Here is a 1,153,433-nt window from a genome sequence, read left to right as displayed (position 1 = left end):
AGAATTACACCCAAAACTTTAGTGAAGTGATCTATTGGCAATTGGTCAGTTCAATATAATGGCAATGCAGCTAGTGGTAGGTCAAGATGTTCACTTAATCAAAGTATTTTGATTTTATTAGAATTTAATTTTAACAGTTGACTTGATACCCAATTATCCCACAGCACCTCTTTATCTTTAACATATAACACCACTCCTCCATCCTTTCTACCCATCCTGTCCTTCTAGAATAGATTATAGCCTGGTATAACTGTATCCCAGTCATGGTTCTCCATGGTAATTGCTCTATAAATCATGTGCAATTTTTGGGCAACATCATACTTAATTCATTCTGTACTGTCTTGATGAACGGAACATAGATTTCAGAAGCTATTCAGAGTCCGGTATGTCCAGTAGAGAGGCATCACAGCTTGTTTGTTGGCCTTTATACCTTGGTAGAGGCAAACGTTTTCCATGCAGCTAATCAGTCAAAACCCTACTTAGGACTACTTAGGAGTTTAAGAGCAAATGGCATGTCACATAGAAAGCCAGTTATTGATTTGTTTAAAGATTTATAACAAATGATTTTTCTTCTACCTACTTAGCTTTTGAACTCCTCTGATAAGACTATGAATTGCAATTTTAAAATGTTTACAGTCTTAAGTATGAAAAATAGTGTCATGTGATTGATCTATTGTGATTTAATTTTATGATGGGGAAGCTTGCAAGCACATAGCAGAAATCATTTGGAACCAAAGAGTATAAAGTTCACATGAGACGGACTGAGTTTGTTTACTTAGCCTCTAGAAAAAAAGGCAATCAGGATGATATTAAGCCCAAAGTGGTCAGCATTTTTTAAAAATTAGTGGACATTCACTGCTGATATGCACAGAGAGGGAGAGGGACTTTGGTGTGATAGTGTCTGAAGATCTTTAAGTAATGAAATAGTGTGAAAAAGCAGTGGCCATAGCCAGAAGGATACTAGGCATAATCAGCAGAAGAAAGAAGTACATATAAGTACATAAGTATTGCCACACTAGGAAAGACAAAAGGTCTATCAAGCCCAGCATCCTGTTTCCAACAGTGGTCAATCCAGGTCACAAATACCTGGCAAAATCCCCCAAAAATTACAAAACATTTTATACTGCTTATCCAAGAAATAGTGGATTTTCCCCAAGTCCATTTAATAATGGTCTATGGACACAAAGATCAGCAGTGGGAATTGAACTCACTTCTCCAGGATCAAAGTCCACTGCACTAACCACTAGGCTACTCCTCCACTCCGGAGTATAGGGCTAGAGAATCTAGCTCTATATAATTGAGGGGACAGCAGAATTCCTTGAGAAACTCCACAAGCAGAGGGCCATTATATATTCTGCTTTTCAAAAATGTCTCAAACCAATTAAATACCCTGCCTGTAATTCCCATCTCACTTATTAGCAAAGAGTGGTCTGTAGCATCAAAGGTTGCAGAGATGTCAAACTGCATAAGAACTACTTTCTTACGCAAACGCCAAAATGTCCTTATTTCTGTTACGAGCTTCAGTAGAAGTGTGTCAGTGCTATGCATTGGCCAAAAGCCATGCTGTGATGAATGTAAATATGTTGACATAACAAGATAATCTGAAAATTGCATGTTGACAACAAACTAAAAGTTTAGCAATCCAAGAGATGCTAGCCACAGGTCTAAAATTTTCCACCGATGTCAAACCCACCCCAGTGCCCTTCAGTATCGGAGTAAACATAATTCTAGCAATATCTTTAGGATAAGCTCCTTCCAGCAAAGCTGAGCCATTGTAGAAGGGACATCTTTTATGGTAAATAAAAAGATGGACATACATCCAAACAACAGCATTTACTAGCTAACTTTGAGGGGAATAACCGAACGGCGCCAGCAAAATAGATGCCAGCGATCTATTTTGGCGGCGCCACAAACAGCTGGCCGAACCGTATTATCGAAAAAGATGGCCGGCCATCTTTTCTTTCAATAATATGGTTTGGCCCAGCCAAATGCCAGAGTTTGCCGGGTTTGAGATGGCCGGTTTTGTTTTTCAGCGATAATGGAAACTGAAAGCGGCCATCTGAACCCCGGCTAAATCCAAGGCATTTGCTCATGGGAGAATCCAGCATTTGTAGTGCACTGGTCCCCCTGACATGCCAGGACACCAACCGGGCACCCTAGGGGGCACTTCTAAAAATTAAAAAAATATATTCAAATACCTCCCAGGTGCATAGCTCCCTTAACTTGGGTGCTCAGCCCCCCAAATCCCACTCCCCACAACTCTACACCATGACCATAGCCCTTATGGGTGAAGGGGGGCACCTACATGTGGGTACAGTGGGTTTGGGGGGGAGGTTGGAGGGCTCAACACTTACCACCACAAGTGTAACAGGTGGGGGGGTGGGCCTGGGTCTGCCTGCCTGAAGTCCACTGCAACCAACAAAAACTGTTCCAGGGACCTGCATACTGCTGTCAGGGAGCTGGGTATGACATTTGAGGCTGGCATACAGGCTGGCAAAGAAGGTTTTTATTTTTATTTTTTTAGTGTGGGAGGGGGTTGGTGGCCACTGGGGGAGTATGGGGAGGTCATCCCCTATTCCATCCGGTGGTCATCTGGTGAATTGGGCCACCTTTTTGAGGCTTGGTTGTGAAAATAAAAGGACCAAGTAAAACCGGCAAAATACTGATTAACGCCACTTTTTTTTCCATTATGCGCTGAAGCCAGTCATCTGGTAGCCACGCCCATGCCCTGCCTTTGCTACGCCGCCGACACGCCCTCTTGAACTTTCGCCGGCTTGGCAACGGGAAAGCGGCGATGGTGTCAAAAAGCAGCTTTCGATTATACCGATTTTGCCGCTTTTGAGAGATCGCCGGGCATCTCCCGATTTATGTCGGAAGATGGCCGGCGATCACTTTCGAAAATAAGCCCGTTTATAAGAATCTTGCTTACCAATTCAGATGAAACTGGAATAAATGAATCCTAAAATTTATCAAAAGGAACTTCCTTCAACTGATAGGTCTCTCTCAGAACCAGTGAATTGACTGAACTAAATGAACTTTAGACTGAAAGTATTGAGCTAGACTTTCTGTGGAAGGTTGAGATCACTCAGGAGTTGTCAGTATTCCATCAGAACAGGTCAGGGTGCGATGGATCTCATATAAGACTTTCAATAAATTCTCTGCATTCTTTAGCTGCCGGTCATTATACCATATTTTTGCTTCTTTAATAGCCAATTTATGTTGTTTTATCTTTTCTCTCCAACAAAGATAAGATGTTTCATATTTGTACTTCCTCCAATGTCTTTCCAATGATCTGCTAAACCTTTTTAACAGTGTCAGAGCACCAGAATACCATGGATTAACTGCTTTACCTCTCTTACATAAAATGAATCAAAATAAACTATCTAATACAGAATTCTATAACGCTATTCTCAAATCCTAGACCCGCCCCTGACCCACCCATGCTCCTCCCACAACCATGCCTCTTTTTTGGATCCACATGGGAAAATGTACGTGCTCATCTTTATAGAATAGTGAGTATAAAGATACACATGTAAATTCCAATTAACGCCAATAATTAATTTAGTGGCCAATTATTGACACTAATTTGCTCATTAAGCAATTAAATTGCACACACAATTATGATAACTATATATAGAATCTGGGGTTTACAGATTGTACTTATTTTGTTATTTATATCATAAACATATACATACATTTATTTTACATGCATGTACTCTGTCCCCCAATATTCAGTGCTATTTAACTGGTCAGAATGGCTACTGACTGGTTGAATAGCGCTTAACCAGCTATCTGCGATATTCAGTGGGGGATATCTGGTTATCCTCCACTGAATATCCCCAGTTAGCAGCCTGCAGTCAGCCAGTTATATTGACCAATATTATCGACTATCTGCTGATTTTTAAACCGGGTTTCGTGGCCATATTTGGCCATATGAAAACCTGGTATATCTTTAAATCAGCCAGCAGTGTTTCTTAGATGCAGCAGAGTATAAGTACATAAGTAATGTCATACTGGGAATAGACCAAGGGTCCATCGAGCCCAGCATCCTGTCCACGACAGCGGCCAATCCAGGCCAAGGGCACCTGGCAAGCTTCCCAAACATACAAACATTCTATACATGTTATTCCTGGAATTGTGGATTTTTCCCAAGTCCATTTAGTAGTGGTTTATGGACTTGTCCTTTAGGAAACCGTCTAGCCCCTTTTTAAACTCTGTCAAGCTAACCGCCTTCACCACGTTCTCCGGCAACGAATTCCAGAGTTTAATTTGATCAGAAGTGTGGATACAATTATAGATGGAAAGAACCCTTGACGCAGCACCAGCGAAACGGGGGCTCCCTGTCGGGTTGCCAAGCAGCGAACACCAGTGAGAACGGAACACTTTAGCGGCGATATTAAGATAAGTGATGTCTGGCGCTGTCTCCTGATTTATTTTGCATTATAATAGTTTAAAATTGTATTACTATTACACATAGATTTGATCCACATAATTGTGGGCACACACGACTGTTAGTTAATAGCCCCAAAATTTGAGTAAAGCATTTGGGTGTCATGAGTTAACACTAATTCATGGAGTTTTTTTTAAGCTGCATGATGGCACGCCGAGCTTGAGCCTTATAGTCTGCTGAGTTGGGCTGACTGGGCGGCGAAACTGAAGCTTTTTTTCTCCATCTAATAAAAGGGTGAACAGAGTGAGTGCGCATAATTATAAATTTACACAGCTGGTGTGAGGCTGTGTTGTGATTTTCAATTATATTGTCAGCTTCAGTGCACTAATATCTTTAAATCAGCCAAAAATAAACCAGATATTCAATACTGGTCACTGGAAATGGCCTGGTATTGAATATCAGGGCTTAGCGATGACTGCAGGAATTAGCTGCTCTCACTCCTGTGGTCTGAATAGATAGATAGATAGATAGATAGATAGATAGATAGATAGATAGATAGATAGATAGATAGATAGATAGATAGATAGATAGATAGATAGATAGATAGATAGAATGTCATATAATATACATAAATATGTTATACATACAGAGGCCGATATTCAGCCCAGCAAACTCCCGCAGTCAGCGGCGAGACCCAATATTCAATGCCAGGTAATTTCCGGTCACTGGCATTGAATATCCGTTTTATTTTTGGCTGGTTTCTTCTTAATCGGCCAAGCCAATATTCAGCAATATTCAAGAATTTGGCCACCAAACATAGCCGGCATTGCACTGAATATTAGTGAATAGCCGGTTATATCATACGATTTAACCTGTTATCCACTAAGTGCTAATCAGCAATATTCAGTGGGAGATAACCGGCGATCTCCCACTTGAATATTGCCAGATAGATGGTTAAGTGTCATTTAACCAGCCAGGAGCTGTTCTTGGCCTGTTAAATGGCTTTAAATATCGGGTGGTATGTGTTGTTCAACAGGGAGCCAATGATAATTTTGAAGCAAGGGGAAGACATGATCCGGTGCGCGTGCATGACATAAGAGCCGAATGGCGATGTTCTGTAAAGATTGAAGTTTCTTCAAGATTGCTCAAGAGTATCCTAAATATGCAATGTTGCAATAGTCTAACCAGGTAATTAATAAAGATAGTATAAGTAAGTGAAAAGAATCAGGGTCAAAATTTCTCCTAACTGAGCATAATTGTCTCAGCACAGTCTTACAGAGACCAGGCACCTGTGGAGAGAAGGTGAATTGAGAGTCAAAGATAATATCTAAGTAGCGAAAAGAGGTCACAGGTTGAACAAGATGATCAAACATATACTATTCATGTAGTTAAATGGAATGTCATATACATACATATACTGTCTGAACACTTTTGGTCAAAGCCGAAACTTATTGCTTGGTTAAACTGAAAACTAAAGTTTGGTTGTGTGATGTGGTTAATTGGAAAGGGGCTAGTCTTAGTCCTCCTCTCTGTTGTCCTTGTCCCTAGTGTAGCCTTAACGTGGTTCTGTGGGTTCCCTTTTAAAAAAAAACCCCCAAAGGAAAAAAAAAAAGCTCTCTTTGGCCCACAGAATTTTTGTTTTCTGCTTATTCAATTTTAAAAGATGATCCATAGCCCAATGGATCCTCAGGAGTTTAGCCGAGATTAGATGGCAGAGCCGGTGGTGGGAGGCGGGGCTAGTGCTGGGCAGACTTCTACGGTCTGTGCCCTGAAAAAGACAGATACAAATCAAGGTAAGGTATACACAAAAAGTAGCACATATGAGTTAGCAGACTGGATGGACCGTGCGGGTCTTTTTCTGCCATCATCTACTATGTTACTATCCAGCTTATAATCGAACGTGATCGCTGGCCATTTCCCGACACAAATCGGGAGATGGCCGGCGATCAAGGAAAAGCGGCGAAATCTGTATAATCGAAAGCTGCGTTTTTGACAGCATCGCCGCTTTCCCGTCGCCTCGCCGGCGAAAGTTCAAAGGGGCATCTTGCCGACTAAGCGAAGGCGGGACATGGGTGGGCGTGGCTACCAGATGGCCGGCTTTCGCCGATAATGGAAAAAAAACCCGGTGATAAGCAGTATTTCGCCAGGTTTACTTGGTCCTTTTATTTTCACGACCAAGCCTCAAAAAGGTGCCCCAACTGACCAGATGACCACCGGAGGGAATGGGGGATGACCTCCCCATACTCCCCCAGTGGTCACCAACCCCCTCCCACACTAAAAAAAATAATATTAAAAACCTTTTTTGCCAGCCTGTATGCCAGTCTCAAATGCTGTACCCACCTCCATGACGGCAGAATTTTGTTCTATCCTCCGACAGCCTTTCCCTGGTTGTGATGTGGCTCTCAGGTGAGTGTGACACCTTTTCTGTTAGGTGCACTGCAGAGTCATATCAGCAATGCATTGTGGTGGGTGTAGGGTACTGGACTGTACTCCCATGGTGCTTTTCCCCCTGCTAAATGGGTCACAATGTGCCCTATTTTACTTCCGTTAGTCCATGAGGTAGTGGCCATGTTTGTAAGCCAGTTTTAGATCCCTTTCATGTGTTAGCCACGTTAGAGAATTTAGTTCTTACCTTGAATGTGGCTGAAAGAGGGCATTGTACACCATTCTGCCAGCTCTGACCTACTGCTAATCTCAGTACCAGGAAGACTCTTTGCCAGTGGGGCACAACCTCTGATCTGCGGTTAACTGTGAGTAAACGTGCTTATTCAAATAAAGGACTTTTTCAAAGAGATTAGTGTTCAGGTGTCAACTGGTGTGGCAAGCTTATACAGCAGCAACAAGTCCTGTCCCTAGAGCACTTTTAGTGGATACCGCAGTGCACTTAAGGCAGGCGGACCCAGACCCATCCCTCCCTACCTGTAACACTTGTGCTGGTAATGGGAGCCCTCCAAAACTCACTGTACCCACATGTCTAGGGTGCCCAGTTGGTGTCCTGGCATGTCAGGGGGACCAGTGCGCTACAAATGCTGGCTCCTCCCACAACCAAATGGCTTGGATTTCACCAGGTTGGAGATCGCCGGTATTTTTTTCCATTATCACTGAAAAACAAACCCGGCCATCTCAAACCCGACAAAATCCACGCCATTTGGCTGGGCTAAACCGTATTATTGAAACAAAAATGGCCGGCCATCTTTTTCAATAATACAGTTCCGGCCAACTGTAGCACCGCCACCACAATAGATCGCTGGCGACCTATTTGGCCGGCGACGTTCGATTATGCCCCTCTATGTTACTATGAATGTGTACAAATAAGGCCCACTGGGGATCGTCAGAACTTGCAGTTGGTAAGTCTGCTAAACCCACTGGCGATTATTAGTGGAGGAGTGGCCTAGTGGTTAGGGTGGTGGACTTTGGTCCTGAGGAACTGCGTTCAATTCCCACTTCAGGCACAGGCAGCTCCTTGTGACTCTGGGCAAGTCACTTAACCCTCCATTGCCCCATGTAAGCTGCATTGAGCCTGCCATGAGTGGGAAAGTGTGGGGTACAAATGTAGCAAAAATAAATAAATACTCTCCAGTCCCAGGAACTGCAAGCATAGGCTGACAACTGGGAAAGCCATTTTAACAAGGTCTTCTCAACAAGTCTGGCACGTTTAGGTTCCCAAGTCAATGCTGATGTAGTTAAATATCTTCTGAGACATGACCATTGTGAGAACATGTAATAAAAACTATGATTACCAGCTTTATATGCTTACCCAAACTGTGCACAAGTAAGAAAAGAAGTAGCATTGAGATGTTTCCAGTTTTGTATTTAGTTATAAAACTGATTAAGGACAAGCATGATATAGATTCTTACTAAAATAGGGTAAAGGAATTTAAACACTGGCTAAGACTGTGCACTTTATACTAGCCTGATGCAGAATCCAGAATAAAAAAGTACATTGATGTTACTGAATGCAATGAGTGAATGATCTGAAAAATTATATAATAGAGAAGCAAAACATTTCTCAAATTATTTTCTAATATATAATAACATTTCATCACAATATCATTTCTCTACTAATGCTATAAGCTGACCAGTACTTGGACTTGAAAACAATCACTGCAGGTTTCTTTCTCATAGAATCTAGCTTCTGCATGCCAAAAGATTGATTAAAACGCTGCATCTTTATCATACCCAACAAAGCCTGGAAATTCTTTTAACTCACTCAAATAGTATCCAAGCCAGAATTAATATAATAATTTAAATAATGAAAGACTGTATTTTATCTCCAAGCAAAATAGCCTCTGCACACAGGGACCTCAGCTAATAAAAACTGAAACTAAAAGCCATGGTGCTTTTACAATGCCTGACTTTGTGCCGTACTCAAAGTGACAGCTGATGTCATAACTCTACAGAGAGGCTAATTCCTAAGGAGCTTAGGGATCCTTTTACTAAGCTGCAGCACGCTGCTGTCAGCGTGTGTTTCAACATGCGCTGAGCCCCCCCCCCTTTTACCGCGGCAGGTAAAATGCTGGGTTTTTAAAAAAGAAATGGCTGTATGGCAAGAGAAGCACTTGGTGGTGGTAAGGGCTCCAGCGCTAACCCCATGCAGCACTGCCCAATTACCGCTGGATCAACACCGGCGCTACAAAAATAAACATTTTTTGTAGTGCCCAGTGCATCTTTTCTAGCTAAAAAGGTGCAGGTACTCAAATGCTAGGCCACCCTTCAAGGGTGGGATGATCACTGAGGGACCCACCCCACAATAGCCAGGCCCCCTGCAACCAGTCACAGAACCTATGGCAAGGCAGAATTGGTGTGTAGAGCCTGAGCTTGTTCATTAAAACTTGGGGTCCTTGGGTCAATTTTAGCAGACAATGGAAAAGGTGCCGGTACTCAATACCCCCAAGTACCCCCACAAAAAGAGCCCTGGTAGCGCCAGAAATGGTGTGTGCTGGGTGAGAACTACAGCCGGGCTGCTACGGTAGCACGGCAATACTTCTGGTTTAGCAAGCAGGGCTTACCGCTGCTTAGTAAAAGACCCCCTTCTCATCCCAAATTTACAGACTTAAATTCCTGCTTAACATTTGCAACAAAAGCATCTGTCTTGTTTCAAAAATACAGGTTTCCCTGCCCCTGGATTGGAACATTTTGCAAGGACGTCCAAATCGAAACTTGGACGTCCCTTTCAAAAATGTCCCTCAATGTCATATTGTGGATTAAAAACTGGTTAAAAGATAGGAAACAGAGAGTAGGGTTAAATGATCAATATACTGGGACCGCTGCTTTTTAACATATTTATAAATTATCTAGAGATGGGAATAACTAGTGAGGTAATTAAATTTGCTGATGACACAAAGTTATTCAAAGTTGTTAAATCGCAAGAGGATTGTGAAAAATTGCAAGAGGACCTTATGAGACTGGGAGATTGGGCATCCAAATAGCAGATGACTTTTAATGTGAGCAAGTGAAAAGTGATGCATGTGAGAAAGAGGAACCCAAACCATAGTTACATTAGGACTCATCAACCAGAAAAAGGATCTAGGTGTCATCGCTGATGATACGTTGAAACCCTCTGCTCAATGTGCAGCAGTGGCTAAGAATGCAAATAGAATGTTAGGAATTATTAGGAAAGGAATTGAAAACAAAATTGAGACCTTTATAGTTCCATTGTATTGCTCCATGCAGTTCTGGTCACTGCATCTTAAAAAAAGATATAGTGGAATTAGAAAAGGTACAGAGAAGGGTAACAAAATTGATAAAAGGGGATGGGACGACTTCCCTATGAGGAAAGGCTAAAGCGGCTAGGGCTCTTCAGCTTGGAGAAGAGACAGCTGAGAAGAGATATGATAGAGGTTTATAAAATACTGACTGGAGTGGAATGGGTAGATGTAAATCGCTTGTTTACTCTTTCCAAAAATATTAGGACTAGGGGGCACATAAAGAAGCTACTAAGTAGTAAATTTAAAACAAATCAGAGAAAATATTTCTTCACTCAATGAATAATTAAATTTGTTGCCAGAAAATGTGGTAAGCAGATAGATTATTAAGATGGACTTGGAAAAATACATTGCATATTCTAGGATTAGCAGCATAAAATCTGTTTTGCTGTTCTGGGAACTTGTCAGGTAGTTGTGACCTGGATTGGCCATTGTTGGAAACAGGATAGTGGGCTTGATGGACATTTGGTCTCTCCCAGTATGACAATGCTTATGTTCTTATGTTCTTATTTATCATGTAAACTACTGTGCAAGATCATAAAAGCAGTTCTTGCAATCACATTACACACACACACAATTAAAAAAAAAAGAATACAAATAGTAGTTCCTCCCCCCACCCCCACCCTGAGACTACCTTACGATCCCTTGCGGTCTAGTGGTGTAGACATGGAAGGAGCTCTTGCCCATGTCAGCTCAAAATAGCTGCTGTGACCTCTTGTGGCAGTCTCACAAGATTGCCACTAGAGGTCATGACATCCATTTTGATCCATTTTGAGAGCTGAGGCCACCAGGGACTGTAAGATAGGCCCGAAGGGGGCACCAACAGGTGGGCAGGGAGGGAAAGGCAACTCCTGTTCAGAGGGGAGGGGGAGGGAGGGAGTCAACTAGGACAAAGCACACATTTTTGGCTTCCACCGAAAATACATGGCCAGCTAAGGCCGAAACCGTGGCTGTAGCATTTTGGCCGAAACTGAAATTCGGTCAATCTCTAATACATACAGTACATATACTATACATATAGTTAGATGGAATGGTTTCACTCTGCCCTAACTCTACCCACAGATAGTGCCAGAGTGTTAGAGAGATTTTCAGCTGAACTGTCCATAAATCCATTGACAAGGGCTTATTTATTTAGTGGCCACAACTAAACTATTTTAATGTTGACCCCTAATTTAGTTATACAACCAAACACACTGTGAATCTCATGTACACACTTGCAAACCACTGCGTCTATGCGCATATACGTTATTTATAGTGATGAGAAGAAAAACCTCATACTACTGTGGCTTGACTTGGTTACTTCAACCGGAAAAAACAGCAAACAGCTCTAAGCCCACAGTGAAAAAGTAATCATTGGCACAAAAACCTCTCATTAAGCTTCTTCAGTGATACAATAAATCAATCAATATGCAGGGCAGTAAACTTTTTTGACTGAACGTTTTTGAAATTTTTTTACTTGATTGTCTGCCTTGGTTTGGAGTTTTCCATGTCTTGGTTTTGGTTTTGATTTTTTTGTTTTGATTTTGATGGCGCTTGGAGTTTCGTGACATCATGACATGAGGATGTCATGACGCACTGTTCCATGTTGGGCGTTTCCTTTTGGAAGTCTAGCTTTAAAATGTTCGATGCGCCATTTTGCAGGCCTTCTTGCTGGCTTTGTATGCCATGGGACTGTAGCTCTCAGGGTACAGGAGGATTCAATATTTACGCATCTGCCCACTATAGTCTGTTTTGCTGGGACTTCTTGCATTTATCGTGCGTTTTTGTTGCTGTTCCAGATCAGACGGTGAGGAATCTTGAAAAAGCCTAAGCAAAATGTGTTCGTCGGGACCTCACGCTGTGAGAGAACATTAACGAAGCAGCAGAGAACAGTACAGATAAGTGGTTTTGATTGATTTATTGTATCACTGAAGAAGCTTAATGAGAGGTTTTTGTGCCAATGATTACTTTTTCACTGTGGGCTTATTTATTTTTATTTATTTATTTGTTACATTTGTACCCCACATTTTCCCACCTATTTGCAGGCTCAACATGGCTTGCATAGTATCGTGAGGCGTTAGTCGCCTTCGATGATGAAACAAATACAAAGTGATGTTATTATCAAAGAGGTTCATGTGTTACAGACACATTAGGAGAATCGTAGAGAAGAAGAGTTTAACAGTGTTCATTACAGGCTTTGGTTTCGTTGTGTTGCTGGGTTCAGGCACTTAAGTTGGGTCAGTAGGGTATGCCTTTTTGAACCGGATGGTCTTTAGTGATTTCCGAAAGCTAAGGTGGTTTTTATTGCTTTTGGTAGTGCATTCCATAGTTGCGTGCTTATATAGGAGAAGCTGGATCCGTAAATTGATTTGTACTTGAGTCCCTTGCAACTAGGGTAGTGAAGATTTAAGTATGTTCGTGATGGTCCGATTGTGTTTCTGGTTGGCAGGTCAAAGCAGCAGTAAGTTATGGTCAGATCAAGAGAGAGGAAAAAAATTTTCTCAATGCTTTCCCTGTCGAAGCACAGCCCTTGAAAAAGCCCACAAGCGAAACGGATGGGGCCACTGTCAGGCAACAGATAAGTGCTCGACTTTACTTTATCTTTGTAAAGCTGCTTTAGAGCACTTCATGAGAAGCAGTGAAGGTTTTTATGAACCAAAGACAATTTGAAGTTAGCATTGATATTGTCAATATATTTAAAAAGATTTTCTTGTAAAAAGAGCAAAATTGTTAAAATCTATTTGGAAATAAATTAAAAGTTAAAATAATTCTTTCCAAGCAAGGTTTTTATGACCAGTGATGAACACCACGCCCCCAGTTAAAGCCGCTGAAAACTGAAAGTAAGCAGTCGGGCGTTTTGAGGTCTTTTCCTTGCTTTTAGAAATATTTTGTTAAAATCAAACATTATATTTCCATATTAATTTTATTGGATTCCTCTTTATATGTTCGGAGGTCTATAAGGTCGGTCATATATCCAGGGGCTTCGCCATAGATAATTTTTTGGACCGGGGTGCATATTTTGAAAGTTCTTTAATTGGGAGCCAGTGCAGTTTTTCTCGGAGGGGTTTGGCACTTTCGAATCGCGATTTTCCAAATATAAGCCTGGCTGCTGTTTTTTGAGTGGCCTGTAGTTTCTTTATGAGTTGCTCTTTGCATCCCGCATAAATTCCATTGCAGTAGTCTGCATGGCTTAGTACCATTGAATCTATTAGGTTATGGAATGTTGCCCTCGGGAAGAATGGTTTCACGCGTTTGAGTTTCCACATTGAGTGGAACATTTTCTTGATTATGGAGTTAACTTGGCTCTTGAGTGTAAGGTTCCAGTTGATTATGACACGGAGGATTTTCAGACTATCTGAAATAGGGAGGGTGTGGTCTGGGGTGACTAAGTTTGTAGGTATGTTCGTATTATATTGGGATGAGAGGATGAGGGAGTGTGTTTTTTCTGTATTGAGTTTTAATTGGAATGCATTTGCCCATGAGTTCATGGTGTCCAAGCCGAGGTTGATTTCGTTGGTGATTTCTGTCAGATCATATTTGAAGGGGGTGTATATTGTAAAGTCGTCTGCAGAGATGAATGGGTTGAGGCCCTGTGTGGATAAAGACTTGGCTAATGGGGTCATCATCAGGTTGAAAAGGATCAGTGATAGTGGTGACCCTTGAGGTACTCCGCAGTCTGCTTTCCACGGTGATGTTATATTTGAGTTTGATTTCACTTGGTATGTTCTGGAGGTTAGGAAACCCTTGATCCAAATGAGTACGTTTCCACTAATCCCGTAGTAGTCTAGGAGTCTTAGAAGTATGTTATGGTTTACCATGTCGAATGCACTGGACATGTTGAATTGGAGGAGAAGTATGCTTTTGCCTGTTGCTATTTCCTGCTTGAATTTGGCCAGGAGGGTGGTTAGCACTGTTTCGTTGCTATGGCGGGAGCAAAATTCTGATTGTGATTCATGTAGTATTGAAAATTTGTGTATGTAATCAGTGAATTGCTTTGTTACCATACTTTCCATCAGTTTGACCACTAGTGGGATAGATGCTACTGGGCGGTAGTTGGTGAGTTCACTTGTGTTTTTCCTGGCATCTTTTAGGATGGGGGTGAGCAGGATGTTGCCATTTTCCTTGGGGAAGAGACCTTGTTGGATCATGAAGTTTAGGTGGGATGTGAGATCCGTTGTGAATCGATCGGGGGCGGATTTTATAAGGTAGCTGGGGCAGGTGTCCAGTTGCAGTGAGCTGTTTGCTGTTTTTTTCCGGTTGAAGTAACCAAGTCAAGCCACAGTAGTATGAGGTTTTTCCTCTCATCACTATAAATAACGTATATGCGCATAGATGCAGTGGTTTGCAAGTGTGTTTGGTTGTATAACTGATTTAATAGTGAATCGGATCTATTGTGGTTAGACCCCTAATTTAGGACAGGACATAAAATAGTGGAACAGAGAAGACTCAGAAGAATCAGAATGAAACTGTTGCTGGGTGTGGTTATTTTAGACTTAGTAAACATATGTTTGATTATTTCATAAATACCATTTTCAGTGCTACCTGTAATTAAGTAATTTGTTTTCATTCTTTAGTCATAAAAATAATCTGTTATCTTTCAAAACAGCACATTAAAGCAGTAGAGTGCAATGTGTTTGCCACTGATAAAATATCGCTTGTAGTTGTAACTCCTCCAGGACTGGGATCTGGATGAAAGCAGTGCAAAAACCTGTTCAGAAACGCAACTGATCAAATGGGACTAGTTGGAGAACATAATCCGGTCCTACTCAGATAGGTGCTGCTGAATATCCGGATCTTCCTTCCAACCCAGTGAAAGCTGAAAGCATTATACCAAAGGAGTCAAGAAGTTCTCTCTGTATGTTCGAGGGTAAAATAATCTTCTGAAAATGTAAAGGAATGGGATAAAAGTTGGTATGAGGGGGAAACCATAAAAAGGCACAAGGCGTTTGAAAATGGGTCAAATTAGACTATGGGTTTCAGAAATTTAAGCCCCCCTCCAAAAAGCAGCCCAAATCTTTTCTTTGGGAGAAGGAGCCCCAGCTTCTGTAGCATAGAAATTAGATAGAATGAAAGGTCGCAGTTAGAGAACAAGGCAAGGCAATTTAAAAACGGAATTCCCTAATCTTCCAAACTCTCAAACTGACTCAACCTCCCCTTCCCCCACCAAAAAAATACTATCCCACCTCACAACTTCCCTACCCTCCAAACTGCCCTCACAGTCTAAAACCTATCCCATCACTTCTATGCCACCTCGCAAACTGCCCTAACCCACAAAATTACTCCTTGTAACTGCCACATCACACTACAAAGTGCCCAATTCCACCCCCCCCCCCAAACACACACACAATTGCCACACCATCCCCAAAATTGCTTTATCCCCCAAAACTACCACATGCAACTGCCATACTACCCCACATACAGCCACCACACCCAAAAAAGATCCCCTGCAACTGCCATACATCCACCAAACCACCCCATCCCTAAAACGTACCCACCTGCAAACTGCCTCACACCAAATATATTATTTTCTTACCCTCCAAAACTACCACATTGCCTGGTAAACTGTCACACCCCAAAAAACTATCCCCCTGCAATTACCCCAACATCCAGCACACTACAACACTACCTAACATAATCCAAGTCACAGCTGACACATACCTCTCAAACTGCACCCAACCCCCCAAACCTAACCTCCTGCAACTGCCCTATTGCCCCAACCCACAACTCGTTCCCCAGTTTTTTTTTTAAGTTTGCATTCTGGGATAGACCAAACAGCCATCAAGCCCAGAATCCTGTTTCCAACAGTGGCTAATCCAGGTCACAAGTACCTAACAAGATTCCAAAACAATAAAAGTTGGGATATCCTGAAAACCTGACTGATAAGGGGGTACTTCAGGACCAGCTTGGGAAACCCTGCTGTAAAGGACTGCTTAAGAGTCAAAAAGTCGCAACCTGGACTCTTAGTGAGCAATTAAAGGACATCAAAGCAGTGTATGTAAATGTGAATATTGCACACCCGTGGTGTCAATCACTCTAACAAAAGACACATGCAAGTGGCAGATGAAGTTCAATGTTGACAAGTGCAAAGTGATGCATGTGGGTAAGAGGAACCCGAATTATAGCTACGTCTTGCAAGGTTCCGCGTTAGGAGTTACGGATCAAGAAAGGGATCTGGGTGTCGTCGTCGATGATACGCTGAAACCTTCTGCTCAGTGTGCTGCTGCGGCTAGGAAAGCGAATAGAATGTTGGGTGTTATTAGGAAGGGTATGGAGTCCAGGTGTGCGGATGTTATAATGCCGTTGTATCGCTCCATGGTGCGACCGCACCTGGAGTATTGTGTTCAGTACTGGTCTCCGTATCTCAAAAAAGATATAGTAGAATTGGAAAAGGTACAGCGAAGGGCGACGAAAATGATAGTGGGGATGGGACGACTTTCCTATGAAGAGAGGCTGAGAAGGCTAGGGCTTTTCAGCTTGGAGAAGAGACGGCTGAGGGGAGATATGATAGAAGTGTATAAAATAATGAGTGGAATGGATCGGGTGGATGTGAAGCGACTGTTCACGCTATCCAAAAATACTAGGACTAGAGGGCATGAGTTGAAGCTACAGTGTGGTAAATTTAAAACGAATCGGAGAAAAATTTTTCTTCACCCAACGTGTAATTAGACTCTGGAATTCGTTGCCGGAGAACGTGGTACGGGCGGTTAGCTTGACGGAGTTTAAAAAGGGGTTAGATAGATTCCTAAAGGACAAGTCCATAGACCGCTATTAAATGGACTTGGAAAAATTCCGCATTTTTAGGTATAACTTGTCTGGAATGTTTTTACGTTGGGGAGCGTGCCAGGTGCCCTTGACCTGGATTGGCCACTGTCGGTGACAGGATGCTGGGCTAGATGGACCTTTGGTCTTTCCCAGTATGGCACTACTTATGTACTTATGTACTTATATTGTATCATTACATCCATGAAACAGCATTACATGGTTCAGAAAAGGAAAAAGCGGTATATGTGAGTGGATATGACAAATCTATCACAATTGTAATGAATGTTATGCTATATTATATATTGCATGTAGTCCGCATATACCTGCACAGTTCAATGCGGATTACAGTAAAAAGACACTGGACAAACAAAATCCAGGAATTCTATATTTCAAAACAGCAGAAAGCAATTAATTAGATCAAAAATACTTTTCTAAAAAAACAAGTTTTTAAAGTTTTTCGGAACGTCAGATAGCTGGAATTTATTCGGATTCCCAAAGATAGAGAATTCCATAAGACCACAGACTGATAATAAATACTTTTAAAACAAATAGGAGGAAATAATTTTTCACTCAATGAATAGTTAAGCTCTAGAACTCTTTACCAGAGGATGTAGTAACAGTGGTTAGCATATCGGGGTTTAAAAAAGATTTGGACAAATTCCTGGAGGAAAAGTCCATAGTCTGCTATTGAGACAGACATGGGGAAGCACTGCTTGCACCGGGATTGGTAGCACAGAATGTTGCTGTTAATTGGGCTTCTGCCAGGTACTTGTGACCTGGCTTGGCCATTGTTTGGAAAACAGGATACTAGGCTAGATGGACCATTGGTCTGATTCAGTATGGCTACTCTTATGTTCTCATGAGAAGAATTAAACACAAACCTACATTTCCATTATCTAACAGATGGAAAATGTAAGAGCATCAAGTTACGAGTGTTGTAAGGAGAATTAATATAAAGTACACTAGCCCAGTTACAAAGATAGAAAGGCGCTTAAACTGGGCTCTGACCCCTATAGGAAGCCAATGCAACTTCATCAGAAGTGGAATAGCTGATTCATATCTAGAGGCTGAGAATATCAGTCAAATTCTTAATTGTTTCACATGGACAGAAAAGGTCATTAAACTATCAACCTCAATTCCTAAAATTCTTGAGGAGCTTGCTACGCACACTGTAACTTAGACCAGTTCCTTACGTGTTGATTAACTGTACATGAACTTGCCTTTAGTTTAGCCACCCATTTATTTATCCCAATTGACTCTGTACCACCCATCTTGACCCCATTTATATATCTGAACTTGGCCCCTCAGCTGTATGGTAAGCTGTATTGTAGAAAAGCATTAGTATTATAGCAATGCTATTTGAATGTTCTAATTGTGTGCTTATTAGATATTACATTATGCTTGCATTGTATTATATCTCTATTATTTGAATATCAGTGCTGTTAAATGTATATATTTTTGATCCTGTTTCATTGTAGTCTTATTATTAGGTTTCAATTTGCTGTTGTCACACTCCTGGGACTCATCTAGGGGTGGTCTGCGGAACACGCATTCGGCGCGGTCTCCAGGGCTGCTCGCAGTGCGCCTGGCGCAGCCACAGTGGCTTGCTCCCGCCTCTTCCTCCTCGCTGTGCCTGCATGCCTTAGGCGGGCTTCCTTCCTCCCGACTCCTCCCCTGGTGAGGGCACAATCTGTGCTGACATCAGACACCGTCATCTCTTAGGGGAGAGTCAGCTCTTACTTTGGGGCCTCAGCTACTTCGTCCTAGTAACATTGGTGTGTTTTTTTAGCCTTGGATTGCTGCCTGCCCCTGACCTGTAAATCTGAACCTGACTAAGCTAGGACCGCTGCCTGCCTGACCTGTAAGCCTGAACATGACTAGCCTTGGACTGCTACCTGCCTTACCTGTAAGCCTGATCCTGACTAGGCTTGGAAAGCTGCCTGCCTGACCTGTAAGCCTGAACTTCACTAGCCTTGAACTGCTACCTGCCTGACCTGTAAGCCTGAACCTGACTAGCCTTGGACTGCTGCCTGCCTTACTTTTAAGCCTGAACATGGCTAGCAGTGGACCGCTGCGTGCCTTACTTTTATGCCTGAACCTGACTAGCCTTGGACCGCTGCCTGCCTGAACCTGACTAGCCTTGGACCGCTGCCTTCCTGACCTGTAAGCCTGAACCTGACTAGCCTTGGACTGCTGCCTGCCTTACTTTTATGCCTGAACCTGACTAACCTTGAACTGCTGCCTGCCTGACCTGTAAGCCTGAACCTGAGTAGCCTTGAACTGCTGCCTGCCTGACCTGTAAGCCTGAACATGGCTAGCACTGCACCGCTGCCTGCCTTACTTTTATGCCTGAACCTGACTAGCCTTGGACCGCTTCCTGCCTGACCTGTAAGCCTGAACCTGACTAGCCTTGGACCGCTTCCTGCCTGACCTGTAAGCCTGAACCTGACTAGCCCTGCTCTTGATTCTAGTTTTTATCAAGCCAAGTCTATTCCTGACTCCTGTCCCTGCTACTGTCAAGGCTGCTCCTGACTCCCGCTCCTGATTCCCGTTCCTGCCCAGACCCTCCTGAAATCCTGTGGACTGCCTGAACCCAGGGGCTCAACTGCTGGGGAACAGCGGTCATCACAGGTGAAGCACTGGGCTTCCCGACTGCTACTCTGGGAACAGAATCCAGGTCTTCTAGCCTGAGATCTCTGATCTTGGAACAGCACGAGGGCTCACAACCGCTGACTGTTACCGTGAACATCGTGACTGACCATGACAGACTGTGATAGCTGTTTTCAGGTTTTCCTCTTTCATGGTATTTGTACATTTTAAATTGTAAGTTTGATGTTAAACTATACCTACTGTACACCGCCTTGGGTGAATCTCTTCATAAAGGCAGTTAATAAATCCCAATAAATAAATTTTAAAAAAAAAACAATTTTTTGCTGCTTATCCTAGAAATAAGCAGTGAATTTTCCCAAGTTCATCTTAATAATGGCTTATGGATTTTTCATATAGGAAATTATCCAAACGTTTTTAAAACCCTGCTACACTAACTGCTTTTACTACATTCTCTGGCACCGAATTCCAGAGTTTAATTACACACTGTGTGAAGAAATATTTTCTCCGATTTGTTTTAAATTTACTATTTAGTAGTTGCATTGTGTTCCCCCTAGTTCTAGTAATATTGGAAAGAGTACACAAGAAATTCATATTTACCCGTTCCACTCCACTCTATCATATCTCCCCTCAGCCATCTCTTCTATAAGCTGAAGAGCCCTAGCAACTATAGCCTTTCCTCACAGGGAAGTCATCCCATCAGCGTTCCATCATTGGGGGGGGGGGGGGGGCACAAGACACAAGGTTCTCTGTTGCATTTGGAGTATACGTATGGAGGTTGATGGGGAGGGGGTGCTAGCTTTTAGATGGGAAGGTTTAGTTCATTAAATATAAAAAAAAATCCTCTTTGGAATGCATTTGTTGCTGTTTCTCACTGAAGTTGCTTTGATTTGAACTGGAATGTGATTTTTCAGATAAAAAATACAATTTAAACTAAAAGTAAAGAAAGAAAGATGGAAAAAATGCTTTGTCCTTAAGTCTAAAGCAGGGAGTCCACATGTTTTGCTCAGTGTCACAGAGTTTATGGTAAAAAAAAGATGCCTGGCTTGCTGTTCTATGCCCTATCCACTACCAGCTTGTAAATGGGTCGATAAATGAATCAAATGTTTCCTAGCCTGAGTTTCATGAGTCACTGTTTCTAATGATAACAAATTCTAATAATATAAGGGAAAACAGAAGTTGCATTGTGTATGAGGGAAACAAACCTGGGAGTGGGGTACTTTCTGCTTTAATTATGTGGAAATAGAATAGTGATCTGTTCTGCCCTCATTTCATATGTGTGCATGTTTACATATCTAGTTTTGTTGTATTGTGAACTACTACCTGTAATTGTAGTTTGGTTTTTATTGGTTACCCCTGGGCACATGATCCCTGCTCCAACTGTAACATGGGCCTTTCTTTTTGGCTCACTCTCTAGCCTCAGGAATGCTGAGTAAGCAGTCCCCCTCCCATTCTGTACTAGATCTCAGTTTTTTGTGCCTTAAGCCAGGGTTGTAGCCAGATGGCCAATTTTGGGTGAGCCTGAGCCCAAGTTGGGTAGCCTTGGAATTTGCCCCCCTCCCATCCCCCCAAGGTTTGCTCCTCTCTCCGCCCCTCCCTGCCCACAAACCCCAAATATTAAATACTTGAGCTGGCAGAGATCCCCAAACCCTGCCAGCTGAAGATTTCCTCCTCCTCCTCCTCGAGCAGCCAGCACTCTTCCAAACGGCAGCCAGCAGCACTTGCCTCAAACTGATGCTGTTGCCGGCAGGCCATGCATGCTCAGTGGTTTTGCATGTGTGAAAACTGAGCATGTGCAGAAGTGCCAGTCTCAGCTTCAGCTCAAGTAAAGTGCTGCTGGCTGACATTTGGAAGAGCGCTGGCTGCCCAAGCAGGGAAAATCTTCAGCTAGCAAGGTTTGGGGATCCCCACCAGCCACAGCAAGTGTGTCACAATTTGGGTGGGCTTGAGTCCAAAGTGGGTAGGCCCCGGCCCACCCAGGCCAACCTGTGGCTATGCCACTGCCTTAAGCACTGAAACTAGCCTGTTTGTCTAAATTTCTGCCAATCCTTGAAGCTGTATTGTTTTTTCACCAGTGTCACACAATACTCACCTGCCAGCATCTGTGGCTGATCTCCCAGTCTGAGACCCTTTTCTGCAAAGGCAGCAGCTCCAGTTCAACAACTTTAATTGTAAGTGTTTATCTTTTGGTTAAAGTACAATTGGAACTAGAATCTTGAGAGCATCCCAGAGAGAGGGGAATCAGAGCTTGAAATTCCCAAAGTTGATGGATTTTTAACCACTGATCCAGGCAAAAGGTATGATTTGTGATTCTCTTCAGTTCTTAGGGCTACAAAGGCATCCATCTGCAGACCACTCATGGCAGGCTCAATGTGGCTTACATGGGGCAATGGAGGGTTAACTGATTTGCCCAGAGTCACAAGGAGCTGCTTCAAGTGGAAATTGAACTCACTTCCTCAAGACCAAAGTCCACCACCCTAACTACTAGGCCACTCTTCCACTCCACTATAGTTATACCGGGCTATAATCTGTTCAAGAAAACAGGGTAAGAAGAAAGAGAGAGTGAGTGGTATTATGTATTAAAGATAATATTAAAGCCACACGATTGCAGGACCTACAGGTAGCTCAATCTGGAAAGAGGGAATGGCATTGGTGTGATATACAGGCCTCCTTCATAAATAGAAGAAGTGGTGCATCTGCACCTTGAGTATTGCATTCAGTTCTGGTCACTGTATCTCAAACAAGCTATAGTGGAATTAGAAAAGGTTCAAAAAAGAGTGACCAAAATGATAAAGGAGATGGAATTCCTGTCATATGAGGAAAGGCTAAAGATGTTAGGGCTCTTCAGCTTAGAAAAGAGACAGATGAGGGGAGATATGATTGAGATCTACAAAATCCTGAGTGGAGTAGAAGTGAATTGATTTTTACTCGTTCCAAAAGTACAAAGACTAGAGGACACTTGAGGAAGTTACATGGAAATACTGGAGGAAATATTTCTTCACTCAACGAATAGTTAAGCTCTGGAACTCTTTGCCGGAGGATATGGTAACAGCGGTTAGTGTATCTGGGTTTAAAAAAGGTTTGGACAAATTCCTGGAGGAATAGTCCTTAGTCTGCTATTGAGACAAACAAGGAAAGCAACTGCTTGCCCTCGGATTTGTAGTATGGAATGTTGCTATGATTTCGGTTTCTCCCAGGTACTTGTGACCTGGCTTGGCCAGTGTTTGGAAAACAGGATACTGGGCTAGATGGACCATTGATCTGACCCAGTATGGCTACTCTTATGTTCTTATGTTCAGTGTGCATAGTTTCTAGGAACACACATGACTTGCCCATTCTCTTCCCATGGCCATGCCCCATTTTGAGATCTAGTGCGACTAGAGTATTCTGATTTGCACACCCAACTCAATTGGTTAACAAGCCATTTAGCACCGATAATTGTATGTTAGCAAGCAATTATCGATACTAATTGGCAGTAATTAAAACTTATGTGCATTACTCGCTAAGCATATTCTATAACATAATCTGCATAAATTCTACCATGTGGATCCCAAAAGGGGGCGTGGTTAATGGAGGAGCATGGGTGGGTCATCAGTGTTCCTAAAATTTATGTGCAGTGTTATAGAATAACCTTCTCTGTGCCTAAAGATAGGAATGGGCATGTACATCAACTTTTCATTGGTGTTATTTGCTGTGCCTATTCTAGTCACGTGGAGGGCTTAGGTATATTCTGTACACGTGGCAGGGGCGTAGCTAGGTGGGTCCACGGGGGCATGGGCCCCCACAGATTTAACCCTAGCCCCATCTATGTTCGACCCCCCCCCCCCCCGCCAATGACGACAACCCTCCCCCACCAGGTACCTTTGCTGGCGAGGGTCCCCAACCCCCACCAGCCGAAGTCCTCTTCAGCTCCGGACTCTGGACGTGCAGGACGTCAGGAGACAGGACTCAGGACTCACAGAAACAGATCAGTGAACGCACCAGTGACCGGCACTGAAGAGGACTTCGGCTGGCTGGGGTTGGGGACCCCCGTCAGCAAAGGTACCTGACAGCAGTAGGGTAGGGTCTGCAGCAGAGGTGGGGGGGGTCAAAAGTGGCAGGGGCGGTGGCACCAGGGGGGCTAAAATGTGCCCCCCCTCACCTCGGGCTCTAGACCCCCCCTCCCACCGAGGTGTGGCTATGCCCCTGAGACGTGGCTTATAGAATACACCTAAGTGTGTTTCCGATCAGCACCGATTTTTGAGGGGCCATAAATAGAATTAGGTTCTTAGTGTGTGTGGGGAGTCTACATGTTGGCAGGTCATGGGCAGCTCACTCAGTTACATCTCTAATGTATAGAATAGTGCAAGTTATATCTAAAATGCCACATTTAGGTGTCATTAGCTCCACCTGCCATAGACATAAGTACATAAGTACATAAGTAGTGCCATACTGGGAAAGACCAAAGGTCCATCTAGCCCAGCATCCTGTCACCGACAGTGGCCAATCCAGGTCAAGGGCACCTGGCACGCTCCCCAAACGTAAAAACATTCCAGACAAGTTATACCTAAAAATGCGGAATTTTTCCAAGTCCATTTAATAGCGGTCTATGGACTTGTCCTTTAGGAATCTATCTAACCCCTTTTTAAACTCCGTCAAGCTAACCGCCCGTACCACGTTCTCCGGCAACGAATTCCAGAGTCTAATTACACGTTGGGTGAAGAAAAATTTTCTCCGATTCGTTTTAAATTTACCACACTGTAGCTTCAACTCATGCCCTCTAGTCCTAGTATTTTTGGATAGCGTGAACAGTCGCTTCACATCCACCCGATCCATTCCACTCATTATTTTATACACTTCTATCATATCTCCCCTCAGCCGTCTCTTCTCCAAGCTAAAAAGCTCTAGCCTTCTCAGCCTCTCTTCATAGGAAAGTCGTCCCATCCCCACTATCATTTTCGTCGCCCTTCGCTGTACCTTTTCCAATTCTACTATATCTTTTTTGAGATACGGAGACCAGTACTGAACACAATACTCCAGGTGCGGTCGCACCATGGAGCGATACAACGGCATTATAACATCCGCACACCTGGACTCCATACCCTTCCTAATAACACCCAACATTCTATTCGCTTTCCTAGCCGCAGCAGCACACTGAGCAGAAGGTTTCAGCGTATCATCGACGACGACACCCAGATCCCTTTCTTGATCCGTAACTCCTAACGCGGAACCTTGCAAGACGTAGCTATAATTCGGGTTCCTCTTACCCACATGCATCACTTTGCACTTGTCAACATTGAACTTCATCTGCCACTTGCACGCCCAATCTCCCAGTCTCGCAAGGTCCTCCTGTAATCGTTCACATTCCTCCTGCGACTTGACGACCCTGAATAATTTTGTGTCATCGGCGAATTTAATTACCTCACTAGTTATTCCCATCTCTAGGTCATTTATAAATACATTAAAAAGCAACGGACCCAGCACAGACCCCTGCGGGACCCCACTAACTACCCTCCTCCACTGAGAATACTGGCCACGCAATCCTACTCTCTGCTTCCTATCTTTCAACCAGTTCTTAATCCATAATAATATCCTACCTCCGATTCCATGACGCTGCAATTTCTTCAGGAGTCTTTCGTGCGGCACTTTGTCAAACGCCTTCTGAAAATCCAGATATACAATATCAACCGGCTCCCCATTGTCCACATGTTTGCTTACCCCCCTCAAAAAAATGCATTAGATTGGTGAGGCAAGACTTCCCTTCACTAAATCCGTGCTGACTTTGTCTCATCAGTCCATGTTTTTGTATATGCTCTGCAATTTTATTCTTAATAATAGCCTCCACCATCTTGCCCGGCACCGACGTCAGACTCACCGGTCTATAATTTCCCGGATCTCCTCTGGAACCCTTCTTAAAAATCGGAGTAACATTGGCTACCCTCCAGTCTTCCGGTACTACACTCGATTTTAGGGACAGATTGCATATTTCTAACAGTAGCTCCGCAAGTTCATTTTTAGTTTCTATTAATACTCTGGGATGAATACCATCAGGTCCCGGTGATTTACTACTCTTCAGCTTGCTGAACTGACCCATTACATCCTCCAAGGTTACAGAGAATTCGTTTAGTTTCTCCGACTCCGCCGCTTCAAATATTCTTTCCGGCACCGGTGTCCCCCCCAAATCCTCCTCGGTGAAGACCGAAGCAAAGAATTCATTTAATTTCTCCGCTACGGCTTTGTCCTCCCTGATCGCCCCTTTAACACCATTTTCGTCCAGCGGCCCAACCGACTCTTTGGCCAGTTTCCTGCTTTTAATGTATCTAAAAAAATTTTTACTATGTATTTTTGCTTCCAACGCTAATGCCGCAATGCCAATTTACACTACTGTTCTATAACAAAATCTTGGCAAGCAGATGCTGATATTTATTGAGATTTTGCTCACACCTTTTTCAGGAGTAGCTCAAGGTGAGTTACGTTCAGGTACACTGGAACTTTCTCTGTCCCAGGAGAGCTCACAATCTGTTTGTACCTGAGGCAATGGAGGGTTAAGTGATTTGCCCAACATCACAAGGAGCAGCAGTGGGATTTGAACCGACCACCTCTGGATTGCAAGACTGGTGCTCTAACCACTAGGCCACACCTCCACTCAGAATTAATGCTGAACTGGGAGTCTGTTCTCTATCAGCTCACCCTGTATATCAGGGAAGCCAGGAGACCTCCGCACATATTATAGGTAGGCTGCACATTCTCTCACCCCGACCCACATGTATAAGGCACACAATGACTGGGCAAGAGACAGGCTTTGGGAATAAATGGCCACAGCTTTATTAATATACATTATCCTATTCCTAGGAATCACCCGAGCCTTGGGTTATATGCTATAGATGGCTTCTTCCAGCTAGGGAGCATGACTCACTGGTCAATGTGGTGGCCAACCATTTCTCCTCCAGCTGTCCGCAGTGATGGTCAGTGTGGTGGCCAGCCATATCTCCTCTCCAGCGTATCTGCAGTGCTGGTCAGTGTGGTGGCCAGCCATATCTCCTTCTCCAGCGTGTCTGCAGTGCTGGTCAGTGTGGTGGCCAGCCATATCTCCTCTCCAGTGTGGCCACAGTGTATGTCTGCTTTTTGACTCCATCCCGGTCTGGCATTCCACCCGCCATTAGAGCCAGCTGGGGGATCAGCCCATCGCCACCACCAAAGAGGCTTGTTCCCTCCTTCTCCGGCTCTTTATTTCTCCTCTTCCCGCCGGTGCTTGGGCCACACCCCTTCCCCGGCTTCCCCACAAATCCCTGCTGTGATTTCCTGTGAGATCACTCCATGCAGTGGGGAAGTCAGAAGAGGGGCAGAAATGAGTGGGGAGCTTCTGCCTGGCAGCTGCCCTGTTATGTTCGGCTGCTCGCAAGTCAGCTCGCCGGCCTTCTTAAGCTGAAAGAGTACATGCTGTGAAGAATACTTTTAAACTGGTAAAAGCTTGGTTATTTTACAGTAACTTGAAAGGGGAGTATGCAACAGGTACAGGAAAGTCAGCTTACAGTTCTTAGAAAACCATGCTACAGACACACTCTCGACCCCAAAAGGAAAGAAAAGGGGAAGGCTACAGCCCAATATACAGGGCTGCTGAGAGGAGGGGCAGGGGGGGACAAAATTTCCTGGGCCCAGCCTCCAAGGGGTGACCCGGCGCTGGGGTCTGTCTGTCTCTCTCCTGCTTCTGTTGGGACCCAGGTAATTACATTAACGTGATAACCTGGTCCTGGCACACAGGAGCTGGAGCGAGACAGACTCCAGCTCCGTGCCCCCCTTGGAGGCCGGGCCGGGAGGAGCAGATGCACTGATGCAGGAAGGTAGTGGGCGGGAGCGGTGGTGACCTGAGGGAGGGAGGGGCAGCGTTACCAGCTGAGTTTAGAATGGGGGGCAGCGGCTGCAGCGGCCCTTCCCTGTGCCCGGCTCTGTCTGTTGGCGGCCCTGCCAACATACACAGGGACAAAGGGCCAGGAAACGTCCTGCAAGGCTTCGGGAATAGGGACAGGTGCTCAGGAACAGCCTATCACAAGAGAACCAAATTTGACTATACCAATGTCTCATATATCTATATATATAAAAGGCAACCCCAACGTTCTATGAAGCCTCCAGACGGAAGTGTGAAGCGCCAGAGATATCCGTTTTCCCCATGAGTGAAGGTAAACAGCACAGCACAAGGGGAGGGGGAGGGAGAGAGGGCAGAGGGCAGGGACACATACTCCCACATGCACACTCTGAAGAAAACCTTGCTAGCCCCCGTTTCATTTGCATCAGAAACGGGGTTTTTTACTAGTATACATATAAACAACAAACAACCTGCCTCCATGAATATGGGGGCAGAACAACATCTGAACATCAGCTTTCAGAATTGTGTACAAAGTGACCTGTATATTGTGTGTGGCAGCATTAGGGACAAAAATTTTTTCCAGGATGTAAAAAAAAAAAAAAAAAGAGTTGAATATAATCACTCAGTACAGTATTATCATCAGTCAAAACCCGTCATATTTCCAACTTACTGTTAAATACATTTTATCCTTCATCAACAAATCCCTGCGTGCCAAATTTAACTTCCCTTAGCTTTAAATTCACCTCCAGGGCTGGCCCAAGTATTAGGTGACTATGCATTCACCCAGGACAACAGCTTCTGGAGGGGGGGGAACAGCAAAGAGTGAAAGCATTCAAAGCAAAACAATAGATCATGCCAGCCACATCATCCCAAAGATCCATCAATGCATATTTTTATATACAGGAAGGGAGGACAATTACAAATAGCCTGTTTATTCCAAAATCAGAACTGCTAATTGAGAGAACTACATATAGAGACTCAGCTCAAAATTTGGGGCATCATATTTGACAATTTTTGGACATCTGAACCACAGGTAGAAGCTGTATCTAAGAAAGCTTTTGGGATGGTAAGGAAATTACGGTGGATCCAAGGTTATTTTGAACCTAACCATTTTAAATTAATGGTGCAAGCTGTCATTCCATCCCATTTGGATTATTGTAATATAATCTATGCAGGTTGTAAGGACACTGTACGTAAAAGAGGGTTGCAAACTTTGCAAAACACAGTCATGAGATTGGTGTTTAGATTTTCTAAACTTGATAGAATAACACCTTTGTTTATTGAGTTATACTGGTTACCTATTGAGGCTAAGGCAATTTTCAAATGATGTGTACTAGTTTTTCTAATACAGTAATACCTCATTTTTCGTTGACTTCGGTTATCGTTGGTTTCAGTTTTGGTCGATTTTTTTCGCGAAAAATTTGTCTCGAATTTCGTCGGTTGCCTCAGATTTCATTGGCGTGCCCACGTGACCTCGCTGCTAATTTTGCGAAAACGCGCTCTCCTGCTCAGTGTGGCGTTGTTTCTCGTTGTGTGAGCATCACCCCGCGAGTCTAACCAAACAATTCCATTGCTTTCCAATGTTTTTATTCATATGGAAATAATTGCCTCGGTTTTCGTCGGCTTCAGATTTTGCCGATTGTTTTCAGACGGATTATCGACGAAAACCGAGGTATCACTGTATAACATGGTCAAGCACCAGAATTACGATAAATTGTATTACATTTTCTTTTAGGAATTGTGACATAAATCTAGGCATCAGCTAGAATTACACTTTCAAAACTCAAAAAAGTGGTATATTAATGGGCTTTTACTCTAGCATATCAGGTTGCAAAGTGGTTGAATGTTTTACCAATAGCAATATGAAGAATATCTCATTATAAATTATTCCCTAAGCAATTGAAAACATTCTTGTTTCAGAAGTTTTTGTTACTTAAGAACTAATCGATGTCTTTTTTGATTTGCTATTGTTAAATTCCTAATTTTCTTTTGTTAGCTGCCCTGAACGGGTTACAAATGTTAAATGTAATGTACCTGGCAAATGGCTTTTGGACACTGCCTTCATTATTTAATATGTAAAAGAATGATGGCTTAGGGGAAGGGGATCTGAAAGGTAATAGGGGGAGTGGGATGTGTCCAAGACTACTGCAATATAATGTATCTAGGTCTCCCAGACTTGTGGCAGCCCCAAACTAATTGGAAGAGGAAAATGGAGAGACCAGGCCACTCCTATTCTGTTCAAACTACACTGGCTTCCATGCAAAGCAAGGATAGAGTTCAAATTACTCACCATAATCTTTAAATGCTTGTAAATATTAGCCCCAAATTACTTACAAATGTTTATACAAGTTTACCAACCTAAAAGAACGCTTAGGGATTCTTTTACTAATGTGCACTGAAAAATGGCTTGAGCACCTGTAAAAAAGGCCCTTTTTTTGGCCGAAAATGGACGTGCGGCAAAATGAAAATTGGCGCACGTCCATTTTGGGCCTGAGACCTTACCACCACTGAGAGAGATGTGACCAGCAGAAGAAAAGAAGTTTTAATGCCCCTGTATAAGTCGTTGGTGAGGCCCCACCTGGAGTATTGTGTTCAGTTTTGGAGGCCATATCTGGCTAAGGATGTAAAAAGAATTGAAGCGGTGCAAAGAAAAGCTACGAGAATGGTATGGGATTTGCGTTCCAAGACGTATGAAGAGAGACTTGCTGACCTGAACATGTACACCCTGGAGGAAAGGAGAAACAGGGGTGATATGATACAGACGTTCAAATATTTGAAAGGTATAAATCCGCAAACGAACCTTTTCCGGAGATGGGAAGATGGTAGAATGAGAGGACATGAAATGAGATTGAAGGGGGGCAGACTCAAGAAAAATGTCATGAAGTATTTTTTCACGGAGAGAGTGGTGGATGCTTGGAATGCTCTCCCACGGGAGGTGGTGGAGATGAAAACGGCAACGGAATTCAAACATGCGTGGAATAAACATAAAGGAATCCTGTTCAGAAGGAAGGGATCCTCAGAAGCTTAGCCGAGATTGGGTGGCAGAGCCGGTGGGGGGAGATGGGGCTAGTGCTGGGCAGACTTCTACGGTCTATGCCCTGACAATGGCAGATACATATCAAGGTAAGGTATACACAAAAAATAGCACATATGAGTTTATCTTGTTGGGCAGACTGGATGGACCGTGCAGGTCTTTTTCTGCCGTCATCTACTATGTTACTATCCTGCTTATTTTCAAAAGGAGAAAAACACCCATGTCCGGGAGATGGGCGTCCGTTTCCCGTGGGCGGCCAAATCGGTATAATCGAAAGCCAATTTTGGTCGTCTTCAACAGCACTCTGTCGCGAGAACGAATAAAGTTGACGGGGCGTGTCGGAGGCGTGGTGAAGGCGGGACTGGGGCATGGTTATTGGCCGAGCAGAGATGGTGGCACTTGGCCAATAATGGAAAAAAGAAAGGCGTTTTTAGCGAAAATTTAGGACACTTTTTTGGACACTTTTTTCTCACGAACAGGTCCCAAAAATGTGCCCTAAATGACCAGATGACCACCGGAGGGAATCGGGAATCACCTCCCCTGACTCCCCCAGTGGTCACTAACCCCCTCCCACAAAAAAAAAACCCCACTTGCAGAAACCTTATTTCCCAGCCTCTATGCCACCCTCAAATTCCGTACCCACTTCCATGACAGCAGAATGTGTTTGATCCTCTCACAGCCTTTCCCTGGGTCAGATGTGGCTCTCGGGTGCACTGCAGGGTCAGATCAGTATTGCATTGTGGTGGGTGTTGGGTATTGGGCTCCGTGATTCCACTAGCTTGTGTTAAATGCTCACGATGTTGGTAATTGGTAGGCTCTACTCCCATGGTGCTTTTCCCTCTGCTTACTGGGTCAGAGTGTGCCCTGTTTTGTTTCCGGTAGTCCATGAGATAGTGGCCATTTGTGTAAGACACTTTTAGATCCCTTTCATGTGTTAGCCACGTTACAGCACTTAGTTCTTACCTTGAATGTTGCTGAAAGAGGGCATTGTACACCATTCTGCCAGCTCGGACCTACTGCTAATCTCAGTACCAGCGAGACTCGTTGCCAGTGGGGCACAACCTCTGATCTGCAGTTAACTGTGAGTAAACCCGGTTATTGAAATAAAGGACGTTTTCAGCGAGATTAGTCTTATGTTGTGAACTGCTGTGCCAAGGTTATACAGCAGCAACAAGTCCTGTCCCTGGAGCAGTTTTAGTGGGTAATGCAGTGCACTTCAGGCAGGCGGACCCAGGCCCATCCCCCCCCTACCTGTACCACTTGTGGTGGTAAATGGGAGCCCTTTAACCCCCCCAAAACCCACTGTACCCACATGTAGGTGCCCCCCTTCACCATTAAGTGCTATGGTAATGCTGTTGAGTTGTGGAGAGTGGGTTTTGGGGGGATTTGGGGGTCTCAGCACCCAAGGTAAAGGAACTATGCACCTGGGAGGTAATTTAATGTTTTTTCCTATTTTTTAAAAGTGCCCCCTAGGGTGCCTGGTTGGTGTCCTGGCATGTAAGGGGGACCGGTGCACTACGAATCCTGGCTCCTCTCACGACCCAAAGCCTTGGATTTGGTCGTTTTTGAGCTGGGATGCTTCAGTTTCGATTATCGCTGAAAAACGAAAACGCCCAGCTCAAACAAACGCCCACATCTCAAAAATGCCCACATCCGATGCATTTGCCTGGCACAAACCGTATTTTCGAAACTAAAGATAAACGTCCATCTTTTTCGAAAATACGATTCGGCCCACCCCTTCACGGGCCCGTTCTCGGAGATGGACGTTCTTACATGGGCATTTGCGTTCGATTATGCCCCTCCACATATTCACTTAGTGGTAAGGTCTCACCCATTAACCGAGCAGTAATCGTCAGTGTGCATACAAGGCTGATTACTGCCTGGTTAGTGCCACGAGCTGGAAAATGAAATATATTTTTCCGGCATGCATAGTGAATGTACGTGAAAAATGAAATTACTGCCTGGGCCACGTGGTAGCCGGGTAGTAGTTATGAATTGGCACATGTTGGGCGTGCATAGGCGCCTACGTAGCTTAGTAAAAGGGCTCCTCAGATCCTTAACTGACATTAGATTGGTATCTACTACTACTACTACTTATCATTTCTAAAGTGCTACTAGTATCTCCAAACAAACAAGTTGTCCAAGCAAAATGGTAGACTATTATAAAGAACAAAATTACAGAGCATATTCAAAAGCATGGATTAATGAGACAAAGCCAACATGGATTTAGTGAAGGGAAATCTTGCCTCACCAATCTACTACATTTCTTTGAAGGGGTGAACAAACATGTGGATGAAGGTGAGCCGGTTGATATTGTGTATCTGGATTTTCAGAAGGCGTTTGACAAAGTACCTCATGAAAGACTCCAGAGGAAATTGGAGAGTCATGGGATAGGAGGTAGTGTTCTATTGTGGATTAAAAACTGGTTAAAAGATAGAAAACAGAGAATAGGGTTAAATGGTCAGCATTCTCAATGGAGAAGGGTAGTTAGTGGGGTTCCCCAGAGGTCTGTGTTGGGACCGCTGCTTTTTAACATAATTATAAATGACCTAGAGATGGGAGTAACTAGTGAGGTAATTAAAGTTGCTGATGACACAAAGTTATTCAAAGTCGTTAAATTGCGGGTGGATTGTGAAAAATTACAAGAGGACCTTACGAGACTGGGAGACTGGGCGTCTAAATGGCAGATGACGTTTAATGTGAGCAAGTGCGAAGTGATGCATGTGGGAAAGAGGAACCCGAATTATAGCTACGTCATGCAAGGTTGCACATTAGGAGTCACCGACCAAGAAAGGGACCTAGGTGTCGTCGTTGGTGATACGTTGAAACCTTCTGCTCAGTGTGCTGTGGCGGCTAAAAAAGCATATAGAATGTTAGGTATTATTAGGAAAGGAATGATAAACAAAAATGAGGATGTTATAATGCCTTTGTATCGCTCCATGGTGCGACCGCACCTCGAATATTGTGTTCAATTCTGGTCGCCGCATCTCAAAAAAGATATTGTGGAGTTAGAAAAGGTGCAGAGAAGGGCGATGAAAATCATAAAGGGAATGGGACGACTTCCCTATGAGGAAAGGCTAAAGTGGCTGGGGCTCTTCACCTTGGAGAAAAGACGGCTGAGGGAGATATGATAGAGGTTTATAAAATAATGATTGGAGTGGAATGGGTAGATGTGAAGTGTCTGTTTACGCTTTCCAAGAATACTAGGGGATATGCTTTGAAGCTACAAAGTAGTAAATTTAAAGCAAATCAGAGAAAATTTATCTTCACTCAATGTGTAATTCAACTCTGGAATTCGTTGCCAGAAAATGTGGTAAAGGCGGTTAGCTTAGCAGAGTTTTAAAAAGGTTTGGACGGCTTCCTACAGGAAAAGTCCATAGACCAATTTAATAATGGTCTATGGACTTTTCCTGTAGGAAGCCGTCCATTATTAAATTGGACTTGGGGAAAATCCACTATTTCTGGGATAAGCAGCATAAAATTTTGTAGTTTTTTTTTTTTGGGGGGGGGGGGGGATCTTGCCAGGTATTTGTGACCTGGATTGGCCACTGTTGGAAACAGGATGCTGGGCTTGATGGACCTTTGGTCTGTCCCAGTATGGCAACACTTGTGTACTTATGTGCCACTCAAAAGAACATCCAATTCAGCTCTAATAGGCAAGGGAACTGAACTATGGAACCACCTACACTAAAGCTTAGACAGATACCGTAGAGAATTAAAAACATGGCTCTTTCACAAACATTATGAGCCACAAATGATCACAACCTAGGAACCACGCGAACCTAGGAATTGCACTCAAAGACCTCCTAAGGGACTCAATATAATAATACAAGCAAACATCTCGAAGTAATGGCATGAATCTCTGCATTATTCTCAGAATTACTTTCAGCTACCTGGTTGAAAATACACACGCTTCATCTTAATTGTAACGTTATTCACCTATGTTTTATATAACAATATTTACCTTTGTTTTCATGTAACAATTTTCGGTTAATTGAGTTTCAGTGTACAACTGTTCTCCTTAATTGGATTTGTCCTCCGCCTAGAACTTCAAAGTTAAGCGGACTATACATGCCAAAATTAAATTAAATTAACTAGTGGCCGAGGGTGGAGTGTAGGGGGATTACTCTTACCTTGGGCCACAAAACTGCCAGGGAAACCCCTAGGTAGGTTGTAGGAGCAGTGGCGTTCCTTGGCTGGCTGACATCCGGGGTGGATTGCCAATGTGCCCCCCCCCCAGCGAAATTACACCCCCCCCCCCAGGTGCAGCGCGACCCCCCCCCCCCCCCCCCCCGGCAAAATTACATCCCCCGGGTGCATTTTTACTTGCTGGGGGGGTGCTGCACGCCTGTCGGCTCCGAGTCCGCTCGTTCCCTGCTGCTCCCTCTGCCCCAGAACAGGAAGTAACCAAAATTTGCTATACCACCTTAACTAGCCAGCAGATCTAATCTAAAAATTTACAAAGCATAAAAGAGAGAAAGGAAATACAATAAAAACAGAAAAGGATTGCCACGCATTCTACTACAATTAGCGTCATATCTATGTTAGTTGAATGTTCTAATGCATGCTTATTAGTTCTGTCATTAGTATTATCCTAACATTGTATTTTATCTCTGGTATTTGAATTTCAGTGCTGTTAAATGTGTATAGTTTTGATACTGTTTCACAGTAGTTCTATTATTAGTTTTCAATTTACTGTTTTCAAGTTTACCTCATTTATTGTATTTCTGTTTCTTCTTGGTCTTTTTACTACTAGTAAAAAAAAGCCCAGTTCTCATTGAAATGAAACGGGCGCTAGCAAGGTAATCACCTTCTGCCATTAATGTTTTTAAGGGAAGTTCCAGCAACCCCCTCCCTCCCTCCCTCCCTCCCTCCCAGTTCCAGGGTCCTCCCTCCCAGTTCCAGAGTCCCCCCTCCCTCCCAATTCCAGGGTCGTCATCCCTCCCTCCCAGTTCCAGGGTCATCGTCCCTCCCTCCCTCCAAATTTTAAAAGTCATCCTGACTTACCTCGTCGGGGTTACGGCAGCCGGCAGCAACAGTAAAAAGCGTGCAGGCTTGGCACTTACTTCAGTTTTCCCTTCTCTGTCTCTCAGCTCTGGTCCCGCCCTCATTTCCTGTTTCCGCAAGGGCGGGACCAGAGCTGAGAGACAGAGAAGGGAAAACTGAAGTAAGTGCCAAGCCTGCACGCTTTTTACCATTGCTGCCGGCCGCCGTAACCCCGTCAAGGTAAGTCAGGATGACTTTTAAAATTCGGAGGGAGGGAGGGATCACGACCCTGGAACTGGGGGGGAGGGGGGACTCTGGAACTGGGAGGGAGGACCCTGGAACTGGGAGGGAGGGAGGGAGGGGGATGCTGGAACTTCCCTTAAAAACATTAATGGCAGAAGGTGATTACCTTGCTCGTACCCGTTTCATTTCAATGAGAAACGGGCTTTTTTTTTACTAATAGTAAAATAACCAAGAAGAAACAGAAATACAATAAATGAGGTAAACTTGAAAACAGTAAATTGAAAACTAATAATAGAACTACTGAGCCTGCACATTTTTTTACCGCGCAAGGTAAGTCAGGATGACTTTTAAAATTCGGAGGGAGGGGGCCTGGAACTGGAAGGGAGGGAGAGACGACAACCCCGGAACTGGGAGGGAGGGAGGATGGACGACGACCCTGGAATTCGGAGGGAGGGAACGAACTTCCGGTGGACGGGGCAGTGATCGTGAGTGCAATTATGAACACTACACGGCTTCACTGCCATGCTGCCACGGAGCCAGCTTCAGAATGTTGGAGGTGCAAATTATTATATTAGATTGTTATTCTGTTAACAAAATTGTAAGTTGTATGTTAAACTGTACATGCTGTACACTGCCTTCAGTGAATCTCTTCATAAAGGCCGTTAGTAAATCCCAATAAATGAATAAATTGTACCTAAGATACAATAGGGGAAGGGGTAGCAAAGACTAGGAAAGGAGAAAAGCTAAAAGGGAAAAAGAGAAAGGTAGGATGGGGGATGGGGGAATGATCAAAACTAAAGGAACCAACAGGAATCACGGGGGAGAGAACTCCAATAAAAAGGGGATGTGAAGTAAAAGGCACGATGTCTAGTAGATCTCTATATGGTTTGTTTGGAACAAGGAAGATCTAGGCGATAATCAGTAAAAGACGAGTTGGGGAACAAGGAATAGTAAGATTAGCTAAATACTGTGCTAATCCCATCCTAAAGGCCTTGAACGTAAGTGTCAGGAGCTTGTAGACAGTTCCTTGTTCAGTGGAAAGCCTGAAGGAGAAACATGATCAGATCTTTTTGCATGGCACAATAACTTGATTGCCAGGTTTTGTAATGATTGCTATCATTTCAGAGTATCATTTCAAGATAAACTCTATTGCAATAGTTGATTCTGGTAATTAGTAATGAAAGAATAAGAGAATGAAAGGTATCGTGGTTAAAGTATCTTCTAATGAACTGTCGCTGTTTAAGAATGAAAAAAAACAGTTTTACAAAGTTTAGATATTTGTAATGAGAAAGTTGAAATTCTAGAATAATACCCAATATAGCATATTCAGCAGCACTTAACTGGCTAGGTGCCACTGAAATATACCCTGTTTAGTGCCTAAGATTAAACCGGCTATTTTGTGGGTGTTCTGGAGCAGAGTTGGCACTTATCTAGTTAAGTTAACTGTATAAATAGGACTGAATAAACCGTAGTCCTATTTCTATCCGGCTTGACTTATCCGGTTGAACGCTGATCACTTAACCAGATAAGTTTTATTCGGGCATCTAAATGCTTCTGCCTGGACGTGACTGGGCATTGCATATTTGAGGATAGTGCCATCAGCGACTACAAAAAATGCTGACCACTTCCAGCTGAATATCAGGCCCTCAGTTCCTTTTGCCAATAAAACTGTGATTTTATGTGACATTTGTAAACTATTCAAAAGCAACTTGGGGCAACTTTCCTGCTTCACTTTCTTTAAAGTGCATTGTGAACAGAGCTACTTTTACTGATAGGCAAAGCCCCTGCATCTCTCTCTCTCTCTCTCTCTCTCTCTCTCTCTCTCTCTCTCTCTCTCTCTCCTCTGCTCCCCTCTTCTGCAGGTCCAGCATATCTTCCTTTCCTTTCCTCCCTGTGGTCCTCCCCCCCCTTCTGCAGGTCCAGCATATCTTCCTTTCCTTTCCTCCCTATGGTCCGCCATACTTCTTTACTGTGATTAGGACAGACTGCAGGTGTCATGGCCTTCCCACTAGCTCATGCTACCTACTCTCCTCTTTCTGCACAGTATTGAGCCAAAAATATCTTAGAATAGCCTGATACTGTCTGTATAAGAAAGGGGCAGAGAGAAGGCAGAAAAAAATGATTTAGATAGCAGCAATATTCAGCCATTTTCCAGGTAATATATGCTTTTATTTTAGACTCACTAAACAGCAGGCTGAAACAAGACAGTGCCAGCTCATAACTACACTGTACCTGTATTCAATGATGCTACCTATCTAGATAGCAGCACTGAATAGATGGATTAAATTAAACACCTGTACTGGAATATAGCTTTACTCAATCACTGTGCAGACCAAATGTTTATAATGACTAATGGGCAATGCATTTGATATACTGCCACTTTACCTGAATGTACAGCACTTCGAGAGCTTTTGGGCTTCCATGTGGCATATAAGAAATAAAACTAATTAAATTTAATTGGTGACTCCACGGGACTAGATCTTCTACTACTACTACTTATCATTTTTATAGCGCTACTAGACATACGCAGCACTGTACACTTGAACATGAAGAGACAGTCCTTGCTGGACAGAGTTTACAATCTAATTAGGACAGACAAACAGGACAAACAAGAGATAAGGGAATATTAAAGTGAGGATGATAAAATAAGGGTTCTGAACAAGTGAATAAGGGTTAGGAGTTAAAAGCAGCATCAAAAAGGTGGGCTTTTAGCTTAGATTTGAAGACGGCCAGAGATGGAGCTTGACGTACCAGCTTAGGAAGTCTATTCCAGGCATATGGTGCAGCAAGATAAAAGGAATGGAGTCTGGAGTTAGCAGTGAAGGAGAAGGGTGCAGATAAGACAGATTTACCTAGTGAATGGAGTTCCCGGGGAGGAATGTAGGGAGAGATGAGAGTGGAGAGGTACTGAGGATCTGGAGGTGCATCTACTGAATCTGTGATGTATTTTTTCTTTGGAACTTACATTAATTACTAGGTGAAATTGTATTTATTTTCTTATTTCTAATTTGTTGATGATGTACACCATTCAGAAAGATTTCTAATGGGTGGTATAGTAAGCACCAAATAAACTTGAAACTTAAATCCCAGTGCAGCTTTACCACTAGTTCTCAGCAGCCATTTTAGCTGCCGGAGCTGCAAGAAGCAGGAGCGAGTAGGGATCGCTCCTGCACTGAGTATCCCACTGGACCATCAGGAATGTAAGGTAGGCCCCGGGGGGGGGGGGGTAGTTCTTCGGGGTTCTGATCGTGGGGGCGGGAGAGACTTGATCACATGGGGGTCGGACTGGGAGTCACATCCAACTACCCCAGCCGCTACCTGGAAGCTATGTGGGCGCTGGCCGATATTCAGTCTTGGCCTCCACCTAGCTTAAGGGGCTCATTTTCAAAAGAGAAAAACATCCACAAGGTGGCATAAATCTGCATTTGGATGTATTTTTAAACCAATTTTTAGATGTTTTTCTATAAAGTCCGTCACAAGTGCATTCAAGGCACAAGGGGGGGTGTTGAGGATTTGGGCATTCCTAAAACTTGGAGGTTTTTCTGCCATAATGGAACAAAACAAAAACGTCCAGGGCTATAAGTTAGACTTTTTGGTCTAGACCTGTTTTATTATTTATTTATTTATTTATTTATTTATTTATTTTTTAGGATTTATTTACCACCTTTCTGAAGGAATTCACTCAAGGCGGAATTAACAAATAAACCAGAAAGCAAATGCCCTAAATGAACAGATGGTCACTGCAGGAATAAAGGAAGGACACCCTCTTACTCCTTCAGTAGTCACTGACCCCCCCACCCCCACCCCAAAGATGTAAATGAAACAGTACATACCAGGTTCACTGGAATAGCCTAGTAGTCAGTGCAGTGCATTGTAGCGAAGGGAACCCAGGCCCATAATCCACTCTAACTATTACACTTGTGGTGGAAAATGTGAGCCCCCCCAACAAAAAACCTACTTACCCACATAGATTGCTTAGCTATGCAGTCGCTGGCACTGAATATTCCCAGCACCCCACAGCTGCCAACTCTTTCCTGACTCCACCCTCCAAACACTTTTCTCTAGCCCATTTTGTAAATGTCTGGTTTGTACCGATATTTGGTGGTTAAAGGCCATTGAATGTCAGTGACTACCCACACAGCATTAAGTGGGCAGGAGATTCGTCTGCCGGCTTAAATCACTTTGAATATCAATTAGTACAAGTTTAATTTAGAAGTTTGAGATTTAGATGGCTGCCGAACTGCTAAATATTGACCCGAATAAGTTTTCTTTTTTTTTCAAGAAAATTCTTCAATATATTTATTTAAAACCTTGAAAAAATATAATAACACTCCCCTCCCCCATTATCTCAAGATTTATTTTCCCTTTTGTGCTGCATCTGTGCTACTGGTGTTACACAAGTTCTTTGTCATGGGGACAGAAAAATTATCTGTTTAATCTAAATGCCTTGAACATAGGCAAGAAACTAATAGTTAACAAGCAATCTAAACAGGGTGAGTAATGAAATATCAAGGCAACCTGATAAATCTTATCCTGCAGTGCTTCTGAGATTATAGGGGAAGGTGATAAAGAGTACAGGCAGCCAGCCATGTGAGGTTTAGCCAGGATGAACTGCTTGCTCCTGATTTCATAATAAACACTGATTAATTGCTATCCTTGACCAATACACACAAGCCTGGAAGCTAGCAATTTATTCTGCCAGTACATCGGGTGCCTCTTAGTGTAATTAGTCAAAACTTGCTTACCTCTAAACAAATGGTCCCTGTGACTAATGAGAGCAAATGAATTGCAATATATATAATACTTAAGCAACTACAATAAACTTCTTTGACTAAGGTGTGCTCAGTCTAAAAAAAGTCATGGAGGTGGACTAATGGGAGAGTTGGTTGCAGCCAAGAAAAATGGCACCAAAATGTAAAGCCATCAGATGTAACCACTTGTTGGCACCTGTTATTTTTATTTCATTTAGAGGTGCAGTAAAAGTCAGGCTTTCACTACACCTTAATTTACTACCGGAGTGACTAACCTACAGTCATAGGCAACTGGTTGGTATAAGAGGCTCGGAGAGACTAAGCTTCCTCAACCCCAACCATGACCTTCTGCATCTCCCACCTCTACTGCTTTTGCTTCTTCTAGAACCCAGCAGCAGCAGCAGGAAACGATCACATGACAGTCATAAGGCCACAGCCTATATACATACAGCTACTGGCTTTGCCTGTCTCACCCCTTCCATCGTAAACTTCCTGTTCTGGAGAGGGTAAGATTGGCAGAGTTGGCAGCCAGCTCGTATAGAGGATGCAGCTCCACAACGGTTTACTTTTTATTGTCAGCTGCTGCTGGTCCCAGAAAGCAACAGTCACTGGAATGCTGTGGGAGTGAGGGAGAGGAGAGAAGAGACACTGAGTGGAAGGAGGGGGGGGAAGAGAGAGGATATACGCAGGATTGAAGTAGGGGGCTGAGAGCAAAGATGTTGGATAGAAGGGGAGACAGAGGGGGGGGAGGGAAACACTGGATAGAAGGGGAGAGGGAGAACATGCTGGATGGATGGAGGAGAGAGGGAGACGAGAGAGAGGGGGGAACATGCTATATGGAAGGGGGAGAGGATATAGTTAGTGAAAGATTGAGGAATGGGGTGAGGGAATAGAGAGCTGGAGAGCTGTAGGTAGATCGTAGATGCAGTAAAAAGAGGGAAGTTGAAGATTGTATAGTAAAAATGAATGAAGAGACGCAGAAAAAATGGAAGAAAGCTGAGAGGAAAAGATCCATGTTGGAATTAGATGTGGTAGAGGATGTGAAGAACACAGGAGGAGATAGAAAAATGAAAAATAGACACAAAACCCTGGTAGGAGTTACAAGAAGATAGAGGAAAGTAGAAAGCAAAGATCAGGACCAACATGATTAGAAAAATTAAATGGCTTGACAACAATTTAGGGTAAAGTAACATGGTAGCCATGTTATTCCACTATAATAAATAAAAATAAAACAAAATATGGAAAATTGTTTGTTTGTTGGATGGGGATCACAGTGTTGGTTATCGGGAACAGGATATAATTTTTTCTTACATTCCTCTTATTAATTTGTACTACTGTTATGATAAATAGAAACAAAAGTCTTGTGAAGGTACAAGTTCTAATGCTATGCCCAACAAAATACATGTTGTAGTAGGGTATCTTCCCTTTCTAATTTCTAAAAATACCATACTAGGAAGTCGATATTAAAAGTTTAGTTTAGTTTACTTAAACTTAACATATCACCTTTCATAACATCAAAGCAGTTTGCAATCCGCTATAAAAACAACATAATGAGTGAAAGGAAATAGGAACTCCAACTTAAATAGGAAACAGAAACAGAAAAGCCAGGAAAGAGCAAGAATTAGATAAAATAAGAGAAGAGCACACATAAGCACCGCCATACTGGGAAAAGACCAAGGGTCCATCAAGCCCAGCATTCTGTCTCCGACAGCGGCCAATCCAGGCTTCAAGAACCCGGCAACCCATCCCCCCCCCCCAAAAAAAATGTATAATGTTCAATGGAGTCTAACTACACGCTGAGTAAAGAAAATCTTTCTCCTATTTGTTTTAAATCTACCATATTCTAGCTTCATCTTGTGTCTCCTGGTTCTATTATTGTTTGAAAGTGTAAACAAACATCTGTCCGCTCTACTCCGCTCATTATTTTGTAGGCTTCTATCATATCACCCCTCAGCCGCCTTTTTTCCAAGCTGAAGAGCCCTAACCTTCTTAGCCTTTCCTCATAGGGAAGTCATTCCATCCCTTTTATAATTTTCGTCGCCCTTCTCTACACCTTCTCCAATTCCTTTATATCTTTTTTGAGGTGCGGCGACCAGACTTGGACACAATATTCGAGGTGTGGTCGCACCATGGAACGATACAACGACATTATAACATCCTCGTGTTTGTTTTCCATCCCTTTCCTAATAATACTCAACATTCTGTGCGCTTTCTTAGCCGCCGCAGCACACTGAGCAGAAGTTTTCAACGTCTTATCAACAATGACTCCCAGATCCCTTTCTAGGTCTGTGACTCCTAACGCGGAACCTTGCATGACATAGCTGTAATTCGGGTTCCTCTTACCCACATGCATCACTTTGCACTTGTCAACATTGAACTTCATTTGCCACTTGGACGCCCAATCGCCCAGTCTCGCGAGGTGACCCTGAATAACTTTGTGTCATCTGCGAATTGAATTACCTCACTAGTTACTCCCATTTCTAGGTCATTTATAAATACGTTAAAAAGCAGCGGTCCCAGTACAGACCCCTGAGGGACCCCACTAACTACCCTTCTCCATTGAGAATACTGATCATTCAATCCTACTCTCTGCCTCCTATCCTTCAACCAGCTATTAATCCATAGTAATACCCTACCTCTGATCCCATGACTCTCCAGTTTCCTCTGGAATCTTTCATGAGGCACTTTGTCAAACGCCTTCTGAAAATCCAGATACACAATATCCACTGGCTCCCCATTGTCCACATGTTTGTTCACCCCCCTCAAAAAATGCAGTAGATTGGTGAGGCAAGACTTCCCTTCACTAAATCTGTGCTGTTCGCACGCAAAACTCAAGGCAAGAGGAAAAAGCAATAGTAAATAAGTGTGTCTTTAAGGCAATCTTAAAACATAAGATTGTTCAGTACAGAGGGCAAAGGGTAAAGCATTCCATCGAGACCAACTCAGAGAGAATAGAGCAGAATGGGGAGTGGAATGGAGCCTCGTATGAGCTACTGCAGGGATAACTAATTGATCTGATAGGTGACTCACAATTTAGAATGACTTTTATTACAGAAATCTGGTTAATAGACAGTAGCAATTTTATACTAGTGAAATTATATCCTCCAGGTTATAAAATATTGCTCTGCTTTAGAACAGTTAAAAAAGTGGTGATATTGCAGTAGTTTATGAAGATTATTTTTTAATTTTTTTTCAATTTAATTTATTTATCATTTTACTTAATGACATTCACATTTATCATATAAATGTAAGGAAATACAGAAATGAATATAAAAAGGAAAACATTTTCTCTCAACAATATATATTTACATAATTGTCCACAATTGGAAGATCCAAGATCAGGAAAACAATCTTAAAGAAAATAAGAAAAACTCAAAATGGTTAATCTTACACTTTACATTTTCTGAGGGAGGAAGGTTAATCGGTTATTGCAGCCGGTACAGTGGTAACTGAAGGAAGTTGCTGCAGAGGATTCTTCATCTGTTTCCACAAACTCTTATAATTTCTTAGGTTCAAACAAATAAGTAATAAGGAAATAAAACACTTACAAGGGAATCGCGCTGATTTTTTTTTTAATTTTTCAACAGAAGGGTGTTTGATGATCTTATGTCTAGAAATGATGGCCTGTAAAATATGAGATCCACAGACTATCAAGTAATAGGAAGGATGTGTAGAATGATTTTTATGAATTTCTTCTTCATTCTATCTCTTTTACTACTGTTATGCTGTTCAGGGATATAAACATATCTTTAAAATAAGTTAGATTCAGATATGTTAGATTTTATGACTGTTTTAGACTCTGTATCTCTATCACTTTGTTACAAACAAGTCACTCATTAGACGGATCATATTCTTGACTTTTTTGGAGTTTCATTCAACCTATCAGGTAGTTTCTTTGGTGGGGATTGTACCAGGTTATTCTACTGTCTCTGAAAGAACTTGGAATATTTTGGAGACAGTTGATAGTATATTTGGGCAGCGCATTCAAGAGAGAGGATCAGATATTCAAAATGATTTAAATGGCCAGGAGAAGCTCTTGGCCATTTTAATTGCCTGAACAAGGCTACTACTACTATCATTTCTATAGCGCTACTAGACATACGCAGCGCAGTACACTTGAACATGAAGAGACAGTCCCTGCTCAACAGAGCTTACAATCTAATTAGGACAGACAAACAGGACAAACAAGAGATAAGGGAATACTAAAGTGAGGATGATAAAATAAGGGTTCTGAACAAGTGAATAAGGGTTAAGAGTTAAAAGCTGCATCAAAAAGGTGGGCTTTTAGCTTAGATTTGAAGACGGCCAGAGATGGAGCTTGACGTACCGGCTCAGGAAGTCTATTCCAGGCATATGGTGCAGCAAGATAAAAGGAACGGAGTCTGGAGTTAGCGGTAGAGGAGAAGGGTGCAGATAAGAGAGATTTACCCAGTGAATGGAGTTCCCGGGGAGGAATGTAGGGAGAGGTGAGAGTGGAGAGGTACTGAGGAGCTGCAGAGTGAATGCATTTGTAGGTCAGTAAGAGGAGTTTGAACTGAATGCGGAAACGGATAGGGAGCCAATGAAGTGACTTGAGGAGAGGGCTAATATGAGCATAACAACACTGGCTGAATATTAGTCGTGCAGCAGAATTTTGAACAGATTGAAGTGGAGAGAGATGTCTAAGTGGGAGACCTGTGAGAAGCAAGTTGCAATAGTCTAAGCGAGAGTGTGGATAAGGGTTCTGGTAGTGTGCTCAGAAAGGAAAGGGTGAATTTTGGTGATATTATAGAGAAAGAAATCTGCTGAATATGTGCAGAGAAGGCGCAGGAGGAGTCGAAGATGACGTAGCTGGGCATTTTCAGCGGCACTTAACCAGATACTGCTTCTGAAAATGCTCAGTTAGCACTCACGCCGAAACCAGCTATTATGGGGGCATTCGGGGGGCGGAGTTGGCATTTAGCCAGTTAAATGCCAAGTTTCAGCTCATAATTGGCTAAGATAACTGCGTAAATATAAAATGCAATCCTATCTTTATGCAGTTCACCATAGCTGGATGAGTGCCAAATATCACACTTAACCAGCTATGTTTTCACCAACTCCATATACCCAGAAATTCAACATCGGAGCCTGGATATGGCTCCCCCTCCCTCCCTCCCTCCGACTTTCTGGGTCCCCCCTCCCTCCCTCCCAGTTTCAGGGTCCCTCCCTCCGACTTTCAGGGTCCCCCTCCCTCCCTCCCTCCCAGTTTCAGGGTCCCTCCCGAGGAATCGTGGTGGCTGCCCACACACCCTCCCATGGGACCCGGAAGGGCAGCCACAGCCGTCGCCTGCTTTCCTCCTCTGCAGCGCCGCTCCGACTCCTGAGGTCTCCCCCTCCCCCGCACCCAGCGCACGCGAGCACACCCGCACACCGGCTCGGCACAGCAGCACGTTCTCCATGGCACTGCCCCCTCTGCTCACGCCCAAGGAGGACTCTGACCTTTCTTTCCCTGCCATTGGTCACGACGCTCTCGGCTACTCTGCCCCTCAATGCTTCTGTTTCTCTTTGAAGCTCCGCCTCCGCCCCTGTGCCCTACCCCTTTTGCCCCTCCTCCTCCGGCTCTGGCGTTCTACGTGACATCAGCCTGATCTATGGAGCCTAGCAGACCAACTCGGAAGAAAGCCACCGACATAGGCAGCAAGAATAGAACGTTGGAGGTGAAAATTATTATATAGGATTTGCCTGTTGCAATGTCCAGCTTTGTACCTTTTTTGCCTTCTTATATGCAAATTAATTTCAACTACTGCAGGGTCTATCTCTACGAACGAGGAGGCAAACATTTTTATTAGGCTTTCCTTCTATTAACACTGTTAGATTTTATGGGGTACATTATCCTTTCAGACAGCATCAATATGGAACTTTCTTCCTTTACCTTTAAGAAAGGAGTCTAATTATCTAATTGTTAGACATTTTTATAGAGGAGGTTTGTTCTATGAATAATTTGATGTTATGCACTTTTGTATTATGGGATTCCTAGTTTATTTATTTATTTATTTGTACCCCACATTTTCCCACCTATTTGCAGGCTCAATGTGGCTTACATGATACCGGAGAGGTGTTAATAGACTCCAGAGTAAAGCAAATACAGATAATGGTTAAGTTGGGGTAGGAAGGGTAGGGACCACATGAAGGAACATGTGGTGGGGCCATATAGAGGACAGCAAGAACAGATGTCTAGTTACATTTTTACTGTGAGCCACATTGAACTTCAATTGGTAAATGTGTGCATACATTTTTTAGTGAGCAAGTAAAAAGGGGGCATGACCATGGGATGGGCATGGGCAGGTCAGGGACATTCATTAAAGATGTGTGCAGCATTAGAGAATATGGGAGATCGCTGCCTCATTTGGGCCCAAGGATTTACACCAGGTTCAGTTGGGCATGGATCCTGGCGGTAAGCTCCACGGTGCCCAACTCAGAGTGACATTTACTGAATCTAGGCCATAATGAATCTTTGCCAGTTCCATCTTCTGGGCTCTCCACTGTCTTTCTGTTCTCCTAACTTGCCTTTTTTTATAAAGCCAATCATGGAAGATACCAATGTTGACTTGTCTTTTTATTGAAAATTTCACAATCGACCAAACAATGTATCCTATTGAATCACAACTAAATACATTAGGAACTATTCTAGACAAACCTCTATCTCTTGAAAACCAGGTTTCAAAAGTGCATCAAAGTCTCTATGGAAACTGAGAAGGATCAGAGATTATTTTCCCAGACAAACATTCCATCTAATAGTACAATCTTTAATGTTACCCCAACTAGACTATTGTAATGCAGCATATGTAGGATGCAAAGAAAACATGCTGAAATCACTGCAGACTGTCCAAAACACGGCAGCAAGACTAATATTCAAAAAGTCGAAATACGATAGAGTAACCCCACTGCTTGTCATGTTACACTGGCTCCCAATTAAGGCTTAGACTATCTTACACACTATAGGTTATTTGGCTGCAATCCAGCTGTTCTAGAAATATATACTGTCTTACAAATTCCTAGGTATGTTTTCCATATGCATGATATTTTTTGTCTGATTTTATTGTTTTTTAACATTTTTTTATTTTTATGTACTTTACTAGTAAAAAAGGCCCGTTTCTGACACAAATGAAACGGGCGCTAGCAAGGTTTTCCTTGGAGTGTGTATGTTTGGGAGAGTGTATGTGAGAGTGACTGTTTGAGAGTCAGAGTGAAAGTGTGAGTGTGTGAGAGAGAGAGTGAGTCTGGGTGTGAGTGTGTTTGTGAGAGAGTGTGTGTGTGAGAATGAGAGTGTGTGCAAGTGTGTATGTGAGACACAGTGTGAGAGAGAGTGTGTGTATGAGACCAAGCGAGTGTGTGAGTGACTGTGTGGCACATAGAGAGTGAATGTGATACAGTGTGAGACAGAGTGTGTGAGAGTGAGAGTCAGAAAGACATTGTATATGAGAAAGAGAGTGTGAGCCGTGCCCTCCCAATCCATGGCCATCTGTCCCCTGCCCCCTCCATTCATCCTTTTCCAGCAATTCCCCTCTCTCCCTGAGCCCTGCCCTCCCAATCCATGGCCATCCATGTTTCTCTGTCACCTGCCCCCTCCATTCATCCCTATCCAGCATTTCCCCTCTCTGCCTGAGGCCTGCCCTGCAATCCATATCCATCCATGCCCATCTGACCCCTCCATTCATCCCTATCCAGCAATTCCCCTCTCCCTGAGTCCTGCTCTTCCAATCCATGCCCATCCATGCTCCTCTGTCACCTCGCCCCTCCATTTTTCCCTATCCAGCATTTCCCCTCTCTGCCTGAGGCCTGCCCTGCAATCCATATCCATCCATGCCCATCTGTCCCCTCCATTCATCCCTATCCAGCAATTCCCCTCTCCCTGAGTCCTGCTCTTCCAATCCATGCCCATCCATGCTCCTCTGTCACCTGGCCCCTCCATTTTTCCCTATCCAGCATTTCCCCTCTCTGCCTGAGGCCTGCCCTGCAATCCATATCCATCCATGCCCATCTGTCCCCTCCATTCATCCCTATCCAGCAATTCCCCTCTCCCTGAGTCCTGCCCTTCCAATCCATGCCCATCCATGCTCCTCTGTCACCTGGCCCCTCCATTTTTCTCTATCCAGCATTTTCCCTTTCTGCCTGAGGCCTGCCCTGCAATCCATATCCATCCATGGCCATCTGTCCCCTCCATTCATCCCTATCCAGCAATTTCCCTCTCCCTGAGTCCTGCCCTTCCAATCCATGCTCATCTGTCACCTGGCCCCTCCATTTTTACCTATCCAGCAATTGCCCTCTCTACCTGAGGCCTGCCCTGCAATCCATATCCATCCATGCCCATCTGTCCCCTCTATTCATCCCTATCCAGCAATTTCCCTCTCTCCCTTAGTCCTGCCCTCCCAATCCATGCCCAGCCATGCTCCTCTGTCCCCTGGCCCCTTCATTCATCCATTTCCAGTAATTCCCCTCTCTCCCTGAGCCCTGCCCTCCCATTCCATGCCCATCCATGCTCCTCTGTCCCCTGCCGCCTCCATTCATCCTTTTACAGCAAGTCCCCTCTCTCCCTTCCATGACCCCCCCCTCGCATCCATGCTCCTTTCTCTCCCATGTCCCAGCCTGGCCCGCCCTCTTCTCCCCCCCCCTTCGCATCCATGTCCCCCCTTCGCATCCATGCATCCCCCCCCCCTTCGCATCCATGCATCCCTTTTTTTTTTCTTCTTCGTTTTAACTTTACCTCCGTGGCGGTTCGTGCAGCGAAACGTCAGGGAAGGAGGCGGCGCTCCCGACGTCTTGCTTTCCCTTCGCTGTCTCCCGCCTTCTTTTGAAGGCGGAACACAGCGAAGGGAAGGCTAGACGTCGGGAGCGCCGCCTCCTTCCCTGACGCTTCGCTTCCGGATTTGTTTGGTTTGAGGCGAGGGCGGGGCAAAGACGGCTGGCTGGCTTGAAGGCTTCACACCACGAATCCGGCGCGAACCCTTCAGCCTGGGAGTGACATCAGATGGCTTCATGGCTTCAGGCTTCAAGGCTTCAGGCTTCAAGGCTTCACAGAACGTTGTCCTCAGAACGTTGAGGGTGCGTTTTATTATATTAGATGTGTTGGTGTTGTTATATTTATTTGTCACAGACCCCTGACGCAGGCCGGTAGGGCCCAAACACAACTCGTGTCGGGTCGCTCATTTTTATTGATTTGAATAAAGATTCTATTGTGGACACCAACTGAGAGAGGTTTTTTGCTGCACCATTCTTTGCTTGGCAATTGATCTTCAGTGGAGTTGTTACCATCTGTTGGTGTTGGAAATCCTAAACCCCTCATGATCTAGTGATAGGGACAGCTATGGAAGCAGTATATTAAAAGCAGGAAGCTGGCAAAAGAATCGGTTGGGCCGCTGGATGACCGAGGGGTAAAGGGGGTGATCAAGGAAGATAAAGACGTAGCGGAGAGATTGAATGAATTCTTTGCTTCTGTCTTCACCGAGGAAGATTTGGGTGGGATACCGGTGTCGGAAATGGTATTTCAAGCGGACGAGTCAGAGAAACTTACTGACTTCACGGTAAACCTGGAGGACGTAATGGGGCAGTTCAGCAAACTGAAGAGTAGCAAATCTCCTGGACCGGATGGTATTCATCCTAGACCACTGATAAAACTGAAAAATGAGCTTGCGGAGCTACTGCTAGTGATATGCAACTTATCCTTAAAATCGAGCGTGGTACCGGAAGATTGGAGGGTGGCTAATGTAACGCCGATTTTTTTAGAAAGGTTCCAGGGGAGATCCGGAAAATTATAGACCGGTGAGTCTGACGTCGGTGCCAGGGAAAATGGTAGAGACTATTATCAAAAACAAAATTACAGAGCACATCCAAGGACATGGATTACTGAGACCAAGTCAGCACGGGTTTTGTGTGGGAAAATCTTGCCTGACCAATTTACTTCAATTCTTTGAAGGAGTAAACAAACATGTGGACAAAGGGGAGCCAGTTGATATTGTGTATCTGGATTTTCAAAAGGCATTTGACAAGGTACCTCATGAAAGGCTACAGAGGAAATTGGAGGGTCATGGGATAGGAGGAAATGTCCTATTGTGGATTAAAAACTGGTTGAAGGATAGGAAACAGAGAGTGGGGTTAAATGGCCAGTATTCACAATGGAGAAGGGTAGTTAGTGGGGTTCCTCAGGGGTCTGTGCTAGGACCGCTGCTTTTTAACATATTTTTAAATGATTTAGAGATGGGAGTAACTAGCGAGGTAATTAAATTTGCTGATGACACAAAGGTATTCAACGTCGTTAACTTGCGACAGGATTGTGAAAAATTACAGAAGGACCTTACGAGACTGGGAGACTGGGCGGCTAAATGGCAGATGATGTTTAATGTGAGCAAGTGCAAGGTGATGCATGTGGGGAAAAAAGAATCCGAATTATAGCTACATCATGCAAGGTTCCACGTTAGGAGATACGGACCAAGAAAGGGATCTGGGTGTCGTCATCGTCGATAATACACTGAAACCTTCTGCTCAGTGTGCTGCTGCGGCTAGGAAAGCGAATAGAATATTGGGTATTATTAGGAAAGGTTTAGAAAACAGGTGTGAGGATGTTATAATGCCGTTGTATCGCTCCATGGTGCGACTGCACCTTGAGTACTGTGTTCAATTCTGGTCGCCGCATCTCAAAAAAGATATAGTAGAATTGGAAAAGGTGCAGTGAAGGGCGACTAAAATGATAGTGGGGATGGGACGACTTCCCTATGAAGAAAGACTAAGGAAGCTAGGGCTTTTCAGCTTAGAGAAGAGACGGCTGAGGGGAGACATGATAGAGGTATATAAAATAATGAGTGGAGTGGAACAGGTGGATGTGAAGCGTCTGTTCATGCTTTCCAAAAATACTAGGACTAGGGGGCATGAGATGAAACTACAGTGTAGTAAATTTAAAACAAATCAGAGAAAATGTTTCTTCACCCAACGCATAATTAAACTCTGGAATTTATTGCCAGAGAACGTGGTGAAGGCGGTTAGCTTAGCAAAGTTTTAAAAGGGGTTAGACGGTTTCCTAAACATAGTAACATATTAGATGACGGCAGAAAAAGACCTGCACGGTCCATCTAGTCTGCCCAACAAGATAAACTCATATGTGCTACTTCTTGTGTATAGCTTACCTTGATTTGTATCTGCCATTTTCAGGACACAGACCATAGAAGTCTTGCCCAGAACTAGTCCCACCACCCAAACAAGTCCATAAACCACTACTAAATGGACTTGGGAAAAATCCATATGTATAGAATGTTTGTATGTTTGGGAAGCTTGCCTGGTGCCCTTGGCCTGGATTGGCCGCTGTCGTGGACAGGATGCTGGGCTCGATGGACGTTTGGTCTTTTCCCAGTGTGGCATTACTTATGTACTTATTATTACTCCAAATCCTGGTCCAAGGATGAGAAGCTAACAGTAGCTGAATCCAAAGGTTGCTAAGTAGAATTCAGGAACTGTCAGTACTTTGATTTGGTGCTGGCAGAAGCCTGGGATTAAATTTATTTGGATTTAGCTCAGCCTTGTCCATTTGTAGGAGAGTAACATTCGGGTACAGTGGGTATACTACCCCCTATCTTCAAAGCATAGGGTAGCCGCAGATGGGCCTGGACCCACCCAGCCCTGTTGCACCATTAGTGGAGGAGATGCCAGCTCAAGACCTCCTCAGCCCCCCCACAACCCCCAGGACATCAGAACACAGTGTCAGTCAGCTACAGAGCTCCCATTGAATATGAATGGGGTGTCAGTGTTGGCAGCTGTGCTGATCTGATGGCCCAGGGGTTCAGCAGGCTGAGGTGGGGTTTGGGGGAGTTAAATTATTCCAGTTTTAAGTTGGGAGAAGAAATGAGTTCTTCCCCCCCCCCCCCCAAAAAAAAATGGCCTTAAGTACCAGTCTGCTCCTACCCTGGTACGAAGGATGTAGAAGTTTCATTTGATATCACAGCGCCAGGTCTGAACTAGGCAGATGTAGCGGAATTCACTTCCATGTCCGGCTCCAACCTCCGTCCAAAGTCTATAGGCGAATCTCTGCTTCTTTCCCGTGACCCCCCCCCCCCCCCCCTCCCAAAGTAAGTGGGCGGGGAAAACTTTAGAAAGGCTCCGCCCTGCTCCCGTGCTGGTCCAGGGAGGAGGAGGAGGAGGAGGGAGGGGTGGTGTCTGCAGTACAAAGGCTGCCGCCCCAGGGAGCGAGCGGTACCGGGGAGCCAACGGAACGAGCTCCGGTCTTCAGCACCACCACCAGCACCACCACCACCACCATGAGGTCCTCACTAGCCCCGGGCATCCGGATTCTGCGAGCGGTCTCCAGGGACAGCTGGTAAGAGATCGGACTGTGCACTCGTGATCACAGTCTGCTGCTGCTGAGAGAATGAGATTTAACCCGGCCACAATCCGAAGCGCTTTGGGGGGGGGGGGGGGGGGGGGGGGGGGGGGGGGGTTGTGAGTCCCCTCGGCTCCTGTTTGTGGGGGGGAGGGGTGATGATCTCCTGGCTCGGATTGTCTGTCTCCGATTCGGAAGGGATCCCCTGGCTCCAGTTCGGTTTCACAGGGGATGAGGATGTCCTGTCTGGCTTCGGGGGAGGAGGATAATCGCCCTGTGTTCGGTTCAGTTCAGGGAGAGAAGGATCACCCTAATTCTCAGCCCCGTTCTCCAGGAGGCTGGGGCTGACGGTTCACGAGATCTGGTCAGGCTTTTCCCTGACTCAGATGTGCCCCTGACACTGTGCAGGTCCTTAGTACATCTTCTGTAATTAGTACTCCGCATAATTCACTCTTTATCCCCCTTGACATGTGCCTTTCTCTTTTCCAACTATTTATTTAGGACTCCAGTAATCCATTTATTTTCACCAGGTGTATACTATTCGCCCAATTAACAACAGGGCTGGGGCTGGGGGAGTAAACTATGCCTTTCTGAAATATGACTGTAGTTTTTACCCCCACTCCGTTCCTCTTGGCACAGCCATAATGCTGAATGGGAGGCTAGCAGGGGGTTACTTTTCTGCCTGAGGTATCATCTTATTTTCTTTTCCATGTTTTATTTTGTTTTATTTCTATGGATTACCTTTTCTGCCTGAGTAAGCCCAGAACAGATTTTCAAATAGAAAAGGGGAATAAGACATGGGGATGAAAAGCCTGGAGGAGTTTGCAAATGAAGACTCAAGGGACTATGATCCTAGACCTGGTTCTGACTAAGCCCAAAGGAGCAGATAGAAGTTGCTGGATTAAATGGTGGTACCTAACACTTGTACCAGTCATTCAGAATAGCCCCTTTAAGGGGGCAGGAATAAAACTGACCCACATTAACAAAAATCCCACTGGAGTTTTCACCAGCAAGGAGTGTACCAGTAAGCAAATCAGCACTGGGCAGGTAATTTCACTGGTGAGGATTATACCAGTATGTAAATCAGCACTGGTTAGGTAGTTTTCATTGTTGAGGACTGTACCTGTAATCAGACCAAAGCTGGTCAGGTAGTTTTGCTTTGATAATTGCTGGGATCTGCACCTGCTTTTGCTACAGGAGCTGTTCAATCAGAAACCACATATGTACTTTATAAACTTCCTGAGCTGGTCCGTTAAGCTCCATCTGTGGCCGACTTCAAATCTAAGCTAAAAGCCCACCTTTTTTAATGCTGCTTTTAACTCCTAACCCCTATTCACTTGTTCAGAACCCTTATTTTATCATCCTCACTTTAATATTCCCTTATCTCTTATTTGTCCTGTTTGTCTGGCCTAATTAGATTGTAAGCTCTGTCGAGCAGGGACTGTCTCTTCATGTTCAAGTGTTTAGCGCTGCGTACGTCTAGTAGCGCTTTAGAAATGATAAGTAGTAGTAGTAGTGATTATGCAAAAGAACAGTTACTGTTCCACAGCCCACTTTCCCCCATCATGAAGGCAAAATTAGCTGTCTTAGGTACAGGCTCTTTTGTCTGCACTGAAGAAGGTGGGCAACTTTCCCTTTTTCTTTTTTGTTTTTAAATGTTTCACCAATGCATAAACAAGAAAAAGAAGCTGATACTAATTAAAAATAAATCAATTAAAACCGAAATCATTTTATCTATTATATGCAATTAAGTTTCTCTTATTTATTTATTTATTTATTTAATTTTATTTATTAGTGCATGGTTGTAGGGAGAGAAAAAAATCAAATCCATTTGGTTAATGTTTATATTTATGTTTGTTACAATCATACCACTCAACTTGTTCAGGTCTATGGGGTTTACAAAAAAAGGATAAAATCAATTACGAGTTTCAAAAAAATACAGTAAGAAAATGGACAGTTTTCAAAGTCTCCATTTACTTTGGCACCTGTCTAGATTCTCTGGGGTAAAAAGAATGACTGAATCTAGATAAAGGAGAGGGGAAAATTCAATACATCAGTGCATTTATGCACATAACTGATCCATGGTTAGAGCAGGTATAAGCTACATAGATGGGGGGTTTTTAGCCCATGTATCCTGTACCTAATTTTTGCATAAAATGACCTACAGTACAAGGTTGATGAGTAAAATAGTATGCATGAACCTTGCTCCTAACTAGCTTACTGAAAGTTTGCTTTCCTAGCCAGTCTGCTTTTCAGGATATTCCCAGTAATCAGTTCTGAAAGATAAAAGGTATTGTGGGGTTCTGCAAGGTCAGTATTTAAACAGTTATGATGTTGGGTATTACTTTTATGGTGATGATATTATACTGTTCTTTCCAGTTAATACCTCCAATGTGGAAGCATATGTAGAAATGAATAGGGTGTTTTCCTGAGGGCCGACATGGATGAGTGAGAAGGGGCTGCAGGTCAACTCGGAAAAGGCCAAAATACTTTGGCTAGGAGGTGTCCAAAAGATTAAACCATCAGAAGCCCCAATTATAACAGAATTACAATTATCCTTGTATTGAGAAATCAAATTGTTAGGTGTTTATTTGGACTCTAATCTGACTATGGATAAACAGATAAGATTTTTATCTGAAAAAAAAATCTATGAAAAATGATGTCAAATTCATTCAGATTACTTTGCGTATCTCGCCATTCCCTATTCACTGGCTATCCATTAATGACCGTATTACATTCAAAATCTGCGCCTTGACACATAAGATCATTTACGGAGAAGCTCCAGTTTACATGTGTGATTTGATTGATTTACCTCCCAGAAATTCATCGGTGTCATCTCGTACTTATCTTATTCTGCACTATCCTTCCTGCAGGAATCTAAAGTACAAGTCAATCTACGCTTCTTCCTTTTTGTTCATCAGCCCACAATCCTCGAATGCTTTGCCGAGACTACTGAAAGAGACAGCGGATCACCAAACATTTAAAAAATTACTTAAAACTTATTTGTTTAGTAAAGCCTATCCCAAAGACCACAATACTCTTTAAACCCCTTTTTCCGCTTTGTTTGATTACCCGTTTTTTACCTTCTGTCTGCTTCCCTTTTGTTTCCCTTTTGTTGCTCCTGTATTCCCATTCGTATTCTCTTATTTAGCAGCTTCCGTTATTGTATTTGTTAATTTTAATAGAACAATAATATCCTGCTGTATTGTGTAATTTTCTTGTAACTTTGTTAGCCACATTGAGCCCACACAAGCTGGGAAAATGTGGGATACAAGTGAACCAAATAAATAAATAAATATTCTCCCACAATGGTCCTTCGCTTCATTGACAACCACCGCCTTCTCCTTCCTAATCCTAAATCTGCTCATTATGAATCTACCAGACATAGAGGGTCTTTTACAAAGCAGTGGTAAACCCAGTGTGGACTTACCGAACGCTAAAATGGAACCGCCGCCAGCCCAACACAGTTGCTGGTGGTAGTTCTGGCTGGAAAGCGCACTGTTTCCGGCACTGTGTAACAAAAATGTTTTCTCTAGTGCCTGTCCCTTTCCCCTGCTCTCTTTGTACGAATAGTTATCTTTACTATCAAAATTGGTGTTCCTTTCTTGATTTCTCGAGATTGTAGTTTTGTAAACCGCTCTTCACTGCCTTGTCAGCTACAGCAGTCTAGTATGTCTAAATAAACTATAAAACGTATTAGACACTACCTTGATATAAATTATTTACAACTAGTAAAAAAAGCCCGTTTCTGACACAAATGAAACGGGCGCTAGCAAGGTTTTCCTCGGAGTGGGTATGTTTGAGAGAGAGAGTGTGTGTGAGAGATGGAGTGTGTGTGTGTCAGAGAGAGAATGAGAGAGAGACAGCGTGTGTTTGCGTGTGTGAGAGAGAGAGAGTGTGTGAGAGACAGAGTGTCTGTGTGTGTGAGGCTGTGTGTGTGTGACAGAGAGATGGAGTGTGTCAGAGAGAGTGTATGTGAGAGATAGTGAGTGAGTGTGAGCCCCCACCCCTCCTCTCGCAGGACCCCCTCCCCACCCCCACCTCTCTGGTCTCAGGACCCTCTCCCCACCTCCCTCTCCCCTGCCCCCCCTACAGCCAACTATGCCCAGCGGCCCTCCTCTCCCCCTGCCCCCCTGCAGCCACCCATGTCCAGCAACCTTCCCCTCCCCCCCCCGGCACATCAAACCCCCTCGCCACCCGCAGCTGCCAGTGGTAACGCTGTCCAGCCACTGCTGCTTCTCTTGTTGAGCAGCAGCAGCCGCTACAAAAAGAAAAAAAAGCGATAAATGTTTTTAAACCCAGCCCAAATCATTCGCAAATGCCGGAGTCTTAAAACGCAGTCTCTGCAGCCGCTCCTCCTCTTGCCTGTCACGTCGCAGCGCTCCTCCGGGGTCTTACTCCAGGGGCAGTGACGTGGAGGCGAGAGGAGGAGCGGCTGCAGAGACTGCATTTTAAGACTCGATCAAGGAGGGGTTAGAGCACTGGCCTTGCAATCCAAAGGTAGCCAGTTCAAATCCCACTTAACCCTCCATTGCCTCAGGTACAAAATTAGATTGTGAGCCCTCCTGGGACCGAGAAATATCCAGCGTACCTGAGGGGGGCAGACTCAAGAAAAATGTCAGGAAGTATTTTTTCACGGAGAGAGTGGTGGAAGCTTGGAATGCTCTCCCACGGGAGGTGGTGGAGAGGAGGACGGTGGCGGAGTTCAAGCATGCGTGGGATAGACATAAGGGAATCCTGTTTCGAGGGAATGGATCCTCAGAAGCTTAGCTGAGATTAGGTGGCAGAGACGGTGGTGGGAGGCGGGGCTGGTGGTTGGGAGGCGAGGATATTGCTGGGCAGACTTATGCGGTCTGTCCCAGAGCTGGTGGTTGGGAGGCAGGGATAGGGCTGGGCAGACTTATATGGTCTGTGCCCTGAAAATGACAGATACAAATCATGGTAAGGTATACACAAAAAGTAGCACATATGAGTTTATCTTGTTGGGCAGACTGGATGGACCATGCAGGTCTTTTCTGCCGTCATCTACTATGATACTATATTACTATGCTCCTCTGCTTGCCTGTCACGTCGCTGCGCTCCTCCGGGGTCTTACTCCAGGGGCAGTGACGTGGAGGCGAGAGGAGGAGCGGCTGCAGAGACTGCGTTTTAAGACTCTGCCATTTGCAAATGATTTGGGCTGGGTTTAAAAACATTTATGTTTTTTTTTCTTTTTGTAGCAGCCGCTGCTGCTCAACAGGAGAAGCGGCAGTGGTCGGACTGCGTTACCAGTGGCAGCTGCGGGTGGCGAGGGGGTTTGATGCGCTGGGGGGGGAGGGTCGCTGGACATGGGTAGCTAGAGGGGGGAGGGGTTAGAGCACTGGCCTTGCAATCCAGAGGTGGCCAGTTCAAATCCCACTTAATCCTCCATTGCCTCAGGTACAAACTTAGATTATGAGCCCTCCTTGGACAGAGAAATATCCAGTGTACCTGAATGTAACTCACCTTGAGCTACTACTGAAAAAGGTGTGAGCAAAATGGAAATAAAATAAGAACAGTAAGGGTGAGATTCATTTAGGGTCCCTTTTACCAAGCTGTGGTAGTGATTCTTGGCCCATCAAATGCAGTGAAGCCCATTCAATTCCTATGAACTTCATCGCATTTGCTGTGCAGGAATCACTCCCATGCAGTGGCGTACCAAGGGGGTGGGGGCGGTCCGCCCCGGGTGCATGCTGTTGGGGGGTGTTGGGGGGTGCTGCGGCGCGCGCCTGCTCCTCCGAGTTCGCTAAACTTTGTTCGTTCGCTGCAGCTCCCTCTGCCCCGGAACAGGTTACTTCCTGTTCTGGGGCAGAGGGAGCTGCAGCGAACAAACGAAGTTTAGCGAACTCAGAGGGGCAAGGCACGCGCCGCAGCACCCCCCCCCCCCAGCGGCGTGCACCCGGGGGGGTGTTGTTTCGCCGGAGGGGGGAGGTGTCATCTAGCGGGGGGGGCGCATCGGCGCTCTGCCCCGGGTGCCATCGAGTCCAGGAACGCCACTGCTCCCATGGCTCAATAAAAGGAGCCCTTAGTATCAAACTATAGATCTGTAGTTTCCATCCCCGTCTTTGCTAAACTTATGGAGGGTGAGGTTGCAAACTAACTAGAGTCTTATTTAGATAAATATAATATTTTACATTGGTACACTTTATCTCTGTCTCTTCCTGACAATTTTGGGTTACAGACCATAAAATTACTACTACTACTACTATTTAGCATTTCTATAGCGCTACAAGGCGTACGCAGCACTGCACAAACATAGAAGAAAGACAGTTCCTGCTTAAAGAGCTTACAATCTAATAGACAAAAATAAAGTAATCAAATCAATTAATGTGTACAGGAAGGAGGAGAGGAGGGTAGGTGGAGGCGAGTGGTTACAAGTGGTTACGAGTCAAAAGCAATGTTAAAGAGGTGGGTCCAGCTCCGGTCCTACTTCCCATCAAAGCCCACTCCAGCCTTGATTCTGATCTGTTTTTGCATATTAATACCTTTTAGGTATTTTAATATCTGTATCATATCCCCCATTTCCTTGTCATCTATACCAGACCAGTCCAGACTAATGGGTTGTGTCCATCTACCAGCGGAAGGAGACAGAGAAAATAGTTCCAAGTAAACCGCCCCTTAAGGGTATCATGCATCCTGGAATGTTCAGTATTTTATCTGTCTCCTAGCGGATGGTGGACGGATCTTGCAGCTGTAATTGCTTTTTTTTTTTTTTTGTGGGGCACAGTTCGTGTCTGGATCACGAAACTCAGTTGTTTTTCTCCTCTTCACGGTCCTAGATGGCGGATGATTCAGAGGGCAGCCTCGTTGCTGGAACTTGTACCTTTGCGGTTCGGAGGTCTTAGTCTGCCATTTCCAAAGAGGGGGAAGTCTCTCGCTGGCTCAGTTTGGCTGCAGGCTCGGTCTTTTTAGTCCAGGGCTATTTTTTCCTTCCTGTCAGCCTTACGCGGCTGTTGGTTAGTTCTTTTTCAGACCGGCCAGTCTCTGCTGCTTCAGGCATCTTGCTTGAGACGCCCCTGCTATTTGATTCTTGTTTTGGCAGCAGTTTTTCCTCCCTTCCTTAGGGAGGTTCTGGTTCTCTCGTCCCCATGGATCTCTCCTGTCTGCTCTGATTTGTCTGTAGGGTACTTTCCTTCTGGCAGGGGTCCGAGTTGCCCTTGGTGTGCAACTGCTAGCTCAAATCCCTCTTCTGAGTACCCTTGGGAGTGCCATTCTTGCCAGTCTTTTGCTTGGACTAAGTTCAGTGTCTCTTTATGGGAATGTGCCTTTTTAGGACTAGTTTGCCACAGCTCTTCCTTGCTTTCGGGCAGGAGTTTTAGCCTGACACAGGCAGATTTTGCCTTTTCTAGTTTCAGGCGCCTCTCTCCTGGCACATTTGGCACTCCTTCCTTTTTCTGTAAGGGGCGCAGTTCTTTCCTGCTGAGCAGATCTATTGCTGTGCATCTGGATTATCGCCTCTTAGCTCTGTGCTTTTTTCTACTTTTCTGCAGGGAAGTGGCTGTGTTCTAGGTCTGGAGTTTGACTCTCCCTGAGCTGGTTTTTCCTCAGTTTGGTGTTAGTGGCCAGCTTCCTCTTTTTTCCTGGCCTGGCGAGAGTTGTTTCTTCCTCACTGCCTTATGGCTGCATTTTGCTCCCTATGGCCTGAGGATTCCAGCTCCGTGATGCTTACCTCCCTCTTGGTGGGAGTTCTTTCTCTACGTTGACTGCTGCTCTGTATCGGTTGCCTAGGAGGGCGGTCATTGTGGCTCAGAGACCACTTGGGGGCCCAAGAGTGTCTCTTGGGACACGGGGCTTTCTCTTCTTGTAGTTTTAGTCCCTCTGGGCCAGGTGAGTGCAGCGCCAGGTCTGCATTTCCACAAGTTGTGCTCCTTTCCTGTTGGCCTCCTGGCAGCACCTTCTTCTCTGGCTGTTCCCCGGGTCTCCATCTATGCATTTTGCTTGTTGAGCATAGCTCCATCGCTGCATGTTGATCAGATGTTAAGATCCTTCTTATTTTCAGCCAGCATATTGGAGGTTTCTGCTACCTATTTTCACACCAATTTTGGATTCACCCAGGCCTGTTCATTGCATGACGGTTTCAGCATACATGTTGAAAGCTGATGCATCCTTTTCATGTGCCCTTTCCAATCTTGAACCAATCTGTTTCTCCATATGGCGTTCGGACTGGAGCTTCTTGATTTGATAGAGTTATCTTATGAGTTCAATCATAAGTGGAGGAGTGGCCTGGTGGTTAGGGTGGTGGACTTTGGTCCTGAGGAACTGAGTTTGATTCCCACTTCAGGCACAGGCAGCTCCTTGTGACTCTGGGCAAGTCACTTAACCCTCCATTGTCCCAGGTACAAATAAGCACCTGTATACAGTATGTAAGCCACATTGAGCCTGCCATGAGTGGGAAAGCATGGGGTACAAATGTAACAAAAAAAAAAATCAGGTGTGGCGGTGTGCCCACCCATCTCCTTTGGGCAGATCCAGAGCATGTTGTGCTCAGGCACATCAAATACCTTCAAATAATTGATAAAACACATGTAGAGATCTTTCTGGTATTCCCTAGCTTTTTCCATAATCCATTGAAGGTTGGCAATATGATCACGAGTGCCTCCGCCTTTCCTGAAGTCAGCTTCCACATCTGACAACTCCCTGTAGATGGTTATATCCAAGCGCTGTTGAATGATCTTCAGCAGGATTTTGCTTGCATGTGGTATCTGAGCTTTGGTGCAGTAATTTGTGCAGTCCTTTGTATCCCCCTTCTTTGGAATTGGGATGAAAACTGATCTTTTCTATTCTTTTGGCTACTCACAAGTGTTCCATATACATTGGCATAATGTTGTTAATGCTGTTGGTATGGGCTTGAGCAATTCTATTGGTATACCATCAATTCCTGGAGCTTTTTGGTTGGCTAATTCTTCATTGCCCACATGACTTCTTCCTCCAGAATTTTTGGTTCAAGCTCCAGTGTCTCGTCTATCAGACGGTTCTGTTGTTCACCTTCATATAATTTCTCAGTATATTCTTTCCACCGATCAGGTATTGCTGGCAGGTCATACAGTTCCTGGCCATCGCTCCCACGAACTGTTGTCTTGCGGGCCATGAATGTTGACCGTGTCCTCTTCACATGGGTGTAGAGTTCTTGCATGTGACCTTTCCTATTCGCTTCCTCCATCTTCTGGCACTGTCCATTCTAGTAGTTCTCTTTGTCCTTTCTGGTTTCTCTTTGGAAATCTGCATTTAACTTTCTGAAATCTTCTGTGTTCCCAGTAGTTTTGACCTTCCTTCTCTCTTCTGTAATGCTGATGGTCGAGTCAGAAATCCACTGGGCTGATTTTGATGGTTTCTTGTATGGGATATGTTCTAGTGCTGTTTTGATTACGTGCGTTTTCACTTCTTCCCACAGTTCATCTGAATGTCTTTCTTCCATGGGGAGATGGTCAAATCTGTTCATTAGTTCAACTGCATAGCTGGCGCTGATCTTGTCTGTGTCAAATCTCTTTGCAGCTGCCGATTGTTTGCCATTGCAGAATCTTGAGTTTAACGTGTGGTTATCAGTAACTGGTGATCAGATCTACAGTCAGCACCAGGGTATGTCTTCACTGCCAAGACTGAACTCCGCCACCTTTCCTGACGCAGGATATAGTCGATTTGGTTTCTGTGTTCTCCACTTTGTGATGTGCAGGTGTACAGCCACCGTTTGGGTTGTTGAAACCAAGTGTTGGTGATCATTAGCCGAAATTCTTTGCAGAACTGAACCAGTAGATCTCCTGCCTCATTCTGCTCTCCTAAACCAAATCTTCCAAAAATGTTGGGTTCTGCCACAGTTCCCACTTTGGAGTTGAAATCACCAATAATGTAGATAATGTCTTTATTGGATGTTTGGCTTAAAGCATCCTGAAGTTCACCGTAGAACTCGTCCACCTCTTCCTCAAGAGCATCTGCTGTTGGGGCATATATTTGCAGGACTGGGACATTATAATGGCCATCCAAAGATTTTGGGGTTCTGAAAATGGAAGTTACTAGCTAGGTATACAATTTGCTTGACAACTGGTTCAAAAGCTGCTTTGTTAGCAGTTAATATTCTGGTATCAGCTGCTTTCATGGGAGGCAGTACAACATACAGAAATTGAATTTTTAGAGAGAGTGAGAGAGATTTTTAGTTCAGTTTCTTAAATTCCTAATTTCTAGCAGGCTGTAATATATTTTTAAAAAGGCAAGTTGGGCCTGATTACAGTTTTTTCTTAAGTGCAGTCACATGAGAAATTTGAAAAAAGACTTAAGGCCAAATTTTCCAAAAATTTAATTGTTTCCACAGAAGTGCTTATGAGAAAGCATCATCTTTCTGACTTGTCTGCAGATTCCACATTCCTGTCCCTTCTTCTATTTCCTAAACCAAGTTTGAACTTGCCTCATGCACTGACTTCTGCCTCACCTATGTGCTTTCATGACGCGATGGAGAATGTAACCAGCTTAGGAATTGCTTTCTGGTTTAGGGACTGTTTCTGTAAACTTTGCTGTTCTGTTTTGTGTTTCCAGTGTATTCTTAATGGAACAGAGTTAAGCATTTAGGGCTAGATTCTGGCGAGGAAAAAATTACACCTAGGTGCATTCTCTAAAATACGCCTACATTTTATAGGATAGACCAGTGGTTCCCAAACCTGGTCCTGGAGGCAACTCAGCCAGTCAGGTTTTCAGGATATCCACAATGAATATTCATGAGAGAGATTTACATACAGATCTCTCTCATGAGTATTCATTGTGAATATCCTGAAAACCTGACTGGCTGGGGTGCTTCCAGGTCCAGGTTTGGGAACCATTGGAATAGACTTAAATTTCCGCTTGGTATTTATTTATTTGTTGCATTTGTATCCCACATTTTCCAACCTATTTGCAGGTATATAGAATTTATGCCACATTTTGCTTGGTGTAAATCCCGACTCCTAAATTAGGTGCAGATCGGGTATATTTATAATAATGTGCTTAGATTTTAGCAATGCCCATGCCTTGCCTGTGGCAACACCCCCTTTTCAACTGTGCAACTTAGACTTTAAGGGGAACCACGTTATAGAATATACTTAAGTGCCCTATTACAGACCAGCGGTAAGCCCAATGCGGGCTTACTGCTCGCTCTTCTGGGACTACTGTCGGCCTGATACAGCCACTGGCGGTAGTCCTGCGCCAAGCGTGCACCATTTCCAAGTGAAAAAGAAAACCCCCGGAAATGGCTTGTGCGCTGGTAACCTGGCAGTAATTGGGCATCGCCGTGCACTGCCTAGTTACCGCTGGAGCCCTTATTGCCACCTCAATGGGTACCAATAAGGGCTCCCCGCCGCATGGCCATGCAGTAAGAGTTCTCTTATCGCATGGCCATGTGTGTCTGGGGGGGTTTCATCCACTGCGGTAAAAAGGGCCCTGGCTTGTGGGAAAAACGGCCCCCACCTCTAGCGCAGGGCCCCTTTTCCTGCAGATTGGTAAAAGGACCCCTTAGTGAGTTGTGTACTAAATGTCAATTAATGCTAATTAATGCTGATAATTGCTTGTTAAAATCCAATTAACAGCGCTGATTAGCCAGTTAACCAAATAAGTTATGTGCATTGTTATAGAATACGCTTCGGTTTCCTTGTGGATTTTTAGGCGCCATATATAGAATCCGCTACCCATCAAATTGATTAATTATTTCTTTTTGTATGTTTAAACATATGACAATATGCCAATCTTCATTACTATTTATTAATTACCATATCCATACTCTCAAACATTAGATCTCACATATTCCCCATCAAATCTCCTTAGACATCAATCATCTGAACTTAACGATACAAAAATGTCCCGCATCATATGTAGTCCACAGTAATCCTACGTGATACAACCCCGCTGGTTGCTCCACCTATTTATTCTTTGATGTATCCAAGGTACATAATCCAATATCCACTCAGTTAAGTTCAAACAATGAAAACATAAAATGTTCCGCTGTAATCTTGATCTCAAACACCAACAGATGTGAAATCTTCACAGACCATATCTTAACAAGGAGACTTGTCTGGATCTGAATCACTCGTTTCAGTCACATCCAATCATCAATCGGGTCTCTACACAGGCCGTGTTTCATTTTACTTCTTCAGAAGACCTTTTACAAATAACATCAACAATTACACATTATACCATACATTCATAGTATTAGTTATATTCAAATAGAAGCTCCAAACAATACCTTTAACATATATATAGAATCTGGGGATTAGGGTGTGATTCAGTAAATGGTGCCCAAATTACTCACAGGATGATCTGTATTAAAATAGTATTTATTAAAGGCTGCTGTTCGCCAAGAGCCCTTCTATAGAATACTAGGTTAGTGAGCCTTTGGCACTGTTTTAATATGGGGGTTTAGAGACCCCTAGGTTCTGCCCGGTACTGGAACTCAGCTGTCCAGTAGCGGTGAGAACCTCAGAAGAAGGCTGATTGGACCTCAAATCTGACTGCATCTCTAAATAGAATATTAATTGCTATTCCTTAACCAACCCAAGAGATTATTAACGAATATTAGTGAAGACAAGCAGAGACACTATAATTCTAAAGTTTATAAATTTATTCACTCACCCAAAGACACCAAAGGATATACAAATGGCATGTACAATCAATCGGCTACAGGAAGGTAATTCTCCAGCTGCAAACAGGTGCTATCTGGGTCTTAGGTGATATAACTTACCACTCAAGGGTATTCAGGGAAAAGCAATTGGGTAATTTGCCAATTCTATTGGAGTGTATTGGTTTTCCCTGGAGAGAGAAAGCAACCATGACCCCTCTCTAACTTAAACCAAGAAATACACTGATTTTTATAGGTGCAGTCAGGATATGGATAATATGACAGTAGATATACCTGATTGGATCTATGCTAATGTCATGGTTACCACTGATTGGCTTATGCTAATGAGTAGCTTTTATCTTGTAAACATGTTTTCGTCTTTAGCTCGCTTGACCACAAATCTTAAGCAAGACCCTACATCTGGCTATACCTTTCCTTTCCCACCATGTTGCTGACCACAATGTCACTCTGTCCTTTAGACCCCCACCTTTGTGTTTCCTGTTGTTCCCCTCAGTGCTCCAACACTGGGAGTTCAAGCAAGAGTCACCCAGGCCTGTAAGTTTTTCCCTCATTTTACAGCCTGAACCAAAGTCTAGGCAGGGGACCAAGGCTCAATGCTGTAGCATTTTTATACAGCACCTAACTTTGGGCCCCGGTATTTACGCAGTTAGGTGCGCCAATGACAGTATTCTATAACATCGCGCCTGAATTCTGGCAACGCCTCTGACCCACCCATGCCCCTCCTTTGACCATGCCCCCTTTGGAGTTGCACACAAGGGAAATTAGGCAAATGTTTTAGAATAAGACACAGGACCTAATGGTTCGTGCAGTGACCTGAGAAGTTGGGAAACTGGGTTTGATTCCCACTGTAGCTCCTTGTGACTCCGGACAAGTCACTTAACCCTCTTTTTCCCCAAGTACAAAGTAAGTAATTTGTATAAAACATGTAAACCGCTTTAATTGTAACCACAGAAAGGTGATATATCAAACTCCATCCCCTTTCCCTTCCCTTTTCCTAATTATTATTATTATTATTATTAGGATTTATTTACCACCTTTTTGAAGGAATTCACTCAAGGCAGTGTACAGTAAGAATAGATCAAACATGAGCAATAGACAATTACAGCAGTAAAAATATTCAAAAAACAATACAAAGAATGGCATGGTATACTACTTACAATGTCAACACAATATGTAATACAACATTTTAATTGATAGTGAAGGGTAAAGCAAAGATGTAATTACAGGAACCATTCTAGGCTGGTTAAATAACGCTGAATACCGGTCGGTATGCATTTAGGCATAAACTAATATGAGTAACACCCAGTGTGCTTACACCGATTTTTGGTGCCTGTGACACACATGAGTGGGGCATAAATTTAGGCTCCAGGTTACAAAATTGCCTGTAATCTGTTTAATCTGATTGAAATTAAACTACGTAGCTGCACAGATAGTGGCCAAATATTTTTCTAACTGCAGCTCAGCAGCCATTCATATATTCAGCACTGTTGCCTCTGGACGTGGGAATAAAGAACAAATAAACATAAACCTGAAACATTACATTACATTCATTCTTATATACTGCTAACACCACAGGGTTCAAAGCATTTTACAATATGAGTAAGCCGAGACATTCACTTGGAAATTTCAGTAAGCAAAAATTCTAAAATTCACACAGTAAGAATGAAAACCAATGACAGAGAATTAGACAAATCTTTTAAATTCCTCCTAAAAAGTAAGTAATTATGTAAAATGTTAAAACAAGGCGCCAGTTCTTTCCATATTTTTGGCGCTTCAAAGGCAAACAACTTTTCATAATGCTTACATTTCTTAATGCCCTTCAGTGGTGGAAAAATGGAGGGAGAATTACTACACAGTGTTCTATTTCTAATTGGAGTAGCAAATTCTGGACAGAATAACAAATCTAAGCTCTCCTAACAGTTTGGATCTAAGGAAATGTTTAGACTCATTGCAGGAAAATATTGTTAAAAGAGCTACTTTGTTGGTAATACTCTCATCTATTGAGAAGAAACTCTATATATCGAGGGGTCTTATGTTAAGAAAAGGAATGTGCCATTCTTTTTGGGCAGGTGGTTATGATGTTCCCTGATGTGGCCAGGGCTATACATCTTTGTCCTAAAGCTTTCCTGCAGCTTAAGACATGTGTCTTGGCTGCAGGTGGTCTTTTCTTTCTTAAATTTCCTTGTAAGTGCATGGTCACTCTTGGGAACCATACCTATCTGTTCTTGGACCCTGCACATTTAGAAATATTCCTTCCTACTAAGGTTTCCTTTGTTAATACTTCTTAGTTTATTGTAGCAGGTTATTTAGGGATTAATTTTTTTTTATATTATTATTATTTTATTATTTGTTGCATTTGTATCCCACATTTTCCCACCTATTTGCAGGCTCAATGTGGCTTACATTGTTCCGTCATGGCAATCGCCATTTCCGGAGTGAGATATACAAGTGGTATTACATTAAGATCATAATTGACATAGTAGATTAGCAGTCAAGTGTAAAGAGTTCATATTCCGAATAAGATATAAAGTGGTGTTGCGTTAAGGTTCATTCGTGGTAGAGTAGACCTTGGTAGTCGAGTATAGAGAGTTAGGTTTTATCCAGTTCAGGCTTGAGTTTCGTTGTCTGGTAATTAGGATGGTTCGTTGTGGTATGCCTTGTTGAAAAGGTTGGTCTTCAGTGATCTCCGGAAGTTAGTTAGGTCGCGCATTTTTTTCACAGCGAGTGGTAATGCATTCCATAGCTGCGTACTTATGTAGGAGAAGCTGGATCCATATGTTGATTTGTATTTTAGTCCTTTGCAGCTGGGGTAGTGGAGATTCAGGAATGTGCGTGCTGATCTTTTAGTGTTCCTGGGTAGTAAATCTATGAGGTCAGACATATGCCTGCAGGACTTGCTTTTTGATGTTTTCTTTATTAATTTCTGTAATGGATTAATGCTTATTGTGATGTGGGCTTGAATATTGTGATTTTATTTGAATAGTTTTCTTGATGTATTCTCAATTTTCTTAAGGGGAAATTCTATATATGGCGCCTTTAAAAATCGGTGCTGTAAAACCATGTGGTTAGCGAGATTCTATAAACTACACCTAAAGTTACATGTAGTTTATGGAATATGCTCACATGCCAATCTTGTACCAAAACATTAGACCACCTAAAACTAGACCTAAATACCTGTGCCTAAGTTACATAAGTACATAAGTAATGCCTCACTGGGAAAAGACCAAGGGTCCATCAAGCCCAGCATCCTGTCCACGACAGAGGCCAATCCAGGCCAAGGGCACCTGGCAAGCTTCCCAAATGTACAAACATTCTATATATGTTATTCCTGGAATTGTGGATTTATCCCAAATCCATTTAGTAGTGGTTTATGGACTTGTCCTTTAGGAAACCGTCTAACCCCTTTTTAAACTCTGCTAAGCTAACCGCCTTCAGCACGTTCTCCGGCAACGAATTCCAGAGTTTAATTATGCATTGGGTAAAGAAATATTTTCCCCGATTTGTTTTAAATTTACTACACTGTAGTTTCATCGCATGCCCCCTAGTCCTAGTATTTTTGGAAAGCGTGAACAGACGCTTCACATCCACCTGTTCCATTCCACTCATTATTTTATATACCTCTATCATGTCTCCCCTCAGCCGTCTCTTCTCCAAGCTGAAAAGCCCTAGCCTCCTTAGTCTTTCTTCATAGGGAAGTCGTCCCATCCCCGCTATCATTTCAGGCGCCCTTCGCTGCACCTTTTCCAATTCTGCTATATCTTTCTTGAGATGCGGCGACCAGAATTGAATACAATACTCAAGGTGCGGTCGCACTATGGAATGATATAACAGCATTATAACATCCTCACACCTGTTTTCCATACCTTTCCTAATAATACCCAACATTCTATTCGCTTTCCTAGCCGCAGCAGCACACTGAGCAGAAGGTTTCAGTGTATTATCGACGACGACACCCAGATCCCTTTCTTGGTCCGTAACTCCTAACGTGGAACCTTGCATGACGTAGCTATAATTTGGGTTCTTTTTTCCCACATGCATCACCTTGCACTTGCTCACATTAAACGTCATCTGCCATTTAGCCGCCCAGTCTCCCAGTCTCGTAAGGTCCTTCTATAATTTTTCACAATCCTGTCGCGAGTTAACGACTTTGAATAACTTTGTGTCATCAGCAAATTTAATTACCTCGCTAGTTACGCCCATCTCTAAGTCATTTATAAATATATTAAAAAGCAGCGGTCCTAGCACAGACCCCTGAGGAACCCCACTAACTACCCTTCTCCATTGTGAATACTGCCCATTTAACCCCACTCTCTGTTTCCTATCCTTCAACCAGTTTTTAATCCACAATAGGACATTTCCTCCTATCCCATGACCCTCCAATTTCCTCTGTAGCCTTTCATGAGGTACCTTGTCAAACACCTTTTGAAAATCCAGGCGCAGATCGGATGTATTCTATAATGGTGCACATAGTTTTTTGAAACGCCCTCAGCCCGCCCATTGCACACCCATGGCCGTTTCCCCTTTTCAACTATGCACATTAGAATTTACACACACTGCGTTATAGAATATGCCTAGAAAGTTGTGCGTATAAATTCTAATTAAAGCCAATTAGTGCTGCTAATTGCTTGTTAAGTACTAATTATCGCCACTGATTATCTTGTTAATCAATTAAATTGAGCACACAATTTGGCCATGCGGTCAAATTAGCACACACAACTTAAGGCGCCATATATAGAATTTGGAGGTTAGTGCTTATTTTTATCAGTTTGCAAAATTTAATTTAAAAACAAAACTTTGTATAGCACACAAGAGAATCCTGACCTCCATGGGCAGCCAATGGAGTGCTACATTGTATTTTGAGATCTCACTGTGCCTTCCCAATTAAATCTTGCTCCTGGACCATACCTGGATTTTCAGCAGTAGTAAGTTCAGATTTCAAGATTATTTATCCCCGGATTCTATATATAGTGCCTGGAATTACACACCGAAATTTCAGTGAATGCCCAAGATGCGGGCACAGCTTAAATGAGCAACAAACCCTTATATCAACAATTGGGTGCCAACAATCAATTATTCATGTTAATTGGCACTCATTAAATTTGCGCATGCCTCTGGATGCACACTAACTCTCATAGCATGTAACTCAAAAGGGGCATGGCCACAGGAATGTTGGGGCATTCCGAAAAGTTGTTCACGGAATTGTAGAATACAGCTTCAGTGCGCCTAAATTATGTGCCACCATTTACACAAAGTTTCAGCAGATGTAAATTAGAAAAGGTGCCAAGAAGGGTGACAAAAATGATAAAGGGGATGGGACGACTTCCCTATGAGGAAAGGCTAAAACGGCTAGGGCTCTTCAGCTTGGAGAAAAGGCGGCTGAGGGAAGATATGATAGAGGTCTATAAAATAATGAGTGGTGTTGAACGGGTAGATGTGAAGCGTCTGTTCTCGCTTTCCAAAAATACTAGGACTAGGGGGCATGCGATGAAGCTACAATGTAGTAAATTTAAAACGAATTGGAGAAAATATTTCTTCACTCAATGTGTAATTAAACTCTGGAATTCGTTGCCAGAGAATGTGGTAAAGGCGGTTAGCTTAGCAGAGTTTTAAAAGGTTTGGACGGCTTCCTAAAGGAAAAGTCCATAGACCGTTATTAAATGGACTTGGGGAAAATCCACTATTTCTGGGGTAAGCAGTATAAAATGTTTTGTACATTTTTGAGATCTTGCCAGGTATTTGTGACCTGGATTGGCCACTGTTGGAAACGGGATGCTGGGCTTGATGGACCTTTGGTCTTTCCCAGTATGGCAATACTTATGTACTTATGTAAATGCTGGCATCTAATGTTATTCATGAGAATCAGCACTAAGTACAATTCTATAAAGGGTGTACACCCTTTATGAAATAGCTTAGTGCTGATTTTTTTTTACGGTACCAAACTTTGAACACAATTTATAGAATTCCCTTGTTAATTCTTCCTATACTGCCCATTATTGATTTTAAATGCCATGGCTGGGGTTTAAAAAGCCACTGACCACCATGGACTGAATATTAACCCCATATGTTTATAGTGGCACTGAATGTACATGAGTGATTTAAATGCCATGCCTGGGGTTTAAAGAAACATCAGCCACAGGTTTGAATGCTTCCCAGGTTGCAGCTTGATGATGGGCCTTGCACAAGACACTGCAGGGAGCTCCAGAGTTCAGTCCTGGAAGGTTTTGCTTGCTGTGTAGGTCTGTGCTTAGTGGTCCAGGCTATAAGTAGCACAAGCAGTGCCTGTGTGAATGAGTTTACCAGTGGTGCATCAAAGTTTCCCCCATGAGAGACAGAAATAGCAGTTCAGAATCTGAGCCGCCCCCAAGAACAAAGCAATAGTCAGGTTTTTCCAACTTCTGTGTGAAGACTGCAGATGTCAAATTAGGATGACTAAAAGCTTCCTGTATATGGAAATGGGAAGTACTTTTTGCAGGGATGATCATACTTGAGCCCCTGAGACAAGCTGACTGGAAACTTGAAGGCACAGGAGGGAAGTCTGCACCTACGGAGAGCCATTCAGCTTTTTCTAGGAGCTGGAATAGGCAAACCAAGAGGCCCTTTTACTAAGGCACGTAGGCTACCGCGTGCCCCGGGTGGTAATTCTAATTTTGACATGCGTTCAAAATGCACGGCAGAAAATAATTTCTATTTTCTACTGAGTGGCACTCACCAGGCGGTAATCGGCAGTGTATGCACACTGGCAATTACCGCCCGGTTAACGCTTGAGACCTTACCGCTTAGTCAATGGGTGGCGGTAAGGTCTCAGGCCCAAAATGGACGTGCGCCAATTTTTATTTTGTCGCACGTCCATTTTCATCCCAAAAAAAGGCCTTTTTTGCAGGCGCGCTGAAAAATGGACCTGCGCAGGTCCAATACACCCTAGGATACTGAAAGAACTCAGTCATGAAATTGATGATCTGCTGTCCGTTGTACCTGAAGATTGAAGGGGGCCAATGTAACGATGATTTTTAAAAAAAAGTTCCAGGGGTGATATGAGAAATTATAGACCAGTAAGCCTAGCAAAATACTGGAAACTATTGTAAAGAATAAAATCACTTAACACATAGACAAACATGGTTTAATGGGACACAGTCAACATGCATTCAGCCAAGAGAAGTCATGCCCCACCAATTTGCTTCATTTCTTTGAAAGTGTGAGTAAACATGTGGATAAAGTGAGCTGGTTGATGTAGTGTATCTAGATTTTCAGAAAGCTTTTGAAAAAGCCCTCATGAGAGGCTTCTGAGAAAATGAAAAGGCTGTGGGCTAGGAGACAATGTTCTGTTGTGGATTAGGAACTGATTAAGGAACAAAAAACAGAAGGTAGGGTTAAATGGACATTTTACCTAGTGGAGGAGGGTGAATAGTGGAGTTCTGCAGGGATCTGAACTGTACGAGTGCTATTTAATAAATGATCTGGAAACTGGAACAGCAAGTGAGGTGATTCAATTTGTAGATGATACAAAACTATTCAAAATTGTTAAAACACGCGTGGACTGTGAAAAATTGCAGGAAGACCTTAGGAAATTGGAAGACTGGACATCCAAATGGCGGGTGAAATTTAATATGGACAAATGCAAAGTGATGGACATTGGGAAGAATAATCCAAATCATAGGTTATTTGATGCTAGGGTCCACCTTAGGAGTCAGCACCCAAGAAAAAGATCTAGGTGTCATTGTAGACATGTTGAAATCTTCTGCCCAGGGTGCTGTGGCGGCCAAAAAAGCAAACAGGATGCTAGAAATTATTAGGAAAGGGATGAAAAATAAGACGAAGAATATTATAATGACTCTGTATTGCTCCATTGTGTGGCCTTACTTTGAGTATTGCATGTAATTGTGGTCACCATATCTCAAGAAAGACCCGCCTATGCTTCTCCCATGGCTACGTCCCTATGGAGTTGCATGCTATGACATTTAGGTGCACATGTTATAGACTAGGGTGTAGGACAGATCGGCACATAACTCCTAATTACTGCCAATTAAATGCTTGTTAACTACAATTATTGATAACGTATAATCTGTGATCCGTGCTCAATTTTGGGTGACCTATATAGAATCTTGCTGTTAGTGTGATGATTTCCAAATTTCTGCAAGTTCTCAATGATTTATGAACGGAAAAAGCACACAACTTCAGCTACTGAAGGAAAATCAATATTAGCCAACTTTGTACACAGCTGAATGACAACACACATAGAAGGTGCAACAGAGGAAACTCTCACAGGAAATTGTGGCATTACTGGATAGTTCCAGCCAGTGACGTAGCTACGTGGGGCCACGGGGGCCTGGGCCCCCATAGATTTGGCTCTGGACCCCCCTGCCAATGACCCTCTCAACCCCCCTCCCCGCCAACCCGCCGTCGCCTACCTTTGCTGGCGGGGGACCCCAACCCCCGCCAGCAAGGTCCTCTTCTTCCGGCGCAAAGCTTCGTTCTGTTTCTGTGAGTCTGACATCACAGAAACAGAACGAAGCCTTGTGCCGGAAGGACCTCGGCTGGCGGGGGTTGGGGTCCCCTGCCAGCAAAGGTAGGCGACGGCGGCGGGAGGGGGTCGTCGGCAGGGGAGGGGTCAAAGTTGGTGGTGGTGGTAGTGGGGGGGGGGGGGTCGGCAGCGCCAGGAGGGCTAAATGTGCCCCATCACCTTGGGCTCTGTACCCCCCTCCCGACAAAGTCTGGCTACGCCCCTAGTTCCAGCACTGAGTGAGCTCCAGGTCATTCTCTGGATTACAGATACCAGTGCTTTGCTTTACATTTACAATGTGAAGCCCTTCCCAGGAAACTAGCTACACTGGGGAAAAAATGAAACCAGCTAACTCTATCAAACCAGGAGCCTTTCCAGGGCAACTAAGGTAAACAAGAGGTGCATACACGGATCTCAGTCAGTAATCAGATCCTGGTCTTGGGCTGTCTTCCTGCAGGCAAGAATCCAAATGCAACTTCACTTCTTTTACAGACAGCAAACTAATTTCTCCTACCACAACAGGTCTGGCCAGCTCCTCTCCCCCCCCCCCCCCCCCCCCCCACACACACACACACACACTATATTTCCCTAGTTCTTGGGATGAAGGGCCCTATCCAAATTGGTTGTGCAGCTTTCCCTTTGAGAACCTGAGAATACACAGGTCATTCTGTAAGGAGCTATCAGTTTAGGTTTTAAGAACATGCAGAAATGTTGGAAGTTTGGTCATTTACATGCATATTTCAACACATATGCATTTAATGGGTAGTTTCCAGCTCTGTGGTATTTTGTAAGTATGTGTCCAAATGCGATGGTGCACACTTTGCACATGGAGTTTGGGCAGAGAGTGGCGGGGTGCGTAATTATGCACATGGATAATAAAATCTTAGAATCTATATGCAGTCTTTTTTAATCTCTCTGTCTGTGCCTTAAACATAGGTGTCATTCTTGCCACTCAGAGTACTAATTCTATAAAGAAAATAGGTGCTTTCTTTTCTTTGTAGAAGAAGCTTCCGATAGGCACTTTCTTAACACCTAAATATAGGCATCCTCTTGCAGAATTACCCTCAAAGGGAAAGAGAATTGATATACTGCCTTTCTGCAACTACATTGAAAGCAGTTTACATATTATATACATGTACTTATTTGTACCTGGGGAAATGGAGGGTTAAGTGATTTGCCTAAAGTACACAGCTGCAGTGGGAATATTGAACCCAGTTCCCCAGGATCAAAGTCTGTCTGCACTAACCACTAGGTTACTCCTCCACTCAAACCAGGGATGTAGCCAGAAGTCCATTGTTTGAGGGTCCCTTCCCCCTCCACCCCACACCCACTGCTACCACCATATTAAAAAATACCAGACGTGTAGCTAGGTGGGGGCACGGGGGCATGGGCCCCCACACCTTTGGGCCTGGCCCCCTCTACTTTTGACCCCCCCCCCCCCCGCCACTTTTAACCCCCCACCACCACCGCCACAAGCAGGACATCAGGGCTCACAGCACAGATCAGTGAAGTGAGTGGACACGCTGGAGACTGACGCTGAAGAAGACTAAGGCTGGCAGGGGTTAGGGACCCCCGCCAGGAAAGGTACCTTACGGCAGTGGGGGTCGGTGGCTGGGGGAGGCGGACTAAAATGTGCTCTCCACCTTGGGTTCTGGACCCCCTCGCACCGAGGTCTGTGCAAGTCCCGCCTATGCTGCCAGAGCAGTGCTGACATTGGCTGTCCCACACATGCTCAGTTCAGTCGCTAAACTGAGCATGCACGAAAGAGCCGGCATTGGTGGTCCAAATGTGCCCGCTAACTTAAATGCTGCTCAGACAGTACAGGCAGGAATCGCACAGGAGACATCTTCAGCCATTAAAGCAGAGGGGACCCCCTTCCCCACCCCCACCCCCACCCCCTCCATGGCTACACCACTGCCTCAAACCCTCAGAAATCATTCAGGCCTTACTGGCCCTCTCGTTTCACTGGGAAATATATCCTGTGAAACCCATAATCCATAGGTTTCTAGCAACTGCTGGTTAAAGTTGAGGCATCCCGAATTCTAAACATTCCTCTTTCCCAGCTAGCGTCTGCCAGTGTGGTAATGGGCTGTGTCTGTATTGCTGCGCTGTGGCTTTGTAAAAGGCGGGCGGGGGGGGGGGGGTAATAATATTTTTCAAAAGTGAGCCAGTAAATGGATATAAGGAACATTTCAATTCACCAGTGACTTCACCTAAGTTCTCGTTTGTTTTTCTTTCTCTGCAGGTATCGAGGGTTAATTATTGTGATGACTTTTTTATGTTACACCTGTTATCACATGTCAAGGAAGCCTATCAGCATTGTGAAGGTAGGTAGAAGGATCAGAGCTCACCCTTGCCTAAGCTGATGGGGAAGAAACTTAGAATGGACCCTTTGGCAGGTGGTGGAGGTGTGCAAGATTATAGATCAGTCTAGGGTTATCATATTTGGTCCCCCCAAAAAGAGGGTAGATGCCCCGCCCCCCGCCCCACCACACACCTCTGCCCCTGTCACACCACCACTCTGCCCCCTGTCACATATTGCCCCACCCCTTTCACCCCCCTAAGGGTGTCCTATCCCCTAGTCCCCTCCCCTTACCTTACTCTACTGCCCTGGTGGTCTAGTGACCTCTTTGGGTCAGGAAAGAGCCCCTTCTTTTCTGCCTGGAGCACTGCCCTGCATTCTCTTCCCCTTGCAATGCCGATGGTCCTGAGGCTGATTCAAAATGGCCGCCAGGACCGTCGGCAAGCATTGCAAGGGGAAGAGAATGCAAGGTAGCACTCCAGGCAGGAAAGAGGGGGCTCTTTCCTGACCCCAAGAGGTCACTAGACCACCAAGGCACTAGAGTAAGGTAAGGAGAGGGGATAGGACACCATTAGGCCCGCTCACCAGCCTTCCCGTTTGCCCGGCCATGTCCTCAAAAAGAGGACATGTCCGGGTAAAACCGGACAAATGGTAACCCTAGATCAGTCCCTCATACAGTCACTGCATATATGTGGCACAGTCTGACATCACATGCAGCCTTACACAAAGGGGTAGAACAAGGACCCAGAAGGTACTGCTCTGATGTCTGCCCTTTGTCGGTTCCACTAGCCAGCATTATGTCCATACATCCCTCCAAATGAACAAATAACACACAGCATTGGTCCAGTGCAACACAGGAGTGATAAAGGAGGGTGTCAAAGTGAAAGTGGGTAAAAGGTCAACAACTTGCAAAACAAACATGAATTGAGTAGGATTTCTATTCTGTCGCAAATTGCTGGTGTTCTTTTCAGTTTCTGATTATTAGAATGTGAACCGTGTTGGCTTTCTTGCTCAATAAAAGTGAATATAGAAATTCCAAATAAATAAAAAAATTTTAAAAATTTAAAAATTCACATTTCATGTTAATTTAATATACTGCAAATAAAATAAGCTGTTCATAATACAATCAAAATTAATAGAGGGGGAGAAGAAAATAATATAAGGATACCTAGGTTACAACACCATATTAAAATAAGTAAAACATTTATAAAATTTAACTAACAACATACAAACATGGAGGGGAATGTGTAAGAAAAATTAAGACAAGGACAATATAGTGTGTGATCTTGATGAACAAGGCAGTGAAGAAATGCAATTTATGAACTGCCTTTATAAAGAGAAATTAGGAAAATGTTGGGGTGAGAATGAATTTGAAGAAAAGTAGGAAACTGTTGGGTAGAGTGTAGGGTTTGGGCAGGAGAGTAAGGAATGAGATGCTGGAATAAAAATAGTTGATAAATCCCTTTAACTGTTCAATAAAAAAAAACCTCAAAGTGGGGGCAAACTCTTGACTATAGGAATACTTGAAGCCCAATGCTACTAATGATATTTAACCGCATTACTGTGAGACCTCAGCGGCTACTCATTTCACATGGATACTCAAATCCATGACTCGCTTGCCTCCTCACCGGTCTCGTTATTTTGTACTTATACTGTTGTGCTTTACATTGAAATATCAATTCATACAATATCTTTGTACATACATATATGTGAAACAAACTTATCTTTGATTATTAACGGAACTCACTGCCAACATGGGCCATGTTTCACCTCTGGCTTCATCAGGGTGCGGTCCCATATTCTTGCATCTGCCTTACATCACCTTTCAAACAAAAATAGTGGAAGTTCAGAATGTAGAATTTGAACAGTCAGAATACACATTTGAAACATAATACCTACCCTGTCCTGGGAGGGTGGAGAGAGCTGTCCGTACCCTCAAGATGAAGAGGATAGGTGAAGGGTGAGCACATATGCTCACAGGGACAGCAAATGTGAGCAGAGCAGTACAGCACATGTTTTTTTTTGTTTTGTTTTTTTGTTACATTTGTACCCCATGCTTTCCCACCCATGGCAGGCTCTATGTGGCAGGCAATGGAGGGTTAAGTGACTTGCCCAGAGTCACAAGGAGCTGCCTGTGCCGGGAATCAAATTCAGTTCCTCAGTTCCCCAGGACCAAAGTCCACCACCCTAACCACTAGCCCACTCCTCCACTCCACACTTACCTCATGTTCCATGTAGGACATGGTTGCAACCCTCCATCTCACTATACTATAGCCTCTGTTCTCATCATGATGTTAGCAGTGTACACATAACCCACATAAGGGCACAACCCACTGAGTAAGATGGACTAGGAGGTGCAAATGGGAGGAATGTAGCAGGATAGGTTGCCACATCACTGCACCGTGCCCAGGCATAAAAGGAGGGCAAGCATACAGCACAAAGTGACTGGTGTTCTTGGCCCTATCGACAGCATTCCTGCAGTGGGATGCTGCTGGCCAGTTATTACAGACACAATGAGTGCTACAACAAATACAGATGTTCGATTTCATCCTTACTGGCTGGTGGGAGCAAGGGAAAACATCTGGTAAACAGGCTCGTGGCACCAAAGCATAAGAGCACCGATGCCTACCTCATTGGGTAGCCTTTTACAGAAGGAGCAGCACATTCCTTCTCTGATATCTAAGGAACTCATATCTCGACTGGCTCCAAGATAAAAGCGCAAATGCAAAAATTGGCCCACAGCACTACAACCCCATGAGCCGGCCCTGTCTGTATTGTACTATATCTTACGCATCCTGCTTCTCCTACATAAGCGCACAACTATGGAATGGACTCCCAAAAGCCGTGAAAACAATCCATTACCATCTAAACTTCAGGAAATCACTAAAAACCAACCTCTTCAAAAAGCGTACCCCCACCGATCCACCTTAAACCCCCACACCTAGCAACACAGCATTACCAGTGATCGTGCTGGACAATGTACAATCTTCATTCCCTTTGACCCTCAAGTTGCCTGATACACACCTACCTCATTTGACCACAATACAACATTGTATTTGCCATCAACTGAGTTGGCGAACGCCATTACGGTACTATGTAAGCCAGTGGCGTAGCTAGGGTAGTTGACACCCGGGGCCGGTCATTTTTTAACACCCCCCTCTAAAATCCAGTACTAGGCATGCCGAGAATACAAAACACTCAAGACCTATAGAGAAATTGTACCATACCATAAGCAGTCATTTCTACGAATCACACAAGGAAAAGGAAAGCATCTTAAACACTACATTGAGCACTAGAACATCAATTCACCTATTGTAAAATGAAACCAGACAGCATAGTACAGATCGGCGATCCTGCACAGTCAATGCCAACTGAAAGCCATGTCTTTTTCACAAACACAGATACACCCTAATCCACTATAGAATAAGTAATCATAAAATTTCTATTTAGACAAAAATTAAACTGAACCCCCAAGATGCAACACCACAGAAACAAATATAGAAAATAAAATAATACCATTTTATTGGACTAATACATTTAGCTTTCAGAGGCCAAAACATCCTTCCTCAGGTCAGTACAGTACTGTTACAGTATCCTATCCTGACCTGAGGAAGGGGGTTTTGTTCTACGAAAGTTAGCCAAAATGTATTAAAATTAGTCCAATAAAAAGATTACCTTGTTTACATGTTCTATTATAAACATTTATTAACGCAGCTACAATACTACTTTATCCTAAAGCAAAAAAATAAAAAAATATATTTTATTTACAGTTTGTTGTCTCTGGTTTCTGCTTTCCTCATCTTCTTTTCACTGTCTTCCTTCCATCCAGCATCTGTCTTCATTCTCTCTCTGCCATCCAGTGTCTGCCCCCTCCATCCAATGTCTGCCCTCTCTGCTGTCTCCTCCATCCAATGTCTGCCCTCTCTGCTGTTCCTTCCATCCACATCTGCCCTCTATCTCTGCCCCTTCCATCCACCATCTGCCCATGTCTGCCCTCTCTCCTCCCCCTTCCATTCACTGTCTGCCCTTTCTATCCCTTCCATCCACTGTCTGCCCTTTCTCTCTGCCCCTTCAATCCACCATTTGCCCTCCCTCTCCCATCCATCCAGGGCCTGCCCTCCCTCTCACTCCCCCTTCCATCCAGGATCTGTCCCCTCTCTCTGCCCCCTTTTTTCAGCTCCCAGTTCCAGCCCCATTATCCCACCAGTCCCGAGCTTCAGCCCCAGCTACTTCTCCATGTCTCCTTTTCAGCCCCCAGTCCCTACAGTTTCAGCCCCTGCCCCTTTTCAGCCCCCAGTCCCGGTACTAGCCCCCGTATCCCACATGCCTTGTATTAGGTCCCACCTGACCCACGCATGCCCCATTTTCCCACCAGCCCCAGGCATGGCCCCTTCTCAGACCCCAGTTCCAGCCCCCTTCTCCCATCCGAGAACCCCCTCCCCTCCCCTTCCCAGTTGCCTTCTCCCATCTGAGAACCCCCTCCCCTCCCCAGTTCCCTTCTCCCCCCACCTCACCCCAGTCCCCTTCTCCCATCCGAGAACCCCCCTCCCCACTCCCATCTCCCATCTGAGAAACCCCACCCCACCCCTTCTCCCATTGGAACCCAACCCTGACCCGACCACCAACTCCGTGGAGAGACCGCTCTCTTCTCCTTCCACCACCCTGCTTTAAAAAAAAATTTGTGAAACTGAGTCGCAGGCAGGCAGCGCCTCGCGTCTGCCCTGCTTGTAAAACAAGTAAATCTCCTCATCGGCGTCGGGCCTTCCCTCATTGGGTCCCTCCCTCGCGGAAATAGGAAGTTACCTCAGAGGAGGGCGGGACCCAATGAGGGAAGGCCCAACGCCGACAAGGAGATTTACTTGTTTTACAAGCAGGGCAGAAGCGAGGCGCTGCCTGCGTGCGACTCCGTTTCACAAATTTTTTTTTTAAGCCAGGGTGGGAGGGAGCAGCAGGAGCAGAGCACCCCCCGACCTGCTGACACCCGGGGCAGCCCCCATTGCCCCACCCTTGCTACGCCACTGATGAGCCTGCAAATAGGTGGGAAAATGTGGGATACAAATGTAATAAATAAATATCTAGTAGTGCCGTTGAAATAAGATGCGGTAGTTAAGGTCTGAGCTCATTCCTATCTCTCTGGCTTTTTTTTTCACAGTCCCAGCTGCATCAGAACTGCTCCGCTGTGTCTGGAGGACCCCACAACGCCTCTGCCAACAGCACTTGGTGTGACTGGGCTCCTTTCGGTAAGAGCCAATTCTTGACTATTCTGTCTTGTTTCTTTCCTTCTTCTTAAAGCCAAATCTACGGGGGCCCAGGCCCCCGTGGCCCCACGTAGCTACGCCACTGGTTACTACACAGCAATGTAGCTGCACTAACTGATTAGTGTAGAGAATGCCCACTCTGCTCCCAGACACACGGGTAGCATGCATCAGTCCCCAAATTACCATGGGACGCCTGGGCGCACTCCAAGATAAGGCATTTTTAGCTGCGGTAAGCACGCACTAGTGCTTACCACAGCTTAGTAAAAGGACCCCATACATTTGTACGACTTTATCTGAAATGTTAAATAATCCCCCCCCCCCCCCCCCCCGGTATCTCCTGCAGCATTCATTATTGTAATAATTACATATGAATGTGTATTTACTTGCACTCTGCCAGAGGTGGAAGAATATCAAGCACTGGGTCTGTCAGATACCTACAATTTCACACCTACCATCAGGGCCAGGAGATGCCACTAAAGTTAGGAATCCAGCCAGCTGAGAAATTGCTGTTGCGACCAGTAGGACCCAGATCAATATGCTGCATCTTAGAACTTCCTTCTATCCAAAGAGCAGAAGTTGGAGTAAGGAAGATGGAGAGAGCACCAGGAGGGAGGAGGGGGAGAAAATAGCATTAGACTGTGTGGGAGTGGGAATAACAGAGAGAGGGTATGGAAAGAAGGAGAATTAAGGAAAGCAACATTTAAAACAAAGGAAAAGAAGCAAAAACAAAGAAACAAAACTCTAAAACAGACAAAAAAACAAAAAATAAAATGTGCAAATTAGTGAATAAAAAAAAGAAAGTTTTCCCTGGCACCTCAGAATTTTAGGTGACTACATTTTATTTTTCATAATTATATCATAGAGGATGGGAGAAACAAGAAACATCTCATCCAGTCTGTAAGATATATCCTAGATGGCAGCTACCGAATATGACTACCTATAGGATATCATTCCTTATTCCATTGGTTCTGAAACCTGGTTCTGGTGGCACCCCGGCCAGTCAGGCTTTCAGGATATCTATAATGAATATTTATGAGAGAGATTTGCAAATCTCTCCCATGAATATTCATCTCCTGAAAGCCTGAATGGCTGGGGTGCCTTCAGGACTAGGTCTGGGAATCACTGATTTATTTAGAATTGTTTTGTTGTGCTTCTTATCTGCACCCCAATTGAGCATATAATTTCCAATTTAGATGTTGTTATTAAAAAAAAAACTGAGGGCCTGATATTTAGCCGGCTGCAATCAGTGATTTGCTGACTGCTGCCAGCGTTATCCCTGGAAATTCATGCCTGGATCATGTCTGGACTCTGGCATTGAATTTCTGAATATATGGGGCCTGTGAAAACATAGAGGGCCATAATCGAACTGGGCGCCCATCTTTAAGGGCGCCCATCTCTAAGGACGCCCCGGCGAAGGGGTGGGGCATCTCGTATTATTGAAACAAGATGGACGTCCATCTTTCGTTTCGATAATACGGTCGGGGACGCCCAAATCTTGACATTTAGGTCGACCATCTTGACATTTAGCTCAGCCTTAGAGATGGGCGACCTCGGTTTTCACCGATAATGGAAACCGAGGACGCCCATCTCAAAAACGACCAAATCCAAAGCATTTGGTCGTGGGAGGAGCCAGCATTCGTGGTGCACTGGTCCCCCTCACATGCCAGGACACCAACCAGGCACCCTAAGGGCACTGCAGTGGACTTCATAAATTGCTCCCAGGTACATAGCTCCCTTACCTTGTGTGCTGAGCCCCCCAAACACCCCCCCCCCAAAAAAAAACCCACTACCACAACTGTACACCACTACCATAGCTCTTAGCGATGAAGGTGGGCACCTACATGTGGGTACAGTGGGTTTTGGGTGGGTTTTGGAGGGCTCCCATTTACCACCACAAGTGTAACAGGTTGGGGGGGATGGGCCTTGGTCCGCCTGTCTTAAGTGCACTGCACCCACTAAAAACTGCTCCAGGGACCTGCATACTGCTGTCATGGAGCTGGGTATGACATTTGAGTCTGGCATAGAGGCTGGAAAAAAATGTGTTAATTTTATTTTTTTTGGGTGGGAGGGGGTTGGTGACCACTGGGGGAGTAAGGGGAGGCCATCCCCGATTCCCTCCTTTTTGAGGCTTGGTTGTGAACAAAAAGGGACTAAGTGAAGTTGGCCAAATGCTCATCAGAGACGCCCTTCTTTTGTCCATTATCGGCCGAGGACGCCCATCTCTTAACCACACCCCTGTCCCGCCTTCGGTACACTGCCAACACGCCCTCTTGGTCGTCCCTGCGACGGAAAGCAGTTGAGGTCGCCCAAAATCAGCTTTCGATTATGCCGATTTGGGCGACCTTAGGAGAAGGACGCCCATCTCCCGATTTGTGTCGGAAGATGGCCAACCTTCTCGTTCGAAAATAAGCAGGTTGGTTATCTAAGGGCCATAAGTTAGGCACCTAGGGGTCAGTATTCAAAAATGTTTAACTGGTCAGGAGAGGCTTCTGCCTGGTTAAACCCTGCTGAGCGAGCTGGCCGTCGCTATTCAGAGGCATTTTACCAATTAGTGTTGCTGAATGCTAAGCAGCCATCCCCTAATAACTCGGTTAGGGCGGGCCAGGGACGGAGTTAGGGCAGAGTGGCAACTTAGCTGGTTAGCAGCGATATCCAGTCCACTAACTGGTTGAGTAACCACATAAAGTTAGGACACCAAAAGAGCCTGTCCTAACTTTATATACTAGGTCTGAATATCGGCCAGTGGCTGGTTAACTTCCAGATACAGATAATGCTGGACAAAATTTCAGCAAAAAAGACTAAACTATAACGTTAATAATAAGCTGAACTAAACCAACTTAATCCTAAACACGCTAACTCAATTAATATAGAGTGTGGTATCCATTCTTTTTTCAATTTAAAGTGGAGAAAAATAGACCTCAGTAGTCACTGCATGGCGATACTGTGCTCAGTGCACTCAAACACCAGCATTGCTTGGACTCCGTTTTTATCACTGGTCACAAAAACTCCACTTGTTTGCAATGAAGATATATATGGGGTAAACTATATCCTTAAACCCACTTCTGAATCGTGATACTCAATCATTATAACAAAAATACTGATGTTACTTAGCTTTCAATCTTACCCAACGGGGCTCTCCGTTTCACTATACAATGTAAGCTTCCTCAGGGGGCCAAGTAACTTTTGGCAAATCACGATACCTTACAAAATGGCGTCCCATACTCATGTGACACTGCCCTTACCACCTTCTAAATAGGTGGCGGTAAGGGCTCAGGCAGTAAATGGCCATGCGCTAATTGTACTATTAGTTCAGGGCCATTAAAAACTGCAATTGAAAAATAGGCCTTTTTCCCACCGCAGTAAACAACGGTCTAGCACGTGAAAATTCCACGCACCTACATTACCGTGGGCCATTTTCTAGCATGGCTTAGTAAAAAGGCCCCTAAATGTAAAAGTGCCAGATTTTGCAAAATTGGATGTCCAAGAAGAACGAGTTAACCATCCAGTTAAAAAAAATTCTTTCTTTTAAAATTTTAAGGTGGTTTTAAACACCAGAGAAGTAACCCTAATTGTACCTTCAACCAAACCCCAGGTCCAAATGAGCCGTTAGCAGACATGCTTGCCTTGGAGAGATATAAATTCCAACCTTCAGATCTGGAGTGGAGGAGTGGCCTAATAGTTTAAAGGGTTGAGGAACTGGGTTCAATTCCTGCTGCTGCCTGATGATCAGTAGTGGGTTGTTCACTGACACTGCTTACTGCACTACATAACACGCTGGTGCGAATTTAAACCGTAAGACTTTCCTAAGGTCTTTTTTAAGACTGCTTTGTTTTTTTCAACACATATTGACCTACTTGATTGTAGACATCATCGAGACTCCTGAGGCAGGCCTGTGGCCAAAACACAGATCTGTGTCGAGTCATTAATAAAACATTATCCGTATTTGATTCTACTATCCCAGTCTCTGAAGTTTTTGGTCCACTTCCCACTTTTCTCTGTACTCCGTTTGATTCCTTGGGACTTCGTTGTCCATCCACCCAGGTGGATTTTTCTCCCTTGAATCCTGGTAAACCAGGATCAATTCCCTCTGCAGCTCCGTGTGACCCTGGGCAAGTCACTTAATCCTCCGTTGCCCCAGGTACAACAGTAGTACAATGTACTACTTACACCATGAGCCCACTAGAAACAGACCCAGTACTTGTAAACTGCTTAGGTCTACCCAGTTATATAAATACATAAATAAATGAATGAATTTTTAAAACTATGTATGTATTACCATTGTAAAATACACGCAGAACACACCACAACTGCATGTGCAGTGCATCTACATGTGTAAACTGCAGCTATGAAAACAGAAATTTACACGTTGGCCATTTATATGTGAAATTAGGAGCTGTTCCGGTCAGCCACTGAAATTTCAATAGGTAAAACAATTTCAAAGCTAATAATAGCTAGGCCCAATGATTTATGTCAGGAAGGCCTAAATTAGCTGTCTGTTTCTTATCTCTTGTTAGACTATGGACCTGCTAAGCAAATGTGTAATTTCATTGTGATAAATGAGATTATAATACATAGCAAACATTATTATTTTGTTGTATTTCTTGAACAGCCTTAAATTGTTAACTTATCATTGCAAGTTCAAGGGAGTATCATACCTAGGCAACTCAAGAAATCAATGTGATTAAGTACATAAGTAATGCCACACTGGGAAAAGACCAAGGGTCCATCGAGCCCAGCATCCTGTCCCCGACAGCGGCCAATCCAGGCCAAGGGCACCTGGCGAGCTTCCCAAATGTACAAACATTCTATACAATCAAGCCATTGTGACATCACTAATGAGGTTGGCTCTTATTGGTGGAATGAGCCACTATGACATCACAATAGGTTAAATCACTGCTCTATGTAATAAAAGTGAGCCAAGTAGAGGACATAAGTACATAAATAATGCCACACTGGGAAAGACCAAGGGTCCATCGAGCCCAGCATCCTGTCCCCGACAGCGGCCAATCCAGGCCAAGGGCACCTGGCGAGCTTCCCAAACGTACAAACATTCTATACATGTTATTCCTGGAATTGTGGATTTTTCCAAAGTCCATTTAGTAGTGGTTTATGGACTTGTCCTTTAGGAAACCGTCTAACCCCTTTTTAAACTCTGCCAAGCTAACTGCCTTCACCATGTTCTCCGGCAACGAATTCCAGAGTTTAATTATGCGTTGGGTGAAGAAAAATTTTCTCCGATTTGTTTTAAATTTACTACACTGTACAGACCATTAGATTATTAACCAGGTTAAATTATGAGATTTAGAGGGCCTTTTACAAAGCCGCGCTAGTGTTTTTAGCTCACGGTAAAAAAATCAGCTGGTGGTAAATGCTGAGACGCCCATAGGAATATAATGGGCATCTCAGCGTTTACCGCCAGTTGATTTTTATCGCTAGCTAAAAATGTTAGCATGGTTTTGTAAAAGACCCCCTAAGGGCTGGGAGTTTATTACCTTGTAATTTCCTGAATACTGCTGCCTGCCTTGAGAACGAGGGCTTACCACTTGCTATTCCAGGAAACGGTTAGCATGGCGGTAATTGGGCATCACTGCATGCTGCCCGGTTACCACGGGAGCCCTTACCGCCACCTCAGTGGGCGGTGGTAAGGGCTCCCCGCCGTATGGTCACATGGTAATAGTTTTCTTACCACATGGACATTTTTTGGGATGGGCTTTTTACCCACTGCGGTAAAAAGGGCCCTGGCACTTGGGAAAAATGGCCCCCGCTGCTACCGCAGGGCCCTTTTTCCCCGCAGCTTGGTAAAAGGACCCCAGAGTGTATTGTTATTAAAGGAGAAATTTCCACCACCTAACAGCACTTTTACTTGCTCTCCTTTCTCTGGCCTTTCTGAGCAGCAGCAGGGGACAAGGGAAGAGGGCTTTTCTCTGGCTCCCCTTTGTCTTTTCTGCCGTCACCTACAATGTTACTATAAACGTAAAGGAATCCTGTTCAGAAGGAATGGATCCTCAGAAGCTTAGCGGAGATTGGGTGCAGCACCGCTGGTTGGGAGGCGGGGCTAGTACTGGGCAGACTTCTACGGTCTGTGCCCTGAAAATGGTAGATACAAATCAAGGTCAGGTATACATATAAAGTAGCGCAAATGAGTTTATCTTGTTGGGCAGACTGGGTGGACCGTACAGATCTTTTTCTGCCGTCACCTACTATCATGGTCTCAACAGGCTTGTGAGTGCCGGGCTTTGGGTTTCATCAAGTTCCTAAGAGTACCCGAACCCCAGCTATACTTCTAAAAAACCTCTAAAACACTTCAACCGTATAATAGTTCCAAAATACTTTTTTTAAAAAGAATTCTTGAAATGATTTGAATTTTGCTGCAGTGTTTACAGCCATGTCCTGATGCAGAGCTTTGGCTCGAAATGTGATCATATTGGCTTTTCTGTGGAATTGTATGTGTTGTACACTATTTTCAAGGAACAGTGATTGTCACTTAAGTCCTATTTATATATAGGTTTGTTTTTTTCACAAAATAACGAGGTGGGATAAATAATTATTTATGGAAAAATTGGGACATGGTTATAATAAAATTAGAGCACTAAATTTGAGAGCTGTGTTCAGCACCAAGTGAAACTGCTGCATTTATATTGGACATGACTTACTTCCCCACACTAAAAAGAGATGAAAAGATATGCGTATGAATTATCATCATTAGGAGTCTATTTTGAATAGTAAATGGTTTTTTTGGACTTATTGTATGGCTGTTTTAGAGTTTTTTGTGATAGGAAGTCTTTGCTTCCTTTAACACGACAAATATGTATCTTAAAGCTATACTAAGCCATGCAGACTACTGCAGTGGAATCTATGCGGGTTGCAAAGCACAAATCTTAAAGAAACTTCAGACCGCTCAAAACACAGCAGCCAGGCTTATATTTGGAAAAACGCGGTTTGAAAGCGGCAAACCCCTCCGAGAAAAACTACACTGGCTCCCAATCAAAAAACGTATTGCTTTCAAACTCTGCACCCTGGTTCATAAAATTATTTACGGCGAAGCCCCGGGATACATGACAGACCTCATACACCTGCCAACCAGAAACACAACAAAATCAGCATGAACATAGCTAAATCTCCACTACCCAACTTGCAAAGGACTCAAATACAAATCAACTTATGCATCCAGCTTTTCCTATTTAAGCGTACAACTATGGAACACACTGCCAAACGTAAAAACAGCATATGACCACCTAAATTTCTGGAAATCACTAAAAACAAACCTATTCAAAAAGGCATACCCCACCGACCCAACATAAAAGCCTCAATACCTGCAACACAATGAAACCAAAGCTCAGAATGGACATAACTTAACTCTTCCTCCATAAGGTCCCCTAACGAGTCTGTCACACATGACCCTTATTCTACCACAATATCACATGAATTTGTTCATATCGGAATTGGCGAACGCCGATACGGTACTATGTAAGCCACATTGAGCCTGCAAATAAGTGGGAAATGTGGGATACAAATCTAACAAATAAAATAAAATAAATAAATCAAATACTTCTAGCATTTGTGAGTATTGGCATAGTGTGATCCAGAAATTACTCCTGGTCTTGAGAAAATGTCCATATTTTCTCCAGCTTCTGTTCCTTGGCGTAGTTTATATAGATGGTGTGTGTATCATGGAATGACAAAGGAAGAGTAGCAGAGACTGGTAACTATTATTCTATTAAGCTGTATGTAATTGTAACTATGATTTTCTTCTTTTTAGAAAATGCTAATTACAATGAGTTGTTTGGGGCGCTGGATGATTCCTTCCTCGTGACGTATGCAGTTGGCATGTTTATCAGGTACTGGCTTGGGGGAGGGAGAGGTGAGGAGGGAATTTGGCTAAGAGATGTTTCACACTATCTTTTCCTTCCAGTCATCATGCATAGAAGCATGACTGAAATCCTGTAGCTAATGGCCTGGTCACCAGCTTATTTAAGGAAATGACCACATATATACAAGCCTTCAAGGCAGCTACAGCAGTGATTGAGTGATCAGCAGCAACAGCAGCACTAAAAACTGATCGAACCTTTGGTCTGCATCTATATGTGGTCAAAAAGGTTTTGATACAGTGTAAGTACAGGAAGATTAGGGACAACTTACAGAGGATGTACACAGACTTGCCAAGTCTCCTGCTTTCATAACATAACATAACTGTTCTTCCCCCATATTCGTGGAGGCAGGGTATAGTGTGATGTATATTTAATATGAGTATTATTTGTATTTAATTACATTGTTTGTGTAGTAGATAGCACTGTGTACTGGGGTTTCCCCACCCCCTTCTATGGTTTGCAGTTCCTGTGATTGGCTCCTTATGAGCTTTCCCTATTGGCTGTCGGTTGTGAGCTAGGGGCAGCCATTTTTCTTTGCCTCGCAGGCTGGGTGTGAGAGGCTAGCAGCTTTTCTGAGACATGACCTTTCTTAGTTCCACTGTGATTCCATCAAGGTTTTTTTTACCTTCTCTTTCTCTCCCTTGTCTTTCTCCTCAATCTCTCTCCTTTAGGTTCTTTCCTTAGAGCAAGTCCCTTCCCAAGTCTCTTAGAGCAGCGGTTCCCAACCTGTGTGCTGTGGCACCCTGGGGCACCACAGTGAAATCTCTTCAATTTGTCAAATTGCCCGGTTACATCTTCCAGGTTTACAGAGACTTGGTTCAGTTTCTCTGACTCGTCAGCACTGAATACCATTTCTGGCACTGGTATCTCTCCCACATCTTCCTTGGTGAAGATCGAAGCAAAGAATTCATTTAATCTCTCTGCTATGGCTTTGTCTTCTCTGAATGTCCCCTTTACTCCTCAGTCATCTAGTGGTCCAACCGATTCTTTTGCTGGCTTCTTGCTTTTAATATACCTAAAAAAGTTTTTTACTATGCATTTTTGCCTCCAACACAATCTTCTTTTCAAAGTCTCTCTTTGCCTTCCGTATCAGCTCTTTGCATTTGACTTGCCATTCTTTACGTAGTTTCCTATTATTTGCAGTCGGATCCTTCTTCTGAAGGATTTTATTTTAGCTCTAATAGCTTCCTTTACCTTAATTTTTAATCCTTTCCGGCTGTAGTTTGGTCTTCCTTCCTCTTTTTTTAATAGACTGAATATATTTGGCCTGGGCTTCCAGGATGGTATTTTTGAACAGCATCCACACCTGATGTAAATTTTTGACCTTCACAGCTGCTCCTCTAAGTTTTTTTTTCACCATTTTTCTCATTTTATAATAGTCTCCTTTTTGAAATGTAAATGCTAACGTATTGGATTTCCTGTGTTTACTTACTCCAGAGCTTATATCAAATCTGATCATGTTATGATCACTGTTATCAGGAGACCCCAGCACCATTACCTCCCACACCAGGTTATTCACTGCACTAAGGACTAGGTCTAGAATTGTTCTTCCTCTTGTTGGCTTCTGAACCAGTTGTTCCATAAAGCAGTCCTTGATTCCATCAAGGAATGTCACCTCTCTAGCATGCAATGATGTTACATTTATCCAGTCAATATCAGGGTAATTGAAATTACCCATTATTATCGTGTTCCTCAGTTTGTTAGCCTCCCTAATTTCTGATAATATGTTTCTTCATCCTGGCCAGGTGGATGGTAGTACACTCCTATCACTATCCTTTTTCCCCTTTAGACATGGAATTTCAATCCATAGGGATTCCAAGATGTGTTTCTTGTCCTGTAGAAGTTTTAGTCTATTCGATTCAAGGCCCTCCTTAACATACAATGCTACCCCTCCACCATTTCGATCAACCCTATCACTGCGATGTAATTTGTATCCTGGTATGACAGTGTCCCACTGATTATTCTCCTTCCACCAGATCTCAGAAATGCCTATTATATCTATTTTTTTCATTTAGTACAATATATCCTAACTCTCCCATTTTATTTCTTAGGCTTCTGGCATTTGCATATAGACATTTCATACTATATTTGTTGTTCCTTACAGCTTGTTCAGCAGTTGACAGTGATAATGTGCAATCTTGAAAATCTGTCTGCTTTTTATTTAAAGACTCCTGGTCTACTTTTGCAACCTTGTGGAATGGGTAGCATTTCTGAAATGCTACCCTGGAAGATCTGGATTTCAGCGTTCTACCTAGGAGCCAAAATTTGGCTTCCAGGACCTCCCTCCTACATTTTCCTACATGTTATCTACATGCACCAAGGCAGCCGATTGCTCCCCAGCACTATCTAAAATCCTATCTAGGTGACACATGAGGTCCGCCACCTTCGCACCAGGCAGGCAAGTCACCAGGCGATCCTCACGTCCACCATCCACCCAGCTATCTATATGCCTAATAATTCACCAACTACAACAGCTGTCCTAACCCTTCCCTCCTGGGCAGAAGCTTCTGGAGACACATCCTTGGTATGAGAAGATATTGCATCCCCTGGTGGGCTGGTTCTGACTAAAGGATTATTTCCAACTTCACCAGAGTGATGCTCTCCATTTAGGAAACCTCCATCCTCCAAGGCAGCACAGGGGCTTCCAGACTGGAAGTGAGACTTCTCTACAACGTCCCTGCAGGCCTCCTCTATGTACCTCTCTGTCTCCCTCAGCTCCTCTGTCTGCTACTCTAGCTATGAGCTCTTTGCATCGAGCACACACATATAACCTCACACGAACTAGGAGATAATCACACATGTGACACTCAGTGCAAAAGACTGGATAGCACCCCTCTCACTGCTGGAGTGCTGTCTGCATCTTAGTATTATAGAGTTGTTTAATTAAAACTTCTTCAGGTACTAGGAATATTAGATGAATATAAAGAGCCTTAAGATTATATGGTATAATATGTAATTTATTTAGTGTTTGCTTCCCAGAAACTAATTAAAAGTAAGTACAACTGATAAAGATGTAATTAAATAATGAAAATACTCCTCTTGTTATCCTAATTAGAATAATGACTATAAATGAAGAGTTGTGCTAGGGGTGGATAGGAGCTGGTGAAGGGGGTGGCAATGAAGACTGAACTAAGTCCTGCTGTGCCTGTTAGATGCTATCTGTCAATGCTGTGGTACAAAGTTCAAGTTTGACAACTAGGGGGAAAAGGGTATAGAGACTAGTTGATAAAGTTTGCTTTTTCTTTTCTTTTTATTCTGCCTATCAATAACCTACAATTCCTCCCTTAAACCCCAATCTTTAAGTTCCCAAAGCACAGAGCAAAATAATGTTATCTTACCAGAGGAATGTCCTCTTCTCTCAGAACTTCTCAGAAAGAAAGTTAAGTGGGACCTTTCCTCTCTATATAGTTTTGATTCTAAGGGAACTGCGTCAAACAAACCCTTTGAAGCTAACTCAGTAATCAGATTTCCCTTAGTAACCTTTGCAAATATTCCAGGAGATTTTATAGCCAATGATGAAAAGTTCCAGCTCCTTAAATCTTTAAACTTGGGACTCTTTGAGGCTCTTTCTCCCTACCGAGCCCGGCCATTTGACTCTCCTGCCGTTGGTTGATGGGGGGGGGGGGGGGGGGGGGACTCTGATCCATTGGCTCCTGCCGAACATTTTACCCCTTCAATGTTTTCTGTCTCTTCTGTCATCCTATGTTTTACCTTTCCTATTATATTGTTTCATGCACTGTTGTAAGCCACATTGTGCCTGCGCTTGTGGGGAAATGTGGGATATAAATGCGCTAAAATAAATAAATAAATGTTTTAAGTGATTGACATTGTTTAATGCTGTATGTTTACTTGAGAACTTTTCACTGTTTTTATGCTTTTGTTAAGATTCCCAGTATTATTTGTAGTTGATCCTCATCACAGAAAAGCCAGGATTTTTTTAAATTTTAATATTTATCAAAGTTTCAAAAGATTACAATGAAATCAAATAATATGGGAAAAAAAAGCAGAAAAGAAAAACATTTTCAAATATAGGGTCCTTTTACTCAGTGTGTTTTTTCTAGCGAAAAAGGTGCCGGTACTCAAATGCCTGGCCACTCTCCAGGGGTGGGGTAATCAATGAGGGACCCACCCCACAATAGCCAGGCCCCCTTCAACTAGTCACAGAATCTATGACAAAAGGCAGAATGGGTGTGTAGAGCCTGAGCTCTTTCATTAAAACTTGGGGACCATAGGTCAATTTTAGCAGACAATGGAAAAGGTAGTACCCCCTCAAAAAAAACCCTGCTTTTACTAAGGTCTGCTAACAAATTAGTGTGCGCTAAATACTACGAAGCCCATAGGTATGAAATGGGTTTCTTAGCATTTAATGCACACTAATCATTAGTGTGTGCTAAATCTGTTAGCACACCTTAGCCAAAGGGCCCCATAGAGAGATTTCTGACTTGATTGATCTCACATTTATTTACTTTACTTTAACACATTTATGAAGAGATTCACCCAAGGCAATGCACAGCAGGAACAGTTTAACATAAAATGTACAATTTTAACAGTATAACAATAGTAAAATAACTACTACTACTACTATTACTTATCATTTCTATAGCGCTACAAGGCATACGCAGCGCTGTACACCATAGACAAAAAGACAGTCCCTGCTCAAAGAGCTTACAATCTAGATAAGACAGGCAAACAGACAGAACAATTAAGGATAAGGAAACAATAGGTGAGGTTGAAGGACAGGGCAAGTGAGTAGCGGTTAGGAGTCAAAAGCAGTGGTAAAGAGGTGGGCTTTAAGTTTGGACTTGAAAACGGCCAAAGACGGGGCTAGATGCACAGGCTCAGGAAGTCTATTCCAGGTGTGGGGTGCAGCAAGACAAAAGGAACAGAGTCTAGAATTAGCAGTAAAGGAGAAGGGGACGGATAAGAGAGATCTATCTACAGAACGGAGTACTCGAGGGGGGGCGTAGGGAGAGACGAGAGTGGAGAGGTACTGGGGAGCAGCAGAGTGAATACACTTATAGGTCAATAAGAGAAGCTTGAACTGAATATGGAAACGGATAGGGAGCCAGTGAAGTGATTTAAGGAGGGGGCTAATGTGAGCATAGCGACTTTGGCGGAAAATGAGTCGCGCAGCAGAGTTTTGGACTGATTGAAGAGGAGAGAGATGGCTAAGAGGGAGGCCAGTGAGAAGCAGGTTACAATAATCAAAACGAGAGGTGATAAGAGTGTGGATAAGGGTTCTGGTAGAGTGCTCAGAGATGAAGACCAAAAATGACCAAACATAAGCATAAATACAGTCGATGAGGTAAACTTGGAGACAGCAAAATGGGTGGGAGAGGGGATAATTCTAGAAAGAGAGCAACATGAAAGAACGTTAAATAATCAGCATACAAGTATGTGTGTACTGATGCGTGGAAAAGCCAATATTGTGGCTACCCATTATTCCATAAATGGAGCCTAAATGCAATTTTGCATAAGAACATAAGAATAGCCATGCTGGGTCAAACCAATGGTCCATCTAGCCCAGTATCTTGCTTCCAACAGTGGCCAATCCAGGTCACAAGTACCTAGCAGAAACCCAAAGAATAGCAAGATTCCAGAATCCCAAAGAGAAGCAAAATTCCAGAATCCCATAGAGTAGCAAGGTTCCGTAATCTCAAAGACTAGTAAGATTCCAGAATCCCTAGGGTGCCCGGTTGGTGTCCTGGCATGTGAGGGGGACCAGTGCACTACGAATGCTGGCTCCTCCCATGACCAATTGGCTTGGATTTGGTCATTTTTGAAATTGGCGTCCTCGGTTTCCATTATCGCCAAAAACCGGGGACGACCATCTCAAAAATGACCTAAGGATGACTATGTCTAAGGCCGACCTAAATTTTATGAATTGGGCATCCCCGACCGTATTATCAAAACGAAAGATGGACGCCCATCTTGTTTCGATAGTACGGGTTGCCCCGCCCCTTTACGGGGCCGTCCTGTGAGGACACCCTTATGAAATCTTGGGTGCCCCGTTCGATTATGCCCCTCACTGCTGCTGAATTATCTGGTTAACTTAGGACAACAAAAGGGCTGTCCTTGGTTAATCAGGCAGCAATCTGAGTACCGCCATTGAATATCAGTAGTACCCGGGTAACCATCAAGGGCAGAGGTGTAGCTAGGTGGAGCACCAGGGGAGCGACCACTCACCTAAATGGACTTCCAACGGTGCCGGTGCCTATTGTTCAGATAGTCTGTCGAGCCTACGCAGTGCGTGCGTGCAGCTATGTAGTCTGTTCTCCACTTTCTCTGGTGTTTACAGCCTGGCTACGCTTCTGCTCAAAGGTCCAGATATTCGGTGTCAGCAGGAGAGGTTCCCAGACTGAGTATGTGGCCCTTCAGTTGTAAGTCCAGTAGAGATGTCCATGCCTGGACATAACTTGCTTTGAGCTACCTCTGAAAAGGCACAAGTAGGGGAATTCTTTACAGGTCGCACAGTGTTGGGTGCAGATCATAGTTCCACATGTAAACTAATTGGCTAATTAGGCAATAACAGTCAATTATTTGCATTAAAAAGCACTGATTGGCAGTAATTAGGAGTTACGTGGATCTCCCTATGTCCCTATTCTATAACCTGCACACCTAACTTATCGTGTGCGCAACTGCAAAGGAGGCATGACCAGTGGAGGGGCAGGGGCAATCCCGGGATTTAGGCATGTGGTTATAAAATACCTGAATTTGCATGCCTGACTGACAGTAGTTGGGCATGAGCATGACACCAGCCTTTGGCCTAAGTGCTGGAGCCCAAAGTTAGGTGCAAACTTGCACACTAACTAATATTCTATAAAAATAGTTCCATGCTGAAATTCCTTTATAGAACTCAAGCTTAGCACGCATCATCCCAGCGCCTAACTTTGGGTAACCTTTACTGAATTTCCCCCCAAGGTAAATATTAATAACTAAGGGGGTCATTTATGTGCATTATTTACCACTGGGCCCATGGCATGAAAATGGAATATGTATTAATGCACAGTCATAGTAAATGACTCCCTATATAACTAAACTTGATGCAATATGCCATGTTGTAACACACTGGGAAGCTCCGAGGTGCTGCACTAAACAAGAAGAAAACCCTAGAGCGCTTCCTTGTGTTAGGCAACAGCTGAGTGGCTCCTAAGGCAGTCCCGCCACTGATGCTCTTGCTGTTCCCATTGATGTATCCCTCTGCGGCAGTACGTTTCTGATGTGTAATATCCAGTAATGTTAAGTCACTGTGTCCTCTTTTGTAGTGGTATTTTTGGGGAGCGACTCCCACTTCGTTACTATCTGTCCTGTGGAATGCTGCTGAGCGGCGCCTTCACCGCACTCTTCGGCCTCGGCTATTACTGGAACATTCACAACATCTGGTTTTTTATCTTTGCACAGGTGAGTGTTCCTGTGTCTCAACCTTTCCATAAAAACAAAAACAAAAAAAAGTAGCGTGATCAACACGACACTTCCAAGACACCATGGGGGTGAGTAAGAGATAATCAAACTTTATTAAAAAAGCAGTGTAAAAAACTCAAAAGACTCAACACGGAAAAAAGACTAGTGAATAGTGAATGCACCAAGCATAAGCTTTAAAGTCAGACCCGAACTAATTCATGGATAATGCATCACATCTATCAAGCTAAGAAATGATCAAGACTCATTCCTTTCCACATAATTCTATTACGTCAAACTGCACGAATCTTACTACTGCAGTTATAATTAAGTGTACTTCTACTCTGTATCCTACTCTGTATTGCTCACTAGACGCTGTAGTCCCATCCCCGGAGACTTATCAGCCTCATTGGGATTACTTATGTCTATATGCTACTATATATTCGGCCCAAAGTTGTATTCTCTTTTCTGGAACCTTATCAGCTTCCTTGCACCTACTTTTACTCTATATTCAACTCTGTATATATTCCCGGAGTTGGTTCTCTCCTCTCCGGAACCTGTAAACCACATTGAGCCTACTGCTATGCGGGAAAATGTGGGATGCAAATGTAATAAATAAATAAATAAAGTGACAATAGAGACTGTGAGAAGAGTCAATCTCAGTAGTGCTGAACAAAACATGCTGAGGCAGCAAAGCATTTTTTGTTCAGCACTACTGAGATTGACTCTTCTCACAGTTTCTATTGTCACTTTAAAGCTTATGCATGGTGCATTCACTAATCACTAGTCTTTTTGAAGGCTCGATTTGGCTTATTCGCTTAAGCTGCCCCATCCATTGGCTTACAGAACAAACAGACTCCTGAAGCAGGCGTTTTTCGCCGAAACACGGCTCCATGTCGAGTCTTTTGAGTTTTTTACACTGCTTTTTTAATAAAGTTTGATTATCTCTTACTCGCCTCCATGGTGTCTTGGAAGTGTCGTGTTGATCATGCTACCTTTTTCGTTTTTTTTTTTTATCTTTACCCTCGTAACGGATCTAGTTTCTCCACTTTTGTTAGTTTTTTACTCAACCTTTCCATACACACAGTGCATGCTACAGTTTTGCTCTTGATGTACTTCCTACATCACATGTTGCTGTCTGATGTAGGTGAACTACACCAGGACAGCACTAAGTTATGCTCCCTCTTTTTCCTTAGATTTTGAATGGTTTAGCACAGACGACAGGCTGGCCCTCTGTAGTGTCCTGTATGGGAAACTGGTTTGGGAAAGGGAAGTAAGTATCATTCCTGTTGTACGTCTCTACTCCAGTTGTCTTTGTCAAGCACCATCCCTTGCAGTTTCCCAGTTGTACCACTCTGTCCTTCCTTTTTCTTGTCAATGCGGACATCTGCTCTATGCTGCTTAAAGAAGTTTAGCCTTTTCTGAACTATCTTAAAATGAAAGAATCTCTCCGTAATTATAATGAGAATCTGGACTCATCTGTGTCAGTCTGTCTTTTCTCCATGCTTTCTCCCCAGTCCCTCATTGTATTCTCCATACTTGATTAACTTATTCATTCTGGGGGGGGGGGATGTTTCTTGCCAGGCGGGGTTTGATCATGGGTATCTGGAACTCCCATACATCCGTGGGGAATATCTTGGGCTCTCTCATTGCTGGTGCCTTCGTGACCAAAGCCTGGGGTCTCTCATTTATCGTGCCTGGGATCATTGTCGCCATCATGGGCGTCATCTGCTTCTTCTTCCTCATAGAATGTAAGTCATCATCTATTTTTTTTTCTTTATTTTCCATTGTGTTGATTTTTAAGGTTGTGGCTTCTTTGACTGGTGCTTGACGTGAAGTTTCAAGACAGTATAGCTCAGCTGTATCATGCATCTTATTTTCACTCTTGTAGAAGGAATGCTCATGGTCTCAAACTCATACCTACCAATAGCACCAGCTCATATATGCCTCTATCTACTAAGGCAACACTAATACAAGACTAAAGATGTTGACTACAACATCCAGGGTTCATTCACCCGCTCTTTCTCTAATGTAATTGTTTCTAAACTATGTGTTTGTGTGTGTGGGAAGACACCAAATGGAGTCACAGAAATATCCAACGGGGGTCACTAGTGAGTCTCAGTGAAATTAAGTCAACTACCCAGCCGCTTGTACTGGATCAGCTTGTAAGATGTGTAACCTGGTGGGGGATGGGGACTAAATCATGCAGAAGGTGGTGCCTAAATGCGACAAATTAAGAGCCAATTAGCAGCTTTTCATGGTTACTTTCTGGCGGGAAATGAGGGTTGTGAATTGCGCTTACCACTTCCTTCCTTACAGTCTATGCTGGCAGGGCCGGTCTTAGCAAGTGCGGGGCCCTATGCAGACCAATTTGATGGGGCCCCACCCTAGCCCCGCCCCCTAGCTCCGCCCCCTCCCTAGCTCCAGGGCCGGCCACCCCTCCCTCCAAGCTCCCAGACCGCTCCCTCCAAGCTCCAAGGCCCCCAGCTCCAGGGCCTCCCTCCCTCCCTCCCAGTCATTTTTTAACATCCCCCTCTAAAATCCAGTACTAGGTATGCCGAGAATACAAAACACTCATGACCTATAGAGCAATTCTACCATACCATAAGCAGTCATTTCTACTAAATCACACAAAGAAAAGGAAAACATCTTAAAACACTACAGTGAGCACTAGAGCATCAATTCACCTATTGTAAAATGAAACCAGACAGAATAGTACAGATCATCGTCGATCCTGCACAGTCAATGACAAGTGAAAGCCATGTCTTTTTCACAAACACAGATACACCCTAATCCACTATAGAATAAGTAGTAATATTAAAACTTTCTATTTAGACAAAAATTAAACTGAACCCCCAAGATGCCAGACTCTGCATTCAATGCAACAACACAGAAACAGAAAATGTCCCCTAGTACTGTGCAAAATATAAAGACAGCAGATGTAAATTTGAAAAAAAACCTAACAAATACCAATCACCACTTTACAAATTAACAAATAGAAATAAAACAAATATAGAAAATAAAATAATACCATTTTATTGGACTAATAGATTTAGCTTTCAGAGGCCAAAACATCCTTCCTCAGGTCAATATAGTATAGTACTGTTACAGTATCCTATCCTGACCTGCGGAAGGGGGTTTTGTTCTCCGAAAGTTAGACAAAATGTATTAAAATTAGTCCAATCAAAAGATTACCTTGTTTACATGTTCTATATTATAAACATTTATTAACACATCTACAATACTACTTTATCCTAAAGCAAAAAAAATAAAAATATATATTTTATTTACAGTTTGTTGTCTCAGGTTTCTCCTTTCCTCATCTTCTTTTCACTGTCTTCCTTCCATCCAGCATCTGTCTTCGGTCTCTCTCTGCCATCCAGTGTCTGCCCTCTCTGCTGTCCCCTCCATCCAATGTCTGCCCTCTCTCCCTGCAACTTCCATCCACATCTGCCCTCTATCTCTGCCCCTTCCATGATCCATCCACCATCTGCCCCTGTCTGCCCTCTCTTCCCCCCCATCCATTCACTGTCTGCCCTTTCTATCCCTTCCATCCACTGTCTGCCCTTTCTCTCTCTGCCCCTTCAATCCACCATTTGCCCTCCCTCTGCCATCCATCCAGGGTTTGCCCTCCCTCTCGCTCCCCCATCCAGGATCTGCCCCTCTCTCCGCCCCTTTTTTTCAGCCCCCAGTTCCAGCCCCACTATCCCATCAGTCCCAAGCTTCAGCCCCCCAGCCACTTCTCCCTGTCCCCTTTTCAGCCCCCAGTCCCCAGTTTCAGCCTCCAGTCCCAGTACTAGCCCCCTTATCCCACCTACCCTCCTTTTCAGCCCCCAGCCCCCAGTCCCCTTCATCCACATGCCTTGTATTAGGGCCCCCTTTTCAGAACCATTCTCCCACCTGACCCACGCATGCCCCATTTTCCCACCAGCCCCAGGCCCCATATGGCCCCTTCTCAGACCCCAGTGACAGTCCCCTTCTCCCATCCAAAAACCCCAGTCCCCTCCCCACCCGTCCCCTTCAACCATCCAAGAACCCCCTCCCCACCCCCTTCTCCCATCCGTGATTCCCCTCCCCAACCCCAGTCCCCTTCAACCATCCAAGAACCCCCTCTCCACCCCCTTCTCCCATCCGTGAATACCCCTCCTACCTCAGTCCCCTTATCCCATTCAAGAACCCAGTCCCCTCCCCACCTGTCCTCTTCTCCCATCCGAGAATCCCCTCCCCAACCCCAGTCCCCTTCAACCATCCAATAACCCCCTCCCCACCCCCTTCTCCTATCCGTGAATACCCCTCCCACCTCAGTCCCCTTATCCCATTCAAGAACCCCAGTCCCCTCCCCACCTGTCCTCTTCTCCCATCCGTGACCCCCTCCCCAACCCCAGTCCCCTTCAAACATCCAATAACCCCCTCCCCACCCCCTTCTCCCATCCGTGAATACCCCTCCCACCTCAGTCCCCTTATCCCATTCAAGAACCCCAGTCCCCTTCCCACCCGTCCCCTTCTCCCATCCGACAATCCCCTCCCCAACCCGTCCCTTTCAACCATCCCCCTCCCCACCCCCTTCTCCCATCTGTAAATACCCCTCCCACCTCAGTCCCCTTATCCCATTCAAGAACCCCAGTCCCCTCCCCACCTGTCCTCTTCTCCCATCCGTGACCCCCTCCCCAACCCCAATCCCCTTCAATCATCCAATAACCCCCTCCCCACCCCCTTCTCCCATCCGTGAATACCCCTCCCACCTCAGTCCCCTTATCCCATTCAAGAACCCCAGTCCCCTTCCCACCCGTCCCCTTCTCCCATCCGAGAATCCCCTCCCCAACCCCAGTCCCTTTCAACCATCCCCCTCCCCACCCCCTTCTCCCATCCGTGATCCCCCTCTCCACCTCCCCATTTGAGAACCCCCACCCCCCACCCTTCTCACATCTGAGTCCCTCCCCCCCCCCCGACCCACCTACCAGCTGAGCTCCATTCTGCCGCCCACCACCATTCACTGCCTTTAAAAAAACAATTTGGAAGCGTCGGAGAGACAGTGACAGGCAGCACCTCGTGTCTGCTACTAAAAATCTCTTCGACGTCGTTCGGGCCTTCCCCACATTGAGTCCTGCCCGCCCTCGCGGTAATTGGAAGTTACCTCAGAGGAGGGCGGGACTCAATGTGGGAAGGCCCAATGACGTTGAAAAGATTTTAGTAGCAGGGCGGGCAGACGCGAGGCGCTGCCTGTCACTGTCTTCGGCGCTTCCAAATTGCGTTTTTAAAGGCAGGAGTGACAGGAGAGCAGCGACTCGGAGCACCCCCCCCCCACCCGCTGACATCGGGGGGGGGGGCGGACCGCCCCCACCACGCCGCCGTCACGCATCGGATTCATTGGGAGGGAGGGAGGACAGAAGGACAGACTGGAGCTCGGATGGACTGGAGCTCGGGCGGGCGGGGCGACCTGAGGCGCGCGCGGGGCCCCACTGAGCGCGGGGCCCTATGCGGCCGCCTCGCCTTAAGACCGGCCCTGTATGCTGGAGCAGGTTCCTGACGGAAAAGTCCATAATCTGCTATTGAGAAAGAAATGGAGAAACCACTACTGCGGTTCCTGGGATCAATAGCATGGAGTCTTGCTATTCTTTGGGATTCTGTCAGGTACTTGTGAGCTGGCTTTGCCACTGTTGGAAGCAGGATCCTGGGCTAGATGGACCATCAGTCTGCCCCAATATGGCAATTATGTTCTTTTACATAAAGAATGTGGCTTGGTCCGCTCATTTCACGTGGGTCCTGTGCCCAGTTTTAGGGTTGCAGCTGGCTGATATTTGATGTGCCTGGTATGTTTCACAGAGAAGCCAGCAGCAGGGAGTACAAAAAACTAACCAATATAAGTACCATTTTTCTGCTGCTGATTGCCAGCAACCAGGCCTGTTTCTCGTGTGTGCCGGGCTAAGTCCGCTGCTTCATCCGGAGCTTTCTTTTCTGTGGCACTGTGCTGCCCCGTTGTCCCAGCATTCCTTATTTACCCTGCCTGCTCCCAAATCCCAACTGCACCCCTTCGACTGAAACCTTCAGTGAACCGAGGGGCTATATATCTACAGTGGCCTGAATAGTTCAAACATCAGCTGATGTGGGTGAGAGAGTGACAGAGAAAGAGGAGTCATAGGAGGCTGGGTAGGGGATGAGAGACTGAAGAATGTACTGGGGGCTAGGGAGGGAATGAGTGACAGTGAAAGAGCTACAGCTGGTGAGGGGATGAGTGGCAGAGGATGGTAGATGAGGGTGGAGAGGGTGAGTACAGAGCAGGGACTGTCTTTTTGTGTATGGTGTACAGCGCTGTGTATGCCTTGTAGCGCTATAGAAATGATAAGTAGTAGTAGTACAGAGGGTAAAAGGTAGAGAAGGGTATAGGAGGTGGAGAAAGGAGAGAGACAGAGGGCAGAGGGAAGCTAAAGACTGGATGAGAGTGGGAGATGGAAAGCTGTTATGTACAGTAGGTGAACGGTGAAAAGGAGGAGACTAAAGGCTGGAGGGTATGAGAAAAGGAGGGAGGAGGGAGAAAGGAAAAATAAAAATAAAATGGAAAGATCAGTGTCAAAGACAAGTACAGAAGGAAGAGGAGAAGAGAGAAGAAATGGAAAGAAGATGCTGTGAAGACAGACACAAAGAAAGTGGAAAAGAGAGATTGGAACTAACTCAATAAAAAAAAAAAAAATGTCCAGACAACAAAGATAGACAATCAAAAACCTTTCTTTTCAGTTTTTATGGATTAGATTATGTCACCATGAAGAATGTTGCATCTCTTCTATTTTTGTATGTGGTAAAATACAGTAGGAAATACATTTCTATTTCCCTATTCCGGTACTGCCTCTTTGGGATTTGTGTTTCAGTTTTTGGCTGCATGTTTCTGTTTCTATTTTCTGGTCCTTTATTCTGTCTGAGGTGAGGGTTGGTCCATGTTCTGTGTGTGTTACTAAGGCAAAGGATTCTGACAGTAGCAGTTCCTAATTTGGGGTTTGTAGCAGTCCTGCGTAGTCTTTTTGCCCTATAGGAGTATGGCCGTTGTAGGATTCAGTATAACATTTGTATTTTCCTTTTCATAGATAGCAGTGTTACAGTTTGAATCCTTGCAGTCAATGCTGGTATGGTATTTGCTTACGCTGTGAGTCTTTTTTTTGCAGGGTAACACGTTAACTGCATTAACCTGCACTTACAAGGTAACACACTCCAGTTAATCTAGTCTAAAGTGTCTGGCAGTGGAACGTGAGTGTATCATTGTTCCTGAGATGTTACCACTGTTTGAATATTTGTATATTTTGTTAATGGTAAGTGGAAGGGGAAAGCATCCTCCCTTCGTTGTTGGGGAATGTGGGACGTGTGTTAAAGCAATGGAGGGGCGGAGTTTAATATATTGACATTCTGCCTAGTCCTACCTAGACATGATACTTCCACAGAGAAGAAAATTGTTGGTAGTTTTACAAGATGGCTGAAATTGGAACTGATGACCATTGGGGACAGTGAGAAGGTCACATATCACTGGAGGGATTGTATTGCATGGTGGGGGTGCGGGCACAGGGTCGCTAACTCACTCACCTTAGGTGGACCATTTGTAGTTTTACCTCATTTCATGCATGGAGTTGTAGTTCTGTTTGTTCAAGAGATCTCTCTTAGATAATAAGAGGTACAGAACCGTGAATCCAATGTGAGAAAACCAGAGGTAGATCAGGCTGTTCAACTGACCTGGGATGAGCTGGCAACCTATAAGAGAAAGAGACTTGGTGTTTGGTGCTTCTGTGTACACTGGTGATTAATTTAGAAACATTATTCGCCTTTTAGTCATGCATAAACCAGCGTTTACATGTTTGTATATCATAAGCATCTAAATCCCAATTTTACAAAGCTGACATATAAATGTCTAAAATTGAAAAACATAAACGTCTAAAACTGAAAAATGTCTAACATTGAAAAACATGTGCGAGATTATGACAAGCTAAAAAAAATGAACGTGCATTCCATATTTCAGAAGAGAAATACACATCCTCGCTGGCCTGGCCCTGCCAGTTGAAGAGGTCCACCTACTCTCTGCCCCAAAAATGCCCCTTCCAAATAAAATTAAATGTAGAAAACAATCAATATATCATCACCTGAAAACAAGTGCGCTATGTGCACCTGATGCAAAACAGAGAAAATGAGAAGTAAAGGTTAATGTTCTTATTATATATCAAATTTTACTTTTTTACTTGAGATAGGGCTTTGCCCAAGTTAGAACAGTTTGACATGGAAGAAGATTTCACAACAGTGTACTGAAATATATGTCTATCTAATTTCATGCAAAAAAGTGCTCATATGACACTTTCCACCTTATAATTGAAAGAGAAAAACGCCTAGATTTCGACCCAAATCGGGAGATAGACGTTTATCTCACAAAAACGAATAAATCGGTATAATGGAAAGCCGATTTTGGACGTTTTCAACTGCACTCCATCGCGGAAGCGTACAAAGTTGACGGGGGCGTGTCGGAGGCGTGGCGAAGGTGGAACTGGGGCGTGGTTATCGGCCGAGGAGAGATGGGCGCCTTTCGCCGATAATGGAAAAAAAGTATGCGTTTGTAGCTAGAATTTAGGGCACTTTTCCTGGACCCTGTTTTTTCACGAATAAGGCCCCAAAAAGTGCCCTAAATGACCAGATTACCCCCAGAGGGAATCGGGGATGACCTCCCCTGACTCCCCCAGTGGTCACTAACCCCTCCCACCACAAAAAATGATGTTTCACAACTTTTTATTTTCACCCTCAAATGTCATACCCACCTCCCTGGCAGCAGTATGCAGGTCCCTGGAGCAGTTGTTAGGGGGTGCAGTGGACTTCAGGCAGGTGGACCCAGGCCCATTCCCCCCCTACCTGTTACAATTGTGCTGCTTAATGCTTAGTCATCCAACCCCCCCAAACCCACTGTACCCACATGTAGGTGCCCCCCTTCACCCCTTAGGGCTATAGTAATGGTGTAGACTTGTGGGCAGTGGGTTTTGAGGGGGATTTGGGGGGCTCAACACACAAGGGAAGGGTGCTATGCACCTGGGAGCTCTTTTACCTTTTTTTTTGTTTTTGTAAAAGTGCCCCCTAGGGTGCCCTGGCATGTGAGGGGGACCAGTGCACTACGAATCCTGGCCCCTCCCACGAACAAATGCCTTGGATTTATTCGTTTTTGAGCTGGGCGCTTTCATTTTCCATTATCACTGAAAAACAAAAACGCCCAGCTCACAAATTGTCGAATAAAACATGGACGTCTATTTTTTACGAAAATACGGTTCGGTCCGCCCCTTCACGGACCCGTTCTCGGAGATAAACGCCCATGGAGATAGACGTTTTCGTTCAGTTATGCCCCTCTTTGGTTTCCAGGCAGTGATACATAGAAACTGCTTCATGTGTGGAATTCCTTGCAAGAGGGCAGTGCATACCACTCCCAAATCCTGCGCTTTCCAGAAATACAGTGATAAACTCCCCCTTGTGAATACATTAATAATGCTATGAAGAGTGTCAGAATTTGAAGAGGTGAGTTCCAAAACCTGTTTGATATGTGAAATAGTCACTAAAAGGCATTTCTTCATAAGGTATATGATAGTCAATGAAAAAAAATGTCTTATGTTGGCTAGAATTCTTGAAAATAAAAATTTGCATTTATCCAGGGGACAGCTTTTTGTACCTGACAGGTTTGGGAACTCACCTCTTCCTTTATTGTTTCACAGTAAGGGCTAGATTCAAAAGATGGCGCCCAAAGTTAGGCGCCAGGATGATTTGTGCTTAGCTAATATTCTTCGCAGACCGTCTTTAGAGAATACTAGCTTAGCATGTATTTCACGCCTAACTGTGGGCATGAACAGCTGCTATAAATTCTTGTGCCCAATTGATGGTAGTTAGGTGAGATAATGCAGGTATTCTATAACATCGCAACTAATTCCTGGGAACGCCCTGACCCACCCATGCCCCTCCCATATCCATGCCCCCTTTGGCACGTATGTTATAAGTACTTTACATAAGTGTTGTCATACTGGGACAGACAGAAGGTCCATCAAACCCAGTGTCAACAGTGGCCAATCCAGGTTGCAAATACCTGGCAAGATCCCAGAACAGTAAAACAGATTTTATGTTGCTTATCCTAGAAATAAGCAGTGCATTTTCCCAATTCCATCTTAATCACGACTTATGGACTTTTCTTTTAAGAAATTATCCAAACCTTTTTCAAACCCCACTAAGCTAACTGCTTTTACCACATTCTCTGGCAACAAATTCCAGAGTTTAATTACACGCTGAGTGAAGAAACATTTTCTCTAAGGACAAGCAGGCTGAAATAATCCTCACAAGTGGGTCGGTGGTCCACGCCGGCCCAGGAACAGGCATGTGAAATAGCAAAAACTTTTGCTGGATCCTTCTGAGCGCGCTGCACCTCCAACTGCGCATGCACTGAGTACCTTCCCGCTCGCTGCACGGCCACATTCAGTTACTTTTTTTCTGCATGAGAAGCGGCAGCTGTATAACTGGCTCTGCTTTGTCGCCCGGGGAAGCCTTCAGTGCATTTTTTGTGGCTTTTTTGCCTCATTTTTTTCCTTTTCTTTCTTAGTTTACTAAAAATAATAATAATAATAATTTTCCTTTTATTTCTTAGGTTTATTTTTTGACCCGCGTTGTTTCCTTTTATTTTAGTCGCAGCCATCCTTAGGCCTGCTCGGCCGGGTTTTCTTCTTTTTGTGCGTTTTTTCAGCACAATCGCATTTTTGATTCGGCTAGGGCAGTCTTCCTTTCCATGTCATCGAAGACTCCCAGTGGCTTCAAACGCTATTCTCGGCGCAACAGGACCATCTCAGACACTGATACCCATTTGTGGTGTATTCAGTGCCTTGCGCCCGACCATAGCCCAACCAGTTGTACCCTTTGTCTTTATATGAAGAAGATGACTCAACTGGCTTGAGAAGCCCAGAGAGAAAAACTTTTTGGGGCTCAGTCCAGTCCTTCGATGTTGACATCGGCATCGAGGTCGGCGTTGGCACTGAAGGAGGCATCGACGTCGGAAGTAGAGGTAAGCATGGCTGCTGAGAGACCTCGATACACTGGGAGCAGCGAGGCATCGAGTGGGTCTCCACCCGCCTTGAGGCCTCCTGCTATGCAGGGCCCCCAGGACCGTCCATTGTCGGACCTGACCCCGAGGTGATGTGGGGATTCAACGTCATCCTCGTTAGCACTGAGGAACCTCGGTGAGGTGCATCGAGTGAAGGCTAAGAAGCACCGACACTGTTCTCCCTCAACACATAGTGCCAGAAGCTCCGGGGCGCCGGGGACATCAGCACCCAAAAAGTGTCGATGCCAGGAGGACCGCTCCCCCTCCATACAAGCAGTGCCGATGCATTGGTCTCCCAGCAGTTCAGTTCCTGAGCCCTAGGTGACTCTGCCACCGACTGCTCCACCAGCCCCACAGTCTGTACCGATGGAGGCTCTCGACGAGCAGATTTGGGCCTTGATTCCAGAGCTTCTGGAAGGACTGCTGTGTCACACTGCATCAGCGTCAGAGGTGCTTGTGCCTACCTTGCCGTCTGCTGCAGCTATGTCTGGCCCTCCACCCGCGGTGAGGTCTCCAACCTCAGCGCAGCTTGCGACTCCAGTATCAGCTGCCACCCAGGTCGACTCTTTGGAGGAAGCTACGCTACAGTGCGTGCAGGATTCAGCTCCTCATCGCCATCAAGACCAGGGTCTTCAGCATCGAGGCAGGTTTGGTCTCGGAAGTCCCTGAGGGAAGTGCTGTCTGACACCGAGGAAGAATGCTCGTGGGAGTCAGAGGAAGATCCCAGGTACTTTTTCTCAGATGAGTCCTTTGGGATTCCCTCTGAACTTCCCCTCCACCTGAAAGGAGACTGTCTCCTCCTTCTCATCTTTTGTGCGGGAAATGGTTCAAGCCATTCCATTCTCCGTAGGCGTGGAGGATGAGCCCAGGACTGAGATGCTCGAGGTCCTGGACTACACCTCTCCACCTAGAGAGGCAGTGACAGCTCCTTTGCATAAGTTACTCAGAGAAGTCCTTATGCAAAACTGGGCGCCCCCTCTGTCTGTCTGTCCTCATTGTCCTGAAGAAGACAGATTCCCAATATTGGATCCATGGGGAGACTGGGTTGATGAGGTCTCAGTTACTCCACAACTCCATGGTGGTGAACTCTGCCCTCAAAAGAGCCAAGAGTACTAGAGACAATGCTTCAGCACCCCCAGGCCAGTGAAGCTAGGACCTTGGACTCTTTTGGGAGGAAAATGTGTCAGGCCACCATGCTCACTGCCCATATACAATCATACCAGCTCATCACGAGCATCCACTTGCAGGACACGGTGTGGTAGCTGTCTACTTTGGTTGATGCCCTCCCTCTGGAGCAGGCCGAACCCTTTTGCCAGCTGGTCAAACAGCAGAAGGTGTGTCATAAATTTTTGGCCAGAGGCGCATACAACACTTTTGATGTAGCATCCAGGAATAACAATGCGCAGACTCTCATGGCTGCGTGTTTCTGACCTGAACCATTCGGTCCAGCAGAGGATAGTGGATGTTTTTTTTTGTTACATTTGTACCCCGCGCTTTCCCACTCATGGCAGGCTCAATGCAGCTTACATGGGGCAATGGAGGGTTAAGTGACTTGCCCAGAGTCACAAGGAGCTGCCTGTGCCTGAAGTGGGAATCAAATTCAGTTCCTCAGTTCCCCAGGACCAAAGTCCACCACCCTAACCACTAGGCCACTCCTCCACTCTTGCTGGGGGGAATAATCTTTTCAGAAAGAAGGTGGAAGATCTGGTTGACCAGATCAAGAGGCACACCGATACTTTGGCTTCTCTCTCCCGCCTAGCGCCTTCTGCTACCATCTCCTCTACTAGGAGGTTTTTTGGTGGGCCTCAGATTGCTCCCTAGTACTATCCTAGGCATAGGTACACTCCCACTGCTCGCCAGCTTCTCAGGCTCAGCCCCAGCATGCTTGTTCACGTCAACAGCATGCACCCAAGGCCCCTGCTGCCCCCCCCCCCTCGCAAAAGCAAAGGATGGGCTTTTGACTGGCTCTAGGCGAGCATAGCCACAGTACAAGTATCCATGCCAGATGACTTGCCGGTTGGGGAGAGGTTAATATTTTTTCACCAAAGGTAACCTGATAACCTCTGATTGGTGGGTTCTTCAAATAGTCTGGTTAGGATACACCCTCAGTCTGGAATCCAAACCTCCAAATTGCCCACCGAGAGCTCATTCCTTCAGTTCTCTGCCCAGGCAGGTACTTGCAGAGGAACTCTCCTCCCTTCTACAAGCCCATGCAGTCGAACCCATTCCACCAGGGGAAGAAGAGCTAGGATTCTATTCCAGATACTTCCTTGTGCAGAAGAAAACAGGGGGGAGGGGTGTGTCCCATCATAGACCTAAGGGCCCCGAACAAATTCCTAGTTCGAGAAAAGTTCAGGATGGTTTCACTTGGCACCCTTCTTCCCATGATTCAGGAAAATGATTGGACTTGAAGGATGCTTATACGCACATCCCAATACTTCCATCTCACAGGAAGTATCATCGTTTTTGACTGGGAATGCAGCACTTCCAGTACCGCGTGCTGCCCTTTGGCCTAGTGTCAGCTCCCAGAGTATTCACAAAATGCCTAGCGGTAGTTGCAGCTGGGAGTGCATGTGTTCCCTTATCTCGACGATTGGCTGGTGAAGAGCACCTCAGAGAACGGTGCTCAGGAGTCCATACGGAAGACTATTCAGGTGCTGGAACTACTAGATTTTGTAATAAATTATCCCATCTCACTCCAGTGGCATGGGCAGACAACCTTCTGTCCCTAGTTCCAAGGTTTGAACATCACAGCAAGTCACAGCTCGGCAGATGTTGAGACTCTTGGGGCACATGGCCTCCACAGTTCATGTTATGCCCATGGCACGTCTGTACATGACATCCGCTCAGTGGACCATAGCTTCTCAGTGGTATCAGGCCACAGGGAATCTAGAAGATGTCCTCCTTCTATCCACCGATTTTCTACATTCTCTTCACTGGTGGGTGGATGATTCGATCCAATTTGACCTTGGGACGTCCATTCCCAATACCTCAGCCACAAAAAGTGCTGACGACGAATGCATCTCTCCTGGGATGGGGAGCTCATGTATATGGGCTTCACACGCAGGGGGTCTGGTCCCACCAGGAAACATCTTTAGATCAACCTTCTGGAGCTCCGAGTGATCTGGAACACTCTCAAGGCTTTCAGAGATCGGCTGTCCAGTCAAATTATCTTACATAAGTATTGCCACACTGGGACAGATCAAAGGTCCATCAAGCCTAGCATCCTGTTTCCAACAGTGGCCAATCCAGGTCACAAATACCTGGCAAGATCCCAAAAAAGCTCAATACATTTTATGCTACTTATCCCAGAAATAAGCAGTGGATTTTCCCCAAGTCAATTTAATAATGGTCTATGGACTTTTCCTTTAGGAAGCCGTCCAGACCCTTTTTAAACTCCGCTAAGCTAACTGCCTTTACCACATTCTCTGGCAATGAATTCCAGAGTTTAATTACACGTTGAGTGAAGAAATATTTTCTCCGATTTGTTTTAAATTTACAACTTTGTAGCTTCATCGCATGCCCCCTAGTCCTAGTATTTTTGGAAAGAGTAAACAAATGATTCACATCTACCCATTCCACTCCACTCATTTATTTTATAGACCTCTATCATATCTCCCCTCAGCCATCTCTTCTCCAAGCTGAAGAGCTCTAGATGCTTCAGCCTTTCGTCCTAGGGAAGTCGTCCCTTCCCCTGTATTATTTTCGTCACCCTTCTCTGTACCTTTTCTAATTCCACTGTATCTTTTTTGAGATGCAGTGACCAGTACTGAACACAATATTCAAGGTGCTGTCGCACCACAGAACAATACAAAGGCATTATAACATTCTCATTTTTGCTTTCCATTCCTTTCCTAATAATACCTAACATTCTCTGTGCTATCTTAGCCACTGCTGCACACTGAGCAGAGGGTTTCAAAGTATCGTCAACGATGACACTTAGATCCTTTTCCTGGTCGGTGACTCCTAACGTGGAGCCTTGCATCATGTAGCTATACTTTATACAATAAGGTGTAGGGCAGATCCACATATAATTCCTAATTACCACTAATTAAGTGCTTGTTAACTCCAGTAACTGATTTTTGGTGGATAACTTACTAATTAATTTAAGAAATCTGTAATCTGTGCCCAAATTTGGATGACCTACACAGAATCCAGGATAAATGGGTACAGGCTGATAATATCACAGACCAGCAATGCATCAGAGCTCCGGAACACTTGTTGCTAGGAAACTGGACATAACCTACATTTACCTTCAGTCTTGCTGCTTAGAGATGGCTAAGGGAACCTTCTAGATTAAAGGTTCCCAAACTGAGAGACAGGACCTTAAATGGGGTCAGAAAATTTGTGCTTGTGACCTGGTGTATCATTATTTGCTTTGGCTGGGATCCTGGAGTCATAGCCACAAAGAGATTTAAAGAGAAGCAGAACTCAACGGTCCCTGGCAGTCCTGGAGATTGGAAATAAACAGCTGCCTTCACGGTACGTGTTCTGGGGAATGGCGTATGGTTACATATGATGGGAAGTGGACCAATGACTCCAGGAGAACGGGAGATAAAATTTCAAAGTACCACTTTATTCAATGACTTTGAAATTTTATCTCCTGTTCTCCTGGAGTCATTGGTCCACTTCCCACTCTCTCTGTACTGTTATATTTACGTGGGAGTTAGTGTTCATCCACTTAGGTGGATTACTCTCTCTCTGGTTAGATATGATACCACAGTGCAGCTCACAGCAGTCATATCAAATCTGCTGAGCAAAAATGTACCAAAAGTGTGGTTACAAATAACGGAGATTAAGGCTCTAAAAGTTTGGAGGGCCAACTTCCATTTTTGAAGGTTTTGTGTACTGTACGGTCATTAGAAAGGGACTATGCCACTTTTGTTTTTGCAACTTTGATGTTTTTCATGTTCTACAGCCTAAAATCTGCAGGTACCTAAAGTGGGGTATGTGATTTCTGGGGTTAATTACTTTTTAAAATGTTAAATGTTTCTCATTTTTTAAAGACGTAATTAGTCCATACCTGAGGCTGAAATTTGGCGGGATTAATGCAGTTGATATCCCTCTATCTTGTGGTATAAATATGACACATGCATACCCCCGTTTTGGTACCTTTTTTGCTCAGCAGGTCACTTTATTGCAAGTCCTATTTTATGCAATGAGATCTGTTTACTAGCAGCCATAGGTTTATAAAATTCAGCTAAATCTAGCCAGTAAAAATTTGATAGGCTACATTCAGAAATCTTAGCCAGTTATCACTGAAAATCAGCACCAAGAGAGCAGTTCTGTAACTGGCACACACATTTACACGTCCCATGCACATGTAAATATATACAGGTCGATGTTCAAAGCGATTTATTTATTTATTTGTTGGGATTTATTAACTGCCTTTATGAAGAGATTCATCCAAGGCGGCAGTTTAACATAAAACTTACAGTTGAGCTACTACTGAAAAAGGTGTGAGCAAATACAAAATACAGATTTCATTAACTGCATAACAATAGTAAAATGACCAAGTATAAACATAAATACAACCAATGAGGCAAATTTAGGGGCCCTTGTACCAAACAATGGTAAAAAGTAGCCTTAGCGTGCCCTTACGCAGGTCTTTCCTACTGGTCAGAAACGGCTCCTGACCAGTTAAATGGCTTGTTCAGAGCCTACCACCTATTCATATTCAGCAGTACTTAACCAGTTAGTGTCGCTGAAAATGGTTAATGCCCGACTCAAAACTGATTATTGTAGGGCCATTCTGGCAATATTCAGCACTTAACTGGCCAAGGTAACCACATAAATTGGACTATGTAAAAGTCAATCCTGTCTTTATGCAGAAGTTAAATGCTGGTTAAATGCAGAATATCGTACATGCCGGCAGCCAATTCTGCCATAAACCTAGAAATTCAGTGCCAAGCCCAGACATAGCCCGGCATTTAATTTCTGGACATAACTGGTTGAATATAGACCCCAATGACTAATATTCCACCAGTGTCGTTATGCTCATATTAGCCCTCTCCTCAAGTCACTTCACTGGCTTCCTATCCATTTCCACATACAGTTCAAACTCCTCTTATTGACCTATAATTGCATTCACTCTGCAGCTCCTCAGTACCTCTCCATTCTCATCTCTCCTTACATTCCTCCCCGGGAACTCCGTTCTCCTCCACTGCTAACTCCAGACTCCGTTCCTTTTATCTTGCTGCACCTTATGCCTGGAATAGACTTCCTGAGCCGGTTCGTCACGCTCCATCTCTGGCCGTCTTCAAATCTAAGCTAAAAGCCCACCTTTTTGATGCTGCTTTTAACTCCTAACTCTTGTTCACTTGTTCAGAACCCTTATTTTATCATCCTGACTTTAATATTCCCTTATCTCGTTTGTCCTGTTTGTCCTAATTAGATTGTAAGCTCTGTCGAGCAGGGACTGTCTCTTCATGTTCAAGTGTACAGCGCTGCGTACGTCTAGTAGCGCTATAGAAATGATAAGTAGTAGTAGTAAAGAACAGTGGAAAATTGTCACATCCCAAGTTTAAAAGAACCATCAAAGCTTGGCTGTTCAAGCAGGCATTTGTTCGGTGATGTGTGTGTGTTACCCATTGGTTTCCTTCCTTGATAAATTGATATGGTTGTGTTGTCTTTTCCCCTTCTATACTATCTGATATTGTAGTTCTTTTTCTAGTTTGTTTGTTTGTTTGCTTTCCATTTTTTTATTTCCATTTTAGTATGTAAACTGCTTAGTTCTGTGCGACAGCTTAAGTGGTATAATAAGTGTTCATAAAGATTAAAAGGGTGATTCAGTGATCTAAGCACCCACATTTCCCTGCTTCTCATGCACGTAAATGTCTAGAATATTCAAAATAACGCAAATATGTGTGCATGTTCCCATGTAAGTGCCAACAGGGTGCCAAAGTTATTCCTCAAATACCCATTTAGCTTACAATGAGGGGCATAATCGAACGGGGCGCCCAAGTTGTCATGAGGGCGTCCTCGCAGGAAGGCCCCATAAAGGGGCGGGGCAACCCATATTATCGACACAAGATGGGAGTCCATCTTTTGTTTTGATAATACGGTCAGGGACGCCCAACTCATGAAATGTAGGTCGTCCCCGGTTTTCAGCGATAATGGAAACCGAGGATGCCCATCTCAAAAACGACCAAATCCAAGCTATTTGCTCGTGGGAGGAGCCAGCATTCGTAGTGCACTGGTCCCCTTCACATGCCAGGACACCCTAGGGGGCACTTTAGTGGACTTCACAAATTGCTACCAGCTGTATAGCTCCCCGAAGGGTGCTGAGCCCTCCAAACCCCCCTCCCAAAACCCACTCCCCACAACTGTACACCACTACCATAGCCATATACCACGCTTGATTTGAGTCAATCAAAGTAGGCATCTGTGGGGCTAATCTATTTGCTAAAATTATAGCAAGGATCTTCAGGTCTACATTTATCACAGAAGTGGGTCTATAGTACCCACAACAGGTTGGGTCCCTACTGGGTTTGCATAAAATAGTGATGTTTGCATTTTTCATCGTAGGTGGTAGGCTCAGAGAGGTGGGCATAGTATTAAAGATCCTAGTTAAAAGAGCTACCAATTGGTAGTTAAATGTCATATAAAAAGTATTGGTAAATCCATCAAGGCCTGGAGAAACTCCCTTATATGGTGTGTAGCCCTGCCCAGTGCATCCCAGGATGCACTGGGCAGGGCTGGGCGCCGCCATTTTGCGGCATCGAAGGAAGAGGAGGGAGGCAGGCTGCGTCCCTCCTCCAACCAAGGTAGGGGAGCGGGCAGAGAGGGAGGGTGGGCGTCGGATCAGATGGCAGAGCAGACCATTGTCAATGCTGGGGGTTGGATTGGGGGGGGCGGCGGTCCAGCGGACCACCAGCCCCCCTGTCGCTTGGGGGAGGGCGGCGGCGGCCACGGCCACTGGACCACCAGACCACCAGGCAGGGACCATTTTTGGGGGGTTTGTGGGGCTGGAGACCCACCGGATCTCCAGCCCTATCTGAACCTGGGGGGTGGGATCATCGGGAGGGACCAGAGGTCCGCCGGACCTCCAGTCCCCTGTCGCTGGGGGGGGGGGTGGTTTGCGTCATTGGGGGGAATGGGGGCCTGCCAGCATGCAAATGCATGCTGAACAGGGCTCACCATTCCTCCCCGATGATCTGCAAACCCTAACGCCAGCTCGGAGCTGGTGTAGGGTTTGCCGCGGCCAGCGACCCAATATTTGGCACGCTGGTCGCTGATCATTGGGGATGAATGCGTTAAGCGCTGATTAGCATGCATTAGCATGCTACTTGCGCTAAGAGCCCTCAAGTGCAATGTTTCACACGCTCGAGGGCTCTGATCATGGGGCGGCAGCAAACAGTCTCTAGCGCCGGCGTTTGCTTTTGATCTTGAGGGTATTAGAAACCAAAGACCTATGTGCTCTGTCAACTTTAATCACAAGTCCCTCCAAGGTTTCAGGCTCAGCAATGTGTAGTAGATGGGTAACAATGTCCTGCACAACTTTAGTGCTGTCTGCATACTCAGCCTCTTCTGGTATCCTTCTAAACCTCAGGTTGTGCCATCTGGACCTATTTTCTAGGTCTTCTACGCACTCCCAGAGTGCTTTCGTGTTGGCGCACTGTGAATCATGGTATGACTGTATGCATTGTGCAACTCTCTCCTCCAAATCTTCCGGCTTAGCTGCGATAGCTCCAACCTCTTTTTTTTAATGCCTTCTAAGGTTTCTTTAAGCTCCTGTCTCACTAATTTAAAGTCCACTTTCAGGTCCAACATCCATTTCTTATTGTTACGGCCTGTCACTACTCCTGCAGCTTCATCCGACTCAAAATCCAACCGTCAATCTCTAATTCCTCTGACGCCATCTTGGAGACGCCTATGTGAGCTGCTCGAGGCTTCCCACCACCTTTTTGCGCTGAGGGAGAGCAGATTATGCCAGTTCTGCTTTCTGGTGAAAAGCCATCAACTCACCAAATACCCAAAGTGAGACCAGTTTGGAAAGGTGTGCAAAGAGGAGAATTAGCACAAATTATAGGTAGCTCATGTGGAGCTTCAGCCCCAAGCTGCCATCTCTGGAGCTGATGTCACTTCCTCTCCTGAATAAAGGATTTTTTTTACACCAACTTCTCCTTGTCTTTGCTTTCTCCACTGTGGTGTTGTGCTGTGCGTGCTTTGTGGCGAATTTGTTTCTTCTTCCATGATTTGCTGTGTTTATGTTTATTAAATTTTGCTGTACCACCTTTGCTAACTCGCAGATCAAAGCGGTTTACAATAAAAAAAAATGCCATAGAATTAGAAGTTTTAAAAAAAGGAACTACAAATTTGGACAGGAAAGAGCAGCTATACACCCAGAGCCATTCAAACTTAAAAATAAAATAACCATAGTAAAAGGTAGGGAAAAAGGGGAAGGGGACCAGGTGGCACTAGGCAATGATCATTAATAGAATGAAGAGAATGTGCCGGAAAATAGATCATGAGGGAGGGCAAGTAACGTAACATAGTAGATGATGGCAGAGAAAGACCTGCACTGTCCATCTAGTCTGCCCAACAAGATAAACTCATATGTGCTACTTTATGTGACTTTGATTTGTATCTGCCATTTTTAGGGCACAGACCGTAGAAGTCTGCCCAACACTAGCCCCGCCTCCCACCACCGGCTCTGCCACCCAATCTCCGCTAAGCTTCTGAGGATCCATTCCTTCTGAACAGGATTCCTTTATGTTTATCCCACGCATTCTTGAATTCCGTTACCATTTTCATCTCCACCACCTCCCGCGGGAGGGCATTCCAAGTATCCACCACTCTCTCCGTGAAAAAATACTTTCTGACATTTTTCTTCAGTCTTCCCCCCTTTCAATCTCATTTCATGTCCTACCGCCTTCCCATCTACTGAAAGGGTTTGTTTAAGGATTACCTTTCAAATATTTGAACGTCTGTATCATATCACCCCTGTTTCTCCTTTCCTCCAGGGTATACATGTTCAGGTCAGCAAGTCTCTCTTCATACATCTTGTAACGCAAATCCCATACCATTTTTGTAGCTTTGCTTTGCACCGCTTCAATTCTTTTTACATCCTTAGCAAGATACGGCCTCTAAAACTGAACACAATACTCCAGGCGGGGCCCCACCAATGACTTATACAGGGGCATCAACACCTTCTTTCTTCTGCTGGTCACACCTCTCTCTATACAGCCTAGCAACCTTCTAGCTACGGCCATCGCATTGTCACACTGTTTCATCGCCTTCAGATCCTCAGATACTATCACCCCAAGATCCTTCTCCCCGTCTGTACATATCAGACTCTCACCTCCTAACACATACATCTCACGTGGATTTCTACTCCCTAGGTGCATCACTTTGCATTTCTTCGCATTGAATTTTAATTCTTCTAGCTTCCGCAGATCCTTTTTCATGTTTTCCACTCCCTCCTGGGTGTCCACTCTGTTACAAATCTTAGTATCATCTGCAAAAAGGCAAACTTTACCTTCTAACCCTTCGGCAATGTCACTCACAAATACATTGAACAGAATCGGCCCCAGCACCGATCCCTGAGGCACTCCACTGCTCACCTTTCCCTCATCCGAGCGAATTCCATTAACCACCACCCTCTGGCGTCTGTCCGTCAACCAGTTCCTAATCCAGTTCACCATGTCGGGTCCTATCTTCAGCCTGTCAAGTTTATTCAAGAGCCTCCTGTGGGGAACCGTGTCAAAAGCTTTGCTGAAATCTAAGTAGATTACGTCTATAGCACGTCCATGATTCAATTCTCCGGTCACCCAGTCAAAGAATTCAATGAGATTTGTTTGGCACGATTTCCCTTTGCTAAAACCTGAAGAAATTTTTATATACTACAAAACATTGGCTGCCAATTCAATATCATAGTCACTTCAAGATATTTCCCCTGATATTCAAAAGCATTTAACCGGTATCTGCAAATTTTAAGTGGGAAATGGCCAGCCTAACCCACTGAAAATTCGCATTTAGCAGCTAGCCAGTTATATCGCACGATATAACCAACTACCTGCCAATTTTCAGCATGAGTTTGGTGGCCATATTTGGCCACATCAATATCTGGAATATGTTTGGCTGCTTCAGACTTAACCGGCCAGTGCCGAATATTGACTTGGCCAGTTAAGTTTGAACCAGCCAAAATTAAACTGGATATTCAATGCCAGTCACCAGAAACGGCTTGACATCGAATATCCGGGCTCAGTGCCAACTGAGAGGTTTAGCAGGGCTAACTCCCGCCATCTGAATATCGGACCCATTGTGTCTCACATTCAAGGCTTTTTGCAACGATTATTCCTGTTCAGGAGGAATGGATCCTCAGGAGCTTAACCGAGATTGGATAGCAGAGCCGGTAGTGGGAGGCAGGGCTGGAGGTTGGGAGGCGGGGATAGTGCTGGGCAGACTTACACGGTCTGTGCCAGAGCCGGTGGTGGGAGGCAGGGATAGTGCTGGGCAGACTTATACGGTCTATGCCAGAGCCGGTGGTGGGAGGCGGGGCTGGTGGTTGGGAGGCGGGGATGGTGCTGGGCAGACTTATACGGTCTGTGCCAGAGCCGGTGGTGGGAGGCGGGACTGGAGGTTGGGAGGCAGGGATAGTGCTGGGCAGACTTATACGGTCTGTGCCAGAGCCAGTGGTGGGAGGCGGGGACACTGCTGGGCAGACTTATATGGTCTGTGCCAGAGCCGGTGGTGGGAGGCAGGGATAGTGCTGGGCAGACTTATACGGTCTGTGCCAGAGCCGGTGGTGGGAGGCGGGGCTGGTGGTTGGGAGGCGGGGATAGTGCTGGGAAGACTTATATGGTCTGTGCCAGAGCCGGTGGTGGGAGGCAGGGATAGTGCTGGGCAGACTTATACGGTCTATGCCAGAGCCGGTGGTGGGAGGCGGGGATAGTGCTGGGCAGACTTATACGGTCTGTGCCCTGAAGAGCACAGGTACAAATCAAAGTAGGATATACACAAAAAGTAGCACACATGAGTTGTCTTGTTGGGCAGACTGGATGGACCGTGCAGGTCTTTTTTCTGGCGTCATCTACTATGTTACTATGTTTATCTTGCTTCTCGGGTTGCTCCTTTTGTATCAATGTGACCAGTTTGTTTTTCATGACCACCATCTAGTCTTTCCTTCCCTATCTCTAGCTTGATTGGAGAGCACTCGACACTCAGTTTTCTTCTACCTAGCTCCAGCACTGTGAATTTTTTTTTTTTAGTTTTCAAATCTTTAATGCAAATATATGGCAAATAAATTGCAAGGAAATGAACTGAAACATCTGAATGTGTTTAGCCAATAATCAACAGCTCAACAAGCATCCCAAAATCCCCCCCCCCCCCCCAAACAGTGTCCCATTGGGGTCTCCTCCCAGAATCCTGTGTGATCTATGTCTTTGTCTCTGCTCCTGGATATCAATGTAAAACATTAACATCAACACTTATATTCCACCATATACCTTGCGGTTCAATGTGTACACAACTATATATAATATATTGTATGTTAATCACACCAACCCTTCAGAACATATTTTTAAAGTAAATATGTTTTTATATGTTTACGAAACTGAGGATAATTAGTTACCGAAAGTACACATAAGTACAAAAGTACATAAATATTGCCATACTGGGACAGACCGAAGGTCCATCAAGCCCAGCATCCTGTTTCCAACAGTGGCCAATCCAGGTCACAAGTACCTGGCAAGATAAAAAAAAAAAGTACAATATATTTTATGCTGCTTATCCTCCCCAAGTCCATTTTAATAATGTTCCATGGACGTTTCCTTTAGGATGCCATCCAATCCTTTTTTAAACCCCTCTAAACTAAATGCTTTTACTACATTCTCTGGCAACGAATTCCACAGTTTAATTACATGTTGAGTGAAGAAATAACCTAGGTAGCGGATTCTAGAGGTCAGCCAAGGCTGGGGTTTGGTACATTTTACAGAACGGGGAATGGGAGGACCGAGATTATCCAGAGCAGAGGAGAGAAGAGTATTATAGGAAAAGACAGCCTCATTGACAGACTTGAATAACATGGTGGTAGAGAAGAGATTTGAAACACTGGAGGACAGAGTAGAAGGGTCAATAGCCTGAAGATTCCTAAATGTTTTGGTTAAGATTGGACGGGACAGGGGAGGAGGGTGTTGAGGAGTGGCCTAGTGGTTAGGGTGGTGGACTTTGGTCCTGGGGAACTGAGGAACTGAGTTCAATTTCCACTTCAGGCACAGACAGCTCCTTGTGACTCTGGGCAAGTCACTTAACCCTCCATTGCCCCATGTAATCCGCATTGAACCTGCCATGAGTGAGAAAGCGCGGGGTACAAATGTAACAAAAAAAGTGTGAAAGTTATCAGATGATGGTCAGAGAGGGGAAGAGTTGAGGCACAGAAACTGGAGAGTGAGCAGTTTGAGAAGAGGATAAGATCAAGACAGTGACCATTCTGGTGAGTAGGCGCAGTGGAGCACAGTTGAAGACTGAAAGAGGATGTTAAAGCAAGAAACTGAGAAGCATAAGAGTCAGAGGGATCATTAGCATGAATGTTAAAATCCCCAAGAATGAGGGAAGGAGATGAATGAAGGTTCAAGAAAGAAGGAAAGCCAGGCATCAAAGTCAGTGAGAAAGGAAGAAAGGGACTTATCAGGGGGTCGATAAATGACTGCTACTCGGAGAGGCAGAGGAGCGAATAGACAGATGGAGTGGACTTCGAAGTAAGAAAAGCAGTGAGACTGAAGTGGAAGAAGAGGTTGAAATCTACAAGAGGGTGAAAGTAGTAGCCCGACACCACCTCCGCAGCTAACCGGGCGAGGAGTATGGGAAAAAAGATAACCTCCACGGCATAGGGCTGCAACCGAAGCAGATTCTTCAGGGTAAAGCCAAGTTTCAGTTAGGGCAAGCAGATGGAAAGTACGAGAGATAAAGAGGTCATGGATGTAGGAAAGTTTGTTACAGACAGTGTGGGCATTCCACAAAGCATAAGAGAAAGGCAGAGATGAAGTGGGGAGGAGAGGAACAGAAATTAGATTGGAGCTATCACGGTTTGACCTGCACAAATAGGATGAGAGCTGATGTGGAGGACCCGGATTGTGATTAATGTCCCCAGCGGAGAGCAGGATAAGGAGCAAGAGAATGCGGAGAAGAGTTGGAGAGGTATGACGACAGCGACAAAGGCGAGATGTACTCAGATAGAAAGGAGAGGGATGAGTGGAAGGAAGGAAATGTTGAAGGTTGAGAGCTGAGAAGAAGGAAGAGGAAAAAAGAGATGGTGAGATGATGAATACAGAGGGTGGACAATGTGTTCCTGCAGTGTACAGTGGTTTCAGATGGAGAAACAGATTAGGAAGGGACAGTACCAAGAAGAGAAAGTGTACTGGAGCCATAAGTAGTAACTGGGAGAAAATAAATGTAAAGAAAAAAAATGCCCGGCACGCAACACCTAGAGCGGAGGCCGCTTTCTCCCTGTTCTGAGTGCTGGAAACTGCTCTGCTTTAACCTTGAGTTAAAGGTTTCCCAGGTTATTTACAGGGCTTGGATCAACAAAGCAATGGTCCTTTTCAATAGGGGATCCAAGATGGCAGATCTGTAGAGTCGAGCTCTGCAACACCTCACTTGGTTTTCTCTAAATTTCCTTTTTACTTACCATATGGGTAAGAAGCACAAGGGAGTGCAGAAGTGTTTCATGGAGCCTTCGACTCCAGTAGTATCCAGCCCGATAGATTCTTTCCTCTATCGGGCTGAGGTGGTAGCTGTTTCAACTCCAGAGGGCTTACATGGGGCATCGCTAGCAGAAGGATGGTCAACAACACCCTCAGAGCTGGAAGTCTCTCTTTTGCCGAGAGCAGTGGTTTGCCCCGTCGATGCCATGAAGGAGCCACACCCCAGAGCTATGTGGAGGAGACTCCTGGTATGGCCCGGACCCCTAGAGCAGTGGAGCAGAAAATCACCAGGGAAAGGGGGATTGTAGCATGCAGTGGAAGCAACTCGAACTCAGGGGACAGTCCAGGACACAAGTAAACCTTTATCCATCTCGGCTGAAACTCCTGGTATCTCAGCTCCTTTGCCTTCAGTACTGGTGAGACCGAAAACATTTACTCATGAGACTTTGTGGGAAGGCATATTGCATGTGGAACAATCTTTCTCAGGTCAAATGGGGACTTTGATGTAAAAATTAGAGATGGTTTCACAACAACAAGGGTCTGTTCAAGCAGATATAGGAGATTTAAAAAGGAGAGTCGCAGACACAAAGAAAAGTATTCAGAATTGTCAACAGAAAGAAGTAGCAGTGATTAAAGATATGACTGCAGTACATCAGAGATTGGAAGCGTTAGATAATGCCAACAGGAAGAGAAATCTGAGATTTATGAACTTTCCTCGTGTGCAAGCTGTGTCAGCATTGGATATGTATAAGAAGTTTGTTATAACTGTGTTGAAGGTGCCTCCTGAGTCAGTTCCACTAGGGTATACTATCTCCCACAGGCAAAGAAACAAGTGAGAGCAGAAATTGTTCCTTTCTGGAAGCTGATAGTTTGAATTTGATTGATTTTTTCAAAGATCTGATTTAGACCCTGTGGTTTCTACTTTATTAATTACTTGTGTACTTGACCCTGACAGAGATTGGCTTCTAAAAATGTTTTTTCATGCTAAAGATACCACTTTTATGAATTTCAAAGGTCAGCATTTCCCCAATGTAACATGGAGGGGCATTTTCGATAGAACGTCTAAATCAGAATTTGGACGTTTTACACAAAACGTCCAAATTCTGAACAGGAAAGAAGGTCATTTTCGAAAATACTATGGACGTTTTGTTTTTTTGGATATTTTGTGATTTGGACATTTGGGTTTTTTTGGGCCATTTTTGAAAACAAAAAAAAACATCCAAAATCAAGCCATTGGGACGTAGGAGGAGCCAGCATTTTTAGTAGACTGGTCCCCCTGACATCCCAGGACAGCAATAGGGCACCCTATGGGGCACTGCAGTGGACTTCATAAACTGCTCCCAGGTACACGTCTGACCATTGCTCCCTTACCTTGTGTGCTGAGCCCCCAAAACCCACTACCCCCAACTGTATACCACTACCATAGCCCTTATGGGTGAAGGGGGCACCTATATGTGGGTACAGTGGGTTTCTGGTGAGTTTTGGAGGGCTCACAGATTCCTCCACAATTGTAACAGGTAGGGAGAGGTAGGAGCCTGGGTCCACCTGTCTGAAGTGCACTGCACCTACTACTAAACTACTCCAGGGACCTCCATGCTGTTCTGATGGACCTGAGTATAACATCTGATGCTGGCACAGAGGCTGGCAAGTAATGCTCTTAATGACCATTTTTGGGGGTGGGAGGGGGTTAGTGACCACTGGGGGAGTAAGGGGAGGTCATCCCTGATTCCCTCCAGTGGTCATCTGGTCATTTGGGGCACCTTTTTGTGCCTTATTTGTAATAAAAACAGGTCTAACTCAAAACGTTTAAGTTTTAGTCTTGGACGTTTTTGTTTTGTTCCATTATGTCTGAAAAAAAGTCTAAGTCTTAGGAACACCCGAGTCCAGCCTTGAACACGCCCCCTTGAGATTTAGACATCCTTCTGACAGATGTCAGAGAAAAACGTCTAAAAAGAGGTTTTAAAAATACTGATTTGGACTTATGTCACTCTTTGGACATTTTTTTTCTTTTGAAATTGAGCCCCATAGTAACATAGTAAATGATGGCAGGTAAAGATATGAACGGTCCATCCAGTCTGCCCAACAACATAAACTCATTTTACATGGTATGTGATACTTTATATGTATACTCGAGTTTGATTTGTCCTTGTCTTTCTCAGGGCGTAGACCATAAAAGTCTGCCCAGCACTGTTCTTGTACTAAAAGTTCTGAAGCTAATGTCAAAGCCCCTTAAAATTTACACTCCAGCCCATCCGTATCTATTCAGTTACGATCAGGGCGTAGACCGTAGAAGTCTGCCCAGCACCGGTTTTGCTTCCCAATTACCAGTGTTGCCACCCAATCCCTGCTAAGATTCCGTGGATCCATTTCTTCTAAACAGGATTCCTTTATGTTTATTCCACGCATGTTTGAATTCCATTACTGTTTTCATCTCCACCACTTCCCGCTCCATGTATCTACCACCCTTTCCATGAAAAAATACTTCCTGCCCCAACTTGACATTTTGTCCTTTAGATTGTAAGCTCCTTTGAGCAGGGACTGTCCTTCTTTGTTAAACTGTACAGCGCTACGTAACCCTAGTAGCACTCTAGAAATGTTAAGTAGTAGTAGTAGTATTCCTGAGTCTGCCTCCTTCAACTTCAATTCATGTCCTCTAGTTCTACCACTTTCCTGTCTCCAGAAAAGGTTTGTTTGTAGATTAATACCTTTCAGATTTGAACATCTGTATCATGTCACCCTATTTCTCCTTTCCTCCAAGGTATACATGTTCAGATCGGCAAGTCTCTTCTCTCTCCTCGTATGGTTTGCAACGCAAATCCCATACCATTTTTGTAGCTTTTCTTTGCACCACTTCCAGTCTTTTTACATCTTTAGCAAGATACAGCCTTCAAAACTGAACACTATACTCCAAGTGGGGCCTCACCAACGACTTGTAGAGGGGCATCAACACCTCCTTTCTTCTGCTGGTTATATCCCTTTGTATGCAACCTAGCATCCTTCTGGATACGGCTGTCACCTTGTCACATTGTTTCTTCACCTTCATATCCTCTGACACCAACACCCCAAGGTCTCTCTCCTGAGTTGAGCATACTAATCTGTCCCCTCCTATTCAGTATCTCTCTTTTGGGTTTCTGCACTGTAATTTACATGTGTGTTTTGGCATGTGGCTGGTGTAAGTGGTCATGCCTAAATTGTACCAACATATTTTAACTGTTGCACTAATATTCTGTCAAGGAAAGTAGGCATCTAGTGGAGAAAAAAGTAGTCACAGAATACAAAAAGGCATTGGGATGAACACAGAAGATCTCCAATTAGAAAATGAATGGTATAAAAAACAAAACTTAAATGGTTGCAGGTGTGTTTGCATGTTGAGTGGTGCTTGGATGGCAATTCTTGCTGTAAAGAACTAAGGCCTGTGCTGGACAGGTTTGTACAGTCTGAATCCCATATATGACAATCCAGTTTAGGATGGGCTGGAGAGGACTTCGACGGAAACTCCAATAATTTGGAACATAGGGACAGTGCTAGGCAGACTTTTACAGTCTGTGTCCCGCAAATGACAACATGGATTTGGATAGGCTGGAGTGGGCTTCGACTTCAGTAGTTGAAACCTAAGGACAGTGCTCTGGCGGTCCTCTATGGTCTATGTCCCAGAAATGCTAAGGAGAGACAATGATCAAGTATTTTATATTACATTCATTGTTTAATCACGACTTGATAATGAGTGTCACCGTTGGGCAGATTGGATTAACCACTCAGGTCTTTATTTGCCGCCATTTACTATGTTACTATTACCAGATAGCACTCTTCTTTTCACTCTCCACATTGCTGGGTACTCCTCAATAGCCACCTGACACACACTTGTCACTACTCCTGCATAGATCTTTCTTCTCTTCTGGGATTCATATCAGGTTCTTCTCTCCCCATAAGAGGCAAATCCAGCATAAGAAATTCACACCCTCAGGGTGGGAATACTCTCCAGTCCACAGCTGGATCATTTCATGCTAGAAGTACCACTGAGCACTAGATGCTGGGTGTAGGTTTCCTTTCTCTCCAGTCACAAAAACTGATCTTCTCCATGTCTCACTCCAAACCCATCTCTAGAATTCCCTCATGAATCTCTGACAAAATGCTGGACTGTAGCACTGAAATCAGCCCTGGAGGTTACTACTACTACTACTTAACGTTTCTAGAGCGCTACTAGGGTTACGCAGCGCTGTACAGTTTAACAAAAGACAGTCCCTGCTCAAAAGAGCTTGCAAGTCCATTCTACTCTCACAACTGTGTGTGTGTGTTTGCTCTTCTCAGAGAATCACAAGCCTCAATAAAAGGGCCAAAAGGCTCCTTTACCCTTCAGTCCCTGAAAATGGGTCATTAATTCCAGAATTCATTGTTGCAATATTTTTGGAGTTGTCATAAAGCACTATTATGATAGAAACAAGGAGACTTTTCTTTCTCTCTTGGCAAGGCACAATATTTGATTTTCAGAATCGGATATCAAACCAGGGTTAATTGCGTAGGCAAAAGAACAAACAAGCTTACAGGGCTTTGCATGCTGCATGTGCAAAGACACTTCACAAGTGATGGATAATCACTCTTACTACCTGAATAACTTCAGGAAATGAAACAATCATAAAACTCAAAATTCCTGCTTTGGATTTGTGACTAAGCTAACTTGAGGCACGGCTTTCCCTTTACATACAAAGAAAACAATCCTTCTATTTACAGTTACTTTTCATGTAATTACTTGAGTTGTTCTAAAGAATATGCATCTGATCAAATTACTCCAGTCCAAATTACTCTGAAAGGAGCATTATTCATTCCTGGCATGTTTTGAGGCTGGAAGCTTCTACAGTATGAACCATAATGAAAATAGTGTTTGAGTCCTGGTTTGTTAATGCTACCTGCTACTACTTATCAGTTCTATAGCGCTACTAGACGTATGCAGTGCTGTACATTAAACTTGTAAGAAACAGTCCTTGCTCAACAGAGCTTGCAATCTAATCAAGACAAACAGGACAAATAAGGGATAAGGGAATTACTTATGGTGAGAATGATAAAACAGACATGGGCACTGAACAAGTGACTAGGAGTTAGGAGTTAAAAGCAACCTCAAAAAGGTGGTCTTTTAACCTAGATTTGAAGACGGCCAGAGATGGAGCTTACTGACTCAGGAAGTCTATTCCAGGCGTATGGTGCAGCAAGATAAAAGGAACAGAGTCTGGAATTGGCAGTGGAGAAGAAGGGTACAGAGAGATTTACCTGAAGAACGGAGTTCCCAAGGAGGAGTGTAGGGAGAGATAAGAGTGGAGAGGTACAGTACATCACCTTTATCCACGTTTATTCATGCATTCAAAGAAAGCAAGCAAATTGGTGAGGCAAGACTTCCCTTGGCTGAATCCATGTTGACTCTGGCCCATTGAACCATGTTTGTCTATGTGTTCAGTGATTTCTATCCAGGTTCTGCTCTTTCTTTCTCTCTCTCCCCCCCCCCCCCCCCTTACATCCTGTGCTAAGGCTGCAGAAACCCATAGTAGTTACAATGAATACACTGTGAGACACTATGCAGATTCTCAATTCTTCTTTAAATATCAGTGGCTAAATTAGTGGGTGACCAGTCTGTTTCCAGAAATACCTTAGAGGCCCATTCCGAGGAGCTGGAACAGCATACTAATGAATTAGGTTCTTTAGAAACCCAGGTCAAAGAACTCCAGGAAGTTAATGCTATATTGGTGAACGATAAAAGTTACAATCACAGGAAGATGGAATATCTGGAAAATCAAAATTGGAAGAACACCTTAAGATGTTAGAACTTTCCTAAAGCCCCAGTAAATATGTTGTGTAAATATGTACAAGACATTCTGAAGATACCAATGGAATCAATGTCTAGCCGAGATTAAAGTTGGTCTTCGCTTCAACATACACAGCAACTGCAAAATTGGTTGCCTGTGAACTTCAAGACCCTGATGAAAAGCCATATATTGTTTTGTGAAATGGATCCCGTTGGTTTATGCATAGCAGTGTTGAACATACTGCTTTTGCTTTAAATTTTGAAAACCCCAGGCGCTTTAACAACCGATGCTTTATTTTGCATTGTGGAAGTGATGTTTCATTACTACATTTCCCATTTGAATATATGTGGGTTAGTTTCCTTGATTTGATGAATACATTTTGGACATTTCCTATTATTTGCAACCACATCCTTCTTCCATTTTCTGAAGGATTTTCTTTTATCTCTAATAGCTTTCTTCACCACACTTTTTAACTATACCGTCTGTCGTTTTGCCTTCCTTCCTCCTTTTTAAATACATGAAATATATCTGGAGTGTCATGCCTAATATAAATTTTTGACCTTTGCAGTTGCTTCTCTAAGATTTTTTTTACCATTCTCCTCATTTTACCATCGTCTCCTTTTGAAAGTTAAATGCTAACGTATCGGATTCCTGTATGTACTTACTCCAGAGATTATATCAAATCTGATCATGTTATGACTGTTATCAAGTGGCCCCAGCATCATTACCTCCTGCACCAGATCATGCGATTCACTAAGGACTAGGTCTAGAATTGTTCCCCCTCTTGTTGGTTCTTAAACTAGCTGCTCCATAAAGCAGTCCTTGATTTCAACAAGGAATTTTATCTCCCTGGCATGCCTTGATGTTATATTTACCCGTTATTATTGTGTTACCCAGTTTCTTAACCTCTCTAATTTCTGATAATATTTCTGCATGTCTGTTCATCCTGGCCAGGTAGATGGTAGTACACTCCTATCACTATCTTTCTCCCCTTTACACATGGAATTTCTGTCCATAGGGATTCCAAAATGTGTTTTATGTCCTGCAAAATTTTTAGTCTATTTAATTTAGTCCATAATTTTTTATTTTATTTATTTATTAGGATTTATTTACCGCCTTTTTGAAGGAATTCACTCAAGGCGGTGTACAGTAAGAATAGATCAAACATGAGCAATAGGCAATTAGGGAGTAAAAATATTCAAACAACAATACAAAGTATGGCATGGTATAATGTATAATGCTACCCCTCCACCAATTTGATCGACCCTATCACTGTGACATAATTTGTACCCTGGTATGACGGATGATTATCTTCCTTTCGACAGGTCTCAGAGACCTTTTCATTTAGGGGTCCGTTTACAAAGGCGCTGTGAAAAATGGCTTGCAGTAGTGTAGGTGTGGGTTTTGGTCGCGCGCCGATCCATGTTTTTAGCGCGCCTGTAAAAAAGGCCTTTTTAAAATTTTTGCCAAAATGGACGTGCGGCAAAATGAAAATTGCCGCGTGTCCATTTTGGGTCTGAGACCTTACCGCCAGCCATTGACCTAGCGGTAAAGATTCAGACGGTAACCGGTCGGTAATGACCTACGCACGCCAAATGCCACTTTGTGCGCGTCCATTACGTGCGCCTGAAAATAAAAAAATATTTTTCAGACGCACGTATTGGATGCACGGCAAAAATTAAATTAGCACAAGAGCTACGTGGTAGTCGGGCGGTAACTCCATTTTGGCAAGCGTAGACGCTTACGTGGCTTAGTAAATGGGCCCCTTAGTGCTGTATATTCTAACTCTCCCATCTTATTTCTGTTAAGCTTCTGGCATTTATATACAGACATTTCCTATTTACAAGTTACTCAGCAGTTGATAGTGATAGTTTGCAATCTTTAAAATTTATCTGCTCTTTATTTAAAGAAGACATCATTCCAGACATTGCTTCAAAATACGACCTCTTAGATACAAGCTTTCAACTTGTTTTCCTGTTCATTAATTCTCACTACCAAAATATTTATCCGGAGAGCTAAAGCTTGACCCCACTCCAAAATAGCTTTCCATACGGATTCCAAAGCAAAATGCTCCGGACAATGTAGTGCAAAATAAAATTGAACAGGATAAAAACTTTCCATTCCACCAGTTGCATACACCACCAAATCCAGCTCTGACACCTCAAACTCAGTGCCAGTTTCCCCAGATACAGGTTGCAGTTTCTAACTACCCAGAGTCAGTCAGTTCTGATCTCTCCACCTCAAGCCAGCAAGACTCCAATGAATTCCGTATTCATTTGCCCGGTTGCAGCAGTCTCAGAGAATGACACATGTGGCTATGAAGGATATGTTCTCTCCTCCAGGCTTAGGGTGACATCATACCTGAGGAGCTCACCAGTCCTACCCTAGCGGTACCTGCACACCAGAGCTCTCCTTCCCAGTCATTAAACAAATCCATGGATTCTGAAGCATGTGGGGTTTGAGGTCTTCGGGGAAAGACTTAAGGGGTCTTGTTTTATTTCTTTGTAATGTACTGTTATTTTTTTTTGAATGTTTGGTTGGATTATACATTTTTAAATGCTATGAGGACAATTCTGTAAAGGGGCACTTACGTTTAGGCACCTAAAATATATCTACTTGTAAGTCTATTCTATAAGGGAAGAATGTGCATACATTTCTCTCTAGAATACCAGCATAACATGGCAAACACACACCAAGAATTAAGGGACTATCACTAACATCAGTCATACAACCTAAATAGCAAAAGAATGGGTATCAATTATGGTATTCTATGTGCCTTATCCATGCTCCATCCAGTCTCCACCTATGTGTATACCCACCTGCAAAATATACACCATCATTGCATTTACATTTGCGCGCATACATGTGTCTATCCCAGTATTCATGTCATCTACCCATGTTCCTCGCACCTAAATCTTGGCACTTTCTTTTTAAAGTTACCACCTAGCAGCAAAAGTCAGCCAGGAAAGTGACTGAAGCAATTTTAAGGCCATAGGCCCTGTGGATCCCAGTACAGTATCCTATATAATAATTTGCAACGCCAACGTTCCATGTCTGGCTGCCTGGATTCGTAACATCTCCTGACATCAGCCAGCCTCCAGCGTTCCATTCTCCCTGACTGTCCTGCCCTCGCATCAAGACGTAATGACGTCAGAGGGCGAAACAGTGAGAGGGAAGGGAACGCTGGAAGCGAGCTGACATCAGGAGGGATGTTACGAATGGAACGGAAGCCAGCACCAGCCAGCCAGAGAACATTCAGGTATAAATCGAGGGGAGGAGAGAATCGCGGGACATCGAGGGGAGGAAGGGAGGAAGGGGAGAGGGAGGGGAGGGGAGGGCAGAGGAGAATTGATGGACATGGATGAGATGGGAGGACAGCAGAGGAGAGAATCGCGGGACATGGATGGGAGGGCAGGGAAGAGGAGAATCGCTGGACATGGAGGGGAGGGGAGGGAAGAATTGCTGGACATGGAGGGGAGGGGAGAGAGAAAAAAAAAGCTTACATGACAGCCTTCCTAGGGCCTGTTTCATTGTGGAGGAAACGGGCATGGTTCCACTAGTATTGCCATAAAATGGATGTAATTCTTGGCCCATCTGTGACTGTTCATAGGCCTCTTTAATTATATCCGCAGTACACTTGGAGTTAGGATATGTTATTTTACCACCCCTTCAATCTGTTCAAAATTCTGCTGCAAGACTTATCTTCCGCCAGTGTCTTTACGCCCTCTCCTCATGTCACTTCATTGGCTCCCTATCCATTTCCGCATACAGTTCAGACTCCTGTTATTGACTTGCAAATGGCTCCTCCCTTATGAGAGACTCCTGAGAAAATTAAAAACCCATGGGATAGGAGGCCACGTTCTGTTGTGGATTAGGAATTGGTTGATGGATAGAAAACAGAGGGTAGAGTTACATGGCCAGTTCTCTCAGTGGAGAAGGGTGAATAGTGGAGTGTCCCAGGGATGGGATTTGTACTGGTGCTATTTAATGTATTTTTGAATTAACTGGAAATTGGAACCACGAGTAAGGTGATTAAATTTGCAGCTGACACAAAACTATTGAAAACTGTTAAAATGTATGCAGATTGTGAAAAATTACAGGAAGACATTAGGGAGTTGAAAGACTAGACTTCCAAATGCGGATGAGATTTAATGTGGACGAGTGCAAAGTGATGCACATTGGGAAGAATAATCCAAATCATAGTTATTTGATGCTAGGTTCCACCCTAGGAGTCAGCACCCAAGAAAAAGATCTAGGTGTCATCATGGACAACTCGCTGAAATCTTCTGCCCAGTGTGTGGCAGCAGCCAAAACAGCAAACAGAATGCTAGGAATTATTAGGAAAGGGATAGAAAATAAAACAAAGAATATTATAATGCCTCTGTATCACTCTATGGTTAGTGGTTAGTGGTTAGTGTATCTGGGTTTAAAAAAAGGATTGGACAAGTTCCTGGAGGGAAAGTCCATAGTCTGCTATTTAGATAGACGTAGGGAAAGCCACTGATTGTCCCTGGGGTCAGTAGCATGAATATTGCTACTATTTGGGATTCTGGCAGGAACTTGTGACCTGACTTGGCCACTGTTAAAAGCCGGATACTGGGTTAGATAGACCATTTGTCTGACCTAGTCAGGGCCGGTCTTAAGCAGGGGCAACAGGGGCGGTCACACAGGGCCCCACGCTCCTAGGGGCCCCGCATCTCTGGCACATCTGTCCTCTTGTCTTGGAACACCTCCCTGCTCCGTACCTTAATGTGCATCCACATTTCAGTAGAGAGCATCAGGCAGTGGCAGCAATGCAGCAGCGAGGAGACTCTGGGCTCGGCAGCTGATAGGATACGATAATCCTTCTGCTGTCTGCCACTCTCTACTGAATGTGGTGGATGCACATCAATGTAGGGGGAAGGTGGGGTTCTGAGAGCTCTAAACCTCCTTTAATAAATTATGGCTTATGCTGGTGGACTGGGAGTGGGGGGGGGGGCAAGTGGGGGGGCACGGGGCCCCACTGAACTGGTCTGCACAGGGCCACACAATTGCTAAGACCGGCCCTGGACCTAGTATAGGTATTCTTATGTTAACTCAGGAGCTCCCATCTCACTCCCTGAAGTGGTTCTTCTTGCTTTTGGCTGCCCTCTTTGTTGAGATACCACTTCTGAATTGTTTACTCGGTGGGAGGAAACAGCAAGAGGGGATCCCTCCAAAGGGGCAGGAAAGACAATAAGCTTCCTCTCCCTGCCCCTCTCTACTCCTGCTGATTACCATTTCCTGGTTGCCACAGTATCAGCCTCTGCGGAAGACTCAAGGAGACCCTCCTACCACTGTTGCTGGGGCTGTTTCCTGCTGGCGCAGTTGAGGTCAAAATCGTAGCAGCATTAAGAGTAGCTTGAAATTGCTCCAAAGTCATCTGGGATTCAGCGGCAACATCAGGGGAACCTACTTCACCACCCCCTTCCTCTTCTTCCCCATCTTATCAGGGGATTCTGAAGACATGCTCTGAGGAAGAAGTGGCAAAGAGGTATGAGCTCACTCAATAGCATCCTCATGGCGCCATCTTGGATATCCCTTGGAAGGCTGAGTTTCTCTGTCTTAGTTCCTAATTTTGAAATTTGTAAATTTTTCTTGCTAATCATCTTTAATGTTTTCTTCTCCAGAATTTCATGGATTTTAGTGAACTGATGGATTTTGCATTTTTTTTTTCTTTAGCGTGCTTGCTTGGCTATTTTTCTGTAGTATTTCTAAAAAGAAGCAAATAAACAAAAGTCTCTCAATCCAAATCACCAGACACTCCTCAATGTGCATATTAGCATTTTTATGTGAAGTAAAGAGGTTATTTTCATTATCCTTATGTAGCTCAGTCTTTCGCATATTGCCCCTTTTTATCCAGAGCTGATTGAGATTTTGACAACTTTGATTTCTTGTCTTTCTAATTAACCAGTCAATATTCAAAGGCACATTAGCAGCCGTTAATAACCGGATAAGTGCCAGCTAGCGGAATATTCAGTGGCACTAACAGGATAGTAGCACTGAATATTCTCTCAGTGCCAGAGTTTGGGCAGACTCAGAGTCGGAGGTTTAGCTGGTTAGTGCCGATTTTCAGATTACTAACTGAGGGCCAGATGCACTAAACTTAACGAGCCATTAACGAGCAAGTAGTAAACACTGGCATGCACTAAAGACTTTTTTCCAACAACGGTAGCAGCTAACGAAAGCGGAATACAGATAAGCAAATTGTGTAGAAACCCTATTGTAATGAGATGCACTAACCTTTTCCGATTGCCTTAACATTGGAAAATCTAACGAGAGGTCTGTACCTCTCGTTGGGGCTGCGCGGGATTGAAAAACTGCTACAAAAGTAGCAAAAGAAAAGAAATAGCGCTCCGCGTTGTCAGTTTTCGCAGGTGTGGAAACTCCACATCAATTTTAGCAGTGTCACTGTGAACTTCTCCCCACCTCCTTATCTCTTTGTATGTGTGTGTGTCTGTGTTGCAAAATAACTCCCCATCCCCCTTTGCTTTTGTATCGCGGTGGACGCACTGATCCTTCCTCCGGAGCTGCCTATGTGCTGCTGGAGCCGGGAGTGCAATCTACCAGCACAATGTCCTCCCTGTCTCCAGCTGCCCTGGACTCGGATGAGCTCTACGATTTCCTGTTCAAGATCATTCTGATCGGAGATGCCGGCATGGACAAGACCTGCATCCATTTTGACCATCATTTCCCCCCCCCCCCCCCCCCCCCCCCCCGCAATAATAAAAACGTCTTTTTTGGCAGTGCTTCACTCAGCTGAGACCTGAAAGTCTCTGAGCCAATCACAACGCGTTTAACTCAGCTAAACGCATTGTGATTGGCTCAGGGACTTTCAGGTCTCTCAGCTGAGTGAAGCACTGCCAAAAAAGACATTTTTATTATTGCGGGGGGGGGGGGGGGTGATGACGGCCAAAATGGACGTTCTTTTTGGATGGGCGTCCTCAACTGCAGTGTCCTCTGGACTGAGCCGCATCGGAGGGGGTGAGCAGTGCGGCGTCTTCGGGCGGCACAGGGAGGCGTATTTGGCATGCGCAGAGCAGCCAGCATAACGCTTGGCTGCTCTGTGCATGCTCGACTGACTGTTTAACGATGGAATAGAGAATGCAAGTGAGTTACAACGAGCAGCTCATTTGCATTCCCTTTCTTTAATGCATGCCCATTCCTTACTGATTCGCTAAGGGAATCGGTAAGGGAAGGGCTCTAACGATTGTTTAGTGCATCTGGCCCTGAGTATCTAATTGGATAAAGCTACAACAGAAATAGGCTGTCCTAACTTTACCCAGTTTGCGGTTTGAATATCTCTGGGGGTGCTGCGGGAGCTTGAGCACCCCCACTGTTGAGCAAACTGTATCCAGGAATGAGTCATTTCCATTGTATTCAATCATTTATAAAAGTTGGCTGCCATGAGCCAGTGAAGATTCCCAGATATTCAACACTGGCCAGTATTCAGATATCAGCGCTGAATATCTGATGGGGGTTTTTTTTTACCCCTGGCAGCCAGAATATTTTAAAAAGCTGAGTTCTGGAGGCTTAATAGAAGCTCCTAAAAGTGTATTTATTTGTTGTGCAGGACTATGTCTTTGTCCCCAGCTACTGTGCATTGCTCTATAAGTCCACTGGAGTTTCATCAAGATACCCCCTCTTCTTTTAGCTTTCATCAGGGAGTCCTGCATGGCTTGCAATTCTCCTGCATAGTTCATTTGCATGCTACCCTGCCATACTTCCTCCAGTGATAGAGGCCAGACTACTCTCCCTACTAACCTAAAACCAGTGCTTCCTAGGCTGTCATTATAATTCTACTCTCTTTCTCCTCTAAAGCTACCGGCACTGCTTTATCTGTAATTGTAGGACAGCGGGAACTACACATGGAACTAAAAGCCTCTCATCTTTGTTGTATTTAGATTTTGTTCATGCCTTTTCACAGGCACCTTTGAAGACATTATTTGTACCATTTAATATACCGCTCTTTAAAAAAAACAAAAATCAGAATCAGAGCAGTCTACAATCATAATTAAAATACTGTAAAGACAAATCACAAAAATTCAACAAGACATACACGGCCACGTATGGATGGAGCGTTTAGCACTACAGTTAATACCCAAAGCCAACTGTTAAAAAAAACCTAGCGCACAAAAGAGTAGGAATAAATCCTAAATATATAGTAGACATCCACCCAATATTATTTCACATTAAAAGCTTGCATGAATAGCTATGTAAATGGATATTTTAAATTTCTGAAAGGAAGTTTCTAACCAGGCTTCCACGGGAAGGGAGTTCCATAACTGAAGAGTGACACAGCCAAAAGCTGCTGACCTTGATTCATCTTACCACAATTGCTTGTGTGATGGAACTTTCAATAGATTAGCTTGGAGTGATCATAACGATTGCAGAGGCTGAATAGGTAGGAGCAGACTGTGTCTGAAAGGGTTACTTGTCCCTTATGTTTCATCACTGACAGCAGCTATTGAGACTTCTGGCTAAAATAGGGAAGAAAGCAATAGGAAGGAAACCTGATGTTGAGCATCAGCTGCCTGAGAACCCAGAAGCTTGCGTAGTCACTGCATCAGCAGATTCCGAAACAACACAGCCACATTCACAACCACAAATGCTTCTTTCTCTTTCCCTGCAGGAGAACCAACACTAAAATAAGATACATTGGTACCCAGGTCAAGCAGCAGAGAACACTTTTTTTAATTTCGCACTTTTATTTTAGCATTTAGTAGTTCCAGTTCCATTCAGGTACAGTAGTTATTTTCCCTATCCCTGCAGAGCATACAACCTTAAGTGTGTACCTGAGGCTGTGGAGGGTAAAGTGGAAGTCAAAAGGAGCAGCTTTGGATTTGAACCTTGGCTTGCCTGGTTTTCAGTTGACTGCTCGTTACCATTAAGCTACACCTCCATATGATAGCTTTTCCCTGCAAAGCAATGCTGGAAATACCCTCTAAAACATGGCACCTGGGACAAGGCCTCAATTGCTCCACCCCCAGGGACAGAGCAATAGCAGAAGATAAATAAGGAACAAACAAATCAAGTGTTTCAGTGAGGTCAGAATGGTCATGGTGGAGTCTAGACTAAAAATGAAAGAAAAACCTCCTTCCTGTAACCACTTTCACTACTATATTGACAGGTAAAAGATGATAAGATCAGGACTGCTTAGGGGAGAAAAATTGCTCCGTGTCCTATCTGTAAAATGTGGTAAGTTTATGCCACCTCTCCCTGATTATGAACTCATCCTCCCCACTCCCACTGAAGAGGCAGAGAGGAAGTGTGCAACTTCCATGGATTCTTACAGAAAGGTCACATGTTTGCCAAAAGGAGCACATCCTAGAGACCAAACAGAACAGCAATCCTCCATCACTGAACTTCAGTTCTTTTTTTTGGCCATTAGAAGGGGCTTGTTACATCACTGACACCTTTCACTGTTTCATACCTAACACAGTAGAGTCTCGATTATCCGATATAAACAGGACCTACCTGCCCATTGTGAGATAAATGAAAAGTTAGATAAAACAAAACACATTGAAAATGCATAGAAAAAGTCAGGGCTGGTCTTAGCAATTGTGGGGCCCTGTGCAGACCAGTTCAGTGGGGTCCCCCAGCTACCTGCCTAGCCTCGCCCTGAGTTAAGGGGGGTGGGGTCGAGGCTAGGGAGAGAAGGATGAAGAAGAGCCCAGAGCTGAGCACAGGAGGAAGGCAGCATGGTGTTCCACAGCCCCGGCCTTCCTCCTTAAGAGCCGAGTAGTGAACAGCCAGAGCCACGAAGCAGGAGCAGACCTCCAGGCCACCCACACTGGCAGCGATGTAAGCGCCGCCTTCAGCCTGCCCTGGAAGCCTTCTCTGTACAGCCACTTCCTGTTCCCGTGTAGGCGGGGCGCTGTATAAAGAAGGCTTCAGGGGCAGGCTGAAGGCAGTGCTTATCTGCCGTCATGTACTATGTTACTATCAGGCTTATTTTCGAAAGTGATCGCCGGCCATTTTCCGACATAAATCGGGAGATGCCGGCGATCTCTCAAAAACAGCAAAATCGGTATAATCGAAAGGTGCTTTTTTTGACACCTTAGCCGCTTTCCCGTTGCCGAGCTGGCGAAAGTTCAAGGGGGCGTGTCGGCGGCATAGCAAAGGCGGGACATGGGCGGGCATGGGCATGGCTACCAGATGGCCGGCTTTCGCGGATAATGGAAAAAAAGCAGCGTTAATCAGTATTTCACCGGGTTTACTTGGTCCTTTTATTTTCACGACCAAGCCTCAAAAAGGTGCCCCAAGTCACCAGATGACCACCGGAGGGAATGGGGGATGACCTCCCCGTACTCCCCCAGTGGTCACCAACCATCTCCCACACTAAAAAAATAAAAATAAAAACCTTTTTTGCCAGCCTGTATGCCAGCCTCAAATGTCATACCCAGCTCCCTGACAGCAGTATGCAAGTCCCTGGAGCAGTTTTTAATGGGTGCAGTGCACTTCAGGCAGGCAGACCCAGGTCCATCCCCCCCTACCTGTTACACTTATGATGCTAAGTGTTGAGCTCTCCAAACCCCCCCAAAACCCACTGTACCCACATGTAGGTGCCCCCCTTCACCCATAAGGGCTATGATGGTGTAGAGTTGTGGGGAGTGGGTTTGGGGGGGGAGATTTGGGGGGCTCAGCACCCAAGGTAAGGGAGCTATGCATCTGGGAGCTATTTGTGTATTTTAAAAAAATTTTAGAAGTGCCCCCTAGGGTGCCCAGTTGGTGTCCTGGCATGTCAGGGGGACCAGTGTACTACAAATGCTGGCTCCTCCCATGACCAAATGCCTTGGATTTCGCCGGGTTTGAGATGGCCGGCATTTTTTTTTTCCATTATCGCTGAAAAACAAAACCAGCGATCTCAACCCGGCAAACTCTGGCATTTGGCCAGGCCAAACCGTATTATCGAAAGAAAAGATGGCCGGCCATCTTTTTCTATAATACGGTTATGGCCAGCTGTTGCGTTGCCGCCAAAATAGATCGCCGGCGATTGTTTATCGTTTATTCATTTTACTATACCGTTTCAAATTGTGGTTACAAAACAAAAACAGTTTACATGTTAAAATAGAATGATAATAAAGCATAAATAAAAATGGGAAAAAAAATAGAATGAAAAAAAAAAGAACTCCATCGAACAGATAGGAAAGCAAAACTAAAACAACCATACTAAAACAACCATTCTTAAAAGATAAAAACCAATTCTTACTGAACAGCCATTCATAAACAAGTACATAAATAACATACAAGTACATAACATATAATTGTTCTGCATATTTAATACAACCTACCAACTAATGCCTTTTATTGCAGATTATCTTCAAACGTATCCTGAAATAAGTATGTTTTCAATAATTTTCAAAATTGAATGTAGGACTCCTCCAGTCTAAGGTGTTTTGGAAGACAATTCCAAAGAGAAGGGGCAAGAAAAAAGAAAGCTGAATTTCTAGTAGACTCCCATCTGGCCTTCTGTGGCGATGGGATAATCAATCTATTATCTGTGAGTGAACGAAGTGTTCGCCTAGGTGAATAAGGCAAAACAAGATTTGATAGATACGATGGAATTAGTAAATATTTCGCCGGCGCCGTTCGATTATGCCCCTCCACATTATGTTACATCGCTGATTTGCTGCTGGCAGCCTGCACGAGAAAGCAGGCGAGCGGCGGGGGTGGAGAGAGGAAGGAGAAGAATACTGCACCAGATGGGGAGGGGGACGGGCGCTCATGGCAGCATCCCTTCATGATCGGCACCCAGGCCGCACTCCCCCACCATCCCGCCCTTAGTATGCCACTTCACCAGCACCACTGTGCTTTACATTAAAGTAGGTTCAGGGAGGACCGCGGGGCCCCTGGGAGTGCAAGGCCCTGTGCGGTCACCCCGTCACCCTTGCCTAAGACCGGCCCTGAAAGTGTATTTCATGTGCTGCAGTGAAAGCAGGATCTCAGTAGCCAGCAAAGTCAATTTTCCAAGTGTTGCAGTGAAAATAGGGACTCAGTAGCAAATCCAAACAGAGGTAGGTCTGCCCTTCCAGTGGATCAGATGTCAGAAAAGTGTAAAAAAAAAAGCCACGATGATGTAACCTTGAGGTGTGTCAGATATGTCAGATGGTCGGATTAGTGAAGGTTGGATAATCAAGACTAAACTGCACCTTCAGAAACAGATCGGGGTAGATTCAAGAAAGTGTGCCAAAAGTTAGGCATATAAGCGCTTAGTGCCAATTCTGTAAAGGCACTTGCACACGGAATTGCCATTATAGAATACAGTATAAGTTGGCATTTGTTTGCGCCTAACTTTAGGAGCAAGCAGTAACGCCATGCTGGTACAGATGGTTGTACCTGAAGTTGGTAGTTGCGTGTGTAAAGCCATAGCGTTTTTCAGCTTACGCACAACTGTGGGACATAACCCTAACCTGCCTATGTGCACGCAAAATATTGAGGCGCTAAGCTAGTAGAACAGCACCTACAAATTAGTGCCAGCGCCAATTAACACCACGTAAGGGCTATTATTGGTACATAATGCCATTTGGTGCTTAATTTAAAAATTAAGGGGTCCTTTAGTAAGCTATATTAACCACTAACATGCGCCTAACACAGCAAAAAATGGACTACAGTGGGACATGCTAAACCACTCCACAATATTTTTTGCATTTTTTGAGGGAAGTGTCACGGGTGGAGAGTCGGGTGTTACTGTGTTAACCAGTTAACACATCTACATTACAATGCGCTAACTGGTTAGTGCATGGACAATGCAGGAGCTCTTACCGCCTACAAAACAGGTGATGGTAAGTGCTGTCGCAGTCATGTTTAAATAGCCGCACCTTTATGGCATAAAGCATAGTGTCTATAATGAATTCTTTACTAGATGGGCAGCTCTGGTCCTGCTTTCCTCACTTCTTTCCATGTTTCTATGTTGCTCCCCAGTTCACTGTGACTCAGTAGGAGCAGATACGATAGTAAAGAAGACAATGCTGCAGAAGATCATCATTGAAAGAACCTCTAGTAGTTGTAAGGATGGAAGGACATAGGGCAGTGGTTCCCAAACCTGGTCCTGGAGGCACCCCAGCCAGTCAGGTTTTCAGAATACCACTGCATGCAGGTCTATCTCATGAATATTCATTGTGGGTATTCTGACAACTTGACTGTCTGGGGTGCTTTCAGGACCAGGTTTGGGAACCACTGATATGGCGCATGGAAATGACTCATGCACGAGTGCGCTAAGTCCACTTTTCAGCTCAGCTTTGTGAAAGGACCTCTAAGCTGGGTGCACAACTGGCACTTTTCTGTAACTTTCAATAAAGGTCAAGGATGGAGCTGGGGAAGTGTTATGTGGGTGCCAGCAATATTCAGTGCTAGCACCTGTATAAGTAACCAGTCATAAAAAGCAGTCCTAGCTATGCAGGTGCTGGAACTGAATATGCGAACACCTACTTCATTTGTGGTACCAACCAGCATGGTTCAATTCCCCCCCCCCCCCCCCCACACACACACACACAAGTAAACACCACCCCCCTGACAACTAAAGACCCCCCTGCCACCCCACCAGTCATAATAGGTCCTCCTCCTCCCAGCCTACCTGAACTCACTGGTAGTCAAGTGGGGCGATGAGGGCAGGAACGAACCCCACTCATCAGTGGCCTCTCCCCAAGTAAAGAAGGAAAGTCTACCTAGGTGGATGGACAGCAGAATCCCACGTAATCAATAAAGTATGAGGGAAAGTGGGAAATGGACCAATGACTTTGGACACTGGAACAGCTGAGTCATATATGGGAAATATTTTATTACAGACTCAACACAGATCTATGTTTCGGCCACAGGCCTGCCTCAGGAGTCTTAGCTGTCAGCACTCTGATACGCGCGGTTGCGTGTCTACATTGCAAGACTTTCTAAAGGTCTTTCTTAAGACCATTTTTGTTTTTCACTTGAGAAAGTTGACTTACTTTGTCAAATACACCATCAAGACTCCTGAGGCAGGCCTGTGGCCGAAACACAGATCCTTGTCAAGTCTGTAATAAAATGTTTCCCATATATGACTCGGCTGTCTCGGTGTCCAAAGTCATTGGTCCATTTCCCACTTTCCCTCATACTCTCCCCAAGTAAGCAATAGTTATAACACTCACACATAACAGCTGTAGAAATAATCAACTGATAGGTAAAAGAATAAACAGGATGATATTAAAGCGATTTAAGTGATCAGGGGAGGCACTTACCCGGACAATGTGTCAGGCTTCTTCCCTGGAAGCACTGGGTTTGTGAGCCCTTGTACCACTACCGTGGAGCGGCAGTGGCAGGCAAGGTCATCTTCAAAGCAGAGACGAGGCAAGGCTGGACTGGAACCCCGGACTGGAGTTCTGCATTGGAATACATAGGACTGGAACGCACCGGACGGGTGCGCACTGGACTGGAACCCACTGGACTGGTACACACTGGAGTGGAGCCCACTGGACTGGAACACACGGGACCGGAACCCGCTGGACAGGAACACACTGGACCTAGGCTTCACCTACGCTTAGCCACTGTCCCCCAAGGGTTGAGCCTTCAGGTTCGGGCAGCCAGTAGGGCTTACAGGAAAACCGGAACTGGAACTAGCAAGCAGGAACAACAGGAATCAGGATACAGAAGTGCCCCCATGCACCTAGGCGAAAGCAAGGCAGACAGGCAGGGAATGTCCGGGTTCTGGCAATAGTCAGGTCTGGCCACAGGCAGAGAATATCCGGGTTCAGGCAGTAGTCGGGTCAGGCAGAAAGTATTGGGGTTCAGGCCGCAGGCAGAGAGTAGTCAGACACAGGCAATAGTCAGGTCAAGTAGCAAGTCTATGACTGGAGCTCCAGTAGCAAGGAGTACTGGCAGCGGACAGGACTAGGGCTGAAGCTCCAGAAGCAAAGGAAAACACACACGGGAAAACCAGAAAGCTAAACACAAGAAAACTAGTAAAGCTGTACACAAGCTAACAAGAAAGCTATGCCCAAGCTAACTAGTCACACTCTAGGAACTCACACTAAGCAAAACACAGGAGAACCAATAAAGCTGTACACAAGCTAACAAGCAAAGCTATGCCCAAGCTAACTAGTCACACGCTAGGAACTCACACAACACAACACACAGGAGAACTAGTAAAGCTGTACACAAGCCAACAAGAAAAGCTATGCCCAAGCTACTAGTAACAAGCTAGAAACTCACACTGAACTGAACAAGGTAGCAGTGCACAGAGCACTCTAACATACCAGGGACCTTAGACGATGCAAAGGCTGCAGTCTCTAAGTGATTAATAAAGCCCTTCAACACCTGAGGAGCAGTTGCAGCCATCAGTAAGCAACTACGGAGGCTGTCCAGGCACAAACAAGAGAGACAAGTCCGGCAGCCTGGAAGAACCGGACCGGACCGGGCTAAAGTCTGGAACGGGTAGGAAGACAAACTATGGCAACCACTGGCTCTGGCCACCAGCGGGTGAGAGGAGCTCAAACCAAGGAGCAGGCAGAGCACACACAGAACATAGAGAGACTTAGAATACCTAGGTGCAGCACAGAGGAGCAAACAGAGCCAGGCTGGAGGCAGAGGTAGAGCTAACTCAGGCAGCACCCCCAGGTGCAGTAGAGTGCATTAATTAGAGCCATGCTGGAAGCAGCCAGCACACAGAAGGAAAACTACTCCAGAAAGAATAGGCAGAAGCCAGCTTAGAAGCTGACCTCCAGAAATAAGGTAAGTCTGAGGGTGGACACGGCCACAGATGTGACACAATGCCATTGAATATCGGCACTCATTAGCCATGTCCTACATAGGCAGCTCAGGGGTGGAGCCAGGAGTAATGCCAGAATAGCTCTAGAATGCAAGTCTGCCGCTAGAGGTTGCAGCAGCCATTTTTACCACAGAGCTGCTAGAGGCAGGTGTGAGTGGGGTTCTGTCCACAGCATCTCACTGGGCCACCATGGATTTCAGTTAGGCCTGGATGGGCTATTCTGACTAGGGGAGGGAGTGGGAGGGGGGTCTTGTCAGGGTTGGGAGGAGGGTCTCTAGTTGTTGGTGGAATGGGAAGAGGGGCCCTTAGTTGTTGGAGGGGTGGGGGAGGGTGTTTATTTGTTGGGAAGTAGGAGGAAGGACAAGGGCGCAGGACTTATGCAGGTTCCAGCCGATATTCAGCCAACACCCTCATAAGTATCTTTTGTGAGTCGCAGGTAAATACTGACCGGAACTCACATAAGGGCTAGCAGCCTGACACAGTCCTGTCAGCTGCTGATATTCAATGCCGGCACCCAGACATGGCCCAGTATTAAATATTGGGACCTAATTCTGTCAGTGACACCACTGCTAGCTGAATGTTTCATCTTTGCAAATGAGTTTTTTATAACTGGTTTTGATCAGATTCAAAGATTCTTAATTAAGGTGTTCGCTGGCCTATTTTCATATTAAAACAAGAAATAACTATATGCCAAAAATGACGTTTAAGTGACCACTGTCCTGGCACTGATTTGGAATTGCTTGTGGAGTGTAAAACAGCAGCACCTGGTTTGTTAAAGCTGCCTGTGCACTGAAGAGAGTTTGACACAGGTTCACAGTAATAGATTATTCACAGCCACCTGGTACATGACACAATTTATGTCCATGCTTTCATGAATACTAGAATACTAACTCTACAAAGGGTGACACTTAATCAGTGCACTGCCACACCTAATCTCTGAATTGAGAAAGGACATCAGAGTAAGCTTGGGACAAGTACAGAGGATCTCCGAGGGAGAGGAAGGGAGGGCAGACTGGATGGGCCAGAGGCCAATATTCAGACGGAGGGAGTTAGCTGGACTAACTCCCGCGGTCAGCGCTAAAACAGGATATTCAATGCTGGGTCATTTCCAGTGACCGGCATTGAATATCCAGTTTACTTTTGGCTGGTTTGACTTTGACTGACCAAGCTGATATTCAGCACTGGCCAGTCACAGAGGGGCATAATTGAAAGGGACGCCCAAGTTTTGCTGAGGACGTCCTCACAAAACGTCCCGGCGAAGGGGCGGGGAAACCCGTATTATCAAAACAAGATGGGCGTCCATCTTTCGTTTCGATAATATGGTCGGGGACACCCAAATCTTGACATTTAAGTCGTCCTACAGCCCCACTAATCCACTTCACCAACCCATTCAGTTATGAAAGCCCACCTTCTATAAATACCCTAATAAATTCCTTCCTTCTTCTTTCTTCCCTTAATTAATCTCTACACAATACTAACTATACTTGATATACTGGAATAACTATGTTAACAATACTATGTAAGCCACTTTGAGCCTGCAAATAGGTGGGATAAGGTGGGATACAAATGCAATAAATAATAATAATAATAGTCCCTAGACTTGGTCGTTTCTGATTTTTGGCGATAATGGAAACTAAGGACGCCAATCTCAGAAATGACCAAATGCAAGCCCTTTGGTCGTGGGAAGATCCAGCATTCATAGTGCACTGGTTCCCCTGACGTGCCAGGATACCAACCGGGCACCCTATGGGGCACTGCAGTGGACTTCAGAAATTGCTCCCAGGTACATAGCTCCCTTACCTTGTGTGCTGAGCCCCCCAAACCCCACTACCCACAACTGTACACCACTACCATAGCCCTTACAGGTGAAGGGGGGCACCTAGATGTGGGTACAGTGGGTTTCTGGTGGGTTTTGGAGGGCTCACATTTACTACCACAAGTGTAACAGGTAGGGGGGATGGGCCTGGGTCCACCTGCCTGAAGTGCACTGCGCCCACTAAAACTGCTCCAGGGACCTGCATACTGCTGCGATGGACCGGAGTAAGACATTTGAGGCTGGCATAGAGGCTAGCACAAAATATTTGTAAAGTTCTTTTTTGAGGATGGGAGGGGGTTATTGACCACTGGGGGAGTAAGGGGAGGTCATCCCCAATTCCCTCCGGTGGTCATCTGGTCAGTTTGGGCACCTTTTTGTGCCTTGGTCATAAGAAAAACAGGACCAAGTAAAGTCGTCCAAGTGTTCGTCAGGGACGCTGGGTTTTTTTCCATTATGTGTCGAGGACGCCCATGTCTTAGGCACACCCAAGTCCCGCCTTCGCTACGCCTCCTACATGACCCCGTGAACTTTGGTTGTCCCCGCGACAGAAAGCACTTGGGGACACCCAAAATCGGCTTTCAATTATGCCGATTTGGGCGACCCTGTGAGAAGGACTCCCATCTTCTGATTTGTGTCAAAAGATGGGCTTCCTTCTCTTTCGAAAATAAGCCTGATAGTCAAACCGGCCAAAGATAGGGCTGCCTTGCATGCAGCCAAATATGGCTGCTAAAGTTAAGCTGTGATGTGTCGAAAATCGGTGGATAGTCATTTATATCGCCCAATATAACTGGCTATCCACTAGCTGCTAACTGGCAATATTCAGCGGGGTATGGCTGGCCATGCCCTGGTAAATGTCGGCGGATAGCCAGCTATATGGTATTTAACTGGCCAGGTGCCAATTCTGGCCTGTTAAATGCCTTTGAGTATCGGGGGTGATAGTCTTTATCTGCCTTCATTTTACTCTGTTTCTATGTAAGTTAAAATAGAATTATGACATCACATGTGTGTGTGTGTTTTGTGTGTGTTCCATGCCATATTGTTTGAAATTCATATCTGAAAGCCCTCCAACCTAAATTCCCTAACATTTTTAAAGTAAAGTTTCTTAAAGATGAGAGCTGTTCATGTGGTCTGCTAGTTTGTAATTGAATTGAGTTGAATTGAAATTAGACTTATATTCCACAAGTATCTACCTAGATAGTCCAATATGAACTATAAAAGATTATCCAGATGAAATACTTGGAAGAGTACGGTTCCAGATGTAGTTACCGTATTACTTAAGATACTTATTAAACAAATGGTTTTTTTTTTTATTTTTAGAAGTCTTTATTGAACATGAAGTTAACAATACAACAGCAGAATGAACATATAGGTAGCTGCAACAAGAACATTCATTTACCCGCACTACAAGTACAAGGAAGCTTAAACTCAACCACCTTATAAAAACATTATGTAATAACCTCAATAAGGCCCATAAATTTCTCATAGTTAGTTTCTAACTTAATATGTTGGTAATGAGTTCCAAATTAGAGCTGCTTGATATGGATCGACCATTATTGTGGGTTATGAATCCGTTTGTAACAATCTTGCTTCGCTGATGGAAAGAAAGTGTAGGTTTTTCAGTGATCCGAGAAAATGATGTCATAGATACACAAAGTAAAGGAGATGCACCATGTACTATCCCAAAAATCAGACCCCCTGATATTCAAAACTATTTAACCTGTCAGGAACAGCACCTGGTGGTAAAATGGCACTTAACCAGCAATCCGGCGATATCCAGCGTGGGAAAACCAGCTATCCCATGCTAGGGGCATAGCTACGTGGGACCACGGGGGCATGGGCCCCCACAGATTACGCCCTGGCCCCCTCTACATTTGATCCCCCCCCCCCCCCGCCGCCGGCACCCACCCCCTGCCTCCGCATCAGGTACCTTGTTTGCTGGCGGGGGTCCCCAAACCCCGCCAGCCGGAGTCTTCTTCAGCGTCGGTCGACTCCGGCGCCTTCGTTGTTTGATCATCTGTTTCTGACGCCTTACGTCCTGCACTGTGCATGTAGCCCCATGCAGGATGTAAGGTGTCAGAAACAGATGATCACACAACGAGGGCGCCGGAGTTGACCAGCACTGAAGAAGACTCTTCGGCTGGTGGGGACTGGGGACCCCCACCAGCAAACAAGGTACCTGATGCTGCGGTGGGGTGGGGGGTGGGCAGGCGGTGGTGTTGGGGGGAGAGGTTTGCGGTTGCTGCGGCGGGGGGGGTCATTGGCTACGCCCCTGTCCCATGCTGAACATTTCTGGTTAGCGGCTTGGAGATAACTATCACGCAATATAGCTGGCTATCCCCAAATATTCACCGCATAACTGGCTATTGTAAGCAGCCACATCGGGCCACGTAAATAGTAACATAGAGGGGGGCATAATCAAACGGCACCGGCGAAATTGATCGCCGGCGATCTATTTTGGCGGCGCCACAACAGCTGGCCGGAACTGTATTATCGAAAAAGATGGCCGGCCAACTTTTGTTTCGATAATACGGTTGGGGCCGGCCAAATGCCACAGATCGCCGGTTTGAGATGGCCGACTTTGTTTTTCAGCGATAATGGAAACTGGAACCGGCCATCTCAAACCCGGCCAAATCCAAGGCATTTGGCCGTGGGAGGGGCTAGCATTCGTAGTGCACTGGTACTTCTGGATGTTTAGATCTTGTTGATCAGTTATGTTATGACTTACTTGTTCAGGAGTGCTGTATTTTGTGATACTGTTTTGAGAAATGTTCAAGAAAGACTTCATACAAATGAAAAACGTCCCTGCCTTGCATTTTCCCTTGATGGCCGTCCCTGACGTGCACTTCCCTTAGTAGCCATCTTTCTCTTAATGGCCGTCTTTCTTTCTCTCCAAAAGTGCACTTCTCTTAATGGCCGTCTTTCTTTCTCTCCGAAAGTGCACTGCTCTTAATGGCCGTCTTTCTCCCTGACGGAGAGTGATGTAACCACTTAGCCACAGCTCCACTTACTTGGGTGTCCCTCCCTTTTGATTATACCCCTCCAGGTCTCTCTCAGCCACTCACAGACAGCTTAACGCACTGTGATTGGCTGAGAGAGACCTGAAGGGGTATAATCAAAAGAGAGGGACAGCCAAGTAAGTGGAGCTGTGGCCAAGTGGTTACATCATGGCTCTTGCAGAGGTGGCTGGTTCAAATCCCACTGTTACTACTAAAAAATCTGTGAGCAAAAGCTGTTTTGATTTCCCTGTTTGGGGAGAAAGCCGGCCAGTAAGAGAAGTGCACTTTCGGAGAGAAAGACAAACGACGGCTATCAAGAGAAAGATGGCTATTAAGGGAAGTGCACGTCAGGGACGGCCATCAAAGGAAAATGAACGGTAGGGACTTTTTAAATTTTTATGAAGTCTTTCTTGAACATTTCTCAAAACAGTATCACAAAATACAGCACTCCAGAACAAGTAAGTCATAACATAACTGATCAGCAAGATCCTTGTTTTTTTACGAGCTGGCCGACTGGCTTCCCCTCCTAGGAAGGAAATGTTTTAAAGGTTTTTTTTTGGGTGGGAGGGGGTTGGTGACCACTGGAGGAGTATGGGGAGGTCATCCCCGATTCCTTCCAGTGGTCATCTGGTCAGTTTGGGCATCTTTTTGAGACTTGGTCGTGAAAATAAATAGACCTAGTAAAACCGGCCAAATGCTCGTCATCGCCGGTTTTCTTTTTTCCATTATCAGCTGAAGCCAGCCATCTCGTAAGCACGCCCACATCCCGCCTTCACTACCCTGCCGACACGCCCCCTTGAAGTTTAGCCGCCTCCGCGACGGAATGCCGGTGAGTGTGTCCAAAAATCGGCTTTTGATTATACCGATTTGGCCGGTTTTAGGAGATGGCCGGCCATCTCTCGATTTGTGTCGGAAGATGGCCGGCTATCACTTTCGAAAATAAGCTGGATAGTAACATAGTAGATGACGGCAGAAAAAGACCTGCACCGTCCATCCAGTCTGCGCAACAAGACAAACTCATATGTGCTAGTTTTTGTGTATATCTTACCTTGATTGTAACTGTCATTTTCAGGGCACAGACCGTACAAATCTGCCCAGCACTATCCCCACCTCCCACCACCGGCTCTGGCACAGACCATATAAGTCTGGCCAGCACTATCCCCACCTCCCAACCACCAGCCCCGCCTCCCAATCTCTTTGGATGGTTTAAACTTAACCGGCTATCTCAGAATATTAACAGCTGGTTAAATTAAACCAGCTAAAAATAAACCGGATATTCAGTGCCGGTCACTGGAAACTGCCCGGTATTGAATAGCTGGGCTGACCACTGACCATGGGAGTTAGCCAGACTCCCTCCCATGGTCTAAATATCAGCCCCGCTGTGCAAAGCTTCAATGTCATGGAAGCATCTGTAGGTAACCAGTGAAGGTTTCTCAGAGGAGGAGTAACTCTTATCAAAATTTTGCAACTGTTGTCTCAAATAAAATCTTTTCTGACTATGTGATTATTGCTGGACTGACTTAGGCCTCCTAATATAGCTGAGCTCAAGATTTGTTTTTTGGTGTTTCTTTTTTTTTCTTTCAGATCCAGAAGATGTGGGCTGCAGCTTACCCCAGCACAATGTAAGTGTCACATTTGGTCCCATAACCCCTCTTCTGGGTACCCATCAGATATAGAGATCTCACACTGACGCAGGTCCCTGCCCCCTTGAGCCAATGATTTGATTTGATTTACTGACTAAATATACCGCTTAGCACAATAGTATCAAAGTGGTTTACAACATAAAATATAAAACATTTTACAAAAAAAAAACCAGAATATACAATGAAACTTCAACTAAAATTAACCAAACAGTAAAATTCTCCCAAACTTTGCTTAAACAGCCAAATCATCAGTGCTTTTCTAAAAGTTAAATAACTGGGAATACTCTGTAACTTACAAGGTAAATAGTTCCACTGAAAAGGACCCATATCATTAAAAACTCTACTCCTAGTAGTTGTCAATTTCACTATGGGACTCATTTTCAAAACACAGACTTACAAAGTTCCATAGTTTAATATATAACTTTTTAAGTCTAAGTGCTTTGAAAATGCAAGGTAGTTGAATTTATTTTTGCTGAGATGAACCTAGACTTCGCATTGGAATATAATGCTTTAATAGAAAAATAAACTGGGGCATTCAGTTATGAAAATCCACCTCTATAACTGTCCTAATCATTCCCTTCCTTCTTCTCTCTTCCCTACTTAATCTCTGCACAATACTAACTGTATCTGATATCTTGGAATGACATTGTTAACAAAACTATGTAGGCCACATTGAGCCTGCAAATAGGTGGGAAAATGTGGGATACAAATGCAATAAAATAAATAAAAAGCCTTATAGACCATACAAAGTAGCATAATTGGAATTCTTGAATCAATTGAAAGCCAGTGCAACTCAGAAAGAAAAGGAATAATGTGATCAAACTTTTTCCTTCCTGTAATTAGTCATGATGCAGGATTCTGAACCAACTGCAGTCGTTTCAAACAGCATTTCATCAGACCAGAATGTAAAGAATTGCAGTAGTCTAAACAACTCATAATCAAAGCATGGACCACTTTCACCAGATTTGTTAAAGAAAGAAATGGTGTCAATTGATGTATCATTTTAAGATGATAAAATTAAATATGAAGCACAGCCCTGACCTGCAGTGAAAATTTCTGTGTTCGATTGATTGAACAGCATGTGTAGTTATTTTCTCCTTCAGAGACAGTTCACTTTCCTGAACAATACGATGCCACAGTAATGGTTGATTGTTCCAGGTACATGAGCATTGGGCATTGCCGTTTTGGCGTTGGCATTTCAGCACCACTGTCAGTATGACCACAGGAATTTTAAATACCCAAATGGTGGCATCCAAAAGTCCACCTTCCCCCACCCCCCACCCCCATGCACTGACTCCAGTACTCCAGAGCTTGACTCATATTTGCTCGCTGCTACATCCATGGATTCTTGAGCAGAAGGGAAATATGAGCATAAATATAGGTACGTGATCCTACATATGCAATTAACTTTAACCAGTTAAATGCCGAATACCACACTTAACAGGATGTGCTGACTCCACCCCCCAGAATACCCCCAAAATAGTCAGTTTTGGCTTAGGTGCTAACCAGGCATTTTCAGCGGTACTATCTGTTTAAATCATTTTGCATATTGGGCCCGTTCTTTTTTTCAATAAGTGTTTGGAGAGTTGATTGGTGGTTGATCCAGTGAAGGCACCTGTTTATTTTATTTTTAATGTGTAGTTTTAGTAAATTATTAATTTTGTTGGGTTTTTTTGTTTAATTTTAGATTTATTTTGATTACCCATTTTACTTTGTTCAGTTTTTATTTATTTTAATATTGATTAAATTAATCTGAATGTTAGTCCTTTTCCTGTCATGCATTCTCTTCCTACTTTTAGGGGTCCTTTTACTAAGCTGCGGTAAGCACTAACTCATGCTTACCGCAGCAAAAAAGGTCTTACCATGGAGCACATTCAGGCTTCCCGTGGTAATTTTGTGATCAACATGCACTTCCTATGCGCTAAAAAATAGATTTTATTTTTTAGTGTTGGGAGCAGTTTGGGGGACAAAGTAGGTGTGTTCTGCATTAATTGGTTAGCACAGCTAGATTGCTATGCCCTAACCGATTAGCATGTGAGCCCTTACCACCTACAAAAGAGGTGGTAATAAGGGCTCATGCACCAATGGCCACGCTAATGAGAAACTTAGCACCAGGCCATTAATTAAAAAAATAGAAAAACCGGTCATTTACCCATGCGGTACGAAATGGCCTTAGTACACAGCAATGACACACGTAAGGACATGCTAAGGCCACTTTTCACTGCAGTTTGGTAAAAGGGCCCTTCGGTCTATAAACTGCTGTGATGTGAGGCCAGATAAGACAGTTTAGTACATTTTAATAAACATAATAATAGTATAATAATATTGTAAATTAGTGGTGAGCAGATTCTCTGTGCCTGATTCTCTAGCACCATTTAAAGTTAAGAGCCAGCCCTGTTTATCAACTGAATGCATATATACAGTGGCAATATCCATTTAAGCATTGCAGCTAAATCTGTGTATAAAGAGGGACAGTGACAGCAATTATCTATTTTCTGTAGGCCAGGTATTCAGGTGTCCTGACGGCAACAGATAACTTATCTGTTTAGTGGCTGAATATGGATAATTGCTGGTTCCACTTTCATTCCTCCACAAGTCCTGCCTCTTATTATACAAATATAATCTGGTCATTAGTGAATTAAAAGACCAGATTTTATCCATATAATACCAGAAAACATACAAATAGGTGATTATGAATTTGCTGCCTGCTGGAAAATGCATAATTCGCTTTGGCTATCAAGCCCCTCTGATGCTACTTAACCTCACACCTGAACCGGGCCTACGTACCTGTGGAATGAAACTATTAATTCCATATTTCTGACAGCAAAGCAAACCTGCTTATAGGCTACAGCAGTAGTCCGATAGTCCCAGAAGTAAACCTAAGGTGGTGAAGTTGGAACCAGGCATTCATTCCTCTACTAGCATCTTTTCAAGAAATCTTCCTCTGAGATCGCACAAAATGGCTGCAGTTATGATGAGGAATTTGCAGATCCCATGAGCGTATGCAGTTCTGGGAGACCTTTGCAGAGATCACACTCAGTCTTGGATAGTACACCTTACACTGGTTTGTAACTTAAAATTGAAAATGGTCAGGGGCAGGGCCACCGAGAGTGGGGGGCAGGGGGGGATAAGATTCCCCAGGACCCAGCCTCCAAGGGGAGCTCGCCTGGCGCCAGCATGGCTGATTGATCTCCTGCTCCTATGTGCTGCAGTGCCGGGTTATCACGTTATCGTGTTAACTCTGCTCTGCTGGCCACACATCCTTCTTCTGCCTCCTCCTGCTGCCTGTGTAAAGTACTTCCTGTTTCCACAAACATGGGAGGGGACGCAACAAGAAGACCTGTGCTGCAGAGCAGAGTTAATGTGATCTCAGCACACAGGAGCAGGAGACAAGCAAGTAAGAAGGCCCCGGGCCCAGCTTTGTCTCTCAGTGGCCCTGTTCAGGGGTTAAGTTTTCCAAAAACGCTCAGCACTTCACTTAGGTTCATAAATTTAGGTGTATTTTCAGCTGTGTAGACACCTACCTCCGGATGCTATATATGGCGCCCACATTTGAGTGCTGATCCAAGATGTGTGTCCACCTAATTTGTACCTAAATACATAAGTATTGCCATACTGGGAAAGACCAAAGGTCCATCAAGCCCAGCATCCTGTTTCCAACAGTGGCCAATCCAGGTCACAAATACCTGGCAAGAGCCCAAAAAAGTACCAAAACATTTTATACTGCTTATCCCAGAAATAGTGGATTTTCCCCAAGTCCATTTAATAATGGTCTATGGACTTTTCCTTTAGGAAGCTATCCAAACCTTTTTAAAACTCCTCTAAGCTAACCGCCTTTACCAATTTGGCTAATGAGCTAATTAGTGCCAATAATTGAGTGCTAATTGGCACCAATTTGGATTTGCACACACATCTTGCTACTCATTATCCTATAACACCATGCGGCCAAATCCCATAATGTGCAACCCAAAAGGGGTGTGGCTATGTGTGGTGCATGGGAGGGGGCATGGCTATGGGAGGTGCTTGGAAGGATCAAGGGTGTTCCTAAAAGTTTCATGCAGTGTTATGGATGTGCCTTCAAATTGGGTGCTGGGAATTACATCTGGTTTTAGTAGGCGTAAGTCCTGGCGTCCAAATCTGGGCATCGAAACTAGCACTCCATGCTGTTCTACAATGGGTGATCATCTTTGAGTACCCTTTATAGAATATTATTGAGCTCCAATTCTTTGGCGCCAATTATTGAGCACCATTTATTGAATCTAGCCCTTAACGTCAATATTTATCCAGGTCTGTCATTTTTTTTTAATGGCCTGCAGCTGAATTGAATCCATGTATTCAATGCTGGTATCCAGATAGTGGCTGATACTGAATTCCAGACTCAGCACTGACCATCAGTGCTATCCAGATAGCAGCAATTTTCAACCCAATATCCAAATAACTAACCAGATAAAACTATGACTGCCTTTTTGCTAAAAATCACCACTAACCAGATAACTGTAAACTCCGCCCCAGCTCTGGACCATGGGCCATGCACTACTATACAGCAGGGGCGTAGCCAGACCTCACGGTGGGAGGGGGCCAGAACCCGAGGTTGGGGGCACATTTTGAGTGCCGCCCCACCGCCCCCCCCCCCCCCACTGCCTCACCTCACCCACCCCCCACCGCCTCGCCTCCCCCCCACCGCCTCGCCTGTATCACCACTTCCCCTCACAAACAAATACCTTTGCTGGCGCTGAAGCCTTCTTTAGCGCTGGTCTCCGGCGCAGCCGCGTTTGCTGCCTGATACCTGCTCTTCTTTATTTCAAGAAGAAAGAAGAGCAGGGGCCAGGCAACGAACACGGCTGCACTGGAGACCAGCGCTGAAGAAGGCTTCAGCTGGCGGGGGTTGGGGACCCCGCCAGTCAAACCAGGGGCCCGGATGATATTTGCAGGGGCCCAGGCCCCCTTGGCCCCCCATAGTTATACAGATAGTGCACTATTATTGACATAGAGCCACTCTCTGAATGGAAACATAAAAACATGAGGGCAGATAAAGTCCAAATGGCGCATCCAGTCTGCCCATCCGCAGCATCCACTATCTCCTTCTCTCCCTACGAGATCCATGTGCTTGTCGCAGGCTTTCTTAAATTCAGACATAGTCCTTGTCTCCATCACCTCTACCAGGAGGACATTCCACATATCCACCACCCTTTCTGTAAAAAAAAATTTTTCTTTAGATTACTCCTGAGCCTACAATCTTTTAACTTCATCCTATGCCTTCTCTTTCTGGAGTTTTCCTTTAACTGAAATAGACTTACCTTCTGTACATTAATTCCACAGAGGTATTTAAACATCTGTATCATATCTCTCCTTTCCCACCTTTCTTCCTGAGTCTTTAAGTCTGTCCCCATACTCTTTATGACAAAGATCACTGACCAATTTAGTAGTCAGCCTCTGGACCAACTCCATCCTGTTTATATCTCCAGAACTGTACACAGTGGGGCCTCACCAGAGACTTATACAGAGGCACTATCACCTCTTTTTTTCCTGCTGCAGCTAAAGGAACATAGTAACATAGTAGATAACGACAGAAAAAGACCTGCACGGTCCATCCAGTCTGCCCAACAAGATAAACTCATATGTGCTACTTTTTGTGTATACCTTACCTTGATTTGTATCTGCCATTTTCAGGGCACAGACCGTAGAAGTCTGCCCAGTACTAGCCCCACCTCCCACCACCGGCTCTGCCACCCAATCTCCGCTAAGCTTCTGAGGATCCATTCCTTCTGAGCAGGATTCCTTTATGTTTATCCCACGCATTTTTGAATTCTGCCACAATTATCCAAATAGTTCCCTTTGAATAATAATCTGTAGCTTTTCAGACATAGGAAGGCAATATACTACTACTACTTAACATTTCTAAAGCGCTACTAGGGTTACGCAGCGCTGTACAATTTAACATAAAAGGACAGGCCCTGCTCAAAGAGCTTACAATCTAAAGGACAAGTGAGTAGTAGTAGTAGGGTTACCTCCACATAAAGATAACTGGTGGAAGGAGGAATCTAGAGCCCCAGGAAAGCTGGAACAATACAAGGGAAAGCTCATGGCTCTGGTGTTACCTTTTTTTAAAAATTTTTATTTATAACCATTTAAAATTTTACAAGCGATAAAACAACTTGCTGGAAATACAGAGAAAGTAATGTGTAGGAATTATTTCAGTCAGGTAATTCTATTCTCTTCCTTAGACCACTAAATAGGGAGAGTGAAACAAGATAAGGAGATCAATTAAACAGTAAACAGAAAAAAAAACCCGTGGTATTAACCTGATTATCCCCAGATATTACTCGTCTAGTTCATTATTCCACATTGACCATCTGGTTGGCTTCTTCAAGGCCAATACGGTGTATAGTGAAATCATTTCATTGAAAAACATACATATTGTCCAATATTAGTTAGAAATACTACATCTTTCTCTTTTAAAAACCAGAAGTTATTTAACAATAGGCTCTGGTGTTACCTTTTAATAAGTGTCTCCTACCCGGTTAAACAATTCTGACCAAGCCAGGTTCAGATATTCGGCAGCGTATAATCAGACAGTGATGCTGAATATCTGCTCTGATTACCATTGTACTCTCTGGTTAGTGATCGGTGGTCCAGAGGAGATGTCCTAAGTTAACCAAGTAGCTGTCCATATACCACCTCTGAATAGCAGCGATTCCCAGGTAACTCCAGCCAGTTGCCCCAAACCTGGATATTTATTGCCACTACCCAAATATGAGCCAGCCCTGTATATCTAGGAATACAATAATTCAGCTGTTGACAGGCAGCAATTAAAAAATTTCTGGCCACCATCTGCTGAATATTACCCCCTAAGTAAAGCAATCCTACAGCTATTACACAGAGACCTCTCATGGAGAGTGACCAGAAATGTAGAGGGTACCATGGGACAGAGAATGAGTACAGAGCTTTATCAGGGCCCCCAGAGCCGTAATCATTACAGTAGCTGCTATTGTTTTGTCTTCTGAAGGAAGAAACGGAGAAAGATGAGGAGACCCCGCCTCTGCCGCCCTCCAGCAGCACTGAAGAGATCTATAATGGCTCTCTGCGATCCAGGGTAAACAGCACGAACCATGCGTCCTCGGATGACTTGGTGCTGCATGAGCAACCAGCAGCCATCAGCTTCCTGGGAGCCCTCAGGATACCTGTGAGTAGAAACAGGGTTCAGAACAGTGGCGTAGCCAGACTGCCAATTTTGGGTGGGCCTGAACCCAAAGTGGGTGGGCACAAAATTTTCTCTCTACCCCCCCCCCCCCCCCCCCCAGCAAAATGTAGTCACACTCAGATGCATTTGTCACACAGGGTAAAGTGCTGCTTTTCAGTGCATCAGATTTCAGACAATTTATTTAATAGCCTTAACACCCTTTTCAGTGAGCTTTCAGAGGCCAAAACCTCCTGCCTCAGGTCAGTATAATGCTGTTACGGTATCCTCTCCTGACCTAAGGAAGGAAGTATTGGTCTCTGAAACTTTATTAACACCATATTACTTTATCCTAAATTAAAAATAAAATTATTTTCTTTACCTTTGTTGTATGGCCATTTACTTTTTCTCATTGTGTTGCTCCCAGTCTCTAGATTCTGCTTTCCTTCGTTTTCGCTTGACTCTTCTGCCAGGGTTTCCTGGCCATTTGTCATTTTTCTCTCCTTTTTCTTTGCTTTCTTCAATATTTTTCTGCCTCTCTCTGTGTCCAGATTTAATTCATTCTTACTATCCATTCTTTAATTTCCTTCATCTACTTATGGCTTTTCATCTTTTTCTCACCCTTGTTCTCCCCATGCCCCTTCCTCTTATTCTCCAATCTTTCACTACTCCCCCTTTCCATGCAGCAGCTCTCCTCTTTCTCTCCCCATCCTTCCAGTGTCTCCCCTCTCTCTCCCCATCCTTCCAATAGTCTCCCCTCTTTCTTTCTGCATCCTTCCATCCAGTGTCACCTCTTTCTCCCTACCCTTCCATCCAGCGTCTTCCCTCTTTCTCTCCCCATCCTTCCACCCATCTACCCTCTCTCCTGATCCTTCCATCTAATGTCTCTCTCCCTCCTTCTAACCAGTGTCTATCTCTCTACCCTTTTCTGTTCAGTGTCCCTTCTCTCTCCACATCCTTCCACTCTCCCCTTTTTCTCTGCATCCTTTCATCCATCTCCCCTCTTTCTCTGCCATCCTTCCATCTGTTTTCCCTCTTTCTCTCCCCATCCTTCCGTTTTCCCTCTTTCTTTGCCATCTGTTTTCCCTCTTTCTCTGCCATCCTCCCATCTGTTTTCCCTCTTTCTCTCCCCATCCTTCCATTTTCCCTCTCTCTCCCCATCCTTCCATTTTCCCTCTTTCTCCCCATCCTGCCATCTGTTTTCCCTCTTTCTCTCCCCATCCTTCCATTTTCCCTCTTTCTCCCCATCCTGCCATCTGTTTTCCCTCTTTCTCTCCCCATCCTCCGTTTTCCCTCTTTCTCTGCCATCCTGCCATCTGTTTTCCCTCTCTCTTCACATCCTTCCATTTTCCCTCTTTCTCTGCCATCCTCCCATCTGTTTTCCCTCTTTCTCTCCCCATCCTTCCATTTTCCCTCTTTCTCTGCCATCCTCCCATCTGTTTTCCCTCTTTCTCTGCCATCCTCCCATCTGTTTTCCCTCTTTCTCTCCCCATCCTTCCATTTTCCCTCTCTCTCCCCATCCTTCCATTTTCCCTCTTTCTCCCCATCCTGCCATCTGTTTTCCTTCTTTCTCTCCCCATCCTTCCGTTTTCCCTCTCTCTGCCATCCTCCCATCTGTTTTCCCTCATTCTCCCCCCCATCCTTCCATTTTCCCTCTTTCTCTGCCATCCTGCCATCTGTTTTCCCTCTTTCTCTCCCCATCCTTCCATTTTCCCTCTTTCTCCCCATCCTGCCATCTGTTTTCCCTCTTTCTCTCCACATCCTTCCATTTTCCCTCTTTCTCTGCCATCCTCCCATCTGTTTTCCCTCTTTCTCTCCCCATCCTTCCATTTTCCCTCTTTCTCTGCCATCCTCCCATCTGTTTTCCCTCTTTCTCTCCCCATCCTTCCATTTTCCCTCTCTCTCCCCATCCTTCCATTTTCCCTCTTTCTCCCCATCCTGCCATCTGTTTTCCTTCTTTCTCTCCCCATCCTTCCGTTTTCCCTCTCTCTGCCATCCTCCCATCTGTTTTCCCTCATTCTCCCCCCATCCTTCCATTTTCCCTCTTTCTCTGCCATCCGCCATCTGTTTTCCCTCTTTCTCTCCCCATCCTTCCATTTTCCCTCTTTCTCCCCATCCTGCCATCTGTTTTCCCTCTTTCTCTGCACATCCTTCCATTTTCCCTCTTTCTCTGCCATCCTCCCATCTGTTTTCCCTCTTTCTCTCCCCATCCTTCCATTTCCCTCTTTCTCTGCCATCCTCCCATCTGTTTCCCGCTTTCTCTCCCCTCCTTACCCATTTCCCTCTTTCTCTCCCATCCTTCCATTTTCCTCTATTCTCTCCCCATCCTTCCATTTTCCCTCTTTCTCTGCCATCCTCCCGTCTGTTTTCCCTCTTTCTCTCCCCATCCTTCCATTTTCCCTCTTTCTCTCCCCATCCTTCCATTTTCCCTCTTTCTCCCCATCCTCCCATCTGTTTTCCCTCTTTCTCTCCCCATCCTTCCATTTTCCTTCTTTCTCTGCCATCCTCCCATCTGTTTTCCCTCTTTCTCTCCCCATCCTTCCGTTTTCCCTCTCTCTGCCATCCTCCCATCTGTTTTCCCTCTTTCTCTCCCCAGCCTTCCATTTTTCCTCTTTCTCCCCATCCTGCCATCCATTTTCCCTCTCCCATTCAGGCCCACCAGCCCCAGCTCCCATTGCCGGCCACTGCTGCTTTTCCTGATGAGCAGCAGGGCCGGCGCTACAAAAAGAAGAAGCGCTCAGCTGACTGAGCTGAGCGCCAACAACGCGTCGCTAACCCGACGAGAAAAAATGTTTTTTAAAAAACGCGGCACTGCAGGCAGCCTCGAAGCATTGGCTGCTGCCTCTGCAGGCTCCTTCCATCTCTTACGTCACTGCCCCTGCTTCGAAACAGGGGCAGTGATGTAAGAGACGGGAGGAGCCTGCACAGAGCCAGCAGCCAATGCTTCGAGGCTGCCTACGGTGCCGCATTTTTTTAAAAACATTTTTTCTTGTTCTTAGCGACGCGTTGGCGCTCAGCTCAGTCAGCTGAGCGCTTCTTCTTTTTGTAGCGCCGCGCGCCGGCCCTGCTGCTCATCAGGAAAAGCAGCAGTGGCCGGCAATGGGAGCTGGCGCTGGCGCTGGGCGGGCCTGGGCTGGAATTGGGTGGGCCTGGGCCCACTCAGGCCCACCCGTAGCTACGCCCCTGGTTCAGAAGGCTAGACATTTCTTGCTGGCAGAGCCATAATGAGGGTAGAACAAGTGAGACAGCTGCCTACGGAGCAAAGTTTGTTGGAGATAGGGTGCCCCAAACAGTCCACATATTTCCCTTAAAGTTAAAGATGAGAGTGGCAGTCAAAAGAGCAAGTGGTAAAATCAAGTGATAGGGGCAGGGATTTGATATACTGCTTTTTTGTTGTTATAATCAAAGCAGTTTACATATTATGTACAGGTATTTATTTTGTACCTGGGCCAATAGAGAGTTAAGTGACTTGCCCAGAGTCACAAGGGTCTGCAGTGGGAATCAAACCCAGTGCCCCAGGTTCTCAGACCACTGCACTAACAACTAGGCTACTCCACTCACATGAGCCTCTGTGAAGAGCACAAACTCTACAAGAGGAGAGAACAGGGCAGTGTGGTGAATAAATTTCATAGCCCTGCAAGAAATGCACAGGTTAGTTCAGTATCCTTCAGAAGAAAAGCAGGATATGCAGGTCAAACCCACCCTGTGTCTCCCCCACCCCTCAAGAGAATAGGCTGCTTGGAACACATGCAGGGCCGGTCCAACCCAGTAAGCGGGGTAAGCACCGCAGGAGGGTGCCTGCCTTCAAGGGCGCAGGCTCCCGTGGCCCGCCCAGCTGTTCGACAGCCTTCCCGCTTCCACTTCCCGCCGTAATGCACGCAGAGGCACGCACGCTTTACACCTCCGCGGCGCTGCTAGTCTCCTTCCAGCCTGGCCAGCGGCTCCTCCGCACTCGACATCACGAGAAGATGCCTCCTCCCCCTGCAGCACCCTGCGTGTGCGCCAGTGCGCCTTGCGGTTGCGGCAAGTGAGTACCCTAACTGCCTAAGCGTCTCATGTCTCGTGTCCTTCTCCGGCCGGCTCACTCCTCCGACCCAGGCGCTGAGGCTCCCAGCTGACTGCCTGACTCACTGTCCTGGCCTTTCCTGCACTGGCTAGTGCACTCCTCATCCACCCCTGCCGTCCATGGGCCACGCCACTAGTCGGGACTCGCCCGGCAGAGCGGAAGAGAAGAATCTTCTCAATCAAGTTCTTTAAGCCAGGTAATGGCCCCGCGGGGGGGGGGGGGGGGTGTGCCAACTGACAGTCTGCAGGGGGGCACCAGAGACCCTAGGACCGGCCCTGAACACATGAACAAAAGCAGGTTTCTGAGTTCATTTCAGAACCCCCTGCCACCTCAAGCTGAGGAACATAAGCTGCCTCCCCCTCACCCCCTTCCCCTGAAAGAACAGGCTGCATCTGCCAAGCTAGAGAAGTTTCTGCCTTCTGAGTGAGGAGAGTTGCTAGAGAATTTATAAAGTTGACAAAGCTTCTTATTCGTTTTGGGAGGGAATGTTGGTTGAATTGCTGACTATTGGAAATTGGGGGTGCTGAGGATTTCAGTGGGAGGAGGGTACAAGGAGATATGAGAAGAACTGTGGATACAGGCTCATGTGGGAAATTGATAGATTAATTAGAGGGGAAGGAGTCACAGCATCACTAGGTAAAAATACTTCAGTTAACAAATAGGAAGTTATGGCACTAAACAGAATGAAAGATAAAGAGGCAGGAATTGGGGAAAAGAGATGAGAGGCACAAGGACTACTGAAGGAATTAAGAGTAAGAATAGGTGAATTGAGGATCCTTGGGGAATGATATGGGGTGCTGCAGAGGATGAGAGAAAGAGGAGACCCTGATGTTGAGCATTGGAGGTTCAGGGTGCTCCAGGAGCTCGTGCAAACTAGCTTGAGGGGTTCACTGGGTTTGCAATATCACAAGGAGAGAGAGGAAGATGGTAGAAAAAGGGGGTTGAACTCTAGTGGGGGGTTGGGGGTTTGAAGGACAAATATGATTGACCCAGTTTCTAAAATACTTAGTTATGATACTGTCTGTCAGCTTTGCTAAATTATAGACTGCCTCCTGCCAGTGTTGCAGAGGTGGGACCTTTCTGCCAACATTACCGAAGGGGTAACTTATTTATTGATATCATTCTTATATGGCACCTTGACTAGTGCACCTTATCATAAAACATAATGAGGAAATGTGCAAATTTATATGATATGTGAATGAGCAAGTTGAAACAAATGTTTACAGTCCTGGAGAAGCTCATTGGAGGGAGAAGTTTTAAATTTAGATCAGAAAGTGTGGAGAGAGAGAGAGTGAGAGAGAGAGAGAGAGAAAGTATCTTGGACAACAGTGGGCAGCTTATTCCACAGGTTAGGAGTAATGATGAGAGAGAGCCTAAAAAAATAATTGGCTCAGTAAAATATTTTTTTGTTGGCATTACAAAATAAGCATATTACTTCCTATTCACCTCATGAGTTATTTCCTGCCAACATTGTGAAAGGGATGACACACTGAGATAAACAACTCTTAATGAGATGGTAATACTTCAGTAAGATTGAAGAGCTCAGACAAACTTCTAAATCAGAATATCATGCACTTCCAGTCCTCATCAGAACGCTGGGTGAAAGTAAACCTGTGGGCTGAGCAGGATAGGATCCAGGAACACTGTTCTTCTAGTCAAAAGCTTTGAAGGGTCCATGGTTGTGAGTCTCTGTTAGAACGAGTCTTCCCAATCTGCCCTTATTAGAAGTGTGCATGGTTCTACCTAACAACTTCAGAAATCTCTGGATTATTTCTCCCAGATTCCATCTGTGTGTCTTCAAACATGACAAAGGTTTTCTGATTTGGAAATTAGGTGAAGACTGGCTGTGCTGAAAAATTGCTGTAGTGTGGTCTGCTGTACAACAGGGGGAACAGCCTGACCTAGGTCTTGACATGTTCTCTTCTTGTTTTGGTTCTTCATGTATTGCTGGCTAGTAAGCTCTGGAGATCTGATTCTGCATGTAACCCCTCTATGACAATCTCTCTCTCCAAGTGTTTTGCATCCTGTTGGTTGATGACCTGTGTCTTTCTTTCCAGGGTGTGGTGGAGTTCTCCTTGTGTTTGCTGTTTGCAAAACTGGTCAGTTACACCTTCCTCTTCTGGCTACCTGCATACATTGTGAATGTTGGTGAGTTACCAGTTGATGCATCTTGGAGCTATGCTTTTCCTCAGCCTTTATTTTTCATTGATGTGCAAGTGGGAAACCTCCCTTGGGGATACTTTGGAACCCAAATGACAGAGGCAGGTGGTGCCTTATAGACTAACCAATTTATCAAGGCATGAATGATGAGGGCCAGAGTCCACTTCATCAGATTCATAAATCGCAACTCCACCGAAACATAACCCCTGAGCACACCTACTCTATATGTCCACATTTGTTTACTTTGAGCTGGAATCTAATTCTCTAAGAGGCATTTTATGTGTGACAGAGGATTATGAAATTACTCTCAAAAAATCAGAAAGCAGGAGAAATTTCTTTGTACTTCGGGATCTTCTTTTTTGGAATTGGCACATGTTGTTTCAGTAGAAGCTCAATGTTTTTATTCACTGTTTTCTTTTCTAATATTAAGGTGGATCAAGTGGGTTCAGGGGTAGGGTTCCCATATTTGCAGAGTCAAAAATGAGGACACAAAAAATAAAAATGGTAGCTACCTTTGCTCAAGAAATATTTAATCATAGCAAATGTATAAATGGCTTTTAGTTAATGAACATACACCAAACAGTGACTGACAGCAGTAGACAATACTCTATTTTCAAAACTTCTGGATTTGAGTTTGACTGAGTCTAATCCCAAGCATACTTATCAGAAGAGCAGATAACCCTCAACAACTTTGGCTGGCTTCTGAGCAGGGTTGCCAGGTGGAAATTTTTTTTCCAGCCCACTGGAGCCCAAAAAACAGCCCAAAAACCGCCCAAACACAAACCCCGCCCCTGACACCCCCACCCCCGCGTCATCACCCCCGCCCCCGCCGTCATAAACCCCGCCCCCGCCGTCACCGGCCCCGCCTCCCACGTCACCGGCCCCGCCTCCCCGTCATCGGCCCCGCCTCTTACATCATCGGCCCCGCCTCCCCGTCATCGGCCCCGCCTCCCCGTCATCGGCCCCGCCTCCCACGTCATCGGCCCCGCCTCCCACGTCACTAACCCCGCCCAAAACGTCATTAACCCCACCCAAAAACGTCACTAACCCCGCCCCCCCGCGGCCGAAAAAACCGCCCCGAAGCACAAAACCAGCCCAAAAAACCGCAACCCGCCGCGGGCAAAAATTTCCCGCGGCGGGTCGCGGAAAACCGCCCCAATTGGGCGGTAAAACCGCCCACCTGGCAACACTGCTTCTGAGATATGTGTAAAAGTCTTTGCATGACATATGCTTAAAGTTGTGCTGCACAAACAAATTTCCTTTGACAGATTCAACCAGCAGGGAAACAGAGAGGAGTTCAGCAATGCCTTTCTCTCTCTTTAGCACCCCCATGTGTCCAGACTGACTAATAGGCCAGAGACGGTTTTTCTCATTGTGTGGGTAGGTGTGTTGGTCATAGGCACATAAAAGGAGGATATTTTCTTAAAAATCTGGAGAATATATCTCAAGAAGTCCAAAAGGAGGACATGTCCTCGTAAAAGAGGACATATGGTAGCCATAGTTGGGGGGGGGGGAGGGGGTTCTGGTGGGGGGAAACATTTGTAAACTAAACTTTGCACTATATTTGTCTGAAACTTTAATGTCGTGTTTCTATAAACAATTGTAAAGTAAAAAATAAATAAAAAGTAGTAGCTTAAGGTGAGTTATATTTAGGTTCAGTAGGTATTTCCCTGTCCCCAGAGGGCTTAAATCTGTTTCACGCCTGCTTTTCACCCATGTCGGGTCGATTTATTAAAGGCATTTTGATTGTCCCACTCTTGAAGGTCTTTGTGTGTTTCTTTTTCACTTTATTTCCAATTTCTGGCCTGCAAACTGGTTTATCAGTGTTTCTCTTAATGTTTCACTGACACTAGTATCTGAAATGAACTTGAAGAATCTGAAAACAAACTGAAAATGTTTCCCTGTGCACAACCTTAATATGTAGTGCTGAAAGTCAATGCTGGGTGTGTAGTTTTTTTTCCCCTGATGTTGCTTTGTCCTCTTTACGCTAACAGCCTTTGGCTACTAAATCAACCTGTATGATAACTGAGTAACTCCCATAAATACCTTTGAAAATTTCCCTATGGAGATAATCCACAAAAAGGAGCAGGACCTTTCTTCGCTCAAGAGAATGCCCTGCCCAGTTGTGCCATTCTGTCCTACATTACCAGCTCCTTGCCTGGGACTGCGCATTGGAGGCACAGAGGGGCATTTTCGAAAGAAACGTTTAAGTTGGAATTTGGATGTCTTTGGAAAATGTCCAAATTCGGAGGCAGGGAAAAGGTCATTTTCAAAAAAAGACGGACATCCATTTTTGCTTTCGAAAATACCATGGACATCCTTGGATTTGGACGTCTTTCATTTTCAGCAGTTTTCGAAAACAAAAACGTCCAAGTCTAAAACGTCCAAATTCAAGCCATTTGGACATGGGGAGGAGCTAGCATTTGTAGTACACTGCTCCCCCTGATATGTCAGGACAGCAATCGGGCACCCTAGGGGGCACTGCAGTGGACTTCATAAAATGCTCCCAGGTACATAGCTCCCTTACCTTCTGTGTTGAGCCCCCCAAAACCCACTCCCTTACCATAGCCCTTTCAGGTGAAGGGGGCACCTACATGTGGGTACAGAGGGTTTCTAGTGGGTTTTGGAGGGTTCACTGTTTCCTCCACAAATGTAACAGGTAGGGGGGTATGGGCCTGGGTCCACCTGTCTGAAGTGCACTGCACCCACTAAAACTGCGCCAGGGACCTGCATGCGCTGTCATGGACCTGAGTATGACATGTGAAGCTGGCATAGAGGCTGGCAAGTAATATTTTTAATCGTGTGTTTTTGAGGGTTAGTGACCACTGGGAGAGTAATGGGAGGTCATCTGGTCATTTTGGGCACCTTTTTGTGCCTTATTCGTCATAAAAACAGGTCCAGGTGAAAACGTCCAAGTTTTAGTGCTGGACGTCTTTGCTTTTTTATGGCTCAAAGACGTCCAAATCCTAAGACTTAGGAACACCCAAGTCCTGCCTTTACCACGCCTCCGGTATGCCCCCTTGAGATTTGGACGTCCTTGCGATGGACTTCTGAAAAAAAAGCATCCAAAATCGGGTTTCAATTTATGTCACTTTTTGGACGTCCATCTCTTTCGAAAATGAGCCTGGCAGTAGCGCATCTTCTCGTTGTCCCAAACATACAGCCAATCTGATGCTGTATTATAATGCAATCCCTAATGTATAGATGATGGCGCCATCTGCCTTCTGTTCATCTTTTTCTGGATCATGTGTACTCATATTTATCTGCTTTCCTTTCCAGGACACTTTAACCCCCGGGAGGCTGGTGACTTGTCAACCTTGTTTGATGTTGGTGGCATTTTAGGTGTGGTAAATTTAATTCTTCTCTTCTCATGTTGCTGAGACCAAGAAGGTTGTGTCACTATAGACCTCCTCCCCGCCGCCCCCCCCCCCCCACTCACTGGATACTGACGGGAGGGAATGATTCAATACCAGGCCTTAGGGCTGACAATATCCTTTAAACTCTGATATAGATTCTTTACCTACATGTCTGACTGGAAACAGTTCCAAGGCGACACTTGCACAAGATTAGTGTTCAAATATAAAAGCCTTTACTGGAAGCATCTTCACAGGAAAACAAGTTACAATTTCCAATGTACAAAGCTATAGGGCGTCTTTTACAAAGCCGCACTAGTGATTCCTAAGCAGCAAATGAGAGGAAGCCCATAGGAATTGAATGGGCTTACTCTTGTTTGCTGCACTGGGAATTGTTAGCACAGTTTAGTAAAAAAAAAGGCCCATAAGTAGCATGTGGGTTTCTGATATTTGTTTGAAACACTTCCTGGGACACCCTCACTTCATTTCTGGCGGTTAGCTTGGCAGAGTTTTAAAAGGGTTTGGACGGTTTCCTAAAGGACAAGTCCATAGACCGCTACTAAATGGACTTGGGAAAATCCACAATTTCGGGAATAACATGTATAGAATGTTTGTACGTTTGGGAAGCTTGTCAGGTGCCCTTGGCCTGTATTGGCCACTGACGGGGACAGGATGCTGGGCTTGATGGGCCTTTGGTCTTTTCCCAGTGTGGCATTACTTATGTACTTATGAGTTCTTCACTTGCTTTTTATTTTTTATCTGAATTATTAAAATGTATTAGGGCTGCATTTCTAATACATTTTTTTAATTGCAATTAATCATGTGATTAAAGGACCAGTGTCTCCAGTGGTGTGCTGGTAAATGTTTGTCTCCCTCCAACAACAAAAAAAACCCCACCCGTAGATATGTAGATAACTGTATTATACATTCTATTGGTACAAATGATATGCGCAGGCAGCAACCAATTTACAAGTAATATTTAAAAATTCTTTACTGTAACTTCCAAATGCCAATTGATTTTTGTAGAATGCTTTGGTTGATTTTTGCCGCACTCTTGTATCTGTAGCCAACTTATGTTTGCTATTTATGCCAATCTATTAATTCTTTTCACAATTTATGGGCATTAAATCTGACATATGGTATACTATCAGGCTATTTCTCACCGTATACACCAATATACCCACTACTGGGAAACTGGAACAAACTGGACTGTTACAGATTCCTACACAGACACTACATGTCAGCAGAATCCTTCACCTCAGTCCCACATAGCTTGTCCCTTTCTCTTCCTCGCATCCATGCAGCTTGTCCCCTGTCCTTCCATCAGCTCATCCACATAGCTTGTCCCCTTTCTCTCCCTCGCACAGTCGTGCAGCATGTTTATCAAAACCCCCTACCCGGGCCCACCTTATACAGCCCTGGTGGTCCAGTGGTCAGCAGGAGCAGTGTCCACTCTCTGTACTGAAAATGGTTACCATGAGTTCCTGCGGTAATCTCGCAAGACTGCCACTGAAACTTATGGCAGTCACTTTTTCAGTACAGAGAATGAAGACTGCACCAGTTGATCTGGCGCAACAACCAGCTCGCAAAATGTTTAAAAAATAACAACCGTCTCTCGCAAACCGGTGAGAGCTGGTTCTAGCACACCACTGAATTTCTCCCTCTCTCCCACTCCCAGGTCTAACATCTATCCCTCTCTCTTCCCTTCCTCTCTCCGCCCCATTGTCAACCTCTGTCCCTTCCACCCCCAAGCCCATTATCTCTTTCTCTTTCTTCCCTCCCCTCTGCCCCCTCCCCTTGTCCAATATCTCTCCCTCCCATCTTCTTCCCCTCTATCCACAAGTCCATTATCTGTCTCTTTCTTCCCTCCTTCTACCCCTCTAACATCTCTCCCTCTTGCTTCCCTCCCTCCCATTGTGCAGCATCTCTCTCTCCCTATCCTCCACCCCAAGTCCATTGTCTCTCTCTCCATCCTTCTCTCCCTTGCTGCTCACCACTCCTTGCTTGGTCCAGCATTTCTCCTTCCTCCCTCCCCCCCCCCAGTGCACAATCTAGCATCTCCCCCCCCCCCCCCCCCACACACACACACACCTGTCTGCAGTTCAACACTGCCCCTCTGGGTCTTCTCTTGGTGCACAGCTGCAGCAGCAGTACTAACACACTGCTTGTGGCCTGCTTGGGAGCTTTCCCTCTGCTCAATCAACTGAGCAACTGCATGAAATTAAGACAGTAAAAAGGCTTTCCTAACTTTATGCGGCAGTCAACGGGGCACCAGTCTGAATATCGGCTGGTGAACAGTTAACGTCTGGGTCATGGCATGAAGTGCCGCCATCCCTTCCCTTTCTTGTAACCCTCAACCTGAACATCAAGAACCACCCCTTCTAATCCCTCCTCCTTCCCTCCCATCCAGATGCAGAGGAAGATCCCTTTCCCTTCCATCCACCCCAATGTAGTGAAAGACCCCCCCCCCCTTCATATGTCTCCTTCTCCCCACCACTGGATCTACCTCCCCCCTCTCCCCTTGAACAGCAAGGCCCCCCTCATGGTTGCAAGCTTACCTGCTCATTTCCCTGGTGGTCCAGTGGGGAAATGGGCAGGAGTGATGCCTGTTGCAGCTGCCTCCCTAAAATGGCTGCTGCAACCTCTAGTGGCAGCCTCACAGTATTTTGGGGTTGGGTTTGAGACTCAGGGACTTTCAGATAATAGGCCATTGATTTTCTAAACTTCCTTCCTATTCCCTCTCAGGTGGTATCTCAGCAGGTCTTGTATCGGACACTTTTGGCTGCCGAGCCACTACGTGTTGGGTGATGTTGATCGTTGCTGCTCCTATGGTAAGTGCATTGTGCTAGCTGACGTAACATGTTTCAGAGGCCACTGCTTGCTCATGAGTCTATTGTTTCATGGAGGACAAGCCTGTTCAACTTCTGGATATTGCCTAGTTTCTTCCTGTCCTTGATAATCCTGCTGGAGGGGCCTTTTCATGAAGGAGTTTGTGATACTGGCTATAGGCCCTAACTTTGGCAGTCATATAGGTGAAACAAGGGGATTCATGAACTTATACACATGATCATATCCTTGAGGGAAGCCAAGAGTTATGAAAACATGCATCACACGCACATGATTTCCCAGCCACTGGCCCTGAAACCCTCTACCGACAGCACTCTCTCTGTAATGTACATGCACTCACTGCTTGTCACTATTAAGCTGAAGGAATGGTATGAAAAGAGGTGTTAAAATTCATTGCTGTGCTTTATTATTTTTTCCAGTTGTTCCTATATAATCAGGTTGGCCACGATGGGATTTCCACAACAATAGGTAATAAAAAAACAGGCATTTCAAATTGTGTTACCATAATGCTAAACCTATGCTGAACCCTTACTACTTATCCCTAATCATGTTCTGAATCTTATACATCCTAAAACTCAACCTCATCTCTAACCTATAATTTTACTTCTGTCCCCAACAATAACCCTTTCCTGAATAGTATCCCTAACTATAGTGCTACGGCATGCATTCCTCCAGCCCTCTCCCCAATAGTGATACCCCCAAAACCTAACCACCAACATATCCCTAATCCTATGTATTCCACATTCATTAGATCCTTTTGTAAAATGTACAGGAAAGTGTGATTCAAACATCCCATTTCCCACTTACACACCTGCACAAAATCCATGGAAATAGATTGTTTGTAGCATTTCATGTGCTGGACCTGAACCAAAATCCTGCTAAGTGATTTCTGATTATTTTATTCTAACCTCAACCTTTTGGCTGTAGGTTTTAGGTACCTGATATTCTCTTTAATTTAATGCTTATTGCTTAATTAATTTGTCCTGTGAATCTGTATTGTGGTGCACTTCTCTGTCTTCTAGCCCTGCCCCCCTCCCAAAAAGACAAAAACAACAACAAAAAATAATACCCCCTTTCCTTTCCTGCCTAGCTCTGATAGAGGATAGGCTTTTCTAACTGCTTCTGGTCCTATAGCATTCTAACTTTGTGGAAAGGTTCTGCCAGTCCTAGGCAAAACCACAAACTTAGTCTCCCAACTGGTTATAAATTTGCATTTTACATTGATGAAACTGCTATAATTATTGGTAATATTTAGATTTATTTACTAAAGGAAAGTTATATTCTAGTGGAATTTGAATGTTAAATCAACTGAAAATTCTTTGATCAGACTGTATCATTTCTGGTCATACCTAGAGAATGTTTTTTGATACAGCACTTGGCTGACTCACTGGGACTTATAGTCCCCCACCCACCCCAGGGTTCTCCAGTCATATATAGACAAGCCAAAACTCATTAACTTTACTCCTCAGTCACACACAGGCAATCTTGCAGACTGTTAACCCCATCACAGTACACCTGTTCATACCCATTTCAACCAATCAGGATGACCTTTATTCTCTGTAATAATTGTGATGCTTTAGTTTCAAAGCCAATCATCTGGAGACTTAAGGATTGTTGGTTTAAAACAGGAGCTCAGTAAAGTAAAACAGGAATTGGATGCACTTAAAGCAGCTTCTAGGACTGCACAGAATCATACCAACTTCTCACCACTGCCTCAAAGGATAAAACCACCTAAGAATAGATGGTTCACGGTAGGCTCAGGCAGACTTCGTTATGTGGCACAGAAGCATCTGCCCTCACAAGTGTTGCCCCTACAGAATTCTTTTGCTCCATTACAGCACTGTGGTGTTCCTGAAAATAGAACTGAGGCGGAAGAAAGAGCAGTCAAAGTAGAACAAAAAGATATGAAGGTACCCAAAGAGAAAAGACATCCCCAAATCACTATTGTTGAAACTCATACCAGGAAACTGTTGCTACTAGGGGATTCCATTATCAGAGGCATTAACATTGAAACACAGTTCAAGGGGCCATGCAAAGTGAAATGCCTTCCAGGCTCTTCAGCTACCAGGAGTACCAAGCAAATAATCTCTATAATCAGAGAAGAAACTAAGGAGTCACACACTGATGTTGTTATCCACCTGGGAACAAATGACTTGTCCAGTAATACCCCACTTGCCACGCAGAGAGCTTTTCAGGAGCTGGGAGAGGGGTTAAAACCTTTGATACAAACAATAGCTTTCTCTGAAGTACTACTTACCTTTGGAAAGGGAGAGAAAAGATTGCAAAGTACTGAGAATTTCAATAGCTGGCTCAAAGCCTGGTGTCACCAAGAAGGATTTAGGTACATAGGAGGATGGGGTAATACATGGAAAAACGAAAGACTATACTGTAACGATGGGCTGCATTTCACTGTGGCAGGAAAAAAATCCTTGGTGAGAAATTCAGACAATATATTTCTAGGCATTTAAACTAGAAGGCGGGGCTGGCGTATGGAGGCAGTTCACTTCAAGTGGTCATCCCCAGCTAAAGCTAAAGACAAGATGCATCAGTAGAAAAGAAAGCAATGAAAACAACAATCTTAGCAAATCACTTCTTACCAACACAGCAGGAAGTGAGACTAAACAAGAAACTAAACAGAAGATAAAAATTCCACTGAAATGTAGATGGAAAGCGTTGACCACAATTGCTTGCAGTCTAAGCAATAAAGTTCATGACCTTCAAGCCCTGATGTTGGAGGCAGACTTAGACATTGTTGCAATCACGGAGATATGGCTCAATGGTCGCCATGAATGGGATGCAAACATACCAGGCTATAATCTATTTAGGAAGGATAGAGATGGTCGTAAAGGTGGAGGAGTAGCTCTGCATGTGAGAAATGATATCGCAGCGACTGAAATGACAGGGACCTGGGGAAAGGAAGAAGTGATATGGATCACCTTAAAAAGAGATGTTAGAACCTCTGTCCACGGTGGTGTTGTCTACAGACCTCCGACACAATTGGAGGAACTAGATAAGGATCTGATCACAGATAAATTCAAATTAACAAAACGCAATTATACAACATGTATTCTCTATATCTCAACTATTTTGCTAATTATCTTGATTTCCAGTTTAATGATCCTAATTGTTCAAGCTATTTTTTGTCATGATTGAAGTTTAACCTATTACCTTTAGCTCTTATCATAGGACGAACTTTCCTCTTGTAACCTAACCTAATCTGTCCCTTTGCTCCAACTATGTATTTCTCCTATCCGGAACTGGTAATCACCACTTGAGGAATTATGTAAGCCAAATTGAGCCTGCAAATAGGTGGGAAAATGTAAGATACAAATGTTATAAATAAATAAATATTCAAAAGTTAGGAAAGAAGAGAGAGGTGCTGTTAGTGGGAGATTTCGATCTGCCGGATGTAGATTGGAAGGTTCTGTCTGCGGAATTGGAAAGAAGTAGAGAGATCGTGAATGCTTTTCAAAGTGCTCTGCTCATACAAATGGTGATGGAACCCACGAGGGAGGGAGCGACGCTAGATGTGGTGCTCACAAATGGGGATAGTGTGTCAAATGTCCGAGTGGGTGCCCACCTGGGCAGCAGTGACCATCAAACAGTTTGGTTTGATATGACAGCTGAAGTGGAGGGCGGCCACTCAAAATTCAAAGTCCTGGATTTCAAGCTTGCTGACTTTAGTAAAATGGGGGGAAACCTGAGGAAGGAGCTGATGGGCTGGGAGGACGTACGAGAAGTGGAAGGACAGTGGTCCAGGCTGAAAGAAGCTATAAATATGGCCACAAACCTTTATATAAGGAAAGTAAATAAAAGCAAGAGAAAAAGGAAACCGATATGGTTCTCCAAGCAAGTGGCTGAGAAAATAAAGGCTAAAGAGTTGGTGTTCCAGAAATACACAAAAACAAAAGAAAAGAAACACAAGGAGGAATACAGGATGAAACTTAAAGAAGCCAAGAGAAAGATACGTCTGGCGAAAGCACAAGCAGAAGAACAAATGGCTAGAAATGTAAGGAGGGGTGACAAAAATTTCTTCAGGTATATTAGTGAAAGGAGGAAGACTAAAAAGGGAATTGTGAGACTGAAAGATGCTGCGAACCGCTATGTAGATAATGATGACGAAAAAGCAAATTTGCTAAATAGATACTTTTGTTCTGTTTTCACAGAAGAAAATTCTGGAGAAGGACCATGATTGACTGGCACATATGAGAATGGAGTGGATATAGCACCGTTCACAGAAGAGAGTGTGTATGAACAACTTGAAAATCTAAAGGTGGACAAAGCCATGGGACCGGACGGGATCCACCCCAGGATACTGAGGGAGCTCAGAGAGGTTCTGGCGAGTCCTCTTAAAGATTTGTTTAATAAATCCTTGGAGACGGGAGAGGTTCCGTGGGATTGGAGAACAGCGGATGTGGTCCTTCTTCACAAAAGTGGTGAAAGGGAAGAAGCTGGAAACTACAGGCTGGTAAGCCTCACTTCGGTTATTGGAAAAGTAATGGAAGCGATGCTGAAGGAAAGGATAGTGAATTTCCTGGAAGCCAATAAGTTGCAAGATCCGAGACAACATGGTTTTACCAAAGGGAAATCGTGCCAAACGAATCTCATTGAATTCTTTGACTGGGTGACCAGAGAATTGAATCATGGACGTGCTATAGACGTAATCTACTTAGATTTCAGCAAATCTTTTGACACGGTTCCCCACAGGAGGCTCTTGAATAAACTTGACAAGCTGAAGATAGGATCCGACGTGGTTAACTGGATTAGGAATTGGTTGACAGACAGACGCCAGAGGGTGGTGGTTAATGGAATTCACTCAGATGAGGGAAAGGTGAGTAGTGGAGTGCCTCAGGGATCGGTGCTGGGGCCGATTCTGTTCAATATATTTGTGAGTGACATTGCCGAAGGGTTAGAAGGTAAAGTTTGCCTTTTTACGGATGATACTAAGATTTGTAACAGAGTGGACACCTTGGAGGGAGTGGAAAACTTGAAAAAGGATCTGCAGAAGGTAGAAGAATGGTCTAAGGTTTGGCAATTAAAATTCAAAGCAAAGAAATGCAAAGTGATGCACTTAGGGAGTAGAAATCCACGGGAGACGTATGTGTTAGGCGATGAGAGTCTGATATGTACAGACAGGGAGAGGGATCTTGGGGTGATAGTATCTGAGGATCTGAAGGCGACGAAACAGTGTGACAAGGCGGTGGCCATAGCTAGAAGGTTGCTAGGCTGTATAGAGAGAGGTGTGATCAGCAGAAGAAAGGAGGTGTTGATGCCCCTGTATAAGTCTTTGGTGAGGCCACACCTGGAGCATTGTGTTCATTTTTGGAGGCCGTATCTTGCTAAGGATGTAAAAAGAATTGAAGCGGTGCAAAGAAAAGCTACAAAAATGGTATGGGATTTGCGTTACAAGACGTATGAGGAGAGACTTGCTGACCTGAACATGTATACCCTGGAGGAAAGGAGAAACAGGGGTGATATGATACAGACGTTCAAATATTTGAAAGGTATTAATCCGCAAACAAACCTTTTCCATAGATGGGAAGGCGGTAGAACTAGAGGACATAAAATGAGATTGAAGGGGGCAGACTCAAGAAAAATCTCAGAAAGTATTTTTTCACGGAGAGAGTGGTGGATACTTGGAATGCTCTCCCGCGGGAGGTGGCAGAGATGAAAATGGGAACAGAATTCAAAAATGCGTGGGATAAACATAAAGGAATCCTGTTCAGAAGGAATGGATCGTCAGAAACTTTGCGGAGATTGGGTGGCTGAGCCGGTGGTGGGAGGTGGGGCTAGTGGTTGGGAGGCGTGGCTAGTGCTGGGCAGACTTCTACACTCTGTGCCCTGAAAATGGCAGATACAAATCAAGGTCAGGTATACACATAAAGTAGCACATATGAGTTTATCTTGTTGGGCAGACTGGATGGACTGTACAGATCTTTCTCTGCCATCATCTACTATGTTACTAACCTGCTTATTTTCGAAGAAGGGCGGCCATCTTCCAACACAAATCGGGAGATGGCCGGCCTTCTCCTAAAGCCGGCCAAATCGGTATAATCGAAAGCCAATTTTGGCTGGCTTCAACTGCTTTCCTTCGCAAGGCCGGCCAAAATTCAAGGGGGCGTGTCGGCAGTGTACCGAAGGCGGGGCGGTGGCATGCTTAAGAGATGGCCAGCCTTGGCCGATAATGGAAAAAAGAAGGCCGACCCTGACGAGCATTTGGACGACTTTACTTGGTCCCTTTTTGTTCACGACCAAGCCTCGAAAAGGTGCCCGAACTGATCAGATGACCACCGGAGGGAATCGGGGATCACCTCCCCTTACTCCCCTAGTGGTCACCAACCCCCTTCCACCCAAAAATAAAAATGTAAACACATTTTTTTCCAGCCTCAAATGTCATACCCAGCTCCATCACAGCACTATGAAGGTCCCTGGAGCAGTTTTTAGTGGGTACCGCAGTGCACTTCAGGCAGGCGGACCCAGGTTCCTCCCCCCCACTACCTGTTACACTTGTGGTGGTAAATGGGAGCCCTCCAAACCCCCCTAAAACCCACTGTACCCAAATGTAGGTGCCCCCCTTCATCCCTAAGGGCTATGGTAGTGGTGTACAGTTGTGGGGAGTGGGTTTTGGTAGGGATTTGGGGGGCTCAGCACCCAAGGTAAGGGAGCTATATGCCCCCTAGGGTGCCCGGTTGGTGTCCTGGCATGTGAGGGGGACCAGATGGCTAGCCATCTTGTTTCGATAATACGGTCGGGTATGCCGCTTTACGGGGCCGTCATTACAGATGGCCGCCCTTATAGATGCCGGCCCTATTCAATTATGGCCCTCTATGTTACTAGATGTCAGCCAAAGGAAAAATGGTCTACTTGCACTTGCTGATGTTAAATATATATTCTCTTCTTCATCTTTTTTTCCCATTGAAATCCCATTGTCCTTTTGGGGGTTTTTTTTTTTCAATCTTTCATTCTTCTTATGATGTTTTTGCCTATTTTACCCCTTTCTCCTAGGTATGCTGATTCTCTGTGGTGCATTGGTAAATGGTCCCTACGCCCTTATCACGACAGCTGTTTCAGCAGATCTGGTAAGATATTGGCTCATGCCAGCTTTTTAACAAAGGGCTCTTGTCAACTCTGTTTACCTCAGGGTGAGAAGTATTTCAGCAGGGGATTTCTTGGAGCCCTCAGCTCATCACTGAATGTCCTTTGTAATTCCTGGTCACACACATTATCACATATTCCTTTCTTTCCAAGTATCTTCTATTTGAAAATAAGACTTCCTACAGTTCTGGGCCTTGAGTGTTCCTCATACATAATTACCAGTAATCCTGTTTCTTTCTGTGTTCCTGAAAGTGGAGGAGTGGCCTAGTGGTTAGGGTGGTGGACTTTGGTCCTGGGGAACTGAGGAACTGAGTTTGAGTCCCACTTCAGGCACAGGCAGCTCCTTGTGACTCTGGGCAAGTCACTTAACCCTCCATTGCCCCATGTAAGCCGCATTGAGCCTGCCATGAGTGGGAAAGTGCGGGGTACAAATGTAACAAAATTTAAAAAAAAATCTCATTGAAAACACAGACTGACCTAGAGAGGTTCTCACGGGGCCTCTCAGAGGGCAAGGCACAGGTGATACGTCCATGGCACAGTTTCCAAAACAAAGGTTATGGTGACCATGGATGTCTATTTCAAAAGAGCCAGGTTCTTGTTCTGCCTCATTGTGTCTATTTTATTTAGATTTGCTCACACCTTTTTCAGTAGTAGCTCAATGTGAGTTACATTCAGGTATACTGGATGTGTTTCTGTCCCAGAAGGACTCACACTGTGTTTGTACCTGAGGCGATAGACCGCTAATACAAACTCTGTATTCAGCAGCAGCAGCCCGTACATAAAGAAAACAAACAAAAAAACAACCTCCTAAAACGCACCTCCATGGAGAACCATCTCACATTGGCTGACGTCTCTGCAGCCACTCCTCCTCTCCCCTCAACGTCAGTGCCCCTGCCGGAAGACCCCGGAGAAACGCCAAGACGTCAGAGGGGAGAGGAGGAGCGCATGCTGAGACTTCAGCCAATGTGAGATGCTTCTCAACGGAGGTGCGTTTTAGGAGGATTTTTTTGGTTTTCTTTATGTACGGGCTGCTGCTGCTGAATAGCAGAAGCAGCAGCCACCGGACACAGTTTGTATTAGCGGTTGCGGGTGGCGAGGGGGTTGATGATGTGCCACGGTGGGGGGGTCAGGTGATGCGCGAAGGGGGGGGACAAGGGGCTTTCTTTGGGTGCTGCGCCGGCTGGGGGGGGAAGTGGGGGTCTCGCTGGACATGGGTGGCTGGAAGGAAGCAGGGGGAGGGGAGGGTCACTGCACATGGGTGGCTGCAGGGGTGGCAGGGAACAGGGAGATAGGGATGGGGCTCCACACACCACATGGGTGCCTGCAAGGGGGACAGGGGATCAAGGACGGACACTGCAGGGCGGGCAGGGGGACAGAAGGGTTGGTGGTCATCAGGGGGGACAGGTGGGTCGATGGACATGGCTGGCCACAGGGGAGGAACAGGGAAAAAGGAGAGGAGTGTCCTCAGACATGGGTGGCTGCACAGGAGAGGAGGGTCGCTGGACATGGTTAGCTGCAGGGGGGGCAGGGGGACAGAAGGGTCGCTGGACATGGCTGGAAGCAGGGGGGACAGGGGAGAGAGGAGGGACACTGCACATGCTTGCCTGCAGGGGGACAGGAGGGATGCTGAGGGGGGGGGGCCTGAGACCACATGGGTGGCTGCAGGGGGAGCAGGGGAGACAGGAAGGACGCAGCAGGGGGAGAGGAGGGTTGATGGGCATGGGTGGCTGCAGGGGGAACATGGGGAGAGGAGGGTCGCTGCACATGCCTGGCTGCAAGGGGGCAGGGGAGAGGGAGGGGGTTCCTCACACCACACACGCAGTCACTCATTCTCTGTCTGCCACATACACTCTCACTCACACACTCACTGTCTTTGTCCCTCTCTCTCACACAGTGTCACACAGAAACACAAACACTGTCTCTCATACACTCTCTCTCGCACAAACACATACACTCTGTCTCTCTCTCTCTCACATTCTCCATCTCTCACACACGCTCTTTCTGAAACATACACTCCAAGGAAAACCTTGCTAGCGCCCGTTTAATTTCTAACAGAAACGGGTGTTTTTTACTAGTAGACATATAAAACCCTTTTCCAGGCAAACATTGCTACTATGTTGCTCCTCTTTCTCTCTGTGTCCGTTTGAGGATCGCCTTGCCTGGACCTGTTCGAGCCCTTTGACCTGCCTGGATCTCCATCATCCCTCCTGACCCACCTGGATTTCTGCCGACTATCTTAGTTTCTCTCCCCTTTCCCTTCCCTTCTTACCCTGTTTTATGTCCCCAATTATTCTGATGTAATTGTATTTATTTCGCTAGTTCATTGTAAGCCGCTTTGAGGCTGCACAACCGTGGCAAAAGGTGGGGTATAAATGATCTAAATAAATAAATAAATACTATTATTATTAGTCTACATGGCACATAGCAGAAATATTAGTATTATCGGAGAATTCAAGCTTCATCCAGAAGCTTATGAATAATCTAGATATCTTCATAAAATGTAGCTTGAACCAAGCAAAACTGTTTTCTGTAAGTCCGCTGTTGTCAAATCTGAAATGTGTCCAGCCTTGGTGTGATGCTGTCTAAGGGGTCCTTTTGCTCAGCAGCTAGCTCCCTGTAACTCTGGGCAAATCACTTAACCCTCCATTGCCCCAGAACCTAGGGAGTCTTTTACTAAAGCTTAGCTTGAGTTATCTGCAGCAGGGCCCATAGGAATAACATTAGAAATTGCCATGTGTCATAGTATTGTCATCCTTTGCATGTTGGTTTTTTTTTCTTCCAGGGAACTCACAAGAGTCTTCAAGGCAATGCTAGGGCACTTTCCACTGTCACTGCAATAATTGATGGCACTGGATCCATAGGTCAGTGCAAACATCATCTGTTTTCCATAATGGAAAGGGTATGGATATAGGTTATGCATTTGATATACTGAAAGGATCCACGAGAGGTGTGCATAGAGAGCTGCTGCATTTTTCCTAAATTGGGAGAATTTGCCTATATAATGAGTGTGATGCATGATAAGTCTCCCCCCCCCCCCCCCCCCGCCCATACACACACACGCACACTATCAAATAGGGGGGAAATGCCCTTATTTGGAAGATTGACCCTACTTGGTGCATCTCGGGATGCAGCATATAGGGTCAAATGGAACCATTTTTCATAGGTACACTCTGTGGGGAGATTTGGGGTCACGGGATGCCACTAGACCCCATGGATTGTAGTATTAATTTTTGGGACAAGGGAAGAATGGAGTGCTCTTACATATCAGGATTTTTATTTTGTGTGACTGGATGGGAAGGGTCAGGGCACAGGAGGGAGGGGGTGTTACCATGGACAAGGTTGACACAGAAAGCAGTTTGGGGAGGGAGGGGATGCTGACCTGGAAGCATATATTTTTTTTTTAATTTCACCCTTCTGTCAGTGCATGAGCCATTCACTGCTAGTGCCCTTGACAGGAAGGGGGACATTTTGCAATGAGCTACAATAGTGGTAGTAATTTGCATTCTTCTTGCATGCTGCATCACCGTGTGGTATATGTTTCATTCATTTTGTGGTAGAAGCTGCGTGTTCAGCCATGGCCACGCAGCTCTCCCACATGATTTTCTGCATCAGCCCCCAGTGTTCATAGAGTTGAAGTGAAGAAGGGGCATATCTGGACTTCAGCGATGGGGGGGGGGGCAGAGCCGAGGTGAGGGGGCTCATTTTAGCCCCCCCCCCCCCCGGTGCCGCCAACCCCCCCGCCGCTATCGCTGACACCCCCCTCTCGACCCGCCTGCCATCCGTCGCCGTCTGTACCTTTGCTGGCGGGGGACCCAACCCCTGTCAGCCAAAGTCTTCTTCCTGCGTTTGGTTTCTTCTGAGTCTGACGTCCTGCTGCATGTACAACATGCAGGACGTCAGACTCTCAGAAACAGAATGAAGCCTTGCGATCTGCAGGGCTTCATTCTGTTTCTGTGAGTCTGACATCCTGCACGTTGTACATGCAGCAGGATGTCAGACTCAGAAGAAACCAAACACAAGAAGAAGACTTTGGCTGACAGGGGTTGGGGTCCCCCGCCAGCAAAGGTACAGACCGCGACGGCAGGTTGGCCGGGGGGGGGGGGGTTGAGAGGGGCGTCGGCAGGGAGGCCCAGGCCCCCGTGGCCCCATCACAGCTATGCCCCTGGTGAAGATATGTGAGTGCTGGTGAATAACAGTGTCTCTTACACAGGTGCTGCATTAGGTCCATTGTTGGTGGGACTCATCGCACGTACCAGCTGGGTCAATGTCTTCTACATGTTAATCGCATCTGACATTTGTGCTTGTTTGGTAAGTGAATCTATCATTTAATTGGCTTTGTGTGTGCTGTATACAGGAAGAATTGATTATAAAACCAAGGAGGTCACTGCCTCGCTCACACTGTTTCTCCAGTTCCTCTCTGCTCATGCTCTTCACACATCTTGTCACATTGACCTTAATTCTGCCTGTCTCAGCTGCAGTCACAGTTTATTGCAGGTTGCTGTCTCAGCTGTACAGTCCTCTCTGTCTCCCACAGCTGCTGTCTTAGTTAGAACTCCCTCACACTTCCTCTTTTTTCCCCACAGTTACTGTCTCGTTTGGTATTTAAAGAGCTGCGTGGATGCTGTGGAAATTTAACAAAAAAGAGAGGGTAAGTTTCCATGGAAACAGCTTCTCACCACTTTCACTCTTTAAAATTTGTTTCTAAGCCTAAGGGTCCTTTTTCTAAGCTGCAGTAAGCACTAGAACACACTTACCACTGTTTAGTACCACCGTTTAAAATGGCTTACCGCAAGACGCACTTATTTTATTGTTGGAGGGAGCGTGTCTTGGCAGAAAGGAGGCTATGTCAGCAAGGTTCCACGTTAGGAGTCATGGACCAAGGAAGGGATCTACGTGTCGTCGTTGATGATACGTTGAAACCTTCTGCTCAGTGTACTGCTGTGGCTAAGAAAGGAAATAGAATGTTAGGTATTATTAGGAAAGGAATGGAAAACAAAAATGAGGATGTTATAATGCCTTTGTATCGCTCCATGGTGCAACCGCACCTCAAATATTGTGATCAATTCTGGACGCCGCATCTCAAAAAAGATATAGTGGAATTAGAAAAGGTGCAGAGAAGGGCGACGAAAATGGTAAAGGGGATCGGACGACTTCCCTATGAGAAAAGGCTAAAGTGGCTAGGGCTCTTCAGCTTAGAGAAAAGGCAGCTGAGGGGAGATATGATAGAGGTCTATAAAATAATGAGAGGAGTTGAACGGGTAGATGTGAAGCATCTGTTCATGCTTTCCAAAAATATAGGACTAGGGGGCATGCGATGAAGCTACAATGTAGTAAATTTAAAATGAATCATAGAAAATGTTTCTTCACTCAACGTGTATTTAAACTCTGGAATTCGTTGCCAGAGAATGTGGTAAAGGCAGTTAGCTTAGCGGAGTTTTAAAAAGGTTTGGACGGCTTCCTAAAGGAAATGTTCATAGACCGTTATTAAATGGACTTGGGAAAAATCCACTATTTCTGGGATAAGCAGTATAAAATGTTTTGCACTTTTTTGGGATCTTGCCAGGTATTTGTGACCCGGATTGGCCACTGGTGGAAACAGGATGCTGGGCTCGATGGACCTTTGGTCTTTCCCAGTATGGCAATACTTATGTACTTATGGTGCTAATCAGACATCCGCATTACTGTGCGCTAACTGGTTAGCACAGGATTATCGAATGAGCCTACAAAAATAGGTGTCAGTAAGTGCTCACATAATACATTTTTTTTAATGGCAACATTAGCGCACGGCCACTAATTGAAAATATAGAAAATCAGCCATTTTCTGGCTGTGGTAAAAATTGCCTTAGTGCGTGGGAAAATCCTGGGTAAGGGTTCATTAAGGGCACTTTTTACCACAGCTTAGTTTAAGGACCTGTTAGGGAATAGTCTACTTTTAGAAAAGTGAAAGCAACTGGGGACTTTAACAGAAAATTCATGTATAAGCCTAAAAAGCACATGTTGGAAAGACAATACCCTTCTGAATGTTCACTTCTGGTGCCATACAGTACTGCAAATAAGTAAGTTTGAATTATCCTTAGCTGATAAATGGAGCACTCATTTTTCTCTCTCTAAAACATGGTTCAAGTCTAGATAATTACTTATCCAATGTTGCACTAAGGTGACTTCTTTTCAAATTCTATAATTATTGTAAGTTGATGTTGTGATTCTGTGTCTGTTTCATTGTATCTCGATTTTTATGTTGTTTCTGGTTATAAATTTTTTCAATAAAAATTTAATGGACTTAAAATGCACTTGTTAGAATAGAATGGAGTTACAAGTAACATAAAAACACTACTACTTAACATTTCTAGAGCGCTACTAGGGTTACGCAGCGCTGTACAGTTTGACAAAAAGGATGGTCCCTGCTCCAAGGAGCTTACAATCTAATAAAAAATTACAGTTACAGGTTTTTTAAAAATTTGATATACCTTCAAGTTCCGGCCTTATTGGATGGTTTATTTTCATTTTATTAGATTGATATCCTACAAACCTCCAGATTTCAAATCTAGTTCTATGTTATAATAATATCAAATACATATCGGAACTGCTTATTTCAAGCACTGTTGTATCTTCATGTTAATGTGACAGTCTCAGTCTCACCAGAGTGCAGGGACTCCTGAGGCAGGCCCTCGTGGCCAAAACACAATTTGTGTCAAGTCCATTGCATATTTTCAATAAACTTCTGATGTGAACTCTTTAAGTCAATTAGTCCTAAAAGAGAACGTGAAGCAACTTTGTCAACACATGTCCAGTGATAGATGCTTCTGAAACAAGAGTTTTAATTTTCTTCGAAATCTCTCATAAGACCTCTCACAATGAATGTTCTTAGATAAGGCATTCCAGAAAACAATTTATGCATCTAGTTTTTCCTACATAAACACACAACTGTGGAATGCATTACCAAAAGCCTTGAAAACCACGTACAACCACCTAAACTTCCGGAAATCACTAAAAACCAACCTGTTTAAAAAGGCATACCCTACCGATCCAACTTAAATGCCTAATCTCTGCAACACAACCAAACTAAAGCACGTAATGGACATAACACAACTCTTCCGTTGTACGATTCCCTAGTGTGGCTGTGCCACATGAACTTGATCTTACCACAATATCACCCTGTATTTGTTCACACCGGAGCCTGCAAAGGCCTCTCCAGTACTATGTAAGCCACATTGAGCCTACAAATAGGTGGGAAAATGTGGGATACAAATGTAACAAATAAATAAATATCGTGCCTCGATTTCCATATGGAAATCAAAGTGTATTCTATAAAGTACACTTTAATTTAGGCATACGTTATAGAATATGTTGAGTGCTGGTCCGCACAACTAAATTTAGTCGTGGTCAATTACACCAACTAAAACCTGGTATAAATCCTGATGCGTAAATTCAGAACGGAGTGGGTGTATTCTATAACTACCAATTATAATGTTCTAGTACATATTGTGCTGTCATTGCAAGTAGTATACCATGCCATACTTTGTATTGTTGTTCGAATATTTTTACTGCCCTAAGCTCTAATTGCCTCCTGCTCATGTTTGATCTATTCTTACTGTACACCGCCTTGAGTGAATTCCTTCAAAAAGGAGGTAAATCCCAATAAATAAATATAACAACGTGCATAGATTTTAGAAACACCGACAACTTGCCCATTACACTCCCATAACCACGCCCAATTTTCAACTATGCGACTTAGACTTTACGCACACCACGTTACAAAAAATGCTTAGCAAGTTGTGCATGAAACTCTTAATGCTAATTGCTTGTTAACATTCAATTAACAGTGATTCGCTATTTAAGCAATTTAGTTACACACTTTGTTATAGAATACGCTTTGATTTCTGCGCAGAAATTAAGGCACCGTATATAGAATCCCAGGAATTGTACTGAAAGCCAGCAGCATGAATGAACAGGCCCATACATTTATTTATTTATTTATTTATTTATTTGGATTTTGCTCACACCTTTTTCAGTAGTAGCTCAAGGTGAGTTACATTCAGGTACTCTGGATATTTCTCTGTCCCAGGAGGGCTCACAATCTAAGTTTATTTGTATCAACTTCCAAAAATTCATTCCATAGTATGTCTCCTTTTACAGAATTATCTCTTCTCTCCTCCTGTTGCTCCCAACATTGGCGATCCTGTCTGGTTTCAACAAGACTTTGCCTAATAATATCTATTTTGGTGTGAAAATAATTTGCCAACTCATCCACCGTAGGTTGTATTTCATGTGAAATCATCTGCACCTTATCAGTTGTTACTATGCCAATGAGTTGAAAGTTTGGAAAAGCTGTTTTGATGAGTTTTCTGAATCAGCTATCATTTTCCATAATATTCCCTTTTTGACACAACTACAGACTTTTTATATATTTTAATCTCTTCTTTCTACTGTCCATAAATATCAGGATCTTTAGTTTTACCCCAGGATCTCTCTAGCCTCCTACAGCCCCTCTGAAGATTTGTCAACTCTGGTGTATACCCGTGATTCCATTTTAAACAGACATTCCTTTTTTCAGTTTGTCTAAATATAAAGACACTGCATTATTCCAAACCTGTAGTTGTTGTTCTGGATGTTTATTTGGTTCACTTGTATCCCACATTTTCCCAGCTTATGCGGGCTCAATGTGGCTAACAAAGTTACTAGAAAATTACATAATACAGCAGGATAAAAATTGTTCCAGAAAAAAGTGACAAATACAAGCACAGAAGCAGCTGAAAAAGAGAATACGGATGGGAATACAGGAGCAACAAAAGGGAAGCAGACAGAAGGGAAAAAGTGGGAAAACAAAACGGAAAAAAAAGGGAATTTAAAGAACATTGTGGACTTCGGGGTAGGCTTTACTAAACAAATAAGTTTTCAGTAATTTTTTTAATGTTTGATGATCCGGAGTCTCGGCAAAGCATTCCAGGTTCGCGGGCTGATGAATGAAAAGGAAGAAGCGTAGATCGTCTTGTATTTTAGATTCCTGCAGGAAGGATAGTGCAGATTAAGATAAGTTCCAGATGACGCCAATGAATTTCTAGGAGGTAAATCAAGCAAATCACACATGTAAACTGGTGCTTCTCCATAAATGATCTTATGAGTTAAGGCGCAGATCTTGAAATCAATACGGTCTTTAATGGTAAGCCAGTGAAGATTCTCACGGAGAGGCTGCATACTGTCGAACTGAGATTTTCCAAAGATGATGTATCTCTGACTTTAGTTCAACCCCCCTTCTGCCAAAAAAGTTCTGCATCAATTTTTCCTCAGTCAAGACATGTATTAATCTTAGACTTGGATTGAAAAAATTCAAAACAAAATGATCCGTTCAAGGAACTGCATCCCACTTCTGATGTTCTATTAATGTCTCTGGATCATTCCTTTTGGTGAAAGCCAGAAAATCAAGCCTATGTCCATCTTTATGTGTTGCTTGATCAGTATGAAGCCTAAGATCCAACTGCAACAGAAAATCTAAAAACTGCTGTACTGAAACATCACTATAATTTTCCAAGTATCTATTCATATCTCCTAAAATAATTAATTCCTTAAAAACAGCGTATATTGAGCTATGATTTCAAGTATCCTCTCACTAATACCATTCCAAGATCCGGGTGGCTTATAGATTAAAATTATCCCCCGTTTCTCTTTATAAAATCAGGAAGGGGCCCTTTTACTAAGATACTTAGAGGCATATTTTCAAAGCACTTAGACTTACAAAGTTCCATAAATTTCTATGCAACTTTGTAAGTCTAAGTGCTTTGAAAATATGCCTCATAGGGAACCTACATGCGTACAACGTGTGTCAAATTTGAAGTACCACCCGGCTACTTCGTGCCCCGGGTGGTAATTCTAATTTTGTCGCATGTCCAAAACGCACTACAGAAAATAATTTCTATTTTCTACTGCATGGCGCTAACCGGGCGGTAATCGGCAGTGTATGCACGCTGACAATTACAGCCCGGGTTAACATGTGAGACCTTACTGCTAAGTCAATGAGTGGTGGTAAGGCCCAAAATGGATGCACACTGATTTTTATTTTGTCGCACATCCATTTTCAGCAAAAAAAAAAAGGCCTTTTTGCAGTCACGCTGAAAAATGGGCTTGCGCACGTCCAATACACCCTTCTACACCAGCGCAGGCCAGTTTTCAGCGCACCTTAGTAAAAGGGCCCATTGGCAAACTATCACTTCTAACCCCATCTCCATAATGTTTTCTACCTTTATAATGGTAAAAGCATATTTATAAATAATAGCTAGCCCACCTCCCTTCCTGTCTTGTCTGGGATTATATAATATCCGATAACCTATAGGACAAAGTTCTAACAGATGGGGAGAATTAGGGTCTGGCAAATAACTTTATGTTATAAAAGTCAAACCCGCTTGTGTATCATTAATCAGGTCATGAATTTATATTGTCTTATTACAGACTGAATGTGCATTTATTTATTTACTTATTTATTAGGATTTATTTACCACTTTTTTTAAGGAATTAACTCAAGGCAGTGTACGGTAAGAATAAATCAAGTAAATCAAACATGAGCAATAGAAAATTACAGCAGTAAAAATATTCAAATAACAATCCAAAGTATGGCATAGTATACTACTTACAATGTCAACACAGTACGTAGTAGAACATTGTAATTGACAGTGTAAGGTATAAGCAGATAGAACATATAAACAGGCAAAAGAGTAAGAGGAGTTAGAAAGTAAAGTGCCTAATTAATTTAAAGAAAGTTGCACATGAGGTCAGAGAGATAGTTAAATATTATCTTAGCTAGGGTAGGGGTGGATGAACATGTCCATCTGCAGTATGTGCAGCCTGTGTCACTCCTTGTGTGTGTGAGTGAGACTGACAAGTTAGTTACTTTCCATTAAAGGCCTGGTTGAAGAGCAGAAATTTCATCTGCTTCCTGAAGTAGAGATAATCTTGTGTTAAGCGAAGATTTTCAGGGAGTGCATTCCAAAGTAAGAACAAGCATTCAGTTGACCCATAATCCTCTTCAGTAGGAACCCTAGAAATAATGGGAGGGTATATTATACACCTACCCTTGTCTTTTCTTCTGAACGTTATCATAAATCCCATACTACTTCTGGGATCCGTATACATGATGTCATATAATCTACTAAATTACCCAAATCTCTACTTATTCTATTCCTGTAGCACACTTGTTTGTCATCTGATTGTATTATTAGTATTGATAAACGTACTAACTCCTCCACATTTTCCAACTTCTGATTTTCCACCCATCCCAACCCTAGATAACACCACTGTAATAGTAACAACCAAGGCATTATGCTTTTACAAAAGGGTCTTTTGAACAGTGTCTTCACCTCCAATAGCCTACAGCCATGCTAATAACAAGAGAAGAGTCAGTGATTTGCCACCTGACTCGAGTTGTCAGCCGCAGTCCTTGAGGGCCGCAACCCAGTTGGGTTTTCAACATCTCCAGAATGAATCTGCATGAGATCTATTTGCATATGATAGAAGTAGTACATGTAAATCAATCTCATGCAGATTCATTCTGGAAAGCTTTAAAACCTGACTGCATTGTGGCCCTCGAGAACCGTGGTTGCCCACCCCTGCTCAATGTCATAACAGGCTAATGCAGCCCTAGTTTTAACCTGTTGCATGCATGGACCTATAGTTTTTATTGTCCCATTGAGGTCCTTTCTTTATTCTGAGTTTGTGTTCATTTTAGCTTTGTGAACCGCTGTGATCTGCCAGTTAGTGATCTGCCAGTTAGCAAATCTCAATAAATAAATTTATTTATTTATTGCACTTGTATCCCACATTTTCCCACCTATTTGCAGGCTCAATGTGGCTTACAAAGATCTGTTATGGCATCGTCATAACAGGGTCAATAGTACAATTGATGTTACAAACAAATTAGAGAGAGCAAGAGGATCTGGTCAAGGAGTTGTAGAGTAAGACAATCTGAACAGAAGGTGTTGTGTTGTAGTTAATTATGGGTTCTGAATAGAAGGTGTTTAGGTGTTATCACAGTTCCAGGCACACAACTGAGTAAAGCTTATTTCTGTGACATGGATTCAGGTAGCTATAAAACACTTCCAGCAGGGATTATCAACCCAGTCCATGGGACACACCCAGCCAGTCAGGTTTTCAGAATACCCACAATGAATATACATGAGATAGATTTGCATACAGTGGAACAGAGCTTGCAAATTTGTCTCACACATATTCCTTATGGGCATTCTGGAAACCTAACTGGCTAGGTATGTCCGGAAGACTGGGTTGAGAACCTCTGATTTATAGTGATGCAACAGAGATGTAGTCCAAATGTTTCATTCTGATGTACTATTACCCCTTTCATCAGGTTTAGGCCATAAATATACGAGACCAATTCCTGTCACTTTCAACACAGAATGTTCCTTACTGCTTTGAACAAATAGAGCACACTAATAAATATGAATAAAGAAAACTAGGCCTGTACTTTTACCTGAGGATCAGCAAACACTGCAGATCATGAACAGCACCAGACACCACTGATCTTCAAAGTAATTTATTGTTATACGCAATGAGGATAACTCTCATGAAAAGCCCAATGTGGCCACGTTTCACCAAAAGACTGCATCAGGAACGCTCTATGAGGTAATACATAACATTAATAATGATAACATGAAATTAAATAAATCATATACAGTAGTAAAACAAATTATAAACGACATGTATAACATCCAAAAGTAAACAAACCACAACAACGATAAAAATAATTAAATGTTTAAAAAATGTATTTATATAAGATAGCCCCAGAGGGGTGAAAACAGCCCTTCCCTCTGTGAATGAATCAAATCCATATATGTCCAATGCTGAAATTTAAAGATCATTGGTGCTTGGTGCTCTTTGTAATTTGCAGTGTTTGCTGTTCCTTGGGAAATGAGCAGATCCAGACCTCTTCTGTGTAGTGTATTTTCTGGTGAGGCATCATGGCTTTTATCCGAGGATGACAGCCATGCCCGGTTTTGTTTTTCATTAAAACCCAGGAATCCTACCTACATGATCTATCAAATATTTGTCCTGATTGTGAGTTGTTCTGAATGTGTTTTTCATAGCTGTTGTCTGGCTCTAAACCAAAAAACTGTGCTGGATCAGCAGTAAATGGCAGGAACCATATGTTTGTGTGTGAGTATCTCTTAGTGCCTTCCACTAGCCATTTCACTGGGGCTGAGGTCCAAATCAACGGTGGCTTTAGCATGTAAATTCTGCACGCAATCTGAACTGGGAAGATTGGGAAGGGGGACAGGTTGCTGTGATACTATACAGGCAGGAGAGGCATTTGGGCATGTACCAGGGATATCTGTGGGGAAGGGGAAGAGTACACAATTATATGACATGTAGCTGAGGAAGATATAGATCAGGGGTGTCCAAATGTGATCTTCAAGAGCCGTAACCCTTTTTTTTTTTTTTAGGATTTCCTCAATGAATATGTATGAGATCTATCTGCATGTACTGCTTCCGTTGTACGCGAATAAAACTCAAGCATACTCATTATGGAAATCCTGAAAACCTGACCAAGCGAGGGCCGAGTTTGGAACCCCTGATGTAGATCCTTGTAACTAAATCCTGGCTCTCGTCCCGCAGATAATACCTTTTAAATGCATTAGAATGTACTAATTTTTTAAAAATCTAATCACCCTTTAGAAAGATTTGCAAAACCTGGCTTTGTAACACTGCTTTTACTAATTAATCGTACTAGGAACTTGAAATTTTGCACTGTTACATATTCTTTAGTTCCTGCACTTGTGTTTAATTTTATTAATTTCCGATTTGTTCTATAGTGTCTTATTTTGCATCAATAGTAGCATACATATAAAACTGCGGTATGCAACATTGTTTGCCAACTAGAGTTCTATTTTGAATAACAGGTGATTTATACATTTAAATACATTAATAAATAATTCGGCCATCACTAACAAACTAATGCATCAAAGTATCATCACAGGACTGGGTTACGAAGACTCTTAGAGGCATGTTTACTAAAGCGCGTTAGCATTTTTAACTTGCCTATAAAGTTAAGGCGCGTTAAAACGCTAACGTGCCAATATATTCCTATAGGCTTGCTAGTGTTTGACGTGCGTTAGCGTTTAACGCGCATTAAAAACGCTAATGCGCCTATAGCGCACCTTTGTAAACACAGGCACTAATGTGGCATGTATTATAGCACAAGCGTAATGAGAAAAATTTGAAGTGTTCATAATCAACCAATCATTAAAAAGCTTTTGAAAATCAATCAACCAAAATGAATAATAATCAGACGTAAAATCATATATTAAATTTCCCAGTTGGGAATCCTGATTTCTTTGTGATTACTAAAATGCTAAATTTGCTCATTAACGGAGCACCCTTCAGTGGTGTCAGATGTAATGCAGTTCAAGTCACAGCGGCCCTTTAGAAGAGTCTAAAGTATGGCTGGTTAGGGCACAGTTGCCCATTGAAGAGGTTGGGATGTGGCTGGTAAGGATGTGAGGGAGAGCTCACAGAATCTCAGCTTCTCTTTAGCGGGGTCATGGTCACAGCTGTCATTAGAGAATTCTCCAGCATCCTCAGCTTCAGGTAATGTAACCCAGCCTTGTGTCTTGCCTCCAGACGATTAAGTCTCTGCTCTATTACACCTCTTTCATGCCTCTGCCCCCTTACCTGCCACCATCGAACTTGGCTTCCTCTCTGCTCCCAGCTCCTTATGTATTCCCTTCTTCCCACTCCATAAATCCTCACCTTGCTTTCAAATTTTGGGTGAAACTTATTAGTTTACTCTCGTCCTGTGCATTTTCTCTCTCTCTCTCTGCAGTGTCATTGTCTCTGTACAGTGTGTCATACGCCCTGCAGTCTCTTTCTTTCTGTCTCTGCATCTGTTCTGTATATAATTAATATTTAAGTACCTGGCAGAAAGTCTCTTTGCCCATTTGGTTGAAGTTCTGGGATCCAAGTGCCTCTGCCTCCTGAAGCCTGGTTAAAAGGGATGGGACGATATATACCTTTCTATAGTTACAATCAAAGCGGTTTACATATTATATTCAGGTACTTATTTTGTACCAGGGGCAATGGAGGGTTAACTACTACTACTACTACTACTACTTAGCATTTCTATAGCGCTGCCAGGGTTACGCAGCGCTGTACAAGTTTAAACACGGGGAGGGACAGTCCCTGCTCAAGAGAGCTTACAATCTAACGGTAACAGACTACGTAGTCAGTGTAGGTAACAGGAATGGGGAAGGTGGTTAGGCGCCAAAAGCAAGGGAGAAGAGATGGGCCTTGAGTAAGGACTTGAAGATGGGCAGGGAGGGCGCATGGCGTATGGGCTCAGGAAGTCTGTTCCAGGCATAAGGTGCTGCGAGGCAGAAGGGGCGGAGTCTGGAGTTAGCGGTGGTGGAGAAGGGTACAGATAGGAGTGATTTGTCCTGAGAGCGGAGGTTACGGGTGGGAACATACGGGGAGAGGAGGGTAGAGAGGTAATGGGGGGCAGCAGATTGAGTGCACTTGAAGGTCAATAGAAGAAGCTTGAACTGTATACGGTAGTGGATTGGGAGCCAGTGAAGCGACTTGAGGAGGGGGGTGATATGAGAGTATCGGTTCACGCGGTAGATAAGACGTGCGGCGGAATTTTGGACAGATTGAAGGGGGGATAGGTGGCTAAGCGGGAGGCCAGCGAGGAGAAGGTTGCAATAGTCCGACATCGCTGCCTGGATGTCCAACCGGCATCTGAAACTGAACATGGCAAAGACTGAGCTCCTTATCTTTCCACCCAAACCCTCTTCTCCTCTTCCCCCACTTTCCGTCTCTGTTGACAACACCCTCATCCTCCCCGTCTCTTCAGCACGCAATCTCGGAGTCATCTTCGATTCCACCCTCTCCTTCTCTGCCCATATCCAACAGACAGCTAAGACCTGTCGCTTCTTCCTCTATAATATTAGCAAAATTCGCCCTTTCCTCTCTGAACAGACCACCCGCACCCTCGTCCACTCGCTCGTTACCTCTCGTCTTGACTATTGCAACCTTCTCCTCGCTGGCCTCCCGCTTAGCCACCTATCCCCCCTTCAATCTGTCCAAAATTCCGCCGCACGTCTTATCTACCGCGTGAACCGATACTCTCATATCACCCCCCTCCTCAAGTCGCTTCACTGGCTCCCAATCCACTACCGTATACAGTTCAAGCTTCTTCTATTGACCTTCAAGTGCACTCAATCTGCTGCCCCCCATTACCTCTCTACCCTCCTCTCCCCGTATGTTCCCACCCGTAACCTCCGCTCTCAGGACAAATCACTCCTATCTGTACCCTTCTCCACCACCGCTAACTCCAGACTCCGCCCCTTCTGCCTCGCAGCACCTTATGCCTGGAACAGACTTCCTGAGCCCATACGCCATGCGCCCTCCCTGCCCATCTTCAAGTCCTTACTCAAGGCCCATCTCTTCTCCCTTGCTTTTGGCGCCTAACCACCTTCCCCATTCCTGTTACCTACACTGACTACGTAGTCTGTTACCGTTAGATTGTAAGCTCTCTTGAGCAGGGACTGTCCCTCCCCGTGTTTAAACTTGTACAGCGATGCGTAACCCTGGCAGCGCTATAGAAATGCTAAGTAGTAGTAGTAGTAGGGTTAAGTGACTCGCCCAGAGTCACAAGGAGCTGCAGTGGGAATTGAACTCAGTTCCCCAGGATCAAAGTCCGCTGCACTAACCACTAGGCTACTCCTCCGCTAGCAACATTCCACATAGAAGCCTGCCCTTGCTTGCAGACCAGCTGCGCAGGCTTCTGTTTCTGTGAGTCTGACGTCCTGCACGTACGTGCAGGACGTCAGACTCACAGAAACAGAAGCCTGCGCAGCTGGTCTGCAAGCAAGGGCAGGCTTCTACGTGGAATGTTGCTAGTGGAATAGCAACATTCCATGTAGAATCTCAACTAGTAACAATAGACAATAGCAACATTCCATGTAGAATCTCAAATAGGGAAAGGGAACTGGGACTTGATATACCACCTTTCTGAGGTTTTTGCAACTACATTCAAAGCGGTTTACATATATTCAGGTACTTATTTTGTACCAGGGGCAATGGAGGGTTAAGTGACTCGCCCAGAGTCACAAGGAGCTGCAGTGGGAATTGAACCCAGTTTCCCAGGATCAAGCATCGACTCTGGCGTAGGAGTAGGGAAAGCAGGCTTCTACCTCCTAGTCTCATCCAGTAATTGTCTTTTTTGCTTTTTATCTTTTAGCTTTACAGAATTCTGAGCAGCAAGAAAAAGCAGTGGAAGTGTTGGGAAGCAGCCCTAGTGGGACCCTCTTTGATGCTTACAGTTCAAAGTCCTTTTCAAATCAATACACACAATGCAATATAGGACGCGGAAGATGAAGAGTGTTGAGGGGGGTAGAGAAAAGACTGAAAATCCAGAAGGATGCAGACACCTTTCATTAGCATCAGCTCTCTGTTTTCAGAGAGCAAAAAAAACACAAACTGACATTAAAGGAAACCATTCTTTTGTGAATGAACTGTAAGAGAATTAATGATACTTTCCTTTGGCTGTATCACCTCTTTTTATCTTATTATTATTAAATGCCATCTTTCTCCATTTAAGTGCTTCAGCTTTGTGTTTCTGCATTAAACTGCTTCTTTTAACCTTTGAGAGCTCTCAGACTGGGAGACTCTTTAGGCGTCAGTGCAGGTTCTAGGTTGCTGCACAGTTTGCTACCAGTCACATGACGAAAGGGTCAACCCAGGTAAGAAAGGGACTAAGAATGAGGTGCCAGTGTGGGTCTTTACTGCTGAGTGTTGTGGGAGGTGGTTCCTGTATTAATCTCACCTCTTCCCTCTGAGCTGACAGAGGAGGTCTATAACATCCTGACATTCTCTATCCCTCCTCAGGGACTTCCGGTTTATATACTGACTGACCTCTTTCTCATAATTATTTTTCAAATAGAATCACCCTGTCCTAGAGGCCCTTTCTCCGGGTTTGATTTTCAGGGTTTCCAGAATGCAATATAGAGGTCTATAAAATGAGTGGAGTGGAACGAGTAGACATGGGTTGGCCACTGTTGGAAACATTTACTTCTAAAAACAGTTTTACTTTACAAAATCTTAATTCAGAAACAATTCTAACATAATTTTAATAAATTGGATGAAGCCATCATAGTGGAAAAGTGAAAGTAGATGTGTCTTGCCTGGAAGTGCTAAGAAAATGAATTTAGTACCCACTAACTTCCGAGTAATAAACCCAGCAGCAATAACTGGAACCCTAAGTAGTCCAGTATGCTCCTAGCGACAGGACCACACCATTTTAGTGTAGAGAGGAGATATAAACCACGTAGCTATAGCATTGCTCTCTGGAAGGACACTGCTTAGATCTATATAACCCAGAGACCCCTTGGTGGCAGTGTGGATTTGTTTGGGATTTCCTTGTGCTTCCTGTGGGAAGCAATATCTGTTGTGCTCTGCCTTGGGTCCTTACTTTAAAACGTGAAAAGCCTCTCGCGTTTTAAGTTATTTCTTTTGTGGAGTGCATTTGAGAAGTCAGACGTTTGATGCACTCCTCTGTCTGACTAGGAGGGAGTGGCAGAGCTGGAGTACAAAAGAAAGAGAATAAGAGACAGAAAAAGCACCAAAAAAGATTTTGATGAAGGAGAAAAGTGCAGTGCGGGAACTTCCCATGCTGAGAGAGTCTGGGTGTAGAAAAATTCTTTGTATATAAAGGGGCTAGACTTACCCAGCACATGGGGAACCACTACCTAAAAACACTTAAGAATTGTAAAGGGATCACAGACACGGATGGAGAAGCAATATGTTTAATATACTTACACACTATTACTTACAACTGTACTAGGGATGTGCATGTGTTTGAAAAGCTATTTCCTATGTTGTGTCTTCAATATGGCGTACTATCATTGCTCAATAGTTCACACTAGTGGCAATACTGACCCTGAAAATAGAAGAACATTTGAAAAACCTGAATCAAATGAAAAATACTGGAAATTAAACAAAACGAAAGGTTTTGGTTTGCACGCTCCTATACTGTGCACCTTTGGAAAGAAAGACTAACTCAACCAGGGGCGTATCTGGAATCCGGCGGTAGGGGGGGCCAGAGCCAGATAGGGGGGGCACATTTTTGCCTCCCTCCCCCCCCCCCCCCCCACCGCCGCCGCCGCCTCTCTCCACCCCCTCCCCGCCGTCAACCCTCCCCCGCTGCTTACTTTTGCTGGCGGGGGGCCCCAACCCCCGCCAGCCGAGGTCCGACCCACAATCTCCATATTTCGTCTTCCTCCGTGGCCATGTGCTTCAAGGAAGTAACGCTGCAGTGCTGATTCGTTGAATCCAGTTCGGCGTCTGACGTGCTGCGACATCAGACGCCGAACTGGATTCAACGAATCAGCACTGCAGCGTTACTTCCTTGAAGCACATGGCCACGGAGGAAGACGAAATATGGAGATTGTGGGTCGGACCTCGGCTGGCGGGGGTTGGGGCCCCCCGCCAGCAAAAGTAAGCAGCGGGGGAGGGTTGACGGCGGGGAGGGGGGCCAGGGTGAAATCTGCGGGGGCCCAGGCCCCTGTGGCCCCACGCAGATACGCCCCTGAACTCAACACACTGTCTGTTTTCCACAAGTCTTCAGTGAAGTTTTGGCTGCAGCACCACACAAGAAACACTGTTATTTGGGAAAGAATGCAAACCTATACCTTGGGTCTTGAAGGGAAATTGTTTCTCTCCCCCCCTCCCCCCCCCCATCAAAAAACCTGCCCTGGAGCTGAGACTACATAGGTTAAGCGACAGTTGAGAAACATCCGGAGAAAGCTAAAAATACTTTGTGTGCCCTTAGATTACTATTCGGTTAGCCATTACTTGCTTTAGCTGTGTTTTGATATATCTGGGATTGTGCTGTGTCAGCATTATACTTCTGTGACAGAACAGTGTGTTTTAAGCCAGTAAATTGAATTGGGTATTTCCTAAAGTGTATTTCTCTAGTTTGGCCAGCAGGTGGTGCATGTTTATGTTTTGAAGCTGCCCAACTTGTGCGCTAGGATGTACACCAGATTTCAGCAAGCATAAGTTCTTGCTCCCAACGCTGGGCACAGGAATCCAGTTAAAGTGCTCTCAGCCCGGAGAGCCCTTTATAGAATAGTGCAGATTTTTTCCGTCACCTAAATTTTGAGTGCCATTTACTGAATCTGGCCATACATGTGCAGTTTTGGAAATGCAGCACACTGTGCGATGTTGCCTTCCTCACCTTATCCCTGTCTTGAGAAACACATCCACTCAAAGCAAGTAAAACACATGCACTTTTGTCTGCAGCAAAGAAGTCATATTCAAAAAGCCATTTTACCTAAGTAAATTGTTATTTACACAGGTAAATGCTTTTGAAAACAGACCTTGGAAAAATAAAAGATGTCATCCAGTACTGCTGGTCTATCTAAATAATACCTCTCCAGGTCTGAAATTGCCAAAAACGATAATTTCATTATGATGTAGTAGTCGTTATTTTCCTCTGACACTGGATAGTTGCCCAGCACTCATTTTCTCCCCGTTCTGCTTGGGACTGGGAGACACTGCTGGAATAAGTGACATGTTCAGTACAGCTTCACTCTAGAACCCTGTGGAAAGGGAATGATCTTACAGAGACAACCTCTGGCCAACTTCGAGATGAAGGATAGATCTGTGAAAAATTCGGCTCCAGGTTTGTTCGTTGCCAATGTCTGAGCCTAAGCCTCGGTTCATGTCTCGGTCTGCTCTTGAGGAGCACAGTTCCTCTGCAGATATTCTCCTAATGCATACTGAGAGATCCTATTTATGTCTGTGCTCTCTGCAGAATTGCATTCCATTTGTGAGGATTGAGACACACAAACAAGTCTTGCTTTCAGGCTCTACTAGGGTTCCAGTTTGTTCTTCCAAGAAAGTGCCTTGCAAGCCTGCAGGCCTTTGGTGAGGGAACAGTCACTTAGTATGCAGCGGCTTAGCTGAGATGGGGTCCATGATATGGTAAATCAGGAGCAGGAAAAGGCTTCCCAGGAAAATGACACTCAGCACAGAGACCAGAAAATAACGTCCAATGAAGAAAGTGTCCACAATCTAGGGTAGAAGGAAAGCCAAACATTAAACCCAGTAAAGTTACAAAACATTTATTAATTGTATTACTGATCCGGGCATAATTAATGACACTGAGAGGGAGAGTTACCAATGTGGGCTACTGTTAAAGACATGTCAATATGTGTCGACCATTATACACAGAATCCGGGGTAGAGATAGTTAAATGTTTCAATCACATCTCCACCTTCCTGCCTGTCCTTCAGGATATATATGATATAAATGCTTTATGTCTGTCTGCATACATTTTATGACAAAAATATAATTACTGCTCTCTGGACTAACTCCATCTGGTTTATAACTTTTTGAAGCTGCAGTCCTCAGAATTGTACACAGTACACCAACTGAGGTCTCATCAGAGATTCATAAACAGGCATCATCACCTCCTTTTTCCTGCTGGTCATTCATCTCCTAAGGCAGGGTTTGACAAATCCTGAGTGCCAACCCATGGTGCCTAGAAATTATATGCTGGCACCCAGGATTTCGTGCCCCCAACTCTAATTTTTCTGTAGAGTTGCCTCAAACAGCGTATTTCCCGCTCCCACACCACGATTCGGCTCTCTGGAAGCTGGAGATGTACAATGCAGGAAGTCTCATGGTTTCAAGTCTTCTGGGGCTTAAAGCACCAGCCTGAAATTCCTGCACTGTGCAGCTCAAGCTTGCATACACAGCCAAATTACAGTGATGGAATAGGAATCATGCTGTTTCTTCTGCAAATGCAGTCAGCAGGTGAGGGGACTATGCGTTAGTGTCAGAGAGTGGGTGAAGGCTGGGGAAGGAGGTATGAGTGAGGGACAGGGTGAAGGCTGGGGAAGGAGGTATGAGTGAGACAGGGCGAAGGTTGGGGGAGGTGGTATGAGCAAGAGAAAGAGTGAAGGCTGAGTGAGACAGTATGAGTGAAAGAGAGAGACAGGGTGAAGGCTGGAGGAGGTGGTATCGAGCGAGAGAGAGTGGGTGAAGTCTGGGACACTCACATTAAGATAAAGATTTCCACACATTTACCTGAATTTCCTTTACTGGAGCTGGGGTCTCTGTGTCTCGAGGAAAGAAAAGCAAGATCAGTGTAACGATCAATGCAAGGATGAAGATGAGAATAATGGAGACTCTAAAACATAAATGGTGAGAAACCAAACCTGTGAACAATTCTCTCCAGCTTTAAATCAAATTTAGAAGCATGAGCTCTAAGTAATACTAGTAGGAAAAATAAAGGTCTAACAGGCTATAGATGAGACCTTTTTTATGGCTTACTTTTCATTCACTGACAAGTTGAGAAGAGTCATATAAAATAAATCGCTCTCTTACACGGCAATCTATTTTCCCATTAATTCCCAAACATTCACAAAATGTCGATTCTCCAACCCAGACAAAGCAGCATATACAGCAAACAGCTGAACCAATAAATTATAACACATTCAAATTTCCCTCACAGGGTCTGAGGCTGTTCAGATATATCAGCCACACACACTGGCTGGAAGTTACCTCAGGTACACAGCAGCTGATGTTGTGGCCTTCACACATAGGGGCAATGGCTTTAAGTGACAGCACTTAAAACTGCTGTTTGGGTGGACCCAAAGAATTACCTCTCTCAGTGACCCCAGAGATGAAATTCAAGAAAACAACTCTGTACTTGAAGTTGCAGTGTTTTGTTTTTACCAGTACCAAGTTAGGTTGTGAGGAGGGAAGGGGTGGGGAAGGATCCTCTGAGATATCCCTTAGCTCTGTCCAATCTCTGATCATGATAATTAGGGCTAATAGATAATTCAGAACCCCTCCTCAACAATGTTGGGAATCGAAAAATATCTGCTCAGGAGCTGAATTATCTGACCATTGCCATCCGCTGTAGACAGAGAAATACTGAGCATTCTGAGATTGCAAGGTGTCTTAATAGGGCAAATCATTCAGAATTACTTTGTTTGTCTGTCTGCATCTGCTGCTTGACAGGCACAGCCCACAAGTCCTATACTAAGGAATTAAGTCAGTTTACTGGTACAGGTTTCTCACAACGCTCTTAGCTAGGGGATACTAGGTGGGGGATCTAGAATTTTCCTTTAAAAATTTGTTGCAAGGTACATAGCTACGGAAGTACCCACAGACAACATACATGCTTTATCTATAGATAACAGGATGCTTAGAAAAACATGAAGATTGCATGTTTCAATCTATGCACATATTTTCTCTTTTCCATCCATCTCCATCCTCAAGGATACACTCATGCAGTGGCGTAGGAAGGGTGGGGCGGTCCGCCCCGGGTGCACGCCGCTGGCTCCGTTGGTTCCTTGCTCCCTCTGCCCCAGAACAGGCTGCTTCCTGTTCCGGGGCAGAGAGAGCAAGGAACCAACGGAGCCGACGCAGCTCCCAGCAACGTGGACTCGGGGGCGGATCGGCCCTCCCACCCGCCTCTCGCTTTTAAATCAATTAAAAATGCGCTGCGGGGGGGGGGGAGGGTGCGCTCCGGAGGGGGGGGGGGGGTGCTCAGCAGCGTCCCGCCCCGGGTGTCAGCCGCCCTCGCTACGGCACTGCACTCATGTAACACCTCAGCCAGCTAGATCCCTTTGAAAACCATCCTCTAGGAAGGCACTACTTCAAACAAGCTACGGCAAGAAATTAACTGAAGGGCTGCATGAGTATGAGGTGGGGTTATACACTTGAGAAGGAAGAAATTCACTCAGCATGAGACTTCACCCCTCTTCCCCTGATAAATTGTTTTGTAAAGTGAATGTTTTTCCCTGGTAAGACCTACAGGAATTTTATAAGCTCACATGTCCATTTTTAAAGCTAGCTGCAACATTAAAAATATGCTTATATTCACTACTGCTATCTGCGTAGGTGGCAGCGCTGAATATCCTATACATATAAGGGATAATTCGTTCAGGAGCTGCCTAGTTTCAGCTAGCAAGAATTTATTTATTTATTGCATTTGTATCCCACATTTTCCCACCGTATGGCAGGTTCAATGTGGCTTACATAGTGCTATAAATGCAGTTACAAAATTTAGATTTGTAGAAGTCTAGTACATAATACAGAAGTACAATAAACGCTTAGGTTGATATATTAGTATATTGTGAAAGAGGTTAATATTTCCATTTCTGAACTTTTCGTGATGTATAGTGATGTGGAATTAGGCAGATCCCGGAGGGAAATACTTCTTGAAAAGATGTGTTTTCAGGTTTTTTCCTGAATTGTAGGTACTTTTCTGTGAGTTTCAGGTCTTTGGGTAGTGAGTTCCAAAGTTCTGTGCCTATAAAGGAGAGGCTGGCGGCATGTGAAGATTTGTATTTTATACCTTTGCAATTGGGGTAGTGAAGGGTTTGGTAGGTTCTTGCTGCTCTCGTCACGTTTCTTATTGGTAGATCGATAAGTTCCGTCATGTAATCTGGTGCGAGTCCGTAGATGATTCTGTGAACTATTGTGCATATTTTGAATGTTATGAGAGCGTTAATAGGAAGCCAATGTAAGCTTTTTAGCAGGGATTTCGCACTTTCGAAGCGTGAATGCCAGCAAATAGTTGTCTTCTAGTTATTTACACGCATAAATGACCCCTTCTAGAATAAAGACTAGCGCACGAGTAAATGTCTTGATAGCGTATACTTTGCCGGTGGGCGTGAACATAGGCGAATTTGGGCAGTACGTGGGTGGAGTGTACAGATAGGCAAGTAAATGACAGAATTCTATATTTATTTATCACATTTATACCCCACATTTTCCCACATATTTGAAGGCTCAATGTGGCTTACAATAGACCGAAAAGGCTATCGCCAGTCCAGTAGTTATACAAATACAATAGATTGTAGTGGTCAGAGTGGACAGTAAGAACAGGGTATAAGGGGAAAAGGGTAAAGGTAAGAGAGTCCAAAATAGTCCATTTATATGCTGTTTTGAAGGACTTTGGGTTTTATGTTGGAGCCTGGGGGTAGGCCTTCTGAATAGGCTGGTCTTGAGTAATTTCCTAAAGTTGAGATGGTTTTGGGTAGTTTTGACAGCTTTTGGCAGTGCATTCCATAATTGGGTGCTGATAAAGGAAAAGGACGAAGCATAAGTGGATTTATATTTGAGGCCGTTACAGGTAGGATAATGGAGATTTAGAAATGAACGGGATGTGCTTGATGTATTCCTAACTGGAAGATTGATTATACTTTACACATGTTCTCGCATACACCTAGGTGCAGGCATTTACGCCAGCTGGTTTAAGCAGTTGAACCTAAATCTACGTGCGTTGCTTGGCCACTTACGTTTGCATTAAAGAAAACCAGATGTTGACTCTTCTTTATAGAACAGGCTTCAAACAGGCACCTGGCTAACCTCTTAACCTAGGTGCCCAGTTATATAACTATCCACACCTCAATCAGCTGCTAACCTTTTAATTTCAAGTTTAATAAGAGCTTGCTATCCCACCTATCAGCAATACCAGCTAGGCAGCTTACAGACTACATAGTAAAAGAAAAAGAAGAAAAGAGGAGGGAAAAACACAGACAACCAAGAGGGGTAAGGGGGCAAACTACAATAATCATGATAGGAAAGCGGAGGAAAAGGAACACACACTAGGGTAAGGGGACAACCCAGGGATCCTAAGGTACCTGCGTCTGATATCAATGGAATACTTTCTGGAAAAGGTGAATTTTCAGGTCTACCTTAAAATGGTCCAAGGTTGACTGAGTTCTGAGATACTTAGGGAGATGGTTCCAGAGCTCAGGACCTTGCACTGAAAAGATGCAATGTCTTATCTTCACATGAGGGTTAAAGGGTCATGGACTTGATATACCGCCTTTCTGTGGTACAACCAAAGTGGTTTACATATTCCATGTACGTAAAACTAGGTAAAACACTTTAAGTGGGTGCAAGAATGGGGTAAACTGGAGTAATACAATATTAGTTATATTGTAAAATCTTAGGCTGTTTTGTTGATGGTTCAATAATATTTTGTTTTTTGATTCGGTTGGTTAATGGTTTGTGGATTTTCTCTGCTCTGATTTATAGCTCTAGGCCTATGTGGAATCAAAGATGAGCCAGGGTCATTTTACGGACACAACTAGCTTATTTATAACTAGATAAAAATACAGCGTCAAGCTTATATCAAAATTAAAAATGAAGGTTAACGCTGAAACTTACATAGCTTTTAATTTTCAAACTTGAAAACTTTTGATTCTACAGGACCAGACACTCTAATTTTTACCAAGGCCCCACTTCACCACAGACAATTTGTGCATGGGAGATTTAATTAATTAATATGATGTTCGCTATAATTAGACGTGAATTAAATTGTAGCAAACTATTTAATGATTATAAACAGAACTAATAAAGTAGCATTAAAAACCTGTCAGATGCCCCTGGGACAGGGTGGCCTGGCTCTCCCTGTTTTACAAAAATTTAATGTAGCCTAATGAGACACCTGGTAGACTGGATAAAGGGGACACAGTAAATTTACTCCTTTTCGGCTTGAACAGCAACTAATGGCACCAGTGCATTAACAAGTCCTTTTACCAAGCCGCGGTAAAAAAAAAAATCGCCGGTGCAGGTGTTAGCACATTGTTTAATCAAGGACTGCTTTTTTTATTCTCATTGCTGAGAAACAGGGGTGATATGATACAGACGTTCAAATATTTGAAAGGTATTAATCCGCCAACGAATCTTTTCCGGAGATGGGAAGGTGGTAGAACGAGAGGACATAAAATGAGATTGAAGGGGGGGCAGACTCAAGAAAAATGTCAGGAAGTATTTTTTCACGGAGAGAGTAGTGGATGCTTGGAATGCCCTCCAGCGGGACGTGGTGGAAATGAAAACGGTAACGGAATTCAAACATGCATGGGATAAGCATAAAGGAATCCTGTGCCGAAGGAATGGATCCTCAGGAGCTTAGTCAAGATCGGGAGGCGGGGCTGGTGGTTGGGAGGCGGGGATAGTGCTGGACAGACTTGTACGGTCTGTGCCAGAGCCGGGGTTGGGAGGCAGGGCTGGGGAGGTGAGGATAGTGCTGGGCAGACTTATACGGTCTGTGCCTGTGCCAGAACCGGTGGTTGGGAGGTGGGGCTGGTGGTTGGGAGGCGGGGATAGTGCGGGGCAGACTTATACGGTCTGTGCCCTGAAGAGCACAGGTACAAATCAAAGTAGGGTATACACAAAAAGCAGCAAATATGAGTTATCTTGTTGGGCAGACTGGATGGACCGTGCAGGTCTTTTTCTGCCGTCATCTACTATGTTACTATGTAATTTCTAGTCTTCTAATCACTTGCAACCTGAATTATAACTGAAACATTTCTCCACTGAGAGAAGGAAAGTAAAACGTCATACCTGGCAAATCCAGAGGTCCTGGATAAGAACAGACATAGCCACAATGCCAGCACCCAGAGCAGTGCCAAGATAAACACTCCGGTCCCCACTCCTAAAACTGTACCAGCCATTCTGTTCAGGGAGAAAATAGAGGCAGGCATCATCCAGACTGTCACTGAACTTTCAGAAATAACTTCATGTGCTCACTATAGTGAAACCAGCAAGGTATCAGCCTGTCCTGAAAGAAATGGTGTCAAATGGATCAGAGGAAGCCATGTCAACTGGGTTTTACTGAAATGCAAGCAAGGTGAACAGGCCTCTCTCTACTCAGAAAATCAAAGTGAAAGTAAATCATTTAAACAGCCCGATTCATCTAAACAAGACCAGCATCTTTTCAAGAAGGCATACCATAAACATCCATCTTAAATACTAAATAATCACTATACACGATCTATACAAAACTGAACTCTTCACATGACTGATTAACCTCTTTGCTATTAATGATCAAGCACTACCTCTTTAAACCTTGTGCCAAATAGGGTCTCTCTATAGTTCATGACCTAATGTATGCTACAATCCAATCTTAACTGGCCAAGTGCCGACTCCATCCCCAAATGCCCCCCAAATAGCTGGTATCCAGTTTGGCGCTAACTGGTCATTTTCAGTGGAACCATCCAGTTAATTGCTGCTAAAACTGACCAGTTAGCCCCAGTCAGGTGACTTAACCGACCAGAAGTTGTTTCTAGCTGGTTAAATCGCATTGAATATTGACCCCTAGTCAATTGGCTCAAAGCAATGTACAGCAATACCTCGGTTTTCGTCGATAATCCGTCCAAAAATAATCGTCGAAATCCGAAACCGATGAAAAACGAGGCAATTATTTCCATATGAATAAAAACACTGGAAAGCAATGGAACTGTTTGGCTAGACACGCGGGGTGATGCTCACAACGAGAAACGCCACACTGAGCAGGAGAATGCGTTTTTGCAAAATTAGCAGTGAGGTCACGTGGGCACGCCGACGAAATCTGAGACAAATTTTTCACGAAAACAATCGCCGAAAACCGAAACCGACAAAAGTCAACAAAAACCGAGGTATTACTGTATTTGCCTTCTGAGAAAAAAGAAAGATGCCTAACAAGATGGCAGTAAAGTGCACCTGAGACTGGCAGCCAAAAACCACCAACAGAGATACCAAGTCACACACACATTAGGCATGTGACACACACATTCAGCTGCCCTCACACGCCGAGCACCCCTCTTCACACACATTCGGGAACCAGGTCTCCTCTCTCCGTGGTCTGCCATCTCTCCTGCTCTCCCCGATCCACCATGTCTCCCCCTCTCCTGGCTGTCCAAGATCCAGCACTTCCTCAAACTCCACCCACCCATCCTGTCAAACTCATACCTGAGGTCACCACACCAGTCCTGCAGCTTTCCTTCTCTGGTGCCCTGTCCCCTTCAACACAACTTTCTGTCCCTTGAATGGTGAAAACGTTTCTAGCCCAATTCATGCCAAAAGAATAGCCAAGAATTAGCCCAACTCACACCAAAAGCAGTCCAAAAATAGCCCAGTGATAAAAAGCATATCATAGTGATAATAAATCAACGTCTTTATTGTGCTGTATTCTGTTTACATATTAATAGCAAGTTTTGGCAGGTAATAGGCATGTGCCAGGGTGCCCTTGGAGCTATATTCAGTAGTTTCAGTCTGTCATCTCCAAGCAGTGTATAGTGGTGGAAAGCTACTCAGGAAGAGTCTGCTGATGGTAGTAGTTTTGGATTTGGTTTTATTTTGGTTTTTTTTGTGAGGGCCCCACTAATGGGAGAAGGGGAGAGCTGTGATCAGTGTCAGGCTTCCATTAGGAAGCCAATGCTAACAAAATTGTAAGCTCTATGTGAAGCTGTACACAGCTTTGGGTGAATCCCTCATAAAGGAAGTGAATAAATCCCAATAAACAGACAAATATCAGCACACTGCAAGCTTATTAAATGGGCCCTGATACTGTAAAAAAGGCATTATTATAAGAAGGGAAATAGAAAAAATAAGACACTTTTTTAATTTGACATTTTGACAGTTAAATAACTGAACTGCCTGAATCACACTGGTGCCCTGTGACATTCAGCATTCTACGTCTGCTAGAACAAGGATTTAAGAGTGAGGTCCTCCAGAATTTTAACCCCCCCCCCAAAAAAAAAAAATACAAACTCATCAATTATAAGACCCCCACATTTTCTAAATATTAACAACTGTGTTAAGTCCCACCTTGTCACATTAAAACAAAAATTATTCAAATGAACGCTGGGACAGATGCACAAAGCATTTTCATATAACTGATATAAAATGGGCAATCAAAAATATAAATCCCATTATTATTTCAGACCAAACCAAACGCTGATGCTGTTTTTTTATCCACACCTGCACCCACACAGAAACCCAGATACAGAGCTGCCAAGCTACCCACTCCAGGAGGGAGACTTTTCGGCTGGTCCTGGTTTTAAACTTCCATCTCAAAGCAGTGTAGTATTTATAGACCATTATTCTATCCATTGGAATGCATAACTAAAACATTAGCGACACCCAAAGGGAGATTTTAGGCCATTCCTGGATTTCTGACAGCTGTATCCTAGTGCATTCTGGAACCTGCGACACCAATTTCAGAGTTTTTAGCGCACACTGATTAGCGTGTGCTAAATGCTAGAGGCGCCCATAGGAATACAGTGAAACCTCGGTTTTCGTTGAAGTCGGTTTCGGATTTCATTGATTTTTTCGACTAGAAATTTGTCTCGGTTTTCGTCGAAAAAGGACGTCCATCTCCCAATTTGTATCGGAAGATGGGCATCCTTCTTCCGATTTTGAGCGTCTTTGTTAATTGCCTCGGTTTTCGTCGGTTTGGGATTTCGCCGATTGTTTTCGGCTGGATTATCGACGAAAACCGAGGTTTCACTGTATATGGGTGTCACGAATGTTTAGTGCAGACTAAACACGCTAGCACGCATTTGTAAAAGAGATCCTCAGTAGCAAGAATTAGGACCTACAAATCCCTGGACTAGCCACTGTTCAGTATGGCTATTTTTATGCTTTGAGATGTAAATTGAAAGCCAAGTCTGGCCAAAAAGTTTCCCACCTGGAATGAGCAACTTGGCAGCTCTGCAGATGTTTATAACACAGAGATTGGCGCTTACAAATACGACTCCCCACCCCGGCGAACGGTGAAGCTCTGTGATGAACAATCTGCATTTAAACCTCCCCGGCACCTTCCTCCTCAGGAGAAGCCCTTGCAAATCAGTCTCATCCTACTTCCCAACCGTGCATATGGAAAGGAACAAAAGAACCGATACTGGAGACAGAGGCTTGAGAAGACAGCAGACTGGCTAGCAACACATGACACCTTGGTCTCTTGCTTCCAAGCGGCAGTAGGTTGTCAAGGAAAAGCAATCTACCAGAAAAAAAAGAAAGTATCTACACCACAGTGAGGTCTGGAACCCCGACAGACCACCAGAATGAGGCTTGGAACACAGCAGGAGATTAGAGAAGGTATTGGAGCCCCAGACTGCCAGTGAACACAGCGAGAGACAGTATTGGAGCCCCAGACTGAGGCTTGGAACACAAGGAGAGAAGCTATTGGAACCTCAGAATGAGGCTTGGAATTAGAACACAGCAAGACGAACTATAGGACAAGGAGGTTTAATAGAGAGGAGATGAAGTGACGTCAAAACGCTGAAACCATTTAGGTTAGTCTGAGTTTTCCCATTCCCCGCACAGCTGTCATCCCCGTATACTCAAAAACAAAGCAAGCAAACCTTTGAGCTGCTGTTGCATCTAAGTTGTCAGTGCTTTATTGTTGTTACTTAGTAGCATTTTTATTTAATCTCACTTATATTTTGAAACATGCCGGTTTGTGCAGGATACGGATGCACACAGAGGAAGCATAAAAACGGGATAACTTTTCATCGGTAGAGTAGTTATTTGTTATAACTCTTAATCAGCGGTCAGTTGGGGGGGGGGGGGGGGGGGGCTGGTTACAGGGACACCCTAGCATATGTTATATTCTTGCAGAGATTTTTTTTCTCCTGGTAATGGGCCACTAAAACAGACTTCGTGTTATGAGAATCATGTGCTTAACATTCAGAGTTTCTATCAATTTATTTATGACATTCATATCCCACATTTAACATGTATTAGGTTGAAACCTGGGAGCATTTGAAAGCTTTTTTTTTTTTTTTTACCTGTGCCTAGATGGTTTGTGGGAACTTGCTCCTTCTGTTTTGAAGAATGCAGTGGTGTATTATAAAAATGCACTTAATATTGTTTATTACTATTATTTACTACTGGTTGATATACAGCAGAAGTTCACGAAGAGGCATATTTTCAAAGCACTTTGGGAGGCTAAGTTCCATAGGTTTCTATGGAACTTTGGGAGGCTAAGTGCTTTGAAAATGAGCCTCCAAGTCAACTTCATGCTTTGTAATATAATTTTTAATAGCATTCTTCACAGTCATTACCCAAATACAAATAAAATTATAATGCTAATTATACGACTGTGTCTGCCTCTTATGGTAGCTTTTGTTAATTAAAGCTTTGTCAGAAAAATATTTGCAAGTGCAATTTTATTATGCAGGCAAACAATGCACCGCCAAAATACGAAATAGCAAGCAGCACAGTATTAGTTGCCAGGTTTATACAAAGTTGATTATTTTCAGTGGAAAATAAATCTGTTGGCTGCCTGCTATGTGAAACTTCCATCACTGTTTAATTATTGCTACCAAGTATTACATATTTAGGGCATATGCCTTAAACATAGATTGTGTACATTTGTTTATCTAGACCTTACATGCATGTGGTATTGCTTATGAAACCCGAAGGCAAAACCACACTGTGGTTAAACAATTTGGTATAAACTGTGTTGTTTATGACTTTACTTGTTATGAAATGCTTTGAGTCCTACTGATCTGTACATCTGTTGTGTTATTTTGGCTGGTTGAAACAGTCAGGTGGGCTTATAGGGAGGGAGGAAGGGACGGGAAGGGTTCTTGGGGTAAAAGTAAAAGTTTGTATTGTCTTACAATATAAACAAATGATTTTCCACAGACACAAAATATGTACCATGTATATTTCACATAAGGCAGCAGTTATGGTGTCCAATCTTTACTATGGGCCAGGAAGGAAAAAGGCCTCAAAGAGCTCCAGGACAATATCAATCCTCTAGAGCTAAACAGATCAATGAGATCAACTCTTCATCATCGGCCACCAAAAAACTTTCCAAAATTGTATCAAATTGTATGTGCTTAACCAATCTTTCTTAACAAACGATCCACAGAATATGGTTGCACCAAAAAATATTATTATGAAAATACATGCAATCTATCCAACTACTACGATATGTTGTTGATATACTATGGTATGCTGGAAAGCTGAGAAATATCAACACTTATTAGTTGGCGGTAGGATCTCATCATGCTCACTTAACATCTCCGTGGTATGTGCTAATAATGATGAAATCTCATCCTACCACATCGAGCGGTCTGTACCCTTTTAGGTGTCCCCAAGCCAACGATGGCCAGCGTTTTGCACTGTGGCTGCTTCAGGGTCTTGGCGACTGGGTAACATTAATCACAGTGGTTCTATGGATAAAACATAGCAATTACTCCTTTCTCAGTCATGCTGCACATATAACTTCCACCACACTTCCACAATTTCATACCTGAAATGGCCACACATTTTCTTCACACTGCCTCACTCGACATCTGAAAAGCTAGTCACTAATCGATTAATATAGCCGCTGCCAAGCTGGTAACCAATGGCTAACCGGGTTTAGTAAAAATGACACCACTCTGTACGTGAGTTTAAACCAATCGGTTCTAGTGTGCCTAATCTGAAAATCCACTTTTGTTCTTGTTGGAGTAGAATCCTACGAAAATCTCCGCCCCTAACGGAGCAGATCACTGCTTGCAGAACCACACATTTTAAATCAAAAATTGAATGCTTGTGTTGTATACAATGTGTCACTAAAGGTAGTCTGATTTTGTTAATCTGTATAGCACTCTTATGTTCAGCCAACCGTATGATCAAGGATCTTGAAGTTTGGCCAACATATAGCTTTTTGCACAGACAGATAAGGCAGTAAACCACATGGCTCGTTTTGCAGGTTGTGACAGCCCTTAAAAAGTATCTTTTCCCATCTACTGGATTAACAAAGATTGATGTTTCATAAATAATAGAGCTAAAGGCACAACTACCACACTTAAAATGGCCTGTGGTTGTTGGAGAACGGCTCAACACCACTCTCGGACTTGGTAGCACAGCGGGACTCAAAATTTCTTTTAAGTTGTTAGTTCTACTATAAGCAACCCGCATACGGGTTTCCTTAAACAATGGCAACGTTTGTATCAGTGGCCAATGCTTTCTCAAGATGGAAGTAACACGAGGCGAAGCAGAATTATACTGCATTACATACGTCCATACACTTTCATCTGTTTCGATTATGTTTGCTTTGGAAGCTAATAACTGGTCCTGATGATTGAAGCGTGCTCGACGGTAAGCGTTCCGCACCACTTGTGCTGGATACCCTCTTGCTAGTAATTTATCTTGCAAAATTCTGGAATCTGACTTAAAGTCCTGATCCTGTGAGCAAATGCAACGATTTCTCAAAACTTGAGAAAAGGGCAAACTGTCCTTCAATACTGCCCAGAACACCGCAGCCCGACTCATTTTTGGAAAAACCAAATACGAAAGGGCAATGCCCCTAAGAGAGAAACTGCACTGGCTCCCGCTCAGGGAATGTATTGAGTTCAAGATCTGCACGACCGTACACAAAATCATTCACACAGACGCCCCACTCTACATGCTAAACCTAATAGACTTACCACTCAGAAATGCCAGAAGATCAGCTCACAAGTTCCTCCATTTGAACTTCCCCAGCTGTAAAGGAATTAAATATAAACAGGCATACGCTACTACCTTTGCGTTCAAAAGCACACAGATATGGAACGCACTACCCATGGCCCTGAAAACCACGGACAACTTAACCAGCTTTCGCAAATCTATGAAGACACATCTCTTCAACAAGGCCTACAAAAATAATCCTTAATGAAACAAATCACTCCTTATACCACCCAAATGCTTTAAAACACCCCTCACACGACCTTACCTAACACCTTCTAACTTACTCCTCTTCTACCTCCAGCTTATCACCGACTGTATCTAATATTATGTAATGACTATATCATATTAACACCCTGTAAGCCACATTGAGCCTGCAAAAAGATGGGATAATGTGGGGTACAAATGCAATAAATAATAATAATATTTTGGGATGGCAGCTTCCATATGATAACAGGGTGTTTCTGTCAGTCTCTTTGTGGAAAACAGTCGTAATGAACATCACCGGTGTTCCTCACAGTCACATCTAGAAATGAAATCTCCCTTGCACTCGAATACATGGTAAACGCAATGCGGGGATGCATCTATTCAAATAAGAAACAAATTGGTGTAACTCAGGTTCATTCCCTGTCCATAGAAAAAATATGTCATCTGTGAACCGAACGCAGAGAACCACATATTTGAATAATTCTGCAGTGTACACAAATTTTCGTTCAAACGTATGCGGCTCAAGTGGAGGAGACCTTGGAGGAGCAGGAGCTAAGCGGAGGCCCACCCTCTGGAAGCGGGCTCCAGGGGCAAGACCCGGCAGGTCCCAAAGACGGAGTCTTCCCAGAGTTGCGTTCCTGGCTGCAAGAGATTCGGTCGGACCTTAAGGCGGTCCACTCCGATTTGGCCGCTTTGGGGGCTGACTTCCGAGGTGAAATCAAGGAGCTGGGACGCCGGGTAGAGGACACCGAGGGCCGAGTCGACGAACATGCAGAGGCACTGGGGTCCATGGATTGGCAGATCGTAGATGTCCGCATCGGTCAGCAACAGTTGACTGACAAACTAGAGGACCTAGAAAACCGGAGCAGACATAACAATCTGCGGTTCCGAGGCCTTCCAGAGACCCCAACGTACCAAGACAATGAGTCAGTGGTCCAGCGGGTGGTCAATTCGCTGCTCTCTACAGCTGAATCGCCTATTGCCCCGGACAGTGTAAGATTGGAGAGATCTCATCGAGCATTGGGGCCGACAAAGAATAACCTCCCTAAAGATATAGCCTGTTTTCAGGATTTCAAGTTGAAAGAACGGGTTTTAAAACTGCACGCCAAGCTAGCAATTTCAAATGGGACTCCTATCCTGTTGAGATTTACCAGGATCTGGCGTCAGCCACACTGAAACGTCGGGCCGACCTGAAGCCTGTTACAGCCAGACTTCGTGAACTGAGTGTTTGGTATAGTTGGAGACACCCCTTTGCGCTGGTTTTCTATAAGGATGGACGCATGCACCAGGTTAAATCTGTCTCAGAAGCATGCGAGGTCCTACCTGAGGGGGACCTCTCAGCGACACCAGCACAATTTGGTGTGCCTCGGCCAGACGTCACCCTGAGGTCTCATCCGAAGTGGCAGCGAGTGGGGCATAAACGTTTGCAGCGCCAGCAATCGGCGGGGCGCCTCACTTGAGAGTAAACAACAAGGTCATTTCTATGGAGACAGTGGTAGACACCCTTTTTGGGGTCAATGTTTGAGAGTGGAAGATGTTGTTTTGAATATCGTGATTGAGAGCTGGGCTTGCCCGATGTTTGGGATTGTTACTGTAAGATGCTGGGGGATATATTGATGTTCCATATTTTGACTATTTGTTGCTGAGTGTGGGTTTAATATAGCTGGAAGCGTTACAGGTTGCGGGTGTGAGGGTCACGTTCCTTCCTATGGGCACCTATTCTGATACGGATGGGGTGTCATGGAAAAGTGAGGGTTGGATGGGGAGGGTGGGAGGGAGGGGAGATACTTTATCTACTGTGAGGGAGGATTTCTATAGGGCATCGGGGGAGGAGACCTGAATGAGTGCGGGGGGGGGGGGGGGGATTGTTTGGGTGGATGAATGGTGGTGGGGAGGGGAGGGAGCAGGGGGTGACTGGAAGGGGTGAGGTTGGCCAGAGTGGGGCAATAACACGGTGAGGATGACAGACATAAACTTTCTGCTCCTGAATGTTAGGGGTTTGAATGTGCATATGAAGCGTCAGCTGCTATTTCCGGAGCTGGCTCGCCTAAAAGTGGACATTGCCCTGATTCAGGAGACGCATTTAAAGGCACAACACGAGCATTTGTGTAGACATCATAACTATCCACTTATGTATTTTGCATCTAATAGAGTGGGGGGGGGGCAAGACCAAGGGGGTTTTGATAGCGTTTAATGACTCAGAGCACTTTTTCGATAAAGTCTATTCCGTCCTTTTTACTCAAGGTGATCTCTCCTTTTCATCTCAATCAGGCGGTGGTTCTGCCAGCCTATAAGAACATAAGAATAACCATGCTGGGTCAGACCAATGGTCCATCTAGCCCAATATCCTGTTTCCAACAGTGGCCAATCCAGGTCACAAGTACCTGGCAAAAACCCAAGTAGTAGCAACATTCCATGCTACCAATCCCAGGGCAAGCAGTGGCATCCCCGTGTCTGTCTCAATAGCAGACTATAGACTTTTCCTCCAGGAACTTATCCAAACTTTTTTAAAACCCAGATATGCTAACCACTGTTACTGCATCCTCTGGCAAAGAGTTCCAGAGCTTAGCTATTCATTAAGTGAAAAAATATTCCTCCTGTTTGTTTTAAAAGTATTTCCATGTAACTTCGTTGAGTGTCCCCTAGTCTTTGTACTTTTTGAAAAAGTAAAAAATCAATTCACTTCTACTCGTTCTACACCACCCAGGATTTTGTAGACTCAAGCATATCTCTCCTCATCTGTCTCTTTTACAAACTGAAGAGCCCTAACCTCTTTATCCTTTCCTCATATGAGAGGAGTTCCATCCCGTTTATCATTTTGGCCGGTCTTCTTTGAACCTTTCTAATTCCACTATATATTTTTTGAGATACGTTGACCAGAACTGAACACAATACTCAAGGTGAGATCACACCATGGAGTGATACAGAGGCATTATAGTATTCTCGGTCTTATTTACCATCCGTTTCCTAATTACTAGCATCCTGTTTGCTTTTTTGGCTGCCGCCAAACACTGGGCAGAAGATTCCAGCATATTGTCTACAATGATACCTAGATCTTTTTCTTGGATGCTGACCCCCAAGGTGGACCCTAGCATCAGGTAACTATGATTCAGATTATTCTTCCCATCATTTTGCATTTGTGCACATTAAATTTCATCTGCCATTTGGATGCCCAGTCTTCCAATTTCCTATGGTCTTCCTGCAATTTTTCACAGTCCGCATGTGTTTTAACTACCTTGGTTTTGTGTCATCTGCAGTTTTAATCATCTCACTCATCATTCCGATTTCCAGATCATTTATGAATATGTTAATTAGCACCAGTCCCAGTACAGATCCCTGCAGCACTCTATTATTCACCCTCCTCCATTGAGAGAAATGGCCATTTAACCCTACCCTCTGTTTTCTGTCCAATAACCAATTCCTAATCTACATTGCCTCCTATTCCATGACTCTTTAATTTTCTCAGGAGTTTCTCATGAGAAACTTTGTCAAAAGCTTTTTGAAAATTTAGATACACTACATCATCTGGCTCACCTTAGAGAAGAATGATGGCTCTGACTCCTTCAACCAGGTCCATAAGTTGGATGTGCGGATGGGGGTGTTAAGCATATTAGTATGTATAAGACAGCTTTAAAATGCTCCAAGAAACATTAGGGTCGTTTTACTAAGCTGCAGGAAAAAGAGCCCTGCGGTAGCGGTGGGGGACGTTTTTCCCGCTCACCAGGGCCCTCTTTACCGCAGTGGGTAAAATGCCCCCTCCATTTGGCAGGGAGCACTTACCACCACCCATTGAAGTGGCAGTAAAGGCTCCCGCAGTAACCCGGTGGTAACCAGGCAGCGCGAGGCGATGCCTGATTACTGCCGGGTTAGCGCCACACTACAAAAAAAAGATTCCCGGAGTGCTGGAAATGGCACACTGTTGAGCTGGAACTACAGCCGGTGGATGCATTGGGCTGGCGGTAGTTCTGGCATAGCGTGCAGTAAGCCTGCGTTGGGCTTATCGCCTCTTTGTAAAAGGCCTCATGGTTACTCCCTAAGGAGCCCTTTTACTAAACCACGTAGGCGTCTATGCCAGTGGCGTAGCTACATGGGGCCACGGGGGCCTGGGCCCCCATAGATTTGGCCCTGGACCCCCCTCCCGCCGCCAACCCTCCACCGCTGTCGCCATGGGCAGGACGTCAGACTCACGAAACAGAACGAAGCCTTGCGCGGGAAGAAGAGGACTTCGGCTGGCGGGGATTGGGGTCCCCCGCCATCAAAGGTAGGCGGTGGGGGAGGGTTGGCGGCGGGAGGGGGTCGAGAGGGTAGTCGGCAGGGGAGGGGTCAAAGTTGTTGGTGGTGGTGGTGGCGGCAGCGGCGGGGTGGGTCGGCAATGGCGTGGGGGGGTTTGGCGGCGCTGTGGGGGGTACTATAATGTGCCCCCTCACCTCGAGCTCGGACCCCTGTCCCGGCGAAGTCTGCACATTCTACGCACATCTGTTTGGAGTTACCACCCAGCTACCGTGTGGCCAGGGCAGTAATTTCATTTTTGATACGCGTCCACTATGCGCGCCGGAAAATTATTTTCCTGCGTACAGCAGAAACCGGGCGGTAATCATCATTCTACGTGCGTAGATGATTACCGCACGGTTACCGCGTGAGACCTTACTGCTAAGTCAATGGGTGGCTGTAAGGTCTCAGACCCAAAATGGACGCGTGCCAATTTTTATTTTGCTGTACGTCCATTTTAGGCAAAAATTTTAAAAAGGCCTTTTTTACAGGTGCACTGAAAAATGGATTTGCGCACGGCCAAAATACTTGCCTACACTAGCGCTACCCATTTTTTAGCACACATTAGGAAAAGGACCCCTAACTAATGTCTCAGATCTTACTGGAAAGGGTAATGTTAATGCCTCTTCAGCTCATTAGCTAGTCAATTTGTTTCAAGATAAAATCAATAAGATTAGGATTGTATATCCGTCATTGGATTTTCTATCTTTGAGTGAATATTCCAACCCTACTAATCCATGTATTAATGTAATATCTACTGATAGGGTTTGGAACTCTTTTTCAGTAGTAGATAATGATATTAAGTACATATAAGTACATAAGTAATGCCACACTGGGAAAAGACCAAGGGTCCGTTGAGCCCAGCATCCTGTCCACGACAGCGGCCAATCCAGGCCAAGGGCACCTGGCGAGCTTCCCAAACGTACAAACATTCTATACATGTTATTCCTGGAATTGTGAATTTTTCCCAAGTCCATTTAGTAGTGGTTTATGGACTTGTCCTTTAGGAAACCGTCTAACCCCTTTTTAAACTCTGCCAAGCTAACCGCCTTCACCACGTTCTCCGGCAACGAATTCCAGAGTTTAATTATGCGTTGGGTGAAGAAACATTTTCTCCGATTTGTTTTAAATTTACTACACTGTAGTTTCATCGCATGCCCCCTAGTCCTAGTATTTTTGGAAAGCGTGAACAGATGCTTCACATCCACCTGTTCCACTCCACTCATTATTTTATATGCCTCTATCATGTCTCCCCTCAGCCGTCTCTTGTTAAGAGTTTTTTGAAAAAATATCCATCATCTCAGTGCCATCTTAATAAATATCCAGTGTACCTTTTTAAAACTCCTTCGTCTGTTTGTGGAGTGGTTAATGAAGTGATTAAACTTAGGTCTTCAGCAAGAAATATTTCCTGACTACTTAGGCCATATTGTCCTAACTCCTATTTCGAAAGACTCTTCAGGAAATCTTTCTGCCTTGTCTAATTGACGTCCTGTTGCCTCAGTCCCTCTACTTGTTAAGATTATGGAAGCAATTGTGACTCCTAATTGGTTAGCTATTTAGAATATCACCATGTCCTGTATTTTTCCCAATCTAGATTCAGAAGAAACCACAGCACAGAAACTGTTCTCTGCTCTTTGGTAGCTATGGTTAAGACCTGGTTGAACAGAGGGTGTCAAGTCTTACTTATTCAATTTGACCTGGCTGCAGCAATCAATGTGGACCATCAGTTTTTGCTATATTTGCTTGAGGAAATCGGTATTGCAGATACTGTTCTGAATTCGTTTAAAGGTTTTTCTGACTTTATGTAGTTATACAGTAAAGATGAATAATTCTCTGTCTGTCAAAAATCAGCAAAAAAAGGAGGTAAAATACCTCACGTGACCGTAAGATATAGAAAAAACAGTGAGGAGAAAAACCAAGGAGGATGCCAAAAAGCTTTATTGAAATTAAAAACGACCCGACACGGCCGTGTTTCGGCCCAAAGGCCTGCCTCAGGGGTCTTGATCAATCTATATAAAAACAAAGTGATGAATGAATAAATAATTCATAATGAATAATGTGTATAAGAATAGAATGAAATTGAACAAAACGTATATATTATACATGAGTTGACTGACAATTTAAAACTTTGAACAAAATCTTTATAATGATTAAACTCTTTAAGGGCGTGGACAAATAGATAAGCATGGTTAAAAATACATATTCATATTTTTTTAAGTAAACAGTCATTTAGATATATACTTATGAATACTTAAAATGGTCACATAAAACATAATATTATATAAGTACATATTCAAAAATTAATGAAGGTAATATAAATGATAAATGATACTAAAAATAATTGAATGATTTATATTAAAACATAATCATGAATTATCATCCTATGTATTAATATTTAAAATATTCTGTGTATGTATTTCCCAAAGCAATGTGAGATGTAAGTAAAAATACCTGGGTGTAGCAGTGTAATTTAATACACCGATGAGAATTGATGCCCAATTATTGGGTAATATAAATCTTCCTCCGATCTATGTGTTATTTAAAAGATGGATACAAAATATTTTGAATAAAGATAAGGAGTAAGAAAATAATAAAGATAATTGCTTTAAACATGGCATATTAGTAATTTGTAATATCATTTTTTTTAACTTAATCATAATAAAATATTTACAGATGATACATATAAATGTTAATTTATTAACACTAATCAATTGTTTCCAATACAAAAGGATCAAAAATGATTCTTAAAAACTTTTTTGGAACATAAGTACATAAGTACATAAGTAGTGCCATACTGGGAAAGACCAAAGGTCCATCTAGCCCAGCATCCTGTCACCGACAGTGGCCAATCCAGGTCAAGGGCACCTGGCACGCTCCCCAAACGTAAAAACATTCCAGACAAGTTATACCTAAAAATGAGGAATTTTTCCAGTCCATTTAATAGCGGTCTATGGACTTGTCCTTTAGGAATCTATCTAACCCCTTTTTAAACTCCGTCAAGCTAACCGCCCGTACCACGTTCTCCGGCAATGAATTCCAGAGTCTAATTACACGTTGGGTGAAGAAAAATTTTCTCTGATTCGTTTTAAATTTACCACACTGTAGCTTCAACTCATGCCCTCTAGTCCTAGTATTTTTGGATAGCGTGAACAGTCGCTTCACATCCACCCGATCCATTCCACTCATTATTTTATACACTTCTATCATATCTCCCCTCAGCCGTCTCTTCTCCAAGCTGAAAAGCCCTAGCCTTCTCAGCCTCTCTTCATAGGAAAGTCGTCCCATCCCCACTATCATTTTCGTCGCCCTTCGCTGTACCTTTTCCAATTCTACTATATCTTTTTTGAGATACGGAGACCAGTACTGAACACAATACTCCAGGTGCGGTCGCACCATGGAGCGATACAACGGCATTATAACATCCGCACACCTGGACTCCATACCCTTCTTAATAACACCCAACATTCTATTCGCTTTCCTAGCCGCAGCAGCACACTGAGCAGAAGGTTTCAGCGTATCATCGACGACGACACCCAGATCCCTTTCTTGATCCGTAACTCCTAACGCGGAACCTTGCAAGACGTAGCTATAATTCGGGTTCCTCTTACCCACATGCATCACTTTGCACTTGTCAACATTGAACTTCATCTGCCACTTGCACGCCCATTCTCCCAGTCTCGCAAGGTCCTCCTGTAATCGTTCACATTCCTCCTGCGACTTGACGACCCTGAATAATTTTGTGTCATCGGCGAATTTAATTACCTCACTAGTTATTCCCATCTCTAGGTCATTTATAAATACATTAAAAAGCAACGGACCCAGCACAGACCCCTGCGGGACCCCACTAACTACCCTCCTCCACTGAGAATACTGGCCACGCAATCCTACTCTCTGCTTCCTATCTTTCAACCAGTTCTTAATCCATAATAATACCCTACCTCCGATTCCATGACTCTGCAATTTCTTCAGGAGTCTTTCGTGCGGCACTTTGTCAAACGCCTTCTGAAAATCCAGATATACAATATCAACCGGCTCCCCATTGTCCACATGTTTGCTTACCCCCTCAAAAAAATGCATTAGATTGGTGAGGCAAGACTTCCCTTCACTAAATCCGTGCTGACTTTGTCTCATCAGTCCATGTTTTTGTATATGCTCTGCAATTTTATTCTTAATAATAGCCTCCACCATCTTGCCCGGCACCGACGTCAGACTCACCGGTCTATAATTTCCCGGATCTCCTCTGGAACCTTTCTTAAAAATCGGAGTAACATTGGCTACCCTCCAGTCTTCCGGTATTACACTCGATTTTAGGGACAGATTGCATATTTCTAACAGTAGCTCCGCAAGTTCATTTTTTAGTTCTATTAATACTCTGGGATGAATACCATCAGGTCCCGGTGATTTACTACTCTTCAGCTTGCTGAACTGACCCATTACATCCTCCAAGGTTACAGAGAATTTGTTTAGTTTCTCCGACTCCCCCGCTTCAAATATTCTTTCCGGCACCGGTGTCCCCCCCAAATCCTACAAAATGTGCTGAAATAGTGCAGAAAGCCCATGTGACTTGGAATATAAGTATTCATAAGTATATATCTAAATGACTGTTTACTTAAAAAAATATGACTATGTATTTTTAACCATGCTTATCTATTTGTCCACGCCCTTAAAGAGTTTAATCATTATAAAGATTTTGTTCAAAGTTTTAAATTGTCAGTCAACTCATGTATAATATATACGTTTTGTTCAATTTCATTCTATTCTTATACACATTATTCATTATGAATTATTTATTCATTCATCACTTTGTTTTTATATAGATTGATCAAGACCCCTGAGGCAGGCCTTTGGGCCGAAACATGGCCTTGTTGGTCGTTTTTAATTTCAATAAAGCTTTTTGGCATCCTCCTTGTTTTTTTTTTTCCTCACTGTTTTTTCTGCATATACTGTAATTCTCTCTCTGTGTCATGGTCAGATAGTTGCAGAGTTCCCCAAGGATCCCTTTTATCGCCCATTTTGTTTCATGTAATGTTATTCTCACTTGGGAGGGAACAAGAAAAGAGTGAGATAGAACATTTTATTTATACCGATGATGTGACCTTGCTACATCCTATCCCAGGTACTACGTTTGATATTAAAATGCAAGCAGAATGTTGCATTAATATCGTAGAGAAATGGGTATCTAGCCACAGGTTGAAATTGAATGTTGAAAAGATTAACCCCCCCCCCCCCCCTGTTTACTAAGCCTTTCACTAATGCCAACACAGCCCCGTGGCTAAATAGGGGTATAAGTTTTTTTTAATTGATTTTTCTCCATTCCAGTCTCCGTGGCATCAGAGTCTGAATATTAATATGACTTTGGAAATTAAGGTTCTTGGAATAATATTGGACAGCACTTCTTCATTTGAAAAGCATATTGCTCATCTTGCTAAAAAAAAAACTTTTTTGGTTTACGACTATTGTGTCGGATTTGTAATGGTTTTGAATCTTCCCAAGCATTAATTTTAAGTCAGTTAGAATACTACAACTCACTGTACGTGGGCTGCAATTCTTTTGTACTGAAAAAGTTGCAGACATTGCGGAATGCAGCTACCAGGTTGGTTTACTCTGCGGAAAAGTATGAGAGTGCAACTCCTTTCTTAATTAAAGCCCATTAGCTGTCTGTTTATGCCAGAATCATATTCAAGCTGTGCACATTTATTATTTAAAATATTTCACAGCCTAGCACCGTATTTATGTGTTCTCTTATCATCCGCCCTACTATGGAAATGCTGTTGAAACTAAGAGATCCTCTTGTATTACATTTCCCCTCATCCAAAGGTGTCCATTATTTAAGTATTATTAAATGATCTTTTATGTTTCTGTCTGCCAGTCTTTAGATCTGGCTCCCAAATTAACTTAGGGGGTCTTTTACTAAGGCACACTCACGTTTTTAGCGCATGCTAAAACTGGGTGTGCGTTAAACGTTAGAGACGCCCATAAGAATGCATTGGCGTCTGTAACATTTAGCGCATGCCCAATGTTAGCGTGTTCTAAAAACATGAGCGCTCCTTAGTAAAAGGGGGTCTTAGATGCCTATCAGTTTACTTGAAGTTTAGGAACTGTCTGAAAACTTAGCTTTTTTCGAAAATACTTGTTAAGTTTATCAATTTTATTGTTTTAATCAGTATTAATATGTTTAAATTCTCTGAGCTATTATTCCCAGTTCTCTTTGTCTTTGTAATCTGCATCGAGCTATCCAGGTTTCGCAGAATATAAGTACTTATGGACTGTCTTTTCTTCCTGTACAATTGTGAAACGTTGCATACGACTGGTAGCGCTATAGAAATGATTTGTAGTAGTAGTAGTCATGTCATTTGAAGGTGACTAATCCCTGTCCAAAGTCTGACAAGCTCTTTGCTCTGTTTCGGGGGCTGCACAAGGGGGAGGCAGCATCCAAGGCCTCCATAGTATGCTGGATTAAACTGGTCATTGAGGTAACTTATATAGTGAGGTGATTGATGTGGTGGGGGCAATAAGATCACTTGTCCCAAGCCCAGGTAGCATCCTGGGCGGAGGCTCAGGCCATTCCACATGAAGATCTGCCAAATGATAAAAACCTGGTCATTGCTGCATTCCTTCATAAAGCTTTACAAGATAGTCATTCTGGCTAAACAGGATGTGGCCTTTGGTAGGGCACTCATTTGGGGGGGGGGGGGGGGGAGGGCCTTAATCTTACCCCCTACTGTTAAAGTACTGCTGTTGTACATTCCTTTGGTGGACTGGTCTAATGGGACAATGAGGAAAGTGAAATTTTATTCATCAGTCCAAAAGAAAACAGGCAAAGAATTAGAAACTAAGCCAAGAGACTTACAACGGGAAGTATAGTCACAAGGGCTCTTTATAGGTACCAGAAGAGAACCGACACAGGCCGTGTTTCAGCAGCAAAACCCGCCTGCCTCAGGGGTCAAGTACAGGTGTACTTTAAAATAGTCAAAATACAAATAGGCATAAAAATCATCATCCAAAACCATAAATCTTCACTACCCTAGCTGCAAGGGACTCAAGTACAAATCAATTTACGGATCCAGCTTCTCCTATATAAGCACGCAACTATGGAGCGCATTACCGAAAGCCATAAAGACAACACAGGATCACCTCAATTTCTGGAAATCACTAAAGACCGATCTGTTCGAAAAGGCATACACTACTGATCCAACTTAAGTAACTGAACTCAGCAACACAACGAAGCCATAACCTGCAATGAACAATAAATCACTCTTCTTCTCTTGATTCTCTAATGTTCTGTAACAACATCACTCTGTATTTGTTTCATCACCGGAGGTGGCTAACACCTCACGGTACTATGTAAGCCACATTGAGCCTGCAAAGAGGTGGGAAAATGAGGGGTACAAATGGAGATCAAAATTAAATTAATAATAAGTGCCCAATATAACAACATGAAATCAGAAACTACTCTTGAGAATGGAGGATAATTTAAAACTCACTGTATTCAAAGGAATAAAAACATTATAAATAACATGAAAGGATATGTTAGGATGGGACATAAACAAGCTCACCTCAGTGCTTTAAGAAAACTGTACTGAAAGAAATGTAAAACCCACCAAAGCTGTGAAGAAGAGAGATCACATTGAAATAAAATAAAATAGAATCGGATAGGATAGGATTAAAAAAAAACGTAACCTGCATGAGAGCCATGATACCTAGCAGCCCTCTAGTGGCATGTGAGGTAAATGACTCATGATGAACAAGCACAACGGACTGTCCGGTTATGGATAATGGACTGTCCAGTTATAAATAAATAGTTATATCTAACAGGTTGAAAATATATCTATTAGGTAAGGGGCCCATATAATATATAGTATATATGCCTATCTTTAAAGTGAAATAGAATTTCAAAATGACGAGATGACACAGCAGAGACAATCATAAAAAACAAATGTTTAAGGATACCTTGAACCACAATAAGATATTTTTTCACTCTTTGCCAGAGGATGTGGTAACAGCAGTTAGAGTATCTAGGGTTAAAAAAGGTTTGGACAAATCAGTGGCGTAGCCAAGGGTGGGCTTGGGTGGGCCCAGGCCCACCCAGTAGCAGCACATTTATGATGCGGCTGGCAGGGATTCCCCAAGCCCCACCAGCCGAAAACTCCCAACTGTCCCTCCTGCATACCTTGTAAATACCAGATCTTCGCCTGCAATGAGCAGCAACTGATACATACTGCTCGCACTAGCCCCACAGCCTTCCCTCTGATGTATTCCCGCCTATGCAGAAACAGGAAGTTACATCAGAGAGAAGGCTGTGGGGCCAACATGAGCAGTGTGTATTAGTTGCTGCTCACTGTCAGTGAAAAGCTGCTATTTAAAAGGTATGCGGTGGAGGGGGTGATGTTTGAGAGACAATATGGCATGCAGGTGAGAGAGGGAGAGACCAAATCACTTGTAGAGTACTTCTGCCCACCCATCTTGGGCCCAGGCCCACCCAAAATTGGGTGTCTGGCTACGCCCCTGGGACAAATTCCTGGAGGAAAAGTGCTATTGAGGCAGATATGGGAAGCAACTGCTTGCCCTCAGATTTGTAGTATGGAGTTTTGCCGTGATTTGGGTTTGTGTCAGGTACTTGTGACCTGGCTTGGCCACTGTTTGGAAAACAGGATACTGGGCTAGATGGACCATTGGTCTGACTAGTATGGCTATTCTTATGTTATGTCTATAAATGAGTGAAATGAATGTGCACAAATATGTCAAAATCTACATGTTCCCCTAACATGTCTTGAAATCTGATGTGGATTATATGGTATGACTAGCCGTTGAGCCCGTAAAAACGGGCTGGTATAGAGGTTTTCCTCCCCCCGCGGTCACCACCGCTCCCCTCCCCCCCGCGAAGTCGTCGCTGCCACCCCTCCACCCGGCCCGGGCCCTCTCTTCCCTTCTGAACTTACAGATCCATTCGCCGAACGGAGCAACGCACATCAGCTGAGCTGCCCCTTCCTTCTCTGCCTGTGTGTGTCCCGCCCTCGCTGACGTTACGTCACAGGAGGTCGGGGCCACAGGCAAAGAAGGAAGGGCTCACTGCAGCTCAGCTGATGTGCGTTGCTGCGTTCGGCGAATGGATCTGTAAGTTCAGAAGGGAAGAGAGGGCCCGGGCCGGGTGGAGGGGTGGCGGCGGCGACTCCGAGTGGGGGGGGAGCGGTAGCAACGTCAGCGGCGCAGTTTCCCTCTCTGTCCTGCCCCCCCCCCCCCCCCGTCATCACGTATTGACGCGGGGGCGGGACAGAGAAGGAAGTCTCTACTGTGCATTTGCAGTGAGTACGGTCACTCGCCGTTTATATGTTTGATAGTTGTCAAAAAGCTCTTGTGGTGTAATTGTGCTTGTGTATTTATGAACTATATGGACGACCCCCCCCCCCACTCCCCCCCCAAATGCCTTCCTGATCCCCATGGAAATAGTGATGTCATAATATTTTGATTTAGCTCAGATGTAAAATGGATGCCAAACCAAAAAATGTATTAGGAGACAACGAGTGTGTTTGTATATTCGTGGAATATTTTTTCACGGAGAGGGTGGTGGATGCTTGGAATGCCCTCCCGCGGGAGGTGGTGGAGATGAAAACGGTAACGGAATTCAAACATGCGTGGGATATGCATAAAGGAATCCTGTGCAGTAGGAATGGATCCTCAGAAGCTTAGCCGAAATTGGGTGGCGGAGCAGGTGGGGGGAAGAGGGGTTGGTGGTTGGGAGGCGAGGATAGTGGAGGGCAGACTTATACGGTCTGTGCCAGAGCCAGTGATGGGAGGCGGGACTGGTGGTTGGGAGGCGGGAAATACTGCTGGGCAGACTTGTACGGTCTGTGCCCTGAAAAAGGCAGGTAGAAATCAAGGTAAGGTATACACATATGAGTTTATCTTGTTGGGCAGACTGGATGGACCATGCAGGTCTTTTTCTGCCATCATCTACTATGTTACTATAAATATGTGAATGAAAAATTACTCAGAATCCATTATGTCCCCCTCACGTGCCCTGACAGACAGACAGACACACACACAGACACCTCCCTCCCTCCCTTCAAAATATAGACTGAATAGGTTGAAAACCTTAAACTAACATGTTACTGAAAAGAACCCAGTTCATCAGAAGCAGCATTTCCGTCACTCCAACTGAATGTCTGGTTCCATTGCAAGTACAATAGAAGGAAACAGGATTTGAGGAAACATTTAAGATGTCAGGAAACTGACTGATCACTATTACAGGGTTCCACTTTTTTTAAAATTACCAAAATAATGGCTTTTTATGACAATGGAAAGCAAAATCCCGTTTGGAACGGAGTAAAGAATAAAGACTTTTATGTAGCTCTGCGATTGTGCTCCCAGGTCAAACGCGTGATTTGCTGTGATAGGCAGTGTCTTGAGGGCAGCTCACGGTTCACATGCAAAGTAAAGTTTTCTGTATATAAACAAGTGTGTGTGGCTGTTCCTGCGAGGGTACCACGGATCCCACAGGAATCTCTTGCATACCATCTCATTCACCCACGATGGAAATCTATTTAACTGCGCTGACAGGAAACAAAGATGTGAGTTGTGTAATATAAATAAATCCAGGCAATAACAAAGGGACAGGAAGACGTATCTAAAACAAATCTTTTATATCCTTCATCTGATGAAAGGTGTTCTGAAGAGCTTTACAAAAGACTCTAGCCCATTTGATAGACATTGCCAGTTTACATCATAAACATGCCTAATTAGAGCTTCACAGATTTCCAGTACACAAATACTTGAATTAAAGCAAGAACATGTTAAATAAAAGCATCGTAAACTCTCTGTACTTTAAGTCAAAGCTTCTCAAAAAAAAAAATCCTCCGTCTTTTATGAAATAAAAGATGACCTGTCTCCTGTTGTAAGGACAGAGGAAGTAAATTCCACATTACTGGCCCAGCAATAGAAAAAGGACAATTGGGTAAATTGCCTTCCAACGAGGGAATACGTAAAACTTCTTGTCAACTAGAACACAATTCTCATCTGGATTCGTAAACTCGAATGGGGTGCTGTAACTCTATCATGTTCCATATGTGTAGAATTCTTTTCTATTTTTTAATCAAACTGTTCTAACTCGAGGGGTTTCATTAAACTTAAGATGATCTATTCTGTTAGGAATCTATTTACCAGAATTGTTCCCTGCGTCCTTGTACACTCCTTTGTTATTAGCTGTCTTGATTATTGCCATGCCTTGCTGAACAAGAAATGAGCTTTGGTCATTAAGAGACTGCAAATAGTCCAAAATATGGTCGTCAAATTAATTACCAATTCATGGAAATTTGATCATGTGACCCTTTTGTTCTGCAAGGTGCATTGGTTGCCTACAACTCACAGAATCACGTCCAAAATATTGATACTGGTCCACAAGATTTATTATTCCAGATCCCTGCTATATCTATCACATCTGCTGAGGCCATATGCCCCTGTCAGGTCATTGCAGTCATCCCAATAAAACTGTCTTATTCTTCCTTCCTTTCATATTATTAGTCTCGATACTATTAGAACTAATATATTTAGTGTATCTGATTCTTCCCTCTGGAATGTACTTCCCTATCTCTATGGTAGGAACATCCCTTTCATAAATTCAAAGAGGGATTAAAAACATTGCTTTTCCATGATGCCTATGGAAGGTAATCTATAGTTAAGCTCTGGGCATGCCCCTATCATCTTAATCTTGAGTTCTGCTGGGGAGGAGACACTGGTATCTGCTCATATTTATTTTCTACTCGCCTATTTAGTATTGTAATTTCCTTTCTGCATCCTTGACTCCATTTTAGTATTGTTATTTTTATTTTTGTTACATTTGTACCCTGTGCTTTCCCACTCATAGCAGGTTCAATGCGGCTTACATAGTATATACAGGTACCTTATTTGTACCTGGGGCAATGGAGGGTTAAGTGACTTGCCCAGAGTCACAAGGAGCTGCCTGTGCCTGAAGTGGGAATTGAACTCAGTTCCCCAGGACCAAAGTCCACCACCCTAACCACTAGGCCACTCCTCCACTGTTGCTACTATTGGAGTTTCTAGATGGAATGTTGCTACTATTGAGATTCTGTTGGTACTATTTGAGATTCTACATGGAATGTTGCTACTATTGAGATTCTGTTGCTACTATTTGAGATTCTATGTGGAATGATGCTACTATTGGCCGTATTGCTGATCTGCAAGGGCAGGCTTCTATGTGGAATGTTGCTAGCGGAGGAGTAGCCTAGTGGTTAGTGCAGCGGACTTTGATCCTGGGGAACTGAGTTCAATTCCCACTGCAGCTCCTTGTGACTCTGGGCAAGTCACTTAACCCTCCATTGCCCCTGGTACAAAATAAGTACCTGAATATATGTAAACCGCTTTGAATGTAGTTGCAAAAACCTCAGAAAGGCGGTATATCAGTCCCATTTCCCATAATTAACTCATGAAGTCGAAGAACATTGACTGTATTTATTCTGGAGTGGAGTAGCTGGTGCATGTGTAACTTGTACCACAACCTTCTCTTCTATACCAAATCTATGATAGAGCAGTGCATGTGTTTGTGATTGTGTGTATGAGTGTAGAGCTTGCATTGCTGTTTACTATGCTGTACCTGTTAAGCCTTAGGACTTTTAATGAGAAGTTTACAATACTGCTGCTTGCACAATACCTGTTTTTATGGTGGTGAGTCTGTGTGTGTATGTGAGGGAAGCTTTTACTGCTGTTCTGCACTGAGGCACTGGGAATGAAGCTTGTATAACTGTTTCTTTGTTGAGCAATGGCAGTCTTCTTTTTGCACTGCTGCTCACATGAAGAATTCAATATAAAACTTTCAGGAGTTGAGAACTTCTTTCTGTAGCCTTCATTTTTGATGCTTTAGCAGTTCTACTAAAGAAGTCCATTAAATTCATGTTCCCCTCGAGGGGCCGTTAATTTGGCCCCAGCTAGCAACTCCAATGTCACCAGAAGATTGGAAAACCTAGCAGGATTTCAGGATGTAGTAGAAAATGTGAGCTGAGACTCAGCAGGACTGTAATTATATCACTTAGCAATGAATGAAATACCTAACTGTTTCCTCTCTCCTTTCATTAGTCCCTTCAGGTTACTGACATTCTGTCTGGTTGTCAAATGTTGAACATTCTGCTGACGCAGGCCAAGGATTGGAGAGTTGCAAAATGAGCCTCTCTCTCTCTCTGTGTCTCACCAACACTTTTCTAACAGGAGGACAATTCATTCTGTATCCTGATGCATGAGTGGTTCTGGTGGGACAGTTGCAAGGTAGTAGTTTTTGGGGATTGGGAGGAGTAAAGAACAGAAAGAACAGGGAATTTCCTTATGACTAAGTTTCACTGTATGTTAGTTTCTAGGCTGCAGAAGCTGGAACTGCTTCTCCCATTGAAATGTATTTGAACTCAAGAATGTATTCTTAAAACATATTTTAAGAAAAGAGAGAAGCTCTTTCTCAATTGTAAGAATTTTCCCCAGATGTGTCCAGGGATACACAGAGGGGCCCTTTAACTAAGGTGTGCCTAAAAGGCTGCACTACTGTGTAGGTGTGTGTTTTGGACGTGCGCACATCCATTTTTCAGCACGCCTGTGAACATAAAAGGCCTTTTAAAATTTGTGCTGAAAATGGACGTGCGGCAAAATAAAAATTTGTGCGCATCCATTTTGGGTCTGAGACCTTACCACTAGCCATTGACATAGCGGTAAGGTCTCACATGTTAACTGTGGGGTAATTGTCTATGCGTGTAGAATGATGATTACCGCCCGGTTTCTGCCGCGTGCTAGAAAATAAAAATTCATTTCCGGCGCGCATAGCAGATGCGTGTCAAAAATGAAATTACCGCAAGGGCCACGTGGTAGCCAGGTGGTAAATCCAAATTGACGCTTGTTGGGCCTCAGAGAAACCAAAATCAGGTGCTTTTCAATTAGGAACCTCTTTTTTTTTTTTTGAGGTTCCCTTGTAAATTCATTATCAAGTTACAGTCAGTTAAATATGTTTTTCTTCAAAACTTCGCATTTGTCTTCTTTTGTTTCTTCAAGGCAGGCAGCAGCCCCACTGTTAGGTACTCCCAAAGTATGAGAATAATTAGAAGTGATTTATATGAAGTATGTAACTGAACTCTGGCTTGTCAGCTGAGCTTTCTAATTTCTTTGAATTTTCTGGTTGTGTTTTTCCCCCCTTTTTTTTCTCCCATTATCCTTCTTGTCTCCAATATTGTGGACTGGTGCTTTGTATGTATATGTGTATTTCCTTTAACTTTGATATCGTTGTAATTCTATTTTTAAGTATAATCCCCTGGATTCTGTATAGCGCAACCTAAGTTGCACGTGCAAATCTGGTGGTATTTTGAATTTGCATGTGCAACTTAGTTAACAAGCCAATCAGTGCTGATAATTGCCAATTAGCAAGCAATTATTTACATTTAAATGACCTTAAATTGACACTAATTGACTTTAATTTGAATTTACTTGCGCAACTAAGTGTATTTTGTAATGTGATGCACATAAATTCAAAGTCGCATAGTTGAAAAGGGGCATAATCATGGGTGTGGAATGGGTGAGTAGTAGAGAATCCACAAACATGGAGAACTCAAAGAAGTCCCACGGATAATCACAAAACAATGAAGAAGTGGGTAAAGAACCAGGAGTCCCAGAGACTGGATCACAATGAAGATGAATCAAATTTTATTAAACAGTATATTGAATTGACACAACGTTGTGTTTACATCAGGAGTCTAAATACTTGAGTAGAGAACAATGACAATGATCCAGAGTTAGCAATACTGGAAAATGCAGTCTGTACTGTAATGGTCTTGAAAAAGACCTTTGTTCTAAAACGTTAGCCGGATCACTCCTGGTTCTTTACCCACTTCGTCATTGTTTTGTGGAATGGGTAGGTCCTGGGGCTTTCTAAAATCTATGCGTGTGGTTATTGGATACACCCAATCCGCGCCTAATTTACACCAAGTTTTACTTGGCATAACTGCCCATGACTAAATTTAGTTGCGCAGATGGGCAGTCAGTGTATTCTATAAACTGCACAGAAATTTAAGCATATTCTAAAATGTACACCTAACTTTAGGCGTACTGTACAGAATATGCCTAGGCTTATTTTTCTTGGCACCAATTTTTTAGGTCTGATATATAGAATCTAGCCCAATATGCTTTTCTGTACAAATTTATTTATTGAAAAAATTTCTATTCCACATGATCCTACAACTCTCGGCAGATCACTGTATAACATACATAATATAAATTTAAGCAAAGATATACACACACACTTGCAATAAAAGATTCTTGATTAAAACAAATATGTCACTAAAACAATAAGGAGTCTAAACACCCAACTTTAAACCACCATAAAAGCTTGGGCAATAAGAAATGCCTTCAAATGTTTACAGAACTGAAGAAGTGAAGTCATACCTCTTAATTAAAGGACAGCAAATTCCACTACCTCACACCCTCAATATAAAAAAAATAGTTGAACAGTACTTAGCCTAATATGATGAAAGAAAGGAATATGTGGCAAAAGTTTGTCTGAAGAATGCAATGCACATGCGGGCTGATATAACTTCAAGGATGAGGCGATGGTGCAGGGAGGAGGGCTTTAGATTTGTAAGGAACTGGGGAGCCTATTCCAAAAGGATTGGCTCCACCTTAACCAGGGTGGGACCAGGCTACTGGCATCCGCATTTAAAAAGGAGATAGAGCAGCTTTTAAACTAAAAACTGGGACGAGGCTAAAAGTCGCTCAAAAGCACATGGTTCGGAATAAGGTATCTTTCAAAGATATCACCAAAACAGGGAAGATAGTGAGGTTGCAAAAGAGACCGTAGTAGATCAGGTGTCCTTAAATAAAAATCAGACAAATATTGCAAATTAATGCTGTCAAGTACTGAATATGATGTAAATAGGAACAACAACAAATCGACATTTAAGAAGGAGCTAGAGCAGCTTTTAAACTAGAACCTGGGGGAAGGCCGACAGTCATTTAAAAATGCATGGTTCGGGACAAGGTATCTTTCAAAGATATCACCAAACAGGGAAGATAGGGCATCCCGATAGTGAGGTTGCAAAAGAGACCATAGTAGATCAGGTGTATTTAAATAAAAATCAGACAAAAGATTGCAAATTAACACTGTCAACTACTGACCAAGATGTAAATAGAAACAAAAACATAGTTTGAAATGTCTATATCCGAATGCCAGAAGCCTAAGAAATAAGATGAGAGAGTTAGAATATATTGCACTAAATGAAAAATTAGATATAATAGGCATCTCTAAGACCTGGTGGAAGGAGGCTAACCAGTGGGACACTGTCATACCGGGGTACAAATTATATCGTAGTGATAGGGTGGATCGAATTAGTGGAGGGGTAGCATTCTATATTAACGAGAGCCTTGACTCAAATAGATTGAAAATTCTGCAGGAAAAAAACACTTCTTGGAATCACTGTGGATTGAAATTCCATGTATAAAGGGGAAAAGGATAGTGATAGGAGTGTACTACCGTCCACCTGGCTAGGATGAACAGATGGACGTAGAAATGTTAAAGGAAATTAGGTACACTAACAAACTGGGCAACACAATAATAATGGGTGATTTCAATTACCCTGATATTGACTGGGTAGATGTAACATTAGGGCATGCTAGGGAGGTAAAATTCCTTGACGAAATCAAGGACTGATTTATAGAGCAGCTGGTACAGGAGCTGACAAGAGAAGGAAAAATTCTAGACCTAGTCCTTAGTGGAGCGCATGATCTGGTGTGGGAGGTAATGGTGCTGGGGCCGCTTGATAACAGTGATCATAATATGATTAGATTTGATATTAGTGTTGGAGTAAGTATAAGTAGGAAATCCAATACGTTAGCGTTTAACTTTCAAAAAGGAGAATATGATAAAGTGAGATGAACAATGAAAAATAAACTTAGAGGAGCGGCTGCGAGAGTCAAAAATTTTCATCAGGCGTGGATGATGTTCAAAACTACCATCCTGGAAGCCCAGACCAAACATATTCTGCATATTAAAAAAGGAGGACAGAACACCAAATGGCAGCTGGCATGGTTAAAAAGTGAGATGAAAGAAGCTATTAGAGCTAAAATAAAATCCTTCAGAAAATGGAAGAAGGAACCAACTGAAAATAATAAGAAACAACATAAGGAATGTCAAGTCAAATGCAAAAGATTGCATTCAAGGAAAAAACACATAGTAAAAACTTTTTTAGGTATATTAAAAACAGGAAGCCAGCAAAAGAATTGGTTAGACCGCTAGATAACCGAGGAGTAAAAGGGGTAATCAGAGAAGACAAAGCCATAGCGGAGAGATTAAATGAATTCTTTGCTTCAATCTTCACCGAGGAAGATTTTGGAGAGTTACTGGTACCAGAAATGATATTTAAAACTGACGAGTCAGAGAAACTGAATAAAATCTCTATAAACCTGGAGGATGTAATGGGGCAATTTGACAAATTGAAGAGTAGCAAATCTCCTGGATCGGATGGTATTCATCCCAGAGTACTGACAGAATTGAAAAAAGAACTTACGAAATATTGTTAGTAATATGTAATTTATCTTTAAAATCGAGCATGGTACCAGAAGATTGGAGGGTGGCCAATGTAACGCCAATTAAAAAAAAAAAAAAAAAAAGGTTCCAGGGGGGCATGTCAAGATGGCGCCGAGAGCAGACGCTTGGTGAGATCGCTCCAGCCAGTTCTGCTAATCTTCGTTCTTTCGGGAATTATGCCTCATTCTAAAAGAAAGGGAGCAGTCCGGATAGTTCCCCCACCTACCGGGACATCCACGCCGGCGAGAACGGGACTGGAGCGTTTTTTCCCCGCTCTTTCTCAGGTAGTAAGCGGGGTGGATTCCTTGGCGGGAGTACCTGGTGAAGCAGAACCCTCGCCGGAATGCGAAATATCTCTTTCCCCCCTGCCACTCTCTAAGATTCCTCCAAGCCCAGCAGTTGTGGTGAACCGGCAGGAGAAGCTGACGGACACCGGAAGAGTGGAAGTTGGCGGACCCAGTGGGGTGACCGACTCACCGATAACATCCAAATCTGCTGGGAAGGAAATGGAGGTTAATCTGGGGACAATATGGCTGAAACTACTAGAAATGGAAAAAACCCTTCAACAGTCGTCTGGAGAGGTAAAAACCTTAGGTGTTAAGATGCAAGAATTGAAAGACTCTGTTGACACGATTAAACAAGACTTTTCACAGAAAATTGAGAACTTACAAAATGAGGTGGTTCAAACAAATGAATTTAAAGCTGTTGTGATAAAAGACAATGTGGATATCAGGAGAAAACGTGAACATATTGAAAATCACAATAGGAGATTGAATTTGCGCCTGCTTAATTTTCCTAAATTGTATGGCGTTTCCCCCCAAGATGTATTTACTAGATTTCTTAAAGAAAATTTAAAATATCCCCAAGAAGCAATTCCTCCATTAGAAAAAATTTACTTTATACCAAATACGATTAAAAAAACAGACGAGGCAACAAATGTTCAACCTGGAAATGAAATGGACGTGGAGAATCTAACAGCGATTTTGGAACAGTCAATAGAAACTGCCACTGAAAGGGCGACGTTGTTGGTGACCTTTCTTTTTCAACAGGACTTGAATGCTGTAATGAGACTTTACTTTAAAACAACAAATCACAATTTTGGTGGAGAAAAAATATGGTTGCACCCAGATGTGATAAAAGTGACTCAGCAAAAGCGAAAACAGTTTCTTTCAATGAGATTAAAAACAATAGAATTGGGAGGTTCCTTTCTGTTAGCATACCCATGTAAATGTATTGTGAGGTTTAATAATACTAAATATGTTTTTTATGTTCCTGATCAACTTAAGTTGCTCCTAGATTGAAAACAACGATAGAGATAACGAAATAGTAGACTGAGAAATGCGGTGTCATCATTTTCTTACAGAAATTGTTAATACAAATGTAGCTCCACCTGTTCTAAACCCCCCTACCTTTTGAGGTCTAAGAAAGCCATTTAAAGTGTAATGTTAAAAGATTATGTAAGAAAAGTTTATTTTGTGGCTGTTTTTCACTTAACAGTAATATTTCTGTTTGAGTTTAAAGTAAATTAATAAAAATTATGAAATTAAAAAAAAAAAAAAAAGGTTCCAGAGGAGATCCGGTAAATTATAGACCGCTGAGTCTGATGTCAGTAGAGACTATTATAAAGAACAAAGTTAAAGAGCACATTCAAAAGCATGGATTAATGAGACAAAGCCAACATGGATTTAGCGAAGGGAAATCATGCCTCACCAATCTATTACATTTCTTTGAAGGGGTGAACAAACGTGTGGATAATGGTGATATTGTGTATCTGGATTTTTAAAAGGTGTTTGACAAAGTATCTCATGAAAGACTCCAGAGAAAATTGGAGAGTCTTGGGATAGGAGGTAGTGTCCTATTGTGGATTAAAAACTGGTTAAAAGATAGAAAACAAAGAGTAGGGTTAAATGGTCAGTATTCTCAATGGAGTGGGGTTTCCCAGAGGTTTGTGCTGGAACCGCTGCTTTTAACTTATTTATAAATGACCTAGAGATGGGAGTAACTAGTGAGGTAATTAAATTTGCTGACTACACAAAGTTATTCAAAGTTATTAAATCACAAGAGGATTGTGAAAAATTACAAGAGGACCTTACGAGACTGGGAGACTGGGCGTCTAAATGGCAGATGACGTTTAATGTGAGCAAGTGCAAAGTGATACATTTGGGAAAGAGGAACCCGAATTATAGCTATGTCATGCAAGGTTCGACGTTAGGAGTCACGAACCAAGAAAGGGATAGATGTCGTTGTTGATGATACGTTGAAACCTTCTGCTCAGTGTGCTGCTGCGGCTAAAAAAGCAAATAGAATGTTAGGTATTATTAGGAAAGGAATGGAAAATAAAAATGAGGATATTATAATGCCTTTGTATCACACCATGGTGTGACCGCACCTCGAATATTGTGTTCAATTCTGGTTGCCATATCTCAAAAAAGATATAGTGGAATTCTAAAAGGTGCAGAGAAGGGTGACGAAAATGATAAAGGGGACGACTTCCCTATGAGGAAAGGCTAAAGCGGCTAGGGCTCTTCATCTTGGAGAAAAGATGGCTGAGGGGAGATATGATAGAAGTCTATAAAATAATGAGTGGAGTGGAACGGTATAAAATAATGAATGGAGTGGAACGGATAGATGTGAAGCATCTGTTTACTCTTTCCAAAAATACTAGGACTATTTTCTTATTTCGAGCTGCTACAAAGGCAATAATGTCTCCACCAAGCACTACTTTTGCCGTGAACCAAAACAAAGGTGGATTATCAAGGTGCATTTGATTATTTTGAAAGAATTGATCCCATCTATCCTTCAGATACCGCTTAAATTCTAAATTGGTATATAAATAAGCCAGAAACCTCAGGGGCCTCTAGATCCAACCAAACCATAGCATGGTCAGACACCTCCTCAGGGCCAATGGTCACAGCTGATACTGCAGCAAGTAGGGAGCAAGTAATGTAGCCCCTCCCTCACGCCTGGATGGGAAGTATGGTAAAAGCAGGGTTCTGGTTAGCCAAATGTTAGTAGTCGTGGCAGCTTTCCAGAAACCCAGTACCCAGGAATGGGGAGGGAACAACAAAAACTAACCTCGCCTCTCCCGAAGAATGAGAGGGGAAAATAAACTAAATTTGGATTTGTCCTGCTTTTGAAGAACCAAACTGAAAAATGGTTAATAAATAACAATATTTTTATTCAATTCAAAGCGAGATTAGTATATTTTCGTCCAACCTTTAGAATCAATTTTTTTTTCTAAATCATTATTCCACATTGATCATCTGGTTGGTTTCTTCAAGACCACAACGGTGCATAGTCCATCAATTTCATTGGAAACATACTTATTGTCCAATATTAGTGAAAGTAATACACCTGATTTCATTTTTTTTCCCTTTTAAAACCAGAAATTGTTTAACAATACAAACCCTTGAATCTCCAATCCAATTCCCGCTGATTAAAGTAATCCCAGTTTCACAGGCTTCACTCCTTTTGAATTAATATATTAAGAGGAATCATTTCAGAGGAAAAAAAACATTAGGAGTCATACCCGGAACTCTGGGAAAACAACAATCTCAATATTAATCATCTATAACAATATTCATTTTGTTCAAATTTTTCTGGTCTTTTATCATTTTCAAATCTTAACCGTTTCCTACTTCAGTAGAACTTCATTTGCTGTATATTCTCAAAGGATTCGATTAGATTGTCCATGTGGCTCATTAACAAGACTATATCTGAAGCAAAGTCATTCTCTACCACCGTCAGGTCCTGGAGCACCCTCCAGATGACATTCAATGCAACCTCCACGGGAGCCAAAAACTCCAAGCTGATAACTCTTAAGGGTTTAGGAGTAGCACCGCCGACACGGGTTCAGCTGCAAACAACATTTCTACTTTGTTTCAGTTCTAAAGCTAACACTATAGGCTTTATGTGATTTTGTTTCCCGTACAGGATCTTTCTTCAGTACCCACTACCCGGTTTACCGTCAGATAAGTATTCTTTCCCAAACAACTTCCCTTTCAACTTTTAAGTTTAATTTGGTTGTAAGAAATTGATACTTTGGGCTCTCTTTTTGTTTCCTCACAGGACTTCAGTGAAAACCCCAGCGTCCCAACTCAGGTAAGTATCTGTCTTTTCTTTGTCTTTTAACCCTGTTGCCACTTAGCTGTAATTGATTTTGTAGTTGTTTCTTCGGTCGTCTTTCTTGCGTGGGGGCCCGGTGCGTGTTCCAGGTTTTTCGTGCTCCCGTTCTGCTTCTTCTTCCTTAACCTCAACTTCAACCAAATAAAATGGAAGCAATACCCTAACTCCTTAGCCTTAATAATCACGCACTAGGTGGCTTTAATTGTTTGCAAAAATACTGGGCCACAGTAACTTTGTAGGAAATAAAAGTAACCAAATAATCGCTTACTTCTAAAACCTATTCTGTACTTTGTTTCCCTATTCTAATGAACCTACTCAAAATGTATACACTGTTATCATCAATTCAGTCACTTATACACTCATATAACTCTCTTACTCAAATTCCCCAATTAATCCCACATTACCACACCTTTCTTCAAGCCACCCAGATCTGTTTCAAACATTCAGTATTCCTTCTAAAAATTCCCAACTCACACTTTCCTTCTATCCTGTCACACTTTCTTAGCTCTGTACATCCCTTTTCAGCTATTCCAAACACTCACCACTCACTAAAATCAGTTTCTCACTTCCCAGTCTCTGCCACACAGTTTCACGCTTCCTTTCTCGTCCACAGTCAGCCAGCACTCGCTCTCCCAAGCCACTCTAAATTTAAGCCCAGTTATTCCCTTTCACCCCAAACCCTTTCTAAAAGACTTTACTCCTATTTCCAATCTCTCATTCACAGAGCTCTCAGACACACAACCTCTCTCTTCCAGTGCTCCAGCTTCCTCTTCCAACTGCCAGCCAGAGAGACTCTCTGTAACAGTTAGCAAAGCTGTTGCTAAGCCAACAGAAGCTCAGCTCTCAGCTAATTCTAAAGACCTGCGCTGCTGGCCACAATGGAACTCTGCGACATCTTGGGTAATTTTATTTAGTTTATTAACCCCTCGGGTTACAGTAAATAATGATAATCAAGGCATGAATAAGTACCACGTGCCCTGGAGAGGTGTGTATAATCACGCTCACGCGGGTGCAGAGAATGCCAAGAATCTACTAGGCCAAGAGCCTTTGTAAAGTATATGAAGTCTTTATTACTGGGTTCTCCCACTTGTCTGCTAGGAGTCGTGGAGCAATCTTGAGTGGGGTCAAACCCCAGTTAAAGTCACCCAGTACGACTAAAGGTTTAGACTGAAGGGGAAGACAAAGTTTCGTTAACTGATGAAAAAATGTTGTATTTTTATCAACAGGACCTATACTGCTAACATAAACAGCTCTCAGCCTTGCAGCCACAGTTTAACCAGAACAAATCTGCCTTTCTTGTCCTGAAAAATAAGTTCTGGTTTGTAAGAAAGTCCTTTGCCTAATAATACAACCACACTTCCCATTCTACTCTCCGAGGATGAATAATAAACCTCTCCAACCCACTGTCTTTGCAACTTTTGATGTTCGTGGTCAGTTAGACGTGTTTCTTGCAAACATTCAATGTCCACTTTGTGCCTTTTTAAAGAAGTCAGGATCTTACTCAAAGTTATTCAAAGTCGTTAAATCGCGGGAGAATTGTGAAAAATTACAAGAGGACCTTACGAGACTGGGAGACTAGTCGTTTAAATGGCAGATGACGTTTAATGTGAGCAAGTGCAAAGTGATGCATGTGGGAAAGAGGAACCCGAATTATAGCTTCGTCATGCAAGGTTCCATGTTAGGAGTCACGGACCAAGGGATCTAGGTGTCGTCGTTGATGATACGTTGGGACCTTCTGCTCAGTGTGCTGCTGCGGCTAAGAAAGCAAATAGAATGTTAGGTATTATTAGGAAAGGAATGGAAAACAAAACTTAGGATGTTATAATGCTTTTGTATCGCACCTTGGTGCGACCGCACCTCGAATATTGTGTTCAATTCTGGTCGCTGCATCTCAAAAAAGATATAGTGGAATTAGAAAAGGTGCTGAAAAGGGTAACGAAAATTATAAAGGGGATGGGAGGACTTCCCTATGAGGAAAGGCTAAAGCGGCTAGGGCTCTTCAGCTTGGAGAAAAGGCGGCTGAGGGGAGATATGATATGAGGGGAGGTCTATATAATAATTAGTGGAGTGGAACAGGTAGATGTGAAGCATCTGTTTACGCTTTCCAAAAATACTAGGACTAGGGGGCATGCGATGAAGCTACAATGTAGTAAATTTAAAACGAATCAGAGAAAATATTTCTTCACTCAATGTGTAATTAAACTCGTTGCCAGAGAATGTGGTAAAGGCGGTTAGCTTAGTGGAGTTTTAAAAAGGTTTGGACGGCTTCCTAAAGAAAAAGTCCATAGATCATTATTAAATGGACTTGGGGAGAATCCACTATTTCTGGGATTAGCAGTATAGAATGTTTTGTACTTTTTGGGGATCTTGCCGGGTATTTGTGACTTGGATTGGCCACTGTTGGAAACAGGATGCTGGGTATGATGGACCTTTGGTCTTTCCCAGTATGGCAATACTTATGTACTTATGTAAATATATGAACGGCAAAAAAGCAGGGCAAGGACGTCTGTCTGGTAGCATTCTTAGAAGAATGACCACGCAGATGTCCCTGCAAAGCAAAGGAGTAGCCTAGTGATTAGTGGGGTGGGCTTTAAACCAAGGGACCCAGGTTCAAATCCCACTTTAACTCTTTTAGGGGGTCTTTTACTAAAGATTAGCATGTGTTATTTGCAGCAGAGACTAAAGGAATAAATGGGTCCTGTGGTAGAAAATATGAGTTAGTAAAAGACCCCCTTATTTTGTAATTGTCAGCCCTCCGGGAACAGAAAAACGCCTACTGTATCTGAATGTACACCACTTCAATAATTTCAGACTTGCAGATGGCTTATATATTTAGGTACAGTAGGTATTTTCTTTGTTTCTGGAGGGCTCAAAATAATTCAAAAGAAGTTAAAGTGGGATTTGAACCTGGATTCCTTGATTTAAAGTTCACTGCACTAGCCACTAGTCTACTCCTCAGACATATTTCCTGTTTTGCTAAGGCTGCCTATAATACCTGATGCTCTCATAGATCCTGGAATTCCCTTTCAGTTTCATTTTCAGGGAACAAGTATAAGGGGCAAGGGGCAGCAATCCCTGGGGGATTAAGGAGGGGTCAGTGGGCAGCTGCTCAATCGGAGCAGGGGCGTAGCTAGGTGGGCCCACTGGAGCATGGGCCCCCACTGATTTAGCCCTGGCCCCTTCTAATTTCGTCCCCTCCTGCGCCACTGACCCTCCACCACCACTTTCGACCCCCCCCCCCCTTGCCATCACTGACCCGCCGTGCATGCAGGACGTCATTCAGAATTCACAGAAACAGATCAACGAATGCGCCGTAGACCGGCACTGAAGAAGACTTTGGCTGGCGGGGGTTGGGGACCCCCACCAGCAAAGGTACCTGGAGGCGGCGGGGGTCAGCGGCGGAAGGAGGGGTCGAGAGTGGCAGGGCAGGGTCGGCAGCAGTGGGGGAGGGGGGAAGTGGCGAGGGGGTCGTCAGCTGGGGGAGGCAGGCTAAAATGTGCCCCCCCCCCACACAGGCTCTGGACCTTCCCTGCTGTCGAGGTCTGGCTATGCCCCTGAATCAGAGCACCTTTTTGTACCTTGGACATGACTGGAACAGGTCTATCTTAGGACGTCCTTCTTTAAAGACTTGGATGTGTCTTCCCATTCAGTTATCGCTGTTGGCTATCCTGATTTTGGGCCCTTCTTAGTCCAGCCCACAACATGCCCCCTTGCTATTTGGACGTACTGCAGTGTTGTATGTTAGACAATTTTTTGTGTCCCTATGCAGGCATAAGCTGAAATGTGGCCGTGTCAGGCTCATCTGACAGTGATTTTTACCATACTGCGCTGGACTATGTGTTTCATCCAATACTTTTAATACTTTTGCTGTAGTTTGTTGGATTGTGCCTGTATATTTTCTTTCTTGGAAGAACTGGGACTTGGTGACTGAATGGCAGACTGTTGGGGGCAGTGATGGAAATATGGATGGGAAAGACTGAGTAGGAATTTGGAGTGGATAATGGGTGGGGGAGGGGGGAGGAATGTTAGGGAAAGTGAGACTGATGGAAATTTGAAGGGGATAGGTATGAATGGAAGTAGTTAGATGATATGTGACTATGAATTAGGGAAAGCAAAGGGATGAAGAGTTGAGAGTATTGTGTTCCGTTTTGGAGGCCATGTCTTGCTAAAGATGTAAAAAGACTGAAAGCAGTGCAAAGAAAAACTACAAAAATGGTATGGGATTTCAATTGCTAACCGTACAAGGAGAGACTTGCTGACCTGAAAGTGTATGCCTTGGAAGAAAGGAGAAACAGGGGTGGCATGATACAGACGTTCAAATATTTGAAAGGTATTAATCCGCAAACAAACCTTTTCCGGAGACGGGAAGGTGGTAGAACTAGAGGACATGAATTGAGGTTGAAGGGGGGAAGACTCAGGACTAATGTCAGGAAGTATTTTTTCACGGAGAGGGTGGTGGATATGTGGAATGCCCTCCCACCGGAGGTGTTGGAGATGAAAACGGTAATGGAATTCAAACATGCATGGGATAAACACAAAGGAATCCTGTTTAGAAGGAATGTCTCTATGGAATCTTAGAGGAGATTGGGTGGCGACGTCGGTAATTGCACTTGCTCACATTAAACGTCATCTGCCATTTGGATGCCCAGTCTAGTAAGTTCCTCTTGCAATTTTTCACAATCCTTTTGCGATTTAACAATTTTTAATAACTCCCCCCCCCCCCCCCCCCCCGTTTACTATGCCGCACGCTAATGCCGACAACCCATTCACTTTGCCGTATGGCAGCTGCTAGCGCAGCTTATTAAACAGCAAATGTAATTACCTCACTAGTTATTCCCATCTCTAGATCATTTATAAATATGTTAAAAAGCAGCAGTCCTAGCACAGACCTCTGGGGAACCCCACTAACTACCCTTCTCCATTGAGAATACTGACCATTTAACCCTACTCTCTGTTTTCTATCTTTTAACCAGTTCTTGATCCACAATAGGACTATTTCCTATCACATGACTTTAAAATTTCCTCAGGAGTACTTCATGAGGTACTTTCTCAAATGACTTTTGAAAATCCAGATGCACAACATCAACCGTCTCACCTAGCCACATGTTTATTCACCCCTTCAAAGATTGCTTGAACAAACCCTCTTGTCTTCGTTAACTTTAACTTCTTTGTAACACCAATTGTATGATGTAACCTGGTCTGGCATTGCCATAACAGGCCTTTGTAAGCCACATTGAACCTGCAAATAGGTGGGAAAATGTAGGATACAAATGCAATAAATAAATAAATAAAAGTGTAGTAGATTGGTGAGGCAAGATTTCTCTTGACTAAATCCTTGTTGACTTTGTCCCATTAATCCATGTCTATGTATATGTTCAGTAATTTGGTTCTTTATGATAGTATCTACTATTTTGCCCAGCACTGATGTCAGGCTCACCAGTCTATAATTTCCAGGGTTACCTTGAACTCTTTTTGTAAATTGGCATTACATTTGTGCTTGATTTTAAAAATAAATGACATATTACTAACAATAGTTCTGCAAGTTAATTTTTTAATTCCATGAGTACTCTGAGATGCATACCATCCAGTCCAGGTGATTTGCTATTCTTTAATTTATCAAACTGCACCATTACATCTTCCAGGTTTACAGAGATTTGTTTCAGTTCCTCTGACTCATCACCACTGAACACCAGAGGTATTGGCATCTCCCCCACATCTTCCTTGATGAAGACCAAAGCAAAGAATTTGTTTAATCTCTCCGCTATGACCTTGCCTTCCCTGAGTGCCCCTTTTAACTCTTATTCATCTAGTGGTCCAACTGATTCTTTTACCAGCTTCTTGCTTTTAATATACCTAAAATGTTTTTATTATGTTTTTGGCTCCAACTCAATCTTCTTCCTTAGCTTTCCTTACCAGCACTTTGCCATTCCTTATGCTGTTTCTTATTATGTTCAATCAGATCCTTTTCTGAAGGATACTCTTTCAGTTCTAATATCTTCCATCACCTCACTTCTTTCCATTATAGTCAGTATATGTAGCAGATGTAAGTGTGGGTGCATTTTTTTTTTTACAACATCCACTCACCTAGTACGTAGAGGAGTATTTTCGATATGACGTCTAAATCCAAAATTGGATGTTTTGCTGAAAATGTCCAAAAATCAAGTGGTGAATATGGCCATTTTCGGACTTGAAAGACATCTATCTTTTTGTTTGTTTTTAGATGTTTTATGCTCAGCACATTTTTCTTTGTGACCATTTTTGGGGAAAAAAAAAGGTCCAAGGGAAAAATGCACAAAAACAGACATTGGGGCATCTGAGGGGCCAGCATTCTTAGTAGACTGGCACCACAGACATCTCAGCAGAGCAGTGGGACACCCTAAGGGGCACTGCAGGGGACTTAACATAAAAGGTCCCAGGTACACATTCTACCCTTATCCCCTTTTATTGTATGGTGAGCTGTCTAAAACCCACCAAAAATCTGTTGTACCCAACTGTACTCCACTACAATAGCCCCTTTTGCTGCAGGTGTTACCTATATGTAGGTACAGTAGGTTTTTTGTGGGATTTGGACAGCTCACCCTTTCCACCACAAGTGTAACAATTAGAGTGGGATATAGGCCTGGGTTCCCTTCTCTATAGTGCATTGCACCGACTACTAGGCTACTCCAGTGACCTGCTTGCTGCTCTAATAGAACTGGCCATAACATCTGAAGCTGTCATAGAGGCTGGTATTTACTGTTTCTTTCATATCTTTGTGGGGTGGAAAGGAGTCAGTGACCACTGGGGGAGTAAGAGGGGTCATGTCTTAATCCCTTAATCTGATCATTTAGGGCACCTTTCTATGACTTAGTCGTTATTGAAGCAGGTCCAGACCAAAATGTCCAACTGGTAGCCCTGGACGTTTTTGCTTTGTTCCATTATGGCAGAAAATAGAATTGTCCTCAAAAATACCACTAATTTATTTATTCCTCCCTTTCCCGCCCCTTTCCCCTGCAGAATGACATGTCTAGACAGGAATGGCTGGTGGAAAATCTTTTATAAGGCTTTATTTATTTATATATTTATGTTAAATACTTCTAACACACCTATTCATTTCCATTAAAATACAAAATAAAAATAACAGAAATAAATCTTCATTAACATACCATAAAGTGCTGCTACCACAAACTCTCCAACCCTACATAGCCCATCAGAAAAAAGCTTGTACGAAAAGCTGTGTTTTTAACATTTTCTTAAATTGCTGGATACTAGTAATTATACGCAACTGACCAGGCAAGCATTCCACAAAAGCGTCCCTGCAATTGAAACTTTACTTTTACCTCTGCTCTGTGGCAGGCAGCATATATTCTCTTTATGGTTATTTTTAATCACAGCACACGGTATTGCATCCTGGGTTTCTAGAAAGTTAAATCCATAATTGGAGGTTGCTGGAGTGGAGGAGTAACCGTATGGTTAGTGTAGCAGGCTGAGAACCAGGGAGGCCAGGATTCAAAACCCACTGATATTCTCTGTGGTCTTGGGAAAACCTCTTAACCCTTCATTGCCTCTGGTACAAACTTAGGAGCCCTTTTACTAAAGCTTAGTGAGCACTAATGGACATTTGCATGAGCTAAGTGCCGTGTGGCCTATAAGAATAAAATAAGACAGGGAGAATCTAGCACAAGCTAATGTCTGTTAGAACTTGCTAAGCTTTAGTAAATTAGATTATAAGTCCCAGGGCCACCAAGAGACTGAGCCTGGCCCGGGGCAAGGCTGCCCCCAGGGCTCCCCCGCCGCCGCCCCCCCAATTGCTACCACTGCCGCCTCCCTCTCTTACTCTCAGGCCGCCGACGCCACAGTCCCCAGTCTCCACCTGTCCACCCCCAGCCCTGTCAACATTCCCCCTCCGTCCGCCACCGGGCACGCTGCATTCAAATCAGCAGCGCCTCACCTCCATGTGAAAGCGGTAGATCGCCTCCCTTCGGGCCTTCCCTCATTCTGTCCTGCCCTCATCTGTTGTAACTTCCTGTTTCTGCGAGGACGGGACATGGAGGGCCCGAAGGGAGGCGATCTGCCGCTTTCACACGGAGGTGAGGTGCTGCCGATTTGAATGCAGGGGGCCCGGTGGTAGATGGAGGGGGGCTGTCAACGGAGTCGAGGGTAGGCAGGTGAGACTGGGGACTGCAGCGCCGGCAGCCTGGAAGCAGGAGAAGGAGAGAGACCCCAGCACCAGGCCCCCCCTGGAGGCCCGAGCTCAGGTAATTTTGTCCCCCCCTGACCCCCTGGCGGCCCTGATTAGTCCTCTGGGTTCAGGGAAATACCTACTGTGCCTGAATGTAAGTCACCTTGAGCTACAACTGTAAAAGTTTTGAGTTAAATACAAAATCCCCACCCCCTGTAAGAAAGAATGTTTCAGGATTAGAACCTGTGCACATCTGACCTACAGTCAACAAAAGTTCCTGCAACTGGCCACAGCTCAGCTGGTGTTGCTATTTCTTACCACTAGAGGGCGGGAGGATCTTATTACTTGGGACAAGAGACTTTGCCCTAGTCCATGCAAACAAACCAAGTATTGTTCTGATGTTAACATTATAATAACAATTAATGTATATCTTTAATACATCACACTTTCCCAGACTGTGAGCCTAAACATAATAGCAGACTTGTAGATGGATCACAAAATAGAACTGCAGTATGATCACTCACACCAGAAAAATAAATGGACCATGCATGACAGCAAGAGAACATTGTAAAAATTATTTTAAACACATTGCATCACATTTAAAACACAGTTAACACTACATTTCAGTTCGAGCTTAGAACATAGTTTAGCCAGCCTGGTGATAGGCCATTGCCATAAAAAGGACCTAAGTTTGATCTGCTTCCTGGATCAGTCAGGGCTGGGGATGCTGCAGAGGCAGAGCCCAAAATCACCTCCTCATGCAATGCCCTGGCACAGTTCTGCAAGGAGTCCTGGTACATAGCTACATTATCTATGCAGGTTTTCCATGTACCACACTGAAGAAGTGGAGTGGAGTGGAGGAGTGGCCTAGTGGTTAGGGTGGTGGACTTTGGTCCTGAGGAACTGAGTTCGATTCCCGGCACAGGCAGCTCCTTGTGACTCTGAGCAGGTCACTTAACTCTCCATTGCCCCATGTAAGCGGCATTGAGCCTGCCATGAGTGGGAAAGCGCGGGGTACAAATGTAACAAAAAAAAAGAAACTACAAAATACATCCATAAGACTACTCTGCCATGCCAGCCGTTTCGATCACATTACACCTTTGCTACAACGTTACCTATAGAATAAAATTGCATTACTCACCATTAAGGCTTTCAGAATAGACGTCCCTGACTACCTCGCACAACTTACTATTCCCTACACTCCATCCAGGGTCCTCCGATCTCTAAACAACCATCATCTGTTCCTACTAGGTCTGAAATTTGCATGACTGGAGTCCACCAGGCATAGTGCCTTCTTGTTTCAATCCTCTCAGTCTACCTATTTCCCTTCGTGATGACCTCTCTCTCTAAAGTTTCAAATCAAACCTGAAGACTTGGCTTTTTAAGCAGGCTTTTGGAGAGGCAGCTTGACAAGACGTGACAGCCAGAATCTTCTAGTATTTTATTGTTATATTGTCTCCTTCTACCACTGATGACTTCACTTTGTGTTTCAATATGTCCTTCTATATATGCTGTTCTCTCTGGAGAGAGTAGTGGATGCTTGGAATGCTCTCCCACGGGAGGTGGTGGAGAGGAAAACAGTAACGGAATTCAAACATGCGTGGGATAAACATAAAGGAATCCTGTTCCGAGGGAATGGATCCTCAGAAGCTTAGCCGAGATTGGGTGGCAGAGCCGGTGGTGGGAGGCAGGGCTGGTGGTTGGGAGGCGAGGATAGTGCTGGGCAGACTTATATGGTCTGTGCTCTGAAAAGGACAGGTACAAATCAAGGTAAGGTATATACAAAAAGTAGCACATATGAGTTTATCTTGTTGGGCAGACTGGATGGACCGTGCAGGTCTTTTTTCTGCCATCATCTACTATGTTACTATGTCTGTGATTTTTTTTTTTAATTGTGAGCCCTCCAGAAACAGAAAAATACCTACTGTACCTGAATGTACACCACAGGCTTGTAAGTGTCTTATATATTCAGGTACAGTATGTATTTTTTTCTGTCCCTGGAGGGCTCACAATTTAAAAAAAGAAATTTGAACTGGGATTTGTTCCTCAGTTCCTTGGTTTACAGTCCACTGCACTAAGCACTAGGCTATTCCTCAGACTTGTGTGTGGCTTTGTTAAGAATTCCCATAATACCTGATGCTGTCAGGGGAGAGAGAGGGAAACATCAACCACTGGAGGATTAAGGAAGTGTCCTGCTTTAATCCTTCCAGTGGACAAATGCTCAATCAGAGCATCTTCTTGTAGCCTGGATGCAGTGGCATCTCTGGACAGAAAAATTTGGGGTGGCCCCAAGGGGGCAAGTCACAATGCCATTTTTGCTCATCACTTTTAAACTAGCATTGTAATTGATAGTGTTATTCACAGTGGCGTTCCTAGGGGGGCGCACCCCCCCCCCCCGATGCAGCGCAGACCCCCTCCCAGGTGCAGCCCCCCCCCCCCCGATGCAGCGCGGACCCCCCCAGGTGCAGGCCGCTGGGGGGGGGTGCCGCAGCGCGCGCCTGCTCATAGTTCTCTGACTTCGCACATTCGCTGCAGCTCCCTCTGACCCAGAACAGGAAGTAACCTGTTCCAGGGCAGAGCAGAGGGAGCTGCAGTGAATGCGTGAAGTCAGCAAACTCAGAGCAGGCGCGCGCCTGGGGCGGACTGCCCCCACTGCCCCCCCCCCCCCCTTGGTACGCCACTGGTTATTCAACAAATTCTTCTGTATGGGAGTAGTCTGGATTCTCTACAGGATTGGAAAGAATTTTCTCATAACCCTGAAGGTCCAGTTCTTTATTAAAAACTCCATATTCCCCAGCAATGGAGCTATCCCTCTTAGAACTCTCCATAAAAAAATATATAAATTGCGATTATATCCTCATGAACAGCACACGCTCCTTCCACTGCCAGACACTTTGTTTAAAGTAGATAAGGTTTTTCTATGGTGACTCTATAGGATGTGGAGACCACTAGTCCTGAACATTTTTATTTTGGATGCAGCCCTTGTTCTAGAGCCTGATTACAAACAGGCTAGACACTTTGCAATATAATACAAAACCCCGCAAAAAGACACTCAAAGCCTATACAGGAAAAACTTACCAAACCATACTAGCCCTGACTTACCTATGAAAAAATGTTATAAATATTAGAATGGGCCCTAGAGCACCAATATACCTGCTACTGAGAAACTGGAAAAAGCTGGACTGTTGCACATTCCTATAGACACTACATGCTTGTAGAATCCTTCACCTCAGTCGCACATGCAGAACATGGACAGACCCTCAACTAATACAAAATAGGGAACCACAAAAAGCATGCAGACAAAAACTGAATTGGAGACCCCCAAGAAAGTCAGACTCTATAAGCAATGAAAATACTGGTAAAAGGAATAGAAATAAATTTTCTCCTGTACTCTGCTAAATACATTTCCCAAAGCAGACACATACCAATCCTTATAAAATACTAAATGAAAATAAGTTTTTTTTCTTTTCCTACTTGGTTGTCTAGGCATTTTTCTAATTGGGTTGGTCCCAATCTGATCCACTTTTGTGTCAATCTTCGTAAATTCTTTTCCAGGTTTGCCATTCCATTTTTTTCTCTTCTTGTCCTTCTTCCCTTCCATCTCTATAACTGCCAGGTACTGACCTTTTTAAAATATTTATTCTTTCACTTTTCTCTGCCGCTATATCCACCCATATATGATTTTTACCCTTCCTACCGCTACCTACCTGCTTTTTTCATCTCCCTTTAATTCTATCTCCAGCAAACCCATTGAGCCCTTTCTTCTTCTAGTCAGCTAATCTCCCCTCTATCTTTCACCCACTCTCTACTCCCTCATTTCCATCCTCTGGACTCACCTTCTTAGCCCTCATCTACTCTCCACTGTTTCTCACCCTCTCATCAGCCCCAGCTCCATCCTTGTCTCTCCTTCCTTCACTTGTCTCCAGGGTATGCTGTCTCTTACATTCTACCCCATCTCCTGTTGCCTCTTTTTGACAACATTAACTCCATTTCTACCATCACTCAACCCCTTGGGACATATGTTCTTCCTTTCTTATACTCTTCCACAGCATACCATCCTGACTTCGGTCACACATGCAGAACACAGAGAGCCCTTGTTGAAATACAGGATAAGCAACTACAAACCAATGGGCTGATGAACAGAAGCAAACGCAGGTGCTAGACACTGTTAGTGCCATACTAGCGCCTGTGTTTGCTATCGCCCCATGATCAGAGCCCCTGAGCGCGTGAAACAACGTGCTCTGAATGCATGCAAATGCATGCAAAACAGGGCTCTTAGTGCAATTCCTAATCCACAGAACGTTTGTTCTGCCATGGTTTTACAGCCTGCTTTACTAACACAGACTACTCAGGAATTACTGTGGATTCTTTTGGAGTGGTATTAGGTAAATGAGACTTTTAGTGGAGGTTCTAAATACACAATGATAAAGCTATATACACAATGATTAGCTATATAATTGAAAAGATCTATCTATAATTAAACAATACCTATCTATAAATAATCATTACATCACTGGTACCTACATCCAAGCAATACTAGGAGTTCCTAGACCAGGAAAAGAAGCAGTACACTATAAACAATCATCACTGGTCCTTACATCATCCAGGCTCTTATCATCAGCTATTTTATTAGGTTTCGAACTCATGTTCAGAGCTAAGGAAAATTACAGAATGCTTGAGAATTTCTGTGTTTAGGTAAACAAGCCATACTGTGGGAATGTGGTCACATGTTTCCCAGCCCAGGTGGCCAGTCTGAACGCGAAAACAGGCTCCACCTCTCCCTCCACATACCAAATTAATTAGACCTGTGTCTTCTACATTCCAACTTATTTTCACACAATCAAAGTTAAACAATCATTTTCAAAAATGCAGACTCCGAGTGCACTGGTCGGTCAAGGCAGAGCTGAAAAACAATCTTTAAAATTCAGTTTTATTGCAACATTGCCTCCTATCCCATAACTTTTTTAATTTTTCAGGAGTCTCTTGTGAAGAACTTTGTCAAAAGCTTTCTGAAAATCTAGATACACTGCATCAACCAGCTCACCTTTACTCACATGTTTATTTACGCCTTCAAAGAAATTAAGCAAATTGATGAGACAGACAAGACTTTACTTGGCTGAACCCATGCTGACTTTATATGTATACCCGAGTTTGACTTGTCCTTGCCATTTTTAGGGCACAGACCATAGAATTCTGCCCAGCACTGTTCTTTACTAAAGGTTCTGAAGCTAATGTCGAAGCCCCTTAAAATTTACACTCCAGCACATCCATATCTATTTAGTCACGATCAGGGCACAGATTGTAGAGGTTTGCCCAGCACTGGTTTTGCTTCCCAATTACCGGTGTTGCCACCCAATTTCCGCTAACATTCCGTGGATCCATTCCTTCTCAACAGGATTCCTTTCTGTTTATCCCACACATGTTTGAATTCCATTACCGTTTTCATCTCCACCACCTCCCGCGGGATGGCATTCCATGTTTCCAAAGCCCTCTCCGTGAACAAATACTTCCTGACATTATTCCTGAGTCTGCCCTTCTTCAGCCTCAATTCATGTCCTCTACTTCTACTGGCTTCCCATCTCCGGAAAAGTTTTGTTTACGGATTAATACCATTCAAATATTTGAACGTCTGTATCATGTCACCTCTGTTTCTCCTTTCCTCCAAGGTATAAATGTCCAGGTCAGCAAGTCTCTCCCCATACCATTTTTGTAGCTTTTCTTTGCACTGCTTCCACTCTTTTTACATCTTTAGCAAGATACGGCCTCCAAAACTGAACACAGTACTCCAAATGAGGCCTCACCAATGACTTGTAGAGAGCCATCAACACCTCCTTTCTTCTGGTGGTTATACCCCTCTCTATGTAGCCTAGCATCCTTCTGGCCATGTCCGCCACCTTGTCACATTGTTTCGTCACCTTCAGATCCTCAGAGTTGCACTTACTAATCTCTCCTCTCCTATCCGTTATCTCTCTTTTTGGTTTCTGCACCCCAAGTGCATCACTCTGCACTTCTTGGCATTAAATTTTAACTATAGTACAATATATCTTAAAGAAACCTTATACTTTATAATCAATCTTCACTTTTATCTTTTTATCTTTTTTTAATTTGTTTGTTTCATATGCTGATTCTTATGTGTAATTATGTGTAGTGCTCAGTCTTAGTACATTACACCGGCCATGACTGGCTATTTGTAATAGCACCCACCACACATCATCACACTACAAACCCTCCCTGCCTTCCTTTACTAGTATTTCAAACTCTTATGAAGCGTGCAAACATATAATGTGCTACTTAACTTGGGGCTGTAGATACTCTGATGGCTGTGGTTGTTTCAGATGTTTCAGTTGTTGTAAATTATTTTGACTGTAGAAAATTATGTGAACGTGTTTTTTTCCTTAGCTCATTTTCAACATAAGTTGCTGACTACATTCTATCATTCTCATTTTTATTTTTGTTCTCAACATGGACCATGTTTCGCCCTTAAATGGCATCATCAGGAGAACTTAGTGTGTCTATAAAAACACAAATCACAATAGTCAGTGTTTCATGATTATTTTTCACATGCTCTATTTCCAATTCATCATACTTATCTAACTACTCCTAAAATACACTTCAATATATTTTACAAGCATTTCTAATTAGAATGATGCATTTGTGGCATACCTTGAATGGAGCTCGCTCTCTTCCGAGTCTTCTAAATAGAAAAACGCTGGCACATGCGCCCTAAGTTTTTATACGCCATTACTGATGTGATTCTTAGTACCTCCTACAAATTTACCCACTCTATTTCCCAATTCAATCCATGAAGGATTACCGTTTCCATCGAAATATAAACTGTTGTTCTTTCCTTAGCAGAAACTTTGCAATATCGCCCCCGTGTGATAGATGAACCTACATAAGTACATAAGCACTGCCACGCTGGGAAAAGACCAAAGGTCCATCAAGCCCAGCACTCCGTCTCTGACAGCAGCCAATCCAGGCCACAAGAACCTGACAAAAACTCAAAATTTAATAACGATCAATGGACTTTTCCTTCAGGAATCTGTCCAGACCCCCTTTAAACTCAGCAAGGCCAGCTGCCATCACTACCTTCTCCGGCAATGAGTTCCAGAGTCTAACCACACGCTGAGTAAAGAAAAACTTTCTCCAATTTGTTTTAAACCTACCACATTCTAATTTCATCTTGTGTCCCCTAGTTCTATTATTGTTAGAAAGTGTAAACAAATGCTTCACATCTGTCCGCTCTACCTCACTCATTATTTTGTAGACCTCTATCATATCACCCCTCAGCCGCCTTTTCTCCAGGCTAAAGAGTCCTACCTTCTTAACCTCTCCTCATAAGGTAGTCGTCCCATCCCTTTTATCATTTTCGTCGCCCTTCTCTGCACCTTCTCCAATTCCTTTATATCTTTTTTGAGATGAGGCAACCAGAACTGAACACAATACTCCAGGTGTGGTCGCACCATGGAGTGATATAATGGCATTATAACATCCTCATGCTTGTTTTCCATCCCTTTTCTAATAATACTCAACATTCTGTTCACCTTCTTAGCCGCCGCAGCACATTGAGCGGAAGATTTCAACGTCCTATCCACGATGACTCCCAGATCCCTTTCTCGGTCCGTAACTCCTAAAGCGGAACCTTGCATGACATAGCCGTAATTCGGGTTTCTCCTTCCCACGTGCATCACTTTGCACTTGTCAACATTGAACTTCATCTGCCATTTGGATGCCCAATCCCCCAGTCTCATGAGGTCCTCTTGTAATCTTTCACACTCCTCCCGCGACGAGACGACCCTGGATAACTTTGTCTCATCTGCGAATTTAATTACCTCACTAGTTACTCCCATCTCTCCTGAGTGAGAACTATATATTTCAAACCATGTTCCCCATGATTCATTTTTGCTGCCAACGGTCTACTAGGGGAGCTTATTTCTTCCTAATTCTCAAGTTGCTGACATGTTCCGCTATTCTCTAATTTTACGGGTAGTGTACCCAATGTACCATTTATGGCAAGGGCAGTGAATGCTATATATCACTCGTTGCGACTCTCAGTTAGTGGACGTTGTTATCCAGTAAGGTCTGTCTGTTACTGGGTGTGTTACCAATTGTGTTTGCCAGATGTATTTACAGTATACACATCTAGTGCAATTTTATCTTCTGTGCTCAACTGTAACTCTATTTTGTATCCCGACAACAATTCTCCCAAATTCCTCGCTCTCATGTATACAAAACGCGGCATATTTTTGAAATTGTGTATCAATAACAGTGTCCAGTGTTTTTTTATGATGTATTTTACCTGCCCTACTTGGTTTGAATATGGTAATACACATGTGAAATTTTCTCTTCATTCTTTTACTTTTGCCGATGGCTGAAGTAACCATTGTTGATGAGTGTTAGAAGCTCGCTTTAAAGCTTTTTTAATTGTCTTATGCAGGTAACCTGTATTCCTCAATCTACTTTGAAGTTCTTGTGAATGGAATCTGAAACATTCCTTGTGTACCACAGAGCTTTCTCAATCTCAAAAATTGACCTGTGAGAACCCCTTCCTTCGTGGCCACCGAGTGAAAACTTCTGTAATGGAGTAAAGTGTTGGTGTCTGTCGGTTTCGGAATATGGTAGTGTCAAATTCTCCTTGACGATATGTGTTGTTTATAATCAGTGGCGTAGCAAGGGCGGGGCGGTGGGGGCGGTCCGCCCCGGGTGTCCGCGGGTGGGGGGGGGGTGCTCCGTCACGTCGCTTCTCCTGCCACCGCCTGCCTTTTTCTTTTTTTTTTTTTTAATCCATGCAGCCACGCAGGCAGCGCTTCGCGTCTGCCCTGCGTGTGCTGTGAAAGAAGTAAATCACCAGCGCTGGCTTCGGGCCTTCCCTCAATGTCCCGCCCTCTTGTGAGGTAACTTCCTATTTCCTCGAGGGTGGGACATCGAGGGAAGGCCCGAAGCCAGCGCTGGCGATTTACTTCTTTCAGAGCACACGCAGGGCAGACAGGAGGCGCTGCCTGCGTGGCTGCACGGATTTAAAAAAAAAAAAAGGCAGGCGGTGGCAGGAGAAGAGGGCTCTGTGGCTCTCAATGGAGGGGGGACGGGACTGGGTCAGGGGGGGAGCTCAGAGGGGAGAAGGGGATTGGAGAGGGGGTGGGGGAGTTCAGAGGAGGGGTGCTCAGAGGGGAGAAGGGGATTGGAGAGGGTGGGGTGCTCAGAGGGGATAAGGGGACTGGGGAGGGAAGTGCTCAGGGGAGAAGGGGTCTGGAACTGGGGGCTGAAACTGTGGGGACTGGGGACTTTAAAGGGGACAGGGAGATCTGGCTGGGGCTGAAGCTCGGGACTGGTGAGAGAAAAGGGCTGGGGTTGAAACTAGGGCTGAAAAGGGGACAGGGAGAAGTGGCTGGGGGCTGAAGCCCAGGACTGATGGGAGAAAAGGTCTGGGGACTGGTGGGATAGTGGGGCTGAAAAGGGTGGCAGGTGGGAGTTGTGGGTTGGAACTGGAACTAGGTGCAGGTGGAAAGAGGGGGCTGAAAAGAGGGGGCAGAGAGAGAGGACAGACCCCGGATGGAAGGAGGGGAACCGTGAGGGAGGGCAGACCCTGGATGGATGGGAGAGGGAGGGCAGACCGATCGAAGGGGCAGAGAGAAAGGGCAGATGGTGGGTGGAAGGGGGAGAAAGAAAGAGGGCAGATGGTGGATGGAAGGGGCAGAGAGAGAGGGCAGACACTGGATTTCAGAGAAAGAGCGAAGACAGATGCTGGATGGAAGGAAGACAGTGAAAAGAAGATGAGGAAAGCAGAAACCAGAGACAAAAACTGTAAATAAAATATATTTTTTTATTTTTTTGCTTTAGGGTATAGTATTGTATCTGTGTTTATGTGTTAATAAATGTTTATAAATAGAACATATAAATAAGGTAATCATTTTATTGGACTAATTTTTAATACATTTTGACTTAACTTTCAGAGAACAAAACCCCCTTCCTCAGGTCAGGATAGGATACTATAACAGCACTATACTATATTGACCTGAGGAAGGAGGTTTTGGCCTCTGAAAGCTAAATGTATTAGTCCAATAAAATGGTGTTTTATTTTCTATATTTGTTTTATTTGTTAATTTGTAAAGTGGTGATTGGTATTTGTTAGATTTTTCAAATTTACATCTGCTGTCTTTATATTTTGCACAGTACTAGGGGACATTTTCTGTTTCTGTGGTGTTGCATTGTATGCAGAGTCTGGCATCGGGGGTTCAGTTTAATTTTTGTCTAAATAGAAAGTTTATGATTACTTATTCTATAGTGGATTAGGGTGTATCTGTGTTTGTGAAAAAGACATGGCTTTCGGTTGGCATTGACTGTGCAGGATCGACGATCTGTACTAATCTGTCTGTTTTCGTTTTACAATAGGTGAATTGATGTTCTAGTGCTCACTGTAGCGTTTAAGATGCTTGTGTGACTTGTAGAAATGACTGCTTGTGGTATGGTAGAATTGCGCTATAGGTCCTGAGTGTTTTGTATTCTCGGTATGCCTAGTACTGGATTTTGGAGGGGGGTGTTAAAAAATGACCGGCCCCGGGTGTCAACTACCCTAGCTACGCCACTGTTTATAATACAGCACCCTGCAGAAGACAGACTAATCATTGGCTAGAAAACCCTCCTTTACCTTCTGTGCACCACTTTGTGAAATTCAAATATCTGTAATACAACAACATTTTCTTCAATATTAATTGGCACACTTATCTTAATACTTCTTCTTCACATCACTACAGGACCCATTTCACAACTAGGCCTCATCAGGGGATACTAGGTGCTCAATAACTTCTGCGAAGAAAAAAGAATAATTAAAAAATGTCAATCACCCCAGTATTAACCAAAAGTCATTTCCTCTTCTACTTCTCCTTATTGTTCTAGTTTCACTATATCAGCATCAGGCACACATTTCCCAAAATGGTGCCCGATTTTAATTCAGACGCCGACCACAACTCCAATCAAATGGCCAGGCATCATGGAAGAGGCGGTTCCATCTCTCCTGCTAAGAAACAGCTAATCTGATAGCTTAATAATTACTGCCCTCTTCTGTCATAAGAAGACTGCTCATTCAGCTGTGGTATTTAAACCTACAGGTTCCAGAGAATGCAGTCTAAATATCCAGCGTTGTTCACACTATAAAAGTTTCTTTCGCCTCATCTCCACCTCAAACAGTTTTTGGTATCTTATCAATTGCAGAACACTGCAACTGTTCAAATGTAATGTGGAGGGGCATAATCGAATGGGGGCGCCCATCTCTAAAGGCACCCATCTCTAAGGACGGCGCCACAAAGGGGCGGGGAAACCTGTATTATCGAAACAAGATGGGCGTCCATCTTTCGTTTCAATAATATGGTCGGGGATGGCCAAATCTCAACATTTGGGTCAACCTTAGAGATGGCCGCCCTTGGTTTTTGCCGATAATGGAAACCAAGGACGGCCATCTCAGAAACGGCCAAATTCAAGCCATTTGGTTGTGGGAGGAGCCAGCATTTGTAGTGCACTGGTCCCCCTCACATGCCAGGATACCAACCGGGCACCCTAGGGGGCACTGCAGTGGACTTGAGAAATTGCTCCCAGGTGCATAGCTCCCTTACCTTGTGTGCTGAGCCCCCCAACCCCCCCCCAAAAATCCACTACCTACAACTGTACAACAGTACCATAGCCCTTAAAGGGTAAAGGGGGGCACCTAAATGTGGGTATAGTGGGTTTCGGGTGGGTTTTGGAGGGCTCCCATTTACCACCACAAGTGTAACAAGTAGGAGGGATGGGCCTGGGTCCGCCTGCATGAAGTGCACTGCAGTACCCACTAAAAACTGCTCCAGGGACCTGCATACTGCTGTGATGGAGCTAGGTATGACATTTGAGGCTGGCATAGAGGCTGGAAAAATGTTTTTTAATTTGTTTTTTTGGGGTGGGAGGGGGTTGGTGACCACTGGGGGAGTAAGGGAAGATCATCCCCGATTCCCTCTGGTGGTCATCTGGTCAGTTCGGGCACCTTTTCGAGGCTTGGTCGCAAGAAAAAATGGACCAAGTAAAGTCATCCAAATGCTCGTCAGGGATGGCCTTCTTTTTTCCTTTATCGACCGAGGATGCCCATCTCTTAACCACGCCCCCGTCCCGCCTTCGGTACACTGCCAACACACCCTGGTGAACGTTGGTCATCCCCACGATGGAAAGCAGTCGAGGAACGGCCAAGTCGGCTTTCGATTATGCCGATTTCGCCGACCTTGAGAGAAGGACGCCCATCTCCTGATTTGTGTCGAAAGATGGGCGCCCTTCTCTTTCGAAAATGAGCTGGATAGTAACATAGTAAATGACAGCAGATAAAGAGACTTGATTGGTCCATCCAGTCTGCCCAAGAGGTGCATTCATTATCAATTCAAGATTTAAATCAACAATGAACATGATATTATTTACTTGATCATGGTCTTTCTTTGGTGTTTCTGGGATATAGACCATAGAAGTCCACCTGGCCCTGTCATATTCCAGCTATTGGAGTTGCTGTCAAAGCCCACTCCAGCCTATCCATATCTGTCTTGTCATATGAAAGTGTCATATAAAGAAACCTTTTAAAACATCAAAGTATCATATAAAGACAGTAAGTTGGCATAACATTTTCATATATAAGGGATTGACAAGAAATATCATGTAAAAATGTCATATAAAGACTGTAAGTGGACATAAAATTCACATATATAGAGGATCAGACATGTATAGCCATATTTAATTGACTTAGAGGGGCATAATTGAACGAAAACGCCTATCTCCATGGGCGTTTATCTCCGAGAACGGGTCAGTGAAGGGGCGGACCGAACCGTATTTTCGAAAAAAATAGACGCCCATGTTTTATTCAACAATGTGTGAGCTGGGCGTTTTTGTTTTTCAGCGATAATAGAAAATGAAAGTGCCCAGCTCAAAAACGAATAAATCCAAGACATTTATTCGTGGGAGGGGCCAGGATTCGTAGTGCACTGGTCCCCCTCACATGCCAGGACATCAACCGGGCACCCTAGGGGGCACTTTTACAAAAACAAAAAAAAAGGTCAAAGAGCTCCCAGGTGCATAGCACCCTTCCCTTGTGTGTTGAGCCCCCCAAATCCCCCTCAAAACCCACTGCCCACAAGTCTACACCATTACTATAGCCCTAAGGGGTGAAGGGGGGCACCTACATGTGGGTACAGTGGGTTTGGGGGGGTTGGACGACTAATAAGCATTAAGCAGTACAATTGTAACAGGTAGGGGGGGATGGGCCTGGGTCCACCTGCCTGAAGTCCACTGCACCCCCTAACAACTCCTCCAGTGACCTGCATACTGCTGCCAGGGAGCTGGGTATGACATTTGAGGGTGAAAATAAAAATGTGTGAAACATCATTTTATTGTGGTGGGAGGGGGTTAGGTACCACTGGGGGAGTCAGGGGAGGTCATCCCCGATTCCCTCCAGTGGTCATCTGGTCATTTAGGGCACTTTTTGGGGCCTTATTCGTGAAAAAAACAGGGTCCAGGAAAAGTGTCCTAAATTCTAGCTAAAAACGCATACTTTCTTCCCATTATCGCTGAAATGCGCCCATCTTTGTTCGGCAGATAACCACGCCCCAGTTCCGCCTTCGCCACACCTCTGACACGCCCCCATAAACTTTGTCCGCATCCGCGACGGAGTGCAGTTGAAAACGCCCAAAAATCGGCTTTCGATTATACCGCTTTATTCGTTTTTGTGAGATAAACGTCCATCTCCCGATTTAGGTCGGAACTTGGGCGTTTTTCTCGTTCGATTATAAGCTGGTTAGTGATGTGAATTTAGATGATGATCCATTATTAGCCGTGAGCGATGAAATAGAAATGTCTTCAAATTTCATGGTGGTACATTTAAAGCCATGGTCAATAAACATAAAATTTCATAAGTAACGGAATAACTTAAGTGCAAGATCAATGTCATGTACTTATAGATGAGAATATGTTGATAAAAATAATAACAATGAGAAACAAGACATAACAATTGGATGATAGCACGATAATAGCCATAATCATTGAAATAAAGCATACACAATCATAAATAATTTGAAAAAATAAGCTGAAGAAAATGATATATAAAAAGAAATAGAAACGAATTACAGATGTAAATACCGTTATCATAAACATAATATTATCATAAACATAAGACTTGAGAGCAATACAACGTAAATTGCCATGTGAGAGGAAAGGGATAGTGGATGGGCAGACTAGTCTTTATCTGCCATTATTTTCTATGGGTCTCTTTCTGCCCTGGGAGTCAGCAGTTCGTACAGTGGGAGAGATTAACATTACCAATACATCCAGAAGTCTGCCTGTTCTCAACAACAAAAAGGAGTAGGGGTGGACCAACTGACTTATTATGAAAAAACTGATGTAGGTTTCTTACAATTGAAGCAATTGAAAACAGCCAGAGTTTATTAGTTATGAGAAGGAATAGACATGCAAGTGCCTGTTTTTGGTCCCCAAATAGAAAATATTCAACAGACACAGCATGGTGTTATGTTTCAGTGTGAACACCTGCATCAGGAGTGACAATATCGTTTTGAATACTTCTATAAGTTGCATAAAATGAATGCAAAATGATGATTTTGTCTGCAGTTCTTTTCTTGTCAAACTCTCTTTTTGTTTTTTTTTTCCTTTGTACCCTCTCTGCATTTATCCTTCAGTGGTCAGGATAATGGTGCTAGCAGTACTTCATGAGGTGGTAGAAGGGGGGGGGGTGTTTCCAAATAGATTATTTTTATTCCATGGCAGTAATAACTTTCATTGCTAAGTGAGGGTATGTGGAGTTTGATTTTATATTTTAAAGTGACTGCTAAAGCTTGCTGTAGTACATGCATTGTACCAATGACAGCTTCATTCTGGAGTTCAGAGGGTCTAGCTTGCATAGGGGACCTATTTACAGTCAGAACCAACAGGGCTTCCTTTGTAGGAATTTGAAAATGGTTCTGTATTCTAATGGCTAAGCCGACCAAAGGGTTAATCCTTGTCTGCTCACTCCTCCCTCTCCCAGAACGGGAAGGTACACCCACCCCCATGCCTTCCCGCGCAGCCAGACGCTGCACTTCCCTCCCCTCATCAGCAGAGGGAGACAGCGCTCACTCCCTCGGCCGCTCGCTGTAGACTCGGCACAGAGAGGCGGGGCCGACTGCCGCCGACGTCAGGCGCCGTGCAGGGGAAGTATAGGCTGCGCTGTCACGCCACTGTCAGTCTGATGAAGATTGGCACCAGGTAAGCTGTCATTCATCGCGCGTGTCAGTGCGGGAGCGCGAGGCGGCCGTTCTTCGGGCTGGGGAGCGCTGTAGCTGCTCGCGCTGCCTCCTCCTCCTCCTTTATTATAGCAGCAGTAGCAGTGCAGACAGAGAGGAAAGGAAGCGAATGAGCCCTGCAGCGCTCGCCTCTCTGTGCTCACAGAGTTGGGGTTTTTTTTAATGCACTTCATTTGTCCTGCTCGTTCAGGTTTAGAGCCATACAGCTTTCTCCTTTCCTCATCGTGATCCGCTTGCATGCTCGCGGCAGAGTTTGGATTCCGATTTTGGTTTGGGAAAGAGGCAAAAAGCTGATCCAAGTTGTTTTTATTAAGAACCTGAAAGTTCCTGGGGAGGACTTGCGCGTTCATAATACAGGCGCTGATCCTTTGCAGTTCCAGATCGCTGTTCAAGTCTTTCTGCCTCTTTTCGTCCCAGCCTGTCTTCTTTCAGTCGGTCATCACTTTCCCCCCGACCTCTTCTTTCCTGCCATGATGGCAGAAGCCCTGGTTGCTGCTGCTGTCCTTTTTCCTCCTGGAAATCCCACACTCGTGGCTTACCGGACGAGCAGAGTTTTAGCTTTGTTCCATTGTGTACTCGTTTGGATGGTCCCAAAAGTTAGTGTTAACTTGGGCCAGTGCCTTTGAAATGTAGCTTTGCAAAGAGCTAGTGATGTGAAGCTCGGTTTTCTTGGTTTGATTGCGGTTTTGTCCTCAGCGTATTATTATTATATGTGGTGGTTTGTTATGTCTTGGGTTTGTAGGGTGAACGGACTGGGGGGGGGGGGGCGGCAGAGGATTGTTCATGAAGCCTTGTGGAAGGCAAACTCTTCCTTTGCCAAGTCCCCCCCCCCCCCCCTCCATGCACACTTCTTTTGTGCCCAGATGTGCCACTTTTTTCTCTTTTGCTTATGGAGCTAGGGCTAGTTGCTTTACTACTTTGCAGTCTGTTAATGATTATTGTTATTATTAGTGCTGTGTGAACAATGAAGTGATTATTTTGGGCGTTCTTTCATGAGATGTGAAGATGCCTTATGGGAAAATCAGGTCCTTCCTTCTGTCCGCAAGAGGGCGCTGTGTCTGGAGACCTACTACAATTTGGTGGGTGGTCAGGAGAGTGCCTGCAGGGGACGCTGTGGCGAGGAATCGTGAGGGGATAATAAACAGTGGAGCCAGATCCACGTGTTCCATGAGAGCAGAGTATAGGGATAAGGTGGAAGTGCAGCTTTCCTTCTAGCTCTTGGTGCTCCCTAAATCTGGTCGGGAAATAAGTTGAGATTTGGGGTAAATGTCAACAGAAATAGGAAAAAATCATTAAAATGATTTCAAAGGGATTCGGAATTTTTAAAACAAACTGCTTCAAGATTTTTTCTTTAAATTCAAAGCAGGTTAGAAAACATTTAAATATAGGAGTTGACAGCCGATATCTGCTTGTACCTCTTGTTTGCTTTTACAGTCCCTTCCTCTCAAAATTATTTGAACCAAATTTTGTTGCAATTTCAACCCTGTAATGATCAGGTTCACACATGTCTAATAATTATGTGGCTTCTAAAGTCTGGAGGAATGGAGGCGCTGTTAGAATTTGATAAAATTGATCTGCAGGATTTTTCTTGTCACCTTTTACACTTTTAAAACAATGTATACATGAAAAGTAGGGTTAATAATTTTGAATCTCTGAAGCATGATGTTATTGTCAAATTTGTATACATTGTGATTATCATTACCGTGTAACTTAAATGGAATATTTTTGGATAACAGTGTAAATTAATAGCTGGTGCCTAGCTTTTTTGGAATATCTGTTCTGAACAAGAGATCTTAAGTATTTTGCAGGAACAGAACAGTGAAAACTTGCCTTTAGGTTTTTACAGTGTTCTTCATTTGTCAGATTGGAGAGTGAAGTCCTGATTTTTGCCACTGTAGTTCATTGGAATGTGTAGGATTAAAGGTTATCAAGAGAAACTGCAGACCCTTTGGCTGGACTATGCTTTTTCTATCCTATGTGGAAAATACTCAGATTGTCAGGGGGTCTCATGTTAAGCACATATATAAATAGCAAAGTTTTATTTAATTATAAAGACTATAATGTATTTTTCTTGCAAAAATCAGGAGGAGCTCCTTACACACTGCAATTGGATCATGTGGTTGTGTATTTCCTTCATAGATTTATATATTCTTTTCCATGGTACAGAGATGAAAGGTGCAGTAGGTCATCTGCTGAAAACCTGCCCCAACTTGTCTGGGCCCTGTTTACTAAGCTGCGGTACAGGCTACACGGTTAGCACGCGCTAATTTTTAGCATGCACTAAAAATGCTATCTGACCTTAGTAAACAGGGCCCTTAGGTTTATGTCTTTAAATAAACCTAGCTATAGATAGCATCTGTAGTTTTAAGGGACTTCAGTATAATGGAAGCATTTTTCTTCCAGTGTTGAGCTTTTAAAATTTTGTCTGGTTTAAGCTAGACAGACATGACAATACCTGCAGTAGTAAAAGTGATAGAGTGCCTGCAGGCAGTGGAGGGATGAAACACATTTTCTAATGTCAGATTGTATAATAGAAACCATGACAAAAGTTTTTATATATGTTTAAGGTAGCTAGAGGGAGTAGTGGAAGGAGGTGAAGAGGCCCTGGTTTGTACTTTAGGTATTTAAATTTATATGGTAAGGCTCAGATGACGGGGAGCCTGCAAAGCTTCCAGCGTTGTGCCATGACTGTGTGAAAATACCCAAAAAGGTGGCTAAATCGAGTAGTGTTTTTATTTTATTTACATAGATTTGGTTGCTTTTACTAGCGAATCGGTTTTGTTTCTGTCTATCTAGGCCGTTAGGGCCGAATGAGTGAGAGATGAAAGATGTCCTTAGCAAAGAATGTGTGACCACAGCCGGGGCAGTGTAGTGAGGATCGGACAGGGTAGGGCAAGTGCTGACTGTTTGCTGACATTTAATATAATTTAAAATTTCTCCTTAAATGTCAAATTGACCTTGTTAGAGCACTTTATGTGCTGAGAGCAATATGAAAATATTATGTATCACTGGTGCTGTGTCACATATGGAAGAAGGGAACCTTACAGAAGGCTATATTGGCAGAGTCGTAAAATCCACATTTATGTTTCATAAAATAAAGATGTTAAGTGATGTTTTGAAGATTTGTCCCCTCCATAAAGTACGTGACTTTGATTGCTACAAGGCCATTTTACAAAACAACGGCAAAGCACTGATGTGTCCTGCGGTATTTCTGGGACTGCCGTGTTTCAATCCCGTGCTAAAAAATCTAAAATATTTTTTAGCTTGGGTGTGTGTTTGGAGGTGGAAAGTAGACATGCCCTGTACTGGTTGGGTAGCAGGGCAAAATTGCTGTGCACTGCCCGATTAGTGCGGGAGCCCTTAACATCTAGTAAATAGAAATCCATGTGCTAAAAAGAGCACAGGCTGCTTTTAAACGTGGTTTAGGAAAAGAGCCTCTACATTTGTTGAATAAATGAAAAGTGGTAATGAACTGTGATTTTTATTTTTTAAACCCTGTTGCACTGCTCTTATGTCCTTGTAACACCTGTAAAGCCTGTGTGAAAGAGAAACTTTTTTTTTTTTTTTAACACCAAAGGCAAACTCATTCTGTTGGTTGAGAGATCATCTACACTAGACTTAGCTGGGACTCCGGAAATATTGTCCAACTGAGATATTCACATTATATTATATTGTATTCCTTTTTACAAATCAAGCATATGTATTTTAGGACAACTTCATTGTATTATGTTGTGTGTCCCTACTCGATGGGTTTGTGATTCATGTCATTAAATGTCAAAACATGTTACATTAGGGAGGGAATAAAAAGGCTGGGTATTGCCCAGGCGCTTGAGTGAAATGAGGTGTGCGTTTAGATTAAACACACTTAGAGGGAGATGCATCAAAGACCCGGTAACATCCGCTCGCTATTTCCACCTTGTAAAAAATTACCGAGGTGGAAGTAGCGAGGGATGTTCAAAACAAATCATATACAAATGAGCTACATGGACTTCTATCTTTCAGCTCAAGCCAGCACATGTGCAGGGCAGCCAGTCGCTAAACGTGGCTGTCCTGCGCACGCACAGATCAAATTGGCCTTGGGGCCCCTGGTTTGGCTGGCGGGGGTCCCCAACCGCATGATTCACAGCGACTGAAAACAGAACAGGGCGCCAGGTAATGTGAGACCAGCACAAGACAAACGCTTTAGCTGGCGTGGGTTGGGGACCCCTGCCAGCCAAGGTACCTTCGCAGTGGTGGCGGGGGATGGGGGGGCGGTAGGGAGGCAGGCGAAAATATGCCCCCCCCCCCCCCCCGCCTTGGGCTCTGGCCTCCTTTCCCGTCGCGATCTGGCTACACCCCTGGCTGTGTGTGTGAAAGCCTGTATGTATTATTGTTTTTTTCCAAAACTGCTCCGTCGTGTGTGTAGTTTTTTTTAAATTTTTAAATCCCCATTCCCAGCTGCCCCCTGGCCCTCCAGATAGAGCTGATTGTGAGGGAGAAGGATGAAGTAGGAAGAAGTGGCAGAGGAACCTGAGCGGCTGTGGAGTACCTGTAACAGTGAAGAACTGCCAGGACTGAAAGCTAGGTAGGGCCTGCTTCTGTGTATTGCTCAGAATGCACATTTGTAGGCTTAATACCTCATTTAAATAGATTAGTATAGGATTCCTCTCCTGCCCCATTTAGTAAAAAGCCCACAGAGTACAATTGTGCATATCCTGCTGAATAACATGCTTGCTAAACCGGCTGGAACTGGTCTAGAAAGCACGTTGCTGGCTCCGTAAGTTTAATGCATCTCCCCCTTAAACTGGTTTGCTTGGGGAGTGTAACATAGTAGATGACGGCAGAAAAAGACCTCATGGTCCATCCAGTCTGCCCAAGATAAACTTATGTGTATACCTTACCTTGAATTGTACCTGTCTTTCTCAGGGCACAGACCGTATAAGTCTGCCCAGCAGTTTTTCCCGCCTCCCAACCACCTGTCCCGCCTCCCATCACCGGCTCTGGCACAGACCATATAAGTCTGCCCTCCCCTATTCTCGCCTCCGAACCACCAACCCCTCTTCCCCCCCACCTGCTCCGCCACCCAATTTTAGCTAAGCTTCTGAGGATCCATTCCTCTGAGGATCCAGTGTGTGTATACTGGGAAGAAGGTCTTTTCACGCAGCCAGTAAACAGAAAAAATACAATATGTGTGAATTACTGAAGTTGGTGGGGGTAAGGTAGGGGAAGTGAAAATCTCCCATCTTTTTTTCTTTTCACTTATAGACTTGGTGAGATGTCTTGAGGTTGGAAGAAATACTTTTGGGACATCTGTTGCATGAGGATAGAAACTAGAGTGCTTAGAACGAGACCCCTCCAGCCAAAATATTTACTTACGTTTTCCTACCCATTCTCTTGGTGCTGGGGTGTTCTCCTAGAACCTGTACCAAGGAGATTTCTGGCAGGCCGGCACGGAGCCAGAGGTCTTGGAATAGCAGAGATTAATTTTAATTTTCTTACTTAGCTATGTGCTGCTGTGCTGCAAGGGTTTCATATTAGCACATGTTTCTGATAGCTTGTCTTTATTTTTAGGTCTTGTTTACTACTTGCAGGCTCTCTTTAAATGTTCTTGATGGGGAGCTGAGGCACACAGCCAGTATGCTACTGATGCAGCATCAGATGGCTGGCCTAGCTCTGTGAGCACTCCTTAAATGTGCCATGCAGGACTGTTCTGTGCCTAGTCTGGTGGGCATGCCTTACCAGGTGTGTTGTACTCAGGGGTGTGCTGGTAAATTGTTAACAGGGGGCTCTCTCTCGCCAGCAAAGTAAAAGAGAATTCAGGAGGGGCCCGAGCCCACATTTTGGGATCCATATGTTAAAGTAGCCATGGAGAATCGGTTCCCAAAATTCTTAAAAACTTAACAAACGGCTCTCGGGAGCCTGTGAGAGCCTGCTCCAGCACACCACTGGTTGTACTCCCAGGTGTCTTGTTTACCAGCATCTAACCCCATATCTACTCCGTTCCCCATCCCCCACACCTGTTCAAGCTCATGAGAGAAGCTGTAGCAGAGTAGGGGATGGGAATTATGTAAGCAAAACTTAGTTGTTTGATGTTGTTTCTGGATTGATTGTTTTTACAACTCTTGTGTGAGTGCAAGGGATGAGTAAGCCAAGGGAGCACAAGTCAGCATGGATTCTGGAAAGGCAAGTCTCGCGTTATTATTTTATTAGGTTTCTTTTTAAGGTGAAACATTAGATGTGGAGCAGCATTTTAGAAAAGATCTGCAGAGAGGGATTCCAGTGTCCCAAGTGAGGATGTGTGGAATTCCCACACTATTTTACAAGAGGCTCTGTAAAATGGAAGCAGCGATTTGCAGAAAATTGGACGTAGGGAAAACAAAACATACTCCCTGCTCCCTCTCCCCCATGACATGGGAGCAGCTTTCTAAAATTGCAGCTCCTTTGCCAGCCTCTCCAAAGGGTGCCTATTCCAGCATTGGCGCCTTGCCACTAAAGGTGGCCCCCATTCTTCTGCTGGTCTCCCTGAAAACGCAGTGACTCCCCTCCCACCCACAAAGCAATCACCCAATCTCACTTGTTAGGAAATGAATGGAGAATAAAACTGAGAATATTGTAATGCCTTTGTATCACTCCGTGCTGTGACCACACCTTGAATATTGTGTGCAGTTTTGGTCACCGCATCTCAAAAAGGATATAGCGGAATTAGGAAAGGTTCAGAGAAGGGCAACGAAAATGATAAAGGGGATGGGATGACTTCTGTATGAGGAAGGGCTAAAGAGGTTAGGGCTCTTCAACTTGGAGAAGAGATGGCTGAGGGGACATATGATAGAGATATATAAAGTACTAAGTGGAGTAGAATGGGTAAATGTAAATCACTTGTTTACTCATTCCAAAAATATAAGGACTATGGAGCATGCTATGAAGCTATTAAGTATTGCAATATTACCACCAGAGGTCAGGTTTCCTTATGTGGGCAAATGGAAGCCTGACCTCTAGTGGTAATTTCACTGTATTACCACAAGAGGCCAGGCTCGGAAGCCTGACCTGCGGTGGTAATATTGCAATATTAACGTTAGAGGTCTCCATGGCGATTTTGAGACCCAGCAGCCAAGAGGCAGGACATTTAAATACTGCTTAGATATGGGGATGTTTCTAAAATAAGGGCCATAGGGTTTCTTCTACAAAGCCGCGCAAGTGATTCCTGCACGGAAAATGAGTTTCTGTGGGCTTCCTCTCATTTGTCGTGCGGGAATTGCTAGCGCGGCTTTGTAAAAAGGAGCCCATAGTGAATTAGATTTTCTGAAGGCATTTGACAAAGTGTCTTATGAAAAGATTCCTTATGAAATGAAAGAGTTATGAGATAGGAGGCTGTGTACTTTTGTGGTTTGCAACCTGGTTGAAAGACAGGAAACAGAGTGCAGGACTACATGCTCATGTATACACATAGAAAAGGGTTTGTACTTGGATCTGTGCTGTGATCAAACTTACCGATGACTCAAAATTATTTATGTTTCAACATTTTTATTGATGGTAAACAGTAATTATCACAACCGCAGTCTGGGATACAGCTCAAAATTATTTAAAGTTGTAAAATAGAAGTGGTAGGGAGAAATTATTAACGAGAGCTACCATTAAGATGGGCTATTTTACTGTTAACCCCAGTTATTATTAGTAATAGATCTCATTGCTTAAAATGGGATCTGTGGCAAAATAGCAGAAGTTAGTGGTTAAAATAACCCATCTTAACAGTAGCCCGTGTTGATAACTCTTCCCTCCCCCCCCCCCCCCTCTCAGTTGGAACAGTTTCGGTGTCTGGTAACCGTAGCTGATATTGTGATATCATAATGCCTCATTCCACCAATAAGAGCCAAGCTCATCAGTGTTGTCACAATGGCTTGATTGTTCTATACTTGGTTCACTTCTATTAAATATAGCAGTGATTTTGAATTCTAGAGACATTTCTTTTTTCTTAAAGGTAGTAAGTTATCAACGTCAGTTACTGTTAATGTGCTACTTTACTGTTAATCCCAGATATTAGTAACTAGGTCTCATTTCATAAAATGGTACCTGTACTACGATTTTTAAAAAAGGGTCCAGAGGAGATCCGGGAAATTATAGACCGATGAGTCTGACGTCGGTGCTGGGCAAAATGGTACAGACTATTATAAAGAACAAAATTACAGATCATATTCAAAAGCATGGATTAATGAGACAAAGTCAACATGGATTTAGTGAAGGGAAATCTTGCCTCATCAATCTACTACATTTCTTTGAAGGGGTGAACAAACATGTGGATTAAGGGGACCCGGTTGATATTGTGTATCTGGATTTTCAGAAATCGTTTGACAAAGTATCTCATGAAAGACTCCAGAGGAAATTGGAGAGTCATGGGATAGGAGGCAGAGTTCTATTGTGGATTAAAAACTGTTTAAAAGATAGAAAACAGAGAGTAGGGTTAAATGGTCAATATTCTCAATGGAGAAGGGTAGTTAGTGGGGTTCCCCAGGGGTCTGTGCTGGACCGCTGCTTTTTAACATATTTATAAATTACCTACAGATGGGAGTAACTAGTGAGGTAATTAAATTTGCTGATGACACAAAGTTATTCAAAGTCGTTAAATCGCGGGAGGATTGTGAAAAATTACAAGAGGACCTTTCGAGACTGGGAGACTGGGCATCTAAATGGCAGATGACGTTTAATGTGAGCAAGTGCAAAGTGATGCATGTGGGAAAGAGGAACCCAAATTATAGCTACGTCATGCAAGGTTCCACGTTAGGAGTCACGGACCAAGAAAGGGATAGCTGTCATTGTTGATGATACGTTAACCTGCTCAGTGTGCTGCTGCGGCTAAGAAAGCAAATAGAATGTTAGGTATTATTAGGAAAGGAATGGAAAACAAAAATGAGGATGTTATAATGCCTTTCTATCGCACCATGGTGTGACCGCACCTCGAATATTGTGTTCAATTCTGGTTGCTGTATCTCAAAAAAGATATAGTCGAATTAGAAAAGGTTCAGAGAGGGGCGACAAAAATGATAAAGGGGATGGGATGACTTCCATATGAGGAAAGGCTGAAGCGGCTAGGGCTCTTCAGCTTGGAGAAAAGGCGGCTGAGGGGAGATATGACAGAGGTCTATAAAATAATGAGTGGAGTGGAACGGGTAGATGTGAAGCGTCTGTTTACGCTTTCCAAAAATACTAGGACTAGGGGGCATGTGATGAAGCTACAATGCAGTAAATTTAAAACGAATCAGAGAAAATATTTCTTCGCTCAACGTGTAATTAAACTGGAATTCGTTGCCAGAGAATGTGGTAAAGGCGGTTAGCTTAGCGGAGTTTAAAAAAGGTTTGGCCGGCTTCCTAAAGAAAAAGTCCATAGACCATTATTAAATGGACTTGGGGAGAATCCACTATTTCTGGGATAAGCAGTATAAAATGGTTTGTACTTTTTTGGGATCTTGCCAGGTATTTGTGACCTGAATTGGCCACTGTTGGAAACAGGATGCTGGGCTTGATGGACCTTTGGTCTTCCCCAGTATGGCAATACTTATGTAGTGGTAAAACCAAGGTAGCCCACGTTGATACCCCCTCCCCCCTTAATAAGCACAAATGTAAAGTGATGTAGGTGGGGTTATTTTTCGTGGTGTGCAAATACAAATTGCTGAGTTAGAAGTCACCATCTAAAAAAACAAATCTTGGAGTCGTTGTGGATAACATGCTGAAATTTTCAGCCCAATGTACTATGTAAAATTATCCAAAAAGGGGTGAAGAATAAAACAGATAATATTTATTTATTTATGACATTTATATCCCACAATATTCCCGCCCATGGGGAGGCTCGATGTGGCGTACAATAATTAATAAGCAAACAATAGTACAAAGTACAGTGGACAAGGTCACAGGAAAGAGAGAGAAATAGCGAAGGAGGGAGAGGAAGAGAGGGGAGGTGACAAATTATCACAGAAGGAGCCGCAGGCTAAAAGGGTATGGCACCTGTTGGGTTCTTAGTGTATGCACTGCCAAAAAGGAAGGTCTTGAGCCGCTTATTATGACTCTGTATTAGTCTCTGGTTGGTGTGTCAACACCTTGATTACTGTGTAATTCTGGCTGCTCCATCACTGGCTGCTCCATCTCAAAAATGATATAGTGCAACTAGGAAAGATTAAAACACTTACCTTATGAAGAGAGCTAAGGTGACGGGTCCTCATCTTAGAGAAAAGATGACCAAGAAGGGATATGATGGACACTTATAAAATCATGAGTGGATAGTGACTTTGGGACCTTACTTGCAATCCTTGCCTCCCAGGTCTTGCAGTTTGCTTCTGAACACTGTAGAGGGGATATGGTTTGATCTTTTAGATAACCTGCTTGGGAGTAACATAGTAACATAGTAGATGACCTGCATGGTCCATCCAGTCTGCCCAAGACAAACTCATATGTGTATACCTTACTTGAATTTGTACCTGTCCTTTTCAGGGCACAGACCATACAAGTCTGCCCAGCAGCATTTCCCGCCTCCCAACCACCAGTCCCGCCTCCCATCACCGGCCCTGGTACAGACCGCACAAGTCTGCCCTCCCCTATCCTTGCCTCCCAACCACCACCCCCTCCTCCCCCCACCCGCTCCGCCACCCAACTTCAGCTAAGCTTCTGAGGATCCATTCCAACCTGCTTGGGAGGGTGGGTGGGGTGGATTTATTTATTTATATTAAAACTTTCTATTCTGCTTTGTCTACAATCCTAAACAGATTACAGCAAAACATACAGTGGGGGAAATAAGTATTTGATCCCTTGCTGATTTTGTAAGTTTGCCCACTGACAAAGACATGAGCAGCCCATAATTGAAGGGTAGGTTATTGGTAACAGTGAGAGATAGCACATCACAAATTAAATCCGGAAAATCACATTGTGGAAAGTATATGAATTTATTTGCATTCTGCAGAGGGAAATAAGTATTTGATCCCTCTGGCAAACAAGACCTAATACTTGGTGGCAAAACCCTTGTTGGCAAGCACAGCGGTCAGACGTCTTCTGTAGTTGATGATGAGGTTTGCACACATGTCAGGAGGAATTTTGGTCCACTCCTCTTTGCAGATCATCTCTAAATCATTAAGAGTTCTGGGCTGTCGCTTGGCAACTCGCAGCTTCAGCTCCCTCCATAAGTTTTCAATGGGATTAAGGTCTGGTGACTGGCTAGGCCACTCCATGACCCTAATGTGCTTCTTCCTGAGCCACTCCTTTGTTGCCTTGGCTGTATGTTTTGGGTCATTGTCGTGCTGGAAGACCCAGCCACGACCCATTTTTAAGGCCCTGGCGGAGGGAAGGAGGTTGTCACTCAGAATTGTACGGTACATGCCCCATCCATTCTCCCATTGATGCGGTGAAGTAGTCCTGTGCCCTTAGCAGAGAAACACCCCCAAAACATAACATTTCCACCTCCATGCTTGACAGTGGGGACGGTGTTCTTTGGGTCATAGGCAGCATTTCTCTTCCTCCAAACACGGCGAGTTGAGTTCATGCCAAAGAGCTCAATTTTTGTCTCATCTGACCACAGCACCTTCTCCCAATCACTCTCGGCATCATCCAGGTGTTCACTGGCAAACTTCAGACGGGCCGTCACATGTGCCTTCCGGAGCAGGGGGACCTTGCGGGCACTGCAGGATTGCAATCCGTTATGTCGTAATGTGTTACCAATGGTTTTCGTGGTGACAGTGGTCCCAGCTGCCTTGAGATCATTGACAAGTTCCCCCCTTGTAGTTGTAGGCTGATTTCTAACCTTCCTCATGATCAAGGATACCCCACGAGGTGAGATTTTGCGTGGAGCCCCAGATCTTTGTCGATTGACAGTCATTTTGTACTTCTTCCATTTTCTTACTATGGCACCAACAGTTGTCTCCTTCTCGCCCAGCGTCTTACTGATGGTTTTGTAGCCCATTCCAGCCTTGTGCAGGTGTATGATCTTGTCCCTGACATCCTTAGACAGCTCCTTGCTCTTGGCCATTTTGTAGAGGTTAGAGTCTGACTGATTCACTGAGTCTGTGGACAGGTGTCTTTCATACAGGTGACCATTGCCGACAGCTGTCTGTCATGCAGGTAACGAGTTGATTTGGAGCATCTACCTGGTCTGTAGGGGCCAGATCTCTTACTGGTTGGTGGGGGATCAAATACTTATTTCCCTCTGCAGAATGCAAATAAATTCATATACTTTCCACAATGTGATTTTCCGGATTTAATTTGTGATGTGCTATCTCTCACTGTTACCAATAACCTACCCTTCAATTATGGGCTGCTCATGTCTTTGTCAGTGGGCAAACTTACAAAATCAGCAAGGGATCAAATACTTATTTCCCCCACTGTACATAATCTCACATAATATACAGTCAAAAACCAGAGATAACATAGAACTTCCAGCCATATTAGAATTCATAAAAACATCGCTCATTATAGGGAGATCTCAGAACGTCTTAATGTTATTCAGACATCAAATGCTCTTTGAAATAACAGGGTCTTTATAGCCTTTTTAAATAGTTGTAAATTATGCATTGATCTCACAGCATCAGGTAATGAATTCCACATTTTCAAACCTGCACCATAAAAACTAGCACTTCTGTATTCATCCGGATAAATCGTATGGTATGAAGGAACATCTAATAAGTTGGCCGATGGAGATCTCAATGCTGTCCTTCATTGGTGTAAATGTAAACTGGAAGCAATCACTAAGGATACTTTGGGCCCTGTTTACTAAGGTGAGCTAATGTTTTTAGCACGCACTAATGCTAGAGACACCTATAGGAATATAAGGGTGTCTCTAGCATTAGCGTGTGCTCATTTTTAGCTCGTGCGAAAAATGCTAGCGTGACTACAGCACGGCTTAATAAACATAGTAACATAGTAGATGACGGCAGAAAAAGACCACGGTCCATCCAGTCTGCCCAACAAGATAAATTCATATGTGCTACTTTTTGTGTATACCCTACCTTGATTTGTACCTGTCATTTTCAGGACACAGACCGTATAAGTCTGCCCAGCACTATCCCCGCCTCCCACCACCGGCTCTGCCACCCAATCTCGGCTAAGCTTCTGGGGATCCCTTCCTTCTGAGCAGGATTCCTTTATGTTTATCCCACGCATGTTTGAATTCCGTTACCGTTTTCATCTCCACAACCTCGCGCAGGAGGGCATGCCAAGCATCCACCACTCTCTCCGTGAAAAAATACTTCCTGACATTTTTCTTGAGTCTGCCCCCCCTTCAATCTCATTTCATGTCCTCTAGTTCTACCGCCTTCCCATCTCCGGAAAAGGATTTTTGCAGATTAATACCTTTCAAATATTTCAACGTCTGTATCATTTCACCCCTGTTTCTCCTTTCCTCCAGGGTATACATGTTCAGGTCAACAAGTCTCTCCTCATACGTCTTGTAACGCAAATCCCATACCATTCTCGTAGCTTTCTTTGCACTGTCCATTATTTGTTAACACGTTTTAGAGATAATCAGCAATATTTTATATTGTACTTTAAACTCAACAGGGAGCCAGTGCAACTGGACTAAAGCAGGTATGATACGGTCAAATCTCAATAAAGCGAACAGAACATGAGCAGTTGCATCTTCTGCAAACTGCAAGGACCTCAGGACGTTTTTTTTGGTAATCCTTCAAGTAAACCATTACAATAGTCAAATTGAATTACTACTCTCTGAATCACTAACCAAAAATTCTCTTGGGTTAAGTAATTTTTCGAATGTCTAATCTGTTTCAATTAATTAAGAAAAAATGTATACTTATCACTTTGTTTCCGTGAGACTTCATAGTTAAAGCTGGGTCTAGAATGACCCCTAGCGAACAGATTGATTTGCTCAACAGTTTATTGACCCCATAAATGCAAAAGGATTCGGGAGCATCAGCAATCGGGTCACTCAACATCAGCATGACTTGCATTTTGGCCATATTTAACCTCAAAGGGTTAGCGTTCAACTACTGTCCAATGATTCTCAAAAACATATATACTACATAAATGCTCTCAGCTATAGTAATCTTAATTTTAAAAAGGAAGTGTCATCCCTATAAATTCTATACTTATTTATTTACAGAGCTTTCTAGCACAATAAGAACATGCATCAACATTGCAAATATTAAAAAGCATCAACAAATATTAACATATGTCAAAATTTGACAAATAATAAAATACAGTCCCGTCATCAAATCACATCCTGTGTATTAAAATTCTTAGGTCAGAAAACAACAAAACAGGTGATCTGGCATATCCAACGTGGATGACATATTATTGAAACGGGTTTACAGACTGAAGTAAAAGATTGCTGCCATATGAATTTTAAAGTGGAAGATAAAAACAAGAAGGCAGATCTAAGAATATAAGGCACCTAACCCTTACCGTTCAGTGAATCCAGACTGCCCCAATTTGACTGCCCCTATCGGACCGACCATTCACTTGTCTATTAGATTGTAAGCTCTTTGAGCAGGGACTGTCTCTCTTTGTTAAATTGTACAGCGCTGCGTAACCCTAGTAGCGCTCTAGAAATGTTAAGTAGTAGTAGTAGAATATTTTATTCAGTAAAAAGGCTCCCAGGGCACATTGACCTGGTAGCCTTTTTACTGAATTAATGACTGCGCTTTTTACAAGATCAACCTCCGTGTTTTTATCTTCCACTCATAGGGCAACAGTCTTTTACTCCAGTCCATAAACCTGTTAAATATTGCCATCTTCAGCTCTCTCTTTTGAAGATGGCCAAATTTTGTGTTATCCTTGTTGGTAGAGCATTCTATAACGTCAGACTGATTTACATGAAATTGATTTCTTGTGCTCTTGTAGTCTAATTCATTGAGTAGAAGGAATCTCCAAATGAGCTTTGGATGCTGATCTTAATGTCCTAGTAGACTGATAGGTTAGTAAAGCAGTTGCTATGATCAAAGAGATGGATTTATTCAGAACCTTGAAAACCAGGAGCAAGATCTTAATTTCTTCTCAACAGGAAGCCAGTGGAGCTGCTGTAATACAGGACAAATGTGAGAGTAACGAGAGTAGCCCATTTGTATGACTTGGAGAGCTTTGAGAGAGTTTAGTCAAAGCATGGTATAATAATGCTTTGACCTACAGTGTGAAAATTCAAAGATGATAACTAATCTCTCAGTCTCCTGATTTTCCTTAACTTACAAAACACTGAACAATTTTATGAACCTGAGATTGCATACTTAAAAGCAGAATCTAGCAAGATACCTAACAAAATACATAAAGGCTGCAAAAAGATATTAAACTGTGTGGCTGACAGTGCGGAACCCTGGGGTACTTCAGTAACTAAACAGGATTTGATTTTTCTCTCTCTCTAATCACACAGAATTTACACTGTTCCAAAAAAGCTGAAAACCATAATTCAATCCCAATAGAAAGTAAACGCTACAACAACAAAGCATGGCTTACTGAATCAAATGCTACAGAGATGACTAGTGATATCAACTTAAAGGAGGACCCTTGAAGGTTTTTTGGGTGGGAAGGGATGTTGGGATCTTCCATTTTTTAAAAGAGAAATTTCCTTCCCCTTCCTTTCCTGCTAGGGGTGTGGGGCCATAAGAGTAAAGGCCCATCACTTAGCTTTAAATATAGTACTTGGCTATTGTTCTGGAGAGGGACGGGGAATTAGCATGGGTTGGGTTCTGTTCTAGCTTTTTTTGTGGGGGGGAGGGGAGGAATAAGGGATAAAATATTGGTGTTCCGATGTCCAGTTCTTTTTATTGTTGGTTGTTGATTCAATGTGATTGACTTGTTAAGGGTTAACTGCGTTGCTTTTTCTTGATGTTCACTAATAAAAACCGTAAACCATGAAATCATGAGCGGAGAGGCGCGATGAACTAGGGAGTAGCTGTTTAACCTGTCAAACACAAAAACAAGAGCACTTTGTTCATCTAATATAGTAACATTTTATTTAATTACAAAAATTAAAACCTGCACTATCCAATGTTCGAGGTGGCTCACAATAAGAAATAATACCAGAATACATTCACATCATAGCTAAAACCAAGTGGATCACCTAGGGAGTGAGAACATAGTGCTTCCCAGTTATTCACTGAAAAGCTTTCTTTAAATAGGTTTAGAAATGTTTTTATTATATTTATTTGTATTTACCACCTTTTTGAAGGAATTCACTCAAGGCAGTGTACTTTAAAAACCCTTTAGTGTCCAATGTTCCCGTAATAAGCCATATGGGAACAGATTGATGGGAACATTGGACACTAAAGGGTTAAGAATAAATCAAACATGAGCAATAGACAATTATAGCAGTAAAAAAAATTCAGGGGCCCCTTTACTAAGCCGCGTAGGCACCTACGTGTGCCCAACGTGCACGGAATTGGAGTTTCCGCGCGACCCTTGCGCTAATTTCAATTTTGGTGCGCGTCCACTATGCGCGTCTGAAAAATATTTCTTATTTTCTGGTGCGTGGCAGCTATGCACGTCAAGTGACATTTGACGCGTGTAGACCATTACCGCCCAGTTACCACATGAGACCATACCGCTAGGCTTGCGGTAAGGTCTCAGACTGAAAATGGACGCGCGGCAATTTTCATTTTGCCGCATGTCTGTTTTTGGCAAAAAAAAACCAAAACATTTTTTTGTAAGTGCGCTAAAAAATATTTCTGCGCTCACCCAAAACACACGTGTATACTACCACAGGCCATTTTTCAGTGCACCTTAGTAAAAGGACTCCTCAAATAACAATACAAAGTATAGCATAGTATAATACTTACAATGTCAACATAATAGAACATTTTAATTGACAGTAAAAGGCATAAGCAAAGATGGAACATATAGATAGGTAGGAGAGTAAGAGGAGTTAGAAAATAAGGTGACTAAGGAGTTCATTTTCAAAAGAGTAAAACATCCAAAAGAAGGCATAAATCTGCATTTGGACATTTTTCTCATAAAAATGTCCACATTGGTATTTTCAAAACCAATATTTAGACGTCTTTCTATGAAGTCCATCAGAAGTGCATTCAAATCACAAGGGGGCGTGCCAGGGGTGTGTTAAGGTCTGGGTGTTCCTAAAACTTGGACGTTTTTAAGCCATAATGGAACAAAACAACAGCTAGATCTGTTTTTATAACGAATAAGGAACAAAAAGGTGTCTTAAATAACCAGATGACCACTGGAGGGAATCAGGGATGACCTCCCACCCCCCCAAAAAAAATATGATTTAAAACATTACTTGCCAGCCTCCGATGTTATACTCAGGTCCATTAGAACAGCATGCAGGTCCCTGGAGTAGTCTAGTGTTGGGTGCAGTACACTACGGACAGGTGGACCCAGGCTCCTACCTCCCCCTACCTGTTACACTTGTGGAGTAAACTGTGAGCCCTCCAAAAGTCACCAGAAACCCACTGTACCCACATATAGGTGCCCCCTTCACCTGTAAGGGCTATGGTAGTGATTTACAGTTGGGGGTAGTGGGTTTTGGGGGCTCAGCACACAAGGTAAGGGAGCAATGGTCAGACGTGTACCTGGCAGCATTTTATGAAGTCCACTGCAGTGCCCTCTAGGGTGCCCTATTGCTGTCCTGGGGTGTCAGGGGGACCAGTCTACTAAAAATGCTGGCTCCTCCTACATCTCAATGGCTTGATATTGTGCGTTTTGGACTTGAATGTTTTTTTTTTTTTTGTCAAAAATGGGCCAAAAAAACAAAAGATCTAAATCACAAAACGTCGTTCGAAACAGTATTTTCAAAAACAAAAGATGGATGTTTTTCTTTTTTGAAAATTACCTTCTTTGCTATTCAGATTTTGGACGTTTTTTTGCAAAACGTCCAAAGTCGGACTTAGACGTCATATCGTTAGCACGCCTTTGTAAAAGGACCCCTTACTAAATCTTTGTGGAAACAACCTAGAATAGCATTAAAGACTCTCAAAGCTTCTAAAGAAGACGAAGGTGTTGGATTCCCTGATTTTTATTCTTACCACCTTGCTATTCTTTTACGTTATGGAGCTCAATGATTACCTAATCAAACTGACCAACCTTACAGTTCTGATTGGCTGTTGATAGAAAAGGCACTTCTTTATCATATGCCTTATACTAAACTCTCTTAAGTATTTCCTCTATCTATACTCATTGCGTTACTTGCTTTGGTTAAGATCTTACCTACTCCTTGTTGGAAGCCTATGACTGCACTCATTTGGTGTAACACCAATTTAATGATAGAAAACAAAACCCTATAATTGGCAATCTTGGTGTCAACTTGGAATTTGGTCCTTAAATTATTATATAGGAATATGGTCCTTAAATGTATTGTTTAGAATTCATGTGTAATTTGGCCATTATATACCTTATTCTTTTATAAGAACTGAGAAATAGTTTCCTCTTAGTTTATCTTTAAAAACAAAATGGGAAGCGGATTCCAATTGGACTGGTATTGACATGGAATGGCAAACGTTTCGTTGCGTTAAGAGACCCACTCTTTCCACCAGCCTCACTCGGACATTGTACTTTTTTTTAATCCATAGAGCACCTTGGACCCCACATAAAGTGCCTCGTTTACTAAACCGTGCTAGTGATTCCTGACGCGGTAAGTGAGAGGAAGCCCATAGGAATTTGAAGAGGCCCAAAATGTTTACGGCTAATCTTTCACAAGGGGGGGTCTTTTACAGATGTGCACTAGTGTTTATAGTGTGTGCTAACCATGTAGACATTAAAGACTTCCTGACGTCCTCCTTGAGCTGTCCTCACTTTTTTATCCATTGCTTTTGTTGTATGTGAGGGTTTTCCTCCTTTCTTTTGCTAACCATGTAGACATCCATAATATCCTCCAAAAATACCGCACTAGGTGTGGAGGTACCACAGAGTGTGGAGGTGCGCTTAAGCTTCACGAAACAAAGTAAAGTGAAACAGAGGAGGGGTGGGGAAGATAGGCTCTTTCCACACAATGGAGAAGACATATGATTGTAAGTAAAAAAAAAAATAATAATGTTTATTACAACAACTTGACTCAACACAGCCGTGTTTCGGCGCCGTAGCACCTTCTTCAGGAGTCTTCCAGAGGTTTTGACCGGTGCTTTGATAGTTAACACACCAAAAGTTTAAACGGTGCTTGAACAGTTAAAACCTCAAAAAGCTATGCACTGAAGAGTACACAATTTCTTCTCTCCAAAGAACATAACAGTACAACATATGAGCAAACGGAGACTCCTGGACACGGCTGTGTTGAGTCAAGTTGTAATAAACGTTATTTTTTACTTACAATCAGGCTCTTTCCAAACAATGGAGAAGACGTATATCTTCCCCACCCCTCCTCTGACATCCATAATATTCCTATGGGCATCTACACGGTTTATGCACACTAAATTTATTGTAGCTAAAAATGCTAGTGCACCTTTGTAAAAGGGGCCCGAGATGACAAATGTTGGCATTGCACCTCATCATGAGGGATCTAAATCGTATGATATATTATTGCCCCTTGATTTTGTCTTTCTATACATCTATATGGGTGGAAATTAAAAACTTTCCCTATAATTTTATTTAGATCACTAGTGGAACCATGCCCGTTTCCTCAACAATGAAACGGGCCCTAGGAAGGCTGTCATGTAAGCTTTTTTTTTTTCTCTCTCTACCCTGCCCTCCCCTCCACGTCCAGCGATTCTCCTCTTCCCTGCCCTCCCATCCATGTCCCGCGATTCTCTCCTTTACTGTCCTCCTATGCCATCCATGTCCATCAATTCTCCTCTGCCCTGCCCTCCCCTCCCCTCGATGTCCCACGATTCTCTCCTCCCCTAGATTTGTACCTGAACGTTCTCTGGATGGCTGGCGCTGGCTTCCGTTCTGTTCGTAACATCCCTCCTGACGTCAGCTCGCCTCTAGCGTTCCCTTCCCTCTCACTGTTCCGCCCTCTGACATCATTACGTCTTGACAGTGAGAGGGAAGGGAACGCTGGAGGCTGGCTGACGTCAGGAGATGTTACGAACCCAGGCAGCCAGACATGGAACGTTGGAGGTGCAAATTATTATATAGGATTAGCTCTCTCCAAACCATTAGATAAAAGGCAAGCTTGATTACTAGTTATTGCCTTAGCTATTACAAAACAGGTAATCTTCTCAAATTGGAGAAATGCATCTTTGCTTAATACTAGCTTTTGGTGGCCTACTATTGTTATGATTCACGGATATGAACGCAAAGCCACTGAACAAACCAATAGGTATAAATCAGTTGAAAAGATATGGTCACCTCTTTCCAATGTGTATCTTAATACTCCATGGACACCTCTATTAGGGTATTTCTTTTTCAGTTTTATTTCCATTTGCGCAGAAGTACTATTTGTATTCATAAAAATCTTTCTTTTTTTCTTGCTTTTGATTCTGTATATTGATTTGTACTCTATAGCAGTACTTGCATGACATTTTTCATCATCTAATTGTAATGGTTATTGTTTATATTAATGATCTTGTTTTATACTGTTAAATATTATTTATATTGTATTTTTCTCTTTTTTTTTTTTTGTCAAAAATACAATACAATTATGTGAGAGTAAGTTTCATTTGTTATTTGGATGTCCGGTCTCTCAGTCTCATAAGGTTCTCTTGTAATTTCTCACAATCGTCTTGCAACTTTCTCTTTTATTAGAATTTTTAAAATCTCAATTACAGTAAAATGGACATAAAATCATTTTTTGTATAATCAGTACAAAACATTACCTATTCAATTTGGTTATTTTTTGCCATTTTATTTCAATTTAATTTTTTTTACACTTTTGTACTATTCGTCATACAAGATTCTTTGTTCCTATCTTCTGGGTTCCCTCTGGATTTGTAGGTTAATAAACAGGTTTGATTTGAAGCTGACTGTTGGGATATGTACTGTAGCATGCTAAACCATTCTTGTATCTGCCTTCTAAGACAGTAGAACAGATAAATATTCTTCTGTATCATTTTTTAAATCAGTTTTCCAGGATGGACCACATTTAGAGGCTATCAAACTTTTTTTTCAGTTTCAGCTGAAACCAAAACTGCCAACACAACTGTGTGAAAGCTTTTGGCCAATACCGAAACTACAGCTGAAACTACACTGAAAAAATTAAGTTTGATTGTGAGAATGTGAGCCAGTGAGAGGTGGAAGGGATTGTCAGAGCTTGCATTCTGAATCCCTCTGCTAAACCCATAGTATCCAAGCCAGAATGAAACAATTTAAATAATGAAAGACTATTTTACCTCCAAGCAAAATAGCCTTCACACACATGGAGCGCAGCTAATGAAAACTGAAGCTAACAGCTGTAGTTGTTTTACTTGGAGTGACAGCTGCCATCATAATGTCCCAGAAAAGCTAATTCCTAAGGAGCTTATCATCCCAAATTTACAGATTTAAATTCCTGCTAAAGTTTTGTATCAAAAGCTTTTATTTGGAACATTCTAATTACCATATAAACTATTGTGTAAGATCACAACTGCATTACATGCAATCACGGTTAAAAAAAAAAATACAAAGAATAGCCCCCAAGCCCCCATCTCCTAGGACTTGTGGTCTGGTGGTGTAGTCAGGGCAGGGGCAATGCCCCAGGCGTGGCAGACATTTTAGAGCAGAGCAGGAATGGGCAGGAGTAACTGGGGTCATTCCTGCCCCAACTAAACCATAGAACAGGCACGTAGCCAGACCTCTTTTTCGGGGGGGGGGGGGGGGGAAGGAAGGGCCGAACTCTAAAGTGGAAGGGGGAACATTTTGCCCTGCCTCCCCCTCCCCTGCCACCCCATATACCTGGGCTGGTGGGGGTCCCCAAGCCAAACCGGCATAAGCCTTCCTCCAGTGCTGATCACGGTCATGCCGCCTGCCTTGCTTCCCCCTTGGCATGCATGCTCAGTTTTAATGAAATTGAGCTTCCATAGTGTCCCACATATCAATCCAGAGACTTGTGGGTTATGTCCCTCTACCAGCAGGTGGAGATAGAGAGAACTTTTGAGGTTTACTATATGTGGTCGTGTGCTGCCACCTTAACTTCAGTATTCTCTCTATCTAGCAGGTGGATGGTCATAGCGGTACAGCACCCCCAGCACGCAGTATTTCCGGTGCTAGCAGAAATATTCAAGAAGTATTTCCGCAGGGGGTAATCGAGCACCCAGTTACCACCGGGTTAATGCAGGAACCCTTTCCCCCACCGCATAGCCATGCGGTAAGAGCAATCTTACTGCATGGCCATGTGGGGATTTTTGGCCTTTTTACCTGCTGCGGTAAAAAGGGTTTCAGCACATGGCAAAAACGGCCCCCGCTGCTAGCAGCCTAGTAAAAGGGCCCCATCATCTTCCTAACAGTTCTGATATTCACATGCTTTCATTATTATTTATTTATTTACCGCCTTTTTGAAGGCATTGTCAGGTTTGTAACCTAGGCCTCCTTTTCTATCTGTTTTCCCCCTTTTTGCTTTTGTCCTTTGTATTGTTATTACTGTATTGAATTTTGTGTTGTAAACTGCTTTGATCATTTATTTCTATATTGTGGAATTTCAGTATAAATTGATGATACTTATGCAATGGGATGTTTTGTAATTACTATGTGCTAACATGCTAATTATCATGTGGTAAAACAGTAAATGTAGCCCCTAGTATTTTCCTCTCAAAGTTTCGGAGCATGTTTGTGAGTATAAAAAAAAACAACAAAATTGTTGCTTTGTGGAAAGCTTCCATAGAAACAGAATTATTATTATTATTTATTGCATTTGTATCCCACATTCCCCCACCTATTTGCAGGCTCAATGTGGCTTACATAGATTTGATAGCATTGTCATAGTTGGATATCAGATACAGTTAGTACTGTGTATCGCTTAAGGAAGGGAGAGGGAAGAAGGAAGATAGGTGATAAGGTAGTTTTAGAGGGTGTGCGTTCATAATTGGGTGGACTTAGAGAGATTATAGCTTTTCATTGTAGGCTTTGTTGAAGAAGAATGTTTTCAGAGATTTTCGAAACATAGTTGTTTCTTTAATTGCTTTCAGGTCTGTAGGTAGTGCATTCCATATCTGCGTGCTCTTGTAAGAGAAGGTAGTGGCGTGCATCAGCTTGTATTTAAGTCCTTTGCAGCTGGGGTAGTGCAGGTTGAGAAATTTGATCATAGGTACATCACTACATAAGTAATGCCATACTGGGAAAAGACCAAGGGTCCATCGAGCCCAGCATCCTGTCCCCGATAGCGGCCAATCCAGGTCAAGGGCACCTGGCAAGCTTCCCAAATGTACAAACATTTTATACAAGTTATTACCGAAATTGTGAATTTTTCTCAAGTCCATTTAGTAGTGGTTTATGGACTTGTCCTTTAGGAAACCGTCTAGGTAAAGATTCATACTGTGAAAAAATGATGAGGCTATTGTGATGATGAAGCTCCCACCTCAGGATCCCCGGTCCCTCTTGCACTCAGGGTGAGCTGGTTCTCAGTATGCAGATTTATGCAAATTAATCTACCACCCTTTTCTGCTCAGGGTGACCTGCTTCTCACACAGTCAGGTTTCACCAATCAGGCTATTTTCATACACAACTTTATTCCAGCCTCTGGGGCACACTTCTTTTAGCTTAAAACACTTTCACAAGCTACAAGCTTCAACAGTTCTTCCAGCTTACCCATTTCATTTCTTCCTACTCAGGGCAATCTTCCCTTTGAAACATTTCTTCTTGCACAGTTCAATATCCATAGATTTCTTCCCCCTGAGCCCTCTCACACAGGCCTTTGGGCTCAGTACTAACTCAGTCCCTGGACACACAGTCCCTCCTTGTAGCACACAGCTCTAGACACAGTCTTTTCATCTTGGACCCACAGTCCCTCTTCACTGCCCTAGACACACAGACTTTTCAGCTGGGACACACAGTACCTCTTCACTGTTCTAGACACTCTAGGGCCTTCTTACCCCAGCCAGCTTCCTTCTTGGGAACACCCAGTTCTACCACCAGTCCAAAGGGCACAGCCAGTACTTCTCATGGGGGTCCCTCTGCTTCATTTTCCAGCCCCCTTCTTCAGCTGCCAGCTCTTCTCTCTCCCCCTCACCCTCTGGTGGGGTATTAAGTGGTTAATGACCAAATAGGACCCAGCCCATAACCTGCTGCACCTGTTTCCACCTCCAGGACTCTCCCCGGTCCTAGCGACCTCCAGCTATACCTCCCCTTACTGGCTCCCTTCCGCAACTCACCCAGCCCTTTTCCCTGAACATTTTAGGGGAACTACGCCCTCTAGGGGCCTAACCAGGGTAGGACAGCCTCTTCCTTCTTACAATACACCTTTTTTTTAGCTGCTCACAAAGCTGGTTCAAAATGTGCTTTTACACTGAGTTATAGTACAGGGATAATTAGATTATGAAGTTCAAGTTGTGTGTTTGCTTTGAGGTTTACTTGCAATGTTAGCTGACATCATCATATTGTCCCTGTGCCTGATGGCAGCTAGAGAAAACAGAGCTTGATCTTTCTGTTCCATTTACCCTCTGAAGTAGCCAGCTGTGCAGTGAGAGGTAGAAGTTGTACAGCACTCAAGGGCCCTTTTTCCAAGCTGCGGTAAAAGTGGCCCTGCAGTAGCGGCAGTGGCTGTTTTTTGCCACGCACTGAGGCCCTTTTTACTGCAGTAGGTAAAAAGGCTGCAAAAATACATGGCCATGCGGTAAGATTGCTCTTACCGCATGGCCATGTGGGGGGGGAGCACTTACCGCCATCCCACGCTAACCCGGCGGTAACTGGGTAGCATGTGGCGCTGCCTGATTATCGCCGGGTAACTGCCACGTAAAGAAATTGAGTCCTATTTTCCTCAGTGTGGGAAATGGCCTACGTTGGGACTGTCACTACCACCGGCCCCTGTATTGGGCCAGTTGTAGCTCCAAATTGGCACACGGTAAGCCCACATTGGGCTTACCGCCACTTTGTAAAAGGGCCTCACAGATAAAGGCTTTTCCCTCAATGCTCTTCTCTCTGTTTGTTGAGGTTTCATATATAAAATATAGGCTGCTTTGAAAAATTTTCACCCTAGAGCCAGTGCAAGGGTGGTAGGCACCCTAGGTGAAACTTTTCACCCCCCCCCCACCCCGAGTTAACTTTCAAGCCTCTCGCCTACAGCTCTCTCCCCCCATAGGATATTGATAAACTCAACAGTCATGTTCATCACTCAAACCTCCTATAAAAATGCAGGTTGAAGTATGTGCTTGATGGTTCTTTCAGTTTGTCTGGCTCAAGGGCCTAGCCAGACCTTAGCGGGAGGGGGGGGGGAGGTCCAGAGTCCAAGGTGGGGGGGGCACATTTTAGCCTGCCTCCCCCAGCTGTCAACCCTCCCCCGCCACTTTTGACCCCCGCTGCCGCTGCCAGGTACCTTTACTGGCGGGGGTCCCCAACCCCCGCCAGGCTTAGTCTTCAGCGCCGGTGTCCGGCTCGTTTGCTGATCTGTGCTGTGTCAGGACTTACAGCACAGATCAGCAAACACGCCGGAGACCGGCGCTGAAGAAGACTAAGGTTGGCGGGGGTTGGGGACCCCTGCCAGCAAAGGTACCTGGTGGCGGCGGGGGAGGGTTGTCATCGGCGACAGCGGGGGGGGGGGGGGCATCGAAAGTAGAGGGAGCCAGGGCTAAATCTGTGGGGGCCCATGTCCCTGTGGCCCCACCTAGCTACGGCCCTGGTTTGGCTGTCAGGATCTATTGTTTTCTTTGATGCAGCTGGTCATTATTGCCTCCAAGAAACTGCTGCGTTAGGCAACCATCTGGTCTTGCTAATAGTTGGGGAAGGCCAGTTTCACTCTTACACCAGTGGTGCCTTTGCAAATAAATTTCCTGGAAATACAAAGTCGCATTGTCAGCAGCTGTCACGAAAAAGATTTTTGTTTTTCATTTCGTCATCTCCAGGGCCGAAGAAGGATTTTATTTTTGAGTGCCCTAAAACAGAAACTGCTGTGCTTCGTGCCTGTGGCTTTGGCCACATACTATAACCATTTAAACTGTGGTTTATCTTCTGAGGATTCAGGCTTGTCCGAGCTGTGTTTTATTAGCAGTGCAGCAGTAGCAGACCGCAAAGCTGAGGTTGAAGTGAATTGAATTGATGGCCTTGGAAGCTACAAGCTTGTTTGCTGTTGCATTGGATGACTAACAGTGTGTACATATATCTCTTCCAAGCTCTCGCTGGAGCTTCATTTTCATCCGGGTGAGGGCAGGGAGAGGTGGGGCAGAGTTTGGCCATGAAGAGTAACTCTTCCTCTGCCACCCTGATGAACTGCCTTATCTTCCTGGCAGTAGTAACAGTGGTGCTTCTGAAAGGTTTGGAAAGGAGAAGCAGCTCTCTTTTGCCAGAGCGGACATGAGGGGGTCAGTTATAGAAGCAAGAAATGAACTTATACCTTTGAATTATTAGTGTGTCCAGACCTTCTGCTTCAAATGAGGCTTTATGTACATTTCTGAAGTATTAAAATGCTGCCACAAATGCACAGTATTTTATTAATTAAAATGCAACTTTTAAGTTGTTGATTTGAGTAGAGTGTGGTAGCCGTGTTAGTCCACTTTTAAAGGTAATCAATAGAAATAAAACAAAAGAAAATAAGATGATACCTTTTTTATTGGACATAATTTAATACATTTCTTGATTAGCTTTCGAAGGTTGCCCTTCTTCCTCAGATCGGAAATAAACAAATTTTGGTAGGTGACAGTATATATAAGTGAAACATCAAAGCACTTCAGTGACAGTCTAACAGGATGGGGGTGGATAGGTGAGAAACAGGAAGAGTCCGGTGGATGAGGGACAGGGAAATATGCTTAAAAATTTTTTAAGTAGCCCTTGTCCCTCCTTCCCTGCAGCCCTAGACAAATCAGAGGCACCAAATTTCCACCCAAAGAACAGGCTGTGATTGGCTCATCCTTGTCTAATTCTAGTATAGATTTGCAGCAAGTTAGTTAGTGACCTTCACTAATGAGTCTGCTCCACTGATCACAAAGTTTTTGTAGGAGTTACAAGAAATGAGAGACCAACAGCAAATTTTTAACTGGTACAGGGTGAATATATTTATTTTATTTAAAACCACAGTTTCTGCTCCTTAGGGGTAGGTTTTAGAGATTCCTACATAGTAAGTTGGGGTGGGGAGGGAGGGGTGGGTGCAGTCTTCTTTGATGTTTAAAAAGCCAGTTGAGCCTTTATTTGAATTAAAGATATTAGCTAAATCTGTCTTAACGGAATTTAAAAAATCTGCTTGCCTGGATCACATGTATTTTAAAATAAACCCTTTTCAGCAGTTTGCTGGATTCTCTGACATCCCATTCAAAACATTGTGACTAGCTTGTAAAAGTATAATACATAACAACAGTTCCTCCAGGGAGAGGAGGAGACTCTCAGGCTTCATTGTAAACTTTATCCCTAATGGTCCTGGAGCTGGGGGGAATTAACAGCAGGATTTGGGGAGGATAGGATTAGGGGTGGGGGGGAAGGGATTCCAGTGGAAACAGGAAAGTATTTTTTGCGGGGGGGGGGGGGGGGGGAGGGAGTAAGTGCATTTCTCTGCTGGTATATTTTATATAGGTGTTTCTGAGACCTATATATATTTATTGAATATAATATCTTTGCTTCAACTTAATCTGCCAGTAATATAACCAAAATCGAAAGCAATTATACAAGAAAAGAAAAACATTTTTGTTCTGCAGTGGAGGAGTGGCCTAGTGGTTAGAGCACCGGTCTTGCAATCCAGAGGTGGCCGGTTCAAATCCCACTGCTGCTCCTTGTGATCTTGGGCAAGTCACTTAACCCTCCATTGCTTCAGAGACTTCTATCTATCTATCTATCTATCTATCTATCTATCTATCTATCTATCTATCTACTTATCATTTCTATAGTGCTACAAGGCAAACACAGAGCTGTACACCATACACAGAAGATAGTCCCTGCTCAAAGAGCTTACAGTCGAGATAAGACAGGTAAACAGATCAATTAAGGGTAAGGGAATAAAGAGGTGAAGACAAAGGACAGGGTAAGTGAGTTAGGAGTCAAAAGCAGTGGTAAAGAGGTGGGTATTGAGTTTGGACTTGAAAACGGCTAAAGACGGGGCTAGACGTACAGGCTCGGGAAGTCCATTCCAGGCGTGAGGTGCAGCGAGATAAAAGGAACGGAGTCTTGAATTAGCAGTAGCGGAGAAAGGGACGGACAAGAGAGATTTATCAACAGAACGGAGCACTCGAGGGGGAACGTAGGGGGAGACAAGAGAGGTACTGGGGAGCGGCAGAGTTTCCATCACTTGCCTAAACTCAGCTTCCTCCAAAAGCAGGACCGGTAATGTGGAATGCACTTCCTGTTGAAATGTGTCAAATGACGTCCCCCCCCCCCCCCCCCTCTGTTTACAAAGCCGTGCTAGCAGCTGTCACGCAGCAATGCCGGCACAGTCCATTCAAAGTGAATGGTCTGTGTCTGCATTACTACATCAGCAGCCGCTTACAGTGGCTTTGTAAACGGGGGAGGGGGGTTAATTAATTTTATTCTGAATTCTGATTTTTTTTTCTTATTTCATGGCTGTTGTATATTTTTTATTTTTTTTTTGTTTTGTATGGTATGTTTTTGTTTTGAGCTCTGTATTATTATTATGAGTGAGGATGTAACCCGCTTAGATGTTTTGGACAGGTGGGATATAAATTTAATAGATAAATACTAATATCACTGTTAAAACATACGTTACTTGAAATATGTTTAATAAATCCAATCTTTGTGAAAAATGGGTAATGCCGTTTTGAAGGATTTTGGTTGTGGACCCATATAACTACCCTGAAAGTAGTTTTTTTTTTTTTTTAACCAAATGCTTGTATTGGGTGTTTGATTCAAGTGGCAGTGCTGCTTTGTGGTTACTTTAATAAATGGATGTTTTAACCAGGGACATAGCCAGACTTTGACGGGAGGGGGGTCCAGAGCCGAGGTGAGGGGGCACATTTTAGCCCCCCCCCCCCCCCACTGCCGCCACCACCAACTTTGAGCCCCCCTCTGCCAACGACCCTCTCGACCCTCCCTCCCGCCGCCAACCCGCCGTCGGCTACCTTTGCTGGTGGGGGGCCCCAACCCCCGCCAGCCAAGTTCCTCCTCTTCTGGCGCAAGGCTTTGTTCTGTTTCTGTGAGTCTGACGTCCTGCACGTTGTACAGAACGACGCCTTGCGCCGGAAGAAGAGGACCTCGGCTGGCAGGGGTGGGGTCCCCCACCAGCAAAGGTAGCCGACAGCGACAGCGGGGGAGGGTTGTTGGCGGGAGGGGGGTCGAGAGGGTTGTCGGCAGGGGGGTCCAGGGCCAAATCTACGAGGGCCCAGGCCCCCGTGGCCCCACGTAGCTACGCCACCGGTTTTAACAGTGATAGTAGCATTTATTTTTGGAGGAAGGTGGGTTTAGACAAGTGATGGAAACTTTTAACTAGGTCTCTGGATCTGGAACAACTGTGTGTTGTAGGAGATCCTATGAGCTGTTTCAAATGATTACTGATGGTTTTTGTGAAGATTTTAATGATAAACAAAGTTGCATTATATAGTTATTTGTGAGCTGCAGGACCAAAAATGTTCTCCTTTCTCAACTTCATCTGCAACAGAGCAGATCAGCTTTTAAGCAACCCCTGAAAAGGATGTAGACAAGCACAGCCTGCTGAGGGGGAAGAAAGGCAGTAAAAATATTGCAGAGGCAAGAGAAGGGGTGGGCAGTGAGCACCAATGAACCTTTGCTTTTAACCCACTCAGTTTCTATGAAATATCTAAATGCAAGGTTATTGAAAGGTGGAGGGATATTTCTTGTTGTCTCTCTAAGCTTAAGGGGTGTGTATGTGTGTGAGAAAGAGATGGGACATGGAGGGGGGGGGGGGGGGGGGGTTGAGTTAAACTCGGCTGTGCTCCCTGAGGAATGAAAGTTGCTATAAATAAGTCTGTGTGATGCCAGTGCTGGAGGCATTGAGCAGACACAAGGGTGTGCATGATTGGGAGGAGTGGGAAATGTCAGGAGCCTGGTGGTACTGGGGGACCAACAGCTGGGACTATTTTTACAGAATAGTAATGAGGCAGGGAGCCAAATGAACCAGGCTGTGATTTAGAAACTAAGATTCAGATATAAAGGTGTCAGATACAATCCTACAGGTAACATGACCCTCTGCCAGTGCTGGGATGGCCATAATGGGTGGAACTGATTACTGACCAGGGAGAGGTGGTGGGAAAGGGAGGCCCAACTGAGGGGAAATACAGAAACAGAAAGAATTGTGTTATCAGCTCATTATTTTACCAATCTGTTCAGGAGAATAGTGACTCTTGGCCCAGAGTCTCAACATATTATTCAGATGGGATTCAAGCCAGACTACTCCACTGTCTTTTGACTTCTGACCACTGATAGGACAGGGTAGAGTCACTCAATGTAACACTGCTTGATTTACATTTCCAGCAAACATTTGTTTGTAAACAGACTCTTTCTTTTTGTCTCTTTACTACTAGAAGGAAACGCCAATACCCTGCTTCTGGCACTGAGTTTCTGTTTGATTTTATGTTTTTAAATTACAGACGTCTCATTCTGTCTAGCTTTCCGTCTTCACGTGCTGGCAGAATAATGATGCTTTAGAATAAGACCCTTTCAGCCACAATTGTACGTAATTCATGAATGAAAGCCAAAGCTGTAAAACTAAACGGTGGTTTGGATTTTCAATTTAGTGCATGTGAAGGGTACTGGGTTGACAGTTCTCCATATGTTCACAGGTACAGTAAGGGTAGCAGTGGTGCATCTTCCACTTGTCATGCAAACATAGAAAATGGCAGCAGATAATGACCATATGGCCTACTCTCCATGTCATCTGCTCTCCCTTCTTTTTCCTATGTACTTGTCCCACACGTTCTTGAATTCAGATATAGTCTTCACTTCCTCCGCTTCCACTGGGAGGCCATTCCACAAATTCACCATCCTGTCCATGCAGAAGTATTTCCTCAGGTTTCTTCCATGTCTATCCCCTTTCACCATCCTATGGCCCCTTCTTCCAGAGCTTCCTTTCAATTGAAAGAGGCTCGCCTCCTATGATATCTCTCCTCTTTCACCTTTCTTCCAAAGTATACATATTGAGATATTTAAGTCTGTCCCATATTCTTTATGACGAAGACCACTGACCATTTTAGTAGCCGCCCTCTGGACAGACTCCGTCCTGTTCATATCTTATTGAAGGTGCGGTCTCCAGAATTGTACAAAGTATTCTAAATGAGGTCTCAACAGAGTCTTTTATACAAGGGCAATCATTTTTATTTTATTTTATTTTTGTTACATTTGTACCCCGCGCATTCCCACTCATGGCAGGCTCAATGCGGCTTACATGGGGCAATGGAGGGTTAAGTGACTTGCCCAGAGTCACAAGGAGCTGCCTGTGCCAGGAATCGAACTCAGTTCCTCAGGACCAAAGTCCACCACCGGCCCTTGCAGATCACCAACGTGGCCGCGCAGGCTTCTGCTTCTGTGAGTCTGACGTCCTGCACGTACGTGCAGGACGTCAGACTCACAGAAACAGAAGCCTGCGCAGCCTTCTACATGGAATGTTGCTAGTGGAATAGCAACATTCCATGTAGAATCTCCAATAGTAGCAACAGAATCTCAATAGTAGCAACATTCCACGTAGAATCTCCAATAGTAGCAACATTCCATGTAGAATCTCCAACAGTATCTATTTTATTTTTGTTACATTTGTACCCCGCGCATTCCCACTCATGGCAGGCTCAATGCGGCTTACATGGGGCAATGGAGGGTTAAGTGACTTGCCCAGAGTCACAAGGAGCTGCCTGTGCCAGGAATCGAACTCAGTTCCTCAGGACCAAAGTCCACCACCGGCCCTTGCAGATCACCAACGTGGCCGCGCAGGCTTCTGCTTCTGTGAGTCTGACGTCCTGCACGTACGTGCAGGACGTCAGACTCACAGAAACAGAAGCCTGCGCAGCCTTCTACATGGAATGTTGCTAGTGGAATAGCAACATTCCATGTAGAATCTCCAATAGTAGCAACAGAATCTCAATAGTAGCAACATTCCACGTAGAATCTCCAATAGTAGCAACATTCCATGTAGAATCTCCAACAGTATCTATTTTATTTTTGTTACATTTGTACCCCGCGCATTCCCACTCATGGCAGGCTCAATGCGGCTTACATGGGGCAATGGAGGGTTAAGTGACTTGCCCAGAGTCACAAGGAGCTGCCTGTGCCAGGAATCGAACTCAGTTCCTCAGGACCAAAGTCCACCACCGGCCCTTGCAGATCACCAACGTGGCCGCGCAGGCTTCTGCTTCTGTGAGTCTGACGTCCTGCACGTACGTGCAGGACGTCAGACTCACAGAAACAGAAGCCTGCGCAGCCTTCTACATGGAATGTTGCTAGTGGAATAGCAACATTCCATGTAGAATCTCCAATAGTAGCAACAGAATCTCAATAGTAGCAACATTCCACGTAGAATCTCCAACAGTATCTATTTTATTTTTGTTACATTTGTACCCCGCGCTTTCCCACTCATGGCAGGCTCAATGCGGCTTACATGGGGCAATGGAGGGTTAAGTGACTTGCCCAGAGTCACAAGGAGCTGCCTGTGCCAGGAATCGAACTCAGTTCCTCAGGACCAAAGTCCACCACCGGCCCTTGCAGATCACCAACGTGGCCGCGCAGGCTTCTGCTTCTGTGAGTCTGACGTCCTGCACGTACGTGCAGGACGTCAGACTCACAGAAACAGAAGCCTGCGCAGCCTTCTACATGGAATGTTGCTAGTGGAATAGCAACATTCCATGTAGAATCTCCAATAGTAGCAACAGAATCTCAATAGTAGCAACATTCCACGTAGAATCTCCAATAGTAGCAACATTCCATGTAGAATCTCCAACAGTATCTATTTTATTTTTGTTACATTTGTACCCCGCGCTTTCCCACTCATGGCAGGCTCAATGCGGCTTACATGGGGCAATGGAGGGTTAAGTGACTTGCCCAGAGTTACAAGGAGCTGCCTGTGCCTGAAGTGGGAATCAAACTCAGTTCCTCAGTTACCCAGGACCAAAGTTCACCACCCTAACCACTAGGCCACTCCTCCACTCCTCATATTGACCATTCCTCTTGACCCAAACATCCTTCTTGATTTTGCTGTTGCCTTTTCTACCTGTTTTGGCCATCATCAGATCATTTCTACATGTTTGGTTACCAGATCGTTAGATATAATCACTCCTAAGTCTCGCTCTTCTTTCGTGCACAGAAGAACTTGGTGTACTTTACTTCATTTTTTTCTAATTTATGTTTTCTTTATTAGGTCACAGTATTGAAATATATCAAAACAAGCACTTAGGGCCCTGTTTATTGCAGTGCATTTACCACATGTTAATTGCCAGACTAAATGTGCAGTTGAGGAACCTCTGTGCTAATTCTTAGGAGTGTCCCCATAAGTACATAAGATGGTGACTTCTAACTCAACAATTTGCATTTGCACACCAGGAAAAATAATCCCAACTACATCACTTTATATTTGTGTGTATTAAGGGGGGGAGGGGGTATCAACATGGGCTACCTTGGTTTTACCACTACATAAGTATTGCCATACTGGGAAAGACCAAAAGTCCATCAAGCCCAGTATCCTGTTTCCAATCCAGGTCACAAATACCTGGCAAGATCCCAAAAAAGTACAAAACATTCTATACTGCTTATCCCAGAAATAGTGGATTCTCCCCAAGTCCATTTAATAATGGTGTATGGACTTTTTCTTTAGGAAGCTGTACAAACCTTTTTAAACTGTGCAAAGCTAACCGCATTAACCACATTCTCTGGCAATGAATTCCAGAGTATAATTACATGTTGAGTGAAGAAAAATTTTCTCCGATTTGTTTTAAATTTACTACATTTAAGCTTCATTTCATGCCCCCTAGTCCTAGTATTTTTGGAAAGCGTAAACAGATGCTTCACATCTACCCGTTCAACTCCACTTATTATTTTATAGGCATCTATCATAACTCCTCTCAGCCGCCTTTTCTCCAAGCTGAAGAGCCCTAGCCGCTTTAGCCTTTCCTCATAGGGAAGTCATCCCATCCCCTTTATCATTTTCATCACCCTTCTCAGTAACTTTTCTAATTCCACTATATCTTTTTTGAGATGCGGCGACCAGAATTGAACACAATATTCAAGGTGCGGTCGCACCATGGAGCGATACAACGGCATTATAACATCCTCATTTTTGTTTTCCATTCCTTTCCTAATAATACCTAACATTCTAGTTGCTTTCTTAGCCGCAGAAGGTTTCAACGTATCATCAACGACGACACCTAGATCCCTTTCTTGGTCTGTGACTCCTAACATGGTACCTTGCATTATGTAGCTATAATTCGGGTTCCTCTTTCCCACATGCATCACTTTGCACTTGCTCACATTAAACGTCATCTGCCATTTAGACACCCAGTTTCCCAGTCTCGTAAGGTCCTCTTGTAGTTTTTCACAATCCTCCCGCGATTTAACGACTTTGAATAACTTTGTGTCATCAGCAAATTTAATTACCTCACTAATTACTCCCATCTCTAGGTCATTTATAAATATGTTAAAAAGCAGCGGTCCCAGCACAGATCCCTGGGGAACCCCACTAACTACCCTTCTCCATTGAGAATACTGACCATTTAACCCTACTAAACTAAACTAGATCCTGCAGTGCCTGTTAGATTCTATCTGTTAATGCTGTGGTACAAAGTTTTTAAAACTAAGGGGAAAAGACTATGAAGATTAGTTGATAAAATTTGCTTTTTATATTTTTGTTTTGCCTATCACTAACCTACAATTCCTTCTTTAAACCCCAATCTTTTAGTTCCCAAAGCACAAAGCAAAATAGTGATAACATTGAGGAATTTTTATTACCACACTTTATTTGCATTCCAGATAACGTGGCACAGTTAATGCCACTCGAATGGGCGCAGCTAACTGCATTGTGCTGTCTGCCATGCTTAGGCGCAGTCCCCACCCCATTCCCGCTATCACAGCAGTTCCAGGTTCTGCAGCATATAGAAGCTTAGATACAGTGAAACATAATTGTTAGAAAGTTGCTCCTTTCAAACTTCCATACCCTCCAAAACAATCCGCACAACCCCCCTCATAACTCCAAAATTATGCCCTGTGAATTTTTCATCCCCCCCCCCCCCCCCCACAACTAGCCTTCTCTACTCCTCTAGGTACAACACATGAACAGTGCACATACCGCGCACACGCAGACCCTGATGCATACTGGAAACAGACACATACAGGGACTGTGAATAATTGTCTGGCCTTAGTGCAATGCATTTTTCTTCATTCTGATCTTTATTTCAGTTTCCTTATTGAAGATTGAGAATATAAACGAATACAACCATTGTCAATCTAATAACACCTCAAAATTTGAAAAAAACCCAATTCAAGTACATGCATCAACCCAAACCATAAAGTCCCAACCCACCCTTCCACCCCCTCCCCAAAGGTTTCTTGTTATTTTTAATTGTATTGTGAAAACTAGTGACTAAATCACACAGTTATCTTATTTGTTGCTTTGTGTACTGCCAATTTATGTCAACATTAAGGCATTGACGTACGTACTTTGAGCCCAAAGCATACCGTGACAGTATATAATCAACATAAAACAGTACAGTAAATATCAAGGAAAATATCAAACACACTTCTCTATCTATCTTCAAATGACCTGTCTATCAAGTATATGCCAGTACAAACATGAATTTTCAACCTCTTTTTAAATACATCAAATGATGACAAAAGATTAAAATTACCAGGCAATTTATTCCAAAGCAGAGGTCCAACAATGGACATCGCACTGTTGTTGGTGACTGAATAATGTACACTTAGCAAATGAGGCACAAGAGGTTGTTTTGTACCAGTTGGCCGCAGAGCTATAAAGTTGTAGAGTCTGCTTGAAATAGTCGGGAATCATTCCGGTCAATGTCTTAAAGACAAGTATCATCAATTTATATTGTGCCCTGAACTGTATTGGAAGCCAGTGTAATGTTTTCATCCAGCTGGTCACATGGTCTGTTCATGCCAGTTTCATTATTAGTCTCATGGCAGCATGTTATGTCATCTCCAAGGCTCGCAAACAGGAGGAGGACAATCCCACATACAAACTGTTACAATAGTCAAATCTAATTAGAACAAGACTTGTACAACCACATAGTAACATAGTAAATGACGGCAGAGAAAGACCTGTACGGTCCATCCAGTCTGCCCAACAAGATAAACTCATTTTACATGGTATGTGATACTTTATATGTATACCCGAATTTGATTTGTCCTTGCCGTCCTCAGGGCACAGACCGTGGAAGTCTGCCCAGTACTGTTCTTGTACTAAGTTCTGAAGCTAACATCGAAGTCCCTTAAAATTTACACTCCAGCCCATCCCTATCTATTCAGTCACGATCAGGGCACAGGCCGCAGAAGTGTGCCCAGCTCCCGTTTTTGTTCCAATTACCTGCGTCGCCACCCAATCTCCGCTAAGATTCCACGGAACCATTCCTTCTAAACAGGATTCCTTTGTGTTTATCCCACGCATGTTTGAATTCCATTACGGTTTTCATCTCCACCACCTCCCGCGGGAGGGCATTCCACATATCCACCACCCTCTCCATGAAAAAATACTTCCTGACATTAGTCCTGAGTCTGCCCCCCTTCAACCTCAATTCGTGTCCTCTAGTTCTACCACCTTCCCGTCTCTGGAAAAGGTTCGTTTGCGGATTAATACCTTTCAAATATTTGAACGTCACGTATCATATCACCCCTGTTTCCTCCCTCTGACTTTCATGTAATCATGAGTTTAATTTTACTTAACATATGTCGTTGATAAAAAAATATCCCTGAACAACTCTAGCAATGCATGCATTAAACTTCAACTGTGACTCTAATATTACTCCCAGACTACTAATCTGTTTCTTAATGACAATAGTAGAATCATGAAACTGAACAGGATTCACTGTGATCTCACTTCCTTCTAGAGTTTATAAGTTGCACTGTTTAGGCAACCTATCCTGATGTGCTTGGAAATTCCAATCCTCAAGCCTGTGACACTCATACAATGGGAAATAATTTTGTATATCTTTCTTCCATGTTTTCTTAGTCTGACTGTATTTCTTGTTATTTAAGGATCTTCTCCCTCTCCACCCAGTTCAAAGAATCATCACTTGGATCTGACACCCCCAGTACAGTTTTTGTGTTTTTCTCCTCTACCATGATGTCTGGTCTCCTTGCTTTTATCAGTTGGGATTGGAAAGTCCCACACAATCATAACCTTGTCATCATTTTCTATAATTCTCTTTGGATCAAGATCCCAGTGTTTTTCCGATATAGCAAGTTGTAATGTTTACAAATTTTCCAATGGATGAGATATTCCACCTTATTGTGCCTTTTCTGTGTAGAACATTTCTGCCATCGGAACTTTGCTGACAGCTATTACAAGCATTACAAGTTATACTCTTGTATCAGAAAATCAGACACATTCCATTTAAACATATATATCAGTCAGAACGTATTTCACTCTTCTTTAGACCACTTTAAAGGTAAAAGGACGTGTACCAAACACATTCGGGAGATGAATATTTAGACACAAGAAAAAAAACTAATAAGAATAAGCTTAACACACTATTCCTGTCCATCTTAACTTCTTCTTCTTCTTCTCAATTCTATTGGATATTATCCTGCTTCCTGTGTCACTCGTTTAGAGTCTTCGAATACTCTTAATTGTTCTGGAAGAAAAAAAAACATATTTTAACCCTAAATATTTTACCACTCATTTACAAGGATAGTTTAAACCATAGCACTAAAACAGTACTAACCACGTTCATAACCAAATTTAAACAACTAATTGCAACTGGAAACAATGTGCTACTCCTACAATTCAATATGTCCAGCGCGTTCGACATGGTCAGCCACCAAATACTCTCGAACATCCTAGACTACTTCGGGATCGGAGGAAACATACTAAGATGGTTTAAAGGCTTCTTAACAGCAAGAACTTATCTAGTGATTTCTAACTCAAAAACGTCAACACCATGGAATCCTGAATGCGGAGTACCACAAGGATCACCGCTCTCACCAACCCTTTTTAACTTAATCGCTATCCAACCAAGGACTCAACCCGTACATCTATGCAGACGATGTCATGATATACATCCCGTTCAAACAATACATAACTGAAATCACAACTGAAATCACACACAGCCTCCAAATAATGAAATCACACACAGCCTCCAAATAATGAACTCATGGGCGGATGCATTCCAACTAAAGCTAAACACAGAAAAAACACAATGTCTCATCCTGTCCTCACAATACAACATAAACAAACCCAATACCATAAACACCTCAGACTACACCCTTTCGGTCTCAGACAGCCTGAAAATTCTGGGAGTCACAATTGACCGAAATCTCACATTCGAAGATCATGCAAAGAAAATGTTCTACTCAATGTGGAAACTTTAAAAGAATCAAACCTTTCTTCCTAAGGGAAGTATTCCGCAGCCTAGTACAATCATGGTGCTCAGTCATCTAGACTACTGCAATGCCATTTATGCCGGATGCAAAGAGCAAATCATTAAGAAGCTTCAAACCGCTCTAAACACAGCAGCCAGACTCATATTTGGGAAAGCGAAATACGAAAGCGCCAAACCCCTAAGAGAAAAGCTACACTGGCTTTGCACCCTGGTCCACAAAATCGTTCACGGAGAAGCTCCGACCTACATGTCAGACCTTATAGACTTACCTATTAGGAATGCAAAAAGATCATCACACACATTCCTCAATCTCCATTATCCTAACTTCAAAGGGCTAAAATATAAATCCACATACACAACCAGTTTCTCATACATCTGCACGCAGCTATGGAACGCACTACCGAAGGCCATAAAAACGCAAGACCTAACCATCTTCCGAAGGCTACTGAAAACAGATCTTTTCAAGAAGGCATAAGCATCTATCTTAAATACTAAATAACAACACTATACACGATCTATACAAAACCGAACTCTTATCACATGACTGATTAACCTCTTTGATATTAATGATCCAGCAATACCACTTTAAACCTTATGTTAAATAGGGTCTTTCTATAGTCGATGACCTAATGTATGTTACAATCCAATTTATTACTCAGGAACCTTCATGCAATACCATAATTTATTCTTCTTTACCATGTATACCATGATCTGTTCCATTTATGTTATGTTCCATGTTTGTTACCATGTATGCATGCACCTTAACACAATACCATTTGTAATTCTGTTATCCGGAAATGGCAACCGCCATTACGGCAAATGTAAGCCACATTGAGCCTGCAAATTGGTGGGAAAATGTGGGATACAAATGCTACAAATAAATAAATAAATAAATGAATAGTAAGAGGCCCCTATTTCTAGGGTTTCTTTTCTAAGGGACAACAAAGCTTTTCTTCTGTCTTGGGTCTGTGTTTTGTAACATCCGGAAAGATCAATACTTTCTTACCATAAAACAAAGTCTGAGAAGCCCTAAAATATAATCTTTTTACTGCTTCTAAGTCTTGTTCAAATACAAACTGCACCAATAAAGTCATTCATTCAGAGTCCTCTGATATAGATGTTTCCAATATCTCTGTTAAATTCAATATTTCTTCTTTAGCAGTTTGTGGAACATTCATATCCAAAGATCCTTCCATTTTTCTTTTGTTTGATATGTAATAAATCTGATTTATTGGAGGCATAGCTTCCAGGGAGAAATTCAAAATTTCTCGCAAATATTTTTAAACGCTTCTATCGGAGTTACTCCCAAAGTTCTAGGAAAATTTAATAACCGGAGATTTAACCTGCAATTATAATTTTCTATCTGTTCAATTTTACGCCGAATATAATTTTTATCTTTTATCGTTGCTGCAGTAAGTTGATTTGTCCACAGTTGTATCCATTCTCTGGAGAGCTTCCCATATGCTCTCCAGAGTCACCGTCTCCGTCTTCCGTGTCAGAGCTACCTGCTCAGTTACGAGGCCCAAAGGCTTCGAACCTCCGTCCGGCCATGCCTTCTCTGGACCACGATTCGGGTGCCATCCCTCATCGTCTTCTGATTCGGGTGACCACAACAGAGATAGGCATCCTTCGGGGAGAGGCGGTGGATTGAGAACCAGGGGAGAGACAGTAACATCCAGCCCCAAGTCTCCAAGATCTCCTCCTCCTGGAGAAACAGCAGGGCTCCTCCCGGTTTGCTGAACAGGCGTCCTCTGCCGAGCCGCTCAATAGACAGTTGGTGTGGGGAAGAGGTCAAAGCGGTAGAAATATCCGCCTTGACTGTCCCTTTCCGCTTTGTATGAGGCATTACTGTAGTAGAAGAAAAAAGAATTTGACTGCCTAACTCGAGCTTGCTCAGCCTTGATCAACTGTGTGTTGCCATCTTGGCACACCCTTCACTCCCTACAGTTAGTATTTCTAATGGAACCTTTGTAATCCTCTCCCTGTGAGATACACTCATGAGGTTAGGATTGCCAAATGTCTGGCTTTTTTCAGGATTCAACAGATTTTCGTACTAACAACCAGAAGGTAGGAGGATGTCTAATGTGTCTAGATATTTTTTTAGTTTAGGTTAATTTTTTTATTGTTAGTACAATATCAGTAGCATTCAATAACAAGCCTTCAGATTGTCAACAGGTTTTGTTTCCCCCCTTCCCCCTCCTCTTTATACAAACATTCTGCTTTCAAATTATCATGAGATTTAATATTACAATCTTACATCATTGAGGCAGAGACTAAGGAACAGATGCCAAATTGAAAGAAATTTCTTCTAGCACATCAGGCTGGCTGTCATCACTGTTAAACGCTCCATTCTCAGTAATGCATTTACACTCTCCAAAACTCATACATTTGTGGTTCACTAGCCATCCATCTTTTTATGTAGCACTTCAGTGCCAAACAGTCTTTTGTTAGTGTTTCATCCACACCAGTCTGGACAAGTGGCATGGAGGGGCATAATTGAAAGGGGTGCCCAAGTTTTCCTGAGGACGTCCTCTCAGGACATCCCGGCGAAGGGGCGGGGAAACCCATATTATCGAAACAAGATGGGCGGCCATCTTTCATTTCGATAATATGGTCGGGGATGCCCAAATCTTGACATTTAGGTCGTCCCTACAGATGGTCGTCCTTAGACTTGGTCATTTCTGATTTTCGGCCATAATGGAAACTAAGGACGCCCATCTCAGAAACAACCAAATGCAATCCCTTTGGTCGTGGCAGGAGCCAACATTCGTAGTGCACTGGTCCCCCTAACATGCCAAGACACCAACCAGGCACCCTAGAGGGCACTGCAGTGGACTTCAGAAAAAGCTCCCAAGTACATAGATCCCTTACCTTGTGTGCTGAGCCCCCTAACCCCCCCCCCCCCACAACTGTACACCACTACTATAGCCCTTACAGGTGAAGGGGGGTACCAAGATGTGGGTACAGTGGGTTTCTGGTGGGTTTTGAAGGGCACATTTACCACCACAAGTGTAACAGGTAGGGGGGGATGGGCCTGGGTCCGCCTATCTGAAGTCCACTTCACCCACTAAAACTGCTCCAGGGACCTGCATACTGCTGTCATGGAGCTGGGTATGACATTTGAGGCTAGCATAGAGGCTGGGATAAACTATTTAAAAAAATTTTTTTTGAGGGTGGGAGGGGGGTTACTGACCACTGGGGGAGTAAGGGGAGGCCATCCCTGATTCCCTCCGGTGGTCATCTGGTCATTTCAGGCACCTTTTTGTGCCTTGGTCATAAGAAAAAAAGGGCCAGGTAAAGTCGTCCAAGTGTTCGTCAAGGACGCCCTTTTTTATTCCATTATGGGTCGAGGACGCCTATGTATTAGGCACGCCCAAGTCCTGCCTTCGCTACGCCTCCGACACGCCCCCGGGAACTTTGGTCGTCCCCGCGACGGAAAGCAGTTGGGGACGCCCAAAATCAGCTTTCCATTATACCGATTTGGGCAACCCTTTGAGAAGCACGTCCGTCTTACGATTTGTGTCAAAAGATGGGCGTCCTTCTCTTTCAAAAATAAGCCTGATTGTGTTCCCTTTCCTACCAGCAGATGGATATAGAGAGCTGAAACTCCTAGTGACATCACCGGGATATAGGCTGGTGTGTTGATGGAGCTTTCCAGTATTTCTCTACCTCCATCAGGGTTGTTAGGCAGGTGTTAGTCCTAGGCCTAGCTCTCCAGTGGTCGAGTCTAATGGCTTTGCTCCTGCTCCCTGTTCATTAACTGGGGCCAGTTGAGTGTGGAGTTAGGTCTCTGCAGCTCCCAGCCAGCACTTATGGGTGCCCACTGAATGGCGGTTAGACTCGGACTCATGGGTGTGGTCCCCATTCCCCTCCTCCCACTCTCTCCCAGAGGGACTTGGCTGGTCTAGGTTCAAGGCATCCCAGCTTTACTTTATTTCTTATGGCTTATGTACTTTTCTTTTAGGAAGCTATTCAAACCTTTTAAAACCCTGCTAAGCTAACTGCTTTTACCACATTTTCTGGCAATGAATTCCAGAGTTTAATTACACATGGATTGAAGAAATATTTTCTACGATTTGTTTTAAATTTACTACTTAGTAGCTTTATTGCATGCCTCCTAGTATTTTTGGAAAGAGTAAACAAGCGATTCGCATCAGCCCGTTCCACCTGTATCATATCTTCCCTCAGCTGTCTCTTTTCCAAGCTGAAGAACTCTAGCTAGTTTAGCCTTTCCTCATAAGGAATTCATCCCATCCCCTTTATCATTTTCGTCGCCCTTCTCTGTACTTGTTTTCAGATTCCACTGTATCTCTTTTGAGATTAGGTGACCAGGATTGCAGACAGTATTCGAGGTGTGGTTGCACCACAGAGCAATACAAAGGCATTATAACGTTCTCATTTTTGTTTTCCATTCCTTTCCTGATAATTCCTAAAATTCTATTTGTTTTCTTAGCCGCCACTGCACACTAGAACATAAGAACATAAGTATTGCCATACTGGGACAGACCAAAGGTCCATCAAGCCCAGCATCATGTTTCCAACAGTGGCCAATCCAGGTTACATGTACCTGGCAAGATTCCAAAACAGTACAATACATTTTATGCTGCTTATCCTAGAAATAGTGAATTTTCCACAAGTCCATTTTAACACTGGCTTTATGGACTTTTCTTTTTGGAAGCTAGCCAAACCTTTTTTTTTAAACCCTGCTAAGCTAACTGCTTTTACTACATTTTTTGGCAATGAATTCCAGTGTTTAATTACATGTTGAGTGAAGAAACATTTTCTCTGATTAAAAATGTGCTAGTCCTATTATTTTTGTAAAGAGTAAACAAAACCCGTTCCACTCCACTCATTGTTTTATAGACCTGTATCATATCTTCCCTCAGCCATCTCTTCTCCAAGCTGAAGAGCTCTAGCCACTTTAGCCTTTCCTCATAGGGAATTTGTCCCATCCCCTTTATCATTTTTGTTGATCTTCTCTGTACCATTACTAAGCAAGCAACGTTAAATTCCACTCGTACACAAATTGGCAACCAATGTAAGTTTCTTAACAATGGTGTCACATGATCAAATTTACTGAGCAGAGGGTTTCAACATATCATCAACAGTGACACGTAGATCCTTTTTCTGGGTGTTTTGGGAGTCATTTTTGGATACTCAGTTGACATTGGAACTTCCAGATAAATCATTTAAGTAAGAAGATTCTTCTTAAATTATGACAATTGAAAGTAATTAGATCTGCTTTTTTCATGAACATTTTTGAGTGTTGGTGCAGACTATTATTCTATCTCAATTAGATTACTGTAATTTTCTATATGTGGGACAGCACTTAAAACATCTTAACAGGTTGCAGCTTTTACAAAATACTGCAGCAAAATTGATACTTGGAAGCTGTAAATTTGATCATGTGACACCATTGTTGAGAAACTTGCATTGATTGCCGATTTGTGTACGAGTGGAATTTAAGGATGCTTGCTTAATAATTAAAATCTTGCATGGTTGTTGTCCTTACATAATTAATAACTCTTCTGGTTTTTTGGTGAAATTCTCATTTCCATTCTACATTGTTACTTGGATTTCCAACTATTAAGATGGTTCAATATAGAAGAATCTTGGATAGTTTGTTTATATAATCAATCCCGTAAAATTTAGGATTCTGTTCCTGAACAAATTCATTCTTTTCCGGAGTATCTCTCTTGTTTCGTAAAGATCTGAAAACATACTTTAACTAAATGATTTCTGAATTTCATATTTTATTGTAACCCACTTGGATTCCCTGTCACAATAAGTAGGATATAAATACCGAGAATAGAAGACTCTGCATCGAACATGAGGTCAGACCCAGAACCTCCCCAGATGGAGGAGTAGGTATGCTCCCCAGTCATTCAAGAAGGAAGAGTTCCCTAGCTTCATTGATGCTGTTGGGGAGATATTGCAGTCGTCTTCCATTTCTGCACCAGAGCTGGATGAAGGGGACCTACTTCTGGAGGGGTTTAGTGGGGCCCCCTAAGGTCTTTCCCTTCCACAAAGCTCTCTTGCACGTGATGCTGGCAGATTTGGAGTCCTTGGAGGGGATCTTACAGGGGGAGAAGACCCTCAAGAGACTCTACCCCCTCACACTTGAGGAGAGTGACAAATATTGGCAGGTCTCAAAGATGGATACCCTTGTCATGGCCATGAGCAAGAAAACTGTAGAGGGAGGCCTGGTGCTTAAGAAAATACATGAGAGGGAATGTGGAGTGCTTTCTCAAACAGGCCTTCTTGATGGTAGCAAGGATTATGTCCCCAAGCTATACTGCATTGGCTCCAGCAGCTCCCTGATTCCCTAGAGGTGGCACATTTGGAGTCCGGTGTGGCCTTTCTGGTGGTTGTCTTATATGACTTGGTTTGTGTTTTTTCTCTATCTTTTGCCTTGGAAGTGTCTGTGGCTCCTGCACTGGTCAGCTGATGCTTCTTTTAAGGTGTGCTTGAACATGCTGCCTTTTTAGGAGTCGCTTGCTGTGAGGAAGATTTGGAGAAGTTGGTCAGAGACTAGGGGGAGTCGTCCACTACATCTGCCAAAGGTGCATCTAAAAGCCCCTAACTGGTAAGGACCATGTACTGCTTGCTCAAAGAGGGTGCAGTCACGTTTGACAGAATGAGTATTTATTTATTTATTTATTGCATTTGAATCCCACATTTCCCCACCTTTTTGCGGGCTCAGTGTGGAGTACATGCTACCAGCCCCAGCCTGAGTGGAGAGATAGGCCAAGGGTGGGTCTTTTCGAGGCATGAGAATGCCTAAGGACCAGGGTTCCTCTGGGACAACTGGTGTCGCCAAAGGAGTGCAGTGAGGTTGCACTGGGCCCCTTGTTGATTTGGGTGGGAGGAAAACTGTCCCTGTTTTACCACAAATAGGCCTGCATCATCTCAGACCAGTAGGTGTTGGAGGTGGTTACACCTTACATCTGGCACATCCCATTTCAAAGGCTTTTCTTGTACTTACCGACATGCTTCATTTTCTCCAGCTGGGAGCTATGGAGGTTGTTCCTCATGATGCTACTCCATGTATATCTTGTTGTCTTCAGGTTGATATGGAAATCAAGGGCATCAACATAGTGCTTCAAATGCTGCGGTTCCAGATGGAGATACTGCATTCAATCATCACATCTGGTCGTACAAATTTCTTACCTTCCTGCAACAACAGCATGCTAGATCAAGGCAACGTACACGTGTCAGAACAAACGAATTCTGAGGGGCCTTGGGGCTCATTCTACATGTACGCAGACAGCCTCATTGATGGAAGCCTGCAATTTCATCCACAGACATCTGCAAGGTGGCCACTTGGTCATTTCTTCACTCCTTTCTGATGTATTACAGAGTTGATGTTCTAGCCAGACACTGGTCAGCCTTGGCAGGGTGGCGATCCAGGTGACCTTGTCTTCCTTCTCCGTGAGATTCTGTTTAGGACAGCCCATTTTTTTTCCAGACTGATTTGGCTGGGAGACACTAAGGTGAAATTTAGACATACCTGTTAATTTCCTTTCCTTTGGTCCAGCCACACCAGTGTGAGGCCTGCCCTGGAAGACTGCGGTGTGGGTAATGCTGGGGCGCTCTGCTTTTCTCACTGTGTAAATAGTTTAGGTTAGAGGTTAATCGTGGAAGTTACGATTGCAGGAGCTTGAGCTGGATGCTCTTAACATGCCTATTAGGGAGGAAGAACTTAGGGAAGTGATCCATTCGCTAGCCCTGGACAAATCAGCTAAGCCTGACGGATACTCTGGAGAATTTCACTGACTACTGGAATCCCAGGTGTCCCCAGTTTTAAAAGTTTTCTTTTTCTAACCATTGCTCGAGGGACCTTTCTGAAGGAATTTACTCAAGCATTGCTCACTTTGATCCCCAAGCCGGGCAAGGATCACCAACATGTGGCGTCTTACCATCCTATATCATTATTAAATGTAGGTTGTAAGATTTTGGCTCCAAGACTCAGCACAGTTTTACCACGCCTGATCCATAATGACCAGGTTGGATTTGTGCGTGCTAGATATTCTGTTTTCAATGTACAGAAGATCCTTGCCACTTGGGAATCCTGTAACCACCATGCCCAGGAGGCATTAGCGTTGAGTTGTGATGCAGAAAAGGCTTTTCATTTGGTTTCTTGACCTTTCCTTTTTTGTGTATTGGATTCTTTTGGTTTTCAGGGTTACTTTATACAAATTGTCCAAGTTCTTTATGATAATCCCAGTGCACAGGTTCTAGTTAATGGCTTGCAATCTGTTTCCTTCAATATCCATAGGGGCACCGGGCAGGGATGCCCACTTTCTCCGCTCCTCTTTATCTTATATTTGGAACCATTGTTACAGGGCATACGGTAAATCTTGGTGGTCTGTGGTAATATCATTATTAAATATAGGTTCTAAGATTTTGGCAAAGATATTTTTCTTGTGTTAACAAGGGCTTTGCAATTAACATAGTAACATAGTAGATGACGGCAGAAAAAGACCTGCATGGTCCATCCAGTCTGCCCAACAAGATAAACACATATGTGCTACATTTTGTGTATACCTTACCTTGATTTGTACCTGTCCTTTTTAGGGCACAGACCGTATAAGTCTGCCCAGCACTATCCCCGCCTCCCAACCACTAGCCCCGCCTCCCCCCAACGGTTCTGGCACAGACCGTATAAGTCTGCCCAGCACTATCCCCGCCTCCCAACCACCAGTCCCGCCTCCCACCACTGGCTCTGACACAGACCGTATAAGTCTGCCCAGCACCATTCCCGCCTCCCGCCACCGGCTCTGCCACCCAATCTCGGCTAAGCTCCTTAGGATCCATTCCTTCTGAAAAGGATTCCTTTATGTTTATCCCACGCATGTTTGAATTCCGTTACCGTTTTCATTTCCACCACCTCCCGCGGGAGGGCATTCCAAGCATCCACTACTCTCCGTGAAAAAATACTTTCTGACATTTTTCTTGAGTCTGCCGCCCTTCAATCTCATTTCATGTCCTCTCGTTCTACCGCCTTCGCATCTCCGGAAAAGGTTTGTTTGCGGATTAATACCTTTCAAATATTTGAACGTCTGTATCATATCACCCCTGTTTCTCCTTTCCTCCAGAGTATACATGTTCAGGTCAGCAAGTCTCTCCTCATACATCTTGTAACGCAAATCCCATACCATTCTCGTAGGTTTTCTTTGCACTGCTTCAATTCTTTTTACATTCTTAGCAAGATACGGCCTCCAAAACTGAACACAATACTCTAGGTGGGGCCTCACCAACGATTTATACAGGGGCATCAACACCCCCTTTATTTTGCTGGTCACACCTCTCTCTATACAGCCTAACAACCTTCTAGCTACGGCCACTGCCTTGTCACACTGTTTCGTCGCCTTCAAATCCTCAGATACTATCACCCCAAGATCCCTCTCTCCTTCCGTACCTATCAGACTCTCCCCACCTAAACTCATTGGCCATTTTGAAGGGGAGGCTAGTCTCAAGCTTAATTGGCAAAAAACAGTTGCTATTCCTATCAATGTTACTTGTGAAGATTTAGCAGGGCCGCAATTTCCGTTTCAGTGTGGAGGTGAGGTCACCAGATATTTAGGGTCCAATTAGCACTTTCGCTGGATAAATTGTATGACGCTTACTAACTTTTTTACCACCATCGAGTCTGAGACAAATGATATTGAGCACACAGATTATTAAATGAGACTACTGTCCCACTTTTCTCAATACAATGTTGTTGGTAGGAAAGGGAACACGATCCCACTTGTCCAGGCTGGTGTGACTGGACTAGAGGAAAGGAAATTAACAGTTATGACTAAATTTCACCTTCTGTACCAGCATCTCATATGTACTACTCCTTTAAAGGGAATCTATTGTGCAAGTCTGAAAGACACACATCTGCAGATGTTACTGTCTACTGATTAAGGGCAGTTCATAAAAAATTGGAACACTGTCACTCACTTGTATTTCCACACACTGTGTACTTATATGGCTTTTGGCTCTGTATACTGACTCCTAATTCTATTATTATATGGCACACCAAATGTTTTTATAAAACTCCGTCAAATACCATTGGACCCAGGGTCTTTATACCCTTTCAACTGGCTGATTACTGATAGTATTTCCTTCTTCCTATTCGGGGCCTGCCACACCTCTACCTGCTTCACCTGTAACTGAGGGCAATTTTAGCCCTTCAGAGAATCTCTCTAACTCCCCTTGCCCAATTTCCATCCATTCATACAACTTGGTATAGAATGAGCAAAAATATCTCTAATTTTCGTATTTATGGTAACTTGCTTCCCTCTGCACCACTCATCACTGTAATAAATATTGGCCCTGCCCCTACTGAATTTGTTGTGCTAGGCATGTACCATTCTAGTTTTAAATCAAACAAAATAAGCTGTTGATGTAATAGTGTGTGTATATTAAGTTAATAAATCAAATCAAATTGTCTTCTCTACTCTGAGTTGGCTACATTCTGGCACAGCTTGAAGAAGTTCGTTGAAGGCAGATGTCAGTGCAGAGGTGAATGAGATGAGAATTGGGGATGCCAGGATTTAAATCTCACTACCTCTCCTTGTGATCTGGGCCAGGTACAAAATTAGATTGTCAGCCTTCCAGGGACAGGGAAATAATCTACAGTACCTGAATATAGCTCGCCATGAATTAAATACAAATAAATTGTGGGCAAAAATTGTAGAAAAGATACCTCAAAACTGACAATGGGCCAAGCCAGACTTGGTGGTTCCAGAGATATTACCCCCCCCCCCCCCTCAAGAAAGGGCCCAGTGCATTTCTGTGGGAGAAGGAGTTGGGGCTTCTGTAGCATAGGAAATTTCTCCTTTCACTTTGCAGCTCTGTTCTCCATTCTATATGATATACAAGCCGTTGAGCCCATTAAAACGAGCAAAAGAAGCACCGTCAAGAAAGCGGTCGGAGCCCCGCCGGGTGCAGCCAAGCCTCCGCCCAGGAAAATCGCAGAGGGAAGCGCCGGCTCCCAGCCCGGGCCTGCGGTCAGAGCAGCAGCGGCGGCTGCTGCAGCTGAGCAGACCTGTCGGACTGTGCCTCGGAGCCGCTGTCGGACGATCCCCGCCAGGTGCTCACCGGTCACCTGCAGCTGTGTTCCTGCCTCTAACAACGTCAGGAGAGGTGTGATGTGCCGCGCATGCGCAGCATGTCGGTCACTCTTCATTTATATAGTAGGATAGTTTCCATCTATAGTTTATTCTTCAAAATAAATATATAGTATTACAAGGAGAACATATAAGATTTCAAAATTTTACAAAAAAGAGTATAATTAGATATTAATTGTATAGACACTGGTAAACTATCCCATATTTTTGGGCCCTGAAATACACAAAAATGTTCCCAGGCAGATTTCAATTTCATTTTTCTTATGGGAGGAATGTTGAGAGTCAGGTTTTTTTTTGAACTCCTCAGATGTCCCCTAAGACCTGGAGATGATATTAAATTTCAATACCATAAAAGAATTCATGCCGTAAACACATTTATAAATCTGACAAACTATTTTAAATTGTATTTGAGATTTTAATCTTAACCAATGTAAATTGTCCAAAAGAGGACTGACTTCACTAAATTTCCCCAAACCAAATATCAATCAAACGGCCGTATTCTGTAAATGTTGAAGGCGCATCTGATGTTTATTTGCATTATAATATAATGAGTTGCAGTAATTGAGTAATGGAAGTAAAGTTGTCTTTTGCAATTATTCAAAATCCATTAGAACTCAAAGATGCTCTAATTGCTCAAAGTTTTTGCAGATGAAAAAAAAATCCTTACTAAACCATTAATCTGATATTCTGTTGTTTCAAACCCTGCTGCCTTCCCCTTACATAACTACACTTCTGTGAACCACCCCACCATTCCAGACTGCTCCAATAGACAGCACGTGCGGAGCACACACATACCACGTACAACGGAGAGTGCACCATAAAATTCAACAGCAGCTGAGCGAATGTTTTCTCTTCAAGTCTTGCTGAGTACCTTCATGTAACATAGTAGATGATAGCAGATAAAGACCTGTACGGTCTATCCATTTTGTCTAACAAGATAAACTCATAGCATATGGTATAACGTGATGCTACGTAGGCATATTTAAGTTTGCAGTTTCTGTTTTTTACAGCTCCGTCTTGCTTTTATGATCTTGGTCCATGTTTATTTGTTCATTGTCTCCCAGCACGATTAAATATATATACAAAGATTCTTTCACAGCATATGTTGCATTTAGTATTATGGATTCATAGTTTTTTCACTTGAACAATCTCATATTTCATTCATCAGCCAGTTGTTACTCACTTGTTTTAATGATATCGGTCATTGTCTATTGACCTAGGGGCCCTGTTGCAAAGGCGCGTTAGGCTGTACGCCAAAATGAGGCTACCGCAAGGCTACCCATCCCCCTGGCAGTAATTTCAGATTTGCTGTGCACCCGTAACATTTGGATTTTATTTATTTATTTGTTGCATTTGTATCCCATATTTTCCCACCTATTTGCAGGCTCAATGTGGCTTACATCTTACCGTAAGGCGAGCGCCAAGACCGGTATGGAAACAAATACAATTTGATATTAGGGTCAGGTAAGGTTAGTATATTCCGGTGCCTAGGGATCGAAGATAGGAAGTAATATATAATATCTAATACAGTCTATGGTTTTGCTGTGTTGCAGAGTAAAGGCATCTAGGTTAGGTCGGTGAGGAATGCTTTTCTGAATAGGTAGGTCTTTAATGATCTCCTGAAGTTTAGATGGTCGTAGATTGATTTCACAGTCTTTGGCGGTGTATTCCACAATTGTGTGCCTATGTAGGAGACGTTGGATGCATAGGTTAATTTGTATCTGAGTCCTTTGCAACTTGGGTAGTGGAGATTCAGGTAGGTACGTGATGTTCTGTTTCTGGTTGGGAGATCAATCAGGTCGACCATATATCCTGGGACTTCACCATAGATAATCTTGTGGACTAAGGTGCAGATTTTGAAGGTGATACGTTCCTTGATTGGGAACCAGTACAGTTTTTCTCGAAGGGGTTTGGCACTTTGCGAAACGTGATTTACCAAATATCAGCCTGGCTGCCGTGTTTTGGGCTGTCTGGAGTTTCTTTGTTAGTTGTTCTTTACATCCCGCATATATTCCATTGCAGTAATCTGATTGTATACAATTTCCCTCGGGAAGAAAGGTTTTATACGTTTAAGCTTCCACATTGAATGAAACATTTTCTTTATAGTGGAGTTTACTTGGCTCTCAAGTGTAAGATTGAGATCAACTGTAACGCCTAGTATTTTGAGGCTATCTGAGATAGGGAGGGTGTGATCTGGGGTGTTTAAGGTTATGGGTTTATAATTATTATGTTGGGATGAGAAGATGATTTATTTCCTTCCACATGCAGCGTTTCTGGCGGTACTCGGCAGTTGGCGCACGCCAACCGGTCACCGTGCATGTAGTGCGTGAGCCTTTACTGCTAGATCAATGGGTGACCTTAAGGGCTCAGGCTGGTTTTAGGCGTGTCCTGGTTTCAGTTTTACCGCATGCCCTTTTCCCAAACCATTAAAAAAAGGCCCTTTTTTGCAGACACGGTAAAAACTGGCCCATCGCATTCCCAAAACATGCGCCTACACTACCGCAGGCCGCTTTTTATCGCGGCTTAGTAAAAAGACCCCTTAATGCCTCTCAGCACGATAATATGAATGCTAAGATCTTCTCACAGCATAGGCAGTATTGGTACAATGGATTGATATAGTTTTCACGAGCACTTCTGTTGTCCCTCTACTAGCTGGTTACTATTTTTTACTGTTTGCTCTCTTGCCGTAAGTTGTGCACAGCACCTGCTCTTGGTATTTGGTAGTTTAGCACAGCTCATACATTCTTTTACTATTTATCTTTTCTCAGTTGATTAAACCCACATTCACTTACAGTGGGGGAAATAAGTATTTGATCCCTTGCTGATTTTGTAAGTTTGCCCACTGACAAAGACATGAGCAGCCCATAATTGAAGGGTAGGTTATTGGTAACAGTGAGAGATAGCACATCACAAATTAAATCCGGAAAATCACATTGTGGAAAGTATATGAATTTATTTGCATTCTGCAGAGGGAAATAAGTATTTGATCCCCCACCAACCAGTAAGAGATCTGGCCCCTACAGACCAGGTAGATGCTCCAAATCAACTCGTTACCTGCATGACAGACAGCTGTCGGCAATGGTCACCTGTATGAAAGACACCTGTCCACAGACTCAGTGAATCAGTCAGACTCTAACCTCTACAAAATGGCCAAGAGCAAGGAGCTGTCTAAGGATGTCAGGGACAAGATCATACACCTGCACAAGGCTGGAATGGGCTACAAAACCATCAGTAAGACGCTGGGCGAGAAGGAGACAACTGTTGGTGCCATAGTAAGAAAATGGAAGAAGTACAAAATGACTGTCAATCGACAAAGATCTGGGGCTCCACGCAAAATCTCACCTCGTGGGGTATCCTTGATCATGAGGAAGGTTAGAAATCAGCCTACAACTACAAGGGGGGAACTTGTCAATGATCTCAAGGCAGCTGGGACCACTGTCACCACGAAAACCATTGGTAACACATTACGACATAACGGATTGCAATCCTGCAGTGCCCGCAAGGTCCCCCTGCTCCGGAAGGCACATGTGACGGCCCGTCTGAAGTTTGCCAGTGAACACCTGGATGATGCCGAGAGTGATTGGGAGAAGGTGCTGTGGTCAGATGAGACAAAAATTGAGCTCTTTGGCATGAACTCAACTCGCCGTGTTTGGAGGAAGAGAAATGCTGCCTATGACCCAAAGAACACCGTCCCCACTGTCAAGCATGGAGGTGGAAATGTTATGTTTTGGGGGTGTTTCTCTGCTAAGGGCACAGGACTACTTCACCGCATCAATGGGAGAATGGATGGGGCCATGTACCGTACAATTCTGAGTGACAACCTCCTTCCCTCCGCCAGGGCCTTAAAAATGGGTCGTGGCTGGGTCTTCCAGCACGACAATGACCCAAAACATACAGCCAAGGCAACAAAGGAGTGGCTCAGGAAGAAGCACATTAGGGTCATGGAGTGGCCTAGCCAGTCACCAGACCTTAATCCCATTGAAAACTTATGGAGGGAGCTGAAGCTGCGAGTTGCCAAGCGACAGCCCAGAACTCTTAATGATTTAGAGATGATCTGCAAAGAGGAGTGGACCAAAATTCCTCCTGACATGTGTGCAAACCTCATCATCAACTACAGAAGACGTCTGACCGCTGTGCTTGCCAACAAGGGTTTTGCCACCAAGTATTAGGTCTTGTTTGCCAGAGGGATTAAATACTTATTTCCCTCTGCAGAATGCAAATAAATTCATATACTTTCCACAATGTGATTTTCCGGATTTAATTTGTGATGTGCTATCTCTCACTGTTACCAATAACCTACCCTTCAATTATGGGCTGCTCATGTCTTTGTCAGTGGGCAAACTTACAAAATCAGCAAGGGATCAAATACTTATTTCCCCCACTGTATATAGGACCATATTGTACCAACATATGCCATAGGTATTTATTTAGTTATTCAAGAATTTGGTCTTTAGTTTTTACCTGTTTAGTTTTCATTTTTTGTTATTTTTTACGATAGTATTTTTTAATTGTAGTAGTCATTGCTTTCATTTGATAAGGTTCTTGTATTCAGTCATCCATCTGTATCATCAAATTGGTCTACATGTGTTTGACTAATGTTTAAGCTCCAGCCATACTGTTCATTGTAACATCTGATTATTTATTTGTTGCATTTGGATCCCCACATTTTCCCACCTATTTGCAGGCTCAATGTGGCTTACATAGTACTGTGATGGCAATCGCCAATTCCGGTATGCTCCCTTTATGTATTTATATTTTTTCAAACACATGTTTTTACTTGGAGACATAAGCATAAGATTATTATCATTCTTTTAGTCTTTATTATTATATATATCATGTTCTTATTTTTCTCAGTGGGTGCTATTTTTTTAATGTACAGTTTGCTTTTCTATGTACAGTGTGTTTATAGTTATTTATTCTGTTTTTATAAGGTTCTTTGACCCCTGAAGCAGGCTCACACGCCGACGGCCGTGTTGGGTTTTTGATGTGTTTGGAGTTCCTGACTATGTAAAGGGCCTGCATTGACTTTTTGGAATCCTTCTCTTTTTGCCTCACTCCTCACGGATGTTTGGACCTTCTCCTTCTTTTGTTTTCTTGATTTGTCCTCAGGGCACAGACCATAGAAGTCTGCTCAGGACCTACTTTATTCTCCAACTGTTAACTTCAATGAGGGTTGCAGTGCAGACTTCAGTGGCTGCAGGCCAATTGAGAGCTAAGGGAAGTACAATACACTGCACTCTTCAGCCCCATTGAGCCATGGTCTTCCAACATTTAGGCCCTCATGATCAAAAGCCCCGCGCTGTTCCAAACAGCGCCCTAAAAATAGCGCCTGGACAGCGCAGGGCTTTTCTGCATCGATGATCAAAGATAATGCATGCTAATCTAAGTAGCGTTATTATCTTTGATTATCATGTTGAAGTGCGGGAGAATTTCAGCACAATCCTCCCGCACTTGTTTGACAGGTCTGGGCTGTCAAAAGTCCAAACCTGTCAAACAGCCTGGCCTGAGGCCCGAACAACGAGGCCCCCCCCAAACCCCCAGAAAACGTCGTGGCCGCTGCCGGCCAAACCCTCTCCCACCCTCCCCCCCAGCGACAGGGGGGGGGGGGGGTGGGGGCTGGAGGATCGGTGGGTCTCCAGCCCCCGAAACCCCCAGTAATCGTTGCTCCATCGACGGGGGGGGGGGGGGGGGCTGGAGGTCCACCCACCCCAAATCCTCCCCCCAGCGTTGTCTTTAAATTCCCTGGTGGTGTCGGGGGGGGGGGGGGGTTGGAGGATCGGTGGGTCTCCAGCCCCCGAAACCCCCAGTAATCGTTGCTCCATCGACGGGGGGGGGGGGCTGGAGGTCCACCCACCCCAAATCCTCCCCCCAGCGTTGTCTTTAAATTCCCTGGTGGTGTCGGGGGGGGGGGTTGGAGGATCGGTGGGTCTCCAGCCCCCGAAACCCCCAGTAATCGCTGGTCCATCGACGGGGGAGGGGGGGGGTGGCGGTGGCTGGAGGTCCACCGGACCTCCAGCAACCCCCCCCCCCGCCCCCGTCGATGGAAGAACGATTTCTGGGGGTTTCGGGGGCTGGAGACCCACCGGACCTCCAGCCTCCCATTTGAGTTTGCCTTGGGGGGGAAGGGGGGCCTGCCAGCATGCAACTGCATGCTGGACAGGGCTCACCATTCCTCCCCAATGATCCGCAAAATCTAACGCCAGCTCGGAGCTGGCGTTGATTTTGCTGCGGCCAGCGACCCAATCTTTGGCGCGCTGGTCTCTGATCATTGGGGATGAATGCGTTAAGCGCCAATTAGCATGCATTTGCAAGCTAATTGCGCTAGAAGCCCTGTTTAGCATGCATTTGCATGCTACTTGTGCTGAGAGCCCCCGAGTGCGCTGTTTCAGGCGCTCGAGGGCTCTGATCATGGGTCGGCTGCAAACTCTGGCGCTAGTATGGCGTTAACAGCCTCTAGCGCCAGAGTTTGCTTTTGATCATGAGGGCCTTAATATTTAACCATCTCTTTGACCTCATGTGCAACTTTCTTCAAATCAGTCACCTTACTTTCAAATTCTTCCTACTTTCTTACTCATCTGTATGTTACAACTTTGCCTTACGCTTCACTACCAATTATAATGTTCTAGTACATATTGTGTTGTCATTGCAAGTAGTATACCATGCCATATTTTGTATTGTTGAATATTTTTCTGCTGTAATTGCTTATTGCTCGTGTTTGATCTAGTCTTACTGTACACCATCTTGAGTGAATTCCTTCACAAAGGCGGTAAATAAATCCTAATAAATAAATAAAGCTGTCATCGAAGCCCCACTCTAACCACAATTGGAGCACAGACCATAGAAGGCTGCCCAGCACTGGCCTATCTGTCCAACCACGATTAGGGTGACGATGGTGCTGTACAACATCAACACTACAGTTGAAGTATGGTTGGAGGAAAAAGGGAGAATACAGTACATAGTGGCCGCACATTGACCAGGATTAAAACAGTAACCACTTGTAGCGTATGCACTAGAGCTAATGATGGTGGTAGCGATAGTGCATATAAAGAGATTCACCCAATTTGTACAGCAGGTACAGTTTAACCTAAAACTTACAATGTGTCAAGAGCATAACAATAGCAAAATGACCAAATATAAACATAAATAATATCAATGAGGTAAATTTGGAAATGGCAAATCAAACCTCTAGGATACAACAGATAAAAAAAGAGCAAGACTTAAGATTCATACACATTGCAGATAATCATTTCTCAGTCACACATTTCTTAAAAAGTAATCCTTCTGAAACATAATATCTTAGATCAACTTCAAAACTTTGCGACCTGGAACGCAAATAAATATGTAAAAAGCTTCTTGGAAACAACGCCCCGAGAACTTGAAAAGCAAAAAGAAAAAAAGCTTTCTGTTTTATAGAATTGTCTCACAGATGAATAACATAAGACTCATATATTGTGGAATCATCCCTTTCATAATCTCCCACAGCAGACAACCTAATTTAAAGAGTATTCTAGCCTCAACCTTCAACCAATGAAGTTTAACAAAATAAGATGTAATCCTGCAAAGGCCTCTCCGGTACTATGTAAGCCACATTGAGCCTACAAATAGGTGGGGAAATGTGGGATACAAATGTAACAAATATATATTTTTTTAATTTGAAAAGAGTCTTTATTAATAAATTCAAAATTCCTTTACAAAAAGAAATACACATTACTCAAAAGCTTACAGTTCGCAATAAGAATCCAACTGCTTGAAATCTAATCAACTTTCAGGTAAATTGAACTACACACAGTCATCCCATCAGGAATTCAAAATCAACGTAACGCATATAATAGGACCCCAATTTTGTAAGTTTTTATTCCCACAGAACCCATAACCGCCCATCTCCCTCCCATTTTCCCCCTCCCCTCTACCCAGTCGAACTCCTCCTAACCCCCCCCCCAAATCTGATTTTTTTTTTAAGAGAGTAAAATAAGCAAACTACCACATTCTGAACTGTCTGCAGTTTCCTTAGCAGATTTTGTGATAATCCCAGATAAACAGTGTTACTCATACTACCCCTCTCCTCAAGTCGCTTCACTGGCTCCCTATCCATTTTCGCATCCTGTTCAAACTTCTTCTACTAACCTATAAATATACTCACTCTGCTGCTCCCCAGTATCTCTCCACACTCGTCCTTCCCTACACCCCTTCCAGTGCACTCCGCTCCATGGATAAATCCTTCTTATCTGTTCCCTTCTCCACTACTGCCATCTCCAGACTTCGCGCCTTCTGTCTCGCTGCACCCTACACCTGGAATAAACTTCCTGAGCCCCTACGTCTTGCCCCATCCTTGGCCACCTTTAAATCTAGACTGAAAGCCCACCTCTTTAACATTGCTTTTGACTTGTAACCACTCGCCTCCACCTACCCTCCTCTCTTCCTTCCCGTTCGCATTAATTGATTTGATTTGCTTACTTTATTTTTTGTCTATTAGATTGTAAGCTCTTTGAGCAGGGACTGTCTTTCTTCTAAGTTTGTTCAGCGCTGCGTACGCCTTGTAGCGCTATAGAAATACTAAATAGTAGTAGTAGTAGTAGTAGCAATAATCTATTTACTAACAATTAATGATTGTACCACGAGTCTAAACAAGTCTTCTGTTAGATATTTATGAATGGCCCTCTACTTTCACATAACATAAAAAGAGCTTCTAACAATTGCATTGATCTGATGTTCCATAGATAATTTATTGTCTAAAACAATACTTAAGATTTTTATAGATTGATCCTGTGGGAAGCATTTGCCATCAGTAACCAGACTTGAGTTAGCTACTTGTATTTTGCTTTGTTTCCAATAACAAAACTTTAGTTTTTTCTCTATTTAATTTCAAATAATGAGATGACATCCCCTTAGTAATAATTGAAAAACATTAGACAGTTACATGCAAATCCTGTAGACTCAATTTAAGAGGAAAAATTATAGTGATATCATCTGCGTAAATGTAACTTGTGAAACTTTCCTTCTCCAAATATTTTCCTAATGAGGACATAAGTACATAAGTATTGCCATACTGGGACAGACCAAAGGTCCATCAAGCCCAGCATCTTGTTTCCAACAGTGGCCAATCCAGGTCACAAATACCTGGCATGATCCCCCCCAAAAAGTACAGAAAATTTTATGCTGCTTATCCCAGAAAAAGTGGATTTTCCCCAAGTCTAATTTAATAATGGTCTATGGACTTTTCCTTTTTTAAACTCTGCTAAGCTAACCACCTTTACCACATTTTCTGGCACCGAATTCCAGAGTTGAATTACATGCTGAGTGAAGAAACATTTTCTCCGATTCATTTTAAATTTACTACTTTGTAGCTTCATCGCATGCCCCCTAGTCCTAGTATTTTTGGAAAGCGTAAACAGAAGCTTCACGTAAGAGCATAAGAACATTAAACAGTATTGGGGACAGTGGAGATCCCTGAGGAACACCCGAAGGTGAAGACCAGCTTCCAGGTATTTGATCCTGAAATTTAACACAATAAGATCGAGTAATCAAAAATTCCTTAAACCAGGATAGAACATTACCCGTGACACCAAAATTATCAAGGGTTCCTAATAAAACCTTATGACCAACCAGATCAAAAGCACTCAGTAAAGTCAATTGCATAACAAGGGCTCCCTGACCCTTACTCAAGAGTCCTTATGTAGTCCAACAATGAACTCAGTAAAATTGCACGAATATGAAACAGTATCAGAAATATACACATTAAACAGCACTGCAGAACAATCATATAACATAAATATAAATGTCAGTACAGTACAAATAATAACACAATAGCATGGAAGAGGATTCAAATAACAGACATATAATACAATGTCAGCATGATGCATTGAAACAGTTAATAAGCGCGCATTAGAACATTCAGATAACAGAGATATGATGCTAATACTGTTTGTACAATACAATGAAACATATTACTATGTAGCTGAGGGGGCAAGTGTAGATATATATTGGCCATCTTGGGGCATATCAAGCACTGTGACTAAACTGTTTTTAATTTACCCCTCTATAGACCCCCGTGGGATTCTTCTACACGGAGGTGTACAGAGGGTTTGTTCTTTTACGATCTTGCGGACCGCCTCCCTGAATTCCAGTGACACCCCTTCCCAAGGGTATCGCTGTTGGGGAGGCATCAGAAGGTGCAGTTCAAATCTAATTCCCATGACCACAGCTTTCTGTCTTTTTGGGTCTAAATGAATCTTTGGCCATTTATGTTCCCACATAAATTCTATGAAAATTCCCAAGACTGTTTTAGTGAGGGATCTTACTTGTGTGTGATATTTGGTAAGACAGCTGACAGATAGAATATAAATGAAAACAGAGACAGAAACAGGGTAGATACAGAAATAATATTTTAATTCTCACCCAAATCAGATCTTCAATTAGGTACATTCATCAGACAAATTCTGGATTCAACTGACCAGAGGTCTGCTTCCGACGAGGCGTTGGGGAAACTTCCAACGATCAGTCTAATTCCCATCTCTTATATAGTATCTGGTCCCAATACAAGTCTATGCACAGGGACTTTTTTTCTCTAATCTTGCATAACCTCTGAATCATACTCAACTGCCGGTCAGGTGCCCACCTCTCCTTTCCGTTTTATTATTGCAACTTATTGTGTAATTTCCCTTTTTGTAAACAACTCCTTAGATACTGATATCCAAACATGGGCAAATCTTTCTCATATCATCTTGTGATCTGGGTGCCATCTTATAAAGACAGACTCCATGTTATGAACCAAACTTTTATCATTTCTGTCTTTAATTTCTACATTTTAGGTGTTACACTCAATTTAGAAGTTGCACCAGGTTTCTTTAAGACTCACCAAGCAGTCCTGCTCTTGCAGGCTCTCTGCTATAAGGCCATCAGCTAATTATCAGGCCTAGTCAATGCTTCTCAGCTGTTTAAAGCTATGTAGCTTGGCCCACCACTATTCCAGTAGATAGGTCTCAAGCTAGAACACATATTAACAAAACAAATAAAAAAAATGTGTATTTAAATAAGACATGAGGCACTGCTCCACGTTACAGGGTGTGCAGCAAGCTAGACCAGGAGCGGAATGAGTGTACAGTTAGTCACCACATGTATGTAAAGGCTTGGGAGAAGAGCCATGCTTTCACCTGCTTTCTGAAGTACAGGTAGTCTCGGTAGATGTAGCCCCTCTGGGAGTAAGTTCCAGACTGTGGGGCTACTTTTGAGAATGCTCACTGGCAAGTATCACATCATGCAGTTTCTTTTTATGAGGGTATGATTGTGATGCGCCTTGAGAAGACCTTAGAGATCTCAAAGATGGGTAGAGAGCTATCTTATTCTTGAAGTATTCTGGCCCATTTTGTCTGATGACCTTGAAAATCAAACATAGTTTTAAATTTAGCCCTGTACAGTTTTGGTAGTAGTTTTTGTTGGAAGGGTGTGATATGGTTACATCGCTTGCAGCCATCAGTCGTGTTGCACCACTCTGGAGATGGTGCAAACTATTTTTGGTTTGACCAGTGTACTGGGCATTGCAGTAGTCCAGGTGTGATATTATGGCTTGGATCACTGTTGTCACATTTGTCTTTTTGAGATTTTTGATATTCTCTTCAGCTCACGGTCTCATCTATTAGAAGCTCCTGTTCTGGGTCTCTCAGTTCAGTTGAGCTATGGGGTATGTGGCTGAGTGGTGTCACCTTTAGGAGGTACATCTGCAGTCAGTGCTAGTTTTGGTCCGGTAGGGACAGTTTCTAACACTCCTGCTTCTCTAGAAAGCATACGTTCCTATTACCATTTGACCTCCCCATGGAGGGGTTTCTGTGATTTGCTATTCTTGGAGAATGTTATCTCTTGATGTTCAAGCCCTTGGGCCTTTCCGCATCTGCAAGGGCATTTTTTGCAGGTCATGGTAGTAGTGCTGACTTTCTTTCACATGGCTGGTGTTTCGGTTCAGCCGTATCTCGATGTTTGGCTGCTTGCCACTCTTCCTGCAAGTTTCATCCCGACTGGTTCTTTTCTTCAGTCCTTGGGATTAGTATTCAATCTCACCAGGTGTCAGTTGTACATCACATCCGGGAGTGATCTTTAGAATGCACCAGGATGACTTTCTTCCTCTTGCTCCGCAGGATTGCTCCCCCACCTGAGTCTGGATCTACTGTCCGTTCCATGTCCCGGGGAATTTTGAATATGTTCACATTCTGGGCTCTGTGGTCTCTATTTTGGGCGTTCTCCATAAAACAGATTCTATCTTGGATCACTTTGGTGGTCCCTTTTCACCTATTCATCTGCTTCCCTCTTGGACCCTCCAAGCCCACCTCAGTCTACCAAGTGGATTCCATACTGCATTCCTCTGCAATTCAGATGTGATCTCTCTCCTGTATCAGGACTGGGAGAGGAGAGGGTAGCTGGGTTCACACTCCAGTCAGGATCTACTTTCCCTTCCAGTTCCCAGGGTCTAAGAATATGTTCAAGTTGTGGGCACAATGGCCTCTATCTTGGACGTTCTGCTATGGACCAGATTTCACTTCAAACCGCTTCAGCAGTCCCGTCTCAGCTGTTCATCTCTGTGGAGCCCTCCAAGCTAAGCTTAGCCTTCCTCGTCCCATTCAGCACTGCTAATTCTCTACTGGCGGCTCTCTGTAGCTTGTGTGCTGCTACGGCATGCCTACTGCTGAATTGTCGACTGGAGATGGGGCTGGCATTTTGGCAAATTCCTTGTCTGACTTGGTTCGGACATTGGGCAGGCAGTTGTCTTTGGCGGACCCAACCAGTCGTTTGCTGTGTTTGCGCCACTGGGTGGCAGATGCAGCTTGGAAACGTAGAAGCATAGTAAATGACTGCAGATAAAGTCCTGTGCAGTCCATCCAGTCTGCCCAACAAGATAAACTCATTTTACATGGTATGTGATACTTTATATGTATACCCGTTTGAGATGGTTCTGTGCTCCTTCAGGACCAGTTGTTGGGTGAGGCCTGGGAGAGGTTGGTGGTAGTTCAAGGGACTCTTGAGTCAGAGCATCTTCCTGGGGTTAGGTTCACACATTCTTTCTGGTCGGGTCAGGCTTTCTTTCGCTTTACAGATGCCAGGTGCTCTTGTCTGGGGCTTTTACTCAGCGATCCACGTCTGTGCTCAGGCAGGGTTACGATGCTCCAGGCTTTGTCCTGTCAAGGTCCTCCAGTTTTCTCCTGAAGAGGTGACAGTGCACACTGTCCCATCTTTTTTTTTTCTTCCTACGGTGGTTTCTGCCTTTCCATCGGCCTGTGTTTCATCCCGCTTGATGGATGTTTGTCATCCTCTGCTTTATCACATTATGTGGAAGTGGCCACTGAATTCTCTCTATCAGTTTACTGCTTAGTGCTTGGCTCAGAGCCTCATCAGGTTCTATGGTTTCCGAAGCTGTGGGTCCTGGAGGCTCTCGCGTCCACTTCTTGCCTTCCGGGTCTCTCCCTTCCGGCCAGTTTCTGGCTGCCCAAGCTGTCACTTCTTCCTAGGCAGTAGCCCATCTGTTCTTCCTGGAGGACATAGGTAGGACGGCAACATGGACTTCTGGGTTTATGTTCTCCGGTCTCTACTGTTTGGATGTGTTCGCTCTGTCGTATGCATCTTTTCGAGTGTCGGAATTACATGAGGGAGCTTCTGGTTCCCACCCTACTTAAGGACTGCTTTGCTACATCACTCACATCTCTGGATTCATCTGCTGCTGACGCTATGGAACGAAAAATTATGTCTTACCTGATAATTTTCTTTCTTTTAGTCACAGCAGATGAATCCAGAGGCCCACCATGGCTGTTTTATCTGGAGGTTCCTATTGGTTGATCCTCTCTGTTGGACCTTATTGCAGTGTTTCCCTTTAGTTCAACTGTTGTGATCAGTTTGCGGGTTTGTGATGCTGGATTTAGCACTTTTCCTTCTGTGGAAGGAGAAATGTTATAACTCTATTTCCTTCTGCTTTGTTATGAGAAATACTGATTGACCAAGGAGCATGCAGCCCTATAAGACAGTTCAGTTCAGCACTCCCTATCTCCACCTGCTGGTAGATGGACACAACCCACACATCTCTGGATTCATCTGCTACGACTAAAGGAAAGAAAATTATCAGGTAAGACATCATTTTTCGTTCCATAGCATCAGCAGCAGATGAACCCAGAGATGTGAGTGATGTAACATAGGTTAAGTACAGTGCTATATGTCATTTATATACATTTTATGCTGAATGGGCACCAGGTGATATTTTTGGAGGTTTTTTTTCATATGCATGATGCAAAGAACAAACCTTAAAGAAACTCCAGACCGCTCAAAACATGGCAGCGAGACTCCTCTTCGGAAAAACACGATTCGAAAGCGCAAAACCCCTCCGTGAAAAACTACACTGGCTCCCAATCAGAGAATGCATTGCCTTCAAAATCTGCACTATGGTTCACAAAGTTATATACGGTGATGCACCGGGCTAAATGACAGACTTGATCGACCTATCTACTATAAACACATCCGAATCAACACGAATGTACCTAAATCTTCACTACCCAAGCTGCAAAGGACTTAAATACAAATCAACTTACGCATCCAGCCTGATCTCTGCGACACAACTACACTAAAGTTCGTAATGGTCATCACATAACTCTCCCGTTGTATGATTTCTTAATGTGGTCCTACCACATGAACCTTATCCAACCACAGCATCACCTTGTATTTGTTTACTCTGGAGTTTGTAAACAGCTGTCCGGCACTATATAAGCCACATTGAGCCTACAAATAGGTGGGAAAATGTGGGATACAAATGTAACAAATAAATGAATAAATGTGTGCAATTAATTTGTTTTTTTTTCTATTTCCTGCCTTACTTTATTGTATTATTTATTTATTCATACTTGTATCCCACAATTATCCAAAAATGAGTTTCAGTTCAATGTGGCTTCCATTTAACAGTTGTTAGAGATTACATTGATTCAATTTCATTTACAAGGTTGTATGATGCTATGTTTTACAATGGTTGGCAAGATAACTATTAGTGCATATGGAATAGTCATTGGTTTCTTGAGAAGATATGTCTTAGTTCATTTCTTAAATGAAAAGATGAGTTACAGTTAGAGGTTGTGCTCTGTATTGTTGTTCCAAAATGATTAGTGCATATTTTACTCATAGAATTTCCTGAAGAGGTAGGTCTTTAGGTCTTTCCTGAACTGAAGGTAGTTCGTGATGGTTCTTATGACTATGGAACTTGAGTTCCACCGTTTTGAGTCCAGGTAGCTAAATCCCGCCATGTAGGTGGACTTGTATAGTACGTTGTAGCAGTTGGGCAGGTAAAGTAGTAGGTAACCTCTGGTTCCTGGGTTTGCATTTCTTGGTGGTAGTTTGATCATGTCTAGCTTGTAGTCCGGTGACATGCCAAACAGTATTTTGAAGATGATTGTGCTGGTTTTGAAAAGTAGTCTGGCCTTGATTGGGAGCCAGTGTAGCATTATGAGTAGTGGGGTTGCTTTATCATATTTCAACTTTTTGAATATCAATCTCGCTGCTGTGTTTTGGATGGTCTGCAATGATCATAGTAGGTTTTCTTTGCAGCCTACATATGCTGCATTACAGTAGTCTAGTTGGGACAGTATCAGCGTCTGTACTATAAGACGGAATGACTGTCTGGGGAAATAGTCTCTGATTCTTCTCAGTTTCCATACTGTTTTGAAGCTTTTTGACATGATTGCAGCAACTTGGTACCGCAAGAATACCTTTAGGGATCAGCACTTCCATTTTGAGACCTGAAGCCAATGGGGACAGGAGCGGAAACAGGACCACTTAGCTAACAGTGATCAGAACTTAAATACTGATTGCTGCTGGCTGAGTATCAGGAAGCAACTGGCTGTTCAGCTACAGGTTGCATCCACTGTGATTTCTGTCATTCTAAAATACTATGGCAGCAATGAAACCACTTTGGATTTACTTAAAATCATTCAGTAAAGCTACACTTTTAAACTATTTGAGCCTTTTGGAAGGCATCATGTTTCTTTGTTTGATCCACTACTGCTCTAAGAAATCTAATCAGAACCTTTGTGTACACCACCGTGATCCAGCCGCAGACCGCACAGCATCAATTGATGCAGAGAGCCCTGAAGGGAGCAGATTTCTGGAAACATTTGTGGCCATAAAAACATAAATCTGAGGAAACCTGTTTATCATAAAAGGGGAAATAGAGCCATATATCCATATAAAGCTGATATTTTTAGAGTGCTGTAATGCAGCTCTTCAAAGCTGGTCCTGTACGTATTTCTAGAGATGGGATGGGCCCTTTGTCATTTTTGTTCTGAGGCTTCCAGTTCAGATTTGCTTATGTTCCAAAATAAAATCCACTACTCTGTATTTTTCAAATTGCCATGCAGTGAAATATGGATGCCTAAGCTCAAGCTGCATTCTCATCCTCTTCCCTTTAGGAGAAAAACACAGGCTAGGTGTAACCATCCAGTTTCAATCAATAGTAACTAGGGAAGGGAAAGGAAATTCAATTTGGAAAACCAACACTCGCAAAAGAACCCAGAAGCAACAGTTAGTATTTATAAAGTGGGTTGTAACGTTATGGGGGATCCTTGCGTAAATGAAATAGTAGCTCTTGGCTTTATCTGCAGGGCAGGGTGGGCTGTGAAAGGACCAGTCAGGTGTCTGTTTACCTGTTTCGCAGCTAAGACTGCTTATAGAAAAGACCCTTTCCCTTTTCCTCTCTTGGTGTCTCTTAGCAGCTGTACAGTAAGTGCCTACATGAAGGGCATCTTTAATTGTTTAGGGTTAGCTGCCTTGGGTTCGAGTTCATTTCACATGTGAAATTGAATAATTAAATTTGAAGTTAATTTATGGGCTCCCTTGACCTCCCCCTCTGTCGCCAAATGAAGCGGGGCTGTAATGATGGTAAGGATCGTGGTAATGAGCATTTACAGCTTTGTAGAAAAAGCTAAATATGTTATTACTACACAGAGAGCAGATTTCTCTTAATGAGGATCAGAATTGGAATCTCTTTTAGAACAAATGCCCTCTAATTAGAAAAAAATTGCTATTTCATGGCATCATTAGTCAGACTTAAGATTTCAACTGAGGAAAAATAGTAATAAAATAAAACCTGAGAGAAGAGAAGTAATTATGGTCGTGCTGATTAACGACCTTTGTCTACAGCAGGGCTTCCCAAATCTGCCTTGGGGACCCCACAGCCAGTCAGGTTTTTAGGATCCTGCAATGAATATGCATCAGATGAAATTTTTATGTGCTAGCTCTCTGTGTATGTAAATGGATGTTGCACATTATTCTTTGTAGGTATCCAGAAAAACTTGACTGGCCATGGGGTCGTCAGGTCAGGTTTGGGCAACCCTGGTCCATAGTGGTCTCTGCTCATTCCATTGTCGCCACTGGAAATTGATTCTGCACAGGGTTTTTCCTTTGGCATTCCCAAACAGCAGCATTCATTAGTGAGAAAACCAGGACTGGAAGGCAGAACGATGGAGCAGAATTGTATTCATATAGCTACTACACAATTCTTTTATTTTGTTTTTAAGTGGATGGAGGTAAAATCCTCCCTCTGTACAGCACAAGCCAGTTTATGGTATACTAGCCGTTAAGCCCGTAAAAATGGGCGAGTATTGCAGCCCTCCTCTCTCTCCTGGCCTCACCCCGTCCACCGATCCTCCCCCCCATATCCAGCAACCCTCCTCTTTCCCTTGGCCTCCCCCCTCCCCCTTCCCCCCATGTCCAGCAACCCTCCTCTCTGCCCTGCTCTTACCCCATGTCCAGCAACCATGCCCTTTTCCCCCCTGCCCTCCCCCCAGGTCCAGCTACCCTCCTCGCCGCTGCACCCTCCCCCCTCCGTGCCGGGCCCCCTGCACTGACCTGACAGCGCCTCTCACCTCCGTGTGAAAGCGCTACAGGCAGCAGCAGATCGCTCTGCTGCTGCCTGCAGCGCTTCCACACGGAGGTGAGAGGCACTGTCAGGTCAGTGCAGGGGGCCCGATACGGAGGGGGGGGGGGGGGCGGGAGCGGCAGCAGGGATGGGGTGGGAGGGTGGAGGTTGGTGCGCGCGATGTTCGTTTCCAGGCTGCAGCGGCAGCGGCCAACAGTCCGACTCCGTTTCCCTCTCTGTTCTGCCCTCTGACGTCATCACGTCTTGATGCGAGGGTGGGACAGAGAGGGAAGTCTCTACTGCGTATTTGCAGGTGAGTCAGTCACTTGCCATTTATATGTTTGATTCCCATTAGTAGAGCAATCTGATCACTTCATATCACAAAGTACAGGCTGGGCTGCTCTTCATTTTACCCCATTTTGGAAAATTAGTTTAATCTTCTTTCATAATGGGGACTCTTCAGGAAGGGGGGACTCAGATATGGGAGGGGGGTTTTCTGATTGGGGGGGGGGCTCAGATACAGCGCAATTTGACTCGGTACAGCTCCTTTAAGATGTGGCCTCAAAACATCGGGCCATGGCTTTGTGACTTGATGATCTTGGGATGATAACATAATTGCTTGTGACGTTGTCGGTTGGTGACTCCCTTGGTAACTTAAGGTGCGGTAAAAGTTTGAGTTTCCCTAAATAATTGTGGGCACTATTCTACTGTTGTATATTACAGCCTCATGAACTTGATACACTGATATATGCATAACATTTAAATAAGTCGCTATTTACTAAACTGTGGTGAGGTTTTGCAATTAGTGTGCAGAAATTACCAAAATTAATGCATGTAACTCCAAATCTCTGACTGCATTACCAGCATCTTGCCATACAGTTAACACTGTAGCATTAACTCTGTTGCAGATAACACAGTGTAGTTAGCTACACCAGTGACGTAGATATGGGAGGGCCTGGGTGGGCTCAGGCCCACCTAGCAGTGGTGCCACACTCTCCCCTCCCTCTCCCTCTCCTCCACCAGCAGCCAGGTATCTTCCCAATCTCTGAACCCCCTTCCCCTCTTTGGTGTACCTCGGAGGTGTCTGCAGTGATTCATTTTTGCTGCTTGCATCATCTCGGCAGGCTTCCCTCTGCTGTAGCCCACCAGTAAGGAAACAGGAAGGGATGTTAGCGAGGGTGGAATGTGGTAGAGAGAAGCCGGCCAGGCCAGCGCAGGCAGCAAAAATTAATCACTGCGGCCATCTTTTAGGTAATCAGGTAGGAGGTTCAGAGACAGGACAGATACTGGGCCGCTGGCAGAGTAGAGGGAGAGAGGTAGAAACATAAAAACATAGAAAGATAGAAACGTGCCAGAAGATAAGAGCCAAATGTCCCATCCAGTCTGCCCATCCACAGCAATCACTATCCCCTCATTTTCCTAAGAGATCCCATGTGCCTGTCCCATGCTTTCTTAAATTCAGACACAGTCCTCATCTCCACCACCTCCACCGGGAGGAGATTCCACCCTTACTGTGAAGAAGTATTTCCTTAGATTACTCCTGAGCCTATAACCTCTTAACTTCATCTATGCCCTCTCATTCTGGAGTTTTCCTTTATTTGAAAGAGGCTCACCTCCTATACATTAATGCCACAGAGATAAAACATTTCTATCATATCCCCTCTCTCTCTTGCCTTTCTTACAATGAAAGGCCTTGCCCCTGGCCTTTCATCCATGAACACAGAACAGAAATAATTGTTAAGTAGTTCAGCTTTATCGTTATCAGCTCCTACATATTTCTCCCCTTCACCCTTGATTCACACTATGCCATTTTGGCACTTCCTTCTTATTGCTAAAAAAAATATCTTGTCCCCCAGTTTTACCATACTGGCTATCTTTTCTTCCATTTGTATGTTTGTTTTCCTGACAGCTTCTCTTCTAGGTATTTTTGCCTGTCTTCCTTTTTCTGCATTGTCGTATAACATATAAAGGCTAACCTTTTTTTCTCTTACCTCTTCAGCTACTACATTTGAGAACCGAGTGGTCTTTTTCTCTTACTTTTACGTACTTTTCTAACGTGAAGGTTTGCCGCCTTTAAAAGAGCTCCGTTCAGTTTTGCCCAGTGCTGTTCTACTTCTTTCAGCTGTCCCCATCCAACAAACTCTTCCTTAAGATATTCCCCCATCTTGGCAAAGTTTGTTCTTTTGAAGTCTAGAACCTTCAGTATCGAATTAGTCCTCTCCTCATTTGTCTTAATATTGAACCACACCATCCGGTGATTGCTAGATACCAATTGATCACTCAGCATAACATTGGAAACGCTCTCCCCATTTGTAAGCACCAGGCCTAGAATAGCTTTATTCCGTGTAGGTTCCATTACCAACTGCTGGAACAATTCTTCCTGTAGAGAATCCAAGATCCCCTTGCTTCTAGACGACCCTGCAGCAGGTTATCACCTTCCCCTTTCCAAGCTATCTTATGAATGTCTTCGATTAAATCTCTGTCCTTTCCTTCTGAGTGTGTGGGAGGCCTGTATCACACCAATGTAAATACCTATTACATTTCCTCTTTCTAGATTAATCCACAGCGCTTCTTCCTTACCCCATATGTCCTGCAATTTTGTCACGTTAATATTATTCCTAACATATAATGCCACTCCTCCACCCTTTTTTCCTACCCTGTCTTTCCTGAATAGATTGTAGCCAGGTGTAACTATATCCCAGTCATGGTTCTCCATAAATCACGTCTCTGTGACCACCACTAAATCCAAGTCTGCTTCTACCATTGCCGCCTCCAGATCCAGAAATGTGTTTCCCATACTATGGGCATTGGTATACAAGGCTTTCCAGCTATTTCTCTTTTTTCCCATTTCTATAAAAGTTTTAATTATCTTACATTCCTGAGAATTGTTAATGACTTCGGGGATTTTCTCACTTATCCCCATCGAATCTAGCTTAAGGCCCTCTTTAGTACATTAGCCAGTCTGTTACGGAACACACTTCATTCCTTCTTTGATAGATGGATGCAGGGGAAGGGGGGAGCTAAGGAGAAGGTTAAAAAAAAAAAAAAGAAACCCCCAAAAGTATTTTAAATATCTATTGGGGGGGGGGGCGGGGGGAAACATACGAAATTAACAAAAAATACTAGGTCTGGCTATGCCACTGAGCTACACATACTGAGGCGGTGTTAACTATATGCAATTTTTAACTTTTTCTTTGGGTGGTCAAATGGTTGTTTTATGTTTGATGTTTATTTGTAAATTGTTTATGCTTCTATTTACTTAGGACTGGCAGAATATGATATTAGGTTAATGCAGCACATAATCAGGCTTATTTTTGAAAGAGGAGGGTGCCCATCTTTCGACACAAATCGCAAGATGGGCATCCTTCTCACAGGGTCGCCCAAATCGGCATAAGCGAAAGCCGAATTTGGGTGTCCTCGACTGCTTTCCGTCGCGGGGACAACCAAAGTTCACGGGGGGGGGGGGTGTCGGAGGTGTTTCGAAGGCGGGACTGGGGCATGCCTAACACATGGGCGTCCTCGACCGATAATGGAAAAAAGAAGGGCGTCCCTGATGAGCACTTGGACGACTTTACCTGGTCCTTTTTTTCTTACGACCAAGCCACAAAAATGTGCCCTAAATGACCAGATGACCACCGGAGGGAATCAGGGATGACCTCCCCTTAGTCTCCCAGTGGTCACTAACCCCCTCCCACCCTCAAAAAATTTTTTTAAAAATATTTTTTCCAGCCTCTGTCAGCCTCAAATATACCCAGCTCCATGACAGCAGTATGCAGGTCCCTGGAGCAGTTTTAGTGGGTGCAGTGTACTTCAGGCAGACGGACCCAGGCCTATCCCCTCCCCTACCTGTTACACTTGTGGTGGTAAATGTGAGCCCTTCAAAACCCACCACAAACCCACTGTACCCAAATGTAGGCGCCCCCCTTCACCCATAAGGGCTATGGTAGTGGTGTACAGTTGTGGGGAGTGGGTTTTGGGTGGCTCAGCACACATGGTAAGGGAGCTATGCACCTGGGAGCAATTTATGAAGTCCACTGCAGTGGCCCCTATGGTGCCCACTGGTGTCTTGGTATGTCAGGGGGACCAGTGCACTACAAATGCTGGCTCCTCCCATGACCAAAGGGCTTGGATTTGGTCATTTCTGAGATGGGTGTCCTCGGTTACCATTATCGCCGAAAATCGGGGACAACCATCTCTAAGGTCGACCTAAATTTCGCGATTTGGGCGTCCCCGACCGTATTATCAAAACGAAAGATGGACGCCCATCTTGTTTCGATAATACAGATTTCCCCGCCCCTTCGCTGGGACGTCCTTTGAGGACGTCCTCAGGAAAACATGGGCACCCCTTTTGATTATGCCCCTCAATGTGGCATAGTTACCACCTCAATATAATATGGCTTCTTGCACAAAGGCAAAGGCACTACATTTCACAAGGCCAAGATAGCAATCGAAAAAGCCCATATCCAGCGTTCTGCTAAATGTAAAGAACATTTTGAATGTAAGCCTTTAACATTCTTAATAAATAAGCAGGGGAATCAAACAAAAGGACACAAAAAACAAGTGTAAGAATCTTTAATTTTAACTGCACTGTATGGAAAGCCAACATAGGCCTTTCAGAATAGGAGAAACTGATTTCCTGGTCCAGCTCCCATCCCCTCATGAGCTGTTGCATTCTGGGTAAATTTGAATTGTATAGAGCCAGGAACTGGAAATTCCTGAAAATGCCAAATTACAATAGTCAATTGAAGACAAAACCAAAGACTGAACAAAGGATCACAGATCATCTGCTATGATGAAAATACGGTCTCCTAATCATCTTTAACTTAAAGGTGACTCTTATTGTTCTCTTTAGACGGGGCTGCATTGGCAAAGAACTGTCAAAATGCTTCCCTAATGTTTCAACATCATCATCTGACATCCATCATGCTGACCTTACTTTCAAAATTTTATTTATTAATGATGTAGTCAAAAAGATGGTAAATCCAGACAAGGATATTGCAAGTGTAAACTGAAAGTAGGCAATTTACAGTTACAACACAGTAAAATGTTTATATAACAGTACACATTAAATTCATAGCAGTACATATTAAATTATAGTAGAACATTTATATAATTTGAGGCAGGCTACTTATAATCGATGGTCCTTCTATGCTGTGTAGGACTCCTCCACCTACATTGCTGCCAGTGGGTGGTGCTGTTTTGGTATCATATTTTCAGTGCTGAGGAACAGATAAGATCTGCAGGACTTCAGGGACCCTGTGTATCCCTAGCAAATGAAACATGATATTGAAGTACCAATCCACATTGGCAAGAATGCAGTTGGAGGATTCTCACACAGCTTACAGGGAACATTGCTTATAATGTCAGCATAATATTCAAGTGAAAGGTAACATTATAAGAGGTTGCCTAGGTATGAAGGCCAAATAGGCACTTATTTGTAGTCTGTATTGTAAAGACACATAGACATCTATGTGTTAAATACTGGAGGCAAAGTGGCAGAAATCATGGCCCAACTAAAGCTACAGACATTAATTTTCACATGTAAAGTAGGTATTTTATAAACAATGAACTTCAATCTTGACTATGCCCAAACTTTCCACTGCACACCTACACTGATCATGTAAAAGTGCATGTCTTTGTAGCATCATGCATACTTTATACGCCTAACCCTGAGTAATTTTGCAGAGACATTTTACATGTGAAAATCCTTTACAAAAATTACCTCCAAAACATCTTAATGGACAGTAGCTGGAACAGGCGCTAGTAGAACATATAGGGCAGATTCTATATTTCATGCCTAAAAAATCGGCGCCGAAATGAAAAAGCTTAAGCGTACTCTATAAAGTACGTCTTAATTTAGGTGTACTTTATAGAGTAAGCCTACATTTCTGCATGCTTTATAGAATACACCGAGTGCCCGTCGATGCGGCTAAATTTAGTCAAGGGCAGCTTCGCCAAGTAAAACTTGGTGTAAATGCCGATGCCTAAATTAGACGTGGACCGGGTGTATTCTGTAATAGCGTGCATAGATTTTAGAAACGCCCATGGCCATGCCCATGCCCCCTTTTCAACTATGCGACTTAGAATTTACGTGTATCACATTATAGAATATGCTTAGACAGTTGTTTGCAAAAATGTTAATTCCAATTAGTGTCAATGATTGCTGGTTAATTGGCAATTATCAGTGCTGATTGGCTTGTTAACTAAGTTGTGTGCACAAATATGACTGTATTTGCGCACGAAACTTGTCAAGTTATATAGAATCCAGGGGATAATGTGCTCTTTTACTGAACTAACAGAACGAGCATGTGCTAAAGGATAAGAAGCCCATTTTATACTTAGCATCTAATGCATGTTAATTCAATTAGCATGCGCTAAGATAGGCCATTATTTTAGAAAAACATCCACTTGTAAATAATGGCATTCACACACATATATATCACATACACGTATAATTTCAGAAAGCTGCTAGTTACACATGGAGATCTATACCACACAGTGATTTCAAGGGGGAATATCTTGGCAGTTATACAATCTACAACGCGTGTCCTCCATTTTATAAAGAGAATACATGTGTATGGGGGAAAATGTGCATGCATAGTTTTTACAAAAATGAATGAGGGATTAAGGGAGTCATCAGTGAAAAGGAGCTTCTTAAGATCTCCAGCAGAGGGGAAGATGAACAGGAACTGTGAGATGACAGACTGGATACAGTCTGCCAAGCCTATAAAATTGCATACTAGAAAGTTCAAGGCGTGGTGCTTTTAGTATACGCACTACCTGTCAGGGTAAAATCACATGGCTACAGGCTATCTTGCCCATGGTGCTTAGACTTTAAGGGGCTGATTCATTAAGATCACCTACATGTAGACATCAAGAATTACACACAAAATGTGAATTTTATAATGGTACAAATCGGAAGATGGGTGTCCTTCTCACAGGGTCGCCCAAATCGGCATAATCGAAAGCCGATTTTGGGCGTCCCCAACTGCTTTCCGTCGCAGGGATGAGCAAAGTTCACGGGGGCGTGTCAGAGGCCAGACTTGGGCGTGCCTAACACATGGGCGTCCTCGACCCATAATGGAAAAAAAAAAGGGCGTCCTTGACGAGCACTTGGACGACTTACCTGGTCCTGTTTTTCTTACGACCAAGCCACAAAAAGGTGCCCGAAATGACCAGATGACCACCCTTTACTCTCCCAGTGGTCAGTAACCCCCTCCCACCCTGAAAAAAAATCTTTCAAAATATTTTGTGCCAGCCTCAAATGTCATACTCAGGTCCACCGCAGCAGTATGCAGGTCCCTGGAGCAGTGTTAGTGGGTGCAGTGCACTTCAGGCAGGTGGACCCAGGCCCATCCCCCCCACCCCACCACCTGTTACACTTCTGGTGGTAAATGTGAGCCCTCCAAAACCCACCAGAAACCCACTGTACCCACATCTAGGTGCCCCCCTTCACCTGTAAGGGCTATGGTAGTGGTGTATAGTTGCGAGTTTTAGGGGTGGGGGTGGGGGACTCAGCACACAAGGTAAGGGAGCTATGTACCTAGGAGCAATTTCTGAAGTTCACTGCAGTGCCCCTTTAGGGTACCCGGTTGGTGTCCTGAGATGTCAGGGGGACCAGTGCACTACGAATGCTGGCTCCTCCCACCACCAAAGGGCTTGCATTTGGTCGTTTCTGAGATGGGCGTCCTTAGTTGCCATTATCGCCGAAAATCAGAAACGACCAAGTCTAGGGACGACCATCTCTAATGATGACCTAAATTTCAAGATTTAGGCATTCCCAACCGTATTATCGAAAATAAAGATGGGCGTCTGTCTTGTTTTGATACTACGGGTTTCCCCACCCCTCCACTGGGATGTTTTGCGAGGACGTCCTCAGCAAAACTTGGGCGTCCCTTTCGATTATGCCCCTCTATGCAGGTCATCGAAGTGAGAGTTTAAAAGCAAGCTGAAAGTAATATGTTTTAAGTAACGCCTTGAATTTGGGCAGGGAAAGCTCTGTCCTAATTTTAGAAGCAAGGTGGCAAGTACAAAACTGCAGAAGGTCTAGTAGACTCTTTCCATTCTCACTCTTTAGGATCCCAACTCTGAGATGTGTGTCTAACATTCCATTACATAAGTCTGTAGTCTCTTTTGATATCCCGTTACAAAGGACAAGATGGTGGGTTTCTTGTATTAGTTCTCCTGATTTGGAATCACTTACTGTTCCTCACGCTTCTGTGCTTCCCAAACTTTTACCTGGATGTGACTCTATTTTAGCGCTTGAAAGTTCAGTTGACCCCAGCTGACTATCAAAACAAATCCGTGCAGTTGGGGGGTGGGGGGGGGGGAGGAAGGGTAAACCCCACCTGGTTCTGCAAAAATCCAGAAATGTCATACATTCCTTTATGTTTATTAAATTTCTCTTTAGTAACATTAGTAGGTGACGGCAGAAAAAGACCTGCACGGTCCATCTAGTCTGCCCAACAATTTAAACTCATATGTGCTACTTTATGTACATACCTGACCTTGATTTGTTTCTGCCATTTTCAGGGCACAGACCGTAGAAGTCTGCCCAGAACAAGGCCCACCTCCCAACCACCAGCCCCGCCTCCCCCCACCGGCTCTGCCACCCAATCTCAGCTAAGCTTCTGAGGATCCATTCCTTCTGAACAGGATTCCTTCATGTTTATCCCACGCATTTTTGAATTCCGTTACCGTTTTCATCTCCACCACCTCCCGTGGGAGGGCATTCCAAGCATCCACCACTCTCTCCGTGAAAAAATACTTCCTGACATTTTTCTTGAGTCTGCCCCCTTCAATCTTATTTCATGTCCTCTCGTTTTACCGCCTTTCCATCTCTGGAAAAGGTTTGTTTGCGGATTTATACCGTTCAAATATTTAAACGTCTGTATCATATCACCCCTGTTTCTCCTTTCTTCCAGAGTATACATGTTCAGGTGCACAAGTCTCTCCTCATATGTCTTGTAACACAAATCCCATGCCATTTTCTTAGCTTTTCTTTGCACCTCTTCAATTCTTTTTACATCCTTAGCAAGATACGGCCTCCAAAACTGAACACAATACTGCAGGTATGGCCTCATCAACGATTTGTACAGGGGCATCAACACCTATTTTCTTCTGCTGGTCACACCTCTCTTTATACAGCTTAACAACCTTCTAGCTACGGCCACCGCCTTGTCACACTGTTTCGTCGCCTTCAGATCCTCAGCTACTATCACCCCAAGAACCCTCTCCCCGTCCGTACATATCAGACTCTCCACGCTTAACACATACGTCTCCCGTGGATTTCTACACCCTAAGTGCATCACTTTGCATTTCTTCGCATTGAATTTTAATTGCCAAACCTTAGACCATTCTTCTAGCTTCCGTAGGTCCTTTTCATGTTTTCCACTCCCTCCCGGGTGTCCACTCTGTTACAAATTTTAGTATCATCCGCAAAAAGGCAAACTTTACCTTCTATAACCCTTCAGCAATGTCACTCACAAATATATTGAACAGAATCGGCCACAGCACCGATCCCTGAGGCACTCCTCTACTCACCTTTCCTTCCGAGCGAATTCCATTTACCACCACCCTCTGGCGTCTGTCCGTCAACCAGTTCCTAATCCAGTTTACCACATCAGGTCCTATTTTCAGCCCATCAAGTTTATTTAAGAGCCTCCTGTGGGGAACCGTGTCAAAAGCTTTGCTGAAATCTAAGTAGATTACGTCTATAGCACGTCAACGATTCAATTCTCCAGTCACCCAGTCAAAGAATTCAATGAGATTTGTTTGGCACGATTTCCCTTTGGTAAAACCATGTTGTCTGGGATCTTGCAACTTATTGTCTTCCAGGAAATTTACTATCCTTTCCTTCAGCATCACTTCCATTACTTTTCCAATAACCGAAGTGAGGCTTACTGGCCTGTAGTTTCCAGCTTCTTTCCTATCACCACTTTTGTGGAGAGGAACCACATCCGCCGTTTTCCACTCCCACGGAACCTCCCCCGTCTCTAAGGATTTATTAAACAAATCTTTAAGAGGACCCGCCAGAACCTCTCTGAGCTCCCTCAATATCCTGGGGTGGATCCCGTCCGGTCCTACGGCTTTGTCAACCTTTAGATTTTTAAGTTGTTCATACTGTGAGAAGGAAGAGGCTGTCCTACCCTGGTTAGGCCCCTAGAGGGCGCTGTTCCCCCTAAAATGTCCATGAAGAAGGGCTGGGTGAGTCACTAAAGGGAGCCAGTAAGGGGAGGTATAGCTGGAGGTCGCTAGGACCGGGGAGAGTCCTGGAGGTGGAAACAGGTGCAGCAGGTTATGGGCTGCGTCCTGTTTGGCCATTAACAGTGTTGCCAGGTGGGCGGTTTACCGCCCAATTGGGCGGTTTTCCGCGACCCGCCGCGGGAAATTTTTGCCCGCGGCGGGTTGCGGTTTTTTGGGCTGTTTTTGGCCTTCAGGGCGGTTTTTTCGGCCGCGGGGGGGGCGGGGTTAGTGACGTTTTTGGGTGGGGTTAATGACGTTTTGGGCGGGGTTAGTGACGTGGGAGGCGGGGCCGATGACGTGGGAGGCGGGGCCGATGACGGGGAGGCGGGGCCGATGACGTGAGAGGCGGGGCCGATGACGGGGAGGCGGGGCCGGTGACGTGGGAGGCGGGGCCGGTGACGGCGGGGGCGGGGTTGATGACGGCGGGGGCGGGGGTGATGACGCGGGGGTGGGGGTGTCAGGGGCGGGGTTTGTGTTTGGGCGGGTTTTGGGCTGTTTTTTGGGCTCGATTGGGCTGGAAAAAAATTTTCCACCTGGCAACCCTGGCCATTAACCACTTAAGACCCCACCTGAGTTGTGAGGGAGAAAGGAAGCTGGCTGGGGTAAGAAGGCCCTAGAGTATCAAGAATAAGAACTATGTGTTCAAGGAGGGACTGTGTGTCCCAGCTGAAAAGACTGTGTGTCTAGAACAGTGAAGAGGTACTGTGTGTCTAGAGCTGTGTGCTACAAGGAGGGACTGTGTGTCCAGGGACTGAGTTAGTACTGAGCCCAGAAGTACTGGCTGTGCCCTTTGACTGGGGGTAGAACTGTGTGTTCCCAAGAAGGAAGCTGGCTGGGGTAAGAAGGCCCTAGAGTATCAAGAATAAGAACTATGTGTTCAAGGAGGGACTGTGTAAAAGACTGTGTGTCTAGAACAGTGAAGAGGTACTGTGTGTCCCAGCTGAAAAGACTGTGTGTCTAGAACAGTGAAGAGGTACTGTGTGTCCCAGCTGAAAAGACTGTGTGTCTAGGACAGTGAAGAGGTACTGTGTGTCCAAGATGAAGAGACTGTGTGTCTAGAGCTGGGTGCTACAAGGAGGGACTGTGTGTCCAGGGACTGAGTTAGTACTGAGCCCAAATGCCTGTGTGAGAGGGCTCAGGGGGAAGAAATCTATGGATATTGAACTGTGCAAGAAGAAATGTTTAAAATGGAAGATTGCACTGAGTAGGAAGAAATGAAATGGTTAAGCTGGAAGAACTGTTTAAGCTTGTGAAAGTGTTTTAAGCTAAAAGAAGTGTGCCCCAGAGGCTGGAATGAAGATGTGTATGAAAATAGCCTGATTGGTGAGGCCTGACTATGTTTGCCTTTTGAGAAGCAGGTCACCCTGAGCAGAAAAGGGTAGTAGATCAATTTGCATAAAATCTGCATATTGAGAACCAGCTCACCCTGAGTGAAAGAGGGATCTGGGATCCTGAGGTGGGAGCTTCATCATCACAATAGCCTCCTCATCTTCACAATACACACTCTCTTCCATGAACGGTGCTCTATCCACTCCATTCTCATATGTGCTTTTCAAGCTCATTTTCAAAGCACTTAGCCTCCCAGAGTTCCATAGAAACCTATGGAACTTAGCCTCCCAAAGTGCTTTGAAAATATGCCTCACTGTGTCAGTCAATTGTGGTCCTTCTCCAGGATTTTCCTCTGTGAAAACAGAGCAAAAGTATCTGTTTGGCAAATTTGCTTTTTCTTCATCATTTTCTACATAGCGGTTCGCAGAATCTTTCAGTCTCACAATTCCCTTTTTTGTCTTCCTCCTTTCACTAATATACCTGAAGAAATTTTTGTCACCCTTCCTTACCTTTCTAGCCATTTGTTCTTCCGCTTGCGCTTTCGCCAGACGTATCTCTCTCTTGGCGTCTTTTAGTTTCATCCGGTATTCCTCTCCACAATTCCAGGAATAACACGTATAGAATGTTTGTACGTTTGGGAAGCTTGCCAGGTGCCCTTGGCCTGGATTGGCCGCTGTCGTGGACAGGATGCTGGGCTCGATGGACCCTTGGTCTTTTCCCAGTGTGGCATTACTTATGTAGTTATGTAAGTCAGAATCTGTGGTACTGCAAGGTCCTGCTTTCCTACCCCAAAAGGTTCATGATGATACCGCACATGAACCATTCTCCAAACTCCACCCCCAACTACTCATTACAACAACCCAATACAACTCTGCAAAGTTACTCTTGAATAACAAAACCCTCCACTGTGACAAAACCCCATACCACCCCCCACAACCCTGTACTAACCTGATAACTGTCCCAACCAACCCACCCCACCATCTTGATGCAAGAAACTATGGGTGGGCGGGCAGGTTGACGCTGTCATCCTGACTAAGCTCCCTTAAAAACTGCTTTCCCGCCCAAGCTCTGCTGCCATTTCTAAAAGCCCCGCTCTAACTGATTGGTGCATGAGGGCGAGAAAGGCACCAATCAGCCTACTTCTTACTGTTTCCAACACCCTTTCCCAACCTATCTCTTCTTTGCCTTCTAATCCTTTTTTATTTAACCCTTTCCACTGCCTTCTAATCCTTTTATTTAACCCTTTCCATCCCAAACCTCTTTTCACCTGACCCGCAACCTGAATTTCACCCCACCCACTGGTGGTCCAGCAACATTCACCAGGCTGAAGGAGAAACTTTACCATCTAAACTATCTGAATAGTTACCTGGTTAGTGTGCTGAATGTCTCTGCCTTAGCTCCACCCCAGCATTATCCAGATAGTGTTGAGGTCAGTGGTAATTTTCAGCATCATTATTTGGATAACGCTGCTGAAAATCCATAGTTGTCCTCAGCAAGTGGCACTTGAGCAACTTGTACCTAGATAAGTGTGCTGAATATAGTCCTGTGGAAATAGCTGAAGAGACAGTGGCCTGATCAGTTATGGATAGATAGATAGATACACCCCCCCCCCTCCCCTTGAATACACACACAGACCGTCTCACACAGCAATCAACACTAGCAGAACAACTCCTTGTAGTAAAAAGCTTTTCCTGATGACATCCAGATTACTTTTGGTCTGGACGAATGTGTTAAGGAAATCTTCCATACAGAAAAAATGGAGCAAAACATCTTTGTAACTGATGAACATGACGTAAAGAAGTTGAACAGGAAGGTGTGTATAAAGATCTAGGCGTAGAGAAATTACATGAGATTAAAATTGATATTGAAAAGTGCTTTTAACATTACAGAATAAGATACAAGTTATCAATCAGCTCGCAATTCCTTGAAACCCCAGATGTACAAAAAAGAAAACTACTTCATGCCCACAAGATAATTTATAAGAATAAGTGTATGCTGAGGCTGTACATTGCTACAGCCAAACAGTTAAAAAAAAAAATAAAAAAAACAGTGGCAAACACAACTTGCAACCCTTATTTCCTACCACGAATTGGCAATATGTAAACTGCTTCCTGATTGGTAATCCTGGAAAGCAGCTGACTGGCTGTTATTGTGTTGCTCTAAGGCCTGTCTGCTTGTTTGATTAGTATGATTTGTTCTCCACCTCTACCTATTGCACTCAGCAGAAGTGGCGGTGTGCTTGACTTAAAAAGATCATTAGGACCCACTTAAGAACCCATTGGATCATTCTGTGACCTAATTTGAGGGTGTAACCCACCATTCAGAAACCACTTGTCTACGTTTTAATTTTTTTTCCCCCCATTCCTTAACCTACACTTCTGGAAATGTTGTTTGTGCATTAATCCCTTGACCCTGTGAATCAGGACTCGGATGTGTTTTACAAGGCCTTTTAAAAGGAATATTCTTTACCAAATGATTTTTAGAATCTCACAGAATGTTGAGAGGGGGGGAAGGGAGGGAGATAATAGCTTAGTAACATTCTGAGTACAGCTCTTGGAGGTTTACATATGTGCCTGGAGTCTAATGATAGTCCCCAGCAGTAATGTTATTACAGATAGCTCTCGGCTTTAATAAGGTGTCACAAAAAATATGAAACGAATGCGTATAACTAAAAGCAGTTTATGTTCTTCTGTTTTCACTGTTTAAAACTTTGTTCACTGTACCATCAACAGTGCTGTTGCAACAGACGATGGAGAGTGGGTAATTGTGCATTCTATTGCTTTGGGGGGTTTGTTATGAAATATTAACTTCTGCTTACCAGAATTAAGCTTTTATTTTAAATATTGTTTCTGCAGAAGTTATTGGGATTAATTTATCATCCTCGACACTAAATTGCTTGATGCTAGCAATGTGCAATTTAATGGCAGCTACCGGAGATAGCAATGTTACTATCTATAATGTTTTTCAGGATGAGACCCCCTGGATGGCCCAGGGCCTTTCATCTCTAGGACTGAATGGCATAGGGGATGGGCATAGAAACACAGCCTGTAACCTCTGTGACAATGCAAGGGTAAGCAGCATGGAATCTTGCTACTTTTTGGGATCCTGCCAAGTACTTGTGACCTGAATTGGCCATTAAGCGGAATACTGAGCAAGTTACATTTGGTCTGACCAAGTTCAGCAGTTCTATATATTTTTTTCATTTATAGAAATCATATATTACAACATTCCCAATAATAACAATGGCAGACATTACAACACAATGATACATAAAGACGGACACAGCAATAACCTGTTTAAAACGAACTAGACCATCACAGTCATCTCAAACTAATAATGATCAGTGTTGGTATAACCCAGCATCGTAACATTGATTTCTACTTTTAAAAGGGAGTTTGTAAAATTATAGATGAACCCATATTTTTACTGCCCACCCAGCCCCCCTCTGCCCCTCATTTTATGATCCCCACCCCACTCCCCTAAGATCAATGTGTAAAAGTCCCCGAACATCACTGCAAATTCAGACTGATTTAAAAAAAAAAGTGCTTATCTTACCCCATACTGAGGACCATTACCAATTCCTATGTTTAATAGGTCCCCAAACCCTATATCATTTTTCTAAGGTGCCTCTTCACTCGGCCCAGTTTGTATATTCTTAATGTGAAGCAATCTGGGTCCCCTTTTGAGGAGAAAAGCAGTATATAAATACAGTGGGGTTGATATTCGGCTGACAGTACTCAGCATTTTTTTTTTGTTACATTTGTACCCCGCGCTTTCCCACTCATGGCAGGCTCAGTGCGGCTTACATGGGGCAATGGAGGGTTAAGTGACTTGCCCAGAGTCACAAGGAGCTGCCTGTGCCTGAAGTGGGAATTGAACTCAGTTCCTCAGTTCTCCAGGACCAAAGTCCACCACCCTAACCACTTGGCCACTCCTGCCACTGATGTTATTCCCAGATATTCAGTGCTGGGCTCTATCCAGGCTTTGACATTGAATTTCTGGTTTTTGCGGAGCTGGCTAACACGTAGTCGATTAAGTCTGATATTCAGCACTTAACCAGCTATGGGTTACCTAATAAAGATAAGACTGACTTTTATGCAGTCCCATTTATGCGGTTAACCTGTCCTGTTAAGTGCTGAATATCATTTAACCAGCCAAGTGCTGACTCCACCGCTAGAACACCCCCAAAATAGCTAGTTTGAAGTTTGGCACTAACTGGTTACAGTAATACCTCGGTTTTCGTTGACTTTGGTTATCGTCGGTTTCGGTTTTCGTTGATTTTTTTTTCCGCGAAAATTTTGTCTCGGATTTCGTCGGCGTGCCCACATGACCTCGCTGCTAATTTGGCGAAAACAAAGGGCGACCCACGCGTTCTCCTGCTCATTGTGGCGTTGTTTATCATTGTGTGAGCATCCCCCCGCGCGTCTAACGCAACGCACGTAAGATAAAATCACATGTGCTCAAATCTCATTGTCCCTGTTAAGTGTTTCCCTTGCTAATAAGTTAACCCTTTCCCTTTAGCTCCATCATGGGACTATATTTATTCTCTATAAAATGTGTTTTTGATATGTATTTTGGAGTGTCTAGAACGAATTAATTGGATTTACATTGATTCATATGGAAATAATTGCCTCAGTTTTCGTCGGTTTCGAATTTCACCGATTGTTTTCGGGCGGATTATCGACGAAAACCGAGGTATCACTGTATTTGCAGCAGTGCTAGCAAGTTAAGTGTCACTAAAAATGACTGGTTAGCCCTGAAGGCAATTTAAATGGCCAGGAGCTGTTTCTGGCTAGTTAGATCACATTGAATATCGACCCCAACGTTACATTTTATTTTTAAATAAAAAGAGCAGAGGTTTTTTTTTCTTGACATTTTTTTTATTTCTTTTAAAGTTATGCAGTGTAAAAGGAATGTTATTATGAGACTACATGCAAAAGACGCATATTAGAAGTCAGTTTTTTCTTAAATGTCTAGGTACTACTACTACTACTTATTTCTAAAGCGCTACTAGACGTACGCAGTGCTGTACACTTGAACATGAAGAGACGGTCCCTGCTGGACAGAGCTTACAATCTAATTAGGACAGACAGGACAAATAAGGGATAAGTACAAAGAGTAGCAAGATTCTGGAATCCCAAAGAGTAGCAAGATTCTGTGTGGAATCTCAAAGAGTAGCAAGATTCCGGAATCCCAAAGACGACTACTACTTATCATTTCTATAGCGCTACTAGACGTACGCAGCGCTGTACACTTGAACATGAAGAGACAGTCTCTGCTTGACAGAGCTTACAATCTAATTAGGACAGACAAACAGGACAAATAAGGGATAAGGACAAAGAGTAGCAAGATTCCGGAATCCCAAAGAGTAGCAAGATTCCGGAATCCCATAGATACTGGAAAGCATTTAGGTGGTTGGAAGTGGCATTGACCTCATAAATACAATTTTAAAAATTTGCAGTATGGCTAACTTTGGAAGTTATAGACTAGATTCTCTATATATGGCACTGAGAAAATCGGTGCCAAACAAAACCGCGCTTAGCTCTATTCTATAAACCTCACCTAAAGTTAGATACAGTTTATAGAATACACGTAGCACCCATTCCTGTGACTGAATTTAGTCACAGCTATTTACACCAAGTAAAACCTGATGTAAAAGCACACGACAAATATAGGCACGGATCGGGCATATTCTATAACACTAAGTGTAAATTTTAGGAATGCCCACAACCCCCTCTTGCCCCCTGTTGAGCTCCGTGTGGTCCGATGTACGTGCATCACTTTATAGAATACTCTTAGCGAGCTATGCGCATAAATCCTAATTAGTGCCTAATTATCAACGCTGATTGGCTTGTTATCCAAGTACAGTGGTGGAAATAAGTATTTGATCCCTTGCTGATTTTGTAAGTTTGCCCACTGACAAAGACATGAGCAGCCCATAATTGAAGGGTAGGTTATTGGTAACAGTGAGAGATAGCACATCACAAATTAAATCCGGAAAATCACATTGTGGAAAGTATATGAATTTATTTGCATTCTGCAGAGGGAAATAAGTATTTGATCCCCCACCAACCAGTAAGAGATCTGGCCCCTACAGACCAGGTAGATGCTCCAAATCAACTCGTTACCTGCATGACAGACAGCTGTCGGCAATGGTCACCTGTATGAAAGACACCTGTCCACAGACTCAGTGAATCAGTCAGACTCTAACCTCTACAAAATGGCCAAGAGCAAGGAGCTGTCTAAGGATGTCAGGGACAAGATCATACACCTGCACAAGGCTGGAATGGGCTACAAAACCATCAGTAAGACGCTGGGCGAGAAGGAGACAACTGTTGGTGCCATAGTAAGAAAATGGAAGAAGTACAAAATGACTGTCAATCGACAAAGATCTGGGGCTCCACGCAAAATCTCACCTCGTGGGGTATCCTTGATCATGAGGAAGGTTAGAAATCAGCCTACAACTACAAGGGGGGAACTTGTCAATGATCTCAAGGCAGCTGGGACCACTGTCACCACGAAAACCATTGGTAACACATTACGACATAACGGATTGCAATCCTGCAGTGCCCGCAAGGTCCCCCTGCTCCGGAAGGCACATGTGACGGCCCGTCTGAAGTTTGCCAGTGAACACCTGGATGATGCCGAGAGTGATTGGGAGAAGGTGCTGTGGTCAGATGAGACAAAAATTGAGCTCTTTGGCATGAACTCAACTCGCCGTGTTTGGAGGAAGAGAAATGCTGACTATGACCCAAAGAACACCGTCCCCACTGTCAAGCATGGAGGTGGAAATGTTATGTTTTGGGGGTGTTTCTCTGCTAAGGGCACAGGACTACTTCACCGCATCAATGGGAGAATGGATGGGGCCATGTACCGTACAATTCTGAGTGACAACCTCCTTCCCTCCGCCAGGGCCTTAAAAATGGGTCGTGGCTGGGTCTTCCAGCACGACAATGACCCAAAACATACAGCCAAGGCAACAAAGGAGTGGCTCAGGAAGAAGCACATTAGGGTCATGGAGTGGCCTAGCCAGTCACCAGACCTTAATCCCATTGAAAACTTATGGAGGGAGCTGAAGCTGCGAGTTGCCAAGCGACAGCCCAGAACTCTTAATGATTTAGAGATGATCTGCAAAGAGGAGTGGACCAAAATTCCTCCTGACATGTGTGCAAACCTCATCATCAACTACAGAAGACGTCTGACCGCTGTGCTTGCCAACAAGGGTTTTGCCACCAAGTATTAGGTCTTGTTTGCCAGAGGGATTAAATACTTATTTCCCTCTGCAGAATGCAAATAAATTCATGTACTTTCCACAATGTGATTTTCCGGATTTAATTTGTGATGTGCTATCTCTCACTGTTACCAATAACCTACCCTTCAATTATGGGCTGCTCATGTCTTTGTCAGTGGGCAAACTTACAAAATCAGCAAGGGATCAAATACTTATTTCCACCACTGTAAGCCATTGATAGAATCTAGGGATGTATGTTTAGAATAGGAGAGTGTTTTGGAGTAGAGCGAGAAGGGGTTAAAAATGTACAGCGAAAGCTGCCTTGTATAGGATGTCTAGGACCGAAAATAGATGTTGAAGTTTGTATACGCAATTCTCTGTTCAGTGAGCCTTTTATGAAATACTCGTAAAATATATGTAGATTGTTGGGGGGAAATAGTTGTATTTGACCCAACGCATCTCAGAAGAAGCCATTTGAGAAAAGAGCAGCATTATTTGTGGCTTTGTACGTATACGTGGAGATTTTTCTATTTTTCAAACCTGCACGTCCAAAGGGAGCAAGTTAAGGAGCAGCCGTCTGAGGTTTGCAAATTAAGGTGATTTCAACATTAGGGAAATAAGCACAGTACTCCTCCCTTCAAGTGATGCCAACTTGCTCCTGCCAGTTGCAGCTGCAACTTGAATTTTTACTATGCAGCCACAAGGGGCAAAAATGGGGTTTGCTCCTGTCTCCATCACCCCACTGGACTACCAAGGAATGAGGTAGGCCTGCCTCCTTTAACTGGGGGGGGGGGGGGGTGTTAGTCCTTGGGTCAAGGGGGTATTGGGAGGGGGATTGCAGCTTGCCAGGGTGGGAGGGAAGGTTTTGCTGTGTTGCAGAGTGTAGGCGTTTATGTTGGGTCTGTAGGGTATGCCTTTTTGAACAGGCTGGTTTTTAGTGATTTCCTGAAGTCTAGATGGTCGTAGGTTTTCACAGCTTTTGGCAGTGCGTTCCATAGTTGTGTGCTTATATAGGAGAAGCTGGATGCATAGGTTGCTTTGTAATTGAGTCCTTTGCAGTTTGGGTAGTGGAGGTTTAGGTATGTTCGTGATGATCTGGTTATGTTTCTGGTTGGTAGATCTGTGAGGTCTGTCATGTATCCTGGGACTTCGCTGTAGATAGTTTTGTGGACCAGGGTGCAGATTTGAAGATAATATGTTCTTTGATTGGGAGCCAGTGCAATTTTTCTCAGAGGGGTTTGGCACTTTCAAATTGTGTTTTACCAAATATCATCCTGGCTGCTGTGTTTTGTGCAGTCTGGAGTTTCTTTGTGAGTTGTTCTTTACATCCCACGTAGATTTCGTTGCAGTAATCTGCATGGCTTAGTACCATTGATTTTATTAGGTTACGAAATATTTCCCTCGGGAAGAAAGGTTTTACGCTTAAGGTAGCACCTGTGCTATAGCACCTAACTGCAGGGGGCATATATATGAGTGGAGTATGGGTGTGCCATGGATGTGTCTCTAAGTGACACATGTAGATGTGCCCATTTGCACCTGCTGTTGAGATGGTGTATGTGGTTGCACCTAAACTGAGGTTCGCTCATGCTGACTTACACTACAATTCTATGACAGCGTCTTGATGCACAGATAATGTTGTAGAATTAATGTTAAGCACACAGCATCAGTGCGTCTAAATTGGGGCACAAGTTTATAGATCTGCCTCCTTAAGGACCAAACCCTGTAACTCAACTGCCTTTTAATCATTCATCCAAGAGCGCATATTTGACATATCAAATGCAAACGATAAGTCAAGCAAAATCACTATTGTGCTCGGCCCTTGATCCATTTAGCGATAATTGTAAAGGAGGGATACCATCACTGTTGTATACCATATATCCTTTAAGCCATTATTGAATTTTGTCATGTAAAGTTTACCAGTTGTATTAACCACTACTTTCTCTACTACTTTATTCACATACGATAAGTTTCAGAGAGGATTTTTTTCAGAAGAGGTCTAATCACTGTGGGCCCAATATTCAGCCTGCGGTGGTCAGTGGGTTTGAAGCAACAAGCAGCTGCGAGCTGAATTAAGCCTAGATATTCATTTCTGGGAGTGGGACATGTCCAGGCTTCGGCATTGAATATCTGAGTCAGTGCAGTCACTCAGATGTTAATAGGGAACCAGCTGAACTTCAGACTCCGTTCCTTTTATCTTGCTGCACCATATGCCTGGAATAGACTTGCTGAGCCTGGTACGTCAAGCTCCGTCTCTGGCTGTCTTCAAATCTAGGCTAAAAGCCCACCTTTTTGATGCTGCTTTTAACTCCTAACCCTTACTCACTTGTTCAGTACCCATGTTTTATCATTCCCACCTTAGTAATTCCCTTATTTGTCCTGTTTGTCTGTCCTAATTAGATTGTAAGCTCTGTCGAGCAGGGACTGTCTCTTCATGTCCATTGTACAGTACTGCGTACGTCTAGTAGCACTATAGAAATGATGAGTAGTAGTAGTAGCAGCTTGTCCTAACTTTATGTGCTTATTTAACTGGTTAATAGACTGAATGTGCTGCTAACCAGTTAAGTTCTTGTTCCGTCTAAGCTCCAGCCATGGACCACTTTGGTAGTAACTGAACAGTGCCACAGTGGCCTGAGTAAATTCAGCAGCACTTCCCAGTCAAGTGCTGTGTGATTTAAGCGGATAGGAGTCTTTCCTGCCCACTTAAACCATGCTGAATATTGATCCCTGTATTTTTAAAAATTTCTGGCAAGGAAATACCTCTTCTTTCAATGATGCATTTGTTAGAGTTTGTAATGTTTCAGACTATCTTTGGCTACTCTAATTGAAGCTGTTAATGTTCCCCATTATGTCGTTCAGCAGACTTTCTGAAGCTGCTGAGAAACCTGCCCATAAATGTGATGTATCCACTTATGGACTTAATGTTCCTGGCAAAAGATCTACTTGTGAATTAGCTTTTATTCCAACCTCATTTTCATCTAAATTGTTTCTAGTGCTAAAGTCCTCACAAATAGTGAGAACATTTCCCTGGAAATCTGAAAAAGCATTATATAGTTCTGGAGTTGGATACAGTGAAATCTGGGCTGCGTGGAGGGGCATAATCGAACAGGGACGACCATCTCTAAGGGCGCCCATCTCTAAGGATGTCCCGGCGAAGGGGCGGGGAAACCCGTATTATCGAAACAAGATGGGCATTCATCTTTTGTTTCGATAATACAGTCGGGGACGCCCAAATCTCAACGTTTAGGTCGACCTTAGAGATGGTCAACCTAAGTGTTGAGATGGTCGACCTTAGAGATGGTCGTCCCTGGTTTTCAGCCATAATGGAAACCGAGGACGCCCATCTCAAAAACGACCAAATCCAAGCCCTTTGGTTGTGGGAGGAGCCAGAATTCGTAGTGCACTGGGCCCCCTGACATGCCAGGACACCAACCGGGCACCCTAGGGGGTTCTGCAGTGGACTTCACAAATTGCTCCCAGGTGAATAGCTCCCTTACCTTGGGTGCTGAGCCCCCAAAAACCCACTCCTCACAACTCTACACTACTACCATAGCCCTAAGGGGTGAAGGGGGACACCTAGATCAGTGGGTTCAGTGGGTTTGTGGTAGGTTTTGCAGGGCTCACATTTACCACCACAAGTGTAACAGGTAGGAGGGGGATGAGTCTGGGTCCACCTGGCTGAAGTGCACTGCACCCACTAAAACTGCTCCAGGGACTTGCATCCTGCTGTCATGAAGCTGGGTATGACATTTCAGGCTGGTATAGAGGCTGGCAAAAAAAAATTAAGTTTTTTTTTCTTAAGGGTGGGAGGGGGTTGGTGACCACTGGGGGAGTAAGGAGAGGTGATCCCCTATTCCCTCCGGTGGTCATCTGGTCAGTTCGGGCACCTTTTCACGGCTTGATTGCAAGAAAAAATGGACTAAGTAAAGTTGCCCAAGTGCTCGTCAGGGACGCCCTTCTTTTTTCCATTATTTGCCGAGGACGCCCATCTCCTAATCACGCCTCAGTCCCGCCTTCACTACGGTGCTGACACGCCCCCATGAACTTTGGTTGTCCCCGCGACGGGAAGCAGTTGAGGACGCCCAAAATCGGCTTTCGATTATGCCGATTTGGGCAACCCTGAGAGAAGGACGCCCATCTCCCGATTTATGTCGGAAGACGGGTGCCCTTCTCTTTCGAAAATAAGCCTGCTTGCGTCCTGTTAGTGAATAGACGAGACTTTCCATTTAACTCTTACCTTTTTTCAGTTATAGTCCAAGGTAAGTTACGTTCAGGTTCAGGAGGTAGTTTTCTGTCCCCCAAGGGCTTACATTCTCAGGAGCCCTTTTACTAAGCCGCATAGGCATCTACACGCACCCAACGCGCATCAGTTTGGAGTTACTGCCCGGCTACTGCGAGGCCCGGGTAGTAATTTTGTTTTTTATGCGTCCTGGGAAGATAATTTTTATTTTTCTGCGCGTGGTGGAAACCGGGTGGTAATCCTCATTTTACGCGCATAGACAATTACTGCACGGTTACAGCATGAGACCTTACCGCTAAGTCAATGGCTGGCAGTAAGGTCTCAGACCCAAAATGGACGCGCACCAATTTTAATTTTGCCGCAAGTCCGTTTTCGGCAAAAATCTTTTAAAAAAGCCTTTTTTTACAGGCGTGCTGAAAAATGGATCTGCGGGTGCCCAAAACACGCGCCTACACCAGCGCAGCCCATTTTTCATCGCACCCTAGTAAAAGGACCCCTCAGTTTGTACCTGAGAAAATGGAGAGTTAACGGATCTGCCCAAGATCACAAGGAGCTGCAGTGGAATTTGAACCTGGCTTCCCTGGTTTTCAGCTCACTGATCTAATTGTTCAAGCTACTCTTCCACTCCTCCATTTTTAGGTGACTGACCACTGAAAAGTCCTTTGCTCCACTCTGATTAATCAAGGCGTTTTAGGTCTCCTAATATGGCTTTACAATATATCTCTTTAAACTGAGTTCTTAATGCTGCTGTCTTTCCTTTATTCCAACAATATTTGCTTTGCCGAGCCTTCTGTTTTAACTGCCGTAGCTCTATAGTAAATCAGGAGCTGGATAATCCCATTCAGTTGAATTTACTTCTCATAGGCAATTTTATCAACAGTTGTCTCTACTTCCTTAATGCATAACTTATTTGGAGAATGTTATTGTGTTGCTGCCTAGAACCATCAGTGATTGGTGGAATGCAAATGTTTTTTTTAAAATTCATTAGTGTCCTGATCCTAATACTCTGTTGGTATATATCCTAAGACTTTCACAAATGCCTTAATATACTTTCTGACTAAATATTGCAGAGTGACCTTTTTCTGGTTTCATCTGGAAGCTCAAATCTAACAGCACCACGATCAGACCAAGTAATCAACATTTTGCAGATACCATTGACTGACACTTTCTTAGGTCCATCTGTATGGTCAAGGACAGTACTGTATATGACCTGTTTGATGCTATTATGTTAAGTGTCTCTTAAACAATTTTATGGGTTACATATTTGAATACTCATGGATGTATTGAATTGAACCAAAATAAGTAGGTCTAGCGAAGTAATACAGCTTAATAAGGAGAAAACTTTTTGTTGATTGGTAGAGATGTTGAAGTTGATGATCAATATACACTTGTAGTAGACAACCTAACATATACCTTGAAAAGATCAGTTAAAATTTGGGGTATTATTATTGACTGCAGGTCAATTATGGTGGAACAAATAAATCATTTAATAAAGGATTGCTTATGGGTAATGCAGAAACTAAGAATAATTAGACAATATCTCAGTCAGGAGTAGTTTAAATTGGTAGTTCAGTCATTAGTTTTGAGTAAATTGGACTACTATAATATAGTTTACCTGGAGGTGGCAAAGAGTCTTTTGAATTGACTGCAAACTATACAAAACACTGCGATCCATTTGTTTGTTTTTTTTTCTTTAAAAATTTCTTCTCATATTACTCCGTTTTATCTAACTATCCACTGACTTCTAGTAGAGGCCCAAATTTTGTTCAGACTGAGCAGTTTAGTATTTAAGATATTATACAGTTATTCCTGGATATATGTTAACATTGATATGTAGACCTGCATAGTTGAGGATGTATCTTTGTTGGTCGCACTAAATGAAAAATTAGATATAATAGGCATCTCTGAGACCTGGTGGAAGGAGGATAACCAGTGGGACACTGTCATACCGGGGTACAAATTATATCGTAGTGATATCCGAGGCAACCAACGAAAACCGAGACAAATTTCTCGTTGAAAAAATCAACGAAATCCGAAACCGACGAAAACAGACGTCAACGAAAATCGAGGTACTACTGTATTAGCTTTGGAGTAAGTATACACATGAAATCCAATATGTTAGCATTTAACTTTCAAAAAGGAGACTATGATAAAATGAGAAGAACAGTGAAAAAAAACTTAGAGGAGGAGCTACGAGAGTCAAAAATTTACATCAGGCATGGATGCTGTTCAAAAATACCATTCTGGAAGCCCAGGCCAAATATATTCCGTGTATTAAAAAAGGAGGGAGGAAGACCAAATGACAGCCGGAATGGTTAAAAAGTGAGGTGAAGGAAGCTATTAGCTAAAAGAAAATCCTTCAAAAAATGAAAGAAAGAATTGACTGAAAATAATAAACAGCAGCATAAGGAATGTCACGTCAAATGCAAAGGTGTTTGACAAAGAACCTCATGAAAGAGTCCAGAAGAAATTGGAGAGTCATGGGATAGGAGATAGTGTCCTATTGTAAATTAAAAACTGGTTAATGGATAGAAAGCAGAGAGTAGGGTTAAATGGTCAGTATTCTCAATGGAGAAGGGTAGATAGTGGGTTTCCCTTAGGGGTCTGTGCCAGGACCACTGCTGTTTAACATATTATTTATAAATGATCTAGAAATGGGAGTAACTAGTGAGGTAATTAAATTTGCTGATGACACAAAGTTATTCAAAGTTTTTAAATCGCAAGAGGATTGTGAAAAATTACAAGAGGACTTTATGAGACTGGGAGATTGGGCGTCTAAATGGCAGATGACGTTTAATGTGAGCAACTGCAAAGTGATGCATGTGGGAAAGAGGAACCCGAATTATAGTTACATAATGCAAGATTCCACATTAGGAGTCAATGACCAAGAAAGGGATCTAGACATTGTCGATGATATGTTGAAACCCTCTGCTCAGTGTGCTGCGGCTAAGAAAGCAAATAAAATGTTAGGTATTATTAGGAAAGGAATGGAAAACAAAAATGAGGACGTTATAATGCCTTTGTATCGGTCCATGGTGCGACCGCATCTCTAATATTGTGTTCAATTCTGGTCACCACATCTCAAAAAAGATATAGTGGAATTAGAAAAGGTACAGAGAAGGGTGACAAAAAATGATAAAGGAGATGGGATGACTTTCCTATGAAGAAAGGCTGAAGAGGACTGAACTGGGCCCTTCTGTTCCTTCTAGAGACTATCTGTTAATGCTGTGGCAGAAACTTCAAGTTTTAAAACTATGGGGGAAAGGGTATGGAGACTAGCTAATAAAGTTTGTTTGCTTTTTTTTTTTTAATTTAAAATTCTAACTGTGTTTATCAATATCCTACAATTCCTCTTTTAAATCCTAATCTTTATTACCAAGGTAAGAATAAAATAATGTCACTTACCCACAGAGATGTCCTGTAATAAAACCTTAAGAACAAAAGTGTTGCCATACTGGGACTGACCGAAGGTCAGTCAAGCCCAGTATCCTGTTTCCAACAGTGGCCAATACAGGTCACAAGTACCTGGCAAGGCCCAAGAATAGTAAACCAGATTTTATGCTGCTTTCCTAGAAATAAGCACTGGATTTTCCCAAGTCCATCTTAATAATAGCTTATGGACTTTTCTTTAGGAGTATCCAAACCTTTTTAAACCCTGCTAAGCTAACTGTTTTTACCCGATTCTCTGGCAACGAATTCGAGTTTAATTACATGTTAACGCTGAGAGGGGGAGGCAGGAGCAAGTGAATGGCTGATTCACACAATTGAAAATCCATAGCTAATTCTAGATCCCAACTAAACAAAGGGGGAAATATATTGAACACACGAGAGGTGGTAGCGCTCTAGAAATGTTAAATAGTAGTAGACAATATACTTTGTGAGACCTAGACTTCTTTTTTTATTTATTTTTTCTGTTTTTACCCAATTCTGTTAGGACCAATTTAGGCTGACTAAGTATAATGCTGCCCCTGTAAATGTTAAGAGCAGGTTAGACAGATAGGGATAGATTCAGTTAATGTGCCCAAAATTAGTTTCAAATTCTATAAAGGCAGTTCCAAGTGAAACTGTCTTTATAACATACTAGGTTAAATAATTTTTGCGCCTAACTTTGGGCGCAAGTATTTATTCATTTATTTTTCATTTATACCCCACATTTTCCCAACTGCGTCAGGCTCAATGTGGCTTACATCGCACCGCAGAGGCAGACGCCAATGCAGTAATTTAAGCTAATACAACAATAAACCTACATAAGAAATAATGGAGAGGATGGGGAAGGAACGAAAGGAACAGGGAAACAAAGGGAGAGGAGGGAAGGGTGGGTGTGTCCAAAATTGTCATTAGATTGATGTGTATCAAGCAGTGGAGACACATGCTGAGTCCTTGGGGTAGGCATTTCCAAATAAAACAGTCTTAAGAGATTTTCTGAAATGTAGATGTTTGTGGATGGTTTTTATAGCTTTTGGCAAAGAATTCCGTAGTTGTGAGCTGCCAGTGGTTGGTGTAAATGCTTGTGCCCAACTAATGTCTGTTAGATGCAAAAATGGAAGTATTCTGTTACTTCGCATCTAAATCCTGGGAATACCTATGAACTCTTCATGCCCTTCCCATGTTTGGAGAAGAATTAGATGTGCAGGTTATAGAACAGTGGTGCAGAGCAGATACACAGAAATTAGTGCAGTTTGTGCTTGTTAAGGCCAACTATTGATTCACCAATTTACCCAATGACTTTACGCATGTAACTGTGCTCCATGCCCAAAATTGAATGCCTGCCTTTGGGCAACATATACAGAGTTTGGGGGATATTGTGTTTCTGAGTTTAGGATGAATCCTCCTTGTAGGCAAATGGATACTCTAGATCAATGATTCTCAGGCTGGTCCTGGAGTACCCCACAGCCAGTGGTTTTCAGGGGAGACCTAATGAATATGCATGAAATAGATTTGCATACAGTGCCTCCAGTGCACCCAAATATATCTCATGCATATTCATTGTGTTTATCCTAAAAACCAGAATGGCCAGGGGGTAGTTAAGGCTTGAGAAACACCTCGGTAGATAATCAGTTGAGTGTTTTTTCTGGCTAGAGTTGTGATTGTTTTATATAACAGAAGACACAGCCTCTGACAGAGCACCACAGAAAAAAGTCTAAATACAAGAAGTTGCAAAGAAGAAAAACATAAAGGCCCTCTGAAATTTACAATTGATTCCACAAGAAAAAATGTTTTTTTTTAAAAAAGGCTGTTAGAGCTCAAAAGAGCGGTGTTTGGCGTAGTTAGAGGAATCGGTGATTATCTAGAACTCAAATGCAGCCACTAAGTATCGTCTTGATGCCAGGGACACTATTAGACGTGCAAGCGGTTCTCTCACCACTTTTCCACGTTTTGAAGTCTTGCCGTTGAGACACTAGATGGGCAGTTCTGTAACCTGGTGCTCACATTGACACACGTTATGCGTATAAACGGTTAGAATATAGTGTTTATATGTGTATATGTTTGTATGGTATCTAATGACTCTTCGGCTAATACCTATTTACCTTATCATAGCATGCTATTTTCAAGGGGGCATACATAGGGGCGAAGCATGGGTGAGACATAGGCGGGGCTCCCATTTACACATGTAACTCACAAAGTACTGTAGCTTATGCGCATCCGTGCTACACTTAGGTGTATATGCTTATACCAGCTGTATTTATTTATTTATTTGTTACATTTGTATCCCACATTTTTCCACCTATTTGTAGGCTCAATGTGGCTTACATAGTACCGGAGAGGCGTTTGCAGACTCCGGTGTAAACAAATACAAAGTGATGTTGTGGTAAGATAAAGTTCAAACAACTACAGGGTGATGTTGTGGCAAGATAAGATGTATGGTCTCTGGGCGCCCTTTTAAGCACATAGTTACAGAATCGTCTCCTAAATCTTCGCATTGCTGGGGTTTTCCACAAGGAACCAGCGAAGGCAGGAGCAACTGGGGATCCTCCTGCCTGGAAGAGGCCACTAGATCACTAGGAGGACATTTAAAGGTAGGGGAGGACCTTCGGGTGCTGAGAGGGTAGAGGGTTTATGATTGGGGTGGCCAGGCCAGCCCGACGGGACCCAGTCTTTGGCGGTGCTTGTAGTTGGGGGGGGGGGGGGGGGGGGGGGGGAGGTGCATGCAGAAAGTGGTCATGGGTGGAGGGAATTCAGTTTCAGCTGAGAATGCATTTCAGCCAAAAACAAAAAAATGACCGAACCCAGATTTCAGGCCAGTTTTGGTGCCAAAACAAAATTCTATCGGCTTCTACTTGTCACTATCCAGATAGTGCTGGGGTGGTCTGTGGGCAGTTATTGGGTAGAGCCAGAGGTTGACATTGACTGCTAACCGGGTAAAGCTAGGACAGCAAAAAAGCTGTTCTAACTTTATCTGGTTAGCGATAGGTAATGTATATGCTGGCTTGCCTAATTCTGCTCTTAAAGTTTGCCAGACTTTGCAGAATGTGCGATATGTTTAGTAGGTAAGGCCCATAAGTATGATCACATAAAGCTTCTATATTTAAGATTCCATTGGCTTTGTGTTTTTGATTAAATTAAATTTAAAATGCTTGTATTGGTTCAGAAGGTGCACTAAGAACATATGCCTCCTTATTTGAGTCTGTAATCAGTCCTATTCCGATGTGGCTCTTGAGATCTGTTTGTATTCTCATGGATTGGTCATTCCATCATTTAACAGGTCCATTGGACCTTTACTCATGCAAGCACTTTTATTTTTTGGGTACCACCAACTCTGGAATCAGCTTCCAATTGAACCTTGGACGCTAGTATTTTCCAAAATTTTAAGAAACAATTGAAAACATTTTTTTTTTGTTCAAGCGTTTGGCATTTTAAGAGGGGGGGAACTGAAGTTGGGTATCTGTAAGATGTTTTAGAAGATGTTTCAAGGTGTTATTAATTATATTGTTTATTATTTTTCAATTTCGCTAATACACAAAATTGATAAGAAAAATCAGTAAGTGAGGTTACAATATCAAACAAAATCTATTACCAAATTATTTCCTCAGAAACCAATATAAGTCCACATTTGGGAGTTCAAAATATAGGTAACAGTTGAAGAACTTAAGGAAACAAATGTAAAACAAAATAGTAGATAGGCGTGATTTGGACTTTCTTTATATCATCAAACATTGTTTATAGTTGGTAGAATTGTTCCAATTGTCCTTCTAGATGTTATAAATGCTTCCAGTTGGGAGGGATCAAAAAAGACAAATTTTTCAGACCGATAGGTAACCAAACATTTGCAAGGAAATTTTAAAAAGAAAGTTGCTCCTATTTGTAACGTTTCCTGCTTCTTCTGAAGAAATTTCTTCCTCCGTGCTTGTGTTTCTCTCGACACATCAGGGTAGACATTAATCTTATATCCCTTAAAGATCTTTTCACGATTTTTATAAAATAGTTTAAAGATCCAAAATTTATCTGAGGAAAAAGTAACAGTCGCTACCAAAGTAGCGGCTGCTGCTTGGTCTGTTATAGAAGATTCCAACAAATCAGTCACATTAAGGGGTTGATTATCCGAAACCTGTTGATTCCTGAAAGGAAGATAGTATGCTTGTGCAAACAAAGGAATATTTTCTTCTTTTATTTGAAAAATTTCCTGAAAATATAATTTCAGCATCTCTCTAGGAGATATCTCTTTCAGATAGGGAAAATTCACAAAACGTAAATTGTTACTTCTGGTGGAGTTCTCCAAAATCTCTATCTTCCTTCTGGAATTTATTAAATCCTTTAAGATAGTCTGCTGTACATCTTGTAATTGTTTTATATCCTTCTCTTGTTTTTCCACTTGTATATTTACTTGTTTTACTTGTTCTTCTACCCTTTCAACTTCTTGTTTTACCTTTTGTACTTGGGGAATTAATGCCTTACCTAAATCTACTATTAAAGTCCAAAGGCAGTCTAACGTGACTTCAGGAGGTTTAATCTGTAATTGAGCAAATGAAAAAGCTCCTACCTCCATCTTTTGTTGCAGCGGAAAGATTCCTGCCATACTGGAATCACTTTGATCCTCCATAGTTGACTCAGCCGTCGTGGTAAGCTCTGCTCTTTGATCTTTGCTTGCCTCACTTCTGCCTAACTCCACATCCACTTCCGGGATTGGGGTTGAAGACATTACCGATTGAGCACCTAGCTCCCGAGGCACAGGAGGAGGAGGTGGTGTTCGAGCATCGGGGCTAAGAGAAATTTCCAGCTCTAAAGACTCACTCGCAGCTTCAACCTGCACTGGAGTCGACAGCAAGCCGCTCGCCGATGTATTCACGTCCAAAACCCGCTGGAAAAACACATCGATCGGTCCTCTTTGAGTCGGGGTTCCAAGCCGCTGGGAGGCTGCGGCAGCGGCTTTCCCCCTTCTCTTGGGCATTCTAGGAGTAATGAGGTAGGTTCGCCAGAAGCTCTAAAAATCACGTCCTATCTACTCGGCGGCAATTTTGAACTCCAGTTTCAAGGTGTTATTAAGAGGATCTGATATGATTACATAAGTAATGCCACACTGGGAAAAGACCAAGGGTCCATCGAGCCCAGCATCCTGTCCCCGACAGTGGCCAATCCAGGCCAAGGGCACCTGGCGAGCTTCCCAAACGTACAAACATTCTATACATGTTATTCCCGGAATTGTGGATTTTTCCCAAGTCCATTTAGTAGTGGTTTATGGACTTGTCCTTTAGGAAACCGTCTAACCCCTTTTTAAACTCTGTTGTGGTTTTAGTTGTGGCTGAAACATTGGTTCCACTTACTCAGACGTGGCAAAACCCAAACAACTGCAACAATCATAATGCCAGCAATAGAAGTCTAAGAGAACAGGGTCTAATATGTTTTACATTACTATAGGATGCTCTTTACAGGGTGAGTGCTCTTGTATGCTTGCTACAGTTATGGCATTCTTTATTTTATTGTTCCAGACCTCCATGATCATAGTAACATAGTAACATAGTAGATGACGGCAGAAAAAGACCTGCACGGTCCATCCAGTCTGCCCAACAAGATAAACTCATATGTGCTACTTTTTGTGTATACCTTACCTTGATTTGTATCTGTCATTTTCAGGGCACAGACCGTATAAGTCTGCCCAGCAATATCCTCGCCTCCCAACCACCAGCCCCGCCTCCCACCACCGGCTCTGCCACCTAATCTCAGCTAAGCTTCTGAGGAGCCATTCCCTCGGAACAGGATTTCTTTATGTTTATCCCATGCATGTTTGAATTCTGTTACCGTTTTCCTCTCCACCACCTCCCGTGGGAGAGCATTCCAAGCATCCACCACTCTCTCCGTGAAAAAATACTTCCTGACATTTTTCTTGAGTCTGCCCCCCTTCAATCTCGTATCGTGCCCTCTAGTTCTACCGCCTTCCCATCTCCGAAAAAGGTTCATTTGCGGATTAATACCTTTCAGATATTTGAACGTCTGTATCATATCACCCCTGTTTCTCCTTTCCTAGGCTGTATAGAAACTTTAATTAATAAACAATACACCATAAGAAAGGATAAATGATTTGAAATATCGATGGCAACCGGCTAGTACCACTGGTCCACGCTGGTTCTGGATATTCAGTACCGAACGGTATTTGGTAGTGGCGTTAAATATTCAGTGTTTTAACCGTGGTGGCTGGCACTTAAAAACCACTGACAGCCATGGAGTAAATATTGGTCAAATATTCTTAAGGGCTCGTTGGTGCAGTTTAAAGTAGCAATGAGACTTGCTTATCCCGTTGCAGATTTACACTGTGATTGGACTTGAGTGTGTCAGGCATTCCAGTGCTTCTTGAGCATAGCTCGATGCCGGAGAGGAAGCCCCTTCTTGCTGAACAAATGAAAAATGCCATGTTCCTTTCTGCAGTCTAATTTATGGTGGATATAAAATTCTGTAAAGTACTTCTGCATCCTTCTGTGGAGAGCTTTATGTTTTCATTGCTTTGAACTGTTAATTTTTCCATTTAAATATAGCCTTCTGTTTATGCCGACTGTGCCAGGAATTGTTTTGGGATGGACGCCTTGCACAGACTCACTCAAGCATATGGCAAGCACAGAGCTCTAATTTTTCTAAGAAATTTAAGAGCTAATGCTAGGTGCCAGACCTGCCAGCAGTGGAAACCGAAATAATGCACATTAAGTCATAGAGTTACTATAGCTGAAGCTGTGGCAACAAAAGCCTTTATGGTGTGTCCTTCCCCTCCAGCAAAGAGTGCCATAATCCTGTATCAGGCAGACTTTACCTCTCCTGGTGCTGTGTGAAAGGGGCTTCAGGAATAGGCTAAGCTATCTGCAAAGCTCATTTCTAGCTGGTTTTTAACCGGTCTTTGTTAGAGCAAGAGTAAACTGTGAGGGCGGTGCTTCAAATCATAAAATGCAAAGGGAGCATTAAGGGGGGGGGGGAGTTGCTGGTCTGCGGTACAATATGTCATTGTAGTGCAGGAGTTACTAACCTGTGATAAAGCAGAACCACAGGTTACTGCCTGCCGCAGTAAAGGAATTATATATAGATTTGGTGATCTACCTTGCAAACAGCAAGCGACATTATTCTGCTCCCCGAGAGCCTCTCTTAAAGGGGCCAGCATGGTAAAAATGACATGCACTCTGAGGATCTCCCCCTCCCCCCCAAGATATTCCCTTACCCTCCCAGATCCTCAGATATATTGGTTTTGAAGGGTCCATGCCCCACCTACCCCCCACCTTAGAACTCCCCAAGACCCTTCCCCCAATGATTACCTGAAGTGATTATTGGTGGTCGAGTGGTCCCAGGTTAGGAGCGATTTCCAGCCACTCTTGCCCCGATAGTGCTGGTTTCAAAATGGCATCCATAAACATGTGGTAATCTTGTGATACTACTGCTACAGTCTGTAGTACAGTAAATTAAAATGCAGTACATTCAAATAACATATGATTTTGATTTTTAACGTGTGTTGAGAGACAAACATGATGCATTACTTCCTTAACACACATTTGTAATGTCCACTCCTAAGCAGCTTATGGCATGAGGCCTTCCAGGCTGTCCTCTGGTTTTCCCTTAATAAGGCGTGGTCCTGTGATTCAGCTGCAGGCCTCTTTCTATATGTTACTACCAGGGCTTTTTTTGAGGGGGTACTTGGGGGTACTGAGTACCGGCACCTTTTCCATTGTCTCCTAAAATTGACCTATGGAACCCAAATTTTAATGAAAGAGGTCAGGCTCTACACACCAATTCTGCCTTGTCATAGATTCTGTGCCTGGTTGCAGGGGGCCTGGCCATTGTGGGGTGGGTCCCTCACAGATCTCCCCACCTCTGAAGGGTGGCCTAGCATTTGAGTATCGGCACCTTTTTTGCAAGAAAAAACACACTGGTTACTACCAACTTCAGCTCTGTTGAAAATATCGGCTTGTGGGGAAAGGCCCAGCTGTAGAGATGAAAGGCTCTTTTTCACACCTTTGTTGATTCCCAGAACCACCAAAATCATCCAAAAATGATGTCTTAACAATCTAACAAGATAGTATTAATTAAAAAAAAAGCTCGTAATTAAATCTTATAGATCATTCGCCATTCAATAAATTTCCATTGGATACTCAAATGTAATCCATTAACTATAAAATTAATTTTGTTGTAAGTTATGACTGGATGACAGTTTTTCTTTCCTAATTCCTGATAATCATTTTAATACAAACAAATACTAATGTGTGAATGATGAGAAAAGGGGCTCAAAACCAACCTCCAAATAACCTCATTATTCTCAGTTCATATGTGAAAAATGTATCTTTCACGACTGTCCTTTTTCGTTTTTCTTATAATGTAAATCAAAAACATCATCACCAAAAAGAAAAAAAAAACAACGGTGTGATACTTATCTTGCAGTCCAAAGGGTTCTAGGTCAGTTCCCACCTGAGTACAACCCCCCCCCCTCCCCCGCGGACAATTCCCAGTCATCAATTGCCTCCTGGACAATTCCCAACCAGGTCAATTCCCCCCCCCCCCCCATAATGAGAATAATGCCCTCCCCTAATAATTATGTTGCCAAATATACTTCAAACACTGTGTATATGTAAAGAAAAAAAATATTACTTGGTAAACCATTATAAAGAAGTAAGACGGTTAGACAGTTACAAGACTGAATCTGTATTTCTAGTTTTCCTTTAAAACCTAGTTTCCTTAGCTAAGGCAGCAGATGAATCCAGTAACTGGTGGGTTTTGCCTGTCTACCAGCAGGTGGAGATAGAGATTACAAACTGGATGACCAGCCCCTCCATTAGCCAGTATATCTCTTTCTCCAGCAGGCGATGGACTTCTCACCAGCTCCTGGATTCTTCTAGACTGGGGCTACTCCTGGGCCTTTTTTGGCCAATTGAGTCTGGGAGTGTTTGGCTACGTTGAGCCATCCTTAGGGGCATACCTGTCTGGGTCCCTGCCTCACCCCGTGTCCGCTTGCCTCCCAGAAGGTCTTTCTGACTGTTCCCTTCCTCACTAAAAAAAAAAAAAAAAAAAAAAAAAAAAAAAAGGCCCCCCCCCCCCACCAAAAAAACTCAAGTGGCTAATTTGGGGAGCAACAGGGACTGCACACAGGGGTCAGTTTCCCCCTGTGGAGTGCTTTGTTTGCCTGCTGGGTCTTTTAGTAGCAAGTCTGTGGTTGGGAGGTGTAGTCTTAGCCCAGGCTGCCTGTGTGGGAAAAGTGCCTTTGATTTCTTCTTCCTCCGTGGTGCGCCTCGAGTATGGCGGTGGAAGTGGTAAAATGGTGCTCCTGCTGTGAGAGCCGAAGATCTGTTAAAGGGCTGTGTATGGCTGGCTGTTTGGAGCCCTTGTTAGGAGACAGCACTGTGGCTCCAGAGCCATCCCTTTCCTGCAGTGATGGTGCGTGCGTCATTTTTAGCTCCTTCTCCTGACGCAGCTCCTGCCTGTCAGCTGATGGCAGTTTCAGAGCCGATCTGCAGTGCGCTGGAGGTTACTGTTTCTCCTGCTGGTCTTCCCTCTATTCTGTTGGCGGCCGCTGCAGGATCCTCCGCTGGATGGGGGCTCTGGGGAGGCTGTCTCCCCGGAATTTGTCCTTTTACATCAAGCTTACATGTTAAAAAGGTCTTTTCCTCAGCCCCAGCTTCAGGCCCCGGCTATGCCTTTGGCTAATGCGGCTGAGTTTTTGTCCCCTGTCCTTCTTAGTCTCCCTGAGGACCTTTCCCTAAAGAGAAGGCAAATAGTTTGTATTTTTTTTAATTTATATTACGTATGTAAAATTTGTGATCTGCCTAGTACTTTGGGATTGTGTGGCATAGAAGTTTTTAAATAAGGATACTGAGAGGACAGTCGCTGAACATGGAGGGGGGATGCTGGACAGTTTCTATTTCTTTTACTGTGACAAGTTTTCTATAGGTCTGTAATTTTTTTTTTTTTTTACAGGATTTGTTTACTGGAGCTCTTGGGAAAGATAGTTATGGGGGAAGGGGCATCTTAATTTTTTTTTGTTGCCTGAGGTCCATTTAGTCCTAGCTATGCCACTGAATGTAGCAATTAGGTGCCTGACAGTTTTCAAAAACGTACGCACTGAAATAGAAGCCCATGACCCCCCTCCCATTCAATCGACCCCTTTGCAGTTATGATCTAGTCTACTTTGATGCCCAGTTATAGAATACCAACTAAGTGTACTTGGTGCAGAACTGCTGTCTTCCCCCTCCCCCCTCCATTTCAGTGCTTAATTACTGTTAACTTCGTTAGGCGCCTAACGTTTGGCACACTGTGTAGAATTACCCGATAACGCACTGTTCTACCCTTGCTTTTTGCAATTACCCTCAAAAGGGCATAAGGAGGAGCCTAATGGTTAGTGCAGTGGAAACCTGGGTTGATTCCCACTGTATTTCCTTGTGACTCTGGACAAGTCACTTAACCCTCCATTGCCCCAAGTATAAAATAAGTACCTGTATATAATATGTAAACTGCTATGATTGTAACCACATAAAGGTAATATATCAAATCCCATTCCCTTTCCCTGTAAATGAAGGCCAGAGAGTAAATGTATCAGTCTCTCCCCTTCCTTCGCTGTTGAAATGCTATCAAACAGAAGCCAATATGCAGGCCAAATCCCTGCCTAAACTCATCTGTCCCATCACACAGATAGCTAAACATGGGCAAAGTACCTTGAGATTTTTCAGACAGTGAGGGAGCTAAAGGGTTTGGTCACCAATACTTTTCATTGGCAGGGAATGAAAATAAGACCTTTTTGAATAAGGGTCTAGCACAGGGATGGGCCACCTGCGGCCCACGAGACTACTGGAAGTAGACACAAAAAATGTCACTAACCAGTTCTGGCAATTTTAAATATTGCATTTCGCAAATCATTTATGAATGACCACTGTAGCAGTTTATTTTCATCAATTTTGCTAAAATGTTTGCTTATTTATCAGAAAAGGTCTATGGAGCTCTGTGCATTTCCAGTTCATACATTAAGTGTAGCACTGACATTCATATGACTCTGTGTATAAAGTTGTCCACCCCTGGCTTAGCAGATCAACATTCAAAGTCTGTGGTCGGCATTTCACTTACAGGCTGGCCATGGCATTTGGAGGTATGTCCAGAAATTCAGCACCGGCTTCAGTCTGGATACCTGGCTAGAACGTGCAGTGCCGCAGTTATTTGGTTAATGGCAATATTTAACCTGCCACCCAAATTACTATCTGGATAGTTAGGTCAGCAATTTGAATATTACTGCTACCTGGATGAATTTCATCTATGTGCATGCTCTGTCCCCCAATATCCCCGGTGCTATTTGGATCACACTGAGCTGTGACGATTTCCATTAACTCTGTCGCAGGGGTGGGCAATCTTTATACACAGAGGGCCACATGAATGTCAGTACTAGCTCTAGTGGACCTCAACATTATCTAATGTCTGAACTGGAAATGCATAGAACTCTATAGACCACCTGTGATAAATAAGTAAGTAAACATTTACTACCATCAACACACCAAAACTAAATCTACCAATTTCAGAAACCCTGAAAATTCTTGGAGTTACCATTGATTGGCATCTAACACTTGAGAATCACGCTAAAAACACAACCAAAAAGATGTTCCACTCAATGTGGAAATTAAAAAGAATAAGACCATTCTTCCCAAGGACCGTCTTCCGCAATCTGGTACAATCACTAGTACTCAGCCATCTAGATTACTGCAAATCACTCTACGCTGGTTGCAAAGAGCAAATACTAAAAAAAACTCCAAACAGCCCAGAACACGGCAGCAAGACTCATATTCGGAAAATCAAAATACGAAAGTGCAAAACCCCTATGAGAGAAGCTACACTGGCTCCCACTGAGGAACGCATCACGTTCAAAGTATGTACCCTAGTACATAAAATCATCCATGGCGATGCCCCAGCCTACATGTCAGACCTGACAGACCTGCCATCCAGGAATGCTAAAAAATCATCTCGCACATTCCTTAATCTTCATTTCCCCAACTGTAAAGGTCTGAAATACAAATTAATGCACGTATCAACCTTTTCCTATATGAGCATGCAATTCTGGAACGCATTGCCACGTAACCTAAAAACGACCTATGAACTGACCAACTTCCGTAAACTACTAAAGACCCATCTCTTCGACAAGATATGCCACAAAGACCAAAACATGTGAAACTCCCACATATATCCAGAAATGTTAATAATGCCTTCTGTTATATTACTATCATGTATTCCATTACCATGCATCCCAAAATTCTCCTGTAACACCAAATGTCTACTCCCGTCTCATTTTCACTATCCATGATGTATTGTAAGCCACATTGAGCCTGCAAAGAGGTGGGAAAATGTGGGATACAAATGCAATAAATAAATAAATTTAACTAAAAACAATGGAAACAGACCGCAAGATTTGCTGTTCTGAAAACATTTGCAAACTAAAGTATTTAAAATAGCCAAAATTCTGTATATATTGGTCTCGGGGGCTGGTATAAAACAGTGGGCCACAGGTTGCCTACCCCTGCCCTATCGAATAGCGCCTCTGACAATCGAGGGGTTGGCAGCACTTATGGATAGCAGGTGCTGATCCCAGGATAAATGGCTTTGAAAATCCATCAGGCTGTAGATTTTTAAAATCCTTTTTTTAATTGCCTTACCAACTACAATTCAAGAGAAGTCAGGTCCGAATCCTGTTAGTGAACTGGCTTTGCGGTTTAGCTCAGGAACTTAGCTGAACTCTGTACTCAATTACATAAGGAGTTTGCAGCAGTAATTCTAAATATTGTTGTTATTATTATTAGGATTTATTTACTGCGTTTTTGAAGAAATTCACCCAAGGCAATGTGCAGCAAGATGTTTGCAGGTTGCGCAGTTGATGTAAATGTTTCAGAAGGAGTGCGTGGGGAAGCTCTAAGCTGTATGCTCTTTGTCTAATAGCTCAGAGTACCGGTACATTCAGCAAACAGTATTTGTGAAATACAAGCTGGCACTGCTGGAGATGACAGGCATAATAAAAGGAGTAATGCGGCACACACTTAATTTCAGTAAGTGTCATGTGTAACAGCCATACCAACCTGAGGCTGAAAAACAGCCTGCTTGTTTACTGTCGCCTTTTTATTCTTTCCAGCTGAATGGAAGATGGATAGAATTAGACCAAAGGGGTCAAGAATGTCTGTTTGGGGGCAGAATAGCTCCAAAAATGTAATATAATGGGATGAAACTTGACATGTGAAAAACAAACAAACAAAACAAAAACAAGTAAAGACAGATCGGGTTTGAAAATGGACCATATCTAAACAGGCAGCCAGCATTCACTGTCCCTTGAAGCAGGCACAAAAGTGAAAAGGGAAATTTTCTCATTGTAAAATGGGAATTGGAGCACGCCCCCTTTAAATATCTGTACATCAGATTTCTAAAATTGGTATTTGCACATCTGCAATCTAGATATATAAATGTCCTTATTTACAAGTCTAGACATTCACAAATGACTTCCTGTGTGTTCAGAGGGCAGCCTTTTAAAGGAACATCTTGGCAGGAAGTCCAAGTAAGCACCTATGGAGGAGCAGCTTTATGGAGACAGACAGGGCCAGATTCTGTATATGGCACCTAAAAAATCCACACAGTAAAGATTTTCATCTAAGCATATTCTATAAGTGGCGTCTAGATTTAGGCGCGGTAGATAGAATATGCTTAGGTGGAAATTCTGTCGCTTAAAACAACACATGCCCATTTAGGCCATTGAAAACGTGGCCTAAATCTTTACGCATAGAATTATGCGCACTGGGCCATATTCTATAACTGTGTGTAAATTTTGAAATTTCCACAAAACACCCATTTCTCCGTACATAGCCACGCCCCCTTTGAACTGAGTGCATTAGAATTTAGGCGCAGTTCATTACGGAATACACTTAGGGGCCCTTTTACTAAGCTGCGTATGCGTCTATGCGTGCCAAAATGGAGTGTTTTTTTTTTTTGGAAGCATGTAACAGGCATGCGCCAAGTGGCATTTAACGTGCATAGGTCATTAACACCCAGGTTCTTTACTGCTAGGTCAATGGCTGGCGGTAAGGTCTCAGACCCAAAATGGATGCACAACAATTTTGATTTTAACGCATGTCTATTCGGCAAAAAAAAGAAGACCTTTTTCACAGGTGCGCTGAAAAATGGATCGGCACGTGCCCCAAACCCGTGCCTACACTACCGCAAGCTATTTTTCATCACGCCTTTGTAAAAGGACCCCTTAGTGAGTTACGCACATAAATTCTAATTATTGCCAATTAGTGCTCATTATTGCTTGTTACATGCGTGTTTCATAGATTTTCTCCTTCTTCTGATTCATTACTCTTTCCTTCCCCCACTAGCAGTTAAGAATTGTAAACCGCTTAGTTGCCTGTATAGCCTTAATTTGCGTTATATCAAGAGTTTGGAAATAAATAAGTAGAATCCAGGAGATAGGCCCTTCTTTTCATCTTGTTAAATTTAAGATCCATGTTTCGAATCGTAGGACCAAAACTCTGGAATGAGCTCCCTATTACCCTTCGTCATTCAGCTTCTTTTGCCCAGTTCAAGAAAAAACTCAAAACATGGTGTTCATGAAGCGTATGGAAATTAGATTTATGTTATGTGATGCATGTAAATTAGTTTTATTCTTTCTCATATGCTATATCATGTAGATATGTGTTTTTAAATTTTATGAAAGATATTTCATTGCTTTTTTTTTGTTATTTTTTCCCCATTATAAATGTTCTTTTGTAACCTGCACAGAACTTTGTGAAATAAATAAATAGACTTACATAACCTGTAACAATTGCAGATAAATGCACCACACCTATCCCACCGACCCAACATAAATGCCTGAACTCTACAACACAGTAAAACCACAGCTCGTAATGGACACCCATAACCCTTCCTCGCTTCTATCCCCACTGCACCGAAACTCATGAACCTTTTCGACCACAACATCACCTTGTATTTGTATCTCTACCAGACTTGGCGAATGCCTTTACAGTATCATGTAAGCCACATTGAGCCTGCAATAGTGGGAAAATGTGGGCGACTTGAGGCCTGGTGTAAAGAAGAAGGTTTTAGATACATAGGATGATAGGGCAGTATGTGTAAAAATATCAGACTGTACTGTAATGATGGGCTATATCTTTCTGTGACAATATGGGCCCGATATTCAGCAAGCGATGGGCAGCTCGTTTGCTGTCCGCCACAGATCTGGATATTCAATGCTGGGCCATATTCAGAGGCCGGCATTGAATATTCGGGTTTAGTTTGGCCACTAAAGGTCTTCTTTTGAAAAAGCATTGCGAAGCTCGGCCAGAGTCAAGGGGACATAGAAGCACGAATGGTGGCTGGTTTTCACAATATCACAGGGCATGCAACACCGATGGGGGGAAGGTGGAATCTGTTATATCAATAGGTTACTCATGAGATAGTGAGAGCCAAGGAAATTATGTTAAGGTGTTTTATTAGGAAACGGATCACACTTTTTGGTTTGTTAACTAGATGTAAAGTCCAACAGATGTAATACTTGGTAGCTACCTTTTCTCCCCATATACGCATATATAAGCTCATAAACAAAATTTGGGTAAATGTGCAGTATAATGACAATGTAATGATATGTAATCTATATGAATTAGGGTGAGTGAATTGGAGTAATAAAATCATAAGTTATATTAAATCTGTGAGTGGTTTTGTAGGTATGTGAGCTGATCTAGTAATTTAACAACAGAGGGGAGAAATCAGGAGGGTGCAGATAATCAACCTTATTCCAGCTTGGTAATAGGAAGCTGTATAAATTATATAATTATTGTGCCCCCAGTCGAGTTACAGATTGATAACACCCTCATCCTCCCCGTCTCATCTGCCCGCAACCTCGGAGTCATCTTTGACTCCTCTCTCTCCTTCTCTGCGCATATCCAGCAGATAGCCAAGACCTGTCGCTTCTTCCTCTTTAACATCAGCAAAATCGCCCTTTCTTCTCTGAACACACCACCCGAACTCTCGTCCACGCTCTCATTACCTCTCGCCTGGACTACTGCAACTTACTCCTCACCGGCCTCCCACTTAGCCATCTATCCCCCCTTCAGTCTGTTCACTACTACTACTACTATTTAGCATTTCTATAGCGCTACAAGGCATACGCAGCGCTGCACAAACATAGAAGAAAGACAGTCCCTGCTCAAAGAGCTTACAATCTAATAGACAAAAAATAAATAAAGTAAGCAAATCAAATCAATTAATGTGAACGGGAAGGAAGAGAGGAGGGTAGGTGGAGGCGAGTGGTTACAAGTGGTTACGAGTCAAAAGCAATGTTAAAGAGGTGGGCTTTCAGTCTAGATTTAAAGGTGGCCAAGAATGGGGCAAGACGTAGGGGCTCAGGAAGTTTATTCCAGGCGTAGGGTGCAGCAAGACAGAAGGCGCGAAGTCTGGAGTTGGCAGTAGTGGAGAAGGGAACAGATAAGAAGGATTTATCCATGGAGCGGAGTGCACAGGAAGGGGTGTAGGGAAGGACGAGTGTGGAGAGATACTGGGGAGCAGCAGAGTGAATACATTTATAGGTTAGTAGAAGAAGTTTGAACAGGATGCGAAAACGGATAGGGAGCCAGTGAAGGGTCTTGAGGAGAGGGGTAGTATGAGTAAAGCGACCCTGGCGGAAGATGAGACGGGCAGCAGAGTTTTGAACCGACTGGAGAGGGGAGAGGTGACTAAGTGGGAGGCCAGCAAGAAGCAGATTGCAGTAGTCTAAACGAGAGGTGACAAGGGTGTGGATGAGGGTTTTGGTAGAGTGCTCGGAAAGAAAGGGGCGGATTTTACGGATGTTGTAAAGAAAGAAACGACAGGTCTTGGCGGTCTGCTGGATATGAGCAGAGAAGGAGAGAGAAGAGTCAAAGATGACCCCAAGGTTTCGAGCTGAGGAGACAGGGAGAATGAGAGAGCCATCAACAGAAATAGAAAACAGGGGGAGCGGGGAGGTGGGTTTGGGGGGGAAAATGAGAAGCTCGGTTTTGGTCATATTTAATTTCAGGTGGCGTTGAGACATCCAGGCAGCAGTGTCAGACAAGCACGCTGAAACTTTGGTTTGGATGCAAGGTGAGATATCAGGGGTAGAAAGGTAGATTTGGGAGTCATCAGCATAGAGATGGTAGGAAAAGTCATGGGATGAGATTAATGAACCAAGGGAAGAAGTGTAGATAGAAAAGAGGAGGGGACCAAGAAGAGAACCCTGAGGTACGCCGACAGGCAGAGGGATAGAAGTAGAAGAGGATCCACCAGAGTGAACACTGAAGGTGCGGAGGGAGAGGTAGGAAGAGAACCAGGAAAGGACAAAGCCCTGTTCAGAACTCTGCTGCACGTCTCATATTCCGCCAGAACCGATATACTCATATCACCCCTCTCCTCAGGTCACTTCACTGGCTTCCGATCAGATACCGCATTCAATTCAAGCTTCTCCTTCTTACCTACAAATGCACTCAGTCTGCTGCCCCTCACTATCTTTCTACCCTCATCTCCCCTTACGTTCCCGCCCGTAACCTCCGTTCACAGGATAAATCCCTCCTCTCAGTACCCTTCTCCACCACCGCCAACTCCAGGCTCCGCTCATTCTGCCTCGCCTCACCCTATGCTTGGAACAACCTTCCTGAACCCTTACGCCAAGCCCCCTCCCCGCCCGTCTTCAAGTCTTTGCTTAAAGCCCACCTCTTCAATGCTGCGTTCGGCACCTAACCCTTACCATTCGGTGAATCCAGACTGCCCCAATTTGACTGCCCCTACCGTTCACTTGTCTATTAGATTGTAAGCTCTTTGTTAAATTGTACAGCTCTGCGTAACCCTAGTAGCGCTCTATAAATGTTAAGTAGTAGTAGTAGTATGTACATACTTCGATTCGAATATTGGAATGCTTTGGTGTGCGATGATGGTTCCTATGATTCCACCACATGTTCCCCTGGGGATGTAATGGTGTGAATTTGTTTGAACTGAGCACATTCTATATCACTTAATTTAATAGAATAGAATACTGAGCTGTGATTATTAGTTAAAATTTAATGCCAAGAGGTTCAAAGTGATGCATTTGGGGGTGCAGAAATCCAAAGGAGATGTACCAGATAGGAGGAGAGAGATTGATAAGCACAGCTTAGGAGAGAAACTTTGGGGTGATGGTGTACTAGGATCTGAAGGTGATGAAACAATGCGACAAGGCGGTGGCCAGGACCAGAAGGATTCTAGGCTGCAAAAGAAAGGAGATGTTGATGCCCCTGTACATGTCATTGGTGAGGCCCCTCTTGGAGTATTGTGTTTAGTTTTGGAGGTCATATCTTGCTAAAGATGTAGAAAGACATGAAACGGTTCAGAGAAGTGATATGATAGACATTCAACTATTTGAAAGGTATAAATCTACAGACAAACCTTTTCCAGAAGAGGGAAGGTGATAGAACTAGAGGACATAAATTTAGATTGCAGGAGGGCTGACTCAATGCAATGGCTGGAAAACAAGGCCAGTGCCGGCCACACTTCTACGGTCTGTGCCCTGAAAATGGGGAAATGTAGTATCACATCATACCTTATGAGTTTATCTTGTTGGGCAGACTGGATGGACCGTGTGGGTCTTTATCTGCTGTCATCTATTATCTACTATAATAAAACGCACCCTCAACGTTCTGAGGACACTGACATCACTGCAGGCACTCAGACACCGGTTCGTAAGTTCATGGTGGTGAAGCCAGAACACTCACCGTGTCTCCATGCCCCGCCCTTGCGTCACATGTGATGATGTCGAGGGTGGAACATGTACACAACCACGCAAATGAACGAACGGGGAGGACTACTCCTCCCCTTCCAACAAATCGCAGCCGCCAAGGACGTGCCCATCACCTCGCCCCTTTCGCGCTAGCACCCCGCCCCCGGTCGCCCCCTCTTCCCCCCCATCACCTCCCCTCCCCTTACGCTACTATCCCTGGTGGTCTAGAGGTACCTGTTTGCTCGGGGCAGGAAAGAAAGAGCCCCCGCTTTCCTACCCGGAGCGCTGCTGCTAGCTGCCCTGCTGCATCCTCTGTGAGTCGGGCTCTCCGCGTTTCAAAATGGCCACCGAGAGTTGAAGCAGCCTCGCGAGACTTCAACTCTCGGCGGCTATTTTGAAACGCCGAGAGCCGGACTCGCACAGGATGCAGCAGGGCAGCTACCAGCAGCGCTCCGGGTAGGAAAGCGGGGGCTCTTTCTTTCCTGCCCCGAGCGAACAGGTACCTCTACACCATCAGGGATACTAGCGTAAGGGGAGGGGAAGGGAGTCCCGTGCCCGCTAGCGCCCGTTTCATGACAGGCAGAAACGGGCCTTTTTTTTACTAGTGTTACTATAAAATAAGCTCCCATCACGTGTCATCGAGGCGCATAATTGGAGGCACCCACTTAGAAAATTGGCCCTTAGTGTCTGAAAGTGCAAACCAGTGTGTGTATATAATCGAGCTGTGATTAAATCACTGCATGTATCATGTTAGTCCTATTGGTAGGGTGCAATTTGCCCCTCTAAGGGGCCCTTTTACAAAGCTGCGGTAAGCACTAATGCGTGCTTACTGCAGCAAGAAATAGCTTACTGAAGGCGCGCTAGGGCATCCTTCAGTAATTTCGGTATGTCCACGCTCTACCCATGCACTAAAAAATAAATTATTTTTGCAGTGGGGTGAGTAGGGGGGCGAAAAGTGGGTGTGTTCTGTACATGTTGGTTAGCACAGTTGTATTGCCGCATGTTAACCAATTAACATGTGCTTAGCGCATGAGCCCTTACCGCCTATACAATGGATGGCACGCGAATGGTGGTGAGGCATGTCTGGGGGTGAAGAGTGGGCTTGATATGCGCTAATTAGCACAGCTACATTGCTACGTGCTAACCATGCTGCTTAGTGCACAAGCCCTTACTGCTTACCTAAGGGGTGGCGGTAAGAGCTCACGTGCTAATCTGTTTTAATGGCCACAAACTAAAGGCGAAATTATCGTGTGTGCATTAATACCAAAAAATAGGAAATTTGGACATTTTACCCCAGTGGTAAAAAATGGCCTTAGTTCACAGAAAGACTCATGGACGAGTGTGCTAAGGCCATTTTTTACCGTTGTTTGGTAAAAAGGCCCCTGAGTTTGCTTCATTGATTGTATTTACTTGTATACTTGGAGGAGCATTTTCGAAAGAAACGTCTAATTTTGGATTTGGACGTCTTTGTAAAACATCCAAATCCAGAGGCGGGGAAAACCGTATTTTCAAACAAAGATGGACGTCCATCTTTCATTTCGAAAATACCGTCAAAGATGTCCTTGATTTGGACATCTTTGACTTTCAGCGATTTTCGAAACCAAAGACGTCCAAGTCAAAAACGTCCAAATGCAAGCCATTTGGACGTGGGAGGAGCCAGCATTTGTAGTGCACTGGTCCCCCTGACATGCCAGGACACCAACCAGGCACCCTAGGGGGCACTGCAGTGTACTTCATAAAATGCTCCCAGGTACATAGCTACCTTACCTTGTGTGCGGAGCCCCCCCAAACCCCACTACCTACAACTGTACACCACTACCATAGCCCTTATGGGTGAAGGGGGGCACCTATATGTGGGTACAGAGGGTTTGTGGTGGGTTTTGTAGGGCTCACTGTTTCCTCCACAAATGTAACAGGTGGGGGGGGGGGGTATGGGCCTGGGTCCACCTGTCTGAAGTGCACTGCAGTACCCACTAAAACAGCTCCAGGGACCTGCATACGCTGTCATGGACCTGAGTATGACATCTGAGGCTGGCACAAAATATTTTTAAAGATGTTTTTTGAGGGTGGGAGGAGGCTAGTGACCACTGGGGGAGTAACGGGAGGTCATCCCCGATTCCCTCCGGTGATTATCTAATCATTTCAGGCACCTTTTTGTGACTTATTCGTTAAAAAAAAAAAAATGTCCGTGTGAAAACGTCCCAAGTTTTACTTTAGATCGGCCTTGCTTTTTTCGATTATGGCTCAAAGACGTCCAAGTCCCGCCTTCACCATGCCTCCGACACGTCCCCTTGAAATTTAGACATCCTTGCAACGGACTGCAGTTGGAGACGTCCAAAATTGGGTTTCGATTATACTGATTGGACGTCCCTGGGAGATGGACATCTATGTTCCGATTTATGTCGAAAAATGGATGTCCATCTCTTTCGAAAATGAGCCTGTTGGTCATTTTACTATTGTTATGCTGTTAATTGTAAGTTTTATGTTGAACTATACCTGCTGTACTCCACCTTGGGTGAATCTCTTCATAAAGGCAGTTAATGAATTCCAATAAATAAACAAAGAAACATACATGACATGACATACATGTTTGTGTGTATGATTGTGTATCCTGAAACACAGCACAATTCTCAATGCAGATGAGCTACAGGGGCCCCTAGTGAAGCTTTTGGCTGGATGTATCAGCGAGTAGCTTAAGAGAAAGCAGGAATAGATGCGAAGGAATTGCATAGGGGGAAAAGAGGAAAACTGAATATGGCTTGGGCTTGCTGAGAGTTAAATAAGGTATATTCAAACACACTGCATTCATAAAAAACATTCAAAACACACAATTAGCAAGTAAATCTCTCTCATATAATAAATTTTATTTTAAGGAGGAAAAGACTTGAGATGCTCGGAATTCACTTATAAGAATGATATATTCAATGTGAATGTCTGTCTACACGGTATCCACAATTGAAAATTAGTTTTCTGACTCATGAGGACACTCGCAGGATATTCACATGAAGAAAACTAATCTTTATGGAGTGGAGGAGTGGACTAGTGGTTAGAGCACTGATCTTGCAATCCAGAGGTGGCCAGGTCAAACCCCGCTGCTGCTCCTTGTGATCTTGGGCAAATCACTTAACCCTCCATTGCCTCAGGTACAAACTTAGATTGTGAGCCCTCCTGGGACAGAGAATTATCCAGAGTACCTGAATGTAGCTCACCTTGAGCTACTACTGGAAAAGGTGTGAACAAAATGTAAATAATAAATAAATCTTCAATTGAGGATACTGTGCAGTCACTCACATTGAATTTATCATTCTTAAGTAATGCTGAGCATCTCAAGTCTTTTCCTCCTTAAAATAACATTTATTATATGAGAGAGATTTACTTGTTAGTTTTGTGTTTTGAATGAATTTTCAGTAGCGAGTACCAGTTGTGGTTTGAATTCATAAAAACATGCATGTAAACTCAAAATAAAAAGATGAACAAATTAGTTTGGCTCAGTGTTCATTTTTTTTTTTATTTCTGCTTGTTCTGCATCCTATTGTGCAGGTATCCCCAGATCCGGGATTTGAGGGCCACCCACCAATTGGCTATATTCTCTCCTTTGCTCTCCCCTATGTGTTGTAAGGATATTATCTGTTCTCTGGGTGCTGTTAACAGGACCCATACGCTGTACTAGCAAGCTCCATGAGCTATGGCATCTGTGGAAAGGGCAGACACTTCAGCAGGGGGTGGAGATGTGAATTAGCTATTTGGCTCAGCTGCAGTTGTTGGAACACCTGGAAGGTAGCCAAGGTTATCTGAAGGTATTGCATCCTTTCCTTTTTCTGTTGTGATTTACTCACTGGGGTTTCTGTAAAGTGATCCAGGTGTGTGTGCTAGTGTATAAATCAGGAGCTCTACCAGGCTATTAAGGTAAGGGGAATGAATTTATGTAACATTCGGCAGGAGGCCCTAGATTACGAAAAGGAAGAGACTGAAAATAATTGACTCGCACGTTTTTTTTATAGGCAGAAAATGCTTTTGATTTTCATTTCTAGCACCAGAGCTGTATGTGCATCTCTGCATGTATCAGAAGATTGTACAGGAAGGAGGAATAACAGTAGGGGGCGGGTTGGGGAAATGAACTGAAGGAGCAATTTTCAGGTTGCTCGTAGAGTTGCCATGCTAGTTCACACGTGAATATGTGGAAATGGGGATCAAAGGGTGAACAACTAAGTTGCAAGTGATACTTTACAGCGGTCCAGTATAAAGAGATCACCTACATCATCCTTGTTCTCCCTTATTTCCTCAGTTGCGAACCTCTTTAGAAAGTTCGCAAGTGCAGTGTGGCAGAGAAGGATGACTTTAAATGCAGGGCAGTGTTTTGCTCCCCTGGTTTAAACACACAGGAATGCCACTTGTTCAGTGTTCGATATTTAAGTTTATTTGATATACAGCCTATCAGAGCATCCATCTAAGCGGTTCACAGAATAAAATGGGGGGCAAAGGAGAGAGAAACTTGAAGACAAGACTCCAAGTTCAGATGCAAAAATAGGGAAGGGACAAAAAAAAGAAATCACAGTGCAAGAATAGAGGAGTGAGGCATCCACAGAAGGTTGAGGAACAAGGATTTATGCTGCCGCTAGGGAGGTCGAGATAGGCTAGGAAAGGAATACTTTTAACCACTCTGAGCAGTGATATCAGCTAGGCCATTTTACCTGAGTAAATTGCTGTTTATTTGCAAAAATAAATTAGAAAATTCCCATCAGGGAGAAGTGGTGAGTTCTAGCCCCAGGCGTGCTACGATGTGATTTTGGGATTTTATTTCTGCAGAGGTTAAGGATAAAGGTAAGAAACCAAATTAGGCATTGATTTTAGGGCCAGTTTATAGAGACCATATAGGTCTGTGTTGGGACTGCTGCTTTTTAACATATTTATGAATGATCTAGATATGGGAATAACTAGTGAGGTAATTAAATTTGCTGACGACACAAAGTTATTCAAAGTTGTTAAATCGCAAGAGGATTGTGAAAAATTGTAAGAGGACCTTATGAGACTGGGCATCCAAATGGCAGATGACGTGTGATATGAACAAGTGCAAAGTGATGCATGTGGGAATGAGGAACCTGAACTTTAGCTATGTGATACAAGGTTCCACATTAGGAGTCACCAACCACGAAAAGGATCTAGGTGTCATCGTTGATGATACGTTGAAACCCTCTGCTCAGTGCATGGTGGTGGCAAAGAAAGCAAATAGAATGTTAGGTATTATTAGGAAAGGAATGGAAAACAAAAATGAGGATGCTATAAAGCCTTTGTATTGCTCCATGGTGTGACTGCACCTTGAATACTGTGTGCAATTCTGGTCACTGTATCTTAAAAAAGATTTAGTGGAATTAGGAAAGGTACAGAGAAGGGTGACAAAAATGATAAAGGGGATGGGAAGACTTCCCTATGAGGAAAGGCTGAAGCAGCTAGGACTCTTCATCTTGGAGAAAAATTGGCTGCGGGGAGATATGATAGAGGTGTATAAAAAAATGAATGGAATGGAACGGGTAGAAGTGAATCACTTGTTTACTCTTTCCAAGAATACTAGGAGTAGGGGGCACACAGTGAAGCTACAAAGTAGTACATTTAAAAGAAATTGGAGAAAATATTTCTTCAGTCAATGTGTAATTAAACTCTGGAATTCTTTGCCAGAGAATGTGGTAAAAGCAGTTAGCTTAGCAGGGTTGAAAAAAAGGTTTGGATATCTTCCTAAAATAAAAGTCCATATGCCATTATTAAGGTGGACTTGGGAAAATCCACTGCTTATTTCTAGGGTAAGCAGCATAAAATGTATTGTACTGTTTTGGGATCTTGTCAGGTACTTGTAACCTGTATTGGCCACTGTTGGAAACAGGATGCTAGGCTGTCTGTCTATCCTAGTATGGCAATATTTATGTTCTTAGCATTTAGGGTTCTTTTTAGAAAGGTGCACTAGCATTTTTAGTGCACGCTAAAAATAAGCATGCGCCAAACTCTAGAGACGCCCATATATTCCTATTTGTGTCTCTAGCATTTAGTGTGGACTGAAAATTGTACTGTGCCTTTATTTTAAAAAACCCAGTGCACACTGATTCCTTTCGCTTATCTTTAACAAGTGCTTATCTTTATCAACTAGGCCCCTTTGAACAGGCAATGCAGTTTCAAAGATGCAATTTTCTAATCTTCCAAACTCCCAAACTGCCCCCGCAGCCTAAAAACTACCCCCCCCCCCCACCAACATTTTCCACACCGCCCTGTAAACTGACCCATCTCCAATTACCTGTGCGTTTTTCCTAGCAAAAAAGGTGCCGGTACTCAAAAGCTAAGCCACCCTTCAGGGGTGGGGTGATCACTGAGGGACCCACCTCACAATAGCCAGGCCCCCTGCAACCAGTCACAGAATCTATGAGAAGGCAGAATTGGTGTGTAGAGCCTGAGCTCTTTCATTAAAACTTGGGGTCAATGGGTCAATTTTAGCAGACAATGGAAAAGGTGCCGGTAATCAGTACCCCCAAGTACCCCCTCAAAAAAAGCCCTGCCAATTACTACCCCCTTCAACTGCCCCACCATCCTACATAGTGTCCTATCACCAAAATCTGTTCCTACAGCTACGATACCACACCTAAATTGCCCCTACTCCCTAAAAGTATCTCCTGCAAACTGTCCCACTCCATAAGAGCTAACCTTCAACCACCCCATCCTCAAAAGACTACTCCCTGTGCCACATCCCAAATCTGTCTTACCTATAACTGATACAACATCCCCCCCAAACAGTCCCCAACCCCAAAACTTAGACCAGGAGGAGTGGCCTAGTGGTTAGGGTGGACTTTGGTCCTGGGGAACTGAGGAACTGAGTTCGATTCCCACTTCAGGCACAGGCAGCTCCTTGTGACTCTGGGCAAGTCACTTAACCCTCCATTGCCCCATGTAAGCCGCATTGAGCCTGCCATGAGTGGGAAAGCGCGGGGTACAAATGTAACAAAAAAAAATTGCCCCTCCCCAAAAATGTGTCCCCCAATAACTACCTATGCATAGTCCAAAGTACTCTCTCCCCCAAAGCTTGCCATTCCAGTAGCCCCTCCCCATCACAGCTATCTTCTCCACAGACACAACAAATGCCCACACCACAGACATCACAGAAAAGAGACACGGGCACACACACCTGTATTTCATTTTCTTTGTTGTTAATTCAACTCTGCAGACTACTTTACTTTAAGAATGCGGAATAGGCTCAAAACTCAGGAAGTTTTGAGCCTATCAACTGTCTGGCTTTTTTTCAGAAGTGAGCAGAATTTGATAGTAGATCCTGGAATATTTCTGAGTTTAAAATCTTTTTCTGCAGTTCTCTGCTCCCCCTTCCCTTTTCCATGTGAGTGAGCCTGCCCTGCCCGTGTCCATTGTAACTAGCAGGAGAGACTGTAGGTACAATCAGGGTCTTAGGCAGGGTGGACTGAGGGGGGTACACATTTCCTCTCATCTTCTCCCCCGGTGGCGTTAAATCTTAACTTTGTTGGTGGGGAATCCCAAGCCCTGCCATCCAAAGCAGTTGGTAGTGCTTGGGCATCCCCACCAGCTAATCTGTGGGTGCTACAATTTTGGAGGGAGCCTCAGCCAAAGCTAGGAGGCCCAGGCCCCCAAGCCCCTCCCCACAGTTATGTCACAGGGTAGGATCCAACATAGGAAGACAGTGGGGGGCAGAGCACTGGAAGGCAGTTCTAGTCAAGGAGCTTAGATTAAGAATTGGAGATAGCTTGAGCCTAGAACATTATGGGGGCTGAATCCAGTAAGGCGGAGCTTGCTGCCATTTTAGTTCATCCAAAACAGTGGCAAACGCTATTGAAAACAATAGCAAAAGCTTATTAAAAAATAACGGACTGCCTATGTTTGGCCATCTGATGGATAGGCAGTGCCTTAAAAAGTGGAGGATAATGGATTTTATTGTTTTTATTTATTTGAAAGCTTCCCATATCTAGATATAAATATCATGAAATAAAATTTAATATCACTAAAACAGTTTAAAGAATTGTTGTTACTGGTAGAAACAGTAATAAACTCTGTATTTTGTGCTCATTTTTCTACACACTTCTATAGAATACAGTAATACATGGCCAGATCTCAGTGAGGGTAGCCTGTTTCCTGATGGGTTCATGTTAACTGTTGTAATCTGCCTTGGGAAGCCTGGTGTTATAAAGATGGAATATACTGAAATTAAATGGAAGTAAAATTAAACTCTCCTTTCATTGGGGCACGTGGATTCACATCTTCACCTCATCTCTTTTGTAGAAGTTTAAATTTGAGATACACAAATGGATTCTTCTTATTTGAGCATGTTTCAGGGACAAGTGGTTTTATAAGTCAAAATAATAAAAATAAATATTTGATTTCATGCAGGTCTCTCACTTGTTGAAACATAATTAAATGGAGCTTATATGTTATTCTTGTGATGACTTATACTGTACCAAAACTGAAAACTCCCTTCTAGCTGGTCGATAATAAAAGTTGCTGATTGTGAACACTATCCACCCTAAAAAGTTGTTTTGTGGCTGTAAATGAGGAATTGTGATATTGCATATATAAGTGTGTATTTTTGTTCCTAGTCATGCATCCAAAGGTTATATAATCCTTTCAAGAAAGCCAGTTAATTGTTTAACTTGTTAGTGGAACATATCCACAAAGGCATGGTATGGTCCCAATTTGAGTATGATAATACTAGAACCCAGCTAAGAAACAGGTTATTTTGAGTTAATCTTCACTGGACCAAACTTGTTTTCCTTGTGCCATCACAATCCAGCTGGATAAACAGTGTCTTAAAAGGTGGAGAATAAAGGATTTAAAAAAAAATTGACAATTATATCCCACATTATCCTAAGCAAACTCAGGTTTACATTTGAAAATACAGTGAGACAGAGTAATAGAATTCAGTAACATGGGAGCAAGTTGATGGATATGTCTGAAACATTTAACAAAGATGAGATTGCCATATATACCCAGCTGGGCATTTAGAAAGTCTGTCCTTTAACGATGAACAGGGGTGATATGATACAGACGTTCAAATATTTGAAAGGTATTAATCCGCAAACGAATCTTTTCCGGAGATGGGAAGGCGGTAGAACGAGAGGACATGAAGTGAGATTGAAGGGGGGCAGACTCAGGAAAGATCTCAGAAGTATTTTTTCACGGAGAGGGTGGTGGACGCTTGGAATGCCCTCCCGCGGGAGGTGGTGGAGATGAAAACGGTAACGGAGTTCAAACATGCATGGGATATGCATAGAGGAATCCTGTGCAGAAGGAATGGATCCTCAGAAGCTTAGCTGAAATTGGGTGGCGGAGCAGTTGGGGGAAGAGGGGGTGGTGATTGGGAGGCGAGGATAGGGGAGGGCAGACTTATACGGTCTGTACCAGAGCCGGTGATGGGAGGCGGGACTGGTGGTTGGGAGGCGGGAAATACTGCTGGGCAGACTTATATGGTCTGTGCCCTGAAAAGGACAGGTACAAATCAAGGTAAGGTATACACATATGAGTTTGTCTTGGGCAGACTGGATGGACCATGCAGGTCTTTTTCTACTGTCATCTACTATGTTACTATGATGACATATGTTCAGAAGTCATAGCCATAAGTATAAACAGTTATGCAAACATTATTACATGCACACACCAGAACAGGCATCGATACACACATTGCAAAAGTAAACAACAACTTCTGCAGCACAACAGTTTATTCCAAGTTGTTCAACCACACTTAAGTTTTGCCTTTGGGTTTAACAAGCAATACTATGTTCATGTAAGGTCTGGATAAACAAATTAAAACAATCAAAGTTTAAAGCAAATGCCCATAACATGTAATACTTGGTAGCAATAATGAAATGGTGATGGAATGTTCACATAGCAGGCAGCCAACAGATATATTTTCCATTGAACATAATTACCTTTGTACAAACTTGGCTGCTAATAGTGTGCTGATGGCTACTGCATTTTGTTAGTGTATCGTTTGCCTTCATAATAAAATCACACTTATCTATATAGAAACACACAGCCGGGAAACAAAGATAAAAAGAAACGCCTTTTCCAACCACACAGACTTGAAGAAGAAATAAATATATACAACAGAATTGGACAATGTTGGCACATTTAAACTGACTCTGGATAGAACTTCTGCATGAAGGAAGCTCTTCCCTCATAAGTACATAAGCATCGCCATGCTGGGACAGACCAAGGGTCAATCAAGCCCAACACCCTGTCTCCGACAGTGGCCAAAAGAACAAACAATTTGTCCCGCCCATCCCAGAAATAGTGGATTATTCCCACGTCCATTCAATAACATTCTATGGCCTTTTCCTCCAGGAAGCCGTCCAACCCTTTTTTTAAAGTCCGCTAAGTGCCTTAACCACTTTTTCCGGCAACGAATTCCAGAGTCTAACTACGCGTTGAGTGAAGAAAAATTTCCTCCGATTCAATACCTGTCTTTGAAATAGTAGTAACAAAAAAAAAAAAAAACCTAATTAATGTTTAAAAAAACTTTTGTACTTGATGCATGTTTTGGTGGCCCTTTACTAGGTGAAAACATCTATGCATGGATAGAATGCCTGCTAGGATGCTGGGGAGTCCCTATAACCAGCACCTCCAAAAAACACGGATTACAATTTAGAACAAATTAGTAGTCTAACCGATGAAACCAATACTTCCTCTGTGTACATCTGTATGCTGCACAAGCCGGCATGTTTGAAAATATAAGTGAGATCAAATAAAAATGCTACCAACAATAAAGAACGACAACGTGGATGCAGCAGCTGATAGGTTTGTTTGCTTTGTTTTGGGAGTACGGGGCAATCTAACCTCCTTGACTCTAGTCACAGAGACTTTAGGTAGATCCAGCCAATGGGGAAGGCAATGGGAGCGAAGCACTGCAAGGCAGGTTTAGTCGCAGGAAGAGAGGAGGTAATCTGGAGGACGTTTCTGTGCCGTGGAAGTGGTTTGTGCATGTGGTGTGTAGGGTGGAAAAAAATGATCCCCTCCAAAAGATGCCCCATACATTTCTATGGGAGAAGCAACTCCACAGCTGCAGAATACGTTCACTGATTCACTGTAGCATAAATTGCACCTTTCAACCTGCTTTTTCTTCTCCCATCCTGATCATAAACACACAGAAAGCACAAACACAGATGTACAGACACACACAAACCTCCATACACCCCCACACACGTGCAAGCATACAGATGCACAGACACACCCAAACCTAAACAAACATACCCAGGGCTCCATCCTAAGCAGAAGGGTACATGGCAGTAAGCATTTGTGATAAAGACTGGCACAGCCAGTGGTGTGGTGTCGTGGAGTGGGCCCAGCTCTTACAGGCTCATGAGAACTGTTTGTTAAGTTTTTAAGAATGTTGGGAGCTGGTTGTTAAAGTAGGCCCCCCATGGCTCCCAAAATGTAGGCTTGAGTCCCTCCTGAATTCTCTTTTACTTTGCTGGTGGGGATGCTGAGCCCTGCCAGCCAAGTGAATAGACTGATGCTGCTCCTCCGCTCCTTGTTTCCAGCTCTGAGCAGCAGGCTGGGACTTCTCATGCATGGGAGAGAAGTCCCAGCATGCTGCTCAGAGCCAGAAACAAGCAGCGGGGAGTGATGGCAGTCCATTTATTGGCTGGTGGGGCTCGGCATCCCTGCCAGCAAGGGTATACCTTGTGTGCCCGCACGAGGGGGGTGAGGCATGTATTGCCTCTGCCAGTCCACCCCTCCTCCCCAAAAAAACATTAATGGGCTGGCTACGCCTGGAGAGTGCCCGTTGTTAAAAATTTACCAGCACACCCCTGGACAAAGCATACAGCACAGTTGGAGGAACTGATGTGAAGCATGAAAGATAATGTACAGAATTGTACCTGAATATCTTCTGGAAAGGTACACCTTGCGTAGCATAAATGTGTAGGGCGCTGCAAAAATCAGACATAAGCCTGAACAGCTTCTCCGCCTTGAACCTTGAATCTAATAATGACTGGAATTTGTGTAACGTAAGGAGCACGGAAACATCTTTGCCGCCTTTACCCACTTGGGAGCATACCAGCTCATTTTTATTCTCACTTTACTGCTTTTATGAGATCTGGGCTTTGTTTCATGGAATACACCAGGGAAAAAACACCCTTCAGTTGCAGAGCTGCCTTCTTCCTTAGTATTCTGTTCCTTCTCAAGCTCCTCCTTGTCCAGTAGTTGATGGACTGAGGTAGCCAAGCAGGACAGGCTGGATCCTGTGCCCAGAGAAGGAAGCTTTAGAAGCGCAGTTTACTACCGCTGTATCAGCTTAGATCTGCTGTTTATGTTTCTTCTTTAGAGAAGATTTGGTGCACTGTGTTCCTGTCAGTGCTGGGAGTTTGCTTCTCTGCCCATTCTACTGACATGCCCGCACATTGGGTTTCAGTTCTATGTATGCTGACTGATGGCGGAGGGGAGTAGATGCTGTGCTGAGTCCTCGACTCTTGGTACAGTGGGTTTCATTCTCCACCCTTGACCTTTGCTTAGACTGCATTGCAACAGCACAGAAGCGCTTATTCAGAGATGTTTCGGTATTGAGTCCTGGCACTGACCAGTCACTACAGTGGGCAGTTTTCCAGTGTGGATAGCAGGAGACAATTCAAACTCACTGGGGCCTCAGTAACAGAGGAAGGAGGCAGAACAGAGATTGGCAAGTCCCGGAACGGCACAGTTGATGGGCATACATGGGTGCAATATGTGGATGAAGAGTCATTATCTGTGGACATTTCTGTTCCTGGCTTTATCTGTTTTTAGGGTCAGGGCACAGGGCTGTGCATTCTTAAAGACGTGAGAGAAGGTTATTGGTTTTTTTTTAATTGAATTTTTGCTTTGTTTTATATTTATAGTCTTGGTGATCTGCACTGAGCATTGTGCATTGGGGAGCCTGGCTTGATTCCTGTCTCAAGCTGCCACTGCTTAAGTAGCACTGGCAAAACTAACACCACTGTGATGTGGTCAGTAAGAGTGGTAATGGAGACTGCCCCACTGCAAAATTCAAAACAAGTACCCACCCATGCACACAGGTAAAGTGATGAAGTCTGTTAAATCAACATGCTCACCAGTGTAAATGCTGTATGGTAAATATACACGGTGTCCAGGAAACAATGGGACCCCTTACATAGTTTCCAAATACTTTGCAATTTTTTAAGTATCTGGTATGACATTAGTTTAACTTTTATTAGGAAACGTCCTTAGCAAACGCTTTGTTCTATATGCCTTATTTTGTCACAAAAATGTAATCGCAGCTTTATCTTCATCATTAAATGCTATTTTGCTAAAATGGGACTTAATGGTCACTTCCAGAATGAGGTCATTTTGAAAACGGGGATCATCCAGTTTTTACAGCATCTTGCAGTAGTACCTACCAATAATAGTAATCATTTTTTAATAATAGTACATTTGTTTTAGTGTTTGTTAAACATGTTGGTGGCCTCATTTTTCCGGACACCGTGTCTATGTACATAAGAACAACCATACTGGGTCAGACCAATGGTCCATCTAGCCTAGTATCCTGCTTCTAACAGTAACCAATTCAGGTTACAAGTACCTGGCAGAAACCCAATTATAATATTCTTGGTCTTATTTACCATCCCTTTGCTATCAATTCCTAGCATCTTGTTTGCTTTTTTGACTGCCACCGCACACTGGGCAGAAGATTTCAGTGTATTGTCTACAACAACACCTAGACCTTTTTCTTGAGTGTTGACTCCTAAGGTGGACTCTAGCATCAACTGACTGTGACTCCAAATTTCGGAGATAAGGGCTAGATCGAATTGAGCTTCGGTTATCCAATATTTAATGATTTTGGTTTTGTTGACAACCAAGCGAGCATTGGTATAACATATGGGTAGGGGCAGGTAGTAATGCTGATCAGTAATTGACAAAGGGACTTTAGTGAGTATGCATTTGTTGTATGAGGTTTTTGAAAGATTTTTGTTATGATACCTAGTGGGAATTATGATGTTTGGAGCATTATGAACCAGGTATTGAGATTCTAAAGTAAAAGGATTATTTTGGTACCTGGTAGGTAATCCATATCGATAGTGCCTAGGGGTGTATATTGCAAGGATATTATAGATGAATTCGAAAGCATTGGTGAAATGTCTTGTGTGTCTTGATAGAAAGAGTAGGTAAAGTAACCAATATAACAAGATTTTTAGCAAAGTGATTTTATTATTTATTTTTTTGGTAACTGTGTGTAATGTAGTGTGAGATAAAGATGGTGAAGAAACAATGTTGATTCCCAGTGATGTTAGAAGGTATCTATCAATGCTTGCAAACCAAAACAGACAAGGAATGGTAAGAAATACTGTCTGTGTCAGACTACAGTGTTAAAATGACCTGAATTAGAGTGAGGAGTGAAATGATGAAAACATAAGAGGGGTGTGAGATAAACTAATTATACATACAGTGGGGGAAATAAGTATTTGATCCCTTGCTGATTTTGTAAGTGTGCCCACTGACAAAGTCATGAGCAGCCCATAATTGAAGGGTAGGTTATTGGTAACAGTGAGAGATAGCACATCACAAATTAAATCCGGAAAATCACATTGTGGAAAGTATATGAATTTATTTGCATTCTGCAGAGGGAAATAAGTATTTGATCCCTCTGGCAAACAAGACCTAATACTTGGTGGCAAAACCCTTGTTGGCAAGCACAGCGGTCAGACGTCTTCTGTAGTTGATGATGAGGTTTGCACACATGTCAGGAGGAATTTTGGTCCACTCCTCTTTGCAGATCATCTCTAAATCATTAAGAGTTCTGGGCTGTCGCTTGGCAACTCGCAGCTTCAGCTCCCTCCATAAGTTTTCAATGGGATTAAGGTCTGGTGACTGGCTAGGCCACTCCATGACCCTAATGTGCTTCTTCCTGAGCCACTCCTTTGTTGCCTTGGCTGTATGTTTTGGGTCATTGTCGTGCTGGAAGACCCAGCCACGACCCATTTTTAAGGCCCTGGCGGAGGGAAGGAGGTTGTCACTCAGAATTGTACGGTACATGGCCCCATCCATTCTCCCATTGATGCGGTGAAGTAGTCCTGTGCCCTTAGCAGAGAAACACCCCCAAAACATAACATTTCCACCTCCATGCTTGACAGTGGGGACGGTGTTCTTTGGGTCATAGGCAGCATTTCTCTTCCTCCAAACACGGCGAGTTGAGTTCATGCCAAAGAGCTCAATTTTTGTCTCATCTGACCACAGCACCTTCTCCCAATCACTCTCGGCATCATCCAGGTGTTCACTGGCAAACTTCAGACGGGCCGTCACATGTGCCTTCCGGAGCAGGGGGACCTTGCGGGCACTGCAGGATTGCAATCCGTTATGTCGTAATGTGTTACCAATGGTTTTCGTGGTGACAGTGGTCCCAGCTGCCTTGAGATCATTGACAAGTTCCCCCCTTGTAGTTGTAGGCTGATTTCTAACCTTCCTCATGATCAAGGATACCCCACGAGGTGAGATTTTGCGTGGAGCCCCAGATCTTTGTCGATTGACAGTCATTTTGTACTTCTTCCATTTTCTTACTATGGCACCAACAGTTGTCTCCTTCTCGCCCAGCGTCTTACTGATGGTTTTGTAGCCCATTCCAGCCTTGTGCAGGTGTATGATCTTGTCCCTGACATCCTTAGACAGCTCCTTGCTCTTGGCCATTTTGTAGAGGTTAGAGTCTGACTGATTCACTGAGTCTGTGGACAGGTGTCTTTCATACAGGTGACCATTGCCGACAGCTGTCTGTCATGCAGGTAACGAGTTGATTTGGAGCATCTACCTGGTCTGTAGGGGCCAGATCTCTTACTGGTTGGTGGGGGATCAAATACTTATTTCCCTCTGCAGAATGCAAATAAATTCATATACTTTCCACAATGTGATTTTCCGGATTTAATTTGTGATGTGCTATCTCTCACTGTTACCAATAACCTACCCTTCAATTATGGGCTGCTCATGTCTTTCTCAGTGGGCACACTTACAAAATCAGCAAGGGATCAAATACTTATTTCCCCCACTGTAAATGAGTTAACAAATAGTAAACTCACTGACATCTGTGCCGTTCCAGCTAGCAGGAAATGATGCACCTTGATATTCCGTTATTGTTGACTATTAGTTCTTAGGACATTGGAATGCATTTGTCAAGTTACTCTCAAAGTTGCTCACGAATGGTATCGACTGACAAACCGGGTTCAGAGTTCTTCCGAAGATGTTGCTGAAGTTGCACACGAAGGGACACAAGCCTCAGCAGTTGTAGGCAGATTCAAAGTGGAACGGGAGGGGATACCAACAGCTCGGCGCACCTTCTGATTGATTTGTTGCAGTACAGTAGTATAGGAAGGTCCGGTATAGCCTCCTAGTTGGACTGGGGCTTTGAGCTGCATATACTAATGATGTTTATTTATTTTATTTATTTATTTGTCGCATTTGTATCCCACATTTTCCCACCTATTTGCAGGCTCATTGTGGCTTACAGCTTGCCGGTCAAGGCGATCGCCTAGACCGGTATGGAAACAGATACAATTTGATGTTAGGGTCGGGTAAAACTAATATGTTCAGGTGCCTAGGGATCAAGGATAGGAGGTAATATGTAGTGTCCAGTGCAGTTTGTGGTTTGCTGTGTTGCAGATTGGAGGCATCTAGGTTAGATTGGTGGGGAATGCTTTCCTGAATAGGTAGGTCATTAATGATCTCCTGAAGTCTAAATGGTCATAAATTGATTTCACAGTCTTTGGGAGTATATTCCATAATTGTGTGCTTATGTAGGATAAGTTTGATGCATGGGTTAGTTTAGAGGGTGTAGGGTGGATTTTGATACTTCAGTAGTTGTGTTCAAGTTCAAAGAGGAGATAGGTATTATTAGGAAAGGAATAGAAAACAAAAATGAGGATGTTTTAATGCATTTGTATTGCTGCATGGTGCGACTGCACCTCAAATATTGTGTGCAATTCTGGTCACCGCATTTCAAAAAAGATTTAGTGGAATTAGAAAAGGTACAGAGAAAGGTGACAAACATGATAAAGGGGATGGAACGACTTCCCTATGAGGAGAGGCTAAAGTGGCTAGGGCTCTTCAGCTTGGAGAAGAGACGGTTGAGGAGAGATATAGCAGAGGTCTATAAAATACTGAGTAGAGTGGAACGGGTAGACGTGAATCGCTTGTTTACTCTTTCCAAAAAATACTAGATCTAAGTGACACTCAACATGTAATTAAACTCTGGAATTCGTTACCAGTTAGCTTAGAAGGGTTTAAAAAAGGTTTGGATAATTTCCTAAAACAAAAGTTCATAAGCCATTATTAAAATGGACTTGGAAAGTCCACTACTTGTTCCTGGGATAAGCAGTATAAAATATGTTTTACTCTTTTGGGATCTTTCCAGGTACTTGTGACCTGTATTAGCCACTGTTGGAAACAAGATGCTGGGCTGTCTGTCTGTCTGTCCCAGAATGGCAATAGTTATGTTCTTATAACCTGCAAAGAATTTGTGTGTTTGTGAGTATGTGTGTTTGTAGAGATGCACCATGACCTGATTTCCTAGATGAAAACTTGGCTTTTTAACTCCTCTCCAAATGTATTCTGGACTGGTGCTTACCATGCTGATTTCTAACAGCAATAAAGAGTGCATTCTGATATATGTAAGTAAAATAACCAAGACTGACTTGAAATCCCTCTCCAGAAACTGGGTCACTTTTCAAATGTAGTAGTGCAGATTGGGCCAGATTCTAGCACCTGGTTGTGACACAGTGAACTAGAAAGAATTGAGTCCTTTGTCTCCTGTTTGCCAGCCTAGTTGCACAAGCCAAAGAAATTGGCACCCATAACAATCAGCTTTTGAATTCCTTAATTAATTGGCCAAACGCAAGAAGAAGCTAGACGTGCATACTAGAAATATCTATCCAGGACTGTGGAGAGCAGTTCCATAAAAGAACACCTAATTGCTTATGCTAGAAAAAGAGATGGTGTAAATGCTCGTGCCTAGATTGCCAAGAATGCATGTAAATGATAATATTCTATAATTTACACACTATATGTTTTTTGAGATGCGGTGACCAGAATTGAACACAATATTCGAGGTGAGGTTGCACCATGGACATACAAAAGCATTATACCATCCTCATTTTTGTTTTCCATTCTTTTCCTAATAATACCTAACATTCTATTTGCTTTCTTAGCCGCTGCAGCACACTGAGCAGAGGGTTTCAACGTATCATGAATGACGACACCTAGATTCCTTTCTTGGTCAGTGACTCCTAATAAGGAACCTTGCATTACGTAGCTATAATTCGGGTTCCTCTTTCCCACATGCATCACTTTGCACTTGCTCACATTAAACGTCATCTGCCATTTAGTCTCCCAGTCTCATAAGGTCCTCTTGTAATTTTTCACAATCCTCTTGCGATTTAACAACTTTGAATAACTTTGTGTCATCAGCAAATTTAATTACCTCACTAGTTACTCCCATCTCTAGGTCATTTATAAATATGTTAAAAAGCAGCGGTCCCAGCACAGAATACTGACCATTTAACCCTACTCTCTGTTTTCTATCCTTTAACCAGTTTTTAATCCACAATAGGACACTACCTCCTATCCCATGACGCTCCAATTTCTTCTGGAGTCTTTCATGAGGTATTTTGTCAAACATCTTTTGAAAATCCAGATACACAATCCTGCTTATAATCGAACGAGAAAAACGCCCAAGTTCCGACCTAAATCGGGAGATGGGCGTTTTTCTCACAAAAACAAATAAAGCGGTATAATCGAAAGCCGAACTTTGGACGCTTTCAACTGCACTCCGTCGCGGATGCGGACAAAGTTGACGGGGGCGTGTCGGAGGCGTGGTGAAGGCGGAACTGGGGCGTGGTTATCACCCGAACAGAGATGGGCACCTTTCGCCGATAATGGATACGTTTGTAGCTAGAATTTAGGGCACTTTTCCTGGACCCTGTTTTTTCACGAATAAGGCCCCAAAAAGTGCCCTAAATGACCAGATGACCCCCAGAGGGAGTCGGGGATGACCTCCCCTGACTCCCCCAGTGGTCACTAACCCCCTCCCACCACAAAAAAATGATGTTTCACAACTTTTTACTTTCACCCTCAAATGTCATACCCTCCTCCCAAGCAGCAGTATGCAGGTCCCTGGAGCAGTTGTTAGGGGGTGCAGTGGACGTCAGGCAGGTGGACCCAGGCCCATCCCCCCCCTACCTGTTACAATTGTGCTGCTTAATGCTTAGTCGTCCAACCCCCCCAAACTCACTGTACCCACATGTAGGTGCCCCCCTTCACCCCTTAGGGCTATAGTAATGGTGTAGACTTGTGGGCAGTAGGTTTTGAGGGGGATTTGGGGGGCTCAACACCCAAGGGAAGGGTGCTATGCACCTGGGAGCTCTTTTACCTTTTTTTTTGTTTTTGTAAAAGTGCCCCCTAGGGTGCCCGGTTGGTGTCCTGGCATGTGAGGGGGACCAGTGCACTATGAATCCTGGCCCCTCCCACGAACAAATGCCTTGGATTTATTCGTTTTTGAGCTGGGCGATTTCATTTTCCATTATCGCTGAAAAGCAAAAACGCCCAGCTCACACCTTGGCGAATAACACATGGGTGTCTATTTTTTTGGAAAATACGGTTCACTCCGCCCCTTCACGGACCCGTTCTCGGAGATAAACGCCCATGGAGATAGGCGTTTCTGGTCGATTATGCCCCTCAATATCTACCAGGTCACCTTTATCCACATTTGTTCATGCCTTCAAAGAAATGTAATAGATTGGTGAGGCAAGATTTCCCTTCATTAAATCCATGTTGGCTTTGTCTCTTCACTCATGCCAGAGTAACAGTCTACTGATTCCATCATTTCATACCATTTGTTTTGAGTTCATCTGCCCCAGAATCTTTAGCTTGACAGGATCCACTGTTTGGAATGCTCTCTCTTCCAACCTATGCTTAAGTGTCCTATGCCAGATTTAAATCTGGCCTAAAATTCTTTTTGTTCAATGATGCATATAATTCTTAACTTTGCAGTTTTCATGCCCGCTTGATGAACAGTTTTGGGCAATGCTACTCTAGACACACTATTTCCTCGCTTCCACCATCGAGGTATTGTACATCATTTTATTGCATGCCTCATCAAAACATTTTGAAGTGAATTACAAATTTGAAAAAATAATTAATGCATTTCATTGAAAAACAGACCAAACACTTCCTCTTTCCGCCAACAATTCCCAACACATTATATATTTTCATGAAATACAACTAAAAACAATGCTCCTAACCCAATTGCTTTCCAGTCCCCTATCTCCATCTCAAATTATCTTCCTTTAAAAAATCTAGTTCCAGTATATTTCACATGCTGAACCCAAAACGTCATGCAGTTAAATGCCAACTGAGAGGGTGGAAAGAACTGCAGTCATCCGTATTGTCCCAGCTTCTTCAGCTTCACAATTGCCCATTGCAGTCCTTTCATCGTGAACCCTTAGGAGACAGATGAATTCACTATCTGGACTAATACTGGAAGAACTGCTACACCAGATAAACCTGGAGGGAATCCAGCATACATTGAGATGGCTTACATTTTCAAGAAGTAAATCCAGTTTTCTTTCCATGGTTGACCTAAAGAAAGACAACAGAGCAACAGATTCTTCCTCTTTATCCATTTTGGGCTAGTTTCTGTAAATGGTGCCCAAAGAAAGGCGCTGAAATAATGCGTGCTAAGCCAGTATTCTGTAAAGAGTGAATTACATGGAATGACCTTTACAGAATATTTATCGCACATTTAGGGCTAGAGTGGAGGAGTAGCTTAGTAGTTAATGCAGTGGACTTTGATCCTGGGGAACTCAGTTCGATTCCCACTGCAGCTCCTTGTGACTCTGGGCAAGTCACTTAACCCTCCATTGCCCCTGGTACAAAATAAGTACCTGAATATATGTAAACCGCTTTGAATATAGTTGCAAAAACCTCAGAAAGGCAGTATATCAAGTCCCATTTCCCTTTCTCTAGTTGAGATTCTACATGGAATGTTGAAACTGTTTGTAGATTCTAGATGGAATGTTGCTATTCCACTAGCAACATTCCATGTAGAAGCCTGCCCTTGCAGATCAGCCGCGCAGGCTTCTGTTTTTGTGAGCCTAACAGTACGTGCAGGACGTCAGACTCACAGAAACAGAAGCCTGCGCGGCCGCATTGCTGATCTGCAAGGGCAGGCTTCTACATGGAATGCTGCTAGTGGAGTAGTCTACTGGTTAGTGCAGTGGACTTTGATCCTGGGGAACCGAGTTCAATTCCCACTGCAGCTCCTTGTGACTCTGGGCAAGTCACTTAACCCTCCATTGCCCCTGGTACAAAATAAGTACCTGAATATATGTAAACCGCTTTGAATGTAGTTGCAAAAACCTCAGAAAGGCGGTATATCAAGTCCCATTTCCCTTTCCCTATATGGTGCCTGAAAATTCTGCCCTGAAACAAAATCTGTAAAGTACGCCTGAATTTTATAGAATAGGCTTAAATTTCCACATGGTATATAGAATAACGCCAAGTGCTTCTCCACACGACCAAATTTAGTCGCAGCCATTTATGCCATGTTTTACTTGTCATAAATTCTGATGCCTAAATTAGGCGCAGAGTGGGTGTATACTATAACAATACGCATTTTAGAAATGCCCATGCCCTGCCCATTGCCACATCCCCTTTTCAACTTTGTGACGTAGAATTTAGGTGCACCACGTTACAGAATATGCTTAGCAAGTTGTGCGCGTAAATCTTAATGACAATTCGTGCTAATAATTGCTTCTTAACCAATTAAGTTTTGCGCATTGTTATAGAATACGCTTTGATTTTCGCTTGGAAATTGCAGCAACATACACACCTAACTTTGAGCGCAAGTATTTATGCCTGCACCCAACTGATTTTTTTTGTTAACGTGTCCCAAACATTCAAAACTCAATCATAAATTTCTTTCAAACTGCAATCGGAAATATAATTTTTAGTTTTTTATGGGGATCATCAGATATAACTGCAGATCACACCATATGAACAACAATGTTCTTTCTATATCCAAGAAAATGGTTGTGGTGCAAATCGTCATAGGATCACCCTTGCTTTCTTAGTTTCTTTTTCCTTATTTTCTTATTTTACATCTTTCAGTATAACATAGCTGTCTTGTATAACAACAGCCTTATATATATCTCAAAAATGTGCATTTTAGCATACGCTTATCTTTGTAAGGCGGCAACGGCCTTTACCAGCAGGAGAACCTCCACCGACGTTGCCAGGTTTCGCAATAAGCTTCCTCAAGGTAGTTAGGCATGCAAATGCAGGTATAACATCGCACCTGAATTCTGGCAAAGCCCCTGACCTGCCCATTCCCCTCCCTTGGCCACGCTCCTTTTGTTTATGTTTGTTTATTAAAAACTTTATATACCATTACGCTTTACCAGGTCTAGGTGGTTGACAATATAACAATAAAAATGTTAAAATACATGTAATAATAACAAGAAAATAACGCCATTTTTAAATAGGAAAGACCTAGCTCAGACACTGAAGAACATCCATTCACAGGAAAGTTATATTTCTTAAATTGCAGTATCTTCAATAAATCCTCATATCCCCCCTCATCACATATTTCAAATGCTTGGCGAAAAAAAAAGAGTTTTAAGCAAGACTTTAAATGTTTTCAGATTAACCTCAGCTCTCGGATCTTTTGGTAATTTATTCCATAATGAGGGGCAAACCATTAAAAGGCTCTATCTCGTGTTGTTTTTCACCTAACTCTATTTAACTTTAGAACTGCCATTCTAAAATCCTGCACTAATCTAAGAACCCTTCCTGGTGAATAGGGCATTACTAAGGTACTTAAGTATGGTGGTTGCAATTCATGGAATTCCTTATGTACTGACACCAACACCTTAAAACGAATTCTGTGTATAATTGGCAAACAGTGATAGTGTATGAATAATGGAGTAACAATCAAATTTATGTTCATTACCAAGGAATCTTGCCACTGCATTTTGTAGAATTTGTAATCTCTTCAGGTTATTCCCTGGTAAACCTGCGTAAATAACGTTACTATAATCTATTTGTGAAATAAGCAATGCATGCAATAACATATGTAATGCTGGTTCATTAAATAAATGGTTTAATGAGCGTAATTTCAGTAATACCATAAAGCCTTCTTTCACATTCTCAACTTTGTTAGCTTGGTTTTCAAACGTTGCATGCTATGAAATATTATGAAAGTTCACAGTGTTTATTTCTGGTGCTTTGATTGTTGCCTGGAGTAGGTGAAGGGAAGGGAGATAGAAGAGGTGATGAACTAGCTGAAGGGGAGAGAGAGGGGACGATGCTGGATGGTTGTGTGAGAAGAGGGAAGAGAGGATGGAGATGCTGGACAGATACTGGGGATGGGGGAAGTAGAAGGGGCTGATTCTGTGCCTGGAAGCTGAAATAGGAACAAAACAGATAGCCAGACTCTGAGGGGTTACCAGATGGTTCCAGGTCACCAGGGACAGATTGAGCTAGTCTTGGCTTTACCACAACTGAATGCATTGAAAGTAAAACCAGGACTGGCTCATCCTACCAGTGATCGTTAGTTTCCTAGTTTGTATCTGTGCCAGTCCTCCCCCCTCCACCCCCCCCCCCCCCCAGCTGAGCCTGAAATGTAGGCGCACATGTTATAGAATAGGGTGTAGGGCAGATCCAAGTGTAACTCCTAATTATTTATTTTTTATTTTTGTTACATTTGTACCCCGCGCTTTCCCACTCATGGCAGGCTCTATGCGGCAGGCAATGGAGGGTTAAGTGACTTGCCCAGAGTCACAAGGAGCTGCCTGTGCTGGAAATCGAACTCAGTTCCTCAGTTCCCCAGGACCAAAGTCCACTACCCTAACCACTAGGCCACTCCTCCACTCTGCCAGTAAGTGTTTTTTTAACACCAGTAATTGATTGTTATCGCCTGAATAGTTAATTAGTTTGTATGCAGATCTGTGGGTGACCTATACAGAATTCAGACCAACTTTGGGTGACCTATACAGAATTTGGGCTGCTTCCTCAAGGCCACTAGTCAGGCTGTTGACCGATGCTGCTCATGACGTTAGGCATGTTGCTTTGCTGTTGTTACAAGTACCAGTTTAGATGTTAAGCTCCCTGCAGCAGGGATTTATCAATGCAGAGTCATGACGAACCTGTGGATACCCTGCTGTACCTGAATTGTAACTAGCCTGGAACACTACCTTCTAAAAGAGAGAAATTAAATGAAATCCAGTTTCTTAGCAACAAGTGTTCCGGAGCTGTGACGCATGGTCTGGTCTGTGATGTCATCAGCCTATATTCATTCATCTGTGCTGAAGTGGTAGATTCTGGCAGGCTATTTTTAACAAGGTAGAAGTTTTCACTGTACTTTTCCTCTTCAGATAAACATGTTTGTGTGAGAAATTGATTTCCTGATGATCCTTACTTGGAGAGCGCAGGAGGTTGAGGATTAGAGGACAGCCTGCACTCCACTCACAGTAGCATCTAATGTCCCATAAGAGGGATACAGGCTGTGGAACTTTTAGCTGATGACACCCCATTTTAGTATTCGCAAATTCAAATGATCCCAGATGACTACTAAGATAAATTAGCAGAGTGGGGGGAAAGCCACACCCCTCTGCGAATTTGTTTAAATTAATCCAAAAACCATTCATTATATTTCTTAACTTGGTAGTTTTGTGTCATAACAGAAAAGTAAATTATGTTTAATTACATATTACCTGAAGTATTCCCCTCTCAACCTGCCACTCCTCCAGCTGATCATCCCTTTTAATCTCTCTCCCCTCCAACTGATCTTTATTTATTATCTCATTTATACCCCACATTTCCCCAACTGTGTCAGGCCCAATGTGGCTTACATCACACTGCAAAGGCGGACACCAATGCAGTAAATTAAGCTAATACATCATGTAACCTACATAAGAAATTTCAAGTCACCTCTCCATCTCAAGCCAGTCTCCCCACTCACTGTCCTACTCCTCTAGCCACACTCCTTTCCTATCCAGATGTGTACAGGAAGGGGGTGGGACCAGCAAGGCTTTCATGACCATATGGGCTGAAAAGTTCACAGTGTTTATTTCTGGTGCTTTGATTGTTGCCTGGAGTAGGTGAAGGGAAGGGAGATAGAAGAGGTGATGAACTAGCTGAAGGGGAGAGAGAGGGGACGATGCTGGATGGTTGTGTGAGAAGGAGAAGAGGGAAGAGAGGATGGAGATGCTGGACAGATACTGGGGATGGGGGAAGTAGAAGGGGCTGATTCTGTGCCTGGAAGCTGAAATAGGAACAAAACAGATAGCCAGACTCTGAGGGGTTACCAGATGGTTCCAGGTCATCAGGGACAGATTGAGCCAGTCTTGGCTTTACCACAACTGAATGCATTGAAAGTAAAACCAGGACTGGCTCATCCTACCAGTCATAGGAGCTGGCTCTGTGGGTGCTTGAGCACCCCCACTGTTGAGAAAATTCCTTGTATATGTCCAGGGAGGTGTTATTTCCATTGGGCTTAGCACCCCCAATAATTTTGAAAAGTTGGCTCCCATGCTACCAGTGATCGTTAGTTTCCTAGTTTGTATTTGTGTCAGTCCTCCCCCCCCCACCCCTACCCCCGGCTGAGCCTGAACAATGTTAGCGATGGATGTAGGGAGAGGAAGTGAAGACAGGAAGAGAGAGAAGTGGCCAATGAATAGATGGTCCTGGGTTAACAAAAGACAGAGGAAAGCAGAAACCAGAGCCTGGAACCAACACATTTAGAAAAATATAATGGCCAAACAACAAAGGTAGAAAAAATTATTTTCTATGTAACATCAGGTTTTGGAATGTATATCTGTCAGGGCTGGTATGAGACATGGCTGGAGCCCAGGGCACAAAATTAGGAAGAGGCTCCAAAGCCCATTAACAAGTTGGGTCTTTAGCTTTACGCAGGCTGGGGATGGGACATCTGTGGCCTGGAGGCTCAGGGTGATTGCCCTAATTGCACACTTACCCTTCCCCCCCCCCCCCCCCCCATTGCCTGCTGTCTTTATTTATAGTTTGCACAGTATAGAGGAAAACGTGTCTTTATCGCTCTGTTGTTGCACTGCTTGCTGTGTTTGACTTGTTGGCGGTTTCAGTTTATTTATTTATGCATTCTTGTATCCCACGATTATCCAAAAACAAGCTTTGGTTCAAAGTGGCTTACAATTTACATTTTTGTGGCATTACGACAGTGTTGTGCAATGTGGAGAAGGCATCTATAGTTCGTGTGGTTATTCATAGAGTTTTTTTAAGAAATGGATTTGAAGAGGAAAATGTAGTGGTAGCTTTTTTGTTCAGTTGTAGAGTTTTGGTGATATTTATTCATATAGTTTTTGAAGAGGTAGATTTGAAAGGAAGGTGACAATACCTTTGAATTTTTTGAAGAGGTAGGTTTTCATTTCTTTTCTGAATTGAAGGAGATTTGTAATTCTTCTTACGGTTTTTAGTATCGAGTTCCACCATTTGGGACCCTGGTAGCTAAATCCTGCTGTGTTGATAGTTTTGTTGATGGTGTTTTTGCAGTTGGTTAGATGTAGGCGTAGGCTGTTTCTGTTTTCTGGGCTGGCATTTCTTGAGGATAGTTCAATCATGTTAAGCGTGTATTCGGGTGCCGTTCTGAATAGTATCTTGAAGATTAGGGTGCTCGCTTTGAAAAATATTATTGCCTTGACTGGTAGTCAGTGTAGTGTTTCAGGCAGTGAGGTTGCTCTTTCATATTTTGAGTTCTTGAAAATCAGCCATGCTGCTGTGTTTTGGACTGTTTGCAGCAATTTAATGTGTTTTCCTTGCAACCTACGTATGCTGCATTGCAGTAGTTTAATTTTTATCTACATGTTTCTTTTTTCAATTTGTTTTGCCTATTCTGTACTGGGCTGTCTGTGTGTGTGTGTTCGGTGCCAGATATTAGCATGGATTTTCTACATAGTGATGTGTAGTAAACCCACTTGTTTGGTTTTCCCGATTTCAAGAAATCAAAATATGAAAGAGCAACCCCACTGCTTGAAACACTACACTGACTACCCTGAGGCACCACAGATTTGAGAGGGTAAGAGGAAGAAACAGTGGAACCAGAGTAATCTGAAAAGGAATGGTCAGATAAGAAGCTGAGCTGTCTCTGAGATCCCTAATTGAGAAACTCAGACCTGTGCCCGAGGGGGGGGGGGGAGAGGAAGAGATGCCAGACCCGAGGGGAAGGGGGTAGAGGGAGAGATGCCAGATCTGGTGGTGGTAGAGAGCAGAGGGGGAAGACATAGTGGACAATGAGGGAAGAGGGAAGAAAGGAGGAGAGATTCTGGAGTGGGGGAGTGGAGAGAAGCGAGAAAGAGAGACGGGAAGGGAAAGACGGGGAGAGATGCTGTACCCACAAGGAGGGGAGGTGGTGGCAGAGAGAAAAGAAAGAGAGACCAGACCAGGGGGTGAGGGAAGAGAGAGATGCTGGACTAATGGAGGGAGGTGGGAAGGGGAAAAAGAAGGATGGATGCTCCCCCTGGGTTGAGGGGTGCTAGAAGGGATAAGCTGTATAAGGGATGGGACTGGATAACAGAAAAGATACTGGGCATGAAGGGAGCATAGAGACAGGGTCACAGAGAGGCAATGCTGGCTATAGGAGGAGAGGTAGGGACACTGAGAAGGCAGATGTTAAATATGGGTGGAAGATAGAAACAGGGAAATAGAGGGGAGATGCTGGACAGGATGGATAAGGGACACAGTGAAGATGGATGGGACATGGAAAGAGAAGAAATATGAAATAGACTGGAGACCCTGCAAGACAATGAGAAAAAAAAAAGCAGAAAAGAGACACTGGGACCAAATGAAATGGAAAAATAAAATAGACAACGAAGGTAGAAAAAATATTTTATTCTGAATTTATTAATTGAAATATATCAAGTTTGGCAAATGTGCATCTCCAATATCGTGCATTTTGGTTTCTATTTCTGTATTGCTTTATATGTAAGACTTGAGATTTCCTGTTCAGATTTTTGCCTTGATAGCTCTATTATGGTCCCTTGTTTCATATTTGTTGAGGGTCTGTCTGTGTTTTGTGCATGTCACCAAGGTGTGGTTTTCTGATAATGTTTTGTTTCTGTGTAGTCTGACTTGGGGCACAGGAGATCAAGTTCCCCTGGCTCAACTGGGAACACTGTATTCTAGGGCATTGCCTTTTTTAAGGTAGGGTTGTTGCTGTTTGATATTGTGTCTCTTTTTACTCCCTGCTGCCCACAATTTATTTCTCTGCCTTGTCCTGGACTTTACTGCTGCCTTAGTATGACAGGTTTTCTACAGCATATAAGTCTGGAATATGTTTGTTTTTTGCAGAGCTTGGTTACTGTTTCTGTTATGTGAAGTTTGTGAAATAATCATAGATAGAATATACTTAGGTACATGTGGCAGTTTTATCTTGTGAGAGATAGCCCTGGTGCAGACAGTTAGTTGTAGAGGGGAATGGTCCAACAGTAGGTGTGACAAGGGACTTGGAATGGAGCATGGGGGCAGGGCAAGGGAGGTGCACGGGTAGGGCATGAAGTAGGGCGGGGGGGTCAGGTTTTTCTTTCTCAGAAAGTTAACAACCCGAAAAATAGTTGGAACTTGCCTCCTAAGCAAGAACAGCAGTAACAGGGGAGGGGAGAGAATGAGGGAGGAGGACACTGATTTATAGATTGTAAGGGGGGGGGGGGGGGGACTTCAGAAACCCTAGCACTGGCCTTGACTGTTACATAACACTCTTGATAACCTGCTCTAAGGGCACAGCTTTGCAGTTCCCATGTAGAAAAGAGTCCAGCTAATGCGTACTTTACAGTCTCTGCATGAGAACAGCTGTGGGATGAGAGACTTGAACAGCATGATAAACACTATCAGGCTTATTTTCTTTTTTTTTTCTTTTTTTTTTTTGTTAGATTTTTTATTAAAGATTGCTCAAATACAAAATAGCCAACAATCGGCTGTTCATCAACATATTTTTTCACATCAAGCTTGTTTAATTCTAACTTTAACTTTCCCTCCCCTCCCTCCCTATCCCAGTGGTGTGTTTGATTGTTCTTTATACTGTTCATAAAGTGTCCATATTTTGTTGAAAATCCGCATGGAGCCTCTTCGCATGGCTGTCAGCTTTGACATTTGGTATAAGTATTCAACTCTTCCAGTTGCTATTTGTAATGTTGGTGGTTGCAGCTGCTTCCATGCCCGGGCTATTCCAAGCCTTGCTGCCACAAAATATTGAGTCACCAGTCTGTGTTGCCAGCCAGATATCTCATCTGGTTTAAAATGTAGAAGGCAGTGTTCCGCCCTCCATGGACATTGTCTTTGTATAACTGTATCAACCAGCTGCAGTAACTCTTTCCAGTATTCTTTTATTTTCTCACAGGACCACCAAATATGTAGGAATGTGCCTCTATGGCCACATTCTCGCCAACATTGACCTGATGCTTCCGGGAACATCTTTTATAGGCGGTCTGGTGTGTAATACCACCCATAAAACATCTTAAAACCATTTTCATTCACCGTTTGTGCTATGGATGACTTAAGTAGATATTTATAAGTACTTTTCCACATCCTTGTGGAGTATGTATTCTGCAATATCTCTTCCCATCTCTTTTGATATAGTACCTGAGGATCAGTCTGTCCCAGCAGAGCCAGGTATATACGTGTTATCCCTCCTTTGCCTCCTCCTCTAATAATCGCCTTTTCTAGCTCTGTTTCAGCTAGGTCTAATTCGTCTTGCGCTTTCTTCTTAAGGAAATTACGCAGATTGCAATAATAGGTAAGATCTCTCTCTACCAGACCATATTCCTCCTGAAGGTCTGCAAAACTAATCATTTCTCCATCTTTCCATGTTTGCCCTAGTGTGCGCAACCCTGCTTGGGCCCATTTGTCAAAAATCTTCTCCGATCTCCGCAATGAAAACCCTTTTGCCCAACGTATTGCTGTCTGCCGATAATACATTCTTTCCGGAAACAGACGTCTCCTCAATTGATACCACGTCCATAAAGGATGTCTCAACCCAATAGGCATTGCTCTTATTGTGGGCACTAGTTCCTCTTTTGGTACCCATAAAATATCTTCTATTTCTCGCCTGCCCAACCATGCTCTTTCCCAGTGAAGCCATTTCTTAGATGCCCCAGGTGACCACTCTGCCAAGACCCTAATCTGGGCTGCTTGGTAATATAGGTAGAAGTTAGGGACTCCCATACCTCCTCTCTTCCATGTTTGAAACATCATAGATCTCCTTACTCGTGGTGGGCGTTTCCTCCAGATATATGCAAACATTTTGCGATTTAGCTTTGTAAAAAAGCTTGCGGGTATTGGGATCGGGATTGCCATAAATAAGTACAGCAATTTCGGTAGCAGCATCATTTTGATAGCATGTATGCGCCCCTGCCAAGATATATTGAGTCCTTCCCATCTGTCTAATTCCTGAAAAAGTTCTTCTGCTTTCTTGGGGAAATTAGCTGCATATAGCCCCTCTAGTTGTGAGGTTATCTGTATGCCCAAATATTTAATAGTCTTTTTCGCCCACACAAAGGGAAATTCAGTCCTAAGAACCTCTAATTCTTTGGGAGGCACTGTGAGATTCAAAAAGGTGGATTTTTCCAAGTTCGGCTTAAACCCTGATAATTTCCCATATTGCGTGAGGTGTTCTATTACTCTCTTTATAGAAGTTTCTGGTTTCACAATTGTGAGCAATATATCATCGGCAAACAGCATAAGTTTGTGTTCTCTCCATCCTCTCACCACTCCCTTCACCTCCCCATCTTTCCTAAGCATGCAGGCTAGCGGCTCCAGTGACAGAGCGAAAAGAAGTGGAGATATCGCACATCCCTGTCTGGTCCCACGTTGGAGCTTAAATGTTCTTGTATAAGACCCATTAATTTTTAAGGTTGCTATTGGACCTTGATATAGTAACTTTAACCAACTCAGAAACTTCCCCTCTATCCCTACCCATTGCAATACGTGGAATAGAAACGACCAGTCCACTCTATCGAATGCTTTTTCTGCATCGATTGATAACAATACTGCTGGGGTCTGGTCGTCTCTCACCTGTTGGATAATGTGCATCAGACATCTGGTATTGTCAAACGTCTGTCGTCCCGCTATAAATCCCGCTTGATCCTCATGAACTATACCCGGAATCTGTTTTTGTAGTCTGCAGGCCAATATCTTTGTAAATAGCTTGTAATCCACATTCAAAAGCGAGATTGGCCTGTAGGAGCTACAAAGCCGGGGGTTTTTCCCCGGCTTCAATATTAAAGTTATTGCTGCTAATCTCCATGTATAGGGTAATTCCTGCGACTCTGATAAATCATTAAACACTTTCAGTAGGACTGGGGCCAGATGTTTGCTATACACCTTGTAGAACCTAGTGGGGAATCCATCTGGCCCCGGGGCTTTACCATTTGCCATATCTGTTATTGCCCACATTATCTCCTCTAGTGAAATGGGTGCTGACATCTGCTCGGATCCTCCTCTTTCCACCCGCGGGAGGTCCGCCCCCTGTAAGTACTGCTCTATTTCATCTACCTCTGGGACTTGTTCTGGTTCATATAATTTTGTATAGTAATTCAAAAACTCCTCTTGAATCTGTTCCATCTGTGTTACAAAGTTCCCATCAGTTGTTTGTATGCCCCCTATATGGTTACGTTGTGCTAGCTTTTTCAATTTACAAGCTAGCAGTCTACCCGCCTTATTGCCTAGTTCAAAGTGTTCCTGTTGTGTCTTTTGTAGTTTAGCGGCCACTTCTGCCAGCTGCAACTCTTGAAGTTTATTTCTCAGCTCGTTTAATTTTGTCTGCCTCCTTGAGTCTGTGGGGGTCTTTTTATGTGCTTGTTCTAGTTTTAATATTTCAGTCCTAATACTCTCTTCTTGTTCCACTCGTGTTCTGGTTATGTGTGCTCCTAATGCTATTAATTGTCCTCTAAGGACCGCTTTTAGACCTTCCCACAAATATTCTGAGCGGATCTCACCCACATCGTTGAATTTAAGATATTCCTCAATATATTTTTCTATCACTGGAATGTTTTTGGGATCCATTAGGATTGCCTCATTTAACCTCCAGTATCGCTCTCCCACCTGTCTAATTCCTATATGTACTTCTAATACCACTGGAGCGTGGTCCGACCAGGTGCGTGGCTCTATATTGACCTTACTTATGGTATTAGCCACTGTCACATCTCCCATCCATCCATCTATTCTAGAATAAGATCTATATTTAGCAGAGTAGTATGTATAGTCTCTTTCCTGTCCGTGTTTTGCCCTCCAGAAATCTGTCAATCCCCATCTGGCCAAGAAACTTTTCAATCCTTTCCTATCTATTTTAGCATATACAGCTGGGCCTGTAGAATTATCTAACGGGGGATGAATCGTGACATTAAAGTCTCCCCCTAAGAGGAGTCGACCTTGTTGATGCTTTTGCAATTGTAATTCCACTTTTTCTATAAACTGTTTCTGCCCGGAATTCGGGGCATATATATTAACAATGGTGTACTGAGTATTATATAGTGACACTTTTACCAGCAGGAATCTGCCCTCTTTATCAGTTACTGTATGTTGAACCTGCCAAGGAAGTGAATCCGACAGTGCTATTAATACCCCTCTCTGTTTAGATTTGTCCATACATGATGAAAATAAGATTGTAGGGTATCGCCTATGACCCACCAGCCGCTCGTGACACTTTTTCAAGTGCGTCTCCTGTAACAGCACTATATCTGCTCGCAAGCGTATCATTTCTTTAAATGCTAGCTGGCGTTTCATAGGCGAGTTAAGGCCCCTCACATTGAATGTTACACATTTAAACACTTTATCACCCGATACCATTCTGTCAAACTATAATATATCCACCACCGTTTTCCCTTGTCCCTTTCCCCCCTCCCCCCTCCCTCTTTCCCCAATAACCTGAAATAGCATGCCTCCTTCTTCTTTGAAGGCATGCTAAGAAAAATTGTGGACTTCCGTTCACGTCTTCTACACCAGTCCATTTAAGCGCTTTGGCCCTTAATGATTTACAGGCACCGCTCCCGCTGACTCCAGATCAGAGTTTAGCCTGACTCTCTAAGCAAAAATTTAGTTCCAATGTGCAATGTGTTGTCATGTGCCTTTCTCTGCCACAAGCCGTTGTTCTGATGCTTGTCTTCTCAGCCGTCCTCGCCCCTGTGAGACTCTCTGCCATCGCTGCTTGCTCTTTTTCGGAGGTCCATTGGTTTGGTGTGCTGTGCTCGCTGTTGTCTCCTTGTTCTGCCCCAAAAACTCCTGGGCCTCCTCAGGCGTGACCACTCGTCTTTGCTTTCCCTCCTTATAAAACACTAAGGCAAAAGGATGCTGCCACTTGTATTTGATTCCTTCATCTCGGAGCTTTTCCGTTAATGGACGTAGCGCTCCTCTCCTTTTCAATGTGGTAGCCGCTAAATCTTGAAATAGTTCAATGGGATATGTCTCCCATATTATAGGGCTAGCTACCCTTGCTTGGCGCATGACATCCTCTTTCATTTTGAACTCTGTAAAACAAGCTACAATGTCTTTAGGCACATTAGCCTTTCTCGGACCCAGTGCCCTGTGCGCACGTTCTAGTTTAATTGTTTCGGGTGCCACTGTGTGCTCCGGGGTAGAGAGCAGATGGGCCGCTATATCCTGCACTGCTTTTTCGCAGTTGATAAATTCTGGTAGCTCCGGTAGGCCCCGTACTCGGATGTTAGCTCGCCGACTTCTATTTTCAAGGTCTTCCACCTTGTCCGTGAGAAATCTCATGTTTGCTTGTTGCTCACCCATTTGCTGTTCTAACCCCGTTATCATTTCCGCCTGTTCGTCAAGGCCCACTTCAGTTTCATTAACTCGATTTCCCAATTCTTTGATCTCCTCTCTGAGGTCTGCGCTCAATTGCGCAAAGTCACGCCGCATCTCTTTAATATCTTTTTTAATATCCAACAGCCAGGTACTCAGCTGTTCCCATTTATCTGGTGCCAGCTCATTTTCCTGCGTTTCTTCGTGTGCGCCCTGCGCATATGCAGGCCGCTGGCTTAGGGAGGCCCCTTGACTCGGCTGATCACCTGCCTGCCTGTCCGCCACGTGTTCGCGGTCCCGATATGCGAATGCAGTTAAATCCGCCGTTTTGGGTTTCGAGTGCGCCATCTTCGGGAGCGCGTGTCTTCCACTGTCTGTTCTACTACCCGCCTTCCGTTTCGGGCTCTAATTGCTCTTCTTTTAAGCTGGTATTCGGGCTGGTGTTCGGGAGCTGCGTGTTCAGACCGCCATTGCAGTTCGTGACGTCACCGGAAGTCTTTATCAGGCTTATTTTCGAAAGAGAAGGGCGCCCATCTTTTGACACAAATCGAGAGATGGGCGTCCTTCTCCTTCTCCCAGTGTCGCCCAAATCGGCATAATCGAAAGCCGATTTTGGGTGTCCTCAACTGCTTTCCGTTGTGGGGACGACCAAAGTTCACGGGGGCATGTCGGAAGCATAGCGAAGGCGGGACTGGGGCGTGCCTAACACATGGGTGTCCTCGACCGATAATAGAAAAAAGAAGGGCGTCCCTGACGAGCACTTGGGCGACTTTACTTGGACAATTTTTTCTTGTGACCAAGCCTCAAAAAGGTGCTCGAACTGACCAGATGACCTCCCCTTACTCTCCCAGTGGTGACTAACCACCACCCACCCTAAAAAAAAAACTTTAAAAATATTTTTTGCCAGCCTCTATGCCAACCTCAAATGTCATACCCAGCTCCCTGCTAGCAGTATGCAGGTCCCTAGAGCAGTTTTAGTGGATACAGTGCACTTCAGACAGGCGGATCCAGGCCCATCCCCCCATACCTGTTACACTTGTGGTGGTAAATGTGAGCCCTTCAAAACCCACTGTACCTGCAAGTAGGTGCCCCCCCTTCACCCCTTAGGGCTATGGTAGTGTTGTACAGTTGTGGGTAGTGGGTTTTAGGGGGGTTTAGGGGGGCTCAGCACCCAAGGTAATGGAACTATGCACCTGGGAACAATTTCTGAAGTCCACTGCAGTGCCCCCTAGGGTGCCCGGTTGGTGTCCTGGCATGTTAGGGGGACCAGTGCACTACGAATGCTGGCTCCTCCCATGACCAAATGGCTTGGACTTGGTTGTTTCTGAGATGGGCGTCCTCAGTTTCCATTATGGCCGAAAATCGGGGACAACCATCTCTAAGGTCAACCTAAATTCTTGATTTGGGCGTCCCTGACCGTATTATCAAAATGAAAGATGGACGTCCATCTTGTTTTGATAATATGGGTTTCCCCGCCCCTTCACCGGGACGTCCTGCGAGGACGTCCTCAGGAAAACTTGGGTGCCCCTTTCGATTATGCCCATCCACATAGCTACAGTGTAGGCTGTAAGGCATCGGCAAATGCACCTCGCAATCAAGGGCATAGCTAATAGCTACCACTGAGCAAGATTGCCAAAATGTCCAGGGCTACCCAATGGTAGAGGCCGCTTGCTGCCCTCTGCTTTCTATTCCACTTTCTCTCTGTCCCCTTCCTGACACCTCCCCCCCTCCCAAGAGTCCAGTGTGCGGGCCGATATTAGCTTGTGCTTTTTCCCCCTCCCCGCATGGTCCTCCAGAGTCCTGGCGGCTGACCGGCACCATTCTTCTGCCACTTCTGCCCACAGGAAGTGATGTCTCTGGAGATGGGACAGCAGAGGGAAGGCCCTGACTGGGCTGGGTACAGATAGATGTGTTTATAACAGTGCCTCTGCTGGTTGGCTGCCGAGACTCTGGAGGATCCCGGGTCCGTGGGGGGTGATACTACAGGGTGATACGATCCCCATTTGGGGGAGGGGGAACAGCAGCAGAGAAACACTGGACCTGCAGGAGGGGGTAGGAGAGAGTTGGTGGGAAAAGAAAGAGGTACTGAACTTGCACAAGGGGAGGGAGAAGCAGAAAGAAATCCAGGACCTGCATGGGGATAGGGATAGAGTGCGGGAGAAGGAGAAGAGGTATTGGACTTGTGGGGAAATGGAGGGAAGGCAGCGAAACAGAGGCAGGACCAAAAAGGGAAGGAAGATTGGGGATTGGGGCCAAGGGTAAGGTGCAGGAGGAAAGGAAGAGAGGGATGAAGCTGGGCATGGGAGGGACAGGGACACAGAGGCGAGATGCTAGGGCATAGAGGGAGCATAGGTCACAGAAAAGGAAAGCAAAGTTTTAAAGATTCTCATAAAAATGAACCCCTTTAGATGAAGGTGGATGAAGCAGCAGTTGATCCTGCAAAGAGAAGAGTGCCTCAACAATTATCAATAAATTAATAACTAATTCAGAAGTAAGGTCAAACAAGCTGATTTAAAAATTATCCCAGCTCATACTGGGAGTCAATGTAGTTTGGTAAAAAAAAAAAAAAAAGGTGAGACACTATCAAATTTCTTAATCCTGTAAATCAACCAAGCAGAAGTATTCTAAATAAGCTGAAGTTTGTTTAATAACCTAGTGGATAGACCTAAATAAAGAAAATTACAGTAATCAAGCTGAGACATTATCAGTATTTGAACCAGCAAAGCAAAATGTTTCATCAATATAAGATCAATTTAGACACAATTGTCTCAATTTTTTTAAAGTTTTTTTTTTTTTTTGCCACAGATGATTTATCTGAGGCTGTAAAGAGAGTGAAGAATCTAGAATGTTTCCAGAGACTCCCGATTTGTCTTGTACTGCTAAAGATTTACCAGAAGATAGTATAATTCCTTAGAATTCCTTAGAATTCCTAAACCAAAGGACCTTGGTTTTACTAGCATTCAAATTCAACATGTTAGCCATCGCCCTATGCTGGATCCTATCCATACAAGAAGATAATCTGTTGAAGGTGTCACCCAAATTATTAAGAACAGGAACCATTATCAAAATGTTTTCTGCATAAGAAAATAAATGCTTATCTTCATTCAATTTAATCAATTTCAAAGTAGACATAAAGAGATTGAAAAGTAATGAAGAGCCTTGGGGAACACAACAACCCAGAGCCCAAATGTTATAACAGTGATTGATAAGAAATCTTTAAACTATCTCACCTATCTCACTCAATCTTTCACTAAGTAAAGTATGGTCTCCTGCAGTGGTTCCAAAACGTTTTCGGTTCACGGCACCCTTAAAATCCAAGCAGTTTTTCACGGTGCCCCCTCATAAGTACATAAGTATTGCCATACTGGGAAAGACCAAAGGTCCATCGAGCCCAGCATCCTGTTTCCACCAGTGGCCAATCCGGGTCACAAATACCTGGCAATTTCCCCCAAAAGCACACAACATTCTATACTGCTTATCCCAGAAATAGTGGATTTTCCCCAAGTCCATTTAATAACAGTCTATGGACTTTTCCTTTAGGAAGCCGTCCAAACCTTTTTAAAACTCCGCTAAGCTAACCGCCTTTACCACATTCTCTGGCAACGAATTCCAGAGTTTAATTACACGTTGAGTGAAGAAACATTTTCTCTGATTCATTTTAAATTTACTACATTGTAGCTTAATCGCATGCCCCCTAGTCCTAGTATTTTTGGAAAGCGTAAACAGATGCGTTCCACACATTTCTCCCCCCCCCCCCCCCCCCACCACTACACATTTCCTCCAGCAAGTCACTGCTCAGCCTTTGAAGGAAAAAAAAACCTTAAGCACATCTTGCTCTATGAAAATGTATCGAAATCTACAGAAAGAGAACTTAATATAGCAAAATTTGTTTTTAAGATGAAACATGTAAACTCTACAGGGAACTATAAAACCTTCATTTGTCAAATAGGCTGAAATTTGAACAAAATTAACTCATCTCAGACCGCAGACCTAGAGACATTGCACAGTTTGGGAAACGGTGGCTTAGGGATTCAGTCTGGGTCGTCCCAGGACTTTTCATAGATATTTTTTAAAAAGAAAGTGTGTGTGAAATCAGCAGCAATAACTTTTTTAAAGAGTGGTTAATAGCTGCTGCAAGGTCTCATCCGCTGCAATCTTAACCCCAACAAGTATAAAACAGTTTGCACTGAGTAAAAAGGGGCAGGGGCAGGGCATGTCATAAAACAAACTCATCTGAGTCACACACACTGGAGCAGCGCCATACAAGTTTACGAAGGAAGAGCAGGACTTGGGGGTGATTGTGTCTGATGACCTTAAAGCTTCCAAACAGGTAGGAAAAGTGACGGTCAAAGCCAGAAGGATGCTTGGGTGCATAAAGAGAGGCATGACCAGCAGGAAATAGGAGGTGATAGTGCCGTTGTATAAGTATCTGGTGAGGACTCATTTGGAGTACTGCATGCAGTTCTGGAGACCTCACCTACGGAAAGATATAAACAGGATGGAGTCAGTCCAGAGGGCAGCTATGAAATTAGTAAGTGGTCTTGAATGCAAAAATTTGAGGGACAGACTTATGAACTTCAACATGTATACGCTGGAGGAAAGGAGGGAGAGAGGAGACATGATAGAAACGTTTAAATATCTCAAGGGCATTTATGTACAGGAAGAGAGCCTTTTTCAAATGAAGGAGAGCTCTGGAATGAGGGGGCATATGACAAAGTTAAGAGGGAATAGGCTTAGGAGTAACCTAAGGAAGTATTATTTCACAGAAAGGGTGGTGGAGGCGTGGAATGGCCTCCTGGTGGAGGTGGTGGAGTCGAGGACTGTTCCAGAATTTAAAAGGGCATGGGATAAGCATGTGGGATCGCTTAGGAACAGGAAGAATTAGGGGTTACAGAGGATGGGCAGACTGGATGGGTCATATGGCCTTTATCTGCCGTCATGTTTCTATGTTTCTATCTTAATTTTTCCACCCGGGGCCCATTTAGTCCTGTCTGCTCCACTGCTAACACCCTTATTTTTTCTCATCCTGCCACAACAGTCCAAATGATTGGGTGTCTCCGTCTTACCAGCAGTTGGAGGTAGAAAACTGAATAAAAACAATGACATCACCAGTACAGCGGCTGGTGCAGAGTACTGCTACACTGCTACTCAGTATTTCTCTATCTCCAGTAGATGGTGGGGGAGGGTGGGGTGGAGGTCCAGCCATACCTTAGGCCATACCCGGAAGTTAACTGGGCAATGGCCAATATTTAGTGCCAGTGCCTAGTTAGTACTGTTGAGAATAAAATTAACAGTACACAGCCTTTTTGCTATGAACTCTATTTATTGGTAGGGACAGGAGGCAGCCTTCAGGGGAGCAGTTTTTCAGGGAGCCATGTCTTTCCCCATCTATTAGGGCACTGCTCTGGTATGTCCCAATCATTTGGACTGGTGTGGCAGGATGAGAAGGAAGGTGACATTCATTCATTCTTGTTAACTTCCTTTCCTTGAATCCTGCCACACCAGTCCAATACCTTCTCTGGAAGATTGCGGAGCTTAGAAGATATTGTAATATATGTAGTTCCATAGTTTTTTTTTTTAAATTATTTTAGTTTTCTATATACCACCTGCAAGCCAGAAAGCTATTGAAGCAGGGTACATTCAGGTACAGTAGGTATTTTTCTGTCCCAGGAGGGCTCACAATCTAAGTTTGTACCTGAGGCAATGGAGGATTAAGTGACTTGCCCAAGATCACAAGGATCTGCAGTGAGATTTGAACCAGGTGCTTCTCCAGTTGAAGTTGGTTGTAGTTTTGCAGAGGTCCCCTGGAGGTATGATTGGGGATCCTGTTTCTGCTTAGTGGCATAAGTCTTCTCCAGCCCTTATACTGGTGATGTCACTGGTTGTACTCAGTTCTCTACTTCCACCTTCTGGATGAGAGGGGATACCCAATCACTTGGCAAGGAAAGGAAATTAACAGGTATGAATAAATTTCACCTTTCCTGCTAGGAGGACTTCAAATGTAAGTCACCACTTAATTGGTAGCCCTTGGAAGTTGCTGATTGACCATTACTTGTTGTGCTTAGACTCAGCTGCTGCCACGGTTAGTGTGATGTGTTTCCCACCCCCACCAGGTTTCCCACCCAAAAGCTGGTCCTGCAGAAGTAGCTCTGTGCATTCATTTGGGGTTCTGACCCACATTTTGGGGACCATTAACATAAATTGTCTGGTCCTGTATGTGACAAGGTCAGTGTCAATGCTTATTATACCCTTAGCCGGTTCTAAAGGTGACAGGTTCTGTGTTCTCGTTCTTGGAGTTATCTGGTCCTATGAGGGTAGGTTCAATATTCCTTTGCCTGTATCAAACTATCTAGGTCGCTCATTTCCCACCTCTTAAATGCAGCAAGATAATTTCAGCATGAAAGTGCATTTGCTGCCAGAGTTGAAGTTCCTTAAAGGCGAGAGGTGGGTTGCTGTTTTGCACAGTGAGTATTCCATGTGGATCCCAATTAACAACTCTGAAATGTATGCAGAGATGATAGCAAATCCATCGAGCAGAATATATTTGGAATGTAATGAAATACTGTCATTAGAAGACACATTTACGATCACAGACACAGAACAGCAGATCTCCCTCTGGATTTTCTGGGCACATGGCTACCACTGGTGATTACATTGAGTTTTGTGGCCACCTGTGAATGTCTGTGGCTCAGCTTTTCCTGAAAGGCTTTTTTCCATTGTCTGCCTATAATAGACATGATAGGCATAATAACTGAACTCAGCCCCTTAGTGGGAGGATGTCATGGGATGGAAATATGTTTATTTATTTATTTATTATAGCTGTGGAAGTCAAATCGTATTTAATCCATAAACATGGAGCCAGTTTTTAAAGTGTGATCTTGCCAGCTTAGAGGCATATTTATTAAGTGGGTGCAAATGGCATGCTAAAATGGTTTAATGCAAATTAATCTCATCAGGATTTACAGATTGTGCTGTAGCAATGCACAATCATTACCGTGGGGTTGTGATCTATAAGGGATAGTTAGCCCCAAGCTTATCCTTCCCCCCTATGGCACTAAATTTAATTTCTGCAAATAACATCATCTGCCCCTTCCAACAAAAATATATGTTAGCTTGTTCCCCTCACAAGTTCTTCCTTCTAACCAATTTAAAAAAATAAATAAAGCACCCCCACATTACCAACGGACTGCATGAAGTCTTCAGGGGCAACAGTGATGTCCATTCCAACTGCTCTTGCCTTAGTAGCGCTGAATTTCAAAACAGAGATGACTAACTCGTAGTTCCCCTTTCCCCTACCCATGAGGTGCAAAGAAGACTACTACTACTTATCATTTCTATAGTGCTACTAGACTTACGCAGCGCTGTACACGTGAACATGAAGAGACAGGCCCTGCCTGACAGAGTTTACAATCTAATTAGGACAAACAAGCGATAAGGGAATATTAAAGAGAGATGCAGGTCAGCAAGCACCAGATTGAATTTCTCTGCTGGCAGGACAGGAGCGATTCGGCTTTGAGCTTACACCTTCTTTGCTGATGAGAGCTGGGAGCCTGGGGGTCACGATTTTCCACTATCAGGTTGGGAGTGGAGAAGTAGCCTAGTAGTTAGTGCAGTGGACTTTGATCCTGGGGAACTGAGTTCGATTCCCACTGCAGCTCCTTGTGACTCTGGGCAAGTCACTTAACCCTCCATTGCCCCGGTACAAAATAAGTACCTGAATATATGTAAACCGCTTTGAATGTAGTTGCAAAAACCTCAGAAAGGCGGTATATCAAGTCCCATTTCCCTTTCCCTTCCCATATATGAGTTTAGCACAGAAATTTCAGGGTAATAGGTGGGTTATGCTAGAGCAGGGATGTAGCACAAGGGAAGAAATTTTGTTTGTGAAGTGGGAACGTAGGGAGCAGTTCTATACAGGGCATTAAGAATGAGGTGCTCAAAATCTGTTCGCTAAGGGGCCCTTTTACTAAACTGCGGTAAAAAGTGGCCTGCGGTGAACTGGACATGTGAAATTGGCACATGCTGGGGCATTCTTTACCGTGGCTGGGAAAAAGGGGCTTTTTTTAGTAGGGCGGTAAATACGCTAAAATTAAAAGTAGCGTGTGGCTATTTACTGCCTGAGCCCCTGCCTCCACCCTTTGACCTAGCGGTAAGGGCTTACGCACTACTTGTGCAGTAATCAAACAGCGCACGGAAATGTGGCTGTGCTGTGGATTACCCCTGGGAACGCTCACCTGCGGTAGAAAATAGAAAAACATTTTCTACTTTGGGGAAACAGCATGCGCCAACTTCGAAATTACTGTTGGGTGCCTGGTGGTAGTGTCGATTTGGTGCCCATTTCCCACTTGTTAGCCCTACTGCATCTTAGTAAAAGGGCCCCTAAGGTAATATTTTATAATGGCATCTGGGCGCCAGATTCTGTTGTAAAGTAGAGCCTATTTGGGCACCAACGTTTAGACAGTAACTTTAGGTGCCCACACTTATACCACATAAAAGGCAGGTGTAAGTATGTGTGCCTACATTTTGGCACCTAGTTGTATAACTTGTAGTATTATATAAGTTTGCACCTAAGTGTGGGACCCACCCACACCCCACCCACATGCACCCCCTCTTTGCAACTAGGTGCTAAAGCAATTAGATGCCAACTTATAGAATAGCACTTAAATGTCATTTACCCCTAACTTCTGTTTGAGCACCTAATGTTAGGCTCCTAATTGGCACCTATCTTGTGGTGTACTATGTAGAATTAGGGGTTTGTATATGGATGGGGGGTGGTATTTAAGGTTAATGGCACCTATCATCGTTTTTAGGGGACCTTCAAGAGCATCAGCTGGTGTGTTGATATGCAGTGCTGTTAGGGTGAGGAATCATGGGGCAACTTTGAATAACTTTGTGGAATCTCTCACATTGTAACATAGTAGATGACAGCAGATAAAGACCTGTACGGTCCATCCAGTCTACCCAACAAGATAAAATCATAGTATAAAGTATGATGTGATACTAGAGAATGACACGGGGACAAAGATTGTCCTCAACTCCGTGAATTCTGACCCCCATCCCCGTGAGCTCTGTCTGATCCCATCCACACAAGCCTTGAACAGTTAGGATTTTATATTTAAATTTTTTATACTTTTGATAAAGAAAATATTCTGTACAACTGTCATTTTATAAATCACAAACAATACAGAACAAGGATCAACAAAACCACTGTCTCACCTCCCCCCTCGCAAATACCCCTGCCACTATCGGGAAAACTGAACAAGCCAAATTACTACAGAATGCTACATAGAAAATTCATGCTAACAGAATATCTCAGTCACACACAAGCGATACAAAAGAAATAGAAACAGATGCATTTACTCCTGTACTGTTCAAAAAGATCACGTAAGCCAGGGATGGTGTTAGGGAACTGCACCCAGGACAACTGCCCCTGGACCCTAAGCCTGCTGGAATCTGAAGAAGGCACGGCCTGGGCTTTGGGGTCCCCTTCTAAATTTCTGCCCTGGGCCCCAACTATGTCTAACACCAGCTCTGGCAGGATAAACATTTCAAATATTCTAATTACAAAATAAAAAATAAAATTATTTTTTCTACCTTTTTGTTGTCTGGTCATATTCTGTTGCCCTTAGCCAGGTTTAAGAAAACAAGGGCATTCCACGCTTGACAGAAGTGACCTGAATCAGATGGCCGGACTAATTGGCGAGGGGAGAGTTTTATGAAGAGTGTAGAAAACCTGCAGTATTGGTCACCGTACATAGTGAATGTTGTCCAAAAAATGGAAAGTTGATCATCTGGGTGTAATTCGGCATGAATACAATAGTAAAACTGTTTGGGTCTGCTGTTAGGTGAGCCAAACAACCTAAAATATGTCATTTTCCTCACTGTCTGTTAAAAGAGAGTTTGTAAGAGTGATTTTGGTGTATTTGTGGTCCTCATTCTTATTGTCTTAATGGGATTGTTGCTTGTGGCAGCCTGCCAACTTCCTCTACTCCTGCTGTGTTCACTGTTTTTAGAGAGAGGTGATTTTATGAGTGAGCTTTAGTTACAGGCGTGAACAGACATTGTGCTCTTACACTTGTCCCTCTTGTGTTTCTCTCTATTACTAATCTTTGAGTTCTCTGGTGTTGGTTGTAGAAAGGCAGTACGAAAAGATTGATTGGACGGTGTTGCGCAGTCCTGTACAACAGAAAAAAAGTGTAAACAGAGGTAAAAATCAGAATATAAAAGTTTCTAATACAAATATGTGGAATATAAACAGACAACAGATTGAATAACATACACTCCATAAATAACACTGCCTAAATCTCTGTGATCTCTGGTGTGGCCAAGCGGTATGAATAAACTGTAATCTGTAACTGTAAACCCAAAGTGTTCACAGAGTTTTAGGAGAGATGCTAAACGACAATGTACCTGGCAATGCAAGCAGGTGGCAGTAATCTTCTCTGATGTTGAACTTGGTCCTTGTGCTGTGGTGGTAATCTTCTTAAGTCCTTCTGCCTTTTGCAGGTGCATTTTTTTATACAGAAACCTACCAGAAGTGTCCATCAAAACACAAAAGCATCTTGATAGGTGATTGGTCCATGCCCGATTTTTAGAGATATGGTAACCACATGTATGTTTTTCACGTCACTTGGATATTCCCCCAATTCCAAGCAGTCTGGTGCTGAATAAGCAAAATGTCCTTGCCCAAGATTACTGGTTGCCTCTTACTTGGCCCAGATGTCTCTTTGGGTAACAGTGTCAAGGTCACGCCCAAGAGTCTTGTTAGTTGCAAGGCAGGCATGTCAGGACAAGTCTTTTAGTGCACAGTACAGTATAATGACATCACAAAACTTGGCCGGCGATGGAAGTAGCTTGGCTGATCAATCACCCAGAACTTCAGGCAGGTGTTTCAGACCTTGTTGAAGGGCAAGGAGGTTTGTGTGTTTTCGGACAACACAACTGCATTAGCTTATGTCACTCGTCAGGGCGGAACTCAGAGCCCAGCTCTGGTGGCCAAGGCGGATCTTCTCCTCCCGTTGGGTGGAAGCTCGCCTTCTATGCCTGTCGGCAGCACACATTGCAGGACAGAGCAATGTGCAGGCAGATTTTCTCAGCCGTCATACCCTGGATCCAATGGAATGGGAACTGTCTGCGGAGGTGTTCCGATTTGCCAGAAATGGGACACGCCATCGATGGACTTCATGGCGACCCAGGCAAATGCCAAGCTGTCAGTCTTCTTCAGCAGATGAAAGGAGCCCGGGCCTGCAGCCTTGGCCACTGTATATTTTTTCCCCATGGCCCTTGATTGGGCGGGTTCTGCTCAGAATCGGGTGACACCCTGGTCAGGTTGTTCTGGTGGCTCCGTATTGGCCCTAGTACCCTTGGTATGTGGACATAGTATGGCTTCTAGTGGAACTGCCCTTTCGGCTTCCGGGTCTTTCATCAGGGGCCGGTTCAGATAGAGGATCCCTACTGCTTTGGTCTTATGGCCTGGCTCTTGAGTTGGCGTGTACAGCCCCTCACTACCTCTCTACCCTCATCTCCCCTTACGCTCCTACCCGTAACCTCCGCTCACAGGACAAATCCCTCCTCTCAGTACCCTTCTCCACCACCGCCAACTCCAGACTCCGCCCTTTCTGCCTCGCATCAGCCTATGCTTGGAATAAACTCCCTGAGCCCATACGCCAAGCCCCTCCCTACCCATCTTCAAATCCTTGCTCAAAGCCCACCTCTTCAATATCGCTTTCGGCACCTAACCATTGTACCTCTATCCAGGAAATCTAGACTTCCTCAATCTTGATTGACTGCACTTTTTGTCCTTTAGATTGTAAGCTCCTTTGAGCGGGGACTGTCCTTCTTTGTTAATTGTACAGCGCTGCGCAACCCTGGTAGCGCTTTAGACATGTTAAATAGTAGTAGTAAGAAGGGCTATTCTGAGGTGGGATATTCTGAAGCTTGCAAGCGGTCTACCTCAATGGCGTACGCCTATGTTTGGCAAACCTTTGTTGCATGGTGTGAGACCCGCGCTTGGTCTCCTTTTCAGGCTTCAGTGGCGCAGGTCTTGGCGTTTTTGCAGGATGGGTTACAAAAAGGTTTAGTCCTATAATTCAGTTCGAGTTCAGGTTGCAGCCCTAGCGTGCTTTCGGGTCTGAGTGTTGAGTACTTTCCCGGCTGCTCATCCGGACATGGTTGCGGTTCTTGCTCAGGGCGCTTATCTGCGCCCTCCTTTGCGTCAGCCCTGTCTGACCTGGAACCTTAATTTAATACTCAGGGTCTTATAAGGTCCATCTTTTGAGTCTTTATGTAAGGCTTCGGATAAGGACCTCACCTTGAAGGCAGTGTATTTGGTGGCTATGGCATAGGCTCATAGGGTCTCTGAGATTCAAGCCCTCCCGTGTCATGATCCTTTCTTGCAGTTTTTGGAAGCGGGGATGACTTTGCAGACTGTGCCTCCTTTTTGCTGAAGGTCGTCTTGGCTTTTCATCTTAATCAACTTCTTTTTCTTCTTTTCCGGAGGAGGATTATCCCTCAGGTTTCGAGAAGCTTTGTTTTTTTCATGTGCGTTGAGTCCTTCTCCACTACTTGATGATGCCCAATGATTTTCATCGGACAGACCATCTATGTGTGCTCCTTTTGGATCCCTGCCACGGTGATGAGGCTTCTAAACCTACTGTTGCTAGATGGATTCAGGCAGTGATTTCCTCTGCATATCTGTTGTGTGTATGGGTAGCACAGGAGGCATTGCGTGCCCATTCTACTAGGGCACAATCGGCTTCATGGGTGGAGACCTTGGTTCTGTCCCTGAATGAGATCTGTCAAGAGGCTACTTGGGCCTCACACACTTTTTTGAGGCATTATATAGATGTGTCCGATGCTTCTTTTGGAGCGGTGGTGTTGGCTCGGGGAGGGGGGGGGGGACGGATTCCCTCCCTGGCTAGGGACTGCTTTGCTACATCCCATCAGTTCATGGATTCATCTGCTGCCTGCGCTAAGGAAAGAAAAATTATGTCTTACCTGTTAATTTTCTTTCCTTTAGCCGCAACAGATGAATCCAGGATCCCTCCCTTTCTTACTGTCTCAATTCTCTCATCACTGTGTGTTTGTTGTTCTTTCCTGCTTAGATAAAATGCTCTGTCATGCACATGGAGTAACGGGGATAGACTTGTGAATCAAACTAAGACTTTGAGATTCATTTTGTTATAAATCTTTAGTTCTGTTCAGACTGTTGTGGTTTCTTTTCGTTGGTGAGGAAGGTTTCTGGCTTTGGTGCCGGTTTCTGCTTTGTGATGAGAAATATACTAACCTATGGAGGGGCATCACTCACTTAAGTTAGTTATTTCTATCTCCACCTTCTGGTAGATGGATACAACCACCAGTTCGTGGATTCATCTGCTGCAGCTAAAGGAAAGAAAATTATTGGGTAAGACATCATTTTTCTGTAGTCCTTTTCTCTGTTTCCTGTATTTTAACCAGTTACCAATTTATAATAGGTCATTGCATCTTATCCGATGATGTCTTAATTTCGTAATGAATTTCTCTGAAGAGAATTTGTCAAGTGTCTTATGAAAATCTAGATGTACTAAAATCAACAAGTCACCCTTGTCCAGATTTTCCTTTATAAAGCTTTTCAAATTCATTTTGGGCCTGTTTCATTAACATTTTGCATATAAGTTGCTGGTGCTTGTGCTCTTTCCTATTTTCTTTATTTAGATCTACTTTCCATTTTGTTCAAAAATCTCCTTTTGGCTTTAATAGCCTCCTTCACTTCACTACTTAATCATGCTAGCAATAGTTTTATTTTCATTTGACTTTGCTAATATGCAGAATATGTGCTTCCAAAATAATCTGGTCGATATCCAGCTTATGGAATTTTTAAAGCCACTGAGAGCCATAGGCTGAATTTGACCCAGATAGTCAAAGCCAGTTAAATGTGCCAACATTTCACAACACAAATTACCACTTCCTGGATACAGTGAAGGAGATTGCTGAGTACTGGGGCTGTTCAGCATCCATTGGCACACGCAGAGCCGGCTCTTATGAAGCCAGACCATGTCCAGTCACCAGCATTGAATATCTGGTCTATGGTGGAGTTGGAAATTTTATGGTTCCAACTAGTATTCAGTGCCCGTACCTGACACTTAAAACTGACTATCTCCCCCTTACAAATCCAACTTGCTCCGTCCCTACCAGCTCCATGATATGGTTGGACAAACTATGTAGAAGTAGTTTTTAGATAAAATCGTAATATCTTTTATTCATAAGTGATATCGGACGATAAAATGCTGGAAATTGGTGGTTCTTACCCAGTTTAGAGATCAAGATAATGAGAGCATCATTTGAGCCCAGTGGGAAGGAACCTTGCTCTAGAGCTACACTAAAATAGTCTTCCAGTGGCCTGCAAAGCTTTAGCAGGAGAATTTTATAGAATTCAGATGAAATCCATCTAGACCGGGCATTTTGATTTGATTTATTGGGACTTACTTAATTGCCTTTTGTCGTAAAGGTAACAAAGCGATGTACAAAACTATTAAACACAATAAGAAAAATAGAAAAGGAACACCTATAGTTATACAAATAGTGGAAAGAAACAGAGTAAGGGGAACAGGAAAAAGAGTTTGTAAGCTAGTGGATTTGGTGGGGGGGGGGGGGGGCTCTTCTGGGCCAAGAAAAGGAGAGTCTTTGTGGGCATCAACCCTTTTTATGACCCTTTGAATCTCTAGAACCTGTGTGGGAGAATTTAACTGAGCCACTGCTTCAGGGGACAGACGTGCGATACCTGCCATTTTAAGATAATCTAAAATATGGGGGGGGGGGGGGGGGGGGGGAGGAAATTCAGTCACATACATCTTTGACAAAAAGTCTAGAAAAACCTGAGAAAAGTAAGCCTCAGGGATCAGTACTGGGGTGAAATTGTGAGTGATGTTGCTGAAGGGTTGGAAGGAAAAATGTGTCTTTTTCCACATGACACAAAGATTTGCAACAGAGTGGAGTTGCCAGAGGGAATAGAAAACATGAGAAGAGACCTGTAAACGTTTGGCAGAGTGATGCACTTGGGAAGTAAAAATCCAAACAAGCTGTATGTGTTAGGGGCAAGAAATCGATATGTAGGGACCAGGAGAGGGACTTTGGGGTGATAGTGTCTGAGGATCTCAAGGCTGTGAAACAATGCGACAGGGCGATGGCCATAACCAGAAGGATGCTGGGCTGCATAAGAGGAATACCAGCAGAAAAAGGGAGGTGTTAATGCCCTTGTATAAGTTGTTGGTGAGGCACCACTTGGCATATTGTTTTCAGTTCTGGAGGCTATATCTTGCTAAGGGTATAAGAAGACTTGAAGCAGTCTAGAGGAAGGTGATGCAAATGATACCAAAATTGTGCCAAGAGACGTATGAGAAGAAGAACTGAATGAGTATACCCTAGACACTAAGGGGCTCATTTTCAAAGTACTTAGACTTAAGGATATATGGGGAAAGTCTGTAACTTGGTGCAAAGATGTAGGTGCACTTCAGGGTGCTCCTAAGCTGTTATGTTTATGTTTATTAGTATTTACTGTGGTGCTTATTGTAGAAGTTATATTCATGTTTTGGAGATCTGAAAACTGGCACTTAGACATCCATATTTCATGGATGTCCAAATACCAATTTTATAGAGCCGGAATACAGATGTCTAAAACTACTGTACATCTATATGGCAAGGGGGAGTGGTCTAGGCATGTTTTGAGTGTGACTAGGGAGGGGCAAAAAGATGAATATCCAGCTCCGATTGCAGAAGGGAAAAGGGCATCCAGTTTTAAAAAGATGGAATACCATATTTAGACCAGGAACTTGGCACATTCAGATTACAGAAAGGTGCTCCAAATTGATCAGTTCCCCACTGAATGGAGTAAGGGATATTAAAATAGATATTTTTCTGGAGGGATCACCAAAAAAAAAAGCAATAAAACTCCAAAGATTACAAAAAGCTACAGTGGAACTTGCACCAGCATCCTTTGGATCTCTACCCTGGTGCTCATCAGCCTGTTGTAGCTATTACACTAACTCCTCCTAATTGATGTCTGTGTGGTCATGTGTCCCTCTGCTGCTACAAAGATGCACATGTCCTTTGTTTTGCCCCCGTCAACTACCTGTTGCCCCCATAGTATCAAAAGCAAGACTAAATAAATAAGTCATCAGCAATGTCTCATCCTCTCATCCCGGCACATCAAGCCCCCCCCCCCTCCGGCGCAGTGACACCCCCCTCCCTGGCGCATCAAGCCCCCCCCCCCCGGGTGCATTCTTTGCTGCTGGAGGGTGCAGAGAGCAGCCACGCGTCTGTCGGCTCCCTGCTCCCTCTGCCCTGGAGCAGGAAGTAACCTGTTCCGGGGCAGAGGAAGCAGGGAACCAGCGGAGCCGACAGGCGCGCGGATGCTCTCTGCACCATCCAGCAGCGTGCACCCGGGGTGGACCGCCCCACCGTTGCTACGCCACTGCATCCCAACACAAAGCCGACAACCCTACAAGTATCAACACACCAGAACATACCCTCCCTATCTCAGACAGCTTGAAAATCCTCGGCGTTACAATAGACCGCAACCTAACACTTGAGAGCCAAGTGGCATCCACAACAAAGAAAATGTTCCATTCAATGTGGAAACTGAAACCATATATTCAATGCTGGTTGCCGGACACGGCCCTGCATTAAATACCTGAGGTCAACGCCAGCGGCCTCAGCTAATTGCGCTGCCCGCCACCGGCTGAATATTGGGGGAATAACGTTTAACACCTAAATATGAACGCCATTTGCGCAGTAACATTATTCAATACCAGCACTTACATGTGTAAATGTAACATTCATGTGCGTAAGCACAAGGAAGTGTTCAGATAAGATACCACCAATTACAAGGTCTCAATATATTACTGGCATAAGAAATCCGAAAAACTCTTTACAACCTGACCTGAATTTATCTGAATTTCTTGAAAATTCTTTAGAAATTGTGACTGAAAGGACCACTATGTTGGTAACTTTTGCTTTTGAACTCGACCGCAATAATATATTCATACTGTATTACCGCCATATGAAGGACAATTTTCTAGGTTCTAAAATTCAAATTTTCCCGGATCTATCAAGGGATACTCAAAAAAGAAGAAAAGAATTTCTACAATTAAAAACAAGAATGTTAAACTTAGGTGGAACCTTCTTACTTATGTACCCTTGTAGATGTATTATTTCCTTAAATTCAATTAACTATATATTTTTTGAGCCTGGAAAATTGTTAGAATTTATTACCAGTAAAGAGTAGGATGAGAACTCCTGTTAGTATACTATGCATCGGCTGTGCTCGCTGAGGGAACCTTCTGTTTCTAATGTTGTTTAAATATGAAGTATAAATTTCTTTGTTCTTAGATCACAATGAGGGGCATAATCGAATGCGAACGCCCATCTCCATGGGCGTCTATCTCCGAGAACGGGTACGTGAAGGGGCGCGACAAACCATATTTTCGAAAAAAAATGGGTGTCCATCTTTTTTCCGATAATACAGTTTGTGCCCAGCAAATGCATTGGATTTGTGCGAATTTGAGCTGGGCGGTTTCGTTTTTCAGCGATAATGGAAACCGAAGGCGCCCAGCTCAAAAACGAACAAATCCAAGGCATTTGGTCGTGGGAGGGACCAGGATTCATAGTGCACTGGTCCCCCTCATATGCCAGGACACCAACCGGGCACCCTAGGGGGCACTTGTAACAATTTAAAATAAACAGTTAACTATCTCTGAAGTCCATAGCTCCCTTCCTTTCGGTGCTGAGCCCCCCAGATCCCCCCCAAAACCCACTGCCCACAACTCTACACCATTACTATAGCCCTTATGGCTGAAGGGGGGACACCTAGATGGTGGGTACAGTGGGTTTTGGGGGCGGTTTGGAGCGCTCCCATTTACCACCACAAGTGTGACAGGTGGGGGGGGGGGGGGGGATGGGCCTGGGTCCACCTAGCTGAAGTCCACTGCACCCACTAACAACTGCTTCAGGGACCTGCATACTGATGTGATGGAGCTAGGTATGACATTTGAGGCTGGCATACAGGCTGGAAAAAAGAGTTTTTAAAGTTGTTTTTTTTTGGGTGGGAGGGGGTTAGTGACCACTGGGGGAGTCAGGGGTGGTCATCTCCGATTCCCTCCGGTCATCTGGTCATTTAGGGCACTTTTTTGGGACTTGTTTGTGGAAAAAAAAGGTCCAAAAAAAGTGATCCAAATTCGCGCTAAAAACGCCTTTCTTTTTTTGATTATCGGCCAAAGGCGCCCATCTCTCCTCGGCCGATAAACATGCCTCAGTCCCGCCTTCACCACGCCTCCGACATGCCCCAGTCAACTTTGGCTGTTTCTTTGACAGATTGCAGTTGAAGACGCCCAAAATCGGCTTTCGATTATACCGATTTGGATGCCCACGGGAGAAAGACACCATCTCCCGATTTGGGTCAAAATATGGGCGTCTTTCTCTTTTGAAAATAAGCTGGAATGTGGACTAAATCCAAAAAATATTTTTTTTTTCTTTTTCTTCTTATTGTAAGAAAAAATATTTCAAATTACTGTATGTTTATGTTATAGCATGAATGTAAAAATGAAAAATTTATAAATAAAAAGTTTTTAAAAAATACTAAGCGGCGGTAAGCCCAATGCAGGCTTACCGCTCGCTAAACAGGAAGTACCGCCAGTCTACCGCAGCAGCCCGGCAGTACTTCCCACCCCTAATGCACTGTCATATCCGACACTACAAAAATTATATTTATTTTTCTAGCGCTGGAGTGTACCTGGTGGTAATCCGGCAGTGCCGTACACTGCCCAGTTACCGCTGGGTTAGCGCAGGAGCCATTACCACCATCTCAATGGGTGGTGGTAAGGGCTCCCCCCCCCAAATGGGCCACGGGGCAAGTGCGTTACTTGCCGCATGGCCATTTCCTGCAGGAAAGAGGGATTTCCGTTTTACCTGCTGTGGTAAAAGGGGGCCTCGGCACGTGTAAAAAAACATGCACTGATGCCAGCACAGGCCCCCTTTTGCTGCAGCTTGTAAAAGGGGCCCTATATATGTAGAATTCAATGTTCGTAAGTGAAATGAGTTGACAGAAATGAATCGACATCCCTGCTGAACAATAACATAGGAAAGAACTTCAAAGTTAAGGTTTCTTTTTGGGTTCCGAAGCATTAGACAGTGTCCTATAAAGTCAGTTTTGCTGGTATGATTTTTGATCGCCTCTGGCTTGCACCTCTAGAGAAGCATATGTAGTGCTGCTTTTGATTCAGACCTTGTTCAGAACTCTGCAGCTGTTCCCCCTCAGCTGTTCCTCTGGCCCGAAAGCATGGAACTTGACACCAACAAAATTCATGCTAGGGGTAGTGTTACAGCTGAAAGTTTTAATAAATGCAACGGGTTGTTCTTTTCGGAGGCACATAGAGTTGACAGGGCCCTTTCTCAGGAGGTAACTCGTCCCCCCCCCCACCACACCTACATGATTGACATTTGATGAAAAGCCTCTGGGGGACTGTCTGAATTAGAGAAAGTCTTGTCTAGGTAACACACCAGGAGATGTGGGAATATTAGACACTGTGAATAATTCTGCCTGTTCATATCCCAGGGCATTTGTGTCTTTCGTTTGGACATCTAGTGTTGGTGTGACAAAGTGATAGTTGGAAAGTCAGGCAGGAAAAAGATTAAAGATGCTTTTTACTTTAACCTCCTTTCCCAGTCATACAATTTGAATATATGTTTTATTGTTAGGGATGTTTCTTTACCATATAGAAAAGGAAAATTATTTTTGTCAACTGTAAGACTAGCAGCTGTTTTGACAGCTGCTGTAAGGGTTTTTTTTTTTTGGTTCAGAAGAAATAATTTGGATGTATATGGGGAGGAGATAGCTGTGCAATTCAAGAAGTAGAATTATTTGGACGGTTTGTGCCTGAGCAGTGAAGCAATAAATTAAAGTTTTGTTTTCATGTCCCAGTGTCCTCCACAATTTACTTAGTGAAGAATTTTTTTTTCTGAGTCATCAGTAACAGAATCGGATTATATTTGTAGCCAAAATAAGTAGCTGGGTGTTACTGATGGAGGAATCCTTGTGGAAATGGTGAAAATTCTTCAACTTTTCTGACGTGCTAAAGGTTTTGTTTTCATTAGAATCCAGCCATGCCTGGGTTGTTGCAGGGAGAGGAGGTGTGGTGTATGTGGGGAGGAGGGGCTGGAAGCTAAAACCAGGACCAGGAGAGAGTTTACCTGTTGCATATTTAGGGAAGAAGGGGTAATGGCCACCACTTGCAAGCCGTCAAAATGGTGTACATTTAAGTACAGTAGGTATTTTTTCTGTCCCTAAGAACATAAGCATTTCCATACTGGGATAGACTGAAGGTCCATCATGTCCAGTTTTCTGTTTAAAGAGTGACCAATCCAGGTCACAAGCATCTGGCAAGATCCCTAAACTGTAAAACAGATTTAATGTTGCTTATTATTATGTGCCCTTTAGTACTTGTATTTTTGGAAAAAATAAACAAGTGATTCACATCTACTTGTTCCACTCCACTCAGTATTTTTATAGACCGTCCTCCCAACAACGCCCAGAACGAGTTACAAAATTACATTCACAATAATAAAACATAATGCAACACATAACATAATAAAACATTCAAACATTAATTTCAGCTAACAGAGAGTTCAACAAAAGTTCTAACAATCTTCCAAAAACTGTCTTTTCTCCCCTCATCCATCTTTTCTCCAGACTGAAGATCCTCATAGGAAAGTTGTCCCATTCCCTTTATCATTTATGTTCCCTTCTCTGTACCTTTTCAATTCCTTAGCATTCCTCTGGACCAGCTCAGGATTGGACTGATGGGTTGTGCACTCCTTCCAGCAGGTGGAGACTGAGAACTTCTGACTCTGGGAGCCAATAAGAGCCCTAAGAGTCCTTGCCATGTGACCCTAGATTCTCAGTCTCCAGCAGGTGGAAGAAGGTGAGACCTTAGTCTCCTCTCTGTCTTTCTGACTTTCTGTGTTTAGTTTAAATTAAAAAAAAGGGGGGGGGGGGGGGGACTTCTGTGCACCGGGTTTTTCTGAATTTTCTACGGGTGTCACACTCGGGGGTACCGGGTCCCTCCCCCTCATCCTTCCTGTCCTATTCTCCCGCCTCACAGAGCTCTACACCTTCGGAGGAAGGGTGTTACAGCTTCGGGAGAGGCAGCCACTTAAAAAAACAATAAAGGTCGCTCATCAGCTGTTTCCCCTTGGTTTGAACGAGCAGCGCAGCTCTGTCATTGCCTCAGGTGGTCTTAACTCCTCTGTGTCCGCGGTACTGTGGTAAAAGGAACCGAAGTTAACAGCCGGTTTCTGTCAGGTGTTTTGTTAGATGCGCCATGTCAGAAAAGCTCCAATGATGTGGAGTCTGTCAGAAGTGGAGGGGATAGGAGCGTCCGGCGTCTCCAAGTTTTGCACCGCCATTCATTCTGCAGCAGCTCCTTCTTTAGTGACTCCTTCGGCAGCCGCATCTTTGGCAGCCTCGGGGCCCCCTGCTGTGGTTTCAGACAGCACTTCCCTGATGGGAAAGACCACCATTTTGCCCACGGCAGTTAGCCCTGCAGAGCAGGTAGTTTCCACAGGTCCTTCTCTGCCTGAAACTTCCGCGGTTGCCCTGCCTCAGTTCTCAGGAGGGAGGTTTCCCTCCTGAGTTCGTTCTTCAGATGTACTAGGCATTCTTGCTTAAAAAGTTTGATACTGGAGCAGTTCCTTCCAGGGGTTCCCTAGCTAAGCAGTTAGCTCCAGCTAAGAGGCCTAGGGAGTCCTGGGACCTTCAGGAGGAGCAGCTTTCTGATGCAGATTTGGATATGCTTTCTTTGGAGAAGATAGAAAGCCTGGAGTCTGAGGATCCGGTCTCGGTCGAGTCTGGTATGGATCTGTTGCCTCCGGGGGAAGATCCTTTGGTATTGAGGATTTTCCATAAGGAAGATCTTCAGGAACTTATTTCCTTGGTTGCCTCCACCCTACATTTTGAAGAGGAAGAGCCTTTGGTTCCTGAGGTCCGTCAGGTAGACCTGTTGGTCATGGGTATTAGGAAGTCTGGGAAGATCTTTCCAATGCACCAGGACATTAGAGATATTATTCAGGCTCAGTGGGATGCCCCGGATTCTCATTTTCATCTTGCTAGGTCCAAGGTCAGGCTTCATCCCGTTCCAGAGGAGAATTGGTCTTAAGATTCCCGTAGTTGACGCGGTGGTATCTGCGGTTACTAAACGTAATACGGTCCCTGTCAATGGGGGCACAGCTCTTTGGGATGTCCAAGATCGTAGAATTGAGGCTCTTTTGAAGCATAACTATGACATTTCTTCTCTGGCGGTGCAGGCGGCTATCTGTGGTTCCTTGGTAGCTCAGGCTAGTTTTCGCTGGGCTGAAAGGGTTCTGGATAGGGACTCGGATGATATAGCTTCTATAGATGCCGAAGTGGCCAAGATCAAGATGGGTTCGGCCTTCTTGGCGGACACCTTGTATGATTTATTGAGGGCATCTGCCAAGTCCATGGCCTTGAGGGTAGTGGCTCACCATTCCCTTCGGTTGAGAGGTTGGTCAGCGGATGTGGCCTCCAAATCCAAGCTGAGTAAGTTTCCTTTTAAAGGATCCTTTCTGTTTGGGGATGAGTTGGATAAGTTAGTCTGTTGCCTAGGGGATACCAAAGTGCCTTGTCTCCTGGCAGATAGGCCCTGGGCTACTGGCCGAGGAACTTCACTTGGCAGAGGACGGGGACGTGACTTTCAATGCTTTTGGCCGGCTAGGGGGTCTCAATCTCAGAGGTCTCGGTTTTTCCAGAGGACTCAGTTGTTTAGTGGTTCCCATCGTGGTGGACAGGAGTCTGGCGCCTCTTTCCAGCCCCTGGCCTATTCGGCCCAATGAGGGTGCGCGGGTCCCTCCTTTGATTCTGGTGGGAGCAAGGTTGTCCCAGTTTCTTCAGAGGTGGGCCCAAATTACCTTTGATCAGTGGGTTATAGAGGTTATTCGAGATGGGTATGCCTTAGAATTCACTTGGCCCCTTTCCAATGCCTTTATAGAGTGTCCCTGCCGGTCTTGCCTCAAGGTGCAGGCTGTATGGGACACTCTACTAAGGCAGTTAGATCTTCAGGCTATTTGTCCCATGCCTTCTTCAGAAGTCAGGATGGGCCGTTACTCCATTTGCTTTGTGGTGCCAAAGAAAGAGTGCTTCTTTAGTCCAATTTTAGATCTCAAGGTGGTCAGTTGGGCTCTGAAAGTCTCCAGTTTTCGGATGGAGACCCATCATTTTGTAATTGTCACTGTCAAAGCAGGAGAATTTCTGACAGCACTAGATCTGACGGAGGCTTATCTACACATTCTGATTAGGCCTCTTCACCAGAGGTTCCTTTGGTTTGCGGCTCTCGGTCAACACTTCTCATCCGGATGTGTCGCGATTTCTGAAGGGGGTCGGTCTTCTTGGCTGTCCGGCCTGGGACCTAAATTTGGTGCTGTCAGTCCTCACTAGGCCTCTGTTTGAACTGTTGTTTTCTTGTTCCCTTAAGGGTTTAATTGTCAAGATGTTTTTTCTGGTTGCCATAACTTTGGCTAGGAGAGTGTCAGAATTACAGGCTTTTTCCTGTAGGTCTCCCTTCTTGGAGTTTTCTCCAGAGCGTGTGGTTTTGTGTCCGGTGCCTTCTTTTCTTCCTAAGGTGGTCTCGCGTTTTCATCTATCCCAGTTGGTGATTTTACTGGTTTTGGGTTCCTCCGGTTCAGAGGCTTAGCAAAAGCTACGGAAGTTGGATATAATGTGGACGCTTCAGCACTATCTGAAGGCCACGGAGGAATTCAGGCGTTCAGATCGCCTGTTTCTTCTCATTGGGGGTTCCCGCAAAGGTTTAGGTGCCTCCAAGCCAACTATTTCTAGGTGGCTTAAGGAAATGGTAGCTTCTGCTTACCTTGTGGTGGGGAAGCCAGTTCCAGAGAGAGTCAAGGCTCACTCTACAAGAGGACAGGCAACGTCTTGGGCAGAGAGATTTTTGGTACCTCTCGTAAACATTTATAGGGCTGCAACTTGGTCGTCCTTGCATTCGTTCTTGAAGCATTACAGGCTAAATGTCCAGTGTCATCAGGATACAATCTTTGGAGCTGGGGTCCTCATGGCAGGGTTGTTGGGGTCCCTCCCTTAAGAGTACTGCTTTGCTACTTCCCATCAGTCCAATCCTGGGCCGGTCCGGAGGGACGCTAAGGAAGGCGAGATTAGACCTTACCTGCTAATTTGCTTTCCTTTAATTCCTCTGGACCGGCCCAGGTCCCTCCCGTGTGTTCAGGTCATTGTTTTTTCTGTGTTGTTCAGAAGAGTGTTTTGAACCCCCTTACATTTGCCTTTGCGTTTGTTGTTCTTTCAGGCGGAATGTTCCAGGACAGAGCTGCTCTGTGCATTTCACTTTCTCAGTATCATAACAACAACAACAAAAGATAAAGAAAGCTGATATTCAAACATCTTCCTCAGAGCGAGTTGTGTTTGCATTTGCGAGACGCAAGGTTTTCCTGTGTCTGTTTCAAGCATGGTGTTTGCAGTGCTTCTGTGGCTGCTCAGATTCTTGATGGCACGGAAGGTACTTCTTTCACTTTTCTGCTTTGTTAGCCAAATACTGAATCTAGGATTGTATGGCAAGTGCTCTTATTGGCTCCCAGAGTCAGAAGTTCTCAGTCTCCACCTGCTGGAAGGAGTTCACAACCCATTAGTCCAGTCCTGGGTCAGGCTGGTCCGGAGGGACTAAAGGAAAGCAAATTAGCAGGTAAGGTCTAATTTCTCCTTCTGCTATATCTTTCCTGAGATGCGGTGACCAGAATTGTACACAAACTCTCTAATTTTGTAAAAGTCACCAAAAATTGTGTGTGCAAATTTGGGTGCACGTCCAATTTGTGTGTGCAATTTAATTGAATGACAAGCTAATTAGTGCCAATATTTGGCTTTTTAACAAGCACTTATTTGCACTAATTAAAGTTAATTGAACTTTACGTGCCTAAAATTTACATGCGATTTGAAACAAGGAGTGAGGAATTGGATCATGTGCAGAATGGGGGCATTCCTAAAATTAACAAGTGTTATAGAATAACGGGGATCTGTGCCTAATGTAGGCGCATACATTTGTACCATGTTTCAGTTGGTGCAAATGGCCACCCCTGAAGTACTATTCTATAAATTCTGCCTAACTTCAAGCACAGCTTATAGAATAGAGCTTTTTCGGCGCTGATTTTTTTAGCACCATGTATAGAATCTAGCCCAGTATTTAAGGTGCAGTTGCACCATGGAGTGATACAAAGGCATTTCTGGAGGGTTGAATGACTTGTCCAAGATCACAAGGAGCTCCACTGGGATTTGAATCACGCTCCCCTGGTTCTCAGCGTACTTCTCTAACCATTAGGCTACTCCACCACTGTTCATCTAGTCCAGCTGGCTTTTAGCTATTCTGTTAGCTGTGCTAATAAGGCTTTAGTCCTTCATTTTATAGTTTTTGCCAGTTTGGTTCAAACCCTGCCAGTGCTTTCCTCAGACATATGTTACAGAAAAGACTATCACAAAATGTTAGTGAGAAGATGAAAAAGGAAAGGGAAACCACAAAAATGAGTTAAAATGAATAATGAGGAGAATAAGCAGATCAGTTTTAGTAAAATGTTTAATGTTTTATTTGACATTTGTATTTTAAAGGGTGATATTCACTGCTTTGCTCATACTGTATCAGTTTAATAACATGAAAATGAAAATTTCCAGCCAAGCATAAATAAATGATAACTTTAGAAGACTTTTCTATGAGTAGAATCTGGTTTTGCTCGTACACATTTATAAGTATGCAGAGATAGGAAGCTATCCTATATATAGTTTGATGTGGGTATAAAGTACGTGTTCCAGGGACAGACCTTGGCGAACTTTGGGCATATTCACATATACACGACAAAACACAGTGTGTATGTATAAGCTTCTCAAACATATATTTCTCTCCTTTCTTCCTCCTTCTCTCCCTCATCTCTATCTTCCATTGCTCCATCATCGCTTCTTCACACTTTTCTTCCTTTCTTATTCCCCACTATTTCTTCCCTTGTTTCTCTTCCTTTCTCTTTTTCTTCCTTTGTTCCTTAACCCATTCCTCTCTTTTCCTTCATCCCTCCCTCCCTCACTTTTTCCCTTAACACCTCTCTGCTGCTGCCTAAACTCTCCTGAATAGTGACTTACCTCCTCCCCTCTCCCCCCCCCCCTTTCCAGCAGGCACTGATATTAGTTATTTTGCTACACTGGCCCCTTTTCTGTCCTTAGGTGGGCTGGTTTGCAGGCAGGTGTCTGGGAGAAATGAAGGCTGTGTGTGGCAGCTCTGTGCATAGGTGCCAACATTTCAAAATGTTTGGAGGCACCAAACACAATACAAACTACCCCTTCCTGGACACAGTGGGGGAGCTGTGGTATAGGATGAGTGTTCTATTGTGGATTAAAATTGGTTAAAAGATAGAAAACAGAGAGTAGGGTTAAATGGTCAGTATTCTCAATGAAGAAGGGTTGATAGTGGGGTGCCGAAGGGGCCTGTGCTGGGACCGCAGCTTTTTAACAAATTTATAAATGATCTAGATATGTGAATAACTAGTGAGGTAATTAAATTTGCTGATGACACAAAGTTATTCAAAGTTGTTAAATCGCAAGAGGACCTTATGAGACTGGGCATCCAAATGGCAAATGCCATTTAATGTGAGCAAATGCAAAGTGATGCATTTGGGAAAGAGGAACCCAAACTGTAGCTACATGATGCAAGGTTCCATATTAGGAGTCACTGACGTTGAAACCCTCTGCTTGGTGTGCAGCGGCGGTGAAGAAAGCAAATATAATATTAGGAATGTAATGGAAAATAAAAATAAGGTACAGAGAAGGGTGACAAAAATGTTAAAAGGGGATGGGATGACTTCCCTATGAGGAAAGGCTGAAGCGACTAGGACTGTTCAGCTTGGAGAAAAGATGGCTGAGGGGCGATATGATAGAGGTCTATAAAATAATGAGTGGAGTGGAACGGGTAGATGTGAATGGCTTGTTTACTGTTTCCAAAAATACTAGGAATTGGGGGAACACAATGAAGCTACAAAGTAGTACATTTAAAACCGATCGGAGAAAATATTTCTTCACTCAACATAATATTTCTTTACTCAACGTGTAATTAATCTCTGGAATTCGTTGCCAGATAATGTGGTAAAAGCAGTTAGCAGGATTTAAAAAAGGTTTGGCTAATTTCCTAAAAGAAAAGTTCATAAGCCATTATTAAGATGGGCTTGGGAAAATCCACTGCATATTTCTAGGATAAGCAGCATAAAATGCATTGTACTGTTTTGGGATCTTGCCAGGTACTACCTGGATTGGCCACTGTTGGAAACAGGATACTGGGCTTCATGGACCTTTGGTCTGTCCCAGTATGGCAATGCTTATGTTCTTATGTGTGAAATTGTAGCAGGATCTTGGAAGGCTGGAAGACTGGGCATCTAAATGACAGATGAAATTTAATGTGAACAAGTGCAAAGTGATGCACATTGGGAAGAATAACCCAAATTACAGCTACATGATGCTGGGTTTCACTTGAGAAGTCACCACCGAGGAAAAGAATTTAGGTGTCATTGTGGATAATCAGAATGTTAGGAATCATTAGGAAAGGAATAGAGGATAAGGCAAAACATTTCATAATGTGTGTGTTTTGCTCCATGGTAAGACTGCACCTTGAGTATTGTGTGCAGTTATGGTCATTGCATCTCAAAAAGATATATAATAATAATACATAATTTTTATATACCATCTGGTACCAAGAGCTTTAGATGGTTTTACGTACAGGCAATTAATCTAAAATTTATAGCCAACAATTGAAAACAGAAAAAAACAACAGTTTGAAACGACATTTCTAAATAGCCAATTTTTTAGCTTTGTTACAAAAAGACATGTAAGGTACTTCCTTTCTATTGAACTCAGGATGGGAACTGGACAAGGTACAGAAAAGGGCAACCAAATTGATTTAAGGGGATGAAACACCTGTCACACGACTGAGGGAAGATGATATAGAATATAAAATGTTGAGTGTAGTGGAACAAGTGAATGTGAATCGATTTGTTTACTCGTTCAAAATATTCAAAGACTAGAGGACACTCAATAAAGTTACATAGTAGCACATTTAAAACAAACAAAACAGGATACTGGGCTAGATGAACCATTGGTCTGACCCAGTATGACTGTTCTTATGTAAATAGGAGAAAATAGTTTATTATTCAACGTATAGTTAAGCTCTGGAATTCTTTGCTGGAGCAAGTGGTAAAAACAGTTCATATATCTGGGTTTTAAAAGGTTTGGACAAATTCCTGGAGGAAAAGTCCATAAACCGTTATTAAGGTAGATCTGGGGAGAGCCACTCCTTATCCCTGTGGATAAGTAGCATAGGATGTTGCTACTCTTTGAACTCTGCCAGTTACCTGTGATCTGGACTGGTCACTGTTGGAAACAAGATACTGGGTTAGATGGACTCTTGGACTGACCCAGTAAGAGATGAGGAGTTTCAGTAAGGTGTTGGTTGATTGTAAGTGTCAGTGAGAAAAGGAAGAAAGTGAAAAGAAAATTCACTGAAGCCTACAGCAGCAGTAAGCTGGAGACATGGAGCTGCTGAAAATCTTCCACAACTGAAGTATCAAAGTTGTTGTTTTGTTGAGTAATCAAGATATCAAAAAAAAAATATTTTTTTTAGTGGAATGTTGTATAGTAAATTGTATATTTCTATCTCTGGTGGCCCCCATTGCCACTCCTTTCCTCTGTTGGTAAAATCGGTCCTTAAACAGAAAATAGTTTCTAGTTAAAGGAATGGTGGCTAATGCTATCAAGAAAGATGTGGGTACTTGATGTGGACGTGGTCTCAGATCTAAACTGTGCTCAAGGATTTGTAAATAATCTTGTTGTGGGAGAGAAGTATAGAGAGACACGATATCTAATGAGGAACTTCCGATTAGTATGTGTCACTTTTTCAAGACTGTTTAAAAAGTGAATGCTGTCCTTTATGTATGAATCACCTTGTTGTACTAATGGTTGTAAATACCAATCAATATATTGCGACAAGGGTTCTAATGCTGAATTGATAGATGCAACTATTGGTCTCCCCGGTGGGTTACTAGAGTTTTTATGAATTTTTGGAAGCGTGTAGAATAACTTTGATACTTCAGTCTTCGTGAAACCCACGGACCGAAACACTTTACTGCATTTTGAGAGTAATCACCCTAAAAATACATAAGAAAGTCTACCTTTTTCTCAACTATTAAGGTACCGTAGAATTTGTAACAGCACGGCTACTTTCAAATACCAAGCAAAAACAGTGATGCAAAAATTCAAATCTCACAGTTACCCGGAACAAATAGTAAAAACTGCATACACTCGGGCCAAATTCAATCACAGAGAACAACTGTTAAGCATGAAAGAACCACAGGCCATAACAGAGGACCTGCAAACCTGCGTGATACGGTACACGCAAGGTATAACTACAGCAGTAAGCATAATTAAGAAACATTGGAGGATGATGCAATTACACCCTATCTTCCTAAACCAAAAATTAAGAATAGCCTATTCACGTAATCAAAACTTAAGAGAATTACTTCAAGAAAAAAGTTCGACCGGCAACGTGGATGGCATCCAAGGACATAAATCTTGCACTAAATGCAGCTTCTGTCATTTAATGATGAATACAACGAAATTCAATAACCCAGTTGACAACAGAGAATATCATCTTAAATTCAACACCAGTTGCGAAACCACTCACGTGGTGTATATTCTGCAGTGCACCTGCCTGAAGATTTATGTAGGAAAGACTACACGATCGCTTAAACAAAGGCTTAGCAACCACAAGCATAACTTAAAATATACCTGTGCAGAGGCCCCTGTAGTTGCACACAGTGTAGAAAATGGGGACAAATTTGATGACTTCAAATGTGTAGTAATAGATCATATCCCGGTGTCTCTAAGAGGTGGAGATAGAGATAGACATCTCATACAGAAAGAACAATGTTGGATCTACAGATTGAAATCGTTAACCCCAAAGGGATTAAACAACAGAGTTGAGTGAAAAGCTTTTTTATAAAGCTATCACATTATCATGGGCATAGTCAGACAACGTAGTTGCGATGGAGAGTTCCCTTTAAATTTTTGGCATGCGTTGATTGGCTATTAGTGTTGGCGTCAGATTTAAAACACCATTGCCATCTTAGAAGGCAGACAAAAAGACTGCATGCAAAGATATCAGGTAGAACCATAGTACAATAATTTTGGTCTACGAACTCTTTAATCTCTCTTAAACCTTAATGCTGTTTATTCAAATTCAGGCCGATATAGACGGCGATGGGTCCGGTTCATTAAAAAGCATTCCGCGAAAAAGGAGCTCGCTGTCGAGCGTACCCATTGATATCCAAGTCAAACGGCAGTTAAGTACATGTCTATCTGTGTGATTATAGTGGCTATGAAATAACAGAAAAGATATAGCATAAATACCAGCAGATATCGAGGTTTTTGACTTGTGAAGATACTCAAATTGTTATATTTCACAGTAAACGCTGTGCGACTCGGTTTAACAGGCTATTAAATTAGCTATCTCCGAGTATCTGAAGTCTTTTCCTCCTTTTTTACTTGCTTAATGGAGCAAAACAAAATGTCCAGGACTAAAACTAAGACGTTTTGGTTTAGACTTGTTTTCAGAATGAATAAGGGCACAAAATTGACCAGATGACCACTGGGGGGAATCAGGGGTGATTCCCCCCCCACCAGTACTTCCCCCAGTGGTCACTAACCCCCTCCCATCCCCTAAAAATGTGAATAAAAATATGACTTACCAGCCTCTATGACAGCCTCAGATGTTAAAAAGTCAGGTCTGGTCCAGGGAGTAGTGTAGTGGTCGGTGCAGTGTACTATGGAATGGGAGGGTCAGGTCCTTAACTTCCTCTACCTGTCACACTTGTGGTAGAAACTGTGATCCCCCTCCCAAAAGTCAGCAAAACCCTACTGTACCCACATATAGGTGCCCCCTTCATTCTTAAGTGCTATTGTAGTGGTGTACAGTGGGGGACAGTGTGTTTTGGGTGGGTTTTGGAAGGAACATTTTTATGAAGTGCACAGAAGTGCCCTCTAGGGTGCCCAGTTGCTCTCCTGGCTCCTCCTACATCCCAATGGCATGAATCTCTACGTTTTGCACATATTCCTTTTTTTTTTTCAAAAATAGACCAAAAAAAATGTCTAAAGCACACCACCTTGTTCAAAACAGTATTTTCGAAAAAAAAAAGATAGCTGTTTTTTGAAAATGCCCTTCTTTCCCATTCGGATTTTTGACGTTTTGTGCAAAACATCCAAAGTCAGACTTATCTGTCATATTGAAAATGCCCCTCCACATAACTTTGTAAGTCTAAGTACTTTGAAAATATGCCTCTTAAGAGAGAGTTCATCATGATTTAAAACTTGCTGCAGAATATCAGAGGCTTAAAGAGCAGAGTGGACTAATAGTAAATTTGCTAAAATTTGTATTGTCCAGGTCAATTTCTAACGAGAATTGTATAAGGATTTCCTTTTCCAAAGGTAATAGTTAGTTGTTTGAGATATGGTTGTTCCTTGTGAGGGTTTGTTTGAATGGGAACGATTTGAGGATTTTGAGGAATCTAGTATATTCTTGTATATTTCTTACCGAGTTCCACCATTTGGTTCCTAGGTCAGTGAAGTCTGCAGAGTGGACAGCTTTGTAGATCACTTTTTTGCAATTTGGGAGATGTAGTTTGAGATAGTTTCTTGCCTCATATTTAGTGGTTCTTTGAGGTAAGTTTATTAATGGTACTATATAGTCTGGAGCTGTGCCATATCGGATTTGAAAGATAAAGGTACATAATTTGAAGGTGATTCTCACTTTGATGGGAAGCCAGTGGAATTTGATTAATAAAGGGGAGGCACTTTCAAAGCGAGAGATTTTGTATATGAATCTGGCTGCAGTGTTTTGGGCTGTTTAGAGTTTTTTCAACAGGTACTCCTTACAGCCAGCCAGCATATATGGCATTACAATAATTGAAGTGGGATAATGTTAATGATTGTACCAATAGTCTGAATGTTTCTGATAAGTAATAGGGTCTGATCCTTTTTAGTTCCCAAAGAGACCTGAAAGATTTTGTGATTACTGAGGAAACTTGAGTATCAAAAGTTAAATATTTATCTATAATTATACCTAGAATTTTCAGATTAATGGCCTTTTGTAAAATGTCTTGAATGTTCTTTTTGAAGGTTATGTATATGGTAACATCGTCAGCATATATGAATGTTTTGAATCCTGCTGTTTCTAGTCTGTTACCTAGTGGTGACATCATTACATTAAACAGAATGGGCGATAGTGGAGAGCCCTGAGGGACGCCACAGTCCGGTAATCAAGGAGAGGACACGGTTCCTTTCATTTTCACTTTGTAAGATCTTGATTTCAGGAATCATTGAAACCATTTGTGAACTGTGCCACATATTCCAAAAGGATATTATGATCTACTACATCGAATGTGCTAGTCATACAAACTGCATTATTAAGATCTTAGACCCTATGCTAATTTCTGAGATTTAATACTAGGGTAGAAGGACAGTCTTGGTGCTATAGCATGGTCTGAAACCTGATTGCGATTTGTGTAGTAGGGAGAGATTTTTGTTTTTGTACCCCGCGCTTTCCCACTCATGGCAGGCTCAATGCGGCTTAGGTACTTATTTGTACCTGGGGCAATGGAGGGTTAAGTGACTTGCCCAGAGTCACAAGGAGCTGCCTGTGCCTGCAGTGGGAATTGAACCCAGTTCCCCAGGACCAAAGTCCACCACACTAACCACTAGGCCACTCCTCCCATAATTTGTGCTGCTACTATTCCTTCCATCCCCTTTATCATCAAAGGAATGGAGGCTCCTGGTCTGTAGTTTGTTACATCAGTTATGGTGATTGAATTGTTTTTTGGCGATCCACCCTGGGTGTCAGCCCCACTAGGAACGCCACTGACAAGGAGCTGCAGTGGGATTTGAACCATGCTCTTCCTGTTCTCAGTCCACTGTTCTACATAGTAGGTTACTCCTCCACTCTCTTTTTGAAGCAGTAGTGGTTGTACAGGTTTGGGTGGCTAGCTCAGCGCCCAACCCTCCTCTGTTCTCATTAACTCAACGCCCAACCCTCCTCTGCTTTCATTGGTTAGAATTGCTTGAAGGTGTAAATAAACATGGAAAAGGGTAGTGCCTAAGGGATGTGCAAGCAGTGCAGATGAACAGGGCACAAATATGGAGGGATGGAAAAATTGCTCCTAGCCCACCCCTCCTCTCATTGGTATTGCCAAAGTAGTTGTTGAGGCACCAGTGGATGAGTTGCACAGGGTACAACTAAAGTTTGATGAGGTCCTGGATAAGGGTGAAGGGTCAATATAGTGTTTCTGGATTTTTATTTAGAAGGCATTTGATGACGACCCTTATAAAAGATTCTTAAAAAATAAAAGTTATGGAATAGGAAGTTTTGTCCTACTATGGACTTCAAACTGGTCAAAAGACTGGAGACAAAGAGGAAGGCTCAATGGCCAGTTTTCCAAATGGAAAGACATGAAAAGTGGCGAGCCCCAGTGAATTGTGTTGGGACCAGTGTTTGGCATATTTATTAATGATTTAGAAAAAAGGAGCAACACATGAAGGAATCAAATTTGCATACATTTAATAATTTTCTTAGATTGTGCCTCAATTTTACATCCTCGTAAATCAGACTTTTAATCTGGGCATAGTACCAAAACAGCAATCACTGCCTTCCTTAGTGAACGCTCTGCACTTGATAGTGGCTGGGTTGCACTGTCTGTGTCTCTTGACTTGTCAGCTGCATTTGACTTGGTCAATCATGCTCTCCTTCTAAACCACCTTGAAACTATTGGTATTACAAGGTTGGTACCACAGTAGTTCAAATCATTTTTACAGGATCATATGTTTTCAGTGGCTTCAGCAATTTTTATCTCCTCTTCCTGCCCTTTACACTGTGGTGTATCATAGGACTTTGTCCTATCTCCACTATTATTCAACATATACCTCAGTCCTTTAATAACTCTTATACAAGACTTAGGTATTACCACATTTTATTATGTGGATGACATCTTATAGTCTGTTACACAGATTTCCTTAACCCTGATCTTTGTCCGCTGGATGTAGTCAGGGGCTGGATGTATTCTTACCAGCATGTCCTCCATCCAGACAAAACCATTGTGTGCTGGATTTCTGGTCATTCTGATCATCCATTGTTGATTCCATCTTTGGTGTCTCAGTGGTCAATTCTTTCAATACGTAGGAGTGATTATTGGTTATCCTCTACTGTTCACATTTCCTCAGTAACCAAAAAGGGGCTTTTCATTATGCAACATGCTAACTCAGGTTTTACATGTCAAGACTTGATTAATGCAATACTCTCTATCTATGTTGGAATAACAACATGTAATCTGAAATGACTGCAAACATGCTTGCTGATTTGATTCTGTAAAGCCTTTATTCATATGCTATCACTGGCTTCCTATCCAGTTCAAAATATTGGTCCTCACCTATTAGGCACTTCATAGAGAGGCTCCTTCATACCTGTCCTCTCTGATTGCCTTATACAAACCAACTAGACTACTTTGTATAAGCACCATCTTATTCTCCCACCACCATTGGTGGGCTGATATGCTAGTACTAAGTCCTGTAATTTATTTTTTTGTTGCAGCTACATTATTGAATCCTGTTCCTTCAGGCTGGACTCTTAACATAAAAAGTTTAGGGCATCCCTGAAAGCCTATTTCTAAGCACAGGCTTTTGATCCATTGCTCTTCTAGGTTCCAGGAGTACAGACTGCCGCATGAAGATGACCTGTATGACTGTATTTAATTTAACTACTCTGATTGTGTGTTTGCTGACTGGTCTCTACGAATGCACTTCGAGGGTATAACGTTTCTGCCCATTCAGTAAACTCCCTGCTGTATTGGTATGCATGTTATTTTATTTATTAGATTTATATACTGCTTTTCTGTGGTACAATCAAAGCAGTTTACATATTGCATTCAGGCACTTTCCTCTGTCTCTAGTATGCTCACAATCTAAGCTTTTGTACCTGGGGAAATGGAGGATTCAGTGACTTGCCCTGGTTCTCAGCTCACTGCACTAACCATTAGGCTACTCTATATGCTGATTAAAAATTGGAGTTCAATTCTCTTTCTTTGACTTTGTATTTGTAAACCTTTCTCACATATTTTATTTATTTATTTTATTTGTGACATTTATATTCCACATTATCCCAAATGTTTGAGTTCAAAGTGGCTTACAATAAACAGTATAGGATACGTAACAAAGAATAATGCATAAGAAAGTAATTTGTTTAAGAATCTAATTTTACAATACAGTATCATAAACTTAATTAAGACCAGTATTTCAAATCTGAATAAATCATAAACCATGATTCAAATTAGCCAATCGCAAGGAAGATCTTGAAAGACCGGTGGAGTAGGACCCTTATTTTAGAAGCTCTGTTCATGTTTTAGATTTCCAAAACCTGTCATTTAGACATACATTTCATGGGCATACAAATTCCAGTTTTATGAAACCAGGATACAGCCATCTAAAGCAGCAGCACATCCTTATGGCGAGGGTATGGTCTGAAATGTTTTAGATGGGGCTAGGGAGGGGCCAAAGTATGGACAACCAATTCTGATTTCAGAAGAGGAAGTGGCATGTATGTCCAAAATGATGAATGTTTGCATTGTGAGGGAGAAACAGTATCAAACTGACCAGTAAGGGTCAGCCCAGGACAATTACATGTAAAGATTGGCACTAAAGCTAGGGAAACTAGCATGTCTAATGAGAATAGACCCAGAGTACAGAATTCCCTCTTATTACTTACTGAGAAGCTGCAAGGACCGCACATAATAGAAAAGGAGGGGTTATTTACAAGACAAAGTATAAAACTTTGTAAAAAAAAAAAAAAGGTAAAAGGAGAATTTAGAAGTTCTTCATACAAATATATAGAATGATAATTGTAAAAAATCAGAGGAAATAACACACACTCCCAACGATAAAACTGCTGAAGAGCCCAAAGCATTCGTAGACTTTCAGAATAAAAGGTATATGACCTCATTCTGTTGATATCAGGCTGTCTCTTCATGCAGGCAGCTGGCAATGCAAGCAGGAGGCTTGAGTTTTTGTTTTGATTGATGTTCTTGTCCTTATGACGTGGTATTGTTATTCTGGTTGAGTGCTGTTGCCCTGTGCCTTTTGCAGGTGCATTATTTATACACGATCTTAAGTAGTGGCCTTCAAACCATGATAGCGATATGTGATTGGTCTTGCTCAATTGTTATAAAAATGGTAAACTCAAGGAAAACGTTGATGTAATGTCAGATATTCCCTGATTCCAGAAGCTCCAAGCAGTCTGGGGCTGAATAAGCAAAATGTCCTTGCCCAAGGTTATTGCATGCTTCTGACTTCGCCCAGATATCTCTCTGGGTTAACAGTACCAGGATGACAGCCAAGAGTCTTTTTTTAAGATGCAGAATAAGCTAAGTCTTTCAGGCACATAGTTCAGTGCAGTCTGATATCACAAAGCCAGCACTGGTACTAAAACTTTATTTTAATTAATTTCTTATTTACTACTTGCAAGCCATCAAAACAGTGTACATTCTGATACAGGAGACCTTTTTCTGTTCCTGAAAGGCTCACAATCTGAGGACTCCTTTTACAAAGCAGCGCTACCGATTAGTGTGCACTGAATTTTTGAAGTAGCTCATGGGAATTGAATGGACTTCTTCGCATTCAGTGCATGCTAATCGGTAACGCTGCTTCATAAAAGGAGCCCTAAGGTTGTATCTGAGGCAATGGAGGGTTAGGGTACTCGATCAAGATCACAAGGAGCTGCAGTGGGCTTTGAACTAGAGCCCCTAGTTCTCAGCCCACTACTCTAACCATTAGGCTACTCTTCCACATAGTTTATGTGGTCATTTTATAATATGGATGTTCTTATGCTGCCACAATGACGTCCATGTCCCTTGTTTTTCTCCCGTTCATATTTTGGACATTTCAATTTGTAAAATGGATGCTCATGCTGGACATATCCTGTAGACGGATCACCCTTTCTCAGGTGTACTAGTCTTCGGCAGATCCTCTTCCAAAATACTAGCACTGTCCTTTCTAAAATGCTATTCCACGCATCTAAATGGCAGATGAAATTTAATGTGGTCAAATGCTAAGTGATGTTTATAGGGCAAAATTATCTTAACATCCATACATACACAGTGTGGATTTTATATTAGAAATTATGACTCTACTATGTTTGGGTTTAGCCACATAGATCTTCAGCAGTGCTTCAGACACTCTGTTCAGTCCTACCACTGTTCGCCTAATTTCTCTCATACTGTCCTGCAGGTCCCTAGAGCTACCTTTGTTTGTTTTGTTTTAAATTTATTGACTTTAACATTATAATCAAAGAAATTACACTTGTATAGAAAAGTTATATGAAAAGCAATAATAATGTAAGTAACTAACCATTCCTAATAGGAAATTAAGCAAACACAAGTCCACAAATATTGAGGTCCAAGACTTAATGTTTGGTTGCTAAAAAGGCTAAAAGGTGAGAAGGTTCAAAGAAAACATATTTAATAGATTTGTGTCTGATAATACATTTGCATGGATATCTTAGGAAAAAAGTTCCCCTCACTTGAAGAACATCTGGTTTCAATAATAAAAACTGCTTGCGTCGGCGTTGGGTATCTCCTGAAACACCAGGGAAAAATTGAATCTTAAAGCCCATAAATAATTTCTCACTGTTCTTAAAGAACATTCTCAATAACCATTGCTTATCAGCAGACAATTCCACCAAAGCAACCAAAGTTGCTGCATTGGCTACTTCTGAATCCTAAGTGTGCTAATTGAAGAATGGACGCTTACTAATTGGCTAACTATAAATGTAGGGAGAGGTGGAGAAAGCAGTTGGAGAAGAAAAGGTCAAGACAATGGCAGTGAATAGGAGTAGGGGAGCATAGTTGAAGATTGAATGAATGAGGTTAAAGCAAGAGTTTTATAAGAGTCAGAGGTTATTAACATCAATGTAGAAGTCCCCAAGAATGAGGAAATGGGAGGATGGAAAGGGTGGTGAATTCGTGCAACAGCCTCATGGTGGAAGTGGTGAAAAGGAGCTTAGCAGAGATTGGATGGCAGAGGCGGGGCTGGTGGTTGGGAGGCGGGGTTAGTGCTAGGCAGACTTATACGGTCTGTGCCCTGAAAAAGACAGATATAAATCAAGGGGCTGGTGGTTGGGAGGCGGGGCTCGTGCTGGGCAGACTTCTACGGTCTGTGCCCTGAAAATGACAGATACAAATCAAGGTAAGGTATACACAAAAAGTAGCACATATGAGTTATATTGTTGGGCAGACTGGATGGACCGTGCAGGTCTTTTTCTGCTGTCATCTACTATGTTACTATGCTGAAACATCCAAAGAGACTTGCTGCTGTTCCACAGTTTTCCTTGGTAGATAATAAACTTGTGAAAAAGGAGGAAATTTATCCTCCGGTATACCAAAAGATTCCTTCATATAACGTTTCACCATTTCCAAGGGCGTAACAGTAGGCACCCTAGGAAAATTTATGAAGCGAAGATTGTTGCTCCTTGCAAAATTTTCCAGCCTCACATTTATTCCTTAAATTGGACAAATCTTTTACCATTGAAGTTTGTAAATTTTGAACACCAGAAAACTCCCTACTGGTTTGTTCCAATCAAGAAGACAACACCTTCATCTCTGTTTCAGTTTTTTCTGCTTTCATTTCTACCTGAGAAAGCTTCTGTGCAAGAGCATGAGTTTGTGGAAACAAGTTCTTACCCAAGTCCAAAATCAATAGCCACAAAGAATCTAGTGTTACCTCATTGGGCAGAAACTCAGGAATTGACACAAGCTCAAGTAAAATGCCTTCTGACTCCAATTTGGCAACTCCTTGGTCCCCCGATATGGAACTTGCTGCAGGGTTGTTTTCCTGGGGAGGGGGGACTTCTATACTGCCTCCTGCTGATGTGATTGAGCCTTACTCAAAACAGTGCCCCACATACTTTCTGTTAGGGGTGCTGCCAACTCAATAAGCGGAGAACTTGCTCGTGGCTGCGGGGGAGGGGGGCTCTTCAGTCAGGACTTAACAATGTTTCAAGCCCTGGAGATGCCGTTGAATCCTCTCTCACAGCCGGTGTCTCAAGCAGGCTGCCTTCTGACCTCTCCATCAGCTCAGCCCTCCTCAAATGCTGATCCATCGAACTGACAACAGGGGTTTCAAGCTGCTGGGAGGCTCGAGCCACAGCTTTACCCCTTCGTTTAGGCATCATTTAGAAGCAAAGCAGAGAGAGGTGTGCAGCATCTCAGGTACATGCGGCCACCTAGAGCTACCTTCAGACATGTCCTCTGGTATCCAACTGAAGCTTCCTCTTAACAGGGTCAGGAAACCCGTGTCATCATCTGTACCAACTGTAGCTGCGATGGGCCAAGAAGCCTCGAATCTCTTGCTTTGCCCTTGTGACTATCTCCACTATGCAATTGATCCGGGCACTGTATGATTACTTCTACAGCTTCAGGTTCTTCCTTGACTTCATGATGGCCACATCTCCTATCCTGTCACTTCCCTTCCAAGAATAGTAGGATGACTAAGAGGTTTGAGCCTAACCTAATAGGTCAGTGGGGGAGGGAGGCAGGGAGGAACATTAAGAGGAAGAATAGAGAGATAAAGAGCCTTGTTGGGAAGTGGTTGCTTTGATTTGAAGATGGGGAGAAAGGGTAAGGGGATACCTGATAGGGGGGAGGAGTGCCTAGATGGGAAAGGGGAGGAGAGGGAAAAAGTATGCTTGATGGAGGGAGGAGGGGCATATAATAGTGTAGAAGAGGATCCTGAATGAGGGAAAGGGTACCTTCATGGGGGATGAGGGGGCCCAGTTGGGGGAAGGTGCAGCATGTTATAGAGGAGAAGCGCGGTCCCTGGTAAAGGAAAGAGGGATGCTGATGGGAAGGCATGTATGAGACAGACATTTTAAAATAAATTACTCAGTTAAGAGCTAGGGCCTTAGCTTTAGGGGCGACTTTTTTTTTAACGTTTCCCTCCAAATGCTTGATTACTTTATCTGATGTTAAATATGAGTTCTTTGAACCAGATCAGTTGGAAAGACTGTTATTAGATAGGGAAGGTAAGTACATAGGCGCCCGGTATAAGAGGCTTGGGGAGGCTAAGCCTCCCCAGCCGAAGGATCGGATCTTGATTGTCAGGTCGGACCTACCACGACGCGACAACGCCGACACGCCATGCCCCCAGTTCTGCTCAACAGAGCTTACAATCTAATTAGGACAGACAAACAGGACAAATAAGAGGAATCACTTAGGTGGGGATGATAAAATAAGGGTACTGAACAACTGGCAGCAGCTTAACATGTGAAAAGAACCTCAACTGACATGGCCAAGTTTTGAGTCTTTGTCAGGGAAGAGGTTCAGAATCTCATGCGAACATCATTACTTTCCAACTGCTTTTGGAATTCAAAGAACAAAAAGGAGAAAGAAAACATCTTATGATATTTTCCGATGCTACCTTCTCTACCTGGTTGGGAAGAAAGCACCTGATGGTTGACTAGGCACGCCCACATTAACTCTGTTGTCTGGTTACCGTGCACTACCCAGATGACGCAAAATCGTTCATTCTTTGCCAGTGACGTGCCTCTTCTTAAAAGTATTTTTTTTTAATCGGCAACATGGAGTCATTTGATGCTGTGAGCGGCTTTGGGTGTGTGAGTGGAGCCTGCTCCAGGATCCCCCCTCAAATTACCTGATTTGTGCACCCTGCTCTCCATTGGGGCAAGTAGAGCTGCCTGCTTTATCTATGGAGAAGTATCTGACTCGACACAGTGGGCAGAGGGAAGGGACTTGAATATCTCTGTACTGCCCTTAATCTTATTGATCCATGGCGCCTCCTCCACCACATTACGCGAGATTACACTCACCTGTCTCGGACTCATAGTACTTTGTCTCATATTGATTACATCTTGTCAGCTCCTGATTTATTTTTGCGAGTCATACAAGCTGATATTGGGCCTATGGGAGGATCTCGATCTTGGTGTACCTGGGGTCCCTGGAGATTCCCAGCTTACCTCTATCCGTGGTCTATTCGGGTCAAAGATGGGTGGGTTTTTTTGGAGACCAATTCTGCCCACTGATGGATCCTGTCCTATTTTGGGAGAAAGGTTGTTCTCCAGGGAGATATTAGCTCTTTCATGTGTGCGCATGCCAGGCATCTATCGCAGGGCATAATTCAGCTGAAGTGTTCCTAAAAATTGGCAAAACATGCCTATTTATGAGTCCACTCTGATACTAATCAAGATTTAATGCAGGCCTCTTTAAATTTCCTCATTCATAAACGAGTGAAAAAGCAATTTTTTTGTCATCAATTCTAGTTTTACTGGTATGGGAATAAAGTGGGTAAACTTCTAGCAAGGGTAACTAGGTGCTGTTCGGGTAATAGGTTTATTCTTACTATGTTGGTGTCAGATGGCACACTTGTTCATCAGCCAGCTCAGATGGCAAACAATTTTTTTGTATTTTTTTCTTCAATGCACTCGGCCCCCCTGGATGCATCTGGTCCATCCCTGGTTGATTACTTAGAAGACGCCGGGCTTCTCCATCTTTCTCCCGAAATGCAGGTGCAGTTGAATGCTCCTCTTCAGGCCATAGATGTTCAACTGGCTGTTAAGGGTCTCTGTAACGGTACTACTCTGGGAATGGATGGTTTTACGCTGGAATACTTTGCAAGTGGTTAGCCCCTTGGTCACTTTTTATGATGCTATGATTTCCCAGGGTTTTTTTTTTCCTATATCTGTTAATGAGGCCTCATCACTTTGGTTCCAAAACCGGGTAAGCTAGAGACATGTAGGCTGATCTCGTTAATAAATGTAGATCTAAAACTTGTGTCTAAAATTCATCTGGCTCCTCTCATGTCCATTTTAGTGGTAGAAGACTATCAGCTTGTTTTTGTCTGGGGTTGTCACTCTGTGTTGAATGTTTGAAAAGTTCTGTTATCTATCTCCCAGTTCTGGGCCAGGCAATCTGAATTGTTGATTGTCAGTTTAGATGCAGAAAAAGCTTTTGACAAAGTTGACTGGACTTAGTTGTTTCAAGTGTTGAAGTAGGTTGGATTGGATGGTTGTTTTTTTCAGGTTGTTGTTTCTCTTTATAAGGATCCGAGAGCATCAATTGTGGTTAATGGGGTGCAAACGCCACCTTTCAGGTGGAGCGGGGAACTCACCAGGGTTGCCCCCTTTCCCCACTTTTATTTTTACTTTATCTTGAGCCCTTGCTTCGTATGATTAATAAAGATCCAGATATTTTGGGGATGGAGTTTCCTAATATGTTGGTCAAGGCTCTGGTGTTTCCAGATGATATTTTGTTCACATTGACAAAATCTCAACCCTTGCTTTCCCATCAGCTAAATGTGTTAGAGGAATTCAGTTTTTACTTGGGCTTTAGTCTTAATTTGCAACCATCTATGGCCCTGCCTATACAAGATTCCATAAAAGATAGTTGGGAGGGGCCTTTCCCATTACAATGGGCTCCAGGAAAGATAAAATACTTGGGAATTTATCTCTCTGTGAATTTGACTAAACTATACAATAACAATATTGGCCCCCTCGTTCTGTCACTAAGCAAGCATTACAGGTGTAGCAGTCCCTCCCACTTTCCTTGTTAGGTAGGGTTGCTCTGTATAATATGATACTTTTCCCTAGATGGATGGATGTGTTCCAAATGCTGCCCCTCATGTTACAATCTAAAGATTCACGTAAGAATGTGAAAATGTCTGTTTGCTTGTGAAATAGAAGGCGTCTGTGGCTCCCCTGTTCTAGAGCCTGCCTCCCTAGATTGAAGGGTGGGCTGAGCCTGTTGAGCCTCAAATTTTTCTAAATTGTTCGCTGTATGCTCCATCTCACGGACTGATTCCACAACTCTTCATTTTTTTCCTGTACAGCAATGAAGATGCATCTGCTGTGACCCCCCAACATTTTGGTTGCAGGCTGTGGTGGAACAGGTTGGGACGCCTTCTCATGTCACTGTTTTCTCTCTCGTGAACAGCTTGGTGCTGGCTCTGCCACTTACTTGGTTTGTCCTCAGTGGTCTCTCTCCTCTTGCCTATATGGGGCAACATTGATTTTCCTGTGGAGGATACGTCTCATACTTTTAGGCTGTGGGCCTCCAAAGGGATACTATATTTATATTATGTTCTTACAGATGAAGGTACATTGAAATCTCCCAAACTTCTGCAACAGGAATTTGGACTTCCCAGCTTAGACCGGTTTGCTTATGCCCAACTGCATCATTGTTTCCAAGCTTCCTTCTTCCAGTTTGAAATCCTGTGTTTGGAAGCAGTTTCTTATTATGTTTGGCTTGGATATACAATTGAAGATCCCACTGAAATATTATCATGGCTATCTGAGAGACCAGATTCCTGACTTTAACTATGTTGGTTTAGGTCTTCAATGGAGCGGAAAGCTGCCATCCCAGATTGGTGGCCAGCAATTGAAATCCTGCTTATTGGCTACGTATAAATTCACCGAGAGTGCCTCGTTATGGGAAATACTGTACATGTTTATCATGTGACTACATGTTTCTCCGCACCAAGCCTATTGAGCCACACTATAACAGGACTCCGCTTGTCCTAAATGCTTTCAGGCCCAGGCATCTAGTTTCATCTGCCTATCTCCTATTTAATATATTTGTCATCTCTACTTTCATGCCTCGTGGTCTAAAGGCCTTTCTTTGACGGGCAGTTTTGATGGCAAAAAAGACTATACTGCAGCATTGGTTGTCTTCTGCTCTGCATATGTTGTCTCAGTGGCGGTCACCTATGATACTGCTTTCTTCTTTGGAATGTAAAGGTATCTCTGGCCTTGCCTCATCCAAAGGAGAACATTATATTCAGATGTAGGCCCCTTTTGGGGACTCTCTTACCTCGACAGCAAGAAGTAGGATTTTGAATGTTTAGTTTTGGCATGTTAGTAGTGCTAGCAAGCTGGGAGAGGGGAATGGGAGGGAGATATTGAGAAAGGGGGGATAGTCTTATATGTAAACAAAAGAAAATAGTTCATGATGTTTGCAGTGTTCTGCATATTTCTAGTCGTATTTTGAAATAAACATATTTCTTAAAAAAAAAAAAAACAAATCATGCAAACAGTGTGTGCAAACAGGCCAGATACCTGTTAGTGTGTACTAATCACGCATTAAGGGTTTAACGTCCTTTAGTAAAAAGGCCACTAAATTATTTACTCACGTAAATGGCTTTGAAAATTGCTCTCAAAATGGATAGTAGAAGGCTCTCCCAATATCACTTCCAGGAAAACACCTTCACTATGCCCAAGTTTCCAGATACTTGGCTGTGCAGCTATTTTAGTTTAAGGTGAATAAACAAGCATGAGGATGTTATAATGCCGTTATCTTGCTCCATGGTGCGACCGCACCTGGAGTATTGTGTTCAGTTCTGGTCGCCTCATCTCAAAAAAGATATAAAGGAATTGGAGAAGGTGCAGAGAAGGGCGACAAAAATGATAAAAGGGATGGGACGACTACCCTATGAGGAGAGGTTAAGACGGCTAAGACTCTTTAGCCTGGAGAAAAGGCGGCTGAGGGGTGATATGATAGAGGTTTACAAAATAATGAGTGGGGTAGAGCGGACAGATGTGAAGCGTTTGTTTACACTTTCTAACAATAATAGAACCAGGGGACACGATGAAATTAGAATGTGGTAGGTTTAAAACAAATCGGAGAAAGTTTTTCTTTACTCAGCGCGTAGTTAGACTCTGGAATTCATTGCCGGAGAAGGTAGTGACAGTAGCTAGCCTTGCTGAGTTCAAAGGGGGTCTGGACAGATTCCTGAAGGAAAAGTCCATTGATCGTTATTAAATTTTGGTTTTTTTGCCAGGTTCTTGGAGCCTGGATTGGCTGCTGTCGGAGACAGAGTGCTGGGCTTGATGGACCTTTGGTCTTTTCCCAGTGTGGCGGTGCTTATGTGCTTATAACTATATAAGGCAATGTGTAAGGCGTTAAAAGCCTATTTTTTCTGACCTGATGAAGGGGAGTGTTCACTCCTAAAAGCTATTAAATTAGGCCAATAACTGGTATGTATTTCTGCATATTAAAGTGAACTAAATTTATCGTATTATACATTTCTCTTATGTCATCAGGTGAAAAACCACGTAGATATGCTTTAATTTTCTTCATTTAATCCTGACAAAACTTTGCACTAATATTACAGGACATTCAGTCCTCATCTTCATTATCCCTGCTGTTTCATGGAACTGAGATGTTAAAGGCATATACTTCTTTCCCCCTTGTGAATTCCATATTTTAAAGGCCCTGCTTACATGTGCCTGATATGTTGATTCAAGGATATGTTTCCAAATCACATACCCCAGTTCCTGCTACTTGACAGAGAGTGCAATGAATAAAAGCAAAATACAGTCAAAAAATACAGTTTTTCGCAGTTTGTCTTGTTTGATCAGTTAAATTGCCAAATGGGACATTTGGGAGTCCTCAGAGTGTCTCTGAGCAATTTTAGGGCCCAACCTAAAACAGAATTAACTCTTAAGGAAACAGTAGAACGAGATTCCCTTGCCCCTAGAGTGACTCTCTAACTTGGGAATCATTGTACGGTACAATGATTCCCAAGTTATTTGTACCAAAATAACCAGGGTCCTCAACCATTCTGTGGTAACATACAGTTTATTCAAGAGTTGATAGGCTGCATTTGTTTGCTGTAGAAGGTGAAATGGGTTACACCGCTTTCTGTAAGTGCCAGCTGTGTGCTAGAATGAGGTGCCCCAGGATGTTGGGGGAAGATTTACACCTCTTAGGCTCTGTTTCATGGCCACTGGGGCTTCCATGCAGTCAAGTGATGTAATTGTGTCATCTCAGATAGTAGAGGTGAGTCTGTGAATTTACACTGAGAGCTCTTTATATAACTCCCGTCTACTCCTAGCATCATAAATACAAGAACTAACAGACTATTCATGCTGAATTCTTACTTTGGTGTATCTTTTCCCAAAGTCTGTCTTGACAGTGCCCATTTAAGAATTAAGCAGACTGGCTAGTAGCTTCAGGGGAGGGCGTAAATGCAGTGTGGTGAAAGGAAAGGTGTGTGTGTGTCACTCTCTCTGTTTCTCCCTTTCTCCTATATATATTTGTATGAAATAAAATGTAATATTTAAAAGCATGGTGCCTGATATTTAGCCGGCAGCGATCAGCATTTCGTTGACTGCCACTGACATTATCCCCTGAAATTCAGTGCCAGCTATGAGGAACTGCATTTATGCAGTTACCTTGGCTGGTTAAGTGCTGACTATCCACAGTTAACTGGCTAAGTGCAGACTCTGCCCCCGGAACCCCCTCAAAGCCGATCTCGGGTTGGATGCTAACTGGACTGCCCAGTTAAATGCTGCTGAATATAACCTGTTAGCCCAGCTCAAGGGGCCGGTTACATCACTTTGAATATCGACCCCATGGTGTCCAATTGCATATTCTTACACAATTGTTCTAGGCTGATTATGCTTGTTCAGTTTAATTTTCAAAATCTTTAAGCGGTGCTATGGGTCTGACAATTAATGGAAGGAGATGCAAGGCTGATGGTTTACCTACAGCATTTAATGTTTTTGCGTTGTCTCTGTCTCCTTAGCTCTTCCATATGGCACAGATATACTGGATGTATTAGTATAGGTGAATAGTACCTGCAGTACCACAAGCAACTCAAATCCACACTATCAAGAGAAGCTTCCCTCTAAGGAATAACCTAAGATCCTAAGTTTCCCTGTCAGCATTCTCCTTGAAATACTGTTTCCCCTACTGTTGCTCTGTATAGCCTTCGAAAGGAGAGTGTTAATTTTTAAGTAATTTATTTTCTGTAATCTGGGGCTTGGTGCATTCCTACTAGCACTCAAACAAGCACCCAAAGTAGGCTGAAAATAATCTTTACCCTCTTTTCATTTCTAAGAGTGTAAACGTGTACTGCATACCATTTGGGGCAGGTCAGCTCTGCCCTGGTGACTTTACTAATGAGCCATTTTGAAGCATCTCTCTTAAAGCTCATTATTCTCTGTGCCTACTAAAGATTCTCTCATTGTGTCTCTGAATCAACTAAAGATTAAAAACAAATTGGAGAATTTTCTTCACCGAACATACAATGAAGCTGTGGGATTTGTTGCCGGAGAATTTGAGCAACTCATCCAGCATAACTTAAGTTTGTCAAGTTTCCTTCAGGAAAAATTAGCCAAGTAGACTTGGGAAAGCCTCTCCAATGACAGCCCAAGGGTATCTGTCATGTAAGTGAACTTTTAGACATGCCCTCTCCCCTCGCACTCATTCCCTGCCTGCATTATGAATGAGATCAGCATAAGTTGCTGCCAGCATGTGGTGCAGTTTGGAGCAGGCTTGTGGTGCACTGAGTAAATGGGGTTGAGCGGGACCTGGTCGGGGCTCTGATCCTTACAAGAAGAACAGCTGCAAATCAGCTCATGCTACATGTGCCTCCTGCTTTAGCAGGTGCATTCTTCCTGTTTTGTCATCAGCAACAGAGACCTCAGTAAAGAGAAAACAAGTGGAGCACACAAGCAGGTCAGGACTCCAAAACATCATTAATGCCGAGGATTCAGTGGGGGCCTGTGCCCTTCCAGTCTCCTCCTTCATGACTATGTCCCTGTTCTGAAAGGCCAGCTCTAGGGACGGTGCTGGAAGCAGAGCAAAGCTGTTGGCTTGGATGGACTTGCAGGCTGCACTTAGCAGTTCTGGTCCTTTTTCCCCCATTTGGGATGAGAGAAAGCAGCTCTAATCATTACCCAATTGCCATCAACTATTTCTGTTCACCTGAGTGGCTGTCATGGTGCATGGTCTGCTGTGCTACAGGCTGTGGCTACTGCTTCCATGCCAGCACCACCCCCAGAATTATACAGCCCTAGGTGGATGCCTAGTCTGCCAAGTGCTAGGACCAGCCCTGCTTATCCCTGGAAGGCAACAAGGAAAAGATCATTATTTGGGATCTACTGGATGCTGCACTTGTGAAATAAATTGGCCACTCTCTAACGGGCGTAGCCCCAGGGCCCACCCAGTTTTGGTTCAGGCCAAACCAGAAGCACTACACCCCAGCCATGCAAAATTCAACATCTCTCCAACCCCTCTCTGCAGTTCTGGCAGCTCCACGTCTTTCTTAAACACCCCCACCCTCACTGTGGCAGCACCGTGCCGCTCAGCAGGAGCTCCGTACAGGCCTGTGTCGGGGCCTTCCCTCTACCACGTCTCACCCACTGAGGCAACTTCCTCTTTGCGCAGGCAGGGTGGGATGCGGCAGAGAGAGAAGGCCCTCAACTCAGGCCTGTGTGTAGTTCCTGCTGGGCGGCTATGAAAGCATGAAGGTCAAGTGCCGGGGGGGGGGGGGGGGAGGGTAAGGAAGGCATGGAGGTACTGGAACTCTGGGAGGGAAGAGAGGCACTGGACATGCGGAGGTTGTAGGGAAGGGAAGAGTGATGGAAGAGAGGCTCTGGGCATGAAAGGAGTTGCTGGAGGGTAAGGGGTAGAGATGTGGACCTGAGGGAAGGGAGAGGGGTGCTGGATATGTGAGGGGGGGAGGGAAGGGAGAGAGGTGCTGGATATGCGGGGTGGGGGCAGGAGGGAAGGAAGAGAGTTGCTGGATATGCAAGGGGGCTGGAGCGAAGGGAGAGAGGTGCTAGATATAATGACAGAATAAAAAATAATTGAACCTTTAAAGTTTACCAATATAAAAGTGGCTACACATCACAAACTCCGTCAATTTAAATCCAGATCCTGAAAACAGCAAATGAATAAAATAACAATGGACTTAGCTTCTCAAAACCGCACACAAACTTACTGCCAGGATAAAAGGAAAGATGCCATGCATGCGTGGTAGTCTAGACTCTTACTTATTTGACGCCAGAAAACTTCCAGCTCTACAAATGCTGCCATAGTACAAAGTAGTTACCAGTGTTTCCCAAGTCGGTCCTGGAGTACTTGCCAGGTTTTCAGGATATCCACAATAAATATGCATGAAATTCATTTGCATACACTGCCTCCATTATATTTAAATCTCTTTCATTCATATTCATTGTAGATATCCTGGAAAACTGACTGGCAGGTGGGTATTCCAGGACCGACTTGGGAAACACTAGTAAACCACATAAGGGACAGAACTGCTCAACTCTCCAAGTACTGCCGTGGGGGTCTTTACTTTTATCCTGTTAAAGGCTTGTATAGCATTTTGTTACAGGAGACTCGCTGCTTTTTTAAAAATTATTTTTTTATTGATTTTTATTTAATGTAATTAGAACTAAGGTTTACATTTAGAAGTATTCCTCCCTCTCCCTGTTTTTGTTTGTTGTTGAATGCAGTATGAGTTGTTTCAATACTTTTATGTACATTTGATTGACATGTTACGTTCTTCTAATTTTAGTTTTAGTTTTTGATCTTTTCATCCATCTGAGTTTGAAAGATATTGGATGTCAACATTATTTTGAGATTTGGCAGGTAGTTTTTCTGTACTGAGTGGATATATAAGGCTTTTTTTTTTTTTTTTTGCTGTGTATGACAGATGGATGTGTTATTTTTAAAAATTAATTTTACAATTTTCAAGCGCTGAAGGTAGAATGTTTGTTTAAGTGAAACATACTTGCTGAAACCAGGACAACTGCTACCAAGGCTAATAACTTGTTGTTTCCAAATACAAAACTATATATATATATAGCTATATATATATATTTTTTTTTTAAATTTATTTATTGCATTTGTACCCCACATTATCCCACCTTTTTGCAGGCTCAATGTGGCTTACAGAGTAGGGTTATGTTAAAGTCAGTACATGATTAAAAGATAGTTGATCATGAGCTGAGGTAAACAAGGCGTTAGATGGACAGATGGTGGGTGGGTTATGTGAAGTGTTTTAGGTGTGCTTGGGTGGTTTATGGATGTTTAGTATTATTGAGGGTGACTTGTAAGCTTTGTTAAAGAGGTGTGTTTTCAGAGATATGTATATTTTTTGAAAGAGTACCCTCAGAATTCCCCACAATCTCTGGCAATTAGTAATAACTATTGCCCGGTGGTATAGCACTTCATTCATTGGGCTACTCTTCTTTTAACACCGTGTTAAGTGCTATTAGTGTCGTTCTAGTGATAACACATTTACAAAACCTTCACCAGCTATTGTCATTAACCATTTCTTTAAAATAGCATAGTCATGCATAGAAGCTGGACTTATCTTTTTTTTATCCAGCGTCCTCACTGTCTCCGTTCTCAAAACCGTCAAAGAGCAGAAGTAGGTAACTGACTGCCTTCCCCTGGAAGCGCCCGACGCCGCGGGTTTCAAACTCCTTTCCTCAGGGGCTCGAGTTAAAGCTGTCATCTATGCTGTCGTCTTTTATTGAACAAGCTGCTGGACACTCCTAAGGTTTACTGGAGTAGCTTATATAGGCGCCACTGTGTTTTTTTTACAAAACCGGAAATCACTCTTTTGACGTCACTAAAAGAGGAAAAACTTTTTTTGTGTATGTGAAAACTTTATATACAAACACTAACAGTGTTTGTAACGCGCCAACAATTAGCGCATCTACTAACTGTGTAGGCGCCTATAGGGATATTGTAAGCTTGTACAGAGTTAGCACGCGTACATGGTTAACATGCCTTAAAAATGCTAACGTGCCTATAACGCGGCTTAGTAAATAGGGATCTAAAACAATAAAAACAAACCCACTGCATCTCACAAGATCTTAAGGTTTTAACAGTCCGACAATTAAAGGAGAAAAAAAAAAGATTCAGCTAATAAAAGCTGACTGAAACAGGTGTGTTTTAAGTAAAACCTTAAATGTGGAGAGGGAGGGCTCTGTTTGGAAATGTATGGGCAGATTGTTCCAAAGTGTAGGTCCCACCACACTAAATATCACCTTCAGAAATGTGGAAGATAAAATTACACGCAGCTTGAATGACAGATCTTGAGGTGTGAATATTCACCTAGAAGTAGGACTAGGTGTCATATAAAAAACACTTGTTACTCCCAACTTTGGTGAAGGTCTTGCTTATGAAGACCTTCAAGGGAGGAACTGTTTATATGGGACATGCAGGTCATGAACGATAAAATAACTTTACAACAGTAACTGAGAATTATGAGCAAAGCTAGGCCTCTGTGAACAGGCTATGAACAGGTTAAGAGTCACTGAGAAGCTAAATAATAAGAATTACACAGAATGTGAATCTCATGTCAGCTTGCCCTTCTGTTGGAGAGACAGGCAGATATGGAGTCATAACAGAGATATGTGTGGCAGGAGAATGAAGTAATGTAAGGGAAATTTGCTGCTGACCATGAAAGCAGATAATGAAGGGATACAACTTTGGTTGCTGGGAAGATGGTTTTTGCAAAGTAGGATAACCTTACTGACCTTACTTGTGATATGCAAATATGTTATGAAGAACTTTGCTTCTGTAAGATAGAATTTACTAGAATATGCTGGAATATGTTAGAATATGCTGACTTTGTACTTCCAATACTAGCCTATGAGAGAAAAGGGTATAAAAGAAGAATCATGGACAGAGGCAATCAGAGAGCTAAATGTCAGAGGTCACGTTTGTGTCCCGGTTGCTGTCTCATATGAGAATTAATTATATTACGTATTCTAATTGTAGTCCTGATTGGTAAGTGTAATAAACAATTACTGATTATTCTCATATTACTAAAGCCTTCTGTGTCTTTCTGTCTCTCCGCCTGGTGGCATTAGGACCATAATCCCTAGAGTCCTGGACATTCCAGGTTACAGGTAACTAGTACCTTTATACCTGGGAGAGGGCAGAAAGATAATCAATTTGGATGCTTTAGACATGGACTCTTTGGTTTCGAAAATCACCGAACGTCAAAGACGTCCATATCTAAGGACATCCAAATCCAAGGGCGTCCTTGGTATTTTCGAAACGAAAGCTGGACGTCCATCTTTTTTCGAAAATGAGCTTTTTCCCGCCTCCAAATTTGGATGTTTTACAAAGATGTCCAAATTCCAACATAGACGTTTATTTTGAAAATGCCCCTCTATGTGCGCTGTAGACTCTGTTCTATAGGGTTGCACCTAAATGCCATAACGCCTAACTGCAGGGGGGGGGGGGGTACACATGGGCAGAGCATGGGCCACGGGTGTGTCTCCCGATTACACATGTAGGGAGAGATTCTATACATGGCGCCTGGAAGATCTGCATGGAATAAAATTATGCCTAGGCGTATTCTTTAAAGTACGCCTACATTTTATAGAATAGGCTTAAATTTTCACACGATATATAGAATTTGCCAAACATCTCTCCACACGACCAGATTTAGTCTTGGCCATTTGCACCAGTTAAAACCTGGTGTAAATGCTGGCTTCTAAATTAAACATGGAGCAGGTATATTCTATAACCACGTGTGTAGTTTTTCAGAACGCCCACAACATACCTATTTCCCTGCTCATAGCCATTCCCCTTTTTGGATGTGCACATTAGAATTTAGGCGCAGTGAGTTACAGAATACACTTAGTGAGTTATGTGAATACATTCTAATTATTGCCAATTAGTGCCCTTAATTGCTTGTTAAGCACTGTTATCAGTGCTGATTGGCTTGTTCAGCCAATTAAATTACGCGCATTCTCATAGAATACACTTGGATTTCAACATGGAACACTGGGTGTGCTATATAGAATCCTGGGGGTAATTTATAGGGAATGCAATAAATTACTTGTGCCACTTTGCAAACTTAGGCACATACACTTAGGCCTGCCATTGACATAACGTAGGAGGGTGATTCACTGTATGTGAGGCATCCGAGAAGAGGTACTGTCTTAATGAAAAATAAACATTTTTGTGGACCTTTCTATTGAAGTTTTAAGTAGAAAACTTGTATTTTGGAAAAGGTGTTTTTGGTATGAGGTTTGGTTCTATAACCTGTTTTGAGATGGTGGTATTATTGGTGTTTTATAGAGGCTTGTCTGCTGGCCCAGGAGTCAATGCAATAAAAGTCTCAGTGCCCTGTGCCAAGTCACCTATCTCACAACCCACCTACAGCACCTCAGTGGCAAGTTAACTCCTACTGGGTAGGCAGGAAAAGGGATACTTTTGCATTGCACAAAACCTTGATTTCTTCCTTAAATATTCCTTGTGCCTATGGTATCACTTGCAGTTTAAAACTTTGTGGACCAGAATTAATCTGCTGTGTTTCCCTCTCAGTTTTCCGTTTATATTGTGTGAATAGCAGCAGCTCCAATCGCATAAAAAAATGTATTGTCATGATGGAACTGAGGCTCCAGATGTGTGTGGTGATATATCTGAAAGGATTTATTTTTCTCTCCGCAGATGTGGATCAGTTACTGATCTCCAGACACACAAGGCAGGGATGCTGACCAGAACCTGTGACCTGTAAGTAACTGAGTCTTCTGTTTTTCAAACCAGTGATACGTCTGCTGCCATGTGGTATCGCTTCTTTGAGTGGTGCTACCTTACATCTGTTTTTTGTTGGATGACTTTTACAAAGTGGTTCTATGTCCTTGATTACTGTTGAACATTTTTCTTGGACTGATCCATTTTTGTTTAGTTTTTATTGTGACCTTAGAGGATTTTATTCTATGATAGCCTAAGGAAGATTTGCTTTTTGCTTATAGGAAATCGTGTGATGATCAATCTCTTTAGGAAAGATGGCTTACTTTTTTAGAAACCATTGACTTTGATGACTAAAGTCAAGTTCATTTGACTCTAAAGTCATTAATTCTTTGCTTTATTCATTGTATAAAAAATCTCCCATTACAAAGCTATAAACGAATAAGGTTGAGTGTTACCCATGGTTTAATTCTGAGTTAAAACAACAGAAGAGGTTGGTATGTGTAGCAGAACGTTGATGGAAAACCTCTAGGCTTGATGAGAATTTGTCTACAGGTATATCTTTTTTTCTAAAAAGATCCATTCTTTTAATTATCCAACAAATTGTTTTCTGTGGTTAAAACACTGATTCAGAAAACTAAGAGATCTTCAGCATGGTGGTCATTTACTGCTGGTCAGTTTGCAGATGTTTGTGTTTAAAAAATTTCTGATATACCTTCACATATTGACAATCCTCCCAGCTGTATCCTCTATGACATCTGATTCATTGCTGTCTTCCTAAAATCAGGTAAAGATTTTGGATTTAGTTGGCAGTATATTGGTGTGTGGTCTAAAGTGCTTTACCTTTAAAGTGTTGTCTGATGAAGGCCCCCTTATTACCTGACAGCACCTCTGAGATCATATACACTTAGCAGGACTTTATACTCAAGGGGTGCCAAGTTGTTACAGTTGCCCGCTGCTAATTCTTATTAGTTTTTGGAGACTTGGAATTTTATTTTATTTCCATTTTGCTCAAACCTTTTTCAGTAGTAGCTCAAGGTGAGTTACGCTCAGGCTCACAATCTAAGTTTGTATCTGAGGCAATGGAGGGTTAAGTGACTTGCCCAAGATCACAAGGAGCAGCAGTGGGATTTGAACCGGCCAACTCTGGATTGCAAGACTGGTGCTCTAACAACTTGGCCACTCCTTCTTGCAGGTCTGTTTGAATGGAATAATTTGGTAGCAGAAAGTAGAAAGATGACAAATTACCGTGGGCCTGATTAAAAAAAAAAAAAGCTGAGCTCCTAACTCTATACTCCTAAATTAGCTTTTTTAATTTGTGCCCTATTTTGAGCCAAACTTAGGAACATAACTTTTCAGCTGAAAATTCATCTTAATTTACAAGTTAAAAAGTTATGCTCATAAATTTAGGCCTGCCATTTATTTGTCTGAATTTTATGAGCCTAATTTATGAGGCTAGAATTGAAAATTAGTGCTAAACTCCTAACTTCTTTTTCCGACCCCTAAATCTGCTCCGCTGTAATCAATTTTTTTATACTCCTAAACTTAAGAGTTTAGTGAAATTTTGAATAACAATTTTTGCATTCAGCCCTAGTAAATTTTCAGAGGCCAATTTATGAGCATAACTCTCAAAGAGGTCTGTGAGGGAGTGAGTATTCTAGGGGCAGGAAACACTCCCTCACTGATGCAGTTCAGCCCCTTTCAGCAGGTGGCGCTAGGCTACAAAGGCTGAGCCTGGGTCATAGGGGTGGGGCTCAGGCCAGGAGGGAGCTACAAGCCCTTGGGCAGTACAGATCAAGGAGGCCCCGATACAGAGGCTCCAGGTCCAATGAGAGAGAGCGAGCAGGAGGCCCCAATACAGAGGCTCGTAGAAGAGGTTAAGGAGGAAAGAGTCCCTCAAGAGAATCATAGCTTGTCCGAGGTAGGAGGGTTACATTTTGCAGTATCTACCTAACCTGTGATTGCAGTATTTGGAGTAGGGTCCACGTGGAAGGTACCCAGATTACAAGGGAAGTATTGAAGTGAGCCTGCTAGGAGTAGTCACTATGAGTATTAGAAGTGTGAGTTAATGCAACTGTACTTCAGGATGCTTAGACAATGAAGGTTCTAAATGTGTGAAATGAATGCTATCTGAATCTGTGAGAGTAACAGACTTTTGGTAGTTTTTGTTCCCAATAAAGACTTTCCTTTTGGTTTACCCTGTCTGTTACCTGTGTCTGTGAAAGGTCCAAGCCTGGCAGCTAGTCCACGCTTCACAGGGTCCTTTTACTATGCAGTGCTAAAAAGTGGCCTGCGATAGCCCCAAAGTGGGTCTTTCCTCCACACCATGGCCACTTTTAGCGCTGCAGGTAAAAGGCTGAAGTTGACATTTCTGCAGTAATGGCCACATGCTAATTTTCCCATTAGTACATGGCCATTACTGTGTGAGCACTTATTTATTTAGATTTTGTTCACATCTTTTTTAATAGTAGCTCAGGGTGTTACATTCAGGTACTCTGGATATTTCTCTGTCCCAGGAGGGCTCACAATCTAAGTTTGTACCTGAGGCAATGAAGGATTAAGTGACTTGCCCAAGATCACAAGGAGCAGCAATGTACCCCAGAATGTGGAGTGCCTCAGGGATCCCCCATCTCCCCATCACTATTCAACATTATGATGGCCCCCCCCCTAGGCCACAAATTACAAACAAACGGCTTCAAAACATACATCTACGCAGATGGCGTAACCATGTGCATCCACTTTGCAGGTCTTTGCAGGTGACATCACAGCTGTAAAAAGAGATATCAAATGAGCCCTCGACCTAATGGAAACCTGGGCCACGACTTTCAAACTGAAATTCAATAGAGAAAAAAACAAAGCTCATGGTGATAACCAAGTGTATTACAAACTATCATTCTCTACACAACTTTTATCTCTATCATACTTTGTATCCATACACTGTGTTATGTATTTTGTATCCATACTTTGTGCTATATACTATGTAACCATACATTGTGTTATCTCTGTAATACCTTGTATCCATGCTTTGTAAGCCGCACTGAACCTGCTATTGAGCAGGAAAGAGCGGGGTATAAATGCTACAAATAAATAAATAAATAAACCCTACCAAACCAACAACAAGCAACAAAATCCAAATGGATCAAACAGAATACACACTAGACCCAACTGTCACTAGAAACACAAGCATTCGCCTTAACATCAAAAGTCTTCAAATCCCTCTGGAAACTACAACGAATAAAAGCAGAATTCTCAAAATATGCTTTCCAGATTCTAGTCCAAAGCCTTGTCTTGTCACAGATCGATTACTACATTGCAGTCTGTGTTGGAAGCAGAGAATGTGTGCTCAAAAACTACAAACAGCACAAAACACGTTGGGCACGTGTGATCTGCGGACCATCCAGATACGACCCGCTACGCCACTGCTGCAATACCTACATTGGCTACCAATAAGAGTAAAGGTGATTTTCAAAATCTGCACCTTCGGGTACAAGATTATTTACAGCATCGCATCAAATTACATGATGTCATTAATCAAGCTACCACAAGTTACCGTCAAGGAAAAACTAAGAGACTGCCTCGTCATCCACCATCCCAGCTGCAAACGGGTTACCTATAAAACAGCCCACACCACCAACTTCCCAGCCAATGTTGGAATGCACTACCTAAGGACACACAACACGACACCACCTGCAAAAGCTTCTGCAAAAAATTTAAAACGTTCCTGTACAAAACAATTTCTGGCGATTGATGAACCTAGCATCACACTACAAGCAGTACAACAAATACACAATAAATACACTTATAACTCGATACTGCACTGCCTCACAAGACGTTACCTTACCTATCTACCTCTATTCTCCCTCTTCATGCACTCATGTACACCTGATTATATATATCTGACCTCTAATTGCACTACCTCACAAGATATGTTAACCTATCCTTCTACCTCTACTCAATTTGTATTTCCTGATTGAACTTATGTAGGCCACATTGAACTAAGTCTCTGACATGGACTTATGTGGGGTATAAATCCAACAGAGTAAAAAGTAAAAATAAATTAAATTGTTAGAAATGGAAGGAAGGGAAACAAGAATATTTTCAAGTATATTAGCCAAAGAAGGAAGGCTAAAAATGGAATTGTGAGACTGAAAGATGCTATGGATGGCTATGTGGAGAGCAATGAGGAAAAAGTGAATAGTCTAAACAAATACTTCTGTGTTTACGGAAGAAAATACTGGAGAAGGGCCATAATTGGCTGATAAAGGTACATGTGAGAATGGAGTGGATATTGCACCATTCATGCAAGAATGTGTTTATGAACAACTTGTAAAATTGAAGGTGGACAAATCCGTGGGATCCATCTCAGGATGTTGACAGAGCTTAGAGAGTTTCTGATGGGTCCTCTTAAAGATTTGTTTAATAAATCTGTGGTTGGAGAAGAGTGGATGTGGTCCTTCTTCATATAAGTGGCAACAGAGAAGAAATGTGGAAACTACAGGCTGGTATGCCTCACAGTTATTGGAAAAGTAATGGAAGCGTTGCTGAAAGGAAAAGGATAGTGAATTTCCTGGAATCCAATGAGTTACAAAATCCAAGGCAGCATGATTTTACCAAAGGTAAATTGTGCCAAATGAAGTTGATTGATTCCTTTGATCACAGAATTGGATTGAGGATAAGTGCTAGATGTAATCTATTTGGATTTTATCAAAGCCTTTCACACAGTTCCTCATAGGAGGTTCTTAAATAAACTTGACAGGCTTAAGTTAAGACTCAAAGTAGTGAACAGGATTCAAAACTGGTTGACGGACAGACGCCAGAGGGTGGTGGTCAATGGAATTTACTCAGAGGAAGGAAAGGTGAGTAGCGGAGTGCCTCAAGGATCGGTGTTGGGGCCGATTATGTTCAATAAATTTGTGAGTGACATTGCTGATGGGTTAAAAGGTAAGGTTTGCCCTTTTGCAGATGATACCAAGATTTGTAATACAGTGGACACCTCGGAGTGAGTGGAAAACACGAAAAGGGATCTACAGAAGTTATAAGAATAGTCTAATGTTCGGCAATTAAAGTTTAATGCAAAGAAGTGCAAACTGATGCATTCTGGGAGTAGAAATCCAAGGGAGCCATATGTACTAGGAAGTGAGATGCTGATGTGCACAGACAAGGAGAGGGAGGTGTCTAAGGATCTTAAAGCAACAAACAGTTTGACAAGGTGGTGGACATAGCCAGAAGGATGCTAGGCTGCATCGAGAGAGGCGTAACCAGCAGAAGAAAGGAGATGTTGATGCCTCTGTACAAGTCTCTGGTGAGGCCCCAACTAGAGTATTGTGTTCGGTTTTGGAGGCCATATCTTGCTAAGGATGTACACAAATTAGAAGCAGTCCAGAGGAAGGTGACAAAAAAATGATATAGGGCTTGCGCCCAAAGACATATGAGAAGAGACTTGAAGACCTGAATATGTATACCCTAGAGGAAAGAAAGGGACGGGGAGATATGATTCAGATGTTTAAATATTTGAAAGGTATCAATATAGAAAGAAATCTTTTCCACAGAAGGGGAAACTATAAAACTAGAGGACATAAGATGAGGTTGCGGACTGGTAGGCTTAGGATTAATGTCAGGAAATTCTTTTTCTAGGAGAGGGTAGTCGATGCCTGGAATGCCCTGCCGAGAAAGATGGTAGAGACAAGAATGTTGATGGAATTAAAAAAGACGTAGGATCAACAGAGGAAAACTTGGGCGCCCCATTCGATTATGCCCCTCCACGTGTCATCAGCAAATTTAATTACCTCACTAGTTATGCCCATCTCTAGGTCATTTACAAATATGTTAAAAAGCAGCGGTCCCAGCACAGACCCCTGGGGAACCCCACTAACTACCCTTCTCCATTGAGAATACTGACTGTTTAACCCTACTCCCTGTTTTCTATCTTTTAACCAGTTTTTTAATCCACAATAGAACACTGCCTCCTATCCCATGACTCTCCAATTTCCTCTGGAGTCTTTCATGAGGTACTTTGTCAAATGCCTTCTGAAAATTCAGATAACACAATATCAACCGGCTTACCTTTATCCACATGTTTGTTCACCTTTTCAAAGAAATGTAGTAGATTGGTGAGGCAAGATTTCCCTTCACTAAATCCATGTTGACTTTGTCTCATTAATCCATGCTTTTGAATATGCTCTGTAATTTTGTTCTTTATAATAATCTCTACCATTTTGCCTGGCACCGGACTCACCGGTCTATAATTCACGCAAGCATAGCTCGATACCATGGTTCAACAATGAACTAAAAAAGCTAAGAACACAATCCAGGAAACTCGAACGAGCATGGAAAAAAACAAAAGATGAACACGCACTCAGCACATTTCAAGCATTTCACTGCGAGTGTTCAGTCCAATGAGACAAACAAGCACGCTTTATCCTACAATGGTCTTTCTAAAGACTATTCTTTCCAGAAGATCTTCCATCATCATTGTTCAGAAGATATTTTGAAAAATAAGACTCCTGATGCAGGCCTAAAGGCCGAAACACAACGTTGTGTCGAGTCTCTATACTTCAATAAACTTCTCTACTAATATACATCTTCTCAGTCTTTGCTATCCTTGGTCGTCCTCCCACTTTTACCCTATATTATAATAGTCTCTACCATTTTGCCTGGCACCGACGTCAGACTCACCGACCTATAATTTCCCAGATTTCCTCTGTAACCTTTTTAAAAAATCGGCGTTACATTGACCACCCTCCAATCTTCCGGTACCACACTCGATTTTAAGGATAAATTACTTATTACTACAATAACTCCACAAGTTCATTTTTCAGTTCTATCAGTACTCTGGGATGAATACCATCCAGTCCAGGAGATTTGCTACTCTTCAGTTTATAGAATTGCCCCATTACATCCTCCAGGTGTACAGAGAATTCATTAGGTTTCTCTGACTCGTCAGCTTCAAATACCATTTCTGCCACCGGTATCCCACCCAAATCTTCCTCGGTGAAGACCAAAGCAAAGAATTCATTTAATCTCTCCGCTATGGCTTTGTCTTCCCCGATCACCCCTTTTACTCCTCGGTCATCTAGCGGTCCAACTGACTCTTTTGCTGGCTTCCTGCTTTTAATATACCTAAAAACATTTTTTACTATGTGTTTTGGCCTGCAATGCAATCTTTTTTTCGAAGTGCCTCTTAGCCTTTCTTATCAGTGCTTTGCATTCGACTTGACATTCCTTATAGTGTTTCTTATTCTTTTCAGTCGGTTCCTTCTTCTATTTTCTGAAGGATTTTCTTTTAGCTCTAATAGCTTCCTTCACCTCACTTTTTAACCATGCCGGCTGTCAAATTTGGAGCCGGAATTAGGCTTAAGATGCACCAAGCCTCATTCTGGCTCTAAATTTGACCACTAGAGTGAGCACTGAAAACTAAAGATAGGACTGTCTCCGAAACTGCCCAAAGTGTTGAGACCCGCAACTGGAAAAAATTGCCTGCGGCCAGCTAAAAAAAGGTGGGCTACAAGTTAGGCATGTAACTTAGAAAATACATCCCTGCTGCATTTAGGCACCCAGGTCTATGACTGGTGTAAATGTTGGGTGCTCAGGTTCTGTTATAGAATAGGCTTCTACCATGAATCCTCGAGGTGCCCAAACGGAGGCACCCATTTGTAGAATTGCCCCATAGTTTCTATAGACATATGCGTTTATCCATATTGGGTCGGCTTCAGTAAATGGCGCCCTAAAGTGAGCATTAGTCTATAATGGGGAGAGGGGTTTCCAGGCTGAACTCTCTTTATAGTGCTTAGGGGACTTTTACTAAGGTGCACTGGTGTTTTAGCACACGCTAAACGCTAAAAGACGCCAGTGTATTCCTAGGGGCATCTTTAGCGTTTAGCACACATCTATTTTTAACGTGCACTAAAAACGCCAGCGCACCTTAGTAAAAGACCCCCTTAATGTATATTCTGGTGCCCAGCTTTGTACGTGAAGACTTATACCAACTATAACATGCTGTAATCCTGGTGTGCAACTTGGGTGCGCAGCCCCCAAATTCTATAACGCTATACATAATTCTTTGGATACCCTTGATCCACCCATGTCTCATCCCATAGCCATGCCCCATTTTGGTTTGTGCGCATAAGGATTTGGGCATGGATCTTTGTAGAATCACGCATAGCCAAAACTGCACAAATCTGTTCTGACCTGGTTTTACAGCCTGCTTCACTGACACAGACTACTCAGTAATTACTGTAGATCCTTTTGGATTCGTATTGGGTAAATGAGACTTTTATTAGAGGTTCTAAAATCTAAGATACACAGAGGGGCATAATTGAAAGGGACGCCCAAGTTTTCCTGGAGACGTCCTCGCAAGACTGTTTGTTTGTTCTGCACTTTAATTGTGGGATTTCAGCATTCCTCCGCCTTAGTGGACCTTCTCTGACCAGAATTCCAAAAGAGTACATATTTGAATCCTATTTTTTGAAGGCAACATAGGTACCAGTAAATCATCTATGTGAACATGTGTATTTTATGAAATGCTTTGGTTCATGTCAACTTCACCCCATTTCTCTCAAACTGTCCCTTGGGGAACACCCACACACAGAATGTGGAGGTAAGTACTGTGTTGTCACTGCATATGGTAATTTTAGAAAAAGCCTTTTCTGTGTGTACAACAGCCTTTATGCATGCAAACCCATTATAAAATTACCCCCGTAAAGACCAGGACTCTAACATTTATGTGACTCCTCTCTACTTTTATATTAAACCATTTTGTCCAATGATCATTGGATACTGAGAAACTACTTAGGTATGAAAGACATTTTCTGCATTTGTATGTACCTGATCCATTATTACCCCCATCAACTGGATTGTTACCAGTTATTGAAAGATGGGTTCTCCCTATTTCTATTTCTGCAGCTCCAATCAACAATTTAAATTCTTCCACCATCAGAAACTCCTTCCTCTGATGTGTTTGGCTAAATCTGTTTGCAAGACTTCTGCTTATGCTAGATGACACCATGGGAAACAGAAGTACCATTTCCTCTTTATGGGGCCTATATTCAGACCACGGGAATTAGGTCGGCTAACTACCTCGACCCTCGCTGTCTGTATATTGAATGCCGGGCCATTTGTGGTGACCAGCATTGAATATTCAGTTTGAAGATAACCAACTAAGTTGATATTCAGACTTAGCTGGTTATCCTCAAACCAGCCAAAGATATTCCAGGGTTTGACAGAGCCAAATATGGCCACTAAACCCGTTATAAAAATCGGCAGCTAGTCGGTTATATCATGTGATATAATTGGCTTCCTGCTAACTGCGCATATTCAGCAGGGGATAGCCGGTTAAGTGCTATTTAACCGGTCAGCAGCTGTTCTGACCAGTTAAATAGTGCTGAATATCGGGCGATATGTGTTTGTTTTATTAAAACTTTATATACCCCCATGCTTTACCAGATCTAGGTGGTTAACAATTAAGATACAAAATACAATGACATAAAATTTAGAAAAGAATGTCCTTTTTCAATAGGAAAGACCTGACCCATCCATTGATGCTCACTCGCAAATAGATGAAGATTTATACTTTTTAAACTGCAGTAACTTAAGTAAATCTTCCCAATCCCATTGTCAGATAGATTGAATGCCTGACAAAATAAAAATGTTGTAAGTAAAATTTTAAACCTTATCAAGCTTGTCTCAGCTCTCAAAGCCTTTGGCAGTTCATTCCAAAAACGGGGAGCTAAACAATAGAAAGCCCTCTTTCTCATCTTATATGCACTAGGGACCACCATTCTAAAATCTCATATAGAGCAAAGTACTGTAACTTACAAATAAGGTATTGCTAGTGTACTTAAATACAGGGGTTGCAATTCGTAAAAAGCCTTTTGTGCCAATACTAAAACCTTAAAATGAATCCTATATACGATAGGTAAACAGTGGAAGAGTATAAACAATGGAGTAAGATGATTGAACTTGCATTTTTTCCCCCAATAGTCTAACTGCTGTGTTTTCTAGGGTTTGTAATATTTTCAAAGAACGTCCTGGCAAGCCTGCATAAATAACGTTACTGTAATCAAGTTGAGAAATTAATTTATTTATTACATTTATATCCCACATTTTCCTACCTATTTGTAGGCTCAATGTGGCTTACATAGTTCCAGAGAGGCGTTACAGACTCCGGTGTAAACAAATACAAAGTGATGTGGTAAGATAAAGTTCATGTGGCACAGCCACACTAGGGAATCGTACAACGGAAGAGTTGTGTTATGTCCATTACGTTCTTTAGTGTTGTTGTGTTGCAGAGATCAGGCATTTATGTTGGATCGGTAGGGTATGCCTTTTTAAACAGGTTACTACTACTACTACTATTTATCATTTCTATAGCGCTACAAGGCATACGCAGTGCTGTACACCATACACAAAAAGACAGTCCCTGCTCAAAGAGCTTACAATCTAGATAGACAGGTAAACAGACAAAACGATTAAGGGTAAGGGAATAAATAGGTGAGGATAAAGGACAGGGCAAGTGAGTAGTGGTTAGGAGTCAAAAGCAGTGGTAAATAGGTGGGCTTTAGTTTTTAGTGTCTTCCGAATGTTTAGGTGGTCGGTCGTAGTTTTCAAGGCTTTTGGTAATGCGTTCTACAATTGTGTGCTTATGTAGGAAAAACTGGACACGTAAGTTGATTTGTATTTGAGTCCTGTGAGCTTGGGTAGTGCAGATTTAGGTACGTTTGTGTTGATTCGGATGTGTTTCTAGTTGGTAGGTCGATCAAGTCTGTCATGTATCCCGGGGCTTTACCGTTGATAATTTTGTGAACCAGAGTGCAGATATTGAAAGCAATGTGTTCTTTCATTAGGAGCCAGTGTAGTTTTTCGCAAAGGGGTTTTGCGCTTTCAAATCGCGTTTTTCCGAAGATAAGCCTAGCTGCAGTTTTTTGAGCGGTCTGAAGTTTCTTTAAGGTTTGTTCTTTGCATCCCGCATAAATTCCATTGCAGTAGTCTACCTGGCTTAGTACCATTGATTGTATCAGGTTGCGAAATGTTCCCCTCAGGAAGAATTGTTTCACGCGTTTGAATTTCCACATTGAGTGGAACATTTTCTTTGTTGTGGATGTCACTTGGCTCTCTAGTGTTAAGTTGTGGTCCATTGTAACGCCGAGGATTTTCAGACTGTCTGAGATAGGGAGGGTGTAATCTAGGGTGTTGATAATTGTGGGGTTATCCGCGCTGTGTAGGGATGAGAGGATGAGACAGTGTGTTTTTTTCTTTGTTTAGTTTTAGTTGAAATGCATTTGCCCAAGAGTCCATGATGATTAAGCTGATCTTGATTTCGTTGGTGATTTCTGTCAGTTTAGATTTGTAAGGAATGAATATTGTGACATCGTCTGCATAGATGAAAGGGTTAAGGCCTTGGTTAGATAAGGACTTGGCTAGTGGGGTCATCATTAGGTTGAAGATGATCGGTGATAGCGGTGATCCTTGTGGTACTCCGCAGTCTTGATTCCACGGTGATGATATGTTTGAGTTTGATTTTACTTGATATGTTCTTGTGGGTAGGAAACCCTTGATCCAGCTCAGTATATTTCAACCAATTCCGAACTTATCTAGTAATCTTATTAATATACTAGTAAAAGAGGCCTGCTTCTGAGCAAATGAAACGGGCCCTAGCAAGGTTTTCGTCGCCAACACCCCCCTCCCTCCCTGACCAACCCCTTCGTTGTTCTGCCATAGCTCCGCCCCCAACGTCATGACGTTTGAAGCGAGGGCGTGGCCCAGAGCAATTTCCCCCCCCCCCCCCCCGCCTCCTTGCCTCCCTCCCTGCCAACCCCTTCGTTGTTCTGCCATAGCTCTGCCCTCGAGGGCGGGGCCCGGAGCGATTATGGTGGCTTCACCACCACGAACCTTCGAACCTTTTTGAAGGAAGACAGGGCTTGGCTTCACTGATGTCAGTGTCCTCAGAACGTTGAGGGTGAGTTTTATTATAGTAGATTATGGTTTACCATGTTGAATGCACTAGACATGTCGAATTGGAGGAGGAGGATGTTTTTGCGTATTGCTACTTCCTGCTTGAATTTGGCTAGGAGAGTGAGTAGTACTGTTTCTGTGCTGTGGAGGGGGCGAAAACCTGACTGTGATTCGTGTAATATTGAGAATTCGTTTATATAATCTGTAAGTTGTTTGGCTACCATGCTTTCCATCAGTTTGACTGACAATGGAATGGATGCTACTGGACAGTAGTTAGTGATTTCATTTGTTTTTTTCTTGGTGTCTTTTGGTATCGGAGTGAGTAGGATATTGCCATTTTCCTTAGGGAAGAGACCTTGCTGAAGCATGTAGTTTAGGTGGGATGTGAGGTCTGCTATGAAGCGGTCAGGTGCGGATTTCATTAAGTAGTTGGGACAGGTATCTAGTTCACAGTGAGTGTTAGAGAACCTGCTGATCACCTGTGCAACTGCATCGACGGTAAGGAGGGCGAATTTTAACCAGGTTCGGTCAGCCGGGTATTCTCCAGTGTATCCTGAGGTAGCGTGTTGCGTAGGTTTGCAATTTTTTTCATTGAAATACTTAGTAAGTTTGTCTGCAGATGGGATGTCTGTATTCGATGTAGTGACCAAGTTGGTGTCTAGGAGTTTGTTCACGAGTTGGTATAATTTCTTCGTGTCTTTGTAATCTGCCCTATTTTAGTTTTATAGTATTATCTTTTGGTCTGTCTTATTGCGTATTTGTATTTTCTTTGTGATTGTTTTCATGTGTTGAGTGTGTGTTTGTCTTTTGTTTTTCTCCATGCTTGTTCGAGTTTCCTAGATTGTGTTTTTAGCTTTTTCAGTTCATCATTGAACCATGGTATCAAGTTATGCTTACGTGAAGTTCTTGTTCGTAAGGGTGCTATTTCATCTAGTGTGCATTTGCATCTTTTATCCCATTCCACAAGGTAATATATGGAGTCTGTTTGTGCTGTCCATTCATTGTTGTATATCTGTTGCCAGAATGTTTTCATGACTTCTTGACCACTTGTGCTGTAGGATGTATGTTCTTGTATTTGGTGTAATCCCTTCTTCAGCCAGTATAGGGATATATTTAATTTGTAGTGATCAGTCCAGGGTGTTAATGTCCATTTAATATCTGTTATTGTTAGGTTCTGGTTTGTTGAAAGTTTGTGTGAGATAAGATCAAGTGTGTGCCCTTTGGCGTGGGTTGCTTGCATTTGTTGCCATTTGAGATCCCATAGGTGAAGGAGTTCCTTACATTCTCATGCGTTGTAATAAGTAATGCATATACTAAAGTAAATATGAAATTCTGAAAGACCCTGAAAACTCAATGCTACTTGTCTAGTAGTAGCAATAAAAGCTTGGTTTGCATAATAAAATAGTGAATTATGTCCTGCTCTGAAGAGCATGAAGTAGCTTTTTCATTTGTCATAGTGTTAGTATGAGAATATTCTCCTATTGTGCCATCCTGACTGTCTGAAAACTTGGAGGGATACTCACATTGCACAGAGGGAAATAATGGCATGGCCTGAAGCTTGAAGATGTTTGCTGGAGAGAGCTGGAAAAGAAGGGGTTCGGCTGAGCTTCCAAAGCCAGTTTAATGGCTCCCTTTAATCACACCCCCTGTCCAGAGGAGTATTGTCTTATGGATAATTTTGTTTGCCTAACGAGATTTCACTAATTAAATCTCCTTTCAGTTGCTGTGACACTCCCTGCAGGAGAAGGGAATGTCTGTGAGTGCCGGGAGCTGTATAAACATTTCCACCACACTGCGGGGGCAGCAGATGAATTTGTGTTCCAGTGAAGGCTTTAAAACTAATTAGTTTTTGCAATGCTGAAAAGGTGCCCCGTTTCCAATAACATCTCTCTGCTTCTAGCCCACTTTAAAGGCAGGCAGGCAGGCTTCCTCCTGCTCCTTCTCCTTCTGTCTAGCCCCAGCTGTTAAAGCCAGGAAGGATTTTCTGTAAAGGCTGGTCCTGACTTCTGACAAACAGCAAGTACACTGCAAGCTGCAGGAGTAGTGCTGCATAGCAGTACACAGCAGCACCCCCCCCCCCCACACACACACCTACAGTTGTTTATTTATTTATTTAGATTTTGCTCACACCTTTTTCAGTAGTAGCTCAAGGTGAGTTACATTCAGGTACTCTGGATATTTCTCTGTCCCAGGAGGGCTCACAATCTAAGTTTGAACCTGAGGCAATGGAGGGTTAAGTGACTTGCCCAAGATCACAAGGAGCAGCAGTGGGATTTGAACCAGCCACCTCTGGATTGCAAGACCGGTGCTCTAACCACTAGGCCACTCCTCCAGTTGACATGCCCATGGTCCTGCCCATGCTCCTCCTATATGTACAGCCCCTTCCTAATTTGTTTGCTATGCTTCTTACACACCCTTCTAGAATAGGGCTTAGGGCAGAAGGACACAAACGTGTTGTAGTTACACGTTCCAAATGCACGTAACTGCAGGCAATGCCCTGTTAAGAATTACCCTTCACAACAGTACAGGGAAAAGTTTCAGTAACACACACACTTGGATTGATATCATTACATGAAATGGGATCAAGTGGAGAGGAAGGCTGTGACCATACACTGTATACTGACAACACAGCATCCAAGTGACTTGAGAAGCAGAGTCCATGGTATGCGCAAGACTAACCCATTTGGAGGCAATGCCCTAAAAAAATATTATAGGGGATTGAAGCTAGTATGGAAAACACAAAAATATTGTGAAAAAGAAAACTCCTCTGCCCATGAGGTAGTCTGTAGGAACCAGTATATGTCAAGACTGCACTCCATGAGCTGAAGAAGGCATGGATTTTGTGGAAATAGATTATACACACAAACAGGGAATTCTATATATGGTGCCTAACATTAAGTGCTACTTCCATGCCAAATTTTAAGTGTGGGAAAGTGTTTTAAAGGATGCAAGGTGCCTGATAACAGCAGAAATGGCAAATCCAAACTTGGTGCTCTAACCACTAGGCCACTCCTCCACTCCATAACATAACAATGAGCAAGTCAGGGGTGTTCCCTTAAGATGCATGCAGTGTTATAGAATAGTGTGGCTTTGCTCCTAATTTCAGTTGGTGTAAGTCCTTGCGCCTAATGTTGAGCGCAGGAGTGGCCTAGTAGTTAGGGTGGTAGACTTTGGTCCTGGGGAACTGAGGAACTAAGTTTGATTCCCACTTCAGGCACAGGCAGCTCCTTGTAACTCTGGACAAGTCACTTAACCCTCCATTGCCCCATGTAAGCCGCATTGAGCCTGCCATGAGTGGGAAAGCGCGGGGTACAAATGTAACAAAAATAAAATTCTGTATAGGTGCCCAACCCAGAATGCCCTTTATAGAATACCGATCAGCAGCAAGTTTTTTTGGTGACAAATTTTGAGTGCCATTTACTCAGTCCAGCCCAAAGTCACAAACATAGGTCACCAGGCATATTTAACAGCATTGGTGGATCCAAATGCACTGAAGTTGCTGAAGTATGAAAGTAAATGTACAAATTCGGTCCTTATTTTCAAAGTAGGTCAAGCATTCTGAAAAACAGAAGGAATGAGGCACAATCCTTTGGGGGAAGGAAGCAACAGAATGTATAAAACAAGAGAAAAAAACTCAAAGAATGAGAATAACTAAAAAAGGAAGAATGGGCTAAAGGATAAATAACCACAAGTAGGTCAAAAAATGAGATCTGAATAGTTAAGTACAGGAGATTTAATCCTAAAGCTGAGAGTTTGCAGCACAGGATGCTTCACACAGTCAGTACAAAAAAAAAAAAAAGCTGGTAAAACAGAAGAATGCATCTTTTGTAGCACTGAATTGAAATGGTCACACATCTCCTCACCAAGTGTGAAGTATTGATGTCAGAAAGGCACAAAAAGACAGCCCATTTCATCCAATGAAACTGGAAATATGTAAACACTGGAATAATGACCCTGGCAGAACTGTGGAGAATGAAGATTTGTGATCACCTGGGACATTCGCATTCCTACCAATAAATCGCTTAATGCAAGAAAAGCAGACATTTGTAGTAAAGGAGAGAAGCATACATGCAGCATAATTAATAGAAGTGATGGTGCCAAATGACTATTCTGTACAATCTGAAACATGAAAGAAATAAAGTACTTACAAATATAATTGGAGAACCAGAAAATGTGGCAGAAAGCTACAGAAATTCTTCTGCCTGCATTTGATTGCAAAGAATTTCCAATGACATCTCAATATGTTGCCTCTATATTTGTAACACTGTATGAACTGCAGAAGGAGGTTTTCTTTGGCACTGTGCGAGTATTGAGATGAGCATTAGTAATGAATCTGAGAGACTGAGATCTCCAATATCCCCAGGTATAAGGGGTGAGGTTCATTCCTTTCATTGTATGCACAAAATTCATCTGCTGGGAGACACTGCACCCAAGAAATTACAAAGAGTCTCAATAGGGTTGCACAGCTAATTATTATTATTTATTGCATTTATATCCCACATTTTCCCACTTTTTTGCGGGCTCAAAGTGGCTTACAATACATTATGAATGATGGAAATTACATTTTGTTACATTTGGTTAATCCAATGGAAACTTATATGTAGATGACTAGCAACTTTACAGCTAAGGCAACTTATCTTAGAAAAGAAAAAGCATTTGGACTGGATGCTCCAGTATATACAAGCTTGATCAGGAAGGTGTATTTAATATCTGGGAAGAGATGAAGATGCAACAATCCAGCAAAATATCTGACACAAGAGAAAGGTCAGAAATTGATATTGAAAAGTAGAAGGCAATGAGCCTTCAGTCAGAAGCCAACCTTAACCATAACCTGGTAGCATACCACCATTGGCTATTCTGCTACCCAGCCCCCATCTTTTTCCCTGCTGGGACTTGAGTCATGGTGAGAATGGAATCTTGCAGTGGCTTGCAAGGTTGGGGAAGATCTAGAGGAGAGGGTTCCCTATTTCAGTTCTTTAGTGCAGCCCGTGGCCATCTTCTGGATGTGGATCATACCATAGGTAAATGTATATTTCCTTGCTGCAGTGTGACCATGGCATTACTTGGAGTTCAGTCAGCTGCCACTGATACTGCTACTAAGGTAATTTCACATATACTGATGAACAGACAGCCCCAGCCCCCAGTCTGGTGAGAGTTGATGAGCCACAGTCAACATTGCTGGATGGGCCTCAGTAAAATTGCCTTCCTCCTTGCCAAACAGATAAAGTAATGGCAGCTACCTTAGTTCTACAGCAGACACCTACCTCTGGGAGTGAGCTGGCAGAAAAGTGGGGAGTGGGAACAATCTAGCTTACCCTACCATAGTGGCTTAATTCCTGTGACCTCAGTAAGGTTAGTCTCATCCTAATTTGCTTTAGCATTGCAAGGTGACAGATAAATCAAAGGTTTAATAATGACTTGGGTTATTATTTCAGTATTTACCCCATGTGATACCCCGAGCAAGGGTTGCCAGTTAAATAGCACAGCCAGACAAAGGGGATATAAACAAGAACACGTGTTTATTTAACACAGTGCTGAGGCCTGTTATGTCACAGGCCCATGAACATAATGTGGTCTTAAGCAGGCTCTGGCTGGCAGGCCCAAAACACACTCTGTAGCTGCTGGGGATGCCACGTCCCAAACACAGCCTGTAAGTTGTTGGTTCTTTTCTGTTGCAGGTCTGGCTCCTGCCAGACCTCAAAGCAAGGCTTGTAAGTCTCAATTAAGAAGCAAAAGTGGCATACCTCAGTCAGGTCACGATCAGTACATAGGTGGTGCAGCTGTATATCCTTGGGCTTCTACTCTTTCCTCCATGGGTGTCCTTAGCCTCAGTCTGGCCCTGTCTTTTAAACTCTCTGGTACTTGTTCCACCCCTCCTGACTCACTTCCTCCCAGTGTGGGACCCGTGACCATAAGGTGGCTCAGGCTATCTGAGGGACTATTCTTAAGGGTGAGGGTCAGTGTCCTATAAACCATCTCAGCTCAACCATGCCTGGTTATGCACCTGCCATCTAGTCCATCTTCTGGGACAAAAAGTCTGCATTAGCATGCTCTTGGCCTGCCCAATGTTTCACCTGATAGCTAAAGGGCTGGAGGCTAAGAAACCAGCGCATTATACAAGCAGTGGCGTAGGAAGGGGGGGGGGGCGGTGGGGCAGTCTGCCCCGGGTGCACGCCGCTGGGGGGGGAGGGGTGTCGGCTTCGTTGGTTCACTGCTCTCTCTGCCCCGAAACAGGTTACTTCCTGTTCCAGGGCAGAGAGAGCAGGGATCCAGCAGAGCCGACGCAGCTCCCAGCGACGTGCACTCGGGGCGGAGCGGCCCGCCCGCCCCCTTTGGTAGGAATGCACTCCGGGGGGGAGGGGTGCATGCGCATGCACCGAGGGGGGGGTGCGCCGTGCTGCACCCGGGGGGGAGTGCGCAGCGGCGAACCGCCCCGGGTGTCAGCCGCCCTCGCTACGGCACTGTATACAAGCATTCAATTCTTTGTCAAGCCATCTACTGAAGGGGTTGATGCAGGAAGTTTCGGCCCAGTAGATAGTATTGGAACGTCTCCAGGACCCACTTGACAGCTAGAGCCTTCTTTTCAATCACTGCATAATTCCTCTTTCTCAGGAACAGCTTCTGGCTAATGTTTGCCAACGGGTGGTCTTCTCCATCTTTCTCCTTGGCCAGAATGGCCCCGAATCCAACGTCTAAGGCATCGGTCTACACTGTGAAGGGCCAGTTGAAGTCTGGGCTGACCAGCACCGTCTCTGAACAAATCTCTCTTAAGGGCCTGAAAAGTGCCATCCAGCTCTTCCATACAGTGTATTTTTTCTGGAGCCACCTTATGCAGGAGGCGGGTTAGTGGTTCTGCTTATTCAGCAAACCCTGTAATAAACTGGCAGTAGTTAATCAATGAGCCTGAGGAAAGCTCATATTTGCTTCTTTGGGTTACTGGCACCTGGGTGATTGCCTGTACTTTCCGGATCTAGGGTCTCACTTGTCCTTTCCCGACTGAGTATTCCAGGTACTGGAATTGTCCTCCCAAGGAGCACTTTTTGGGATTTGTTGTTAACCTAGTGGTCCACAAACTATCCAGGACTACCTCTACCTGGATGAGATGGGTCCTTCATTCTTTATTGTAGATGACAATGACGTCTTAAGTAGGCAGCCACGTAGTTTCCATGGGGTTTAAGTAGGCGATCTACAAGGCGTTAGAAGGTAGCTAGAGCTCCAAGATGGCCAAACGATAGCACTGTGAACTGGAACAAACCCTGAGGTGTTGAGAAGGCTGTCTTCTCCTTGGCAGCTGGGGTGAGAGGTACCTGTCAATATCCTTTGGTCAGGTCCAAGGTCGAAATGGCATCGGGGCCCTCCTAGCTGCTCAGTAAGTTCATCCACCTTGGCATTGGATAGGCCTCTAGTTTACAGACAGCACTCACTTTCCGAGAATCAATACAAAACAAGATGCTCCTGTCCGGCTTTGGTACCAGCACCATGGGAGATAACCAATTACTGGTTGACTTCTCGATGATACCCAGTTCTAGCATTTCAGCGACCTCTTTCACCACCAACGATAGGGATGTTGCCGGATTACCAATCTTGGCTCGGTGATATCATGAGTTGCAAGGTGAGTCTGGCCTAGCACTCCAAAAAACACATCTTCATTCTGGCGTACCAACTGCTCTAGGTCAGCCTTCTGTGAGACGGAGAGCTGTTCATCAAATGGAACTTGAAAGGGTCCGAATTCTGTTGGGACTTCTGGCCCAATGTCATCTCTTTGGACCAGTGCTGCAGTCATGGGGACCCACTTCTTCAACAAATTAATGTGGAAGATCTTTGCCTTGTCCCTCTTGTCAGGTTCAGCCACCTTATAATTGACAGATCCCGTCTTTTCCAGAAATTCATAAGGACCTTGCCACTTGCATAATAGTTTTCTGTCAGAGGAGGGTAAAAGGACTAGGACTGTATCCGCCGGATGGAAGGTTAGTTGTACTACCTTATGGTTATAGGCTTGGGCTTGGTCCGCATGAGCTTTTTCCAGGCAGAGCTTGGCAGCGTCACTGGCTTTCTTTAACCTCGCTTGCATGGTGAGCTCATATTTGGCCAAGTTTCTTCCTGGACTGGGTTCCTCTTCTCAAAGCACTTGAACCACATCCAGGATTCCCCTAGGTCTCCTCCCATATAATAGTTCAAATGGAGAGAAAGTTGTTGAACTCTGGGGCACTTCCCAGATGGCAAACAGTATATACAGTGGTGGAAATAAGTATTTGATCCCTTGCTGATTTTGTAAGTTTGCCCACTGACAAAGACATGAGCAGCCCATAATTGAAGGGTAGGTTATTGGTAACAGTGAGAGATAGCACATCACAAATTAAATCCGGAAAATCACATTGTGGAAAGTATATGAATTTATTTGCATTCTGCAGAGGGAAATAAGTATTTGATCCCCCACCAACCAGTAAGAGATCTGGCCCTTACAGACCAGGTAGATGCTCCAAATCAACTCGTTACCTGCATGACAGACAGCTGTCGGCAATGGTCACCTGTATGAAAGACACCTGTCCACAGACTCAGTGAATCAGTCAGACTCTAACCTCTACAAAATGGCCAAGAGCAAGGAGCTGTCTAAGGATGTCAGGGACAAGATCATACACCTGCACAAGGCTGGAATGGGCTACAAAACCATCAGTAAGACGCTGGGCGAGAAGGAGACAACTGTTGGTGCCATAGTAAGAAAATGGAAGAAGTACAAAATGACTGTCAATCGACAAAGATCTGGGGCTCCACGCAAAATCTCACCTCGTGGGGTATCCTTGATCATGAGGAAGGTTAGAAATCAGCCTACAACTACAAGGGGGGAACTTGTCAATGATCTCAAGGCAGCTGGGACCACTGTCACCACGAAAACCATTGGTAACACATTACGACATAACGGATTGCAATCCTGCAGTGCCCGCAAGGTCCCCCTGCTCCGGAAGGCACATGTGACGGCCCGTCTGAAGTTTGCCAGTGAACACCTGGATGATGCCGAGAGTGATTGGGAGAAGGTGCTGTGGTCAGATGAGACAAAAATTGAGCTCTTTGGCATGAACTCAACTCGCCGTGTTTGGAGGAAGAGAAATGCTGCCTATGACCCAAAGAACACCATCCCCACTGTCAAGCATGGAGGTGGAAATGTTATGTTTTGGGGGTGTTTCTCTGCTAAGGGCACAGGACTACTTCACCACATCAATGGGAGAATGGATGGGGCCATGTACCGTACAATTCTGAGTGACAACCTCCTTCCCTCCGCCAGGGCCTTAAAAATGGGTCGTGGCTGGGTCTTCCAGCACGACAATGACCCAAAACATACAGCCAAGGCAACAAAGGAGTGGCTCAGGAAGAAGCACATTAGGGTCATGGAGTGGCCTAGCCAGTCACCAGACCTTAATCCCATTGAAAACTTATGGAGGGAGCTGAAGCTGCGAGTTGCCAAGCGACAGCCCAGAACTCTTAATGATTTAGAGATGATCTGCAAAGAGGAGTGGACCAAAATTCCTCCTGACATGTGTGCAAACCTCATCATCAACTACAGAAGACGTCTGACCGCTGTGCTTGCCAACAAGGGTTTTGCCACCAAGTATTAGGTCTTGTTTGCCAGAGGGATTAAATACTTATTTCCCTCTGCAGAATGCAAATAAATTCATATACTTTCCACAATGTGATTTTCCGGATTTAATTTGTGATGTGCTATCTCTCACTGTTACCAATAACCTACCCTTCAATTATGGGCTGCTCATGTCTTTGTCAGTGGGCAAACTTACAAAATCAGCAAGGGATCAAATACTTATTTCCACCACTGTATGGGAGTAGAGAATCCTAGTTTTTCCCATCTTCGGCCACAAACTTTTTCACCATCTGTTTCAGTGTCTTATTAAACTGTCTTATTAAAGCGTTATACCAGACTGTGTATCTGTGGATGATAAATTGATGTCTGCAAGGTCTTCACTTTTAGCATTAGCCACTATGTTGATTTTCATATTGCACAAGTCAGTGACCTCAGGATAACGAGTGGCATAATCCAAAATGAACAGAATATACTTGTTACCACAGGTGGTGCATTCCAGGGGTCCCACTAAGTCCATCGCAATTCTTTTGAAAGGGGCATGGGCATGAGAGGGGCCGGTGGAACCTTCACAGGTCTACTCAGCTGGCAGGTTGGGCAGGACTGACAAAAGAGCTCAAGTTGCTTGAATACACTCAATAGAGTGGATACCCTGGAGGAAGTAGAAACCATGGGAAAGAATCTCCAAATGCTTGAAGAATGGTCAAGGTTCTAGCAGCTAAAATTTAGTGCCAAGAAGTGCAGAATGATGCAATTGCGGTGCAGAAATCCAAAAGAAATTTACCACATAGGAGGGGAGAGATTGGTAAGCTATTTCAGGAGAGGAACCTTGGGGTGATGGTGTGCGAGGATCTAAAATGTCAAAATAATGCAACAAGGCCATGGCCATGGCCAGAAGGATACTAGGCTGCATAGAGAGGGGTATAACCAGTGGAAGAAAGGAGGTGTTGATGCCCCACTTGGAGTTTTGTGTTCGGTTTTGGAGGCTGTATCTTACTAAGGATGTAAAAAAAACTTGAAGTGGTGCAAAGACAAGCATCAAAAATGGTATGGGATTTGTGTTGCAAGACGTACGAGAAGAGACTTACTGACCTGAACATGTATACCCTGGAGGAAAGGAGAAACAGGGGTGACATGATACAGATGTTCAAATATTTGAAAGGTATTAATCCGCAGGCAAACCTTTTCCAGAGATAGGAAGGCGCTAGAACTAGAGGACATGAATTGAGATTGAAAGGTGGCAGACTCAAAAATAACACCAGGAAGCATTTTTTTCATGGAGAGGGTAGATACCTGGAATGCCCTCCCATGGGAGGTGGTGGAGATGAAAATGGTAACAGAATTCAAAAATGCGTGGGATAAACACGCATTTTAGTTTAGACGGAATGGTCCCCCTGACATACCAGGACACCAGCCGGGCACCCAAATATTAAGAAAAAAAACAAAAATAGGTGCCAGGAGTATAGCTCCCTTACCGTGTGTGCTGAGCCCCCCAAATCCCACTCCCCACAACTCTACACCACTACCATAGCCCTAAGGGGTGAAGGGGGGCATCTACATGTGGATACAGTGGGTTTTGGGGGTTTTTGGAGGGCTCAATATTTATCACCACAAGTGTAACAGGTAGGGGGGGTTGGGCCTGGGTCCACCTGCCTGAAGTGCACTGCACCCACTAAAAACTGCTCCAGGGACCTGCATACTGTTGTCAGGGAGCTGGGTATGACATTTCAGGCTGGCATACAGGCTGGCACAAAAATGTTTTTTAATTTTTTTTTTTTTTTTGGCTGGGAGGGGGTTGGTGACCACTGGGGGAGTAAGGGGAGGTGATCTCCGCTTCCCTCCGGTGGTCATCTCTGATTTTATTCAGTGTATTTCTGGGATCTTTTGGGGGAAGGGTCTAAAGGAGATGGGAGTATCGTTTTCTTTGTATGCTGCTGATATTGCATTACTGGTAGCTATTTCTGATGTTTCAGATAAGAACTGCACATTACTGCACTGCGTAATATCTGGAGTTTTTTTGGTTTTTGTATTGTTCTACTTAGCTATATATGATTTAGGTCTGGCCTATGTATTATGGAGTTCCTTTCTATTTTATACTATAAACCGCTGTGATCACTGGTTACAGGCAGTATAAAAAAAGTTTTAATAAATAATAAATGATGTTTTCATCTTCTAAAACAATGAGTAAATACACATACTTGTCCATAGTGGGGGGAATTCTCTATAGATCCCCTAAAGTTAGGTACTGGGATCTACATTAAGCCTAAGGTTCATAGCACACAACTCAAAAGGGGTGTGGCCATGGGAGGGGCCTGGCCAATCAGGGGCATTCCTAGAAGTTAGGTGTCATGCTATAGAATATTGAAATTTATGGGCCCAACTGCCATAAATTAGGCCCCAGCATTTACACCAGATTTTGGCAGGCATAAATGCTGACACCCAAAGTTAGACATGAAATTAGCATTAAGCTGGGCATGGAGCGCCCTTTATAGAATACTAGCTAGGCGTGGATGTTTCCGGCACCTAACTTTGGGTACCATTTACTGAATACCCCCCTAAGCATCTGTTGGTGAGCGCATTTTTATATAACCAGGGTGTATGTTTGTTCATAGACTGTTCTCTTTTTCTGTATTGGGTCTTGAGGTCTGTATTAAAAGAAATGTAAAGTCCTATTGAAATTGATTATGTTGTCACTGCATTTGGAATATAGTCCCTTAGTGAATAAGCTGGATCATATGTGTACTTTTTTTCTTTTATTGTTAGAGCTTTTATATTGTTTTGTGTGGTTGAGACTTGAATGTATGTGTTAGGTTCTGTCCCATCTTTTCTGAAAAATATTTTTGATTTTCTAGTAAATTGCTGTAATCTGATAAAGCTTACCAATCAACAAGATAAAAGCAGATTACATAAAAACCACAGAAATGAGTGAATAAAAAAGAAGTGGTTTATTAAAACTGTTACCTGACATGGCCACGTTTTGCCCTCAGGCTGCATCAGGGGTACAAAAAACTAAAAGGGGTGGGTAACAGGGTCTACCCCTAATAGTAAAAAATCAAACCACTTTTTCCACTTGGTGGATACCATCCCTCTCGCTGCCTTGGACTGCTGACTCCATCTTAGTATTTTTGAGTTTTTCAACAATTTAAAGCTTGCTAAAGTATTAAAGATATTAGCCCAATATAAAAATGTTGTTAGTTTATATGATATATTTAGTGTTTTCTTCTTAGATGGTAATGAAATGTATTTAAAACTCTGTAAGAACACTCCTTGCTTGTTATCCTAATTACAGCAACTGATTATAAATGAAGAGTTGTGCTAGGGGTTGGCGGGTGTTGGGGAGGGTGGGTGGGGTGAAGACTAAACTAGGTCCTGCAGTGCCTGCTAGAAACTATCTGTTAATGCAGTGGTACAGACTTCAAGTTTTAAAACTAGGGGAAAAAGAGTATGGAGATTAGTTTGTTTTTTTATATATATTTTTATTCTGCCTATCACTAACCTACAATTCCTCCTTTAAACCCCAATCTTTAAGTTCCCAAAGCACAAAGCAAAATAGTGTTCACTTACTAGAGAAATGTCCTCTTCTGTCAGAACTTCTCCGAAAGAAATTTCAGTGTGATTTTTCCTCTTTATACAGTTTTGAGTTTAAGGGGACTTTTTCAAAACAGGCTCTTTCAGGCTAAGGCTAACTCAGTAATCAAGTTACTCTTAGTAACCTATGCAGATATTCTACTTCCTCACACCTTAATTAACATCTAATTGAGGTCAGTAGCAGTGCTACCTCTCCAGTAACCTAAGAACAGAAAATAACTGTCTTTTAGAACAAGATTTGAGCCTTCCCTCTATCCTTTTAAAGTTTTTTTGCTGTTAAGATTCTACTTCTAGAAAAGGTTTCATTTTAAAACTATGGGAAAAAAGTTATACTTCTAGAGAAAATTTCAGTTAAAACTATTGGGAAAGGGTTGTACACTATGGAAACTAGTTAATAATGCTTGGTTTTCTCTCTCTCTCTCTCTCTCTCTCTCTCTCTCTCTCTGCCTATCACTAACCTACAATTCCTCCTTTAAACCCCAATTTTTAAGTTCCCAAAGCACAAGGCAAAATAGTGTTCATTTACTAGAGAAATGTCCTCTTCTCATAGAACTTCTCAGCTGTATTTCTGATATTCAGCACTTAACTGGCCAAAGTAACTGCATAAATGTCAGTCCTCTCTTTATGCAATTCATCACAGCCAGTTAAGTGCTGAATATTACATTTAACCTGCTATGTTTTTGCTGGCTCCATATACCTGGAAATTCAGTGCTAGAGCCCGGACATGTCCGGTTGATGTAGTGTATCTTAGATTTTCAGAACGCTTTTGACAAAGTTCCTCATGAGAGACTCCTAAGAAAATTAAAAAGTCATGAGATAGGAGGTACTGTCCTTCTTAGGATTAGGAATTGGTTATTGGACAGAAGGTATGGTTAAACAGCCATTTTTCTCAACGGAGGAGGTTGAATAGTGGGGTGCTGCAGGGATCTGTACTGGGACTACTGCTATTTAACATATTCATAAGTCTTGGCAAGTGAATGGAAAACCTAAATTTGTAAGTACAGTACAGTCTTGATATGCTGATATGGCAAACAGAATGTCAAGTGAGGTGATAACATTTCTAGAGCGCTACTAGGGTTACGCAGCACTGTACAATTTAAGTAGTAGTGATTAAATTTGTAGATGACACAAAACTATTTAAAGTTGTCAAAACATGTGGATTGTGAAAAATTGCAGGAGGACCATAGGAAACTGGAAGATTGGGCATCCGAATGGCAGATGAATCATAGTTATGTAATGCTAGGGTCACCTTAGGAGTCGGTACTCAAGAAAAAGATCTAGGTGTCATTGTAGACAATATGTTCAAATCTTCTGCCCAGTATGTGGTGGCGGCCAAAAAAGCAAACAAGATGATAGGAATTATTAGGAGAGGGATGCAAAATAAGACCAAAAATATTATAATGCCCCTGTATGACTCCATGGTGCGACCTCATCTTGAATATTGTGTTCAATTCTGGTTGCCATATCTCAAAGAAGAGTGTTCAAAATGATAAAGGAGATGGAACTGCTCCCATATGAGGAAAGGCGAAAGAGGTTAGGGTTCTTCAGCTTGCAAAAAAGATGGCTGAGGGGGGATATGATTGAGGTCTATCAAATCCTGAGTGGTGTAGAATGAGTAAAAGTGAACTGATTTTTAACGCTTTTTTAAAAAAATGTACAAAGATTAGGGGACACTCAATGAAGTTACATGGAAATACTTTTAAAACAAATAGGAGGAAATATTTTTTGTGTTAACGAATAGTTAAGCTCTGGAATTTGCTGCCGGAGGGTGTGGTAATGGCGGTTAGCGTATCTCGGTGTAAAAAAGATTTTGACAAATTCCTGGAGAAAAAGTCCATAGTCTGTTATTGAGATGGACATGGGGGAAGCCACTGCTTGCCCCGGGATTTCTAACATGGAATGTTGCTACCATTTGGGTTTCTGCCAGGTACATGTGACCTGGATTGGCCACTGTTGGAAACAGGATGGACCATTGGTCCGATCTGGTATGACTGTTCTTATGCTAGCAGCAGCGAGCAAAATGGACAGAAAACAGAAGGTATGGTTAAACGGCCATTTTTCTCAACGGAGGAGGTTGAATAGTGGAGTGCTGCAAGACGTCAGACTCACAGAAACAGAAGCCTGCTCGGCCGCGTTGCTGATCTGCAAGGGCAGGCTTCTACATAGAATGTTGCTAGTGGAATAGCTCTTCACTAATCCAAAGACAAGAACTAAGCGTATGCAAACAGCAATTGAATAAATACCACTGGTAATATATGTATATATATATATGCAAGTTTCACATATTTTTCACATATTTTTCACATATTTTATGTATTTATTGGGAGCCCTCGGACGATACCACTTAACAGCAATAACATTAGTTTTTTTGCCTAGTGGCTAGGTCTCTCTTCATCGAGCCATCCCTTTTATTAAACCATAAATAAATGCTGTTGCAAACACATTCCACTGGTGCCCAAAAGTACACGTGCTCAAAATATAAAAATTCAAAAGAAAAAATAGAGAAAACTTATCTTAAACATTACTGCATGTCTCTCTGTTGAAGTCCACTTTGGCTTCCCCTAAATTACGCCCGACGCCGCGGGTTTCAATATTTTCATCAGGGACTCGGATTAATCTTGCCCGCCTTGAATCCTCAACAGTCCGTGCACGCAGACTCTCGCAGTGCACTGAATTGTTCTTCCTTGGCGCTATTTAATGACAGTGAAGTACTGGCGCTTCACTAAGACGTCACTGTGGGAACAAAATCTAAAGTTGGTAAAAAACCCCCATCGTTGTTTGTTACAAAGAACCAAAAAATGTATATCTTTTTCATAATGCATTTAATACTTGAAATTTATGGTTATAAACATTCCACTAGTCCAGCTTACTATTGTTGAGTTGAGTTATATCAAACAAACTATATATTTGAAATGATATATATATTTTCAGACTAATTTAGGAACATATTAAAATAAAGTTAAATCATAGAATTCCATTCGACCGATTCATTCAATCCATAGGGACTAACTGTGTGTAACCTATGTATCCACCATTGTTCTCTTCGTGTCAAAACTGTGGCCCGATCCCGTCCCACAATGGTCTCTGGGACCTGCTCTATGATAAACCATTTTAGATCCGCAAAAGTGTGATGGTACTGTAAACAGTGTGGTACCAGAGGAGCTGACAACGTTTTTGTTTTTAATTTACTTTTGTGTTCTATGAGTCTTATTCTCATGGTCCTTATGGTACGACCAACATACTGTAGAGAGCACGGACAATATATGATATACACCACGTAAGATGATAAACAGGTAGTTTGTTGTTCCATATTATATGTGCGTCGGGTGTTGACATGAGTCCACTGAGACATAGTGCTTGTTTGAGCACAAAATTGGCACTGGCCACATGGCTGATGGCATCCTAATGTGACAGTAGAAGATTCTGAAAAAAGGTGAGTATGAACTAATTGATCTTTAAGATTTCTGCCCCTCGTGTAGGCTATACATGGATATTCCTGAAATGCTGGATGTAATGTAAGTACCTGCCAATGTTTGAAGATTAAATGGGCCACCATGGGGGCCAAGGTGGAAAGCCCCAATACACATACCATCTTGTCCATCTGTTCCTTTTGTCTTTCTCTTTCTTTATTCAACAACAATAAAGAACGTTGAGCATACCAAGCTCTATTGTATGCTTGTTGTATGCACTTCTGATTGTATCCCCTAGCTTGCAATTTTAACATAAGCATACTGGCTTGCTCCTTAAATGTTTCATCAGTAGAGCAGATCCTACGTAACCGTAAAAACTGACCTATCGGGAGAGACCACTTCAATTTGTGTGGATGATGGCTCTGCCATGACAGAAGGGTGTTACGATCAGTGGATTTATGATATACTGTAACTTGTAATTTATCAGATGTTTTATAAATCCAAGCATCTAAAAATGGAATATGAATGGTACTACTATTAGACGTAAATTTTAAATTACTATCTAGATGATTTAGCCATCCCAAAAAATGTTCCAATTGATCTTGAGTCCCCGTCCATAAAAAGAATACATCGTCGATGAATTATTTTGAATTCGATCATACTTTTTATTTACAAAAGAAAGGAGTGGCAATGGGCACTGCAGCCGCCCCAAGTATTGCCAATCTGTATGTCAGTCAATTTGAGGAAGATAACTTATACCAATCATCCTGGTATAAGGATTACATTACCCATTGGCTACGTTTCATCGACGATGTATTCTTTTTATGGACGGGGACTCAAGATCAATTGGAACATTTTTTGGGATGGCTAAATCATCTAGATAGTAATTTAAAATTTACGTCTAATAGTAGTACCATTCATATTCCATTTTTAGATGCTTGGATTTATAAAACATCTGATAAATTACAAGTTACAGTATATCATAAATCCACTGATCGTAACACCCTTCTGTCATGGCAGAGCCATCATCCACACAAATTGATGTGGTCTCTCCCGATAGGTCAGTTTTTACGGTTACGTAGGATCTGCTCTACTGATGAAACATTTAAGGAGCAAGCCAGTATGCTTATGTTAAAATTGCAAGCTAGGGGATACAATCAGAAGTGCATACAACAAGCATACAATAGAGCTTGGTATGCTCAACGTTCTTTATTGTTGTTGAATAAAGAAAGAGAAAGACAAAAGGAACAGATGGACAAGATGGTATGTGTATTGGGGTTTTCCACCTTGGCCCCCATGGTGGCCCATTTAATCTTCAAACATTGGCAGGTACTTACATTACATCCAGCATTTCAGGAATATCCATGTATAGCCTACACGAGGGGCAGAAATCTTAAAGATCAATTAGTTCATACTCACCTTTTTTCAGAATCTTCTACTGTCACATTAGGATGCCATCAGCCATGTGGCCAGTGCCAATTTTGTGCTCAAACAAGCACTATGTCTCAGTGGACTCATGTCAACACCCGACGCACATATAATATGGAACAACAAACTACCTGTTTATCATCTTACGTGGTGTATATCATATATTGTCCGTGCTCTCTACAGTATGTTGGTCGTACCATAAGGACCAGGAGAATAAGACTCATAGAACACAAAAGTAAATTAAAAACAAAAACGTTGTCAGCTCCTCTGGTACCACACTGTTTACAGTACCATCACACTTTTGCGGATCTAAAATGGTTTATCATAGAGCAGGTCCCAGAGACCATTGTGGGACGGGATCGGGCCACAGTTTTGACACGAAGAGAACAATGGTGGATACATAGGTTACACACAGTTAGTCCCTATGGATTGAATGAATCGGTCGAATGGAATTCTATGATTTAACTTTATTTTAATATGTTCCTAAATTAGTCTGAAAATATATATATCATTTCAAATATATAGTTTGTTTGATATAACTCAACTCAACAATAGTAAGCTGGACTAGTGGAATGTTTATAACCATAAATTTCAAGTATTAAATGCATTATGAAAAAGATATACATTTTTTGGTTCTTTGTAACAAACAACGATGGGGGTTTTTTACCAACTTTAGATTTTGTTCCCACAGTGACGTCTTAGTGAAGCGCCAGTACTTCACTGTCATTAAATAGCGCCAAGGAAGAACAATTCAGTGCACTGCGAGAGTCTGCGTGCACGGACTGTTGAGGATTCAAGGCGGGCAAGATTAATCCGAGTCCCTGATGAAAATATTGAAACCCGCGGCGTCGGGCGTAATTTAGGGGAAGCCAAAGTGGACTTCAACAGAGAGACATGCAGTAATGTTTAAGATAAGTTTTCTCTATTTTTTCTTTTGAATTTTTATATTTTGAGCACGTGTACTTTTGGGCACCAGTGGAATGTGTTTGCAACAGCATTTATTTATGGTTTAATAAAAGGGATGGCTCGATGAAGAGAGACCTAGCCACTAGGCAAAAAAACTAATGTTATTGCTGTTAAGTGGTATCGTCCGAGGGCTCCCAATAAATACATAAAATATGTGAAAAATATGTGAAAAATATGTGAAACTTGCATATATATATACATATATTACCAGTGGTATTTATTCAATTGCTGTTTGCATACGCTTAGTTCTTGTCTTTGGATTAGTGAAGAGCGTGATTGCAGTTTCCAAAGATTTATGGTATTGGAGATATTAGTGGTTTCAGGCTAGTGGAATAGCAACATTCCATGTAGAATCTCAAATAATTTATTTGGAATTTGCTCACACCTTTTTCAGTAGTAGCTCAAGGTGAGTTACAGGTACTCTGGATATTTCTCTCTCCCAAGAGGGCTCTCAACCTAAGTTTGTACATGAGGCGATGGTGGGTTAAGTGACTTGCCCAAGATCACAAGCAGCAGCAGTGGGATTTGAACCGGCCACCTCTGGATTTCAAGACCTGTGCTCTAACCATTAGGCTACTCCTCCACTCCAATGCTTTCTAGCTGTGATTTTCAGCTTCCCAAATCTGATCCAGCCTCTGTAGCTCCTCACTAATGGAGAGTTTCCAAGGGGGCATTAACATTAGAATATATTTCTTCAGAGAAAGGGTGCTGGATGTATGAAATAGCCTCCTAGTTGAGGTGGCAGAGACCTGGAATTCGTTTGAAAGATAACTGGCATGGATAAGTAAGGGAAAAAACAGAGATAACGGAGTAGATGAAATAGATGAAGAGATGGAACTAAATGTTAAAGGGGATGTCGAGTCAAACAGAATGCACTGTAGAACCTGTCTGGTCAAAAATTCCACATCAGAAGGGAAAGAGAATAGCGGTGGGGGTGTACTGCTGACCAGAATGAGCAATAGGTGATGAAATGTTCATGGGAATTAGGGAAATTAACAAATCTGGCAACACAATAATAAGGGTGATTTCATTTATTGCAAATATTGACTGCATATATGTGGGAGTGTAGGATTGTGGGAGTAGCCTAGTGGTTAGTTTCAGTGGCCTGAGAACCTTCCATTCCCACTGCAGCTCCTCGTAACGTTTTACCACAGCAGGCAACCCCCTCCTCCCCCAAAAAACAAATGGCCATGAAGTGGCAGGTAAGGGCTGTCGTGGTAACTGGGCAGCACACGGTGATGCCCAATTACCGCCGGGTAAAAGAATCATGGGGTTGCCAGAAATGGCGCATGCTCAATCTGGAACTACCGCGGGCCGCCATGTTGCCCCGGTGGTAGTTCAGTTTTAGCGTACGGTAAGCCTGCATTGGGCTTTACCGCCTGTATATAATATGTAAAGTGCTTTGATTTGAACCACAGTGTATCAAATCCCCTTTCCCTTTCACATTAGGATATGCTAGAAGCATAATGTTCCTAGAAGTAATAAATGACTGCTTCATGCCATGAAGTTACAAAGCATTACATTTAAAACAGGAGAAAAAAAATTTTCACTCACCACATTAAGGTATGGAAGTTGTGTAGCTGAGCTTAAAAAAGACTTGGACAAGTTCCTAGAAAAAAGTCAATAGACTGTTACTAAGCCAGACCTGGGGAAAAGTCACTGTTTATCCCTGGGGGTAGTTAACTTGTAATTTTGCTGCTTTTTGGGATCTTGCCAGGTACTTGTGACTTGGCTCAACCACTGTAGGAAACAGGATGCAGGACTTGATAAAAACTTGGTCTGACCCAGGTTGGTAACTCTTACGTTCTTAGGACTTTGCATTAAAAATGAAACTGGCGAGATTAAATGGACCTTTTGTCCCTCTCTGGCATGATATTCTATGTGTTATGTACACAAACACATTAATAGGAACATACAAACAAAGAAAATAAGGACAAATATAGACCATAAGGTCTATCTAGTTTGCTTATCTACACCAACTAAAAAACTCAAAAATGTCTCTCTTCCTCTGAGCTCCTTTGTTTTCTTGAATTGAGATAGCAACTTTGGGCCCAATATTCAAAGCTATTTAAGCAACCAGGAGAGGCTCCTGCCTGGTTCAGTGGCTTCTGATTGCCCAAGTGCTGATATTCAGTAGCATTTAACTGGACAGTGGCACTAAATATCACCACAGAGAGCCCCTGCACTGTCCAGTTAGTACTGGGGTAGGCCGATGGTGAAACTTGGGCAGAGCCTGGGAGGAGCCAGGACTTAACCAGTTAGCGGCTGTATTCAGATTACTAATAATTTAAGTAAGCAACTAAAATTAACACAACAAAAAGGCTGTTCTAACTTAAGACGTGGAGGTATCGGGACTGGTCTGAATATTGGCCTGGGCCCGGTTAACCTCGTGGCAGCACCTGAGGTGGTTGTAGCTGTCCCCTGTCTTAATTTTCCCTCCTGATGCAACAGATCAGCCTGGATTGATCCCCCCCTACCCTTGTAGGCTCCACAAGCTTATATCTGTAGCTCTTTGGTGGTCTAGGGAAAATACAGGCAGAAATGATGACCACTCACTCAGGCCCAGAGTCTTTGCCTTCTCAAAATAAGAAAGCAAGAAGGCAATCAGACCACAATGTCCACCGTGGAACAAAAAGACAAAGAGCAGATCTTGCTGAAGAAAGTGCAGTCTTTATTAATGCTCCCAGGATACACTCTCAAATGCCCGACATGTTTCGCCTAGAATACTGGCTGCATCGGGGCATACACTACATAAAACATAAAACCAATCAGTAAAATGTTCAGCTGGTCACATTTAGATAAACAAATAAATAAAAACAATCCTTATACAAACCATCAGATATTAAATGAATAAAAGTTAATTAAGAAAGTCAGTTAAGAAATATGCACTAAAACAGTGCTCCAGCATTACAATTTAAAACAATTAAATCACAGAAAATGGCTTACCCAGTTGGTGCAAATCTAAACACGCCACCAAATTACAAATTACTTTCTTATGTATTGTTCTTTGTTATGTATCCTATACTGTTTATTGTAAGCCACATTGAACTCAAACTTGTTTGGGATATTGTGGGATATAAATGTCACAAATAAATAAACATGGATCATGTGAAAAAAGATAGAAACAAAATCTTTCAACTGAACATGAACCTTTTCAGATTTGCAAAGAGCTAAAATAGTTAACAAGGAGAAGAAATGGCTGCAGTTAATTACTCACATGTGTATCTTCCTGGGTCTGTTTAGAACAATGAAAGTAAACTTGCTGCTGCAGCCAGTCTTATGTACAGGACCCATGTGAATATGCATGAGTAATGGTGAAAAATCAGCAAAAATCTTAATAAAACAAATACAATCCATACCAAACCTCTAAAACTGGCAAAACGTACATAGTAAAGTCTAAACTAGCTTAATACGGCTTTAAGCAGGTCTGTGGTGGTGGGGTCAGACTAAAAAACCGTTGAGGAGCATGTGAATTAAAAATCAAAATCTAAACCAATAGAAATTGTCCTGAGATGTTTGTAAGTCCATACTGACTAAAATCGCTGTGAAAACCCTGAAGAAAGCTCTTAAAAACAACTAAAAAAAACTTTAAAAAGTGGTGGAACATATTGAGATTGAGTCTTTGTGTTCCAGTGAGGTCAGTGCATTCCAGTGATGTCATCAATGTGTTCCAACCTAAGAACCCTCAGTGATTCAAAACAGCTTTAAGAAATGTGAAAAACATCAAGTAAAAGTGTCAAACCTCTGTAGAACATCTTAGAACCTAAAAAGGTGACAAATTTAAGATTGTTGCATCCATAAAATGTACTTTAAAAAGTCTGAAAAAAAAGATGTAAAAACCAAGTAAGCCATCCTCTGAAAATCAAAACACTGTAGTTCTTCATGTAAAAACACATTGGAAAGTAACAGTTTAAACTTAAAGGGGGAAAGGGAAATGGGACTTGATATACCGCCTTTCTGTGGTTTTTGCAACTACATTCAAAGCGGTTTACATATTACATACAGGTACTTATTTGTACCTGGGGCAGTGGAGGGTTAAGTGACTTGCCCAGAGTCACAAGGAGCTGCAGTGGAAATCGAACCCACTTTGCCAGGATCAAAGTCCACTGCACATATCCTCAAAAAAGGGCTAAAAAAAAAAATCGAAATGCCACAATGGATAAAAACAGCAGGGGGAAAGGGAAATGGGACTTGATATACCGCCTTTCTGTGGTTTTTGCAACTACATTCAAAGCGGTTTACATATTACATACAGGTACTTATTTGTACCTGGGGCAGTGGAGGGTTAAGTGACTTGCGCAGAGTCACAAGGAGCTGCAGTGGAAATCGAACCCACTTTGCCAGGATCAAAGTCCACTGCACATATCCTCAAAAAAGGGCTAAAAAAAAAAAATCGAAATGCCACAATGGATAAAAACAGCAGTGCATCAGCAAACTGGATTAAAAACAGTAATGCATCAGCATAAAAAAAAAACAGGCAGCATAAGAACAATATTACAGGAAAACAGAGAAATGTATCTCCCGACAAAGTCCATATGATGAAACTGTATTAAAATCATGTATGAATCATTGCTCAGTTTGTAACAGGAGTCTGTCCAGGTCTCCTCCCCACCATAAGGGATGTGGTACACACAGTACAAAAAACTGATGGTCTTCAAAACTGATGTTTCTCAATGGAATGCTCAACCAAAGGTTTTTCAACTGCAGATCTTTTAATTGCACTTTTATGTTCCAGAATTCGCTTGTTGAGAGATCATATGGTTTTCCCTATATACATCTTATTGCAAGGGCACATTGCAATGTAAGTTACTCTAGCGGTTTTGTAATTAGAGAATGAAGAGAGGTGAAATTGTATCCCTGTTACTGGATGGGTGGACATCTTAATGTTAATATTCACAATACAGATGGAAGAGTTGCCACATTTATAGTGTCCCACTGATCTGTTGGTCAGCTGTGGAGATGATACAGATAGTGCTGAATGGACCAAAATATCTTTGAGGCTCCTCCTTTTCTTATGGGCAATCTTGATCTCTTTTTTCTTTGAAATGATCAATTCCCTGGACAATATGCCAAATGCTTACAGAGAATCTTAATGATGTCCTTGGAGAGATGGGTGAATTGAATGGTAGAGCACAAACTGTTTTTTAATTGGCAACCTTAGGCTTTGGTGTGAACATGTCCTTCCTCTCAGCCGCAGCAGGTCTCATGTATCCTTTGTTGATGTCATCCATTGGGTAACCTTTGGATATGAAGTGTTGAGTCATATCCCTGGATTTTTTTTTAATATGTCTTTTGAGCAGTCTCTTGCTCCTAAGGAACTGGCTGTGTGGTAAATTGATCTTCAGAGTCCTGTTGTGGCAACTTTGAAAGTCCAAAAATTTATTTACATCAGTCGCTTTTCTTTAAAGATCACTGTGGAAGGTACCATTTTCAAACATAAGCAAAATATCCAGAAAAGGGATGCAATTCTTACCAAATGTCATCTTGAATCTAAGATTATCATCAAACTGATTAAGATCATTACAAAAAGTCCTAAGATCATCCACTGTCTCCTTCTATATCATCAAGATATTATCAATGTGTCTCCTCCAAAGAGCGATATGACTGTTCCACTGTGTACTCTGAAAAAACCTCTCAAAGTCCGGAGTGGCCTAGTGGTTAGGGTGGTGGACTTTGGTCCTGGGGAACGGAGGAACTGAGTTTGATTCCCGGCACAGGCAGCTCCTTGTGACTCTGGGCGAGTCACTTAACCCTCCCTTGCCCCATGTAAGCCGCATTGAGCCTGCCATGAGTGGGAAAGCGCGGGGTACAAATAAAAAAAAAAAACATACAAGTTGGCAATGGACGGGGACATGGTTGCCTCCATCACGATCCCTTTAATTTGCTGATAAAATGTCCCATCAAAGCAACTTAGAGCAACTGAGGCCAGCTCAATAACAAACTCAGTTGGTATGCAAGGGTTCCTGTTTTCTCCTCTCTGATGATCCCAATAGCTTCAGTCTGTGGTATATGTGTATACACTGATTCTACTTCAGAGGTGACTAACAAGATATCTCCCTCAGCTTCCAACCATGGTGATAATGCCTGTAGAATCTCTGATGTATGAAGCAATCTTGGGAATCAGTGGTCTGAGGAATGTGTCAGCGAAGATAGATAACAGTTCTAAGACCAAGCCAATTGCTGCCACTATGGGTCTTTAATCAATTTCACGTGTGGTCAAAAGCCTCCATCAAGGGCCACATATACCTGAGGTGCAGCTGACTTCTTGTTTCCTGCTTTTGAAAAGTGCGTAAACATTGGGGGAAGGCGGCTGCTTGAGCCCCCCAGCCGCCTGGGTCCCCCATTGTTGGTCTGATGGATCTGCATTTAAGAAGTCTTGGGCTGGCAGAGACGTCGGGAGAGCTCCCATTGGAGACGCCAGCTTTGAGAGAGGATATGGCGGCATCTCCAGGGTTTGAAACATTGTTGAACCCCAACCATAGAGCTCCTCCCCCGCAGCCGCAAGGATCAAGTTCTCTACTCCTTGAGTCAACAGTGCCTTCTTTGGGAAATGTGCAGGGCACTGTTTTGAGTGAGACTTCATTGGAGGGAGATTGGAGGAGATGGTTTGGAAGCTCTCTCCTGGGAAAACAACCTTGCTGTGAGTAAAATGGGGGACCAAAAAGTTGCTGAACTGGAACGGATAAGTGGATTTTCTGAGTCTACAGTGTCTGGCCTTCAGTTTTTGCAAAAGAAGCCTACTAAGGTAACATTGTTCCCAGGGGAGGTTCCATTTGCTGTTGTTTCTGACCGTGGAACAGTCCACACTACTGGGCTGTATTGGTAGCAAAAAAGTCCATAATCTTAAGTTTCCTAGTAAGCTTATACAAATCAGTTTTAACATTAAAAGCATTCTACTTAGGAGTAGGAACAAAGGACAGACTCTTATTCAAAACATCAATTTCATCCTGATCTAGCGTTCTCTTAGAAAGAAGACGGGGACGAGGGAGAGCACTACCAGGAGAGACTTATAAAACCAGATGTATCATCAACAAAGAATGAACAAAGGATGGAAAATAAGTAGGCATTAAATACTGTTTATATCTCTAAGAGACTTAATCAGGGGATAGATTTCTCTGTTTTCCTGTAATTTTGTTCTTGTGCTGTCTGCTTTTTTATGCTGATGCACTGCTGATTTTATTCCATTTTGCTGATGCCTTCTGTTTTTATCCTATTTTCCTTCTTAATTATTTATTGTGCCATTTTCAACTTAAAAAAAAATTTTGTAACCCTTCTGGGAGTTCTTATGCACTTATTTGTGGATATGTGTTTTTAAGTTTATATTGTTACTTTTTAATCTGTTTTTACATGAAGAACTAGTGTTTTGGTTTTCAGAGGATGGCTTACTTGGCTTTTACATCTTTTTTTTTCCAGACTTTTTCAAGTACATTTTATGGATGCAACAATCTTAAATTTGTCACCTTTTTAGGTTCTGAGATGTTGTACAGAGGTTTGAACCCTTTATTTGATGTTTTTCATGTTTCTTAAAGCTGTTTTGAATCGCTGAGGGTTCTTCTTAGGTTGGAATGCATTGATGATGTCACTGGAATGCACTGACCTCACTGGAACACAAAGAATCGGTCTCAATATGTTCCACCAGTATTTTAGTTGTTTTAAGAGCCTTCTTCAGGGTTTTCCCAGCGATTTTAGTCAGTATGGACTTAAAGACATTTCAGGACAGTTTTTATTGGTTTAGTTTTTGATTTTTAATTCACATGCTCCTTGATGGTTTGTTTAGTCTGTTTCCCATGGACCTTCTTAAAGCTGCATTAAGTTATTTTAGACTTTACTAAGTACTTCTTGCCAGTTTTGGAGGTTTGGTATTGATTTTATTTATTTTATTACATATTTGACATTGGCTGCAGCAGCAAGTTTGTTTTCACTGTTCTAAATGGATCCAGGAAGATACGCACGTAAGTAATAATATATGTTATTCATTGCCGCAGACAGCAGGTGAGGTCAAAAATAGGCCAGAGTTCTAGGCAGGCAGTAAGCAGGCAAGGTCAGGAACCAGGCAGAGGTCTAGGCAGGCAGCGAGCAGGCAGGGCAGAACCAAACAGGCAGGAACCCTGGAACAAGGCAAGGCACACTTAAATCTTCAGGACATCAGGAAGCCTGTTGCAGAGGCACTTGTTGAGTGGATGGAATTTCCTTATATACTTAGGCAGGATGTGATGTCATCAGTCAGCGCTCTCTTGCAGGACTATAAAAGGAAGTGCAGAGTTCCAGGAATTAGAAAAGATTCTTACTGCACAAGAGGCTGCTAGACCCTAGAAGACTTCTGGAACAGGTGAGGGGCGTGACAGCAGTAAGGGCTCACACAGTAATCCTGTGCTAAACAGCATGCAGTTATGTAAATGTGCTAACTGATTAGCACAGGCACACCCACTCTCCATTCCCAGGCACGCCCCGTCATATGTTTTAGCGTACGGGTAGTGTGTGCACACATGGAACTTACAGCAGGACACCTGAACGGTAAGCCGTTTTAAGCTGGGCTAAGCACGCACTGGTGCTTACTGCAGCTCAGTAAAAGCACTAGGTAATTATTTTTTGTTACATTTGTACCCCGCGCTTTCCCACTCATGGCAGGCTCAATGTGGCTTACATGGGGCAATGGAGGGTTAAGTGACTTGCCCAGAGTCACAAGGAGCTGCTTGTGCCTGAAGTGGGAATTGAACTCAGTTCCTCAGTTCCCCAGGACCAAAGTTCACCACCCTAACCACTAGGCCACTCCTCCAGTCCTTAGTTCATACCTCAGGCTGAAAGTTAGCAGGATTATGCTGTTGATACCCCTGTATTTTGTGGTGTGAATAAGTCACACACCCCACTTTGCTACCTTTTTGCTCAGCAGGTCACATATATTGGGACCTGTTTACTAAGGTGCGCTAGCATTTTTAGTGCGCGCTAAAATTTAGCGCATGTGAATGCTAGAGACACCCATATATTCCTAATTGCAAAAAACGCTGGCATGCCTACAGCGTGGTTTAGCAAACAGGGCCCATTAAGAGGTAACAACTCAGTTTTAAATCAGTTTATATTATATCTAGACGGGGAGCCAAATAGTTCTACAACAGGTACAAAACATTCAGTATATGAAATATGAAGCAATGCATCATCAACATAAACAGATAATTTAATGCGTCTACCAGCTAAAGATATTCCCCTAATCTCATCTGAACCGCTTATAGACAAAAGAAAGGGTTCTAGGGCAAAAATGAATAGTAAAGGGGATGGGGACACCCTTGTCTAGTACCTCTTGCCAAGGAAAATGGTTTGGATGAAGTAGAATTAATACTTAAATAAACTGTGGGATTTGAATATAGAATCTGAACAAACTCTATAAAAGAGTCTCCTAACTGGAACCAGCACATATTGAAAATGAAAATTTCCACTCAATATAGTCAAAAGCTTTCTTGGTGTCAAGGGAGATTAACCAAGCTGATGACAGTAGACACCGAGCAGCTTGTAAAACATGGGGAGAAAATGTTAGTATTGTCTGCAGCCAGCCTTCCCTTAACGAAACCTGTTTGAGAAGGATGTTCGTTTTGCATTTATTTTAGATAATTTGCCAGCTAGAACCTTAGTGTAAATTTTGCAATCATTATTTAATGATATAGGCCTATAGTTTTTTGCAAATATGGGATTCCTGCCAGGGTTCTCAAGACCTATAATTGTAGCCTCAGAAAAAGGGACCCGTACTTCATCTATTTTGAATAAAAGAGCAATATAGCTTAAATAGCCAGTGAGAGAAGAATGATAAAATTCTATAGTTAAGCCATCATCACCAGGTACTTTCCTAATTTTCAAAGTTCATATTGCATTATTAATTTCTGGCACAAATTGGGTCATTGAGGGGCCCTTTTACTGAGTGGGGGTAAGCCCTATGCGGGCTTACTGCTAGCTCTTTTGGGACTACCGACGGTCAGACGCAGTCGCCGGCGGTAGTCCCGCCCCAAGCGCGGGTCATTTCTGGGGGGAAAAAGAAAACCCCTGGAAATGGCTTGCATGGTGGTAACCCAATAATACCACCGGGTTAGCACGGAAGCCCTTACCGCCACCTCAGTGGGTGGGTGGTAAGGGCTCCCCGTCGCATGGTCATGAGGTAAGAGTTCTCTTACCACATAGCCATGTGTGCCTGGGGTCTTTTTGCCCGCTGCGGTAAAAAGGGCCCTGTCATGTGGGAAAAACGGCCCCCGTCGCCGGTGCAGGGCCCTTTTCCCCGCAGCTTGGTTAAAGGGCCCCTCAAGTTCTGAACCTTAGAAGCTGATAAATAAGGCTGCTTAAGATTTACTAAAAATGTATTAATTTGGAGATAACAGACAGAGAGGAAAACCAAAGCACACTATACAAAACACAAAAAAGGGCAGCAAGGGCCTGCAGAACTGGAATAGCAATTCTTTAATGCAAGACCCGACCCAGCACATTGCAGGCACAGTTGCCGAAACACGGCCCATGTCGAGTCTTGCATTAAAGAATTACTATCCCAGGTCTGGAGGCTCTTGCTGCTTTGTTTGTGTTCATTTGGAGATCAGTAAGAGATTTCTTTTGAACAGTAAATCTCAGAATAAAAGTCTAAGAAATGAGTAGCAATATCCTCAGATTTAGTTAAGAATTTGTTATCATGCTCAATGACATTAATATGAGTGGCCCTTTTTTTTTTTAGCTTTCAGATAGCTAGCTAAAATAAGTAGATTGCTCCACCAACAGCAACATACCAGCATTGGCACTAAATAATTTATTAAACATGAATTTAAACGTCTGTAAAGCCAATAAATCCAATGGATTATGAAATTGTTGGTATTTGTTTTCATACAGTTTAGTTTTGGATTCTGAATTTAGCAATTCAGTTTTCCTAAAATTGTTTTTATAGGCAGTATATTGTACTATCTCACCTCTTATATAAACCTTACCGCCCAGTGCGTCAATAGCTCTTGTCACCTGTCCCTCCATAATCTCCTCATTCAGACTCTGGATTATTACCAGGTCCAGGTGGGTGGATGAATTCCCCGCCACCCCAGGAAGCTGTGTAATTCCTGATTATCCACCATATTCTGGGGTATATAATTCCAGATAAAATTCCAGAAATACCTTCTGAATATCCTTCTTTCTAGTTAAGATGCCCCAAAATCCAGGAGTTTTGGGCAAGAGATTTTGTATAGGTGATTAAAGGCGGAGATTGTTTAATGAGATGGTAGTGGGAGTTATGGGGGCCAAAGATAAGTTGATGGCATTGTTTTTTTTTTTACTTCTATGAGGATGGTTCTGGTGAAGAACTGGAAAAATAGCAGAGGCCCCACTATTGCATGAATTAAGAGAAAAATAGATACTGTGACAAGGCTACATCCCCGATGTATAGAGTGAAGCAGCAGAACCATGAACTACATATCCCAGAATGCATTTCCAGTCCTAGCAGTGAGATCCCAGGGGATAGGCAAGCTGGCCATATACCGTCTCTGACCACAAGAGGGAGGGTGAATGAAGGAGCCAGTTCCCGGGACCAGCAATCTCTATATTATGCTGCCCACCTGTAATAGGGAGGGGTGGGCTGAGAAGCAGGAGGAGGATTGGATGGAAGAGGGAATTAATCAGCCTGAGCAGGGGAAGAAAGCAGAACGGAATGGGAGCTTGAGAGCTGAGGAAGGTAGCCCCTGAAGGTTTGGAACCCACATGGTTTTGGGAATTTATTTTGGTTTAAACCCTGCTTAAGTAGAGAAGCCTGGTTTTCTTTTGGGGAAACCCTGAGTGGTGGGGGAATTACTACCCTGTTTTGAAACCTGATTATTGTGAGAACCTCTGAAGTTGGAAGGCTTGTTTATGAAGGAGGGCTGCCTGGTGGGAAGAGGGGTTCAGTTCAGGAGGAGAGGAGCAGTGCAGGCTGAAAATCCTTGGGCAAGACAGGTCCCTAAAGAACTGAAGCAGGCTGAAATACCTTGGGTGGAAGGAAGTCCCAAAAGTATTGAACCTCCTGAAAGTAAAGGCTGCTTGGTGATTAACACTGTCTTGAGGGGAAATCCTGCTTGTGGGACAAGTACTATTTGTTTGCTACTGACTGGGACCAAAAAAGCAGGGATTTCCAAAGCACTATTGCATTCCCCTCAGGGAAGGGGGAAAAGTCTTTGTGTAATTGGCTGTTGTACTAAGCAAGACAGAACAGCCCTGCCTGAGAAGCAAGTCTCTACTCTGGAGTGAAGTTTTGTTTATGAATCTGGAAAATAAAGGAATGTTTTTGAAGTATTTCCTGGTGGCAGTTTTGTGAAGTTCTGGCTATTCAGGGGAGGCAGCTTCCTCTCCCATACTGGAGCAGCGGGCCCGTTTACAATACCTATGAGAATAATGTGTTAGCTGCTTTGGTAAATCTGGTGCAGGAGGTAATGGTGCTGGGGCTTGCTCGATAACAGTGATCATAATATGATCAGATTTGATTATGGCTCTGGAGTAAGTACACACAGGAAATCAAATACTTTAGTGGTTAGGGTGGTGGACTTTGGTCCTGGGGAACTGAGGAACTGAGTTCAATTCCCGGCACAGGCAGCTCCTTGTGACTCTGGGCAAGGCACTTAACCCTCCATTGCCCACCGCATTGAGCCTGCCATGAGTGGGAAAGCGCGGGGTACAAATGTAACAAAAACAAAATTTAACTTTCAAAAAGGAGACTGTGATAAAATGAGAACAGTGAAATAAAAAAGTTAGGAGAGCAGCTGCGAAGGTCAAAAATTTACTTTAGATGTGGATGCTGTTCAAAAATACCATCGTGGAAACCCAGACCAGATATATTCCATGTATTAAAAAAGGAGGAAGGAAGGCCAAACAACAGCCGACATGGTTAAAAAGTGAGGTGAAGGAAGCTATTAGAGCTAAAAGAGAATCCTTTAGAAAACAGAAGAAGGATCTGACTGAAAATAATAAGAAACAGCATAAGGAATGGCAAGTCAAATGCAAAGTGCTGGTAAGGAAGGAAAAGAGGGACTTTGAAAAAAAGATTGCATTGGAGACAAGAACACATAGGACTTCTTTTACATAGCCACGCTAATGATTCCTGCGCAGCAAATGAGAGGAAGCCCATAGGAATTAAATGGGCTTCCTCTCAATTGCCGCACCTTTGCGCAGCTTTGTAAAAGAGGCGCATAGTATAAACTTTTTTAGGTATATTAAAAGCAAGAAGCCGGCAAAAGAATCAGTTGGACAGCTAGATAACTGAGGGGTAAAAGGGGCACTCAGGGAAGACAAAGCCATAGTGGATAGATTAAATGAATTCTTTGCTTTGGTCTTCACCAAGGAAGATTTGGGAGAGATACCGGTGCCAGAAATGGTATACAAAGCTGACGAATCAGAGAAACTCAGTGAAATCTCTATAAATCTGGAGGATGCAAAGGCACAATTTGAGAAACTGAAGAGTAGCAAATCGCCTGGTACATAAGTACATAAGTACATAAGTAATGCCATACTGGGAAAAGACCAAGGGTCCATCGAGCCCAGCATCCTGTCCACGACAGCGGCCAATCCAGGCCAAGGGCACCTGGCAAGCTTCCCAAACGTACAAACATTCTATACATGTTATTCCTGGAATTTTGGATTTTTCCAAGTCCATTTAGTAGCGGTTTATGGACTTGTCCTTTAGGAAACCGTCCAACCCCTTTTTAAACTCTGCTAAGCTAACCGCTTTCACCACTTTCTCCGGCAACGAATTCCAGAGTTTAATTACACGTTGGGTGAAGAAACATTTTCTCTGATTTGTTTTAAATTTACTACACTGTAGTTTAATCGCATGCCCCCTAGTCCTAGTATTTTTGGAAAGCGTGAACATAAGTACATAAGTACATAAGTAGTGCCATACTGGGAAAGACCAAAGGTCCATCTAGCCCAGCATCCTGTCACCGACAGTGGCCAATCCAGGTCAAGGGCACCTGGCACGCTCCCCAAACGTAAAAACATTCCAGACAAGTTATACCTAAAAATGCGGAATTTTTCCAAGTCCATTTAATAGCGGTCTATGGACTTGTCCTTTAGGAATCTATCTAACCCCTTTTTAAACTCCGTCAAGCTAACCGCCCGTACCACGTTCTCCGGCAACGAATTCCAGAGTCTAATTACACGTTGGGTGAAGAAAAATTTTCTCCGATTCGTTTTAAATTTACCACACTGTAGCTTCAACTCATGCCCTCTAGTCCTAGTATTTTTGGATAGCGTGAACAGTCGCTTCACATCCACCCGATCCATTCCACTCATTATTTTATACACTTCTATCATATCTCCCCTCAGCCGTCTCTTCTCCAAGCTAAAAAGCCCTAGCCTTCTCAGCCTCTCTTCATAGGAAAGTCGTCCCATCCCCACTATCATTTTCGTCGCCCTTCGCTGTACCTTTTCCAATTCTACTATATCTTTTTTGAGATACGGAGACCAGTACTGAACACAATACTCCAGGTGCGGTCGCACCATGGAGCGATACAACGGCATTATAACATCCGCACACCTGGACTCCATACCCTTCCTAATAACACCCAACATTCTATTCGCTTTCCTAGCCGCAGCAGCACACTGAGCAGAAGGTTTCAGCGTATCATCGACGACGACACCCAGATCCCTTTCTTGATCCGTAACTCCTAACGCGGAACCTTGCAAGACGTAGCTATAATTCGGGTTCCTCTTACCCACATGCATCACTTTGCACTTGTCAACATTGAACTTCATCTGCCACTTGCACGCCCAATCTCCCAGTCTCGCAAGGTCCTCCTGTAATCGTTCACATTCCTCCTGCGACTTGACGACCCTGAATAATTTTGTGTCATCGGCGAATTTAATTACCTCACTAGTTATTCCCATCTCTAGGTCATTTATAAATACATTAAAAAGCAACGGACCCAGCACAGACCCCTGCGGGACCCCACTAACTACCCTCCTCCACTGAGAATACTGTCCACGCAATCCTACTCTCTGCTTCCTATCTTTCAACCAGTTCTTAATCCATAATAATACCCTACCTCCGATTCCATGACTCTGCAATTTCTTCAGGAGTCTTTCGTGCGGCACTTTGTCAAACGCCTTCTGAAAATCCAGATATACAATATCAACCGGCTCCCCATTCATCCCAAAGTACTGATAGAATTGAAAAATGAACTTGCAGAACTATTGTTAGTTAATGTGTAATTTATCTTTAAAATCAAGCATGATACCAGAAGATGGGAGGGTGGCCAATGTAACGCCAATTTTTAAAAAAGGTTCCAGAGGGATCCGGGAACTTATAGACTGGTGAACCTGACATCTGTGCCAGGCAAAATGGTAGAGCATATTCAGAAGCATGGATTAATGACACAAAGCTAACATGGATTTAGTGAAGGGAAATCTTGCCTCACCAGTCTACTAAATTTCTTTGAAGGGGTGAACAAACGTGGATAAAGATGAGCCAGTTGATATTGTATATCTGGATTTTCAAAAGGCATTTGGCGAAGTATGTCATAGTAACATAGTAGATGACAGCAGAGAAAGACCTGCACGGTCCATCCAGTCTGCCCAACAAGATAAACTCATATGTGCTACTTTTTGTGTATACCTGACCTTGATTTGCAGCTGCCATTTTCAGGTCACAGACCATAGAAGTCTGCCCAGCACTAGCCACGCCTCCCAACCACTAGCCCCGCCTCCTACCACCGGCTCTGTCCCCCAATCTCCGCTAAGCTTCTGAGAATCCATACCTTCTGAACAGGATCCCTTCATGTTTGTCCCACGTATTTTTGAATTCCGTTACCGTTTTCATCTCCATCACCTCCCACGGGAGGGCATTCCAAGTATCCACAACTTTCTCCGTGAAAGTCATGAAAGACTCCAGAGGAAATTGGAGTCATGGGATAGGAGGTAGTGTTCTATTGTGGATTAAAAACTGGTTAAACAAAAAACAGAGAGTTGGGTTAAATGGTCAGTATTCTCAATGGAAAAGGGTAGGTTCCCCAAGGGTCTGTTCTGGGACATCTGCTTTTTAACATATTTATAAATGATCTAGAAATGGGAGTAACTAGTGAGGTAATTAAATTTGCTGATGACAAAGTTTTTCAAAGTTGTTAAATCGCGGGAGGATTGTGAAAAATTACAAGAGGACCTTACGAGACTGGGAGACTGGGCGTCTAAATGGCAGATGATGTTTAAGGTGAGCAAGTGTAAAGTGATACATGTGGGAAAGAGGAACCCGAACTATAGTTACATGATGCAAGGTTCCACATCAGGAGTCATCGACCAGGAAAGGAATCTAGGTTTCATTGTTGATACGTTGAATCCCTCTGCTCAGTGTGTAGCGGCGGCGGCTAAGAAAGCAAATAGAATGTTAGGTATTATTAGGAAAGGAATGGAAAACAAAACTGAAGATGTTATAATTTCTTTGTATCGCTCCATGGTCCGACTTCACCGCAAATACTGTGTGCAATTCTAGTCCCCACATCTTAAAAAAGATATAGTGGAATTAGAAAAGGTACAGAGAAGGGTAACAAAAATGAAAAAGGGGATGGGCGACTTCCCTATGAGGAAAGGCTAAAGGGGCTAGGGCTCGGAGAAAAAATGGCTGTGACATGATAGAGATCTATAAAATAATTAGTGGAGTGGCAACGGGTAGATGTGAATTGCTTGTTTACTCTTTCCAAAAATACTAGGACTAGAGTGCACACAATGAAGCTACAAAGTAGTAAATTTAAAACAAATTGGAGAAAATTTCTTCACTCAATGTGTAATTAAACTCTAGAATTCGTTGCCACAGAATGTAGTAAAAGCAGTTAGCTTAGCGGGGTTAAAAAAGTTTTGGATAGCTTTTTAAAAGAAAAGTCCATAAGCTGTTATTAAGATGGACTTGAAGAAAATCCATTTTTCTTTCTAGTGTAAGCAGCATAAAATGTATTGTACTGTTTTGGGCTCTTATCAGGTACTTGTAGTCTAGATTGACCACTGTTAGAAACAGGATGCTGGGCTTGATGGACCTTTGGTCTGTCCCAGTATGACAACACTTGTGTTCCTATGTTGTTAAGTTCTAACCGTTTTCAGTGTTATCATAGTAACATATTGAATAACGGCAGATAAAGACGTGAAGTATGTCATCTTATGGTTAATAAATGAATTAATTCCACAGTAAATTTTCTGTAATAAGATTCCCTGTCTCTCTGTGTATATGTGAAAGTACTGTGTTTACACTTTGACAATGGCCGAACTATCAGTCAAAGAAACAACAAGGCAAACGGATTGCAAGAACAACGCTGATGGTAAAGAAAGAGCAGATTGTATAAAATTGCAGATTTTATACTTTCACTACTAAAAACTCCAAGTTCATTATACACAGATGCCCACTTGTATTTCTCAGTCCAGAAATGGCGTTCGCCATTACGGCACAATGTAAGCCACATTGAAAATGTGGGATACAAATGCAACAAACAAATAAATAAATAAATAAATAATGGCCATGTTTCGCCCAAAAGGGCTGCATCAGGGGTGGTATATTACTGTAAACATGGAAGCATAATGTAAGTCACTGAAAGGCAATCAAATCATAAAGATAATATAAATATCATGATATATAAGTCAGAACGTATCACTTAGTTACTCAGATTCACTGCTTGGAAACGCAGGTCAGAGGTACTGGGGAGTACACATCTTAATCCATCTCCATCAGCTTTTCAAATCCAGTTTTTAGTGATTAACTTAATGTTATAACAATTATGTCATTTTTATGCTAGTTTTTATTTATTTATTTATTTTGGTTCACTTGTATCCCACATTTTCCCAGCTTATGCGGGTTCAATATGGCTAACAAAGTTACAAGAAAATTACATAATACAACAGGATAAAATTATTCCAGTAAAAAAAAACAAAAAAATGTTACAAATTTAAGTACAGAGTAGCTAAAATAAGAGAATATGGAGGGGAATACAGGAGCAACAAAAGGGAAGCCGACAGAGGGTAAAACGTGGATAAACAAATAAAACGGGAAAAAAGGGGTTTAAAGAGCATTGTTAACTTCGGGGGTAGGCTTTACTAAACAAATAAGTTTAGTAATTTTTTTTACCAGTTTGGTGAAGTTTGAAGATATACACCACTGAGTAAGGCCATTTAATTCAGTTCTTTATTGGTTCCTTTATGTTTTTCAATGTGTTTTTACCATATGAATGATACCAGCTTTGGTCTATTATTTATGATATGATTTGAAGGATATTTCTATTAGTTAGTTCATGTTTTAATATGAATTTTATTATTTGTTTGTATTTTTAAATTTCATTTTCTAATATTTATATTGGCTGCTTATGACATTCATGTATGTTTACAGTAACTTACTGCCCCTCAAGCAGTCCCTCTGAGCAAAACATGGCCATGTTGGCCATGTGTGTATAGAGACCCAGGAGCTTTTAGCAGTGAATAAAGTATAAAGTCTGCAATTCTACACGAACTCAGTCAGTCAGTCATGGGTAATGCACTTTCAATAGAGATTTCTGTGCATGTTTCTGTTTAGGAAAAGTTTCTTAAAACTTTTTATACTGCCCTTCAGTGTATCAAAGCAGTTTTCAATATAATAACCATAACAATAATAATTATAAAGAAAATAAAATAGCATTATGAAGAAAGCATAAAAGCAAATGAAGGCAAAACTAAGTACTCAATATTCAGCCAGTGGCAGTCAGTGTTTTTAAAATACTGACCGTCACAGGCAGAATTTGGCTCAAATATTCAATGTCGAGCTATGTCTGGGCACTGGCATTGAATACGCAGGGCCATGCTGGCGGTGTGCTGGATCCAGAGAAGTTTGTCCTCCAGAATAGGAGCTGTGAATATCCATTGAAAAATATTGAAATTGCAACACTTCACATTTTTTAAACAACTAGGTAAATTCATTTTTAACTTAACCTTCTACTGGGGACCAAATAAGTTTGTATTTGGTGTGACATGTACACTGGACTTCTTCTCTACTCCTTTGTGTGATACGACTTTCTTCTGATGCTGAGGTCTGTGGCACACTCTCTACCCCATTCTTTCTCGTTCTGTCTGTCTCGGTCCCTTTTCTTTGTGCTATGCACCCTCTCCCTGGGCTCTCCAATGGTACTGTTCCATGCAACCTGCTGCCTCTTCCCATGTGATATGTCCTCTTTCATATGATGTCTTCCTTCTGTGTGAGACACCATCTCCCTCATTGTTCTTATCTCTTAGTCATTTCCTACAGAATGTTTTATTTGTGCTTCCATCTTTCTCTTGGGTGGGATAGTCTTTTCCTCATTACATGTTTTCCTTTAGCAGGGTTCATTTCTAATTATATTGACTTTCCTCCTGTTGTCCTACCCAGCCCCCTCCCTCTCCTTGGCAGCTTATTAGTTTGAATATTTTTATTTATGATCAGCTCGCCCAAGCCCCTGCTGGCATTTCCAATTACTCTCACCGCTTCCTTGTAATTGTCTTTCTGTAATGGCACTGAAACAATTGCGCTAAATGAGGTGATGCCGGCAAGATGAGGGTTTCACTTCATTAAAAGCTAATGTATTCTGGGCTGCTGCACGGTGGGACTGGCCTGGCAGGGGGAGATTTACACAACTCCTCCCGTGCCATCCAGAGCGACCTTCACAGCCTCAGCATGCGGCTTTTCCTGGCCTAAATGAGCATCACAGGCAACAGCAAAACCATCCTGTTTTAATGCCACCATTTCTTTCCTTATTAAGATGAATTCTTAGATTCTACTAATGTGACTTCGTGTGCTTTCTCTGCTATATGCTAGTCAGCATTTCCAACCCATCTTCCTTCAGGCCACTGGCTTCATTTGTTTAAGAAATATACATTTTTTTTGTGGAGGGATACATTTAAAAGGGATTTTCACAGGCAAGGAGGAACAAAAATTTCAACAACAAAAAAAAGAAGCCCCCCCCCCCCCCCCCCACACACACACATGCAGGGAAAATCATGGTGGGCAAAATCCGCTGTGTAGCTTTCATTTGCAAATTACACAAGGTACAGAATCCCTATTAAACCTGTGCAATTCATCTCTGTAAATCAGCGCATTGCAGCTAGAGAGCTGAATAGCAGTACTATATAAACATCCTGTCTAAAAGAAGAGGGACTCCAGTTATAGAACACAAATGTAGATCTGTCAAGTTTCTTCGTTTATTTTCTCTTTATTGCCTCCATCTTTGAAAGTGGCTCTGGGGGAGCCTTGCCATCCTGAAGGCTGTAGGGGTCTTCCTTTCAGGTGTCTGCTCGATAATAGAAGTAATCTTCCTTCCTTACCTTCCCAGGACTGAACACACCACCTCCATGGTACCCAGAGGCATTACTTGAGGCACTGAATAGAGAGTAAAAACCTGAAGCCCTTGTGCTGCAGTGTTGTGGTGTCAATCATAGGGCTAGATCCATATTTCATGTTTTGTTAAAATCCCTCTATATATCTTGCTATATCATATTACATATATATAGTACCCCACCATCCAAGAATGGCTCCTGGCCGGTTAAATAGGGTTTAAGCACCTAACCATGGATATTAGCACCTAACTGGCTATGCTGAACAGTCAAATTAGGCCGCTTAAGTAGTAAGCCTATCTGTGAATGCTAAGAAGTTAACTAGTTAGCGTTGAATATCGGCACAGCCAGTTAACTTTTAAGCAGACAAAATAAACCTGAATATTCAGTGCCGATCAACGGATACAGCTTAGCATTGAATATCTAGGTTTAACACCGGTGGTGGACAGCAACTGTGCTGCTTGCCGCCTGCATGTATCTATCCATTGGGCCTAATATTCAGCGCGAGTTAACTGGCCAACCGGTTAAGTCATGTCTCGACGGCATTTAACCAGTTATCGTTGCTGAAAATGCCTGGATAGTACCAAAAATAAAGCCAGCAATGTTGGGGGCATTCTGGGGGCGTGACCGGTTAAGTTCCGATATTCAAAACTTAACTGACCAGGCTTAGCGGCCAAATAAGGTTGCATAAAAAGCAGGCTGGTTATGTCTGAATATCAACTTAACTGGTCATGTGCTAGCATTCAAAAACCCCAATATTCAATGCCAGAAATGGCCCAGTATTGAATATCCAGGTTGAACGCCGGCAGCGGGCAAAATGCTACTGGGTGAATATAGGGGAGGGGGGGGGGGGGATTGTGAATTAGATTCCTGTTCTTATTTTTATTATGGCTTTATTCTTGGACAATAGATATTTTCTACCCGATATTCAAAGCAATTTAAACAGCCTGGAGAGGCTTCTGTCCATTTATATCACTTCTGCTACTACTACTACTTATCATTTCTACAGCGCTACTGTACGTACACTCTGAGGCTAACCGCAAATATTCAGTGGCACTTAACTAATTAGTGCTGCTAAATATCTGTGGCTAATGCCTAATCTGAAACTGGCTAACTTGTGGACGTTCAAGAGACGGAGTTGGCACTTATTTTATTTATTTATTTGTTACATTTGTACCCTACATTTTCCCACCTATTTGCAGGCTCAATGTGGCTTACATAGTACCATAAAGGCATTCGCCAGTCGGTTGATAACAAATACAAGATTCTATCTATCTACTTCTATCTACTTATCATTTCTATAGCGCTACAAGGCATACGCAGTGCTGTACACCATATACGAAAAGACAGTCCTTGCTCAAAGAGCTTACAATCTAAATAAGACAGGTAAACAGACAGAACAACTAAGAGGCAAGGGAATAAAGAGGTGGGGATAAAAGGACTGGGCAAGTGAGTAGTGGTTAGGAGTTAAAAGCAGCGTCAAAGAGGCGGGCTTTTAGTTTGGACTTGAAAATGGCCAAAGACTGGGCTAGACGTACAAGCTCGGGAAGTCTATTCCAGGCGTGAGGTGCAGCGAGATAAAAGGAACAGAGTCTGGAGTTAGCGGTAGAGGAGAAGGAGACAGATAAGAGAGATTTATCTACAGAACGGAGTACCCGAGGGGGGGCGTAGGGAGAGATAAGAGTGGAGAGGTACTGGGGAGCGGCAGAGTGAGTGCACTTATAGGTCAATAAGAAGTTTGAATTGAATGCGGAAACGGATAGGGAGCCAGTGAAGTGACTTAAGGAGAGGGCTAATGTGAGCATAGCGACTTTGGCGGAAAATGAGTCGCACAGCAGAGTTTTGGACTGATTGAAGAGGAGAGAGATGGCTAAGTGGGAGGCCGGTGAGAAGCAGGTTGCAATAATCAAGGCGAGAGGTGATAGAGTGTGTGGATAAGGGTTCTGTGGATAAAGGTTGAATTGTGGTCGAATGAGGTAGGTGTGTGTCAGGCTCCGTGAAGGTCAAAGGGAATGAAGATTGTATATTGTCCAGTACGATCACTGGTTGTGCTGTTTTGCTGGGTGTGGGAACTTGTCCAAACCTTTTTTAAACCCAGATAAGCTAACAGCTTATTCGGCTAAAGGCCAATATTCAGCCCTTAACCGCATCAGATAACCACAAAAATTGGGCTACATAAAAAGCTGTCTTGTCTTTATGTGATTCATCTTATGCGGATAAGGGCTGAATATTACAGTTAATCACATGTTTTAGCCATCAGTGGACTAACATTGAATATCTGGGAATACAGCTGGTAGCAGACTTAAAAACTGTGATTGCTGCCAGTTGAATATTGGCTGGTCTGAATTCAGGTACTTTTCTATCGCAGCAAGTGAAATAGTTTTTAAACCAATTCCTAAAAATCCTGCAGGTAGTAGAAAATAACTAAAGACTTATCTTTTCAAGAAATTCCATGACTAATGTATACATACAAATAAGAATACGCTATCACTCTGCAATAACACCATACCACACAAATATGTAATCAATGCATTAATGTAACTTGGAATAACTGTTAATGTAAGCCACATTGAACCCAAACTTGTTTTGGGATAATTGTGGGATACAAGCATGAATAAATAAATAAAATAAACAAGAAACATCGAATTATTGGCCAGTAGCTAATATTCCATCAGTTATAGAAATTCAAGAAGCTACTGTAGCCAACCAGTTAATAAAATGTTTGGATCAGTTTGATATTTTACATTTTACTCAATCAGGTTTTTGACAAGGTTGTAGCATGGAAACCACTTTTATGAACATTCATCTCTGATATTCATCATCTTTTCAGCAAGGGTCATCAGGCAATATTATTGCAGTTCGATTTATCATGTGCCTTTGACCTTGTTGATCATACTTTACTTCTTCATTTCATTCATATATATATATATTTTTTTTACAGAGAACATGTGGAGTTAAATTGCCAGATGAATGGTCACATCCCTGGTCATTGAGTTGTGGGATCCCACAGCCGCATCCCTTAACCCAGCCATGGCGCATATAAATAGGCAGCATCAAAATTTTTTCATTAGAAATAATTTCTGTAAGCTGTTACAGCTCCAGTATACCCATTGCAAAATAAGACAGCAGATGTAAATTCTCAAATTGAACATATTCCAAACACTAAAATGAAAATAAAATGATTTTTTTTGTCTGGCGACTTTGTTTTTCCATCCATATTGGTCCCAGTCTCTGATTCTGCTGCTTTCTATCTGTTCTCTTAACTCCGTTTCCAGGGCTTCCTTTCCATATATTTCTTTACTTTCCTCCTTTCTTCTTCATTTCTTGCCCTACATCCATAAGTAAGCTGGGTCCTCCTCCATGGAATTGACTGGAGGAGGTATAACGTGGATCCAGCTTTTGCCTATTTTCTCCATCCATGTGCAGTTTTTCTCCTCTCTTCCCTTTCCCTCATCTCCATCCATGTGCATCTTCTTCTTTTCTCTTTCCTCCCCTCCATCCATGTTCAGCATTTTTCCTCTCTCTTCCCACCCCTGTATCCATATCCAGCAATAATTTTCTCTCCCTTCTCCTCCATCCAAGTCCACCATTTCTCCTCTCTCCCTTGTCCACCCCGCCATCCATCCATGTCCAGCAATTCTCCTCTCTGTCCTCTCCTCTCTTATCTGCCCTCCCCTCCCATCAATGTCCAGCATTCTCTCTTCCCTGCCCTCTCCTCCCATCCATATCCAGCATGTGTCCTCTCTCCCTTCCCATTCATGTCCAGCAATTCTCCTCTGCCCCCTGTTCTCCTTCCATCCGTGTCCAGCGATTCTTCTCTCCTCCTTGTCCTCCCCTGCTATCCATGTCCAGCGATTCTCCCTCACCCCATCCATCCTCCTTCCTGCTGCCTGCCTGCTTTAGAGTCCGTGTCCCCAGTATCAGCCAGTGCAATGATTAAGAGAGGCTGCTGGCGTCGGGGCCGTCCCTCTGTGAGTCCCGCCTACTTTATTTCAGCTTCCTTTTTCCTTATAGGTGGGACTTGCGGAGGGAAGGCCCCAATGCCAGTAGCCTCTCTTAATCGCTGCATCGTGCTGCCAAGTCGCTAAAGAAAAAAGTAAGGAGGGTCGTGGGGAAGAGGGGAGCGAGAGGAAGGGTGCAGGCCAGCTTCAGGACTTGCTGGGGAAAAAAAAGGTGTCAGTATGCTGTACCGGTGCGTACAGGCACAAAAAAAGCCCTGTAAATAAATAAGAGAACTCAGTGGATTAAGGAAGGAAGTTATCAAGGTGTGGTAAAAGGTGCGGTTTTACTGCATCTTGATTTAGCATGGGATTCAGCAACCTACAGTATCTCAGTACTGCAGGTTTTTTAATCCCATTGTAAAAGAATAATGCTGCTTGTGAGCCACCTCACAAGCAGCGTTATTCAGTGTGCTCGGAAGCATCAGGCCTCAAAGACATGGCCCAGTGCTCCCAGGCCTGATCCTTTAAAGGGGTTGTGGGATTCCTGTAATCCCCCTATCAAGCCCTCTGAACCAAGATCCCTAATGGCCTCCTGAAATATGACCCAAGCAGAGGTAGTGCAAAACTAACAATAGGGGTGCCATTTTAGAGGTGGTGCTGGCCAGGCATAAGTGAAGGAGGCCATTCCTGCTCATCACCCACTGGACCACCCTCACTGAAGGGGGGGCCTTAGGTGGCCAGAGGGGTTAAATTAGAGTGAGGTGCTTCGGGTGGACTAGGTTCAGGGGGCCATTATGGTCTTCGTTTCGGGAGACAATGGGGTCTTGGTTCAGGAGGGAGGAAGGGAAGGGTAAATCAGCCTGCAGCCCCTTTTATGTTTCAATGATTTTTATTGACAAGAAATGTAAATGAACCATAACATCCAAATAACTTATTTCACATTTCTTGCTGTCAGAACATTTTGTATTACTATCCCCATTCCTACCCCTTATCCCCCTCCCTTCCCAGAGTCCAAAAGGCCACCATTCCTCTCTTATGATGTACCTCATTTCTTCTTCCCTTCCCCCCCTCAAGCCCCTGAAATCTATTACAGCTTATTACTTTTTTTTAATAAAGTGGAAGCTAGGTGTTAAGAATTTGTCTTTTTGCTGGCGGTTGCAGCGTATTCCAAAATCTACTCCAGGTCTGCTGCAGACGTCTCCCTTCTGCGGAATCCAGCTCACGAACTCCAGTCTGCTCCAGCTTCAGCAGGTCGATCATAAGTGTTCTCCATTGAGTAAAGGTCGGCCCCTGCTTCTCTCTCCAACAGAGTAAAATCACTCGCTTCCCAATCAACACTGTTCGCTGCAGGAACCGCCGGAATCCAGGCAACTCCAGTTTGGCATACTGGTATATATCAAACAACATCTGCGGCTGCAACATAATCTTTCTGTTCCAATATGTCTGGACCGCCTCCATTACTTGCATCCATAAACTCTGTACCTTTGGGCATGCCCAGAACATATGTCCCAATGTAGCCCGAGCAGCTGCACACTTAGGGCATGCTCCAGTTGTTCCATAACCAGCTCGATGTGCGCTATGCGGCGACACATACAATCGCAGAGCAAACTTATACTGCAGTTCCCAGTGCCTTGTAAACGGAGAGCTATGCAATATGGATAACACAAAACTTTGTAGCATACTCTCCGATACTTCAACATCAAGGTCCATGGACCAGGCCTGAGCCCGCCCCCTGTTATCTATGTCCTCTGTAGTGTCTAATAAGTGCCTTTGGTGAAACCTTAATGGGACCTCGTTCTGGGCTCCCAGTGTCAATGCGGTATTAAGCGTGTCTTGTACATCTTCGCACAAGTTTGTCCAACCCAAGGATGCTGCATAATGTTTCACTTGTACAGTGGTGGAAATAAGTATTTGATCCCTTGCTGATTTTGTAAGTTTGCCCACTGACAAAGACATGAGCAGCCCATAATTGAAGGGTAGGTTATTGGTAACAGTGAGAGATAGCACATCACAAATTAAATCCGGAAAATCACATTGTGGAAAGTATATGAATTTATTTGCATTCTGCAGAGGGAAATAAGTATTTAATCCCTCTGGCAAACAAGACCTAATACTTGGTGGCAAAACCCTTGTTGGCAAGCACAGCGGTCAGACGTCTTCTGTAGTTGATGATGAGGTTTGCACACATGTCAGGAGGAATTTTGGTCCACTCCTCTTTGCAGATCATCTCTAAATCATTAAGAGTTCTGGGCTGTCGCTTGGCAACTCGCAGCTTCAGCTCCCTCCATAAGTTTTCAATGGGATTAAGGTCTGGTGACTGGCTAGGCCACTCCATGATCCTAATGTGCTTCTTCCTGAGCCACTCCTTTGTTGCCTTGGCTGTATGTTTTGGGTCATTGTCGTGCTGGAAGACCCAGCCACGACCCATTTTTAAGGCCCTGGCGGAGGGAAGGAGGTTGTCACTCAGAATTGTACGGTACATGGCCCCATCCATTCTCCCATTGATGCGGTGAAGTAGTCCTGTGCCCTTAGCAGAGAAACACCCCCAAAACATAACATTTCCACCTCCATGCTTGACAGTGGGGACGGTGTTCTTTGGGTCATAGGCAGCATTTCTCTTCCTCCAAACACGGCGAGTTGAGTTCATGCCAAAGAGCTCAATTTTTGTCTCATCTGACCACAGCACCTTCTCCCAATCACTCTCGGCATCATCCAGGTGTTCACTGGCAAACTTCAGACGGGCCGTCACATGTGCCTTCCGGAGCAGGGGGACCTTGCGGGCACTGCAGGATTGCAATCCGTTATGTCGTAATGTGTTACCAATGGTTTTCGTGGTGACAGTGGTCCCAGCTGCCTTGAGATCATTGTAGTTGTAGGCTGATTTCTAACCTTCCTCATGATCAAGGATACCCCACGAGGTGAGATTTTGCGTGGAGCCCCAGATCTTTGTCGATTGACAGTCATTTTGTACTTCTTCCATTTTCTTACTATGGCACCAACAGTTGTCTCCTTCTCGCCCAGCGTCTTACTGATGGTTTTGTAGCCCATTCCAGCCTTGTGCAGGTGTATGATCTTGTCCCTGACATCCTTAGACAGCTCCTTGCTCTTGGCCATTTTGTAGAGGTTAGAGTCTGACTGATTCACTGAGTCTGTGGACAGGTGTCTTTCATACAGGTGACCATTGCCGACAGCTGTCTGTCATGCAGGTAACGAGTTGATTTGGAGCATCTACCTGGTCTGTAGGGGCCAGATCTCTTACTGGTTGGTGGGGGATCAAATACTTATTTCCCTCTGCAGAATGCAAATAAATTCATATACTTTCCACAATGTGATTTTCCGGATTTAATTTGTGATGTGCTATCTCTCACTGTTACCAATAACCTACCCTTCAATTATGGGCTGCTCATGTCTTTGTCAGTGGGCAAACTTACAAAATCAGCAAGGGATCAAATACTTATTTCCACCACTGTATATAAGCAAACAGGTCGGATGCTGGTAGTGCATATTCTCTTTGTAAGTCTGTAAAGGGTTGCAATTGCCCATCGTCGTTTACCAGCTGGTATAAGAAGTGGATGCCCTTCTGACGCCATCGGGCAAACACTCCTGATGTCGTTCCAACCGTGAAAATCCGGGTTGTGATATAGGGACAAAAAGGGGGAGAAGCCTGCTGAAAAGCCATGTCTTCTGCAAAGCCATCTCCAGGCCGCTCTCACTGAAGACACGAAGGGATTTCCCTTGATTTTTACATCCAATTTATGTTTAGTCGAGTGCAGCAGCCAGTTAAGGTGGATCTTGGGGAATGCCGCAGCTTCTATCGGGGTTGCCGAGAACCCTTGGCCCCCCGTCAGCCAATCCCTTATGTGCCGCATGGAGCTGGCTATTGTGAGATACCTGACGCTTAGTAGACCCATTCCCCCATGCAACTTAGGTTTCTGGAGGACAGTAATTGGGAGACGTGGCCTCCTGTGGCCCCTTTAAAGGTATAATTACCCCAACTTTTGGCTTAAGCTCTCAAATTTACTTCTAATACTCATGACAGTGTTTGCATCATGCCAAAAGAGATCTTCCTTCTTGGTTCTTAGGATGCGATATATGTACAGGTGGATCAGGGCGTGCTTGGAAATTGCTTTTAATCAGGCCAATATAATGGAGAATATTTCTACATCTTTCTGCTATATTTTCTTGGTCTCTTGAGGATAAGTGCATAAGTATATAAGCATCACCATGCCAGGAGTGTAACAGTCGTCAGATCCAAATGCATAAAAAGTGCTGAATATGAGAGTAAATGTTCAGAATCTAGTTCCATCATTAATCTTGGACAGGTGTTCTGACTAGCGGAAGGAGTGAGTGAGAATCCATCTGTAAGTACAGAAATGGAACCAACAGAATACACACAACTGGAGAAAATACCTAATGATTAGTGCAGCAGCCTAAGAACCAGGGAACTGGGTTCGATTCCCATTGCAGCTTCTTGTGACTCTGGGCAAAGTTAACCCTCCATTGCCCCAGGCACAATATAAGTATCTATACAAAATATGTAAAACGCTTTGATTGTAACCACAGAAAGACAGTATATCAAACCCCATCCCCTTTCCCCTTCCCCTCTTTAAAGAAGTTGACCAGCAAACAAGGAACAATAATGGCAAATGCACAAATACAGTGGAAAATATAAATTGTTACTCCAGGAACTGTATGTGGACCAAGCCTAAACACATAAATAGTTAAGAAGAGGAATATTGAAATCTAAGGTTGAGAGATTGTAGCTCAGGGCTGCAGATTACAGACAAGATGTTTTACAATCATAGAAAAAAATAATACAACTTTTATTTGCAGATTCTATAAGAAAGAGCTGGAAACGGTTACTCATAGTTGGCTGTGAAGGCAGAGGACAGAAAAATTTTATATAGAAAGGCACAACAAGGTGACACATCTCATTCACTGGATAAATCAATGTTTCAGAAAAGAATTGGGATCCTGACCCTAAGAGAACTGTGGAAAACGAAGAGGTCATGATCCTCATCCTGGTAGATAAAAAGCTAGATATAAGAAAATTGGGAAGAGTGGTAAAAGAGTGGCATTAATACAGGTGTCAGTCCCAAGCAATTACTCTGTGAGTCATGTGAAGATAGAGAAGAGATCCTCAAATCCCAAGAAATGCAGTCTAAGAAAATGTGGCATAAAGATATGGAAATATTTCCCATCGTTGTGGGTGCCACATGTTTGATCAAATATTTTTGAACGCACCTGGAAGCTCTCTTTGGGACAATGTGAGAATTAGCAGTAAATTTGAGAGTTTGAGATCGTACTCCACATTCCCTGGCTTAGGCTCATTCCTGTCGTAGTATGTGCATCACTAACTCATGTGGAGAAATTGCCCCGGGAGAGATGAAAGTATCAGTCCCATATCCTGTTTCTAACAGTGACCAATCTAGGTCACAAGTATTTAGCAAGATCCCAAAAGAGTAAAACAGATTTTGTGGTACTTTTAGCCTAGGAGTAAGCAGTGGATTTTTCTGGCCATCTTAATAATGTTTTATGGACTTTTAGGAATTTGGCCAAACGTTTTTTTTAACCTGCTATACTAACCAATTTTATTACATTCTCTAGCAATAAATTCCAGAGTTTAATTACATGTTGTGAAAAGAAATATTTTCTCTGATTTGTTTTAAATATACTACTTAGTTGCTTCATTGCATGCCCCCTAGTCCTTGTACTTTCAGAAAGAGTAACCACAGTTTTCTTCACAAGAGAAGAGGAATCCAAACTATAGTTACATGATATGAGGTGCCACATTAGAAGTCACTGCCCAGGAAAAGGATCTAGATGTCATCATTGATGATATGTTGAAACCCTCTACTCAGCATGCAGCGGTGGCTAAGAAAGCAAATAGAATATTAGGAATTATTAGTAAAGAAATGGCTTAATCCTTCAGCTCCTGCTCAGGGACGAAGAATCCGGCAGATTGCTCTTAATACACTTCGAAATTCTAACAAAAATCACCTTAATAATTGTCTTACAGCATGCCGAACAAATCTCTGAAAGCAGACACCAAGCAGCCTTCGTCTCCTGCCTCTAAGAAACCTCGTCAAGAATCCACTCATCAGGCCACAATGGCGGCCGAGATTGAAAACGAGGAAATCACGATGTAGAGCATTATGCACGAACTCCTTTCTCACAGAGGTATTCTCGAAGATACTCACCGCTCCATTTCTCGATTCAGAGAAAATATTAACAAAATAAAATCTAAGCTCTTACAAACACAAACATGTATGGATTCTCTCTCTGTAAAGTGTGAAGCTAATTCCAACGTGATCTCCTCTCTCCAATTCAAATCAAAAGAAATTGACACTTTTAAAAAAGAACTTGAGGACCTCAACAACAGAGCAAGGAGAAACAACCGAAGAATTCTTGGAATTAAAGAAGGTGTGGAGGGTTCTGACCCTGTCAAGTTCGTCAAAAATCTACCCACACTCCTGGGCATAAATTTCAATCCACCACTTGAAATTGAAAGGGCCCACTGAGTCCCTTCCGGTAAGCCTGCCCAGCAACACTTCCCGTACCGATTGTTCTGAAGATTCTAAGTTGCCATCAGACTTTAATAGTTCTACAAAAAGCCAAACTGAAATCACCCATTTTCCATGAGGGTATGAAAGTCTTAATTATGTTAGCAAACACAATTCAACGCAGAAACAGCTTCTTGCACAGCGTGATCGCCTAAAGTCTCTTGGCGCTCAGTTTGGTCTCCTTTACCCTGCTCACATGCGGGTAACCATTCATAATTCAACCCACTCTTTTGACGACCCAGATGCCTTGAAACTTTTTTTGGACAGCTATCTATATATCATCAAGGTTTGGAGTAATCATTTAGCATACTTCCACCAGTTATTTCATATTTTGAATATAATCTCACTGTTGTTATTAGCATATTCATGCTTCATACACAAAATGTGTAATTTGGTTGTTTATAGCTACATTCTCAATGCCAAATCTCCAATCTCCTAATGTTGTTATCTCCTAATTTTTCATAGAATTGTGTGCTTCATACCAATTTATTTGATAGCTCTCTGCAGATCATCCTGTAAATTGCTTGAGCCTCCTATTTCTTGCTATTTGCCTCGCTTCTCCTGCACCAATAATATTACAGTTGTATTGGCATTGTTCTCTATTTTATGCCATTGTTTATCATTTATTTGTTTACTATACCATCACTTATTGCAATAGCAGATCAGAACGGTTTACATTAAAAAATTTACATTAAAATACATTGTAACTAGGAAATCCATCATTTGATAGGACAGTACAAACAAAAACATTCAACTAAAGAAGTAACTAAACAGATATTATACCATTCATACACAATTTCATAAGGTTATAATGCTACCAGTATTACATTGGTTTCCCCAGATGGAGAAGGTGATTAAAGAACTCTGAAGATCCCCGTTTAAGAGATATGTAGCTATTAAGAGATGTGTTGTTTGCTGTGATTGATATCATCTATAAATATAGGAAATTGAATAGTGTTTGAGATTTGTTTTAGAGTTTGAATTTATCTCCACACTAGAAGATTAAGGTCTCTTTAATTTGACTTATAAAGTTTGAGCATCCTTTGTGTGGTTTTCTTTCTCTTTATCATATTGTATTTTCAAATACATTTTGAAACAAATACGTTTTTAAAGCTTTACGGAAAAAGGAATATGATTCTTCTATTCTAATAGATTTTGGAAGGCAGTTCCACAGTGCAGGGGATAAAAAGAAAAAGGCTGAAGCTCACGTAGATTCCCATCTAGCCCTTAGGGGTGAAGGAATCACTAATCTATTGTCTGAAACTAAACGAAGTGTGCGTGTCAGTGTGTATGGAATAGTAAGGTTTGCAAGATACGATGGGGTAGATAAGTGAAATGCTTTATATGTCAGAATGAGAACCTTGAATTTTACTCTAACTTCAGTCGGAAGCCAATGGAGATGGTATAAAAGATGTGTGATCCTATCGTATTTTGAGGCTCGGCAGATAATACGGGCAGCCGTGTTTTGAATCGTTTGTAACCGTTTTAGATTGACCTTAGTAATGCCTACATAAATAATATTACAATAACTGAGGCATTATGATATAAACATACGTTAAAATACGCATGGAATCCTTAATTGAATTTCTAATAGAACGTAATTTCCATAGGTGATAAAAGGACTTTTTTTTACTACATGAGATATGTGTTAATTGAAAGAAAGAGCAGAGTCGCAGGGTCCAAGATGGCGCTGTGAATAGACGCACCTGTGTTTGCTCCTGGAGGCTGCTGTGTTTGTGAGTTTCTCTCGGTGCCTCTGTAGCCTCGTTAACCATGGGGAAGCGGAGGGGGAAGGTAAAGGAATTTCCCTTGGTTCCTGTGACCTCCTCGACATTGAAACAAACAACCCTGCAATTTCCCAGGCAGAAACCGGGTCCTCAGGGAACTTCGACCCCCATTGCAGCTCTCGGCCCTTCAGAGTCGATTGAGAGTGGAAACGGGGCTTCCTTGAGCCCTGTGGAGCGAATTGCACCTCCCCAGCCTGGAAGAGAGTTGCTGGCTGTTCAAACAGAGACAGACGCCGAAGTGGCTCAGCTGGTCCTGTCTGAGGGTGTGACTGCAGCAACGGAGTTAAATTCTCAACTTCGGGAAACATTACTACAACAGGCTTCAAAGGTATTGCCTCAAGCTATTGTTTCTAAGTTAGCTCGGGCTGATAGTCTATCTCAATCTCCTCCTGTGGCTAGTGGAGTGATTAGACCAGCAATTGTGACGCTGGAGTCACTATGGGACATGGTTTACAATATCCAAACCTCTATGCAAACTACTTTAAAGCAGAATTCTTCTGATATTGAAGTTCTTTCTGAGGCTGCCCTGCTTCAAGCACAAGTGACTGCACAGCAAACCCAGAAATTGGAACGTGTGGATATCAAAATTCAAGAAATGGGATCTATAGAAACAGCTTTGGTTAAAGACAATAATTTCCTACATAAACGACTTGAATACCTTGAAAATCAGACTAAAAGACTTAACCTTAGGTTTCTTAATTTTCCCAAATCACCGTTAATTTCTCCTTTGGAGATGGTCAAAAAATATTTGGTGGACACCCTGGGAATGGACAAGGACTTACTCCCTCCCATTACACGGGCTTATTACATCGGGAGTACTGGAGTGGTGGTGGGAAACCTCCCCGTAATAGGGGAGGGAATGAATCTTACCTCATTCCTAGAAAGCTCATTAGAAATAGTTACTCAGAGGTTAACTCTGCTTGCCACTTTCGCGTTGGAGCCTGATAGGAATGCCGTACTACGGCTTTCGTTGAGACACTTAGAAAATCTGTTTTTTGGGCTCAAAGGTCCACATCTTTCCAGATCTCTCACGGCCTACACAGATGAGACGAAGGGCCTTTTTGGAACTTCGCCCCAGGGTGGTGGCATTGGGAGCAAATTTTGTTTTGCGATTTCCTTGTTTTTGTAATGTGATGCTTGAGGGTAAACATTTTCAGTTTGTAGATCCAAAACAGTTGAAAGAGTTTATTGATGCAAGAGTTGATGTGAATATAGTAAACCTTCCCTAATTTAGCAGGCTGGGGTCTGAACCAGAGGAAGCATCTATTGATTATTAATTTTTGTATTTCTTTTTCTTTTTTTAATTTCCTTAATCTTGGAATCAAATTTCTTTAACTTGTGGACAAATGGGCTGTAAAGATATATACTTATTATTTTTGTTTCCTAATGTTAAATAATGCCGATTGCATATTCACTTTAAGTGGTGATATATTGGAAAATTTAAATAATTAAATAAAAAAAAGAAAAAAAAAGAAAGAGCAGAGTCAATGATCACACCTAAATATTTAAAGGATTGTACTGGAACTATTTGCCTATCAAATAAAGTAGGTATTAAAGATGGTACAGGGCTGTGGCCTGTTATCCAGGATGCTATTGTCTTATCCGGATTTAGTATTAGATGATGCTTAGTAAGCCAACTGGCCACCACCTCATTGAGGCATTTCTGAACTGGTTTCAAATCTATATTCATTGGATTTACATAATGAATAGGAAGGAAATCATCTGCATAAGAATATGAACTAATACCCAGGGACCGGATAAGTAACGCCAGTGGACTGACAAACAGATTAAACAGTAATGGTGATAATACTGATCCTTGTGGGAACCCCACGTGAGATGGAATGGGATTTTGAAATAGACAAATTTTGTATGACTTTAAATGAACGGTTGCTAAGGAAAGAGGAGAGCCAGTTATAAACTGTACCAGAGATACCAATTTCTTGCAGATGTTTGAGTAAATAAACTATGGTCGATCAAGTCAAATGCTGCAGACAGATCGAGTGAGATAATCAAAGCAATATAACCTTGTTCATGTCTTGAATGAAATTCACTTAAGAGGGCAGTTAGAACTGTCTCCTGAAGCCTGACTGTCTAGGATGTAGTACATTTATCGATTCTGTGTAAGATTGTAACTGTACAAAAACAACTGTTCCCAATATTTTGGACAAAAATGAAAGGTTTGAAACCGGACAATAGTTACTTGGAGAATGTGGATCAAGAGAGGGTTTCTTTAGGTTTGGCTTTACCAGAGCCTCTTTTAAGAAGTTTAGGAACAACTCCATCTGTGAGACTTTTTGTTATTATTGAGTATAGATAGATTAACAGCCCTAGGGAAGGAATCTTAAGCCAATTTGAAGGTATAGGGTCTAGAGAACAGTAACTGATGGAGAGGCTTGATATCAATTTTTGAAATGATGTCAAGGATATAAGCTCAAATGAATGCCATGATTCCGACAAGTTTGTAATGGACACATCCTCTACATTATTTGTCATACTAGAAAAATGGGCTTTTAACTTATCAATTTTTGAAATGAAAAAGTTTGCTAATATTTCAGAATCTATATATGGTGTAGCTGCCTTTGTCCCTGGTTTTGCCGTCAATTGTTTCATAATAAGAACGAGTTGTTTAGATGAGCTCGTGGTAAGCTGAATTTGTTTGGAGAAATGGGAGGTTTTAGCTATCTTAACCTGTGCTAGAAAATACCGTTGGCATTGCTTACATTTACTTTTTAATTCTACAGTTCTTCCTTTTCACCATTGCCGTTCAGCTTTACGTACCTGTTGTTTACATAATTTCAAGCCTGGATGATACCAGGGCTGGGATTGTTTCATCCGTTGTTTGATGGTTTTCATAGGAGCAGTGTTGTCCAATGCTTTTAAAAGAACCTGATTCCAGATTGTAATCTGCTCCTCCAATGGTAAATCATTAAAGTCTAAAGGAAAGTTATCTGACAAAGGGGACAAAGTAAGAGGATCAATATCTCTGCATACTTTTTTCCTATGTTTCTTGTTAATTTTTCTCCCTTCCACTGTTGTGAACAATAACTGGGCATACTTGTCATTCTCATCCCTTATTTCTGTTTTTGCATACTTGAAAATGCATTATAACTTGTTTATCTTTATTCACAGAAGGCCAACTCAGTTTCTTTTATTTTTTCTGTATAGTGATTACACTATATGAGAATTACCTCCATTAATATAAAATGATTAAACAATCCTATTAAGAGGAAGAAACTCTTAATATATTTACATAAATTAAATACTATAGAATCTGACTCTAAACGTCTCTGATAAAAATCTCTCACTCACTGCTTATTCTGCAGCTGTACATAAGAAAAACGGGGTAGCCATTCTACACCAGAATTCCCTCCAGTTACTATTATTAAACAATCATGTGATGTGGAGGGCAGATGGGCCAAACTGGACATCTTCATAAATAATACTATAGTTACTCTTTTAAATATCTACACCCCCAACAAAGACTCCCCTGAGTGTTTTCACCATCTAGCCTCAGAAATTAGCAGCTGTCTTCCCAATCCTATAATCTTAGTGGAGGGGGGGGGACTTTAACCAAATTCTCGATCCTCTCCTAGATAGGCACTCTACATGTCTATATTACCAAACCAAAACCTATTTTGCTGTACACTCTCTCACATCCTCCCTAGGTCTTGTTGACATTTGGAGACTGTTCAACCTCATAGAAAAAGACTATACTTTTTTCTCCCCTCCCCACTTAAGCTATAATCAAGAATTGACTATTTCCTGATCTTCACAAATCTCATACCCAGTGTAGTTAATTCCCAAATTCACAGCAGAAGTATATCAGACCATTCTGCTATCTCTCTAACTCTCACAGATATTTCCTATCCTAAACATTCTCCAGCTTGGAGATTCATTGCCTCTTTATTAAAGGAAGACTCTTTTATATTTCTACTAAAAAAAAATCTACTGAAGATTATTTTAATAACAACCCTCTCCATAACTCTCCTGTTAACATATGGTAAGATGCCTATAAAGCCACCATCAGAGGAGTTATAATAAACTACTCTGCTGGCATTTATAAAAAGAAAAAAAAAAGAACTTGATCTGCTTGAAAATGAAACTAAATCTCTTGAAAAACAATATCTAGAAACCATATTATATATCAAAAGCTTCTTTCCAATAAGTATAATTTAAACACCATTCTCAGCAAAGAGGCCCTCTCCTCTATAAACCTTCAGAAATCTGTTTACTGTGTAGAAAACGATAGATCAGGCCATTTGCTAGCACAATTCCTTAAAGCAAAACAAAATCATTCCCGTATCTCTCATATGTTTTTTTTTTTAATTTGTACCCCGCATTTTCCCACTCATGGCAGGCTCAATGTGGCTTAGGTACTTATTTGTACCTGGGGCAATGGAGGGTTAAGTGACTTGCCCAGAGTCACAAGGAGCTGCCTGTGCCTGAAGTGGGAATCAAACTCAGTTCCCCAGGACCAAAGTCCTCCACCCTAACCACTAGGCCACTCCTCCACTGTTGCTACTATTTGAGATTCTACATGGAATGTTGCTATTCCACTAGCAACATTCCATGTAGAAGTCGGCCCTTGCAGATCACCAATGTGGCCGCGCAGGCTTCTGCTTTTGTGAGTCTGACAGGACGTCAGACTCACAGAAACAGAAGCCTGCGCAGCCTTCTACATGGAATGTTGCTAGTGGAATAGCAACATTCCATGTAGAATCTCCAATAGTAGCAACATTCCATGTAGAATCTCCAATAGTATCTATTTTATTTTTGTTACATTTGTACCCTGCGCTTTCCCACGCATGGCAGGCTCAATGCGGCTTACATGGGGCAATGGAGGGTTAAGTGACTTGCCCAGAGTCACAAGGAGCTGACTGTGCCTGAAGTGGGAATCAAATTTAGTTCCCCAGGACCAAAGTCCTCCACTCTAACCACTAGGCCACTCCTCCACTCACTTCTCACTCACTCCTCATTCACTTCTCACTATACAGATTCTCTAATAGCTCTACAATTTTCCAAATTTTATCAATAACTGTATACTTCAGAAATTGATCTTTCTGACTCTGCATTTAATAATAATTTTATGAACAAATTGAATCATCCTATACTATCACAGTCCCAACAAACTACTTTAGACAAAAGTATTTCCTTAGATGAAATTATGTATTTATTTAATACATTTATACCCCACATTATCCCACTAGTTGTAGGCTCAATGTGGCTTACACAAAACTGTAGAAGGGGCTATAGTACAAAAAGTACAATTATACAACATAACAGTATGATTAAAACAAATTGGTATTATTAAAGCTATCAAAGGAATTCCCCACAATAAAGCTCTTGGTAATGATGATTTATCCATAGAATTTTTTTTGCAGCCTTAACAGAAATTCTCAGCCCCAAACTCCTTATTTTATATGAACATCTCCTTCACCATTCTGGGGACAAGGGTTCATTCCTTGAATCCAAAATTGTTGTCATTCCCAAACCAGGTAGTGATCCTTCTAATGTCTCAAATTACTGACCAATTTCTCTTATTAACATAGATAATAAAATATATACTAAAATCCTAGCAAATCGTTTGAAAATGGTGATATATTCACTTACCCACCGTGATCAAAATGGGTTTATCCCCGACAGAATGCTCAGTGATAACTCTAGGTTATTATGGAATATACTATCTCACACGTGTGACATTGACTCCCCATTAATAGCCCTCTCCTTAGATGCCAAAAGAGCTTTTGATAGAATCGAATGGCCTTTCCTCTTCAAAACCCTCCAATGGTTTGGTTTTGGTGAAAATTTCTTAATATGGTTAAACTATTATATGATTCACCTCAAACCTATATCTTTACTAATAATGTCACCGCCTCTAAATTCACAGTATATAGAGGAACTAAACAAGGCTGTCCCCTCTCCCCCCTTTTATTTAACTTAGCCCTTGAGCCTCTAGCTATTTCAATCCGAGCTAATTAAAACATTTTGGGAATCAAGCTCTATAAAGACCAATATAAATTATCTATATATGCAGATGACATTATGCTGTATCTAACCGTAGACTCCATACTACACTTACTATCCAGCATTAACTCATACTCTGAGCTTTCTGGTTACAAAATAAACAGGATAAAGTCAGCACTAATGCCTCTATCTAAATATGTTTTCAAAACGCAAATATCTCAATTTCCCTTTATCTGGGAACCACATACTCAAATATCTAGGTATTCTATACAGTACTTCTCCGGAGAATACCCTCAAATTAAATGCAGATAAAATTATTCAGATAACTACAGATCTCCTAAATTCATGGTCTCCTCTCTTCTTATCCTATTGGGGAAGAATTGAAGCACTAAAAATGGTACTAGCACCAAAAATAAACTACTTTTCAGTATGATACGTATAATCTTTCAATAAATCACTGTATAAAAAACTTGACACCACGATAACAAAATTTATTTGGCGCTTCTCCACTCCATGTATTGCACTCAAAAAAAAACTGAAACTCCTCCGTTCTCTTGGTGGTGTAAATCTTCCTGATTTCAAGCATTATCACCTGGCCTATCAAGTCCCTCAGGCCAAATTGTGGTATCAGTCTGATCATGTTAATGATATTCCTAGATGGGTTAACTTTGACAGAAAATATCTCTCCAGTGCCTCTCCATATTCTCCCATCTATGAACAAATATCACTTCTCGTCTGAACTATATGTCCTAAAGAGCACTTCTCATACAATTAATGAAGTCATGAAATTGTTCAAATTCCACTGGTCAGACTCTTGTGATACCTCTTTATGGTATAACTCATCCATTAAATGCTCTAGTCCCCTTAAAACTCGCAGAATTTGGTGCTCTAAAGGTTTATGGTCTCCTCCTCAATTATTATATAATGCTAACCTAGTTTCTTTTCAGGTATTATGTCAAAAGTATAATATCCCTACTCATCATGAGACATACTGGAACCAAGTTTCTAAAACTGTTGATTCCCTCTTCCCATCTCCACAACAAAGACTTTGTACCTCGTCTAAATTGTCATCCCTTTGTCAGATCTTGCTCATGGCTCCCAAATTTGCCTCCAAGGGGTACAAATCTTTGCAACCCACAACTCAGCATCAATGTGCTCATCTCATCTCAGACTGGGAAAGATAACTAAATACCTCTTTATCACCAACTGAATGGAATCTCTTCTGGACTAAAACCATGAGGCCATCTCTCTCAGCTGTAGTTCTACAGTATTCATACTTTACGATACATAATGCTTACAGAACTCCAGCTAAACTCACTAAGATATCTGAGAACTTGTCAAATATGTGCTGGTCATGCCGACATTCAGGCTTATTTTCGAAAGAGAAGGATGCCATCTTTCGACACAAATCGGAAGATGGGTGTCCTCCTCACAGGGTCGTCCAAATCGGTATAATCGAAAGCCAATTTTGGACGTCCCCAACTGCTTTCCATCGCAGGGACGGCAAACGTTCACAGGGGTGTGTCGGAGGCGTAGCGAAGGCTGGACTTGGAGAAATTGCCTGAACAGACCGAAAGTCCATCAAGCCCAGTATCCTGTTTCCAACAGTGGCCAATACCAGTCACAAGATCCTAAAAGAGTAAAACAGATTTCATGCTGCTTATCCTAGAAACAGGCAATGGATTTTCCCATGTTAATAATGGCTTATGGACTTTTCTTTTAGGAAACTATCCAAACCTATTTTAAACCCTACTAAGCTAACTGCTTTTACCACATTCTCTGGCAATGAATTCCAGAGTTTAATTACATGTTGAGTGAAGAAATATTTTCTTCAATTTGTTTTAGATGTACTGGCTTCCCTAGTCCTTGTATTTTTGAAAAGAGTAAACAAGCAATTCACATCTACCTGTTCCACTCCACTCAGTATTTTATAGACCTCTATCATATCTCCCCTCAGCTGTCTCTTCTCCAAGCTGAAGAGCCCTAGCTGCTTTAGCCTTTTCTCATAGGGAAATTGGCCTATCCCCTTTATCATTTTTGTCACTCTTCTCTGTACCTTTTCTAATTCTACTATATCTTTTTTTGAGTTGCAGTGCCCAGAATTGCACACAGTATTTGAGGTACGGTCACACCATGGAGCTATACAAAGGCATTATTATATTCTAATTTTTGTTTTCCATTCCTTTCCTAATTCATTTCACCTCTGATTTGTAGTCTTTTCTGTTACATGGATGATATTCAAGCCATTTATAACTTTTCATCTGTTTCTTCAGATATAACGACTCTCAACTTTAGATCAGGTTTCTTAATGCATCCCCAATTCTTATATACAGACACCTCACACACCTATTATTATGGGGCACGTTCTCAAATTCTCTAAAAATGTAAGAATTCTGGGAATGATTTTTGACATCAAAACTGATGTTTAAAATGGCACATTGATAAGATATTATTAGTCTTCATTCTTTGCTCTATTGCCCAAATCTTGTATCTGATATGTTTCTTTCATTAGTCATTACTCGCTTAGATTACTGTAATGTCTTGGTCTCTGGTATGCCTTTCTCTTCCCTTAAGTGATTGCAACTCATTCAGTCAACAGCAGTTAAGTTACTTCACAAGACACAATGTTTATAAGCTGCTCAACATTGACTTCCAGTATCAGCCCGCATTCGGTTTAAACTGTTAACCTTCAACTACAAAGCTCTCTTATCTTCTGTAACAGATTACGTTCCTAGTCTTCTGGTTTCTTATACTCCCACGTATAGATTATGATCTTCTTAGAATGCCCTTTTCCAGCTCACTCCTCCTTCCCGCCTGCCCTTGGATATCACCCGTGAAACAGAATTTTGATTTGCTTGACCGAAACTCTGAACCCTCATAAACTAATCAAAACCTAGCTTTTTGATCAAACTTTCAGTACTTACAAATATAATTAGTCTTTTCCTTTCCTTCTTTTTTCCCCTTTCTTTTTTTTTAATGATTGTGATATTAATTGCCTAGCTGCATTTTCAATGTGATAGGTGGCATATCAACATATGTAAATTAATTAATTAAATCTGTCACGTAGCAGTAGGACTAGTGAGTAAGAGGAGCTCTCAAACTTATTTTTTGCACAGCCATATAATGGACAATAGTGAGTGAGCAGCCGTATTGGGGGTGGGGTGCGACGAGGTGTGATTTGTATATATTTGTGTTTTGATGATTGTTTTGTTTTATTTCATGTTTATTGTATTTTGTGTGTTAATTGTAACCCACCTAGTTTTTTTTTAGATGCACTAGAAATGTGTAATAAATAAATAAATAACTTTGCTACATAGTAATAACTCCTCAGAACTGATATAATAATTCTAAATGGCATGGTTTATTCTCTGTTTTCTGTGTATGAATACTGATGTTGCCTCTAATTCTGTTTTATGTTATTAGAAAGTAAAGCTGAGGTAGCCCAACCAGGTACGCTGGTGGTGTAGTTTCTGTAAAGCCTCATTCACTTCCAGGCTTAGGTTTCTGATCTTGAGGAGATGTTCACCACCTTGTTGTGTTGAACGAAAGGCAGTTATTTAAATACCCGATAAACATAAATATAAACATACTGAAGTAATATTTGCGTTCTTGAAGGGGAAAGAAAGTTAGTGCCCACACAGTGACTCCCTAGTGGTCAATTACAACGAAGCATTGAAAGAATCTGTTATGAAAGTTTAGAGCTTCATCCTTCTCCGGTAACGGAATTCAAACATGCGTGGGATAAACGCTTGACGGAGTTTAAAAAGGGGTTAGATAGATTCCTAAAGGACAAGTCCATAGACCGCTATTAAATGGACTGGAAAAATTCCTCATTTTTAGGTATAACTTGTCTGGAATGTTTTTACGTTTGGGGAGCGTGCCAGGTGCCCTTGACCTGGATTGGCCACTGTCGGTGACAGGATGCTGGGCTAGATGGACCTTTGGTCTTTCCCAGTATGGCACTACTTATGTACTTATATGTACTTATATAAACATAAAGGAATCCTGTGCAGAAGGAAGGGATCCTCAGGAGCTTAGCGTAGAATGGGTGGCAGAGCTGGTGGTTGGGAGGCGGGACTAGTGCTGGGCAGACTTGTACGGTCTGTGCCGGAGCTGGTGGTTGGGCGGCGGGGATAGTGCTGGGCAGACTTATACGATCTGTGCCAGAGCCAGTGGTGGGAGGCAGGGATAGTGCTGGGCAGACTTATAGGGTCTGTGCCAGAGCTGGTGGTTGGGAGGCGGGGTTGGTGGTTGGGAGGCGGGGATAGGGCTGACCAGACTTATACGGTCTGTGCACTGAAGAGGTCAGTACAAATAAAAAAGTTGCACATATGAATTTATCTTCTTGGGCAGACTGGATGGACCGTGCAGGTCTTTTTCTGCCGTCATCTACTATGTTTACTATGTTTACTCTGTTCAAGTGGGTTACCTGCTTTATTGAGCTGTTAAGTGGGAGAAAAGAACAAAACTATTGAGCTGTATATAATGGGAAATGGATGTAAAGAAGAAGTGAAGCAATACATAGTGGTGCTCTCAGAACTGGATAGCGAAAGGGGGATGTGGTTACAATCAAAGTGGTTTTCATATTAGATACAGGTATTTGTTTTGTATCTGGGGCAATGGAGGGTTAAGTGACTTGCCCAGAATCACAAGGAGCTGCAGTGGGGCTTGAAACCAGTTCACCAGGATCAAAGCCAGCTGCACTAACCACCAGGCTACTCCTCCACTCCTTGTAGGAAGGAAGTTAGAGCCATGTAATTTCTTCCTAATGTTAATCGGATAAGCAAAAGGAAGAAGAGAGACCCCAGTGACAGAGAAAAAGAATAAAGCATAATATAACAATGAAAAATAATTATTGAAAACAAATTCATTGGTGCTAGAAGGCAAGACTTCTAGCCATTCCTTGTCTATTGGATTCCCTTGTAGAGAACAAATCAGTGGTGTAGCCATAAGGAAATTTTTGAGTGGGCCAGCAGGTTGGATGGATGGGCTCTAGAGAAACGCTACTTGATGCACCCATGTCCTGCCCCACACCTACTCCACTCCCAGTGGCTGCAGGCCCATTGAGGTCTAGAGGAAGTACAAGAGGGTGCACTCTTCATCCTCCATTGAGCCATGGTCCTCCAACACACATATGCTTCCCCCAAATATTCTACATCCACAGAACCCTCTGGCCCTCCCCCAACAGTAGATGTAGAGCTAGGAGTTTCTAGTGTTATCTCAATAACAGGCATATTGTAAAGTAATGCAAAAATCTAGAAAACAAAACGTCACCCAGAACCTAGAGCAAATCTACCATGCCAGAGCTAACTTCCAAAACAAGGATCCTACCTATGATTTTCTAGGCCCTAAATATTACAGTAGGGCACTAAACATTAATACATCTATTGAGAAAACTGAACTAGCCAAATGACTACAGAATAGTACATTGAAAATTCTTGCTAACAGAATGCCTTGGTCACACATACAAAACACAAATGCCAAATACAAAATAAGTGACCACAAACCATAAATATAAATTAAATCAACATCCCAAGAAGCCAGACCGTGCATGTAGTACAGCACTAGAGAATTAGAAAGAGATGCATTTTCTCCCACACTGTGCAAAATATAATGATAGCACGTGCCAGGGATGGTGTTAGGGGGGTACAACTAGGGCAGCTGGCTTTGGCCCCCTGGCCAAAAAGAGCACCAAGCATGCTGGAAACTAAAGATGGCATAGCCTGATAATAAGCTTTGCGGGTCTCCTCATAGATTTCCGCCCTGGGCCCCAGCTAGGTCTAACTCAAGCTCTTGCAGGATGTACATTTCAAATCTGACATATTCTAATCATAAAACAATTTTTTTCTACCTTATGTTGGTCCCAGGCTCTGGTTTCTACTTCCCTCTTTCTTCTCTTCCTGTCCACTTGACATTTCCACTCTCTTCATGTCTACCATCCATCTTCCATCTCTGTATCTCTATCTTCCTCCATGTTCACCATCTCTCTTTCTCTGTGTCCCTATATTTCCTTGCCCAGCTTCTCTCCTCTCTTCCTTCCCATGCAAATGTACCGCTCTCCTCTCTGACCCCATCCTTTCCAGCTTCTCTCCCTCTCCTTTCCAGCATCTGGTTTGCTCGCTTGATTGCCTGCCTGCCTGCCTACCCACTGTTGGTTCAGTATTTGATCCCCTCTTCCTTCATCTCCTTGGTCTGGCATCTCTTTCCCATCCCTTCCCCCTCCTGCTGTTCCATCACCTCTGTCCCTTCCCTCCTGCTCCTCTCTATACAGGTCCAGCGTGTCTCTCCATTCCTCCACCCCCCTGTACCACAAGTCCAGCATACCTCTCCCTTCCCTCCAGCCCCCTCCTCTTCATGCTTTTTTTCCCTTCCCTCCAGCCAGTGGCGTTCCTAGGGGGGCTGACACCCGGGGCGGATCGCCGAACCCCGCCCCCCCCGGGTGCACGCCGCTGGGGAGGGTGCCATGCAAATGAAGTAACCTGTTCCGAGGCAAAGGGAGCATGAAAACGAAGAGCCGACAGGCGCACGGCACCCCCCCCCAGCGGCATGCACCCGGGGCGGACCGCCCCCACCGCCCCCCCCCCCTTGGTACGCCACTGCCTCCAGCCCTCCTCCTCCTACATGTCCACAAGACCTCTCCCTTTCTTCCAGTCCCCCTCCTCATCCCACAAGTTCAGTCCTTCATTGCCTTCCCTCTCATAGATCTGGGGATCATTGCCTCTTTGTTCTCCCCCCCACCCCACCCCCCAATCACTGCCGTGCTTGTAGCTTACATTTTTAGCCACCTGGCAACGATTCACACAGGCACTTCAGATCCTTCCTTCTGCTGCGTCCGGCCCTCTCTGATGCAACTTCCTGTTTATGCAAGGGCCAGAGGCAGCGGAGGGAAGACCCTGAAGTGCCTGTGTGAATTGCTGCCAGCAGCGGCCTGAAAATGTAAACTGCAAGCACTGCGGTGGGCAGGGGGCGGAAACAGTGACCCCAGGCCTGCGAGAGGAAAGGCAATGAGGGAAGCTGGATTGTGAGTGGCTAGGGTGCACCACTTCTGGGTGGGCCTTAGGCAAAATATAGGCCCACCCATGGCTACACCCCTGGAATAAATAAATATGCATATACATTACTATTATCTGTAATCTACCTGCTGCAGGAAGTTTAATCGTTTCAAGTAGAAAACCACTGTTAAACAGAGATTTTTTTCTCTGTGTAAACATGTTGTTAGCTAACACCTGCTTTGAAAAGCCCCTCCATCAAGGGGCAGACGGACTATGCAGGCAACTGGGCAGTGCCCGAGGGTCTAGGGGGCCCACTGCCTCTCTCCCCCCTGCACACTACAGCCCCCCCAAGCCTCAGTGGGCCCTCCTTGGGCGTACTTTGAAGGGCCCTGGTGGTCTAGTGGCCTCTTTGGGGGTAGAAAAGGAACCCACTCTTTCCTGTCCAGTGCATTGCTCTGTCCTGCACCACCACATCTTCAAAATGGCTGCCGAGACTTTCTGCATTAGTCTTGCAAGACTGCTGCAGGAAGTTGCAGCAGCGCCGGGTAGAGAAGCGGTGGTGGGCAGGAAAGAATGGAGTTCTTTCCTGCCCCATGAAGAGGCCTTTAGACCACCAGGGCACTTCAAGGTAGGCCTGGTGGGGGGGCTGTAGTGTACAGGGTGGGGGGGGGGGAGGTGCTGGAAACAAAGGTGTGGCGGTGTTGGGCCAAATGACCCCTTCTGTGTGGGGTCCTAGATCACTGTCAGTCTGCCCCTGCCTCCATCTGATCTTTCACAGTGAGAGTCTTCAAGACTCCCAGCTTTGCCCAAGGTTTGACTATGCTATCCAAATCCATATGTGATTGGGCTGGCCACTAATATGACAGTTAGAAGTGTGTCTCTCTGCTGACATGAAGCTGAGCGATCTTGAGCATATACACATACAGTATTAATAGGCATTATTAGCACTGATGAATAAGTTTTCATATAATTTTTCTTGCTTCTGCTGTAATTGCTGAAGTTAAAAATAACATGAACTCCCTGTGGGGTGCCAAGCAACATTTGCTTGGAATCTGGGTTTTCCTTACTTGCCTATATAGTCAGTGCTTTAAAATTATGCAGTAAAAAAATGGACATTTCTATTGGTTTGAAATTTTAGAGGTCAGGGTGGTATTTTTTTTTTGTGATGGGTGGCAAAGTGGAAAGGGGAGCATTAGTGTATTGGAGTGGTGGGGAGTGAGAAGGTGGGAATTAGTGTGTTGTCATAGGGGGAGTATGGGAAGAGAGGAATCAATGCAGTAGCGTTCCTAGGGGGGCTGACACCCGGGGCGGATCGCCAATGTGCCCCGCTCCCCGGGTGCAGCACCCCCCCTGGATGCAGCGCGACCCCCTCCCCCCCGGAACAGGTTACTTCCTGTTCCGGGGCAGAGGGAGCATGGAACGAAGGAAGGACAGGCGCGCACGGCACCCCCCCCCCCCCCAGCAGCATGCACCCGGGGCGGACCGCACCCACCGCCCCCCCTAGGAACGCCACTGAATCAATGTATTGGAGTGGTGGGGGGTATGGGGAATAGAAAGGGAGAATTAGTGCATTGGAGTAATGGGAAGTATGGGAGAGTGGAGAGGGGAATTAGTGTGTTGGATGGCAGAGAATATAGGGGAGTAGGAAGGAGTAAAGTTAATGTGTTGGAGTGGCAGGGAGCAGGACCACAGGGAGGTATGTACGGCTGGTGTGGCTACACAGGGTTCAAGGGAGGCGGGGTAGGGTTACCATGTTTGCCCTAAGAGAAAAGAGGACACATGCCCCGCCCCCTGTCACACCCACCCCGCCCCACCCTGCCCCATCCGTTGTCACACCTCCACCCAACCCCCTGTCACTTTGACACCCCCAAAGAAAGCCATATTCCCTCTCTCCCCCATGCAGATCCCCTCCCCAATTTTCAAGCCTCCCTTCACCCATATGACTCCATTCACTACCCCACCCCACCCCACCCCTCCCCTCTCCTCCTTCACCTTAGTGTTGTGCCCTTGTGGTCCACTAACCTCTTCGGGTAAGGAAAGAACCACCTTTTCCTGCCCGGCACGTTTGCAGACTGTCTTCCTCCCAGCGCCAATTCAAAATGGCTGCCAAGTGTTCAAGCAGTGACTTTAAAAGACTTCCGCGGAAGTCTCATGAGGTCGCCGCTTGAACTCTCATCAGCCATTTTGAATCATCGCCGGACAGTCTGCAGATGCGCTGGGCAGGAAAGAGGGGACTCTTTCCTTCCCCGAAAAGGACACTAGACCACCAGGGCACCACACTAAGGTAAAGGAGGGGCGGGGAGGATGGGACGCCCTGAGGATCACCTGCCCGTCTGCCTGCCAGTTTGCCCGTTTGTCCACAAATCCGGACAAACAGGCAGGCTGGAAAAACCCGCCTGGTTGCCCAGCTGTGTCCTCCTTCTATTGCCTCCTTTGCTTCACTGCAAAAGAGTGGGAGGACAGGAGTGCTAGGCAGTACGTCACTCAGTTTGGAATGCTCCAGGTGGGGAGTTTTGGAGAGTGGGAAGGGTGGAATTAGTGTACCGGAGTAGTGGGGAATATGGGGGAGAGAGAATGGGAGAATTAGTGTGTGACAGTGATGGGGAGTATGGTGGAGTGAGAATTAGTATATTGGAGTGATGTGGAATATGGGGAAGTGAGAAGGGGAGAATTAACATATTGAAGTAGTGGGGAATATGGGGAAGTGAGAAGGGGAGAATTAGCATATTGGAGTGATGGGGAGTATAGTAAAAGCGCCCCTAAATGTGTTTACCACAGTAGTTGGTTTGTAAATAGTAAAGAAGGTTGTGTAGGAGGGCTTGAATGACCGTGAATCCAACAAGCCGTTGTTTTTTCTACACGCAGGTCCAAATTAATGTATTTTATTTGCTGCATTTATATCCCACATTTTCCCACCTATTTGCAGGCTCAATGTGGCTTACAATATAATACAACAACAATCACACTGATGGAATAAGAAAATCAGAATATAGATAAGGTGCAAAAAATATATCATGGCAGCCATATTAATGGAGTGAGAATTTCAGCATTGTTGCAGATAAGGTGCAAGGAAATTTATGTATAATAAGAAGTAGAAAAAACATGACATCATGATATCAGGACAAGATATAATAATCAGTAATTGGGTGTAAGTTAAAGTAAACAAATGATTATTTTGCAACCAAAGAAATATCAGTGCACTTGTAATAGACCTGCTTGCTTTGTTGTTACTCATGGATAAAGCTACCTTTACCTTAAGATTGGTTGGAGCCTCACAATCTGTGTAGTAAAGGATTTTTGCTAGTGAGGCCATCTAGCAAATCACAGTGCTTCTTTTTTTTTTTTTTCTCTAAAATGTTATGCTTACGTTATTGTTCGATAATTGCACAGAATGATTACCTCTCTTTTGTAAACTCTAATCATGAGTGTGTGCATTATCGCTGTGTAGAGCAGCAGATTTTCTGTGTGCTGGGTTCCCTCCAACTGTATTTATTTAACATCCCAGGACGATTTTGCTTGCTTGGAGCTCTTGCTGGTTTCTTTTAACGCAGCATAAGGACCAATCTCTGCTCTGGTGATAAATGTCATGAAACTTCTGGAGGATAATAAATAATCAATGTGGGATTGTGTAGAATGTGCCCTTAAACGATGAGTAAAGTCCCTCTCGGTGCAATGAAGAACAAGTCAAAATTACAACTTTAAAATGAATCTACTACTACTACTACTTAACATTTCTAGAGCGCTACTAGGGTTACGCAGCGCTGTACAATTTAACAAAGAGAGACAGTCCCTGCTCAAAGAGCTTACAATCTAATAGACAAGTGAACGGTCGGTCCGATAGGGGCAGTCAAATTGGGGCAGTCTGGATTCACTGAACGGTAAGGGTTAGGTGCCGAACGCAGCATTCAGTTGGCAACCGGTGATTATGGTAAAGCAATGGAGCAACAAAATCATGCCTCTTTACTCAACACAACAGATAAACCTATTCACAGAGAACTCCCTCGATATAAATCCACAATAAATTCAAATATTTCAATTGTTTGGCCGAAGAGGATAGGAGACTGGGTGGATTGAACCATACGGTCAGTGATCAACCGGGCAATGGTTTCTTGTAATTTTTACCCTAAGTATTTCAAATCTTTTTATAACCCATCTACGTGGGAAGTTCTTCAGGAGCTGCTCGCGCTCCTCCCTTCCCAAGTTAACATTCAAAGACTCGGTTTTATCTAGATTGATCTTGAACCCAGTAACTTTACCGAAGGCCTTAATTTCCTTAAGGAGCATCTGGAGTGATGTCAATGCTTGAGTCAGTGATAAAAATAACATATCAGTAAATAGATAGTTTATGGGATTCTCCCCCAAACTCCAATCTTTTTATGTGTACTACTGTTCCTAATTTTCTGCACCATTGGTTCCATAAGAAGGTTAAGTAGTAAAGGGGGAAATGAGCAGCCCTTTTGTGTACCCTTGCCTAACTTAAAATGTTCTTTGTATTTATTATTTATTTTAATACATGTCCTTGGGTTCACATATAAGGGGAGGTCCACACTGATAAAAGAGAACTTTTTCATACCTTTCATATGAATTTGACAAGGTACTTTTTTCAGTAATATTATAACCTTTTTTTCCGTCTTGCACCTTGGATGTTGATTATACTTTGTTTTGCTCTTTTATTCATGGGTCTTTTTACTAAGATGTGACGAAAAATGGCCTGCGCTGGTGTAGGCATGTGTTTTGGACATGCGCAGATCCATTTTTCAGCGTACCTGTAAAAAATGCCATTTTTAAAATTTTGGCTGAAAATGGACGTGCGGCAAGCAAAATTAAAATTTGCACACAGCCATTTTGGGTCTGAGACCTTACTGCCACCCATTTAGTGATAAGGTCTCACGGGGTGATGGTCCAACACCTTCGGAGGTCTCACCAACAGTTGTAGAGCCGTATCAGGATTAGGCCGTTCTCCACTCACCATCACTGGTTCCAAAGGCTTCTCTAGTCCTGGCAAGTTCAACCCGACAACTGGAGAAGTAACTGGAAGGCTCATATCTTCAGGAAAAACCCCTTCCTGTAACGTTGCTGTATCGGGAGAAAGCCCCATCCCTAGTCAATTCAGAAACCCCGACATCCGAGGTCTTGACAGACACTCTTCCCGACATGCTTCCTGCTCCTTGAGCCTGCTGTGCTGGACTTCGCGGGCTGAGTGAAATCTTACTCTCCTGACCGGGACTCCTCTCTGTGCCAGCCAAAGGAACGCTCTGGGTTGCAGTAGACATCACATATGCTGTAATCGGAACCTGACAAAGAGCCGGGATCTCAGATGGTGAGGAGGGAACTCTTCTAATCTTTCCCTTTCTCTTCAGAATCATAGAAGTAAGGAAATAAGTAAGAAAAAAAAAGAAAACAATCATCTGGAGCTCTGCATAGTGTGTCTAACCTCAGCGCCATGTTGGTCAGTCTCCCCTGGAAGTTTTTATATGAAGTCCACCACAGTGCCCCCTAGGGTGTCATATAGACATCCCACTGTTCTCCTGGGATGTCTATATGGCACCCTAGGGGGCACTGTTGTGAACTTCTTATAAAAACTTCCAGGTACACATCTCACCATTGCTCCCTTACCTTGTTTGCTAAGCCCTCCAAAACCCACAGCCCCCAACTGTACACCACTGCAGTAGCCCTTATGGTTGAAGGGGTCATCTATATGTAGGTAAAGTAGGTTTCTGGTGAGTGTGGGAACGTTCACACTTTCCACCACAACAGGTATAGTGGGCTATGGGCCTGAGTCCTCCTCTCTACAGTGCACTACACCCGCCACTACACTACTTCAGAGAACTGCTTGTTGCTGGCCATAACTTCTGAAGCTGTCATAGAGTCTAGTATCTACTATTTTTATTCAAATTTTGGGGGGGTGGGAGGGGGGTCATCTCTGATTCCTTCCGCTTGTCCTCTGGTCATTTTTAGACACCTTTTTGTGCCTTATTTGTTCTGAACGCTCTAGACTAATATGCTTTTTTTTGTTCCATTATGGCCTAAGCTCACCCTATGCCTGCCCCTGAATGCCCAACATATGCCACCTTGTCATTCGGATGCGCTACAGAAGAATTGTATAGCTAAACGTCTGCAAAATAGGTTTTGAAAATACCGATTTGGATGTTTTGAGGAGAAATTCATCCAAATGCCGCTATGACACATTTTGGACATTTTTCTCTTTCGAAAATGAGCTCCTTAGGGGTCTGAGCTGAGCTGTCTTGACAATAAAGGTAGAAAAAAAAATTTAGTTTTGATTTTGTGATTTGAAGATACCAGTTTAGGAATCTGGATGTACAGCATATCCGATATCTATGGGGGGTTGATATTCAAAGTGATTTAACATAGAAACAGAGAAAAATAAAGGCAGATAAAGATCGTATGGCCTATCCAGTCTGCCCATTCATACCGTCTACTATCCCATCCTCTCCCTTAGAGATCCTATTTACTTGTCCCACGCATTCTTAAATTCAGATATAGTTTTCATCTCCACCAGCTCCTCACCACTCTCTCCTTGAAGAAATACTTCTTCAGGTTGCTTCAGAGTCTGTCCCCTTTCACCTTCATCCTATGTCCCCTCATTCCAGAGCTTCCTTTCAGTTGAAAGTGACATGCCTCCTGTGTATTTATGCCATGGAGTCATTTAAACATCTCTAACATATCTCCCTTCTCCTGCCTTTCTTCCAAAGTATACATATTGAGATCTTTGAGAGGCTCCTGTGTTTTGTCCAGGGCTATCTGCGTATATTCATTGGAACTTAACTGGTTAGTGCTGCTGAATATCCATGGTTAGCGCTAAAGCCGAAACCGGCTAATTTGTGGGTGGCCCTGAGGTGGAGTCACCATTTGTGTGGTTGTGTGGATATTCAGCGCTTAATTGCATGAGGTAACTGTATAAACACGGCAACGTAAAATACAGCCCTATTTTTATCTGGTTTACCTTTTGTGGTTAAGTGTTGAATGTTGTACTTAACCGCATAAGTGTTTTTTTCCAGCTACGTATGCCTGGATATTCAATGCAGGTGCCAAGACATGACCTGGCACTGAATATCCTGGGATAATGCAGGTGGCGGGCAAAAAAAAAAAAAAAAAGCTATCGCTGGATGACTATTTACTCCTATGCATTTTGTGTAATATAGGATGAAATACATTTCTCTCCTTATTTCTCTGGGGCTATGTGGCATGCTGAGTCCATCTTCTCGATTACCAGTTCAATTTTTGTCCACAAATTAATATTTTCCATGTATGGCTAAGGTGAGATATTTTCTGAGCATATGCTGTTTTTCCCAACAAGTGAAGTAGAGCCATCCCAAGGGCTATCCAAGTGGTGCGGCTGCAGAGTGCGGAAGGGAGATTGGGGTCACAAAAATCATCATACATAGTAACATAGTAGATGACGGCAGAAAAAGACCTGCACGGTCCATCCAGTCTGCCCAACAAGATAAACTCATATATGCTACTTTTTGTGTATATCCTACCTCGATTTGTACCTGTCCTCTTCAGGGCACAGACCGTATAAGTCTGCCCAGCACTATCCCCGCCTCCCAACCACCAGTCTCGCCTCCCACCACAGGCTCTGGCACAGACCGTTTAAGTCTGCCCAGCACTATCCCCGCCTCCCAACCACCAGTCCCGCCTCCCACCACCGGCTCTGCCACCCAATCTTGGCTAAGCTCCTGAGGATCCATTCCTTCTGAACAGGATTCCTTTATGTTTATCCCACGCATGTTTGAATTCCGTTACTATTTTCATTTCCTCCACCTCCCGCGGGAGGACATTCCAAGCATCCACCACTCTCTCCGTGAAAAAATACTAACTGACATTTTTCTTGAGTCTGCCCCCCTTCAATCTCATTTCATGTCCTCTCGTTCTACCGCCTTCCCATCTCCGGAAAAGGTTCGTTTGCGGATTAATACCTTTCAAATATTTGAACGTCTGTATCATATCACCCCTGTTTCTCCTTTCCTCCAGAGTATACATGTTCAGGTCCGCAAGTCTCTCCTCATACGTCTTGTAACGCAAATCCCATACCATTCTCGTAGCTTTTCTTTGCACCGCTTCAATTCTTTTTACATCCTTAGCAAGATACGGCCTCCAAAACTGAACACAATACTCCAGGTGGGGCCTCACCAACGACTTATACCAATGACTTATCATAGTCTTCCCTATAGTGACTGCGGCGCACTGAGCAGAGCGGGAGTGCTAGAGGGCGTGTTGCATAGGGTGCAATTCCAGCTCAGCATGCTCCCTGGTTCTAAGAACTGGTATAATATTTTCAGTGCTGCCTTTTCGTAAATATTTTTTATTTGGGGAGCGGGTGTAGGTCTGTCAGTCTCACCCATTTTTAGCTGCAGGTAAGAGTACCCATCTCATGACCAACAAGGTTTCCTTTATCTGCCTTGGAAGGATATTGAGAGAATTTTCAGCCAGCCCATTTCTATGGGCAAACCAGGGGCATAGTTATGTGGGGCCACAGGGGCCTGACTCCCCCCCTCCCCCGCCAGATTCGGCCCTGGCCCCCGCCGACCCCCCCCTTCCCACCGCCACCATTGGGTACCTGTGCTGGTGGGGGTCCTCAACCCCCGCCAGCTGAAGTCCTCTTCAGCCGGTCTCCAGGATTCTGTTTCTGTGTGAGTCGTCCTCACCCCGGGCTCTAGCCCCCCTCCCGCCGAAGTCTGGCTACACCCCTGGGGCAAACAGCTGTTTCTCTGCAGAAAGAGTTTTGGGTTCGCTATTCAGTATGGTTTAAGTGAGCAGTAGAGGTTCTAGCCTGCTTAAACTACATTGAGTGGGCTGGGAGTTGATATGTAGCAACACGTAACTGGACAGTGTGGGGGCAGAGTCAGTGCAGAGGTGGGAGTTATGTGGGCGCTGGTGATATTCAGTGCTTGTGGCTCACACAGCTAACCAGGCAAATTGGACCATACAAAAAGCGGCCCTAACTTTGCCTAGTTAGCTGTGTGGGCATGGCCGCATCTGATGACCTGGATATTCAGTACTGAATGTCCAGGTCTAATTTAGCTGGCAGCGGTAAGTACTGACAGAAAAGCTGGTTGGATATTGATGCGTTAGAATATTCAAACGCATCATTCTCCTACATACTTTACTGGACATAAGCATTACCTATAGGTATGGTAAATATTGCGACAATGTATGGAACAGTTGATACTGGGAATAAACATAGTTGAGGAGTAGAGACCTGCACGGGAATGGAGTCCTTGGTGAATCCCTCCGGGGTTGCGGGACTACTGCAGGGTTCTAAGAACGGAAGCAGTTCCTGCAGGATTCTTGTGGGAATGAAAGCAGTTCCTGCGGGGGGGGGGGGGGGGGGGGGGGGGGTTCTCTTGAAAGTTTAAGCTTCACCTACACCAGCCTCTCACCCACCAAGTATCAAGCTCTTTGAGTGCTGCTTCTGTCCTCCTCCTCCTTGCTCTGACAGCACAAATGCAGAAAATCTTCCATTAACCCTCTCTGCTCCTGGGCTGATGCACAGGCCTCAGCTCTGACACAGGAGGTCATGGAGACAAGGACTGAGTCAGAATTTAAGAAAGCGTGGGACAGGCTTGTGGGATCCCTTAGGAAAGGAACAGTTAGTGGTTATGAAGATGGGCCATTTGGCCCTTATCTGCAGTCCGTGTGCTGAGAGGTCACCTAACCTACTGGTGCGTGCATATGGCAACCTTTCAGCACACAGGACCAGCGATTCACAGACGAGTCTTCCAAGTTCCGACTTTCATTCCTTCCTTGCCTGCAGTTCTGTGGGTCGAACCCAGAGAGACTGAGAGAGCCGACCAAAATTGTTTTTTAAGGTACCATTAGAAATCAAACAAAATAAAACATGGGAAAGAAAATAAGATGATACCTTTACCATTAAAGTCTTGTGGGGATGGGTAAGTTTCCAGTGGGATGGGTGGGGACGGGGACAGGTTAGATTTTTTTCCCCGTGCAACTCTCTATTGAAGAGGGGCTTTGTTAGCCATCATCAGATGCTTTTGTCATCCTTTTTACCAAAAGCATAAGCCCAGAACATCAGAAAGAGAGAAAAAAAAAAAGAGGGAAGCTGCAGAATGATTTCTGTGCTTTGAAAGGATTCAGCCATTTCTTATCTGCCTGGGGCTCAGGTCCAGAGAGGGTTCTTGCTAAATCCTGTGCCAGTGTTGCATATATCCTTCTGTGAAAGTGCAGACACAATTTACAGCTGACCTGCCTGCCCTTTAGATATGGGGAAAGTAGTAGGAGTTCACTCCTGGGTAGCTGAAGGTGTCCCCTCCCTGTTCAGGGCACTGGCAAAGTAACTTTCCTTGCCTCCCCACCTCTTTCTGCCTCCAGCAGATCCCATCACAGGGCCATATATCCTTCAGCTGAGCTAACTCTAGAACAGGGCTGACTAGGCAAATTGTTCCTAGAAAGTGGCCCTTTGGCTGGTTGTTATGGAAACCAACATACCTCAGGTCTGACCGTGGAGAGGTTTAGTGCTCTCCCTCAGCAGGGCTGCCGGCAGCTGGACTGCAGCTGTTATTGAAGAAGCCAGCAAGGGAATTACAAAGCACAAACAGCTGCTTACCAGCAGCAGGAATCCAGAGCTCCCCTCATCCAGCCTTCCCGGCCTATGTCTTTCCCTTTTCATATTTGGCTTTGTAGATATTCACGGTACTCTGCCACTCTGTATCAGAAATAACTCCATTGAGCCTTGCCGAGCTCCTGCTTCTATTTTTTAATCTCATAATTCAAAACTACAATACTAGGATCATTTCTGAATGCTTAGTAACAAAAGAGAATTAAAAGGAATGAGGCAGAGTGGTATTTGATTCATCCAGAATGCGGAGGGATGGGGCAAAGCACTGTGTGACTTGTCCATCTCTAAATTGTATTCTGTTAAAAGTCATGGAGGTTCATCAGTCACCGCTCCATGGCCATACCTGGGAACTCTCTGAATTTGACTTGGGAGTCTCCAGGTTTAGAAATCCAATTTCTGGTCTTTAGGAGAAAACCCAGCTGGGCACTGCAACAGAGGTGTCACTTTTGGTATCACCCCTAAAATTTGATGGGTCAGTATTTAAATTTGGCAGCCAGTGTTTAAACATATACGTTGATATTCAACTCTGGCTGCTATCTAGATATCAGTGCTGAATATCCAGGTATTTTGCTTTTTGCTGTCGTTATCTGAACAATGGCGACATTGAGCAATTGTATCTCGAGAATTTATCCTGATACTTTTCATAAATATTTATCCTGATACTTTACAGCTTCGTCTAGCCCCAGGGTGCTCTGTAATGATAATGGCATCACTGAAATGGGTGACTGCTGCTGCCTGGATAAAGGATTTTAAATATCAGGCTCTGTGATATTTTTCTTTTAAAATTTATTATACTATTTGAAATTTTAAACACACCAAGAAAACATCTTGTACAGAAAAATATGCATGTGGAGCTAAACAAAAAGAAAAGTCATAAGAGATACAAATCCCAAAAAATTCACAAGAAAAAAAATACAAACATGGATGTAGTTCACAATATCTGGATGCAAGAGTAATGTAAAAACAGAGAAAAATAAAGAGTAAATTAAAAAAAAAAAAAAAGAAATCAACTAACTGATCTCCTAATAAAACTTATCACACTGTGAGAGCTGCATTTAAGAAGATACAGACAAAGCCTTGATACCCACATTACTCTGGAGTTCACCATGCCCTTTTCAGATCCCTTGTGGTATCTCTGTGCGGGTTGCCAAAAAAGGCAGAGGTAGTGTGGGTGACATTAAATCACTTATTCAACTTGGGGACAGTAGCACCAGTCCCACCTCCAAAGAAGGCTTGGTCAGTGTTCTGTCTACGTTGTGGTCCCAAAGAAGGGAGGCTCCTTCTGCCCCATCTTGGATCAGAAGGGGGTCAGTGCCTCCTTATGGGTTCCCTGCTTCCACATAGAAAACTTCCAGTCTGTGATTGTGTCTATCAGACTGGGCAAGTTTCTCACCTCCCTGGGTCTGACAGTCTTACTTTCAGATTCAGCAACACTGCAAGCGCTTCTTGCAGTTTTGTGTTTTGGGCTACCATTTTCAATTCAAAGCCCTGTCTTTCGAGCTTTCAACAGTGCCCTGTATGGTTTCCAAGGTGGGAGTGGTAGTGGCAGCTGTCTAGATCAGGGGACCCAAATTCATCCTTATCTAGAAGATTGGCTGATCCAAGTGGACTTGGAAATGGACTCTAGGGAGTCTACCGCCAGGGTGAATGCTCTACTGGAGTGCCTTGACGGGAAGTAAATTTTTCCAGGAGTCATCTAGTTCTTTTGCAGGTCTTGGAATACTTCAGTGTCTGGTTTAATACCAGGAAGGGGATGGGTTTTGTCCTGAAAGAGGGGATGCACAAACTGCAGTCCCAGATCAGGGCCTGTTTGCATGCAGACCTCCCTGAGAGTATGGGTTTACCTACATCTCCTGGAGTCAATGGCAGCAAGTCGAGGTTGTGTCCCGAGTGGGGGTTCACATGCAACTGTTGCAGAGGGTGCTGCTGTCCAGGTGGGCCCCCACTCTCAGGACTTGAGATTAGTGTCCCATTTCAGAGAATCCTCCTGGTTGCCCATGGCTGGGGGCACTCTCTACTGGCATGGCTTGGTGCAGGGCAGGTGGTTTGCCCTAAAGAGGTGTTCTGGGCCATCAGTCAGCTGGAGACAGGGGCCATCCAGTGGACTTTTCATCATTTCTGTTTCTGACTGGAAGGAAAGTGGTCCAACTGATGTTGGATAATGCCATGGCAGTAGCATGCATCAAGAGACAGGGAGTAACAAGGAATGTGACAGTGGTGGAAGAGGTAACTTGCCCTATGCAGGTGGACAGAGTGCCATCTGGTGACTACCTTGGCAGTGCACATAGCCAAGACTGACAACATCTAGGCATATTTCTTGAGTAGCATTTCCTGGACCCAGAGAAATGGAAGCTAAGCCCAGAAGGGTTCCAGGCAGTGGTGGATCACTGGGGTCTCCTCAGGTTCAATCTTAATGGCCTCAAGGCAAAATGCAAAGTGTGCTCACTTCTTCAGCTGGCACAGAGAACCTAGCTCAGAGGGCATTGGAACACTAGCACTGTCTTGGTACAGACAAGAGCCGAACTATATATTTTTTTATTTTATTTGTATAAGTTTCACAATTTTTAAACAAGAATAAACTTGATCAGAAAAGACAGGTAATATTGAACATCATATTACTTAGTAATTACATTTTTACAAGCAAACATTTATACTTTATGCTGTATATTTTTTGAGATACGGCGACCAGCATTGAACGCAATACTCAAGGTGAGGTTGCACCATGGAGCAATACAGATATTATAATATTCTTAGTCTTATTTTGCATCCCATTCCTAATAATTCCTAGCATCCTGTTCACTTTTTTGGCTGCCTGGACAGAATATTTCAAGTGTACTGTCTACAATGACACCTAGATCCTTTTCTTGAGTGCTGACTCCTAAAGTAGACCCTAACATCAGGTAACTATGATTTGGATTATTCTTCCCAATATGCATCACTTTGCATTTGTCCACGTTAAATTTCATCTGCCAAGGAAGAGGGATGAAAACCTGGACTGGATCTGGATTTAAATAATATATCAGCAATTTTGGAACAATCAATAGATAATGCTACAGAAAGACAGATGCTTTTGGTTTCATTTGTATTCGAGCAAGATCTCAATAACATTTTTAGACTGTACTTTAAACACTCTAAAGACTTGATCGGAGGTCAAAAAATATGGATTTATCCAGATGTCACGAGAGTTACTCAAGAGAGAAGGAAGATCTTCTTAGAATTGAAGCAACAAGTATTGCATTTGGGTGCTACTTTTTTCTTAGCCTATCCGTGCAAATGTATGATAAAACTTGGAGATTTAAAATATACCTTTTATACCCCAGAACAATTAAAAGCTTTTATAGATTTGAAGAGACTTAAGTAATGCTGGAATAAGATGAAAGTTAAACCCTTATTCACTGCCTTGATAAGTTATCTTTTCTTTTTTCCTTCTTTTTTCTCCTAAATGCTAGAACACCCCCCCTCCCATGTGGTCTAAGAAAGTATAATGATTTGAATCTTGTATTTGTTTTCCTTTTTACCTTTTTCTCTTGCTTATTAGTAAGATTTGTTGTTACTATTATTCCATACTGTGTTTCTGTAGCAAGTGCTTGACTTGTATAAAATATGAAAATTAATTAAAAAATAAATAAAAATAAATAAATTTCATCTGCCATGTGGATGCCCAGTCTTCCAGTTTCCTAAGGTCTTCCTGCAATTTTTCACAATCTGCATGTGTTTTGCCAACTTGAATAGTTTTGTGTCATCTGCAAATTTAATCACTTCACTTCTCATTCCGATTTCTAGATCATTTATAAATATGTTAAATAGTACCGATCCTGGTACGATCCCTGTGGCACTCCCACTATTCACCCTCCTCCATTGAGCAAAATGGCAATTTAACTGTTTCCCTCTGTTTTCTGTCCAATAGCCAATTCCTAATCCACAGGACATTGCCTGCTATCTCATGACTTTTTAATTTTCTCAGGAGTCTCTCATGAGGAACTTTGTCAAAAGCTTTCTTAAAATCTAGATACACTACAACAAGGAACTCACCTTTATCCATATGAAATGAGGCAAATTGGTGAGGCAAGACTAGTAGTGTTCCGTAATTTTATTCTTTAAAATAGTTTCTACTATTTTGTCCAGCACTGGTCAGGCTTACCAGCCTCTAATTTCCCAGATCACCCCTGGAGCCCTTTTAAAAGAATCAGTGTTACATTGGCCACCCTCCAATCTTCACGTACTACGGATGATTTTAATGACAGGTTACTGATCACCAACAGCAGATCAGGAATTTTATGTTTGAGGTCTTTCAGTACCCTGTTTCACTAGGCGGCATCATCAGGGGAAGACTGGCAGAAAGAAATCTTCAAAATGGATGCAGGAAGCTCCAGACTTCAACCTCATATATCCACTACTAAATGGACTTGGGAAAAATCCACAATTCCAGGAATAACGTGTATAGAATGTTTGTACATTTGGGAAGCTTGCCAGGTGCCCTTGGCCTGGATTGGCCACTGTCGTGGACAGGATGCTGGGCTTGATGGACCCTTGGTCTTTTCCCAGTGTGGCATTACTTATGTACTTTTCCTGACAAGCAAACGCAATGACGCTAGTAACAGAACCAATCACAGTTCTCACATAATTAAAAGAAAGCTTTCCACTCATTTGCAGAATTTAAATCTCCAGGAGATTTTTTATGTCATCGTTGGCCTGATGAAACAGGGATCTTCTTTTGGGATTATTTGGTGCTCTCAGCTTTAAGATGGGTACTTTGACTTGCTTTTGATCTGCTGTTTAGATTTGCTCAGATTGAGATTCCTGCTGAAAAGCTACTTTAGTGAATGGACTTTTATTTGACTACTTTGTGTGAAAGGACCCGACTGTTCTTTCATATAGACTTAAAGTGGAGGTTTTTTTTTATGACCAATGATTGAATGTGAGCATCCTGTAATAACAGGACACTCACAAACAGCTCTTTTGCTACCTGAGGTCTTTTTTCTCCAGTATTTTTTAATGTCAGTCAGTGCTTACTGCAAAGTAGAGGAGAGGTGGTTTTATTCCTAATTGAAGTCGGGCTTATTATCATCTCTTTCCCTTGGATTTATTCCTCATAATAGGTAATTGAAAACACCCATTATTATAATGTTACCCAATTTGCCAGCTTTCCTAATTTCTGTAAACATTTCTTCCTCCAGCTTTTTGTTCTGTCCTGACGGACGGTAGTACAGCCCTAGTAGACTCCTTCCCTTCACACATGGAATTGCTATCCACAAGGATTCCATGCTGCTATCTGTTTCATATAGAATGTTTATTTTGTTTGACTCAGTTCCCTCTTTAACATATACAGTGGTGGAAATAAGTATTTGATCCTTTGCTGATTTTGTAAGTTTGCCCACTGACAAAGACATGAGCAGTCCATAATTGAAGGGTAGGTTATTGGTAACAGTGAGAGATAGCACATCACAAATTAAATCCGGAAAATCACATTGTGGAAAGTATATGAATTTATTTGCATTCTGCAGAGGGAAATAAGTATTTAATCCCTCTGGCAAACAAGACCTAATACTTGGTGGCAAAACCCTTGTTGGCAAGCACAGCGGTCAGACGTCTTCTGTAGTTGATGATGAGGTTTGCACACATGTCAGGAGGAATTTTGGTCCACTCCTCTTTGCAGATCATCTCTAAATCATTAAGAGTTCTGGGCTGTCGCTTGGCAACTCGCAGCTTCAGCTCCCTCCATAAGTTTTCAATGGGATTAAGGTCTGGTGACTGGCTAGGCCACTCCATGACCCTAATGTGCTTCTTCCTGAGCCACTCCTTTGTTGCCTTGGCTGTATGCTTTGGGTCATTGTCGTGCTGGAAGACCCAGCCACGACCCATTTTTAAGGCCCTGGCGGAGGGAAGGAGGTTGTCACTCAGAATTGTACGGTACATGGCCCCATCCATTCTCCCATTGATGCGGTGAAGTAGTCCTGTGCCCTTAGCAGAGAAACACCCCCAAAACATAACATTTCCACCTCCATGCTTGACAGTGGGGACGGTGTTCTTTGGGTCATAGGCAGCATTTCTCTTCCTCCAAACACGGCGAGTTGAGTTCATGCCAAAGAGCTCAATTTTTGTCTCATCTGACCACAGCACCTTCTCCCAATCACTCTCGGCATCATCCAGGTGTTCACTGGCAAACTTCAGACGGGCCGTCACATGTGCCTTCCGGAGCAGGGGGACCTTGCGGGCACTGCAGGATTGCAATCCGTTATGTCGTAATGTGTTACCAATGGTTTTCGTGGTGACAGTGGTCCCAGCTGCCTTGAGATCATTGACAAGTTCCCCCCTTGTAGTTGTAGGCTGATTTCTAACCTTCCTCATGATCAAGGATACCCCACGAGGTGAGATTTTGCGTGGAGCCCCAGATCTTTGTCGATTGACAGTCATTTTGTACTTCTTCCATTTTCTTACTATGGCACCAACAGTTGTCTCCTTCTCGCCCAGCGTCTTACTGATGGTTTTGTAGCCCATTCCAGCCTTGTGCAGGTGTATGATCTTGTCCCTGACATCCTTAGACAGCTCCTTGCTCTTGGCCATTTTGTAGAGGTTAGAGTCTGACTGATTCACCGAGTCTGTGGACAGGTGTCTTTCATACAGGTGACCATTGCCGACAGCTGTCTGTCATGCAGGTAACGAGTTGATTTGGAGCATCTACCTGGTCTGTAGGGGCCAGATCTCTTACTGGTTGGTGGGGGATCAAATACTTATTTCCCTCTGCAGAATGCAAATAAATTCATATACTTTCCACAATGTGATTTTCCGGATTTAATTTGTGATGTGCTATCTCTCACTGTTACCAATAACCTACCCTTCAATTATGGGCTGCTCATGTCTTTGTCAGTGGGCAAACTTACAAAATCAGCAAGGGATCAAATACTTATTTCCACCACTGTACTACACCCCCCTCCAATTTGATCCACTTTATTGTTGCGATATAGATTGTACCCTGATAAGTCAGTGTCCTATTGACTGTCCTCCTTCCACCAGGTCTCTGAGATGCCTATTATGTCTAACTCTTCATGCAGTGCTATATAACTCTCCCATCTTATTTTTTAGGCTTCTAGCATTTATATATAGACACTTCAAATTGTGTTATTTCTTTGCATCTGTATGCTGCTTTGAAGTTGACAAGGATAATTTGCATCCTTTACTCTGTTCACCCATTAAACACTCCTGGCTTTCTTTCATCATTATTGAAACCTTTCTATCGGGATTCCCTAAAGATCCTGTTTCAGTAGTATCATTCAAGGATACTCCACACTGAACCATGCACTCCTGAGCAATGATTTTTCTCTCCCATTTTAGTTTAAAAGCTGCTCTATCTCCTTTTTAAAAGTTAATGCCAGCAGCCTGGTTCCATCCTGGTTAAGGTGGAGTCCATCCATCGGAGCAGACTCCTTTCCCAGAATGTTGCCCAGTTCCTAACAAATCTAAATCCTTCAAACCTGCACCTTCGTCTCAACCATGCATTGAGACTTCAAAGCTCTGCCTGACTCTTGGGTCCTGTGCATGGAACTGGGAGCATTTCTGAAAATGCTACCCTGGAGGATCTGGATTTCAGCTTTCTACCTAAAAGCCTAAATTGGGCTTCCAGAACTTCCCTCACACATTTTCATATGTCATTGGTACTCACATGCACCAAGATAGCTGGCATCTACCCAGCACTATCTAAAATGCTATCTAGATGACGCGTGAGGTCCGCTACCTTCATACCAGGCAGGCAACTGACCAGGCAATCCACCAGTCACCCAACTATCTAGATGCCTAATGATCGAATTGCCATCTACAACAGCTGTCCTAACCCTTCCCTCCTGGGCAGATATGTAGGTTTACTGCAGAGTTTTCCTAAGGAAATTAAAGAAAAGACTTCTTTTTTTGCTATATTGTCATTTATTAGAGTCAGAATCTAGAGAAAAGACTTCTTTTTTTGCTATATTGTCATTTATTAGAGTCAGAATCTAGAGAAAATACTTAGTATCTCTTCTGTACCAGCCCTAATACTGGGGATGTTGCTGGAAAAATTCAGTATAACTACCTCCATCTGCTGGTCGGGAAGGGATACAGCCATTGCTTTGGACTGATCTAGTAGGGCTCACGGAAAGGAAATTAATATGTTTGAATAAATGTCAAAACATTTATGACATACTCTTGTGCTCATTTTCAAAGCACATTTGATTCTTCTTGAAAGGGATGGTGCTTGCCCCTCCTGCCTCTGAACTTGACTCTGGAGCCTTCTTAAGTTCAAGGGAGAGGCCTACCCCTAACCTGCCGAACACCTCCTTTGTTCCTCATCAGTGGGGTTTGTCCCAAGATGTTTTTTTCTTTATGGAGAGCTCTGGCCCCTTGCCTCAATTATCTTCTTCACAAGAGCTTCAGGCAATGTCATCTTCAAAACCAGTAGTTTTTCCTGCTATAGAAATAGGAACGAAGGATCTCTAGAGTTTCCATACTGGATGTTTGGAAGGTTGTCAAAAGTACTGAAGCAATGTTGTAGGGACCACTATGACCATGTTGTGAGATTTCACAGCAGGTGGTTAGCTTATGTCACTGGCAAGCAGCAATATCAACGTGACTGCCTCTGAGCCGTTGCGCTTTAGATGTCACACTGAAGGGGCATGCCAAATAAACACCTTCGTGTGGCACTTGGGTGGCACTTGGATACTTTCAATGTTTTATTGAAAAAATAAGATATTTAGTCAATTTGTATTCTGTCTTAATTTTTTTTCTCCCTTTTCAATGCCAAATCAAATATTATTGGCCCCCTGGAAGTTGGGAGCAAGTGGAAGCAGTGTTCAATGAGTTCATTGCACTGCTTGTGTCAATAATGATGACATTTTGTTGATTGGAGATGTCATTCTTCACTTTGACAGTCCTAATCTTCAGTGACCAATCTTCTCATGTCAAAAGTCATCAGTTGGATATATTAGCAACCAAATTTGGAGACTCATTTAATTTTTCCATGTTTAATCCACAATGGTTACCGATTCCTTGGTCAGATCATAGCTGCCTCACATTTATATTACATAAGTACATAAGCATCGCCAAGCTGGGACAGACCAAGGGTCCATCGAGCCCAGCACCCTGTCACCGACAGCGGCCAAAAGAACAAGCAATTTGTCCCGCCCATCCTAGAAATAGTGTATTATTCCCTTGTCCATTCAGTAACATTCTATGGCCTTTTCCTCCAGGAAGCCGTCAATCAGTTTTTTATTGATTTTATAACATATTGTAAATTTAGTACCAATGACAATAACAGTTAACAGAAAGGTCAATGTACTCTGACTATATATATATACATATATGTATATTCATATGAAGTATGCATGCATATCAGATGTTATAGTATTAATGCCAATGTTTGTAAAGTACCTGTACATTAATTACTTAGCTGGATGAATATTTAATCACCGGAGACCAAATTTTATTATATGCCATAAAGGAACCACATTTCTCTGCTGCTACTTTTTCATATTTAGCTGTTAGACATACTGAGTTCCACCACATTTCGTAGGTTAACTTTGTAAAATCTTTCCAGTTTTGACATATCAATTTTATAGCCACTTGGATCAATATACGTAGTAGTTTAATTATATGTGGTGATAATGTATTGTTAATGCCGAAATCTCCTGCTATTATCGTTTTGTAAGTTAAAGAAATCTTTAAATTTAGTATAAGAGAAATTGTTTTCTCTATTTGAGACCAATATTCATCCAGTAATGGGCAATGATATATTAAATGGTCCAAGGTTCCTATATTGTTGCAGCAGGACCAGCAACGATTGGAAGCATCTTTTGATATCTTAGATAGTTTATATGGTGTCCACATAGCTCTGTGTAATATATAGAAAGTCGATTGTGTAAGAGCTGATGATTTTGACGATTTGTATAGAGATGACCAAATTTCTTCCCATTGATCTTCTGATAGTTGAGAGTTGATTTCTCCAACCCTTTTTTCGTCCAACCCTTTTTTGAAGTCTGCTAAGTTAACCACCTTAACCAGTTTTTCCGGCAGCAAATTCCAGAGTTTAACTACGCATTGAGTGAAGAAAATGTTCCTCCGATTCGTTTTAAATTTACCACACTACAGCTTCATCGCATGCCCGCTTGTCCTAGTATTTTTGGAAAGCGTAAACAGACGTTCCACATCGACCCGTTCCATTCCACTCATTACCCTTTAGACCTCAATCATATCTCCCCTCAGCCACCTTTTCTCCAAGCTGAAAAGCCCCAGCTTCTTCAGCCTTTCCTCATAGAGAAGACTTCCCATCCCCTGTATCATCTTTGTCGCCCTTCTTTGCACCTTTTCCAATTTCACTATATCTAAATTAGATGGAAGCTACATTTAATCTTAAAACAAGAAAAGATTTTCATACCTTTCAAACCAGAGGTAAAATTGACCCTATAAACCTTTGGTCAAATGAGCAATTTAGTCAACTATTTTTCTCTCCTCCATCCATTGACTTTATTCAAAAAATCCAGACCTAATCCAAGGTAATCTCCCTGGTGCAATGTAGATCTCTTAGAAATGAAATGAAAATGCAGAAGATATGAAAGAATTTGGTCTAAAACTAACGATAATTGGATCAATTGGAAACATATGATTTCCTAAGATAAAATTACTTATTACTCTTAATTCATAGGCAAAACAACAATTAATCTTAGACAACTATATGCTTTAGTTAATTCAACAGGTAGCCTCCATAAATGAATCTGTCCCTTCAGTGAACCAATTGATCTATTATTTTGAACAGAAAATAACTAAAATAAAACAAGAATTGAAAAACCCTTCCATCTCATTAGAGCAATTCCTTAATTTATAAAATCAATCACCCTTTTGCTCATCTATGAATAGTATTTGGTTAACATTTCAACCTATTACATCGGACCAAGTCAATCATTTCCTTTGCAAATATACCAAATCACAATGCTTGCTTTACTCCTGTCCTAATTATCTCTTGAAACCAGCCCCCAAAGCTTTAATTGATCACCTACATTCAAATAATTTTAATGTTATCTCGGAGTATATTCCCTACTTGCAATGGTTGCATAATCTTAACTCCGATCATGAAAATTAGTAAAATTAGTATTAGTGTTGTTTCCAACTATAGACCAGTAACCTCAATACCTCTATTAGTCAAAGTTTTGGAGGGGCTAATCACTCATCAGTTAATGGAATATCTTCAACATCATTCAATTCTATATAAATATCAATCGAGTTTCAGGTCCTCATATAGTACTAAAACCGTTCTTACTACATTAGTAGCCAATCTTAAAACGAGAATTAATCTTAGGCAACAAAGTTTTAATTCTCCAATTTGACATGTCTAGTGCATTTGATTCTACAGTAGATCATGACATTCTTTTAAACATACTTGACTATTACGGAATCTGTAGACTGTCTTGAAATGGTTCTCTGGATTTTTTAAGTCTAGGTCTTACCAAGTTAAACAACTGAGTACTATCTCGTCGTCATGGGTTTCTTGTAGTGGAGTGCTAAAGAGTTCTCCTCAATCATCTATTTTGTTTAACATTATGATGATCCCTTTAGGCCATTTGCTAGAATCAAACGGGTTTTCAGCATTCATATATGCTGATGATGTTACAGTTTATATCCCATTCATCAAAGAATTACCTGAGATTGCAAACAGAATCAAAGCACGTATCGATTTAATGGAATCCTGTGCTCTTAATTTAAACTTGAATCTTAATACTGATAAAACTAGTCTTTATCACCCAATAACCATCTCAAATTTTAAGATTGTTAATGTTACTTATTCTTTTAACAATGAAAATCTTGGGGATCTTACTTGATCAGTTTCTTTCTTTTGATTGCCAAATTTCCAAAGTAGTTTCGAATGTCTTTAAGTCACTGTAAAAACTTAAAAGATTAAAACCATTCTTTTCAAGATCAGTCTGTCGCACTTTAGTTCAGTCATTAGTCTTAACTAAATTTGACTATTGCAGTTCAATTTATGCAGCTATTAAGCTGTCCTCCTACCTATTCTTTTTTTTTATTGTGGGTCGGGGTCAGGAACATTCGGTCTAGCGCTTCCACGCCACTGCTGTCCCTGCCCCAGTGCTGTGCTCTGATGCTCTTCAACCGTCGGTCTCATGATCAGAATGCCTGCCTTGTCCCCCAGTGTCCCCGCAGCGCACATGGGAAAATCTACCGCCAGTGCCGTTGCTTGGTCGGCTGGGTGTCCTCCAATGTGCCAGTCTGCCAGCAGTAGCCAGAGAAGTTATTGGGACCTCACTTCATCCCTCACTCGATCAGTTGAGCTCCCCAGGCCTCAGCACTGCCCCGTGGCCCCAAACAGGCACAGGAGCCAGCACAACAAGCACACTGCAGCGCTCTCCAAGTCTGTACCTGCCACCACATGCATACAAATTTGGGAAATTCAAGCCCAGCTGTACAACAAATGTTTTTTAATATGTACAGTGTAATGCTGGTGTTGGGCTTCCGGATGGGGGTGGACTCTTCACTCTTACCATCTTATATGATAGATCTCATTAAGTTTTCACCATGAAATGCCACCTCATCATCTAGAGAATATCTCATATTACATTTCCCAAGTTGTAAAAACTTAACCTGCAAAACTATCCATAATGCTAATTTTTCTTACCAAAGTACCAAACTCTAGAATGCATTACCCAAGTATATCAGACACTCAGTCAAAATTATATGTCATTTAGAAGTTTGCTTAAAGCCCACTTCTTTAGATCTGTGTTCAGCTAATATGAAAAGAATTTTTTTAATAGTTGTATTCTTGTATTAATATTAATTGTCTTGTAATGCTTCTTCTTAATTTGTTATGTAATCCACATTGAACCTGAACTTTCTTGGGAAAATGCGGGGTAGAAATGTCATACTAACTAACTAAATAAATAAATGCATTCTTGGAGGGGCATTTTCGATAGAACGTCTAAATCAGAATTTGGTCGTTTTACATAAAACATCCAAATTCTGAACAGGAAAGAAGGTCATTTTCGAAAAAGATAGTCGTCTATCTTTTGGTATTGAAAATACTATGGATGTTTTTTTTTTAACGTTTTATGATATGGGCATTTTATTTTTTGGTCCATTTTCAACAAAAAAAAACGTCCAAATGCAAAACATCCAAAATAGAGGAGGAGTGGCTTAATGGTTAGTGCAGCAGGCTTTGATCCTGGCAACATGGGTTCAATTCCCACTGCATCTCCTTGTGACTTGGGGCAAGTCAAATGCACAAGGGGCATTTTTGGATATGACATGTAAGTCTGAATTGGGACATTTTTTGTAAAACGCCTAAAATCAGAACAGGAAAGGTCATTTTCTACAAAAAAAACGTCTATCTTTTCCTTTTGAAAATGCTGTTTGGAAAAACGTTTTGTGATTTGGATGTTTTATTTTTTGGTCCATTTGCAAACAAAAAACATCCAAATGCAAAACGTACAAAATACACAAGAAAATCCACAATAGAGTGAAACCATTCACGAGTTCTAAGTGTGGTAAAAGCTTTGGTTGTAATGTAAATCTCAAAGTGCATCAGAAAGTCCACACGGGAGAGAAACCATTTGCACGTATAGAGTCTGGTAAAAGCTTTGGTCAGAAGATAAACTTCACAATGCACCAGAGAATAGACAGAGTAAAACCATTTGCATGTCCTGAGTGTGGTAAAAGCTTTGGTTGAAAAGAAAGCCTCACACGGCATCAGAGAATCCACACAGGGATGAAACCATTTACATGCACCTAGGAGGTAAAAGCTTCAGTTGCATTGGCACATTTTTGGGGGGTGGGAGGGGGATAGTGACCACTGGGTGAGTAAGGGGAGGTGATCCCCGATTCCCTCCAGTGGTCATCTGGTCATTTGGGGCACTTCTTGTGTGGAGTAGAGGAGTAGCCTAGTGCAGCAGACATTGATCCTGGGGAAGTGGGTTCAATTCCCCCTACAGCTATTTGTTTATAAAAACAGGTCTAGCTCAAAACTTGGGACGTTTTTGTTTTGTTCCATTATGGCTGAAAGACGTCTAAGGAATGCCCAAGTCCCACCTTGAACATGCCCCTGGCATGCCCCCTTGAGATTTAGACATCCTTCTGATGGACTTCAGAGAAAAACATCTAAAAAGAGGTTTCGAAAATATTGATTTGGACATTTTTTGTGAGATAAATGTCTAAATGCAGACTTATGTCACTTTTTGGACGTTTTTCTTTTTTTTGAAAATGAGCCTTATAGTCATCTAAATTTAATGAACTTATTAATTTGACCCAGTTTTGGAAACTAGTGAAGATGACTTATCACATGCTACTTTCCTGGTCCACCTTCTCTTCTGGGAAGAATAAAACAAATATGTTAAGATCTAATTTCAAAATGAATGCATTTTTGTGGTTGGAAAATTCTGATTTTTCTGATGTTTTTTAGGACCACACAAGTAAGGTGTAAGCAGTTTCTTCCGTTAAATGCAAGGACTTTGGCCTTGGGTGGGAGGGTGTTGGTGGGGAGGCCTTGAAATTTCCCTCAAAATTTCATTACATTTCTTGATTCTAATTATATATTTTTGAGCCAGAATAGTTAGAAAAGATGCTGTTAGACAAAGAAGTGAAATAATATGTCTATCAGTGGGGGATATGTTTACATCACCTTATAGTTAATACCAGGTAAATATATATGTATTTTCTTGATTTCGTGTAATTTTATATTTTTTTCCTTGGGTTTGTGTCTTCCTAGATGTGGGGTTTTCCTGTTTCTTTAAAATGAATGCTGATTGTGCTTATTTAATTAAATTCTCATTAAAAAATGACTGAGAGGGGATATGATTGAAGATTATACATTTAGAGTAGGGTGAAATGGCTACCAGGGGAATGGTTATTTAACCTATCAAACAATACATGAACACACTCCATGAAACCAATGACTTGCAGATAGAAAACGTAGCATAGAAAGTTTTTTATTTTTCACACAGTGCTTAATAATTAAGCTGTGGCCATGATGACCAAGACAGCAGGATTCAAAAAAGGTTCGAGCAAGTCCCTGAAGAAGTCCATAAAAATTATTTAGCCAGGTTTGGGAGAGCCAGTCTTCATTGCTGGGCCTGGACTATGGGAAACGTAGTTTTGGGATCTACTTAGTACATGTGACCTGGGATGCTGGTCTCAATGGACCTTGACCTGACTCAGCATGGCTTTTCTTATGTTATCTGCTTACTTATTTGGTCTTGATGATACTTCTAAAGATGCTGATGGCATATCTCAGCAATGTAAAATAAAATACCATAGTACAGGAAAAACAGATGATAAAATGCCAAAAATAAAAAAGTAAATCCACCAAAAAGGAAGAGTCTCTCTGACCTCATGTGCAACTTTCTTTAAATTAGTCACCTTATTTTCTAACTCCTCTCTTACCTATCTATAATATGTGCCATCTTTGCTTATACCCTATGCTGTCTATTAAAATGTTCTATTACATATTTTGTTGACATTGTAAGTAGTATGCTGTGCCATGCTTTGTATTGTTATTTGAATATTTTTACTGCTGTAACTGTGTATTGCTTATTTTTGATTTATTCTTACTGTACACCACCTTGGTGAATTCTTTCAAAAAGGCGGTAAATATATCCTAATAAATAAATAATCAGCCTAAGCAGGGGTATAGTCAGACACTCAGTTTTAGATGGGCTTGAACTCTCCTTGAGCTACTGCTGAAAAAGGTGTCTGCAAATCTAAATAAATAAATAATCCACAGGGCCATGGCCTCTGAAGCTTATGCAGGTCTGGCCGATATTCAGCCAGGACCTGCGTAAGACACCTATGTGTGTCCCAGCTGAATATCAGCTGTGACCTGCATATGAAATTCTTGCTCCAATCCAGATCCCACCCCCCCGCCCCAATCCGCCTTCCACCCACACCCTGAAGATAGAAAGGTAGGCCTAGGCCCCCACCCCTGCCACATCCTCCCCCAGGCCTACCTTCAACAATCCCTGGTGGTCGGGCAGGACTGTCTGAGGCCACAACTAAATGACTGCCATGATGCCTAGTGGCAGCCTCATAGTACCTCAAGTCACATGCCATTTCTGACAAAAACCAGAAACATTTTTTTTAACTGCCATGTTAGCGCAGGATCCCTTACCGCCTCCTCAAAGGATGGCAGTAATGGCTTCCCTGGAAATGGCTACGCAGCAAGTGTTTACTTACCGCACAGGAGGAGTGGCCTAGTGGTTAGGGTGGTGGACTTTGGTCCTGAGGAACTGAATTCGATTCCCACTTCAGGCACAGGCAGCTCCTTGTGACTCTGGGCAAGTCACTTAACCCTCCATTGCCCCATGTAAGCCGCATTGAGCCTGCCATGAGTGGGAAAGCGCAGGGTACAAATGTAACAAAAATAAAAAAAAAAATCAGTTAGTTTATTCCTTTTGGGGGGCTTTTTACATCCTGCAGTAAAATGGGGCCTCATTGTGCAGTAAATCCACATGCGGACACTACCGCAGGGCTCTTTTTACCGCAGCTTGGTAAAAGGACTCCTTACTGTGTGTGGTGCTTAGCGTTTGTAGAAACATATTGAGCTTACTCCCGTTGAAAATGAAGGACCCTCAACACAGGCACTTGCCAAAACACGACCATGTCGAGTCATCTATAAATTATTAATCTAAATGTGGCTCCAGTGACATCTTTAGCCCCTTGACCATCTCTGGGGTTTTTTTTTCCTTCTCTACTGTCAGTGGAGCATTGGGGTTTTTTTTTTTCGTTATTGTTGGGGTTTTTTTTTAACTTGTGCAATTTCAACAAAATTTATTAACAAGTATCATATACTTGAAAAGAAAAAATTGAGAGTTACAGTCAAATCTAATTATATATAATATAAGTTCAGAAGAGAGAAAAAATGATAAACCTAGTTCCTCCATTTAAAGTTTACTATATTGGGGGGAGGGGGCAGAGTTTCATAAAGGAGAGAGAATAAAACAGGAATATTCAACAGAGGAACGTGTTGAGGTTTCATATCAATTACAGCAGAGCTAAGATAAAGCACCCTAAACAGATGAATGAACTAGCAGCTTATCTTCAGATGATAAAACTATATCCTTGTTACTAAGGAAAGTGGTTACTTGAGATGGTTTAAAAAAGATATATTTAGCATTCTTATACCAGATAACACATCTAGAAGGAAAACTTAGTAGGAAAAGAACTCCAATCTGAAGAGCTCAAGGATGCAATGATAAAACTTGACTGCGTTTCCTCTGAGTGGCCTTGGCCAAATGTGGAAATACCCATATCTGATGATCCAAAAATCTTTGCGTCCTATATTTATAGTAAATCTTCAAAATCTTATCTGTTTTTATTTCAGATATAAACATTACAATTAAAGTAACTTCAACTTGAGTATGAATTTGAGCAAAGCCACAGATTCCTTCTTGTGCCTCCCACACAAATTACTTGAATGTCTTTTACATTTTAGAGTCAAGCCAAAACACCAACTGTTAAGAGTTCTTCTCAGTTGAATTAAATATCACCAATATTTAAAACTGAATTCTATTTTTATAACAGTTCTAGATGTCAGGTAACACAGGCCTGGCTTCAACTGAGAACGTAAAATAAGTCTTCTGTGGTGTTATGGGACAACAGTGTGATTCTTACCTAACTGATGAAAGCCCCTTGTGACTTTTTGAGCTCATGTATTTGACCCTGATGGTTACATTTTTGGTGCTGATCGTCTTATCAAGTCTCAGTGTAAGTGAACTCCAGAGACTAGAGATTTATCCATCTGTGCTTGTTGAGTTATTGCTGGGTGTCTCTAGGTCCCCTGCATCCCAAGATATCCATGGTGGAGCATGCAACCTTCAAATTTGTTTGTTTAAGCTAACATACAGTGGTGGAAATAAGTATTTGATCCCTTGCTGATTTTGTAAGTTTGCCCACTGACAAAGACATGAGCAGCCCATAATTGAAGGGTAGGTTATTGGTAACAGTGAGAGATAGCACATCACAAATTAAATCCGGAAAATCACATTGTGGAAAGTATATGAATTTATTTGCATTCTGCAGAGGGAAATAAGTATTTAATCCCTCTGGCAAACAAGACCTAATACTTGGTGGCAAAACCCTTGTTGGCAAGCACAGCGGTCAGACGTCTTCTGTAGTTGATGATGAGGTTTGCACACATGTCAGGAGGAATTTTGGTCCACTCCTCTTTGCAGATCATCTCTAAATCATTAAGAGTTCTGGGCTGTCGCTTGGCAACTCGCAGCTTCAGCTCCCTCCATAAGTTTTCAATGGGATTAAGGTCTGGTGACTGGCTAGGCCACTCCATGACCCTAATGTGCTTCTTCCTGAGCCACTCCTTTGTTGCCTTGGCTGTATGTTTTGGGTCATTGTCGTGCTGGAAGACCCAGCCACGACCCATTTTTAAGGCCCTGGCGGAGGGAAGGAGGTTGTCACTCAGAATTGTACAGTACATGGCCCCATCCATTCTCCCATTGATGCGGTGAAGTAGTCCTGTGCCCTTAGCAGAGAAACACCCCCAAAACATAACATTTCCACCTCCATGCTTGACAGTGGGGACGGTGTTCTTTGGGTCATAGGCAGCATTTCTCTTCCTCCAAACACGGCGAGTTGAGTTCATGCCAAAGAGCTCAATTTTTGTCTCATCTGACCACAGCACCTTCTCCCAATCACTCTCGGCATCATCCAGGTGTTCACTGGCAAACTTCAGACGGGCCGTCACATGTGCCTTCCGGAGCAGGGGGACCTTGCGGGCACTGCAGGATTGCAATCCGTTATGTCGTAATGTGTTACCAATGGTTTTCGTGGTGACAGTGGTCCCAGCTGCCTTGAGATCATTGACAAGTTCCCCCCTTGTAGTTGTAGGCTGATTTCTAACCTTCCTCATGATCAAGGATACCCCACGAGGTGAGATTTTGTGTGGAGCCCCAGATCTTTGTCGATTGACAGTCATTTTGTACTTCTTCCATTTTCTTACTATGGCACCAACAGTTGTCTCCTTCTCGCCCAGCGTCTTACTGATGGTTTTGTAGCCCATTCCAGCCTTGTGCAGGTGTATGATCTTGTCCCTGACATCCTTAGACAGCTCCTTGCTCTTGGCCATTTTGTAGAGGTTAGAGTCTGACTGATTCACTGAGTCTGTGGACAGGTGTCTTTCATACAGGTGACCATTGCCGACAGCTGTCTGTCATGCAGGTAACAAGTTGATTTGGAGCATCTACCTGGTCTGTAGGTGCCAGATCTCTTACTGGTTGGTGGGGGATCAAATACTTATTTCCCTCTGCAGAATGCAAATAAATTCATATACTTTCCACAATGTGATTTTCCGGATTTAATTTGTGATGTGCTATCTCTCACTGTTACCAATAACCTACCCTTCAATTATGGGCTGCTCATGTCTTTGTCAGTGGGCAAACTTACAAAATCAGCAAGGGATCAAATACTTATTTCCACCACTGTATTTAGAAATTTAAGAGAAAACAATGGAGAAATTCGAGAAAAGTCTACAGAGATGTCTGTAAGACCTCTGTGGAGATACCAATGAATTGCTTTTAATTTCATAGCGGAGAAAATAAATTTGTCACACAATATCTTGCTGAGCACCTTCACACAGTGACATCTACAATTGAAGAATTACATTACATTACATTACCAGGAATTGCTATTCTGCTTTCACCAAAAAAATATGAGCTCGGAGTGGATTATATATCATAAAACCAGAACAGTAAACTGGGAGCTTACAAAGCTATAATAGAAAATACGTTGTTAATGTCAAATCAATTAAAACTAATCTAAAATTAACCAGGAAGTACATATTTCTTGAATAAAGTTGCCTTAAGCAATTTATGAAAAGATGTATTGAGGAAGAGAAATCACAATGGATGGAAAAGAATTCAAAGTTTTAGCTGCCTGATAGGTAAACAGGATGGAGAAAATTAGTTTATATGAAGGAAATGATAATCACAAATAGTATCCGTTGTTATATTTTGAAGACTTCATATTAACTAGTGACCACAAATAAGCTGGGGCATAACCCCGAATAATCTTAAAAATGAAACAACATAGTTTAAAGACTATATGGGCCTCCTCTGGCAAGCAATAAAATTGGATATAATATAGAGTTACTCTATCAAATGTTCTCAGGCCACAAATAAGCCAAATGGCCGTATTTTAGATAGTCCGTAATTTTCTAATAAGACGTTTTGCACATCCCAGATAAGTGATATTACAGTAATCCATTTTAGTCAAGATCAAAGCTTGTACTAATAACCAAAATGTCTCCTCAGGTTATTCATAAGCCAGAAATATCTCTTAACAAGGCCATTCACCAGAACTTCCCATGTCAGATCTTGTTCTAAAGTAATTCCTAAAATTTTTAATGATGATTCCAATTTATAGGTCAAACCATTCACTACTAAAGAAAAGGAACTTCCTTTTGACCAACCAAAACAAAATTGGTCTTTTCACTGTTAAGTTTTAGGCGATTATTTACTATCCATATAGAAATCAGACATAAATTCCTGTATCTGAAATTTCACATCTTCAACAACTGTTAATATTGGAATCAGAATTGTGAGGTCATCTGCTTACATGAATACTGTAAAACCAGCCAAACCTAAATAAAATCCTAAGATACTAACCATATAGGACAGAGGAGAGTGGAGAACCCTGAGGAACTTCACAAATCACATGCTATTTCTCTGAATACGCGCCATCCATCTTAACCATATAAGATCTTGCCCTAAGGAAACCCTTAAACCAACTTAATACATTTCTTGTTATTCCAGTATTATTCAAAATACTCAACAATAAATCATGGTCAACTACATTGAATGCATTCAATTAGTCGAGTTGCATAACCAAAGCCTGTTTTCCCTCCCTTAGCAGTGGTCAACTCAAATATTAATGCACATAATAGTGTCTCAGTACTAAAAATTATCCGAAAAACTTGGCAAAAAAATAATAATGTCATATTGACCGCATATCATTCAGAATTAAAAAGTACCTATATTTATCTTAAGCACCAAGACTATTTGATAGAAAGAGTGCTAGGACCGCTGCTTTTTAATATATTTATAAATGATTTAGAGATGGGAGTAACTAGCGAGGTAATTAAATTTGCTGATGACACAAAGTTATTCAAAGTCGTTAAATCGCGACAGGATTGTGAAAAATTACAAGAGGACCTTACAAGACTGGGAGACTGGGCGGCTAAATGGCAGATGATGTTTAATGTGAGCAAGTGCAAGGTGATGCATGTGGGAAAAAAGAACCCGAATTATAGCTACGTCATGCAAGGTTCCACGTTAGGAGTTACGGACCAAGAAAGGGATCTGGGTGTCGTCGTTGATGATATGTTGAAACCTTCTGCTCAGTGTGCTGCTGCGGCTAAGAAAGCGAATAGAATGTTGGGTATTATTAGGAAAGGTATGGAAAACAGGTGTGAGGATGTTATAATGCCGTTGTATCGCTCCATGGTGCGACCGCACCTTGAGTATTGTGTTCAATTCTGGTCGCCGCATCTCAAGAAAGATATAGTAGAATTGGAAAAGGTGCAGCGAAGGGCGACTAAAATGATAGCGGGGATGGGACGACTTCCCTATGAAGAAAGACTAAGGAGGCTAGGGCTATACAGCTTGGAGAAGAGACGGCTGAGGGGAGACATGATAGAGGTATATAAAATAATGAGTGGAGTGGAACAGGTGGATGTGAAGCGTCTGTTCACGCTTTCCAAAAATACTAGGACTAGGGGGCATGCGATGAAACTACAGTGTAGTAAATTTAAAACAAATCGGAGAAAATTTTTCTTCACCCAACGTGTAATTAAACTCTGGAATTCGTTGCCGGAGAAAGTGGTGAAGGCGGTTAGCTTAGCAGAGTTTAAAAAGGGGTTGGACGGTTTCCTAAAGGACAAGTCCATAAACCGCTACTAAACGGACTTGGAAAACTCCAAAATTCCAGGAATAACATGTATAGAATGTTTGTACGTTTGGGAAGCTTGCCAGGTGCCCTTGGCCTGGATTGGCCGCTGTCGTGGACAGGATGCTGGGCTCGATGGACCCTTGGTCTTTTCCCAGTATGGCATTACTTATGTACTTATGTACTTATGATTATCAGCCTTATTTTCGAAAGTGATGGGCACCCAGATTTCGACCCAAATCAGGAGATAGGTGCCCAAATCGGTATAATCGAAAGCCAATTTTGGGCGTCTTCAACTGCACTCCGTCGCAGGAATGAACAAAGTTGACGGGGGCGTGATGAAGGTGGGACTGGGGTGTATTTATCGGCCAAGGAGAGATGGGCGCCTTCGGCCGATAATCGAAAAAAGAAAGGCGTTTTTAGCGCGAATTTAGGTCACTTTTTTAGGACCGGTTTTTTTTTTCACGAACAAGTCCCAAAAAAGTGCCCTAAATGATCAGATGACCACCGGAGGGAATCAGGGATGACCACCCCTGACTCCCCCAGTGGTCATTAACCCCGTCCCACCAAACCCCCCCCCCCCCCAACTTTAACAACTTTGTTTTCCAGCCTGTATGCCGGCCTCAAATGCCATACCCAGCTCCATCACAGCAGTATGCAGGTCCCTGGAGCAGTTGTTAGTGGGTGCAGTGGACTTCAGGCAGGTGGACCCAGGCCCATCCCCCCCTACCTATTACACTTGTGGTGGTAAATGGGAGCCCTCCAAACCGCCCCCAAAACCCACTGTACCCACATTTAGGTGCCCCCCTTCAGCCTTAAGGGGGATTTGAGGGGCTCAGCACCCAAAGGAACGGAGCTATGGACTTGGGAGGTATTTGACTTTTTTTTTTAATTGTTACAAGTGTCCCCTAGGGTGCCCGGTTGGTATCCTGGCATGTGAAGGGGATCAGTGCACTACGAATCCTGGCCCCTTCCATGACCAAATGCCTTGGATTTGTTCATTTTTGAGCTAGGCGCCTTCGGTTTCCATTATTGCTGAAAAACGAAACCGCCAAGCTCAAATCTGCACAACTCTGATGCATTTGCCGGGCACATACCGTATTATCGAAAAAAAAGATGGGCGGCCATTTTTTTTATATGGTCTGTCCCGCCCCTTCATGTACCTGTTCTCGGACATAGACGCCCATGGAGATGGGCGTTCACGTTCGATTATGCCCCTCCACGACACCCCTGGTGTCATTTGCCATGGTCAACCCATTCATAGACCCACTGCAGTAGGAAATTAATGAAACTAATTTAAAAAAGTGCAGAGGGCTACTACAGTCAGGTGGACTCCTGAAGATAAAAAGGAGATACTGTGCAAGTAAATGTAATCAAATTCCAAAAAGATGTTGAATAAAATACATAAATTATTCCATTGCATTGCATGCCACCAGCCTTGATATGTTGCCAATACTTATTACATTCTGTGAACTCTAAAAAGGAAACTGTTTGGCACAATGCAAATACTGAAACAAATTTGATAGACTGAGATCATGTACAATATATTTATCTTAGAAGTGAGATTTATTCCTGTTGTGGTATGTGAAAAAAACAAATTCAGTATCCCTAGAGAAACAATGGAGAAGAGTAGAGCAATTTAAACAGGCAAACCTGAGGTGATCATTTGATTATTAATGCTCTCCTCCTCCCACCCCAAGCAGGTGAAAGTGAAAGTATACACACTGAGAAAGCAGGCATATGTTCACTTGTTGTGAAATATGAATGGATTCAGTTTCAGAGGAAAGAAATTATGCATGGAGCTAGCACAGTCAATTTCTGAGAGTCAGTTTCTGTCCATACTTTCACACCTGCTTCCATGCAAGTACAAAAGTATGTGAGTAATTTATAGCACTGTTTCAGTTCCCTCTCTGTGCTTCTGTTGCATTAGTTTTCATGGGTTCTTTGCTCCCTGGCCTATCTTGCCTCTTTCTATTCCTGGTCCCTCTGGGTGGGGACAGTGACTCAGTAACACCTTTGTTTTTAAGTGGGCCGTCTACTGGCCAGTTACCAGTACCCAAAGACCAAATCTTCTAATTGGGAAATTAACCAGTTATCTTACCAGCTCAGATTTTTAATACCTATCTACCCCCATCCCTCCCCCCAGGAATGTTCTAATAGATTTTTATGGGGAGAGAGAGTTCCACAGCATAGAAAGATTGATGTGGTGAAACATAACTATTAGGGAATTACTCCCTTCATATATCCCTTCCCTTCACCTGTCATCTCCTTTCCTTTCCCAATCACAGATATACTCACAGCCAACAGAGATACATACACACAGATAGTGCATACAGATGTTAATGTGGATTTTGATATGTTGTTAGGTTGAAACAGCTGGATATAGGTGGCAGAGTATATGACAGGTTCACTTCCTATCTGACAGAGCATGCTGTTTGTGTTAAAAGTTGGGGGAAGGTGTCACAGACCATTCAGATACAGAGAGGGGTTCCACAAGGGTCAGCCCTAGCTGCACTTTCATTTAATATTTATATGGTTCCTTTGTGTAAGGTGTTTGGGAGTGAATTATTGCTTACTAGTAACGAAGGGCCATTTCAAATCGCAATGAAACGGGCGCTAGCAAGGCTCCCCTCCGTCCCTTTGTGTCTCCGTGTGTCGCCGGCCCCCCTGCAGCCTCCGTACGAATGTGCTGTGACCCTGGCCCTTTTGGCACGCCCCCCCCCCCCCAGCATCCGTGACCGTTCCCTTCCCCCCGATGTGTGTGTTGGCAGTGCACCCCCTTCCACCCCCACCGATGTCGTCGCTGCCAACGCTCCCCCCTCTCCGAAGGCCCCCCCACCCCACTGACCTGCCGAAACAGAAGATTTCAGCGTCATGTGAATGCCCCTGCAGTAGGAACCAATAGAGTAACGTGAGCTCCGCCCTCGACGTCATCGCGTTTTGACACGAGGGCGGAGCAGAGCTACAGTGCAGTACAACGTTAGAGCTGAGAATGTGCTCCGCCCTCAACGTCATAACGTTTGACGCGAGGGCGGGGCCCACAGACTGTGATTTTGTGTGGCTTCAGAGCTTCGAACTTATGAACCTGGCTTCAGTGACGTCAGTGCAAATAGAACGTTGAGGGTGAGTTTTATATATATATAGATATGCTGATGATCACTTCCCCACCCAGTGTCGTTTTGAGGATCTGCGCTTTCTTCTCATCAAGTTACAGAATATATAAGGGAAATAGGTAAATGGATGACTGTGAATAAACTTGCATTGAATACGGAGAAAACAGAAATTATGATTGTGGGGAGAGTGGTAGATAATTGGTTGCTTTTGGGAAGCTCGCCAGGTGCCCTTGGCCTGGATTGGCCACTGTCGTGGATAGGATGCTGGGCTCGATGGACCCTTGGTCTTTTCCCAGTGTGGCATTACTTATGTACTTATATACGGATGGGGGAAATGGGTGTACCTGTGAAAAAAAAAGAAAAAAAGTTGCTGGGGGTGGTTTTGGATGCCCAACTTACAATGCAGACACAAATTGTGGATATGATCCAATCATCTTTTCTATATTTGTGTTTGTTATATCAGTGAAGCCTATGTTGAGTTCAGGTGATTTTAGGAGAGTGGTTCAGAGTATGGTGGTATCTATTGTAATTCCCTTTAATTGGGTGTGTTTAGTTGTCGGATTAAAGCTCTACAAATAGTGCGGAATGCTACCGCAAGGATGGTTGCAGGAGTTTCCAAATCTGACCATATTACTCCAGTACTGAAACAACTTCATTGGTTGCTTGTAAAATCTAGGATACTATACAAAATTTTGTCCATTATTCATCAATCTGTGTATGTTCAGGGCCATGGTATTTTCAATTTGTTATTAAGGTTTTTTTTTCTTCTGGTAGGGGCTTAAGGTCTGATTTAGCAATTTGGCTAGCTTTGGATTTATTAAATACTGTGATGAGGACTTCACCATTCTTGATAGCAGGTCGTTGATGTGGAACACCTTACCTGGTTAGTTGCATTTATGTTTATATAGTTTGCAGTTTAAGAAATTGTTAGACACGGCTTTTTGTTTAGGCATTTGCTAATTTTTAATGATTATTCACTGACAAATGATGGAAGATGATTGTAGCAGCATATCCGTATTTGTATTTTTATTTTGTCTATAATTTTTTTTATTGTATATGTTTTTATGGTAACTGCTTAGGTGTTAAGCGGGTTGTAATTTTTTACAAAATAAATAAGTTCAAGCAGACACACCCACATGTACACAATGGAGGGAGGCAGGCTACGGAATGGCCTGAAGTAGCAATGAAAGAGTTGGAAAACAGGTTAAAAAGAGCCATGGATGGAGTGGCCATCTTTTGGCTCAGTCCGTCAACCTTCCTTCACCAAGACATGGCAAACTGCAAAAATCAATTGATCAGGCAGCTAGATTTGAAACCATACTGGCTAATAACAGGAAGAATGTTTCTGATTTCAAAGGGAGATTGTATATAATGAACATTCCTAGGGCTATCCAAAAACAGGTCAAGAGACCTGAAGCTAAAAATCAATATAGCCAGCTATCTGTGAATATTCAAGCACTGGTCGACTAAGTTTAGTGAGCAAATTGGACCACATAAATAGCAGTCCTATCTTTGCCTGCTGTGAGCTTAACCAGCCAGCGCTGAATATTCACATACTTGGTTAAGTTAGAGCCAACCATAAAACCCTCAGATATTCAGTGCCAGTCACTGGAAATGGCCCAGCATTGAATATCCAGGGTCAGTGCTGGTGGATGCAGCTAGCGGCACTGCCAGATGAATATGGGGGGGGGGGGGGGGGGATTCTCTGTTTAGGGGACAATGATGGCCAGAGAGCCAATGAAGAAGTGTACAACTATATAAAAAGCATGTTTGCTACTACATTGCTGGCAGCTGCTCTAGCTTTGCTAACAGATAAGAAATGTATGTGGAAACTTCATTTTCTGTGGTATTTTATTTATTTATTTATTTATTTATTTTATTTATTTATTAGGATTTATTTACCGCCTTTTTGAAGGAATTCACTCAAGGCGGTGTACAGTAAGAATAAATCAAACATGAGCAATACACAATTACAGCAGTAAAAATATTCAAAAACAATACAAAGTATGACATGGTATAATATTTACAATGTCAATACAATACGTAATAGAACATTTATTTATTTGTTACATTTGTACCCCACATTTTCCCACCTATTTGCAGGCTCAGTGTGGCTTACATAGTACTGTAAAGGCGTTCGCCAGTTGGTTGATAACAAATACAAGGTTGTATTGTGGTCGAATGAGGTAGGTGTGTGTCAGGCAACCGTGAAGGTTGAAGGGAATGAAGATTGTATATTGTCCTGTACGATCATTAGTTGTGCTGTGTTGCTGGGTGTGGGGATTTATGTTGGATCGGTGGGGTAAGCCTTTTGAAGAGGTTGGTTTTTAGTGATTTTCTGAAGTTTTAGATGGTCATGGATTGTTTTTACAGCTTTTGGAAGTCCATTCCATAGTTGTGCGCTTACATAGAAGAAGCTGGATGCGTAAGTTGTTTTGTATTTAAGGCCTTTGCAATTTGGGTAATGTAAGTTTAGGTGTGATCGTGATGATCCGATTCTGTTTCTGGTTGGTAGATCTATGAGGTCTATCATGTATCCTGGGACTACTCTGAGAAAAGCTACACTGGCTCCCAATCAAAGAACGTAGGTATGAATTTTAGAGTTTCTGTTTCTGATATCCTTGGATGGTCCAGTTGATGGTCCAATTGATGCAGATTGCTGTCGGCTTTTTCTTTGTTGTCCAGGAGGGTTAGATGTAAATAAGGATCCAGCTCCAATCACAGGGCATGAGGAGAGTTATTTGAACTGTGAAGGGAAGATAACATTTCTTTTCTCCATCCAAAATAATTGTAAGAAGTTCAAAGTAAGATTGACGGTTGGTTCCTGAAGACAGACTGAGCAGCAGTCTATAAAAGTTTGGGTTGTAAATAGGCAGAAAATTTAGTTATTTAATCTTCAATAATAATACTTTGAGAGCTTCCCAGAACAGAGCAAAAATATATAGCTTAAAAAGACAGTAGTAATGTAATGATGAATCTATCTAGGCCACAGCCTGATAAGTACATAAGTATTGCCATACTGGGAAAGACCAAAGGTCCATCGAGCCCAGCATCCTGTTTCCAACAGTGGCCAATCCAGGTCACAAATACCCGGCAAGATCCCAAAAATGTACAAAACATTTTATACTGCTTATCCCAGAAATAGTGGATTTTCCCCAAGTTCATTTAATAACGGTCTATGGACTTTTCCTTTAGGATCTTTAACATGTTTTGTTTCAGTTCACATCAAGCAGGTCAAGTGTGTGTGTGTGTGTGTGTGTGTGTATGTATATATATATATATATATATATATATATATATATATATATATATATATATATATATATATATATACATACATACATACAAGGAAAGGAAGTGATGTCAAGTAAGATGGCCACCAAAAGGAACAGCCAAATTTCAGTTAGGCTGGCTTTTGATGGTTCTGATATGTATTTCATTTTCTTTGTTATAAATTCTACTGTGAAACTAGGTGACGGAATTGTATGTGTTTCTTAATGGTTGCTATGTGTAGTGACTCCTATGTATGTATGTTGGAGAAGCAAAGCAATGCCTGTTGCCTTGCTACAGTGACATCTTTGTTTAAACTTTAAAATGAATCCTTTGAAATCTGTTGACAGTGGCACCTAATAGTTAGCTATAAAAACATTTATCTCCCACCCACCCCCCAACTGACATACAGGGGCAGCACAAATATAAGCGCACAATCATACACATATGCATGCAAATACTGAGACGTTGAAATAATTGCATGAACCATGCTCTCCTTTTTTTTCTTCACTTGTTAAATGCACAACTTGCAATTCTGTGGTTACAACAGAAAGTCGTTTATCGTTTATTGTTTGTTATACCGCTTCTATTTTTGAAGAGAATCTCTGTGACGTCACACATTTATTTTACCCTAAAAGTGTGTTAATTAATTGGAAAGCACTTATAAATTTCATATATATGGGTAGTTGATTATTTGAAGAGTTAAAACTTTTTACTTGGCAGTGGTACAGTCCACTAGTGCCCTCATCTCCCAGTTCTTGTGTAGTAGCAGAATCTTTAATGAAATGATTCCACAGAAGAGAAGAGATTTATTTGCTCCAGGGACTTGGGAAAGTACACAATGCAGGATGGGTTTGTTTTTCCTTTATGCTAATTTTAATTGCCTTTAAAGAGCTTCAAGTATTCTAAGTTTGCCTTAATGTAGCAAGACTGGTAAAACTCGTAAATTATATATGCTACACCTGGCATCGCAAAAACCTATATGAGCTGTGAATACGGCAGGGAACCTTCAGGGGCCAAAAGTAGCCAATTAAACTTCTCATGTTATATATTTTTTCATATTACCAGAAGCAAAATAAACTCTGCAAACTTCCTGTAAATAAGCAGCATTCGTATACATCCAGATGAGTAAAATAATTCCCAATGGTGTGATGAGAATAGAAGGCTTTGCTGGCTGTACTTTCTATTCTCTTCCGTTCTTAGGGTTATATGTTACTGTATTCTCCCATAAGAGAACCCAAAGCAGTTTACATCATAAAACATAATCCCACACACACTCTCATCAGGGAAGGAATGAGGTAATAGGTAATTGTGGTGGTGGTGTTTTTTTGGAGTAGTAGATTTTATTAGAAATGTATTTCTTTGTCTTTTTGGGTTGCTGTGCTTTTCTATCAATGATTGGAGTTCTTATTTGTTTGTTTGTATGAGAAGTATTTCTTTTTAATGTAAACCGTTCTGTTTCGCAATAGCAATAAGAAACAGTATATAAAATGAATAAATGATAAATGATAACACAACTAAAAACAATGAGGTTGATATTCAAAGTGTTTTAACGAACCAGAAACTGCTCATAGCTGGTTAAATCACCTGTTCGGGGCTAACCACTAGTTTTGAGCCAAACTTTGCCTCATTCTCTCCTCCCCGTTCAAACAGTCTGTCCAGGGCACGATTGCTGCGCTGGACTTCTCCATCCCTATCTCAACAAGTTTGAAGCTTCTCGGGGTCACTCTGGATTCCCACTTGACTCTCGACCTCCAAGTATCATCAATTGTGAAGCATATGTTCCTTTCCATGAGGTCTCTTAAGCGTATCAAGCAGTTCCTGCCGTTTGACCTCTTCAGGACCCTACTCCATTCCCTCGTCCTGAGCCATTTCGACTACTGCAATGGAATTTACACCGGCTGCAAAGAACATACCCTTAGGAAAATCCAGAATACGGCGGCGAGGCTTCTATTTGGCAAATCTCGGTTTGTGGCAGCAAAACCCCTTCGTGAAAAGCTCCACTGGCTCCCAATTAAAGAACGTATTGAATTTAAACTCCGTGCTCTTACCCACAAGATGGTTTATGGGGACGCTCCTGCTTATATGTATAGCCTGATTGACCTTCCGCCACGAAATTCCGTGAGGTCGTCCCGCACCTATCCCAATCTACACTTTCCAAACTGCAGAAACTTGAGATACAAACTACTTTTTGGCTCCTCTTTTAGCTTTATGAGTCCCTGTTATTGGAACGCATTACCACTGTCGTTAAGAGAGCTATCCGATCACAGCCTGTTCAAGAAGTCCCTAAAGACCTACCTATGTGATCGGTCGTACTCCTCTGCTGCTTGACCTCCTGCAACTCCTCATCCCTTTATTCTTTTGTTTCCCTCCCTTCCCCTCTTCTGCCTAATTCTCTGTTGCTCTAGTATTACTGTGTTACTATTTTACTTGAATGTTGTAAGCCACATGGAGCCTGCCTCGGTGGGGATATAAGTGTTCACAATAAATAAATAAATAAACTTAATCGGTTAGTACCACTGAAAATAACCGGTTAGCAACAAACTGCAAACTGGCTATTTTGGGGGCGTTCTGGGGGCAGAGTCAGTGCTTGGCTGGTTAAGTGTCGATGTTTAGTACATAACCAGCTAGGTTAACCACATAAATAGGACCACATAAAAGTCAGTCCTATGCTTTAACCCATAGCCAGTTATGTGCTGGATATCATACTTAATTGTCTATGTGTTAGCCGGCTCCACAAACCTGGAATTTCAATGCTGAAGCTCAGACATGGTCCAGCATTGAATTTCTAAGCATAATGCCGGAGGTGGCCAGCAAAATGCTGATCTTCGCCGGCTGAATATCAGGTTCTATGAGCCCATTCCAGTTTCATTACAATACTTGTAGCTCATTCAGTTCTGTGGCAAGAAACCCATTCATGCAGGCACGTGTGAAGGGCAATTCTGTAATCTAGATGCCCATGTTTACGTGTGCCTTGCAAACGTGCATACTAGCACTTCCATGTGTGACTGGTCAGACCATGGTCCCAGGGCTTAGAGCTCAGAAGGGAAGAAGGAAAATGTGGAGTGGAATCCCAGTGGCTAGAAGGAGTTGTAGTGTTTCTTAGGAGCAGGGAAGACACCACACTAAGGGAAGGTTCCAGTTACTCTAAACTCTTTAGCTGCTACTCAAAGGTGGGAGGGGTCCAAGGGAGGGGTTGGAGAACTCCCACAGCTAGGAAGCCCAGCCTAGAGAGAGAGAGCAATCTCAGACACAGGGAAGAGAAGGAGAGATAGACCCCAGAGCAAAACCTTGTCCTGGAGCCTGTGGACATAAAAAGCTTGCAGGGGGTAAGCGGGTTATCTTTCTAGCTCAGGGCGAGTAGGACCCCAAAATAGATGCTTAACTAGGAAACGGTGGAACAGGATGTTGTAAGCCACGGGAAGAAGGGGGGCCTGAGACAAACCATGGGCAAGGAACAACCCAGACGCTGAGGAGGAAATGAGCAAAGAAGCTAAGCTTGAATTGGGCTTTGGAAACCACTCATCCAGAAGGCAAGCACTGTGTAAATAAGGCAGCAGCAGGCGGGCCAGTGTGTGAAAGTAGGCAGGAGGCTGCCCCAGCCTTATGGCTGAAAAGTAGAAAAGCCAGGGCTGTGGTTTGCGGGGTTTGTTTCGGGACTTTTTGGCAAGTGTGAAGAAGATTGGAGGGAACAACCTTGCCTTGGAACTGTGAGAAAGGAAAAGAAGAAGAGAGAAGGGGGGAGAGCGATGGCCCCAAAACCCTGGTGGGGTCAGGCTTGGTGTCCCAGGGATTGCCTAAAGGAGAGGAAACCCAGAGGAAAGACTGTGCAAATTGACTTATACCCACTTCAGTTGGGATACTGCAGGAATAATAGGGCAGTGGAAGCTAAGGCGGTGTTTCATTTTTGAAGCCCTAATAAAAGCCTGGTTACTCATGATATGAAGTGGCTCTTAAGAACTGTGTTTTATAGAAGGATGGAGGATGTTGAAGAGGTGGTCAGTGGTGAAAGGCAGCTAGTTGGCATCAGAAGCACCCTGCCCGTGACAACACCTACCCTACCTACCCTCAAAATTGTCAGCAGGATGCCTTAGCACATTGGTGCGTGTAACGTTCATAGCACATAAATGTGAGGAGGGTGTATGTGGGCAAGGATCCCATTTACTCATGTAACTTACAGAATACTGTAACTTTCATATGTCAACTGCTTCATTTCCACACCCATAGCTATGTCAGGTCTATGGAGCTTTATGTAAAAGCAATATGTGCCTGGATGACAGCCAATTGTCTGTCTTTGAATTTATTTGTTACATTTGTACCCCGCGCTTTTCCACTCATGGCAGGCTCAATGAGGCTTACATGGGGCAATGGAGGGTTAAGTGACTTGAACAAAGTCACAAGGAGCTGCCTATGCCTGAAGTGGGAATCGAACTCAGTTCCTCAGGACCAAAGTCCACCACTCTAACCACTAGGCCACTCCTCCACTCCAATGTCTTTAAAACCCAGATTCTTTGGCTTTCTTGTTACAAGTCTATGATACCACCATCATGTTTTTATTTTGAGGGTGAAAATATTTCGATTTTGTCAACCATTAAGAGTTTAGGTGTAATCGTAGATACTTCAACTTTTAAAGCTCAAATTTATTCTGTCGTTAAAACTGTTTGGTTTTTTTTTCAAAATTAGTTTAGTTATGACACTGAAAAGCCTTCTGACCCCTGGCAATTTTTCTCGCATTATATCATGCCACACTGAGGGCCCTGTTTACTAAGGTGCGCTTGTGTTTTTAGAGTGCGCTAAACGCTAGAGATGCCCATATATTCCTATGAAATTAAAGAGACCTTCTCCTTCTAGTGTGGGGATTAAATCACTCAACTGTCTAAAACATATCCCAAACACTGTTCAATTTCATACATTTATAGATGGCATCGATCACAGCAGCATCCAGATCTACCTATAACTGCACATTATTTCTTAAACGGGGATCGTCAGATTTTTTGATCACCTCCACCATCTGGGGAAACCCCCAGCGTTATAGTGGCGACACCCACTTCTTCATTGATTATATATCAAACGTTCTTATATACTACAGTTTAATTCATTATAATCTTCTTCTTGGAGCAGTAAATCCAACTTCATTCCACAATTTGTATACAATCAATACTTATTCTAATACTTGGCTTTTAAACAACTTTCAGCAGCGATGTTTCTCCCAAGCCAAACCTCTGCCACATGGCCAGGTTTCGATAATCTTCATCAGGGAAGAGGCATGTATCACTAAATTCACTCCTACGACTAGGGAAAAATGGCTGCCACTATAACGCTGGGGGTTTCCCTAGATGGTGGAGGTGATCAAAAAATCTGACTGTTCTCACATGTTCTTCATTGCTGGGTCTACCATGTGAAACGATCTTCCTCGGGAACTAAGATAAATTATTTCTTTTTTCTACTGTTAAGAAGCAATTGAAGACTTATTTATTTTGCCAAGCCTTTTTTTTAACTTTAAAAATAATATAAAATAGAAAAGAACACATTTTTATTTCTTGGTTTTAATCATTTCTATGTTCTGGTTTGACTGCTTGATTTACTCAACACATTCTCCTCGATTTGTCTAAATTCAGTACGTAATACTTTCTTTGGAGCACATTGCTTGAGCTTACATTTCTTATTCCTTTGGGTCACTTTACCCTTTTGTCAAATTGACACATATATATCATTCTCCCCATCACTCTATTCACACCCTCACTTTTATCTTTTCCCATCACCTTGTGTACTTTCCCTTTTTCCTTTGTCACCTTTTCATACATTTCAGATTTCACATTTATCTCTTTTTTTTTTTCCTCATGTTTTTCATTCTTTTCACATTTTTATATACATTTTTATCTGTTGATATGTGGATTTGGCACACATTCATGTATTTATACCGTCTTATTGACTATTTTTGTAAGGACTTCTGATAAAGGCGTAGGCTGAAACGCAGACCGTGTTGAATCTACACTCCAGTGGAGCTTGTGTTTTTATCTGATATTCTGTCTTCAAGCAAGAAAACTGCTGCTATACTTGGTTCATCACACTGGTTATTCCCACCCCTGTGTTTTGTTTGTTGACAATTTACAGAGTACGTTTCAATTGAAGTGGTCAAAGACCTCTTTACAGTACAGCTCATTATTATGGGGATTGAATAATGCAGTTTGTTGTAAACTTAGCAAGCTGCATTATTCCTAGAAAGTTAGCATCTCAAAAGCTGGTGTTAACCCCTGGGAATAGGGGCAAGCTAACACATGTTTGAATCCTCCCAGGAAACAACTCAAAGGTGCACCCTGACCCCGTCTAGTGATGTAAATCCCCGGTGGTGTAATGGTGTATGACACCCCTTCCCACACCCCCCACATAGTAACATAGAGGGGCATTTTCGAAAGGGACATCCACATTTCGATTTGGACATCCTCGCAAAACGTCCCAATCTAGGGGCTGGGGAACCCGTATTTTCAAAACAAGATGAACGTCCATCTTTCATTTCGATAATACGGTCAGGGACATCCAAATCCTGAAATTTGGTTGTCCTTAGAGATGGTCGTCCCTAGACATGGACATTTCTGATTTTCAGTGATTTTCGAAACCAAGGACGTCCCTCTCAGAAACGACCAAATGCAAGCCATTGGGAGCCAGCATTTGTAGTGCACTGGTCCCCCTGATGTGCCAGGACACCAACCGGGGGCACCCTAGGAGGCATTGCAGTGGACTTCATAAATTGCTCCCAGGTACATAGCTCCCTTACCTTGTGTGCTGAGCCCCCAGAACCCACTACCCACAACTGTAAACCACTACCATAGCCGTTACTGGTGAAGGGGGGCACCTAGATGTGGGTACTGTGGGTTTGTGGTGGGTTTTGGAGGGTTCGCTGTTTCCTCCACAAACGTAACAGGTGGGGGGGATGGGCCTGGGTCCGCCTGTCTGAAGTGCACTGCACCCACTAAAACTGCTCCAGGGACCTGCATACTGCTGGACCTGAGTATGACATCTGAGGCTGGCAATCAATATTTTGAAATATATATTTTTTGATGGTGGGAGGGGGTTAATGACCACTTGGGGAGTAAGGGGAGGTTATCCCCAATTCTTTCCAGTGGTCATCTGGTCATTTTGGGCATCTTTTTGTGCCTTGGTCGTAAGAAAAACACGACCAGGTAAAGTCGTCCAAGTGTTCGTCAGAGACGTCCTTGTTTCTTTCGATTATGGGTCAAGGACGTCCAAGTGTTAGGCACGCCCAAGTTCCGCCTTCGCTACACCTCCAACACACCCCCTTGAACTTTGGCCATCCCTGCAACGGAAAGCAGTTGGGACATCCAAAATTGGCTTTCGATTATACCAATTTGGACGACCCTGGGAGAAGGATGTCCATCTTCTGATTTATGTCAAAAGATAGCTGTCCTTCTCTTTCGAAAATGAGCCCAATAGTAACATAGTAAATAACAGCAGATAAAGACCTGTACGGTACATCCAGGCTGCCCAAAAAGATAAACTCTTTTTACATGGTATGTGATACTTTATATCCGAGTTTGATTTGTCCTTGCCATTCTCAGGGCACAGACCATGGTCCCAAAATGCATTTAGGAAAAATGTGTGCCAAAACTTAGTCCAGCAAAATGATAATTCCCCCCCCTCCCCATCCTTCACATAATGGGGCATCTCTGATGGTCCAGCAATGCACAGAAATGTGATTGATTCTTGACGCTGTCATTTTCCAAATGTGCAGCTCAGTCCCTAGTGATAGTCCTACTGCTAGGAGTAAATCATAGTGGTAGTACTGCAAGAGTACCACTAGGGGGCAAGTGGTGCTATTTGGAAAATAGCACTTCCGCTCCATTGGACCTACAGAGATTGCCCGATGGATACTGTAAGTTTTTTTTTTGTTGTTGTTTTTTTTTTTAGTGGAGGTGAGACTTGGGGAAATGTTTTCCTGAACATATTTGGCACTGTATAGGGCTACAGCATAACACCATAACACCACATAGGGCTACACCATAACACCACTAGTGACTGGTATTGCTAGGAAGCAGAGCAGTGGAGGGGGGGGAGGATTTATTTGTTCCACAATACATATATTTTTACTTACACTGAGTTGGAGTATTTCTAAGGGGTAAGGATAGAGTTAGGAAACTGTGCACATTTCTGCAGTTGGTTTTCTGTTAGGAAGCGTTTCAAAAGAAACACCTGCTTGTGCTTTCCCGTTTGAGAAGTGGTGGAGTACTGGTGGGCATTGTAGCTCCACAGGCTGTATTTGAAATTGGCCCCTAAATGATCATTTTTATTGTCACTGATCCACATTTCCATTTGACTGGAGCCCCCTTGAGTGTGCTGTGGGTGAAGGATCCTTACTGCCCTTACCTGCGGTTTGCTGAAGGATACACAGCAGACTGCTGATCCTCTTTGGCAGAGGTGAACGCACACACTAATGTACTTTCTGAACTTTAAACGTCTTTCTTCTTTGTGCTCCGTCTTCCTTCAGTCTTCCAGCCAGTGGGAGACTGTTGGGCCATGAAAGAGACTCATCCAGCACCAGGGGTGCAGTTCAGAGTCAACTTTTGTTAAAATTCCATAGTCGACAAACAAAAACTACTTGTCAGTGATCTGCAAATGATGAAGAAAAACTGTTTTCAGTGAGCAAATGAAGCATGAAATAAAGCAGTTCGTCCAGAACTGGCTTCCAGCTGCTGTAGAATCCTTAGATGATTGAGCCCTAGCTGCAGAGCTGCATTTTAATGGGTCTGTAGATCCTTTCCTAAAACATCTGGACAGCTGCTGATCAGTCACATCTGTTCTGATGATACACCAGTCTGATAAGCGTTTCTCTCATGCAGATATTGGTGATTGATTTATTCTGCTATTGATATGCTATAAAACCATACAGAACAATATTCAGTGGGGTGGTCACAACTTAAACATATACAGATAAGTGATCTGGATAGTGTTAAGCAGATTTTCAACCATTTGTATGGGACCGCACTGAATATATGATCCTAAACTTAAATGGATAAGTTACAGTATCTGTTTAATTAGGACATCAATTTATGTGCTCCTACTTACAACAGATAAAGATTAGTGGATATTGCTGAATATTGGCATTGGCTGCATTATCCTGTCACCCTGCCCCTAGAGCATCTCTTCCTAAACAGATAACTTTTGACCAGACATGCAGATATATTTGCTGACCCAGATTAACAAGCAATGACTTATTTGATTAACTATGTTAACTGCATATATTATACCTTGCAGTGTCATAAATAGGTGGATTTGAAAGAGACTTTAAGAGGTTGCTTAGGTCATTCTGTCTTATCCATCCCAGAGAGCTGTTTGTACTTACACTCACATAAATGTCTGGGGTCAGACATTTCCTCGTCTGCTCCAATACTCTAATCTTGCATTTAGTTTTACTCTTTTTATTCCAGGATTTCTCCATTTTTATATGCACTTCTGTCTATAGTGTCTCAACTACACTGATAGTCATTTAGCCAGGGGTCACAAAGAATGGATAAAGCTATGGGGCTGAATGGGATACATCCCAAGAGGGAGCCCAGAGTTTTTGGTTTTTTTTTAAATCCTAGGGGAGGGGAGAGATTCTGCAGGATTGGAGACAAGAAAATGTGATCCCTTTGTACAAACTGGTGATAGAAGTGGGATACTACATGCCAGTAAGCCTCACTTCAGTGGTTGGAAATGGAGATGCTGCTGAAGGAAAGGATCGTGAACTTCTTAGAATCCAACAGGTTGATGGATCCAAGACTATATGGTTTTACCAAAGCAAATTTGTGTCAAACAAATTTAATTGATTTATTTGACTGGGTGAACAGAAAACCTGAAAACTGGATAGAGGAACTAGATTTCAGCAAAGCCTTTGGTATATGTCCTCACAAGAGGTTCATGAATAAACCGGGTTGAAGTTAAGACTCAAAGTACTGAACTGGTTTGGAAACTGGTTTACTCACAGAAGACAGAGAGTGATAATAAATGGAATTCACTCAGAGTGAAGAAAGGTGAGTGGTGGAGTGCCAGAGGGATTAGTATTGGGGCTCATTCTATTCAATATATTTGTGAGCAATAATGACGAAGGGTTAGAAGGGAAAGTTTGCCTTTTTGCAGACAACACCGGAAGGAGTGGACAACATGAGAAGTGATCTACAAAAACTGGAAGAATGCTCTAATGTCTGGCAGTTAAAATTTAATGCAAAGATATGCAGATAAATGCAGTTGTGCAGTAGAAATCCAAATGAGCTGTATATGATAGAGATTAACAGGCTGATTGATATGCACTGACCAGGAGAGGGATGTGGGGATGATAGTGTCTGTCTGGCTTTGGCCACCACCTTGTCACCTTGAGATCCTCAGACACTAGGTTGCAGAGAGCAAGGCATTATCAGTAGAAGAAAGGAAGTGTTGATGTCCTTGTACAGGTCTGTGATGAAGCCCCACTTGGAGTATTTTGTTCAATTTTGGAGCCTGTTATCTTTCTAAGGACATAAAAAGACAAAGTAGTTCAGAGGAAGGAAACAAAAATGGTATGAGGTTTGTGCCAAAAGTTAGAATGCAAGAGTAACCGTATACTGGGTTAGACCAATGGTCCATCAAACCCAGTATCCTGTTTTCTAAACATTGGCCAAGCCAGGTCACAAGTACCTGGCAGAAACCCAAATTGTGACAACACTCCATACTACAAATCCCAGGGCTTGCTTTCTATGTCTGTCTCTATGGACTTTTCCTCCAGGAGTTTGTCCAAACCTTTTTTTAAACCCAGATATGCTAACCGCTGTTACCACATCCTCAGGCAAAGAGTTCCAGAGCTTAACTATTCGTTGAGTGAAAAAATATTGCCTCCTATTTGTTTTTAAAGTATTTCAATGTAACTTCCTCGAGTGTCCCCTAGTCTTTGTACTTTTGGAATGAGTTAAAAATCAATTTACTTCTACTCATTCTACACCACTCAGGATTTTATAGACCTCAATCATATCTCACCTCATCTGTCTCTTTTCCAAGCTGAAGAGCCCTAACCTCTTTAGCCTTTCCTCATACGAGAGGAGTTCCATCTCCTTTATCATTTTAGTTGTCCTTCTTTCAACTTTTTCTAATTTTGCTGTATCGTTTTTGAGATACAGGAACCAGAACTGAACACAATACTCAAGGTTCGGATGCACCATGGAGCGATAGAAAGGCATTATAGTATTTTCGGTCTTATTCACCATCCCTTACCTAATAATTCCTAGCATCCTGTTTGCTTTTTTTGGCTGCCGCCACACACTGAGCAGAAGATTTCAGTGTATTATCTACAATGACCCCCAGATCTTTATCTTGAGCGCTGACCCCCAAGGTGGACCCTAGCATCAGGTAACTGATTTGGATTATTCTTTCCAATGTGCATCACCTTGCATTTGTCCACATTAAATTTCATCTGTCATTTGGATACCCAGTCGTCCAATTTCCCAATGTCCTCCTGCAATATTTCACACTCTGTACGTGTTTTAACAACCTTGAATAGTTTTGTATCATCTGCAAATTTGATCACCTCACTTATCGTTCCAATTTCCATATCATTTATAAATATGTTAAATAGTACCGGTCCCAGTACAGATCCCTGTGGCACTCCACTGTGCCTCCATTGAGAGAAATGACCATTTAATGCTACCCTCTGTTTTCTGTCCATGGGTGGCAGAGCCGGTGGGGGGAGGCGGGGCTGGTGGTTGGGAGGTGGGGCTAGTGCTGGGCAGACTTCTATGGTCTGTGCCCTGAAAATGGCAAATACAAATCAAGGTCAGTTAACACAAAAAAGTAACACATATGAGTATATCTTGTCGGGCAGGCTGGATGGACCGTGCAGGTCTTTCTCTGCCGTCATCTACTATGTTACTATTAATCTACACTAGAACCTTGTCTTCTATCCCGTGGCTCTAATTTTCTCAGGAGTCTCTCATGAGGAACTTAATCAAAAGCTTTCTGAAAATCTAGAAACACTACATCAACTGGTTTACCTTTATCCTCATATTTATTCATGCGTTCAAAGAAATTAAGCAAATTGGTGATTCAAGACTTCCCTCGGCTGAACCCATGCTGACTCTGTCCCATTAAACCATGTTTGTCTATGCGTTCTGTAATTTTTAGTTTCCACTATTTTGCCTGGCACCGATGTCAGGCTTACCAGTCTATAATTTCCTGGATCACCTCTAGAACCCTTTTAAAAAATCGGCGTCATGTTGGCCACCCTCCAATCTTCAGGTACTACGGACAATTTTAACAACAGGTTGCATATTACTAACAGCAGATCAGCAATTTCATGCTTGAGTTCTTTGAGTACCCTTGGATGTATGCCATCTGGGCCAGGTGATTTACTACTCTTTAATTTGTCAGTTTGGCTCAGTACATCTTCCAGGTTCACAGAGATTTCTTTCAGTTCCTCCACATCATCACCCTTGAAATCATTTACGGTACAGGCAGATCTCTTACATCTTCTTCTGTAACAACAGAAGCAAAGCATTCAGTTTCTGTGCTATGGCCTTGTCCTCCATCAGCACCCCTTTTGCTCCTTCGTGATCTAATGGTCCCACGGATTCCCTCGCAGGCTTTCTGCTTCTGATGTACCTGAAAAAGTTGTTACTGTGAGTTTTAACCTCTGTGGCAAGTTTCTCTTCATTTTCTCTTTTAGCCTTCTTTATTATTGCTTTGCATTTGACTTGCCAGTGCTTATGTTGCTTCTTATTTTCTTCATTTGAGAAGAGACTTGAAGACCTGAATATGTACCCTAGATGAAAGGAGGGAAGATATCATAGAGATATTTAAATACTTGAAAGGTATTAATATACAAACATATGTTTTTCAGGGATGGAAAAGTGATATAACTTGAGGGCAAGAATTGAAGTTGCAGGGTGGTAGACTTAGGAGTAACATCAGGAAATAGCTTTTTATGGAGAGGATGGTAGATGCTGGGAATGACCTCCCAGGGACAAAAACAGTGACTGAATAAAAAAAGAAAAGAGGGGGGATAGGGACAAAGATTCCTTTATAGAAAGAGCATGGAGTCAAAGTAAAATTAAATGACCTTCACACTTTAAATAAGGCATAGCAGGGTGTAATCTGCATTGAACTGCAGGTGGAACTCTATGCCTCGTTGGACAGACTGAATAGACTGTAAAGATCTACATCTGCTGTCATTTACCATGTTACTATATTCTGTGGCTCTCTTAGGAGCCTGATAAATGGAAACTCATAGCCTATTTAGCAGATGCCATTGCTGGGTGATGGCTGGGATTCTCTCCCTCCTGGAGGCGTGAACATTACCTCTCTATCATCATCACCATCATCAATATTCCTTGCATAGGAGGGGAGATACCCTATCAGATTTCCTTGCTCTAACATCCACAGACCTAGGTATCCTGAGGAAGAAGAGCTGGGTCCGAGAACAAAACCTTACTCTCCCGCAGTGTTCTTGAGCCATAGGACTTCATTCTTATGATCACGTTTAGAAAGTTTTTTTCCAAATATCTTAACCAGGGTTTCTTAACCCAGTCCTCAACGAACCCCAAGCCAGTCTGGTTTTCAAGATGTCCACAATGAATATGTATGAGATATATTTGTATGCAATGGAGGCAATGCATGAAAATATATCTCATACATATTCATTGTGAATATCTTGAACACCAGACTGGCTTGGGGTTCCCCGAGGATGGGTTGAAAAACCCTGGTCTAAACTAAATCTCAGGTTAAGACAGTTTCTCTCCTGCAGAGATGAAGTGATCACTGTGTCTTCAGTAAACTTCATTTACTGTATTGCTCATCATTATGAATGTTGCTAAGAGCATCTCTAATTAATTCATTGTAGAAAACATCTGAGTTGCCTATGATAGATTAGCACTGTAATGACAAAAGAACTTTGGATATTTCAACATCAATGTATTATTTGATTAATTTCAGTAGCTATTGCCCATTCCTAAGGAAACTGACAGGACCAAATTCAGAGCAATTTATCGGGATAATGGCTGTCAATATCAGGATAAATGACTTGGTTGGACCTGTCCGCGGATACTCAGCGTCAGCATCTGGATAGTGCTGAATATCCTTCCAGAGCCTGTCAGCGCTATCTGGATGGAGGAATTGAAGAAATGAACCCCAAAGTTAGGTGCCAAGATGATCTGTGCTAAGCTAGTATTCTATAAAGAGCACGGCACAGAATGACCTATACAGAATACCAGCTTTAGTGCGCATTTCGTGCCTAACTTTGGGCATGAGCATTTATACCGGCCAAAGACTGGTGTAAATGCTGGCACCCAAATGATCCAGCAATTCAAACTTATACATAGAATTGACATTCATGCAATCATTCAGTTGGTTATATTAATCCCTTATCTCTCTATATAAAACGCACCTCCTACGTTCTGAAGCCTCCACAACTCCCAACATTCGAACTGCATGGTGGTGAAACCCGAAATTTGCCCATGAGTGTTTGCCATGCCCCCAGCGTCAAACGTCATGATGTAGACGGCTGACAAATAACACTCAACCAATGAAAACCAGCACCACACAGTTGCTACGCAACGTCAAAACAAAGCAAAAAGGACCAATCACGAAACGGACCAGGCAGAGCCACCCCCACCAGAGTCGCAACACCCACTGCTCCACCATCCCCCAAACAGGTCGCCGCCGCTCAACCCCCCCCCCCCAAACGAAGCAAGAACAGTTGCCTGCTACCCTTTCACCCAACAGAACGACTGCTACTGCGGCGCACGCACGCGCACCTCCCCCTCAGCTCCCAGAACAGATACACGCCTTCACCACTCAAGGGTGATGTCAGCAAAACAACCTTCCATCCACTCGGAAGCAGCGCCTCCAATTTCGGAGACGAACCTTGCGTACCCTCCCTCGGGCGCTTCACGAGAGTCAGTAGTGGTTGCTGCCGCTAGCACAGGCGGAGAGAAGGAGGAATTCCCCTACCGCCTACCTCAGGGAAGGAACGAAGGAGGCGGAACGAGAATCAAGAAATGTGCCTTCTAATTATTAACTTTTTACGAAGAAAAACGAAAGTGAACTTTCAAGGTTTGGGGAACGAAACTATGGAATACTTTGCCAGTGAATATAAAAAATAGCGACAGCACATCATTATAAGTGGGAGCTAAATACCTTACTATTTCAAAACGCATTAGGAGATTAAGCTTTTCTTCAATGGTTGAAGCTGGAAGGGGGGCGGGAAAGAAAAATGGGAAGGGAAGACAGGGGGAGGGGGACGGAGGCCGGGAGACGGATGGGGGGGCCCCTGCCGCACAATCACAGTTTCACACACACACACACACGCTCATTCTCACACAGTCTCACTCTGTCACACACACACACACACGCTCATTCTCACACAGTCTCACTCTGTCACACACACACACACACGCACATTCACTCTGACTCTCTCTCTCACACACACATACAGACTACGAAGAAAACCTTGCTAGCGCCCGTTTCATTGGTCTCAGAAATGGGCCTTCTTTACTAGTATCAATATAAATTTTCTTCAACACATTTTTTTTGGATCTCCAGAAATAGCGAACCACAATAGCACAATACATATCTGCTTTTCCTTCGCTTCCAATCCTCATCGGTCCTTTATATAAAATTGTACTCTTCTTAAACACATATCAGCTATTTATTTATTCAGTACTTAGCTTAAAGTTATGGACCCACTGCCAACACGGCCAGTGTTTTGCCACTTTTCTCAGGGTAGTGGTCCGTTATATACAATTACAATGCTGCCACTTATGCTTATGGTCACTTCAGTTGTATATAACGGACCAATACTCTGTTCTCTCCAGGCAGTGAACTCCAAATCTGCCACCCCGCTGACCACAATGTCCTATCTCAATCCCTCCGTTGAGGTTTGGGTGAGTTTCTAATTTCTCCCACAATTCCACTCTATGCAGATCATATGTAAAATGAGTGTTATTTTACTCACTCCCTGGGCATCTATAGCTATTGGGGAATTATATTAATATCTCTCAGAAGGGTTAGCCCCCTACCCGGTCACCTCCCTTGTAGCTTCCCTGCTGGCTGCTTCCTTCTACACAGGGGTGCAAAGTGCTCACCTTAGATGTAAGAGGGTTGCTGTGGGACTAACTCAGATCCATGTAGTGATTTTATATTGCCTTGCTTTAGCCTGGCTCCAGAGCTGAAGGTCCTCCTTCCTCTGTGATGGGATGTACACCCCATCACACTGGGACTAAATTATTTTTGTGTATAATTGAGAGTTCAGCATTAAGAGATGACCCTATATAAGTAGGTATGATGGCATTTAGGCACTTAAATGCAGGTATTCTATAATAACATGTTTAAATTCTGGGAATGCCCCTGACTCTCCCATGGTCATGCCCCCTATGGAGTTGTGCTATGAAATGTAGGCATGCATGTAATAGAACAGGACATAGGACAGATCTGTGCGTAACTCCTAATTACTACCAATTAAGTGCTTGTTAATGCCAATAATCAATTATCACCCTAATTAGCTAATTAGTTTATACACAGATTTGGGATCTGTGCTGAAATTTGCGTGCCCAATTTTGGATGACCTGTACAGGATCTGGCGGATAGTGTCAGGATGAGCCAGTGCAGAACATGGGTAGAGTTAGGAGTTCCCTAGTTAGTGACAATATTCAGTCCAGTAAGGGCTGGATTCTGTAAAAAGCGTCTAAAATGTAGGTGATTTGGAATAATGCACGTAGTTCAATTCTGTAAACCAAGTCTATAGTAAGACTTGGTTTATAGAATAGCGCATAGCCGCCGAGAGGGGGGGGGGGGCAGGGGGGGAAAAATTCCCCAGGCACGGGCCTCCAAGGGGGGCCCGGCGCCGCAGTCCCACCCGCCCTCTGTCGTCGACCGTCTGCCACTGGGCCAGGCCCCCTGCACTGAAATCACAGCACCTCTCACCTCCGTGTGAAAGCCCTGCAGGCAGAAGATCACCTTCCTTCGGGCCTCCTTCTCTCCCTGTGTCCCGCCCTCGTCTGATGTAACTAATGCGAGGGCAGGACACAAGGAGGGAAGGAGGGCCGAAGGAAGGCGATCTGCTCCCTGCAGCGCTTTCACACGGAGGTGAGAGGCGCTGTGATTTCAATGCAGGGGGCCTGGCCTGGTGGTGGAGGGGGTGAAACGGGGAGTGACGGGCGGGGCCCGGCCCAGTCTCTCGGCGGCCCTGAACACGCGTACATTTAGGCGCGGCCATTTATTTCACTGAAAACCTGGTATAAATACCTGTGCCAAAACATACGCATGTTCCCCCAAATTCTATAATAACACACATAAATTTGATTGATGCCCCCGACATGCCTACACTCCTCCCATGGCTGCTCCCCCTTTTCAGCTACATGCATTGAAATTTATACTCGCCTCTTTTTAGAATACACCTAAAAAGAAGCACTTGTGAATTCCAATTAATTGGTTATCAACCTAATTGGCTCTTTACGCAATTGAGTAGCACATGTAAATTGGCTGTACTCACAATTATTTATCTATTTGGATTTTGCGCACAACTTTTTGAGTAGTAGCTCAAGGTGAGTTACATTCAGGTACTCTGGATATTTCTCTGTCCCAGGAGAGCTCACAATCTAAGTTTATACCTGAGGCAATGGAGGGTTAAGTGACTTGCCCAAGGGCACAAGGAGCAGCAGTGGGATTTGAACCAGCCACCTCTGTGGATGTCAAGACTGGTGCTGTAACCACTAGGCTACTCGCCGCACCTTATATAGAATCCAGTCCTAAGTGAAATAACTATCTGGATAAAGTTAGGACAGGGAAAAAAGATCCCTAACATCATTGCTTTCTGGATAGTTGTGCCAGTCACTGCTAAGTCTGGATATTCAGCGTCAACTGCTTTGTATAGTAGCACTGAATATCTGTTTAATTCAGCCATGGCAGCCACCATTTCAAAAAATGCATGACCACCCTTGCTGAATGTAGATCTGTAAACGTTTTGCCGGGGATACCTCAAACTATTTTGTTTCTCCTATATCCCCAAACTCTTCCCCTTTGATACCTGTTGATTCAAAGTATATATTTGTAGTTGCATGCCTTTACAGGGTTGATAAAATGCTTTAATACTTTTTTATTAAACAATCAAAAGAAAGATAGCAGAGAACAGAATATTGCAGACACAAAATCACAGAGCATATACCTAATTGATTAAATAGCATCAACACATTAAACTAATAATTTGCTCAAAAATTGATGTGCTGACATATTACAATAAACTACCACTAAATTCAAGATTAAGATGCCAAAAGCATTTTCATTAACAACTTTAAAGCAGAGAAACTGGCTTTCTTTCCGAAGGTATATGCTAGTACTTAATTCTCGCACCTTTTCCCATTCCCAGCCAAGTGTGGAAGAGAGAGCCAGTCAGCATGCACAAATTAATTTGGACAGGGCTGCAGAACAAGAAACAGGAGCAGGGAGATGTGAGCATGGTCTGTCCTTGCACACAACTAGCCCCATGCAATTGGAGTTACTGTAGACCACCTCTGTCTGCCTCCTCCTCCTCCTCCTCCTCCTGCAGCCCAGCACCACTCTCTCTTCCTGCAAATCTCCCATAATGGCATACACCATGTTTGTCTGTATTCTATGGACAGTTCACAGTAGAGCACAGTTTCTCATGCAGAAATTTGCATGTGCATCGCAACACAATCCCAATTGTGCTTATTGTTTCCCCCCGGACACGCCTTCCCGTAGGTCACATATAAGTAAGTACATATGATCTTTTCAGCATGTGTACTTCTATGCACATTTTGTGGCAGTGCACTATTAAGCATACAACACGCTTTACGTGTGGAACAAGAATCAAAAAAATATCCCCTGTTCTTGAACCACTGGTAGGGTTAATCAGACTCCCAGCTATTGCACAACAGTGAGACCTGCTGGCCAGGCTCATGGCTGATGCCTAGTGGCTTGCAAAGGGAGCTCGAGGATTATTACTGCAATGGTCGGAGTTTTTATACTGGGAAAAATCCTGGTAATAAATAATCCTAGCACTGTAGCCCAGTGGTTTTGATGGAGCTGGAAAGGAGGAAGAGGAAACTGTTGGGCCAAAAATAAAACAAGGAATTTGTAAAAGAAGTGGTGCTGCGGCTTCTAGCGTTAAATACAGCATCAAATCAAAGAAAATTAAAATATATTTTGTATGCAGAATTTCTCTCTTCTTCTTGGTTGAGTCAAACAATGCGTTGCCATAGCAACAGCCTCTTGAGAAAAAGGTCACCTGCCTGCGACTGAGCGTTAGGTGCAACTCGAAGGGATTAAAGAGGATTAACTTTTTTTTTGTTTTGTTTTGTTTAAATATTGAGGAGAAATAACATCCAACAGCAGAAAATAATGAAAATCAGAGGCAAAATGTATTTTCTGTGCCGTTTTGTTTCAGCTTTTCTGCTTTTGGTTGATATGTGACCCTGCCGTTTTCTCTTTCCTCTGCCTTTAATTACAGCCACAGTAAGAGCCCAGTGGCCTGGGGAGGGGAGATAGAGGCACTGACCCTGTCAGGGTTTCAAATTTTCACCTCTGAGAGAAGCTACGCGGCTGGTCTCTCAGCCATATTAGTTCTTACAGGCAGTATTGAAGGGTGTGTCAGCTTGGATCACGAAAAGAATAAAATTAGTTAGAGGGAAAACAGGAAAGCTGCACTGAATTTTAGGGGGAATTATTACTAGGTATTGGGTCCAGATGTTGCTCAGGGCTGAACATCCTTTCTGTGACTTTGGTAAGTAGAGTAGAACAGGAATGTGACATGCCCCTGAAAGGAAAATTTTCTCTGGTTTTCATCCCAGCACATTGGTATTTGTAACGGAGGTGTGACCAGCAGAAGAAAGGAGGTGTTGATGCCCCTGTACAAGTCCTCGTTGAGGTCCCACCTGGAGTATTGTGTTCAGTTTTGGAGGCCGTATCTTGCTAAGGATGTAAAAATAAGTTGAAGCGGTGCAAAGAAAAGCTACAAAAATGGTATGGGATTTGCGTTACAAGACGTATGAGGAGAGACTTTGCTGACCTGAACATGTATACCCTGGAGGAAAGGAGAAACAGGGGTGATATGATACAGATGTTCAAATATTTGAAAGGTATTAATCCACAAATGAACCTGTTCTGGAGACGGGAAGGAGGTAGAACTAGAAGACATGAAATGAGGTTGAAAGGGGGCAGACTGAAGAAAAATGTCAGGAAGTATTTTTTCACGGAGAGAGTGGTGGATACTTGGAATGCCCTCCCGCGGGAGGTGGTGGAGATGAATACGGTAACGGAATTCAAACATGCGTGGGATAAACATAAAGGAATCCTGTTCAGTATGAAAGGATCCTCGGAAGCTTAGCGGAGATTGGGTGGCAGCACCGGTGGTTGGGAGGCGGGGCTAGTACTGGGCAGACTTCTACGGTCTGTGCCCTGAAAATGGTAGATACAAATCAAGGTCAGATATACATATAAAGTAGCGCATATGAGTTTATCTTGTTGGGCAGACTGGATGGACTGTACAGGTCTTTTTCTGCCGTCACCTACTCTGTTACTATGCTACAGTAAATGTCCGTTTTCTGGGATCCTTCCCTCCTTTTCCTGTGCACTTGTAGTCTCCCTTTTTCAGTTTCTAAGTTCCCTTCATCCTTGTTGTGATCCTTCCCCACACCCTGTCTGGACCTCTGTTCACCATCGCCTGATCCCATAAGGACTTTCATCCAGTTCTTTCTAAGGCCGGCCTCAAGCTCACCCCTAGACCTTGAAGAAAGGCCACTGGCCTGGGACTGAGTACTAGAAGCAACTCGAAGGGATTGAATATTGAGGAGAAATAACATTTAGCAGCAGAGAATAATGCTTCTAAGAAATTAGAATCAGAGGCTAAATGTATTCCTTTGCTGCTTTGTTTCAGCCTTTCCTTGATGGTCTGCTTTTGGCTGATATGTGACCCTGCCATTCTCTCTTCTTTGCCTTTAATTACAGCCACAGTGAGAGCCCAGCAGCCTGGGGAGGGGAGAAATATTGGCACTGACCCTGCCAGTGTTTCAAATTTTCACCTCTGAGAGAATCTGTGTGCCCTGTCTGCAGGACTGGATAGGGCCTGAGCCACTCAAAGACCTCAGTGAAGATTAAGATGGGGCAGGTGTCCCAGGCCCTCCTATTCATGGGGCCCCCAGCTCTGCATAGGTAAAATAAATCATGTAGGTCTAATATTTAGGCCCTTATTTAAGAAGACCTATTCATGACGTATAAATGTGGGCATTTAAATGCATATTTCAGATAAAAGTTGAAAATCCACTTTAATGAGCTGGGATTTACACATGTAAATCTGGACTATGTGCATATGGCAAGTGGCTGTTATTGGGTTGGGACTAGGACAAAACCAAAATCTACATTTGTATTTCAGAAGGGGAATAGGAGAATAACTGTATATGACTAAAGAGATCAGTGCCGGGATTTCCAGGTTGTTTAAAAGTGCATGTTTTCCGCAGTACTCTACAGGATGGATAAGGGAGGGTCCCCAGTGTTTCCCCCTTATAATTGACAGAGCAGAAAATTTGTGGCCCTTAGATTTGGAGAGGTGGTAAAAGTTGGGCTATTGAGCTAGTCAGTAGTCTGTAATATCCCAGTGCTGCAAAATAGTGACTCCAGCAGTACATGAGTAAAGTGTTTTTTTTTGCCCTACTGGTGCTCCTTTCCATGTCTGCTTAGACTTGACGTCCTTGACTGTGTTCACCTCCTGTGCTACTTGCCTCTCTTGTTTGCCAAATGGAAAAGAGAGTTTAAAACAAAGAAAAGCAAAAAAAAGAGTCATTGGGACCAAAGTGAATGGAAAAATAAAATGCTCAAAACAATAAAGGTAACAAGAAGTATTTTATTCTTCTGAATTTATTCATTGGAATATGTCAGCTGTTGAAATTGCTCAGATGTGATAGCCTGCATTTCAGTTTCTATAGCTCTAGTCCAACTTTTCGAGGTTTCCAGTTCAGTTCAGTTGTTGAGGTTTTGTCTTTAGGTTTAAATTATACTAATCCCTTAAATAAGATCTCTCTCTTTTTTTTCTAGTTACACAACTTGAATAATGGTGACTATTAAGTAACTATTTATTTATACTTTCAATATCTTTATTTATGTCTATTACATAAGAATATCCACTTTTACCTCAATTCTTTATGGTTCTCATGCACTCCATTCATTCATTACTCTCATACCTGATCCTCACTCTAATTACATTTACCTCTCTTTTTTTCCTATAACATCCACTTTTCTCTAGAGGATAGTCCGATACAAAACTTCAAATTTTCTTGTCTGTTGTACAGAGTTTCTTGTGCTGTCCTTTAAAATCAGTGTTCTATAACAGAACTCTCCAGACTGAGGTGCTACAATACCCTCAAACGTCATGTACTTCGCTTCAGACTTGTTGCACAAATTCTCTGAGCAGATCATGCATATTGCCGGATAACTCCTCCAGTCACTGTATCATACTTCTCCCTTTGACATCGGGTGGTGCTGTTTACTTGTTCACATTAAGTGAAAACCAAGCTGGTTATTGGAATTGGAGTATGTAAGAATTCCACCGAGAACACCAAGGGAGAAGTATGACTTGTGCTTATTTAAGTGATGCATGTGGGAAAGAGGAACCCGAAATATAGTTACGAAATGCAGGATTCCACATTAGGAGTCACAGACCAGGAAAGGGATCTAGGTGTCATCGTTGATGATATGTTGAATGTCTATGCTCAGTGTGCGGCGGCAGCTAAGAAAGCAAAAAGAATGTTAGGTATTATTAGGAACAGAATGGAAAACAAAAATGAGGATGTTATAATGTCTTTGTATCGCTCCATGGTGCAACTGCACCTTGAATATTTTGTGCAGTTCTGGTCATCGCATCTCAAAAATGATATAGTGGAATTAGAAAAGGTACAGAGAAGGGCAACGAAAATGATTAAGGGGATGGTCACTGAGGAAAAGCTAAAGCAGCTAAGGCTGTTCAGCATGGAGAAGAGACGGCTGAGGGGAAATATTATAGAGGTCTATGAAATAATGAGTGGAATGGAATGGGTAGACATGAATCGCTTGTTTACTCTTTTCAAAAATACTAGGACAAGGGGGTATGCAATGAAGCTACAAAGTAGTAAATTTAAAATTAATCGGAGAAAATATTTCTTGACTCAAAGTATAATTAAACTCTGGAATTCGTTGCCCAGAGAATGTAGTAAAAGCATTTAGCTTAGCCGGGTTTATAAAAAAAAAAAAAAAAAAAAGGTGTGGATAGCTTCCTAAAAGAAAAGTCCATAAGCCATTATTAAAAGGGACTTGGGGAAAATCCACTGCTTATTTTTAGGATAAGCAGCATAAAATGTATTGTACTGTTTTTGGATCTTGCCAGGTACTTGTTACCTGGATTGGCCCAGGATGCTGGGCTTGATGGACCTTTGGTCAGTCCCAGTATGGCAATACTTATGTATTTCTGTAAGAATTATGCGGTTCCAGCTGAATATCGGGCCAGGACCCGTATAACCTTGTTTTGTTTAAAAAAAAAAAAAAAGTCCCTGAGCTCTGTCATGGCAGCCATTTTACAGAGGCATGCGAGGGGCAGGAGCAAAGGAGCTGCACTCCACCCAACCCTTTGCTCCTGCCCCCAATGACCCCGCTGGACCACCAGGGATGTAGGTAAGCCTGGGGGCTTACATTGATGGTTGCGGGTGCAGGGGTGGGTTTCTTGATGCGGACTGGGGGAGAGAAGGAGGGGCCATGCATAACAAAAAGTTATGCATGTACCAGCCTGATATTCAGAGCCAGCACCTGCATAGCTAAGCGACCTTATTTAGAACAGGTCTTGTGCTGTCCTAAATAAAGCTGCTGGGCTATGGGGATGCCAGCACTGAATATTGCCGGCACCCGCACATCCTGGGGCTCCTCCTCAGTGCCACCCCCAGCATCGCCATTGACCTGCCCACTTTTTGTTTGAGCAGTCTTAGGGGATGTCCGGTTAAGTGCCGCTGAATATCCACAGTTAGGAAGCATGAAGCTATTTAAGGAGGTAGTAGAATCTTCTGCCTGCTTAAATCGCTTTGAATAACAGCCTCTTCATATTTACTTATTTGGGGAAAATATTATAACGCAATAACAGTGTCAAATATCCATTTTTTCCTCTTGGAAGTAGGACATAGATTCAGTGGGGAAGTTATCAAAGTGGGCTACCGTTAACATATGTTATTTTACTGTTAGCCCAGGTTATTAGTAATTAGGGGAGTGATATTCAGACCACGGGTGAGAGCCCGACTAACTCCCATGGTCGGCAGTCAGCCCGGATATTTAATACTGGACCGTTTCCGGTGACCGGCATTAAATATCTGGTTTATTTTTAGCTGGATTAAAGTAACCGGCTAGGTCGATATTCAAAGATAGCCAATTATCTTTAACCGGTTAAAGATATACCAGCTGTTTAAGTGACCCAATATGTATGTTTGCAATAGCCAGAAATGAATTGAATATTAGGGGATAGCAGGAATATTCAGCAGGGGATAACTGGCTGTCTCCCACAGAATATTGCGTATTACTGTCCTGTTCCGGGCCCTTACCGGGAAGCCCCCAGCGGGGGGCGAAGACCGACGGAGGCCGCGGGATCCAGAGCGGCGAAGACCAGCCGCCGACGGGGCCGGCGCTGCCGCGGGTCGCTCCGAGACCGGCGATCCGCTGGAGCAAGCGCCGGTCTCGGAGGAGGGGATACGCCAGCCAAGATGGCGGCGCCGGCGTCTCCCTCGATGGAGCAGACCAGCGAGCCAGCCCCGCCTTCTCGCGCCGGATTGGCGCATGAACAAAGAGACCCCGCCCGCCGGGCAAGCTGGCCAATCCCGGCCTCCCTTGCCTGTCTAGGCCGGAGGGATTGGTTCCAGCTGATCCCAGGGGCCGGCGGGCGGGGGATTTAAACGACGAAACGGAAGGGGATCAATGCTTCCGTTTCGTTCGTCAGAAGCCGACACAGTGGATCCCGGAGTGTTGCCACTTCCAGAGACTGTGTTCCTCTTCAGCTAGCCGTCCTGCTAGCCCTCCTGCGGAGACAGTGACTTCTGCTAGCCGTCCTGCTAGCCACCTCCAGAGACAGTGTTGTATCTCCTGCTAGCCGTCCTGCTAGCCCTCCTGCGGAGACAGTGACTTCTGCTAGCCACCTCCAGAGACAGTGTTGTATCTCCTGCTAGCCGTCCTGCTAGCCCTCCTGCGGAGACAGTGACTTCTGCTAGCCGTCCTGCTAGCCACCTCCAGAGACTGTGTTCCTCTTCAGCTAGCCGTCCTGCTAGCCCTCCAGCGGAGACAGTGATTTCTGCTAGCCGTCCTGCTAGCCACCTCCAGAGACTGTGTTCCGTTTCAGCTAGCCGTCCTGCTAGCCTTTCCTTCAGTGTTGTGGCTCCCGCTAGCCGTCCTGCTAGCCCTCCTGCGGAGACAGTGACTTCTGCTAGCCGTCCTGCTAGCTCCCTTCGGAGACTGGGTCTTCTTCAGCTAGCTGTCCCTGCTAGCCACCTTCAGAGACTGCGACTTTTGCTAGCCATCCGGCTAGCTCTCTCCCATAGTCTGTGCTACGTGCTGGCCGCCCTTGCCAGCTATCCTCCAGTGACTGTTCCCTCTCGGAGAGCTAGCCGCCTCTGCTAGTCCTCCCTTAAAGACTGCGTTCTGACTACCATCCAGGTCAGCCGTCACCCCGCGGTTCCGGCAGTCCTGCTGGCCGCCTGCAGCTGAGGGCTCAACCCTCGGTGAACGGCGGTCGCCGCGGGTGAAGATTCGGGGTGCTCGGCTGTCCTTGCGGGGCCTTAGGGAACCTGAGAGCTCACCAACAGAAACAGAACAGGACAATTACTGGAAGCGGTGCAAAGAAAAGCTTCAAAAATGGTATGGGATTTGTGTTTCAAACTGTACGAGTAGCAAATCTCCTGGACCAGATGGTATCCATCCCAGAGTACTGATAGAATTGAAAAATGAACTTGCGGAACTATTGTTAGTAGTATGTAATTTATCTTTAAAATCGAGCGTGGGACCGGAAGATTGGAGGGTGGCCAACGTAATGCCGATTTTTTAAAAGGTTTCAGAGGAGATCCGGGAAATTATAGACCGGTGAGCCTGAGGTCGGTACTGGGCCTAGAGATGGGAGTAACTAGTGAGGTAATTAAATTTGCTGATGACAGAAAGTTATTCAAAGTTGTTAAATCGCAAGAGGATTGTGAAAAATTACAAGAGGACCTTACAAGACTGGGAGACTGGGCGTCTAAATGGCATGGCGTTTAATGTTAGCAAGTGCAAAGTGATGCATGTGGGAAAGAGGAACCCGAAATATAGCTATGTAATGCAAGGTTCCACGTTAGGAGTCACTGACCAAGAAGGGGATCTAGGTGTCGTCATTGATGATACGTTGAAACCTCGGAGAAAAGACTGAGGGGAGATATGATAGAGGTCTATAAAATAATGAGTGGAGTGGAAAGGGTAGACGTGAAGCATCTGTTTACACTTTCCAAAAATACTAGGACTAGGGGGCATTCAATGAAGCTACAAAGTAGTAAATTTCAAACGAATGAGAGAAAAATTTTCTTCACCCAACGTTTAATTAAACTCTCTGGAATTCCTTGCCAGAGAATGTATTAAAGGCAGTTAACTTAGCGGGGTTTAAGAAAGGTTTGGACGGCTTCCTAAAGGAAAAGTCCATAGACCATTATTAAAATGAACTTGGGGAAAATCCACTGCTTATTTCTGGGATATGTAGCATAAAATGTATTTGTAGTTTTTTGGGATCTTGCCAGGTATTTGTGACCTGGATTGGCCACTTTAGGAAACAGGATTCTGGGCTTGATGGACCTTTGGTCTGTCCCAGTATGGCAATATTTAGAGACTTGCTGACCTAAACATGTATACCTTGGAGGAAAGGAGAAACAGGGGTGACATGATACATACATTCAAAAGGTATTAATCCGCAAACAAACCTTTTCCGGAGACAGGAAGGCGGTAGAACTACAGGACGTGAATTGAGGTTGAAGGGGGGCAGACTCAGGAGTAATATCAGGAAGTACTTTTTCACGGAAAGGGTGGTAGATTCGTGGAATTCCCTCTCGCGGGAGGTGGGTGAGACGAAAATGGTAATGGAATTCAAACATGCGTGGAATAAACACAAAGGAATCCTGTTTAGAAGGAATGGATATACGGAATCTTAGCGGAGATTGGGTGGCAACGCCGGTAATTGGGAAGCAAAACCAGTGCTTGGCAGACTTCTATGGTCTATGCCCTGATCGTAACTGAATGGATATGGATGGGCTGGAGTGCAACTTTTAAGGGGCTTCAACGTTAGCTTCAGCACTTTTAGTACAAGAAGAGTGCTGGGCAGACTTCTACGGTCTGTGCCCTGAGAAAGGCAAGGACAAATCAAACTTGGGTATACATATAAAGTGGCACATACCATGTAAAATGAGTTTATCTTGTTGGGCAGACTGGATGGACCGTTCAGGTGTTTATCTGCCATCATTTACTATGTTACTAAGTACCATTTAACGGGTGTTATCTGATAACAGAAAGTTGCACCCTGACATGTCCCTGATCCTTCTCTTTATTAACCAGTTTTAGCAAGCCTTGTTGCCGTGCAGCCAGATATTAACTGATATGCAGACCCAATAATTTAAAGCGAATGATTTTTCTAATTAACTGCTAAGGTTAACAGGGTAAATCATTTTGAATATTGACTCCACAAGTTTTAATTGATATGAGCCCTGCAGGGACAGAAAAGTTCCTACTGTACATGAATGTACACTGCTTTGATGGCTTTTGGGCTTACAAAGCGTGATATAACAAAATAAATAAGTAAATCTAAGCTTGACTGGAGCATTTCTGACAGCATTAGGTGTGTATAGTTCATTTTAATCATGTACTAATATCTAGTCTCTCTGCTTAAAATAGCTTTTGTGTTTCTGGACTTCACCATACTTGCTCAGCAATGCATGTCAAATAGTGTGTTTAAAGTCAAATAGAAACTGCTAAATTGTGCATTTATGTCTGCTATTGGACCAACCGTACAAAATTGCCTTGAAAATTCCTCCTGTTTACTTTACCCGTGTACTCGCCCAGGAGTACGATTTTTAACTGTTTGGATTTTTTATTTTCTTTCAGGGGGATATCAATTGCTAGTCACTAGCAATCTTCACATTAGGATTCTGTACTTCAAGGTAAGTTTGTTTTTCTTTTCCTAAAATTTCAGCCTCCTGCTAAATGTTGTTATTGCACAATCACAAAAGAGAGGGTAATACAGCATACAAGCAAGAAAAAGCAACACTGGGCCTTCAAGAAAGAGATAATGGCTAGCCTTTATTGTGAAAAAGACCCGACACAGCCCGTGTTTTTATACAGACTGCCAGTGGCGTAGGAAGAGGGGGGGCGGTGGGGCGGTCCGCCCCGGGTGCACGCCGCTGGGGGTGTCGGCGCCTCGCTGGTTCCTTGCTCTCTCTGCTCCGGAACCTGTTCCGGGGCAGAGAGAGCAGGGAACCAGCGAGGCGCCAACACCCCCCAGCTGCGTGCACTCGGCGGATTGGCTCTCCCGCTCGCCCCTCACCGTCTTCCAGGTATGTTCTCGGGGGGGGGGGGGGTGGTTGTGCTCCGGAGGGGGGAGGGTGCGCCGCACTGCACCCGGGGGGGGGGTGCGGTGACCCGCCCCGGGTGTCAGCTGCCCTCGCGACGCCACTGCAGACAGCGTCTGGCTTGATTGAATAAACGCTCAGCGGTTGCTGGTAATTTACTTAGACTGTCTGAATATTCCTGTTCATATATTGTGAAGACACACTTTGACCCCTGAGGCAGTCGCTTTTGCGCCGAAACACGGCCCGTGTCGGGTCTTTTTCACAATAAAGGATAGCCATTATCTCTTTCTTGAAGGCCCAGTGTTGCTTTTTCTTGTTTTAAATGTTATTATTGTGCAGCTAAGTATGACTTTCAGAAAGATGACATACAAAACAGGTGAATTTGTCAAGTACTGAAGATAATATTGTAGTGGTCTTGTCAGAGTTCAGATTCAAGGGCTCAAAATGAAATATCAGTAACCAAATATATTTTTTCAGAATAAATAAAGGAAAGCATTAACTGGCAAGGGCTCTAAGGTGTGGAATTCTCTCCCCACAGATGTAAGGGAAATTATTAGCTATCAGGATTTTTGTGTCATTTAAAAACACGGGGGCCCTGTTACTAAAGTATAACATGCACTAACGGAATTAGCAAACGCTAAATGCTAGGAAGCCCATAGGTATAAAAAGGGCTTCTTAGCATTTAGTGCACGCTAATTCTGTTAGTGCATGCTAAAGGGACCCTTGTTTTTTTTATGAAATATTTAACCAGTGGCTCGTCTTCATAGTAAGACTGTTTTTTAGATGAACTCTTAGAATCTCGGAGAAATGTTTCTGAGAAATAAGATCTAGGCTCCTAACTGTGAATTATTCTCATAAATTGACCTCTTTGAAAATTTACTAGGGCTGAGTATATACATTTTTACTCAAACTTTCACTAAGGGGTTGACAACGAAACTCAAGCCAGAACTGGATAAAACCTAATTCTCTATACTTGACTACCAAGATCTACTCTACCACGAATTAACTTGAACGCAGTATCACTTTATCTCTCATTCCAAATATGTACTCTTTATACTTGACTGCTTAATGTACTAGGTCAATCATGATCTTTAATGTAATACCACTTGTATCTCTCACTCCGGAAATGGCGATCGCCATGACGGAACAATGTAAGCCACATTGAGCCTGCAAATTGGTGGGAAAATGTGGGATACAAATGCAACAAATAAATAAATTCAAAGCCTGTTTAGGGCTAGCCACTAATTTTTACAGTACTTACCTAGTTAGTGCTGCTGAAAATAACCGGTTAGTGCCGAACTGAAAACCAGAGGCGGAATTGGCACTTAACTGGCCAAGTTAACCGCATAAATAGAGCCACATAAAAAGTCAGTCATATCTTTATGCAGTAACCCATAGCCAGTCAGGTGCTGAATATTGCCCTTAACCAGCCCCATGTGTTAGCTGGCTCTGAAACCCAGACATTCCCTGTGCCTTGAATTTCTGGGTTTATTGCCAAGGGCAGTCAGCTGAATGCTGATCCATCGGATCAATTTCGGGCCCTCAACTCTTAAATTTAGGAGCATAAAATGAGGATGGCGGCAGGGAAAAAAGTTAGAAGCTGACTTTTGATTTTGGATTGCTCATGAAACACGGCCATGGTCATTTTCAAACCAGAAAAAAATCGAACTTTTTGTTTCAAAAATGGCCATTTGCTAGATGTTTTTGTGCTTAGTGCATCTATCTTTTAGGTCCATTTTCAAAAAAAAAAAAAAATCCAAGGGAAGAATGCATAAAAACAAGCCATTAGGATGTATTGGGGGGAGGGGGCAGCATTCTAAGTAGACTGGCCATACAGACATCCCAGCAGAGTAGTGGGGCACCCTAGGGAGCACTGCAGTGGACTTCACATAAAAGGTCCTGTGTACATATCTCACCGTTACCCCCCTCATATTTTTTTTGTTACATTTGTACCCTGCGCTTTCCCACTCATGGCAGGCTCAATGCGGCTTACATGGGGCAATGGAGGGTTAAGTGACTTGGCCAGAGTCACAAGGAACTGCCTGTGCCTGAAGTGGGAATCAAACTCAGTTCCCCAGGACCACAGTCCACCACCCTAACCACTAGGCCACTCCTCCACTCCACTATTGTAAGATGAGCCCTCCAAAACCCACCAAAAACCATCTTTACCCAACTGTATACCATTGCAATAGCTCTTATGGCTGAAGGTGTCACCTATATGTGAGTAAAGTAATTTTTTGGTGGGTTTTGGACAGCTCACACTTTCCACCACAAATATAACAGAGTGGGATACATATGGGCCTGGGTCCCTTTCTCTACATTGCACTGCACTGACCACTAGGCTACTCCAGGGACCTGCATGCTGCTCTAATAGGCCTGGCCATAACATCCGAAGCTGTCATAGAGGCTGGTATGTACTTGTTCCACACTATTTTATTCTAAATTAAAAATAGCATTCTTTCCTCTACCTTTGTTGCCTGGTCATTTAGGAGTAGATACTCAGCTGGCGGCGGTGAGCATTTTTTTAAACTAGCACTGGCTAGATATTCAGTGCCGGTCCAAGTTCAGGCACCGCACTGAATATCTGGGTTTATGCAGCCGAATATCTCTTATGTGGTTAATTGCAATATTCTGCATTTAACTGCCTAAGTGACATCACTTTGCTTTCAAGCATATTCCACTAAAGTGTCAGCAATACAGAGGGAATTTATCACTATGTGTACACAGCTGGTTCAGCTGCACATCTGTTCTGCTCTGCTATATCGAGTCAGATTAAGGGTCACATACTGGAGAGAGTTCTTCTCCACATTACGAGAAGTTAGACAGCTTCTCAGACAGTTAGCCAGCGCACCTAGACAGATAGAGCCAGCGACAGATTAGAAAGTCAGCCTATAAGTTTGTTTGCTGCAAATGAGGACCTGGAAGGAGAACAGATTTGAATGGGTCGTGATCTCAAACGGTTGGTTATATCAAAGCTTGTTGTGTAGTTTTTGTTAGTCTTTGAGCATATGTTGATTTAGTGGACCGTGCCCTGCAATAAGCTTCTGCTTCTTACGCAGTCTCTGCACAATATAGAATGGGAGAATCCCGTCTGATGTTTCTTGAAGTCTAGTTGAGTTGATAATGGCAGCAAGAGTTGAATGGTGCATGAAGAGTTAGACCACAAAATGGTCTTGTTGGAAACCATGAAGAGCCTCGACCTGGGTAGACTAAGCTGCTCTTCTGTCAAAAGCAATTTCAGAAAAACTGCATCTGGATCTGTTGGACTTCTAGTCAGTGTAAAGGGTTATGTTGATTGAGAACTAATTTAAACAAGTAAATATTCAGCCGGTGACTGTAAGTGTTTTGCTGACTGCTGCCGGCATTATTCCTGGATAGTCAGTGCCAGAGTATGTCTGGGCTTCAGCATTGAATATCTGGTTTATGCAGTGGTGTGCTGGTAAATTTTTAACAACAGGCTCTCTCCCCGGTCCACCTGTGCGCCCCCCCCCCCCCCCCCCCGTCTACCTCTGCACCTCCCCCCCCCCAAATTGCAGAGCTGGCTATACCTAGGGAGAGAGCCAGGGGGAGGGGTCATGCATTACTCTCTCTGGGCAATTTTTTTTATTTTTAAATGCTTCCAGGTTCCAATCTAATTCAAGTTTAACGTGGGATAAAATGCCGTAAATAAGTAAATAAATAGGGTCCCAAAAAACAACAAGGCAAACGATCTGCAAAATCCAATATGGGAAAGAAAGCCAGCAGATCAATGTCACAACAAAAAGATTTTATTGAAGATACCGTGTATGAACAAATCGCCCGACATAGGCCGTGTTTCACCCACCTAGGGCTGCGTCAGGGGCTAATTTGAAACCTTCGTAAAGGGGCAAATATGGTGCATAAAAGTCAAGAAAAAACCAGCTAAAACGGGAATCCTGTGGTCTCTAGCATACACAAATGGACACACCATTATTGAAGCTGGCGATTTGTTCATACACGGTATCTTCAATAAAATCGTTTTGTTGTGACATTGATCTGCTGGCTTTCTTTCCCAAAAGTAAATAAATAGACAGATTCCCATAACATGATGTCTGTTTTAGAAGCCCATTACCAGGAGAAAAAAAATCTCTGCAGGGTTAAATGTCATAAATAACTAAATAAATACATAGATGGATAGAAACTCTGAATGCTGAGCACCTGATCCTTATAATGACATCTGTTTTAATGGCCCTTTACCAGGAGAAAAAAGATCTCTGCACAAATATAATACATGCTAGGGTGTCCCTATAACCAGCCCCTCTAAATGACACACTGAATATGATTGATAACAAATTACTACTCTATCTATGAAAAGTTATTCCATTACTATACTTCCTCTGACCTCTGTGTACATCTGTATGCTGCCAAAGCTGGCATGTTTGAAAATATAAGAGAGATTGAACGAAAATGCTACCAACAATGAAGAACGACAACCTAGATGCAGCAGCTCATAAGTTTGCTTGATTTTGTTTTCAGTTTAACGACAAAGACAGCTGCGCGGGAAGGGGAAACAGACTAACTTAAATAGCTTCAACTTTTTTTTTTTACTTCATGCTGTCTTCATTCAAACCCAGCATCATCTCCCTCCTGCTGCTCCTCTGCCTACCTCTCTCTCAGCTTCCATTCCCTCTGGCCACTGTTCAAACATTACTTGTTCCAGCAACTGTAACACGAGATGCTGCCTGATCCACCCTAAGCCTGTCTCTGCCGAGTGAGCGTACAGCCCCACTGATGCAACTTCCTGTGGGTGGGATCTAGCAGAGAAAAGGCTCCGGGTTGGTCAGGCGAGGTGGGCAGTAAGTAGGCGGTTTCTGGGATACTCCCGTTGAGGGAGCACCTTGCAGATGATGATTTGCAGTTCCTCCTGATGAAGAACTATTCAAAATGCGGTCTTGCATTGAGGGACTAAAAGGAGTTCAAGCGGATGGAGAGCGGAAGGCTTTCGAATGGTGATTTGGAGTGATACACGTCAGCCTTTCCTGTGCCTTTCGAGAGTCCCACATGGAAAGCTGAGGGATAAGTGATATATGACATTTAACACTCAGCATTTGTAATGCTTTAATCTGCTGGCGGTGACCCAGTGAGATTATGGGAAATAACACTGGACGAGAAAACAGTTGGACTGTAATAATAACAATTGAAGATTCAATTTGAAGAGAACAGGATTTGAGCGTGGACTATAAGTTGGCGGGACATTATATACTTTAACTGCAAGTATTGTTTGGTGGAACATCTTGGACATTGTAGAATTCATATACTGTGGTACACATCAGATATTTGGAAAACCGTGTGGGTGACGAGTGGAAGGCGCATGAATGTGAGTGACGGATGTATGTGGTGTATGAAATGTATATTAATGGATTAAGTTAAATAAAGAAATGTGTATAGTGGAGTATTGGTTTAATGGTAACAATGGAAAGATGCCACGTTCAAGTTTCGAAGTACAGGGAAGGGTGTTGGACTGGGGTGTAGCAGCATGATCACACCTTGGGAAGGTGCATACGGGATTGCAGGGTGAGGAAGGGGAGGGGCTGGGGAGAGAAGGTATGGGAGTGAGGTATTTGGGAAGAGATATTGGGGAACGTTTTGAGTACATGGAGGTTGATGGGTAGGTGGTATCAAGTGATCAGTTGGGAGTGAGATGCAGTTTAGAAGGAGGGATAATACATGGGGAGGGGATTGGTGGCTGGGACAATCCTCTCTTACTGTAAAGGAAACATTGAGTTTTGGGGATCCTTATATATGGTAGTAATTTTAGACATTTACATGTGCAAGTGCCTAGATTATAGAATTTCCCATTATTTATGTTTTTAATGATAAAGACTTGTGTTCTGAACCTGCACTCAGTTGTTTTGCTGTTTTAAGGCTTCACAGCTGACCCAGAAGTCAGTTTGCCACTCACAGTTTCACAGTCCAAAAATTACACTGTACTGTCCCACCTCCATTAATGTTTCCAGTTTGATGTATTATGGGAACAGATCTCTTATATCCTTATGCTTGGTAGTAGGAGAGGGCAGCAGATGAAAGCTGTCGTGCACATCTGGACTGTGTACACTTTTTGTGTTCTGCTTCATATCATCTATCGACAGGTAGTCAGAAACTGTTGGAAAAGCAGGTTTGGCCACTCACTGCCCTTCTTGGTGAGCCACCTATTCCACTCAGCTCTGGAAGCACCAGTATGCTAGAGGGGCTGCAAACAGCAATGCCAGATTCCACGAATTAACTCAAGTCTCTGGGGTACAATCCCAAAACAAATTATACACACACACAACCCCTCATTTTGAAACCCTACAATGTTGTTCACTAAATCAAATCATTACCAGACCTCACTTTGTAGAAAAGAGAAAACCTAAATTGTTCTGACAGCTGTTCCTGGAGCTCTTCAAGAAATGGGTACCGGGGTGGCAAGCTAATGCCAAGTTCTTCACATCGAAAAATCTATTCAAAGCACTGATTTAAAAAAAAAATTAAAAGAGCAAATCACAACCATTTAAAGTTATACACTGGGCATTCTGCTGTATATTAAGCTTGATATTTATACATTGCAATCTGTGGAGCCAGGAATGATTGATAAAGTGCTGGTGTACACAGCATTGTGCAGTCACCAAATAAAGATTATTATTATTTCACTGCTGTCACTGAATGCTACTCACATAGGTAGGATTTTAAAAACCTGGGAGTATGCAGTAACTGACAAAAGACATTATTCATTTCATTCTACTGTAACTGGTTTTCCAGGTTTCCATTTTAATGTATTAAAAATGTACTAGTAATGCTAAATGATTTACTAAATTATTGCTAATGTTTTTAAATTATTAAAATATAATTTAAATATAAGCAGGATTTCACAGACTATAAAATGGATAAACCTTAAGATGAGAGAATTTATTACTGATTTTGAGGTTTTTTTTGGTTGCTATAGTCATTTTACATTCTCTCTCCAAAAATATCTTATGAACTGCAAAGTGGGAAAGAAATGGGTGGTGGGGTTTTTAAATGAAGCATTGGTGAAAGGTGGAAGAGAAGTATAATGTGAGGAAGAGGTGAGGAAAATAGATACACGAGAACCTAGTAGCATGCAAAAGAGGGGGAGAGAGAACTTAGAGAGCACATGAATGGTAGGGGGCGCTAGAGAGGGGATATTATCATGCAAGTGGTGAAAAGAGACAGATAGGGATGAAGCAAAGTGAATTTGACCTGAGAGAGAGAGACACACAAGTGACAGAAAGAAGAGAAAAGTTAGAGGTTGGTTATTATTCAGATCAGGAAGAGAGATTCAAAGGCAAAATGGTAGAAAAGAGAAGGAGAAATTGGCAAGACAGAAAATATGAGTGAAAGTGCAGAAGATAGAGAAGCCACTGGAAAAAAATAAAAGACCATGATGGAAGACGACAGGTACTGTTCACCTTTGTAAAGGGACATCTGAGCAAAACATTTACAGAAATCCATAAGAATTCAGCTACCATGGTCAGCACCACTATTTGGATTGTGGTTGGTGTTTAATACCTCTGCTGTACCCTGCCTGTGTGGGAACAGGAAGTTGCTTCCAGGGCTGGCAGGAGGCGAGGCTGCTTTGATCACCGGCGCTATGCTGCAAAGGATTGCAGCGTCAGGGACGGGAACAGAAAAGAAAGAGATGCCAGACCGCAAAAGAAGTGAAGGGAGAGAGACACTGGAGTGTGGTAGGGTGGGGAGGAGGGGGTGAGAGAGATGCCTAACCTGCAGGTGGCAGGGGAAGGAGCAATGGAAGGGTAAAAATATGTCAGATGGGGGAGAAGCAGAGAGATTCCAGATCATGGGGGCTGGGGGGAGGGAGAGAAAGAGAGAACTGGAATGATGGGGAGGGGGGGGGGGGAGACCCTGGACCCACTGAGTTGGGGGGGGGGGGGAGAGAGATGCTTGGATGAAAGGTGGGGTTTGAGTGGAGGGAAAAGAGCAAGGGACCAGACCAGGGGGAGACTGGGGAGATATGCTGAACCTGTGGAGGGAGAGATAGGGCCCTGGGGTAGAGGGTGCAAGAGAAAAGGAACAGAGGGGGAGAAGCTGGACACAGTGAGACACAGGAACATGGAGGGAATGATGATGTACATAGACACAGAAGAACTATCAAATGGACACTTCTAAAACAATAGCATACTGGTTAACAGGTCATCCATCTCATCTGTCACTATCACTGACCATTCTATGAAACACTTGTAGGCAACACATCTAGAGATGATATTAGATCATCAATTTTAATTCGAGAAACAAATCCTGTTTATATATGTTTTTAATGTATTTATAAATGACCTAGAGATGGGAATAACTAGTGAGGTAATTAAATTCGCCGATGACACAAAATTATTCAGGGTCGTCAAGTCGCAGGAGGAATGTGAACGATTACAGGAGGACCTTGCGAGACTGGGAGAATGGGCGTGCAAGTGGCAGATGAAGTTCAATGTTGACAAGTGCAAAGTGATGCATGTGGGTAAGAGGAACCCGAATTATAGCTACGTCTTGCAAGGTTCCGCGTTAGGAGTTACGGATCAAGAAAGGGATCTGGGTGTCGTCGTCGATGATACGCTGAAACCTTCTGCTCAGTGTGCTGCTGCGGCTAGGAAAGCGAATAGAATGTTGGGTGTTATTAGGAAGGGTATGGAGTCCAGGTGTGCGGATGTTATAATGTCATTGTATCGCTCCATGGTGCGACCGCACCTGGAGTATTGTGTTCAGTACTGGTCTCCGTATCTCAAAAAAGATATAGTAGAATTGGAAAAGGTACAGCGAAGGGCGACGAAAATGATAGTGGGGATGGGACGACTTTCCTACGAAGAGAGGCTGAGAAGGCTAGGGCTTTTCAGCTTGGAGAAGAGACGGCTGAGGGGAGATATGATAGAAGTGTATAAAATAATGAGTGGAATGGATCGGGTGGATGTGAAGCGACTGTTCACGCTATCCAAAAATACTAGGACTAGAGGGCATGAGTTGAAGCTACAGTGTGGTAAATTTAAAACGAATCGGAGAAAATTTTTCTTCACCCAACGTGTAATTAGACTCTGGAATTCGTTGCCGGAGAACGTGGTACGGGCGGTTAGCTTGACGGAGTTTAAAAAGGGGTTAGATAGATTCCTAAAGGACAAGTCCATAGACCGCTATTAAATGGACTTGGAATAATTTCGCATTTTTAGGTATAACTTGTCTGGAATGTTTTTACGTTTGGGGAGCGTGCCAGGTGCCCTTGACCTGGATTGGCCACTGTCGGTGACAGGATGCTGGGCTAGATGGACCTTTGGTCTTTCCCAGTATGGCACTACTTATGTACTTATGTACACACACACACACACAAATGAATATGCTAATATGCCCCACCCTATCCTTTGCTCCCCCACCCCCCCCCAAAAAAATTTAAACAGTCAAACTACGCCCATGAAGGAAGAACACATCAGGAAAACTAGGTTACAATAATTGTACTTATAAGGGAAAGGGACAATTAGGGAATGATTAAACCTAAATTAAATGAAAGGAAGAAAAGGAGTGAGGAGAAAATAGACAAACAAAGTGACCAACACAATTCCAAGGGCCCAAAGAATCATGAATCAGTTACTGGACAGAAGCATGATATCCTCAAGACTGAATTACATAATACTAAAAGCCTTTTTGAAGAGGTATGTTTTCAAGGCTGCCCTAAAGTTCATAGAAGAAAGCTCAGTACAGAGATCTATGGGTATAAGATTCCATTGGGTAGGTGAAACCATGGAAAAAGCAAGTTGATCTGGCACAGTGTGAATAGATCAGTAAGTGAGCAGGGACAATGAGGAAATACTGGTTGGAAGAATGCAGAGAATGAGAAGGGGTGTAAGGGACAAGTGACCGTAACAGAAACTGTGGTATTCTAGAATGAATAATTTGATGCGCTAATACCAAACCTTAAATGTAAGGTGGAACTGATTGGGAAGCCAATGCTCTGACCTCAAGAGAGGGGTGACACATTTTCGTACTTTCTGGCCCCATGAATGAGTTTAACTGCAGCATTTTGGATGAGTTGTAAATGACAGATCTCGCAGAGAGGAAGACCGTGAAAAAGAGAATTATAATAGTTGAGGTGGGGAATTACTAGGGTATACACTAGCAGGCGGAGTGACTTGGAATCAAAGAGTGAACCGGCAGCTTTTTTTTTAATTATTATTTCTTTATTCAGATATTTCCATATATCATCACAATACGTGAATATGCAATCGGCATTTATACAAAAGGCAAAAATAAAAAATAAAGAGAAATATCATTAACAGCCTTTCTGTCCACAAGTTTAGGAAATTTTGGAATCCAAGAATTTAGAATTTAAAGTAAAACATATAGCAATAATTAAGGACTAGTGGTTGCAACCTCTGGTTCAGACCCCAGCCTGCATTTAGGGAGGGCACACAACATTCAATTCCACTCTAGCATCTAGAAATTGTTTTAACTGTTTTGGGTCTACAAATTGAAACTGTTTACCCTCAAGCATTACATTACAATAACAAGGAAAACGTAATATAAAAGTTGCTCCCAGTGCTACCACCCTAGGGCGCAGTTCCAAAAAGGCCCTCCGTCTCATCTGTGTAGGCCTTGAGAGATCAGGAAAAATACGAATTTTTGAGCCCAAAAACAGATTTTCTAAGTGTCTCAAGGAAAGCCTTAATACGGCATTCCTATCAGGCTCCAGCACAAAAGTAACAAGCAGAGTCAAACTCTGAGTAATTATCTCCAATGAACTTTCAAGGAAAGAAGTAAGATCCATTCCTTCCCCTGCTATCGGGAGATTTTCTTCCACCACTCCACCACTCCTGATGTAATAAGCCCGAGTAAGGGGAGGCAGTGAGTCCTTATCCATTCCAAGAATGTCAATCATATATTTTTTAACCATGTCCAAAGGGGAAATTAAAGGCGATTTGGGAAAATTAAGAAACCTGAGGTTTAATCTTCTAGTCTGGTTTTCTAGGTACTCCAATCTTTTATGTAGGAAATTATTATCCTTAACCAAAGCCGTTTCTACAGATCCCATTTCTTGAATTTTAATATTCACAGTCTCCAAATCTAAGGTTTGCTGTGCAGTCTTTTGCGCCTGAAGCAGGGCAGCCTCAGAAAGAGTCTTTATGTCAGAAGTATTCACTTTTAAAGTAGTTTGCATAGAAGTGTGAATGCTGTAAACCATATCCCATAGTGACTCTAATGTCACAGTTGCTGGTCTATTCACACCACTAATGGCTGAAGAAGGGTGAGGTTGATCTTCAACACAAGCAAGTTTAGAAACTATATCCTGAGGCAATACCTTTGAAGCTGATTGTAGCAATTGAGCAGCGTTGAGATTCAGCCTCCGTTACTGCAGACACTCCCTCAAACAAGTCGGGCTGAGCCCCTTCGGCTTCCTTCCCTATCAGAGCTGCCAGCAACTCCCCTCCAGGCTGGGGTGGAGCAACTCGTTCCACGGGGCTCAGGGAAGCCCCGTTTCCATTCTCAATCGACACCGAAGTGCCGAGAGTTGCAGAGGGTGTCGAAAAGCCCTGAGGACCTGGTTGCTGTCTGAAAAATTGCAAAGTTGTCTGCCTCGTCGCTGAAGAAGTCACAGGAGCTGAGGGATGTTCCTTCACTTTTCCCCTCAGTTTCCCCATGCTTAATGAGGCGACAGAGGTGCCGTAGAGGACCTACAAACAGAGCAACTTCCAGGAGCTAACACAGGTGCGTCCATTCACAACGCCATCTTGGAATCCCTGAACCGGCAGCTTTAACCTGTCATAGAGTAAAGAATGAGCTTTGCACAGCAGTAGAAATGTGTTGAGAGAAAGAGAGATGGTTATCAACCATTACCCCAAGAATTGTGACAGAGTTTTGCAGAGGAATAGACAAACCACAAAGAGGTGGGGAGCAGTGTGAAATCCCCAAGGGAGCCATATATGCTAGGAGGTGAGATGCACAGACAGAGAGAGGGACCTTGGGGTGATATTACCTGAGGATCTGAAGGCAGAAAAATAGTGTGACAAGGCGGTGGCTGTAGCCAGAAGAATGCTAGGCTGTTTTGAGAGAGGTGTAACCAGCAAAAGAAGGGCGGTGTTGATGCCCTGTACCACTCGATGGTGAGTCCTCACTTGGACTATTGTGTTCAGTTTTGGAAGCTGTATCTTGTTAAGGATGTAAAAAGACTAGAAGCGGTCCAGAGGAAAATGACTAAAATAGTATGGGGCTTGCGCCAAAAGACGTATGAGAAGACACTGGAAGTTGGGACGGGGGAGATATGATACAGATATTTAAATACTTGAAAGGTATTAATATAGAAACAAATATTTTCCAGAGAAGGGAAAGTGGTAAAACTAGAGGACATGAATTGAGGTTGGAGGGTGGTAGACTGAGGAGTAATGTCAGGATATTCTTTTTCACGGAGAGTGTAGTTGATGTCTGGAATGCCTCCTAAGGGAAGTGGTGGAGAAAGAAACGGTGATGGAATTCCAAAAGGCGTGGGATGAACACAGAGGACCTCTAATTAGCAAATTAATGGTATAAAAATCCCAAATCTTTAATGGTTGTATGTGTGTTTGCACATCACGTGGTGCTTAGATGGCAACTCTGGCTGTGAAGAACTAAGGGCAACTTGTATGGTCTGGTTCCCGTATATGGCAAACCAGTTTAGGATGGGCTGGAGGTGGCTTCGACGGAAACTCCAGTAATTTGTAACATGAGGACAGGGCCGGGCAGACTTTTATGTTTTGTGTCTTACAAATGACAAGATGGATTTGGATAGGTTGGAGTGAGTTTCGAGAGCAAATTCAGTAGTTGTAACCTAAAGACAGGACTGGGCGGACTTCTGTGGCCTATGACCCAGAAATGCCAAAGAGAGACAATGATCAAGAATTTTATATCGGGGGGGGGGGGGCTGTCAAGATTGCGGTCTGAGCTTTTGGACGCCTGCACGATCATGACTGAGCTTTTCTGTTTGTTCTTCCAAATTCCACTAAGAAATAATGCCTCATACGAAAAGGAAGGGAGTAGTAAAGAGCTTACCGTCGACGGATCTAGCTGCTACCCCATTTCAGCCTACGATCAACAAGTTTACCACAAGCACACCGAAGGTGGTGGATGAGAGGATTCCCGTGGTGGGTGTCGATGAAGGAGCGCTGACCCCACAGGGAACAGAAACAATACTTTCTTCCCCTGAGGTTAACCCACCGCCATGTCCTGCTGCTATCAGGGGAAGGGCCATCACGCCTTAAGATGTCGGAAAGTGGCAAACTAGGATCTGAAATCGGCGGTGACCAACCTAAGATGGCGGTGGAGAAAACTATCAGTGAGCAAGATGTTCCCATGGCAGTTACTTTAGAGACTATCTGGAAAGCAATTCAAACTTTAACCAATACAGTTGCACAGGCGGTGCAGGAAACCTCATCTATCGAGACCAAATTAGAATCCTTGACAGAGGCTTTGAATACTTTAAAACAAGATTCAATGATACAAAAAGCTCAAGTTCAAGAAGAAATTTGTTACAGATGGACCAACAATAAAGAATGACGTGTATGAAGCAGATCATGAGTTTGCTTGCTTTGAACTGAACGGCAACAACAGCTGGGGGGAGGTAGAGACAGATTACCCAAATTGGCTCCCTTGTTAAAGTGGACTAGATAGGCTCACGTCCACTCCGGTCAAGTAAACCTCCCTGGGCAGCTTTTTCCCTTCTCCAGCACCCCCCCCCCCCCCCCCCCCCCGGGCAGCTTTCCCTAGGCAGCTCCCTGGGCAGCTGAGAACTATAATACACAATTTAATTTACGTGTATTAAATTTTCCAATACCAGAAATAAGCGCAACAGAACTTTTTAAAAAATACTTGATGGAAATATTACAATTCTCTCCCAACCTTATTCCTCCAATTAACAAAGTATATTATTTACCTAAATCTCAAAAGGTGGTAGAGTATAAAAAGGAATTACAGCTTCAAACATCAAATCCGGAACCGAGGCTTCAAGATCTTACTGCTTTCTTGGAACAGTCAAGTATGGAGGTAATTAACTGACGCACATTACTGATTTCCTTGTCTTTGAGCAAGATTTAAATTGTACTTTAAAAACTCATTAAAAGTATTCTACGGAGATAGGATATGGATATATCCTGATGTTGTAAAGTCCACACAAGATCGAAGGAGAGCTTTTTTGGCTCTAAGAGAAGAGACTGAAGCTTTGGGAGCGAGATTTTTACTTGCATATCCGTTACCTAGATAATAAATATTTTTTTGATCCTGAACAACTTAAATCTTTTATTGAATTAAAAAAGCTAACCAAATAGAAGCTAAATTAAGAGAAAATCTATGAATGTGAAAGCTAAATTAACACTTAGTAGAAGCCTATGATAAAGACAAGGCCATTTTGCTTGTATATGTTACCACTGGAAAGTGTATTCTCCTTTTCTCCGAGGACAAGCAGGCTGCTTGTTCTCACGACTGGGTTGATGTCCACGGCAGCCCCCACCAACCGGAAGAAAACTTTGCGGGCGGTCCCGCACGCAGGGCACGCCCACCGCAAATGCGCGGCCGTCTTCCCGCCCGTGCGCGACCGTTCCCGCTCAGTTTTTTTCTATTCCGCGCTGGAGAGAGACGTGTTATCGTCTCTCTCTTTGTCAGCCCTGGAAACCAGATTGCGGCCTAGCCGCGGCTTTTTTCTTGTTTCGCGTACGCGTTTGCGTATTTTTTCTTAGAAATCCAAAAAAAAAAAAAGAGTGTCCTCGTCGTTCTTAGCCGCGAGGGCGCTTCGTCGCGGCCGGCGGTTGTTTTTTTTTCGGGTGTGTTTTTCACCGCCACCATCGACTACTTTGACCTCGCCGACGCGATTTTTCCGTCGATGTCCTTGAAGGTCCCAAGCGGATTCAAAAAGTGTGGTTGGTGCGGCCGGCAGATCTCGCAGACCGATACACACGCTTGGTGCCTCCAGTGCCTCGGGCCGGAGCATAATTTCAAGACGTGCACCTTGTGTCTCGGCTTGAGGAAGCGGACACAGGTGGCGAGGCAAGTTCTTCGGGACCGTCTTTTTGGAACTTGCGCCGGCCCTTCGACGTCGACATCGACGGCATCGGTGTCGATGGCAGGGTCTTCGGTACCGATGTCGACGAAATCGGCGCTGACCCTGGCACCGACCCCAGGAGTACAGGTACCATAGGCCCGCCGGCCTGCCGTTGATGGCGAGGGTGAGCTGCCGCGCGGGCAGTCTGCCCCGGCCACTCCCTCTACCCAGGCCTGGGGGGAGTTCTACCTCCTCCTCGTCTCTTCCGCCGAGCGCCGATGACGGACATCGAAAGAAAGCAAAGAAACACCGTCATCGGTCGCCCATGGCGCACGGGACTGCCAGCTCCGGTACTTCGAGGGATGACTCGACGCCCAGGAAGCGGCAGTGCCGGGAGGAGTGTTCCCCCTCGGTTGAAGAGGTGTCGCTGCGTCAGTCCGCGGGTACTTCGGTACCGTCTCCTGGACCCGAGCAGCTACCGGCACCCACACCGGCCCCCTTCCTTTCCCGACAGCGGGCCTTGACGAGTGCCTCCGAGCCATCCTTCCCGGAATCCTGGAAGGGCTGATGCGCCAGGCTCTGCTGGCACCGGGGGTGCTTGCGCCCCCGGCGCCGTAGATGCAGGCGCCGGTGTGCTCTGGCCCGATGCCGAGGCCTCTGATGCCGCTTGCTTGTCGACCGCCACGCAGGTGGAGTCCCCGTCGATGTCGATGGGGGAAGCTTCGTCCCCGCTGGCGCGGGAGTCCACCGCTCGGCGCCACCATCGAGGACGTGGTTCCTCGCAGCCGAAACGGGCCCGGTTGAGGTCTGAGCTGAGAGAGCTCATGTGCGACACCGAGGAGGAGGCCTCATGGGGGGAGGAGGAGGACCCCAGATATTTCTCCTCAGATGAGTCTGTGGGCCTTCCCTCTGACCCTACACCTTCACCGGAGAGGAAGCTCTCGCCTCCTGAGAGCCTCTCCTTTGCCTCTTTTGTCAGGGATATGTCCATCTGCATTCCCTTTCCTGTGGTCTCTGTGGATGAGCCGAGGGCGGAGATGCTCGAAGTCCTCGACTATCCATCACCACCCAGAGAGTCTTCTATGGTGCCGTTGCACAATGTCCTGCTTCGGAACTGGTTGAAGCCATTATCTAATCCCACCATCCCCAAGAAAGCGGAGTCCCAATACAGGATCCACTCAGACCCAGAGTTGATGCGGCCTCAATTGCCTCATGACTCGGCGGTCGTGGACTCTGCTCTCAAGAGAGCACGGAGTTCGAGGGATACCGCCTCGGCACCCCCTGGGCAGGAGTCTCGCACTCTGGACTCATTTGGGAGGAAGGCCTACCAATCTTCCATGCTCGTGATCCGCATCCAATCATACCAGCTCTATACGAGCATCCACATGCGGAACAATGTGAGGCAACTGGCGGACCTGGTCGACAAGCTCCCTCCGGAGCAGTCCAGGCCTTTTCAGGAGGTGGTCAGGCAGCTGAAGGCGTGCAGAAAGTTCCTGTCCAGGGGTATCTATGACACCTGTGATGTGGCATCTCGAGCTGCGGCCCAAGGTATAGTGATGCGCAGACTCTCATGGCTGCGTGCCTCTGACCTGGACAACCGCACCCAGCAGTGGCTGGCGGATGTCCCTTGCCGGGGGGATAACATTTTCAACGAGAAGGTCGAGCAGTTGGTGGACCAACTACACCAGCGGGAAACCGCTCTCGACACGCTCTCCCACCGGGCGACTTCAGCATCCACCTCTGCAGGTGGACGTTTTTCCCGGGCCCGGCAGGCTGCACCCTACGCTTACAGCAAGCGTAGGTACACCAAGCTGGCCCGAAGGCCTCCTCAGGCACAGGGACAGTCCCAGCGCGCTCGTTCCCGTCAACAGCGTGCGCCTAAGCAGCCCCCTGCGCCTGCACAGCAAAAGCAGGGGACGGGCTTTTGACTGGATCCATGGGAACATAGCCGCCATCAAAGTATCCATGCCGGACGGCCTGCCGGTCGGGGGGAGGTTGAAACTTTTTCACCAAAGGTGGCCTCTCATAACCTCCGACCAGTGGGTTCTCCAAATAGTGCGGTGCGGATACACCCTGAATTTGGTGTACACTCCACCAAATTGTCCACCGGGAGCCCAGCTCCCATCACAAGCAGGTACTTGCAGAGGAACTCTCCGCCCTTCTCAGCGCCAATGCGGTCGAGCCCGTGCCACCCAGGCAGGAAGGGCAGGGATTCTATTCCAGGTACTTCCTTGTGGAAAAGAAAACTGGGGATGCGTCCCATCCTAGACCTGAGAGGCCTGAACAAATATCTGGTCCGAGAGAAGTTCAGGATGCTTTCCTTGGGCACCCTTCTACCCATGATTCAGAAAGACGATTGGCTATGTTCCCTGGATTTAAAGGACGCTTACATTCACATCCCGATACTGCCAGCTCACAGACAGTATCTCCGATTCCGTCTGAGGACACGGCACTTTCAGAATTGTGTGCTGCCCTTTGGGCTCGCCTCGGCACCACGGGTGTTCACGAAGTGTCTCGTGGTGGTTGCAGCGTATCTACGCAGTCTGGGGGTGCACGTGTTCCCGTATCTCGACGATTGGCTGTTCAAGAGCACCTCAGAGGCAGGAGCTCTTCGGTCCACGCAGTGCACTATTCACCTTCTGGAGCTGCTGGGGTTTGTGATAAATTACCCGAAGTCCCATCTCCAGCCAGTCCAATCTCTGGAATTCATAGGAGCTCTGCTGAATTCTCAGACGGCTCGGGCCTTTCTTCCCGAAGCAAGTGCGCAGAATCTCCTGTCCCTAGCTTTCCAGACCAGAGCGTCTCAGCAGGTCACAGCTCGGCAGATGTTGAAACTCCTGGGTCATATGGCCTCCATGGTTCATGTGACTCCCATGGCATGTCTTCACATGAAACCAGCTCAATGGACCCTAGCTTCCCAGTGGTGCCAAGCTACTGGGAATCTAGAAGATGCCATCCGCCTGTCTGTCAGTTGCCGCAATTCGCTGCACTGGTGGATGATTCGGACCAATTTGACCCTGGGACGCCCATTCCAAATTCCGCAGCCCACTAAGGTGCTGACGACGGATGCATCTCGCCTGGGGTGGGGAGCTCATGTCGATGGGCTCCACACCCAGGGACTGTGGTCCCTCCAGGAACAAGATCTTCAGATCAACCTCCTGGAGCTCCGAGCGGTCTGGAACGCACTGAAGGGCCTTCAGAGATCCTACCAAATCATCCAAATTCGAACAGACAATCAGGTTGCAATGTATTATATCAACAAGCAGGGGGGCACCGGATCTCGCCCCCTGTGTCAGGAAGCTGTCAGGATGTGGCGTTTGGCTTGCCAGTTCGGCATGCTTCTCCAAGCCACATACCTGGCAGGCGTAAACAACAGTCTGGCCGACAGGCTGAGCAGAGTCATGCAACCGCACGAGTGGTCGCTCCATTCCAGAGTGGTACGCAAGATCTTCCGAGAGTGGGGCACCCCCTCGGTGGACCTTTTCGCCTCTCAGACCAACCACAAGCTGCCTCTGTTCTGTTCCAGACTACAGGCACACGGCAGACTGGCGTCGGATGCCTTTCTCCTCCATTGGGGGACCGGCCTCCTGTATGCTTATCCTCCCATACCTTTGGTAGGGAAGACCTTGCTGAAGCTCAAACAAGACCACGGCACCGTGATTCTGATAGCGCCTTTTTGGCCCTGTCAGATCTGGTTCCCTCTACTTCTGGAGTTGTCCTCCAAAGAACCGTGGAGATTGGAGTGTTTTCTGACTCTCATTTCGCAGAACGACGGAGCGCTTCTGCACCCCAGCCTTCAGTCTCTGGCTCTCACGGCCTGGATGTTGAGGGCGTAGATTTTACTTCGTTGGGTTTGTCTGAGGGTGTCTCCCGTGTCTTGCTTGCCTCTAGAAAGGATTCCACTAAAAAGAGTTACTTTTTCAAGTGGAGGAGGTTTGTCGTTTGGTGTGAGAGCAAGGCCCTAGAACCTCGTTCTTGTCCTGCACAGAACCTGCTTGAATACGTTCTGCATCACCAACTCAGGAAGGAATCACCTTAGTGCGATTAGTGCTTACCATCATTGTGTAGAGGGTAAAGCCATCTCTGGAGAGCCTTTAGTCATTCGATTCATGAGGGGCTTGCTTTTGTCAAGGCCTCCTGTCAAGCCTCCTGCAGTGTCATGGGATCTCAACGTCGTCCTCACCCAGCTGATGAAAGCTCCTTTTGAGCCACTGAATTCCTGCCATCTGAAGTACTTGACCTGGAAGGTCATTTTCTTGGTGGCAGTTACTTCAGCTCGTAGAGTCAGTGAGCTTCAAGCCCTGGTAGCTCATGCTCCTTATACCAAATTTCATCATAACAGAGTAGTACTCCGCACTCACCCTAAGTTTCTGCCAAAGGTAGTGTCGGAGTTCCATCTTAACCAGTCAATTGTCCTGCCAACACTCTTTCCCAGACCGCATATCCGCCCTGCTGAACGTCAGTTGCACACATTGGACTGCAAGCGAGCATTGGCCTTCTATCTGGAGCGGACACAGCCCCACAGACAGTCCGCCCAATTGTTTATTTCTTTTGACCCCAATAGGAAGGGGGTCGCTGTCGGGAACGCACCATCTCCAATTGGCTAGCAGATTGCATTTCCTTCACTTACGCCCAGGCTGGGCTGGCTCTTGAGGGTCATGTCACGGCTCATAGTGTTAGAGCCATGGCAGCGTCAGTGGCCCACTTGAAGTCAGCCACTATTGAAGAGATTTGCAAGGCTGCGACGTGGTCATCTGTCCACACATTCACATCACATTACTGCCTCCAGCAGGATACCCGACGCGACAGTCGGTTCGGGCAGTCGGTGCTGCAGAATCTGTTTGGGGTTTGAATCCAACTCCACCCTCCAGGACCCGATTTTATTCTGTTCAGGCTGCACTCTCAGTTAGTTGTTCTTCATAGGTCAATTTTTGTTATGCCCTTGCCATTGCAAGGTTCAATTGACCTGGGTTCTTGTTTTGAGTGAGCCTGAGAGCTAGGGATACCCCAGTCGTGAGAACAAGCAGCCTGCTTGTCCTCGGAGAAAGCGAATGATACATACCTGGAGCAGGTGTTCTCCGAGGACAGCAGGCTGATTGTTCTCACCTACCCTCCCTCCTCCCCTTTGGAGTTGCGTTTTACTCATTCCTTTGCTTGTCATTCAACTGAGCGGGAACGGTCGCGCATGGGCGGGAAGACGGCCGCGCATGTGCGGTGGGCGTGCCCTGCGTGCGGGACCGCCCACGAAGGTTTCTTCCGGTTGGTGGGGGCTGCCGTGGACGTCAACCCAGTCATGAGAACAATCAGCCTGCTGTCCTCGGAGAACACCTGCTACAGGTATGTATCATTCACTATATATGTTCACCCCCCCCCCCTCCCCATGCTGTTTTTTGGTGATCTAAGAAAGAATTCATTGCTTTGTATAAAATTGGTTGAATATTCCTCCTAATTGCTTCTTTTTTACTTTTTCGTTCTGAGTTTCTTTGTACAAGATTTAATGCTTGTAAATATTACAAAATCAATAAATAAAAGATTTAAAAAAAGAGTTTTATATCACAATCATTGTTATAATCATGACTTGATAATGAGTGTAACTGTTGGGCAGACTGGATGGACTTTTCAGGTCTTTATCCGCCATCAATTACTATGTTACTATGATAAGGAAGATCGAATGGGCTAACCAGGGGAAAAAATACCACAATGGTTTTAGCAATATTGGCTGGTGCCCAGTTAATTTCTGGGTCAGTAGATATAGCTGGGTATTCAGTGTCAGGAGCTGTGCATGTCCTGGCATTGAATATCCGGGATTAGGTCAGCTTGATGGTTTACTAGCATGTGTACCTCCAGACTTCTTTTAACAATTGTCCATTCAGTCCAGTCAGATATATACATTGTTCTGCTCTGTTTCCTGATAGGCTGTCTCTACTCAGGAGATTAGCATGCAGTTAACCAGAGTATAGAACGTGCTGCGTGCGTCTGATAGCGCTATACAAATGCTAATAATAATAGAACATCACTGTGAAGACTCAGAACTCTTGAACCAAATATTCTTTAATGCAAATCAAATAAAGGAAATATGATTTACAGTTAGATGTGTTGAACAAGAGTGTTTGCCTTGCAGAGTGGGAGTTTGTTCTCACCAGCTCACCCTGTGTACCAGGGAATCCAGGAATGTCTTTCGTAATAGTCCGTCACCTGCTTAGAAGGACAGCCTGAGAGGGAGAAAGAGAATATAGCACAGATGCTTAATTGAAAGAAACTTTTACATTGATGATGGTTTTAAATCCTTGTCTACTGCAGGAGAGGCCATTGACTTGCTAAAGAGAACACAACAATCTGTTCTCTCAATCAATCATTTGTTGGTTTTCTAATGGAGGAAAAGACTTCAGAAGCTCAACCAGCTGACTTCGCCTGGTTGATACCAAATTATCCTAAGTTCAAGGAACCTCACAGAGAGTTTTGCTGGGCATAACTGCCCAACTTGTATCTGAGCCCAGTTCCTAGTTAGCGCCAGAAGGTCTGTGGTTGAATTGAAGTGTTTCCCTTGATGTGCTTTCCTGGAGCAAGATCCAGCGATAGTGTGGTTTGTCTCTGTGGTGTGCTTTACCTTAGGCTTGCTTCTTTCAGGTGAGTGACACTCTGATGTGGAGGAACGTGCTTGCTCAGAATCTGATGACTCTTCCGATTCAGAGTATGACTGTGCACTTTTGTGATCCATATTCTGCTTTTCGCTGGGCAGGATCTTCAGCGATGATGTGGCCAAGCTGACTCTCCCCACCATCCTGCCCTATACCTTCTTCAAGAGCCTTTACTTGGGCCTTGCGTTCAGTGGTAGCCGCTGCCTACTTTTCTTCTATTTTAAGTTTCTCAAGTTCTGTGTCTTCTGCATGCTATAGAGAATCTTTGATTTTGCAGCCACCACACCCAGTTGCAACCCAAGAGCAAGAGAGCTTGTAGTGGACCGACTTGTCCTGTGTGATTTTAAGGATCTGGAACTTACAGTGCTGCCAGTGTGTTTGAGCAAATTCTGTTCTGCAGGGGCAGTGTATATTTCTCTGCCATCATGGCCTGACGTGTGAGGTCTATGGCCTGCTGTCTCTCCCTCTGGCCCAAAACTGTCTGATGTGTTTTGCCTGCTCAGAAATTCACAATGTTCCTGTGATTTCCGTTGATATTGCTAACAGGTAGCTTGCAGCAGGTCAGTATTTAGGTCCCTCATCCTGACCCCCCCTTTGGAACTTCATGCATTCCTTGCTGTACTTTGACCCAGAGTTTGTTCAGAAGGGAGACATATTTTTCTACTTCAGCTTGGTACACCTTTCTGGCTTTCTCTGTTGGTTTATGTAGTCTTGTGGACTTTGAACTAGGGTTACCATATGTCTGGATTCACCCGGACATGTCCTCTTTTTGAGGACATGTACAGGCATCTGGACGGATTTTGCCAGTCTTCCCGTTTGTCCGGATTGCTGGACAAACGGGCGGGCGGCGGGCCTTTCCTAGCCTCCCCTTCCCTTACTTACTGCCCTGGTGGTCTAGTGACCTCTTCAGGTCAGGAAAGAGCCCCCTCTTTTCTGCCCAGAACGCTGCCCTTGCCCTGCATCCTGTTGCTGTGATGGTCTCGGGATTCAAAATGGCCACTGAGAGTTGAAGTCTGCGAGGCCGCTTCAACTCTCGGCGGCCATTTTGAATCCCGAGACCATCACAGCAACAGGATGCAGGGCAAGGGCAGCGTTCTGGGCAGAAAAGAGGGGGCTCTTTCCTGACCTGAAGAGGTCACTAGACCACCAGGGCAGTAGATAGTAAGTAAGGGAAGGGGAGGCTAGGAAAGGCCCGCCGCCCGCCCGTTTATTTATTAAAAAATAGACGTCCATGTTTTATTCGACAATTTGTGAGCTGGGCGTTTTTGTTTTTCATTGATAATGGAAAATGAAAGCGCCCAGCTCAAAAACGAATAAATCCAAGGCATTTGTTCGTGGGAGGGACCAGGAGTCGTAGTGCACTGGTCCCCCTCACATGCCAGGACACCAACCGGGCACCCTAGGGGGCACTTTTACAAAAAAAAAAAAAGGTAAAAGAGCTCCCAGGTGCATAGCACCCTTCCCTTGTGTGTTGAGCCCCCCAAATCCCCCTCAAAACCCACCACCCACAAGTCTACACCATTATTAAAGCCCTAAGGGGTGAAGGGGGGCACCTACATGTGGGTACAGTGGGTTTGGGGGGCGGTGTAGAGGGCTCCCATTTACCAGCACAAGTGTAACAGGTGGGGGGGGGGCCTGGGTCTACCTGCCTGGAGTCCACTGCACCCCCTAATAACTGCTCCAGTGACCTGCATACTGCTGCCAGGGAGGTGGGTATGACATTTGAGGGTGAACATAAAAAGTTGTGAAACGGCATATTTTTGTGGTGGGAGGGGGTTTGTGACCACTGGGGGAGTCAGGGGAGGTCATCCCCGACTCCCTCCAGTGGTCATCTGGTCGTTTAGGGCACTTTTTGGGGCCCTATTTGTGGAAAAACAGGGTCCAGGAAAAGTGCCCTAAATTCTCACTAAAAAACGCATATTTTTTTTCCATTATCGGGAAAGGCGCCTACCTCTGATCGGCCGATAACCACGCCCCAGTTCCGCCTTCACCACGCCTTTGACACGCCCCCATCAACTTTGTACGCATCCGCGACGGAGTGCAGTTGAAAACGTCCAAATTCGGCTTTCGATTATACCGCTTTATTCGTTTTTGTGAGATAAACATCTATCTCCCGATTTGGGTCGCAATATAGGCGTTTTTCTTTTTCAATTATAAGCTGGAAGGTGTGTCCCAAATGGATACTTTGCCTGAGATTGAAAGAAGCTGAATATCTTGCAAGTGTATCTTGGGTCTCTACCCAGTTGTAACTTTGTTTACTATCACTATAGCAACGACGGGAGGTTTGCTGCAGGAATGGATACTTTTACTGGTTGCTATTGCAATGGTGAGGCTTATGCAGGAACTGATACTTTTGCTAACTGTGCATCTGTCAGCTAATCATGCAGCCTGAGCAGCAGTTGAAGTCTGTTTGCTTAGCTGACTAGATATTCTTCTGTAGTGCAGTGCTTCTACTATTCCTCTGTTAGCCACACATCTGGTACTTTGACTGCCCCCTGAGATTTACTACTGCAGTATTTGAGTTTCTAGTGTCCCCTGAGATGGCTACTGCAGTATGCAGGTTTTTACTGTCTTGCTCTGTCTCCTGATAGGCTCTGTCTACTCAGGAGATTAGCATGCAGTTAACCAGATTATAGAACATCACTGTGAATACTCAGAGCTCTTGAACCAAATCTTCTTTAATGCAAATCAGACAAAAGAAATATTATTTACAGTATAGATGTGAACAAGAGTCTCTGCCTTGAGGACTCTGTTCTCATCAGCTCACCCTGTGCACCAGGGAAGGTAGGAAATGTCAGCATTGGCTGATGAGTAGATGCTGTCAATACTTTTAAATGATAAAAAAAACCAGTGGCGTAGCTAGGTGGGGCGCAGGGGGAGCGGTCGCTCCCCCAAACAGCTGTTTAGAAAAAATGGCGCCTCGTGCCAATAAATATTTTTCTCCGAGGACAAGCAGGCTGCTTGTTCTCACTGATGGGTGACGTCCACGGCAGCCCCTCCAATCGGAATCTTCACTAGCAAAGTCCTTTGCTAGCTCCCGCGCGCACCGCGCATGCGCGGCCGTCTTCCCGCCCGAAACCGGCTCGAGCCGGCCAGTCTTCTTTCGTCCGCACTCGGTACGGCTGTGTTTTTGCCGTGTCGAGCCCCGGAGAGTCGACCTCGCGCGTCCGTTGTTTTAATCGACGTGTTTTTTCTTCGGAAAAGTTCTAATTTCGTGCGGAAAGTGCTCCGAAAACCCCCTTGGGTTTCGTTTGCCCCTTCCTATATTTCCAGTCTTTGCCCCGGTAAGTTTTCTTTCGTCGTCGGGGTAGGCCTCTTTTAGGCCTCGGTCGAGATTTTTCTCCCTCAAAGTTTTGGTGCTCAAATTCGTCATTTCGGATTTTGATTTCGCCGGCGTGATTTTTCCGCTCATGACATCGAAGCCTTCCAGCGGCTTCAAGAAGTGCACCCAGTGCGCCCGGGTAATCTCGCTCACTGATAGGCACTCTTCGTGTCTTCAGTGTCTGGGGGCCGAGCACCGTCCTCAGAACTGTAGTCTGTGTTCCCTGTTACAAAGGCGGACTCAGGTAGCGAGATTGGCCCAGTGGAACGTTTTGTTCTCGGGCTCTTCGTCGGCATCGGCACCGGGGTCATCGAGTGCATCGACGTCATCAGCGTCCAGACCTTCATCCTCGGCCGCCAGTGCATCGAGTGCATCGAGGCATCGGCCCTCTGCATCGGCGCCGAGACATCGGATAGCTGCATCGACGTCGGTGGTACCGGGACCTCGTCTCCTGATGTCGTCGCACGGTGGTGCATCGTCAGGAGTGCAGGTGAGGGCTGTCCATTCCCCTGCTGGTGGCGGTGAGCCTTTGGGTGGGTCTCCCCCTACCCTGAGGGCTCCTGCGGTACAGCCCCCCCGGGATCGACCTGCTTCGACCTCGGCCCCGAGGAAGCGACGGATGGATTCTACGTCCTCCTCATCGGTGCCGGGGAGCTCCGGTGACATGCTTCGGAAGAAGTCTAAGAAGCATCGACACCGGTCTCCTCCCCGCGTCGGCACCGAGAGCTCTGGGTCACCGAGGGAGTCGGCACCCAGCAGGCATCGGCACCGAGAGGACCGCTCACCCTCTGTTCAGGAGGTGTCGATGCGCTCCACTCTGGACAGCCCGGAACAGCCTCCACGCCCGGAACAGGTTCTGACGTCGACGCCTGCATCGGCCTCCATGCCTTTCTCTGCAGCCGCTCTGAACGAGAGCCTCCGGGCCGTTCTCCCAGAGATTCTGGGAGAGCTGTTGCGCCCTACCCCTCCGGTACCGGCGGTGCTTGCGCCTCCGGTACCGTCGAGCGTGGCGCCGGCTGGCCCATCGCCCGGGGTGAGGTCCCCGACGTCGGTACCGCGTGCGGTGCCGACTGCGACCACCTCCCAGGAAGGCTCCCCGACTACGTCGGCGGAGGGAGCTTCGCCGATGCGGGCCAGGGAGTCTACCTCTCGACGCCCCCATCGTGGACGTGGCTCCACTGAGTCGAGCCGGGCGCGGTTGCACACACAGGTCCGTGAACTTGTGTCTGACACCGAGGGTGAGGCCTCATGGGAAGAGGAAGAAGACCCCAGATATTTCTCTGACGAGGAGTCTGAGGGTCTTCCTTCCGATCCTACTCCCTCTCCTGAAAGACAGCTTTCTCCTCCTGAGAGTCTGTCTTTCGCTTCCTTTGTCCGGGAGATGTCTACGGCCATCCCCTTCCCGGTGGTTGTGGAGGACGAGCCCAGGGCTGAAATGTTTGAGCTCCTGGACTATCCTTCTCCACCTAAGGAAGCATCCACTGTTCCCTTGCACCATGTCCTAAAAAAGACATTGCTTGCGAACTGGACCAAGCCACTAAGTAATCCCCACATCCCCAAGAAGATCGAGTCCCAGTACCGGATCCATGGGGACCCAGAGCTGATGCGCACTCAGTTGCCTCATGACTCTGGAGTTGTGGATCTGGCCCTAAAGAAGGCTAAGAGTTCTAGGGAGCATGCTTCGGCGCCCCCGGGCAAAGACTCTAGAACCTTTGACTCCTTTGGGAGGAAGGCCTACCATTCCTCTATGCTCGTGGCCAAAATCCAGTCTTACCAGCTCTACACGAGCATACACATGCGGAACAATGTGCGGCAGTTGGCGGGCTTGGTTGATGCTCTCCCCCCTGAGCAAGCCAAGCCTTTTCAGGAGGTGGTCAGGCAGCTGAAGGCGTGCAGAAAATTCCTGGCCAGAGGGGTGTATGACACCTTTGATGTTGCGTCCAGGGCCGCTGCTCAAGGTGTGGTGATGCGCAGGCTCTCATGGCTGCGTGCCTCCGACCTAGAGAATAGACTCCAGCAGCGGATTGCGGACTCGCCTTGCCGTGCGGACAATATTTTTGGAGAGAAGGTCGAGCAGGTGGTAGAGCATCTCCACCAGCGGGATACCGCATTCGACAAGTTCTCCCGCCGGCAGCCTTCAGCATCTACCTCTACAGGTAGAAGATTTTTTGGGGGAAGGAGGACTGTTCCCTACTCTTCTGGCAAGCGTAGGTACAATCCTCCTTCTCGACAGCCTGCGGCCCAGGCTAAGCCCCAGCGCGCTCGCTCTCGTCAGCAGCGTGCGCCTCAGCAAGGCCCCGCGGCTCCCCAGCAAAAGCAAGGGGCGAGCTTTTGACTGGCTCCAGCAGAGCATAGCCGACATCCAAGTGTCAGTGCCGGGCGACCTGCCGGTCGGGGGGAGGTTGAAAGCTTTTCACCAAAGGTGGCCTCTCATAACCTCCGATCAGTGGGTTCTGCAAATAGTCTGGCAAGGATACACCCTCAATTTGGACTCAAAACCTCCAAATTGTCCACCGGGAGCTCAGTCTTACAGCTTCCAGCACAAGCAGGTACTTGCAGAGGAACTCTCCGCCCTTCTCAGCGCCAATGCGGTCGAGCCCGTGCCATCCGGGCAAGAAGGGCTGGGATTCTATTCCAGGTACTTCCTTGTGGAAAAGAAAACAGGGGGGATGCGTCCCATCCTAGACCTAAGGGCCCTGAACAAATATCTCGTAAAAGAAAAGTTCAGGATGCTTTCCCTGGGCACCCTCCTTCCCATGATTCAGGAAAACGATTGGCTATGCTCTCTGGACTTGAAGGATGCCTATACACACATCCCGATACTGCCAGCTCATAGACAGTATCTGCGATTTCAGCTGGGCACACGTCACTTCCAGTACTGTGTGCTACCCTTTGGGCTCGCCTCTGCGCCCAGGGTGTTCACAAAGTGCTTGGCTGTAGTAGCAGCGGCACTTCGCAGGCTGGGGGTGCACGTGTTCCCATATCTCGACGATTGGCTGGTGAAGAACACGTCCGAGGCAGGAGCCCTGCAGTCCATGCAGATGACTATTCGCCTCCTGGAGCTACTGGGGTTTGTGATAAATTACCCAAAGTCCCATCTTCTCCCAGCACAGAGACTCGAATTCATAGGAGCTCTGCTGGATTCTCGGACGGCTCGCGCCTATCTCCCAGAGGCGAGAGCCAACAACTTGTTGTCCCTCGTCTCGCGGGTGCGAGCGTCCCAGCAGATCACAGCTCGGCAGATGTTGAGATTGCTGGGCCACATGGCCTCCACAGTTCATGTGACTCCCATGGCCCGCCTTCACATGAGATCTGCTCAATGGACCCTAGCTTCCCAGTGGTTTCAGGCTGCTGGGGATCTAGAAGACGTGATCCACCTGTCCACGAGTTTTCTCGAATCCCTGTATTGGTGGACGATTTGGTCCAATTTGACTCTGGGACGTCCTTTCCAAATTCCTCAGCCACAAAAAGTGCTGACCACGGATGCGTCTCTCCTGGGATGGGGAGCTCATGTCGATGGGCTTCACACCCAAGGAAGCTGGTCCCTCCAGGAACGCGATCTACAGATCAATCTCCTGGAGTTGCGAGCGATCTGCTGTCCCACCAAATTATCCAAATTCAGACAGACAACCAGGTTGCCATGTATTACGTCAACAAGCAGGGGGGCACCGGATCTCGCCCCCTGTGTCAGGAAGTTGTCAGCATGTGGCTCTGGGCTCGCCGTCACGGCATGGTGCTCCAAGCCACATATCTGGCAGGCGTAAACAACAGTCTGGCCGACAGACTGAGCAGGATTATGCAACCTCACGAGTGGTCGCTCAACTCCCGAGTGGTGCGTCAGATCTTCCAAGCGTGGGGCACCCCCTTGGTGGATCTCTTCGCATCTCGAGCAAACCACAAAGTCCCTCAGTTCTGTTCCAGGCTTCAGGCCCACGGCAGACTGGCATCGGATGCCTTCCTCCTGGATTGGGGGGAGGGCCTGCTGTATGCTTATCCTCCCATTCCTCTGGTGGGGAAGACTTTGTTGAAACTCAAGCAAGACCGAGGCACCATGATTCTGATTGCTCCTTTTTGGCCGCGTCAGATCTGGTTCCCTCTTCTTCTGGAGTTATCCTCCGAAGAACCCTGGAGATTGGAGTGTTTTCCGACCCTCATCACGCAGGACGAAGGGGCTCTTCTGCATCCCAGCCTCCGGTCCCTGGCTCTCACGGCCTGGATGTTGAGAGCGTAGACTTTGCCTCTTTGGGTCTGTCAGAGGGTGTCTCCCGCATCTTGCTTGCTTCCAGGAAAGATTCTACTAAGAGGAGTTACTTCTTTCTATGGAGGAGGTTTGCCGTCTGGTGTGACAGCAAGGCCCTAGATCCTCGCTCTTGTCCTACACAGACCCTGCTTGAATACCTTCTGCACTTGTCTGAGTCTGGTCTCAAGACCAACTCTGTAAGGGTTCACCTTAGTGCAATCAGTGCATACCATTACCGTGTGGAAGGTAAGCCGATCTCAGGACAGTCTTTAGTTGTTCGCTTCATGAGAGGTTTGCTTTTGTCAAAGCTCCCTGTCAAGCCTCCTACAGTGTCATGGGATCTCAATGTCGTTCTCACCCAGCTGATGAAACCTCCTTTTGAGCCACTGAATTCCTGCCATCTGAAGTACTTGACCTGGAAGGTCATTTTCTTGGTGGCAGTTACTTCAGCTCGTAGAGTCAGTGAGCTTCAGGCCCTGGTAGCCCAGGCCCCTTACACCAAATTTCATCATAACAGAGTAGTCCTCCGCACTCACCCTAAGTTCTTGCCAAAGGTCGTGTCGGAGTTCCATCTGAACCAGTCAATTGTCTTGCCAATATTCTTTCCTCGTCCTCATTCCTGCCCTGCTGAACGTCAGCTGCACACATTGGACTGCAAGAGAGCATTGGCCTTCTACCTGGAGCGGACACAGCCCAACAGACAGTCCGCCCAATTGTTTGTTTCTTTTGATTCCAATAGGAGGGGAGTGGCTGTAGGGAAACGCACCATATCCAATTGGCTAGCAGATTGCATTTCCTTCACTTACGCCCAGGCGGGGCTGACTCTTGAGGGTCATGTCACGGCTCATAATGTTAGAGCCATGGCTGCGTCGGTAGCCCACTTGAAGTCAGCTTCAATTGAAGAAATTTGCAAAGCTGCGACGTGGTCATCTGTCCACACATTCACATCTCATTACTGCCTGCAGCAGGATACCCGACGCGACAGTCGGTTCGGGCAGTCAGTTCTTCAGAACCTGTTTGGGCTTTAGGATCCAACTCCACCCCCCGAGGGCCCTGTTTGTTCTGTTCCAGGCTACACTCTCAGTTAGTTGGTAAATTTTGTAGGTCAATCTCAGTTATGTCCTCGCCGTTGCGAGGCCCAATTGACCATGGTTGTTGTTTTGAGTGAGCCTGGGGGCTAGGGATACCCCATCAGTGAGAATAAGCAGCCTGCTTGTCCTCGGAGAAAGCGAATGCTACATACCTGTAGAAGGTATTCTCCGAGGACAGCAGGCTGATTGTTCTCACAAACCCGCCCGCCTCCCCTTTGGAGTTGAGTCTTCCCTTGTATCTCTTTTGCTACATACGAGACTGGCCGGCTCGAGCCGGTTTCGGGCGGTGCGCGCGGGCGCGCGAGAGCTAGCAAAGGACTTTGCTAGTGAAGATTCCGATTGGAGGGGCTGCCGTGGACGTCACCCATCAGTGAGAACAATCAGCCTGCTGTCCTCGGAGAATACCTTCTACAGGTATGTAGCATTCGCTTTTTCTGCTCCTTCCCTCCCGATTCTTAACCTTTTCCAGTCTCTTCTGCCCGTCTCTCCCGTCCGTGTGCTCACTTTAGTTCCCTGAAGCCTTCTCCCTCCTGCGCAGCACCGCACCGGCGATTCACAGCCAGCCGCCAGCGTCGGGGCCTCTCCTCAGGTGCGTCCCATCTCTGCGGAAAACAGGAAGTTGCAATAGAGTAGGCGGGACGCGCCTGAGGAGAGGCCCCGACGCTGGCAGAAGGCTGACTGTGAATCGCCGTTGCTGCGCAGGAGGGAGAAGGCTTCAGGGAAGTAAAAAGTGTCCACACAGACGGGCAGAAGAGAAGGTGAAAGATTCAACGCTGGGGGGGGGGGGGGGGGGACTGGAGAAGAGAGAATGCTGTCCAGGGAGGGAGGGAGGGCTGGAGAAGGGAGAAAGCTGCCCAGGGAGGGAGGGGGGGGGGCTGGAGAAGGGAGAAAGCTGCCCAGTGAGGGAGGGGGGGGGCTGGAGAAGGGAGAAAGCTGCCGAGGGAGGGAGGGAGGGCTGGAGTAGGGAGAAAGCTGCCCAGGGAGGGAGGGAGGGCTGGAGAAGGGAGAAAGCTGCCCAGGGAGGGAAGGAGGGAGGGCTGGAGAAGGGAGAAAGCTGCCCAGGGAGGGAGGGAGGGAGGGCTGGAGAAGGGAGAAAGCTGCCCAGGGAGCGGGGCTGGAGAAGGGAGAAAGCTGCCCAGGGAGGGAGGGCTGGAGAAGGGAGAAAGCTGCCCAGGGAGGGAGGGCTGGAGAAGGGAGAAAGCTGCCCAGGGAGGGAGGGCTGGAGAAGGGAGAAAGCTGCCCAGGGAGCGGGGCTGGAGAAGGGAGAAAGCTGCCCAGGGAGGGAGGGCTGGAGAAGGGAGAAAGCTGCCCAGGGAGGGAGGGCTGGAGAAGGGAGAAAGCTGCCCAGGGAGGGAGGGCTGGAGAAAGGAGAAAGCTGCCCAGGGAGGTTTAATTGTCTGGAGTGGAAGTGAGCCTATCTAGTCCACTTTAACAAGGGAACCAATTTGGGTAATCTGTCTCCACCTCCCCCCCCCCCCCCCCCCCCCCCCCACCAGCTGTCGTTGCCGTTCAGTTCAAAGCAAGCAAACTTATGGTCTGCTTCATACTCGTTGTTCTTTATTGTTGGTCCATCTGTAACAACGCTAAAGCTGTTTCAGTTGGATAGGCAGTGCCTTAAAAGCTGGAGGAGTAAAGAAATAAAAGTTGAATATCAGTAAAACAGCGTCAAAAATTATTGTTGCTGGTAGAATATGGTAATAGTAGGGCCCAGCTAAGGAAGAAGTTATTTTGAGTTAGTCTTCACTGGACCAAACTTGCTTTCCTTGTGCTGTTACCATCCAGCTGGTTAGGCAGTGTCTTGAAAGATGGAGGATAAAGGATTTTTAAAAAAATATTTATATCACACATTATCCCAAGCAAAGTCAGATTCAGTGTGGCTTACATTTGAAAATACAGTGAGACAGAATAATAGAATGTAGTTATATCATGGGAATAAATAGATGGATGTGTCTGAAACATTTAACAAAGTTGAGATTAGCATATAAACCCAACTGGGCATTTAAAAGTTTGTCCTTTATTGATACCACATGTTCAGAAATCATAGCCATAAGTATAGACAGTTATCCAAACATTATCACATGGGAGGGGAAGGAGATAGGGACACAAAGAGGGCACTACTGGAAAGGGGAGGAGGAGATAGGGACAGAGAGGGGCACCACTGGAAGGGGGATATGGGGACAGTGGTGAAAAATGGGTGAGATGGGGACAAAGAGGTAATGCTGGAAAAGAGGGAGGATGGTAACAGGGGTAATGCTGGGAAGACGGGGACACAGGACAATGTTAGAAAAAGTGAGAGGTGGGGACACCAGGATGGCAGATTCTAGAAAGTGGGAGATGAGGAGACCAGGTAGGCTTGTGCTGAAAAAGGGGGGAGATGGGGACACAGAAAGGACAGATGCTGAACTTGGGGGTGGGATAGGGACAATGGACACAGAACGGAGATGCTGGACAGGACAAATAGTGGTGCAGAGGAAAAAAGGATGGTGCACTTGGAGGCAGAAGAAATGTCAGATGGGCAAGAAACCCTGTAAAGGCAGAAGAAACAGAGAAAAACAGAAAAGAGACAGTGGGACCAAAGCAAATGAGAAAATAAATTGTTCAAACAACAGTAGAGGGGTCCGAGTGCATTTTCTTAAGTCATTTTGGATGTACTGCAGCACAGATTTTGATGGGTAGAATCAGGGACTGCAAATCCCACATGAATTTGGGATGTGAGTTCACACTAGGACTGGTTGAAAAATCTCCCTTCTGGAACTGGATCACTTGGCAGCTGTATACACAGCTATTTGATAGTGGGGACATAAAACGAAAGATCAGAGCCCTAGCCGCTTTAGCCTTTCCTCATAGGGAAGTCGTCCCATCCCCTTTATCATTTTCGTCGCCCTTCTCTGCACCTTTTCTAATTCCACTATATCTTTTTTGAGATGCGGCAACCAGAATTGAACACAATATTTGGAGTGATACAAGGGCATTATAACATCCTCATTTTTGTTTTCCATTCCTTTCCTAATAATACCTAACATTCTATTTGCTTTCTTAGCCGCAGCAGCACACTGAGCAGAAGGTTTCAACGTATCATCAACGACAACCTAGATCCCTTTCTTGGTCCTTGACTCCTAACGTGGGACCTTGCATGACGTAGCTATAATTCGGGTTCCTCTTTCCCACATGCATCACTTTGCACTTGCTCACATTAAACGTCATCTGCCATTTAGCCTCCCAGTCTCGTAAGGTCCTCTTGTAATTTTTAACAATCCTCCCGCGATTTAACGACTTTGAATAACTTTGTTTTCATCAGCAAATTTAATTACCTCACTAGTTACTCCCATCTCTAGGTCATTTATAAATATGTTAAAAAGCAGCGTTCCAAGCACAGACCCCTGGGGAACCCCACTAACTACCCTTCTCCATTGAGAATACTGACCATTTAACCCTTCTCCCTGTTTTCTATCTTTTAACCAGTTTTTAATCCACAGTAGAACACTACCTCATATGTGAGGAGTTAAGGGAAAGGTGATGGGAGTTGATATACTGTCTTTCTGTGGTTAAATCAAAGCGATTTACATATTATGTACTGGTATTTACTTTGTACCTGGAGCAATAGAGGTTAAGGGGCCCTTTACTAAACAGTTGCCACGTGACAACCCAGAACTACCACCTGCCCAACATGGGTTCCGGCAGTAATTCCACCCCCAGCGCACACCCATTTCTGGTGCTAGCAGAAATGTTTAAAAAATATTTCCTCAGGGTTAGCGCTGGAGCCTTTACCGCCATCTCAGTGGGTGGTGGTAAGTGCCCCCCCCCCCCAAAAAAAAATGGCCCTATGACAAGTATGAACTTAACGCACGGCCATTTTTTTTCGGCCTTTTTACCCGCTGAGGTAAAAGGGGCCCTGGCAAATGGCAAAAATGGTCGTCACCACTGGAGCAGAGGGCCCCTTTTACCGCAGCTTAGTAAAAGGCCCCCTAAGTTACTTGCAGTGGAAAGTACATAAGTAATGCCACACTGGGAAAAGACCAAGGGTCCATCGAGCCCAGCATCCTGTCCACGACAGCGGCCAATCCAGGTCAAGGGCACCTGGCAAGCTTCCCAAACGTACAAACATTCTATACAGGTTCTCAAGCCGCTGCACTAACCACTGGGCTACTCCTCCACTCCACTCTTCTGTGAACCTTTTTTAATTCCGCTATATCTTTTTTGAGATATGGCGACCAGAATTACACACAATACTCAAAGTGAGGTCGCACCATGGAGCGATACAAAGGCTTTATAGTATTCTTCATCTTTTATTTTCCATCCCTTTCCTAATAATTCCTAGCCTGTTCGCTTTTCTGGCCACCGCCACACACTGGGTAGAAGATTTCAGCGTATTGTCCATGATGATACTTAAGATCTTTTTCTTGGATGCCTTGTTAAGTCCTTTCTGGTGGGTTTCAAAATATTTCATCATTTTTATCTTCAAAGTTTTACATTCTTGGATGGTTTTAAAATTTTGTTGCAGTATTTTCACCGTAAAGTCATTAATGCAGTGCTCTGGTCTTGCAAAATGGTGTCCTACAGAGATGTCACCCTGGTTAGCTTTATGTTGCTTAATATGGTGTCTGTGTTGGTTGATTCTTGTTTTAAGCATTTGGCCTGTATCTCCGACATAGCTTCTTTCTTCACATTTGAATGTTAACAGGGAGTATTTTAATAGAACTATCGAATTGTAACACATTGTATATACACTGGTTGCAGTATGGAAACCTAGTGCATCAAGTGAGTTAGGGGCCCTTTTACAAAGTGCGCTGAAAAATGGCCTGCGGTAGTGTAGACGCTTGTTTTGGGCACATCTGTAAAAAAATGGCTTTTTATCATTTTTGCCATTTTGGGTCTGATACCTTACTGCCAGCCATTGACCTAACAGTAAGGTCTCACACAGCAACCGAACGGTAATGGTCTACGCGCGTCGAATGCTGATTACCGCCCGATTACTGGCCATGCAATGGAAAATGCAAATATGTTCTGGCATACGTAGCAGACGCACGTCAAAAATGAAATTACCACAAGGGCCATGTGGTAGCTGGGCGGTAAATCAAAATTAACACTCATTGGGCGCGCGTAGGTGCCTAAGCAGCTTAGTAAAAGGTCCCCTTATTTTTGAATAGCCAAGACTTCGCTAAAGGTTTTTCAGAAAAAGAAGCATGCATAGTAATGCAATATGATCAGAAGACATTACCTCTTAAAACTCCATTTATGTTAGCATCTCAGCTGAAGTAATTTCAGTCTATTTCCGTCAAGCAAAGGCTCTTTTTTTTTTTCTTATGTGAACAATTATTACTTCTTGCTTGACAACTATTCCCCTTCAGTACTGAAAGCCATGAAGGATATTGTTGTTGAAAAAATGTGATAATACAGCCAATAAATCTTTATTTGAAGGTTTAGTTCCTGATTCTTTAAAAAGAGCAATTGTTAGACCTCTTTTAAAGAATCGGTCACTTGAGGTGAATCAGGTTGAAAATTACTGGTCAACCTCTACACTGCTGTTTCTAGCAAGGTTTTAGAAAGTCTTTGCAAGAGATTTGAATTCACGTCTAGTCATAACAGAAAGCCAATTCTGCTATGTTGTGCTTTATTTTAGGCTTGCTGTTGCTAAACGTTTTGGGATCATCGGCAGTCTGGTGGTAAGCCTCACTGGTAAGTCAGTGCATAACATTGCAATAGTCCAACAGTGATACTATAAAGAGGTGCATTTCTGCCTTGGAGGTCTGAGTGTCCAAGAAAAGGCAGAACTGTTGTACCTTTCTTACTTGCAAAAAGCATTATAGACTGTTGTGATATGAGATCCAGACAGTGGCGTAGGTATGGATAGACTGCAATGGGAGGAAGGGAGAGAGATGCAGACATTTTAGGATCAGGGGCAGAGATGGGTGAGAGTGAGGAGAGAGGGAGAGATGTTGGATGTGGGGGTGGAGAGGAAGGTAAGATAAATCTTTTATTATGGGGGAGGGGCAGGAAAGATTCTGAGCAAGGGGGAAGGGTCAGAAGAGCCCACCCAGGTCTAGTTAATGAATCCAGATCAAAAATTGAGTCAAGCCTCACCTCTAAGCTTTGAACCTCACTAGTTGCAACACTGAGGACATCTTCGACCATTGTTCGTTCTTTCATATTAGTATTACTCAAGCATGAAGTCTCAGCTTTCCTGACTATTATCAGTTTGTTGCCCAGCAACATTCAATTGGCAGTTTTTTTTCACAGGTGTTTATTATGCTCACTAAGCACCAGGGTCTCTATCCACTGGCATGTTCAACTAGATAACATCAGCATATACAACTCTATGCAAAAGCTTAGACACTCGTGATCAAATAGTTTTCTTATTTTAAATCTATGAGAACTGGATATTCAGCGCTGGCATCCAGATATCAGCTTACGCCACATATCCTGAAATCAGTGTTGGACAGCGGTGATATTCAAACCAACCTGATAAAATTAGGACATTCTGCTGGGGCAGTCTGAGGTGGAGTTCGGATGGATGCCAAAGTTATCTGGTTAGCAGTGATATTCAAACTCCTATGTACTGTGCTAGCTTTATCTGGATAGTGGTTTGAATATCACCATTATCAGGATTAACGCTGGTGCTCCTTATTCTTTCTGGATATTGAACACCACTCAGGATCCAGACAGCATTATTGTATAACTGGTGGTCACTATTCAAAGCGATTTAACTGGCCAGAAACAGCTCCTGGCCGGTTAATTCACTTGTTTAGGGCTATCTGCTGATATTCAGTGGCACTTAACTGGTTAGTGCCACTGAATATCACCACAGAGCACTAAATTAAAAGCCGGCCATTTTGTGGGTGGCCTAGGGGTGGAGTTAGCACTTATGCAGTTAAGTACCAATATTCAACACATAACTGCCTATGTTTAGTGATCAAATCGGACCATGTAAGTGGAGTGGAGGAGTGGCCTAGTGGATAGGGTGGTGGACTTTGGTCCTGGGGAACTGAGGAACTGAGTTCGATTCCCGGCACAGGCAGCTCCTTGTGACTCTGGGCAAGTCATTTAACCCTCCATTGCCCGCTGCATTGAGCCTGCCATGAGTGGGAAAGCGCGGGGTACAAATGTAACAAAAAAAATATATATCGCACTTATCCACATAAGAGGTAGCTGGCTACATAAACCCAAATAAGTGCTGGTGCCTGGACACGGGCTGGCACTGAATATCCAGGAATAATGCCAGTGGTGGCTAAATAAATGCTCACTGGCACTAGATTTTTATTTAAACACCACAGCCAGCATTTAAAGGACAACTGCGGCATTTAAATATTGACCCTCCTGGTACAGATGAAGGTTGTGTCAGTTTCTTTACACTGAGGAATTTATTGAAACATACGGTTTGGCCTGAGTTCCTAAACGTTTGCACACAACTGTGTCTGATCTATGAGGACTCCTGAAGCCCCGTTCTCAGTAATATCATTATATATTTGATTTAATCAAATTATCTGATCCGATATTTAAAAACACGTATCTGTATAGCAGTACCTGATATCCATGTAAGTGCCCTAGCTGTGAAATTATTGCAGCTGTTCTGGCACCATCTAAAGACTGTTGGGATGGAATTCTGCATAACTTTACGGATAGTTAACGATATTCAGATTAAGCCTGTGAAAAGTCTGTCCTAACTTAAATCGCAAAGCAGTTGAATGTTGCTACTTTCTGTAGAGTGAGCAGCAGTCACACTGCTCTTGTATGTTTGTCACCGCTCGTTATTCGGTTAGTGTGGTGATGAATATACACAAATATTTAAACCAGTATAGTTCAGACTTTTCCAAGGCCTGATATGATTTTCAAAGTGACTTATGTGTTTGTTGACAGGTGGTTAATGCATAACTCGCATACGCATGTATTATCAGTGCATATATGGATATAGTTGGGCCATTTAACTCACTAAAAAGCCAAATTTTATAGAAGAAGGGGCAGAGTATGAACTGATATATGTTTAGAGGTGATACCACGAAATGGATAAATTACACTTTTAAAATCAGGTGCCAGCATGGTTGCCAGTTAGAGATGTGTTCAGCTGTGCTATTTAAATGAATATTGCTACGGAATTTACAAATAACGTAAGAGCTGTACTGGCGCTTTGCTTTTATACACTGTCTGGGTTGGTTTAATATTTCACAACTTGATACAATCAATGGTACTAAGCCATGTAGACTACTGCAATGGAATTTATGCAGGATGCAAAGAACAAATCATAAAGAAACTACAGACCGCTCAAAACACGGCAGCCAGGCTTATATTTGGAAAAACGCGATTCGAAAGCGCAAAACCCGTCCGAGAAAAACTGCACTGGCTCCCAATCAAAGAACGTGTCGCTTTCAAAATCTGCACCCTGGTTCATAAAATTATCTACGGAGAAGCCCCGGGATACATGACAGACCTCATAGACCTACCAACCAGAAACACAGCAAGATCAACACCAACATACCTAAATCTCCACTACCCAAGCTGCAAAGGACTCAAATACAAATCAGCATATGCATCCAGCTTTTCCTACATTAGCACACAACTCCGGAACGCACTACCAAAAGCCATGAAAACAAACTTCCAGAAATCACTAAAAACTAACCTGTTCAAAAAGATATACCCTACCAACCCAACTTAAATGCCTGAACCCTGCAACACTATGAAACCACAGCCCGTAAAGGACGTAAAATAACTCTTCCTCTCTGCGATTCCCCAATGTGTCTGTTACACATGGACCTTATTCAACCACAACATCACTATGTATTTGTTCATACCGGAATTGGCGAGCGCCTCTACGGTACTATGTAAGTCACATTGAGCCTGCAAATAGGTGGGAATGTGGGATACAAATGTGACAAATAAAAATAAATAAGTAATTTTCCTCATACTCATGCATGTTGACCTTAGCACCCCCTTTCTCCCTCCAAACTGGTCTTTATTGCCTCCTAGGTTTCTAGTTGTACCTTCCTGTCCCATGCTAGCAGTTCTAGTAGCTTTTGTCCCTGCTGCTCAAACTGACACACTGATCCATGCACCACCACCCAGCCTGTAAAAAGTTAGATATTTACCTATGCCAATGGGTACCTAGTACTTGGGTACAGAATAGGATTAATCCTTTGGGGGCCCAGAACCTGGCGTACCTGGCACAGCGCCTCGAATTCAGCCATGGCTCGGGCTCGAATTCAGCCATGGCTCGGGCTCCAAGGACGAGGGATCCGTTGCCAGGGAGCAGGACTGGGCCAAGAAGGAGGAAGCTTCAGTCAAGTTTCAGCCATCTCTCTGGCCTTGGGACTCCGTGAGGAACAATGTAAGATGTGTGTGCTTTAAGTTGCACACTATGAATGGCTGTTATGTGATCAGAAAGGAGACAGGCAAGTGGTCTACAAGGGCCAGACGGGCAAAAGATGTGAGAGGTTTGTACCCCTTTCGCTACTGGTGTTGCTAATCATTTGGATCATAGTCAAGGCTTCTGGTATCTGTTCATCGGTCTTGCTTGCCACCGTGGCTGTTAGGTATGCATGGTAAATGTGTTCTGATAGACCATGCTGGTGGCAGTTTTCAGGAGAACTGGTAGTGTTTTTTTTTTCTTTACTGGTTGACTGAGCTACTTACAGGACAGATGTGCTAAGGAAACCACATTTACTACAACTTCGGTAGCTCCACTGAATCTGCACGTTACAGACATATAAACAGCTTGAAGATCTTCTGGGTCAATACTCAGTGCTAGCGCTGTATGCTGTTAATAAACTTTAACCGGATATTCAGACACATTTCTTGGTAAGGGGGGGGGTCAGTTTAAAAGCCATAAATGTGCATAAAACAGAGATTTATGTGCAGAAATGATGTGTTATACAGACTTCAAATTCAACAAAGACAAAACCCAATGGCTAGTACTAACATCACATCGCTGCAAAGACACCATATTGTCCGTAGACCTAGATGGAACAAGGCTACAGATAGCAGATCATTTGAACATTTGAGGAGTCATCTTAGTCTGCGAATTGAGCCTTGAAAAACAGGCTGACAAAGTCACAAAAAAAACGTTCCACCCTATGTGGAAGCTGAAACAACTAAGAAATTGCTTCACCACAACAATCTTCCGTATGTTAATTCAGACCATGGTGCTGACCCACATGGTTTACTGCAGTGCCATATACGCAGGCTGTAAAGACTCAACCCTTGAAAAACTACAAACAGCTCAGAACACCGCCTCAAGACTCATATACAACAAATCCAAATTTGACAGAGCATTCCCACTACTGAAAGATGTCCACTTGCTCCCAATTAAAGCACAGATCTCCTTTAAACTATGCACCCTAGTTTACAGAATAATCTATGGATTAGCACCGGATTACATGATAACTTTAATCAGCCTCCCAACATGTAACTCAATACAAGACGCCCGTAATTATCGAACTCTTCACTTCCCTCAGCGTCAGGGCATCAAATACAAAACCACGCATTCAGCAAAGGCATGAAAATCTGGAATTCATTACCAAAAGAGCATAACTAACTCTATAAAGTTCAGGAAACATCTAAAAGCCTTGTTTTTCAATAAACACTTCCACAAAGAAACCACATAAATGAACCAACTTACCAAACAACTCCAAACAGCCATGATGTCATGCCCAATGGGAAATCATCCACCTCCCTCTAACACTAACATGACTGCTGCTAGTAAAAGTTCCTAAAGGGAAACAGCCTATCGATCGTCAAACCTACACCATTTTCCAGTATTAATTGCTATCAATCAATATGTAATTCAAGCATAGATGGAATCATTCTGTAATCTATACAGTGTTAGATACAAAATGTCAGTTCTTCGATTGTCTCCTTTCTTTTTTCCTTATAGTTCTGTTGTAACTACATTGAGACAATTGACTGTTGTATAATGTGAGGTATAAATGACAAATAAATAAATAAAATTGCTTACAGTAAATATGGCTAAACGTACAGTGAAACCCCGCTATAACACAATGATTGGGACCCATAAAATATTATTGCATAAGAACCGAGGTCGCATTATAGTGGAGGGGTCAATGATATATTGGGCACATTTGCTGTCTTTTGTTGAACACTTTTTTCAACAAAAGACAGCAAATGTGCCCAATATATCATTGACCCCTCCACTATAATGCGACCTCGGTTCTTATGCAATAATATTTTATGGGTCCCAATCATTGTGTTATAGCGGGGTTTCACTGTACTTTTGGTTCATTTATGTGGTTTCTTTCTCATCTCATTCTTTTCTTTATACTATTTATTCACAGTGTCTTTATTTATAAATTAGCCCTGTTATTGGCAGACTCTTAACTGATTTACTAAGAATTCTGCAAACTCTTGCGGTCACCTAGGCAGCATTATTTCATGGTGGTATGGCTTGTCTTTGTTTCTAAGCTGTATTATTTATAGATTTCATTTGTATTTAAAATGTTTTCTTTTCTCTCCTGCCATGTTCTTTTAGATGAAGTAATTTTTCTGATGTTTTAGTTGATTATTTTGTATTTATGTATTTATTTTTATTATTTATCTGTTATGTTTTGTATCCTTATGGGACTATTTTTAAAATATGTTATGGGAACTACTAGGTGTGTCATGTTATAACATATATATACTTGGTATGTATTTATATGTATTTATGTTAGGAATGCTTCAGTTTGTATTACCCATTCATGCCCTTTCAGGTTGGTTCTATCTATCTATCTGTCTGTCTGTCTGTCTGTCTGTCTATCTATCTATCTATCTATCTATCTATCTATATTTTTTAATTCTTTACATGTTTTTATTCATTATGATTTTTGTATTTTGTCAGACCCCTGATTCAGGCAAATAATCGCCGAAACACAACCCGTGTCGGGTCTTCCTAATAAAGAATCTCACATTATCCCGCTCCTTAAGATCTTTTTGTGCTTCTTGTTCTGCTTTGTCTGTTTGGTGTACTTTAGACTCTCTTTTTTTATTTCTCAGTGAAAGAAGAACACAATTGAACCACATATTGATCTGTTGCTAAACATTTCTTTGCTAAAAACCAACCCCCTGTTTACTAAGCCATGCTAGCGGCTGCCGTGCACTAATGCCGACGCAGCCCATTCACTTTGAATGGGCTGTGTCGGCACGCTAGTGTGGCTTAGTAAAATGGGGGGGGGGGGGGCAACATAGCATTAACACAATTCAGTTCATTATGAAAGTTCACTTGAGGTGACTGAACTACTGTACATACAACATTAATGGAAGATACAATACTAGTGCAGGGACTTATCTAGCACTAGCTGTGCCCGCTGGCATTGCTCTGTGATAGGTTAGTACTTTGTAATTGAGAAAAGCAAAGTTTATTTGTTTGTAATAACACTATATAAGTATGCCGAGGGGTGAGTGTACATGGAGGTGTGCTACGCTGGGGTGTGTGAGGATTGGCTGAGTGTGAGTGGAGTGTTTTTTTGAGTGCTGTATTAGAACGGGTGAGTGTGAGTGAGGCGTGTGTGAGAATGGCTATGACTGGGGTGTTTTGCTGAGTGGTGTGTGAGAAAGGGAGACATTGACATCTAGTTTAATGCTCCCTTAAATCAGAAAATGTGAAGACCGGATCCCTACCCAGCACTAACTTTTAATTTCCGATCAATTTGTTTAGGTTGATTTTTTTTTTATTAGTTGTTTCTTTCAGTCTAGCAAGTGCCTGCCATTTGGCTTTCACCATTTTCCTGTCAAAACACAGCCTTCTTTTCAAGGGCATATTGAAATTCAGTTTCCCGCCTTTTTCGAGGAGCATTCCCCTGGCAGGGTACCGAATTCATGCACAAACACACATACACACACACTTCCTAGCCTGTTCCCAGCATTCTCTGAACTCCCCTTGTACTGAAATTGTTATGGAAGAGGGTATTAGAGAATGAGAGAGGGCAACTGCACAGCCGCTGTCCATGTTCCTCCCCACCAGTCTCGGAACCCTCACCCTGTCCCAAGCAGTTTGTCACTTAGCAACAAGAAAGAACTTTCCAATCTGCAACCCTCCCCTGAGTGTCTCCGTGAATCAAATCACTTCAAACTACACAATAACCTCGGCAACGGGTGGCCATAGCTGTTCGGGGGCCGGAGGAGTTTGGACACAGACAAACAAACAAACAAACAAACAAACACACACATGTGTCTGCTTTATGTATATATATGGTCTGTTTTCTTAATGCAGACTGTTAGATTCTTGCAAAATAAAAGATGTTTTGTAGCTGTAAAGTTTTGATACTGTCCACATCCTGAGTTTTTAGCCATCTCAAACTTGCCTCAAGATGTTCTATAGCCTCCAACGCTTTGGGTGGAGGAGCAGGAGGAGCATCACCATCTTCCTCATCCTTAATTTTCACTTCTGACCACAGTGGTTTTGCTCTGGAGGGGAGGAGTAGCCTAGTGGTTAGTGCAATGGACTTTGATCTTGGGGAACTGAGTTCAATTCCCACTGCAGCTCCTTGTGATTCTGGGCAAGTCACCTACCTCTCCATTGCCCCTGGTACACAATAAGTACCTGAATATATGTAAACCGCTTTGAATGTAGTTGCAAAAACCTCAGAAAGGCGGTATATTAAGTCCCATTTCCCCTTTCCTTTCACTGAACTTTTGCCACAGTTTCTTCATCTGTGACAGGCTTGTAAGTACTGCACTCATGTATCAATTGAAACCCAATTTAGGATACCATTATGCACATGTTCAGATATTTTTAACGCCTCTTCAGCTATCCACATGCCCTCTGTAGAAAAGCCTAAAATCTTCTTGAGTGGTTTTACGGCAGGCGTATGGGGGCCTTTAGCTGCATTGCCAGACCTTGCCTTTTCCCATGCAGGCGCAAGGGACCCCCCCCCCCCCCTCGAGCATGCCATGAAATTGCCCAGAGTGTTTTTCACTCAGGCACAGTCGTAGCCAAACCAAAGTGGAGTGCTGACAGAGGAGGTGTGTGTTAAAAAAAAAAAAAAAAGGGGGGGGAGCCATGACATGTTCGCATTATATACAAGTTTGTGTTATTGCAGGATGCATTATAGTGGGGTTCCATGCTTTGCATTCTTTTACAGGTGATGAGCAGAAGTGTTCAAGTGGGGTTTGAATTTAAAGGGAAAGGGGGTGGGACTTGGTATACTGCCTTTCTGTGGTTACAATCAAAGTGGTTTACATATTATTTACAGGTACTTATTTTGTACCTGGGGCATTGGAGGGTTCTGATGAATAAGTTTGGATTTTCAAAACTATGCATGTGTACTTTTTTAACATTATTGAGCCTGACATTCAGCCCGTGGTGGTAAGCGGCTAGCAAGCTGCTTCACTGAACTATCCCCAGATATTCAATGGCAGGGCACGTGCGGCCCTGGCATTGAATATCTAGATATGTCTGCCAACTTGGAAGTTAATCAGGCACTGACTGATATTTAGACCACTGTCCAGTTAACTTACTACATAAAATTAGATCTTTTGCTTCCCTAACCTTATGTGATGACTTTGCCAGTTAGTGGACTAAAAATCACCGCTAACTGCCCCCAGGCTGTTCGTAACTAGCCAGTTTTGGCATAGGCGTTTAGAGGAGATATTCAGTGGCACGGTTAGCCCTGGACAGGTGATTTAAACAGCCAGGAGCCTCTCCTAGCTATTAAAATCACTTTTAATATAGACCCATTGTGCATACTAAATTATGTGTGTGCATAGTTTTGCCGAAAATCAGTGTAAATTGCATATTTACTGCACAAGTTAGCTGGCTTATTATGAAATTACACTTGAAGTCGGTGCCACTAGAGAATGACACATGGACGGGGAACCGCAGTAACCGCGGTGATAGGGACGGGGACAGAGCTCGCAGGGACAGATCCCACAGGACGGGGTGGGGGCAAACTTTGTCCCCGTGTCATTTTCTACTTTGAAGCCTGTTAATGAACTGGACTGTTATTTATGTTTAAGTGATACCTACAAAGATATTTTGATTTTTTTTGGAAAAACAAGCAAACATACTGGCCACAACTACAAAATTTACATGGGGGATCCTGTACATCCTGCTACCAGCACATCTTCTAAGAAGACAACTTCAGTTCCAGGAAGGACTGTGGAAGACAGGAGAGCTAGATTGAATCCTGAGATTGTTGATGATTTCTTATTTATCCACAGATTTAAACAAAACATAACAGTGCTTTATAGGGCATATTTTTCCCCTCTAGGGCATAGAGAACGGGTTGTATTTTATACCCCTGGACATTTTAACAGTGTGAATTAGGATTCCTTGGTGTAGTAGAAATCACCTATTGTTGGGGTTAGAAGTGTAGAGGGTGGTGGTGGGAAGGAGGGCTCATTGTTGTTATTGTTCTCTATTTGTAATTTATACACAACAGTTGCACAGCATATTGTTTCATTTTATATTTTAATTAAAAGATTTAAATATAAAATCATAAATGTTCGAGGCTTCTGCAGATGAGGACAGAGCCCACGGGGATGGGACGGGGACAGAACCTGCTGGGACGGAGCGGGGATGGATACAGGGCCTGCGGGTACGGGGCGGGGACGGAGACAGAACCTGCAGGGATGGGGTGGGGATGGAGACAAACTTTGTCCCCGAGTCATACTCTAGGTGCCACTGAATATTGCAGCTTGATTTTTTTAAAATCTAGTTGACTTAGACCAACTAATTATATGGCTTATTTTCAAAAGAAAAGGGCACCCATCTTTCGACACAAATCGGCAGATGGGCGTTCTTCTCTCAGGGTCACCCAAATCAGCATAATTGAAAGCCGATTTTGGGCATCTCCAACTGCTTCCTGTCGCGGGGACGACCAAAGTTCCCGGGGCATGTCGGAGGCGTAGCAAAGGCAGGACTGGGGCATGCCTAACACATGGGCGTCCTCGAGCGATAATGGAAAAAAGAAGGGCGTCCCTGATGAGCACTTGGCCAACTTTACGTGGTCCATTTTTTGTTATGACCAAGCCTCAAAAAGGTGCCCGAACTGACCAGATGACCACCGAAGGGAATCTGGGATGACCTCCCCTGACTCCCCCAGTGGTGACTAACCCCCTCCCACCCTGAAAAAAACAATTTTAAAAACTTTTTTGCTAGCCTCAAATATCATACTCGGGTCCATCGCAGCAGTATGCAGGTCCCTGGGGGGGGGGAGGTGTGTGTGTGTCAGCGGAGGCATAGCGAAAGCGTGGACGTCCTTCAAACATTTTGGATGTCCTGAACTGCCTCCCCCCCCCCACAGGGAAGGCCAAATTTCAAGGGAGGGGAGTGGAGGCGTGGCCTAGTGGTTAGAGCACTGGTCTTGAAAGCCAGAGGTGGCCGGTTCAAATCCCACTGCTGATACTTGTGATCCAAAATCCAAATAAATAAAGGGGGTGTCAGAGGCATAGCAAAGGCATGGACATCCTTCTCACAGAAACATCCACATTTTGGACGTCCTCAACTGCCAGTCGCAGGGATGGAGGCATAACGAAGGCACCTAACAATTGGACATCCTTCAGCCATACTCAAAAAAAAAAAAAAATAAAGACAAAGACGTCCCTGACGAGCACTTGGACATTTTGACCTGGACTTGTGTTTTTTTAAGGTTGTAGATGGCAATTTATTTAAGGTTGTAGATGGCTATTATATACGCAGCTTGTCTGCGTGTATGAAGCCGTCTTTGGCATGCGCAGAGCAGCCACGCTTAACGCTTGGCTGCTCTGCCCTGGCTTCCTCTCCTTAGGAAGGAAATCGTGTGCAAATGAGCTAACAATGAGCAGTATGCGATTTCCTTCATGCATGCCCGTTCCTTTCCGAATTGCTAAGGGATCGGTAAGGGAAGGGCTTTTTCCATTCAACTAGTGCATCAGTTAGTCCACTGCAGTGCCCCCTAGGGTGCCCGGTTGGTGTCCTGGCATGTCAGGGGGGCCAGTGCACTACGAATGCTGGCTCGTCCCACGACTAAATGAGTTGGATTTGGTTGTTTTTGAGATGGTCGTCCTCGATTTCCATTATCGCCGAAAACCGGGGACGACCATCTCTAAGGTCGATCATTTCAACATTTATGTCGACCATCTCTAAGGTCGACCTAAATGTTGAGATTTGGGCATCCCTGACCGTATTATCGAAACGAAAGATGGCCACCCATCTTGTTTTGATAATACGGGTTTCCCCGCCCCTTCATGAGGACATCCTGCGAGGACGCCATCAGGAAAACTTGGGCACGCTGTTCGAGTATGCCTCTCTGTATAATGCTGAATAGCTGTGGTATCCATGACTGAAGGGCCTTTCGGTACTGATATAGGCTTGAATTGTTTTCTGGAGAAATATAGTGCTCTTGAAGCAGAAAAAGCTGGCTAGTCTTTAAGTGGTTGGTTGCTTTATTACTTATTTTCTATGAGTAGAGAGGTGTGGTAGCCGTGTTAGTCCACTCTTAAGGTTATCAATAGAAATCAAACAAAATAAAACATGGAAAAGAAAATAAGATGATACCTTTTTTATTGGACATAACTTAATACATTTCTTGATTAGCTTTCGAAGGTTGCCCTTCTTCGTCAGATCGGAAATAAGCAAATGTGGTAACAGACAGCTCTCAGACAATAAATACTACAGGAAACTAACTGAGAACCCCATACAGGATTATACAAAACAGCTAAAAGACCTTATCAAATCATTTCCTACACAAGCGCAACCTCATCTGAAGAAACTCATACCAAACCAGCCTTCTGTGGGCACATTCTACATGCTACCCAAAATCCACAAACCTGGAAACCCTGGCGGACCAATCATATCAGGTATTGGCACACTCATGGAGGAAATATCTGGATTCATAGAGGGAATTCTGAAACCTCTCGTACACAAAACTAACAGCTTCATACAAGACACCACAGACTTTCTGAGTAAATTGAAAAATATCAAGCAATTACCACCAAACACCCTTCTGGTCATGATGGATGTAGAATCACTATACAGCAACATTCCAAATGCGGATGGCATAGCTGAATGTGGGAGACTCCTAAAAACATCCACACTGGACCATCAATACTCACCAGAAACTATTACAGAATTAATCAAATTTATTTTAACTCACAACTTTTTCTGCTTTAACAATGATATCTATCTACAAATAATGGGCACTGCGATGGGCACCAGGACAGCACCCCAATATGCCAACCTTTTTATGGCTGAGCTAGAAGAGACATTTCTGAATACACACCAGACCAAACCTCTAAAATACTACCAGTACATCGATGACATTTTTGTGATTTGGATGGAAGGGGAAGAAACTCTGAAACAATTTTACTATTCCTTCAATATATACCATCCTACAATCAGATTCAAAATTGACTGCTCCCCAGAAAAAGTCAATTTTTTGGATACCACAGTCTCAATCAGTGATGGCTGTATACAAACATCTATAAACAAGAAACCCACAGACAGATGCAGCTACCTCCACAACTCCAGCTTCCATCCTTCACATACAAACAGATCCATTATTTACAGCCAAGCCACAAGATACCACCGCATCTGCTCGGACCCAGGGGATAGAGACAGACACCTTGAAACCCTAACTGCATCCTTCAAACAGAAAGGCTACAACCCCAAAATAATCTCTAAGAATATTTCCTCCTCCCTCAAAACACCCAGGAAAAATCTGCTACAGTACAAAGAAAAAAAAAAGCCACAGACAGAAATCCCCCTTGTAGTGACATACAACCCAGAGCTGGAGAAACTGAGGAAAATCATAAGAGACCTACAGCCTCTACTCCAGGAAGATGAATTACTGAAAGCGATATTCCCATCCTCACCAGTGCTGGCCTTCTGACAGCCACCCAACTTAAAACACAAGCTAATCAGAAGTAAACTCCCAACACAGACTGAAAAGGAAAAGAAGGGCACATTTCCCTGTAATATATCCAGCTGCAAGCTATGCCAAAACATTTCACAGGACCCTACAGTCATTCACATTGGAAAAATATTCACCATAAAGGAATCTTTCACATGCTCATCTTCCAATGTGGTATATATCATTCAGTGTAAGAAATGTAACGAAGGATGCTATATTGGAGAAACAGGCCAGATGCTTAAGACAAGATTTAATCTGCACAGACATCACATGAAGATAGGTGGTGCCAGTCAGGTTCCCACCCCAGTGGGCAACATTTTACAAGACCAGGACACTGCACCAGTGATTTCATAGTAAGAATCCTGAAAGGTAACTTTAAAACAATACAGGAATGCAAGACCTTTGAAGTCAGAATGATTGAACATTTTGACACCCAACAGACAGGACTTAATAAGGATCTGGGTTTTCTAGCCCATATAAACCATAAAATTATATTTCTCTGTTTATCACCCACCTCTCACCTACCCACACCCATCCTGTTAGAATATCAATGATATGCTTTGATGTCCCCATGCATACCTCCGACCCACCCCATCCTCCCACCCTGTCAGACTGTCATAGTAATGCTTGAATGTTTTCACTTATATACACTGTCAGCTAGCACATTTGCTTATTTCCGATCTGAGGAAGAAGGGTGACCTTCGAAAGCTAATCAAGAAATGTATTAAGTTATGTCCAATAAAAAAGGTATCATCTTATTTTCTTTTCCATGTTTTATTTTGTTTGATTTCTATTGATAACCTTATTTTCTATGGAAATGATAACATTGTTCTGTAGAATTTTCATATTGTCTGTAATTGATCCTAGAGCTTGCATTGATTAAGATCTTACAATGGGTTTTTTTTGCATTTTATATTGAATTGTTCCTCTTTGTATTGCCAAGAGACTTGAAAAAATGAATGAGAATCAAATTAAACTCCCCAAATTTACTGGATAAATCATTTTGAATATTGACTTGGTATTTCTATCGAATGCATGAAACTGAGAGAGCTGAACTCTAGAGCTGTGCAATCTTTTGTCAAACTAGTGTAAGAATTATCCAAAACTGACATGAGCTTTGCAGGCCACATAAGTCGGTTCAAGTATGACCAACAAAGATTCCCGGTAGGTTCTCTCAAGCTCATGCTTCATCATCTTTGCATAAATCTTCTGCTGGTCTCTCTAAGGATTTTCTGCAACCCCAGTATGGATATTTGCATTGGAGAATGGAAAATCTTATGAGGAGATACTCTGTGTAAGTGTAAAGAAACAGCATGTTTCTATTCCTCTCTGGAAGCTGTTAGGTTTTCAGCTCTTTTCTCCTCATCCCTCCTCCCCTAGGATAAATTGAGATCATGCAGTGAAATCTGAATAACTAATCAGAGTCCTCATTAACCCCCTACTGAGATCCTCAAACATTCACTTTGCTGTTTGTGAAGCAGAAAAAAAAAGATGTGGGCATTAAAATTGATGCGTTATTAATCCCACTGTTCGCAGCCTAGCAAGCACTTTCCTGGCGCTGTCATGCCCAGGGTGGAGCAGTATGATACCCAGTGCTGCAGGACATGCTGTGTATTATTTATTGGATCAGTGCAGCCTGGAGTCCTCTCATGGAGAAAGCCAGCTCAGCTTCATGCAAATTAGCATCATTCTATGCCTTGTCTTCTTCATATCCCCTCATTACACAGACACATGCATTCCGAGATAAAAAAAACACATATGCTTTGGTAGACATGCATAAATGTACAAAGGCATGAAGAAATAAAAACATAGGCACAGACCAATGTTCTCTCTCATTTCTGCTTGCCCATGCGAGCATGAAAAACATTCCTCCCCCCCCCCCCCCCCGATATTCAACGCTATTTAACCAGTCAGAATGGCTGCTGACTGGTTAAATAGCGCTTAACCAGCTATCCGCCGATATTCAGCAGGGGATAACTGGTTATCTCACGCTGAATATCCCTTGTTTGCAGCTAGCAGATAGCCGATATAACTGGCTATCTGCCAATTTTTAAACCAGGTTTCGCAGCCATATTTGACCATGTGAAAACTTGGTATATCTTTAGCCAGCTTAAAGATAACCAGCTAAATCTGACTTAGCCGGTTATCTTTAAACCAGCCAAAAATAAAACGGATTTTCAATGCTGGTCACTGGAAATGGCCCGGCATTGAATATTTGGGTTTATCGCCAACTGCTGGAGTTAACCGGTCTAACTCCCACAGTCTGAATATCGGCCCCTTTGTGCAGAAGTTTTCTGACTCGACTCTATCAGGGGCATTTTCGAAAGAGAAGGGCGCCAATCTTTCGACACAAATCGGGAGATGGGCGTCCTTCTCTCAGGGTCGCCGAAATCGGCATAATCGAAAGCCGATTTTGGGCGTCTTCAACTACTTTCCGTCGCGGGGACGACCAAAGTTCACCGGGGGCATGTCGGCAGTGTACTGAAGGCGGGACTGGAGCGTGCTTAAGAGATGGGCGTCCTCGGCCGATAATGGAAAAAGAAGGGCGTCCCTGATGAGCATTTGGCTGACTTTACTTGGTCCCTTTTTTTCCACGACCAAGCCTCAAAAAGGTGCCCGAACTGACCAGATGACCATCAGAGGGAATTGGGGATGACCTCCCCTTACTCCCCCAGTGGTCACCAACCCCCTCCCACCCCTCCAAAAAAATAAAAAATAAAACATTTTTTCCAGCCTCTATGCCAGCTTCAAATGTCATACCCAGCTCTATCACAGCAGTATGCAGGTCCCTGGAGCAGTTTTTAGTGGGTGCAGTGCACTTCAGGCAGGCGGAGCCAGGCCCATCTCCCCCTACCTGTTACACTTGTGGTGGTAAATGTGAGCCCTCCAAAACCCAGCTGAAACTCACTGTACCCACATGTAGGTGCCCCCCTTCACCCATAAGGGCTATGGTAGTGTTGTACAGTTCTGGGTAGTGGGTTTTGGGGGGCTCAGCACCCAAGGTAAGGGAGCTAGGCACCTGGGAGCAATTTCTGAAGTCCACTGCAGTGCCCCCTAGGGTGCCCGGTTGGTGTCCTGGCATGTGAGGGGGACCAGTACACTACGAATGCTGGCTCCTCCCACGACCAAATGGCTTGGATTTGGTCGTTTTTGAGATGGGCGTCCTCGGTTTCCATTATCGGCGAAAACTGAGGTCGCCCATCTCTTAGGTCAACCATCTCTTAGGTCGACCTAAATGTTGAGATTTGGGCATCCTCGACCGTATTACCGAAACGAAAGATGGACGCCCATCTTGTTTCGATAAGACAGGATGCTCCGCCCCTTCGCGGGTACGTCCTCAGAGATGGGCACCCTTAGAGATGGTCGTCCCCGTTCGATTATGCCCGTCTATGTGTTCGGTATAGCCTATGTTTACAACTTTGTGCACACAGTTGCTAGGTGTGTGCCCTCCCTTTCTGACCAGTTTTCGCACGCACATAAACAGCTTAGAGGGAACATTGGCAGAGACTTACAAAGGCACGGACAGAGAGACTGTGAGATATGGGCACAGATCTGTAGGAGCTGATTGTGAAAGATTTGTCTGTTTGTACATGTGAAAAATGGATTTACATATGTATATCAGCATGCACATGGAAGTAGTGATTTTAGAAAAGGCACACAGACATTTGTAAGACACTTGGGCAAATTTTCAGGGTATACATATATTCCATACTTTAGAGCGTCTGTACACATATAGGGGTGAATTCTATATATGGTGCCGAAAACACCCTGTTCAGTAAGTCACGCTTAAAGTTAGGCGCAGTTTATAGAATAGCGTTTAAGCCCAGGGATCGTGCCTAACTTTAGGTACAGCCATTTGCACCAGCTGATACATAGTGCAAATATACACGCCGCAAATATACATGCCTAAATTAGGCACATATCCCCCCTTATTCTGTAACAACATGCTAAAATGTAAGGAACGCCCCTGTTCTGCCCATGACACTCCCATTTCCACGCCTCCTTTTTCAACTCCTGCCTAAATTTACGTGAGCATATTCTTTTAAATCTAATTAGTGCTAGTGCTTGTTAAAAAGCCAATTATTGGCGCTAATTATCTCATTTAATGTGCCAAAATTTGCATGTGTAGTTTTGGGTGACTTTTATAGAATTAGGGAGATAAGGAGGAATTCAGTAAATGGTGCCAAAGTTAGGTGTCAGGATGATCGGCATTTAGCTAGGATTCTGCAAAGTGTGCTCTGCGTGGAAGGACCTTTACAGAATACTAGCCTAGCATGCATCCCACGTTTAATTTGAGCTCAAGCACTTATGCCTGCCAAAAGCTTGGGTAAATGCTGGCAACCAATTAATGGCAGTTAGGCTAGTAATAGCATGCTCTTTCATCGGCACAAAAAGATTTGCAAACTGTAAGTGATATTCTCTGGTACAAGGGGAAAGCTGTTGCATACTTGGAGGTCTGGAAGATTTTCAGAGTCAATCTGGGGCACCATCCGGGGCTTAACTAAATTCTTGTTAAAAATATCTGGAAATTTTGTAGAATTTCAGTAACTACATTTACTGAAGTAGTTGTGGCTTGTTCAGAGAAGTTAGAGTAACAAGCATCCAAATTGGATTCTCTTCATAATAAGGGAAAGGGAAATGGGACTTGATATACCGCCTTTCTGAGGTTTTTGCAACTACATTCAAAGCAGTTTACATATATTCAGGTACTTATTTTGTACCAGGGGCAATAGAGGGTTAAGTGACTTGCCCAGAGTCACAAGGAGCTGCAGTGGGAATTGAACTCAGTTCCCCAGGATCAAAGTCCACTGCACTAACCACTAGGCTACTCCTCCACTCCTGCATAATAATATGCAACAGATACAAAATTTTACTGCAGATATGGGCTTCCTGATACTCTCACTTATTTCTTAGTAAAGCTTATGCACTGGGGAAGAAGTGTATACTTAATCATTGGTTGCAGAATGTACCTCCCTCCTTTTGGTATTGGAGAAATAAATTACATGCTGTAATGTTACGGGAGACACGGTCTGCTCAAGCTACCCAAAGACGAAAAAAGGCTTTTATGTCTGTTTGGAATTATTTAGGAAATATATCACATAAGGCCAGAAGCGCAGTACTGAATAAGTTCCAGAGTTTATCATAATTTGGTTATTGTCTCACAAAAGACTGTTTTGGGGTCCTCTGGGGAGGGGGGATTAGAAAATTAGTGGTCACGCTCATTTCAGTAGATGGCCTGGGGTCAAAAGAGTCCAGGCAATGGGCCATTTCAGGTGTGGTTTCAAAGAAAAAGGGTTATGAGGTCGGGTGTTTTTCTTTTTTGTTTGCTCATTATTATGGGCCCTAGCGGTTTTAGCCCACGCTAATGCTAGAGACACTCATATATTCCTATGAGTGTCTGTAGTGTTAGCGTAAGCTAAAACCGCTATTGCGCCTATAGCACGGCTTAGTAAACAGGGCCATATGTATCAGCTTGACAGTTCTGCCTAGACTTGCTGTTCAGTTGTTCGATATATGGTTATCTCGATCCTGAATTAAATAAACTGTTAAACCCTAAAATCTTACTGCAGTTAGGCACGCAACTCCAGGTCTATATCTCTGGGAATTCCCCTAACTTGCACATTCCCTTCCCATGGCCACGTATCCTTTGGAGTTGCACATGTGAAATTTAGGCACACATTATTTCCCTATATTCTGGGACCACTCCTGACCCTTCCGTGACCCTCCCATGCTCACACCTCCTCTGTGCGTGTGTTATAGAATAGGGCATATGGCAGATCTGTTCCTAACTCCTAGTTATTGATTGTTAACAGCTGATTGGCTCATTAACTTATGTGCCGATCTGGGATTCCACCCCACTTTGGGCAAGCTATATAGAATTTTGTGCCTACCTCCAGCTTGGAAAAGAGACAGCTGAGGGGGGGGGGGGGGGGGAGGCTGTGATTGAAGTCTACAAGGTCCTGAGTGGTGTAGAACGGCTAAAAGTGAATCAATTTTTTTTACTGTTTCAAAAAGTACAAAGTGGAAAACAAAACAGCAGATCAATATAACATCCAAAGATTTTATTAATGATACCAGAATAATCCCCGAAACAGGCCGTGTTTCATCCAAAAGGGCTGCTTCAGGGGATAAAATGGAAAACTTCCAATAGGAACAATTGTAATGTTCATACAAGAAAAAACCAGCCCATCCGAAAAGACCAATAATGTGTCTAATCATATGAAGCCTCTGCAAGTAACGCATTATATTCATCTGTTGTTTTGTTTTCCACGTTGGAATTTGCAGATTGTTTGTGTTGTTGTTTTTTGGGACCCTCAAAAAGTACAAAGACCAGGGGACACTCAATGAAATAATATGGAAATTCTTTTTAAATGAACAGGAGGAAATACTCAAAGGATAGTTAAGCTCTGGAACTTGCTTTCTCTACCTCACCACCTCTCCCTCCACTAGTCCGTTCCCCTCTCTCTCCTTCCCCTCATTCCCTTTCCTCCTTTCCTGAAGTTACAGTACTATTGAGGAAACTACACTTTTCCTTTCTTCCTCAAAATGTACCACCTGTTCCTCTGATCCCATTCCCACCCACCTTCTTAATGCCATCTCTCCTGCTCTTATTCCTTTTATCTGTCACATTCTCAACCTCTCACTTTCCACTGCGACTGTCCCTGCTGCCTTTAAACATGCTGTGGTCACACCTCTCCTTAAGAAGCCTTCACTCGACCCTACTTGTCCCTCTAATTACCGACCCATCTCCCTCCTTCCTTTTCTCTCCAAATTACTTGAGCGTGCTGTTCACCGCCGCTGCCTTGATTTTCTCTCCTCACATGCTATTCTTGACCTACTACAATCTGGTTTTCGCCCTCTCCACTCAACCGAAACTGCGCTTACTAAAGTCTCCAATGACCTATTACTGGCTAAATCCAGAGGTCAATATTCCATCCTCATTCTTCTTGATCTTTCCGCTGCTTTTGACACTGTCGATCACAGCATACTTCTCGATACACTGTCCTCACTTGGATTCCATGGCTCTGTCCTTTCCTGGTTCTCTTCCTACCTCTCCCTCCGCACCTTTAGTGTTCACTCTGGTGGATCCTCTTCTACTTCTATCCCTCTGCCTGTCGGCGTACCTCAGGGTTCTGTTCTTGGTCCCCTCCTCTTTTCTATCTACACTTCTTCCCTTGGTTCATTAATCTCATCCCATGGCTTTTCCTACCATCTCTATGCTGATGACTCCCAAATCTACCTTTCTACCCCTGATATCGCACCTTGCATCCAAACCAAAGTTTCAGCATGCTTGTCTGACATTGCTGTCTGGATGTCTCAACGCCACCTGAAATTAAATATGACCAAAACCGAGTTTCTCATTTTCCCCCCCAAAGCCACCTCCCCGCTCCCCCCGTTTTCTATTTCTGTTGATGGCTCTCTCATTCTCCCTGTCTCCTCAGCTGGAAACCTTGGGGTCATCTTTGACTCTTCTCTCTCCTTCTCTGTTCATATCCAGCAGATTGCCAAGACCTGTCATTTCTTTCTTTACAACATCCGTAAAATCCGCCCCTTTCTTTCCGAGCACTCTACCAAAACCCTCATCCACACCCTTGTCACCTCTCGTTTAGACTACTGCAATCTGCTTCTTGCTGGCCTCCCACTTAGTCACCTCTCCCCTCTCGGTTCAAAACTCTGCTGCCCGTCTCGTCTTCCGCCAGGGTCGCTTTACTCATACTACCCCTCTCCTCAAGACCCTTCACTGGCTCCCTAACCGTTTTCGCATCCTGTTCAAACTTCTTCTACTAACCTATAAATGTACTCACTCTGCTGCTCCCCAGTATCTCTCCACACTCGTCCTTCCCTATACCCCTTCCCGTGCACTCCGCTCCATGGATAAATCCTTCTTATCTGTTCCCTTCTCCACTACTGCCAACTCCAGACTTCGCGCCTTCTGTCTCACTGCACCCTACGCCTGGAATAAACTTCCTGAGCCCCTACGTCTTGCCCCATCCTTGGCCACCTTTAAATCTAGACTGAAAGCCCACCTCTTTAACATTGCTTTTGACTCGTAACCACTCGCCTCCACCTACCTTCCTCTCTTCCTTCCCGTTCACATTAATTGATTTGATTTGCTTACTTTATTTATTTTTTTGTCTATTAGATTGTAAGCTCTTTGAGCAGGGACTGACTTTCTTCTATGTTTGTGCAGCGCTGCGTACGCCTTGTAGTGCTATAGAAATGCTAAATAGTAGTAGTAGTAGTCATTGCCACAGGATATGGTAAAAGTGGTTACCATATTCTGGTTTAAAAAAAGATTTGGACAAGTTCCTGAAGGAAAAGTGCATACTAGTAGAGAGACATGGTGGAATCCATTGCTTGCCCTGTGATTGGTGACAGTGATTAGCATATCTGGGTTTAAAAAAAAAAAAGGGTTTGGACAAGTTCCTGGAGGAAAATTCCTTAGTATTGAGATAGACATGGGGAAGCCACTGGATTGGTACCAAGGAATGTTGCCACTATTTGGATTTCTGCCAGGTACTTGTGGCCTGGATTGGCCACTATTGGAAGCAGGATATTGTGCTAGATGGACTATTGGTCTGACCCAGTATGGCTATTCTTATGTTCTTATGTAAAATGGCCTTGAATGTCAAAAATTAGTCTTGGAGGATATCTGCCACATCAGTTCCCGGAAACAGGCAGGTTTCCAAAGTCCTCCACTTACTTGTGCAAAATTACTAGTTATACATATAGCCCTGGATTCTATATAGTGCGCCTTAAGTTGCGTGTACAAATCTGGTTGTATTCTGGATCTGCATGTGCAACAATTAGTTAAGCCAATCAACGCTGATAATTGCCAATTAACCTACAATTATTGAATTAGAATTTACGCACATAACTGTCTAAGCGTATTCTATAACGTGATGCACATAAATTCTAAGCTTCATAGTTGAAGAGTGGGCATGACCATTGGTGTGGAATGGGTGGGTTGTGGGCGTTTCTAAAATGAATGCATGTTGTTTTAGAATACATTTTGTTTGTGCTTAATTTAAGCGTTGGCATCTACACCAGGTTTTACTTGGCATAGCTGCCCGTGACTACATTTAGTCAGCGTATTCTATGAACTGCATGGAAATTTAGGTCTATTCTAAAAAGTACACCTAAATTTAGGTGTACCTTATAGAACATGCCTAGGCATTTGTTTTTTCTTTGCGCCTATTTTTTAGGGACAATATATAGAATCTAGCCCATAAGCAATGCTACTTAACAAGTGCAAAGCCTGACCGATATTATACATTTTTTTAAATGATTTACTTTTATTAAATGGTTTATTATGATGAGTGGACCCACCAAATACACTATTCTCTGCATTCTGTGTAGATTGCAGATCCCAGAGCCGCACGTAGGAGATAAGTCAATTATTGGAGTTAAGGAGCAGTGCAGTGGACTTTGATCCTGGGGAACTGAGTTCGATTCCCACTGCAGCTCCTTGTGACTCTGGGCAAGTCACTTAACCCTACATTGCCCCTGGTACAAAATAAGTACCTGAATATATGTAAACCACTTTGAATGTAGTTGCAAAAACCTCAGAAAGGCAGCATATCAAGTCCCATTTCCCTATTTGAGATTCTACATGGAATGTTGAAACTATTTGTAGATTCTAGATGGAATGTTGCTACTATTTGAGATTGTACATGGAATGTTGCTATTCCACTAGGAACATTCCACGTAGAAGCCTGTCCTTGCAGATCAGCCGCGCAGGCTTCTGTTTTTGTGTCAGACTCACAGAAACAGAAGCCTGCGCGGCCGCATTGCTGATCTGCAAGGGCAGGCTTCTACATGGAATGTTGCTAGTGGAGGAGTAGCCTAGTGGGTAGTGCAGTGGACTTTGATCCTGGGGAACTGAGTTCAGTTCCCGCTGCAGCTCCTTGTGACTCTGGGCAAGTCACTTAACCCTCCATTGCCCCTGGTACAAAATAAGTACCTGAATATATGTAAACCGCTTTGAATGTAGTTGCAAAAACCTCAGAAAGGCCCATTTCCCTTTCCTTTCCCTTGATTGGCAGTAAGTAGGAATTGCGCACGGATCTGCCATAGGCCGTATTCTATAACACGTGTGTCTAAATTTCACAGTGTGCAACTCCAAAGGAGACATGGCCATGGGAAGGGAATGTGCAGGTCAGGGGCATTCCCAGAATGTAGACACAATGATATAGAAGACCTGGACTTTGCATACCTAACTGCAGTAAGATTTTGTATCTGTTGCATATTTTTATAAAGAGACTCCAATAACTGTAGTTAAATGTTCTATAAAATTTCCAGATAATTTTAACAAGGAATAGCTAAGCCCTAGGTGGTGTCCCAGAGTGACTCTGAAGTCACAGTACCAGGTCTTTTAATCTCCCAAGCCTCCAAGTATGCAACAATCTTTGCAAATCTTTGTGTACCGATGAAACAGCAAGTGTTCTCGATGTATCTTCTAGGTTAATTGAAACAGCCAGTGGGAGGTCCTCTGACAATGGAAGATCTAGCTCCTTAGTTGGACTCAAATTACTCAACTCTTCTGCGGTTGAACTGCTTCCGGGTTGCTGTCTTCACACTGTCCACAGTGAAGACAGCAACCCGGCATGTCTCAGCATGAGTGGAAGCAGCAGAACGAGCAGGTACAAGAGGATTCTGCAATGCCTACAGTGTGGACTGTTGAAACTGGGGAACAGATGAGGCTCAGAAGGGTACATCCAGCTCACTCTTTTCCTTTTACCCTTAGTTTTCGGTCGGGTAGTGGTACAGGCAGAGCTAGAGACACTTTGAGCTCTTAGAACACAGTCAAAAGCATTCTTTCATAGCACTGTCTTGGATCCAGAACCTTTTCTAATATGGTACTACTACTACTACTACTACTATAAATCACTTCTATAGCACTATCAGTCGTACGCAGCGCTTTACAATTGAACATGAAGAAGACACTCCCTGCTCAAAAGAGCTTACAATCTAAATCAGGACAAACAGACAGGACCAAAAAGGATAAGGGAAGGACAGACAGAAGGACACATAAGGATAAGATAAAAGTTACAAGTCAGGAGTCGAAAGCAGCATAGTAGCTCTTTTATTCATTCCAACCCAGTGAAAGATGGAAAGAATTATTCAAATAGGGTTGAGAATGTCTGTCTTGCCTGTCTGTTTGTTTCTTCATCTGTCTGGGGGCAATTGAACTGTCCAAAAATTTAACAAAGCAGTTTGGTCAATTGCCCTGTTTCCATCACTGTTCCCCAGTCCATGCTTGAATTATTTGTGTCTCTCTCCCCCTCCTTCTTCCACTGTCTGGTAGAGATAAAGTTTAAAAAAAAAAGAATTAAGGATAGTGTCCAGAAATGACACTGGTTGGTTTCAAAGAGGAGAACAGTGCTAGGCCTTGACACTGGAGAAGTGTGCCGGTTCTATGTAACACGTCAAACAGCTCAGACCACAGCCACCACAGTGGAGGCTGTAGTGCTAAGTGGAGCCAAGTTACTAGTGTGATTGTGGCACAGAGATATTAGCGCTAGCACTTTTAGGAGATCAGGACTTGCATACTCCCCCATGAGGTAAACAGCTGGAACAAGAGAGCTTCACACACTCATGTAGGGGAACTCTGAGGCAGGAAATGCTAGCATCTAGAGGGAACCATATGATTCTTCAGGTTCTTAAGTCCAGTCTGCAGCAGTGGCGTAGCCAAGGGTCCACCCAGTAGCCATACACCTATGATGTGGCTGCAGGAATTCCCAAGCCCCACCAGCTGAAAACTCCCAACAACTGTTCCTTCTGCATACCTTGTAAATAGCAGATCTTCACCTGCAGCAAGCTGTGACTGATATATACTGCTCGCACCAACCCCACAGCCTTCCCTCTGACATATTCTTGCGTATGTGGAAACAGGAAGTTGCATCAGTGGGAAGGCTGTGGGGCCAACATGAGCGGTGTGTAATAGTTGCTGCTCGCTGCCAGTGAAAATCTGCTATTTAAAAGGTATGTAGGAGAGGGGGGATGTTTGAGAGACCATATGGCATGCAGGTGATCGAAGATGAGACAAAATCACCCGTGGGACGGGGCGGGGTTCTTCTGCCCACCCATCTTGGACACAGGCCCACCCAAAAATTGGGTGTCTGGCTACGCCTCTGGTCTGCAGACACATGACACTGCTCCAGAGTGATCCAGTTGCTGTTTCACATCATGAAAATATTAAGGCAAGCACTAACAATAAGTTTTAGAGATTGAGGTCATGCCTAGCATATCCTGGAAGTTTTGAGGTCATGCCTAGCATATCCTGGAAGTTGAAAGATTGATAATTCAAATGGCATATGAAATTTAACGTGGACAAATGCAAAGTGATGCACACTGGGAAGAATAATCCGAATCATAATTACCTGATGCTAGGGTCCACCTTTGGGGGTCAGCACTCAAGAAAAATATCTAGGTGTCTAGACAATACACTGAAATCTCCTGCCCAGTGTGTGGTAGTGGCCAAAAAAGCAAACAGGATGCTAAGAATCATTAGGAAAGGGATGATAAGTAAGACCTTTGTATTGCTCCATGGTGTGACCTCACCTTGAGCATTGCATTTAGTTCTGGTCACTGTGTCTCAAAAAAGATATATTGGAATTAGAAAAGGTTCATAAAGAGCAACCAAAATGATAAAGGGGATGGAACTCCTCTCGTATGGGAAAAGGCTAAAGAGGTTAGGGCTCTTCAGCTTAGAAAAAAGACGGCTGAGGGGAGATATGATTGAGGTCTACAAAATCCTGAGTGGTGTAGAACGGGTAAAAGTAAATTGATTTTTTTGACTCTTTCAAAATGTACAAGGACTAGGGGACACTCAAGGAAGTTACATTGTACTACTTTTAAAATGAACAGGAGGAAATATTTTTTCACTCAGTGAATAAGTTAAGCTCTGGAACTCATTGCCAGAGGATGTGATATCAGCGGTTAGTGTATCTAGGGTTAAAAAAAATGTTTGGACAAGTTCCTGGAGGAAAGGTCCATAGTCTTTATTGAGATAGACATGGGGATAGCCAATGCTTGCCCCAGGAATCAGTAGCATGAATCTTTCTACTATTTGGGCTTCTGTCAGGTATTTGTGACCTTAATTGGCCACTGCTAGAAACAGGATACTGGGCTACATGGACCATTGGTCTGACCCAGTATGGCTATTCTTATGTTCTTATTTGGCTCATTCCTGTCATGGTGTGCACAGACCTATCCCACTTGGAGAGGGCTGTAGTTTTACAGGAGAGTTAGTTACATCTGCAAATCTCCTGACTGGAAATGAGAAATTGTCCATAACATCATATCAGATTTAGGCTTGTGTCACAACATCCTGGAAGGAGGATGGGATGTTGCATGAGAGGTATACTCAAGAAATGTGAGTTAGGGAAGGATTTCTTGCTTTGTTGGGTGAGCAATACATCTGAAAAGTCCCGATGCCATGTGTAACTGTGCACTGGTACAATCAGAAGTTGTGTTGCTATTACTGCAAAATGCTTTCTATGCTTACATTTATGTTTATTAGAATTTATTTATAACATTTATACCCCACATTTTCCCACCCATTGGCAGGTGCAATGTGGCTAACATCCGTCCATAAAGGCAATCGCCGATCCGGTAAACAAACAAATGAACTATAGTAAGGTGAATAGGAAGGATAGTAATTACAAGGGACCAGGGAAAAGAGGGGAAGGGTAATAGAGTCCATCAGGTCCATAAATTAGTTGTATTCCAGGAATTATGGATTTAAGACGGGTCCATTAGGGTAAGTCTTTCCAAATAAGCTGGTCTTAAGAGATTTTCTGAATTTCAGATGATCATGAATAGTTTTCACAGATGCATTCCATAGTTGAGTGCTAATAAAGGAGAAGGTGGAAGCGTAAGTGGATTTATACTTGAGACCATTACAGGTAGGATGATGAAGGTTTAAATATGAACGGGATGATCTGCAAGAATTCCTAGATGGCAGATTGATAAGGGTATCCATGTAACCTGGGGCTTCACTATAAAGAATTTTAAAAGTAATTCGTTCCATTACTAGAAGCCAGTGTAGTTTCTCACTTAAACCGCCTTTTTTACAAAATAAATCAAAATGATGTGCAAATAAAATTAAAGTGTGAAAAGAACTACGTAAAAATATAGGAAAAAAATTGATCATAAAATCAAACATACTGCAGATACATCATGAATAGGGAAAAGTGTGGGGTGAGGAAGGGTCAGTAAAATAAAAACATCAAGAATCGTATCAGTGGGAATCATGTCATTGACTGCAGATAGTTCCCCTAAGCAGCTAAAAGAAAAATATTCAATCTTTAAATTAATTTAAAGTCACAGAAAAAAAGATGAGTTTTCAAACCTATTTTAAAATTATTGAAGGAGGCCTCAGTTGTAAGGGTAAGAGGCAAATTGTTCCAAAGAAAATGGAGCTAAAAATAAAAAGGCACTCTTCCTTGTAGACTCATAGTAAGCTTGGGAGGGTTTCGGGAGAACAAGCCTTTGATCATTTATTGAATGAAGCAGTGAGCTGGAGAGTTAAGGAATTGTTAGTCTAGAAAGGAAGTCAGGAAGACCAGTATAAAGAACTTTATGTGTCGGGGAGAGAATTTATATTCTCCCTTGTACTGAATCCCTTATTCTATAGGAGAGTTCAAATTTAGGGTTGCCTGCATATACTACATTGCAGTAGTCAAAATTGGAGCCAATAAATGCATGAAAAAGGGAGTATAAAGACAAAAAGTCAAGATAGCTGCGGACTAATCTGATTTTACAAAGTGCATAAAAGCTGGATTCCAGAACTGATGATATGTTTCCTGAGAACTTAACTTAGAGTCCAAAATAACACCCAAATACTTGAATTGTTCAACTGGTTGCACAAGTAGGCCAAATAAAATTTGGATCAGGGAAGAGGTGCTAGAATGACTCGTTATCCAACAGGCAGTTTGCAAGATTATCAAGGTTGAAGTGGTGAAATATCAAGTTTAATGGATCAAGGAAATATCTGCATAGAAATACACATTTATGCCAGAAGACTAGGTTAGTGTAGGAAGAGGACTCGAGAAGAGACTGAAAAAGGATAGGGGAAAGTATGGAGCCTTGAGGAACTCCATTTGATAAGGCATGTGTCTGACTGTGTATCTGATAATGCAACCTGGATGGTACAGTTTTGGAGGAATGAAGTAAACCATTTGAGAACTGTGCCAGTCACACCTATAGAAGTCAGTTGTTAAAGAAGAAGTGTGTGGTTAATAACATCAAAAGCTGCTGACAGGTCTAGAGATGGGCACAGTTTGAAAATTCAGAAGTACTGTAAGTGGTTTATGGTTTATCAGTCTTTATATACCACGTTCTGTACAAACATCAAGGTGGTTTACAATAATAGAGAGAAAGGAAAATTGGAATGCTAATCATTGCTGAAAGAGGACCCATACAACAAAGGAGGAGGGGAAACAGGCATGCGGTCAGGACCTCAGCATGCTGTTGGGGCTGCAAGTAGCCAGGTTAGGCTATGCTAAAAAGGACTTGTGTATAAGTGCAAATTCTGTACTGGCTCAGACCCTGAAAATGCCTCTGGTTCATGTATCAGGCATCTAAAGACGATTTTACAATAGCTTGATCTCCACAAATAAAGCCTTTGAAAAATTTCCTGGCACTGTCGCTGATATGTGTATGTTTACCTGTATAAGTGGCAGCACATAATGAAAGGGGGGCATTCACATGGGCGGAGCATAGGCCAGGCTGCCAGCTTTCATGCAACTTACACAATACTGTAGATTATGTGCACCGTTGCTCATTTGGGCACTTGAAGTCATACATGGTCTATGGCTGATGTCTACGTGTAAAGAGTGCCAATACCGGGTTATGCTGGCATTCTGTAACAAAATCTAGGTGCTCAGATGCCATTATACAACACTAGTAAAACATGCCCGTTTCTGACACAAATGAAACGGGTGCTAGCAAGGCTATCCTCCGAGTTCCAGCTTGGCCCCCTCCCTCTCCCCCTCCCCTCCGAGTTCCATGCCCCCTCCCTCCCCTCCCCTCCCCTCCTAGTTCCATGCCCCTCTCTCCTCCGAGTTCCAGACCCCTCGCGCCTCCCTCCCTCTCTCTCCTCCCCTCCGAGTTCCAGGCCCCCCTTTCTTCTCCAAGTTATATACCCATGCGCCCCCCTCCCTCTTTCTCTCTCCCCTCCGAGTGGCTGCCTGACCTGCGTTGCCCGCCCTCTTCTCCCAGTCCTCCGCCTGCCCTTCGCCTTCCTGCGTGCCAGCAGCAGTAAAAGGTGAGCAGGCACAGCACTTCAGCCTGCCTTCCCTTCTGTCTCAGCTCTGCCTCTGAGGGCAGGACCAGAGGCAGAGCTGAGACAGAAGGGAAGGCAGGCTGAAGCGCTGTGCCTGCTCACCTTTTACTGCTGCCGGCGGACCCCAAGGTAAGAACTTTTAAATTCAGGTTGGCACACAAGAAAGGCGAGGGGCAGGCGGAGGACTGGGAGAAGAGGGCGGGCAACGCTGGTCGTGGCTGCCACTTGGAGGGGAGAGGGAGGGAGGCGCGGGGGTCTGGAACTTGGAGGGAGGGAGGGGGTGGGCCTGGAACTCGGAGGACAGGGGGGGAGGGATAGGGTTACCATTCGTCCGGATTTCCCCGGACATGTCCTCTTTTTGAGGGCATGTCCGGGGCGTCCGGCGGATTTTGCCTGCACCCACGTTTGTCCGGATTTCTGGACAAACGTGGGCGCGGGTGCGGGCAGGCGCATGCGTGTGGGCGGGCGATCGGCGCCGTGGTAACCCTACTCCCGTCCCCTCCCCTTCCTTACCATGTTCCCTGGTGGTCTAGTGACGTCTTCGAGGCAGGAAAGAGCCCCCTCTTTCCTGCCTGGAGCGCTGCCTCCCCTGTCTATCATCCTCCTCGGTCTGGCTGGGGATTCAAAATGGCCGCCGAGAGTTGAACTCTCGCGAGGCCACTCCAACTCTCGGTGGCCATTTTGAATCTCCAGCCAGACCGAGGAGGATGCAGCAGGCAAGGACAGGCAGCGCTCCGGGCAGGAAAGAGGGGGCTCTTTCCTGCCCCGAAGAGAAGACCCTACTAGACCACCAGGGCTAGATAGTAAGTGAGGGGGGGAACCATGTGACGGGGGGCGGGGAATAGAGGGGCGGAACGAGGACCCGAAGGGGGCGTGGCGGGGGCGGGGTATGAGGCGTGGCGGGGGCGGGGTAGGGGGCGTGAAATGTGTCCTCTTTTTCAGAGGACACAAAATGGTAACCCTAGGGAGAGAGTGGGTGAGTCTCCCGCGATTGAATCCTCACCTCCAACGTTCTGTGGCTGGCTGGTGCTGATGATCCGCCCTCTGATGTCATCACATTCCGATGCGAGGGTGGACCAATGGGAATTGTGTTACGAACCCAGGCATCCAGACGTAGAACGTTGGAGGTGCAAATTGTTATATAGGATGTTTGTTTATCTCTTCTAATAAGCCTTTTTTTTTTCCAAGTGGGACTTTAGAGATATCTTGATTTTGGTTGTTTTTCTTTTTGATGTTCTTTCTCTGCCTGCTCTCTCTTTGTTCAGCCTTTCATTTTGCCTCACCCCATGTTTCTCTTTCAGTCCTTGTTTCTTGCCCCCCCCCCCACCCCCCCTCCCCACACACACACTTCTGGCCTTACATCATTCCCTCCTGTGGAGCTGCAGTACAGTCTAGTTTTTCCGTTAATTAGGAGTTTGGGGAGATGCAGTTCTTGGCTCTGCTGTAGCCTGCAGGTTGGTTGGTTGTCGGGGAACAGGTTGAGAGTTCACTGATCTCTTTCTGGGAGTAGGATTTCATATCTGATTGAAGGCGCTGGATAATATGCTATTCTTTGTAAGGAGCATGCACTTTTACTACTACTGTTAAACATTTCTATTGTGCTACAAGATGTATGCAGTGTTTTATAGACACATAGATGAGATGTTCCTTCCCTGTAGAGCTTGCAGTCTGGTTGACAGGTGGATTTGGAGGTCAGAGCTACTTCAGTGCATCAGGTATTTTGCAAGTAGGGAATAATTTTGTAAAGCCTTTTCTGCATGTGAAGGCTTTTTCATAGGGATGATCCCAGAGCAAACAGTTTTGGTTCAGGCTGTTTTTCCAATTTTCAGATTTCTTTTGGTTCTTTTCACACATTTGTATTAATAAAACATTTTTAATATATGGTAAAAATATTAATATCTACCAGTGTAATGCATTTTAATTCATAAATTAGCATATGTTAAATCATCCTAGCAAAAACTAAGGTGTAAATATTTAAAGTGATTTAAATAACTAGCAGATTACTCCTGGCTTGGTCAGGACTAAGCAGGGATATTCAATGGCCCTTGACAGCACCACTGAATATTCCCACTAACCGGCCACCCCTTTAACCGCAAGCCGGGTGTGGAGTTTGGACGCTGCAACCTAGCTGGTTAGCGGTATTATTCAGTCCACTAACTAACTAGGGAACTGCATAAAGTTATGACAGGAAAAAGGCTGTCCTGACTTTATGTGGTGAGGTTACAGGCCTTGGTATGAATATTGGCCAGTGCTCAGTTAACCTCCGAGTTATGACCAATAAATTCTGGTGGCCCCACTTCTGATTCCCCCTCTCTCCCAACCCCTGAAGAAAATCTAAGGTGGCCACAGGGCCCAGCCCCCTACCTTTCTGGATCCTTAGTGGTTGAGGGGAAAATAGGAGCAATGCCTTCTTGCTCCTGCCAGCGCAGCCTGCTCATCAAAATGGCCGCCACAACCTCTAATGGCAGCCTCACAGTACCTCAAGTATAGGAGAAAACAACAAGAGAGAGAGAGAGAGTGACATGCAGGTAGGAGCATTGGTTTCTGCTCCCTTAGGCAAGCTGCATGCAAATGTGACTCCTGTAGACAGAGTACAGTGAAAACGTATGGCTCAAATTTTCTCTCTTGTCCTCTCCCCATTATCTTTTCACAGATAGCTAGGTCATAGCTGAATCTCTACTGAAATATTTAGTAGAATTTGCAATAGGAACTTTGTTAGAAGGAAAATGCAGAGGAAGAACAAAGCAAGGCAATAATAGTTAGGCAGGTGGTAACTGCCAGACTGAGATATTAAGAAAAGCTAAGATGTCACTAATAGGCCAATTGCTAATTTACCTTTTTTGTCAAAAATTACAGAAAAAAAGTTGTTGCTGACCTGCTCTCTACATTTTTAGATGACATTAACTCCCTTCACCACTACCAAATGGGTTTCCATCAGAATCTAACATGGATCAGGATACAAACACTGCTCTGATTTCTCTTGACCTTTCTTCAGCTTTCAGTCTAGTTGATTGGGCTATTTTAGTTGCCAGATTTCAGGAAATAGGAATGACAGTGGACTTGCTCTCATGGTTAATTTCTTATCTCATAAGTCCAATATCGTTCAGTGGAAAGAATCTCAATCATTACCCTACTCAAGCACCTGCAGGGATCCTCAGGGCTGTATATCGGCCCCTACTCTATTAATATCTTTTTGGCGTCATTACTTAACTATGATACAATCTCTGGAAATTATTATCAGCATACATAATTGAAGTATACAGCTATGTTGTCTGTCATAGATGTTTTAGATGCATTATCCATTTCCTTGTTGAACGAGAAACTGGTTGAGCTCACAGAGGTGAAAGCTTAATCCAGACAAAACTAAGACTGTCCTTCTGACAGGCTCACCTGTTGCTGTTGTATACTCACTCAAAAACCTCGGTATTATTCTTGATGTTCAATTAAGTTTATATCAACCCATTTGTACAATTTCACAAAAGTTCTTTTTTAAACTGAAACAAATGTGCTCTTATTAGATCATTTTTAAATGAAGCTGCTTTGCAGAAACTATTCCATTTATTGATGTTGGGACATTTAGATTACTGCAAGTAATTATTTTCTGGTGTTCGAACGAGGGAGCTAAAAAAAATTGTATTTAATCCAAAGCACAGCAGATAAACTCATCTCGGGGGCCAAATATCAATCATGTCACTCCATTATTCAGACGTGAACATTGTGACTGGCAGCCATAATCATAACATTGGTATTTAAGGTCACTACAATCGGCTTCCCCCCCCCCCCCCCCCCCCCCCCCCATTTTTTTTAATTATGTCTACTTACTCCCTGCATGCCCACTCAGTCTCTATGCTCATTTCAGCAGTATCTTTTAGTGATGCCTTCCTTCCACCAAGTTTGTCATGCAGTGATCGGTTTGTCTAGTTTTAGTGTAATTGGTCCCACATTGTGGAATACCCTTTCTTTGAAACTGGAACTTTCAAAGGAATGATTTAAAGGAAGTTTTAAAATGTTTTATTTCAATAAGATCTTTTATTCCTAGTTTCCTTGACCCACTACATGCTGAAAGATTGCAGACATATACTTGCAAGTTCTCAACTTTCCTACCACATTGTATTTCCTTTCTCTTTCTGTTTTTAAAATTAGACTTTTATTGACTGTAAACCGCCCAGTTGGAATTTTTCTCTGATTAGCAGTATATCAAGTATAAATAAACATGAAACTTGATACCACTGTCATAGACAAGCATCACTTTGCCCCAGGATAGATGTAGACAGTGACAGTTAAGGAATTAATTGCAATAAGGAAATGATCAGTAAAACACAGATCATGAATTGAAACCAGCATCAAAACACTGGGCTTTTAGGCAAGATTTAAATGTGACTAGGCGCAAAACTGAAAGCACTAATTCACGGAAAGTTTTTCAGGCATTTGGTGATGCAGAGTGAAAGATGCAAAGCCTGAGGAATGAAGCTCAGGAGGAGGTGTGTAGGGTAAGATAAGAAGTAAGGAACAGCTGCAGGGTGAAGACACTTGATCTGGATGTGGTAATGGATAGTGAGTCAATGCAGTGAATAAGAGGGATTACATAGTCTTAATAATGATAACAATACAGCTGATTTCCGAATAGTCAGTCATGGGAAAAGATAGCTCATCGACAGTTCTATAATGAGCAACATTCAGTTGTCGATGAAGGAGATGATGAGGACATGGAGAAAGGAATGGATTTTGGAGATGTTAGAAAAACATTGGTATACTAAAGAGTGCAAGAGCTTTGACTTGTACCAAAATTATCACCTAATTGATGACTTGCGCAAAAGTGAACATTTCAAAGGTACTGGATTAATTATGTTATTGCTGTGTATGCAGTAAGATATAGCCTATCCTAGAGCCGTGGATGAAAATCAGAAAGAACACACAAACATACTGTCTCCAACATATCCCAGCTTCTCCCCTCTCTCTGTCCTGTTTGTTTATGTGAGTGGATAGGTAGCCTGTAATTGGTTATGTTGTATTTATGATTGTATTTATGTTTGTTGTTTACCATCTAAGGCAATTTTATATCTGGGGAGACAGTATACAAAGTGCTAAGTTAAATTATATGTAACATAGTCTATTTTATTATCTAATATAAAAGTGGCCAAATAGGGCCTGTTATTCAGCAGGACTTAGAAGTGGGTAGGAGTGGCTTCAAGCTGGATAAGTTCTGCTCACCAGGTCACACCTGGATTTTCATCCACACATACCTAGATAGTACCACTGAAAATACAACTGCCATGGACACTGTCTGGGTAGTGCTGGGGTGGTGTGGAAGGTGTGCAGGTGGAGCTGGAAGTTATCTGGTTAGCAACAACATTTAGTCCACTAATTGGGTAACCATCTGGATAAAGTTAGGGCAGCAAAAAGGCTGTCCTTCGTTTGTCTGGTGTAACTCCTTGGTTGATGTGGTCAAGGCGGCTCCCTACACTATGCACAGAATAGTTGGACTCTGAAGGGTGCACATTATTATTTATTTGTTGGGACCAGAGCAGGACTAGGATTTACCCAGGAGGCCGAGCAAACTCTGCAACAGACTTCATACTTCACACAATCAAGGAGGTGACACCAGTTCTTTTTGCTGAAACCCAGAACCTTTCTGTCCTTCAGTAGATGAGGGTACAGCTTCAACCATTTTAACACAGATGGCCAACTATTTACAATAGCTCCTATACTGTCCTTCAGTAGATGTGGATACAACTTCAACCACTTCAACACAGATGGCCAACTATTTACAATAGCTTTCTCCTTTCCTCCAATCAAGCACAGAAATAACAAACAGCTTCTCCTTATTGTCCTTGTTACTCAAACACTCACTGGTATGGCGAGGGCTTGGCTTGCACAGTTCACTTTCTGGTACACTTAAGCAGATGTTAACTGTGATCAAGATTTAATTAGTTGGTAAACACTTACTGGCTCCTTGGTGGCTAGGTGATAGACACCATGGCTCTGCAGTGATGAAATTATCAGATGGTAAACAGTTATTTTTCTCCTCCTGCCTGCTATGGATGAAATGGCAGGATGTCTGGAAGTCATCACAGGTACTTCTTTCCTTCTTCCCTGGACTACAGAGGGGTGGAAAGGTTTCCCATACCTCCCCACTAAAACAAGCCAGGTTTGGGTTTTTTTTTACTTCTCCCTTGATTTTTTAATCTTTGCTCCTAGCAATTGCCTTTTATGGCCAACTCATGGGAGTATAGCAGGCTGATTCTGCATTCAGAGTTTCTGCATCAAGCTGGACAGGAGAGATCTCCCTCTTGGTATGGGTCAAAGGCGGGAGATGGAACCCAAGGCAAACTTGGGGGGCAAACAGGGAGCTTATAACACATAGGGGGGTGGCTACTGCTGCCACCAGACCCTACCACAAATTATCATAAACCATCCTACCCTTCCTGCAGTTTCCAGAAGCTTCTACACTGTTCTCCTTCCCCTCTCTGGAAACTTCTAGTGTGAACATGCAACGTCCTCACAAGTGCAGGAACAGCAAGTTTACAGAAAGGCCAACACAGATGCGGGCTCCAAGCTGTCTATCTGATCAGGGATGGAGGTCTAGAGATGAGTGCTGGAATGAAATGTAGGCACCCTCTTCCTATTGGCTGTCAGGATTCCATAGGCCAGCAATGGAAGCACTAACATTTAAAGAACTGATGAACTCTGCACAGCATAGAGAATTCAAGACAGCAGAAACTGCTGTTGAAACTCTCATGATGTTACACTGGATACAGGTCTGAATATTACCTGTAGCCGGACAAGTGCCATTGGCCACATTAATCAGCACTGGCATTCAGGAATGGTCTAGTGCTGAATATCTAGGTATAAAAAAGCTCATTGTGATCAGCATTTTAAAGAAACACTGACTGCTGTGGGCTGAATATTAAAGCAATACAGTTTTAAGTTGATGAAATTGATTTATTTTTAATTTTAGTACTTAAGGGGCTCTTTTACTAAGCCACACAAGCGTCTGCGTGCGCCTAACGCGTGCCAAAATGGAGTTACCACCCGGCTACTGTATGGCTCTTGCGGTAATTTCATTTTTGGTGCGCGTCCGAAAAATAATTTTTATTTTTGGACTTGTGTATCAGACACGCACCAAGTGGCATTTGACGCATGTAGATCATTACCGCCCGGTTACCACATGAAACTTTATTGCTAGGTCAATGGCTGGCGGTAAGGTCTCAGACGCAAAATGGACGTTGGCCAATTTTGATTTTGCCGCACATCCATTTTTGGCAAAAACTTTAAAACAATGAAGAGAAAGAGTGGGAGGTTGACCACGGATACCAAAGACTAGAACAATGTACTTGGAAATAAAAAATGTTTATTGGAAAAATGACTCGACACAAACGTTGTGTTTCGGCTGCTAGGCCTGCATCAGGAGTCTGTATTGACAAAAAAAACTTTGTGCCCTGATGTGGTGGAATACTAAATGGTCTTTATACATAGGCTATATCCAATCTCTTGATTGAATAAGATAGATAATGGTCTTGAAAAAGACCTGTGGTTTGAAAAGATCATGTCGGCGAAGATAGACTTTTAGTGTTTGCCAAGACCATTATCTATCTTATTCAATCAAGAGATTGGATGTAGCCTATGTATAAAGACCATTTGGTATTCCACCACATCACGGCATTGGAAGTTTTTTGTCAATACGGACTCCTGATGCAGGCCTAGCGGCCGAAACACGTTTGTGTCGAGTCATTTTTCCAATAAACATTTTTCATTTCCAAGTACATTGTTCCAGTCTTTGATATCTGTGGTCAACCTCCCACTCTTCTCTTCATATCTTTGTGGTTTCTTGTGGGATGTTCAAGTTCTCCGCTTTGGCGGATTCTTCTAAAAACTTAAAAAAGGCATTTTTTACAGGTGCGCTGAAAAATGGAGCTGTGCGCACCCAAAACACGCACCTACACTAGCGCAGGCCATTTTTTAGTGCACCTTAGTAAAAGGACCCCTAAGTTTTTCTTTTTGCTTTCAGTTACATAGTAAGTGATGGCAGATAAAGACCTGAATAGTCCATCCAGTCTGCCCAACAGTCACATTCATTATCAATTCCTGATTAAATCAACAATGATTGTGATATTATATATTCTATCACAAATCTCTATTTGGCGTTTCTGGGACATAGACTGTAGTTGCTTGAGTTTAAAAAGAAGTAGAACTAGAAGAGATGAGAGAAAAGGAAAGCTGGTTCTAGAAGCAAAGGGCCCTGCAAATACTGGAGTAAGATATAAAACCATCAAATCGGACTATTCTGTTTTAGCCCATTCTTAGTTTTATACCCTGCCTTCCTTGTTGAATAACTACAGAAAGCACCCTAGAACAATTTCAAATTCTATACATCATTGCACAATTATCACATAAAATGCAACAAAACAATTAGTAGGTGACAGAAAGTGTTTACATGTAGATTGAGAACGAACTGTTTGTGGCCATTCTCTGCATCAGGTACAAATTAGTTAGGGATATTTAAATTTACTTTACAATGCCGTCCATAGTGGTTTAACAGTTTGGCTCAATTTTATTTATATTATTTATTTATTGGAATTTATTGACAGCCTTCATGAAGAGATTCTCCCAAGGCAGTGTACAGCAGGTACAGTTTAACATAAAACTTACAATTTTGTTAACAGCATAACAATAATAAAATAACCAAGAATAAACATAAATACAATAAATGAGATAAACTTGAAAACAGTAAATTGAAACCTAATAATAGAACTACCGTAAAACAGTATCAAAAATATACACATTTAGCAGCACTGGAATTCAAGTACCAGAGATATAATACAATCCAGCTTATTTTCAAAAGAGATCATCGGCCATCTTCCGACACAAATCGGGAGATGGCTGGCCATCTCCTGAAGCCAGCCAAATCAGTATAATCGAAAGCCGATTTTGGCCGGCTCCAACTGCTTTCCGTCGCCGGGATGGCCAAAGTTCCCGGGGGCGTGTCGGATGGATAGCGAATGCGGGACAGGGGCATGCCGGAGAGAGTGCTTAAGAGATGGGCGCCCTCGGCCGATAATGGAAAAAGAAAGGGCATCCCTGGTGAGAATTTGGTCCACTTTATTTGGTCCCTTTTTTTTTCAGGTCCAAGACCCAAAACAGTGCCCGAACTGACCAGATGACCACCGGAGGGAATCGGGGATCACCTCCCCTGACTCCCCCAGTGGTCACTAACCCCCTCCCACCCTAAAAAAAACACTTTAAAACTTTTTTTTGCCAGCCTCACATGTCATACTCAGGTCCATCGCAGCAGTATACAGGTCCCTGGAGCAGTTTTAGTAGGTGCAGTGGACTTCAGGCAGGAGGACCCAGGCCCATCCCCCCCTACCTGTTAACACTTGTGGTGGAAAATGGGAGCCCTCCAAAACCCACCCAAAACCCACTGTACCCACATGTAGGTGCCCCCCTTCACCCTTAGGGCTATGGTAGTGGTGTATAGTTGTGGGGAGGGGGGGTTTGGGGGGCTCAGCACCCAAGGTAAGGGAGCTATGCACCTGGGAGCTATTATTTTATTTTTTAAAATTTTTAGAAGTGCCCCCTAGGGTGTCCGGTTGGTGTCCTGGCATGTCAGGGGAACCAGTGCACTACAAATGCTGGCTCCTCCCACGACCAAATGCCTTGGATTTGGCCAGGTTTGAGAATGCCGGCCTCGGTTTCCATTATCGGCGAAAACCGAAGCCGGCCATCTCAAACCCAGCCATCTCTGACATTTGGCCGGCCCCAACCGCATTATCGAAATGAAAGATAGACGCCCATCTCGTTCGAAAATACGGTCGGGCCCGCCCCTTCGTGGCGCCGTCCTCGGAGATGGGCGCCCTTACAGATGGGTGTCCCCGTTCGAAAATGCCCCTCAATGTTAGCATAACACTAATGATACACCTAATAAGCATGCATTAGAACAGTCAGCTAACATATGATGCTAATGATTTTCAATAATACGGCTTCCTATATACCTGAGGGACCAAGAGCAGATGAATGTTGGGAACAAGGTGCGTGGTATAGAGTCAGTTGAAATAATTTGATGGTTAGATAAAATCAAGGCTAGTTTTTTGTACAGTTAAGAAAGAGATAAGGAACTGATCTAAGTTGCAGTATGTGTATAAAGTTAGTCCAGATGCAGAATGGGTGTATAGTCAATGGTTGTATTAAAGGCTTGGGAGAAGAGCCAGGCATTCATCTGCTTCCTGAAGTAGAGGTAGTCTTGAGTTATACGTAGCCCCTGTGGGAGTAAATTCCAGAGCAAGGGGGCTACTCCTGAGAAGACTCACTGGCATGTATCACATCGTACAGTTTCTTTTGATGAGGGTACAGATAGTGATGATCCTTGAGAGGACCTTAGGGGTCTTAAAGGTGTGTAAAGGACTAACTTATTCTTTAAGTACTCTGGACCATTTTGTCTGAGGACCTTGAAAAACAAACAATAGAGTTTTACATTTAGCCCTGTAAGTTACTGGTAAACATTGTAGCTTTTGCAGGAAGGTTGTGATGTGATCATGCCACTTGCAGCTTTCCATCAGTTGTGCTGCATCATTATGAATTAGTTTGTGCTGATACAAACTCTTTTTGGTTTGACCAGTGTACAGGGCATTACAGTAATCTAGCCGTAGCTGCCAGGTGATAGAGAAAATTTTTGAATTTGTGAGATCAGAAAGAGTGATGACCTGTGATTTTAGGGGGAGTTCATACTTCCCAAAAAATATTTTGAGGTTGGGCATTTGTCCACTTGTGTTTGGTACCCAAAGAATCTCTGTTTTATTTTGGTTCAGGCAAGGTTTGTTGTTGTTTGCCCATTTCTGAGTTGCAGTTAGGCAGGCAGTCAGTTTACTCAGAGCTGTGGGTAGATCTGGTTCATTGGGTATGAGTAGTTGCACATCATCAGCATAGATGTAGAATTTTGTGTCCATTGACCAAAGCAGCTCAGCCAGAGGCTTGAGGTAGATATTAAATAAAATGGGAGACAGTATGGATCCCTGTGGCACCCCATGGTCCAGTGTCCAAGGTAATGACATGCTATTGCAGAACAGAAATGATTGTTGTCTATCTGACAGGAACCAAGTAAATATTGTGCCACTTATACCTATTTCTGCCGATTTGCAAGCATGATATTATGGTCCACGGTGTTGAAGACTGCCGAGAAATTGAGCAACAGTAGTATTGAGGCAGATCCCTTATCACAGTTTCTGTGTAGATCATCAAGAAGGGACACAAGAATTGTTTGTGTTTTGTACCCAGGTCTGAAGCCAGATTGACATGGGTCTAGCCAATTACTATCAATTAGCCAGTCGTTGAGTTGATTGCAGACTCTCCTTTCTATAAGTTTTGCCAGGAAAGGAATGTTAGAGACTAGTTGGTAGTTTTCGAGCTTGTCGTGGTCCATTGAGCTCTTTTTCAGTAGGAGGTGCACCACAGCTCTTTTAAGTGTTGTTGGCAGCTGCCCTTCCATAATAGAGGAGTTAACAATTTTAGTGACCCCTTCAATGAGCCCTGTGCTCACTGATTGTACAATCTTTGCTGGGCAGGGATCAAGAGGGCAGGTTGTGGGCCATAGACCTTTCAGGATATTTTCAAGAGCTTCCTCTGTGACCTTGTTGAATGAGTCCCAGATGGCTGTGCATAGTGGGGAGCTTTGAAGGGACTGTCAGTAGGTCCTGATGGAGACCTTTAATTTTGTTGGCAAAGTAAGTAGCAAAATCATTGCTGGTTAGTTGTGACTGGGAAGGTTGGTTCTGTTGTGGGGTTTACAGTAGGCTGTTTACTATTTTAAATAGCTACTTGGTTGAAATTGCAGCTTGTTCTATGTGTTGAGAAAAATATTGTTTTTTTGGCTGCTGTTAGTACATTGCCATGTGTTTCTTACAGTTGAGCCTATCTTCATCTAGGTAAGATTTTCTCCATTTTCTTTCAAGTTGGCGTCCTTGACGCTTAAGGATCCATAGTTCTGGGGAGAACCACAGGGAACATTTGTTTGTGGAGCATAGGACCTTCTTTAGAGGGGCTGTTTTTTTCTAATGCTATTGCTAAGCATGCATTCCAGATATCAAGCTGTTCTGACACAGCCATCTTTTCATCCACATGGGGGTAGGACAAGGCCTCTAGAAAGTTTTCAGCAGTCAGATTTCTCATGTCTCGGATTTCGTTCCAAGCTTTATAAGTACATAAGTATTGCCACACTGGGACAGACCAAAGGTCCATCAGGCCCAGTATCCTGTTTCCAGCAGTGGCCGATCCAGGTCACAAATCTCTGGCAAGATCCCAGAAAAGCTCAATACATTTTATGATGCTTATCCCAGAAATAAGCAGTGGATTTTCCCAAGTCAATTTAATAATGGTCTATGGACCTTTCCCTTTTGGAAGCTGTCCAGACCCTTTTTAAGCTAACCGCCTTTACCATATTCTCTGGCAACAAATTCCAGAGTTTAATTACAAGTTGAGTGAAGAAAACTTTGTAGCTTCATCACATGTCCCCTAGTCCTAGTATTTTTGGAAAGTGTAAACAGACGCTTCACGTCTACCCGTTCCACTCCACTCATTATTTTATAGATCTCTATCATAGCTCCCCTCAGCCGTCTCTCTCCAAGCTGAAGAGCCCTAGAAGCTTCAGCCTTTCCTGAGAGGGAAGTCGCCCCATCCCCTTTATCATTTTCGTCGCCCTTCTCTGTACCTTTTCTAATTCCACTATATCTTTTTTGAGATGCAATGACCAGAATTGAACACAATATCTGAGGGTATTATAACATCCTCACTTTTGTTTTACATTCCTTTCTTAATAATACCTAACATTCTATTTGCTTTCTTAGCCGCTTCAGCACACTGAGCAGAGCATTTCAATGTATCATCAACAACGACACCAAGATCCCTTTCTTGGTTGGTGGCTCCTAATGTGGAACCTTGCATTATGTAGCTATAGTTCAGCTTCCTCTTTCCCACATGCATCACTGTGCACTTACATAGTAACATAGTAGATGACGGCAGAAAAAGACCTGCATGGTCCATCCAGTCTGCCCAAGACAAACTCATATGTGTATACCTTACCTTGAATTTGTACCCGTCCTTTTCAGGGCACAGACCATATAAGTCTGCCCAGCAGTATTTCCCGCCTGCCAACCACCAGTCCCGCCTCCCATCACCGGCTCTGGTACAGACCGTATAAGTCCGCCCTCCCCTATCCTCGCCTCCCAACCACCACCCCCTCTTCCCCCCACCTGCTCCACCACCCAATTTCAGCTAAGCTTCTGAGGATCCATTCCTTCTGCACAGGATTCCTCTATGCATATCCCACGCATGTTTGAACTCCGTTACCGTTTTCATCTCCACCACCTCCCGCGGGAGGGCATTCCAAGCGTCTACCACCCTCTCTGTGAAAAAATACTTCCTGACATCTTTCCTGAGTCTGCCCCCCTTCAATCTCATTTCATGTCCTCTCGTTCTACCGCCTTCCCATCTCCGGAAAAGATTCGTTTGCGGATTAATATCTTTGAAATATTTGAACGTCTGTATCATATCACCCCTGTTCCTCCTTTCCTCCAGGGTGTACATGTTCAGGTCAGCAAGCCTCTCTTCATACGTCTTGGAACGTAAATCCCATACCATCCTCATAGCTTTTCTTTGCACCGCTTCCATTTTTTTAACATCCTTCGCAAGATACGGCCTCCAAAACTGAACACAATACTCCAGGTGGGGCCTCACCAACGTCTTATACAGGGGCATTAAAACCTCCTTTCTTCTGCTGGTCACTCCTCTCTCTATACAGCCTAGCAATCTTCTCGCTACGGCCACCGCCTTGTCGCACTGTTTCGTCGCCTTCAGGTCCTCAGATACTATCACCCCAAGATCCCTCTCCCCGTCCGTGCCTATCAGACTCTCCCCGCCTAACACATATGTCTCCCTTGGATTTCTACTCCCTAAGTGCATCACTTTGCATTTCTTCGCATTGAATTTTAATTGCCAAACGTTAGACCATTCTTCTAGCTTCTTCAGATCTTTTTTCATGTTTTCCACTCCCTCCGAGGTGTCACATTAAATGTCACCTGCCATTTAGACGCCCAGTCTCCCAATCTCGTGAGGTCCTCTTGTAATTTTTCACAATCCTCTTGCGATTTAACAACTTTTAATAACTTTGTGTCGTCAGCAAATTTAATTACCTCACTAGATACTCCCACCTCTAAATCATTCATAAATATGTTAAAAAGCAGCGGTCCCAGCACAGACCTTTGATTGGTCTCATCTGTTTTATGTAGTCTTTAACAGAAAATTTGATTAGGAAATGATCAGTCCACGATAGGGGTCCATGATAGGGAACACCAGCCTTGTGTTCCAAGATGTCGACCCCTTTACAGAACACCAAGTCTAGCATATGGCCCTTTTCATGGGTTGGAGATTTGATCACCTGAATGAATCCTAGAGTTGCCATTGTATCAAAGAAGGCAGCAGTAGTGGTGTCTGGAGATTCGATGTTGATTAAAGTCTCTCATGATCAGTAACCAGTCATCAGATGCAGCAGTTCTTGCACAAATGATGTGGTGTTGTGAGGTGCTCTGTAGACCACAAGCAGCCACATTGGTTCCTTGTCTTCCACTGGATTAGCAGGCATTCTGACTCAGGTTGGATAGAGACACTCAACAGTTTGATTAATAATTAATTAAGAGCAAAGAATATAAAATGCATATTGGAATAATAAACTGATGCATAGCTTACACAGAATAGAAAAGTGTGACTTGTAAGTAAATGCATGAGTGCTTTGAGTTCTTGGTTGCATTACTTTTGAGCTGTTGGTTTTGCAGGTTGGATCCTTTGGATTGTCTTGGATGAATTTCCTTTCAGTCTGTCCTGAAAATGCAACTAGCAACCAAAAAGATGTGAACTGAATGTTCTGAATTTTAGGCTAGTTTCAAGTTTCATTCCTCCAATTTCTGGTTGGGTGTCTGGGTTCAATTCATGCTTTCTCATGTCTTAGGCAATAGAAAACATGCATCACCTCTTTAAACCAGATGTAAACTGCTAGGTAACCAGGGAATGGCAGGATAAAGAGGTCAAGATGTTTAGAGTGTGAGATCTGAGTTTAATAAAGAGCCAGGAAGAGGGCAAAAGCTAATCAAATGGCCCAGATTAGGAATAGGCAACACAGCCAGTTGCCTCCAGCACCAAATTTTTAACGTGCCATATGATTGGCACAACTTGGGACTGCTGTTTACTACTCAAGCTCTTCCTTCCTTTTCATGTAGTGTTGAGGGAATGGGATGAAAGAGGCTGGAGAAATGAGTACTTCAGTTTTTCTGCTCCGTACTGTCTGTTCCGGCTTTATTCTGGGATGGGAAATGGTGAAGCTGGAACAGATATTGCAGGCAGCGTATGAGGAGAAACTAAAGATGAGGGTCTGAAAAAAAGAGGAAAACAATGGTTATATAGTCTGATGTGTTTACTGGAGTTTCACCCCCCCCCCCCTCCTCCGCACTTCAATAGGGAGCATAGGAATAGGAGTGAGAGAGAGGCTGGAATGGACACAGCTCAGTTTGCAGTTGTTGTTGATACTAGGACCTAGTTAGGAGAAGAGTAGCAGAGGAGAATAGAGAGACCCTGAATCACAAGTCAGGGAGGTGCGATGGCATTGATGTTGGTAGGGCTGAAGGTGCAGAGATCATCCTTAGAGAGGGGGAAGGGAGGAGGGAGACAGAGTAGATTAGTAGGAGGGGGGAGTTGTGAAGTAGAAGAGAGAAAAATGATATGCACCCCCCTGCCCCCCAGTCTGTTAATCAACTGCAATCTCAGGGTGGCCACAACTCAGAAATTTCCAGGTATGCCAATTCTGTGTCTGGTACCAACCCAGAGCATGAAGAATGCTGACAGGAATCCAAATGGTGCCATGCCCCTCCCTGTCCCTTCCACCTCCTCTGGCCTAGCCTGCAACAGCAATGGAAGTAATTTAGAAAAGGCCTCAGACTACAATGGCTTACCTAGCACAGTTTTCCTCAGTAACAGGAAGGCCTTGTGGAAGATGGGGTGGAGCTGCCACAGACTTATGAGTGCACCTTTCAAGCACCAACATATTTCCATTCCTGCCATGGGCCAGGTGGAAGAGAAGAAATGAGGGAAGGGGTAAAAAGGAGAAAGTGATTGTGGCTGAAGTAGAGGATCTGAAATGAGGCACCCTAAGCACACCCTGCTGTCCTGTGCGTGGGCTCTTCATCTCCACTAAGAATTCCTGTGGACAATGAAGTTCCAAATCCAGCTCTGCTATCCAAAGATAGAAGTGATTCCAATAGCCAGCAACTCGGGCTATGTTGGGGCATTCCGGGGCGGAGTCATCACTTGGTCGGTTAAATGCCATTAGTCAAGCTAACCACATAAATAGGACCACATAAAAGACAGTCCTATCTATGCGGTTGGGAGAGATGGAGAGGGGATTGTAAGGGGGCTTCTGAGGGGGTTGGGAGGGAGGGGGATTAGAAGGGGAGCTCTGATTCTCTGCTTCCAGGGAGTGGGAGGGAGATGGTAACACATTAGCCAGGACCCAGAAGTTAACTGGGCGTTGGCTAATATTCAGACCGGTGCCTGGTTGATGTTGCCACATAAAGTTAGGACCAACTTTTTTCGGCCCTAATTTTAAGCAGTTGTTCAGTCGGTTAGCAGACTAAAAATCTCAGCTGACTGGCTAGAAATCTGCACCGCCCCTGGACTGCCCACAAACTAGCTGTTTTGATGTGGGTAGTTAGAAGGGATATTCAGTGCGCCAGGAGCCTCTCCTGGCCCTTTAAATCACTTTGAATATTTGCCTCAACTATAGATAAACAACACATTCAGTGCAAGTAGTATAGCAAGCTTTAGTGGTAAATTTGCAAGTTTAAGATCATACTTCACTAGTTTAGGAATGAGGTTCATTACTATCATGGTATGCTCATGGGATTTCTTGCAACACCTAAACCACATATTAACACACAAAAAATTGACATTCATTAACAATATCAGTCATGCTGTTGAGAGCAAGTTTTACGGTGCCTTTGGTAAATGTTTCTGCAGAGCACAAGGCACATTTTAGCATTGCATATAAACACATGACTGAGTAGCACAATTTTTTTAGCATTAGCTTTTTGTGGAGTCCTCAGTGGTAGTGGAGGGCACATAAGAAACACATGGGCCATACAGTCTACCTGTTTGTGCCTCCTGCCTTATCAAATGGCTTGTGTCCACCTATCCATTGATATTCAGCGGCACTTAACTGGACAACTGCAGAATATCAGCCCTAATTGCCCCTGCATTGTCTAGTTAGAGCTGAGGCGGCCCGTGAGTGAAGCTTGAGTGGAGCCGACACTGATCCAGTTAGTGGCTTTATTCAGACCACTAAACCAGATAAGTAAATGGATAGACAGCAAATAGGCTGTCCTAACTTTATCACCAAGCTAACATGCACCAGTTCACTGGGTAAATCTCTCTTATTTGCACCCTTCTCCTCCACTGCTAACTCCAGACTCCGTTCCTTTTATCTTGCTGCACCATATGCCTGGAATAGACTTCCTGAGCCGGTATGTCAAGCTCCATCTCTGGCCATCTTCAAATATAAGCTAAAAGCCCACCTTTTTTATGCTGCTTTTAACTCCAAACGCTTATTCACTTGTTCAGAACCCTTATTTTATCATCCTCACTTTAATATTCCCTTATTTCTTGTTTGTCCTGTTTGTCTGTCCTAATTAGATTGTAAGCTCTGTCGAGCAGGGACTGTCTCTTCATGTTCAAGTGTACAGCGCTGCTTACATCTAGTAGTGCTATAGAAATGATAAATAGTAGTAGTAGTCTTTGGGATTCCGGAATCTTGCTACTCTTTGGGATTCCACACAGAATCTTGCTACTCTTTGGGATTCCGGAATCTTGCTACTCTTTGTCCTTATCCCTTATTTGTCCTGTTTGTCTATCCTAATTAGATTGTAAGCTCTGTCGAGCAGGGACTGTCTCTTCATGTTCAAGTGTACAGCGCTGCGTACGTCTAGTAGCGCTATAGAAATGATAAGTAGTAGTAGTCTAATCTGCGCCAGATTGCAATAATAGTACTAGTAATTTCCGGTTGGCTGCTGTAACTGGAGATTTAATGCTGGAGCCCGAATGTGGCCCAGCGTTAAATATCCAGGCTCAGTTCAGCCCACAGCTGTCAGCAGTTTAACAACTGCTGTCCTGAACAGGCTGAATTTCACCTCCTACATCTTTAGTTTTTTCTATTCTAGCACTAATTAAGCCTGAAAGGATTCCTGGGTAAGGTGGGACTCAGATTTTTATAGAGCTGCAAGCTCTATTTTGTGCATCCCAGCTCCAAACAACGTTTCTGTGGTGCTGAATTTCTTAAACAGCTCTGTCAGTGTGAACACACACATCCTTCAAGGTGTAAGTTCTATTTTTAGTTTCTGGAGTAGTGGCATGGCTTTACAGCTGATGTGGCTCTCCTGGGGAAGATGCCTCTAGGAAAACATATTTTTCCATCTTACTGTGCATGAATATCTAAAAATTTTCAAAAGCATAGCCATAGTGGTTTGACAGAGGCAGATAGCACCTTATAGACCAACCAATTTTTGAAAACTCATGACTCACTAAACTGGTTAGTTTCTAACGTGTGCCACCTTCCTCTGTCATGAATATTTAACAGTCCTAAAATAAAATAACACAGCTTTTTAAACCGCAAATATGCCACAACAACATCTCTGAGGTCCTCTTCTCATACAGTAGGGCAATCTGCTTTTTATAGAACCATCTATTGTTCTGTGCTGTTGTATTTTCCTTCATTCATTAATAGGGAGGAGAAAGACAATTTCAACTAGTGTCATTCTTAGTGCTTCTATTGAGTGTGCTTCAGTTGAGTGTGTGAGGGGTGGGAGGGGGGCAGGAGAATCCAGACTTCTGTAGGACAAATGTGTTGCTTTGAACCAAGAATTTACTTAGGGGTCCTTTTACTAATTTGCGGTAGGCACTAATGTGTCTAACAGAGAAAAATGGCTTGACACGCTAAAGTATTCTGTATTAGCTTTTTCATCTGTGCACACTAAGTACACGGTGTTTATTGTATTATAATTTTTGGGAAGGGGTGTGTCATGGTGGAGATTGGGCTTTATGATGATGTGAATCTTTTACACCACAAGGGTATGTAACATACTCCATTCTGGTTCCTACACACTTCGTATGTAGTTTTAGTAAATCACTATCAGGCGTATTTTCGAAAGAGAAGGGCGCCCATCTTTCGACACAAATCAGGAGATAGACGTCCTTCTCTCAGGGTCGCCCAAATCGGCATAATCTAAAGCCGATTTTGGGCGTCCCCAACTGCTTTTCGTCGTGGGGACGACCAAAGTTCCCGGGGGCGTGTCGGAGGCATAGCGAAGGTGGGACTGTGATTAAAAACATGATTAAAAACATTACTTACCATCCTCTATGCCAGCGTCAGGTTTAATACTCAGGTCTATTAGAGCAGCATGCAGGTCCCTTGAGTAGTCTAGTGGTGGGTGCAGCGCACTGCAGACAGGTGGACCCGGGCCCATACCTCCCCCTACCTGTTAATCTATGGTGGAAACTGCGAGCCCTCCAAAACACACCAGAAACCCACTGTACCCACATATAGGTGCCCCTTTCACCCATAAGGGCTATTGTAGTGGTGTACAGTGGGGGTGGTAGATTTTGGGGGGCTTAGTAAACAAGATAAGAATGCAATGGTGAGTTGTGTACCTGGGAACATTTATATGAAGTCCACAGCAGTGCCCTCTAGGGTGCCCCATTGCTCTCCTGTCTCCTGGGATGTCAGTGTGGCCAGTCTACTAAGAATGCTGGCTCCTCCCATATTCCAATAGCTTGATTTTGTGCGTTTTTGCATGGATTTTTTTTTTTAATGGACTAAAAAGATAAACGCACAGAGTACAAAAACATCTAGCAAATAGCTAAGTTGGACTTAGATGTCATATCGAGTATGCCACCCACGTACACTTTTATGTGTTCCATGATTTAGTATTTATTTATTATGTATACTGGATAATTTTTATGTATTTGTACTGTTTTTAAATGTTTGAATGTTCTTATTATTTGTTGTTCATCATTTATATGTTCTAATAGTTAAGTTTGTGCCCCAATGCAGCCCATGCAAAACACGGCCTTGTCAAGTGTTATTTTAATTCAATCATCTAATAAATTTTATCTGTGTTTTTACCTACTTTTGACCATGTCTGCTTTCACAGTTTCTCGTATGAATTTACACACAATTTTATTTATTTATTTATACCATTATCATAAAATATTCATCTATGTGCACAATTATTCCTTCCTTGCACCAGCCATTCAACTTCAAATAACAACAGATTATCCCCCTTTTCCTCTCCCCTCCCCTCCCCACCTCAACCTTCCTTAGTTTATTTTTGAAACTTTTTATTTAGAACTTCACTAAGTAACAATCTTTTGGTACGCAGTTGTTTCTTCCATACACTAGGACCATAACATTAACTTGCAACCACAATTCTTCAATTACCCCTTCCCTTCCTCTCCTCCTCTCCTACTGATTCCCCTTTCTCCCCATGACTGAGTTCCATCAGTCTTCAGGGCTCAGTTTCATCCTCTACACAAACATAGTACCCAACATTCTATTAGAGCCGTATTCCCATTCAACTCCCCTCCCACCAATCTATTTATTCCTCACCCCTGGCCCTACCCTTGTGTTCCATCAGTCTTCAGGGCTCAGTTTCATCCTCTACACAACCATAGTACCCAACATTCTATTTGAGCCATATTCCCATTCAACTCCCCTCCCACCAATCTCTTTGTTCCTCAGCACTACCCATTGTGGTCGTGTGTGGGCATGCTTTCAAAAATACACTTGCTTGTTTGCAAACAGTGAGTTGATTTTGAGCACCAAAAAGCAGGCAATCAACAGCCAGAGAAGCCCTTCAAGAGCTGAAAGGAGGATGTAGCCTATGGAGCCAAGGTACAGGGAATACTGGAAGCTGTGTATAGACTTATTCAGCCGGACACACTGGAAGTAGTGTTAGAGGGCTGGCCACAGGAAAACTCACCCTGTCTGCCAATGAGCAAAAATAGTTCAGTAGGGGAAAATACCCTGACTTGTCCACAGAGGCATCTTTGGTCCTAATTGAGATCTAGGACACACCAGAGCCACAAGGAAGAGGGAGAAGACTGTGGGAATGTTGAGGAGAGAAGTGAAGGGGTTTAGGGGAGGGGAGGAGTAAGAGAATGAAAGGAAAGGAGGAAATTGAAAAGGCTGCAGGGGTTTCAGTGGTAGGGGACCGGAGGTAGGAGAGTGAGAACACTGCAGATTTGTAGGGAGCATGCACTTGTCAGGGAAGAAATGCACTCATCATATACTTTTGCCACCCTCATTGGGAGCGGGGGAAGGGCATGGTCATTACGTTTTGTTCCTTGTGATTAAAATCGGGGGAAACTTTCAAAGTTCTGCACATGGGGGCTTCATCCTGCATGCTTCATGTATGACCGTTGAAATGGCAGTTGTGGGCCTTGCATACCTAATCCTGAGGGGTCGATATCTATCCCTTTTCTGCACTTGGTGCTTCAGAATATATGCTGGAATCAAGGGAGGTACCTTGGAGGGTCCTCCTGCCTAAGCCTGTAAGTACTTTTCTGTTTTCATATTTTCTATTATTATGAATTTTGGAGAATATGTGCAGTTGGTGTCATGTCTGCACATAGTTTTGTTAGCATTGCTTTTAGATAGTGTGGGATATAAGTGCTTTAAATAAAACATTTTAAACATTAAATATATATATATATATATATATAGGTTATTCTTTTTTTGTTGGGGAGGGGTTATATGTTTATGTATTTTGTCCCTTTTTTTTTTTTTAACTGCATTGATGGTAAAAAGACACAACTGCTTTCCTGGTTGCAGGAAGGTACCTCTTGCCAGGAGAGCTTCATTGGCATGTTATATAACTGGTTGTGTAGAAGGTATGCATTCTTGAAATTCATCATATTTTTGTATAAGTCCGTTGTGCTTTCAGCTGTTGTAAATTCATTTGCTGTCTGTAGCACATTGTTGCTATGCAGATTAGTTCTGCTGAATGCTTAAATGATGATTAGCTGAATGTTTTTCCTGTGTTTCTGTCACTTTCAGACTTGATCTGATTTGTGTCACCATTGTAATAATCTTTTTCTCTTTTAGTGGTTCCACGCTGAGCTGTCTCCTTTATCTTATTTTTTTTTTCTTTCTTTCTGTGTAGGCATTACATTTAAGATGGGTTTAAGGAAAAGTTTTAAGTACTCGTAATCTTACGTTTCTGTTTCAGGATCAGCCTCAGTCAGAGGCCGAGGAAGAGCAGAGAGAAGTAAACATTCCAGCAGGCTCACCGAAAAAGAGGTGGCCATGGGTTTAATTTTCGCTTGCTCTTCTGTAAAAACATATTTTATATTATTTAGATTTCTTCTGGTTATTGTCAGTTTTGTATGACTTTTTTTGTGTGAAGATGTTTGACAGAACAGACATGGATGAGGAAATATAAATAAACAAATGCATACTGTGTGAACGATAGATATGAATTAATTTGTGCACCCTGGATGAGTCCTTCACAACCTTTTTTATGCCATGGCTTAAAAATCCTCTCTCACCCCACCTCTTAAAAGGCTCACAGAATATTTTCAAAGCTTTGTATCCCTTCTCAGCTTAATTTCTGCACATAATGATTGCCAGGCACACTAAGAACCCTGCATCAGCACTTGTGGAATGATGGTGTTCTGTGACTTCAGAAGCCTGGAGGGATGAAATCTGATTCTAAAGGAGAAAATCATTTCTAAAGTAACTACTATTCGTAATTAAAATCCTCAAGCAATTTTGACACAAACCCTAAAACCTGCATAACCATGAAATCTGCTTTTTGTTTTTGAGAAATTTACACTATTGCTGTACAAAAGACTTATTTTAGCTATTAAATTACAGCGTAGAAACTCTGCATGCTTCACTTTCAAAGATAATTATTATGGGGATAATAATAATTTTGTATACATTTCTGTTGAATGTATTTAGGGGGAGAATTCATCAAGGTGCGGTAAAATAATTGCCTTTTACCACACCTTGATTCCCTGTGGGATTCATCAACCTAAGGGATTCTGGTTCCGCAGGTTTCTAAATCCCCTGGTAAAAGAATAACACTGCTTGAGAGGCACCTCGCACTCAGGATTATCCTGTGTGCCCTGGAACATCGGGTTGCAAAACACAGGACTCCTTGCAACAGCAACCCCTCCAGGCTGCATCCTTCCCTCCTGATTCCAGCCCCCCCCCCCCCCCCCCCCCCAATGCAGCATCTTTCAAACCCCAAGGCCTTTCTGCCCCTAGAGAGGGCCTCAGTTTAGTTGGTTGTTGATATGCCGCCCTTCACTGTAAATCAAAGCGGTGTACAAATTTAAAACTAAAAAGGAACTACAGGAAGGAGGAAATAAGAAAAGAAGGAGAGAAGGTGATAGGTAGAGGGATAGACAAGAAAAGAAAGAAAAAAACCAGAGCCGATTGCTGCTCCACAGACCTAGATAGAGAATACCAAACCAAATAAATGAGTATTAAGAAGTACTTTGAACTGAGGAAAGGAACACTCAGAGCAAAGGTTAACAGGGAGAGAGTTCAAAGGCAGGGAGCAATGTAAAAAAAAAAAAGTGTAGTAGTGAATGGAGTGGAGACAGGAACAAGAGTCAGGCAGTAATGTGAGGCAGTTCTCATAAACTGATCGAAGGGCCCGGGATGGTCTATAAGGATAGAGGAAGGATAGGCCAATGTGGAGGATCCTGTGAGTTAAGATAAGAATTTTGTACTGACGATGGAAAGGTATTGGCAGCCAGTGATGCCTAGCTAGGAGGGGAGTGGCTTGCTCATACTGGAATAGGAAATGAACAGCAGTAATGATAATAATAATCTCTTCAAGGTAAAGACTATATTACAATAATCAAGCCATGTTGTGATAAGAGAATGTAGAAAGGTTGCACAGGTGCCATCGTGAAGATGTATTAACAAGCATATATGATTTAAGAAAAAGCAAGACCTAACAATGGAGGAGATGTGAGGGCGAAAGGAGATTTGGTAGTTAAGGGTGACACCAAAGTATTTCGGTACACCTACCTTTGTATGGAGCTGAGAACAAAACTTTGGGGCAACAGAAGGAGCAGAAGAATGACCAGTGATCCAGAGGGCATCAGATTTAGAGGGGTTCAATAGGAGATGTTGGGATGAGAGCCAAAGATTGATGGCACCAAGAGTAGATTGAAAAACAGGTCTGGGTTTGAGGGGCTCCTGGTTGAAACTAGAAGGATATCGTCTGCGTAAAAGTAGAATTTAGTGGAAAATGATTGAATCAAGGTTGCTAGAAGACCCAGGAACAAGTTAAAAAGAAGAGGGGAGAGTATGGAGCCCTGAGGGGACCCCACAGTGGAGGGGGTAGAGCTGGGATTTAGAGGAGGTGAGGGAAACCTCTTTGCCATTAGTGAACAAATACTATCACTACAATCCTTATGTCAAATATGGTCTCTCCATAGTCGATGACCTAATGTATGTTATAATCCAATTATCACCCAATAACCTTCATGCAATACCATAATGTATTCTTCTTTACCATGTATGTAAGCACACAGTATATATATATATATATATATACACACACACACCATGAACTGTTCCACGTATGTGATGTTCCATCTAGGTTACCATGTATGTATGCACCTTAACGCAACACCATTTGTAATTTTGTTACCCGGAAATGACAACCGCCACTACGGCAAATATAAGCCACATTGAGCCTGCAAATTGGTGGGAAAATGTGGGATACAAATGCTACAAATAAATAAAAAAATCTGGGCAGACTGATCCAACAAAAAAGATGAGAACCATTGGAGCACAGCACCAGGGCCCTTACTTGGTGGCCGAGTGGTTGCCGGGCAAGAGTGAGGGGTAATGTGATTTCCCTGATGGTTAGCTTTCTGCATCAGCCTCTAGTGGACCTGACTGGCTCTCCATCCTGAATAAAAAAAACACAAATTCCCTGGTGTATAGGATACCCCCTCCCCTCAGCTGTACGTTTTTTTTTAAATTTCTGGTGTCTAGGGTACTCCCCCCCCCCCACACACACACATTACCCCTCCCTCTCCACCAGCTAAAAAAAAAAGTCCCTGGTGTCTAGTGGCACCTTGCCATCCCTGCCTGACCTGACCTGACTTTAACATAAAAAAAAAATAAAAAACCCAAGTCCCTGGTATTTAGTAGTTGTCTTATGAGGGAAAGGCTTAGTACCAGAAAATCCCACAAAATTTGTTGCTCTACTAGTAGTGGCTGAAGCATGATTCCTGTCGACTCCATTGCAAACTTTCAATAAAACTGCTGATGTGAACTATTTAAGTTCTTTGGATGTATTATTTGACATCATCTCTGGTGTCACCTTCGGTGTTTTTTGCCTGCTTGTAAGGATGTTGGTGCCATCTTGGATCCTGGTGCCTGTGCCTTCTAGCAGTGCTGGAAGGCAGAGGCACCATCTTGGATCCTGGCAGCAGTGGAAGGAGACTGCTGTTGCCCGGGGCCACTATTGACTGCAATCTACATTGCAGATAGGTCCCAGGTTAGGGGGGATGGAGGATTGAGGGGTGGGTGAGGGTAGGGTTCATAGGTGTCCTGCATCCTTTATCGAATTTATCCAGGGCAAGATTGGGAATCGGACCTTTTTTGGGGGGGGTGGGTGGGGGGGAAGCAGATGGAGGATCGGATCTCAGGGGGGTCAGGAGGGGGGAATTGGACCTTGAGGGGAGGAGTCATGCGAGTGCTTCAGTCATTATGAATATCTGTGTTGCTATTTCACAACATACAGACAGACTGGATGGACCGTGCAGGTCTGTTTCTGCCGTCATCTACTATGTTACTATCCAGCTTATAATTGAAAAAGAAAAACGCCTATATTGCGACCCAAATCGGGAGGTAGACGTTTATCTCACAAAAACGAATAAAGCGGTATAATCGAAAGCCGAATTTGGACGTTTTCAACTGCACTCCGTCGCGGATGCGGACAAAGTTGATGGGGGCGTGTCAAAGGCGTGGTGAAGGCAGAACTGGGGCGTGGTTATCGGGCGATCAGAGATGGGCGCCTTTCGCCGATAATGGAAGAAAAATATGCGTTTTTAGCGAGAATTTAGGGTACTTTTCCTGGACCCTGTTTTTCCACGAATAAGGCCCCAAAAAGTGCCCTAAATGACCAGATGACCACTGGAGGGAATCCGGGAAGACCTCCCCTGACTCCCCCAGTGGTCACAAACCCCCTCCCACCACAAAATATGCCGTTTCACAACTTTTTTTTTCACCCTCAAATGTCATACCCACCTCCCTGGCAGCAGTATGCAGGTCACTGGAGCAGTTATTAGGGGGTGCAGTGGACTTCAGGCAGGTGGACCCAGGCCCATCCCCCCCCCCACCTGTTACACTTGTGCTGGTAAATGGGAGCCCTCCAAACCGCCCCCCAAACCCACTGTACCCACATGTAGGTGCCCCCCTTCACCCCTTAGGGCTATAATAATGGTGTAGACTTGTGGGCAGTGGGTTTTGCGGGGGATTTGGGGGGCTCAACACACAAGGGAAGGGTGCTATGCACCTGGGAGCTCTTTTACCTTTTTTTTTGTTTTTGTAAAAGTGCCCCCTAGGGTGCCCGGTTGGTGTCCTGGCATGTGAGGGGGACCAGTGCACTACGAATCCTGGCCCCTCCCACGAACAAATGCCTTGGATTTATTCGTTTTTGAGCTGGGCGCTTTCATTTTCCATTATCGCTGAAAAACAAAAACGCCCAGCTCACAAATTGTCGAATAAAACATGGACGTCTATTTTTTGCGAAAATACGGTTCGGTCCGCCCCTTCACGGACCCGTTCTTGGAGATAAATGCCCATGGAGATAGACGTTTTCGTTCGATTATGCCCCTCCACGTACTATAAAAGGTATATCCATGTGCCACCTTTGTGGCCATCCATATTTTTGTTGGGGTTTTTTTTCTAAAATGGTTGTTCCTATGGCTATAGATTTCCATTTCAGTAAGTATTTCACAAGAGGTTATATGTCAGCAGATCCTGTTCTAAAATACTGGCAAAAATTCAAATGCCCGGACTCGGATGTCTGATTTCCGGTTTCAGTGTCCTATCTAAAATGCCCTTCCGCATGTATCATACTGTTCAACCAAAGTAATAATAAATATAGATCTTACTAAGGAGGCTGTCAGCTTTTACACTACACTTTGGCACTGGCTTTCTTTAATTTACACTTACTCTAAGGTGTTACAGAATTTTCCCAGAGTAGCAGCCATTCTCTCTCCTTATTTCTGCCTCTCTGGGATCACAGATGCATTGTGTTGTGCTGTTATACAGCTCATTCTGACTGCAGGGCATAATTTAAGAGGGACTCAGCTCTTTATGTCATATATGGGGCTATATGAGATTCTGCAGTTCCACTAATAACTTTGCAGTGTACAAGTGAAAAAAAAAATCTTGTGATATCTGCTAGGGTCTACAACCTATTTCAGGCAGGCCACTTGTATTTTCCAAGCAGTGTATAACAAGCCTATGGCATTTCAGGTTTACACTGATAATGAGAGAAGGAAGGGCATTATGTAAGTACAGTGCACTTCATTTAAGTGGCTTAAGACCGCTCCTCTGCAGGAAAGACTCTGCATAAGCGCGCGCGTGACAAAGGGGCGGTAAATTTGAAATCTCGTTGGTTAACTACCACAGGCAGAAGAAGCGAAAGAATGTTGTTAGAGTGTACACTGGAGTCGTCGTCGCGCAACTGTAAGACTTTAATACTGGCTGAACGAATAGAAGTTCTTAAAAAATTAGAAAAGAAAGTCAAGCATCTATTGCTAAAGAATATGGTGTCAATCCCAGTCAAATTTCACGTATCTTGAAGCAGAAAGACCAGCTTCTGGAAGACTGGCAAAACAATACAAATCCACACCGGAAACGAAAACGGGCGGGGAAGAGCTGGGGAGGTAGAAGATGCTCTTCTTCGGTGGTTTTCTCAAGTCAGGAGCAGACAGATTCCTGTCAGTGGTCCACTGCTTATGGAGAAAGCTAATCAGCTAGCTCAAAGTGTTGGACTAACTGAATTCAGAGCCACTGTTGGATGGTTGGAAAGATGGAAGGAGAGGAACAGCATAAAATTTAAGAAACAGCATGGTGAGAAACAAGACGCTGATGACTTTGGTGCTGAAAATTGGGTTGTTTCAGTTCTTCCTACCATCTTGAACGAGTTTGCACCTCGTGACATTTTCAATGATGACAAAAACGGTCTCTACTGGCAAGCAATTCCTGATGTAACACTTGCATTCAAACAAGCCGAAACTACAGGAAGTAAAACGTTGAAGGACCGACTGACGATCCTCCTTTGCTGCAATATGGATGGGAGTGAGAAGTTGGAACCACTCGTCATTAGAAAGAGCAAACAGCCCCGTTGCTTCAAGAATGTTAAGCGACTTCCTGTGTCATACGAGGTTAATGCAAATTCATGGATGACGGGGAAATTTGGAAGCAGTGGCTAAAGAAGTTAGACACTAGAATGCAGGCACAAAAGTGTCAGATTTTGTTGCTTTGTGATAATTGTGCTGCACACAGTGATGATGTCAGGCTGTCTACCGTCAAGGTGGTCTTCCTGCCACCAAACACTACCTCTCTGATCGGTCTGTAGTCCGAGCCAGCCTAGCCTAGTTCCATGCCTTGTGTCAAGCCTAACCCAGGTGATTTACCTGCCACTAGCCGGTACCCGGTGGCAGCCCAAGGGCTCACCTTCCCTGAGTCTGTGACAGTTTGCAAAGGCCATGAGCTCAGATGAGTCACCCACCTTGCGTCTGCTCTAGAACTGGCTCTACAGCTGCAGCACCTGTCTAGTTCTGTCCATGACCTATCTTCTCATATGGACCAGTTCCAGCATCTTGCAGGGTTTGTTCGGACCCTTTCTGATCACCTGGACCACCTGATGAGCAGGATAAGTTTGAACTTCAAGCTAGAGACTTCCCCTCTGATAGGGCCGGATGGCCTATATTATTTCCTTACTGTCTGGCTAAGCCGGGCCTCACCACTATGGGAGTGGAGCAACCCAATGCTTGATGACCTCCACAGTTTCTTGGGACAGTTCAAGAGGGTCTTTGAGGACCCTGGACAAGTCACGTCAACAGTGTCCAAGCTTCTTAGACTAAAGCAGGGAACACGGACCTTGGGCAATTATGCTAACTAGTTCCATACTTTAGCTTCTGAACTAAGTTGAAATAATGAGAGTCTCATTGCAGCTTTATGGCATGGGTTGGCACCCCAAATCAAGGATGAGCTGGCAGGGCAAGACCTCCCTACTACTTTGGATGACCTTATTGGTCTCTGCAACCTGATAGGTATTCAATTGGAGGAGCAAACTCAGGAACAGTGCTCTTCAGAGAAGACATCTTTGAAGGTGCCTAGCTACTTGTACTCCCCATGTGCTCCTAGTCAAAGGGAGGGTCCACACTCGCCTATTTCTGTTCAAGAGAAACATAGACATTAGACCTTGAATTCATGCCTCTGTCGTGGGGAAAAGGACACTTAAGTGCCCCAACAAGTCAGAATCTTCAAGCCTGGTCCTGTTCTAGGGGTGCAGCGCTGGATCTGCCCCCCCCCCCCCCCCCCCCCCCAGGGCTTCAAGTACTCTATTTCTAATACCAGTGGTGCTTGATCTAGATCAAGGAGAGAAAAATGTCAAGGTCTTTCTGGATTCTGGAACATGCAGGAACTTCATATATTAGTCCCTTGTTTGGCATTTCAAAATTCCTACCCAGGATTTGCCTAAGACCATTCTAGTCTATTCAGTTTATGATTGGAATATTCAAGGACATCTCAAAACCCTGTGCATAGGTGACTGCTAGCATTCTGGATGATCTACCCCAGACCAGTGGGGTTCTGGCCAAGGTCTGCCTTGAGCAGCAAGCAGAGACAAGTCCTCCTCATCAAGGGAACAAGGATGCTGGGAGGGAGACTTCTTCAGAGTAAAACTTGTTCACTGTTAGCTTCCAAGACCCAGACCATAGTGAATTATCTACTGAAGAAACTCCCGCAACCTCCTACTTCTTGTACCATGCTCGAAGAACTGGACCATGGGTTCATGGTCCAGGTCATCCCTTAGCCCAGGAGGGCCTGCGGTTCCGAGGGCAACTCATGTACATCTGCTAATCTGGTTTCTTTACTCCTGAGAAATTTCTGTTGTCAGCTTCCCCAGATACTTAGCCCCAGATCAAGGAGAGGAGGTCCTTTGAGGAGGGAGTATTGTCACAGCCACGGGGGCTGTGCCAACTGCTCAGACTTACCCCTGCTCCTGGGGATGGGTCCCATGGTCTTCATGGGGCCTGTGACAGGCAGTTGGACCTGGTTGGCCACCAGCACAGCCACCTCCAGTGTCATGGGGGGCCTCGCTGGCCTCCTAGGATGCACACGTGTGTTTAAGTCCTTCCTTTAAAGGAGCAGCTCGCTGGAGTTCTGGACACCAGAGAAGCCTCACTTCTGGTACTGGGACTATTTGAGGGAGATTCCTGTCTCCCTTCATCGCCTTTGCAACAAGTCTCCTGAAGCTGTGCCTTATCTCTTGCTTGCCGCTTGCCTCTTGTCTTGCCTGACTCCTTCCCTGTTTTGCCTGTCTCCAGCCCTGCCTTGTTTCCAGCTCCTGTCCTGTCTTGTCTTGTCTCCAGCTCCAGCCTGCCTTGTCTCCAGCTCCAGCCCTGCCTTGTCTCCAGCTCCAGCCCTGCCTGCTTTGCTTGTCTCCAGTCTGGATTGGCCTGGGTCCGCCTGTCTGAAGTGCACTGCACCCACTAAAATTGCTCCAGGGACCTGCATACTGCTGCGATGGACCTGAGTATGACATTTGAGGCTGGCAAAAAATATTTTTAAAGAATTTTTTTGAGGATGGAAAGGGGTTAGTGATCACTGGGGGGGAGTAAGAGGAGGTCATCCCCAATTTCTTTCCGGTGGTCCTCTGGTCATTTCGGGCACCTTTTTGTGCCTTGGTCGTAAGAAAATCAGGACCAGGTAAAGTCATCCAAGTGCTCATCAGGGACACCCTTTTTTTTCCATTATAGGTCGAAGACGTCCTAGTGTTAGGCACGCCCAAGTCCTGCCTTTGCTATGCCTCTGATACGCCCCCTTGAAATTTTGCAACGGAAAGCAGTTGGGGAAGTCCAAAATCGGCTTTCGATTATACCGATTTGGACGACCCTGGGAGAAGGACGCCCATCTTCTGATTTGTGTCGAAAGATGGGCGTCCTTCTCTTTCGAAAATGAGCCTGATGGTCTTTATATTCCTTAATTTTTCTGTTTCTATGAAATTGTGCTATCCTCTGTTTTAGCAGCTTTTCTATTAATTTACTCACCACAAAGGTTAGACTCACTGGCCCTCCTCCTTAATTCTGCTTTTGTGGAAAGGGACCTGATACCAGCCCTTCTCTAGTCCTCTGGGACCACTCCTGACTCACAAGAAACACTGAAAGGTTAGACAGCATTGTTGCCAGATCTTCCCTCCTTCAGTACCCTCAGATGTATCCCATCCGGCCCCATCACTTTGGATACTTTTATTTTACTTTAGCTCCTCAAGAACAGTGTTCTCAAAAACCATTTGAGGTCTACCTTACTTCCATTCCTATCTGTGTTTCTTTTCTGCTGCCCTGCCACTAACCCTTCATTGGTGTAATATTAATAATTTTACTGATCTCTGGGCTAGACATTTCCTTATTGGGAAAGCATGTGACAAGCACACAAAAAAATTACTGACAACGGAGAAGTAGGGCTTGAGCTGCTCTAGGTAGGAGAAATGGGTAGAGTACAATGGCCTTGCGATATTTTGCTGCCTTCATATTGTAGGGTTCTGTTGATGCTGTTAAGGTGGGGACATAAAGTACAACTTTATTTTATAAATTAGGGGTCTGATATTCAGCCAGGAGCAATCAGTGTTTTGCTGTCTGCCACTGGCGTTAACATCGAAAATTCAGTGCTGGGCCAGTACAGGCTCCGACATTGAATTTCCGGATGTACAGAGCCAGCAAAAATCATGGTCGGTTAAGTGCAATAGTCAGCATTTAACTGGCTATGGTGAACCGCATAAAGATAGGACTGACTTTTATGTGGTTTTATTTATATGGTTATCTTGGCCAGTTAAGTGCTGAATATTGGCAGCTAACTGGCCAAGTGCTGACTCCGCCCCTGGAATGCCCCCAATATAGCCGATTTTGCATTGTGTGTTAACAGGACATCTTCCGTGGCATTTTCTGGTTAAGAGGCACTGAAAATGACTGGTTAGCCCACAACAAGCGATTTAACCGGCCAAGAGGTATTTCTGTAAGGCTATATTTATTTATTTATTTGTTGCATTTGTATCCCACATTTTTCCACCTATTTGCAGGCTCAGTGTGGCTTACATTATGCCGTGATGGCGATCGCCATTTCCGGATTGAGAAATACCAAGTGATACTGCATTAAGGTTCATAAATGATAAAATAGATTACAGAGTGGTATTGCATTAGAGTTCATAAATGGTAGAGTAAATTATAGAGTATGTTAGACATTTAGATATAGAAAGTTCATTCCGGCATAAGAAATCTAGTGGTAGTGCTTAGGATGGATCATTGTGGTATGCCTTTTTGAACAGGTTGGTTTTCAGTGATTTTCGGAAGATTGTTAGGTCGTGCACTGTTTGTTTGACATTTTGTAGTGTGTTCCATAGTTGCACACTTATGTAGGAGAAGCTAGATGCATAGCTTGATTTATATTTAAGTCCTTTGCAAGTGGGGTAGTGAAGATTCAAGAATGTGCGTGTTGACCTTTTTGTGTTCCTAGTTGGCAAGTCTATGAGGTCTGACATATAGACCGGGGCCTCACCATGTACGATTTTATGGACCAGGGTTCAAACTTTGAATGCAATTCGTTCCTTTATTGTGAGCCAGTGTAGTTTTTCTCTTAGGGGTTTGGCGCTTTCGTATTTTGTTTTTTCCAAATATGAGTCTAGCTGCTGTGTTTTGGGCAGTTCGGAGTTTCTTAATGATTGTATCCCTTTGAATACCAACCCATAGGAAATTAGTGCCTGTTCAAACAGTTTGGATCATCAGGTTGTCATGTTTCACTCGGGAGCCTTACACTGCAGTTCGAATTTTTGACTTATGAAAGCTTGTATGTGTATTTTTTTCTTTTCAACCATAAATCCACAGGGCCTCATGAAATCAGTGACAGGTTTACACCATAATCAGGAAGACAGATGACTGCAGGCAGACTCAGGCTGCCAAACTCTCTCTCAAGCAAACTGGAGATTCCTCTGGTAGCAGTTATTTATGGTGTCTGTATGACCATTCTATGGTTATGTATGTGTGTGCGTGTGGGGGACAGAATGATGGAGTAAAACAGTGGCTAGAGAAGTTTTTTCTTTCTCATTCAATGTCTCACCTTTTCCTGGTCTTTCCATCTCAAATTTCTTAATTTCTTCTTTTTCTTTTATCCCTTTTCTTCTATTTCCTTTCATTTATATCAGCCTCTTGTCCATTCCTTTAATTTCTTCCTTTCCATTTTCTTTATTTTTATTTTCCATTCTTGCCTCTTCCTGTTTCTCTGTCTTTCCTCTTGTGCTTGATTTCTCCACTGGTTTGTTGTGTCTGTATTTGTGTTTGAAATATAATGGTGGTTCTCTGGATATACCTGCGACTGTAAAGGTGATCAGGTTGTGACAGTATAGTACTGGGAAAGGGGGGGGGGATATGTGATGTTTCAAACATGGTAAGCTCAACTGAACATGTCAGTCTGACGGTTGCTGAAGTAATGGAAGTATCCATTGGACCTCCACTTCCAGGGAAAGCAAAGACTCAGACTCTAAGGGGTTAATTCTGTAACATAAATGCTAAAATGTATGTGCCAAATATGTATGCAAATGTTTGTGTGTGCCAAAATTCCACCTAAGTAGTATTACGTAAATCCCTGCTTAACATACACAGCATGTATTTGTGAGGGAGGGGGCTTACATTTGGACTGAACAAAGCAAGGACTTATTTTATGATTTGTTATACCACCTTTCAATAGCAATATCATATCTGCAGTACACCAACTATATGACTGACTGGCATGTTTGGGCCTAATCTTTAGGCTAGTCTTCTATAACAGAAAGTAGGCACCGATGTTCCTCTACAGAATTAGCTCCTACCTGGCTCACTCTGAGCACTAAATTATAGGTGTCCTGTTACTTTAAGCACTGTTCACTCTAAGCTGTATGAGAGTCCTCCACCTACAGTCCTGCCAGTTGAGGGCACTATTTCACTATCACATTTTCAACAGTGAGGGACGGGCAAGCTCTGCTGGACACCAGGTATCCTACCTGTCGCTAGTGGCAACAGTGCAGTTGGAGGGAATAGTGCCTCTAAGTGTAGCTTAGTTTGTCCATTAATATAGGGAGGAATGATTTGTCACAATTTGCAGCAAGGACTAAAATTAGTTCTAAGTTCTTGTGGGCCCTATATTCGGAAAATACTGAGCTTCTAAATTTATGCTCCTAAATTAGCCTCTTAAATTTGTGCCCTATTTTCAGCCAATCTTAAAGCACAACTTCTCATTGAAAATTAATTTTAAAGTAAGAGCTTAAAATGACATTAATTTGCCTGGATTTTATGAGCCTAGTTCTAAAAAGCAGGCGCTGATATTCAGCACCTAACCCGATAAGTTTAGCGGTCAAATAGGACTGTAGAAATAGCTGGGAGAAGCCAGCATTCATAGTGCACTTGTCCCCCTGACATGCCAGGACACCAACCGGGCACCCTAGGGGGCACTGCAGTGGACTTCAGAAAAAGCTCCCAGGTACATAGCTCCCTTACCTTGTGTGTGAGCCCCCCAACCCCCCTCCAGAAAAACCCACTACCCACAACTGTACACCACTACCATAGCCCTTACGGGTGAAGGGGGCACCTAGATGTGGGTACAGTGGGTTATGGAGGGCTCACATTTGCCACCACAAGTGTAACAGGTAGTGGGGGGATGGGCCTGGGTCCGCCTGCCTGAAGTGCACTGCACCCACTAAAGCTGCTCCAGGGACCTGCATATTGCTGTGATGGACCTGAATATGACATTTGTGGCTGGCACAAAATATTTTTAAAGTTGTTTTTTGAGGGTGGGAGGGGGTTAGTGACCACTGGGGCAGTAAGAGGAGGTCAACCCCGATTCCCTCCAGTGAGATATAAATGCTATAAATAAATAAATACCCACATATCCATATCCATATTCATACTCGTATACCCACCTATATATACCCAGTTGCCAGCCTTATCATCCCCAGAAATAATACCCTCAGTCTTCTTCCACAAACATCCTCAATGCCCAAAATCAGTGCTAAATCAGTGGAGGAGTGGCCTATTGGTTAGGGTGGTGGACTTTGGTCCTGGGGAACTGAGGAATTGAGTTCTATTCCCGGCACAGGCAGCTCCTTGTGACTCTGGGCAAGTCACTTAACCCTCCATTGCCTGCCGCATTGAGCCTGCCATGAGTGGGAAAGCGTGGGGTACAAATGTAACAAAAAATAAAAAAATACTATAAATCATTTTTATAGCGCTACCAGTCAAAATACCTCCCCTTCTCCAAAATATGCAACATCTAGAAATCATATATCATGCTGTACAATCCCCTTGATTCCTTCTGTCCCTCTTCCCTCTCCCCCCCCAAAAAAGGAAAAAGTTAGAGAAATGGGGGCATACAAATATACAGTAAGCCCATAATCCACGCTCATAGCCTGATATTAGATTTAAGAACCAGTATAACCACAAAATGTAGACAACATCCAGTTTTCAAGTAGCACTTTTTTTAGATGTCTTCTTTCCTCGACCAACCACCACCTGCCATTCCAAGTCTGTCCTAGGATTATTCTCCCATGGAGGCGATTTTGCAGGAGCCAGAATGTTATCGCAGCCCAGTTCTCGCAATGCAGTCCAAGCCTCTGCAACAGATTTTACTTTTCGAGACTTCTCAACTGTCAGCTGTAAGACCCGGGCTCATGGACTGTGCTACCGCTTCTGCAGTGTAGAAAATGCCAAATCCTGGTATACACCAACTTTACAATTCTGCCAGGTAAGCTCTGATTGTTCACACGCCTTTAATAGAATGCGTTCCTTAGTAGAAAAGTTGGCGAAACACACGACGATATCTCGAGGTGCTCCCTCTCGGATAGTCCCCAAACTGTGATGAGCTCTTTGAATTTTGAAGTTCAACGGATCGCCTCCTCCTGCTGGATTCAGCAAATAATTACAAAAGTCAGTAACCACCGAATGACAGTCTTTAAACTCTTCTGACTCCAGAATACCCTTAAGTCTTCGGTTATACATTCAGGATATGTTCACCAGATCCTCCAGCTGATCTCTCAGTTCATGAATTGCTGCATTATCTTTGGAGAGAGATCCTTTAAGATTAATTACATCCTCCCTTAGAGAATCCACCGATTCTTCCACCATGGAGACTCAAGCGCCCAGCTCCCCTATCTCCGCTTTAATGTCTTTCAGGGTTTCCTTGATATGTCAACGAACTCCAGCCATGTCTGCTCTCAGTTCCTTAAACCATCCCACCATGTCGTTTTTTAGTAACTTTGGCTTCCTCCGCTAGCGCCAGCACATGTTCTTCCTCCTCCTTCGAATCAGACTGTATTGGCGCCATTTGTTTTTGTTTCCTCCACAGTACCGGATCATGGTTTATCATGCTGATTTGCCATAAAACGGAACTTTTCCAAGTTTCTTTGTGGCGGTATACTGTTCCTCACCTAATGCACTGCGCTGCAGCAGTAATAGATGATGGAAATTGCTCAAGAATATCCAAGCCCCTTTGGAGCTAACAAGTTATGCTGGAAAGTGACGTCACTTCCTCCCACAGATAAAAGTTTTTACCACCTCTAAGGTTCTTACTAACTCCTGGCATAAAGACTTTGCAGTTGGTGGTGATGTCAGATATTCAATACTAGGCCATTTTCAGTGACCGGCACTGAATATCTTGTTCATTTTTGGCTGCTAAGAACATAGCCAGACAAGTCGATATTCAGAGCTGGCCGGCTAAGTCCATTAGCAGGCAAAGATAGCCTTGATATTGATGTAGCCAGATTTGGCCACCAAACTTAGCCGGTGATGTGCTGAAAATCAGCAGATAGCCAGTTATAGTGTGGGATATAACAATTCACTTATAGAATATGCTTAGGTGGAAATGTTTTCTGCGCAGATTTTTAAAGCGCCATATATAGAATTCCCCCAAGTGGCACCTAGATTTATGTGCGGTATGTAGCATATGCCTAGTTGACATACTAGCGCCTAAAACTACGCAACTCCATTTAAACCAATGAAAACACGGCGTAAATTCTGGTGCGTAGATTTAGGCACATAGGATCATATTTTATAGCAACACGTGTAGATTTTTGAACGCCCATGAAATGCCAATTTACCCGTCCATAACCACGCCATTTTTGGCCTGCACGCATTAGAATTTAGGCACAATGTGTTGCAGAATACGTTTAGAAATTTGTGTGTGTAAATTCTAATTATTGCCAATTAGTGCTCCTTATTGCTTGTTAAGTGCTGTTAACAAAGCTGAGAGGCTTGTTAAGCCAATTAAGTTATGATCATTGATACAGAATACGCTTGGATTTCGGCGCAGAATGCTAGGCACGCTATATAGAATCTGAGGGTAAGCGCGAACCAGGAATATTCAGCGGGAGACAGCTGACTATCTCCCACTGAATATCTGCAGATAGTTGATTAAGTACCATTTAACTGGCCTGGTGCCGTTCCTGGCCAGCTAAATAGTTTTGAAAATATCGGCTGGTATGAAATTTAGGCGCACGTGTTCTAGAATAGGGTGTAGGACAGATCTACACATAACTCCTAATTACTGCCAGTTATGTTCTTGTTAATCTCTAATTAATTCATTAGTTTACTTTCAGATCTGTAATCTGCAATCTGTACAGAATCCAGTGGAAAAAGTAAAGAAGAACGTCAAATAAGACCAGAAAAGAGAGAAACAAAATAATAGTTGAGATCCAAGACATATAAATGTCACAGTGCCACAGACCTCATTTGCTTTCAGTGATCTCCCAAGCGTATCGCCAAGCAATGGGGCTCAAGAAGCCATAACAAAGGAGAAACAACGGAAAGATAAAGCAATAGCACCGAAGCAAAGAAAAGGCTTTTTCTCAATCTGGTGACTGGTGTACAGTTTTTTTCCTGTTTGTGATCACAGTTCAGCAGCATTTTGAGTCTCTGCTGGTCGCTTCGATCAGAGGCATTGCTAGAAGAAGAAATTATAAAAATAAAAATAATATACGTATTGAAAAACAGGCTAGGAAAACTAATGAGCTCATTAAAGTTGAGCTCATTAGAAGTTGTTGACATTAAACCCATTAGACCAATTAACATTCCATTAATGGTGCAACGGCTTCCTTAGGGGTGGCACCAAGAGGTTTATTCCACCTCTGGTAATTGGTCTGTGTATTCCGTAGAGACTATCCCTTAACAATGGGATTAGAGAGAGACCAAAATCACTAGGCTTCCAGCCTAGCCAAAACAAGTGAGACACAACCTCCCAGAACAGATAAGCTGCTCTTGGCTAAGACTGCAGGTTACTTAGTCTGCAACCCCCTTCCAGCCACTGTAAACCTGAATGGTCCACACATCCACACTTCACTAGCAAATTTTTGAATACATGGATCAGGTCAGTCCTGGTATCCCATATTTTCATCGTCTTTCCTCCCAACTAGAACCACCAAATTAGCTTCATATCATCTGGACAGGCGAAATCACTGCTATGTCTGCACTTCCTTGCAGATCAAAGTTCTGTAGCAATGCATGCAGTGGAAGAATATTTAGAGAAGAGGAATACACAGAGGCTAGTAAGGGAAAAGAAGAATTGATATATATTTTTGTAGCTAAAAGTGCTAATCTTTTATTATTAAAATATCAAGAGAATATAGCTAGCAACATCCTGTATAACATTGACTGTTGGACCATCAGTTGATTTTTTTTTTTTTAAGGTACAGCAGACAAAAGCCACATCAAGTTTTAAAAGAGGGATATCACCTGGTCCGTTACACCCTCAATAGTGACCCCCCACCTAAATTTTTTAAACTCCAAATCACATATTTCAAACCTAGATCACCATGGATGTCCAACAAAACCAGTAAAAGATCACTATCCAAAATATCTCTTTTATTATCTTATAAACAGGAAGCTACTTTCTATAGTCTCTGATTACACTGAAACAACTCCATTGTCACTCCGGCACTCACTCAGCCTACTCCAAATATATTCTGAACCAACTGTGTAAAATCACTTTCTTGATAATTACAAACCTTGTAACAGAGGCCATAGGCACAATAACAAATATAAGTTGCAAGAAAGTATATACAATTTGCCCGAAATTCAAAGTAAAAGGAGAAAATGCCTCCTTTCTGTGGTTACAGTCAAAGTGGCTTACACATTATATACAGGTACTTATTTTATACCTGGGGCAATGGAGGGTTAAGGGGTCCCTTTTGCTAAGGTGCGTAGGAGCCTACGCGCTCACAACGCATGTCAAATTAGAACTACCGATTGGCTACCGCATGCCCCAGATGGTATTTCTAATTTTGACGCGTGTCCAAATTGCACGGCAGAAAATAATTTCTATTTTTCTTACTTTCTAACTCTTCTTACTCTCTTACCTATCTATATGTTTCATCTTTGCTTTACCCTTCACTATCAATTCAAATGTTCTTGTTGACATTGTAAGTTGTATACTATCCAGCTTATTTTCGAAAGAGAAGGCCAGCCATCTTCCGACACAAATCGGGAGATGGCCGGCCATCTGTCAAGGCCGGCAAAATCGGCATAATAGAAAGCCGATTTTGGCTGGCCTCAACTGCAGTCCGTCGCAGAGCCAGCCAAACTTCAAGGGCGCATATCAGAAGGGTAGCGAAGGCAGGAAAGGGGCGTGCTTAAGAGATGGGCGCCCTCGGCCGATAATGGACCACTTTATTTGGTCCCTTTTTTTTTTCAGGTCCAAGTCCCAAAAAAGTGCCTGAACTGACCAGATGACCACCGGAGGGAATCGGGGATGACCGCCCCTGACCCCCAGTGGTCACTAACCCACTCCCACGCTCAAAAAAACAACTTTAAAAACGTTTTTTGCCTGCCTCTATTCCAGCCTCAAATGTCATCCCCAGCTCCCTGACAGCAGTATGCAAATCCCTGGAGCAGGTTTTAGTGGGTGCAGTGCACTTCAGGCAGGTGGACTCAGGCCCATCCCCCCCTACCTGTTAAACTTGTGGTGGTAAATGGGAGCCTCCAACCCCCTCCCCAAAACCCACTGTACCCACATGTAGGTGCCCCCCTTCACCCATAAGGGCTATGGTAATGGTGTAGAGTTGTGGGGAGTGGGTTTGGGGGGGATTTGGGGGGCTCAGCACCCAAGGTAAGGGAGCTATGCACCTGGGAGCTATTTTAAATTTTTTTTTTAATTTTTAGAAGTGCCCCCTAGGTTGCCTGGTTGGTGTCCTGGCATGTCAGGGGGACCAGTGCACTAGAAATGCTGGCTCTGCTCACAACCAAATGCCTTGGATTTGGCCAGGTTGAGATGGCCGGCCTCGGTTTCCATTATCGGTGGAAACCGAGGCCGGCTATCTCTGATATTTGGCCGGCCCCAACCGTATTCTCAAAATGAAAGGTGGACGCCCATCTCGTTCGAAAATATGGTCGGCCCCGCCCCTTCACGGCGCTGTCCTCAGAGATGGGCGACCTTAGACATGGGCGTCCCCGGTCGAAAATGCCCCTCCACGCCACACTTTGTATTGTTATTTGAATATTTTCACTGCTTTAACTGCCTATTGCTCATGTTTGATCTATTCTTACTGTACACCGCCTTGAGTGAATTCCTTCAAAAAGGCGGTAAATAAATCCTGTTAAATATTTTCTGCCGCTAACTGGGCGGTAATCAGCAATGTACAACTGCTGTTGATTACTGCCCGGTTAACATGTGAGCACTTACCGCTAAATCAATGGGTGGTGGTAAGGTCTCGGACCCAAAATGGACGCACGCTTATTTTTATTTTGCCACACGTCTATTTTCAGCCTCCCCCCAAAATCCTTTTTTGCAGGCACGCTAAAAAATGGATCTGTGCGTGTCCAACACACCCACCTACACCAGTGAGGCCATTTTTTGGCGTGCTTTAGTAAAAGGGCCCCTAAGTTACTTGTCCAGGGTCACAAGGAGTCATAGTGGGAGTCGAACCCAGTTCCCCTGGCCACCTCCTTACCTATCCCTATCCTTTCTCTCATACCTCTTCTATCCCATTTACTCCTTGTTCATTTGTCCTATCACATACCTCCTTTGTTGATTTTGATACTATAGATTGTATTCTCTTGTTACTATGTAAGCCGCATTGAGCCTGCGATGAGCGGGAAAGCGCGGGGTACAAATATAATAAATAAATAAATTGCATTAACTAGTAGACTCCGGCCTGCTTAAATTGCTTGGAGCCGGCTAACAACCAATATTCAGTGGCACTTAACTGGGCATTGCCACTGAATACTGGCACAAAACACGTGCCAGCATCTCTCCTTCTCTCCTCCCCCCCCCCCCCCCACCAGCCAGCATCTCTCCCTATCTCTTCTCGCCCTCAGCCCCCCCAGGGATCCAGCAGGTGTTCCTCTCTCTTCCTTCACTCCTGTTCTGTATCACCTTTGCAGATCCAACAGCTCTCCCTCTTTCTTCTTTCCCTGCAGGTCCTGCCATCTCTTCCTCTCCCCTCTCCATCCTAGAAGATCTTAATTCTTGCACCCTGCCCTCATTTGTCCTGGAATCTCTCCCTCTCCCCACCATCCTGGCGTATCTTCCTCTCCCCCCCAATCTTGGTTCTCTTCCTAGCATCTGTCTCTCCCTCACAACCATCCCAGCATCCTTTCCTTTCTTTTCCCCCCATGTGCGTTTGCCCATCTTCCTTTCATTCTACCCATGTGCATTTCCCTTCTCTTCCATCCACATGCATTGTCTCCCTATCCCTCCCCTTTCATCCATGTGAGGCATTTGCCCCTTTCACTTCCCTTCGATCTTTGTACAGCATTTCCTTCCCTCCTTTCCCTTCCATTCATGTGCAGATTTTTTCCCTCTTGCAGATCTGGGGCTCTTCTTATCTCCTTCTATGCTCCCTTCCTCCTGTGGGTCCAGCTTGGTTGCTTTCCTACCTCCATTTGTCCCCCTCCACGGGCCCTACAAACCTGCGGTGTTCACCGGCACTGCAGGCGGTGATTACAACAGGCTCCCTTCAGCCACCACGAGGCTTTCATAAGAATCTGTGTTACCAAAACATCACAATGATTTTTTATGTAATTTTTCAACTTTGAAATTTAATGTTAATGTCTAGTACTGCTCTTAGTTGTGTTTCAAAAAATGAGGAAAAGGACCTCAGTAACCCTTTTCATGCAGATCATATAGTTCGTTATCTGATAGAACTTTAGGTTCCTTTTATCGTTCATTGGTCATGAAAAACCCCATTCAAACAAGTTAATTTGCTTTTTTCAAAACTTTTCAATATTCTGCAGTGCAAATTATACCATGCTCAACCACTATGCAAAAAGGAAAAGACTTATCTTGTTAAATCCTAAAAATCCCAACGGGGCCCAGTTTCACCATTGTCATAGGCTTCCTCAGGGGTTATTTATTGGCATAGCAGAAAAAAAGTGCTGTTATACATAGTACTCAATGGACAAAAGAGTGAGGACAGTTCAAGGAGGATATCAGGAAATCTTTAATGTCATGCACTTTATGTTGCCGACATAGTTGCATCTCAGGATATTGAGGGAGTTCAGAGAGGGTCTGGCAGGTCATCTTAAAGATTTGTTTAATAAGTCTTTGGAGATGGGGGAAGTTCCATGGGATTGGAGAGGAGTGGATGTGCTCCCTCTTTACAAAAATGGTGACACAGAAGAAACTGGAAACCACAGGCTGGTAAGCCTCACTTCAGTTATTGAAAAAGTAATGGAAGCAATGCTGAAGGAAAGGATAGTGAATTTTCTGGATTACAATATCCGAGACAACATGGTTTTACCAAAAGGTAAATTGTACCAAACAAATCTGATTGAATTCTTTGGGTGACCAGAGGATTGGATCGTGGACGTGTGCTAGATGTAACTACTACTACTACTACTTATCATTTCTATAGGCGGTTAGCTTAGCAGAGTTTAAAAAGGGGTTGGACGGTTTCCTAAAGCACAAGTCCATAAACTGCTACTAAACAGACTTGGAAAAATCCAAAATCCCAGGAATAACATGTATAGAATGTTTGTACGTTTGGGAAGCTTGCCAGGTGCCCTTGGCCTGGATTGGCCGCTGTCGTGGACAAGATGCTGGGCTCGATGGACCCTTGGTCTTTTCCCAGTATGGCATTACTTATGTACTTATGTACTAGACGTACGCAGCGCTGTACACTTGAACATGAGGAGACAGTCCCTGCTCGACAGAGCTTACAATTTAATTACATAGTAACATAGTAGATGACGGCAGTAAAAGACCTGCACGGTCCATCCAGTCTGCCCAAGAAGATAAATTCATATGTGCTACTTTTTTTATTTGTACTGTCCTCTTCAGTGCACAGACCGTATAAGTCTGGCCAGCCCTATCCCCACCGCCCAACCACCAACCCCGCCTCCCAACCACCAGCCCTGGCACAGACCGTATAAGTCTGCCCAGCACTATCCCCGCCGCCCAACCACCAACCCCGCCTCCCAACCACCAGCTCTGGCACAGACCGTATAAGTCTGCCCAGCACTATCCCCGCCTCCCAACCACCAACCCCGCCTCCCAACCACCAGCTTTGGCACAGACCATATAAGTCTGCCCAGCACTATCCATGCCACCCACCACAGGCTCTGGCACAGACCCTATAAGTCTGCCCAGCACTATCCCCGCCGCCCAACCACCAGCCCCGGAACAGACCGTATAAGTCTGCCCAGCACTAGTCCCGCCTCCCAACCACCAGCCCCAGCACAGACCGTATATGTCTGCCCACACTAGCCCCGCCTCCCAACCACCAGCTCTGCCACCCATTCTAGGCTAAGCTCCTGAGGATCCCTTTCTTCTGCACAGGATTCCTTTATGTTTATCCCACGCATGTTTGAATTCCGTTACCGTGTTTGAATTCCGTTAGGACAGACAAACAGGACAAATAATGGATAAGGGAATTACTAAGGTGGGAATGATAAAACATGAGTACTGAAGAAGGGTTAGGAGTTAAAAGCAGCATCAAAAAGGTGGGCTTTTAGCCTAGATTTGAAGACGGCCAGAGATGCAGCATGACGTAGTGGCTCAGGAAGTCTACTCCAGGCATATTGTGCAGCAAAATAAAAGGAACAGAGTCTGGAGTTAGCAGTGAAGGATAAGGGTGCAGATAAGAGAGATTTACCCAGAGAACGGAGTTCCCGGAGAGGATTGTAGGGAGAGATATGAGTGGAGAGGTACTGAAGAGTTGCAGAGTGAATGCACTTGTAAGTCAATAAGAGGGGTTTGAACTCTATGCGGAAATGAATAGGGAGCCAATGAAGTGACTTGACGAGAGAGCTAATATGAGCATAGTGACACTGGCAAAATATAAGTTATGCAGCAGAAGTTTGAGCAGATTGAACGGGAGAGAGATGGCTTAGTGGGAGACCTGCGAGAAGCAAGTTGCAATAGTCTAAGCGAGAGGTGATAAGAGTGTGGATAAGGGTTCTGGTAGTGTGCTCAGAAAGGAAAGGATGAAGTTTGGTAATATTATAGAGAAAGAAACAGCAGGTTTTAGCAGTCTGTTGAACATGTGCATAGAACGAGAGAGAGGAGTTGAAGATGACCCCATGGTTACGAGCTGATGAGACAGGGAGGATAAGTGTGTTACCCACAGAGATAAAGAATGGGGGAAAAGGAGAGATTGGTTTGGGGGAAGATAAGAAGCTTAATCTTGGTCATGTTTAGTTACAGATGGTGGTGAGACATCTAGGCAGCAATGTAAGACAGGCAGGCTGATACTTGGGCCTGGATGCCTGCTGAAATTTCTGGTGTGGAGAGGTAGATCTGGGAGTCATAAGCGTAAAGGTGATACTGAAAATCATGGGAAGAAGTATAGAGATAGAGAAAAGAAGAGGTCCCAGGACACATCCCTGAGGTACACCAACTGATAGTGGGATAGAAGTGGAGGAGGATCCACCCGACTGTACTCTAAAAGTACGATGGGAGAGATAAGAAGAAAACCAGGAAAGAACAGAGCCCTGAAATCCAAGTGAGGACAGTGTATCAAGGAGTAGGAGCTGATCAACAGTGTCAAAAGCAGCAGATAGATCGAGAAGGATGAGGATAGAATAGAGATCTTTGGATCTGGCCAAAAACAGGTCATTGGAAACTTTAGCAAGTGCTGTTTCAGTTGAATGAAGAGGTCAAAAGTCAGATTAAAATGGATCAAGAATAGCTTGAGATGAAAGAGTCAAAACAACGGCGGTGAACAGCACATTCAAGTATCTTGGATAGAAAAGGGAGGAAGGAGATGGGGTGATATTTGGAAGGACAGGTAGGGTCCAATGAAGATTTTTTGAGGAGTGGTGTGTTTCAAGGCATCAGAACAGTCACAGTGAAAGTGAAAGATAAAAGGGATGACAGTAGGAGAGAGAGTGCTGGGTGGGAATAGGATCAAAGGAACAGGTAGGTAGTTTCGAGGAGGAAACAAAATGTGCAGTTTCCTCTTCAGTGATTTCAGAAAAGGAAGGAAAGGAGACAGGGGTTGGAGGGTTGAGAGAATGGACTAAGGTAAGGAGAGGTGGAGGTAACTTGGTTGAGAATTTAAGTTTAATCTTGTGAACCTTAATCATGAAAGTACTCAGACAGAGTCTGGGGAGAAAGTGAAGGCACTTTGAGGAGAGAGGTCAGTGTGGCAAACAGACGTCAAGCATTTGAACCAAGAGAATTTGTCACCTGGATGCAGTAGTCCTGTTTGGTACGTGAAAGAGCAGACTTGAAGGAGGCCAGCAAGAATTTGAAATGTATGAAGTCAGCATGGGCATGGGATTTCAGCCGAAGGTGTTCGGCAGAATGGGCACAGGAACGTAGGTAGCGGAGTCTAGAGGTCAGCCAAGGCTGGGGTTTGGTACGCCTTACAGAATGGGGAATAGGAGGAGCGAGAGTATCCAGAGCAGAGGAAAGAGTAGTGTTATAGGAAGAGACAGCCTCATTGACAGATTTGGATAACATAGAGAAGAGATTTGAAACACTGGAGGACAGAGTAGAAGGGTCAATAAATGTTTTGTTTGAGATTGGATGGGACCTGGGAGGGGAGGGTGTTTAAGTGTGAAAGTTATCAGATGATGGTCAGAGAGGGGAAGACCTGAAGCGCAGAAACTGGAAAGTGAGCAGTTTGAGAAGAGGATAAGATCAAGACAGTGGCCATTCTGGTGAGTGGGGGTAGTGGAGCACAGTTGAAGATTGAAAGAGGATGTTAAAGCGACAAACTGAGAAGCATAAGAGTCAGAGGGATCATTAGCATGAATGTTAAAATCCCTAAGAATGAGGGAAGGAGATGAAGGTTCAAGAAAGAAGGAAAGCCAGGCATCAAAGTCAGTGAGAAAGGAAGAAAGGGACTTATCAGGGAGAGGCAGAGGAGTGAATAGATGGATGGATTGGACATCAAATAAACCTGACAGCAGGGGCGTAGCCAGACACCCACGTTTGGGTGGGCCTGGACCCAAGGTGGGTGGGCAGCACTCCGCCTTGTCCTACGAGTGATTTGGTTTCTCCCTCTCTCGCCTGCATGCCATATGGTCTTTCAAACATCCCCTCTCCCCCGTATACCTTTTAAATACCAGATTTTCACCGGCAGCAAAAAGTTGTTGGGAGTTTTTGGCTGGTGTGGCTTGGGGTGCCTGCCAGCCACATTATAGGTGTGCTGCTACTTGGTGGACCTGAACCTAAAGTGGGTGGGCCTGAGCCCACCCTTGGCTATGCCACCGCCTGACAGGCTGAAGTTAGGACCCAAAGTGATGAACTGGTTGACAGACAGACACCAGAAGGTGGTAGTTAATGGAATTCACTCAGAGGAAGGAAAGGTGAGTAGATGAGTGCCTCAAAGATCAGTGCTGGGGCCGATTCTGTTCAATATATTTGTAAGTGACATTACTGAAGGGTTAGAAGGTAATACCAAGATTTGTAACAGAGCGGACACCCCAGAGGAAATGGAACAAATGAAAAAGAATCTGCAAAATGTAGAAGAATGGTCTAATGTTTGGTAATTAAAATTCAGTGCAAAGAAGTGCACTTAGGGAGTAGAGATCCAAGGGAGACGTATGTGCTAAGTGATGAGAGGCTGATATGCACCGACAAGGAGGATGACCTTGGGGTAACAATAGCTGAGGATCTGAAGGCAATGAAACAGTGTTTCAAAGCGATTGCTGTAGCCAGAAGGATGCTAGGTTGTAAACAGAGAGGTGTAACTAGCAGAAGAAAGGAGGTGTTGATGCCCCTGTTGGTGAGGCCCCACCTGGAGTATTGTGTAAGAAGACTTGAAGCAGTCCAGAGGAAGGGGACAAAAATGATATGAGGATTGCGCCAAAATACATAAGTACATAGGTAAATAAGTATTGCCACACTGGTACAGACCAACACACTTATTTTCGAAAGAGAAGGACGCCCATATTTTGACACAAATCGGGAGATGGACGTCCTCGCAAGGTCGTCCAAATCGGCATAATCGAAAGCCGATTTTTTGACACCCTCGACTGCTTTCCGTCGCGGGGATGATCAAAGTGCATGGGGGCGTGTCAGCAGGGTAGCGAAGGCAGGACTGGGGTGTGTTTAGGAGATGGTCGTCCTCGGCTGATATTAGAAAAAAGCACTTGGCAGACTTTACTTGGTCCATTTTTTTTCACAACCAAGCCTCAAAAAAGTGCCCGAACTGACCAGATGACCACCGGAGGGAATCGGGGATGACCTCCCCTTACTCCCCCAGTGGTCACTAACCCCCTCCCACCATAAAAAACAAGTTTAAAAATACTTTGCCAGCCTCAAATGTCATACTCAGGTCCCTGGAGCAGGTCTCATGGGTGCAGTGTACTTCAGGCAGGTGGACCTGGGGGGGTGGGGGGGGATTGGGGGTCTCAGCACCCAAGGTAAGGGAGCTATGCAACTGGGGGAAATTTGTGAAGTCCACTATAGTGCTCCCTAGGGTGCCCGGTTGGTGTCCTGGCATGTGAAGGGGACCAGTGCACTACAAATGCTGGCTCCTCCCACGACCAAAGGGCTTGCATTTGGACGTTTTTAAGATAGACGTCTTTGGTTTCCATTATCGCCGAAAACCGAGGACGACCATCTCTAAGGTGGACCTAAATGTCAAGATTTGGGCGTCCCCCACCGTATTATCGAAACGAAAGATGGACGTCCATCTTGTTTCGATAATATGCGTTGCCCCGCCCCTTCGCAGCACCGTCCTTAGAGTTGGGCGCCCTTAGAGATGTTCGTCCAAGTTCGAACATGCCCCTCCAAAGGTCCAACAAGCCCAGCATCCTGTTTCCAATAGTGGCCAATCCAGGTCACAAATACCTGGCAAGATCTCCAAAAGTATTTATTTATTTATTTATTTGTTGCATTTGTATCCCACATTACAAAACATTTTATGCTGCTTATCTCAGAAATAAGCAGTGGATTTTCCCCAAGTCCATTTTAATAATGGTCTATGGACTTTTCTTTTAGGAAGCCGTCAAAACCCCGCTAAGCTAACCGCCTTTACCATATTCTCTGACAACAAATTCCAGAGTTTAATTGCACATTGAGTGAAAAAAAACTTTCTCCGATTTGTTTTAAATGTACTACGTTGTAGCTTCATTGAATGCCCCCAGAATTGACATGGAGAGATAGAGATTAAGTATACCAGTGTTTAACCCTAGAACGCATATTATGCTTACATTTTTGCTATTATCTGCAAAATTACTTTAGTTAGAATTTTGAAACTCAAGGTATTACTCAAGTATGTCATTGTTGATAATATCCAGTTGTTCATAAAATTTTTTTTCATAGGCATTATGGTGTAACAATGCTTGTTTGGTGAAAACTACATCTGTACGAATTGGGGGCCTTTTAGGCCCCCGCTGTTTTTATCATGTTCTCAGAAGTGTTTGTGTCTCAAGTTACTTTATTTGTACTCAGTAATGCTGGTGGAGGGGCCAGGGTGTGGATAATAACATGTGAGGATGTCATGTGATTTTTGGAGGGAGTGATAAGGCCATGACATCACCTCAGGTCCTCTGAACACTGAGGACAGTATACACTGTGAGCTAATTGCTGAAGGACCTGTGATAAGATAAGCTGTTGAGAGGAAATCTGTTTCATTTTCTAACATCTAGTCAGCAATGGCACAGTCTTCCTCCAAGTGTCTGACTGACCAAGAGATTGAAGCGATTATGTTTCAAAGCGATGATGAAAGTGAACTATCTTTGTCTGATGAAGAATATCTGCCACCAGCTAATCAAACATCCTCATCCAGTGATTCTTCTGATGATGAAGAAGTGAATCTAGTGGATCCTCAAGAAGTGATAAGTAGAACATCCAAAACGAATGTTTTTTGGGACAGTAATCCTACATTAGTCGGACGTACTCCAATACACAATATTGTGAGACAGGCTCAAGGAGCTGTGGGAAGTCCCAGTTACTTTACCCCTAAAGATGTATTCTGTACTTATTTTTCTGACAATATTGCAGAAGAGGTCCTATTATGTTCAAACCTAGAAGGAAGACGTATCGCTTCAGCAAAAAATAAGTCCTGGAAAAATATCTCAAAAGAGGAACTTTATGCATATATTGGACTTTTCCTGCTGGCAGGGAGTCAAAAATCGTATGATGTCCCAATACGAGAATTATTTCTGGACCCACTTTCTGATCCACACTATAAGGCGACAATGTCAGTGGGCAGATATGAGGAAATTAGAAGGATCATTCGCTTTGATGATAAGCGAACTCGTGCAGCGAGGTTTGAAACAGACAAATTAGCCCCTATCAGTTATATCTGGAACATATTTATCAAAAATTGCACAAAACTTTACAATCCTAGTACTAATGTTATTGTAGATGAGCAACTTGTACCGTTCAGAGGACGCTGCAAATTCATACAATACATGCCCAGCAAGCCAGCCAAGTACGGTATAAAAATCTTCTGGATGTGTGATTCTGCAAATTATCATGGCATAAATGGCGTAATCTACTGTGGCAAAGAGGTTGGTGCACCAGTACAGAAGGATCTGGGGTCTGAAATAGTCAAAACTCTTGCTGTTCCAATATTCAATTCAGGTAGAAACATCACCATGGACAATTATTTCACCAATGTTGAACTAGGCAATTTTCTGCTTGCAAAAGCTATTACACTTGTTGGTAATATAAAGCAAAACAGACGAGAAATTCCAGCAGCACTCAAACACAATCGTCAGCGAGCACTTTATGAGAGTGTCTTTGGATTCAATAACAAAGCGACTTTGGTATCTTACAAGGCAAAGAAGGAGAAATCTGTAATTTTACTCAGTACCATGCATCACGATTGCAGTGTTGACAGCAATAACCAAAAATTGAAACCAGAAATCATCCTGCATTACAATGCAACAAAAGGAGGTGTAGATAAAATGGATGAGATGGTGGGAGAATATTCGTGTAAGAGGCAAACAAAACGATGGCCTGTAGTACTATTTTCAAATATGCTTGATGTAGCAGCCCTAAATTCATTCATTATTTAAACAGAAACTCATCCTGAATTTCATGCACAGAGGAAGGACAGGAGACGCTTATTCTTGAAGGACCTTTGTCATGAACTTGTAATACCTCACATGATAGAGCGAAGCGACTTGAAATGCTTGCCAAAGAAAACTAAAGAAGCAATGAAATGGTGTGGCGTACAGTTTCAGATTACTCCAGAGCCATGAGAAAGAAAACGAAAGCGTTGTTTCATGTGTCCAAGAAACATAGAGAGGAAAACTGAGCGATATTGTTCCACTTGTAAGGAAACTGTTTGCAAAGAACACTCTTCTGAAAAAATAACATGTCAGAATTGTTTGGAAGACTAATATAATAGAAAAGAAAGTTAGAATAAAAATGTAGCTGCAGCTAGTTTGCTATAGATTTCTATGCATTTTTGTGTGTTTTCATGTCTTTGCGTGAAATTTGGGAAAAAAAAGATTTTTTGGTGTTTTCTGTGAAAAATTATAATTAAAATGTTGTCCACTATTCATATTTTATTGAGCAATTTTGAAATAAACTTGTGAAAGTTATTTAAGTGTGTTTTTCTACATTATGTGCATGGGGGCCTAAAAGGCCCCCATGACGTTAATATGTATATTTTTAACGTCATGCGTTCTAGGGTTAATCATGAAGCAGTGGAACCTCTGCAGAGTGCCAGATACAACTCTGGCCACCTTGTTGAACAGACTGGACGGACCATGCAGGTTTACTAGGTTACTGTATTTTTATTGGTGGTTATTATGGCATGCAGAATCAGCTTGGGGCATTAATGATTAACCTGCCCTATCCAAAGTTTTTCAATATTTGGGTGGCACCTGTGTGTCTTACCAGTATATATCCTGTAGAAATCATGCCTAGATTGAAGATATGGACATTATGTCTGCATGACAGCAGGTGTAAATATAGGCACTTATTTTAAAACATCACACACAACACTCTCACTTTTAAGCAATGTTTTTACGAACCATCAGACAGTGGGTATATCTGGATATCATTGAGTCTGATACCAGCACCTTAATTCAGCATTGATCCTTTTTATGAAATTGTGATATTATCGTCATGTATATATTTTTTATTTTTATTTATTTATGTCCATTTATATACCGTATCTTATTGCAACTGCAAAACAGAACAGTTTACATTTATAAAAAAACAAAAAGAAGAAATACAGCATCATATATACAATTAAACAGACAATGGAACTCTGCTTCTTATAAATATAAAGAATAATCTTATTTTATAACATGTACATGTAAATTGTGACTCTGTCCACGGTCTGCCCAAATTCTGCCCCTCAGCACATCTACTGTACAAGTATGTGCTCCCTACCCCCACCCTGACCTACCTCCATCTACCTCTTGCTCCTCAACCTTTTCAAATTCCTCCCACAATGCTCCCTACTCCAAACTTTGCCAAGCCCCATAAACAAAGCCAACTCTTCTCCTTTAATTCAAAGACACAAACAGACATAAAACAGCTTCTCTCTCACACACACACACATGTGGACAGTTTGGAAAAATTCCATGAGCCGTGCTCTTCATGCTTTCCTTACTTGTTTAGAATAGCTTCTATCATTTTTCTCTGGAACTGATATCAGGCTCACTGGACGATAGTTTTCTGGATCACACCTAAAGCCCTTCTTAAAAATTGCCCACTATCAGGTATTATAACAATTTTAAATGATAGGATGCAGATTACTAGTAACAGGTTAGTACATACGTGTTTGAGGTCCTTCAGAAATCTTGGCTTGAATACCATCCTGTCCTGGTAATTTATTACTCTTTAATTTATCAGTTTGTTCTATTTCTTCTTCTAGATTTCCAGTGTTTTGCTTTTGCTTTTCTGAATTATCACTATTAAAGAATACTTTCTCAGTAAAGACTGAGGCAACGAATTCATAAACCTCCCTATATTTAACCACAGTGGACAGCATTTAGTCAAAATACCAGTCACCATGGTTAAAATGAAACTGGTTATTCAGCAATGGTACCTGACTACAGGCTGGCGTAGAATATTTATTTTATTTTTTTTAATGTACAGACCGCTCTATCTCACGATTCTAGGCGGTTATCTGATTTCAACGCCGACCTAGAAATGCTACCTGGTTGGCAACCATATTCAGACAGCTAAACAGATAAAGATAGGACAGCGGAGCCAGAGAGTAATTGGTTAGCCAACTGGTTGGCAGTCTGAATATGAGGCATATTTTCAAAGCACTTTGGGAGGCTAAGTTCCATAGGTTTGTATGGAACTTTGGGAGGCTAAGTGCTTTGAAAATAAGCCTCCATATCTTCTAACCAGATAACCTCCCGCTCCACACAAACTCCGTCCAGAACAGCGTAGATTTAGGTAGAAAGTATGTGCATAAATGCCAGTATTCTATTCACGTATGCACATAAAATGACAGTAATCCAGATGTGTGCTTTTCTGTAAATATACTACTACTACTACTACTATTTAACATTTCTAGAGCGCTACAAAGTGTACGCAGCGCTGTACAAACACAGAAGAAAGACAGTCCCTGCTCAAAGAGCTTACAATCTAATAGACAAAAAGTAAAGCATTTAAATTAAAAATATTTAAGCAGTCAAGCACAAGAGAACGGTCACAGAAGGACTGAAGATGTGATTAGGTGTAACTCTGGTTGGAGTAGTGGGAGAAGGTGATAGAAGAATAGAAATGGGTGATGTAAAAGTAATGAGTGGGTTGATAGGGAGGTTATATAAGACAGGTCACTCTAGGAGTGGGTGGGTAGAGGGGTAGGGTAGGCGGGACTAAGTCTAAAGCAGGAGAAGGTATTCTCTGCAGCCTATCTGTGAGATGGAAAATGCTCTCTGAAGCTGCTGCTATAAGTTGTTAGTTTTCTCTCCCTGAAAGAGATCCAAGCCACACCCACGAAGTTCAAACTGGCTGCGGGGAGGGTGAGGGGAGGAAATGGCAGTGCTTGATGAAAAAGAGAGCTCAGTTTGATAGGAGATATACTATAGGATGTCATTCTGAGGCCTATCTTGGTTGGCACATACTTTGCAGATTGGAGTTTTAGCAGAGTGTGGGCAGGGTGCACAGTCATTTACATATGTATCTTCCTAATGTAGGTGGCAGCATGTATATCAGCTCTATGGCTGCTAAATGCCTTCACATACATATTTACCCAGTTATGCAAATATTCTACTAAGAAAAGTAGAGGGAATGGGGGACAGGTCTTGTTATGTTGCGGAGGGGGTCTGGGGGGAATCAGAACCTAGTTGGGGTGGGTGGGGTGGCTTGTTATCCACTTATGCAGGTCCCTGCTGATATTCAGTGTCTTACGCAGGTCTTGGCTGAATATTGGCTGGGATCCACGTAAGAGTCAGCAGCCAACATATGCCCAGAGAGCCCTGGAGAGCATAGGTACCAACACTCATTATCAGGTCCTAATCCAGGACACAGCAATCGGCGTTTTAAAAAAAGAAAATGCTGTCTGCCGCCAGCTGAATATTAACTGGATAAAATCTGATTTCAAGGAAGGATTTTGCTGATGAGTGAGAAAGAGGAGCACAGCAAGGCTTTTCTTTCCTGTTTGCTCTTTTTTTTATGTGCGATATTCTAAGATTGAACCACATAAGGACTGTGGCAAATGTTTTTATATTTCGATTAGGATTTCCCTTCATTCTGTTTCTTAGCTGCATTGGTTGTATTTATACAAATAAAGGTATGCCTATACATTTCCACCAGATATTTATAATGGTGCTTTTTCTGGGTAAAATTATACCCCAATTCCACCTAGTGCAGGGGTACTCAAAACCTGTCCTGGGGGTCCACAGGCCAGTCAGGTTTTCAGAATATCCCTAATGAATATGCGGGAGAGAGATTTGCATGCCTGTCACCTCCATTGTATACAAATTTCTCTCCTGCATATTCATTATATTATTGTCTACTGAGTATTTTCTAGTTACAATATAATATCTCTGTTACTTGTATTATTGTTAGATTGGTATGATAGTGGAGAATGCATGGTTGATATTCAAGAAAGGGGACTTTTTATCTGTTTGGGATATTGAATATAGTATTTTTTGCAATTAAACAAATGTGTAACAGTTACTTAAATAAGGGATGCATATTCATTAGGGATATTCTGAAAACCCGACTGGCCTGTGGACCCCCAGGATAGGTTTGAGTACCTCTGCTCTAGGTGGAGTTGGGACATAATTTTACCCAGAGAAAATACCATTACAAATATCTGGTGGAAATGTATGCGTATACCTTTTCTTGTATAAATACAACCAATGCTCCTGAGAAACGGAATGAACAGAAATCCTAATCGAACTAGAAAACTTTCTACTTAACATTTGTACAGTCCTTATGTGGTTCATTCTCAGAATATCACACTAAAAAATTATATCAAACAGGAAGGAAAAGCCGTAGAGAACACTTTGGTTCTTGCTGTGCTCCTCTCTCACTCATCAGCATATTCCTTCCTGAAATCAGATTTTATCTGGCTAATATTCAGCTTTAAGTACCCCTAACCTAGAAGAATACCTCTTTGCTCTGAACGTACATTTGTGTATGTAACAGTTCACTTTGTACTGTCTGTGAATTAAAACTACATTTTCTACTTATGGCAGAGTTCTAGATGTGAATCAATCCCATGATGCAACATGTGTCCCCAGCACCAGCTCTGACTATGATGGCCACACAGAATGTGCCTCCACCTTCGTACCAAGAGACTCAGCAGGTGAGTGTGCATGGGTCTAATAATTTCATAACCAGAGAACCAACAGATGAGAGCATTTAGGAGTGCAAGAAACTCATTGTAAAAGAGGAAACATGTTTACAACACGTGGCCAAGCACCTGCTATTAGAATCTATGAACTTTTAGAATCATAGCTGAAAAAAACTTGGGATACTGCTGGACTTTCACTTACTTTGATCTTGCAAGTTCCGGCAACGATCAAAAACTGCTTTTATCACCTCTAGCAGCTATGAAATTTTTATCTACACATTATGATGCTGAATCTGATCACAATGGTCCATACCATGAAAATGTTACAGCTAGACTATTGTAATGCCTTGTACATTAGTCTGACCACAAATAGTTTGCACCAGCTCCAATAAATTTAGAATGCCAACAGGATATGACTGATAGAGGGTTGCAAACAGCAGAACTACATCACACCTTTTCTACAAGACTTTCACTGGCTACCAGTAATCTGCAGTGCCAGTTTTAAAATATTATCTCTGATCTACAAAGCTCTTAGAGGAAACAGACCAAAATACTTTAAGTATAGGTTATATTTCTACAAACCTTTGAGACCTCTTAAGGTTCTATCAAGAAGTATCTCCAATTGTATTTTGCCAAAGGAAATCATCACGATGTGACCCTCGAATATAAATATTTTCAGGAGCAGTTCCAAACCTTTGAATACACTCCCAAAAAGGTTTTGCTTAATCCAAGACTATCTCTCCTTTAGGAAGCAGGTGAAAGCCTGACTATTTGGTTAGATGACCAAAGGCTATTTTTGAATCCACTCAAATGTGAGGTATTATGGATCACTGAGAAAGGAGGACCTCCTTTTATACCTGAAGTCCATGATCGCCCCATATGTGTGTGAAAAACATGATTACATCCTTGGGGGTTATTTGAGATTCAAAATTAACATTTTCCTCTTATATTTCTAAAACTTAGTAACTTTACTATTAAGAACAAAACCCTATTCCCTTGAGTCATCAATACAAAATCTTGGGAGTCACAATAGATTGTTTCCTGACCCTTGAAAACCAAGTCTCTAAGTTGACCTCGAGTGTCTTTCACTCACTTTGGAAGCTAAAGAGATTGAGGCCATTTTTATCCAAATTTGTCTTTTGTACTTTGGTTCAATCCCTTATCCGCACCAAATCCGACTATTGCAATTCCATCTATGCTGGTCTTCTCAAAAAATTACAAACACCTCAAAATACTGCTGCTCGTCTTATATGTAGATCTCCTTGCTTCGCCAAAGCCACTCCTCTTTTATATGAGCTATATTGGTTACCAATAAGAGATAGAATATCTTTCAATTTATGCATTTTCATTCACCAAATTCTGTTTGGTCAAGCCCCCTCATATATGAATAATCTTATTGAATTACCCTCTCATAATGCTGTTTCATCATCTAGAGAATATCTTGTCTTACATGTCCCTATCTGTAAGAATGTGATATATAAAACAATTCACTCTGCTAATTTCTCCTATCAAGGCACCAAAATTTGGAATTCTCTTTCTAAATCAGTCAAGTTTACAGATGATTACCTAACTTTTAGAAGTCTTCTAAAAACACATTTCTTCAGTCTGGCCTTTTTGAATACAAAGAACTCTATTTGAATTTTACTCATACCCTTTTCTTAATCTCGTTTCCCATCTAGCCCTGCCTTGAACTTATTGTAATCTGTGTTATATTCTGTACATTGTTCTGTTTTATTCACTTTATTGTTTGTAAGTCACATTGAACTTGAGTCTATTTCGGGCTAATGTGGGGCATAAATATCATGAATGAATGAATGAATAAATAAATAATGGACGGTTTCTTCCTAATGTGCATCTGAAAAAATAGAATATGATATTGTATTTGTGCTGTGATGAATAAGGGAATTCAGGGTTAAAAACTGATGTTTATCGAGCCCAACTCATCTTCCTTGGTTTTTGCACTGGGTTGGGCTTCACATTCTGGACCAATGGTAAGAGAGCCTCTAAGGAACTGGTTGACCATAGTGTGGTGTACCTTCTGGTGTAGACATTGCTTTAAGACCTGCTGAGAATCATGGGATCCTGTTTTAAAACCCATTTTTATTTCTTCTACATAATGAGCCTGTCAGGGACAGAAAAATACCTACTGTACCTGAATGTATACTGATTCAGTAGCCTTCAGGCTTGCAGGTGTCTTATACATTCAGATACAGAGGTATTTTTCTGTCCCTGGGGGGCTCACAATTAAAAAGAACAAAAAACAAAGAACTGAAGTAAGTTTTGGACTTGGGTCTCTTGATTCTCAGCCCATTGCATTAACCATTAGGCTACTCTGCATGGAAATCTATTAACAAGTGTAGTGGTTAAAAATATTACTTATCTGTTTTCTCAACGTCTGCTAGAATTTGGGGAGTTTGTATTCCAAATTTACATTACAGACACAGGTCAATATATTTACCATGCACAAACTTTGTAGAGTCTGTAAATACTTTGAACAAGATCAATTTCATTTAATTGTACAAGCATTAATACTGAGATTGTTGGATTGCTGTAATGTTATTTATTTTGGTTGTTCAAGCAGTTGACAAAATTAGGGGGTCTTTTACTAAAACTTAGTTCGAGTTATCAGCAGCAGGGCCTATGTTATTCCTATGGACCCTGGGAGGGGCCATTTTGTCAAGGGCTATTTTGTCAGGGCTATTATGTAAGGGGTGCCAGCTCCCTTATATTTTGGGAATCATTTTGTCTTTTCAGCTTCTGTAAGAGACACAAAAGCTTGCAATTTATTGTTATCCCTTTTAAAGGGTAGAAACAGGCTTAAGTTATTAGAGAATCTCTTAGCTTTTCAAGCGGTAAGACTGTTTTTTGAATGTTATGCTGTCACGTCTGTGGCCGTGACCACCCTCAGACTTACCTTATTCCTGGGGGTTAGCTTCCTAGCTGGCTCCTGTTTCTTCTGTCTGTCCTTTCTGAGCTAGCTCTGGCTCTCTGTGCTGGCTGCATCCAGCAGCATGACACTAATTGCCTCACTATACTGCACCTGTGGGTGTTGCCTGGGTTAGCTCTCTCTCTCTGTGTGTGCTGGCTGCTTCCAGCATGACTCTAATTGCTTCACTACACTACACCTGAGTGTGGGAAGCCTCTCTGTGTTTCACTTTGCTTTCTGCCTGCTCTGTGGTTTGTGCCTGAACAGCCTCCATAGTGCTTAGAGATTGCTGCAGCTGTGCCTTTGGTGTTGAAGGGCTTTATAAAGCCCTTAGAGACTGCAGCCTTTGCCTTTGCATTGCCAATGCCTCCGCAGTGCCTTAGGTCCCAAGATTAGTGTGCTGTTTGCACAGTTAGCTTTCCTTGTCTTTTCTTGTGGGCTTCCAGCCCTTCTGCTTTGCGAGTTACTATCATCTGTGGGCCTTGCCTTCTGGCTCAGGGTATTATTGCTCTGTGGGCTTTCAGTCCTTCTGTGTCTATTGCTCTGTGGGCTTCCAGTCCTTCTGTGTCTATTGCTCTGTGGGCTTCCAGTCTATCTGTGTATATCCCTTTATCTGAGGGCTTCCAGGCCTTCTGGGTGTATTACTGCGGCCTGGGGGTTTCCAGCCTTTCTGTGGGCTTCTAGCCTTTCTGGGTGTATCTCTCTGACCTGTAGGCTTTCAGTCTTTCTGTGTATATTATTCTCTGTGGGCTTCTAGCCTTTCTGTTATCCCTGTGCAGTGGCTCTGCTCCCCGTCTGAGGTTTGTTAGCAGCTGATGCTGCAGCCATTTCTCTCCTTTCTATCTGTTAGCTACTGTAGCTCCAGTCTAACCCTTCCTCTGGCAAGCGTAGCTGTCATTCCCATTCCCTTGAGCTTAGCTTGTATGTAGCTCCTGTGTCCTCTTCCCTGCCTGTCTGCCTTGCTTTAGCCTAGGTACCTGGGAGCACCGCTGGATCCTGACTCCGGTTGTTCCTGTTGCTGGTTCCAGTTCTGGTTTTCCTGTAAGCCCTACCGGCTGCTCGAATCTGAGGGCTCAACCCTCGGGGAAAGGCAGCTAAGCGTAGGTGAAGCCTACTCCAGTGTGTTCCAGTCCGGTGCGTTCCAGTCCCGAGTGTTCCAGTGCAGGACTCCAGTCCGGGGTTCCAGTCCAGCCTTGTCTCTTCTCTGCTCCGAAGGTGATCTTGCCTGCCACTGCCGCTCCTCGGCCGTGGTCCAAGGACTCACGTACCCAGGGTTCCCGGGGAAGAAGCCTGACAGAATGCCAAGGTCCTCGAGAACACGACATATGCTTTTTGTTTTAGATTACAAACATTTTAGGTGCATGATTAAGACATATCTGTTTAGGAAATTTGTGTTAAATTCTGTACATTAACAGTTTTTGTGTGTTTATTAACCGGTCATTGCCTTAACTGTAAATTTAAAGGGAATTTTATTTTTTTGTCATAATGTAACGTTAATCTCTGGTAATTTCCAGATTTATCTTTTGTAATCCACATAGAACTGAAAGGTAGATAGTGGACTATATGATATTGTGTTGTTATGTTACTTAAAAAAAAGTTTCCCTCCTGATATTCAGCCGGTGGTGGTAAATGTTTTGCTGCCCATCACCAGATATTCAATGCCGGACTGTGTCTGGGCTTCAGTGCTGAATATCCATTTTCTTTTTGAGCTGACTAGCACATAGCTTGTTAAGGGGCCCTTTTAATAAGTGGTGGTAAGCCTACAGCGGTCTTACTGCACACCAGTCATGTGCCATTTCTGGCGCTACAAAAATACATACTATTTTTGTAGTGCCAGAACTTAACCAGTAGTAATTGGGCAGCACTGCGGGAGCCCTTACCTCCATCTCAGTGGGTGGCAGTAAGGGCTCCTCCCGCCCCTGAGTTGGTCGTGTGGTAAGTTTACCCACTGCCTCACTGCCTTTTCTTCAGAAAAAGACAGTCTTTACCCAATGCGGTAAAAGGGGGCCTCAGCAGGTGTCAAGTACACATGGTAATGCTAGCACAGGCCCCCTTTTACCACAGCTTAGTAAAAGGTCCCCTAAGTCAATATTCAGTTCTTGCCTGAGCTTAAGCCGAACAGCTTAAAGATAGGACTGCTTTTTATGTGGCCAGATTTAAGCAGTTTACTTAAGCAGTGAGGGGAATTTTCAGCAAGCATAACTGGTTAAATATCGCTGAAAGTGACCAGATAGCTGTGAACAAGTGATTTAACTGGGCAGTGGCCATTTCAGGCCGGTTAAATCGTTTTGAGTATTGGTCGGTTTGTTTATGCTTATTATGTGTTTGATACACTGCCTCTCGATCCAAACATTCAAGGCGGTGTGCAATTTAAAATCAATAAGAATGAAAAGAACTAAAACAATAGGAGAGCAGAGAGAAGTAGATTAATTAATTTATTTAAAACTTTCTATGACGCATAATCCAAAAGTTCTCAGTAGTTAACAAAATATACATACATAAAAGCATAAGCAAAGCATCTGTACTTTCAAACATAAAACATCAATTATACTAAAACATATAGAAAACAAAGATTATCAGATCCAAGGCTTCAGTCCAATAATTCCAATCTAATTACATAAGTACATAAGTAATGCCACACTGGGAAAAGACCAAGGGTCCATCGAGCCCAGCATCCTGTCCACGACAGCGGCCAATCCAGGCCAAGGGCACCTGGCAAGCTTCCCAAACGTACAAACATTCTATACATGTTATTCCTGGAATTGAATTTACTCTTGTTGTTCTGCTGCCCCATACGTTTTGTATAAAGAGAGGCGTTTAAACTGTTTTACTTCTTGCTATATAGAAAATTGTTGTTTGGTACTCATTCAACTGTATTATTTTTTAACCTTTATTTATGCAAACAGCAAACTGGCCAATGGCCAAAACAAAAGAATCACACAAAAGTGCACAGATACGGTACAATACATGAGCAGTAAGTGACCAATAGAAGTCCCACGCTCCCTGGTTGTGTCTGATCCAGAGGCGCTGTGAAGGACCTGTGCTCTGGTTTGTTCAGGAACTACTCCCTCCCCCACAGACGTCCAGGGATTTTTCCAGGAAATCCCGCAGAAGGTCATACACTGTTCCATTCTCCTAGGCTCCTCTCAACCCCGATTAAAAATAATGCCTCAGCAACTCAGTCAGGGCCATATATATTTATAGCAGTTTATGCAAAGCAATTTCCCAAAGGTTCAACAAAGGTTCAAAATCACAGCAGTTCGTGTAAAGCATTTCAAAGGGTTCAAAATCCCCAATAGTTCATGTAAAGCAATTTCCACAGGTTCAAAAACCCAGAAGTTCATGTAAAGCAGTTTCCACAGGGTTCAAAATCCCAGCAGTTCATGTAAAGCAGTTTCCACAGGGTTCAAAATCACCACCCACTGGGCCTGCACTATCTTCCAGCCACCTCTCCCCATTGGACCCTACAGGAAAAACAGCTTCTCAGCTCCCCTTTGGAGAAAGCCACCTTGTTCCTTTTTTCACCCAGCTCCCATACCAAGCTCCCAACTGCTGCTTTATCTCACCTTTTAGTTTAGCTAGAGCTGAGGTATCCATCGGTTCCTCCTGTTCTCTTTCCTTTCCCTTTTCTGCCCTTGCCAGTCCATGGGTTCTTCCCCATTCCTCTCTCCCAGCTGTCCCTCCTTTCCTTGATTGGGCAGATTCAGGACCTCCTCCCCTAGCCTAGTTCTCTGTGTCAGGTTTTTCCAGTTCCCCGCCCTTGTCCTTTTCTCAACCTCCGGGGGCTGATGGGAATGGAAGTCTCTGCTGCGATGGTATGCCTGCCCCTGGTACAAAATAAGTACCTGAATATATGTAAACCGCTTTGAATGTAGTTGCTAAAACCTCAGAAAGGCGGTATATCAAGTCCCATTTCCCTTTCCCCTTTCCCTCTGGGACTGCTGGGAAATGTATTCCTGCATTCTTGGTTTCTCTCCTCTTGTGGACTGGTGGGAGTTGTAGTCTTTCTCCTTTCTCTACTTCTCTGGGGAATAGGATCTGTTCCTTCCTCTAGCCCTGTCTTCCCTCCTACCCCCCTCAAGACCCCCAACCATACAACCATTCAAACCCCAGACATACCACATTCACACCTACCCACTCCCATGACATTCATCTTTATAACTCGATGTGATGGTATGGCTAAACATAACCTCAAAAGCCTCAAAAGTTTATATACATGGTTTTGCTGATAACACTTCAGATATATGACCACTTATAATCTTGAATACAAGATACAAGATTTTAAACTTAATGTGATATTCAATGGGTAGCCAATGCAAAGTTTTCAGTACTGGTGAAATACGTTCATATCTACTGGCACCCACTAGCTATCAAGTTTTATTCAATTTAATTATGATTTAGATATTCCAATTAATAGATCATTACAATAGTCAAAGCACGATATTATAAAACTCTAAACTACCGATGTAGTTTTGGGGAGTTAATAAATTCTTAAGTGTGTAATCAATCACAGTTTAAAGAAAACATCCTTCACAATTTTCTGTATATGCATCTTCATACTTGAGCTGGAATCTACAATTACACCCAGATCCTTAAGTAGATAACCCAGATCCTTTAAATCATTAACAATGGGTATTACCTCTCAGTTAAAATGAAACAATCCAGGTATATCAAAATAAAAATATGGTGACAACTGCAATATCTTTGTGTTACTTACATTTAATTTCAGACAGTTTGCTTTCAGCCAGCTAACCTCAACAGACATTATTAAACTCAATCTATCAAAAATATTTCTAATCATGTCATCAGTTAGAAGCAGAAACTAGTTGTCATTGGCATAAAATCTGAAATTCAAGTTCAAACAATTCAGTAGACAGCATAATGGTAACAAAGATATGTTGAAAAGTACAGCTGATAAGCAGGAACCCTGGGTACTCCAGTATTTATCTTTTTCAAAATGTCAGGAAGTATTTTTTCACGGAGAGAGTAGTGGATGCTTGGAATGCCCTCCCGCGGGAGGTGGTGGAAATGAAAACGGTAACGGAATTCAAACATGCGTGGGATAAGCATAAAGGAATCCTGTGCCGAAGGAATGGATCCTCAGGAGCTTAGTCAAGATCGGGAGGCGGGGCTGGTGGTTGGGAGGCAGGGATAGTGCTGGGCAGACTTATACGGTCTGTGCCAGAGCCGGTGGTGGGAAGCGGGACTGGTGGTTGGGAGGCGGGGATAGTGCTGGACAGACTTATACGGTCTGTGCCAGAGCCGGTGGTTGGGAGGCGGGGATAGTGCTGGACAGACTTGTACGGTCTGTGCCAGAGCCGGTGGTTGGGAGGCAGGGCTGGTGGTGGGGAGGTGAGGATAGTGCTGGGCAGACTTATACGGTCTGTGCCTGTGCCAGAGCCGGTGGTTGGGAGGTGGGGCTGGTGGTTGGGAGGCGGGGATAGTGCTGGGCAGACTTATATGGTCTGTGCCCTGAAGAGCACAGGTACAAATCAAAGTAGGGAATACACAAAAAGCAGCAAATATGAGTTATCTTGTTGGGCAGGTCTTTTTCTGCCGTCATCTACTATGTTACTTTGTTGCTATGTAGATATTTCTTCACCTACGTTAACACAAAATTGTCTGTTCTGTAGAAAAGAAGTAAACCAACTTAAAACCTTATTTGAAGTTGAATATAACCTGTTTATTAAAATTGTATGATTTATAGTATCAAAAGCTGCCGAAATATCTAATGTCACAAGCAGAAAATGTCTAACTTCATTAAATCCAGTTCAAATTACATCAGATAAAGACAAGAGTAAAGTTTCTGTGACACGATTAAAATGAAAACCAAATTAATTTGCATCTAAGATATTATTTGTCTCCAAAAAATCTAGAAGTCCAACATATACTAATTTTTCCATGACCTCAGCAAAAAAATCTAGCGAGGAATTAGCTCTAAAATTGTCTACTGATTCTCTGCTTCCCTTTCTATCGTTCATTAATGATCTAACTACTGCTTTCATAAGTTCAACAGGCATACTTCCAGAAACAAAACTCTTATTGAGTACTTGAACAAAAGAGCTGGTTGTCAAATGTCTAGTTTACAACTATTTTTCACCTAAGTAATATTTTTTTAACCAGTAGTAAAGGAAGTTTATATCACTGTTCTTCCTCCCTCAAAGGGCGTTCCAATTCAGTGGGTAATTATGAATAATCAAGCTGATCTATTATCTTATGTACTTTACTCTTAAATGCATCTGTAAAATCATTACATAAAATAGAAGGAATTAAGGTTTCATTTATCATCCACATCTTGAGTCAACCTTGAAACTACAGCAAACATTCCTTAGTACTCCGTTATGTGGATAAATCTCTCTTGTCTGTCCCCTTCTCCTCCACTGCTAATTCCAGACTCTGTTCCTTTTATCTCGCTGCACCTCACGCCTGGAATAGACTTCCCGAGCTTGTACGTCTAGCCCCGTCTTTGGCCGTTTTCAAATCCAGGCTAAAAGCCCACCTCTTTAACGCTGCTTTTGACTCCTAACCACTCTTCACTTGCTCTGTACCCTTTTATCCCCACCTCTTTAATTCCCTTACCTCTTAGTTGTTGTTCTGTCTGTTTTGCCTGTCCTATTTAGATTGTGAGCTCTTTGAGCAGGGACTGTCTTTTCATGTATGGTGTACAGCGCTGCGTATGCCTTGTAGCGCTATAGAAATGATAAGTAGTAGTAGTAGTACTAGAAGAGCCCTTCTCTATAGATTAATTGTAAGAAGCACATTTCACTATACTTGTTTTCTCTCTGTACTCCACCAACTTTTTAAAATAATTTTCCTGTGAACCTCCTGAAGGATACCTTCATCACTCCCTTTCATTTCTTCTAAGCTCTTGCTTCAACAATCATAGCTTTATAATTTCTCCCTATTTTTATGCTTAAAAGGTGCAACTTCATTCATTGCATAAGACAAATTATTATTCTATTTGACAACACAAGATTCAACAGTGTCTCCCTCAGTAACCTCAACCATCTGTAATCTCATATTTAATGCCAGTCTCATGTCTTCAAGCTCCTATTTACCAATTTCACTGATTTCCTATGCTGTAAGTCCCTATCGAGCTCAATATTTACTGTCACTGCCTTATGATCTGACCATGGTAGAAAACATGCTGAATCCACCCTGAAACTAATCTTACCAGACAAGCATTGTCATACAAAAACTTGAGTAGAGAGGTGTGGTAGCCATGTTAGTCCACTTTTAAAGGTAATCAATAGAAATAAAACAAAATAAAACATGGAAAAGAAAATAAGATGATACCTTTTTTATTGGACATAACTTAATACATTTCTTGATTAGCTTTCGAAGGTTGCCCTTCTTCGTCAGATCAGAAATAAGCAAATGTTGGTAGATGACAGTATATATAGGTGAAACATCAAAGCATTTCAGTGATAGCCTAACAGGATGGGGGTGGATAGGTGAGAGACAGGAAGAGGGACAGGTGAGATATGCATGGAGACAGGAGGGTAACAAAGCAAGTACGATTTTCAAAGCAGTACAATTTTATGGTTTATAATGGGCTAGAAAGCCAGATCTTTGTTAAGTCCTGTCTGATGGGTGTCAAAATATTTAATCATTCTGACTTCAAAGGTCTTACTTTCCTTTATTGTTTTAAAGTTCCCTTTTAAGATTCTTACCATGAAGTCACTGGTACAGTGTTCTGGTTTTGCAAAGTGCTGCCCCACAGGCGTGACATCCTTATTAGTACTGGCATTTTTCATATGGTGTCTGTGTAAATTAAATCTCTTCTTTACCATCTGACTGGTTTCTCCAATGTAGCATCCCTCATTGCATTTTTTACACTGAATGATATATACCACATTGGAAGATGAGCATGTGAAAGATTCCTTAATGTTGAATATTTTTCCTTTGTGAATGACCGTGGGGTCCTGCGAGATGTTTTGGCATAGTTTGCAGCTGGATATATTGCAAGGATGTGTGCCATTCTTTTCTTTTTGAGTCTGTGTTGGGATTTTACTTCTAATTAGCTTGTGTTTTAAGTTGGTTGGCTGTCGGAAGGCCAGCACTGGTGGGGATGGGAATATCTCTTTCAGTAGTTCATCCTCCTGGAGTAGAGGCTGCAGATCTTTTATGATTTTTCTTAATTTTCCAGCTCTGGGTTGTATGTCACTATAAGGGGGATTCTGTCTGTGGCTTTTTTTTTCTTTGTACTGTAGCAGATTTTCCCTGAGTGTTTTGAGGGAGGAGGCAATATTCTTGGAGATTATTTTGGGGTTGTAGCTTTTCTGTTCGAAGGATGCAGTCAGGGTTTCAAGGTGTCTGTCTCTGTCCCCTGGGTCAGAGCAGATACCGTGGTATCTTGTAGCTTGGGTGTAAATAATGGATCTTTTGTATGTGAAGGGTGGAAGCTGGAGTTGTGGAGGTAGCTGCATTTGTCTGTGGGTTTCTTGTATATGGATGTTTGTATATATCCATCGCAGATTGAGACTGTGGTGTCCAAAAATTTGACTTTTTCTGGGGAGTAGTCAATTTTGAATCTGATTGTAGGATGGTATGTATTGAAGGAATTGTAAAATTGTTTCAGAGTTTCTTCCCCCTCAGTCCAAATCATAAAAATGTCAATGATATACTGGTAGTATTTCAGGGGTTTGGTCTGGTATGTATTCAGAAATGTCTCTTCCAGCTCAGCCATAAAGAGGTTGTCATTTTGGAGTGCCCATCGCAGTGCCCATTGTTTGTAAATAGATATCATTGTTAAAGCGGAAAAAGTTGTGAGTTAAAATACATTTGATTCATTTTGTAATGGTTTCTCGTGAGTATTGATGGTCCAGTGTGGATGTTTTTAGGAGTCTCCCACATGCAGCTATGCCATCGCCTTGGGGAATGTTGCTGTATAGTGATTCTACATCCATCGTGACCAGAAGGGTACTCGGTGGTAATTGCTTCTTGATATTTTTCAATTTATTCAGAAAGTCTGTGGTGTCTTGTATGAAGCTATTTGTTTTGTGCACGAGAGGTTTCAGAATTCCCTCTATGAGTCCAGATATTTCCTCCGTGAGCGTACCAATACCCGATATGATTGGTCTGCCAGGGTTACCAGGTTTGTGGATTTTGGGTAGCATGTAGAATGTGCCCACAGAAGGCTGGTTTGGTATGAGTTTCTTCAGATGTGGCTGTACTTGTTTAGGAAATGTTCTGATCAGGTCTTTCAGTTGCTTTGTATAATCCTGTCTGGGATCCTTGGTTAGTTTCCTGTAGTATGTATTGTCTGAGAGCGGTCTGTGCCCTTCTTCAATGTATTTTTCTGTGTCCATAGTCATCATTGAGCCTCCTTTGTCTGTGGGTTTGAAGATAATGTGTGGGTTAGTTTGTAGAGTTCTTATGGCCGCTCTTTCTGGTGGAGTAAGATTGTACAGAATTCTCTGTAGTGATAGTGTGTTAAATGTCCAAGTGGATGCCCACCTGGGCAGCAGTGACCATCAAACAGTTTGGTTTGATATGACAGCTGAAGTGGAGGGCGGCCACTCAAAACTCAAAGTCATGGATTTCAAGCTTGCTGACTTAAGTAAAATGGGGGAATACCTGAGGAAGGAGCAGACCTAATCCTGGATATTCAATGCCAATGCAAACACAGCTCCCAGCATTGAATATCAGGGTATATGTGCTGAGCCAGAAGTTAACCAGGCACTGGCTGATATTTATTTATTTATTGCATTTGTATCCCACATTCCCCCACCTATTTGCAGGCTCAATGTGGCTTACATAGATTTGTTAACATTGTCAGATATACAGTTAATAATGTGAAGCGATTAAGGAAGGGAAGAGGGAAGAAGGAAGAGAGTTGTTAGGGTAGTTATAGAAGGTGGGTGTTCATAGTTGAGTGGGTTGGTGAGGTGACTTAGTGAGGTTATAGGTTCTCGTTGTAGGCTTTGTTGAAGAAGAATGTATTCAGATCAGTGCCTAGTTAACTTGGCACATAAAGTTAGGGCAGTCTTTTTTTCTGTCCTAACTTTATGCGCTTACTTAGCCAGTTAGTGGACTGAATATCACCATTAACCAACTAAATGATGGCTCCACCCCTAACCTGGGGAAAGGTCCATAGTCTGTTATTGAGGTAGACATGGGGAAAGCCATTGCCTAACCCTGAGGTTTGATAGCATAGAATCCTGCTACTCTTTGGCGTTATGGAGTCTTGCTATTCTTTGAGATTCTGCCAGGGACTTGTGACCTGAATTGGGTTAGATGGACCATTGGTCTGACCCAGTATGGCTATTCTTATGTTCTTAACCTAATTGGTTAGGAATGACCGGTTAGTGGAGATATTCAGTGGCACTACCCGGTTAAGTTCTGCTGAATATCAGCGGCTAACCAGTTCAGCAGGGTTTAACCAGGCAGGATTCTCTCCTGCCTAGTTAAACCCTTTTGAATATCAATCTCAGTATGTACAGATCAGAACCGAGACAGAGTCAGTGCAAAACATTTTCATAATACATCTTCAGGAGTACAGATGTATTTACCGACACATATAGTGGGAGCAGCCATTTTATGGTTGTACGCATTGAAAAAATGAAAGGCACAGATCTGGCAGCTTCCACATCAAGGTGTCAGGACTTGCATGTGGAAAGGGTGAAGACAATCGGAAAAGATACACTTGAAAGTGTTGTGAAGACTAAGAGATCATCTGCAGTCTCAAGTGCTTGTACAACTCACTGTGCAACAAAAACAGTATTGGAGAATGGGAAGCTCTGGAAATTCCTCTGAAATTGGTTGCAACGGCTGCCTTGGTCCCATTATATAATACTTTTATTATTTCCAGTATGGGACCAATAAATCCATATTTCTGCAGAGCAAAAAAAAAGGATAGGTCTAGTGTACATGATCATATATCTTCTTTTTGTCAAAATTTAATCTCGGAGGTTTATTAAATCATTTCCATACCTGCTGTGTAGCTATCATTATCCTTTCTTATGTTAATTACTCTGCTGTATCCTTGGACAAAACCAGCCTGATCTTTGCAGTACTTCTGAGACCAATATATTTGCAATAAATTAAACATACATTATCACGTCCATATTCGGTAAGGATATATGGCTCGATGATGGAGGTAACTCAGCATATTTCCCTTTCTTAAGAAGCATAATAAACAGTATCTGGTTGGAAGACTCTGGCAAGCTCCAGTCAAAGATAATGCTGGGTTTATGGGTTCCTTCAAATTCTTTGAAAACTTGGGGGTCAATACTCCAAGAGATTTAACCGGCCAGAAGCGGCTCCTAGCTGGTAAAATTGCTTGTTCAGAGCTAACGATCATATTCAGCAGCATTTAACCGCTGAAAATGCCTGGTTAGCACCCAAAACAAAACTGGTTCTATGGGAGGGCATTTCAGGGGTGGAGTCAGCACTTAACCAGCCAAAGTAACCATGTAAATAGGACTACATAAAATATGTATCTGGTTTACCATAGCCAGTTAAGTGCTGAATATCACACTTAGCCGGCTATGCATACACAGAAATTCAATGCCACAGCATGTATGTGGCCTAGCACTGAATGTCCAGAGATAACGCTGGTGGGTGTCAGCAAAGCATCGATCATTCCGGCTGAATTACAGGCCCATGGATACTGTGTAGAGAGTAGGCTGGTGTGTGCAGAGTGATGAGAAAGGACAGGTATAAAGGGGAAGTGGAATATAATGCCTTATGGATAGCTTCAAGATTTTAAACTAAATTCTGAATCTCACTAGAAACCAGTGGTGAAAGACAAAGAGGAGGGTGTATTGTGATCAAAACATCTGATGTGGCTTAATGTCTGTATAGCACTATTCTATACGATTTGTAAGAGTTTGATCAGGGAAACAGCACCAGAGTAGACGTCATTACAGTAATCTAATCTTGAGGCTGAAGGGCATAAAGAAGTGTTAGTTGAGAGGCTATGTTGGACCAGCCTAAATTGGTGCAAGTTATCACTTTGGGCTACTGTTAATATATGTTATTTTACAATTAACCCCAGCAGGGCCGCCAAGAGACACAGCTGGGCCCAGGGCAAGACCGCCCCCCTCACCTGGGCCTTCACAGTTCTGCACCCCCACACTCATGCTGCCCCCCCCCCCTACACACACACACATTCATGCTGCCCGCTCCCTTACCTTCTGTGTCTGACTGTTTCTGCTCCTGTGTGCCGGGACCCAGATGATTGCATTAATGCGATATCTTGGGTCACCCGGGTTATTGCGTTAATGCAGTCATCCAGGTCCCGGCCGGCATGAGAGACAGACCTGGAAGAAGCTTGCTGGCGTGGGTCCCTACTTGGAGGCTGGGTCTGGGGAAGTTTGCCCCTCCCCTCTTGGTGGCCCAGAACCCCATGTGCTAAAAGAGCACCAGTCTTTAATGGTAGCCCACATTGATAACTATGGCCAAGAAGAAATAGCAGACAAACAGGCGTTCAATGGAGCATTATCAAGGGGTTTTTGAGCAGGTATAGTAAACTAAAAGAATATCATTGGCATAGTAGTAGGGCGTTGACACCTGATTTTGGATCAGGGTAGCAAGCAGGAAATTTTTAAAAAGGAGTGGAGAGAATATAGAACTTTGTGGGACCCCAGAGGGTAAGTGGTGAAAAAGGGGAGGAGGTACTTCATAGAGAAATAGAAAAACAACAATTAGATAGAAAGGGAGTAAACCAGTGGAGATGTACAGTGGGGGAAATAAGTATTTGATCCCTTGCTGATTTTGTAAGTTTGCCCACTGACAAAGACATGAGCAGCCCATAATTGAAGGGTAGGTTATTGGTAACAGTGAGAGATAGCACATCACAAATTAAATCCGTAAAATCACATTGTGGAAAGTATATGAATTTATTTGCATTCTGCAGAGGGAAATAAGTATTTGATCCCTCTGGCAAACAAGACCTAATACTTGGTGGCAAAACCCTTGTTGGCAAGCACAGCGGTCAGACGTCTTCTGTAGTTGATGATGAGGTTTGCACACATGTCAGGAGGAATTTTGGTCCACTCCTCTTTGCAGATCATCTCTAAATCATTAAGAGTTCTGGGCTGTCGCTTGGCAACTCGCAGCTTCAGCTCCCTCCATAAGTTTTCAATGGGATTAAGGTCTGGTGACTGGCTAGGCCACTCCATGACCCTAATGTGCTTCTTCCTGAGCCACTCCTTTGTTGCCTTGGCTGTATGTTTTGGGTCATTGTCGTGCTGGAAGACCCAGCCACGACCCATTTTTAAGGCCCTGGCGGAGGGAAGGAGGTTGTCACTCAGAATTGTACGGTACATGGCCCCATCCATTCTCCCATTGATGCGGTGAAGTAGTCCTGTGCCCTTAGCAGAGAAACACCCCCAAAACATAACATTTCCACCTCCATGCTTGACAGTGGGGACGGTGTTCTTTGGGTCATAGGCAGCATTTCTCTTCCTCCAAACACGGCGAGTTGAGTTCATGCCAAAGAGCTCAATTTTTGTCTCATCTGACCACAGCACCTTCTCCCAATCACTCTCGGCATCATCCAGGTGTTCACTGGCAAACTTCAGACGGGCCATCACATGTGCCTTCCGGAGCAGGGGGACCTTGCGGGCACTGCAGGATTGCAATCCGTTATGTCATAATGTGTTACCAATGGTTTTCGTGGTGACAGTGGGTCCCAGCTGCCTTGAGATCATTGACAAGTTCCCCCCTTGTAGTTGTAGGCTGATTTCTAACCTTCCTCATGATCAAGGATACCCCACGAGGTGAGATTTTGCGTGGAGCCCCAGATCTTTGTCGATTGACAGTCATTTTGTACTTCTTCCATTTTCTTACTATGGCACCAACAGTTGTCTCCTTCTCGCCCAGCGTCTTACTGATGGTTTTGTAGCCCATTCCAGCCTTGTGCAGGTGTATGATCTTGTCCCTGACATCCTTAGACAGCTCCTTGCTCTTGGCCATTTTGTAGAGGTTAGAGTCTGACTGATTCACTGAGTCTGTGGACAGGTGTCTTTCATACAGGTGACCATTGCCAACAGCTGTCTGTCATGCAGGTAACGAGTTGATTTGGAGCATCTACCTGGTCTGTAGGGGCCAGATCTCTTACTGGTTGGTGGGGGATCAAATACTTATTTCCCTCTGCAGAATGCAAATAAACTCATATACTTTCCACAATGTGATTTTCCGGATTTAATTTGTGATGTGCTATCTCTCACTGTTACCAATAACCTACCCTTCAATTATGGGCTGCTCATGTCTTTGTCAGTGGGCAAACTTACAAAATCAGCAAGGGATCAAATACTTATTTCCCCCACTGTATGTCTCTAAGGCCTGATATCTGAGAGTTTTGCGAACAGCAAATTTAGGTGAAGCACTTATAAAATGAGGGGGAAAGTGTCATTGAACGTTCATGGATATGTGGATCCAAGGAATGGATCCACAGAAGCTTAGCTGAAATTGGGTGGCGGGGGGAAGAGGGGTTGGTGGTTGAGAGGCTACGATAGGGGAGGGCAGACTTATACGGGGACTGTGCCAGAGCCGGTGATGGGAGGCGGGACTGGTGGTTGGGAGGCGGGAAATACTGCTGGACAGACTTATACGGTCTGTGCCCTGAAAAAGACAGGTACAAATCAAGGTAAGGTATACACATAGGAGTTTATCGTGGGCAGACTAGATGGACCGTTCAGGTCTTTTTCTGCCGTCATCTACTATGTTACTATGTTTAGTGTCTGCTGCTAAATGTATTAACCACTGTTGAAACACTGTTGTGTTTCCTATATAATAAAGTATTAATTAAGCAATTCATGATGATTTGTACTTGTAAACATGTTCCTTATTTTCTACTGTTAGGTTGATATTTAATTTCACTTTACCTTTCTCCAAGAAAAGAATATTTTAATTCAGCCATTCTCACTTTCACTTATTTAGTCTGAAGACAGCCTTAGCGCCTCCCAAAACAATGTAGGAGTATTAAAAGTGTTCTGCACTGTAAGTTTTATACTCTTCCCAATTTAATTTTATAAAAGTGAAGATCTGACACCAGTCAGCTGGCAAGTGCCGCACTCTGTTCCTTTTCATCCTGCCAGACTGAAAATCTTTAATCACTGGGGCATGGTTTGAAATGATCAAATCCCCCTGTCTCAGCATTTCAGATATTAAAATATAATCAGTTCTCTTCTTTGATAAATCAGCCCTATTCTGTGATAATAGCCTTCGAACATCTTACAGAGGGTGCACTTGGGGGCCAGTCTTCTGAAGAATTTGCCATACAGTTCAAACCTCCTCCCAGCATTAGAGGAGCTTTCTATGTTCCTATCAATTTACAGACCGGTGTGGAGAAGAAGGCAAGACTATAATCCTGTGCCCATTCACTGAGCACAGGACCAAGCATTCTCCATAAAACTCCTCACTTATGATAATGTGTCTTCCTTCAGAGTCCTTAATCACTTTTTTCAATAAATGCATTAATTTATGAGTAAGAACCGCAAGTTCTGCTTTCCTTATTTTGGATGTGGATGCAAAATAACAATGACTTTACCCATTCCCTCTGAAATGTAATTAATTTAATAAGGCACTTCTATATCAGTTGTATTTATTTAATAATATGTATAATCAAAATACATACAAACCTAAAATAGAAGCAGCAGCAGCATCGTCATCATAAAGTTAGAGCCTCAGAATAAAAAAGTAAAATAATCCAAAACGAAACTAACAATAAACATCTACATCTCATGGTTCTACATTCCTAAATTCCAAACTAAAGAAAAGTCCCCCCCCCCCCGATATTCAGCCGTTGGGCAGCGCTTTTGCTGGCCGCCGCTGGTGTTAAACCTGGATATTCAATGCCGTGTCATGTCCAGCAACCAGCACTGAATATTTGGTTTCATTTTTGACCGGGGCAACTTAACCGGTTAAGCCAATATTCAACGATAACTGGTTAAGTGCTTAACTTTTAAAGATAGGCCTGCTTTTTGTGCAGCTATTTTAACCACTATACATTGCTGGCTTGGTGCTGAATATCCGTGCCTAACTGGCTATGTCATGCGGTTAATGGCTAGTTGCTAACTGCGTATATTCAGCAGGAGATAACTGGTTATCTCGCGTTGAATATCCGTGGTTAGGTACTAAAATGCTATTTAACCAACCGGGAACTGTTCCTGGCTGGTTAAATAGTTTTGAATATCATGCCCTAAGACATAAGGAAGTAGATTTCATATTGATTATGCAGAATATAAATATTATTAAATAAATACAAAGAAAATCAAAGAATGTAGTGTAGACTCTAAATGAGAGCATGATAGAGACAAAACAGAAAGTTGATTACTGGAAGCAGAACGTAGAGCTCGGGTAGGTCTATAGGGAACTATCAAAAAAGAAAGATAGGGTGCATTACCTGAGTGAAGCACTTTATGGGTAAGAGACAAAATCTTATAATGGATCTGAAAGGGAACAGGAGTAACGTAGTCATATTGATGAGACCCTGAAAGAATTTCAACAGCTGTATTTTGGACCTTTTAGACTTTTTAATAAGATCAAGGGGAAGACCAGCATATATGACATTACAGTACATAATTACATAAGTAATGCCACACTGGGAAAAGACCAAGGGTCCATCGAGCCCAGCATCCTGTCCACGACAGCGGCCAATCCAGGCCAAGGGCACCTGGCAAGTTTCCCAACGTACAAATATTCTATACATGTTATTCCTGGAATTGTGGATTTTCCCAAGTCCATTTAGTAGTGGTTTATGGACTTGTTCTTTAGGAAACCGTCTAACCCCTTTTTAAACTGCTAAGCTAACCGCCTTCACCACGTTCTCCGGCAACGAATTCCAGAGTTTAATTATGCGTTGGGTGAAGAAACATTTTCTCCGATTTGTTTTAAATTTACTACACTGTAGTTTCATCGCATGCCCCCTAGTCCTAGTGTTTTTGGAAAGCGCGAACAGACGCTTCACATCCACCTGTTCCACTCCACTCATTATTTTATATACCTCTATCATGTCTCCCCTTAGCCGTCTCTTCTCCAAGCTGAAAAGCCCTAGCCTCTTTAGTCTTTCTTCATAGGGAAGTCGTCTCATCCCCGCTATCATTTTAGTCGCCCTTCGCTGCACCTTTTTCAATTCTACTATATCTTTCTTGAGATGCGGCGACCAGAATTGGACACAATACTCAAGGTGCGGTCGCACCATGGAGCGATACAACGGCATTATAACATCCTCACATTGTTTTCCATACCTTTCCTAATAATACCCAACATTCTATTCGCTTTCCTAGCCGCAGCAGCACACTGAGTAATCCAGTTTAGACATCACAAAGGCATGCAGCAGCATTGCACAAGCATCCTGATCCAAATAAGGGCAGATAGGCTGGATCGAATGCAAAAAACAATAAATGAACAACTGAAGATACCTGGGGAACAAAAGTAAGCAAACAATCAAAACAGGACCCCCAAATATTAAGATGGACTTGAGAAAATCCGCTGCTTATTCCTGTGATAAGTGGCATAAAATCTGTTTTACACTTTTGGAATCTTGCCAGGTACTTGTGACCTGGATTGGCCACTGTTGGAAACAGGATACTGGGCATGAGAAATGTGAATATGCTTTTGAAGGATGAGGTATATTCAGTACTTGTGTAGCACCAAAGGTGATGAGGGCTGTTGATAAACATTACTCATAATGTGATGTGGAGTGGAATGGAGGAGTAGGTTGAGATGCAGGAAACCCAGGATTCAAATCCCACTGACATTCCTTGTGATCTTGGAAAGTTACTTCACCTTCCATTGCCTTAGATTTAAACTTAGATAGCAAACCCTCTGGGGAGAGGGAACTAGCTTATGTACCTGAATCAGGGGTGTAGCTACGGGTGGGCCTGGGTGGGCCCAGGCCCACCCAGTTTGTGCCGAAAAGCGCACAGCCACACTACCACAGCCTTCAGCTGTCGCAGCTCAGCCACCTCTTTTAGGCAGTCGGCGCTCGGTGGCTCTTCCGGTCCTCCTCGGCTCCTCCTCCTACCTGTTAAATGTTTTCATTTTTGATAGGCCAGCGCTGGATTGCCATCCCGCGCCACTGTCGGCTCTCAGGCTTAACTCCGTCCTGTCCTGCGGCACCGTGCTGGTTTATTATTTTGGTAAGCTGAGCTCAGCTACATTGCTTTGCTCCTCGCTGTGCGTAAGGCATGATGGTGCCGCAGTGCCACATGGGAAAGGCTGCTGGATTTGTCTCGGGTGCGGCTCCTCCACATTGTGCCTGCCGGCTGGGTCTGAATATTATTATTAGTCTTCACGTCACGAAACACAATCACAGCAGCTGAGCAGCACTCCCCTGCGGCCCCACAGAACAGGTACAGGAGCCAGCACAGTGCTCTGCACCAGCAAGCAGCTGCCCAGGTAAAATAAAAATACATATATTTTTAAAATTTTAATGTGTCATGTAATGTGTACAGAGTGACTCAGAGTGTAATCAAAATGCTGGCTGGTGATGGGCTTCTGGGTGGGGTCAGCACTTCACTGCCTAGGGCAAAAAAGGTCTATTTAATCATTAAATATACTTTTTTTTTTGCCCTAGACAGTGAAGAGCCCACCCAGCAGTCCACCACCAGCCAGCATTTTGTTTACTCTGGTGGTAGGCTTCTGGGTGGGGGGTAGACTCTTCACTGCCTAGGGCAAAAAAAGGGTATATTTAATCACTAAATAAACCTGTTTTGCCCTAGGCAGTGAAGAGCCCACCCCCACTCAGAAACTCACCAACAATACATTTTAATAGTGCCCAGGTTCATTTTAAAAAGGTTGTCTATTTCTCATGTTGTTGGTGGGTTTTTGGGTGGGGATGGTCTCTGCAGTGCCTAGGTTAAAATTTTTAAAAAGTGTGGGTGGTCTTCTTTGGGTGGAGGTGGGCTCTGCAGTTCCCAGGACATTAAAAAAAAAGTCTTAGATTTAATGCCATGGGGGTGGGTAGGGAGTAGGACAGGCCAATGCTAGGCTACAAGGAGGGATGGGGTGGTAAGATAGGACTAATACTTAACTATGGGTTGGATGGTGGGGAAGGGAAGGATTGATACTGGGCTACAGGGATGGATGGGGGGTAAAATAGAGAAGGGAAGGTTGATTCTGGGCAATGGGGTTGGATGGGGGTAGGGAAGGGAAAAGCTGATGCTGGGCTACTTTGATGAATGGGGGGGTAATGGAAGGGAAGGTCTTTGTTTTATGTTTTTGTAATGCGTTTTAAAGCTATGTGTGTTGAATTGTGATACGCTTAGAATTGCAGAGATAGAAATTTAGAAAATAAATAGATTTCTAAATTTTGATCCTTTATTCTGTAATTGATGAGAGTTGGTCTGTGGTCTGCATGTGACTGAGCAGGTGAAGGATATGTGCCAAACTGTGGCAGTTTTATTTTGTCAGCATCAGAATAGAGAGAAAGCAGTAGAGCCAAAGGAAGGGGAAAAGACTTCAAAGGTATTTTACCTGTTTTGCTTAATCAGACATTTACATTTTTTATAAAGCAAAGTTTGAAGGATATATGCCATTGCTATAATTATATTGCAGGATTCTGTTATGTGTGTTGATATGTTTGCCATTATAGAAGACTTATATCTGGTCAAATTTGATATGGCATAATGTAACTATATTTAAAAATATTGGGGGGGGGGGTCATTTCCATTAAAGTATGTATGTGGTTTATGACACAGGGCAACTGTTGGGCAAGCGACTTAGAAATCCATCATCAAGTCCATTCTAAGGCATTATTTTGTAGTATCCCAAGAAACACTACTCATACTTATATAAATAGTGCCCACCCATATTAGCTCTGGGCCCACCCAAAATGTCAGGTCTGGCGCCACTGACCTGAATGTAACATGCTTTGAGCTACCAATGAAAATAGAAGCACAACACAGGACTTTTCAATATACTTTCTATAGGTAACAAACTCTCTGAAGTATTGTGAGCAAAGAGATATGATAATTAGAACTAATAAACTGGCAGATCATAAATAACTAGAGATGAGAGCTGCAGAGGCTCTAAAGCTGTAAGACTTCATCTTACTAATGAAGGTTAACTGTGGGCATCCAGAATTTTAAAATGTGTTAGAAAAATCCATTTCCAGCTTAATGTAGCTTTGGTTGAGGATATATCTTGGTCTCTTGCATGGCACTGATAAGAAGTTATTGGCTCTATAACATTATTTCTTGGGTTGTGAAGGAATAAAGAGAAAAGCTGCTTTCACATATTTAATTTTTATTAAAGAACTTTAGTGAATACATCAAATTTCTGCTAAACCCTGTCAAGTTTTATATGAACATCCCCAGCCCCCCCCCCCCCCCCCCCCCACAACCCTTCACCAATAAACAGTTTGAATTTCCACATCCTGACACCAGAATTGCAAAACCATGAGGGAGGAAACATCAAGAACAAGAACCCACAACCTATGTGACGAGAGGCCAAATCGACCCTGTAACATTTTGGCAAGAGATATACAATGATGAATGGACAGCACAAACAGACTCTAAACACTTTCTACAAAATTGGGACGACAGATGTAAGAACACACTAGACAAAATTGCACCGTTACAACAAAAGACTACACGAAGAAAAAACTCAATACCTTGGTTCAATGAAGAACTGAAAATACTAAAAACACATGTCAGAAGACTTGAACGGACGTGGAGGAAAAGGAAAGATGAACAGACACTCAATGAATGGAAACAACTACAAAGAAAATACAAATACACAATAAGGCAATCCAAAAGAGCATACTATAAAACCAAAATAGGACCTGACTACAAAGATGCACACAAACTATACCAACTCGTGAATAAACTAATAGACACTACACCAATTACCACAACCTGCACAGACATCCCAACGGCAGATGACCTTGCCAAAGTACTTCAATGAGAAAATCATAAAATTACGGTCCACGTTACCACTTAACACTACTGATCATGAAAAATTTATGGATTGCCTGGATCCAACTCCCGGTGAATACCCAGCGGATCGAATTTGGACCAGCTTCGATCTGTTAACCGAAGACACCATCTCTCAAGCAATCAACAAATTTTCCAAAACCCACTCCAAATTGGACATTTGTCCCAGCTATCTAGTAAGGTCTGCCCCCAAACGCTTTATAACAGAAATCACGTCACACCTGAATTACATGCTACAACATGGACTCTTCCCCAAAGACAAAGGAGAAACATACTACTCACACCGATACCCAAAGACTTAAAGAAAAAATTAAACGACACGGCCAACTATCGACCAGTAGCATCCATCCCCTTGATTGTCAAACTAATGGAAAGTATGGTAACACAACAACTCACCAATTACCTAAACAAATTCACAATACTATATGAATCACAGTCAGGATTTAGATCTAACCATAGTACTGAAACAGTGATAACCACTCTCATAACCAAATTCAAACAACTAATAGCAACCAGACACAATGTGCTGCTCCTTCAATTCGACATGTCTAGCGCGTATGACATGGTCAGCCACCAAATACTCTCGAACATCCTAGACTACTTCAGGATTGGAGGAAACGTACTAAAATGGTTTCAAGGCTTCCTAGAAGCAAGAACCTGTCAAGTGATCTCAAAATCAAAAACGTCAACACCATGGACACCCGAATGCGGAGTACCACAAGGATCACAGCTGTCGCCAACCTTATTCAACTTAATGATGACACCTCTAGCTAAATCGCTATCCAACCAAGGTCTGAACCCGTACATCTATGCAGATGATGTCACGACATACATCCCGTTCAAGCATGACCTAACGGAAATTACAAAAGAAATCCAACATTGCTGCCAAATAATGAATTCATGGACGGACGCATTCCAATTGAAACTAAACGCAGAAAAGACACAATGTCTCATCTTATCTTCACAATACAACTCAAATAAACATAACACTATAAATACTCCAGCCTATACTCTCCTGGTCTCTGATAGTTTGAAAATTTTGGGAGTTACGATTGACCGAAATCTCACATTAGAAGACCATGCGAAAAATACAGCAAAGAAAATGTTCCACACAATGTGGAAACTTAAAAGGATCAAACCTTACTTCCCAAGGGAAACATTCTGCAGCCTAGTACAAGCAATGGTGCTAAGCCACCTAGACTACTGTAATGCAATCTACGCAGGGTGCAAAGAACAAGTCATTAAGAAGCTTCAAACAGCCCAAAACACAGCAGCCAGACTCATATTTGGGAAAGCAAAATACGAAAGCACCAAACCCTTAAGAGAAAAATTACATTGGCTTCCATTAAAAGAACGAATTGCGTTCAAAGTCTGCACCCTAGTCCACAAAATTATACATGGGGAAGCCCTGGCCTACATGACAGACCTTATAGACCTACCTACTAGGAATGCAAAACGATCAGCTTGCACATTCCTCAACCTCCACTACCCCAACTGCAAAGGATTAAAATACAAGTCCACACACGCAACCAGTTTCTCCTACATCTGCACGCAACTATGGAATGCACTTCCTAAGACAATAAAAACAACGCAAGATTTAACTATCTTCCGAAGACTATTGAAAACTGAATTATTCAAAAAGGCATACCACAAACAACCATCCTAATTACTACACAATAAGACTGAGAAATAAAACTGCACCGATCTTTAACCACACGACTGAATAGCATGTCTGCTTTTAATGAACAAACACTATCCCTTCTACTCTAAAATCGATTCCTATGCAACCACTCAATGCTGACTAACCTCACTGCCAAACATTATCACTTTTACCCTAATGTCGATACCTAAGCAAAAACATAATGCTGACACCTACGCAAGATCACAATGTATTCTTCTACCATGTATGTACGCACTTGAATGTAAAACCATGTGCAACTCTGTAGACCGGAAATGGCAATCGCCACTACGGCAAATGTAAGCCACATTGAGCCTGCAAATAGGTGGGAAAATGTGGGATATAAATGCTACAAATAAATAAAAAAGTAAATACATAAATAAAATAACAGAATTGTGATACATAGTTAAAATAAGACTACGTAAATAAGTGTTCTGGGCAACCTAACTGTCTTCCAATAATAGACACCCCATGTAATTCCTCCTATCCAAGTAAAAAATCCCATCTGTCGCCCCATCACTTGGTTACTAAACTCTTTAGCTTATGGATACTTACCATTCTCTCTGTCCATTTCGTAAATGGAGCCCATGTCTTATCAATTTTTTCTATCTTATGCCCACATAATGCCGTTAATCTACTCAAAAAATAAACCCACCAGAATTTCTGATATTAGATGGTTATTGTCGGTAATTGGGTGCCTTCCAATTTATACCAATTTTGAATCATGCAACTGTGAAAAGGTGCTTTTGACGATGAACAGTTCATCAACTCAAAAGTCATTTTGTTAGGAAAGTTACAATTCTAAAATTGAGCACTTCATACTATGAGAAGAAGGAAATAACTTTTAAAATAAGTTTTACTTTTTTCCTGTTTGCCAAGGAAATGCAGCATCTTTCATGGCAATCAGGTGCTTGTCATGTGGAGCAAAGCCCTGAACTAATGAACTCATACTATATGCCAGTGTTTATTGAGTTAGTCCTGATATGAAGATTGTTAGCAAATCAGTTCATGCATATTCATTATGGTTATCTAGCAAACAGTCCAGCAGTGGCTTGAGAAAACACTGTTATATACCCACAGGGAAGGTATCTTACCTTATAAATGTTCACTTTAGAGACAATCAGTTCATTAATTTTCTAAGGCTGAAATTACTTCTTGTTAAAGAGGATAAAATAGTTGCATGATTGATATTAAAATTAGGTTGCTGTTTTAGTTTTCATTTATAAGCAGGATATGTTTTCATCCATATATGATAAATTTATTACTTTCTGAATAGAATCCATAGTCATGTTAATGAAGGGAGAGAGGAGTGACTCAAATATACTGTGAGAAGAATTTAGAAGACTGGTCCTTAGATAATTTATTGAACTTTGAGGCATATTCATGGCTATTCTTTGTTTCACAGCCCATTACGAGAGGCTTTGACTGGCCAAATGAGGAACTTAGCAGAAATTTTCAAATAGACCCCCCCTACCTTTTACCATCTTCGCTCATTTTCAACTATCTGCTCCACTGTTACCCCCCTGCTTCCCACAGCCCTTAAAACTACACTTGTACAACTACCCCCCAGTACACATGTTATCGAAGCTTCTACATACTTACATACTTTTAGCTGGCTGCTCCTGTATAAGTACATTTCTACAAAAGTATTGCCATACTGGGACAGACCAAAGGTCCATTAAGCCCAGCATCCTGTTTCCAACTTTGGCCAGTCCAGATCACAATTCCCTGGCAAGATCCCAAAAAGGTACAAAAAAAAAACATTTTATGCTGCTTATCCCAGAAATAAGCAGTGGATTTTCCCTGTCCATTTTAATAATGGTCTTTGGAATTTTCCTTTAGGAAGCTGTCCAAACCTTTTTAAAACTCCACTAAGCTAACCACCTTTACCACATTCTCTGGCAACGGATTCCAGAGTTTAATTACACGTTGAGTGAAGAAAACTTTTTTCCAATTCATTTTAAATTTACTACTTTGTAGCTTCATTATATGCCCCCCCCCCCCCCCCCGTCCTAGTATTTTTGGAAAGAGTAAACAGACGCTTCATGTCTACCCTTTCCACTCCACTCATTATTTTATAGACATCTATCATATCTCCCCTCAGCCGTCTTTTCTCCAAGCTGAAGAGCCCTAGCTGCTTTAGCCTTTCCTCATAGGAAAGTCGTCCCATCCGCTTTATCATTTTTGTCGCCCTTCTCTGCACCTTTTCTAATTCCACTATATCTTTTTTGAGATGCAGTGACCAGAATTGCACACAATGTTTGAGGTGCAGTCGCACCATGGAGTGATATAAAGGCATTATAACATCTTCATTTTTGTTTTCCATTCCTTTCCTAGTAATACCTAACATTCTATTTGCTTTCTTAGCCGTTGCAGCACACTGAGCAGAAGGTTTCAACGACACCTAGATCCCTTTCTTGGTTTGTGACTCCTAATGTGGAACCTTGCATTACATAGCTATAATTCAGGTTCTTCTTTCCCACATGCATCACTTTGCACTTGCTCACATTAAATGTCGTTTGCTATTTAGATGCCCAGTCTCGTAAGGTCCTCTTGTTATTTTTCACAATCCTCTTGTGATTTAACAACGTTGAATAACTTTGTGTCATCAGCAAATTTAATTTCTTCACTAGTTACTCCCATCTGTAGGTCTTTTATAAATATGTTAAAAAGCAGCGGTCCCAGCACAGACCCCTGGGGAACCCCACTAACTAGCCTTCTCCATTGAGAATACTGACCGTTTAATCCTACTCTCTGTTTTCTATCTTTTAACCAGTTTTTAATCCACAGTAGGACACTACCTCCTATCCCATGACTCTCCAGTTTCCTCTGGAGTCTTTCATTAGGTATTTTGTCAAACGCCTTTTGAAAATCCAGATACACAATATCAACTGGCTCACCTTTATCCACATGTTTGTTCACCCCTTCAAAGAAATGTAATAGATTGGTGAGGCACGATTTCCCTTCACTAAATCCATGTTGGTGTTGTCTCATTAATCCATGCTTTTGAACATGCTGTGTAATTTTGTTCTCTATAATAGTCTCTACCATTTTGCCCGGCACCGACGACATGCTTACAGGTCTATAATTTCACGGATCTCCTCTGGAACCTTTTTTACAAATTGGCATCACATTGGCCACCGTCCAATCTTCCGGTACCACGCTCGATTTTAAAGATAAATGACATATTACTAACAATAGTTCCGCATGGCAGGCCATTTTGTAAAGGGAGTGGAGATAAGTACATAAGTAATGCCATACTGGGAAAAGACCAAGGGTCCATCGAGCCCAGCATCCTGTCCACGAGAACGGCCAATCCAGGCCAAGGGCACCTGGCAAGCTTCCCAAACGTACAAACATTCTATACATATTATTCCTGGAATTGTTGATTTTTCCCAAGTCCATTTAGTAGCAGTTTATGGACTTGTCCTTTAGGAAACCGTCCAACCCCTTTTTAAACTCTGCTAAGAGTTTAATTATACGTTGTATGAAGAAAACTTTTATACGATTTGTTTTAAATTTACTACACTGTAGTTTCATCGCATGCCTCCTAGTCCTAGTGTTTTTGGAAAGCGTGAACAGATGCTTCACATCCACCTGTTCCACTCCACTCATTATTTTATATACCTCTATCATGTCTCCCCTCAGCCGTCTCTTCTCCAAGCTGAATAGCCCTAGCCTCCTTAATCTTTCTTCATAGGGAAGTCGTCCCATCCCCGCTATCATTTTAGTCGCCCTTCGCTGCACCTTTTCCAATTCTACTATATCTTTCTTGAGATGTGGCGACCAGAATTGAACACAATACTCAAGGTGCAGTCGCACCATGGAGCGATACAACGGCATTATAACATCCTCACACCTGTTTTCCATACCTTTCCTAATAATACCCAACATTCTATTCGCTTTCCTAGCCGCAGCAGCACACTGAGCAGAAGGTTTCAGTGTATTATCGACGACGACACCCAGATCCCTTTCTTGGTCCGTAACTCCTAACATGGAACCTTGCATGACGTAGCTATAATTCGGGTTCTTTTTTCCCACATGCATCACCTTGCACTTGCTCACATTAAACGTCATCTGCCATTTAGCCGCCCAGTCTCCCAGTCTCTCGTAAGGTCCTCTTGTAATTTTTCACAATCCTGTAGCGATTTAACAACTTTGAATAACTTTATGTCATCAGCAAATTTAATTACCTCGCTAGTTACTCCCATCTCTAAATCATTTATAAATATATTAAAAAGCAGCGGTCCTAGCACAGACCCCTGAGGAACCCCACTAACTACCCTTCTCCATTGTGAATACTTCCCATTTAACCCCACTCTCTGTTTCCTATCCTTCAACCAGTTTTTAATCCACAATAGGACATTTTCTCCTATCCCATGACCCTCCAATTTCCTCTGCAGCCTTTCATGAGGTACCTTGTCAAACGCCTTTTGAAAATCCAGATACACAATATCAACTGGTTCCCCTTTGTCCACATGTTTGTTTACTCCTTCAAAGAATTGAAGTAAATTGGTCAGGCAAGATTTCCCCACACAAAAGCCGTGCTGACTCGGTCTCAGTAATCCATGTCCTTGGATGTGCTCTGTAATTTTGTTTTTAATAATAGCCTCTACCATTTTCCCCGGCACTGACGTCAGACTCACCGGTCTATAATTTCCCGGATCTCCCCTGGAGCCTTTTTTAAAAATCAGCGTTACATTGGCCACCCTCCAATCTTCCAGTACCACACTCGATTTTAAGGATAAGTTGCATATCACTAGCAGTAGCTCCGCAAGCTCATTTTTCAGTTCTATCAGTACTCTAGGATGAATACCATCCGGTCCAGGAGATTTGCTACTCTTCAGTTTGCTGAACTGCCCCATTACGTCCTCCAGGTTTACCGTTAAGTCAGTAAGTTTCTCCGACTTGTCCGCTTAAAATACCATTTCCGACACCGGTATCCCACCCAAATCTTCCTCGGTGAAGACCGAAGCAAAGAATTCATTCAGTCTCTCCGCTACGTCTTTGTCTTCCTTGATCGCCCCTTTTACCACTCGGTCATCCAGCGGCCCAACCGATTCTTTTGCCGGCTTCCTGCTTTTAATATACCGAAAAACATTTTTACTATGTTTTTTTTTTTGCCTCTAATGCTATCTTTTTTTTGTAATCCCTCTTGGCCTTCCTTATCTGCGCCTTGCATTTGCTTTGATACTCCTTATGCTGCTTCTTGTTATTTTCAGACGGTTCCTTCTTCCATTTTCTGAAGGCGTTTCTTTTAGCCCTAATAGCTTCCTTCACCTTACTTTTCAACCAGGCCGGCTGTCTTTTGGACTTCCGTCTTTCTTTTCTAATTCGCAGAATATGTATGGCCTGGGCCTCCAGGACGGTATTTTTGAACAGCGTCCGCGCCTGTTGTACAGTTTTTACTCTCTCAGTTGCCCCCCGAAGTTTTTTTTTTTTACCGTTCTTCTCATTTTATCATAGTCTCTTTTTTTAAAGTTAAACGCTAACGTATTTGACTTTCTGTGTACAGTTACTTCAAGGTCGATATCAAAACAGATCATATTATGATCACTGTTATCAAGCGGCCCAGTACCATAACATCCCTCACCAGATCATGTGCTCCACTAAGGACCAAGTCTAGAATTTTTCCTTCTCTCGTCGGCTCCTGCACCAGCTGCTCCATAAAGCTGTCCTGGTTTTTCATCAAGGAATTGTACCTCTCTAGCGTGTCCCGATGTTACATTTACTCAGTCTATATTTGGATAATTGAATTCACCCATTATTATCACATTGCCCGTTATAGATAGGCAGGAACTAGTGGGCATTGCTCCTGCCTTTTAGACCCCATTAGACCACCAGGACAACACGGATGAGGAAGTGGGAAGGGGTGGGGAGTGGATGAGGGTAGGCACAGTCAATCCTTTTTGACATCGGGAGTGAGAGGGAGGGGGACACATTATGGAGAAGGGAGGGGTAATCAAAGGAGCTTGCTGCAAGGAATTTATTTGGGTCCCAGCCAATATTTAGGTGGGACCTGCATAAGACATTTATGTGGGCCCTGGCTGAATATCCAGTGGGACCTGCATAAGGGAGAAGAAAGATGGACAACATGAGAAGTGATCTTTGAAAATTAGAAGAATAACCTAATTTTTGGCAGTTAAAATTTAATGCTAAGAAGTGCAGAGTGATATACATGGGGAATAGAAATAAAAGAGTCATATGTTCTAGAGCAGGGTTGTCCAACCTCAGTCCTCGAGGGCCGCAAGCCAGTCAGTTTTTCAGGATTTCCCTAATGAATCTGCATATATTTATCTTCAAACAACTACGTGCATATCAAAATTATTTATTAAATATCCAAATATTTGAGATATAGCGCCTTGGACTTATTTTAACCTCCTAATTCCTAAACACCTCATCTCCTACATAACAAATACAGCATATCCACCTTATTGATACCATACAAGTGGCGTCCCACCCACTCCGATCAGAGAATGTACTTGTCCTGTGCACAAAGCACACAATATGTCTTCCAAATGCTTCTTATATCCAAGCGACTGTTATATACAGTTGCCAAGTTCACCCATCCAATATGGATAAATCCTCAAAGACCAGGACCCGAACAACCACAGATATCACCTCCAGATACTGGATTGTATGCTGCAGTACTTTGATGTTTCAATATTACACATCAACCAGAGTAGAGATCACTAATGGAGATTCATGCCACACTCTGATCCTGAACCTAACATGGTCTGTGTTTTGCTCCCTTTAGCGTCATCAGGGGTCGGATTCCTAAAAATAAACCACCCATTATAACAAGTCCACATACATCCCCAACTCAAACCCATAACTTTAAAAACCTTACAAAGTGTATCTTAAACTAATTCATAGACAGAAGATGGTCAGAGGCTCCAACTCACACTCTCCAACATACAGCCAGAACTCCAAAGAAACACCGATGCATGCGTATGGAGCCTCTGGACTCTCAGCGGTTCAAATACCTTGAGGCCTGCCCCTTCATATATTCAGCCATTCCACTTCCGTATTCAAACCATAAGAAATGATTGTATTCCAAGTAAATATCAGTCTTTGTTCCTTACGTAATAATAACATGGAAATATTACTGCCCCTAATACTCTTGCAATGGTATAAAACCACAAACTTCAAATTTTATTAGCATGCCCCTTCTCCACCCAATGTGGAACAAGAGGTGCTTCCTGTCTTTGCATACGAAGATTACTCAAATGTTGAGCTATCTTGCACTTGATTTTACATATTGTTTGTCCAATGTACCACAACCCGCAGGATCAACAAATCCCATATACACATTGTGTTGTATTATAAGCAGTGTGGGTATGCAGTGTAAACACCTGCCTTGTCGAGTGCGGCACATTGATCTGAGTAACCTGCAGCACATATTCACAATATAAACACGCTCCACACAGACTATGACCCCCCACTGTGTTGTCATCACCTCTGTGAGCATCATGACGCAAAAGCATCTCCCCTAAATTTCTATCTCGAGTAAGTGAACCGGGGATTTTGCTGAAACTGGGTATGCCTTCCTGTGTGTGCTAATAGATCTCATGCTTATTCATTGGGGAAATCCTGAAAACCCAACCTGGTGAGGGCTGAGGTTGGATATCCTTGTTCTAGGGATGAGAGACTGATAATGCATGGACTGGGAGAGGGACCTAGGGGTGATAGTGTCTGAGAATCTCAAGGTGGCAAAAAAACCAGAGTGATAAGATGATGTCCATAGTCAGAAGGATGCTGGGCTTGGAGTGGAGGAGTAGCCTAGTGGATAGTACAGTGTCTCTTGGCACACCTATAGCATCAAGGTAAACTGCTTCATCAAATGAACCAGAGACCTCCCTCTTTTCCTTGATTTGTTTCCTATTGGGGCCTGCCCTATCAACATGTTGGGGTGCTATAGCAATAGGGATTATCAACTGGACCAGGGCACACTGTCCTTTCCAGTTAAGGGTAGGGCTGGATATAGGGTTCTATTACCGCAATACCACCAAACATCAGCTCTGGAGCGAGTGAAATCAGAAAAATCCAGATTTACACTAGCCATAAATGTGGTACTGCACGATAATAGATCTCCCACCATATAGGAGTTGCTAACTGTTTTTCTGCGCACACAGGTCTCAAATTTAGTTATGGGTGGTTTGAATCTAGGGGGTACCTTCTCACTTCCTCTGGGTGTTTCTGGAAACAAGAAACTGAGGGAAAGGCAGGATTTGTCAGTAGTCTGGTTACCTTCGAGTAATTTTAACATGTATAACACTCCATTATAGTCATTCACAAAGTTCAGAGGGAAAGGGACAACCAAAGGCTCTAGGCGAGGGGAAGCACATACATAGCAGTCAGTGACATTTAAACTATTGGTAGTACTCAATCCAACCATAGGCTTATGTCGCTGTAACCAGTCTCAATGGCAAAAGTTTCTCTAAGGTCGGTGACATTTAGAATTTTGTTTGGAACTTTTGTTTCTTCCGGGGCTTTGGGTACTAAGGGGTTCTTAGGATCTATTCCTGGTACTAGGGGACGAGTAGTGGGTTTGGCCTTTGAGGGTTTGGTGACAAGGATCCGGAAGCGGGTCATGGGGTCAGCATTGGTGGCATCTATCCCAATAACATAGGTGCGATTCATTTTCGTATACACCCCTTTAAATGTAAGGATCACTGGATTACATTTCCCTACGTCGCAGGTAGCGCGGTTAACATATGGCTCGTGCAGTTTGATCTGGTTTCTCAGGACATAGTTTCAGGCCAAGTGGGTGATTCGGTATACCACCATATCCCTGTATCCCATTTGTTACAAGGGTAATTGATGCAATCTGGGTACATATGCAAGCAGCAAATGCCGAATAATGCCTTTGCCATACCAAATTCCCACAGTGGGAATGCTACAAATATCAAATTGGACTGTCACCATTTCTGTTGTGATCGTGTGGGCCTTTAGCATAAGAGTTATCATATGAGATCTCATCATTGCTGAAACCAATTATGCGGGAGAAGCCAAGGCATAACAGATATGCTGTGTACATTTTGGGGCTGTGACTTCAGCTAATCAAGGGGGGGGTCTGGTGATTTTCAATAATAATGGGGGGGGGGAGTTAATGGCGGTGTCACCCCAGGGCCTCAAGAGAGCATTGGTGGTATGGCACCTGTGCACCAGGAGGCAGAGTATTCTATCCTGATGAGTTTAAATGGTTCTATGAGTCTATTTCCTCTCTTTCGGATGAAAAACTCAGGCCAAACCCCTGCCACTGATTCACTCGAGAATAACCAAAATGTTACTAGTTTCCCTGTTCTATTCGTACAATGGCACCTTCAGCAGTATTTATTTATTTATTTGTTACATTTGTATCCCACATTTTCCCACCTATTTGCAGGCTCCTAATAAGGGCTCGCACAAAATTTGAAACCTGGTTTGAGCATCCCAAGTGGGGTCATCATCGGGACCAGGGTCCCAGCCTAAGGTGCTGGACATAGAAAATAGGTCAGTTTTTAATCGGGTACCCCAAATACAAATCTAATAAGTAACAGAACCTTGTTGCAATATAGTGTGAAAAGCAGTAACAGTATTAATGCTAATATAGTTGCATCTATACCTAATAGGAGAGCGATCATAGGACAGAAGAGTATATTATGCTATGAGACTACGTAACACAATTAGTTTAGAAATAAAAAGAAAGCAATGCAATACTAGCAATATGTCTTCAGTGAAGATAATACCAACAGTGTATATGATAATACTCCCGACCAGGAGTCCAAGAATAATGATTGTGAAATCAAGAGTCAGTGATTCCTCGTTCTGTTTCTGGAGTTCCTGGTTCTGGTTTGGTTGTTTCAGTGTGTTTCCCGGGTGCTTTTTCATCTGGATCCAAGGTGTGAAAAACGCAAATGTCCTTGAGGTGTACCCAGGAACTGTGTTCTTGCAGCTTAGCTGCTGTGGCTGACAGAGCTTCGATTCTGAAGGGTCCTACATAAATGGGATTCTTCCACGTTTTGTGTGTGTAGTACTTTAGTCTCCAACTTTCAGAGTGTTAAACATAGTAACATAACATAGTAGGTGACGGCAGAAAAAGACCTATACGATCCATCCAGTCTGCCCAACAAGATAAATGCATATGCGCTACTTTATATGTATACTTGACCTTGATTTGTATCTACCATTTTCAGGGCACAGACCGAAGAAGTCTGCCCTGTACTAGCCCCGCCTCCCAACCACTAGCCCCGCCTCCCAATCACCGGTGCTGCCACTCAATACTATTACTACTACTTAACATTTCTAGAGCGCTACTAGGGTTACGCAGCGCTGTACAGTTTAACAAAGAAGGACAGTCCCTGCTCAAAGGAGCTTACAATCTAAATCTCCGCTAAGCTTCTGAGGATCCTTTCCTTCTGAACAGGATTCCTTTTTTGTTTATCCCACGCATTTTTGAATTCTGTTACCGTTTTCATATCCACCACCTCCCGAGGGAGGGCATTCCAAGTATCCACCACTCTCTCCATGAAAAAATACTTCCTGACATTCTTCTTGAGTCTGCCCCCCTTCAATCTCATTTCATGACTTCTAGTTCTACCGCCTTCCCATCTCTGGAACAGGTTCATTTTCCTCCAGGGTATACATGTTCAGGTCAGCAAGTCTCTCCTCATACATTTTGTAACGCAAATCCCATGCCATTTTTATAGCTTTTCTTTGCACTGCTTCAAATTTTTTTTAAATCCTTAGCAAGGTACGGCCTCCAAAACTGAACACAATACTCCAGGTGGGGCCTCACCAACAACTTGTACAGGGGCATCAACACCTCCTTTCTTCTGCTGGTCACACCTCTGTCTATACAGCCTAGCAACCTTTTTCTGAGTTGTACTATCCTTATCCCCCCTTCTGTCGGGCAGTTCCTGTGAAATGCAAGACAGAGAAGTTATCACCGACTGTAACAGATCCCAATATACAGAGTAGTAGTCAGAGAGGTGATTTTCAGGATTGCCTTTGAGTAGACGCATTTTACGCCCAGTGCAAAGCTGAAAAGGAGTCAATTTTAGAGAGGCTGATGGTGTGGCGTGCAAAGTCAGCAGCGCCAAAGGCAGCGCATCCAGCAATGTTTTAATTCCATTAGCCATGAGCTGGCACAGTTTAGTCTTTAGCAATCCATTGTATCTTTCAACAAGGCCATTACTAGTGGGTTTGTAAATGCTTACCATCTGGTGAGTAATGCCCAATTTGGCAGTTAGAGTATGAATTAATTCATTGACAAAATGGGAACTATTGTCCGCCGTGATTTTGCATGGGATTCTAAACCTAGGGATAAGATCATTACAGAGTACATGTGCCATCACCTGGCCAGTCTCTTGGGTACAGGGGATGGCCTCAATCCATTTTGAAAAACCATCAACGCAAACAAGCAAATATTTTTTTCCTTTAACTGGTGTGATCATATCAGTGAAATCACAGTACCAGTGAAGGCCCGGCCCTTGGACGGTGGGCAGAGAGCCCACTGGCACAGCATTTCCCCGCTTGGGAGTGATAAATGACAGGAGAAAATTGGAGAAGTACTCAGAGATAGCACTTCATGTGCAGCTTTGTTGTAACTCCCATGAGGAGGGAAAGGGGAATGGGAAATGGGACTTGATATACCGCCTTTCTGTAGTATTTTGCAACTACATTCAAAGCAGTTTACATATATACAGGTACTTATTTTGTACCTGGGGCAATGGAGGGTTAAGTGACTTGCCCACAGTCACGGGAATCGAACCCAGTTCCCCAGGATCAAAGTCCGCTGCACTAACCACTAGGCTACTCCTTGGTTGGTAAGTAAATAAGTAAATAAAGAATAATATTTTCTCATCTCTGCGTGGCCTTCACTTCTTCTCTCTCTAACTGTATGAGTGTGTGGAACATTCTATTGGGTTAGGGAGGAAGAAGAATAAAAATTTCAATGGTAACCCCGACGTTGAAAAATGTGGAGTGTGCTAATTTTCAGTTCTTCCAAAATTTTGTGGTTCTACCGTTAACAGGTTTATAATTGGCTTCACTGTTAGCGAGAAAATTCGGTTAATCTGTTGCAGTGTTTATTGGCTTCACTGTGTTATGATTGGGGTCTGAACCCCTCTCAAACTTACCTCTTTCCTGGGGGTCAGCTTCTTAGCTGGTTTCTGTTTTTTTTCTCTGTCCTTTCTGAGCTGGCTCTGTCTTTCTGTGCTGGCAGCTTCCAGCAGCATGGCTCTAATTGTTTCACTATACTGCACCTGTGTGTGTGTTGCCTGAGTTGATCTACCTCTCTTTGGGTGTACTGGCTTCAAGTGCTTCACGGTTTTGCATTGGTGTGGGTTGGGCCTCTCTGGGTCAGTGTGCTGTTGCCTGGGGCTAGGGAGTGTGACATCATCAGGGTGGGCCTTGATAAGGAAGTGGTCTTGTTTCCTTCAGGGCCTTTGCAACAGTGGTGTTTGCTTTAGGTAGGGTGGTGCAGTGTACACTTCTGACTTTGTGTCTAGTTTCCCTACTTGCTTTTGCTAAGGGCCAGGTTAGTGTTAGTGCAGTGTGCACTGGTGACTGTGTGTTTAGCTTTCCTGCTTTTCCCTTATGGTTCCCCTGCTTTTCCCTCTTGGTTTTGGAAGCATTGCTATGTGTAGGGTTTTGGAAGCTCTGTTGCTGATAGAAGTACTTCAGGGTTTGGTGTTGTTAGGAACACTGCAGAGTTTGCTGTTAGAAGTACTTCTGGTGTTTGTGCTATTGGGAGCATTGCAGTCTTTGCTGTTGGTGTTTGGTGATTTAGAATCACTTTTGGCTTATGTGTTAGCTTCACTGCTTTTTCCTTGTGGCTCCCCTGTCTTCCCTTTTAGTGCTAGGAGCTCTTCTGGTTGCTTGCCAGAGTAGTGCTTAGGAAGCACCTTGTTAGTTGTATCTACCTTGCTAGAGCAGTGCTTAGGTAGCTGGTTAGTTTTGTGTTTAGCTTATTAGTGTAAAGCTCTGCTTGTAGCTTGGTGCTTAGTAGCACCTGTGTTAGCTTTGTGTTTAGTTCCCTGCTCTGTTAGTTTAGGGCTTAGGAAGTCCCTTTCTTGAGCAGGGCTTAGGAGCTCCTGTTTAGTATAGGGCTTAGGAAGTCCTTTTGTCAGTTTACTATTAGGAACACTCCTGCTGGTTTAGGGCTTGGGAGCACGTAGATCAGTTTAGGTTTAGGAGTAGGGTTACCATATGGCTCCAGAAAAAGGAGGACGGATTGAGCCAGCCGGGTTTTACTTCCATTGCTTTCAATGAAAGTAATTGAGCCAGCCAGGTTTTACTTCCATTGCTTGGAAAGCAATGGAAGTAAAACCCGGCTGGCTCAATCCGTCCTCCTTTTTCTGGAGCCATATGGTAACCTTATTTAGGAGCACTTCTGTTTCCAGTCCTTGTCCCTGTGTCATCCGGTATCCAGTAAGTCCTGCCGGCTACTCGAACCCAGGAGCTCAACTTCTGGGGGGCTTAGTAGCTAAGCGCAGGTGAAGCTGTGCGGACCAGTCCAGTGTGCTCCAGTCCAGGGTGTCCCGGTCCGGTATGTGTTCCAGTCTGGTGTGCTCCAGTCCAGTGTGTTCCGGTCCGGTGTGTGTTCCAGTCCTGTGTCCTCCAGTCCGGGGGATTCCAGTCCATGTGTTCCGGTTCGCTGGGCAGTGCCTGCAGTCCCTGCCGGTGTGCTTACCCAGTGTTGGTTGGTGGGTTTTGCCTGCTGCTGTCGCTCCTCGGCAGCAGCCCAAGGGCTCACGTTTGCTCCAGAGCCCAGCCCCGCGGGCTCTGAACCTGAGAACCTGACACACTGTTTACAAGACAATTCGGTTTATCTGTTACCAGCCTTTTAATTGGCCCGGCTGCTGACAAGACAGTTCGGTTTACCTGCTAACATCCTCCTACAGCTTAAAAAACAAGAAGAGTCAATCTCTGCAGAACACATTGGTAAGAAAGAAAGGAACAGAGGTGATCAGTGCATGACGTTTTCAACTTTTCTTCAGATTGCGGGCGCTACAGCATTCCATAGCTAAAGGCTCTGAATTGTGGCAATTGGATATATCTTAGATGCGTTTTCAATTAACTCTAATTCTATAAAGGCCCCTCGTTATTCAGCGTTATTTAACTGATCAGAATGGCTGCTGACCAATTAAATAGCACTTTTACTGGTTGTCCGCAGATATTCAGTGGGGGATAACCGGCTATCCCCCGCCAAATATCTCCGGTTAGCAGCTAGCAGACAGCCGGTTATATTGCCCAATATAACCGACTATCCGCAATTTTTTAAACCAGGTTTCACGATCATATTTGGTCAGTTGAAAACACGGTATATCGTTGGCTGGTTTAAAGATAACTGGCTAAGTCTGAATATTAGTTAGCCAGTTGTCTTTAAACTGGCCAGAAGTAAACTGGATATTCAAGGCCGGTCACCGAAAATGGCCCAGCATTGAATATCTGGTTTAGCGCCGACCATGGGAGTTAGACAGTCTAATTCCCGCAGTCTGACTATTGGCCCCAGATGTGTGCATAAATTTGGTTGCATGCCCAAATTGTGTGAATGCGTCTTAATTGAATAATTAGCCAATTAGTGCCAATAATTGGCTTTTTAACAAGCTATTATTGGCACTAATTGGAATCAGTTAAGATGTACGTGCATAAACTTAGGGGTGTGATCTACGTCTAAATTTTACATGCACCTTGAAAAAGGGTGAGCGGAAATGGCAGGGTCATGGGCAGTTCAGGACAGATCATGGGTGTGGTTTTTGGTTACGTGTGCAATTATAGAATAAGGGGGCTCTGTGCCTAAATTTAGGCGTGGGTATTTGCACCATATTTTCGTTGTTGCAAATGGATGTGCCTAAATTTAAGTGTACTCTAGGACTTAGGTGTGGCTTATAGAATTGCTCTCAGCGTGGGTTTTTTTTGGGTGGGGGCGCCATTTAGAGAATCTATTCTCAAATGTGTGTATACTGTTAACCTGAAGGATACCTGGTGCATGCAATTCTGTCAAAACATGGCCGTATTGGGTTAATTTTAGTAAAGTGTTTTTTATTACAACTTGTGTCTGCACCTCCACTCATTGGCTGTCTCCATTCCTTTATTTCTTGTCCTCTTATAACTTTCCTTAGGAAAAATATATTCAAATTCTGGTGTCACTTCAAGAACAGCAACACAAAATCCCTTCACTACCAGATACTTTGTCAGCAACACTAAATCCTGCAAAGAAGCTTCTCATACTTTATGTAGCCAATTTAACAGCACCAGTTCTCAAGCACAAATACCAACAACTCTACGTTTGAAAAAGCAAAACAACAGTACGGTTCCTATTGAAAAAAGCCATACAAGTCAGACTGATACAGATCCGCACACAAACTACATGCCAGCAGAATCTCTCACCTCGGTCACATGCAGAACACAGACCAACCCTCGCTAATTACAGAATAAGGGACCAAAAATTAGAAATGGAAACACAGAGAAACCACAGACTCACTCTTGCATGTGCTGGTTCCAGTTGCAAAATGGCTGCTGAGACCTCCCAAGGCAGCCTCAGCAATAGTTGTGAGGGAGTAGCAGCATGGGGCAGGAATGGTTAGGGTTCTTTTCTATCCCTGAAGAGGCCATTAGACCACCAGGGCTTCCTAATATAGGCCCGGGGAGGACCTATGGGTGGTCGGGTGGGATAGGGGGGCAGAGAGTGATAGTGGGGAGGGGGGAATCAAAGTGTGAGGGAGGTCGTCATGGGGGGGAGCTCAGAGGGGCCTTTTTTGATGGGGTGTAGGAGAGGGAGTAGAGGGGGCAGTTTCAGTTTCTACTGAAACTCAGTGGCCAATTTCGGTTTCAGATCCTGGGATCAATCAGGCTTTATTTGTATTAATCTTTCCCTTTCATATTTTTTTCTATTTCTTTCTTCTGTACCTCTCTATCCACTCATAGCTAGAGCTTTACAGTAAGCATCCATTCAGATTTTATTCTTGTCATTCTTGTGGGGTTTTTTTTTTACCCTGGCTAAAATAAGAGTTGAAATTGGTCTCATCTGAATAGATACCTGCATGCCACACCATTGGATCACCTGATTTGGGGGACATTATTTTTGAGTATTTTTTGCATTCTCTTCACAGATGACAGCGACAGCACAGCCTACTGCCAAGACCCAGGCAGTGCACATCCCAGCATCCTCAGTGGCAGCAAATACCCCAGTCCCTAGCACTCCTGTGGACCCTCAGGCACAACTAGAAGCGGACAAGCGTGCCGTATACAGGTAGACAGCACATATATGATTACTTTTGCAATGCAACTTGCACAACTGGTACTGGCATCTGACCCAAGAAGAGATGTAGGCAGAGAGGAATTCTCTGTATCTGACAGCAGTTTGAATGAGCTCTCTTTCTATCTGGATTAAAGTTGAAGACATCCAAAAGTGAACAGAAATTAGTATAGAGGTACATATTTAGCCAGTGGCAGTGATTTTAGCCAACGGCAGTGAGCGTTTTTTTTATTTAACCACCGCCGGCATTATTCCTGGATATTCAATACCGGGCTATGTCCAGGCACTAGCATTGAATATCCAGGTCTGTGAGATATTCAGCATTTAATCACCTAAACAACACCACATAAAGATAGGACTGACTTTTATGCAAACCGATTTAACCGCTAAATTTAGATGGTTAAGTGCCCATATATGTAATTATGGAAAATGATCAGACTAGATGGACCTCTCAGGTTTTATGTAAATGTCTGCATATCTCTGTACTGCTTTAAACTTTTCACAAAGGTTTGATTGTAGCTGTGCATATGTTTTGTTGGCAGTGCATTTCCAGAGTAAGACTGTCGAGTCTTTGCCATTGTCAGGAGTAGTGACTAAGATGTCTTAAGGCACTTAAGCACGGTATTTGCTCCTTAACACGCATTAAATGACAGTAACGTGCGTTATATTACCTTAAAACACACTAATGCTCATATGTTTGACACAAATCCCTTCTCACAACGGTTAAGCAATTATATTAGCGGGTCTGTGATATTGGAATTTATAGATCTCTGCTAGTTTTCCGAGGACCTCAGTTTTACGGAGCTATGGTGCACATACCATTTTTGTGTACTGTAGGTAGGCTAACTAAATAATTCTTATAGGAAAACAACTCCCAACAGATTATTTATGCCAAGGTCCTAAGGTGCAGAAATCTGCCCAAGCAAATATTGTGGACTCGGGTGCTAGGGGAAAATAGGACCTTGCTTTTGGCACCTAGCCAAACTTGCCGTTAGAGAAACAAAACTAAAGCCAGCTGAAATATATTATATTTATTTATTTTTTATTTTATTGTTATTTTTGTTACATTTGTACCCCGCGCTTTCCCACTCATGGCAGGCTGAATGCGGCTTACTAGATAAAGAAAGTATACAAATATAGAATAGCTCTGTAGCAAGGCTTAGCAAAGTACAAATATATAACTATATAACTTGCTGATAATAAAAATACAAAATAGATTGCACTAAATATAGACTATGCAAAATGATTCTTACTGGAATACTACGTAATTACACAAACCTGATTTGGTAATATGAAAACTACAGTTCTTATGCAAAATACAACGGTTAGTAGCTTATTCCCTGACCAAGAGTTGTGGCCTAACCAATCTTATCTCAGATAAACACCAATCACTAATTCCTGACATCTATAGAAGTAAATCCTGTTATCTCACCATCCTGTCTGTTCGGCAGTCTCCCGATGAGGTAGGTGCGGATTTCTCCTTAGAGTTCAGCTGTCTCCACAGCAAGTCAGTCTCAGATGTAGTTCAGGGTCTATCTTCTGCAAGCAGGTGTCACCGTCACTCCGTGTAGTATTCAGAGCTGATGTAGCTGAACCCAAAGGTATTTTCACCAGATATGTAGTTCACAAGGTTAGAACAACAAAGTCTCTTGCTCACTCCGAGCTTTCTAACCTTGCTGAGTTTTTCAGGTCTTTCTCCTTTCTCTTGCCAGTCCAAAACTCTCTCCCAGTCTCCGACTAACCAACTTTCTTTAGTTCCCGCTTTCTTAGTACCTCTCGGTCAGATGACCCTCCGGGACCAATCATGATTCTGTCCAGCTAACTCCATGAGCATGAAGAGTCCTTTGTTCGTGACCCTGAAGTTGTTACTTTCGGGTCTGCGTATCTGTCGGCAACCAGGCTTACTGGAGCCATGGGGCTCACTCCCCTTTCAGCTTCTCAGGGTGATAACAGGGGGTGGTTGTAACACAGAATGTCCTTGGATGCGGTCTGCCTGCCAGTGATTTTCCAGAAACTGAAAAGCTGGATCTTGCTGACACAGATGTGCTCAGGTCAGAGGTTGTAGAATCCATCTTGTTGTAACAGGCTGTATTAGGCTTGTATGAACCAAGACCAGCTCAGGTGAGATCTGTGGTAAATACCCCTATAGTACCATTCTCCACTCGTCACCGGTCTTCTAAAGAAAATCTTTTTTTTCATTTAATTCTTTGTTACTAATTTTATATATTAAAAAAAATAAGAATATATAACAAAGAATTAAATGAAAAAAAGATTTTCTTTAGAAGACTGGTGACGAGTGGAGAGTTATATTACCTTAAGGCATGTTAGTTTAGGTTCCTGTGGGCTACCTAATAATGATATGCAAAATATGCAAAAGCATGCCAAATGCTTCAATATTATATAAATTGAATAATGCAGCCTGCAATGAACTTTGCAAGCTGTGGTATTCCTAGAAAATAACCCTAGCTCAGAACTGGTACTTTTTTCCCTGCCCATGACCATCAGACTGTTAACAAGTGGTCCCAAGCTACAGAGCAGCCTGTCATAAAAGGGGTAGCACTTTAAAATTAAAAGTAGGGTCAGGATTCACAGGTCATGGATCTCCCCTTCCCCAAAGATACACCCTCTCCCATCCTCTAAGACACATTACAAATAAATTTCAAGTTTATTTAGAACATTTATTCTACTCATCAAGCAAATGTCTGAGCAGCATCGCGTACAGTCTAAGGTAGTAAGGGAAAGTAAACAGAAAAAGGGCAGGGGGAAAGGAGGATAAATACAACATTAATAGTAGAGTGGGGGATTAAAATACATAGGGACAGCTGTGTGGTCCAGGTTCACACCAGAAGGCCTCATTAACACCTGTATGCATCAGTAAAAAGCAATGTTTTCAATCTGGTCTTAAATTTTTGTTGGGATGTTTGAAGTCTGAGTTGTTGTGGGTTCCGAGCCCTATCTCTACCCTCAGAAACTCCCCCCACCTCTCTGTAGGTCTCCTGGTTCTACAGGAAGTGGTTGTCTAGGAGGTATAAAGCAGCCTTTTTTGCCTTTTTACCCGCTGAGGTAAAAAGAGCCCTTTTTATCGCAGCTTAGTAAAAGAGCTCCAAAATTATTTATGTGCACTTGTGATGGGACAAATGCCAGAATATTTAAAATATTTCAAATGCAAGATTTTGAAATGTTTGAAAGTAATGAAATAGATTAAAAGGTTAATACTAACATCATGACTTGTATCCTGCTTCGACCTTTCAGTTCTAAGCGGGTCACAACCAGAACAGTCCTCTGGGAATTAAATAAAACAATTAGGGGTCATTTTACTAAATTGCGGGAAAAAGGGCCCCATTGAGGTGGCGATAAGGGCTCCGGTGCTAACCCGACGGTAATTGGGCAGCACGCGGTGATACCTGATTACTGCCACATTAGCTATTTCTGAGGGTTTTCTTTTTTCCCCAGAAATGGCATGTGCTCGGGGCGGGACTACTGCCAGCAGCCACGTTGGGCTGGCGGTAGTCCCGAAAGAACAAGTAGTAAGCCCACGTTAGGCCCCCGCTGCTTTGTAAAAGGGCCCCTTAGAAAATAATGTCAGGCCGGTAAAACATATTTCTAGAAGAGAGAGGTTTTTATTCCCCTTCTAAATACAAGATAGAAATAAGAAAATAATATTCCGTCAATTTCCTTCCATAATCTAGCAGCATATACAGCTAAAGAATTCTCAGAGGTGATAGTCTTCTTGTACCCTTATCTGAAGGGAATGTTAAAAAATTAGCATTATCACCTCGCCTGGATCTAAGAGAAGCTGGGAAACAAAAGTGAGAAAGGAGGTTACTCGGGATCAAACCATGTAATATTTTGAACAGAAAGCAAGCTAATTTGAAAAGAATTATGGCCTTGATTAGCAGCCAATAAAGTCTAACATAAAATGAGGAAACACTGTCATATTTAGATAGTTCAAAAATTAACCGTATAGCCGTGTTTTGCACGGTCTGAAGTCTCCTCAGTAACCCCTTCATACATCCTATGTACACAGAATTACAATAGTAAAGATATGACAGCAATAGCGAATGTTCTAGGCATTCAAACTGATCTAAAATGAACCAAGAGATCACAAAAAAAAAACCCATTAAACAATACAGGGGAAAGAGGTGGCATATCAATGTTTAAAAAGTGAAAGTAAGTTGTGAAAACGGACTATGCTGGCAGTTATAAAACCAAAAGAAACCGTGTCTATTACATATTGATCAAAAGATGTATAATGGATTCATTTCTAATAACCAAGTCAAAGCTACTGAAAATAAATGCTTTCTGGCAGCAGTGTTGTCTCTGCGACTTGTACCGAACAATGCTAATAATAAACGCTGTGCATGTGTATTGTGTCCTTTCTGAGAAAATTGGGGCCCACAGATTGTGGGGTCCCTGTGTACTTACTGATTACCAACCAATTACCAGAAGTAGTTACCATCCAGAAGGGAGAAGAAGTGGGATTTCTAGTCGGAGTCAATCCCATGTACAAAGTCTGTCTACATATCGGATGTCATAATACAATCTTATTATTGTTACCCCCTGCCATTTTTGTAAGTTTGTTCCATGCTCAGCAACTTCATCTGTCAACCATATTTGACGATCTCTGGGAAAAGGTAAGTAAAGTTGCAGATCCAAAATCTTGAGAATGGCTGTTTTTTCATGTCAAGGGTCCATATAAGCAAAAGTTACATGTTTGAACTTCTGTAACTCTTTTCTTTTTCCACATAAAAGGATGGGGTTTGGACTGTTGTATTACAAATTGTTTACTCTAACAGAATTCATTAAAATTTCATTTTTTGTTCCTGGCAACTTTTGTCACCTTTTCCCAGAGATGGTAAATTTCTGTTAATTTATCTTGCAGTAATCTATGAATGTATGTATTAACCTTTCCCTCTACCCCCACACTCCTTTCTTTGCCAATGCTGAAAACACAAAGGAAGAATAAATATCAAACATAATTACACTAAATGGCGGCTTAAACCCCTCTAGAAATAAGCAGATCTCTTTTAATCACCTTCTTAAGCCTGTGGAAACCTATGTACAGCCCTCACGTCTGTTCATTGCTTAACAATTCACAAGCCCACCCCATATATTCTCACCATGGGTACTCTTTTCATTCTGTGCAGTGGAAAGAAGAGGGTATTGCTTGTTACTGCCCCCCCCTCAAGAAATCTCTCCTTTTATTTCTCTTCTTTCCTTGTTAACGTTTTTTTTCTTTTTACTTTACCCTTCATTCTTGCATGCTCTAGCACCATATCTTTCTCTCTATTTTTCTTTTTCTGTTTCTTTGATTCCTATTCTACTGTTCTCTCGTTATTTTTATCTCTCTTCCTTTTCTCAATTTTTCTTTGCCTTTTTTGTTTTCCATCACTTTCCTTTTTTCCTTCCTTTCATCTCATATTTCTCTTGTCTTCTTGCTGTCTCTCCCTTTCTCTCTTTCTATTAAGGCTTTCCTTTAGAGTCATCTATCTCCATATTCATCCTCCTGTCCCTTCTTTCTCGGTTCCATGCTGTTTTTCCCTTTGGTGTCTCCCTCTTGTTTTCTCTTTCTGTTAGTTGATCTGCACCTCTTTCCCTTTTTCTTCTCTCTGTATATTTTCTTTTAACTTGCTAGCAGAGCTGTGCTGAAAGTGCTAAATTAGACCATTGGAAGAATTCATTTCTCTTTATTAGTTTGTGTCAAATTCTTTTTATTTCTGACTGCAAACACCCTTTCCCTTGCTGTAAAATGTCACTTCCATTCAGACCTTTCATTTGTTCTGTGCCAAGGAGGAGTTAGAGTGCAAAGTTTAATCTTCTCAATGTTTTGAATGTATTTCACAAAAATCAAAAATGCGTACATGTGCGCGCGCACACAGAGACATACACATATGTACACACAGACACACATGCATGCACTTGTTTATTCATGCCTTCAAAGAAATGAAATACATTGGTGAGGCAAGACTTCCCTTGGCTGAATCCATGCTGACTATGTCCTACATATGCACTTTTATACCTACATGAAAGAAAAGGAAAGAAGCTTCTCTATTTGGATATGAGACAATTGGCACCATGAAATTACCGGGAAATGCAGGATACTCACATGGTCTGATTTCTAGTCTTTCTTTTTATTTTAGCGCACATCTGTTTTATTTACTTTTTCATTAGAACATACATAACCACTTCCCATACATTCCCTTCCCCTTCAATGTTTAAGTAGCATAGCATTTAAAATAAGATTTCTACATTGAGATATCAGCGTATTACAAAGGGATGCAAAATTACAAGAAACCTTTTCTTTCTTTTTCAAATACTTTTCAAAACCGTCAAACATTCCATCTCCAACAAGTGAAACATCTGTTCCACCCAGTAAATTAGTATACAGCATTTAAAGGTGAAGCAAACTGTCTGAACAAACAAGATTTCAGTTGCACAACTTTAAATCAGTCTGTCATGAAGGTCTAACAGACACACGTCTACTTAGTAGCATATATAAATATTAGAAGACCCATTTCCAAAGCTGAGCAATTGCTGGACATGCTGTATGTACACTTCTCAGCGTTACATTTTTCACCAGATTCAATCGCTATAACTCTAGGTGTATAAATATCTGGTACAGAAACTTGAAATGCACGTCTCTCCAAACCAGACTCTCAGCCACTTCTTCCACCCTCACCACACTCTCACAAAAATCATCCACATTCACATCTGCCAGCCATCTCTGCATTGCAGCTAGACCAAAGGCATCTTCCATAAATCCACTGAAATGCTTATACAGCCAGGAAATTAATCCTACTTGCATGGTGTGCCTCACCAGATCCTGGTCTAGAAACCCACTTTGGATGTCTGGCTAGTGGTTAAACCTCCCTGCCCAAGGTAGTGGTACACCTGTAAATGCCTAATGAAATCCTTATCTGCAGCCCAAAGTCCCACTACAATTCTACAAAGGACCAAATGCCATCTACCTCAGCCTTCCCCCCCCCAAACTGTCCCACTCTCCAAAGACCCACTTAATTCCATTTATCAAAGATAAAAGATTAAATTCCTTGTAAAAACTCCACGTTCCCATAGATTGGAAGATAACCTGAAGCCCTCGGTACCTATAAATCCAACCCTAACAAGTAACCCTAACCAATAAATTTTGCGGCCCTTGCCAAAATGAACACAAGATCAGACTATGCAATGTATAGGCCAGTGAGTAGAGTTTTTCTAGATGCTTTCCAGCCAGATGTCATTGAACTCAGACTTATTCACCAAGCAACACTTAGGAAACTGTAACAAACAGCTAACATGATATAAGCGCAAATTCAATAACACAAGATCCATAACCTTCACTGGCACTTTGCAAAGCCTTCATCTGTATTTCCTCAGGACTGGAGTTTTGGAATCAGAGTCGGAAGCAATTTTGGGTGGAGTCTGAGTCGGTAAAAATGTACTTCACTAGTCTTCTTCCCTGGGGTTAGATTCTTCACTCGCTCACTAGCCAATCTTGCTTTTTGTTGTGTCCACATTGATACTACGGTAAGATACCCCATTGGCCCCAAATAAAAGGCCAGATGGGTGGAGCTACCTGTAACTCACCAAGGCCTTTGGCAGTAGGGTGATCACCTCTTTAAATTCTCACCTCCTTTTAATGTAATTGAGGACAAATCTCTATAAATTTCAGTCATGTGACCATCTCATTTCATGTCTCTTCTGGCTCTCACCACTGCTGAGACCCTCTCCTTAAGGAGAAAGTATAACCGATAAACCACAGAAGCTTTCCTTTTGAATGCCTCAGTGATCTATGAGCTTGGTCTATAAGTACTTCATCCACTTTCCCCTAATGGCAGCATCCCCTGCAGTATCATTTGGAAGATTTGCTGAGCTACACCATGCACAACTATATGCTGAGGCTGCTCATGGACCTTGTGAATTCACAAATTACAGTACCTCGTCCACCTTTCATGTTTTAGTTCTAATTTGTCCACCCAGTTCGCCACAGCCACCATTTCCTCTTCTTGGGTGTCTTGGCCGTGCTCCACTTCCTCCACATGACTCCTGAGTTTGGCTGTATCAGCAAACAATTCCTGAATTTCTAGCATGGCTGCACCAGTTTCATGTTTTAAATCTCTCTTTAGCTCACTTAGTAGACCCCACAACTCAACACTCGTCAATGGAATACACCTGCACTGAGAATCCCTGTCACACCAACATGATCAGAGGCTGAGTCCGCCAGCAGTGCTGAGACCTGGCCATATTTGCCATGTGTCTTTGAGTTGCTCTGCTGGTTGCTGGGCTGAAAGTACTTCTTCAGACTCAGAGTTTTCAGTTTACTGGCCACTGCGCACCCTAACTGGATATGTACCCTTGAATGACTTATGGCCAAATCTTTATTGGCAGGGATTCGTGGTGGCAAGAATAGTTTTATAAGTATTCCAAAGGATCTCTCGATTCAAGTGGCCATTCACTGGATTGGTACCACTTCTTTTTGTTTTGTTTTTTAAAGACTTTTAAGTCAACACTGGAAATAGCAGAATGCATCAGAAGGAGCTGTCAGAAAATCAGGATCTCGGTCATACCAGAGATTGGAATATTATATTCAATTAATGGACATAACTTCATTTCCTCCGCTGCACGCTTCCCTAAATGTGACTTTACCACAGGAACTCTATCCTCCCTGTCAGGTTCTCAGGTTCAGAGCCCGCGGGGCTGGGCTCTGGAGCAAACGTGAGCCCTTGGGCTGCTGATGAGGAGCGACAGCAGCAGGTAAAACCCACCAACCAACGCTGGGCAAGCACACCGGCACCGGCAGGGACTGCATGCACCGCCCAGCGAGCCGGAACAAACGGACTGGAATCCCCCGGACTGGAGGACACGACTGGAACACTGGACTGGAATCCCCCGGACTGGAGGACACAGGACTGGAACACTGGACTGGAATCCCCCGGACTGGAGGACACAGGACTGGAACACTGGACTGGAACACACCGGACTGGAAATGACACTCCCACAATATCACTTTGTAATGTTCTCACCGGAGCCACCAAACGCCTTCCGGTACTATGTAAACCACATTGAGCCTACAAATATGCGGGAAAATGTGGGATACAAATGCAATAAATAAATAAATAAATTATTGCGGAGGGGAGAGTGAAGCATTATCCAAGAGTCAAGTGACACACCAAATTAAAGCGGTCTTGTGCTAAAGAAGGAGAAAGAGAAGCTTCAAGGGAGAGCTGGAAGAAGCACCAAAGCTATTTTCAGGGTTTTGGATGGATTTTAAGGAGGTAAGCCTTATTTTTCTGAAGTGAATATATGTTGCAAGGGAATAGGGGAATGTGGCAAAGATGTTAATTTTATGAACTTCAAATTTGACTTCTCAATGATATGCTGTATGTTGGGCAGAATGATTTTCTAGGGTCAGTAGCTCTGGATGCATCTACTATCCCCTGGAGTCTATAGATGGTGCCTAGATTTGCATACCAAAATTTGGACGTTCTCCTGAGATAACCACATGAATTAATTGGCTAACAAGCCAATCAATGTCAATAATTGGCACCCATTAAAATTTACACACATATCTGGCTGTGCGCTATTCTGTAAGGCAGGGTGCCTAACTCTAATTGCACAAAACTGAAAAGGGGGGGGCATGGGTATGTTGGGAGCATTCTGAAAAGTTACACTTGATTTTACAGAATACTTCCTCAGCATGCCTAACTTGGGTGCCAGCATTTACATTAAGTTTCAGCAGACATAAGTCTAGCGCCAAAAGTTAGGCACAGGAATCAGCACTAAGCATAGTTCTATAGAGCCATGTGTCTTGTCTGAAAGGAACGTGAGCCCTTAGGTCCCGCAAGGCCCCGAAGGACCTCAAAGGACAGCCGTGCAACCCCAAGTCTTCACCCGCGGCGACCGCCGTTCACCAAGGGTTGAGCCCCCAGCTGCAGGCGGCCAACGGGACTTCTGGAACTGCGGGATTGACGAACTGACCCAGACTGGAACCAGGAGCGAAGAGGGCAGGTGGAAAACGGAGGAGTCCAAAAACAGGCAACAGGTCAGGGCAGGCAGCTCACAGCGTAGTCTGAATCAGGCAAAAGGTCAAGGCAGGCGGCTAGCAGAGTAAACCAGGAACAGTCCAAAATTCAAAACCAGTAGAGCAAGGAAACCAACTGAGAACAAGAACAAACGGAGACTGGCCTCGGGAAACAGAACCTGAAGCAATGTCCTATCTCAGGTTTGCTCCTTAAATACTGTCAGCATTCAACCGCCCAGCCCCAGCAAACATAGCCGGCCAATCAGAACCTGGTTACCGACAGAATCCTTCTGATTGGCTCTGTCCCACCTCCCAGGCAGGACTACAACACTGGCCTCCCAATCTAACTCCTCTGAGGCGGATCTTCGGGCTCCTGCTCCCGAAAGTGAAGGAGACGCCGTCCATCGCGTCTCGGCACCATTCTCCCCACTGGCGCAAGCACGGACCCCATAGCCGGCGATCGAGAGTCCGGCAGCCGCGATCGCCAGCCCACGGCCTCGGCCCCGGACTGGGCGACCATCGCCGCAGCCTCAAGAAAGCCGGTCCTCGCTGTGACAGACTCCGGCTCCTGCTTCCCGCAGAGGAGCAGCCGGAGGGAGCGACGGATGTGACACCACGCTTAGCACCAATTTTTTCCGGCACCAATGTTCGAGTACCATTTATAGAATTCTCCCCTATTAGAATGCAAATACTTGTATACAACTGTGCAGTAGAGGTGGAATTCGGGAAATGGTGCTTAAAGTTAGGCGCAATTCAGGAAATGGTGCTTAAAGTTAGGCGCTGGGAAGATCCACGCTAAGACAGTATTCTGTAAAGGGCGCTCCATGCAGAACACCCTTTCCAGATTTCTCTCTCATGCCTAACTTTGGGTGTGACAGTTACATCAGCTGAAACCTTGCGTAAATGCTGGCGCACAACTAATGGCCCCACTCTAAGTCATGGTGCCTGTGAGGGTAATAATACGAGTAATCACCACTAGGTGTGGTAGGAATGAAGTGTTTAGAATGTGACAAACAAAAAGATTAGGATGAAAGTTCTTTCGGTACTAGAATGAACACTAGTCTGGTATCAATTGGAATGAACATACACTCCCTATGGCCAAAATGCTATCTGTTCATTCCCTGGTAGATACGTGATTTCAGGTCTGATACAACCTGAGTAGGTAATGTAAATCTCTTTCTTCTAGACAATGATTGGAACAGCAGGTTTTGCCTTGTCACAGGTAGTGTTTGTCTATGACCCTTAGCTGTTGCTGGTGGTCTGTAGGTCTGAAATGTTCTGATGATCAGACAAGGTGAAGAAGTAGGTTGATGATAGTAGATAGGGTTAGTAGATAGTACTCTCTTTCCACAGCAGATGCCCTTTTATATCAGTTTGATATTAGCAATGTCTCTGATGATTTCATAATATCGCAAAAGGTGATTGACTTGTGCCCTTTTGAAATAACTAAAGAAACCACAGGAATGTCTTTTGATGTCACTCTGGAAGATTTTTCCCAAATTCTGAGCTCCAAGCAATCTAGGCCAATATGACTAAGAGTCCTTGTCACGATTGTCCATACTCCTTCTTACTTGCATCAACCAGATTGCCATCTCAACAATTCCAACAGGGCCACAGGTTTCTTTCATTAGAAAGACATGCCTGGGCAAGTTTTAAATGTGGCATGGAGCACTGTATATTCAGTGATCTGTATAAGCTGTACCACAGGCCTGCTATAATCAAATTCTGTAAAACACCAGTTATATTGTGACATGGACTTTTACCCCACATGCCTAATCTCTGGTGACCCACCCATGCCCCTACCATGGCCACACTCTCTTTTGAGTTGCGCATTATAAAATTTAGGCACGCATTTTATAGAATACGGTGATAGACAGATCCCCACATAAACCCAAATGACTTCCAGTTAACACCAATTATTGATTGTTAATGGCTCATTAACTAATTAGTTTGCGCATGGATGGGATCCATGCCCAAATTTGTGCGTCCAACTCCCGGCAACCTATATAGAAGCAGGGGTAGGGGTCTGCTGGAGCAAATTTTGGGTTGAGCACAGGTGGAGTCAAAATTTACACATGATACTTATATAAAATACCTACATTTATGTGTATTGTAATATGCCTTTCTGTGGTACAATCAAAGTTGTTTACTTATATTATATGCAAGTACTTTCTCTGTCTCTAGTGTACCTGAGGCAGTTGAGGTTTAAGTTTATAAAAAAAATTGCTAAACCGCTCTATCTGACAAACAGAACTAAACATTGTACAGGCCCAGGGTCACAAAGATCTGTAGTGGGTATTGAACCTGGTTCCCTGCCCACTGCACTAGGCTATTCCTCCTCTCCAGTTCACTAGGCTACTCCACTCCACTTGCTAGAGGAGTTTGTCTGCTTGTGTCATCTCTGCATTGGGTTCCTGCTGCTCCAGGTTGCCAGCTGTTTTCTCACTGAATCACCAATTTAGGAGCCTTTCCATGCAATTTCATCTGCTGGCTGCATCCAGGACAAAGCTAGCTGTGTCCTGTGAGTGATGTCACTCCAGGCGTGTGGTGAAGAGGCTCAGTTCAGTGCCGGAGAGGAGAGTGTTCGTCTGCTTGTGTCATCGCTGCATTTGGTTCCTGCTGCTCCAGCTTGCCTGCTGTTTTCTCCCCAGGTCACCAATTTAGGAGCCTTTCTTAGGTCTGGGACAGTGCTAGCTCTGCCATGTGAGTGACATCAATCTGAGCACAGGGTGAAGAGGCCCAGTTCAGTGCGGGAGGTGCTGGAGTTGTAGGCGTCTCTTAATCTGCCCAACGAAGCAGCATGACCAAGGAACCGGTCGCTCCTTAGGGAGCTCCTTTGGGATGACTTGGGGGAAGGGGGTGGGGGATTGTATTGAAGGTCAGTTTGTGGAGTGATTTATTTTGTAGGGAGTATGTGAGTGAGAGTGTGCACTTTGGGTGGTTGGTATGAACAATATAGAGGTAGTAATGGGGAGGGAGAGGTATGTTGATTTAGTTCTTCATCTGTGGGTATAAAGGTAGTGGGTAGAAATATGGAGAATTTGCTTTGTGTGGATTTGGTGCACAAGAAGGTTTTGCTGCCATCTTTATTGCAGATTGGTTTGGTGAATGCTAGGTCAGTTAAGAATAAACTTGTAGTGATTCATGGTTTGATTGAGGAAATGAGCTTTGATGGTTTTTGTATAACAGAATCGTGGTTGTTGAGTACTGAAAAAGTTGTGTTGAATCATTGCTGCCCGGCAGGCTATCAGTGGGAATGTGCATGTGGAAAGTACAAGAGAGGGAGTGGAGTTTTGATTATTTTTAGGAAAAATTTAGATTTGAAATTATGTTGTTCAGAGGTGACAGATTATGGTGAATTGTTGGTATTGTCTGGGGAGAGTTTGAATTTCTGTTTAGTTTATAGTCCTCCGGGGGGTGATGAGATCAGATTGTTTTTTTCTTTATACAATTTTTGTGTATATTATCTATTCGGTTGTATAGACTTTGTATTTTAGGTGATTTTAATATACTGATTCAGATGTCAGGAGGGGAGATCCTGTGTTGTTACAGACTTTGGAAGCCTTATCCTTTGGACAAATTGTACGTGGTTCGACACATTCTGCAGGTAATATGTTGGGATTTAGTTTTTTTATCATCTGCTTTGGAGAGAGATCTGAGACAGTTTCCGGTGATTATGCCAGTGGGATGGTCAGATCATTCCGTAATTGCTTTTGCTTTAAGTCTCAATGGTGGACAGGTAAGAAATAAGGTCTATCATACTAAAGGCTGCGTGTGTAGTAATTTTGAATAAATGAATTGAGGAAGGTGTGGATGCCTTTCTTCACTTTTGACAAGGAGGACTCCTTGAATAAATTGGTAGATGACTGATATTCTTCCTTAGGGTTGGCATTAGATACGGTTGCACCAATGAAGAAAGTTCTTTACAGGAAGGGTTATAGGTTGAGACCTTGGATGACCTCTGCAGTGCAGCAGGTGCGGAGGGACTTATGTCAGTGTGAGCACATATGGCAGAAAACTAGGGATATTGATGATTTTGAGAGTTACAAGCTATGCTTGTTGGAATATTTGTCTTTATGTGATGATGAGAGAAATAAGTTTTATAGACTTAAAATTCAAACTGCTTTGCATAGACCAAAGTAGTACCGTGAGACAGTTGGTGCATGGCCATAAAAATGGTATTGTTCAGGGTGGTCCTGACCCTGCAGCTTTTGCCGCTTATTTATTGCAAAAGACAGATAGATTAGAGAAGTCATTGGAAGCTACTGGGAATATAGGTATGTTTGATGTAGAGACAGTTAGTGATGTGTGGACTGTCTTTGATTTGCCAACAGAACAGGAAGTAGCCAAAGTTGTGTCTTCTTTAACACCTACTAAATCTCTAATTGATCCTTGTTCTGCTGCAGTTATAAGGGGTCTAGCTTCTGCAGTAGGTCCGACTCAATCAGTGATTGTGGAGAAATCATTATTCTCTGGGATGGTACCAGGAAAATGTAAGATTTCTACAGTTAAACCACTTTTAAAGGGCGACCATTTGGATGTATCTGAGCCTAAGTAACTATAGACCGATCTCTGTGATTCCTATAATATTCAAGGTAATTGAAAAAATTGTTTTTTGCCAATTAATTGAATGGGTAGAGATGACAAAGTGTTTGGATGATTATCAATATAGTTTCAGGGAAGGACAAAGCGTTGAGACTGCTGTTGGCCTTTCTAGATGTATTAAAGCAGGGGATTGATGAAGGTCATACATTTTGTCTTGTCTTTTTGGATGTGTCATTGGCATTTGACACAGTTGATATTGATCTTTTGTTATCAAAGCTTAAAGGAATAGGAATTGATAGAGTAGTGTGGAACTGGTTTGCTTCTTTTTTGAAGGGTCGTTGGATGCAAGTTATTAGTATGAGAGAGGTATCTACAATACAGCCAGTTACTAAGGGAGTGCCACAAGGCTCTGCACTTTCTGCCTTATAGTTTAACATCTATATGGCTTTGTTAGGTAGTGTTTTTAGGAATGTACAGGTAAAGTACAGAATTTATGCCAATGATGTGCAATTTTTCTTCCCAGTTCAAGGAGGTTTGGCTGGATTGATTGAACAATTGAGTGATTGTATGTCAGCTGTTCAAAGATGGATGTGTTCAAATAGATTTGTTTTAAATTTTAGTAAAACAAAATTGATGTTTGTAGGAAAGGATGTGGATCTCTTAAAATGTCAGTCTGTGAGCTTGGGTGATTCTGTGTTACCAGTACAGGAATGTATGCATGTGTTGGGTGTAATTTTGGACACTTTATTGTCTATGAAGGATCAAGTATTGCAGGTGGTTGTCAGCATTTTTTCAGTCTCATTTGTTAGTAGAGTTGTGAACTATGTTGTCACAATGTGGTTTTTGGTCTGTGATACAAAGTTTAGTGATGTCTCGTATTGATTTCTGTAATGCGCTGTTTTTGGGTTTGCCAAAATCAAAAATACAGGCATTGCAGGTGATACAAGGTGCTTCTGCTCGATGGGTGTGTCCTGGTTTGAGCATATATCTCCAATATTACGCTCTTTGCACTGGTTGCCAGTCCACGCTCGAGTACAGTACAAGGTGGTACGGTTGGTACACCAAGCATTGTACTCTGATTGTGTTCCCCAATATCTAAAAGTTGTAGTTCAGGAATACCAAACTGTTAGATCCTTGTGGTCTGAAAATTTGAAGTTCTTGGTAAATGATAAATTGCAAACTGTGGCATATGCCTATATACAGAATACTGCATTTTTGATAGCAGGTCCACAAATTTGGAACAAATTACCAGGTTATTTGAGAGGGTTCAGTTCAGTAAGTTACTGAAAACATATCTGTGTGAGTTGTCTGTTTAATTTTGAATATTGTATAATTCGGTGCCTGTCTGTTTTTCTGTTTCTTTTACTGTCTATGTTGATTTGTGATCTGCCTAGTTGTAGGCAGACTAGACATTTTTAAATAAATGAATAATACTCCTCCTCCATTCCACTCTACTCCATTTCATTAGGCTACTGCTCCACTCCATTCCATTAGGCTACTCCACTCTTTTCTACTCCATTAGGCTACTGCTCCACTCCACTAAATTCCATTAGGGCTACTCCTCCACTCTACTGCACTCCATTAGGCTACTACTCCACTATACACTCCATTAGACTACTGCTCCACTGTACTCCACTCCATTAGGGCTACGCCTCCACTCTATTCCATTTCATTAGGCTACTCTTCCACTCCACTCCATTAAGCTGCTCCCCCACTCCACTCCATTAGGCTACTTCTCCACTCTACTTCACTCCATTAGGCTGCTCCTCCACTCTACTTCACTCCATTAGGCTGCTTCTCCATTCCATTAGGGCTATTCCGCTACTCCTCCACTCCACTCTATTCCATTTCATTAGGCTACTCCTCCACTCCACTCCATTAGTCTACTACTCCACTGTACTCCACTCCATTAGAGCTACTCCTTCACTCTACTCCATTTCATTAGGCTACTCCTCCATTCTACTCCACTCCATTAGGTTGCTTCTCCACTCCATTCCATTAGGGCTATTCCGGTACTCCTTCATTCCACTCTGCTCCATTTCCTTAGACTACTCCTCCACTCTATTAGGCTACTCCACTATACTCCACTCCATTCCATTAGGATACTGCTCCATTCCACTCCATTTCATTATGGCTACTCCTCCACTCCATTAGGCTACTGCTCCACACCATCCTTAAGCACCAATCCAGCTTATAATTGAAAGAGAAAAACGCCTAGATTTTGACCCAAATCGGGAGATAGACGTTTATCTCACAAAAACGAATAAATCGGTATAATGGAAAGGCGATTTTGGACGTTTTCAACTGCACTCCATTGCGGAAGCGTACAAAGTTGACGGGGGCGTGTCGGAGGCGTGGTGAAGGCGGGACTGGGGCGTGGTTATCACCCGAACAGAGATGGGCGCCTTTCGCCGATAATGGAAAAAAAGTATGCGTTTGTAGCTAGAATTTAGGGCACTTTTCCTGGACCCTGTTTTTTCACGAATAAGGCCCCCAAAAGTGCCCTAAATGACCAGATTACCCCCAGAGGGAATCGGGGATGACCTCCCCTGACTCCCCCAGTGGTCACTAACCCCCTCCCACCACAAAAAATGATGTTTCACAACTTTTTATTTTCACCCTCAAATGTCATACCCACCTCCCTGGCAGCAGTATGCAGGTCCCTGGAGCAGTTGTTAGGGGGTGCAGTGGACTTCAGGCAGGTGGACCCAGGCCCATCCCCCCCTACCTGTTACAATTGTGCTGCTTAATGCTTATTAGCCGTCCAACCCCCCAAACCCACTGTACCTACATGTAGGTGCCCCCCTTCACCCCTTAGGGCTATAATAATGGTGTAGACTTGTGGGCAGTGGGTTTTGAGGGGGATTTGGGGGGCTCAACACACAAGGGAAGGGTGCTATGCACCTGGGAGCTCTTTTACCTTTTTTTTTTGTTTTTGTAAAAGTGCCCCCTAGGGTGCCCGGTTGGTGTCCTGGCATGTGAGGGGGACCAGTGCACTACGAATCCTGGCCCCTCCCACGAACAAATGCCTTGGATTTATTCGTTTTTGAGCTGGGCGCTTTCATTTTCCATTATCACTGAAAAACAAAAACGCCCAGCTCACAAATTGTCGAATAAAACATGGACGTCTATTTTTTTCGAAAATACGGTTCGGTCCACCCCTTCACGGACCCGTTCTCGGAGATGAACGCCCATGGAGATAGACGTTTTTGTTCAATTATGCCCCTCCACGTGTCTTTTGAAAGTAGGCTAAAATTAGGCACCTGCTTGACCTCTCAACCTAGGTGATGTGTTATAAAATTACTCTCTCAAGGGATGATTTAAAAAACCATTTATTTTTTTTAAACTGTATTTATTATTGAATGGAGTCGGAAACATTACAAGTTATATCATTGGCAAAACAAATCTCTCTCAGACTGACAACATTTATAACGACATATATGCACCAAAGATTACGCCGATCTCCATTACATTTTTATTTAATTAAAAAACCCATTTATTAACGTAAAACAGAAGTTTATTTGTGAAATGACTTGCTATAAAATTGCCCAGTGTATATACAGGTAAAATGTGCATGTAATGTCATTTTGCACATATTTTTACTTGTGGAAACTAGAGTCATTCCTGGGAGCAGAGCTGGCTTAGGATTTGGACTTGGAATGCACACTTTTGGATTTTCAAAGGTATGGTTGTGAATTTTCTCAAAAACTTCATGTCTACTAAGTAGCAAGTTTAAATGTGTGTGTGTGTGTGTGTACTTTCAGGGAGTACTTTTGAAAGAGATGTGTGTGTATTTTCCCTTTGTAAACTGGTGTAAGTTATGTGTACACTTACGGGGAGATTCTAGATATGGCGCCTGGAAAATCCGCACGGAAATCATTTTTACCTAAGCATATTCTATAAGATTTAGGTGCGGTATATAGAATACGCTTAGTTGATATCCCAGCACCTAAAACTACACGCTTCCACTTACACCAATGAAAGCATGGCATAAATCCCTGTGCATAGATTTACACGGACTGGGCCATATTCTATAACAACTCGCGGAAATTTGGGAACACCTACGAAATGCCCATTTCCCCGCCTAAAACCACGCCCCTTTTGGCTCCGCGCATTAGAATTTAGACGCTCTGTGTTACAGAATATGCTTTGCAAGTTATGCATGTAAATTCTAATTATTGCCAATTAGTGCTCATTATTGCTTGTTAAATTCTTAAAACGCTGATTGTCTTGTTAAGCCACATGTTGTTATGGAATACACGTAGATTTCAGCGCACAACACTAAACGTAATATATAAAATCTGGCAGTTGCTGCACAAGTTAGGAGACCTCATAAAGAGAGACATAGCTACCATATTTCAGAGTCCCTGCTCCCTACCCTGCAGTCCAATTGCTCTTTCCTTCCCTTACCCCCTCTCCCCAATGGGTATGGCATCGCTCCCTTCCCTGCCCTTCGCAGTCTTCCAAACTCACGTGGGTCACCAGCAGGGCCTTCTCCCTGCCATGTTCCACCTCTTCAGATGCAATTTCCTATGGGCAGGATAACAGAGAGAAGGCTGTGGGGCCAGCTGTAGACAATCTGTTTTCATGGCTGCTGCTATCAACATATGTGATTTTGAGAACCACGGAAGAGGGAGAAGAGCGACCAAAATTATAAAGGGACTGGAATTCCTCTCATATGAGGAAAGGCTAAAGAGGTTAGGGCTCTTCAGCTTGGAAAGGAGATGGATGAGGGGAGATATGATTGAGGTCTACAAAATTATGGGTGTTGTAGAATGAGTAGAAGTGAATCGATTTTTTTACTCTTTCAAAAAGTACAAAGACTAGGGGACACTCAATCAAGTTACATAGAAATACATTTAAAACAAATAGGAGGAAATGTTTTTCACTCAATGAATAGTTAAGCTCTGGAACCATTGCCAGAGGATGTGGTAGCAGCAGTTAGTATATCTGAGTTTTTAAATGGTTTTGACAAATTCCTGGAGGAAAAGTCCATAATCTATTGAGATAGACATGGGGAAGCCACTGTTTGCCTTGGGATTGGTAGCATGGAATGTTTCTACCAGGATTGGCCACTGTTGGAAGCAGGGTACTTGGCTAGATGGACCATTGGTCTGACCCAGTATGGCTATTCTTATCTTCTTATACCAGACCACGGTGGGGGTAAAGGGGAGGGGGAGGGAGAGATGCCATACTCATGGTGGGAGGGAGGAGGAAGAGAGAGAGATGCTAGACTCACGTTGGAGGGAGAGGAAGAGATTCCAGACCTGCAGTGGGGGGCAGGGGAAGAGAGAGATGCCAGATTCATGTTGGGGAGGGGGAGGGAGAGATGCCAGAATGTAATGAAGGGGGTGGCAAAGACACTGGACTACTGAGGGAGGAGGGAGAAATGCCAGACCTCAGGGGGGGGAGAGAGTAGAGATGGAGGAAGAGACTGGATTGGAGAGGAAGAAAAGCTGGAATGGGGGAGGGGGTAGAGGAGAGAGAGAAAGAAAGACCAAGGGGAGAAAAAGTGTGAGAGGCACAGGACTGAAATAGGGAGGGAGAGAGATGCCATACTGCGGGGTGGGAGGCAGGAGTGGCAGGAAAGAGAGATGCTGGGGTGTGGGAAGAAGAGAGAGGGGAGGAGCTGCATACAAGGAAGGACAGAGACACTGAGAAGAGATACTGGGCAGGACAAGGTAAGGATACAGAGGGGATTTGCTGTGAATGGGAGGAGAATAGGGAGAGAGAGACAGAGGGAAGATGCTGGACAGGATGGATAGGGACGCAGAGGGAAGATGGATGTTGGGCATTGTAAGAGAAGAAATGTTAAATGGTTAGGAGACCATGCAAAGCCAGGAAAGAACTCCAGAGAAAAGCAGAAAAAAGGCACTAGTACCAAAGTGAATGGAAAAAAATGCTCTGACGACAAAGGTAGAAAATATTTTATTTTGAATTTATTTATTGAAATATGTCAACTTTGGGAAGTGTGTATCTCTGATATTTTGCATTTCAGTTTCTATTTCTCTGGTATTGCTGTACATGCAGAGTCTGAGTTCTTGAAGTTTCCAGTTCAGTTTTTTGCCTTCATATTTCTGTTACTGATCTTGTTTCATATTTGTTGAGGGATTTGTCTGTATTTTGCACATGTGACAAAGTTATGGTGTTCTACTAGCATTCAGTTTCTGTGTAGAGATTTGTAGCAGTCCCATTCGTTCTGTTTTCTCATTAAGTGCTATATTGGTGTTTTAGGGCCCAGTGTCATATTTACAATGCTGCTCTTATGGAATGGTAAGGTTCTAAGTGTGTTTTTGCACAAAATTGTCCATAGTATTTTGCAGTGGAGGGATTGTGTGTTGGCCTTACTGAAGTGACATCTAGGATGCACCCTTTGGAGGTTACTATTTAGGTTCTGGGCATTAATACTGCTTTATTATCACAGGTTTTCTATATAGGTCTAGAATGTGTTTTTTGCAAGGTTAGGTTACTGGCGCTCTCTTGGGAGAGATGGTGTTACAGGGTCCTAATTTTAATTTTTCCACTCATTCAGTCCAAGCTATGCCACTATTCAGGATAGTCTTTCCACAGGCAGGAGTGTAGCTATCATTGAGCAAGCCTGACAGAGAGCCCGGGCTGCACGATGGTAGGGACCACCTGCTGCCTCTATTCTTTGTCCCCTCTTCAGCAACTCTGTCTCCCTTCCTCTCCCCCCCATCTCTGCTCGGGTCCTGTATCTCTCTCTTCTCCCCCCCCCCCCCCCCCCCAACATGGATCTGGTATCAGCCTCTATCCCTTCCAGCAGTCTTCCAAAGTCATGGCAAGTGGCTGACAGATGTGGTCTGCAGGTAATATCAGTGGTCCACAGGTAAATTTATTTTTGCCCAGACACCATCCATGGACCATCCCAGCAGTAACTGGATGGTACTAAGGTGGTCAGAGCTGCTGTTCAGTGACACTATCCAGTTAAGTGCTGCTGATTATCAGCACTTGAACTACATGGCCAATTCAGTGACCTCGAATGCTTTGCTATTGATCGTGAACCAGCATGGAAATGTGGTGGAGACAGATCGCTAAGATTGCAGAGACGTGAAGCAAGATTAATTTTCACTTTAAATACGATACAACCAGCTGGTTTGAATCATGATTTGGAATGGACTGCATTATTATAATATCTGTATCTATATTTAAGTTTATAAAGATTTTCAGATATTTTCACAAGTTCAGATATTTAATTCCATTTTAGAGCAGATATGATGTATGTGACATGGATCTTTAAAGCGTTTAGAGTTGGCGTCTGATGTTTACAGCGCCATTTTGGAGACGTGAAGAGGTCTCCGATTTACACACAGGTTTTCCAAGTAAGTGCGTTTTTTCTAAAAGAACTGGTTAATTTGGAGGCATATAGATTATTAATGGAATATTTTTAGATTTGAAGTCTGTACTGTAGTTGACCCTGACGAAGCCGTTTAAAGTGGTGAAACAGGTCCCGTCAGCTGAATTTGAGCATGGATTACAGTTATGATATGTTCAACACTATTGTGGCTTAAACAGGCGCTTTCAAGATTCATTTAATTTTGAAACTTTGGTTGTGACATTTGAGCTCCATTGGAATTAGAGCATTTTTAAACAGTAATTTTGAAGAGAATAAAATTATATATTTTCAGATTACTGTTGCACGTCTGGTATTCTGTGGAGGAATTCTTTTCTGTGCAGTGTGTATGGTAGTGTTCCTACCCATCTCCTCAATTTTTTGGTAAAGTATTAAATAACTTACCAACATCACAAGGAGCATTAGTGGGATTTGAACTCCAGCTTCCCTGTTTCTCAGCTTGCTGCTCTAATCCTTAGTTTACTCCTCCACTTAAAAAAAGAGAAAGCCTGACTAGTGTTGACCTCCTATCTCTCTTCCCACTTCTGCCCAGTAAGACTTGCCCATCTGGCCCTGACTATTGATGGGCAAACACGACCGCTGGAGGCCAGTAGCGCCATACTAGCGCCTGTGTTTGCTCCCGCCCCGATGATCAGAGCCAGTGAGTGCGTGTAATAACGTGTTTGCCAGTTCTGAACGCTAATTGCATGCAAATGCATGCAAACAAGGGTCTCCTTCATTCATCCCTCATGATCAGCGGGCAGCACACCAAACAAGGGTGCTGCTATCGCTGCAAACCTTAACGCCAGCTTGGAGCTGGCGTTAGGGTTTGCTAGCAAGGGAGGAATGAGGGACATCCACTGAAGAGGTTTGACAGTTCCTGGATTTTCTCCCAGACCTAAGCCACCCCCCCCCCCCCCCCCACAAAGCACTAAAACCCTGGTGGTCCAGTGGGACCGCTAGCTTCCCCCTCTCCCACCCCCCACATCGCACAAAAATGCCCTGGTGGTCCAGTGGGACCACTATCTGCCCCCCCTCCACCCCAACGGGCTACTTCTCCATAGTGGTGGTAGTAGTTGGAGGAGGGAGGAACTAGCACTCCCTCCCTCCTCTCCTCTTCGGGTGCCTTTCCACCGCCCTGCCCGGTTCATCTTGGGATGTGCCAGGCGGGGCTTAACCCATATATGGAAGTTAAGCCCTGCCCAGTGCACCCCAGGATACACTGGGCAGGGCGAGATGCCGCTATTTCGGGAAGGTGCCCAAAGAGGAGGGAGGGAGTGCTAGTCCCTCCCTCCTCCAGCTACTACGACTACAGAGAGTTAGGCCACCGGGGTGAGGAGATGGATAGATAGTGGTCCCAATGGACCACCAGGGCGTTTTTGTGCGATGTAGGGGGGAGGTGGGAGTGGGAAGTTACCAGTCCCACTGGATCACCAGGGTTTCTTTTGCTTTGGGGGAGGGGCCTGGAAGTCCACTGGACCTCCAGGTCTTGTGTTTGGAGGGAGGCAGGCTTAGGTTTGACAGGTCTGGGAGAAAATCCCGGACCTGTCACACCTCTTCCACTGTTTGACCGATCCAGCTTTTTGACAGCCCAGACCTGTCAAACAACTTCTGCGGGAGGATTGTGCCTTGGGTGCATGCCCAGGCAAAATCCTCAACCCTATGATGAGAGAAGTACTCCTATGATCAGAGCTAATAGCACACAAAAATTTGCATGCTGTTAGCGTTGATCATAGGGGCGTTATAGCCCCACGCTCTTCCGGCGCTATTTTTAGAGCGCTGCTTGGAACTGCGCGGGGGCTTCTGATCATCGGCCCATGAGGGTGCATATCAGTGTAAAAGAACCTAGAAATTGTGTGCTTGGTAAAGAGCAGCTGTAAATGGAATTGCACAAATCTTGTAGTAATTTTTAAAACCAAAGTTCCTGGCACCAGACAGGGGTAAATATCTGCATTACTATTCATATGGGGGGGGGGGATCTATAGGCTCCGGGACAATGCATGCTAAGGCAGTACTGTGTGGAACTGTCTTTATAGAATACTAGCTTGTCATTTTTGTGCCTAACTACTGTCAGGCGCAGAAATGTAAGTAACTCTATGCCTAAATCTGGGAATGCCAATTCCCCTCCCCTGGCCACACCCCTTTGGAACTGCACGCAAGATGAATTAGGTGAGCAGGATATAGAATAAGACGGCAGAGCAGATATGCTTATTTTATTTATTTATTTATTAAAAAATTTATAACCCACTCCATCTTCCATTCTAGGCAGTTTACAAAATAACATTCACAATTATATCAGCATAGTCACTAAAACAAACATATCAATAATACACAAAAAATAAAACCATTACAAATATGCATAACCAGTAATTATTGCCAATTAGCTCTTGTTAAGGCCAATTGTTATCACCAATTTAACCAATTATGAACGTATCTGTGATCCGCACCCAAAATTGTATGCCTAGTTTTGGGCGACCTATACAGTATTTGAGGGGGTAGTACTCAGTTGCAGAATTACACTCAAAGCCACGGTCAGACTCTTTGAGACAAACATAGAGGACTTAAAAGAACACTGAATTTATTGTCGCTATCATCATTGTCAAATATCCTATCCCTCCATGCATTAGGACAGCAGTTCTTTAACAGTACAACTGCGATGAGCACCTAGAAGGGGCCGGTATGGTGCCTGTTCAAATTTATTCTAGTCAAAAGAGATGATTCTGATATGTCAGTTAAGGTGTTGTTTTGAAAGTTCAGACTCAAAGAAAATTTAAATATATGTTGTGTTTGTTATTTCTTTTGTGAAAGTGTTGATGCAGTATGTCTGACTTCTAAGTAATGTTTGTTAAAAATTATTTCAAAATAATGCATAAATTTATTATATTCATTGATATTGTATCTTTATGTGCATATAATGTTGGATATGTATATATTACAGAGTCATGTTCCCCTAATGCTAGTGTAAGGTGAAACGCAGCTGTGTCAGATAATTTTTAAAAAATCTTCATTAAACATTCTTCCATGCCATACTTCTTCGGACTGTGTGTGTTTTATCCAGTCCTTCCTCTGCTGGGTCCCATTGGTGTCAGCACCAATCCCAGACCACCAGATGTGATTCTTATCCAGTGCTTTTATATGCACAGTTCCAAGATCTGCAGCATGTAACATGGCTAGAATGACTCGTTGACCTTTTCTTCAAATAATAAACGTGTTTTCAAAAGGCAATATTAATTTAGCTTATTGTAACATTTGATATACCGTCTTTTATCGTTGGTTAAGACACAACAAAATGGTTTGGAGAAAGGAAGCAAGAAAATTACAGATTCCATGAATTAAAAATTAACAAACATTAAAAGAACATTAATAAAAACAATAAGGGCTTGATATTCAAAGCAATTTATCTGGTCAGAATAGGCTCCTGACCGGTTACATTTCTTGAGCGGGTCTATCCACTGATATTCAGTGGCACTTAATCAGTTAGTGCCACTGAATATCACTAAAGATCACTTCCTAACCCTGTCCTTTTATCCCCACCTCTTTATTCCCTTGCCTCTTAGTTCTGTCTGTTTACCTGTCTTATTTAGATTGTGAGCTCTTTGAGCAGGGACTGTCTTTTTGTGTATGGTGTACAGCGCTGCGTATGCCTTGTAGCGCTATAGAAGTGATAAGTAGTAGTAGTAGTAACTCAAAGCCGGCTATTTTGTGGGCAGTCCAATGGTGGAGTCGGCACTTATGTGGTTAAGTGCCAAAATTCAGTGCTTAACCACCTAAGTTTAACAGTTAAATCAGATCACATAAAAGTCAGTCCTATCTTTATGTGGTGTCACTTATGCAGAAGTGCTGAATATCACACTTAACCGCATAAGAAATAGCTGGCCACATAAACCCGATATTCAGTGCCAGTACTTGCACATAGCCCAGTGTTGAATATCCTGGAATAACGCTATCAGCGACTAAAAAAATGCTCACCACACAGGTGCATAGCTACGGGTGGGCCTGGGTGAGCCCAGGCCCACCCAAACTCAGCTAAGGCCCACCTAGTTTCTGTGACTGCCAATCACAGCTGCAGTCACATCACATGCAGACATGCAAGGCAGCTTCCGGGAGTCAGGCCAGGCGGCCAGCAAACAAGCAGCACAGCAGCAACTCTCCCGCAGCGCCTCCGAGTCCTATCTTTACTGGGAGTCAGTCAGGCATTGGGGCGGGCCAACCGGGACCTGCTTTGGCGGATGACGTGGCCGCAGCGCCGCATACCTGAGGATCCGCCATCCCTAGCTCGCGGTCAATTCTGTAGTGCAGCTCATGATGATGCCGAATTGCCGATGCCTGCCCAGTGACCCCGCGGCCCGCGTCAACCGGTCTCCCTCCGTGCTGTCATAGCTATTGAGCTCCAGGACTGTGTGGGCTGGTGAAAACCTGCTGCAAAGGGCAAAATCGGAGAGTTAAGCAGTGCTGGAGAAATCGGGTGCATTGTAGGAATCAGCTTGGTGATCTTGTTGGGCCTCCTCTCCAGGCTGCACTTTGCACAAGGTGATCTTGGGCCTCATCGGGGGTGGTATTGGTAGACCTCTGCAGGGAAGCTCAAACCCAGTTAAAAGTTTATCATCAGACAACAAAGGTATAAAAAAGTATTTTATTTTATTAATTGGAATATGTCAGCTTTTGGAAATGTGCATCTGTGATATTTTGCATGTAAGTTTCAATTTTTCTGGTATTGCTGCATGCTGAGTCTGACTTCTTGAGTTAACTTTCCAGTTTACTATTTTGCCTTCATATTTTTTTATTTCTAGTTCCTTGTGTCATGTCTGTTGTGTCATGTGTTTTTCATGTGTGATCAAGGTGCAGTATTCTGCTAGTGTGTAGTATTTGCAGCCCTTTTTGTTTTGCTTTTTTTTTCATGAGGTAGTGTATTGGTGTTTTAGCGCCTAGTGTAATTACAGTTCTGCCTTTTCAAGCATAAGGTTGTAGCTCATCCTGTCCTTGGAATTAGTGCTGTTATGGTTTAGTAAGGATATGAGTGTGTTTTTGCACAAGTTTGTGTATAGCATTTTGCAGTGGAGAGATTGTGGGATAATGTAATTATATTTAAAAATATCAGTTTTTCTATTAAGTATGTATTTGGTTATACTGATGAAGGGCAGCTGTTGGGTATCAAGTGAATTCTAAGGCATTATTTTGTAGGATCCCAAGAGACGCTACTCATACTTATATAGACAGTGCGTGCCCACCCATATTAGCTCTGGGCCCACCCAGAATCTCAGGTCTGGCTACGCCACTGTCACCACTGCCGGCTGAATATCTTCCCCTAAAAAATAAACTAAAATATAATGATAGCTTTAAAAGAAAAGAAGTGGCATGCCAGATCCAACATCCAGAGCCTATGGGGCATCGCCAGACCACAATTTTTCTTATGCATTACAGAAATATACTCAAATGGATCAAGGGTTTCCTAACCACAAAATCTTATCAAGTAAAAGCAAACTCAAACATATCACCATCATGGAGTACCGATTGCGGAGTACCCCAGGGTTCACCTCTCTCACCCATATTATTTAATCTGATGATGATCCCCCTTGCTCATGCCCTATACAAGCATAATCTTAATCCTTTTCTGTATGCGGATGATGTCACCATTTACATACCGTTCAACTCTAATCCAACAGAAATCACTGTTGCAGTAAAGACTAGTTTAAGCTTAATTGGCATCGGCATTCAAACTCAACAAGGAAAAAAACTCACTGCCTTATTCTCTCTTCTCACCACAAAACAAACCTCCCTTCATCCATAAAAACCCCGGAACATACTCTCCCAATATCGGACAAACTGAAGATCCTTGGAATTACTATTGATACCAACCTAACCCTGGAGAGCCAAGCCTCTGCCACCATGAAGAAAATGTTTCATGCAATGTGGAAACTCAAACTGATCAAACAATTATTCCCAAGGGAAACTTTCTGTAACATAATTCAAACAATGGTACTATCACATGTTGACTACTGTAACGCTGTATATGCGGGATGCAAAGAACAGATCTTAAGGAAACTACAGACTGCGCAGAACATGGCAGCTAGACTAATTTTCGGAAAGACAAGATTCGAAAGTGCTAAACCCCTATGTGAAATACTGCACTGTTGTATTCTCTTTTCCGGAACCTTAACTGCTTCCTTGCACCTACTGTTACTCTATTTTCCACTCTGTATATATTTCCGGAGTTGGTACTCTCCTCTCAAGAACCTGTAAGCCACATTAAGCCTACTGCTATGCAGGAAAATGTGGGATACAAATGTAATAAATAAATATAAATAAACCAAACTCAGGCAACCAAGATGGATTTCTGACTACTAGCCTGTCTGCCAGCTTGTGTGGACTTACTGATGCAGCTTTGGTTTTGTGGGCCAAAGGTGAATAGACATTCTTTACTGTGCACTGGCTCATTTGGCCTTGGACTTGGTGCTGAAAACCAGCCACAAATCAAGTCTAAACATTGCATTCTAAGATACCTTGTCATGGGTATGTCAGAGATATAGTTCCCTGTAGAAATCACCTGTCTGAATGGTTCTGTCAGCGTTGAGGAAATCGCATGCCACCAATCACGGGACCGAGAAGAGATCGTAATTACTCCTGATCATTCGCTTTTTCAGACATTCTGCATTGCATGAAAAGTTGCATTTGCCATCTTGGCCCATTGCCATTTGCCTGTTTATGTAGGCATATGCCCAGGAAACTGAAGGGCATAGAACGCTAAGCTGCAAGCCTTGATAGGCTGTCTGATGTTAAAGACTTTACGTAACATTGTGCTTTCATACTAATTAGCTACTGTGCTTATTCTTGCATTTGGAGGAAACTCTCCAGACCCTGTTGGAACCAGAAGCTACTCCTGACTGTGGAGCTCTCGCTTGCAGGTCATTTTTCTCTTGGTAAAACTCAGAGAGCTAAGTCATTTATTATGTGAAGTGTTGAAGTCAAATTAATGCCAGATGATCATTCACTATAACATCAGAAATGCTTTCCCCAGTTGTAAGTACTAAGTCCATTATGGCCCCATCCCATATGGGTTCCATTATCAACTGCTGGAACACTTTTCCAGGATCTCCCTACTTTTAGACATAAGAACATAGCCATACTGGGTCAGACCAATGGTCCATCTAGCCCAGTATCCTGTTTCCAACAGTGGCCAATCTAGGTCTCTGGTACCTGGCAGAAACCCAAATAGTAGCAACATCCATGCTACCAATCCCAGGGCAATCAGTTCCCCTTGTCTATCTCAATAGCAGACTATAGACTTTTTCTCCAAGAACTTATCCAAACCTTTTCTAGACCCAGATACACTAACTGTTGTTACCACATCCTCTGGCAATGAGTTTCAGAGCTTAACTATTTGTTGAGTGAAAAAATATTTCCTCTTATTTGTTTTAAAAGTATTTCCATGCAGCTTCATGGAGTGTCCCCTAGTCTTTGTACTTTTTGAAAGAGTAGAAAATCGATTCACTTTTACCCATTCTACATCACTCAGGATTTTATAGACCTCAGACATATTTCCCTTCAGCCATCTCTTTTCCAAGCTGAAGAGCCCTAGCTTCTCTAGCCATTCCCTCATATGAGAGGAGTTCCATCCCTTTTATCATTTTGGTCACTGTACTTTGAATTGTTTCTAATTCTGCTATATCTTTTTTTAAGATAATGCGACCAGCTCTGAATGCAATACTCAAGGTGATGTTGTATCATGGAGTGATATAGAGGCATTATAGTATTCTTTGTCCTATTTACCATCCATTTCCTAATAGTTCCTAGCATCCTGTTTGCTTTTTTGGCCACTGCACACTGGACAGAAGATTCCAGCATATTGTCTAAATTGAGACCTAGATCTTTTTCTTGTGTGCTGACTCCCAAGGTGCGGACTCTAGCATCAGGTAACTATAATTTGGATTATTATTCCCATTATGCATCACCTTCCATTTGTCCATGTTAAATGTCATCTGCCATTTGGTGCCCAGTCTTCCAGTTTCCTAAGGTCTTCCTGCAATTTTTCTCAGTCCGCATGTGTTTTGAAAACTTTGAATAGTTTTGTGTCATTTGCAGATTTAAACATCTCACTTGTTCCGATTTCCAGATCATTTATAAATATGTTAAGTAGCACCGGTACCAGTACAGATCCCTGCAGCACTCCACTATTCACCCTCCTCCATTGAGAAAAATGGCCATTTAACCGTACCTTCTGTTTTCTGTCCATTAACCAATTCCTATTCCGCAAAAGGACATTGCCTCCTATCCCATCACTTTTCAGATTTTCTCAGGAGTCTCTCATGAGAAACTTTGTCAAAAGCTTTCTGAAAATCTAGATACACTACATCAACCAGCTCACCTTTATCGACATATTTATTTTCACCTTCAGAGAAATGAAGCGCATTGGTGAGGCAAGACTTCCCTTGGCTGAATCCATGCTGACTGAATCCCATTAAACCATGTTTGTCTATGTGTTCCATAATTTTATTCTTTATAATAGTTTCCACTGTTTTGCCCCGCACTGAATTCAGGCTTACCAGTCTGTAATTTCCATGATCACCCCTGCAACCCTTAAAAAAATTCGGTGTTACATTGGCCACTCTCCAATCTTCAGGTGCTATGGATGATTTTAATGACAGGTTACATATCACTAATAGCAGAAACGCAATTTGATTTTTGAATTCTTTCAGTATTCTAGGGTGCATGCCATCTGGTCCAGGTAATTTATTATTCTATAATTTGTCAGTTTGGCCCAGTACGTCTTCAGGTTCACCAAGATTTCTTTCAGTTCCTCCACATTGTCACTCTTGAAAACCAATTCTGGAATATGTAGATCTCTTACATCTTTCAAAGACTGAAGCAAAGAATTCATTCAGTCTCTCCGCTATGGCCTTGTCCTCCCTCTGTTCCCCTTTTGCTTCTTCGTGAACTAACATTCTCACGGATTCCCTCACAGGCTTTCTGCTTCTGATGTACCTGTGAGATTTTACCTTTGCAGCAAATTTCTTTTCATATTCTCTTTTAGCCTTCTTTATCAGTGCTTTGCATCTAACTTGCCAGTGTATGTTGCTTCTTATTTTGTTCATTTGGATCCTTTTTCCATTCTTTGAAGGATGATCTTTTGGCTCTAATAGCCTCTTTCGCTTCACTTGTTAACCTTGCAGGCTGTCATTTGTTCTTCTTTCTAAATATGAGGAATTCATCTGGTCTGGGCTTCCAAGATGTTATTTTTAAACAACGTGCATGCCTGATTTAAAATCCTAACCTTTGCAGCCAATCTTTTTAGCTTTTTTTTTTTAACCATTTTCCTCATTTTATCATAGTCACCCTGTTGAAAATGAAATGCTGTTAGAGTTGATTTTCTTTGTGACTTCACTCCAGATGTTAGCTCAGATTTGATCATGATCACTGTTATTTGTTACGATCACTCTCATTTGTTATGATCACTGCTTCCCAGCGGACCCAACACCGTTACCTCTCAAACTATGTCCTGCATTCCACTAAGGACTAGATTTGAAGCTACTCCCCTCTTGTTGGTGCTTGGTTCAGTTGCTCCAAGAAGCATTACGTCGAATATTACTTCCCTAGCGCTCCCTGATGCAGCATTTATCTAGTCAATATTGGAGTAATTGAAATCACCCATTATTATAGTGTTGCCCTATTTGCCAACTTTCCTAATTTCTGTAAACATTTCTTCATCTTTCTGTTCTTTCTGTCTTGGCGGATGGTAGTACAGCCCAGTCAGCATACTCCTTCCCTTCTCACATGGAATTTCTATCCATAAGGATTCCATGTTGCTATCTGTTTCATGTAGAATGTTTAGTATGTTTGACTCAATTTCTTTTTTAACATATACTACAACTCCCTCTCCAATATGATAAGTCTGTCATTGTGATATAATTTGTATCCTAACACAGTGTCCCATTGATTGTGCTTATACCACCAGGTCTGAGATGCCTACTCCTTCATTTAGGGGCCCTTTTACAAATGCATGCTGGGAGCTACGGGCATGCAGCACGCACCTAAACGAGACTATTGCCAGGCTACCACGGCCCCTGATGGTAATTTTAGATTTGACACATGCCCATAATGCACGGATGATTTATTTATTGGTTTCCTCCCACGTGAACCATTTCTGGCGGTAATCGGCAGTTGGCGTATGCTGACCTGTCACTGCGCATGTAGCACATGAGCCCTTACCACTAGATCAGTGTTTGGCATTAAGGGCTCAGGTCAGTTTTGGACGCACGCCGGTTTCAGTTTTTCCATGTACCCTTTTATCATCCCATTAAAAAAAGCCCTTTTTTGCAGACACGGTAAAAAGTGGCCTAGTGCATGCCCAATACATGCACCTACACGACCGCAGGCCACTTTTTACTGTGGCTTAGTAAAAGGACCCCTTAGTGCTATATACTCTCTCTCTCTCCAATCTTATTTTTTAGGCTTCTAGCATTTGTATACAGACACTTGAAATTGTGCTTCTTCTTTGCATCTTACAAGCTGCTTAGAAGTTAATGGGGATAATTTGCAACCTTTACTCTGCTGTTCCCTTAAACACTCCTGGCTTTCTTTCACCATTGTTGAAACCTCTCTATTGGGATTCCCTAAATGTCCTGTTTCAAGGATACTCCACACTGAACCAAGTTCTCCTGGGTGACTGTCAGCTTCTCCCCCCACCCCACCCCCATTTTAGTTTAAAAACTGCTCTATCTCTGTTTTAAATGTTAGTGCCAGCAGCCTGGTTCTATCCTGGTGAAGGTGGAGTCCATCCTTTCGAAATAGGCTCCCCCTTTCCCAGAATGTTGCCCTGTTCCTAACAAATCTAAATTCCTCATCCCTGCACCATTATCTCAGTCACACATTGAGACTTTGAAGCTCTGCCTGCTTTTGGGTCCTGCACATGGAACTGGGAGCATTTCTGAAAATGCTACCCTGGAGGCTCTGGACTTCAGCATTTTACTTAAGAGCCTAAATTTGGCTTCCAGAACCTCCCTCACACATTTTCCTATGTCATTAGTACTCTATGTACCAAGATAGCTTACTCCTCAGAAATCCTGTCTAGGTGATGCGTGAGGTCCACCCCCTTCACACCAGGCAGGCAAGTGACCAGGCAGTCCTCACGTCCCCCAGCCACCCAGCTTATCTACATAAGATCGAATCATAAACTACAACAGCTGTCCTAACGCTTCCCTCTTGGGCAGAAGCTCCTGGAGACACATCTTTGGTGCAAGAGGATATTGCATTCCCTGGTGGGCAAGTCCTGTCTACAGGATTAGTTCCTATTTCACCAGGGTGATGTTCTCCTTTTAGGAGACCTCCCTCCTCCAAGGCAGCACAGGGTCTTTTCTATGTACCTCTCTGTCCACCTCAGCTCATCCAAGTCTGGTACTCTAGCCTCAAATGAATAGACTTATTCTCTGAGAACTACGAGCTCTTTGCATCAAACATACTTATATAGCCTCTTACCAACTGGGAGATAATCATTCATGTGACACTCAATGCAAAATACTGCTTAGCACCACTCTCACTGCTGGACTACTTTCTGCATCGTAATATTATTGAGTTATTTAATTAGTTAAAACTTGGTAAGTTACTAGGGATATTAGACTAATGTAAACAACCTTAAGATTATATTGTATATTGTGTGATTTATTTAGTGTTTGCTTCTCATAAAGTAATAAAATGTAATTAAAACTCTGTAATGAAAATTCCCCTCTTGTAATCCTACTTAGAACAATTGACTATAAATTAACAGATGTGCTTAGGGGTAGGTGGGAGTTAGGGAAGGTGAATGAGTATGAAGACTGAACTAGGCCCTGCTATGCCTCTGTATCACTCCATGGTGTGACCACACCTTGAGTATTGTGTTTGGTTCTGGTCACCGTATCTCAAGAAAGATATAGCAAAATTAGAAAAGGTTCAATGAAGAGCAACCAAAATGATAAAGAGGATGGAACTCCTCTCATGAGCAAAGACTAAAGAGTCTTCTAAACCACTGATAGAGCCCGAAAAAGGATACTCGTACTACTATAGCAAATCAATTACACAAATCGTTATAATCGGCGTGATGTTGTTCATTTACAGTCTTAAAGACCAAGGAGGAAAAGCCTCAAGTGTTGTGCAGTGACTCTGTTCTATACAGCTCAACTGTTATCAATTTTACGGAGCACACACTCTCATCATTGGCATAAAAACGTCCTTAAGTTCTTATAGTCTTTTTAATATGGGTTGGAAAAATTACTTTAAAAAAATTTTTTTTAATTGCTTTGTAAACAGAAACTTATCTTTACAGTGACACAGTCTTATTTTCTTTTACACTATGGAAACTAGTTAATAAAGTTTACTTTTTTAAATTCAAACTGTCTTTATCAATAAAACTACAATTTTTCTTTTATCCCCAGTCTTTAAATCACCAAAGCACAGAGCAAAATAATGTTCACTTACCAGAGAAATGTCCTCTTCTCTCAGAACGTCTCAAAAAGAAGGTTACCTGGGACCTTTCTTTTCTAGTTTTGATTCTAAAGAGACTGCTTCAAACACAGCCTTTGAAAGTTAACACAGTTAATCAGATTGCCCTAATGACCCTTGCAGCTTATTCTACCTTCCTCACGGTACCTTAACACCTGATTCAGGTCAGTAAACACTGCTACCTCTCCTCCTGACAAGGAATTGAAGATAACTTTTTCTTTTAAGACAGAAAGTTTTAGCTCTAGTCTGCTGCTATTCTTTTTAATGCTCTAGGATGTTACAGTTAAGTTTCTACCTCTGGTAGTTTTAGTTTAAGATTATGGGTAAAAGGGTTGTACAATATGGAAACTAGTTAGTAAAGTTTTTTTTTTTTTTTTAATGAAGGTTCAACTAGGCCCTGCTGTGCTTTCTAGAGGCTGTTAATGCTGTAGGCTGTGACAGTTAAGTTTCTACCTCTGGCAAAAAGGTCAAGTTTAAAACTATGGAGAAAAGGGTTTTATACTATGGAAACTAGTTAATACAATTTGATTTGTTTTTAATTCAAACTGTATCAATAAACATACAATTTCTCTTTTATCTCCAATCTGTAAATCACCAAAGCACAGAAAAAAATAATGTTCACTTACCCAGAGAAATGTCCTCTTTTCTCAGAACTACTCAGACCTCAGAAAACGGATACCCCACTTAACACCTAGCATATTAAAATCACCATCTAGTAGTACTTCACAGCTTTATTTTGAATTTTTTCAATTATATCTCTTTCCACTTCTTCTGCTTATGAACGAGCATCATACCAGTGCAAATAGTCTTTCTGTTCCTCTTTCCAGGTTGCCCACACTGCTTTTTCCTTACTTTGTAGGTACTGCAATTGTGTGGCTTTAATATTATCTTTAACATATAATGCCACTCTCCCTCCCTTGTTATATCCTGATGTAACTATATCCCAATCATGATTCTCAATGAACCAAATGTGACCGCTACTACATCCAAATCAGCCTCTTCCATCACAGCATCTAGATCCAGAGCCTTATTTCACATACTGTCAGGCTTATTTTCAAAAGAGAAGGACGCCCATCTTTCAACACAAATCAGAAGATGGGCGTCCTTCTCACAGGGTCGCCCAAATCGGTATAATCGAAAACCGATGTCCCCAACTGCTTTCCGTCGCGGGGACAACCGAAGTTCCTGGGGGTGTGTCGGTGGCGTAGCAAAGGCAGGACTTGGGCATGCCTAACACATGGGCATCTTCGACACATAATTGAAAAAAAAGGGCATCCCTGATGAACACTTGGACGACTTTACCTGGTCCTTTTTTTCTTACGACCAAGCCACAAAAAGGTGCTCGAACTGACCAGATGACCTCCCCTTACTCCCCCAGTGGTCACTAACCCCCTCCCAACCTCAAAAAAAATTTAAAAAATATTTTTTGCCAGCCTCAAATATCATACACAGCTCCATGACAGCAGTATGCAGGTCCCTGGACCAGTTTTAGTGGGTGCAGTGCACTTCAGGCAGGTGGACCCAGGCCCATCCCCCCCACCTGTTACACTTGTGGTGGTAAATGTGAGCCCTTCAAAACCCACCAGAAATCCACTGTACCCACATATAGGTGCCCCCCTTCACCCCTTAGGGCTATGGTAGTGGTGTAGAGTTGTGGGGAGTGGATTTTTCTTTGGGGGGGATTTGGGGTGCTCAGCACCCAAGGGAAGGGAGCTATGCACCTGGTTGCAATTTCTGAAGTCCACTGCAGTGACCCTAGGGTGCCCGGTTGGTGTCCTGGCATGTCAGAGGGACCAGTGCACTACGAATGCTGGCTTCTCCCACGACCAAAGGGCTTGGATTTGGTCGTTTCTGAGATGGGCATCCTTAGTTTCCATTATTGCCAAAAATCAGAAACGACCTAGTCTAAGGATGACCATCTCTAGGGACGACCTAAATGTTAAGATTTGGGCGTCTCTGACCGTATTATTGAAACAAAAGATGGTCTCCCCTTACGTTCCTACCCATAACCTCCGTTCTCAAGACAAATCCCTCCTCTCAGTACCCTTCTCCACCACCGCCAACTCCAGGCTCCGCCCTTTCTGCCTCGCCTCACCCCATGCTTGGAATAAACTCTCTGAGCCCATACGCCAGGCCCCCTCCCTGCCCATCTTCAAATCCTTGCTCAAAGCCCACCTCTTCAATGTCGCCTTCGGCACCTAACCACTACACCTCTATTCAGGAAATCATGACTGCCCCAACTTGACATTTCGTCCTTTAGATTGTAAGCTCCGAGCAGGGATTGTCCTTCTTTGTTAAACTGTACAGCGCTGCGTAACCCTAGTAGCGCTCTAGAAATGTTAAGTAGTAGTAGTAGATGGCCATCTTGTTTTGATAACATGGGTTTCCCCACCCCTTCGCCGGGACGTCCTGCGAGGACGTCCTCAGGAACATTGGGGTGCCCCTTTCGATTATGCCCCTCTATGGGAATTAGTATACACTGCCTTCCAGCTGCTGTCCTTTTTTCCCATTTTTGTAGAGGTGTTTAATGCTTCACTTTCCTGAGGACTTATACTTACCTGGGGGCTTTGATCACCCTGCCCCAATGATTCTAGTTTAAAGCCCTCTTCAGTAAGTTAGCCAGTTTGCTGCTGAAGATACTTTTTCCCTTCTTTAATAGATGGATACTATCTCTGCTCAGTAGCCCTTGGAAACACATCCCATGTTCTTGGAAGCCAAAATGCTCTTGATAACACCATCTGCGCAGCCATGCATTCATGTCCAGGATGCAAGCTTCTCTGCCTTGGCCTTTACCCTTGACAGGGAGGATTGACAAGAACACCATCTGCACACCCATCTGCTTCACCTTCTTTCATAGAACCAAGAAGTCAAACGGTGTTTATGGGTCAGGATAATATATTTGTGATTATTTTATAAAAATAAGACATGTGCCTATGTGCCTCTGTAACATATCCCATCAGAATACTGTCACCATGTAATTACTCCTGCTTTGAGAAAGGAGGACTAACTTTATGTGTGTATGTGCTAGTAAGAATAGCACTTTTGTGTGTATCTTTACTGGGACTAGTACTTTTTAACAGATAAATATAAATGATCTGGGAGTAGGAACGATGAGCGTGATCAAATTTACAGATGACACAAAACTATTGAAATTTGTTAAGTCACATGTGGACTGTGAGAAATTGCAGGAGGACCTTGGGAGGTTAGAAGATTAGGAATCCAAGTGGCTGATGAAACTTAATGTGGACAAGTGCAAAGTGATGCATATTGGGAAGAAAATTAACATAGTAGATCCTGGCAGATAAAGACATGAATGCATGAATGCATGGTCCATCCAGTCTGCCCAAAACATGCATACAGCTGTCCTTGCTATTTTCAGGGCATAGACTGTAGAAGTCTGTTGGGCACTACCTTCATTTTCAACTAGAGTTGCCGTTGAAGCCCGCTCTAGCCCAGATCTATCTAGCCATAATTGGGCACAGACCCTAGAAGTCTACCCAACACTAGCTTTACTTCCTAACTACTGGATTTGTTGCTTAAGCATAACTAAGTTGGTTTGATTCCATTCTCTTTTGCTAGGTTCCACATTAGGAGTCATCATCTAGGAAAAGATTTAGGCATCATTGTGAGCAATGCATTGAAACCTTCTGCTGAATGTGCAGAGCGGTCGAGAAAGCAAACAGAATGTTAGCAATTATTAGGAAAGAAATAGAGAATAATGATGCCTCTATATTGCTCAATGGTGAGACTGCGTCTTGAGTATTGGGTGCAGCCTATTGGTTAGATTGTTGGGCTTGACATCCAAAAGTGCCTGATTCAAATCTCCTTGCTGCTCCTTGTGAACTTGGGCACATCACTTACCCTCCGTTGTCTCATGTACAAAAATTAGATTATAATCCATATAGAGACAGGGAAATACCTAAAGGAGCATAATTGATAGGGATGCCCACGTTTTGCTGAGGACGTCCTTGCAAAACGTCCCGGTGGAGGGGCGGGGAAACCCGTATTTCTGAAACAAGATGGGCGCCTATCTTTCATTTCGATAATACGGTCGTGGTCGCCCAAATCTTGACATTTAGATCATCCCTAGAGATGGTCATCCCTAGAGTTGGTCGTTTCTGATTTTCGGCAATAATGGAAACTAAGGACGCCCATCTCAGAAATGATCAAATGCAAGCCCTTTGGTCATGGGAGGAGCCAGCATTCGTAGGTCACTGGTCCCCCTGACATGCCAGGACACCAACCGGACACCCTAGGGGGCACTGCAGTGGACTTCAGAAATTGCTCCCAGGTACACAGATCCCTTACCTTGTTTGCTGAGCCCCCCAAACCCACTCCCCACAACTGTACACCACTACCTAGATGTGGGTACAGTAGGTTTGTGGTGGGTTTTGGAGAGCTCACATTTACCACCACAAGTGTAAGGTAGGGGGGGATGGGCCTGGGTCCGCCTGCCTGAAGTGCACTGCACCCACTTAAACTGCTCCAGGGACATGCATACTGCTGCGATGGACCTGAGTATGACATTTGAGGCTGGCAAAAAAATATTTTTAAATATATTGTTTGAGGGTGGGAGGGGGGTTAGTGACCACTGGGGGAGTAAGGGGAGGTCATCCCCAATTCTTTCCAGTGGCCATCTAGTCATTTCGGGCACCTTTTTGTGGCATGGTCGTAAGAAAAAGACGAACTGGTAAAGTCGTCCAAGTGTTCGTCAGGGACGCCCTTTTTTTTCCATTATATGTTGAAGACTCCCATGTGTTAGGCATGGCCAAGTCCCGCTTTCGCTACGCCTCTGACACACCCCGGGGAACTTTGGTGGTCCCCGCGACGGAAAGCAGTTGAGGACACCCAAAATTGGCTTTTGATTATGCCGATTTGGGCGACCCTGTGAGAAGGACGCCCATCTTCCGATTTGTGTCGAAAGATGGGCGTCCTTCTCTTTTGAAAATAAGCCTGCTAGTGCTCTTGAATGTAACGCACCTTGAGCTACTACTGAAAAAGGTATAAGCAAAATCAAAATAGATATGTAAAAAAGATATAGTGAAACTGGAAAATGTACAAAAAAAAGGGCAACCAAAATGATTAAGGGGATGGAACAACTCTCACGTTAGGAAAGTTTAAAGAGGTTTGGGGCTCTTTAGCTTGGAGAAAAGATAGGTGAGGGGAGAAATGATTGAGTCCTATAAAATCTCGAATGGAGTGGAACAGATAAACACAAATCAATTGTTTATTCTTTAAAAAGTACAAAGACAGTAAGACACTCCATGAAGTTACTTATCACATTTAAAACAAATAGGAGAAAATATTTTTTCACTCAACATATAGTTGAACTCTGGAACTCATTTCCAGAGCAAGTGGTAAAAGCAGTTAATATAGCTGGATTTAAAAAGGGGTTGGACAAATTCCTGCAGAAAAAGTCCATAAACTGTAATTAAGGTAGACCTAAGGAAAGCCACTGATTATCATTGGTGTTAAGTAACGTGAAATCTTTCTACTTTTTGAAACTCGTATCTGGTACCTGTGACCTCAGTTGGCCACTGTTAGAAACAGGATTCTGGAGTAGATGGGCAGCTCACATGTTCGTATGCTACCCCAAAGCACCCATTCTTTACCCTCAGGAACTCCTTGCTCATAGGAGGTCATTTTATAAAGCATATTATATAAGTAGAAATTGCGCTGCCGAATACAGCTATACGAGTACACATAGGTGTTCCCAAGGAAGTCGGTTGGCTGAAGTTATGATGTACTTGTGCATTTTATAAAACACACTAGTATACACACAGAGGGCCAAATTCTACAAATGGTGCCTTAAAAATCGGAATCGAAAAACTACACGATTAGCGTGATTCTATTCCTAAAGTTACCACATAGTTTCTAGAATATACGCACATGTCATTCTTGGAACTAAAATGTAGGCGCAGCTGTTTAGGCCACCTAAAACCAGGCCTAAATACCTGCACCTAAGTTAGGCACAGATCGGGCATATTCCACAATAGTGCACACATTTTTTTTTTTTAAATATCCACAACCCACCCATGACCACGCCCCCTTTTCAACTGCGCCCATTAGAATTTACACACACCGCATTGTAGAATACACCTAGAAAGTTGTGCGCTTACGTTCTAATTAAAGCCAGTTAGTACCTCTAATTAGTTAAGTATCAATATTAGCATTGATTGGCTTGTTAATTAAGTTGTGTGCGCAATTTCTCATCACCTCTCGCCTAGATTATTGCAACCTATTTCTCACTGGCCTCCCACTTAGCCATCTCTCTCCTCTTCAATCAGTCCAAAACTCTGCTGCGCGACTCATTTTCCACCAAAGTCGCTATGCTCACATTAGCCCTCTCCTCAGGTCACTCCACTGGCTCCCTATCCGTTTCCGCATTCAATTCAAACTTCTCTTACTGACCTATAAGTGCATTCACTCTGCCGCTCCCCAGTACCTCTCCACTTGTCTCTCCCTACGCCCCCCCTCGGGCACTCCGCTCTGCTGATAGATCTCTCTTGTCTGTCCCCTTCTCCTCTACTGCTAATTCCAGACTCCGTTCCTTTTACCTCGCTGCACCTCACGCCTGGAATAGACTTCCCGAGCATGTACGTCTAGCCCCGTCTTTGGCCGCCTTCAAGTCCAGGCTAAAAGCCCACCTCTTTGACACTGCTTTTGACTCCTAGCCACTACTCCCTTGCCCTGTACCCTACCTCTTTAATTCCCTTACCTCTTAGTTGTTCCGTCTGTTTACCTGTCTTATTTAGATTGTAAGCTCTTTGAGCAGGGACTGTCTTGTTCGTGTATGGTGTACAGCGCTGCGTATGCCTTGTAGTGCTATAGAAGTGATAAGTAGTAGTAAGTAGTAATTTGGCCATGCGATCAAATTAGCGCACACAAGTTAAGGTGTCATATATAGAATTTGGGGGAGAGTACATTTGATGCAGTGTAACTTTGTTTGTGAGGGTTTGCTCTAAGTATCTATTTAAAAGGTACATGGGTGTCTTCTTTATAAATAAAATAGACACCTTTTGAGAAGTTTTACTTAGGCCCCTCCCTATAGAGCACACATAGGAATTCATACCCTCTTTGGAGCAGGTGTAAGTTTGTGCTGCAGAACTTGTGCTTTTGAGGGGTGGGGGGGAGGCATTGTGCAAGTTTATTTTGAAAAGGCACAGTGTTGCCTTTAAAAAATACATATAAAATAGGTACATATTTGGGCATTTCACAGAGTCATGTTATAAGGAAATGATCACCTGCCTTGCCTCGTATGCAGTATCTCTGTGCACCACTGCTACTCATTTCTGTAGCACTAGTAAATACAGGGCAGTGCTGTGCACAAACATATTAAAGACAGTCCCTGCGAAACAGAATGGCATTCCCACACTTAGGACTAGATTTGTATTACATTAAAAAAAAACCCAAAACAAAACAGTAAGTTGTGTTCTTGTCAATTAACATGCATTAATTGATAAATAACCCATGTTATTGCATAACACAATTTGGTAGGTAATAGGGCTGTGCAGGCCAAAAACCTTTTCCTATTGTTTCATTTCCCATATCGTTTAGAGAATTTTTCATTTTGTTTAGGGTGCAGAGGGACATCTTTCATCAAGCTTCATCCGTTGCATCTTAACTCCGCATGGCAGCTGCTCTGTAGTATTCCTGCCACAGTGCCCGTATACCTGTACCAAGCTTCCTTCTTAGATAAAATACTCCCATACTCTATAGAAATCAAACAAAATAAAACATGGAAAAGAAAATAAGATGATACCTTTTTTATTGGACATAACTTAATACATTTCTTGATTAGCTTTCGAAGGTTGCCCTTCTTCGTCAGATCGGAAATAAGCAAATGTGCTAGCTGACAGTGTATATAAGTGAAAACATTCAAGCATTACTATGACAGTCTGACAGGGTGGGAGGAGGGGGGTGGGTAGGAAGTATGCATGGGGACATCAAAGCATATCATTGATATTCTAACAGGATGGGTGAGGATAGGTGAGGGGAGGGTGATCAACAGAGACATACAGCTTTATGGTAGAACTTCATTTGCTGTATATTCTCAAAGGATTCGATTAGATTATCCATGTGGCTCATTAACAAGACTATATCTGAAGCAAAGTCATTCTCTACCACCGTCAGGTCCTGGAGCACCCTCCAGATGACATTCAATGCAACCTCCACGGGAGCCAAAAACTCCAAGCTGATAACTCTTAAGGGTTTAGGAGTAGCACCGCCGACACGGGTTCAGCTGTAAACGACTTCCGTTTCAGCATACACTCCTGACTCACTCCTCCATTCCTTTGGGCATGGTGGTTAAATGATTTTTGAGCGATGAAGTTGTTTCCAGGTCCAAGAGCATCGACGTTTCTTCGTCGGCGCTAATCAAAGGACTCATCAACCCAGTCATCTATGGGCAGCTCGTCACACAGCGGTCCCACACTTGCTGCACAGGGGACAAAACGCTGGTCATCGGCGGCTGACCTCCCATTGTCCCCTTCCTCTGTTAAGGCAACTGCAATGCAGAGAGGAAATTTCAAGTGAACAAAAACTGAACTTCAGAGGACAGCTGGGCCGTTGAGTGTACGAGCTTCAGGTCACCATCTTTCCCCTCTCCCTAATTTGGGACACTCTTTGTCTGGTTTCTCCTCAGAGGCCTGTCTGATATGGGTAACCCTTCAGCATAGCCCTCTGAGTCATTGAAACACGGAAGCCCCTCCACCACTTACAAGGTGGTGTCCCTTCAGAGCAGGGGCGTAGCTACGGGTGGCCCACCTAAGCGCACACACATTGCAGCAGCAGCAAGACGGCAGGGACGCCACCCGCACAGCACACCCACTGTAGCGCTCAGCTGATCAGGCTCGACAGAATCCAGCCCGATTTTGGTCTCAGGCCCGACCGCCCACCACCACCCAAGCGCACACACTGTAGTCTGCAGTGCAGCAGCGGCAGCCTAGGCCCTAGCGTACAAGTCGCGCAGCCGCCAGCCGGGCACCCGCTCAGGTCTCCAGGGCAGGCTCAGACAACATCAGCCTGCCCGCCGGCGCCTACCTTCCCGGAATGATTGCTGCTTGCAGTGCACTTGCAGGGCCGCGCAGGCAGCGCATCGTAGTTTCCCTTCCATCATCCATCCTACGCGGTAGCAGCGTTGAATGGACGTGGCTGCGCTGCTCTGCGCAGCGATGTGCTCAGCCTCGCTTGTGGCATCATTCAGAGAGCAGGCTTTAAAAAAATATATATTTGCACCTGCAACGCGAGCCTCAGTTTGGCCCTGGGGTAGGAATTGGCTTTGGAAGTTCCAGATCATTCCAGAATCGAGTTCCAGTGTCTCCAACTCTGCCAAGGTAAGCAGCAGCTGCCAGCAGCCCAGCCCAGCCGGTAATAAAATTGTAAATGCGTTTTTTTTTCATCATAATCATTATCATGTAATTTTTTTTAATTAAGGCTAGCTGCTGGGGCATATATATATATATATAGTGCCCACCCATATTAGCTCTGGGCCCACCCAAAATCTCAGGTCTGGCTACGCCACTGCTTCGGAGGGGTATCTGTATGCATCTTTTCTCTTCCCTCCCCTCCATCCATGTCCAGCATTTCTCCTCTCTCTCCTGCCCTTCCCTCCATCCATGTCCAGCATTTCTCCTCTCTCTCCTCCCCTCTCCTCCATCCATGTCCAGCAATTCTCCTTTCTCCTCTCCATCCATCCATATTCAGCAATTCTCCTCTCTGCCCTGCCCTCCCTTCCGTCCATATCCAGTAATTCTCCTCTCCCCTGCCCTTCCCTCCATCCATCCATGTCCAGCATTTCTCCTGTCTCCCCAGCCCTCTCCTCCATCCATCCATGTCCAGCAATTCTCCTCTCCCCCCTGCTCTCCTCTCCTCTCCCCCCTGCTCTCCTCTCCATCCACATCCAGAAATTCTCTCTCCCTGGTCTCCTCTCCATCCATCATCCATGTCTAGCAATTCTCCTCTCCTCTGCCCTCACCTCCATCCATCCATGTCCAGCAATTCTCCTCTCTCCCCTTGACTCCAGCCATATCCATCAATTCTCCTCTCTCCTCTGCCCTCTCCTCTCTATCCATGTCCACAATTCTACTCTCTCCCCTGCCCTCCCATCCATGCCCAGCGATTCTCCTCTGCCCACCTCTCCCCCTGCCCTTCCTTCTTCTCCCTCTGCCTGCCTGCCTGAGAGTCCGGGCTGGCAATAATCAGCCAAAGTTAAGAATGCAGCTGAGAGCAGTTCAGACACAGTTAACCACCACAGGCTGAACATTGGAGATATGTTTTTTCCCTTCCATTTTGGGTTAAAATGATATAGAATGACACGGTATTCGCAGAATGACTTCTGCAATTCCACACAATCTGCTCATTGTTCTTTTGTCCAATTCATTTATGAAAAATACTAAACACTGATCCCAGTACAGTTTGCTAGGTCACACTGTTATTCACTTCACTCCATCGGTGAAACTGACCATTTAGACATCTCTCTGCTTTCCATCTTTTAACTTGTACAAGTGTGTTTTCCCTTTGAAAATCAGGTACAAGATGCATTTGGTGTTTCGCCTCTTGGCAGACAATTTTATAATTGCCCCAAATATAACCAGAGAGAGAACAGAACATCACCATTACCTTGTAACTCTCTTTGATAATTTCTCTTTTCTACTTTGTAACTACAGTGCTTCCTTTTCCCTAATTATCTATTACTTTGGCACATCTTACACAAATTGTCAGACAAAGCAATTTCCTTGAATCTGAACGAATCTGAAGAATGAGATAGTGAAACAGAGAGAAGCAAAGGTGTATAAGTTGATATACACATCTAAAATTTACCTGCTTAAGTTGAGGAGGGGCCAGTGGTGTTCTAGGGCTGGGGCATCCTATATAATAAAACGCACCTCCAACATTCTGAAGCTGACTGCATGGCTGAGGCATTCCTGCTCTCTGTATCCATCTCCTGAATTGACATCACATACTTCCGGGTTCGTCACAAGCAGAAGTGACCAACTACACGAGGTTTCTCGGCTTCAGAATGTTGGAGGTGCATTCTATTAAATAGGATTGGTCAGTTCCTTGAAGCACAGCCAGAGCTCAGCGTCCTGCACGGTAACGCTAGTGTTGCCAGGTGGGCGGTTTTCTGCGACCCGCCGCGGGGAATTTTTGCCCGCGGCGGGTTGCGGTTTTTTGGGCTTGTTTTGGGTCTTTTGGGCGGTTTTTTAAGTGGTTTTTTCGGCCGCGGGGGTGGGGCTAGTGGCATTTTGGGCGGGGTTAGTGACGTTCTGGGTAGGGCCGATGATGGGGGAGGCGGGGCCGATGACGGCGGGGGTGATGACGCGGAGGTGGGGGTGTCAGGGGCGGGGTTTGACTTTGGGCGGGTTTTGGGCTGGTTTGGGTGGGGAAAAAATTTTCCACCTGGCAACCCTGGGTAACGCACAGACACCAGAGAGAGAGGGAGGGGGCCTGACATCAGAGAGAGGGGGAGGGAGGGGGGGAGGTATCTCTGTCACTCACACACTCTCTCTCTCACAGTCAATGTCTTTCTCTCTCTCACTCTCACACACTGTCTCTCACACACTCTATGTCTCACACTGTATCACATTCACTCTCTATGTGTCACACAGTCAATCACACACTCTCTTGGTCTCATACACTCAGTCTCACAGAGAGTCTGTGTCTCACACACACTCCCTCTCTCGCACACACTGTATCTGTGTGAAACACACTCTCTCTCTCACACTGTCTCACATATGCACTCGCACACACTCTCATTCTCACACACACACTCTCTCACAGACACACTCACACACAGACTCACTCTTTCTCTCTCTCCCTCACACACACACACTCGCACATTCTTTCTCACACACAGTCACTCTCACATACACTCTCTCAAACATACACACTCTGAGGAAAACCTTGCTAGCGCCCGTTTCATTTGTGTCAGAAACGGGCCTTTCTTACTAGTAAGTACATAAGTATTTCCATACTGGGATAAACCAAAGGTCCATCAAGCCCAGCATCCTGTTTCTAACAGTGGCCAATCCAGATCACACATACCTGGCAAAATCCCCCTCCCCCCCCTCCAAAAAAAAATACCTGGCAAGATCCCAAAAAAGCTATTTAGTTGCTATCTGAATAACTTTATCTGTTTAAGTGGACCAGATAATGGCAGCCCTTAACTTTAAACAAATTAGGGATGTAGTTAAGAACCTGTGCAGCACGAGTTAATGGTAAAAAAAATGTTTTAATGGTAGCCCAAATTGATAACTTCTACCCTAAACCCGTTTAAAGCTAGATTCAACAGTCTATCTCAAACAGACATGTTGGCTAAAAACCCACTTAAAGATATGTAGATAACTTATCAGTATTTTTTATTTATTTATTATTTATTGCATTTGTTTCCCACATTTTCCCACCTATTTGCAGACTCAATGTGGCCTACAATATTACATCATGGCCAGCGTCAATCAAACGTAGGTAAACAATTGGATTACATACAAAGAAATAAGTGTAACATAATGGATATAATCGATTCAGTAAATCAGAAAACAGTCAAACTATCAAGAAGTGGTGATGCATTGGAGTTCTTATTATTGATTATTATGGTAAGCCTTGTTAAAGAGAGAAGTTTTTAGTGTTTTTCTAAAGTTGATTATAAGTACATAAGTAATGCCATACTGGGAAAAGACCAAGGGTCCATCGAGCCCAGCATCTTGTCCACGACAGCGGCCAATCCAGGCCAAGGGCACCTGGCAAGCTTCCCAAACGTACAAACATTCTATACATGTTATTCCTGGGATTTTGGATTTTTCCAAGTCCGTTTAGTAGCGGTTTATGGAATTGTCCTTTAGGAAACCATCCAACCCCTTTTTAATCTCTGCTAAGCTAACCGCCTTCACCACATTTTCTGGCAATGAATTCCAGAGTTTAATTACACGTTGGGTGAAGAAATATTTTCTCCGATTTGTTTTAAATTTACTACACTGTAGTTTAATCACATGCCCCCTAGTCCTAGTATTTTTGGAAAGCGTGAACAGACGCTTCACATCCACCTGTTCCACTCCACTCATTATTTTATATACCTCATTCATGTCTCCCCTCAGCCGTCTCTTCTCCAAGCTGAATAGCCCTAGCCTCCTTAGTCTTTCTTCATAGGGAAGTCGTCCCATCCCCGCTATCATTTTAGTCGCCCTTCGCTGCACCTTTTCCAATTCTACTATATCTTTCTTGAGATGCGGCAACCAGAATTGAACACAATACTCAAGGTGCGGTCGCACTATGGAGTGATACAATGGCATTATAACATCCTCACACCTGTTTTCCATACCTTTCCTAATAATACCCAACATTCTATTCGCTTTCCTAGCCGCAGCAGCACACTGAGCAGAAGGTTTCAGTGTGTTATCGACGACGACACCCAGATCCCTTTCTTGGTCCGTAACTCCTAACGTGGAACCTTGCATGACGTAGCTATAATGCGGGTTCTTTTTTCCCACATGCATGAATAGTCATGAATAGTTTTCAGACCAAATGGTAATGCATTCCACAGCTGAGCGCCAATGTAGGAAAAGCAGGTCGCGTGTACTAGTTTGTATTTTAGACCTTTACAGCTAGGGAAATGAAGTCCCAGGAATGTGCGAGCTGATCTTTTAGCATTCCTGGGTTTCAAGCAGTGACTGCACTGTTCAATATTGATCTTAATGTTTTCCAATGAACTATCCACACCTTAAAAGTTTTGGGCATTTTGGCAAAAAGCTGCTAGATTTCCCAGCTGAGGCAACCCTTAGTAAATAAATAAATACATATATACATGCGAGAAAGACAGACAAAAATTCAACTGACTGTGAGCAGTTGTGTGTTCCATCATCACTTACAAACTTCTGCTGTCTGCAGGTTTCACAGGTATTACTATATCTTAACCTCTCCTCCTGCTGCAGAAAAGACCTAGCATTCAGCAGAAAATAGAGGAAACCATGAAGCAGCCAAGGTTATGAAGGTGAAGGGGTTAAACTGCTGGGTATATCTTCATTTGCAGTCATACTGCAGCAAATTAAAACCTAATCTGGCCTGATCCCAGTTTAATGCAAAATCCTTTGAGCTCTGCAGAATAATGAAAAAAAAAAATCTAAGAGTTGGTGCTCTTGTAATTTCAGCATCCCTGCGGGGATTAGCCCAGGGATATGAAAGGCAAATTCTAGCTAGCATTATGAATTATTGTGCCTTATGAACCTTCCAACTCCCAGCAGGTGCCATCTGCCATTTGAAGATCTACTACATCAATCAGAATTGAAAGCCGCAAATCGACCTGGTGCAAGGGCACTAAATTACCAGGAACTCATAACGTGAGCAGTAAGGCTAGGTGGTAAGAGTTCAGCAGCACTCTCTCTCCCATCTCTTTGCTCTGCACACAGCTCACATTTCGTTTTCTCTCAACAGTTTTCTGGAGAGAATTAAGCAGTGCACACAAGGGCAGAAAGGAGACCAATTTGTTAGCCTTGGCAAATATCTTTGCAACAAATCATGGAATGGGCATGGAACCATCCTGTAACCTCGGTGCTTTCTTGACTCTGAGCTGCTTCTCCTTGGCTTTAAATCTGGTCTTGATTCTTTTAAAACTCTTTGCACTCCAGCTAAAGAAGGAAAACATAGTTCCATCTTGCCAAACAGACGAAAAAAGCTGCAAATGGTTCGAGAAACCTCATATAGTTTTATGTCCTCCGAGATGAAATGAAACTGTCCTGGTTCTGATCCATTTCACTAAACTGTCACTGTGAGATAAACACACTAAGAAAATTATTTAGAAGGGTTTAGCAACATTGTGCTAATTTTACATCTTGTTTTTTAAAATTGTAAATGTAAGCTTGTAGTCCACCTATGCAGATTAGAAATATTTTAAATAAATGAATGAATTTACATATATAAAAAGCTGATTTACACATGTAAATTGGCAAACACATATAAGCAGTGATTTTCAAAAAGCCATTACTTATACAGTGGGGGAAATAAGTATTTGATCCCTTGCTGATTTTGTAAGTTTGCCCACTGACAAAGACATGAGCAGCCCATAATTGAAGGGTAGGTTATTGGTAACAGTGAGAGATAGCACATCACAAATTAAATCCGGAAAATCACATTGTGGAAAGTATATGAATTTATTTGCATTCTGCAGAGGGTAATAAGTATTTAATCCCTCTGGCAAACAAGACCTAATACTTGGTGGCAAAACCCTTGTTGGCAAGCACAGCGGTCAGACGTCTTCTGTAGTTGATGATGAGGTTTGCACACATGTCAGGAGGAATTTTGGTCCACTCCTCTTTGCAGATCATCTCTAAATCATTAAGAGTTCTGGGCTGTCGCTTGGCAACTCGCAGCTTCAGCTCCCTCCATAAGTTTTCAATGGGATTAAGGTCTGGTGACTGGCTAGGCCACTCCATGACCCTAATGTGCTTCTTCCTGAGCCACTCCTTTGTTGCCTTGGCTGTATGTTTTGGGTCATTGTCGTGCTGGAAGATCCAGCCACGACCCATTTTTAAGGCCCTGGCGGAGGGAAGGAGGTTGTCACTCAGAATTGTACGGTACATGGCCCCATCCATTCTCCCATTGATGCGGTGAAGTAGTCCTGTGCCCTTAGCAGAGAAACACCCCCAAAACATAACATTTCCACCTCCATGCTTGACAGTGGGGACGGTGTTCTTTGGGTCATAGGCAGCATTTCTCTTCCTCCAAACACGGCGAGTTGAGTTCATGCCAAAGAGCTCAATTTTTGTCTCATCTGACCACAGCACCTTCTCCCAATCACTCTCGGCATCATCCAGGTGTTCACTGGCAAACTTCAGACGGGCCGTCACATGTGCCTTCCGGAGCAGGGGGACCTTGCGGGCACTGCAGGATTGCAATCCGTTATGTCGTAATGTGTTACCAATGGTTTTCGTGGTGATAGTGGTCCCAGCTGCCTTGAGATCATTGACAAGTTCCCCCCTTGTAGTTGTAGGCTGATTTCTAACCTTCCTCATGATCAAGGATACCCCACGAGGTGAGATTTTGCGTGGAGCCCCAGATCTTTGTCGATTGACAGTCATTTTGTACTTCTTCCATTTTCTTACTATGGCACCAACAGTTGTCTCCTTCTCGCCCAGCGTCTTACTGATGGTTTTGTAGCCCATTCCAGCCTTGTGCAGGTGTATGATCTTGTCCCTGACATCCTTAGACAGCTCCTTGCTCTTGGCCATTTTGTAGAGGTTAGAGTCTGACTGATTCACTGAGTCTGTGGACAGGTGTCTTTCATACAGGTGACCATTGCCGACAGCTGTCTGTCATGCAGGTAACGAGTTGATTTGGAGCATCTACCTGGTCTGTAGGGGCCAGATCTCTTACTGGTTGGTGGGGGATCAAATACTTATTTCCCTCTGCAGAATGCAAATAAATTCATATACTTTCCACAATGTGATTTTCCGGATTTAATTTGTGATGTGCTATCTCTCACTGTTACCAATAACCTACCCTTCAATTATGGGCTGCTCATGTCTTTGTCAGTGGGCAAACTTACAAAATCAGCAAGGGATCAAATACTTATTTCCCCCACTGTATGTTTGACACCGAGATGCTGTTGAGCAGCGACTGTGGCTTCCTTGGTCATCTACAAAACTGAGTACATCTAGTAGCGCTACAGAAATGATAAGCAGTAGTAGTTTTCCCCAGTGGATGCTCAGATTTAAATGTACAAGTGTCAATTTTTTACCCAACTCTTAGCTTATTTCAACATCCTCTTAATGGCACATTGATAGGTGTTAATAGTATAGGATCTCTCAGATATCTCTGTCACCACCATACAGGCCATAATGTGACATTAAGAGGATGTTGAAATAAGCTAAGAGTTGGGTAAAAAATTGACACTTGTATATGAGAAACCCCCTGTACTAAATATAATAGTGATACCGTATAAATCAGATGTAAATGTAGGCATAGTTTGGGGTGGGGAAGAGGGCAGTGGCCCATCCCAGAAATGTTCCTTCCTCCTCCATCATTGCCCCCCTAAAACCGAGTAGGTCTACAACTCCCGGTTTGAATAATGATTTTTTTTCTTCACCAGTAGTGGATCCAGTTAGTAGATTGTTTATACTTAACAATACTGGGGGTGAGGAGGGGGGGGGGGGGCTGGAGTAATAGCGTTTTCTTAGGCTGGAGTTGTTTTCTACTACCACTTTTTTCCAGATTATTTAGAAACTAGTGATAGAAGCCCTTTTGGGGGATAAATGCCTGGTTGTTGAACCTCCCCTGGGCAGTTGAAGTTTCATATTATCGATTTACTGTTGATTAGACTGGCAGGACTGTCTCCCATTGACAGTTTTAGGCAAAATTATCAGATTGAGATTTGACATTTTGCTGTCCTTTTTTTTTATTTATTGAATATTGATTTGTCATCTCCCACTTCTGATTGGCCAGTTCTCTTCTGTGTGCTCAAGTTGGCTCTCAAAGACAGGTTGAAAATGGCAAAGAGAAGTACAGTAGGTAATGGCAGTCTGAGGCAGCCATTTGTTGCGTGTTTGTAATCCACGGATTCTATATAGGTCATCCAGATCCAAGATATGTGTGCAGACTTGTTAATGAGGCTTTAATCGTTAATTGGTATTAATTGTCGATGATTTGGATTCATGCACAGATCTGCCCTGCTCCCTATTCTATTAAGGCGTGGCCATATTTTATAGCGTGCAACTCCAAATGGGGTGTGGCCATGGGAGGGGCATGAGCGGGTCAGGGGCATTCTCAGAAATTAGGCACGATCTTACAGAATAGGATCGCTTACGTGCCCAACCTCCATTGGTTGCATGCTAGCATTTATGTCTTGTTTTAGCAGGCGTAAGTGCAATGCCCAAAGTTATTTGTTTATTTATTTATTAAGGTATTTTGTACCCCACATTATCCCCACAGACATGCAGGCTCAATGTGGCTTACATAAACCGGAGAGAGAGAGAGAGAGAGAAACCCGGGTGATATTAGATACAAATGAGAACAGTAGAGTAGAAGGGCAAGAAAGAAAGGATACTTTACATATAACAAGGTGCAAGATCGGCACTAAACTACTATCCTGTAAAGCAGTGTTTCATAAACCTGGTCCTGGAGGCACCCCATCCAGCCAGGTTTTTTATCCACAATGAATATTCATGAGAAAGATTAGCATGCACTGCATCCACTGCATGCAGATCTCTCTCATGAATACTCATTGTGGGTATCCTGAAAATCTGACTGGCTGGGGTGCCTCCAGGACCAGGTTTGGGAACCACTGCTATAAAGCGTGCTCCGTGCAGAGCCCCCTTTGAAGAATACTAATGTGCTGATCCTCCCGGCATCTAACTCTTGCGGTTCTATATAGTGCGATTTAAGTTGCACACAAATCCAGAACTATTCTGGATTTGTGCGCGCAATCTACTTAATTAACAAGCCAGTCAGTGCTGATAATTGCCACTTAAACAATTATTGACACTAATTGGCATTAATTAGAATTTACAGACGGAACTGTCTACGCGTGTAAATTCAGAGTCGCATAGTTGGAAAGGTGACAGGGGCCATGGGCGTGGAATAGGCGGGTCGTGGGCATTTCTAAAATCGATGTGTGTTGTTATAGTATACACCCTGTCCACGCGTAATTTAGGCGTGGGCATTTACATCAAGTTTTACTTGGCGTAACTGCCCGTGATTACATTTAGCTGTACAGACAGGTGCTTGGCATATTCTATTACCCATGTGGAAATGTAGGCTTATTCTGTTAAGCATGCTTAAATTCAGGCATAATTTATAGAATACGCCTAGGTGCTGTTTTGGCGCCGATTTTTTTTAGGCCTGCACAGCTCTGTTACCTACCAAATTGTGTAATCCAATAACATGGGTTATTTACCAATTAATGCATGCTAATTGACAATAATGTACATTATTTGCACAAGAACACAGCTTACTGTAGCATTTTTGTTTTTACTATAATACACATTGATAGTTGAAAGTACTTCTCTCCGTGCTCCTCCCATGTTCAGTCTTTGCGTGTGCCCCTTACAGTTATACATTATAGCACTTATGTACACCCTTATAGAATAGCGTGTAGTCATTTCCTTGGACAAGTGATGATTTTTGTGCACGTGCGGTGTGCAGAGTCGGGCACTAAGTCTGCAGTTACGTGGCAAACTTTAGGCCCAACCACTGTCTATGGCCTGATGCCTAAAATCAGCATTTGGGTGCATTAATCCATCTATTCTATGAAGAACGTGCTGAAGCAGGCTCTAAGTTACAGAACACCCTCAAAGTTCACTGTGGCACCTAACTGGCATTTCAGCCTAACTTTATGCGCCACTTATAGAATCCCCCCCCCCCCCCCCCACACACACACAGTGAGGTGCTGAGGCTCTGAGACAGCCTTTTGCCCCTAGATTTGTTCAGAATAGACTAAATCTGTTTTTCTTTGTTGGTAAAACATTGATGGATGCAGGAATACACAATACAAACCACATAAACAGTGATGAATGTGATATCCAGAAAGTAATAAGTAAAGAATATTATGTTTTTTTATATTAAGGTCATAGGCACCCCACATAAGAGGCTTGGCCCAATCGTGGACTTCCGACTTCCCTGCTGCCCTCACAAGTGCAGCGCTTTGCAGCTCTGGCTCTCCCTCCTTCCTTCCTTGGTTCCCGCTCTGGCTCCCTGATCAGCAGCTCTCCCCCCCCCGTGTGTTTTAACCTTTACTCTCCGACGTGGCAGCGATGTCAATCAATGAAGAAGACACAACAGACTCGCTTCCAGCTTCTCTCTTCACACAGTGTCCCGCCTTCAGCGTTAGCGATGATGCATTTCCTGTTCCCGCGAGGGCGGGACACTGTGTGAAGAGAGAAGCTGGAAGCGAGTCTGTTGTGCCTTCTTCATTGATTGACATTGCTGCCACGTCAGAAAGTAAAGGTTAAAACACGCGCGGGGGGGGGGGGGGGGCTGCTGATCGGGGAGCCAGAGCGGAAACCAAGGAAGGAAGGAGGGAGAGCCAGAGCTGCCTTGCAAAAGCGCTGTAACCTGCCACAGAGAGTAAAAGGGTTGGGGGGGGCGGAAGAAAGGAGGGCTGTTGGGGAGCTGAGGGAGGCAGGGGGAATCGCTGGATGGGGAGAGAACAGACTGCTGTAGGGGAGAGGAGGGGAGGGCAGGGGAAAGGAGAATTGCTGGCCATGTATGGAGGGCAGGGGAGAGAGGAAAATTGCTGAGCATAGATGGAGGGGGCAGGGGAGAGAGGAAGTTTTCTGGAGATGGATGGAAGAGAGGGCAGGGGAGAACGGAGAGTTCCTGGACATGGATGGAGGGGAGGGCAAGGGAGAGAGGAGAATTCTGGACATGGATGGATGAATGGGGACAGGGGAGAGAGGAAATTTGCAGGATATGGGTGGGTGGGATGGATGGAGGAGAGGGAAGGGGAGAATGGAGAGTTGTTGGACATGGATGGATGGAGGGGAGGGAAGTCAGGAAGGAGATGCACATGGATGGAGGGGAGGGAAGAGAGGAGAAATGCTGGACATGGATAGAGTGGAGGGCAGGGAAGAGAGGAGAAATGGACAAGGATGGGGGGAAGGAAAGATAAAGGAAGGAGATGCACACGGATGGAGTGGAAGGGAGAGAGGAGAAATGCTGGACATGGATGGAGGGAAGAGAAGACAGAGGTTGTAGATGCACATGGATGAAGGGGAAGGGAGTGAGGAGAAATGCTTTATATGGATGGAGGGGAAATTGCTTAATTTAAAGGCTGGATTGGAACACTTTGAGGGCAGATGTTGAAACTGGAGAAAGGATAGGGTGGTAGACAGGACGCATAAGGACACAGAAAGATGGTGGACATGGTGAGAGAAAAAAATATCAAATGGAAAGAAGACACTGGGACCAAAGTTAATAGAAAAACTAAATGCTCAGACAGCAAAGGTAGAAAACATTTTTTATTCAAAATTTATTAATTGGAATATGTCAGCTTTTGGAAATGTACATCTGTGATATTTTGCATGTAAGTTTCAATGTTTCTAGTATTGCTGCATGCTGAGTCCGACTTCTTGTATTTTGCCTTCATATCTGTTAAAAGCCATGTGTTTTTCATGTGTGATCAAGATGCAGTATTCTGCTAGCACGTAGTATTTGCAGCCCTTTTGTTTTGTTTCACTAGGTTGTGTACTGGTGTTTTAGAGCCAGGTGTAATTATAGGGCTGCCTTTCCACGCATAAGGTTGTAGCTCGTCCTGTCCTTGGAATTAGTGCTGTTATGGTTTGGTAAGGTTATGAGTGTGTTTTTGCACAAGTTTGTGTATAGTGTTTTGCAGTGGAGAGATTGTGTGTTGGCCTTACTGAGGTGGCACCAAAACATCAGAAAGGGTGTACAGCGTAAATCATGACACACTACCTCTTGAAGGATCTACATATGGTCGTTAATAAAAGGAGCTCATTGGTGAACACTAGCCACCCTAAAAGGGTGTTTTTTGGCTCTACACGTATCATGATATTATGATCCCTTGTTTCATATTGTTGATGGTCTGCATTTTCCATATGGTGGTATATTGGTGTATTAGGGTCTTCCCAGTGTAATATTTATGGTACAGTAAGATTCTGAGTGTGTTTTTGCACAAAGTTGTGCATAGTGTTTTGCAGTTGAGCGATTGTGTTTAGTATATGCTTTGAGCTACCACTTTATTCTTTGACATATGATACATATCTAATATCTAAATTTAATAAAAGGTATTAACTGTGACTATTTTATTTTTACTTATTTTTTTTCTGTGTGTTGTCAAACAGTTATGGAGGTAAGCTCCGCCCCTGGCCCACCCCTAACCCCGCCCCCTTTAGCCTCCCCAAACAGTTGGGCCACTGACCGCCTATGATTAAGGTGCTCATTTTCAAAGCAGATGGACACCTCAAAATGCCTAAATAACATCCATCTACTAAAAACATCCAAATCCCGATTTTGGAAAATCAGAACTTGGGTGTTTCACAGTGCACTTCATCCAAATAGCAAGGGAACGCGTTATGGACGTGTTTTGGGTGGGCACTAGGGGGTGCCCAAGTAGGACATCCATCAGGGATTTTCTATCCGGAAGAAACGTCCATGTCTAAAAAGAACGGCAATTTTATTGAGACCTATTTCAGTCACGTCCAGAGTACAAAAAGGTGATCCAATTGAGCAGCTGACCATTTGAGGAATTAAGGAATGACCCCTCCTTAATCACCCAGTGGTCACTATCCCCTTCCCTCTCCCCTGCAAGTGAAACTGGAAAGGAAAACAAGGCTGTATGTCAGCTGCAGGTATTATGGCCTTTCTGAACAATCAATGAGCAGAGGAGTAGCCTAGTGGTTAGTGCAGTAGACTGTGAACCAAAGGACCCTGGTTCAAATCTCACTCTAGCTATTAATTTTTGTTTTCTGGTGTTCCCTCCAGAAACAGAAAAGTGCTTGCTGTACCTAAAGATATAAGGACACCTAAAGACTATTGAAGGGGTGTATTTTTCTGGTGGTATTTTTCTATTCCTGGAGGAATCACATTTAAAAAAAAAATAGTTACAGTGGGATTTGAACCTGTATGTCTTGGTTTATTTTTTTTATTTTTTGTTACGTTTGTACCCCGCGTTTTCCCACTCATGGCAGGCTCAATGCGGCTTACATGGGGCAATGGAGGGTTAAGTAACTTGCTCAGAGTCACAAGGAGCTGCCTATGCCTGAAGTGGGATCACACTCAGCTCCTCAGGACCAAAGTCCACCACCCTAACCACTAGGCCACTCCTCCACTGTTGCTACTATTGGAGATTCTACATGGAATGTTGCTATTCCACTAGCAACATTCCATGTAGAAGTCGGCCCTTGCAGATCACCAATGTGGCCGCGCAGGCTTCTGCTTCTGTGAGTACTCTATATACGTGCAGGACATCAGACTCACAGAAACAGAAGCCTGCGCAGCCTTCTACATGGAATGTTGCTAGTGGAATAGCAACATTCCATGTAGAATCTCCAATAGTAGCAACATTCCATGTAGAATCTCCAATAGTATCTATTTTATTTTTGTTACATTTGTACCCCGCGCTTTCCCCCTCATGGCAGGCTCAATGTGGCTTACATATTGTATACAGGTACTTATTTGTACCTGGGGCAATGGAGGGTTAAGTGACTTGCCCAGAGTCACAAGGAGCTGCCTGTGCCTGAAGTGGGAATCGAACTCAGTTCCTCAGTTCCCCAGGACCAAAGTCCACCACCCTAACCACTAAACCACTCCTGTAGTCCACGGCACTAACCATTAGGCTACTCCTCTTCTGTAAGGATGTTTATGTGGCCGTTTTCATAAGAATGCTGCCAGACAGACATCCTTATTTATTTATTTATTTATTTATTTATTTATTTTATTTATTTATTCATTCATGCTTGTATCCCACAATTATCAATGTGGCTTACATTATGCCTTGTTTTCCCCCGTTTATAATTTAAATGTTTCAGTTTGTAAAATGGTTGTTCAGGATGCACATCTCCAGTATATGGACATGCTTTTCAAGTATTTTTGAACTTTTCGGAAATTGCTGTGGGACATTTTATGCTAGACGGGTTTTTCTTTGGCACGTAGACATTCTTTCAAAAATGCCCTTCTAAGTGTGTAAAAATGAACATTTAGATGGTAATTTTTTTCCATCGGCTGCCTAACTTGCAACAGCTAATATTTGCATCACTTTCACCATTTTTCAAATAGAAAGTACACGCTTACTTTCTCTTTTAAAATTATTTCACCAAACTACACACACTCATTTGTACCTGCTATTTAGCACACACAGCATTTTCAGGAGAATGTACATGCATGCATTTGAAAATGCAGAACACTTTTTCCCACCACATTGCGCCTGCAAAGAGGTGGGGAAAATGTGGGATACAAGTGCAATAACTAAATAAAGAGAAGTCATAGTGGGTCAGAGCAGGATCCATAGAGCCCAGCACCCTGTCTCTGACTGCGTCCAGCTAATCTAAAAAAAAAAATGACGTGAAGTTGTTCTCAGAAACTCAGCATAAAGTCCAGTCCCTATCCCAAATCTGCCCCAGGACCACTTCTGTTTATAGCTGGTAAAAGTATGCATGAAACTCGCTTTAAGCACATACTTCCACCCTTATTATATACCAGGCAATTTAAAAATATATATTTCCATATATTAACCAGCTGTAATGGCGGCAGTTTGGATTATAAATTGAACGCTTTAAGTACACAAGATAAGTGTTTTTGTTGGACTTTTTAGGATATGTGATTCTTAGAAGATTTCAGTTCATTGAGACTTTGCTTCTGCTTTGAGCAACTTTTTATGAGTGTTGATGAGATTTAATGTGTTTGATTTTGGCACAGCACATTGGGAGTTCCTATGATGGTGTGATAATTGATATACACAGGGGGTTAACTGTCTTTGTTAAAGATTACATTGTTTCCTTCTCATTGGTAGGCTTAGACCAGTGCCCTGGGATTCTATATATGGCACCTCGATTTCCCTGCGGAAATGGAAGTGTATTCTATAACAATGCACATAACTTAGTTAACAAGCTAATCAGCTCTGATAATTGGACGGGTAACAAGCAAGTATCATCAGCACTAATTGGCATTAATTTGAATTTATGTGCACTGCTTGCTAAGCGTATTCTGTAATGTGGTGTGTATAAATTCTAAGTCGCATAGTTGAAACGTGAGCATGGTTATGGGCATGGAATGGACAGGTCGTGGGCATTTCTAAAATCTATGCGTGTTGTTGTAGAATACGTCCACTCCATGCCTAATGTAGGCGTTGGGATCTACACCCAAGTTTTAGCTGCCGTAATTTACTTAGACTAAGTTTAGTCTCACGGAGCAGTACTCGGCGTATTCTATAACATTCACCTAAATTAAAGTGTACTTTACAGAATACGCTTTGATTTCCACATGCAAATCGAGGTGCACTATATAGAATCTAGCCCACATTATGTATTCTTTCCTGATTTTCCTCCTTTTATAAGGGAGGCGGTACGGATTCTGAGGGCTTCCATCACCAAATTATTTAGTTGTTAGTTTTTTGCATATTTTATAAATTTTCACATTGGATCTCACCAGCACTCTTAGGGTTACTTTTTTCTATTTTAAGTTGTTTTGGTGAGTTACCCTTGGTGCGTTTTGCATTGTTGAATTATGTATTCAGCTAGCTTATAAACTTGTCTCTTTAAATCCCATTAATCTGCAACAAAGTGTGTTTAATAAAATGGCTTTTATTGATGTAATGGAGAATGACTACTTGCTGTGGCGGGTGCCAGCGCGTGCGAGGAACACGCGCCATGTGATGTATCGAGGTTCTCACCTTCCCCCCTGCAGGCACCCTCTCTTCCCACTTCTGACTCTGCTCTTCGAGAAGTGTGAGCAGGCAACACAGGGGTCAGAATGCATCACCTCAGCGAGCTTCGATGTGGACATTGAGAACTTCGTTCATCAGCAGGAACAGGAGCACAAGCCATTCTTCAGTGAGGATCCTGAGCTGGACAACCTGGTAATACCTTGTTCCCATTCTGTAGCATCATTATTTTCAGATAGGATCCTACCGCTGTGAAGTCACAGTGTGTATCCACACACTGTTATAGAGAGGAGCAATTGATACAGGGCAGGATTAATGCATAGGCAAATTAATTGTAAGGTGGGTCCCTTGCTTATGCATGGAGACTGAATGGGGAGAGTGCTCATATAACTAATTTATTGGTTTGGGATTAGAGCCGGAAATGGCAAATGCTGGGAGGTTTTAGGCAATGATTTTACATACACCCACACTCTTCACTCACAGTTAGTATGTCAGACCATGCCATAAATTGTATTCTGAGCCAACTTGTTTACCTAATTTTCCTTAGTAGATAACGGACAGTAACAATAGCAGAGATAGTAAACAAAGTAGTATTTACAAAGAGGAGCATAATCGAACGGGGACGACCATCTCTAAGGGCGTCCATCTCTAAGGACATTCTGGCAAAGGGGCGGGGAAACCCGTATTATCGAAACAAGATGGACGTCCATCTTTCATTTCGATAATACGTTCGGGGACGCCCAAATCTCAACATTTAGGTCGACCTTATCCACGCCCCTGTCCTGCCTTCGGTACACTGCCGACACACCCCCGTGAACTTTGGTCGTCCCCGCGACGGAAAGCAGTTGAGGATGCAAAAAATCGGCTTTCGATTATGCCGATTTGGGCAACCTCGGAAGAAGGACGCCCATCTCCCGATTTGTGTCGGAAGATGGGCGTCCTTCTCTTTCGAAAATAAGCCAGAACGTGTCCTTTATCCCTTACCCCAGAGATTTTTAACCCAGTACTTTTTAACCCAGGATATCTCCATTACCCCAACTGGCTGGATGCGCCCTGAGGACTGGGTTGAAAACCCCTGCCTTACTCTTTCTGAGAATATTTGAATCTCTTCTCTGTAGCTCTCCTTAACGACAGTGTAGGAAGTAGAGAATGACATGGGGATAAAATTTGTCCCCGCCCCATCCCCATGGGTTCTGTCTCCGTCCCCATCCCCTAAGGCCCCGTCTCCATCCCCGTCCCCTGTCTCTGTCCCTGCCTGTCCCCGCAGGTTCTGTCCCTGCCCCATCCCCGTGGGCTCTGTTCTCATCTGCAGAAGCCTCGAACACTTATGATTTTATATTTAAATCTTTTTATTAAAGTGTAAAAAGGAACAATATGCTGTGCAACTGTTATATATAAATTACAAATAGAAAACAATGATAACAATAAGCAGCTATAATAAACCCTCCCACCAACACCACCTTGTACCCTTCCAACCCCAACAATAGCTGACTTGTATTACCCCAAGGAATCCTAATCCACCCTGTTAAAATGTCCAGGGGTACAAAATACAACCTGTTCTGTATGTCCTATAGGGGAGAAATGTGCCCTATGAAGCACTGTTATGATTTTTTAATCTGTGGATGAATAAGAAGTCATCAACAATCTTAGGATTCAGTCTAGCTCTCCTCTCTTCCACAGTCCTTCCTTCAGTAGAAGATGTCTTCTTTAAAGATGTGCTGGTAGCAGGAATGCACAGGATCCCCCATGCAAATTTTGCTACCTGTGGCCAGCATATTTTTCTTGTTTTTCCAAAAAATAAAAATATTGTCATCTGCATCAATCAAACATAAATAATAGTCCAGTTCATTAACAGGCTTCAAAGTAGAAAGTGACACGGGGACAAAGTTTGTCCCCATCCCCGTGGGATCTGTCCCAGCCTCCGCAGGATCTGTCCCCGCCCCGTCCCCATCCCCGCAGTTACTGCGGGTCTCCATCCCCATGTCATTCTCTAGTAGGAAGTATTATAAGAACAGTTCAAGAAAGGTTCTCTCTTAGTCTTAGCTGTTAGAGATGCCAGGAGACTTAGTGCTTTTGAGGCACCAGTGCAGTGCTTTATAGATGTGGTGGGATGTGTGATGGTCCGATTAGACTTATTGCTGTAAGGGGTTTATCGTTTCTTCTTTAGTCTCTGAAGCTCCTCCAGGAACCTGTGCAGATGATAAAGGCCCTGGTCACCCTGTTCTAAATACACAACTATGCCCAACTTCTCCTTTACTCTTTAACTCTAGGACTTGGGTGCAGCAGGTTCCCCATTCCCACTGGTCATCTACCCAGCACAGAGCTTAAACGACTACTGTTACTTAAATGCTCCTGAATATCTCCTCACAGATTCTTCTGAATAGGGTAGCCAGGTATCTCTATCTATGTGAATGCCCGGGCTTAGAGGGCTGGGGGGGGGGGCTCTTCCCTCACATGCGGTCATTTTGCCAGGGAAGCAAGAAGTCAAAGACAGAGATCTGAATTGAGCTCAGAGTTTAATATCCCTGGGAAATTCCCTCCAAACAAGTCTTCTCTCTTTATTTAATACTGGTCACCATGGAAGATACTTCACCTGGCAATTAATGATTTCAGAGTTGAGTGGAAATATATTAATTTGATAGTGTCGCTGGGTTTCACTGATAGAATCCCTTAACAGGATCCTAGGCTCCTAGGACTCTACTGACTTACCAAGTCTCTCAACTGAGAACGGTGAATTCTTGTTTAATTTGGGAAAATTGGAGCCAAGGTAGGGTTTCCAAACTGTTGGTTTTAATTAAAGAAGGCCAGTGATTAGCAGAATTATCAAATCTGGCAACCACCTACATCCCTAGTGCTAGATATATACAGTTCAGTTTTGATTCAGTTTATTCTAGGGGTTCTTAACCCAGTTCTTGGGACACAGCTAGCCAGTCAGGGTGTCAGAGATTTTCATAGAATGGTGCAAATTTATTTCATGCATATTCATTGTGGGTATCCTGAAAACCTAACTGGGTAGGTGTGTCCCAAGAACTGGGTTGAGAACCCTTGGTTTATTCATTTGATTTACCTCTATTCACAATATACCAAAGCAGTTCAAAATGAAATTAAAGATTAGACAAATTTGGGCTATTTTTCTTGATTTGTTTCTTCTTACTCTTCAAGATGTGGACTAGTTATTTATGCTATTATTGCTGTATTTAATATATGTTTACGTTTTGTATATGCCTCTATTTGAGGTTTATTTTCTGGTTTTTGTATTATGTAATATATACAATAAAATATATTCTAATAAAAATTACATAAATTAACAGAACATATTAAAAACAATTAAAACATAAATCCATTAAAAAAAATTGAAAACCTAAAAAGAAAGAAACAATATAAAACATAGGGACCATTTTACTAAAATATGTGAAGCAGTTACCCCCCCCCCCCCGGATTTTATATAGTATGCTTAGATTTAGGCGCCGAAATCGGCGCGGATTCTATAACACTGTGTATTACTTAATTGGCTTAACAATATGAGTGCTGATATCAGCACTTAACAAGCAATAATGAGCACTGATTAGAATTTAGGCACACAACTCACTAAGTATATCCTGTAATGATGTGCACCAAACTTCTAACGTGCACAGGCAAAATGGGGCATGGTTATGGATGGGGAAATGGGTTCCTAGTGATAGAATATGGCCCAGTGCACCTAAATCTATGCGCCGGGGTTTACGCCATGTTTTAGTTGGTGTAAATGGATGTGCGCAGATTTAGACGCTGAAATATCAACTAAGTGTATTCTATAATCAGCGCCTAAATCTAGATACTAATTATAGAATGTGCAGTGCTGTTTAGGTGCCATATATAGGATCTCCTCCTATAGTGATATGCAATTTATCCTTAAAATCGAGCGTGGTGTAGGAAGATTGGAGGGTGGCCAATGTAACTCCCATTTTTAAAAAAGGTTCCAGGGGAGATCAGGGAAATTATAGACCGTTGAGTCTGACGTCGGTGCTGGAGAAAATGGTAGAGGCTATTATCAAAAACAAAATTACAGAGCACATCCGAGGACATGGATTACTGAGACCAAGTCAGCACGGCTTTGGTGTGGGGAAATCTTGCCTGACCAATTTACTTCAATTCTTTGAAGGAGTAAACAAACATGTAGACAAAGGGGAGCCGGTTGATATAGTGTATCTGGATTTTCAAAAGGCATTTGACAAGGTACCTCATGAAAGGCTACAGAAGAAATTAGAGGGTCATGGGATAGGAGGAAATGTCCTATTGTGGATTAAAAACTGGTTGAAGGATAGGAAACAGAGAGTGGGGTTAAATGGGCAGTATTCACAATGGAGAAGGGTAGTTAGTGGGGTTCCTCAGGGGTCTGTGCTAGGACTGCTGCTTTTTAATATATTTATAAATGATTTAGAGATGGGAGTAACTAGCAAGGTAATAAAATTTGCTGATGACACAAAGTTATTCAAAGTCGTTAACTCGCGACAGGATTGTGAAAAATTACAGGAAGGATGAGAGTGTTATCCGCAGAAATAGAGAATGGGGGAGGAGGAGGAGAGGTTGGTTTAAGGGGAAAGATGAGAAGCTCAGTCTTGGTCATGTTTAGTTTCAGATGGCGCTGAGACATCCAGGCAGCAATGTCAGAGGTGGGAGGTCAGCAAGAATTTGAAATGTATGAAGTCAGCATGGGCACGGGATTTCAGCCAAAGGCGTTCGGCAGAGCGGGCACAGGACCCCTGCAGAACCCCACTATCTACCCTTCTCCATTGAGAATACTGACCATTTAACCCTGTTCTCTGTTTTTATCTTTTAACCAGTTTTTAATCCACAATAGGACACTACCTCCTATCCTATGACTCTTCAATTTCCTCTGGAGTCTTTCATGAGGTACTTTGTCAAACACCTCCAGTTACAATATCAACTGGCTCACCTTTATCCACATGTTTGTTCACCCCTTCAAAGAAATGTAATAGGTTGGTGAGGCAAGATTTCCCTTCACTAAATCCATGTTGGCTTTGTCTCATTAGTCCATGCTTTTGAATATGCTCTATAATTTTGTTCTTTATAATAGTCTCTACCATTTTGCCCGGCACTGATGTCAGCTCACCGGTCTATGATTTCCCAGATCTCCTCTGGAACATTTTTTAAAAATCGGCGTTACTTTGGCCACCTCCAATCTTCCAGTACTAAGCTCGATTTTAAAGATAAATTACATATTACTTAGAATAGTTCCACAAGTTCATTTTCAATTTTATCAGTACTCTAGGATGAATACCATCCGGTCCAGGAGATTTGCTACTCTTCAGTTTGTCAAATTACCCCGTTACATCCTCTAGGTTTATAGAGATTTTATTCAGTTTCTCCGACTTGTCAACTTTGAATAGCATTTCTGGTACTGATATCTCTCCGAAATCTTCCTCAGTGAAGACCGAAGCAAAGAATTCATTTAATCTCTCCGCTATGACTTTGTCTTCCCTGATTGCTCATTTTACCCCTCGGTCATCTAGCGGTCCAACAGATTCTTTTGCCAGCTTCTTGCTTTTAATAAAGCTAAAAAAAATTTTTACTATGTGTTTTTGCCTCCATCACAATCTTTTTTTCAAAGTCCCTCTTTGCCTTCCTTATCAGCGCTTTGCATTTGACTTGACATTCCTTATGCTGTTTCTTGACATTCCTAATTATGAGAAATTTAGGAAGAGATTAAAAACCCAGCAGACCAACTTCGAGACATTATCAGAGGATATTATCTCCCAAACGCGCAAAAGATTTGCCAAATCTCATTGCAAATTAGACATATGCCCAAACAGCCTTATGACATCTGCCCAACAATTTATGACCGACCTAATGAATCACTTGAACTATATGTTACAAAATGGACTCTACCCGAAGGAGAAAGGAAACATTCTACTCACCCTCATACCCAAAGATGCAAAGAAAAGTGCTAGCGAACCCACCAACTTCAGACCAGTAGCATCCATTCCCTTAATAACCAAACTAATGGAAGGGATGGTGACCAAACAACTCACAAACTACTTAAACAAATTCTCAATATTACATGACTCCCAGTCAGGATTTCGATCTAATCACAGTACTGAAACAGTACTAGTTACTCTCATGACTAAATTCAAACAAATGATTGCAACTGGCAAGAACATACTACTTCTACAATTTGACATGTCTAGCGCCTTCGACATGATTGATCATGGAATACTACTACATATCCTCGAGTACTTCGGAATTGGAGGCAGCATTCTCAATTGGTTCAGGGGGTTCCTAACCACACGATCATACCAAGTGACATCTAATTCGACTACATCAGCCACATGGATACCTGAATGCGGAGTTCCACAGGGATCTCCCCTCTCACCAACTCTATTCAACTTAATGATGATACCGTTGGCCAAACTACTTTCAAACCAAAACCTCAACCCATACATATACGCAGACGACGTAATGATCTACATCCCATTTAAACAAGATCTAAAGGAAATTTCCAATGACATCAACCAAAGTCTACATATCATGCACACATGGGCGGATGCATTTAAGCTGAAACTCAATTCAGAAAAAAACCCAATGCCTAGTACTCACATCTCAACATAACACGAACAAATTCACCACCATTACACCAAAACTGATTCTCCCAATCTCGGACACCCTAAAAATTCTTGGAGTTACCATTGATCGACACCTAACACTTGAGAACCATGCGAAAAACACAACCAAGAAGATGTTCCACTCAATGTAGAAATTAAAAAGAGTAAGACCTTTCTTCCCAAGGACTGTCTTCCGTAACCTGGTACAATCAATGGTACTCAGTCATCTAGACTACTGCAACGCACTCTACGCTGGCTGCAAAGAGCAAATAATCAAGAAACTTCAGGCAGCCCAGAACACCGCAGCTAGACTCATATTCGGTAAAACAAAATACGAAAATGCTAAGCCGCTACGAGAAAAGCTACACTGGCTCCCACTTAAAGAACGCATCACGTTCAAAATATACTCCCTAGTTCACAAAATTATTCACGGAGATGCCCCAGCCTACATGTCAGACCTGATAGACTTACCACCCAGGAATGCTAAAAAATCATCCCGCACATTCCTTAATCTTCACTTCCCCAACTGCAGAGGTCTAAAATACAAACTAACGCATGCGTCAACCTTTTCATACCTGAGCACACAATTCTGGAACGCGCTGCCGCGCAACTTAAAAACGATTCATGAACTAACTTCTGCAAACTACTGAAGACCCATCTCTTTAACAGGGTATACCACAAAGATCAACAAATGTGACCTCCTCCACATACATCCAGAATTGTCTTATAATATCTGCTTGTTATACTGCTATCATGTTTTGTCATTATAATGTTAACCAAGATCCTTCTGTAATACTAAATGTCTATTTTCTTATATATTTCCACCATTCATGATGTATTGTAAGCCACATTGAGCCTGCAAAGAGGTGGGAAAATGTGGGATACAAATGCAATAAATAAATAAATAATACATATCTTAAAGAATAATTGTAAGATAGCTACATCTGGAATTTTACTCTTTCCAGTAGTTCATTTTGTTAATCTTTTGTAATCCGCATTGAACCACTAAGGTGGAAACTTGTGGAATATAAGTGTAATTTCAGTTCAGTGTGTATTTGGCGTCACTTGGAAATTCCTGTGTTCCTCTGCCTTGACTTAGATGGAAAGCAAGCATGCTTAGGTACATCCTTCTTTAAGGTGCAAAGTAAGCAAAGGCTTTCAGGACAGAGTCCAGTGCAGTTTGATGACATCGCAAAGGCAGTATTGCAGATGGATCCAAGCCTAAAGTCTGTGAAGCACTTAAACACACATTATGACTGGGAGGGGTTCCCTCTAAAGACCCACAAATAATAGAAATGCAGGGGTGATACTGTTATTAAGAAAAGGCTTACTGCTTGAAAACAGAAGCACATAACTGACCCCCAGGGAAGATATGAACTAGCTCATGTGTCTAAGATAGGCAGCCTCTAGTTCTAATGAGAGAAGACTTCAATTATGTTTTTGATCCTTTGATGGACAAGTTCAATACTACCCCTAAGAATATAAGAGTAGCCATACTGGATCAGACCAACGGTCCTTCTAGCCCAGTATCCTGTTTTCCAAACAGTGGCCAAGCCAGGTCACAAGTACCTGAGAGAAACCCAAATCATGGCAACACTCCATACTACAAATCCCAGGGCAAGCAGTTGCTTCCCATGTCTGTCTAATATAGCTGTTGATTATACAAAAGGGATTGTTATGCTGTGTGGGCTCTTAAATTTAATAGACATGTGGAGATTATTACATCCAAGGGATAAAGACTTTACAGATCTCTCCAGAGCTAATTCAACATAATCACATAATCAAATCTCACGTCAGAGAGATACTTAGGCTAGAGGCACAAGTCAAAAGGGATAGACAGTCTCTCACCTAGTAATGTACATAAAGCTCAGCTACTGGCATTTAAACTGTCGTTGAACAATCTAATACATAAAGTAGGGGTGGACCAAGGAAATCAAATAAAAGGGATACTGGAGATGAAAAATCTGCTCAATTGTTGTTTCCCCGCTCACTGCCCTTGAGTAGCGGCAACAACAAATATTTGCGGAAGGTGAAAGAGAGAGAGTCGCAGCATGGGGCAGCCGAATTCAGGCTTCTTAAACTGAACCAGGTATGGGAGAAAGCGCAACAGATTTTGTTACCCTTGAGGCAGGCATTAAGCACAGATCTACATCGGGTACCTGAATACAATTGCAATATCCTCTGATGACATTTATACAGTTATTGTTGATTGTATATGGACAATTCATGTTGTACCTTTGGATTTTTATCATGACTCTTTTTATGGCTTTGTACGATTGTGTTTATTAAAGATTTTGGATTTTTCATCTCCAGATTCCCTTCTAGTGGATTTCCTTGGTCCACCCCTACTTTGTGCTTTGATGTATGACCTCTGACATAGGGTGCTTGTCTCCTGTTTGTATTTTTGAATGTTATATTAGCTAATATATCAAAAGGCAAAAAAATCAGTTATGTACTACAAATTTCAGTTATACAAGTATGCAAACAGAACTGGCAAACTATTGGTCAATTTTGTTAAAAATTGGGATGTCCCCCAGTGGGTAGTGCAATTAATGGATAACCAAGAGAATTTGATAAGGATGGAGAAGGGTATTTGCCAAATATTCTGCTCCTTTTTTGCCAACGTTATTCTTCCCTGGATGAAGAGGGCTTTGACTTAACTAGCTAATATGTAGTTACCGAGTGTAGATGACGCACAGAGGGCCATGTTAAATGCCCAATAATGGAGGAGGAAGTTGAGTGGGCAATTTCCCAGAGCTCTTTGCATAAAGCCCCTGGCACTGATGGTATTGTGTGCAGAAATATCTCTCCCTCTGGGCAAGATGTTTAATAACATTAAAAAAAACAAAAGTAATGCCTTTGTCTTTATGATGGGTTCAGATTGTAGTCTTACTGAAACCTGGTAAAGACCTCCATAAAACATCATCATATAGGCCTATCTCTCTTATCAATTATGAGACTAAGGTGTTTGCAAAAAAATTAACCAATAGACTTGCTCAAATCTTACCAACTTTAGTGACAGACCCACAGGTAGGCTTTGTTCGGTCTTTTCATGCCACGTGAAATCTACAGTAAATTTTAGCCTCACTGGAAAGAGTTCAATATCTGAAGTTGCCTTCTCTGCTTATTAGCTTTGTGAGGAGATGGCATTAAATATAGTAAATTGGGGATTTATGTATGGAATGTTGGACCCATTTATGCAGCAATTCAGGCTTTATATAACACATCATCTGTGGAGCTTAAAGTTAGTGGGATGTATTCAGATCTATTTGATAACTTCAGAACATGAGAGGCTGTCCCCTGTTGCTCTTGTTATTTGTCTTAACTTTGGATCCACTGATTAGGGACATTTTAATCAATCTGGATATAAAAGGGGTCCGGGTGGAATTGTCTGTTTTTAAGATTTCAGCATTTGCAGATGAACTCCTAGTACATATTCCAAATTTCCAAGCTTATTTAGAAATTACTATACTGCAGCTCAGAGGATCCATCTGAGCGGTGTACAAAGCTTAAAAATAGAGGGTACAGAGAACAGAGGATAGAAAAGTGGCAGGAGAAGGAGGAGGGGAAAAGAGAGGGACATAATATAGTGAACTACAATATGTTATAAGAAAGAAGAGAGGTAATAATGAGTAGGGAAGGAAGCAGTAGCTGTGTTCGGCAGGTCTCTCTAGGGGAAGATCCATCATATGTCTAAGGAAAGCAACTGCAAAGAGGTCTGTTTTTAACTGAGACTTAAAGTTCTATAGACCCGTGGAGCAGCATAATCGAACGGGGTGCCCAAGTTTTCCTGAGGACGTCCTCGCAGTTCATCCCCGCAAAGGAGGGGCAGGGAAACCCGTATTATTGAAACAAGATGGGCGGCCATCTTTCGTTTTGATAATACTGTCGGGGACCCCCAAATCTCACCATTTAGGTTGACCTTAGAGATGGTCGTCCTTAGAGATGGTCATCCCCGGTTTTCGGTGATAATGGAAACCGAGGACGCCCATCTCAGAAACGACCAAATCCAAGCCATTTGGTCATAGGAGGAGCCAGCATTCATAGTGCACTGGTCCCCCTGACATGCCAGGACACCAACCGGGCACCCTAGGGGGCACTGCAGTGGACTTCAGAAAAAGCTCCCAGGTGTGTGCTGAGCCCCCCAACCCCCCTTCCCCTCCAAACCCACTACCCACAACTGTACACCACTGCCATAGCCCTTAGGGATGAAGGGGTGCACCTAGATGTGGGTTTCTGGTGGGTTTTGGAGGACTTGCTGTTTCCTCCACAAGTGTAACAGGTAGGGGGGGAAGGGCCTGGGTCCACCTGCCTGAAGTGCACTGCAGTACCCACTAAAACTGCTCCAGGGACCTGCATACTGCTGTCATGGAGCTGGGTATGATATTTGAGGCTGGCATAGAAGCTGGAAAAAATATTTTAAAAAAAATTTTTTTTAGGGTGGGAGGGGGTTAATGACCACTGGGGAAGTAAGGGGAGGTCATCCCCGATTCCCTCTGGTGGTCATTTAGGGCACATTTTTGTGGCTTGGTCTTAAAAAAACGCCCATGTGCTAAGCACGCCCCAGTCCCACCTTTGCTATGCTTCTGACACACCACCGTGAACTTTGGTCGTCCCTGCGACGGAAAGCAATTGAGGACGCCCAAAATCGGCTTTCGATTATGCCGATTTGGGCGACTCTGTGAGAAGGACGCCCATCTTCCAATTTGTGTCGAAAGATGGGCACCCTTCTCTTTTGAAAATAAGCCTGAAGGTGTTCCTTACCAGCTCTTCTGGAGAGTTTTCAGGAATGTGGGGATTTTTCTAGTTTTCAGCTGAAACTCGCTATATTGGAGATATTACCCACTCAGCCAGAGGCAGAGAGTCACAAGCTATTGAGTTATGCTATACAGTGTTTTCTGAACTAGAATTGACTCCCTCTGTCATTGTCAAGCAAGATTAGAGACCATTTTACTAAGCTGCGGTAAAAAGAGCCCTGCGCTAGCGGCGGGGGGCATTTTTGCCATGCGCTGAGGCCCTTTTTACTGCAGCGGGTAAAAAGGCTGAAAAAAGACATGGTCATGTGGTAAGATTGGCCATGTGGGGGGAGCACTTACCGCCACCCATTGAGGTAGTGGTAAGGGCTCCCCCGCTAACCTGGCGGTAACCAGGTAGCATATGGTGCTGCCCGATTACCACCTGGTAACCCCCTGTGGAAATATTCTTGAATACTTCTGCTATTGCAGGAAATGCTGCGCGCTGGGGGTGAAACTACCGCCGGTGCCCATGTTGGGCCAGCGGTAGCTCCAGATTGGTGTGCAATAAGCTCATGGTTACTAAGGATGTAGCTACCATTGAACAAGCCTGAGCAAAAAGGCCATGGCTGACCAATGGTACAGGTCACCTGCTGTCCGGCATCTCTCCACTCAGCAGGTCTGATGCCTGCCTTTAGTATCTCTGCTCCCCCCACAAACCTCCAAACTCACACCGGCATCAACAGTGATATAAGCCTGTAGCCTCCGGTCAGCCACATCCCGTTCACAGAGGGAAAGATGCTGGCCCCAAGGTAGAGAGTGCAGGAAGAAGGGAAGAGAGAGGGAAGAAGTTGGACAAGAGGAGGGACAGGGACACAGAAAAGATGCTGGGCATGGAGGAAGCATAGAGATAGGGACACAGGGGAGATGCTGGATAGGGTAAGATAGGGACATAGAGAAGACATGCTGAATATGGAGGGAGGATAGGAACACTGAGAGGGCAGATACTGAGCATGGGGGGACCGAAGCAAAGAATTCATTTAATCTCTCCGCTATGACTTTGTCTTCCCTGATTGCTCATTTTACCCCTCGGTCATCTAGCGGTCCAACAGACCGGGAGAGAGGAGATGTTAGACAGACGGATAAGGGATGCCGACGAAAGATGGTTAGGCATATAGAAGGAATGTAAAAAATAAAAAAAAAAGTGGGTGCAGACCTTTTGAGTTCAGGGCAATAAGTTGGTGATATATAATGTATTTCAAACTCTAGGTGTGGCTAGCGGGAACTGACCATTCTTTTTTTGGTATACTTTATATGTGAGGGATATCTTGTTTCCTTTAATTATTTTACAGGCATTTATTGGATGTCTATTTGTTGTGCACTGAGGCCTTTTCCTTTTTGTTTTGTATTACTTTTCCTTGTTGTTACAGAGCTTGCTCTTTCTTTGTGTTTAGAAGGCTATGCCGTACGAGAGTATATCTTGATTTGTAACTGCAAACTTATAAATAAAAAAAATAAAAAAAAAAAAAAGAAATGTCAAAAGGACAAGAGACTCTAGGATAAGAGTTAAGGGGACCCCCCTCCCCCCAGAAAACCAGAAGAAACCAAAGCAAGCTCAGACAACAAAGGTAGAAAAATATTTTTTCCTGAATTTATTAACCGTAATATGTCAGCTTTGGGAAATATGCATCTCTGATATCTTGCATTTTGGTTTCTATTTCTATTACTTGGACAGCTTTTCTATATAGATCTGGAATGTGTTTAGTGTTTGCGGGCTTTGTTTACTGGAGCTGTAAAGGTATTCCTCGTCTCCCCCCCCCCCCCCCAGGCCCCACTATCTTGGATGGTGATATAGGGGGCCATCTTAGTTTTTCCGTCTGGATCCACTTGATCCTCCTAGCTACGTTACTAATGGGTACTTGCCATAGAAAAGACAGTAGAAAAGGCAAACATCAAAACTATTGAAGGGCCAAAAATAACAGTTACAGAATTGGAAAGTAAGTTGAGCTGAGCCTCAAAATGGAATAGCTCCGGCCTTGTTGAAATGATCAATTCTTTATCTTGGCTCATACATAAAATTTCCTCCTCTAAGATTTGACAAAGTCAAGAATTTATTTTTTAGTCAACTGGAATTAACATCACAAGGACATATCTTGTTTCAAAAGTAGACCCAAATATCATTCCTAAAAATTACTGATCATAACTTGCTTACCTACAATTTACAAGTTGCTCACTGCAGTAGATACAGATGGACTTTATGATCACATCAGTTCTAACAATCTGTGGAAGGAAGACAGAAGAACAATAAAATAGAAGCATATGGAACCATACATAATTTAATCCTGTATAAAGCTATTTTGACATTTGCTTATTTCCGATCTGATGAAGAAGGGCAACCTTCAAAAGCTAATCAAGAAATGTATTAAGTTATGTCCAATAAAAAAGTATCATTTTGTTTTCTTTTCCATGTTTTATTTTGTTTGATTTCTATTGATAACCTTAAGAGTGGACTAACACGGCTACCAAATTCCTCTACGACAGTTGTAAAAAAAATGGAAACCTCAATGTAGCATGGACTGATCACAAGAAAGCTTTTGAGAGCATCCCATACTCTTGGTTATAAATTGCCTCGAACAGAACAGTACATCAGATTCACTAAAAAAGTGTAACACACTGTACACTATCTGAATTATGAAGAAGGGCAGTTTGTGATTCCTAACATGAAGATCTAGTCAGGACTATTTCACGGCAGTTCTCTATGACTACTCTTGTTCTGGCAATAAATTCACTGAGTACTTGTTAGAGTCACTGTGAGCCCTCGGGCTTAGGCCGAGTCCTAGGACAAACCTGGGCCGAGGCCTAGGGCAGACTAAGCTCATGCTATACAGTAACAATAGCTACAAAGCCCAGCACACTCAGGGAGACCAGCGAGCACCACCAGAAAGGGAAATTGACCACTCATACGGCCTACAAGGCTGAACTGGAACCTGATTACACACATGGAAAAGGAAAAGAAGTCCTGAGAGGGACTGGCACACGGGCCGCGCACACAGCGCCACACTCAGACATCAATGAAAGGTCACCAGAGCTGACACACAAATATAGCAGGTAAAGGGTTAAAGCAGACTACAAAGAGAGACTGCTCTAGGTACACAGGTCAGGAGAGGAGCAGTGCTCTGAAGAACCAAGCAACAGATATAGCAGGTAAAAGATTAAAGCAGACTACAGAGAGAGACTGCTTCTGGGTACACAGGCCAGACGAGGAGCAGTGCTCACAAGAGCCAAACAATAGACACAGCAGATAAAGGGTTAAAGCAGACTATAGAGAGATACTGCTTCTGGGTAGAGGAGCAGTGCTCACAAGAGCCAAACAACAGACAGTAAATAAAGGGTTAAAGCAGACTATATAGAGAGACTGCTTCTAAGCACACAGGACAGACAAGGAGCAGAGCTCACAGATACAGCAGGTAAAGGGTTAATAGGGAAATCCAAACAAAGGAAGAACATTCTTACCATGGACACAGCCAGAACACACAGCTGGGAAGGGAAAGGCAGGCACACAGTAAAGCAACAGACACCGGGAAGCAGAACACAGATGCACAGTAGCTAAGTAATCAGAGAAGAAGCTGGCTGCTACTGACTCGCAGACAAAGGGGAAAAAGGTAACCAAACAACAGAGAATTCACCCTGTGCCACAGGCACAGACTAAGCGGAAATAAAGTAAGCTCACAGCTGAAGGGGCTAACGCCAGAGCATCCTATGCAAGCAGAGGTATGTTTAAATAGGGTCTGTCATCTGGCGTCAGCTGCCTCAGATGTCAGCCCAATCCCTGACATGGCCATTCAGGAGTGAGTCCCAGTCACTACCCTGCCTGTCCTAGTAGGATCATAACATCACTCCCCCCCCCCCCCCTTCAAGGGCCCCCTCTACCTCGGGTCTAGGGTTTAGGTTTATGAGGAAAGAGTCGATGGAAATATCAGACCAATACAGTAGCATATGCTTGACTAGCAGCTTCCCAGGAATTCTCCGCTCTTCCATACCCTTTCCAAGAGATGAGATACTGAAGTTGCCCCCTGAGGCATCGAGCCAGGGGCGTATCTGCGTGGGGCCTCAGGGGCCTGGGCCCCCACAGATTTCGCCCTGGACTCCCCTACCGCTGCCAACCCTCCCCCTCCGTTGCTCGCCTACCTTCGCTGGCGGGGGACCCCAACCCCCGCCAGCCGAGGTCCGCGTCCTCCTGCCGCTGCCAGCTGCCTTTAAAAGAATTCTGTCAGCTGGCGGGGGACCCCCAACCCCCGCCAGCCAAGCCAGCGCCAGCTTTAGTGGAAGAAATGAAAGGACCTCGGCTTGGCTGGCGGGGGTTGGGGGTCCCCCGCCAGCTGACGGAATTCTTTTAAAGGCAGCCGGCAGCGGCAGGAGGACGCGGACCTCGGCCGGCAGGGGTTGGGGTCCCCCGCCAGCGAAGGTAGGCGACAGCAACGGCGGGGGGAGATTGGCAATGGCAGCGGCTGGGGAGAGGGGGATCGGCAATGGCGGCGGCGGGGGGGGGCTATAATGTGCCCCCTCACTCTGGCCCTGGCCCCCCCTACTGCCGCAGTTCAGATACGCCCCTGCATCGAGCATCAAGGATATCACAAACTTCATATTCCCCTTGGGAGGCCGATATGGCTGATCGAGAAGACAAAGCAGATAGAGCCCTTTCTGAGAACCACCGGTTTAAGCAAAGATACATGAAACATATTGTGTACTTGCAAAGTAGGTGGCAATTGGAGCTGATAGCTGACTGGGTTGACGTCTTAAAATGGGATATGGGCCCACAAATCGTGGAGCAAATCGAGTGGAAGGAGTCTTCAGTCAAAGATTGTGAGTGGAAAGCCACACCAAGTCACCGGGTTGGAACTGAGGCCCCAATCATCTGTACTTGTCCACTTGACGTTTCATACGAGCAGTGGTTTGTTGAAGAGTCTTCTGGACCAATGATCAAATAGATTGGAGGGAGGTTACAGCTCTGGCTGCCACTGGAACATCCAAGTTAGTTTTCAATAGAAAGGGATTGTGTGGATGTCGTCCATAGATTATGTAAAATGGAGAGGACCCAGTGGTAGAGCTTACTCTGTAATTATAGGCAAATTCCACCCAAGGAAGTAATTGACTCCATTCATCATGATGAGCAGTAACGTACATTTGCAGGAACTGTTTCAAACACTGATTAATACGTTCAATTTGCCCATTAGATTGTGGATGACATCCTGAGGAAAAATTCAGCTTCACACCTAGGGCCTGATTCAAGGCTCGCCCAAACTTAGACACAAATTGCACTCCAAGATCTGAAGTGATAGATTCTGGCAATCTGTGGAGTTGGAAGATTGCCATGATGAAATGTTGTGCCAGTTTTACAGCAGAAGGAAGGCTGGACATAGGTACAAAGTGTGACATTTTAGAAAACCGGTCTACTACCACCCAGATAACTGTGTATCCTTCAGAAGATGGGAAGTCAGTAATGAAATTCATGGCTATATGGGTCCATGGTTTCTCGGGTACCAATAGAGGCAGGAGGAGACCCTGGGGTCTCTGATGGATCAGCCTTATGCTGGGCACAATCCGGGCTGGCGGAACAAATTCTTGAACATCACGGTCGAGTGTGGGCCACCAGTACTTCTGTGAAATAAATCGCTTAGTCCCCAGGATAACAGGATGTCCTGCAATTCGGGAGGCATGACCCCATCGTAGTATCTTCTCTCTCAAACGAGGAGATACAAATGTCATACCTGGGGGCACCACAGCCACCATAGCTAGAATTTTGGCAGCAGGTTCAATCACATGCTGCAGGCGTTTATCTTCAAGATTAGGTTCCAAAGATCTTGAGCATCTGCTTTGGTATTTTTCTCCGCAGGATGGTAAGTCAAGGAAGAATTGAAGTGAGAGAAAAATAATGCCTAACGGGCCTGTCAAGGATTCAGTCTGCTCACTTCACGTAGATAGACCAGGTTCTTGTGATCCATGAAAACTGTGAAAGGCACCTGTGCTCCTTCTAAGAGGTGCCGCCACTCCTCTAGGGCCAGTTTAATGGCTAGCAACAGTTCCTGTTCTCCTATGGAATAATTCCTCTCGGCTGGGGTGCACTTCTTAGAAAAGAAGGCACACGGGAGAAGTTTCCCACTAGAATGGGCCTGTGACAGTACAGCCCCCGTGCCAACTGAAGAAGCATCTACTTGCATGAAACATTTTTCTACTGGATTAGGATTTCGTAAGACGAGCGTAGCAACAAAAGCCTGTTTAAGGTTCTGAAAGGCTATGCAAGCCTCCTGCGACCAATGACGAGCATCAGCATTCTTTCTAGTTAAAGTGGTAAGAGGAGTGGTCAACGAAGAGTAGTTTTGAATAAATTGCCCATAATAATTGGCATATCCTAGGAAGCGTTGCAATGCTTTACACCCTGTAGGCTGTTGCCACTGCAAAATTGCGGTCAATTTACTGGGATCCATCTGTAGTCCTTGGTTCGAAATAATGTATCCCAAAAAAGGCAGTTCGGAACAGTGAAACTCACATTTTTCTAGTTTCACAAACAATTGATTCTAAATCAACCGCTGCAATACGGTTTTCACATGTTCATAGTGTTCTTCAGCAGATCTAGAAAATATGAGAATATCATCTAGATAAACCATATCAAACTTATACAAAAAGTCTCTAAAAATATCATTCATGAAGGACTGAAACACAGCTGGGGCATAGCCAGGCTGAAGAACATCACTAAGTACTCATAATGCCCATCACGAGTGTTAAAAGCAGTCTTCAACTCATCACCCTCTCGTATCCGAATGAGGTTGTAGGCCCCCTCTAAGATCCAACTTGGAGATATTTGGGCTACTTGAAGGCTGGCACATTACATGACATTTATATCCCACACATACCAAGTTCATTGTGGCTTGATTGTCAATAGGAAGAGAACTGATCACATGTCATCAATTTTAAAGGATTTGCATTGGTTGCCTGTTTTTGCTAGACTTGCAAGACTTTCCCGCCGATATTCAAAACCATTTAACCAGTCAGGAACAGCAATATCTGCTGTTATTCAGCGGAAGATAGCTGGCTGTCTCCCACTGAATATTCCTGGTTAGCGCTTAGCAGATAGCTGGTTATATCATGCAATATAACTACTTATCTTCCGATTTTCAGCGCATCGCTGGCTACGTTTGGTGGCCAAATCTGGCCGCACCAATAGCAGATTTATCTTTGGCCGCTATGAACTTAGCAAGCTAGCACTGAATATCAACTTAACAGCCAACAATAAATCAGATATTCAGTGCCAGTCACCGGAAATGACCCAGCATTGAATATCCGGCATTCCACTGAATGTGGGAGATAGCCGGACCAACTTCTGCAGTCTGAATATCAGCCCTTTTGTATTTGGTTTTCAAGGTTTGTTTCTTGCATTCTTCTGAATATCTTTCAGAAATTTTGATTCAGCGTGATCAGCAATGAGTTTTTCTTTGTTCTTCACAGGAAAGTTTATTGCAACTTCCCTCACTTCAAGGGATTAAGCTAACTTCCACTGGAAAGAGAACCTTTAATTATTTCAGACCCTTGTATGACCAGCTATTTAGGGTTTCACAAAGTACTGAAAACTTGGCTTTTTGAAACTAATTTTCTTTAAATGTTTGACTGTAAGATGTTGTTATTTGGGATTACTGTTTGAAACTCATCTTCTGTTAATGTTAGTCATCTGACTAGATACGTATGGTTTGTACAGTATTGAAATCTTGATACTTGATATTAATTTGATCGCTTGTCTAATTGTAATACTTTAGTTTTGTTGTTTTAATTTGTTAGTTTATAATTTTTTTCTGTAAACTACTTTAAAACTTATATACTAAGCGGTATATCAAGCTAATAAATCCAATCCAACAAATCACAGAAGCTCTTTTCTATCCTCCGTGAGTTCACTACTGTTGACACCAATAACGGCACAGTCAATTCACTTTCTCCTGAAGACTTTGCCCAATTTTTCATTACTAGGGTGACACAATTTCAATTGCAATTATCTGCCCCCACCTCTTTCTTCTCTTTCTTCCTCCTCTCTTACCCTGAATTCTCATACCAGTCCATGTGTCCCACACAGTAAATGTCACAACAAGTGATGTAATTGCTAATAGCCCTCCAACTTGATGCTGGGAATCTTTCCCCCTTCCAAGCCTAACAGTGTTCGCCAATATTGTTAGTTAAGAATACTCCACTACCTTTTCACTAGACCCCAGTCCTTCATCATAGCTTTACTATTCCTCACCACTGTCTTCTTCCGGTTTTTTTTTTTAATATTTATTTATGATATTTATACCCCATATTTTTCCATACAATTTCAAGTTCAATGTGGCTAACAAGCTAAAAAGAAGTCATTACAAAATATGAAACAAAATACATAAACCCTCACATATCAATAAGGAAAGAATTGTAAATATATAAAGAATTCAATAATAAAGCATAATGGGGAGCGTGGAAGGGGGAGATTAGGCACCAGGATCAATTGACAGAAAATTTTTGAAAAGGAAAGATTTTAAAAACTTACAATAAACCAAATAATCATGTTGAGATCTTTTATTTTTCAGCAAGTAATTCCACCATGTAGTAACATGGTATGAGAAAGTAGCTAAATATATAGATTTATAAACTAATTTCTTACAGGTAGGAAAATGAAGACACAGGTAGTCTCTTGCACCAAAGACTGAATTGCGAGAAGGCAAAGTAATAAGGGGCAGCATATAGTCAGGGGCAATACCATACAAAATCTGAAATATGAGAGCACAGAGTTTGAATACAATCCTGGCCCTAATGGGAAGCCAGTACAAATATATCAGCAAAGGAGTAGCCCTCTCAAAGCGTGGTACAAGCTTGACAAGTCTAGCTGCAGTATTTTGGGTTACTAACAGCCTTTCCTCTTGAGAATTTCCATCATCTTGGAAGCACGCACTGATAAAACTAAAAAAGCAATGAATCATGAATTGGTTTCCACCTGTCACCCTATTTCAAATCTGTTTTGTATCAGAAATCACTGAGTATATTATCTTTAAAGAACTCTTGAACCATGTTGATAGTAACCATGTCCTCCATCCTTACCAATCTGGTTTTTGTCCAGGGCATAGTTGCTAGACCAGTCTTACTGCTTTTCTTGGTGATCTTCACAAAATTCTCAATAAGGGTGACATTGCTATTGAATATTGTTATCATAACTGAGAGCCTTGGTTCAATGCCTGGGACTTTGGGTCAGGATCTAAAAATGACAAGAAAGGTACAAGCCTTTAACTGTAACTTAAACTCTGAAGTTCTAGTAAGGCTCCTGAGCTATTGGGACATACCATGCAGCAAAATAAGGAAGGGCTAGGGTGCAAAAACATCATAAAAGGGATGGTGCGGTTTACCAACAGGGCAGAGTCAGTTACACCCAAGAAGATATGGTCAAAAATGTAGAACTGAGTGGTCTTGCAAGAAGATTCTGAGCAATGCAAAAAACCCCAAGCACATGCGGTAAATGGTACCATATATGGTCACTAAGGTGGTGACTACAATATATTATATCCAATAAGGTGTGAATATGTCAGATTATTTGTATCCTAAATGGACATATAAAAGTGATTGTACTTCCTGTTTTAAGGGTGTGAGACTGTCACAGCCAGCACCTTTGTGCAAGCAGGGTGGCTCTCTCCCACGAGAAACCAATCAATTGGCAAGTAATCCTATTGTATCTGAATTGGCAAGTAATCCTATTGCTTTCTCATAAGTATCTTTGAGTCTTTTATAGCTGTAAATTGGCTTTAGCTGGTAATTTGGGGTGAGGGTGAAAAAGACCCTAAAATAAAACATTAGAGACTCAGACCCAGAGAACACCTATGTGTAGCAGTGGTACTGTATTCCCATAATCATTTGATTGTACCATATATTTGGAGATTAATAAATAAAAGTATTTGATTGCTAGTACATCCTTTGGAGTCTCAGATATAAAAGTAATGTTGTGTAGCAATGTTCTGTACGCTCATTGAGATACCACTGATCTGCTAATTGTATAAATACTTGATTAGAAATAAGGTATCAAATAAAAAGCAAACTGATTCAGCCTTTGGTGATTTATTTATTCCTAGATATTTGTGGGTGGACCACTATATTAGGAGGGATAAAAGCACTCTAAAAATAGCTTTACTAACAGGATTTTGCCAGTATTTCATGGTATCTTTACAGGTTCCGCTTTTTAAATTCTTGTAGTTCTGACTTCCTGATTTTTACATTAATTGAAACGCAGAAGTTGTAGCTGTGCTGTTCATCTTAGAAATGTTTTAATGCAAGGGTGGGGTGAGTCTAGATGGGTGTTTGAATTTGAAAGATGTTGAAATGTGGGCGTTTTGTGTATCTAAGAAAAAAAATCTTTAATACTTTTATACAGACAGTGCCTTTTTAGTCATATTGCCTAAATTTAAACATTTTTTCAGCCTTGTCTTGTATAAATGAGGAAACGGTGTACCTCCCTGATTACTTGGTGCCCTAATTTCATCTGTTATACAAGCTATGAATTAGTTTTTTTTTTAGAAAAAGTTTACAACTTTATTTTCTTTTATTTTTCCATAATTGTATTGTGCCTCACAGTCGTGTTTGGCCTTGTTCACCGTGTTCTACTTTCTAGACTCACTGACAGGTATCTCAGCATTTTGTAAGGGTCATACTTTTCATGTTTCTTAAACATCCTTATTCTCTAGCACATACCCCATGTGCTGTGGTGTACCTCAAGGTTTTATACTTGCCCCTCTCCTAGCTCCCTTAGTCCTTTAATCTTTCTAATACAAGATCTTAGTATTCGTTCTTTCTACTATGCTGATATTCTCCTACTTTACAACACTGATTCTGCCTACCCTAACTTGACCAGATTTGACACTAGCATTCATTTCATCCTGGCCAGTCAAAAACCAACTTGTTCTTAAACTGTCCAAGACCACTGCCTGCTTGATTACTGGTAAACCTAGCTTCTCCCATTCCAATGATGTCTCATTTCAAGTACCTTGGTTTTATTCTTGGCAAATAACTCTCCTTTTCCAAACAAATTTCCAAGCCAGCTAAGGCTTGTTTTCTCTCCCATAATCAATTTAAAGTTGTAAAATCCTACTTGGACAAATCACTGGAAATGACAGCTCTTAATGCACATCTTCTATCATGTCTAGACTATTTCAATATCATTCAGGTATTCCACAGCATCCAGAGCACCATCCAGAACACCACTATTAGAATTGTGTCTCATGCAACTAAGTTTGACAGAATTACTCCCCTACTTATCCAACACCACTGGCTCCCTGTTGCTTTTTGAATCTATCACAAAATGCTTACTCTTTCCCACAAAATGCTCTACTGAGGTACCCCTTCCTATCTGTCCTCTCTACTTTTTTCTTACACCCTACTTAAGATTCTCCGCTTTCAGATCACACCATTAAAACAGGCTTATTATAAGACTACAAGAAACCAAGCCTTCTTTTGACTCCCAACCTCTCTCTCGAATTCTCTATCCTCCACTCTTTGAATTGAACCTTTTTACTTAAAATGTAGAGCGTTTCTGAAGACATACGTTTTTGAAAATGCATACAACATGCCTGGTTCAGACCCTATCTATCAGACAGGCAACAATCCATAATGATTGGCAACAACTCATCCCCACCATGGACACTGACCTGTGGGGTACCACAAGGATCGATACTGTCACCTATTCTGTTCAATATCTAACTGAGCTGAGCTGAGCTGAGCTGATTCGGTCAATGGACACTCAGTTCTACTTCTATGCGGATGATGTGCAGCTACTCATACCCATTGAACCTGACTTACCTACAGCCTTGAATAAACTGATTACCTGCCTAACATCAATTCAAGAATGGGCTAAATACAACAAACTTTGCCTGAACCCAAGTAAAACCGAGCTTCTCTGGGTCCCTAACACAAGTGGATATATACCTGACATCAAAATCCCTTTTGGGAAGTATGAACTCCCCCTCAAATCACAAGTCAGGAACCTTGGAATACAGTAAAATTCAACACTTACTCTGATTCCCCAAATCCAAGCAACTTTCAAGAGCTGCTTCTACTATTTGCAACAGCTACGCTGCCTCTCTTCTTATATCAAGAAGGTAAATCTTATCCCAGTTGTGCATGCCATGGCAACATCAAGACTGGATTACTGCAATGCACTATACAATGGTCTGACTACAAAGGGCCTGCACCAGCTCCAGTTGATTCAGAATGCAGCAGCAAGACTCATAGAAGGTTGCAAGCGACATGACCACATCACACCATTTTTGCAAAAACTTCATTGGCTACCAGTACAATACAGGGCTAAATTTAAAACTCTTATGTCTGATCTTCAAGGCCCTGAAAGGAAATGGCCCTGAGTATCTGAAGAATAGGATGATCCTCCACACACTGCCAAGGACACTAAGGTCCTCCCAAGTACTTTCACTAACTACACCCTCTCCAAAAGACATTGCACGATGTGATACCCGCAAGCGAGCCTTCTCCGGAGTAGCCCCCACACTCTGGAATGCATTGCCTGAAAGGCTCCGCTTATCACAAGACTACCTCTACTTCAGGAAGCAGGTGAAAGCTTGGCTCTTCAATCAAGCCTTTAATGGAAGAAGTAACTAACTTGTTAGTCTCACTCACACACACAAGGATTGACTCGGGCTGCACGTACTGCAGTAGGACATGTTTATCCACTCCTACCTTAGCTGAGATAATATTTAACCATCTCTCTGACCTCACGTGCAACTTTCTTCAAATCAATCACCTTACTTTCTAATTCTTCCAACTTTCTTACTCATCTATATGTTACAACTTTGCCTTACCCTTCAGCTGTAGAAATGATAAATAGTAGTAGTAGTAGTAGCAGTAGTACCAATTATAATGTTCTAGTACATTTTCAGGCTTATTTTCAAAAGAGAAGGGCGCCCATCTTTCGGCACAAATCGGGAGATGGGCGTCCTTCTCTCAGGTTCGCCCAAATCGGCATAATTGAAAGCCGATTTTGGGCGTCCCCAATTGCTTCCCTTCGTGGGGATGACCAAAGTTCCCGGGGGCATGTCGGAGGCGTAGCGAAGGCGGGACTGGGGCGTGCCTAACAGATGGGCGTCCTCGATGCATAATGGAAAAAAGAAGGGCGTCCCTGATGAGCACTTGGCCGACTTTACTTGGTCCATTTTTTGTTATGACCAAGCCTCAAAAAGGTGCCCGAACTGACCAGATGACCACCAGAGGGAATCAGGGATGACCTCCCCTGACTCCCCGTGTGGTGACTAACCCCCTCCCACCCTGAAAAAACAACTTTAAAAACTTTCTTACCATCCTCAAATATCATACTCAGGTCCATCGCAGCAGTATGCAGGTCCCTGGGGGAGGAGGTGTGTGTGTGTCAGCGGAGACATAGCGAAGGTGTAGACGTCCTTCTTTCAAACATTTTGGGCGTCCTGAACTGCCCCCAAACAGGGACGGCCATATTTCAAGGGAGTGGAGTGGAGGATTGGCCTAGTGGTTAGAGCACTGGTCTTGCAATCCAGAGGTGGCCGGTTTAAATTCCACTGCTGCTGCTTGTGATCCAAAATTCAAATAAATACATAAAGGGGGTGTCTGAGGCATAGCAAAGGCATGGACGTCCTTCTCACAGAAACATATACTTTTGGACGTCCTCAACTGCTCGTCACAGGGATGGAGGCATGGCGAAGGTGTCTAACACTTGGACGTCCTTCACCCATACTCAAAAAAAAAAAAAAAAAGACATCCCTGACGAGCACTTGGACGTTTTCACCTGAACTTGTGTTTTTTTAAGGTTGTAGACGGCTATTATATACGCAGCTTGTCTGCGTTTATGAAGCCATGTTTGGCATGTGCAGAGCAGCCACGCATAACGCTTGGTTGCTCTGCACTGGCTTCCCCTCCTTAGGAAGGAAATCGTGTGCAAATGAGCTAACAGAGCAACTCATTTGCATGCGATTTCCTTCATGAATGCCTGTTCCTTTCCGAATCGCTAAGGATCTGTAAGGGAAGGGCTTTTTCCATTCAGTTAGTGCATCAGTTAGTCCACTGTGGTGCCCGGTTGGTGTCCTGGCATGTCAGGGGGACCAGTGCCCTACGAATGCTGGCTCTTCCCACGACCAAATGAGTTGGATTTGGTCGTTTTTGAGATGGGCGTCCTTGGTTTCCATTATGGCCGAAAACCGGGGACGACCATCTCAAAGGTCCACCATCTCAACATTTATGTCGACCATCTCTAAGGTTGACGTAAATGTTGAGATTTGGGCATCCCTGACCGTATTATCGAAACGAAAGATGGCCGCCCATCTTGTTTCGATAATACAGGTTTCCCCGCCCCTTCGTGGGGACATCATGCGAGGACGTCCTCAGGAAAACTTGGGCGCCCCATTCAATTATGCCCCTCATTGTGCTGTCATACCTTGTATTGTTGTTCGAATATTTTTACTGCTCTAATTGTCTATTGCTCATGTTGGTCTATTCTTACTGTACACCGCCTTGAGTGAATTCCTTCAAAAAGGCAGTAAATAAATCCTAATTAATAAATAAATAAATAAATAAAAGTTTTTAACTGAATCCTGAGAGCTGTCTAGGGATACCCTAGCTCCTGCAATCCCTTTTGTTTCTTTATTGAATTTTGTTTTTATTGATTTTGCTTCTTTATTTATTTTCCCTTCTCTTCTCTTTTCTTTCCTTTTTTTGACAACTGGTGCTCCTTTCTCCCATACTTATTTTTTTTTTTAATGTTTGAATATTTTTATTAACCATCATCACAATACAACAATGTAAACTTATTCATTTTTCCCCACGTTTCCCCCCCCTTTCCCCCCTCCCATCCCTCCTCCCCCTCCCAGCTCTATTACAACTGTCCTTATTGGGTTAATCGCTGAAATCGAGACCATAGTTCAGAAGATGGGTTGTACCTTCCCATTCTTTTGTCTGTTAGCTGCTCCAGTTTCCCGACCAGGGAAAGTTTCAGAATCCAGTCCAGCTCTGAGGGAGCCATCTGTTTCTTCCAGTGCATTGCTATGACACTCTTAGCCGCTGTTAAACAAATCCTCTTAAGGCGTCTTTGCCATTTAGTTCCTCTTCTGTTACCGAGACCCAGAAGACACCATTGCGGCGTGCATTGGAACAGCTTATTCGTGCTTTCTGAAATTTTTTTCGTTACAGTTTTCCAAAATGGTTGTAGAGTCCGGCACGACCACCAAATATGCAAGAAAGTCCCCTCCTCATCTCCACACCTCCAACACAGTGGGGATGCCGAGGAAAACATAGCATGTATTCGATGCGGGGTATAATACCACCGCGACAATATCTTAAAGGCATTTTCCTTTAACAACACACAGTTCGAAGCTTTTTTGACTTCTACTACTATAGCCTTCCACTCATTTACTGTAAACTCCCGTTGCAGATCCTGTTGCAGATCCTGTTCCCATTTTATCATATAAGCACATTTCTCAAAAGATCTACCTCTAATCAATTTGTACAACATAGATATAACTCTTCTCATTTTCCCCAATGATCCCCACAAATTTTCAAGTTCCTCATATTCTTCCGGGTCCCTCCTCAACCACCCTTGTTGTGTCATATAATGCTTGACTTGTATATAAAAATAAGTATCTCCCGCACCTCCCCCACACTGTTCCCGTATCTCCTCTAACGGTCTTAGCTCCCTGTCATCCAGGAGATCCCTGAAACAAATCAACCCCTCCTCTTCCCACCACCCTGCAACCTGGTGACCCATTCCCACTTGAAAAGCCGGTTCCTCACCTATACCTGCCAGTGTGGAAGTTTTCCTCTTCAGCCAGAACCTTTTTCTGAAAGAAGCCCACAAGGTCAACAGATGGTTCACAAATGGGTTTGTTGTCATTTGACCGTATACCCTCGGTTCCATTGAAGCCCATATAACCGACTTCAACTTATGACCCTGCAGCATCTCTTGGTCTAAGCTAGCCACCACCGATGGAGCCTCCTGACTCCATGCCACTACAAACTTTACCTGTGCAGCCCAAAAATACCATTCCAAATTGGGCACCCCCCTTCCCCCCAGGTCTACCGACTTCCACATCAATTTCCTATGTATTCTCGGAGCTTTACCCCCCCCCCCCCCCATATAAATTTCATAATCTCCCCCTGAAGCTTATTTATTTCCCTTTTAGGTACCTGTATGGGCAAAGTCTGGAACAGGAACAAAATCCGGGGTAAGATATTCATTCGTACTGTGGCTATTCTCCCCCACCAGGATAGCCATTTACCCTGCCATCCCGCCATATCTCTATGTACTTGTTGAAACAATGGCCCATAATTTAGTGAATATAGCTGATTCAACTCAGAGGGTATCTGGACCCCTAAGTATTTGATATTTCCCTTCTTTAGTCGAAATGAGAACCCCTGGAGCACCTCTACCAGTCGAACATATGGGATAGACACCCCCAGAACTTCAGACTTGTCATAGTTTATCTTAAAACCTGAAATTCTACCTAATTGATTGAGCTCTTTCACCAAGTTTGGTAAAGTCATCAGGGGACTCGTGACAAAAAACAGAATATCGTCAGCAAATAATGCCAGCTTATGTTCCCTGCCCGCTACTATGATCCCTTTTATGTCACCCATCTCCCTTATCCTCTGCGCCAGCAGTTCAATCGATATCGCAAATAACAAGGGAGATAATGGGCAGCCCTGTCTCGTACCTCTTCCTATCTTAAATGCATTGGAATACCCCCCCATTTACCTTGATCCGCGCAGAGGGTCCTTCATATAACCTTTGCAATCATCCTATCCACCCCTCCCCAAAACCCAGATGCCTCAGTACTTCCCATAGATAGGGCCACTCCACCCTATCAAAGGCTTTTTCAGCATCTGTGCTTAGCAAAGCCATAGGTCGACCCTTCTGTTGAGCCTCCCAGATAATATGCAGTGTACGACGTATATTATCGGCTACTTATCTCACCGCCACAAACCCTGATTGATCTGGGTGGATTAATTTGGGCAATATCCCCCCTAATCTGTTCGCAAGGACCTTGGAGTGAATCTTATCATCTAAATTAATCAATGAAATTGGTCTATAAGACCCACATGCGGACGGATCTTTGCCTGGTTTCAGTATAAGCGATATACCAGCTTCCTGCATACTAGATGGGAGGGAGCTGCCCTGAAAACAAGCATTGCCCACCCTCACCAACAACGGCCCTACCTCCCCAGCAAAGATTTTATAAAACTTTGCAGAATATCCATCTACTCCTGGGGCCTTCCCTCCTTTAAGCCCTTTTATAACCTGCCTAATTTCCTCCAAATGAAAGGGGGCCTCTAGCTTTTCACAATCCTCACGAGATAACTTGGGCAACCTAAGAGAGCACAGTTCCTTTCTAATTTCACCTCCCTCCACCCCAATAGTGCTAGTATATAGTGTACTATAAAATCTCAAAAATTGATCCCTAATATCTCTATCCTTATAAAGTATCTGATCCCCCTGCCCTTTAATTTTGGTAATCAGCGAGTCCCGTTGACGGTGTCTCAAACAATTAGCCAGCATCCTCCCCGACTTATTGCCAAATTCAAAAAACTTATGCTGGAGACGTTTTCTCACGAACTCCACCCGTTCAACCTGTATTTGGTCCAAGGCCGCCCTCCATTTACGTACCTCCCGCAACTCCTCTCCTAACCCCCCTTCCTGATGCTTAACGCTCCCAATAGGCTAGCCGCTCCCTGGCCTCCAGTTCTTTTGCCTCCCGTTCCCGTTTTTTCTGGGCACCCCATTTAATTAAGTGACCCCTTACCACCGCCTTTAAGGCATCCCAGAGTGTTCCCTCCGATACCACCCCCATGTCATTCATACTACAGTAATCTTGAATTACCTTACGTAAATCCTCACATACCTGTTTATCGCCCAAAATTCCCTCATTAAGCCTCCAAAATCTCTGTTTATCCTCTTCTCCCAACCCCTTCAAGTCAAGTTCCACTGGGGCATGGTCAGTGACTGAGATGGACCCCACATCTGCATCCACAACATGTTCCCATAAGACACGGCTACACCAAATCATATCGATTCGTGTATATGAGTTCTGAGAGTGAGAAAAAAATGTATATGCCTTCTGGATCGGATGTTTAAATCGCCAAACCTCTAGGAGATCTAATTTTGAGGCCAGTGCCCTCAAACTCCGAACATAAGGCTTGTGTACTGTAATGTGTCCCTTAGAGTGCTCCATAGATGTATTCCATAAATTAAAATCTCCCCCCATAATCATCCCACCTCTTTGAAATTGAAGAAGCTCCTCCCCTATATGCTCAAAGAACTCTCCCTGCCCTGAATTAGGTGCATAGATATTCACAATTGTCACAGATTTCCCATATAAGAGCCCTCTGACCGCTAAACAGCACTCCAATTCATCTCTATAAATGTCATCAGTTACAAATGGGATCCCTTTCCGAATATAAATGACTAGACCTCCCACCTTTCCCCCTCTCTTATCAAAGTGTGCAATACATTCACTGTAAGCCCTCTGGTGTAATAAATGTGCCTCTCTCCTAATATGTGTCTCCTGCAGCAGGACTATATCCCATCTACTCCTCTGTAACTCCCGATACACCAAATTTCTTTTCCTCTGCGAATTTAACCCGTTCACATTCCAAGTTCCCAACCTCAACCTTTTCCCTCCCTGCACCCCCCTCCCTCCCCCCTGTTGCTGAGCGGTACCATTTGCCGCCAGCCTAATACTGTAAGGAAATAACCCCTCACCAGAGCTGGCACCCCCTTCTCTCCCTCTATTCCCCCCCCTCCCCCCAAACTCGTATTCTCTCTCCCTCCACTCCATCTTTCCCAAACTCATTACATTATAACAGTGTAATAGACATCCATTATCTTAACTCATAACAGAAGAAAACTATTGCAACCCCTGTCTGGCAACCCTCCAGGGCTACTCGACAACCTATAACTGTGGTGAACTGAAACCAGTAGTCTCTCATACTTTCCTTCAGGGTACTCTGTCCGTTTCTGGCCTCTGGGTGCCCGGCCCTTTGCGAGAACTCGTCTTTTGCCACGACTATCCTCTCTTCTCAGTTGCTGCTTTTCCTGGTTTTCCTGTTTTATGCGAATAAATACATATTTTTTGGTATCCTCATCCATTCTCCTCACTTTTTGTTTTCTCATCTCACGGTTTCGTGAGGCTGTTTACCTCCTCTTTGTTTTTTGCTTTTTCCTGTCTCTCCTTCAGGAGGCAAATTTTTACAGCCTAGCACCTTCAGCACTTTCCACGCTTCAGCCAGCAAGGTCACCCGCCTCGTTTGGCCCTCTACTGTAAGCTGCAAGCCAAACGGGAAAACCCATCTGTACCTGTAATTAGCCTGTTGAAGAAACTTGGTCAAGTCCCGAAACTCTCGTCTTCGTTGCAGCGTGCCTAGGGCCAGGTCTTGAAATACTAGCACTGTTTGATTGTCCCAGGGAATTTCACCCACCAATCGTGCCTTACGCCAGACCAGATCTTTAGTCTTATAATCCTTAAAGCATGCCACTATATCTCTGGGCTGCTTGTCTCTTCGGGGTCCCAGGCTTCTGTGTACCCTATCAAATTGTATCTCTGTCCCATCTCCAAGCATGTGCTCGTCTCCTTCAGATGCCAGGATAAAGGCACAAAGTGCCTTTACCACCTTAGTACAGTCCATATTTTGGTCTGTTTCTGGGACCCCCTTGAATCTTAAATTATTTCTTCTGGATCTATTTTCTAAGTCCTCAAGATCCAGCTGCATTTTATCTTTCTCTGCACGCAGAGAGCCAATCTCATTTTTCAACTCCAAGATGTCTCCCTCCACGTGCTCCAGTGCTTCCTCAACCTGTTCCACCCTGCTGCCAATTTCCCTCACCTCTTTCTGGATGTCCACCACTGCATCCTTGATTGTTTTCCTCACTGCTGCCATTTCAGCTTTAAGCGCTTTAAACCAGCGTGTTACCTCCTGCTTTGTGAGTTCATTTTCACTTTCTTGCTGCTCCATCAGCCCCTCCGTTTCAGAGCCCGAGTCCGCCTCCGCTATTTTGTCTCGCGCCTTGCGCGGGGTGCAACTCGATGCTGCCGCTCCGTCCCGCTGATTGGCGCTATATTTAAATTTTTCTAGGCACTTTCGGTTCGCCATCAATCTCCGGACTCTGACCGCCTAAATTCGCGATCGCGGTTTCACTGAGGGAAGATCGCTGCTTTCTCTGCTGCCCCGACGGAGCTCAAACATCAAGCAGCCATCTCCGACGGTGACGTCACTTCCTCTCCCTCTCCCATACTTATTTTATTGTATTTTGTTTATCACTTTGCTATCTTTTGAGGACAGGTGGTACATTAAATAAAATGAACCATAATCTAGGAGAATGGATTCTTTGTCATAGGCCATAATCTGCCTGAGTCCGCTGAAACCGATTTGCCCTTGGGTTCATGTATTCTCTGTGACAGTGGGGTAGATTGTGTAACTACTGTATAGTCCAGGAGGCTCCTTTAATTGTAGCCATTTCCTGTTTTGAGTTGGGTGAGCTCCTTTTACATAACAGTGCTGAAGACAGATGGGATAAGTTCTAAGCCTTCAGATTGTTTGCCTTCGGACTGAGGCACCACAGTTATTGCAGTGAGTGAAAATCATGATTGGTTGGAATGATCTTGAGCAGCTATACTATGATAATGAATATAAAATAGCAAGATTCCTTGATTGCTACTCAGTTGAAGAATATGATTATGTATTTTGGAAAGATTTTATAGGAAAAGCAAACTAAGGGGTGGGTAAGGAGTAGGGTGGAAAGGATTATAAATGACAAAATCTGCTTGGACCTTCAAAGTAAGGTGGTGTCACGGTTGTGCCCATGTTTCGTGCTCTCCTTCCTCTCGCCACCTGGTGGCTGCAATGGACTGTCTGGTTATTGTCACCCGTTCCAGATTTCAGCTCAGTCCGGTCCGGATCTTCCGGGCTGCCAGACTTGCTTGCTTTGGTTGAACCTACACAGCACCCGTAGTTGCCTGGTGATTGCTTCAGCTTGAGCCTCAGCTGCTGCTGGGCTTATTAGCCAGTTGGAAATTCTCTGCTTTGCCTTTGCATCGCCTAAGGCCCTGGTTTGTTGGTGCTTGTTGCACTTCTGCCTAGTTTGGCTTTTATTCTAGTTCTTGTCTGATTCTGGTTAGTCTATGTGTAGTTTGGCTTGGGGTTTGTTTGTTTCCTAGTCTTGTTCCTTGTTTGTCTTTTGTGGTTAGTTTCTGTTTGTCTGTGTTTCTTGTTCAGTGGTTGCCTGGCAGCTTTCAGTTCTGTCTCATGTTTGTCAGTGTTTGTTCCCTGTTTTAGTGGCTGCTTGCAGCTTCCAGTTCCTACCCTGTCCTGTAAGTCCTGTCGGCCGCCTGCAGCCAGGGGCTCAACTTCTGGGGAAGGGCGGCTAGTGCAGGTGAAGTCTTGCTGTTCCTATCTGAGTTCTGTCTTGTTCCTGGTATGGGGTGGTTTGGCCTGCCACTGCCGCTCCTCGGCAGTGGCCCAAGGGCTCACTAACCTAGTTCCTGCTTTTGGAAAATATGACAGGTGGGTGAATATGGAAGGCAGTTCAAAACCTTCACCCGTTCATATATGCAGATGACATCACAATTTACATCCCTCTCCAACACGATCTAACAGAAATCACAGATGAAATCAAGTTTGGTTTGGATTTCATAGACTCATGGGCAAATTCATTCCAATTGAATTAAACACTGAAAAAACACACTGCCTCATCCTCTCATCCCAACATAATAATTATAAACCCACAAACTTAAACACCCCAGATCACACCTTCCCTATCTCAGATAGCCTAAAATACTAGGCGTTACAATTGATCGCAATCTTACACTTGAGAGCCAAGTAAACTCAACTATAAAGAAAATGTTTCATTCAATGTGGAAACTTAAACGTATAAAACCTTTCTTCCCGAGGGAAATTCTCCGCAACCTGATACAATCAATGGTAATGAGCCACGCAGATTACTGCAATGGAATATATGCGCGGGATGTAAAGAACAACTCACGAAGAAACTCCAGACAACCCAAAACACAGCAGCCAGGCGGATATTCGGTAAATCACTTACCATCCCTGCTGTCACTGGTGTAAATAAAATATTTTCTGGAATGGCCGTGAAATTGAGGTGTTTGAAAGGGGTGGAGACATGAAGTAGAGTGGGTGGATCCAAGACAGAGTAGGGTGGGGCTGAGAGCGTGTACTAAAATCTGCCTCTTAAAAATCGAGACCCCTTGGCAGCTCTAGCACTAACCTCTAAATTTCAGCTGCAATAACAGGTTAAGTGCCACTAAATATTAGCAGATAGCTCCAAACAACCTGTCAACAGCCGTTTCTGGCTGGTTAAATCATTTTGAATATCAACCAGAATAATATTACTGTACATATTTTTGAAAAAGATAAGTTTTTAAAAGTTTACAATATGTAGGCTTCTGCTTAATGAATAAAGGTGACCTGTTCCAAATTTGAGCAGCCTGAAAAGAAAAAGAATTTTCAAATACTTTCTTAAATTGGATGGTCTTACATGGGGGAAAATGCAAAAAGTAACTATCGAAATGTTATTTTACTAGAAGAAATGGATATCAAATGAGTTACATAAATGGGTGCTGGTCCATAAAAGGTCTTAAAAAGGAAGCAAGATGGTTTACACATAATCGTGCCTTCACTGAGAGCCAATGAAGTCTTAAAAACAAGGCAGTGACTTTGCCAAACTTTTTTGATGTAAAAATCAATCTAGCAGCTGTGTTCTGTAAAAACTGAGGTTTCTTATGCAGCCTAAATGAAACACCAGAGTAAATCAAATTACAATAGTCTAGGTAAAGCAAAATGTTCTTCCAAAACATTAGATTGTTTTTCTGCCTCTGTCCTGATTTAATTCATTCTTACTATCCAGTCTTTAATTTCCCTCTTTGTACTTCATCTCCCTTTGGCTTTTCATCTTTTCCTCACCCTTGTTCTCCCCATGCTCCTTCCTCTTATTCTCCAGTCTTTCACTACTCTATCCTCTCCTCCTTTCCATCCAGCATCTCCCCTCTTTCTCTCCCCATCCTTCCAGCCAACTACCTTTTGTCCTGATCCTTCCATCCAGTGTCTCCTCTCTCCCCCTTCCTTCTATCCAGTGTCTCTCTATCTCTCTACCCTTTTCTGTTCAGTGTGTCCCTTCTCTTTCTCCACATCCTTCCAGTGTCTCCCCCTTTCTCTCTGCATCCATTCATCCATCTCCCCTCTTTCTCTCCCTATCCTTCCATCCATCTTCCCTCTTTCCCTTCCCTTCCTTCCATCCATCTTCCCTCCTTCCCTTCCCACTCTTCCATCCAATATCTTCCCTTTCTCTCCCCTTCCTCTCATCCAACATCTTCCCTCTTTCTCTCCTCATCCTTCCATCCAGCGTCTACCCCCTCTCCCGATCCTTCCATCTAGTGTCTCTCTCTCTCTCTCTCCCCTTCTTTCCATCCAGTCTCTCTCTCTCTCTCTCCCTCTACCCTCTTCCATTCATCATGTTCCCTCTCTCTCTCCTCATCCTTCCAGTGTTTCTCCTGTTTCTCTCCCTATCCTTCCTTCCAGCATATTCCCTCTTTCTCTCCCTCCTTTCATCTAGCATCTCCCCTCTTTCTCTCGCCATCTGTGCAGCCAGGACCCCCCCCCCCCTTTCTCCCTATCTTTCTCTCCAGCAGCTCCTCTCTCTCCAGCCCTTTTCCATGTCCCCTCTTTCTCTCCCCATCTTTCCACTCATCTCTCTCTCTCTGTACCTCTCTTCCATCCAGTGTCTTCACTCTATCATTTCCTCTCCACTCTCTCCATTCAGCACCTCATGGCTCCCGCTCCCCTCTCCATCCATTTCCTGGCCACTGCTGCTTCTCCTGTTGGCAGCAGCAGCTGCAACAAAAAACAAAAGTAACAAAAAAAAAAGCCACAGCAGCCTTCAGGCATGTGCTGTTGGCTCTGCCAGGCCTCTCTCCTCTCTCTGCCCCTGGAGCAGAAAGGTGACGTCAGCAGGGGGAAGAGGACCAGCAGAGCCAACAGTGCATGCCTAAAGGAGGCTGCGGCCCCGTGCTTTCTTTTTTTGTTTGTTAGTTTGGGGGGGGGGTTGTCACAGCCACTGCTGCCCAACAGGAGAAGCAGTAGTGGCCAGGAAACGGATACCAGGTGGAAGGGGTAGTGGAGTTGTTTTGCCACCACTGTTGCTCATTGGGAGAAGCAGCAGCAGTGGTGGCAGTGTGGGGAAAAAATGATCACCTGACCCGGTGTCTCAGTGGGAGACTTTCCCGCTTTGGTGGGAGACTTGGCAGCTCTGTAGTGCCTAAGTGAAAACTGGCTATTTTGCTGGTGGTGTTCCAGGACGGAGTCAGCAGTTGGCCAATTAAGTACTGATATTCAGCACTTAACCACATAAAACACAGTCCTATCTTTATGCAGTAACTCATAGCTGCTTAAGTTCTGAATAGCGACTTAAGCAGCTGTAACTCCTCATAAACCGGATATTCAGTGCTGTTATTGAATATTGGGAATAACACCGGCGGCAGTCAGCAAAACACTCACTGCTGCCAACTGAATAGCGACCCCATTATGTTTTAACGTTCACAAACCTCTCTTGCTTGATTGTAAATTTGACACATATTTTATGTTTTTAATGTGAGCGGTTTTGGAACAAATGTTTGAGATTAAGCAGGTTACAGATGCCTGAGATTAAAATTAAGATTTACTTCATACCTTTTTCCGTAGTTTCTCAAGGTGAGCTACATTCAGGTACACTGGATATTCCCTTTTCTCCAGAGAGCTCACAGTCTCGGGGGGGGGGGGGGGGGGTGTTAAGGCACTCAGGAATCCTTTTACAAAGCTGCAGTAAAAGGGGATCAGCGCTGACGTTGGCATATGTTTTTGATGCATGACGACACCCCCTTTTACGGCAGCAGGTAAAAGGAAGGTTTCCCTTTTCTTAAAGAAATGGCCGTGCGGCAAGTGAACCACTTGCCATGCGGCCATTTCAGGAGGGAGCATTTACCACCACCCATTGAGGTAGCGGTTTGGGCTTCCACGCTAAACTGGCAGTAACCGGGCAGCGTGTTTCATTGCCCAATTACCGCCGGGTACATACCGGTGCTACAAACATTGAAATATTTTTGCAGCATCGGAAATGGCGTGTGCTGGGTGAGGGAACTAGTCCCGCTCTGCTGCTCTTACCGCTGCGTCATTAAAGGGAAAGGGAAATGGGACTTGATATACTGCCTTTCTGAGGTTTTTTGCAACTACATTCAAAGCGGTTTACATATATTCAGGTACTTATTTTTCTACCAGGGGCAATGGAGGGTTAAGTGACTTGCCCAGAGTCACAAGGAGCTGCAGTGGGAATCGAACTCAGTTCCCCAGGATCAAAGTCCACTGCACTAACCACTAGGCCCCTCAAGCTGTGTTATTTGCCTCTTTGCATTTGTTCAACCACTCTAATGCAGCTATAATTTGGTCATCCTGACAGGGGCATTTTTGAAAGAGAAGGACGCCCATCTTCCGACACAAATCGGAAGATGGGCGTCTTTCTCTCAGGGTCGCACAAATCGGCATAATCGAAAGCCGATTTTGGGCGTCCTCAACTGCAGTCCATCGCGGGGACAACCAAAGTTCATGGGGGCGTGTCGGAGGCGTAGCGAAGGCGGGACTGGGGCATGCTTAAGAGATGGGCGTCCTCATCGATAATAGAAAAAAGAAGGGCGTCCCTGACGAGCATTTAATCAACTTGGTCCATTTTTTTTTCATGACTAAGCCTCAAAAAGGTGCCCAAACTGACCAGATGACCACCGGAGGGAATCGGGGATGACCTCCCCTTACTCCTCCAATGGTCACCAACCCTCTCCCACCCTAAAAAACAAAACTTAAAATAAATATTTTTGCCAGCTTCTATTCCAGCCTGAAATGTCATTCCCAGCTCCATGACAGCAGTATGCAGGTCCCTGGTACAGTTTTAGTGGATGCAGTGCACTTCAGGCAGGTGGCCCCAGGCCCATCCGACCCCTACCTGTTACACTTGTGCTGGTAAATGTGAGCCCTTCAAAACCCACCCGAAACCCACTGTACCCACATGTAGGTGCTCCCTTTCACCCCTTAGGGCTATGGTAGTGGTGTACAGTTGTGGGGAGTGGAACTCAGCACTGAAAGGGAGCTATGTACCTGGGAGCAATTTCTGAAGCCCACTGCAGTGCCCCCTAGGGTGCCCGGTGAATATATAATAATTATGAGACCTCGTCAATAATCAGAAGGACACTGTGGCCTTTACCTGTTTTTCACTGCAGCCAATTTGTGACAGTTATTTACACCGGTTGGTGTCCTGGCATGGGAGGGGTGCCATTGCACTACGAATGCTGGCTCCTCCCATGACCAAATGCCTTGGATTTGGTCGATTTTGAGATGGGCATCCTCGGTTTCCATTATGGCCGAAAACCGGGGACGACCATCTCTAAGGTCAACCAACTCAACAATTAGGTCGATCATCTCTAAGGTCGACCTAAATGTTGAAATTTGGGCGTCCCCGACCATATTATCAAAACGAAAGATGGACGTCAATCTTGTTTCAATAATACGGGTTTCCCCGCCCCTTTGACGGGATGTCCTTAGAGATGGACGCCCTTAGAGATGGTCGTCCCCGTTCGATTATGCCCCTCCACGTTACATAGTAATGAGATGCAAAACATGGTAAAGAAGCTCATTACTATATAAATATTGTACCGAGGATCCTGCAAATCAGGATCTCCAAGTCACGGTTCAATGATCTTGGGCAACATCTTAAAGGAGTTGACACATATGAGCCGTAAAACAACCCTCCCCCTCAGACTGAAAGACCCTCATGAACTTCTTCCCAAAGCAATGAATGATTCCTTGTACCACAGTTCCCGGTTCTCCACCCCCATGTGAATGCCCCCCTTACTGGCCAAAATCCCAATTGAAAGTGTGCCATCCCCCACCCCAAGCCTCCCCCTCCCAAGGTAGTAACCCCTCCACCAGGTTTCCTCACCATACCATATAAGAGTTGTGGATGCCCTTATACAGAAACAACCCCTACTGCTAGGGGTCGCTGGCACCGTTTTATAAGAAGGTGCTGGCAAGAGCAGGCGCAACTGGGGATTGCTCCTGCCTGAACCAGTGATTTTGTGAAAGGTTTGCATAAATCAGCCATAATATTGCTGAAACAATAAAGTCCTTAAAAGTTTACGAAAAAGCATAATAGGATGAAAGTTCAGAAAAACAATTAAACCAAAACGTATACAAGGAAGGTCCAACGTATGAGAATACTCGCTTCCAAGTCGAAGATTACCTAACAAGAGCACAATTCCTGCAATGGAGAATACTTGAATATTTTCATGGATAAATATACAGGGTGTCTTAGATTTAAAGCTTTGAAAACATAATATAGCACTTTAAATTCCATCCATTTTGAAACAGGTAACCAATGTAATTCATACAGTATTGGAGTAATATGATCCTATCCTTTGGCTCCAGTTATCAGCCTCGCAGCTGTGTTTTGTACCAGCTGCAACCATTGTAAACTGGCTTTACTGGAGCTAATCAATAATGAATTACAATAGTCCAGCCTACTAGTAATGAAAGCATGAACTAATTTGAGCAAATTTTCTTTGATAAGTATAGGTTTCAATTGTCACAACATATGCAAATAGTAAAAACAAAATTTTACCATGTGACTTATTTGTAATTTATAAGTCAAATCACTTCCACATCAAAGGTAACTATGTCTTGAGCGAGAAATAAAGGATAACCACAAATTTCTGGCTTTGTTTCTGTGTGAAAGTCACATGGCTGAAGACTTGTCTACATTTAAAACTAGATCATTTGAACACAGCCAGAAGTATTGGGCCACAGCTTGGCAGCACAGTGCTCCCAGGTGCTGCAACAGTGCTGCTTGTGATGTAGCTTGCAAGCAGCGTTATTTGGAAATCAACAATCTCTGGTATTGAGATACCGCACATGGTGACTCCTGTGGTAAATCACATCTTGATAACTCCCCATCTATGTTTTTCAACCTGAGACAATGGAGGATTTAATTAACTTGTCCAAGATCACATGGAGCAGCAGTGGGAGATTCCTCCACTCCGTGATGTTATACCAGTGGTGTAGCCACAGATGCAAAAACCCAAGGGAACAGTACAGTTTAGGGGGTGAAGAACTTTTGTTCATAAAAAATGAGTGGGACTTGGGTGCGATCGTATGTGATGATCTTAAGGTGGCCAAACAGATAGAAAAGGCGACGGTGAAAGCTAGAAGGATGTTTGGGCGCATAGGGAGAGGAATGGCCAGTAGGAAAAGGAGGTGATGATGCCCCTGTATAAGCCTCTGGTAAGACCTCATTTAGAATGTTGTGTGTAATTCTGGAGACCACACCTTCAAAAAGATATAAACAGGATGGAGTCGGTCCGGAGGGCAGCTACTAAAATGGTCAGTGATCTTTGTTCCAAAGCAAATGGGATAGACTTAAACATCTCAATATGTATTCTTTGGAATAAAGGTGGGAAAGGAGAGATATGATAGAGACATTTAAATACCTATGCAGCATAAATGCACAGTAGGCGAGTATCTTTCAGTTGAAGATCTGGAACAAGAAGGCATAGGAAGTTGAAAGGGGATAGACTCAGAAGTAATCTGAGGAAATACTTCTTCATGGAAAGGGTGGTGAATTTGTGGAACGGCCTCCCTGTTGAAGTGGTGAAGATGAAAACAGTATCTGGAGAGCTTGGGACAAGTACATAGGATCTCTAAAGGAGTGATAGGGAGAGTAGATGGCATGGATGGGCAGACTGGATAAGAACATAAGCATTGCCATTCTTGGACAGACCAAAGGTCCACCAGGCCGAGTATCCTGTTTCCAACAGTGGCCAATCCAGGTCACAAGTACCTGGTAAGATCCCAGAACAGTAAAACAGATTTTATACAGCTCATCCTAGATTATGCAGTGGATTTTCCCAAGTCCATCTTATGTTTAAATCATCTTTATTCAAACCAAATACACAATAACAGAACTGTTTTGTTGCAAAAATGGAGTTTTTACATTTTCTCCCCTTTCCCCCCCCCCACTCCCCCCCTCCCTTCCCCTTCCCTTATATTAATATCACAATGTTCATACATTCAACAAATAACTTCGTGCAGATGGAGTTAATGTATTCCACAGGGGCGCCCACAATTGTTGAACGGCCTCCCTGTTGAAGTGGTGAAGATGAAAACAGTATCTGGAGAGCTTGGGACAAGTACATAGGATCTCTAAAGGAGTGATAGGGAGAGTAGATGGCATGGATGGGCAGACTGGATAAGAACATAAGCATTGCCATTCTTGGACAGACCAAAGGTCCACCAGGCCGAGTATCCTGTTTCCAACAGTGGCCAATCCAGGTCACAAGTACCTGGTAAGATCCCAGAACAGTAAAACAGATTTTATACAGCTCATCCTAGATTATGCAGTGGATTTTCCCAAGTCCATCTTATGTTTAAATCATCTTTATTCAAACCAAATACACAATAACAGAACTGTTTTGTTGCAAAAATGGAGTTTTTACATTTTCTCCCCTTTCCCCCCCCCCACTCCCCCCCTCCCTTCCCCTTCCCTTATATTAATATCACAATGTTCATACATTCAACAAATAACTTCGTGCAGATGGAGTTAATGTATTCCACAGGGGCGCCCACAATTGTTGAAATTTTTCCCCTGTCCGTGATTCAAAGTTGACAATCTCTACCCTCTCTACCCGCATCATCAACAACATTTTCGAACGCCACTGTTGCAGAGAGGGTACTTTAGTGGTCAGCCACTCCAATAAGATAGTCTGTTTGCCAACTATTACCGATCTTGTCACAAACGCTGTAAAACCCTTCACCAGGGGCTGCCTCAATTGGGGTTGTCCAAACAACAGGACCGGATCATAGTTCCAACGTTGATGCCAGATGTCATTAACATAGTTTATAATAGCTTTCCAGAATCCCTGTATGCTTTTGCATGTCCAGAACATGTGTCCCAAATTGGCGCCTTCCGCTCCACACTTCGGGCATTCCCCCCAGGGTGACAGACCCATGTAGAACGCTCTTCTAGGGGGGATATGCAACCGAAAAGCAAATTTGTACTGTAATTCCCAATGTGCAGACTGATACGTCACTTTTCTGACTGATAACACATGAGACCGCACCAAAGCTGGTGTAACCTCTGTTTCCAAATCTGCTGTCCACTGTTGGGATAAAGTTTTATAATCCGGTTCTGGCATAGTGTCTTTTATGTGCCTGTGGTGATGGGAAAGTGGCACTTTATGTTGGGCCCCCAGGGAGAAAGCCGACGCAAGTTCCTCCTGAGCATCTTCCGCCAGGTGTTCCCAGGGCAGAGACATCACATAATGCTTTAACTGTTCATAATGGAATCGCTCCCTTTCAAGAAGACCGTACTCTGTTTTCAGGACCTCAAACGATTTCATGTGCCCTTCCCGGGTCAGCACCTGCAGTAAGTACTCCAGTCCCCGCTTTTTCCATTTCCTGAATGTCCCATACATACTGCCCGGTCTAAAGGCCAGGTTGTCACAAATGGGCAAATATGGCGAGATCTTTGTCGAAAAATGATGCATCCTGCTAACCCATTTCCAGGTTGCTGCCGCTGTCCTCATAATTAGGGATCGTTGCAAGACCTGTGGTACGGGTGCCCCAGTCGAGTGTAAGTAATTGCTAAAATGAGTCCCTGAAGTTAAGCTCAGTTCCACAGCAGTATCTGAAAAGTCACTTATTCCGCGGAACCAATCGTTTATATTTCTCATTCCGCAGGCCACATTGAAGTACCTCACACTCAAAAGTCCTAATCCTCCATACTCCACTGGCACGCACAACACCTTCATCGGCAAGCGAGCTTTTTTGCCCCGCCATAGGTAATGTTGAATCGTTCTATCCAATTTTTCCTCATCCTTCTTCTTCAAGTATAACGGCATTGTTTGTAAAACATATAGCCACCTCGGGGCCATTACCATATTGTATAGGGCTATTCTGCCCAGCAAAGAGAGAGGCAGTGTTGTCCACGTTTGCAGGCTATTTCTAGTATCCGTTAGCAGTCTTTGTATGTTAAGGTCATAGAGTTCTTTACGTTCTGCAGAAACCCAGACTCCCAAATATTTGAATGTACCTTGAGCTACCTGGAAAGGTATCTGCCCCCCCCCTGCTCCACCCTCTCCCTCTCCCCCCACCTGCAGCACCACTGATTTTGATAAATTTAACTTAAATCCTGAAATATGACCATACTGTCTAATACGTTCTAATAGAACCTTTGTAGATCTCTGCGGGTTGGTCAACGTTAGCAATAGGTCATCCGCATATGCCAGCACTTTAATTGACCGCTCCCCCACCTGGACCCCCTCTACTTTCTGTTCCGCCTTCAGCGTGCGCAGCAGAGGCTCCAATGCCAGCACAAACAACAGGGGAGAGAGGGGCATCCCTGCCTTGTGCCCCGCTTTATTTCGAATTCCTTACCTTTCATACCATTAACTAACACTCGCGCTGTGGGGTGACAGTAGAGAACCCTAATTATGTCTAGAAATTTGCTAGTAATACCCATATGTTCAAGCGCCTGAAATAGATAACCCCATTGCACCCGATCAAACGCTTTTTCCGCGTCTAGGCTTAATATCCAAGCCGGCTCAGCTGTCTCTATGCATACCGCCATTGCCATAAGCAATCTGCGAACATTTTGTGTAGATTGCCGACCTCTCACAAACCCCACCTGTTCAGTACCTATCAATCGAGGTAGGCAGTCAGCTAATCTTTCAGCCATCACTTTGGCTAAGATTTTAATATCTACATTTAGTAGTGAAATCGGCCTGTATGCGTCTGCACTATCTGGTGACCTGCCCGGCTTGGGAATTAATGTAATTAGAGCCTGGTTTGCATATGCAGGGAATTGGCCCGTATCTATTACACCCTCATAGTACTCCAACAAGGAGGCCAACGCTTCTGGGGCCAGCATTTTATAATATTCCCCCGTATACCCATCCGGGCCCGGAGCTGACCTAAGCTTTAACCCCTTAATCACTCTTTTCAGTTCCTCTAAGGTCAAAGGAGCGTTCAAACCTTCCTGTTCTTCTTCAGTTAGCCTATCCAGGCCAGCTTTCCTCAAGTATTGTTCTATTATTTGTGTTTCACTTAAGGCCCCATCTGTATATAGTTTGGCATAATGCTCATCAAATATTCGTGCAATTTCCTCTCTAGAGTGTACCAAGGACCCCGCCTGATTCCTGACCGCTACTATGGCCCTAGACCCCCCCCAATTCTTGATCACTTTTACCAACAAGGGTCCCGCTTTATTTCCAAATCTACTTAGCTTATATTTGTAATATATAGCGGATCGTGTCTCTCTCTCATGCAGGAGAGTGTTCAACGCTATCTGGACTGCCCGCACTCTTTCTAAAGACTCAGGTGTGGGTCTGCGCATGTGTGTGCGTCTAGCTCTCTGAAATTGCTTCTCTAGGTGTAGGATACTAGCTTGTTGTCGCTTACGCCGGGCGCTACAATATGCAATAATATCTCCCCGTATCACTGCCTTGGAAGCACTCCAAAACAGCACCGGTTGTGTTTCTGCATGAACCCCATTAGTATTAAAATATGTGTCCCACTTCTCCTGTAGATATGTCTGAAAGCGCGCATCTCCTTGTAGATATGCCGGGAACCGCCATCCCTTCCCCCCCTCCCTATCCGCCGGGACAGCCATATCCAGCCACACCAGCGCATGGTCAGAGACTTCCTCCGGACCCACCTCTGTGGCCCGCACCCAGGGAAACATGGAGGATTCTAACAGTATATAATCTAACCGGGCTAGTGTACCATGTGCCCGTGATCTATGTGTGTATTCTCTATCCCCAGGGTGTAGTGTTCTCCAGACATCCACCAACCCCAACAGCTTCCGAAAAGCACTGAAATCTTTGCGCCTTTGGCCTTGATAGTGTGGTGAGGTGGGGCTCGAGGTATCTATCTCAGGGTCCGAAACCATATTAAAATCCCCAACCACCATCAGTTTCGCCATTTTATACTGTAAACAGGCGCTTCCTAAGGCCGCATAGAAGCCGGGTATGTACTCATTCGGGCCATATACATTTACCAGCAAAAATTCCACTCCTTGTATCCAAATCTTTAAAATAAGATATCTCCCCTGCCCACCCTGGGCTAACACCTCTATTTTACACGGAAGTCCTTTTTTAGTCAGGACCGCCAGGCCCCCCCTCCTCCCCTGCGCATCCACTGCATAACACTCTCCCACCCAAGTCTTTTTCAGTTTAGCATGTTCTTGGCCATTCAGCCGTGTTTCCTGCAGACACGCTATATCTGCTTTATGTCTACGCAGTGCTTGCAAGATCTTATAACGTTTCGTGGGGGTGCTAATCCCCCCCACATTCCACGTTATTATCCGTACTGGCATGATGCTCCTAAAACTGCCTCCGCGACCAACCCTTGGGCTCCTGCATGTGTACCTACATCTGCTAATTCCACATATCTCCATCTTCTATGCACAGTTAATCTGGTGATACATGATAACTCCCCCTTCCAACCGCCCTTCCCCCCCCCCATTCCCACCCGCCCATGCTTCCTGCTATCTATCCCCTTTTCCATATTCTAGGCCTCACCTAGCTATGGAACTGTATCACGCTTTCCGGCTACTGCCCCCCACCCTTCATGTTCAATATGTGTGGATTGCTTTTCGCTCTACTCACAGTCCAAACTCTGCACCCCTTCTATTTCAGGGCCTGTTATCAGATTCTTGCCCTGTTCCCGTGATATCTTTGTCCCGGAGGAATTTCCTCGCAGCCTCCACTGTTGGAAATGTATGCCACTGGTCTTGCAGCTGCACCTTTAATTGTGCTGGATATTGTAAGGCAAAACGAATTTTTTTGTTAATTAGCGCAGTGCACAGAGGGTGGAAGTGTTTACGTTTGGCTTGTACCTCTGCTGAGAAATCTTGGAAGATCAAAACGTTCCTCCCATTATACTTAAAAGTCTCTCTCTTCATACGAAAGCCCTGTAAAATTTCCTGTTTGTGTCTATAGTTTAACAGCTTTGCTACCACCACTCGGGGTCTTCCCTGCGCCTCCATCTTTCTCCCCACTCGGTGGGCCCGCTCCACCACCACTGGCCCCATAGAGTCTGTTAAAGCCAATTCTTTCGCTAGCCATGTTTCCAGCCATACCTCCAGATTACGTTCCGGGAGCGATTCAGGGAGTCCCACCAGTCTAATATTATTTCTGCGTGAGCGGTTCTCCAAGTCTTCCAACTTGGAGGTATGCGTGTCCATCTGCTGTTGTAGACTAGTGATATCCGGCCCATATGCACGTGTCTCATCTTCCATCGCTGCTATACGCACTTCGGCGTCGCTCACGCGAGTTTGCAGGCCTGCTAGCGCGGTTTGGATCCCTTCCAGTTTTCTATCTAGCGCTGCCCATTTCGGCTCCCACGCTCTAGTCATCGCAGAAGTAAGTTGTTCTAGCTGCGCTTCTGAGAACACCACCGGCGCCCCATGTGCGCCGTCCGCCATTTTGTTTTCGCCGATCGCGGCTTTGTTTTTCTCTTTTTTCGTGGTCTTCGGTGCCTTGATCGCGGGCGTACTACGAAGATATTTATCCATGTGGTGTTCACACGCTTCGGTGTGAAAGGACACTTCGAGTGCAATCCTTAATTTATGTATTTTGCGGGTGAGGGTTCGGGAGCCCAAGCAACCTGCTGCCGCTTAGCTCATAGCACCACGTGATCCCCCCAAGTCCATCTTAATAATGGCTTATGGACTTTTAGGAAATTATCCAAACCTTTTTTTAAACCATTCTAAGCTAACTGCTTTTACCACATTCCTTGGCAACGAATTCCAGAGTTTAATTACTCTTTGAGTGAAGAAATATTTTCTCCAATTCGTTTAAAATTTATTACTTAGTAACTTCATTGTGTGCCCTCTAGTCCTAGTATTTTTGGAAAGAGTAAACAAGCGATTCACATGTACTTGTTCCACTCCACTCAGTATTTTATATACCTGTATCATATCTCCCCTTAGCCATCTCTTCTCCAAGCTAAAGAGCCTTAACTGCTTTAGCCTTTCCTCATAGGGAAGTCGTCCCATCCCCTTTATCATTTTTGTCGCCCTTCTCTGTACCTTTTCTAATTCCACTATACCTTTTTTGAGATGTGGTGACCAGAACTGCACACAGTATTTAAGATGTAGTCCCTCCATGGAGTGATACAAAGATATTATAACATTCTCATTTTTGTTTTCCATTCCTTTCCTAATAATTTGTAACATTCTATTTGCTTTCTTAGCCACCACTGCACATTGAGCAAAATGTTTCAACGTATCATCAACGATAACACCTAGATCCTTTTCCTGGACAGTGACGTCTGATGTGGAACTTTGCATCATGCAACTGTAGTTTGGGTTCCTCTTTCCCACATGTACTTGCTTACATTAAAAGTCATCTGCCATTTGGATGCCCAGTCTCCCAGTCTTGGAAGGTCCCCTTGCAATTTTTCACAATCCTCTTTGAATAACTTTGTGTCATCAGCAAATTTAATTACCTCACTAGTTATTCCCATCTCTAGATCATTTATACATATGTTAAAAAGCAGCGATCCCACCACAAACCCATGGGGAACCCCACTATCTACCCTTCTCCATTGAGAATACTGACCATTTAACCCTACTCTGTTTTCTTATCTTATAAACAGTTTTTAATCCACAATAGGACATTGCCTCCTATCCCATGACTTTCTAATTTCCTCAAGAGTCTTTCATGAGGTACTTTGTCAAATGCCTTTTGAAAATCCAGATACACAATATCGACCGGCTCACCTTTATCCACATGCTTATTCACCCCTTCAAAGAAATGTAGTAGATTGGTGAGGCAAGATTTCCCTTGACTAAATCCATGTTGATTTTGTCTCATTAATCCACTGTGTTCTTTATACTAGTCTCTACCATTTTGCCCAGCACCAATGTCAGGCTCACTGGTCTATAGTTTCCTGGATTTTATTTATTTTATTTTTGTTAATTTGTACCCCGCGCTTTCCCACTCATGGCAGGCTCAATGCAGCTTACATATTGTATACAGGTACTTATTTGTATCTGGGGCAATGGAGGGTTAAGTTACTTGCCCAGAGTCACAAGGAGCTGCCTGTGCCTGAAGTGGGAATCGAACTCTGTTCCCCAGGACCAAAGTCCACCACCCTAACCACTAGGCCACTCCTCCATCACCTCTGAAACTCTTTTTAGAAATCGTTGTTACTTTGGCCACCTTCCAATCTCCCAGTACCTTGCTTGATTTTAAAGATAAATTGCATATTATTAACAATAGCTCTGCAAGTTCATTTTTCAATTCTGTCAGTACTCTGGGATGTATACCATCCAGTCAAGGTGATTTGTTACTCTTAAATTTGTCTAATTGCTCCATTACATCGTCCATTTTACATAGATTTGTTACAGTTTCTCTGACTCGTCAGCACTGAATACCATTTCTGGCACGGTATCTCTCCCACATCTTCCTCCGACGCAATCTTCTTTCCAAAGTCTCTCTTTGCCTTCCTTATCAGTGCTTTGTGTTTGACTTGCCATTTCTTATGTTGTTTTCTATGTAATCTCCATCCCTCTAAAACTCTTTTCTTCTGCTTTAATCTTCCACAGCCCCTTTACCATCTCCCTGAGCAAATCCTCCATCACCCCTTGGAACCCCTCCTCCTTGGCCTCAATCACCCTTTCCACTGTCCACTAAACCTCTTGTCCACAGTTAATGTCTTCGGTCTCCCACAGCCTGAATCAACCCCTTACTTCAGTCATTAGCCTCTTCGTTGGTGACTTCCTCTGTCTCCAAGGGTCATACTGGACCTACTCGCTGTCATCTGATGATAAAAAGCTATGAAGTAGTGGAAGTAGTGGGAAGAAGGACTCAGTGTCTGTGCATTTTCACTGCTGGTGCTGGGCAACTAGGGAGTTGAGGAGATCAGAGAGAGTGGACAGTCTGCCTGGCCTGCCCAGTGAGAAGAAAACAATCTCCTAGATATGTTAGTCATTTTATATTGCATCTGTGTTTTCCATCTGTGTCTCATGTTATATATAGGAGATATGTGATTTTGAGATTGTCCTTTCAATCTGCATTAATGTGGAATTTGCTTCTTTGTATTGTGAGATCAGAACAGAATTATATGTGTTTTCGTAAGAAATTGAAACACGTTTGTTTGGAAAAATTGTATTTGGACTTTAGAAATGTGTTGTTGCTTATATTTTATTGTATATCCTAGTAACTGTTAGCTTCTTTTGTTGTGATCAAGTAGAACCAAATTGGTATACTGTGGTATATTTATTTATTGCACTTGTATCCCACATTTTCCCACCCATTTGCAGGCTCAATGTGGCTTACAAAATGTTAATATAAAAATAAATATTGTATTGTATCATCTCTGGACCTGTGCTGGAAACTGCTGGTTTTGTAAAACAATGGTGCTGTAAATATATGAATTCCCACCAGTTGGCTCCACTGGCCACCCCACCCCATCTCTTTTTTTTCAGGTGTGGACTGGTTCTTGCTGACACTGAGGGCCAGATGCACAGAGCTTAACTTGCTATTAACATTTGCTTTAGACTGGTTCTAGCCAGTCTAAAGCAAACTTTTACGTAGCTAGGAATTAACAAGGGGGTTTTCCGTGGCTTTAACGTGTGCCATTAGCAGCCACCGAGAACCCCATGCAAATGTATTATGGTGAGCTCATTAGTATTCTAATGAGCACATTCGTAATCTAATGTGTATTCCAGGGGATGCACAGCTCCAGAGCAGCTCTAATTTAACATGCAAATTTTACTGCTGCTCTGGAGCTGTCAGAGAGCAGAAAAGCACAAGCAGGAAGCTACTACTACTACTTATTTCTATAGCACTACTAGACGTACGCAGCGCTGTACACTTGAACATGAAGAGACAGTCCCTGCTCGACAGAGCTTATTATAAAGGCTGCCTGCTTGTGCTTCCTACCTCTTGCCTCCCGCCCCCCCCCCCCCCCAATTTTTTTTGTAATTTCCCTGGTGGTCCAATAGACCACAATCCCCCCCCCCCCCCCCCCCCCCACACACACATCTTGCTTTATTTCCCTGGTGGTCAAGTGGACCCTGACCCCCCAATCATTTTTAAAATTTTCCATGGTGGTCCAGTGGACCACGACCCGCCCTCCCCTGTGACTCTGGAACCTTTTTATTTTAACCTTTCCATGGTGAAAACAACGAGGATGCACAAAGGGGGATCCATGCAGCTCATTTGCATGCGATTCCCTTTGTGCATTGCTGGCTGTTAGCGATTTGCTAAATTTTAGTGAGGCAGCCGTATTTTATGGCTGCCATTGTGCATCGGGGCCTGAGAGACACTAGAATATGGGTTCAGAGTAAGTATGTGATGCTGCTCAGCTGAGAGTCTCATGCTTAATGCACAATACTTGGCATGGCCTGCTATTTCTGTTATTCTGCATTTACTGTGCTGTGCTAATCTAAGCTTTAGAGGCAAATCTAGTTAACATCTGCCATAATATGTTTGTTAATATGTGCTATACCGCCTAGATGTATGTGATCACAGTGGTTTTTAGATAAAACAAAATACATTAACCATAAACCACTACTAAATGGACTTGGGAAAAATCCACAATTCCAGGAATAACATGTATAGAATGTTTGTACGTTTGGGAAGCTCGCCAGATGCCCTTGGCCTGGATTGGCCGCTGTCGTGGACAGGATGCTGGGCTCGATGGATCCTTGGTCTTTTCCCAGTGTGGCATGACTTATGTACTTATGAAATGGAAAGGAATGCCAAGCTAAAGTAGGACAGACCTACCACATGCACACAAGATATTGCACCCATTTCAAAAGCAAAAAAAAAAAGGAAACATCTATATCTTACAGATAATCCACTCTCAATCTCCCCCATAACTGAAATGCACTGGGCACGGCTAAACACCATATAAAACTCCTTATATGGTGATTAGCCCTGCCCAGTGCATCCCAGAATGCACTGAGCAGGGCCTGGGCACTGCCATTTTGTTCAGGGTGGGCCCGAGGCAGGAGGGAGGAGCCGTTGCTCCTGCTCTCCTGCCTCCACCTTGTTGTAAAGGTATAGGGAGGGGGTGGAGTGTGGGTCGGGTGCAGGAGGGAGGGGTGTGTGCCTACGCAGGGAAAGGGGTTTGGTCCACTGGACCACCAGGGAAAATTTTTTAAAAGGTTCCGGGGTCACTGGGGTGGGGGGGGGGGAGTCAGGGAAAGTTAAAAAAATGATTGGGGGGTCAGGGTCCACTGGACCACCAGGGTAAATTAAAAAAGAAAAAACAGTGGAGGTCTATTGCATCAGAGCTGTCAGTCCTCCCCCATAACTGAAATGTTCAGTAAGCCAGCATTTTTTACCAGTTTTTGAGTGTCTTAAATTTAGTCAAAGATTCCAATGCACAAATCTTTGTAGGAAGTTGGTTCCAAAGTGTAGGTGCATAATCAAAAAAAAGGCATTCTCCCATGTAGAAACTCAATGTGGTGAGTTAGCAAAGGGGATAACCAACCCCTGAAGGGAGATCAGTCTAAGCTACACTAGTTTTATTTATTGGTAACTTTCTAGCTATATTGTGCTATAGCAGAGTTTATCTCCTCTATTAATGCAGATTTATATGTTGTCTTTCTCTTTATCATTATTGTTTCTAATATGATGAGGTAACCAAAACTGCACACAATAAAGGTGTGGCTGCTTCACGGATTTATGAATTCCCAATTTTACTTTATTTTCCAAACAACTCCTAACATATTTGTTTTATAGACTGTCACTGCAACAACACGGAGCATCTCGCAGTACTAATAGTGGAGTGTAGGAGTAGCCTAGTGGTTATGGTTAGAGCAAGGGGCTGAGAGCCAAAAAATTAATGAGGTCAGTTTTCAAAAATGTTTAGTGCCTAAATTGGTTTCCCAAATTTTAGAAGACTTTCAGTCTGTAATGTAAAGGCTTCAGCACTTCCATGGGTTGTTGTGTTGAATGTGTTTATCTTTTTCTCTACTCAGATGGTAAAGGCAATCCAAGTCCTGCGGATTCATTTGCTCGAGCTGGAGAAAGTGAATGAGCTGTGCAAGGACTTCTGTAATCGTTACATCACCTGTTTGAAAACCAAGATGCACAGCGACAATCTACTCAGGAATGACCTTGGAGGACCCTACTCTCCAAATCAGTCCTCCATCAGCTTACATTCACAGGTAATGCTCCCAAACATCCCTCAAACAGCATTTGTCAGCTTTCACCTACAATGAGACTCTAACACTTTCCATAGAGACAGCCCTTCCTTAGCATTTATGTACAGATATGATCCCAAATCATCTCATAGACACAGCTCTTCATTAATACAAGGAGCACCTCAAAACTTATGAATGGCTCAGCTTTATCATCTTATATCAAAGATAATACCTCAAAAGCTTTCTATAGACTCTGCCCTCCATCATCCTACACTTGCACAAAGCACCTCAAAACTTGAAACTGATTCCATCAGCCTACACCTGCAGAGAGTTCCCTAAAACTTCCCAGACACTCAACATCAAACAGAACACTACAAAAACTGTCACTAGACACTGCCCAAACAGAAGCAACAGGAAGAAACTTCTACACATGTATGCATGCCAGAAGAGTAGAGGTGGCCAAGAGGAAAGAGAAACAACCAAGAGATGTCCCTAAGATTCTTTATTATGGAAAAGAACCAACATGCCAGATTTTGGCTAGAACACCTGCATTAGGGGGCCACACAGTTTCCAAGTCAATAAGTAAAGTGAAAAATGCACAGTAATGCATTTTCACTCCTCTTTAAAAACCAACAAAGGGCTCCTGAGGAGCATCAAACTTTCAGTCACTAAAGAGCAAGCACATTTCAGCCACAACAAAGAGCCACCTATTTAAACATAGCTGAAATGTGCTTGCACTTTAGTGAATGAAAGTTTGATGCTTATCAGGAGCCCTGTGTTTGAGTATGGTGGCTTTTTGCCATGGCTGTAATGTGCTTGCCCTTTAGTGAATGAAAGTTTGATGCTCATCAGGAGCCATTTGTTGGTTTTTAAAGAGGAGAGGAAATGTATTGCTTTGTATTTTACGCTTTACTTATTGACTTGGAAACTCTGTGGCCCCTGGTGCTAGCATTCTAGCCAAAACCCAGCCATGTTGGCTGTTTTCCATAATAAAAAATCCTGGTGACATATCTTGGATGTTTTTCTTTCCTTTTGGCCATCTCTACTCTTCTGCAATGTCTAGATACTGCCCAACATCATCGTATGAATGCACACACGTAACACTCGAAAATGTCCACAGCGTAGTCCCTTCCCTCCGCTGCTACACATTCCTATAACACCCCCAAAAATCCCCATTGTCCACTTTAAAGTATTTCTGAGTGAATGGATAGAAGGTAAAGAGTCCCTGCTTGCGATTGCTCATATGTTTTAGGAGCGTTGCTCACATATTTTACATGGTTGCTCATAAAAATGTTTTTTTTGTACTATATACAGAAATGCATTGCTAATACTGGTGCTCAAAAATTGTTAGTTTTTAAAACTTGATGCTCACACACAAAAAACTTTACACACACCAGTCTACTCCTTAGAGTGCCTGCTTGTAGTTTATATGAAAGTCTGCCACAGAGTAGTCGTATCAGGATGAAGATGTAAAATGAAAGATGCCCTTACAATGGGAAGAATATCCAGTGTGAGAACTGCCTCCAAAATAGTGCAACACGTGTACTTTCTGGTGCTTACATGTGTAAAGTGATTTTGCTCTTTTTAATGTGCACTAACAAAACCATAAGCGTCAATATTCAATGTGATTTAAGAGGCTCTTGTCCAATTAAATAGCTTGGGGCCAGCTAACCACCGATATTCAGTGGCATTTAACCAGATAATGCCAGCTAGGTCCACCTCCCCCTCCCAGCCAGCCATAGTCGTCCCCAACCCCCCCCCCCCCCCCCTCCGCGGCCTACCTTTATATCCCCGGTACATTTAGGCGGTTGACAGAGCAGGAGCGAACCCTGCTTGCTCCTACCCATGCCGGATCCAGTCATAAAATGGCTGCTGTGATCTCTTGCGGTAGTCTTGCAATACTGGAAAGGAGTAGCCAAATGGTTAGTGCAAACTGGGTTCAGTTGTCACCGTGGCTCCTTGTGACCCTGGACAAGTCACTGAACCCTCCATTGGTGCAGGTACAAATAGTTAGGGCCCTGTTTACTAACCCGCACTAGAGGCACATTAGCGTTTTTAGTGCATGCTAGCCATGTAGATGCCCATAATATTCTTATGGCCATCTACACAGTGTGAGCCCACTTGGGACAGAGAAAGTGTCTGCATATAGCATATGAAAACCGCTTTGGTTGTACCACGGAAAGGCAGTATAACCTTTATTGTTCCCACATTTCTTCCAAAGTATATGTGTATCTTTAAGTTTGTCCCCATATGCTTTATGACAGAGACCACTGACTATTTTAGTAGCTGCCTTCTGGACCAGCTCCATCTTGTTGATATGTTTTTGAAGATGTGGTCTCCAGAATGAGGTGTCATCAGAAGCTTATACAGAGGCATTATCACCTCCTTTTTCCTGATGGCCACTCTTCTCCCTATACACCCAAGCATCCTTCTGGCTTTTGCTATTGCCTATTCTACCTTTTTTGACCACCTTAAGATAATCAGATACGATCACCCCCAAGTCCTACTCCTCTTTCGTGCACTTAAGCACTTCACCCTCTAAATTATACCACTCTCTTGAGGTTTTGCAACCCAAATGCATAACCCTGCTTTTTTTAGCATTAGATCTTAGTTGGCAAATTCTAGACCATTCTTCAAGCTTTGCTAGATCTCTCTTCAAGTTATCCTCATCATCAGATGTGTCTACCCTATTGCAGATCTTTGTATCACCTGCAGAGAGACAAACCTTACCAGACAGCCCTTCTGTGATATCGCCTACAAAACAGTTAAAAGAAACCAGACCAAGAACCTATCCTTCCAGCACACCACTGGTAATGTCTCTTTCCTCAGAATGAACTCCATGTGCCATTATCTTTTGTCATCTTCCACTCAACCTGTTTCTAACATAGTCTGTCAACTTAGGGCTCATACTAAGCACTCAGTTTATTTATTAGTCGTCTGTGTGGAATTGTGTCAAAGACTTTGCTAAAATAAGTATCCCCAAATGAGAAGTGATGTCATTGGAGGACGATGGAAGCTTTCTTTAGTTCCGTTGGGGCTCTTATATTAGTGAACAATGTCTACCCTCTAGACCAAAGAATAAGGGATTTTTTTTTTTACCTTTTCTTGAGACCATTCGATATGCTCACCCAAAAGAGCCTGGAGAAATTCTGATTTACTCCTCTTGTGGCGACACTGCTCAGCGTTCACAGGTGAGTAGACAGGAGGTGGTGCAATCCAAGATGGCGCCGGAAAACAAAGACTCTGTATTTAGTGCTGCCGGCGAGGTTACCAGGGGAGACCTGCAGCACTGGTTTAAAGCCCTGAAGAGTGAAATGCATGCTGCAAGAGATGTGCAGTCAGTGCTTGCAGAGCTCAGAAGTGATGTCAAAAGAAATCGGGGGCCGACTGGAGCACACGGAGGAGAGAGTGTATGATGAGCTGTGTGGGTTGCAGGAAGCAAAAGCTCTGCTGTAGAAACAGCACCAGGATGCAGTGGAATTAATGGAAGGCCTAGGGAATAGGTCACACCAGTGTAACCTACGATGTAAAGGAGTCCTGGAAAATGACAGCACGCTGGAATGCAAACAGGTAGTGCTACAAGTTTGTGAACAATTACTCCCTGGCACTACTATTATTTATTTGTTACATTTGTATCCCACATTTTCCCACCTATTTGCAGGCTCAATGTGGCTTACATAGTACCGGAGAGGCATTTTTTTTTTATTTTTGTTACATTTGTACCCCGCGCTTTCCCACTCATGGCAGGCTCAATGCGGTGGGCCATGGAGGGTTAAGTGACTTGCCCAGAGTCACAAGGAGCTGCCTGTGCTGGGAATCGAACTCAGTTGCTCAGTTCCCCAGGACCAAAGTCCACCACCCTAACCACTAGGCCACTCCTCCACCGGTGTGAACAAATACAAAGTGATGTTGTGGTAGATAAAGTTCATGTGGCACAGCCACATTAGGGAATCGTACAGCGGGAGAGTTGTGTTATGTCCAATAAGTACTTTAGTTTTGTTGTGTTGCAGAGATCAGGCATTTAAGTTGGATCGTTAGGGTATGCCTTTCTAAAAAGGTTAGTTTTTAGTGTTTTCCAGAAGTTGAGGTGGTCGTATGTCGTTTTCAAGGCTTTTGGTAATGCGTTCCACTGTTGTGAGCTTATGTAGGAAAAACTGGATGCGTAAGTAGATTTGTAGTTGAGTCCTTTGCAGTTTGGATAGTGCAGATTTAGATATTTTCTTGTTGATTCGGATGTGTTTCTAGCTGGTAGGTCGATCAAGTCTGTCATGTATCCCGGGGCTTCACCATAGATAATTTTGTGAACCAGAGTGCAGATTTTGAAAGCAATGCGTTATTTGATTGGGAGCCAATGTAGTTTTTCGCGGAGGGGTTTTGCGCTTTCGAATCGTGTCTTTCCAAATATAAGTCTAGCTGCCGTGTTTTGAGTGGTCTGAAGTTTCTTTAAGGTTTGTTCTTTGCATCCCGCATAAATAGTACCATTGACTGTATCAGGTTGCGAAATGTATCCCTCTGGAAGAATTGTTTCACGCGTTTCAGTTTCCATATTGAGTGGAACATTTTCTTTGTTACATAGTAAAATAACATAGTAGATGACGGCAGAAAAAGACCTGCACGGTCCATCCAGTCTGCCCAACAAGATGAACTCATGTGTATACCTTACCTTGATTTGTACCTGTCTTTTTCAGGGCACAGACCGTATAAGTCTGCCCAGCACTATTCCCCGCCTCCCAACCACCAATCCCGCCTCCCACCACCGGATCTGGCACAGACCGTATAAGTCTGCCCACCACTATCTTTGCCTCCCAACCACCAACCCTCTTCCCCCCACCGGATTTCACTTGGCTCTCTAGTGTTAAGTTGCGGTCCATTGTAACACCAAGGATTTTCAGGCTTTCTGAGATAGGGAGGGTGTAATCTGGGGTGTTGATACTTGTGGGGTTGACCGCGCTGTGTTGGGATGTGAGGATGAGACAATGTGTTTTTCCTTTATTGAGTTTTAGTTGAAGCTTTAGTTATGACTGCTGCTGTGGAGGGCGGCCAGATTAGATTGGATAGGGCTCACTACAATTCTTGGGCTGCAGAGGGAGTCAGTTCCCTGTGATATCATCGCATGCTTTCATGACTTTGAGGTAAAAGAAGCGACGCTGCGTGAGGTCAGACTTCAGAAGGAACTGTTTTGAAATAATGCTAGAATCACAGTTTTCCAGGATCTTGCTAGATCCACTTTGCAAAAGCACAAGGATTTGCAGGCTGCAGGACTCCACTGATGGCTGTTCCCTTTTGGGTTGCTTGTTACAACTGGTGGAAAGAATAAGAAAGTAAAAAGTGAGGCGGAAGCCTGGAAAGCATTGGCTGATTTGGAGTGCGCTAACTTGCCCCAAACTGTTCCATCCACTATACTGGTGGCAGAAGATTTCCAGTGCTAGAGTCAAGGCTACCACATCACAGGCTCCTTCAGTAAACTGACTTTTTTCCTTTTTATTTTTCCCTGACTGGTGGGATTTCAAGATGTTTTTGATGAATCTAACTTTTTTTTTTTTTTTTACTCTAATCGCACTAGATGGTTGCTGGACTCTGCTCTGAACTTTTCCCTTTTTCTTTATTTTCTTTATTTTCTTCTATACAGGATGCTGTTGTTGTTGCTCTGGTTGATGGAGTTCGGTTCTATGGGGGGGGGGGGTTCATGTGTTATTAAGCTCTCTTATTTTACATGTATGTATATGGCTAATTGAAGGGACTGTTGGTGGGGAGGGGAGGGGAGGGGAGGGTAGAATGTATGTGGGTTTGTTGCCTCACTGATGAGCACTTTTCTCCTGGACAAGCTGGTAGGGGGGAGGTGATTGCCAGCAAGGAGGGGTGGTGGGGGGAGTGAGAGGAGGGGAGACTGGGGGGGTTGGGGGTACTATACCAAGAATGCGTGTTCAGGGGGGAGAAGAGAAGGGTACTGGGAATATAAGAATTGGTTCTTGGAATGTAAATGGTCTTCACGATGGGGGAAAAAGTAGCATTGTATTTAGAGAACTTCATAGGTTGAAATGGGATATTATTCTGTTGAAAGAGACGCACTTGCGTCCACGTGACCAATGTTTGTTACAGTACAAAAATTATATCATTGTATGCACACACGTCTCAGTCTGGAGGTAAAGTGGGAGGGTTGGCCATTTTGGTGCATAAGAACTGCTCTTTTGTTTTACTATATAGGGATGATCTTGGTTGCTGTTTGTTGGCCAGAGGCCTTTTGTAGGGGAGGGAGGTGACTTTGGTAAATGTATGTGGTCCAAACAGTGAGCAGGGAAAAAATTTTAGGGATCTTTTTTTTCTTTTTTGACAGATTTTTGTAAGGGGTTTGTATTGATTGGGGGGAGTGCGGATTTTAACATTGTTTTGGATGACACTATTGACCATTCCAAGGATGGAGGGGGATTTGGAGCTATGCATAGAAAAACTTTAATGGTGCTTATGAGAGGTCTTAATTTAGTAGATGTGTGGCATCATCCTACTTAGAAGAACTATACTTTTTACTCTCATGCCAAAGACACTTGTATCCATATAGATCATTTTTGGTGCCATAGGAATTTCTGGGGTCAGGTATGGAATGCCCCTATTGAACCTATCCAAATATCTGATTATGCACCCATTTTTTAACAGGTTTATTGATATAGAACAAGATACAAATAGAACCACATAAGTCAATCATAGAACATCAGCCAATCACACAAAACAATTGTGGCCTAGAACAGCAACCCCCTCAACCCCCCCCCCCCCCAACCTCCCCTGAAGATTTACAAAACAATACAAACAGTAATGGCAAAAATCCCCCACCCTCTATCTCAGTGTCCTCCCTCTTCCCCCTCCCCCCACCAGAAGAAAGAAGGTTTGGCCAAATAGGCCAACAGCGTGAAACCCTGAGCCACTGTGTTCAATCAGTGTTGCTCCCTCCATAAGTGATAAGCAGTCCATACTTTATGAAATGCTGTCATCTGTCCAGAGCGCGAATGGCAATCAATTTAGACATAAGATAGATATGGTCCAATTTATGAAAGAACAGCTGCCAAGGACTGCGCCAACGGGCTCTTTCATGCCAAATTTGTTTACCAGCAGTGAAAAAGGTTATAGCCAGCTTGTGCACCTCAGGCTTTACTTCAGCTGCTTAAAATGAAGAAGACACATCTGTTATTGAAAAGGACAATGCACCTTAGTAATCTGCTGGAGCAAACGTCCAGAAAGACTGAACCTTGGGACAGGTTCACCAAATATGGTACAGAGCCCCACAAAGATGCCAGCAGTAACCATCTCCAGAGTAAAATACAGACAACAATCTCTGAGGGATATAATACCAATGATATAGAAGCTTATAGCCATTTTCTATCATGTTACTAGCTATAGATACTTTGAGTAAGTATTGAAAACCTTTCTTCCACTGTGGCAACTCGAAGTATCTGCCCAAATCAGATTCCCACTGTATGGTGTAATATGTGCTGTAGGATAAAAGAACTAAATAGAGCCTAGAGATACACCCCCATCCACTACCACCCCTCATCACCCACTCTAATAGAGCTTCTTCTAAACTTAAATGTCCCCAGACCTTGCGAAGCAGATAGTCCCGAATCTGGCCATATTGGAAAACATGAGAACCAGGGAGGCCATATTCCTCCTGCAAATCAGAGTATGGTAAGACCCCCCCCCCCCCCTCCCCAGATCTGACCCAGTGTATGCCACCCTTGCTGTGCACAATGCTGAAAACTAGGATCTGGGGTGAAACCTGGGGTATAACGTATTCCTGTTTGTAGGAACTAACGTCGATCTGGGAAGAAGTAAGCCTGAATGAGGTACCATGTGTTTAATAGGCCACCAAGCCCCAAGGGTGCTTGTCATCTGATATGATACAGAGTTAGTCAGGGAAGGCAAGGGACCATCCATAACGGACTAGAACCCAGGCTCATTTGCTCAAGTCGTACCCAGATCTTGGAGGGACCAACCAGCCAAACCATTAAAATACGAAGCTGTGCCTGGTAGTAGAGGAGAAAATTGTGTATCGCCATTCCCCCCCCCCCCCCCCCACCTTTCTTAGGTTAATACAGGACAGCCTGACGCACCTTTGGTGAACGGTTCCTCCAAATATAAGCCATAGGGTATTAAAAAAACTGTCATGGAATGGACACCAGCAGTGCTATAAATGAATAAAGCAGTTTTTGGTAAGATCATCATTTTTAATGACTGAACCCAACCCATCCACAACAGATTAAGACCATCCCACCTATCCAAGTCAGTTAAAACTTCAGCAATTTTAGATGGAAAATTGGCTTTAAGTAACGCCTCTGAGATACAAGGAATGTTGACACCCAAATATTTAATGTGATGGGGTGCCTACCTATATGGGAAATGTTGTTACAGATATTTTTCATCATCTGGTGTAAGTGCAATATTTAAAATCTCCAATTTAGAAAGATTTATCCAGAAACCTGAGACCCTCCCATATTCTTCTAAGACAGCAGTAATCCCATGTAAAGAGGCCCTTGGGTCCATTGGAGTGAAGAGAATATCATCAGCAAAAAGTGATATCTTCAGCTCCAAGGAACCCCAGAAACTCCCTTATGTACTCGAATGACCTCAGCCAAAGGCTCCATGGTCAAGACAAAAAGCAAGGGAGATATGGCACATTCCGTTAACCCAAAGAAGAAGGAAGGGCAGGGGGAGAGGAGAATCACTAGGCATGGATGGGAGGGGAGGGTAGGGGAGAAAGGAGAATTGCTGGACATGGATAGGAGGGGAGGACAGGGGGAGAGGAGAATCGCTGGACATGGATGGAAGGTGAATGCAGAAGAGAGAGAAGAATCGCTGGGCATGGAGGGGAGGGCAGATGAGAATTACTGGACATGGATAGAGAGGAGAGGGCAGAGGAGAGAGGATGGATATGGATGGAGACAAGGGGAGAGAGAGGACTATTCCTGGACATGGATAAATGGAGATGAGGACAGGGGAGAGGAGAATTGCTAGACATGGATGGATGGAGGGGAGGGCAGGGGAGAGAGAATTTCTGGACATGGATGGAGAGGAGAGCAGGGAAGAGAGGAGAATTGCTGGACATGGATGGATGGAGGGGAGGACTGGGGAGAGAGGAGATATGGTGGACATGGATGGAGGCAGGGGAGAGAGGAGAATTGCCTGATATGGATGGGTGGAGGGCAGAAAGGAGAATCGGTGGACATGGATGGAGGGGAGGGCAAGGGAAACAGGAGAATTGTTGAATATGGATGGTGAAGAGGACAGGGGAGAGAGGAGAAATGCTGGATATGGCTGGTTGGAGAGGAGGGCAAAGGACAATTACTGGACATGGGTGGAAGGGAGGGCAGGGGAGAGAGGTGAATTGCCAGATATGGATGGATGGAGAGGAGAAAGGAGAATCACTAGACATGGATGGAGAAAATAGGCAAAAGCTGGATCAACTATATACCTTCTCCAATCAAGTCTGTGGAGGACCCAGCTTTTACTTATGGATGTAGGACAAGAAATGAAGACGAAAGGAGGAAAGTAAAGAACTAAATGGACAGGAAGCCCTGGAAACAGAGTTAAGAGAACAGAAAGAGAGAGAGAGAGAGCAGCAGAATCATAGACTGGGACCAACATGATCAGAAAAACAAAGTCACCAGACAACAAAGTTAGAAAAAATAATTTTATTTTAATTTTAGTGTTTGGAATATGTCCAATTTGAGAATTTACATCTGCTGTTTTATTTTGCACTTTATAGGAAGAATCATGTTTCTGTTTGTTTTCCTGGTATTGTGCTGCAAGCAGAGTCTAGGTTCGTAGGATTTCAGCTTGATTTTTGAACAATTTGAAGAGAGGCTATCTCTGTTCTGCATGCCTGCTTACATGCGCCATGGCTGGTAAAAGGGGTGTGGCTGCTGTGGGTGGGGCTACCATAGGGGTGGAGCCATAGATGGTGACCCCCCACCCCTAAGGTTATCCATAATGAATACCTGTATCAGGATGCTGGGCTCGATGGACCCTTGGTCTTTTCCCAGTATGGCATTACTTATGTACTTATGTACTTTGATCAGAGGTAATGAGAATTGATAAAACACTACAAACATCTTTCAGTGATAAATCCATATGACTAGTATAAGAAGTAAAGTCTACCAGCATATCTTACTACTACTACTACTACTGTTTGTTTCTGCGTTTTGGTAATTATACATGAGTCTGCTGTTTGATGCTGAGTAATGTTTGATGGTTGATTAGAAATGTTTTTATGGAAACCACCTAGTTATAGGTGGTATATAAGTTTTTAAAATAAATAAATACTGTGGTCAACTTGACCAGAGCCAGAACAGCTATCAATATCTTAACAATTGTAGGAGAAGCACCTGCCTGAGTTACCTCCTTAACGTGTGAAGTAATTGCCTCACTAATAGAGGAGTGAAACAACTCCCGTACTGCAGGGGGTTAGGGGAGGTAGAGTTCAATCACCCGACGAGAAGGACACCTTGGAAGAGATAGTATTATTCATTGTTCCTGAAGTAAGTAGATTGGCCATTGGATGGAGATGCTGTTCTATGGGGCCCTTCACCATGATTGCTTCACAGTACTGGATTTATCTCCTTTCCATTTCCCCATCAGAATAAGCAGTCTCCTGATCCTCACTCCTCAGTTGCTCTGAAGGGACTCCAAAGGGACAGGACCTGCCACTTTGGTCACATCCCTTCGGGCATGTGCCTGCAGCCATTCATCCATGGCCCCTTTCTGTGGCTTTGCCAGGAAGATGAAGGGAGCCAATGACCCACCCTCACCAGTACCTTTACTTTTCTATGGTTGTCTAAGGGGTGGACAGGAGCAGTTTCCAGCCTTTCCTGCCCTACCAATGCCAGGATCCAACATAGTGCCAGCAATCCCTATTGATAGTTTCATGGTACTACTGCTAGAGATCATCTTTCCATGTGACTTAGAAATTGCCAGTGCCATGTTGGATCTTGGCACTGACAGGGCAGAGGTTACTGGTGATCACTCCTGTCCACCCCCAGAGCACCATAGAAATGTAAAGTACAGGTGAGGGTGGGTTATTGGGGGGGAAGCAAGAGCTAAACCTGGGGGTGCACCCCTTGGAGTGTGTGTTACTCCTGGAGATACCTTTGGATGGGGAGTGCTGTTGGGGGGGCGTCTTGATGGGGGAGCCACGTGGAGGACTAGGGCTTATCAGTTGCTCTTTTGATGGCTCAGAAGCATCAGGCCATGGTTTGGCAGTTGATGCTCCTAGGCCAATGGACAAACGGTGCTTGCAAAGTGTCTCTCAAGTAGCATTCATCTATTACCACTGGAGTTAGCAACCTGCAAGTGGATATACCGCAGTTTGCTTACTCCTATGGTAAATCAAGGTACAGTAAAAGCAGACCTTTTACTGCAGCTTGATAACTCCCCCCCCCCCCCCCCCCTTAGTTTTCTGTTACTCCCTTATCCTCCCTGAGTGTTTTTTCCTGAGCATAGCTCTAGTTCTAATCATTGCGACACATTCTTTGGAGAGTGAACGGTTCCATATTCCCACATTTGCATTTCAGCAAATCCTTTGACACGGCTCCTCATAGGAGGCTTCTGAATAAGCTTGACAGGCTGAAGTTAGGACCCAAATGGTGAACTAGATTAGAAACTGACTGGCAGATGCCAGAGGGTGATGGTCAATGGAATTCACTCACAGGAAGGAAAGGTGAGTAGTGGAGTGTCTCAAAGATCGGTGCTGGGGCCTGTTCTGTTCATTTTATTTGTGAGCAACATTGCCGAAGGGTTAACAGGTAAGGTTTACCTTTTTACAGATGATACCAAGATTTATAACAGAGTAGACACCCTGGAGGGAATGGAAAACATAAATAAGGATCTGAAAAAATTAGAAGAATGGTCTAATATTTGGCAGTTAAAATTTAATGCAAAGAAGTGCAGAGTGATGCACTTAGGAAGTAGAAATCCAAGGGAACTGTATGTATTAGGTGGCGAGAGGTTGATATGCACAGAGAAGGAGAGGGACCTTGGGGTGATAGTGTCTGAGGATCTTAAGGTGACAAAACAATGTGACAAGGTGGTGGCTGTAGCCAGAATGATGCTAGGCTGCACAGAGAAAGGCGTAACCAGCAGAAGAAAGGAGATGTTGATGCCCCTGTACAAGTCATTGGTGAGGCCCCACCTGGAGTATTGTGTTCTGTTTCTAAGGCTATAAAAACACTTGAAGTGGTCCTGAGGAAAATGACAAAAATGGTATGGAGCTTGAGCGAAAAGACGTATAAGAAGACTGGAAGACCTGAATATGTATACCCTAAAGGAAATAAAGGACAGGGGAAATATGATACAAATTTTTAAATACTTGAAAGGTATTAATATAGAAACAAATCTTTTCCAGAGAAGGGGAAACGGTAAACTTAGAGGACATGAATTGAGGTTGCAGGGTGGTAGACTTAGGATTAATGTCAGGAAATTATTTTTCATGGAGAGGGTGGTTGATGCCTGGAATGCCCTCATGAAAGAAGTGATAGAGACAAAAATGGTGATGTAATTCAAAAAGGTGTGGGATGAACACAGAGGATCTCTAATTAGAAAATGAATGGTTTTAAAAAACCTTAAATGGCTACATGTGTGTGGATGTGTTGATTGGTGCATAGATGGCTGTTATGATTCTGCCAGTCTGGCAGGGGAAGGGGGTGGACTTCATTCCTGATTGGCTGTCAGGGTTGTACTGACGTCAGTGGGTAGTACTTTAGCCTGCATGTTTCTGCTTTCCCTGCTTTGGCGTTACATTTCTTTGTGACTAAAAGCCTGGTAAGTTCTCTGCCAGAACGTTGGGCTGTGCTCTGGCTTTGATCTGTGTTTCCCTGTTCAGTGTTTCTTTCCCTTCCCTTGGTTTGCCATTGCTGGTTACAGCGTGTGTTTGTGGGTGTAATCAGTTCTCTTGACTCCAGGTGGGCTTTTCCTTGCTGCTTGCAGGTCTCTGTGGGAAGCCAGCTGCTTGTTTGTTCAGAGGGGGGTTGTGCTCCTGTTCAGCCACCTTGGACTCAGGGCAGCTTTCTCTCTGGTTGTTTGTTTACTGAAGGATCTCTCTCCCTCTGTCCCTGCTTGCTGGCTCAGTAAGTTTAACCCCCTGTGTACTGTGGCTCTGCCTCTGTCTTCTGGGTGTTCTGTCAGAGGTTTCCTTTCTCTTTTGCTGTGTCTTTCCTCTAGTATTTGGTTGGGGCCTAGTACCCTTTTGTTTACTGCTCCTGTCTTTGGCTTGTGGGGTTGGTGTGTTCATTCTCCCCTCTGCCTGGGGTGGGGGTCCCTGGCTGCGGGGTCCCCGGATCAGGGGGGGGTCGTTTGGGCTGTTGTCTCCACATCCACCTGTGGGTTCAGGGAGCTTCCTGTTTTAGTTCCCCGGTCCTGCGCTGGTCTCCTGGGAGGATGTGGCCCCGCTCTGGTTCTTTTGTTTTCCCTTGCCCGGTGGCTGGGGTACAGCGCGTGCGGGTACCTTGGGGTCCCGGGGGGGCTCCTGTGTTCCTTTTCCCCCTCCCTGGGTGTGTGTGGGTTCCGGTTCGGCCGTGAGGCCTGCTTGTATGCCTATTTCCCTTTCTTCCTGAGATGCTGGGGGGAGGGGTAGGCTAGGGATTGGGTAGTTGGGGGGGGGGCGTGCAGTGGTGGGTCGGTCTCCCCCCGGCCTTGGTCTGCGGGCCTCGGCCGGGGCTCAAGGGCTCACGACCAACCCAATGGATTACAGTGGCAAGTCCAGCTGTGAAAAATTAAGGCCGGTGCTGGGCAGACTTATACAGTCTGTGTCCCGTATATGGCAATCTGATTTAGGATGGGCTGGCAACAGCAACTTCAGTAGCTAGAATGTGAGGACAGTTCCAGGCAGACTTTTACGGTCTATGTCCTGCAACTGACAAGAAAAATTCAGATAGGCTGGAGCGGGCTTTGAAGGCAACTCCAGTAGTCGGAACTTAAAGGCAGTGCCGGACGGACTTCTATGTCCCAGAAATCAATGCAATTCACAATTAGAGAATATATTCCACTTAGTAAACACTCAGTTGAAACTGTGGAATAGTAAATATACTTCACCAAGATGCGTCAATATACTTCATATAACACTGAATTTCTGTAGTATTGGAGGAAAAAGCCTCAGTAATTGCTGGAAATGCTCAATAGTGATAAAGGGAGTAGAACAGACTCTCAATTTCTTCCAGCTCATATCTATCATTGGCTTAAAAACCCTCCAAGTGAAGTTCAATGTCCAAATCCATCAAATTTTTATTAATTTGTCATCATTAAACTTTCTTATTTCTTTATGTGTACATCTGAAGTATAAAAATTCCTCTGTCTTGGTCAAACTTTATATATCAAATGTGGGGGGAAAAGCACTTATCTTAATACTGACAAGCCCGATGGTGACTCTTTTTACCCTCACTTCATCAGAGGATGTCACAGCATGCTTTTCTTTCCGTTATGTGTTTTCATCCAAACCTTGTCCTGCTCTCTTGTCCCAGAAATGCCAAAGAAAGACCATGATCAAGTATTTTATATCACGTTCATTGTTGGTTTAATCATGATACTGTATTGTAAAATTGGATTCATACAACAAATTACTTTCTTATGCGTTATTCTTTGTTATGTATCCTGTACTGTTTATTGTAAGCCACATTGAACTCAGACTTGTTTGGGATAATGTGGGATATAAATGTCACAAATAAATAAATAAATTGATAATGAGTGTGACCATTGGGCAGACTGAATGGACCATCCAGGTCAGTATCTGTCGTCGTTTACTATGTTACTATGGGGCTCATTTTCTAAAGAGAAAAATGTCCAAAAAGTGTCATATAGCACCATTTGGGCATTTTTCTTCTCAAAAGGTCCAAATCGGTATTTTCGAAACCTATTTTGCAGATGTCAATCTATGCAATTCGTCTGCAGTGTGACCAAATCACAAGGGGGAGGGTGTTGGGAGCATTTTGAAGGCGGGATTAGGGCGTGCCTAACACTTGGATGTTTTACAGCCATCAAGGAACAAATTAAAAACATCCAGGACTAAAACCAAGACGATTTGGTCTAGACCTGTTTTCAGATGAATAAGGCACAAAAAGTATCCTAAATGACTAGATGACCACCGGAGGGAATCAGAGGTGACCCCCCCCCCCCCCATTACCCCCATAGTGGTCATTGACCCCCTCCCACCGCAAAATAAGGTGAATACAAATATGACTTACAAGCCTCTATGAAAGCAACAGGACAGACTATCTGCAAGACCAAGAAGGCAGCAAAAAAAGCAGGCAGGATGCAAAAGAATATGCAGAGTCATTTTAATCAACCAACAGTGCCTGACACAGGCTGTGTTTCACCCACTCATGGGCTGCATCAGGGGCACACAAGGGCAGCATCATGGTAATTGAAATGTCCCCTTATTATTGTATCACCAAATGTGTTAGTCTGTGTAATTTCTGTGTGTCTCTTCATCCTGTCCAGGTGGACCATAGTAAATCCCCAACAGTTCGCTTCCCTACCCATTTTGTTTCTTGCAGAATTTTTATCTTATTTGGCTCTATGCCATCCTTAACACATAGCATCACCCCTCCACCAATTTGATCAACCCTTTCATTTCAATATCATTTGTACTCCAGTATCAGGGTACCCCATTGGTTTTTCCTTTTTCTGCCAGGTCTCAAAGATGCCTCATTATGTGTAACTCTTCATTTACTTCCATATAGTCTAATTTTCCCATATCTTTTTTTTTACATTTCTGGCATTCACCTACAGACAATTTGGAGAATGATTTTTATTTATGTTTACAACTTGCACAGCAGTTGATAGGGTGGTTTGAAATCATTTGTTTCTATGTATTCTTTATTTCATTACTCCTGGGCTACTTAGCTCATATCATATTCTAATTTCTGTGTTTGTTCAGTATCTCTTGAAAATACCATACTCTGAGCCATAAACTTCTGAGTGATTGATAGCTATACCTCTCGTTAGGACAGCTCTGTGCCAGGAAAAATCATTAAGTGAAAAAATAAACAAACTTTGAGCCAATCCCAGCGCATTAGCAGAGCTAAAAGCGCTGTGATTGGTCCAAAGGACGTCAGAAAACACATAAAACAAATAAAAATAAAAAAAGGATCGGGAGGGGGCAAGGGCGCTCATCAGGAGCGTCCTGTATGGACGGCCTTGCCCCCCCCCCCCCCCCGCTGCTCCCCACTTTCCGCCGCTCCCCCCCCCCCGAAAAAGCAAAATTCTAGCAGCCCCGGCCCCCCTCCCTTCCTCACTACTCTGTCTCCCCTCAGCTCCGCCTCCCGACATTCTCCGCCCTGTGCCCCGCCCCCTCTTGGGGTCGTCGCCGCCATTCCCCTCCTCCATCGGGCCCCCCTCCCTCTTACCGGGCCCGTGCAGCGCCTCTCTCCTCTGTCCGAAGGCGCTGCACGGGCAAGAAGAAAGCTGATGCCTGCCTTCGCCCAGCTTCGGTCGCGCGTCTCTCTCCTCCTGCGCCCGCCCCTGTCTGACATCAGTAACCTACGTAGGTTACCGACGTCAGACAGGGGCGAGCCCAGGAGGAGAGAGACGCGAGACAGAAGCTGAGCAAAGGCAGGCATCAGCTTTCTTCTTGCCCGTGCAGCGCCTTCAGACAGAGGAGAGAGGCGCTGCACGGGCCCGGTAAAAGGGAGGGGGGCCCGATGGAGGAGGGGAATGGCGGTGACGACCCCAAGAGGGGGCGGGGCACAGGGCGGAGGATGTCAGGAGGCGGAGCTGAGGGGAGACAGAGTAGTGAGGAAGGGAGGGGGGAAGTGGGGCGGGAGGAACGGCGACCACGGGTGGGGGGGGGCAAGGACGGCCATACAGGACGCTCCTGACCAGCGCCTTTGCCCCCTCCCGACCCTTTTTTTTAATTTTTGTTTTGATTTGGGAGCCATGTGCTTGTGATTTGACTGTGTTTTCACTGTTTGTGGCATGCGCAGAGCAGCTAACATAACGCTTGGCTGCTCTGCGCATGATTTGGGGGCCGATTAACGATGTGTATTGTGATTCTTTGATACATTGTACGTTTCAATACCGATCTCAGCATGTGTGACTTTTTTTTTGGTGCATTTTTCGTTATTTTAAAATCGTTAGGGACTTTAACGATTTAGATTTTTTTACGTTTGGTTGCTGCATCTGCCTCCTAGTGTAAGAGGCAAGGTTAGGTAAAGCAAAAGGATGTCAGCATAACAAAAGCTCTAATATTATGGTAATGGACTAATGTTGCCAGCAGATTAAGGAAAATCTTGAATAGTAATGGGGAGAGAATTGAGCCTTGGGGAACACCACAGGTGAGTTAGTGAGAGGTAGAAGATTGTGTAGAGGTATGAACTGAAAGAGCAATTAGACAAACAAGATGTAAACCAATCTAAAACAGTACTCCCCCCACCCCCCAAACCAGTACTGGAGAGCCGCAATAGTAGTAAAGAATGATCTATGAGATTGAAAGCAGCAAACAAATCAAGTGACACCACAAGAACCAAATTACCTGACTCGAGAATAGAATGGATCTCACTGAGAAAGGTGAGGTATAATGGACTCAAGGAGTCATTTTACAAGTGTAGCAAAGTAATCCCAGGGTCATGGCCAAATCCAGACTCAGATGAGTTTTGATAGCGTATTTCATTGGAGTGAAGTGGAACCTGTCTACTGAGAAACTCAACTGGGACCACAGATTCATTTCACATTCCCAGTCAAATAACTCAAAATAAATCCAAATAAACCAGGGTAGAACTTTAACCACTGGTAACATCTAGGGTATGGATGGAGAGCTTAGAAAAACTGTCTGACAAAAAGGAAAAAAACAAAATAATAAATAATAATTACATTTTTATGTGAAGGGGAGAAGTTCTCAGAGGCTGAACTCACCTAAGTGGACAGCCAATTGACCATAGGCTTAACCTTAACCTAAGGGGTGGATGGGTTTCTCTATCATGGAATCTCGCTCCAGTTTTTTAAATGCACCTGTGAACACCGCTGAGCAACCCTACGCTCTGCTTCAACTTCTCAAACAATCACAATAAATACCAATACATACCAGCTTATAAAGACAAAGCTCTCAATTCATATTTATTTATTTACTTATTTATTATCTCATTTGTACCCCACATTTCCCCAACAGCGTCAGGCTCAATGTGGCTTACAGTGCACCGCAGAGGCAGGCGACAATGCAGTAATATTAAGCTAATACAATAGAAAACCTACATAAGTAATAATGGGGAGGATGGGGAAGTGACGGAAGGAGCAGGGAAACCAGGAGAGAGGAGGGAAGGGTGGGTGTGTCCAAAATTGTCACTAGATTGATGTGTATCAAACAGAGGAGACACATGCTGAGTCCTTGGGATAAGCTTTTCCAAATAACATGGTCTTAAGTGATTTCCTGAAATTTAGATGGTTGTGGATGGTTTTCATAGTTTTTGGTAAAGAATTCCATAGTTGTGAGCTGATGAAGGAGAAGTATGATGCATACGTGGATTTGTACTTAAGTCCGTTGCAGTTTGGGTAATGAAGGTTTAGATATGAACGGGATAGTCTCAATACATTCCTGGGAGGTAGGATGATTAGATTAAGCTTGTAGCCAGGGACTTCACCATATAGAATTTTGTGAAATAGGGATCAGATTTTAAAGGTGATTTCATTCCTTGACAGGTAGCCAATGTAATTTCTCTCGGAGCTGTTTGGCACTTTCAAATTTGGATTTACCATAAATTAATCTGGCCGCTATGTTTTGGGCCGTCTGCAGTTTCTTAATTAGATGCTCTACATCCAGCGTAAACTCTGTTACAATAATCCAAGTGGCATAAAATGATGGACTGTATTAGGTGATGAAATATCTCTCTCAGGAAAAAAGTTCTTATTCGTTTTAGTTTCCACAACGAAAAGAACATTTTCTTTGTGGTGGAGTTTATTTGGCTTTCGAGAGAAAGGTTGTGGTCAAGGGTGACTCCCAATATTTTGAGGCTTTCTAAGATGGGAAGGGTAAGGCTGGGGGTGATTAAGGTTGAAGGTCTGTACTTGTTGTGTTGAGATAATAGTATAAGGCAGTGTGTTTTGTCAGCATTCAGTTTTAGTTGGAAAGAAGTTGCCCAAAAGTACATCGTAATTAGACAACGATTGATTTCATTACAGATCTCGGTCAAATCATATCTGAAGGGAATATAAACTGTAATATCATCAGCATAGATATGCGGGTTAAGTCCTAACTTACTTATGGTTTTGGCCAGTGGGATCATCATAATATTGAAGAGTGTGGGAGATAGAGGAGAGCCTTGAAGGACTCCACAGACAGCTTTCCAAGGTGGTGATAAATCTGAGTTGGTGATTACTTGGTAAGTTCTAGAGGAGAGAAAGCCCTTAATCCAGTGACGAACATTTCCACAGATCCCTATGTTATCGAGAAGGTTCAATAGAATGTTGTGGTTGACCATGTCAAAAGCACTCGACATGTCGAACTGTAGTAACAATATACTTTTGCCTAGAGCTATTTCCTGCCGAAAGTTGTTTAGTAGAGTGATGAGCACGGTTTCAGTGCTGTGAAGGGGACGGAAGCCAGATTGGGATTCGTGAAAAATAGAAAACTTTTCAAAGTAATCATTAAGTTGTTTTGTCACCATGCTCTCCATCAATTTTACAAAAAGTGGGATTGATGCAATAGGGCGATAATTGGTAAGGCCATCACTTTTTTTCTTGGAATCCTTTGGAATTGGTGTAAGTAAGATGTTGCCGTTTTCAACAGGGAATAGACCGCGGTTGAGCATAAAGTTGAGGTAATCTGTTAGGTCTGCAATAAAGCAGGAAGGTGCTGATTTTAGTAAGTAATTAGGACAGGGGTCTAGCTTACAGTACATTAATCTAAATCCCACATTAAACAAGTTAAACAGGTTCCCTACTCACTTAATCCACATGCGCAATTAAAAAAGGCTTTAGTCCCACGCTCCTAGAAATAACGTGAGACATGAGCTAATCTACTCACAGGTGATATCGTTTTTGATTTTTTGCTGTTTTGTTTGTAAATTTTTATCTAATGCGCAAATGGCGTTCTATCTCTATGAGGAAACCTGTAATATGCTGAAAAAATAGGACACGAGGTCCTTAACACATATTCCAAATAACTTGAATAATGCGTCCTAAAGGTAAAAGGCACACTAATCTCTGCGCCGCTAGGTGTATGCACAACACCCAGCAGCTATAGTTGGAATCAGAGTTGACAAATTCTTTCGCCAGCGCTGTCACTTCAACTTCTTCAGATGTTGGCAGGATACTGTCTATATCTGACTCTGCAGGGTTTCGAGATGATCTTCGTCAGGGATCCGGTTCTCTACTGCCTGTTCCTGAAAGTAAATTCACACTGTGCCAACTTGCTAAGCCTACGTTCAGTGGGTTGTCCACTTGGGTGAGTTCAGCCTCTGAGAACTTCTCCCCTTCACATAAAAATTTATTTATTATTTATTATTTTGTTTTTTTTCCTTTTTGTCAGACAGTTTTTCTAAGCTCTCCATCCATACCCTAGAGCCTAGACGTTACCAGTGGTGAGAGTAGAGTTCTAGCCCTACCCTGGTGTATTTGGATTTATTTTGATACATTTATAGTACGGCCAAAGGGTATTCTAAGGGGATTGTACTGTTGAGTTTACCAGTCAAATAACTCAGCATAGACCTTTTCTGAGCCAGTGGCCTAGAGCTAAAGGCTCTGTAACCCTGAGCCTTTCCCTGAATCACCTAGTTCCCCTGAATCACCTAGTTCCCCTGAAAGTAGAGTGTACAATAATTACAAAAGCAATATCACAAGACTAGCAAACAAAATCTGTTTTCTTGCACGGAAGAAATTGGTTGAAATCAAAATAAAAAAAAATTTGTATTTCCTGTTTATATAATGCTGAGAATAGCCGAATTGCTGCCTCGCTGATATAGAGAGTGAGCCAGTGCCCATGTTTTGCTAATATTCCCTGTAAATAGCCTTATTATTCCTTCAGTGCTTTATTGCGCTTTCCCTTATGAGCAAAATTAGCAAGAAACTTGCATAAAAGAGGACAATAATTGCTCAATGAGCTTCTCATTGGTAATTTATTAGCTTCTATTATTGCAGGTCACCATAGCAACCGCCTGCATCCCGGGTGGCAGGGAGAGATGCTAGATAGGGGCTGATGAGTCTCCCAGCTACTGAAAATGGAGATGCACATTTTTATCAGTAATTTTCATGAAAATAATAAGCTGCAGAGTTAATGAGATGTAAAGCTGTCCTATGGCTGTTGTGAAATAAATGTTAAAAAAGTATAGATAAATAGATAGATTTAGATATGTATATATAAATGTATATATTTTTTATAAGTGTTGATCATATTAGAATACACAGTCAGGCAAAGTAATGAGGATTTAGCTACTCACAAAGTCATGAGAATCATATCAGAAAATTAGCATGAACCTTTAGAAATAATCAGACCCTAAGAGGTCCTGATTACTCACTCCTTTTGTATCCTTCTTGCCCCCATGCTTTCTCCTCACATTTCTTTTCTTCTCTAATTTTTGTGTAGCTAATGGATGTTATAAATTTAGCACCATCAGAGGTGCCAGCAGTTAGCAGGGTTCTCTCTGCTTAAAGATAACCAGATGGCTTATCCAGTTCTCTTTGGATGGATTTCCAGTGAGATATCCACTTATCTCAAAACTGCTCGATATAGTGGCTTAAATCTAAAAGGATATCTTAAGTCTGATATATCTGTGACTAGTGGGCTGATGCTCAAAGGTTTGCGGTGGAATCAAATTCTACCGCGAACCTAGCGCAACAAACTTACCGTGGCATGCTCAGAATAATGAGTATGCAAGTTAATGCTGTGTTAAATTCTCAGTATTAATTAGCTGCTCACTGTTTTGTACTAGTTTTCCTGCTATTGCCTGAGCGCTGATTGGCTCAGGCACAAACATTAAAGTTGACATAAAAAAAAATAAAACATGCCACCACAAAAAACTGGCCCTGGCCCAAATCTCCCCCCCCCCCCCCCACCCGAATATCAGGTGTGAATCTCCCCCCCCCCCCAAACGTCATGCAATGCCCTCCAGCCCTTAAAAAAAATCCCTAGTGGTCTGGTAGACCCCTCCCAGCCCCCCTCACAAAAGGCTCTGGTGGTCCAGTGGACCCTAACTCCCCCCCAAATTAAATTGTAGCTAAAGCCCAGGTAGTCCAGTGGACCTGAACCCCCCCCCCAAAATAAAACAGTAGCCAAAGCCCTGGTGGTCAAGGCCAGACCCCCCCCCCCCCTCATATACCTTGTAGATGGTACTGAGGAGGGAGTAGGAATCCTTCTCTCCTCTCTCCCAGACGGTGTCATAAAAATTCTGGGATGCACTGGGTAGGGCGGGGCACTGCCATTTTGCTGACACTCCCTCCTCCCTGCTATCTGTGAGGTATGTCGTGGTCATGGGGATGGGCCTAGGCCACCAGGGTGAACTTCCAGGGTTGTCTGGCATGGCCAGGCCAGGGGTCCACTGGACCACCAGGGCTTGTTTTTGGGGGGCTTTGACTATGTGTTTTTTTTTTTTTTGTGGGGGGGGGGTCTGGGTCCACCGGACCACCAGGGACATTTTTTTTAGAGATCAGTTGTGGGCAGCACAGGAAGCCCATTCGGAGCATAGTGGTTGGGTTGGTGGGAGAGAAGGGATGTTGTTAGGCAAACTTTTAACCAACCCTTCTAATGCTAGCCCAAACCTGATGTTTTTGCCAGACCACATTTAAATGTGGTCTGCGCTAATGGTTTTAATGCCCATGCTGAAACCATTAGAGCATTGAGGGGCACACTAACTGCGCTAATCGCCTTTAGTGCAGGCATTAGGGTTTGAGCATCAGGCCATAAGATAAATATTTCATGTTAACTGGAGTGTAGTTAAATTTTACCACTGTTTGGTTAATTGTAATCTATATCCTTGGAGCACTTTGTTGATGCCTTCTTTTATGCAAATAACTTTAGGCTGTACATACTAATGTATGGCCAAATTTAACCATCACCAGCGCCAAATATTTAAAGCATTGGACTTATCCGGTTAACACCCTATGGTGCTTATCTTTTAAGCAGATAGACATCTCAAAACATCCAAATTGTGATTTTCAAAAGGCAAAATTTGAACATTTTTTACATCGCAGTTTGTCCATATAGCAAGAGGGCCTGTTGGAGGCATGCTTTGGACGGGACTAGGGAGGGCCCAAAATTAGGACATCTTTCAGCGATAATGGAATGGGAAGAAACGTTCAAGGCAAAAACAAAAAAAAGGATGTTTATATCTAGACCTGTTTGAGTTATGTCCAGGGTACAAAAAGGTGCCCTGATTGAGCAACTGACCGCTGGTGGGATGAAGGCATGACACCTCCTTAATGTCCTAGTGGTTACTGACCCCCTCCCACCTTCCTAAAAAGTGACAGTGAATACCAGTCTGTATGACAGCTTCAGGTATTATGGCCATTCTTAATAGAGCAGCAAGCAAGTGTAAGGAGTTAACCTAGTGGTCAGTGCAGTGGACTTTGGTGGGACTCAAGTGTAACTCCCATAACTCTTTTATTTTTCTACAATATGTGAGCCCTCCTGAATTTATAAGTCTCTTGCAAGTGTGATGGCTAGTGTAGTGATGTACCTTTAGGTACAGTAGGTTTTTCTTTGTTCTTGGAAGGTTCACAATAACATATAAAGGAATTCAGGTGGGATTTGTACCTGGGTCCTTGAGTCCACTGCCCTGACTACTAGGCTGCTTTTCTGCTCTGCAGGAACATCTGTGTGGCCATTTTTGTACAAATGATTTCAGTCAGACATTTTTGTGCCTGCTTCTTTGGCGTTCATATTTTTGGCGGTCATTTTGGAAAATGGCTGTTCGTTTTGGGCATATTAAAGACTCATCTCTTTGAAAAAATCTATCGAAAAGATCAAAACACATAAAGTCTACACACACTGTTAACAATGCATCAATACATTCTCCTCTGTACTATTATCCCCCGTAACTTTAACACATTTAAATCTCAATTTTACAGGTAAAAATATATTAAGCCAGAACGTTCTACTGCTAATGTTCTGTTGCCCTATCAGTACCCGTTGTTCTTCTACTGTTCAGTCGTTCTTCTCCATTGTTTTATTCCCCTTAACGATACCTGGACCTTGTTTTAACTTAACTCCTCACAATGTAACCATAATTGTGTTGTAATAAATTGTACTTCCATCATTACAATATATTGTAAGCCACACTGAGCCCGCAAATAGGTGGGAAAATGTGGGATACAAATGCAATAAAATAAATAAATAAATAAATAAGGTATGTCCTTTTCACATATTTTCGAACAGGAAATCCTGATATGAGTTGGACGTTTTGGTTTTTTTTACATTATGAACAGAATATCCCAATTCTGACTTAGATGTTCTTTCGAAAATGCCCCCTCCACATGAATTCAGTAATTACTTTTGAATGTTGACCCCATTTATTCATATGGGTGAAAGGTTCCAGCCTGGGGTTTCCCTTGCAAATCCCCATCTACTTCATAAAAGGAGTCCAGCCTACCACTCATTGTATGCAAAAGCATAATGATATCTTTTTATTAGAGCAAATTAATACATTGACCAGCTTTTGGTACCTAATACCATAGGAGCCAACTTTTCAAAATTATTGGGGGTGCTAAGCCCAATGGAAATAATCCCTCCCTGGACACATACAAGGAATTTTTCCAATATTGGGGGTGCTCAAGCACCCACAGCACCCACAGAGTCGGCTCCAATGCCTAATACTACCTACCTCAGGTCCATAAATAGAATGGCAAAAGACAACATTGCCAAGTGAAGAATAAAAAGCATTGGAACAGTAACATGAAATTGAAGTAGGAAAGGGAAATGGAAGAAGAGGTTGGTGTGTTATCGTAGCCAAAAGGTACTAGCCATAAAATCCCGCTACCTGTCACCTTCTGATCATTGCTACAATGATCCCCACTTCAGCTTCCCACTTCTCCCCTTCATATTATCATTAGAATACATTTAAGGATTCACTTTTAAGTTAGTTCAGCTAGTCCAGTAAAAACATTGCATTTGTGTTGTTTGTTAATGTTTGTTTTTGTGCAACTATGCACCATTTCTATTTATGTTTAATTTAATTCTCACATTTGTGTTCTGTTTAACCAAATAATAGTGCATGATGGATTGCAAAGGACCAAAAGATCATACAGTAAAATCAAACAAACATAACAATAACATAGGAATTGTCCTACTTGGTCAGACCAAGGTCCATCTAGGCCAGTATCCTGTTTTCCAACAGTAGCCAGTACAAATCACAAAAAATGGCAAGATTCTATGCTACTTAATCTGAAGAATAAGCAGTTGCTTTCCACAGGTTTAAAACTTTTTAAAATCCAGTTACATTAACTGTTCCCTGATCCAGTTTCCCGCTTTCCAATACCTCACCTCCCTACTCTGGTTCTCAACCCCCCAACCACACCCTCAAATTCCTGCCCAACCCTGGGACTTACCTTATCACTGGTGTGTAGCTGGATGGGAATGGAGTAGTCTTCTTTCCACTCCTGCCCTGTTGGCTCAAGGTTTCAAATAGGTGACTGTCATGAAATGCCTAGACACCTGCCTGGAGTTCCCTGTGGCCACTTAGAGGGTCTATCCCCAGCACAGCTCAAGTCCGCTTGCACCTATTGCTTGTGCTCTACACCAGCACCCTCCTCCCACTGACTGGATCACAACCACCGCTGGGTGAGTCTCCCACTCTCAAATTATCCCCAGTGATTTCTAGATTACTGGAGCCACACTCCCAGTGGTCCCATAGTTCCCAGAAAGCATTACAGTCCCAACACACAAACCACCAGAATTCTTTATCAGTCCAGACAGGCAGGGCGAACAAACAAATGTTTTTATTCTCAGAACTTGGACAGAAAATGTGCAATCAGCAAACAATAACAGGTAACTGAAATATGGATCATTTGTTTACTTCTTAGAAAGTACCTGGGGAGATCAGGACTTATAGCTGCTCACCAGTTATCAAATATAACTGTTTTACAGGGCTTCAGCAAAGAGCTTTCTCTCTCTTTTCTCCCAAGCTGAAACCAAAGCAACAGCCAGCAACTGATGGGTAATTTCAAACTCCAGGCCAATCAGAGCTCAGAACAACATTTGAAAAAGCTGGTTACATCCCTGCAAGGCACTTCCTAATATCTGTGATAACCAGTGCATTTTTTCTAGGAAAAATGTTGTCAGTACTCAAATGCTAGGTCATCCTTCAGGGGTGGGGTGATCACTGAGGGAGCCACCCCACAATAGCCAAGCCCCCCTGCAACCAGTCACAGAATCTATGACAAGGCAGAATTGGTGTATATAGCCTGAGCTCTTTCATTAAAACCTGGGGTCCATGGGTCAATTTTAGCAGACTATGGAAAAGGTGACGGTACTCAGTACCCCCAAGTACCCCCTCAAAAAAAAGCCCTGGTGTTAACTAAAGAATCATTCACTTACCTATAACAGCTTTAAGCATAACATGCACCACCTGCTGGCCAAACTAGAGAAATGCACTTCAAGATTTAATAAAGGCAGTTTAACAAGCTTAAAACACACTGTTCTGTTCTGATACTTTGGCCTGGATTCCTGCTGAAATTTTTGGTGTGGAGAGGTAGATCTGGGAGTCATCAGCTTAAAGATGATACTGAAAACCATGGGATGACATCAGAGTGCCAAGGGAAGAAGTATAAATGGAGTATAGACGGAGAAAAGAAGAGGTCCCAGGACAGATCCCTGAGATACACCAACCAGTATTTCTCAGCACCTCCACACACTCCTGTTCCCATGCAACTCTCTAGTCTCAAGGTTGAGTACTGCCTGTAAGAGCTGCCTTATCAGATTTACATTAGTGTTCCTCTGATAGAGAACCCAGAGTCCCAGAACTAACAGAATGAGAAGTCAGCCTCCCAATCTCACCCATTCATCCTGACTCCTAGATCATCACCACAAATCCCTCTTCCTTGAGGAAGGAGTTGTTAAAATGGCACTGGTTGGAACTAGGCATAGCCGGGTTGAATCTCACCTTGCTGGCCACGGCTCTATGATCCAAAAAGGCTGTCATGTCCATTGTATTTGACAGGTCTTACAGCATTAAGGAGGGCTGAAATACCATTGATTGAGTCAGGAGTTGGATACCCTGTCTTGCTTCATCTGAACACTGGTGAACTGGCAGCTGTTCCAGAATACTTATACCGGACATTAGTCAGCAGGTAAAGAACAACCTCCCGTAAGATGTCAGCAGAGGGATAGGTCTCCCAGCCAGATCAGTTGAGAGCTTTGAGGTTGCAATTAAAATCATCCCCAAATGCCAAATCCTTGCTAGGATCCAGGGTGTCCAAGTAGACCATTGACTGTTGAAAGAACAATGAACTGTTGGATCCATTCATGAGAACATACATGTTGATCAAATTAAACATGTAGCTGTCCACAAAAGGAACCCAGAGGTGAAACATCTGGCCTGGCCCTAAAGATTGGGCACTTCTGCCTGCAAGGATGGGCTAAGCAAGGTGCTACATACTCCCATGTCATGATTTAGGAACACCTTGCTGCCCCACTCCAGAAGCCAATAAGCATCCACCTCTGGAGTGCTGTGGATCTCCTGTAAAAAGGACACTGAGTAGTACCCCATGTCTTTAGGAAGGAAAGCACCCAGTGCCTGTGGAGACCCTCTGTGTTTACATTTAGGGTGCAGCATATCAGGGCCATATTGTGTTTAGGAAGAATCTGGGCCTGAGCATCAGTGCTACTCGATGCACATGTGATTACAAATTCTCAGTGATGCCACTGGAAGTGCAGAAGGCATTGTCTAGGTCATTTTCCACAGATGGTGCATTCCCCTCAGGGGTGTGTTTGCCACCCTGATCTAACCATTTTTATTATGTTAAGATGACCACCTCAAGAAAGATGGGGAGGTTTGAGAGGCTTGGTAGCTCTATGCTTACTCCCAACTCTCTTTCCTTGACCTGCCTCATTTGCACTCACGCACTCATCTGCCCGTCCACCTCTAGTGACCATACAAGCACTTTTTTACTGACTGATTTTTTAGCAACTAGCCAGTTCTTTTGGCTGCTTTTTTCTTGTTTGTTTCTGAGCCTGTAAGAGACCAGTCAGATGCAGCATCTCCACATCTTGTATCTTCCACTACCTAGCCACATATTCAATGATGTGCCTTCACCACTTTCCCCACTTCCCAACGCATGGAGGAGGATACTCCCCCTCCCATTAAGCTCTTTGAAATTAAGGCCCAGATAGTCCTTAAATGTATTGTTATTTCCAAGTACGGACTCATCCTCCAACTAAATGCTTTACTAGTCCTATCTTCCCACTGTAGTCTAACTGACACTGGGGCGTGGACTGAAGTAGTTGCAAGCCCAATTTTTGCTATTGCCAATTTTGGAAATAAAGACGCAGATAATAAGATGTAATCTATCTGAGAGTGACTGGTGCGCATGTGAATAGAAAGTGAAATCAGGGCCCCTAGGATGCATTATCTGCCAAGTATCTAAAAGTCCCAGCTGACTGAGCAATAACTTTATTCGTTGTCCTCCATCTCTACCCCCAACTGGCCTTTTTGGGTTGACAATCTCTGCTTTTATCAGCCACAGTATTGAAATCCTCCCCCACCCCCTGAATCACCTGCTACTCGGGTAATTTAAGTTCTATCATGATCAGTTTTTGGAAAAACTCATCAGAATAATTATTGGGAGCATAGTCATGTACCGGATGTTCCAAAAGTATTAGTTATCTTATGGTGTTCCTTGATGTGTCGGCTGCATTTGACACCCTCGATCATCGTCTGTTAATACAGTGATTGGCTGCCTGTGGCATTGCAAGATCTGTGCTGCAATCGTTCAAGTCATACTTTTCAGGTAGAACAATGTAAGTTTGAGTAGGTGCTAAACTTTCTGCAATGCAGATGGTGTCTACTAGAGTACCCCAGGGCTTGTCTCTGTCTGGGATATTGTTTAATGTGTATCTGGCACCGATTTGCCAGATATTACGATCTCATGGACTGAACTACCACATTTATGTGGATAACATACAGTTTTTTATGCCATTGACAGAGCCAGTTTCTGTTATGGTCAATCAATTGCAAATAATTTTGGATGAGTTGAATCACTGGATGTTTGAGAATCGATTAACTCTCAATATGTCAAAAACTGAGATTTTGTTGGTAACCAATAATTCTCCTATCTAATACCACAATTAAGATTTCATCTGTGGTAAAGTATCTGAGGGTACGTTTTGATACTGCACTGTCTTTTTCAGCTCTGTGTTTGCTTAGTAAGCTGTGTCCTCTCATTCCTCAAAGTGGCTTTCAACAGGTTTTGAAGAGTCTAATTTTGTCAGGGTTAGACTACTGTAATATCTGTTCTGTTGGCTTACCTGCTGTACATGTTCAGGCTTTGCAAGTTGTGATGAATTCTGCTTTTTGTTAAATAGTTTATCTAAACATTTATTTATTTATTTCATTAGGATTTGTTTTCCGCCTTTTTGAAGGAATTCACTCAAGTCGGTGTACAGTAAGAATAAATCAAACATGAGCAGTAGACAATTACAGCAGTAAAAATATTCAAATAACAATACAATGTATGGCATAGTATACTACTTACAATGTCAACACAATGCGTAATAGAACATTTTAATTGACAATGTAATGTATAAGCAAAGATGGAACATATAGATAGGTAAGAGAGTAAGAGGAGTTAGAAAATAAGGTCACTAATTTAAAGAAAGTTGCACGTGAGGTCAGAGAGATGGTTAAATATTATTATATCAGCTAGGGTAGTAGTGGATAAACATGTCCTGCTGCAGTATGTGCAGCCCATGTCACTCCTTTTGTGTGTGTGTGTGCGTGTGCGTGTGCGTGTGCGTGTGTGTGTGTGTGTGTGTGTGTAACAAATTAGTTACTTCTTCCATTAAAGGCCTTTGAGATTTCTAGCACTGGTGTCCCTGACGACGATTTTGTGAAACGGAAATTTCTGTAGGACGTGGATGTGAAAAACTTCCAGGAAACTTCTTTAGAAATCATGGAGATTAATTGATCAAGATTCAGATTAGCTTATTTCCGTTTGCCTTTTTTCCAGTGCATATTTTGTAGTAAATGTGTAGTCTTAGTGACTTGAGTTACTTAGTTTATAGGGTTTCCTTAAGTTACACCACCAAGTTTTATTGATTTTTGTTTACACACATAATAACGTTAGTATTTTGATTAAAATTGTATTTTCACAAAAAAACGGGGAGACACGCAAAGAGAATAAAAAAATGATGTATGGAGCGTGTTAGTGAGCTGCTTTGCGGCCAGACTCACTAAGATCAGCTCGGCTGTGGGAACAGCCCATACTGAACTCTCTTTGTATCCATCCCTTCACTAAGTATCAATCACTAATTAAAAGTTTTTAAGTAACGCTTTGGTGTGTGCCCTTACAAACCTGTTGAGGTTATTGTGGGATTGACTCTTTCTAGTAGATTTTGATATTGTGTCTCCCGTTGGATTTCTTTTTTACCAGATATTCAGCAGCACTATTGAGCTACATACTGCTGAAAATCTGGGGATCAACCTGTCAGTAAGAGATTTTTTTGATCGGATTTGATAGAACACCTTTCTGTGGTTACAATCAAAGCGCTTTACATGTTATACAGAGCAGGAGCGAAGCCAGACTTCGGCGGGAGGGGGGTCCAGAGCCCGAGGTGAGGGGGCACATTTTAGCCCCCCCCCTGATGCCACCACCAACTTTGACCCCCCCCCCCCCCCGCGCCAACCCTTTCAACACCCCCTTCCCACTGCCACCAACCCTCCGCCGCCGTCACCATCGGGAACCTATGCTGGCGGGGGACCTCAACCCCCGCCAGCCAAAGTCCTCTTCTCCGGCGCGTCCGCATTGCTGGCTGATCTGCAAGGCTTTGTTCTGTTTCTGTGAGTCTGACATCCTGCACGTTTTACTCACAGAAACAGAACAAAGCCTTGCAGATCAGCAACGTGGCCACGCCGGAGAAGAGGACCTTGGCTGGCGGGGGTTGGGGTCCCCCGCCAGCAAAGGTACCCGACGGTGGCGAGTTGGCAGCGGGAGGGGGATCAAGAAGGTCGGCGGCAGGAGGGGCCAGGGCCAGATCTACGGGGGCCCATGCCCCCGTGGCCCCACGTAGCTACGCCACTTGATACAGAGGTACTTATTTTGTATGTGGGGCAATGGAGGGTGAAGTGACTTGTCAGGGGTAAGAAGTAGAGGCCGACTGAAACTGCTTTTTTCAGTTTTGTCCGAAACCGAAACTGCTACCGAAACTGAAATTTCTCGCCTGATTTCGACCGAAACTGAAAACTAAACTTTGGTTGTGTGAATGTGAACCCCACTGGGGATTATCAGAGCAGCCGTCTGCTAAACCCAGAGGAGATTGCCACCATCCAGTCTCGGGAACTGCAAGCACAACCTGACAAATGAGTCATTTTAGCAAGGATTTCTCAACAACTCTGGCACGTTTTGTATTTAGCTATAAAACTGATTAAGGACAAGCATGATATACCCCTCTGTTTACAAAGCCACGCTAGCGGCTGGTGGTGCGTTAATGCTGACACAGCCCATTCACTTTATGAATGCTACTGCTGCTTAGTATAGAGGGGGGGATAGGGTAAAGGAATCCAGACACTGGTCTACACTGTGGACATTATGCCAGCCTGATGCACAATCCAGAATAAGAAAGCACATTGATGTCACTGAATACGAGGACTATATGTTCTGAAAAATTACAATCAAGAGCAATACATTTCTCAAATTATTAACTTCATTTGATTAAAACGCTGCACCTTCGTCATATCCAACAAAGCCTGGAAATTCTTTAGAATCACCCAAATAGTATCCAAGCCAGAATTAATATAATAATCTAAATAGCGAAAGACCATATTTTACCTCCAAGCAAAATAGCCTGTGCATATATGGATGTCAGCTAATGAAAACTGAAACTAAAAGCCACAGTGGTTTTACACTGGTTGACTTTGCTCCACATTTGAAGTGGTGGTGTAGTCAGGACAGAAAGTGATCTCCAATCACTCTTGCCCATGTCAACTGTACTCTCAAAATGGCTGCCATGACCTCTTGCGGCAATCTCGCGAGATTGTCAGAAGTCATGCCAGCCATTTTGAGGAAAAACCCAGCAGGGGCTACTGGGGATCACTCTTTCCCTGACTACACCCTGTAAAATAGGCCCGAGGGGGGGCATCTACAAGTGGATGGAGGGGAGGGGGAGGAAGGGAGAAAGAGAGACAAACAGAACAAAGCACAAATTTTCAGCTTCCACTAAAAATACACAGTCAGTTTCAGTCGAAACCGAAACAATGGCCGTAGCCTTTCGGCTGAAACCGAACAGAAAAAGTATTTTGGACCAGTTTCGGTACCGCAGCCAAAACTGAAATGCAGTCGACCTCTAACAAGGTGCTATAGTGGGAATCAAATCCTGTTCCCCTGATTCTCAGGCCACCACCCTAACCATTAGGCAACTCCTGCAGTTGGGAGCCTTCCTAATTAGTTATTTCCTGCTAAATATTAGCCTGATCATTTTTGACCAATTTGCAGTTAAATGCTGTATGAAAGTATTTTTGAAGTGACATGAATAAAACTCAACTGAACACTTTGGGGCCGATATTCAGCCCATGGGAGGCAGGCTGGCTAAGTCCCGTCGTCAGTGCTGAGCCGTTTCCAGTGATCAGCATTGAATATCTGGGGGGTTTTTGGCGCTATAAACTTAACCAGCTAAGTTAATATTCAGCATTGGCAAGTTTATAGCAGCCAAAGATAGGCCTGCTATTTTGGCGGGTCAATTTGGCCGCTTAACTTGGTCGGCGAAGCACTGAATATTCACAGATAACCGGTTATATCACACTGACCACGAATATTCGGCGGGAGATAACCGTCTATCTCCTGCTGAATATTCACGGATAGCCAGTTAAGTGCTATTTAACTGGCCAGGAGCCATTAGTGGCCTGTTTAATAGCACTGAATATCGGCCAGTGTGAAAATAAGTAGATGGACAATAGGGAGAATAATTTTTGAAAGGCTTTCTGTGTGTACAATTTGGTTTTACTTAGAGAAAGTTCATTGTGCAAAAATCATTGCCATATACCTATTAATGATGGGCAGTCAGAAATATATATTTTTTTTGGTTAGTACATACTATTTACATATAATGCACACTTTTCTAGAGTGCACCTGTATGCACAAAACCCCTGATTCTGTAACGTCGCATGCCCAGTTTTATGCTTATCACACAAAGATGCAAATGCAAGCTTTAGAATACTGGCTGCTGTGCAGGTAAATTAATATAATAATTAGCTGCTAATTGGTAGAGTATTAACTAGCAGTTATTGGCTGTAATTGGTGTTAATTGTCGCTAATTGACACTAATAAGCATTTAGACGCATAACTATTCTTAGTTGAATCTACAAATTGTGTACACAAATTTCATAATGCGCAAAGGGGCGTGAACCTGAGAGGGGTCAAGACGTGCCCAGCACTTACACGCGTGTTTCCCAAATCCAGTCCTGGAGAACCCCTTGCTAGTCAGGTTGCGCATCCAACTGCCTATAGTTAGGCCCACAGCAAAACAAAGTAGAAAAGGACCCATAGACTTCCACAAAAATGCCCATGGCAAAAGTCATAAAATGTATGTGCAAAGTTTATTGTCCATCAAAATTGTAAAGTAGCACACAAACTCTATCTGACTTGACACAGAACCGTGTTTCGGCAATTCAGGGGCCCTTTTGATTTACTGCCGGCCCAAAGTGGATGCCAGCGGTAATTCCGCCCCCAGCGTGCGGCATTTCCAGCACTAGTGGAAATATTTGAAAAATATTTCCAAAGGCGCAAACCCAGCAGTAATCAGGCAGCGCTGCACGCTACCGGTTTACCACCGGGTTAGTTTGGGAGCCCTTACTGCTACCTCAGTGGGTGACGGGAAGTGCTCCCCCCCCCCACCACCACTTGGTCACACAGTAAGTGACGTCTTACTGCATGACTATTTCTTTTTTCGGCCTTTTTACCCACTGCAGTAAAAAGGGCCTCAGCGTGCGGCAAAAACGGTCCCCCCTGCTAGCATACGGCCATTTTTATTGCAAGTTAGTAAAAGGGCCCCTCAATGCCTGCTTCAGGACTTGATATTTATTTATTTAGATTTGCTCACACCTTTTCCATATCTGAAAGAGTGATGAAATGAAATTGTTCAGAACTACTGTAGCTCCACAGTGCACACAAATTGATTTTCAAGTGTCTAAAATACTGTTACCCTATAGCGGTGGCGATACACGCCAAGCGCTAGGCCCAAGCAATTTACACCCAGGGCTTTTTTTTTGAGGAGGTACTTGAGGGTACTGAGTACCGATACCTTTTCCATTGTCTGCTAAAATTGACCCAGGGACCCCAAATTTTAATGAAAGTGCTCAGGCTCTGCACGCCAATTCTGCCTTGTCATAGATTCTGTGACTGGTTGCAGGAGGCCTGGCTATTGTGGGGTGGGTCCCACAGTGATCACCCCACCCCCGAAGGGTGACCTAGCATTTGAGTACCGGCACCTTTTTTACTAGACAGAATGCACTGTTTACACCAGACATAGAGCTGGAGCAGGAGCTCATACCTAATGTTAGGCATATAAATATATGTAGAAAAGAATCCTATACATTTCTACTTGTGTAAAGTAAGTGTTCCTGAGTTTGGGGTACAATCCGGCAGGTACGCATACATCAGGCATAAATAACACGGGTGCTTGCCATCACCGGTCACACGTATACACAGAAGGGAAAATATACATGTACCTGCACTAACAGTCACCATGTTTTAGGCATTTAGTTGCTCTGGGGCTAGTTCTGAAATATGCTCCATGTTCATCCAGCAGCGGTGAGTGTTATGCTGCCTGCCACTGGCATTATTCACGGATATTCAATGTCGGGCCATGTCCAGCCTTCGGCATTGAATAAGAATGGAACAAGGCAATCCAACATGGAAAACAGAAACAAGAGACAGACCTTATGAGAACACAAACAGTCTTCATTGCTGTTCAGAGGCTTCCAGGAATTCATACATCTGTGCCCGACATGGCCATGTTTCGACTGAAAAATGACTGCGTCAGGGGCAGAATTACTGGCAGATCAAACACAAACACATACAAATATATTTTAAAAGTTTCATAGCTGAGAAAGTCACATTCAAATATAAAACTTTTAGAATCAAAATACTCCACATTAATATCATTAAATTAACACACAAATAAATAAATAAGTAGACTAAAAACTACATATAGGTAAAAAGTGTCTTGTTTAGAAAAAAATTGTGATTAAAAGTATCAGTCTAGAAAAACAGCTTAAAAGAGAGGAGGGTATGGCTTACCTAGCTGGTGTAAAATCACAGTTCTAACAGATAAAAGGGAAGGGGGAAAGGGAAATTGGACTTGATATACTGCCTTTCTGTGGTTTTTGCAACTACATTCAAAGCGGTTTACATAATATATACAGGTACTTATTTGTACCTGGGGCAATGGAAGGTTAAGTGACTTGCACAGGGTCACAAGGAGCTGCAGTGGGAATCGAACCCAGTTCCCCAGGATCAAAGTTCATTGCACTAACCACTAAAAAGACAGAAGGCACTGGATTCCAAAAGTAAAAATCTCCACCATGGTTGTTAAAACAATAAATAGCTAAAGGGCCCTTTTATACTAAGCCACATAAGCGTCTACATGCACCCAATGTGTGCCAAAATGGAGTTACCACCCAACTACTGAATGGCTCTTGCGGTAATTTCATTTTTGGCGCGCATCCGATAAATACATTTTATTTTCAGGCGCATGTAACGGACACGCGCCAAGTGGCATTTGAAGCACATAGGTCATTACCACCCGGTTACCGCGTGAGTCTTTACCGCTAGGTCAATGGCTGGCGGTAAGGTCTCAGACCCAAAATGGACGCACGGCAATTTTCATTTTGCCGCACGTCCATTTTCAGCAAAAATTTTAGAAAAGGCCTTTTTTTACAGGCGTGCTAAAAAAATGGATCGGCGCGCGCCTAAAACCCACGCCTACACTACTGCAAGCCATTTTTCAGCTTGCCTTTGTAAAAAGACCCCTAAGTAACACACTCAAAATAAAGTGATAACAATAAAAAAAGGCTACTTATATACTCCTCCTCCTGGGTGCGTTTGTACAGTTAGTAAAACAAACTTGCTATGACAGCCTAACTTCTACACGTGCATACATAATTAATCTCAGGAGTATAAAAAAAAACAAGTAAAACAATTTTCAATAAATACAACTCAAAATATTATGGCAAGAATTAAATAATATCGGGGCCCATTTACTAAATGTTTGGTGCGAGGCAGTGGATTTGCCGCGCGCCAGTCTCGAGCTACCGCCAGGCTCCTGTGGTAGTTCCCATCCCCATCACATGCCACTTCCGGCACTAGAAAAATATTTTCACTCCTCCTGTTTACCGCCGTGTTAGCACAGGAGCCCTTACCGCCACCTCAATGGGTGATGGTAAGTGCTCCCCCCTGAAATGGCCGTGTGGTAAGTGGTTCACTTACCACATGGCCATTTCTTTAAAAAAAAAAAAAAGAGAGAGAAGCCTTTTACCTGCTTTGGTAAAAGGGGGTTTCAGCGCGCATCAAAAATACGCAGCTTTGACTGCAGCTTAGTAAAAGGACCCCATAATATCTAGGTCCAAAAACAGTTTAAAAGAATGCTATCTATTGAAAAAAAAAAAGTTTGTGGTGATGACTCAGAAATGACAGTGCTGACATCGGGTTAAAAAAGTATCAATGTCCACATACAAAGTTCTTAAAAAATATCTTGACATGTTTGCAGTTCTATATCAAAAATGTCTACCATGGTGCTTGCCACAATTTTTTGAGTTGTATTTATTGAAAATTATGTTTTACTTGGGGCCCTGTTTACTAAGCCGTGCTAGAGGAATGTGCACTAACCGTGTAGACACCATAATATTCCAATGGACGTCTACATGGTTAGCATGAGCTCACTTTTAGCACACCTTAGTAAACAGGGCCTTTGGTTTGTTATATTCCCGAGATTAATTGTGTATAAGTTAGGCTGTCATAGCAAGTTTGTTCTACTAACTGTACAAACGCACCCAGGAGAAGGAGTATATCAGTAGCCTTTTTTTTATATTGTTATCTCTTTTTTTTAGTATGTTTCTTAGCTATTATTGTTTTAACAACCATGGTAGGCATTTTTATTTTTGGAATCCAGTGCCTTCTGCCTTTTTATCTGTTGGGCTAATTGTGGAGAAGCCACATTGAGCCTTCAAATAAGTGGGAAAATGTGGGATACAAATGCAACAAATAAATAAATAAATACCAGCTAGGTAAGCCATTCCCTCCTATCTTTTAAACTGTTATTTAGACTGATACTTGTAGTCACAATTTTTTTAAACGACACTTTTATGCTATACGTAGTTTTTAGTCTTTATTTATTTATTTATGTGTTAATTTAATGATATTGATGTGGAGTATTTGGTTCTTTTAGTTTTATATTTGAATGTGACTCTGTCATCTATGAACCTTTTAAAATATATTTGTATGTGTTTGTGTTTGATCTTCCAGTAATTCTACCACGATGCAGCTGTTTTTCAGGTAAAACATGGCCATGTCGGGCACAGATGTTTGAATTCCTGGGAGCCTCTGAATAACAATAAAGTCAGTTTGTTTTTTCATAAAGCCTGCCTCTTGTTTCTGTTTTCAGCATTGAATATCTGGGGTTTTTGGGGGTGGGAAGGGGGGTTGAGCCGGCTACGTCAATATTCAGCCCTTGACCCCATAAGCCAAATTACTTAAAAATGGGACTGCTATATTAGCGGCCTGATTTAAGCAGTTTACTTGGTGAGGGACTGAATATCGGCACTTAACCCGACACCATCCCTGTATTGCCCACGAATTTGGCTGCTTTTGAATTTGGCGCTAACTGGTCATTTTCAACGAAGGTAACTGGTTAAGTGCTGCCAACCGGATAGCTGCAAACAAAAGACTTAGCCAGTCGGTTACTGGTTAAATCGTTTTGAATATTAGCCATAAAAATTATAAGGTGCTATTGATACTGTTCTGATCTGAGCAAGGGAGCATTAGCACTCAAAAGCTAGTTAAGAAATGTATTCATAGGGGGAAGTTATCAAGGTGTGGTAAAAGGTGGGTTTTGATTTACCATGGGACTCACCAGCCTGTGGTATCTCGATACCACAATTTGTTGATTCCCATTACAAATGAATAATTATAATGCTGCTTGTGAGGAACCTCACTAACAACATTATTCCATTGGCCCGAGAGATCTGGCCTCAGAGCACCCAAATGATCAGCACCCCCACTCACCTGATAATCACCCCACCCACCCCAGTCAACACCCTCACCCACCCAACCAGAACACCCCCCCCCCCCCCACACACACAAACACACACCCAGCAGCTTTCCTGGGCCTACCTACACATCCATGGTAGTCTAGTGAGTCCCTGGGCAACAGCAATCCCCAGTCGCCCCTGCACTTGGCAGTCCCTTCAGCTAATACGTCTCCCTGAGTGGTAGTACCACAGTCCTGCCACTGGGAGTGATGTTTCCATATAAGTGTGGGTGGTGATGATTGAGGCCCCTTTAAGATGCGGCCCAGGAGTATCAGACCACATTGGTTTGAGGCACAGTGATCCTGGGATGGTAAAATCAGCTGGGGTTATTTTTGCATGCTGTGCATCTCATTATTATTTCCTCTGTGGTAACTTGCCTATCGCTGTGCTATCGTAATATAACTTGCGTTAGTGCCCTTTAATGTGTTAAGGGGCAGATAATGTGGTTTATTGTTGTAGCGCGGCCTGATAACGTCCCCCCTTTGTCCAATAAAAAAGAATCACTATTCTTTTTTTTGTTGTTGTTGTTTATTAACCTTTATTTCAGTGTTATCACTGCTTTGTTACTTTGGAAATTGGAGGTTTACAAATTAATGATACTTCCTCTAAAGGCTGGAAATATGGCAACTCTCTGTTTATCTGTTCTCCTCTTCCTCAGGATTTGCTGCAGGGCTCTCCAAATTCAATGTCAACAGTATCCGGGCCCCCACAAGGAATCGTGGTGTCAGCAGCAGCGCTGCAGCAGGGCAGTATCGCCATGACCACTGTCAACTCTGCGCAAGTGGTGTCAGGTGGGAATCGTAAAACAAAAGCAAAAGAAAGGGCTGTCAGCACATCTAGGCAACTGAAAATGAAAGCCAAAATCCTTTATTTTATCACTTAGTTCATGCCTTATCAAGTAAAAGTTTAAAAGTTAGACGCTTTCTGGTAAAGTAGGTATTTCTTTGTCCTAAGAGAACTTTCAATCTCAGGACCTAAAGGGCATTAAGTAGAGGAGTAGCCTAGTGGTTAGTGCAGTGGACTCTGAATCTGGGGAACTGGGTTCGATTCCCACTGCAGCTCCTTGTGACTCTGGGCAAGTCACTTAACCCTCCATTGCCCCTGGTACAAAATAAGTACCTGAATATATGTAAACCACTTTGAATGTAGTTGCAAAAACCTCAGAAAGGCGGTATATAAGTCCCATTCCTATTAATGTGCATTAACAGGGTTATCGCATGACCACGTTAAGGTGTTCTGCGGTAATTATTATTATTGTTATTATTATTTGTTGCATTTGTATCCCACCTTTTCCCATGTACCTGTTAGTGCTTGCATTAGGGAATTTTTCTGGGAGAAGGTGTGGCATGGGCATGGAAACATTATCCTGTTAGCACTGATGGGATAACAGCTGAATTAAGGCTGGATCTCTTAATGCCTCCTGCATAGGAGTTGCTAAGTGTTCCTGCATTAAATCCTATCAGTTAACATGCGCTAATGACTACCTTTGCACACAACCTGCATAAAACATTCCCTGAAAAAAATAGCATGAGATTTGCAGTTAAACACGTGCTAAAGTTGTGTTAATGCCAAATCCTAATGCCCTTTAGTAAACATACGCCTAAATTTGTACTTGAGAGAAGTAGAAGGTTTACAACGAGCAGCAGTGGGATTTGAATCCTGATCCTCTTTGTTCGCAGCCCGCTGCTCTAACCACTGTGATACTCGGTTATAACCAATATATCACTATGATTGTACTAGCTTTTTAACCTAACAAAAAGTAACTTCACCCTGTAGCTTCATGGCTGCAGGTATCAGAACTCAGGAAAGGTTGAGATAAAAAAAAAAAAAGAAGATGGCACCGCAGTGGTACAGCCAGATCCCTGGATTCTATATACCTCGCCCAAAGTTGAACGTACAGTTTTGGGTGCTGATGCCAGATCTGTGCCTAAACTGGTCTGTTAACCAGGCAACAGAAATCAATTGTTGGCGTTGACTGGCATTAATTAGGATTTATGTGAAGGTCTGTCCTACACCCTTTTCTGTAACATGAGTGTCTCAATTTTATGGTGTGCAACTCTAAAGGGGCGTGGCTACAGGAGGGGCATTCCCAGAAGTTAGGCAGGATATTATATAATACTATCAATTGCGCACCCAACTGCCAGACATAAATTCTGGTGTCCGAAGTTAAGTGCAAAATACGCACTGAGCTATCATTCTCTAAAGGGAGTTCAGCGCAGAGCGCTCTGTATAGAACACTAGCTTAGCGCAGATCATCTTGCTACCTAATTTTGGGTGCCGTTTACTGAATTCCCCCAGAGTCTGTGCTCTGAGGGGCCCTTTTACTAAGCTGTGGTAAAAAGTGGCCAGCACTAGCGTGGGCAAGTGAAATTGGCGCGCACTGGGCTATTTTTTTACCACTACGGGTAAAAAGGCCTTTTTTAAAATGGGGCATTAACTGGCCGCGCACTAAAATTAAAAGTAGCGCACAGCTATTTAATGACTGAGCCCTTACCGCTACCTATTTATTGACGGTAAGGGCTGACGCACTACTTGCGTGGTAATCAGGCAGCACGTGGCAATGTGGCTGCACTGCTGATTACCACTGGGGAAACTCCCCCCCCCCCCCCCCCCCCCCACCCAGTGATAGAAAATAGAAAATTATTTTCTACTGTGGGAAACGGTGTGCACCAACTTCAAAATGACTGCCGGGTGCCCGCGCTACCCCGGTGGCAGTGCTGATTTGGCACACGCTACACACGCATTACCCCTACCGCTGCTTTGTAAAAGGGCCCCCTATTCCAGGAGCAACATGAAAAGGGTCTTATGCCAGAGTAATAGGGTAATATAATATAACCAAAATAGGAAGTTCTCTGCTTGATATTCAGCCAGCATAGTCTGTATGTTGTTTAATTCCATAGTAAATCTATATATTCAAGTCTAGTGTCTGCAGTGTGGCTGGTGCCAAATATTTGGACACAGCAGTAACTGGATAGCTCTCCGGGTAAAGTTAGGGCAGCCTTAATACCATGACTAAACATATATCTGGCAGCTCTGCACTAGCTCCACTCGCAGAACATCCTGGATTCCCCTTTCAACACTGTTCCCTCCGTCTACAGTCCTGCCAGTGGGGGGTGCTGCTGCCTACGTGAGTGGTGCGTGACATAGGAGCCAACTTTTCAAAATTATTGGGGGTGCTAAGCCCAATGGAAATGACTCCTCCCTGGACACATACAAGGAATTTTCTCAGTATTGGGGGTGCTCAAGCACCCACAGAGTCAGCTCCAATGGTGCGTGAGCCCTTACTGTCCACACAATATTGAAGCACCACCACCCCCTACTGGTAACAATGCAGTTGGAGGATTCCAGCTCAGCTTAGACGGAACAATTTCTTTGAACATCAGGCGCTCTGTTTTAATGACTTTACTAATATGAAAACTGAATACTGTCAGTTGCAGTCCTCTATCTGTTTATTTATTTATTTGTATTCCACCTTTTCCCAAAGTGGGTAACAGAAAAACATACATATAATTAATAAAAACACTAAAACATAGCAAACCACAATAGTCAACAACAATTAATACATCATCCCAAGTAACTTACATAGTAACATAATAGATGACGGCAGAAAAAGACCTGCACGGTCCATCCAGTCTGCCCAACAAGATAAACTCACGTGCTACTTTTTGTGTATACCTTACCTTGATTTGTACCTGTCCTTTTCAGGGCACAGACCGTATAAGTCTGCCCAGCACTATCCCCGCCTCCCAACCACCAGCCCCGCCTCCCACCACCAGTTCTGGCACAGACCGTATAAGTCTGCCCAGCACTATCCCCGCCTCCAAACCACTAGTCCCGCCTCCCACCACCGGCTCTGGCACAGACCGTATAAGTCTGCCCAGCACCAACTCCGTCTCTCGCCACCGGATTTGCCACCCAATCTCGTCTAAGCTCTTTAGGATCCATTTCTTCTGAGCAGGATTCCTTTATGTTTATCCCACGCATGTTTGAATTCCGTTACCGTTTTCATTTCCACCACCTCCCGCGGGAGGGCATTCCAAGCATCCACTACTCTCTCCGTGAAAAAATACTTCCTGACATTTTTCTTGAGTCTGCCCCCCTTCAATCTCATTTCATGTCCTCTCGTTCTACTGCCTTCGCATCTCCAGAAAAGGTTAGTTTGCAGATTAATACCTTTCAAATATTTGAACGTCTGTATCATATCACCCCTGTTTCGCCTTTCCTCCAGAGTATACATGTTCAGGTCCGCAAGTCTCTCCTCATACGTCTTGTAACGCAAATCCCATACCATTCTCGTAGCTTTTCTTTGCACCGCTTCAATTCTTTTTACATCCTTAACAAGATACGGCCTCCAGAACTGAACACAATACTCCAGGTGGGGCCTCACCAACGACTTATATAGGGGCATCAACACCCCCTTTCTTCTGCTGGTCACACCTCTCTCTATACTGCCTAACAACCTTCTAGCTAGGGCCACCACCTTGTCACACTGTTTCGTTGCCTTCAAATCCTCAGATACTGTCACCCCAAGATCCCTCTCCCCATCTGTACCTATCAGACTCTCCCCGCCTAACACATACGTCTTCCATACACTTCATTCTTCTAGAAAGGCCTTTAGAATTTAATGAGTCTTTAAGAATCGTTTGAAATGCTGAATATTATCACACTGTCTTAAGTGTCCAGGCAAACCATTCCATAGCAGAGGACCAGCAGTCGAGAATGTTTGCATCTTTGTATCCCCATCGTGATACATCGCTGGAGAAGGCAAACAGAGCTGATTAGATTTCTCAGATCTTTAACGATCGTCCTGGCTTTTGTACATTTTTAAAACATTAGGAAATAACGAGGAACAATCCAATATACACACTGGTGTTTCAACACAAGAACCTTAAACATAACTCTAAACGTAACAGGCAGCCAATGTAAGTTATTTAATATTGGAATAATACGTTCTGATCTAGGTACTCCAGTAATCAAATATGCCGCCACATTCTGAGTGTTAAACTAAGTTTTAATCTGGATACGCTGATAACGGGGGGATTCAGTAAAGGTCGCCCATGCAAGCAAAACTAATTAATATATTAGGTGCTAACAATAATTGGAGTTAACAAGCACTTAATTGGCAGTGATTAGGTGGTATGTGCGGATCTGCCATTCTTTAATATTTGCATCTAAATTTCATAGCGTGCAACTCATAAGGGAAGGATAAAGGGAAATGGGACTTGATATACCGCCTTTCTGAGTTTTTTGCAACTACATTCAAAGCGGTTTACACATATTCAGGTACTTATTTTGTACCAGGGGCAATGGAGGGTTAAGTGACTTGCCCAGAGTCACAAGGAGCTGCAGTGGGAATCGAACTCAGTTCCCCAGGATCAAAGTGCACTGCACTAACCACTAGGCTACTCCTCCTAGGGGGCGGATCAGGGATATTTTCAGAAATTAGGCATCGTAGCATAGCACAGTAGTGTTTTTTGTATTCCGCATCTACCTCCAAGAAGCTCACTGTGGATCACATTAAAGAAAACTGAAACAATTATTCAGGAATAACAATAAAGATGTCATATTATCAACATATAACAATAAGTCAAATTAAGAAAAGTAAACCTTATTCAATAAAAATGTTTTTAGTTGTTTTCTAAAACGTTTATAGTCAGATGTTGGTCTGATTTGAATGGGAAGTTCTTTCCATAATTTAGCAGCTTGATATGCATAGGATGAATTTGTCAATGGTTTGAACTTCTTCAACTCTAGAATTAGGAAAACTAAAATAAAAAGTGTCTCGCTAAAAGTAATTGGTGTTTTGGGAAAAACAAAGTAGATCATACATATAGGGCTAGATTCTATATATGGTGCTTAAACATTCCTTGCAGAAAAAAATATGACTAGGTATATTCTGTAAAGTACACCTAAATGTTATAGAATAGGCTTAAATTTCTGTGCGATATGTAGAATAACGCCAAGCGCCTCTCCATGCAACCAAATGTAGTTGCAGCCATTTACGCCATGTTTTACGTGGCGTAAATCCTGATGCCTAAATTAGGTGCAGGGCGGGTGTATTCTATAACAACATGCATAGATTTTAGAAATGCCCATGCCCTGCCCCCTTTTCAACTTATGTGACTTCGAATTTAGGTGCACCACGTTACAGAATACGCTTAATGAGTTGTGTGCAGTTACTGCTGATAATTGCTTGTTAACATCTAATTAACAGTGCTGATTAGTTAAACAATTAAATTACACATTCCCAAAAGCCATAAAAACTACGTACGACCACCTTAACTTCCGGAAATCACTAAAGACCAACCTATTCGAAAAGGCATATCCCACTGACCCAACTTAAGTACCTGAACCCAGCAACACAAAGAAACCTAAACTTGTAATGAACACCATGAACTTTATATAACTTCCCTCTTTATGATTCCCTAATGTGTTTGTACATATCTATTTCATTGACAATAACATCACTCTGTATTTGTTTCTTCACCATAGGTGGCTATCGCTTCACGGTACTATGTAAGCCACATTGAGCCTGCAAATAGGTGGGAAAATGTGGGGTACAAATGTAACAAATAAATAAATAAAATACACTTTGATTTCTGTGCGGAAATTAAGGCACTGTATATAGAGTTCCGGTGATAAGGGGGTGCTAGACCTTGCTGGACTTGTAAACAAGATATAATAAAATTTAAACAGCACTCTACTTTCAAAAGGATAAGGTGAAACATGATCGGTTATAGCTAACGAAAAAATCAGTCTGACTGCTATATTCTGGATAGTTCTTAACTTTTCAAGGTAGAATTAGGACAAGCAACAAAAATCGAATTGCAGTAATCAATTTGAGACCTGAAAAGACTTTGGACCAGGAGTTGAAAAGAGTGCTCTCTGAAATATTTGCTTATCCAACATAACTTTCGCATTAATATAAAACTTTTATTAATAAGCAAATTAGTGTAAACGTTAAGTGATAACATCTTACCAAAAAGAATCCCAAGGATTCTAATTTCTGAAACAAATTTATATTCCTTATTCTGAATTCTAATGGAGTTTTCCTGTATGGGGTTATATTTGTTTCTTATTAATAGAAATTTAGTCTTATCCACATTTAATTTTAGACAGTGCTTTTGCATCCATTCTTCAACTACATTTATACTAGTAGAGATAATAGGTTTTGAATGTACCAGTGAAGATGGAATAGGAATAAGAATAGTAATATCATCTGCATAGATGAAAGATTGCAAACCAGCTTGTTCTAACAAAAAAAAAAAACCCAAGAGAAGACAGAAACACATTGAATAAAGTAGGGGAAGTGGAGATCCCTGAGGGTACTCCGTATGTCGTAATCCAACTAGATAAAACTCATTATTCATTTTAACTCTATTTTCATAGAAAACCTTTAAACCAAGCTAGAACCTTACCATGGATTCCAAAATTTTCCAAATTTGCAGTAAAATAGTGTGGTCGACTAAGTCGAAGGCAGCCATGAGATCAAATTGCATTACAAGTGCTGAAGACCTCCATTTGCACGCCTAACTGCCATCATTTGGGCACCAGCATCATGTGGGTACCTTTGGCAGGCCTAGGTGCTCACATCCAAAGTTAGATGTGAAGGACCAGATTTTATATATGGCGCCTGAAAAATCTGCGTGGAACAAATTTCTGACTAAGCGTGTTCTATAAGCAGCGCCTAGATTTAGACGCGGTATTTATTTATTTATTACATTTGTACCCCGCACTTTCCCACACATAGCAGGTTCAATGCGGCTTACATAGTAGTAGGATTACAAAGTATAGTACAGAGAAAAACAGGTTAAGCTTGACAGATTAGTGAGAAGTGTAGATAGGTAATATTATAAGGGAGAGGAGGTAGTAGGAGGTGCTAGTTTTAGGCTAGATTGAGATAATCAGGGGATAGGGTCAGGATAAGCATAGGGAAAAAATTGGAGGAGGCATGATCTGAGTCATTGTCGTTGTCACAGGATCAGGTTTGTAGGGTTAGGTCGTGGCATAAGCTTCCTTGAATAGATGGGTTTTCAGCGATTTTCTGAAGAGTAGGTAGTCTTTAATAGAACGAATGGGTCTGGGTAGGGCGTTCCAGAATACACTTAGAATACACTTAGTTGCTATCCCATCGTCTAAAACTGTGCATATCCATTTACACCAAAGAAAATGTGGCGTAAATCCCAGCAATTAGATTTAGGGGCAGAGGGCCATATTCTATAACAGTGCGCATAAATTTTGGAACGCCCATTTCCCCACCCATAACCATGCCCCTTTTAGGCGCTCTGCGCTACAGAATACACTTAGCAAGTTGTGCACATAAATTCTAATTATTGCCAGTTAGTGATCATTATCACTTGTTAATTGCTGTTATCAACGCTAATTAGCTTGTTGAGCCAATTATGTTACACACGTTATAGAATATGCTTGGATTTCAGCACGGAACACTAGGCATGCTATATAGAACCTGGGTAGAAATGCACGCTAAGCTAGTATTCATAAAGAATACTAGCTTAGCACAGATCATAACAGCGCCTAACTTTGGACACTATTTGTTGAATTCTCCCCATAGTACACAAGGTACAAGTAAGGCGTCAGGGATATGGTTTCAGCGATACAGGCCTCGTTTTCCTTTTTTTGTGGCTGAAGACATGAAATCATTATTCTAAGCCATAAGGCACAGTAGGGTGGATGGGTGGGTGTTGGAATGCCATTCATGTATTATCTTTCCATTTGTCTGAGAAATTCTAATTTCTCACATCCACAAAGCTTGTGGGATTTCAGACAAATGTCAAAACAATGTGGAAGTATGCAATGAGAGCTCACATTGTCCTGTAATAATTATATGAGGGATGTTCTGTTTCTTTCCGATGTCTCTGGAGACGATTGCTGTATTTCACTGTAATACACACCCAGTCTTTAGCAGTTAAATTTAGGTAGATCGGGTATTTTGAAGGCATGGGAATGCTTCAGCCTGCATGCCAGCTGTGAATGCTGGTGATATGAATTTGTTTGTCGTATTGCACCGCTGATTACATCTGATAGTACAGGCAGTCATTGCTGTATTTTTACTTTCTGCTTTCGGACTTGTCTCTCTGTTAGGAGGATCCCTTTACCAGCCGGTGGCCATGGTGACATCCCAGGGTCAAGTGGCCCAAGCGATTCCACAGGGAGCCATACAGGTACAAAACATGCAGGTAAAGCAGCTAGAATACCTGCCTGCCTTCCACAGCCGACTGAATATTCGGCACTTTCCACTGCTTCCATGAACAGTGCTGACACAGCTGCTCTCAATTCCCTAGTGGGGATTCTCTGTAAAAGTGACAGATGCCCAGGAGGAGAGCGCTCTAGAGCTTCATTGACCTGCATTATGATTCACTAACCAGCTTATTAAAATGTAAAACTCCCCTGCCATTATTTGTCATGATGGACTGAGCAGGGTATTTGAAGGTGGCAGTTCTGTGTTCATTTTCTTGCACATATGGTCTGTTTCTAATCTATTTGTCCCATCACAGTGCTTTTGACAGCGTTTTTTTAAGTTCCGTTTTTAAAAAATTGATAACACTGGTACAAAAATGTAGAATGACACAGGGCCCAACATTCAGCTAGTAGCAGACAGTGTTTTTTAAGGCGTGCACCACTGTGGGCTGAATATGACCTGGATATACCATGCTAATCCAGGCATCAGCACTGAATATCGAGGTCTTGCACAGACACTGGAAGTTATCGGTGCAGGCCGACTTTCAGTACTTGTGCACATACGTATCCAGGTAAATTAGAACTGCTATGTATGGATATTGGCAGTACCCAAATAATTTCCATATGTGCCCCAGCACTAACCGAAGAGTTGTGTGGCAATCATTCTAGATTTTTCAGCAGCATTTTCATTTCGGTTTACCTGTTAAAAATCATTTTCAATATCGACCCTACAGTTATTATCTCATAAGAGGTGGCAAAAAAAAGAACCGAGAAAAGAATCCACAGAATACTATGTTCTGTGATTAGAGGAATAGAAAAATTAGGGTCAATATTGAAAGCAATTTAACCAGCCACAAACAGCTTCTGACCGTTTAAATCTCTTCGATCATATTCAGCGGCACTTAACCGGATTGCGCTGCTGAAAATGTGTGGTTAGCACCCATATTGAAACCGGCTATTTTAGGGTGTTCGGGGAAAGAGTGAGCACTTGGCTGGTTCAGTGTCAATGTTCAGCACTTAACCAGTCAAGGTAACTGCATACTTAGGCGCCGACTCCGTGGGTGCTGTGGGTGCTCGAGCACCCCTAATATTCACCCACCGGAAGTTCCCTCCAAGTTCCAGGGTCGCCGTCCCTCCCTTCCTCCCTCCCTCCCCTCCAGTTCCAGGCTCCCTCCCTCCGAATTTTAAGTCATCATGACTTACCTCGTCGGGGTTATGGCGGCCGGCAGCAGCGGTAAAAAGCATGCAGACTCGGCACTTACTTCAGTTTTCCCTTCTCTGTCTCTCAGCTCTGGTCCCGCCCTTGTGGAAACAGGAAATGAGGGTGGGACCAGAGCTGAGAGACAGAGAAGGGAAAACTGAAGTAAGTTCCGAGCCTCCATGCTTTTTACTGCTGCTGCCGGCCGTCGTAACCCTGACGAGGTAAGTCAGGATGATTTAAAATTCGGAGGGAGGGGGCCTGGAACTGGAAGGGAGGGAGGAAGGAAGGGAGGGAGGGACGACGACCCTGGAACTGGGAGGGGGGCCCTGGAACTGGGAAGAAGGGGGGACCCTGGAACTGGGAGGGGGACCCTGGAACTGGGAAGAAGGGAGGGGGGAGCCTGGAACTGGGAGGGAGGGGGGGACCATGGAACTCAGGGGGAGGGAAAGGAGGGGGAGGGACGGAGGCCTGGAACTAGGAGGGAAGGAAGGTTGCCTGGAACTTGGAGGGAGGGGGAGGGGGGCGGGGGGAGAGGGAGGGGGACGAGGGGAGAATGCACCACCTGTAAAAAAAAAAATTTCAGCACCTCCAATCATTTTGAAAAGTTGGCTCCTATGACTGCATACGTAGGACCACTTAAAAGTCAGTCCTTTCTTTATGCAGTAGCCCATAGCCAATTAACTGCTGAATATCGCATTTAACCGGCTATGCATTAGCCAGCTCTGTAATCCCTGAAATTCACTGCCAGCAGGGCCGGTCTTCAGGCGAGGCGACCGAGGCAGCCGCTTAGGGCCTCGCGCACCTCAGGTCGCCCCGACCGCCCGAGCTCCACTCTCCCTCCCTCTCAAGTTCAACAATGCGCAACGGCGACATGGTGGGGGCGGTCTGCCCCAGATGTCAGCGGGTGGTGGTGGGGGGTGCTCCGAGTCTGCTCCCGGCACTGCTCGCCCTGTCCTGCCTTTAAAAAAACAATTTGAAGCGCTGGAGTAACAGGCAGCAGTGCCTCGCGTCTGCCCTGCTACTAAAAATCTCTTTGATGACGTCGTTGGGCCTTCCCACATTGAGTCCCGCCCTCCTCTGAGGTAACTTCCAATTACCGCGAGGGCGGGCGGGACTGAATGTGGGAAGGCCCAACGACGTCGTCGAAGAGATTTTTAGTAGCAGGGCAGACGGAAGGCGCTGCTGCCTGTTACTCCAGTGCTTCAAATTGTTTTTTTTTTAAAGGCATTGAGGATGGTGGGCCTGGGCGGCAGGAGAATGGAGCTGGTAGGTGGGGAGGGACTCAGATGGGAGAAGGGTGTGGGGCTCTCAGGTGGGGGAAGGGTGGGGTGGGGTGGGGAGGGGGTTCTCAAATGGGAAGGAGACTGAGGTGGGGAGGGGGTTCATTGATGGGAGAAGCAGAAGGGGGTGGGGAGGGGGTTCTTGGATAGTTGAAGGGGACGGGTGGGGAGGGGACTGGGGTTCTTGGTTGGGAGAGACTGGGGAGGGGGTTCTCGGATGGGAGAAGGGGACGGGTGGGGAGGAGACTGGGGTTCTTGGATGGGAGAAGGGGACTGAGGTGGGGAGGGGGTTCTTGGATGGTTGAAGGGGACAGGTGGGGAGAGGACTGGGGTTCTTCGATGGGAGAAGGGGACTGGGTCTGAGAAGGGGCAATATGGGAAAATGGGGGCCATGCCTGGGGCTGGTGGGAAAATGGGGCATGCGTGGATCAGGTGGGAGAATGGTTCTGAAAAGGGGGGCCCTAATACAAGGCATGTGGATGAAGGGGGCTGGAACTGGGGGCTGAAAAGGAGTTTAGGTGGGATAAGGGGGCTAGTACTGGGACTGGAGGCTGAAAAGGGGCAGGGCTGAAACTGGGGACTGGGGGCTGAAAAGGGGACAGGGAGAAGTGTCTGGGGGGGGCTGAAGCTCAGGACTGGTGGGAGAAAAGGGCTGGGGCTGAAATGGGGGACTGGTGGGATGGGATAGTGGGGCTGGAACTGGGGGCTGAAAAAAAGGGGCGGAGAGAGGGACAGATCCTGGATGGGGGAGCAAGAGGGAGGGCAAACCCTGGATGGATGGGAGAGGGAGGGCAAATGGTGGATTGAAAGGGCAGAGAGAAAGGGCAGACAGTGGATGGAAGGGATAGAAAGGGCAGACAGTGAATGGATGGGGGAGAGAGAGAGGGCAGACAGGGGCAGATGGTGGATGGAAGGGGCAGAGATAGAGGGCAGATGTGGATGGAAGGAGCAGGAAGAGAGGGCAGACATTGGATGGAGGGGACAGCAGAGAGGGCAGACACTGGATGGCAGAGAGAGACCGAAGACAGATGCTGGATGGAAGGAAGACAGTGAAAAGAAGAGGAAAGCAGAAACCAGAGACAACAAACTGTAAATAAAATATATATTTAAATTTTTTTGCTTTAGGATAAAGTAGTATTGTAGATGTGTTAATAAATGTTTATAATAGAACATATAAACAAGGTAATCTTTTTATTGGACTAATTTTAATACATTTTGGCTAACTTTCGGAGAACAAAATCCCCTTCCTCAGGTCAGGATAGGATACTGTAACAGTACTATACTGTATTGACCTGAGGAAGGGTGTTTTGGCCTCCGAAAGCTAAATGTATTAGTCCAATAAAATGGTATTATTTTATTTTCTATATTTATTTTATATCTTTTTGTTAATTTGTAAAGTGGTGATTGGTTTTTGTTAGTTTTTTTCAAATTTACATCTGCTGTCTTTATATTTTGCACAGTACTAGGGGACATTTTCTGTTTCTGTGGTGTTGCATTGTATGCAGAGTCTGGCATCTTGGGGTTTCATTTTATTTTTTGTCTAAATAGAAAGTTTATGATTACTTATTCTATAGTGGATTAATATATTTGTGTTTGTGAAAAAGACATGGCTTTCAGTTGGCATTGACTGTGCAGGATCGACAAGCCCTGGAGCTGGGGGCCTTGGAGCTCGGAGGGAGGGGTGGCGGGCCCTGGAGCTAGGGTGGGGGCGGAGTTAGGGTGGGGGCAGGGCTAGGGTGGGGCCCCATCAAATTGGTCTGCATAGGGCCCCGCACTTGCTAAGACCGGCCCTGACTGCCAGAGACCAGACATGATCCAATATAGGATTTCCAATGATAATACAAGCAGCAGTCAGCAAAACGCTAATCACCACTGGTTGAATATCAGTTCATTAATTAAAGTGCATTAGTATAACTCTGTGTGAGGGAGGAGGGAGGATGCTGAGTACACAATCACATCAGAGTGCTTTGCAAATTTTACTTTCACATCAGAAGGGCACATCCATGTAATCGCCTTATTTTAGAAGCTCTGTTCTTGTTTTGTACATCTTAAAACTGGCATTTAGACATCTGTATTGCATGGATATCCAAATCCCGATTTTATAACACCTAAAACTACAGTACATTCTTATGACAAGGTAGTGTAGTCTGGGCATATTTTAGGCACAGGATCCACGAAGGTAGAAAAGCACCAAAATCCCACAAAAAACACAGAGAAAAGATGGAGTGGGAAACAGATAATGGCTCTTCAAAATCAAACCAAGGGACACCCAAGTGTTGGGTAAACACTCTTTATTGATAGTAGCTTGAAGACTCAACATGGCACCATGTTTCGGCTAAACGTACCTACTTCAGGGGTCTAGTCATGAAGAGTGAATTGCACAGCTTGGGTGTTTAAAAGTTTACCACAAAAGTTTACCTTCCAAATGCATCAAAAGAATATGTTATCAGCGAGCCATTATCAGTTTCTCACTTTTCTCTGGGCATATTTTGGACAGAACTAGGGAGGGGCCAAAATATGGACATCCAACTCCAATTGCAGAGGAGGAAGGGATGTCTATGTCCAAAAACATAAGAACATAAGAATAGCCATACTGGGTCAGACCAATGGTCCAAGTAGCCCAGTATTCTGTTTTCCAAACAGTGGCTAAGCCAGGTCACAAGTACCTGGCAGAAACTGAATTGTTGCAACACTCCATACTACAAATCCTAGGGCAAGCAGTTGCTTCCCATGTCTGCTTTTTTAAACCCAGATACGCTAACCACCGTTACCACATCCTCCGGCAAAGAGTTCCAGAGCTTAACTATTTGTTGAGTGAAAAAATATTCCCTCCTATTTGTTTGAAAAGTATTTCCATGTAACTTCCTTGAGTGTCTCCTAGTCTTTGTACTTTTGGAACAAGTCAAAAATCAATTTACTTCTACTCGTTCCACACCATTCAGGATTTTGTAAACCTCAATAATATCTCCTCTCATCCATCTCTTTTGCAAGCTGAAGAGCCCTAACCTCTTTAGCCTTCTCTCATACAAGAGGAGTTCTATCCCCTTTATCATTTTGGTGGCTCTTCTTTGAACCTTTCTAATTCTGCTATATCTTTTTTGAGATACGGCGACCAGAACTGATCGCAATACTCAAGGTGCGATACAAAGGCATTATAGTGTTTTCAGTCTTATTCACCATCCCTTTCCTAATAATTCCTCTGCTGAACCCATACTGACTCTGTCCCATTAAACCATTTGTCTACGTGTTCTGTAATTTTATTCTTTATAAAAGTTTCCACTATTTTGCCCGGCACCAACGTCAGGCTTACCAGCCTATAATTTCCTGGATCAACCCTAGAACCCTCTTTAAAAATCGGCATCACATTGACCACCCTCCATTCTTCAGGTAGTACGGGCGATTTTAATGACAGGCTATATATTACTAACTGCAGATCAGCTATTTCATACTTGAGTTCTTAGAGTACCCTTGGATGTATGCCATCTGGTCCAGGTGATTTACTGCTCTTTAATTTGTCAATTTGGCTCAGTACATCTGCCAGGTTCACCGAGATTTCTTTCAGTTCCTCTACATCATCACCCTTGAAAACCATTTCCAGTACAGGCAGATCTTTTGCATCTTCTTCCGTAAAGACAGAAGCAAAGAAATCATTCAGTTTCTCCGCTATGGCCTTGTCCTCCTTGAGCGCCCCTTTTGCTCCTTCGTGATCTACCGGTCCCATGGATTCCCTCGCAGGCTTTCTGCTTCTGGTTTACCTGAAATAGTTGTTACTGTGAGTTATAGCCTCTGTGGCAAGTTTCTCTTCATATTCTGTTTGTCTTCTTTATTAATGCTTTGCATCTAACTTTCCAGTGCTTATGTTGCTTCTTACTTTCTTCGTTTGGGTCCTTTTTCCATTCTTTGAAGGACAATCTTTTGCCTGTAATGGCCTCTTTTACTTCACCTTTTAACCGAGCCGGCTGACGTTTTCTCATCTTTCCACCTTTGCAAATACATGGAATGAATCTGGACTGGGCTTCCAAGATGGTATTTTTGAATAACATCCATACCTGAGTTAGTATCCTAACCTTTGCAGCCAATCCTTTTAGTTTCTTTTTAACCATTTTCCTAATTTTATTATAGTCGCCTTTTCGAAAATCAGATGCAGCTACAGTAGATTTCCTTTGCGGTTTCATCCCAGATAGTAGCTCAGACTTGATCATGTTATGATCACTATTTCCCAGGGAACCCAACACTGCCACTTCTCGCACTGTGCCCTGTACGCCACCAAGGACCAGATCCAAAATGACTTCCTCTCTTCTTGGTTCCTGGGCCAGCTTCTCCAAGAAGCAGTCATTTATTACATCTAGAAATTTTACCTCCCTGATGTAACATTTATCCAGTCAATATCAGGGTAATTGAAATCATCCATTATTATAGCGTTTCCTAAATTCCCAGCTTTCCTAATCTCTGTAAACATTTCTTCATCCGTCTGTTTGTTCTGTCTTGGTGGATGTTAGTACAGCCCTGCAAGAATACTCCTTCCTTTCACACGTGGAATTTCTGTCCATAATGATTCCATGCTGCTATCTGTGTCAAGTGGAATGTTTATTTTATTTGACTCAATTCCCTCTTTAACATATAGCACAACCCCCATCCCCCTCCATTTTGATCCTCTCATTGCGATACAATTTGTACCCTGTTAACACAGTGTCCCATTGATTGTCCTCTTTCCACCAAGTCTCTGAGATGCCTATTATATCTGCCTCATCATTTAGTGCTATATATTGTAACTCTCCCATCTTATTTTTTATGCTTCTAGCATTTGTATACAGGAACTTCAAACTGTGTTTTTTTTCCTTTGCTGTACAATCTGCTTAGAAGTTGAGGGGGTTAATGTGCATCCTTTATCCTGCTCTCTCATTAAGCACACCTGACTTACTGTCAGCATTGAAATGTCTGCATTTTTGGGTCAACAGTGCTGTATTGGGGAAAAGGGGGAAATGGGACTTGATATACTGCCTTTCTGAGGTTTTTGCAACTACATTCAAAGCGGTTTACATATATTCAGGTACTTATTTTGTACCAGGGGCAATGGAGGGTTAAGTGACTTGCCCAGAGTCACAGGGAGCTGCAGTGGTAATCGAACTCAGTTCCCCAGGATCAAAGTCCACTGCACTAACCACTAGGCTACTCCTCCACAGACATGTGGTTTTAAAATCCACATGTCTGTCTTACGTGTGCAAGTCATATTAAACTTGTTCGTATGGCAGGACTCCTTTCCATATTTGAGTTTCTGTTAATTGATTTTATTCTTTATAAAAGTTTCCACTATTTTGCCCGGCACCAACGTCAGGCTTACCAGCCTATAATTTCCTGGATCACATCTAATAAGCTGAACATGTGTAATTATCTTGTTGTCGGATTTCACTTCCTATCTTGTCAGATTTCACTTCCATCTCCCAATCAGCTTGCCCTGACTCTCAGCGGTGAGTCATAAATGTCCACCGGGGGGGTAATAGCCATGCCCAAAGACTCCATAAGAGGGGGGACTATACTGATTCTTACAAGGATCTATGAATAAAGCTTAGAAACAGATCAGTTATTCTCTAAGATAACACTTATTTGCTGGGACATAAGTCCATTCTTCTTGCCCAGATCGGCGGATCAACAGTATTATATTTGACAAGGCACATTGTTATACTAATTAGCCTTCAAAATGGGAACCATTATCAATTATCAATTCTAAAGTTTTAATAGTGTTGCCTGCAAGGATATGCAGTTACATATCTAGAATAAGTCTACTGCTGTGCACACATATTGACATCCTTGCAAATTAGGTAAAGGTCCTATCTAATCCATCTACCAAATTTGTTCAGGTAATTTTCCCCTTTATAATTGCTCCTTAGACGATGACATGGGGAACAGATTTCCTAATCTGGTATTAACAGACCAGACATTCAACAATAAGAGTTCTAATGACATCCGTAATTAAACTAATACCACGATCTGTTGCCCACCTATAAGTGGCCTTTTCTCCCAGATGTTCACATTTTTGTGCGCCCATTTCGCCAAACCTTAACAATTATCTGGCTCTTCCACAGTTTCCACCTCGAGGGGTGTGATTTTACTTTATTCCTCAGCCACTGCGCTGTACAGATGCACTAAAGTATCACCCTTGCAATGGGCATCTACATAAAAAACAATAACATTAGTATTTTATACATAATTCCAAATATCTTGCCACAATTCTCTGTTTGTCACAATTCTCTGCCCCACAAATCCTTGGCATAATTTCCAATTATTTTGTTTACCAAGTAGGTAGCCAAGTGGCTAATCTATTTGCCACAGACTATGAGTCAGTATATATAAATGACATTATCCCAAATTCTCAGTTTTCAAAACCACATAACATTTAACTGCATATTAACTACTTCCTCCTTCCCCACTGCATTCTAATGTCCTATAAATAGTTGCTCCTTATTTGCTAAAGCCCGATAACATGCTAACAGCTGTTTCTCAAAAGAAGTATGTTTTCTTTTCTACTTCTGACACTTATGGTTCTAAAACCCTAGTGTTACCCGATTCCTTTGTTTTTGCCAAAAGCTGTAATTAGCATAATTTTCATTCACTAGGACACTTAATTCTAGTTCTCCTAATTGCACTGGCCACAGATCTAAAGCAATCTGTGTTGTCTTCTCAAGAGCTTGTTTAAAAAAAACCTGTTGCTCTTTTCCCTTCCACTCAAGGTCATATTTTTTCCTGATTACTTAACTGAGGTATGCGCTGCTTGCAAAAGCTGAGTAATTAACAAATTCCAATGCCTAAAAGTTTTGCTGCCTGGGACGGTCCTTGTATCTTATTAAGATTTATCTCCCATACCTTGTCCTTTAAATGTGCAATTAATGACTCCAAATGAGTCTAAACATCCTAAATCATAATATAAATGTACTTTCTTTTTGTTAATTTTCCCTCTTCACTTCCTATATTTATATTGCACCACTCTCACTGCAGCACACTATCCAGCTTATCAGTTAGTAACATAAGCATTTCATTTTAACAGTGTAAGTCATACCTATCATTCCAATTCTGTACTTTTCCTATGCTGTTTATCCCGGCTCTAACAGGTTTTCCGATAAGCAATGCTGTTCCTTCTCCCTTTCTGTTTTAATTTTTGCCTGCAACAAACCACAGCCAAAGGCTCTGATTCCTTTAAACAGGAATAACCCAGCATATTTTGACCACCCAGTGGCTATAACAACATATAGTACCTCATTCCAGCCTTGGAATTCAACACTCTCCTCTGCATTCCTCTTTAAAAATGCCATTCCTTCTACGAATCCTCTCCCTCATCGCCGAAATGTTCTGACCTGGTTTTACAGCCTGCCTCACTGACAGACTACTCAGTAATTACTGTGGATTCTTTTGGATTTGTATTAGGTAAATGAGTCTTTTATTAGAGGTTCTAAAATATACAATGATTAAGCTATATACACAATGATTAGCTATATAACTGAAAAGAAACAATACCTATAAACAATCATTACATCACTGGTCCCTACATTCAAGCAGTGCTAGGAGTTTCTAGACCAGGAAAAGAAGCAATAAACAATCATTATACATACATCCATCACTGGTCCTTACATCATCCAGGCTTTTTACATCAGCTGAGAGAAGACCCTTTTTCAGCGAAGCCGGAGTCTCATGACCAGTAGTCTGGTTCTATGCAATGCGTCCACCCATAGATGATCTTCCAGCTTCACTGTAAGAGGCCCCCCTTTTTTATTAGACTTAGAACTCATGTTCAGAGCTAAGGAAAATTACGGAATGCTTGAGAATGTCACTGTTTTCGTAAACAAGCCATACTGTGAGAATGTGGTCACATGTTTCTCAGTCCAGGTGGCCAGTCTGAACTCGAAACAGGCTCCACCTCTCCCTTCACCTACCAAATTAATTAGAGCTGTGTCTTACCTTTCACACAAACAGAATTAAAAAATACAGATCCCGAGTGCAATGTCAGTCAAGGCAGAGTTGATAAACAATCTTTAAAATTCACTTCTATTACAGTCCTCTTCTCTCAGAACTTCTCAGAAAAAAGATGGACGTTGGTATTTTATGGCAACTCTGGATATATCAGTTGCTTTTGATGTGGTCAATCACAATATTTTGATTTCAAGATTAGAGAGTTTTGGATTATCTGGTAAAGTTTTGGAGTGGTTTAAATCTTTTTTTGACTGATTGTTTTAGAATTAATCAGGATGTTTCTACATGGTCTTCACTTATAACTGGTGACCTTTGTGGGTCAGCTCTTTTGGCTTTATTATTTTATATATATAAAATAATAAAGCCAAAAGAGCTGACCCACAAAGGTCACCAGTTATAAGTGAAGACCATATAGAAACATCCTGATTAATTCTAAAACAATCAGTCAAAAAAAGATTTAAACCACTCCAAAACTTTACCAGATAATCCAAAACTCTCTAATCTTGAAATCAAAATATTGTGATTGACCACATCAAAAGCAACTGATATATCCAGAGTTGCCATAAAATACCAACGTCCATCTATATATATATAGTACCTATCTATAAATTACTGTCTTATTGGGGGTTGCATCTGTGAATTACTATGTTTGTTGAGGTTTGCATCTGTGAATTACTATGTTTGTTGGGGTTTGCATTATAAGATCTACGTGAATGATTTACAGTTCTTTTTTTTCCAGTTGAAGGCTTGATTAATGATGCACAGTTACTGTGATTTGTTTTTTCTAACCTGTGGATGTACACGTGGTTTTTTTACTCTGTTTTAGGAACTACATAAATTGATGGATACTTTGGAGAGTGGAGTTTTTTTTTCTGATCTGTGATGGTGTACTGTGCTCAATGCCCTAAACCTTTGGTGGCTTGAGTGGTATCACTGAGATCTTTTTTTTCTCCACTTTTTTGGGTGTGTCTGTCAAATGTCTCCCGCAACAGAGATAATCCACTTATCTGATATGTAGCTTTTTTGTGGTGCACTTTTAACAAAAACAAGTATACTTAACTTCTGTAGAATGAAGACAGAACAACTTCAAGACATGCTCCCGTGCCTTGAAAAACAATTCCCAGGTTACAAAAAGGTGCTCTAATTGATCAGCTCTCCACTGGAGGGAGTAAGAGAAGTCATCCCCTCTATGACAGCTTCAGGAACTGTGGACATTCATGTTACTAATTTTTTTTAATGTTTATTTATCACCTGCAAGCCCCAAGGCTATTAAAACAGTATACATTCAGGCATAGTAGGTATTTTTTATGTCCCTAGAGCTCTCACAATGAAAACAACAAATCATAAAGAGCCTGTACAGTGGGATTGGAACCAGGGTCCCCCTCTGGTTTTTGGCATGCTGCTGTAACCATTAGGCTCTTCCTCCACCTTGCCTGCATGTCTTTTATAACATGGATGTTGCTAAGCTGCCACATTGTTGTCCATGTCCCTTCTTTTGTTCTGTTCATAGTTTGGACATTTCAGTTTGTAAAATGGATGTTCATGAGGGGCGTTTCTAGTACATGAATGTCTGCAGATCCTGTTCTAAAATACTAATGCCCCTTTGGTGATGTACCGACCTGGACCTCATTCTGAGTTGGACATCTTTTCTAAAATGCCATTGTGTATATCTGGTTTTATTTTCTGCTTTTAACCTAATCCTCAGAGATGATTATGATTAAAATTCTATTCAATAAATATAGTATGTGAGAAATAACACCATGATAAGAATTACGTGGGTACCTTCGCTCTCTGAATTCTATCCTCCATCAGATTAGCTAAAATATGCACAGACCAGTAACCACATTCAAGAGAGCAGTTCCTGGATGTGTGATTTGGGTGGGATCTGAAAACAACACATGTACAAAAAAGAAGTGCAACAGTCTGGGGGTACTGGCTTTGCGGCAGTATTTTGTAGAAAAATACAGTTTTATTTTATTTATTTGTTACATTTGTACCCAGGGCCGTCGAGAGGGGGGGACAGGGGAGACAAAATTCCCCGGGCCTCCGGGGGGGCCCGGCACGCAGTCCGGCCCACCCTTCGTCGCTCCCTGACATTGAACTTAAGTGCCTCACCTTCGAAAGCGCAGCAAGCAGCAGCAGACCACTCCTTCCTTCCGTGTCCCGCCCTCGCCTGACGTAACTTCCGCGAGGGCAGGACACGGAAGGAAGGAGTGGTCTGCCGCTGCTTGCTGTGCTTTCGAAGGTGAGGCGCTTAAGGTCAGTGCAGAGGGCCCGGTGGTGGGGGGGCCCCGGGGGCAGCCTTGTCTCGGGCCTGGCCCAGTCTCTCGGCGGCCCTGTTTGTACCCCACATTTTCCCACCTATTTGCAGGCTCATTTATACATTCCCTTTGAAATTTAGTGCACCATCTGCCATACCCATACTAGCTGATATTCAACGCCATTTAACTGGCAGGAACGACTCCTTGCCGGTTAAATAGCATTTAGCCAGCTAACCACTAATATTCAGTGGGAAATAGTCAGTTATTTCTGCAACTAACCGGCTATATCACGAATATTCAAGTGCTGACCAGCTAAGTTTAGCAGTCAAATGGGGCTGCCTAAATAGCAGTCACTGTCCACACACCCTTTTCTGCATGTTCTTTTTTCAGTTGGTTCCTTGCACAGCAACCTGGATACATTCTTCAAACCTTTGTCCCCATCTCCCTCTATTCCTCTGTTTTCTTTATGCTCTAATGAAAGAAAAAAAATCAGGTACAGAGAAAAGGTTAGTATATGAAACTGTCAAAATATTTATTCCTTGGCTTCTCGTCTTATAGCAGGTTCTTTGCTATATGAATTTGCAAAAGAGAAATATGTATGAGATTTAAAAAATACAAAAACACTCAGCAACATTCTCTTTAATGTGCAAAGGCTGTTGCCAGCTCGAAGCCGATTATAAAACTGCTGTGGCCTATGAAATACAAGTGCGCTGGGAATATTCTGCTAGTGGCAGAGCCCCAACAAGCACCTCTTAATGTTCCTCCTGTAGAGGCTGGGCAATTTATTCAGCCTAGGCCCTGCAATACATCAGAGGCAGCGCCTGGGGGAATCATTTGTACCTGACAGGATGCTCCAGGCTCATGTTTCATTCATGCACCAGAAATGTTTTCACAAAAAAAAACCTTTCAAAGAGCCTTTCTAAAGTTGACATTAAGGTTGAAAGTTGTTTATCTGAAACCTGTTAGCATTGCTATGCGTAAGAACCAGGTTCCATTATCTAACCCAGCTGCTACTCCTTGAGCCAGGTAGGGCAGGGAATGCCATGAAGGCAGGCATTAGCAGCCTGTGAGAGGGAGTTACATAACAACAGAGCTGGAGGTTCCAGAATTTAGAGGTAAAGGCAATATTGGAGGGAGAAGGGGGGGGGGGGGGGGGGGAATTCAGTAAATGATTTCCAAGGTTAGGCGCAAGGATGATCCGTGCTAAGCCAGTATTCTGCAAACGGTGCTCTGTGCAGCATCCCCATCAGCAAAAGTATGACGACATATTATGTGGGGGGAGAAGGAGAGGAAATGAATGCCTCCCCAGTCCATCTCTGTGCCCCCCCCCCCCCCCCAATGGACTGCTAGCTATGCCCCGCCTTTAATAGAATGATTAATCCCAAGATTAAAAATGTTAATCGTGCGATTGATCATGATTACAAATTTTAATCAAACTGCAGCCCTAATTTCATAACATCGCGCTAAATTCTGAGAACACCCCTGACCTCCCCATGCCCCTCCCATGGCCATGCCTCCTTTGGAGTTGCACACTATGAAATTTAGGCACGTATGATATAGTATATTTCGTAGGGCTGATCAACATGTAACTCTTAATTATTGCCAATTAAGTGCTTGTTAACTCCATTAACTGATTGTTACCTCCTAATTAGTTAATTTTTTTTATGTGGAAATCTGCAATCCATGCCCAACTTTGGACAACCTATATAGAATCCGGTGGTCTATATCTCTCTGCTAGAGGACTGTAACTAAGCTGAATGGAGAGAGGTATAAATGTGAGCAGCTGTAATCAAGGCTTGTGATGTCTTAGCCCCTAGTGAGCTATATTCCCAAATGAACAGGAGGAAACTGTATGAACATATTATTATTATTACTATTTAGAAATTGTGTATCACAGCCAATGCTAGCTGGTTCCTAATATCATCATTCAAGCCCTACCCAAGAGCTTAGGAATCATGAAAATAGTACCTAATGATGTATAAGGTGCCCAGCAGTTCTGTCTGTAGTAGGGCTGTAATTTGTTCCAATTTTAGGCAGTCCACTTTTTTCTGAGTCCTCATGGTATTACACCCATTTATTTATTTATTAACCGCCTTTTTGAAGGAGTTCACTCAAGGCAGTGTACAGCAAGAAATTAGTGTCCTGATGACAATTGGTACCACTGTTGATTTCTTTATCCAAATGTTTGCAATTTATATTTGAAGCTCTTGGTATTTTCTGACCTTTTTGAATGTCTTATCTTTCATATTACTGTCTATTATTATTATTATGATGATGATTATTATTATGGGCCCTGTTTACTAAGTTGCACTAGTGTTTTTAGCGCGTGCTGTGTAGACGCCCATAGGAATATTATGGGCATCTGTATGGTTAGCGAACACTATAAACGCTAATGCGCCTTTAACGCAGCTTAGTAAACACTATGTTTTTATGTGTGATACATCACAAGCAATGCTGACTGGTTTTATTTCCATGAATTCAGGTCTACTCAAGGGCCTAGGAATCATACAAATGCTGATGCAAAATGTGTGCTGTTCCTATTGGGGTTGTTTTTGGCAAAATTGATGGGATTGTGTCTTTTAAATCTAAAATGTCAAAGTATTTTGGGAGTCAAGTCAGTATCGCTCCAAACAGAATTGTTATTACCCTTGACATTTTCCTACAAAATCTTCCTACTTTAGTTTATGAATCACGGTAAAAGGGGTTGCCATGTTAGTCTGGTGGAACAAAATTGACAGAGGCTGGTGGCACCTTTGTAGAATAACCAATTTATTGAGCTCTTGAAGACCAGAGTCCACTTCATCAGATACATGAAGTGGCGTTCAGGACATGGGTACATATAAGGAAGATGCATAGGGAGGGAGAAGGATACATTGATTTACATACACATTAGTGGGCCCCCCTTCCATTGACCCCCATTCACTTTCCCTGACACCTCAAAATCTTCATTCATAACTATCCCCTCACCCTCCTACCCCTATTTCACTTCTCCAGAAGTAGCAGAGAAAAGTGCAAAGCCTAGCTGTGGGTGTGGTGGCAGTAATTGTGTGTGAATGAGCAGGTGGTCTATACATGCACATACTTTGAATGGAGTGACTTAATTGTTAGAGCTGGAGAGTTGCCAAATTACCCAGTTCCACGAGAGAGATTTTCAGCCAGTCCTGGATTTCTGATAACTCGTATTATGGGACCTGTAATGCTGATTTCATTGAGTTCAATCAGGGACTAAAAAGAGCAGAGTGACTTGGGATGCAAGTTCAAAAACAGGACTGGCCACAACATCGTCCTCCTCAAACTGGGTAACTTGACATCTCTGTCAGTTTGGCAAGTCATTTTCACCCTCCATTGTCTCTGGTACAGACCAGAGATGTCAAGGGTGGACTGCTTCAAAGAGAGATGTGTCTTTTTGGCTGTGCTTCACTCAGCTGAGAGACCTGGAAGTTTCTGAGCCAATCACAGCGCGTAACGCGCTGTGATTGGCTCAGAGACTTCCAGATCTCTTAGCTGACTGTGAAGCATGGCCAAAAAAGACGTTTTTATTATTTGGGTGTGAATAATGGCCAAAATGGAAGGCTATTATTGTGATGCACACTTTCAACTGCACTCTCCGATATCAGCTGATGAGAAACGGGGGTGAGCGGCACGGCGTCTTCAGGCAAGGTGATATCATAGGTTTGGCGATTATGCGCATGTGTTTCCTATACCGCTGGCGGAGATTACACCAGATTGACGATACTTTCATGCATCCGACGTTCGAATACCGCGCCGAACATGTGCGCGTTTTTTTTTTTTGTGCATCCTTCGTTTTTTCTAAAACGGTAATGACTTTTACGTTTTCGGTTGTTTTACGTTTTGTTGATACATCTAGTCCTCAGATTGAAACAGGCTTCAAAACAGACCTCTAGGCTCAATCCTCACTAATCCCCCAGGAGGGACATATCAAAAGCCAGGTGAAAATAATGTACCTTCAACAGATACTTAAACCATGGTAATGACTGTACTTGTCATGAAGATTGTGGGAGGGGGTTCCCCAAGGAAGGTGCCAGATAGAAAAAAGCTCTTTCACAGAGGGAACTGCCAGCCTTAATATATAGTCAAAGATTGCAAGGAGTTAGATGGCACATTTCCACTCAAAGCAAAACTTAAATGACTTTCACACTTCAAAAAAAAAAGGCATAAGGCAGTGGTAACCTGCACAGAGCAACAGTTAAAGCCACAGATAAGGGAGGAGGGCGTAGCCTGCATGAAGGGCCAGTTACAACCCTAAACAAAAAGGTGACTAAATTGCATTGAGCAGCAATTATATTCCTAATCAATGGAGATAGATAACTCTAAACAAAGGAGGATAATAATTTGCATAGAGAAGCAGTTGCATCCCTAATTAAGAAAGGAGATAATGTGCTGCACACAGCAACAGTAACAAATATAGCCCCCTTATTGGCAGACTAGATGAACCATGCTGGTCTTTATCTGCCATTGTTTACTATTGTTAATATAAGACTTTAAAGATATATAAATAACTACATACACATATCCCCAGCCACTCAACCCCAACCCCCACATCTTATCTACCACCCCCCCCCCCCCCCCCATGCAAAACAAAAGTATCCAAACTGTGTATGATACACTGTCAAAATGGTATGTGGTTGGTGAACCCAAAAATCTGAGGTCATATGGGTAAGACTCATATTAGGAAAAACTAAATACGAAAGTGTGAAACCCTTAAGAGAGAAACTACACTGGCTCCCTCTCAAGGAACGCGTTGAGTTTAAGATCTGTATGACCATACACAAAATCTTTCACGCAGATGCCCCACTCTACATGTTAAACCTAGTGGACCTACCGTCCAGAAACACCAAAAGATCAGCCCGCAAATTTCTCAATCTGAACTTCCCCAGCTGTAAAGGACTTAAATATAAGCAGGCATACGCCACTACCTTCTCGTACAGAAGTACACAGCTATGGAACGCACTACCCACAGCCTTGAAAACCATGGACAATCTAATCAACTTTCGCAAATCTTTGAAGACACATCTCTTCAACAAAGCCTACCAGAAGAACCCTTAATGACACAAATCACCACCCAACCCACCCAAGTATTAAAATACACCTCTTACACCACACTATCTAACACTTCCTTCTCTAATCCCTTATACATCTTCTGCTTACTACCGATTGTATCTAAGATCCTGTCATGACTATGTCATAACAACACTCTGTAAGCCACATTGAGCCTGCAAATAGGTGGGATAATGTGGGGTACAAATGCAATAAATAATAATAATAATAAGCTGGATGCTGAAGTACTTCAACAAAAGGAAGCGCTGAAGTACTTGGCATTTGCATGCAAATAAGCAGAGTACAAACTGGAGATAATTCTCTGACACCTCCATTTAGGCTCACCAATGCCAAACACCGGGCGCCAATTGTATAACAGTATCTTTGCACCAAGATGCCATTATACTGTACAATACTAGCATAAATCAGCAATGGGCATGCCAAAGATTAGTGATGCACATAGCTGATTTATATACCATTTTCCTGATCAAAATAGATCATTCAAAATGGTTCACAGGCATGTAAAACAGTAACAATCCAGAACACAGAAGTAAAAATTACAGAAAAGAGAAAGAATAACCAATCATAATCAACCCACTTCAAATCATTGGAGGAACAAAAATGCTTTCAACTTCCTTCTAAATAAAATAACATTCCTCTCTAATCTGAAATCTAAGGGAAATTTGTTCCACAACTCTGGTCCAGTAACCCAGAAAGCCTTTGAATGCCATCCTACTCGTCTCATAATGTCTGTACCAGGAATAGAAAGCTAATTTCCTTGACTAGATTGTAATGATCTATTGGGAGTATAAGAAAGTAATTTCTCCTTCAAATAATCTGTTTTCTGAAAATATAAAACTTTAAAAATCAAAGTTAATCATTTAAACTGGGCCCTTTCCTTCATAGGAAGCCAATGTAATTAGTAAAGAAGAGGCCTAGCACTTTACCGACGATGTCATCCCCCCCACCACACACACACACACAACAGGCTAGCTGCTACATTCTGTATGACTTGCAGTTTCTTAAACAAAGTCAAAGATAAACCTACATATAAAACATTACAATAATCCAGAAGAATTAACAAAAATGTATGTGTGATTGTTATTAATCTGTTCCTATCCAAAACTGGCATCAATTGCCTAATTATCCTTAATTTTAAAAATGCCTTTTGCAAAACCACAGCTATCCAATCTTTGCCAATCCCATCATGTCCCAATATAATACCCAAAACCTTAATGGACTGGTGCCAATGTACGACACACACCAAAATCATTCAGGGAAATATTACCAATACTCAGATCAATGATTTTACTTACATTGACCCCAAGGTCACTAGATGTTAATTGTTTAGCTCAGTCAAACAATTATTCAGCCTGGTCACTGCATGATTTTATTTCCCTCTAATACAGTGGTTCTCAAACTTTCTTGGGCCAAGGCACCTGTGGAGGGGCATAATCGAAAGGGACGCCCAAGTTTTGCTGAGGACATCCTCACAAAACATCCCCTTGAAGGGGCAGGGAAACCCGTATTATCGAAACAAGATGGACGTCCATCTTTCGTTTCGATAATATGGTTGGGGACGCCCAAATCTGGAAATGTAGGTTGTCCTTAGAGATGGTCGTCCCTAGACTTGGTCGTTTCTGATTTTCGGCGATAATGGAAACCAAGGACGCCCATCTCAGAAACGACCAAATGCAAGCCCTTTTGTCATGGGAGGAGCCAGCATTCGTGTGCACTGGTCCCCTGACATGCCAGGACACCAACCGGGCACCCTAGGGGGCACTGCAGTGGACTTCAGAAATTGCTCACAGGTACATAGCTCCCTTACCTTGTGTGCTGAGCCCCCCAAAACTCACTACCCACAACTGTACACCATTACCATAGCCCTTATGGGTGAAGGGAGGCACCTACATGTGGGTACAATGGGTTTGTGGTGGGTTTTGGAGGGCTCACATTTACCACCACAAGTGGTTAGGGTGGCGGACTTTGGTCCTGGGGAACTGAGGAACTGTGTTTGATTTCCACTTCAGGCACAGGCTGCTCCTTGTAACTCTGGGCAAATCACTTAACCCTCCATTGCCCCATGTAAGCCACATTGAGCCTGCCATGAGTGGGAAAGCGCGGGGTACAAATGTAAAAAAAAAAAAACAGGTGGGGGGGATGGGCCTGAAGTGCACTGCACCCACTAAAACTGCTCCAGGGACCTGCATACTGCTGTGATGGACCTGAGTATGACATTTGAGGCTGGCATAAAGGCTCGCAAAAAAATATTTTTTAAGATATTTTTGAGGGTGGGAGGGGGTTAGTGACCACTGGGGGAGTAAGGGGAGGTGATCCCCGATTCTTTCCGGTGGTCATCTGGTCATTTCGGGCACCTTTATGTGCCTTGATCGTAAGAAAAACTGGACCAGGTAAAGTCGTCCAAGTGCTCGTCAGGGACACCCATTAGGTTGAACCATGCCCCATTGATATATGAATCTCTGTTCAATGTGTGCAAGGATAGCTGAAATTTCTCCTCCCCAGCGCGTTTACTTGAGACAAGACTACATGTTTTAGCTCAGATATTGAATGCTTGTACTGTTCCCAGTGCTCCACCAAAGGTGCTTCTCTCTTTTTGACTCATAAATTGCTTATATGTTCTCCAATGCACTGTTTTACCTTGCGCTTAGTTTGTCCAATGTACCATTTAAAGCAGGGACATTGGATCGTATAGATGACTTGAGCCGTATTGCAGTCTGTATGTCCCCGCAAAAAATATCTCTTGCCAGTTTTGGGGTTAATGACAAATTTTGTCTCCATGACATATGGACAGTATATACAGCTTGAACAGCGCTGATGTCCTTGATTTTCTTCCCTGATAGGTGGTCTGTTGTCACGGAAGATAGAATCTCTCCTATATTATTTGCTCTTGTAAAAGATATTTGGGGTCTATGTATCAGATGAGGATGTAAGTGAAGTATGGGCCAATGTTTGTGAATGATCTTAGTCACCTTAGTTCCATAGGTAGAATAAGGGAGAACACATTGAATGTTCCTTTGTGTGCGCTTATCTATTGATCGGGGAGACAATAACCATTGCCTGTGTGCATTCTGAGCTCTTTTATGTGCTCGTTTTATAACCCTAGTGGGGTATCCTCATTGTTTAAATTTGACCTATCATCTGATGAGCTTGTTGCTGGAAAGTATTTTGATTACTGCATAAACGTTTAACCCGTAGAAATTGTCCTACAGGAATACCGTTTTTTAAGGGTAAAGGATGACAGCTTGAATAATGTAGTATGGTGTTCCTATCAGTAGGTTTTTTTTTGAAAAGGGAAGTAAGGAACTTCCTCCAATCTAATGTTATGTGGACATCCAAAAAGTCTACACTTTGATCCCCAATATGAGAGGAAAAGTGAATATTAGGATCACATCTGTTCAAATATATCAAAAAGTTCTGAAGTTCAGTCCTACTACCACCCCATATTTATTTATTTTATTTATTTGTTGCATTTGTATCCCACATTTTCCTACCTGTTTCCAGGCTCAATGTGGCTTACATAGTACCGTGATGGCGAACGCCAATTCCGGTGTCAGAAATACAGAGCGGTAATTGCGTTAAAATTCATGAGTAACAGAGTATCATTAGGTAGTTGAGGAGGAAGAATTAAGTTTCCTGTTCTGGTACAAGTTTCATTGTGTTGTAAGGGTTCAGGTGTTTAGGTTGGATCATTGTGGTAAGCCTTCTTGAACAGATTGGTCTTTAATGATTTCCGAAAGGTTGTTAGGTCATGCATTGTTTTCGTGATATTTGGTAGTGCATTCCATATTTGTGTGCTTATATAGGAGAAGCTAGATGCATATGTTGATTTGTATTTTAGTCCTTTGCAGCTTAGGTAGTGAAGATTTAGGAATGTGCGTGCTGACCTGTTTATGTTTCTGGTTGGTAAGTCTATGACGTCTGCCATGTAGATCGGGGCTTCTATGAAGCAACGCCACACTTGTATATACACATGAGTATTTTCATATTCAGCCATGAAGAGGCAAGCTATGGTGGGAGCTACTGTGGCTCCCATTGCAGCCCCTTTTATTTGCAAAAAATGTGACTGTTCAAAGGAGAAATAATTTCTGCGTAACACCAGTTGCCCTATATTGCCCTGTATTCATCCCAGAGTACTGATAGAACTGAAAAATGAGCTTGCGGAGCTATTGTTAGAAATATGTAATTTATCCTTAAAATCGAGCGTGGTACCAGAAGACTGGAGGATGGCCAATGTAACGCCAATTTTTAAAAAAAGGTTCCAGAGGAGATCCGGGAAATTATAGACCGGTGAGTCTGACACAGGTGCCGGGCAAAATGGTAGAGACTATTATTAAGAACAAAATTACAAAGCATATTCAAAAGCATGGATTAATGAGACAAAGTCAACATGGATTTAGTGAAGGGAAATCTTGCCTCATCAATCTACTACATTTCTTTGAAGGGGTGAACAAACATGTGGATAAAGGTGAGCTGGTTGATTTTGTGTATCTGAATTTTCAGAAGGCGTTTGACAAAGTACCTCATGAAAGACTCCAGAGGAAATTGGAGAGTCATGGGATAGGAGGTAGTGTTCTATTGTGGATTACAAACTGGTTAAAAGAAAACAGAGTAGGGTTAAATGGCCAGTATTCTCAATGGAGAAGGGTAGTTTTAGTGGGGTTCCCCAGGGGTCTGTTCTGGGACCGCTGCTTTTTAACATATTTATAAATGACCTAGAGATGGGAGTAACTAGTGAGGTAATTCAATTTGCTGATGACACAAAGTTATTCAAAGTCGTTAAATCGCAAGACTAGGAGACTGGGCATCTAAATGGCTGATGCCGTTTAATGTGAGCAAGTGCAAAGTGATGGATGTGGGAAAGAGGAACCCGAATTTTAGCTACATCATGCAAGGTTCCACGTTAGGAGTCACGGACCAAGAAAGGGATCTAGGTGTCATCATTGATGATACGTTGAAACCTTCTGCTCAGTGTGCTGCTGGGGGTAAGAAAGCAAATAGAATGTTCGTTATTATTAGGAAAGGAATGGAAAACAAAAATGAGGATGTTATAATGCCTTTGTATCGCTTCATGGTGCGACCGCACCTTGAATATTGTGTTCAATTCTGGTCGCCGTATCTCAAAAAAGATATAGTGGAAATTAGAAAAGGTGCAGGGAAGGGTGACGAAAATGATAAAGGGGATGGGAAACTTTCCTATGAGGAAAGGCTAAAGCGGCTAGGGCTCTTCAGCTTGGAGAAAAGGCAGCTGAGGGGAGATATGATAGAGGTCTATAAAATAATGAGTGGAGTTGAACTGGTAGATGTGAAGCATCTGTTCACGCTTTCCAAAAATACTAGGACTATGAGGCATGCGATGAAGCTACAATGTAGTAAATTTAAAACGAATCGGAGAAAATGTTTCTTCACTCAACATGTAATTAAACTCTGGAATTCGTTGCCAGAGAATGTGGTAAAGGCAGTTAGCTTAGCGGAGTTTAAATAAGGTTTGGACGGCTTCCTAAAGGAAAAGTCCATAGACCGTTATTAAATGAACTTGGGGAAAATCCACTATTTCTGGGATAAGCAGTATAAAATGTTTTGTACATTTTTGGGATATTGCTGGGTATCTGTGACCTGGATTGGCCACTGTTGGAAACAGGATGCTGGGCTCGATGGACCTTTGGTCTTTCCCAGTATGGCAATACTTATATATGTATGTAATCATACCTATGGATCTGGAAAAAGGCCATCCCTAAGCTCAATACGTCTTGTATGTATGTCAGCTGTTTTGAGGATAGATTAAACACTACTGTCTGTGCGTCTTTTGGCGCCATGCTCTGAGTTGTTTGGGGGGAATGTGATCGGGTAGTGACTTCTCTATCAGGTGATTGTTGGATAAAGAAAGATTGTTGTGGTACTCCTACCTCTTGAGGTACTGTCTCTACTGGTCCCCCTACCCCATCGCTATCACTTGAGGATTCACTGGACATATTGAAGGCCACTCGTTTGTTTCTTGTCCAGTGCTGTGATGGTTTGAAGTTGGCGCACTAATAACAGTTAACCGTGACAAATTGGTAAACGGCACAGCAACACATACTGAGCACTGCATATTAAAAAACAAAACATTTTTTGGTATAAATTCTGATTATTTTGAATTCTGGTATTAATTGTGAATCATAGTTTAAGACATCAAATACCAGTTTATAATACTTTAGAACCCTAAAGTTTGTTATTGAATTAAATTTTAACTGCCGGACCCTCAACCATTCTTCTAACGTTTGGAGATCCCTTCTCATTGTTTCTTCTCCCTCCAGGGTATCCACTCTATTGGTTATCTTTCTGTTATCCACACAAAGGCAAACCTTTCCTTCCAACCATTCAGCAATATCTCCCACAAATATGTTAAACAGAATTGGCCCCAGGACTGACCCCTGAGGAATGCCACTGCTCACCTTCCTTTCCTCTGAGCGAATTCCATTTACTACCACCCTCTGCCACCTGTCAGTCAACCAGTTTCTTATCCAGTTCACCACTTTTGGTCCTAAGTTAAGCCCTTTCAGCTTATTCACTAGTCTTCTGTAGGGGACCGTATCAAAGGCTTAACTGAAATCCATGTAGATTATATCTAGTGCACGTCCTTCATCCAGTTCTTTGATCACCAAGTAAAAGAAGTCAATAAAATTCATTTGGCAGGATTTTCCTTTAGTAAAGCCATGTTGCCTCGGGTCCTATAACCCGTCGGCTTCTAGAAAGTTAACTATCCTTTCTTTCAGCAGCAACTCCATTATTTTTCCTACCACCAACATGAGACTTTCTGGTCTGTAGTTTCACACTTCTTCCCTGTCTCCACTTTTGTGAAGAGGAACCACATCCGGTCGTCTCCCATCTCACAGAACCTCTCCCATCTTGCCAGAATCTCTCAGATTTCCCTCAGTATCGTGGAATGTATCCTTTCCGACCCCATATCTTTGTCCACCTTCAGATTCTCCAGCTGTTTATAAACTCTTTGTTCCATAAACGGCGCAGTATCCACTCCATTCCCAGATGTTCCCTCGGCAGGTAACCGTGGTCCTGCTCCAGGATTTTCCTCCGTGAACACCGAAGAGAAGTAATTGTTTAGCACATTTGCTTTATCTTCAACACCCTCCACATAGCCATTCTTATTATCTTTCAGGTTTGCAATTCCGATAATCTTTTCTGTGATCCTCTCGTTGCGTTCTTTTGTATTTCTTGAACAAAGCCTCTTTTGCTCTTATTTTTTCAGCTACTTGTTTGGAGAACCATATAGGCTTCCTGTTTCTCTTGTTTTTGTTTACTTTTCTTGCTTAAAGATCAGTTGCCATATTTGTGGCAGCGTTTAGCTTTGACTACTGATTTTCCACTTCTTCTACGCCTTCCCATGCCAACAGCTCCTTCTTCAGGTATTCCCCGATTTTATCAAAATCAGTACGTCTGAAATCCAGTACTTTCAGTTTTGTGCGTCCACACTCCGCCTTTGCCCTTATATCAAATCATATGGTGTGTTGATCACTATTGCATAGGTGGGCACCCACCTGGATATTGGAAACACTTCCTCCTTTCGTGAGCACAAGATCCAGCATCGATTCTTCCCTCGTGGGTTCCGTCACCATTTGTCTGAGCAAGGTACTTTGACAGGCGTCCACAATCTCCCTACTTCTTTCCAATTCTGCAGAAGAGATGTTCTAATCCACATCAGACAAGTTGAAATCTCAACTGTAGCATCTCCGCTTTCATACCAATCTTTTGAATATCTTCTATCAGATCTTTGTTTAGCTTCTCCATTTGTGCCGAAGGTCTGTAGATAACCCCCGTGTGGATACAGGTTCCATCTTCTCTTTCTAGGATGATCCATAAAGCGGCTTCTTTTCCCCAGGTTCCCCACATTTCAGCCGCTCTGGTATTGTCTCTAACATACAGCACCACTCCTCCACCTCTTTGGTCCTCTCTATCCTTCCTAAAAAGATTATAGCCTGGTATGGTCACATCCCATTCCTGGGAATCATTGAACCACATCTCTGTAATAGCAACAGTATCCAAGTTTTCTTCACACATCAGGGCTTGCAGGTCTTGAACATTTTTACTTAGACTACAAGCATTTGTGCTCATTGCTTTCCAAGTGCTTAGTGAGTTTAGGTGTTTTTCTGTATTTAGTTGACCTTTCCTTCTTCCATCATGTTTATTCTGGGGGTGACTTTCTGAATTCCCTTGTTTCCATTTGTCACCCCCACCCTTTAGTTTAAATGTCTAGAAACATACTTTCTGAATTTCTCCCCCAAGGATCCTTTTTCCCGTCACAGAAAGATGTAGCCCATCATTACAGTACAGCCTGTTATTTTTCCACATATTACCCCATGCTCCTATGTATCTAAAACCTTCTTCTTTACACCAAGACTCAAGCCACTTATTGAATTCCACTGTTTTGCGTAAACTTTCCTTTCCCTTCCCCCATGTAGAAATTACTTCAGAAAATGCCACAGTCCCTCCCCAAGCTTCTGGAATGCTCTCTGTGCTGTAAACTTGCTATTATTGCCAGGTCATTTGTCCCCAGGTGAATTACAACATCTCAAGCAGAGATTGTCTTGCAAATGAGGGAAAAGTCTCAACTGCTATGGCTATTATGTTATATGAATGTTCATTGTATAGCCCATAGAAAAAGTCATCACCGACTTGAAAAAACCCTCAATTATTCAGCTTTTTATGCTTTATTTAATTTATATATATCAATGTTCATGCATATCTATTTCAGACTTAAAAACCTGGTGACGATATCAAAAATATATCAAAACAAAATCAAAATCACTTATCTTGTGCCGAAATTTTGAAACGTTTTTTTCTTTTTTTCAATGCTGTATATATGCCAAAGATGTCTTTAAAGAGGCGCTGGATCCAAAAAAATATATATAAATGAATGCACTGGTTCCTACGGTCCCGTTTCGAATATCTTCATCAGGGAACCTGCTTGTTTATGGAACACTGCGCCGTAATCGCTATATTAGCAATGGTCTTCAGACGAAGATCGTATCTTCTAGAAAAGATTTTTGGCGTCCTCACCTGACTTCGACGCCAAAAATCTTTTCTAGAAGATACGATCTTTGTCTGAAGACCATTGCTAATATAGCGATTACGGCGCAGTGTTCCATAAACAAGCAGGTTCCCTGATGAAGATATTCGAAACAGGACCGTAGGAACCAGTGCATTCATTTATATATATTTTTTTGGATCCAGCGCCTCTTTAAAGACATCTTTGGCATATATACAGCATTGAAAAAAAGAAAAAAACGTTTCAAAATTTCGGCACAAGATAAGTGATTTTGATTTTGTTTTGATATATTTTTGATATCGTCACCAGGTTTTTAAGTCTGAAATAGATATGCATGAACATTGATATATATAAATTAAATAAAGCATAAAAAGCTGAATAATTGAGGGTTTTTTCAAGTCGGTGATGACTTTTTCTATGGGCTATACAATGAACATTCATATAACATAATAGCCATAGCAGTTGAGACTTTTCGCTCATTTGCAAGACAATCTCTGCTTGATATGTATTTAGATTACCTAACATAGTAGCAGAGTATCTGTTGTGTAAGTTTGGAATTACAACATCAGCATTTGAAGCCTTGCTCTCTTCTCGGATCACTTTCAGTATTTGGTCGGTACATCTTATCATCTGTCAGCCCATGACAGGGAAGGCTATAATGTCATGCTCCCTGTCTGCCAACACTTGTTCCAATGCCGCTTTGCATGAACTCCCATCTGTGCACCGCGGCACCCCTGTGAGTTTGCCGTGACACACAGTTTGGGAAACGCTGCTCTAACGGAAGCAACAGTTGGATATCATCTGCAGATATGAACACTTGAATATCAAATCCCAAGGGGGATTTAATAAGCAGTGAGGATAACGGTGAGTCCCACTTCATAAATATTTTCAGGACCAGCTGTCTTTATACCAAACACAAAAGGATCTATCTGCCAAAGGGATGAAAGCCACCTAAGATTCAACCCAGATAATCCTGCTATCTCGCATCTGTGTAAAAGGAGGGCTGTTTCCACCAAATCAAGCACAGAAGATTAGTCGAAAGACACAAGAAGAGGGACATTCTTATTCATCCAGTAATGTATCTCATCTATTGTAGTTACCAGCATATTTTCAGTACCGCTGTTCCTCCGAAACTGTTCCTGAACCTTATCAAAAAAAAAAAAACAGATTCTTTCAAATAATCATCAATTTGTGAAACCACAACTTTTTCAATCAATTTAGGCATAAATTGCAGATTTGAAACAGAATGGAAATGTGCCCAAACACCCTCATCTAATCCCTTTTTCTTCAAAATTGGGATAACCACGGCTTTCTGTAAACACTCTGAAAGCCAACCCTGAGATAAGGAAACATTAATAATTCCCAACAACCAAGATAACATAGAGTCTGAAAAATGGTGGAATAATCTAGCTGGGACTGGTTCTAGGGAACAGAAAGAAGTATGAACACCCTTTAGTACACTTTTCCAATCCTTTAATGATAGCAGATGAAAATTCATAAATTTACCTTTCTCTAATGATTCTCCCTCCTTCCTACAAAAATCTCCAACTGTATAAGTGCATCATTTGAAGCCATGCCCATGACCAACCCATGCTCCATCCATGTATACACCCCCACCAGTTATGCATGAACCCCCGGATTTGGGCATGGATCCAAACTGTGCATGCAAACTAATTAGTTAATGCGCTGTTAACAGTCAATTGACATTAACAATTATTGATGTTAATTGGCATTAATTTGGATTTGCATGCGCATCTGTCTGCGCGCTGTTCTATAACACCAGGGGCGTAAATCTCATAGCCTGCAGCTCAAAAGGGGACGTGGCCATGTCAGAGGCATTCCAAAAATTTGGGCAAAGTATTATCGAATAGCACAATTTATTTGTCCAAATTTACACCAGATCTCAGCTGGCCTAAGTGTGAGTATCCTTTAAAAGGTGCTCATTCCGGAGCACCCTCTATAGAATAGTGCTTAGCACTGATTTATTCCAGCATCATTTACTGAATCTGGCCCTATAGCACATAGGCAGTACCATATAGAATGTGCTACCTAGTTTACATTCACGCATAACTCTAAATTATTGACATCTATGAAATGTACAAGTGACATAAACATCTAGGCAATAATTTATAGAATAAACTATTCTCCGAGGACAAGCAGGCCATAATTCTCACAGTTGATTAGCATGATCTCTCATTGCCCAGTCCAGAGCTTTTAAGAAGCTTTAAAAGAGCTTCTGTGGAGTGTAAGGCACTCGCCACAAGATCACAGTTACCGCAGTTGTTTTTCTACAGCATTGAAGGGTGGTCGACTTTTTGTTCTCCTCTTCACACTGCTTGGTCTCAAAAGCTTCCTGAGTGCCTTTTCGGCAGTTTTTTTGTCGTGCCTTGTTTGGCTTCCCTGTTCCTGAATTGTTTTTAGTCATTTTTTTCCTGCTTATAGATTTCTTTTATTTTTATCCACGCCACTGGGCCATTTTGAGGCCTTGACTTTGGCCATGTTCTCTCGTGGTTTTTTTCATGGTGCCTTGCCCCTTTTTGAGCACCATTGAATTGTGTGATTTGGCTATGGAAGTTATAAGATGCCCCTCCATAAAAGAAAGTAAAGACAGGTTGTGCTTTATTATTGTAATAGTTTGTTACCTGAAGGTTTTATTCAAGGGTTAGATGTTTGTAATGTTTTTTAAACAGAATCCCACATACTAGTTTTTGCTTTGGGCTCTACAGAGGAGGTTCCCATAACCTCATGTGGTCACCTTGGAAACAGGAAATCTGTATGTGCTTTCATCATCATGTTCATCGTGTTGTTTTTTTCTATTTCTCTTTCCCTGTCTGACAGGTGAACTTGGACTTGACATCTTTGCTTGACAACGAAGATAAAAAGTCAAAAAACAAGCGGGGAGTCCTGCCAAAGCATGCCACAAACATCATGCGATCCTGGCTCTTCCAACACCTGATGGTGAGACAGCCACCAAATGTATGCTATCTCCTATTACTGGGCACGAGCTGGGTTTCTTGAGATAGCTTTGTGCAACTTGTGAGCGAGTGAGCAAAGAAAGTCTAGACTCTTCTTCACATTCACCTTCACCTACCAGCAACCATTACAGCACGTTTCATAAAGTAATAATCACTACTATCAGTCATAAGAACAATTTTCTTTTTTTTTTTCAGTTTTCTATTTATAAGATAATTCAAATCAAAAAGATCTAAGGGGCATTTTTGATTTGACATCTATGTCTGACTTTGGATGTTTTGCTTAAAATGTCCAAAATCCAAATAGCGAATATAGCAATTTTCGAAACAGCAAAATGTCTATCTTTTTTTTTCTGAAATGGCCACTTGCTAGATGTATTTGTGCGCTGTACATTTATCATTGGTCCATTTTCGAAAAAATAAAATCCAAGTGAAAACACAAAATTAAGCCATTGGGGTGTAGGAGGAGCCAACATTCTTAATACAGTGATTGCCTCTATCATTGCCCATGGTAAAATGCTACTAAGCCGTGATCAAAATGCAATGGTAGTTCAATTTGACCTATCTGCTGCATTCAGCCTGGTCGACTATGATATTCTGTTGTCCAAGTTGAATGATATAGGAATAGAGGAGGAAGTTTTAAATTGATTTAGAGGATTTCTTACCACTCGTGCAAAAAGCAGGTAACCTGTCTATAGGTTGGATCCCAGATTGTGGGGTTCCTCAGGGGTCCCCACTTTCTCCTTCACTATTCAATATGTTGCTCCAACCTCTTGGATTGGTGTTGGACAAGTTAAAGATACCATTCCTTTTGTTTATGCTGATGACATTACCCTGTTTTACCGATAAAGGGGGTTTGGAGCAACACATTGAAAGAGTTGTGAATTTGCGTACATGTTATTGAGGGCTGGATTTCAAGTTATAGACTTAAATTAAATCCAGGAAAAATAAATTCCTTTGGCTAGGTCTGTTTGATGCTGTCAAATTTCCTCTACATTTTTCTATTGGAATAAATATATTCTCATTTGATTTTTGTTGTAGGATTTTGGGTGTGGAGATTGATAGCTTCTTAACATTTTCTAATCATGTAACATCTTTAACCAAGAAGTCATTTCACACACTAAGGAAACTGAGATTAATCTGAAATTATTTTGATTTTGATGTTTAGATTGTTAGTTTAGCTTCTAACCTTATCTAGATTGGATTATTGCAACATCATTTATAACGGTTGCTCAAAGGTGCTTGGAAAACGATTACAACTTATTCAAAGTACAGCGGCACGACTGATATTTTCAGTGGATAGATTTATTTAATTTTTTTATTTATTTGTAGCATTTTTAGGTCTTTTGGTAGTGTATTCTAGGTTTTGATGCAGATATAGGAGAAGCTGGATGTGTAAGTTGATTTGTATTTGATGCCTTTACATGTTGGGAAGTGGAGGGTTAGTTAAGATCTTGCTGATTTATTTGTATTCCGGATTGCTAGGTCTATTAGATTGATCATGTAACCTGGTGAGAGGCTGAAAATTATTCTGTACACCAGGGTGCAGATCTTGAAGGTTTATGCGGTCCTTAATCGGTAGCCAGTGTAGTTTGGAGAAGGGGTTTGGTACTTTCAAATCAGGTTTTTCCAAAAATGAGTCTCGCTGCTATGTTTTGTGATGTTTGTAATTTTAGGATTTGTTCTTTGCGCCCTGCATATATTCCATTGCAGTAATCCACATGGACGAGGACCATGGTTTGGATCGTGTTGAGAAATATGTCTCTTGGGAAGTATTATTTTATGCGTTTGAGTTTCCACATTGTGTGGAACATTTTCTTTGTAGTGGCCTTGACCTGGCTTTCAAGTGATATGTCATGATCTATGGTGATGCCTAGGATTTTCAGATTGTCTGAGATTGGGAGTGATGAGCCCAAGGTGTTGATGGTTGTAAACTGTTCAGTGTTGTGCATCAATTGTTCCTCCACTCTCTGAACTGCCTACTTCTTGCTCTCCACCACTCTTAGATTTTTCATCCCTCTGAACCTTGGCATCTGCTTTATCACTTTTCAGGTCTCTCCTGGCATCAGCATGCTGCTCTTTCTTGGCATTAATCTTGGACTGTAACGTTATGATGGACTTCTCAAAGGTCTTAGGAGTTGCTCTTTGAGAGTATGAAGCAGTGTGATTTTTCCCTGTTTAGTTTTAGCTTAAAGACTGATGCTCATTCTTCCATGTTGTTCATGCTGTTTCTGATTTCGGAGGCGATTTCTGATGGATTATTTTTGAAAGGGATGTAGATTGTGACGCTGTCAGCGTATATGAATGGATTGAGGTCTTGTTTGGATAGAGGCTTGGCTAGTGGGATCATCATTAGGTTGAATAATATGGGTAAGAGTGGTGAGCCTTATGGGACTCCACATTCCACTTTCCAACGAGGGGAGATTTCTAAATTTGACTTGACTTGGTATGACCTGGTGGTCAGGAAACCCTTAATCCAAGAGAATATCTTCCCTCCAATCCCTAGCTTGTCAAGTATTCTTAGTAGAATTTGGTGGTCCACCATGTCAAATGCTCTCAACATGTCAAACTGGAGTAACAGGATGTTTTTTTCCTCTTGTGATTTCATGTTTGAATTTGGTCAGCAGTGTGATTAGTACTGTTTCAGTGCTGTGGTTGAGTCTAAAGCCTGATTGAGATTCATGTAATATGGAAAAGTGGTTGATGTATTCCATTAGTTGTTTGGCTACTATACCTTCCTTCATCTTGGTCGTTAATGGTATTGATGCAACTGGTCTATAGTTTGAGATATTGGGGGTTTTTCTTGGAGTCTTCTGGGATTGGTGTGAGTAAAATGTTTCCCATATCCATGGAATAGTCCTTCATGGAACATGAAGTTTAGATGGAATGTGAGATCTTCAGTGAACTGGTTGGGGTGTGTTTTCATAATGTAGTTAGGACATGTATCTAGTGAGCAATGAGCTGAGGAGAACTTTTTAATGATTTGGTCTACTGTCTCAGTAGACAGGTGGGTGAAGTTTGTCTAGGTTTGTCTGCAGGTGTTTCTCCTGGGTGTGGATCTAGTTCATCTAAGAAGGTTTCTTGATTGGTGTTCTCCTAGATTTTTATGTAAGTTGATGATTTTTTCATCAAAATATTTGGCTAGTTTGTCCACAGGTGGAAGATCTTCGTTCGTTATTGTCACTGATTTGGTGTCTAGTATATTGTTCACTAATTTATATAGTTTCTTCAAGTCCTTATAATCGGGACCTATTTGTTCTTTATAGAATATTCTTTTGGTTTGTCTTTATTTATTTATTAGAATTTATTTACTGCTATTTTGAAGGAATTCACTAAGGCGGTGTACAATAAGAATAAATCAAACATGAGCAATAGACAATTACAGCAGTAAAAATATTCAAATAACAGTGCCTAATAGAACATTTTAATTGACAGTGTGAGGTATAAGCAAAGATGGGACATATAGATAGGTAAGAGAAGTTAGAAAGTAAGGTGACTAATTTAAAGAAAGTTGCACATGAGGTCAGAGAGATGGTTAAATATTATCTCAGCTAGGGTAGGAGTGGATAAACATGTCCTGTTGTAGTTTGTGCAGCCTGTGTCACTCCTTGTGTGTGTGAGTGAGACTAACAAGTTAGTTACTTCTTCCATTAAAGGCCTGGTTGAAGAGCCAAGCTTTCATCTGCTTCCTGAAATAGAGATATTCTTTTGTTAAGCGGAGCCTTTCAGGGAGTGCATTCCAGAGTGTAGGGGCTACTCCGGAGAAGGCTCGCGTTAGGTATCACATCACGTAATGTCTTTTGGAGAGGGTGTGGTAGTGATAGTCCTTGAGAAAACCTTAGTGTCCTTGGAGGTGTTTAGAGGATCATCCTATTCTTCAGGTACTCAGAGCCATTTGCTTTAAGGGCCTTGAAGATCAAACATAAAGTTTTAAATTTAGCCCTGTTTTGTACTGGTAACCAGTGAAGTTTTCGCAAAAATGGTGTGATGTGGTCACGTCGCTTGCAACCTTCTATTAGTCTTGCTGCAGCATTCTGAATCAATTGGAGCTCGTGCAGGCCCTTTGTAATCCAGTCTTGATGGTAACTAGGATAAGGTTTACCTTCTCGATGTAAGCTGTCACAAATAGTAAAAGCATCTCTCGAAGGTTGCTTGGATTTGGGGAATCAAAGTAAGTGTTGAATCTAACTGTATTCCAAGGTTCCTGACTTGTGATTTGAGGGGGCTTTCATACTTCCCAAAAGAGATTTTGATGTCAGGTATGTATCCACTTGTGTTAGGGACCCAGAGAAGCTTGGTTTTACTTGGGTTCAGGGCAAGTTTGTTGTGTTTAGCCCATTCTTGAATTGACGTTAGACAGGTAATCAGTTTATTCAGGGCTGTAGGTAAGACAGGCTCAATGGGTATGAGTAGCTGCACATCATCTATGTAGATGTAGAACCAAGTGTCCATTGACCGAATCAGCTCAGCTAGTGGCTTGAGGTAGGTATTGAACAGAATAGGTGACATTATCGATCTTTGTGGTACCCCACAGGTCAGTGCCCAAGGTGGCAATGAGTTGTTGCCAGACATTATGAATTGTTGCCTGTCTGATAGGATCTGAACCAGGCAAGTACTGTTCCATTGATACCTGTTTCTGTCAGTTGTGCTAGCATGATATCATGATCCACATTGTTAGTTGGTGTTGACCATTGATTTTCATACTTTGATTGCCAGAATGTTTTGGCATCAACTTTCCCTCTTGTTTTATAAGGGGTGCGGCTTTGTGATTGGTGAGTTCCTTTTTCCTTCCAGTAAGGGTCATGTTTAGTCTGAAGTGGTCAGACCAGGGAGGATCTGTCCATTTTTGGTTCTTTATTGAGAATTCTGGTCTGTCATGAATTTGCATGCTAGCAGGTCTAGTTCATGGCTTTTTACGTGGTTTGTGTTCACCTGTGGCCATTAGAATTCCCACAGTTGAAGAAATTCATTGCACTCTCTTGTGCAGTTTGTGTTTTGATCTTCTAGACCTAGGTTAATGTCACCTATTATTAACATGTTTGGGTTTGCTGTGCATATGTTTGATTATATGAAGTCCATGAGGTTTGCCTGGGCTTCTCTCCAGTTTCCCGGGAGTCTCTAGAATATGATGCACCACAGATGATTAAGTAAAAACTTGTCTTTTATTCTGATTGAGGCGATTTCGATTTGCGGTGTTATGGTTTCGGCAATAGTTTCTGTTGCAAAGTGGAATCTTTAAATTAATGCGATATCCCCTCCCTTTTTTTCCTTTTCTGGTCCAATTTACAATTTTATATTCTGGAGGGCAGAGATCTAGGATTATGGGATCTTCATTGCTGTGGATCCATGTTTCGTTGATGAATACTAGTCCTAGGTTTTCCTCCGCAATCCAGTACTTTATGGTATCTGCTTTGTTTACTGCTGATCTGGCATTTATGTATCCCACTTGGAACTCCCTAAGTGGAGGAGTAGCCTAGTGGTTAGTGCAGCGGACTTTGATCCTAGGGACTTGGGTTCAATTCCCACTGCAGCTCCTTGTGACTGTGGGCAAGTCACTTAACCCTCTATTGCCCCATATACAAAATAAGTACCTATAAATATGTAAACCGCTCTGAATATAGCTGCAAAATACCACAGAAAGGCAGTATATCAAGTCCCATTTCCCTTTCCCTAAGCATATTCTATAATGCACTGTGCCTAAATTCTAATGCGCACAAGCAGAAAGGGGCATGGTTTTGGGAGGGGAAGTGGGCGTTCCATGGGCATTCTGAAATTTGTGCATGTAATTATAGAATTTGGCCCAGTGCGTGTGGGATTTACATCACATTTTCATTGGTGTAAATGGAGGTGCATAATTTTAGGCGCTGTAATGTCAACCAAGCATATTCTATGTACTACGCCTAAATCTAGGCACCTCTTAAAGATTACGCTTAGTTGGCACTGTTTTCCGCATGGATTTTTTTGACACCATATATAGAATCTCCCCCATAGTTGCTAAATTCATTGCTGAAGATTTTAACTTTAAAGTCTATGGTTGACCAAATATATCAGATTCAAAATCACCTGCTACCATGGTAAAGCAGTGAGAGCCAATCTTACCTCTGAATTCACCTCTTGCCTCCGATACCAAAGTTGGCACTGCAGAGGTTTTCAATATTTCCAGTGGTCACATGGATTTTATCTCACCAACAGTTTATCTGAATGCCTGCCTTCTCACACATTGGCGCCAGCTCCCACTGCATTGTAGCAGCACACAGCTGCGGAGATGGGAGTCCTGCGGTCCGAGCTAAAATATGGCTCGTTCTCAAAGGATCTGTTGCCCTATGTATCAGTAGGGCCAAATGCCAAAGCAGCCGTGGAACTCTACACTCGACTCGATTGTTGCCCCCTGCATTTGCCATAATGAAAGAAATTAAGGCAATAGGAAGAGACTCCACATAAGAACAATTATCTTAGCAATTAGCTGCCTGACAAATTGCCTTCACTGAATCCAACTAAAAGTATGTGTAGGTCTCCACTGCATTCGTTTTATCTACATTGCTATGGGTGGGATCAAAAAATAACACCCATAGGTTAAATTTTTTAATCTATTCACATTTTCTATACAAAAGTTATGGATTATTGTAATTGCTTTCAGGATATATGAGTTCTTTAAGATTATGGGGCTCATTTTCGAAACAAAAAACATCCAAAAAACGGCACAAACTGTCAGATGGACATATTTTTTTGCCAAAACATCCAAATGGCTATTTTTCCAAAGCCATTTTAAAGAGGTTTTTCTATGCAGTTTGTATGCAGTGCATCCAAATCACAAGGGGGCATGTAAGGGGCAGGATTGGGGCATTCCCAAAACGTGGACGTTTTTCTGCTATAATGAAACAAAGCAAAAACGTCCAGGGCGAAAAGTTAGACATTTTGATCTAGACCTGTTTCAATCACGACTAAGTCACAACAAGGTGCCATAAATGACCAAATGACCACTAGAAAGATTAAGTCATGATCCCCCCCTTACTCCTCCAGTGGTCACTGACCCCCCCTCCCTCCCACCCACCCCCCAAAGATGTTAAAGAAAACATACATATCAGCCTCTATGACAGTTTCAGATCTTATGCCAGTCCTATTAGAACAGGAAGCAGGTCCCTGGAGTAGCCTAGCGGTCAGTGCAGTGCACTGTAGAGAAGGGAACCCAGGCCCATATTCCACTCTAACTGGTACACTTGCAGTGGAAAGTGTGAGCCACCCAAAACCCACCAAAAACCTACTGAACCCATATATAGGTGGCACCTGCAGCCATAAAGGCCATTGTAATGGTGTACAGCTGAGTACAGTAGGTTTTTGGAGGACTTACTATACAAGGGGGTAATGGTGAGATGTGTACCTGGGACCTATTATGCGAAGTCCACTGCAGTGCCCCCTAGGGTGCCTCACTGTTCTGTTGAGTTGTCTGTGTGGCCAGTCTACTAAGAATGCTGGCCACCCCATACATCCCAATGGCTTGTTTTTGTGTGTATTTCCCTTGGGCATTTTTTTTTTTTTTCAAAAATGGTCCAAAAAGATAGACGCACAGAGTACAAAACATCTAGGAAATGGTCATTTTTGAACCAAAAAGATATACATTTTTCTGGTTTAAAAATGATTTTTAGACGTTTTCAGTCAAACGTTCAAAATCAGATTTAAATGTCATATCGAAAATGCTCCTCCATGTTTTGGATTGTTTTTATTATGCTGTTTGTGTATTATAATGTTTTGTTATTTTTGGAGATGGGACATAATTTATTGTATTATTATGTTTTGTTTTTATCAGTACTATTGTAAACCATTTTGATACCCCAGGCAAAGGGTATTTTATCAGATAAGTGGCATTTTTTAAAGGAAATTATTGTGTACTTCTTCTTTGCAAACAGGTTATAAGGTATAAGGTGCCCAATATAAGTGTATAAAGTACCCAAGTATTTTGTCCTTACGCAGATAGTTTAAAGTTCTGCTCAACCCAATGTGTTCACTGCAAAAAAAAAATGCATGTGTCGGATAAAAACTTGTAAGTAGCACTAGCTCACAATGTCTGGTTCTCTGACCCTGAGTGAGCCATTCCTGGTTTTGAGCAATCGCAACTATGGATTTGCAGTACCAATAGATGCTGCGAGGTAAGACTAGGAGTGAATCAGACTGTCAGAGTTGTCCTGGGTATCTTTCCTTTGAAAAAAACTTCTATAGGATATTAACCCAACCCAGACCTTCTACCTTGGGTCCAAGCTATCTCCCCCCCCCCCCCCCCCCCCCCCCGCCTTTTACAAAGCCACACTAGCGGCTGCCAATGCGGTAATGCCACTTTGAATGGGCTGTGATGGCATTGCTGCAGCTTTGTAAAAGGGAAGGTCTGTCTGTTCAGCACTGGACAGTTCTGATACTGGTCTTAGCTTTGTTCCAGGGCTTACCAGCTGAAATGAAATGACCTTACAGTCACTGACCTGTCATGATCTATTAGTTCCTTGGTAGCATCACTGTAAGAGCAGCCAATGGGAAAATAGCTCCATTATTGCTCATTGACATCATAATGAACTACTTGTTAATTTCATGGTAACATCACTGGAAGAGCAGCCAATCGAAAAATGGCTCCAACACAGTCACTACTCTTTGACATCATAACGGACTGACCTATTAATTTCATGGTAACATGACTTGGCTTGTATTCTGTTGCGCGCTGGTTCAACTGTGGCCTCATAATATAGTCCTCTTCTGCTTCTACTCCTTACTCCTAGTTTACTCTTACACTTTTTAAATGTGTATCTCCTTTCCTATTTATATTGTAGCTCCGTTCCTTTGTGGATTTTAAATTGTTTATTGTAACCCTCTTTGATAGTGTTTTCTCCTAAGCAGTATATCAACCTTTGTAATAAATTTAACAAACTTGAAACTTGTCACTGGAGGGGCATCAGTGCCCATTCTTCATCATTATCATACTCTCACACCACTAGCTGCTATATCTGCCTGTCATTATTTTTATTTCATTTTATGTACCTCTTTTACCCATTACTGTTGATTCCAAAACAAATTCCTAGAAGTTACCCTATCTGATTTTTTTTTTTACTTCCTTGGGGATAAACCTTTAAAGAGTCAGTGAGTGTTAAAAAATTACCAGCAAAGTTTAGCTGCTTATTTTAGCTTAACCTAGCTAGTTAGTTTTTCATCTATTTTTTTCTAAAATATAACCCTGGGTTCACAGTCTTTCCCTAGGTGGATGCCTAGTGCTTGCCCAATGGAATAAGAACTGAGTATACAACCAAATGTGTAAATCTCAGGGCCAAGGGCAGAGGCTGGCTTACACCAGAAGGTCAAATAAGCAGTTCAGACTTTTATAACTCTCTCTACTCAACAACTCAGTTGACTCAGCAAGCTTGTTCTGGACCAAATTTTTATTAATCTCTTTAGAGTTAATTATAACATCAACTGTAGCAAGGCATCAACATTTAGAAAAAGTATATACCAAGTCTGTCCTATATTTTGTTTCTATATTTCAGCAGTGCTTTACTCCTCTAGCTCCTGTGGCTTACTACACAATTCTCCCAGTTCTTTCTGCCACTGCAGGGTGCAGAAAGGTTTAGCAAGTCCCTTAATATGATTATCAGTGCTGTTATCAGTTATCACTTAAAGTTGGATGAAACCCTTGATGGGAACCCAGGGAGACTGAGCTCCAATAATTAGGATCCCTTTAGTTGTGGAGGTGAAAAACTCTTTAGTCCTTCAGCCTTAAGACATTTAAGCTCTGAACCACAAGATTTGTTGTTCCAGTGCCTAGTAGAATAGAAGGGATATCGAGAGGAGTCTTTAATCTCTCTAGGGATCCAGACAGGGCATACTTCAATCTATGCTCTTATATGTTTTACTGTAAGTGACACAGCTAATAGGCTTTTTAGCCCAGGTACTATGTTGGTAAGGCAGCCTGGAAGGTTCTCCCTAACTGTGGTACGATCAGAGGCGAAAAAGCTATACCTAAGGTGGCATCTTATGTTTATAGTCAGAGGAGGAATCTGCTGCCTCCAGAGCCTCCCAGTGATTATACTGGACACTCCTTTTGTTCTACCAGTTTTCTGCAACTTCCAGCTCTCTCTGGAGAGTGTCAGAAGGCTGAGAGTTCACCTGAAGGACTGCAGTCTGCCTTCCTAGGTATGAGGTCAGCCAGAGTGTTTTATTATATTGGTGGATTGAAGTAGAAGCACTGAAGGTTTATGCATCACTCCTTACTGCTGAATTCCTCAGGCTGCTGCAGAAATTTAGCTATTTTTAAGACTGCTTTTTGTTTAGCTGATGATACCTGGCCAAGTGTTTATCTATTCTGACAAAGCTCCACCTCTTTTTTTGCCCAGGTAAATCTGAGCACTTTGTGAATTTTGGGATGTAAATTCATCCAGTCTTTGGAGTAAGTTTTTGATAAATAGAAGTTTAGGGGCGTAGTTATCAACATGTTAAGATGTATTATTTTACTGCTAATTTGTTTATGCAGTAAGACCGGTGGGGGGTGGAGTGATCAATGTGGACTATAGTTAGGACAGGTTATTTCATTATTAACCTGGGTTAATGGTAACTAGGTGTCATTGTATACAATGTGACGTGCTGTAATAGCATGAGTTAGTGTAACCCATGTTGGTAACTTCCCCCGTCATTACTAATAACCAGGGTGAACAGTAAAATAAACAGACTTAATGGTAACCCACATTGATAACTTTCGTCCCTTTGCCATTGAATAAAACTCTTGAAGTTAACAGGTTAAACCTTTCACGTGTTGACTTCTGCACTCTCCACAATTCTATTTCCATTTTTTTACCTGATCATATTTCCTTAGGAAAGGCTAAAGGGGTTAGGGCTCTTCAGCTTGGAAAAGAGACAGATGAAGGGCGATATGGTTATGGTCTACAAAATCCTGAGTGGTGTAGAACAAGTAGAAGTAAATCGATTTTTGATATGTTCCAAAAGTACAAAGACTAGGGGACACTCAAAGAAGTTACACGGAAATACTTTTAAAACAAATAGGAGGAAATATGTTTTCTATCTGGGTTTAAAAAAGGTTTGGACAAGTTCCTGGAGGAAAAGTCCACAGTTTGCTATTGAGACAGACATGGGGAGGCAGCTGCTTGCCCCAGGATTGGTAGCATGGAAAGCTGCTAATAATTGGGTTTCTGCCAGGTACTTGTGGCCTGGCTTGGCCACTGTTTGGAAACGGGATACTGGGCTAGATAAACCATTGGTCTGACCCAGTATGGCTACTCTTACGTTCTTATGTACAGTGCACTCCATTTAAGTGCACATCAAATAAGCGCATGCTCTATTTAACTGCAGTACTTCAGTCCCGTTTTTGGCGCCATCAATTTCTATGTGGACAAACTATAGTTTAGTGCACCACTGATAAGTGCAAGATTCGCTTATGTGCATGGTTTAAGACCGCTCCTCTGCAGGAGAGACTCCGCATAAGCGCACGCACGGAATATGGAAGCCGATTGGCTCGTGACAAAGGGACAGTAAATTTGAAATCTCGTTGGTTAACTGCCACAGGCAGAATAAGCGAAAGAATGTTGTTAGAGTGTACACTGGAGTTGGAGTCGTCGCGCAACTGTAAGACTTTAACACTGGCTGAATGAATAGAAGTTCTTAAAAAATTAGAAAACAAACAAAGTCAAGCATCTATTGCTAAAGAATATGGTGTCAATCCCAGTCAAATTTCACATATCTTGAAGCAGAAAGATCAGCTTCTGGAAGACTGGCAAAACAATACAAATCCACACAGGAAACGAAAACGGGTGGGAAAAGCTGAGGATGTAGAAGATGCTCTTCTTCGGTGGATTTCTCAAGTCAGGAGCAGACAGATTCCTGTCAGTGGTCCACTGCTTATGGAGAAAACTAATCAGCTAGCTGAAAGTCTTGAACTAACTGAATTCAAAGCCACTGTTGTATGGTTTGAAAGATGGAAGGAGAGGAACAACATAAAATTCAAGAAACAGCATGGTGAAAAACAAGATTCTGATGACTTTGGTGCTGAAAATTGGGTTGTTTCAGTTCTTCCTACCATCTTGAACGAGTTTGCACCTCGTGACATTTTCAATGCTGACAAAAACGGTCTCTACTTACGAGCGATTCCTGATGGAACACTTGCATTCAAACAAGCCGAAACTACAGGAAGTAAAACTTCAAAGGACCGACTGACGATCCTCCTTTGCTGCAATATGAATGGGAGTGAGAAGTTGGAACCACTCGTCATTGGAAACAGCAAACAGCCCCGTTTCTTCAAGAATGTTAAGCGACTTCCTGTGTCATACGATGCTAACGCAAATTCATGGATGACTGGGGAAATTTGGAAGCAGTGGCTAAAGAAGTTAGACACTAGAGTGCGGTCACAAAAGCATCAGATTTTGTTGCTTTGTGATAATTGCGCTGCACACAGTGATGATGTCAGGCTGTCTAACATCAAGGTGGTCTTCCTGCCACCAAACACTACCTCTCTGATCCAACCTATGGATCAGGGCATAATAGCCAATTTCAGACAACATTATCGGGCTTTTGTGCTACGTCGTCTGATGAGCATTATGGATGACCAGACTGGCAAGGATAAACGTGCTGTTGAACTGGCTCGTAATCTATCACTGTTGGATTCCCTGCATATGCAGAAAGAAGCCTGGAATCATGTTACACAGGCAACCATTGTGAACTGCTACAAGCGGGCAAGCTTTGTTAAGGATGTGGAGAGGGACGAAACAGATGTAAACGCTTCAGATGAACAAGCTATTGACATCCCAGCCGGTGTTACTGAAGAGGAGTTTCATCACTACGTAGCTGTTGATTACGATCTACAAACTGCTGACGACAGCACTGATGTCGAGAAATGCATCTACATGGAGGCAACGGCTGATGATGAAACAGATGATGAAATGAGCAGCGAGGCACATGCTGATGAAATTCAACAACCTCCTGTCACTTTTGCAAGAGCGCTGGAGAGTCTCAACACCTTGTGAGCCTATCTGGAGGCCACTGGATGTTAGTGCTATGACAGGTTTTACCATCTGGCAGATGTAGTCTATGGAACTCACAGACACAAGAGTGTACAGAGGACTATGACTGATTACTTCAAGTAAGCCTAACGTCAGTTAACGGAGACTGTATACTGTACGTATAATAAACAGTACTGTACATATGTTTATCAGATGTCAAGCTTTGGGTCACAACGATTAAGTGCACGCTCCAGTTAACTGCATGTATTCCTTTGGTCCCAGGCCCTTGCACTTAAGCGGATTGCACTGTAGTTGTATCTAAATTCTACTGTGATTCTGAATTCACTGTCAACATGAGAATATACACCGAAGGTGGCTAATTGTAAATGCATTTCCATTGGTAAAGCATTGCTTTACCCACAGAAATGGATTGTTAGTAAAGTGCCTGCCTAATAAACGGGAATATATGGTGCCCAGATTTGCGTGCTCAAGTTTGAGTGTGTGCCAAAGATGTATGTGCAAACTAATTGAGTAACAAGCCCTTAACTATCAATATTTGGGTGCCAACAACCAATTATTGATGTTAATTGGCACATTCAAATTTGCACATACATCTGGCTGCACACTATTCTATAAGGCGTGATGTCTAACTCCCATAATACATATTTCAAAAGGGGCATGGCCATAGGAGGGGCATGGCCATGTCAGGGGTGTTCTGAAAAATTATGCCGGGTAAACACATTTAATTTGGGCATCAGCATTTACACCAGGTGTCATCAGTGTTAGTCTTGTGCCCAAAATTAGCCATGGAAATCGGCACTGCGTGCTGTTCTATAGAATCATGCTTAGCACCACCTTTTTTCCGGCGCCAAATTTTGAGCACCAGTTAAAGAATTCCCTCCATGTGCCATCTGCACTGAAGCTTCTATTGAGGCTATCTTGAAGATGGGGACGAGGAAGGGTTTCCATTTACACACATACTTTTGAAAATGTAATAATGATTTAACTGTGTTAGTGAACTTCCATACAAGTGTTGAATTATAATTTGATGGCATCATGTACCTTATAGGAGCACGCTAGATGTATTTTGTGGCTATATTTTCGATCTTGCCATATGGTTGTATAATGTTACTATCTTGTTTTGTCATCAATAAAATCGTTCAAACATAAAGGTAATAAATAGAAATAAAACAAAACATAGAAAAGAAAATAAGATAATACCTTTTTTATTGGACTAACTTAATACATGTTTACATGTTAGCTTTTAAAGGTAACCCTTCTTCAAATCAGAAATAAGCAAATGTTGATAATTAATAGTATACACACACACACACACACACACACACACACACACGTGAAACATCAAAGCATCCTAATGACTGTCTTCACAAGATGAGAGTGGGGTGGGTAAGGTGTGAAACATGGGAGCTGGGCGGATGACAGACAGGGAGAGATGCATGGTAGATAAGAGGGTGACAATGCAGTAGAATTGTATGACTTATAATGGGCTAGAAAACTCAGATCTTTAAGTCCTGTCTGGTGGGTGTCAAAATATTTAATCGTTCTCAATTCAAAGGTCTTACATTCCTGGATTGTCTTAAAGTTTCCTTTTAGTATTCACACCGTAAAATCATTGATACAGTGTTCTAGTTTTGTAAAGTGCTGTCTCACAGAGGTGACATCCTAGTTGGCACTGGCATTTTTCATATGATGTCTATGTAAATTAAATCTCTTCTTTAGCATCCAGCTTGTTTCTCCAATATAGCACCTTTCTTCACACTTTTTACATTGAATGATATATATCACATTGGAAGATGAGCATGTGAAGGATTCCTTTATGGTGGCTATTTTTCCTTTGTGAATGACTGTGGGCTCCTGTGAAATGTGATGGCGCAATTTGCAGCTGGATATATTGCAAGGATGTGTGCCATTTTTTTCTTATTGAGTTTCTTTCAGGAGCTTGCTTTTCACTAGTTTGTGTTTTAAGCTGGGTGGCTGTCAGAAGGCCAGCACTGGTGGGGATGGGAATATCTCTTTCAGTAGTTCATCCTCCTGGAGTAGTGGCTGTAGATTTTTTATTATTTTTCTCAATTTTTTTATTACTGTAATAGGTTTTCCCTGGGTATTTTAAGGGAGGAGGCAACATTCTTGGAGATTATCTTGGGTTGTAGCCTTTTTGTTTGAAGGATTCAGTCAGGATTTTGAGGTGTTTATATCTGTCTCCTAGGTCAGAGCAGATACGGTGGTATCTTGTGGCTTGGCTGTGTATAATGAATTTTTTTGTATACGAAGTGTGGAAACTGGAGTTGTAGGTTTTCTGTATATAGATGTTTGTATATAGCCATTGCTGATGGAAACTATGGTGTCAAAAAAATTGACTTTATCTGTGGAGCAGTCAATTTTGAATTTGATTGTAGGATGGTATGTATTGAAAGAACTGTAAATTTGTTTTAGAGTTTCTTCCCCCTCAGTCCAAATCATTTATTTATTTGTTACATTTGTATCCCACATTTTCCCACCTATTTGGCTCAATGTGGCTTACATAGTACCGTAAGGTGTTCGCCATTTCCGGTAGAGAAACAAATAGAAAGAGATGTTATGGTCGGATAAGGTTCATGTGTTATAGACACATTGGGGAATCATAGAGAGGAAGAGTTATGCAGTGTCTTTTACAAGCTTTGGTTTCGTTGTGTTGCAGGGTTTAGGCACTTAGGTTGGGTCGATAGGGTATGCCTTTTTGAACAGGTTGGTTTTTAGTGATTTCCAGAAGTTCATGTGGTCGTATTTTAGGGGTTTAGTCTGACATGTATTCAAAAATGTCTCTTCCAGTTCTGCCATAAAGAGGTTAGCATATTGGTGCCCAGCGCCGTGCCCATGATTTGCAGATAGATATCATTGTTAAAGTGGAAATAGTTGTGAGTTAGAATAAATTTGATTAATTTTGTAATAGTTTCCGGTGCGTATTGGTGATCTAGGATGGATGTTTTTAGCAGTCTCTCACATGCAGCTTTGCCCTCTGCATGGGGAATGTTGCTGTATAATGATTGTACATCCATTGTGACCAGAAGGGCAATGTAAAGAAATGCCCATATTTTAACCCAGTAAACTCTGCATCTCACATAGCAGTTGGAAGTACACAGGTGGCCGTCTACGATTTGGCGGCAAGAAATAGGCGCTAGAACAGTGTATGCTTAGCTCCAATTCTATGACAGCACTTTCTAACTGGTCCTGCGGTAAAAAGGGTCCTGCACTAGTGTCAGCTTGTGTTTTTGATGTGCTCTGAGGCTCCCTCTTACTGCAGCTGGTAAAAGGCTGTCCATTTTTGGGAAAAAGAAATGGCTTTGTGGTAAGTGAACCACCCATTGAGATGGCGGTAAGGGTTCCCACGCTAACCCAGTGGTAACAGGACACTTCACGGCACTGCCCGATTACCACCAATTAAGTTCTAGCACTACAAAAAGAATACGAGCCTAAACGTGCTCTGGAGTGCCAAAAATTGGATGCCCTTAGAAAGGCAGGGACAAATCAAACTCGGGTATTACATACCCTGTAAAATGAGTGTATCTTGTTGGGCAGACTGGATGGACCGTTAGGGTCTTTATCTGCCATCATTTACTATGTTACTCTTTGGGGTTCTACATGGAATGTTGCTACTAATTGGGATTCCAGAATCTTCAGAACTTTTAGTACAAGAACAGTGTTGGGCAGACGTCTGCGGTCTGTGCCCTGAGAAAGGCAAAGACAAATCAAACTCGGGTACACATATAAAGTATTACATACCATGTAAAATGAGTTTATCTTGTTGGGCAGACTGGATGGACCAGGTCTTTATCTGCCGTCATTTACTATGTTATGTATGTGTCAGGTCAATGGCTGGTGTAAGTGGGCACACTTGGGTGTGCCAATCTACACACATAACTAACTGATAGTGTTCTCTAAGTTATGCATCTTGGTTGGCGACACGTCCATGCCCAGCCCATGCTCCACTCTTGTGGTGCTATCAATGCATATGCATGCGTCCCTGATGATTATTGGTGCCAGTGCTGCGCACACGTGACACATTCTTTGAGGCACCTGTTAAGTGAATTGCCCCAAAGGAAGGTAGTAGTGTAAACTACATGCAACTACTTTTAACAGAGTTGTGGATACCTGCAACACTCTTCTATGGGTGGCAGTGGGGACAAAAATGGTGACAGAAATCAAAAAGGTGTGGGATAACTATAGAGGAGCCCTATACAGCAAGAAGATAGAATAAAAGTATAGAGTGTGTTTCCACAACAGATAAAACATAATGATTCATGCAAATAAAACAAAAGAAAATGTGTATCTGTCTCTATATATCTGTATCTGTTTATTTATCTATTTATATACATATGTATATATGGTTTTGGATAAGGGGGTGTGTGAGGCAGGAACAAGGGACTGGTGGGGTTAGGGGCAGGACCTAGGTATTGTTGAAGAGCGGGTAGTAGGGGCAAGGTGCTAAGAAAAGAAAACAGCAACTGGAAAAGAGAGAGTTTTGGTAGAAATTAACCCAATAAATTAGATAAGAACTGATGGGGAAGAAGGAAGGGTGAAATCTAGCTATGAGTGGATAGAGAGGCAGAGAAGAGAGAAATAGAGAAAAGATGAAAGGGAATGATCAGTGTCAGATCTAGGAAAACAGGGAAGAACGCACAAGAACATAAGAGTACTGGGTCAGATCAATGGTCCATCTTAGTATCCTGTTTCCAACAGTGGCCAATCCAGGGCACAAGTACCTGGCAAGATCCCATGCTGCTTAACCTTAGGGTAAGCAGTGGCTTATCTCAGGTCTAACTTAATAATGGTTTATGGACTTTTTCTTCAGGAATTTGTCAACATTTTTTAAACCCAGCTACATTCACTGCATTTACCACTTCCAGAGCTTAACTATATATTGCATGAAAAAATATTTTCTCCTATTTATTTTCAATGTGCTACTTTCTAACTTCATAGAGTGTCCCTTAGTCTTTGTACTTTTTGATGGAGTTAAGTCGATTCATGTTTACTTGTTCCACTCCAGGATTTTATAGATCTCCATTATATCTCTCCTCAGCCATCTCTTCTCCAAGCCGAAGAGCCCTAACCTCTTTAGCCTTTCCTCATGTGGAGGAGTTCCATCCCCTTAATCATTTTGGTTGCTCTTCTCTTTACCTTTTCAAGTTCCACTATATCGTTTTGAGATGCAGTGACCAGAATTGCACACAGTACTCAAAGTGCGGTCTCATCATGGAGCAGTACAGACACATTATAATATTCTCTGTTTTATCCTGTATTCCTTTCCTATTAATTCCTAACATTTTGTTTGCTTCTTTGGCCGCCACATGCTGAGTAACAGATTTTTAACCTATTGTCTACATTGACACCTAAATCATTTTACTCGATGGTGACTTCTAATGTGGAACCCAGTATCATGTAGCTATAATTTGATTATTTTTTCCAATGCGTATCCATTTGCACTTGTCCTCATTATATTTCATCTGCCATTTGCCCATTCTTCCAGCCTCCTGAGGTCCTCCATTAAAGTCACACAAATCTGCATGTAATTTCATAACTTTGAATAGTTTTGTGTCATCTGCAAATGTAATCACCCTCACTCATTCCCATTTGTTGAAAAGCACTGGTCTCAGTACAGATCCTTACAGCATGACACTATTCACTTTCTCCCATTGAGAGAATTGACCATTTAACCCTACACTCTGTTTTATATTTTTTTTAACCAATTCCCAGTCTACAAAAGAACATTACCTCGAATCCAATGACTTTTTAATTTTCTCAGGGTTGTCTCATGAGGGACTTTATCAAAAGTTTTCTGAAAATCTAGATACAGTGCATCAGCTGTCTTACCTTTATCCACATATTTATTCACGCCTTCAGAAAATATAGCAAATTGGTGAAGCAAAACTTCCTTTGGCTGAACCCCTGTTGACTCCAAAAAGTATTTAATAATTGTATTATTCTTTCATTGTGTCTATGTCTATACTTGTTCATTTTACTATTGTTATGCTGTTAACAAAATTGTAAGTTTGATGTTAAACTGTACCTACTGTACACCGCCTTGGGTGATTCTCTTCATAAAGGTGCTTAGTAAATCCCAATAAATAAATAAGTTTGTATCATTTCTCCTGGCATTGACCTCGACCTCAGACTTACCAGTCTGTAGTTTCCCAGATCTCCAGTGGAAATTTTCAGGTACTGTGGACAATTTTAATGGCAGGTTATAGAATAGCTATGGTGTATCTGCAATTTCATTTTTGAGTTCTTTCAGTACCTAGGGGTGAGTACCATCCAGTACAGGTGATTTGCTGCTCTTTAACTTGACAGTTTGGCTTATTACATCTTCTAGGTTCACTGAGATTTCTTTCAGTTCTTCCATAACATCACCCTAAAATATCATACCTGATACAGGTAGTTCCTTCCCAGTAATGACAACATTTTTGGAAAAAAATGATATTCCACAGCTGCAAGGCCACGTATTTAGGACAAGATGATCCAAGTGTGGAAGATATAAAGAAGAGGACATCTGTCTGAGCCCACATCCTCTGGACCTTTAACTGGTAAGCATTCAGTTCGTTGTGGGGTATTTACTCTAAACTTTGCGGCTAGGTTTGGGGCAAGAATAGACAGGCAGAAGTATCAGTCTTTACCAAACTGTGGGAGCTGCCCTCACATTGGGTAGTAGAGAAGTACATTTTCAATATTTTTACTCTGGAAACTAAGCAGTTAACCAGATAAAATGGTTGTCTTAAGTAGGTTTTCCCTTCTGTGGCTAAAAGCACTGGAACTGTCCACCACTGAAAAGAGGTGGGTCCATGGGCAGGGCCAGCCAATGTGCAGAGAGCTCATTCTAAAATTCTTGTGTGTGGTGTAAACTACAGACTTTATCCTTTCTGCCAAATAGGTGCAGTGTCCATGGCTTGCCCATCCCATCACAATAGAAACTCCATAAGAACATTCTCTTTGAAAATGTGCTTTTTGTGGAGACACTGTTCCTACGCTGCCTAGAGACCTTAGTTGGGGTTTCAAAAATGAAACCTTCAACTGGGGTTCACAGTAGCTCATACAATAGTAATGGCATTATCTGAAAGCCAGAGTTAACTTGGACGACAGCAGTTACCCAGTCCATTACACAGGTGTGTATGGGAACACAAAACACAAACGGGAGGAGAAGGCAGAGCCTGCAGAATTCCCTCTGAGCTTACACTAGGCCAAATGATCCATGAGGATGTTCACTTAATGCTGCTGGCACCCCATGAGGTGAGGCGATGACTGAAAGTGAGGTACAGAGGGCAGAGAGCCAGCTTCTGTATATATAGAGATTGACTCTGCGTCTCACCTAACCTGGGGCCCAAAGAAACTTGTTGATGCTGACGCTGGTCAGGGGAGTATTTTTAGAAGGGTTGAGGTGGAAGATTGGCTGGCAGGGGGGCTTCAGAAGATATAAGAAAGTGAAATTTGGAGTGTGAGGCAAAGACCTTGCACTATCCTCGGTTAGGATATACAGTTCTTAAAAGTAGGCACATTTGTTTCTTACAGGGTACATCACTTGTGCTGGGACCTGGCAGACCTGATGGTTACGTTTCAACTAATCTGCACCGAGTGGTACTTGTTCCAGTCACTCAGAATGAAAGTCCTAGCTCCATAGGGTAAGTGTTAATATGTAACAGTGCCACTGCTTCTATTGAAGGATCAATTTGGAAATCCCATTGGGCGCTTTGGTGTAGGGTTCAAGGTCCATGACTTACTCTCTTTGGATATGTTCTAAGCAACGTTTTATGCATGATCAGCTGATTAGGCCTTCCCACCACCCATCCGTTTTCACCAAGCATAAAAGGATCTGGCAAACAGTGGGTAGATCTAGCCGCAGTGGGAGAGGGCACGTTTAACCATTATAAGCAGGAAAACAGCAATTTACCTGTGAAAAAAATACTTTGAAAATTATTCAACTTGCAATGGCTGTATTACAGAGGCTATTGTCAATTATCTGTATAAATAGCTTTGGTGCTTATTTTCGAAGCTGTATCCGTGTTTTGGATATCTAAAACAGGCATTTAGACATTCGTATTGCATGGACGTTCAGATCCCAATTTTGCAAAGGCAGGATATGGACGTCTTAACACTGCAATATATCCATATGGCAAGGAGGCGTGATAAGGGCCTGTTTTGCTCAGTCTTGACTGGAGAGGGGCAAAATATGGACTTCCAATTCCAATCACAGAAGGGAAAGGGATGCCCTTGACTATAAAGAAGGAAATTGTTATTTAGACCTGGTACTTGCCACATCCAGGTTACAGAAAGCTGCTCTGATTGAGCAAGCTGTCCACTGGGAAGGGTTAAGGCATGACACCTCCTTCATCCCCCAGTGGTTGCTGTTCCCCTCCCTCTCCCCAAATAGTGAAACTGAAAGGGATAACAGGCTCTTTGATAGCTTCAGGTATTATGGATGTTCTTAACAGAACAGGAAGCAGGTCTGAGCAATATAGTGTTTAGTGTGGACTGTAAGCCAAAGACCCAGGTTCAAATCCCACTTCAACCCTTTTTTATTTAAATTGTGAACCCTCCAGGGACAGAAAATACATACAGTACCTAAATATATAAGACACCTGCAAGCCTGAAGGCTTATTGAACATAGTAACTTAGTAAATGATGGCAGATAAAGACCTGAACGGTCCATCCAGTCTGCTCAACAGTTAAACTCATTAGCAAGTCATGATTAAACCAACAATGAATGTGATATAAAATACTTGATCATTGGCATTTCTGGGACATAGACCGTAGAAATCTGCCCGGCCCTATCTTTAGCCTCCAACTACTGAAGTTGCTGTCGAAACCCACTCCAACCTATCGAAATCCTTCTTGCCATTTGCAAGACACACACTGTAAAAGTGTGCCTGGCACTGCTCTCATGTCCCAAATTACTGGAGTTTCTATCAAAGCCCTCTGCAGCCCATCCTAAACCGGGTTGGCATATACGGGACCCAGACCGTACAAGCCTACCCATCACTGGCCTTAGTTCTTCATGACCAGAGTGGCCATCTAAGCACCATTCGACATGCAAACACACATGCAACCATTTAAGTTTTGGTTTTTGTACCATTCATTTTCTAATTAGAGATCCTCTGTGTCCATCCCACACCTTTTTGAATTCCGTATGTATTTTTTTGCTCCACCACCTCCCTCGGAAGGGCATTCCAAGTATCAACCATGGTGTACATTTCAGGTACTATTTTTCTGTTCCTGGAAGGCTCACTAAAGTAAAATTCACAAACAGCTGAAGTGGGATTTGAACCTGGATGCACTGATGCTCAGCCCAGTGCTCTAACCATTAGGCTCCCCCCCTCTCTGCTCTTCATGGATGTCTGTGACCATTTTATAAGATGATGTTCCTCTGCTGACACACAAACATCCATGTCCCTTGTTTTTCCCCCATTCATAATTTGGGCATTTTCGTTGGTAAAATTGATGTTTATGCTGGATATTTCCAGCATATGGGTGTCCATCTCACATATTTTCAAACAGCCTGTTTCCTGTTGAAAATACATGTTGGATGGACGTCCGTTTGTGAGTTGGCCGGCCTTTTGAAAATGCCATTGCATGTGAGCTAGCCCTATGGGGAACAGGCTTGAGAGTCTGTTTTATAATCTTATTTTATTTATTTATTTTTACTTAAAAGACTTATAACCCGCACATCTACAGCCCTGAGTGGGGAACAATTTACATTCATAATAATACATATTCCACCAACATACATCAAATCAGTAGCATCCAAACAGTCTCAAACTTGCCCTTAAGCTAAAGAATCAAATGCTCTCTGAAACAAGATAATTTTTAAAACCTTTTAAAATTCATCCATATTCAGTAAAGCTCGAAGCTGAGCAGGTAGAGAATTCCACAGTCTTGGTCCTATGATAATATAAAAGATTGAGTTCCTGTACTTTTTTATTTAGATTTTGCTCACCCCTTTTTCAGTAGTAGCTCAAGGTCAGTTACACGGGATATTTCTCTGTCCCAGGAGGGCTCACAGTCTAAGTTTGTACCTGAGGCAATAGAGGGTTAAGTGACTTGCCCAAGATCACAAGAAGCAGCAGTGGGATTTGAACTGGCCACCTCTGGATTGCAAGACCGGTGCTCTAGCCATTAGGCCACTCCTCCACCCTGATTCTGTTATAGAATTCTAGTATAACCTGGTATCAACACATCTTACATTTATGTGCCCAGCATTAGGTGCAGCTGTGGAATGTGACAGGAGGGGCAGGACTTGCAGTATTCTGTAAGGTAACGTGTGCTGGCGGGAGCCTCACTTTGTTCCGCCTATGTACATGTCCCTTACATTCCTGCGCTATACCAATTACGTGTGCCCTTGTAGATTAGCGCTTAGCCTCCCTGCCGTTGCTCCTGTGGGTAAACGCACACAGGAGCTGAGGGGGGAATTCTAGAAATGGCACTCGAAATTTAGCACTGGAAAAAATTGGCACCAAACATGATTGCATAAAGGGCACGTGCTGATTCCCACGCCTAACTTAAAGTACCAGACTTACGCCTACTGAAACCTGTTGTAGTTGGTGGCACCCAAGTTAGATGTGCTGAGACCGTATTCTATATGCTCAACTTTTTGGAACGTCCCTGGCTCGCCCATGGTCACACCCCCTTTTGAGTTATGCATTAGTAGAGTTAGGTGCCATGCCTTACAGAATACTGTGCAGCCAGATGTGCCGGCAAATTTTAATGAGTGCCAATTAACTTCAATAATTGGTTGGTTGTTTATTTATTTACAGACGCATGATACACCGTGTATGCCAAAGTTGGCATCTATACGGTTTACAACAAACAAAAATAAGCTGCCAAGAGAGAGAAGATACAGAAGAAGAAAACGGAGAAGAAAAAAAATCCAGAGGCAGCAGGGTTTACAATTCCAGAGATGAGCGTTTCTATGTAAAGTTTAAGGCGGCTCTGAAAACGTAAGTCGGAGGTGGACAGGAAGGGAGTTCCAGAGTTTGGGTCAAGCATAACTAATAGCAGTGGAACTGGTAGTGTCAAAATGGATGACAGATGGAGGGGGCAACCAAAGTAACCCAGTTGTAGAGGAGCGGAGTGACCTGAAGGGGGTGTAGAAGATGAAGAGACGGGATAAACATTCCGATGCTGAAGGGAAGCAAGACTTGTATGCATGAACACAGGCCCCCTGAATTCCTCGTGCTGTTCCAAAACTGTGTACTACAGCATGGACAATTAACTACCCAGTGGTCAACGCTAATAAAATGTAAATTTAGGCGTGTTATTAGCGTTGATCATCAGGGGAAAGTCTGGGCAGTCAAAAGCCTGGACCTGTCAAACACAGGAGCTGGAGGTCCGTACACCTCCCCAAAGACCAAGGCCCTGGTGACCTAGTGCCTCCCCCCACCCCAACACAAAAGGTAATTTCCAGGTGGCCCAGTGGGCTATATATCCCCACCCCCACCCACCATGGTAGTCTAGCGTCCCCCCACCTCCCCTCCCTGTACCTTATATTAAGTAGTGACGAGGAGGGAGTAGCACTCCCTCCTCCTTCCAGCACCACCTCCAAAATGGCAATGCTTTGCCCTGCCCAGTGCTTCCCTATGATAAGGAAGCCCCACCCAGCAAATTCCAGGATGCACTGAGCAGGGAAGGAGTAGGGAGTGCTACTCCCTCCTCGTCACTTCTTACTACAAGGTACAGGGTGAGGGGCGGCTAGACCACCAGGGCCTCAGCCATTGGGGAGTCCGGGGGTGCACATGGATGGGGGAGGAGAAGGAGCCTTAACCCTAGCACCAGTTCTGAGCTGGCAAAGGTTTAAGGAACTATTTGGCCTGTAAGATCAGAGTGCAGTGCTCTGGTCATATGGGTGGAATACCGGGGAGCTACATTTGATCCATGGGCGCTGGGTAAATGCAGGCGCTAGTGGCCTCTGGCACTCACATTTACTTTTGATCATCGTGTCCACAGAATTTAAACTGGTGAGATAGTTTGATAGAGTAACTCCTTATTATGTCCAGTTTTATTGGCTGCCGATGGAGGCCCATATAATCTTTAAACTATGTTGTTTCATTTTCAAGATTATTCAGGATTCTGCCCCAGCTTATTTGTGCTCCTTAATATATTGCCTTCAAAATATAACACTCGACAATATTTGCGATTACATTTCCTTCATATAAAAGAAATTTCTGCAGCCTGTTTGCCTATCAGGCAGCTAAAACTTGGAATTCTTTGCCAGCCTTTCTGATTTCTCTCCCTCGATATGTCTTTTTTCACAAAATGCTTAAGGCAGCTTTATTCAAGAAATATGTGCTTCCTGATTAACTTTAGATTAGTTTTAATTGACTTATTGTTAACATTGTGTCATGTCCTCTATTATAGCTTTGTAAGCTCCCAGTTTACTGTACTGTTTCATTGATATGTAATCTACTCCGAACTAATATTTTTTGGTGAGGGCAGAATAGCAATTTCTGGTAATATAATGTAATATAAAATGTGAGCGCCATGTCATGGAATGCCCTTTTATAACTCATAGTTTCTTTTTTTTTTTGGGGGGGGGGGGAGTAAATAGTGCAATGCATTAGGGATTATAAACTGGGCAGGTTTGTGTGTTTCTGACCAGGGTGTTTTGGACAGTTGTGTTAGTAACTGAGACTCGCAAGTAGGCGTGCTCATATGCGAAAGTGAAAGTGCAGCCTTTAAAGATTTATAGGATTTCAGAAAAAAGTAGGGCCTGATGTTCAACGGGTGCCAACTAACACATACTATGAGGCATATTTTCAAAGCACTTTGGGAGGCTAAGTGCTTTGAAAATGAGCCTCATAGCCAGTTAACTGCTATCTTTAACACCTAACCAGCTATGGGGCACCGCATAAAAATAGGACTGACTTTTATGCGGTCCTGTTTATCAGCCCTTAACCAGCCAAGTGTCAAATGTGCCCCCAGATTGCCCCCAAAATAGCCGGTTTTCAATTCGGGGCTGCTATTTTGAGCAAAACTAACCAGTTAACTGCTGCTGAAAATTAGCAGTTAGCCCCGAACAGCTGATTTAACCAGCCAGGAGCCCTTTCTGTCTGGTTAAATCACTTTGAATATCGACCCTGTAAAGCTTATTTGTTTAAAAAGCTTTTGGAGAAAAGTAGGGGTCACAAAGGATTCTATGAACAATAGGATGCTTGGGTTAACCCTCTCTTTTTATATGATTTTATGACTTGTTTTATGACTTTTTCTGAGATTTGTTGATATAAGAGTTTGTGTATAAAATGTTCAAATAAATAAATACATACATATGTATTGGAGTGCATTTTCAAAGGAAAAATTACATGACATTACCTTTAATTAGTGAACTTCCACATTCTCCGAGGACAAGCAGGCTGTATCATACTCACAAGTGGGTCGACAATCCGCGTTGGCCCGGGAACCGGCATAATGTATAGCAAATATGAAAAAGGTTTGCTAGAGCCTTCTGGTGCGCATGCAGCACGGCACCGCGTGTGCACAGAGTTCTTTCCCGCCCGCTGCATGACCGTGCTTCTCAGTTTGTTTTTTTCTACGTGAGGAGCAGTGGTACTTTCTGTGGCGCCTCTACTTGCCAGGAAAGTGCCTTCCTTGTTTTTGTCAGTGCCTTTCGGCTATTTTTTCACCTTTTACCCTTTATTATCCTTTTATTTTAATAAAAAAAGTACCCTTATTTTTGTTTAGTGTTATTGGCCCGCGTTTTAAGTTTCCTTTACTTTTTCGTTGCGGGCCGTACTTAGGCTTGCTCGGCCAGGGTAACCCTTTTATTTGTGCCTTTATTTTTTCATAGTCAATCCCTAATACTGAGTAAATCAATAAAAGATTCCACACTCTCCAATGAAATGATAATAATAACTTTATACCACCAAAAACTTAATATTCATGTATTTTAATATTTTACTATTTTAAAGAAGGGAAACACAAGTAGAGTTCAGTATAGGCTGATCCTTCAGCAGAGCTTGTTTATTAGTGAGACTAGCCATAAAAACAGCTCACTATCATGCTCTATACATCATCAATTCTCCTGAACTTTGAAACCCTTCAAATTTTTACTGCTTATTTATTTATTTATTTTATTGCATTTGTATCCCACATTCCCCCACCTATTTGCAGGCTCATTGTGGCTTACATAGATTAATAACATTGTCAATTCGGATAACAAATCAGGTTCAGTTAGTAATGTGTAGTGATTAGGAAGGGAAAAGAAGAAGGAGGAGGAGAGTGAATAGGGAAGTTAGAGAAGGTCAGTGTTATTGTAATAACACACAAATATGTGATATATCCAAAGTTAAGTGTGGAAAATTTTAGTGAAAGTCCCTACAAAAATTACAAGAAAGAGAAACTCTAGAAACAAATTAGTCCAAAAATATATGTTGAAAAAACATGCCAAAATATAATTCAAAATGGGAAGCACCAGTAAGACTTGAAAAGGAACTGCTACAAACACGGACCAATCATACCAGCTCTTCACGAGCGTCTACTTGTGGAACTCAGTGAGGCAGCTGTCTGACTTGGTTGATGCACTCCCTCCGGAGCACGCCAAGCCTTTTCGCCAGCTGGTCAAGCAGCAGAAGGCTTGTCACAAGTTCTTGGCCAGGGACACTTACAACACTTTTGAGGTGCCATCCAGAATCTCTCATGGCTGCATGTCTCTGACCTGAACCATTCGGTCCAGCAGAGAATGGTGGATGCCCCATGCCGGGGGGGATAACCTGTTCGGAGAGAAAGTTGAGGAACTGGTTGACCAGATCAAGAAGCATACCGATGCTATGACTTCTCTCTCCCGCCGGGCACCTTCTGCGATCAGCTCCTCATCTAGGAGGTATTTTGGTGGTTTCCGGAGTGCTTCTTACGCCTTTTCTAGGTGTAGGTATGCTCCGGCGGCTCGCCAGCCTGCTCAGGCTACACCCCAGCGCGCTCATGCTCATCAACGCATGTGCCTAAGGCCCCTGCTGCTCCCCAGAAAAAGCAAGGGACGAGCTTTTGACTGGCTCCAGCAGAGCATAACCACCATAAAACTGTCCATGCCAGAAGACTTACCGGTTGGGGGGAGGTTAAATAGTCCGGTTAGGATACACCCTCAATTTGATATCCAAACCTCCAAACTGCCCACCAAGAGCTCATTCGTTTAGCTCTCAGCACAAGCAGGTACTTGTAGAGGAACTCTCCACCCTTCTAAAGGCTCATGCGGTCGAACCCGTTCCACCAGGGGAAGAAGGGCAGGGATTCTATTCCAGGTACTTCCTTGTGCAGAAAAAGACAGGGGGATGTGTCTCATCTAGACCTAAGGGCCCTGAACAAATTTCTAGTCTGAGAAAAGTTCAGGATGGTTTCCCTGGGCACCCTTCTTCCCATGATTCAGGAAAATGATTGGCTATGCTCTCTGGACTTAAAGGATGCATACACTCACATCCCGATACTTCCAGTTCACAGGAAGTATCTTCAGTTTTGGTTGGGGACGCAGCACTTTTAGTACCGCGTACTACCATTTGGCCTCACATCAGCTCCCAGGGTGTTTACCAAATGTCTAGTGGTAGTTGCAGCATCACTATGCAGACTGGGAGTGCATGTGTTCCCCAATTCAGTGATTGGCTGGTAAAGAGCACCTCACAGGAAGGTGCTCAGGAGTCCATGCGGAAGACTATTCAGGTGCTCGAGCTACTAAGGTTCGTAATAAACTACCCCAAGTCCCATCTCCGTCCTGTCCAACAATTGGAATTCATAGGAGCCCTGCTCAATACACGGACTGTTCGAGACTACCTTCTGGAGACGTGTGTGGATAACCTTCTGTCCCTCGTGTCCAAGGGTCAGACATTGCAGCAGTTCACAGCTCGGCAGATGGTGAGGTTGTTGGGCCACATGGCTTCCACAATGTATGTTACACCCATGGCACGTCTTCATATGAGATCTGGTCAGTGGACTCTGACTTCTCAGTGGTATCAAGCCATGGGGAGTCTGGAAGATGTCATCCTAGTGTCCTTCGAGCTTGTAAGCTCTTTTCAGTGGTGGACAGTTCGGTCCAATCTGACCTTGGGATTCCATTTCAAATTCCTCAGCCACAAAAAGTGCTGATGACGGATGCATCACTCTTGGGGTGGGGAGCTCATGTAGATTGACTTCACACTCAAAGAGCCTAGTCCCTCCAGGAGACAAGTCTTCAGCTCAACCTTCGGAGCTCTGAGCGATCTGGAACGCTCTAAAGACTTTCAGAGATTGGCTGTCCAACCAAATTATTTTAGTTCAAACAGACAATCAGGTTGCGATGTATTGACCCTGCTTGAGTACCTTCTACACTTATCAAAGTCTGGTCTCAACACCAACTCCGTAAGGGTTCACTTTAGTGCAATTAATGCATCAGTGTATAGAAGGTAAGCCTATCTCTGGACAGCCTTTAGTTGTTCGCTTCATGAGAGCTTTGCTTTTGTCAAAGCCCCCTGTCAAACCTCCACCAGTGTCATGGGATCTCAACGTCGTTCTCACCCAGCTGATGAAAGCTCCTTTTGAGCCACTGAATTCCTGCCATCTGAAGTACTTCACCTGGAAGGTTGTTTTCTTGGTGGTTGTTACTTCAGCTCATAGGGTGAGCTTCAGGCTTTAGTAGTGGATGCACCTTTTACTAAGTTTCATCACAACAGAGTAGTCCTCCGCAATCACCCTAAGTTCCTGCTAAAGGTGGTGTCGGAGTTCCATCTGAACCAATCGATTGTCTTGCCAACATTTTTTCCTCATCCCCATGCAGACCCTGGTGAAAGCAGCTTGCACACCTTGGACTGCAAGCGAGCGTTGGCCTTTTACATGGAGCAGACAAAGCCCTTCAGACAGTCCGCCCAGTTGTTTGTCTCTTTTGATCCCGACATAGAATCGCTATCAGTAAATGCACCATTTCTAATTGGCTAGCAGATTGCATTTCTTTCATTTATGCCCAAGCTGGACTGACTCTAGAGGGCCTCATCACGGCTCATAATGTTAGAACCATGGCTGCGTCGGTAGCTCACTTAAGTCATCCTCCATTGAAGAGATTTGCAAGGCTGCGACATGGTCTTCAGTCCACACATTCACATCTCACTACTGCCTTGAGCAGGATACCCGATACGACAGTTGGTTTGGGCAATCAGTGTTGCAGAATCTGTTTGGGGTTTAGAATCTAACTCCACCCTCCTAGGCCCATTTTGTTTTGTTCCGGGCTGCACTCGCAGCTAGTTTGTATATAGTTTCAGGTTGATCTATGTTATGTCCTCGCCGTTGCGAGGCCCAATTGTCAAATGTTTGTTGTTTTGGGTGAGCCTGGAAGCTAGGGATTCCTCATTTGTGAGTTTGATACAGCCTGCTTGTCCCAGAGAAAGTGAAGATACTTACCTGTAGCAGGTATTCTCCGAGAACAGCAAGCTGATCATTCTCACAATCTCGCCCACCTTCCCTTGGAGTTGTTGTGGTTTTTTTGTTTATGCTTTTGGATTAAACTGAGGAGCACAGTCGCACGGTGGGCAGGAAGGCACTCCGCGCATGTACGATGTGGCGCTGCACACGCGCCAGAAGGCTCTAGCAAACTTTTTTCATATTTGCTATACATTATGCCGGTTCCCGGGCCAACGCGGATCGTCGACCCACTTGTGAGAAAGATCAGCCTGCTGTCCTCGGAGAATACCTGCTACAGGTAATATCTTTGCCATGTATGCATGCTGTTTGCAGTGTGCTCCGGGGAAGCTGGGTGGGTGGGGGGGGGGGGGGCAGGGGTGTTAGACTAGAACCTTTTATTAAAAGACTTGTATTATTTTTTTTAATATATTTAAAAGCATTTAGTTGGGGTTTGCTTTTATGATAATGATTTAATTGTTCTTGGACATAACTTTGATAACATTTTTCTTGGCAATAAACTTGCAAGGTTCGAAACTTAGGAGATGATGGACAGAGTCGGCTTAGAATCTTGTAAGTTAACTAAACTCTTAGGGGCCCTTTTACTAAGCCGCGTAGGCGCCTATGTGCACCCAATGCACACCAAATTGCAGCTACCGCCCGGTTACCGTGTGGCCCTTGCAGTAATTTCAATTTTGGCGTGCGTCCGCTACACACATCTGAAAAATATTTTTTATTTTCTACTGCGCAGCAGCAGCTCTTGTCAAGTGGCATTTGACGCGCGTAGACCATTACCGCCTGGTTACCCCATGAGACCTTACCGCTAGGTCAATGGCTCGGTGTAAGGTCTCAGACCCAAAATGGATGCGTGGCAATTTTCATTTTGCCGCACATCCGTTTTTGGCAAAAAAAAAAGGCATTTCTTGTAGGTCTGCTAAAAAAATAATTCTGTGCACCCAAAACACACGTCTACACTACTGTAGGCCATTTTTCAGCACAGCGTAGTAAAAGGACCCCTTAGTGTGGTGTCATTGAAGTTATAAAGGGGGGCTGCCAGTAATCTACCCCCAGATTCTACTTATGGCGCCCAAAGTTGCTGACCCAACTTTGAGCACGTTTCTGAAATGCAGGCGGAAATAAATTGAATTATGAGCTCTGAACCATCAATAATTGGGAGCTAACAACCAAATATTGATGTTAATTGGTACTCATTAAAATTTGCTTGCACATCTCTATTCACGCTATTCTGTAAGGCACTATATGCTATTCCCAAAGGGTGTTCTCAGGCCATGTCAGGGGTGTTCCAGAAATTTGCACATGGAATTACAGAAATACCCCCTGTGCCTAACTTGGGCTACAGCATTTACACCAGGTTTCAGCAGGCGTTAAGTCCAGCACCCAAAAGTTAGGCTCTATATAAGACACATGTCCTTTATAGAATAGTGCATAGCGCTGAATTTTTCAGCGCCATTTATTGAAATCCCTCCGTAATGTATAAACTGATGTTCAGGCACCTTTTCATGAGTCTGCGAATTTTTGTGGACAACGTGCAATATCTATTGACCCACAGGATTAAGGATAACTCCGTCTGATCAAAGTATTTTCACAGTTGGATTGTGTGGAGGGGTCTCTGTAGCCTCATACACAACAGCTTGTGTTTTTCACGTGCGCTCTCCTTTTTGGCATCGTAGTATAATGTTTTGTTTTCTTCTGTTCGGCAGCATCTCTCCAGGTCTCAGAAACCTCTTCTGAAGAGGAGAAAGAAGACGGACCCCCACCAGCTGCAGCAGCTCCCCAGCAATGGCAGTTTAGTGGCTGCAAGTAACTCTGGTCAGAGGCCAAAACCAGATTCTAATTGGCCTGAGGTGCAGGGTCATCATCAAAACCCAACACCTTCTGCTATCAGTGGGTTTTTTGGTTTTACACTCTGTAAATATGTTTTCCTTCTCTGCAAAAACTTTTTTTCCCATTGTAAATATTTAGCTTCTCACTGTTAATTTACCTTTTTTAAAAATATTTTTGCAATTAAAAACTTCTGTTTGTCTTTCTGTCTCCTGTATTTATTTTCTATAGTAAGGCGTGGCTGGGTTTACATGTACATTTTCACATATTTAGAAGGACATTTGAAAAGTAAAAAGTGACCAAGGACAAGGTGCATTACTGTCATGAAGGAACAAAAGAGATGCCATCGAATGAAGAGGATAATAATCTAAACATCAGAGAAGACTTGAGTATCCAGAGCAGAGTTAACCAGCATTCCCATGAGGATGAGAAACTACATTATCTGGAAGCTTCAACAAAGCTGACACAGCCTCAGAAGCCATTTTTTTTTATTACACGGAGACTTTCCAGCAGTATCACATTATCCCCAGATGCCAGAAAACCGGACATAGTAGTAAAAGAGAAAATCACCAGAATGGCATTGATTATAGAAGTGTCTGTCCCAAGTGTTTACTTGATGAATCGTGTGGAGAGAGGGAAGATCCTCAAGTACCAAGAAATGCAGACTGAGACCAAGAAAATGTGGCAGAAAGATACAGAAATACTTCCCATTGTTTTGGGTGCCACAGGCTTGATTAAAAAAAACTTCCAAGTGCACCTGGATAAGTTGCCTATACATGTTACATCTTATGTACTCCAGAGGGAATCTCTCTTTGGCACAATGCAAGTGCTACGGTGAGCGTTGGCAGTAAATTAGAGAACCTGAGATCATACTCCACATGCCCTGGCTTAGGAGTGAGGTTCATTCTTGTCATGGTATGCGCAAAATTGACCCACTTGGCGAAATTCTCCCTGAGAAAAGCCACTCCTCTTCCAGTAGTGGTCTCCTCATTCCTGTATCCCAAATCTGCAAGCTTCTATTCAATGAGCCAGACTCACATGCAGTTTTATGCCTTTGAAAGAAGACCAAGGTGTACAATTTATTTATTATTGCTTTCTGAAGTTCTGGGCAGAATGCAAGACAACATACGTAATACAATTCAGAACAAGCAAATGCAAGAAAATACCATAAAACTTTCTTCCATCAATAATAATAATAATGTTTGACCCTGCCAGGGTGTGGGCAGGATGATATGGGATGTGCTGTGTTCTTATCCAAATGTATCTCAATGGTTGACTCATCCCTACCCTACCTTCTAGCCAGGGTACAAAGATCCCTCTGAAAAACTAGAGTTACCCTGGATCAGTGGCGTTCCTAGGGTGGCTGACACCCGGGGCAGATCGCTGATGCGTCCCCCTCCCCCCGGCGAAAGGACACCCTCCCCCCTGGTGCATTTTTACCTGCTGGGGGGGGGGGGGGGTGCCGCGCGCCTGTCGGCTTCGCTCGTTCCATGCTCCCTCTGTCCCGGAACAGGAAGTAACCTGTTCCGGGGCAGAGGGAGCATGGAACGAGTGGAGCCGACAGGCGCGTGGCACCCCCCAGCGGCATGCACTCGGGGCGGACCGCACCCACCGCCCCCCCTAGGAACGCCACTGCCCTGGATAAATATTTAACATTTGAGTTGCAGATCTCAAATCTCATGGAGAAAAAAAAAAATCTTTCTTTGTCCAAAGAGAGTTCTGGGCAATTCATTCGCTTCCGGATAAATCCACCCTTTGCTTATTCATTTATTTGTTTGTTATTTCATGCTTAGATTTCTGTAATTCCCTCTATCCGGGCCTCAGATAAGTTTTTAGTAAAGATTTCTCTGCCAGCTGGGCTGGATTAAAGGCATCTGACCTCAAGTACCCCTTTTGACCCCTGAGGCAGGCACTGTTGAGTGCCAAAACACGGCCCGTGTCGGGTCATCAATAAAGAATTTTAATTGTCCCAGTCTTGAAGGCCCAGTGTTGCTTTTTTTTGTTTGTGATGGTAATTTTGGGCAGTTTTGTGATGGAAAATGTTGTGAGAATAAGCATGGGTCACACTATGAAAAGCAGTTGAGAGGATATATTGGGGATATGCTATGATGGGGACAGTTGTAAGAATCAGTTTGGAGTGTACTCTTAATGGAAATCTTTGATGTTGAGGGATGCTATGTTTGTAGCAGGTGAAATAGGGAAGCTGAGCTGCACTGTGATAGAAGTCTCAGGTATGTTGTGCTTTGAGATAACCAGTGTGATGTCTAATGCTAAATATACAAGAAAAAAATATATTAATAGTGAGAAAAGCCTTTAGATTGATTTGTCACCCAAACTAAGTCCTCCAATAGAGGACACCTCAGGATAATATTATTATTTGTCTTTCATTGGACTTTCCATATGCACCAAGATAATAATAATTTCCCACAGGTTCTACCTTATGAATTACACTTCAACAGATATCTACAAGGCAATAGAATAAATCAATTAAAAATATATGGATAATCACTTGTCCTCCTGTTTATATAGCCGAACACCAGTCAAAATAAATTTTTCTCCACAAAGTAGCCCATAATTTTTCTCAGCTAACATCGTTCCCCTGATATAGAATTTGGGTGATGACCTTGGAGCTTGAGCTGTAATGCAGCTTCAAAGCTTATGGCAAAGACTGGAGTGCTGTGAGGTAAGCTTATAATGGTCTGTTGTAGAAGTCATAGTAACAGTGAGCTGGTAGTGCACTGGGATGGCAGGAGTTGTAATGGTGAATTTGCAGTGTGTTTTAGTGGGACAGTGAGCTGGGTTTCTGTTGTGGAGTGGAGGAGTAGCTTAGTGGTTATTGCATCGACCTGAGAACCTGTGGAACTGAGTTCAGTGGGGGGAAAAACCAAGATGGCTGCCGCACCGGTTAGTTGTTGAGACGCTCTATGTGAATTTGAGCTGAACTTTTTCCTGCTTTTTGAAATGCCTCATTCTAAGCGCAAAGGAGTGTTGAGATTAGCGCCTGCACCTACCTCAACCTCCTCACCAGCCCAAACATCGCTGGAGCGTTTCTTCCCCGGGGCTTCCAGGCTTTTACGGGGAGCGGATCCCATTGCGGGTTTGTCTGGAGAAGCGGACTCCCCGCCGGGAGAGGAAGTCTCCCTATCTCCACCATCTGTCTCACTGATCCCTCCCAGCCCGGCGTCGAGGGCAGCCCTGGTGGGAAACCCCGTCGACCCTGAAGGTTTGTTGATAGGGGAATCTAGTGAGGACCCAGGCATGCAAGCGACGACTCGGGGCGCTGAGGGAAGTGCCTCTTCCACAGCGCAGACCTCAGAGGTGACTCTAAAAACGCTTAAGGTGATGTTGGACCAGATTACTACAACACTACAAAAGACGTCTGGTGATGTACTTAATCTTAATACTAAATTTGAAGAATTGCATAAAACTGTAGACTCTGTTAAAAATGACTTGACAAAGCAAGTTCAAATACTGCAAAAAGAAGTGGATACTTTAAAAGACTTTAAAAGTGTGGTTGCTAAAGATTCTTTGGACATTAGACGTAAAATTGAACAAATTGAAAATTTTAACAGGCGCCTAAATCTCCGCTTCCTGAATTTCCCTATAGTAGCGGGGGAAACTCTGATAGATACCTTTCGGAAATGTATGATAGAAATTTTGAAAATTCCTCGAGAGGCAATACCCCCCCCGAAATAAAATATACTTAATTCCTAGGTCTAGAAGTGGAGAATATGGCCCTGATAAAGATATTCCAGATTTACAAGATATTTCTGATATCCTGGAACAATCCTCGGATATTATAATGAACAGAGCTACAATGATAGTATCAATGGTTTTTGAGCAGGATTATAATACTATTTTGAGGCTTTACTTTAAAAACCTCAAAGCTCAATTTTATGGCTCTAAGGTTTGGATTTATCCAGACGTCACTAAGATGACTCAACAAAAAAGGAAACAGTTTTTGGCTATGAAGCAGAGAACAATAGATATAGGAGCCTCCTTTTTTCTCGCATATCCATGCAAGTGTATAGTTAAACTTGGTCAAACAAAATATACTTTCTTTTCACCGGACCAACTTAAATCGTTTTTGGAAATGAAACAAGTGAAATGAATATATCCTGGAATACCGCAGCCTTTTCCTATAAATTTGATAATTTTCTTTATATTACTTCTCTAACTCTTTTTCCTCTCAGCACATGATTTGTGGTCTAAGAAAGGTTTCAAATTACTATGATTGACATTATAAACACTTTAATTTGGTTTTTAGAGGGATAAATGATGATATAATAAGATATGGAAAGTGTTTGGAATACCTCTATTACTGTTTTGATCCTGTATTTCTGAACAAGGTTATCCTTGAGTATTGTAATTAAAATTATAAATAAAGAATTAAAAAAAAAATAAAAAAAAGGAACTGAGTTCAATTCCCACTGCGGCTCCTTGTGACTCTGGGCAAGTCACTTAACTCTCCATTGCCATAGGTACAAAATAAGTGCCTATATATAATATGTAAACTGCTTTCATTGTAACCACAGAAAGGCAGAATATCAAGTCCCATCACCTTTCCCTTCCCAAGTGTTGAGTTTGGCACATGCTGTGTTATGGTGGCAAGCTCTGGCTGTCTTGTAATACGACCATGAACTTGTGCTGTAATATTGAACTTAGCCACTCTGTGATTCTGTTCTTTGTGGTCTTTCCTCAGCATCCGTACCCTACAGAAGATGAGAAGCGACAGATTGCTGCCCAGACAAATCTCACACTACTGCAGGTTAATAACTGGTGAGTAGTCCTGATACTCTAGGAAAATCAGCACATTCAGCACTCCAGATCCATCCTTTCCTTTCACACATAGTCTAATTCCTTTTTACCACATCTCATGCCAGGGCTGGAAATGCTGCTTGATGAATCACATCAGTAGTTGCTGAACAGTCATAATCCTTACATGCAGTGCCGTAGCGAGGGCGGCTGACACCTGGGGTGGGTCGCCGCTGCGCACCCCCCCCCCCCGGAGCGCATTCTTACTAGCGTAGGAAAGCGGGGAGCTGGAGAGAGGCCGATCCGCCCCGACTGCACGTCGCTTGGAGCTGCGTCGGCTCCGCTGGTTCCCTGCTCTCTCTGCCCTGGAACAGGAAGTGACCTGTTCCGGGGAAGAGGGAGCAGGGAACCAGTGGAGCCGACACCCCCCCAGCGGCGTGCACCCAGGGCGGACCGCCCCACCGCCCCCTTCCTACGCCACTGCTTACATGGATCCCTGTTTAAAGGGAAAAGTTGTTCTTGTTCCCCATGCACAAGTACCAAGTCGAGAGTGACTTGTGGGGCTGTCTCTTATGATGGTTTTTTGGCTTCCCCCAAATGCTTCACCCCAAGCTAAGGCCAGGTAGTCATTTACTAACCAAAAGTGGATGGATGCCTGCTATGCCAGTGTGGGATTTGAACTCGGGTTATAGAGTACAATAAACAAGCAACTTACCGATTGTACCTCAAGGCCTCTTTAATTTACTGTCTAAGAGGCTCAGCCGGACTCTTGAAGAAACCCTGACCTGAAGCTTTTAACTATGCAGTCTTGCTGCAGTGACTGGTTTGAGTAGCAGAGCAAGGCCATTCTGCATCTGTCTCCTAAACACCAGTAGAAACACAAGGGTCATGCACTTTTCTCCTAGATACTCCCAGCAGTCTGTCACTTCCTTCACAGCACCCAGTGTATGTACACAGGTGGGCTTTCAGACATTTTAAAACCTCTTATTTTGAACTGGCATATGGCACCTCCCATACTTAAGTGTTAGTGGGTAAGGGGTCTGATTGCATGTCTGGTCTCCTTCCCCTGCCCTTAATGACTGTGTTCTGTCCTTTTTATAATGGTGTTCGTTTTATCATGTTCTTCTGCTTTGAGGTATAGCAAATATAAATAACAAGAAACATAACACGGTAGTTTTCAGATTGCACAGGTTCAGATAAAGGTGATGTGGACTTTGCATCAATTTTGAAAGCAAAGGAATGTGTTTAATTTTGCTTTAAAATTTGCTGCAGCTCCAAAGTATGCAAGGTATCTTTGGTTAGGTTATTTATTCTTGATATACCACTATTACTGTAGTACAGATCAAAGTGGTTTACTATAAAAATATAAATAAGAATCACAGACAAAAGAATAGCAAACTACAGCCCTTGTCCATCACATAAGAACATGTGTTGTGCCATACTGGGACAGGCCAAAAGTCCATCAAGCCCAATCCGGGTCACAAGTACCTGGCAAGATCCCAAAACAGTATAATACATTTTATGCTGCTTATTCTAGAAATAAGCAGTGGATTTTCCCAAGTCCATCTTAATAATTGCTTGTGGACTTTTCTTTAAAGAAGAAATCCAAACCTTTTTTTTTTAATTTGTAAGAAATCTTTATTAATAGTTCAAGCACGGAGGAAAACAGAAACACTCAGTCATTTAACAACAATGTGAAGTCTGCCATAATATGCATATAAAAACATATATAACAATGAAAAGTAGAGGCAACGTTTTCTCCAGCCCCAACCGGAGAAAGGTATCCATATGGAACTTCAAAACTTTAAGAAACGTTTTGTATAATAAAGAAAGTTAGCCCCCCACCTCCTCCCTCCCAAGCCCACCCACCTCTCAACTAGCCAATGAGGTATAGAAAACCCCGCGCCTAGTTAGAATCCAACATGGTCCAAGTAAGTAAGTTTCAACCAGAGCAATGAGAAGTAAAAGGGTCCCAAATGACTTCCCATTTGTGTATCTGGTGCCTACGCTCTGTTAATAAACGCTCAATTTCACAGATATTCCAGAGTTTGTTGAACTACTTCACCAATGAAGGAACAGCTTGTTGCTTCCAGTGTGCTGCTAAGATCACTCGGGCAGCACTCATGGTGTGCTGCACCGAAGTGACCTGAGGAGGCGTTAATCCTGGGACCTTCTTGGGAAAAAGGAAAAACACTGGTGACCAAGGAATGGGGCATCCCAACCACCGCTGCAGTCTGTGTTGAATTGTTTTCCAAAAAGCACAAATTTTAACACACGACCACCAGATGTGACTCATTGTACCAAGTTCCCCACAGCCCCTCCAACACATACCCGAGAGGGCCTGGGTAGATGCGTCAGAGACGTGCAGGTGTGAGGTACCAACGAAACAAAACTTTTACAGCATTCTCTTTGAAAGGTACATAGAGAGACACCTTCGCCAGTGCACTTTCTAGTACTCCCCCACTCATCCTCTCCTAGTTCCAGACCCAGCTCGCGCTACCAGTTCCTTCTATGCAGGATGTATATTGGGGATTCTGAACACCGGTGTTTATATAAGCAGGTAATTAAATCTCTCGTGGACTTGGAGTCCCCACATAGGTACTCCAGAAAATAATCCTCCCGTAAAATTACAGATTGGATAAATGAAGAGAGAAGGAAATGAGAAATCTGAAGGTAAGCATATCTATCTCGTGACACAGAAGGAAATTCCTCCAATATGGAAAGAAAAGTTAGCATGGAGTCTTATCAAAAGGTTGACCCAAGGTCCTGAGGCCCTCAGAGTACTAGAGGGTGAAGACCCCCTGAACATTACCAGGGGGGAACAGAGGATTGAAGGCTATAGGCGTAAGATGTGACAAGATGCGATCCTGGTTTAGGAACTACTACTACTTAACAATTCTAGATTGCTACTAGGGTTACACAGCGCTGTACAGTTTAACAAAGAAGGACAGTCCCTGTTCAAAGGAGCTTACAATCTAAAGATTGAAATGTCAAGTTGGGGCAGTTTAGATTTCTTGAATAGTGGTATAGTGGTTAGGTGCCAAAGGCGACATTGAAGAGGTGGGTTTTGAGCAATGATTTGAAGAGACTGTCCCAATAATAAAAGGTAGATCGAGGGACAGAAGCCCGCCCCAAGGTGTCTATGTTTACGTGGGAGCTACACAGGAGCTCCTAACGGTCTTGAACCTACAGAAAATTGTTCCGAGTGCATGCAGAGTTTATGAGGATGTGCCTGATACCATTCTAAAGCTGCACGCGCTTGAGCTTCCTTGTAGTACCATTAAATATTAGGGACTCCCAGCCCTCCCCGCCTCTTGACTTGATACAGGAAGGATCGAGGTAAATGCAGACACTTACCGGACCAAATAAAATGTGTGAGATGATCTTGTAACTTAGAGAGAAACCCCCTGGACATCTTCAAAGGGAAAACCTGAAACAAGTAAAGTAAGTGGGGCAGGATATTCATTTTAACAATGGCTATGCAGCCAAATCAGGAAAGAGCTAATTCTTCCCAACGGTCCAGATCACCAGCGATGGCCCTAAGCAGTCCCGAATAGTTAGCAGAGAATAGATCAGAGATTACTGAGACCAAGTCAGCATGGCTTTTGTGTGGGGAAATCTTGCCTGACCAATTTACTTCAATTCTTTGAAGGAGTGAACAAACATGTGGACAAAGGGGAGTCGGTTGATATTGTGTATCTGGATTTTCAAAAGGCGTTTGACAAGGTACCTCATGAAAGGCTACAGAGGAAATTGGAGGGTCATGGGATAGGAGGAAATGTCCTATTGTGGATTAAAAACTGGTTGAAGGATAGGAAACAGAGAGTGGGGTTAAATGGGCAGTATTCACAATGAAGAAGGGTAGTTAGTGGGGTTCCTCAGGGGTCCGTGTTAGGACCGCTGCTTTTTAATATATTTATAAATGATTTAGAGATGGGAGTAACTAGCGAGGTAATTAAATTTGCTGATGACACAAAGTTATTCAAAGTCGTTAAATCGCGACAGGATTGTGAAAAATTACAAGAGGACCTTACGAGACTGGGAGACTGGGCGGCTAAATGGCAGATGATGTTTAATGTGAGCAAGTGCAAGGTGATGCATGTGGGAAAAAAGAACCACGTTAGGAGTTACGGACCAAGAAAGGGATCTGGGTGTCGTCGTCGATAACACACTGAAACCTTCTGCTCAGTGTGCTGCTGCGGCTAAGAAAGCGAATAGAATGTTGGGTATTATCAGGAAAGGTATGGAAAACAGGTGTGAGGATGTTATAATGCCGTTGTATCGCTCCATGGTGCGACCGCACCTTGAGTATTGTGTTCAATTCTGGTCGCCGCATCTCAAGAAAGATATAGTAGAATTGGAAAAGGTGCAGCGAAGGGCGACTAAAATGATAGCGGGGATGGGACGACTTCCCTATGAAGAAAGACTAAGGAGGCTAGGGCTATACAGCTTGGAGAAGAGACGGCTGAGGGGAGACATGATAGAGGTATATAAAATAATGAGTGGAGTGGAACAGGTGGATGTGAAGCGTCTTTTCACGCTTTCCAAAAATACTAGGACTAGGGGGCATGCGATGAAACTACAGTGTAGTAAATTTAAAACAAATCGGAGAAAATTTTTCTTCACCCAACGTGTAATTAAACTCTGGAATTCGTTGCCGGAGAAAGTAGTGAAGGCGGTTAGCTTAGCAGAGTTTAAAAAGGGGTTGGACGGTTTCCTAAAGGACAAGTCCATAAACCGCTACTAAACGGACTTGGAAAAATCCAAAATTCCAGGAATAACATGTATAGAATGTTTGTACGTTTGGGAAGCTTGCCAGGTGCCCTTGGCCTGGATTGGCCGCTGTCGTGGACAGGATGCTGGGCTCGATGGACCCTTGGTCTTTTCCCAGTATGGCATTACTTATGTACTTATGTAAGTCAGGAAAACCCCCATATAGCGAATCCCACTTGTAGCCTGGCAAAAAGGGAAGGAAGCCTGCAATGAGTCCACAAGCTTCATAGGTAAGGTAACATTTAAAGCCTACAATTTGTTCATATTGATTTTAAACCCAGAGACCACAAAGTACTCACCAATGACTTGCAAAAGATTAGGGAGTGAGGTTAATGGTCAAGTATTAACAATACATCGTCCGCAAATAAGGCCATTTTGTAGTCCCGACTCGCAAAGCGAATACCTGAGATATCAGGATTCGAGCGCACTTTCAATGCAAAAGGTTCCATAACCATCACAAAGAGCATTGAAGATAAGGGGCACCCCTGATGGGTACCCCTAAACAAGGAGAACAGGGCAGAATTTCCAACATTAATCTGAACACATGCTTTAGGAGAGTTATAGAAGGCCTGAATTCAGCCACAGAAAACAGGGCGTATCCCGAAATACTCCATGACCTGGTACATAAATAGCCAATGGGACCCTGTCAAAAGCTTTCTCTGCATCTAGACTAAGAAGGGAATCTGGTCACATTTGGATAAGTATAACAAATCCACAACTCTTCTAATGTTGTCCATGGCTTGATGGTGAGCCACGAACCCCACCTGGTCAGGGTGTATAAGAGTTGGTAAGACCAGGATTGGCCAGGACTTTTGCTAAAATCTTAACATCTGCGTTTAGAATGGAGATGGGACGATACGAGGACAGTCAGTGTGGTCTTTATCCAGCTTTGGTATTACCGCAATCCAGGCCTCCATCATAGAAGGCGGCAAAGTTACCCCAGTTCAATCTCGTTAAGTAAGTCTGTAAAAAGAGGAGCCACATCTGGGGCAAATGTCTTGTAAAATTCATTAGGAAAGCCATCTAAACCAGGTGATTTCTGAGAAGGGAGACCTTTAATAACCTTTTGAATCTCTAACGAAGTGACCGGCCTGTCCAGATTAGCTTGTTGTGCAGGGGTAAGGGAATAAGTTGCAAGATGCTAAGTACTCCAAAATGGCCTCTTGATTGGGTTGAATCTCCTGCGAGTACAGGGATTGATAGAAAGTTTGGAAATGCAAACGTATCTGAGAGGATGTGTTCAAGGTCCTTCCCTTACAATCTCAGACACACAAGATTGTGCGATCGACCCTTTGTTTACGCAGTCTAAGGGCAAGGGTATGACCCACTTTATTAGTAAATTCATAAGAACGCACTTTCTGCCATGCTTGCAACATACTTAGTTGCTCAGAGTAAATGGCATCTAGTTGGAGCCTAAGGGCACGCAATTCCTGCAGTGTTTCAGGGGAACCCCTTGCCTTGTGACTAGACTCCAGACGTTGAATTTTATCCAGACAGCTTGTGAGCTGTGCCCTTTGGAGACGGGCGTGTCTACTAGCCAATTAAATGTCCCTGAGATACAGCCTTCATAGCATCCCAAACTATACTCAAAGGGGGGCCCGAGTCAATGTTGTTTTCCAAATATTCTTTTAGTACAGTTCTGTAGCCTCTCACCACCTCAGCCTCTTGCAAAAAGCGGGTGTTTAAAGTCCATCGCTTGTCTTTGACGTTCTCCCTAAGGGAGGGTAGTGAAACCCAAATCGGTGCATGGTCTGATGTTACCAATACCAGCATCCAGTCCTCTTTCAACCAATCTAAAACCCAAAAAAATGTAATCAATGTGTGAGTATGAATCATGTATAGGAGAATAGTAAGAGTAGTCCCGCGCCCACGGGTGGGACAGACACCACATGTCCAAAGAGTTTATGAGGGAGCTCAGGGCAGAAGATGTGTTAGAGTCCACTCTAGGAGATCCACGAGAGCGGTCAAGATCGGGGTTCAGTGTGGCGTTGAAATCCCCACCTATGACCAAAGTACCTCAGAGAAATGGAGCGAGAACCTTCCGTAGACGGGCATAAAAAGCCCCCTGGTGATCATTCGGGGCGTATATAGATGCCAAGGTAACATCTACCTCATCAGTAGTAATGTGTAAAAATAAGAAACGCCTACCCAGATCTCATTTGATCTTAACAACCTGAACTGCTAATAAAGAATGTATCAATATATCTACCCCACATTTGTTAGGAGAATCGACAGCTGAGGCAAAATAGGCAGTGGGATAGCAAGGATGAGAGAGAAGCCTTTCATGTGCACGGCAAAGATGTGTCTCCTGCAAAAATACAGTCACAAAACAGAGGGAAAGCAGCATACAAAAGCAACCAAACAAACAGAAAAAGTAAACACTGGGCCTTCAGGAATGAGAAAAATGCAATCCTTTATTAATGATGAATACCCGACACGGGCCGTGTTTCGGCGTACAAACGCCTGCATCAAGGGTCAAAAAGCTCTTCTAGGTCAGCTAGTTAGCTAGTAGATAAAGATGATTAACAAACAGCTTATATTCCCTGCACTTTCCCCCTGATGTCTTCAGGCTGCCAATCAGTTCAGGACCCTCTCCTCCTCCAGGCCTCAGGGTCTCCAGGTTCTCATCTCTTCTCCTTCGGGCAAACCCCACATTTCTTAGGAGAATCGACAGCTGAGGCAAAATAGGCAGTGGGATAGCAAGGATGAGAGAGAAGCCTTTCATGTGCACGGCAAAGATGTGTCTCCTGCAAAAATACAACACACGGTTTGAACTGTAGCAATTCTCTAAAGAGCTTTTGATGTTTCTGAAGCATATTTAGACCTTTTACATTGTAGGACAAGACCTTACAATCTCCACTCATCTCATAATGCTAATTCCAAATGTAAACAATATTTCAATAGTTCCAATCGCCTTTTCCCAAACCATGTTGAAACTCCTGGGACTACAATAAGGTATATACCCAAAAGGATCCCTCCCACACAGAACCATAACATTAACCCCCACACACACACACACATCCCACCCTCCCCTTTACCCACATAATCTACACCAGACAGCAGGTATATAATCCCTGAATGGGAAATCGAGGAACTAAACAAATGTAACAAAAAAACAACCCACCACACCCCAGGCAAGCTCCACCATATAGCCTCCCCATCTCCACACGCTATTCCCCATACATAAACTCATAGTGTCAACCCGTTGCCCCTCATGCATATTATCTCACCATACATCCTCATACATATTACCTCACACTCACACAACTAGTATTAAAGGTTGGGCCCCCCCAGTCACCTCCCCCCCCCCCACAACACATGTATTCAGTCAAAGGCTTACCCCCTCTTTTTCGTCACTCTCCATCCATACAACCTCAAATCAACTGCGACTCAATCAAATACCCTATTGTGGAAATATACCCAGGCCATACACATACTTACAACACATAGCCAACAGGTCAAGAGAGGAGATCTCCCCCCTCCCCATTCCATAGGAAAAATAACTCAGAAGTCACTCCGATAAGTTAAGGAGATAAACATCGCTGTGCGCGTATAACGTCCAAGTCATTTCTCTGCAGCCATTGCTGCAACTTTTTCCACATTCTTCTTGGAAGATGCAGGGACCCTCTGCCACCGCTGAAGTTTGGCTTTTGTTGCAGGAGCCAGCGTGTTCAGGTGAGCAGCTGACGCAGCCAAACCTGCTGTGTGTAGAAGCTTCCAGGCACCCGCCAGAGACTGTACCCGATGATGTTTGCCCTGCAGGGCAAAGTTGAGAGAGAAGGGGAAACCCCATCTGTACGAGATCTGCTCCTTACTTAAGATATCCAAAATGGGTTTCATCAGCCTCCGCTGCTGCAGAGTGAATTGGGACAGATCCTGGAACACAGCAACACTAGAAGCATTGTACTCCAGGTTGGGCATCTGTTGGGCATGAGTAAGTATGAGTTCTTTATCGGCAAATTTAACAAAGTGTGCAATTATGTCTCGTGGCCAGTTATGCACACGCTGACCCAAAGATTGGTGAGCTCTTTCCAATTCAATCTGGGCCAAACCCAGTTCAGACCCCAGCAAGGTAGCATAGAGGAGTTGGATTATGTCCGAGACGTCCTCAGTTTTTCCACCTTCTGGCACACCTCGAAATCGGAGATTTTTCCAACGGTCCCTATTTTCCAAATTGTCCAACTTATAGGGCAAATCTGCATACTGCTTCCCCAACTCTTGGATGCTGGAGGTATGAGTCGAGATCAAATCCACATGCTCATCTAATTTAAATTCAATGTCTTCCACCCTTCCCTCCAGCTCTCAGAGGTCCAAAAATGTCCTCTTTAGAGGCTCTACTGTTTGCTTGTATCCCAGTTAGGAACTGCCAGAGCTCACTGGAAATACCCTTTTTCGAGGGAGGCAACTGTGATTCTGCTAGAGATAATGCAGAATCTGAGTAAGAAGAGGAAAACTGCGCCAGTGACACATGGCGCCCCAAGGCCTTACCTCCTGCTCATCCCGTTGGACGGTCCACCTATTTTTTCTGCGAAGAAGAGGATTTGCTCATAGTCTTCAAGGTTCTGCAAACTTATACTTGCTTTTATTGTGCGAAAAAGGGGCCAATGGAGGAGGATAGAGCAATTGTTAGCGTGTCTGAAGCGGGACCGAAGGAGCTAGGCTGCCATATTGTGCGGTGATGTCACTTCCTCTCAATATCCAAACCTTTTTTAAAATCCGCTAAGCTAACTGCTTTTACCACATTCTCTGGCAATGAATTCCAGAGTTTAATTACACGTTGAGTGAAGAAATAATTTCTCCAATTTGTTTTAAATTTACTACTTAGTATCTTCATTTCATGCCCCCTAATCCTAATATTTTTAGAAAGCTTAAACAAGCAATTCACCATTCCACTCCACTAATTATTTTATAGACCTTTATCATATTTCTCCTCAGCCACTTTAGCCTTTCCTCATAGGGAAGCCATCCCATCCCCTTTATCATTTCAGTCGCCCTTCTTTGTACCTTTTCTAATTCCACTATATCTTTTTTGAGATACGGTGACCAGAATTGCACACAGTATTCATGGTGCAGTCACACCACGGAACAATACAAAGGCATTATAACATCCTCCTTTTTGTTTTCCAGTCCTTTCCTAATAATACCTAACATTCTATTTGCTTTCTTCGATGCACCTGCACACTGAGCAGAGGGTTTCAACGTATCGTCAATGACAACACCTAGATCCTTTTCCTGGTCGGTTCTCCTAATGTGGAACCTTGCATTACATAGCTATATTTCGTGTTCCTCTTTCCCACTTGCACCACTTTGCACTCGCAGGCTTTCTGCTTCTGATGTACCTAAAAAAGTTGTTACTGTGAGTTTTAACCTCTGCAGCAAGTTTCTTTTCATATTCTTTTTTAGCCTTCTTTATTAATGCTTTGCATCTCATTTGCCATTGCTTATGTTGCTTCTTATTTTCTTCATGTGGGTCCTTTTTCCATTCTTTGAACAACAATCTTTGGGCTGTAATGGCCTCTTTTATTTCACCTTTTAACCATGTTGGCTGACGTTTTCTCTTCTTTCTACCTTTGCAAATATGTGGAATGCATCTGGACAGGGCTTCCAAGATGGTATTTTTCAATAATGACCATGCCTGATTTAGTGTCCTAACCTTCGCAGGCGATCCTTTTAGTTTCTTTTTAACCATTTTCCTCATTTTATTATAGTTGCCCTTTCAAAAATTAAATGCAGCTACAGTAGATTTCCTTTGCGGGTACATCCCAGATAGTAGCTGAAACTTGATCACGTTATGATCACTGTTTCCCAGGGGACCCAAAACTACTACCACCTCTCTCACTATGCCCTGCATGCCACCAAGGACCAGATCCAAAATGGCTCCCTCTCTTGTTGGTTCCTGGACCAGCTGCTCCAAAAAGCAGTCATTTATTACATCTAGAAATGTTATCTCCCTCATGTAAAATTTATCCAGTGAATAGCGGGGTAATTGAAATCACCCATTATTATAGCCAGCTTTCCTAATCTCTGTAAACATCTGTTTGTTCTGTCTCAGCAGATGGTAGTACATCCCTACAAGAATATTCCATCCCTTCACACATGGAATTTCTCTCCATAATGATTCCATGCTGCTATCTGTGTCATGTGGAATGTTTATTTTATTTGACTCAATTCCATCTTTAACATATAGCGCAACCCTCACACCAATTTGATCCTCTCTATCATTGCAATACAATTTGTACCCTGTTAACAGTGTCCCATTGATTGTCCTCTTTCCATCAAGTCTCTGAGATATCTATCTCATCATTTAGTTCTATATATTCTAACTCTCCCATCTTATTTTGTCACATCTTTCTGGGACAGGAAAAAGGATCCTTGGGGAGAAATTCAGACAGTATCTTTCTATACATTTAAACTAGAAGGCTGGGGTGACAAAAGGAAACAAGGGAATTCATAAAGTCACCCCCAGAATAAACATGATGGTAGAGGGAAAGGTCATGTAAATATAGAAAACCACCTAAACTCACTAAGCACATGGAAAGTAATGAGCACAAATGCTCGTAGTCTAAGTAAAAAGGTTCAAGACTTGCAAGCCCTGATGTTTGAAGAAAACTTGGATATTGTTGCTATTACAGAGATGTGGTTCAATGATTCCCATGAATGGGATGTGACTATACCGGGCTATAATCTTTTTAGGATGAATAGAGAGGGCTGCAGAGGTGGAGGACTGGTGCTAAGAGTGAAAGACAATATCAGAGCAGCTGAAATGGGGGGAACCTGGGGAAAGGAAGAAGCTTTTTGGATCATCTACAGACCTCCAGCACAAGCGGAGAAGCTAGACAAGAATATTCAAAAGATTGGTATGAAAGGGGAGGTGCTACTGTTGGGAGATTTCAACTTGTCTGATGCAGATTGGAATGTCCCTTCTGCAGAATCGGAAAGAAGAAGTAAGGAGATTGTGGACTCCCATCAAAGTGCCGTGCTCAGACAAATGGTGACAGAACCCACGAGGGAAGAGTCGATGCTGGATCTAGTGCTCACGAATGGAGGAAGTGTTTCCAAGATCTGGGTGGGTGCCCACCTATGTATATGTATAGTTTGATATAAGGGCGAAGACAGAGTGCGGGCGCACAAAATTCCAAGTACTGGATTTCAGACGTACTGATTTTGATAAAATGGGAGAAAACCTGAAGAAGGAGCTGTTGGCATGGGAAGGCATAGGAGAAGTGGAAAATCAGTGGTAAAAGCTAAAGGCTGCTATAAATATGGCAACTGATCTTTACGTGAGGAAAGTAAACAAAAACAAGAGAAACAGGAAGCCTGTATGGTTCTCTAAACAAGTAGCTGAAAAAATAAGAGCAAAAGAGGCTTTGTCCAAGAAATACAAAGGAGCATAATGAGAAGATCTCAGAAAAGATTATCGGATTAAACTCAAAGAAGCGAAAGTGCTAGCGACAGAGAAAATGGCTAAAGGTGTAAAGAGAGGTGACAAGACTTTTTTAAGATATATTGGAGAAAGGAGAAAAGAAAGGAATGGAATTGCAAGACTGAAAGATAATGAGAATGGCTATGTGGAGAATGAGGAGGATAAATATAACATGCTAAACAATTACTTCTCTTCGGTGTTCATGGAGGAAAATCCTGGTGAAGGACTGCAGTTGGCTGCCGATGGAATATCTGGGAATGGAGTGGATACTGCGCCGTTTACAGAAGAAAGAGTTTATAAACAGCTGGAGAATCTGAAGGTGGACAAAGCTATGGGGCTGGATGGGATACATCCCAGGATACTGAGGGAGCTCAGAGAGGTCCTGGCAAGACCTCTTAAATTTTTATTTAATAGATCTTTAGAGACAGGAGAGGAGGTTCCGAGAGATTGGAGAAGAGCAGATGTGATTCCTCTTCATAAAAGTGGAGACAGGGAAGAAGTGGGAAACTACAGACTGGTAAGTCTCATGTCAGTGGTAGGAAAAATAATGGAGTCGCTGCTGAAAGAAAGGATAGTTAACTTTCTAGAAACCAACGGGTTACAGGACCTGAGGCAACATGGCTTTACCAAAGGAAAATCCTGCCAAACGAATCTAATTGACTTCTTTGACTGGGTGACCAAAGAACTGGTTGAAGGATGTGCGCTAGATATAATCTACTTGGATTTCAGCAAAGCCTTTGATATGGTCCCGCACAGAAAACTTGTGAATAAGCTGAAAGGGCTGAACTTAGGACCAAAAGTGGTGAACTGGATAGGAAACCGGTTGGCCGACAGGTGGCAGAGGGTGGTGGTAAATGGAATCCGCTCAGAGGAAAGGAAGGTGAGCAGTGGAGTTCCTCATGGTTCAGTTCTGGGGCCTATTCTGTTTAATATATTTGTGAGAGATATTGCTGAAGGGTTAAGTACATAAGTAATGCCACACTGGGAAAAGACCAAGGGTTCATCGAGCCCAGCATCCTGTCCACGACAGCGGCCAATCCAGGCCAAGGGCACCTGGCAAGCTTTCCAAACATACAAACATTCTATACATGTTATTCCCGGAATTGTGGATTTTTCCGAAGTCCATTTAGTAGCAGTTTATGGACTTGTCCTTTAGAAAACCGTCTAACCCCTTTTTAAACTCTGCCAAGCTAACTGCCTTCACCACGTTCTCCGGCAACAAATTCCAGAGTTTAATTACGCATTGGGTGAAGAAACGTTTTCTCCGATTTGTTTTAAATTTACTACACTGTAGTTTCATCGCATGCCCCCTAGTCCTAGCATTTTTGGAAAGCGTGAACAGACGCTTCACATCCACCTGTTCCACTCCACTCATTATTTTATATACCTCTATCATGTCTCCCCTCAGCCGTCTCTTCTCCAAGCTGAAAAGCCCTAGCCTCCGGATTATTATTATTTTTATTATTATTATTTGCTACATTTGTATCCCACATTTTCCCACATATTTGCAGGCTCAATGTGGCTTACATAATACCGTGAAGGCATTCGCCAAATCCAGTACAGGATAGGTACAAAAAGTTGTATTGGGTGGGATAGGGAAGATATGTTGTACTGGAATAGGGAAGATAAGATTCAATCAAGTTGGGTTGAGGTAAAAGAGTTCATTAATGTCCAATGCGATGTTTAATAGTGAAGTGTTGCAGGGTTGAGTCATTTAAGTTGGGTCATTCGGATATGCCCTTCTGAATAGGTGAGTCTTTAATGACTTTCTGAATTTTAGGTAATCATAAGTTGTTTTCACCACTTGTGGCAATGCTTTCCACAGGCGCGTGCCTATGTAAGAGAAGTTGGACGCATGGGTTGTCTTGTATTTTAGTCCTTTGCAATTTGGGTAATGGAGATTCAGGTAAGACCGTGATGAACTGGTACTATTTCTAATTGGGAGATTGATTAGGTCAATCATATAATCTGGGATGACACGAAGATAGCCAATAGAGTGGATACTCTGGAGTGAGTAGAAACAATGAGAAGGGATCTCCAAACGTTAAAAAAATGAACCAGCTTCAGCTTCAGCCTGTTAGCATGCTTGGCGGCTCTGCATGGTTGAGGGAAAGCTTTTGAAGAAACCAAAGTCAGTTCTTCTGCATAACTTAAAGGAACGGAAAAGACTTTAAGTTATGCAGAAGAGCTGACTTTGGTTTCTTCAGAAGCTTTCCCTCAACCATGCAGAGCCGCCAAGCACGCTAACAGGCTGGATCTGTAGCTGGTTGATTGATTCATATTAATGCCCAATACTTATTAGGAGCTTGTGAACTTTTGAACAACGAACATTTTTGAAGCAGTATTTACTGCCATCATTGAACGGAGAGTGTAACGTTTTTTTGCTCCAGTTTTGAACTTTGGTCAGTCATTACACCTTGATGATTTGTTTTAAATAGACTGAATCCAACTGTGATTGATTCTTTAGTTCTCATAGCGTAATGACAGTTATGGGTTTTTTTTGTTTAGGTTTGGGTAGTGAGATTGAAATGTATGAATAGGGGTGCTTGAAGGCAAGTAAGGTTGGAAGAAGTGAGTTCTGGAAAAACTATGTAAATTATGTAAATGTGGTTGACAATGTATGCGCATGTATTAGCAACAATTAAAGCATGATGTATTAACCATTGGAGTACACTAGTGTTACGTGAGTTCAAATTTAATGCTAAGAAGTATAGAGTGATGCACTTGGGTTGCAGAAACTCAAAAGAGAGATACCAAATAGCAGTGGAGAGATTAGCAAGCTGGACTCAGGAGAGAGACCTTGGGGTGTTGGTGTCAGAGGATATGAAGGTGAAGAAACAATGTGACAAGGCGACGGCTGTGGTGCTAGGCTGCATATAGAAGAAGAAAGGAGGTGTTGATCCCCCTCTACAAATCATTGGTGTGGCCCCACTTGGAGTAATGTGTTCAGTTTTGGAGGCTGTATCTTGCTAAAGATGTAAAAAGATTGGAAGCGGTGCAAAGAAATCCTACAAAAATGGTATGGGATTTGCATTTCAAACTGTACGAGGACAGACTTGCCGACCTGAACATGTATACCTTGGATTAAAGGTGAAACAGGGTTGACATCATACAGGCGTTCAAATATTTGAAAGGTATTAATCCGCAAAGAAGCCTTTTCTGGAGATGGGAAAGTGGTAGAACTAGAGGCATGAACTGAGGTTGAAGGGGGGGCAGACTCAGGAATAATGTCAGGAAGTATTTTTCACGGAAAGGGTGATAGATACGTGGAATGCCCTCTCGCCGGAGGTGGTGGAGATGAAAACGGTAATGGAATTCAAATATGTGTGGGATAAACACAAAGGAATCCTGTTTAGAAGGAATAGATCTATGGAATCTTAGCGGAGATTGGGTGGCAACACCGGTAATTGGTAAGCAAAACCAGTGCTGGGTAGACTTCTACAGTCTACGCACTAATCGTAACTGAATAGATATGGATGGGCTAGAGTGTAAAGTTTAAGGGAAGTGGTGGCAAGGACAAATCAAACTCGGGTATACATATAAAGTATCACATACCATGTAAAATGAGTTTATGTTGTTGGGCAGACTGGATGGACCATTCAGGTCTTTATCTGCCGTCATTTACTATGTTACTGTGTTACTGTATGTATTTTCTGGGCGCGGCAAAATAGCACTACCGCTGGATGTGCCCAGGCGCCCTATAGTACTTTTGGTTTTGCTGTGAGCTGTTTTCCGTGCTAGAAAATAATTATTTTCTAGCATGGGGGGGGGCAGGGAGTAGGTGTTCCCTACGGTAATCGTGCAGCACAAACACGTTGCCACAAGCTGCCCGATTTCTGCACGAGTAGCGCATAAGCCCTTACCACCTCCTAAATAGGAGGCAGTAAGGGTTCTGGCAGTAGTGGCTGCACGCTAATTTGGAAATTAGTGCGTGGCCATTAATCAAACAAGTTGAAAATCTGGCCATTTTTGAGCCGTGTTAAAAAGTGGCTGAGCATGGTGGAAGCCCATGTGCTATAACTACTGCCGGCCACGTCTTAGTACGGCTTAGTAAAAAGACCCCTTTATCTGTTAGGTATCCGAATAGCGGACTGAATATTACCACTCTCTGGATACTATTGCCAGTCACCATTAAATCTAGATGTTCAGTGCCTGCCACTATCTGCATACCGGCTCTGAATATCCAGATTTGTTACAGCCACAGAAGTCATCATGCAAAACAAAAAGCCAATGGCTGAGGCTGCTTATTGGCCTGTACATAGCTAAGGCTGAATATTGTTCGTGACCTGCTTCAGGAGAACTAACTGCTGTCAAAACAGTTAGTTAGTTGTAGTTAGTTTCTCCTCCTGAAGCAGGTCATGAAACAAGGGGGACCTTGCCGAGGTTTAGGATGTAAAACAAAGCTGCTCGGCACTGCGTGGAAATGTTGGAAGACACTTTGTGAAACCATACACTGTCAGATACGTTTTTTGGGGTATACCAATACAATCCTATGCAACTATAAAATTATGTTACTTCATTGTAAGACTTAAGTAGAAGGGACACCACAAATTTTGTTATTTATTTTTTTTGTAGCTATATAACTTTGGTGAATTAGCTTTTTTTCTTCTGTAGCTTTTTCTTTCAGTTGCAGAGGGTTGTTTTTCACTGATGTTTTTGCAGTTCACTAAACGGGGCCAATGAGAGAAGCCCTTTGATGAGCTGTGCATGTATGTTCAAGTTGAGACTTGAAATTAGCTCTGGGCAGTTGAGGCTCATTTCTTTACTATTAAAGAATAAAAAGGTGGTGGTGCTTTTCTTATGCCTTTTTGGGCAAAGAGAATTTAATAGATAGTATAGTTAATCATTTGTCTTCCAAAAAAATGTATTACTAATTCTCTCACATGTCTGTACTGAAGTCTGATAACCCACTGTCCACCGTGCCATTATTTGTGTTATTTACAGTGTCAGAGCTCCTTCTGCTGGTAGACATCCAGCATTGCAGGAAGTCGCCAAGTTTTATTTATTTATTGTTTATTTATTTATGACATTTGTATCCTGCACTTTCCCGCTAAAAGCAGGTTCAATGCGGCTTACACAGTAATGGGGAATACAGAAAATTGCTAGATAGAGTAAAAATTAACTATAACAGAGTAATAGAATAGATAGGTAGGTGGAGATAGGCAATGGAGAGGGGGGTAAGGTGGGAGATATAGTCTGGGTTGGTGTCGTTGTCTTTAATTTTCCATATTTAAACTCTTTAGTAGTAGAAAATATAATATTCAGCCCAAAGCGATCAGCGGTTTTTAAGGCACTGACAAGTTGAATTAATTCTGGATATTCAGTGCTGGGCCATGTCCAGGCTCCAGCATTGAATATCCAGGTCTGTGCGTCACCTGCAAATTAACCGGGCACTGGCTGATATTTAGATCGCTGTCTGGTTAGCGAATAAACTTAGGACAACCTTTTTGCTATCCTAACTTTATCTGCTTACTTAGCCAGTTAGCGGACTGAATATCGCCACTAGCCAGTTAAGTTCTGGCTCTGCCCAGGTTCTGTCCCCAGACCACTCTGGCACTAAACGGACTGTACCGCAGCATTCAGCATCACAAACCACTTAAGTAATAGTGCTACATCAGCTATGTCGATTATTAAGATCTTCACATGAACTGCTTTTGGTTCCTCGTTCATCTTGCTGATTAGTGAAAACTAGAAATAGAACTTTATTTGGTAAAGCACCAGATCTATGGAATAATCAGCCATCAGGGATTAGAAAAATTACAGATTATATGCAGTTTCGATGTGCTATAAAAACATGGTTATTTCAAAAATATCTTAAACTGATTTTACAGGATATTTTCTAATTGATGTCTTTGAGGGTGTGTTATAATTTTAAAGTGTGATTTTAAATTGATTGTTTTTCTTTTATTTTTGTTGTAATTTGCCTAGAATTTGATCTTGTTTGACTTTTTTTTGGTTTACTTTTATTGTAACCCGCTTAGAACCGGTTTGGTTAAGCGGGATATAAATACTGGATTATTATCATTAAGTGCTGCTGGATGTTGCCAGATGGCCAGCACCAGAGAGGAGGCACTCCAGGCCACTGGTGTACCAAGGGGGGGGTGGGGGCGGTCCGCCCCGGGTGCACGCCACCGGGGGGTGCCGCGCACCGGTCAGCTTCTTTCGTTTCTATGCTCCCTCTGCCCCGGAACAGGTTACTTCCTGTTCCGGGGCAGAGGGAGCATGGAAACGAAGAAAGCTGACCGGCGCGTGGCACCCCCCCAGCGGCGTGCACCTGGGGGGGATCGCGCTGCACTGGGGGGGTGGGCGCTGCACCACATCGGCGATCCGCCCCAGGTGTCAGCCCCCCCCCAGGAATGTCACTGCTCCAGGCCCAATTAAATCCTTTTGAATATTGCACCCTGTGTATTTATTTATTTATTTAGGTTTGTTTTTATTATTTATTGGGATTTAGTGTTATTGCAGTAAAAGTACCGAGACACTCGGGGTAAGGTACAATAGTCAACAAGTAACAACGAAAGGTCACTATTCAAACTGGTTGATATTCAGCGTTGTTTAACCAGCCAGGAACAACTCCTGGCCGGTTAAATAGCGCTTAACCAGCTGAGCACTAATATTCAGCATGAGATAGCTGCAAATATTCAGCGCATCGCCAGCTACGTTTAGCAGCCCAATTGCCCCCCCACCCAAGTAGCAGACCTAACTTTGGCCACTATAAATGTAACCAGACAGTGCTGAATATTGAGTTGGCTGGTTAAGTTTAAACCAGCCAAAAAAGCCCCAGGCAGTGGCATTCCTGGGGGGCTGACACCCGGGGCGGATCGCCGATGCGCCCCGCCCCCGGGTGCAGCCCCCTCCCCCCCCCCCCCCCCCGGTGCAGCGCGACACCCCCCCACCCAAGCGAAAGAACCACCCCCCCCCCAGGTGCATGCCGCTGGGGGGGTGCCGCGCGCCAGTCAGCTTCCTTCGTTTCCATGCTCCCTCTGCCCCGGAACAGGGAGTAACCTGTTCCGGGGCAGAGGGAGCATAGAAACGAAGGAAGCTGACCGCGTGGCACCCCCCCCGGCGGTGTGCACCCAGGTCGGACCGCCCCCACTGCCCCCCCCCAGGTATGCCAGTGGCCCCAGGATATTCAATTCCAGTCACCAGTAACAGCCCTGCATTGAATATCTGGGATTTAGTCAGCCTGCCTCCTGCGGGCTGAATATCATCCAGAAAGTGATTTAACTGGCCAGAAATGGCTGCTGGCCTGTAAAATTACTTGTTCAGGGCTAACGGTCATATTCAGTGGCACTTAACCGGATGGTGCTGCTGAAAATGTCAGGTTAGCACCCAGCATTAAGCCAGATTTTCTTTGGGGGGGGGGGGGCGTTTTGGGGGCAGAGTTATCATTTGGCTGGTTAAGTGACAATATTCAGCAAGGTATCTTCAGAAATAGAACCACATAAAAGTCAGTCCTGCCTTTTTGCAGTTCACCACAGTCAGGTAAGTGCTGAATATCGCACTTAACCGGCTATGGTTTCACCGGCTCTGTATATCTGGAAATTCAACGCCAGAGCCTGGACATGGCCTGGCATTGAATTTCTGGGAATAATGCTGGCAGCACTCAGCAAAAGATTGATTATTACCGCCAGCTGAATATCAGGCCTAAAATGTTGTTGATTTTCTTATTTGAACATCTTGTCAAATCTATGCTGCCAAGTCAGATAGGTAAATGGAGAAGGCAGGAACTCTCTGACCCAATCAACTTGCAGTCTGAAAGTGGGTAAATATTAGATTAGGGGCCAAAAGCACGAAAGAGACTGAGTCAGCTATAACCATCCTGTGCCACACACTGCCTCAGTGACTTCATTACAGGGGCGTAGCTACGTGGGGCCCTGGAGGCATGGGCCCCTGTAGATTTGGCCCTGCCCCCCCCCCCCTGCCACAACCCCTTCAACCCCACCTCCCCCGCCGCCGTCAGCTACCTTTGCTGGCGGGGGTCCCCAACCCCCGCCACCCGAGGTCCTCTTCTCCGGGTTCAGCCGCATTGCTGATCTGCAAGGGCAGGCTTCTGTTTCTGTGAGTCTGACGTCCTGCAAACTCACAGAAACAGAAGCCTGCTCTTGCAGATCAGCAACATGGCCGCACCGGAGAAGAGGACCAGCGGCGGGGGTTGGGGACCCCCGCCAGCAAAGGTACCCGGCGGCGGGGAAGGGTTGGCGGTGGCGGGAAGGGGGAATTGAAAAGGTTGGCGCTGGGGGGGGGGGTGAAAGGTGGTGGTGGCGGTGGGAAGGTAAAAAATGGCAGGGGGGGGGCAGCGGCGTCAGGGGGGCTAAAATGTGCCCCCTCACCTTGGGCTCTGAACCCCCCTCCCGCCGAAGTCTGGCTACGCTCCTGCTTCATTAAGTTGCACTCCATGGACTTGACGTTCTCATTGGCTGTCTGTTTCCTTCTGGAAGGTTTATCAATGCTCGAAGACGAATTCTCCAGCCCATGCTTGATGCCAGCAACCCAGACCCTGCTCCCAAAGCCAAGAAGATTAAATCTCAACACCGGCCCACTCAACGATTCTGGCCGAACTCGATTGCAGCTGGAGTGTTGCAGCAGCAAGGAACTATTCCTAGTGCCAATGCGGATGGTAGGTACATGTGTAGAAAAGGGGTCATCTTGTTATATCTCTCAGAGCTGATTGACCAGAGGTTGTCTGTTGGATCCCTGTATTCTTATTCGAGATCAAGGCTCAGTATGCTGAAATCACACAATACCTTTCCTGAGATCTCTATGAGTAAGATTGCATAAAGAGGGAGTTACAGAATTTTTGCACAGACTGGATACTCTCTGGGAGCTGTATCCTCTAGACAGGACCATTAACTCATAAATAACCAAAAATGGACCAGCTATTACAATAGTCTAATATATTATGGTCTGCTGTTTGCCATATAAACCCACTGAATGCACAACATGATTCCAGACTATGAATAATTACCGTTATGTTGAAATCAACTCTGGTTAAATGGTTCCCAGTGTTATCAAGCATTGGTTTTGCCCATTCCTACCTTAGAAGCTCTAGTGGTCTAGTGGCCTCATCAGGGCAGGAATGATCCCCAGTCACTCCTGCCCATACCGGATCCAATCTCAAAATGGCTGCTGCGACCTCCAGCAGCAATCTGCCAATAAATAAATGTAATAAAATTCCCACTTATTTGGCTTCATTAAAGTACACATATCTAGAAAAGAAGGGCTAAGAAAATAATAAAACAAATAGCAGATAAAGAACTAAGTAAAATGTTAGGAAAATGTTTCATAACTTGGTCTCCTTTGAGAAGTTTCAAAGGATTCATAACTTGGTCTCCTTTGAGAAGTCTTCCTGCTTCAAACTCATACATCCTCACCTCTACCTTTAGTCGTCTCAGATTGATCAGTGACCTCTCTCTCTTCTTTATCATAATTATAATTATCAAGATGTCATTTAGGCCACGTATACAGGTAAATACCTACTTCTCCTGTGGTGACAAGGATTGTATTCACGCTTTGTCATGGATTACTGCCAAAGAGCCCAAAACAACATGGAGGGGCATAATCGAACGGGGTGCCCAAGTTTTCCTGAGGACATCCTCGCAGGACGTCCCCGCGAAGGGGCGGGGAAACCCGTATTATTGAAACAAGATGGGTGGCCATATTTCATTTTGATAATACGGTCGGGGACGCTCAAATCTCAACATTTAGGTCGACCTTAGAGATGGTCATCCCTAGAGATGGTCGTCCCCGATTTTCGGCGATAATGGAAACCGAGGACGCCCATTTCAGAAATGACCAAATCCAAGCCCTTTGGTCGTGGGAGGAGCCAGCATTCATAGTGCACTGGTCTCCCTGACATGCCAGGACACAACCGGGCACCCTAGGGGGCACTGCAGTGGACTTCAGAAATTGCTCCCAGGTGCATAGCTCCCTTACCTTGGGTGCTGAGCCCCCCAAAACCCACTCCCCACAACTGTACAGCACTACCATAGCCCTAAGGGGTGAAGGGGGCACTTACATGTGGGTACAGTGGGTTTGTGGTTGGTTTTGGAGGACTCACATTTACCACCACAAGTATAACAGGTAGGGGGGGATGGGCCTGGGTCCGCCTGCCTGAAGTGCACTGCAGTACCCACTAACACTGCTCCAGGGACCTGCATACTGCTGTCATGGAGCTGGGTATGATATTTGAGGCTGGCATAGAGGTTGGAAAAAATATTAAAAAAAAATCTTTTTAGGTTGGGAGGGGGTTAGTGACCACTGGGGGGAGTAAGGGGAGGTCATCCCCGATTCCCTCCGGTGGTCATCTGGTCATTTAGGGCATATTTTTGTGTCTTGGTCATAAAAATAAAAAAAGACCAAGTAAAGTCAGCCAAGTGTTCGTCAGGGACGCCCTTCTTTTTTCCATTATCAGCCGAGGACGCCCATGTGTTAAGCACACCCCAGTCCCGCCTTCACTATGCTTCTGACACGCCACCGTGAACTTTGGTCATCCCTGCAACAGAAAGAAGTTGAGGACGCCCAAAATCATTTTCGATTATGTCGATTTGGGCAGCCCTGGGAGAAGGATGCCCATCTCCCAATTCGAAAAATGTGCACCCTTCTCTTTTGAAAATAAGTCTGCAAGTGATCCTACTACTACTTCTAATCATTCTGTAGTGCTACTGGACATATTCAACACAGTACACATTATATACAGGTACTTTCTCTGTCCCTAGGGAGCTGACAATATGTTTTTGTACCTGGAGCAATAGAGGGTTAAGTGACTGGCCCAGGGTCATAAGGAGCTGCAGTAGGACTTGAACCCAGTTCCCTAGGATCTTAGTCTGCTGCACTAACCATTAGGCTACTCCTCCACTCAAACCCAGCAAACTTGGGAAAACAGTGTCTTTTTCTTGGTCTGGTATTTCACATACCTTCCCTGAGAGCAAATCATTCAAGACATGTACAGCTAGCATTTATGAGAGAGAAAATCCGCTGGCAAGCGGAGAACTCAAACGCCCCACGGTAAAGACAACAGAGAACAGAAAGTGGGAGAGCGACCAAGGATATCAGAAACTGGAGGATGTTCTTAAAATTAAAGTTTATTAAAGGTTTCGAAGACTCGACACAATGTCGTGTTTCGGCCGTCAGGCCTGCATCAGGAGTCTATAAAAACATACATTTATATACAATGAAGAAACAATAAAATTGCAAAAAATGTATAAAATATATATATACACATATAAAGTAGTATATATGTGTGTACAATAAAGCTATGTATGTAAAGAAATGTGCATGACAATTCTGAAAACAGAAAAATTTTCAGAATTGTACACACATATATACTACTTTATCTGTGTTTATATATATTTTATACATTTTTTTGCAATTTTATTGTTTCTTCATTGTATATAAATGTATGTTTTTATAGACTCCTGATGCAGGCCTGACGGCCGAAACACGACGTTGTGTCGAGTCTTCGAAACCTTTAATAAACTTTCATTTTAAGAACATCCTCCAGTTTCTGATATCCTTGGTCGCTCTCCCACTTTCTGTTCTCAGCTAGCATTTACTGCATATGCTTCATTCCTCTGAAGCTGTAACATAGTAACATAGTAGATGACGGCAGAAAAAGACCTGCATGGTCCATCCAGTCTGCCCAAGACAAACTCATGTGTATACCTTACCTTGATTTGCACCTGTTTCTCCCAGGGCCCAGACTGTACAAGTCTGCCCAGAAGTTTTTCCCACCTCCCAACCACCTGTCCCGCCTCCCATCACCGGCTCTGGCACAGACCATACAAGTTTGCCCTCCCCTATTCTCGCCTCCGAACCACCAACCCCTCTTCCCCCCACCTGCTCTGCCACCCAATTTTAGTTAAGCTTCTGAGGATCCATTCCTTTTGCACAGGATTCCTTTATGCATATCCCACGCATGTTTGAATTCCGTTACCGTTTTCATCTCCACCACCTCCCGCGGGAGGGCATTCCAAGCATCCACCACCCTCTCTGTGAAAAAATACTTCCTGACATCTTTCCTGAGTCTGCCCCCCTTCAATCTCATTTCATGTCCTCTCGTTCTACCACCTTCCCATCTCCGGAAAAGATTCGTTTGCGGATTAATACCTTTCTAATATTTAAACGTCTGTATCATATCACCCCTGTTCCTCCTTTCCTCCAGGGTATACATGTTCAGGTCAGCAAGTCTCTCTTCATACGTCTTGGAATGCAAATCCCATACCATTCTCGTAGCTTTTCTTTGCACCGCTTCCATTTTTTTTACATCCTTTGCAAGGTACGGCCTCCAAAACTGAACACAATACTCCAGGTGGGGCCTCACCAACATCTTATACAGGGGCATTAAAACCTCCTTTCTTCTGCTGGTCACACCTCTCCCTATACAGCCTAGCAATCTTCTCGCTACGGCTACCGCCTTGTCGCACTGTTTCGTCGCCTTCAGGTCCTCAGATACTATCACCCCAAGATCCCTCTCCCCGTCCGTGCCAATCAGACTCTCCCCGCCTAACACATACGTCTCCCTTGGATTTCTACTCCCTAAGTGCATCACTTTGCATTTCTTCGCATTGAATTTTAATTGCCAAACGTTAGACCATTCTTCTAGCTTCTTCAGATCTTTTTTCATGTTTTCCACTCCCTCCGGGGTGTCCACTCTGTTGCAAATCTTGGTGTCATCCGCAAAAAGGCAAACTTTACCTTGTAACCCTTCGGCAATGTCACTCACAAATATATTGAACAGAATCGGTCCCAGCACCGATCCCTGAGGCACTCCACTACTCATCTTTCCCTCCTTCGAGTGAACTCCATTCACCACCACCCTCTGGCGTCTGCCCGTCAACCAGTTCTAAGCCAGGCCACAAAGACTGTTCAGGCTTCTTGCCCATCTGGATTAGTAGCTCTAGGCCTGCCATAGACTTCTTATTACCTGTCTCTGCTTCTTTGACTCTTTTGTCGCCATGGGAGACTCCTACCCCGGTGCTGTCTGCACACTTTTGACCCTCTGTTTGTCCCCTGCTTTCTTCTAGCTTTTCCAAAGATTTTTATTACATAAGAACATAAGAGTAGCCATATTGGGTCAGATCAGTAGTCCATCTAGCCCAGTATCCTGTTTTCCAAACAGTGGCCAAGCCAGGTCACAAGTACCTGGCAGAAACCCAAATCATGGCAACACTCCATACTACAAATCCCAGGGTAAGCAGTTGCTAACCATGTCTGTCTCAATAGCAGCCTATGAACTTTTCCTCCAGGAATTTATCCAAACCTTTTTTAAACCCAGATACGCAAACCGCTATTACCACATCCTCTGGCAAAGAGTTCCAGAGCTTAACTATTCACTGAGTGAAAAAATATTTCCTTCTGTTTGTTTTTAAAGTATTTCCATGTAACTTCCTTGAGTTTCCCCTAGTCTTTATACTTTTGGAATGAGTAAAATATCCATTTACTTCTACACAACTCAGGATTTTGTAGACCTCAATCATAGTCCTTAGTGGAGAGTATGATCTGGTGCGGAAGGTGATGGTGCTGGGGCCGCTTGATAACAGTGATCATAATATGATCGGATTTGATATTAGCTTTGAAGTAAGTATACATAGGAAATCAAATACGTTAGCGTTTAACTTTTAAAAAGGAGACTATGATAAAATGAGAAGAATGGTGAAAAAAAAACTTAGAGGAGCGGCTGCGAGGGTCAAAAATGTACATCAGGCGTGGATGCTGTTCAAAAACACCATCCTGGAAGCCCAGGCCAAATATATTCCGCGTATTAAAACAGGAGGACGGAAGACCAAACGACAACCGGTGTGGTTAAAAAGTGAGGTGAAGGAAGCTATGAGAGCTAAAAGAAAATCCTTCAGAAAATGGAAGAAGGAACCGACTGAAAATAATAAGAAACAGCATAAGGAATGGCAAGTCAAATGCAAAACGCTGAGAGGGACTTAGAAAGGCTAAGAGGGACTTAGAAAAAAAGATTGTGTTGGAGGCAAAAACACATAGTAAACATTTTTTTAGGTATATTAAAATCAGGAAGCCGGCAAACGAATCGGTTGGACCGCTAGATGACCGAGGAGTAAACGGGGCGATCAGGGAAGACAAAACCGTAGCAGAGAGATTAAATGAATTCTTTGCTTCAGTCTTCACCGAGGAAGATTTGGGTGGGATACCGGTGCCAGAAATGGTATTCGAAGCTGACGAGTCGGAGAAACTTAATGGACTGGAGGAGTGGCCTAGTGGTTAGGGTGGTGGACTTTGGTCCTGGGGAACTGAGGAACTGAGTTTGATTCCCGGCACAGGCAGCTCCTTGTGACTCTGGGCAAGTCACTTAACCCTCCATTGCCTGCCGCATTGAGCCTGCCATGAGTGGGAAAGTGTGGGGTACAAATGTAACAAAAATAAATAAAAAAAATAATTTGCTGTAAACCTGGAGGATGTAATGGAGCAGTTCTACAAACTGAAGAGTAGCAAATCTCCTGGACCGGATGGTGTTCATCCCAGAGTACTGATAGAACTGAAAAATTAGCTTGCGGAGCTATTGTTAGTAATATATAATTTATCCTTAAAATCAAGCATGGTACCGGAAGATTGGAGGGTGACCAATGTAACGCCGATTTTCTAAAAATGTTCCAGAGGAGATCCGGGAAATTATAGACCGGTGAGTCTGAAGTCGGTGCTGGGCAAAATGGTAGAGACTATTATTAAGAACAAAATTACAGAGCATATTCAAAAGCATGGACTAATGAGACAAAGTCAACATGGATTTAGTGAAGGGAAATCTTGCCTCACCAATCTACTACATTTCTTTGAAGGGGTGAACAAATATGTGGATAAAGGTGAGCCGGTTGATATTGCGTATCTGGATTTTCAGAAGGCATTTGACAAAGTATCTCATGAAAGACTCCAGAGGAAATTGGAGAGTCATGGGATAGGAGGTAGTGTTCTATTGTGGATTAAAAACTGGTTAAAAGAAAGAAAACAGATAAGGGTTAAATGGTCAGTGTTCTCAATGGAGAAGGGTAGTTCGTGGGGTTCCCTAGGGGTCTGTGCTGGGACCGCTGCTTTTTAACATATTTATAAATGACCTAGAGATGGGAGTAACTAGTGAGGTAATTAAATTTGCTGATGACACAAAATTATTCAAAGTGGTTAAATCGCGGGAGGATTGTGAAAAATTACAAGAGGACCTTACGAGACTGGGAGACTGGGCATCTAAATGGCAGGTGACGCTTAATGTGAGCAAGTGCAAAGTGATGCATGTGGGAAAGAGGAACCCGAATTATAGCTACGTCAATCAAGGTTCCACGCTAGGAGTCATAGACAAAGAAAGGGATCTAGGTGTCGTCGTTGATGATATGTTGAAACCTTCTGCTCAGTGTGCTTCTGCGGCTAAGAAAGGAAATAGAATGTTATGTATTATTAGGAAAGGAATGGAAAACAAAAATGAGGATGTTATAATGCCTTTGTATCGCTCCGTGGTGCGACCGCATCTCGAATATTGTGTTCAATTCTGGTTGCCGCAGCTCAAAAAAGATATAATGGAATTTAAAAAGGCGCAGAGAAGGGCGACGAAAATGATAAAGGGGATTGGCCACTGTTGGAAACAGGATGCTAGGCTTAATGGACTTTTGGTCTTTCCCAGTATGGCACTACTTATGTACTTGTATCTCCCCTCATCCGTCTCTTTTCCAAGATGAAGAGCCCTAACTTCTTTAGCCTTTCCTCATACGAGAGGAGTTCCATCCCCTTTATCATTTTAGTCGCTCTTCTTTGAATCTTTTCTAATTCCGCTATATCTTTTTTGAGCTACGGCAACCAGAACTGAACGCAATACTCAAGGTGCTGATGCATCATGGAGCAATACAAAAGCATTATAGTATTTTCTGTCTTATTCACCATCCCTTTCGTAATAATTCCTAGCATCCTGTTTGGTTTTTTGGCTGCCACCACACACTGAGCAGAAGATTTCAGCGTATTATCTACAGTGACACCCAGATCTTTTTCTTGGTTGCTGACCCCCATGGTGGGACCCTAGCATCAGGTAACTGTGATTCGGATTATTCTTTCCATTGTACATCACCTTGCATTTGTCCAACTTAAATTTCAACTTCCATTTGGACACCCAGTCTTCCAATTTCTTAAGGTCTTCCTGGAATATTTCACAGTCCACCCGTGTTTTAACAACCTTGAATAGTTTTGTATCATCTGCAAATTTGATCACCTCACCTGTCGTTCTGATTTCCATATCATTTATAAATATGTTAAATAGCACCGATCCCACTGTTCACTCTCTTGCATTGAGAGGAATGACTATTTAACCCTACCATCTGTTTTCTGTCCAATAGCCAATTCCTAATCCACACGAGAACCTTGCCTCCTATCCCATGTCTCTTTACTTTTCTTAGGAGTCTCTCATGATGAACTTTATCAAAAGCTTTCTGAAAATCTAGATACCCTACATCAGTGATGGGCAACCTTTTGAGCCTGGTGTGTCAAAGTTCACCAAAAAACCGAGCATAACTCGGGTGGTGTGTCACTTCAAGAAAAATCACTGCTACTAGGACCGCCCCCGGGCCCCCCCTACCCGAGATCGCTGCCCACCCGAGGTCGCCGGGCCCCCCCTCCACCCGCTACCAGGCCCGGAACTAACCTTAAAGCCTCCTTTCACGTTGCAGCAAGCAGCAGCAGGGCAGACCTCTCCTCCTTCCTTCTGTGCTCCGCCCTCGCGGACGTTACGTCAGGCGAGGTCAGGACACGGAAGGAAGGAGTGGCCTGCCCTGCTGCTGCTTGCTGCGATGTGAAAGGAGACTTTAAGGTTAGTTTCCGGGAGCGAGGAGGGAGGGCGGACCACACTGCGGCAGCGCTGCGTGTCATCGAAAATGGCTACGCGTGTCATAGGTTCGCCATCAGGGCCCTACATCAACCGGCTCACCTTTATCCACATATTTATTCACGCCTTCAAATAAATGAAGCAAATTGGTGAGGCAAGACTCATGCTGACTCTGTCCCATTAAACCATGTTGTGTACGTGTTCAATAATTTTATTCTTTATAATAGTTTCCACTATTTTACTTGGCACTGACCTCAGGCTTACCTGTCTATAATTTTCCATTTCACCCCTAGAACCCTTTTTAAAATTCAGTGTCACATTGGCCACCCTCCAATCTTCAGGTACTGTGGACGATTTTAACGACAGGTTACATATTACTATGCTTGAGTTCTTTGAGTACCCTTGGATGTATGCTATCCAGTCCAGGTGATTTACCACTCTTTAATTTGTCAATTTAACTCAGTACATCTTCCAGGTTCACTGAGATTTCTTTCAATTCCTCCGCATCATCACCTTTGAAAACCATTACCGGTACAGGTAGATCTCTTTCATCGTCTTCTGTAAAGACAGAAGCAAAGAATTCATTCAGTTTTTCCGCTGTGGCCTTGTCCTCCCTGAGCGCCCCTTTTGCTCCTTCGTGATCTAACAGTCCCACGGATTCCCTCGCAGGCTTTTTGCTTCTGATGTACCTGAAAAAGTTGTTTCCGTGAGTTTTAGCCTCTGCGGTAAGTTTCTCTTCATATTCTCTTTTAGCCTTTTTTAGTAATGCTTTGCATCTGACTTTCCAGTGCTTATGTTGCTTCTTATTTTCTTCATTTGAGTCCTTTTTCCATTCTTTGAAAGACAATCTTTTGGATGTAATGACCTCTTTTATTTCACCTTTTAACAATGCTGGCTGATGTTTCTATCTCTAGAACAATTTTCATTTTAAAACTATGGGAAAAGAGTTGTGCACTGTGGAAACTAGTTAATAATGCTTGCTTTTTCTCTCTCTTTTTTTCTTCCCCCCCACCCCCTAAGGCTAAACTAGGTCCTGCAGTACCTGCTAGAGGCTATCTGTTAATGCTGTGGTACAAAGTTCAAGTTTTAAAACTAGGGGGAAAAGAGTATGGAGATTAGTTGACAAAGTTTGCTTTTTTTATTGGCCTTGATTGGCCACATTTGTCTCCGTGGCCCCTGTCCCCTTCGAAGTGCATTATCCAACAGTCTCCTGGCTGTAATAACATCATTGTCTGTCTTCCTTTCATTTTCCTCTTTACAGAGCTCCATGCTTCCCTAGTTAACTGCTTCTTATCCCTGGTCTGTTCCCAGAACACATCCACCAAGATCATCTTCTGTAAAGCCGTGTTCCTTTCAAAACAATTTATATGGGGGGGAAAAGTCTTACATTAACTGACTGCCTGAAAATTGCCCTTCTTCAATGCAGCTAAAAGTCCACCTCTGCAGCATATCCTAGACAGTCAGCAGTGAATGGTCCCGATCGACCATCACTGTAAGCAGTTCTTTTTCTTGTCAAGTATCTTGTAGGCTATGGCTTTGACATATACTTTGGCAACTTCTTCTTAGCTTCCATTGGGCAACCGCTTAGTTTCTGGCCGTGGTAAGTTTGTCGTCTGTCCTTCTGAATCTCTTTGAGTGATGCAATCTAGCTCCACTCTTCAACCCCTCTCTCCTATTCCTACCCACCCAGAGTCTGTGATACTTCCATTAAAAAACAAGCACAAAAGGGATTTGCCCACAAAAATATGTATCCCCCCCCCCTTTTTCTGGAAGGCAGCCCTTAGGGATGTGTATGACTGATTCATCCTTCTTATCTTTTGAGAAAACAAAATTGATGACCTATAATAGGTATTCTCTGAACACAGAAAAATATTTTGACCCTTTTCTCATTATGGAGTTGTTCTTGTTGGCTATGAAGTAAGAAAAAGTGGAGTCCACAAGATGGTATGTGCATCAGAAAATGCATGCATTCTCAAATAAGTCTTTCCAGTATTCTCTGAGAGACCATTCCATCTTAGTGCCTGATTTTCTTACATTCACAAGGAATATCTGTACTAGGTAAGCAACTTGTTTTCTCAGAAAAGTGTCTGTCATTTTCTTTGCAGGATCCATTAATATGGAGAACCTGCAGTCCCTGTCTTCTGATAGTGCCACCCTCGCCATGCAGCAGGCTATGCTGGCAGTGCATGATGACTCTCTGGATGGAACAGAAGATGAGGATGAGGAGGAAGACATGGAGGAGGACGATGACATGGAGGATGACGAGGACCTCCAGACAACAAATGTTAGTGACCTTGGCCTGGAACAGAGTGACCCGCTGGAGTAATGCAACTGCAGCCTGGGGTAGAAGTAGGGTGGGAGAGGAATGATACTGTTCCGAAAAACAACAGACTTGTCCCTCTAATCCACCTGCAAGAGAGCATCCCCCACTCTCTTAATGTAACTGTATCTTTGAAACAAGGTGGCATCCTAGGGATTTTTAGAGGAATGCTGGTGTACATTTTATCCTTCTAAGATCTTCATTGATCTTTATATCTTGGGCCAGGTTAATGCCAGTAAATCTTTCTCATGGAGAAGCGCCCACTGTACCTGCACTGGACTGATTCTGCTAAGTGTGGACAAATACAGAGCACACACTGCGGACACCATAGGCTGTGTAAGCTCTGATTTATTTACATGAAGGATATCTGTTTACAGGGGCCACATATTGTGGCTGGTTGACTGGGATGGGAGGGGGTGAATTCTTTTCATTTTGTTTTCCTTTGGAATGGAAGTAGTGAGGGTTTGTTTCCATTTTTTTATAACAATATAAGTGTTTTCAGGGTGAGATGGTTTCTGTATGATTGAATGTGGTTTGGACTTTGGGGTGTCTTTTAAAAGATCTGTTTGCACACATGTGAGTGTATTTGCACAAGAGTGCACGTCACTGAGGAGTTCGACACATACACTTTTTTAGCATAGGAGCAAGTGATAGGTAAAAGTGAGGTAAAATCATTTGTACATCTTCTGGGTATAATGCATCCTACCTTTTCACAGACAATACATAATGCCAAGACAATGAGTGGGTGTGGCCTAAGGCAAGAATGTCTATTTAACAACAAAGGACTGTACATATTGTCCCTGCTGATATAGGAGATTTTTCTTGCTAGAATAGTATCACCACCAGAATTACCCAAACTTAAATCACTATGAATATAATGTATAATGAAGAGAAGTCCTCAGTGTAAATTTATCACACGCCCAAATGTACCATCACAGGCCATATGTGTGCCAAAATCAAACTAAATGAAAGTCTGTTCTACAATGGTATAATTTCCAGTGGATACATAAGTACATAAGCATCGCCATGCTGGGACTGACCAAGGGTCCATTGAGCCCAGCACCCTGTCACCAACAGTGGCCAAAAGAACAAGCAATTTGTCCGGCTCATCCTAGAAATACTGTATTATTCCCTCGTCCATTCAATAACATTCTTTGGCTTTTTCCTCCAGGAAGCCGTCCAACCCTTTTTTGAAGTCTGCTAAGTTAACCGCCTTAACCACCTTTTCCGGCAGCGAATTCCAGAGTTTAACTACGCGTTGAGTGAAGTTTGCTAAATACTATCGGGTCAATATTCAAAGCAATTAACTGGCCAGCACTTAGCCCGTTATTGGCTATCGCAAAAACTGCCAATTTGAGGGTGGTCTGTGGGTGGTCAGCACGTGGCTGGTCAAGTGTCGATATTCAGAACTTCACTGGTAAAGGTTACTGCATAAATAGGATCCCATAAAAACCAGTCCTGTCTTCATGCAGTGTCCCATAGCCGATTAAGTACTGAATATCACACTTAACCGGCGATGCGTTAGTCGGGTCTGGAAACCCAGACATTGCCCAGCATTGAAGTTCTGGTCAAAATGCTGAGAGCTGAATATCGACCCCCCTATAAGTTCAGTGCAAGCGATGAAACTGCTTCCATGTCTGCGGTATTCCAAAGTGTCATAAACAACAATACAAGTAATATTCAAACATGCAGGACTTATCTTTTGAAAAAGGGGCGAATAGTCTTGCAGCATTTGTTTGAATATTACTTGTACTAGCCGTTGAGCCCGTAAAAACGGGCTAGTATAGGACGGGGGGGGGGGGTTTGAAAGGCCCCTTCTCCTCACCGCTGCAAGGCCCCCCTGCCGCCGAGCTCGCCGCTGCCCCTCCAAGGTCACCGCTACGGCCCCCCCCCCTGGAGTCGCCGCCACCCCTCCACCCGGGCTGGGCCCTCGCTTCGCTATTGAAACAGCGCAGGAACGCAGCACACAGCTCAGATGAGCTGCTGTCCTTCTTCTCTGCCTGTGTCACAGGCAGGGAAGGAAGGCCGACGGCAGCTCAGCTGAGCTGTGTGCTGCGTTGGTGCTGTTTCTATAGCGGAGCGAGGGCCCGGCCCGGGTGGAGGGTGGGTGGTGGCGGCGACCTTGGGGGGGGGAAGTGGTAGCGATGGCGGTTTCGTCCCTCCCCTTGCGCAGTAGAGACCCTCTCTGTCCCGCCCCCGTCATCACGTATTGACGCGGGGGCAGGACAGAGAGGGTCTTTACTGCGCATTTGCGAGTGAGTTCGGTCACTTGCCGTTTATATGTTTGATTATTGTTTATGAATACCGCAGACATGGAAGTGGTTTCATCACTTCGAGTGAACTTACAGTATTTAGCAGATTTATTTTATCCACCGGAAATTACACCATCACAGAAAAGTTTGATCTTGGCACAAAGTTTGAGCGTGCATAAGAGTTGCCTGTGATGGTTCATATGGGTGTGAATGACCAAGTCAAATAATTGACAAAAAAGTCACATAAACCCTTCTGGGAGATAGATTTACACTGAGGGCTTGACTTCACTATATATTTCCAGTGATTTATGTTTTGGTATACTTTCCAGCTGTGATAGTATTCTGGTAAGCTTGTACTTTTTGCTGTTTGTTTTGTTTCCCTTACTGGGGCTTTTTTTTTTTTGTGAAATAACAAAGACAGTCCAAAAGGACTTATGTGGCCCGCAGAGGAAGCTAATTGCATGAAGTCATTTCCTACCTGGAGGACATAGGAGCCAGCTCTGTGGGTGCTTGAGCAACCCCAACATTGACCAAATTCCTTCACCTTGTCCAAGTATGGGTAATTTGTGATGGGTTCAGCACCCCCAATTATTGTGAAAGGTTGGCTCCTACGCTGGAGGATATTAACATTCAGCCACATCTCTATATATAAAAGGCACCACCAACGTTCTAAATGAAGCCTCCAGCCAGAAGTGTGAAGGGGGAGATATATCCGGTTTCCCCATGAGTGTCTGCCCCGCCCTCGCTTTCTCTGTAACACAAACAGTGAAGGAAAACACAGCAAAGCACGAAACCAAATCGCTCTCTCTGTAACAGTGAATGACTCAGAGGGGGGAGGGGACAGACAGAACAGCAGGAAACTTAACACTGAAGGACTCGACTCCAAGGGGGGAGGGGACAGACAGCACAGGGGAAGGGAGAGAGGGCAGAGGGCAGGGACACACACACTCCCACATGTACACAGAAGAAAACCTTGCTAGCCCCCGTTTCATTTGCATCAGAAACGGGGCTTTTTTACTAGTAAATTATATTACAGCCAAAGTAAGCTGTTTGAATTTGGAGCAGGCCACAAGCCATATTACTTTAGATGCATAAATAGTAGGTATAATTTTGTATGGATAAGATGTTTGCATAATGGTATTCATTGTACAACATGTAGATTGATCCTGCTGCTGAATATGCTTAGAACTTTATATGGATATCTTATCCATATAAAATAATACAGATAGCTCCATGCTGAAAATTTACCTCAGAACATTCAGACATATTTCTTCTAGTGATGTGGAAGGTATGGAGTGTATTTTCTACAGTGAAATGGAGTCCATAGGTATATCTTACCCTTGACAGAGTCGAAATGAGCATGTCAACCCATTATTGTTACATCCATAATGACATGCATAAGGAAGAGAATGCCTTCCACAGTGATACAGAAAGGATGACCATGTCTACTCCAGTGCCGTAGGTGTGTATTTACTGTGACATGGGTAGGATGGGCCAGTCTTCCCCAGTAACATCTATGAACACATGTATCTACCCCAGTGCTGCGGACAGAACATCTACGTCTTTCCCAGTAATCTAGACAGGATGGATATGTTTTCATCAATAAGAAAGAAGGATTTTCCATGTTACTAAAAATAAAAAAATAGGTGGCTCAAACCAGTTTCTTGAGGCATGAGCTTTCAAGGACCAGAGTCCCACTTCATCAGATGCAACTTCCATGTTTGCATCTCACAAAAAGCCATAAATTCATGCCAGGGAGATGAAAAGTTGAAATCCTGGCAATGTGCTCCTGTTGTTTCCATCCCAGAAACACTTTCTCTCTCCCTCGGTTCCTGCTTCTTCTACATGATGGGAGAAATAATGAGAGCCTTTCTATGCCGTGAATGAGCACAGCTCAGTTTTAGGTCGTTTCTTACAACCAATGAAGGCAGGAGCCTATCTCGATGTAGGAATAAAGATTTTGCTCCACATGTGTGAAACAAATCCCTGTGCATGTGTGTATAGAAGTAATACATATACACTCACGTTCTCAGAAAAACATGCAGAACAGTCACAGTGCATGTATGTACATATATGTATATGTGTGTATATAGAAATATATACACGCATACATGTGAAAGGCATGTTTGCTTTGGATTTAAACCTCTTTTTATGCGAGATTCAAAAGTCTAGCCGTGGATACTTTCTTCTTTTTAAAAGGAATAACAAAGAAAGAGATTGTAAGGCTTTAATCATGTATGTGCAGTAAAACCAGGATTTGCAGAACTGAAAATGGAATGACAGAAGTTGATTTTTTTTTCATGTGATCCCATTGATGTCCCGGTGTAAAGTTCCACCTCTAGCATTGCGCAGAACAAGCAGAGAAGCACAGAGGTGTTCACAGGCCGGGCCACATTTCAGATTCTTCATTACATTTCAAGGCCAAATTTCTGGGCAGGTGTAATGAGTTACAGAGAAAAGGCTAAATTCCCCAAGGAAGAGGCAAGGTACTGTCTGATATATTTTTGGATCATTCTGAAATGTCTGAACAATACAGTATTTCCCCTAAACTAGGATCACCGTAGGACTGCACGTCTTCAGAAATAGGGCGAGACAGTCTTCTTTCACATATAGATTTGATGACCATTTTTCTTGGAGGAAATCAGATACTGATTTGTAGAAACGGTGGAGCAACACAATCTGTCCTCGATAACCTAGTTGGAAACAAACAAAGCAGCTCAGTGTAGATAAAACCAAAGTTTATTGGAAAATATGTGATCTAAAATAGAAAGCCCGACACAGGCCGTGTTTAGCCCAACTGGGCTGCATCAGGGGCTAATAGAAACACATTTTTCTAAATGCACACAATTGTGCCCAGAAGTAACATTGACTTTAAAAAATATATAAGTAAAAGTGAAGTTAATAAAATTATGATGACAAATATCCTCTCAAATACGAAGCAATGCAAAGGGATGTGTCCCACAAAGGACAGGCAGAGGATTCTGGCAGCCTCCGTTAGTAAAAGGTGTTTCTATTAGCCCTTGATGCAGCCCAGTTGGGTGAAACACGGCCTGTGTCGGACTTTCTATTTTAGATCACCTGTTTTCCAACAAAGTTTGGTTTTATCTACACTGACCTGCTTTGTTTGTTTCCATATTGGAGTTTGCGGATCTGCTATCCTGCTGTTTTCTTGGACCCTCAATAACCTAGAGCCAGTTTAAAGTAGCAAAGCTACTGGTTACACAAAATGTTGGCCTACCTTCTACAGCACACCTGTAAGCTTCGTACCGAGGATACTCTGAAGGCCAATGCTGAGAACCCCTTATTTAGTCAGCATCAGGTGCTCATCACATAAGTGATTTTGTTAAATGCTAGGCTGATATGTGCATACATTTTGGCTGTTGGTAATCCTTCTTTGGGTTACTTGTGGTGTAGCATCAAAGGTAATCCAATTTATGTTCCTCGGGTTAAGGGAATAATGTAGTCCAGGTGCTCCAGCTAGAGACGCTTTCTAAATAAAGTCTTCAGGTAAATATGGTCATATTCAAACCATAACTCCAATGCAAATTCTACACACAAAAATAAAAACTGCAGCCATTGAAATATAGTCCAGCAGGTCAGTTTCAAACAGTGAAAATGAATGTTCCCTCCAAGCAACTCCCACATAAAAATATTTGCCATTGCCTTATTTAATACAAGTCCCAGAAGTTTCCAAACAACAGCTTTACAAAATGTTCCAGCATTTTTCCAACAATCCTTGCTCAAAATAGCTGCTGGAATTTTCTGTAGCAGAGTCTCAACATTCTTCTAGCAGTCTTTCAGCATTCAAACAAAATAAAATCATAGCAGTCCTGCATATTTATACCTTTGACTCCGCCCACTGTAGCCCCAAAGATCACTTTTTACAAAATGCTCCCAGAAGAGTATTTCTCTCTCATGTAAACATCTGAGTGCGTTCAGAAAAGTTCAAACACAGAAAAATGCAAAACTGGCGTTTAATCCTAAACCCATCTCGTCACCTTTACCTCTAGTCCCATGTCTTCATCACTCAATGGAGCTTTCTCACCAGCTCCAGCTCCAACAGTCTAACCACTTGGGCTACTCATTTAAAGCAACTGGTGATTTCAGGACGCTACCCACCCACTCTCAGAGCGCTGCCCCTCTGAAACCATTGGTTGTCAGGCAGTTTTCTCCTACTCCTGCTGTCAATTTGTGGCAGTTCTCTGAGTTTTTGCCTTTCAGGCTGGGATGGGGCGTACTCACTCACATTACAAGGTCAGTACACAATCAAAATTTATATTGAGATCAGGCCAGGATTGCTCTGAGGAAGGACTTTGATTTATTTCACTCATAGAAATAGCAGGGATAAAGATATACAGTATATTTTTACCCATGCATGTTTGGTGGTGGCAAGATTTATTTATTTAGTTAGTTAGTTAGTTATAATGACATTTGTATCCCACATTATCCCAGAGTTCAGGTTCAATGTGGCTTAAAATCCAGATAATTTAGTACATACATATTATAATTATAAATCTTCTGATAAAGGAAAAATGTTGAGTAAATCTTCTATGTACAGCCATATGAAACTTTACAAAAATTAGTTTATGAATTATTTTACAAGGTTGTAACAAACATCAAATTATAAGCAGTTATACAGGATAAAGATTCACAGATGACTTAACCCATATCTCCTTTTGCAAGTACGCTGCGACTAAATATTCACCTTTATGAGATTTCAGGACATCATAGAAGATTCTGTCACTTCTTCAAGTTAGAAGAAAACATACCTTACAGGTAGACAAAATGGAGGCAGAAATATATAAGATCTATTGGTGATTTTTGGCAGCATTATTTTTTAAGCACAGAATATGAAAGAGGTGGGCCGCCAGCTGGCTCCAGATTTGCCTGGTAGGTTTTATCAAGTACAGGTTTTACACCATTACATCTAGGAACTTAAAGTCTTGCTTTCCTCAGGGAATGTAATTGAGGAATCGGAGCTAAAATTTCCAGCATGTAATGGGGCAAATCCCGGGCACTATGAGCACTATGGGGTAAATATTTAGCCAGTGGCGGTGAGCATTTTGCTGACCGCTGCCAGCGTTATTTCTGTATACTCAGTGTCAGGCCATGTCCAGGCTTCGGCATTAAATATCCAGTTTATGTGGCGCTGGCTAATACATGGCCAGTTGTGTCAATAGTCATCCATGAGTTGCCGCATAAAGATTGGACAGTGTTTTATGGAGTCCCATTTATGCGGTTACCTTGGCTGGTTAAGTGCTGAATATCGGTACTTAACTGGCCAACTGCTAACTCCGCCTCCCCCCCAGAATGCCCCCGAAATAGCCGGTTTTCACTTAGGGAGTAACAGCTCATTTTCAGCAGAGTTAAGTAATGCCATACTGGGAAAGACCAAGGGTCCATCGAGCCCAACATCCTGTCCCCAACAGTGGCCAATCCAGGCCAAGGGCACCTGGCAAGCTTCCCAAACGTACAAACATTCTATACATGTTATTCCCGGAATTGTGGATTTTTCCCAAGTCCATTTAGTAGTGGTTTATGGACTTGTCCTTTAGGAAACCGTCTAACCCCTTTTTAAACACTTAAGTGCCACTGAAAATAAGTGGATAGCCCTGAACAAGTGATTTAACTGGTCAGCGACTATTTCCAGCCAGCTAAAAATTGTTTTGAAGATTGACCAGTATATTTCAGTAAAGCAGCAGTGAACCTGCTGCACAAAAAAAGCATTCTATACATGAAGCATTAAAAAAAAAATCATAATATGGTAAAGGAGTCTGTTAGCCATAGTTTGACAATATCAATCATTTATCCCTATGTGCAAACCCCACTGCCTCATGCACGGCATTTATCAATCTATTTCACCACAAAGTGTTCATAAAAGGCAAAAGTGAAATCACTTCCGTTAAGCAAAACAGATCCCAAAAGCCAAAAAAGGAAATAGGTATCCCTACAGAGCAAACCCAATAGAGATAGACTTGACACATGTTCATCTGCTGGACACCAAAGAAGTGGATAAAAAACCAGGAGTCCCAGAGACTGGATCGCAGTGAAGATGAACCAAACTTTATTAATCAGTATATTGACTCAATATACTGATTAATAAAGTTTGGCTCATCTTCACTGCGATCCAGTCTCTGGGACTCCTGTTTTTTTACCTACTTCTTTGTTGTTTTGTGATTATCCGTGGGACTTTGTTGAGTTCTCCATGTTTGTGGATTCTCTACTCATCTGCTGGACACAAAATAAACTTCTGAATTTGCATTTTGTAGAACAGTTTTCTATGTGGAACCTTATTTTGGCACCAGGTTTCCTCACAGTGTGCCATTTTGGTCTATGCCTACTCGTTTAGTACAAAACAGATCACACCATGCAGCTCCAAGATTCCTATACAACATGGAACACAGAAAGTTAATTAGTTCCCTGGTGCATCACAAGGTCCCATCACCAGCCACTGCTTCAGTCTATGTCTGCTTCAGGGCAACTTCCACAAATGCCAGATGCCCATCCTCTAAAGATACCTGTTCTTCCAGTTTTAAAAATGCCAGTACATAAAGCTGACTGAAACCAAATTGATGCTACTATCTCATCTGTCACCACTTTGCCAGTACTGCAACTATTGCTTGCAGTGTGACTAGACAGCCTTTCCACATATAGAGGATCTTTTGTTGGACATTTGTAGTGAAAAATGTAATTGAGAAGGAAAGCCAGTGCTGGCTGGACTTCTATGGTCTGTGCCCTAATTGTGGCTGGAGAGATTTGGATGGGCTAGAGTGGGCTTCGATGAGCACTTCAGTGGTTGGAGAATAAGGCTAGTGTAAGGTACACTTGTACATTCTGTGACCTGAAAATGGCAAGGACAAATCGAGATCAAGTATGCATATGTAGTATCACATCATATCTTATGCTATGAGTTTATCTTGATAGGATGGAATGTACAGGTCCTTTTCTGCTGTCATCTACTATGTTAGTATGAAGGTAAGGCTATATGGTTGTTCGTGGTCTTTGGAGGGAGACCACAGCCCATTGCAGCTGGCTTAAGGATCTTAGGAGAAGGACCCCTCCCCCTAAATGAAGACAAAAACATGGATACAGGAGAGAAAAGAACTACCTGAGGAGAAGATCATTTGTTCCCTGGTGTTTCATAGAGGTGATGTATCCAAACGGGTTGGATATATTCATAAAATGAGAGGGATGAACCTTCTATTGTGGCAACTCAAGTTTGATTCTTTAAGCTGACCTGTTCCTGGGTCTGGGGTAGGAAACAACTGGAGAGGCAATCTTATAGCCCTTGGGGGAAGGAATTTCCAACCATTGTGTAACAGTGATGTGGGGGGGGGGGGTGCAATTTTATAAACCATTTCTCATGTGGATGGAAATTAGTTCATATAAAATAGTAACTAGGTATAAAAGTACACACTGTGATATGATGGTGTGTACAGGGGACAGAGTTTGGGTGGAGCATGGGTGGTTGTTGCAAGAAGACACAGAGATTATGTTTAAATCATTTTTATTGAAGCCAAGCATAAGTACCTAATAAACCATAACTCAGAACTATAAACTTTTGTGCCCAGTATGCTGTCAGTATGACTTTGATAGACTCTGCAAGGTAGCATGTCACAAAAGTTTGTGCAGGGGTATCACAGCAGACTGATTCTGGTCTCTTCTTAACACTGTAGCTAGGGATTCTGTCACCAAAGATTTGCCCATGTTGGGAATTATAGAGTGTATAAAGGTGTGTGTTGGGGGGAGAGGGGGGCAGGAAATGGTAGCTGAGCAGGTGCTGCTCCCCTATCATTACTGCTTGCCGTGTGCCTACACTTTCCTCTGCTTCATTCCCACTGCTCCTCTTCCTCCGGTGCACCCTTTCCTTCATCTTGCTCACCAGTTTATCCTACAAGGAAGTCAGTATGTTGCACTGCAGAGCAATCGTTCCTTTTACTTGTGGGTCACAGAGAGTAACTAGCATGTAATCATGCTGTTAATGGTATGGGATGGGATATTGCTTTGCAATCTGCTTTAGATGAAGTAGCTCCTAAAAAGGTTGTATTAAGTAGATGTCAGCATAGAGCTCCTTGGTAATGAAGATCTAAGAATGAAAAAGTGCTCATTGCGTAAATCTGAGCACGAATGGAGAAAGTATCCTTGTATGCATAATTTGGAAGCATATATTGTATGTAGACAACAGTAATGTTCAACAGTACTTTCAACCACAACGAGTACTTCAACAAGTATATTGAGGTTTTCAATATCTTGAAAAGCTAAGAGAATCTGCTAAAGTAGTCAAGAAAGCAAAGATGCGAATGGAAGAAACAATAGAAAATACAGTAAAACGGGGGGGGGGGGGGGGGGGGGGGGGGGACAATACTTTTTTTTTTAGATACTACCAAAGTCCTGCAATCTGCATGGTCATGGCAGCTAGACCACCAGGGACTTAGGGTAGGCCCAAGTGTAGGGCCTATCCTGAGTAGGGGAGGGGGGTATAGAGCTGGGGGGGTCTTGCTTCAACAGGGGGCGATTGGAAGGGCTGTGTGCTATCGGGGGAGGTGGGAGAGAGGATCTTCATGTGCTTTGGGAGCAGGGAATTAGAAGGGCTATGTGCTTTTGGGAGGCAGTGGGAGGGAGAGATGGTGATGGGGGAGCAGAGGGCCCTGAATCCTTTATGCGGGTCCCAGCCAATATTCAGCCAGAGCCTGCATAACTATCTTATACGGGTCCTGGCTGAATATGAGCTAGGACCCACATAGGCTCTGGAATTAGCTACGGATATTCAATGCTGGTGCCCTGAAATAGCCCAGTACTGAATATCCTGTGCTAATTTAGCCAGCAACGGTCAGTGTTGAAAAAACCGCTGATTGCTGCTGGCTCAATATTGTCCGGATTCCTCTTAACAGCCATGTCCAATCCTCCACCCCTCAAACAAGGACCTGTAGCCCCTTCTCCTGAGCCTACTGTAATGCATCCTTTGTGGTCTAGTGTAGGGCAGGTAAGGACAATTACCAGTCGCCCCTGTTCACGCTAGTCCTGAATTCAATAGTAACATGACCCCTAGTGGTAGTCTCATGGTATGACTGGTAAGGGACAGGCTGCCATATGAAGTAGAGACCATCATTAGGTTTTGTGGACACCATTTGAATCCATGCTAGCAGGAGTGACTAGGGATCACTCCTGTCCAGCTTACCCTAAACCACAAGGGGTGGTAGACCTGGGGAGGGTGGTAGGGAGACTATAGGGAAGGTGTGTTGTTCTTATGGAGGAAGGGGAGATGCTGGAGCTTCCCCCCCCCCCCCCCCCCCAAGCAAAAAGGTATTCCTCTGCCCCTGGTATAATTTATATTTGTAAATGTTCAGCGATCAGTTACTAAATCCCCCTCCTGTTGTGTACTTTATTTTGTTTATATGGGCAGTGAAATTTATACTCAACTTTTGAAAAAAATGGCGGATGCTACACTGTTAGATATATAGGGCTAGATTTACTGAAGTTTATCTTGTTGGGCAGACTGGAGATAAACGCCCATGGAGATAGACGTTTTCGTTCGATTATGCCCCTCCACGTCAATCATGATCTTTAGTGTAATACCACTTGTGTCTCTCACTCCGGAAATGGCGATCGCCATGACGGAACAATGTAAGCCACATTGAGCCTGCAAATAGGTGGGAAAATGTGGGATACAAATGCAACAAATAAATAAATTATCTTGTACTGTCACTATTAATAACAAAGCTTGACTATTGCAATATTGTTTACCTAGGACACTCTCGCACAAACATAAAAAGGTTACAATCCATACAAAACACGGCTGTTAAACTTATTTGTCATGCACGAAAGTTTGATCACGTTTCTCCTTTGCTTCAAAATTTTCATTGGCTCCCAATAGAACAACAAATTGCATTCAAATTACTCACACTTGTTTTCAAGGCACATAGAACCGGTTACCCAGACTACCTTTCTGTCTTCAAAATACCATACTCATCATCATCTCTGCTTCTTAAATGATCAACGACTAATGCTTCCCCATCGAAAACATGCACAACTTGAAAGCACTCATCGCCATGCATTTTTCTTTGCGGCTCCTACCCAGTGGAATTCGCTTTCATTAAACCTTAGGACTGAACTATCTTTTAAGACCTTTAAGAAACATTTGAGTGCATGGCTGTTTGACCAGATTTTTCAGACATAGATAGTAGAGACTCCTGGTCTATTATCAGCACTGGCAAGTTTTACCTTCCTTGCTCCTCTACCCTCTCCCTGTTTTACCACTTTCCATTCATTATCTCCTTAACCTGTTGCTTTATTTTGCTAAGTGCCTGTCACTGTTTGAATGATTCTACCTTTCCTGTCAATGGATTGTAGTTCTTTTCTTGAAGTTCTGTATGTTTTGTAAATTTTAGTTTTTGTACACTGCCCAGATCTGCTGCTCAGCTTGGGCGGTATACAAAGTGTGAATAAACTATTTTTATTTATTTATAACATTTATACCCCACGTTTTCCCACCCGTTGGCAGGCTCAATGCGGCTAACATCAGTCCATAAAGGCAATCGCCAATCCGGTAAACAAACAAATGAACTATAGTAAGGTGAATAGGAAGAATAATAATTACAAGGGACGAGGGAAAAGAAGGGAAGGGTAATAGAGTCCATCAGGTCCATAAATTAGTTGTATTCCAGGAATTATGGATTTAAGACGGGTCCATTAGGATAAGCCTTTCCAAATAAGCTGGTCTTAAGAGATTTTCTGAAGTTCAGATGATCATGAATAGTTTTCACAGATTTAGGTAATGCATTCCATAGTTGAGTGCTAATAAAGGAGAAGGTGGAAGCGTAAGTGAATTTATATTTGAGACCATTGCAGGTAGGATGATGGAGGTTTAACTATGAAGAGGATGATGTGCAAGAATTCCTAGATGGCAGATTGATAAGGGTATCCATGTAACCTGGGGCTTCACCATAAAGTGTGAATAAACTTTAACCTACTGCCAGGGTAGTGTGTTCGCCCGGTGGTAATTCGGTGTGACGAATCCCGTGGTAGAAAATATTTTTCTATTTTCTACCGCGGGGGGCATTCCTAGCAGTAATCAGCAGCGTGGCCACTTTGGTGCGCGCTGCATGGTTACTGCATGGGTCGTATATGAGCCTTTACTGCTAAGTGAATAGCTGGCGGTAAGAGCTCAGGCCGCAAATAGGCGCATGTTAGTTTTAATTTTTCCACACACCCATTTCCTGGTCCATTAAAAAAATGGCCTTTTCCCCAGCTGCAGTAAAAAGTGGCCCAGCGCATGCCCAAAAGACGTGCCCACCCTACTGCAGGGCACTTTTTACTGCGGCTTTGTAAAAGGATCCCCCTAATGCAAAGGGTTCATCCCGCCCAATCTCAGACCACTTGAAAATTTTAGGCATAACAATTGACCGCAACCTAACGCTAGAAAGGCAAGTTAGAACACGACCAAGAAAATGTTCCACACTATGTGGAAGCTCAAACGTGTAATACCTTACTTTCCCAGGGATTCGTTCCGCAACATGATCCAAACCATGGTGCTAACCCATGTAGACTACTGCAATAGTATTTACGTAGGCTGCAAAGGTCAAATCATAAGAAATCTACAGACAGCACAAAACACGGCTGCCAGACTCATCTTCGGAAAAACATACTTCAAAAGCGCAAAACCCCTCCTAAAAAGCTTACATTGGCTTCCTATTAACGCTCGCATAACATTCAAAATATGCACAATAGTTCACAGAATCATCTACGGACTCGCACCAGATTACATGACGGAACTTATCGATCTACCAATAAGAAACGTGACGAGCACAGCAAGAACCTACCTAACCCTTCACTACCCCAATTGCAAAGGTATAAAATACAAATCTTCACATGCCGCCAGCCTCTCCTTTATAGGCACACAACTTTGGAACTCACTACCCAAAGACCTGAAACTCACAGAAAAGTACCTACAATTCAGAAAAAAACCTGAAAACACATCTTTTCAAGAAGTCTTTCCCCCCCTGGATCTGCCTAATTCCACATCACTATACATCACGAAAAGTTCAGAAATGGAAATATTAACCTCTTTCACAATATACTAATATATCAACCTAAGTGTTTATTGTACTTCTGTATTATGTACTACACTTCTACAAATCTAAATTTTCTAACCGCCTTTTTAGCATATGTAAGCCACATTGAACCTGCCATATGGTGGGAAAATGTGGGATACAAATGCAATAAATAAATAAATAAAATTACAAATAGTAGAAAATTTGTTAAAGCTCATGTGTACAAACCTTCCCTCCATCTTGTTCCATACTCCCCAAGAGCTTGGACACAAATTTTAATTTTAATTATATTTATTTCAAAATTAGTTTCAAATGTTGTGCCATCAATATGGAGTTTAAAATATACAAGGAGCTGAGTCCAGAGCAGAGTATGTTGAAGGTGCTTCCTGGCTTCCCGTTGGCATTGGAGATGTGCAATGATCATCCTTTAGCTGCCAAAGCCTCTCTTCCATTCATACCCTTAATAATTAATAGGGCTGTAGCAGCAACAGAAAGGAAACAAGTTCTAATGCAGGTTAATGCTTCAGAGATACTAAAATTCTTGCAGATGAAATGCAACATGCAATCTTTGTAACAGAATAAATTGGTCACTTGCACCCTCTTCTGGCCATCTGTGAGTTTGCTGCTCCAAAAGCTGGATTAGGTAGGGCAAAGCACTAGAAAACAGAAAAGAAAATAGCTGAATATTTCTGTTAAGTATAATTGACCTATTAATTTTAAATATAACATAGTGCTGGAAAGCTATAGGTGCTGCAAAAAAAGTACTTGCTGGACCCTGGAAATGTGAGGGAATTCCTCTAAAAGGCAAATGGTTAGTTAAACTATGGCATATCATCAACATTGAGAAAACTGCTAGCAGAGTACAGAAGATCTAAGCAAAAAGTGGGGAAAGAACTGGAAGCCCATACTGAGAGAAAAATTCTTCAGATTTGTGCCCATCAAGGGTTGCAACCTTGGTAACTTGGTTGCAGTGCTGTGATTGGAGGTGGGAGAGGCTGGGGAAGTTTATTTTGATTTGGGATTAAAAAAAATGGTAAAATTGTTTTACACTGGAAGATTTGATCTTGGAAGAAATGTGTGGGGAAACAGCTTCAAAGTCCACAGTAATAGGAAGTGAGAGCCCTAAGGTCCACAGGAAGAAAGCCCCTTAAAAATATATATATATTGGCGATTTTGTAGTCTTTTATGCAACCCTGGCCCCATTGGAACAGTCCAGGCTGCTGGCTAGGCTCTTTGGATTAGGTAGCCGGACCAGGATCCACAAAAACATACCACAAATCAGGTTAGCTAAGGTGCAGGCTGGAGCCAGGGCTGGGATTAATCCTGGTAGGCCAGGAGGACTCCCCCCACCACTCAGCTTCTTTGATGTCTCGTTCCAAGAAATCAACTCACACACTTGCTTTTATAAAAAAAAAAAATATTCCAACTTTACTGAACTGAAAAAAACTCATGAATAGTCTTTAATAATCAGGTTATAACTCAAAACAGAAAAACGGTTCAATAGATCCACTATGACCAAACACTGACCTCTCCGCAACTGGGCGGGTTCTGACCTCATCATTGTTTCAAATCCTGCTGGGCTATTTCCCAGTGGCCAGGCTTATGCACAGACCGGAGCTCCTTCCTCCATCTAATCTTGAAAGTATGGTTCCCCTCCCTCCCTCACCCACCTCCATCCCTAAGCATGACACTTCTCTGCCCAACTGTCTGGGTTCTCGGTCCCCTCCCTTCAGAGGGCCAATTTCCCACTTCTAGTTGCCCCTGCTAGCAGGCAGAAATGAATATACTTTGCTCCCCCTGCCAAGACAGGATACCCCCTTAGTTTCTCGGGTCTCGGCAGGATTCAGGCTACCAAAGACCCTGTGTAGGTCTGAGCTAACATTTTTATTACTCGGAACCCATCCCCAATTTAATAATTTGTGCCAATCATCTCTTTTCATAACACTCTCTTACTGAAATCTAATACAACTGCTCCTCGCTGTAAACTACTGGGCCATTCCCCAGTACTCTTTCATTACCCCCCCCCCCCCCCCTTCTGGCTGCGTGACAATGTTCTTCTCCAAGTAACCCTCAGGAAAACCCACTCACCCCTCCTAGAGCCCAAGGGGTTTTCCCGAGGGGGTTACAGTTACAATTTTCTTGGTGTTTTCGTTCTGTTACCCCAATTGGAGGTGTGCTGTCAATCAACAGAACTGGCAGGAAACTCTAATGTTTTAAGTTAGCAGCTGTACTTTGATGTGGGCGGAGAGCTTTGAGGCTTCCAGGACTGCTCGGGCTATGGCTTTAAAAAAAAAAATTAAGATTTTCCTGCATTGTGGTAAATAAGAAAAAAAGGAGATGTTTATATTTTTAAATGCTTTTTAGTTATTTAGGAGCTTAGCTGAGATTGGGAGGCGAGGCTGGTGTTTGGGAGGTAGGGCTAGTGCTGGGCAGACTTCTAAGGTCTGTGCCCTGAAAATGGCAGATACAAATCAAAGTCAGGTATACACAAAAAGTAGCACATACGAGTTTATCTTGTTGGTCAGTCTGGATGGACCGTGCAGGTTTTTTTCTGCCTTCATCTACTATGTTACTATGTTAGGGGTCCTTTTACAAAGCTGTGGTAAAGCATTAAAGCGGTGCTTACCGCAGGTTAAAATCTACTACTACGGGGTGCGCTCAGGTGTCCCGTAGTTTTCAGATTGGCGTGTATTTTCCACATGCTAAAAAATACTTTTTATTTTTTAGCACTGGGGACATGTTTGGGGGGTGGAGAGTAGGTGTTCCCCACACTAATTGGTTAGCGCAGCTGCATCACCGGTTAGCGCGTGGTTAATGTGTCAGCCCTTACTGCCTAGTAAACAGGTGGCGGTAAAGGCTCATGCACTAATGGCTACATGTTAATTGGGAAGTTAGGACGTGGCCATTAATGGGGGAAATAGAAAATGCGGCCATTTTACTAAAAGTGGCCTCAGCGTATGGGAAATCCACACACTAAGGGAAGGGAAATGGGACTTGATATACTGCCTTTCTGAGGTTTTTGCAACTACATTCGAAGCGGTTTACATATATTCAGGTACTTATTTTGTACCAGGGGCAATGGAGGGTTAAGTGACTTGCCCAGAGTCACAAGGAGCTGCAGTGGGAATCAAACTCAGTTCCCCAGGATCAAAGTCCACTGCACTAACCCCTAGGCTACTCCTCCACTAGCAACATTCCATGTAGAAGCCTGCCCTTGCAGATCAGCAACGCGGCCGCGCAGGCTTCTGTTTCTGTGAGTCTGACGTCCTGCACATCAGACTCACAGAAACAGAAGCCTGCGCAGCCGTGTTGCAGATCTGCAAGGGCAGGCTTCTACATGGAATGCTGCTAGTGGAATAGCAATGTCTCTGGTAACATTCAACTGCTTGTATACACAAACCAGGACTCAAAAGCCACCTACTTCAAAAAAGTGCTTTGACAAACAGTTGTTTCACCAGTATTTCACCAATATTCCACCAATATAATATATAATTTTTGTGTGTAGAGTACCCTCAGATATAAACCACTGTAACTGCAGTCAATAATGCTGCTAAAACGTGGCATAGCACCTCTTTCATTAGGTAACTCTCACTCTGTTTTTTGGGAGAGAGCAACCTCTGCTCACATTTTTTTATGCTTCCCAATCACCACAGTGCTATAAAATCATTTGTTACTTTTTAAAATATATACTAGGTGAAAAAACTGTGCACTTATCTCGTGAGTTCTTGCCTCCCTGGCAGAACTATGTTGCCTTGCTGACACATTAAGCAATAGCCTTCCCCTGGAACCGCCTGACTCCGCGGGGTTTCAATCACTTTCCTCAGGGACAAAGGGTTAAGGCTGCATAAATCACTTCTTCCTCTTTCATTCTGTCTCGCACAATCCACAAATCAAGGCCTTGATTTGTGGATTGTGCGAGACAGAATGAAAGAGGAAGAAGTGATTTATGCAGCCTTAACCCTTTGTCCCTGAGGAAAGTGATTGAAACCCCGCGGAGTCGGGCGGTTCCAGGGGAAGGCTATTGCTTAATGTATCAGCAAGGCAACATAGTTCTGCCAGGGAGGCAAGAACTCACGAGATAAGTGCACAGTTTTTTCACCTAGTATATATTTTAAAAGTAACAAATGATTTTATAGCACTGTGGTGATTGGGAAGCATAAAAAAATGTGAGCAGACGTTGCTCTCTCCCAAAAAACAGAGTGAGAGTTACCTAATGAAAGAGGTGCTATGCCACGTTTTAGCAGCATTATTGACTGCAGTTACAGTGGTTTATATCTGAGGGTACTCTACACACAAAAATTATATATTATATTGGTGGAATATTGGTGAAATACTGGTGAAACAACTGTTTGTTAAAGCACTTTTTTGAAGTAGGTGGCTTTTGAGTCCTGGTTTGTGTATACAAGCTAGTGGAATAGCAACATTCCATGTAGAATCTCAAATAGGGAAAGGGAAATGGGACTTGATATACTACCATCTGGTGGTTTTTGCAACTACATTCAAAGCAGTTCACATATATTCAGGTACTTATTTTGTACCAGGGGCAATGTGGGTTAAGTGACTTGCCCAGAATCACAAGGAGCTGCAGTGGGAATTGAACTCAGTTCCCCAGGATCAAAGTCCACTGCACTAACTACTAGGCTACTCCTCCACTCCAATAGACATACCACAGGCCATTTTTTAGTGCAGCTTAGTAAAAGGGCCCCTTAATGTTGTCTTTTGAATTACTTTGGTTTTAGTGCCTTCTTTGCAATTTGGGGCTGGTACTTGCTAGCTCTGTGTAGATTAGGCTTTAAGGTGACTGTACAGGCTATACTAGTCCCTGTCACAATTTAATGTGTGTATCACAGAAGTTTATCTGAACAAGCTTGTGGTACAGGCCTGTGATGGACTCTCTGTGTTAAAAGACCTTTACCCTGCCTTACATCAGATAAAGGTAATAATTGTGACTCTGACAGAACAGTATGTTCAGTGAATCATCTAAGAATCAAAAAAACAGTAAGGCAGGCGGGCCACCAAATCCAATATGGAAGGTAAGACAGCAAGGCAGACCTTGTAAAAAAAACACACACAGTCTTTATTAATAGATTAAAAACTCCCAGATGTTCAACATAAAATGCCCAACATAGCCATGTTTCACACGTACAAATGGCTGCGTCAGGGGCAGTAGGTCACCAGGTGATATAAAATTCCAAAAGCAGACTGGCAGGTGCAGCTGTTAAAACACAGCAAGCAATATCCTGGGATCAATCTCTCATAAAAACGCTGTCAGGCTCATTTTCGAAAGAGAAGGACGCCCATCTTTCGACACAAATTGGAAGATGGGCGTCCTTCTCACAGGGTCGTCCAAATCGGTATAATCGAAAGCAGATTTTGGAGTCCCCAACTGCTTTCCGTCGCAGGGACGGCCAAAGTTCAATCGGAGGAGTAGCGAAGGTGGGACTTGGGCGTGCCTAACACTAGGATGTCCTCGACCCATAATGGAAAAAAAAAGGGCGTCCATGACGAGCACTTGGACGACTTTACCTGGTTGTTTTTTTCTTCAAGGCACAAAAAGGTGGCCAAAATGACCAGATGACCTCCCCTTACTCCTCCAGTGGCCACTAACTCCCTCCCACCCTCAAAAAAAATATCTTTAAAAATATTTTTGCCAGCCTCAGATGTCATACTCAGCTCCATCACAGCAGTATGCAGGTCCCAGGAGCAGTTTTAGTGGGTGCAGGGCACTTCAGGCAGGCGGACCCAGGCCCATCCCCCTCCCTACCTGTTACGTTTGTGGAGGAAACAGAGAGCCCTCCAAAACCCACGAGAAATCATATACTTATCTTGATGCAAAAAAAGAAGTCGGCTAGGGGATACTGTTCTGACATGGTACATGTTTGGCCACCTTAAGATCACCAGATATGGTCATCCCCATGTACCATTCCACTTTCATGCACAGAAGTACTTCGCCTCCTATACTGTACTATTCTCTTTGGTTTTTGCAGCCCAAATTCATGAACCTGCATTTTTAGCACTAAATCTTAGCTGTCCAATTCTAGACCATTCTTTAAGCTTTGCTAAATCCCTCCTCATATTATCCACACCCTACAGGATATCTACCCTATTGCATATTTTGGTATCATGTACAAAGAGGCTAATGTATCCGACAGCCCTTTCGCAATATTGTTTACAAAAATTTAAAAAGAACTGGATCAATAACCAATCCCTGTGGCTCGGCACTAGTATGCTCTTATTCTCAGAATGAACTCCATTTACCACTATCCTTTGTCACTTCCATCCTACTACTACTACTATTTAACATTTCTAAAGCGCTACTAGGGTTACGCAGCGCTGTACAATTTAACATAGAAGGACAGTCCCTGCTCAAAGAGCTTACAATCTAATGGACAAATGTACAGTCAGTCAAGTAGGGGCAGTCAAATTGGGGCAGTCTAGATTTCTTGAGAGGTATAAAGGTTAGGTGCCGAAGGCAACATTGAAGAGGTGGGCTTTGAGCAAGGATTTGAAGATGGGTAGGGAGGGGGCTTGGCGTAGGGGCTCAGGAAGTTGATTCCACGCATAGGGTGAGGCGAGGCAGAATGGGCGGAGCCTGGAGTTGGCGGTGGTGGAGAAGGGTACTAAGAGGAGGGATTTGTCCTGTGAGCGGAGGTTTCGGGTGGGAACGTAAGGGGAGATGAGGGTGGAGAGGTAATGGGGGACTGCAGACTGAGTGCATTTGTAGGTGAGAAGGAGAAGCTTGAACTGAATGTGGTATCTGATCGGAAGCCAGTGAAGCGACCTGAGGGGAGGGGTGATATGAGTATATTGGTTCAGGCGGAATATAAGACGTGCAGCAAAGTTCTGAATGGATTGAAGGGGGGATAGATGGCTAAGTGGGAGGCCAGTGAGGAGAAGGTTGCAGTAGTCAAGGCGAGAGGTAATGAGAGCGTGGATGAGAGTTCGGGTGGTGTGCTCAGAGAGGAAAGGGCGAATTTTGCTGATGTTAAAGAGGAAGAAGCGACAGGTCTTGGCTGTCTGCTGGATATGCGCAGAGAAGGAGAGGGAGGAGTCGAAGATGACTCCGAGGTTGCGGGCAGATGAGACGAGGAGAATGAGGGTGTTATCAACTGAGATCGAGAGCGGAGGAAGAGGAGAGGTGGGCTTTGGTGGAAAGACGATAAGCTCAGTCTTGGACATGTTCAGTTTCAGGTGGCGGTTGGACATCCAGTGTCTAACTAGGCCAGTCAGTTTAACATAGCCAAAACAAAAAAACAGTTCCACTTTTTTTAGACAGGTAAAAATGTCTCCAACTTGAGGTAACCTGAGTTATGTTAATTCACAGTAAATAAATGCACAATGCAAAAATGTTGGTTTCTGTGAGCTATGAAGTCTGTTTTACTCTCTTACCTTTTAGAATGTAATCCGTTAGCAAGGATGGCACCTTCTCGTTGTCCTCCTTCATTGCAAATAAAACTAGAAAAGAAGGAATGAAAGACTAAGTTTTAGCCTTCTTTTCTAATATTCTCATTTCTCTGCTTTGGCAATCCGCCTGGATATAGAGCCCAGTTCCTTTCTTGGGGGTTATGAAGCAGAATAAGACTGAGGAGGTACTTAGGTATTTTTATTCATCAAGCCCTTAGTTTTGAACCACAACTGTCAGCATTGGTTCGATCCTGCTTTTTTGCCCTTAGACAATTCCAAGCTATTCGCTCTTTTTTTGATCCGTCCTTACAAATGACATTACTGTATGCTCTACTTATTTGTTCCATTATTTAGTTCATCCTCCCGACAGCACTCAGAACGGGTTACGGAATTACATTCATAATATAATATGAATGCATTTCACGAATGGACTTCTGTAACATTATACATTCTTGTTTACCCCAAGTCCTTTTTCAATATATGTAATCTGTACAAAATAGTACACTGAGAGTTCTTGCCCATGCCCGCAAATCAGAGCACACAATCCCCCTTTTCATCACTGGCTCCTGGTATCTTACCAAATCCAGTACAAAATCCTTAGTCTGACCTATACGGTTTTACCTACAGACGTCCCATTCTTCTTAACCTCATTGGTCAGCTCTTATGCACCTTCTAGGTTACTCTGGTCTCTCAATGACCAATGGCTGCATGTACTGTATTTATGGCTAGGTTAAACTCTACCAGACATTGTGCTTTCTACGGCCGTGCTCCATCTTTGTGGAATGCATTGCCCAGTTCCTTACGTCTTGAATTATCATTCCCTAAATGTAAGTCAGCCTTAAAAACCCCAACTTGCCTTCAATGACAGCCGATGATGCCAGGGAGGCAACTAAGTCTGATGGTTGGTTAGTCTTAGTGAATGAATGTGGCTGTCTTTTGTGTCCATCTGTCCTCAGGATCACTGTGTACCTGCTATTGCCTTCCGTCCTATCGATTAATGCATTCGTTTTCCTTTATACTCTATTTGCTTGTATACCCCTCGCTGTGTCATAATGAAAAGGTGGCATATTAAATAAACAAAACCATAAGTCATAAACCACTAGGCAGTATATGACCTGCTGGGAAACTGCACTCAAACTTGGGAAAAGGGAGACTTGTAGTTAAATAAGTAATTCCAGTGTCTTTATTTTAAGTTACTCTGCTTATTTAGCAGTTTACACAATAGTTTAGCATTTAGAATCACTGTTAGAGCTTCAAATTAAAGCTGTTTTAAAGTATATTTTAGCTGAGCATTTAAAGTTGCTGTTTTAGCAGTTACCACAACATCAGTATAGAATACACCAAGTAGGTAAAGGAAACCTCTGTAAGCACTTTCTGCTCATTACAGACCTCTTCTTTAATTTATAGACTTTAAGGCAGGAGGAGGTAATCCACCGAAGTGGATGAACACTAACTCCCACGAAAACACAACAGTTAAAGGGAAGTGGGAAGTGGACCAATGACTCCAGGGAAACGGGATCCTGATGTATAAGGCACCACCTTATTCACAGACTACACAGAGACACTACAGCATCCGTAATATATCACAAAGGTCTTTATCAAGACCATCCGACATCGAGACTGATTTCTAGTACCAAGGATCATTTAAGACTCCTGAGGCAGGCCTGTGGCCGAAACACAGTACTGTGTCGAGTCTGTGAATAAAGTGGTACCTTATACATCAGTATCCCGTTTCCCTGGAGTCATTGGTCCACATCCCACTTCCCTTTAACTAGACTTTAAGCCAGTCATGAGGACAGAAGGTTTAATTAGGGCATCTTCATCAGTTAGTAATTAGCTGATGAAGTTAAAAACTCTCAGCAATATAGTATTTTTAGGTCTTTGAGGAAAACCTATAAATAAATAAACGAACATATAAATATATAACCAAACAGCAGCAAAGCATAGCATAAAACGAATAATCTTAAGGGACTGCTTTACATATTCCTACTCCATTTGCAACTTAATTAACAACTCCCGTAGGCAGCAGTTCAGAAGTGAGATGATACAAAGGGGATACAAAGGAAGGCACAAATTACCGCACCATAACTCTGACATCACATACAAGCAAAATCTTGCTGAAGATCATTCAACAGCACTTAAGTATAACCATTGACAGGGAGTTGTCAGATGTGCAAGCCGGCTTCAGGAAAGGCAGAGGCACTTGTGATCATATTGCCAACCTTCAATGGATTATGGAAAAAGCTAGGGAGTACCAGAAAGATCTCTACATGTGTTTTATCAATTATTCGAAGGTATTTGATGTGCTTGATCCAGTGGCGTTCCTAGGGGCAGCGCCCCCCCCCCCCCGTGAAAGAACCCCCCCGGGTGCACGCTGCTGCTGGGGGGGGGGGGTGCCCCACGCGCCTGTCCGTCGTTCGTTCCATGCTCCCGCACTGCCCCGGAACAGGACGTAACCTGTTCCGGGGCAGAGGGAGCATGGAACGAATGACACACACACACACACACACACACACACACACACACACACACACCCTCCCCCAGCGGTGTGCACCCGGGGCGGACCACACCCACCGCCCCCCCTAGGAACGCCACTGGCTTGATCACAACAAGCTCTAGATCTGCCTGAATGAAATGGGCACACCACCACACCTAATTGAACTCATAAGTCTTTTGCATTGAGTGTTATTTGTTTGATTATCTTCCTGTTAGTGAAAGGTCATATGTATGTATTTGGTGCAAAGAGCTAGTATACTCGGAGGAGCTAAGGTAGACAGAGGAGACCTACAAGGACATAGTAGAGATGCCCCACCTCCAGCCTGGCAACTTTTGTGCTGCATTAGAGGAGAAAGGTCACATGAAAACACAGCATCAATTTGGAGAGGATGGAAGTGATCCTGTAGCCATGACCTGCTTGTAAACTAGAATTTGGGGGAAAACTGGCAGGAGTGCATGGTTCGGAGTGACATACCCCTGAAGGACATTATTAAAAAGGGAATGTAGGGTATCCCAATAGAGGAGTTGCAACAAAGGCAAAAGTAAGTCAGAAACCTTTAAGGGGAGAGTAAAGTAAAGACAGCAAATTATCCTCCCCCCCCCCCCCCCCACTTTGAAATGTTTATATCCAAATACTAGAAGCCTAAATAGGAAGAATTAGAGTATATACCTCTAAATGAAAATGTAGATATAATAGGCATGTCAGAGACCTGGTGGAAGGAGAATAATCAATGGGAATCTGTGTTACCAGGGTACACATTATATCACAACGATAGGGTGGTTCAAATTGGAGGAGGGTGATGCTGTATATTAAAGAGGGAATTGCGTCAAACAGAATGAAAATTCAGCAGAAAACAGATGGTAATGTGGAATCCTTATGGATAGAAATTCCATGTGTGAAGGGACAGAGAATACTGCTGGAACCATCAGGCTAGAATAAACAGACAGATGATGAAATGTTAGCAGACGTTGACAACACTATAATGTTGATCTCAATTACCCCAATAGGAACAGGAAATGCTAGAGAGGCAATGTTCCTGAATGAAATAAATGGCTGCTACATGGAGCAGTTGGTTCAGGAACCAACATGAGGAAGGGCTATTTTAGATCTGATCCTTCATGGAATGCAAGACTTGGTGTGAAAGGTAACAGTTTATGGACCACTTAGCAATAGTGATCATAACATAATCACATTTGAAATAATACCATGACTGAAGACACTAAGGAAATCTACTGCAATGGCATTTAACTTTTGAAAGGGCAACTACGATAAAATAAGGAAAGTGGTAAAAAAAAAAAAAAAAGGCTAAAAGGAGCAGCTGCAGCTGCAAACATCAAGAGTTTAAATCATGCATGGACATTGTTTAAAAAATACCATCTTGGAAGCTCAGACTAGTTGTATCCCATGTATCAAAAAGGTGGTAGGAAGGCAAAAAGACAGCTAACATGGTTCAATATGATCACGAGTGCCTCTGCCTTTCTTGAAGCCAGCTTGCACATCTGTCAACTCCCTGTCGATGGTTATATTTAAGTACTGTTGAATGATCTTCTTCTTCAAAAGAAAAAATGTAGCAAATTGGTGAGGCAAGACCCTGTCCATTAAACCATGTTTGTCTAGGTGTTCAGTGATTATGTTCTTTATAATAGTTTCTACATGAAGCAATTAGCCAAACGAAAAGCCCCAGAAATTGATGGTATACCATCAGAATTGCTTAAGTCCATACCAGTGGCAGCATTAACAGCATTATGCTAATGTATATGGAATACATGTGAGTGACCAAAAGAATGGAAAAGATCAGTTTTCATCCCAATTCCAAAGAAGAGGGGTACAAAGGAATGCACAAATTACCGCACCATAGCTCTGATATCATATACAAGCAAAATCTTGCTGAAGATCATTCAACAGCACTTAAGTATAACCATTGACAGGGAGTTGTCAGATGTGCAAGCCGGCTTCAGGAAAGGCAGAGGCACTTGTGATCATATTGCCAACTTTGAATGGATTATGGAAAAAGCTAGGGAGTACCAGAAAGATCGCTACATGCGTTTTATCAATTATTTGAAGGCATTTGATGTGCTTGAGCACAACAAGCTCTGGATCTGCCTGAATGAGATGAGCACACCACCACACCTGATTGAACTCATAAGATCACTCTATCAAGATCAAGAAGCTACAGTCTGAACGTCATATGGAGACACAGATTGGTTCAAGATTGGAAAGGGCACATGACATGGATGCATCCTATCACCAGCAGCTTTCAACATGTATGCTGAAACCATTATGCGAAGAGCAGGCCTGGGTGAGTCCAAATGTAGCATGAAAATAGGTGGCAGAAACAGCAACAACCTCCGATATGCTGATGATACCACCCTACTGGCTGAAAATAAGAAGGATTTTGAACATCTGATCAGGAAAGTCAAAGAAGAACATGAGAAGGTTGGACTGCACCTGAACATCAAAAAGACAAAGATCATGACATCAGCAAAAAATGTGAATGTTGACATCAAGATCAACAATGATCTTGGAGTAGATGAGTGGCCTAGTGGTTAGGGTGGTGGACTTTGGTCCTGGGGAACTGAGGAACTGAGTTCAATTCCCACTTCAGGCACAGGCAGCTCCTTGTGACTCTGGGCAAGTCACTTAACCCTCCATTGCCCCATAAGCCGCATTGAGCCTGCCATGAGTGGGAAAGCGCGGGGTACAAGTGTAACAAAAAAAAAATGAAAAAATTGAAGTTGTCAATCTTTCTTGGCTCCAAAAATCCCTGCGATCAAGAGATGGATGACACTTGGAAGAAATGCGATGGTCAGTATGAACAACATCTGGAAGAGCAAGGACATCAGTCTGACAACCAAATGTAGATTGGTCAGTGTAGTCATCTTCCCAATAGCAACATATGGCTGGGAATCTTGGATGCTGAGAAAAAATTGATGCATTTGAATTATGGTGCTGGAGACGACTGTTACGCATCCCATGGACAGTCAAAATAACAAACCAAGCAGTTCGGGAACATATGAAACCAAAAGTCTCGCTGGAGACCAAGGTAGCAAAACAAAAGCTCTCCTATTTTAGTCACATCATGGAAGCAAGTCCCTTGAAAAAGACATTATGCTTGGAATGGTTAGTGGCAAAAAAAAAACAAGGCCACCCAAGAATTTGCTGGATAGATACTACCAAGGAAGATACTGGAATGTACATAGCAGAACTAAAAGAACACTGATCCATAGAGTGACTGAGAGCCATACTCGACTGATCGGATAAGGAAGGAAGGAAGTTGTATATCTAGAAGTTCAGAAAGCTTTTGACAAAGTCCCTCATGAGACAATCCAGAGAAAATTAAAAAGGCATGGGTTAGGAGTTAATATTCTATTGTGGATTGGGAACTGGTTAAAAGACAGAAAACAGAGTACAGTTAAAGTAAGGTAAATAGTGGAGTGCCACATAGATGTGTACTGGGACTGGTGCTTTTTAACTCATTTTATAAATGATCTGGAAAAGGGAATGAACAATGAGGTGATTCAATCTGAAGATGTCACAAAACTATTCAGAGCTGTTAAATAGATATAGTTATAACTACAGCTTTTATAGTCCACTTTAACCAACTGTAGTTCTAAGTGGATCACAAGTAAAGAAGCTAGCTCACCAATCTAGGAAGTTACAAAAAACAACATAAATGACTTTGTCTATAAAACTAATAAAACAACTATCTAGCCAAAACATGGACTACATGAAATTATGGAAGGACCTTGAGAGTTAGGAAGACTGGACAGCCAAATGGCAGGGGTCATTATGGAAAATACATTGAAATCTTCTGCTCATTGTGCGGCAGTGGCCAAAAAAAGCAAACAGAATATTAGGAATCATTAGGAAAGGAATAGAGACTATAACAGAAGATATCATAATCATTCCGTAGTGAGATCGCACCTTGAGTATTGTGTGCTGTTGTGGTCACTGCATCTCAAATAAAATGTAGTGGAAGTGTAGAAAGCACAACGAAGGGCAACCAAAATGATTGAGGGGATGGAATTACTTTCACATGAGGAAAGGCTATAGAGGTTAGGACTCTTCAGCTTGGAGAAGAGAAAGATGAGGAGAGGTCTATAAAATCATGAATAGAGTGGCAAGGGTAATTGTGAATCAATATTTTACTCTATCAAAAAGTACAAAGACTAGGGGTCACTCCATGAAGTTATAGAGTGGCACATTTAAAATAAATAGGCGGAAATACTTTTTCACTCAATGTATAGTTAAGACCTGGAACTCATTGTCGGAGCAAGTGGTAAAAGCAGTTAATATTCCTGGAGAAAAGGTCTATAAACCATTATTAAAGTAGACCTGGAGAAAGCCACTGCTTATCCGTAAGGTAAGTAGCATGAAATCTTGCTACTTTTTGGGACTCTGTCAAGTACATGTGTCCTGGACTGGCCACTGTTGGAAACAGGTTACTGGGCTAGATGAACCCTTGGTCTGACCCAGTAGAACAGTGTTTCCCAAGTTGGTCCTGAGGTGCCCCCTTGCTATTCAGGTTTTCAGGATATCCACAATGAATATGCATAAACGAGATTTGCAAACAATGGAAGCAGTATAGGCAAATCAACCTTGTGCATTGTCACGGATTCAAGGATAGTGAGCCCTTGGGCTGCTGTCGATGAATGGCAGCAGCAGGCGAACCAACCAACCAAGGATTGAAGCTTGAAACAGACAGGACTGGTTCAAGCAGGACTAGAACTGAAGCTGAAAGGACTGAAACTGTAGCTGAAGACAGGCAGAACTGGAACAAGCAGGACTGGAACTGAAGCTGAAGAGAGGCAGGACTGGAACAAGCAGGGCTGGAACTGAGGCTGAAGGCAGACAGGACTGGAACAAGCAGGGCTGGAACTGAGGCTGAAGGCAGACAGGACTGGAACAAGCAGGGCTGGAACTGCAACAAACACACACAGACGAGAACTCATCTGAAGACCTCTGTTGCAAAGGCAAAGCAGAAAGGTTCCAAGGCACTTTATAAAGGAATTTACTGATGATGTCACAACTAAGAATGAGGCTTGGTTGCAGGAACACCAGAATGAGGTTTGAATGCTGGAACATCAGACCGAGACTTGGCTGCAGGAACACCAGAGTAGGACTGGAACGATCTCTGGAACATGATAGGGAAACAGGGAAAAGGCAGTCCACAGCAACCACAGGGCCTGGTCACTGGATGGAGAGGCAAGTGTGGACACGTGGCACGGACACAACCGTGGCATGCATATTTCTTGTGGATATTCTGAAAACCTGACTGGCAAGGGGATATTCCAGGACCAACTGTGGAAACACCGCAGTAGAGAAGCTCTTATGTTCATATGACTATAAATCCCAGGCTACAGGTTCATGATTTCTTTCAAGAAACTACTGTAATCCTGCACACAGATGTGAAATGAAGTTAGTCCTTCTACTAAGTCACTGGTGTTTCATAGTAGCTATGGTAAATCTTAATTCAAATTACAAATGGCAGAGTAAAAGACTCTCAGAATTAGGACTTACTACTTGTCAGCATCTGGAGGTCTTCCACTGAGGGCGGAATACCTTTCTTCTGATAAGGAATCACAGTGTTCAGGTACTAGAAAGGAATTACACAGGTGAAGTCAAGATTTGTTTAGTGTGTGCTAAGACAGTTGGTTGCTCTGGCTTGCCTCTTGTCTCTGTCAGCACATCGCTTGCTGTACCCCCTACAGCTGTATGAGAAATGCTCATCTCATTCTATTCCAAATTCCCTTTAGCTGTCAGCCTGTTATAAAAAGGAAGCATTACATTACAGAAACGCTTAGAATTTGTAGAACAGATCATGATTTTCCATTTGGAGTAAGATAGTTCATACTAGGTATCCTTGCCTACTGACCACATCTGGACACTCCATGGGTTTGCCTTCTCTAGGTTTTAAAAACCAGAGCTTCAGGTCTCTAGGGTTCTCATGATTTAAATAATTTGAAAGTATACAAGCTGAGGTGTGTAGTAAAGGGGGGGAGAGGAGAGAAAGATATTACATTTATAAATCGTCTCATCTACAATCATTCAAACAATTAGTCCCATAAACAAGTAAAATAATCTATCACATAAAGGAATAGATTCTATATATGGGGTCTGAAAAATTGGTGCCGAAAAAAATATGCCCAGGCGTATTCTAAAAAGTACACCTAGATTTAGGCACAATTTATAGAATACACCAAGCTGGTTTATAGAAGACGGCTAGTGGCTAGGCCTGTGCCTAACTCTAGACATGTCCATTTACACCAAGTAAAACTTGATGTAAATACCGGCGCCTATGTTAGATGCGGAGCAGCCGTATTCTATAACCGTGCACGTAGATATTTGGAATGCCCACGGTCTGCCTATTCCACACCCTTGCCCATGCTCCCTTTGGCAGCACCAGGGGTAGACTGATTGTGCTCTGGATCCCAGGGCAGTGAAGGTCATTGGGCCCCCCCCCCTCCGGAAAGTGAAAGTCGTTGGGCCCTCCTAGGCAGTGCCCATGCCCCCCTACTGCCCTGCCCTACCTTGAAGGGCCTTGATAGTCTAGTGGCCTCTTCAGGGGCAGGAAAGAACCCCACTCTTTCCTGACCACTGCCACTGCTCTGCCTGGTGTCCCCGTGTTTTCAAAATGGCTGCCAAAACTTATTGCGGTAGTTTCGTGGGTCTCGGCAGTCTCACGAGACTGCCACAGGGAAGTCTCAGCAGCCATTTTGAAAATGTGCTGGGCGCCAGGCAGAGTAGCAGCAGTGGTCAAGAAAGAGTGGGGTTCTTTCCTGCCCCCGAAGAGGCCACTAGACCACCAGGGTCCTTCAAGCTGGGACCGGGGAGGGCCAGACCAACTAATATGCACTGCTCATGTTGGCTCCACAGCCTTCTCTCTGATGCAACTTCCTGTTTCCACATAGGTAGGAATACATTAAAGGAAAGGCTGTGGGGCTGGTGTGAACAGTATGTGTCATTTGCTGCTCGCTGCAGGCCAAGATCTTCTATTTACAAGGTATGCAGGAGGGACAGTTGTTGGGATTTTTCTGCTGGTGGGGCTTGTGGATCCCTGCCAGCCACATCATAGGTGTGCTGCTACCGGGTGGGCCTAAGCTCAAAGTGGGTGGGCCTGGGCCCACCCGGGCCCACCCTTGGCTACGCCACTGCTCTATATAGAATCCAGGGGGGAAATATGTACATGAAAGAGTAGCTTAGTGGGAAGCACAGTGGGCTGAGAAGTCAGGAAACCAGGGTTCAAATCCTGCAAGAAGTTCCACAGGCACTTCTTGCATTCACGGGCAGCTCACCTCACCCTCCGTCACCTCAGGTAAAACTTACTGTTGATTGTAACTTTTGTGCGTGATTATAACTCATCTTGAGCTCAGATTAGGAAAAGGCAAGTATTTAAAATCCAAGTCCAATAATCTAAGCATACAGCTATCTATTTAAACTCTCTACAATTATATAAGACACAAAAATTTAGTCTAGAGGCTGGCCGGCCAAAATGTCTTTTTTCAGTTTCAGCTGAAACTGCTACCAAAACTGTCTAAAACTCTTGACCAAAACCGAAACTGCAGCCAAACCTTATTGCTTAGTTTCGGCTGAAAACTAAAGTTTGGTTGTGTGAATGTGAACCAATGAGGCCTACTAGGGTCTGTCACAGCTTGCAGTTGGTAGCTTTCTGCTAAATTACCCTCCAGTCCCAGGACTACAAGCACAGGCTGACAAGTGGAAGAACCATTTTAACAAAGACTGGCACCTTTAGGTTCCCCAAGTCAATGCAGATGCAGTTAAATATCTTCTGAGACAGGACCATTGTGAGAACTTGTAAAAAAAAAAAAAAAATCATGATTACTGGCCTCTAATTTAGTCTATTCTTATTATAGTAGTCAACAACCTAAGAAACAGCGCTTTTCTCATTCAATTTTCCGGATCAATCTCACTACTATAAATGTTTTAGGAACTTAATGAACAAACAAACTTTTTCCAAAAACAGAGAGGTGACAGAATTAGACGACATGAAATGAAGCTGCACGGAGTGAAAATTTAACTTCAACATCAAGAAATACTATTTTCATGGAAAGGATGTTGGAGGTCTGGAATGCTCTTCCACGGGAAGTATGCTGCCTCTGCCCCTGGAACACCCCTAAAATAGCTGGTCTCATCTTAGTCGCTAACCAAGCATTTTCATCCGCACTATCCAGTTAAGTTCCACTGAAAATGCCTGGTTAGCCCCAGGCCCAGGATCCCTATATGGCAAGAGGATGGAATAAAAATTTCCATTCAAAGCAAAACTTACATGAGTTTCACTTTTTCGCATTGCCTTCAAGGTTTGCACCTTGATTCACAGGATTATTTATGGAGAAGTTCCTGGATACATGCTTAATCTAATTGACCTTCCACCCAGAAACAGTTCCAGTTCTGCCCGATCCTACCTAAATTTACATTACCCAGACTGCAACGGCCTCAAATACAAGTCTACCTACGCATCCAGTTTCTCCTTCATAGGAACACAGCTATGGAATGCACTACCTAAAATCTTAAAATTAACTCAGAACCATCTAAATTTCAGGAAAGTACTGAAGACCACCCTGTTTACGAAGGCTTACCTTCATGACTCAACTTAATTTACCTCTTCCTGTTACAGCAAATTCCATGGACCCTTACCTTTATTATGCACTCTTATTATCGCTGCTGTTCTTTACGATATCTATACGTTTACTATTTTTTTATTACATTATTATGTTATTTTACTGAACTATATTATATTGTTATGTTATTTAATTGAACTGTAGTTTGCCCTACGGTCTTGTAAGCCACATTGAGCCTACTATTGGTGGGAAATGTGGGGTATAAATGTGTTAAATAAATAAATAAAATAAAGGCATAGATGGGGGAGGGGGTATGCTGCATGAAGAGGCAGTTACAACCCTAAAAAATAAAAGGGGGTTAACGTGCAGAGAGTGGAAGGTACAACTCTAGCTGCCTTTCTGAGTAGAACGGATAAACCTTGCTGGTCTTTATCTGCTGTCATTTACTATAGCGAAACTTGTTCTTAATTGCTAATTTCCCTTCCTTGAGTCCTGTCAGACCAGTCTAGATGTATGGGGTTATGTTTCCCAACAAGCAGATTTATTTTATTTTTATTTTAGAGAACTTGATATACTGCCAATTGCATGTAGATGCTACCAGGTGGTTTGCAACTATAATAAAAACACCAAGAAACACCAGAAAAGGAAATACAATCAAATGACAGAAAAGTAAAAAGTTAGAGTCTAGGAAAGGAGGGAAAAAACACACAGGTACATGAACAGGGGTTAGGAAGAGGAAGGAGGGAATCAGAAGGGAGAAGCTGTCCCAAGTCCAGCTGGGAGAAATCAACAAAGGCAGAGAACACTGTGCTTTTAGTGATATCATCAATCAAAACCCATGATCACATGCTGGAAAGACAATGTTCTTGGGCACTCCAAGGAAAAAGCACTGAAAGCCCAACTCAGCTGCTGGAGGAAGCTGAGAAGAAAAATTTGAAACCTTATTCTTACAGGGTGGGCCCTGGAATGATTAAGCAGGAAAGGAAATTAGCAGGTAAAAACAAATTTCACCTTCCTTGCCACCTTGCTAGACCAGTCCAGATAAGTAGGACATACAAAACTTTAAGGCCCCATTTGGGAGAAAGATAAAGATCTCATCTGCAGAAAATAGGAAGATAATCAACAGTGTACAGATTACGCACCTGTAGAACCCTGGCTACAGCCAAACTTCCCTGTACTGTCTTACCCCTAAATAAGCAGACAACTGATCAACTACCACTTGAAGGACCAGGAATTGAGGCCCCAGCTTGACTGAGAGGCAAGTGCTTATAATGGACATGCAGGGATCCAGAAACTGAATTTTAAAACAACTGTTGGCAACCCTAGGGGAGGCGCTTGAGAAACCAAGAAGGGTTGGGGGCTAACTGAGAAGAGGATTTTCATTCTACATAGAAACTGCAAGAACAGGCAGACTCCAGTGCACTTTGACCCACTGCACCAGCTAATATGCCTCCTCCTATGCCTACCTTGAGGGCAAGGGGAGGTCCTTCTGAAACGAGATCAAGAACCCAGAGGGAAATAGTTAAGAAATAGTTACATTCGTTAGAAAATTTGCAAAGGGCCATTGTATTTTGAATCATTGTCTAGGAGCTTTATATAAAAACTAGTAAAAAAGGCCCGTTTCTGTTAGAAATGAAACGGGCGCTAGCAAGGTTTTCCTTGGAGTGTATGTTTCAGAAAGAGCGTGTGTGAGAGATGGAGCGTGTGTGTCAGAGAGAGAATGTGAGAGAGAGAGAGAGAGAGACAGAGTGTATGTGTTTGTGTGAGAGAGAGAGTGTTTGAGAGACAGTGTTTGTGTTTCTGTGTGACACTGTGTGAGAGAGAGGGACAAAGACAGTGAGTGTGTGAGTGAGAGTGTATGTGGCAGACAGAGAATGAGTGACTGCGTGTGTGGTGTGAGGAACCCCCTCACCCCCTCCCTCTCCCCTGCCCCCTTGCAGCCAGGCATGTGCAGCGACCCTCCTCTCCCCATGTTCCTCCTGCAGCCACCCATGTCCAGCATCCCCCTGCAGCCACCCATGCCCATCAACCCTCCTCTCCCCCTGCTGCGTCCTTCCTGTCTCCCCTGCTCCCCTGCAGCCACCCATGTGGTCTCAGGCCCCCCCCCCCTCAGCATCCCTCCTGTCCCCCTGCGCATGTGCAGCGTCCCTCCTCTCTCCCGTCCCCCCTGCAGCCAGCCATGTCCAGCGACCCTTCTGTCCCCCTGCCCCCCCCTGCAGCTACCCATGTCCAGTGACCCTCCTCTCCTGTGCAGCCACCCATGTCTGAGGACACTCCTCTCCTTTTTCCCTGTTCCTCCCCCGTGGCCAGCCATGTCCATCGACCCACCTGTCCCCCCTGATGACCACCAACCCTTCTGTCCCCCTGCCCGCCCTGCAGTGTCAATCCTGTATCCACTGTCCCCCTTGCAGGCACCCATGTGGTGTGTGTGGAGCCCCATCCCTATCTCCCTGTTCCCTGCCCCCCCTGCAGCCACCCATGTGCAGCGACCCTCCCCTCCCCCTGCTTCCTTCCAGCCACCCATGTCTAGCGAGACCCCCCCCCCCCCAGCCGGCGCAGCACCCAAAGAAAGCCCCTTGTCCCCCCCCCCTTCGCGCATCCCCCGACCCCCCCCCCCCCACTGTGGCACATCACCAAGCCCCTCCCCCCCTCATCAACCCCCTCGCCACCCGCAACCGCTAATACAAACTGTGTCCGGTGGCTGCTGCTTCTGCTATTCAGCAGCAGCAGCCCGTACATAAAGAAAACCAAAAAAATCCTCCTAAAACGCACCTCCGTTGAGAAGCATCTCATATTGGCTGAAGTCTCAGCATGCGCTCCTCCTCCCCCCTCTGACGTCTTGGCGTTTCTCCGGGGTCTTCCGGCAAGGGCACTGACGTTGAGGGGAGAGGAGGAGCGGCTGCAGAGACGTCAGCCAATGTGAGATGGTTCTCCACGGAGGTGCGTTTTAGGAGGTTGTTTTTTTGTTTGTTTTCTTTATGTACGGGCTGCTGCTGCTGAATAGAAGCAGCAGCCGCCGGCGGACAAAGTTTGTATTAGCGGTCGCGGGTGGCGAGGCGGTCGATGTGGGGGGGGAGGGGTTGGGTGATGCGGCGAGGAGGGAAGGGGGTAGGGGCTTTCTGATGCCCCGTTGCACGGGTTGTTGTGGCGATGCGGGGGGGGGGGGGCACTTAGAGGTGCACCATCGAGGCTGTTTGTGTGTGTGTGTTTGTGTGTGTGTGTGTGTGTTTGTGTGTGTGTGTGTGTGTGTTTGTGTTTCTGTGTGTGTTTGTGTGTTTGTGTTTTTGTGTGTATGTTTTGTGTGTGTGTGTGTTTCTGTGTTTGTGTGTGTGTGTGTTTCTGTGTGTGTTTGTGTGTGTGTGTGTGTTTCTGTGTGTGTGTGTTTGTGTGTGTGCGTTTGTGTGTGCGTTTGCGTGTGTGTGTTTCTGTGTTTGTGTGTGTGTTTCTGTGTGTGTGTGTTTGTATGTGTGTGTGTTTGCGTGTTTGTGTATGTGTGTTTGTGTGTGTTTGTATGTGTGTGTGTTTGCGTGTTTGTGTGTGTGCGTTTGTGTGTGCATTTGTGTGTTTCTGTGTGTGTGTGTGTGTGTGTTTATGTGTGTGTGTGTGTTTATGTGTGTGTTTGTGTGTGTGCATTTGTGTGTGTGTTTCTGTGTGTGTGTGTGTTTCTGTGTGTGTATGTGTTTGTATGTGTGTGTGTGTGTGTGTGTTTGTATGTGTGTGTGTTTGCGTGTTTGTGTGTGTGCGTTGTGTGTGCATTTGCGTTTCTGTGTGTGTTTGTGTGTTTGTGTATGTGTGTGTGTGTGTGTGTGTGTTTATGTGTGTGTGTGTATGTGTGTGTGTGTTTATGTGTGTGTATGTGTGTGTGTGTGTTTGTGTGTGTGTGGGGGTTGCAGATGGCTTTTGTGGTCGTGTGGTTGGGGAATTTGCCAGCAGTCTGTAGTGATTCCTAAGCAGGGGGAGGAGTACGGAAACACTCCCCCTGCTTGGGTCGTTGTTTGTTGGAGGGGGTTGCCAGTTGGTAGGGATGCCTTTATGGATCCCTTTACTCTCTGTGTTCTGCCCTCGAGGGCGGGGCAGAGAGACATGGTGAGTTGGATGGCTTCACCACCATGAACTTACGAACTGTTTAGGGATTTTGCAGATGGCTTCAGCAGGTTGTCTTCAGAATGTTGAGGTAGCGTTTTATGTACAGACTAGTAAAAAAGGCCCGTTTCTGACACAAATGAAACGGGCGCTAGCAAGGTTTTCCTCGGAGTGTGTGTGTTTGGGAGAGTGTATGTGAGAGTGAGTGTTTGAGAGTCAGAGTGAAAGTGTGAGTCCAATCCATGCTCCTCTGTCACCTGGCCCCTCCATTCATCCCTATCCAGCAATTCCGCTGTCTCCCTGAGGCCTGCCCTGCAATCCATATGCATCCATGGCCATCTGTCCCTTCCATTCATCCGTATCCAGCAATTCCCCTCTCCATGAGTCCTGCCCTTCCAATCCATGCTCCTTTGTCACCTGGCCCCTCCATTTTTCCCTATCCAGCATTTCCCCTCTCTGCCTGAGGCCTGCCCTGCAATCCATATCCATCCATGGCCATCTGTCCCCTCCATTCATCCCTATCCAGCAATTCCCCTCTCCCTGAGTCCTGCCCTTCCAATCCATGCTCCTCTTTCACCTGGCCCCTCCATTCATCCCTATCCAGCAATTCCCCTCTCTGCCTGAGGCCTGCCCTGCAATCCATATGCATCCATGCCCATCTGTGCCCTCCATTCATCCCTATCCAGCAATTCCCCTCTCCCTGAGTCCTGCCCTTCCAATCCATGCCCATCCATGCTCGTCTGTCACCTGGCCCCTCCATTTTTCCCTATCCAGCATTTCCCCTCTCTGCCTGAGGCCTGCCCTGCAATCCATATCCATCCATGGCCATCTGTCCCCTCCATTCATCCCTATTCAGCAATTCCCGTCTCCCTGAGTCCTGCCCTTCCAATCCATGCCCATCCATGCTCATCTGTCACCTGGCCCCTCCATTTTTCCCTATCCAGCAATTGCCCTGTCTCCCTGAGGCCTGCCCTGCAATCCATATCCATCCATGCCCATCTGTCCCCTCTATTCATCCCTATCCAGCAATTTCCCTCTCTCCCTGAGTCCTGCCTCCCAATCCATGCCCATCCATGCTCCTCTGTCCCCTGCCCCCTCCATTCATCCCTTTCCAGCAATTGCCCTCTCTCCCTGAGCCCTGCCCCTCCCAATCCATGCCCATCCATGCTCCTCTGTCCCCTGCCGCCTCCATTCATCCTTTTCCAGCAAGTCCCCTGTCTCCCTTCCATGACCCCCCCTTGCATCCCTGCTCCTCTCTCTCCCATGTCCCAGCCTGGGCCGCCCTCTTCTTCCCCCCCCCCCCCCCCCCCCCTTCGCATCCATGGTGTCGTTTCTCCCCTGCCCTCCCGCTCCCATTGTTTTTCTTTTGTGGCCACCCTCTTCGCTCCCCCCAACATGGTTTTTATTTTTTTTTCTTGTTTTTAAATGTACCTCCGTGGTTCCGGCAGCGAAGCGTCATGGAAGGAGGCGGTGCTCCCGACGTCTAGGTTTCCCTTCGCTGTGTTCCGCCTTCTTTTGACGTCATCCTTGACGTCAGAAGAAGGCGGAACACAGCGAAGGGAAGGCTAGACGTTGAGAGCGCCGCCTCCTTCCCTGACGCTTCGCTGCCGAGCGTTGCGATTGGATGAGTGTCATTGCTCCGCCCTCGACGTCATCACGTTTGACGCGTGGGCGGGGCAGACACAATGCGATCTCACCCCCTTCACTTTTGGCTAACAGAGGCTTCATTCGAACGTTGGAGGTGCGTTTTATATAGAGAGATTGGGTGTGGCTGAGGGCGGGTCTATGAGTGAGGGTGACTGGTCCTAGCCTATGAAGACTACAGGATTTTTGTGCTTCTCTGCCTTTGAGTGAGCTTCAGAACGTTCAAGGTGGGATTTATTAATATAGATGTTCCTCTTAATATGCCTTTAAGGTTGACAACTTTGGGTAATATCTCACTGCAAGAATGCTCCTTTTCCATAGAAGTGGGCAATATTTTGTGTCGCCATTATTGAAATCAGAGAGCAGGCCATCCATCTGGGAAATGTTAAATCCTACCCTTGGGTCATTCCTCTTTTGCATGCATATACCTGCTGGAACTTTTCCCATTCCCTTACCAGAGGATGTTGGAACCAACACAGGAGGACATGAGTCAGTCAGTTTCTGCATGTAGCTGCCTTAAACGAAAGACGCTATAGACCAGTGTTTCTCAGGAAATTGTTTCAGAGGGACAGGTCGTGCCATAGAAAAGGTTTCAGGTTGGTCCAGACAGCGTGTTATGGCTGTTGCTGCTGGCACAGATGACGTTTTATGGATTGGGGGCGAGGGGGTGGGAGGCTGGGGGAAGATGAACCACAGGAGGGGGCTAGAGGGAGAAATTCTGGACTGGGGGGGGGGGGGAAGGCTAAGGGTAGATGTCTCAGGGGGCTGATGGAAGGTGCTGGACTTGTTTGTTAATTAATAATTCTTATGTAGCCTTATATTTTCCTGACAAGTTGCCAATTTTTGTCTGCACATATGTTAATGCCCTAGATTTCCCCACTGATGTTTCTGCATGTAGTTAGACATAGCTGCATTGCTTCCAGACAGACATTTCTGGCGCTATCAAATACAGGGCCCTGTTTTCTAAGGTGTGCTATAGGCATGCTAGTGTCTCTAGCGTTAGCGCACGCTAATTTATAGTGTGTGCTAAAAATGCTGATGCACATTAGTAAACATTGCAAATAGTAAAAAACAAACAAACAAAAAAACCTAATAGGCCAAGTTTCAGAGCCTGTCTTGAAGACTTTGCTTAGACCTTTCACTTTAAAAATTCATTGGTCCTGAGAGACAATTTAGGTTCCCTAAACCTCAAGGTGCTTAATTAAGGGGTCCTTTTACCAAGCTGTGGGAAAAAGGGCTGTTTTCCCCTCACACCAAGGCCCTTTTACCACAGCAGTTAAGAAGACCCCAGGCACATATGGCCATGCGGTAAGAGAACTCTTACCGTGTGGCCATATGATGGGGAGCCCTTACTACCACCCACTGAGGCGGCGATAAGGGCTCCCGCTCTAACCCAGCTGGCAGCAATGCCAGATTACCATTGGGTTACCGACACAAGCCATTTCTGGGGCTTTTCTTTTTACCCAGGAAGGACCCCATAGTTAACGCCAATTACTGAAGCTGTGTTGAGTTTGCAACTGGGACTGGTTTTGAAACAGTTTTGTGTAAACTTAAAGAATAAGTCAACCCTTTACACACCTTTAAGACCTCTAAGGTCCTCTCAAGGATCATCGTTCTCTGTACCCTCATCAAAAGAAACTGTACGATGTGATACACACCAGTGAGTCTTCTCAGGAGTAGCCCCCACGCTCTGGAATTTACTCCCAGAGGGGCTACGTATAACTCGAGACTACCTCTACTTCAGGAAGCAGGTGAAAGCCTGGCTCTTCTCCTGAGCTTTTAATACGTAGGGTGACTGACTATACACTCATTCTGCACCTGGACTACCTTGCTACAATACTGTTCCTTATCTCTTGCTTAACTATACAAAGAACGTGCCTTGAGTTTAGCTAATCATCAAATTATCCCAACTGACTCTGTACCACGCAACTTGTTCCCATTATATATCTGCTCTTGGTCCTTCAGTTATGTGGTATCATTAGCATCATATCTATGTTAGTTGAATGTTCTAATGCATGCTTATTAGGTTTTAATTTATTGTTTTCAAGTTTACTTCATTTATTGTATTTATGTTTATTGGTTATTTTACTATTGTTATTCTGTTAACAAAATTGTAAGTTTTATGTTAAATTGTACCTGCTGTACATCATCTTGAGTGAATCTCTTCATAAAGGCAGTTAATCTCAATAAATATATACATACATAAATTGGTAGATGCTTTTTTTGCAGAGTGTTGGGTTTTATTTTTTTTTTTGGGGGGGGGGGGGGGCACTTTTCTTGGAAAAATATTCAAAGGATAAGTCTGCCCATATTTTCTGTTTGAAAATCAGTGCAAAGCCTGCAAGTAAAAAGTACCTGTGGACTATGTATCAGTGCACCCAGTTTTGAAAATTACCCACATGGTGTGTTCAATCCCTTTCTCAACCTGCTACTATCAGGTTGAACAATATTCAAATGTTCTCATATATCATATCAACTATAATAAAGGTCACCAGAGTACAGACAGCTGTGTCTCCGGTGATCCAGCATCTAAATACAATTCATTTTCAGAACACTAGAAAAAGTTTCAAAAAAAGCTATAAGGCAGCAGGAAAAGTAATGATTAGAGATCTCAAACCTAAGGAAATGTTCATCCAGTTGCATAAATATTACTCCTCATTTCCAACAGTGGAGTAGCTATGGGTGGGCCTGGGTGGGCACAGGCCCACTCATTTGTGGCTCAGGCCCACCCAGCGGCAGCACCACACTGCTCTCTCCCCTCTTTCCTCCGCAGCACCCCGACATCTGCGCTTCTGTCTCTGAACCCCACCTTTCCCCGGTGCACCATACAGGCACCTACGGCGCCTGCAGTGATTCATTCTCGCTGCTTGCGCCAGCCCTGCAGGGTTCCATCTGCTGCGTCCCGTCAGACAGGAAACAGGCAATGACGTCGGTGAGGGCAGGACATGGGCACATGGCAGATGGAAGCCTGCAGGGCTGGAGCAAGCAGCAAGAATGAATCGCTGCAGGTGCCGAGGATGCCTTTATGGTACACCGGGGAAGGACGGGGTTCAGAGACAGAAACACAGATGCTGGGACGCTGCAGAGAAGAGGAGGAGAAATGCGGTGAAAAAAGTCTGTATTTTAAAAAATATCTCCGGGAAGATTTTTTTTTTTGGGGGGGGGGGGGGGGGTGGAAGTGCCCATCCAATCTACCTCTGGGCCCATCCAAAATATTGAGTCTGGTTACGCCTCTGATTTCCAAACACATGAGTGTTCAGGGAAGTGCAGTTTTAAGCTCCATTGTGACATCATCAGACATGGGATTGATCTGATGAACCTGAGGATGAGGTCACCACAGCGACTAGCACTCAGATCAGTCTGATGAATGAGGTTTTACAATCATGGAGGCTTGCAACAGGTCCTCGTTGATCTGACTGAGACCTCTGAAGGTCTGCACAGCAACATAACAGGATTTGTTGGGATGAAGTCTGAACGAGAAATGGTGTCTAATGGAGGGATGAGTCAAATATAGATTGCATTTCATACAGCAGTGGACTCACCTGTTTGTCAGTCTCCATGTTCCCAAAAGTTTGTCTGATGCCTGTCTGCAGAATGTTTGAGATCCCTTCCATGCTGAAACGCTAAATACAGAGATAGAGAAATCTGTGCCTTAGTGCTAATGAGAGAAAGAGAGATCCATCATCCTGGAACTATTTTTTAGAAGCTCTTGATCACTCGCCGTCTCCCTCACTTGACTTTCTGCCCCACAGCTTTAGCTTACTTACGGTCTGTTCCATATTGAACAATATTCAGGATTCAGGACGAAGATAAGTGGCTTGATAAATCAGTGGATGATATTCTGTGTGTGATGCACCAAGAAACTAATTTTTTTTTATTAATAATAGGGTGAAGACATGTTATATTAAACAGGACATTGAATGGGGATGCTGAGGGTACAGGCTGGTGCAGGAAGTGATCACTCAGAGGCCAATATTCAAAGATCCCGTTGAGAGTGTATGATGACTGGCTAATTTTAGCTAGTCATCGTCAACTGAATATTCAGCAGAACCTAACTGGCTAGGTTTGTAGCTATTTATCTAAATCTCACTGGTCAAAATTTGGGTTCCCTGTCTAAACTTAGCCAAGTATAGGATAATTTTCTAAAGGCAGAAAAACAGAATAGCCATATTGGGTCAGACCAATGTTCCATCTAGCCCACTATACACAGTGGCCAAATCAGGTCACAAGCAACTGCCAGAAACCCATGCTACCAATCCCAGGGTAAACAGTGGCTTCCCATGTCTATCGCAATAGCAGAACATGTCCAAAACTTTCAAAACCCAGAAATGCTAACTACTGATACCACATCCTCTAGCAATGAGTTCCAGAGCTTAACTATTCATTGAGTGAAAATATTTTCTCCTATTTCCAGGTAACTTGAAATTGTGTGCCCCTGGTCTTTCTACTTTTTCAAACTAGAAAATCGATTCACTTTTATGTGTTCTATACCAATCAGAATTTTGTAGACCTCAGTCATATCTCCCATTACCCATTTATTTTCCAAGTGGTAGAACTCTAACCTCTTTAGCCTTTCCTCATAAGAGAGGAGTTCCATCCCCTTTATCATTTTGGTTGCTCTTTTTATGAACTTTTTCTAATTCTGCTATATCTTTTTTGAGATACAGCAACCAGAATTGAACGTAATACTCAAGGTGATGTCACACTATGGAGTGATACAGATGCATTATAAGATTCATAGTCTTGGTCTTATTTACCGTCCCTTTCCTAATATTTCCTAGCATCCTGTTTGTTGCCACACACAGGGCGGATGATTTCAGGGTATTGTCTACAATGACACCTAGATCTTTTTCTTGGGTGCTGACTCCTAAGGTGGACCCTAGCATCAGGCAACTATGGTTTGGATTATTCTTCCCAATGTGCATCACTTTGCATTTGTCCATATTAAATTTCATCTGCAATTTGGATGCCCAGTCTTCCAATTTCCTAGGTCTTCCTGCAATTTTTCACAGTCCGCTCATGCTTTAACAACCTTGAATAGTTTTGCACCATCTGCAAATTTAATCACCTCACTTGTTGTTCAATTTCCGGATCATGTATAAATATGTTAAATAGCACTGGTCCCAGAACAGATCCCTGCGGCACTCCACAATTGAGAAAAATGGCCATTTAACCCTATATTCTATTTTCTGTCCAATAACCAATTCCTAATCCACAAAGAACATTGCCTTCTGTCCCAAGACTTTAAACTTTTCTCAGGAGTCTCTCATGAAGAACTTTGTTAAAAGTTTTCTGAAAATCTAAACACATTACATCAACCAGCTTGCTTTATCCACATGTTTATTCATGCCTTCAAAGAAATGAAGCAGATTGGTGAGACAAGACTTCTCTTGGCTGAACCCATGCTGACTCTGTCTCATTAAATCATGTTTGTCTATTTATTCAGTAATTTGTTTTATAATAGTTTCCACTATATGCCTGGCACTGATGTTGGGCTTACTGGTCTATAATTTCCTGGTTCAACCCTGGAACCCTTTTTAAAAATTGGCCACCTTCCAATCTTCGGGCACTACGGATGATTTTAATGATAGGTTACAGATCACTAAACAGTAGATCACCAATTTCTTGTTTGAGTTTTATCAGTACCCTGGGATGTATACCATCTGGTGATTTATCACTATTTAACCTGTTAATTTGGCTCAGTATGTCTTCCAGGTTCACTGAGATGTCTATCAGTTCCTCCACATGATCACCCTTGAAAACCATTTCTGGTACAGGTAGATCTCTTACATCTTCTTCTGTAAGGAACACAAGCGTTGCCATACTGGGACAGACTGAAGGTCCATCAAGCCCAGTATCCTCAACCATTTTGCCTGGCACCGAAGTCAGGCTCACCAGTCTGTATTTTCCTGGATCACCTCTGGAACCCTTTTGAAAAATTGGTGTTACAATCTTCCGGTACCATGCTTGATTTTAAAGATAAATTACATATTACTAACAATAGTTCTGCAAGTTCATTTTTCAATTCTATCAGTACTCTGGGATGTATACCATCCGGTCCAGACGATTTGCTACTCTGACTCATTAGCATTGACTACCATTTCTGGCACCGGTATCTCTCCCACATCTTCCTAGGTGAAGACCACAGCAAAGAATAAATTTAATCTCTCTTCTATGGCCTTGTCTCCCCTGAGTGTCCCTTTTACCCCTCAGTCATCCAGCGGTCCAACTGATTCCCTTGCCAGCTTCTTGCTTTTAATATACCTAAAAAGTTTTTACCTCCAATGCAATCTTCTTTTCAAAGACTCTCTTTGCCTTCCTTATCAGCCCTTTGCCATTTCTTATGTTGTTTCCTATTATTTTCAGTGAGATTCTTCTTCCACATTCTGAAAGATTTTTTTTTAGCTCTAATAGCTTCCTTCACCTCACTTTTTTAACCATGCCGGCTGTCGTTTGGCCTTCCTTCCTTTTTTTTTAAATACATGGAATATATTTGGCCTGGGCTTCCAGGATAATATTTTTGAACAGCATCCACGCCTGATGTAAATTTTTGATCTTTGCAGCTGCTCCTCTAAGTTTCTTTTTCTTCTAATTTTATCAAAGTCTCCTTTTTGAAAGTTAAATGCTAATGTATTGGATTTCCCCCCTTGCACTGTGTAAGTAAGCAGGTATTTGCAGAATAGTGCTTAGACAGAATTTGGACATTTATGCACATGTGTGCACTGATATTAAAGGCCATTCTAAATTTATGCACTTAATTGGCGTGTAAAAGTTCGTGCCTGTGTTATAGAACTGCTCCCTACCCAGTTAGTATTGGAGCAGCCCAGGGTCAGAGTCAGGGCAGTCAGGGGATTTACAAGGGCATCACCAATATTCAGCAACGATACCCAGATAACTATCCACTTAATTTAACAGAAAAGACGGTCCTAAGTTAATCAGATAGCCATCTGGGTACCACTTTTGAATATTGGCAGCATCCAGGTAACTTCTGGCAGCTGCCTTCAGTGCTGGTACCCAGATGGGGGCCGGCATTGAATATCTGGCTCTAATTTAGCCGACAGAAGTCGGCGTTTAAAGAAATGCTGACCACTGCCAGCTAAATAGTTTTCCCCACATTTTTAGACCAGTCTTAAGTTTCTAGTATGTAGACCGGAGCCTGAGGTCAATCGGGAGATCATTACAGAGCCAGGTAGGAAAATATAATGTGACATGATCTCTAGGCAAATTCTAGTAGCGGCTGGGAAACTCAGTAGATTGCTCTGAGAAGATCTGAGAGACCAAGAGACAGTCTATGGAATAAATAGTCACTAAAGAGTGAGGGAGACCAGTGTGCTGGTGCCGGCTGGGTCTTGCACTGATGGTCGAGGACCCGGACTCTCAAGCAGGCAGTGTGGAAACTTGAAGCAGTGAGAGGGGGACTCGGGAGGTAAAAAAGGTGCCGGTACGCTGTACTGGCGCATATCGCCACAAAAAAAGCACTGGATAGGACTGACTTTTATGCGGTCCTATTTATGTGGTTAAGTGCTGAATATAGGCATTAATAGGCCAAGTGCCGACTCCATCCTAGAACGCCCCAAAATAGCTGGTTTCCAGTTTAGCACTAACTGGTTATGTGCCACTGAAAATTAGTGGTTAGCCTTGAACATGTGATTTAACTGGCCAGTTAAATCGCTTTGAATATTGACCTCATATATACTAGGTTAGGTTAGCATTCTATAGCAGAAAATAGGCGCCTAGGTCCCTTTATAAAATAACTTTCTAACATGCGCCCTCTTATAGAATTGCTCTCATAGTGCTATGGTGGTCAGATAGGATAGTCGGCAGCACTATCTGGTTATGTCAGCGCTAGTTAACTGGGTTTTCTCAAACACTGTTCTATTGATAAGGCTCTGGCTACAAAATTTGTACCCTAGTCCACAAAATTCTTTATGGAGAAGTCCCAGGATACATGAATAACCTAATCAACCTTCCTTCAAGGAATACATCAAGAACATCCCGCTCATTCCTAAACCTCCATTATCCTACCTGCAACAGCCTCAAGTATAAATCTACTTAGGCTACCTCCTTTTCCTTATCAGCACCCGATTATGGAATGCTTTACCAAAAGCTGTCAAAACTACCAAAGATCATCTTAACTTTAGGAAATTACTCAAGACCAGCGTATTCAAGAAAGCCTACTCCCAGGATCCAACATAATCCTAAAGTCCTCCAAAGCAATACATTAATGGACTATTTTGGACTCTTTTTTTTCTTTCCCTTTTCCCTCCTTTCCACTTGTTCTTCTAAACTCTTTGTTTACCACAATTTATTGTAATTGATTAATATCCGGGTTGGCGATTGCCTTTTCGGTTTAATGTGAGCCACATTGAGCCTGTAAGCATGTGGGGGAAATGTGGGGTATAAATGTGACAAAATAATAAATAAATGACCTAATTTCAGCGAGATCTGGTAATGGTTGATGTTGCAGTCTTTAAGCAGCTCCCCCTCTCCATTACCTGCTCTTTAGCCAGTCTTAGGCTGGTGACCGTCTACCTTGTGTCTGTGTTCTGCCCATAGGAACCAGTTCTGTGGCTGCTGTGCATGCTTGAGCAACCCCAGTATTGAACACACTCCTTGACTGTATCCAGGGGGAGGGTAATTTCTATCAGGCTTAGCACATCATTTTGAAAAGTTGGCTGCCCAGACTCTTATCCCTTTGTAGTAAAAGACCAATGACTTCATTGACTAAGCTGCTTGATGTTCACAGTCCAGTTCCCCCCCCCCCCCCCCCCCCCGAAACTCTGTATTTTTGTCCCTTTGATCTCTGTAAACAACAGTGGTGACCATCCTGCCTCCTTAACTGTCTCTATTCTGGTTAATAGCATCATACACTCATCTCTCTCTCATCCTGTTCTCATTTGGTATACTGCTTTGCTATTCTGTATAAAAGGTGGATAGTGAAATCAATAAACTTTAAATATTAATATCCTTGCACTGGCTCTGTTAAACCTATATGATATTGACTGTGGGACAGCAGCGGGGTTTCTAAAAGCACATCTATTATTCTCTCTGTCTATATTAGGAGTTCTCAACCCAGTCCTTGGGATACACCCAGTCAGTCAGGTTTTCAAGATACCCACAATGAATATGCACCAGATAGATTTGCCTAGAATGGAAGTAGTGCATGCAAATGTATCTCACGCATATCCATTGTGGCTATCCTGAAAACATGACAGGTTGGTTGTGTTTCAAGGACTGGGTTGAGAACTCCTGGTCTACCCCAAAAACTCAGCCTGTGCCTCCACTTCTTGATACACATTAATGACAATTTTGGACACACCCACCCTTCCCCTGTTTTCCCTGTTACTTTTGCTCCTTTCCAATCCTCTCCATTATTTCTAATGTTGGTTATATCTTGTATTAGTTTAGTTACCGGATTGGCTTTCGCCTTTGCGGTGCGATGTAAGCCACACTGAGCCTGACGCTGTTGGGAAAATGTGGGGTACAAATGTGATAATAAATAAATATGTTCTACCTCCCCTTACACTCTGTGCTATTAAGATGTTTTAATGTGTATTGTGTTGATATTGTAATGTAGCACTGCTTTGCTACAATGTGTATTCTTACCAGAATGTGTTTACTGCTATAATTGTCTATTGCCCAAGTTTAGGTTATTCTTGTTCTAAACCCTCTTGAGTAGATAAGAACATAAGAATAGTCAACTGGATCAGACCAATGGTCCATCTAGCCCAATATCCTGCTTCTAGCAGTGGCCATTCAGCTTCCCTTACATCTATTTCAATAAAGACTATGGACTTTTCCTCTAGGAACTTGTCCAAAACTTTTAAAATATGTAAATCACTTTGATGGCATTGCCCTAAGCATTCAATTAAATAAAGACAAGCTTGAACTTGATATGCTAACCTCCGTTACCACATCCTTCCAGCAACGAGTTCCAGAAGCTTCACTATTTTTTTGAGTGAAAAAATATTTCCTCCTATTTGTTTTCAAAGTATTTCCATGCAATTCCATTGAGTTCCCCTGGTCTTTGTATTCTTTGAATGAGTGAAAAATCAATTCACCTCCACCCGCTCCGCAACACTCAGGATTTTGTTGACCTCAGTCGTTATCACCCCTCAGCCATCTCTTTTCCAAGCTGAAGAGCCCCAACCTCTTTAGCCTTTCCTCATATGGGAGCAGTTCCATTCCCCTTCATTTTGGTTGCTCTTCTTTGAACCTTTCTAATTCCACTATATCTTTTTTGAGATACAGCGACCAGAATGAATGCAATACTCAAAGTGAGGTCACAGCATAGAGTGATACAGAGGCATAATAATATTTTTGGTCTTATTTTGCATCCCTCTCCTAATAATTCCTAGCATCCTGTTTGCTTTTTTTGGTCACCACGGCACAGTGAGCAGAAGATTTCAGTGTATATCTGCAATGACACCTAGATCTTTTTCTTGAGTGCTGACTCCTAAAGTGGACCCTATCATCAGATAACTAGGATTCAGATTATTCTTCCAATGTGCATGACTGTACATTTGTCTACATTAAATTTCATCTGCCATTTGGATGCCCAGTCTTCAAGTTTTCCTAAGGTCTTCCTGCAATTTTTCACAATCTGCATGAGTTTTGATAGCTTTGAATAGTTTTGTGTCAGCTGCAAATTTAATCACCTCACTTGTCATTCCCATTTCCAGATTATTTATAAATATGTTTAAATAGCACCAGTCCCAGTCAGATCCCTGCGGCACTCCACTATTCATCCTCCTCCATTGAGAAAAATGGCCATATAACCCTACCTTCTGTTTTCTGTCCAATAACCAGTTCTTAATCCACAGCAGTACATTGCCTCCTATCCCATGACTCCTTAATCATTAAATCGCAGGAGGGTTGTGAAAAATCACAAGAGGACCTTATGAGGACTGAGAGACTGGGCATCTAAATGGCAGATGACGTTTACTGTAAGCAAGTGCAAGTGATGCATGCGGGAAAGAGGAACCTGAATTATAGCTACGTCATGCAAGGTTCCATGTTAGGAGTCACGGACCAAGAAAGGGATCTAGGTGTCATCGTTGATAATACGTTGAAACCTTCTGCTCAATGTGCTGCTGCGGCTAAGAAAGCAAATAGAATGTTAGGTGTTATTAGGAAAGGAATGGAATACAAAATAAGGATGTTATAATGCCTTTGTATCGCTCCATGGTGCCGACCGCACCTCAAATATTGTGTTCAATTCTGGTCACTGCATCTCAAAAAGATATAGTGGAATTAGAAAAGGTGCAGAGAAGGGCGACAAAATGATAAAGGGGATGGGACGACTTCCCTATGAGGAAAGGCTAAAGCGGCTAGGCTCTTCAGCTTGGAGAAAAGGGGGCTGAGGGGAGATATGATAGAGGTCTATAAAATAATGAGTGCAGTTGAACGGGTAGATGTGAAGCGTCTGTTTATGCTTTCCAAAAATACTAGGACTAGGGGGCATGTGATGAAGCTACAATGTAGTAAATTTAAAATGAATCGGAGAAATTGTTTCTTTACTCAATGTGTAATTAAACTCTTGAATTCGTTGCCAGAGAATGTGGTAAAGGCGGTTAGCTTAGCGGAGTTTAAAAAAGGTTTGGACGGCTTCCTAAAGGAAAAGTCCATAGACCATTATTAAATGGACTTGGGGAAAATCCACTATTTCTGGATAAGCAGTATAAAATGTTTTGTACTTTTTTGGGCTCTTGCCAGGTATTTGTGACCTGGATTGGCCACTGTTGGAAACAGGATGCTGGGCTTGATGGACCTTTGGTCTTTCCCAGTATGGCAGTACTTATGTACTTATGTAATTTTCTCAGGAGTCTCTCATGAGGTACTTTGGCAAATGCTTTCTGAAAATCTAGATATATTATATCATCCAGCTCACATTTATCGACATGTTTATTCATGTCTTCAAGAAAATGAAGCAAACTGGTGAGGCAAGACTTCTCTTGGCTGAGTCTGTGCTGACTCTGTCCCATTAAACCATGTTTGTCTATGTGTTCTGTAATTTTATACTAAATAGTTGCCACTGTTTGCCCACTGAAGTCAACCTTACCAGTCTGTAATTTCCCAGATCACCCCAGAACCCTTTTTTAAAATCAGTGTCACATTGGCCACCCTCCAGTCTTCAGGTACTAAGGACGATTTTAATGACAGGCTGCAGATCACTAGTAGCAGATCATCAATTTCATGTTTGAGTTGTGGTCCAGGTGATTTATCACTCTTTAACTTGTCAGTTTGGCTCAGTACATCTTCCAAGTTAACCGAGATTTCTTTCAGTTCCTCCGCATCATCACTCTTGAAACCATTTCTGTATAGGTAGATTGCGACAGAAATACAGAAGAACGAATACCTTGCAGAGAAAATCACACTCAGGAGACAGCGAAGGTAACTAATAAAGCGATGATGCTGTATGATCTAGAAGATTTATTGATCATAAGAATGACTCGACACGGCTATATTTCAGTCATAGGCCTGCCTCAGGAGTCTTCCTGTGTGTGGTAGGTAAATCTGTCAGTATCACTTGATGTACAGGAGTGTTTCAAATTGTTTTGGCTGTTATGGTTTGTTAAAAAAGTCTGGAAGCACAGCTGGTAGCGCTGTACGCCTCCGCAATCACACTTAGAATCTCCTCTAGACTATAGACTAGATGTTACGAGTTTAGAGGAGATTCTAAGTGTGATTGTGGAGGGAGTACCAGCAGCGCTTCCTGCTTTTTTTTTACAAACCATAACAACAAAAGAATTTGAAACACTCCTGTACAGCAAATGATACAGCAAATGTACCAAACTAACACCTGTATTTGTTCACACCGGAACTGGCGAACGCCATTACGGTACTATGTAAGCCACATTGAGGCTGCAAATAGGTGGGAAAATGTGGGATAGAAATGCAACAAATAAAATAAATAAAAAATATACCTGAAAAAAGGTGTACTATCCACCTTATAATTGAAAAGAGAAAAACGCCTAGATTTTGACCCAAATCGGGAGATAGACGTTTATCTCACAAAACGAATAAATCGGTATAATGGAAAGCCGATTTTGGACGTTTTCAACTGCACTCCATCGCGGAAGCATATAAAGTTGACGGGGGCGTGTTGGAGGCGTGGTGAAGGTGGAACTGGGGCGTGGTTATCGGCCGAGGAGAGATGGGTGCCTTTCGCCGATAATGGACAAAAAGTATGCGTTTGTAGCTAGAATTTAGGGCACTTTTTTCCTGGACCCTGTTTTTTCACGAATAAGGCCCCCAAAAGTGCCCTAAATGACCAGATTACCACCAGAGGAATCGGGGATGACCTTCCCTGACTCCCCCAGTGGTCACTAACCCCCTTCCCACCACAAAAAATGATGTTTCACAACTTTTTATTTTCACCCTCATATGTCATACCCACGTCCCTGGCAGCAGTATGCAGGTCCCTGGAGCAGTTGTTAGGGGGTGCAGTGGACTTCAGGCAGGTGGACCCAGGCCCACCCCCCCCTACCTATTACAATTGTGCTGCTTAATGCTTAGTCGTCCAACCCCCCCAAACCACTGTACCCACATGTAGGTGCCCCCCTTCACCCTTAGGCTCAACACACAAGGGAAGGGTGCTCTTTTACCTTTTTTTTTTTGTTTTTGTAAAAGTGCCCCCTAGGTGCCCGGTTGGTGTCCTGGCATGTGAGGGGGACCAGTGCACTACGACTCCTGGCCCCTCCCACGAACAAATGCCTTGGATTTATTCGTTTTGAGCTGGGCACTTTCATTTTCCACTATCACTGAAAAACAAAAAATGCCCAGCTCACAAATTGTCGAATAAAACATGGACGTCTATTTTTTTTTCAAAAATACGGTTCGGTCCGCCCCTTCACGGACCCGTTCTCGGAGATAAACGCCCATGGAGATAGACGTTTTCGTTCAATTATGCCCCTCCACGAGTTTTCGTCTCTGTGGCAAGATTTCTTTTAGCCTTCTTTATCAATGCTTTGTACCTGGCTTGATTGTGTTTATGTTGCTTCTTATTTTCTTCATTCAGATCCTTTTTCCATTTTTTAAAGGATATTCTTTTGGCTCTAATAGCCTCTTTCACCTCACCTAACCGTGCTGGCTGTCATTTGCTCTTTTTTTCCACTTTGTTAATACGTGGAATACATCTAGTCTGGGCTTCCAAGATGGTATTTTAAACAACATCCACACCTGATTAAAGCCCTAACCTTTGTGGCTGATCCCTTCAGCTTCTTTTTAACCAATTTGTCATAGTCACCCTTTCGAAAATTAAAAGCTGCTACAGTAGATTTCCTTAGTGACTTCACTCCAGATATCAGTACTGTTCCCAGCAAATCAAACACCATTACCTCTCATACTATATCCCACATTCCACTAAGGATTAGATCCAAAATAGCTCCCCCTCTCATTGGTTCTTGGACCAGTTGCTCCAAGAAGCGGTCATTTATTACAGCTAAAAACTTTACCTCCCTAGCACTTCCTGATGTAACATTTATCCAGTCACTATTAGGATAATTGAAATCACCCATTATTATAATGTTGCTCAATTTGCCAGCTTTCCTAATTTCTGTAGACACATTTTCATCTGTGTTTGTTCTGTCCTGGCAGACAGTAGCAGAGCCTTACTAGTGTATCCTTTCCCTTCACACCTGGAATTTCTATCCATAAAGATTCCGCACTACTATCTGTTTTGCGAAGAATGCTTATTTTGTGTGACTCAATTCCTTCTTTAACATATAGTGGAACCCCCCCCCAATTTGATCTGCTCTATAATTGTGATATAATTTGTACCCTGATAACACAGTGTTCCATTGATTGTCCTCCTTCCATCAGGTGCCATGTTTACTAAGTCATGTTATAGGCACGTTATATTTTTAACGCGTGTTAACCATGTTACACGTGTTAACTGTGTACGCACCTACAATACTCCCTATAGGCACCTACACAGTTAGTGCGTATGCTAATTGTAGGTGCGTTAAAAATGATAACGCATTTTAGTAAACAGGGCCCCAGGTCTCTGAAATGCCTATTATATCTACCCAGTGCCGTAGCGAGGGCGGCTGACACCCGGGGCGGGTTGCGCTGCGCACCCCCTGCGGGTGCAGCACGGCGCCCCCACCACCTTGGTGCGCACCCCCCCCTCCGGAGGCATTGTTACTACTAGAAGCGAGGAGCGGGTGGGAGGGCCGATCCGCCCGAGTCCACGTCGCTGGGAGCTGCGTTGGCTCCATTAGTGCCTTGCTCTCTCTGCCCTGGAACAGGAAGTAACCTGTTCCGGGCAGAGGGGAGCAAGGAACCAACGGAGATGACACCCCACAGTGGCGTTGCACCCGGGGCGGACCACCCCACCACCACCCCCCCCCCCTTCCTACGCCACTGTATCTACCTCTTCTTTAATGCTATACAATTCTCCTATCTTATTTTTAAGGCTTCTAGCATTTATATACAGACACTTCAAATTGTCTTTTTTTCTTGCATGTATAGTCTGCTTTGAAGTTAATGGGGTAATTTACATTCTTACTATGCTCTCCCATTGAGCATTCTGGCTTCTTTCACCATTACTGAAACTCTCTATCAGGATTCCCTAAGATCTTGTTTTAATTGTATCCTTCAAGAATACTCCAGATGAACCATGCACTCCTGGGCGACTGATTAAACCCCCCTCCCCATTTTAGTTTAAAAGCTGCTCTATCTCCTTTTTAAATGTTGATGCCAGTAGACTGGTTTCATCCCAATTAAGGTGGAGCCCATTTTTTTGGAACAGTCTCCCCTTCCCCAAAGTTTCTAACAAACTCTAAGTCCCTCATCCCTGCATTGAGACTTTGGAGCTCCACGTGCCTCTTGTGGTCCTGTGCGTGGAACAGGGAGCATTTCTGAAAATGCCTACCCTGAAGGATCTGAATTTCAGCTTTCTACCTAGGAGCCTAAATTTGGCTTCCAGGGCCTCTCTCCCCATTTTCCTATTCCATGGTACCCACATGTAGCAAGACAGCTGGCTCCACCCCATCACTATCCAAAATTCTATCTAGGTGATATGTTGAGGTGCACCACCTTTGCACGAGGTAGGCCAAGTGACCCAGGCGATCCTGACGTCCACCAGCCATCCAGCCTATCAACATCCTAATAATCGAATCGCCAACTACAATAGTTGTCCTAACTCTTCCCTCCTGGGCAAAAGCTCCAAGAGACACATACTCGGTGTGACAGAATATTACATCCTCTGGCAGGCTGGTCCTGGCTACAGGATTACTTCCAACTTCACCAGGCTGATGCTCTCCTTTCAGTAGACCTCTCTTCTCCAAGGCAGCTGGTTAACCTTTTAGTGGCCAAGAACCCCCGGATATCAATTGCCAGTCCAGGGAAATTGCCGACAGTGAAACATCCAGGTTCAGCACCGATTGCAGCATTTATGCGGGCTGCCTCCTATAGGCTGAGTATCAGGCCCGCTATTTATGCCTTGAGACTTTCAACTTTCATCAGGGAAATATATAGATATTTTTTGCTGCTATCATAACACTAAATCACAAACCCCTTTTCAGACTGGTAACTTTTGCTGTTTGAGAACAACATGACAAATATATTTGGTGGTGTGGAGATAAGAAACAAATTCTAAATACAAAAACTTCCACCCAATACAAAAATTACAAAGAGTACAATAGTATATGGGGAAAAGCCTCAAGAGCTCCCAGATCCATATCGATCTGTCGGAGCTAAAACAGACCAACTGGTCATCATAGGCAAAACCCCTTTTAGGCAGCCCCAGAAAAATTTCTTCTGGGACCGCAGTAAATTTTCTAAATTTTTTGTTTTTTAAAGATAAGAATTTTTTAAAGAAAAAGCGTGTTATATTTGCAATGCACTTAGCTTTTTATTGCTTGATATTCAGTATTACTACTGCTTCATGCTGCGCTGTTCCTGTTGGGTTACCCTGAGCCGACGTTGGCCAGCGTTTCGCTGCTTCTTCAAGGTCTCGGGTAATTACAACAGGGCCTAAACGTCCAGGCAGGGAATCACAGCCCACCTCCAAGCTTACCAGCTCATCAACGTCGGCTCAGGGTAACCCAACAGGGAACAGCGCAGCATGAAGCGTAGTAATACTGAATATCAAGCAATAAAAAACTAAGTGCATTGCAATATACACGCTTTTTCTTTAAAAAATTCTTATCTTTAAAAAACAAAAAATTTAGAAAATTTACTGCGGTCCCAGAAGAAATTTTTCTGGGGCTGCCTAAAAGGGGTTTTTGCCTATGATGAAGAGAAGACCAGTTGGTCTGTTTTAGCTCCGACAGATCGATATTGGATCTGGGAGCTCTTTGAGGCTTTTCCCCATATACTATTGTACTTTTGTAATTTTGTATTGGGTGGAAGTTTTTGTATTTAGAATTTGAGAAACAACATGGCCACTGAGAGTGGCCCTGTAGAGCCACTGAGCAATTTTAAAATTACCATTTATGAGGTGAGTGTTGCCACCAACCACATATGTATTTTTGAATACTGGCCTCATGGTGTCTGGACGTATTACTATGAGTGTCTTTATTGCTAGCGTACTGAGCTGTACCTTAATAGGCATCTGGCTGGTTTTTTCCATCCGACTGCCCTGCAGACTTAATCCTTTGTCTTTCCTCCTTTTCTTCATCAGTTCTCGGTGCTCCTTCTGCTTGTTCTGCACCTCGATTAGCACCGTGATGAAGGCATTCTTCACCTCTTTCTCAAACTCCAGCTCATCCCGCTGAGCCAGCTGTTGGACAAGCTCCTCAGAGTAAGTGGATATAGTCCTTTCACGTGATTCAGCCAATGCCGAGAGCTCCAGTACGGCATGTGTCGCAAACCTTCTCATGCACAAAGAAGGAAAAATAAAAGACGGTTTAAAGGAAGGACAGTCATTCTTCCGTTGCCATGGGGAGGGCATGATATAGCATAAGGAAGCAAAGAAGGAGAAAGAGTAATTCCACATAACATTAGGTGTTACAACGGAATTGGAAGGAAGGAAGAAACAAGAATATTAAAAAGGAAACCCCGAAGGGAGGGTAGAAGGGGGGTGCGGGGAGGGATATAGAGGTACGGATAAATGGAGAACTGCTGGGAGTAAGGAGGTGGGGAAACAAAACAGAAAGTGATGCTACTACCTAGTTATGATTACAAGTTGTTCATTTGTTCCTGTTGTATCTTGAACATGGCGTAGGAATATTGTATTGTTTGTGATAGGTCATCAATAAAATTGTTTTAAAACTAAAAAGGGAAACCACGGGAGGGGCATGGCCAACACAGGGGGTGTCCAAATATTTAGGTGTAGTATTATAGAATATCAGGTTTCTGTGCCCATCTACATACCAGGATTTGTACCAGGTTTCAGCTGGCGCAAATCCCCATGTCCAAGTTGGTGCAGGAATCTGCTCTAAGGGGATCCTTTGCTAAACTACGGTAGAATGAAGGCCATGCGGTAAGTGAAATGCTTACTGATGCGGCCATTTCGGGCGACGACCTTACTTGCCACCCATTGAGATGGCGGCAACCGCTCCCATGCTAACCCGGCGGTAACTGTGCAGTGCACGGCACTGTTTGATTACTGCCAGTTACGTTCTGTTGTACAGAAATAGTACATATTTTCTAGCACGGAAATGGCGCACGCATGGGTAGGAACTACACAAGCTCTTGCGGTAGCCTGGAGGTAGTTCCGTATTGGGCACGGTAAGCCCACTGTGGGCTTACTGCCGTTTAGTAAAATGGCCTCCAAGCACTATTTCCTTAAAGGATGCTCAGCCCACAGCACCCTTTATAGAATAGCACTTAGTGGAGATTTTCCCTGGCAATAAGTCCAATGAATCACTTAGAAATGGCAGGGGTATCAAACCACATCAACCGCATAACCCAGCGCTCAATCAGTTCAGAGCATGTGGGTAAGGCCTAACTCACTCAAGTCATGAAAAAGGCTCAGTAGCCACTCATGGAGTGGCCTAGTGGTTAGAGCACAGGGTCTTGCAATCCAGAGGTGGCCGGTTCAAATCCCACTGCCTGCTCCTTGTGATCTTGGGCAAGTCACCTTAACCCTCCATTGCCTCAGGTACTAACTTAGATTGTTGAGCCCTCCTGAGACATAGAAATATCCTGAATGTAAACTCACCTTGAGCTACTACTGAAAAAGCTGTGAGCAAAATCTAAATAAATAAAGTATTCCATCCTGTGGCTTACCCAAATTGTCATTGTGGCTCAACATCACATCTCATGACTTGTATAAATCTCAATATATTCTTTATAACTCCAATGTTTGTAAATTTTTTCTTTTATTTGTACCCGCGCTTTCCCACTCATGGCAGGTTCAATGCAGCTTACTATTATATACAGGTACTTATTTGTACCTGGGGCAATGGAGGATTAAGTGACTTGCCAGAGTCACAAGGAGCTGCCTGTGCCTGAAGTGGGAATCGAACCCAGTTCCCCAGGACCAAAGTCCACCACTCTAACCATTAGGCCACTCCTCCACTCTTGAAAACTATCTTAATCATGTTCATTGTCATTTTAAGCTGGACCTGCCCCAAACATGGGCCCATGCTTCACCACGCTGCTTCAGGGGAAATGTCCTCACAAGTGATGCCCTCTAGTGGTAACTTACAGTGTGATCCTTATTTGGCAGCCTGATCCCTAATGGCAGAACCACAAGATTAGTGCTAAAAGTCATATGTGCCATTTTGAACCCAGGACTTGGAAGAGTAGAAGCAGCAGGGGAGGAGGATCAGGGGGTAGGGGTCTTCTCTAGAGTTCATTAAACTGGATGCCTTAGGGCAAGGTGGACTTGAACTCAGTCACTATACCTGCCCTTTCAAGCAGACACTTAAGTCTGTCTCCTGGAAGCTGTGCATGCCAATGCCTAGATCTTATTTCATTAAAGTGGATTCCCTTGTAAGATGGTAATCAATAGAAATAGAATAAAATAAAACCAGAAGAAAGAAAATAAGCTGATACCTTTTTTATTGGATTAACTTAATACATTTTTAGCTTAGCTTTCGAAGGTGGCCCTTCTTCGTCAGATCAGAAATAAGCAAATTTTGATAAGTAACAGCATATATAAAATTTACTGTAAGGATCAAAACACATGAAGTCCACACTCACTGTTCAGAAATACACCAATACATTCTCTTCTGAATTCTCATCCCCCGTAATTTTATCACATTTATACCTTAACTCACAGAAAAATGTTATACCGAATGTTCTCTTGCTAATGTTCTATTACCCTATCAGTTTCCCGTTGTCTCTTTCCACTGTTCCATTGTTCTTTTCCTTTGTCCTATTCCCTAACGATACTTTGACGTTGTCTTGCATTACTTCTCACAATGTAATCCATAACTGAGTTGTAACAAATCGTATTTCCATCATTTACAATGTATTGTAAGCCACACTGAGCCCGCAAATAGGTGGGAAAATGTGGGATACAAATGCAATAAATAAATAAATAAATATAAGTGAAACATCAAAACGTATTTCAGTGACAGTCTGAAGGGATGAGGGAGGGGTGGGCTAGGTGAGGAACAAAGAGGGCTGAGAGGATGAGGGACAGGGAGATATGAATGGTGATCAGGTAAGATGGGAAATTGAAGGCAACAAGATTCCCTGCCCAAAACCACTCCAACTCCATGCCTGACCACACCCCCTGCATCACTACATGTAAACACCCCCCTTTCAAAAACTGCATTTACACAATGTATGCCAATCTGCACATAAAATGCTGCTGTTTACACAATGTGGATCAGGGGCGTAGCCAGAGTTTGACGGGAGGGGGTCCAGAGCCCGAGGTGAGGGGGCACATTTAGCACCCCCCCCCCCGGCACCGTCAACCCCCCCTGCCCACCCGCCGCTGTCAACTTTCATACCCCCCCTGCTGCCGCCGCAACCCTCTCGACCCCCTTTCCCGCCGCCAACCCGCCACGTACCTTTGCTGGCGGGGGACCCCCAACCCCCGCCAGCTGAAGGTCCTCTCCTCAGCCGCGCGGCGTTGCTTGCTGAATGATCTGATCAAGTTTCTATGTGTGCGTCTGACGTTCTGCACGTACAACATGCAGGACGTCAGACGCATGCACAAAAACTTGATCAGATCATTCAGCAAGCAATGCCGCACAGCCAAGGAGAGAACTTCGGCCGGCGGGGGTTGGGGTCCCCCGCCAGCAAAGGTAACGCGGCGGGTTAGCGGGGGGAGGGTTGGCGGTGGGAAGGGGGTCAAGAGGGTCGTGGCAGGGGGGTTTCAGGGCCAAGTCTACGGGGGACAGGCCCCCGTGGCCCCATAGTAGCTACGCCCCTGATGTGGATGCTTGTGGGACCCTACTGTGTGCAATTCCCAGGTTAAATGCAAAACGTGGAATGGAACAAAGACCGCACAGCGACCTGGGTAGGAGGAACACATTAAATTTAATGTGTGACAGAATATCCTGCTTTAATGATTAAAACAGCAGATACTACAGGGCACATGGGGGGGGTTCTATAATTGGGCTACTGAAGGAAAGTAGATGCTTATAAGCACAACCAGGTAGATATAGAAACAGAAAAATGACTACAGATAAAGGCTAAATGGCCCCATCCAATTGCTCATCCATACCATCCACTGTCTCCTCCCCTCCTGCATGCAATAGATCCCATACTCTCTTGAATTCAGATTTAGTCATTGTTTCTACCACCTCCCCCAGGAGACTGTTCCATGTATCCACAACCCTTCTGTAAAAAGTATTTCTGTAAATTACTCATAAGCCTACAACCTTTTAACTTCATCCTAAGCACTCTCATTCCAGAGCTGTCTTTCAGTTGAAATAGACTCGCTTCCTATGCATTAATGCCACGGAGATATTAAACGTCTCTATCATATTCCCTCTCCTGCCTCTGTAAGTCTGTCCCATACGCTTTATGACAGAGAACACGGACCACTTTTGTAGCTGCCCACTGGACCGACTCTATCCTGTTTATATCTTTTGGAAGGTGCTGTGTCCAGAATTGCACACATTACTGCTGGCCATTCTCTCCCTATGTACCTGAGCATCCTTCTGGCTTTGACCATCGCCTTTTCTACTGTCTGGCCACATGTGATCACACCCGAATCCCGTCCTCTTTTATACACAGAAGTACTTCATCCCCTATACTATACTGCTCCCTTTTTCCAGCCCAAATGCATGATCCTGTTTTTTTTTATATTGAAGCTTAGTTGTCAATTTCTGGACCATCGTCAAGTTTCACTAGGTCCCACCTCATGCAATCCACACCCTCTGGGGTGTCTACCCTATTACAGAGTTTGGTATTATGCACAAAGAGGCAAATCTTACCAGACAGTCCTGCAATATCACTCACAAAAATGTTAAAAGAGTCGGCCCAGGACTGATCCCTGCGGCACACCATAAATAACATCCACTATTCTGGGTAAGCAGTATAAAATGTTTTGCACTTTTTGGGGATCTGCCAGTATTTGTGACCTGGATTGGCCACTGTTGGAAAACCGATGCTGGGCTTGATGGACCTTTGGTCTTTCCCAGTATGGCAATATTTATGTACTTATCCTTTTCCTCAGAGTGAACTCCATTTACCACTATCCCTCTGCCTCCTTCCACTTAACCAGTTCCTTACCAAGTCTGCCAATTTAGGGACCATACCAAGGGCATTCAGTTTATTTATCAGTCACCTATGCGGAACAGTGACAAAGGCTTTGCTAAAATCTGTAACCAGATCTTTATCTAGTTGCTCTGATTGTGTAGACATATTCTTTTCTAGGGTATTTGAATACAGGATTATGACAACTGAATCTATGATGGGCGTTGAGGGGCAAACACCCTAGACAAAGGAAAGTAATTAATTTGAATGTTATTTGATTGTTGTCATGAGATAAGTTCACTGTTTTGTTTGTAATTAGTTGTTTATATATTTTATGTTATTTTAGCCTGTAAACCACTTTGATGCTTCTTGACAGATGGTAAATGTTTTAATAAGCATAAACATATTTATTAGAAGTGGGGCAATGGAGTTAAGTGACTTGCCCAGAGTCACAAGGAGCTGCTGTGCCTGAAGTGGGAATTGAACTCAAGTTCCTCAGTTCCCCAGGACCAAAGTCCACCACCCTAACCACTAGGCCACTCCTCCACTCAGGTTTATTATTGTTCGCCTTTTATCTTCCATCTGTATTTTCCCAAGTTTGTGCATTGTTATGTTTTGTTTTTTTATTGTTAAATGTTTGATTGTACCCTGCCTTGACCCATAGAGGGGCATTTTCGAACAGGGACACACATCTCTAAGGACATCCCGGCGAAGGGGCGGGGAAACCACTATTATCGAAACAAGATGGCGTCCATCTTTCGTTTCGATAATACAGTTGGGGACGCCCCAAATCTCAACATTTAGGTCGACTTTAGAGATGGTCAACCGAAATGCTGAGATGGTCGACCTTAGAGATAGTCATCCCCGGTTTTCGGCCATAATGGAAACCGAAGACGCCCATCTCAAAAATGACCAAATCCAAGGTATTTGGTCATGGGAGGAGCCAGCATTCGTAGTGCACTGGTCCCCCTCACATGCCAGGACACAATCCGGGCATCCTAGGGGGCACTGCAGTGGACTTCACAAATTGCTTCCAGGTGCATAGCTCCTTACCTTTGGTGCTGAGCCCCCCCCAACCCTCCCAAAAAAAAATCCACTCCCCACAACTGTACACACTACCATAGCCCTAATGGGTGAAGGGGTGGCACCTACATGTGGGTACAGTGGGTTTCGGGTGGGTTTTGAAGGGCTCACATTTACCACCACAAGTGTAATAGGTGGGGGGGGGATGGGCCTGGGTCTGCCTGCCTGAAGTGCACTGCACCCACTAAAAACTGCTCCAGGGACCTGCATACTGCTGTGATGGAGCTGGGTATGACATCTGAGGCTGGCAAAAATGTTTTTAAAATTTGTTTTTTGGGGGTGGGGGTGGGAGGGGGTTGGTGACCACTGGGTAAGGGGAGGTCATCCTCGATCCCTCTGGTGGTCATCTGGTCAGTTCGGGCACCTTTTCGAGGCTTGGTCATGAAAAAAAATGGACCAAGTAAAGTCAGCCAAATGCTCGTCAGGGACACCCTTCTTTTTTCCATTATGGGTCGAGGACGCCCATCTCTTAGCACACCCCCAGTCCCGCCTTCGGTACGGTGCCAACACACCCCCATGAACTTTGGTTGTCCCCGTGACAGAAAGCAGTTGAGGGCACCCAAAATCGGCTTTTGATTATGCCGATTTGGGCGACCCTGAGAGAAGGACGCCCATCTCCCGATTTGTGTCGGAAGATGGGCGCCCTTCTCTTTCGAAAATTCCCCTGATGGTGATTTTGGTGGGTTTTTATAACTAGTTCAGCAGCTCAATTTCTGTTGAAATCAACCTGCTAAATTGGCTTCATTTCTTTGAAGGTGTGAATAAACATGTGGATGGATGAAGGCGAGCCAGTTGATACAGTATTTCTAGATTTTCAGAAGCTTTTGACAAAGTCCCTCATGAGAGACTCCTGAGAAAATTAAAAAATCATAAGATAGGAGGCAATGTTCTGTTGTGGACTGGAAACTGGTTAAAAGATAGAAAACAAAGAGTAGGGTTAAATGGAAATTTCTCTCAACATCAACCCATTCTCTCAACCCCCTTCCATACAGAAGTTCCTCTCTCTTCAACCCCCTTCCATCCAATATCTTCTCTGTGTCTTTCAATCCCTTCCATCCAGAAGCTGTTCTCCCTCTCTCTTTCAACTCATTTCCATCCACAATCTCCTTTCTCTCTGCCTTCCATCCACCAGCTCCTAACTCCTCCTTTTCCTCTCTCTCTATCTTGTGTCCATTTTCCTCCATCTTACTACTTTCTCCTCCCCCCTCCAGTGTCCAGTATCCTCCCTCTTTCACAGAGCTACTTTCTGTATGCACGCCTTTGCTTTACAGATACCGCCTGCTCTCAAACAGGAAGTGTGCATCAGAAAGGGTGGGACCAAACCGAGCTCTCAGCTATGTGCATACAGGAAGTGGCTTCATGTGCTTCTTTACTTTTTGTTTATTGATACTGCTGCTGTACCGGGAAACTGGCCACAGCAGGAGCAGAAGTGGGGGAAGTCATTTTTTGGACTGAGGAGAAGGCTTAGCCTCACCAAGCCTCATATACTTGGTGCCTATGGCTCTTGTGTTCTCACCTTCAGAAGACCAGTTGTTGTTAACGGTCTGTGTCAGAGCCTGCATTTCCTGTAAGAGGATGGCATCTGCTGAGATGAACTCTTTGAGCTTTCGTCTTCCTCCACCTCTTCCAGTTCTTCAGGGTCTGGAGAATTCTGCATCATTTCTTCAATTTCTTCAATGACCTGAAAGTAGAATATGCAGGTCAGTAAGCAAATTACTCTAAGACATAATAGAAGTGTTTTGCCAAATTAAATGGACATATACAATATTTCATCCACATTGGTCCCGGCAGGCTTTATAGCTATTGCTATGCTATACAATTCTTATATTCCACCAATTTTTGTTAGGATTCTAAGTGGATTACAGTAAGAAAAAAATCCTGTATTCCAGGAGCTTACATCAAATAATATTAGTCAAGAGAATTATAGTAATATTCTTTATCACACCATCAATTACATATATCTGTAAATGAATGAGTTTTTAAAGATCTGGAGGAGTGGCCTAGTGGTTAGGGTGGTGGACTTTGGTCCTGGGGAACTGAGGAACTGAGTTTGATTCCCACTTCAGGCACAGGCAGCTCCTTCTGACTCTGGGCAAGCCACTTAACCCTCCATTGCCCCATGTAAGCCGCATTGAGCCTGCCATGAGTGGGAAAGCGCGGGGTATAAATGTAACAAAAATAAAATAGATACTATTGGAGATTCTACATGGAATGTTGCTACTATTGGAGATTTGAAAATTCTACATGGAATGTTGCTACTATTGGAGATTCTACATGGAATGTTGCTATTCCACTAGCAACGCTATTCCACTAGCAACATTCCATGTAGAAGCCTGCGCAGCCACATGGGTGATCTGCAAGGGCCGACTTCTACATGGAATGTTGCTACTATGGAGGTTCTACATGGAATGTTGATACTTCCACTAGCAACATTCCATGTAGAAGGCTGCGCAGGCTTCTGTTTCTGTGAGTCTGATGTCCTGCACGTACGTGCAGGACGTCAGACTCACAGAAGCAGAAGCCTGCACGCCACATGGGTGATCTGCAAGGGCCAACTTCTACATGGAATGTTGCTAGTGGAATAGCAACATTCCATGTAGAATCTCAAATAGTAGCAACAGTGGAGGAGTGGCCTAGTGGTTAGGGTGGTGGATTGCACGTAGCGGACACACGCCAAAAATGAAATCACTGCAAGGGCCACGTGGTAGCTGTGCGGTAGCTCCATTTCGGCTCATATTGGCGTGCATAGATGCTTAGGCAGCTTAGTAAAAGGGTCCCTTATTTATTTTGTAGCGCTGGACAGAAGCGGAGCGAGGTTGACGGCACGGGGGAGGGGGGGGGGAAGCAAGAGCAGACTTCCGCTGGCGCCGGCACACATTTTCAGTGCAACATGATGAAAAAAATAGGTGTCGGCGCAACTCCCCTGACGCCCCACCTAGCTACACCACTGGCAGTGGAGTGTACCTAGTGGTAATCAGGCTGTGCTATGGGCTGCCCGGCTACCGCCAGGTTAATGCGAAAGCCCTTACTGCTATCTCAATGGGTGGTGGTAAGGGCTCCCCCCCCCCCCACCCCCCCCCACCGGTGGTGGTAAGGGCTCCCCCCCCCCCCCCCCCCACCGAAATGGCCGTGCAGCAAATTCTTTACTTGCCGCACGGCCATTTCTTGTAGGAAAGCGAGACTTCAGTGTCTGCCCCCTTTTGCCGCAGGTTGGTAAAGGGGCCCAAAATGTCATGTTTTCTGTGCTCATTTTTGTTTGGTAATGACATGAAACGGTATAGGATATGTCCCATCCTTACCAGTAAGCAAATACTGAAGTATAAATCTTCTTCTCTGCACTGATGTTTCCAAAGACTGAAAACTAAAATGTGAAGGGAAAAGGCCTCAAAGGTCTGTCATGCTCACTGACAAGTATCAGGATAATTTTCAGCACTGCTACATACTATCCTTCATCATCGGCCTAAAATAACCTCCAAAAAAGCTAATTTGTTTTTATTTTTGATGTCCCATTAATATTCTTCTATTTTATATTTAATGTCCCATCAATAGTCTTCTATATTTTCACCATTTTTCATAAAATCAGCAATACTCACAGTCATAACATAATGTATTTGCAAACACTAAACATTAAATTATATGGCACTTATCTGTCGTATGATTTAATGTTTAGTGTTTGCAAATACTTATCTGCAAAATGATTTAATGGTTAGTGCTACAAAAATGGTATGGGATTTGCGTTACAAGATGTATGAGGAGAGACTTGCTGACCTGAACATGTATACCCTGGAGGAAAGGAGAAACAGGGGTGATATGATACAGACGTTCAAATATTTGAAAGGTATTAATCCGCAAACGAACCTTTTCCGGAGACAGGAAGGTGGGTAGAACTAGAGGACATTAAATTAAATTGAAGGGGGGCAGGCTCCAAAAATGTCAGGAAGTATTTTTTCAGAGAGAGAGTGGTGGATACTTGGAATGCCCTCCTGAGGGAGGTGGTGGAGATGAAAACAGTAACGGAATTCAAAATGCATGGGATAAACATAAAGGAATCCTGCTCAGAAGGAATGGATCCTCAGAAGCTTAGTGGAGATTGGGTGGCAGAGCCGGTGGTGGGAGGCGGGTCTAGTGCTGGGCAGACTTCTACGGTCTGTGCCATGAAAAAGGCAGGTACAAACCAAGGTCACGTATACACATAAAGTAGCACATAGGAGTTTATCTTGTTGGGCAGACTGGATGGACCGTACAGGTCTTTCTCTGCCATCATCTACTGTGTTACTAGTGTTTGCAAATACATTATGCTATGGCTATGAGCAACGCTGATTTTATGAAAAATGGTGAAAATATAGAAGACTATTGATGGGACATTAAAAATAAAAATTTAGGGCCCTGTTTATTGGTGCGCTAGCGTTTTTAGAACGTGCTAACACAAGAGACACCCATAGAAATATATGAGTGTCTCTAACGTTAGCACGCACTAAAAATGCTATTGCACCTTAGTAAACAGGGCCCTTAGATTTTTTTGGAGGTTTTTTTAGGCCAATGATGAAGGATAGTCTATGGCAGTGCTGAAAATTGTTCTGACATTTGTCAGTGAGCATGACAGACCTTTGAGGCCTTTTTCCTCCACATTTTAGTTTTCAGTTTTTGGAAACATCAGTGCAGAGTGAAGAGATTTATACTACAGTATTTGCTGACTGGGTATTCTAGATCATCTGTATGGTAGTCCGTTATTGTTTGAACCATCCTTACCAGTCATCATCTTGCCATCCGCCATCCTTAGCTTTTCTGAAGTTTTTACTAGACCCTTTCCTCGTATTTTGTCAGATCCTGATACTCACTGTCTGATCCTTTACCAACTCTATTTTCTGCCCTTTCTGCAGGTCAAGAAACTGAATCTTAAAATCTAATTTAGTTGCGCCTAATCCACGTGTCTACACTGCTTCAGGTCACTTTTTACCACAGCTTAGTAAAAGGGCCCCTTAGAATATTGTATACAATTCTGGAGAACGAACCTTCAAAAAGAATGGAGTTGGTCCAGAGGGCAGCTACTAAAATGGTCAGTGGTCTTTCTCTTAAAGCGTATGGGGATAGACTTAAAGATCTCAATATGTATACTTTGGAAGAAAGGCAGGTGAAAGAAGATATGACTTAGGAGGCGAGTCTCTTTCATTTGAAAGGAAGCTCTGTAATGAGGGGGCATAGGATGAAGGTGAAACGGGACAGACTCAGGAGCAACCTGAGGAAATACTTCTTCATGGAAAGGGTGATGAATTCGTGGAACGGCCTTCCAGTAGAGATGGTAGTGAAAGCTTGGGACAAGTACATAGGATCTCTAAGGTAGAGGAAGGGATAGCAGATGTATGGATGGGCAGATTCTGGTGACCAGTGAACCCTAAAGCAGGCGACAAAATGTTGGCCACCGTAGGTCACAGTCCGTTAGTTTGAATAAGAGGAGAACAAGAAAGACCGGCTTGAAGCTAAGTAACTCTTCACACTACTACTGTGGAATAGAAATTTGAGTAATATATATTTTTGCATTTGTATAGCTAAGCATTCTCCCAATGATGAAGCAGCCTTGCTCTTGATGCTTTTAGCGACTTTTGAGTTTCGTGAGGCTTTTTCCTCCTGTAGCATAGACTTGCTGGAGTCAGACCACTAGAGAACTCTCAAGATTTATTTATATATATTGATTGTACACTACTGAGGGCTGTACCCTTTTTTTTTTGGGGGGGGGGGCAGATTCTGGATAAGGCCATATGATCTTTATCTGCCTTCATTTTTCTATCTTTCTACATCCAATGCCTTCCCCAATCACTTAGTCAAATTGATTTATTTAACCTTATCATTAACTGGTAAAAAAAAACCATGCTGTCTTGGATCATACAACTGACTGAATTCAACATAATCACCGTCCTTTCCTTTATTTTTATATTGATTCTATTAATTTACACACAATTGAAGTAAGCAACTTATTTCCATTTAGAAATAGGAACAAAATGTACCCACTTTCAGGCCTGTTTGAGCAGAGGTCTTAGTAGATAAGACAGAACCTCTAAGGTACCGTGGAGGGGCATAATCAAAAGGTACGCCCAAGTTTTGTTGAGGACGTCCTCGCAATACGTCCCGATGGAGGGGCGGGAAAACCCGTATTATCGAAACAAGATGGATGTCCATCTTTCATTTCGAAAATACGGTCGGGAATGCCCAAATCTTATTTTGGTCGTCCTTAGAGATGGTTGTCCCTAGACTTGGTCGTTTCTGATTTTTGGCGATAATGGAAACCAAGGACGTCCATCTCAGAAATGACCAAATGCAAGCTCTTTGGTCATGGGAGGAGCCAGCATTTGTAGTGCACTGGCCCCCCCCCTCACATGCCAGGACACCAACCGGGCACCCTAGGGGGCACTGCAGTGGACTTCATAAAATGCTCCCAGGAACATAGCTCCCTTACCTTGTCTGCTGAGCCCCCCAACCTCCCCCCAAAAAAACCCACTACTGTACACCACTACCATAGCCCTTATGGGTGAAGGGGGGCACCTAGATGTGGGTTTTGGATGGCTTGCTGTTTCCTTCACAAATGTAACAGGTAGGGAGGGGGATGGGCCTGGGTCCTCCTGCCTGAAGTGCATTGCACCCACTAAAACTGCTCCAGGTACCTGCATACTGCTGTGATGGACCTGAGTATGACATCTGAGGCTGGCAAAAATATTTTGAAAGATGTTTTTTTCAGGGTGGGAATGGGATTACTGACCACTGGGGGAGTAAGGGGAGGTCATCCCCGATTCTCTCCGGTGGTCATCTGGTCATTTCAGCCACCTTTTTGTGCCTTGGTCGTAAGAAAAACACGACCAGGTAAAGTTGTCCAAGAGCTCATCAGGGACGCCCTTTTTTTTCCATTATGAGTCGAGGACGCCCATGTGTTAGGCACGCCCAAGTCCCGCCTTCGCTACGCCTCCGATACACCCCTTGAACTTTGGCCATCCCTGCGACAGAAAGCAGTTGGGGACGTCCAAAATCGGCTTTCGATTGTACCGATTTGGATGACCCTGGAAGAAGGACGCCCATCTTCCGATTTGTGTCAAAAGATGGGCGTCCTTCTCTTTCGAAAATGAGCCTGATAGTATCTTAGGACATATCCCATCTGTTCCCAATGCACATCCACTTTCAGCTATCTCAAATTTTGGGAGCACAGTGACAGAAAGAGGCAATGCGAGAGCACAAGGATGGAAACAGGTATCAAAGGAGCATAGGAATAGATGCAGAAAAGCACATGTACCTGGTCAGCTGTGATTAGAGGCTCCTCATTAATACCAGAGTCATGTTCACTTTTCTCATTTAGCTCCTCTTCCTCTTTCTCGTGGATCTGAAAAAAAAGATAATTGTTTATCTATAGTTGTTATTCCTTTGATGCCAGCAGTAAATACATGATCTGTGGTACATGCTGGGTCAGTGGACTCTTCCAAAGCTTTACTGGGGTTTCCTGCTGTTCCTCAATTCATTCCATACGTTAAGGATTAACTTGCTCAACTAGAGGAAGAACAAGTCCCAAATGGAGGGTAAGTGTGTAGCTGTCGTAAGAGAGCAGGAGCCCTGTTTACTAAGCTGTGCTGTAGGCGCGCTAGTGTTTTTAGCTCGCACTAAAAGTTAGCATGTGCTAATGTTAGAGACACCCATAGAAATATATGGGTGTCTCTAGTGTTAGCGAGTTCTAATTTTTAGCGCAAGCTAAAAACGCTAGCGTGCCTTAGTAAACAGGGTCCCAAATGTTTTAGCTAAGTAATTACTATTCTTTGATGACAAGGAGCTACAATGAGCCATATTGATAAGAGCTGCCTTCAAAACAGAGAGGAAAAAGAGCAAAACATGAACAATTACAATGCATGGAACACATGCAAAAAAACAAACATTTTTGTTAGAGGTCAAATCTACATTTTCATCTTCTGCTCCTTTTTGTTTTTTACTAACTGCATTACAGAGACGGTCTATGATCAGGAAGCAAAGACCAGGATTTCCTCTGGGGCTGTAAATGGTTGACTTTGAAATATCCCCAGTTGATTTGGGAACCAGTAGCTTTGCCTGGGAGGTCTGCTTAGGAATATTCTATGACTACTAGAAGCAAGGATCTAATATATGCAGCTTTGGGAGGTGAGTTCCTCTGCCTAGACTGGATGCATCTGTGGTCAGAATAATCAGATGCTAGGAAATTTGAAAGGAAACACTACTACTACTACAATTTATCATTTCTATAGAGCTACAACTAAGGGTCCCTTTAACCAAGCTGCAGTAAAAGAGGGCCTGCGCTGGTGTCGGCGCGTGGTTTTCATGCATGCTGAGGCCCTGCAGGAAATGGCCATGCAGGCAAGTAAAGCACTTGCCGAACGGCCATTTTGAGGGGGAGCCCTTACCGCCACCCATTGAGGTGGTGGGAAGGACTCCCACGCTAACCTGGCAGCACACGGCACTGCCCAATTACCGCCGGGTATACTCCAGCGCTACAAAAATCAATATATTTTTGTAGCACTGGATATGACGGCACGCTAGGGGTGGGAAGTACCGCTGGGCTGTTGTGGTAGCCCTAGGTTCTATAACAGAATTGGCACTCATGGAGTAAAAAGAATGAGAAATGATCTGAGAAGAACTGAGAAGTCGTCACATGATTACCAGTAAAATTCAATGCAAAAAATATTCAGGATCATGGACTAGGGATGGAAAACTTAATTGGTTGATTGAGTAACTGAGGGGGCAATTACTTTTTTGCATGGATGATGTAGATGTTGGATAATTTTATTCCTTAAATAAATTAAGTAATAATTTAAAACTGCATTATATTGAGGCTTCCATAACGATAGCGGATAGTGAATGCTCTGTATCAGGCCTTTGAGAAAATATAATATTTTGAGTGGTGAAGAACATAAGGATAGCCATACTGGGTCAGACCAGAGGGAAGGGAAAGTGAAATGGGACTTGATATACTGCCTTTCTGAGGTTTTTGCAACTACATTCAAAGCGGTTTACACATATTCAGGTACTTATTTGTACCTGGGGCAATGGAGGATTAAGTGACTTGCCCACAGTCACAAGCAGCTACAGTGGGAATTGAACCCAGTTCCCCAGGATCAAAGTCCACTGCACTAACCACTAGGCTACTCCTCCATGTAACCCAGTCTTCTGCTTCAAACAGTGGCCAATCCAGGTCACAAGTACCTGGCACAATCCCAAAGAGTAACAAGATTCAGGAACCCTAGAAAGTAGCAGCATTCCATGCTACCAAACCCCAGGGATAAGCAGTGGCTTTTCCAATGTCTTTATTAACATCAAATTATGGACTTGTCCTCCAGGTTAGAGAATATCATGTGGGATCTGTCTTCATCCCTGCAGGTTCTGTCTCCATCCCTGTCCCATCTCTGCAGGTTTTGTCTCCATTCCCACCCCGTACCCGCAGATTCTGTCCCCAACCCCCACGGGCACTGTCCTCATCTGATGAAGCCTCGAACACTTATGATTTATTTATTTATTTATTTATGGTTCATTTATACCCCACAGTTTCCCACAAATGCAGGCACAATGTGGCTTACATGAATTACAAAAGTAGAGAAGTACAACACATGAATTTTACAGCACAATAAGGAGAGAACACTAACAACAATTAGGGTGACTAATAAGCAGAATTACTAATGGAGTAAGTTTTTTCAAAAAGGAACGTTTTCAACATCTTCTTGAAAAGGTGATGATCAGATTGAGATTTTAGGTTCAGAGGTAAAGCATTCCAAGTCATCGGGCTGGAGTAGTGAAAAGTAGAGGCAAAAAGAAGCTTGTATTTGACACCCCGGCAAGACGGATAATGAAGTTGGAGATAGGTGCGGGCTGTGTTGATGGCATTTCTAGGTGGGAGGTCTATTAGAGGAATCATGTATTCCGGAACAATATGCTGTGCAAGCTGACTTCTACTACCCCAAGGAACCCTAATCCACCCTGTTAAAATGTCCAGGGGTACAAAATACAACCCATTCTGTATGACCTAGTGGGGGAGAAATATGCCCTATGAATCAATGTTATGATTTTTTTAATCTGTGGATGAAGAATATAAGTCATTAACAATCTCAGGATTCAGTCTAGCTCTCCTGTGTTCCACAGTCCTTCCAGCAATAGAAAATGTCTTCTCAGAAGATGTGCCAGTGTCAGGAATGTACAGGATCCCTCATGCAAATTTTGCCAGGTGTGGCCAGCACTTTTGCTTGATTTTCCAAAAAAATGAAAACATCATCGCCTGCATCACTCGAGCATAAATAACTGTCCAATTCATTAACAGCTTTCAAAGTAGAGAATGACACCGGGGCAAAGTTTGTCCTCATCCCCATGGGCTCTATCCCTATCCCTGCCCCATCCCCACGAGATTTGTTCCCGTCCTTTCAGCCTCTGTCCCTGCCCCGTCCCATCCCTGCAGGCTCTGTCCTCGTCCCCATTCCTGCGGTTACCCCGGGTTCCCATTCCCGTATCATTCTCTACTCCATGAATGTCTCCAAACCATTTTTACACCCAGATATGTTTAACCACTGTTAGCACATCCTCCAGCAATGAATTCCAGAGCTTAACTAGTCATTGAGTGAAAAAATGTTTTCTCCTTCCATTTGAAAAAGTATCATGATGTAACATGTTTACTCAGGTTCCCCTTGTCTAAAATTACACAGGCTATCTACAGTGCAGGTAGGTCCCGGCATGTTGCGAGGTGTATTGGGAAAGGGAAAGGGTAGGACACGAAAGGGCCAGGGCTTTTTTGTCCAGAGAAGGATTGTGACTAGGGGACCAGATGTCAATGGGGGAAGGGGGTGTTTGGCAGAAAGGACCAAAGAGTATGTGGTGTGTGGGGAGGGAGGGGAAGTCAGTTGACAGCTATAGCCTATATGAATATCTATGTTGCTGTGCTTAGGAAATCAGTGTTGTATAGTAACTAAATAAAAATAACAAGTTATTGTACTTAAGTAAAGGTTTTGTCACTTTTACTTGTAAAGAAGTACAGGAAACATATTTTACTTTTACTGAAGTCATAATTTCACCAGTTTTTACTACTTTACTCAGTTACATCTGATGCTTGCAGTTAAAAGTAAAAGCAGAATTGAGATATAATGATGATGATTCCTCAGTAAACCAAATGACAGCAAAACCTGGAACAGGATTTTGCTATTGCAAACCTCATCACACAAACAGTGGATCATCCCATCTTAAATGCTGCTGTTCAGGGAAAACAGCCAGAACAGTGGAGTGCCTGTGTTTGTTGAACTGGTTACTGGCCTCCAGCCAAACAGATCAATGATGAAGTGGGTCACTTCGAAATAGAGATGAAGCTGAAGCTGGTTGCAATTCATGGTGAACAAACATATGTCTCTTTCATCCCATGGAAAATTTTACATTGGGGTGACCTGTCCACTGGATTGAGATTCTTTAGAGAGGAAGCCTGCATGTCTGGCCTTAAGACTGAAGGGTTCAGACACATTTGACGATCTTGCATCAGTCCTTGAAGATATTCAAACAGACTTTGCCATCAGACGAAAAATTGTTAGAATAAAAGCAGACAATGATTCCAACTTTGTGAAAGCCTTCTCTCTAACTGGACAGCACAATGATTTATTTATTTTATTACATTTGTATCCCACATTTTCCCACCTATTTGCAGGCTCAATGTGGCTTACAGAGTTTGGTTATGACATAATCATTCCATGATATCAGATACAATTGGTGATGTACAAAGCTTGAGAAAGAGAAGAGAGAGGGAAGGTGTTAGGCAGGATAGAAGGTGGACTTTAATGATTGGGTGGATTGGTGAGGTAGTTGTCTAAGGTTATGGGTTCTCTTTGTAGGCCTTGTTGAAGAGATGTTGGTAATGAAGGTGGAGATAATGAATATGCAAGTGATGAGTTAGACAGCACTACTTCTAATGCAAATGATAATGCAGATAATAAGCCATGCAGATTATTGCAACGGAATCTACGTGGGCTGCAAAGAACAACTCATAAAAGAACTCCAGACCGCCCAAAATACAGCAGCCAGGCTGATATTCAGCAAAACACGCTTCAAAAGTGCCAAACCCCTCCGAGAAAAGTTGCACTGGCTCCCAATCAAAGAACGGATCATCTTCAAAATCTGCACCTTAGTCCACAAAATCATATACGGCGTAGTCCCAGAATACATGACAGACCTCATAGACTTACCAATAAGAAACAAAGTCAGATCATCAAGATCCTACCTAAACCTACACTACCCAAATTGCAAAGGACTGAAATACAAAACAACTTACGCAGCCGGCTTCTCCTACATAAGCGCACAACTATGGAATGGGCTCCCAAAAGCTGTGAAAACAATCCACGACCACTTGAACTTCAGGAAATCACTAAAAACCAACCTCTTCAAAAGGCCTACCCCAACGACCCCACGTAACCCTCTTCACCTACCAACACAGCACGACTATGATTGCACAGGACAACACGCAATCTTCATCCATTCCGACCCTCCACTTATACATCACACGATCACTATACAACTTTGTATTTGTTATCCACCGACTGGGCAAACGCCTTTGACGGTACTATGTAAGCCACATTGAGCCTGCAGATAGGTGGGAAAATGTGGGCTACAAATGCAATAAATAAAAATAAATAATGACAGGGATGATGATACAGCATTCTTTGTCAAACAGAGATTCCCTTATGTTTTGAAATTGTATTTCCGATACATGGCTGATAGTTTTTTGGGTTCAAAGATAAATATATTTCCTGATATATCAAGGGAATCGCAGACTAGGAGGTGTGAACTCTTGGCTTTTAAGCCAAGAATCACTGCCCTAGGTGGGACCTTCCTAGTGCGATTCCCTTGTAAGTGTTTTATTTCCTTATTACTTATTTGTTGAACCCAAGAAATTACAAGAGTTTGTGGAGTTGAAAGAACAGATGAAGAACCCTCTGCAGCAACTTCCTTTAGTTACCACTGTGCCGGCTGCAATTACCGATTAACCTTCCTCCCTCAGAAAATATGAATTTGTAAGATTATCCACTTGGTGTTTTTCTTATTTTCTTCGAGATTGTTTTCCTGATCTTGGATCCCCCAATTGTGGACAATTATATATATTGTTGAGAGAAAATGTTTTTTCTTTTTCCTTATATTAATTTCTATTTTTCCTTACATTTATGTGATAAATGTGAATGTAATTAAGTAAAATGATAAATAAAAAAATTTAAAAAAAAAACCAGCGATTCCCTTGATCAATACCTACAGACCCAGTCAGAAGACATCAGTAATACTGCAGCCTGGCCTAACTCGAAGGAACATTTTATCAGACTGAACATTCCTCTTCCTGCTAGTGCTGGTATTGAACACTTTTTTAAAGCTGTGCTGGATTAAATGACCCACAAGTGCCCTCGCATGAGTGTCAGTTATTTTCAAAAATTTTGTTTTACTAGAAGCAAAGTGGATTGAAATTTAGTGGCCCTTTTACAAAGGCGCGCTGAAAAATGGCCTGTGGTAGTGTAGACGCATGTTTTAGGCACGCGCAGAATCATTTTTCAGCGCACCTGTAAAAAAAATGCCTTTTTTAAATTTGTGCCGAAAATTGCCGCGTGTCCATTTTGGGTCTGAGACCTTACCACCAGCCATTGACCTAGCAGTAAGATCTCACGTGGTAACCAGGCAGTAATGGTCTATGCTCGTAGAGTGATGATTACCACCCACTCACCAGGAAATAAAAATATTTTCCGATGCACGTCAAAAATGAAATTACCGCACGGGCCACGTGGTAGCCTGGCGGGAACTCAAAATTCACGCATGTTGTGGTTTAGTAAAAGGGCCCCTTAGAGAATAAAGTTGTTGGGATAAAAAAACATTAATAATAGGTGCATTCATTGTAGTGGTGGTACTTTTACGTTTTATTCAAAAAGTATTATAATAGGCAATAACTTTTTTTCTTTCACTTAAGTATAGTTTTTAAAATTTGTTCTTTGCTGTGCTTTTACTTTTACTTAAGTATTAAAATATACATTGTTACTTTTACTTAAGTACTTTGACCCAGTGCTTTGGACAACACTGTAGGAAGTGGATAATTGGATATCTCTGTGCCTGCTGTTTTCCCATCCATACTTCAGAGATGTTTGTTTCTAAAATGGCTTTTTCTGATGCATGTAGTGATTCACAGATGTCCATTTCCCAGTGTATTTTAGAGCAAACTGTATGTCAGCAGATCCTATTCTAAAATAGTATGGAACTTCAGACGGACATCTGATTTCATGGAGTGGAGGAGTGGCCTAGTGGTTAGGGTAGTGGACTTTGGTCCTGGGGAACTGAGGAACTGAGTTCGATTCCCACTTCAGGCACAGGCAGCTCCTTGTGACTCTGGGCAAGTCACTTAACCCTCCATTGCCCCATGTAAGCCACATTGAGCCTGCCATGAGTGGGAAAGCATGGGGTAGAAATGTAACAAAAAAAAAGAATTCCCATTGGAACATTTTTTCTAAAATCCTGTTCAATATCTCAGAATAATCATTTAGAACAAACAAAAAAAAATGATCAGGCATTAATTGCAACTCCTTTCCACTTACTAAATAGTAAATCAAAAAATTCTTGAATTCACTTGACATAAAGTTTGACTGAACTTGTGAAAGGTCCAATAATCCACTTTACACCTTAGGGGGGGGGGGGTATGTTTACTAAGGTGCGTTAGCATTTCTAACGCGCCTTTAAAGTTAAGGCATGTTAAACGCTAACATGCCTATACATTTCTGTGGGCATGTTAGCGTTTAACGCGCATAAACGCCTATAGTGCACCTTAGTAAGCATAGGTGTTAGTTCTGGAACTGTCCATTTTTTGTGCCACTTTAAAAAAAAATGTTTTAAAACAGAAAAGACTTTAAGGATGTAATTTAACAAAGGAATTTTTGCATGTGAAGGGGCTTAAATAAAATTACCTCTGGGGTTATATATCTAAAAGCATGTGATTACTTCTATGTGACTCATGAGAAAGTGTGTTCAGGGCTAGTAGTAGCAGGGAAGGAGTCTACAGTTTTGCTGCTTTGTCCCTATTATTTTATGAAGACATAAATGCCTTTGCGTCTTTATCAAGGCTGGGCCGAGGGCATATGATGTCCGAGGTGAACCTTACAGTACAGCATCTCCCCCTCCCTCCCCTTTCCTACTGTCCTAGGTGTCCATCATCTCCACCTTCTTTCTCTACACCCTCCGAGATGTCCAAGATCAGCCTCCTCTTTTTTTCCTCTGCTGCCACCACCCTATGGTTCTACTCCACCTGAGCTCCAGACTGCTGTTGCTGCAAAACAAAACGTCAGCCCAGTTGCAGGCCTTTGAGCACCTGCACGCTCATCACCTGTCAGCTCCTGCCCCCTCTGAAACAAACTTCTTGTTGGAAGGGGTGAGACAAGGAAAGACTTGCCCTGTACCCCTCCTCTTTAATTCCCTTACCCCTTAGTTGTTCTGTCTGTCTACCTGTCTTCAGTGACATAGCCAAGGGTGGGCCTGGGTGGCTTTGGACTCAGGCCCACCCAGTAGCAGCACACCTATGATGTGACTGGCAGGGATTCCGAAGCCCCACTAGCTGAAAACTTCCAATAACTGTCCCTCCTGCATACCTTGTAAATAGCAGATCTTCACCTGCCGCAAGCAGTGACTGATACATACCGCTCACACCAGCCCCATAGCCTTCCCTCTGACGTATTCCCGCCTATGAGGAAACAGGAAGTTGCAGCAGTGGGAAGGCTGTAGGGCCAACATGAGCAGTGTGTATGAGTTGCTTCTCACTGCCAGTGAAAATCTGCTATTTAAAAGGTATGTGGGAGAGGGGGGATGTTTGAGACCATATGGCATGCAGGCGAGAGAAGGAGAGACCAAATCACCTGTAGGACTGGGTGGGGTTCTTCTGCCCACCCATCTTGGGCCCAGGCCCACCCAAAATTGGATGTCTGGCTACGCCCCTGCCTGTCTTATTTAGATTGTGAGCTCTTTGAGCGTGGATTGTCTTTTCGTGTGTGGTGTACAGTGCTGTGTATGCCTTGCAGCGCTATAGAAATGATAAGTAGTAGTAGTGTGCTTGGGTGCTCAAAAGCCTGTGCTACAGCATCTTAAGTACCACACTGCTGTCAGACATACATCCCAGATCTGTATGCAATTAATAAGTCATTTAGGTGCTAACAATTAATTATTGGTGTTAACAAGCACTTAATTGGCAGTAATTAGGAGTTACACGTGGATCTGCCCTGTGCCTTGTTCTATAACATGCGTACTTAAATGTCATAGCGTACAACTCCAAAGGGGAGTAGCCATGCATGGGAGGGGCAGGGGTGTTCCCAGAAATTAGGCACAATATTATGGAATACTTGCATTTGCACACCTACATAAGTATTACCATACTGGGACAGACCACAGGTCCATCAAGCCCAGCATCCTGTTTCCAACAGTGGCCAATCCAGGTCACAAATACCTGGCAAGATCCCAAAAAAGTACAAAACATTTTATACTGCTTATCCCAGAAATAGTGGATTTTCCCCAAGTCCATTTAATAATGGTCTATGGACTTTTCCTTTAGGAAGCCGGCCAAACCTTTTTTAAACCCCATTAAGCTAACCGCCATGCTGATTTCATTTGCTATAAGTATTTGCCAGGGGCGTAGTCAGACTTTGGCAGGAGGGGGGTCCAGAGCCCGAGGTGAGGGGGCACATTTTAGACCCTCCCCCCAGCGCCAACCCTTTCGACCCCCCCTTCCCGCCAACCCTCCCCCGCTGCTGTCACCATCGGGTACGTTTGCTGATGGGGGTCTCCAACCCCCGCCAGCCAAAATCCTCTTCAGCTCTGGTCTCTGGCGCGGCCACGTTGCTGATCTGTAGTGCAAGGATTCTGTTTCTGTGAGTCTGACGTCCTGCACGTTCCTATGTTCCTACGTGCAGGACATCAGACTCAAAGAAACAGATTCCTTGCACTACAGATCAGCAACACGGCTGCGCTGGAGACTGGCGCTGAAGAGGACTTTGGCTGGTGGGGGTTGGGGACCCCCCCGCCAGCAAAGGTACCCGACGACAGCGGTGGCGGCGAGAGGGGAGGTTGAAGGGGTTGGCAGCAGCGAGGGGGCCAGGGCCAAATCTACGGGGGCCCATGCCCCCACGTAGCTACACCCCTGGTATGCGCACAACCTTTTGGAACACCCCTGACGTGCTTGTGCCACTTCCATGGCCATGACCCCTTTTCAGACACACACTATGGGAGTTAGGCGCCCTGCCTTATAAAATAGAGTGCAGCCAGATGTGTGCACATATTCTAATGGGTACCAATTAACTCAATAATTGGTTGTTAGCAGCCAACTATTGATGGTTCAGAGCTCATTATTCAGTCAATTTGCATGCAATCTCGGCAGCATGCACAAATTTGGGAGTGCAAATCCGGGCACCATGTACAGAATCCAGGGGGCGAGTGCCTTTACAAAATACGATCGTAGCACGGATCATCCTGTTGCCTAAATTTGGCACTATTTATTGAATCTAGCCCACAGTTTATTCAGTACCTATCACCTTCCACAGCAATCATAATGTTTATGTTCATTTCAGATATACTGTACCTCCTTACCAGTTTCATAGAACAAAGCAGTTTAGAAAAACTACAGGAAATAAAAAGGAAAAGAACTACTAGAAAAGAAACACACACTCGAAAAACATAAGAATAGTCCTACTGCGTCAGACCAATGGTCCATCTAGCCCAGTATCCTATTTTCCAAACAGTGGCCAAGCCAGGTCACAAGTACCTGGCAGAAACCCAAATAGTGGCAACATTCCATGCTACCAATCCCGGGGCAAGCAGTAGCTTCCCCACATCTGTCTCAATAGCAGACTATGGACATTTCCTCCAAAGACTTGTCCAAACCTTTTTTAAACCCAGATATGCTAACCACTGTTACCACATCCTCCGGCAAAGAGTTCCAGAGCTTAACTATTCATTCAGTGAAAAAATATTTCCTCCTATTTCTTTTTAAAAGTATTTCCATGTAACTTCCTTGAGTGTTCCCTAGTCTTTGTACTTTTTGAAAATCGATTCACTTCTACTCGTTCTACACCACTCAGGATTTCGTAGACCTCAATCATATCCCCCCTCATCTGTCTGTTTTCCAAGCTGAAGAGCCCTAACCTCATATGAGAGGAGTTTCATCCCCTTTATCATTTTGGTCGCTCTTCTTTGAACCTTTTCTAATTCCGCTTTATCTTTTTTCATATAACAGTTTATTCACTAGGTTTCACTGTATCTGATTCAGTAAGAGGCAGTTCAGAAGGGATGAGAAGGTGCATGATAGGGGAAGCATGCAGATTGTGCCTCATGGGATGAACTGCAATCCCTCTTCCTGTGTGTGTGTGTGTGTGTGTGTGCGTGCGTGCATCTTCATGTGTCTCTCTATATATATGCACATTTACTCGGAAAAATCCCTCTTCCTGTGTGTGTGTGTGTGTGTGTGTGCGTGCGTGCGTGCGTGCATCTTCATGTGTCTCTCTATATGTATACACATTTACTCGGAAAACTAGGTCAGTCTGTGAATAAATGTGCAGAGCAAGCATCCAAACTGCATGAAGACTGAGCATATTTCTTAAGTGCGTGAATCCTGCAACACAACGAAACCAAAGCACGTAATGAACACCACATAACTCTTCTTCCCTACGATTCTCTAATGTGTCTGTAAGACATGAATCTCATTCGACCATAACATCACTTTGTATTTGTTTCTTCACCGGAGGTGGCTAACGCCTCACGGTACTATGTAAGCCACATTGAGCCTGCAAAAAGGTGGGAAAATGTGGGGTACAAACGTGGAGGAGTGGCCTAGTGGTTAGTGTGGTGGACTTTGGTCCTGGGGAACTGGGTTTGATTCCCACTGCAGGCACAGGCAGCTCCTTGTGACTCTGGGCAAGTCACTTAACCCTCCATTGCCCCAGGTACAAATAAGTACCTGTATATAATATGTAAGCCGCATTGAGCCTGCCATGAGTGGGAAAGCGCGGGGTACAAATGTAACAAATAAAAAAATAACAAATAAATAAAAAAATATGTGCCCCGCCTCCCCCTCCAAAACTACTCTCCTGTTGTCTGATGTGGTGCATGCCTTAAAGATAGGCAAACAAACAGGCAGAGTCTGGCTGAGACTCACGCTTATCTTATGGAATTCTAGAAGTCATACACACATCTCCAGCATCTAGGCACAAAGTGGTTACACACCTGAATTATGGGTGCGTACTTCACTGTTAGGCTAATCAAACATATAAACGGCGAGTGACCGTACTCACTCGCAAATGCGCAGTAGAGACCTTCTCTGCCCCGCCCCCACGTCAATACGTGATGACGGGGGACGGAACACAGAGGGTCTGTACTGCGCATTGCTGAGGGAGGGACACCGCCGTCTAACGCTCCCCCCACCCGTCGCCACCAACCTTCTACCCGGTCGGGCCCTCGCTCCACTATTGAAACAGCGAGGGTCCGGGAACACAGCACTGAGCTCTGCTGAGCTGCCGACATCGCCCTTCCTTCTTCTTCTCTGCCTCTGTCCCGCCCTCAACGACGTTACGTCACACGAGGGCGGGACAGGCAGAGAAGAAGAACGAAGGCCGATGTCGACAGCTCAGCAGAGCTCAGTGCTGCGTTCCCGGACCCTCGCTGTTTCAATAGCGGAGCGAGGGCCCGGCCGGGTGGAAGGTGGGTGGTGACGGCTCGGTGGGGGGGCGCGAACTCGGAGGGGGAGGGGCAGCGGCGAACTCGGCAGTGGGGGCGGGCCTTTCAACCCCCCCTTCCTATAATAGCCCGTTTTTACGGGCTCAAAGTCTAGTATTCTATAAAAGAAAGTAGGCGCTTACTTTCTTCTACTGAATAGACATCATAGAATTACACCCAGTGAATTGCCTCAGGTCATGCCAAAACTGTGGCAGGGTCTCAGGATTAGAACCCATGGAGTCATGTTTCTTGATTCTAAGCTTTAAGCTTTTGAGTAGTTCCTGCTCAGACATTCATTGATGGCATTAATACTGCAGCCTGGGACACTCAGTTCTCAGTTTTCACAGCCTGCCCCATGAGATCAGTTCATTCTGATTTGTTTTCAAATTCCTCCTCTCCCAGTGTGGATTTCTCCTCCTTGTTTTGTCTGCTAAACATTTCACATGAAGGGAAGACAACAGTTAGAGTAAGTACCTCTGAGTCAGAGCCATTTTCACTCAGCACTTCCATGCTCGACTCCCTCCAGTTCTCACATATGGATGGGATATAGCTATTGGTGAGAGCATCCCAAACCCTGCAAAGAAAAGAGCCATTGTTAATGTGATTAGCTGGCAGCTGGGGCTTGACCTGGCTAGAGACAGGGCCCTCTCTGTGTCCCAGGGTGAAATCATCCCCCACCCAGTGTTCGCTGCAGGGACTCAACAGCAAAATATAGAAGTGTGAAAGAGATGCCTATGTAGAACAGTTCAAAAAGATCAGGAAAAAAGATTAGTTCCATTGCTATTTATATACTGGAAAACTGCAGCCCCCACCCCCTAAAAGGGATTGAGGAAACACAACATTTTTTCACGGAGAGAGTGGTGGATACTTGGAATGCCCTCCCGCGGGAGGTGGTGGAGATGAAAACGGTAACAGAATTCAAAAATGTGTGGGATAAACGTAAAGGAATGGATCCGCAGAAGCTTAGCGGAGATTGGGTGGCAGAGCCAGTGGTTGGGAGGCGGGGCTAGTGCTGGGCAGACTTCTACGGTCTGTGCCCTGAAAATGGCAGATACAAATCAAAGTCAGGTATACACATAAAGTGGCACATGTGAGTTTATCTTGTTGGGCAGACTGGATGGACCGTACAGGTCTTTCTCTGTCGTCATCTACTATGTTACAACGGGGTAGGGGTTATTCATTTGTAGATAATACCCAGTGCTTACAATCATGAAGACCTTGGAGAACTTGTCCTTATAGTACAGTGATGTTAGCTCATTTTTAAGTTGAGGCCAGTCTGGGTCCAAAACTGCTGATGGAGAGCCAAAAACATATCTTCCTACTTTGGCCCGTGATACCATCCAAAGTGTGCCAATGATATCCTCCTTCAAATGCCCTCCTTACTTAGGCTTATGCTAGCAATCTCTCTCTTCCCGCCCCAATCAAATATCACCTTCACCCCCCCCCCCCCCCCTCCAGGTCCAGCATCTTTCCCTACACTTATCCCCCACCAAACAGGTCCAGTTTCTCTCCATCTCCCTTACCTTCCTGCCTCACTAGGTCCTGCATCTCCTTCTCCCTTCCTTTCTGCTCCCCTTCCCTACCCACCTGCACCAGCAACTCTCCTACTCCCTTCCCTTGTGCATTACCAAGCTCAGCATCTCTCTTTCTCCCTTCCCCACTAACAGCTCCAGCATTTCTCAGACTCCCTCCTCAGCTCTTCTGCTGACCATCACCCCAACACTGACCCAGACCCACCTCTAAAGGCAGGAGAGCCCCATTGCTCCTTCCTCAAGTGCCTGCATCTTTCAAAATGGTGGTACCTGAACTCTAGTAGTATGTTCAAGGGGTTAGTCTGCCAAATAAGGCAATTCTTTGGGCATTGCCTGGCAGACTGGCCCTTAGCAGATAAGGTTTGGAAGGTTGGATGATTGCCTGAGGGAGGAGGGTTCAGCAAGGCCCACCCTAGAGGTCTATCCACCATTGGCTCATGGGCCTTGCACTGAAGGTTATAGTGTACCCATAGGAGCAGTGAGTGAAGCTCATGAATTTACATTATAAGGGTGAGAGGGAAGCAAAATCTAAGCGGTGACAAGGACACAGGAGAATGTCTCTATTTTTATAGTGTTCAAATAATATAGCCTTGGTTTATAAAACTATTAAAGCAGTCTTATAACATATATAAACCTAGAAGTCCACTAATAAGCAATTGAAACAACTCGTACATTTATTAAAATACTGACAAAAATATTCTAAAAACAATCATTAACCATCAAATGACAAGCAAAAATGTTCACCATCATTAATATCGATATGAGGTCCACCCACAAATGGCTTGCATTAACACTACTAAACAAATTAAGGTATGTACTTATCTGATGACACAGTTATTTCATCCACTAATCAAATGCCCGGTGAAATATCCGAGCATATCCGAGAGGAATGTTTTCTATTTTCTATTGTCTTATCTCCTGGAGATGCCAAGGGACCAGTGCTATTTAACAAATGTATAAATGATATAGAACCCGGAATGACAAGTGAGGTGATTAAATTTGCAGATGATATAAAACTATTCAAGGTTGTTAAAACATAAGCAGACTGTGAAATATTGCAGGAAGACCTTAGGAAATTGGAAGACTGGGCATCGAAAAGGTAGATGAAATTTAATGTGGACATATGCAAGGTGATGCACATTGGAAAAAATAATCCGAATCATAGTTACTTGATGCTAGGGTCCAACTTGGGAGTCAGCACTCAAGCAAAAGATCTAGGTGTCGTTGTAGATAGTACGCTGAAATCTTCAGCTCGGTGTGCGGTGGTGGCCAAAAAAGCAAATAGGATGCTAGGAATTATTAGGAAAGGGATGGTGAATAAGACTGAAAATACTATAAAGCCTTTGTATCGCTCCATGGTGCGTCCGCACCTTGCGTATTGCATTCAGTTCTGGTCACTGTATCTCAAAAAAGATATAGCGGAATTAGAAAAGGTTCAAAGAAAAGGGGATGGAACTCCTCTCGTACGAGGAAAGACTAAAGAGGTTAGGGCTTTTCAGCTTGGCAAACAGATGGATGAGGGGAGATATGATTGAGGTCTACAAAATCCTAAGTGGTGTAGAACGAGTAGAAGTGAATCGATGTTTTACTTGTTCTAAAAAGCACAAAGACTAGGGGACACTTAAGAAAGTTACATGGAAATACTTTTAAAACAATAGGAGGAAATATTTTTTCACTCAACGAATAGTTAAGCTCTAGAACCTTTTGCCCGAGGTTTAAAAACGATTTGGACAAATTCCTGGAGGAAAAGTCCATAGTCTGCTTGCCCTGGGATTGGTAGCATGGAATGTTGCCACAATTTGTATTTCTTCCAGGTACTTGTGACCTGGATTGGCCACTGCTAGAAACAGGATACTGGGCTAGATGGACCATTGGTCTGACCCAGAATGGTTACTCTTATGAAAATCTCAGACTTCCTGTAATTGAGCTGGTAACCCGCTACCTCACCAAAGTGTGGGGAGCTGGTCAGTGGGAATTAAGCAGGCAGGAGATACTCCTGCCCCGTTAACTCCACTGAATATGAATCCCACTGTCTATATGCCCTTTGCTGGAAACAAACCTTCCTGGGCTGACTGGTCCCAGAGCTACTTTAGTTTCCAGTTCACCCCCTTCTCCCAGTCACTGATTAAAATCTGTATAAATGACCTCTGATTAGTGGTAGAGATTTGTTTCCTTGGGATGTCCCTTAGGCAGGCGGCAGCTCAAATCTGATGTAACTAGATCAATCCCCAGATGAGCATCTGTTTGCTCTGCAAGCAAATATCTTTTTTTCCTTCTGTTGAAGCTCTGCGGCAGTCCAGCTCCTCTTTCTTTTTGGAAATCCACCTGCTTGCTTTAGTCCTAGGAAATTGGGGACTCTTCCTATTGGTAGTTGAGTGCCAGCTCCCCACATCACCTCTGACCCTGTCTCTCTCTCTCTCTAACTGCAACAGTGGCATCCCATAGATCTAACAGTACATGGAGAGTTAATCTTGTCATGGCATTCCAGCAACTGCTTTTGAGTTTGTCTGATAGGGTCCAAATGAATCCAGCAAAGGTTATGCCATTACCTGCCTGAAACAAGAAGTAGCACTTCTTCTGTTTCTGGTTTTACTCCAGCAGGGAATGAAAACTCCAGAATGTGGTCTGGTTCCTACTCAGTTCTTTACAAACTGTTTTTTGTCAAACGTCTTCGTGTATTTCCTACCCCCCTTTTGTTTTTAGGTTTCAAAGTATTAGTCTAATTAATTTTTAATGAATTTTATGTTTATAATTTGTAACCTAGGCCACCTTTTGTTTTATTCTCCCCATTTTTATATATTTTTTTAATATTACATTTAATTGTAAACTCCTTTGATATTTACTATGCTATTGCAATATACCAAATAAAGATTTCTTGAACGTTGGACTGAAAACTTCTTATAGGGGCCCTTTTACTGTACCCTGTGTGCTAAGAGGGTATTACCGTGGTAGGTATCCCACAGCAGTTTCCCGCTCAGCACGTGCTCATCCCATGCTGGAAAACATTTTTCACCGTGAGAGATGTGCCCTTGCGCATGCCTGTGCTAGTTGAAAAAAATTCCTGTAGCACCAGAAATGGCATGCGCTGGGAGTGGGACCTACTGCCAGGCTCCTTCGATAGCCTGGTGGTAGATCCAAATTGACTCACGCGGTAACCATGCAGCAGGTGTCAACACGGCCATGCTGCCAATTACTGCCGGGATTGCTCCCTGTGGTAGAAGAAAGAAAAATAATTTTCTACCGTGGGATTTGGCGCATGCCAAACTCGGAATTACCACTGGGTGCATGCGCTACCTCGGCAACAGTGCCGATTTGGCACGTGCTACCTGCCTGTTAGCCCTCCCGCTGCTTTCTTAAAGGACCCCTTACTTTCTTGCCATTTTACCTTGGCTCTACTCATGGTGCTCAATGCTTCCTCTGAATGAGGAAGATTCTGCCAGGCTCTATCTGCATAACATCACCAAGATCAGCTGGAATTTTTGAAGTTATGAACTCTGTTAGACGTCTTGGTTTTGGTTTGCAGAAAGGGAAGAAGAACCACACCCTCTCCAAAAGATGTTACACGACGTGATACCCGCAAGCGAGCCTTCTCCGGAGTAGTCCCCACACTCTGGAATGCATTGCCTGAAAGACTCTGCTTAACACAAGACTATCTCTACTTCAGGAAGAAGGTGAAAGTTTGGCTGTTCAACCAGGCCTTTAATGGAAGAGGTAACTCACACACACAAGGAGTGGCTTCGGCTGCACATACTGCAGCAGGACATGTTTATCCACTCCTACCCTACTTGAGATAATATTTAACCATCTCTCTGACCTCATGTGCAACTTTCTTTAAACTAGTTACCTTATTTTCTAACTCCTCTTAATCTCTTACCTATCTATATGTTCCATCTTTGCTTATACCCTACACTGTCGATTAAAATGGTCTATTACTTATTGTGTTGACACTGCAAGTAATATACTATACATTTGACTATTTTACTGCTGTAATTGCCTATTGCTCATGCTTGATCTATTCTTACTGTACACCGCCTTGATTGAATTCCTTCAAAAAAGTGGGTTGTAAATTCCCTGTAACATAACAGATTAAGGACTTTTCCTCCAGGAACTTATCCAAACCTGTTTTAAACCTTCCTACACTAATTGTCCCCCTGGGGAAACTGAAATACTCCAATCACTAAATAGAAAATTAAATTCTTTTTCTCCTTTGTTGTCTAGTCATCTTTCTAATCATGCTTCTGCCAGTCTCTGGATTTTGCTTACCTCTGTCTTTTCTTAACTCTCTTTCCAGGGTCTCCATTTGGATTTCTTTTTTTTCCATGTCCACAATCCATCTTCCCTCTGTATTTCTATCCCCTGCCTTCCCTCTGAGTCCCTATCTCTATCCTCCCCCTGTATCCTTATCCTTTCCCATGTCCATGTCCCTCCATGTCCCTAACTTTTCCTGTTTAGCATTTCTACTCAGTATCCCTACCTTTCCCTGGTCCAGTATCTCTGCTCTCTTTCCGTCTCCCTATCTCCATCCTACCCCCATGTTCAACATCTCCCTTTTCTGTTTCCATACTTGCCCCATCTTCTCCTCTTGGTTTTCCAACATCTTCCATCATAATGTCCCTTTCCCTTTCTCTACCTCTTCCATAGCCCCCCTCATACCTGGGTCTAGAAGCTGCAGCAACGGCAGCAGAACGGGGAACAGAAAAACCACACAGGACCAACTTTGAGTGCCAATATTCACCACTTAAGTGGCTCATCAATGGGACCGCATAAAAGGCAATCTTATCTTCATACGGCAAACCATGGCCGGTTAAGTTCTGAATAATGACTTAACCGAACATGTGTTATCCAAAACCACACACATTGGATATTCTATGCCGATATCTGGATGTGGCCCAGCAATGAATATCCGTGAATAATGCCAGCGGCGGTCAGCAAAACATGCAGTACCACCAGCTGAATATTGAACCCCCGCTCCCCAATTTTGTTTTCTACAAGGGACGTCTAGAGTGGCAATTGGGCATGCTCTGTGCTAATTGGTTAGCGCAGCTTTCTCCGAGGACAAGCAGGCTGCTTGTTCTCACAACTGGGTGACGTCCGCGGCAGCCCCCACCAACCGGAAGAAGCTTCGCGGGCGGTCCGCATGCAGGGCACGCCCACCGCGCATGCGCGGCTGTCTTTCCGCCCGTGCACAACCATTCCCGCCAGTCTTGTTTTTTCCGCGCTGGAGAGAGTCGTGCGTCGCCGCTCTCTCTTGTTCAGCCCCGAAAAACCGTCGCAGAGTCCCAGTACAGAATCCACTCGGACCCAGAGTTAATGCGGCCCCAATTGCCCCATGACTCGGCGGTCGTGGATTCTGCTCTCAAGAGGGCACGGAGTTCGAGGGATACCGCCTCGGCGCCCCCGGGGCGAGAGTCTCGCACTCTGGACTCGTTTGGGAGGAAGGCCTACCAATCCTCCATGCTCGTGACCCGCATCCAGTCGTACCAGCTCTACACGAGCATCCACATGCGGAACAATGTGAAGCAACTGGCGGACCTGGTCGATAAGCTCCCGCCGGAGCAGTCCAGGCCTTATCAGGAGGTGGTCAGGCAGCTGAAGGCGTGCAGAAAGTTTCTGTCCAGGGGTATTTATGACACCTGTGACGTGGCATCTCGTGCTGCGGCCCAAGGTATAGTGATGCGCAGGCTCTCATGGCTGCGTGCCTCTGACCTGAACAACCGTACCCAGCAGAGACTGGCCGACGTCCCTTGCCGGGGGGATAATATTTTTGGTGAGAAGGTCGAGCAGCTGGTGGACCAACTGCATCAGCGGGAAACCGCCCTCGACAAGCTCTCCCACCGGGCGCCTTCAGCACCCACCTCAGCAGGTGGACGTTTTTCCCGGGCCCGGCAGGCTGTGCCCTATTCTTTTGCAAAGCGTAGGTACACCCAGCCGGCCCGAAGGCCTCGTCAGGCACAGGGACAGCCCCAGCGCGCTCGTTCTCGTCAACAGCGTGCGCCTAAGCAGCCCCCTGTGCCTCCACAGCAAAAGCCGGGGACGGGCTTTTGACTGGATCCACGGGAACATAGCCGCCCTCAAAGTGTCCGTACCGGACGATCTGCCGGTCGGAGGGAGGTTAAAATTTTTTCACCAAAGGTGGCCTCTCATAACCTCCGACCAGTGGGTTCTCCAAATAGTGCGGTGCAGATACGCCCTGAATTTGGCCTCCCTGCCTCCAAATTGTCCTCCGGGAGCTCAATCCTTAAGTAGTGCCATACTGGGAAAGACCAAAGGTCCATCTAGCCCAGCATCCTGTCACCGACAGTGGCCAATCCAGGTCAAGGGCACCTGGCACGCTCCCCAAACGTAAAAACATTCCAGACAAGTTATACCTAAAAATGCAGGTACTTGCAGAGGAACTCTCCGCCCTTCTCAGCGCCAATGCAGTCGAGCCCGTACCACCCGGGCAGGAAGGGCAGGGATTCTATTCCAGGTACTTCCTTGTGGAAGGGAAAACAGGGGGGATGCGTCCCATCCTAGACCTGAGAGGCCTGAACAAATTCCTGGTCAAAGAAATGTTCAGGATGCTTTCCTTGGGCACCCTTCTGCCAATGATTCAGAAAAACGATTGGCTATGTTCCCTGGATTTAAAGGACGCATACACTCACATCCCGATACTGCCAGCTCACAGACAGTATCTCAGATTCCGCCTGGGCGCACGGCATTTTCAGTATTGTGTGCTGCCCTTTGGGCTCGCCTCTGCCCCACGAGTGTTTACAAAGTGCCTCGTGGTGGTAGCGGCGTACCTACGCAAGCTGGGAGTGCACGTGTTCCCATATCTCGACGATTGGCTGGTCAAGAACACCTCGGAGGCGGGAGCCCTCCGGTCCATGCAGTGCACTATTCAACTTCTGGAGCTGCTGGGGTTTGTGATAAATTACCCAAAGTCCCATCTCCAGCCAACAGTCTCTGGAATTCATAGGAGCTCTGCTGAATACCCAGACGGCTCAGGCCTTCCTTCCCGAAGCGAGGGCCCACAACCTCCTGTCCCTCGCTTCGCAGACCAGAGCATCTCAGCAGGTCACAGCTCGGCAGATGTTGAGACTTCTGGGTCATATGGCCTCCACAGTTCATGTGACTCCCATGGCCCATCTTCACATGAGATCTGCTCAATGGACCCTAGCTTCCCAGTGGTTTCAAGCCACCGGGAATCTAGAAGATGTCATCCGCCTCTCCACCAGTTGCCGCACTTCACTGCTCTGGTGGACCATTCGGACCAATTTGACCCTGGGACGTCCATTCCAAATTCCGCAGCCCACGAAAGTGCTGACGACGGATGCATCTCGCCTGGGGTGGGGAGCTCATGTCGATGGGCTTCACATCCAGGGTCTGTGGTCCCTCCAGGAAAAGGATCTGCAGATCAACCTCCTGGAGCTCCGAGCGATCTGGAACGCACTGAAGGCTTTCAGAGATCGGCTGTCCTACCAAATTATCCAAATTCGGACAGACAATCAGGTTGCAATGTATTACACCAACAAGCAGGGGGGCACCGGATCTCGCCCCTTGTGTCAGGAAGCCGTCGGGATGTGGCGTTGGGCTTGCCAGTTCGGCATGCTCCTCCAAGCCACATACCTGGCAGGTGTAAACAACAGTCTGGCCGACAGACTGAGCAGAGTCATGCAACCGCACGAGTGGTCGCTCCATTCCAGAGTGGTACGCAAGATCTTCCGAGAGTGGGGCACCCCCTCGGTGGACCTTTTCGCCTCTCATACCAACCACAAGCTGCCTCTGTTCTGTTCCAGACTACAGGCACACGGCAGGCTAGCATCGGATGCCTTTCTCCTCCATTGGGGGACCGGCCTCCTGTATGCTTATCCTCCCATACCTTTGGTGGGGAAGACCTTACTGAAGCTCAAGCAAGACCACGGCACCATGATTCTGATAGCGCCCTTTTGGCCCCGTCAGATCTGGTTCCCTCTTCTTCTGGAGTTGTCCTCAGAAGAACCGTGGAGATTGGAGTGTTTTCCGACTCTCATTTCGCAGAACGACGGAGCGTTGCTGCACCCCAACCTTCAGTCCCTGGCTCTCACGGCCTGGATGTTGAGGGCGTAGACTTCACTGCGTTGGGTCTGTCTGAGGGTGACTCCCGTGTCTTGCTTGCCTCTAGGAAGGATTCCACTAAAAAGAGTTACTTTTTCAAGTGGAGGAGGTTTGTCGTTTGGTGTGAGAGCAAGGCCCTAGAACCTCGTTCTTGCCCTGCACAGAACCTGCTTGAATACCTTCTGCACTTATCAGAGTCTGGCCTAAAGACCAACTCAGTAAGGAATCACCTTAGTGCGATTAGTGCTTACCATTATCGTGTGGAAGGTAAAGCCATCTCTGGAGAGCCTTTAGTCGTTCGATTCATGAGAGGCTTGCTTCTGTCAAAGCCCCCTATCAAGCCTCCTACAGTGTCATGGGATCTCAACGTCGTCCTCACCCAGCTGATGAAACCTCCTTTTGAGCCACTGAATACCTGCCATCTGAAGTACTTGACCTGGAAGGTCATTTTCTTGGTGGCAGTTACTTCAGCTCGTAGGGTCAGTGAGCTTCAAGCCCTGGTAGCTCATGCTCCATATACCAAATTTCATCACAACAGAGTAGTGCTCCGCACCCACCCAAAGTTCCTGCCGAAGGTGGTGTCGGAGTTCCATCTTAACCAGTCAATTGTCTTACCAACATTCTTCCCCAGGCCGCATACCCGCCCTGCTGAACGTCAGTTGCACACATTGGACTGTAAGAGAGCATTGGCCTTCTACTTGGAGCGGACACAGCCCCAAAGACAGTCCGCCCAATTGTTTGTTTCTTTCGACCCTAACAGGCTAGGGGTCGCTGTCGGGAAATGCACCATCTCCAATTGGCTAGCAGATTGCATTTCCTTCACTTACGCCCAGGCTGGGCTGGCTCTTGAGGGTCATGTCACGGCTCATAGTGTTAGAGCCATGGCAGCGTCAGTGGCCCACTTGAAGTCAGCCACTATTGAAGAGATCTGCAAGGCTGCGACGTGGTCATCTGTCCACACATTCACATCACATTACTGCCTCCAGCAGGATACCCGACGCGACAGTCGGTTCGGGCAGTCGGTGCTGCAGAATCTGTTTGGGGTTTAAATCCAACTCCACCCTCCAGGACCCGAAATTATTCTGGTCAGGCTGCACTCTCAGTTAGTTGTTCTTCGTAGGTCAATTTCTGTTATACCCTCGCCGTTGAGAGGTTCCATTGACCTGGGTTCTTGTTTTGAGTGAGCCTGAGAGCTAGGGATACCCCAGTCGTGAGAACAAGCTTGTCCTCGGAGAAAGTGAATGATACATACCTGTAGCAGGTGTTCTCCGAGGACAGCAGGCTGATTGTTCTCACCTACCCTCCCTCCTCCCCTTTGGAGTTGCATTTTCATCTTTTGCTTGTCATTCAACTGACGGGAACGGTCGCGCACGGGTGGGAAGACGGCCGCACATGCGCGGTGGGCGTGCCCTGCGTGCTGACCGCCCGCGAAGCTTCTTCCGGTTGGTGGGGGCTGCCGCGGACGTCACCCAGTCGTGAGAACAATCAGCCTGCTGTCCTCAGAGAACACCTGCTACAGGTATGTATCATTCACTATATTGTTGCATGGTTAACTGATTAGTGTGCGCTTACTGCGTGAGCCCTTACCGCTTACATAACGGGTGGTGGTAAGGGCTCACGCGTTAATCTGTTTTAATGGCCATTAATACAAAAAATATGAAATTTGGCCATTTTATATATTTTTGTTTCTGAGGCAAGCATCTTTTCAAAATCTCTCTATACCTTCCTTATCAGTGCATTCAATTTGACTTATCTTCATTTGGATCCTTCATCCATTTTTGGAAAGATTTGCTTTCAGCTGTATATATATATATATATATATACAGTGCACATCGGATAAGCGCATGCTCTGTTCAACTGCATGCCGTACTTCGGTCCCGTTTTTGGCACCATCAATTTCTATAGGGACAAACTTCGGTTTAGCACACCACTGATAAGTGCAAGATTCGCTTATATGCATGGTTTAAGAACGCTCCTCTGCAGGAAAGACTCCGCATAAGCGCACGCACGGAATATGGAAGCCGACTGGCATGTGACAAAGGGGCGGTAAATTTGAAATCTCGTTGGTTAACTGCCACAGGCAGAATAAACGAAAGAATGTTGTTAGAGTGTACACTGGAGTCGTCGTCGTCGCGCAACTGTAAGACTTGAACACTGGCTGAACGAATAGAAGTTCTTAAAAAATTAGAAAACAAACAAAGGGGTTGGCGGGGGGGGGGGGGGGGGGGGCAGGGCCAAATCTACGGGGGCTCATGCCCCCGTGGGCCCACTTAGCTACGCCCTGCTATACACTCTTCTACAAGGGCTCGTGTACGTGGTTCAACATGAAAATGCAAGGGGGCAGACACCTGGGTGGAGCATGCATAGGTGTGACTCCTGCTTACGTGCAGGTAACTTGTAGAATACTATAAATCAGTGTTTTCCAAGTCCAGTCCTCAGGGCCGCTGAAGGGGAGGAGCGGGGGGAGGGGGGAATTCCTCCGGGACTGGCCTCCAAGGGTGGCCTGGTGTTGTGGTCTCTCTCTCTCTCCTGCTCCTGACGGGACCTGGGTGATCGTGTCCCGACAGGAGCAGGAGACAGAAAACTCCAGTGCCAGGCCCCCATTGAAAGCTGGGGAGGAGCAGACACATGGCTTCAGGCCGGGGCCTCTGGTTTGGCTGGCAGGGGTCCCTAGGCAGAGCAGACAACGTGGTGGAGTGAAGAGCAGTGCTGGAGGAATACTCCTTTGCTGGCGGGGCCTGGGGATTCTGTAAGGTATGTGCATGTGTGAGTCTGCCATGTATGTGCCTACGTGTAAAATTCATACTAGGCAAGAGACGTGTCATCAGGATTTGAACCCTGGCTTTCCTGTTTCCTTCCTAGCCCATTGCTCTTACCGGTAGTCCATGCTTCCTGACAGAATTACAGTCCAGCGCTGTAACCTTTCAGCTGATTTTTCTCTTTAGCCCTGCTGTACTCACCGTTCTTCCTGCAGATGCTCCTCCTCCTCCTGGATCTGCCTCTGATCCTTCACTGGGGCCAGGTTTTCAGTCTTGGCATTGTAGTTTCGAAAGCAAACTGTCAGCTTTTCATCAAACTCATTCACTAGGTCCTCCATGGATTTGAAACTAATGATCTCAGAGCTGAAGTTCTCCAGCTCAGAGAGGGAGGGGTCCTCCAGGTGCCGCAGTGAGGTCCTGTATACACTGCCCAATTTTTCCTCCCACGAAGGTTTCAGGTCCTCAAACTCTTCATCCAGGCTGACCAATGGGGCTTCCATCATGGGAGAGATGGGAGGTATTAGGGACAAGGTACCTTGGAAATATGGGGAAACAGACAGTTAATGCTCTCTTTCTGTACACTGAACCCTTTTTCAACAGTATTCAGAAATATATAACAGCAGAGAAAAGATACTGCAGTGAAAGGAAAGGTAAAGAAAAAAAAACATCATTTTCCCAAGCTGAACGGCCAACATTTCCCTCCCACTAAGTTGTCAGGTAAGCAGGCCCAGCACTTGTCTAAGGAGACCATCTTGGATGGGACTGGGTGGTTTTCAGCATTGAAAGTGGTGAAGCAGTACATTGGGGAGATGATTGCCCTAAATGACCAGCCTTGCAGGTGGTTGAGAACACAAGGTTCAAGAGGTTACTGTTATCTCTTAGTCCCCAATTACCAAGTGCTCTCCAGCATTAGTAGGTGGGTGATCCTCGGTCTATACCATCGGAGCCATGTCTGGCTGCAGAGCAGCCCAAGGAAGAGGTAGTAATGTGCATTTCACCAGCCACATCTGGATTGGTCAGAATGCTACCAGAGGCGTAGCCAGACCCGGTATTTCGGATAGGCCCAGAAGTAAATTGGATGGGCCCTTCCACATGCACATGCTCTCTCCTCCCCCCCCCCCCCCCAGCCACACCACATCACAAATATCTTCCTGGCAGTGGCGTAGCTATGTGGGGCCAGGGGGGCCTGGGCCCCTGTAGATTTGGCCCTGGACCCCCTGCTGACGACCTTCTCGATCCCCCCTACCGCCGTCGCCTGCCTTTGCTGGCGGGGGACCCCAACCCCTGCCAGCTGAGGTCCTCTTCTTCCCGCAAAAGGTTTGGACGTCAGAAACAGAAGGAAGCCTTTTGCGGGAAGAAGAGGACCTCGGCTGGCGGGGGTTGGGGTCCCCCGCCAGCAAAGGTAGGCGATGGTGGGTTGGCGGTGGGAGGGGTTGGGGGGTCGAGAGGGTCGTTGGTGGGGGGGGGGGCAAAGTTGGTGGTAGCAGCGGGGTCGGCAATGTTGGGGGGGGGCTAAAATGTGCCCCCTCACCTCGGGCTCTGGACCCCCCTCCCGCCGAAGTCTGGCTACGCCCCTGCTTCCTGGAGATATTTTGTAAGAACACAGAGGTTTTTTCACCTACCCCACATCTTCTCCATCTCCTCTGCTGTGTCCCACCATCTGCGCTCCGGTCTCTGAGCTTCGTCCCTCCCCAATGTCAGTACAGGTGTCCTTGGTGCCTGCAGCTATTCATTCTCACTACTTGCGCCAGCCCCACAGGCCTCCATCTGCTGTGTCCCACCCTTGCTAACGTCATTGCCTGGAGGAACATGGCAGATAGAAGCCTACGGGGGCCAGTGCAAGCAGCGAGAATAAATCGCTGCAGGCGCCAAGGACGACTGTACTGACACTGGGGTTCAGAGACTGGAATGCAGATGCCGGGATGCTGTGGAGGAGAGGGGGGAAGAGAGCAGTGTGGCACTGCAGTTGGGTGTGCCCCTGAGCCAAGAATGCTACGTATTCCTCTTCCTGATGGTACCTGGATGAGGCATGTTGTAGGTAACGTGGGGGAGCATCAGGAGGAGAGTATAGTTGGGGTCTGCTACACATCCAGGTGACTGATAATGATAGGTAAACCTGGGCCCATATCTTAGCATAATATGGGGAATGATGGAGGAGTGGGGTGGGGCAGGGAGCTCGCAGCTAGGCTAAAGGGAGAGAACTGGGTTTCTTAACTATTTTGTGACAGATGGCATAAGGAATATGGTTAAGACAGTAATGGAAGGGGCAGAGGCGTAGCCAGACAACAGATTTTGGGTGGGCCTAGGTAAGAAGTGGGTGGGCACCAAATGTTCTCCCCACCCCCACCAAAAACATATCTCAGCTGACAGGAAAATGCTTCTTTCCACCTTGGCAGTCTGCAGCAGGCATGCGCTGAAATCTGAGCATGCGCAGGCGCCAGTATTGTGGAGAGTAGAATTCTGTTACTATCAGGGGAAAGTCTTCAGCTGACAGAGCTTGAGATCTCCGCCAGCTACCACTAAACATGTGCTACTGTTGGATGGGCCTGCGCCCTAAATGGGTGGGCCCTGGCCCACCCAGGCCCACCTGTGGCTACGCCACTGGGAAGGGGGCTTTAATGGTATCCAATCCTTTGCACACTTTCTGCTCCTGGTAGTAAGAAGCTCCCTGGCCCTGGAGAGGAAGAAAAGTGTTAGCCATGTACTGATGCTACTGATTGAAAGTTTTGAAAAATAGGTTATTTCCAATGGAGTGTGAAAGGTGAACATGAGCTGCATGAGAAGCAGGAGGCTGAAGGGGCACCTGTGCAACAGCTGATTCAAGATGTTGGTAGATGGTGAATTCCACCTGTTTGATACTAGAGAGGTTAGTGAAGCAAGAGACGGCTCTTCATCACATGTCCCTGGAGACAAAGATTGATATGGAAAGCCCCCTGCCCCTTGTGGTGTCAGAATTGGACTGCTGGAGCAGCGATCTCCTCAGCTAGGATTTGGGCATCCTTATCCCTTGAAGAAGCCCCATGGCGAAATGCGTCCATCGGGTGTGGATGCCTGCCTAAGACGCTGCATGCAGTTTTGCCTAGCCAGCTAAGTTGCTTTTTTCTTTTTTATGTTTAAATCTGTTTATTGACTTAACATACAGAATAGAATGCTTTTATCATCTTTCAGTCAATAACAGCACATCAATAACAGAACTAATATAACAGACAACTGTCGGTGTTCCTTCCGACGTCAAATAGTTTTTCGGTTTTCTCCCCAGGCAACCCCCCCCCCCTTCCCTCCCCACCCCCTCAAGAAACATTTATCCATACTGTATTACAACATGGGATATAGACACTGTTAAACTTACATATAATTAATTTACCCTACAAGCCCCATACCTTGTCTTCCCACCCTTCCCTCCCTCCCCCTCCCCCCAAGCCACCAATGATGAATAAGACAAAAAAAAAAAAAAAAAACTTCAAAGGCGATTCAAAATGAAACTGCGAGCCTTGGCTGACAGAGTTTGAATATACTGCTCCCAAATCTTCAGAAACGCTTTCCGTCTTCTAGGAGAGCATCCCACCAACCTACGTTCCTGCATCATCAGCTCATGTATGCGGTTCCGCCAGTGCCAATAGTCCGGCGGTTCCTCCTGCATCCACGCCTCCATAATAAGCTTTTTCCCTATAATTCCCGCCTTTCGAATGAACTGCCGAGCCCCCCCCTTATGCTGCCCAAAGACTTCATGTCTATCAAGCAGAAATCCCTCTGGGGAAGAGAGAACACCTCCCTGTAACACTGATTCCAAATACTTGATTATATCCCCCCAATAACATCTTATTTTTGGGCACTCCTAGAGCGAGTGAAACCATGTGCTCTCTCCCAGTCCACATTTCGCACAAGTCGGATCTTGGACACCCCCAAATCGGAACACCTGACATTTGGTCATGTATGCTCTATATGTGATTCTGAATTGACATTCACGCAATGTCGCATTACCTGACAGCGTGGGAATTCGTGCAATTAATTTCTGAAAATCAAGGCTCAAATTAGGTCGTTGCAAATCTTGGGCCCAGCGTTTCAGTATGTTCCCTGTGTCCCTCCCCCCACTTTGTTCCCCCAAAGCTCTCTGGAGGCCCGAAACCGAGAGGTGCTCCCCAGGTACTGATCGAAAAAAGGCTCTAAGGCGCCGTCCATGTCCACCCCCCAACTTCCCAGGCTCCAGTGATCTAACATAATGTGCAAGTTGGCAATGCGCAAACATGGAACTATTCTCTATTCCTACCCCCAAAGCCCCCAACTCCAGCATCTGGCCTCTAGATCCCAAAACATGTTCTAGTCTTGTGATTCCCATTGCAGCCCACCTACGGAACACTATATTTTCCATCCCTGGTTTGAAACTCAGATTGCCCTGAATGGGTAACAGGTCAGAAATATCCACTGCTAAACCCCAACTTTGAACTAAGTCCCGCCACGCCTCTCTCAATGGACTCAACAGTACACTGCTCCCCATCGGACTCGGTAACACTTTCTTTGGACACTGTAACAGGTAGTATAAATGGTATGGTTTAAAATACTCCTGTTCTAACCTTCGGTGCGTGAAGTCTTGCCTGTCCATGAACCAGTCCCCTAAGTGCCTTAGTAAGCAGGCTTGGTTATAGCGACGTATATCTGGAAGTCCCATCCCCCCCTCTCTCCAGGGCCCCATCAACAACTTTAACGGCAGCTTAGGCTTTGAAGCACTCCATATAAATTTCCTTATCCCCCTATTTATCAGATTTAGATCTTTGCCCCTCAACCGCAGTGGGAGGGTCTGCAACACGTAAAGCCACCGCGGGAATTCCACCATCTTATACAGATGTACCCTCCCATGCAAATTAAGTGGCAAGACCTTCCATGTTTTCAATTGCTCTTTCTGTGCCTCTAATCTTCTACTGATATTTAACTGGTAAACTGCTGTGGTACGCATGGGGATCTGCACCCCTAAATACTTAAGAGATTCTGAAGCCCACTTCAGAGGGAACGCCTGCCCCCACAAGCCCCTCACCCGTGGATTTCCCGTTAAAGCCTGGGATTTAGAGTAATTGATTTTTAGACCTGCAAAGTCTCCGTATTCCTGGAACAGCTCTAGCAGCGCATCTAAAGATTGTTTAGGTTGAGTAATATGCACTAAAATGTCATCCGCGAAAGCGGAGACTCTGAATGAGAAAGACCCCCATGTTATGCCCCCAATTTCTGGATGCATCTCAATTTCCCTAATCAGTGGGTCTAAAGCCAGTACAAACAGCAGGGGAGACAGAGGGCACCCCTGCCGTGTGCCACGGCGTATGGGAAACAAGCCCGACTGTTCCCCATTTATCCACATAAAGGCCTGCGGGTTCCTGTATAACGCCCCCACCGCTCTCCTAAAGAAACCCTCTATCCCCATCTGCTTCATCACGGCAAACATAAAACTCCAGACTACTCTATCAAATGCCTTCTCAGCATCGAAGCTGACTAGCAGTGAAGGCTCTGCTCTCCTCTCTACGGTCTCTAATGATGCTAGGAGTGCTCTAATGTTTTTTGTTACTGACCTTCCTTTCACAAATCCCACCTGCGGGGTTGCTATCAATGTGGGGAGCACCCTTGCTAACCGATTTGCCAGGATCTTCGCATATAGCTTTATATCACAATTAAGTAGAGAAATCGGCCTATAAGACTCAACACTTGACTCCTCTTTACCAGGTTTTAATAGCACTATCACCTTCGCCAAATTCAACGCATCTGGCATTTCTCCTGTGGTAGCCATATTATTATATAGCCTCAGCAGTGGAGGTATAACTTGCTCCTGTAACAGTTTATAAAACGCCATACTGAACCCATCTGGCCCTGGAGCTTTATGTAGTTGACTCTGCTGCATTGCCACCAGTAATTCCCCCTCCTCTATTTGGCTATTAAGTGCTTCCCTCTGCGCCTCCGTTACCCTTGGCAGAACCTGATTCCTCAGATAGACCTCACTATCTTCCATAACCTCCACCGGATCCTTATACAGGTCTTCAAAATAGTCCCGAAAGCGCTCCAATATATGTGATGTTTCCCGGAGGAGCCTGCCCCCTCGGTCCCTGATTTGTAAGATCTTCACCGGGCTTCTAGTTCCCTGGATTAACCTCCCCATCAAGGCTCCCGCTTTATTCCCATACATAAAGAGTTGGTGTTTATAAAACATGTGTGATTTCTGTGCCCTCCGATGAAGAAGCTCATTTAATTGTCTCTGGGTTGTTAACAATTCCTTTTTGTTTTCTGCCGAAATTACCTTCCCAAATCGCTTCCTCTGTTTACAGACTTCTTTTTCAAGGCGAAGAATTTCCTTATCCCTAACCTTGCGTGCTCGGGCTCTATATGCAATGACCTCCCCCCTCATTACTGCTTTTGCTGTTTCCCAGTATAGACTTGCTTGTTCTATATGAGCACTATTGTTAGTAGCAAAGTCCAGCCATTTTTCACCCATGTGTGCCTTAAAGTTCGGATCATGATAAAGATCCACCGGGAATCTCCAGCCGCCCCCCCCCCCCTTCTCCCCTCTCCCTGCAGTTGGATCTGCACCCAAATTATGGAGTGATCTGAAATTTCGCACACATCTATCTCCGCCGCGGGAACCTTGGGAAACAGTTCTTGTGATATTAGAAAATAATCTATGCGAGACTGTGACAGATGTGCCCTTGATACACGCGTATAATTCCTTTGTGTTGGGTGAAGCACCCTCTACACATCAATCAAATTTAAAGTATCACTAAGGAAGGCCAGCCCCCCCCGGGATTGACCCCTGCTCTGTCCCGAGGGGCTGCTCTTGTCAACACTGGGATCATATACCATATTGAAATCCCCTCCTAGTATGATGTTACCCCCTTGGTAGGGGCTCAGCAGTTCAATCAGCGAGGCTATGAATTTGGGGTCATATACATTAGGCGCATATATATTGCAGAAAATATAAGTATTTCTACCCCTCTCCACCTCCACCAACACAATCCTGCCCTCTGTACTTCTTTTAACTGTCTTTATGCCAACCTGTAGGCCCTTATGGAACAGCATCAATACCCCCCCTTTTTTCCCCACCGCCGGTGACCCCTCTGCTATTTCTACCCAGCCTTTCTTAAATTTGTTATGTTCCACCGTCGTTAAATGTGTTTCCTGCAGGAATGCCACATCCACCTGATGCCTCCGCAGGGCCTGTAGTACTTTAGTGCGCTTTATAGGCGAGGAGATACCCCCCACATTCCAAGAGATTAACTTGAGAGCACCTTACTCTTCATTTTTGCAGTGATACTCCCCGGTAAATGTGTACCTAAATGTGGGATCCACTCCCCAGCCCCTGAATGGACCCCCTCTTTTCCAATGCTCAACCAGGCAATAACAAAAAGAAAAAATAAAGAAAACAATAGTAATAAAAACACAAACCCCCAAGAATATAAACACAAAGGGACGCCCCCCCATCCCCCTCCCTCCCTCCCCCAACCCCCCCATTTCCTACAAATCGTTCTCACAAGAGAACCAGTCATGCCTCCGCTCCGCCCCTGCCTAACCAGCGCCCACCTATGTCTTATACTTAGTAAACCCACATCCCAATGAATATAACTTCACTTAACCTTAACATCAGTGATCTAACTCTACAAACTAACATTTTACTCCTTTTTTAACAAACCCCCCACCTCTGCTCACCCCTCTCAGACCTATAGCCCACCCTGTGGTGAAGCTGAATACCTCTCCTTAGTGAACTTTATTTTAGTCTTTTATGTCCTTGTCCACTTCTGCGTCTGAAAATTCAGGCATATGATGGTAATCAAATAATATCATATGCTAGCTCAAAAAGGCTGATGCCCTTTCTGGTCTCCGTCTGTGTTTCTCCTGCCGCTGTCCTTCTCAGGTTTGCTGCGGACTGCCTGCCCTTGCTCCCGTCTGTCCCGCCTCTGCGCTCCTGCCCATACGGTTTACAAATTGTTGGGCTTCCTCACACGATGTGAAGTAATGCTGTCTGCCTTCATGCAGGATTCTTAATTTAGCAGGGAACATCAGGGCGAAGCGCACTTTCCTGTCGTACAACAGCTTGCAGATCTCCGTAAACTGCCTGCGCTGGGCTGCTACTGCGGCCGAAAAGTCTTGAAAGCATAAAATCGTGCGTGACTCATACTGCACCTTGCCCTTCAAGCGCCATTCTCGTAAGATTTCCTGCTTATGCTTGTAATTCAATATTTTGCATATTACCACTCTTGGATTTTCAGTCTCCTGCCTTGTTCGCCTCAGTCTGTGGGCCCTCTCAATTTGTAGGCCATTTTCCAGCCGTTTAAGGTTTAAAACTTTAGGGATCCAAGACTCTAAGAAGTCCCTCAGGTCCACCTCGCGAACCGCTTCTGGGAGACCAACAAGACGGAGGTTGTTTCTTCGCGACCTGTTCTCTAGGTCTTCAACTTTTGCACTCAGCTCATCCAATTTTCCCTGCATGGCTTTTTGGCGGCTTTCATATTGCAAGCATGTCCGATAGCCGCTGTTGAAATACCGCCAAGTCTGCGTGCAGTCCTTCAAATTTGCCATCGAGCTGCTCTATTTGATCTGAAATTTTTTGTAATTTCCTGTCCACCGATGCTTCGAGGAGAGCAGAGACCTCCGCCGCTACTTCAGCAGCCCAAGCCGAACTCACCGATTCTCCCGCGGGGCCGGCCTCCGCCATCTTGCCTTCGCCCACGCGGCTCCGCGCTCCCGCTTTGCGACTTGATTTTGTGGTCATATCCAAATTTTTCCCCTGTTCCCGAGCCAGCCACTCTCGCTGATCTTCCGCTACCGATTACGGCTCTTGTGGGCTATTTTCGCTAGCTGATATCGGCGCTGCAGGCCAGATGTTAAAACGGGGCCTCGGAGCTGTCGGATGCGGCGTCCTTCCTTCAGCCAAGCATCACGTGACCACCTGCTTTTTTCTTTTTTTAATACTGCAATTTAGTGGAGTGTTTTGAGCTTGCAACTGTGTTATTTAAGCACACTTAAGCAAATTTAAAAACAATTAGTAATGCTATCAAATTCACACATAGGTTGGATCGGGGAGGGGGGGGGGGGGGTCAGACCAATGATTAAAGAATTTGTACCGTGACGTCCAAGATTGGAAGAATTCCAGCAATTTTGCTGTGTGCCACGTTTTTCTGAGGTCTTTTCCCCCTGTTTTTCCACTTTTTTTCTTGCTGAACCTATATTGTTAATAGGCTCGTTTCTGGACTATTGTGGTACACAGGCTTGAAGCGAGCCCCCCCCCCCCCCTTGATCTTTGTTACCATCAGAATTGTACACAAATAATTCAGATCATAGAAGTCCTGAAGTCTTTCAAGGAGCCATAGAGGAACTGAGTTCAAGAAGAGCCTCACATCATCACATTAGCAAATATTCTGAAAGCAAAGTACAGGGCTTTTGGCACTGAGAGGGATTACTTAAGATCACAAGGAAAACCATGCTGAGTCAGGTAAAGGTCCATTGAACCCAGCATCCTGCTCTATCAACGACCAATCCAGATCACAAATACCTCAACGATCTCAAACCCTAGATCTACAGAGTAATTCTCATAACTTATTTCCATGGATAGGGAATAGTTCTATCCACACCAAAAACAAGTTTCACAGAAAGTGCAAAGATAATGAAAAATTGAGAATGAAAATTTAACAATAGAAAAAATTTTTTTAGAGGAAAAAAGAACCCCATCAGAGATAAATAGTTGAAATCTCTAGAAAGGGTAATCACTTCATAGGCTAAAAAAAACCCCATCTTAACACAGTGATCAAAATTGCAAAACTTAACAACTTAACGTAATGCTGAGACTTATCTTATTTCATTGACAATTATGCTGGCCTCCAACCGACGGTGGCCAACGCGGCAAACGGACCAAAGGTAAAGCTCGGCAGCATTCAACTTACTCACATACCCAATGTCACTGGATATGCTGTCGAACTTTAGTTTACCTTTGGTCCATTTGCTCTGATGAAGCTATCTAAAGAAACACGCTGGCAGCTGTTGGTGGGACCAACATAATTTTCACTGGAATAAGGTCACAGTACTGAGTTAAGTTTTGCAAATGGACCAAAGGTAAAGCTGAATACTGGTAGCAACTGAGTAACTCCCAGCTCTGCCCTGACTCCTCCCTGGGCTGTCTCAGCACCAACGGGCAATGTACGAAAGTATGACTTAGCCACTTCATTATACGTTCATTATCACTAACTTCCTGTCAATTTTAGGATAGATTTTAAATTACTTATTCTTGCACATAGGGCCAGATTCTATATAAGGCACCTAAAAAAATCTGCAAGTAAACAAGTATTCTATAAGCGGTGCCTAGATTTAGGCATGGTATAAAGAATATGCTTAGTTGGTATCCCAATGAAAACATGGGCCATATTCTATAACTACATGCATAAATTTGGGCATGCCCACTTCCCTGCCCATAGCCATGCCCCTTTTGAACTGCGTGCATTAGAATTTAGGCACAGTTCATTATAGAATACGCTTAGCAAGTTGTGCGCGTAAATTCTAGTTATTGTCAATTAGTGCTCATTATTGCTTGTTAAGTGCTTTTATCAATGTTGATTAGCTTGTTAAGCCAATTAAGTTACGCACATTGTTACAGAATACACCTGGATTCAGTGGCGTAGCAAGGGCGGGGCGGTGGGGGCGCTGCACCCCGGGTGCACGCTGATGGAAGGTGCAGAGAGCAGCCGCGCGCCTATCGGCCCCGCTGGTTCCCTGCTCCCTCTGTCCTAGAACAGGTTACTTCCTGTTCCGGGGCAGAGGGAGCAGGGAGCCAGCGGAGCCGACAGGCGCGGGGCTGCTCTCTGCACCCTCCATCAGCCAAGAATGCACCCGGGGTGGGGGGGGGGGGCTTGATACACTGGGGGGTGGGTGTCGTGCAGCACCTTGGGGGAATGGACACCACTGCACCTAGGGGGGGGGGGATGCATAGCGGCGATCTGCCCCGGGTAGGATCGTCACTGCCTGGATTTCACCATGGATCTCTAGGTGTGTTATATATAATCCAGCAGATAAGGCATTTTGGGCCAGTTTATATAAATTGCACTTGAAATTCAACATTGGAAAAAAATCAGTGCTAAGCACGGTTCCATAAAGGGCATGAGCCAGTGCCCTAACTTTGAGTGTCAGACTCATTATTCTATAACTCTGTGTGCAATTTTTAGAAATGCCCCTGATCTGCCCATGTCCCTCCAATACCACACCTCCTTTGAGATACGCACTTATGGGAGTTGGGCATAGTAACATAGTAACATAGTAGATGACGGCAGAAAAATACCTGCATGGTCCATCCAGTCTGCCCAAGACAAACTCATATTTGTATACCTTACCTTGAATTTGTACCTGTCCTTTTCAGGGCACAGACCGTATAAGTCTGCCCAGCAGTATTTCCCGCCTCCCAACCACCAGTTCCGCCTCCCATCATCGGCTCTGGTACAGACCGTATAAGTCTGCCCTCCCCTATCCTAGCCTCCCAACCACCAACCCCTCTTCCCCTCACCTGCTCCGCCACCCAATTTCAGCTAAACTTCTGAGGATCCATTCCTTATGCACAGGATTCCTTTATGCATATCCCACGCATGTTTGAACTTCGTTACCGTTTTCATCTCAACCACCTCCCGCGGGAGGGCATTCCAAGCGTCCACCACCCTCTCCGTGAAAAAATACTTCCTGACATCTTTCCTGAGTCTGCCCCCCTTCAATCTCATTTCATGTCCTCTTGTTCTACCGCCTTCCCATCTCCGGAAAAGATTAGTTTGCGGATTAATACCTTTCAAATATTTGAACGTCTGTATCATATCACCCCTGTTCCTCCTTTCCTCCAGGGTATACATGTTCAGGTCAGCAAGTCTCTCTTCATACGTCTTGGAACGCAAATCCCATACCATCCTCGTAGCTTTTCTTTGCACCGTTTCCATTTTTTTAACATCCTTCGCAAGATACGGCCTCCAAAACTGAACACAATACTCCAGGTGGGGCCTCACCAACGTCTTATACAGGGGTATTAAAACCTCCTTTCTTCTGCTGGTCACTCCTCTCTCTATACAGCCTAGCAATCTTCTAGCTACGGCCACCGCCTTGTCGCACTGTTTCGTCGCCTTCAGGTCCTCAGATACTATCACCCCAAGATCCCTCTCCCCGTCCGTGCCTATCAGACTCTCCCCGCCTAACACATACGTCTCCCTTGGATTTCTACTCCCTAAGTGCATCACTTTGCATTTCTTCGCATTGAATTTTAATTGCCATATGTTAGATCATTCTTCTAGCTTCTTCAGATCTTTTTTCATGTTTTCCACTCCCTCCGGGGTGTCCACTCTGTTGGAAATCTTGGTGTCATCCGCAAAAAGGCAAACTTTACCTTGTAACCCTTCGGCAATGTCACTCACAAATATATTGAACAGAATCGGCCCCAGCACCGATCCCTGAGGCACTCCACTACTCACCTTTCCCTCCTCCGAGCGAACTCCATTCACCACCACCCTTTGGCGTCTGCCCGTCAACCAGTTCCTAATCCAGTTCACCACTTCGGGTCCTATCTTCAGCCCGTCTAGTTTATTTAAGAGCCTCCTGTGGGGAACCGTGTCAAAAGCCTTGCTGAAATCTAAGTAGATTACGTCCATAGCACGTCCTTGATTTAATTCTCCTGTCACCCAGTCAAAGAATTCAATGAGATTCATTTGGCACGATTTCCCTTTGGTGAAGCCATGTTGTCTCGGATCTTGCAACTTATTGGCTTCCAGGAAATTCACTATCCTTTCCTTGAGTATGGCTTCCATTACTTTTCCAATAACCGAAGTGAAGCTTACCGGCCTGTAGTTTCCAGCTTCTTCCCTATCCCCACTTTTGTGAAGAGGGACCACCTCCACCGTTCTCCAATCCCTCGGAACCTCTCCCGTCTCCAAGGATTTATTAAAAAAGTCTTTAAGAGGACCCGCCAGAACCTCTCTGAGCTCCCTCAGTATTCTGGGGTGGATCCCGTCCGGTCCCATGGCTTTGTCAACCTTTAGCTTTCCAAGTTGTTGATACACACTCTCTTCCGTGAACGGTGCTCTATCCAGTGTTTATAGAATAGTGCGCAAATTCTAATTGGTGCAATTAAAATCTTTTGGTGGCAAATTATTGACATTGGTTGGTTTGCTATCCAATTGATTAGCACGGACATCTTGGTAGTGTGCCCAAATCTCGGTGCCATATATAGAATCTGGGGGATTTAGATCAAGTACCTGCATATTTAGTAATCTCCTATACCCCAGATATAATTCTGTGCTAATTAAGTGATCAATGCATGGCTGTTCCATCAGGATGGGAGATACCTGAGAGTGCATTTTAGGGGGGCTGGTCCCTACCCTAAGAAACAGGCTTCCAAGATCAATTTGAGCTGAAGCCTCTTTAAAAAGATTTAAAGCAGCATTAAAAACACATTTCTTCCCAATGTCGTTTGGTCAAGATATCCCGGGATTGTAGATCACAGATTTGAAGCTTTACTGTAAAAATGAATAATCTTTATGTAGGATTTATAGAATGTGGGCATTGGGGGATTGAATAGCCATATTGGGTCAGACCAATGATCCATCTAGCCCAGTATCCTGCTTCTAGCAGTGGTCAATCCAGGTCACAAGTATCTGGCGGAAACCCAGTTAGTAGCACCATTCCATGCTACCAGTCCCAGGGCAAGCAGTGGCTTCACCATGTCTATTTCAATAGCCGATTATGGACTTTTCCTCCAGGAACTTGTCCAAACCTTTTTTAAACCCAGGTATGCTAACCGCCATTACCACACCCTCCAGCAGCAAGTTCCAGGACTTAACTTTCCTTTGAGTGAAAAAAATATTTCCTCCTATTTGTTTTAAAAGTATTTCCATGTAACTTCATTGAGTGCCCCCTGGTTTTTATACTTTTTGAATGAGTAAAAAATCGATTCACTGATTCATGGGTCATGGTTTGAAGTGGTATAGGGTGCATAAGGCTATTTAAGGTTGTATTCTCTTTGGAAGGTGTGAATGGCTAGGTATGTCCTGTTACTGGAGTTCTTTTTCCAATAAGCATTGTATTTTATGTTAATTGCTTTGACCTGCTTGGCTAAGTGGTATATCAAATACTACTAAAACATAAACGTATTTAGCAGCACTAGCCAGGAATAAGCCACTGAAAATCCTGCAGGTCAGTGCTAGCGAGTAGAAACCTCCCCCACCCAATAAACTATTGATGAATATTGTCCCCCCCCCCTTGCTGAACTTCTAACTCCTTCTCAGAGCCTCCTTTCCATTTTCTAGTTCTCTGTCCTCCAGTCTTTCAGCTCTTCCCTTACATCTGTATCTGACATTGATCTTTCCCCTCACCCCCCTCATATTCTCAGTGCCCCAGTACTTCCTCCCAAGTTGTTCTCTCCACCAGTTTCCTGGTATCTGGTTTCCGTTTCCCCAACATCCACTCAATTTGTGGCTGCCTTTACCTTGCACTGACTGTCATCCCCCAGCATCCCCTCTTACTTTCACCTCTCACTACCATTTTATTTCACTCATCCAGGTTTGTAGTCTCCCATCCAGGGGCGTATCTGGACTCCGGCGGTAGGGGGGGCCGGGGCCAGAGCCAGAGGGAGGGGGCACATTTTAGCCCCCCCCCCCCTGCCGCCGCTGAGCCCCCACCGCCGAGCCCCCACCGCCACCAATGACTCTCTCCACCCCCCTCCCGCCGCCAACCCTCCCCCGCTGCCGTACTTACTTTTGCTGGCGGGGGACCCCAACCCCCGCCAGCCGAGGTCTGCTCCCACCTGCCGCTGCCGTAAAAACTTCTTCTTCAGCCGGCGGGGGACCCCAAACCCCCGCCAGCCGCCCCGCGGTGTTTAAAATTCATCTTCGGCCTCCGTGGCCGTGCTGCTGTGATAGGCGCTGTTGAAATCCACTTCGGAGTCTGACGTCGCAGCACGTACAACGACGTCAGACTCCGAAGTGGATTTCAACAGCGCCTATCACAGCAGCACGGCCACGGAGGCCGAAGATGAATTTTAAACACCGCGGGGCGGCTGGCGGGGGTTTGGGTCCCCCGCCAGCAAAAGTAAGAACGGCAGCGGGGGAGGGTTGATGGCGGTAGGGGGGTCCAGGGCAAAATCTGCGTGGGCCCAGGCCCCTGAGGCCCCACGCAGATACGCCCCTGCTCCCATCCCTTCCAATCTGACTTTCTCACCCTCAGCTATCCCATCATGCTCCTTCCATCATCCCTTCTGATTCACTTTTACCTCTTTCTGCTCCTCTCCAGTACCCTCTTTGGGTCTCTCTCATTCATTCTCCCTCATTATTCTATCTTCTTGTCTCTCTCACTCAGAATGAGGTTGTTTTAGAAAGCTTGCATTCGAGCTGTGTGCCGATGGCTTCTAATGCAAGCTGTACACACTATTTTTGTTCCTTAATGCAGGAAATCAATGGTGTGCAAATTACTGACATGTTAAAAAGTGTGCACTGTCAGAAAAAAACAGCACTCCCAGCCACAATAGTAAACAGCCATTTGCTATTGAAAAGCAAAACAATGTCTCCTTTTTTGTCAGTGCATAAGTGGTGATTAGGTAATGCACTGACAAGACAGAAAAAATAAAGTCCGCTGCATCTCTCTGGGTCGTCTCCACCCCCATCCTCACCCCAAATCCCTGGTAGTCTAGTGGATCCCCTCCCAGTCAGGTTTTCATGACACCCACCATGAATATTTATGGAGGCAATGCATGCAAATCTAACTCATGAATATTCATGGCGAATATCCTGAAAACCTGACAGGCTAGGGTTCCCCCAGGGACAGGTTTGGGAACCATTGGTCTAGTGGAACCCTACCCCTGACCCCAGAGACAACCTCTGGACCCTCTGATAGTAAAAAAAAAAAAAAAAAAAAGAAAACCAATGCAATGGTTCTCAACCCAGTTCTCGGGCCACACCTAACATAAGCACATAAGCACCGCCACGCTAGGAAAAGACCAAAGGTCCATCAAGCCCAGCACTCTGTCTCTGACAGCGGCCAATCCAGGCCCCAAGAACCTGGCAAAAACCCCAAAATGTAATAACCATCAATGGACTTTTCCTTCAGGAATCTGTCCAGACCAATTGTGTTTTCAGGATTCCCACAATAAAATATGCATGACATCAATTTGCATACATAGTAACATAGTAGATGACGGCAGAAAAAGACCTGCACGGTCCATCCAGTCTGCCCAACAAGACAAACTCATATGTGCTAGTTTTTGTGTATACCCTACCTTGATTTGTAACTGTCATTTTCAGGGCACAGACCATACAAGTCTGCCCAGCACTATCCCCACCTGCCAACCACCAGCCCCACCTCCCACCACCGGCTCTGGCACAGACCGTATAACTCTGCCCAGCACTATCCCGCCTCCCAACAATGGAGACAGTGAAAATGTGACTGACCGTGTGTTTCTTGAGGAATAGGTTGAGAACCCCTTTCTAGTGAACCTCAACCGCCTTGCAACCCCCCCCCCCCCCCCCCCCCCCCCCCCCCCAATCCCACCAAACTCTTCCTTGCATACCTTTAACAGGAGGCAGGAACAATGTAAACTAGCTCCTACCTCTGTGCCCCATCTTCCAAAATGGTGATGCCTAATGCTGCATAGTGCATCCTGGGACACATCACTTGGGGTCAGTCTGCCAAAAGAGGGAATTTTCCCCTTAATTGGTAGACAGCAAAGAAAGCACAAAAGAGCCCTCAAGACTGGAACGATGGAGAAACCTTTAATACAAAAGACCCAACTCGGGCCGTGTTTTGGCGCAAAATTGCACCTGCCTCAGGGGTCAAATCAAACACAACCCGTGTCGGGTCTTTTACATTGTTCCAGTTTTAAGGGCTCTTTTCTGCTCTCTTTGCTGCCTTGGTTCATGTACTTTTGGAGCATCTCTTTTGCTCCCTTAATTGGTAGTCAGAGCAGAGTTAACATAAGGCAAAATGGTCTTGTTTGATTCGCTGAACCCATGTGGTGCATCCTAGGATACACTATGTGGGATCAGGCATCGCCATTTTTGAAGTTCTTGGCATGGAGGTAGGAGAACAGGGGCATCATTCCTGCCAACTACACTACCAGATATTTTTCTTTTTTAAGATATTTTTATTAAGTGGAAAAAACACAAATACAATCAAATGCTGAAGAAAACCTAGAAAGTGCGATACAGTAAATCTTGCTAAACAAAAAACACTTCATACCATAACTCTTTGGCATGATGCATGGATACATGTATATGGCAAGGGGAACTTCATAGCCTATACCCTCCCGACTAACCCCCCCCCCCCACCCCTACCAACCCAACCACTAAACCTAACCCACAACTTCCCCCCTAAGAGTAGCGTCATGAGAGACTAAAGGGTGCTAAACCATAAGTCCTTATACAGGCAATCCAGGTCGCCATTGTACAAAAGGATCCCAAATAACTACCAGAGATTTTTGGGGTAACGATGAGGGGACTGGGGTCACCTCTGGTGTGGTGAAAAATGGTGGGTTATCTTTGGCATCCTGGGGGCTGGGGGGGGGGGGGGCACAGCAAAAATGAGCATTAAAAAAAATCCTCAGATGTCAGTGCCAAAGAACGAGCTATCCCTCCAACCTGACGTTCACATTCCTGTGTTGTGCTCACCACAAAGTTTCCCGCAACAGTTCTTTGCATTAGGGTAATGAGATGTAGCTGTTCTGCCATCACGTCTTCTAAAGGTGTGCTGATGTCTAACTCAGGGGTTTGCTCAGGGTTAGCTTCAGCGCAAAACCCGTTCAGACATCACACGAACCACATACTCGCTTTCTCCGTTATCCCCCAAGTTTGCTTTGCTGATTCAGGGAGATGGGGGAGGGTATGACATTCAGTCGGTTTCTCAGCTCCTCTCATGCTGTCCAGGTATTCACTCCCTTATCGATGGATAGATTAGGAAGCAGAAAAACTCTCTCTTATGTGATCTTGTTAAAGTGTCTCTCTCTCCCCCAGTCCCCCCCCCTCACCTCCCCATAATTTATTTTATTTTTGTTACATTTGTACCCCGCGCTTTCCCACTCATGGCAGGCTCGATGCAGCAGAATTTAGGAGAAGAGGGGCTGGATTTGGGAGCAGAATAGTTCCTCTTAGCTCTGCCCTGTGTTCTATCTACTCTGGTACCCTAGTGTGTATGTGTGTGTGTGTGTGGGGGGGGGGGGGGGGGAGAGAGAGAGATGGTAGAGCAGTAAACAGACTGGATGCTTTCTGATGCTTGAGGTTCTGGACATTAGCCAATGTGCTGGGCCTCAGCTCCTCAGCTACTGTGGGGGTGCTCTCTGGAAGCCCGGCTCTGTGCACTTCCATATTGGCAGCAAAGGTCTTGCAGGCAGAGCCACATTTTGTAGGTCCTAGAAACCTTTGCCTTCATGGACCCCCCCCCCCCCCCCCTCCCTCGGAGGCATTTAATATATGACTGAGCATTTAATTTAAATTGTATGTATATTTGATTTGCATTTTATGCCTTTGTATTCTATTTCTGTATATTTTCAAGGTTAAAAATAAATAAGTTCTACTTCGTTTTTATTCTCATTTTCACAAAATGAAAACAGTTTTGTGGGCCCTAGGCACAGTGCCTATTGTGCCTAATGGATAAGTCTGCCCTGGGTGCAGTTACTGCACACCTGACTGTATCAGCTCAATTGTAGTGCTGCTAAATGAGACCCAGCAGTAGCTTCTTCGATTCACAGTGAAAATATTACCTTCTTTTAATCTTTAATGCCGAATTTTGGCCTCATTAATTTCTGTGCTCTCTCTCTGCAAAAGGCACATAGTGCAGGGGCCAAGGGCCCCCCAAGCCTGATGCTGACCTCCCCCAACAACTCATTTTCCAAACACACTTTTTCTGTGGCTTCTCTCAGGGCTCCCCATTACTAGGCAGGACACCGAGCAAGTTGCTTCCACTGATCATCAAACTGGAGAATAAAATGCTTTTGTGACTCTAGGGAAGAGAAAATGGCATACAATGGGCCAGAAAAACAGTGAATGATTTTCTGTGTGTAGCTGCTACGCTTTCTGCTTGACTGCTGAAGGACAAGCGATGCACTGGTGCGAGAATGGCAGCCAGAGAAAGAGCAACACATAATCATCTATTCCAGCACTAGGATGCAAAGGGGGAAAAAAAAAAAAAAAAGAGGTGGGGAATGTATTTTTATAGCGAATTCAGTTATTCTTAAAGACTCAAAACCATTTTTGACCAGAAAGCTTAGCACAAACAACATTGTACCTGGGGAATGACGAAGCCTTGATTTCTAGGCAGCAGTGGAGCCGGTGAGCCCGATGTCGAGCCCTTCAGGTAACATGAATTTGGAGGAGCAGGTGGAGCACCAGTGCAGGCTGTAGGTTAGTGCTTCATTCCGTAGTGCTGCTGAATGGTGGCCGCGGCTTTCTGCTCACTGCTGCTGCATGGAAGGAGATTGTCTCTTCAGCTCCTGGCACAGCCCCGCCTCCACAGCACAGAGCTCAAGCACTGAAACTGAGCTGCCGGTTCAGGCTGTGCCAGTCCTGCTTTTACTCGCATTGTATACAGAGATCTTGCTTTCATTAATCTATCAAGGTGCCAGGCTCAGGAGCGTCTAGTTTTTGTTTCTCTTGGGAAAATTCCCTATAGATGTGTGGGTACAAAAACACTCAAGCACTTTGTCCCTGCCATTTGAAAGGCAAATTCAGTTATACACAGTAACATAGTCAGTGACGGCAGATAAAGACCTGAACGGTCCATCCAGTCTGCCCAACAGTCACATTCATTATCAATTCAAGATTTAAATCAGCAATGAACGTGATGATATACCACAACCACTTGAACTTTCAGGAAATCACTAAAAACCAACCTCTTCAAAAAGGCCTACCCCAACGACCCCACGTAACCCTCTTCACCTACCAACACAGCATGACTATGCTCGAACAGGACAACACGCAATCTTCATCCATTTCAACCCTCCACTTATACCTCATACGATCACTATGCAACTTTGTATTTGCTATCCAGCGACTGGGCAAACGCCTTTGACGGTACTTTGTAAGCCACACTGAGCCTGCAAATAGGTGGGAAAATATGGGGTACAAATGCAACAAATAAATAAATATACTTGATCATGGTCTTTCTTTGGTGTTTCTGGGAAATAGACTGTAGAAGTCCACTCGGCTCTGTCCTTATGTTCCAACTACTGGAGTTGCTGTCATAGCCCACTCCAGCCTATCCGAATCCATCTTGTCATCTGCGGGACACAGATCGTAAAATCCTGCCAGGCACTGTCCTCACTTTCCAAATTATTGGAGTTTCCATCGAAGCTCTTTCCAGCTCATCCTACAACCAGAATGTTATTTGCGGAACTCAGACCGAAGAAGTCAGCCCAGCACCGGCCTTAGTTGATACAGCCAGAATTGCTATCTAAGCACCACTTAACATACAAACACTTATGCAACCCTTTAAATTTTGTTTTTTTTTCTACCATTCCTTTTCTAATTAGAGATCCTCTGTGTTCATCCCACGCATTTTTGAATTCCACCACTGTTTTTTTTCTCTACCAGGCATCAACCGTCCTCTCTGTGAAAAAGAATTTTCTGACGTTACTCCTGATTCTACCGCCCCGCAACCTCAATTCATGTCCTCTAGTTTTACCATTTTCCCTTCGCTTGAAAAATACCTTTCAAGTATTTAAATGTCTGTATCATATCTCCCTGTCCCTCTTCTCCTCTAGGTTATACATATTCAGGTCTTCCAGTCTCTTCTCATATTTCATGATGCATGCCCCATATCATTTTTGTCGCCTTCCTCTGGACCACTTCAATCTTCCTACATCTTTAGCAAGATACATTCTATAAAACTGAACCCAATACGCCAAGTGGGGACTCACTAATGACTTGTATAGGGGCATCAACGCCTCCTTTCTTCTGCTGGTTACACCTCTCCCTCTACAGCCTAGCATCATTCTGGCTATGGCCACCGCCTTGTCACACTGTTTCTTCGCCTTCAGATCCTCAGATACTAATCACCCCAAGGTCCCTCTCCCTCTCTGTGCATACCAGCTTCTCACTGCCTAACGCATTTGTCACCCTTGGATTTCTACTCACCCTTGGATTTGTACTTCTTCGCATTGAATTTTAATTGCCAAACATTAGACCATTCTTCTAACTTTTGCAGATCCTTTTTCATGTTTTCCACTCCCTCCGGGGTGTCCACTCTGTTACAAATCTTGGTATCATCCACAAAAAGGCAAAACTTACCTTATAACCCCTTCAGCAATGTTGCTCACAAATATATTGAGCAGAATCAGCCCCCAGCACCGATCCTTGAGGCACTCCACTACTCACCTTTTCTTCCTCCGAGTGAATTCCATTAAACACCACCCTCCGGCATCTGTCTGTCAACCAGCTTTTAATCCAGTTCACCACTTTGGGTCCCAACTTCAGCCTGTCAAGTTTATTCAAGAGCCTCCTATGAGGAGCCGTGTCAAAGGCTTTGCTGAAATCTAATTAGATTACATCTAGAGCACGTCCTTAATCCAATTTTCTGATCACCCAGTCAAAGAATTCAATCAGATTTATGTGGCATGATTTACCTTTGGTAAAACCATGTTGTCTCATATCTTGTAACCTATTCGATTCCAGGAAACTCACTATCCTTTCCTTCAGCATCACTTTCTGTTCCAGGGCAGAGAAGAAGCATTGAACAACGGAGGACAGGCGCGCGTGGCACCCCCCCAGCGGCGTGCTCCCGGGGGGGGGGGGGTTCCTTTGCGGGGGTGTCCGCACTGCATTGGGGGGGGCGCTGCACCCTGGGGGCAGGGCACATCGGCGATCCGCCCCGGGTGCCAGCCCCCCTCAGGAACGCCACTGATCACTTCCATTACTTTTCCAATAACCTAAGTGAGGCTTACCGGCCTGTAGTTTTCTCCCCTGGATTTCCCATTTAACAAGCTGCTAAATACAGCCATGTAGTAAGTGAAACATCCAAATGCACTGAGGACTCCTTTTTGGTGCATCAAATGTGTCGAAGCCCATTCAATTCCTATGGGTTTCGTCGCATTTGCCGCAGAGGAATCACTTATGTGACTTAGGGATCAGACTGATTTCTTCAAATTACAAAGTACCAATAACAATATAAACAAGCAAGAGCATCATGAATGCAAAAATAGTGCTATAAAGTAAAATATGATAATAAATCATGTCGACAGCTAAATGCTAGCTAGGTGAGGGAACCTTTTACAAAGCAGCACTATGCACTGAGGAGCCCTTTTACAAAGTGGTGGTAAGCCCACCCAGGACTTACCTCATGCCAATCTGGAGCTACCACTGGCCCAACGCAAGCACCGGTGGTAGTTTTACCCCCAGAATGTGGTACATAAGTATTGCCATACTGGGAAAGACCAAAGGTCCATCAAGCTCAGCATCCTGTTTCCAACAGTGGCCAATCCAGGTCACAAATACCTGGCAAGAGCCCAAAACAGTTCAATACATTTTATACTGCTTATCCCACAAATAGTGGATTTTCCCCAAGTCCATTTAATAATGGTCTATGGACTTTTCCTTTAGGAAGCCATCCAAACCTTTTTAAAACTCCGCTAAGCTAACCGCCTTTACCACATTCTCCAGCAACGAATTCCAGAGTTTAATCACATGCTGAGTGAAGAAACATTTTCTCCGATTTGTTTTCAATTTACTACATTGTAGCTTCATCGCATGCCCCCTAGTCCTAGTATTTTTGGAAAGCGTGAACAGACGCTTCACATCTACCCGTTCCACTCCACTCACTATTTTATAGACCTCTATCATATCTCCCCTCAGCCGCCTTTTCTCCAAGCTGAAGAGCCCTAGCCGCTTTAGCCTTTCCTCGTCCCATCCCCTTTATCATTTTCGTCGCCCTTCTCTGCACCTTTTCTAATTCCACTATATCTTTTTTGGCGCTAGCGGAAATTTTGGAAAACGATTTCCGCAGACTCTAACCCAGTGGTAATCAGGCAGCGCCATGTGCAATCTGGTTACCGCTGGGTTAGTGCAGGAGCCCTTACTACTACCCCCCCCCCCCCCATATGGCCATGCGGTAAGTGAAATCTTACCACATGGTCATTTCTTTTTTTGGCTTTTTTGCCCGCTGGGGTAAAAAAAGCCTCAGTGCACGGCAAAAATGGCCCCCACCGCTAGCATGGGGCCGCTTTTACCACAGCTTTGTAAAAGGACCCCTGAATTCGAAGAAGCCCATTCAATTCCCATGGGCTTGTTCTCATTCAGCACACACTAATCGGTAACCCTGCTTTGTAAAAAGAGCCCCTAAGTTTCTAAATCTGACCATCGCCTGATTTTCATTGGCATAAGGAAAATATTACCAAGAAGATTTACTGATGTCAAGATTCAGTGGAACCGTTTTTGAATGAAAGTGACTCATCCAACACATTCAGCCAACTTATTACAATCTCTTTACTTTTTTGCACACAAAACGTTATGGATGCCACAAAAAATGTGGAGAGCGGGATTGCTTGAATCGAATAAGTGTTGGTACTGTGGTGTAAATCCTGGAGCTCTACTTCATAAGATTTATGAATGTACTCAGTTAAATTCTTTTTGGTCTTCAATTTGGAAAGAAATCCAAAAGATCTTTAAAATGGACTTACAATTATCTCCGGAATTGATCTTTTTTCGATCCCTGAGAATAAAGTCTTCTCTGAGGAGCAGAACTGTACAATTCATATACACTAATTGGAAAGCTGCTTATTATTCAGTCAGTTTTGGTGCAACACTATTTCAGCTGATTTTTCAAAATGATTGGGGTGCTATATGCATCTCAAATGATTCCTCCCTGATACCATGAGTATTTCCAAATTGAAAGTGCTCAGAGACTCATAGCACCCATAGGGCTTGCACCTATATATAGCTGCTCTTTTGGGCACAATTTTTGAACCCATGGATCTAACACTTAATACCAACAAGAAGAAGAGTTCTCCTCACAGTCTAGGTCTTCAACCACTGTGGGCCCTATTGGATCTGTGATGAAAACGCACTTCCTTCCCTGCAAGGTCCTGATTTTTGGTATCCTTTTCAATAAGGGTGAACAAACAGGCACATAAATTGGAGCACCAGACACACTATGAACTCATGGAGGAGGTTTGCATTAGTCTATAATGTCCACTCTGGTTTGAATTACTCTCAGAAATACTTATAAGCTAAGGATTTGGGTAACACACACAGTATATGCAAATGAGGCAGTAGGGAAAATGCAATCCAATCCTCTGGTGCCCAGCTCAGTCCAAGGCTTCCAAGAGCTCTGCCATTCTCATCCAAACATAAAGAAATAAAGTTCTGTTGTTTCACTCTGGTGGGGCACATTATACTTAGTCCTTTTCATGGTTGGGGTCTTTCTCACTTTGAGAAGTCCTGATATCCCTAACAGCACTTCCCCTCAGGATAGTTTTCCTCACCCACTAGGCACTATCCCCTGCCCACGTAGCTGTCACCTACAAAGTCGCAAGTATGTCCTTATCCACAGGATTCAGTCTATTCCCTTCAAATTTCCATACCCTGTGATTCCACTAGAGCTCCTGCATCAGTGCAGTCCATGTATTCACAATTAGATAACGGCTGATCCCCAGGTCCCTCAAACATTGCTATTTCCATACTCTCTTCAGGGTGTTCAAGGAAAATGGCTCCAGACAGCCCTCCTTCTCCCTGGATGAAGGCTTTTTCCAAAACTGCATAAGGGCGTCCCTTCCTCTTCCAGCCTCACTTTGGTTCTAGCACATATTGCTTGGTAACCCAGAGAAACTGGGACTCATCTGAACTCCACCCCCTTCTAGAAGACTGACAGCTATGCTTCCTTTGAGTCCTGATTTGCTGCCTCAGAATCTTTTCCTGACGGCAAGGCAGGTATTCTGATCTTCCTTGCATTTTGACCTGTGTCTATATCTATCTATCTACACACACACCATATTGTCTCTAATAAGCAAGGAAAAAACACAGTTTGAAGTGCCTGTATACAAATGCTAGAAGCCTAAAAAATAAGATGGGATAGTTAGATCATATAGCACTAAATGCCTCAACTGCATGCAAATCTCTCTCATGAATATTCATTATGGGTATCCTTAAAAAAATCTGACTGACTGGGATGTCTCCAGGAGCAGGATTGGGAATCATTGCCATAGTCTATTATTGAGACAGACATGGGGAAGCCACTGCATACCCTGGGATTGGTAGTATGGAATGTTGCTACTGTTTGGGTTTCTGCCAGGTACTTGGCTTGGCCACTGTTGGAAACAGGATACTGGGCTAGATGGACCATTGATCTGACCCAGTATGGCTATTCTTATAGACTTATGGGCTACTATTAGAAGTCTAGGGTGGGCTATTTTATAGCCATCTTAAGTTCTTTTAGTGAGGTTATACTATATATAAACAGCAGTAGCTTGTTCCATATAGCAGGGGCTAAAAAATAAAAAGCAGGGTGCTTTGAGGACTCAACCTGTGCTTGTTTGAATTGGGCAAGACTGAACGGTAATCATTTATGGAGTATAAGACCCCGTATGGTGTATATGGCGTTGTAAGAACGGCAAAGTAATCTGGAAGGCCTAACTTAAGTGCTTTAAAGGTGAGCATAAGGATCTTAAAGGTAACTCTTTGTTTTATAAGCAACTAATGATACTTTTTAAACAGAGATGTAAGGTGATCTGATTTCTTTGCATGACTCAGTAACCAGATTGCAGTGTTTTGAACTGACTGCACCTTTTTCATAATTACACTAAAAAAAAAAAAGAGTGAAACAATACCTTGTTATTTATTATATTCTGACTATGTTTGTTTACTATTTAAATTAATACCTGGAGAAAGAGGGGACTGAGGCTGAGACCAGACAGATTCATTTGTATTTGGGTTTGCTGTGTGAGAACAGACTGTTACTGTGGAGATGGGAGCAGTCTCTGAATCTTGTAAATTTGCTGCACTGTCACGGACAAAAGCACTTGAGGAACTGTATTAACATTAAATTTGCCTCACTTTGAGCAGGAACAACAGAGATAATTGCCCTGTTGGGCCAAGGAATGACATAAATCCAGTCAGGATCACAATACAAACATGGGGGATTCCTTACTAAAGAGGAGGTATATTTTTGTGTTTCAGGGAAGCTTTAGAGGCTGACTTCATAGCAGCATTATTGACAGCAGGGTCACTGTGGGTTTGCTGAGCAGGCTTTGAAGAACAGTGCTTCTTTTTTCCTTCCTATTTACCTGCACTCTGCTTTCTCATTGAATCACTGCTATCCCGTGGTTGTGCCAGTCAGAAGTCAAGCAGGATCAGAAGAGGTGGTGAGGGTGGCATAACGGTGTTGATTCTGTGGGCCTTGCGTTCCCGAGCGCCCCCCCCCCCTCCCCGCCACTAAGGGAAAGATTATGGCTAAGTCTCCTCTGCTTAGGATTGAGGGGAGGAGTGAGGGACTGAGGAAGCAGTCAGCAGAGAAATAAAAGAGAAAACTGAGGTGTTGTGAGGAGAGCTATTTGACATGGCTGCGGACAAAAAGAACTGAAGGGGCACTGAGGTATTTCTTTCCATTACGCTCCACCTCCCTCCCCTTGATAACCAGACATTTCTTACCTTTCCCCAAGGTTATGGTTCAGGGTGGGCAATTATTGGGGGAATAAAAATTTGAAGGTTAGACTCAAATTAAGGGTTTTCCTGCCCTGAAGTGTGTGTGTGGAGGGGGGGGGGCATTGTTAGAGGTGGTCAATTATTAGAGAAAAAAACTGTTTGTTTATTTATTTATTTGGATTTTGCTCACACCTTTTTCAGTAGTAGCTCAAGGTGAGTTACATCCAGGTGTTGGAGGTATTTCCCTGTCCCCTGAGGGCTTACAATCTAATTTTGTATGGGAGACAATGGAGAGTTATATATATTCCTTTTGAAAATGGTCCATTTTGAAGTGTGGGGGAATGTGACCCTTTTGTGTTTACCCATCCCCCTTTCCTATCTATATTGTACTTCTACCCCTGTCCTCTTACTATCTGTCTTGTGTTACATAAGATTCCTCCTCTCTTTTATTAGAAAGTAAGCCACCTTGATGGAGTACCTGGGAGGCAGGGTAGAAAGTCATAATAAACTTGAAACTATTGAAAATGTAATAGTGAAACAGCACCCCCCCCCCCCCCCCACTGGCATGGCTGTAGGTGAAGGACTCTCACTTAGCTTAGAGGGGTCAGTATTAGCTAATTCGGCACTAACAATTAACTATTGGTATTAACAAGCACTTAATTGGCAGTAATTAAGAGTTATGGCAAATTAGTACTTTAAAGAAACTATAGTTCTGTGAAGTGCATTGAGCTTAGAATAGAAAAAGGGAAAAAGCCTCTGAAACCTTTTAACCTCTTCCTCTTTAACGTCAGCAAAATTCGCCCTTTCCTCTCTGAACACACCACCCGAACTCTCGTCCACGCTCTCATTACCTCTCACCTGGACTACTGCAACTTACTCCTCACCGGCCTCCCACTTAGCCATCTATCCCCCCCTTCAATCTGTTCAGAACTCTGCTGCACGTCTCATATTCCGCCAGAACCGATATACTCATATCACCCCTCTCCTCAAGTCACTTCACTGGCTTCCGATCAGATACCACATTCAATTCAAGCTTCTCCTTCTTACCTACAAATGCACTCAGTCTGCTGCCCCTCACTATCTTTCTACCCTCATCTCCCCTTACGTTCCCGCCCGTAACCTCCTCTCAGTACCCTTCTCCACCACCGCCAACTCCAGGCTCCGCTCATTCTGCCTCGCCTCACCCTATGCTTGGAACAACCTTCCTGAGCCCTTACGCCAAGCCTCCTCCCTACCCATCTTCAAGTCTTTGCTTAAAGCCCACCTCTTCAATGCTGCATTTGGCATCTAACCCTTACTATTCAGTGAATCTAGACTGCCCCAATTTGACTGCCCCTATCGGACCGACCGTTCACTTGTCTATTAGATTGTAAGCTCTTTGAGCAGGGACTCTCTCTGTTAAATTGTACAGCGCTGCGTAACCCTAGTAGCACTCTAGAAATGTTAAGTAGTAGTAGTAGTAGTAGTAGAATAGAAAAAGGGAAAAAGCCTCTGAAACCAACCCAGCCTCCAACCTAAATAATTGTTTTCAAAAACAAAGGTTGAGGAAAATCAATGGGTTATTTCTCATCATTGGCATAAAAAACCCCTTAAGTTCTTTAATACAAAATGCTAAAGCTTCACAGAACTGAGTATGGATCCGCAAAGAGAAGTGAAAGATTACTTTACTTCACTTAAACTTCAAAGTGGGGGTAAGAAAATAACGGTCCCTTTTTCTGTTCTAAACTCAATGCACTTCACAGAACTGTAGTTTCTTTAAAGTACTAATTTGCCATCATTCTAGAGAGATTATTGTATAGTATTATGTACTCTCTTTTCCTTGTTGGGATATATCAGTAATTAAGAGTTATTCGCAAATCTGTCCTATTCTATAACATGCACACCTAAATATCATAGTGTGCAAGTCCAAAGGGAGCACGGCCATGGGAGGAGCATGGGCGCATCAGTTGTGTTCCTTGAAATTAAATGTGATATTCTAGAATACCTGCATTTGTGCGCCTAACTGCCATCACTTGGGAACAAGCATTTACATCAGCCTTTGGCAGGCATAACTACTTGCACCCAAAGTTAGGCACGAAATGCACGTTAAGCTAGTATTCTGTAAAGGTCACTCTACACAGAGCGCCTATTGCAAAATACTAGCTTAGCACCCATCATTTTGGCATCTATCTTTGAGCAAGCCCCCTCCCTGCCCATCTTCAAATCCTTGCTCAAAGCCCACCTCTTCAATGTCGCTTTCGGCACCTAACCATTATACATCTATTCGGGAAATCTAGACTGCCCCAATTTGATTGACTGCACTTCTTTGTCCTTTAGATTGTAAGCTCCTTCGAGCAGGGACTGTCCTCTGTGTTAAATTGTACAGCGCTGCGTAACCCTGATAGCGCTTTATAAATGTTAAGTAGTAGTAGTAGTACTACTACTTATCATTTCTATAGCGCTACTAGACGTACACAGCGCTGTACACTTAAACATGAAGAAACAGTCCCTGCTCGACAGAGCTTACAATCTAATTAGGACAGACAAACAGAACAAATAAGGGATAAGGACAAAGAGAAGCAAGATTCCAGAATCCCAAAGAGCAGCAAGATTCTGTGTGGAATCCCAAAGAGTAGCAAGATTCCGGAATCCCAAAGAGTAGCAAGATTCCAGAATCCCAAAGACTACTACTACTACTACTTATCATTTCTATAGCGCTACTACACATAAGCAGCGCTGTACACTTGAACATGAAGAGACAGTCCCTGCTCGACACAGCTTACAATCTAATTAGGACAGACAAACAGGACAAATAAGAGATAAGGGAATTACTAAGGTGGGGATGATAAAATAAGGGTACTGAACAAGTGAGTAAGGGTTAGGAGTTAAAAGCAGCATCAAAAAGGTGGGCTTCTAGCCTAGATTTGAAGACGGCCAGAGATGAAGCTTGATGCACCGGCTCAGGAAGTCTATTCCAGGCATATGATACAGCAAGATAAAAGGAACGGAGTCTGGAGTTAGCTGTGAAGGAGAAGGGTGCAGATAAGAGAGATTTACCCAGTGAATGGAGTTCCCAAGGAGAAGTGTATGGACAGAATCTAGCCCTTGATTCCTAACCTTGGGCCCTATTTACTAAGCCACACTATAGGCGTGCTAGCGATATAACACGCGCTAACGCTAGACACCCATATATTCTTATGGGTGCCTCTAGCGTTAGCGCATGATAAAATGGTAGCACACCTTAGTACACAGAACACATTATGCACCAAATTATAGCATGAGGGGATTAGTACTTGATAAAATGATTTAACACATACCAAGGGGAGGAATGCTGGCTTCGGCCTAACCCCTGGTAAGCCTTTTCTTGGTTGAGAGGTGCCCAGCTCTCCCACCGGTTGCCTTCTCAGGTGCCGTGGAGGACTTGCAGCTCATCTGCATATCCTCGGAGCCTTCGCCAGAGTGACTCCCAGGTCCGTTCCGATCCACTCGGGGCCTCTGCTCAAGGTGCACAGTGCTCCTACCAGGTGCTGTGGAGGACTTGCAGCGTTCTGCATATCCTCACAGCTGCATCCGGGTGACTCCCAAATCCACCCCGACCTTCCCAGGGCCTTCGCCACAGTTACCCAGAGCTTTCGCTCCACCTACCCAGAGCTACCAGGTACTTCTTAGCCAGGATCAGGTGACCCTCAGGGGGAGGAATGCTGGCTTCGGCCTAACCCCTGGTAAGCTTTTTCTTGGTTGAGAGGTGCCCAGCTCTCCCACCGGTTGCCTTCTCAGGTGCCGTGGAGGACTTGCAGCTCATCTGCATATCCTCGGAGCCTTCGCCAGAGTGACTCCCAGGTCCGTTCTGATCCACTCGGGGCCTCTGCTCAAACGGCGCGCGAAAGCTTTCCTTCTAATAAGTTCTGGGAGAAGAGGATATTTCTCTGGTAAGTGAACAAATTTTGCTTGTGCTTTCGGAACTTGAAGATTGGGGTTTAAAGGAGGAACTGTAAGTTAGTGATAGGCTGATATCCTTAATACTTTAGCAAGTTTTAAATTACGGAAAAACTCAAAAAACACTAAGATGAAGTCAGCAGTCCAGCAGCGAGAGGGGTGCTATCCAGTCTTTTGCATTGAGTGTCACATGTATGATTATCTCCCAATTGGTGAGGTGTCATATGTGTGTGCCCGATGCAAAGAGCTCCTAGCTCTCAGAGAACGTGTCCGTTCCCTTGAGGCTAGAGTAGCAGACTTGATGGAGCTGAGGGAGACAGAGAGGTACATAGAGGAGACCTACAGGGATGTTGTAGAGAAGTCCCACCTCCAGTCAGGTAGCCCCTGTGCTACCTTGGAGGAGGGAGGTCTCCTAGAAGGAGAGCATCACCCTGGTGAAGTAGGAAGTACTCCTGTAGCCAGGACCTGCCCACCAGGGGATGTATTATCCTTTCGCACCGAGGATATATCTCCAAATGTTGCCCGGGAGGGAAAGGTTAGGACAGCTGTTGTACTTGGTGATTCGATCATTAGGCATATAGATAGCTGGGTGGCTGGTGGACGTGAGGATCGCCTGGTGACTTGCCTGCCTGGTGCGAAGGTGGCGGACCTCACGTGTCACCTAGATAGGATTCTAGATAGTGCTGGGGAGGAGTCCGCTGTCTTGGTACATGTGGGTACCAATGACATAGGAAAATGTGGGAGAGAGGTTCTGGAAGCAAAATTTAGGCTCTTAGGTAGAAAGCTGAAATCCAGATCCTCCAGGGTAGCATTTTCTGAAATGCTACCTGTGCCACGCGCAGGGCCCAAGAGACAGGCAGAGCTCCAGAGTCTCAATGCGTGGATGAGACGATGGTGCAGGGAGGAGGGCTTTAGATTTGTTAGGAACTGGGCAACATTCTGGGGAAGGGGGAGCCTATTCCGAAAGGATGGGCTCCATCTTAACCAGAGTGGGACCAGGCTGCTGGCATCGGCGTTTAAGAAGGAGATAGAGCAGCTTTTAAACTAGAAATGGGGGGAAGGCCGACAGTCGCTCAAAAGAGCATGGTTCGGGATAAGGTATCTTTCAAAGATATCACCATAACAGGGAAGATAGAGTATCCTGATAGTGAGGTTGCAAAAGAGATTGTAGTAGATCGGGTATCTTTAAATAACAATAAAAATCAGACAAAAGATTGCCAATTAATACTGTCAAGTACTAAGCATGATGTACTTAGGAACAACAAACATAGTTTGAAATGTCTATATGCGAATGCCAGGAGCCTAAGAAATAAGATGGGGGAGTTAGAATATATTGCACTAAATGAAAAATTAGATATAATAGGCATCTCTGAGACCTGGTGGAAGGAGGATAACCAGTGGGACACTGTCATACCGGGGTACAAATTATATCGTAGTGATAGGGTGAATCGGATTGGTGGAGGGGTAGCATTGTATATTAACGAGAGCCTTGAATCAAATAGATTGAAAATTCTGCAGGAAGCAAAACACTCCTTGGAATCACTGTGGATTGAAATTCCATGTGCAAAGGGGAAAAGGATAGTGATAGGAGTGTACTACCGTCCGCCTGGCCAGGACGAACAGACGGATGCGGAAATGTTAAAGGAAATCAGGGACGCAAACAAACTGGGCAACACAATAATAATGGGGGATTTCAATTACCCGCATATAGACTGGGTTAATGTAACATCTGTACACGCAAGGGACATAAGATTTCTTGATGAAATCAAGGACAGCTTCATGGAACAGCTAGTTCAGGAGCCGACAAGAGAAGGAAAAATACTAGACTTAGTCCTTAGTGGTGCTCATGATCTAGTGCAGGGGGTAACGATACGAGGGCCGCTTGATAACAGTGATCATAATATGATCGGTTTTGATATTGGCATTGAAGGAAGTGAAACTAGGAAATCAAGTACGCTAGCGTTTAACTATAGAAAAGGTGATTACGACAAAATGAGAAAAATGGTGAAAAAAAGACTGAAAGGAGCAGCTCGCAGAGTAAAAAACTTGCATCAGGCGTGGATGCTGTTTAAAAACACCATCCTGGAGGTTCAGGACAAATATATTCCACGTATTAGAAAAAAGGGAAAAAAGACTAAACGTCAGCCGGCGTGGCTAAACAGTAAGATAAAGGAAATCATTAGAGCCAAAAAACAATCCTTCAGAAAGTGGAGAAGAGAACCAACTGAAAGTAACAGGATAGATCATAAGGAATGCCAAGCCAAATGCAAAGCGGAGATAAGGAGGGCAAAAAAGGACTTTGAGAAGAAATTAGCGTTGGAAGCAAAAATACATAGTAAAAACTTTTTTAGATACATTAAAAGCAGGAAACCGGCCAAAGAGTCGGTTGGGCCGCTGGACGAAAATGGTGTTGAAGGGGCGATCAAGGAGGACAAAGCCGTAGCGGAGAAATTAAATGAATTCTTTGCTTCGGTCTTCACCGAGGAGGATTTGGGGGGGACACCGGTGCCGGAAAGAATATTTGAAGCGGGGGAGTCGGAGAAACTAAACAAATTCTCTGTAACCTTGGAGGATGTAATGGGTCAGTTCAGCAAGCTGAAGAGTAGTAAATCACCGGGACCTGATGATATTCATCCCAGAGTATTAATAGAACTAAAAAATGAACTTGCGGAGCTACTGTTAGAAATATGCAATCTGTCCCTAAAATCGAGTGTAATACCGGAAGACTGGAGGGTAGCCAATGTTACTCCGATTTTTAAGAAAGGTTCCAGAGGAAATCCGGGAAATTATAGACCGGTGAGTCTGACGTCGGTGCCGGGCAAGATGGTGGAGGCTATTATTAAGAATAAAATTGCAGAGCATATACAAAAACATGGACTGATGAGACAAAGTCAGCACGGATTTAGTGAAGGGAAGTCTTGCCTCACCAATCTAATGCATTTTTTTGAGGGGGTAAGCAAACATGTGGACAATGGGGAGCCGGTTGATATTGTATATCTGGATTTTCAGAAGGCGTTTGACAAAGTGCCGCACGAAAGACTCCTGAAGAAATTGCAGAGTCATGGAATCGGAGGTAGGGTATTATTATGGATTAAGAACTGGTTGAAAGATAGGAAGCAGAGAGTAGGATTGCGTGGCCAGTATTCTCAGTGGAGGAGGGTAGTTAGTGGGGTCCCGCAGGGGTCTGTGCTGGGTCCGTTGCTTTTTAATGTATTTATAAATGACCTAGAGATGGGAATAACTAGTGAGGTAATTAAATTCGCCGATGACACAAAATTATTCAGGGTCGTCAAGTCGCAGGAGGAATGTGAACGATTACAGGAGGACCTTGCGAGACTGGGAGAATGGGCGTGCAAGTGGCAGATGAAGTTCAATGTTGACAAGTGCAAAGTGATGCATGTGGGTAAGAGGAACCCGAATTATAGCTACGTCTTGCAAGGTTCCGCGTTAGGAGTTACGGATCAAGAAAGGGATCTGGGTGTCGTCGTCGATGATACGCTGAAACCTTCTGCTCAGTGTGCTGCTGCGGCTAGGAAAGCGAATAGAATGTTGGGTGTTATTAGGAAGGGTATGGAGTCCAGGTGTGCGGATGTTATAATGCCGTTGTATCGCTCCATGGTGCGACCGCACCTGGAGTATTGTGTTCAGTACTGGTCTCCGTATCTCAAAAAAGATATAGTAGAATTGGAAAAGGTACAGCGAAGGGCGACGAAAATGATAGTGGGGATGGGACGACTTTCCTATGAAGAGAGGCTGAGAAGGCTAGGGCTTTTCAGCTTGGAGAAGAGACGGCTGAGGGGAGATATGATAGAAGTGTATAAAATAATGAGTGGAATGGATCGGGTGGATGTGAAGCGACTGTTCACGCTATCCAAAAATACTAGGACTAGAGGGCATGAGTTGAAGCTACAGTGTGGTAAATTTAAAACGAATCGGAGAAAATTTTTCTTCACCCAACGTGTAATTAGACTCTGGAATTCATTGCCGGAGAACGTGGTACGGGCGGTTAGCTTGACGGAGTTTAAAAAGGGGTTAGATAGATTCCTAAAGGACAAGTCCATAGACCGCTATTAAATGGACTGGAAAAATTCCTCATTTTTAGGTATAACTTGTCTGGAATGTTTTTACGTTTGGGGAGCGTGCCAGGTGCCCTTGACCTGGATTGGCCACTGTCGGTGACAGGATGCTGGGCTAGATGGACCTTTGGTCTTTCCCAGTATGGCACTACTTATGTACTTATGTACTAAGATATGAATTAATGTGTGTTAAATCGATTAATGAATGTTAAACATTTCTAACATGCATTGAAAATATTGTTATTAACATGATTGCGTAAAATGAACTGAAAAAGTCTAAAAATAAGAAAAAAATGTAAATAATGACAAAACCTTTTTCCATATGCATCCCCAATACTTATGTGCCATGGTGCCACCTTGTGGTATTAG

At 43.5% G+C, this 1,153,433-nt stretch overlaps 4 protein-coding genes and 2 long non-coding RNA genes across 16 annotated transcripts; 2 read left to right on the top strand and 4 right to left on the bottom strand.

The window, feature by feature from the left end:
- The first annotated feature begins 52,489 nt into the window (after positions 1 to 52,489).
- On the top strand, positions 52,490 to 194,561 carry SLC37A2 (solute carrier family 37 member 2). Of its 3 annotated transcripts, none has more exons than XM_030221760.1 (19): positions 52,490 to 52,622; positions 75,978 to 76,059; positions 81,187 to 81,274; positions 89,052 to 89,130; positions 96,426 to 96,561; positions 97,755 to 97,831; positions 98,143 to 98,309; positions 150,229 to 150,266; positions 157,294 to 157,470; positions 163,588 to 163,678; positions 166,970 to 167,032; positions 169,789 to 169,874; positions 170,310 to 170,358; positions 176,896 to 176,969; positions 179,768 to 179,846; positions 181,196 to 181,293; positions 181,569 to 181,633; positions 190,074 to 190,135; positions 194,225 to 194,561. In XM_030221760.1, the coding sequence occupies exons 1-18, from the start codon at positions 52,564 to 52,566 to the stop codon at positions 190,117 to 190,119; spliced, it is 1,554 nt and encodes a 517-aa protein (XP_030077620.1). In that variant the 5' UTR covers positions 52,490 to 52,563; the 3' UTR covers positions 190,120 to 190,135; positions 194,225 to 194,561. The 3 variants fall into 3 exon arrangements, with proteins under 3 accessions (XP_030077620.1, XP_030077619.1, XP_030077622.1); XM_030221759.1 differs by having other exon boundaries at positions 190,074 to 190,143; XM_030221762.1 differs by lacking the exon at positions 190,074 to 190,135.
- Positions 194,562 to 197,002: 2,441 nt separating this feature from the next.
- On the bottom strand, positions 197,003 to 207,811 carry TMEM218 (transmembrane protein 218). 3 transcript variants are annotated; one of them, XM_030221092.1, is made up of 4 exons: positions 207,467 to 207,811; positions 204,361 to 204,471; positions 199,078 to 199,180; positions 197,003 to 198,060 (listed from the first exon to the last, which is right to left on the bottom strand). In XM_030221092.1, the coding sequence occupies exons 1-4, from the start codon at positions 207,577 to 207,579 to the stop codon at positions 197,926 to 197,928; spliced, it is 462 nt and encodes a 153-aa protein (XP_030076952.1). In that variant the 5' UTR covers positions 207,580 to 207,811; the 3' UTR covers positions 197,003 to 197,925. The 3 variants fall into 3 exon arrangements, with proteins under 3 accessions (XP_030076952.1, XP_030076954.1, XP_030076953.1); XM_030221094.1 differs by having other exon boundaries at positions 207,541 to 207,810; XM_030221093.1 differs by having other exon boundaries at positions 207,525 to 207,597.
- Positions 207,812 to 260,739: 52,928 nt separating this feature from the next.
- On the top strand, positions 260,740 to 1,026,029 carry PKNOX2 (PBX/knotted 1 homeobox 2). 7 transcript variants are annotated; one of them, XM_030220835.1, is made up of 15 exons: positions 260,740 to 260,795; positions 460,627 to 460,689; positions 604,140 to 604,195; positions 640,525 to 640,580; positions 725,403 to 725,512; positions 767,093 to 767,232; positions 826,968 to 827,139; positions 878,379 to 878,567; positions 917,610 to 917,742; positions 926,054 to 926,133; positions 955,811 to 955,930; positions 992,851 to 992,927; positions 1,013,541 to 1,013,719; positions 1,024,024 to 1,025,248; positions 1,025,507 to 1,026,029. In XM_030220835.1, exons 5-14 carry the CDS (start codon positions 725,426 to 725,428, stop codon positions 1,024,242 to 1,024,244), a joined length of 1,398 nt encoding a protein of 465 aa, XP_030076695.1. In that variant the 5' UTR covers positions 260,740 to 260,795; positions 460,627 to 460,689; positions 604,140 to 604,195; positions 640,525 to 640,580; positions 725,403 to 725,425; the 3' UTR covers positions 1,024,245 to 1,025,248; positions 1,025,507 to 1,026,029. The 7 variants fall into 7 exon arrangements, with proteins under 7 accessions (XP_030076695.1, XP_030076693.1, XP_030076694.1 ...); XM_030220833.1 differs by having other exon boundaries at positions 955,811 to 955,948; XM_030220834.1 differs by having other exon boundaries at positions 926,054 to 926,148.
- LOC115481579 lies at positions 580,637 to 591,168 on the bottom strand. Its single transcript, XR_003943978.1, has 3 exons — positions 591,045 to 591,168; positions 590,561 to 590,565; positions 580,637 to 580,647 (listed from the first exon to the last, which is right to left on the bottom strand). It is a non-coding gene; the product is annotated as an uncharacterized LOC115481579 (long non-coding RNA).
- On the bottom strand, positions 712,184 to 737,990 carry LOC115481578. The gene is made up of 3 exons (XR_003943977.1): positions 737,838 to 737,990; positions 718,290 to 718,297; positions 712,184 to 712,194 (listed from the first exon to the last, which is right to left on the bottom strand). It is a non-coding gene; the product is annotated as an uncharacterized LOC115481578 (long non-coding RNA).
- Positions 1,026,030 to 1,038,865: 12,836 nt separating the features above from the next.
- On the bottom strand, positions 1,038,866 to 1,137,881 carry FEZ1 (fasciculation and elongation protein zeta 1). The gene is given in 12 exon segments (XM_030221134.1): positions 1,038,866 to 1,039,196; positions 1,045,930 to 1,045,995; positions 1,053,962 to 1,054,037; positions 1,066,290 to 1,066,370; positions 1,080,296 to 1,080,549; positions 1,080,552 to 1,080,566; positions 1,087,898 to 1,087,966; positions 1,087,969 to 1,088,062; positions 1,093,658 to 1,093,744; positions 1,106,587 to 1,106,686; positions 1,118,681 to 1,119,014; positions 1,137,731 to 1,137,881. Coding segments are annotated over 11 exon segments (1,161 nt in total). The 5' UTR covers positions 1,118,983 to 1,119,014; positions 1,137,731 to 1,137,881; the 3' UTR covers positions 1,038,866 to 1,039,179.
- Between the last annotated feature and the right edge of the window lie 15,552 nt (positions 1,137,882 to 1,153,433).

The sequence above is a fragment of the Microcaecilia unicolor genome, chromosome 12 (assembly GCF_901765095.1).
Source record: "Microcaecilia unicolor chromosome 12, aMicUni1.1, whole genome shotgun sequence".
In the NCBI taxonomy this organism is placed as follows: Eukaryota; Metazoa; Chordata; class Amphibia; order Gymnophiona; family Siphonopidae; genus Microcaecilia; species Microcaecilia unicolor.
This window is presented reverse-complemented; position numbering and strand designations above follow the sequence as displayed.

What these genes read in the sequence shown, in the direction of transcription:
- PKNOX2 (XM_030220829.1), top strand. Translation starts at nt 725,426, where the DNA reads ATGATGCAACATGTGTCCCCAGCACCAGCTCTGACTATGATGGCCACA. An exon ending in CGTACCAAGAGACTCAGCAG is followed by an intron (nt 725,513 to 767,092) that starts GTGAGTGTGCAT and finishes TTCTCTTCACAG; the next exon opens with ATGACAGCGACAGCACAGCC. An exon ending in TCCTAGTGCCAATGCGGATG is followed by an intron (nt 1,013,720 to 1,024,023) that starts GTAGGTACATGT and finishes TTTTCTTTGCAG; the next exon opens with GATCCATTAATATGGAGAAC.
- TMEM218 (XM_030221092.1), bottom strand. Translation starts at nt 207,579, where the DNA reads ATGCAGATTGTTCATCACAGAGCTTCACCGTTCGCCGGGGTGGGGAGT. An exon ending in AGGACCTCTGGATTTGCCAG is followed by an intron (nt 199,181 to 204,360) that starts GTATGACGTTTT and finishes TTTATGTTTTAG; the next exon opens with AGTCTCCATTATTCTCATCT. An exon ending in CTCCAGTAAAGGAAATTCAG is followed by an intron (nt 198,061 to 199,077) that starts GTAAATGTGTGG and finishes CTTCTACCCTAG; the next exon opens with ATTGTGGACACTTTCTTCAT.
- SLC37A2 (XM_030221760.1), top strand. Translation starts at nt 52,564, where the DNA reads ATGAGGTCCTCACTAGCCCCGGGCATCCGGATTCTGCGAGCGGTCTCC. An exon ending in GCGGTCTCCAGGGACAGCTG is followed by an intron (nt 52,623 to 75,977) that starts GTAAGAGATCGG and finishes CTTTCTCTGCAG; the next exon opens with GTATCGAGGGTTAATTATTG. An exon ending in GCAGTTGGCATGTTTATCAG is followed by an intron (nt 89,131 to 96,425) that starts GTACTGGCTTGG and finishes CCTCTTTTGTAG; the next exon opens with TGGTATTTTTGGGGAGCGAC.